Raw genomic sequence first — 1078939 nt, 5'->3', positions numbered from 1 at the left:
TACCACTGATAACAGCTGTATTGACCAGCAGATATTATCTCGTTACAGCAAGGCATTGTATTTTGGGCTGAGGCCGAAAATATGAGGAATTAACTGCAATAATGAAGTTGCAGTTCGTGATTTTTATTAGACCTCTTCTGTGCATTTTTACAACTGACTTCAGTAGGTGTTCATTTCGAGTACTTTCCTTAAGGTTTCACAATATTTACAATCGCTTTAAATCAGAATGGTGGTCAAGTTGTCTGCAACCCAAAAACTAGATATTTTTACCACTTCATTGCATTAGTGCCCAGTCCTAATTGAATGCTGTAGACTAGACTTTTCTATATTTTGAGAAAACGTTTGTGTCTCCGATACTACTAGCACCTCTGTCTCCTGCACCGTGCCTGCATCCAAAGGCCTCTGTCAAGGGTGTAGCTTTGGTGGGGGGCGTTTAGGGTGGGATACCCCTTCCACGATAAATGCATTCTTGGCTTGGTAGTTGGGACTTGGGGCCGTGAGTCTGTTTCAATCGTTATCTCTGTGTAGTTTTTTGTGGGGAGCCAATAATGAATAACAAACCAGTTACACTTGATGTAAATGGGAGAGAGAGACAAACGGAGATAACAATCTGGTGGCTGACTTTTAATTGTGAAACCGCTTCCTTGCTTGTCCAAATTGTAGGAACCTAGCCACATACTGTATTTCACAGAGCCTCCTTTTTCTTTATGATCACCTATGAGCGCCCTTTTAAATACTTGATTTCAGGATGTGCACTGTACAATCACCTTTTATGTTTGAGGCAATAAACTGTATTGTTGCTCCATCTAAAGAATCTAGGCCTTGTTTATGGTTTACAGGACTACTGAGTTGCCTCTTAGCTCACTAATGGTATTGTCGTTGAGCGAGCCATGAATATTTCTAAAAACTCACTTTTAATAAATGTCTGTCTATACAGTGATATAACCTGATGTACTAAGGTGAAATGCTGTTTGTTGCACAGTATACATGGCAAATGTTTTCATGGCTCATCTCATTCATAGACTCTTACAGCCAAGTCAGAATCATGGCTTGGCTCAGCTTATCCTATTAATTGGTCTTCATGCCCGCCTCTATTTGCGACTCGGGCTTAGTACATGGGGCCATCAGTCACATGATAGAATGATTTGCAGAAGTCAAGGACAAGAAACATGGAGCCCTGTCCACATGCACCAATTTGACAAATCTGCTAAGAAGGCCTCTCGTAGCAGAGACGAAGAAGAGTGTGTGTAGTGAAAATACATTTAAAATAAGTGACCCCATGGTAGGGACTCCAGGCCGTTGTGTTATTTGCGACTGTAGTCATGAGATCCTAGAGAAAACTTACAGGCCCAGGCGGAACAGGCAGGGGTGTAACTTCAGCAGGAGGAGGAGGGGGTGTGACCCCTCTCAAATGTATTCTTTATTTGGTAGTCGAATCTGGGAGCCTGTAGTTGGGTCTGCTATGTCTGTGTAGTTGTATTTATATAGCGCTTACTACCCCTGATGAGGCGTCAAAGTGGTTTTCAGCGAGCCTCGCGCTACTCCGGAGCCCAAGAGGAATTAGTGGTGGATTACTATAGGGAAATATGAGTACAGTATTAGTATGAGTTAATTTGAGTGGAGAATATGTGATTTTATTAGTTGGACTGACTAGAGTAATGAAGGGATAGAGGAGGGAATAATCCATAAGTGTTAATTGGGAGTTTATAGTTCTAGGATGAGGCTAGGGATGAGTTAAGGAGAGATGGAGAAGGGAGGAGTCTGTGGAAAGGGGTTAGGGTGATCATAGTAGCAGAAGGAGTTTTGGATGAGTCAAAGGTGAGATTAGTGAGGGAGAATTTAGTAGGGTTATTTGGGCAATCATAGTAGTAAACTGAGGTGTGGGGTGAGCCAGGAGCGGTAGAGGAGGGAAGGGCTTAGGCAGGGTTATTTTGGAGATCAAAGTAGTAAAATGGGTTTGGAATGAATCAGAGTGGGGATGGAGACATAGGCTGATGGGGAAACAGAGTAAATAAAGCTTATGAGCGAGTACTTTTTTTAATTATTATTATTATTTTTAAATTCAATTTAGTTTTTTTGTGAAAAATATTTGTTTTTTTTTCTTTTTCTTTTTTTTCTCTATTACAGTAGGACTAGAGTAATAGATATGTAAATACATAGTAAGTGCATATATGTGCAAGGAATATAATAATGGGTATAATAATATGAGAAGTAAAGTTATATTGTCGAAACACAGACTTTCAAGATTTTTAATATTTGATGTTAATTAGTAGGTGTACTTTTCTAACATTCATTTATCTTTCCTCAATTTTTCGTTAGCGAAATGCTTGCTGTTAAATAGTTAAGGTAACGTTGGCTCATTGTGATATAAAAAAAGAAAGCAGGGATTCATAAGTATCTAATATTACAACTTATCTAGTAGCTATGCAGAGACCTATGAACATGTTAAACATAGAATAATATACACATATATATACACACACATATACATATACACACATTCACACACACGCCTACAAAAACATATATATACTTAACCATGAGTAAACTGTTAAACAGGCTTAAAGAGTATGTGTATAATTTATTATTATGAAATAGTAACTATACATATTTCTTAAAGACCTATACATATCTATAATATACACATAATCCAATTATAAATATTTATGAAAACAGGCATATGCAGTCCATTACTCTTTGGATATGGTGGCTATGAAGGAAAGAGTCAACTCTTGATTAATCTTCTGAAGACATGATAGTTGTCCATGGATCTTATTTTTTGGGGTAATGAAATCCATGGTTTGGCTGCTTGAACAGAGATGGATGTACCACCTATTGTATTTTTCTTGTATGGTGGTGTTTTAAGGTGGAGTGCCAATCTTGAGCGGAGGTTTCTTTGTTGAATGCATTTAGTTATTTTGTTTCTAATGAAAAGCAGTCCTGTTCCATGTATAGCTTTGTGGGTGATACAAAGCAGCTTGAAGGTGGATCTTCTGGCAACCGGGAACCAATGTAGTTTTCTCAAGGCAGGGGGATGTGGGCTTGTGGCTTTACCTGTAATAGTAGCCTGTAGCTGAGCTATGAATACGCTGAGGTTTTTCTTAATAGATAGAGATGATCCATGGTAGAGGCCATTGGCATAATTCAGTTTAGATAGTACAAGAGAGATAGTAGCCTGCACCTTGTGTGGAAATCAGAGATAGGGGAAGATGCGTTGCAGAGTCTTCAAGTTGGTGAAGCTTGATCGTGCTAATTTGTCCACTTGGGCATTCATTGTTAACTTGGAGTCCATGGTAATTCCAAGGTTTTTAACTTCCTTGGATACTTATAGAGGTGGTCCCAGATCGTCAGGCCAGGCGCACAATGGGTCATAATTTGTCCAGTTTCCACATGTGGGTATTTCTCTTTCGGAAGCATTCAGTTTGAGATGGCTCCAAGTCATCCACTGATCAACGACTCTGAGGCAACTGAAGATTGTGAGTTTTCAATGTCTTTGGGGCATTCTAATTTAAGTAGTTTTTGTGTGTCATCTGCATAGTTGTAGCATATGAGTTGAAAATCATTGATCAGTTCTGATAATGACATCATGTAGATGTTGAAAAGCATAGGTGAGATGATTGATCAGTGAGGGACGCCTGCTTTTGTGTGGTTGGAAATGGACGAGAAGGGGGAGAATAGATAATACTAGTTCTGTTTTGAAGGTATGATGTAATCCAGGTGCGAGAAGTCCCTTCTATGCCGGCTTCATGGAGTCTTTGAGTTAGGGTGTCATGGTGAATAGCATCAAAGGCAGCTGGCCAAGAGAAGTAGTGCAGCAACTCCATTGCGGTCAACTGTGTTTTTAAGATCATCCCAGATTGCAATGAGTGCCGATTCAGTGCCTCTTCCTGGGTGAAATCCAGTTTGGTAGTCTCAAAGTATGGAGTTGTCTTCAATAAACTTTGACGTGAGCAAATGCTGCTCTTCCTATCAGTTTGCCCAGGTAAGGTCCATTTGTAATTGGTCTGTAGTTGTTGGGGTCATGCGGGTCTAGGTTTGTTTTCTTTAATAACATACGTAGGTATGCCTTTTTCAGGTCTTCAGGAAAAGTTCTTGTAGTTAAAGAATTATTGATTCTTCTTCTTACAGGTGTGACAGCAGAAGTAGATAAAAGAATGTTCTTGAACATGTATGGTGGACAAGGGTCAGAAGGGCAGCCGGAAGGCCTGCTTGTTTTGACCAAATCCATAAATTTACCTTGTGATATTTGTTTGAAGAAGTGCAGAGGTTGGGTTGGTTTACTCTTGGAAGGGATTTTAGGAAACGGGTTGGTGCTGATGGTTTTCTTCTGTTTTAAATAGGAGTCCAATGTGTCTGCCTTGGTTGTGTAATGAATTGCCAGTTTGTGAAATCTTGAGTAGTGGGATGATTTCCTTCCATGCATTTAGGTTTTCAAAATTAATTGAGAATTTTATAAAATTCTTTAGTTGTAGATTTAGCATTTTGAATTTAGTTTTTAGCTTTTTTGATTGATGATTTCTGTTGAGTTTGTGCAGCTGATGTTTGTCTTGAATGTTGTTTGTTTTGTGTCAAGTCCAATACAGCCTTCTGATTTGTTGCTTTATCTTTTCAGGTTCTGTGTTTCTCCAAGGTGTTGGTTTTAATTTGTCCTGTTTAGTTTCTCTGAGTGGTATTAGGATATTGAAATCTTCCCATAGTCACTCATAAACTTTTGCAACAGAAGTTATTGTGTCTAGATCTTTTATGGCTGTTAGTTGTGTTTCTAGACTTCAAAATTGAGTTTGCTCCATGGTCGATATATGTATGTATGTAAGGTGCTATGGGGCGTGTTGATTTGTGGTGTTTTATGTTGGAAGGTTACCAAATGGTGGTCTGACCATGTGATTGGCGTGATGCTTTGAACGGTAACTAGTTCAGGGTTTGCAAAAATTACATCTAGGCCGTGCCAACAATGTGTGTGGGATTGTGTACAATCTGATGTAGGTTCAATGTGACTAGGCTAGTGGTGATTTTTGGATGGGACATATTGGGTTTGTTAAGCCAAACGTTTAGGTCTCCAAGAACGCATAGGTTTGAGTATAATGTTATAAGGTTTTAGACTGTGTCTACAAAAGTGTCTGGGAATGTTGAATTGTTAATTGGAGGTCTATAAAGAAGGAGAAAGTTACAAGAGGAAGTTGCTGTAGGGTTGCATCTGGTGAGGAGGGCCTCACAACCTAGTATGGAAATGTTGTCTGTGTTACTGAGATTTATTGCCTGTTTCAATATAATATCTAGTCCACCTCCTCTTTTGCCTATACGGTTTTGTGTGATGGTTTGATAGCCTGGAGAAACGGCTTCATGCACCACTGGGGCCATGTCATCTCCCAACCATGATTACGAATAGTAAGTCAGGTTGTGTCAGTGAGAAGGTCATAGATGTGATGCTTGTTTTTTTTTTTAGAGTGATCGAGCATTTAGAAGTAGGCAGTTTGTGTTTGTGGCGGGGTCATTTTGTTTAGTAAAAGGGTGAGCAGTATATTTTGAGCTTGTAGCAGGTGTGTTGATAGTTGTGATAATTTTGAGGGTCATAATAGTCCAGGCTTAGGAGGCATTTGGTTAGGTCTGTGTGTGTTGGTGGTGTACTTGGTGGCTGAGAGTGACATGGTGAGTGTATATATATTTTTTTGAGTAGCCTTATTGTGTAATAGACAAGGGGATGCAAAGTTGTTAAGAGTGGTGTGTTTATTTTGTTTGCCTCTGTTTAGTGTTGAAGGAGTATGGGTTAGGGGTGGTGGAGAAGCATGTGGATCATAAAGTAGGGATCTAAATTGTGCAAAGTATGAGAGGCGGGTGAATTAATGTTTCTGTGTGGGGGTGCCTGTGGTAGGTGTTTGTGAAGAGTGAGAATGTAGGAATAAAGATTGGTCAGGATTTGTATTAATTGTGTAGTCATGATGGTGGGAGTGGGTGTGACGGAAAGCATGAAAGTTTCTGTTATTTTGATATGCTGATGCATATGGTTTGTTTTGTTTTTGTGGAATAGTGAGAGGCTATATTGATGCAGTGGTTTTCTGTGTAGGATTTGTATGTGAGTTAGTGCTGGTAAGTGGTATTAGAATAATACAGGGGGTGTTGATGTGTTTTGGAGAAGAGTGTATGAGGTGTGTAAGATGGGATGGACGAGAGTTAGGGATGTTTGTTGATAACTGGAAGAGGTAATATGTGTGGTGGAGTGTAAGGATTGTATGGTTGTGTGCAATTGGTGAAGAGAGGAGGAGGGTGTTTGTGGATGGTGTGATGGAAGGCTGGGTTTAGGTATTGTCATGATAAACAGGGGCCTGGCAGAAGCAAATAGAGGATAGTGCTGTTTGTATGAACAGGGAGTGTGTGTCTGGACAGCTGAAAGTAATGTGGTTTTGTGTTGTGTGGGCGATGGCAGGATGTGTTAGTGGGAATGGATAGAGTTGTGTTTGGTGTGAGAATGAAGGTGTCTTCATGTTGTAGTTATGGTGGATATGTGTATAGGTGTGGTGTGTGGGGGTTTGCGCTGGTTTATGAGACATTGCAATCTGTATGAGGTCTGTTTGTGGTGCATGAGTTGGATGCCTTTGCTGATATTGTGTTTGGATGTTGGAGGATGTATAGGGAATAACAAACTTTCTGGTAAATGGAAAATTGGGCAGCATTTCTGCCCCTAAGCCCGGCCCGAAAAGGCCTAAACAGGCAACTGCCTTTGTCCTCTCCACCCTTAGTCTCAACACCCGGGCTGACATGCCCTGATCCCTAGCCGTAAATAGCCCTATTGGCCATTAGAAATCTAGTCCTAACACTAAGCAATCAGATTTGTAACCCTAAACCCTAGAGCCAATGGGATATCTAGCTCTATTAACCAATCACCCCCCCCCCCCCAATCCTGACTACCAATCACAACATTAACCCTAGAACCTTAGTCCAATAGGAACCCCAGCCCTAGTACTAATCAAAATAGAAGCCCTAAAACCACGGACCAATAGGAATCCCAACCCTAGGACTAATCAAAATAGAAGCCCTAAAACCATGGACCAATAGGAATCTCAACAGTAGTACCAATCAAAATAGAAACCCTAAAACCATAGACCAATAGGAATCCCAACCCTAGTACCAATCAGAAAGCAAACTCTAATCCTTAAGCCAATATAAATACTAGTCCTAGCAACCAATCACAACAAAATATACAACCAATGGAAACTTACATAAGGGCCAAGTTAACTTAAGCCCAAGCCTCTGTGGAAGGGAGGAGGGAAGTGCTGCTCTATTCACAATCTCCTTGGATATAGACAGGCAGAAGCCACACTTCCAAGTTAGCATTGTCTGCTTTCCAGGTTAGGGACAGATTGAAAAGCACTGAAATACTGCTTGTCGCACACTCAGATATTTGGCTTTTTCAAGGCAAAAACAAGTGGTGCAGACGCTTTCTAAACACAGTTTAAGTCATAGAAGCCGAGTAAGCAGTCTCCTAAACACACTCTGGTTAGCCCATGAAGTGTATTTAGCCTCTATTTAAAAAAAAAGAAAACAAAGCGAGTTCGGGGGTGGCGTCTGGCTTTATACAGTCCTTTGCCACAACCTGGGAGGGAAATTTATAACAGTCACAGGTAAAGAAACAGCAGTTTAAGAAGGCCAACCCGGCTGAAACACAGGGAGCCTGCAGTAAAGAGGCACGGGTAGCAGCACAAACACTTTTTGACAAATAACCAGAATTCTCAGAAAGTCTGGGGCTCTTTCCAGTCTCCTAGGATTTCTAGATAACCGGGCTGTATTAGGGCGAAGGCAAAGCTGGGCTCACACAATGGAGTCTGTTTTCTCATTTCACTAAAATGTTTTAACATTTTTTTGGATCTGGATCTTAAATGCATAGTGAACAGTTTACCGAACGGTCAGTAAATCTGCACCCACAGAAGAACATTGGGTGCAATTTTAGAACTTTTTTGAACGCACAAAGATTGGCAGTAGTAGAATTGGAAAGCTGTGCCAGTCTCCAGTTTAGTGGCGGATTCGCCATTAGGGCACAGGGGCTGCGCCCCACTGAAATTTCTACACAAATATTGAATAAATTGATTTATTTAGAGATACAATTGAATATCTAAAAATATTGATGTATTTAAGTAAGAGCTGTCTACTCCAGGCCGTCTGCCCAGTCTTGCTTTGAAGCAGGAGACGGAAGCCAGGCAGTAAATCAACTTTCTGAACTGTGACACAACGCAGGGCTTACCATTCTAAATCCCTTCTTTGCCAATGTAGTCTATTGTAGAATCCACTGTAGACCAGTGACGCTTTCAGCGTCATGGTTTTGGGCATCAGAGTTTCAGTCCCTGCATGAGGGCAGCCGTCTGTCATTCACAGGCATAGATCCCACCCTTTCCCATTTGTCACACGTGGGAATGGATGCAAGAATGTGTGATTTGGTTCAATGCCCTTAGTAATGATAAGTGTTATAATGCTAATCTTGTGTTATGTATATTGTGCTGAGACCCCTGGTCAGGCTAACCTCCCCCACTGTGACACCCCAGGGCCTGGCTGCACGTTGTTGGCCCCTTTAGTAGTAAAGCTGCTGTATTTATTTTCCCACAAACTAGATCCAAAAGACGAGCAGGGTTTTTGTTCCCTTGCGAAGTTCATCGAATATCAAAGTCAAGCACAAAGGGAGAAATATGTGTGTATAGTACAGAGTTATCTGTTGTATGCCGATATAACTGTTCCTATCTTCATGCTCTTAACATTAATTCCAAAAACATGGATTGATTTATGGACAATGAATGTTAAAAGCGTTAAGGCTTCCCTCTTATTTCACATTTTACTTAATCTTGCACTCCACAAGAGTGTTACTATCTTATCATGTGTTTCTGTATTTTTTTCTGAACTGTGCCAGGTATTTATGAGAGGCTTTGATTGAGATCTCTGACACTGAGGCTGAAGTCAAAGCACAGTGCCTGCCAACGGGTTTGTCTCTCTGCAGAGCACAAAGAACAATGGTCTTGTATTCCAGTTTCAAATTGAAATTCTGTGGGAATGTGTTTGAAGCTGGGACACAGATGTCAAAATATTTACATGGCAGAAGTGAAAGGAAATACATTGCTTAAATGTGAGTGAGTGCAGTATATGCTTGGAAGTGGTGAAATGAGGGAGATGCGAGAAAGTACATTCGGGGATGAGTGAAAAGAGGGTGCAGAAGAGGAAAGAGAGGCGGTTGAATATGTGCAGATGGACAAGGTGTGCAGAGAAAAAGTGCATACATCTCTAATGTTAAACGCACATAACTGAAGGCGAAACCTCCCACAGGCCTCAATACCATTTAATTCATAGACTCGCAATGTCAGAATTGAAACATTTACAATGTTAATTATTTATAACAAATCATTGTTGTCACTGTGTTAAACAGCTAACAACCATTGACAAAGCCAATCGTACTGACAGGTTTTATAAACCAAAATACAGGTTGGGTGGCACACTATGGGAATCACAGAAATTTATTTTACATGTTCCCTTTTAGAGAGACCCCCACTTTTTTCAAACTAAAGACCTTTCTGTACATATTTCTGTATGATTGATTGCAGCTGTGGATGCTTCCCCAAGCCTGGTTGGTCCATTTTCTTCTAAAGTGAATGCTGCATGCAGTGCAAAACACTAGGCAAGCACACACTTTAAAGGGCTGAAGGTGTTGCACTGTACAATCTGCACATTACAGTAACTGTTGAACGTATGAATGCAGTAAGATATGGGGAAGTTTTTAATGTGCTTAATATTGCAAGACTACGTTCCCACTGCTTTATAAACCTTGCTTTATCGCTAAATTCATTTACTTTAAAATGCACCACTTGCCAATCACTTTCAATTTTTTCTCAGGAGGAGGACCCACTCTGGACCCCACGTCTGTCCATTAAGCTTGCTTGCTACATAGTCATACCCAACTTTCATGCCCCACCACTTTCATGCCCTACCACTTTCAGATGTCACCAGTCGCCACTGCTCAAGTTTCCATGTGGCAATCAAATTCCCAAAAATTGATGGGTTGAATGCTTACAAATAGTCTAACCAGTGGCAGTCGCTTGAGGTAGCATTCCAACCCATTGTTTTTTTACAACTGTGCCACTATTAACAGAGGCCTACCTAATGCAATTCAGTACTGACCCTACTTCTCAAGGAAACAGTCTAACACAACCACTCACACTGCAGCCAATTGGCTCCCCAGTGGAAAACACACACATAAAAAAAGAGTATTAGCAGGGGATTTATAAACATCCCCCTTCGTCCACTAGTCTGTTGTGTCACTTTCATTATTCTTTTACTCAGTACAACATAGGAGAATGGGTCTGGTTACTGTTGGTGTTGGCTAACTTCACTGTGAGTGATAACACAGTGAATTTTCACAAGGTGCTCAATGTTGCAGGGGCAACTATGCAAGTGTGATTTTTGAAATTTTTGCATTCTGGAAATACATTTTATACTGGCAGTGGCCCAGCAGCTTCTGGAACAATAAAGTATTTCATAAGCGATGACAAAACAAGCATTGACAAATAGGTCTGATGATCGCTGCCAGTCTTTTGGCTTTGCTAATCATTAGTTCTCACATTTGATAAGGGGGGGGGGGCACTTATTGCTGTGCCCGAGCCTATTTGTTTTTGCCCTCCCTTAGTCAGATATCTTTTTTTTTTTTTAAAGCTGTCTCAAGCCTAAAATTGTCTCTGCTTTATGCCAGCGCAATAATAAATGAACAGTGGCTTGAGGGGGGCTATCCCCTTGTACTTTGAAGTGTGCTGTGCTGTTGGGTATGTGGCAAAGTGAAGTAATACTATGTCTTTTTTTAAATGTCTTTTTATTACCTGAAGTTCCATCAAATGAGCTGAGTGATTGTTTTTGTTATTTATTTTTTCACACATCTCACAGACGCACACGACAAACAACTGATCCAAAACCATACTTCTGCCTTCTACGTAGGATAGTGGTTTAGAAGAAACGTTTTAGACAACCAGCAGAGATTGTGTCTCAGTGGATGACTGCTGCCCCCTCATTCTAGTAATGGAGGGCAGGTCTAAGGCAGGATCAGATACTGAAACAGCATCTGAGGGAGAGGAAATCGGAGCAGGATCTGGAAGTGAAGTTTCAGTTGGCAAACTTCAAGTCGACTCGTCTTTCCATCGATTATGAGGAACATGGTCATGGCAGTTGTGATGTCCCATAGCAAGCACAGTGTGCACCAGAACAACCACAACAGGGTCACCAACTCTGAGAGCAGGCACGTGCGGTGGCAAGCACGGACTGAGTTTTGTCTTGGGAGCCCCACAATTTAGGGAGGCTTCAATTTCCCGCATTCACAGGAGACGCTGGATTTAAAGTTGATACAGCCAATCTTTTGCCAATTGATTAAGTCTATCTCTATTTGGATGTTGGCTTCCTTCAGGAAATTATGCAGAAAACTAATTTGCACGAACAACAATTTGTAAGGGAGCATGAAGGCACTCTTGGGCCTCATTATATGGCATACCGGTTGACTCCCACTTCATGTGAGGAGTTGACAAAATGTTTGTGCCTTGCGCTCAAAAAGGAGTAAGTGCACAAACCAAGCTTGCAGTCCAACTAGTCTACTCATGTGGTTTGGGCATCTCCCATCTTTGCACTGTACATGAGCCAAGATTGTTTTTTGTTATTGTAGTGTAGTCTGCATTTCAATAATAATTGTGCTGCATTGACCTGGGACCATCCAGACCATGACAGGTTGTTCAAAATTCAGCCTGTCTTCGAACATTTGTCTGCCAGGTTTCCAGAGATTTATACTCCTGGTAAGAATATAGCCATTGCTGAGCCCTCGATCCTGTACAAAGGTTGGCTGCTATTCAGGCATTACATTCTGAGCAAAATAGTTTGTTAGGGTGTCAAATTGTAAATGCAGTGAGAAAGCTCTGACTATGTATGAAGCTTGAGACTCTATAAAGGTGAGGAAGGTGAGGACTCCACTCTAAACCCAGCAGGTTGCCCTCCCACTCTAGGAGACACAGGAAAGACTGTATGGGAACTTGTGCAGCCACTCCTTCATAAAGGTTGTAACCTTTATGTAGACAATATCTATACTAGAGTGGAGCTGTTCAGTGAGCTGTACAAAGGGACCCTGTGACATGCAATACTGTCAATATCACCACCAAGGATTACCACAGGAGCTTGTTTGTAAGAAACTCCAAAAATCCAAGAGCACTGTGTTGCGTTCCAATGAACTGCTTGCAGTCAAGTTCTCTGACAGGTGTTCTCACTACAGTCCATGATGGGAGCACTTCCCCTGTCAATCTAGGGTCAGTTTGCCCAAGATCACATGCCCACCTGTATACTTTTTTACAACGTATATGGGTGGAATGGTAAAAAATACTGGGTTCTTCAGCCATACAACACAAGGCGTGAAACTCACACTTGGTATAAGAAGCTGTTTACCTACCTGATAGCAACATACAATGCATATGTTGTTGATAGATTACCATGGGAAGACCCAGGTTTTTCCTGGACTTGCAGATGGCCGTCATTGAAAGTCTTACTGCAGAAGCAGCAGCCTTCACTTTACACTTCATATGCTTTAGAGGACATGTCAAGCCTGCAGGATCAACTTTTGCCACTGTATTTCTGCAACAGCTAGAAAGACTCAACCATGTTGTTGCAGAGCCTGCTCTAAGAAGAGAAAGAGGCAGGAGACAGTGGTACTGTCCCCAGTGCCTATCTCAGCCAACCCTATGTGTTCCTACTTGCTTTATGTTGCACCATACAAAACTTAAATATTGAGAAACTGACTCAAGTGTTGCTACTGTAACATTTACCTTTTAGTGGCTGTGCGTGAACACAGACCTTCCATGGGTTACTACTTCACAAAGCAAGCAGCTGTACAAATAGTTTTCCTCTCTTTGAGGAAATCGTGGACTTTCTTATGGCCTGCTTGACACATTTAGCCACCGTCAGAACGTGGTAGGTGTTTGTTCGCCATATGTCAAGTGAATTACAGTTACCACACTGCACATAATGGTGGACGGAACACAAGCCACGTTGGTATGAAGTACCCTGTGTGGTAAAAACATAAACTCTTTAGTAGTTTTTAAAGTACTTTTTAGGGAACTTAGGCAGTCTCACCCAGCATGTTTACCTTTGTTTTAAAGCTTGATATGCTCACTCAGTTAGAGAAATGAGGGCCTAGAATGGCAGTCTTGGACACACTCATCTTCCATCCACAAAATGGAAGGAGTAGCATTTAGCACACTGAGTTAGCTAAAGGTGCTTGAAAGACGTGTTTTTGAGCTTTAGGTAGTTATTAATTAAGGCACTGGTAAAGATTCAATTGGCAAGTATACAGGATTAGTCATAACTTTAAAGGGGACTGAGATATGAACAGGTAGGAAAGCTTAGGTTTGCATTCACAGGGATATCACATAGGTAGAAGGCTGAGAGTCAAGGCAGTAGAGATCCACTTACCGTCACTTCACCCTCACTGACACCATACTCACTCCAATTAGTCTCTCAGTCAACTAAGCAGATGACGCCAAACCATAGAGAACGCAGCATCCAGCCTCCCCATCGACCTCCCACCACACACAAACCCTGCACCTGAAAGACCTTTATTGGCTTACCATTCACAGCTCTCTTCAAACTCCTGACGTATTCAAAGCCTTATACAGCACAGTTTTCAGAAACCTTCCAGACACCTTTGCTCAGCCGGATTCGTACTAATACACATTCCATGAACACGCAGGACCAGAACAGGCAGCGGTGACTTCTACCTTGCTCTGAAAGGCTGGAATGATGCCCCCTACATATCTGTCTCTAAAATTAGTGCATTGCGTGCAAAGCTGAAGACTTGGCTCTTCAACTAGGTGAGTCTATGGACCATCCCTGACTTCTCCTGGATCAGCAGCTGTTAGACCTGTCATCATTGGTGTGGTTTCCCCCTTTTTGCCTTCAGACCTCATGGTTTTGCTGACTTCATTTTTGTTGGCTTTTAGGACTCTGCCCACTAGTAAAGTGGTACTACTACCTGTGCCCAGGACCTGCAAATTAAATGCTATTAGTAGACCTTTATTACGGATTGTACCACCCACTTAAATATATCACAGGTCTGCCATTTTAGCCTGTTTGTGTGTAATTTTAAACTGCCGTTTTGACCTTGCAAAGTAAACCTTTTGCCAGGCCTAAATCTTCCTTTGTACTACATATGTCACCCCTAGTGCAGGCCCTACATAGTTCAGAGGACAGGGTGCAACGTGTTTAAAAAGCAAGACATGTACTTTTGAGTGTCCTGATAGTGGAAATATTCTTAAATAGGTTTTTCACTGCTGCAAGGCCTATCTCTCCTATAAGATCATTGGAGTTCCCTTTAGTACATTTTCTAAGTGTACATTCCAAATAGGAACAGGTACCCCTTCACTTTTGGTGTCTCTTTATTGTAATGAGAAATCCAAACTTATGGTGAAGTCTGATTTTAAATTACAATTTTGCAAATTACACGTTTAGAAAGTTGGCATTTTCTTGTCCTAGGCGTTTGGTGCCTGCAGCCTGACTTTCGGTTTCATGCTTGAGTGTAGTTGACAGTGGGGCTTTGTGTAGTACTCTGTTGCAGCCACACACAATGGGGAGCTTCGGTGTGACTGAATGGGCCATCACTGGCAGGATGGAGGGGAGGAGCTGGGCAACGTCTTACTTACAAATGCATAGGCGGAGTCCTGTCTCAACAAAAAGGGTTGCATACCCCCTGTGGTTAGTCTGAAGCCAGGGCCTAGGAAAGAAGGGCATCTGGGCACTTCAAATACATGCCTGTAAAAGCTTCTCCCAACTTCAAAGGCACAACTGTGTATAAATATTGGAGCTCAGACACCAATTCCTCTGTGTATATTCTGCCAGGAAAAAGGACGGCTGTGCTGCTGAAAGGACTGCCAGTCTGATGGACTTTTGCTCTGAAGGAACTGCTGCCCTGCTGAGCTGACCTGCTGCCTTCTTACCTAGGTGAGAAAAAAACTGTACCTGCAACTTCACCCTTGAACCCAGGACACCAGAGTGACTTCAAGGGCTAGCCTGCAGGCCTCCTGATTTGAGCCTCTGGGACATAAAAGGCTCCCCAACAGCCTGCACCAGTGTGTTCCTGAAACCCAAGTGGTGCCCCGCAGGTTCTGGACCCATGGTGTGTCTCAGAGAACTGTATATTTAGGTTTTTGGGCTCCTTGCAACTGCAAACCGGCCCGTTCGCACCAAGATCTAGCCAGTCGCATTGTGATTCAATGCAAAGCTCTGGCAGCTGACCCTTCAGGCTCAGTATTGGCTGCTTGCAGGGACCGCCAATGCAGTGTTCCAACAGCTCCCATCCACAACAACTTCAGGATCTTCATACTATGCCAGCGTCCTCCTACAACACTCTCCCTGGTCAACACAGCCCCCTTCACCACAAACGGGACTCTTGGCATGGATTTTAGAAGAATATTTGTAATTTAGGATGGGCTCTTTAGAGGGAACTTAGGAAGGCCTTTCCCAGCATGTTTGCCTTAGTTTCTAAGGTAGATATGGTCACTCAGTTTGAGGAATGTGGGCCTTGAAAGGCAGTCTCGGACACCCCTCCAAACTGCAGGCACAAATTTGAAGGAGTTGGCTTTGCACAGTGAGTGAGCTAAAAGCACATGAAAGACACGTCTTCTTGATCCTCATGTGGGTGTCATGGGTTGACTAGTCACTCATTCAGTAATGTTCAGAATGTCAACAAAGACAGATACTTGACAGGTAGTAAAAACGAGTCAAACCTTTTTTCCCATTTGTCAAAAATGTTAATGCACCATCAACATGTCTGGACATATGTGTTTATAGAGGTTTGATGTGGTGTGTTTGTATGCAAGTTGGTTCATGACTGGGTGAGAGATTGTTTTGGTTGGGATTTCTGTCATGTGGCGTATTAATGTGATGGGTTCTTGAACAGTGGCAGTATTTTGGTTGTCAGTGTACTTATGTGTTGGATTCTGCCCGGTGCTGGTGGTATGAAAGTATTTTATGTGGTGCATGAATGGTGTTGAATGGACCATAAAGAGGTTAGTGCCTTGATGTGACTTTATGGCTTACTTTCAGTAGAGTTGGTTTCAATATTCAGGTACTGCGATGGTAAGGATACTTTGTTGCAATGGCGATCAAGCATATTTACTGCCACGATAATGGTCCGCCTGTTTGATATGTAGCTGGGTGGACCATTGGCAGGCACTACTCTGTAGCATGGTTACACACCTTACTCTGTTGACCCGTTGAATACTGGCATCTGTCTGCCCACCTAATTCAGATTGGAAGACATACATGTCTGTTTTCAATGCCTGTCACTGGTAGGAAATCCCTGGCTGAAAGTGGCAGTAAAATCTGTCTAATGTCCCCCTCGCCAAGGGAGAAAACTCCCATGGCGAGGGGGGCATTTTGTTCTGTTTTCAAAAAGAAAATCCTGCTTCGAGATTTTGTTTTGATTTTCTTTTTTTTTTTTTAAATGTTTGACAGACAGCTTTGTAATGTTGATTGAGTTGTGCATCAAACTTCAAAAAGCATTTAAAGGTACTGCGGTGACGGTGGTTCCTGCCGGTGCTTTTGAAATGACTGTCACCTTGGCGGTCATTTTTTAATTTGATCGGTGGAGCAGTCTCACCCTGGCATATGTTAAGTCCTCCCTCAGGCAGACGGAGAATTCTCCGTCCACCAAAATGTAAATCTGGCCCTTAGTTAGAACTTTTTTTGGCAAACTAAACACCTGGAGGTGTCGAGGGTGCTTTAACTTGCATTGATTCTGCTCACTTTCCCAATACACTGCAAAATTTGAAAGTGTGTAATGGCTAAGATCACTCATTTATTTAATTTTGTGTTGGACTTAAACTGACAAATATCCAGCGTTCTTACCTGTCTCCACATGGAAATGGAACCTAATTTTTGTTGGTGGCCCGAGAGCCCATGATTGCAAAGGGAAAAAATGCAACATGGACTCCTCAAATTTATACACTGAAAACTGTAATTTTTTGCATGGAGGTAGATGTAGAATTTGAGCCCTGGCTTAGCCATCAACTAGGGAGACCTAGCAAAACTGCACACTTTTGAAAACTAGACAAACAGGAGAGTTCAGGGGTGTGTGACTTGTATGGCTTGTGCTTAAACTTAAACTTTGGCAAAAACATTTCTGACACAGAAAGTTCTGGAATGTGTGGGAAGCAATCAATTAACCTACCACCCGAGTTCCCACACACTTACCCATATGAGCAGTTCCCCAGCTGTGTGGGTGGGCCATGAGACCGCCACACAAAAGTCACTAAAGCCCTGCATGGAGAGATTAGCGATAGCAGTAACTGCAGTATTTGTGGCCATGATCCAATTTACCAATCATACACATTTTTCAATAGTAAACACCCAGGGAATTCTAGGGTGGTATGCCTTGATTGGATCCCACAAGGCTGTCCTACCCACAATGCCACCCAAACCTCAAACTTTGCCTAAAATCATGTATTTTCCTTACATTTCTGTGATGAAAACATCCGGAATCTGCAGAAATCCACAAAAGTACTACCGCCCAACGTGACCCCACTTGTGCCGATAAAAACGCTGCCCCCATTTCTGTGTTCGGGCCTTAGGCTCTCAATAGGAATGGGTCAATAGATTCCCCTCACAAGATCTAGTTTTAAAAAAATGTGCAGGTTTGATAGGTTTCTCTAGCTGTCGGCCGAGCTTAAGCCCAAAATCCACAGCTACCCAGGTTTTTAAAAAAAACATTGTTTTCAACATAAAAATGTGATGCGTCTATGCTGGATTTGGGGCCATTTCCTGTCACAAGCTCTAGGCCTACACACACAAATGAGGTACAATTTTTATCAGAAGGCATGGGAGAATGCTGGATAGTAGGAAATCTGTGGCTCCCCACAGGTTCAAGAAGTTTTCCTTACAGGCATTTGAGGACAAGCAGGACCCCCCACCCCCCACCCACTAACACTAACTAAACTAACAGCCTATACTAACCTAACACTAAGCCCACTAACTATAAGAACAAGGAAAGAGGAGGGATGGGAGGGTATCATGTCCATCAAATCAACTGTCTAGAGGTTGGCCCTCCGGAGGGTCCTCTTTATATCCTTGACCTGCCGTTTAATGTGCCGCACGTCCCGGCTCAGGTGGCTCCCCTTGCGCAGCACTTTGTGTACATATGTTCAAGTCGATTGAAGGCTGCAGGGTCAAAAGCTAGAGCAGTGGCAGTCTGGGTACCGGTGGAGGAGGTCTGTGTGGGCTGTCCTGCACCGGTGGCAATGCTGGGGCCAGGAAATCCAGCAGATGTTGGATCTACAGTGGCAGCTGTGGGTGGGGCCACCTGGCTTGGATTGGTGGTTGTTGCTGTGATGGCTGTGGTGGGCAAAGTAGGCCCACCCTGTGGGAAGGCTCGGCATGCCCCGGAAGCAAGTTCATGGCGATATCGCCGGGCCATCCTCCGGAACCCCGACTCCACCAGCAGGATGTGCTGGTATCGCATGGCCCGACGCTGAAATTCACGGACCTGGTCTGGAGTCATGTTAGCTGCTGTGAAGACAAATGCAGATATGCTACATTAGTAACTGCATTGTGTGAAACGGCACAGCAAGTTAATCAGACATTACATCTACTGTACTTGTAACAGCTCATATCACGATACAGAGCACTTAATGTCCCTGAGGAAGTATATGGCAGGCCAGACAACAAAGGTAACATCACACAAAGCACATCCATAACCCACAAGATGGGTAACAACTGGCTTTGACTTGCAATCTGAGTTCTGCCAGTTAACATCTAAGAATCATGCTGCATATCCTCCACCAAGAGCTGGGCTACAAATGTCAGTGTACGGAAAGCAAAACTAAAGCCACATGGTCTGCAAGTTGTAACTGGACTTTCCAGTATGGTACTGAGTGCCAAACCTGAGTGTGTATACTAGTATGCAACCAAACCGTCACTTATTCACAGGTATGTGTAACATACTGGTAGCATCAATACTAGGTACCCCATTCACAAACCCATGGCCGTGTTTGAGGGGGAGCGGTGATACACAGCTATAATTTGCCAACAACATGTACACCGAGGAGTGTATAGGCAACTCCACACATGTTTGTCTCTACAGACACACCACAGGTAAGGTCTTTCTACAATTTGGAGTCAGCAAACCCTAGAGCACTCATAGGGTCAGACATGTCAGGAAATGCATAACTTAGAACACAACATATACTTCCAGTCAGGCCTGACTTACATCAGACACAGAGTTGCTAGAACACCCATGATCATGAATTGCATGCACACCTAGGCCATTACACTCAGGTTCCACAGACTTGATGCACTGCATGTGGAAGTACATGCTGCTAGGAGGTTCTACCTACTGTTTCAAACTTACGTAGGTAAATAGTGAAGCAGATGTCTATTGGGAAGCTATTAGCTCCACCAATCTTAGAGAATGTGGGTCTGACAGGCTGACTAAATAGGGGCTGACTTCCAGTGTGACTCTTGGTGATACAAGTGTCAGACACATGACTATCCCCTGTACTCACAGTGGGGCCTACAGGGATGTCCTACAATCCCTACATGATGCCATTGGATATGCATTGGCAAACTCAAAACATGTGAGAGCTGCATTCCCACTCATGGAACAAGTGAAAAACTTGCCCAACGCATCACACCTTGCTATGCGTCCAACTCACACGAGTCCATAACCAGCAAACACAACACATAATAGACATATCAACACTTACTGGAGTGGTCGGGGTCCTCAAATGTCGCCACCTCTCCCACAGTGTAGGGTGCTGGTCCACCTGTAAGGTATGGAAGGAAGAAATGTGCTCAAAATCTGTGCACAGTGCAACAATTTCATAATCATTTACAATGTGTAGGCTGAATAAGGACATGGCAGCCATTCAGACATGATGGTACTGCATCTGATATTTCACGGTAAACTTGTACATAGCATGGGTCTCCTGTGACAGTTACACACATATCTGCACACATACATTGGCCCTAAAATTCATGTGGTTGCAAACTTGCTCCATAATTGGTGAGCACTAAAAAATATGGTGTGTAATCGTCTCATCATGTGCAACCAAGAGAAACATCCAACGCCTGGTTACTTGAGGACTGCATTACCAGTCAAACATGCCTTGTGGCCATGACACTTTTATTGCACATAGGCCCAATGTACAGAGGGAGGGGCAGGGACTCCTGTAAGCCATCCTGTTGTTACAGTATAGTCAATTGATGTGGCCCAGCTATGGTGATTTGCACTAACCATGGAGACGTGAAGCCATGTGCATACACTTGGACTGCCATCCATATTTGGATTGTGGCTCAACTAATTCCAACAAACATCTTAAGATGTTAGCTGAGGGCACCTTACACCTTTTCACGATGTTTTAAAATCCTGAACTGACATGTATCCAAAAAGATCAAGAAACCAAATAATCCCACACATTCATAGTACTTCTGTGAACGCTTTCCTTCCACACACACCAGACTAACATGAGACCAAAGTTTGAGCCACTTTGCTATTATCAATTGACGTGAAGGCAGCACTCATTTTCAGCATCATGTAGTGATTCTAAAGTCAGTCTAGCAATTGCGTCAACATAGTTGGCCTAAATGTTGGTACATCTGTACTTCTCTGTCAATAATACCCTATATAGACATGATTGGCTCCTATTTTGTTAGCTGTGCTGACAAAAAGGCCACACCAATTTCCTTCATGGTAAAGTTACCTGTAAGTTTGCTGAGCACGTGCTACCTGACAGCTAGCAATTGTGATCCTTGCCATAGTGCATCAATGATCCCCTTATATTTCCCCAGCATTACACACAGTCATCAAGTTAGCTGGCAGACATTGCACTAATCCCCTGATGTCACTACAGAGCATTTAATCGTGCACATTAACAATTGTCGTACTCACCAACAGTGCCACCAATCATGATTCCCAGGTGGTCCAAGAGATCCTGCTCCCTGGTGATGAGGTCAGCCCACCGGTGCTTCAGCTGTTGGTCACTCCTCTGGCTGGCATACACACGCTGCAGGTGATGCAGCACCTTTCCCCACCGGGTTCTGCACGCCTCTGTCGGGTACCACTGTATGACCCTGCCCCCTGCCTGGATCATGAGCGGCAAAAAAAGTGTCACCAGCCAGATGAAGCCCCCCAACTCCTCTTCCCCATCCTGCCAAGACGTGGCCTACCAGACATTCTTATAGTTGAAGATAAGGAATAGGGGTAAAAGAAATAGAAAGGGGAAAAGGGTGAAAGTAGGGGTAAAAAGACAGAAATAAATTAAACCTAAACACTAAAAGAGCCCAACTATCCCCAAACTAACACTACCCACAAATGACTCCCACAAACAAGAAATACACAAGATAAATGGACAAATGTAGACAAAACACAGTAGTACAGTATACACAAACAATATTTAATTCACAAAAGGACTTTACAGATAGCACACAGGACAAATACAGCACAAAATCTCTGGACAACACTCTCTACACAGCCACACAGTCTAGAAGGATCATAGACTGCAAAGTGAAAGTGAAAGTACACCCACTGTACATGATCTGTAAACAGGATATCCTATTACATCACTTCCTGTATGAAAAGTCCCGCCTTTTTCGCGTTATGCATCATTTTTTGTTGCACAAAACTGTATTTGCGTCATTGTTTTTGACGCACAGACGTGAATATTAACCCGCATCCACATAGTGATATATGGACTGTACAAATATCTGGATGCGGGCTAAATTTCACTCATGTGCATCAAAAAAAATGACACAAATACAGTTTTGGTAAACAAAAGATGACGCACACCGCTAGGGACGTCAAAATTACAGTGCATTAACTGGTTTGGGGCATTTTTACTTGTTTTTTGGTTATTTTACATTTGGAACACATCAGAGATTGGCTAATTGAAGACAGTATGGTGTTGATGGTGTATGTTCACATGTGTGACATCATACTGCAGCAGAACATCGTCCACTACACCCTTCACAGTATGTTCACAGTTGGCTGACGTCATAGATGGTCATAAGTGTGGCCTACATATATGTGTGGCACAAATTGTGCATGTTTGTCATGAGGAGAGGATAGCAATGTGACGCACATATGTACAATACCTAAATGCCTTTGGCTCAAAGTGTGTGCTTTGACAACTAATGTGTTGGTTGACCAAGTGTGTGTGTATATCACATGAAGCATTATTGTACATATGGTTGTATGAATGTGACGTCCATGTGTCCAATCCTAAGATGCAAGTCAAATTTGGAATGAGCAAGGGCATGTGTTGGTCATACATGTAACAACACCCGTGAAGTATACTTCCAAGTTTTAGGGTCACGTAGACACCACATGTGACATAGCATGCACCAGATGGATGGCAGAAGCATGTTCATGTCAGTGGTCCACATTTTCTACATCCTATGTCCTAGAGTATTGGTAAGAGCTTCCTAGGCACTAGTTGATGAATCCCACAGTGAGTCATACACATGCATTGAGGAAGTGGGTACCATGTTGTTTGCACAGACAGACAAGGGTCAATCTCATATGTATGATGACACTACAGTTGAGGCCATAGAAGTAAGCCCCAACTATCAAGTGGCTGTGGTGGACCAGCATACAAGACAGCACGTGTCCACATATTTCCAGTGATCAATTGCACATAGGTGTCTTGTTCATGTGTGTGGTCCAATGATGATCCTGTAGATTGTTTGGGGTGTAATTTGTCACAGTTCGGACCAGGACTCATCATGAGTCAGTGGCAGCTATTCTTGTAACTACTGAGTATCCTTGGTTGATCAATGTGAGTAAAGTAGATGTGGACATGTGAACCAACATGTGGATGGTCCCACCCTGTCACTAAAGACGTGTAATGAGACAGTCAACAGGGCAACCTTGGTGTGCTGAGTGAGATAATGTCTCAATTGTCATGTTCCGGCAGGTGTAATTTCAACATTTGTACACAGGTTGGCCTCTGCACTTCCCACTGCATCTGGGAACATCATAGCCTCTGTGCTGTTTATTCTCGCAGCTATTCACCACACACGGCCCATCACTATGTTGTGCGCACTGTGATGCTGTGTGTGAACTGTCATGGTTTTGACATTTGTGTATTATTCACAGACATTATCAGAGGTTGCTGGTTGTGCTGAAAGCCCCGTACCCAATCCCTGCCTATGACCCTGGGACACTGTCACACTTTGTCATTCATGCATATATGCAACCCAGACAAGGGATGGGCCATGGATTTTGCATTTCCAAGAGGATGTAACTCAAATGGTACAGTTAAAAGGCAGATGATGCTATACAATGTATTTGGGTATGCATGGAAGAAGCCCATGCCCAATGCCCCCTGATGAATGGGAGGTTTTCTTACGCACGTGTGGTTCATATGTAGACACAGGGATACTTTAGTGTGACGCACAGACAGTTGCCAGTCAGGCTGACAGAATGCAAGGTGATTCAGGAGCCAGCTACTGGACAAGTTACATAATCAGTGGTCTGACTGAGACTGTTTGGAGGACAAACTAGACAGTTGACATGTCAAACTGTGTACGTCCTGTGTTTTTGAAGGTGACAAATGAACCCAAGGGCTGTGTTACACGGCTTAATTAGTATCAATGGTTGACAGTGTATTTGACATAATGGCAACTCCTATGCTGTTCCAGGCATCATCAGGGGCAGTGCTTTTTGAAATGGGTGGTGTGCATGGAGGTGATCACAGGTGTGGGCTGCATCTGTTTCTCAACAGTCCTGTAGGTGAGACTTGCATTCTAAGGGCCAACAGACATTTTCACAAGGGGAAGCAATCTACATGTGCTAACACGGCTTTGAAACTAGAAGACAGTGTATAAATTGACCTGACGTCCATGCAGTCAGATGTTATATGACAATGGCATACCTTAGGAAAGTGTGTAGCACACTGGTTTGCTAATGTTGGTCTGTGTGTGTAGAGGAGGTATTATCAGGGTACACATCTTAGTATTCCAGGGACCTCTTCCGACAGGTGGGTTGTGACCAGGTGCATGGGTGTGTCAGGAGTTAGGAAATGGGCTGACATGTGCATGGAATGTCATGTGCGCAATGCATGTCATATGTGTGGCACTTGTGCTGTCTATGTTCTGCTTCTATGGAACTCTAGTCACAGATATTCCTTGCAAATATTGGATGCAGTTGGACTAACTGCTGTCAAGGGTCTTGTCAGACATTCCTGTTAGTGATGCCAAAGCACATTGACTGCCTCATGTATGAGGCTTGTTTTCCCCTTATTGAGTGATGGTGTCATAGTTGTGTGCCATATGCTGCGTTGGACCTTGCTTTCAACATGTATGTGTGAAATAGTTGTGGTCCTCTGCTATTGGCCTTCAAAGGAGATATGTACATGATATATGTCATTAAGAGTGTGTGTGTATGTGACCATTTTATGTTAGGCATCACATTAGCTCTGGGATGTTCCGTGTCCTACTCAGTATCTCAGCAATGCTCCATGAGGCAACACCCTTATTCTGATAAGTAGAGATGAAGGTGTGCAAAAAAGAATAGCCAGACCATGATATGGTGATTAGAATAGGTGTTTATTTAAATTAGTTAACTAAAGTGGTGAAGGTGATCATATTCAGAAGAAATTATTTACAATCTGTTGCTGCCTGCGTATGCCAGCAGCTGTGTTCTGTAGTTCCCCCTCCTGTTGCAGGCCAGCATCCTCCTCTTCTTCCTCTTCAGGCATGTGTGGCTCTGGTTCCAGGAGGGGAATGTTTCTTCTGATGCAAATGTTGTGCAATATTGCACATGTGAGGATGATCCTACAGACCATCTCGGGGGAATATAGGAGGCTACCACCAGTGATGTCGAGGCAGCGTAACCTTGACTTGAGGATGCCGAACGTCCGCTCGACAATGCTGCGTGTCCTCCTATGGGCCTCGTTGTAGGCACGCACTGCAGCTGTACTTGGGTTGCCAAATGGTGTCATAATCCATGGCTGGATGCCATACCCCTGATCAGCTGCAAGAGAAAATGAATGGGATCATGTTGATGTAGCTGGCACTATTGAAAAGACCTTTCATGGCAGTAGTTGTCTTGTGTTGTCTGTGACTCTTTTGTGTATTAATGTGACATCCTATGCTTGTAGGCTGTACCATCTGCATTGTGTTGTTTCCTTGGCTGAACAAGTGTTTGTCTGCTAACCGTTTGTCAGCAGTATTTTTGGGGATTTGCAGTACAGAGTGCCCTCCCTAGCATTGTGACTTGTGATACAGGTGTCCGTGTGTCTTCACTGGGGGTGAGATGATAGTTCCATGCACAGTTAAAATTGAAAGTGTTGTTAACACGTTCATATCAAAGTACCCTGGACATCTCATACCTTGAAACTTATGCAATGGATTAATGTAAAGGTCAATGGGACACTTACAATTTGCAAGGTGACATTTAGGCAACCACACTCATTGACGTCTTAACATTAGGCTGTACGGTAATTTCCGATGTGTGACAGGTTCAATGGTGACTTAAGTAACATGGCTAGTGATGTCAGGACCTCAGTGTGTTCCTGTTGACATGTTGCTGTTGTGGTGTATGTGTTGTGTGTCCTAGAGGGTTGCTGTGCAGTGTGTATATAAGTAGGTTTTTGTACTTACCAACAAGTAGTCCATTGCCATACCGTCCATCCTGGAAGTGTTCATTGATGGTGCAGTGACGGAAGATGTATGAGTCATGTACAGTCCCAGGATATTTAGCCACGATGTTGGTGATCAATCCCTGGTGATCGACTATGGCCTGCACGTTGATGGAATGTGTGTGCTTCCTGTTGCGGTAGAGGTGTTCAGTTGCAGCAGGTGGCACAAGGCGTACATGTGTGCAGTCGATTGCACCAAGGATGTGTGGGAAGCCACTGATTGCGTAGAACCCCTGTTTTGTTTCCTGCTGCTTCTGCAGTGTGTTAGGGAAGCAGATGTGGCGGGGTGTCAGTCGAATGATGGCATCCAGTAATTTGGGCAAAAAGGCGGAGAATGATGGGTGTGATATTCCGCCAACCAGGGCACCAGTTGTTTGGAAAGAGCCACTTGCCAGCATGTGAAGTACGGCAAGCAGCTTTGTTTCTGTTGGGATGGTGCGTGGTGTCACCAAAGTGGGGGCCAACTGCTGTTCAATGTTTCGCAGCAGCTGCTGAATGGCCTGCCAGTTCAACCGGTACCTCTGTATGATGTTGTGTTCCCTGAGGCCCTGAAGGGTTGTTCTTGGGCGGAATATCCTCTCCTGCCTTCTGCGCTGCCTTTGGGGTCCCTGCTGGTGTTGTTGTAGCTGCTGTTGTTGCTGCTGGGCTCTGAGTCTGCGTGCACGCTGGATTAGAATCACCTCCATGGCTCCCTGCTGCTGCTCTGCTGTTTGTTCTGTGTGTTCTGATTAAATACAGGTGTGTTTGCCCCATTTTAACGCCTGCCCTGACCCAGGTGTTAATTTTTTACACAAATCGGGCTGTGCGTCATTTTCTGGCTCAGCCTCCCGGCTGTGCGTCTTTTTTGCCCAAAAGCATAAATACGACGCACAGCCCTTTAAGCCATTTTTTGGACGGGAACTCCTACCTTGCATATAATTAACGCAAGGCGGGTTGCCGAATCCAAAAAATGACGCACACAGCGGAATTTTGTCATCCGCGGGCTCAGGCGTCAAAGTTTAAATACGGGGCAACGTTTGCGCTGATTGTGTGTCAAAATTTTTTACGCACAATTGGCGCAGTCGGAGTATAAATATGCCCCTAAGTCTCTTCCCAGTAGGGAAACGGGACTTGAATCGCATACTACAAACTTATGCAGTCCCTGGAAGTTGCCAATCTCAACTTGTACCGGGTCAGTAATCGGATTTGTCAGGTACTGGTTTGCTACTCCTACCACTCTTATGGCATGCCCTGACAGTGGTAGTTTCGGAACTTCTGCACTTCTGACTGTAGAGCGTGTAGCTCCTGTGTCAACCAAAAATGAAACCTTGTGACCCATCATCTTTCCCTCTACATAGGGTCCTCTCTGATCTACTTCTAGGGACGCTGCAAGTCTACACTCCTCGCTATCTAAACTGTCATCTGACCATTCATCATTCATTCCATCTTCACCACGCAATGGAAATTGCTGTACTGTGTTATTTTGGCTCATCACTTGACCTGTGACCTGCTGAGGAAGCATCACCTGTTGCTGTCTCATTGGATCTAATGGTAACTGCATTTGCTGTCTAGGTACCATGGGAACCTGCTGTTGTACCTGCTGCATTTGTGTTGGTTGAACACGCGGCATTTGTATTTGCTGCATGGGCTGTAACCCCTGCATCTGAACCATATTATTCTTGAAGTTTTGATTTTGACCTCTCAATTTTGGACCCCTCACATTTTGGAATGTACCGACATCAGTGCTTTGTTGAACGACACCATCATGCACCACATTTGGGCATTCCCGCTTCCAATGCCCCAAGCCCCCGCACGCGTGACATGGTGACATCTTTTTCATCCCCTGCATATCATTTTGAACCACAACAGTATTCAGGTCTGGACCACGATTCGCAAAACCTCTACCTCGGCCTCTCGGTTGCACCTGAAACACGCTCTTCCCTTGCGGTTGCTGTTGTATCATCTGCTGAATTCCGTTTCCCTGCATACCTGCCTATGCTGCCTTAATCTGCAACACCATCACTTTTTCCTTCAATTTTCTCTGCTTCAGCTCAATCTCGTCACTACAGTACTTCGCATACTGCAATACCTCATCGATTGGCTTCGCTTGCCAACAAATCAAATGATTCTTAATCATCTGGCTAACCTCTGGTCTCAGCCCTTCAACAAATCTGAATACAAGATGGTTCATGTCTTTCGGCTCAATAGTCTCAGTGCCACTGTAATGTTTGAACGCTTTCAACAACCTCTCATAATAAGCATGGATTGATTCCTTAACCTCCTGTGAGGTCCGGTCGCTTTTCTGCCATTCAGTCACTTTCGGCGACACCTTCTGTTTCAAAAACTCAATCACTTTATGATAATACTTCATCACCTCCTCAGATGGTGCTTCAGTCACCTTATCCCTTGCCGGTTCCTGCGTCGGCCAATCCACACCCCTCTTTCACTCAAGCAATAGATCAGGTGGAACAATGATCTCAAACAAGGTATTCAAGTCCTCCCAGAGACATTTTGCAGGTTTCACAAACCTGTCTGTTTGCTGATACCATTCTACCGGTTTCTCCCTCAACCTGGGATAATCATTTGTAAATGACAGAATGTCTCCCCTAGTCCAAGGTACATGGATTAAAACCCCACCGGCTGTTTCTCTCATTGGTAACATCTTTACTGATCTCGTATCTGGTGAAGTTTTAGCTTGACTTGATCCCGGACTATCGCTTTTCTCCTTATCTCTTTTCTTTGCCCATCTGCCTTCCCATTTCTCTAGAGCTCCCCAAATCTGCGCACTTTGCAGTATTTCTTTAAGATGCGCTTTCATTCCAGCAGACCTCATGTGCTCAAAATCCTTAGAGTCAAAGTCTAATCTGTGGCTTCTTTTCAAATGTTTAGTATTCTCAATATCAATATTATATTTGTCTGCTAGGTTCGCCAACCTTTGATGTACCTTACCTACTTCTTTAGTGATTTTGGGGCACAAATATCTCAAATCTGCTTCTGTGTATGACTCTAATCTGTTCGCCCCCATTGTCCCTTCAACTAGTTCCGCAGCTTCCACACCCAATCTTACAAAGTTTAGGTAATCATCTCTCTCTGATCTCTCTGTGATCACTGTAGCAGGTTGTGAAGGTTTGTTATTCCCCAGCCACTCGTTTAGTTGCTGCACGGAAAAACCTTGCAACAAAATATTCCCTGCATGCATCATTGCCGATTGTGAGGCGTTCGTACTTATTGTATGTGGGGTTAGCACCCCTAGCCCTGCCTGTCTCATTGCCTCCAAGGGTGTTTCAACCGGACTAAGGTCTAACAAGGACCTGGGTCCTTCAGCTGATTTCTCTCCTGGAGCCATTAACTGGGGAGTTCCTATGGACCCTCCTCTTATTGCATCTTGGGTCATTACTCCCTGATCACACATACCAGGCTTATCTTGCACATACAATGGTACCGGTGGACCAACAGTAATCGGTAGCGATATGGCAGCTGGTGTCTGCCCTAATCCCAAACTCCGTGGAGCAGTAACTCCCAAAGCTTGGCTCCCACTGGCTGGTGTAGGTACGAATGGGGATCCTGCTGCTGGACTATATCTTGGAATCAGCTGTTGATGCGGCTGGGGCAGCAATTAAGGAGTTGGCTCAATCTGCACTAGCCTCAATTTTGTGTATATCTGATCAGGCGGCACTATTAGATTTGTAGTAGTCTCTAGTACTGAGATGCCTGGATAGATTCTCGGTATCTGCGGTGGAGGTTGCAACTGTATCTGCATGTCTGGCGCAGTGGGTACACTGACACCATTCTGTATCAAACCCGTATCACCAGTCTGTACTGTATCTATAACTCCCTTCTCCTGCGTCTGGTTCCCAGGACCCACACTAGTGCTCGGGGCATTGTCGTCTACTGCATCAGGTGGCGGGCGATCATGCAACAACTGATTAAGAAACTCTTCGTCGTCTGAGTCTTCTTCTTCCATCCAGGACCTCTTAGTCTCTTTAGGCGTATTAGAGTCTTTGTCTGTCTTGCAGGTGGCTTTGTTTCCCTGTGTCTCATCTCCCTGTGTTATTGCTGGAAACAATTTGAGTCCGTCAACTATTCCCCTTCTCCACATTTTGCTCTCATTGTCCCATCTAGCCTCGGCTAAGGTCTTTTCTGTCCTCCTAATTTTTCTCTCGAATTTCTGCTGTCTTTGTTTAATAGCCATTAAATCCCAGACTGTTAATGCCTCATACTGAGCTGGCCTCGGAGGTGGCTTTTGTACACTTAACATCCACCTCAAATTTTCTAAAATCCTTGTTTTGAGCGTTCCGTGTTCCGGAAACGCCAAACATCCCTCCTTTTCTGTCAATTTGCGCCACTGTTTCATCCATAAGCAAGGCGTGACTCCCTTCTCCTCCATTACTTTATAAGCTGGAGTACACTCGGGCGGTTTAGGCTCCCCTTCACTCGCCATAATGTATGCGTCTCCTTTCAGAGCACTCCTGAAAGCCTTTATAAAGTTCATCTTTGCGTCTTTACTTTGTTTTGTATTTAATCAGGAAGTAACTTTAATTCCCAGGACACTCTTCACCTACCTTTCTCAACCTATTGCCTCTCACTGACGGCTGCCAATCCGTGCGCGACCCCTCTCGGCAACTGAGCTATCCCAGCGTGGCACCACTGACGTCACACTCACACACTGCAGCTGACAAAGTCTTGCGGTTTGTCCGCCCCTCACTGGATTCACACCAAATAATGCAAAATTACTGCGAGCACTTTTAACACAACAACAACTCAAATCTGCCGGTTTACTACAGGAAGGTTACACAATCACTTCAGAACTTTACAGAGATTTCACTTGAAGCCTCGGTCACTACTTTCTCCTTGTCAGTTCCCGCATACGCAAGCAGAATTCTTAGACCACGACGGGTCCGTACATTAACCAACCACGTGGATAATTTTTTAGCACAAAGCGCCACACTCACTTGAAGTACGCAGACTTCCCTACTCTCATACTGTGGAGTACATTTAGCTTGCCTAAACACACATAATCCTCACATAACACCTGCAATGTGCATAAGCTGAGCAAGCGCAGATTCTACACCACACATGCTAAAACGCCGAGAACTTTCCCAACTCACTTAGGCAGGCTCCGAGATCCCGGGAAACTCATGGGTAATTTAGAAACATATCATATCTCCAATTTGCATTAGCTCAGAAAAACAATATAAACAATAATTCTCCGTCCTAGGGCCCCAAAGGGCCTAACCGTCGCTCTGCTACCAGAACTGCTAACACGTCCCTTTATGATAATTTATTACACATCAGGACTCGTTTTAGGCCAATGAATCTTTTGACCCAGTTGAGAGACACCTTAGGAAGAGATAGCTAATCAATATGTCAATTAATACGTCAATAATGTCATCAATATTTATTACAACAATGCATTTCACTTTAGTCAAAGACATTAATCAATTCAAGACACCACAGTTGTATTCCCTATTAGTTACAATTCTAAGAACAAATGTGTTAATCTCAAAACCATAAAGCAAAGTAGCATAGTCACAATATGGCAACTCTGATATGATTTCATCAAGGCAAGGATCACAAACATCAAAACATAACACGGCTTCAACATAGATCAACTTTAGCAGAATGTTATTAGCGCGTTGGTTCAACAAAGCATAGATTCAGTCGTTTGTCTATTTGCGTCCATTTAGTGAACACCTGTCCTAACCACTGATTAGCATTGGCATGTTGGGCTTCATGCAAAACAATTTAGGACACCAATTTGGAAACTTCTACCTATGGTCCCTGTCAAAATAAGCAGTTGGTACCTAGAAAGGAAAAGCAGACAGACAAATCACAATTTCAGTGTCATAGTTACCCTCCAAGGTTTAGGTCAGCACTCAGGTTCAGTCTTCGTCTTCAGGACATCAGTTGATTCGCCATCAGTCAAAACTCATCTCCGGGACAAAAAGGGGCACTTCCCTCTTAAGGAGGTAAAGTGTAAATGGTCAATCTAAGGAAGACGATGGTTTTAATAAACCAATCAGTCACCAAACAGAGTGACAGAGTTTCTGGATAAAATCGATAGCATTCCTTAACACCTCTCTCTGGCTCCACGTGTCAAGGTTTTTTTTATCCCTTTTCATTGTATATTCCCCTAAAATCTAATTGGCTAAGGGGTTGCACCCCACTATCTCTACCCAATTAATTTTGAATTAGGTCATCAAATTTGTCACCCCGCGATAGTTCACAGACAGTTTATTGTTCCATATGATTGACGTCTTCAGAGGTAGCACGTCCGGTATGATTTCATCCTTCTGTCATTCTTTGCACATCTTTTGGTCAGTAGCTCCATTGTCTTCACCGGTTTAAACGACCTGTACATTATATTAGTCTACACTGTTGCATTTCGATTAACATTCCTACAAGCAGTATGAATTTCATGAGAACGGATCCATTATGGTTACATTCAGCTTCTAGTTTGAAGAAAACAAGAGGGTGTCCTTTTGCGAGTCCGCACACTGCACATTAGAAAAACACATTTAATATGAGAGCCAGGCAGCTGAGCTTCGGCTCATGCTAACTTAAGGCCTACAAGATTTATTTAGCATAACTTTAATAACATAATCATTAATAATTAGTGCAAACCATTCTTTAATTCAAATACACATAGGCATTAGTCAATTTTTATTAATCCACGTATACATTGGCGGCCACTCCCCGTGGTCACATTTCAAGTGCACGTTTTAGTAAAACAGGTTAATAAAACTTCTTTATGGCATTATCACACATTAGTTCATAAACATTTCATGGTAATATAGATTTTATAAGCTACGCTCTCTCACCATGATCGCTTCCCAAGCTCGAATCCCTTACAATCTAGATTGCAACTGTTTTCTAACAATTCATGCATCTAAAATCTTATGTACTTCTTGTTGTAAATCTGTTGCTTTTAGTTTAACACTGTGGTTCTAGAGACAACAACTGGTATGTATCTCACACTGGCTGCCAGCGCCTGGATACCCTCACGGCTGACAAGCAGTGCTCTACTAATCAACTGATATGCATAGGGCACCATTATGAGTTGGCCACAGTTTGCAGCCGGAGTGCAACAATTAAGATTACTGCCTAGTATCTCTGCTGCAAATTCCGAACATAATATTTTTTTTCCCTCTAGAATAGGAAATTACTGCTCAGCCCCGGCTATACATGGTGCTTTTCCAAACAGATTTTCACTTTTACCATGGAAAAAAGCTAACATTTTCTGCCCTCTCTGAGCAGGTGGGAAGTATCAGCTGGACTGCTTTAGGGGGGTAGGGTTCAAAATCAGGGGGCAGTTGGGACAGGCATGGTTCTGCCAGTTCGGTGGGAGCATTTTTTAAATCGATACACCAAAACAAAAAAAAGGCAGCGGACCGAAGGTCACCGCACCTATCCCCTGTGCCTAAACAATTGTCACGTCCAGAATGAGCTCTTTTGCGTGCACTCACTAAAAACAGCTGCTGCCAAGATGCAATCCTTTAAACGAGGACAATATACTTTTGCAAAGTAGAGGTGCACCACAAACATGTATAGACAATGAAGTCCCAATCAGATCCCAAAGTATATTTAGTCCATCATTTTATTTTCATGTAGTCATTCCTTTAAAATGTCACGCGTTGATCATGAATACAGCTTATTAGTTGCTCTTCATTAAACATTTTGCATACACTGAAAAAATAGAAAGGCGGAGAAGACACACCCAGACGCAGCACACAGAGCTTTTCGGTAATTGTAAATTTCGTGATTGAAATAACACAAGTTGTAATGAGGGATGCAATGGGTGAACTTCTGAGATTTGGTTTAATCGGACACACCAGAAGGTGTCCAGATCGTTCTCCTTCTGCATATATACGGGCTAAGTAGCCTTTATAGTTGAGGCACCTCAGTCTCTTGACAGCTGTGACATATTTCTCACCAAGAGTCAATAATTCGCGTTTTCTATTGGGGGCTTGTGTTACATCTTTTTCTAGTTGCCACAGGAACATGTCCATCTTAAAGAGTTCCGCTCTTATCATCTGCCGTACTCTGGCTATGGTTCCAATATAGTGGTTCCTGACCAACATCTTGAACACTTGCCACTCCTCTATAGTTTCCGAGGACGTTGTCTGTAAAGTAATTTTGAGCCATCTCTCTTAGAGAGTCCCTAAACGTGGGATTTTCTAGTGCAATGTTTTGGAGTCACCATACTAGTATAGTTCTATTATGTTTACCCCAGCTTACTTCATTAGCAGTGGAATCTAATCCACCATGGTCCTCCCACATATGTTATAGTCATGGATATGGAGGCCGACCCTACATATCGGTCAATGTAGACATGCAGAGCAGGTTCTGGCGCAAAAAAGGAAAATTCTTTACTACTGTTACCCCACATATCCACAAGTCACCAATAACCTAACCAAAACCTTGCACTACTTTTAATGGCTGTGTCCCTTGTCAATAGGGGTAGGAACCTGTCCACCTCCAACTCCAGTGCACAGTAAGGACCAGATTTATCATTTTTTTCACACAAGGCAGCAAGACAACTTGCTGCGCTCCGTGAAAGAAGAGGGGAAGGAATGCACAATATCTATCAAGATAAGGCACATTCCTCTCCTCTCACAAATAAAGGGTTGAGAACCCACATACAACAATTGAGTCAGAATCGTCTTTAAATAGAACTTCATAAATCCAACTGGGGGCAAAGTACAGAAAATAGGCCAAATGACGAAAAATTTGGTAAGGTAAATCCAATAAATTCAAAGAGTGTAGAGAAAACTGCAACAGCCGACACGTGTTTCACCCCCTACGGTAGTTCCACCTGGGCATATTTCAAGGCAATGTAGTATTCATGGCCATTCATCACTTCATCATAATCACTGGTCCGAATACAGGATAGAAAAGATTTCACATGTCGAACGGCAGAGAGTTGCCGAAACCGCGTCTTATTTGGGCGCCATCATTCCTCTCCTCTGCCTTCGCTGGTGCACAATCTACAGCTTAGTGCCAATGCAGGCACACTTGTGCCATGAAGCAAGGGTGCCTGCGTTACAAGAAGGATTGTTTTTCTGCAGGTAGTGCCACCTTCGTGCACAAAAATAATCCTGAGGCATTTTCCTCAGTATCTACTGCAGAATGCAGCAAACATAATAAGAGGGAAAATGAAAAGATGTTTTTCCTCGCTATGCCTCGCCTGGAAAGGACTAGCATTTTGACTCATGGTAAATCTGGGAATGCACCAAAATCCACGGGCCGATGCATGGGAATACTTACTTTTGTGCTCCACCCATGGAAAACCGTAGAGTAATGCAAGACAGCGACTGGCGCTGCCTGCGTTACAGCAGAATTACCAAGCAGTACAGGGACATCTAACTTTAGTGTTGCTTTGTCCCTGAGTTACCTTGTGTGATGCAAGAGCAATGGAACACTATGATAAATATCCTGCTTATCGTCTCCTCCTAGCATTATGGAAGTTTGGGGATTGATTCCAAATCTAGGGGAAAGCTTGTCAAAAAACACATGCAATCTGAATTTGGGGCACAGAGGTTCCCAAGTACTATGTCTACACCTGCAACCTACCCTGGACAAACACATATCGTCTTTCTTTATATCTGTCTACATGTGCGGGTGCGAAGGTTACAATCCACCTAAGGAATGTGCGGTCACTAAGCAGTGGCAATATGTTATTTCCAGTCTAGTGGGGTTGCTAACCTCATTAAAACTACGACCCTAGCTACCCTGTACCAGCCTCCTCCTTGACTACACCATACTGTCATAGTCATTGTTGACCCACTGTCTTCCATTGTACATTGTTCACAGTGTCAGAGTCATCAAACACCTGAACAAAACATACCACTCCTAATAACACAGAAGTGCCCCTTCCAAAAAAAGCAAATAGAAAGGGCTCAAACTTGCGGACTTCCATCATTTGTACTGTGAAAGAAGAGAGTGCGAGAGTGGTGCTGCAGCACATTGGTTCAGTGTCACTCAACTAGGCCATTCCTCACAGAAATCCAACATGCTATCAGCTTCAATTGTATAAAAACTGTATCCGCCCCACTTCCCTCCTCCTTCATATCCAAATATCAAAGTACTCAGCAACTTCATCTACTGAATAAGGTCTCAGCCAGTGGGTTCTGCTTGAGGTGAGGGGCAGAACTGCCATGTTCCTCTGCGGGCAGACTTCTATTCACCACCTAGGAGTAAATTCAAAGAGTCCAGGTTTTGAATGTCCTTGTCTGCCAAAGGCAGGGGTGACCCCTTCCGGTAGACACGATGCCACCGACAATGGAACGTCTAAACAGATAGTGCTTTCCAAAAGGAGCCACCAAGAGGAAAAACCCAAAAGGAAAAAACCTCTGATGATGATCGGAGACACCTGGGAGGCCTATGAGGACTGCTACTGATGGTAGAAGACCAGGACTGCAGCAAGGCTCAGAAAGCGCAGATAAGGCTAGCAAAGATGCCAGAACAAGGAGAATAGAAAGGTTCTTAAGGGATGCAACAGCAGTAAGAGACAATAGGAGGATCAAGGGAACATCAGCAGGAGCGGTGATACACCAGGCAGGAGCGAGGAGACACCAACAGGAGCAAGGAGACACACCAGCACGAGTGAGGGATGTTATTATGCAAAGGAGAAAGACAGTTCCGCTCCTTATATACCCAAAAACAGAAAGTGACATAGAGGAAGAAGTAAGGCCATCAAGATGAAATGGAAAATGCTGGCAGGAATGCATGATAGAGCCTCCATGATGGCTAGATTAAGTAAAAACCCTCCCTCACGAATTCTGGGAAGAAGAAACTACAGAGAGCAAGACTATGGCACTCATGCAGAGGAAAATGCCTCCAGCTCACCAAACAAGCGAGGTGAAGAATTGCCCGCCGCAGCCCCTTGCAAGACTCCCTAGGGTGCAGGTAAGTATTTAGGGTGCCCTGCTGTATAAAATGGGACGCCAGGGTGGCAGTGGAGTCAGCCGCAGGTCTTGCTGTGACCTATAGAGTGAAAAAAACAGCCCTCATATGTCATCAGCAGTTATCACTGTCACAACTCTTTGCTTCCTGAAGAGTTATAGTTTGTTCCAGATTTTGATGTGTCAGGGGATGGCGACTTTTCACCTGCCGGGTCTTCCTCGTTCTGAATCATCTTAGCCTGCGCTCGTCTTTCACCCTCGACCTATTGTTTTAAATTAAATTTAGTAGTCCATTATTCGTGTCACCATCTGCGTCACTTCCTGATTTGTTTCCAGTGCAGCCATTACTTCTTCCATTCCTCTTTATCCCCTTTCTGTATTTCCAGTCTATCCTAAGCTTTGTTAGGGTCTGTGAAGAATAGTGAGGTGGCATCAATCACGACTTTCAATTTGGCTAGGAATAGCAGTATGTATCAAAGATCTGCTTCCCTCAAATATTTTTTTACTTCTGCAAAGGGGGCCTTTAATATTGAACAGCAGCAGTGTAGTCTGGAAAGTGCAAGGCTGTTTCGTTTTCAAACTTGAAGGTGCCTGCAACTCCGGCTTTCTGAATGATCATGTCTATAGTGCAAGAGTCTATCTACTGCTGGTCGCAGTGGAGTGCCCAGTGGCAGTATTTTGGCCAGTACTTTGAGTGCTCTCTTCAGGGGGACAAATATCGGAGGAGAGAATGCACCACCTCTTTCAACTTCCGTTTCTTCAAAAATGAAAGCATGTGTTCTGATTCAAAGTCACTTCCAGCAGGGACTATGGTGATGATGCCACAAAGAGGCAATCAACGCCACATACTGTTACACAGGGGTACTGCTCACACAAAAATCTTCCGGCCCCAGTCTGACGCCTGGGCAATTCAAAGGTAGGGAATCTGCAGCTACATGTCTCTATCAGATGTGCTCTGCATTAAAATCTGCTATGCACTGACCAAAAATCAGCCTTGAAAAGAGTTGCAAACTCATTTAATCAGAGCCAAAGCTGAGCACTGTGCTGACACACGGAGTTCCTGTCCTCGACAACTGTCAGGCAGTTAAGTTGGCATTACTCCATACGTTCAGTAAGTACTACTGTCTGGACAGCCTTGTTCGCTAGCATAGCCATTTTGCTCACTCAGTGCTACAGGATTTCTTAGTTTGACTTGAGTCCCACACCCACTGCCAAATAGGTAGTGCTTTGTTATCTATTCAAAAGGTCAGGAATCTGGTTAGAAATCTTTATCAGAAGAATAAGTTCTTGCCTCGTAATGCGGTTTCTGGTACAGACTCTGTCTAACAGCAGATTCCTCACCAATCCTACCATCCTACCAGTTCTATGACATAGGCTCTAAATCCATTAATAATATCCCAAATATAGGAACCTGCTCACTGGTCATAACCAATTTGCTAGTGATGCTGTGCTTCTGGGGACATGAACAGCTTCAAAACAACTGATGTCAGCGTGCCAGTGTGGTAACTGTACAGGCTCAGCGTGTAATTTCCAGAGCAGAACTGTCAGTGCAGAGCCGCACATTGCCACCTACCTGGACACAGGGGTACTGCCGAAAAGATTTCTAGGCCCAGTCTGATACCTTGGGTAATATTCGAAAGGTGAGAAGTCTGAGGTTAAATAGATTCTACTAGAAACAGCAATACCGAATGTAAGAAACTTGCTCATTGGTGCTGTATTGCTTCCAGCACTCTCTTTGGTGGTACCTCTACTTGCACAGTGGGGTTACATTGTCACTGGGGCACCACATGAAAGGGTATGGCATCCAAATGGTCAGGAGGCTATCACAGTGCACCGTGTTGTATGTGATGTTGGCCTTGCTCTCTAAACTCTTATGTACTTCATATTCTTTTTCAGCGGTCCCCTAAACTGGAGTAGGATTTTGGGTAAGACGTCTTTTGCATTACAGGGTTTCAATAATGAAACATGCAATATTGTATATGTTTTCATGAACTAGAGTAATTTTACGCATACAGTAACAGGATTCACAATTTGAGTGGACCATAGAACTTTGGTTGTAACTTTGAAACTTTCTTCAAATGCATATTGTTTGTGAGAAGCCATATTTTATCCCAAAGTATATAATCGGTGCTGGGGTTCTTTTTTGAACAGCATATATCTTAAATCCAGCATACTTTTTTCAGTGGTATCTGTGCTCATATTTGAATTAACTTTAACTTTGTTAAATATTCTTGTACTAATGGATAAATGAAATGGTGATATTCTAGGATGATGCCAGTACACAGGAAATAAGGATATATCTGTATCTTTTATAGCTCTTTTATTGTTTTAGTAGCACAGCAGGATAATATAACTTCAGACACAGATGAACAGAACTAAGGGGGTCATTCTGACCCTGGCGGCCACCGACCACGGGAGCACCGCCAACAGGCTGGCGGTGCTCCCACGAGCATTCTGACCGCGGCGGTTCAGCCGCGGTCAGAAGCGGAAAGTCGGCGGTCTCCCGCCGACTTTCCGCTGCTCGGGCGAATCCTCCATGGCGGCGGAGCGCGCTCCGCCGCCATGGGGATTCTGACACCCCCTACCGCCATCCTGTTCATGGCGGGAAACCCGCCATGAACAGGATGGCGGTAGGGGGTGCCGCGGGGCCCCTGGGGGCCCCTGCAGTGCCCATGGCAATGGCATGGGCACTGCAGGGGCCCCCGTAAGAGGGCCCCGCAAAGTATTTCAGTGTCTGCCTTGCAGACACTGAAATACGCGACGGGTGCAACTGCACCCGTCGCACCCCTGCAACTACGCCGGCTCAATTCTGAGCCGGCGTCCTCGTTGCAGGGGCATTTCCTCTGGGCTGGCGGGCGCTCTTTTGGAGAGCGCCCGCCGGCCCAGAGGAAATGTCTGAATGGCCGCCGCGGTCTTCTGACCGCGGTGCGGTCATTTGGCGGCGGTACCTTGGCGGACGGCCTCCGCCGTCAGCCAAGGTCATAATCAGGGCCTAAGTCTAAAACATGATATGTCAAGTTACAATTGGGAAATATACCCTGAAAATATCGATGCCACAGGCTTCAAACCTTTACATGCTTTTTAGGAAATCCACAAGCTTCGTAGGCTAACATTTGCACCTTGGCACAGTGGTCTGTGCCTCACATCCATTCACTTAGGCGTGCTCTCTGTCAGATCTCCAATGCTGTGCAATGTTTCTTTTTACTACCATCATTCCCATTGCTACTAGTAAGTGTGTGCCTCTGGGTGCACTCCATTCCTTCATTATCACCATCTAGAGGTTGAGTGCAAATTGGGAAATGCTTCAATTACTTATCAGTAATCCTATTACTCTGAGACCTTCCCCTTGCTTTCCTTACTTACTTACTCAGTCGATGCAGTCCTGCCTCCTTAGACAGACACTTGTGTCCATGACAAGTAAAAAATCATCTCTCCAGTCCACCTTTTTGTTCAAAAGCAACCTGTACACTTCTGTTTTAGTTGGCCTGGATAATCAGGAGGGAGGGGCGTAAGTAAGCAAAGTAAGGGGTAGACCTCAGAGTAATGTGATTACTGGTAAGTAACTGGAGCATTACCTAATCATCCCACTAGCTTTCCTGACTTACTTAATTGAGATTTACAAAGCCAAACAAAGATCAGAACAACTCAAGATCTCAAGATTGTATGCTTCAAAGGGCGAAGGTTTAATCAGATATATACACAAGACTATATTGAGACAAACACCCATTTAACTTGATAGAAGCCAATATTTGTGAAACAAATACACTGTCTAAATCTATTTCATGTGCAATTCTATAAGGGTTCTCAAAAGTGGAAGGTGCAGCCTGATCACCGCTCTACAGGTTTCTGATTTAGGGGAGCGATGAATCTCCGCCATTGAAGTGGACACCCCTCGAGTTGAGTTGCCGGTAATACTCCCTGGAAAAGGTTGAGCTCTTGTTTTGTAAGCCATAGCAACGCAAGACTTGATCCAGCAACTTAGGAAAACTTTATCAAGTTTATATCCTTTTTGTGCAGGACAGAAATATAGAAATAAGGATTCTGAATTCCTAAGAGAAGCTGCCCTTTCTAGATAAATTAGGAGAGCCCTCCTAACATCTAAATTGTGAAGGCGTTCTTCTTCCTCAGAAGCTGGAGAAGGGAAAAACGTAGAAAGGATCACCTCTTGATAACTGTGAGAATTAACCTCTGGAAGGGAGAGGATGTTATATGAATCTGTCCTCAAATAGCCTACAAAAAGGGTGTTTGTATGATAATGCTGCTAAGTTACCCAGCCTTCTTGCAGAGGGACAGAAACTAAAAAGAAGGACTTGAATGTTAAGATCCTAACGTCCACTTACTCTAAGGATTCAAAAGGAGGGAATTTCAACTCACCATTTAGTGAATGAAACACAGTGTCTAGAGTAAACTCTCAAGGTCAAAGATCCCCTGGATTCCTGTAAGGTCAATACTAAGTTGTCAGGAAGCCTTTCTAGCTCATCCTCAACCTGCCATTCTCCAGGCCGCTAGTCTGAGCCTCACCAGATATTCCGTTATAAGACTGGAAAGACTACTGATGATGAACTGGTTGTAATTCTCCACTTTTCCTTCTCCTTACAGGATGTCAGAAGAGGAATCAACATGAGCAGGGCTCATTTTGCCCCTATCAGAATCACAGATACTCTTGTCCATCTGACCCTTAAAATAAATTTCAGAAGGAGAAGAAAAGGGTATAAAGCAAATAGGAGACAAGGAGACATTGACAGGGGAGAAACTTCACTGTCCATGATTGATGTTCTCTCTTACTGGAGCAGTACCTGCATTTGCCCTGGTCGCAAATAGTTTGATTAAAGATAAACTCCATCTCCGAACAATCTGCAAGAAGATCCATGGATAAAGACAAAAGATTGTTGACAAGGAAATGTTCCTGCTTAAAGAGTGCGCCATGACATTCAAAGAACTTGAAATGTGAATTGCTGAAACTGACCAAGGAGATGATCTGGTTTTTCCTTGTTTGATTGAGAAAGGTTTGATGGTTATGCTGTCAGTCTGAACTAGGACCCCTTTCCATGTAATCTTATGAGAGAAGGCTTTCTGAACAGGAGGAGTAACTTCTAAGCATGACTAATTAATGGCCACCCTTTCTTAAGGCAGAGTAACCAGTCCCTGGTCTGTGCAGAATCAGGCTCCTATAATGATCTTGTCCTGGGCTGGAATCAATTTTGACTTTTTCCAATTTATCAGCAATAATGCCCCTGCAACAAGTCCAGGACCCTCCTTGTGTAAGGCTGGGACATGGTTTCTGATGCCGCAACAATGAACAAGTTGTTGGGTTACGTATAGATGAATGAACATGCCCTCTTGATGACGCAAAACAACAAGAGGAGCAAGGACCTTCATAAAATACCGTTGGTGCAGATTGGACTACAAATTTCTTGCCCAATTGTTCCATGACGATTTTTGACTCAAGGGGTTTAAGTTTGGTCACTGTACCAGTTTGTCTTTGTGTCTCAATTGTGTGGTGTCAGTATAGGGATTCTGTTGCAAGTTGCTCAGACATTTTGCACTGGTTCCCTAACTTAAATACACCATTCACATCCCAGGGCTAAAAGTCCACCAGGCCGCCACCTGCTGTAGGCACATGCCATGACAGATTAGGGTCTCAAAAGTGGCTATGCCCTCTCATTGAATCCATCTCAGTGCACTGTGCAACAATCTAGTGCACTCTAAGTGAAGTAGAGTAGGTCCTGCCATTTTACTGGGACACATAGTAAATCAAGCAATATGTGTCAGTCTGGAAGCTGTAGTTCCAGTCTGACATGGTTGTCCTAAACTACAAATATCCAATCATTGAGTGGAATCATCTGTAATACCCAATACTGTAGTCTGCTAAACTTAAGACACCCTCATATGATGATAGTACACATTTTGGAAAAGATATCCGTGTCTGCCCTTCGCTTAGAAGTTTTCGTATGGAACACTGTAAGTTCTTGAGAGATTTTCTTAGGGCTAGGGTAATGCACTACATCCTGCTATAGACAGTGGCAAGGTGCTCCAAGCTTCCGAGTCATGTCTCACTCCATGGAACAGTGGGGCACCATTTAAGTCCGAACTTCTCTGTGCAATGTGTCAACCCAAATATTTGAAATGTTCTATCACCTTTCTAAGTTTGGAGCTAGTATCCCACCAACCTATAACAGGGGTATATGCAGACATTTCCCAGTTTACTGCAGGACCAAATGCTTGCCACACAAATGTTCAGTACTGTTTTTTGTTAATTCTTCTCACAAAATGTTATACAAATACAGCTCTTTCTGCAAGACTCAACATATCCAGTATGGTTTAAAACATTGGTCAAGGACTAACAGAACCACATTATGCCCCAAGATCAAGAGGACTCCATTACTATGAAAGTTGATCTGGGTTATGAGGAAGAAATGATAAAGGAAGAGTAGCAGACAGAGGTTCCTGCTGAAGAGTATGAGTTGTATCCACATCCACCCCCCCCCCCCCCCCACCGGATGATGTAAGAGCATATCATGCTGTGTTACAACAAGGAAAAATTCAAAATGGTGCCCAATCTTGGGAAAAAGAAACCCAGTATAGAAAACAATTTTCAAGGCAATTGCAGCTTTTTTTAAATACAGAAAAGAGTGTAAACAACTCCATATGAATATGAATTTGAATTAGATATCAAATGTGTATGCCAAAATTGCATACATACTTAAACCCATTCTTATATGTGGCAAAAATACCAAAGCACACAAAAACTGATGGGAGGATGCTTGCAATAAATCTTACCATTGGCAATCGTTCAGGGAAGTATACAAATCCATCACTCTATTGCCCACCATGTCACCTCAGATCAGACCCAGCCATATGCAAATCAGGCTTGGTCCTGCTCTAAAGGGAACAGTCCAGCCCGAACTTCCTAGCCAGGACCTCTCTGAACCTGAAAACAAGAAATCCAAGACTGCTCCCGCCCTCATTGGGGGTTTTCAGTCAGGTGTACTAGGTTTCAGTGTGTAAGGGAGCCCATGTCTGTGCATGCCCTTGCCCACTTAGAGTGTTACATCAAATACATAAAAGGTGATTGGAAGATGCTTGCAATAAGTCAAACCACTGGTAATAGCTCGGGGTATCATTCAAACCCATCAGTCTTCAGACAAATAGCAAACATTCTTAAGACAAACACAAATGATAGTGTAATGTATGTGAAACTTCTTCAGGACCAATGTAGGAATCTGGCTCTCTATATGGTGCACTAAAAAGAAGTACACAGTGCAGATGGTCCAGTGGATCCCCAATTGGTTGACAGAGGCAAAAATAGATAACACTATCGCTGTCTTTTGTGGTAGTGTGGGCCAGCAGTCAGGCTTATCAGAGGGCAGTGCTGAGCATTTGTTGTACTCACTGAGGCAAAAAAATGAGACACACTCAAAGACCAATTAAAAAAAAAAATAACGCTTCTTTTTACCCGGGTGCCTCCTGACGAACTGCTGGTGGTTCTTTGAACCTTGGGGGCACCCGCAACTCCAAACCCACAAGGTGAACCCCTGACACCGACTGTACTTACCATTACTGACTTTTCCTTCCATAGGATTGCATTGTGTATACAGGCGCACAGGTTGGAACATTTTATTTACCTGTAAGGTTTAACATTGCAAACAGTACTTACTCTTTAACACCGTTCTCGGTTTCAAAACATATATAAAAGGAAGTGTCATTTTATTTTTAAATTGTTCTCAGATTTATTGCTATTGAGTGTCACATGTATTGCCTCTGTGAGTACAACAAATGCTCAGCACTGCCCTCTGAAAAGCCTACCCTCACCCGCACTACCACAAAAGAGATTGTGTTATTTACTTTTGCCTCTGTCAACCAATTGGGGATCCACTGGACTCTCAGCACGGTGTACTTCTTTTTAATGCACCATTTAGAGAGCCAGCTTCCTGCATTGGGGGATTAGCGGTAGGGTCTGTGACTTTGTGTTTGCTGATACAAATTGGTCAATAAGTGGCTACACAAGTAAATCCAAAATTGATTTAGGAAAAATAGCATTTTTGTTGATTGGAAATTTTTCTAAATTCTTAAAATTAAGTTTAGAATTTTTTAAATTTACTATAGTTAGGACTGCAAATCTTGTGTTAGGATTTTTTCTAGCTCTAAAAAGGTTCCTAAGTTTAGTGCAACAATGAGTACCTCAGAGGATGTGGCAAGGAGCTCGATCTTACCCCTTACATACAGCTTCCACACAGGCAGCTGCGAATCCTCTGTAAAGGGTACAAAATCAAAACTGGCTCAAACCGTACCACAGCAACTCTTAGGAAGCTGTTGGCAGAGCATGAGCTGGCCAACCCTATGGATGTTGCCACCGACCCTGAATATCAGGACGGAGAGAGTAAGGAGGAAGGTCCCAATCCTCCTCTGCTCGAAGAAGAGGTTGTGTATCCTGCCCCCAGCAGACCACACAAAGTACCAAGGGCACCTGCCTCTAGCAAGGATGGCTCAGGTTGCTGAAGATACAGTGAAGAAGTCTCCGAGGGGGAGGCTCATCTGGAAAGATTGGCCCATAGAATAGCCCTGGAAGACAGGATAGTCATCATAGAAAGGGAAAGAGCAGAAATGGGGTTAGCACCCATGAATGGTGGCAGAAATATAATACCTAAGGACAGAGTAGGAAACTGTGACCTAAAAATCCCTAAATGGACTGTCCCCAAATATGAGGGGGATGATGATATCACTAAGTGGTTCAAGGACTTCGAGAGGACATGTGCCCTGAGAAAAGTTAAGGAACAGTATTGGGGTGCTCTTCTTTGGGAACTGTTCTCAGGAACGTTTAGGGATAGGCTCCTGACACTGAATGAGGCGGACACTGGGTCCTTTGACCTCATGAGGGCTACCGTGATTTAAGGCTTTGGACTCACCATGTAAGAGTACAGAATCAGGTTCAGAGAGACTCAAAAAACCCAGAGTCAGTGCTGGGTCGAGTTTGTAGACTTTTGAGTAAAGGCACTAGGTGAATGGTTAAAAGGTAACAATGTGCATGATTATGATGGGCTTTATAATTTAATTATGAAGGAGCATCTGTTAAGTAATTGTGTTCAAGAGAAGTTGCATCAGTACCTGGTAGACCTAGGTCCACTTTCTCCTCATGAGTTGGGGAAGAAGGCAGACCACTGGGTCAAGACAAGTATGACCAAAACCACCACTTGTGGGGGAGACCACAAAAAGGAGACTAAAATGCCCCCAAGGGAAACATGGTAACCAAACCAAAGACAAAAATAAAGAGTCTTCTAAAGGCCTCCAAAAACCAGATCAGGAGTGTGGGCCCGAGACTCTTCCCAGCCCAAGGGTAGGTACAAAGGGAAAAACTGGGATCCCAAAAAGGCTTAGAGCCATGACTGTAAAGCTCTTGAACACCGAACTGGAGACACTAGCTGTCCCAACAAAAAGAATGCCTCTAGTGCATCTACAGTAAACACAATGGTAAGTCTCCCGATGAGATTCCAGGTGGGGCCTGACCATGTCAGTGAACCCATTGAGGCAACTGCAGTTTCAGAGGGTAGGGTAGATTTAGGTTCCCTGGCTGTCTGACCCAGTAACCTGGAACGTTACCGACAACAGCCACATATCAGTGGGGTTAGAGTTGAAACCCTGAGAGACATTGGTGTCAGTGTCACCAGGGTGACTGAGCAACTGGTGTCCTCAGATCAATACTTGACTGATGAGACATATACAGCACTCAAAGCTGATAGTCAGGCTAAGGTACATCCCGTGGTGATGTATTCTTAGAATGGGGAAGAGTTACTGGCCAAACGAAGGTAGTGGTATCTCTTGCAATTTCTGTACAATGTCTGCTAGGCAACGATCTGGAGTCCTCAGCATGGGCTGAAGTCGAAAGAAAGACCTATACAGTTATGCTGGGTATACCTGAATTGGTGTGTGTGAAAACACGAGTCCAGTGCAGAGCCCAGGGTGAAAAAGTAGAGTTGAAGTCTGGGATAATGGCTCAACCTACCAAGAAAAAGGGCAAGAAAACTGGGAAACCAGCTTCAAAACAGATCAAATCCCCTATCCTCAGAGCAAAGACTAGTCAGCCCCAGAGGGAACTGAGCCCCAGGAACTTGGGCCTTAATCAGCAGAGCTCTTTGGCCCAGGGGGACCCTCTAGGGTAGATCTGTGCCAGGGGCAGAGGATCGAGCTCATTCTTGAGTATGAGACAGCAAGCTGCTGATAAGGAAAAGGAAGATGTCAGTGGCTCCCACAGGACCTATTGGGAGGACGGACTCTTTTACGCTGAGGCCAGTGACCCTGAACCTGGCGCCACTAGGACAGTGGTAGTGCCTACGCAGTTTGGAGAATTTCTCCTTACATTGGCCAATGACATCCCTCTAGCTGGGCATCTTGGCCAGGCCAAAACTGGCCAGGTATGTCCCAGAAGGTGAAGGAGTTTTGATACACCTGTCAGGCCAGTAGCAAGTCATGTGGCCACCAAAAGGCCCCCTTAATTCAACTACCAGTGCTTGGGGGTTCCCTTTGAAAGGATAGGGATTGACATTGTCTGTCCCCTTGACCCTCCAACTGTATCAGGAAACCAATTTTATACTGGTTGTAGTGGATCATGCAACCAGGTATTCTGAAGCAATTCACCTGAAGACTACTACTGCCTGTGCACTAGCTAGGGCCCTCATTGGTATATTTACCAGAGTGAGCTTTCCAAAGGCGGTGGTGTCGGACCGAGGTACAAAATTCATGTCTGGTTACCTGACACACATGTGGACAGAATGTGGTGGTACCTATAAGTTCATTACCCCATATCACCTACAAACCAATGGCCTTGTTGAAAGTTTCAACAAGACATTGAAAGGTATGATTAGTGGACTCCTTGAAAAACTCAGAAGGAGTTATATATCTATCTATCTATATATATATATATATATATATACATATATATATATATATATATATATATATATATATATATATATATATATATATATATATATATATATATAAATAAAAATAACCGTTTATACACATAAACATATAAAATCAAATATATATACAAAATATACATACTATCTATAACATTAATTGAACTCTTGGTATGACCAGACAGGCAATGGGGAGGTGGGTGGGTCTGTGAGGAATCCTCAGGTAGATACTGTATCCACCGCAAAAAGCGTTACCGAAGGTAAGTAACTTGTTGTTCTCATGGATACAACTACCTGTGGATTCCTCACCTTATGATTAGAATCCCAAAGCAGTCCCACACTCTGAGATGGGTGTCCGACTAGTCAAACCAAGAATTCCTGCAAAACAGAATGGGCAAAATCGCCATCCTTCCTCACTTTTGAGTCTAATCAGTAATGCTTTATGAAAGTGTGGGGGGAAGCCCAAGTTGCTGCCTTACAAATATTAGCAACCGGTACACCTCTAGTCAAAGCGGAAGTGGAAGACTTAACCTTGATGGAATGGGCCCCAATGCCCCCAGGGGGAACCTTCTTTGCTAATGAATAACAAATCTTTATGCAAAGAATGACCACCTTGAAAAAGTCCTCTTGTGGACAGCTTTGCCCTTCGTTTTGCCCATATAGCCAATGAAGAGCTGATCATCAATTCTGAAGTCTCTCGTCCTTTCTATGTAGAAGCTCAGGGCCCTTCTTGGATCCAAGTGGTGCAGTCTTTCCTCCTCCTTTGATGGATGGGGCAGAGGGTAAAAGGATGAGAGCATTACAGATTGTCCCGGATGGAAGGGAGTGACTACCTTAGCAAGGAAAGCCACCCTGGTTCTCAGCACCACCTTGTCAGCATGAAAGGTAGTAAAAGGAGGTTTTACACTAAGAGCCTGAAGCTCACTCACACGTCTAGCTGACGTGATGGCTGTTAGAAAAAACTGTCTTTAAAACTAAACTCCTGAACGGGCAAGTATGCATAGGCTCAAACAGGGAACCCATCAAAAAAGTCAAATGCCACTGAGGCATTACAAACGGAGTGGGAGGAAACTTGTTAGTTAACACTTTAAGAAACATAAGAACTATAGGGGAATTAAATAAGGAGGGCTGATAAATAGCCTTTCATTGTCACAACTGCACAACCCTTCTGTGCCAAGGAAAGTGCAAAAAGCAAAATATCAGATAAATGGGCCTTTAAATGATTAATTTGTCTCTCTCCAAACCAAGTAACAAATTTTGCCCATCTACCGGCATAGACAGTCTTGGTGGAATGTCGCCTGGCTGATAACATCCGCCACTTCTGGAGGGAGAGAAAAAGAACTCAGATTGCCCCGTTCAATCTCCAGGCATGAAGGTGCAGGCTCTGGAGGTGGGGGTGTAGAACCTGCCCCTGCGACTGAAAGAGGAGGTCTACCTGTGAGGGAGATGGAGCAGAGAGCACAGTGAGAGTTGAAGGAGGTCTGCGTACCACACCCTTCTTGGCCAATCCAGGGCTATTAAAATGATTTGGGCCTCATCTTGGCGAATCTTCCTCAGAACTTGAGGAATCAAGGGTATGGTAGAAAATGTGTAATGCAGTTGGTTGCACCAGGACAGCTGAAACACATCCCCCAACACCCCTTGCACTGGATACTGGAGGCTGCAGAATGATGGGCAGTGTGCGTTCTCGCGAGTGGCAAACAGGTCTACCTGAGGAGCTCCGCACATCGGGAAGACATGAAGAACCACATCACGATGGAGACCCCACTCGTGATCGGTCGAGAAGTACAGATTGAGACTGTCCACACGTACATTGAGAACTCCGGCCAGATGGTTTGCTACTATGTATATTAGATGGTCCTGCACCCAGGATCAGAGCCAGCAGAGCCTCTCTGCAGAGATGGTACAACCCTACTCGCCCCCTACTTGTTGATGTACCACATTGCGGTAGTGTTGTCTGTCAAGACTTGTACTGATTGACCACAAATGGATTGAAGGAACGCCTTGAGAGCCAGACGTATCGCCCTGATGTAAAACATCTGTTCTACTGGAGACCAAAAGCATTTGTTCTCCAGGTCCCCCAGATGAACTCCTCACCCTAGAGTGGAAGCATCCGTTATGACCGTGGTCACTGGAGGTGGAAGACAAAACGGCCTTCCTTGAGAAAGGTTGTCATCCATAGTCCACCATCGCAGATCCCCCGCAGTGTCTCTGGGGATCGTTATTGACTCCTTGAGATCCCCTTTGGGTAGAAACCACTGCTTGTGAAGGCACCATTGGAGAGCCCTCATGTGCCAACGTGCATGAGTGACCAACAGAATGCAGGAAGCAAACAGACTGAGCAGACGTAGGATATTGAGGACTGGAACAGCTCCCTTTTGAAACATTGAAATCATCGCCTGAATGTCCTGAATCCTCTGTGGAGGAGGGTAGGCCCGATTCAATGTCGTGTCCAGTACTGTCCCTAGGAACAAAAGGCACTGAGAGGGATCAAGGGTGAACAACAAACAAATGCAAATGATGCAGCACGAGCTCTGGGGCCCGATCTTTGATCAGCTAATCGTCCAGGTAAGGGAATACAGATATTCCCTTCCTTCTGAGGTCCGGTGCAACCACTGCCATCACCTTCGTGAAGACCCAAGGTGCGGAAGTAAGACCAAAAAGAAGGACCGCAAATTGGTAGTGTTGCAACCCTACCATGAACCGGAGATACTTCCTGTGCGACTTCAGAATAGGGATATGAAAATAAGCATCCTGTAAGTCGATAGACACCATCCAGTCTTCCTTGTTCAACGCCAGAAGCACCTGTGCTAGGGTCAGCATTTTGAACTTTCTTGTTTGAGGAACCAATTCAAAATCCTCAGATCCAGGATAGGCCTCAAATGAACATCCTTCTGGGGAATCAGGAAATACCTTGAATAACATCCCTGACCATTTTCCTGCTCCAGAACCAACTCCGCTGCACCTTTTAACAAAACGGTATGTAAAATGAATGACGGGGAGGGAAGGGTGGAGGAAACTCCTGAAAAGGAAGGGCATAACCTTTTCCCACTATGCTCAGCACCCAAGAGTCTGATGTAATTAACTCCCACTTGTAGAGAAAAAAAACAGCCTTCCCCCTATGGGTAGAACATGATGGTATATGGAGTGAAAACTAGGGCTGCTTTCCTGGTTGGACTCTTCCAGAGGATAAGGATGAAGCAGAAGGCTGCTGTGCCGCTCCTCACATCCTAACTCTCCCACAGTCCCTATAGGACCTGTAGAGAGAGTTGGCAGGCTGCTGGACATTGCATTGTAGTCTTCCAAGAAAGGACGCCCCACAGCCACATCCTCTGAATCCGAAAAGATCTAAAGGGTGCAGAAGTTGAAGCCTGAAGACCCAAAGATTTTGCAGACCCCTGCTATCTTAAAATCTTTCCAAGGCTGAGTCTGCCTTAGCCCCAAACAGTCTCTCGTCATCAAAAGGGAGGTCCATTAATGTATCCTGAACATCGGAGAAGAAACCAGAACCTCTGAGCCAAGCATGCCTCCTGGTTGCAACAGAAGTGCCCATGGCCCTAGCAACTGAGTCTGCAGTGTCCAGACCTGATTGAATGACCTACTTTGCTGCTGCTTGAATGTCCTGCAAGAGTTCACTAAAGTGCCCCTGCACAACCTGTGGCAATTGTGGAACAACTGCTTTTGCGGCGTCCATTGAGGCATAGATATATCTCCCCAGCACACATGTAGCATTCAAGATTTTAAGGCCATGCTGCCTGAGGAGAAAAACTTATTTGCAGTCTGCTCCATACGTTTCGACTCCATATCAGATGGAGTTGTAGGGAACAATCCCAGAGCTGACCGCGCAGAACAAGAGGCTTGCAACACCAAGTTCTCCGGTGTTGGATGCTGGAACAAGAACTGAGGATCACCTGGAGCAACCTTCTAGCCCAAGTCTTTAAAACTGCCGGTGTTGTAACTGGTTTCCTCCATATCTCCAATATGGGCTCTGTGAAGGCATCATTGAAAGGGAGGAGAGGCTCAGAAGAAGAAGCTGATGGATGCAAAACCTCAGTCAAAATATTTGTTTTCAACTCTGATGCAAGAAGTGACAAGTCCAAAAATCCAGCCGCCTTCCTTATCACCCTGTGGTAAGTAGTTGCTTCTGCCATGAGTTCACCTCCAGGGGATAAAAGCTCCACTCAGGGAACGTATCTAACACACTAGCAGAATCTAGTCCCTGAAAATCACCTGTAGGCTCTGGAATTTCTCCTTCCTCCAAAAGCTGTTCTTGATACTCTTGCTCCTCCAAAAATCTCAAGGCCCTCCTTCTCGACCTCAGTCTGGACTCCAAACACGGCGTCAACAGAGAGTTAACCAATGTTGAAGACGCAGGCTTCAAAGTAGAAGTTATCACTGGTGGAGGAGCAGAGGGGGGGTGAATCCACACTCTGTGCGGATCGGGATCCATCTGGCACCGATATCGATTCTGTTGACGCCGCTGGCTCCATCTTTCGGGGTAAAGGTGGAGACATCATCGGCGCTGAGCCAGTAGCTGCACAAGGAGTCGCTGGAAGAAAGGGCACAAATGGGCCTACTTATATGGCGCCAGCAACCCTAGCGTGAATGCCAACGGTCCTTTGGTATAAGCAGGTGCACCAGACATAGCACTGAGGAATGATGATGGATCCGCTCCCGGAGCTGGAAGGCATGAAACCCTTGCTACCCTTGAGGTGGCTGAGTTGAATTCCTTGCTCAAACACCGGACTCCTGACCATGAGATGATGCAGAAGAAAAATGAGCCATTGGGCTTGCTGGGGACACGGAGATCTCAATCAAGGTCGGCGCCGGAGAAGCCTGCAGACTCTGAGGCTGAAGAGACACTGTAGGGTTGACCTCCCACACGGTGTGGAGCTGTCTCGGAGGAGACGAGACCGATCTCGGGATGAACGGCGTTGTGACTCATGCTGTCGGTGTCACGTCTTATGAGACCTCAAGGATCTATGCAACAATGTATCCCTTATCTTCGATCTACGGTGACCTCTCTGCTCTTTCTTAGCTTTTGCCAAGAAAAGCTTAGCCTCTCTCTCATTCAAAGCCTTTGGGTTCATACACAAGCAGGATGCGCAACCCTCTACATCGTGCTCAGAGCTCAGGCACCAAAGGTAATTTTCGTGCGTACCCATCATCGACATGTGGCCTTCGCACACAGTACAAGGTTTAAATCCCAATTATTTTGGTGGAGACCTTGTAGCTCTACAAAACAATTCCCTCAAAACAGTTTACTACGAAGAGGTAGAAAAAACCGTTAGCGTTGAAGTGGGCAGAAAAAAGGGAACTGACATCAGCACGCCAGCTAGGACTTCTTATGGCTCCATTGATGTCAAATGGAGTCGCGTGTGGAGCCGTGCTATTGTGCTGTCCTCGCTGACGTGAAGAGATAGGAAGAAAATTTCCATTGAATGCTGGCGCATTGGGAGAATTCATAAGGTGAGAAATCCACAGGTAGTTGTATCCATCAGAAATCTCAGTACCTTTAATCTCACATCAGGGTACTGGCAGAAAGTTCTGACTCCTGGAGCAAAAGAAAGATCAGCATTCTCAACCCTAGATAGCCATTATCAGTTCACTGAAATGCCTTTTGGATTAAAGAACGCCCCTGCCACCTTCCAAAGGTTGGTGAATAAAGTTCAGGCTACATCAGAAGAATTTAGTGCAGCATATCTTGATGATATTGCTGTCTTTAGCTCCACCTGGCAGGATCATCTGATCTACCATGGCATGGTCCTTGAGGCTGTGAAGAGTGCAGGCCTCACTATCAAGTGCCAGATAGGTCAGGGCCAGGTTTTATACTTGGGACACCTGGTAGGTGGAAGCCAAGTTCAAATACTACAACCCAAGATCCAAACCATTCTGGACTGGGAATCCCCAACCACTCAGACTCAAGTCAGGGCATTCCTTGATCTGACTGGGTACCACAGGAGGTTTGTGAAGGGATATGGCACCATTGTGGCCCCCGTCACAGAACTTACCTCCAAGAAAATGCCCAAGAAAGTGAACTGGACAGTCAGCTGTCAATAGGCTTTTGACACTCTGAAGGAAGCAATGTGCTCAGCACCCGTTCTGAAAGCTCCATATTATATAAAGCAATTCATACTGCAGACAGATGCCTCTGAACTTGGGATAGGAGCGGTCCTATCCCAAATCAATGATGATGGCCAGGACCAACCTGTTCCTTTCATTAGCAGGAGGTTACTCCCCAGACAGCAGTATTGGAGTGCCATTGAGAGGGAAGCCTTTGCTGTGGTGTTGCCGCTGAAGAAGTTGAGGCCATACTTGTTGTCTCTCACTTCCTTGGTCAAACCGACCACAGGCCTCTCAGATGGCTGATGCAAATGAAAGAAGAAAATGCCAACTGTTGAGTTGGTCCATCTCCCTACAGGGAATGGACTTCACAGTGGAACATCGACCTGGGACTGCCCATGCCAATGAAGATGGACTTTCCAGACTCTTCCACTTAGAACATGAAGACTCATTTGGGGGAGCGGCGGTCATATAGGAAAGCACCATTTTTGGATTGTCAGCCCCCACTTGTTGCCTGGTATTTGATATGATTTTGACTGAAAGTGCACTGGGGTGCTGCTAACCAGGTCCCCAGTGCCAGACCTATTTTCCAAAATTGTACAGTTGTTTTTTCCCAATTGTCAAAACCTTTAGCACCCTCTGTAAGTCCTTAGTAAGTGGTACCCCTGGTACCTATGGCCTGGAGTACTAAAGAATATCCCTTGGGGCTGCAGCAAGAATTGTGCCACCCTCAGGGACCTCTCACCAAACACACACACAGTGCTGCCATCACAGGCTGAGTGTCAGTGCAAACAAAAGTGAAAACACGACGTGTCACACAACCCACGTACCAGGTTCCCTACCACTGCACATGATATTTGTAAGTCACTCCTACAGAAGGCCTTCCAGTCCTAAGGTAGGGTGCGTTATACTATATATGAGGACATATCTGCATGAGCTGATATGCCCCTGCTATGTCTTTGTCGATTCTTATACATAGTAGGTGAACAGGGAAGCTATTTTAGATGCATGTGCTGGGCACTGGTCAATAGGAGTTCCCCAGCTACATGATGGCTTCACTTAAACTATGGATGATTGATATGAAACATCTCGTATTAATAAACCCTCACTGATCCCAGTGATGGATTTATTAATACATGCACCCAGTGGGCACCTTAGAGGTGACCCCTGAAAACCTAACTGACTGCTAGTGTGTTGACTGACTGATCCGAACCAGTACAGCCGCCCTAGACAGATTTTTGACCTCCTGAGGTGAGAGCCAGTGCTCTCAGAGGCCAGGAACAAAAGCCTGTTCTGGGCAGAGGTGTTATCACCTCTTACAGGAAGGATGGACATTCCAGGGCAGGAAGGTTCAAAAGACCTGCCACCTTTGTTATGCAACCCAGGTCTCCCCAGGTGGCAAAGAAGACTGCCCATCTGTCCTGACCCCACTTCTTGGTGGCAATTTAGCTGGGATAATTAATAAGATTAGTAGGTGTACCCACATCATCCTAGTCACACCTCTAAGGTGGACCAACTGATGTGGACACCACATACCAAATTCCTCCATCTTGTTTTAGACAAAATTAGTATTTTAGTGTCATGGTTATGCCCACGTCCCAGTGGGATTGGTTGTGCAGAGTGCAAAATTAACCTTAAGGTAAGCAACCCTTTGACTGCTACCTGGCACTCCCTGTAATGACACTAATTTCCATGTATTTATCAATGCTGATCCAATATTAATATTAACATGTAAACAGTAACAGCTTCAAACAATGCAGAACCTTAACTACAAATATTTTAATAATAGTGTGGCTATGCCTTCATGTATGTGGAAACCCTTTGATGCTGTGGGAATGCATCTATTAATTTCGGACTGTGTATTAACTCGAAGTGTGTAGTGTCTACAATTCTCCAATTTAGTTGCTTATGGGTATGGCGCAGCAATTATGGGTATGTCCTTACCCTGTTTTCGCAAAGTCTCGACGATCTATAAGTCACTGGGTCCTCTGATAGACTATAGCATCTCCGTACAGTCAGAGTCCGTTTACGTATCTTGTAGGTGGGTCAACATCATCTCCCCGCTGTCTGACAGGGGATATTTACGTAAACCAAGTGTGTCCTCCCGTCTCAGTGCTACTCCCTCGGCCCTCGTCCAGATGAGGAATGATTGTTTCCAGGCCAGTCCAGTCCAGTGGGCGCCTCAGCAGATTTCCATCTGCGAGTTATCAGCCTTTTAGCTGTTATGAATCCCAAATCTAAAAATCTTGCGGTGGCTCTGTGGCGTGGGCCTCTGGGAAATAAACCCAGTACACATCTCCCATGTGTGTGGTATTGTATACGCTGTGCACACTGACAAATTAGTGAGTACTGCTTCCTAGTAATTATGTAAGGAGGGGCAAGTCCACAGCATATGCAGGAGATCTGCGTCTAAATATTTGCAACGGGGGCAGCCTACATCACAGCGAAGAAAGTACCTATTAATGCAAGCTGGTGTAAGCAGTGCTTAATTTGTGCTTGTTGTTTCCGGTGCTGAGCACCGGCACTTATTTGTGAGGGCCGGGGCTTATTCTTATGCCTCAAGCATTTGCTGCGAGCAAAAGACACATATGGGAAAGACGGAAGAAGGAAAAACTAAAAAGCGTCATAAAGGGAGAAAGTAGAAAGTTGCAGGATGAGCTGAAGGGGCAGGGGTGGCTGTAAATGGATTGAAGAGGCCCGAGATGGCTTCAGGATTACCCTGACTCAGTATTCAGTGCTGGTAGATTTAATTACAGCAGCCTCGTGTTTAAGAGAAGGGCTTTGAGCACCGGCACTTCTTTATTTACAAATTAAGCACTGGTACAGTGTATATAGACAAGGGAGCAGAATCACTGACAGTCAATGTTACATAAGTGTAAGCAAGGATTACATCGGCATAGGTCGCACATACATATTCGGGTGGTGCGTCCACAGCAGTATTTCTACCCTGAGGTTGGGTGGGGGGAGGTCTGTCCCTACCACAGCCGAGCACAGTAGAAGACAACAGAGTATAATTGAGCACTACAGGAGAGCACATTTAACGACAAAAAGCTCACACATAAATTGAAACCTACATACTTCACAGCCCATCTTATCCATATTGCACCGCAGCTATATCATCCACCACCCTTAAGGACATATTTTTCCCACTAGACCTAGCAAAGTAGGCTTGGAAGGGTCCACAAATATCTTTCGGACGGCTACAAAAAAGAAGTAGCCCGCAATAATTATCCGAATGCATGTTACAGTATGCCATATCTCTGTGCCACTACATCAACGACGGAAGTGGGCCTCGGGTCCAGCGCAACGCTATCCTACGTCTCCCAAGAAGCAGACAGATGGCCACCATCCACCTCAAAGTACCCAACACCTCTATATTGTACCCCAGGAGTGCTCATAGTGGTATCAGCTCTGCAGGCTCTCCAGTGGTGATCTCCCCAAGTTCCCCCTGTACAACTGGCCAGAACCTCTGTACCCCCTGGTAAAACCAGGCAACTTAAGCAAATCCTGCCTCTTCTGTAGCGCCCCGGGGACATAATCAGCTGTCACGTAAGCCATAACGGAATAGCCGAACCGGCGTGTAATACACCTTGGTAACATGTTTGAAATCCAGCAATCTGTACCTGCTATTCAGGAAGATGGGCTTCACAACCGAGCAGCAGTACATCCACTGTTTGTCACTGATGGAGACACCCAGATCCCTCTGCCAGTCAAGCCAAGCTTTCATAAGGCTGGGCTTCTTGCCTTCTGCGCAAATGCGTTGAGTCTTGCTACAATGCGGCAAGGCGCAGCTGTTCGGAGCAATTGGGACAATCTTGGCAACTCTGGGGGTTCCAGCAAGTCTTCGCCCAGTTAATTGCACATCATGTGACGTGTATTGTAGTAGTGAAACTAGGCTAAGACAGAGGGGCTGCCTCACTGCTCCCAGACCTGATCCCATCACAGAAAAAATTATTGCTATGCACCCGGCAAGCAATAAGGGCAACCTCATCCAGCAGTCTACTGTCTCTGAGATCTTCTGAACTGCTCTAGCATAGTTATCTACTACTACCATGGCTGGATCCGTGTGAACTCGTATTCCCAAATAGCGCACTGAGTCTGTCATCCATTGCAGGGGGCAGTCTAATTGCACTGGCGTCATGGTGGAGGTTGGCAGAAATATAAGGGACTTATCCCAGTTGCTTTGCAGGCCAGATGGCCCCCCGAACAGTACCACCTCCCACAGAACCGGAGCGACGTTGTACTCAGGGCTGCACACATGGAGGAGCGTATCGTCTGTGTATACCGAAACAATTAGATTATAATTTGGGATCCGAAGCACCTGAGGTGAATGATACTCCTGGAGTGCACAGGCCAGTGGCTCAGCCACAAGGGCATACTACAGCGACGGCATGGGCATGCCTGTTTAGAGCCCCTAGTGATGTCAATGTCGGCCATGACAACTCCATTAACCTGAATATGACCCGTAGGCCCGGTGTAGAGCACCCGGACCAGCTGTAGGAAGACATCAACAAAACACCAATGTGCTGCAGCACCGCCAACATTAAACCCCATAATACTGAATCACACAGTGACTCAGCGTCAAGGAATACTGCTGTGGCATGAACTTCAGGGTCAAGGCGCTGGATTGCACAGAAGAGCGTACTAAGGTTGAACATCAAGGATTGGTCCAGGATGAACATGGACCTCTCTGGGCCTCCCACACCAAGAAGCAACATTTTGGTGTCAACATTCAGAAGCGACAACGGTCGATAGGACGACCAGCAGTCCACTGGTATTCCCGGCTTCAGCAGAGTGACAAGTAGGGCCTTGTGCATTGTAGGTGGTTTGCAGACCTCTTTAACCATCTCCACAAACAGAAACGAGTTGGTAGCGACATCGGGCAGTGACCCACCCCAGAACAAGCGCAATAGTATTTTTGACCCCTGGGTGGCGGAAAGAGGATTACCCCCAATCTACCCCCAGGAGGCTAAATGTCCAATAGAATGCTCAGGGGAATAAAGTTATTAAAATAGAAAACGGGGGTTAGGCTGCCCACTCAGGCATCAGGACATGACCCCCAACTCAGAAGGATACTAACAGTCTTTCAGTCCACACTGGGGGGTCAAATAGTGGGTTTGCCCCCAAATCTGCACACCCCACATGGGACGGGGTTGCAAGTCCACAACACACCAGGGGTTTTACTTTGTGGAAAAAAAGATGGGGGCAGCCGATCATGGAATCTGTCAATTCCTCCACCCAAAAAGGAGCTATACAGTCTTTCTGCCCTCCCTGGGAGGCAGGTAAGTAGTTTTTCCTGATTGGGTTTATCTTCCAATCCGTCCCCTGGGGCTGTCTAAAACCAGCTAGACACCAGGGCTTTTACTTCGGGCAAAAGAAATGGAGGCAGCCCAACCTGGCATGTGGCCATGCACCCACCCCTGAAAGGGCTCTATGGGAAGACAGCCCTCTGGATACCACAGATATTTTCTTAAAGTAATAATGGGGTGGTGAGTCAGCCCATCCTGACATCAGGCTGTAAGCCCAGCTCTAAAGCCCCAATAGTCTTTCTCCCGCACCCCAGAGACTAAAACATCCCCATCTCAACAGCACGCAAGAGGACATTTTGATTCTTTTTGAGATCCCCATTTCTTCTCACTTGACATACTGAACAGTCCCACTATCAGGCAAGGGGTCAGCTTGTAACCAGGTAAACATACCAAACTTAGACATTTTTGAAAACCTGACACCCAGAGGAGTGTGCCTTGCGGAGATCCAACAGTGTTTTCTTACTCACAATGCCCTGTAATCCTTAAACGTTGCCCAAGATCCTGCATTTTTATCACATTTCTTTAAGAGAAAGTTCTGGTATCTCTGGGGATCCACACAATTCCTACTGCTCGGCATTCCCATACATCTCCAATAAAAACGCTACCCCACTCTTGTGGTTCTGTCCAGCACCACCAACAGAACCAGCCCCCAAACGCAACATGGAGACATCAACATTTCCTGTCAAAAAATGACCTTATTTGGCAATGCGGTTAGCGTTTTTATCTGGACAACTTTGGGAAAGCTGGATGGTAGGTGTTTCATGGCCCCTCAAAGATTCTGGAAATTTCCAGAAATGTAATCCACGCAATTGACAACACCCTGGACTCACCCAGGTGTTCACTTTTCAGGAATGCCTGAGTTTGGAACAGGTGGATAAAAAAAGACCGGTTTTCAGTGGAAAACATTTGATCTGATAATGTTTCACTTTTGCGCCTTTCCTGTGACGGGTGCTAGACCCACCCATTCATAAGGGTTTTCATCTAGGTAAGTGTGGAATTGCAGGGTGGTAGGATATTTGTGGATTCCCGGAGATTCCGCAACATTCTCTCACAGAAATGTTAGAAAAAGACATGTTTTTTCAACAAAGTTTGAGGTTTGAAAGACATTGTGGGTAAGAAAAGATAGGGGATTAATGCAAGTCAGCCCACCATGGACTTCCCAGGATATATATTTTTCATAAATGTCTTGGCTTCGTAGTCTAAGGGAACGCCTCTTTTGATATCATCACGCACACATTTTGGACTAATGCTGCTGTTTTTTTATACTGAATGAGCAATGCGTCCTGACAAATAGGTCTCAATGCTGGTACTCTTACCGTTAAAATGATGTGTTTCTGATTGGCTCACCCAAAATTGGCATAAGTTAACTTGTTTATACGTCTCTACTATAAGGTAGCAGGAGTACCCAGGGCCTGTAAGTTAAAGTGCCTCTCATGGGCTGTAGCTCTTATTCTGCCACCATGAGTGAGGCAAAACAAAGTATGACTCCTAAGCCACCATTGCTGTCAGGCAGAGCAGGTGTCGGCTGTGATTTTGCCATTTAAAGCAATAGCAAAGTCCAGACCCTCCTTTTTAATATTATAAGCCAACACAATGCAGGCCTACTGAGCCCTACAGGCAGGGTCAATTATATAAGAAAGTTAAACATGTGTTTTTTGATCTCACATGTCCTTGCAGTCAAAAACCCCATATTGTTGTTTTTACTTTGGAAAGGCTAGAAGCCGCATTGGCAAATACAGAGTTACTCACTGACTACTCAGCAGTGCTAACTTCTGAACAGGATTACTAAATATGATACTTCAAGGAATCAAAAGAATCATTGCTTTTACCCAACTTGATGGTTATGTTGAATTTCACATAACCTTAGCCCAAATGGCAGCTTTAGTAAGTAACCACTTTATTGCCCAAAGCTTTTGAGTGACTGTTTACGGTTGCTGACCACAAGACAGCCTTCTGCCCTCCTGATCGAATGTATGAAGGACTCTCAGGAAGGAGTACAAAGAGCCTGGAATGAAGGCCAAATGGAGAGTGAGCACAAAAGATAAGTTTCAAAGGGGACATCACCTTTGAAGGGCAAATGGTGGACATATGCAAAAGAGGCTGCTATTTTGTTTTTGCAGACATGATGACAGCAGGTAAAGAGAAGGGAAAGCAATTGCCAAACAGATTTTCCATGGGCGTGCACCCCTCAGGTAGCCACACCTCTGTGGTGCACTGGATAGCTGAACACATCAGGAAAGAAGGGCTCTGCTATCTTGGGAGAGGGCAGAATAGTGCATTCTGGGTTAGCTAGGTGCCACACCTTACAGGAAGTCAATACTAGGTTGGAGGGGCCCTGGTAGCCCGTTGGCTAGTAGTCGCCACATCGCAGAGGGCACAAGCTGAGCATGATGTGGCACCCCTGGCACCTAGACCTCAGATAATGTCCATATTCAAAAGTAAACTGAAGAAGGTCTGCCCTGCTGATCCCTGGATCCAGCAGAGAGACAGCACAAAGACTGGACTGCACCTGCTGTTCCTTGGGCTAGCAAAGAGAGGACTGTTACTGTGGTGTCCTGCTTGAGGAAATGCCGACCTGAGCCTCTGACAAAAGAAGTGATTTCAAGAGTCAGTTGGCTAACTTTCTGTTACAGCTAAGGCCTGTGTGAGTTGGTAGCCAAGAACAGCTGCCCGCCGAAGTGCAGCGTGGGAAACCAAGACCCGACCCTCAAAAGTTGAACTGAGTCTGCTAAACCCGGGAGCGTTGTTGGAGTGCTATTTGGTCACCCATGACGAGAGTTATCAACAGTTAAAGGGAACAGCTGGATTGGCTGTAACTGGAGGCTGACAGACCAGTGGCAACTGGAGTTTGGCTAGATTTCAACCAGACTTCAAGGGACATTGACCCCGTGGCCAAAGTCACCCCACCATGACTGAGGACCGAGGAGTAGCCCAGGGAAGAGCTCCATCACCAGATTAGCATCCTTCAGCATCTTGTATACTTTGCATTAGGACTGCCCCATTTTAGTCAATGTTGATTTGACCATAGAACTTGGAATTTGACTGGAGACTGCTCTGACTGCAAGGTAGCTGCCCAACCATACCTCTTTGGCCACTGTGACTTGCTCCCTGCCAGAGCTGGTCACCCAAAGCAGCTTGGAGTACTAGTTTACAACTTTATTAAAGTTTTCCAAAGTTTGCCATGTTTGGCAGCAAGCATGGCGTATTACATTATTTCACTTTACTACTGCATTGAATGAAAATGTAGTGATTTATTACTCTTTCAAAAAACATATATTTCCGGAACAAGCCACTGAATTTTTGTCATTGAGGTGTCCTTTTAAAGATTAAAATATAACCTGTTTTTATAAATTGGTGGAGGATGTTTATGGAGTCTTATTTCTCTCTTATTCAACTGTTTTGGTAGTTCCTAATGCTTTACACCTGTTCCTTAGACAAAGTCTGGCTGCTCAGAGCCACAGAGACCCAAGGTTGTTATAAGGTTTTTCAAACAAATCTGACTGGACCTAATATAGGAAGCGGCTTTATTACATGGTGAGGTCTCAGAATCACACCATATAATAAACCACTTTTATCACAGATAGTTTTCCCTGCGTAGTGACAGAGTCCAGACTCAAAATACATATATACCTGCATTCCAAAAAAGTGTACGTTTCAAGTGGCAAATTTTTATCTGTCCTTGTGGCATTTTAGGGGCCTTTCTTGTAGCGGGTGCTGGGTCCATCAACACATCAGGGGACCTGTTTTTATTGGGACAAGTGTGGGAACACTGAGTGGTAGTATATTTATGAATCACTGCAGATTCCGGAACTTGATGTCCCATAAATATAAATAAATGCATGTTTTTTTGGCAAAGTTTGAATTTTGGAGGGCACTGTCATAAAAGAGGTTAGGGAGATGAATGCAAATCAGATCATGCTGGACTCCTGTGGGTGTTTAGTTTTCAGAAATGTAACAGTTTGGTAGGTTTTCCTGGTTGGCGTTTTGGGGCCTTTCCTGTTGCAGGTGCCAAGCCCAACCACACAAGTGGGGTGACTTTTTTGTTGGAACCAACGTGCGATGCTGGGTGTAGGAGCTTTGTGGATACTATAGAGTCCGGATCTTTCTCTCACTGAAATGTAAGGAATATTTGTGTTTTTTACAAAGTTTGAAGGATATTGTAACTAAGAAAATGTAATGGTATTCATGCAGGCAAGAATATCCTGGACTCGTATGGGTGTCTAGTTTTCAGACATGTTTGGGTTTGGTAGGTTTCTGTAGCTGGTGGGCTAGCCCAGGACCAAAATCCTCAGCTGCGCACATTGCAAAACAATGGTTGGTTTTGAGTGGACACATTTGATATGTTCATGTTGTGTTTTGAGGTTTTTCCTGTGGTGGCCGTTGAGCCCACCCACACAAGTGGGTTGAGGTTTTTATCATTAGAAATTTGTTGAGTCCCACAAATTCTCAAACATGCCCTCACAAAAGTGTGAGGAAAATGTGTGTTTTAGCCAGAGTTTGAGGTCTGCACAGCCTTCGGGATAAAAAAAATATGTTGTGGAATCTATGATGGGAGCAGAGTCAAGACTGATTTGCATATAGCTGGGTCCGAACTGGGGTGACATGGCAAGCAAAATAATGATGGATTAAACCCAGATCTGTAATTGTGGGTGAGTGTTTGAAAAGTTTCAACACTCCGTCCATCATTTTATCTTGTGATATTGCCTTGTGTGCCCTACGTGGCTACGTTATGCCCAGACGTGGGTCCCTTGCTTGCTGCGCCACTGGATTCAAGCTAGCCTGGCTGATGAAGGGTGATACCCTGAAACCGGTCCCAGGATGTTTGAGTCCTGTCTAGGGAGGACCTGTCTTGGCAGTTTGGGCTGGACTGCTCCCACTGGAAGTAGGGTCAAGACTGATTTGTATATAGCTGGGTCCGAACTGAGGTGACATGGCAAGCAAAATAACAACAGATTAAACCCAGATCTGTGAATGGGGGTGAAAAGTTTCAACCCTCCGTCCATCATTTTATTTTGTGATATGATCTATGATATCACACCATCCCTAACTCCCCTGGATATTTAGTTTTCAGAAATGTCTGGGTTTAGCAGGTTTCCATCCATGGTGGATGAGCCTAGGCCCAAATGTCCTTTGTTACCCACATCACCAGACGGGGTATTTTTTCTCTCTGATTTTTAGAAGCCTCCACGTGGTGTTTTGTACTGTTGTATTTCACAGTTGCTAGGTCCAGTCACACAAGTAGTGCACCATTTTGTCAAGAGAAGTGTGGAAATGCTGGGAGGTAGGAATTTGGTGGATCCCCATAGCTTCCAGAAATATTTCTAAAAAAATGTGAGACAAATGGGTGTTTTTAGCGAAAGCTTGGAGTTTGCAAGGCCTTCTGGGTAAATAAAAGGCATGGGATCCTTATGGGTTTGGTAGGATTACCTAGGTACAGGCAGAGTTATAGTCGAAGTTCTGCAGCTACCGAAATTGTAAAAAAAAAAAAAAAGTGGATTTTGCTGGGTGAAATATATCTCCACTTTGTGTTTTGGGGTGTTTTGTATCAGTAGGCCCAACCACACAATTTGGTACTTTTTATTGAGCAAACTGTGGGAAAACAAAAAGGTAGAACATTTGTTATTTCTAATTTGATTCCTGTGCATTTTTGGCTTCTAAAAGTAAACCACTGTGCAAGAAAGAAGACATTTTACAAAATGTCCTCAGAATCACAATAGCATAGTTAACCCAAAATTCATAGATGGTGAAATAATCACTATTCCTAAACTCAGAATCTTTTACACTTTCAGAAATACACAGGTTTCTTTCATCCCCATGTTTCATTCAATATATTTTACTGTATGGATTGATCTAGAGTAGGTACACAATGAAATATCATTATAAGCTGAGCTGTTGGCTACAGGTGATTCATGTGTTTGGAGAACCTACAAACCATAAAAATGCCCGCAACCAGAAGTGTTTGAACGTAACAGTATATGGCTTTTGTAAGTTGGCCATTGTAACAAAACAATTACAGAGGAAAACACAGCCACCAATGATTATTTTTTCTTACTTATTTTCATTATTTTTTAAGTCAAGCATTAGTTTCTTTGGGAAGACCTTGATAGATCGACGCAAATGAGCCCTAACTGAATTCAGAACTTAATAGCCTTTTTCCAAAATACACAGCGTTCCAGGGTCACCAATAGGTTTCACACCTTTTTCCACCAAAAACTGCAAGCAGATTGAAACAAAAATTAGGAACAATATACTACCACTTTGAAATTTAAAAAAAATATTGTAAAAACCATGGGGGAATCTATGAGATTCCACAGTGCCATTTTTAGCGTCATTTTTAACTCCTGCAGGCGTTAAAATGAAGGTCCCTTTGTTTTCAATGGGCCTCCTTTCACTTTGCAGGATTAGCGTCAAACTTTTTGTTGCTAATCCTCCACAGGGCCAAATTGGTGTCAAAACTTTTGACGCTAGTTCCCTAACCTGCACCATGGTGGGCCGTATCATAAATATGGCGCACACATGGTGGTGTTAGCGGGGTGCAATCGGGTGCAAGAAAAGTAGCGCATCATGACATGATGCGCCACTTTTTATAAAAATGGCCGCATATTTTTTGTCAGAATTCAGCTTGCTCCGGAAAGCTTGGATTTTGGTGGTTCAAGCACAGCAAACCCTTTGTGATGCCATTTTAGAAAAAAAAAACATATGGTTTCTTGCACATTACTTTTTCCCCAAAACCCAAAATGTTGCTATATTTCAGCTGTTTCGCCCATTCCCGCTAGGGGAATCTACAAATCTTGGGTAGCTTTAGTATCCCCAAGATATTGTAAAAGAACATGCAAATTTACTGCACAAAATATTTTTAAGATTTATGAGCAACCTACCCCAAACATCCAAAAATGGCTTAGCACCGGATGGGAGGGAGAGGTTTGGGTGCAAGGCTTAGCAGGCAAGAGGTTAAAGTGTGTCCTGATTGTAAAAGTGAAGTTTGCCAATGATTCTGTACTGAAAGGTGTGAGAGAAGAAGGACAAGATAGGGATGAGAGAGAAGAATAGAGGATAGAGTGGATAGAGAGAAGGGGGTGGGAGGCCCTGCTGTGTGTTGTTGACTCTGGGAAGATGGAAATAGAAAGTAAAAAATAAGTAGGTAATCTAGAGAGGGACTTTGGAGGATCAATGCTTTTTAACTAATCTTTTCTAATCACTGTTTGCTGACAATCGGTATCCACAAGGGCTTCACCTGGATGTCCCTTTGATAAGGTACTGAATGTACTTCTATAAAGAATAATTCATCTGTAGCAAGCCCGATTTCCAAAGGCAGATTCTGATTCCTATGGATTCATCCTAGCAATATAAGTATTCAGAATCTGAAGAACTAATGGCAGAGGTGGAGACAGACTTTTCATGTTGTTTCTACATTAGAGGATTCAGCTTTAGGGTGACCCAGTGACTTATCATTAAAGGATGTAGGCAAGATTCTGTGGGCCCTACAACCCCTTAACCCACTAGACTCTGTTTCCATTCTTTGGCCCTGTGGAAGACACAGGCAATATCAATTGCATTAGCCATCTCAACATTAGGTTGTTGTCTGATCCATCATTGAGTTGGAGTTGGTAAGGGTTTAATGAACGGTTCTAATAATTTTGTATATGACAACTTCTACCTTGGCCTTAACGGTTTACTACCATTTTGCTCTCAATTTCTTTTATCTTAAAGTATAGAGCTCAGAGACTTTCAACCGGGAACCCCTTGTTTGGGATCACGTTTTACTGAACATGCTTCTTCATCCAGGGCCAGATGTTTCAACAAAGCAGTTTTCTCATATTCATTTGATTGATTTCTGTGGGGTTTGCAGCTTGAAAGGCTGATTGTACTTCTCTAGACAGCAAGTGACCAAGCCACATTTCTAGTCACCCACTCAAAGTTGGTAAAAATATATATTTTCTTGTACGTATTTTTGAAACAAAGATAACGATATATTTGGGTGCACTTTTGCATTGGCTAACTTGACAATAGTATTATTTCGAGCTGTTAAACTTTGTGTTAACTGTTCCACTTTGGGATGTAATGCACTCTGAAAAATGAGGTTTCGGCTGTGTTTTTTTGTGGCTACTGTTACAGCACAATCTGCAAATATGGCGTTCTTTAGTGAATGCTTGTCTGATATTTTCCATAAGGATGGCTTTGTTATTCCACTTCTGACACAAAGTGTGAATGGTCTTGCAGGGAAGGAAATTAGTAGACTCATGAATTCTGTGTTTTGTTACTTTCTTTCATTTTTTATGGTATCTCTATTTTTCTTTCTGTCTCTGTTTATGAGAGATTTAGATTCACCTGTGATCTTCCCTGGGGTTTTCTCCATAATTAACTAAAACTAAGGGCCAGATTTATCATTATTACCAATAGCGATTATCAAATTGCGTTTTTTTGCGAATCACAATTAAGTAATCGCTATTGGACTGTATGAAACTCCAGGAGTTTCATGGAGCGATTCGCAAGGGCTCACAAATGTACCTCCCTCATTAATATTCATGAGGTAGGTCACAATTTGCGACCCATTGCGAATGGCTACAATCATGGGGCTGGTGGCCTGCTGGGCTCAGCAGACCACCATAGCTGTGATTGCTTTTAAATAAAGCAATCTTTTTTTTTTTTTTTATGCAGCCCGTTTTTCTTAAAGGAAAACGGGATGCGTTTAAAAAAGAAAAATTAAAAGTTTTCTTTCCATTTTTTAAGAGTAGGCAATGGTCCATGGAACCACTGTCTGCTCTTCAAAATTGTTTTCGCATGCATTCGCAAAGGGAAAGGGGTCCTATGGGGATCCCTTCCTCTTTGCGAATGGGTTACCACCTACTTTCAATGGTCGGTAAATGCAAAATGTTTTGCGACCACATTTGGGTCACAAAACATTCATCCATACCTCTGCGAACCGGTATTAGGAAGGGACGTCCTTAACATGCCCCTTTCTAATACCGAATTGGTATGTAGTCGCAAATCCAATTTGCAATTCAGTAACAAGTTACCGAATCGCAAATTGGACTTGATACATACCAAAATGCATTTTTGCGATCGCAAAAATTTTGATATATCTGGCCCTAAATGTCCATTTTCCGAAACTCATTGACCTGAAAACAAAACAAACAAAACCTTGTAATAACTTTAATTTCTTTCACTCAGACAACCTTTTGTTCCCCTTACAATATCCTTCCTTGCTCTCTTTTAGGTCTTCTAATTACTAGTCTCCTCTCTCCGTCTTCAGCTCCGAAGTGGAGAGCCTCCTTTTTACTTACAAAGTATCCAGTTTTACTTTTATGATTAATTATAGGTTTTGTTAACATACAAGCCTGAGCACACTCTTTATTGTTTCTTTACTATCCTATCTTGTATCACCAAGTAACCCATGGGGTTAATATGCTTCTCAGTTACTTACTCTCAGGTAAGAATGACTGGTTTTAAGAGTGACCCAGATTTCAATGCCTTTCCTTACATTTCACGTGTTTCTATAAAACAAGGGAACACCCCTATAGGTCAAGAGGGACGAGGGTGTATGTATTTCTGCTAAAACAAAGATCCCTCGTGTGACGTGTGAGAACAATAGAATATACATAGGCCTACAGTCAAACCTATAATGTTTTGCCCAATAGACATACATATGTAATTATTGAGCAGAGATACTCAAACATTGTGTGGGAGCCACACAACAGAAAAAGAAGAACACTCAATTCTGACATTAAAGATCAGCTGAAAAATTCGACAGATAAGACCGCATGGTTACATTTCTGATCAACAAAGAACCAATATGTACATCAAAGAACTCAATTACAGATGTAACAGGATAGCCCCATGGTTACAGTGACTATTTATTTACACAGCACCAATGCTCATATATGTATATATGTATATATATATATATATATATATATATATATATATATATACATATATATATATACACACACACACATATATATACACATGTGTATATATATAAATATATATATATACATGTATTTTATATTTATATATATGTATATATATATATATATATATATATATATATATATATATATATATATATATATATAAATCAAAAAACACCATTTATCATTAAGTCCTGGTACTATAGTCAATGATCCTTGAGGGGATAAAAGGATCATCATCTCTCACCTCCCCTTACCTCCTCTTACCTGTACTCACCTCTAAGCCTTCAAGTCAACCTCACCTCCCTTTACCTCAACCCATTCCTGAGCCCTCAAGTCATCCACTCCTCCTTTTACCCCTACCTCCTCCTGAGCCCTCAAGTCACCCTCACCTCACTGTACCTCTACCTACCCCTGGCCCTTAAGTCACCCTCACTTGCCTTTACCTCTACCCACCACTCATCCCTCAAGTCAACCTCACCTCCCTTTTGAACTTCATCAGACCACTGATATCTCCTGAAAGGAAAATCACATTCTAGTGGCCTGAACCAATGGTGAAATTGAACATTGCATGCAACCCCTTAAAGGGGTAGTAAGTATTGTGACTGAGAACAGGTCAACATAGAATGGGCACTTTAACTTTTCTTGAACACCTACCAAAACATCCAATATTAACATGCAATGATGTTCATGGTTATCAACATGCAATGATGTTCTGTTGCACCATCTGACACACCATCCTGACAATCCCTGAATGGACTCTCCCCACATCTTCTGCTGCTGAGAGAGAGACCTGGTATCGGTCCTGCAGTGAAAGAGAGAGGCCAAACTCTCACTCATAGGAGTAAGAGATCAGGTGAAAGTCGGGCATTGCCATGCTTGGAGAAAAAGAACAAAAGTATATATCTCCAATGGGGAGGAACATTTAACAAACAAAATGTAATTCTTCAGGAAGCTAAGGCGTCCCCCCCACAAACCCAGGTGAACAAACGTTCATGCAACCAATACCACTGTCCATGCTAATCATACCAGTCTTGATCAGCCACACACAGATGCCATCTTAATTTGCCAAAATGGTGAACATGGTTCATATAAGCCTCCAACACTATGACCAACAGTCATTGAAGATAAGCTAGAGAAAATAGGGGGATGCCAAGGAAGTTACAGGATGAGGCAAAACCTGCAACCCTCAGAAAGGTTCAGTGACTGAACCAAATGAACCATCAAATAAGCAGGCTAAATCACTAAATGACTGTACCTTTGGATCATGGTCAGTGTGGCTGTACTCAAATATTTCTGGTTGGGACGCTGTATCTTGTGGAGTGCGCTAGTAGAGCATGTCCCTGTATTCTGTACAAGGGGGCTGAGGCTCATGGCTACCAGACAATAAATTGGCTGAGTGTGCCTAAGCACTAGTCCATACTGAGGCACTGAGTTAAATTGTTGTGTATACTATGCAATGTGTGACCTTCCAGTGCAGCCCACTCTGACTAGAGGTATGAAAGGTTTTGATAAAATAGATGGGTTATTAACAAACCTACTTTAGCAGACCACAGACATCAAAAATGTTATCCCAATGCATTCCGGGTCTTCTTTAGTTCAATATATGTGTTGACGCGCTGATAAAAATAATTAAGAGGGTTGATATGTAGGATTGGGATAATCTGAGTCTTTATAAGGCTAAGACCAAGCCAAATCAAATAAACTTATCAGTGACAAACCTTATAGTTTTATTCAAAATTAAGATAATTACAGAAGGCAAAAAATATTTAACAGCAATCAATGTCCTAATAGTAAATCAAAACTATATAATTTTTTTGGAGCAACATAAAGAAACAAGCAGCCAAAACTCAATATAGTTGAATAGACAGACTAGCATAGAGTCTGTACAGTTAGAAAGGAAAAGAAATTAATAAGCATAAATCAATAAACAGACTAGGACAGGGTCTGCCTTATAAGACCCTACGGTTTTAGGGAGAAAATACATTTGCATTCAGTACTGAGATGTGATGTAGTAGAGTTGGGCGGGCAATGTATCATTCTAGGAAGCGAATTAACATATTAATGCATAAGATACATCTAGAAACACCTACTTCTACTGCATATAAATGAATGTGATGTGCATAGTAAATGACATGGCGTTTATATAATATAGCAATACAATAGACGGCACAGCTTAAGAATGGCCCCTAGCAAAGGCTTGAGTAAAGGATCTTGAAAATTAAAGACAGGAACATCCTGGACATCGCTTCCTCGACAGGAAAGAGGAACACAAAATAATACAATTAATTAATACCATGGATTAGGCTTCAATTTCTCTGACTTTCTAAAACCGAAAGCGCACATGCATGTGAAAAGGTTATTTCACATAAAACAAAAGTGCACGTTTCTTTCTACATATATGAACAGATGACAGTGCAATCTTCATATTGTAATTAGTAAAAACGTTCCCAGGAGTGCTACTTTTTCACAGTCTTCTCGTAATTATGTATTACAAGTAACTTTGCTTTAGAGCTTCCCTCCTAAAATACCCAGCTCTCTCTCTAGTACTGATTGGAATTCGTGATGGGACAGAATAGTCTACCGGGCTTTACCACTGTTTTAGTTCTATCTTCGGGAGGCGGGTTGTGTTTTCTCGCTTTTTTAACACTGCGGGCGCTATGCTACCGGGATATATCTTCCTGTTCTAGGCATGAGCTGTTACACCTAGAAAACAATTTTGACTAAGGCTCTTGTACAATCGTGCCTCGCCCTTTTGACAGTTTAGGGCGCGGTGCCAGTGGCTTGTTGGCTTCCATAGTCGGGCTCGCGAAGGGTTGGACTGTAGGGTTCTCTAACTCCGCCCCAGCATCCTTGAAGGCCGACTCGCACGTGCGCACTCCGCTCGCGCAGCACGCGGGACGTTACTGAGGTGTCATGCCTCGCGCCAGCTCCTGGAAACTTCTAGGCCTCGCTGCCTTCGCCGTGGCCCTGAGCTTGGAGGGCTTCGTGCAGTTGCTGAGACGTCGGAGGAAGCCTCTCCGGGAAGTGCTTTTCTTCCCTGCGGGAATAACCTGTACCGACGCTGAACTGCACCCCGAACGGCCCGTTCCCTGCACCTGCAAACTACCGCACGTCGACAGTTCTCTCAATCGGCTGCTCCGGCACCTGCTCTCCGCTCAGCAATCGCTTGAGCTCTGTGTTTTCTCCTTTTCCAGTCTGCACCTGTGCAGGGCTGTGCTGCTGCTTCACGAGCGAGGGGTCCGTGTGCGAGTCATCACCGATTCGGACTACATGGCAGTGACCGGCTCCCAAATAGGGTGGCTGAGGAAGGCAGGTAAATACTGACTGATGGGAGGGCCTAAACTGAGTTAGAAAAATGTCACTGTGCGTAGTTAGTGCCTCGTATATTGCTTCTGAATATCAATAAAAGTGGAAGCAAGCATTATGGCTTTACTGTGCGAAAGTTTGCAAATATCATTTGTGCAAGTGTGGGTTGATTTATTAAATCAAGGCTTATTTGCTCTTCAATATGTATTTGTCAATGCACATTTTGAAAAAGCTTACTGCAGTGGGAAAAAACGAATTAAACTGGCTGCTTTGTGTGTGCATTGTATGCATTACAGAAATAATTTAATGTACGAAGATTCTGTGTACTTTTAAGATGTTAAGTATTCCACTATACATAGTAGTCGAAGCATTCGATGGAGGCCTAACGGCACGCCAATAGCATCGTGTGAGACAAATAGAATTCATTGAGAGAATTAAAAGGCCACTGCATATTTTCTAGAATCGGTAGCAGCAGTTGCATTGTCATGTCACAATAAACGCTGTCAATGGGTGACAAACATTCCTAAAGTAGGTTTGAAATCGTCCCTCTTGGAGAGTGGTAGGAGACACTTTGGGCTGGAACAGAGGAGGGCCTCATGCTGCCCTCAAACACTTGACCATAAAGGTGTACTTCTCTCAAGTATGGTGAAGGTGCCCTTGAATGAAAATGCTTGCCCAAGTTCAACGTTCAGAATTCATTAATGATCCATATGTGCATGGTTCTTGTCAAGTCCTACTTTTTCAGTGGATCGAAGACAAGACTGCCTCACTGAGTGCATTAATTTTTAAAGACTTAACACTGTTGATAACATGAAGGCGTAGTTGCATAGTTGCAGCCCTTGACAGTCAACTCTTAGGTTAACTTAATTTTCAGTCCAGGAAGAACTCCGTACATGCTGTGACCTTATCAAATAGACACATAGGACCTCATTTTGAGTTTGACGGACAGGAAAGCCCGTCCGCCAAACTCTGAACAGGGTGGCCGCCGCCCTCATGGCAACCACCTCACTGGATCTATTAGGACTTTCCCGCTAGGTTGGTAGGCGGAAACCTCGGTCTGACTCCCACATAAAGAACATCCCCGCCAGGCCGTCTGCATCATGGATCCCTGAGGTGCTGGTGGCAGACCACCAGGGTCTTTATTTGGTGGTCGGACCGCCATAGCAGAGGCGATCCTGACCTCCACCCCAGGGCTCGTAATGAGGCATATTGTCAGATGAATTTCAGTGGTAGGTCTAGATAGGCAATCATTTCTGTCCAGGGCACAAGTCATGAAAAAAGAAGCGTGGGGACTAACCAAGTTAGGCAGTATGCAAGTGACATCATGGCATGTGCAACATGGCATGTGACATGACAACGTGGAATCCCATGAAGTGGCATCACAACCCATGACCTCACAGGAAGTTGACTTCAAAAGAATTGACCTTATATCTTGAGAAGTCGCACGTGTTTAGCAGGTATAGAATGAGTACGTTTGAACGCGTTACAGTATTTAACAAATTCGATTTTTTTGGGATTGTGCTAAAAAAGGGACAGCACCCACATGCAAAATCTGGGCCTCAATTTATACATTTATTTTTTAAAACCCCTGTCCAAAGAAATTGGCAACAAGAAAAAACATGGTAATCTGTTCTGTTTAACTGGTTACAAAGTCTGCAATTTAAATTATTTTATGGGGTTCAAACACCGGTTGCAGAGATCTTTCTGTGCCACCTAGTTCTTGGGGAATAATGGGAAGATAACACTGTAGGTTAACATATTTGCTGGAAAGATCTGTGTTTTGCCTAGTCCCAGTTTTGAATCAAAGTAGAATAGAGGGTTAATATGTCTCTTGCAAGGCACGTTATGCAACATGTAGATGACTGGTTTTTATTTTATGTAAATGACTAAGTGGTTTACTGCTTTTAACACAGAGATCATTTGGTACTTGCAGTTCATAAACTGTAATCCTCCTAATAAAGCAGATGGAGCTATGAAGGACATGTGGTTCCTACACCTTGTAACATTCACTATCTTATGTAACACATCCTACACATGAATTTACACATTAATGGTTTCTTGTCAATGTATAATATGTATGTGTGATGTAAAGCGCTCTGACACCCTGCACTGGGATGAGTAGCACAGTAGCATGAAAATTATAAAACAAAATAGGGGCATTTAAATTGTGTTTTGTATAAATACTGGGAAAGACCAATACATCTGACATTCTTACAGTGTATGCATAGCTCTTATATACAGGGACCGAACAAAGCCACAAGAATGCCTCTCTCAATTAAGCGCAATAGGAAAAAGAAAATCTGAAGTATAAGAGTTAACGAGACATAACTAGTTATGCTGTAGCAAATGACAGAGTTATTGCACATGGTAAATGGCGAGGAGAGTAATACTTAGGCTATGGATGGATAACAATATAATCCCACAAATTGCATGCATCAGATTGATGACAAAGATGTTTGTTAGACATGTCAGCCTTAGGGTGGTCTTCCCCCAAACCCTTTGCCTTCATCATCCAATTTTTGCTGAACTCTTTTTTTTTAATTGGCCTTGGGACTATGTGCACTTTACCGCTGGTAACTAGTCCTAAAGTGCTTGTGCTAGCTCCTTTAAAAAGGATAACATTGGCTTATATCTTAGTAGAACATGTTTATCATTTTGAAATATGCACGAAACCAACAAACAGCAGTGCAGTTCAAGCATGGAAGTGTTATCACAGAGTGAGAAAGATAATCATCAGTACATGTCATACATATCAATGTCATTCACAAAATCGCAAACAAGCCGGGTATGCAGACATAAGTACATTTATCTTTTCACAACGTGAATAGTATGCACGGGGTAGGCTCAACCTTGACTGGCATCAACAGACACCTGGGACATTGGAGGGGCAGTGGTAAGCGTAAGCAAGTAGTTTCTCAGCAGTTGCCAGATATCCTTAGGTCTGGAACCCATAGGTTGCAAAGTAGCATCAAATTCACTGTTTGTATCTCATTATGTGGGACTGGCCAGCCAAGAATGTGTATTGGGCACATTTTTGGAACCACATCTGAGCACTATGTCTCGTTAGCCAACAGGAGTAAAAGTGCCGTGTGGCGTCAAATAGACTTGGGTAATTTGCCTGTGTATCAAAGAAGAGCCATGAGCAGATCGGGTCGCAGAGGCCAAACGACAATGGCCGACAATTTGTCATACACCTCGCACCAGAAAGAAACTGATGTCCAGACAGGTCCAGGCCATGTGATAAAAATCCGTTGTCGGAGCGTTTCAAGCAGAGGAGTGGTCCGAGTCTATGCGGGCTATATCTTTGGGCTTGAAGTATATTCTCCTTAGGAACTTAAGGTGGACTAATTTATGACGCTGACTGGATGAGATAAACCTGGTCTGCGTGCAGCATGCGTCCCACACCTTCTGCGATATTGGATGACCTAGATCCCTCTCCCAGGATTCCCTGAGTCGAGTGTCCAGTATTGGAAAAGCTTTAACACAAGATAGATAAAGTTTGGATAACAAGTGTGCTCCTGTATCCACAGTAGCCACCAAGGTAAGAGGAGCAAACTCTGCAGGAGCTAAAGGATACGTGGCATAGCATGCCCTGACAGCATGCTGCAGCCAGCAGAGTAGGAAATGTAAGTACGTGGCATCAGTGAATCTAATATCTGCGTCGTGTGAGAATATGTTGTCATCTGGGAAAACATCCCCAAAGCTATCCAGGTGGAAAGTGTGTAGTGTGTGCTGGACAAGTGTCTCTTGAGAGATAGGTGTAAGTGGATTATTAATGAGTGCCAAGGCAGGAGAATATAGCGTGTCACAGTGAAGAACACGAGCAAGCTCGTGCCATGCCCAGCTGGTGGTAGAGAGAGTTTGAATATCGCTGCTATGTAATGGGACACCCCCAGGCAGGAGGGCATTCAGCGGAACAGGGGCCAAACAGTCTCTCTCCTGGATAGGGTATGGGAGACGAGCATCCGGATGATACCAATGATATATGTAGTGACTCTGTGTAGAGCTAGAAGTGCAGAACACCGAATCCACCGCGCTCATATGGGAGAGTCAAGACCTGTATAGTTAGATGTACCCACTTGGTCACTCTACGCATGAATATTGCCTATTATGAACATATGTGTTATGTGCATGAATGCATCCCCTTGACACGTGTGTAGTTGGTTGGTTTTTGCAGTGTCGTGTGCCACTATTGTTCTAATTGTTTGTTTATCCCCCATAGGCCGCCTCAAGGTAATTCCTTGGGTAAGGTAGACCTTTTACTTCACACTCTTTGACCTTCACGTAGAGTAAATTTCCTCCAACGTGAGACGTAGGGATCCTAGGCCCTGACGAATGCCCCGAGACCTCTATTGTCTCACTTCTGAGGGCAGAAACATGTTGGCTATTAGTTAGGTGACCCTGTGAGTCCTTATCCTCACAGAGGTGTCCCAACCCCTGTTTTAACTACACCAATCAGACACCACCATTAAATTTGTCACTCCTCACAGGTGTCTGCTTAGGTGTTTTTAATTTTTTCACTAGATTAGCTGGATCCCGATCTTTCCAGAAACAAGTTTATTTACGCACTCCCTCCTGTTCCTTTAACAGTGAGGTTGAGTCCGCCCAGGTGGCACTGTCCTACCTGGGTGGGTCTAGGTGGTCAAATGATGAAGCATGACACTATATAGTGTGTGAGACCACCTAGTCCGTAAAAGGAACTCCCCCCGGTGTCTCTCCCCGCGCATGCACTCTGCAGTTACTTACTGACATTTCACTGACATTACCCTTCCAAATAGGAACACGTACAACCTAGGGCTACGCTGGTACCCGCGACGCCCTCTTTAGAGAACCCCGTACTTTCTCGTGTACTTTGAGTTATAGAAATAGGGAGCTAAGTACGGTGGGTTCCTCCATATTTGTCCCTCCTTCTCCCTCATCCTCTCTCCATGTGTATTGATAGTTGAGCAGCTGTTTAGCTGAGAGAGTCCGTTCTAGTGAGCAATTTTTGGCTCCTTCTTTCCAGGCTCACACGCCGACACTAAGGTTCTTTGTCTGTCTAGGGGAAAAAAAAAGAAAAAAAAACCCTTCCGCCCCCCCCCCCCCCACCCCCCCCCCCCCCACAATTTGTACTCCTTTTCTCCCCCATCACTTTCCCACACCATTGTTCTTCCTTTCCCCAGTATGGCGGAAGGACTCTCTTTCAGTGATGAGGATTTGACAGCCATTCTGTCAGCCCCTTCACTTCTTGGTGATACAACCCTCTCCAAAAGTTTGTCCCAGCTGGGCGACTGGGACACACTAGTAGAACTAAAACGATCACATGTCAAAACTATTCTCCACGGAGCCGTTCTAACTGAATACCTCTGCAGCAATACAGCACCCAATGGGCTGTTGGTCACCAATGCCCCACGTATATTCCTTGAAGATCTGGAATTTAGAAAGGATTGGGCTTTAATAGCATGGAAGTGCACCAGAGATTGGCTCATCCTTATCATTAAAACAGCGACAAGGTTATCTGAGGTACTTCTAATTCAGATAAAAATGAGTGAGAATAACCTAAAATCAGGGTTGAGTATTCTCTCCTTTAAAAAGAAACTAGAGGAGGTAAACAAAAATATGAACGAGCATAAAGAATATCTCACCCAGCGATAGATCTCTAAATTCCAGAAAGATCTCGACCGGTTCTCTCACGAGAGAATACACCCTTACACCAAATCCGACTACGTAGCAAAAACAAACAACATGTCTGACACTTCATCTGGCGGGAACACCAGCTCAGATAATGACAGCACATCATCAGACAATACACGGCAACGCCGTGGACGACGCGGGCAACGCCGGGGAAGGTGGAATCATCCACCAATGTTACCCCCGTGTGCCCCCCATATCATAACCAACAATGGGGTTGGCCTCCTCAATATGGACTCCCACCTCAATACCAGGCGCCCTTTTTCCAGCACCCTGCACAATGGTCATTTCCTGAGCCACCGCACCATTTTTTAGACAGAGGCCACGGGAGGAGAAAAGGGAAAAGGAAAGAGGTACACTGGAGGCCAAGAGAGGACGCCCCAGAGAATACGGCACAAAGGGACCCCCTCCCAGGGACAAGCAAAACACTATAACTAGCCTGATGGATAATCAAACAGATAACATTATCAATCTGAGCAACCGTGTTCTCAGTGAACTTGAAACTAGGGCACTGAACAAGGGCCTAAATTTTGTTCCCACACCTAAAATTGATTTATTTAAAACCCGAACAGAACTAGCAGGTCTGTTCCGTAAAATCCGCTTAAAGACTTTCTTTTTGGGCAAACATTTCGAGGCTCCTGAACGAAACACAGGACTACGCCCCAAGTCCACTTTCTGTCCAACCACTGGACAGATGCCCCCCGAGGTCCTGGCCTTTGAGAAATCAGTATCCCTAAAGGTAAACGCACTTACAGGGACCACTAACAAAACATACCATAACATGAGTATGGATGAGCTCTCAGCTCTGAAAGGTCTAACATCTGACCCTACGATAATCATCAAACCAGCAGACAAAGGTGGAGCAACGGTAATTTCTCCACAAAAAATGTATAGAGATGAGTGCGAACGTCTATTGGGTAACACCCATCATTACAAACGCTTATCTCAAGACCCCACACCTGACATTCAAGATGAGATTTCTTTTCTCGTGATGAAAGGCATGGAGAATGACTGGATTACTCAACATGAAGCAGACTTCCTGGTACAGGCTAACCCTAGGATTCCCTATTTTTATGTTCTTCCTAAGATGCATAAAGGGCAAATCCCCCCTCCAGGTAGACCTATAGTATCCGGTATTGGCTCGGTTTTAGAACCCCTCTCTCAATTCGTGGATTTCTTCCTTCAGCCACTGGTTATAAGAATTCCAACTTACCTTAAAGATACTACGGATGTGTTAGTTTTACTAGACTCTGTGTCTTTTGACAAAACTAGAGAATTGTTGATCACCCTGGATGTGGAATCCCTTTACACCAACATTCCCCAGGAGGCCACTTTGCAGGTCATCAGCGATCTCTTGGAAGCCAATAGAGGAGAGTCATGCACGCCCCCTGACTTCATACTGGACCTGGCACATGTGGCTCTCACGAGGAACTATTTCAAGTTCGAGGATAACTTTTTCTTGCAAATACAAGGAACATCCATGGACAGCACTTTTGCACCTAGCCTGGCATGCCTTTATGTCGATCACTTTGAGAGACAGGTGGTCAATCATGATGACAACCCGTTCCTCCAGCAGATTAAACTCTGGAAACGATATATAGATGATATCCTACTGGTCTGGACAGGAACTAGAGAGGAGGCTATGACTTGCAAATTGGTTGAATGCAGCCAATCCTTTCCTGAACTTCACCATGACCATAGGTGACAACCGACTAGCATTTCTTGATTTACTCATCTATGAAAACAATGGGGCACTGGCCACAGAGGTTTATTATAAACCCACAGACCGGAACAACCTGCTTCAGTTTCAGAGCTTCCACCCAAGGTCCCTGAAGGAGAACCTCCCTGTAGGTCAATTTCTAAGTCTTCAACGGAATTGCTCCACCCTCACAGACTACCGTAAACACGCTGATAAACTGGCAATTAACCTGCAAACCAAAGACTATCCTACATATCTGGTGAAGAGAGCATACAAAAGAGCGCGCAATAATAACAGGGACCAACTATTGCAACCACGCGCTAGGACATCTGACACTGAACAAATAGTGTGTGTAACCACTTCTAACCCGCTCTCCAACAAGATTCAGAAAATCATTAAAGAGGAGTGGAAAATCCTCACATCTGGGGGTTTACCTTTTCAGCAGCCACTACATGCCTTTAGGAGAGCCGCAAACATACGGGACATGGTTGTCCACACAAGACCCAAAGAAAAAATCAATTCCCTCACCATACAGACCACACTATGGGGTCTTCCACCACCAACAGGCCACTACCCATGTGGCAACTGTAGTGTCTGTCGTTTTACTAAAAAATCGACAACTATAGACCTAGACCTTAAGACCCCATGGGTACAAAAATCCCTAACCAACTGTAACAGCAAGAATGTGATCTACTTGATCAGATGTCCCTGTAACCTAAAATATGTGGGAATGACCTCGAGAAAGGTCGCCTCGAGAATCTGTGAACATAGGAGTACGATCCGTTGTAAACGAGAAGCAACGAAATTGACTAACCACTTCCTTTTGAAAAAACATTCTGCAGATGACTTAAACTGGACGGTCATAGAGCAATTACCTCCGTCGACCTCTAATATGACACAGAGATTGCTCCAGACCGAACAACGCTGGGTCTGGAGATTACACACGGACACCGACGGTCTTAATGACGAGATCCCCTGGTTCACACTCAATAAATGAGTCCTTTTACAAATCTATGAGTCCTCCAATCCTTCCTCCTCTTCCCGTGCCTTCCTTGCTTTCCCCCACGCCCCTCTTTCCTTGACCCCAAGCTCTTGCTCTTCCCCCACCTGGCTTTACTTCCTTCCCCTTCCCCTTTTCTGTTTCCAATCCTTCGACTCCCCTGTTCCCCTGCTCTTCTCTCTCACCCCGTTTGTCTAACCCTCTACCTCGTCTCCTCTTCCCGCACTCCTTTTACCTTTGCTCTTTCCTTTCTTCTTCTTTACCATTATCTCCTTCCTCGTCCCCTGATACCACCACCCTACCCTTATTCCGCTCTCTAGATCTCTCTCTTTCGTCTCTCTCCTCGCTCTCTCTTTATTAATTATAATAAAAAAAAATCTCTATCCTCTTTTCCTTTCCGCTGTTTCCTTCTTCTCCCCTCTTCCCCATACCTCGTACCACCCCTCCCTTTGTTCCGCTCTCTCTACCTCCCCACCCCCCCTTGTTTTTTCCCCCCCCACGTTCCTTTTACCTGCTCTCTCCAACTTTCTCTCTCTTATGATTTTCCTCTTTCTTTTCCCCTTCCTCCTTTCCTTTCCTTTCTTTTTTCTCCCCCCCCCATCACTCTCTTTTGCCCTCCCCCATGCCCCCCTGTTCCCTTCCCGGTTGTCACCCCCTTCCTCCCCTCTCTTTCCCCCCTCCCTCTTCTGTCCCCCGCTTTTGCATTGTTCCCCCCCCCCTCTCTGTTCCTGGCTCCTTCTCTCCTTCATTTCTTCCTTTCCTTCCCTTCCTCGCACCGGGCCACGGGACCGCTGGGAACTACATTTCCCAGCGGCCCCGCACGGAGCGCGAGGCTTCCGGTTGTGACGCTCGGGCCGGAGACTTCCGGCCCGGGCCCCACCCGAGCACTCATACGCATCCATGCCGGCGCCCCGGCTCAGCTGGGGCGACCGTAATGACGGCGACCACATCAAGGCTAGAAACGCACCTAAAGGCCCGCGGCGGTGATTCACTGCACATAATCTCTAATTACCGCGCCAATAGGGCGCACCTGGAACATCAAGCAGCCTTAAAAAGACCGTTTTCCTTCAGCCACTTGTTCCAAGCGGTCCAAGGAGAGGACGGTATAGGCGCACGGCGAGCGCCCCCTTTGATGTAGTGAGTGACTGAATGGATCACAGGCAGCACAGATAAGACTTCTCTTCTTCCTTTTCCCCCCCTTCCCTCTATTAATTTTTACTTTCTATCTGTAATTGTAGCCATCCCTTGTTACTACTTTACTCATTATGCAGTATCTTTTTATTTAGTAATGACAGTGGGTTCCTAGTGGGAACCACGCCGCTAGTCCTGTTCTCCCCTGTATTTGTACTGGTTACACCTGTTCCCTTCCCTTCCTCACTTTGTCTTTGTGTCCATCTCTTTCTGTGTTTCTCCTTAGTGTTTGACTATAAGGGGACACTCCCCCTCCTGGATACCAGAGGCTAGTAGCCTCTATGAAAGGGTAAGAGTTGTAATTCCCTGCAGTGGTAGGACTGTCCACATGTATAGTTAGATGTACCCACTTGGTCACTCTACGCATGAATATTGCCTATTATGAACATATGTGTTATGTGCATGAATGCATCCCCTTGACACGTGTGAAGTTGGTTGGTTTTTGCAGTGTCGTGTGCCACTATTGTTCTAATTGTTTGTTTATCCCCCATAGGCCGCCTCAAGGTAATTCCTTGGGTAAGGTAGACCTTTTACTTCACACTCTTTGACCTTCACATAGAGTAAATTTCCTCCAACGTGAGACGTAGGGATCCTAGGCCCTGACGAATGCCCCGAGACCTCTATTGGCTCACTTCTGAGGGCAGAAACATGTTGGCTATTAGTTAGGTGACCCTGTGAGTCCTTATCCTCACAGAGGTGTCCCAACCCCTGTTTTAACTACACCAATCAGACACCACCATTAAATTTGTCACTCCTCACAGGTGTCTGCTTAGGTGTTTTTAATTTGCTCACTAGATTAGCTGGATCCCGACCTTTCCAGAAACAAGTTTATTTACGCCCTCCCTCCTGTTCCTTTAACAGTGAGGTTGAGTCCGCCCAGGTGGCACTGTCCTACCTGGGTGGGTCTAGGTGGTCAAATGATGAAGCATGACACTATATAGTGTGTGAGACCACCTAGTCCGTAAAAGGAACTCCCCCTGGTGTCTCACCCCGCGCATGCACTCTGCAGTTACTTACTGACATTTCACTGACATTACCCTTCCAAATAGGAACACGTACAACCTAGGGCTACGCTGGTACCCGCGACGCCCTCTTTAGAGAACCCCGTACTTTCTTGTGTACTTAGAGTCAAGACCTCCCAATGAATTTGTGGATGCCGATCAGCCCACACCAGACGGGTAGTCAGGCTACGGAACATTGCAAAAATGGAATTGGTAAGGGGGATCGGAATGTTTAAAACATTTATAAAAATTGTGGGAGAACCACCATTTAAAGGAGTGATATTGAACCCGCCATGAATATCAGTAGTTTTACCCATCTGTCTACCTGGGCAGTAAGTGTCTCCACCACAGCCCCGTATTTGAGCTGCAGTACCTGCTCCCTGTCTCTGTGTAAGTGAATACTGAGGTATTTCACTGAGTCAGGGCACCAGCGCGAGGGGATCCCGGCTCAGGTGTTTGGGTAGCATCAGTCAATAGGAAAAGCTCTGATTTAGCCCAATTGATATGGAGCCCTGAGAAGGCACCAAAATGAGTCACCTCTTCCAATATTGGTGCAATGTTGATCTCGGGATGATGGATGAACAGCAAGATATTGTCCGCATATAGCGACACCAACAGCGGTCCTGTAGTCCATCGCAGCCCTCTATGCATATGACCCTCGCACAAGTGGCGCACTAATGGGTCCATAGCCAGAATGAAAAGCAAGAGTGATAGGGGGCAATCCTGCCGCCTGCCTCGTGTTACAGGGAAAAAACGAGATAACTCGCCATTAAGCCGTATTGTTGCCGTGGGCCATGCATAGAGCAGAGAGATCAGTTCGGTATAGCCCCAGGGGAACCCGAACTTTCGAAGGACTGCGTGCAGAACGGGCCATTTGAGTGTTTCAAAAGCCTTTTCACTGTCTAATAAAGCAACCACAATCGGAACCCCAGGGGACACTCTATTTAGCACTTCAAATATAGTGCGTAGGTTAATGGAAGTGGAGCGGTGCGGGATAAAGCCGGACTGAGCGGGGGAGATGATCGTCTCAAACAAAAGAGATAGACATGTGGCTAGCCTCTTGTCTGAAATCTTGTTGTCAAAATTAATCAAGGAGAGAGGGCGGTAGGACCTGCAATTTAGAGGGTCTTTACCAGTTTTCGGCAACAGAGCTATAACCGCCTCTGTCATTGATTCCGGTAGGGCCCCAACATCAAGGGCCGCGGCATACTCCAAGAGGAGGTGAGGGCTAAGAATATCCTTATATTGCTTGTAAAACGCTCCGGTAAACCCATCCAAACCTTGGGTGCGCATCCTGGCCAAAGAATCTATTGCTTGTGATATCTCTTCAACAGGAAAGGGCTCACTAAGGAATTGCTATTGGGCAGATGACAACCAGACTTTAGCGATATCTTCAAGATAGTCATGTAGTGTCGAACCGAAATGTTCTGTTCTCGCAGTATAAAGACTTGAGTAATATTTATAAAACTCTGCCAGAACCGCCGTGGTGCCAGCAGCAATACTGCGGTCAGGTCTTTGAATTTCGAATAAATGGAATACGGGACAAGGTGGTCAGATCAATCTGGCAAGTAGTCTCCTTGGTCTGTCTCCCTCCCCATATCTACGGGCCTTGGTATACTTGCTCATGTATTGCACCTCCCGCTCTGCCAGGTTGTTAAACTCCTCAAGTTGAAGCCTACGAGGGCCCAGATGGGAGGCAGCATCAACATCAGTGGATTCGCGGTTGAAATCAGTGAGCTGCACCTTGACCCGTGCAAGACCATTACGTATGTCACGTAGAACACCAGCGTGTGTTGAAATGCAAATAACTCAAATATGCCTTGAAAGCATCCCATAACACCGCCCAAGTGTCCACTGATCCCTAATTCAACTTAAAAACGTTGAGCACTGATCAGCGCAAAGATGAAAACCGCAGGTATAGAAAGAGTTAACAATAGCGGGGAGTGGTCAGAGAGGGTCCGTGGGAGATGCTGAACCGTTGTGGCCCATTGTGCAGTAGCACCCGCAAGAAGCCAATAATCTAGGCGGACCCACGTGCCATGGGGAGCAGAACGTAAAGTATATGCTAACGCACCAGAGCTGTGTGGGAGCCAAGGGTCCTGAAAAGCGAAAGCAGAACAGACATACTTAGCCCCCCCTAAGGGAGCAGAGCTTAGATGACGGTGCATGGGAAGTGGTATCCAGCGCTGGATCTATTGCCAAATTAAGATCACCGGCCATTAGGATATGATCTACGTCAAAGCGATGAATATGGGAGTGAATGTCTTGAAAAAATTCAGGGACGTCAGTATTAGATGCATGCACATTGACTAGCAAAATCCTGAGTTTTTCCAATAGCCTCACAACCATTACATATCTGCCTGCGGAATCCACCTGGGTCAACAGTGGTCGAAAGGCACAGATTTGTGGAACAGAATACAACCCCACCGGAGTAGGTGCTATAACTCATAAAGTACAAGTGGAGGCCCCATGTGATGGCATATGGAGGCACCACGCCACCTGCAAGGTGCAACTCTTGCAGGAATGCAACCTGCACCGCATGCCTGCGAAGGTACTGCAGCACCATCCTGCATTTACGGGGATTGTTTAGACCGCGTACGTTCCAGGACATGAAAGTAAGTCCCAAAGCATTTGTCCCCTGGCCTCCAAATCTTGGGGCCATATGTATGAACACATTTTCCCATAGACACGGAATGGGTAAAACCCTTTACATCTGGCCCTTAATTCTTTATGGCCACAGTCTTCAGCCTCCCCTCCACCTTCTCAGGAAGCTTTCGCAGTGACAGTGTGTCATCCTCAATGGCGGAAATTCGACCCTCCGCACCCTCCAGGCGTGATTGTTGTTTGTCCAGGCGACCACTCATGCTATCGAGTCTGGGGGTTAGGGAGTCAAACCTGTTGTCGATGGCGCGAAACCCAGCCCTCAACGTTGTCAATATGGCCTCTGCTTCTAACGATCAGTCACAAACCTGACCACTCTGGGCCTCCTCCAGGTCTTGCATCAGAGCTTTGGCCATGTCTGCCGTTTTTCTCAAATGGGAATCTGTTGTTTTGGGTCAGCACAGCTTATGGCCACCAGTGGCCCCCAACAGCGCACAACAGCTCCAGTGGTGCACACGCAGTAGCTGGTGGGATCTCTAAAAGGCGGTTTATGCAATTAACACCGCAGCAGCAGGACACTACCAGATCAATGGATAAATGACTCAGTGAACCCTCATATATGAAGGAGCCTCAGCAGTACAATGCAAAGGAGGCACAAGGACCGGAATGTCTGGTCTACTCGAGTCTGTATTTATAAGACCCCCTGCAGGCCATTAAGATGCACATAGACCCCAGTACAAACCGGGGTATAACCGACGCAGGAGGACAGCAATATGCATGGTAAGAGGAGAGGGAAGCGGGCCCGGTGCACAGGTCAGCTCTCCCACCTGGAGGAGGGTAAATTAGCCAGTCTCGAAGGAGCCCGCAACAGGCCGCAACATCATGTCGACCCTCTCAGCCGAGAGTCGGAACAGCCGGAATCTTCTTAGGGGTGTTGCGTTGTTCAAGGGGGGGAGACCCTGCAGCTGGTCATCCCCCTGTTGCCTCGGGGCCTCCGAGGGGTGTAGGATGACGGACGCGGGCCGCAACAAATACTGCACCCGTGCCCCTTGTATGTGCTGCCGCCGCATCATCTGCCCGATCTGAGGTCTTGGGCGTCTTCAATCGTTGATGTTAGGGCATCGTCTGCCAGAGCTTCAGAGCCACTACGGTCGGCAGCTTGGCCATGCCCCACCCTATTAGCACATTTAATTTACTTGTAAGGACTAGTAAAGTGGTGCCACGTGTACCCAGGTCATGTAGATTAAATGCTACTAGTGGACCTGCAGCACTCCTTGTGGCTCCCACTAAAGTAGCCCTTTAACCACGTTTCAGGCCTGCCATTGCAGCATGAGTGCAGTTTAAATTGCCATTTCGACCTGGAAAAGTAAACCTTTTGCCAGGTCTAAACCTTCCTTTTTAATACATGTAAGTCAGCCCTAAGGTGGGCCCTAAACAGCCTAGAGTGCACCGTACAGTGTATTTGAAAAGCTGGGCAGGTCCTTTCAAGTTCCCGATAGTGAAACACTCAAATTCATTTTTCACTACTGGAAGGACTACCTCTCCAGTAGGGTAACATTGGGTTACCTTATTGTATGTAATAAGTGATACCTTTCTATTGGAGGCAGGTTTGAATGTCAAGTTTGCCAACTAAAGAATTGTAATTTAAAACCCTCCTTAATGGTAAAGTTGGATTTTAAGTCACAATTCTGAAAATGTAACTTTTAGAAAGTTGCCATTTTCCTGTCCCAACCATTGGGAGCCTGTAGCCAGTGTACTAGGCCACAAGGCTAGGTGTACCTTGCAGTTGTCTTTGTGTATTCCCCCCAGACAATGAGACAAAGGGGGAATAGGTATTCAGGGGTGTGGAATGTAATAAAACATCTACTTGTCCATTGGACAGGTTGCTTCTTAAATCTACTTGTCCGTTAAAAAAAACTACTTGTCCCTTTGGTGCCATGTAGTGGGGCGACAAATTATGGCAGCAATCCCATTATGTAGGAGCTCTGATAATAACCTCTTTGATTTGCCAGGATTACTACTATAGTAGGGCTTGAATACTTGCAATTTCAATCCTTACTATAGCAATTTCTTTATTTTGCCACCTTTCCGCAGCTCTACACACACACTGGGGCTGGAGGGAGCAGTAAGCAATAGTACCAGGGCTGGAATGCTTTGAGTCTGCCAACCGACTAACTTGCATTTTTTTAACAGCTCTTCCCTAATCTTTTCCCATAATATCGAAGGTTGGAAATGTACTCCTGACAATGGCAGAAGTAGAAATTCTTCAAGGGGTTGGGAAAAAGGTGGTTGGTGGAAAAGTGAACTTGTAAACGCTCAATAGATTTTCACATGAGCAAATCTATACATGCATATTTGCTTGTGCTAAAATACAGTTCCCAAATATTTTGTAGGAGCACAATCTCCTGGTCTAATTCTGTAAGTTTTTGTGAATTCATGAAAGTCACTAATTCAAAGACATATACTATGGGTGTACTTTTGTGACTTTAAGAATTGGGTCTCGAATTAGGTCTGGGGTTAACAAAGACATTTTTTAGTAAATGTCTATTTCTCTATCAGTTGGCTTTACTGTGAGTGATCGCATTCTGCTCTTCCACAAGGAGCATATTGGCACACAAATTAGATTTGTTCAGTGCCAGGAACTACTGTGGTAATCAGTGGCATAACGAAACTGGAGGCCCCTCCTACAAAGAACATGGAGGCCCTCCAGAATCACCCGGGCTGGTGCTTTGCTGAGGGAGCCCCTGGGGGGGCATTTGCGGGTCTTTGTTACGCCACTGGTTCCTGGGTGTTGTATGGATGCGCCATCTCTGTCAAGATGAGAGGGAGGAGCTGTCGCATGGCACAGTTGCACTAGAAAGACTCTGCCGCAGCACACCCACAAAGGGGTTTCACACTATCCTTTTGTACATTCAGACAAGCTGGGGCCAGGGCAAGGAGGAAGGAAATTCAAGACACCTCTGAGAGGGTAAGACTCTTTAATCTTCTCCCATTTCAAAGCTGGCACCAGGTATAAGTAGAGGACTCTCAGACCCAACTCTTGATATCACTTCTGGACCTGTGGACTGTACCCTGGAAGAAGGACTGCCCAGTTGTGAAGTCTGCCCTGCAGCCCAAGTCCTGCTGAGCAAGGACTCGTCTGCTGCTGTGAGCAGCCCTGCTGAATCCAGCATGCCCATGTGGACCCAGGATTCCAGGAAATCTGCAAGGTTCAGTCGACTGGCCCCTATTTCAAGTGCCAGGGAGATAGCAGGCTCCTTCGAAGTCAACACAACTCTACACATCCCAACACAGCCTACCACCAACACTGGCCCAGCTTGATGCATCTTGTCCGCTGCACCAAGGCAGCACAATTCCTTGTAGCCCCAGCGGCTTCCTCGATGACGACTCAGGACCTCGCATCAGAAGCTCCTGTTGACGGCTTCATCGGCTCTGCTGCCGCACAGCGCATTGAGACGCCGGACCTCACATCACAAATCCTCAACTGCTTGACGTCAGCCTGCTCAACTTGATCCAAGGACTTTGCTTCTCGATGGCCAGGCTACAGGGTATTTTGTCAGCAGACTAAACTCAGTCCTGTATCGTGCCCAGGCTCCATCATAGTCGGCCTGAACCTCTGACTCAGAGCTGGTCCACTATGACCAGATAACCAATGTTGGTGGTTTTTGCTTCCTGGTGCTTGATTTTCACCTAAACCTTTAAAATTACATTTCTCCTGTTCCACTAAACGGATTTTTGTTGTTTCGGTGTCAAATCATTTATTTAAATGTACTATTTTTTTGTCTAATTTGGTGTGGGACTTTTCTTCTGTTGTGTTTTCATTTTACTACTGTTTGTATGCTACATAAATACTTTACACATTTACACTGTTACGCCTGACTGCTTTTGTGCCAAGCTGCCAGAGGGTTAAGCACAGGTTAATTTAGTGACCTCTTAATCAAGTGGTTCACCATGACGGGGATTGTGGCTGTTGCTTGAAGAGCGTTCACGCCCTCTGTAAAGGGTTAGCTCTCTATGTAGTGTACAAAAATGATGTGCACTGTGCAGAGAGACCAAGCAACCCCACCTCGGTTTACAGAGGTAAAAACTAGACTAATGCTTGATAAACATTTTTTATTATTTTCAAAGGGAAGGGAAAAAAGGAAAAGGGACAAAGCAAAGGACATGTGCATCTTACAAAGTTTTGTTATCATTTCCATTTTCATAGTAATGTTTAGACAGCATTATTGTTTGAGGGGCTGGCAATTGTTGTAGTAGCCTTCCATGTCTCCTTACCGTATTACAATCATAAAACAATACAATATTTCTAGCCATGTGATCTTTCTGGTTAATGTCAATAATTCTAACCATGGTCCCCAGACCTTTCGGTATTTTTGTGGGCATCCTCTAGATTCGAATACTATTTTCTCCTGGTTAGCACACCAGTCCATCCTCCTCTTCCATTTCTTGAGAGATGGGCCCCCAGGGAGACTCCAGGCTGCTGCAATGTCTCTTTTGGCAACTAGTAATGCTGTGGCCACTAGGGTGCGTTTTGCGCGTGTTCCACCCATTTCTTCCATTATTCCTAATAAAGTTAATTTTGCAGATTTTTGTATTTCTTGTCCCAGGGCTCTTTCCAATTCTTGAAATACCCCATCCCAGTACTTCTGTAATATTGGGCAGGTCCATACCATATGGAAGAAATCTGCTGGGTCACTCGGGCATCTTGGGCATCTGGGAGAGGGGCGGGCTCCCATTTTGTGAAGTCTGGATGATATCAGGTATGCTTCGTATAGGTAGTAGAATTGTATTACACGGAATCTAGTTGACACCGCCAGTACCTTGGGTGCCATCAGGGCTTCTCTCTATTCCGTCTCTTCCAGGGTTCCCACCCAGGTTTCCCACTTGGTCCTAATTGGGGCTAATTTATCTGGGATATTATTGATTAGTGTCTTATAAATTTGAGAGATGCCTTTCCCCTCTAGGTTTCTCATGAGTAGTTTGGCTTCGAGTGGGTTAAATTCTGGCATATGGCCTGTGGTGGGCAAGTGTATTCTCAGGGCGTGTCGTAGTTGGAGGTATCTGAAGAATTGTGTTGAGTTTAGTTGAAAATCTGTCCGGAGTTCCTGAAATGATTTTATGGATCTCCCTTTCCATATGTCTCCCACCAAGGAAATACCTATTCGGTCCCATTCTGTAAATCCCTTTAGTGCAGCTGAGGCGCCATTTCCCTCTCCATAACGGGGTCTGGAGGGTGACAATGGCGTTCCAGTGGGTGTACCGCAATGCTGCTCGCCAAGCCAGGAAGACTGCCTTAGTTACGTCCTCCATATCCCGGGGGAGCGGTGAACCGTATAGCATGTCAAGAGCACAAGGGAGGCCCAGGATTGTCAGTTCTGTTTTGTAGGCCGGGTCGTCCCAACCCCCAGTGAACCAATCGTGGGTCACAATTAATTGGGTGGCCAGGTAATACAGGTAGGGGTCTGATGTGCCTAGGCCCCCGTCATATACTCCTTTCCGACAGTGGTGTTTTGCTACTCTGTGTCTGGCACCTCACCAAATAAATTTCCCTGTGATACCTTTGAGGTTTCTGAACCAGGAGTGAGGGATAGGAAGGGGAAAGTTCTGAAATATGTATAGGAGTCTTGGTAGGATCATAATTTTATATAGGGCCACTCGGCCCATCACGTTTAGTGACAGGGTTTGCCATTTCTGTAAGTCTAGTTTGATTTGTGTTAGTAAAGGGGATAGATTTTTAGCTCATGTCATTTCAGGCAGGAGGGATACCCAGATACCTAAATATTTGAAGCTGAGCCTACGGAGGGGTATTGTGCTTTGCCAGTCAAAGCAATCACGTGAATTCGCCAACGGGATCAGAATTGATTTAGTAGAGTTCATCTTGAGTCCCGATATTTGTTCATATTGTCGTAAAAGGCAAAGACTTCTTGGGCCGGTTGTGTTGGGCTCTTCCATGTATAGCAGGACATCGTCCGCGTACAGTGCTATCCTATCCTCGTGAGAGGGGCCCCATCTCCACCCGTGGTAGATTGCGTCGGTCCTGGTCATCTGGGCCAAATGCTCAATGGCCAGGGTAAACAAAAGAGGGGATAAGGGGCATCCCTGCCGCGTGTCCCTGCGGTTGTCAAATGCAGAGGACAGCGTCCCGTTGACCTGCACCCGAGCCGTACGGTTAGTGTACAACGCCTGGACCAATCGACGGAATCGTATTCCAAAACCCGCGCGTTGGAGCACCAAGAGAACGAAACCCCAATCATCCTAATCGAATGCCTTTTCGAAATCGATGAGCAGGAGGGCAAGATTTCGGGGCAGTCCGCGGTTCTCCGTCAAAGCCACGTGTAGTCTGCGGATGCAGTGCCGTGTACTACGGGTTGCTGTAAACCCACATTGATCTGGGTGGATTAGTTGCGGCAGGACCCTTTTGAGACGAGTGGCAAGGATGGAAGCCAATATTTTAATTTCAGAGTTTATTAGTGATATTGGTCTATAATCTGTGCAGTGTGGCGAGGGGGGTTGGGTTTTGGGGAGCACTACAATTGTGGCAGTGTCCAGCTCCTGTGGGAAGAACCCATGTTTCCAGACTTCCGTGTAAAGTCACAACAGGTATGGGGTCAGTTCTTCCCTGTATGCCTTGTAATACTCCGAAGGGAACCCATCGGGGCCTGGCGTCTTGCCCGTGCCTAGAGTTGAGATTGCTTCTCCAATTTCCTCTGCCCCGATAGGTTCTTCCAATATTTGTATTTCTGCAGTGGGCAGTTGTGGGAGGGGGGTCCCTTCTAGTGTTTAACGGGCCTGACGTAGGTCTATTTGTGTGGATGCCTTGTATAGAGCAGTGTAGTGTTTGGCGAAGGCATTTGCAATTTCAGAATGTCCTGTAACCAGGGTGGTTCCTTTATCATAGACTATTCAGGAGGCATGTTGATGGGAAATTAGTGAGTATAGCATTTTTGCCGGTTTTGTCCCCCCACCCGTATAATTTCCCGGTGTTTGCCCTACATATGTGTTTTGCAGTTTCTAGGGAGCGATCTCGGATTTCCTCTCGGATTAGAAGGAGTTGCCGCTTTTGCTTCTCACTTGGGTTTGTTGTGTTTTTGTTTTCAAGGGCGATCGCCCGGAGTTCTAGTTGTGTGATTAGTTGGATTTTGGTGCGTTCTTGATTTCGTATCAGATTTTTCGCCACACCTCGTAGTACCGCTTTACCTGCTGCCCATAGAGTGCCTGTTGAGGAGACTGATCTTTCGTTTAATTGAAAATATTCTGTTAATGCCTGTTGTATTTGTTCCCTGTATTGTTTGTCTTGAAGGTACCATGCATTTAGTCGCCACATCGGGTGGAGCCGGGGTTGAGGTTGGCCCAGAGTAAGCCGGAGTGGAGCGTGATCCGAGATCCCTCATGCTAAAACTTCCACGTGTGTAAGGGCTGCACAGTCAGTGCTTGGGAGAAGCACCAGGTCTATTCTAGATTGGGAGCCATGAGCTGCCGAGGTGTGAGTGAATTGTTGCTTTCTAGGGTGCCATATTCGCCAGGCATCACAAAGCCCTGTCGCTGAGAGTCATCCATTGATTTCTGTCGCTAACGTGGACCTGTGTGTTGAAATTGGTCCGGTTATGTCAAGGGTTGGGTCTGGGGTTGCGTTGAAGTCGCCACCTAGTATAGTACATCCAGGGGGTAGGTCGGAAGGGAGTGTGGTGAGTGCTTGGAGTGTATTCAGGGGTGTGGAATTTATTAAAATATCTACTTGTCCAGGGGACAGGTTGCTTCTCAAATCTACTTGTCCTGTAAAAAGATCTACTTGTCCCTTTGGTGCCATGTAGTGTGGCGACAAATTATGGCAGCAATTAATAGCCTCTCTGATTATGCCAGGGCTACTACCATAGTAGGGCTTGAATACTTGGAGTTTCAATCCCTACTGTAGCAATTTCCTTATTTTGCCACCTTTCTGCAGATCTGCATACTGGGGTTGGAGGAAGCAGTAAGCAATAGTTCCAGGGCTGGAATACCTTTGAGTCTGCAAACCTACTAACCTGCATGTTTTAAATATTTTTACCAGCTTCTCTCTAATATTTTCCCATAATAAGAAAGGTTGGACATTTACTCCTGACAATGGCAGAATTAGAACTTCTTCCAGGGTTGGGAAGAAAGTGGCTGGAGGGAAAATGAACTTGCAAATGCTCAATAGATTTTCACATGAGCACATCTACACATCGTATTTACCCACGCTAAAATACAGTTCACAAATATTTTATAGGGGTACGACATATACCATGGGTGCACTTTTGTGACTTTCTTTAAGAATTTGGGGCCACAAGTAGGTAGGTTCAGATTTGTGACCGGCAAATTGCGAGTCGCAAATCCGAATGTAGGATGGTGTCCTTGACACCATCTGTGATTCGCAAGGGCTTCGCAAATGCCCACATCATGAATAATCATGAGGTGGGTCGCAATTTGCGACCCCCTCACGAATGGTGGCCTGCTGGAGACAGCAGACCACCATGTCTGTGACTGCTTTTCAATAAAGCAGTTTTTTTTTTTTTTTTTTTTGTAATGCAGCCAGTTTTCCTTAAAGGAAAACGAGATGCATAACAAAAACGAAAAATGAAACGTTTGTTTCATTTTTTCAGAGCAGGCAGTGGTCCGCAGGACCACTGCCTGCTCTGAAAAAATGTTTACAGTGACATTCACAATGGGGAAGGGGTCCCATGGGGATCCCTTCCCTTTTGCGAAAGTGTTAGCACCCATTTGAAATGGGTGCAAACTGCGATTGGTTTGCGCCCGCGTTCGCGGTCACAAAACAATCCTACATTGCACTGCGAGTTGCAATTAGGAAGGGAACACCCCTTACTAATTGCGAGTCGCAAACCCATTTTGTGATTCGGTAACCAGGTTACTGAATCGCAAAACTGGGTTTGTGCATCGCAATGTGCTTTTTGCACGTCGCAAACAGCGTAAGTCGCTGTTTGCGACATGCAAAAAGCTACCTACATGTGGGTCTTGGTCCCTAATTAGGTCTGGTGTTAACAAAGACATTTTGTTTTTATTAAACTTCTATTTCTCTCTCTTTCGGCTGGCTTTACTGTGAGTGATCGCATTCTGCTCTTCCACAAGGAGCATATTGCCACACAAAGTAGTTTTGTTCAGTGTCAGGAACTACAGTGGCAATCAGTGACGTAACGAAACTGGAGGGTGCCCCTTTGCAAAGAACATGGAGGAGCCTCCTCTCCAGACTCACTCAGGGCAGGTGCTGTGCTGACGGGGCCCCCTGGAGGGCGGCTGCGGGGCCTTTGTTATGCCGCTGGTGGCAACGTGTGCTTTAAGAGTTCAAAAACTTTTTGGGGGGGTTTTGCCAATGTTTGTTACAATGTTGAGGGCCTGGTAGCTCCCACAACAATAAAGTGTTACAAAAGCCATGTCAAAACAAGACACGCATTGATGAAACTAAAAGACTTATAAAAGTATGTCAGATCAGTTGGCTTTGTCCGTGTTTGTTTATTTTCATGCTTCCCATAATCGTGTTGAAAATGGTTACACTGATTTTCCATTAGAAATATTTTTGGGAAATACTAGCATGCATCAACACATTTTACTAAATGACACTTCATTTGCATATAATCAGAGAGCATTCTGGGAGCATTATACTTAGCCTCTTAGCCTAAACTTTTCAAACATGTGTGTACACGTTTTTTTTTTTTTGTACTGGAACCAACGTCAGTAGTGAAGTGTGACCTTAAAACATTTATTTACAGCACGCACCCTAATAATGAAGGCTTTCAAATAATGAACCATAAATACAAGTTCGAACAGCATTATCTTTTGGAAACACATTACCTCAACTGCAGAGTTCAACTCTCTGTAAACAGGCAGCCAAAGGGTTTGTGCTGCAGGGGGTTGGGCCTACTTGTCCCAAGGACAAAGTAAACATAAAAACTTGTTGCCCTTGACCCCAAACAAGATGTCCCGGGCGTCAGGCGATAGGAATTCCACATCCCTGATTGCTGATCAAGGACGGGGGAGTGTAGACACTGATTATATTGATTGTGGCTCCTTCAATTTTGCCGGTGAGGGCTATGTATCGACCTTGTTTGTCTCTCCTTACCTGGATGTGTGTCATGGGGAACGTGCGGCGTAATAATATAGCTACCCCTCGTGATCCGCGTGTAAATCCTGCATGATACACTCTATCAAACCCACGGCGGGCCAGAAAGGGACAGTTATCACCTAGCAGGTGCGTTTCTTGCAGCATAAGTATTTCTGGTCGATATCTCTGTATATATGAGAATATTGCGGTGCGTTTGATTTTGTCAAGGAGACCATTAACATTCCATGAAATAATCTGTGTCTGGCTCATGGTGGATGGGTGGTTTTGAGTAGGGTTTCACAATGGCTGTCCTTGTTTTTAGTTATGGAGACATGCATTTTTGGGGAGCCTACTTCTTGCTTTCCCTTTAGCTGATCTTGCGCCCCAATGTGTCAATAGTATTTTTAAAACCCTTGCTTTCGTGTTAATTAACAAATATAAACATGAACATTGCATTAACAGAACCGATTAAACAGTGGCCTTGGAAACTAGGCCTGAACCCCTTTGCCCCCCAAATCCCTCCCCTCCCCATACTTCCCCCCAGAAGCATCTGTCGCCCATATATATATGACACCTCTCTTCTATAACTGGTGAGGTGGTTTTCAACTGGTGGGTTGTGGTAATGGTGGCGGTGGACCCTTCCATAATGTCGGGTCATCGAAGAATGTATAATGATCAGTTAGTAGGTGTTCAAGTTAAGCCTTGATTTTACTCATCGGTTCAATTTCCCCCCTCAGAGCCGTTTTCGGTTTGTGGGTTCATAGAGTCGGCTGTGGGATAAATCTGTGTCTTCAGGTGTGTCCCGTTGTGATCGGGTGGCATTCTGTGGACTCTGGTTTTCAGGAGTATTTACAGAGTTTTCGGGAGTCCGTGATTCCCTCGGTCCCGGTCGGCAGGTCCCCATAGGGGAGCTCGAGCGAGATCCATGTCTGTCCTTTCGTCGCTGTGAGCGCGTGTGCCGGCGCCGGCCGGGCGGTCGCCCTTTTGAGTGGGTTGGCATTGTTTTGGGGGGCGGCCTTCGTCCTGGTTTGTCTACATTCAGTGGGATCTCTTCTGTCAACCACGTCCAGGCTGTGTCTGGTTGTTCAAAGAAGTGTGTCTTACTATTATAGATCACCCAGAGTCTCGCTGGAAACAGGAGGTGGTATTGGATATCCATAGATCTTAGTTTTTGTTTTACTTCAATGAATGACCGGCGTTATTGTTGGACTTCATATGTGTAGTCTGGGAAAAGGAGGACTTTGGTCCCATTATAGATAAGCTCTCCTGTGGAGCGTGCCTCTTGCAACACCATATCTCTGTCTTTAAAATTAAAGAGGCGGATTGTTACCTGTCGGGGTGGAGACCCGGGCTGGGGTCTGGCCCGCAGCGATCTGTGGGCCTTTTCAGTCGTGAACCATGGTGTGAGGCGGTCTGTGGGTACCCAGGTTTTGAACCATTCCTCCAGGTGGGTGGCTAGGGATGATTCTGCGGTGGTTTCAGGGAGCCCTACCATGCGGAGGTTGTTGCGTCTAGATCTGTTCTCGGCATCTTTGGCTCTCCTGTGTAGTTCCGATGTGCGCGTAGTTAGCAATGAGACCTGGGTTTCGAGAACAGCTATCCCATCCTCTGTTGTGGAGATTCTGGATTCGGCTTCTGTGATTCGGGCCGTGGCGTTACGAAGGTCTTGTCTGACCAGGGCGACATCAACCCTAACCTCTCCGATTTTGGATTCGACCGCCACTTGGGAGGCCATGATCGCCTAAAGGATCGCTGCCAAGTCGCCAGATGTTGTCCGCGGTTCGCCGCCCTCGTTTGGGGTCTGGTCTTCCGACCGGGGGCCCGTCGCACCTGTAGTAAACTGGTCTATGCGAGTTTGTGCCGTTGCCTGTTTGGTAGATTTGTCTTTGCCCATGGTGTTTGGTGTTGGTTTTGAGCTCACAAGGGCTGCAATGCTTAGCCGGTCATGTGTTTTGATGAAGTTGTCTTGTTTTATTTGAAGGCCAAACGATATTCTCTTGTGGATTCAGTACTTGTCCGCTGTGTCCCTCTACGTAGTCCAGATCAGATAGACAGGTTCAGAGCTTTAGAAAGTTATAGTGTTTTAGTGTCTAGATTATATCCTTATTGTTGTTCGGGTCAACTTTCAGTTCTGTGGTATTTTGAATTATTTCCAAAAGTGATCTTGGGTCTAGTCTCTTTTGTATTTGAGGGGGACCGTGAGGCCAGAGCAAGAAGAGAAGAGATTCGCAGGAGGAGGAATGGAGGCGAGGAAGGTCTGCCCCTTGGATATGCAGTGCAATGATTTTGGAGTTGGGTCTTCCTCCCGGTGAGAGAGCAAACTGGGGGAGAGATTGTGAGGTGCAGATGCCTCCTCACCTTGTGGCTTTGGTTCTGCGCCCTATTTTCCATGCGCTCACAGCATTTTATGGCCTTCTTCCCATCTCATACTTCTCCTCAAGGTGACTCTCTGTGATGATCCGGCTGTCCCTTCATCTTAGGTGGCCTGCGGATTCTCTTTTCTTTATTTATGGGGGGGGCCTCCAATCCAAACCGCTGCCCCGCTTCTCAGTGCCTGGGCCTTATGCCGGATCCATGAGCTCCGACTGCGAGGGTGCCCGGTCTCGCGCAAGGGCGCCGTTTTCAGCATATCCCGTTTTATCCCCGCATTTTGGTCCCCAGCGGCGGCTCATCTTTCAGGGTCTTTTGCAAAGCTGTATAATCTCGTCCGGCCCTTTCTGTGTTCCACCATCGGGTGCCGTCTCCACTCTGCCGGGGCACCACATGACCCCAGTCACGATCCCGGGCCGGAGACTGCACCCCCGCCGGATGCCGCTTCTCCGCCCGGTTTCAGGTTTCCCCGCCACCGGGGTGTCACCCGGCTCTGGTCCCGATCCCAGGCCAAGGGGGAATTCCCCCCCTTCCTCAGTCTCTGCCGGCAGCAGAGCAATGCCAATAGGGGGAGGTGATAGGAGGGGACCCCCTTCAGGTCGACCCCAGGCGCCGCACCCCAGATCACCGGGCACGCCTCCCAACACCGGGGACCCACTGCCAGGCACCCAGGTGCTCCGGGCTGCCGCCGATTGCTCGCTCTGGGTATCCCGTCTCCCAGCCTAACACTCTAGTCGCTATCTTGGCCTGTGGCAATTCTGTCCGGATTGTTCAATATCAGGGCCGGGGAGGGTCGGAAAGTTCGCCACTTGTGTGGGGGCGAGACAGCGGGACCCTCAGGGAGCGATCGCAGCACCGATGAGAACAGATGGCCTTTCCCTACTTGAGGTGGATGACGGAGGGGTCCGGAGCACTACTAAAGTGCGACCGCCATCTTGACGCCTTGGCCACGCCACCCCTCAATGCTCTAATTTTTATGGTGCTTGGTCAGTCAGTTAGGCCAATCTTGGAGAAGTGCTAAGCATTTGTTGTACTCGCAGTATCAATAAATGTGGACACACACTCAAAAGAATAACTCAAGACCAATTTACAAAAATACTTTGGATTTTTATAAAAAGTTTTAAGACTAAGATCATCAAAATCGGGTATTTTTTAAGTTATGATTTTTCAAAGTTGAGCAAAAATAGTCTTTTTGTCCGTAATTATGCACCATAGGAATCAACGGGAGAAAATTTTTAAAATACATATAAAATCAGGCAATGTGTTTACCAATGTCTCCTTTCATTTTTGGGTCGAGGTCGTCAAGATGTCCTGGGGAGCAGCTGGGAAGTTCCGGTGGCTCCTGGTTTTGGCAGGAGCAGCTGCTGTAAAGTCCTTGGAGCTGGTGCAGGACCACTGAGGGGGAACCACTTGGAAAAGCCCTGCACAGGTAGACTTCAAGGGGAGTCCGGTGGATCCCGTTGGAGTGTAGAGGTCGCAAAGGGAGGGGGACCCTTACAGATGGTTTCTCTGGTGCAGGGCCCAGGGAGGCTGGGTGCAGAGCAGATAGGTGAGCACAGTTGCTGTGCGCAAAGATGCCCTTGGAAGCAAGAGGCAGGTCACTTTGAGGTTGAATTTCAGGTCAGCAGGACCACTCTATGGGGTGTTTCTTACATGTCCTGAAGTCCCCCGACTGGAACTTGCTTCTGGTCCTCAGAGAGTCCGGAGTGGACATTTCCTCTTGGTGTCCGATGTTGGAGGTCGCAGTGCCACCAAACTTAGCACACCTGCAAGATTTGTCCTTCGGGTCATTGGGTGGAATTTGGTCCGGCTGCTGTGTCCAGATCCTTGGGCAGCAGCCAGTCACTGAACTGGACTTTGCTGTTTTTTGCTTTTTTGTTGCAGTGAGTGATTCCTTCACTCTGGAGAGACATCTTTGCTAATTTTCAGAAGGGTGGAGGTCCTCTGGGGTTTTGTAGAGTCCATCTGATGTCTATGCAACCCCTCAGAGGTGATTGTCAAGTCCTGGGTGAGCAGGCAGGGGTTGGCGCCTTTTTCTTTGTGCAGCAGGATTGCAGTTCTCGAGCCCTGGGTCTTTGTTTCTGGCCTTCTAGTTTCTTTGGGATCTGATCTGCAGGCCAATGGGTGCCCACTAAATACTGTATTTAGTGGGCGTTGAGGGGAGGCCCTAGTAGTGACTAATGTGTCATCTACCTGAGGGTGGCTACACCCACTATGTGTCACTTCCTGTGGGCAGAGGTCACTTTCCTATCTCTGAAACGCTATAATCCTACCATGCAAGGTGGAGGAAAATGAAATGGAGGGGTCACCTTGCATGCTACACCTTAGGGGGTGGTGCAGACTGGTGGTGGCCACTCCTCCTGTCCTTTGTGCATTTTCCTGTTGTTGTTCCTGCCAAAAGTGGGGGTTTCCAATGGGAGCGGCCATCTACTGCTAGCAGAAGGGCTGGGAGTCAAGTTTCAAGGGTGGCAAGCCCTTTGAAGCTTGCTGGCAGGGCAGCACACATTCCTGGGGCAGGAGGCGGAACACCTCTTCCCAGGATGAGCTTTGTTTTTTGAACCCAGAGAGAAAAGGCTCTCACCCCAGGGTTCTAGAATCTTGTCTGGTGGTGGCAGGCTGGTTGTGATCGGCCAGCAATCATGCTAGGATTAGTAAACGTTTCCAGGGGTCACCTCTAACGTGGTCCCTAGGTACATTTTCCAATATATCCAATGCTGGTGCCAGTTTGGATTTATTGTTCTGAGTTATTAGATGCCAAACAGCCCAGGGTTCAGAGTGGCCATCAGGTAGCTGTGAAACTCGTACAGACCAGTGTCCAGCAAAGGCATGTAAAAAAGCTGCTCTGTTCACTCATTATATCCCAGGTTTGGCAAGGACATTGTAGGGGCATATTGCTCATGCATCCATGCCCATACATGCATTATAGTGCACCCTGCCTTAGGGCTGGAAGGCCTGCCAGAGGGGTTGCTTATCTATATTGCATGCAGTGGTAGAAAGGTCACACAGGCTGTGTCCCATGTCAGTTTTGCATTTTAGGATTGAACCAGGACACTCAGCCTGCAATGGCAATGTTGGGTGCACTTGAATGCATGGTCCCTGATGGTGGCACAATCTGTGCTGCTGCCCCCAGGGGCCTACTCTTAGTACCCCATGTCCTGGGTATATAAGTACTATTAATGAGGGACTTATAGTGTCAACTAAAGGTGTTGTCAATTGTGGCAATGCATCTCAACAGTTTTGGGAAAGAGATCTGGCCCAGGGAACCTGGTTAGCAAGGGCCACAGACACTAACAACTTTGAAACCACAGCAAATACCAGACAAAAAGCGGGGCTTAGCCATGTCAAAGGAGGCACTACACCCCCCCCCCCCCACCTCCACCACAACTAACAACCCAGTTTATCACAATGTTGATGTTATGGTTGGTTCAAGATTCCCCAGTTAGCATTATATCAGATGTTTATTGTTCCTAATTTGGGATCAGCAGTAGAACCCTAATGAAACCAAAGTGTTTGCAAACATAGGTTAAAAAGTAGATGTTATGATATTTAGTTACCACTGGATTGTAGTTGTCACATGTGTGCCTCCCAAATGCAACCTCCTCCCACCAGCAGGTTCAATCCTGTGCCTAGGCAGGCACGCAAAAAGCTGGGACTTCATGTCCCATGTCACATATGTTGCAGGCTACAGTTGGATTTGAGGATCTAGTGCAGTATTAGAGGATCTCAGGATTCAAGGATCTCCAGCAGGATTTTTTAGTCGACTGAAGTATTTAGGGATACTGCTGTCTATAAATGAAACATCCAGGGCACGACAAGGTACTTTGCTTTAATCCCTGTGGATGAAAGGAAGCTTCTGCTTGGGCTTTTCACCTGTGTTCCTGGCTCTCTAGTCAAGATCATCTGCAAGCCAGACTTTGAAAGCTTCTTCCCAGAAGTATTCCATTTGCAGCACTTATTAAAATTCCTTCTGCGTGCCACTTAAGAGAATTTCTTTGCATTCTTGGAAGTATTTGACATCTCCCAGCGCAGACTTGTGAGGAATTGGGTTGATGGTATCAACAACACTAATCTTGTGACAGTATTGTTGGCCCTGGGAATATAAAGGTAACGTGCCTTTGATATGTTGGATGTTTACCATAGTGCAGTGGTTCCCAACCTTTTGACTTCTGTGGACCCCCACTTTATCATTACTGGAGCCAGGACCCCCAATGAAACTTTATTGGAATCCAGGGACCCCCCCCCACTGAGTATTTACTGATAGCAGGGGACCTAATCTGTTAATATTATTTAATTTTCTAAGAAGGCGCTGAGCCCCTGAGGAAGCTTTGCGGACCCCCAGGGGTCCCCGGACCACAGGTTGGGAACCACTGCCATAGTGCATCAGTTACTAGACAAAATATACTTGTCATTTGCTGTACAATGTTAGCATTCATGCAAAATCAATGTACATGAAAAAACAAAGTGTTTTACATTGATGTAAGAGCCAAGAGTAACAGTAGTCTTGTGTTCTGTTTAGTATAAAAACAAGTTGTCACTCGTGAGAGACTGCAGAAAATCTGAGGTAACCTTAATTTGACAAGACAACCTGTGTGACTACAAAACTGTGTGCCCTCTCATATTCCTGATGACCTTCCACCATCTTTGCCAGCAGCGCCAAGCACCGTCTTAGAAACGTTCAGCAATGTCGATAGGTAGGGAGACTAGTGGGTCACGTCTTTCTGCATCAACATTCAGAGCTACAAATGAGTCTGACACTCTGCATTGTATGTACAGTTCTTCACTGGGAGGCCACTCCACTTATTCCATAGTTTTGAGTTGGAAAGATTAGGTAATTATGTAGTGGGGGAGCACTTAAGAAGTATGCAAATCTGATCCAAACATTGTAGCAGTGCACTGGTAGAGATGAAATAATGTATCCAATTTTCCAAGGTCTAAACAATTCTAATACTAAAACCATAATCAGTATTAAGGCTTGGCAGACAGAATTGTAGATTTCTTCAGGTTCTCATCTTTAACCCTTTCTCTGCCAGGCCTTTCTTTCCCCCTCCTGTGCCGAGCCTTTTTTGTGGCTATTTGGGGTAGTTTGCGCTTAGACCCTCATAACCTTTTGTTCACACAAGCTATTCATACCAAATGTGTGTCCTTTTTTTCTAGCATCCTACGGATTCTAAAGGTACCCAGAGTTTGTGGGTTCCTCTGGAGGAGACCAAGAAATTAGCCAAAATACAGCTAACATTTAGTTTTTTTGGCGGAAAAATGAGAAAGAATGGCTTCAGAAGAAAGCATATGGTTGTTTCCCTGCAAAATGGCATCGATAAAGGGTTTGTGGTGCTAAAATCACCACCTTTCCAGCTTTCAGGAACAGGCAGACTTGAATCAGAAAACCACATTTTCCAACACAATTTTGGCATTTTACTGGGACACATCCCATTTTTACTATTTTTGCTCTTTCAGCCTCCTTCCAGTTAGTGACAGACATGGGTGTGATACCACTGGATATCATGGGGAGCTAAACATTTCTAAAAAAATTAGTCAAAATTCTAAATTCAGCAAGGGGTCATTTGTGTAGATCCTTCAAGGTTTTCCTATAGAAAGTAACAGCTGAAATAAACAAAATATTGAAATTGAGTTGATAAAAACCAGCCATTTCTGTCCAGGTTTTCTTCTATACTTTTCCCAGCTATGGCAAATTTTTGAAAGCAGTATACCATTACAACTGCTGGACTATTCTGGCTGCGGGGATATATAGGGCTTCTAGGTTCAAGAACCCTAGGTACCCGGAGCCAATAAATGGGCTGCTTCTTGCAATGGGATTTCATTGTATACCGGGTATACAGCAGTTTATTTGGTAAATTAGAGAGTGAAAAATAGGTATCAAAGAAACCTTTGTAGTTCCAAAATGGGCACAAGAAAAGGTTTTGAGAAGCAGTGGTTATTTTCACATCTCTGAATTCGGGGGTCCCCATAGTAGCATGTGAATTACAGGGCATTTCTCAAATAGACTTCTTTCTATACAAAGTCTTACATATGAAAAGAAAAAATGTAGAGAATGACAATGGGCATTAACACTTGTTCCTCTATTCTGTGTTCCTCCAAGTCTCCCGATAAAAATGGTACCTCACTTGTGTGGGTAGGCCTAGTGCCCGCGACAGGAAACGCCCCAAAACGCAACATGGACACATCACATTTTTACATTGAAATCTGACCTGCTTTTTGGAAAGTGCCTAGCGGTGGATTTTGACCTCTGGCCCAGCCGGCACCTACCGAAACCTAGCAAACCTGTGCATTTTTTTAAACTAGACACCTAGGGGAATCAAGAATGGGGTGACCTTTGGGGCTCTCACTGGGTTCTGTTACCAAAATCCTTTGCAAAACTCAAAACGTGGCTAAAAAACACCTTTCCCTCACATTTCGGTGCTGCAAAGTTCTGGAATCTTAGGGGACCCACACACTTCCTTCCACCCAGCATTCCCCAACATCTCCCTATAAAAATGGTACCCCACTTGTGTGGGTAGGCATAGTGCTCGTGATAGGGAAGAGTCCGTCCAAAACACAACATGGACACATCAAAATTATCTAACAAAACTGTCTGTTTTTGCAAGGGGGGCACCTGCGTTTTTGGTCCTGGGCTCAGCAGCCATCTAGGAAAACCTACCAAAACCAGGCCCTCACTTTGAACATGGCGGTGCAGACCGCACCGCCGTCGGTGGCAGTAATCACCAGCGATGGCATGGCCTCGTCCTCGGCACATGAGCACCGTAGCCGAGGACGAGACCTGCTCGTCCATGGTGCTGAAGGGGTTAATCCCAACCTATTTTAGAAATATGGCAGTTACCTCTGTTCTGATGATAATTTGGTTGGGTAGGGATTTGAATCATAACACAAAAACAACATAAGTGCAACAGTATTCACCAGAGCCAAAGAAAGTGTGTGAATATTTAACCCAAGCGGATAAAAGAAAAAGGCTAGAGGCTGACTGTTAGATACTAGGTCCTTCAATGCTAGAAAGCAAAATTATGGTATTTCATAATTTGATCCTCTTAGACAAGAAATGTGCCTCAAAGGTAATTAGGTTCCCCTTGCTTTTTGCGCGTATGGCTTTGGTCAAATTATGAGCAGCCTTACATGAGAGATACTATAATTCTGATTATTATTCAGCACGGTCAGCACAAAAACACCAAACATTCTGGAAACCTCTGTTACATGAATGAGGATGGTACTCAGTCACTGTATAAGTCAGCCATTACCTGGGATCAGAATTTCATTTATTGTGGTCCAGAAAGCAGGTTTGTGGAATTCCTATAGCCCAACGCTGAGGACATATTGGTCGGGGTCAAGGAGAACAAGTTTTCATGTTTATTTTGTCCTTGGGACAAGTAGGTCCAACACCCTGTAGTACAAGCCCTTTGGTTGACAGTTTACAGGGAAGGGAACTGTCTGCAGTTGAGGTAATATTTGTGTCTGGATATTAATGCTGTTTGAACTTGTATTTATGGTTTATTAATGCAAAGCCTTTATTATTAGGGTGAGCGCTCTGTGTAAATACTGCAATTCTGACAGTGGTTCCAGTAAAAACAAAACAAAAGTGTACACACATATTTGAAAAGTTTAACAAGATGAGGCTATGTGTAATGCTCCCAGAATGCTCTCTGATTAGACGCAAATGTCTGCAGAAGCTTGTAAGCAAGACTGATGATCCTTTGCTTTCAAAATAAAATGTTCAGGAAAAATGCAAGTAGAAAAAAAATTATATTTTGGTAAATTACTGTGAAATTGTAGGTACTCTTTCTTTGAAGCTTTATTAAGTAAAATGTGCTGATGCATGTTAGCATTTCCAAAAAATATTGATAATGGAAAATCAGTGTAACCGTTTTCAACAAGATTATGGGAAACATGGAAATAAAAAAGCACTGGCAAAGCCAACCAATCCAACATTGGTTGTCCGTCTTGGTTTTGTTAATGTGTGTCTTGGTTTTTGTAACACGTTATTGTTGTGGGAGCTGCCAATCCCTCACAATTGTTTTTTTTAACCACATTTTATTAGTTTTGAAACTTAACAAAGTAAAGTTATGTGTACCTTGGGTGCACCACCCTCACACCATTGTCATTTCATAACAATTATTTGTGCACTCATAGATTGCAGTATCCATAACCATAGTACAATTATAGCAACTGTTCACGCAGCATAGAATCGTAATCAACAGTGTTTTCGGTGCCTATAAGTCACATCACCTGCTTGTAGTCTAGTGGTGCGTAGTTCGTAGGTGCTCATCTCTTAAGGGTGGGTCTCCCATGTAGGCAGTTGAACCCTCCTCCCACCTCCCTCCCTCTTGTGTGCCTAGCTATTTCTGGATATCTCCAAATTCAGAGTTCATATCGCTGTGATGAGCGTCTCCCAGTCATGTTTCGTCCTCTTCCCCTCTCCTCTTACCACCGTGTCTATGTTAAGTGCTGGGGAATTAGTCTCCAGGCTCTTGTAGGAAATGTCAGTATCTCTTCCTTAAGGGGACAGTGTCTCATCTTGAGGTGCTTCTCTCAGTCGGTCCCAATCATATACCAGTGTGCCTCAGGCTCTTGCCCTCTCTGCCATTCTCTGACCTCTTCTAGCCTCCCAGTACTGCACTATCTCCTGAGCTCATGCCCATTTCAGCACCTCCCTTCTCCACATCTCCTCCCGGGGGCGTGAGGCACCTTCCAATTCATTGCTATTTCTCTTATAGCCAGCAACAGAGCTAATTCTCCCAACTGATTAGTCACTCTACTGCAGGTCGTATGTCTATATCCTGTCTGGGGTCATTGGGAACCTCTTGTTCTAGCACATCGGTTAATGAATTATTAACAGCTCCCCAAAACCCCTTCACATTCTGGCAAGTCTAAAACGTGTGAAGAAATTCTGCCTCTACCTCCCCACATCTTGGGAATTTTACTTCTTCCACCCCAAAGTGTCTCCAAAGTCTCCCTGGTGTCAGGTAGGCCCTATGTAGGACATATATGTTTATAAGCTTGAAGCAGGCATTCCGTGAGACCCTTGGGGTCCAGGCCAAGATCTCCCAGTCTTCATCTGTGATTGCGGTGCCTAGGTCTACTTCCCACTTCTGTTTAAGATTTGTAAGCAGTGTGCATATTGTTTTCCGTATTTTCTTGTAAAGGCAGGTCACAGCTTTATATTTGCCAGTGGCAGACGTCAGATATTCACACACCTCGGACAAGGATGGTTCTGCTCGCCCAACTTGCCAGTGCACTACAATAGCTTCGGTGACTGCTCTATAAAGTAAAAAGTGGCCTGGGGGAGATCGTAACGACTATGGAAGTCTTCAAACTGTAGCTGCGTGTTAGCTTCGTAGAAGGTGCCTACGGACGCCACCCCGGCCGCCTCCCAGCTCGCCAGTCTCCTCCAGTCCCCTCCTTGGGGTAACGTCAGTAAACACTGAAAGGGGATTTCTGATGCGTAATGTTTGCCACACTTAGAGCGGCGAAGACAGCATGCCCAGCATTTATGTATGACCTTCAGTTTGTTGGAACAAGTCACAGTTGGGGGGCTGTAGGACCAACCTAGCCAACAAAGGAAGATCTGGGGTAAAAGGGGTGGGCTCCGTGTCAGGCATTGTGCGGCAGCCATCCAGCGGGTCAGCCACTGTAACTACCCTGCCAAGTAGTAGGATTCAAAATCGGGAATGGCCAGTCCACCCTCTGCAAGCGGTCTTTGTAGTACATTGAGGGCCAGACGTTGTCTACCAGTCCCCCATAAGACGCCGACCACCATTGAGTTTAGTTCCTTAAAATAGGATCTCGGGATCCACAACGGGAGGGTGGAGAAGAAGTATAGCAAGCGAGATAGGGATGTCATTTTCAGGAGCGCAACTCGCCCTGCCATTGCCAGTGGGAGGGATGCCCAGAAGGTCATAGCAGTGCGAAGGCCTCATATCGCCCGCTCTTTGTTCCCCTCTAGCAAGTTCGTCCGGCTATGATTAACGTGGACTACTAAGTAGGCCAAGCATCGTGGTTCCCAGGTCAGATTGTCAAGGTCCGGAGGGGCTGCTCTGCCTCCCGTTACTGGGAATAGGCTAGACTTTTGCCAGTTCACTTGGAGCCTGGATATAGAGCCGAACGTATCTAAAAGATCCCATGCAGTGCGTCCCCTGCGTTTCCTAAAAAAAGGAGAAGATCGTCAGCATAGAGTGCGATGTAATGGGTATGACCCGCCACTACGAGTCCTTGATATGCATTTCCCTTTCTAGCTATATAGGCTAATGGCTCGATAGCAAGAGACAGCCAGTGCATCACTGTGTGCCTGGGTATGTACTCCAATCAAGCCAACCAAGCCAGAAGGGAACTGGACCAGTCTCCTTCCGTGTGTGTACATGCTATATATGCTTAATAGTCATAACAGCGAAGTCTCTCGATTGCTACAAGTGTGTTTTCCCGGGCGGTGAGAAGCGCTTTCTGCAGATCTGGGTCCTCTGGTTTCTTTTGTTCAAGTAAGCGTAGCTCCCCTTCTGCTTGTGCTATGTCGTGAAGCAGTGCCTGGTGTTCCCCCTTGGTTGCGGAGATGCACCACACTCTAATCACTGCCTTGAATGCATCCCATTCTATCAGTTTCGAGTGTGTCAATCCCTTATTTGTCTCAAAGTAATCATTTATAGAAATACCCATGGTGTCTGAGAAAGTCTGATCCTCCAACTGTGCAGGCTGGAGTCGCCATATAGGTATCGGTGTCAGGGTATGGACCGATCCCATTGTCAGTAGGAGTGGGTTATGATCTGAGATCGTTCGGGACAGATATTCGGACAGTTGTAATGTCTCATGCACGTCCGGTGAGCAAAGGAATGTGTCCAGCCGTACATGAATATCATAGAATGGGGAATAAAAAGAGCAGTCTCTGAGCCCCGAGTGATGAGCACGCCAGGAGTCCATCAGGCTCCACTCCCTTTGCCAGTTGCGGTATAGATAAGCCGTCTGATTAGTCGGGGACAATGGTAGCAGGGTTGTGATCTGTCTAATGTTGAGTCTGAAATGCAGTTAAAGTACCCTCCTAACAGTATGGAACCTATAAAGTGTAGGGCCAGCCGCTCAGAAAGGGATGCTAGGAAACTTGATTGGTCTCTGTTAGGACTATATATGCTCCCCAGGACTATTTCCCGCCCATCCAATTTACCTATGGCTATAGTATATTGCCCCCGAGGATCAATGAGGGATGTGACATACTGATATGGGACCCTGTGCTTGATCCACACTAACGTCCCCCTGGCATATGCAGAATATATAGTATAGTATAGTATACCTGGCCCCTCCATCGCCGCTGAAGAGCCTTCCCCTCAACAGCATCTAAGTGCTTCTCCTGCAGCAGAGCTATATGGATTCCTCCCCTAGTGAGGTGTGAAAAAACTTTGTCACTTAGCCATGGACCTCATCACCCTAACATTACAGGTTAGGACCTTAATCTTCGGTGACGTGACCATTGGAGGAATAATGCATAATATGGTAGCCATCATGGGGGTTTCCTACCCGTCTTAGAGGTAACAGCTCGCACAACGCTGTAGGTATAGGAGAAAGCTAGGCAACACTAGCTAACACAAATAACATTGACCCCTACTCCCAGTCCCCAGGGCAAGAGGTGTGACATTCTCGCCCAAACAGTTAAGCAACCAGAGATCAAACTTGTTCATGCCGTCTGTCGTTCAGGCTACGATTTACAAGGGGGTGCTAGATCCGTTGCTGTACAGCGGTGGGCTCCAGGGAACCCCCAACCCCATCTCGCCCCCCCACTTCTTATGGCTGCAATGCGGGATCCAAGTGCAATCAAGTTACATCTAGTTCCGTGCAGACGGCGTGGGGGTAAGACACATCTGTCCTCTCGACGACTGGTGGCAGTCGCTTACTGAAAGAGTGTAATGGTTCATTGAATGAGCACATCTACAGCAGACGGGTATTCGTTTAGATAAGTTCATCCGAAGTGCCCGGGGTGACCACCGGGAGGATCACACTAGAGTGGGTTGAAGCCACAGACTCACTGTCCGAATCCGTCTGTTCTTTGATCATCTCTCGGGCTGGAGACAAGTTGCTTAGTGATGAATCTCGCATCAAAGCGACTGCCGCTACCACTCTCTGCCGTTCCTCCTGCGCCTCCTCAGCGGTGAGTGGACCAGGCCCAGTTGTTGACAGTCTCCGGCGGGTCCAGGTCAGGCATATGCTCCAGCCAAGACCATGCTTCCTGCGGTGTGGTAAAGAATTCCACTCTTGTGGTAACCACCTGGAGCCGGGCAGGAAGCTGCATAGAATAAGAGATCTCCAATTCCCTAAATTTCCGCTTGACTGTCACAAAAGCTGCTCTCTGTCGCTGCTGTTTTCCACCATTAAGTTCTCATTTAGCCTTGTATGTTGCAGAAGGTAGTCTCGATCCTTGAAGTGGAGCAGTCCTGCTACCACTGTCCTCGGCCTAGCTCCTGGGGTGGTGATTTAGCAGGCACCCTATTGGCCCCCTCCAGTGCAAAATAGGGGGAGAGCCCCTCCGGAGCCACTACAGACCTGAGCCAGGCTTCTAGATAGTGTACCATGTCCGTGTCTTCCAACTTTTTCGGAAAGCCCCACCTCTCTGATATTGTTATGTCGTGCCCTATTCTCTGCATCTTCTGTTCTATTTTCTAGTGTTTTTAAGCAAGCTTCAATGGATGTCAGGTGGCCACCCGCAAGTGCCAAGGCAGGAGTTGTTGCTGATATTTCTCGATCTGTCACCGTGACCCGCTCCGCTAGGTGACGATGATCATCTTGGAGGGGGCCCAGGTCTATGCTTAAAATGTTGATTTTGACCTCCAATGCTGTACGAAATGCCGCTATGGCCTGTAGGACCTCTGCAGTGTAGGTGCTGTGGTTGATACTGCCGATGTCACTGGTAGTGCCTGGTCCATCTCAACATTGGTTGCCCCCATACGCCGGGGGCCGCCAGCTCCTAATCTCTTTTCTTGAGGGCCTTTCCCATGTTATGCGGTGGGAGTGGGAAGTGCGCTGTTTGGGTGCCCCCTCTGGTAGAAAGTTAGCACCCTCCTTGAGCTCGTGAATGGTCTTGTGTTACAGACGATAGCCGTCTCTCAGGTTCCTCTTGCCGGTGGGATCTGATCCAGTCTCATCTGCTCCCGAGTCGTCTCTGCATGTCTCCCGGGTCTTCCAAGGACAGAGAGCCCCTGCCAAGTGGTGGAAAGTCGCCCCAGTGTCAGCCAGGGGCCCCCAGAGCTGCATCACCACACTTCTTCCGTAGGTTCAGCCCCCTGCTACCTCTGATGGCAGCCATCCACACAGGTGTGTATTTCTCAGTGGTGTTTCTCAGAGCCCCACTCTACCATTTGCTCCTCCATTTGCAGTCGGGGACTTCACCTGTGCTTACTCCTATATGCGTGCCCTGCTGAGTTGCAAGATCGGATCTGAGGTCTCATCTTTTGTGTGTTCTGACGATCCCGATACTGCCTCTGTCCCTTTTCAAGCGCCTCCTCTCCCACGCCCCCAGGGAGACGGGCAGTGCCCCCATGAGACTCTTATCATCTGCAGAGCCCCTACTCCTCCCAGCTGCGTACCTGTAGGTCCCCACGGAGGAAGGGGGCTCCTATCAGACCCCTTGTGTCCAACATCATCTCCAGGTCTGGGGTCTCCGCTGCACCAGCCCCCCTTTTCCCCCCACCCAGGCCTCCTCGATCGGCCCCTGCGGCGACGTTGCTATTCCGCGCCAGACATTACCTGGAGGGGTCTCCAGACCCAGTCTGTCCTCACGGCCTCTGGAGCACTCAACGTGTGGTGCCCCAGTCCTGCCCAACTCCGTCTGCAGGTCCCCCGGCCTGTATAAACTGACATGCGATGGCCCAGGCCGGCCAGGCCCCCAACAGGGCCCTTCTCCAATTCTTCTCCTCTGCCGCCGAGCGGGAAGGTCGCTTCTCAGGTGCCGACCCCGGGGGGCACTGTTGGAGCCAAGCGTCACTCTGCCTCCCTCCGGGCACGCCCCGCAGCCCAGCCGCCCTCAGCCTCAGATCCGTGGGAGTCCGGCAGCTCCAAGGCCCCCAGACTTGCCTCATCAGCTGCTCTCATGCTCCATGGGTATTTCTTCAAGTGTCCCGCGTCCGCCGGGCATTTTGATTTGGAGGCCGCTATTTTGCAGGCGGTCAACCTCACCTCGCGGCTCCTGCTGCAGTCGCCTGCCTCTCTCTGCCTCTCTCTGCGTGTGGCTGCTCGACCGGAGGAGGCACCGCGGTAGCGGGGGCTCCGTGAGCAACCCCCTGGTGTCTACCCTCTTGCAAAATGGAGTAATGGGGTTCCAAAGAGGCCGTGGGTCCCGGAGCACCGGGGCCCTGCTTCCTACGCCATTCGTCGCGTAGCCGCGCCCCCCCAGGCCCTCACAATTGTAACAAACATTGGCAAAAAAACAACAACAAAAAAGTTTTGGGGTCTGAAAAACTTCACATTGCCACAGTAGTTCCTGGCCCTGAACAAAACTACTTTGTGTGCCAAAATGCTCCTTGTGGGAGAGCAGAATGGTGCCACTCACAGTTAAGCCAGCCTACAGATGCATAGAGAGACAAATAGACTTTTAATAAAATCATGTCTTAGTTAATGCCAGACCTAATTGAGGGTCCAGTTCTTAAAGAAAGTGCACCCATGGTATATGTCTTTGCATTAGTGGCTTTCATGAATTCACTAGAATTTACAGAAGTAGACCAAGAAATTGTCCACCTAGAAAACATTTGTGAACTGTATTTTAGCATGAGCAGATTTGATTGTGTAGATTTGCTAATGTGGAAATCTATTGAGCGTTAACAAGTTCACTTTCCCTACAACCACTTTGTTCCAAACCCTAGAATAACTTCTACTTCTGCCATTGTCAGAAGTAAATCTTCAACCTTTCTCAATATCTCAATATGGAAAAAGATGAGAAGAGCTGGTGAAAATCCTCAAAGCATGCTAGTTAGTAGGTTTTCACAAACGCAAAGGCATTCCGGCCCTGGAATTATTTCTTACTGCTTACTCCAACTCCAGTATGTAGATCTGTGTAAATGTGGCAAAATAAGGAAATTGCTATGATAGGGCTTGACATTACTAGCATTCAAGCCCTACTAAAGTATTAGCCCAGGCATAACCTGAGAAGCTATTATCAGAGCTCTTATATAATGAGATTGCTGCCATAATTTGCTGGCACCAAAGGGACAAGTAGATTTTTTTTCAGGACAAGAAGATTCAAAAAGCAACCTGTCCCATGGACAAGTAGGTATTTTATTAAATTCCACGCCCCTAATACACATAAACATATAAATGTTTACATACACAGGGATGTGCAGTTCATTGCTGTTTGAGTATGGTGGTTATATACGAAGGATCAACACTTGAGTAGTCTTCTGAAGATAAGATAGTTATCCGTGGATCTTACATTTGGGGGTAATGAATTCTGTAGTTTGGCTGCCTGAACAGAGAAGGGTGTACCACCTATTGTCTGTTTCTTCTATGGTGGTGTTTGGAGGCTGGGTACCAATCTTGACCGGAGGTTTCTTTGTTGAATGTATTTTTTGATTTTATTCCCGATGAAAAGTGGTCCTATTCCATATATTGCTTTGTGGGTGATACAAAGCAGCTTGAAGGTGGATCTTCTGCCAACTGGTAACCAATGTAGGGCCCTAAAGGCAGGGGAGATGTGGGCTTGTGGCTTTATATGTAAGACTAGTGTGGCAGCCAAGTCCTGTATGTGTTGTTGTTTTTTCTTAGTAGATAGAGATGATCCATGGTAAAGGGCATTGGCGTAATCCAGTTTAGATAGTTCAAGAGAGATAGTAGCTTGCACCTTGTGTGGAAATCCGAGGTGGGGGAAGATGCGTTGCAGAGTTTTCATGGCAATGAAGCTTGGTCTTGCTAATTTGTCTGCTTGAGCATTCGTTGTTAACTTGGAGTCCATGGTAATTCCAAGGTTCCTTACTTCTGTAGGTACTTTAGGAGGTGGTCCCAGATCACCAGACCAGGCGTAGTGTGGGTTATAATTTTTCCAATTGCCACATGTGAGATTTTCTGTTTTGAAAAAATTCAGTTTGAGAAGGTTCCATGTCATCCACTGATCAACGCCTCTGACACAAGTGAAAACTTGTGACTTTCCAATGTCTTTGGGGCCTTCTGGTTTAAGGAGTATTTGTGAGCCGTATGCATTGTTGTAGCATGTGAGTTGAAATTAATTGATCATTCCCGATAATGACGTCATGTAGATGTTGAAAAGCATGGGTGAAATGATTGCTTTTGTGAAGTAGGGTTGAGACGAGAAAGGAGGAGTATGGATGACAGATGTTCTGTTTTGAAGGTAGAATGTGATGCCGTTGAGAGCAGGCCCCTCAAAGCCGGTTTCATAGTCTTTGTATTAGGGTGCCATAGTCAATTGTGTCAAAGGGAGCTGACAGGTGCAGGAGAAGTAGTGCAGCAATTCCATTATGTTGAAAAGTGTGTACTCCCAACACCCCCATTTGCACAGAATCACAATTACAACTGGAATACATGACCACTTTCCGTCTGCAGATAGGCCAAGGATTGGATGGCCATGTATTCTGAACACCTTTTTGACCCACTGACAGACTCTGTGAGAAACAGTCAGTGTCTTTAGCCTCAGTTCCAGAGCTCTTAATTGTAGCCCATTATAAAAATGTGCTGCAACGTAGTTCAAAGTATGCAGACGGTACAAGTGTAATATGCTGCATAAAAAATGCGGAAACCAAATCCAGGAAATAGCTGACACATTTAGGAAATGCAAGTATGCAAGATTAAGAAAAAGTACCCATGCATAATTTTAACTTGGACACTGAAGAGACCTCCACCCCAGTTGTTTCAAATGTTAGCGCCCACCCCAATCTCCCTCCCCCTCTTAAGTTTCTGGCTAGTTGCCCCAACACCTTCTAGTATGTTTATATGAGGACAATGTGTACTAGCATGTACTCCAAGCCATATCAAATCATTATACAGTCCTAAATTACCGGCCATGCAACACTGCGGTTTTGGCGTTACTGACATATTTTATTGTACAAACACGTCTTTTTATATCTCTTTATTCATGCATTGCATTGCCAGAGTCAAAGATTACACTATTGGTACAAATCATATTTTACCTCCTGTCCAGCTCCCCCACAATATTATGTAATAGATACATTGGTATTAAGTGACACCTTTATTTTGCCTAATTTACGTCACGCTATAAGTATCTCAAATTTTAAAGCAGTCTTACCTAGAGGAAAGTACATCAATGAGAAAATTTAGAAACCACTAATATCTATATGGCCACTATTATGGGGTAACTGTCATGCCGTGAGGCTATTGCCTAGATGTCTGAACTTTCATCTCTTTTTTCCCAGGCTGGTATTCCTCGGTGAAAACATCGAAGTAACTACGTTTGTTCACCTGTATTAGGGAAAACCACATTTTTAAGTCTTTTTTAACTTTTGAGAATCCTTAAAACTATGAAGACAGGCTTTTACTACTTTGGATCCAGTTGTAATATACAATATACGTGGTGTGTTATTTGCCTGGATCATAGCAGTTCTTCTGTATAAAGATGTACTACTGGAAACAATGGGACTCAAGATGATAAAACCGATCGTTTACTGTTAAAGTCCTGCAGAGGGAGGTTGCCATTGTTTGCAGCACGTAGTGCGTGTTTCACTTACTGCGTCACTGGGGTAATATGCTCAGGCAAGCGCTGAGGCTGGAGAGCATTCTTTTAACATCTTTAGGCATTTTATATTGTTGATTCCTTTACATTTCAGCTGTAGTGTACAGTGTTATGATGCACAAGAGAATTTGGAGTGTGTTGTCCAGCCTCACATAAGTAACACCTTCTATTGGGAACAGCTTGTTTTCACTTTCCTCAGTTTGGGTAACAATGAGGCACTACTACTTATGTAAGATGTCACATTAAATGTTTTGATAAGACAGAAACAAACACTTGTTGATTTATATAATTAAATGTTAAAAATTGTAACATTTCCTTACCTCATTGTAGTTTCTCCGAGTGCAGTGGCTCAGAGCAGAGCGCAATCCAGGAGCTGCTCTCATGCTCTTTATAATAGTATACAGCATGAAAGAAACTCCAGGATTTGTTGGAGCATGATATTCTAGTGCTCCTTTTGAGATTTGAGGCCTGTGTCTCCACCCAGCTGTCTTAACACAGCTTGAGTTGGAGAGATCTGAAGTGTACGTTAAGCTAGCTGTTGCAAGACAGCCATCCAAACTGACATGCGCATGTTAGACTTTAGGCTGAGTTCTGCCTTCTTCCAATCAGCAGGAATGGCCTTGCTGTTCAGAGCTTTGTAATAAAATGTCTACACTTGGAGCAGGGCAGGTTGGAGGTGGGAGACACTCCTCTGCCTTGAAAGAGGAGTCGCCACTGATTGCAGTGTCCTTCCTAAGTTCATCACCCCTCATCTCGAACCCATCAAGCCACCCCTCATCTTGAATCTGTCAAGCTCCATAACTTTGTTTCCTTTTCCAAACTCCTTGTTAGGCCATTCTCTCACCAAATATTGTCCCTCTTTATGAACACACGGTTGAAACCGCTGTGTTCATGCTGGAGGTCATACTACTGACCGCCAGCGCCCTCGGATCCCCGCCAGCCCACAGGAATGTTAATACGGAAACATTGTTTCCACCCGCTGGCCCACAGGAATGCCTGGCCGGGACATTGACGGCGGCTCCACAACCACCTCGCCGCCGCCAATGCCTCTGTGCGGTGGGTGCAACTGCACCCGTCGCACAGATCACTGCCCGAAATTGGGCAGTGACCTGCACAATGGGGCCCTGCACAGGGACCCCTGCAATGCCCATGCCAAGTGCCTGGACAGTGCAGTGGTGCCCCAGTGCACCCCTTCCACCGGCAGCCTTTCCCTGGCGGGGAAACCCGCCAAGGAAAGGCTGGAGGCTTAGGGATCATTATCCGAGGAGCAGCACCGCTGCCCTGTCGGATAATTATTCTGACTGCCGGCAGGCTGCTTGACAGAGGCAGCCTGGCGGTGAGTGAGGGCCGCTTATGGCGGCCCTCTTAAGGTTCATTATGTGGCGGGCCACACCGCCAGGATCATAATGACCACCATTGTGTGGTGTTTGTTCAAAGCAGTATTCAATTTCTTTATTACACCTTTCAGTCACGATCCTTAGTTAAGCCACCTACTCTATCCAATCAATGAAATATAACACTCCAACACAACTTCATCATCCCACATCTACTGCTGAGGGAAAACATGGACAACCCATCAGCTTGTCTATTCAGTTTCCATGTATTCCACTTTAATGTTGTGAGTCTGCAACTTCAAAACTAGGCTTGCAAGCCTGGCCTTTAGTCATCTTCCAACCCTAAGGAGCTGACATATTTGCTAACGGCATATAGTCAGTCCTAAAAGTGAACCATGTGCCCCACACATACATTCTGAAGTGAATAGCTGCTCATGTGCATACCACCAGTTTATGTTTGATTAAAGAATAATACATTTTGATAGAAAATATATTCATGGATACATAAGACACCATCCATCCCTCCTTCCCTTAGCTCTATTACAGTACTGCACCTGAGCTTTACCTGCTCATTTGCATTATTCAGGACTCGAAAATCCACTCGACCACTCGCATTGGCTTGGCGAGTATTATTTGATCAGGTCGAGCTATTTTTAATACTTACTCTCCTCCCTTCTGGTGAGTTGACACTGAGGTGTGCTGTTCAGTTGAAAAGTGGAAGGGCAGTAAAAGATGCCTTTAAATCTTGTTCTTATGTCACATTTGCTCTGTGTTAACAGACAGAGGTCAAAATTCAGTTTTTCTTACAATAAATTTTCCTTCTGATTCCAGAGTTCCAGGACTTTTTAAGGTGAACTGTGTGTCCTGCTGCTTAGAATGTAAAATAAAAGGATATATAGGGTGTCAGGTTTTTCCTAACACACAACATTTAAATAACTAAGTCAACTGTGCAAACATTTCAAAATATATTTCAGTATTTGTGAAAGCCCCTTTTTTTATATTTCTGTGTGATGAAAAAATATTTTGATAGGATTAAAAGAAATCAGAATACTTTACATGTTGATGTGCAAAGGATATGTTTTCTGAAGCCCAATTTTCACAGATTCTTAATACACTGTAAAGATTTATCAGCACAATTGCAAGTTAGGGTAGAGGTTTTTGGACATTTCTTGGACAGTTATTGTGTGTAGATGACAATATGTTACCACATCATGGTTTACAAATATATTTATTAAAATTGAGTGTTCAAACAAACTGAGAAACACTCCTGCCCTGAGGCAGTGTTGTTAGTAAATTAAAAGAAGTCCTAGGTTATATGGACTAGACCTCATGGGTATGTGGGCTAGATTCTTGTGATCCATGTAGCAAACTTTAGTCTACTTAATCAAACAAAAGAGGTTTTTTTGTACTGCAGAAATGCTGAACTCACATATTTGAAGGTGCAATCATATGTGAGGATTAAGAAAAAGGCGACTCTGTAAACTATTTGCCTAGGATCACACAATTTGAGACCCGTTTACAGGTCAAGTACATTACAGTTAGGTTGAGTAAATTATTTAAATTACTCGACCTGGAGGTCTAGTAAAATGTTTATGATTTTTTGAGCGCTGTGCATTGCTATCCTACATTCCTCCGTATCACAAATGGCCTCAAACAAGGCACCAACACAATTTCCTTTCTGATCAACTTGAGAAACTCCTTTTATTCAAGGTTCTGAACAATTTTCATATTTTTTTGGAAAAATTGTCATAGTTCTCTTTTGCTAGCATAGTTTTTCTAGGAACCTGGCCGGAAAATTAAGTGAACCCTATAAATGGTAGTAATTGTTCTCTTGTAACAGGTTCCGGTGTTTTTAAAATTGCAAGCACATGCTCAGGCTTCAGTTGAACCTCTTCCTTGGTTATTATATTACCTAAATGCTCAACTTCCTTTTGACCAGATTTGCACTTATTTAGCTTGACTGTCAAGCTGCTCTGTTGTAATGCGGCTAAAACTCTCCTTAAGTTTTCATCTTACTCTGCTTTGCTTTTCCCAAACCAAGATGTTGACTTGGAAGTCTTCTGCTCCACTAAGTCCTCCAGTATCCTACTCTTTATTCTTAAAAAGCTGAAGCGGATGCTAGTCCAAACTCCATTGTCTTACAGTGGAATTCCCTTCAGGTGTTACAAACGCAGAACAATATTTTTAACTCTCACCCAAGTCACATTGGCTGTATGCTCCAGTAAGGTCTATAGTTGAGAATACTTTATCCCCTGTTACTGAAACCAGCAACTCTTGCAGGTTCGGAAGAAGAAAACTGTACCTATATAGCATAATTCAAGCAAATGAGTTCTATTCATAGTGTTAACTCCCCAGGACTTTTTAGTGAAAATACTACTGTTGACAACCAGTCTAAACTAATAATTAGGTCAGTTATGTTTCTCTGGAATATATTCTTTAATGTATCCCTCTAAATTTAATCAGTGGTACATTTCTCCAATGTTGCCTAATCTTGCATCATGCTGTTTAAGATTAATTTTGTGTTTAAAACCACACAATTTACACAAGTATTCCTTAAACGCTTGTAGACATTTTTTTCTAGGTCCAGGTTCAGAGTGTTGTTCCTCCATTAACAACTTAAATGGTCGATCAGCTTTGGGATCCAGCCTTATCACTTATGTTTCTTGATTCGCCTCCAGTGCTATGTCCATGTTTTCTTATGTTCACCTTCTTTTTAAATCTAAATTTGGCCCAAAACCTTTCCATGTCTGTTGTATGTTCTTTGTAGCCACTAGGACGTGCATCAATGTAAAACAGTTTCCTTCCTGACCGTAGTTTATCAAGCAGTTCTTTCCCTTCAGTAATGAAAATATCATGTATTACTTGATACAACTTTCCCTGTGTTGTCTTAGTGATATTGCCCGCCTTCATGATTTCTGTGAGAGTACCTTATAGTACCAGTTAGTGACAATATGTGGTGTGTGACTTCAAGGCTTGGCTGGAGTAGCTTTCAATCAGTTTGGTCAGTTTTGCCATGGCTACTGACATGGAGGTAGTCATAACTTTGGTGAATAGCAACTAATTTACTGTTGTATCGGTGACCCACGGTGTTTGCATGTGCTTACCCATGCTGTTACTTATCTTTATCTTAACTCCACCCATTTAGTAGTATCTAGACCCTATTTACCAACTTTTCAAATTTACACCAGGAAGCGAGACCACCACACGCAGAGTCGTTTGGTCTCATAGTGGAGAACTCTGCGCATAAGTGATATGGAGGCGTAGGCAGAGATCTTTGACTGGACATTAGTGAATAGCATTTGTGAGGACATACGCACTCCTAAATGCTTTTGTGAATGGGCCTCATAATATACTTTGGGTTGCAGACCTTTTGCTTATGGTTGGCTTACATGGACCAATCACTTTTGGAATGCAAGAGGATGATAACTCTGAAGGTCTTTAGGGTCTAAGTATGATGACCTAAATTTGACTCTTTGGTCGGTGGCCAACAAAATTTTATATTGCACCCACGTACTATAGCATGTTGTGAGGCCTAATTATGAGGTCTGTGTGAAGGCGTCCGTGTGACAGAACACTTGGTGATGCCTAAAGGTTTGGCAAACCCAAGAGTTTATTTTCCCCTGGGCACTGAATTTGGAATAGTCAAATAAAGTTCCTTCACAGACAGCCCCCGTGTAACCACTGTAACCACTATTGGAGTGCTGGAAAAATATTGTTCTTCAATTGCAGGTATGGGTTGGCTGCTGAAATTCTCAAGCATTATTAATCCAATAGCTGCAAAAAATGAAGACCAAAATGGATGATGCACTGACTCTCCTGTGGCTCTGTAGCTACTTCCTGTGTGCACAGACTCCTTTAAGCCTCTAACAAAGCCTTTGGAGTACTTTGTTCCATCTTCACAAGAAACTTGCATGTTGAATTGAAAAATGTGAAAAAGGGGGCGGGATAATTTGGACACCTCCAAGAACATGGAAATATCCTGCTGCTGCCTAAAATCATTAGATATATGAATCCACTTTAACGAGTTTCCCTTTGAAGAAGATTACAATACAAACATGGTATATTTTCAAAGAATTGCGCTTGATCCTTTATATAATTTCACAAGGCATCAGATCTTCTCCCCTGTCTTGTTCACTTTCTACATCAGTGGTTCTTAACCAGTGGTCGGGGCTGGCAGGGTGGGTTGACAGGGTGTCCCCGAAGCCTACTCAGGGGGTCCACAACTGCTTAGAAAATAAAACAATATTAAAGATTAATAAAGCGTATATAATTAAAGAAACCAAATGTAAAATTTAAAATACTAACACGTTCTGTTAATGTGAAGTCATTTGAAATTGGAGGTTAAAAATTAAGTTAGTATCCTCAAATTGATTTGTGAGAGCAGTGCAAGTGATTCAAACAGATTATAGCTTGGACAATGAGTGGCATCAACTGAATATAGAAAAGCACCAACCTTCCCATTAAAGTTTAGATTTTTTTTTTAAGTGTATGTGAACTGACTAAAATTTTAATCACTTGTTTGATGAATGCTCGTTTCTGTATTTTTTGGTACACTGTTTTGTGGTTCAGTTCATTGGAATCTATTACACCAGGGTCCCCCTGCTTCCAGTAATTGCTTAGTGGGAATCCCTGGATTTCAGTAATGATTCACTGGGGTTTTCCGGGTTCCTGTAATAATGAAAAATTTCATAGCTATCGTAACAAAATATTTCAATTCTATTAAGGACACAGAGGCGAGGATTAGGCTATCTCTCGCTTCACTTTATTTTTAACCAGCAGCCTTTGATAAACGTTAAAAGAAATAACAAACTACAAGTCCTATGAGTCTTCACACAGGGTCAACCAGTCCCAGAACAGCGTCCCCTTGAAGAGCCTCTCCTGATGTTCCCTCATCTTCTTTCTTCCAGCGACATCAGCCGAACGCCCTTACATTAGTCCTGTTTGCCAGATTCCGATCCTGAAATTGAAAAGAGGTTAATGTTTCCCATCCTGAGATCGGAACACATCAGTAATTATGAACTTTCCAGCACATCCTATGTATGACAAATCATTAAATAAAACCATCTTTGTAGACAAACTGTATTCCTTTCCTAAGGTTTATAAGTATACAAGTATGCCAACCAGAGTAATCAGTGTTATCAACATTACTTACGAGTGTACAGTTGATCAGAAAAATGAGTGCTAACCAAATTACTTACACATAACTCGAAAACCATGTCAGGAAACTGTAATCCCTGTTGGGCGGGATGAATATATGCTGGGAGGGACTAATCCTCACCTCCGTTCCTTAATTGAATTGAAACTTTCTGTTACGATAGCTAGGAAATGTTTCAATTCATGCCAGGACCAGAGGCAAGGATTAGGTTGGTTTAATGCTTGTCCACTACCAGAGCTGCGTTATTGTGTACCGGCTTAAAGTAGAACCTTTTGAAAGTAGAATCGGAAGTCCAATCCGCCCCATTGAGGATATCTTCCAAACGGCCCCCTTAAGAAAAAGCTTTTAAGGCCATAACCTCCCTTACCGGATGACCCCCAAAAACAGAGACATCAATTCCAGCTTCCTGTAATACCCACCTGACCCATCTGGCAATGGTGAGAGAAGACACTGCTTTGTGTGGTTTAGTGAGAGCTATAAAAAGTTGTTGTCCCCCATGGGGAAGGGTCTCCGCCTTCATAGATTCATAAACTATCAGAACCCGGACAACACACAACATCAGGTTTGTCCGGAAAGTGGGATAAGATACAGTTTTGGAATTACACTTTGTTCTCCTGGAAATAATAAAATTCTCCCAGTAATATCCAATGCTTGAACTTTGGAAACCCTGCGACATGAAACCAAACAAAGTAAGGTAGCCAGTTTTGCTGACATAATTTTCCGCAACAGATACTTATTAGATGGCTATGATTTGAATAATCGAAGTACCTTGTTAACTTCTCAAAGTATGGAATATCTTGGGTTAGGAGAAAGAGATAAACTGATGCCTCTGAGGAGTCTTCAGACAAAGGGATGTTCACCTACTGGTCGTCCCTCCATCCACAGCAGCATGACCCCCCGAGATGGTAGAACGGAAGGTATTGATTGACCTATAGGCTAACCCATCAGAACCCAGCGTTGCCAGAAAATTTAAGATATGTACAGTGTGTGTCCCCATGGGTTCAAGATGCCGGAGATGACACCAACCAAGCCATTATGACCAGGCCTATCTGTACCTTTTATTGGTACTATCCGCCCATGATTTTCTGAGTAGGGATTGCATTTTGTCCCAAAATGCCCGTGATTTTCTATCTTCCCTCCTCTAGGCCATGAGATGGAGACATCCTTCCATAACCAGATGATGACGATTCCCTTTTGGATCGAGTAGGAGATCCGAAAAGAGGGGGAGACGGATTGGAATAGCCCACAAAAGTTCCATCAGAACTGGAATCCAAACCTGAGATCTCCAAATGGGGTGACCACTGCCAGATCCGCCCTCTGGCTCTGAGTTTGAACTGCTAGTCTCATGATCATTGCGAATGGGGGAAAGGCGTATCCCTTCTCCTGGCTCCAATCTTGAAGGAATGCGTCTGTCGCCGTTGGTAAGGGGTCTATTTTTCAGCTGCAGTATCTGGCCAGCTGGTGATCCAGGCACAAAGCGAACAGATCCTCCGAGAAAGGACCCCAAAGGGATTGTGTCCCCTAGAACACCTGTAGGTGAAGTTGCCAAAGGCTGACATCTCTCCAGTGACGAGAATTCCAATCTGCCACTTGGTTTGATTTCCCCGGAAGGTGTTCCGCCATCATCTAAATCTGGTTGTCTAGGCAATAGGCCCAGAAGTCGCATACCAGGTTTGAAAGTGTTTCCGATTTGGTCCCTCCTAAACGGTTTATGTAGTGGACCACCACCATGTTGTCCTTCTTCAACAGTATGCAACACTGGGTCTTATCCTTGGTCCAGCATTTCACTGCAAAGGAGGCCACCATGAGTATGAGGCAGATGATGTGAAGGTCTTTTTCCCTGGATGACCAGTTTCCTCCTGTAGAGTAGTCACTGCATCGGGCCCCCCAGCCACTGGTGTCCGATTCTATCACCAGGTCCGGTTGGGATCCAAAAATGGCGCATCCATTCCAGACCTCCATGTGCGCTATCCACCACCTCAGTTCCTTTTTGGCTTCCTCCGACAGAGGAACCAATTGCGAATAAGTGAGACACTTTTGCAGGTGAGAGATCTTGAGTCTCTGGAGGGTGCGGTAATGAAGAGGACCTGGAAAAATACCCTGTATAGAGGATGATAGCAGGGCTACAATTCGAGCAATCTGTCTTAGCGATGTCTGGGGTCTGGCTAGAGTCCTTTTAAATTCATGTTTGATTTTGGTCAATTTGCGAGATGGAAGTCTTAGGGAGGCATGGACCGAATCCACCACAAACCACTGAAACTTTATAGACTGAACTGGAGAAAGGACCGATTTGGACTTGCTGACCACAAATCCGAGGGACTCCAGCAGGGAGATGGCCTGTTGCAGATGTCCCACTAGCCTCCTTGGACATTGATCTAACAGCAGAATGTCGTCCAGGAAAATGAGTATCCTGATCCTTTGGGATCAGAGATGCTCCACCACCGGTTTCAACACTTTGGTAAAACACCACGGAGCGGAGGATAGCCGAAAAGGAAGGTAGGTGAATTAGAAGGTTTGACCCTTCCACTGGAATTGAAGGATCACATGTGGGCAGGAAAAATAGGTGTCCTTTAAATCCATTCACACCATCCAGTTGTTCACTTGCAAGAGATCCCTGAGAAGGTGGATCCCTTCCATATTGAAGTGGCAAAAGTTTAGCCACTTGTTGAATTCTTTGAGGTTTATTACCGGGCGTTGACCCCCGTCTCTCTTCTCTATGAGAAGGAGGTTGCTGAGGAATCCGCAGGGGTGCAATCGGGTAGGAACAATCACCATTTTTCTCATAAATTGGGATATTTCCGTCTCCACCAAGGTCTCCTGCAAAGAAGAAAAGTGTATATAACGTGGTCTCGACATCTAAATTGTAAAACTCCATGTGGATCCCTGTACTGTCTGCAAAACCCACACATCTGGCGTCAGTTGTTCCCAATTGTGGTAAAACCTAGCCAATCTGCCCCCAGCCTAATTACCAAAATGGTTTGAACGCTCACCTTGAGTAGAGTTGAGTAGAGTTGTTGGAGGCCCCATTCATGAAGCCTCTAAAGGGTTCTCCGAAAAACCCATCTTGGGCAGTTGGTCTAGATCCCCCAATTTAGGGTTAATTTTGATGAAGAGGGATGGCTGCCTCTCTGTTGATATAGTGCAGTTTGTGTTCCCTAACAAAATAATGGCCCATTGGGCCCAACCGGACAGACCCTCGGGAGATATGAGAGAGCAGGAGGCCCTGGCATCCTCTGCCTTTTCTAGGATTTTTGTTAGGAGCCCAGCAACATCCAACAATGTGTCCTGACATGGACGCCTGGACCGGTCGGTCCCCTTTTTGGGATCCCTCACGAATTTCACCAAAAATGTGGCCACCTTTGGGTCAATATCTGGAGTAGTGGTGACCTTACCCTCAAAGAGGGCTCAGGGCATTCCGCTCTCAAACAGTTCCGGGCTTCCTTATCTAGTGCCTTTCGGAGGCAGCCTGCCACAGAGAATGCAACTTTTGTGGCCAGTGACCATTGGGTACATCGGGATGTAGGAGCTCATCCGGATCCAGGATATCCGAGAGTAATGGCGATTGGTCCAAATCTGGTTTTGGGTCCTACCAACTGGAGGAAGTAGCAGCAGTTGGTCACCAAGGCCTAGACAACTTCCCACCATCCTCCCAATCGTGGCTGAAGGGGAGTCCGGGCCATCCTCCAGCGGGAAGGAAGCCCTAGAGGTACTGGGAACAGGGGACGGTGATCTAGGGGGAGGAGGAGACTCCAGAAAGGCTCTCCTGAGCTGTGAAAAAACATCCAGGTCTACGCCTGGTTCATGAGGGCATTTAGGCGCCACTTCGGAAGATGCCTGAGGCTGCCATGGAGGTGAGGAGACCAGAGGCCCAGAGAGATCTTCCCTCTCAGAGAGGGATTGCAGGTATTTTGCTTGTAATTTTAGGATTTTTCACTCCAAGGGTGCCACAACTTGCCAGACCGCCTTAACAATGGACATATCCATGATGTGGAAGAAGTCTCTATCAATGGGGAGGTCGTTAATCTCTTCGTCCTCTAAATATTCCTGGGAGTTATCACCCAACTGCTCAGCAGGGTCCTGCATGTTATTAGAATTAATGCCAGTGTGCCACAGAAGAGGGCAGTAAACTGTTATCAGGCCAAATGTTAGTCAATCAGAAGGCCTCAGGGCCTAGGGACATTCTCACCCCGTTTAAGTTGCAGGGGTTAATATATGTATTTGCCTTTGTCGTGTCCTTAAATAATGCACATGATTTTACCCATTTACAATGGGTGTTCAGACCCCAGGCGGACTCCTTGTAAAAGAGAAATCAGACTTTGGAATACCGCCCCCGATAGACACTACATGTAGCCGACGTCCTTCACTCTGAAACTGATGAGTGAAATTTACTCCGGTCGTGCGGGGAGGGGGATGGTAGAGCACGCTAACTGCGAACAGCGGTGTGCAGCCCTCTAGCGGACTGCTGACCGGGTCGTGCCCGAGAGCCCAAGATAATCAAATGTAACAGCGGCCACACTGTAAAAAAAAAAAAAGCACTTGTGAAAGCACACACTGAGGAAAATACACTAACTTACAAGTGAAACACATGCTATTGACACTTATCTCAATGGCTGCTGGAGCAGTCAAGAAAGGGGATCAGGGAACGTCGGAGAGACTCTTCATGGGGACGCTGTTTCGGGATTGGTTGACCCTGTTTGAAGACTCATGGGACTTGTAGTTTGTGATTTCTTTTAACGTTTATTAAAGGCTGCTGGTTAAAAATAAAGTGAAGAGAGAGAGAGAGAGAGCCTAATCCTCACCTCGGTCCTGACATAGAATTAGGTGGGGGTCCACATCATGTTTGCTTTCCGTATTGTGGTGTCTAATGCTTCATCCATAGTCCCAACCTGGCTTGAGTTTAGCACTCAGGAAGTGTACCTATGTCGAAATGGTGGTTGTAGCATGTTTGTGACCGTAGGGAATACATCTATATCCTAATCCTAATACATGGTTTAAATATACCTCATCTTTTGAGAGGGCAGAGAATTTCTGCTCTTCATCAGATGTCATCCTTCTGTTCAGTGGGAACCTCTTCGTGATTCAGTAAAAGTCATATTTATTCTGTACCAGTGGTGCGGTGTTCTGAATAACTTTTGTTGCTGGTCCTATAATCTACCCAAGATTAAGATAATAAAGGAAAGTTTTATCCCTTCACATGCAATTTCAATATAACAGTATGCTGCTTCAAGGGAGCCCTGGGTGTTTTGTCATTGTAGGTATAAGGTGTTCCAACATGCTCTGCTCTAAATATGTCATGCCTAAACCATACCTCAACACTTGACTAATGAGCTGAAATCCTAGTATTAATTTAGGCAGCATAGTATATATAGTACAGAACTTACTGGAGCTCAAAATAGGGAGCATTTGCAGTGCCTCTGAGTGTGATGTTTGGAGTGCAGAGCTCCACCCATCAAACCCATTACCAGTAGGCCATCTTTTTTCACTGTGTAAGGCTTCTTTTCATTAGCACAAGATAGTAATATATTTGTCTTCACATACAATTCCAGTGCTAGAGTCTTTCTCATTTTCAGATGAGAACTTGCCCTTGAACCATTATGAATGCAAATGGATCCAGTTCTGCCAATAAGTCTTGAGAAGGACCACTGCCTTGTGTATTTATTTAGTTAATCTGTTTTTAAAGCACTAGTACGTAAAAAGAGGCCCTTCATATGCCACTGCAGCTGAATGATAATAAACAATCCCCAGCTGGAGTGAGGTGGGTCAGGGATCTCATACAGGTTAAATCAAGGACTATTTGTCAGAATTTCTTCCAACCTCATTGCAGCAAAACATAAATCAATTCTGCATTATGTTTGGTATTTGCCAGATTAGTATTCAGATTCTGTTCTGCAGATCCGATTTGCCGGCTTTTGTGGGATATACAGACTGAATCTTACCTCCATTTTTTTGTGATAGATATTTTGATTTGCCACACCCTATGATAAAAATTTTACTTGCTCACTATTTTTTTCATGAATATTGATCCTGGTCTACAGTAACAATATACCAATGATATGGACGGCTACTTGTTGTTCTTTTTATTGTACTTCAGTTTGTGTAGAGGAAGGACAGTGGAGTTAAGTGCAAATTGAAGATAATGACTTCAGTCACTTCTGTGCTATTATTTCCAATCCTACCATTGTAACTGTTCTCCTTGAATTTTAGTTTAAAGTCATTAAAAAAGGCATGCAACCAAGACTATCCTCTGTGCAGGAATAAAGAAGGTGTTGTATCTGGAGGGGTGACGGAAAAGTTCACATATGCTGGCAGAGCTGAATGTTATTGAACTTGAGTCTGGCGGAAGAGTAACTGAAAGCAAGAGCCACTTCTTCGCATAACTTGTACTGTTTCTGCCAAAGATACCATTTGCGTTCTCTTTTTCTTAATTTGTGGCTTGACATCACAGCTGTTACCAGACCTTATTTGATCAACATAAGAGCATTGAGAAGCACTACTGAGAGAGGGACTGTGGTTTCACCCATATGTGAATTATCTTGATAAAAGATTTGGCAGATGTGTGCTTCTGCTAAAAAACGCTTGTATTGCGCTTTTTACCTTGTGAGAAAGTAGGCTGTAGACTTGCTCAGTTTATTATGAATGTGTACGACGAAGGGAGTGGACTGACTTACTTCTTGTGAAAAGCATATCTTAAAATAAATAGGCCTTTAAGGGTGGATTGTCATTACACTGTATTAAAGCTTGTAGACCGGTATTTTGTTACACGGAATTCAGCAGATTACCTTAGTAGGTAAGGGTTATGCTATTGGTTACCCCTATGACAAACCTTTGGCGCAGAAGAGTTTGAGAATCCTTGTGCTACCATTTTAGAATCAGTTATATATTGCTTTGCTTCCTGTATTTTGTACATATTTGTAATGTATGGCTATATACCGATAGTTGCCTTGTGAGAAGCATTATGTTGAACACAGTAGGCCTAGTTGGCTGTGGTTACAAGCCAGTGATAACGGCTATGGCCTGATTTGTTCACTGGAAAAAGTTATATCAGAGGCCGTAGGCCTAATAATTTCATTATGAATATTTATGATAAAAAGCAATAGGTCCAACTTACTTATTATGCAATTCATATGTTAAAGCTACTAGGCCATTAAAGGTGGGGTGTTATTACACTGTGTTAAAGCACGTAGACAGTTATTACCTTACATGGATTCTAACAGCTTACAGTATAGTAGGCTAGGGATTTGGTGTTAGCTTTCCCCTCTGTCAAACACTGTTAGTAGAATATGTGCACTTTGGTAATCCATGTTAACCTTCTTAGAAGGGGTTGAATATTGTTAAGCCAACTGTAACATGAATATTTACAATATGCTGAGTGTATGCCAGAGAGTTTCCTTGTTGGAAATCTTCTGCAGAAGTTTTTAGACCTTAGATGATTATGGTGACAAGGCAATGATAAAGGTCGTAGGTTTGATTGGTTCATTTGGGAAAGGAATAGACTATGCTTTAGGTCTGATCTATTAATTAAGAAAATATGTGCCAAAATTAATAAGCCTGATATACTGTGAAATACGTTTATCAAACTAACTAGATGTTTAAGAGGGGGTTGTTGTTACACTGCATTGAATGCTGTAGATTTTTTTACATGAAATCTCACAGATTTACTTTGTAAGCAAGGATTTGGTGATTGTTACTCCCTTGTATATATCCCCTAAGAGGCATATTTATGAGCCCTTGCACCGCTATACCGTCACTTTTTTGTGCGCCCAGGTATCGCAAACCTTGAACTTGTATCTATGAGGCCTGCAAAGCCACGTCGCGTGACTTTGAATGGCCTCATAGATATGGAGTAAGGCAAGGCAGTGCAAATTGCTGCGTTGTCTTACTCTGCGCAAGGAAGGCTTTCCATGGGCGTTGTGGTGGGTGTTCCCACGCAAAACCCATGGATTTTCTACAGCTTGTAGACCTGGTGATGCCCCAAAACCTTAAGGCCCCCCAGGGGAGGTGCAATGAGGAGAAATATGTTTATTTCTCCTCGTTGTTTCCTTTTTCTGTGTGTGCTACATCCTGCAGCACACATAGAAAGAGGGAAAAGCCTCACAGGATTGTTTTTGTGCAGGAAGATGCCCCTTCCTGCACAAAAAACAATCCTGTCTATAGTAGGTGCAAAGGTGGCTGCATTGGCGCTACGCACCCAAAACGGCACCAGCGCAATGGGAAAGAACAGTAATGTGTTGTATTGCATAGATACTGCGCATTCCTGCCCTTTGACGCTGAGCATCTGACTTGCTGCGCTGCCCTGCTTCAAAGCCCATAAATATGGGCCTAAGTATAGATTTCCACTGTGATAATCTTTGCTAGAGGGGTGTTTATTGTTTTGCCAACAGTAATTTCATACCTATTCGTAATTTTACTTTCTGTTTCCCTTTTGATTGCCTTGTGAGAAAGCGTGAGCTCTAATTAGTATGAATGAGTTGATGGTGACAAGATGACAATAAAGGTCATAGGCCTGAATGGTTCATTTTGGAACGTTAGGGCAGATGCAATAGGACTTTTCTGTTCATAACCTATTTATTGTGAAAATAACATGTTAATGTTAGAAGTTAGAAGGCCTATATGGGTGGATTGTCATTACATTCAGTTAAAGACTGCAATTGGGTACTTTGTTACATGGAATCCAAGATATTACTGTTGTAGGCCAGGCCTTTGGTGTTGGTTACAATCTGTGACAAACTCTGGGACTCATTACAGATTTGAGGATTATTGTTCCCTGTTATGGGATTCTCTCTGATATCCATAACCAACATAACATCTCCCAGAACACTATTTTTAAGCCATTTTGAATTGAAAACCCCTAAGAAGCAGCAATTTCTGTTTATGTTAAATAAATCCAAATAGCCATATTAAGTACAAATATATTTGCCTGAAAAACACTACTTAACTATCCCTTTTATAAAACTACAAAAAGTAGGGAAATGTATAGTCTAATAGACTGTGCACTTTCAGTGTCAGTTGGACATTTAATACATTTCGGCAGAAGGCAATCTGCCCTTCATGCAGTGCGGGGTCAGTGAGTCAGTTATTTTGGCTCATCACACAAAAGTCATTGAACACTGTTGCCATTCTGAGTCTGCGTTGTGGCTCAAAACTGGCATTTTCATGCTTTTTGGCTTTGATATTTTCTTAAATTCCTTTCAGCTTTTTGCGGAAATTGCTGTTTTTCCTCTGCTTTTCGTCTCACACTTTTTTCTCTGAGCGTCATGCCTCGGCCTTTGACAGATACCCCTCATATGGAGGTAAGAAGTCCTAGAAAGACAAACGCAATCTTTTTCAAAATGTGTTTCATGGATTCTAAATCCATAACGGGATATAAGGTCTGTCTGCCTGGAGATGCCTTACAGGGGCCGTGGGCATGGGAAAAAGGTTGGTCTCATGGTGCAGCAAGGAGAAATAGGGTGCTGTGCCTCGCGGTCCACCACAGGAGGTTCTCATGGTCAACTCTGGTGTGACCAGGTCTAGCTTCCTTTCTGGATTCCTCAAGACATTCCTATAGTTATTGGTACAACCCGCTCCTGGTCGATATCGAGACTTGCAATATCAAGGCTTTTGACTTTGAGATGCTCAATGTTGAGACATTAAACTTTGAGAAAGTTGCTGGTGAGTCAGTCAACATTGAGGATCTTGGGTCTTTCAGACTCAGTATCTGGTAGTTCTTGATGCATGACTGCTTCTGGGGGCCTTAGGTGTGACAAAATCTTCCCATCACTTCTACGATGTTCATGTCAGACGCTGACATCCAATGAGAAAGTGAAATCCCGGAGGCACATCTTGAATGTTGTCTCCAGGGCCACAACCTTTGGTAGAAGAGCTCCCTTGTGCTCTTTCAGTTGAGGATGACTCTCAGGCATCTGAAGCTCCAGTACCTCCATTTGTACTTTCTCTACTTCTCCGCAGGAGCAGTAATCCACCAGTGTTGCCTCCTTCAGTTCTACAGTGACAACAATAGGAGAAGAGGCATGAAAATCATTGCATAACTCAAGATGAGGCACCAGTGACAATGAGTACGAAAGACTCATTCTAGGCGCTCTAGAAACAGAAGCTGCTGCAGGTCTTCTGAATCCAGAGCTGCCAGACCTTAGTGAAGACTTACATTAAAATCCAGGATGAATATGAGTGTTTCCTCTGCTTGGTTCCCATACTCTCGACAACCTGGAGTTCCCACCCCTGTGGATGATGTGGCCCTTTTTCATGAAATGATAAACAGGCAGCTTGGATGCTGATCATTGAAACTTCCACCACTATTAATGAGACATCAGTAAAACTTCTAACTCTTCTGAAGCCTCAAGCAAGGCTTATTGTTGCTCTGTTTCAAGATCTTAAGCCTACAGTGCATAACGTTTCAACACCAGCTTATGTCAAGCCTGTTGACCGCTGCCAAGAGAAGAAATAGAGGCTTCTAAAATAAGAAGCAACACCTCATGATTCGCTGGTATTGTCTCTTGCAAAGAAAATGTTTCAATGTTTCTGCTGAACCTGGTCCCCTCTGCAGGGCCATCCCCAAACCTTTTGTCCTTTCCCTCCACTTTGTTTGCTGAATTTGTTTTTGTTGGCCTTAGGACTCAATGCACTTTACCACTGTTAACCAGTGCAAAAGTGTTTGTGTCTCTCCCAAAAACCTGATAAATTTGGCTTATACCCATTTGGCATATTTAATTTATTGTAGGTCCCTTGTAGAGTGGTAAACCGTATACCCAGGGTCTGTAAAAGTAAATTGTGTCAGTCGGCCTGCAGGACGTATTGTGTCACCCACCTAAGTAGTACTCTAAAGCTTGTCCCAGGCCAGCTCTTGCAGCTTAAATGCAGTCACACTTCCAAGTCGAGTTTACATTTAAACCCTCATGCCAAGTTTTAAACTCTCTTTTTATTACATATAAGTCACCCATAGGGTAGGCCCTCTGTAGTCCATAGGGCAGGTCACTGTGTAATTAAAATTTTGGACATATACTTTCAAGTTCTACATGCCGTGGTAGTGAAAAACTCCTATATTCGTTTTTCACTACTGTGAGGCCTGCCCCTCCCATACCATAATATTGGGGATTCCTTATTTCATTTAGTAAGCTGTAATTCCTACTTGAGAGGAGGTAGATTTCTCATATTTGGTACCAGTGAAATTACAATGATAATTCCTCATTTGTGGTAAAGTCGAATTTTTCATTACAAATTTTCAAATGCCACTTTTAAAACGTTAAATATACAAAACAGTAATGGGTGGAATGCTTGAATTAATCTCGGCCACTGTGATCATTCAGGGCCACATCCCAATCCATCATTATTTTGCACATTAATCCATCTCACTGTATGCAAATCAGTCTTAGCCATGCTCCAATAGGAACAGTCCAGCCCGAACTGCCAAGCCAGGACCTCTTTGAACCGGAACACAAGCAACTCAGGATGGTTTTTGCCCTAGTTATGTGCTCATCAGCCGGGGTCAGCTTGGTTGGAGTGACAAGTTAGGCTGGACTGTTCCCATAAGGAGCAGGGTCAAGACTGATTTGCATATGGCTGAGTCCAAACTGAGGTGTCATGTTGGGCAAAAAAATGCTGGATTGGGATGTGCGCCCGAGCGATCGCCAGTAACAGAGATTGATTCCAGCATTCCTACCATCGCCTTGTTTTTGCAATTGCTGCCCTGAGTTTGCCAGTGATGCCCAGGTGTGGGTCCCTAGCTCACTGTGCCACTGGAACCAAGCTATACCTGTCTTAAGAGACCTAGCTGGGGCAAATATGGGCCTAGGTTGCTTGTGTTCTGGTTCAGGGGGGATGTGGCCTGGCAGTTCGGGCTGGACTGTTCCCATGAGGAGCAGGGGCAAGACTGATTTGAATATGGCTGGGTACAGATTAAGGTGACGTGGTGGGCAAACAACGATGGATTGGGATGAGTCCCTGAGCAATTGTCAGTGGCCGAGATTAATTCAAGCATTCCATCCATCACCTTGTTGTTTCTGAACTTTTAGAAAGTTGGCATTTTCCTTCTTTTAGCCGTTTTTGCCTGCAGCCTGTCTTGGATCACATGACTGTATGTAGCTGACAGCTACACTTTGTGAATTGCCCCCAGGCAGTCACACAATAGTGGGATTAGCTGAGTCTTGATAGGCCAACACCTGGCAGGATGGGGGTGGAGGGAGGGCAGCGCTGAGCACAGCTCTACGTGTACCTGAATGGGCTGTGTCCTGCCTCCTCACAATAGGCTTAACGACCCTGTATTGTCGCTGCAGACAGCTTGGAGCCAAGGCAGGGGAGGCAGAGTACCAGAGTATCAAAATAGGACTCTCAGACCCACAGTTCAGTTCACTGCTGGACCTGCGGAGGGATTCTCTGAGAACTGCCTGCTGCTGTGACCTTCTGCGTCTCTTTCAGACTGCTGCTGTATCTAGAAAGACTGTTTTGCTGCCTGGTGCCTGCATTGAACCCTCATAGGCCAGCCCTGCTGTTGAGCCTTACATCTACACCTGCATCAAGGACTGCCAGAAGTGACTCCAAAAGCTAGTTTGCTAATGTCCTATTCAGAACCACAGAGACATAACATGCTCCGACCATCCTGAGGTCTTCATATACTCATGGATCCTTGGTTGTGGTATTAAAGGTGGCAAGATGCCCATGGTTTGCCCTATTATCTTTTAGGCACTAGATTCAACCTCAAACTTTAAAAATTCATAACTCCAGTTTTACTGTTTGGATTTTTGTTATTTTGGTGTGAAGAAAATGTATTTAAATTTACACTTTTTCTAGATTGGCTTGTTTTTTTTGTGTGTTGTGTTCCACTTTATTACTGTTTGTGTGCTGCATAAATACTTTACACTTTGCCTCCATGTTAAGCCTGACTGCCTTTTGTGCCAAGCTACCCAAGGTTAAGGCCAGGTTAATTTAATTAGTTTTTGTGGTTCACCCTGCAATGGATTCTGGTTGTTGATTGACCAGGGCTCACCCCCGTCAACCAGTGACCCAATTTTTCACATCTTCTAGATCAGCATCTTCTGCTCTGTCAGAAAATAGACTTGTTTGGAGGAAAGTCTGTGCAGCTTTGTCCTCTGCTCTTTTGGTTGGTAATTCCATGCCACAGCTGAGCCGGTCCAACAGAAAGCTATGGAAATTGCCGAGCTGTTTTCTTGACGTTTCCTGCAAAAGATCAGGAGTATGTTATAGTTCTTTTTCAGGATGGCATGATGATTATTGGACCAAACCATCAATATAGTCAATGATTTAGCTGATTTGGCACATGGGAATACTGTCTTGAAATTTTTTTGTGACACAACTCCTGGGTAAGACGCAGTTCCCTGGCTACTCACACACACTATAAAATCTTGAATATGCATTTTCCTGTTTTTTTGCTCTTTGGTTTTCCAGTCCCCAGTGGATACAACAGAATCCTAAACTCTGAAAATTGTGAGCTTAAAGAAAAGAAAGGAGTTTCTAAAGGTCCAGTCAAACATGTTTGGGAGAAACCAGCAATGTGCTCATATTCACCATTAGAAAAGTCATCAAAACTGCAACAGCAAGAATGGTCACAGAAACAATTTTTCAAGTCTCATAAAAGTAGGGGCTCAAAAAGGCCTCCTGTAGATGCAGATAATGGCCTTCCGGCGAAATAGTTACTCTTAACTGGCCATCACTGTCCAGCATCTGGGAGGATGAGAGTATTTCCAACCATTTTCTCACTTAGCTAACAATAGCAAGGCATTTGGGTGCATCATCTTATAAATTCTGGTTATAAAATCAGTTTTAGCTCTTCCTACATTCTGTTCCAGCATAGCAGTCTAAACATCTATGCGAGAAGTGACTCGCACAAGAATTAAAGATTCTTCTGAAGAAGGGAGTGAAGGGGAAAGTCCTCAAGTCACAAACGAATAAGGGAATTTACCTGTGTTACTTCTTGGTTCAGAAGAAAAGTCAGATCTTCGATTTCACCCCAAACAGGATCTCTAATGTGCTGTCTTACCATCATATTTTTCCTCATCTTCATGAAGGGGATTGAAGTGCCTTGATAGACCTGCAAGATCTCTGTTTTCATAACCCAATCTTATCTCATGTTTCTATGCTTCAAATTAGGCTTTTCTCACTGCTAATTTTGGGTCTGTCCTTTTGGTCCGAAGTTGGCCCAAGGGTTTTCTAATTAAATGTATGGCAGTGGTATCCGCAGTGAGGAGGCGGAGGTGAGTGTATGTCTACCCATACTTAGACAAGTGGCTGGTTAAAGCCAGTATGGCACCCAAACTTCAGCAGGACATTTAAAAACTTCATTGCCCAGCACCGCATCTTGGGTTTTCAGAAAACCCTTGCAAATAATTTCTTCAAAGAGTGCAAACAATACTGTTAGGGGATCCACAATAGACTTTCTGAAATGAAAGCAAGTGTTTTCTTCAGAGAAAGGACTGTTATCTTTCAGAGTGAACATTGCTTCTCTATCAGCAACAGCAACTCAATTTTTTCAAACTGGTGTCATCACTTCTGGGCAGCATGGCTTCATGCATCTTCTTTATTCCCAATGCCAGACTGGACATGTAACAACTGCAAGAATGTATGAATATCCAGTGGTGTCACAAGACTGGAGAATGAAAAATATCAATAACTTTGAATATCTCAGTCATCTATTCTCTCAAGTGGTCATGCAGCAGAGCAAACATGCTGAAGGGAATTCCATTCCAGAATACTAAAAATCCATCTCTGTTACCATTGGCTGGTGACTATAGGGCTGGGGGGCCCATGCAGAATATCTTTCAGACAATGGCAGATAGGCTCGACCACAAAAACTCTTATCACATTAGTGTGCTAGAATTGAGAGATATCCATAGTGTTATGAGGTTTTTACTTCCACCCTTATTAGTGAAAAGGGTGCTCATTGGAACCGACAATATAATCCTCATGCATTATAGAAACAAGCAGAGGGAAACAACATCCGGAGTCTTGTCAAAAGAAGCGCAGTGGATCTGGCACTGCGCATTAACAAGAAAAAACACCATGATGGCTATGCATCGTCTAGTTTTACAAACTAAGAAAGGAGACCAACTCAGCAAACGTTTTCTTGAACAGCACAGGTACGTCTGCTAACGTTGTGCTTCAAAGCATATTCCACAACTATGCATTCTGGAAATAGATATGTTGACCACAAGAGAAAACATGAAATGCCACATCTTTGCATCCAGATGCCCAAATCTAGGAGCAGAGTTTTTTAATAGACTGTTTGGAGATATCTGCCGGCAGTTTTCTTGCTGATTCCCTTGATAGTTATCATCAAACTGATGCTATTGAAATGAAAATTATCCTAATGGAACCAGATTGGCTGAGGCAGGTGTGGTATCCACATTTGCTTGACTTGTTGCTTTAATGTCACCAGAGACTTCGGCCCAAACCAGAACTACTTTTAGGATGTCGGGCAGAATGTTGCTTTAATGTCACCAGAGACTTCGGCTCAAGCAATAGCTACTTTAGGGTGTTGGGCAGAATTTTCCACCCCATCCTACACTTTTTGAACTTGTTGGTCCCCTGAGTTCTTCCAGTATGGACACCTGATTTTCCCAGACGACTGCATGACAAAACAGAATGATACAAACAGACCATCTAATTGCTGTTTTTAATGCCTTTAAGTGGAAAAGATTCTGTGCAAGGAGGGTTCCAAAAGCAGGTGGGCCTCAGATCTTGAAAGTAAGAGATAGCATTACCTTATCTTCTTTATTTAGCTAAATCTGTTTTTTTATGCTCTCTGCTGCTATAAAACATTTGACTGGTATCACCACTAGGATAAGCCCTTTTTGGACATACTTTTTTATCATGCTAGTGATAAAAAAAGTTTCTGAAGGGGCTGATGAATCCTTTCCCCTGATAAAAAGCCCACCTTCTTCTTGGGAGCTTGACATAGTCCTTTCCAAGTTGATCATTCTGTTTTTTAACCAATGCTCAAAGCAGACTTGCAGCATGCATTGCGCACATTTCCTTTTCTGATGACCGTAACATTGGAACCATTGAGTTTTGATGGAGGTCTTTTTGTAAGTTCAGTTACAGAGATATACAGATTCAAATACAGTCCAAGAGGCATTCTCACAAAGTGATATTCCTATATTTTCTTGAAGTATATTGTCAATGGAAAAAGATCAAACAAGATTCAGCTAACGTGTTTTGAAGAACACTCCTCTTTTTCAAGGCAATCTTAAACCAGAAATTTCACATATCTTTGCAAACTGTGGAAGTGCATCCATAAATCTGCATATACAGCTTAATATTTCTGTGTCAGGACCGGAGGCTTGTATTATGCAAAACTCTTTTGTTTATTTCACTCAGCAGCCTTAACAGCAACATTATTGAAATGTTATGGATCCCATGACTCTTTGCAGCAGTTCAGTATAATAACTATAGAGAACATCCCAATATATCCAGCAGCAAGGAACAGCACTTCCTTTTTCTTCACCTCTCAGCAGCCAGATAAGTGTTTTTACTTTAGTCTGATATTATTGTATGATTTCAGTGCATCGTGATTGTGCTGTCATTTAACTTAATTGACCCTGTTATTTATTTGTTACGTGCTACCTTGTAGTCTGCTATTTTGCTTCAAGCGTTTTCATTTATCTATTTCCAGGTGGCTCAATAGCCTGGGTGCTGCCTCTGGCATGTCTCCTTCAACCCGATGCTCTTGTTGTAGGTAGTGAGGACCATGGGTGGTCTTGCAAAGGCTTTCCTCATCGTGCTGCTCTGACATGCATCTTGGTCCTGCGTGATGTGCAGTGTCAGCAGGAGTACTCTAGAGGCCACTGGAAGCCCCCTCCCTCCACATTCCAGGTGTTCCTTGGTGCATTTAGTTGGCCCCTCAATTTCCTTCTGTTGACAGCGAAGGCTAATTGACTCGGGCCGAGTGCTACGATGCTGGTTTGATTTTTTCCTTGCTAATACCTCACACATTTAGGCTCCAGACAAGCGATTTTGTGTGTAGCAGTTATCCATTAGTTGGTTCTACATCTACAGGCTTTTGAGCTAGGCAGGCTGAGAGAGGTTTATTTTCAACAAGGATTGTTTCATCAAGTCTTTTGCTGGGAGTAATTCTCTGTTTTTTAACAGGTTAATCGTTATTTCATCAAGTCTGTTTCTAGTTTTTTCCTGCCTTGACCTTTATTCAGCACCTGATCAACAGTGGCTGGTGCATCTAATGACTGCTGGGGAGTCCATCCAGGAGAACAGGCATTGCTCCCCAGTCATGAGGAGCTAGTGGTCACGTTTGACGCTTCCTTGGAAAGGACGGGCTCCTCTGTGCTGCAACCCCTCAGTCAAAATATAATGGACCTGGTGGTACGAAGTACCATTGTATCCCCGCCAGGGGAAGACCTAAGGCATAAGCCTCCTTCTGACTCTAGGGGAGTGCCTAAGGGTAAGACTAAAAATTGAGGCCGAATACCAGTGCCCTACTGGCCTCTGCCTCGTTGGATGCCTTTGAGAGGCTTCGCCAGGTTTTCCTGAAGAGGCGTCTTGATGTTCAGGAGGCTGCTGCTAATTTTCAGCCCTGGAAAACGCCCTAGGATGATTCTTGCTCCCGTCAGGGAACACATGAGATTACCGGGACGACTTGTACACCCCAGATGGGGACTTGGGCGACGAACTAGGCCCGAGCAGACCCTGGCGACCGGAAGGCAGCACCAAGAAACTCAGGTTGTACGAAGACGGCAATATGGACTCTGCAGGGGTTTTTGGATATGTTGAACCCAGAGGATATCTAACACCCTCGCTCAGCGGATTGGGTCCCTGCGTCTAAAGTGGCACGCTCAGCCGTGAGGCGGGTTAGGAAACCTATGGAACCGTAGATCTGAGGGCGTTTACGGGCAGAATGTCTGAGACCCTCTCTGACCAATAAAGTGACAGGCACTTCTGACAGGGGGCCCTCCTCTGGCTGTCATAGTAATTCTAACCTCTACAAACAAACCAGGCTCCCCATCCAGTGGGTCAACCACAAGAAATTTGGAGGGTTCTACCCGTCTAGAGGGCGCCGCAGAGGACATGGAAGCTATGGAACCTTCCGAGGGTCCAGCAATGCACCAGGTGGCACAATTGGTAAGCAATATCCCTTCTTCCCTACCAGGGGTTGGAGGCAGATTGCAATGGTTCATTCACAGTTGGACGTTCATAACAGGGGACGTGTGGGTCCTGCAGACTGTGAGGGGGTTTCAGATAGAATTTTACGTCACACCCCATCAATTTATTCGACCCGAGGGACAAAGCTGGTAAACCAGGAGGTGAGAGAGCTTCATCAGAAAGGAGATATCACCCCTTTGCTCCTTCATCCCAGGATTTTTCTGAGAATCATTTTTTTTTTTACCAGTTATAAACGTGAGAATGACTGGTGTATCGGCACTTCAAAATAAAAATAGAGGGCATTCGCCTCCTCAGGGACATAACTGTTACCCAATAATTGGTTGGTAAGACTCGACCTAAACAACGCCTATCTTACCATACCAATAATCCCTCCTCACAGACACTTCCTGTAGTTTTAGTGGGATCGCCAAATTTTCGAATTCACATGCCTATCATTCAGACTGTCCTCGGCGTCTTGGTGCTTCACCAAGGTACTGAGACCAGTTATGGAATGGCTCCAGGGACGAGGAGTCTGATTAATAGTGTACCTGGATGACGTTCTCCTAATGCACCAGGACAAATCCATCCCAATATCCCATCTCCAGATGACAAAGAATCTCCTACAGGATCTGGGATTTCAGGTGCTGTAGTACATCGTGAATGCACAGAGTTTTCAGTCCAGCCTAACAGATGACCTTTTTGGGTTTTGAGGTAGACGCGTTAAGACAATCTCTTTGATTACCACAGAAGAAGACACCTCTGATTCGATGTGAGCTTCACAAGACAGAGGGGAAATGTTCTCTCTCCGCCATCTTGCCAGGATAGTCAGTCTCCTGTCTTTGTTGATACAGGTGATCTTCCTGTACCTTCTGCACTATTGAGCACTACAGCACCTGAAAACCCAGCCCCTCTGGAAGGGGTTAACATATGTGCAGGTGATTTTCTTCTCCCCAGAGGCTCGGGCGGAACTCCATTGGTGGTTTGACTACATGCTTGGATCGAATGGCAGAGGGCACTTTTGGTTAAGCACTAAACCCCATTATCGAATCTGTTGCCAGTTGGCTAGGATGGGCAGTACGTTATGGGGATAATACCACAGGAGGACAGTGGTCAGAGCAAGAGAACCTTCACATCAACTGCCTGGAACTTCCCACTAGTTCCTTCGCAGTGAATATCCTAGCATCCAACAAGGTGTTGTGCTCCATTCTCTTGAAGATGGACAACATATCCGCAGTTCGATACATCAGTTGACTGGGGGGGTAACACGCCCAAGGTACTGGCGGACCCGCCAAGAGAATTTTGAGAATACTGGGTGGACCACCGCTTGGTAGTGCCGGCAGAATACAAAGGTTTGGCATATCATACAATCAATGCATGTTGATCAGCAGTTTCTGCGGGTTATATCCCTATTCTTGATATTCCAGTTGGCAAACACCCACTAGTTTGCAGACTTTTGAGGGTCATTCGTTTGTCCTTTCCTCCGGAGCCCAAATAGTCTTCCCTTTGGGATGTCAATGTGGTGCTCTGGATGCTCGGTTGCTGGACAGACAATCAATAATTGTCACGCAAGGCATTAACAGTTAGGTTGGCAATTTTGTTATACCTCATTTCCTTCAAACAAATGTCTGACGTGAGAGCGCTGGGCGTTAAAGTTTGTATGTTTACTCTGGATGGGATATCCTTTTACTATTTCACGTCGCATAAAATCCAATACCAGTGTGGTGCACTATTTTGCCTTTCCTTCACACCCCAAGTTATGTTTGGTCTGTTGTCTACGGGCCTACTAAAGTATGAAGGAGGAACACAGGCCACATGGACAGCACAGCTTTTTATTTCTCTTAAAAATCCTTTTAAACCAGTTTCAGCAATGTCTGTCGCACAAAGGGTATTACAAGAAGCAGGTATTGACACGTCCTGTTTTTGGGCCCAGTCTCCTAGAGGGGCCACAGCAGCGAAGGCCTACACCCTTGGCGGCAGGTTCGAAGATATACTTAGAGTTGCTGATTGGTCTTCGGACTCTACCTTTAAGACCTTTTATTTTAAGCCGATAACTGGTATGGCTTCTCTGGTTGTTGTCCAGCTTTAAATTATTATAATCCGAGTCTCAGATCCTGACGTAGAAAGTAAAATTTCCTAGCAATGGTAAAGGAAAGTTTCAGTTCTATTAAGAACACAGAGGCAAGGATTATCCCACCCGCATACATCTACGAATCTCGATGAAAGTTCTAAGAACAGAGTGGAAATATTGTTTATAGGCAGAATAATTATTTTCACTGTTCTGTAGAAATTGTTCACATGTATTACATTTACTCTTTTATGGTTATATGCTGATATTGATTTGGATTGGATTGGAAGGTATTTCCTAATGACGGGAAATCATATTTTCCTTATTTATTTGACTTCTTTAGGCTCAGACCAGAGGCAAGAATTTTGAAAAAAGCAGCAGAAGTCTGAATGTTCGCTCAGAAAAAGAGGAAGTTCTGTTCCTTGTTGCTGTATATATTGGGATGTTCTCTATGGTTATTGTACTGAACTGTTGCAAAGACTCAAGGGATTTGTAGTCTTTAAATAATGTTTTTGTTAAGGATGTTGAGTCGAATAAACTAAGGAGTTTAGCAGAATCCTCGCTTCAGGTCCTTAATAGAATTTAAATTTTACACTTTCCTCCACAAGTAGGTATCAGGCGAATTATTGTTCTTGGTTTGCAGTTCAATTTGTGGCATTAACTTTGGAACCCCACAGTTGGCTTTTCACTGAAACAGAGTTTCCTTAAGAACTCACCCGGCTTTTCTGTCAAAAGTAATTTTGGAACTTTGCACAGTCAGATGATCTCCTTTCCTATGTTATTTCTAAACCATTCATCTCTGATTGGAAGGTGTGATTCATACTTAACTAGATGTTAAGAAAGCTTTGAAATATTACCTAGACAAGACTAAATGCATTTAACAGTCCGATCAGCTGTTCATATATTATGGCGTAGTGCGCACAGGCTTAGCTTCATCACTGCAAACCATAGCTAGATGAATTGTGCCTTGCATTATTGCTTGCCGTTTAAAGGCAAATAAGCCTCTTCCGGATTAGCCCAGCTCTTGTTCTGCTGTGCTGTTTCTTTGCTCAGTAATGGTTGTGTTCTGTTAGCCATCGTCCTTAAAATCCTCCTCTGCAGTGGTGCGTGTTTAGCTTGGTACTGTATTATACTGTTTAGTGATGTCAGTGAGGCTAGCACTGCAGGGAAGATAAATGTTACTTACGTGTAATACTACATCACTGCTTGTTTAGAAGGATTTTAGCAAAACAAAAAAAAATAACACTTCTGATGGATATAAGGAATGGCTGCTTACCTTAAATCCTAGTTCTCCATCATGGATATTATCTATGAATATATAAACAGAAGAATATCTCTATGCATGTGCAAGATCCCCGCAACACTAAGTGAAAACATGCCTATAAGAGGCAACATTTTTCTCCGGCGGAGAAGTGGGAGGCGTCTGCGGCTGAGTGATGGTGGGACTAACCTCCCATGTCTTACGGCGCTAAACCAAAGGCGACCTTGAGCGTGAACGCTCTCTACTCGAATGGCGTTGAGAATCACGACGGCGCCGGGAGTCACAGTGACGTTGATGAGATTTCGGTGATGAAGATCTGCGCCAGTGCCGCTTTTCCTGCTTTTTGGACTTCGCCAAAAACAGCTTAGCCTCTCGTTCCTTCAACGCTTTAGGATTCATGCGTTGACAGGATCCACATTCTTCCACTTCATGGTCGGAGCTCAGATACCACAAGCAATCCACATGTGGGTCTGTCACCGACATCTTGCCCCCGCACGCTCTACAAGGCTTAAAGCCCGACTTTCGTTGTGACATTTCGATAGATACAGTAACTGTAACTACGCAGCAGAAACAGTTGCTCCCTTGAAGAATAACCATTGCTCGAAGGCACGGAAAAAAGGGAACTGACGTCAGCACGCCGGCGAGGACCTCTTATTGCCTGTATGACGTCAGACAGCGTCGCATGGGAGTCGGGCAATTGTGACGTCCTCGTCGACGTGCTGAAGCTAGGAGAAAATTTCCGTCGGATGCTAGCGCATGGGGAAAATTCAATGAGTCAGGAATCCACAGGTAGCTAGTGCATCCACCAGAAAAGGCGTTACCGAAGGTAAGTAACTTGTTCAGCAGGTACAGGAAGTATTCTTATCTCCTTCAAAAGAAACTGCCTCAGTAACCCTGCACTGCATGATTGAAAGGGCTGCCTGACGCTGGAGTTTCTTCAAGGTGCAATGTTTAATTAACACTGTGTGTCCAGCCTGTTAGAGGCTAACCCTTCCCTAGTCTTTGTGGATTTAAGAACAGGTAGTTCCACATTTACTAATATAATCGTTTTACCCACAGCCAGCTGCTCACAAAACTGGAAGCAGTAACATACATCCTTCCGTAACATAACATATCATTCAGCCAAATGTATTGTTACGTAATATGCCTCATGTTGTAAAACAAAAAGGAGAAAAATGTTGCCTCTTATAGGCATGTTTTCACTTAGTGTTGCGGGGATCTTGCACATGCATAGAGATATTCTTCTGTTTATATATTCATAGATAATATCCATGATGGAGAACTAGGATTTAAGGTAAGCAGCCATTCCTCATATTGTTTTAGGAGGATATACATATTTGTAATTTTATGAATGTATAACGATAATTGCTTACTGGCAAACTCAGTATACGGGGCTTGTTTTTTTTTATGATGACAGTCAAATGATAAAGGCTATAGGCATAATTGCTTCACTGGGTAAAGTCAAGTACCAAAGATCTGATCTGTTTATTATGAAAAGTTATAACAAGAGAGGTCAGTTCGTTTATTTCTTGTGAAAGCATTTGTTAAAGTCAGTACTCGTTTATCAGTGAATTGTGATTACACTGTGTTAAAACCTGTAGATAAGTATTTTGTTCTATGAATTTCATGGAGAACCTAGAATTACCCGAGCACATGACAGACACCACCTGAACAAAAACACCAACTCGCATGTGCCCTTCTCAACACAGGCTCACTATCCAAACAAACCACCGAGATTTGGAACCTCATCTCCACCTTCACACCAGATGTCCTCTTCCTCAATGAGACCTGGCTCAACCCCACTTCTGCGCCCAACATAGCCACTGCAATACCTGCAGCATACAGGATCACTCACCATGACCGCCTTGAACAGCATGGAGGAGAGATCATCATACACAAGGACTCCTTCCAGTGCACCACCACAAATGACAACATCACCCAAGCCATGGAACACCTCAGCTTCTGACACCACAAAGACTGCAAAATCACCATCAGGGTCACCCTTGCCAACCATCCACCAGGACCACGGCCATCTTTTTGCAACTTCATTGCCGACTTCATCACACCCCTCACCATAGTCTCCAACAAATACAGTTTCCTCAGCGACCTCAACTACCATCTCGACGACTATAGTGACATGAACACTACCAATCACGGACAGTGACTTCAAAGAAGTAGGGCACTGAGCTTGATCCGGAGATCCCTGCCATTCTTGACGCCGCTCTCCCCCATGGGCCGGGTAGCGATATCCAAGATGCTCCTCCTCCTAAGGTGCTTGTACTTTTTTGCAGCATTGCCCCTCGCACTTCCAGCAAACTTCTTCCCCGACTAAAATAAGCTATTAGTGGGTCCTATATGGAGCACGGGTTGGCTCCAGGTGTGCACTCGCTAAACTCTCCTGTCTGATGCATGATGGGTGTCGAGGTGTCCCTTATTACGAGTTCTGTTATGTGCTAGCCCAGCTGCAGTGGTCGGTGCGATGGCTGGTGGTGGCCTTTAGATCGGGGTGGACAGTGGTTAGGCGTATCCTTGATGGGTCACACACACACACATATATATATATAAGTGGTATTGTTCACTGGACTACACCTCCCACAAGAGACGTACTAGATGAAGATCGCACATCATTGTTGGCAGAAATATATCTGTGGTAGTGCAATACACCCCCCGTTACCTGCCCCCCCACGCTCACTATTACATTCTATTTGACAAACAGCAGCTTTTCGGGGAGTTCTCCACAATATACTGAGCAGGCGGGAAGCAGTAATAGAATGCATGGGAGACCTCTTTGTGGAAAAAACATTCTTGTCCTTCCAGGAACTACAACATCCCTGTGAGGCATTTCCTGATGTACAATGTGGTGTACCTTGTGGTATCCACACATTGGTGGTTTGGCTGCACTGAACCACAATGCTAATACCACCGCACACACCTTCATCCCTTGGACCTGAGAACGCAGTTTGGAGATAAAGGTCCCAAGACCAACAGCATGTTAAAGGGGTTTCACGGAACCCGCACTTCCCCTTTATGCATTGTAATTACCTACACCAAACATATCTCACACCTCGTGCATTGCACACATGTACACAACTTCCCACTCCGTGTGCCTCAGGTGTGGTACACTGGATGTGGGCTTCCTCCACATGGTGGGAGTGCCCAGTGATTCACCGAGCCTGGGGGGAGGTTGTGGGGACCACCTCCATGCTGGTTGATTGCGTGGTTTAGCCACACTGGAATCCTGCTTATTGAGCATTCGCCCTAGGGCCAAGGGGGATAAGTACCTGGATATATTTGCTGACCTGGCATTCATTTTGTTCAAAATGCAGATTGCTATGTCATGAAAATCAGGTGAGGCACCTGATGTGTTGTGTTGGCTCTGCACTTTTTTGAAGTGGGCTCGGGCTGAATCATATGTCATCGTTGAGGCCCTGAGACATGGTGGTAAGAGGGGCTGGTGAAGTAATTTTTGTCTTATTCATTAGGCACCTGACTTGACCGCCCCTGCTTGCGCCTCCGGTTTTGGGTTTTCCTGTTGCTCATGTAGGGGCCTGGGGCCAGATGTACGAAAGGATTTTACCCAGTCTGTGTCTATGGGAAAAAGCTTTCGTACATATGGCCCCTGATGACATTATTTTGATGTGCTCTGGGGCACGCCTTGATGGGGGCGATAAGTACATCCACACTGCCATGTATTGTCTGACCGTGCCCCTGATGTGGACGGGTAGGATGATTAGGGCTGCAGCCTTCCCATGCACATTGCATACTGAGTCTCTCATTATAGTGGATGTATGGCTGTGCCCCATCACAAAATACTCCAGTCCCTCCTTGCTCTTATAGGTCGTGGCGGACAGTGGGTTGGGAGTTAGCGACCTCCCCCTGCCTCGGACAACCTGTATAGAGGGCTTTCAGTGCATAGATAGTACCTCATAGTTACATTCTGGCTGTCAGGTGATGAAAGTGGGGAAACATTTGCCTCTGTAACTCCACTGTGTTTGCTCATGGGCTTGGCTTGGGTACTGGACTGTCGATATTGGTTTATGTTTTACAACCAATAAAGATATGAAAAAAAAGTATCTTGTATCGTAAACTCTCAGTTGGAGGATAATTATGGATTTTGGAGTGAAGATGGGTTTTAATTGATATTTTATGTTACGGAAGGCTGTAGGTTATTGCTTCCAGTCTTGTGAGTAGTCAGTTGGCTGTGGGGGATGAGTAAGGTGATTATTTAGAAGTATATAATATTTTATACCTTGGGTGTAGCAATGGCAAATTAAACCTAGTTGGTCCTTTGATCAGGAACGCACCGCCGACCACAGAGGGCTTAGCACTGCGCCACACTAACAAACAGACAGAAAATCTTTTGAATGTATATTTGTGTGTATTTATGTATATATATAAAAAATATATTTGTTTAGTTTCTAAGAAAAAATTATCAGGAGTGTCCGGCAATCTAGGCATACCACCTGTTCCCTCAACCCTGAACGCCCGTCTTGGCATAGAGCATCCTCATCCTTATGCCCCCATTCCTCTGGGCGTAGTTTTGACATGTGGCTTGTTAAGAGTGTGGTGGTGTATCTAAGTTTCCTTTCTCATGCTGCACTCAATGGGAGCACTATTTGGGTTCCCTGGACTCTTACAGTTTTTAGTTTTTAGAAATATCTGGGTTTGGTAGGTTTCCATGGGTGCCGGACGAGCCTGAGCCCAAATACTGCAGCATCTTGTATCGCCAATGTGGGTTTGTTTTGACAGTGAAAATTTGATGTCTCCACATTGCCTTTTTGGCCTTTCCTGTTTTACGGGCGCTAAGCTCACCTTCAGAAGTGGGGTGCTGTTTTATCGGGTGAATTGTGGGAATGCCGGATGGTCGAAATATTGTGGATCCCTAATGAGTCTGGGACTTCTCTCACAGAAATGTGAGTTAAATTGCTTGCTTTTAGCCAAAAATGAGGTTTGAAGGGCTTTCTGGGCACAGAGGCACCTCACAAATTGTTGTGGCAGTTCAGTCAGGCAGGAGGCAGTGGAAGGGATGGCGAACAGGAAGCCGTATCATGCACCTCCCCATATGAGCCACAAGCCTGTATCCCCTTACATGTCCCAGAATCCTGCCCGAATAATTAGAGATTCAGTACAAGCAAGCAACTGCAACCACCATCATAGTCCTTCTACACGTTCTACTCTCCAACGCTGTTTTTTATGTAGCATTTCCAATCCTCACTCCCATCCCTCTCATGCAGGCCCATAAATCGTATCACCCGGATGGCAATCATCATCATCAGAATCACAGGAGCTCTGTAGCCGAGACATCAGCGTCTCCCTTCTCTGCCTCCTCTCCCAAACGTACAATCATACTACTCCAGGTCTCCAAATCTCTCTCAGCAAGTGCATCTATTCGGGCCCTGCTGAGTCTGGATTCCTCTCCCATTGCCCATTCCAGGAGATCTGCCAACTATTTGCCGCAGGTCAGGGGAGTCGGGCAGGCCCACTGGATACCAGTGTGCCTTTTCGCAAGTATCAGCCCCAGCTGTGCAAACTGGGATGACATTTTACTACCTTTTTTGGGAGTAGGTAACAATCCCAGAAAACAGTGCTTCATCGTTAAGTCCACTTTCACTGCTGTTGTAGTTTTTGGCACTCGCACTATCTTGCATTAAAAGGGCTGTAAGGGCCTGCACGTACATGTGACATGCCCAAAAGTGGCCAGGGATGCACCGCAGCTCGTACAATTGTCAGATTGCGCTGGGAAAATTCTATGGAGGCGTTGCGGTGTCAGGTACGCTCCTTATAGTTAGTAAAATGGCATCAATTTAAATATAGCATTACTGGACCCATCCTGCACCAGCGCGCAAATCCTATTCCATTCCCCATCCGCAAGCGACAATTCCAGGCCTGCATCCCACAGCGCACATGCCGCCGACATGTCTATCCACCAGTCTCCTTTGAGGGTAGCATACAAGCGGGAGAGGAGACCTCGTCAAAGTGCGGGTCCAGCAGCATCCTCATCAGATGGGACTCGGTGGGCTCCTCTGGAAAGGAGGTCCAAACCTCCTGAGCTGTGCGCGATATTCTGGTGTACTGCAGTTATTGTCCTTGTCCTGTCCCAAATTGGGTCCCAGCCTCCTCCAGGGTTACAAAGGAACCATTCTGATATAAATCTCCTGCTCTGTTTCACCCACCTGCACGCCATCTCGAAAAGTCCAGTGCATCTGCAATGCACACAAAGGGGCGCAGCCACCAGATTGGGAGAAGGCGCGCATAAGGCACCCACAGTATCACTCGGGTGACTGCCTGCTCCCTTACCCGGGCAGCCTGTAAGATCACAAAGGGGGTGACCTCTGGGAGCCTAGAGCCACACATAAGTAATGTCGGGAGCTCAGGTATATGCACCAAGCCTTCTAGTAGCTTTTTCTCCCAGTTAGGAGTGTCATCACACCATAGTGGCGCATATTGTAAAAGGCATGTCATATAGTAAAGATGGAGATCTGGTACCCCCAGCCCACCGTCTGCCAAATCCAGCTTCAATGCCTTGAGGTGGACTCTGCACCTCTTACCCGCCAGGCGCAGGGACAAAAACAGCTAACCTATCCTGTGAAACAATGCCAATGGTAGCTCACAAAAAAAGTTCTGCATTAAGTACAGGCAGAAGGGGAGTAGCACCATTTTACTGAGTGCGACCCTACGCATGACAGACAATGGGAGCTTGGTCCATAATCGGACAGAGGATCGAAGTCCATCCATCACTCTCCCCGTATTCAAATCATATTGCAACTGAGGGGAGTGAGACACCCGCATACCCAAATATTGAAAAGCCTCAGTCTCCCAAGTCAGGTCTACATGCAGGAGTTCTGGCACTGCAATGTCAGCCAGGGATGCCATGGGATTACTGGGAGTACTGTCTTATGCCGGTTGACACAGAGGCCAGAGAGTGCTCCAAAGTCTTCCATAAGGCTCAGCAGAATAGGAACCGAGCGCTCCAGGTCTGTTATATATATCGGGGCATCATCCACGTATAAAGAAACAATGTACTCCAGTCCCGCCCATCATTCCCATGCTAGGAACCCCACCCCCTTACCTGAACCGCCAACGGCTCCATGGCAAGCGCAAACAGGAGCGGCGACAACGGGCAACCCTGCCTTGTACCACATATCAGAGGGGTTGGACACCTCCGCCCCAGTGCCCACCTTTGCCCTCAGCGCCATGTACAACAGGTGAACCCATGACAGAAAGCCTGGGCCATCCCCCATTCCGTGCATCACTTCCCATAAGTAATCGCATGAGAGAGTCTCCACAGATTCATATGCGTACCCCTCCCAGGCACAAACCCACACTGGTCTTCATGCACCAGATGCGTAATCACTCAGCTTAGTCGTATTGCCTAGACTTTAGCAAGTAATTTTACATCTACATTAAGCATGGACAATGGCTGATAAGAGATGGGGTAAGCAGGGTCCTTCCCCAGCTTTGGTATCAGGACCATCAAGGCCTCTCCCATATGTACTGGCAACACACCCTCTCTGTGCGGTTCACTGGGCATCTCCAGGAGGCTAGGGAGGAGAGGGGCCGAGTACGCATGAAAAAACTCAGCCGGAAGACCGTCCGGTCCGGTAGATTTTCCACAGGGCATTGCTCGCAATGCCTCCTGCAGCTCCTCAAACCTTATATCCCCCTCTAGACCATCAGTCTGCACCTCTGTCAACCTTGGGAGTTGGAAATTTAGACCGGTACTCATCCATCAGGGAGCCATCTTTGCACACTGGTAAGGCATATACGCCCTTTAAGTGGTCTCGCAACAATAAATTGACTTGCGTCTGTCCCAGCAGCATGTCCTCAGTCGTCCCGCAAAGCGATAGGATCAATAGTGAATGTCTCTCGTGCTTGAGCAGCCAAGCCAGCAAGTGTCTCGAGCGGATGCCCTCCCGGTGTAGCCGCTGCCTATAGTCCTTGCATACATAGCAATCTAGTCTATTCCAAATTACCTCTATCCGCCTTTGCACCTATAAGAGGCCCGATTCATCATCTGCAACAGAGTAATGGCCTCTTCCTGCTGCGTGAGCTCTCGCTCCAATTTCTTCCTGAAACCATACTTCTTGCCAAGGCTCACTCCCCGCATAACTACCTTTAGGGCTTCCCATTCCACACCGCGCATCTGGGCTGTGTTCCAGTTCTCCCTGATATATCCAGGCAGTGCTGCCAGTACCTCTAGCCTATCCTCTGTATCTCCGAGCGTCTCAGGCCGTAGGCGCCACAAAGGGATAGCCGGCCTAGGAGCATGGTCTTACACTCCAGCACCAGAGGGGCATGATCTGACAGGAATATCACCTGATAGGCTGTCCTCTGGACAGCCAAGGTCCCATCGTTTGCATACAGAATGCGGTTTAGCCTGCTCTATGCTCCATGGGCAGGCATATAACAAGAGTACAGTTTGGACGTAGAATGTAATACCCTCCAAACATCCACAAAGTGCAGCCTAGTCATGATCTCCCAAAGTCTAGCAGTCATGCAGGGCTTACTGCCCTGTTTAGGCAGACATCTATCCAATGCGCCATCTAGGACCATTTGAAGTCTCCAGCCCATATAATAGGCATACCAGCATAGTGCAGTAATTCCTGCTCCAATTCCGCAAAGAACTCATAATCATCAGAAATAGGGGCATATATAGTTAATATACAGAGTTCCCGCCCATCTAGATTCCCATGAAGACGTACATAGCGGCCCGCCACGTCTGCCATGTGAGCCCTTAGCTGAAGCGGTACCCCCGGGGCCACCCATATCGAGCGTAAGATGAACTGTAGACTAAACCACTACTGCTAAACAACTAAAAAGTCTCTACAACGAAGTATTGAACAACTACTGTCTAAACAACAATTGTGCCTGAATAACAATTGCCTGAACAACTAATATATATAAATATATATTCTAAACAACTAATAAACCATAAAAACCAAAAAGAAAACCTTACCTTAAAATAAGTTGTTCAGGCAATTGTTATTCAGGCACAATTGTTGTTTAGACAGTAGTGGTTCAGTACTTAGTTGTAGAGACTTTTTAGTTGTTTAGCAGTAGTGGTTCAGGCAAGTAGTGGTTTAGACCTAGTTGTTCAGGATGTTTCCCGAGTAAGATGAATATGTGGACGAATAAAGCTGTCCCCTCCATTTTTTTGTATTTTTTTGTACTTCAGCATCTATTAAATAAATGCGTCTCCTGTAGGAGGGCAATGTGTGCACCAACTTGCTTGAGGTATGTGTGTATTCTATGGCATTTCACAAAGGAGTTCAGTACCCTCACGTTCCATGTAAGAAAGCGTACCCAATGACTCATATTGATCTATTCCAATCCGCAATAATAGCAGTTCTCCCCGCCCACGGTCTCTCAGCACCCGCCCGTTGGTCAAATAAGCATGTGTGAACACGGTTCTCACCATGCTCCACTACAATAACTGCAACTGCAATGCACACAACTCACCATTTTCGTGAAGCATAACCCCAGTGCAACAACAAACAATACCCAGTCTGTCCCATCGTTCCCCGGGTAAACACCAGGAACAACTAGTGTCTCCCCAAGCTGTATGTGTATATCCTACTATCCCCTCAGGTGGACACCAAGTAGGGGAAGCAGTGTGCTAGTTACTCACACTTTACAGCAGGAGACAACCCAGGATATCACAGGGCAGCGCGCAATCTAGCATGCTAGCACACTCGCACTGTCACCCTGTTTGCACACACACTGTCCCCAATTAGCGCAACAATATCAATACTGCAAAAAAAGTATAGAGAAGAAGGAAAAACATAAACATGAAGTATCATTGGCAATAAGAAAACAGAAACAAGAAGAAAGATATGATAGCGGGGGGAGTAGCCACCCTACAGTGCCATGTCCCATTTGTTATTGCTATCCCAGACCCAGCTTCCTCCGAAGCTAAAAAGAGAGGAACCAGAACGAAAAATTTGGGTGAGAGAACGAGCGGGAGGAGCAAGGCACCCAGGCTCAAGTAAGAGCCCTTGAGTGCAACAGTTGTCCTCTAAGATGGATTTCCAGAGCATAGAAAAAACAATGCATCTTACATAATCTTTTTAAGCATCGGTCTAGGTTCACGGACAATCACCCATGTTCTCCAAAGGCATATCCCAGCCATTGCATCAACATTCCTCAATTACATCTCACTTCATGTGCGAGTATCGTATCTTCCAAGTATCTGGCTGGGTTCCCCTCTCCCTGCAGCGACTCAGTGTGCGAGGACGCCACAGAGGTGAAAGGCTTCACCAGCATCCTGGCTTCCTCCCGCTCCTGCCGCTGCTATTCCAGACTCAAGGTGCAATCCGGGCGCACTATCACTCTGGCGTCTGAGCTGGCACGACATCGTCTTCTGCTTTTACTCCACGTAGTGGCCAGTGTGTCTCCCCCCACCTCCACACCTGAGCATCTATGCGGCCCCACTGAGGGGCGCTCACCCCCTCTTAGTTCCAGCCAATCCCATGCTGCTTCCAGCGTTTGGAAAAAGTGCGAGTGGCCAGCATGTAAAACTTTCAACTTGGTGGGATACAGCAACATGTACGCGTACCCCAGTGCTTTCAACTTTTGTTTGACTGCATTGAAGGATTGTCTTTGGAGCTGTACCTCCCTTGTGTAGTCGGGGAAAATACGTATGGTGTGATTCTCATATTTTGGGTCACCATGCTTGCTTACTTCCTGTAGTATAGTGTCCTGGTCTTTGTAATTGAGAATTTTAGCAATGATTGTCCTCGAGGGGGCACTAAACGGTGGCTGAGGGGTCAAGGCCCTATGTGCCCGTTCTACCACAAACCCGGGCGACAAGTGGGCGGCGGGCAACACCTTCTTAATCCAGTCTTCTAAAAATACTTATGGGGTGGAGCTCTCCACTCCCTCCGGGAATCCCACCACTCTCAGATTGCACCTACGGGACCGTCACTCCACATCTTCCACTCTAAGCTCCAGCTTATGCGTCTTGACCTCAAGGGTAGCCACAGTGTCCTTCAGAGAATCTAGGTCCGTCTGCATGGTTCTCACCTGCTTCTCAGTGGCAACCGACCTCTCCGCCACCGCGCCCAGATCCATTCTCAACAATTTGACATCCACAGTAATGGCTGCGATCTTCAGGATCTGGGCTCCAGAGGGCTCGCACCCTCATAGTAGTATGGTTAACCACAAATTCAGAGGTGTACAAATACCCACTATTCTTGCCCTCAGTATTTCGTGCACATTTAAAAAATATATAGGTTTCCTTCATACCTACTTCCTATTCATTAGATTTCACCAAATGATTTGCTTAATGTACACAACAAAATAAATGTTTGCACGCCTCAGCCTAGTTGTTTTCCCTGAGTATTGAGGCCCACATTAAGACATTGGCAGTATAAACTGCCTACCGCTGCGGTGACGGCTGCCAAAAGACAATCACCACGGCTACCATCCGTTCGCCAGATTATGACCACAGCCAGATTTCTGCCACAAGAAGGGTGGAAATCTGGCCGTGGCCATACTGACTGATGGTGGTAAGGTGGCACTGCTACCACCAGCACCACCACGCCAGTAGACCACCACCTGCCGTATCATGACACATGATACGGCCTGGAGGTGTTCTGCTGGCGGGTGAGGTAGGCTGGCAGGTTCTCTGGGGCTGACAGAGATAGGGGGCGCTCAACTAGCGGCTCATACAATAACACAATCCAACGAGGACAGTATTCCAGAAGGGGCTTTTGTCAGGACCAGAAAGAGTTCGGACCTTCTTCCCTTCCTGAAGACGCCACTTCCACTGAGGCCGTTCCAGGGGAAGTGCCGCCTCCAATACCTTTTCAGATAAGAGTGACAACCCTACAACATGTGAGGCTGACTAGTGCAGTTTTTTCACAGTTGGGTACATCTGAACTCAGACACCTGGGTACTGCAGACAATAAAGGGTTTTCACATAGAACTCTACGGGTCCACAGTGCAGGAAGATGCCCCTCAAAAGCTTGTCATTTCGTATGCTCAAGCTCAACACGCAGATCAGGAGGTTGCCGACCCACTGGCAAAGTGAGGTCGGCAACCTCCTGATCTGAGAGTCAGATCCTCTCGTCACCCCAACGGGTTGCTTAGTAACATCTTCCTTGTAGAGAAAAAAGGACAAGGGATTTCAGCCAGTGGTAAATCTCCAAGAGATCAACGAGTAGCTGGTATACTGCCACTTCAGTATGTAAGCAAAAAAGAACAAATTATGGAAGCATTGGTGAACAAATCAAACATTCACACCCAGTCACAAATCAGGGTTATATCCATCAGATTTAGTTTTTGCTTGCCATGCTGTCCCAGTTTGGACCCAGCCAAATGCAATTAGTCTTGACCCTGCAACCTGATCTGCCAGGCCAGTCCTTCCCTGGTCCGGAAACAAGCATCCTGGCCCCGGTTTCAGGGTATCACCCCTTATCAGCCAGGCTAGCTTCAATCTGGTGGCTTTACAAGCACAGGACCTATGTCTGGGAATACCCTTCTCACTTAGGGCGAGAAATGCAAAATGAACTTATAATGGACAGAATGCTAAACAAATCAAACATTCACAGGTTTGGGTTAAATCCATTGTTTTGTGCTTATCATGCCATTCCAGTGTGGACCCAGCCATATAAAAATCAGTCTTGACCCTGCTCCGCATGGGAACAGTCCAGCCTGATCTACCAGGCCAGGTTCTCCATGGACCGTAAACAAGCAAAGGTATCACCCCTCATCAGCGAGGCAAGCTTGCATCCAGTGGCGTTGTGAGCACAGGACCCTCGTCTGGGCATACTCTTTCTACTTAGGGCGACAAATGCAAAAAGAACATATGATGGACAGAATGTTGAACAAATCAAACATTCATCCCCAGTCACAGATAACCATTACATTCATTGTTTTTTTTATGTTCTTTTATCTTCAGGATGGTAGGCATTAACTTTCTTAGCGATTTCTTGTGACTGGGAGATTGGCTTGTCCCCTTGCATGTAAAATATGCCTATGTGACTGTCCCCATCTACTGGCCACATTGCTGCTTTCTTCAATTCTTCTGATGTCACCAGGTGTATGAGTTTTCTCGTCGGAAACTTGGTGCTTTACAAAAGTGATGAGACCGGTGATGGAATTCATTAGAATGAATGTTGATCATTTGACTTATTGTCTACCTACACAACACACTTCTGATTGATCAATCCCCAGAACAGCTGAAGTCATATCTGGTGACAACAATTTCCCTCTTGGAAGACCTGGGGTTTGTGGTCAATTACAGCAAGTCAGAAATAACTATCTCTCATCGTCTTCAGTTCCTTGGGTTTGTGATCGACTCCGTGCAGACCTCCTTGGGTCTTCTTTCCAAGAAACTGTTGAAGATTCTTTAGGAACTGAGAAGACTTCCGGACAAACCAAAATGCTCCCTCAGACTGATTGCAGACGTAGTAGGGCTTATTTTATGTCTCATACAGAGTACTCCTGAGGCTAATGGCCTCTCACCTCCAAAGAGGACTCATCTACTGAGATTTAGTGCCACTTTCGATTGTGTGTGGTGGATTGCTTGAAGTCCTATGAGTGTGTCACTGAAGATAGAAGCAACTGCTCATAGCTCCTTGGCAGTGGCTCTTAACCTTTTGACTTCTGAGGACCCTCACTTAACCATTACACAAATCCGAGGAGCCCCACTGAATAATTATTAGAATTTAGGGACCGCCTACTGAATCATTACTGGAAACCATGGACCCTGTCCTAAGTAATTCTGATAATTCAAACCACAAAACGATATGCAAATGATGAAATACTTTATTTTATTCACAAACAAATATAAAATAAATGACAGTTTTAATGGGAAGGTATGAGCTTTTCTAAATTCAGTTAAGGACACCCATTGTTCACATTAAATTCAGTTTGAGGCGATTGCACTGCACCCACACGTAAATCTGAGTATACCAACTTAATTTTTAGTGTGGAATTTTTAATTCGTTCACATTTATGCAAAGGTTGAAAAATGTCAATGTTGCTTCTTTATTTTTATACTTCATTAATCTGTTAATATTATTTCATTTCTTAAGCAGGTGCAGACTGCCTGAGTAGGCTTCACGGACCCCCAGGGGACACCAGACCACAGAACCACTGCTCTAAGGAAACCTTTCAAAATGTTTTCTTCCCCGACTGTAGCTCGATGGGGCCGCTAGATAATGCAGGAGGCTAGGATTGACACGAGCCTATTTGGTGCCCACAGGATGAGAGGGGCTGTGGCATCTAAGGCTTTTACTGTACGAGCGAGGCTTGAGGAAATCATGAAGGCTGCAGACAGGTCCTCTGATTCCACATTTAAGAGGTCTTACTTGAAACCCTTTCTTGAGTGTTGCCTCTTTGGTGGTAAGTATTCTTTAAACTTGCATAATCCTTGCCTCAGGTCTGACACAGAATGAAAAATGTCTTAATAAACGTAAGGTTTCAATTCTTATATGGACTCAGAGGTGAGGATTCCTCCGCCCGAAACCTCAGGTTATGTGTCTCCCTCCAAAGATTTGAAGGTGAAATATATGTGGAGCACTGACCGCTTAAGAAGTAGGATTTGAGAAAATGTACTGTCAATGATTTGTTGCACTGTATTAGTAACAGTGATAACAATACACAAGGTTGGTGTAGCATTGTATTACAAAACTGTTCTTTATTTAAACGGTAATGACCAAAAAAGAAACAGATGAGGAGATCCAAAATCATGATGGCTGCGAAGAAAAAGGAGGAACATTCCCGATCCTTACCTCTTCTTAGGGAACGTAGATGCTGACTGGCTGTTCTGTTTTCATTTGTTCCCCTATAAATAAAAGAAAATGTAGTTGTTGGTTTGTTTATCTGAACCTGCTGGAGAAAAAGTGAAGAAAGTCATATATAATCCCCGCATGCAAACCCTTATTAGAATTGGAACTTTCATTCATGTTTGCTAGGAAATTTTTAATTCCTACAGTTTTCAAGGTACATGCAACCCCCGAAAAATACAGGGTTTAATGCTTGTAATGATTGTCACAAAAAATGTCTGTGACTAACCCTCGCTAGGAGTGTCTCTGGTGCTGTGCATCTTCTCACAGCTCTAAACCTTGTGATAACTGCTCCAGGATGAATCTGAAGGCGATCTAGGAATGAGAAGCTATATTCTATTGTGGAACATTTCCAGAAAGTGAAGAAAAAACACTTGTGAACAAAGTTGTGATCATGGTTTAAATTCCTGCTCTCAAGATCATTCCTCTGACAGATCATTTTGCATCTCTTGACCTTTGGGTAAATCTGAACAAAAAAAAGAAGCATAAGATGTGACAACAGAACTCTTTTGAATTCTGCCGCTCTCATTCTGACAAGTTGTGTAGACCATAAGGATCTACTTGGCCATGGATAACTACTGGAGAACCAATTCCTCAACTGGGCCAGATGCGTCCTATTTTCCTGGTGCTGTCAGCAACACTGGAATATGTGAAATCCTTTAAGGAGGCCGTGGTACATTTGTTCACCCTCTTCCAATTCCCTATGGTATGCCTTCGGGCTCCACGGATCAAAGGAGTCCTTCAGTTGGATTAAAACCGATGGATCCGGCCATGACGCCTTTGTGCCTCTCAGCACTGTAGTGGGATCCAGCCTGGTTCAGTGGCTGATGCCTCTCCCAAATGTGACTCTGGCACCACAACCCACATCTTTCCCACCCATGTTGACGCTACAGAAGGAAGAAACTATTGTGCTTTCTGATGTAGAGCATACCTCGAAACGACATTTGGTGAAGGTGCTTCCTCAACATTTGCCTAAATTAATACAGCCTCTTTCTGATTCAGAAAGACCTCTGCATTACCTTAGAACAGGCATTCCCTTCACAATGTCTTGGGCTCAGACTCGGATCATAACAAACATGGGAAAGATGATAACCCAGATGATGACCAAATGTCTGATGATGGCAATGTTAATATGGATCTACAGGAGGTTAGTGGGGTGGTTATTTTCTTTCATACTGGGCTGTAATCCATCTTGGTCCCTCAATTAAAGAGTTGGCCCCTTCTGAAATGGCTATTGGCTGCCCTGTGGAACTTCCTAACCTCCCATTACCCTTTGTTTGAGGTAAAAACTGCTTAAAGACTACCGCTGCCATGACAGACTTCCAAGCCACTCTTGCCGTTCAATGAAGCGCTGATTGACACTTTGTTGGGTTCGTGGGCCAAACCCTGTTTTTGCTCGCCGATAAACAGGGAAGTGGTCAGGTGACGTAGGCCCGCACTATGAATGAGACTCATTCCCCACTATACAGCAGGATATGGAGCTAAACATATGGAGGCGTTTGGTAAAAGGGTATTTTGTTCCTCCAGCTTAGATCTAAAATTTGTCAGCTGAGATCTTGCAGGCCGTCCTGAAAAAATACAGAGGAAACCTGGTACAAATTGTCCAGTATGGGCAGGATGCGGTGAAGTATATCATCCATCAGGACTGGACACTAGCAGCTGCTTGGGCAAGGCAGTCAGTACCAGCATGGTGCTTAGCCATCATGCCTGGATGAAATCCACAGGTGTTTAAGGTGACATCCTGATAGACACACCATTTGATGCTACTCTGCCTTGTGGCGGCAAAGAAGAGCAACAGCGTGCTCTCTTGGCCTTTCTGCATTTCTGTATCCTGAACAGTTTCTCTACTTTTGAGGTTTCAGCAGATGTTATCAACAGTGCTAACCTCAAAGTCCACCACAATAGTAGACACCCCTTTTCCCAAAGCCAGGGATCAAGCAGACAGTGCCCAGGTCCTTAGAGTCAGTACCTAGTCCAGTCACTCATCACCCTTCTTCGACAGTCACAAAACTGCTTTACTTGACTCCATTGGCAAGTAGCCATCTGGCTGAAGGTAGGATACAGCATTTTCTCCAGGTGTTTCAGGGCATGACATTGCATTTAGATAGACCAAAAAGGGTAAACCTTCTTGTTGTCAGCAGATCCACCACGTATACCTTCAGCTACAGATCATATTTCAGGGGACCTTTTTTCCATCCTCCGGGAAGACGTTCATGCTCCTCTGGGCAGAGGATCCATAAAGAGGGTCCTGGTACAGGAAATAGGGACTGGATGTTATTCCTGTTATTTCCTGGTGCCAAAGAAGGACGGAGGCCTCTGTCTGATTTACGGTCTTTGCCCTCCCAACTTGTTTCTCAAGAAGGACAAATTCATGCTGCGCACACTGGCCCTGTTTTTTTCTGCCCTGGATCCTGGCAACTGGATGTTAGTGCCGGACTTGCAAGACACCTAATTTCACATCCCTGTTCCGCAGTCCCAAGCGTTACCTGCTTTCAAGGTGGGCCAAAAGCAATTCTAGTTTTTTGTTTTCCCCTTTGTTCTCACCAGTGCCGCTTGGGTGTTCTTGAATGTGATGGCGGTGGCCGCAGCACTTCTTCAGAGGTTGGGAATACCAGTCTTCCATTTTATAAAGTGATGGCGGTGGCCTCAGCATTTCTTCAGGGTTTGGGAATACCAGTCTTCCCACATAACTCAGTGACTGGCTAGAGAATGTGGGCTTGCCGAAGTTAGTTGTAGATCATCTCCAGAGGATGGTGTCAAACCTCCTCACTTCTTTGGAGTTCTCCATCAATGTGCCTAAGTCACACTTGACTCATTCCCAGAGGCTCCCGTTCATCATAGCGGTTCTGGATATGAGGCTTTGTTTTTGCCTTTCCACTGGCTCTGCGAGCCCAGCACATTCAGGCTTTGATCCTGATGTTTCAGGCTCTTTATTGGATATCAGTAGGAACGACTCTGAGGCTTCTGAGCCTCCTCGTCTTCTTGCATTCTGCTTGTAGATCACACCAGATGGGGGGCTCTGCAGTGGGAACTGAAGTCTGAAGTCTCATTGGCCTCAGTGTCAGAGAAATCTGTTAGATTACAGCCAGGTTGTGGGGCAGACTGGGAAAGATGTGCAGTGGTGGCTGCTCAATGGCAGTTGGACTGGCGACAAACCCCTTTCCCTACCCCATCCAAAGTTGACGGTCATCATTGATACATTGTTACTGGGCTGGGGGTTCTCACCTGGGTATGGGAGAGATCAAATAATTCATGTCTCGCTAATATCCTGGCTCCACATCAATCTGTTTGAGTTAATTCCTTAACTGCCAAGGCTCCCCTAACCTTACCACGCCCCCCCCCCCCCCCCCCCCCCCACACACACACACACACACACACACACACACACACACACACACACACACACACACACACACACACCCCCCCCCCCCCCCTTAGACCCTTTTGGCTATTTGGGATAGTTCACACTTAGGTCTTTTTGTCCCACTTAAGGTTTCCACACCAAATTTTCATCCTTTTTTCCCCAACATCCTTGGGGTTCTAAAGGCACTCAGGGTATGTGGATTCCCCTGGAGGGAACTGAGAAAATAGACAAAATAAAGCTAAATGTTGAGTTTTTGGGGAAAATAGGAAGAAGTTCCCTGTAAAGAAGTGTCTTTTTTCCTTTAAAAAAAAAATGGCTTCAACAAAAGCTTATGATGCTAAATCACCATCTTCTCAGCTTTCAGGAACGTGCAGAGCTGACCACAATTTTGGCATTTTTCGAAGTTAGCCCATCTTCCTTGTTTTTTGTGCTTTCAACCTAATTCCAGTTTGTGATAGAAACCTGTGTGAAATCCATGTGTGATCCAGGAAAGGTATAGATTTTCATAAAATAGACAGAATTCGGAATTCAGCAAGGGGGCTTATGTGTAGATTCCTCAAGGTTTTCCCAGAGAACTAACTCTTGAAATAAAGGCATATTGAAAATGAGTAGGATAAAACGTCTATTCATGGCAAAGTTTTCATTGATAACTTTGTCAGGATGGCCAATTTACAAAAGCAATATACCATTATGTTTGCTAGTCTGATCTGGTTGTAGGGATATATAGGGTTTGTAGATTTTTCAAGAACCCGATGTACCCACAGCCAACAAATAAGCTACACTGTAAAATGTTTTTTTATTGTGAACAAAGTTTAGAACAAATCATATGGTGAAATATGTAGTGTGAAAAATGGGTTGCAAGGAAGCCTATTTATTTCTGAAATATGCATAATATATTGAGTTTAGGAGCAGTGGTTATTTGTACGTCTCTGAGTTTGTCGGTAACCATACTAGAATGTGATTGAGAGGCCATTTTTCAAAATATCTTATTTCTTACTAACTGACTTACAATTGGAAGTCACAAATGTAGCGAAATACAATTGCTAATAAAAATTGTTTTACTATTCTGTGTTCCTACATGTCTTCTCACAAAAGTTGTACCTCACTTGTGAGGGTAGACTTAGTGCCGGCAACAGGAAAGGGCCCAAAACACAACATAGACGTATCAGATTTTCCCAGTGAAAACTGACACTTTTTTCCAATGTGGGTAGCTACTGCATTTTTGGGTCCTACCTCACGTGGATCATAGGAAAACATAGCAAACCTGAATATTTTTTAAAACTAGACACCTGTGGATACCAGGGTGGGGTGGCTTGCATGGCTTTCCCCAGAAGCCATTGCAAACCTAAAACGTTCACTACAAAACACATTTTCCACACAATTTGGTGATGGAAACGTCTGGACTCTGCGTGGACCCAGAAACCTCTTACCACCTAGCATCCTCCCCAGCCTCCTGGTAAAAATGATACTTCTCTTGTGTGGGTAGGCCTAGCGCCTCGGAAAGGAAACAGGCCAAATCGCAAGATAGATATATCTGTTTTTCCACTAAATACCGTCCCTTTTTCTAGTGTGGGCAGCTGTGGATTTTGGGCCCTAGCTTAACCGGCACTTAGCAAAACCCAGCAAACCTGTACATGTTTTAAAACTCGACATCTAGGATGGGGTGACCTGCATAGTTCTCCCCAGGTTTTCATACCTAGAATTCTTTGGAAACCTCAAACTTTGACTAAAAACACATTTTCCTGCAACATTTCCGTGAGGAAAATTTCCTGTAATCTTCCAGGGGCAACAAATTTCCTACCACCCAGCATTTGTCCAAGTCTTTTGATACAAATGGTACCTCACTTGTGTGTGTGTAGTCTTAGGGCCCACGACAGGAAAGGGCCCAAAATTCAACATAGACACATCACATTTTTCTACTGAAAACTGAGCCTTTTTCTGCCACATGGGTAGGGATGGATTTTGGGACCTAACTCAGATGGCACCAAGGGATACCTAGCAAATTTTTGAAAACTAGACACCTAGAGGAATTCAGGGTGAGATGACTTGGATGGCTCTCCTGAGGTTTTCTTATCAGAAGCCTTTGTAAACCTCAAACTTTGACTAAAAATGGCATGTTCCTCACAGTTCTGTGCAGGAAAGTTCTGGACTCTGTGGGGATCCATACATTTTGTACCAGCAATAGTTCTGACACGTCTCCAGATAACAACAAAACCCCACTTGCTTGGGTGGGCTAAGGCACAAAAGGCACTAAAGCTCTGCATGGACAGATCAGCGTTAGAGGTAGCTGCTGTACTCGGGCTGTGCTGGGCCGCAACCCTTGGAAACCTACCAACCATAGACATTTATGAAAAGTAGACACAGGGGATTCCACAGTGTGCCTTGTGTGAATATCACTAGGTTGTCTTATCCACAAGGCCTGGAAACCTGAAACCTTGGCTAAATATCAGTAGGTTTTCTTATCCCCAATGTCTGCAAACCTGAAACCTTGGCCAAAATCACGCATTATCCCACAACAGGAATGGATCAAACCAAGGTCAATTGGCGTTACACTGTGGGACTTCCTCTGACCCTTGTTTGATGCTTTCTTGTCGCAGGCCTAGCGACAAGGCCCAGCCACACAAGTGGGGTAGCTTTTTATTGGGAAAGGTAGGGAATGCTGGGTGGTAGGAATTTTGCGGATTCCCCCTGATTCTGGAAGTTTCCATCACCAGGTTTTAACAGAAATTGGTGATTTTAGTCAATATTTGAGGGGTTTGCAAGGCATTTTAGCTAAAAAAAAAAAAAAAAACTGACCTGGGATCCGTGCAAAGCACGCCAGCTTGGACTCTGCCGGGTGTCTGATTTTCAGAAATGTGTGAGTTTGGTAGATTTACCTAAGTGGCAGCTGAGCCTGTGCCCAGTTAATGCAGCTACCTATGTTGGCAAATTCTGTAATTTTTTTTTACAGGAAATGTTGTTTCCACATTACCTTTTGGGGCTTTTCCTGTTGTGGAACCATGGCCCACCCAGGCAAGAAGGGAAGTGCTTTTATTGAAATAAGTGGGAAAATGCTGGGTAGTAGGAATTGTTGTGGGTTCCTGTGTATTCCAGAAGTTTACATGACAGAAATGCAAGGAAAATGTGCAATTTTAGGCAGAGTTCGAGGTATGCAAAACATCATAGGATCTACACAAGGCGTACCTCCCCTGGACTCCTATGGTTGTCTAGTTTTCCTAAATGTCTGGGTCTGGTAGTTTTCTCCAAGTGGCGGCCGTCACAAGCCCAAAAAGTGTAGCCATTCACTATGGCAAATCAGACAATATTGGTGTTTAGCCACATTCTTCTGGCTAAAGGATATAAAAAATAAAAAAAACGCAGACAGGATCAAATACCCTTTTTTCATGCCTGTGGGATAGGATGTTGTAGCCTGCAGGAGAGCAGACAGACTATTCAGGCTTTAGGGGTGAGGATGGGCCTAATGTCAGGATGGGGAAGATCTACCCCATTATTCTATAAAAAATAATATAGTCCTGTCGTCCCTTGGAGGTTCTGCTTCTGGGGGCAAATTGGGGGCAGACTCCCTCTCTGCTCTATGGGTAGGACAAAATACTTGTATGTCTCTTTTGGGGTGAGAGTATGGCTTAATGTCAAAGTGCGAGTCCTGCACCCTTTTCTTTTGGGCCAAATGCAAAATCCCTGGTGTTCTGCAGGCTTACTGATTTGGAGCTACTTCTTCGACTGGGATTAACTGCCCCTAAAGGGGCAGAAAGACTCTATTGCCCTTTCTGGGGCAGGTGAATGGCTTGATAACAGGGTAGGCCACCCTGCCTTTTGTTTGTTTTGGCACCATTTTGAATTACCTGGCTTTTTGCCGGGATGCATTGGGGAAAAAAAATCCCTGTCTGCTCCTGGTTGGGAAGGAAGACTGGTTTGTCCCTTTTGGGGTTGGGGTATGGCACATGCCAGAGTGCCACGCCTGCACCTCTTTCTGTGTCTACTGGGCTTTTTAATCCCCCCCAACCTTCCCAATTTAGGACAAACTTCCTGTTTGCTCCAAAGGGCAGAAAGATAAATTGCTCTTTCTGGGCTTGGGGGTATGCTTCAGGCCGCCACTTCCTTTTGTTTGTTTTGGTGTCATTATCAAATCCCTTGTGCTTATTGGGCTTGTTAATCACCCTGGGGGCAGGTTGTGGGTGAGTGCCCCTATTCATTCCCAGGGTGGCAGAAAGTCTGTTAATCACCCTGGGGGGCGGGTTGTGGGTGAGTGCCCCTATTCATTCCCAGGGTGGCAGAAAGTCTGTTGGGCCCGAGATGGGGGAGAGTGCCGGCCCAAGCCCAGAGGGCCGCTCCCACAGCCCAGAAAAATACTGCATAACAAGCAGTCCCTGGTGTGTAGTAGGCTTCCTGCACCCCAGGGGTGCAAAATGGAATAGTTGCCCCATCTGCCTCCTGGGGAGGCAGAAAAACTGAGCCATTTGCTGGTGTGAAGGCATGACCACCACCCCTCAACCACTGTATTTTTTATTCCTGGTGTTTAGTGGCCTTTAAACTGAAGAACCCCTTCCCTCCTGCTCCAGAGGGGGTAGATTGGGGGTAATCTTTCCCTGGGGGGATGGAAGAAGGAATGTGCCATTTTGGGGTGGGGTCATGACCATGGAGCTTTCTGATTCTGACCTGTTTGAGTCTTTAGAAAAAGTTGTGTGGGATGCCTTAAGACTGATCTGTTTATTATGAAAAATATTACAACACAGGCAGTAGGCTGGACCGTGAAAATCAAAGCCAGTAGGCCTTTTGAGGGTGGATTCGTATTATGCTGTGCTAATGACTGCAGACGGATTTCGTTGCATGGATTCTCACAGATGACTTTAGTTCAGAAGGCTTTTGGTGTGGGCTCCTTCCTTTGACAAACTCTGGGGGGTGGAAGATATGCACTGTGATGTCCCTTGCTAGATCCTGTAAAAAGGGCCTGCCTTGTATAGTAGTCTATCAGACATTTGCAACAAACAAATAAATAAATAAACCTCTTAGAATATATACATACATAGATTGTCTTTTGGCTAGCTGACTTCTGTATGTTCGGCTAGCTGCCTTCAGTAGCTGCCTTCTGCTTCTCCCCATTGCAGTACACTGTATCTGCACTGTGTTGCATCTACTGCGGACACTATTTCTGAACTGAAGGCCATCTTGAAAAGTTGTACATAGTGTATCATTGTGTTACAGTGCCAGATATCCACCTTGTTTAGAAGAATTATCTTGGTTACCTTGAGTCAGAACACATAGTGACATGCTCTTCACTTTAACATTCAAAGAGGACTACCTAATGCAATGTTTGGTATCATACGTACCACCCGCTACTATATTTATTTTTATTTTTCATATTTCTTGTGTACACCCACCAAGTTTAGGTGATCACATGCTTTTGTTTTTCCTAGTTGTCGTTTTTTTATGTTCCATATCCCTGTCAGTTTGGGTGTCTGATACATTATGATAATTGAGTGGTTGAATGCAAGAATGAGTCAGTGGTTGGATGAATTAAAGGATAAGTGACTGACTGCATATATGAGTGGGTGTCTCAACTCATCAGGTAACAAAAAGGTACTTGCAGTTATAAGCCAGATCTTTTGGCTTTGTCAATACTTATTTTTCTTTTTCTTACAGGTATCATTGTGCGTCATGACCAGGATACGGGCTACATGCATCATAAGTTTGCAGTGGTGGATAAAAAGATTCTTATCACTGGCTCTCTCAACTGGACATCACAAGCCATACAGGGCAACAAGGAGAATATCCTGGTAGTGGATGATACTGTGATTGTGCAAGCTTTTATAGATGAGTTTGAAAAGCTGTGGGAACTGTATAACCCAGCGACGTTTGACTTTTTCCCAAATGGCAAAAATAGTAGCCCTACTTTGAAAAACGATCCTGGCTACGTGCAGTATCATCCATAATGGAGACCTGCATATGAGAAAATGTGACAGATGATTGCAAGTAGATTTTAAATTCAGGTGATATAGAGCCAAAGAAACTCATGTTTTGATTACTACTTGATAAAATAAATATTGTGTGCATGATGTTTTACCCCTTGAGTAACGCTGCTTGTGATACTGCCTTCGCTCATCTCTAAGCAATTGATGTGCTACAGGTTCTGATATTTCGTAACATGCAAGTTAATTTCCCTAATATGTGAAGCACCTTTTGTAAAGCTGCCTGTGCGCTTAGTTAATGAGCATACGTTGGTGCCTAAAGTTTTATTGCATTATCTTGCAGCTTTTTTTTTTTTACTAACAGTATGTCAGTTTCATAGTTGTACATTTTTCATGGCTGCATAATTTATAGTCTTTTAGTATGCAAAACTCCAGCTATTAAATTAATTTATACTCATGCCTGATTTTACTTGCTTTCTGTTTTTTTTCCAAATAAATTGTTTTACTAGTTTATGACCAACAAAACATTTACAGTCTGTCACCAATAGCACAGTTGTGATTTCTCGACCCAGTAGTATTACATTCAGACTACTCAGTCTTCTGTCCCAAGTTAAATCCTTCAGTAAGACTTCCAAGCTGCCCAGATTTTCTCCCATTTCTTGGGGCAGCCCCTCCCCTCATCAACCTCTTCTCCGCTAGCATACACCAATCTATATCCTTTTTCCATGCTGCCACCTCTGACACTACCTGAACCCCAACCCAACCCCCTCCAAATGTCTGGCTATATTCCGTTTTGCTACAGCTAGCCCCAGAGTAATCCATAAGTTTGGGTTTTAATGGTATCTTCTTGTCCCACTAAATATTCAGTAGGAATCTCTTGACTGTTTTATCAAGGAGAAGGTCTGACACGTTTACAGTACAATCAGTCAACTCCACCCACTAGCCCTGCAGCTTCTGTTTGTGCCATACCACATTTAAGAGAGAACCAACCTGACCACAGTTACTAACTCACATTTGTGAGGTATTTCTCCCCATTTTATAGAGGGTCTAGAATAATAAGCCCTATGAAGGATATGCAGTTGTGTAAGCCTGAACCCTGGTTTGAAAGTGATGTGTCTTGGGCCCCTGAGTGACTCCTCCAACTTCTCTATTTCTCCAGCATCCAAATCCCAGTTTGCTTTTAGTTGCTGGAGGAATTCCAAGGAGTTATATGAAGAGTTTTTTAAATATGAGTTATGAGTGATGTAGCCACTTTGGTCAGGGTGCTTCAGCCAACTCAGCACCCTTTGGGATGTGTGAGAGCAGGAAGGGTCTGAGGTATTTGAAGTACTCAGACATTGCTAGCTGGTATTTGGTCTTGGAAGTTTCAAGCGGGACAACTCAACTCTTTTTACACAGATCACCTATCTTGGAGATACCTACAAAGTTCCACTTTACAAACCCTTTTAGGGCTCCCACCACTTGTAAGATGCTACTGTCCCATAATGGCGTCTGCTCAGTCCGAGTACTCTTCCAACCCAGAAATGCTGTCACCTCTTTCCAGATCCCCACCACTGATTCTGTATGAGGTGGAAGCAGTCTCTCTTGAGTGCTTCAGTATAGTAGTGTGAGGTAGCCTCTGTCTCCCAAATTGTCTGTTGTCTCTGACGGCTGGTTCCCCCAAAGCCCCAAACACCCAATCATTTACTGTCCCCATTTGGGCCACTCGGTAATAATGTCTGAAATTTGGCAGTGGAATGCCCTATCAAATACCCCCCGGTCACGGATCCGCAGAACCGTTGCCTGGGCCGACTCAGCGCCTTCCTCCTTTTCTGGAAGCCAGAGTGACCCCCGCTCAACTTAAAGAGTTTACGTCTGCGTCTCGTATTTTAGCAGGCTGGCCCCGTTGGAGTGCCTTCAGGCCCCGCGGGGTCAGCAGAGGCCCCATCAGGTTCCACACCAGTGGCTTTGGCGCTGATGGGGGTCTCTTGGATCCGATATCGGATCTGGAACAATGCCGGATCCACACAGTCGACCTCCTCTGGCATCACTACCGATGTCGACGCTCCTTGCGCCCACCGGTGGTGTGAGCCCCATTCTTATTACCGATGATCTGGAGCCAGAATGGCTTTACACAACACCAATTTCAGCACCCAGATCATTTATTGAGCATTTCTACGAACAACCAGGCACCAGTGAGGAATGGGAGGTGTCTCAGGACCCTCTAGAGACCCAGTTAGAACCCTTGGACTGGTATGAGATGCTAGGAGAGGACAGTGGACTGGACACCTCTCCAGATACTTTCTTGCTGTTTTCTCCTACTGTGGCTACGGAGGAGGGTGCATTTATACAATGGTGGTGCGTAGGCGAACCCTCACCAACAGTCTGTCTTTCGCCCCTTTTGAGGCTTTGGAAGGGGCACAGCACCACGCCAGCCACTATCCTCCACCAGGCCAACATCTTGTGTGGGGATGCTGTTGTGGTGCCTTCAGACCCAGAGAGTCTGGCCAGAAGTCATCCACCACCCAGTCTCCCACCTCCACAGCGCCCTCCTAAGGTGATTCTGCAAGACCATGTATGTCCAGTTGGAGGGAGGATTTAGTTTCATCTACCTCACTGGCAGTCCATAACAAATTGGTCTTGCAGATCATACAGAAGGGCTATTCCCTCCACATCCAAGTCTTTCACTCCGCCAGTGCCTCCCTCAAAGGAACGGGTGATGGAGGATCACCTAGTTTTACTCAGCAAGGAAGTTGCAGCTCTCTTGGCCGAGGAAGCCATAGAAAGGGTCCCGATATCAGAAGTAGGCAGTGGCTGTTATTCCCACTACTTTGTGATACCAAAAAAGAGCAAGGGCCTTTGCCCTTTTCTGGATTTGCAGGACGTCAATCTCTTCCTTAATAAGGAGAAATTCAAAATGCTCACTGTGGCTTAGGTCTTGTCTGACGTACACCGATGCGTATTGCCATATCCCCATCCTACCTGCCCACAAGCGTTACCTGCGGTTCAAGGTGGGCCCGAGCACTTTTAATTTATTGGGCTCCCCTTCGGCCACACCAGCGCCCCTCGGGTGTTCACCAAGGTGATGGCTGTGGTCACAGCTCATCTGCTCAGACTAGGGGTTTCAGCCTTACCCCTACCTCGATGACTGGTTTTTTAATGCTCCTTCGCCCCAGGCTGTTGTCATCCACCTTCAGACTACAGTGAACCTCCCGCATTCGCTGGGGTTCACTTAAAACATGCTGAAGCTGAACCCACACATGACTCCCTCTCAGACGCTCCCTTTCATCTGAGCTGTTCTGAACACAATGCAACTTTGGGCCTATCCTCTCGAGCAGCAAATCCAGGATATTCAGGTTATGATTCCGATGTTTCAGCCTCTAGCCTGGATTTTGATGAGACACACTCTGAGGCTGTTGGGCCTCATGGCCTCCTGCATCCTGTTAGTAAAACATGCCAGATGGCATAAGAGGGCTCTGCAATAGGACCTGAAGTTCTAATGGGCACAGCATCAGGGAAATCTCATTGACACAGTTCAGATCTCGGGGGGAACTGCAGAAGATCTGGAGTGGTGGTTAATGAACTGCGATTGACTCAGAGGCAGGCTCCTCTCCCTTCCACAACCAGAGATTACAGTAGTGACAGATGTGTCACTTCTGGGATGCGGCGGCCATCTGGAAAGGTGGAGATCAGAAGCCTCTGGTATTCGGGAAGATGGTGCAGGTGCTCGCGGGCAACACCACGCAGTGTGGTACTGCAACAAGCAGGACAGTGTGGGGTCGTGGACCCTTTGTCAAGAGGCCTTGCGTCACTGGACATGGCTGGACCAGCAGGACATAACCCTGGTGATTCAACATCTGGCAGGTCCTCTCAACGCCAGGGCAGGCGAACTGAGCTGTCGATGCCTAGCGGATCACAAGTGGTGTCTTCATCCGGAGGTGGCACAAGGGCTCTTTCAGTAGTGGGGAGAGCATTGGCTAGATCTGTTCACCTCTGGAGAGAACACGCAATGTCAGCAGTATTGAGCGTTGGAGTTTCCAAGGCGGCACTCACTCAGCAACGCTTTTCTTCACGAGTGAAACTCAGGCCTCCTCTACGCCTTTCCCTCTATACCACTTCTGCCCAGAATTCTCAAGAAAATCAAGAACAACTGGGCCCAAGTAAACCTGATTGCTTCAGACTGGGCACGAAGAATTTGGTATCCTGAGCTTCTGAAAATGAGCATCAGTCGTCCAATCAGGCTGACCCTTCGAGAAGATCTTCTGTTGCGGCTGCAGGTGAACATTCTCCACCCAAACCTGTCCACTCTGTGCTTCCTTGCGTGGAGATTGAGTGGCGACAGTCGACAGCCTTTGACTTTCCTCCCGAAGTCTGTAAAGTTATTTTGGCAGCCAGGCGACCCTCCACTAAGATGGTATACGCATGCAGTTGGAAACACTTTGGATATTATTGTACAGAAAGATCTATTGATCCTCTTGCTGGGTCTCCCTCTGACATTCTTCTCTTTTTGTTATCCCTTGCCCAGCAAGGCTCTGCATTGGGCACTCTGAAAGGGTACCTTTCCGCCTTATCGACTTTCCTTCGAATGCCTGATTAGCTTTTGTTATTCAAATCTCCAATTGTACATAGATCTTTTAAAGAGCTTGTGCATATGTATCCTCCTACGCCTTTTGTCATGCCTCAGTGGGACTTAAATCTGATCTTCGCTTTTCCCATGTGTGCCAGCTTTGAGCCACTGCACAACTGTCCCCTCTGACTGCTCACCATCAAGAAAGCCTTCTTAGTGGCAATAACATCTGCCAGGAGTGTGAGTGAGATGCAAGCTCTCTCATCTAAGCCGCTGAATCTCACCATGTTGCCAACCACAGAGGTATTTGGAACTTGTGCCTCTTTCCTCCCCATGGCGGTGACCCCATTTCACCTGGATCAGAACATCAACCTGCCCACCTTCTTTGCCCCATGACATCCCTCTAACTCGTGCTTGGTTGGTGCCTTTATAGGCAACCGTGATGTCACAGTTGGCTCCACCGAAGACGCCACGCGGATCCGAACGACACCACCCGATGACTTGTGCAAGTGTATTGCTGTGCAAAAATTCCAGATTCCAAGCTAATGCCAGGAAATTCTAAAGGTAAGGAACCTGCAGCTAGATAGAGTCTCTACCAGATAACGCGTTACCTAAGGTAAGTAACTTGTTCAACAATTTCCTAAGTTCATTGTCTAGTTTAGCGTCTAGCTCTTCAGGGATTTTGTAATATGTAAACATAGCCTCACTCCTCAATATAGTTAACGGCAGTGCCTTGCAGCGCTCTATGTCTTCATGGAATGCCATCATTACCTTAATAAGGTTCCTCTCCAGGCATCTCTCCGGGGCTTGGGAGGCATATATTCCCAAATATTGGAATACCTCTAGATCTATATTCAGTCTCCCAGGGAGAACCAACAGATTGAGGTCACCGCCAGCAGGAAAAAGAACAGACAGATTTATCCCAGTTTATGTTGTACCCCGAGTGGGCACCATATCTGTCAAAAGTCTGGTATGTCACAGGGATCGACTCTTCTTGGTGGGTTAGATACAATAGGACGCCGTCTGTGTAGAGCGAGATCTTTTCCTCATCAATTGGGGACCCGGCGATGCAGAAGCCCTTGATGATCGGGTGGACCTGGACTACACAAGTCAATGGTTCCAGTTACAAAGCAAACAGTTGGGGTGACAGGGGGCAGACCTATCAAGTTCCTCTCCTTATGAGACAGTCCACGGAGAGCACGCCATAAACCTATAACGCTGTCACAGGACCATGGTAAAACAACACTACCCACCATAGGAACCCGGGACATCTGCGTGTTTGCATCATTAAGGGCCAGTGGACTGCATCAAGTGTCTTTTTGGTGTCTACAGATATGAACCAATGGGGGTCAGGAAGAGTCTGGACCTCTGCTTACCAGTTAGTTTACGAAGGTTACACCTGGTTAAGCGCCTAGACATAAAGCCAGATTCATCTTTATGAATAAGTGGGGAAATAACACCAATGAGTCTCGTGGCCAGCATTATTGCTAGTATCTTGATCTTGATGTTGACTAACGAGATGGGCTGATAAGACTCACAGCTGGTGGCTGGTTTCCCAACTTTATGTACTACCACTATTGTGGCAATACGCAAGTCTGTGGAAGTATTCCCTTTTCACAGGCCCTCAAGTACATGTTAGGCAGATGTGGGACAGTAGGTTTGCATATTTCTTTAAAAACTCCGCAGGGGTACCATTAGGGCCAGCATTTTACCTCAGTTCAGTTTGGCCATGGCACTTGGCCTGCACTTTGGAAAGGGAGAGTTCCTCCTTGAGCACAGCGCGGTCATCTGCTGAAAGGGTTGGGGCGTTAAGGTATTCTTCAATTTTGTACTGCGTTGCCAGTGGGCGGTCCTTATATAGAGTCTTGTAGCAATTCGCCAAAGGGCCTACTCTTTCTTTGTCTGTTGCAAAGATGTTGCCATCTGTCCCCTCTGTTTGGCGAACCCATCTGGCCTCTATTTCCCGATGGCCCAACTATGCTAATAACTTTCCCGCCTTGTCTCCACTATCATACAGGTGGTGTTGGGTGGCCAAGATTAGAGCACACGTCTCATTGTACCTCCTTGTGCCAAGCCCTTGTCCTGTTGCATCTAGATCATGGTAACATTCTTTACTTGGGAATAGTCTTGCTTCTATCAGATGTTAGCAGATGATGCCGTATGGGGCAGGCAGGCTGCTCTTTCGACTCACTTAGCATGCTTCAGTTTCCCACCTTCTTGTGGAGTTACACTGGCTCCCTGTCCCTAAACGAGTCCAGTTTCAGGCCTTGTTATATGTTTAGGGACAAAGCCAAAATAGGTCCTCTTTACATTAAAGATCTAGTGAATCATTACAACCCACTACGCACTTGGTCTCCCAACCTTGCTCTCTTAACTGTACCTGTTTTTTGTGTGGCTTAGATGGGAGGACACTCTTTTGCACCTCTTGGCCCGAAACTATAGAATTTCCCTCCTCAAATCTCTTAGGGACTTCACCGTGTTTTTTTGCAAAGGCTTGAAGACATGGCTATTCTGAATTGACAACTTGGCTGTAAGTTATGCTTAACGCTGTGTGCTTTATAAGACTATAAATAAATTTAAAAAATTGTATCAATGCTCCGTAGTCAGGTCGCATGCATCAGCCTCCTCTCCAGCATCCCCACTTCTTTTGCGGTCTTCTTTTTCTTGAAGGCTATAATATTCTGAGCCTGGTCCCTCAGCATGGTCCTGTACGCCTCCCATAGCCCACTGCAGAAGTCACAGTCTTTATTTTCCTTGAAATAAAGTTCATTGTCTACTCGGAGCTTGCATGCCACCTTCTCATCTCACAGTTCCCCAGCGTTCAGCTTATATCCCAGCCCACCTCCCTGAGGCCTCCATCCTGCAGTCCCCTAGCTAGATGTGCCGCCCGCTGGATTGCCTCCACCTCACCTGCTGGGGTGAATATATACTCTAATCTCAAAAATACTTTATGCATCCCTGAGTAGTAAGAATACTATCTAGTTATTAGGTGGTGACAAAGCCATAGTTCAAGCAGCCCCAGTGTAGTGGCAAAACGGGCCCGCTGTGCCCCTTTGTGGGCGATAGTAGTGGTGCCGGATCTGTCCATGTCAGGGGACATTGTGTCATTGAAGTCCCCCCCAAGGACAATAACAATATTGCCATCACTTTGTCCAGGGTGGTTTGTTGAGAACGAGGGGGTGCATACACACTTACAAGTGTAACATCCATTCTACTATGTAAACCCTGAACCGCTGCATTAGTCCCATTGGTATCCACCCATGATCTCTGGACCTGGAAGAGGGGTGGCTTTCAGATCAAAATTGCCACACTCCAACAGGCGGTGTTTGAGGGGGGGATTGTGATCCCAGACATCTCTAAATACTACTGGGCCTTGCAACTAGTGGTAGTAAATGATTGGGTATTCGCCAGAGACGAGCCACCTTATCGAGTAGACAGGTCAAAAATGGGAAGCAGAGATTACTTAACAGTGCTATATAGACCCAAAGTAGAGAAGACACTTCCAATGCACATGGGGACTGTGGTGAGGGATTGAAGGGAAGCCATTAGTGCCCTAAACTCACAAAACACATTAACAGAGCAGACATCCTTGTGGGATAGTGACCTCCTACGGGAGGTGGGGGACTTGGAGGGTTTCGCCAAGTAGGATCTTCTGGGCATTGAACGCTTTGGAGACGTTTGGAGAGACCAAGCATACATCTCCTTCGAAGCCCTCTAAGCAGAATATGGAATTGGGCACTCGTAATGTTATAAATATATGCAATTGGGCCATGTACTGAAGTATCACATGAGGGAGGGAGAACAATTGGCATCAGTCACTCCTCTAGAGGATAGGCTTCTCACAGAACACATACCAGACAAAACTATCTCCTTGATACAGAGGAAGCTTATGAACAATGGCCCAGGCACACTGGGACCCCTTAGAGAAGCGTGGACCAGAGACTTGGCAGACTTGGAAAATGAGGATTGGCAAGAAGCACTAAAGAGCCCAAGGGAAATTGCAATCCGAGCCAGATTAAGGCTGATACAGTTAAAACTCCTACACAGAGTATATAGCTTTAGAATACTCCTTCATAAAATTGGTAAAGTAGATACACCTACCTGTCTCCGGGGCTGCGAGCAAATGGGTACCTTCTGCCACATCCTTTGGGCGTGCCCGGTGACACAATCTTACTGGGCAGATATTACAGCCCCAGTAAAGCAGGCCCTGGGACACTGGCACCATATATCAGAAAAGTGGATTTTATTCAATATGTAACAGAGAATGAGCACATGCCCAAATATGCTAGGACATGGGCGATGCTGGCATTCGGGGTGGCCAAGCGTAATATCGCAAGGCTATGGGGACACCCTACCCCACCAACTAAGGAACAATGGGAGTCTGACCTTGACTGGTGCCAGCAAACAGGGAAAGTGGTGTATCAAAGCCGGGAATGCCCTAAAAAATGCAAGAAAGTTTGGGGGCCCTGGAGTGCGGCCAGAGGAAACATGAGCCCTGAATTGTAGCATCCACACTCACTGGGGAAGGAGGGTGGGATTACAGAATGTATACGATATATTGACATAAAAGTGCTTGAGCCGTAAAAGTGCCAAATAAGTTGAAGCCTAGATAACCGTGGAAAATGGAAATTGATACAGATACAACCGTTGTACTAAGCTGACCTGTAACTGTCAATTATATACATAGTAACTTGAGCTTGGTTTTTAATAAAAATAATGTTTGAAAAAATTGTCACACCTGGGAGCCGAGGGAAAACTGCCATGTTCCAGTGTAGTATATGTCCCTCACGACAAGAAATTACATTGGGTAACCCTCAGATGCTTCTCCTGCAAGAATGTTTCATCTGATTTGCGTCGCTTAATATAGGCTGCAACCATACCTCTTGTTATTTTGTTGCCTAATCCATTGGCATTCCACGTAAGTACTGAGTAACTCAGTGGATTTAACTAAAAAATGTGGGTCATGTCGGTGTCTCAGCATATGTGTACCTCTCAGCCCAATGAGCTGTATTGTGCATGAGATTAGGGACAACACGCTAGTTTCTTATTAAACTAAAAATAAATCCAAACAACTGTAACTCAGAAAAAAACAGCACAATACCCCACCCCTGCCGTCATATGCATTAATTCTCCTAGCAGGCAGAAACAGATATGTCACAGGACCAGACCCGAGAGGTATGTAGCCCATCCTACCCTGAACCCCACCAACTTGTGTATCAATGGTTCTTGGTGAGTTGAGACACGTCACTCAGATCCACTCACCCCATAGGCCACGTGAGCAAGTCTAATGGAGAGGCGAACTCTCTTGTCCAATTGACCACCCTATTTACAACTCTCACACTCTATCCAGACTCCTTACCCAATCTTGACAGACACTCTACTCACCACGTAAACCGATGCAAAAAAACAGAACAAACAAATTACTGGAACAGAATAGGGCGGAAGAAAAGGAAAAACAGTAGCCACAAGGGGTCTTCTCTGCATCACTGTCATGTCTTTGCAGTGCAAACCAGCAGGCCCCTCCAGTTTCCCCGGTTACCAAATCTCTGTATCCCTCTTGATCCCCTTTACCACAACACCATTGTGGTGTGATAAATCTGCTCATCATAGTTCATCTGCAGTGTTCGGTATGGTCCCATACAGATCTTGTTCCTATTCCACCTTTGACATCAGACAGAATGACCCCTCTGCCACCTCCTCATGACCAGGCCACGTCACCTCCTGTCTCGTTTCTGCAGTGTCCAAAGATTTCTTGCGAACCGCTGCTTCTCTGTCCGATCTGTCCCTCGATTTGGATCTCCGTTCACTCATTCTGGACCAATGATTGAGCTTGGGCCTGGCTCCCTGGTCAGTCCCCCTTGTCGACCCCAGAGAGGGTGCATGTGTATCAGCCTGTCTTCAGCCCACCTCCAGGCCTCCTCCGGAGTTTCAAAGAAGTGTGTTTTTTCTCTGAAGATCATTTTCCGTTTGACATGGTGGGAAACAGCAGCATATATTGGAGGTACATTGATCTGAGTTTAGCCTTGACTTCATCAAAAAAAGTCTCTGCTTTTGCACCTCCCTGGAGTAGTCAGGGAACAACAGGATACTGCAGGAGTTATGTTTGAGTGTCCGCAGTTGGCGGGCTTCTCTTAGTATCACATCCCGATCATTAAAGTTCAAAAAGCGCACAATAATCGCTCGTGGAGTGGCACCTCGTACTGGTCTGGCAGCGAATGCTCTGTGCGCACGTTCAGTGATAAAACAGGTTGAGAAGTTCCTAGAGGTGAAGGTATCCTGAAGCCATTGTTCCAGGAAGGCGAGGACATTGGCTCCCTCCAGGAAGCCCACAAATCTGAGATTGTTGGTCATTGCGTGTTTTTGGCATTATCAACCCTCCATGGTAGTTCTTTAGCAAGTGCCTGAAATTGGTCTTCCATGTGGATATTCTGGTCCTCGGAGGAGAGGGAAAGGGGTAGACCACAGGACTCCCAGTGGATCAGCACTCTCTCTGGTGACCCCCAAGGGGGCACCACAATTTCAGGTCCAGCAAGGGGGGGCGCAGGCCTAAACCCTCAGCTGCAGCCCGTCTCACAGTTTTAAAGTCACTTAGGTGATCTAGGCTCTTCCGGGTCCCCAGGGCCAAGGGGAAAGCTCCTTCCACATATTCAGATTTGTCACCACTCACCCAGGAGAAGGTGTATGTGGCGAAGAGGGGTCTCCTGACTCAGAGTTGCCTCCACTCACATCTCACCTGGTGGGCCAGGGACTACGTTGTCTTTCAGTTACTTGGCCCCATGGCCCAGCCAGGCCTCATCAAGTGTCAGGTGTGTTGGGCTGCTACGAACTCTCCCTGCAATCAGGCTGTGGTTTTCTTGGTGGTTTCTTGCAGGCTGAGCGGCCTCTGCCTCCACTACTCCACTACTCTCTTGCAGTAGAGGGGGAATGTGGGGCCCCGTCGCACAAGTTTTGGGGTTGCGGCTCCAATCTTCTGATTGGACAGCACGCGAGGATTTTGCAATTCTTCCCGGGGCCCAGTCTCAATCAAACCTCCCTGCACCTGTCCCAAGACTCACCACAGCCACGAAAGAGGGGGGCGCCAGTCCGCCACTCCGACACCATGTCACGTTTCCATCATGCACATTCTGTTCTCAGCCTCCTGCGTAGTCCCAGTGTCAAAGTTCCCTCCGCACCCGGTCTCCCAAAGGGTTTCGAAACTTCGACCTCAGAAAAAGGCCTCTGGCTCAGAAAAACACCTACAGGGCCGGCCAACACACAGCCCAGATTACAGCTAGCCTGGCTGATTTAGGGTGAATATTTGACATTGCTCAGCATTCCGTCCATCACCTTTTCTTTTTTCACATATTGACAAAGGGCATTTTTTCATTGACTGCCTAAACATAATCCATGCAAAGCGAGCAAGCTTGACAGCACAAAGTCAAGTGTCAGACGGGGGTTTTGTAAAGAAAGTCTTAAATGCCTATAGTGGCCTACAGTGGTGAATAACCAGATGAGGATTTATTTCACGACTGTTACACTTTTCTAAGGTGTGTGCACCCTATCTATGTAAGGCAGAATATGTTCTACTTTTTAAGGCCTGCCTTACTTTATTATTGTATTGTCATATAAACGACACACCCATTTTCATCATCTCAGCGGCCACTTACATTCCCTAAATTGAGATTTCCTGTAAATGATATCATTATTTTTGTATCCAATGCCATTACATTTGTCACCTTCAGTTCTGTAGTGTTCTAAACTCCACCACATCTACATTTGTTATTGCAAAATTCCAATTATGAAGTATATTTAATGAAGTTGTTGGGAGTAAAGGACTGTTTTGTTTTAAAAATCGCCCAGCAATCCAAAATGATGATCCTTTTTTTATTTTTTATTTTATTTTATTTATTTATTAAATTTGCAAAATACAAAAACATTCATTAACACAAACGGACCCCTCGGCATATCAACAGGTTACGCATGTTACAACCTTCCTCCGCTACAGCATTTATCCCGGCCAACACTAAGGAAATCACCAAGTATTCACACAGTATGCATCAATATCAAGGGGCGCATCTCCAGCCCATCTCACCAGGCTTTCAGTCAACATAGTCCGCTTAATCAGTCCAGAAGGTCTGTCATACTCAGACAACAAATTCAAAATATAATTGGCAGAGGGGTAAAACAACAACAATAACAACCAGAAAGGCAGGTAGAGCGCACAACTGGACAACACTCCCAACGTGGGTAACTCATATCATTCCATCTGCATATTTCGGGACGTTCGGTACTCGCGCAGCGGAGCCCAGATATCCTGTGGCCGGGAGCCTTTAGGCATAAGCTCCCAGAAGACCGTCAGCTGATCATGACAAGGCGGCATCCCGCAGCCACTCGGATCTACGCGGCGCCCGCCGTCTGCCCCAGCACATAGCAACTCTACGCTTGGCCAGTAGCAAAAGTAAGCCCACCAGCCGCCTAGGCGGCCCCTTGATCTCATCCACACACCCAAGCAGCGCATCGCTAGGAGAAATGGGCATCTCAGAGCCAGTTACCTCAGCAATCACATGCAAGGCCTCCACCCAAAAAGCGTGAATCTCCGCACACTCTCACGCCAAGTGCAGGAAACCCGCATCCGGTGCATGGCAGCGCTCACAGCATGCATCCACGCGCAAACCCATGGAGTGAAGCCCGCTGGGTGTATAGTATAGACAGTGCAAAAACTTAAAATGCAGCAGCCGCAACCTATAATTCGGGGACAGCACTCTCATATGAGCACAACAGCCTCGCCACACTGCCTCCGGGATAGGCTCCCCCACGTCTCTCTCCCACGCGATCCTAGAGGCCTCTCCAGAGCCGCCTCTCTTCTCCTGCATGCAGTTATACAGTTTGGTAACCAGTTTGCTCGGCGACTGCGCACAACACAACACCTCCAGTGCGCGGAACTCCGTGAGTGTCCCAGACGAGCCAAGAAATCTGTCCCGCAGCAAAGCGCGGACCCTGAGAGCGTACATGCGCTGCAGTGCCGTCCCACCACTGGCATCTAACACCTCGGATAGGCCAATCAAACGGCCATCTACGAGCCAGTCCCCCAGCTCCGACAAGCCCGCATCTCGAAGAAATCCACGCACCCCGCCGTCCCGAAACATCTGAGCGTCAGCGACCGCCATAACGGGCAACGAGGGAGCAAACGGCGCAGCAACGCCCGAACGCCGCATCAACGCCTCCCACGCCCTCGCCGTACATGTCACCGTGTCAATTCCCTTAGATCAATGCCGAGCCCAGCCCCAAAGCGCACACAGCAAGCCATCCGGCCACACAGCATCACTCTCAGGCGCCAAATGTGGCAAATATCGAATCGGATTCAACCAATAGTACACAAAGTGCGCTTGCGCACAGTTGTAGTATAACTCCAGATCCGGAGCAGCAAGCCCACCTAGCTCAAACGGCAGCGTCAGCCGTTCCCAGGAAATGTGATACCGACGTCCCACCCATACCAAGCGAATCAGCGGAGAGCGCAGACGCCGCAGGAAACCCCGCGTGAGCGGAAGGGGAAGGTTAACAAATAAATACAGGAACTTAGGAAGAACCACCATCTTCGCAATGGCAATACGCCCAATTAATGATAATGGTAAGGCACACCAAGTCTCAACCTTCTCCTCAAGCCACGACATTGCAGCGCCGTAATTAGCCGACCACAGCGTATCAACATCACAACTCAGCTGAACTCCCAAATATCGCACCGGCCCCTCCGCCCAAGCCATAGGGTACCGAGAATCAAATCATGTTACATCTGGAGTCAAAGGCAAGACCACCGACTTCGACCAATTGATTGTGATGCCAGAAAAGGTGCCAAAACGCACAATTTCTTCCAATAAGATGTCCAGATTACGATCAGGATTCCGCACATATAGCGCAATATCATCAGCATATAGGGACACCAAGACAGGTCGCTGTCGAAACTGCAAGCCTCTTTCATTATGCTTCTGTCGCAGTCCCGCCGCCAAAGGCTTCATCGCCGCCGCGAAGAGGAGCGGGGACAGCGGGCACCCCTGACGCGTACCACGGGCAACAGAAAATGGGGCCGACACGCAGCCGTTGAGACGTAACCGAGCAGTAGGCAGAGTATACAACAGTCTAATCCACTGCACAAACCGCACACTGAGACCTACGCGGGCCAGGAGTGCAAACATATACTTCCAAGCTAAAGAGTCAAAAGCCTTGGCAACATCAAGAAACACTGCCGCCGCTCTATCCTCTGCCCCCAACGAGCCCGCCACCGCAAAAAAGGTGTGCAAATTGTGACGTGGACCTACCGGGGACAAATCCCGACTGATCCGGGAGCACCAGTTTAGGGAGGAGTGGTTGCAAATGGCCGCAATCATTTTTGCCAGGATTGTGTTATCCATATTGATCATAGAAAGTGGGCGATACGAGTCACATCTGGTCGGATCCTTCCCAGGTTTAGGAATCGTTACTATCAAAGCCTCCCGGAGCGAGGCAGGAAGCGACCCAGTCTCCAGTGACTCCGCATACACCTCCAAAAGACACGGGGCGAGAATATCCACTTATTCCTTATAGAACGCTTGGGTCAGGCCATCTACGCCAGAGGACTTATCACCAGGCAGACCGCGAATCGCCGCCGCCACCTCCTCCACAGAGAACGGCGCATCCAGGTACGACCTGTGTGCCTCATCAAACCACACCAGCGCAATGTCCTCAAAATACGTCTGCGCAGCTGCCGCATCCAGGCCCTCAGGGGCAGCATAGAGCTGCGCAAAATACTCTAAAAACCTGCAGTACACCATTCGCTCCAGTCACCTTCTCTCCCTCTGCATCAACCACCTCAGTGACATAGTTACTGGCTCAGGGTTTGCGTAACATATCTGCAAGCGTGCGCCCAGCTCTCTCTCCCTCCCCATAACGACGAGCCCGCGCATGCCTCCCGGTAAAACAAATTTCTCTTAGGGAGGCTTCCTCATATAAGGACGCCTCTCTGCGGATCTCCGTGAGTACCTCACCAGACCAATCCTCAGCCAGGCGCCTCTCCAACTACGCGAGCCGCCCCTCAATGGTCGCCATCTCCCGCCTCAAGGCCCTCAATGTACCTTGTTGCTTCGAGAGACATACTCCCCCGATAACCACCTAAAGTACCGGCAGGCCTCACAGAACCCTGATTCTCAGCAAAAAACAACATAATAGCCTTGCGCACCTCCCCCGAAAGGCCTCATCACGGAGCGCCCCGCAGGGCAACCGCCACATGAATGACTGGCGCAACTCACTGGGTATCTCTAACACCAATCTGACCGGCGAGTGATCGGATAGAGTACGAGGGAGATGATCTACCGATCTCGTCCAAACCTCCACGTCTCTGGTACCCAGCCAGCAATCAATACAGGACCAACTGCCATGGACATAGTTCACACACGTACCCTCTCACATCTCCATGTTTCTGCCGCCACAGGTCAACTAACGCGCCACTCTGCATCACCACCACCAGCGACTTTGCTGCCGCAAAATGCTGCACCCTGGCCACACTCTCCCGATCCATCCTAGCATCCAGAATCACATTAAAATCCCCGCCCCAAATCACAGCACCCGCGCCCAACGATTCCACCAAGCGCCACAGCTCCAGGAAAAACTCCAGGTCATCTACGTTCGGCCCATACACCACAACAAGCCGGCAGGCTCTATCAGACAGCGTACCGCTCAGTAGGACATATCTGCCATTTGGGTCAACAATTACTTCCCGAGTTCGCCACTGCAGCCCCTTGCGGATCAATATAGCCACTCCACGAGCATAGCTAGAGTACGTGGAGCAGTGAGTCTCGCCAACCCACCCAGCTCTCAGTCTACCCAGCGCTGTCGCCACCAAGTGAGTCTCCTGGTATATACAGATGTCAATTTCATGCCGTTTAACATATGCAGCCACCAACTGCGCCTTCCGCCTGTCATTGAGCCCACGCACGTTCCACGTCAAGCACCTAACCACAGTTATACAATCTCCCCCCATTCCTCCACCACATACATACAACGCTTCGCCAGAGAGCACATCTCTACCTGCCAAAAACTTAAAATGAAAACAGACAGAACTACATAAAAAACAGTCACCCCACGACCCAGCAAAACCCGCCCCCCCCCCCCGCATCCCCCTTCCCCCACCCACTCAGGCCCCCCAAACGGACCCTTTCAGAGACCCTCCCACCCAACCTCAAAACCCACCCTTTGGAGTCAAAACCAAAACTCAGGACTCATCATAGGGGTGATAGCCGGCCTAACAGCTCTCCGCCCAGTATGCACTAGGGGAGAGGGGCACATGGGCCAAGCAGCAAAGCTAAACCCTAGGCGGTCCTGTGCGCAGAGGCGGACCCGCGCACCCCTGCAGCCCCAACCAGCATCATCAGTCCAGCAGAAATCCGGCTAGTCATTGTCACTCAAGGCAGCCCTCTCCGCACCCGGCCCCTCAGGCTCCGTAGCCCCCGGCCATTTAGGCAATCGCCGGGCAAACCTGGCTGCCTGCTTTGGGTCAGTGAAGTACAGTGTTTTCCCCTCATGTCGCACCCTCAACTTGGCAGGATACAACAGGGCAAACCCGACTCCAGCCTGGTTCAGCAATCGCTTGATCGGCAAAAAAGCACGTCTCAGTGTCTGCACACCCGGGGTATAATCAGGAAAGAAACTAAGTTCCGAGTTTTTGTATACCAGCGGCTTCCTCTCCCTCGCCAGACGGAGAACAGCATCTCGATCCTGATAGTTCAAGAGGCGCGCTATGATTGGGCGCGGAGGTGTTCCTGGCGGGGGCTGCGGCCCCAAGGATCTGTGCGCCCTCTCCACCACCAGCATTCGAGAGAGCTCACCCGCGAACAGATCCGACAGCTTGCCCTCCACAAAGTCCTCCATGCGGCCTATATCAGACCCTCCGGTAGCCACACGATACGAATATTATTGCGGCGCGACCTCGCCTCCAAGTCCTCGTTTTTATGCTGTATCACCTCCAGGATGCGCTCCATTTGTGCAATCTGTTCTCTGTCTCCCCGTCGTGCGTCTACCAGTTCCGATGTACGGGACTCCAGTACCTCAAATCTGTTGTCATGGTCATCCACCCGGGCTCTGATGCAGTCAAGCTGTTCAGTCACATGGTCCAACTTGGCATCTATGCCAGCCAGGCTGGACTTAAGCTCCAAAAACATGGACCGCACAGACACCTCCGAGCTCCCTTCTCTGACCTCAACATCACAGGGCAGAGAGGCAGGAGCCGTGCTCCTCTTTTTCCCACCCTCAAAGGTGAGCTTTGCTTGACGCTGATCAGCCTTGCCCATGATTCCATCTCAGCTCGCTACCAACTCCTGCCCATGCGAGTGAGGTAAGTAATATCTAACCCCGGGGACGTCCACAACCAGGCAGCCCTTTTACAGCCACCAAGAGCTCACCTCCGATCCACCAGCCAGCACCCAGGACAACAGGTCCACGCCAGAGCTCCTCACACCGCAGGCCAGCCGGTGCTAGCTCCTCCTTGAGCCTCCGCCAGGGCCTACACCAGTTCAATAATTCTGCAATGTACAGGATTACGTCCGGATCCCAGCCAACACCAGCACCCCAGCGGGAGGAACCCCTTCCACTCCAGTCCTTCAGGAGATCACCACAGATCCAGCTGTCGCCACCAGAGCCAGCACTCCACCTCCTGCTCTCCGGAGGCCGTCTCCAGCGTCCAGTCAGGCTCCCTCAAATATCTCTAAACATGGCTGCTGTTCCAGATCTGCCAAGCCATGTTAAGGCGGCTCCCTCAGAAGACACTCGGCAGCCGCAAACTGCGATCCCCCCCGGCCGTCCACTCTCCAGCCTTCGGCCCCCGCGTCTCGCCGACTGCCACTGTCCAACGACCCAATTCCCACCTCCTCTGAGAGGTGATCCACCATTGGCTCCAAGCCGGTGCCTCTCACAGCTGTCAGTTCCACCGTGCCGCCCGAGGCAGGCGCCACCAACCGCTCCAGCACTACAAAATCCAGAGGGCCACTAAGCCCACGAGGGCTGTAATATCCGCGAAGGCCGCGGCTCGAACTAGCCGCCGATCGGGCCTCCTGAGTCTTTCTCGCTCCCGGCACAGCGTGTTCGCCGGGAGCGACTCACTGCAGGCTTCCCGCCCTCCGATGCGCGCGGGCAGCGGCACGAAGACAGGCCCGCCCGTGTGAGTCAGGCCACAACGCCGGCCCCGATCGCAGCGCCGCTGCATCCAAGATGACGGCGGGACCCACCCGGGATACCGCCCGAGTCCGCCCCAGCCAGCACCGCCGGTAAAGAGAAGTAAAAAGGATGATCGGCCCGCGGCCCGGCAGAGCCTCACTGAGTGCCGGCCATCTTGCCCAGCAGCCAAGCCACGCCCCCCAATACAAAATGATGATCCTTGATGATCCAGAGTCTGCACTCATATATGCTAGTCCATCACAATTTGATGAAATGAGCATCCCTGAAGAGCACTCCTCTTTTTTCCCATAAATCTTTTCCTAAGGTTTTTAGATCCAAGTGTAAATGTGTATCGAAACCATTGCCAGTACAAAACTTACCCTTAATGAGAACATTTTAAATTTGGGACAGCATCATCACAAACAAATACCATAAGCTAAAAATTTGTCAGCCCCTCAAATGTTGTGACACGTCAGTTTATAGGGGGACTTTGTTTGTTGTACTCTATAGAGAATGCACATCTTTTCCAGAAGAGATTGCTGTTACCAGAGCTTGCTGTACAATGCTGAACAACCAAGAAATACAGTTAAAGGATAATAACTTATTACAATATAACAGAGGTGAACCACTGCAAGAGGATTAACAGAAAAGGAAGAGTTTTTAACTTCCTTTCAAAGCCAGGTGGTTATTGATTTTTTTTCCAGTTGATGGACAGATTTTTCTGTAGTCTGTGAACGAGAAATCTGACTGTGTGTCTTTCAACTTATTCCCACCTGATATGTGGTATGCGGGCTAAAAGCAGATTTTCGGATGCAAGGGTCTTATAGGAGCAGGTGGCCTGAGCACTTGTGTTGGGTCAAATTTCTCAAGGCCATACATCAGTTCTTGGGTTGGGCTTACACTCATAGAGTGCAATCTTTGTTCCTTTTTCAGCAGCTTTATCAACTGTTGAGCAGCTGATGCAAGATCATGTTGCCATGAGATTATGCTCTAATGAATTTCTGCACCTGCTTTAAGAATGCTACAAGGTAAGCAGACAGACCCAAATATACACTGTTGCAACAGTCAAGTGTGGACAAAATGTAAATGAAAACAACATTAATGTGATATTTCTTAGTGGGAAAGGGGAATACCTTTATTCAGAAACAGAAATATATGAAATTAGTGGTTGGCAATGGAATTGACTTGCACTTTTAGGGTAGCCACTTGATTTAACCAAATGACTTGACTTTAGTAGCTGTTGTCTACTTCTATAAATGAGCCACTCCTGATTGCATCCAGTGACAATCTGCTCAGGCTTGCCATCATTTCTGGAAGGTCACCAGACCATACCTTAATCTCACCCCTGGAGCAGAAGGTTTCTTGTCCAGTTAGGTGGCAAGCTGGGTGTCATCCCCTTTGGTACAAGGCCCTGCAATCCCTACTGAAGTTGACGATAAAGCCTTATCAAGGCACCAACTGCTTCATCGGCCATTCACACACCACACACAAGACTTTCATACCGTCAGCCACGGATCCAATCCAACAGATCAAGGCAGTCACAGCAACAGTTAATCACCATTCAAGAGCCCATCACAGCCATACGCAAAGGGACGGAATCCCCAATCAAAACAATCTCTGAACCAGTCATCAACCAACTTGCATGCAAACACACCACAAACAAATCTCTATAAACACATATGCTGAGACAAGTTGTCGATTGGTGCCTCCACAACTTTCACAAATGAATAAAAAGTTTGGCTACGTTTTTACTCTCTGTCAAGTATTCCCCTTCATTGACATTCTGAACATGTTCTTAGTAAACCTTTACTAAAGGCTCCGATGTTAGCCACATGAGGCTCAGGAAGACATGTTTTTCATGTGCCTTTAGCGCACTCACTGTGCTAAATCCAACTCCTTCCAGTTTATGGATGAAAGTTGGGGGTGTCCGAAAATTCCATACTGGTGCCATGTTCTGCAATTATACAATTATGGTGGTGGCCTGACAGAATGCAAAAGTGTGCTTTTCCAAAGTAATCCATTTACTTCTATGGGACCGTCCAAGTAAGCTAGCGGCCTGTTTTGCATTGTTGCTTGTGTCTAGGAATACTCTTGTATGTGTAGTTATGACCAGTTTCTCCAAACGATTCAAACGTGCACTTCTCCCGAGTAATTAGTGTACTCCACCACTCTGTCTACAATGTATTCTTGCATGTATTGCTTAGAGACTGCCTTATTGAAGGTCCCAAGATTCCAAGACTTCTCGGGAACTTTAGTCAGGCGACTTTTGTCTTGATGAGACCTGTAGAATAACTATGAGTTGAAACATTGAGTTTGCACACTTACAAAGCAAAAGTAGACGTGCCGGTGAATGAGTTCTATGGGACATTTATTTGCCTGATTACACTTATTCTGGTTCTTGTGAACAATAAGGGTGGTCCTTGTGTTGTATTTAATTTCTCTAAAAAGCACATCAAAACTACATTACTGCCTCACAGGGTACTCCATGTCAACGTGGTTTATGTTCCTTCCACCATTATGTGCATTGTGGTGAATATAATGTACTTGCCATTCAGCGAACAGAACACCTACATGTTCTGGTTGTGGCTAAAGGTATCGAGCAATCCTCAAGTAGAGGAAAAATAAATCTACAGCTGCTTGCCTAGTGAAGTAGTGACCTATGGAAGGTAGGTATCTATGCATTGCCCTCGAAAGTTTTATGTTATGGCAGCTTCACCTCAGTCAATTTCCCAATACTTCACATTTGTGTGGTACAACATAAAGCAAGTAGAAAAACACAATGAGATGTGCACTGGGGACAGTAACAACGGCTCTTCTGCTTCTTTTCTTGCTTAAAACAGACTCTGCAACCACAACATGGTAGAGTCTTTTTAGCTTCCCAAGGAATGCAATTGGCAAAGTGTCGATTCTGCAGCTTTGCCACAGGCACCAGAGCATATGAAATAGAGGCTGCTGCTTCTGTAGCAGTGAGACTTTCACTGACAGTCAACTGAAAGTCAAGGAAAGACATGAGTCTTCCTGTGGTGGTTTGCCGATAAACAACATTCATACTGTATGTTCCCATCTTGATCAGGTGGTAAACATATTCTTATACCAAGTGTGAGCTTCACGACTCGCATTGTATAACTGAAGGACCTGGTCATTCTTATCCACTCCGCCTATGTACTTGTTATAATCAAATATACAGGTGGGCTTGTCAGCTTCAGTCATTTGGCTCCAATTCATGATGGGGGAAGCGCTGTCATCATGAATTGTAGTGAGCGTGTACACATCACGCCTATCAGAGAACCTGACTGCGAGCAGTTTGCTGGAACGCAATTCTGAGCGCTGGTATTTTTGGAGCTTCTCATAAACTCCTGTAGGAAACCTTTGTGCCATCAACGAACTGTACTGCATGCCACAGTGCCACCTTTGTACAGCTCAGTTAACTGCTCTACTCCAGTATAGAAGTGATCCACATAAGTGTTTTTGAATGAGTGGCTGGATAAGCTCCCATACAAACTTTCCTACAGGGTTTAGAGTGCAACCTTCCCTATATACAGTACACTGTCAAACTGTATACATAGCATTTAGAGCTTTCACGCAGAATGTACAGATTGATGCCTCAACAAGCTTTTTTGCTTGCAAGTTAATGCTTGAAGAGCAGCTGCCATTTATTCAGGATCAAGGACTCATCAGTGGCCATATTTTTTCGAGGAATATAAATCTCTGGAAATCTGACAAACAAATGTTCCATGACATACCGAATTTTGAGCAACCTGTCATGGTCTGGATGGTCCTAGAGCAGTGCAGCAGAATTATCAATGAAATGCAGCATAGGCTGCAATAGGAACAAATTATCTCTGCTCATGTACGGTGCAAATATAGGTGTTACCCAAACCGTGCGAGTAGACAAGTAGGACTGAAAGCTTGGTTTATGCACTAACCCTATTTTGAACTTAAAGCCCAAAAATGTCTTCAACACCTCAAGTGAAGTGAGATGCCACTAATGTGCCCTAGAATGAGTCCATGAAGTGCCTCCATGCACCCTCAGAAATTATTCTTCAAGCAAATTTGTTTGCTGAACAATTTGCTTAAGGAAGTTAACATCCAAAAAGAGATGGATGTAGTCAATCGAAAAACAAATTGGCTGTATCAACTTTACATCCCACTTCACCAGTGAACGGTGGAATTTGGGGCTGAACTAAATTGGGGGGCTGCCAAGATAGCACTCCGTCTGTGCTTTCCGCCGCACGTGCCTGCTCTCTGGGTTTGTCTACCCTGCCAGGGTCACTCCATTGCACAGGCTGAGCTTGCGAAAGGACAGCACAACGGCCATCATCATGTCTCTCAGAATTAGTGGAAGATGAGTCATTGGATGGAACTCCGCTGACTGAAAAATTATTTCAAGAAGATTCTGCTTCATTTACCTCTTCCTCAGATGCTGTCTCAGTATCTGATCCTACCTCAGAGTTGTCCTCTATAATCCGAGTTAAGGCCTGAGCAGCAGTTATCCACCAAGACGCCATCTCTGCTGACTGGCTAAACCTTCCTTCTAAAACACTGTCCTATGAAGAGGGCAGAAATAGTGTTCAAAATCAGGGTATATGCAAGTGTAAGATGTGAAATTACATTTCTTGTTTGCTGAATCTGCTGGTTCTCCAAAGTAAAAAAAAAACAGAACAAAAAAGACTCAGCATTACCTCGCCTTGCCATATACCCAGTACCACAGCATAATTATGTCATGGCTTATGCAAAATATTATTGTTGGGGGAGCTGCTGGGCCTTTGCCAGTATAAAACTAATCCAAAAATGTACCTTTGATCTAAATAATCATGCATTTTCAGATAGTAGCCCCTACAACTTTGTGAGCAGGTGTGCTCTTTGTGAATACCAGGGTCACTGGAATTATGCAGCAGAGGAGCACCCAGTTATGCAAATAGGGTTGACTAAATTATGCTGGAAGAAAAGCCAAAATATGCGTCATAATACAGCACATATTTTGATAGTATTGGTTAATTGTTTTGTGATTTCAAAACATGATAATACTGCCTCAGCAAAGATTTCACTTCATTTTATCACCAGTATAGCAACCAAGTACAGAAATAAGCAACAGAAATATGACCAATCAACGTTGTGCAGGGAATTTCACTGCATGCCATTAACATTTTTGGCCCATATGTCAGGCAAGCTAACCCCCTGACAATTTCACTAGTTTTTTTGTTTTTGTTTATATTTTTTGTATTTCCCCGGGGGAAGAACCACATTTTTAAAATGTTGCCCCTAACGACCGGTCAGCATGTTCACCATGATGGCCAACACCCCTATACAATTCTCCCTGGTGGCCTGGGAGGTTTTCTGGCTGTGGATGGTGGTGCAACCACGATCCACAGCCAGGAAACAGTTTCAGAAAAGCCTTGTTGGAGAAAGGAGACTTTCCCCTTTCCAACGAGGCCTACCTGAAATGTGGAGTGTCTGTTTTAGCCATTTTTTTCCTACTGGAGCTGGAGAGATCGCTTTGGTGCGGAATCTGTGATGTCAACGCACCTCGCGGCGCACAGATTACATGTTTGGGGGAGGGTCAGGGGGCTGATACAGAAATTAATCTGCATCTCCCCCTCCCTTTGGTAAAGAAAAATTAATTTTCCAGTGCAAGCACCAGTGTTTTTTTTTCTAGCTCTCTTCTGTTTCGGCCAGTGGCTGACAGACGACCTCAAGAGAAGGTGCGAGTGTCAGCCATTGGCCAACAGTCACTTTTATAGGGGTTAACATTCCCTTTTTCCATATCACAAGTGGATGAGTTCAATACCTTTTCTGAAGTTTAGGTTAGAGGAGAATCAAAATTGAATATTTTGAAGCCTGCTTCATCATCATGAAGAGTTAGCGATATATGAGTTTTTTAACAAGAACAAGATGGTCCTAACAAAGCATGTAGGCTATCTTCCCAAGATAGTTTTGAATTTACATTTTGTTCAGGTCATTTCCTTGCCAGCCTTATTTTCAGAACCCTACCTTCCCAGTAGAAAGGTCCTTTCATACTTTTCATGAGTGTTGAGGCTTTACAAAAGACCTTAGAGAGACTAAGCATTTATTGGTCAATAGCAGGCCAGTGCCCACCGGTGTAAGCTTGCCCAAACAAACCATGTTTATAGTACTGTGCATCATTCAATGATACCAGAAGGCTAACAAGATATTTTCTGCTATATCCAAAACTCACTTTACAAGAGATAAATCTTGTCCTGTCAAAGAGATCTTCAAGGCCCCTGGAGACCTGTTCACATTTTTACGAGACATTTCAGTCTCAACAGATTCCAGAGATGACACCCAACTATTTAAGACATCTTTGAGGAACAATCTTTGAGTTAATGGATGGCTTGCAACTCCATTCATTATCAGTGAAGATGCCCTGAAGAAGAGTAAACGTTACCTGTAATTCTAGTTCTCTTTCGAGGAAATCAGATGCCAAAGGTCAATCTCCCTTTCTCCTGGTGAAAAGAAAAGTGGCATTCGTACTAGGTAGAACTTTAAGTCTTCATAAACAAAAGGAAATATGGTAATTGCATTCATAGGTTTACAAGTGGTATCTGCTTCCTTTAAGTTATCGTCCCGGTTTTCAGCCTCTGAAGGCTGCAGCCTATCTAGCTAAATTACCCCAGGTTTATTTAAAGGTTTCCTTTTTCAAGAAAGTGAATGACATTTGTTTAATATTGCTTGTTATTGCAGTACAAAAATAGATTTTTTTTATATTTTATATCCTTAATCCCTATTGTAGTGCTGTTTGACGAGGCGGGAATATGAGATGTATTTCTCTCAAGAGGTCAAACACTGGATTACATATCTGTATTGGATAGTTTTGAATTACCCAACCTGATGCATTAAAAGATTTCAGAAGGACGTTTTCGTATTCCACTGATAGCAGGATCTCATCTCCTCATTTTTGAAGCGTAGATACTTGTCACTTTTTGATTTGTCCTTGTGTAGGGTTGCCAGTTTGACTTGGAGAGTTGTGTTGATTTTTTCCTTTGTTTTGCAGCTTTAAAATCATCTAGGAGGTCAGACCTACTGTGACTTATCAATAATCACCCATTAAATATCATCATTTCTAGGTTTCGGCTACTGGACTGTAGCACTCCTATTTCTACATCCTCGCCCTGCAGTCCCCCTGGTGCACTATGCAGTTCACAGGGACAGGAGCACTTTCAGGTCGATGTGCTCCACGGTAGCCTCACAAGTGACCCTCTGGTGTTTACAAAAATGATGGTGGTGGTTGCATATAATTTTCGGAGGTCATGAGTCTCAGTCTTCTTCTACCTCGATGACTGGCTACAGAAGATGGGCTTGGTCCTAGTAGTCGTCATCCACCTTCACACTCCAGCAAACCTATTAACATTGATGGGGTTCACTATCAATGTGCCCAAGTCATACTTGACCCCCTCACAGACTCTCCCTTTCTTCCGAGCTGTTCAGGACATAGTGCAGTTTTGTGTCTTCTGCCTGGAGCTGAGAGTCCAAGACATTTGGGCTATGATCCTGATGTTTCAGTTTCTGTCCTGTATCTCAGTGAGGATGACGCTGGAGCTGATGACTCATGGCATCCTGCATTCTGCTAGTCAAGCATGCCAGGTGGCATATGCAGGTTGTCCAGTAGGATCTGAAGTCCACGTTGGCACAGCATCAGGTGGATCTCTCCAACAACATCCAGATTTTAGGGGAGACAGCAGACCCGATACCTCTCCTTAACCCACCCATACCTAGCAGTGGTGCACAATGCATTGTTTCTGTGTTGGAGATTCCATCTTGGAGAGGTGACGATCCAAGGCATCTGGTCCCAGGCCTGGCTTCATATTAACCACCTAGAGTTGCGGGCCATCCACTTGGTGCTGAAAGCCTTCCATTCTTCCATCAAAGGAGGCAGGTGCAAGTTCTTACAGAAAACATTGCTGCCATGTGATACTGCAACTAGCAGGGGAGGGTGGAGGAGTCATGAACCCTGTATCAGGCGGTATTATGCTTCTGGAAGTGGGTGGGACACCAGGGAATTTCCCTGGTGGTACACCACCTGGCTGATTATCTAAACTCCAGGGCAGACAAACTCAGCCGCAAACACCTTGCAGATCACAAATGGCAGTTGTACTCAGAGGTACAATCTACCTTCCGTAAAAGAGGAGAAACTTGGCACGATCTTTTTGCTTATGTAAAGAATGTGCATTGTCAGCACTTAAGTGTGCTGGAGTCTTCTAGACAGGTCCCTCTCAGAGACACCTTTTTCATAGAGTGGTGCTCGGGACTCCTCTACCCCGTTCCGCTGCTACCTCTCCTGCCCCGATTTCTAAAGAGGATCACAAATGGTGGACCAAAATCATCCTAGTAGCACAGGATTAAACAAGAAGAGTTGGTATTCAGAACTCCTGATTCTGAGCATTTGTTCTCAGATCAGGTTGCCCTTTCCGGATGATTTTCTGTTATGGCAACCAGGCAGGGTTCTGCTCCCAAGCCTGTTGAACCTCTACCTCCATGTTTGAACATAGAGCAGCAGCAGTTGACTGCATTCATTCTTGTTCCTGAGGTTGTCAATGTCATTTTGGCAGCCAGTGGTCTGTCCACCAAACATGTATGTGTCTGTCATTGGGACAAGTTCGTAGCTTAGTGAGCTGCTTGGCGGATTGATCTACTTAAAGCCAAACTTTCCGCAGTGTCGATTTTTGGATTGTCCTAGACTAGCGAAGACTTGCCTTGGCCAGAGTTAAAGAACACTTGTCGGTTCTTACACCTCCTGCGGTTGCCGGATCAACCCTCTTGGTTTGAATCACCCATTGTGATGCCTATTCAGAAAGGTTTGCAACATATGTTTCAATTGAATCCTTTAATTATGCCTCAGTGGGACCGCAACTCAGTCCTCACATTCCTAATGTGTACTCGCTTTGATCCACTACTACAAGCCCTCTCCTTCATTCCAACTTACACCACATTATTTTCAGATAAACTGGTTCTTATAGCCTGAGCCTCCTTTTTTCTGAAACTTTTGACTCCTTCTCAAGTGTGGCCAAATATTACCCTTTCGACATACTTCACTCTACCACATCCCTCTAAAGATGAGGAGAGAATCTATTGGTTGTATCCTAAAAGATCTCTTGGCTTTTATATCGATTGCACCAAGGAACATAGGGTCTCATTATGACATTGGCAGTCTTTTGCCAAGACTACCGTGGTGACGGCTGCCAAAAGATGGCCACGGAGGCGGTAATCCGCCTGCCAGATTATGACACACAAACACAAAACCGACAGAAAACTGCCACAACCAGTAGTTCGCCAGACCCAACTAAGGTGAAAAACTGTCAGACCCACCAGCCACACCGCTACACCAGCAAAACACCGCCCTCCAAATTATGATCCACGAATCACCACAGCAGACATTCAACTGCTGTCAACCATTGGCGGTGCATACCGCCGCAGCTGAAATGGACACCCATCACCACTACAAGCCAACATTGGCAATTTCAAATACCCTACATCTGACACATTAACACACACTTTACACACCCACCAGTAGCACTATAAAACCCCCCCCCCAAACAACCCACAATCCCTTGCAAACACCAAAAGACTGCCACACCTCGCCAGGCCAATCCCTTACAGAACTGCACACGCACCAAATCCACCTATACATCCGCCACGCATCACACACCATGCACCCCACCCCACCACAACACAACACTGAACACCCTCTGCACAACACACAATAGGCATGTCCCCACAAAAGCACTGCCCGTTTCACAGATGACGAGTTGCGGGTGATGGTAGAGGAAATCGTCAGGGTAGAGCCACAGCTGTTTGGTGCACAGATTTAACAGATCTCCTTTGCCAGGAAGATGGAGCTATGGCGGAGGATCGTGGACAGGGTGAACTCCGTGGGAGAATATCCACGCACAAGGGACGACACCCGAAAGTGGTGGAACGACCTACGGGGGAAGGTGCTTTCCATTGCATCAAGGCACCAGGTTGCCATGATGAGGACTGGCGGTGGAACCCCACCTTCTCCCCTGAGCTGACAGCATAGGAGGAGCAAGTCATGGCAATCCTGCATCCTGAGGACCTCACTGGAGCCACTGGAGAGCTGGTCATGGCTAAGTCACCACTACTTACCTACCACCACTGAGCACAACATCGACTTTTATTGCAGAGGTCGACAACATGCCTCCTGGCCATCTGCCTGTCCTAGACGTCTCCAATGATGTGGATGACCAGCTGCAAACCATCAATGACGAGACGTCAAGGACACTATAGAGACAGAAGACAGCACAATAGACAAAAACACCTCTTCCAGCACTCCTCAACACAGCTCCAACCACACACAACCTCTCTGCAACACAGACAAAAAGACTGTAAAAGAAAGTGAAAGTAACTTTGCAGTTCTTGGTTTGCAGCTTGGCACATCACCTGTGGTGATGTGTCATGTTTTTTCCAATGCTTTTTTTTTTTTTTTTGGATGCTCCGCTCCATTGCATGAATTTTTCATGTCACATGAGAATGCACAATGAGGCCGTTCTGACGCTTCGCACAGGATGCGTCATTTTTTTGACAGACGCAATGGATTCAAAGAAGATGTATTTGGACAATGTGTTGATTTTTTGGGACGCAATGACTAATATGTGTAAAAGTGTATGGTGTCCTGTGGAAATCATTTTTACAGTCATGTGGATTGTTGAGTTGGCTGTGAATAGTTGTGTTCCACATACTCCCCTCTTTCCACATGTCCTGTGTATGTATTGTAAGTGTACATGGGTGAGAGTACATGCCTTACAAGGATCAGACAAGGCATAGGCCACATTTCCTATGATTCATGGACACAACACCTTCAGAGGGTTGACTCATGTGCCAACTATGTGTTGGCACCTAAGTCCATTGCTTAGTTTACCCTCAGGGATGCCATAGATTAGCCATGGAATGTGCCCTGTACACCCACATGTAGGACTGCGCACACGTGAAACAATATGTGCTGAGTCCCAAAGTGCAGACGGCAGGCTGTCACACAAGGGCAGGGGGTGTTACAGTGTGTGGTGCATGCAAGTGATATGAAACTTAGGCCCATATTTATACTTTTTTAGCAATTGTATTTTGTAGGTTTGCCACATTTTTGTGTCATAAAGCGGCACAAATACGGCACTGAAAAAGTATAAAGATGGGCCTTAGGATCCCATTTACAAGCTGCTTCACTTTTGCCGACGCTCCGATGGCACTGGGCCCTGCACCATATTTGCAAGGTGGTGTCAAGCCACTTTTCATAGCTTCAGTGGCTATTGTTGGGAAGTTGGGTAAATGGTACCAAATCCTATCCTCACTCCAGGAGTGATACTGGGTACTTTGGGAGTCACCTCCATAATGCAGCAGGTCCTGTGTAGGCCATGATTTGGACTCTGCTGGGCTTCCATGTGGGTGTGTTTGTGAGGAGTAGTCAGCCACAGCTGCAGACACTAAACTTTGTCAGCTGCACCGTGAGTAGGGGTGGTTTTGGGTAATGGTTTTTCCAGTTAATGTTCCAACATACATATACAAGTCATTCTGTGTCCTGATGTACTCAAACTTATTGCCAACAGCTTGCTATGCGATTGATCAGCATACATGCAAGATGAACACAGATTTTTTGAGACACTGATGGACTGTCCCGTGTTATACACTTACTATTTGTCATACATGTGAGTGCAAAAGATGTTGATGTTGTGAGTTGTCAGCAGTGTTAAGAATCACCCATTGATATGACACAAATCTCACACTGAGCAACAGTTGTAGTTCCTACTATTTACAGACCTTGGTATACAGTGTTGCCCTGATGCATCACACAGTGATACCTGTCTATCTGTTTTCCATTAGGAACAACAGTTCAGTGGCAGAAGTGACTGATTTCAGTTTAACCTGTTTTTTTGACAGGCTAGGCAAACATTAGACAACACACTTTTCAGAGCTCAGTGCATCGTGTCTGGTACTTAGAGGATGACAACAGTGTTCACACTAGATTGACAACCCTTGGGGCCTACTCATTGTTTCCTGGATGTAGGTATTTTTTAGGAGATGGGACTGTGCCAAACACTCCGTGACATATGTTGTATATGAACATGTATTTACATGTTTGGCAGTCATGCCTTACTCCACATGTAGTCAGTTGAACAAATGCTGAACACTGGGGGCACGTCACTGTGCACCGGCAGCAGTGTTCTGAATGTCCGGATGATTTAGCATGTCATCCTCCTACTCTTCCCGGGGAGGATCTTGCTTCTCATCCCAGGGGACATTTGTTTTGACACAAATATTGTGCAAAATAGCACATGCCAGGATCATCTTCCAGACCGTGGTTCGGGAACACAACAGTTGCCCTCCTGATACATCCAGGCAGCGAAAGTGGGCTTTTAGCAAGACAAAGTTCCCGCCACAATGTTCCTGGTCCGAACATGTGCCTGATTATAGGCCCTCTTTGCATCGGTTTCGGGATTGGCAAAAAGTGTCATTACCCATGGCTGGGTTCCTTAACCTTGGTCAGCTGTAATGTTAGAGAAAAAATATAATCGCTATGGTTTACCGCATTTGCCTTCATCCTGCACATGTGTGTCATGTATATTTGTATTGTCATGCACTTCTCCCAATTATGAACACATTATATGTACATAATGGCAGTGTATTGCCATTTCCAGGAGCCAGTTCACTGACTGTATGTGAGGTCCAGTGCAGTTGCATGGGCAGCTACATCATTCAAATCAACTTCCTTACAGTCATATTTGTGCAGCAGGGTTGCATGGTGTCTGATTCCCGTCACTCTGGTCCACTCAATGTTTTGCATTGCCACTACATGTGTGGTGGGACAGAATGTGGTTGTGAATTATTTTGTATGTCCAGCTTAGGCTGGTTGTGACATGCCAGAGATGGCTGATGCAGACACATGTATAGCTCCAGGCTCTTCCCCAGATGTTGTTATTGCCCTCTATAACATTTGCCCAGACCTTTGATTGTCCTACATTGTCCATGACAGTTGACATAATGCCATCCACACAGTATGCCCTCTCACATCCCAACTGAGTGACATGGTTTTTAGGAGAGTTAGCCGCAGCGAGCACATAGGGCAGTGGAAGGGTGCCCTGGGGCGCAGGGAAGCAAGGTGAGGTAGAAGGGCTGCAGGGGCCAAGGGGGTAGATCACGGGAGTCACAACCGCTGAGAGGGGTCAGTGCCGTACGCCACGTCTCCAGGGAGTAAACCGGCCAGTCTGCCGTGGCTTTCGGTATAGACTGTCTTCAGATTGTTGTGGGTTAAATTTGTCATGTATTTGTAGTACAAATGTATCCCACAACATGATTGTGGCAGGTCTCCCCGACATGGCATCTGCCTCTACCAGGGCCCATTTATGTGTCACTTTAAGCCAGCAGTCCAGCGTGGGTGGTTGGGTTTCTTTCCACACAATAGCAATGAGTTTCTTGAAGAGGACCAGTGGTAGGTCGACTAGTTTCATGTGGCACTTGCTGTGCTTGGTCTGTTTCGTGACCCCTAATTGGCATACAAGAGGATCCAGGGGGTGTGTGAGGTCAGTGATTTCAGATACATGCTCCATCACCAGTGACTAAAAATATTGCAACAGAAGGCACTCCCAAACCATGTGTAGAAACGTGGTGTCGCCATTACCACATCTGGGACCAGTCTGGAGCATTTTATGTAGGTGATGGGGTGTGAGGTAGGTTTGGTGTACATAGTTGAATTGAGTAAATTTCAAATGTGCTTTACTGGATATTTTTCTCACCCATTCTGACGCCACAGTTCACTGTGTGAAGGAAAGTACAGTGGCTAGACAGGCGTCCCATTTATCTTTGCTGCAGGTCAATAAGGCATCGTCCCTCCCCTGCAAGGCCACGTGGAGGGGGAAATCGCACAGCGGTCTGTCCCATGCGTTAAAAGGCATTGCAAGCTAAGGTGTATCGAAGGCTCAGTTTGTCCTGATGCCCCTGTCTAGCTGCTTGCCGTCTTAAACGCAGTGTAGGACAGGAACAAGCATGCCCCGACCCCATAGTGCTCCTATAGTTTTTGGAAGGAAAATGGTATACTGTCCTTTTAAAGCTCACCGACTTGAGAGAGTCCAGCGTCACTCCATGGTGCAGGGTCATGAGCTGTCTGTAATTGTTTCAGAACCAGAGTTCTCCAAAGGGGCAACCCTAGGGGTATAAGGAATTAACGCCCATTTGGTTTGAATGTATCGGTACCAAACCAGCTTACCACTGAGGTAAGGTGACCTAGGTTGGTTACTGGGGTCCCTCGTATGAGCAACCATCCCAGTACGTCCACGTTTCCCCGGTACACCTGAACAATATCTATTTCCACTACATCGTCTTAAGATAGCCATTTCAATGGCCACTGCAGCTGGGCTGCAGCAATGTATAACTCCAAATTCGTCACTGCAAGACCTCCCTCAGTCAAAGGGCGCTGAAGCATGTTGAGTGTGACTCGCTTTCTTGCATGACCCCAAATCAGCTCTGACATGGGTTTCAAAGGGTCCTAAAGTATGACTTGAGAGCTACAACTGGTAGAGTTGTAAAGAAATAGAGAAGCCTCAGAAGAATTATCATCTTAGCAATCGCTGCCCTACCCATGGGTGAAAGGGGGAGACGGGTCCAGAACCCCAGGGATCGCCGAATGGAGGCTAGGCCCTTGCCATGATTGCCATCAAGCATATCTTCATCAGTGTGGTTTATGTTAATGCCAAGGTACTGAAAAGTATCCAGAGACCAGGGAAGTTGTCCTGGACTCAGCCTCTCTCGTTGCTCTGCGGTGAGTTGGCGTAAGGGAAAGATACTGGACTTATCCCAATTGACCTTAAGACCTGCAAGTTCTCCAAAATGGTCTAGCATATCATAGAGGGCTGTTAACATGACAGCATGGCCTTGCAGGTACACCAGCCCATTGTCTGCATAAAGAGAGACGGTGTGCCAAGTGGGTCCCACCCTGACGCCCCAGGCACGTTCCCTAGAACATCAGAAGGCTGCCAGAGGTTCCATAGCCAACGCAAATATTACTATGAACAAGGAGCATCCCTGACGAGTCCCTCTGCTGATGGGAAATGGTCAGGAGATCTGAAGACTAGTGCGGACCCCCGCCCGTGAAGCAGTGTAGAGTAGTTTAATCCAACCCAGGAAGTTGGGGCCCATCCCAGTCTCCTCAAGGACGTGAAGTAAATAAGGCCAGCTCAGAATATCAAATGCCTTTTCAAAGTCCAAGGAGACCGCCATTGGAGTGTCGGTCTCCCTAGCTGTTGCGTCAATAAGGTGGCAGAGCTGTCTGATATAATAGTGCTTTGCTCTGTGGGGCACAAATCCACACTGGTCAGAGTGGACCAGGGAAGGGAGGATCGGGAGCAGCCTATTTGCAAGGATCTTACTGAGGATTTTATAGTCAGTTAACATTGAAAGCGGCCAATAGTGGCCTACCTCTGAGGGATTCTTTCCTGGTTGCAGAAGCACAACTATTAGCGCCACCCATAGCAGGCTTGGCAGAACACCACGTTGATGTGCCTCCTGATATGCCGTGAGTAGGCGCGGGGCCAGAGTGGCGTGAAAGGTGGTATAAAATTCCACTGGGAGCCCGTCAGTACCTGGGGTTTTACGGTGTGCCATCTGACAAATAGCAGAATTGATTTTTTCAATTTAAAGGGGCTGTTCCAGATCTGATAATTGTAGTGGGGTTAAGTGAGAGAGTGGTATCTTCCCCAGGTACTTGCAAATTCGGGTGTGGGGAGGGCTCAGGGAGTGTGAATATAATTGTTCATAGTATTGAGCGAAAACTTTGTTGATGTCTGCCTGTGTGGTTTTGAGGTGCCCCTCCTTATCATGTATAGCTCCAATCAATATTCTAGGTGTTATCGTTCATAGTAGCCATGCAAGCGTACATCCTGGCTTGTCGCCATCTGCGTTTTGCCGCACCAGGGAGGCCATATAGTCTAAATCACATAACCGTTGCACCTCATCACCGATCAGAGCTGCCATGTTGGGATTGGTGCCCTCGTCCCTCCCCATTGGATTGTGATTTGCAGCGGGCAGTGGTCTGAAAGGGTCCTGCCTAGGTATTCGGAGTAACCATGGTAACTATGAAGACTAATTTTGGTGCTTTCCAAGGAAAGGTAGAGGGCTAGTTAAGGAAGTTTGTAGAAAATTAGAAGATTTTTACAAAAGATCAATGGGCCCTGGAGGCTGTTCAAGGTTATGCAATAGAACTAAGAGGAATTCCAGTTCGAACAGTAGAACAAAGGCAGATGATATTTCAAGAAGACCAGCAAAAGTTGGTGGATGTGGAAATTCATGAGATGTTAAAAAAGGAGCAACAGAAGAGTATCAGAAGAGAAGGTTGTGTTTGTGAGCACAATTGATTTGGTCAGAAAAAAGGAAAAGGTTGGAATCTGAACTGTTATTTGGTTTACAGACATTTCAAGATGAAGGGGCTCCATCTTTTAAGAGAAATTCTGGAAACAAACGATTGGTTGGTAAAGCTGAATTTGAAGGATGCTTACTTTACCATACCAATAGCGGAGAAGAATCCCAGCTGTCTGCAGTTCAGATGTTTGGAAGTTCTATATCAGCTCACATGCTTGCCCTTTAGATTGGCATTAGCTCCTTGGTGTTTCACAAAGGTGTTAAGGCCAGTTGCAGCTTTTCTGAGAGAGAGGGAAATGTGAGTGAATATGTACCGGGATGATTTTCTTTTTATGTCCCAGGATCAAGAGGAGTTAAAGACACAACTTCATTTGGTTTCAGAACTTTTTGAATCTCTGGGTTTCTTAGTTAAAATGGGAAAATCAGTTCTCGTTCCTTGTCAGGAGGTGGAATTCGTGGGGGTTCAGGTGAAACACTGTCCTTGCAACTTTAAGTTTACCAGGGAAGAAAGTGATACAGATACAGTTAGAGTTGAAGCAGGTTTTGAAGAAGCAGTTCATTACATTGAAATCTTTGGAAAGGGTTATAAGTTTGTTTTCTTGTTCAATTCAGGTGTTTCTCCTGGACGGCTTCATTACAGAGGTTTGCAGAGATTGAAGGTGGAGGGGCCTAAGACAGGGTTATTGTTAGGGGAACCAAGTACAGATGTCAGAGGAAGCAAAGGAGGACCTGATTTGGTTGCTAAACAATAAGGAAGCTTGGAATGGTTGAGCAATTTTTGGGATATGTTCAAATTATGTATTGGAGACAATTGAAAGTCCTTTCGGTTGGGGAGCTTGTTTGAATTAGCAGGAGACAGGTGGCAGAAGGTCTTGGGAGGAGAGTGGAAACCGTATAAATGGAATGGGGATGAAGGCTAGTCTTTTTGCATTGAAAGACTTTGGGAATGCATTTAAGAATTCCAGTGTTCCATTAAAGATTGTCAGTGTTTCAGCAGTTAGCTATATAAATCAATTGGGTGGTAGCAAGTCAAGGAATCTAACTCAGATAGCAAAGGGTGTTTCTGTCTGGATCAGTGAACTCGGCAGCCGACTGGAATTCAAAGTGTCTCAGAGACTACAGCGATTGGAAGCTGGATGTTCTACTTTTCAGGAGAATTCAGAGTGTTTGACGTCCTTTAGAGATAGAGCTTTTTGCATCAAGGTTGACATTCCAGTTAGCCCGGTATTTCAGTTGGAGGCCAGAACCCAAGGCGGAAGCAGTGGATACATTTCAACAGACTGGAAAGAGCTTTGAAGGTATGCCTGCCCTCCTTTTGCGATGATACAGAGTTTTGTTGACAGTGAGGATACAGGAATGTCAGATAGTTCTAATAACTCTGTTTCCAGGGTGCTAAGAGTTGATGGTAGAGGAACTATTTTTTAATTTCAGTTTCAGAGAAGGTGTTGTGAGTGCCAGAATGACAAATACATCCTTCGGTTGTTGAAGGGGCATTGAACTTTCTTTTCTGATGGATACAACTACCTGTGGATTCCTCACCTAATAAATACTCCCATTGCGCCAGCATTCGATGGAAATCTTCTTCCTAGCTTCTGCACGTCGACGAGGACGTCACAATTGCCCATGCGATGCAGTCTGACGTCATAAGAGGTCCTCGCCAACGTGCCGACATCAGTTCCCTTTTTTCCGTGCCATTCGAAACGGTTATCTTCGAGGAGAGCTACTGTTGCTGTATCGACAGTTACAGTGTGTTTTTGGCTATTTTACTTTGAGACATTACAATGTCGCAAAGAAAGTCAGGATTCAAGCCCTGCCGTGAGTGTGGTGGCAAGATGTCGGTAACGGACCCACATTCTGACTGCTTGTGGTGTCTTAGTTCCGACCATGATGTTGATAAGTGCGATTCTTGTCAACATATGAATCCTAAGGCCCTGAAAGAACGTGAGGCCAAGCTTTTTCTTGCGAAATCGAAAAAGAAGGAGAAGAGATGTCACCGAAAATCTTCGTCACCAAAGTCTCATCGGCGTCATCGAGACTCCCGGCGTCGTCGAGAATCTCGGCGCCGGTCGAGCAGGGAGAGGTCTTGGTCGAGGTCACCATCAACTCGACGTCGGAAGACTTGGGAAGTCAGTCCCACGGTCTCTCCCCAGCCGACGACGCCGTAACCTTCTCCGGCTTCACCGACTTCACCCATGTCATCGGTTCATCCTCCTTCAGTGTTTGAGGTTCCGCAGCCTCAGGTGTTTTCTCCATCTATGCAGACGTCGAGACCGGCGTCGATGTCGCCTTCTAACCAGGCACCTCAGTACCCGGCTTTCCCGGCCCCTGAAGCCGATAGTACCGCATTTCTGAATGCGATGTTTTCCATCTTCCAACAGATGGCTCCAGGTGGTGGACCAGCTGGTCCTTCGGGCCCTTTGGCCTTCAACATAGGTGCTCCGGCTCCACTTCGACCAGCACCCTTTATGCCCTTTCTTCCCCTGGGAAATGTGGGCCCGGCGCCGGTATCGACTCCGGTAGCTTCGGCTCCTGTGGCTTCAGCTCCTACGACTTCGGCTCCTGTGGCTTCGACGTCTCAGCCAGCTACGCCGACTAGACCTCCTCCGACTCCAAGACAGTCTTCTCTCCGTCCGGCTCCATGTTCGGCGCTGAAGAAAACCATGGTGCCTTTAGACCCGGCGTCTGACGGATCCGAGGATCGGCGTCAATCTTCGATGTCCGCTGACGCCATGTCGACGCCAAGGATAGAGGAGAGGCTGCATTCGAGGAGGCTGGCTCTTTGCCTCTTGGAAGAACAGGAGTACCGGAGACAAGCTTTGGAGGAAGGGGAGATTGAGGACTCTGGTGAGGGTCTCCATGGACTTGACACTGCCAGTGGTCTAGATACCTCCCCTGAATGGGACTTGTCATCACCCGGTTAGTACACGGAGGAGGCAGCCTCTTTTCATGCTGTCATTAGAAAGGCGGCTGACTTTCTGGACCTCCCTTTGCCTGTGACTGAAGCCAAGCAGGACATCTTGACGGAGGTATTGCACCCTGCCTCTACATCTGCAGAGCCAACTTTGCCTTTCAACGAAGCTCTACTGGATCCCATTATGGAAGTCTGGAAGAAGCCGGTGTCTTCTTCAGCCTTCAATAGATCTGTGGCTCGGAGGTATCGGGTTGCACCGGCTGACCCAGGCTTTCTTTCCAGGCATCCAACACCTGAAAACCTAGTGGTCCAGGCTTCATGCTCAGCTCTATCTGCTCCTGGGTCATTTCCAACTGTACCCTCGGACAGAGACTCTAAGAAGATGGACATGTCATCCAAGAAAATGTTCTCGTCATGTAGCATTGCGTTGAAGTCCACCAATGCTACTTCCATCTGAGGAAGATATATTTACGCCCTGATGGACGAGATTAAATCAATGCACACAGAGGTTCCTCAGGAATTATTAAGCCTATTCTCTGATGCTCAGGCAGCTGCAACCCAGGTTATTCAATCTGGGTTGGATACATCTGACTCGGTTGCTAGAGCAATGGGCACTGCTGTGGCGCGGAGGAGGCAGGCCTGGCTTCGTAGCTCTGGATTTTCCTCGGATGTGCAATCAACATTATTGCACCTTCCTTTTGATGGTGAGAAGCTTTTTGGCGCCAAGGCGGATTCGGCCTTAGAAAGGTTCAAGGACAGTAGGGCCACTGCCAAGTCGTTGGGCTTGCAAGCCACTTCTTCTACTTCCTCCAGATTTTTTAGGAGGTTTCGAGGATTTGGTCGTGGTTCCTCCTCCTCCTTTCGAAGAAAATTCCAACAACCCACCTCTTCTCTCTCCTATAGATCCTTTAGAGGGAGGGGTAGGGTCCGCACCAGGGGAGCCACTCAGCAGCACCTGCCTCTTCCTCATCCTCTGGAGGGGTGCAGCATGGGAAGCAGCCTTAGGCTTCCGCCAATTCCTTCTCACTCCACTCCTGTCGGGGGGAGATTACTGGATTTTCTCCACAAGTGGGAGGTCATAACATCAGACTCCTGGGTTACCAGCATTGTGGGAAAAGGCTATACCCTACCCTTTCGGGAGTTTCTGCCCCCCATCCCGCCCCGTCCTTCCTACTGTTCAGAAGAACACATCCTGTTACTAGAACAAGAGGTTCAAGTCCTCCTTTCAAAGGGCGCGGTGGAGTTGGTTCCAGAGCAGGAAAGGGGTCAAGGTTGTTACTCGAGATACTTCCTGATTCCCAAGAAGGATGGTAGGTTGAGGCCAATCCTGGACCTGAGGATCTTGAATTGGTTCCGCAAACAGGAAAAGTTCAAGATGCTGACCCTAGCTCAGGTGCTTTTGGCGCTGAACAATGGAGATTGGATGGTGTCTGTAGACTTGCAGGATGCTTACTTTCATATCCCGATACTCAAGTCGCACAGGAAGTATCTCCGGTTTGTGGTGGGGTCGCAGCACTATCAGTTTGCGGTCCTCCCATTTGGTCTTACTTCGGCACCTCGAGTCTTCACGAAGGTGATGTCGGTGGTTGCAGCGGAGCTCAGAAGAAAGGGGATAGCAGTATTTCCTTATCTGGACGACTGGTTGATCAAAGCCAAGTCTCCGGAGCTCGTGTTGTATCACCTTCAGTCGACCACTCAGTTGTTGTTCGACCTGGGTTTTTCGGTGAACGTGCCCAAATCTCACCTAGAGCCCTCACAGCACCTCCTGTTCATAGGGGCAGTACTGGATACAACATTGAATCGAGCCTTTCCTCCGCCTCAGCGGATTCAGGACATTCAGGCGTTGGTTCCAATGTTTCGAATTGGAGCAGTTATTCCGGTCCTCAAGGTCCTACGTCTGCTCGGTCTGTTTGCTTCTTGCATACTGTTGGTCACACATGCTCGCTGGCACATGACGGCTCTTCAGTGGTGCCTCCGAAGACAGTGGTCTCAACACAAAGGAGATCTCGAAGGCTCGGTGAGGATCTACAGAGATGCTGCCACGGATTTGAAATTGTGGATTGCGGACGGCAATCTTTCCCGAGGAAGGCCGTTCTCGCAACCTCCACCTGTGGCCACAGTAATAACGGATGCTTCCACTCTAGGGTGGGGAGCTCATCTGGGGACCTGGAGATCAAAGATCTTTGGTCTCCAGTAGAACAGATGTTTCATATAAATCTGTTGGTTACGGGCTGTACGTCTGGCTCTCAAGGCCTTCCTCCCATCCCTTCGCGGTCAGTCGGTTCAGGTCCTGACGGACAATACTACAGCGATGTGGTATATAAACAAACAGGGAGGGGTAGGGTCGTACCTTCTCTGCAGAGAAGCTCTTCGGCTATGGTCCTGGGCAAAGGACCATCAGATTTGCTTGGTAGCAAATCATCTGGCCGGAGTCTTGAACGTACGTGCGGACAGTCTCAGTCGCCATTTCTCGGCCGATCACGAGTGGCGCCTCCATCCGGATCAAGTCCGTCTAATCTTCCAGATGTGGGGGTTTCCTCGGATAGATCTGTTTGCCACTCGGGAGAACTCGCACTGCCCGTTATTCTGCAGCCTCCAGTATCCGGGACAAGGAGCATTGGGGGACGCATTTCAGATGAGCTGGTGCGACCAGTTGCTTTACGCGTTTCCCCCCATACCTTTGATTCCTCGAGTTTTGAGGAAAATACGCCAAGACCGGGCCCAAGTTATCTTAATAGCTCCGGATTGGCCAAGGAGGGTATGGTACACGGACCTTCTCCAACTCTCTCTGTGCCCTCCGCTCCGTCTCCCTCTCAGGGCAGACCTCCTCTCGCAGTCGCAGGGGCAGGTTTTACATCCCCACCTCCAGAGCCTGCACCTTCATGCCTGGAGATTGAACAGGGCAACCTGAGTTCTTTCTCTCTCCCGCCTGATGTAGTGGATGTTATCTTAGCGGCCAGGCGACACTCCACTAAATCTATCTACGCTAATAGGTGGTCTAAATTTGTGGTTTGGTGTGGAGAGAGGCAGATTGATCCCTTACGTGCTCACTTGTCAGATGTTTTATCTTTTGCATTGTCTCTAGCACAGAAGGGTTGTGCAGTGGCTACGGTTAAGGGGTACTTGTCTGCCCTTTCAGCCTTTCTTTGCCTTCCAGACCAGCCTTCTTTGTTTAAATCCCCTATAGTACTTAGATTCTTGAAAGGTCTTGTTAATAAATTCCCTCCTACCCCTTTTGTTATGCCTCAATGGGATTTAAACTTGGTTCTAACTTTCCTTATGGGGTCCCCTTTTGAGCCCATGCACTCTTGCCCCATAAGATTATTGGTCCTAAAGACGGTTTTTCTGCTTGCAATTACTTCTGCAAGGAGGGTGAGTGAGTTGCAAGCTCTATCTGTGAAGCCCCCTTATACATCTTTTTATGGGGATAAGGTGGTGTTGAGGACCAAGGCTGCTTTCCTACCGAAGGTTGTTTCACCCTTTCATATGGCCCAAACGATTACTCTTTCCACGTTTTATCCTCCGCTTCATCCTTCAAAGGAAGAAGAGAGACTTCACCGCTTAGATCCTAGGAGGGCGCTAAGCTTTTATATGGATAGAATGAAGGATTTCAGGCTGGAGGATCAGCTCTTCATCGGGTACGTGGGAAAGAGGAGAGGAAAGGCAGTTCACAAGAGAACACTCTCCAGGTGGGTTGTTCTTTGCATTAAAATGTGTTACTCGTTAGCAAAGAAAGAGCCTCCTGATGGTATAAGAGCTCATTCCACCAGAGCTAAGTCAGCCTCTTCGGCCTTGGCTAGAGGTGTTCCTGTTGTTGACATCTGCAAGGCCGCAACTTGGTCATCCCTTCACACTTTTGCGAAGCACTACTGCTTGGACTCTGAGGTCAGAAGGGATGGCCATTTTGCACGGTCGGTGCTGCAGGATTACTTGGTTTGACCATTAAGGCACTCACCACCGAGTGCGGTACTTCTTTGGGACTCTATTCATTAGGTGAGGAATCCACAGGTAGTTGTATCCATCAAAAGAACGAGTTACTTACCTTCGATAACGACTTTTCTGGTGGATACATTAGTTACCTGTGGATTCCTCACGGTCTCACCCGCCTCCCCGTTGCCTGTCTGGTCTAACCAAGTTGTTCTTGGGTGTGCTCCTCTTGGTTTTGAGGACTTGTATATATTTTGTATATATGTTCATATGTATATATATATATATATATATATATATATTGTTCATATATTTATTCATTTGTTTAAAAAAAAAAAAAAGAGATAGAAAAAGGATGAATTAAGTTCTTAGGATGATGTATTTATTTGGAATATCATTAAATATTGCTATTTGTTCTTTTATCTCAATGGCCTGTTATTCTCAGGCACGTAAAAAATGTTGGTACTGACGTCGGCACGTCGGCGAGGACCTCTTATTGCCTGTATGACGTCAGACGGCGTCGCGTGGGCAATTGTGACGTCCTCGTCGACGTGCAGAAGCTAGGAAGAAGATTTCCGTCGAATGCTGGCGCAATGGGAGTTTTCATTAGGTGAGGAATCCACAGGTAGCTAATGTATTCACCAGAAAAGTCATTACCGAAAGTAAGTAACTCGTTCGTTAGGAAGATTTCAGGAGAAGAAATCATTTTGTAGACCTTTCACAACCGTCTCGGGAATTGCTCCAGGAGTCTTGGGCACCAGTGACTAGGAAACATTATGTTGGAGCATGGAAGAAATGGTTTTGTTGGTGCATGGAGAGGAATTTGGATCCCGTGAAGGCATCTTCCATAGAGCTGTCAAACATTTTTGCCTTCTTTGTCTGACAAGGGTATCAGTTATAGGACTATTATAGTCCTGCAGTGGCTGCGGAGCATGTTCCTGTAGGAGGTTTATCTGTAGGGAATGATACTTTGGTTTGTAGAGTAGTAAAGGGTATTAAGTTACAGAGACAATCAAGACCAAGGTATAGTAGTCTTTGGGATGTGGATTTAATATTTCAGAAGTTGGAAAGTTGGCCTTCAAATAAGTATTTGAGACAGCTTCAGTTATCTTGCAAATTGGTGACTTTACAATGTTTGATTTACTTTAGAAGGGTTTTGGATGTAAGAGCTTTGGAGGTTAGTAATTTATACAATCCAGATGGAGTGATATTTCAAATTGCGAAAAGAAGTTAGGGCCAGATGTAGGTAAGTTACAAATTGCGACTTGCAATTTGCGAGTCATAGCGACTCGCAAATTGCAACTCGCAATCCGAGATGCAGAAAGGTGTCTCAGACACCTTCTGCGACTCGCTATGGGGGTGCAAAGACCCACTCATGAATATTTATGAGGTGGGTCGCAGTTTGCGACCCCATAGCGAGTCTAGGCACTCACGGGGATGGTGGCCTGCTGGAGACAGCAGACCACCATGTCCGTGACTGCTTTTTTAATAAAGCAGTTTTTTTTTTCTCTTTGCAGCCCGTTTTCCTTAAAGGAAAACGAGCTGCAAAAAGAAAAAATTCCGAAACCATTTGGTTTTGTTTTTTTCAGAGCAGGCAGTGGTCCATAGGAAAATCTGAAAAAATATTTTTGTGGGCATTCACAAAGGGGAAGGGGTCCCATGGGGACCCCTTTCCTTTTGCGAATGAGTTACCATCCACTTCAAGTGGATGGTAACTGCGAGTTGGTTTGCGACCGCTTTCGCGGTCACAAAGCAACTCTACATCATGATGCGTCGCAAATAGGAAGGGAACACCCCTTCCTATTTGCGAGTCGGAATCACATTTTGCGAGTCGGTGCCGCTCAGCCTTTTGCGCCTCGCAACTGCGTTTTTCGCCGTTTGCGAGGCGCAAAAGGCTTCCTACATCTGGCCCTAAAACTATGGCCCTCATTACGACCCTGGCGGTTTGTAACCGCCAGGGCCGCTGGACACGGAGGCACCGCCGACAGGCCGGCGGTGCCCCGCAGGGCATTCTGACTGCGGCGGTTTGGCCGCGGTCAGAAAGGGGAAACTGCCGGTCTCCCGCTGCCCCTTTGAATCCTCCAAGGCGGCGCAGCTCGCTGCGCCGCCGAGGGGATTCTGACACCCCCTACCGCCATCCTGTTCCTGGCGGTTCGCCCGCCAGGAACAGGATGGCGGTAGGGGGTGTCGCGGGGCCCCTGGGGGCCCCACTTTGTATTTCACTGTCTGCATTGCAGACAGTGAAATACGCGACGGGTGCCACTGCACCCGTCGCACCTTCCCACTCCGCCGGCTCGATTCCGACCCGGCGTCCTCGTGGGAAGGTTGTTTCCCGCTGGGCTGGCGGGCGGCCTTAAGGCGGCCGCCCGCCCGCCCAGCGGGAAACTCAGAATGCCGGCCGCGGTCTTCAGACCGCGGTGCGGTATTCCTGCGGCGCAACTTTGGCGGGCGGCCTCCGCCGCCCGTCAAAGTTGTAATGAGGGCCTATGTCTTGATCAGTGTTCTACCTGAAATTTGATGAACGTCCAAAGTTGTGTGTAATGTGTTGATTGAAGGGTTATGAAAGTAGGATGGATGATTTTAGAAGAGATGGAATGACACAGTTGTTGATCTCTTACGTGAGTCCATTGAATCCAGTGAGTTCTGCTACTATAGTGGACATGCAACGATTTGTATTTCAATTAGAGGTGCAATGGCGAGTTCGGGTTGTTCTTCAGGAGGCCATTTGGAAACAAAATTGAAGGCAGCAGATTGGTCCAGTGCTGATGTGTTTGCAAGGATTTATTTGAAACCCATGGAACAGGTTTCTTCTGTTGTGTTTTGACAGCATTCAGCATGCATAATGTAAGCCTCTGGTCTGGACATGAAATTTAGATTCTCCAAGTTTTGCGATGAGAGAATCTGTATTTCACTAAGGACACGGAGGCTAGCATTATCCCACCCTCCCTTCCCAGGTAATTATTTTGGAGGGAGAGTGGGATTGAAGGATCTACAATAATTTGTAACGTTTTTAGTTAATATTTTGTACAGTTGAAGTATTGGTTCATTTCCATTAGCAACTCAGGCCTACAGTGAATGCTTTCCTAGAAAATAGCTATCTAGTATACTGTCCAAAATCTAGAGTTATGTATAAAATTAAGATTAGTAAAACAATATAGAACCCTCCAAAGACGGCCTAACAAGGATCTTGACAGTGTAAAGCTTAAAACCCAGGGCTTTATGAGGCAGCAAACAGCAGATATGTGGCCTATTATAATACTCTAGGAGGATCCATGTATTTCAACACCTATCTTCATGCTTTAACACAGTGTAATACCAATCCACTGTTGAAGGCACACTTGCTTTAACATATGATTTTCACAGTAAAAAGGTCAGGCCTACTTCTTTTGTCATAATATTTCATAGTAAGCAGATCAGACCTATAGCGTCTCACATACCTTTTTCTAAGTAATCAATTGAGTGTATAAGCTTTATCATTGACTTGTCACCATAATAGGACAAGGAAATATACATTGCACATGGGGTGGCAACCATCAGGCACATAGGGGGTGATTCTGATTCTGGCGGGCGGCGGAGGCCGCCCGCCAGAATTCCGCCCCCATTATACCGCTCCGCGGTCAGAAGACCGCGGAGGGTATTATGAGTTTTTCCCTGGGCTGGCGGGCGGTCTCCAAAAGACCGCCCGCCAGCCCAGGGAAAAACTCCCTTCCCACGAGGATGCCGGCTCGTAATCGAGCCGGCGGAGTGGGAAGGTGCGACGGGTGCAGTGGCACCCGTCGCCTATTTCAGTGTCTGCAAGGCAGACACTGAAATACTTTGCGGGGCCCTCTTACGGGGGCCCCGCGACCCCCCCTACCGCCATCCTGTTCATGGCGGCTTTCCCGCCATGAACAGGATGGCGGTAGGGGGGGTCAGAATCGCTCCGCAGCCATGGAGGATTCAAACGAGCAGCGGAAAGTCAGCGGGAGACCGCTGACTTTCCACTTCTGACCGCGGCTGAACCGCCGCGGTCAGAATGCTCGTTGGAGCACCGCCAGCCTGTTGGCGGTGCTCCCGTGGTCGGTGGCCCTGGTGGCCACCGGCCGCCAGGGTCAGAATGACCCCCATAGTCATTAAATTAAATTGCATACAGAATTGAAATTAGGAAAAACAATGTTCAACCCCTCTGAAACGGGCCTATCAAAGTATCACACCACAGATATTCAACTCCAGTTGTTTTAAGAAGAGGTTCCCAACACCAAAACCCTTACCTACTGTGGTAATCTGTTCCATGTAACAAAATACCAGACCACATCCTTCAATATAGTCATACCAATCTAACCCTAAAGCCTACTGGGTTTAATCAAATGGATACCTCCAACCGCGGATTCCTCTCGTTAGGATATTCTCCAAACTGGATCTTGAGATTTTTCATAGCAGTGCTCCTGGTTGTCCCCATTTAGAGCTGTGTAGCTATATGTTGTCTCTCTGTTGCTTTAATAGGGGCAGAGCTGTGCGGTATATAAGTGCTGCATCTGCGCACTTACGTCACTTTCTTTTCTAGCCTTTAAATGCGGATCTGGAGCTATGCAATGGTAACATGTCTCTATTGAAAACATCAAGATTCAAGCCATGGTGTGATTGCAGGTAGTAAATGTTGGTTGCAGATTCTCACAAAGTGTGTCTTTGGTGCCTGGGCTAAGTACACAACTCTTAAGTTGTGTGATAAGTGTGCACTTATGCACCCAAAGGCAATTTGAGACTGTAAGGCCAAGCTGTATGGCTCCTCGCACGATAAAAAATAGCATTCTTCATGTTGTTCCTGTTCTAAGTCACGGGGCTAGTACTGATCTCAGTGGCTTTCTGGCAGAGGCCCGCACTTGCAGGGTGCTCCGAAGGACGGCGCAGTAAACCTAGCCAATGCCCGGCATCGGTGGCCCGAGGATGTGAGGGCAAGATGTTGGGGGGGGGGGGGATCAACACCCACCCGGCCAAAAGTTGGGCCTAGAATGGGGGTGTGGTGCAAGGCACCAAAACAAGAACAAGCGGCGCGAAGCACCGGCTAGTGGGGAGTCCACGCAAAATTTTAATCGTGCCTGCAGGGCAGTTGTGCCCTATAAGTAGCAGGGGCCCGCAAGGTCAGGGCATTCTCTGAACCAGTAGCCCCAGAAGTAGGAAGTCCCATCCGCCCACACGTGCAAACAAGGTCTGTTGCAGCTTGGAACTTGAATGAGCTTACGGAGTTGGGTCTGCTACCATGGGGTGGCATACCAGTCCCTTGCCTTGGGGTGCCTCATGGCAGAGTAAGGCGACCAGAGACGAAAAGGGGACAGGACACAGTACTCGTCGCCCGTGGCGCCAGCCGGCGTAGCACAACAGACTATTCAAGGTAGCGAGTTGGACCTAAGACTATGAAATAATGCAGCACCCCTCCTTTCGGTACAAACAGTAAACTCCAGCTCAAGAATCAACCAACAACGGTAAACACTGAACCGGCGCAGGCACTAAACATTCAGCTAGCAATTTCATGTGGTAACAATGGACGGTTTTATGACCAGGGGGTCAGTGACTCGGAATAATTTATGGCATGTAAAATGATTTATGACCTGTCTACAGTGTTTTATGGCTGACACTATGATTTATGACCCTATGCAAGATGATTTATGACCTGTCCTCAGTGATTTATTACCGACATTATGAGTTATGACCTGTGACAAGATAATGCATTTTATTTGAGCCGTATGAGCGGCTGTACTGTACCTCTACTGCATAATAATTATCAACAGGTTCTCTTATCTTTTTGTTACTGACAGTGATTCTGTGTCAGAGCCGAGTTCACTCCAGGATTGTGATGATGATGATGAGGGTGAGGAGGATGGCTTGCTCCTCCCTTATTTACCGTCATGATACCATGTACCTTTATTTCCTAAACACCAGTGGGCTTTCCACTAAACCAGAGATATAGCTTGACATGCCAAATTGGCCACTAAAGGAGGAGAGTGGGATTCACAGTGGTTTGGATGGCTGCCGAAGTGTTAGCTCTACAGCTGCCCTTCTTTGAGATTAAAACTAATGGGTTGATGGAAATCTTACAGTCTGAGCAAGCAACATCTGAGCCCCTGCTTCCTTTAAATTATTTCTCTTAGTTATACTCCGAAGGCTACCTAGTGAGAACCGTATTCTCACCTGCCTGTGATAAGACAGGTGGCCACACATCAGGGACCTGGTGACCCAGATTTTTTCATCATGGTTTCCAATCCTGACATTGTCCAGGCCTTAACCAGTAAATTGAGTTCATTCCCCTACACTCCTCTTGACAGGAGATGTAAGAGGTGTGATGCCTTTGGAAAATGTGTGTTTTCTTCAGGCAGTCTGACTTTGTGGTCTATTAGTGTAGACTGCCAATTCGGGTGTTACATCCATGTCCTTTGGGACATGGCCTGCAAGATGTTGGCAGTCCAAGAAGATCTGAGGCCCTCTGTATTCTAGACAATAATTGATGGGCAAGACATGGTAGGTCATCCATGCACGTTTGAATATCACAGATTACTTTGGCAGGATGATTGGTTCCAGGAAAAATAAATCTGGTCTGATCTCTTGGAAGCCTCAGCTAATAAGGCCCAGAAGAAATTATGTTGTTTAGTTAGTCTATGTGGTGAAAAATTGAGGGAAACAGCATAATCCTCAATTTGCCCTGTGAAGGGGTTGCCCATTTTGGAAATTTGCCTTGTGATCAGGAATCAACTGGGGCCGATATCTCCTCCGAAGACAGCTGTATGTTTAACTGCCACTTACCTCCATTAGTACTTTTCTCTGGCAGAGACTAGCTTTTTTTAAACAAGGGAAGGCATCAGGGTTTGAAAAGATTCCGACCAATCTTTTTAAATCAGATATTTCTCTATGGGTTCCCTATATTAACATTATTTCTAATGCAGTTGTGGCTGGGCAGCTATTTCATCATCATGAAAGTGTGCCAAGATTGTGCCTGTTTTTAAGAAAGGGAATCCCAGCACCCCCCTCAAACTTTTGCCCAATCACCTTATAGATAATTCCACTGCAATTATGCGTTAGGAGAGAGACAAATTAGGCGGCAGGGTTGAGTGAATTATGCATCAAGAAAAGGCAAATTATGCGGCATGAGGTGGGTATTACTTCATTATTTTGTCATTTTTAAAAGATAAAACTCTCTGGGCATTGGTTGCACCTAATCTGTATCAGTTTAACACCCAAATATAGCAAGAAGCAACAGAAAGGTAATCAATCCAGCTTTGCAAAAGGCCTTCCACTGCCCAGCAACACGTGTCGCTGCATTTTTAGTAACTTTTGAACCGTTTGAGCTAGAAACGAACTTTAAAAAAAAAATCTGCTGATTATGCAGCAGATGATGGATTATGTGGCAAATGCGGGAAATCTATAATTATGCGAAAATTGCCACGGCCGCACTATTGCATAATTCTAGTGGCCCTGCTAATGAACATCTTCCAGAAGGCTTTTTGCAAACAAGTGCTGGAACAACTTTTGGATTGATGCAACGAAAATCAAATTCTTTCCAATCTGCAGGCCGGTTTCAGATCCAAAACTAGTGCTATTGAACAGGTTTTCCTGTTTTTTTCTGGTCAAGTGGATTATCGTAGACATAGGAGGGGGAGATCTCTTTGTGGCATTTATTGACCTTTGTGCCGTGTTTGATTTGCTCCCCAAAAAGAAAACATTAGGAGGTTCTGCAAGGGATGGGGGATTCATCCTAAACTGTTGCAGATAGTTACGCTTCTCCACAAGAAGAATTGTGCTAGGGTCCGGTGTGGTACAAATGGGGAATTGACTGAGGCTGTCCCTGTTGAGCAAAGTGTCCGTCAAGGTTGGTCTTAGCGCCCACGCTCTTGTTCATATACATCAACAGATGTGTCAGATATTTACTTGACTGTGTCAATGACTAACCTACTCTGGCGGGGCACAACATTCCAGAGCTTCTCTTTGCTGGTGACACTCTTCTGTTGGCCAAAACCATGAGGGGTTCTCCTGACAGGTTCATTCAGTTCTGTTTGGACTATGGCATTGAAATTAACACCACTAAAACCAAGTTGATGGCCTACTCAAGGAGACATATGGTGCTAGGTGTGATCAGTATATGAAAGGAAGCACTGAAAAGGTTTGGGGAGTTTGACTATTTAGGAATTCGGCTGGTGGATTCTGGTTCCTAGGAACCACAGACTTTTAAAAGCTCATCCACTAATAAACATAGAGCAGGGCCTATATGTAGATTTGGTAAAAGGGCACCTGGTTTTTAATTATTCCTGCTATGGAAATCTACAAGTTACAAGCAAGGGGTGTGATTCTGTGTGTGGCTGAGCTATGGGGTCATTGCAATATGGACACATTGAGTGTTGCTGAAAATCAATTTTTTAGAACCCTCACTGGCTTAGGGAGGGCATGCCATTATGATTGGATTTAGACACTATTGAAATAGCAGAATTGCTGCATTTAGGCCATTATTATACAGGGTATCTAATTGGAGTACCAGTGAACTGCACCACTACAGAGAGGGGCTTGCAGAGATTTTAAGACTGCAGTAGTCTGCAAAAAACTAAAAAGGTTCAGTTTTGTTAAAAAAAAGGGGGGGGGGAGTTTGGAGTGATCTGGTCATGATAATTTTTTGAGAAGAACCCATGTTTATTCAAGCTGATGCTGCACAAATGGTGAAAAAGCAATTTCACAAGAAAGTTGCCGCTCATAAGGAGCAAAAAACTCTATGGATAGCGTCACTAGATCTTTTTTATTACATAAATTTACAAGCAAACCTGAGGAATTTTTAGATTATATTTATCTGGCCCGTGGATGCCCATTGTTCTTACAGATCAGACATGGGACCCGACCCTTCCTTTGCACCTTTTACCTCATCTTGGGAAGTTGCTACACCTGGGTTTCATCACTATTTATTTTGCCATTTGCGTAGGAAACTGAGGAGCATTTGTTATTCTTTTGTCCTTTGTATGGGAGAGCTAATAATAAGTAGATTGTTCCACTCTGCTGGTCCTTGTTTGATGGAAATAGGGCGGGCACTTAGGACTTGTAAAAGTGAATCTTCATCAATAATTGTAGCCCCTGTGTCCAAGTTCCTGTATGCAGCTTGGTTAATTAGGCAAAAGTTAATATGCAGTATGGCGACATGATTTGTTATGGGTCTTATTTTGATGCAGTTTATATTTTAAGGACTTTTACATTTTTATTGTAATTGTAATCATGTGTATATTGGGAGTTTTTAATTATTATCATTAGATTGGTTTTATTCTACAAAGTTTTTATGATGTTGATGAAATTGTAATTTCAGTCGCTCAATAAATTTGAGACAAGGGTCTCTTGTATGCTTTCCTGCCACTTCCTATCAAGCCCTTAGTACTGAAGAACATCGGGAACAACCAGGCTGAAATCATCCTGGTAGCCCCAGATGGGGCCAAGTCAGTGTGGTACCTGAATTTCTGGAGAATGAGCATCTGTCTTCTTACCTGGCAGAACTTTGTCTTATCAAAAGGCTAGGGTCCTCCACCTGAATCTATGCATTCTACACCTCCATGCATGGAAATTAATCTGCAGTAATTGAGTGCATTAGATTTGTCACCTGAAGTGAAGATCATCTCGCTGCCAAGCAACCTTACATAAACTCCGTTTATGCTGGGCACTTTGACAAATTTGTGACATGATGGTGTGACCAACATAGACCTTTTACAGGCAAAGCAGTTGAAACTCTTAATTTGTTTTGTCTTTAGCTCAGTAAGGCCGTACAGTAGGCACTATTAAAGGTTATTTGTTGGCCATTTCGGCCTTTCCATATTTGCTGGGCCATCCGTTCTTATTCAGATCACCGGTTGTGATAAGGTTCATTAAAGGTTTGACATAAGCTTAATCTCTTGCTTTTTGTGATGCCACCGTTGCACCTTAACTTGGTCTTGTTATTTTTCATTTGCAAGCCCTATCAGCTGATGTATAGATGCTCGCTGTGTCTCCTTACCTTCAAAACTGTCTTCCTTATTGCAGTTACATCAGCTCTTCGCATGAGTGAGCTCAAAGCACTTTAATGCAGCCGCTGTCCAGCACCTTTTTCCCCAGACAAATTGATGCTGAGGACTGAGGTGGCCTTCTTCCCTGAAGTACTGACTCCTTCTCACATTGAGCAGTCTATTACTCTACCAGAGTTGCTCACTTTCCCTCACCCCTCGAAAAAGAAGGGACAGGCTCCAATGGTTGGACCTCAAAAGGGCTCTTAAGTGTAATGTAGATCAAACCAAAGATCAGCTTTATTGAGGTTGTCCAGAGCAAAGAAAGGGAAGACTGGGCAAAAGAGGACCTTGTCGAGGTGGATTGTCTTCTGCATTACGATCTGCTTCAATCTGGCCAAGAAGCAGCCCCTGTAAAGCCCATACCACCAGGACTAAGGCCACTACTACTGTGTTGGTGCGAGAAGTGCATTTCCTTGGAATTTGCCAGGTTGCAGGCAAGCTAGCATGGCTGGAAAGGGTGATACGCTGAAACAGGGCCCAGGATGATTGTTTATGGTCCAGGGAGGACCTGACCAGGCATTTTGGGCTGGACTGTTCCCAGGGGGATCAGGGTCAAGTCCGATTTCAACATGACTGGGTCCAAATTGGGGGCGGGCGTGTTGAGCAAAAGAATGATGAATTAAACCCAGATCTGTGACTGGTGGTGAGTGTTTGAAACATTTCAGCACTCCATTCATCATCCTTTTGTGTTGCTAAAATTACCCTAAGTGGTAAGGGTATGCCCATACATGGATCCTGTGCTCACTGTGTCACTGGATTTAAGCTAGCTTTGCTGATGAAGTCTGATACCCTGAAACCAGTCACAGGATGCTTGTTTCCGGTCCAGGAAGGACCTGGCCTGGCAATTCAGGCTGGACTGTTCCTATAGAGAGCAAGGTCAAGACTGATTTGCATATGGCTGGGTACAAACTGGGGTGGCAGGGTGAGCAAAGAACAATGCATTAAACCCAGATCTGTGACTGGGGGTGAGTTTTTGAAAAGTTTCAGCACTCCGTCCATCATCCTCTTGTGTTGCTAAGATTGCAGACATGGGCATGAGTTCATACATTCACAAACCACTACTGCCTTATCAGGCAGTTCAAGATGTTTTGGTTTGAGTTCATTCCACAGACCTTCAGACTGGGAGAGGTACTGCTTCGATATTTATTTATTTATCAATAAAGCTAGATTACTCATTGCTGTCCCAATGGCCCCCCGATCTTTCTGTGGTGAAGCTTTTTGTTAAAATGTAAAGAGGTCCAGAATTAATCCTTTTAACTCAGTAACCAACAGTAGTTTAAGTACCACATCTGAAGGCACAGAAGATAGGAAAATGACTTCAGCGCACAGGGGTGGCACCTATATGTAGCTCTGTTCCGTCACTACCGGGGAGGTATAAAGTCAGCATGAAGTGGCGCGGTGTGACCTAGTAGGAGCAGTGCTATAAAAAAATCTTGGTATCCAGTCGGGCACCTGGGGAATAATCTAAGGTGAAGAATCTGTGGCTGAAGTATCCTTCACAAAGAGCATAGAGTCAGAACATTACCAATATACACACAGTTCGAATTAGCTACACAGTAGTCAGTCCATCCTAAGATAGTACAAAAGATCATCAAAGTACATGTTTTAGACCGACCAGGTTTGTCTTGGGGGGGGGGGGGGGGGGGAACCAACACCAAAACCCTTTCCTGCTTCAGTAAGCTGTGATAGCCTATATATTACAATGCCTGTGTACAGGCTTTAAAACTGTGTAATAATAATCTACCTTTAAAGGGCTTTTTGGTTTAACATATGATTTTCTCAATAAATAATATAGGTCTAATGTATTTGTTGTACATTTTGACACTGAAATTATTAGACCTAGGACCTCTTGCATAAACTTTTACAACTGCCCACCAAGCTTTTAACATTATTATGGGACACCATACAAAATCACGCCTACAGTATTTCGAGATGATTTTTAGTGGGTTGCATAAGATCAAGCAATAAATAAAGATACCTTTACATAGTATTTATCTTATCATACTTGCGGTGCTTCAAGACAGAGATCAAATGTCATACTAGGTCTTTGGCTGCTTGTTTAGTTTTTAACACGTGGGCTGGTGTTTACTAACCCCTCTCACTTTCCAGTCAGAGAAAAAAAGTAAAGTGAATTATGTGATAGTTTTTCTGGCATACACGAAGTGTGAAAGGAAAGGCTGTAGGATGTAATTTCTTTGTAACACAACAAAATGTAAATACTTGTCAATGGACTGTACACATTCAACTGTTAGGAATGCAAAAATGAATCATATTTTTTGTATTTCCTAAGTGTGAACGAAACAAATATATTAATAAGATAAGAACAGATAAAGACACTTGGTGATGTACACATGATACATATTCTCTAAAACTAGATATCTTCTGTGTGCTGTGTAGTTTTAGCAGTAAAACTGTATGTTTGTGCAAATTTAGGCCCACATTTATACTCTGTTTGCGCTGAACTTGCGTCAATTTTTTCACGCTAATTCAGCACAAACTTAACTCCATATTTATATTTTGACACTTTGATGTCCCTTATCAGGAAGATGCCTTTGTCTTCGCCACATCCAACCTCTTTACCCGGGGCTGTGATCAGCTCATTCAGGAAGATCAGCCTCATCCTGTGCATTAATCTATAAAACACAAGAGGGAAAAATCTTCCTCAACATCTCCGGACATCTTCGGATTCAAGACTTTTCATAAACCCTATAATATAACAATCTCAGCAATTTGATCACCTTCCAGGTTATCACATAAAGACAAAATTACAACTTTGCAAGATGAGTTACTGAGGGGTGTAGTGATACTGCATATCCATGTTGTAGTTGCTCAGATCAACAGCTCTGTAATTGAGACGTTGGAGCCTCATTTTGCTCTTAGGATCTTTGTTGTATTTGGCATCTGTGATCACAAATCTGTGGGAAGAAACAGTTCATAGACCAGCTTTCACCATAATGAACCTCTCATGCTCCTCAAGAAACACAAGCCTTCATATTTGGACCCGAGAAATCTACATCAAGAGCCCAAACTGGACTCTGTCATGGTTTCAGCTTTCAGGGGCTTGCACGCATCAGCCCAAAAGACTTCTCCCCTTCCTCAGAAAGTGGCTAGATACAAAATGGTGAAACATCTGTGGAACCACAGAAACCCCATTTAATCTTATCAAACATAAATTAAGATAATTTCAACGAAACCCATGTACACCCATCATCCAACACACTATTCCCTCTGAATATAGACCTCTGTTACCTATTCTCAGATTGTGCATTCCCCAGGTTTGTGTTTCATGCAACCTATGTAGTTAGTAGTATTTTCCATACCATGCTCAACGTTTAGGGGCATATTTATACTCTGTCTGCGCTGAATGTGCGTCAAAAAATTTGACGCACATTCAGCGCAAACCTTGCCCCATATTTAAACTTTGATGCCCGAGCCCGCAGATGTCAAAATCCCGCAGTGTGCATCATTTTTTGGATGTGGGAACCCGCCTTGCGTTAATCATGTGCAAGGTAGGACTTCCTGTCCCAAAAATTACTTAAGCGGGCGTGCGTCGTATTTATGCTTCCGGGCAAAAATGCTGCACGGCCGGGAGGCAGAGTTGGAAAATGACGCACAGCCCGATTTGCGTCAAAAATTAACGCCTGGGTCAGGGCAGGCGTTAAAATGGGGCAAACACATGTATTTAATCAGAACACACAGAAGCAACAGCAGAGCAGCAAAAGGGAGACATGGAGGTGCTTCTCATCCAGCGTGCACGCAGACGCAGAGCCCAGCAACAACAGCAGCTACCACAACACCAGCAGGGACCCCAAAGGCAGTGCAGAAGGCAGGAGAGGATATTCCGCACCAGAACAACCCTTCATGGCCTCATCCATAGGTACAGGTTGAACTGGCAGGCCATTCAGCAGCTGCTGTGAAACATAGAGCCACAGTTGGCACCCAACCTGCTGACACCCCGCACCATCCCAACAGAAACCAAGCTGCTAGCTGTACTTCACATGTTGGCAAGTGGCTCTTTTCAAACAACTGGTGCCCTGGTTGCTGGAATATCACAGCCATCATTCTCTGCCTTCTTGCCCAAAGTACTGGATGCCATCATTGGACTCACACCCGCAACATCTGCTTCCCAAACACACTGCAGAAGCAGCAGGAGACAAAACGGGTTTTACCTCATTAGTGGCTTCCCACACATCCTTGGTGCCATCGACTGCACACATGTACGCCTTGTGCCACCTGCTACAATTGAACACCTCTACCACAACAGGAAGCACACTCATTCCATCAATGTGCAGGACATTGTCGATCACCAAGGATTGATCACCAACATCGTGGCAAAATATCCTGGGAGTGTCCATGACTCATTCATCTTCCGTCACTCTACCATCAATCAGCAATCAGCACTTCCAGGATGAACAGTATGGCAATGGACTACTTGTTGGTAAGTACAAAAACCTACTTATATACACACACTGCACAGCAACCCTCTAGGACACACAATACATACACCACGACAGCAACATGTGGATAGGAACACACTGAGGTCGTGCCATCGCTAGCCATGTTTCATAGGTCAGCATTGAGCCTGTCACACATCTGAAATTAGTGTACAGTCTAATGTAAAGACGTCAATGATCACAACGTTTGGAGAGGTTTGCCTATTTGTCACCTTGCAAAATGTAAGCATCTCACTGATGTTTAAGTTAATACATTGCATAAGTCTAAAGGATTGGGATGTCCAGGGTACATTGATGCTAACGTGTTACCACCACTGTCAAAATTAATCTGTGTATGGAAATATCATCTCAACCCCAGTGAAGACACGTGGACACCTGTATCACAAGTCACAATGCTAGGGAGTGCTCACTGTACTGCAAATTCCAAAACATACTGCTGACAACCGGTCAGCAGGCAAACACTCGTTCAGTCAAGGAAACAACCCAATGCAGATGGTACATCCTACAAGCCTAGGAAGGAACCAAATAATACAAAAGCGTGCGCAGCATAGTCGAGAGGACCTTCGGCATCCTCAAGTCGAGATTCAGGTGCCTCGACATCACTGGTGGCAGCCTCCTATATTCCCCAGAAATGGTCTGTAAGATCATTCTAACAGGTGCCATCCCGCACAACATTTGCATACGAAGGAACATTCCCTTCTTAGAACCAGAGGCACACATGCCTGAAGAGGAGGATGCTGGCCTGCAACATGAGGGGGAACAACAAAACACGGCTGCTGGATTGCGTAGGCGCCAACATATGGTGAACAATTTCTTTTAAAACTAATCACCATCATCACTTTATTAACTAATGTAAATAAACACCGATCATAATCACCATATCATGGTCTGGCTACTCATTTTTGCTCACCTTTATCTCTAACTATCAGAATAAGAGTGTAGCCTCATGGAGCATTGCTGATATACCGATCAGGACACAGAAATTTCCTGAGCAATTGTGATGCGTATCATACAACAGTCACATACACACACACTGTAAATGACATATATCCTGTACATTTCACCTTTGAAGGGCAATAGCAGAGGACCACACCGTTTTCACACAACCATGTTGGCAACATGGTTCATCACACCATATGGCACACAACTAAGACACCATCACTCAATAAGGGGAAAACAAGCCTCATACATGAGGCAGTGGATCTGATATTGCATCGGTAACAGATGTATGACCAGATCCTTGACAGCAGTAAGTCCAACTGCACTGATCTTTGCAAGGACTATCTGTGACTAGAGTTCCATATAAGCAGAACATGGACAGCACAAGTCCCACACCTATGACAAGCATTGCGCACATGACATTCCATGTACATGTCAGCCCATTTCCTAACTCCTGAGACACCCATGCTCCTGGTCACAACCCACCTGTCTGAAGAGGTCCCTGGAATGGTAATATGTGTACCCCGATATTCCCTCCTCTACACACACAGACTAACAATACTAATCCTGTGTGCTACACCCTTTCCTGTGTTATGCCATTGTCATAGTACATCTGACTGCATGGACGTCAGGTCAATTAATACACTGGCTTGTAGTTTCTAATCCCTGTTATCACCTGTAGATTGCTTCCTGTGTGAAAGGTACTGTTGGCCATTTGAATTCGAATCTCACATACAGGACTTGTGAGAAACTGATGGAGCACTGTAACCGTGTGCGGGTGGATGAATCACTCTAGATCGCGTTAAAGTCTTAAAAAAAATAATTTTATTGATGATAGTGGATGTGGTATGAACCAGGTGAGTATATTTCAGTCTTTGGTTACTAGTTTTGGTGGTGGGATGTTCTTGAGGTTTGGTCTTCACTCATCTCTTTCTGTCTCCCTTGTTCACAGGTCGTCCCCCGGGAAGCGCATGTGGAGAGAAGAGAATAATAGCAGTAAGTGAATGTGGTCCTTGTATCTATTTTGTTTCCTTATGCTTTCTTTGTTGTCCGTCTCACTGTTCTTGTCAAGGTTACATTTCTCAAACTGTTTCAGGTTAGTATGTGCTTTCTTCCATCTGTCTCTTAGTGGTCTAACTAACTCGTGTCCTTTCTGTCTTCTTATTTTCTTTCAGCGCTCAACCGTTCCTGTGCACGGGTCTTGGCTGGTCTATTTGTGGTGACAGTGCTCTACGGTGCCCGGTGGTAAGTATGTTATCTCTCCCTATTGGGTCTCTCCCTCGCTTTTGTCCGTTTCTCTTTTCCACCCTTCCCCAGTGCTCGTGGTTTTGTGTTTCCCGGTGTTGTCCTTCCCCCTCCCTTCTCTCTGTGTTACCCTTTTCCCCCTTTCCCCCCCCCCTTCTCTCACTCCGCTCTTTTCCTCTATTTCTCACTCACTCATTCAGGGACGTGGTCCCACGCACCTGAATGGCCACGCTTCTCCTGAAGCGTGGCAGGATGCTGCACTTCGTCCTCCCGGTCGCCTGGAACAGGGTCTTCCGGCACTCGTCTTCCGCCTTCTCCTCCGGTACTCGGACGGTACCGCTGTCTCCAGATCTCGAGTGGGCTCTGCTCCTCGTCTTCCTCGTTCGTTTCTTTCCCGCTGGGTTTCTCCTCCGACGATGGCAGGTTCACGGCTCCTGCTTTCTCCTCCCAACCTCTGAACGCCGTAAGTGCTGGCAGCGGCACTTTTGACCTCCTGGCGTCCCGCCACTGCTGGTCTTCCCACCAATCACGGGCAGAGAGACCAGGAATCCTCGGATTAACACGGGCAGCGTCAGCACAAGTGAGAGCCATGTGCGGGCGGACTGGTTCCAGCCCGTCACACACACTCCCCCTAGAGAGCGGCCTGTCGAGACGCTCCAAGACCGGATAACGGGAAAGAAAATCCGCGGTCACCATATGTTTACCCGGAAGATGCTGGATCCGACAGGAGAAAGGCTGTAAGGAAAGGAACCAGCGGAGAACACGGGAATTAGTGTCCTTATGATGGGCGAGCCAGGTAAGAGGAGCGTGATCAGTAATCAGGGTAAAGGTCCTGCCGGACAGGTAATATCTGAAAGATTCAATCGCCCATTTAATCGCCAAACACTCCTTCTCTATAGCTGGATAATGGAATTCCCGCGGTAGAAGTTTCCTGCTGATGTATAATACTGGGTGGAGGGAATCATCATCCTGCGGTTGGGATAACACAGCCCCAAGACCCACGTCTGAGGCATCGGTTAGCAATACAAAGGGTTTACTAAAATCAGAACAACATAGCACAGGTTCAGATGTGAGAGCGGCTTTTAACTTATCAAAGCTATGTAATGCAGTCACAGAGGGAGGCCCAAGGGTGTTGGGACAGGTGTTTTTAAGCATATTAGTAAGAGATTCCGCAATTGTGGAAAAATGGGGAATAAAGCACTGATAATAGCCGATCAATCCCAGGAAAGCCCTAATGTCTTTTTTTCTCTTGGGGAAATCCATTTTAGAGATGGCTTCTACTTTATCTACTTGGGGGCTAATCCGACCGCTCCCCACAATATAGCCCAGATATTTGATACTAGTCTGTCCAAGTCTACATTTTTCAGGATTGGCGGTTAACTGGGCTTTTCGGAGAGCATGTAATATGGTATCTAGGTGTGTCATGTGCTCCTCCCAGGTCTTGCTATAAATGACAATGTCATTGAGATAGGCAGCAGCATATTGCTTAAAAGGTCGTAGGATTTCGTCCATGAGTCTTTGGAAGGTGGCGGGGGCCCCGTGAAGCCCAAAAGGGAGGACAGTAAAGTGATATAATCCCGAAGGGGTGGCAAATGCTGTTTTTTCTTTGTCTTCCCCTTGTCAGGGGTATTTGCCAATAACCCTTCATAAGATCTAGGGTGGATAAGTACTTGGCTTGGCCTAATCTCTCAATAAGCTCGTCGATTCTAGGCATGGGATAGGCATCAAAATAGGTTAAGTTGTTGACACCCCTATAGTCTACACAAAACCGAGTACTGCCATCTGGCTTGGGTACCAACACGACTGGCGAGAACCAAGGGCTGGTTGAAGGCTCTATGATGGCAGCTGCCAACATGGCTTGGACTTCTTCTTCAATAACCTTTTGTTTTGCATCAGGGATGCGTTATGGCCGCTGTCGTGAGAGAGTATTTGTTTTCAGGCGAATGGGATGTTGGACTAGGGTGGTTCTACCCGGATGTTTAGAGAAGACATCTTGATTGTGATGCACTAGGTGGGTTAGTTGGTTGTGATACAACTTAGTAATATCGGGATTGATCCATGGTTGTACCTGGCTGGACAGGTCATGGGGAGATAACCTGGGATATGGGATGTCGTCAGTAACATCGGAGTTGATAAAGTGAACAGAGTAGTCTCCTGTGGGTTCTAGCCATTTTTAAAGAAGATTGATGTGATATATCTGTTCCCTACCACTTCCTTGGGGAATGGACAGCTTTTAGGTGGTGGGGTTGATCTGTGCTGTCACTTCAACTGGTCCCTGCCATTTGGCCAATAACTTATTTTCAGTGCTAGGGAGTAAGACTAGAGCTTTGTCTCCTACTGTTAGGGTGCGAACTGCACTTCGGGTATCATATATTTGCTTCTGCTTATTCTGTGCTTCCTGTAGGGCAGTATGGGCTTCTTCCCATACTGTATGAAGATTCTCTCTTAAATCTCTGGTATAGGTTAAGAGGTCTTTTACTTCCTTTTCTGTGTCCTCCCACTGTTCAGCCAACATATCTAACAGTGTGCGTGGTTGTCGACCGAACAACATCTCAAAAGGGCTATGGCCTAAGGATGCTTGTACGTGGGTACGAATAGCATATAAAACCAACGGTAGTTTCTTTTCCCAATCCTTACCAGCCTCAGATATACTCTTTCTTAGTAAGGATTTAATGGTTTTGTTGTATCTTTCTACCAACCTATCTGTTTGCGGATGATATACTGAGGTGCGAATTTGTTTCACCCCTAGCAATCGACATACTTCAGCCATTAACCTAGACATAAAAGGAGTCCCTTGGTCAGTCAATATCTCTTTCGGGAAACCCACCCTGGAAAAGAACTCTATCATTGCCTGGGAAATAGCTTTAGTGTGTATACTGGGAAGGGGAATGGCCTCGGGATATTGTGTGGCGTAGTCCACCAAGACTAACACATATTGTCTACCCCGAGTGGAAGGGGTGAGGGGACCGATAAGGTCCATTTCAACCCAGGTAAATGGAATATCGATAATTGAAAGAGGTTGAAGGGGAATGGTTTTTTTTTGGTGAGGGGTTGTACAACTGGCATTTGGGACACTCTGAACAATGCTTGCGTATTTCACCATAAACCCCTGGCCAATAAAATCGTCTAAGGACCGCTTCCTCAGTTTTCTCCCTTCCCAAGTGCCCTTCCCCGTTATCCCCATGTGCTAATTGCAACACTTGTTGGCAGTGACTTTTAGGCACTACTAATTGTAGATCATTTCCTCTTGTGGGTGCGGGATTTCTGTATAATAGTTTATGAATCAGGAATCTGGGACCTATCCCTTGTGCTGCCCCGGACTCGGCCTGCTGCCATGCGTGTTTTAAGGTAGGGTCCTCATTCTGATTCTGCCGGAAATCCCTGGTGATTGTGCAAACCTTCCCAATACCAATAGGACCGTCTTGGGATGGGTAGTTCTGTATATAGGAACGTCGTTGCTCTCTTTTTTGTCTCCTACTAAGGGTGATTCGTACCCGTTAGGGTTCCTCTGTAATCATTCCACTAGGTGTTTCCATCCACCAATCCCTCAAAAGGTGGTCTTGTCCGGCTTTCTCTAATAAGGAGGGAAAATCCTCGTAATCTGTCCCGAGGATTATGTCCTCATCGAGGGTGGAGAGCACCCCTACCCGGAGGTTCTCGTTTCGTTCTCTCCATTTCAATCTTATAGTAGCAATGGGATAATACCGTTGATCACCATGTACACAGGTGATGAGGACCTGGGTTTCTGTATCTTCCTGCCCGGGCAATACTAAATCTCCCCTGATCACGCTCTGGCTACATCCAGAATCGATTAGAGCCATTCTTTCCACTCCATTGACGATGATAGGGAGGGTATATTTAGGTTTCTCCCCTCCAGTCCAGAACACTCTTCCCTTGGTCAGGCCTATCTCCATGGGCTCCTCTGCGTCTTTTTTATGTGGGCAATATCGGGCAATATGGCCCCACTCTGAACAGTTGTAGCACTGGGGACCAGGGCCTGCGTACCAGAGGGACCCGGGCCCGCTGGTTGTGATCGGCCAGCTCCGGGATTTACTACCGGCCGAGGCAGATATATTCTAGGTATGGCCGGTCTGACCGGAGGTGGAGGTGCCCGACTAACGGTAGCCCGGAAGTCCGAGCCTCTATGATGAGCACAGGCAAGATCTACTGCCGTCTCATTCGTGAGTCCAGGATGTTGTAGTACCCAGTTCCGGGTGGTAGGTGGTAAAGCATCCAAGTATTGTTCTAAGACTATGATGTCAAACATGTCTTCTCTTGTTTTCTCCGTGGGATGTAACCACCTCCCGGCTGCATGTTGGACTATAATATAAGGTACGGGGGTTCTCTTGATGCTGCCATTTCATTTGTCTAAACCTGGTGCGATAACTCTCACTATCCAAACCTACTCTTTCTAAAATGGTTTTCTTGTCCTTCCTGTCTTCTTATTTTCTTTCAGCGCTCAACCGTTCCTGTGCGTGGGTCGTGGCTGGTCTATTTGTGGTGACAGTGCTCTACAGTGCCCGGTGGTAAGTATGTTATCTCTCCCTATTGGGTCCCTCCCTCGCTTTTGTCCGTTTCTTTTTTCCACCCCCCCTCCCCAGTGCTCGTGGTTTTGTGTTTCCCAGTGTTGTCCTTCCCCCTCCCTTCTCTCCGTGTTACCCTTTTTCCCCTTTCCCCCACCCCTTCTCTCACTCCGCTCTTTTCCTCTCTTTCTCACTCACTCGTTCAGGGACGTGGTCCCACGCACCTGAATGGCCACGCTTCTCTTGAAGTGTGGCGGGATGCTGCACTTCGTCCTCACGGTCGCCTGGAACAGGGTCTTCCAGCACTCGTCTTCCGCCTTCTCCTCCGGTACTCGGACGGTACCGCTGTCTCCAGATCTCGAGTGGGCCCTGCTCCTCGTCTTCCTCGTTCGTTTCTTTCTCGCTGGGTTTCTCCTCCTCCGATGGCAGGTTCACGGCTCCTGCTTTCTCCTCCCAACCTCTGAACGCCGTAAGTGCTGGCAGCGGCACTTTTGACCTCCTGGCGTCCCGCCACTTCTGGTCTTCCCACCAATCATGGGCAGAGAGACCAGGAAGCCTCGGATTAACAGTTGCAGTGTCAGCACAAGTGAGAGCCATGTGCAGGCGAACTGGTTCCAGCCCGTCACAAGCACACACCTGTGATCACCTCCATGCACACCACCCATTTAAACATGCACTGCCCCTGCTGATGCCTGGAACAGCATAGAAGTTTCCATTTTGTCAAATACACCGTTATGCATTGCTAGTAATTAAGCCGTGTAACACAGCCCTTGGGTTTATGTGTCACCTTCAAAAACACAGGACATACACAGTTTTCCATGTCAACTGTCTTGTTCTTCCTCCGACCAGTCTTAGTCAGACCACGGATTACCTTGTGAAATTGCTGGATCTAGATTGACCCTACATCCTGTCGGCCTGACTGGCACCTGTCTGTGCGTTACCCTAAAAGTTCCTTGTGGCTACATGTGTATCACACTTGCGTTACCAAACCTCTCATTCCTCAGAGGGTATTTTGTCATGTGCTTCCTCAATGCATACCCAAATACATTGTATAGCATCATCTGCTTTTTAATTGTACCATATTAGTAAAATTGTCTTTGAATACCAAAATCATGGCCCATCCCTTGTCTTGGTCTCATGTATGCATGAACGACAAAGTGTGACAGTGTACCAGGGCCGTATGCAGGGATTGGGTATGGTGTCTCCAGCAGAACCAGCTACCTCTGATAATGTGCTTGAAAAGTCCACACATATTAGGACCCTGACAGTTCACACGCTGAATCACATTGCTCGCATCATATTGATGGGCTGTGCATGCTGAATAGCTGCTACCTTAATCAACACAGAGGCTATGATGTTCCCAGATGCAGTGGGAACTTCACAGTCCAACCTGTGTACAAATGTTGTTATGACACCTGCCGGAACATGACACCTGAGACATTATCTCACTCAGCACACCAAGGTTGCCCTGTTGACAATCTCATAACACGTCTTCAGTGACAGGGTGGGACCATCCCCATGTAGGTTCTCATGTCCTCATCGACTTTACTCACATTGATCTCCGAAGGTTACTCAGTAGATACAGGAATAGATGCCACTGCCTCATAATGAGACCTGGAAGTAACTGTGACAACTTACACCCCAAAAAATATACAGAATCAACATTGGACCACACACATGAACAATACACCTCTGAGCAATTGATCACTGGAAATATGTGGCCACGTGCTGCCTCGTCAGCTGGTCCACCACTGCCACTAGAGAGTTGTGGCTCAGTCATATGACCACAACTGTGGCGTCATATTACATTTGTGGTTCACCTTTGGCTGTCTGTGCCAATAACATGGTACCCACTTTAGTCTATGCATGTGCCTGACCCACCGAGGGTTCACCAAGTGCCTAGGAGCAGTTACCAAATTTCTAGGACATGGGATGGCCAACTTGTGGACCATTGACATGAACAATCGTCTGCCATCTATCCGGTGCATGCTTTGTCATTTGTGGTGTCTACGTTACCCAAAATCTTGGAAGTGCACACAACAGATGTTGCTACATGTATGACTAGCACATGTCCTCCCTCATTTCCACAATGACTTGCATCTAAGGTTTGGACACATTGACTTCACATTCATACAAGCATATTTGCAATAATGCATCTTGTGATGCACACACACTGGGTCGTCAACAACTACATTAGTAGCCAATGCACACACGTTGAGCCATAGACATTGAGGTATAGTACTTATGTGCGTCACCTTGCTATCCTCTCCTGATGCCAAACATGCCCAAATTGTGAAATACATATATGTAGGCCACACATATGGTCATCTAGTGCATCAGCCAAGCGTGAGAATCCTGTTAAGGAAGTAGCGGGTCATGGTCCGCAGCAGTATGATGTCTCACATGTGAACATACACCATCACCACCAAAGTGGGTGCAATCAGCCTGTCTCAGTTGTGTCACAAATGTAACATTACATTAAAATGGCAAAAATACCCAAAACCAGTTCATGGCCTGAAAGTTTGACGCATACGCGTCAAAAAATTACGCTTATGCCTGAAAAACTACGCATAATGCCGTGAAAATTGGTTAAGTGTTAAAGACAATTTCCAAATATATGGATGCGGCCTAATTTTTACTCCTGTGCGTCGAAAAAATGACACACATACTGTATGCGTGGAAAAATATGACGCATAATGATAAAAACGGCAGCCATTTTATGCAGGAAGTGATGTAATAGGATATCCTGTTTACAGATTATGTACAGTGGTGGTACTTTCAGTTTCACTTTGCAGTCTGTGATTCTTCTAGACTGTGTGGCTGTGTTCTGAGTTTTGTCCAGTGAAATTGTGCTTTTGTCTCCTGTGTGCTCCCATTACTTGTTAGTTTGTGAAATAAATATTGTTGTTGTATACTGTCTGAGTGTGTTTTGTGTACTATTGTCCAGTATTGTATTGTCTTTGTTGTTTGTGGGAGTCTGTTGTGGGTAGCACTAGTTTGGGGATAGTTGGGCTATTTTAGTTGATAAGTTTACTTTTTTGCACTTCTACTTTCCCCCTTTTCTCCTTTGTTCTTCTTTATCCCCTTTTCGGTGCTAAGATGTTTGGCAGGCCATGTCTGGGCAAAATGGGGGGGGGGGGGGGTCATATGGCTGGTGTGCCATTTCCTCCCACTGATGATTGAGGCAGGGGGCAGGGTGATACAGGGGTATCACACCGAGGCACGACGAATCCAGTGGGGAAAGGTCCTGCATCACTTGCAGCGCGTGTATCGGAGCCAGAGGAATGACCAGCAGCTGAATCACTGCTGGGCTGACCTCATCACCAGGGAGAAAGATCTGCTGGACCACCTGGGAATAGTGATTGGTGGCCCTGTTGGTGGGTACAAATCATGTAAATGTGCACAATTAAAAGCTCTGTAGTGACATCAGATGATTTGTACAATATCTGCCGGCTAAGTTGCTGAGTGTGTGGAATGCTTCGGAAACATACAGGGTCATTGATGGACTATGTGAAGGACCACAATTGCTAGCTGTCAGAAAGCAAGTGCTCTGCAAACTTACTGAATACTTTTGCTTAATGTAATTTGGTGCCTCCTTTGTGTCAGACAGCAACACAAATTAGGAGGCAATCATGTCTATATAGGTGACATTTGCCAGTGAAGTATAGATTTTCCAAAATATTGGCAACCTTTGTTGACGCAACAGCTAGACTGACTTTTGAAACACTACATGATTCAGGAATTGAGTGCAGGCTTCACGTCAATTGATGATAGCAATGTGGCCCAGACATATGTCTCATGTGTGTCTGGTGAGTGTGTAAGGAAAGCGTTCACGGAAGTTCTATGAATGTTGGGGATTATTGTGGTCCTTCAGAATTTTGGATAAATGTCAGATCTGGATTTGGAAACATAGGGAAAAAGTGTAAGGTGCCCTCAGCTAACATCTTACACTGGTATTTGGTGTTCCACCTTTCGTTTAGGGATGGCAGGCCAAAGGTATGCACATGGGTTCATATCTCTATGGTTGGTGCAAATCACCATAGCTGGGCCACATCAAATGAAGAAACTGTAACAATATGAGGGCTTACAACTGTCCCTGCCCCTCTGTACATTGTCCCTATGTGTCATAAATGTGTCATGGCCACAATGGCTGTTTGACTGGTAATGCACTCCTCAAGTAACCAGCCTTTGGATGTCTCTCTTGGATGCACATGATGAGACGAATACACGCCATTATTATGTCTGCTCACTAATGAAAGAGCATGTTTGCCACCACATGATAGTTAGGGCCACTGCATGTGTGCAGATATGTGTGTAATTGTCACAGGAGACCCATGCTATGTACATGTTAGCTGTGCTATATCGGATGCAGTATAATCATGTCTGAGTGGCTTTACTTACTTATGTCATCTTACATATAGTTTTTGTCTTTGGAATTGTTGGTCAGTGCACAGATTTTGAGCACATTTCTTCCTTCCATGCCTTACAGGTGGACCCGCACCCTACACTGTAGGCGTGGTGGCTTCATTTGAGGACACCGACAACTCCAGTAAGTGTTGATATGTCTGTTATGTGTTGTGTTTGCTGGTGATGTGTGATGGACTCCTGTGTGTTGAACACATAGCAAGGTATGATGCGCTGGCCCCTCATTTGTCTTGTTCCATGAGTGGGATTTCATTTTCTAAGCATTTTGGAGTTTGCCAATGCTTATCCTATTGTCTTATCTAGGGATTCTAGGTCATTCCTGTAGGCCCCGCAATGTGAACTTGGGTGAGTCATGTGGATAACACTTGTATCAACAAGAGTCGCACTGGCCCTAATCTCAGATTTAGTCTGCCTGTTAGACCCACATTCTCCCAGAATGGGGCTGCAAAATGCTTACCCACAGACTTCTGCTTCCCTATTCACCAAAGTACTTATGAAACTGTAGGGTGAACTTCCTAGCAGCATGTAGCTCCACATGTAGTGCTACAAGTATGTGGCACTTGAGTGCAATGGCCTAGGTGTGCATTACAACTCTGTGTCTGTTGTAAGTCATGCCTTACTGGAAGTATATGATGTGGACAAAGGTCTGCATTTCCAGACATGTGTGGCGCTGCGATTGGTCAAGGGTTTGCTGTCTCCTATTTGTAGATACACCTTACCTGTGGTGTATGTGTAGAGCCAAACACATGTCCAGCTTTCCTAAGCTTCCTGGGTGTCCATGTTGTTTGAAATTGTTAGTTGTTTCTCCACCCCCGCACCCTCAAACACAGGCATGGGTTTGTGAATAGTTTACCTAGGACTGATGCTACCAGTATGTTACACAGACATGTAAATCAGTGAATGTTTGGTCGGAACCTAGTATGCACACTCAGGTGTAGCACATGAGTACTATACTAGCTAGTCCATTTACAACTTGCAGATCATGTGGCCCTAGATTTCCATCCCGTACACTGACATTTGTAGCCCTGGCATTGGCGCAGGATGTACTGCATGATTGTTAGCTGACAACTGTCAGAAATCTGATGCCAGGATGTGCTATGTGTGATACGACCTTTATAGGCTGGCCTGTCATGTACTTCCTCAGGGACATTCAATGATCTGTATGATGATAGGAGCTGTTACAAGTACAGTAGATGTACTGTCTGATTTACTTCTTGTGCCATTTCACACAATGCAGTTCCTAATGTAATTTTTTGCCTTTGTCTTCACAGCTGCTAACATGACACCCATCCAGGTCCGTGAGTTCCAGAGGCGGGCAATGCGTTACCAGCATATCCTGCTGGTAGAGTCGGGGTTCAGACGGATGGCCCGAAGATACAGGAACGAACGGGCCTCCGGATCATGGAGGGCTTTCCCACAGGGTTGCCCTACTTTGCCCACCACAGCCACCACCAGCACGACCACCACTTCCACCTAGGTGGCACCACCCACAGCTGGGACTGTTGTCCCAACAACGTCTGCAAGTGCTCCAGGCCCTAGCAGTGGACCACCTTCAGGACAGTCCACAGGCATTGACAATACATGCCCACACACGTCCTCAGCTGGTACCCAGACCGCCCCAGCTGCTACAGTTGACCCTGCAGCTTTTCAGGACATGCAGCGCAAAATAGACCGTGTCCTCCGTAAATTAGTCACCTGAGCCGGGATGTTCGCCATATGAACAGGCGTGTGCGGTCCCTTAAGCGGACCCTCCGGAGGGCCAACCTTCAGACTTTGTAAATGGACATGATTCCCTCCCCTCCCTCCTCTTTCCTTGTTCTTATACTTAGTGGGCTTAGGTGGCTTAGTATTAGGTTAGTATAGGCTGTTAGTTTAGTTAGTGTTAGTGGGTGGGGGGTCCTGATTATTTCTATTATTTCTTTTTGAGTGTGTGGGTGGGTGGGTGGACGGCTATGTTGGGGTTCTTGTGTGTTTAGATTTTATTTATTTTTTAAATAACAAAATATACAAAAAAATATATATTTGTTTAGTATAGGATAGTATGTGTTTAGGTTAGTATCTGTTGTCCTCCATGTGTCCCGTCTCATAAGGGGTGTGAGGGGTTGATGTTTAGAACGTTTCGTTACATGTGATAAGTAAGTTTAGCTTAGGTTAGTTAGGGACAGTTGTGGGTAATGAGTAGTTAGGGTAGATTAGGGTACGTAAGACTTTTCCCCGAGTTTCCTCTTCTGTTATTAAATATATAGTGAACCCTTTACAGTATGTGTTAAATGCTTGTTGATCAGGGCCTTGGCATAAGTGTACATGAATTTTGTTCAATTACATTTGTGTCCTATGCTACGAACAAATCCCAACTGAGCTGTAAGATTGGCAGCTATCCCAGAGCTACCTTGCAAAGATTCCACCATTCATTGCAACCACTAATCACAGTTACTATGGATCCCAACATGTTTTTTTCAATAAGTATGTTTTCAAAATCACAAACAGTGCTTCCAGATTTGGTATTGGGGGAACTGTTTGACTGCAGTGTGATGTTCAAGGAAACCCTTATAAGGTGAGTGGTCGTAAGAACTCTTGTAGTATCGTCTTCATGACTCACAGACATCATTTGTGACACTGTTCAGCATGATTACTTATTTGGATGTAAACTCAGACACCTTCATTCATGCAGTTTTTTTAGTGTTTGCTTAGATTTGTGGGCACTGTTATATGTGTTAGTATTGCATGGTGACAACATTTTGCTGCCACTATTTGATGGCTTAGATATCCCTTGAGGAAGCATTATTCTGTCCAACACAGCATGATGGTGTATGGTTTCTCTTTTCATCAGATATTACCCTCAGGAGGGGCAGATTATGATGCAGTCCGGCCACTGTGCAATGTTATCAGACTACATAATTTCAGGACAGTTGTATTGACAAGCTACGTAATTTGACAGGAGGCACATTTCAGTTATCTACTGCACAGTTGATGTGTCACATTACACAGAGACAAAATGGTTGTGTAAGTGCTATTTATTCAAAAGTGCTGTAGTGGCATATGTACATTGTCCATGATTGTGAGTCCATTATAGTGACATCTTCCATTGTGATCCTACACAAGTGGTAAAGGAAAATGCATTTGACATGCTGGGGTGATGTGTCAGACAGCGCAGAAGGACAGGATTTGCCAATGAGTAAGTGAGAGACAATCACTGGGCAGGATGACAAGATAAACAGTGGTTTGCAGAACAGTCATTGTGTACAGTTGTTGTAAGACTGGCATGTTACAAAGCGCTGGACCTTGGTAATAGTTGGCCATGTGGCAGGGACTAGTGCTTCCGGGTACTTTTCCGTGTGAAGGTGATCTGTTCCATGTCTTCTTCTTCTGATGTGTGTGTTGCCTCCTCTGTCCTTGGTGGTAGTGGTTGTGAAGGGGCAACACACACATAAGTGTTAGAAAGACGTGGAGTCAGACATCGCGGTCGCTGCTACCTGTGAAGGTCTTAAGGGCAGTACTGCTGCAAGGAGGATCTGCTGATTCTTAAGAATAGCAGCCACATCATGATGGTAGGCAGCCAGGTCGGCCCTGAGGGGGTCATGATTGCATTTGTGCATGCAGTGGAAGGTTTGGGGTGCGAGGGGTTGTGGCAACTCCCTTACTGCAGTGGTGAATTCCTTGACAGTTTGTTGTAGTCCTTGCAGGATGGATGTTAGGGCTTGCATGGCTGCTACTGACCTGCAGATGACATCATGCACGAACACACCCCCTCTAGGCTGGCTGCCATAGTTTGCATCCCCACCCGCACCTCCTTGGCCAGCTCCCGCTGTACTCCGACTACAGTCCTCTCAAAGCTGGTGCCTGTGTCGTCTGAGTCCTCAGCTGTATTGGAGCTGGCATGTCTTACAATTGGTGTTGTGGGTGGGTCCTCTGTGATGGCTGCGTGTTCTGAGCTCCTCCTTATGACAGAAGTTGGGTCTGGAGTGTTCCAAGGACATCTTGGAGGGTCTGGTGGCTGTTGTTTGTCAGCTCGTCATCCATGTCATCAGGGTAGTCCTGGACAGGCATATCCGCAGGAGATCCATCATCCTCTGCAATGAAATAGGGTACAATTAGTGTGTCTGTGTTGTGGCATTGGTGATGTGACATGCCTGCCTTGTGACGATTTCACATTGTGATCTTGTTTCCTGTTCATTGCTCCAGTCTTTCAGATGGGCATTCTCCCAGGCCTATGGCCACCTGCATGTCACATGTATTGTATTAAGTTATTAGACTTGTCGGCATCATCTCCTCTAGTGTTGTTTTAGGCCAAATAGTGAATTGCCACCTTCTTGTCCTACTCAAGCCTCCGTCTACATCCATTCTAATGGCGAGGCCTTTCACTGGCTGTGGGTGCTCTGATGGCACTAGCAGCACAATTAACAATCTGGACCTGCCCCAGTCTCTGATCTTTCACATCCACTTATATATAGTTGACATGTAGCGTATCCTATGCATAGCATTGTTATGGCACAATATGGATGTTAGCATTGGTAATGTGTACAGCCGATGTTGGGGAATGTGTGGTACATTGGATTGCCCTGATAGCCGTAGCAGTGCCCCATTTCCTCCTCTGACTGTGCAGGTGTATGTCAGTGACCAGTTACATGTGTCCTCCCCCTCAATGCTGTTGTTTGAGCAGTATGACATTTGGGATGTTGCATTGTGACCCAGGCACAGGATGGACCCTGGCATATGCAGCATGGGTGTGTCCTTAGTGCTGTGTAGCTCCTACTGTTGATAACATTGGCTGATGTTTGCAGCAACTATGGGCCTTCACATTTGACAGGACTGGAGCCTTTGTCTTGTTTCAGGGGATTGTTAAAGTAGTCATCCTCAACCCACTAATTTAGGTGTGTATGATCCATGGGGACGTTACTGCCTTTGGCAACTTGAGCTGCACACAGAGCGGAGGTAGTGGAGGCAACTGTTGTCACTGTTACATTCCAGTTGTCGGTATGGCTAGAGGTTGTTAATTGGGCCCTAGTTAATGTAGTAGGCATAGTGGCTGATGTGTGCCAGGATGTCAGTTTGACATTGTGCCCTTCCCTCCTGGCGTGCCTTTACCTTTGCTCCATCGTTGGCATGGCAGCATGCCCCCATGGGACTGTTGTGGTGTAGTGTAATGATGTGCCCCAGCTTCTCTCTGTGCAGGCCATGCCCCCATGCCATACCCCTTTACCCATGCCACTCCATGTATATGATGACTTCCATGCATTTTGTGGTCGGTATCCCCCCCCTGCTTACTGTTGACATTAGTGCATTATAATTCCCCATGTGACTTACCCTGCATGTGCGTTGTCTCCTGGTAGTCTGCGCTGTCCTGTCCTTGAATCCCTGTGACGATCTCCTCAGGGGTGACGGCTGCGACCATCTCCTCCATGTGGTCCAGGGCCTCCTGGTGTGCTGGACTCCCACCTCCAGTCTGCAGTGCTGCCTTCCTGTTCCTGGCCATCTTTTCCTTGGTCCTGTGCTTGCAGTCATGCCAGCATTTCTTGCACTCGATGACTGTTCTGCATACTTCTGCCACACTGTTAATCTTGTCAACAATTTGTTGCCATATTGCCGCTCTCCTACTGATTGGCAACTTTGAGGTGACAAACAGTTGGTGCTGGTGTTCCGTCACCTCTTTAACCAGAATTTCCTGTTCCTCTGCACTGAAGCGACACTTTCTTTTCTTCTTAAAACTGTCCTGGGTCTTGTGTGGGTCCTCCTGACTGGTTCCTGGTCTGTTGTCATCTTCCTGGGGTCTGTACAGTCATCTGGGATCCATTTTGGCTCTCCTCTGCTGAAATGGCTGTGTTTGCGGGGAATTTTGACGGTATTGAGTCAAAAAACGCCGCATATCCGGTGTGCGGGGTCGTAAATCGACCCACAGTCATTTCCGCCGCGTTAACGTCGTTTTGCTCTACGACTTGACGCTGCGGTGTGCGCCAAATAAAAAGACTTACACCTGTGGTTTGTGCCACCGCAAGTATAAATTTGACACCCGCACGGCGCACCGAAATGGCGTTAGCCGGCGGTAATATTTTTGACGCAAAACTGCACCAGCGCAGTTTTGCGTCAAAAAGTATAAATATGGGCCTTAGTGTCTAAATTATTCCCCCACATCTGGATGGGATGAATAAGTGCATTTATGTTCTCACACTCTCCGAAACATCTCTCAGTCAGGGAAGGTCTTCTGGCTCTTCAAAGAGCTCTGCATGGCTTGCTTGCTCACCTCATAAAGGACTACCGCACATCAGTTTATCTTTCCAGTGGTAAGCACCACATAGACCAGTGGTTCCCAACCTTTTGATTTCTGTGGACCCCCACTTTAACATTAATGGAACCCGGGGACCCCTACTGAATCATCATGGGAATCCGGGGACCCCTGCCTGAGTCATTACTGGAAGCTGGGGACCTAATTTGTCAATATTTGTTAATATTTTGTAATTTTCTAGGCTCTCGCGGACCCCCAGGGGTCTCCGGACCACAGGTTGGGAACCACTGACATAGACCGTTAAGATCAGCATTCAGCAGAAAGGTGATTGTTCCAAGATTCCACAAAACCAAATGGGGAAGACGCTCCTGTGTCGCTGCTGCAAAACTTTGGAACAGTCTGCCAGCTCATGTCTCAGATACTAAGGCCCATATTTATACTTTATAGTGCCGCATTTGCGCCACTTTTTAACGCAAAAGCGGCGCAAACTGACAAAATACAATTGCATTTTGTAAGTTTGTGCCGATTTTGTGTCAAAAAATTACGTAAACGCGGCGCAAAAAAGTATAAATATGGGCCTGAGTCTTTTACATTGTTTCAGAAACACCTTAAAACCTGGCTCTTCTTAATTCTCTACGCTTGAAGTTCTTCCCGCAATTGCAATTGTAGGTCCCTTATTGGCTTAGCGCTTTGACACTTTTAGGTTTAGTGCGCTTTATAAATTATTTTTCATTTCATTTCATTTAGTATATCACTGTTAGGGCATGTCTGTGCATGCTGACCGAGGTCAGTGTGCAGTGTTCACAGGGGCATGTCATCACGTTTGGCCTGTAGGGTCAGGAGTCATGTGCACATCCCATAGTGACGGATCCATTCCTCATCCGCTGATAACCATGCGTAATTACATTTATCTCTGCCATGATCCATCTAATTAATTCTCAAAGCCAATGTGTTATCGAAGGGGGTACAGTGCATAGCTATCGCTCGCTTCCCTAGGAGCAGAACCAGGTCTTGAATTTGGATGTGTGCTTGGTCACCTTAGGTCTCCAAAATCACTCCAGCAGGCATATGGCTGCTGTACTGGGTAGTGGTCTGCCAGTCAGCAATGTAAGGATAGTAGTCCAGTAACGGACAATGAGTGGGCAACACCCACACCATGTGGAAAATATCTGCCATCTCAGTCTTTTGGATGGGAGCTCCAGATAGATGTTAGCGAGACTCACTGGGGACAGATAGGTGCACAGCAAATAATTGAGTTGCATATATTTAAAGTGTGAGTTCCTTTTCACTGTTTTAGTGTATTCCAGCATTTTTCCGCATTCGTTGTCAGATATGTCCCTTCCAATTGTTTGTTCCCACTTGAGTTTCAAGGGTTCCAAAGAAATTAGAAAAGTGGGGGCTAGGGCACGGTGCATTCATGCCACAGCCTTATGTTGTATCCCATGTGTCAATAATACAGTCAGCAACTCCCAAGTGCAGTGCTTCTACCATGTCTCACCCCATGTGGCTCTAAATGCTCCATACATTGCTTCAAATGTCAGGAACTTCCCTCCATGTAAGCCAACATCGTTCACTAGCGCTTCAAATTGGAGTATTTTACCATTGGGGTAAATGTCTCCCTATGTGGGATTGGCTGCTTGTGTCTACATTAGCACAGTGTAGTGTTGCGGTACGTTTGATAATGCTGACACCATCCACGGTGGGAGGTAGGGGATATGGGGAGTCCACTCCTAATCTCTTAGGGCCATATTTATACTTTTTGACGCACAACTGCGCCAACGCAGTTGTGCGTCAAAAATTTTAACGCCGGCTAACGCCATTCCAAAGCGCCATGCGGGCGCCTTATTTATTGAATGACGTTAGCCGGCGCAGCTGACTGGTGTGCGTAAAAAAAAAATGACTCACACCAGGCAGCGCCGGCGTAGGGGAAAATGGAGCTTGGGCGTCAAAAAATGGGGCAAGTCAGGTCTGAGGCAAAATTTTGGCCTCAACCCGATTTGCGCCATTTTTTTTTACACCCAACCCCCATTGAAATGACTCCTGTCTTAGTACAGACAGGAGTCATGCCCCCTTGCCCAATGGCCATGCCCAGGGGACTTCTGTCCCCTGGGCATGGTCATTGGGCATAGTGGCATGTAGGGGGGCACAAATCAGGCCCCCCTATGCCACAAAAAAAATAACGAAAAAAAAACTTACCTGAACTTACCTTAAGTTCCCTGGGATGGGTCCCTCCATCCTTGGGCGTCCTCCTGGGGTGGGCAAGGGTGGCAGGGGGTGTCCCTGGGGGCATGGGAGGGCACCTCTGGGCTCCTTCTGAGCCCACAGGTCACTTAACGCCTGCCCTGACCAGGCGTTAAAAAATGACGCAAAAGCGGCTGGACGTCATTTTTTAAGGCCCGCCCACTACCGTGCGTCATTTTTGTACATGAGTTTAAATAAGGCGCACATGCCTTAGAGTCATTTTTTAGAAGGGAACGCCTACCTTGCATATCATTAACGCAAGGTAGGTGTCCACGCTAAAAAATGACGCAAACTCCAAGATCTTTGGCGCTAGACGGGTCTAACGCCAAAGTATAAATATGGAGTTAGCTTTGCGTCGGATTTGCGTAAAAAAAAAAAATGACGCAAATCCGGCGCAAACAGAGTATAAATATGCCCCTTCGTGTATTTGTTCCTGCAGGACTTACTGACCCATCTACTCTGGGTAAGTGTGTCTTGGCTTGGTCCAGTCACAGAGTGATTGCTAGAGATTCCCTTTGTGTAATAAGTGCTGTAGGTCCTCATGTTCCGGATTGGTGTCTGTCATAAACCATCTCATCACCCACAGTAGTTGAGCGGCTAAATAATAGACTTCTGGGTTCGAGATTCCCGTTCTTCTTCCATCTGCATGGACATGGCTGTGTCAAGTGCCACGCGCCTACGCTGTGCCCAACATATCAATTTGAAAATAAGAATGTGAGTTTCTCAAAGAATACTTGTGGTAAATTCAGGGGGTCAAGCCATAAAAAAGTGTAGCAGGTGTGGGAGAACTTAAATTTTTATGATAGTCACCCAGCCAAATGGAGAACACGGTAATCAGTACCAGAACAGGAGGTTGTATCACATTCCAGTGACCTATTTGTCAAGATCACCGCCCTTCATTTCTGAATCAGTATGGTATATCTGGATCCCCAGGCATTTTAAAAGTGACGGATTCCTAGTATAGTGTGTCTGCCGATTAGGTCTATTACAAAAGATATAAACAGGGCATCTCCCACTTAACCTTAAGTCCCGACACCTGTCTGAATTCAGTCGGTGTTGGGGTAAGTAGGGGTATCATCCGCTCCAGGTCTCAGAAATATTAAAGCATCGTATGCATGCCATGTTTCCGCATAATGTTTGTCTATCAGTGGGATTGCCCAGTCAAGGCCTCTTGTTTGCATTATGCAGGCAAATGGCTGTAAAGCAAGGACAAACAGAATCAGGAACGAGGCAGACTTGTTGAGTGCTCCGCTGCAAAATTGCCATCTGTTCAAATTAACTCTGCCCATGCGGACCCCGAACAGGGAGGGGTTGGGTACAGGATACGTTTATCCATTTCAAAAAGCCATCTCCAATCCCCATTGTAGATACCACTCTAAACAGGTATGGCCATAGTAGGTGTCAAAGGCCTTTTGAATATCTAGAGACAACACAGATGGGATCCCGGAGCCTTCAGTCACCCGTTCCAATGTGTGTAAAAGGCTGCGGATATTGACACACCCTGTGATGAATCTTTACTGATCTAGAGGCACTACCTGTTTTAAATAAGGCAAGCGTCCCCTGTATTTTATATTCCATGGTCAATAGAAAGAGTGGCCTATAGGAGCTGACATTGGCTTAGGTAGTATCACTATAGTAACCTCTCTTGTGGACTCAGGAAGCAGACCTGTGTGCAACACCACTAGATACATACGGTGTAATTTGGGTGCCAGTTTAGACTGGAAGGTGGTGACGAATTTGGGGGTGGGGGGGAGATAGACCATCCACCCCCGTGGTTTCCCCCTTGCTAATTGGCCTATGACCACCTTCACTTACCCTAGTTCCAGGTCTGTCTCCAAACCTTTGCCTGAGCGCCTGTGAGTCTCAGAAACTGGACCCCAGATAGAAAGTGGGGTCTCTGCAGGTGTATTAAAGTTTTGTTGTATTCAACAAATGCAATCTTGGTACCTCTCTGAGTAGTGACTATTTGACTTGTGCGAAGTCAGATGGCCCATATGAGTTTCAGTGGTGTCTCCCACCTCATTAATCAACGCCAATAGGCGGCCCGTTCAGTCTCCTTCCACATGCTGCCTTTCAACATATTTTTCGTAGTATGAGCAGCGCAGGCATTCTATGAAGGATTGCTATGATTTTGTCAGTTCTAACAATTGTGGTCTGTAATACAGGTTCACTACAGTTGCCGTTTCTAGTTCTCTCAGTTGCTGTTCTACGTCTAGTATTTCCCTCATAAGGGTTGTCTTGATCCCATAGGAAGTCTTCATGCATATCCCTCTTATGACAACTTTGAAGGTGTTTCATTCTTCTTTAGGACAGAAGGCAGGGCCTTTATTCTCTCTAAAATAATTGTCAATTACCTCTCTTATCATTTCTCGAAATAGGCGTTATGTGGGTGTGATCTTCACCGTCCTTCTGAACAATACTGTAAGTAGGAGGACGTGGTCTGATTCACTGCGGCGTGTGTGAAGGATGTGTACAGTCGAGTAATAGGAGCATTCTCTGCTCAAATGGTGTGTTTTTTGCCAAAGGTCTGCCACTTCCCTGCTTGTGACCGGATGTCTGAAACCTCAGGCCAATGGTATACATGGGGCAGATGAAGGGGAGGTACTGATTGGTCCAAGGAGCAGTCAAGCCCTAGGGTATAATCTCCTTCCCACATCCAATGCATACTTATGGTTCTCATAAGATGTGGGGATAAGGTTTCTAGGAACTGCACTTGGCTGGTATTAGACACGTATATGCTAACTAATGAGAAATCTTTCTTTTTTGTAGGAAGGGTACTCCGGGTGCCACCCATATTAATATACCTTTCACTTATGCAAAGTACGTTGCCCATAAATTTGCCCTCTCCAGCACTTCTCTAGTTTTTGCAGTTACGTAACTCTCATGTCCGTTTAATCCAGGAGAACTATATGGCTTTTCAGTGAGGTATATGTATATATATATAGATAGATAGATAGATAGATAGATAGATAGATAGATAGATAGATAGATAGATAGATAGATAGATAGATAGATAGATATGCACCCTGTGGCATGGGGAACCCAGTGCCTTCAAGTTCCACGTAATAAAGTTATATTTCTGATGGATACAACTACCTGTGGATTCCTCACCTCATGAATACTCCCATGGCGCCAGCATTCGACGGAAATCTTCTTACTAGTCTCTGCACGTCGACGAGGACGTCACTGTCTCGCACGCGACGCCGTCTGACGTCATACAGGCAATAAGAGGTCCTCGACGACGTGCGGACGCCAGTTCCCTTTTTTCCGTGCATTCGAAACGGTTATCTTCGAGGGAGCAACTGTTACTCTTGCGGTTACAGTGTATATCTTGCTGCGTACTTCTTCTCTGTGGAAATAATGTCGCAGAGAAAGTCTGGATTTAAGCCTTGTCGTGAGTGTGGAGGCAAGATGTCGGTGACGGATCCTCATTCCGATTGCCTTTGGTGTTTGAGCTCCGACCACGACGTCTCGACTTGTGATTCGTGTCAGCACATGAATCCGAAGGCCATTAAAGAACGCGAGGCGAAGCTGTTTATGGCCAAGTCAAAGGAGAAGCATCACAAGAAAAAGTCTTCTCCAAGACATCGGCGTCATCGAGACTCCCGGCGCCGTAGAGAATCTCGGCGTCATTCAAGGGAGGCTCGTTCCAGGTCTCCGGATCGGCGCCGGAGGACATGGGAGGTCAGCCCCACGGTGACGCCGCATCCTTCGACGCCGTTGCTCTCTCCGACGTCTCCAACTTCGCCTGGACAGGCGTCGGTGATTGAGGTATTGGAGCCTCAGGTGTTTTCTCCGGCGCAGACGCCGAGGCCGGCGTCGGGGTCGCCTGCGAGTCAGGCACCCCAGTATCCGGCTTTTCCCACCCCTGGAGCCGATAGTTCCGCATTCTTGAATGCGATGTATGCCATCTTCCAACAGATGGCTCCAGGGGGTGCTCCGGCTGGGCCTTTGGCCTTTTCTTTGGGTGATCCTGCGCCTCTTCGGCCGGCACCCTTTATGCCCTTTCTCCCGTTTGGGAACGTGGGCTCGGCGCCAGTCTCGGCGCCAGTGTCGGCGCCGGTGGCCGCTCCGATGGCTTCGGAGGGATTGGCCCCAGGGATTTCCATCCCGTCGACGTCGAGATTTCGGCCTGTGACTCCGGTGGGTCCATCCGTTTCATCTGCTCTTCAGTCGGCGCCGAAGTTACCTGTGGCGCCGGATGCGGCGTCGGTGGCTTCGGAAGATCGGCGCCGATCTCCGACTTCGGCGGAGGTGTTGTCGACTCCGCGGATTGAGCAACGACTGCATTCAAGGAGGCGTGCTCTCCGGGTACTAGAGGAGCAGGAGTACCAACGAGCCCTAGAGGAAGGAGAGCTAGAGGACTCGGGTGATGGGCTGCGTGGACTGGAGTCGGCCAGTGGGCTGGACACTTCCCCTGAGTGGGACCTTTCGTCCCCGGGGGAATATACCGAGGAAGCTGCTTCCTTTCATACAGTGGTACGGAAGGCAGCTAGTTTTTTGGACCTGCCTTTGCCGGTGGTGGAGGCGAAACAAAACCTTTTGACAGAGGTGTTGCATCCGGCCTCAGCCGCGGCGGAGCCTCTATTACCTTTTAATGACGCTCTGCTGGATCCGGTTTTAGAGGTGTGGAAGAAGCCGGCATCTTCCCCAGCAGTTCACAGAGCCGTGGCCAGGAGGTATCGGACGGCTCCAACTGATCCTGGTTTCCTATCTAGGCACCCTACGCCGGAGAGCTTGGTTGTGCAGGCCTCCTGTTCGTCCAAATCAGCGCCTGGTTCTTTCCCGACGGTGCCTGGGGACAGAGACTCAAAAAAGCTAGAGGCGCAGTCGAAGAAGATTTTTTCGTCCTGCAGTCTGGCGTTAAAAGCCACTAATGCGACCTGTATCCTGGGGAGGTATATTCATGCTCTGATGGATGACATCTCCTCTTCGTTTACAGAGCTTCCCCAGGGTCTTTTGGATCTTGTCTCTGATGCCCAGGCTGCTGCGACCCAAATTATCCAGACGGGACTGGATACCACCGACTCGGTAGCCAGAGCAATGGGCACAACTGTGGTGGAAAGGAGACAGGCCTGGCTACGTAACTCGGTCTTTTCGGCAGATGTACAGTCCACATTGTTGGATCTCCCGTTTGATGGGGACAAACTGTTTGGGGCTAAGGCTGATTCGGCCTTGGAGCGTTTTAAGGAGAGCAGGGCCACGGCTAAGTCGTTGGGACTCCAAGCTCCTTCTTCCACGGCCTCTTCCAGATTCTTCAGGAGGTTTCGTGGATTTGGGCGTGGCTCTTCCTCCTCTTCCTTTCGGGGAAGATATCAGCAACCTGCCTCTTCCCACCCCTATAGATCTTTTAGGGGGAGGGGTAGGGTCCGCACCAGGGGAGCCTCTCAGCAGCACTCTGCCTCTTCCTCATCCTCTGGCGGGGTGCAGCAGGGGAAGCAGCCTTAGGCTTCCACCATTTCCCACTCACTCCTCTCCTGTAGGGGGAAGATTACAGCATTTTCTCACCAAATGGGAGACTGTTACGTCGGACACTTGGGTTCTCAGTGTTGTGGGAAAAGGCTACACCCTTCCCTTTCGGGAGTTTCCGCCCCTCATCCCGCCCCGCCCTTCGTATTGTTCACAAGAACACCTCCTGTTGCTAGAACAGGAGGTAGAAGTCCTCCTTTTAAAGGGCGCGGTGGAGTTGGTCCCGGAGCAGGAAAGGGGTCAAGGAGTTTACTCAAGGTATTTCCTGATTCCCAAGAAGGATGGTCGTTTGAGACCAATTCTGGACCTGAGGATCTTGAATTGGTTCCTCAAGCAGGAAAAGTTCAAGATGCTGACCCTAGCACAGGTGCTTTTGGCGTTGAACATGGAAGACTGGATGGTGTCTGTCGACTTGCAGGATGCTTACTTTCATATCCCGATACTCAAGTCACACAGGAAGTATCTCCGGTTTGTGGTGGGATCGCAACACTACCAGTTTGCGGTCCTTCCGTTTGGTCTTACTTCAGCACCTCGAGTCTTCACGAAGGTGATGTCGGTGGTTGCGGCAGAGCTCAGAAGGAAGGGGATAGCAGTATTCCCTTACTTGGACGATTGGTTGATCAAAGCCAAGTCCCCGGAGCTTGTGTTGCGTCATCTGCAGTCAACAACCCAGTTGTTGTTCGACCTGGGCTTTTCGGTGAACGAGCCCAAATCTCACCTGGAGCCCTCTCAGCGCCTCCTGTTCATAGGGGCAGTACTGGATACGACATTGGGTCGGGCCTTTCCTCCGCCTCAGCGGATTCAAGATATTCAGGATTTGGTTCCAATGTTTCGAAATGGAGCGGTAGTTCCAGTCCTCAAGGTCCTTCGTCTGCTCGGTCTTTTTGCCTCCTGCATTCTGTTGGTCACGCATGCTCGCTGGCACATGAGGGCTCTTCAGTGGTGCCTCCGAAGGCAGTGGTCTCAACACAGAGGGGATCTAGAGGGTACTGTCAAGATCTCCAGAGATGCTGCTGTGGATTTGAAGTGGTGGATTGCAAGCAACAATCTTTCACAAGGAAAACCGTTCCAGCAGTCGCCACCAGTGGCCACAGTCATAACGGATGCTTCCACTCTAGGGTGGGGAGCTCATCTGGGGGATCTGGAGATCAAAGGTCTTTGGTCTCCAGAGGAACAGATTTTTCACATCAATCTGTTAGAGTTACGGGCTGTACGTCTGGCTCTCAAGGCCTTCCTCCCTTCCCTTCGTGGTCAGTCGGTACAGGTCCTAACGGACAATACTACCACGATGTGGTACATAAACAAGCAGGGAGGAGTGGGGTCGTACCTTCTCTGCAGAGAAGCTCTTCGACTATGGTCCTGGGCAAAGGACCATCGGATTTGCTTGATAGCAAACCATCTGGCCGGAGTCTTGAACGTGCGTGCGGACAGTCTCAGTCGCCACTTCTCGGCAGACCACGAGTGGCGTCTCCATCCAGATCAAGTCCGTTTAATCTTCCAGAAGTGGGGGTTTCCTCGGGTAGATCTGTTCGCCACTCGAGAGAACGCGCATTGTCCGTTGTTCTGCAGCCTTCAGTATCCGATGCAGGAAGCGTTGGGGGACGCGTTTCAAATGACCTGGTGCGGCCAGTTGCTTTACGCGTTTCCTCCCATACCCTTGATTCCTCGAGTATTGAGGAAGATTCGCCAAGACCGGGCTCTAGTAATCGTAATAGCTCCGGATTGGCCAAGGAGGGTGTTGTACTCCGACCTTCTCCAACTCTCAACGTGCCCGCCGCTCCGTCTCCCTTTCAGGGCAGACCTCCTCTCGCAGTCGCAGGGGCAGGTTCTACACCCCAACCTCCAGAGTCTGCACCTACATGCCTGGAGATTGAACGGGGCAACCTGAGTTCCTTCTCTCTCCCGCCTGAGGTAGTGGATGTTATATTAGCGGCCAGGCGACACTCCACTAAATCTATCTACGCTAATAGGTGGTCTAAATTTGTTGCGTGGTGTGGAGAGAGGCAGATTGATCCTTTACAAGCTCATCTATCGGACGTTTTGTCTTTTGCTCTATCTCTGGCGCAGAAAGGTTGTGCAGTGGCTACCATTAAAGGTTATTTATCGGCCTTGTCAGCCTTCATATGTCTTCCAGACCAACCATCTTTATTTAAATCCCCTATTGTTATCAGATTCTTGAAAGGTCTTCTAAATCAATATCCTCCAAAGCCATTCGTTATGCCGCAATGGGATTTGTCCTTAGTCCTGACTTTCCTTATGGGGTCCCCTTTTGAACCTATGCATTCTTGCCCCTTGAGGTATTTGTTTTTAAAAACAGTCTTCCTGATAGCTATAACATCAGCAAGGAGAGTGAGTGAGTTGCAGGCCTTATCAGTAAAACCCCCTTATACAACTTTTTATGGGGATAAGGTGGTGTTGAGGACCAAGGCTGCTTTCCTCCCGAAGGTTGTTTCACCCTTCCATTTGGCTCAGGCAATTACTTTGTCCACGTTCTATCCTCCGCCTCATCCTTCCAAAGAGGAAGAAAGACTGCACCGTCTGGATCCAAAGAGAGCGTTGAGCTTCTTTATCGATAGAACAAAGGATTTCAGGCTGGAGGATCAGCTGTTTATTGGATACGTGGGCAAGAGGAGAGGAAAGGCAGTCCACAAGAGAACACTATCCAGGTGGGTTGTTCTTTGCATTAAAATATGTTACTCTTTGGCAAAGAAGGATCCTCCTGAGGGCATTAGAGCTCATTCCACCAGAGCTAAGTCGGCCACTTCGGCCTTAGCCAGAGGTGTTCCTGTGGTCGACATCTGCAAGGCCGCAACTTGGTCGTCCCTTCTCACTTTTGCAAAACATTACTGTTTAGATTCTGAGGTTAGAAGGGACGGCCATTTTGCACGGTCAGTGCTGCAGGATTTCTTGGTTTGACCATTTAGGCACCCACCGCCGGGCGTGGTACTGCTTTGGGACTCTATTCATGAGGTGAGGAATCCACAGGTAGTTGTATCCATCAGAAGAACGAGTTACTTACCTTCGGTAACGACTTTTCTGGTGGATACGTTAGCTACCTGTGGATTCCTCACGGTCCCACCCGCCTCCCCGTTGCCTTTATGGTCTTGCCAAGTAATCCTTGAGTGCGCTCCTCTTGATCTTGAGGGTGCAATAGATGTATATATATAATATATTTATATATATATGGGTATATGTGTATATATCTTTATGTATATACTTGGTGTGTGTATATATTTTTAAAAGAAAGAGTTTTATATATATATATATATATGTACATAAAAAAGATTTACAGTTATTCATACAATGTGGTGTATTTTTACAATATAATGGATGTTGCTTTGTTCTTTCATTGCATTGCCTGGTTGTTCTCATGCACGTAAAAAATGATTGGTACTGACGTCCGCACGTCGTCGAGGACCTCTTATTGCCTGTATGACGTCAGACGGCGTCGTGTGCGAGACAGTGACGTCCTCGTCGACGTGCAGAGACTAGTAAGAAGATTTCCGTCGAATGCTGGCGCCATGGGAGTATTCATGAGGTGAGGAATCCACAGGTAGCTAACGTATCCACCAGAAAAGTCGTTACCGAAGGTAAGTAACTCGTTCTTATGGGCCATTACTGTATGTCATCAGGGAAAGTACTAATGCTTTGTGGCTTTCTGCTACATGTAGAAACAAGGGGTGTGTGTCATGTGGGGAGAGGTGGTCTTGTTGTGCACTCAGGTCGGAGAATAAATCAAGTAGTCGCATGTGGGTGTGATCATGTACCCCAGTCCACCCAAATGTGCGTCAGCCATTTGATAGTAAAACAAACAACATAAAAACAAAAGCAACTGAACCATAGCTTGCATCTGCACACGCACTGGCCTTTTGATGGGGGGGTGATCTTGATATTCATTGTGAAGCTCGTCTCCACCATCAATTTGCCCACATCTGCATATCAGTGCCCTAATTAAGAACAGCTTGTGGAAAGCAGATCTGGCGGTTAAGTCCACATGGGCAAACAAAGTCAAATCAGGCCATCTGCACACCAGATGGTGACCAAGGGACCCTCTACTGGACAGTATAGGCCATCCAATAGCGATGTCTCTGTGACTCCATCCGTGCACTGGATCTTGATGAGGTGCCTGACTCCCTCCTCAAACGGATATCTGCAATCAGAGATCTCCTTCCTCCTCAGCATGTGCCTTCAAGGGGGCTCAAGTGTGTGGTTTCCTCTGGCGATGTTTAGTCTGCAGCTCTTGCTTAGGCTCTGTTGCAGAAGCACGGAGTGTAGTGACATCATGCACCTATGCCTCCAGCCATGTCCATACTTCAGGCGTGGTAAATAAAAAAAAATGTGACTTTCAACTTTCCTGGTTAAAGTAAGCCGTAGGTTATCCTCAAGGATCTTAGTGTCCGGTTGGCCATCAAGAAGCCTTCACGCAGCCTTTGCATCATGGTCATAGAGTCTGGGAAATTGTGCATCTTCTGGCCAGTCAGGTACTGTGCACGCTTAACCTTTGCGGAATATCATCCTGATCTCTGTAATTCAGAAGCTTGACCCCTCCATTGATCTGGGTCAGGCGCCTGGTGGGGATGCACCTGCTCCAGAGTGAGATACGTGGAATGTGTGTTTATAAGCACCGTGTGGAGCAGCTACTACTCCATGAACAGTTCAGCTGAATGGGCCTCCATCTGTTCTGATAGGCCTACCACCCTGATGTTGTTAGAGGATCTCCTCTCTGCATCATCTGCCCTTTCTTGCAAAGTTTGAATGTCTCTTTGCATTGACCTGGAGTTGCGGATGATCACTGTTGGTCTCAGAGTGGCTAGAGTAGACCCCATTTTCTCCACTCTTATCTGTAAGTTTCTAGTGATCAGCATGCATGCGACAGGCCTACATAAATGGCGATTGTGTCTATTTTCTGCTTCAGGGCCGTTCTGGAGTCTCGTATGGCCCGCAGAATTCTCTCTAAATGGTCTATAGACGCTGGCTCACCCTCTGCCCTCTAAACAGGAGTTGCATTTCCTGCACATCCATGATTTCTTGTGGAGCCATCCTTTACACCCCCATTGCGGACAGTCTTGTACGTCATTTTGACCATAGTGGTCACTACGATGTGCAGATGCGCCTCCGGCCAAGGAGCTCCCTCCATTGCTGTTCATTCTTTACACCTATTTATAGTTGTGGTGTCCTTTTGTGGCTTGTAGCTGCTCGGTCCCCTCCCCTGCGCCCCCTCCTTCTGGCTGCACTCGACCGCTGCTCCTTGTGGGTAGTTCACCCTTATGGCCGCTGACGTCAAACTGTGTGGGGTGGGGGCACTAGTCTCTGTTGTCTCACCTGTTTATAGTGTCAGCAGGAACCTCTCGGCCCAGGGATCTGGTCCGGCGGAGCCTCTTAATATTGAAGTAGAGAAGTTTGTTAGCTCTGTCCTCTCGACAGTGCACTAGTGTACTCCGCGGTCTGCCCAGGTGCAGCAGTCCCCTGCTATCACAGTAGTTGAAGCGGGGACAGGTGAGCTGGGACCCAAGGGGCCTCAACCATCAGGGACCAAAAGAGTCTCCATGCCACACTCCTTTGCGGTATAGGAGCCAGAGGCCTCTCCCCAGATGCTCCGATGGATCTTGTGTGTGTGGTGGCCTCAACCTGTGCAGAGTAGCATGTCTCGCTGACAGTCAGAGGTGGTTTTGCCTCCGGACGGGCTATCTACCGTCTCCTTCCCACATCAGGAGCGGGTGTCAACTCCGCCCAGCTCCCAGTCTTCCTTCTGTGCCCGCCTCACCACTGCACCTCCCTCTGGCCCCTTCAGCAACCATGCACAGCACCTCACCATCAGTGCCTCTAGAGCCACCGATGTGTCCCCTAGAAGGTGGGGGGGAATATATATATATATATATATATATATATATATATATATATATATATATATATATATATATATATATATGGATGCAGATGGCAATTCTTGGCGACAGTATAAGGCCAGGATACCTTTGGTGGACCAGGAGGCCGTCTTGCCTGGTAATCCCACGTCTCCTTCAGTATTACAGCTCTTCTGAGGTGGTTTCTTCCAACTCTGGGAATCCTTGCTTTTCATAAGATCTTCCTAATCAATGGAGTATAGGGTTTTATAGCAGTAGTGGAAGAAGATTTACTGGTTTCCAGTCATGAAAGACTTTTTGATGACGCTAAAGAAGACTTTTTATCATAGATGGCAGGCGTCTCCTACATGGGAACTCAATTGGGTATTGTCTAAATTGAGGGCTCCTCCTTTATGCCCCTATATAAGGCGAACAGTGCAGCAACATATTTGGAAGGTAGCTTTTCTAGTGACCATTACATTGTCCTGCATAATAAGCAAGCTTCAGGCACTCCCTGCAGTTGTCTTGAGAACACGCCGTCTGTCCTCACTAAAAGTTGGATAACACTTGCATATTAACCTAACAATTTCACAGCTGGTTTTCCGGCAGAAGGATCCTTCCATTCTTTAAACAGACTGAAAGTGCAGGCTTTTCCCCACATGGCGAAGTGTTGCTGGCTTGAGAGAAGGTACAGCCCGTCAGATAAATGGAAGTAGTTGCTCCCCCCACCCCCACCAAGACAACACCCCTGCTGTCTGTATGCTTCAGACCTACCAGGGACAAGAAAGGAGGGCATTTTTTGGGGTGTGGGGGGGAGGGAGGTCATCAGGCCTGAAACACTTCTTGATGATGCTGCTAGACCTGGTATAGTGCCCCCTACCTGTTGCCCCAGCCAGACTCTAGAGCTCTTGGGACCCCCTTGCATAGACCCCCCTTTTTGCCTCCCACCCCCAAGGACCTCCAGTATATATGGGGGTGGACACAAAAGGCACCATCACAATGGGAAAACCGAAAGCTAGGCCACCGGGGGCACAACCACTACCCAGGAACACTCTCCCCCACCTACTGGAGAAACTGCAGAAGCTGTAATGCTTAAAGGCCTGTCTGCACTCACAATTTGACATGGTCCTTACATCCATAGTGGACACTAAGGCCAGTCTTCAACAGGACATTAGTGAAGCTTCTGTGAGACTGGAACTGCTACAGGCTGAGCACCATAAACTGGTAGACCATGTCAAAGTAGTCAAAACTTCAGTGGGGGGACATGCAGCCTGAACAAAAGCACTGACACACAGGGTGGAAGATTTTGTGGAAAGAGTGCACACTCCAAAAAGGGACATCAAGGTGCGGAGGGGTGCAACCGTCGTAAGAACATCAGAGTGGTGGGGCTCCTGGAAGGTGTGGATGGGCCTGACATGGTGACGTAACTGGAAAAGCAGCTCAGAACAGAAGTGACACCGAATCACCTTACTCCCTTCTTTGCCCTAGAAAGAGACCCAAATGGTCCCAGCTTGTCCACTGGTCTGGGACGCCCACCCGCTGTGGCCAGACTGCTTCATCACTACCGGGACAGGGATATCTTACTCCAGAGGGCGCGGGCAGAAGGCCCCTTCATGGTGGAGAATGGCAAAGTTTCTATATTCCCAGACTTTACAGAGACGGTCCAGGCACAACGCACATCGTTCCTGACAGTCAAGAAAGCCCTTCGGAATTAACTAATACAATATTCCCTGATGTTTCCTGCCAAGCTCTGGATAATTCTGGATTTCACAACCCATTTCTGTGACATCCCGGTGGCAGCCTGGAGTTGTTTGGAAGCTTACAGATCTGGCTTGGCATTCCTTAAGGCCCTACTTCAATCGGGCCACACCAAGCAAAGACCCAGAAAACACTTACGGGGGACTCATACTGGGAGATCCCTGAAGAAACTATCCCCCTCTCAAACTGAGAAGGAGCGGGCAGCATCTCTGCTCGAACCAACCAAGATTGCCCTGTCTCAGGAGACAAATGCAGACAGTGGCACTCCCTCCGAGCATGGATCACTGGCCTCAGACTCAGATGCTTCACTCAGTATTGGGGAAAGTATGCCCAAAGTGACTCCACAATCTACTGATGAACTGATATGAAAGGGAGGTCATCGATGGGAAAGGGAGGTCATCGATGGGAGAAGGAGGGGAGGCAGGACCTGTGGTTATCACTTATTGTTATTGCATTGTACCACAAAGGCTGGCCCTGAACTCCAGCTCGCTTAGGGGAGACCTGGGAGGGGAGGCCACAGTTCATGTTCATCCTTGGACCCACATTATTGAATCTGTCAGCACAGGCCGTGTCTCTTGATTGTGGTCAGGATCTGATCTTTGATCCCTGACTGGCCAGCTCTTAAACACTGAATCGCAGAATGTCAAGCACACTTAGCGGCCTCTTTTGAAGACTGGGCTGGTGCAGAGGATCCTTGCTTTGCGTAGCCTTCTCCATCTGGAGTAGCCCCTGCCAAATTATTTGAAGTGGCCTTCTTGCTCTGATGTTCTTGTTTTTCAGGTTTGGGCAGCCAGCCGTGGCTGGGCTGCTTGTGGGATGGGGTGTTTGTGGTTGGGGGGTTTGGTTGTCTGTCTCAGGGGTCACTGTTCTTAAGAGGTGGGGGTGTGGGGGATTGGGAACCACCCTGAGGCCCAGTTACATCTGTTGGGGAAATGACAGGTCCGAGACCTATAATAACTTTCCTATTCTGGAACATTTGAGGAATGGGTCTGCTACTAAACGCAACAGAGGCAGGGAGTGCAGGTGGCAATGTAACAGGATACACACCTTACTGGGTGGGAGGTTGTCCGAGTATGACGTAGATAACGGGGCAATAATTTTCCATTTCCTACTCTGCATATGCTAGAGGGTCTCTCATATGGATTGGGGAAGGAACACCATCTGTGCTTACCCCCTCAGAGATCAACAAAGAGGGATGATATATTCTAATTAAAGGTAAACTTCTAGGCAAAGACATTACCCTAAGAAGCGTGTATGCCTGAAACCAGGATCAGGTGGCTTTTCTTCAGGCAATGCCAACCTCTTTAGTTCCCTTAGTAACAGGCGACCTCATTCTAGGTGGAGACTTTAACTGTGTATTGTATGCTACTTGATAGTTCTACTCCCAACGCTATGCGGAACCTTGGCCCACATGACATCAGAAGGGTTCAGAGAATGGCTGGAACACTGGAGTGCTTTGGATATCTGGCGGGTCCAGCACGGACAAACAAAAGGCTACTCATATTTGTCATATATACATAATATATATCAGCTACACACCAGATTAGGTGTGTCCTCCAATAGGCTCAGCCAATATGTGACCCATTCGAAGTATCTGGGCCACACTCTGTCAGACCAGAGCCACCTACTCCTGAATTTCTGCCTCACTGAACACCGACTGGAGGTACCTACATGGAGACTGAACACCCTACACCTAGAGGATGCAAGTTTTAGGGATACCCTGGGAACAGCCTTTACAGATTACTTTACACACAATCAGGGAACAGCCTCCTCAGGTCTTGTTGAATGGGAAGCATTTTAGGTAGTGGTCCGTGGTCTCTGCCTAGGGTAGTCAGTGGGAGATGAAGGGAGAATTATGGAAAACTTAACATGTTGGAGTTTAAGCTTCACTACCTTGTGAACGCCATGGGGGCAGAGGACGATGCATGGGCATGACAGCGGGAGACCATGGGCCATGATAATGTCATACTGGACCGTCCGCGCTGCCACAATTATAAAGAATACACTGCTAGGGCACATGTTGAAGAGGGAAGGCCAGGTAGGCTAGTGGCTTGGCTCATCACACTGGAAGAATAAGGGTCCAGTTCTTGGCAGGTGATGGTACAGTACTATTCTCGCCTAAAGCGATCAACCTATCCTTCCATAAATACTATGAATCCCCTTACAGACAACTAGAACCCTCGCTCCTGAGGCCCCACACCGCTTCCTGGCTCACACATCGCTGCAGGTTTTGGTCCTGGTAAGCAATAGGGGGCCTATCACGGCCCAGGAGATTAAATCTACGAACAGGGATATGGCAAATGGAAAGGCCCTGAGCCCGAATGGCCTACCAGTGGAGTTCTACTTTGCATTCGCCAGGGCTCTGACCCCAAAGCTGGAAGTCATGTTCGCTGAATCACTGATGAGGTTCCTTGCCAGCATCCACCAGGGATGCCACTGTGATTTCTCGCTCCACGTCCAGGACCCCGGGTGTTTTCACATCTGCATTCCACCCCTTATCCATGCCAAACATGGATTTTAAAATTCCAAGTAAGATCCTGGCCCTCAGTCTTCCCCACATGTCCACGTTAATACACAGTGATCAAAATGGGTTTATTCTGGCATGGAACACTTTTCTTAACCTCCAAAGGCTGTACCACAACCTCTACCATCCAGGCACCATGCTCCACCTCTTTCGCTATCATTAAGTCAGTGGACCCTGAAAAAGGCTTTGACTCATTTAGATGGGATTTCCTTTTCGAGGTCATGCACAGGATGGGACTAGAGAAAACATGGACGAAATGGATTCAGTTGCTGTATTCTACACCCACTGCCTGGAACAAACGGGCTACATGATTTCCACACAGTACAAAGTATACCGAAGCACTAGACGGGGATGTCCGCTCCCCCTCCTCCTGTTTGCCGTGGCCTTCGAGCAACTGGTGGAACTCTTCCGCAGGGAGGGAGTGGGGGCCAGAATAAAGGTGGAGGGCAGTGAACATCTCCTTACATGCAGATGGTATACTGCTGTATCTGAAAGACAGTCCAATGAGTGCAGCATTCGCAATGAACCCACTAGGCAAATTTGCAACCATTATCAGGGCTAATAGCTTCAAGATTTACCTATTCCCCATAATGGCAGGCACTCCAAACCCCGGAAGTTTACCAGCAGACTTCACGTTGTCTCCATCGATCATCCGATATTTGGGCATCCGTGTCTTTCATTCACTGGAAGACCTCCGGGAAGAAAATCTGGGCATCGCTCTCCGGTCCATTAAATCCTGCGTCCCCTTTTTGCGATCTCTGAAACTACTCATCTTGGCCCAGGTCTCACTGTCCAAAATAGTCATGCTGCGCAGAGTACAGTATTTCTTTACTAACCTCCTAGTCAAGATACCGGGCTACTGGTTGAGACAACTAGACACGTTACTGAGAGAATTGATCTGCGTCAGAGGTTGCCACATGGTGTCACTGGCAGTTCTTGGGTGCACCCAGATGAGGGAGGCTTGGGGACCCCAGATTTTGAATTGTATTACCTGGCCGCACATTTGCAGTGGGTCACCCACTGGTCCAACGGTACACACCAAGAGGAAATGGGTACAGTGGGGTTAGCCAAAAGTCGGTGACCCTACTGGCCAAACTAGTCTTTCCAGTAGCTGAGGTGCCTTGGCCACGGGTACTACTGAGTGTGGCCCTGAAATGCTGGGAAGGCACTTCCAAAAGATGGCGGATACCACACTTAATGCACCAGCGTTGCCCCTGGAGGATTTTCGCACAGAGGCCCACTTGCCATCTTTTTAGAAGTCCAACTTTTGGCCTGGACAGTGGCGATACGTACACTTACTACAACCATCGGTTGTACACTTCATTGCAATCTAGAAACTTGCCTGCTAGATCTATTCCGTCGACCACAAATGCGGAAGGTGGGGACCAAATTCTTAGACTTAGCCTTTGCCTTAGCTAAGAGGTGAATAGCCATGATGGAAATCTGGGGCAAGCCCCACGCTTGAACCATGGGTGAAGGCGGTCACCGTTTGGGAACCGGCGGAAGAGTGAGCTTTAATTAGGAAGATGCCTGATGCATACACAGGCAACCAATAGTGGGGGTGCGGTCAGAGATTCTGGAGAGCTTGGAATACCCGAAGGACGCTACAGGGGTCAAAGTGGGGGACCGGGACATAGCAGCTGAGAGGTCTGGTACTGATCGCACAGAAGTCGACGTAGAGGGAGAGGACAGGCCCTAACGAGGGAATGGAGTGTTATCACTGCACAGACACAGGCTCTAGCACAAAAACACTGAGGAGCGGGACATGAAAGACAGCACCCCTGCTATAGTTAAGTTTGACTCATTACCTGCACTCACAGTCCCTCCCACCCTCGCTCCCCCCCACCCCCTCACCTACCACACTCTCTCACTCCTGATATGGGCCTTGCTTCTGGGCACATTCCACTGATCAGGCGCTCGCCCCTTGCCCAGCACTTCACCCTTGATCCCTCATGACCGGTGCTCAACCAGACACTTCTTTCCTACAAGACACTCAAATGTGAGGGGTGGATGGGACCCCCGAGCCACGTAGTTAGAGTGCTTTCTTTCTTTTTGTTCTTTGAATTATCACATATGGGCCTCTGCAAACACCCCTGGGAGTTTACTTGGGATGTCAACGCACATAGATATTGGACTTAGCTAAAAGGCTTAATTATGCCTGATATCTAAAGGATGGGAGAAACTAGTTTAAGCAGAACTGTGCAAATGAGAGGCCTGACAGGTAGAGGATAGCCTTACGTTTTTTTTTATCTTGGTGAAGCCCAGAGATCAGATGTGAATGTACGCCAGGGTAGATGATTAATTTGCACTGCCTCAAAATGGTACAAACACTATAGAGTTGAAAGCTATATAACATGGATGCTTCCTAACCTGTGAAGAACACTGCCTGCTAAGCATTATTCTTGTTTATTTATAGAGTGTGACATACTGATGTAAATGTATTGTATGGAAAAGCCAATAAACAAATGTTTAAAAAAGAACTTGGGACTGGAAGAAAGTGGGGTGGATGGGATCTCACTTTCATACGCAGTTTCAAGACAGTGGATGTTGATCCACTACCTCATATTTCAGAACCAATTTGGACCGGATGGCTTTTGAGTGCCCCTTTTAGGCCGCCCTCTATACACAACCTTTGTGTAAAGTGATTCATCTCACAGCAGGTTACACAGGGGCTTGCTGTCAGCATGGGCACCAGAAATATGAGCACAATGAAGTATGAGGTCTCTGCATCTGACTGTCAGCCTTCCTTGAGCAGTAATCTGGGACAGACAGATGGCAGGCCTTGCCTAGAGTCTTCCTCCACTCTACTGTCCACCAGTTAGCAGAGCTCAGGAAGAACGGATCAGCAGCTCTTTGCTAATAAAGTGTTCATAGAATTTCTAAAACTACACCTTTCTCCACCCTCCTCACTTCAGTGTCAGGTTCTCAAATTTCCAGCCACAAGAAAGCAGGTAATACACTTTAACTGTCTGGCAAAGCTGGCCTCATCCTCCATCTTGTGCCATGCCATGATAAACCAGGAGCATCCAAAATGGATTCCATTGGCTACTGCATTCAGATGTGCGCAGGGTCCTTTCATCATACAGGTACAACAGTCTCACCATACACAGACACACACATACAAACAAACTTGACATGCACATTGGATGTCAGTGCTAGATTCTGGGTCTTCACATTACATTAGAACTTTACATAATAGGGGTCAGTAGACCACCCTCCCACTGACACTGGGGGGGGGGGGGAGATGGGCTGGGCATGCATAATCATAAAACATTGTATGCTGCCACTGCCGCTTTACATGATGCATCCATGACCGGGACAGTAATCTACTGGCTGGCATGAGGGCACTCTTGGTGCACCCCGCCTGGTCACTGGACAGGTCCTGGACTTCAAATTGTCTTGGATCGGACAAGGACTATGCGCTCAGGCTAGATTAGTGCAACATTAAGGCTGAAAGAGAAGTCGGAATTCCAGTTTCTCATGGTGTAGGGCAGTCCGGGTAGCTGTACACATCGTTCACCTTCAATGTATATTACTGATAGATAAAAAGTAATTCTGAAGAAATTTGGCTTTAACTAGGAGGTTAGGCCTGCAAACGTTTCATGGTACGGGCTTGGATGAACATTGGACTTGGCACTATTCAGGACTCTGGTTAACTTCAGATTCCACTCCAGCTTGCCCTCGACCAGCAAGTTATCGAGGAGAGTCACATCAGAGACAAAGACAGGTTTCATAAGAAGCACGAAATACATCCAAGAGTGATTCTTCCAGTTTAAAAAACAACAACTTTTTATTGTAATTCAAAAGCAGGGTTTACAATGTTGTGTACACTGGAGCAAAGAGGGTACATACATAAGAATAACTTTTTGCATAATACCAAGGAGTATGTCATTGATTCTTCCACTTTTTGATGTCACTCCTGCTCAAGACAGGTCTTCTAGTGGATGGCGCAGACCTTCTACCTCTGCCTCAATATGATCTTTGCATGGTATTTTTGTGGAGATGGACTCTGTCAGATCCAATACTGCTTCTGTACCAGAGCCTCCTTCTCCATTGCTGGACTTTCAGACTCTGGCACTGACCCTGCACAGTTTGTAGCTTTGACAACAGGGATGCTGGCCCTTGTCTGTTCTCTATGGCTCTGTGTGTTGCACCTGCAGGCCCCAAGAAGTTGTGGGAGCCCCCAACAGTACTTCCACCTGTGGCTCTTTCCCCAGTGCTGGTAGACCTCATTCTCCCTCCTCTTGACAGTGCTCTGACGGTAGTGCAAAGCTTTATGACTCCCGAGGCCACCTCAAGGAGCCAGGAGCCCTCGAGCCGAAAGGTGCAAACAGCTAGCCCACTATTTCCAGAAAAAGATCCCTAGCATTGAGGTCACTCTCTCCTCTAGTAGGCAATCGGAGGAGCCTAGGCTGGAAAGACTGCCTGTGATCGTGATATATACACCCACAGTGACTGTCCAGGTTTGAATCGATCTCCCTGTAAGAATCTTTTACGGCCATTTGTGGCCTAAAATCTGGATCCCTGGCGGACCCGTGCCCTTCCAACATCTTGACTCTTGAGGCTAGAATCATTAACCCTGTGGCCAACAGACTATTAAATGATTCCCTATCAGCTGTTTTGGTTTATCATGCTTGGAAGCAGGCTAAAATATGACCTCTGGTGAACAAAACCCAGGCAGATCCAGGGGAACAATCTAACTACAGACCTATATTTTTGCTTAAAGCTTTATCTGTAGTATTTGAGAAATGTGCTAATCATCAACTTTCTCAATATCTGGAAAGGAATGATCTTTTGCATCTAAGCCAGTTGGGCTTTCGGGCTAGTTCCAGCATGGAGGCAGCGCTAACCAAGGTGACGGACTTCATTGTGGGTACTTTAGATGTCGGAGAAAGGGCAGTGCTAATACTGTTAAATCTTTCTGCAGCCTTCGACATGGTACCCCACGGCACACTTCTAAATCACCTGCAATCAGTTAGGATTGTGAGCCAAGGAATGGATTGGCTAACTTTGTTCCTGGAGGGACGTGGTCAAGAGGTCTGAATCCCACCCTTCACATCGAGGTATTGGGATCTGCAAGTGGGAGTTTCTCATGGCTCTGCCTTGAGCCCCATCTTATTTTATATCTATCTCACTCAATTTCCTCACCTTGATGAGGCTCTGGGAGCAAAATTAATTAATGATACACAGCTACCTTTCTCCTGGGATAGAGTCAGGTTTCCTGGGAGAAAGGATTAGAGGATGCCTATCAGCTGTTCAAGTGGCTCACCCAACACCAGCTCCTATGCAGTGCAAAAGATCAGAAGAACGAGTTACTTGCTATTTGTAACAATCTTTCTGAGGGATACTCTATCTACCTGCAGATACACCCAATGTTCTCAGGAATGGTCATGAGATTGTTAATGCGGTCTCAAGTTAGTTTTGTTCAACTGCTATTTCTGTCAATCTTGTCTCTGCTTCTGAGCTCATGGGGGGGGGGGGGGGGGGAGGCCAACTGACTTAAAGTGTCTGGGATGCACCTTATGCAGCTCCATGTTATATCTGGGGTTTTATCTTGGTGCCAAGACTCAACCCATTAGTGCAGGAAAGCTATTTCAGGTTTTTTAGTCTGCCACCTCTTCTTCATTGGCCACAACTGACGATAGCATGTTTTTTTTTTTTTTTAAATAAGAACAATTGTATTGATTTTCAATACAGCAATTACTGCTCTCACCAAACCAGCACATCAGTTACAAAACTTTCCTAATAAGCCCACCTCCCCAAATAGACCACCAGTTGCCACACCTGGCGTGATTACTTTTGCTCTACTCAGACATGTCCTGCCAGCCTGTAGTTGGCCCACCATTTACCCCAGACTCTGTCATAGTTGCAGGGGCATCCACGCGCAGTATTAATTGTCTCCTCCAGCTTTGCACACCACTCCAGGCTGCCAGAGGGGAGTTCGGTGGAGGACCTCCAGTGTTTAGCTATGTCTTTTTTGGCAAGTATTGTCCCCATCCCCACTAGTATCCTGTCCCATCAGGTTTCTCCCGTTTCCTCAAGAATGCCCAGTAATGCAAGCCCAGGGGTTGTCTCAATGTGCTGTCCCACCTCCCTAGACAGTATGGAGAAGACCCATGACCAATAGTGCTGTATAATCAGGCATGCCCATACCACATAATCAAGGTCCCTGCTGGGCTCCAAGCAGTTTGGGTACGCAGGTGATGGGCACACTCTGACCCTTCAGAGGCCATAAGGTGTACGATATGCCTGATGTAGGTACTCAAACTGGACGAGGCGGAGACATGCTGAAATTGCCCAAGTGTGAGGGGGCATGTAGGAGCCCTGCCAATCCGCTTCATCCAGTGGGCCCACCCACTCCCCCATCATCCTCTCGGAATGTCCAACCGGAAGGGTGAGTGTGTGACCAGGGTCTTGTATATTTGTGCAGTCCCACTTTTTCCCAAGGGACCTATCGGCACCTGAGCCTCAAGAAGGCTATCCTCCGGAACATCCCAAAGGGCATCCTGATATGCGGAGAGGGCATGCCTCAGATGTAGGTAACAGAAAAACTGGGATTTGTGCATGCAGAACTCAGACTGGAGCTCTAAATAACTGATGTGGCAACGTTGTTGTTGAAAGCACATAATTTCCTGGATGGTGAGGACATTGCAGGTCACACTCCATCCTGTGAGAAAGGCATGTGTGGTAACGGTCACCTGCGATACTGGGTCTGCAAATGGCTTGCCTTGCAATGTTCCACCACTGATGAGAACAGTGCGCTTTGGCCTGTACCAACATTAGATCTTCCAAGTGACCTTCCGCTTGATACCATTGAGCCACAAGGCACTCACGGAGGAGGCACTTGTGAAGTTTTGTGTGAGGAAAATTCTGTTTAAGAAGGCCATCAGTCCTAGAAGATGCATGACAGTCCCTACTCAGAGTTGACTGGGCTGAAAAAGAGGAAGCTTGTGCTAAAAGGCCAAGACTCTGTTGGTTGGGATAGAAGCTTTCCCGGTGACTGTATCCCATACCAACCATAGGAAGAATCGAATTTAAAGATACTGCAGGTGGGGCCTGGTTGCATATATGGCAAAAACCCATGCTGTTGTGCAGGACACTGCTGTTTGAGTGTGGGCTAGACATTGCAGCTTGCTTCTGCTCTTGATAAGCCAATCGTCGAGGTAGGGAAAGATGTGAATGCCCTTCCTTCGCAAAGGCACAACCACCAGTGCTAGGCACTTTGTAAATACCGTCAGAGCAATGGTGACCCTGAAAAGAAGTACTTTGAATGGTAGCGTTGTCCACTTACTACAAAGCAAAGGTGCCATGGATGAGCAGGGTGGATGAATATGTGGAAATGGCCATCCTTGGGTCAGGCACCAATCATGAAATCACCCTCTTAAAGCAGGGGGAATGACTTCCTCTAGGGTTGTCATCCGAAAATGTTCTGATGGACTATTATGGTTGAAGGGCCTCAAATCATGGATAGGCCTGAGAAACATCCTTTGTGGGCCTGAGAAAGTATAGAAAATAGATGCCACTGCCTTGATGTTGCAGAGGTACCCTCTCTATAGCACCCTTCTGTAGGAAGGCCTACATGTCTTCCTGAAGGAGGGATAGATGTTCTTTGCTGAGTGCGTGTGTGTGTTGCCGGGTGGGATATTGGTATTGTTTAATTCAGGGCTACAGCCGTGTTGGACTGCAGCTTGGATCTACTTGACCTACTTATCTATGGGGGGTTGGGTGGCAGAGTGGGAAGATCAAGTCTCTGAAAGTGAAAGAACTTGTGCTGGAGCCACCACTGCCCCATCCCTGTTATCTTTGTAAGGAGCCCTTATAGTATCCTATTTGGTCAGCTGGCGGTACCTTTGGTAGGAGAATGGGTGTTCTAGCGCAGTAATCTCTTTCTTCCCATTTGGGCTACTGCTTACAAAGTGAGCCCAGGTATGCAGTGAACTGAGGTGCACCTATGGGCTTTACTGTCTCAGTATATTTTTTGATTTTCTTAAGCATCACGTCAACCTAGGGCCTGAAAAGATTCTTCCCGTCCAACAGGAGATTAAGGAGATGCTGCTGGACTCCAGATCTAAACCTGGAGACACAGAGCCATTTGTGGCTCCTAAATGTGACACTGGTATTAATGCCCATAGATGCTGTGTCTAACATCGAGTGAACGATAGCAACGGAGAAGACTTTGCCCTCAGACAGTATCTCCTCACACTTTCTGTATTCCTGCGGGAAGTGCTTACGGTGCCCTTGCATCTTCTCCGATTGTCCCCTGTCATACCGTGACAGGGGATTCAACAAACTGGATGTATTCCAAAGGGTTGCTGCTTTAACTGCTTCTATCTTACACAGTGCATCTATTTTTTTTGCTCTCCTTATTAGGAGGAGGATCATCGCCAGGTGGGCTGGCCAAAGGCACACTTGCAGCTAGTGTTCTTAATGTATCATTGGTCAGTAGGAGAGTGTTTAACTTTCTTCTCGGACCTGAGGCTGTTAACTCTAGCCCTGACAAGCTTCTTAAAATTATTAAGGGTCTATTTTAGAATGCCCTTAGCATAAGGAGGAACTGGATCGTAAGCTCAGATTTGAAGAGTGTCTCCAGAAGAAAGTCATCCTCTTCCTGGGTGACATGCATGTCAACCTTATTGTTTTTTTTTTTTTTTAACTTTCTATTTATTGTTTGCAACACTAAGACAATACAGTAGAGAAAATACCAAAATAAATATCTGCTCTGCCTTTTAGAGCACATGGCACGATAGATAAGAGGAGTCATTGTCGTTTGAGGGACAGGCACTGACTGCTCACCTCGTGCTGGTCTATCCAAGCATATTTTGAGTGTCAGTGGGGGCAGTTCTAGAAGGGTAGCCGTTCCGTAACCCATGCAGCTTTTTCTAGTGATGAAGGACTGGAGGGAATTCTGATTCAATGTGATGGAACAATAACTGAATAGGCCAGACATAAAATGTGTTCCGGGCATTACTACTTTAGAGCTCACTCTATGCATGTCCAAACCTGATGGTTAAAAACAGTTACAAGGAGTCGGTTCCCATGTGCAGTGTACACTAAGAGGAGTCACACCACATCTCGTGACTCGAAAACACCTGCGAACGGAACGTTGCAGACATCTGAGCCCAATACTAGATGGCAGGAATATGCTAAGCTTGCTTATCTAAAGCCATACATGCTACAAACACGCATTCACGCAACACTTCAGAACGATCCTTATTGAACCATGACGCTCATTTCAACTGTCTGCCAATGCTGTGCCACTTGAAGACCACTCACATGGTAAATATCAACAGCACAGGTACACTCTGTGAATATGATAATCACAAATGTATTGAAGTAAACAAAACCCCATTGTACATCTGTTCGTAGCATGTAGTGCTGCAGATTCACAGGCTCGGAGTGTTACAAGTTGTTTTTCTTCGAAGAAGCTTTTTTCGAGTCACGAGATAGAGTGACTCCTCTTGGTGATAAGAGCACATGCGCATCGAGTCCTTTGTTAGATTGTTTTCCCGCAGGAGGGTGAAGTAGGAAGTGAAGAATTGCATATGTACAAATATATAGTAAGTAAAGAAGATGTCCGTGCAATGTATATACATATCTACATTATAAAAAACTACAATGGCTACAGGCTTCCAGGGAGGAGGGAGAGCGCATGTGAATCTGCAGCACTACTTGCCACAAACAGATTTACACAGGGTAAGTGATATTTTCCGTTTGATGTCATGTGTAGCTGCAGATACACATGCTGAGCCTAGACTGAAAAGCACTCCCTCTCCTAAATAAGCGGTGGCTATCCTGTAGGAGGTGAAGTAGTTTGAAATAGTGTTTTTAAGACCTGCTTGACCAACAGTTGCTTGTTGTCAAGATAACACATCAACACAGTAGTGTTTAGTAAATGTGTGTGGTGTGGACCATGTGGCTGCTTTGCATATGTCTGCCATTGGTATATTTCCTAGGATTGCCATTGAAGCTCCTTTCTTTCTCATAGAATGTGCTTTAGGAGTTACTAATAGTTGCCTTTTAGCTTTAAGATAGCAAGTTTACTATCCAGCTCGCTAATCCTTGTTTGAAAATAGGATTACCCTTATGAGGCTGTTGGGAAGTCACAAAAGGTTGATTAGATTTTCTAAAGTCTTTTGTTCTGTCTATATAATACATTAAAGCTCTTTTGAGATCAAGAGTGTGGAGAGCTCTGTCAGCAAATGAAGCTGGCTGTGGAAAGAAGACTGGCAATGCCACTGGCTGATAAATGTAAAACGGTGAAGCCACTTTGAGTAAAACTTTTGGATTTGTCCTAAGTACTATTTTGTGTTTGTGTACTTGGAAGAAGGGTTTTTCTAAAGTGAATGCTTGGCTGTCACTTACTCTTCTTAAAGAAGTAATTGCTACCAGGAAAGCAACCTTCTATGAGAGAAACTGAAGAGCGCAAGGGTGCATGGGTTCAAATGGTGGATCCATAAGCCTTGTGAGTACAATGTTAAGATTCCATACAGGAGCTGGTGGAGCCGTAGGTGGAATAACTCTTTAAAGGCCTTCCACAAAAACCTTTTATGAAAGGAATTCTAAACAGAGAGGTATGTTGTCTGTTTTGAAGTTAGGCTGATATTGCTGTTAAATTAGTTTTAAATAGATGAATATGCAAGATTTGCTTTCTGTAAATGAAGCAAATAACATACAATATCCTGTACTGATGCTTTAAGTGGATCAATGTTTTTAGGTCGGCAGTAAATACATAACGTTTCCATTTTATTGCATAGCACTGCTTGGTTGTATGTGCTTGTTTTAGAATGTCCATACATTCCGATGGCAGCTGTAAGTATCCAAATTCTATGACTTCAGGAGCCAAATCGCCAGGTTGAGTATACTGGGATTGGGATGCCTGATCTTGTTGCATTGGCTCTCATTATCCTAAAGAGACTACTGGATTTTTGGGTATCAGGGTCGTTCTCGGTGTGGGGGACTAAGTCTAACCCACGGAAAAGGATCCCTGTCACCCTCAATCCGGTTTTGCTCCGGCTAACTAGCAGGGCCTCATCTCTCCCAAAGGGAAGGGATGATTGGGCAGCCGAGCGCATGACATTTTAGAGCTTCTCAGGGAAGTCGTGGTCACTCAGATCCCAACCAGTTCTCTCATACCAAGGGTGGTCTCATATACAAATGACAGAGGCAGTTTAAGTTTTACGGATTGATTTAATAAAACAACTGCATTTTAGATAATAAGGCGTGAGCCGCAATAACCAGAACCATACAACACAGTAGGATTGAAATAGTAACGAGGAGAGTGAAACATAGAAATAACGCTATCATAGTTTTACCAGATTACGTTCTCTTTACTAAGTTCTATTTTGAGCACAGCATGTTAAGCTCTAGGCTTGCCTTTCAGATTCCCCGGGAGGACATCAACCCTCATACCTGAGCAAAGGCCTGTGATCTGGATCAGCATCTGCACAGGGCATTCAGCGTCAAGTTGTGGTTCCCTGGTCGGAATCTCCCTCTTACGTGTATTAGGACTAGGAAGTGTTTTTATAACTAACACGCCGGTGTGCTAAGAAACGTCCCTACGTAAGAATGTGTATCTTCTACGAACCCTGAAGACTAAACTCCTACCACGTCTATCGGCAATGTACCAGACTGTATCCTTGACTGAAGCACAGAGCGAGCAAGAATGTATTGTTTGAGAACTCCAGTGCTGAAGTAGGCTAAACAGTGTGATAGAAGAAAATAAAACAAGACTGTGAAACTGGTTATTGAAAAATAACAGTGCGAGGTTAAATAAAATGCATCTAGAACAAAGTGCACAGAGGCCTAATGCTTGAAGCAAATGCGCAAAGGCTATATTAAAAATGGCTACACTACACCCTCCCCTTGTCGGTAGAAAGTGGTTCTAATCAAAGCTTAAAAAATGCCCTATATTAAAATTCTACAAAAACGTCATAATTTCAACAAGTCAAGAGGACACCAGAGCACAATAATCCTAAATTTGAAAAAATAAGCATGCAGCTAAGAGCCAAATTCATATAACAGTGTCAATGTAGATAAAATTCAATTCAAACGGTGGTCACGGAAAGCAGGAGGTTCTCAACTTCGGCAGACGACAAAACCGGAAAATCCACGCCAATTACTATTAAGGAGCAGGTGTGTTCTAAAGCCCCAGAATCATCCAAGGCGGCATCCCGTGCAGGGCCTGTGAACTAGGTAATATCAACTTCCTCCTGGAAGGGTATCTCGTAATCAGCCTCACGAAGCAAACGCAGCCGCAGCGCGCATGTCTGGGAATGAGCCCTCACCGGGAACATCAACAGAACAGCATCAACCACTGGGGGGGCGTTGCCGTGAGAGACAGACGTCAAGTGCATGTTCAAACGAGCACCAATGGCACCGAAACACGGGCTGCACACAATCCAAAACTGGTCTGAATGACAGAGAACAGTCACACTCCAAATGTTCTAGGAGTGTTGCTCCGAAGTGCTGCATCATGCGTTCACGACACAGCTGCGCTGATGGGAGCTCCCACATTCGCTCTTGTCGTGGCGGGACAGCCATTGCGGAAAAACAACAGCAACAGCGAAACGCCGGCTAATAAAGCCAAAGTGATCGGAAATCCCCCAAAAATGCTTCAGAAAATTGAATGAATAGCCGAAGGTATCAAACCGAATATGGAAGAGAAGGTGTGAGCAAAACCAATACCCACGGCTTTGAAAAAATGTGCTAGTCCAGCTGTGCTGGACGCATTAAATATACGTCCCACGAGTTCACCAAAGTGGCTCGGAAAGTTGGTATTTAACAGGGACTGTATTTCTGCTGATGACCTTGCCATCTGAAGTGCGTAGGTCTCGCGCGCAGATGTAAGGGCCACATGCTTATGAAACAATAAAGCCTTTAGTCTACTTAACTTGTCGAAATTCACCTTGGAAGTAGCAATGTGAGGCCAGATATCAGCTACCTCCCTTAATTTAGTGGGGGGAAATAACACATTCCCGCAGCAAGTCACGACCTTGGTGACCGAAACAACGTAAACTATTCCAGCCCGCATGCCACAACAGTCTTCACTATTGAGGAGGACTTAGCTGCCGTTCGAAAGCACCTGGAATGTGTGTTTAATCAAGGGGACCGGAACTCCCTTCAGATAGCAAGCCAAATTTGCAACCGAGGCATTACACGCCCCATGCAAGGACAGCTGCTTACAAATCATAGAATGGCTGACTGAAGTCTCGCATTCACTACCGCTAAGAAAAACCTCTCTCATGCCATTAAGACATTTGTACAAGAAGGGAAGTTCCCACACCTCATGTATATAACTGTCTCCCAACTTTTCATATCTGCCTACTGGAACATGTTTTAAACAAGAAGTGAATTGTAGTGTAGAAATAGGCAGATTAATAACCCCGTGTATCAACCACTCAGCTGAGGGAATCTCGGCCACGGTAAAAGGCAATCTTTCCCATTTTTCAATGTTTAACATGACATAAGTCGCCTCCTTTTTAGCCATCAGTTGTTGTGGACGCGTCAAATTAAAGGAAAAAAATATCTCCCTGGCTCTGATGTGCTGCCACGGAATGCGACCCGCCTTCAGTGTCTGAAGTGTCCAACCCAACTGCATAATGGACCTTGTTTGACTTTGTCCATGGTATAATGAAGACATGTCAGATCGTATAATGTCTATAGCAGAAGAAACAATGTTGTCAATGGTATATATTCGGTCGGACAAGGTGTGAATTCCATTATCTAAAACAGCTAATGCCTGTTTCAAATTTTCCTGATCTATCTGCCTTAACCGGGCCGCAGCCTCTTGTTGGGAAAGTTTCCATATTTCATTGTATACTTCGTATAAAAAACGTTTCCAGCGGGGCGTCTTCGGGCCTGACAAAAAAATCTTGCAAGTCAGTGTTATTAGACAGGAGCGTGAGATGTGTCTCAACTGCATCTAGCATGGATGATTTTAACCATTGTTGACATAATTTTCCCACGCTATATGTAGTAATAATTTCAGCATGTTCAGGTGATATGTAGCGAGGGTCTGCCCTACTTGTCCTGAAACCCCCCGAGGAGGTGACAAAACGTTGATGACACCCGTTGGTGTCTATAGGCCACAATAACCACCCGGACGTGAAAATGAAGTGTTAAACGTACCATTCTGGACCCACTCTGTAAGTTCACTAAAAGTGGCATTGATATATTTCTGCCATTTCATTTTGGTAGGGACAGGTATGCCAGGCATATTCAATTCTCTAATCGTCGCTAAGCCCAAACAGCTAGTCTGTTGCACAGTGTCATTTAAAAAAATCATTTGGACAGGAATGAGACATGCTCTAAACAATGTTTCTCTACCCTGTGTCTGCCAATGTTTTGTTCCCCAAACACTTTTCAAATCAACATTTTTTTACCAATATTCATAGCCCTCAATTGACAGTCAGGAAACAAAAGAATCTGAGTATAGGAATTTCGTATTAGTCAACAACATTTGCTTATCTTTATACGGAGTTAACTTAAAATAATATGACTTAGCATTCATTTGATGATGCCCAGAAAAATATGCAAATTTGTCAGAATATGTTTTAGAACTCCCTCGCGGGGGTGTCGGGCAATGCTCCCATTGCGTGTAGTTAAATATTGTCTTTGGACTACTGGCTTTATGTATAAAGTGGTGCCCATAATAATTGTAACAAAAAATTTCACCATAATTATCTTTAAACTGGTAAACATCTTCATTCTCATAGACAGTATAATATTGTAACTCAGTCATCATGGAATCAACTGTCTTCACGTCCCAATCATGAAATACAATGCCTGGTATTACAATATCATTCATGGATAACTTTAGAACATACGGTATTTGAATTATCTCAGTGGGACAGTATATATCAAACATTACTTTATCCCACACAATCCCATCCGGAATCGGCACTGCAGAAATGTTCACAAAGGACAAGTCTCTTCGAACCCTATGGGATGAAAAATGTGGCTTCAACACCTCCTCCACCTGGTCAACCGCTGACCTCTCAGGAAGAAAGTGACCATGTATCAACAGAAAAAAGGTAACGACAAACCCTATCCACAGAAAAAATGCTGTCATAGTCATAAAAAGCCACAGATAGTTCCAAGGAAAAACAAAATACGTATCTTTAAGCAAATAAATCCGCTTACGTGGACCTGGGTCCGGTGTTGAAGAGGCAAAAGAGTCTGATAGACCATCGTCGTTGTTGGCAAAGCATCCGGAGGCAGTTCTTGCAAAAGGTGCCACCGTATACAATGTAGTAGTAGGTGTTTCTCGCGGTGGTACACTGTATATAACACCACCTGCAACTTCAGCAGTCACAGTAACTCGATCAAATGTTTCCAAATTATTTGTCGTCAGTGGAACTATCGCAAGATCATCTTCCACCCTCCCCAAGCTCGGAGAGGCAACAGTGTTGGTGTAAATCACTTGGAGCGGAACATCTTCCCCAGTAGTGAGACGGATTCAGGAACTACTGGGCGTTCCTCTTGGTCTGCTGTGCAGAATCGGCCACATGTTGTAACTTGACATTGTCGATGGAGACAAAGCGATTTTCTTTGGCACCTGGCAACGGTGGTAAAATAACAGTTCTTTTTCCGTGTATCCCCAGCACAGGGACTGGTGCTCGATAAGAAGGGCCGAATTATTTTTTTACCACGACCTTTTCACGCACAAGACCCCCAACTCTGGGAATCCAACCAGTAGGCGTTACTGCACATCCGTAATTCCTGTGGAGGCAGTACTTTTAGAAGAGTTGTCTTCACGGAACTGTTGTAATTCCTGCAAAACAGTGACACAATCATTTATGTCAAAAGGCGTTTCCGCCGCCTCCACACCAGGACCATCTAGATCCGGAACAAACATTTGTGTTCCGAACAGGCACTCATATGAAGTACGACCCCCTAGGGACCTTCTAGGCAAGTTATTTAGTGCTCTCTGTACTCCATACAGGTGGGTTAGCCAACTACAACCCGTACCTAATACTCTAGCCGTTAAGGATTGCTTTAAATCGCGATTTAAATGCTCCACAACAGAATTTCCCTCGGGATGAAATGGAGACGAGAACTGGAGCTGGACCCCCAACGAAGCCATGACGTCCCTGAATGCCCTTGAGGCAAAAGCAGGGCCCTGGTTCGAATGGAACGCCGTAACTGCATATGTACCGACAAAGATACGCAAATCTTTAATAACAGTTTGAGCGTCAGCCGAGCGCTGTGGCCATACCCACACAAATCTGGAGCATGAATCTACAGCCACCAAGATATATTTGTATGCACTGTCTGGTGTCAGTGGACCACAATGATCCAATTACACACATTGTAATGGTCTATTTGATATTAAGAGGGGCGTCTGCGGCGGGCGCTTAGCTGTTGAAACTTTAATTTGTTGACAGATGTCACAACAAAGGACATACTTCTTCGTCTCTCTATAGAGACCAGGACACCAGTAACGGGCCTGTAATAGTGAAATTGTGGCAGCCACGCCAGCATGTGCAGATGCCGTCCCCTCATGCGCTGCATTAATCAATTGAGGTCGTACAATTTTATTGGGGATCTCACGTACGCCTACGCCTGGTATTTTAACCTCAGCATTCAGCATACTTCCCATTAAGTATTGATATTTATTTGGAAATCCCTTAGGATAAGGCGTGACATCAACCGTAGCTTTTATGGCAGCCAGAATCTCTGTGTCTGGTTTGGAACCCGAACGAGTAACTGCGGCCACAGTGGCAACTGCCACTGCTGACTTTGCAGCTTCATCAGCCAAAGTATTCCCAGCAACGTGTATTCCAACGCGCTGGTGTCCAAGAGTATGTACAACATGGACTTTAGGTAGCATCTCCTTCAGGTCTGCTACCTTCCCCCACAGAAGTCTGTGCTTTATGGTGTTGCCCTTCGAATCTCTGAACCCCTTCAACCGCCAGTAATGTAGATATTCATTAAAAGACTGGACACAGTAATATGAATCACAAACAATCAGTGTAAACTGTGCCGGATCAGTATGTTCCAGGGCCAATAATAGAGCTTTCAGCTCAGCCAATTGCGCCGTACAGTCCCCTAATGTTTGTGTATAAGTATGTTGGGGGCAGAACTTCTCCCCCTCCATATGGCCGCTCACTACTGCACATGCAGCAGAATATTGGTGTTTTGTCCCCACCGCCGGTTGCGCAGAGGCATCGGTGTACATGACTACTTGATAGTGATCAATAGGCAACGTGTCAGCAGGAACTGGGTATTCAATTTCATATTGTAGAAACTCCTGTGTCTGTAGCTTTGAGTCAAAAATGTAATCTACATCAGTGGTTGTTAAAGACATAGCCCATTGTATCCATCGCGGGTGTAATGCTTTCGCGTTAGGAACACTCGCCTTCGTAACAGCCTCTAGGGCCGGAATGGGGGAAACGACTATAGTGCGTTTGCCCTGGGCAAGAGGTCGTTCTTTAATAACAGCCATCTGCACAGCAGTGAGAATTTTCTCTGTTGGTGCAAATCGTTGTTCAGCAGTCGAATACAAGTGAGACTTGTACCCTATCGGGACTGTTTCACCCTCATTAAAGGTGACATACGTAAACCCAATGGCCCCAGCTATTACCCTGATGACCAAATGTGTCTTATTATCCCGTGTATGTAAATGCTTTGCAGCTAGAAGATCTGTTTGCAATTCTCGAAGAGTATGTGTATGCTCAGTCGTCCAAAATCTGCTTGAAAAATCAGGAGGAATTAATTTGTATAATGGTTTTATGCGTGTAGCATAATCAAGAATGTACGTTCTGCCAAAATTTTGAAATCCCAACAATGATTGGAGTTTCTTAATCGTATTAGGAGGTTGCAATTGTGCACATTTTTCTAAAAATTGTGGCGCTAGGCTCTTACCTTCGTTCGACAGCTCATATCCCAAGAAGATGACGCTGAGGAAGGCAATTTACGACTTTTTGAAGTTAAATTTGTAGCCAATTTTGGCAAACCCTACAACAATGCGGGCTACTCGTCTTAAATGTTGCAGTAACTTGTCATCTGTAAGATATATATCATCTACATATGACAATGCTTCAGGGTCCAACTCGTGCAATATTTCAGTCACACGAGCCGAAAGCAGTCCTGGGCTATTCTTATACCCCTGAGGCAAACAACAGAATTTTTTCTGAGAGCCTAACGCACTAAAGCTTGTAAGATCCCTACTTTCGGGTGCTATATTCTGGCAGAAGAAACCATTCGAGATGTCCAAAGTTGTTTTGTACTTTTTCCGCACAATGTTGTTCATTAGTGCTGCGCTATGTGAATTTTATATAGCATATGTACGTGTATGTCCGTTCAAATGTCTGTAGTCCAACACTATTCTATATGAATGGTCCGGTTTAGCTACAGGAAATAAGGGATTATTCATCGGTGAGACACAGGGTTCAATCACTCCCTGGTACTCCAATTGTGTAAGTATTTCCCTCACCGGTGCCCTTGCTTCATGTTTTATTGGATATTGCGGTTGTGGCTGAGGTTCGCCTTTAATCGGAATTACATGGTATGGAGAATCCCTATCCCACCCCAAGTGATTTCTATATAAGGCAGGTGCTTGTACTAGAGCCCATTTGATGCTATATGACTCTGCGAGTTCCCCTGGAACAAGTGGTGAGAACGAAGGTTTAATAACCTCCTCCCCAACTGGGCAGGAGCAAACAAAGTCAGGCGGCCAATCTTGTTCAGCCAGCAAAATGTCATATATCTTGACTACACGATCCCAAAAGATTGCATTTATAGTGCGTTCAATGTCTCCTTCCAATTGTAAAGTCACTGTATATACCCTATTGGGATCAGAGACATGCATATCTGCTGTTTCGACTTGTATGAAGTCATCAGTTGCTTTCACCCTCAGATGCTCTAGAAGATTCGGGCGAACTATTGTGACCTCTGCCGCGCTGTCTAACAGTGCTAGTGCCCATGTCTTGTTCTTCAAGAGAACTCTCTTCCTGTGTGGCATGTCTAACCGAGACTGCCGCCACTTTTTTCTTTTTAAACTGTTGTTTTTGTTGTATCGGTTTCTCTTCCTTTTTAACAGAAACCTCTGAAGAGCGTTGTGATTCCTGTCTTGGTTTCACATACTCTGTTCTCCGCTCTGACCGCCCACCTCTCTCATTTCTCTTGTCCAATGAGTCCTGAAAGGAACGAGATTGGCGTGTATCAGTGTATTGATATCTATCAGGCGTTTTCAAGTTATCCCTATTTCTAAGATTATACCTAGTCTGCGGGGTCTCCGGTCATGGAGACTCTCCCCTTTCTTTTTTAGGTGTCTGTTGTTTTTTTCTCCCAGCGCTTTTTATTACCCTCAGGTTGCTGTTTAGTATTGTCTTTACTAATTTTTCCTTGAAACTGTGGTTTCTGTGGTCTAGCAACTTGGCTATCTCGACCGATACTGGAATATGTTTCCGCTATTATTTTAGGCAGTTCCCGCTCCTGATCTAGTTGCGGGACGTCACAAAGACGCATACGCACTGCTAGTGCCACTGCCTCCCCTTTTAGATTACTTAATATTATTGAGGAAACCGTGGCAAAATTGCCCATCAGTTGCATTCCCAAATCTAAGGCTGGGGCAGCCCCATATTCATCCTGAATCTGTTTAAGCACTTCCGGTAGGTTTGCCAATGTAGGTGTACCGTGTGCGGTCTATAGAGCGCGGCAAACACCGCGCCCCATGTATTACAATGTTCCACTGTGGGAACCATTCCAAACGGTAAACAAATTGTCAATATCCTATGTTTATCCTGAGGTCCCGTATGGGGAAATACCGCCTGCCGTTTTGCTGGAACCTTACCCATGATAGAGTGTACAGTCGCCGGATTTATACCTGGAGCGACTGCATGTTGTTGAGCCGGAGCAGCACGCGCTGGGTTTGTGTTTAGTGTCTTCCTCACAAATTGTACTAAGCGTCTATATGCAGCTGTTAAGTCTGTATATAAGCGACGAACTTCAGCCACTGCCATGTTTAGCAACCGCTGGATGTGGTGTATATGTGGCCAATAAAGGCCAGGTCGGACCATCATTACTCAGTGGACCTAACCTAAATGGTAATATTGTATGGGGTAGAGCGCCATCAAGCCAATTATTATGTTCTTGATAAGATAGAGGTATCTCTAAATATGCGTACACCCTGTACTGGCCAGGCGCGTTCGCAATCGTATATGTGTGAAATGTATTTGTATTCCCATCTGCTGCTGGAAATGTGACCCAGAAGTAAAAAAGTTCTGTTCTATAAGCTGCATGGGCGGCCACCACAAATGTGACTGGACCGTCCTGGTTCGTTAGACCATGTGCAAGCAAATGCGCTGTGAGCGGTTGTCTCATACTAAGAGCTATTTGTATTACCTGGGGATTCGCCATTATAAAAACAGCGACAGTTCAGAGAAGGCACACCATAAACGGGGTCTTTCCTTTTAGAGTTCAAACTTGAACAACCATCCGATATAACTAGGATTACCTATATCGCGGTGGTGGAAGTCCTCAGTGCCACGGACGTCTCCGTTAAAGGAACCGAGGAATCATTGTAATATATGAGACCGAGAGATACCGGTGGATCCGAAAATTAGAGCCAGGCCAAACGTTGGCGGCGCCATGTCGCATTGGCTCTCATTATCCTAATGAGACTACTGGATTTTTGGGTATCGGTCGTTCTCAGTGTGGGGGACTAAGTCTAACCCATGGAAAAGATCCCTGTCACCCTCAATCCGGTTTTGCTCTGGCTAACTAGCAGTGCCTCATCTCTCCCAAAGGGAAGGGATGATTGGGCATCCGAGCGCATGACATTTTAGAGCTTCTCAGGGAAGTCTTGGTCACTCAGATCCCAACCAGTTCTCTCATACCAAGGGTGGTCTAATATACAAATGACAGAGGCAGTTTAAGTTTTACAGATTGATTTAATAAAACAACAGCATTTTAGATAATAAGGCGTGAGCCGCAATAACCAGAACCATACAACACAGTAGGATTGAAATAGTAACGAGGAGAGTGAAACATAGAAATAACGCTATCATAGTGTTACCAGATTACGTTCTATCTACTAAGTTCTATTTTGAGCACAGCATGTTAAGCTCTAAGCTTGCCTTTCAGATTCCCCGGGAGGACATCAACCCTCATACCTGAGCAAAGGCCTGTGATCTGGATCAGCATCTGCAACAGGGCATTCAGCGTCTAGTTGTGGTTCCCTGGTCAGAATCTCCCTCTTACGTGTATTAGGACTAGGAAGTGTTTTTATAACGAACACGCCGGTGTGCTAAGAAACGTCCTTACGTAAGAATATTTATCTTCTACGAACCTTGAAGACTAAACTCCTACCACGTCTATCAGGAATGTACCAGACTGTATCCTTGACTGAAGCACAGAGCGAGCAAGAATGTATTGTTTGAGAACTCCGGTGCTGAAGTAGGCTAAATAGTGTGATAGAAGAAAATAAAACAAGACCGTGAAACTGGTTATTGAAAAATAACAGTGCGAGGTTAAATAAAATGCATCTAGAACAAAGTGCACAGAGGCCTAATGCTTGAAGCAAACGCGCAAAGGCTATATTAAAAATGGCTACACTACAATCTGACCCTAGTTTTGAGTCAATAGGTCTGGTCTGTTTGGGAGCTTGTGAGGTGGTACTACCAACAGATCCAATAGTGTTGTGTCCCAGTGAGCATTGCCCTTGGATTGAGGGTGTGGGTATCTGGAAGCGAAGTTTTGGCATTTTGCGTTTTCACTTGTGAAAAGGTCTACGTCTGGTGTTCCCCACAAGTGAAAGTAATATTGAATGACTTGTGGGTGACTCTCCCATTCGTGTATTTGTTTCTGTGGCCTGCTTAAGAGGTCCGCTAGCTGGTTGTGTATCCCTGAGATGTATTCCACTAGCAGGTGAATGTGATTGTGAATTGTCTACTTCCAAATTGTTTGTGCCCTGTTTTTTGCAGATAATACATCATTGTCATATTGTCTGTCTTCATTAAGACTGTTTTGTGTAGGATCTGTTGTTGGAATGCTTTGATTGCTAACAAAGCTGCCAGCAATTCCAAGTGGTTTATGTGGTAAGTTTGCCGGATTGAGTCCCATTTCCCCCTGTATTATAAGATTGTTGAGATGGGCTCCCCAACCTGTCATTGATGCATCGGTGGCGATTATGGTCTTGAAATAGCCCCCGTTTTGATAAGTTGGTTTGATTCCACAATTGCAGAGATTTGTAAATTTGGTGGTCCAACAACACTAGATCCTGTAGTTATTATTGTCCCTGAGACCATTGTTGTGAGAGACACTGTTGCAATGGTCTCACATTTAGCCGTGCATTGGGCACTGTTGCTGTGCATGATGCCATCATTCCCATTAGCCTCATGACAAGCTTTACTGTGTAGGTTTGATTGACTTGTAATTGGGATATGAGAGTGTGAAATATTCGTTGTGGATTTGGGTAGGCTAATGCTGACTGAGTAGTAAGAATTGCTCCTAGATATGGTTGAATTGGTGCTGTCTGACGGTGAGATTTCTGGTAATTGATTGTGAACCCTAATTTTGTAGGGTATCTATTGTGTATTGTATGTACTGTTGACACTTTCGAATGGTGCTGGCTTTTATTAGCCAGTCGTCCGCATATGGGAAGACATGTCTGTACTTTCTTCTGAGGTATGCCGCAACTACTGCTAGACATTTTGTGAATACCATTGGTGCTGTTGTTACTCCAAAGGGTAGTACTTTGAATTGATAGTGCTTGCCCGCTATCACAAACCTTAAGTACTTGTGGTGTGCTGGATGTACAGGAATGTGGAAGTGAGCATCCTTTAGATAATGCTGTCATGTAGTCTTGGTTTTGTAACAAGGGAATGACATCCTGTAGATGGACCGTGTGGAAATGCGCTGACAGGATATATTGATTTAGAGATCAGAGATCATGAACTGGTCTGAGAGTGCCGTCCTTTTTTGGTATGAGGAAGTATAGAGAATATATCCCTGTCCCCTGTTGACTGATAGGAACCATCTCTATTGCACCTTTGAGTAGAATAGATTCTACCTCTTGTTTTAATACAGCAGTGTGTTTGAGAGAAAGCCTGTGTGAACAGGAAGGAATGTTTGGTGGAGTGGAGATAAGTTCTAGGCAATAACCATTGTGGATAATTGACAGTACCCATTGATCTGTTGTAATTTGTTGCCAGTGGGGATGGAAATATTGCAGTCTTCCTCCCACAAGAGATGTATGCTGTGTAGGGAGGCAGGGAAAGTCACTGCTTTGATGAGGTGGAGGCATCTCTTGTGCAGTGGATTTGCCTCTAGATCTGAAAGTATGTCCTCTATAAGAGCTCCTGAAAGATCCCCTGGGATAATATTGTTGTCCCTGTTTTTGTTGGGACATAGAGGCCTCTGAAGTTTTTGGCTTTGAGGTTTATGAAATGAGCTCCGAAAAGGTGTTGTGTAAAGGGCTCCCATGGCCTTTGCTGTTTCAGAGTCCTTTTTAAATTTGGCAATGGTTGTATCCACCTCCGGTCCAAAAAGTTGCTGTTTCATTAAAAGGCATATTAAGGACCTCTTGTTGTATTTCAGGCTTAAAGCCTAAAGACCTCAACCAAGCATGCATTCTAATGGTGCTGCTAGTGTTTATTCCCCTGGCTGTCGTATCAGCCGCATCTAGTGCAGATCGGATCAGATTATTAGCAATGGCTTCTCCTTCTTCCACTACTTGTTTTGCTCTTTTCTGGTGTTCCTTTGGGAAGTATTGAAGGAACTCCTACATCTCGTCCCAATGTGCCCTATAATACCTGGCTAAAAGAGCTTGGGAGTTAGCAATTCTCCACTGATTTGCAGCCTGAGTTGCTACTCTTTTGCCTGCTGCATCACATTTGCGGCTTTCTTTGTCAGGGGAGGAGCATCCCGTATGGACTGGCTATTTGCCCATTTTCTGGCTGCATTGACCACAATGGAATCTGGTGGCAATTGCTGTGAAATAAAGACTGGATCAGTTGGTGCTGCTTTATATTTTTTGTCTATTCTAGGTGTCAATACACTTGCCTTTAATGATTCTTTGAAAATGTAATCGGCATGTTTTAACATACCCAGTAACATTGGCAAACATTGATATTGCTTGGGAGTTCAGGAAAGAGTGTTAAATAGAAAATACTCTTCTATCGGCTCAGAGGGCATCTGTACCTTGTGTTAGGTGGCTGCTCTGGAAATAACCTGATAATAGGCTGTGGGATCCTCAGGTGGAGACGGTCTTGTGGGATACAAATCAGGATCATTGGATGGGATTGGGTCAGTAATACATATCCCATGGATCCATGTTGGAAATACTCTCACCCATATAGTCCACATGTGAGGAAGCATGAGATTGTGTGGGTGAAGTTGGTGGAGGTGGAGTATGAGGAGGTGGAGAAGAGGGAAGTTAAGTTGAATGCGGTGGAGAAAGCTGTACAGCCTTTGGCTTCTCTTTGTGTTTAAAGATATTCGCTGGTGAAGGGCCAGTTTCCAGTCTTTCTTGGAATGCTAGTTTCCTCTTTGTAATCGGAGGAGGAGGAGGCGATAATTTTGAATCCTACTGTGTTTTTTAATGGGTTTAATGTCTGTTTCATCTGCTTCCTGTTCTGAAGATGAAACCTGTTTGCTGCCCACTAATGAATGCTCCGAAAGCTTGATGGCAGCATGATTTTATACGGGCCGAAAAAGTGGTCTGATCGGTAGGGGGAAAGTTTTTTCGGCTCCGAAGAAGGGCTTTGATGTTTCGACTCCAAAGAGGAGCGTGGATGTTTTGGCTCCGATGTGGTATGAAGCCATCTTGGTTCTGAAGTGGAAGCCTCCATCTTTCGACTCGATGCAGAGACCGATGTGACAGTCTGTTCATGGGAGTGAGTCTTGGCCTTTTTCGGCACCAAATCCGAGGGTCGGTCCACAATCTCTTGTTTTCGGGTCGAACCATGGCCTGCAAGCTGTGGCACAAGGCCTTCTGTGATGTTTTAGTTTGTTTTTGATGGGAAGGGGCTGGTGCACTCACGTACTGCGCTTCAGGGAGTATGTGGCTGTCCTCATCTGAATCGCGGCCAGAATCAGTCTCGGATGGAGACTGCCGTCTGTGCCTGTTCCTCACCAAAGATGTCAGGCGTTTGTTCCGTGGACTTCAACACCATCTCCAACCGCCTTGCTCTTTGATCCCGTAAGGTCTTCATTGATCGAAAGGACCGACACGCCTCCCAGGTCTCTTTGTTGTGGTGGGGAGAAAGGCAGAGGTTGGACACCGAATGCTGGTTTGTGTAGGGGAACTTGGCACGGCACCAAAGACAGAATTAAAATGTAGTCCAATCCATGAGCCTGTGACGCACTAGGCCCGAGAAAGGCGCAGGTGCCCGGAAGGGCGTTTAATCAGTCCTGACGCTACAGTCGGATCGAGTGTAGTCAGAAACTCATTCGAAAACGATACCGACGTTGAGGAAAAGGAAAGAGAAGTTCAGATAGTATTGAACCGAAAACTACTGGAGCGAGAGGAAACACATCCGAACCCTACAGCGTAAAGAGAACAATCTAACAAAGGACTCGATGCCCATGCACCGAGAGGAGGAGTCACTCGATCTTGTGACTCGAAAAAGGCTTCTTCAAAGAAAAACTATTTGCAACACTCCGATCCCAACACTAGATGGCGATATATGTACAGCATATGTATCTGCAGCTGCACATGCCATATATAGTCTTGGCCGTTTTATTTTCTGTTTAACTTATTTCCATTTACCATTCTAAAAGGTCCATAACATAATTGTTAACAGTATTTCTTCAATGAAAGTTAATACATTTTACTGTTTGAAAATGTGCTGCCGAGTTAGAAGTACACTTTTTAAGCTAAAGTTTTCTTTCTTTTTTTTTTGCACAATAGAATGGAAATATTAATTTGGTCTAGGATGTTATGGGAAACCAATGTTAACATAAAAGATGTTTTTTATTAAAGATGTTTTGGAAAATTATGTTGTCATATCCTCCCTTCTACACCTTAAATGAATTATATGTCTCCTTTGCCCAACCACCAGAAGCCATCTTTTGTTCAAAAATGGTATCGCCCATTGTATCTCATTTTGTCTTATTTAAGTGAAAAGCCCACTTCAAAGTAAAGTGAGGGAGCCTTCTACAAGAAACATCACAACTAAAGCAGCACTCTATGCTGGAATGCTCTTCTGTGACATTTGCTGTTCAGCCACGTGGAAAAGCAAACACACTTCTATCAGGGACTATAGTCTGAAAGTGAGTGCAGCAGTCAAATTATCAGTGGGTCAAGCAGTTCTATGCAACCTTTTTCAGTATGGTGGGCCTGTTTATTACCAAATGTTATGTATTTTCCTCTATTCAAACATGCGAATCTATGATAAATCCAATGATGGAGAAGAAATTGGTTACTTACCTTCTATAACGATTTATCTGGTATAGACATATTCTAGTTACAGATTCCTTACCTTAAAATTTCCCCAGGCGTCAGACTGGATCTGGAGATTTTTCTTCGAGCAGTACCTTTCCGCGCCGTAAGGTGGCGTTGGTCAACTCTGCATTCTTTGTAGGTGTTGCGGTCACAGTGATGACATTGTGATTGTACTTAAGTGCCACCCCGGCACGCTGAAGCCATGAAGAGCACTGAAATTGGTGCACCAGAGCTAGGGCCCTGAAAGGGAAATCCCTGTCCCTATAAATCAGTTTGCAAACAAGGAGGATTGGTCAGTCCGTTAGGAATTCGCAACTAGAATATGTCTCTACCAGATAAATCGTCACTGAAGGTAAGTAACTTGTTCATCTGATAGAGACTTCTAGTTGCAGATTTGTTCCCTCAGAATAGCTACCCAAGCAAAACTATCCCCAGTGGTATGCTGCAAACCAAAATCATACAAAAAAGTCCTGCATGACCAAACAACCAAAGTAGTAGTCTCTGCAGACCTGACTGTCCAAGTAGTAATGTTTTGTGAACGTGTGCAGAGAGGCCCATGTTGCTGCCTGGAAGACATCCGGAATAGGAAATCTGCGTGCTAACGCTGTTGTAGCAGCAGTAGCTCTGGTTGAATGACCACGCAAGCCCTCAGGGGGTTGATTATTTGCCAGAGAGTAGCACATTTTGATGCAGAGCAATATCCATCGGAAGAAAGTATGCTCCTGCACAGCCTTCCCTTTTTTTGCACCCACATATCCAACAAAGAGTTCCACTCTGAAATCTTTAGTACGATTGAGGTAGAACGCCAACACTCTTTTTGGATCCAGACAGTGGAGTCTCTTCTCTTCGTGAGAGGGATGTGTAAAAAGTAGGCAAAGTGAAGGATTGGCCTTTTTGAAAAGGTTTAACAACCTTAGGAAGGAAGGCGGTCCATGTACGAAGGACCCTTTGTTAGGGTGGACAGACAAAAATGGTAACTTGGAAGAAGGAGCTTGAAGCTCATTCACTCTGTGAGCCGAGGTGATGGCAATAAGAAAAACAGTCTTGATGGTTAAGAGCCAAAAGGGGCAATTGTGCATCGGCTCAAAAGGGATACACATGAGGTAAATGAGGACCAGGTTAAAGTCCCATTGGGGTATAATCAACTGGGTCGGAGGAAACAAATGGGTAAGTCCTTTAAGGAACCTTCCAACAATGGGAGATTTGAATAAGGAAGTTTGGTCTGGCAATCTAAGAAAAGCAGATATGGCTTATAAATAACCTTTAAGGGTGTCCAAAGCAGAGCCCTGCTGGGCCAAAGAAAGGATGACCAAGAGAATCTCAGAGAGAGGTGCAGAAAGAGGGTCAATAGACTTGTTGGTACAACATGCTACAAATATATGCCGACAGGCGTACACAGTTTAGGTGGAGGGATGCCTGGCTGCCAAGTTAACATCACAGACTTCTGGGGCAGAAGGTAGAAAGCTGTCAACTGTCACTGCTCAATCTCCTTGCAAGAAGTTGGAGACTGGACAGGTTTGGATAAAGAACCGTCCCCTGCTTCTGCGACAGAAGATCCACCCAAAGGGGCAGTCTGATCGGAGGAACCGTAGCCATGTTCAGTAGGTCTGGATACCAAACTCTGCGTGCCCAGTCCGGAGCCACAAGGCTTACTTGGGCCCAGTCGTTCTTGATCTTCAGAACTCTGGACAGAAGTGGTTTTGGCAGGAAGGCGTAATGGAGGCCCGAGTTCCAGTCGAGACTAAAAGCATTGCCGAGTGAGTGCCGCCTTGGGAACTCCCAACACGCAAAACAGCTGATATTGCATGTTCTCTGCAGAGGTGAACAGATTTAACCAAGGCTCTCCCCACTGGTAAAAGAGACCTTGCTTCACCTCAGGATGGAGACGCCATTCGTGATTGACTATGCATGAGTTCATCTGCTCTGGCGTTCAGAGAGCCCGCCAGATATTGAACCACCACGGTGATGTCCTGATGTTCCAGCTACGTCCAAAGGCCTAGAGCCTCTTGACAAAGGGTTCAGGACCCCACTCCGCTCTGCTTTTTGCAGTCCCACATGGTGGTAGTGTGGTCTGTGAAAACCTGCACCACTTTACCTTTCAGAGAGGGACGGAATGCCTTCAATGCAAGCCAGATCACCCGGAGCTCCAAAAGACTGATGTGGAGTCCGGATTCCGCTGGAGACCAGAGAACTCTGATCTACGCCTCTTCCATCTGGCCACCCCATCCCAGGAGTGACGCATCTGTGATATCTGGTTGGGGAAGTGAGGGGAGTCTGCAGTTGACCCAATCACGATTCAAAAGCCAACACTGCAGGTCTTTCGCAGTTTCCTCCGAAATCTGGACCATGTTGGAGAGATTCCCCTGATGCTGCACCCATTGGAACTTCAGATCCCACTGCAGAGCCTGCATACCCTATCTGGCATGTGTTAGCAGCAGGATGCAGGCGGTCATGAGGCCCAGCAGCCTCAGAGTCATTCTCACCGAAATCCAGGATAGAGGCTGAAACATCGGAATCATAGCCTGAATATCCTGGACTCGCCTTTTGGGAAGATAGGCTCGAAACTGCACTGTGTCCAGAACAGCTCTGATGTAAGGGAGCATCTGAGAGGGAGTCAGTTGTGACTTTGTCATGTTTATAGTGAACTCAGCGAATGCAGAAGGTTCACCATAGTCTGAAGGTGGGAGGCGACTTTCTGGGGTGTGGTTGCTTTCAACAGCCAGTCAATCAAGGTAGGGGAAGACTGAAACACCTAACCTGCGTGGATGAACTGCAACCACTTCTATCACTTTTGTGAACACCCGAGGGGCACTGGTAAGGCCGATGGGGAGTATGGTAAATTGAAACTGTTCGTGACCTACCACGAATCCCAAGTAGTGTCTGTGGGCAGGCAAGACGGGAATATGGAAGTAAGCATCCTGCAAGTCCAACGCTACCATCCAGTCTCCTGAGTCCAAGGCAGACAGGACCTGAGCCCAAATGAGCATTTTGAACTTCTCCTTCGTGAGGAAGAGATTGAGGACCCAAAGGTCTAAGATAAGACATAGGCCTTTGTCTTTTTTGGGCACCAGAAAGTGGCAGGAATAAAAACCTACTTCTGGCGCAGGGACCCTATTTATGGATCCCTTGGCCTAGAGAGCTGCCTTGTGGAGAAGTGCCAGATGATCCTTCACTAAGCGGCGGTAGATTGGAGGCATGGCCGGAGGGGCAGTCTCGAAGGAGAAGGAGTAGCCCCTTTGGACGATTTGCAAAACCCACCGGTCTGTCGTGATAGATTTCCAGTGGGGCAGGTGATGGTAAATTTAATGGTGAATCCTGCCTCCAACTGGTCTGAGATGGGGGGATGGACTAGGAAGGCTTGGAGGCTGCTACAGGGGCTGGGTGGAGTAAGCAGTCCTCTGGTTCCCTGTCCCACAAGCCCATGCAATTTCACGTTCAAGACCTTCCTCTCTCGAACGAGACTTGGTGCGACACGGAGTCAAGCGCTGGGCTGCCATAAGCTTTAGGGTCTGCTCCCTCAAAGCCTTTGGGTTCATGGTCTGCAAGCAGAGCAAGACTTTGGTTCATGGTCGTGCTACAGACACCACAAACAGACCAGGTGCGGGTCCATCATGACATCATGCAGTGACAGGTGTCGCAAGGCTTGAAGCTGGTCTTACGAGACATCAATCTATACAGCAAAAAGTCCAAAAATCAGACAAAAAAGTGAGTCTGTAAAAAATTGACCAGGGCTGCTCTTCTCTGGATCTGCACGTGGCACGGAAAGAAAAGTATGGATGCCAGCAGGTGGAGCTTAAGTACGACAGCAACATCATCACTGCTGCCACAACACCTATGATGAATGTGGAGTCGACCGACGCCACTTGGCAGCGCACAAGGGTACTGCTCGAAAAACATCTCTGGATCCAGTCTGACATCTGGAGAAATTCTAAGGTAAGAAATCTGCAAATAGAAGTCTCTATCACATACTCCACTTCTCCAATGTTGGTATCTTTCATAGAGTTAAGTGTCCCTCCCTCATCCACGGTCAAAGGCTAACTATTATTATGTACATCCTTCACACCTTTTTAACACTGGTTATCATCTTTTAAAGTTACCAGGGATTCCCAGCATGACAACAAGGAATTATTTGAGCATCTGAATCTATGAAACATATAAATGGTTGTAGAACGTGAGTAATAAGGCAAGTAACTAATTTCTACCCAGTGGCATACAATCTGAGCCCATGCACCAAGCAAATCCAAAGAATGTATTTTGGAGAACTCCATTGTTGTTGGCCATGTCCACCTCAAGGTGAATTTTGGGTATTTACAATACCTGAAACTTTCAGTGAAATTTCCAAATACAAGGCCAGGCTACCTATGAATCTAAAATTCATTCCTGACGTTGCATCAGACTTTGATCTTAATTAAGCAGTGATATTGTGTTCCTTCCTAAATTTTTCCATTTGACATGAAAGGGTGTTTCATCGTTGGATATTCAGTACTGCCTCTGTTTTACCTTCTAAGGACCAAGTGCATGCATCTCTCAACTCGTTGCTTTATTCCACAAACCTGTTCAGTGCCATCCACTTTTGTCATAAGGGACCAAAATATGAATCTCTTCATTCCATCCGTCGCCAATGAACTATCTGGTCACAGAAAAGAAGAGTAACAGTGTATTGTCAACGTCAACAGCCTTTGCGCAGAAGCTCCACTACAGCACATTTGTAGAAGCCACTACATGAAGAATCTGCACACGTTCACCAAATGATACTGTGTGGACATTGATGTGTCAAGTGAAAATGCAGTTGGGCGGCAGTTTGTCGTAACAGGTTTTGATAAGGTGAACCTTCTTTTCCACTTCCCGATTTTTGTAAAACACCTCTGTCTGAACTGCTTGCTATTCTTGATGCACGCATGTGAATATATGGAGGATTCAAAGCTATCAAAGAAAAGGTTATTTTGCTTTTAGCACAGTCCTCTGGCTTTGGTATCTTGTAGGGGTGTGCAGAATTTGCTTTTTTTGTAGTGACGTGACATTTCAGAAAAGTTATGCAAAATTATGTGTGAGATTATATGTAATGGAAAACCGGCTTTGGAACTGTTTTTTAGAGCAACATGGGTACTTGCGTCTATTTTACTTCTGAGAACGCATTTTCATGCTTAAGAGTGTGCAAAAATCTGGAAATAGTGCACAATCGCCAAAACAGCAGCCACACACATTCTAATTATGCTCATTTTTCCTTTGTGATTGCGCTAGATTTTTCTCATGGAGGAGAATTACGTGGTGTATTAGCATAATGAAATTACTGAAGATGAAGCAAGCATATTTACACATGCCTAGTTTCAATAAATTCACGTGGTCATCCTCTCTCACCTTCTCGAGGCTCACCTTTGCTAGTATTGCTTAAACCTTTGTGATATGAACTATTATCATCTCTGGTCGGGGTGGTGGTGCATTATTAAACACAGTCGTCTCACTGTCTATAGTTTAGGCAGCTTGGAGGTGAAGGTGCTGCTAAATAAACAGAATTGCCACTAGATATACGGTTTACTGGTATGCATAGTAGTATAATATTTTAAGCATCAGTATGTGAAAGACAACCGATAAGAATTGTAGCCACATTTGAGAAACGTTTTCTTAGCAGTCAGTGAGCTCTATTGAATACCCTAAAGAGTTGTGGGGGGCTTGTCACTGGAAAGGCAGCTGGAAACAACATATTCACAGATGAGATTGGAGGACTGGATATTATTTTGTTGTGTTAATGAGACTGCGTGCATCACGACCGTGCTCTAGTGGTTTCCCCATGCTATAACTCACCTTTCATCTTGGGTCTACCTCTCCCTCCAAACTGTCCAATTCGGATTTCTCCTAAAATAAAGTGTCCCTATGCTGAGCCTCATGGTGCACAGCTGGGTACAGACGTTGCAAAGGGGTTTAAGGTTGTGCACACCATTTTTATCTAGACTAGCATCTTACTAAGTTGTCCATCACTAGACACTGAGAACAATACTTGCAATCCAAAATAAAAAAAAACAGAAAGACAGTAATTCTATGATATCCGCAAATCTGTTCATAAACTGCCCGTCAAAAGAGCTGTGGAGTTTTCCCTATGCCGAAATATTACTCCGTTTAAGTTCCTACCTCCATTCAGTGTCCTAGGGCAGCCCTAAATGAACAGTGCATTAGCATATATTATTGTCTACTGCTACCCTCCCCACTACCTTTGCATTTTTTCATGGCTTTCTGTCTTGCCATTGGCCAATCCGGCTACTTTCTACTTTCCCTGTCTTTGACCCAGATAACCATCCTTGTATTGCTGCAGCTTTCTAAGTTAGCAACTTTCCCATGCTGCTTTTTTAGCCTTGCCCTCTCGGTGACCCTTCCTTTAAATCCAGTTTATTCAGGCTTTGAAGGCCAATTGTCGATACCGCATTGTACGTCACTGAGTTCTTGAAATTGCATATACCCATATTTTACCTTAACAGCACCCATCCACTGCCTTTTCTCATCACCCCCTTCTAATCAGGGGAGTATTGTATTTCTGCCTGCAAAGGAGAGTACGTCCAGATACCCAACTTAAGCAGGTGGAAATATGTGTCATATGGCGGAGGCAGAGACACAGGCCTTCAGTGACTATATCATGACACACAGGACAGCCAAATTATGAAAAAGATTTTATACCTTAAAATAAAAATATTAAGCTAGAGGGTGACCTGAGCCCACACTTAGTGTCCTTCTCAAACCACTGTTTCCACCATTTTCCACTGGCCAAACACCTTATCTGACTCGATTAAACTTTTAAGGAGCTGGTCATCAACGGAGTCCCACTTTCCTTTGTTTAGTTAGCCATATTGCCTTTACTAACTCCTCCCCCCAAAACGAAAAATCCCATACCCCACAGTAGCTTAGGAAATACTGCAGCCATTGAAATCATTGCAGTTATGTGAACGTTAGACTGCTGAACGCAATTAAATTATTCATCTGCTTAGGAGCAGCCAAGATATTTTAAGACAGTCATCTACAATGATGAAAACCCAAAACCTCATTCAGTTCACACGTTTCTGCTCAAACTACAAAAAATGGATTTAAGGTCAAATATTCCTGGAATCGAACTACGGAAGTGACTGACCTTAAATCTCATTTACCATCCGACAAAATCTGTTGCAAAGATGAATTTGTGGCAATTGTAACTCAAGTGGTGAAAACAAATATACCTGGACAGGAGGATGGCTAACTGTGAACGCAGTGAACAACCACAACAGCATAATTCTCTGGGTACCAGAAACATTTGGCAGGACTTTTCACAGCCAGCTGTTTTTTTAGGTTTAATATAAGGTTACAAACTGAGTGGGAGAAAGAAAAAGTTTTTCTACCACATGTTCCCCTGTAGATTAAAACAATTTATATCACGAGATGAAGGGGAGCAGGAGTACACTTGCAAACCTGCAACTTGAATTCACATCCGAGGAATAGTCTTCGGGATCTCCTAAATGCTGAAAAATGATTGATCATGTGGTTTCCACATTTTTGTGACTTGAACCACTTCTACTTGCCTATTTATTTACCCTCATGCAGTAATGTAGAACACAACTACGAGATTAGTGTATGCCCTAAAAGATTAGACACCTTAACACACAATGTGTATTTCTCACAAGTAGGAAAAATTACAGTAACTAGTTTTTCCAGTTCAAATGTGGGAAGACAATTTTGAAGCAGGCTGTACATAAAACAAAAACACAATGCTAGCAACATTTTTTGAGAAGTGATTAAAGTAAACTTTATGACAGGAAAACAAGTGAAATATTAAAACTGTTCACTTCTAACAAAAGAACATTTTGTAATACAGAACAATATTTTAAAAAAACACAACCGAGTGATAAAACCCTCCACTATCTTCTGAATAATACATATTTACATTGCGTGCTTTGAATACTATACAGGTTTTAAATTATCTTGACGGGAATCACCAAAGCATCATTAAAAAAGAAAAAATCAACCTGCAAGCTACTTAGAGCGTGCATGTGCTTAGGTATTTACATTCTGAGGATCTGGACTGTAAAAGGGAAACCAACATCTAGTGTAATGGTAGCTTGGGTATACATTTAAAGTAACAGTTTGTTGATAGCTGGAATTTGCCTGCACTGAAAAATTTCAGCAATGATATATGATCCATCTTCAAACTGTTGGCCACTTAAACTCTAAGTCCATGGATTAAACATGAAAGAAGTCAACTGTTATTGCAGTTAGTTTATGAACATAAACACGCACACACCTCAACCCTAGTGGATATTAAATAACTATATTTTACATTTAAAAAGTCCTTGATGTCATGTACATGTAGCTACGCAAGGCATACAACATTTGCAAGGTTTCCAGAAACATACATAAATGGGTACTGCAAGTTGTTAAAGAATTTTATATCCATTTATAAGATCTTGGAATACCAAAGCAACTAGCTATATCCTCCTTATGTACACATTTAGTAGTATTTTATTCCTCATACTGCATGTTTCCTTGATAACCAAAAACACACCCAATATCCTGTGCTTATTTCAAAAGACACCTATATACCATACCATACCATGGTGGACTAGGTTTGTGAATGATCAGGATTCAGACCACAACTTGCAAAGAATCTCCTTCTGTGAGACCACTCTTACTTTTGAACTGTAATGATTTAAGTGAGTGCAGTGGGTTGAGGCCCATTTTCATATTATAGGCAAGTTCTGAAGTCACAACTAGTTAGTAATAGGGGCATTTACAGGTTTTTATAAGCGTACTGCCTTAATGTTTATAAACCTACAGTTTTGTCTGATAACACAGTGATATATAGGAGCACATAATCAAATGCATAATAAACAATTACTTGAAATAATTGTGCTCATACTTATGGATTAACAGGCATTTTAGGTATATTAGGAAAAAACGTTTGGTTACTTTTTATTTTTTATTTTTTTACAGTTATTTCCGATTTGAGATGAAATGATACACTCCAAGCCTGGAATTCACAAACGCTGTTTGAATGGGAAGACTGCAAGTAAAAGTGTATTTCTGATGTACAAATAGCAGAGCAGTGGAGAGAAACATAAGTGCTGTGAAAATCTATTCAGTCTAGTAATAGCAAAAACTGTATGTCACTTTCGGAAAAATAGATGATGTTGTTATTGTTCAGTATTTAACTTTTTCAAATACATGGTGAACAGGCTGAGAAGAACAATGATACTTTACTTGAATTGTTTAAAATAATGTAATGTTAGACCTAACGTTTTAGAAACAAACATATGGACAAGTAATAGTTTGTGCACGCCTAGGTATAGGCAATGATTTCTCTGATCTCAAGATAACTTATTTGTACTTATGACATGATTCTATTAATGGCAAAAACTAGGCCTAAAAATTAAGGTGGCTTCTTTACATGATGTTTAAAATCAAATTAAACTTGGCAAAAGAGGTCATCATAATTTTATAGTTGTCTCCATTTTAAGCCTGCCAATTTCAGTAGTGTGCTGATGATTTTGTGTGTAAGTCTTGCAGATGACATGCCACTTCTCTGAATTATTAATCGTCAAACCTAGGCACATGGAAGTTGGGTAACTGCATAGAGACATCAAAAATAAAATTGTTTTATGATGATCAAATAAAGTAAAAACTGACCACAAAGGTTATTGTGAGGAGCTGCACAATTTCCCATTTTTGGTCCAGCCTGTCCCTATAACACACAGTTGCGTTTAGGTGTAATGCCCATATCAAAATATTAAGATAAAATATGATGCACTGTTGAATAATCTCTGGCCTATTCTCCAATAGAATTAATCCCTTTAGAGCTGGTGGGCTATGAATCTATGAAAAACAAGGGGAAACAGAGGGGGGAATGGATTCAAATATAATCCAATAGTCCAAGGAAAATAGTCACATAAATGTACTGCCACAGACAGAGCTACAGAATCTTAAACTGTATTAGCTCTAGTTAAACTATGCTCCCATCCACTAAATTTTGCTTTGGGTAGCACACCCACGAACAACATTAGCAATGTCAATTTTGCTACAAGAAGGTATTTTTTCTAACAGCATGTACAACAGGGCAGTGGATCTAGAAACAAAACAAACAACTCTAAAACCAAGCGATCTAAAACATTATACTACTTTATGGCCAGTCTTCTATTTGTAGTACTTCCAATGCTGCAAGGGAAATGCTAGTAACTGGTACTCAATTGAACTTAAGTAACTGCACTCCTCAATGTTGTGCCCTCTCTCTTCTAATAAAAAAGGTTAACAGTTTTCCACAACTGACAAACAGCTTTAAAGAAATACACTAGAAACAATCCTTTCTGACTCTCATTTCTAGTCTAGACCTGAGACTCGGGTTATTTCATTTTTCTGATGCGCAAAACACAGTGCTCATAAAATAAAAACAAGGAAATGATTATGTAGTGCGCTAAATACACCATACTGTGGCTTCTTTATCAACAAATTTAAAAATAGTTACAATGTTTTACATGTTACACTAACTTAAAAAAAAAATAGTACATAAAAGTCAAGCGAAGAGAAGTACTGCCAAATACAAAGTACATTTCATTTAAATTCTTGTAAAGTGCACAAGAGTACCAAAGGTTTCTTGGTATGGTGAACATTACCAAAGAAAGGAAAAAATGCCTGTCACGAGACAGAGTTTCTAATAGCATAAACAGTTTTTCATGGGGCGACTAGTTTCAAAGTCTGAATGCCAGAAATGTGTTATATTGCTCCTGGTTTAAATCTTGGAACAGATTTCCTGATCTAAAGGAGCACTGTGTGACATAAAATAACATAGCGTGAAAAGCTTGCAAAATCACTGAAAGTTATTTCACGTTTGAAGAGGACTAGGGAGAAGTAATCCTCGTGGGACTCCTTCCCAAAGGTTGTATCCCAGCTCTAGCCACTGATGTGTCTGCAAGAGGCTTTGGTGGTCCAGACCTTGATTGCATGCCACCAGGACAGATTGGTCAAGCCCAACTACCACATAAAGAATAGTGGTGAGAAAGTCCATCAGAAGAAACTCGTAAAGACCAAGAGTCTGGTAGCCAGTAGGAAAACAGGTGAAGACATGCTCAGTGGGCCATAAAGGCACTGGCTGCCTTATATCTCCATGGATTTTAAAGCCTTTGATTGGTCGGATGCGAATAAACCGGCACCAGGAAATCCTGAAGATTCTAATAATGATGAGAGGTAGGAAGACTGCCTACTGAAGTTTGAAATTATGATGCAGTGGACCTGAACGACTGGCAGGAATTTATACAGAACTTCTTAACTACCAATCCATAGGCCTGAAAAAGAGGAAGCACTTACAAGGTAGTCAGGTAAGTGATTAGGAAAGATCACAGAGAGGTCAGTAAGTCTTAAGGTATAAGGTGAGCTCAAAAAATCGTCTTTATGTCCGCCTGTACCTTGGGGAAGATTTGGGAAGAGTGGCAGCTGATTTTAATCTAAAGGGTAGGACACAAAATTGGCAGAAAGTGTCAGTGTTATCATATAGGAGCAGGCACGTTAGAAATCAGTTAAAATAAGTCTACTCCCATATACATAAGAGATATGGCAGACTATCTCAATCTTGTATCGGATTGACTTCACACTCATTCACCCTTTTTCAAATCTTGTACTGTTCAGGAGTTCCTCAAAACATTCTTGGTCATTCAGAGAAAGTAAAAGAATTCAGATCATTGCAAGCTGGGGGACAGAATGTTGGCAGTTTTCTGTCTAGCATACGGAATCCCTTGAGGAAATGTTAAAAATGTATTTTCACCACTGGACAGTGGTGCCTCCAAAACCCAACAATGGGACAAGTGTGCCCAGAAACGCAAGTTCCCAGATCAAAGCATTTAGGTTCTTCCCAGATGCCAAACACTGTGTTAAAACCGACCTGTACTCTATATATAGCATATTTTTTAACTGTTTCATTTGATAATCGCTGGGCACCCTACAGGTCAAACAAAACCCTTTCTTTCTGCTGCAACTTTCATCACAGATTTGGCAGGAAATCTATACCATGGAATTTAAAAGAAGCAGGCAATGATGCTAAACAACAGCAATGTACAATCCAATCCTAAACTCGTCTGCTTTCTTCACTAATTTCTTTAGAAGCAGGTGAAGAGTTTCTTACTGAAAAGGCCAGCACAGCAGGGACACTTTCTGTTCTGCAACCAGCTTCAGTGATCATATCCAGAACTATCCAAAACTGCTGTCTTGTTAGATACTGAAGTCAAGACTGTTTCTTGGAATTTGCCAAAAAAACTACCTCCCAAGAACTGGAGTCAACTGCCACCATATACAGGGGCCTAGACACTTTAATACTACTTGAAATCAACAGCAAAAACAAGAAATCGTGAAGCATAGTTTGGATTTGTAGGCTGTGTTGATGCTAGCACTCACAAAGGAGTTTGACATAATGTAGATGCACCTGGAGTTGTTTTCTATGATTTTGTTCACAATCTGAGCTTGTGTCAAATCGTCAGAGGGTATTGCAGTCGATAATGAAAAACTGAGAACAAACCACAGTTGGTACTACATTTCATATCCTGCAATAGGATGCACGGTTGTAAAAGAAAAGAGTGATTACCATGATCTTAAGTTTTTTGACAGTCATGAATGAGTCATAAATAGCCTTTGACCACAAAACTGATGTGGTAAACCACTGAGATAGAGAGGTTTCCTCAACTATCATGCTGGATCAACTGTGACCAAATATACCTTGCCACATGCCTGCCTTATTTTTGGTTTGACGCTCATCACTACCTGCTCCCATGCCAGCTGCCATAAAAGCATAGTTGTCTTGCTAAACTAGAACTGGGGGCACATTACTTGTACTGTAGCTATGGCTTGGAAGCCCAGTTAAGTAAGGCCCACTCAAGCACAATGCCCCCACAAATTTTGCTCCGATTTGATTTGATAAAGCACTATTTCACTCTTACTAGGATATCATTACAAGAGAAATTATATATATATTTTGCAGAATCAGAAGACACCTTATTACTGTACAAAGACCCTAGCATTTGAGCTACTGCAGCTTTGTGCACAGTGACAAGCATGTCTGCAGGTTGCATCAACACCCTGAAAGCAAGCCCACACTTCCTTAAGTAAACACAGTGCTTTCTAAGACAGATAAACAATGGCGGGAAGTTTAAAGGAGTGGTCCAAATATCACCCTCTTTAGTAGAGGATGGGGAAAAAAGTGCTTCTTTCATTTTCTTCTTGGCCTTTATTCCATATACCTTTCTTTACTTGTCCTTTCGCAGCAAAAAAATAACCTATGCGATGACTTTCCAGGAATACACAACCTCCACCAGGTATGGCATTTACAAAAACTTACCTGTTTGTGGCAGTCCGTGTTAAAAGAGTGCTTCTTTTGGGGAGCACTGCCACTCACTTATCAAGTCCCCAATCTTCCCGACTTCATGAAATACTTCAAAAGAATTTCCAACAGGATTATTACTAGCACCCATAAAAACATATAACCATATTTTTTTCCTGTGCCCAACTCCTTCCCTAACTACTAGAGTTCAACATAGATGGTCACAAAAGAGTATCACAGGAAATGGACTGTAGCCATTACACAAATGTACAATATTGTCACAAAATGAAATTGCTTGGTACTCCATTTTTTCTGGCAGTATTAGGTCTACTGGTGACATTCCTAGGTCTACCAATAAATGGTCCTAAATGACGAATCGACATGCCACTGACGTGCAACTGCAGTAAACATATCATGATTTCCTGCAGGAGAAACATGGCTTTTACCAGTTTACGGAGAAATATTTTCACTGCATGGCCACCACAGTGTTTGGGTCGAAAAAAAAAAAAAAGACTAATACAGTTGAATAAATAATGCAATAATTCCACTTAAAACCAAGACATATTTGAGACTGCAGAAGCACCCAGGCTGACTTAAAAGAGGAAGAAAAGCAAACCATAATCAGGAGCGCTTCTGTGTACACTGTGAAGCTAATGACTATTTGATTTATAATTATTTCCTCATTTGTTTGCCTGCGACTGGAGCTAAGAAACAGATACACAAGGGAAAATGTGAACTCTGCAACCAGTTGGTTAAAAATGCACTGTTGTACAGCTTGGCTGCCCCACCCTTTTCATTTACCAGAGGTACCAAATAACCTTTTCTAAATTGATGTGTTTATGCTCTGTGCATACTTTGTGCATCACCATTCAGTTCTGTTACTTTCACCATACTACCTTGAAAAAAAAATTACTTTTGTATTTTCATACCCGGAAGATTAAAATATCGTCCTTCTTAGAAGTAATAATTTTGGGTTGGCATCTATAACCAATGAACTGCATTTTGAAGAATTGGGTAGACCTAAAACGTAGTTTTACAAGACATTGCTCTCTATTGTTTAAATCTAAGATTCAACTGTTTTGCAACGTTATCTGATAGACCGCATGAATCTGAAAGAGGACAATTGACCTTGATTGTGAGTGCAGCTGCAAAACAGGCCTCCTTTAACTCAATGGACAGCCACCTTTGAAAATGTCAGGTGAACAAACCAATATCAAGGCTGATCATTAAAATCAGTAAACGCATGTCACTCCATATCAAAGAAGAGTAAAACAAGACCTTGATTTTCTGCTTGCTGGTGAATTTTGTTAGCACATGGAAATGCGTTTTATTTTAAAGTGTGCTTACCAGCACACCAAGTCTGTTTTGTCAATATATTTATCCTACTCGACACTCAAAGTGAGCATTCTTTATCATGGTGGTCAAGAGGATTATCCACTCTCATCCCATTGCAGCATACATAGTATACAATGGTACAGTTTTCTATGAGGAAAGAGAAATTGTGAAAATCTAATTTAATAAAGGCAGACAGAATGAGTTCTCTGTGGAACGACAACCCGCTGTAGGAAACTATTTATGCAGAAGCAAGATTAGGCTCAAGCAGAGAGCATTATTTCTGCTGAAACATTATCAGTTATTTCTCCACGTCCTCCCTATTTGTCCTTATTCATTGTTTGACAGGATTTTGGGTTTACTTTTTCTGGTGAGCAACAGGTTCTTTGATAACTTATCTCCGTCTCTGGAACCTTAGGGAGAAATTTAGCACTACATCCAAAGTGAGTGAGGAAAACATGGGCCAACGTTTGTAATAAAAATCATATTTCAATCTGTCAATGTGATGTAAATAATCAGTAAATTTACATTTGCAAAGTGATTAAAGTGAAGAAAAAGAGGACTTATAATAAAACTCTTTAGGAAAGGGGTATCTTGAACTACGTGTAATGTGGTGAGATGCCTAAATATTGTTCTACTGTCCCCCGACTTACATATCACAGAAAGAAGTCCGAGATCAGCAGGAACTAGGACAGTATAATTTCACAGAGTCTTCTAATCCACCACAGTGATGACCAGACGTTAACTGGCAATGTTGGAGGTGCTTTTTACTTAGTCCACACCGTCTCTAGTCTGATTTCTCACCACTTGCCTTGTGGGTGAATGTTGCGTCTAGTTCCCATAGCGTTTAGAAATGTAAAAAATGGAGGCAGGTTCCTCCCTGCTCTTGAGAAGGATGACGCTAAATCCATAAACAGCAAGGTAGCTGTGGGTTCTCTGCAAGCCCCGTGGCAATACTCTTGGTACCCAGAGGTACCCAAAGCTAGCTTATTAATAGGCCACCAAGCCTTAATACTGATACATAATATAATGTGTAACAATAAACTGTATACTTTAGTGGGATGTGAACAACATTATTTTTCCTTTTCTGTACAATATTAACACACAGAAAGAAAATGCAGTTGTGAGAACTGCAGTCCATAGCCCAGTCCTTTGGCTGGAGAATTGTTCCTTTTGAATCACCATTAATGACGTTATAAATATCATTGAGTAGTGACCACACAGTGCAGATTTTGTTGTCCTTTTGCAAGCCAAGAATTGCACGTGTTGAATGTCCTGACAAACCAGGCGTGGTAGGGAAACTTAGTGTTTCTTCAAGTCCTTAGATTCAAAGAGCTTCATACGTTCTTGTACAGTTAGACCTTCCTTCAGGCTCTGGTAAACAAATGAAAGAAACATTTAAAATGTTGTCCTCGCAGGGGAAATAACATGCAAAGAAGTCATTCAACATCTTAAAAGATGCAATCACAAATTTACCATCAGAAACAAAGATTGTGCAGGTTAAGAAAAGATGGTCACATGAGTAAGATATTAGTTGAACATGCTAGTGAAAGAAATGAGATGTTTCTGTTAATGATTTAATGAGTATCTTTAAAAAATGGTTGATATTAAATCTTAGTGCGTATGTAATTAATTCACAATTTATACACTTTCCTGACTGCATCTAACCTCCTGCTACGCTATTGATTACCCAAGGCCTGTATTAAAATTGCGTGGTGATGGGGATTCTTCTAATGTCTGGAAAAAATACTAAATCCAAGAATAATCTACTCACAGAATAATACTGAGGAAGAAATTAATCTAGATTTTCCTCTTACATAGCATGTGCTCCCAAAATCGGAGAGGACTTTTTGTTTCCATCAAACTCTAAATTAGACCCAAAGTCTGTAAAATAGCAACTGCTTCCTTGGAAACATAGTGCCTTTCATGCAGTACCTTGCATGTTTAAATTAAGTGTTAAAACTGTTGAAAGAAAGAGTTAACCTAATCATTGTCAGCTGTTGAAGTCAAAGTTATTTTTTATAAAAAACAAAGCAGGAGGGTTATTTTCCAGCCGCCTCGATGTAAATCATTAACAGACGGCTTAACTCACATTTAGCAAACCACCATGGCCTCTTTTCCCAACAGGTGCTTGCGTTGGTTCGAAGTCTCTTGCAGTGGGATGTGGTGAGTCACAGCAAAGAGTGAGTTATTGTAAAGTTTTTTTTTTTTTAAATCCTAGAGGATATTATTGTTATCCAGCTTTTCTTACATTAGACACACACATATTTAGCAAAATACCTTTCAAGTACCAACCCAGAGAGCCCTGGAAAAACTCTGACAACAAGCATCCACACAACAAACAAAATGGGTTGATTAGATGGTCAGACATTTGTTTCTAGAAACACACAAACAGAAGAAAATGTATTTTTACATCAAAACGTGCTTTACTCATGCAATATGTGATACCCATGGTGAAAGTTTATATTGTGTGTTCGGGCTTCTTTGTGCGTAATTTGGTTTACCTATGTGAAGGGGGACCTGGATTCTGGTACGTTTCAGTTCTCCCATGAGACCTGCTCAATAACGGACTGCCAGAGGAAAAAACAACAGAGACACAAACAAACAAAAAGTACATAAATCTAAAATGTAATGCTTTTTTATGAACCACACAAATAAACCTATGAGGCCAGACGTGCTTCATCATGGCACAGCAGGCTTGCAGGAGTACCTAAGCGAGGCTTCTAGCAAGACTGCAACAGTTAACACATATAATACAGTATGGGTTTGTACCATGGATGACCATGAGGCCATCTGAATTAGCGCCTGCTCAGCATGATTCCCTGTATTCCCTAAACACACATTATGAACAGACAAACGAAATGCTTGAAGAACAACTACTATGTGCGCAGACAACTACAGCATGGTGAGTATTACACAAATGGATAGACAACTGGGGTTTTAAAACATTGTTCTTCATTAATTATGTTGCTTTCCCAGTAAAGATCAGTCATCACCAAAACACCAGTGCATATTTTAAGAAAAAAGTACAAATCATAATTTTCCTTATGCCATTTGATGATTGTATTACTATGTATATATCAATAAAAAAAAACTGACTTGCTCTGTATCAGTTGCAAACACACTGTTTAATCTGCTGAATTTCAGTCAACTCCCCGGTTTCTTACATGTTCAGGATGATTTTTGCAATATACAGTAAGGACCAAATATTCTTAATATATAAATCTTTTAGAATACAGTTTTTAATATGCGATAAGGAACTATACAGCACTGTACTATTTTTAAAACAATACAAGCCGTTAAATGAGGTTGAGTAAGGGGAAATAAAAGTGAGTTACCTTCCTGTGTAATATGGTACTCGGTCCTCACATTCTCTTCTTCACAACCATTTGGGATCAACCTGTGTGTCACAGGCAGGACTGCAAACGTTTAGTAACTCACATTCACATGAATGGCCCTCGAAATGCGATTCCCTCCTCTAACCATGCATCATCAACTTTCCTCATCTAGCCAATGTGTTTTTCGACATGAATGGTTGAGGTATATGCTCAGGGAAAACGGCAGAGTAGGCTGTTGCAAAGAAGCAAACTCAAGAACTAAGACCACTGGAATCCAGTTGGTTGTGACTTGCAGACTGGTGTCCTTTTTGGGAATCTGATTCAAGAGCATAAAACGCATGGAGGGAGAAGGCAGCATGTACGTGACCTGGCTTCAAGGAAATAAAACGTGCAGTCTAAAAGCTTATTTTCGGATACAGTTTTCGGAGAGTAATGCTTGTATAAAGCATGTACAGAGGCCCACGGCTGTCCTTTACACGTGTGCAATGACTGAATATGTATCTGAGGTCAAAAATGTTGTCTTTACTCTTGTGGAAGGAGTGCGAGGTTTTGAGGAGCATGAACTACCGCACTGTCAGTAAATTTTGATATACATGTTAAGATTCACATAGCAATCGTGACTCTTGCTGCTTTATGACGGGGGTGGCCATCCACCACAAGTCATGAAGTTTAAAAACCATGAAAACAGCTGTTCTCTACAGTTAAAATATAGGTGCTGAAAATTATGTCTAACGCCTTTTTCAGCTAGGGAAGCAAGTGAGTGCGTCTGGAACAAAAGAATCAATCATTCCACGATTTATACTGGAATTCCATAAGGCCTTTTGGAATAAATTAAAGAACCATCACAAGAATTTTCTTGTTATTAGGAACACAATCTAAAGCTCCTCTGAGGAAAAAGCCTGGATTTTTTTTCTTCTAGCAGAGAAAATAGTTACTAAAAATGCAGTCTTCCAGAATGGCAAACCTGTCACACAAACAGAAAAAAAACATCATTTTTATTTTTTTCCCACAAAATATAAAGACCAGATCCAATGTCATGGTAATAACTGTCTGGCATCAAATCTCAGAAGTTGGAAATGTTACCAAATACAGAAATGGTACAGTCCTGGTAAATTTTCAAGTGTTTTTGTCTCAAATTCTAAGATGTTTAGATCAACACCAAAGGCGCCATTCATAATAAGACAAGCTGACCAGCAGTTATTATCGTGATGTTGGATCTGGTCTTTATATTTTTCATGAGATAATTACTCAGTATACTCTACGCCCCAAAGAAGTCTTGCAAGACGAGACATGTGTTGGGTGTGCTGACCAATCGGATGGTTTATGCTGGGATACAGTTTTTCATTTCTGTTTATATCATGTAGCTTGCTTTAGGTGCCTGCGGTTGCAGGGGAGTGACTCTTTCACTCCAAGGGAGATTCCTTCTTCTTGTGCAGGCTGAAGAGTTGCAGTCTTCAGAGGATGCACAGCGAGGAAAATGTTGCAAAGCTGGTAGGAGCCCTGGGAGCAATGTTGCTGAAGAGTCTTTTCTTCTTCGAAGCAGCTTGTCGGGTCCTGGAGGTTCCAGTCGCTGTTCCAAAGGCCAGAAGTCGAAGCAGAGGCTGCAGAGGAGTCCTGCGGGAATCTTGCAAGCTGAATCTGAGGACCAACCCAAGAGACCCTAAATAGTCCTGAAAGGGGGATTGGTCACCTAATCAGGTAAACACGTAGCCGGAGGGGGCTCTGAGGTCACCTGCCTGGCCTGGCCACTCAGATGCTCCCAGAGTTCCCTGCCACTTTTGAAAACAAGATGGCAGAACCCAGGGACCCCTGGAGGAGCTTTGGTCATCACCCTTGGGGTGGTGATGGACAGGGAAGTGGCACTCCCCTTTCCACTGTCCAGTTTCGCACCAGAGCAGGGACTGGGGGTCCCTAAACCGGTGTGGACTGGTTTATGCACAGAGGGCACCAAGTGTGCCCTTCAAAGCAAACCAGTGGCTTGGGGAGGCTACCCCTCCGAAGTCAATCACACCTATTTCCAAAGGGACAGGATGTTAACTCCCTCTCCCAAAGGAAATCATTTGTTCTGCCTTCCTGGGCTTGATCTGATCAAGCAACAGGAGGGTAGAAACCTGTCTGAGGGCGGGCAGCAGTTGGGCTGCCCGAAAAACCCTGTTAGACTGGGGGTCACAATGCTGGGGGTCCTATAAGGAGCCCCCAGAGTGTATGGAATCATACTTCCAACAGTATTGGGGTATGATTCTGACATGTGTGATACCAAACATGCCCAGGTTCAGAGTTACCATTATATATCTGAACATAGGTAGTGACCTATGTCCAGTACACTTGTAAAATGGCATCCCCACACTCACAAAATTCAGGAAAATGGACCTGGAGTTTGTGGGAGCACCTCTGCCAGTGCAAGGGTGCCCTTGCACACAGGTACCTGCACACTGAGAGGGCCTACCATAGGGGTGACTTATAGTGACCTGGTGTAGTGACCTGTAGTGAAAATGGGTGCATGCAATTGCAGGCCTGCAGAACCCTTTGCATGGGCTCCCTATGGGTGGCAGAATAACTGCTGTAGCCCATAGGGATCCTCTGGAAACCCAATGCCCTGGGTACCTAGGTACCATATACTAGGGACTTACAAAGGTACAATTTAGGGGATAGAGGTAAACTTCAGGGGTCCTGGTTAGCAGGAACCCAGTAGACACAGTCAAACATACTGACAACAGACAGAAAACTGAGGTAACCATGCCAAGAAAGAGGGTACTTTCCTACACAGTACCATCTACGATATATAAAAAGCTCCTCTTCAAACCGCACAAAATAATTTAACAGGTCAGGCTGGATTTATAAGTGAGCCAGCCCCACTAATAACTAAAGAGAGAGACACAATATACCTGGATGCGCCTGAGTATCCATCCCTTCCTCTACTTAGTGCTTTTTATAGTAATTCAATAATCCACATCAAAAGAGAAATAGAACATTAGAAGCCTATATGAAACTATTTCATAAACAGGACCAACAAGAAATGTTCAAACTACTATTTAACACTTAGGGACAGACTCGATACACATTTAGGCTCACATTACACCTCAGACATTTGTATCAGATCCTCAGGCACCGAAGTGGTCTACTTTTCTACACCTTTGAACACCAAGAACTGGGTTCCAATAATGACTTTGGCACATAACCAAAAGTAACAGCTATTCTAGACTCAACACCCTTGACTAGTAATGTAAATGTGTCTTGTACATTTAATAAACAGCTTCCACCATGCTGTGCAGTACTGCCCTAATTGAATGTTACCAACCACTACCCATCACATTAGGATTCTTAATGTGGTTCCACCTTGATCCTAGACAAAACTATGGTATGTAAAGCACCTCATACTTAAGAGGCTTCGTTAGTGTAAAAACATTCTGTGTGAAAGGGCCTGTACTTCAGAGCTAGACACCCACACCAGAACAATAAATCTACAATGCAATTAACTGCATAATTAGACATCCACCGATGCTACATCGGTCACGGATGCAGCCAGCATTCTAAAGGGAATTATTACATCACTGTAGTGAAACTATCGGTAACGGTCTGCAATTTTGTGTTTTTTTCGAAGATGTAAGATAAAACACTACTGACCTAGACACCGGATCTTTATCAAGTAAACTAATTCGGCGAAAGGTTTAACTTTGTAACCTGGCTACCCCACGTACACCAAGTGAATAAACGATCCACCCTATTAAATATAAAGTAAACTTCTTCAAAGCCAAATGGCACTGTGGAAACCTCCCCTGGACCGCATAAACTGACACCCACATAATTTCAAGGTAAATCCACTTTTTATCCGTCTACTCTCAAACTGGAGGAGCAGAATAGTTTGAAATGCCAGACTACTGTTTCTTCCAACAATAAGGCAAGAAGAAATTCAGCAAACATAGTATGTGTTGAAATCTGAAAACCAAGGTGACGTTCGGTGGTTGTTCTCTGCAACAGTCCCAAGAAATAGATTTTGATCCTTCTAGTGCATCCACCATTTACTTATATTTAAGGCCTCCTGAAGAAGGCCTTCAGAAGTGAGGAAGGGGGGGGGATGCTTCTACGGCTTTACTCATCAGTTATTATGCAGAAAGAGAACTTAAAAACATGGAATGTGCTGAGCTAGTTGGCAGAAGGCGTATTACACGTTTAAGACGACCCTCAGATCATAGTTCCTAGACCAGTTTCATTTTTCTGTTTGTTAATTTTCTCATTCTGTGATGATGTAGAAAATAAAGTGGATGCCCTTAGTGCAGTCTAAGGGAAAACTCAAAACTACGCACAGTAAGACAAGAATGTCTACCAAAGGTTGTTGGACCAGGATGCCTACGTCCAAGCCAGATTTTCAGACTAAATGGAACTCATTAACACATTCAGTAGTAAAATAGGTATCCTAAAATCGGTCATGCATCTAGCCCTCAGACGTGGACCAGCTCACATCATGCACTTAGCAATCTCTGGACTTTGACCTATGCTCAAGGAACTCTCTGATCTCCACAAACAAACACACTTCTCTAAGTTAAGCTGGCTTCTAGTCCCTGTGGAAGATCTGTTCGGATTTATGTGCATCGTTTAGAAGGCCTTCCACAAGCCTGACCTAGTCATTCTTCATGAAAAAAACATTGTTCCTTCCTGCCCATATCACGAACTTCATACCCCAACTTTTTGTTTTCTAAGTTCCCAAAAGCTGACATTTTCAGAAAGGGTGTTGTTCCTTCTCTCAGGCAACTACATTTTGGAGCTCACTGCTTCTTTCCATTCAGCGTGTTGATCACATCTACTTCATGACATTTATAAAAACACATAATTTTCTGGCTCCCTCCAAAGGCCCCATGTTGTTTTCTAACCGGGTTTTTAACATAGTTCTAGAATAACTTGCTTGATAACAGTTTGCACTCTTTAATGGTACTCATCACCATCAATACCATAACTGAGAGCGAGAACGAAAGCAAAGCTTATTTCACAGCAGTCTAGCACTGTCCCAACTTTCTCCGCTATATTACTTTCCCCCCAACCCACCTCTCTCAAACTATACATCGACCTCAACCATTACCTTGGTGGGGAAAATCAATATAATTATACGAAACATCAGAGACTGACAAACCATACTTTTATGCCATATCAAATCCAACTAGCACATATTTGCACCTGTGACTGTCCATGCCCTGGCCAACATCAACTCTGTAAAAGCCATTACGTATGAAATCAACTGAGTCCACTTCTCCATCATCAAAGAAATTCCATTCATTGTCCTCCCACTGATATTTGCCTCACCAATTATCACCCCCAGTTGAACGCTCCTGAAAAATAGATAAAAAACAGTCTCTGCCTGTGGCCCAAGGATAATGTAACAACCTACTTCTGCCTCCTTACTTCAGATTTTCAGGACAGAGCTTCAAGGTCACTCACTCTGAATATTCCTGCAACAACTGATTGCTTGCCTCCTTAATCATCCTCCTGGTTGTTGCTCTTTTCGCCCATTCTTATAGCCTCAACCATGTCCAAAGCTTATGGATTCTTATTACCCCTGAAGTATGATGATGTCACCTTTAAAGTGCCCGGCTGCACACATCAGTATCAGATTCCGACTATAAACGAAAATGTGAGCAGAGCACCAGATCGGTGTTCAAAAGCATGGAAAGAAAGGAACCCATGTCAGCATGCAAGGGCGTCGCTAATATGAAGCTCTGCTCTGTTTCTTCTAGGGGGGAATTAAACCTATGCAGAGCTGTACGGTGCCACCTAGAAGAGTGCAGGAGCTCCGGCATGAAAAGTTTCCGGATCTAGTCAGATGTGTGGAATATTTTAAAGGTGAGGAATCTGTGATTACAAGTAACCACCAGAACCACTCTCCTATGTCCTCAAATATTCAAAATATAAGATGAGCCATATGTCATAGGAAATGGATTAAGTAAACACCAAGCTTGGTGCCAGAGTTCCTCAAGGCCTGATACAGTACACCGCAGTTATATAGCTATTTCCATTGATATTGGTGCTGGAGCAGAACTCTGCTCTTCCTGTATTAGAATAACAGATAAATGCAGATAAATCCATTCTATTCTGTACTCTACGTTCAACCTTGCAAGCTGCATCCCTCTAAACGTACACAGTTCAGAAGTAGGCTACGCCTTCAAGCATTGGAATTGGATGACCCCTTTTCTAAGCAGGCTGTCCCTTAACCTATTTTCATAAACATGTGAAAGTTCCAAAGCCTGTGGTGTCCACTATTGTTTCAAACCTGAGGTACGAGCACAGACACCCAGCTCGCATCTGTGTTGTCTTTTTTTAGAGGGTTCAGCAGGGGAGTGCTCAGTATTTCTTTACTCCATTAGGAAGCAATGGAAATATTGGGTGAAATTAGGTACTCGATTACACTCCTTTTTAAACTGACCACTCTCTAACCATACCCTGAAGATTGGGAGTGCTCACACCAGATGCTAGTAGTTATGCACAGCATGAAAATGTAATCCCAGTATCCCTAACACATGTTACCTCCCAAATGCAAAAAAAGATAATTCTCGTTTGATGCGTTGATAAACAATCTAGTATGCAATTCATTACTTTGCAGTGTTACAGATAAAAACTCATCCTTAAGTAAGTCTCCTTCTGTACTCAAAATATTTGGAGCTGAGGTTGGCCGGAAACTTACCTTTGACCGGATATTCCTTAATTGTCTGTTGACACTGGCTCTATCTTTTTTCAAGAAGTCTGGATTACTTTTAGATTTCATTATATCTGCAGATTGGAATAAAAGGAAACACATCATTTGTTGTTTAATACCGGAGTTAATTTAATAAACGAAAATATTTTAATTTAAAGAAATAGGCAGTGGCTCTAAAGGATTGGTAACATGGTGCAGAGTTGTCCTGAAAACCAGGACTACGATTTTTCTATTGTTAATTGAACTTTTCAGCTGGGAGCTTTCCTAAAATTTATAGCATTATGGATCCTGGGACATATTTGAAAATATTAGCAATCAAAATTTTGTAAAAATAAAACAATATTTTTAAAGCATATATATTACTCAGAGGCTGCAAGGGGAATTATTAGGTGAGGACCTCATAATGCGACCGAGAAACACTCATAGAATACTCAGCACTAACTCCGTCTCTCATTTCCAAACTAAGTTCCACGACAGACTAGGGAGCTGGAGCTCATGTAGGGGAGGGTGGGTGCTTTAAGATAAAGACAGTGAAGAGCACCATGATGGAGGACTACAATTACATTCAACAGAACTACAATTGCATTCACAAGAACTCAGATCTTCTTCATAGCAGAATCGTCTTTAATAAGCATTAACATCCAATCAACCACACCCAAAACTAAAGAGAAAAGAAAGAGGAATAGCTTACTGAATGGGGAGGTTCTTGAGTCCTTACTTCTGAGACAGATCTTTTAAGAAATTATGCCGTGATTTCTACCTTCCCGAGATTTGAATTGTTGCTAAATAAAGCGGTTTTACTTATATTAGAATGTGCTCTAGGATTTCCTAGAAGTTGGTGGGCTGTAACTGGATAACACTGTGGCGTACTAGAGATTTTCCTATCAGCTATTGTGAATTTAGTCACATTAGTCACTGCTTGTTCCCTAAGGTAAATATAACTTGTCCCCCCTCCAAGCATATTTTCCTTGCAAATGCTGCAGTGATATTATCAACTATGTCATAGAAGATATCATGAGTGATATAATGTGATATAATATGTGGGGTAATGAGCAGTGCATAGTGACGGCAAGAGTTACAGTTAACTTAGGGCATGTATAGCTACTTGAGACAACTAACAGTAACTGGTGAATTTCTGTGGCTTTTAGAGTTTAAAACATTGAGTTTCTAACAAATATTTCACCTAACTATAGAGCTACTTTAACCTTTGTTTTTCAGTGAATTTCAAGTGTTTTTCTTATTTTAAAGTAATATTTTATTACCAGAAGTAAAGCCAACCCCCTCCACCTCACACAGCCTTTGGCAGTGCACAGTGGGAAGTTGGCCACCGGACTTCGCCTGCCCCAAGGCCCTGTGGCCAACCTCCCAACATGCTGCCAACCTCATAGCATGTACATCCTTTCGAATGCACAGCGTAGGGTTGACCTTCAGGCCCCAAGGACCAAAACATATATCTTAAGGGGAGGGGAGGGGTGGACAGCCCCCCTCACAGAGACTTAATTGGCCCTGTGGACCCCTGCCCCTAGGGTCAAATTAAACAATAAAAAAAGAGGGACGGGCGACATTTCCCCGTCCTCAAGCCTTAAAATGTCCCAGGGGCAAAAAGAATTAAACAGGGAACAGGGCACTGCAGCCCCCCTCCCCAAGCTTTCTTGGGCCCAGGGGACACCATTCCCCGGGAACAAATTCTAAGTGAGTGGGGCGTTCGGTCTCACTTCCCAAGCCACATTCCCCCATGCTGACTTAAGATTTAAAAAAGGAATGGCCCTCCTTCCTGAGACTCATTAAGCCTTAGGGACTAAATCCCCTGGGGCCAAATTCAATTATAAAAGGTGAGAGGGCTGCAGGGCCCCTCTCCCGAAGCCAATTCCCCTGGGTAAATTCAACAATAAAAAAAAAAAGGTGGTAGGAGGAGAAACGTGCAGCCCCTTCCTTGAGCCTTAATAGCCCACAGGGGACCCTTTCTCCCGAGGCCAAATATAATAAAGGGGATGGGGCCAATATGCCCCATCCCACCTCCATGACCCTTATCAGGCCCCAGGAACCCCATCAGCTGGGGTTTTGTGTGTCTGTTTTTTTTTTTTTTAAGTGAAGGAAGGCTGCATGGCCTCCCTCCCCTCCCCTTCTCATGCCCTAGGAACCCAATACCCCAGGGTAGACCGTGTTTTTAAAATGGGAGTGGGGCAGCGCAGTCCTCCATCCCAAGCATATTTTAGCCCCAGGGACCCCATTCCCCAGGGCCTCCACGAATTATAGGTGGGTGCCCTGGTTCCCAGCCAGGGCACCCACCAAGGACCACTCTGGGGTCCGTGGGGGGAGCACCTGGCCCCAGCGGCCACAGACGTTTCAACTCATGAAGCAGGAGCTGGCATTGCTCCCGCGTGGTTGGAGCAACTAATCATTTATGCACCCTCCGGTCAGAAGCAATAATTATTCTATTTCCCTGCCCGTATCTGTGAGGGCAGGGAAACAGAACTCAAGCCTACTCCCAGCTGGTGGGAGCAATTTTAAAATGCTCACGCCAGACGGGAGCAAACATATGTTCCTGCCAGAAATTGAGGGGGTACGGAGGCTACTGTGTCCTCAGGGTGGGCTCTCCAGAATAGTCACTGTGCTGGCCCCGGGGACTTTAACAGCTCAGGGATGAGGCCGCACTGCTCTGCCTCCCTTTTTATCAAAGTGACGACCCCGGGTAATCTGTTTCCAACCGCCTAACTGGGGTCCGGAAGGAGGCCCCCTTCTTTATTTAATTTCTCAACCCCAGGATATGGTGTCCATCCTCCCCTATAATAACATATTAGCCTTTAGGGAATGGGAGTCCCAAGAGTCTCTCAAAGCTTGGTGGAGCGGACCATGAGCAACCCTCCCCAAAGAAGCAACCTATCTTGTAAAGGGGGGGGGAGGGGGATGTTGTCCCTTTTTTTTTTTTAAATTATTTTGCTGCAGCTTTGTGGATCCTCCTCGAATTCACTGCAAAATTAACAGTAACTGCCCAGTGGCAGCCACCAATGGTATGGATGGATGACATCCTTTCCATTCCAGTGGCTTCCATGTGCTGTGAGGCCACTCCATTTTGTGATGTGCTTTGCGCACATTTATTTACTTATTTTTTAATTTACAACTTCAAAAATAGTGGATGGGTGAGGACAACTCCACTGCAAACATCATGGGTGGTCAGAGTCATAATGCGTTTGTGTATATGCATGTCAATAAGCTTTGATTTTGGCTGATGTTGGACAGCAGCGGCAAAAACATTTCTTTTTGTTTATGCTGCAATATGGCATTCATAGAGTGTTGCTTGAATGTTACAACGCATCTGCATTCCAGTGCACTTCTTTGAAGGACCTCATACACCATTTCCTAACTATGGTTCACAGTGTATTATGATCAAGCCAAATATCTGTGCTCTGAAGCATTTCTTGGAATTGTTATCCTCACCCACCATGATTCATTAACCAGCAGTGAGTTCCACAGTGTGATCTTGCACTCCTCTGAACACTTATATGAAATTACAATTATGCTGGTACTCTTCAATCACATATTATGTGAGGGTGTTTGGCTTTAAGGTTAGCGTGGACTCCCGTTATTTAACTTGCAATACTATTGCAATCAGTGAAAGCCCGATAGTAATATATTTCACTAATTTGGTGACAGAGCTCTTAAAGAACAGGTTACTTACCTTTGGTAATGTTGTATTCCTCTTAGTGACTATCCCCAGCCCACAGACTGGATTTAGAAATTCTGACAGTAAACATTTCTTTCAATTCAGATTGAAGTTGCAATACATTTTGTACAACTAAAAAGGCCAGTAAACATGTCTTCTGCCTTGTCTGTGTGTAAACAAACCCCTTGGCTTTTTCAAGGCTAATAGTAAGGAAAGGTAAATAGTAAGGAACTTACTCAGTAAACATTGTCGTGGCATGTAGTGCTGTAGATTCACATGCTCTGCATAAGTCAGCCATTTAATGCTGGGCTTGGAGTGTTACAAGTTGGTTTTCTTTGAAGAATCTTTGAGTCACAAGATAGAGTGACTCCTACAACAACTACATGCATCCGGAAAGGAGGGAGGGTGCATGTGAATCTACAGCACCACATGCCACGAACAGATGCCTACTGGGTAAGTAACATTTTCCATTCGATGGCATGTGTGGCTGTAGATACACATGCTTTGCATAGACTGCAAAGGAGTCCCCTCTAAGTAAGCAGTGACTATCCTGTAGGAGTTGGAGTAGCTTGAAAAAGTGTCAAGAGCACTACCTGGCAAAATCTGCTTGTATGCGAGCTAAAACATCTACACAATAGTGCTCAGTAAATGTGTGTGGTGTAGACTAAGTAGCAGCCTTACAAATATCTGCAAATAGAACGTTTCATAAAGGCCATAGAAGTACCCTTTTCCTGGCATAGCGTGCTCTAGGAGCTGTAGGTAATTATCGTTTAGCTTTGAGATAAGTTTGAATACACTTTGACATTCCATCTTGCTATTCCATTTTTTGAAACTGGATTGCCTTTGTGAGGCTTTGAAAATGCTACAAAAAGCAGTTTAGATTTTCTAAAACTTTTAGTCATGTCAATATAATCCAAATGAGTTTCTTTAACATCTAGTGTGTGCAAAGCTCTTTCAGTGACTGAGTCTGGCATGTGAAAAAGACCGGTAACTCAACTGATTGGTTAATGTGAAATGGTGAAACTACTTTTGGGAGAAATTTATGGTTTGTCCTAAGGACTACTCTATCTCTATGTACTTGGAAAAAGGGGTCTTCTAAAGTGAAAGCTTTTAATTCACTTACATGTTGTAGAGAAGTGATAGCCACTAAAAAGGCAAATTTCCATTAAAGAAATTGCAAAGAATAGGAATGTATTGGTTCAGATGGTGGACACAAGTATAGTAAGGACAATATTAAGGTTCCGTACTGGGACTGGAGGAACCCTGGGAGGAATAACCCTCAAGTCATTCCATACATGCTTTAATTACAGGATTTCTGAACAAAGAATTATGGTGTCTGTTATGGAGGTAAGCAGTTAAGGCTGCTTAATGAAGTCTAATAGATGAGTATGCTAAATTTGTAGCAGATAACAAATAATGTCTTTCACTGATGCTTTGAGTGAAGCAATGTCTTTAGGTTGACAGTAGCATACAAAACGTTTCCATTCTGCAGCATAACACTGTCTACTTGTGGGTTTATGTGCCTTTCTAAGAATCTCCATACATACAGATGGAAGTTGTAAATATCCAAACTCTATGAGCCATGTTGCAAGATTAAGCGTTTTGGGGTCTGGATGTCTGATTTGACCTCGCTATTCAGTCAGACAGTCTTGTCTGTTGGAAAGTTTCTGGTGGGGAACCAAAGACAGATCCAATAGTGTTGTGTACCAAGGTTGACGTGTCCATGTGGGGGCTGCAAGGATCATGGTGAGTGATGTCTGTCTCAGTTTGCGAACCAGAAACAGAAGGAGTGGGAGAGGCAGAAAAGCGTAAGCAAATATCCCTCACCAATTCATCAATAGAGCATTGCCCTTGGACTGAGGGTGTGGGTATCTGGACACAAAGTTTTGGCATTTTGAATTTCCTACAATGGCGAAGAGATCTATTTCTGGTGTTCCCCGGAGGTGAAAGTATTGGTGAAGTACTTGTGGGTGAAGTTCCCATTCGTAGACTTGTTGCTGCATTATGCTTTGGAGGGCTGCAAACTGATTGTCCATTCCTGGGAGATATTCTGCAAGTAAGTGAATGTGATTGTGAATTACCCACTTCCTAATTGTCTGCGCTAGAATGGATAATTGAGATCAGTGTGTCCCCCCCGTATCTGCAGATAATTAATAGTTGTCATGTTGTCTGTACAGACTAGAACCACTTTGTGGGAGAGTGTAGCAGAAATGCTTTGAGCACTAGAAAGTCTGATAGTAACTCCAAGAAGTTGATGCAATAGGTTTGTTAAAGCTTGTATTGTGAGGTGTGAGCTCCCCAACCTATCTGTGATGCATCTGTAGTGAGAGTGATCTGAGGCACAGGGTCTTGAAAGGCTGCCCTTTAGAAAAGTTGGTGGGATTCCACCATTGCAGAGAGTGGTGAGTCTGGCGGTCCAACAACACTAGATCCTGAAGATGACCCTGTGACTGAGACCACTGACGAGACAGACACTGCTGTAATGGACACTTGTAGTGTGGCATGAGGAATGATGGCAATGCAGGAAGCCATCATCCCTCATAGCTGCATCACTAGTCTGACTGTGTAAGTATGGTTCTCCTGTAATTGAGACAGAAGAGTTGGGAAAGCTTGAATCCGTGCTGGGTTTGGATATGCCAACCCTGAGTAAATATTGATAATTTCTCCCAGATAAGGCTGTATCTTTGAGGGTTGGAGATGGGATTTGAGAACGTTGATTGTAAATCACAGTGTGTAAAAGGTTTACTGAGTATGTTTCTGACATTGTTGGATGGTATTGGCTTTGATGAGGCAATCGTCTAAGTATGGGAAAACATGAATATGTTGTCTTCTGAGGAATGCAGCTACTACCCCTAAGCATTTTGTGAATACATAGGGAGCGGTTGTTACCCCGAATGGTAGAATCTTTAAATGATAATGTTTACCCACAACAACAAAACAGAGATATTTGCGATGTGCTGGATGTATAGGAATGTGGAAATAAGCATCTTTGAAATCCAATCCTGTCATGAAATATTTTTGCTGTAAAAGGGGAATAACATCTTGCAGAGTGACCATATGAAAATGCCTCGAAAGTATGTATAGTTTGAGAGGTCTAAGGTCCAGGATTGGTCTTAGTGAGCCGTCTTTCTTTGGTATAGGGAAGTGTAGGGAATATACTCCTAACCCTTGCTGTGATAGGGGAACAGGTTCTATAACTCCTTTGAGAAGAAGGGATTGTACCTCGTCCTTTTAAAGAATGAGATGGGCGTGCAAAAGTTTGTGAGTGTGAGGGGGAATATTTGGTAGAATGGAAATTAGTTCTAGACAGTAACCATGTTGGATAATTGATAGAACCCATTGATCCATGGTGATACTGAACTGTTGGAGATAGAAATGGAGTAGTCTTCCCCCCCTGGACAAGTTTGTGCTGGCGGAAGGTGTAGCCAGTCTCTGGCGTGTGTTTGAGACAGCACCTCTAGAGGAGGACGCCTTCCCTCTACCTCTGTTATTGGCACCTCTACAGGAACATCTATTGTAAAAGTGTTGCCTTGTTTTGGAGGTGGCAGGCTCAGTATATGTTTTCTTGAAGCCTCTCCTAAATTGTGGGCGACAAAAAGAACCCCTTTGTGGTGTAATGAATAAGGTCCCAATGGCCCTTGCTGTCACCAAGTCTTTTTTCAGTTTCTCTATAGTGGTGTCAACCTGTTGCCCAAACAAATGTTCCTTGTCAAAAGGTGTTCTTCTGAGAGATACTGGAGAAGGTCTTCCATCTCGTCCCAGTGGGCCCTATCATTTTGTGCGAGAAGAGCTTGGGAACTGGCGATACTCCAGTGATTGGCTGCTTGTGCCGCTACCTGTTTACCTGTGGCATCTAACGTCTTACTTATCTTATCAGGAGGAGGTGCATCTCGTGTTGTCTGACTGCTGGCACACTTCCGTGCCGCACTAACCACAATGGAATCTGCGTGCAATTGTGAGTTAATGTACATGGGGTCTGCAGGAGCGGCCTTGTATCTTTTTGTCAACTCTTGGAGTAATAACTTTAGATCTGACAGCCTCTTTAAAAATGTCTGTAGCATGAATAAGTATGCCTGTTAGCATGGGAAGAAATTGACTTGACTTGTCGGTGGAAGTAGAAAATCTTCCTGAATTGGGACAGAATGCACTTGGACATTATGATAGGCACCTCCCTGTGCTATGACCTGCTGATAAGATGTTGCGTGCAGGATATACATCAGGGTCATTTAGGAGTATGGGATCTACATCATAAAAATCGAAAGGGTATGACCTGTGGAATGTCTTCCATGTCATCTCCCTGAGGTGTTGGGGAACCTTGTGAAAAAATTGTGTCTCCACATTAGTTAAAGGAGATTGTGTAGGTGGAGGAGGAGTAAAAGGAAGTACAGCAGTGTGTGGAGAAGGTCTAGGTTGTACTGGAACCTTGTCTTTTGAGAGCTTCTTAGGTGGAGGAGCTGTGTCCAAAGTTTCCTGGAAAGTAAGTTTCCTCTTAATTTGAACTTGAAGAGAAGCAATAATTTGTCCTGTTCCTTTTTGGATATGAAGCTGGCGCTGACCAGCGTCCATTGTTTCAAGGATGGGCTCCACTGTTGAGTCTTTTGCAGGAGGGATTCTTGATTCCAAAACTCTTTCAGCCTTTTGTCAAATAGAAGCTGTTGACTCAGAAACAGAGGTAGGTGTTTTTTTTGGTCGGAGCCAAAACACTCCGGTCGAGGGTTCGACTCGATCCCGTGGCTGATTGAGGTGTCGAGCCAGAGGTCGATGCCGAAGACTTTTTAGTCTTGGCTTTTTTTGGCACTGAGCCCAAAGGTTGGGCATCCAAATGTAATTTTCAGATCCGACCTCGGCCCGAAGGCAGTGGTGGAACGACGACTGTCTGAGGTGGCTTCTTTAAAGTCTTTACATGGGGGCCAAGGTAGTAGTCACAGGTTGTGCCGAGATAGGCGCAAAAGTAAAGAGCAACTGTGCATTGGCTCGAAAGGCGTACACATTTGGAAAATGAGGGCTAAATTCAAGTCTCACTATGGCATCACATATAGTGTTGGGGAAAATATGCTGCAAACTTTTTCGGAAACGTGTCACAACTGGTGATTTAAACAATGAAAGCTGGTAAAAAGGCCCACAGAGCCGACAACTGACCTGTAACTGTGCTCAGAGCAAGGGCTTGCTGGGCCACAAAGAATGTAAACAGCAACACATCCAAAGACTTTGCTTGCATTGGGTCTAAGTGCTGGGTGCCACACCACGCTACAGATGTGTTCCAATGCTCCACACATGCAGACTGCGTAAAGTCACCTGAGCTTTTCTACCCTGGTGTTTAAAGATCCTGCCAGGTTATGTACTGCCAGAGAGATCCTCTGATGGGCCAGCCATCTTCAGAGGTAGAGAGCCTCTTGTCACAGGTCAAAGGACCATCCCACATATAGAGCTAGTTCTCTGCCAGAGACCACAGTATTCTGCTCTCCACCTCTCCCAGATGACCTAACCCAGTAGCAACGCATCTATCACCACCACCAACTCTGGGTGAGGCTGGGGAAAGGGGCCTACAGCTGGTCCAATTGCAGTCGAGCAGCCACCACTGCAGGTCTTTTGCAGTCTACTTCAACACCTGAAAGAAGGCAGGAAGGTTCTCATGGTGTTGGGCCAATTGAGACTTCAGGTCCTACTGCAAAGCTCGTATATGCCACCTGGCATGGTTAGCAGGGAGAATAAAGAAGGCAAACGGGCCAAAAAACCTCAGAGACTTCCTCACTGAGGCCCAAGAGAGGGACTGAAACATCAATATCAATTTATCGTACTCACTGGTCCAGAAAGGCCAGAAATTGCACCATATCCAGGGTGGCCCCCATGAGCACCTAAAAAGGAGTGAGGTATAACTTCTGAAAACTGACTAAGGCAAGCCCACCTTCAGCAGCCAGTCCTCAAGGTAGGAGAAGAATGGTACCTCTGACTGTCTCCAGTGGGCATAGAGCATCACTTTCGTGAACACTTGAGGGGCACTGGTAAAGCCAAAAGGAAAAACAGCGAACTCAAAGTGCTTGTGACCCACTGTAAACTGCAGGAGGAAACGTCTGTGAGCCTTGAGGATAGGGATGGAGATGTGAATATAAGCATCTTGCACTAAGGATCCGGGGCAGAAAAAACATGGGCCAAAGCGAACATTCTGAATTTGATCCTTGTGCAGGAAGGCACTGAGGTTGAATGACTAGAATAGAATGGAGGCCTTTTCCTTCTTTGGCACAAGAAAGTAACAGGAATATCAACCAGTCTCAAGTCAGATGATGGTACCCTTTCTATGGCTCCTTTGACCAAAAGGGTCTGCACTTCTCAGTGTATGAGAGATAGATGGTTCTCTGTTAGGCGCTCCAATGTAGACAGCAGGTGTGGTGGAGAGGAAATGAACAGCAGGGCGTAGCCCTATTAGAGAATACGCAGGAACCATGTGACAGATGATATGTTTTGTCACCTCTGCAGAAAGTGGCTAATCTGGTCGCTGACTGAGTGGTTGTGTACCACCAAGGTGGCACAAAAATGTTTTTTGCACCCTTGGCGAAGTTGCTAGATGTTAACAGTTCTTCTGAAACTGCAGGCAGACTCTCACCCACCATATCTCTGAAAGCTTGGGAATAAGGGCCCAAGGAGATAGCCGGTTAAGAACCAGAGATATGTTCAAGGTGTCCAGAAGTCACCAAGGGCAAACCCACTGGTAGTAACCAGACTGGAGGGCGCTGCAAATCCTTGGTGTCACTAGGCGCACTAGAGGGAACTGGAAGCAAATATATGCAGGATAGCCTTTTGAAAGGCTTTAGCTAACAGCTGTGCTGCCGAAGGCCCCGGAAAGTTGGGTGCATAGAGTCCAGAGATAGAATTGGTTCCTCTCATTGGGATCAAAACATAGGCACAGTGACACCCTCGCACCTTTGAGAGTGGCAGGAAAGGCCTGTGTTCCACTTGGACTTCTTCTAAGACTTACCCAAAGATTTCCATATTGATGAAGAGTGGCCTCAGGTATGGCATCAGGAGTGGGTCCGCACTCTTGACTTGGAGCAGAAACTACCCAAAGCCTTCTTGTGCATTGCCATGTAGAGCTCGATCTCAGCTCCCTTTTGGGTTCTTCTGGGCACAGTCAGTGCAGGCTTTAGCGTCGGGTGGAGAATCCAGGCACCAGCTGCACACCTTATGAGGGTTTGTTAGACATTTGTTTATGACAGTCCCTACAGGCTTAAGCAGTTGGTATCCCTTGCACAATGGAAAGATTTAGGTGAGAAAAATATCTCTTCATAAGTGAAGAAATTAGGAGCAGAGCTCTGGGCCCACGTCTGAAGGTGCAGAAAAAAAGAAACACACATCAGTGTGCGTAGGTGTCTCTTATATGTGGCTCTGCTCATCACTTCCAGAGCAGAACAACACTGATGTGGAGATGCGCACCGACACCTATTGGAGCACTACATTCCTACTTTTGCACCGGAGTACTACTTTCAGAATTTCCACGTCCAGTCTGGCGCCTGGAGATATTGACAAGTTGGAGAATCTGTGGTTAGAAGTATACAGTCTTTTCTATTAGTTTGTCATCACTGGAGTCTGACATTAATTTAATTTTTTGATGAACTGATTTTATGGGCTATAGAACAGTGCACACCGTAATATTTAAAAAAAAAAAAAAATTATATTGTATGACAGAAAACAATATGTTATTTTACCTTCAGGCTTGAAAAAGCCAAAGGGTTTACTTGCACACATAAAAGGCAGAAGACGCGCTTACAGGCCTGTGCAAGATGTATTGCAACCTAAGTCAGAAATTAAAGAATTGATTGTACTGAATAATGCGTGGTTGGACCTCCGAAGTATATCTAAAGCAGACTGTCGTCGTGTGAGCATATAAAAAATATAGTGTTTGAAAAAATGTGGATATAGGAAAAATATTGCTGTTACCTGATTTTCAGAAATACAATAGCGGCACTTTAAAATGCATCACGCTACACTAAGGCCCTCATTAGAACCCTGGCGGTCGGTGGAGAAATGGCGGTAATATCGCCAACAAGCTGGCGGGAAAAAAAAAATGTCATTACAAGCATGGCGGTGACTGCCATGCTAAACCGCCACCTCTCCACTCCGACCGCCAGGGTGGTAACGACCACTGTGCTGGAGACTTCGGTCTCCAGACCAGCGGCTGTCACTACACCGCCAGCGGTGTCACGACCCCGCATACCGCCATGGATTTCGTGGGGTTCTGTACCACCACGAAATCCATGGTGGTAGGCACTATCAGTGCCAGGGAATTCCTTCCCTAGCACGGATAGGGGTTCTCCCCCACCCCCCTCCCCGAGTCCTCTCCCCACACCCCTGATCCCTCCAAAGGTGGCAGGACCTCCCCACTCCACCCCCCCCCCAACATCGACACACACCCCCCCTACACGCACACATACACTACAACTACACATACCTGCACACATACAGACATTCCAACAGACACACACACAGACATACATGCACACATACTCACAGACATACACGCACACATTTTCAAAACACACATTACCCCCTGCATGCATACCTGCACACCCCCCCCCCCCCCCACACACACACACAACACCCCCCCACCCATCTCCCCTAACGGACAATCACCTTACCTGGTCCGGTGATCCTCCGGGAGGGAACGGGATCCATAGTGGCTGCTCCGCCGCCAGCTCCCTGGCACCAGAACACCCCCACACCGAATCATGGGTTGTGATTCGGTGGGCGGTGTTCTGATGACGTGGCGGTGGAGGTGGAGCAGCCTCCACTTCCCCACCGACCGCCAGTATGGCTGGTGGTGGCTCTCCATCCGAAAAAGGATGGAGGGCTGCCAGCAGTCATAATACGCTGTGCAGAAAACCGCCTGCACTGGCGGTCTTCAGCAAGGCGGTACCACGGCGGTCTTGCAAAAAGACCGCTGAGGTTAAAATGAGGGCCTAATTCTCTAGAACTAGTGGAGGTAAAAGTAGAAAAGGTTGAACTCCCATCCACTCCTAGTTTATCCTTTCAAAGTGATATTTACACCCCTTCGTGTTTTGACCATGTTACAAGTTCAGTATGCAGAGACCTCTAGTGCAAATATGATCAACGTGAGGAGATGAAATAGATCCAGGTTAAAGAGTATACATGGGTTGGCTGTATGCAAATAGATGTGTAAATGTATTTCTTCCTTTCATCCCCTTACGCAGCCCGTCAAGAATGTTACAAGACATGTAAAGAAATCCTGCTGTAGGTTCTTGCGACCGACATAAAATATTGCCCTCACAACACTTATTTCATGGTACCGGGATGTCTGGGCTTCCTTCCATTTGTGGAGTTCATAGTATTAAGAAGCAGCACATGTCTTTACCTGGCCGCAATGGATGTCAGAGTCAGTAGCTGCCACCTCTGGGTTGCCCGTCGCTATCCCTGGCACTGTTCTTGTAACCTTTGACGTTAGAGCAACCAGAAAGCGCATCACAAACAGTTGTAAATCAACTGCCAACCCGCTTTTGAGCTGTAGGCTTCAAAATCATGCCTTTAAAGTCAAGGCACTAACACAGTTTGAAACTCCAAGGATAAACGGCAACATCTCAGATGATTTTGGATTCCTTCACTACATCATTTTCATTCAGTCTCAGAAGGTCTGTAAAAACAAAACAAAAAGACTTCACCTTAAAACTGAGGCTCTAAAAGGATGCTTTCAGTTTCTGATGGAATAAACGCATTTGTTCCCAAAATTTGACTGTCCTGAATATACAAGGGCTTGATAAGCTTGTGATCTTGGCTGCCATAGATGCTGGCGCCCAGGTCACATGCTCTGGCTCATAAAACGCCAAACAAAGGATGGGGGTGTGTGTGTGTGAAGCCTGTGCCGTCATCTCCAGGTTTTCCCTGGGCCAGATAGTCTCTGTCCACTAGTCTCTGACCCCTAGAACACTAGCAGTACTTGCCTTCAGTAACACTCACAATGGTCACTACTATTTGCCACCGCAGGTTCCTCAAGTTCTGAATTTCCAGGTGCCAGACTGAATCTAGAAATTTTCTGCAATTACTGCTGCGCCCTGGTAGAAATCACCACAGGCATCCGTTGTGACTCTCCATCCCTCCTCGGACGATGACAACACTGAGCTGCATATAAGCACCAGCCCTGCACGCGGATGATAATTTCTTTGTCATTTTTTTTCAAACACTGAGACCTTGTGTGCGATTGGTAGGTTGACACCGCAGTGTGCAAAATCTAACTTGGGGGCGTATTATCTTCAAAATGTTTGCTCTACTGAATGGGGAGGAGAGCAATCAGTATTTAGATAAAATAGCCACCAAGGAAAGCATTACCATGGGTAAGTAACTTACTCTTCTAATGGATACTTCTACCTGCAGATTCCTCACCACTGCAAGGCGATCTAAAGCATGCCCCCTCTAAAGATGGGACTGGGGGGTGGTTTACACTAAGAAGTCCTGTAGGACTGTGTGGGCAAACTGATCCTTCCTGTGTAGCTGTGAAGCTATACAGTAGTGCTTGGTGAAAGTAAGGACAGATGCCCATGTGGCTGCCTGGCAGATGTCCAAATCAGGGACATTCAACGCCGGGGCTATAGATGAAGCCACTGACTTGGTGGAATAACTACTGAGGCCTTCAGTAGGGTTATATGGACATGGAATAACCCAGTTTGATGCATAGGACGAACCGCTGAGGTAAGGTCTGTTCCTGAACTTTCTTTCACTTTCTTCACACTTGAACTCTACAGATAGTTGACAGTTTGCCAAGTACTCTTTAGTCTTATCAGTGTAGAAGCTAAGTCTCCATCATCAATCCAACTGGTGTAACCTCTGCTCTTCCTTAAAGAGATATGGTAGCGAGAAGAACATGGGAGAGTACAATGGACTGCCCCACATTAGAGGACAGCACCACTGTCAAAAGAAATGATGCAAAAGTTCTTAGTACCAATTTGTCAAGAAAGGTGGTGTTCAAAGCATGGATTGACGCTCACAGCTAGCTTATGTGCATAATTAATTGCAATCAAAAACAAAATCTTCATAGTCTAAGACAAACGGCAGTGGCCAAAATTACTTCCACCCCTCTGACAGCAGATGAAAATCTCTCCGCTCTTTCCACACAAACTCTAGGCATTAAGGTGTAGATTGTAAAGATTCAGATGCAACGTGTCCTATTGCAGAGACATCAGATACTCCCCAAAAAAGACACATATGGGGAGAATGTTCAGGGTCAGCTTCTACCAGCAGCAACCATCCTGGCCCAGTCAAGAATTATCCTAATCAGCTGCACGTAGTCTGCCTGACTTATTCCAGAACCTGTTGAGTCAGCAAGTGACAGAAATGCACAAAGGAAGAAACCCCAATGAAGGCAGAAAGAAAGCATTTCCTAAAGACCCTAGAGGAGGAAACACCACATAGCGAAAAACAGGCAGGATATTGAGTATTTTTCGAGTTGGCATCAAACATTTATCACACTCCCCATTGATTCAGATGCTCTGAGACACCTCCAGGTGTAGTCGGCACTCGTGGTCTCCAAGACAATATCTGATGAGCTCAACTACACTGACGGTGAGGCACTCTACCTTGTGACTTACTGTTAGACAGATTGTTTCTTCTTACCAAGGGTATCAGAAAAAATGGTAGCTATAAAAAGAGAAGTCAACAACCTCAAAGAAAAATAGTCTTCAATGGGCAAACCTAGTGCTGACCACACACAGAGAGATGGGTTGTGGTAACAGTAAAAACCAATGGCTCACCTAATCAAATAGCAGAAACCCACGACTAGCTTGAGGTCAGAAGCTGAAACCTTACATCCCATATATGTCACCAAAGAGAGGGGAAAGCTGAACACTGAGAAGACTATTGCACACCGACTGTCGCAAAGAACTGCTGGTAACCAAATCAATCGAGGAGCACAATTTGAGACCAAATGAGCCAGAGCAGATTCCTAAACACTGCAAACCAGAAACATCTATTCGGTATGAACCAAAAAAGAAAGCCCACCAGAAGTATGTAAGATGTCAAAGCCCACAAGGGCAGGCTACTTAGGGGTTTACAAGGTTAACTAGGACTATATGTCAAATAACTAAACTTACAAAATATATTTTCAGTAAGATTTTCAGAAAAAAAGAGATAGTGACCAACAAGAATTATCAGAAATTCTGTGGGTCTCGAGGGACTTGGTGGCCAAAATAGCAGCTCATAAATCCACCCTTCTCTTAATAGGGGTGTGCAAATAAGACTTAAACTAAATGTCCCATATCCGACAATCCTCAAAGAAGAAGCCCAAACAAAATATCTGTGCAATTAAAGTAGTGTATAGAGCACTGCATAACCCAAGTGTATCAGACACCAAAAGAAAAAAAACGATAAAACAAACTGAAACTTTACATAGTAAAACGTATGAAGCACGTAATAATGTAAGACAGAAAGTAACATGGGTAAGTAATGACTCTGAAGAATGGCCATGGCTGTGTGCCACTCATGCCGATATATACAGCAGGCTTTCTTGGGATTTTCCCCAAGTGCACACCCACTAGAAGCTACCTCTGGGAGCAAAATAACAGCTAGAAATACGACCCAAATAAGTCATACACAGCTCTAACCTGGAACATAGCAAAACTAAAAAGACATGTACATCATCTTAACTTGAAAACGATAAAATTAAACTTGCCAATATAAACATCTAGTATCCACAAGGGAATTCCAGAAATTAGGATCCAGTCAAGCACAAACAGGTGTTTCTGCTGGCTAATATTAGGGATTTACAGCATACCAGTGCTAACCAGGTCTTATTTGAGGCAGTTTTATTAACACCAAGTAAGAGAATGGCAGAAGGAGCTCCTGGAGGAAGGCAGATTGTGAGGCATATTTGCACAAGATTTACCATAGAGGAAAAACTATAAGTAGGAACAACTTTTGACTCTAATAGCACCTGGAGCCCTTCCATGTTAAATGGACGAAGAAAGGCAGAAAGCCAAGCAAGCAAGAAGAACATAATATGCATGTAATAGAAAGAGCTTGATCAACTATGCCTTAGAAAGAGTAAAAGCTTGGCATTTAGTGTATGATGAGAGCGAAGAACATAAAATCAAAAGCATTCAGGACCTGGCATCAAACAACCTTGACTATTGGGTGGCCCCTATGGATATAATTTTAAAACCTACATTAAAGACCTTGAAACAGCAACCAAGAAAATCAAGAAGCTATAGCACCACACATTAGTGTACTGCAAAGTCACCATCAATTTAAGGAAATCCGGCGATTAGGGATTCAAGCTGGCCCGGATACCATTTAACCTCAAGCATACTGGAAATGATCTCTCTGTATTTAACAACAACACATAGGCAGGCAGGAACACCCAACACGTAACAAATAATAGACAAGACATGATGGGCCTGGTTTGACGAAGAATCCAAAAGTTAAAAAAAGACGCAAGCCAGGATGTTCAGGAAACTACATGAGAACCCATCTGGAAAGGAAGTCTTAAAATGCAGTAGAAAGGTGTACAACGATCTAATCAAATAAAAATAAAAAACTCGAAAGAGGCATAGGGACAAAGTAAAGAAGACCCTCGGAAATACAACAGGAGATTCTAGGAACTGGCCTCATATGGATGCCAAGGTAGGACTGTCTGTATGGAAGCAGGAGTTGGGGCTAATGAATGGATTTGCAACTTCAGTAGTATGTACCAGGGCAAGGATGGCAGCAGGTTCTTTAACACAAAGCCCCAATTCAAAATCCAAAAAGTGGCACCATGTATAGTGTGAAAAAGTGCCAATCAAGAATCAAAGACCCAAGGATCAAACACTGGGGGGTAAGGAAGTTACCCTGGATGAGGCTGATACTATCTATAAATCGAAAGCTAAAAAAGCACTGGATCCCAACAGAGTGCAAGTTGACATTATCCGATCAGCAGTGGAGAGTTGAGCCCCAGTTATATCGACTGTTTTAATGCCACTCATAAATCTGATACATACCCCACTGCTGGCGATCGGCCATCGTAAGAATGTCAATCATTATTTCTAATTTTATTGCTGGATTGTTGGGAAAAATATGGCAAACTGTTAAAGTGTTTCCAATACGGGACTGAGAAAGAAGACATGCTGTCTGGAGGGCAAGCTGGTTTCAAAGCTAGCCCTAAACCATTGAACAAGCCATGAGGCTAAATCTGCGCAAAGCATAACAATCAAGCAAGTTGCCTTTTACCCAACTTTTATTAATCTGAAGACTGCATTTGATTAAGTCAACAGAACCCTTTTGTGGGCAAAAGTGAAAATACAAGTAAACACCAGAACAATTGCTTGCATCTCTGATTCACTTGCATCAGAAAAACTCCGCAAAATGCGAGAGGAAAGAAGAATGCACCAAAACATTTGTAATAAATGTTGGGGTCTGTCAAGGATGTGTCTTAGTGCCAAATTTATTTAATTTACCTATACATTATTAAGACAATATTTATCAGCAGTGGACCGAAATATTCCAAGAATAGGTGATGAAAAGTAGCCATCCTATTTTTTTGCTTTGAATGCTGTTCTTATCACACTGACTAAAATACAGTGCACCATGCCATAAAGGGCTCCTGGACACAGCGTGAAAGAAATAAGCTAACAAGTAATATTGGCAATGCTACTCTTATGACTGTAACCCAGAAGTGCGCTCTTAAACAGGTTTTATCTGTGAATGGTGTGCCAATAGAAATAGTATCGCATTTCGACTACATGGAAATTAGATTTGAATTCATTTTAGTGGTTTTGTGACAAAATGTCCAAAAAATGAAATTACAACCTCCACCATCCAAAGCACAGCATGCCCACTCTGCATCTCGAGTTGGCTATCCTAGATTTTCACTCAGACACTTGGAGAGTTCCATAATATTCGTCATATTTTGAATGACGTGGGATGTGTAAAGCCCTTAGTCTTTTCAGCCATTTAAGTTCCTTAAAGTCTGCTTGCAAGTAATGCAATAGGGTCCCCCATTGTTGAGCAGTCTTTCTTTTCCTCTCTCATCCCATTAGCTAGCATTCCATCCCCCACTAGCCACCACAAATGTTCGTTCCATTTTGCTTCGGAGGGTACTGCACTTTGTCCCTACATTGCTAGTATTGTTTGTTTAACTGCCAATAGCAGTAGAGATATAAATTGTCCTCTCCTACGCCCGCCAGACCCCCAAGTGTGAAACTCTTATCATCCGAGTGGCTGGTTATCTCCGATCCAGTAATCTGGTGTATCGCCAACAGGATCTCATCCCAGAAGACTTGGATCCTCGGGTAGGACCACAAAATATGAGTTAGTGCCCCCCTCCTCCACAAATAGACGTGGCCTGGGGAAGTGTTTAATGTAAACTTGCCTGATACACTTCCTGGCCACGCAGTTCTCTTTGGACTCCCCTTTTATATCTACAGATGATCGCCTTGGCCTCCCCCACAGCTGGCTAAATACATGAAACACACATCAGCTAAGCAATGCCACTGGTCAACCACATTATCTGGAGGTCCACTGACGTGTTTCATGAACACTGGGCCCAAAAGCACCTCACTACTGGAACGCTCGACAGCCTGTCTGCCTCGAGCTAGATCTTGGATGGTGTAAAAACTTAACAGCCTAAAGCAACAATTTCCCTCCCTGCTGAGAGCTCCAATACAACACCGTTAAGGTCACTCACCTGGTGCCCTCTGATTGAGAAACAGAGGGGGATATCTCTTTGAACATAATCTCTCTGTCTTGGAGACACACGCCTATCTGCCTCAGGCCTCCACAACATACAAAACTGCAACCTGCCTGGTCTCTGCTGCCTTAGATGATCTTGATCCTGGATTGACCCCGACGTGGGACAGCCCACCTCCGGCTTTGCGCCTTACATCTCCTATCTGCGACCACAGGAGCCCTCCTCTGAGGTTAGATCACCTGGCCTGGTCTGACTCTGTTCTCCACTGAATAGGTGTGCCTGCTCTGCCTTGTGGTGCACCATTACGTGCTCGGGTGTCCCTGGTGCACCTGCCGGAAGCCTGCTGCACTTGTCCCTTCCTGATAGCCATGGAGTTCGCCCAGACTAGCTTATGATAATGGGGAAACCTAAGACCACTAAACCACTGCCCACTGGCGCTGGGGAGACGTCAACACCCTCAGCACCTGATGACAAGACCCTTGACAGCCTATGTCAACTTGAGTCGACCCTTCATACTTATTCTATCCAGTTTGATAAAGTGCTCCAGGCCATCATGGATACTAAAACCTCACTGGAAGCCTGCATGTCACTGTCTGAATAGATGTGAATCTACTGCGAGCTGACCACCGCAAGTTACCGGAAGAGGTAGAAGAAGTGGAATCCACACTCGCTATGGTGAGGCCGACGGTACAGGACCTACAGGAGCGGCTGAACCACATGGAAGAGGAAGCTGCTACCCTACATCGCAGAGCAGAAGACGCAGCGGGGCACTCTAGATGCAATAACAAACGCCCGTTGGGCTTCCTCAAACACTCAGAGGGTCCTGGCATGGAACTCTTCCATGAAGAATGGCTGATGGAAACGGTTCTTGAAGATAAGGTTCCCAAATTCTTCTCCATAGAATGAGTGCATCTGACACCAGGCCAGGCCCCACTCTCCAGAGCCCCTCCGCAGCCCATCATAGCTTGTCTTCTCAACTACCGAGATCGTGACCTGCTGCTGGAACATTTATGTACCAAGGGACCCTGGCCATATCAAAAGGCAACAATCATGGCGTATCCTGACGTGGAGGTACAGTGCTGTTGGTGTTTATATTCTAAAGGTTAAACAGCGCCTCTGTGAACTAGAATTTAAATATGCTCTTTTGTCCTTGGTGAAGCTCAGGGTGATTGATGGTGAAACGACCCACATATTACATTCACCGGAGGACGTATGGACCTAGTTTTATGCTAAAGGCATAGCACGTCCTCTACCTGGTACACAGGTGCTGAAGACTGGCTGATGCATAAATCAATAAGGCACAAACTCAGATACCCTCCTCCCACCAGCAAAGATAGCCAAGGATCAGGTGGCAGCTAAGCAGGCCCGAGCGGTGTCAGAGGCCTCCCTCCACAGTAGAAACCTATTTGTTCTTCTATGCGTTTCTCCCCCCCCCTCCTAAAGGTAAGCCACATAGACTAAGGGAGCTAGATGGCACATCATCTGATATGAGCCCATAACATTGAACTTTGACACTCATGCTACACGTGGCCTCAATGGGCCCGACCCCTGACAGGGTATTCTTCATGAACACAATTCTGTTGCAGACATTTGTTATGAGCCAGTTGCACTGTTTGGGGGGTTGTGCCATGGGGTCGGAGGGTACTCAGGCTTGGGATAGGGGAGTTGTTTCGCAGTATTGTTTGATTGCTCTTTATTTTGTTAGCTGATTGGATGGCAGGCCAGAGTGCTGGGAGCTGTGTTGGAGGAGGGGACTTGGGTCTTGGGGATGTTGAGTTGTAGTTTGTGATCATGGCTGTTACCTTTAATGCTTTAACTTGAAACATCCGTGGAATGGTGACCCCTGTCAGGAGGCACAGGATATATGCCTACCTTCAACGCAGGCTTATTAATTTCGCCATGGAGACCCACCTGACCACAGGGGAGCTTGACAAAGTTAATAGGCAATGGAGTAGGCAGGTTTATGGCACTGGGTATTTGGCTTAGGCACAGGGGTCCTTATTTGGGTCGCTCCGGAGGTGGCATTCATGAAGTCTAGAGTCCTCACAGATGGGGAAGGCTGCTATGTGATTTTGGAGGGTACCTTTTATGGGCGCCCCATCTCCATTGTGTCCCACTATGCACCCAATACTTCTCAGGGCGTGTTTGTAGATACTCTTTCCCCGACCATGTTACTGGATCCCCATGCTTAGGGGTTGTGGGGAAGGTGCTTCAACTGCATACATGACACTGACTTGGAGAGACTAGTATCCCCACTCCCGGGAACCCAGGCAACAAACCACTTTCAGCATTGGTCTAGATCATCCAATCTGCATGATGTCTGGCACCTAAGGCACAATGAGGAAACATAATACTCTTAATATATACTGGGACATCAGGTCCATACTCAGTTAGATTACCTTTTCTGAAGGAGGCAGTGAAGTGACTGCAATCTTGATTATAAGTCCTCCCTAACCCACCAACATACGGATGGAGATAAGCTGGGTGAACGTTGGTGTGGTGCTGTGGTCAGATACCCCCAAGACCCTAACAGGAACAATATGTTATAGTGCAGGTCGAGTGAGAAATACTCAGGCAGGCATTAATGAAGTGTTCGCACGTTACTATGAACAGCTATACTCTCCCCCCAGGAACCCTCCTCGATGCAAGTGCAGGAATACCTGTGAGTGGTGGCACTTCCCAGAGTGTCCCTGCTGCAGCTGTTGGACCTGGAGCAGCCTCTTCAGATAGAGATTACTCTGGCAATTCGCCAGATGGTGCACAGAAAGACCCAAGGCATGGACGGGTTACCTGTGGGATATTATGCAGCTTTTGGGGCCACCCTTGCTCCTCGCCTGCGAGAGATCTATTGAGAAGCACGTCACCAGGGTATTCTGCCAGGATCCCTTTGTGAGGTCCTCATAGTGGTGCTTTCAAAATCAGGGACCCCCTTGAGGTGAATTCTTATTGCCTCTAGTCAATGTTGAACACTGACTGCAAGCTCACTCGTTCATTAGGATCAATGCAGGTTCGTGCCCCAAAAGGTGACACACTCAAATATTCGGCACCTGTGCCACATTATGGATGTGGTCTGGGAGGGCCGACCTCCCAGTAGTGGTCTCCCAGGACTTCGAAAAAGCATTTGAAATGCGGGGTTGGTCCTATCTATTACAAGTGCTGGAGGTGCTCTGGATGGGTCCTAACTTCCTTGGCTGGGTCAGGCTCTTATACACTGCTCCACAGGTACGAGTCCGCACTGGCCGTCAGATATTGCAATCATTTTGCATAAGCAGAGGGACCCGTCAAGTCCAGTAATTTTGGCGCAGCTATGGAGTTGCTTGCTGCCATGCTACACGCAAAGGGCCCTGCTTGGGGTGTCAAGGTGGGACTGAACTGGCATGTTGTGTCCCTGAACACAGATGATGTGTCAGTATACCTAAGAGACCATGCCTGCACATTACCGGTCCTCTATGACCTGCTTGACTTATTCGGTGAGATGACAAGTATTAAGATGAACTGGGGTAAGTCCCTTGTCTTTCCTTTATGCTGGATAGAGCCAGAGAGTCAAGAAGTGCCAGTTGTTGGGTGCCTCCCCTGGAGCTTTGAGACCTGTTGCTATGTCAGTGTGAGCATTTATCACAAAGATAGGGACTTGCTGGATGGTAATCATGGTAACACCCTAACCTCAATCCGCCAGTCCATGCACTTTTGGACCCTACTACCACTTTGGGCCATGGGGAGGGAATCGGTAGCAAAAATGCTGGTTCTTCTGAGACTTTGCAGCTCTGCCAACGAATCCGACCAGATCTTTTTTTTTTTAGGACTGAGGACTCAGGAGCTTACCTGGACCCTGCGCGCAAGTGGGTTTCCATCTCCATGCTTCCGAACCCCATGCTTGACGGGGGACTTAGGATCCCGGATCTGGAGCTGTATTTCTCAGCGGCTCAACTGCAGTGGCCTACACGTTGGCTGGCAGGAAATAGAACTGGGGAAGGTAGCCTGGTTTGGACGGAGCTGAGGGACATGGACTTGTTGGAATGGCTGCTCTCACCAGGAAGTTCGGCAAGAGGACTGGGTAGGCTCACTTGGGTAGCTAAGCTTGTGTGGCTTCCATACATGCAACCCAAACGTGCACTGGCCCCCTATGCACCACATCTCCCCCTTTAGAGCATGCCAGCCATGAAAAGTCTGAAGGAGGTCCATGACCCATCTCCATGGCAAGAATGTGAGCTTACCCGAATGGGTAATTTATACAGCCGTGCTGCTCTGCTATTTTTCCAGAGGTTGCAGGAATGCTACAGGCTTGAAGCAGGTCTCTTTCTTGCACACAATTGCACTTCTAGCAGCAATTGGGGACACCTAGGCAGCAGGGCAGACTGAGCCACCTTCACACTTGGCAGTGCTTCTTGTCATACAGGCTAGGCCGTCTGGCGGTTTCGATACTGTATACAGCACTTCAAGGGTGGGAGCGGGGTGTGTCCAAAGCTTTTTAAACCAGTGCAATCCCAGCTGGGATGACTGCCTAGACACAATATTAACAACTAAACAATGGACTATGGCCATGGAGCAGGTAAAGCAAGTTTTGCATAGTGTCCTTCTAAAACTCACACCATTTAATTACGTGCACCAAACCTGCCTTATACCGCAATTTCTGCTCAAAATGTTCCTGGTGGCATCCTCTGCATGCCCAAGATGTGGTCACACAGATGCTATGTTTATCCACAATGTTTGGGAATGCCCACCGCTGTTGCACACATAGATCCAAGTGATGGAACATGTGCTGACAGTGGTCGATGTCAAGTTGCCACCGGACCCACTCCCTTGTCTCTTGGGGACACAAAGTGCACTAATCATACCAAACACTACCTGAGGTTGGTCGACTTAGCATTTGGCCTTTTTAAGTGCTTAATCGCTATGGCCTGTTAAGCCCCTCACCCGCCCATGATCAGGCGCTGACTTCAGGTGACTCACAAATGGGTACTGGCAGAAACGAACGCCATGATACATGATGGGGTGGGGTGGGGGTAGCTGCCTCGATGTGGGATATCTATCTATGTTCTTAGATTGTTCGAAGGCCTGAATCCGCTCCCTCACTACGGTGACCAGCAACTAGCTCCTTTTCACACACATTCACCAGACCCACCTCCTCGGGGTGGGTTCCATAGAGGTTTGCTCCTCTTCCCCCCTCCCCTGACAGAGTTCAATTACCTATACTTCTCCCATATATGTAGAATGCTTCTGCAGCTCACGTCCACACAGGGCCGATGAGCTGCACATGGCAGCACCAACCAGTGGGTTTAAAAAGTTCCTGTTGGCTTTTATTTTGCGACGCCCACGTTGGCTACTCCTCTGTAAGACAGGGTACACTATACTGCTCTGGGTTAGCATCCTATTCTCTCTGTACATCCTGCTATGCCTTCCATATTGTTGTATGATATGCTGCCGGACTACTGTCAATGGATACATGTTGGGATGTGTCTGTCTATCCACTTTACGAACAAGTTTATTGTATCCTATGCACCTAATTATGAATACATGGCAATAAAGAAATGTAAAACAAAAATGGCTCTCTGGTTCTCCCCGTTGTGCAATCTGTGTTGCCCAATAAGGGGGTAAAGGTTCATGGAAAATCGTAAGCCCCCTTTTCATTATCCATCTGTCTCAGATCCCCGATGTCACACTTGTCACCGGGAATTTGTAGGGTGTGGGCATTCTCTGTGCCTTTCAACTCCACAGTATTTCCCATAGAGGCCCTGCTGCCATCGTATGGTCCACCATGCACCACCTCTATTTAGTCTCCCCAGAGATATATATAGTGGAGATGGGAGGCTGTGTAATAGTATGCCAGATTCAGAACTCCCAATTCCAATTCCAGGGGTTCAGAAAGCGGTGGGGTCGGGACATTCTCGCCACTTTACCCTTCCCGAGATAAATCTGGCAAGCAGCCTGTAGATCTTTCATATAATCCTGGGGGATAGAGAGCCCCAGGGTTTGAAAGAGAAAGAATATTGGGAAGGATTGACATTTTAAATGCCGCTATCCTTCCTAGTAATAAGAGGGGTTTATATTTCCAATTGTTTAGATGTAGTTTCACTGACTTTTTTTTGGTCCTTGGAGGTTTATTGGTTTAGTTTTATGCAGCGTGGGCACCAGGGCCAGACCCACATATTCGGTGTGCAAAGTGGCCCACTGTACTGGGGTTAGCCGCTTCAACTCTTCTGCCAATCGGTCTGGGACAGAGGTATGGAGGATCACCGGTTTAGTGAGATTAATTTAAAAATCCAAAACTGTCTAATAATCTGTGAGCTCTTCTGGGAAGCAGAGGGTGGTAGAATCTTGTGTACGTGAGGAGCGTCAGAATGTCACCAGCAAACAGAGTTAGCTTAATATTCTGTGTCCCAGACTGAAAACACTGTATCCGCTTATTCCTGATCTTTTGGTCCAGTGGTTCTAGTGCTGTGGGAACAAGTGCGGGAATAGCGGAAATCCTTACCTCGTCCACCGCAAGATGTGCAGTCATCCCTAAAGCATCAAGTTCAACCTCCTGCAGGCTTTGGGGGCTTTTTATCCAGCTAGCAGCCAACTACTAAATGAGTCACCAAAGCCCAATGACATCGGCCAGGAAGTTCCAGTCTACCCAGTCAAAGCTTTCTCAGCTTCCAGGGAGACCAGGACTGACTGTTTCTCCTCTGTTCTGCCTAGATCAATAAGATGTAATACTTTCTTGGTATTATCACTGGCTTGGCATCCCAAATTAAAGCCTGCTTGAGCTTGGTGGATGAGGTCCTCCATCATGGGTTGAAGGCATATGGAGGCGATTTAAATGAATAGCAGTCACTAGGGTCTTTCCCCAGCCTAAGTATAATCAATATCATAGATTCTGCCATGGAAGGTGTAACTCACCCCTCCTGTATCATTTCCAGGTATACTTTATTCAAAAGGGGTAATAGCTTGGGAGTAAAATATTTGCAAAAGGATGCTGTGAAGCCACCCAGGCCAGGGGGCTTTCAATCTCAAATTTAGCAATTGCCTCTTAGATTACTTTTTATTTTTTTTTGCAAACACTTTAGCTGTCACGACCAGCCAGCATGGCAAGGTCCACTCCCTCCAGATATGACTTCCTTGTTTCAGGGTGCATTGGTTGCTGCATGTGCAGGATCGAGTGGTAGGCCCTAAAGCACTCCGCCTTTTCCTGGTTAAGTGTGTGAAGTCTTCCATCTGGACTGTTAATTTCTGTAATTGTGTTGCGTGTCTGCCTCGATCTTGATAGGTTCACCAGTAGCTTGTCTGATTTGTCACCTTATGGGTAACATTTATTGTCTAATTTGGCTACGAATTATGCCACCCTGTACAACTCAAGTTTCCTGAGTTGACCATGGGTCATGAGGATTTTCCTACTGACTTTTTGGGAGTGAGTTTCTGACCTCAGTCCAGAACTTTCAGATCTGACAGGAGCCTTTGACACAGTCCCTCCTTTGTTTTTGCAGACGAGATGCCTCTGCAAATAAACACCCCTGGAGGATGGCTGAGTGGCCGCTGTTGCATCGTATGTGGTACTGAGCTCTATGTATTCCCTAATGCTTTTATTGATGTTGATAACTGCTATGGGATCTTTTAGGAGGTGGTCTTGAAGCCTCCAGAGGTCCCCGTTTGAGGTGGGCCTGTCTGGTTGAACGTGAAGGAGCATGTGACTGGGCCATACCCTGCTAACTACATTGGTTCTTGCTCACTTCAGTCAAATTAGGTAGGCGCTGCTTGTTTAACACTGGATAGTCCAGTCGTGCATGTGTTTTGTGGGCTCTGGAGTAGTGCAAATAATCCCAACCCAGTGGGGGTATGTGCCTCCAGGCATCTATAAGGCCCACCTTCTCTCTCACTGATCTGACTGCAGGGGATAGTAGCATCGTCCCTCTGCAGCCTGTGCCATCTGTGTCTACTGTGCTTTCCCAGAGCAGGTTGAGGTAGCCTCCTCTTAGGACTGAACCTGGAGACCATGCTGTCAGAGTGTCTAGTGTTGGAAAGAAAGTGTTACTGTCCTTGTTTGGGGCAATATACCAATGTCACAGTCGGAGTAGACCCTCAGAACATACCAGTCAAGCCTACCCAGCATAGTACTTTGTCTCCATGAAGCAACTTTACCCCCAGAGGGCATCGTGTGTGCACCAGTAATCCCACCCTCCTGTCCTTTATTCTCCAGAAGAAACGTATAGTAGGGGGAAAGGTTTAGACTGTATATGTGACCTACTGAGTCATAGGAGGTGGGTCTTCTTGAGTAATGCTATATTACTTTGCAGACTAATCAGTTCCTCAGCCACAGATCATCTCTTGAGGGGGTTATTAAGGCCCTTCACATTATGTGTTACAAGGATGGTGTGTGTCGCCATAAGTGTATAACGTCTGCTTACCAGTGTGTGCCTCCTTATCTCTGGCTACCAGCATCAGGGTGTGAATACAATTCTCCCTTCCACCCATTTTCACTATCCTACCCCCAACAGAGTATAGCAACAAAACCAAATAATCTGATGAGCTAATAAGCCCCCAACTCTGGATGGCCAAAGTGTCCATTTCCAAGCCACAAGTGTGCTGGGTTACCTTTCAGTAGACAGCATAAGGCCTCTGTGCGTTCCTGCGGCGTCTCCTCTCCCCCCTGTCGCAGGTCCATATCTCCTATCTGTGATGAATGGTGCCCCCCTAGGAGTCTAATCCCTGCGACCATCATCAATGGTGATGTTAGAACTTGGGGGCAGAGGGCATCCTGCTGTGTCACTGCTGGGGCTAAGTGGAGTGTGTTTTGGGCAAATCAGAGGATGGAGAGCTTCCACTCACTTTCTGTATAGGCGCTAGGTCTGCCTTGTGTTTTGCAAGGCGGTATTCTGTGCTCGGGATATCAGCCTTGTTTTGCTTGGTTTCAGCCTCCATATTGGGCTAGGGGGTCATGGGAGCTCCGCTAGCCTGCTATGATCGTCTTTCGGCTGTGGGAGTTGAAAGATTCAACAGGCTTCTTTAAGGGATTAAGTTGCCCATCGATTGCCCGTCCATTCAAAAGACAGGTGGATTGGGTCTCCCCTCTTGTATCGTTATATTGTATTCTTTGAGGACGTTGGTGACGTGGTGGAAGGCCCTACGCTTAGCCAAAGTGATTACATATATATTTTGGAAAATTTGGAGAGTCACCATTAGAGCTAATCTGCCTCCTCCCCTTGCAGTCTCCAAAGTGCTCCCTTATGTGCATAATAGTGAGAGCACACTAGGATGTCAGGGACAGACTGCAAATTCCACGATGAAAAGCCCACTCTATATGCTCGATCCATGTGGAGAGGCTCCAAGCCGTGGCCATCCAAAAGCATTTCTCAGAGGCACTGGTTTGATATTTTTACCTTCTCTCCCCAGTCGGACTCTGCTTATTTGCAAGTTAGGTGCCAGAATCTGTATCACTTGGTTCTATAGGTCTATCAATCAAGCACATCATTCTTTGAGGTCCAGGCATTGCTCATCCTGAGCTGATTCTAGAGAGCTCACTCTTTGAACCAGATCATTAAGGTCCATGCAGACTCCCAGAAGCTTTGTTTCAGATCTGTCCATACTAAGTCAATTTCATTCATCAAGTGTATAAACATTTAGGTTATGAAGGTCTTAGTGTACTTCTCATCCTCATTGTGAAAGTCTTCAGTGTTGTCCTATCACTCATTTGGTGGCAGTTTTGACACATACTCTGTCTACAGCACACTTGTTTGTTGTGATCTGAAGGAGCTCTTTAATCGTGCCATCCCATCTGTGTTTGATGAAGGCCATGGTGCATTCCGGAATCCAACCCTGGAGACGGCAGCACATCAGCTCAACTGTTGCATCTTCAGTCAGAGGCTGAAGAGGATCTCAAAAGTCTATTACCACCACAGCTGTGCTGCCAGTGATGGAGGGACTTTCAGAGTCTGGACCGAACCACCAGTGTTCCCAAGCCGTGCACTTAAGGGGAAAAGAAGGTACCCACAGCCTCCCAGGTATGGGCAGGTGCTCTATTCATCGCTGTGATCTTTAGGAGTGTGACAACATTAACCTGGGGCTGACAGTGTGGGTCCCTGCTGAGGAAAACTGGCTCTAGCAGCCCCCCTTCTTCTTGCCGTAACCAGGAATTCACCGGGGCCCACAACACAGCCCGCTTGTATGTCCCAGGGCCGGCAGCTGGGCCTGTAGCACATCCAAGTACCTGATCTACCAGAGATCACGCTCATGGTGGGTCAGTTTTGTGGGCTGCTGCAGATTTGGTGCTATGGCTCTGGTCTGGCATGCTCCCCTGTGGTCCATGACTGCTCTCTGGCAGTTGTGCTTGGTGCTAAGAAGGCAGTCCTGGGGGATTGTCAAGCCACAGTGGGCCTGGTAGCATCAACTAGATGGGGGTACCCTCTGCCTGCTTCTCCTGCGGGATTGGACTAGCTGCCTCTTCCGGCCTAAATTGGGGTTGTCCGTCCCCTTGAAGGCCCTTTGTCCGTGGCAGCTCTCGGCCTCTCTCCCCATCCAGCGGCAGTGCCCCACTCAAGTGCGGGTGCCCACCTCAGGATTTGCTAAGGGGCGTCTGGAACTTATCTGTGGACTGAAACGCCCCCTCTACCACCAACAGGGGAGCTATTACCTGCGTCAGTGACAGAGCTCCATAACTACACCACTGTCATCATTTTGTCTCTGCAACGCCTTCCTACATGGGAATTACATTCGACACTAGGCCCCTGAGAAAGAAAAACAATCTGCACGATGGAGCAGAATTTGGAACCAGTGTTACACTCCAAGAGCAGCACATAAGCTTTGACAAAAGCCATTTTACATGCCTACAAGAAGAGGACACTAGCAGCAACTCCTTATAGTGCAGGAAGATGGGGTTACACAAGAATGCTTGAGCTACATCAAATTAGGAACCATATTTTTGAGGAAATTCCTCCTTGTGGGCTCGAACACTCTATTAAAATACTTAAGCCTTAATCCCATAGAAGTGACAGAATTACTAACTGTGCTACTGTGGCCAAGGATTCATTTAAATCCTCATGCCGAGGCTTATCTAAATTGCTACATGAAGTCATCTACAAGAATTTCTCGGGAGGAAGGCTGTGGATTAATCCTTTAAAAATATAGGACAGCGTATATATATATATATATATATATATATATATATATATATGTGCTCGATGGCATGTGTAGCTGCAGATACACATGCTGTGCATATCCCACCATCTAGTGTTGGGCTCGGAGTGTTACAAGTTGTTTTTCTTTGAAAAAGTATTTTCGAATCACGAGATCGAGGGACTCCTCCCCTTTCGGCTCCCATTGCGCATGGGCGTCGACTCCATCTTAGATTGTTTTCTTGCCACCATCGGGTTCGGACATGTTCCTCTTCACTCCGTGTTTCGGTTCGGAAAGTTAGTTAAATCTCAGAAAATTCGACGGTATTGTTGGCGTTCGGTATCGGGTTAGTTAACGCAGATCGACACCGAATCAAGAAGAGCTCTGGTAGCCCTTCGGGGCTTCTATTCCCCGGCGGGGCCTGGTCGGCCGACCGCGTACTTCTTCAAGGCTAATGGAACGGACCCCATTCCGCTTCTGCCCCGAATGCCACAACAAGTATCCTTATACAGATCAACATCTGGTCTGTAATTTGTGTTTGTCCCCTGAACACAAAGAGGATACCTGCGAGGCCTGTTGGGCGTTTCGGTCGAAGAAAACGCTACGGGCCCAGAGAGCACGAAGGCTTTAAATGGCATCGGCGCCGTCAGGACACCACGACGTCGAGGAAGAGGAGACTTTCTCCATCGCTGACTCGGACAAGCCCGAAACAGAGCAGGCGCCGAAAACCGTGAGTAAACCAGCCCCGGCCAAGACTCACGCCAAAATCATGAAGGCCCAGGGGACGCCACCGCCAGCAGGCCGTGGCTTAACCCGTAAAATCGGTGACCATCCATCGGCACCGAAAAAGGGCACACACGTGTCGAAGTCATCCGACTCCGGTCGAGATCCCGGCACAGGGCATACTCGACACCGAGAACCTGGCTCAGAGCAGCCTCGACATCGAGAGACCGGCTCCGAGATAAGTCGGCACCGAGAGATCGGCACGCCGAAACCTAAGAAAGTGGCTTCGGAGCCGAAAAAGACTGTAGAAAAAGTTTTGGTACCGAAACACCCAGCTTCGGAGCCGAAAACAAGCTCCTACTCCGAAGAACAAGGCCTTTCAGAACAACTACAAGGCCATAAATTTGGACAAGAGCTTGAAGCAGGGGAGCCAGATTATACACAAAGAAGGCTCCATATTCAAAAGGAAACAGGGAAAATAAGAACTCTCCCTCCTATAAGGATGAAAAGGAAACTTGCTTTCCAAGACAAATGAAAAACAACCACAAGCAAAAGTGGTAAAAGCAGTAACTCCACCTCACTCTTCGCCACAACCATCACCACACCACTCACCTCAACTGTCACCAATTGCAACCCCTCCTATGATGCAATCACCAACGCACACAGGGATCAGCCAGGATGACCCAGATGCATGGGATCTATATGATACGCCAGTATCAGATAATAGTCCAGACTGCTACCCAGCAAGACCATCACCACCTGAAGACAGTACTGCCTACACGCAAGTAGTGTCCAGAGCAGCGGCTTTTCACAATGTAGCACTGCACGCAGAACCCATTGAGGATGACTTTTTATTTAATACTTTGTCGTCGACACACAGTCAGTACCAAAGTCTTCCAATGTTACCAGGGATGTTGAAACATGCAAAACAAGTATTTCAAGAGCCCGTCAAAGGCAGAGCCATCACACCTAGGGTGGACAAAACGTACAAGCCTCCCCCTACAGACCCTGTATACATCACACAACAACTGACACCTGACTCAGTGGTAGTAGGCGCAGCACGTAAAAGGGCTAATTCACACACCTCTGGAGATGCACCACCACCCGACAAAGAAAGTTGAAAGTTTGATGCAGCGGGGAAAAGAGTTGCAGCACAAGCAGCCAATCAATGGCGCATTGCCAATTCACAGGCTTTATTGTCAAGATATGACAGAGCTCATTGGGATGAAATGCAGCACTTTATAGAACATCTGCCCAAGGAGTTCCAAAAGCGTGCACAACAAGTGGTGGAAGAGGGCCAAAGTATCTCGAACAACCAGATACGATCTGCAATGGATGCAGCGGACACAGCCGCAAGAACTGTGAATACAGCGGTCACTATTCGGAGACACGAATGGCTACGCACCTCCGGGTTTAAGCCCGAGATCCAAAAGGCTGTGCTTAATATGCCTTTTAATGGACATCAGTTGTTTGGGCCGGAGGAGGACACAGCTATAGAGAAGCTAAAGAAGGACACGGATACGGCCAAGGCCATGGGCGCGCTCTACTCCCCACAGAGCAGAGGCACTTTTAGGAAGACACAATTTAGAGGGGGGTTTCAGGCCCAAAGCACAGAACCCTCAACCTCACAAACTAGACCCACATACCAGGGCCAGTATTAAAGAGGAGGCTTTCGGGGACAGTACAGAGGTGGACAGTTCCCTAAAACTAGAGGAAAGTTCCAAAGACCCCTCAAAATAAACAGTGACTTCAGTGTCACAAATCCCCAACACATAACACCAGTGGGGGGGGGGGGGGGGGGAGACTCACAGGTTTTTACCAAAACTGGGAAGAAACAACAACAGACTCGTGGGTCCTAGCCATTGTCCAACATGGTTATTGCATAGAATTCCTACAATTACCACCAAATGTGCCTCCAAAAACACACAACATGTCCAAACAGCACTTGGATCTTTACAACTAGAAGTCCAAGCGTTGTTGCAAAAAGACGCAATAGAACTGGTACCCAACCATCAGAAAGGAACAGGTGTTTAATCCCTGTATTTTCTAATACCCAAAAAGGACAAAACTCTGAGACCCATCTTAGATCTCAGAACACTAAATCTTTACATCAAATCAGATCACTTTCACATGGTGACACTTCAAGACGTAATCCCCTTGCTCAAACAACAAGACTACATGTCAACATTAGATCTCAAGGATGCGTACTTCCATATACCCATACATCCTTCACACAGGAAATACTTAAGGTTTGTTTTCCAAGGAGTACATTACCAATTCAAAGTGTTACCATTCGGGATAACAACAGCACCAAGGGTATTTACAAAATGCCTTGCAGTAGTAGCAGCTCATATCAGAAGACAGCACATACACGTATTCCTGTATCTAGACGATTGGTTAATCAAGACCAACACGCAGGAACAGTGCCTTCAACACACAAAATACGTCATAGAAACCCTTCACAAACTAGGGTTCTCACTAAACTACCAAAAATCACACTTACAGCCGTGTCAAATACAACAATACTTAGGAGCAACAATCAACACAAAAAAAGGGATTGCCACTCCAAGTCCACAAAGGGTACAAGCATTCCAAAACGTAATACAAAGCATGCACCCAAACCAAAAGTTTCAGGTAAAATTAGTGATGAAACTACTAGCCATGATGTCCTCATGCATAGCCATTGTCCCAAACGCAAGATTACACATGCGGCCCTTACAACAGTGCCTAGCAACACAATGGTCACAAGCACAGAGTCAACTTCAAGATCTAGTGTTGATAGACCACCAAACATACACCTCGCTTCAATGGTGGAATCCAATAAATTTAAACCAAGGGCGGCCTTTCCAAGACCCAGTGCCTCAATACGTGATCACAAAAGATGCTTCCATGGTAGGGTGGGGAGCACACCTCAACCAACACAGCATCCAGGGACAATGGGACACTCAGCAGAAACAACTTCATATAAATCAGTTAGAACTACTAGCAGTGTATCTAGCATTGAAAGCATTTCAACCACTAATAGCCCACAAACACATTCTTGTCAAAACAGACAACATGACAACAATGTATTACCTAAACAAACAGGGAGGGACACACTCAACACAGTTGTGTCTTTTAGCACAAAAGATTTGGCATTGGGCGATTCACAATCACATTCGCCTAATAGCGCAATACATACCAGGAATTCAAAACCAGTTAGCCGACAATCTCAGTCGGGATCACCAACAGATCCACGAATGGGAAATTCATCCCCATATACTACAAACCTACTTCCAAAACTGGGGAACACCACAAATAGACCTATTCGCAACAAAAGAAAACGCAAAATGGCAAAACTTCGCATCCAGGTACCCACAGCCTCACTCCAAGGGCAATGCGTTATGGATGAGTTGGTCAGGGATATTTGCTTACGCTTTTCCCCCTCTCCCACTTCTTCCGTATCTCGTAAACAAATTGAGTCAAAACAAACTCAAACTAATACTAATAGCACCAACTTGGGCACGACAACCTTGGTACACAACACTACTAGACCTGTCAGTAGTGGCTCATATCAAACTACCAAACAGACCAGATCTGTTAACTCAACACAAACAACAGATCAGACACCCGAATCCAGCATCGCTCAATCTAGCAATCTGGCTCCTGCAGTCTTAGAATTCGGACATCTAGACCTTACACAAGAATGTATGGAGGTCATCAAACAGGCTAGAAAACCTACTACAAGACATTGCTACGCAAATAAATGGAAAAGGTTTGTTTATTACTGTCATAATAATCAAATTCAAACATTACACGCATCCGCGAAAAACATTGTAAGCTACTTACTACACTCACAAAAGTCTAAGTTAGCTTTTTCATCCATTAAAATACATCTCACAGCAATTTCGGCCTATCTACAAATTACACATTCAACTTCACTATTCAGAATCCCAGTCATAAAAGCATTTTATGGAGGGTCTAAAAAGGATCATTCCACCAAGAACACCACCAGTTCCTTTGTGGAACCTCAATATTGTATTAACACGACTCATGGGTCCACCATTTGAACCCATGCACTCTTGTGAGATACAATACTTAACCTGGAAAGTAGCCTTCCTAATAGCTATCACATCTCTCAGAAGAGTAAGTGAAATACAAGCCTTTACCATACAAGAACCCTTTATACAAATACACAAACATAAAGTGGTTCTAAGCAAAAATCCAAAATTTTTGCCAAAAGTCATATCACTTTTCCACTTAAATCAAACAGTGGAACTCCCAGTGTTCTTTCCAGAACCAGACTCTGTAGCTGAAAGAGCATTACATACATTAGACATAAAACGAGCACTAATGTATTACATTGATAGAACCAAACAAATTCGCAAAACAAAACAATTGTTTGTAGCTTTCCAAAAACCTCATGCAGGGAATCCAATATCCACACAAGGCATTGCCAGATGGATAGTTAAGTGTATTCAAACCTGTTATGTAAAAGCAAAGAGAGAACTGCCTATTACACCAAAGGCACACTCCACTAGAAAGAAAGGCGCCACCATGGCCTTTCTAGGAAATATACCAATGACAGAAATCTGTAAGGCAGCCACATGGTCTACGCCTCATACATTCACTAAACATTACCGCGTGGATGTGTTAACAACACAACAAGCCACAGTAGGACAAGCAGTATTAAGAACATTATTTCAAACAACTTCAACTCCTACAGGCTAAACCACCGCTTTTGGGGAGATAACTGCTTACTAGTCTATGCACAGCATGTGTATCTGCAGGTACACATGCCATTGAACGGAAAATGTCACTTACCCAGTGTACATCTGTTCGTGGCATGAGACGCTGCAGATTCACATGCGCCCTCCCACCTCCCCGGGAGCCTGTAGCCGTTATAAGTTGATAAAAATAAAACTTGTACATGTGTAAATATATCACTTTTAGTCACATTATGTACATACATACTTATTCCATTGCATGGGCACTATTACTATATACACAACTCCTACTTCACCCTCTGCGGGGAAAACAATCTAAGATGGAGTCGACGCCCATGCGCAATGGAGCCGAACGGGGAGGAGTCCCTCGATCTCGTGACTCGAAAAGACTTCTTCGAAGAAAAACAACTTGTAACACTCCGAGCCCAACACTAGATGGTGGGATATGCACAGCATGTGAATCTGCAGCGTCTCATGCCACGAATTTTCCAGAAACATCAATGGCCGCTTATGTAACCGCAACCTAGGTGGCTCTGAAACAATAATATATTTTTTTTTTTTGTATAAAAACGTGCCCTGACCCCTCCCCACCCACACCTGTATTTTAGTGCTCTGTTAAAGACCTATGGACTAATGACCATCAAGAAAGCAATGGAGCAGTTATAGGACCAATAGACCTAACTTCATCTCATCTGCAGCCTACACTGCAACAGCTTGGAAGTATTGAAGACTAGAAGTGATTTTAAAAGTGTAGACTGATTATAAAACAAGCATTTACAATGCAACGGGTCTCGCGTTTGCTCATGTTAGAGCTGATCGCGTTGTAAACTCCTAACCCGACTTTTCACCTATCGGGCATAAGTGCATTTATGTACATAACCCGAAAAAGTGAAATTAACTATGTAAAGCGCTCGACTTCTGCCAAGCGAGATCGCGCTCGTAAATTAGAGAAAAAGAAGTCCACAAGCCCGATTCAAAACTGCGAGCCTCGCATGTTTTCTGTACTTGGTCGCTGCGCTCGAGGAGGGCTAGCCACCGGAAAAGGTATGACCTATGCGTGCCTTCGACTAATGAAAGCAAGCGGATTTTATTAGGCAAGCCCACGAACCAATAAAAAACACTGACGTGAAGTTGACAGGGCTCCTAGCCCTTTTCTAAATACTAAAGCGTCTCGCTGCGATACGCATGCGCGAGCGCATGCAACGCAGGCTCGACCCTAAAACGTCTAATTTCAATATAATTTTTGCTGTTTTGGACTTATTTTTTTTTGCTTGTTTTGATCTACTTCTAAAGTCACAATTTAGGGTGTTTTATTATTTTAATTATATATTTATATATACTGTAGTTCTATTTATATAGCGCTTACTACCCCTGATAAGGCTTTGAAGCACTGGACGATGACCAACATGCTACTTCAGAACCAAAGCTTAGTGGTTAATCCAGTGGTGATTGTTAATGGACAAGTTACTTACCTTTGGTAATGCCTTATCTGGCAAAAACGGTAGTTACCTTTGAATTCTCCCCAGGCGTCAGACTAGATCTTGAAGATTTTCGTGAGCAGTACCCCTGCACATCAGTAGGTGGCATTGATCAGCTTTGTGTCCGCTGTCAGCGCCATCTGTGCCAGAAGTCACCTTGCGCTACCCAGCCACACTGACGTCAATTTCTTTTCATGACTTTCCATGCCAGAAGCGCAGAGCCATGAAGAACACTGGCAACTGGTGTGTCAAAACTAAGGCCCTGAAAGGGGAGTCGCTGCCCCTAGGAATCAGTTTGCAGTGCAGTGAGGATGGTGGGTTGGTAAGAAATCTGCAGCTACCAGATAAGGCGTTACCGAAGGTAACTAACTTGCCGATTGGATAGAGACTTCTAGCTGCAGTTTCCTTACCTTTCAAAAGATACACAAGCAATACCATCTTCAGAGGTGGCTCTGCGAACCAAGTTAAAACAAGGGGGAATCAACAGACTTTTCTGTGCACCATGCCACAAATTTATTCCAATGGCAGGCGTATACTGTTTTGGTGGAGGGACGCCTGGCTGCTAGATTACATTACAGATTTCATTCCGGCAGAAAGCCAAAAGCTGTTAACTGCAGCTACTTAATCGCCACGCAAGAAGGCAGAGAGTGGACAAGTTTGGGTGAAGAACCCTCCCCGGCTGCTGTAACAGAAGATCCTCCCGAGGGGGCAGTCTGATCGGAGGACCGATGGACATGCTCAGCAGCTCAGGATACCAGACTATCCAGGCCCAGTCTGGAGCCACAAGGATGACCTGGGGCTGGTCGTTCCTGATCTTTTTGAGAACTCTGGGCGGGAGTGGTATGGGCGTAAAAGCTTACAGGATCCCTGAGCTCCATTCAAGATGTAAAGAATCTCCGCTCGACTGCCGCCTTGAGAACTCCAACCTGAAAAACTGCAGACATTGCCCGTTCTCAGCTGAGGCAAACAAATCTAACCATCGCTCTCCCCACTGATGAAAGAGACCTTGCGCCAACCTTCGGATGGTGACGCCATTCGTGATCCACTAGGCATTTTCGGGTGAGTTTGTATGCTCTGGCAATCAGAGAGCCTGCCAGTTGTTGAACCATCAGTGTAGCCCTAGTGTTTCAGCCAAATCTAAAGGCAGTGGGCCTCTTGATAAAGGGTCCACGACCCCCACCCCACCCTGCTTGATGCAGTACCACATGGCAGTGGTGTTGTCCATTAACACATGCACAATCTTTCCCTTAATTGAGGGAAGAAAGGCTTTTGATGCCACCCAAATTGCATGGAGCTTCAACATGTTTATGTGGAGTCCGGCTTTCACCGAAGACCAGATGTCTCTGATCTCCACCTTTCCTTGATGACTACATTAGCCCAGCAGTGAATCACCTGTCACTATTGACAGATCTGTTTGGGGGAGACAGAGGGGTCTGCCTCTGGCCCAACTGCGGTTCGTTAACCACCACTGCAGATCTTTTGCCACTTCCTCAGAGACCTGGACCATGTCCGAGAGATTCCCCTAATGCTGTGCCCACTAAACAGTCCGCATATGCCATCTGGCATGTGTCACCAGCAGGATGTAGGAGGCCATGAGGCCCTGCAGCCTAAGTCAGTCTCACCGAAATCCAGGGCAGAGGCTGAAACATTAGTATCATAGCCTAAATATCCTGGACTTGCCACTCAAGAGGATAAGGCCAAAACTGCACCGTGTCCAGAACAACTCAGATGAAGAGGAGCCTCTGAGAGGGAGACAGGTTTGACTTTGGTACGTATATAGTGGACCCCAGCGAATGCAGGAGTCCACTGTAGTCTGCAGGTGGGAGAAAAGGTAGGGGAACATTAAAATCCCTGATCGCCGCAGATGAGCTGCAACCATCGCTATCAACTTGGTGAACACCAGAGGGCCACTGGTAAAGTCAAAGGGGAGCAATAAGAACTAAAAGTGCTCGTTGGCCTACCATGAATTGCAGGTAACGTCTGTGGGCAGGCAGGAATGGAATATGATAATAAGCGTCCTGCAAGTCGAACACTACCATCCCTAGTCCTGAATCCAGGGCAGACAAGACCTGAGCCAGTGTGAGCATCTTGAACTTCTCCTCGAAGAAGAAATTAAGGGCTCGTAGGTCTAGGCTATGGCGAAGGTCCTTGTTCTTTTTGGGAAGCAGACAGTAGCGGGTTTAGGAACCACAGCCTACATCTGGCACCGGAACCCTCTTTATGGCTCCCTTAGCCAAGAGAGTCACAACTTCAGCGATGGGACAATTGATCCAGTCATCCAATTGTAAGATGGTGGCATGGATGGAGGAGTAGTCTTGAAGGGTAGGGAGTAGCCCCTTTGGACTATCTGCAAAACCCACCAGTCTTAAGTAATTGATTGCCTGTGGAGCAGGTGAAGGTAAACACTGCAGCTAACTGGCCCAAGGTGGGGAGGAGGCAGACTAGGAGGTTTTAGAGGCTTCTCGCGTGGGTGGTTGGGAGGGATTGGAGTGATGGGCTAACCACACCACTAGCCACCTGACCCACAAGGTCAGTGGGTACCGCACCCTTGGCCACTCTGAAGCTAAGCAGCATGCGCTGCACGGTGGCTGGATGGGAATCAGTGTGGTTGGTAACCCCTGCCGTGGCCATGAAAGGGGCTTCAGGCCGAGGCAAGGCCCAAGGATCTGGCCATAACTCGAGAATCCTTGATGCTCTCAAGCGTCAAGTCTGCCTGGGCTCTGAAGAAAGTCCATTAAAGAAGCCTGAACATCACCTGAAAAGCCAGATGTCCTCAGCCAGGTGTGGCACCTCAGGGCCACTGCTGTTGAAACTGCTCTGCCTAGCCTGTCGGTCGTGTCAAGTCTGCAACAAATTGTGAGCTTTGTTTAGTCTTTCCCATTGGCAAAAGGCTGAGAGAGCACAGCCCGGCCCTTCTCCGGGACCTGTGGCAGCACTTGCACAACTGTATTCCACAGCGTGTGGAAATAACAGCCCAACAGGCATGCAGTGTTCACTGACCGCAATGCAAAGCAAGCAGAAGAAAACATCTTCCCAAATGAGTCTATCCTGTTGGATTCCCTCACCGGCGGAGCGGTAGGGAACGCTCTCAGGGGTGGGGTGTTGCAGTGGTAAACTTGAGTCCCTAGGTGGAGGGCGATGGAGGTGGGCAATCATTCTGTTCATAGGAGCCTCTGTGCTGGATTTGGACCAGGAACCCAGTAGGTTGTCAGTAAAGGCATCATTGAATGGGAGCAGGGGTTCTGAGGTGGAATCCCCCGATTGTAGCACCTCTGTGATTAGTCTTGACAGACACTGAGGGCAGTTGAAGGTCCAGAACCTCAGCCACAATCCTTACCACCATTGCATAAAAAGCTCCCTCCTCCATAGCCACAGTGGGGGAAGAAAGCATGGTAGTATCTGGAGATGTGTTCAGTCCACTGGCTTCAACCAAGTGCGTATGCTAGTCCATGTCCATCTCATAGGGCTGGTATTTTAAAGGGTCCAGCGACCTCTCTCAGTCTTCCTGAGGTCTAGACATGTGAAATGGGGTTCAGGATCCAAATGAGGGGGCAAAGATCCGGCCAGCGGCGGAGTCAGGGATGACAATGGGGATGGTGCCAGAAGTGTCTGCAACGGGACTGGTGCTGGGGAAGGTCGAGGTGGTACAGGGACTGGATCCCTGAGAGCCTATTGGCGCTGAAGCTGCCGGCATGAAACCCGATGGAACACCCTTTTAACTCTGCGGGCCCAAAGGCGCACCAGTGGAACCAGACTGCCCAAAAATGAGGCACATGGCGTAAATGCACATGGGCACTTGATTTGGTCAGGGGTCGCTTCGGCTCCTGGAAACTCTGGGAGGAGCAGAGTTGGCCCAGGCACAGGTTCTACAGAATGACAACGCTCCATCGTCATGTTACCCGGCGGAGGAGGATAAGTCGAAAACGCTTCAGCTTCTTACTTTTCTTCTTATGCCTCAATTTACCCAATCGCCCGAGGACTTCAAATGGGATGACAATGACTTTGGACTCTGCAACTGGTCCTGGAACCGTCCTCTCAACCAAGACCTTGACCTGTGTGGAATGGCATACTGGGCCGCCATCAGTTTTATGGACCGCTCCCTCAAAGGCTTTGGATGCATGGCCCAGCACTCAGAGAACGAATTTGGGTCTTGGTCACACTCCAAACTCCACAAACACAGGAGGTGTGGATCCTTCACAGACATCGCCCGATGACAGAATACACAGGACTTGATGTCTTCTAGGAAGACAGGCTTCCCTCAACACACCAGGAGAAAAAGTCTCTGAAAAGGTTTTGACAAAAGTACAAAAAAAAAAAAAAAAAAAAAAAAACGACCAGTAAAAAAACGACTGAGGGGTAGCTCTCTTCGGATCAGCACTGGCTGGTGCTGAAAGAAAGGAAATGACGTCAGCGCACCTAGGTGGTGCCTACATAGGGACCGTGACATTTCCAGTATGGATGCTGCTGCCACAAGACGCTTAGCGGATCGACACCACCTACTGGCGAGCGGAGGTATTGCTCTTGAAAATCTTCCAGATCCAGTCTGACTCCTGGGGAGATTTTGAAGGAAAGGAATCTTTAGCAAGAAGTCTCTATCAGATTTTTATGATTAATCATGTGGGTTCAACAAAATATTACATGCATTTACTCTAGTTACTTTGTGATAGAGCATATTAATACCACTTACGTGTGATCATTAGTGAGAGCTAGGTGGCTCTAGGTGAATGGTTGGTGAGACAGATAGGCCGGTGGAGATTAGATAGTGTTAGGTTGCAGGGAGAGGGTTTTAAAGGAGAGGGAGTGAGCTATAAAAAGAGGTGTGGGCCTTTTGCATATTTACAATAGGAGATTAAGACAGAGAGGTCAGAGATTGAGAGGAGGCTATACTCAGAAACAGAAGGCATATAAAGGATGAAAGATAAGACGAGGGTCACTGAAGAAACAAAGGAGAGGAATAAATTGGAAGGAAGTCATGGTTAATGTTCATGTATTATCTTAGGAATATAGTGGGAGAAGGCTTTCTGAGTTGGCAAGGGTGTATGCTGAAGAAAGAAACAATGTTACATACAGTGTTCCATGTCTGAGGCAGGAAGCTTAAATATGCAACTAAAAGTATACACATCATTTACACATTGAGAACCCAAGCCTGCTGTGTGCCAAGCCTAGGGCATCCCTTTAAAACATAGTGAGCATTATCCTTAACTCGGTGCACAGTTTGTATAATTCCCAAGGGGAGGTGGCAAGATGCCTTCCTTAGAAAGTTTCATTTAATGAACTTCCCAAACTATTCTCTAAAAAGGAGTTTTTATCTACTAAATAATGAGTTATTTGACACTGGCTGAGTCCCTCACCAATGCGCAGTCAGATGTATACATTGTTTGTTACCTAAACCCATTCTATGCTATTATGGCACAGATGAGAAACTGCTGATACGAAAGATGCCTAATAACCCAAGTGTATGGTGTGTGTTTGTGACCAGAGTGGTATATGCATTTTATGCATACATTGAGCACAGTAATTGAGGGCTGTGGGTTCCATTGTGGAATCCACCCCCACCCTCAGCTTGTTCCTGTGCATGAGATGGTGGTTATTTTTGCAGATAGTGGAAGTGCAATTACTTCTATATGCCTGAAACAGGAGGGAGGAGACCTAGACACGTAAGTGGGGCCAAAAGAGGCATGGTTCCTATAGAAATGACTTCAGATCCTTTTGTTAACAGGTGCTATTAATCATTCTTCCTGTAGTACCGGCACCCTGGTAGAATGTGATGGGGGGGGAATGTGGTATTGCAGTCTCTTTTGTTCAGAGTTAGAAGAGTAGTTTAGGTGAGACCATCCTTTTGTCTCTTTCTTGATCTCGGTCTTTGTGGCTGTTCATGGCTTGGGTGCAGGTAATTCATACCTCTTTGTGCCTCTGTTGTGAATACTTCATGAGGAGACTACCTTGCTGTGAGAAGTGTCTGCACAGAGGCTGAGCCTTAAGAACAGCACAGTGGCACCTGCAAAAGGAACCCACCCCAAACCAGTTGTGTACCTAAAATACAATTACGTTTATCTTCTCACACACTGAAACTACAATTCAGGTTTTCAAAATGCAAACGCAAAGTACATATACTTCTAATGTTTTGATTATATGCAAAAATACACCTTAAAAGCTCTTTGCTAAAACATTGAACATGAACATGACTTCATCTTGTGAAAATCCAGCCACAGCCTCATCACCTCCAGACAGAGAATACAGGATCCACCTCTCCCCCGTTTGTTGCAATAACACATGGTGGTCACATTGTCGTTTAGAACCAGTTCTTTAATAAAGACAGGAAACCCATAAGCTCTGGACAGATGGTGAGCTGCTTCAAAACACTGATAGCACTGCTCCAATGGACACCAGAGTCCACTGATTTCTTCATCATCCAAAAGATGACGTGTCAATGTGGATGGGAGAAGAAAAATGGTCTGCAGCATGTCAAGTTGGCATCTGCCATCCACCAGAGATGGAACCTAGCTGCTTCAACTGATTTGTAAATGCTGCTTGAAAGTAATCTGCAGTGCAAGGCCCTTTTAAGACGAAAGTTCCACTAAAGGGCCCAAATATCCCAAGAGGTGAGAGACATCAGCAGAATGTGCGAGGCCCGGAGACCCAGAATCCTCAGTACCGTCAGAGGATGGAAGAAACACTTTCAGCCGAAATATAGGGATCATAACCTGGATTTGTTGTGGGGGCAGAACTGCCTTCAAAGCCACAGAGTCCAGGATAGTCAAATGTCAAATAATTAATACCCATGGCATCCTACCCTCTGGCTTGGTCTGACCATTTTTTGATAAGGCTGGAACTAACTATGCCTAGGCATAAGAAACCGATTCATAATACTTTATTACCCTCCAGACGTTGGCATAAGCTTAAAGCTGATGCCTGAATTAACACTCTGGAAAGGAATAAACCATCCAGTTAAAATAATGTTATGGACTCGTCAAAGTCATTTAACAACTGGATTTCTGGTAGGTTAGACGTACTCCTACCATTATCCGCCATGGGAAGGGGACGTGGTAGGCGGAACTCACCCTGGTTCACGCCACATTTGCTTCATCTAAAAAGAGAATGCTGGAAATGGGAAAGGAGATGGAGAAAGTCACACAATGAAATTTTAAAACAAGATCACAAGAAAGCAATTCGGTTTTATCATATTGAAATAAAATTTGCCCAAACTAGATACTACACCGCAAAGATCGAACAGGCGTCCAATTCACCTAAAGAGATCTTTCGTGTACTCAATGAGATTACCCAGTCTCAAGAGGACATGGCACTTCTGGATCCATCTCAGGAGCATGTCAACAATCTTGCATCATATTTCCAACAAAAACTGCTTCACATTTACTCGACTTTTCCCTGTGTTATGAACCAGGTACAGAAGGTTCCCAAACTAAAGATGAGGAATCCTATGATTCTATCGGATTTTCCTCCGATATCTGAAGATGTTGTGAAGAAACAACTTTTAACTACTAAATCAGGATCCCCTCTTGATCCAGCCCCTCCCCAGGTGTTATCACTAGGCGTCCCAGTGATGGGTCCCTCCATTACGAATCTTATCAATCTTTCAATGGCCTCCGGTGTAGTGCCAGAACAGTGGAAACATGCAATTGTTAAACCACTTTTGAAGAAACCTAATCTTGACCCTGGACTTTTCAGTGATTATAGGCCTATTTCATTGTTGCCGATCTTGTCTAAGATAGCTGAAAAATATGTCCAAACCAAACTGTCTCTTTTTATGGAGGTCAACAATATCCTACATGCCACTCAGATGGGCTTCATATCATTACATGGTACAGAGACCGCACTGATCGCTGTCACTGAAGAAGCTACAAAACGCCTAAATAAGGGTCTGGAAACAGCTATCTTCCCTCTGGATCTCAGCACCGCTTTTGATACAGTGGATCTTGATATATTAATGAATAAGATATGAGACTGGATTATCTGGGTTAGCCTTAGATTGGATCAATTCATTTATCAAAGATAGGTCTTTTCAGGTATTAGATAGGTCATATTTTTCAGATCAAACTAATAATAGATGCGAATTCCCACAGGGGTCTTCCCTCAGCCCCACCTTATTTAATATTTACATGCTGCCACTCTCAGAAATAGTCCAGCCCTTTGGGCTGACTTTGATGTTGTATGCAGACGACACGCAATCAATTATATCTCTCTCACGGGATTCCCGTTCTATAGAGTTAGCACTTGGTCCTTGTTTCCAAGCTGTGGCAGCATGGATGACCAGAAGCAAACTAAAACTTAATGATAACAAAACAGAGGTGATGTTTTTTGGGCAACAAGTAAAGCCCATTATGAATCCATCAATGATTGATGGCATGGGTTTTTTATCCCCACCTAAAGAACTTATCAAAAGTCTTGGGGTTTGGCTTGATCCACAACTGTCAATGGCACATCAAGCTAACAAAATAGCTGCCACCTCCTTTGGCCTCTTTAGGCTGTTAAGGAGGGTTTTTACTATCTTACCTTTTACAGCCAAAAGAATAATGGCACAGGCTTTGATCGGTTCTTGAATTGATTATGGAAATGCATTGTTCATGGGCTCACCTCGCTACGTGATCAAAAGATTTTAAAGAGTCTAGAACGCCTCTGCACGTTTGGTGTTGAACATTTCTAAGCAAGAATCTATAAAAGCTGGAATTTCATTGTTGCACTGGCTCCCAGTGGCTAAGAGGATACAATTTAAAACACTATGCCATGTGCATAGAGCATTGCATAATCGAGGTCCGGAAATGCTGAGGTCATTAGCTTCCTTCTATCCCCCTAACAGATCACTTAGATCCTCCTCAGCATATCTGGCAGTGATCCCTAAAGTGACGAAAGCTAGATGGGGTGGAAGATCCCTGGCATACCAGGGGGCGAAGCTATGGAACTCCTTACTTATCAGCATATGAGCTTTGATTCATGAATTATCCTTTCGTAAGGCCTTCAAGACGTGGCTATTTAAGGCTTAACTTCTAATTTATCTCTTCTGGATGCTTTTGTGATAATTTTGAGCGCTGCGAGGCTTTCGGGCAGATACGCGCTATATAAATTCACATAACATAACATAGTCCCTATTAATAAAATTCAGCTGCACAGGGTAATGATGAGATTTCAGTTCACTAAAAGAGAATCCCAGGATGGACAGTAACAATAACATTACTTGCAGCAAAGTCCAAAACTAGGTGAGGCGAACCCGTCTTGAAGAGTCAGTCATCGAGGTACAGTAATATCTATATATATTCCAACTTACCAAGGCAAGTCTGTGAATTGGAAATATTCTGAACCCACCACAAATCAGAGATATGCTGTGGGACTGCAGGATTGGCACATGGAGGTATTTGTCCTGAATGGCCAAGGACGCCACCCAGTATTCAAAGTCCGAGGATAACAGAGCAGGCATCAACATTTTGAATTTCTTACCTAAAATGGTATTCAATTGCCTGAGGTCCAAAATCGGTTCAATCCTCAAAACAGAGGAAATGAGGAGGAGTCAATTAAGGCAAGGCATAATCAAGCTGAACAATCTGAAGAACCAACTGGTCTGAGGTAAATGCAGAATGTTACCTCCTACCAGTCCCAACTGGCTTGTAAGACCATGCTGAATCCTGTCCTCTTTCATCCCCAACAAGCATTTGGAGGGTGAATTAAAGCAGCTTGGCTGCTGCTGACCACATACCCTTCCACTGATACTGCCTAACAGCAATAAAACACCTGATGTGGCTTGCTGGATACAATGCCTTTGACAAAAACAAGGCCTTTGAGTATCCTCTGAACTTCTGATACTGCTAGTGGAACTGGTAAACGGGGTAAACTAAGCAAGAAGAATCAGCCATAGCTCTACTGTCTGTAAAGCATGCTAGCACTGACTCTGCCTTCTCATTAAATTGTCCTGTCCCATCAAATGGTATGTCAGTTAGTGATGCTTGAACGTCCCCATAAAATCTAGTGGCAAAAATCCAAAATTAACTTTGGGTGATAACACTGGTGCCTGTTGACCAGGTAACACAATTCATAGTGTCCAGGCCAGACCGCAAAATACACTTTGCCACATTATGGCCTTTCGGTCCCATCTGGGCAAAAGAAATCCTTGGGCAGACTGGCTAAAATATTACTCTACATGTCCTAGGGGGCATGAGTGTAGTGACTCAAGAGGCACAGAGAATTTAATGAGTGAAGTGCAAGGCTAGTCAAACAAGAATTTTACCAACAGTTTCTATTTTATCATATTTCCTGTCCAGTGGTGCCATAAGAACATTATTTGGATTGCTCATAGAAATCTAAAATATATGTGTGTGTTCAAGAAGGGAGCTTCACCAGGAAGTCTGGATCATCTGGTGAGTTGTGTATTGTTCCTCAACAAGGTAACCAGCTGCCGAGTTTGAGCAAGGTTTGAACCAGGCCAACATGTGGTACTCAGGGCTTCACAGAATGACAGCAAGGGCTCCGGAGTGGTTGGCCCAGGCTGCAAAATCTTTGTTACCAGATCATCTGTAGTCTCCACCGTAGGCAACTGTTGAGACGGAAAAGTCCACTGCATGGTAATGGATATGAATCCCTGCCTGAGTGTCCTACTGTAATGATATCTGGATCCATAATGCTGATTTTTGTGGTCAAAGGCAAATACGGATCATGTGTGTGTTTCTCAGATTGCAATCTTGTTGGACCAGAAGGAAGCCCAAAGCACAACTCTCAGAAATGGTGGGAGGCTACCGCCTTCACTAGGAAATGAGCAGCACGAGCATGGTGGTAGCAGCATACCATGTAGTGATCAGTTGGTAAGAAGAGATAACAGGTCCTTTTTAATCTGTGTCACTGGAGCGAGGCATACAGGCTCAATCACTTTTAAAGTTATGGTGCTTTGCTCTTAACTCACCCTTGGCCTGCTTCTGTTTGTTGTGAAGTGGTGTGCAGCGCAGAGGTGGTGTATATCTGCTGTGTGTATGTGTGCCTGAAAAGGGGACAATACGGGGTTAATGCAGTATTGAACAGAGCATGCATGTGCATGCATGTGCTGCATGTATATGTGCCTATGAGTAATAGAGAACCTGAAGGATGTAGTGCTGTGTAGTATGTGCCTGATAAATGCATGTGTGGGTGTAGGTATACCTACGAGTGGTACAATACATGAAGGATGCAGTGTGTGCATGATACATGCATGTGCTGGCTTTATTTGTGCCTATGAGTAGTACAGTACATACAAGATACAGTGCATGCATGTTAAAATCATATGCTGGATGTATGTGCGCCTATGAGTGGTACGGTACATGGAGGATACAGTACTGTGTAGTATCTGAATGCTGAAAAATGCACTGGATGTATGTGTGCCTGTGGGTGGTACAATATATGGAGAACCTTTGTTTCCCTTTTAGGAGATCCAGATCTGCATGGTGAAACATGGAGAGGAGATAGAGAATCTCCAGGCAGATCTGTGTATTGCTGCATTCCTGTAAGCTGGATGGGATACAAACAGAAGACGGAAGAGTGAGGCTTCCCCTGTATGCTTCAAAGAGTGGTCACTGACTCAGTGACATGTCAAAGGGATGGGGCCTGGGCACCTCCATCTCAGGAAGGAGATGGGGCCTGGGCACCTCCATCTCAGGAAGGAGATGGTGCTGATTAGAGACTCATGAAAGTAGGGTTGGGGGCACAGGGCTACACTTTTGATGTATGGATCACTGTGGCCATCATCCAGGTGTGAACTCCATTTACTCCCAGAGCCTCTCTTGTGGGACTATCAGCTTGCTGTGACAGACTGTTTTTCAAGAGGAAGATGGAGCAGAGGAGGGGGCACTTCAAAAGAAGCAGAATCCCAATATATAAAAATTCAAGGACTCAAACCCTAAATCACATTTGGTGTCTGGAAATGGAATACAAGAATTTGAGACTCCAAAAATTGGTCATCTGCTAAGCAGCCAGAAGAGCTGGGTGAGGAGAGGATAGTTTGCAAGACTTCCACCTGTGGCCTGGACTGGGGAAGAAAGGCTGCTAGCCGTTCTGCTGGGTGAGGGGACTTCACCCAGGGAATTCAAGACCACCTACTCTGGAGCACCAGTGCATGCCTGCCTGCCTGCCAAGACCAGTCAGCCCTGTGAGGGAGAGATGAGCTTGGAGGGAACGAGGTCCAGTTAGATTCCCTGTCGAGTGTGCAAGGAAACAGCTACTGGACTGTTCAGGGGTGTGCTCATGTGCAGGACAGAGTCAGAGATTACCCTATGCCTGGAGAGTGCCGTTGTGAATTTAGCAGTGTGTTGTGTTCCGTAGATCAGGCCGGAGCCAGTGGGCAGTGGCGAGTCGGCAGCCCTATACGGCAGCAGGGACCACTGTGGAAAAGAAAAGATGGGGTATGGGCTATAGTCCTGTGCTGTAGAGAGGCTGCAATCATGTATCCCAGGAGGGGCAGCTGAGGAAAACACTGTTGTGCGAGCCAGCGGTCCCGTATATGGACAGTGAATTGTGGTGACTCCATATGCCAGAGAGGGTCAATGGCAGCACCAAGAACAGTGAGAAATTTTATCCATGCCCCCCCCCCCTATGCAGGAGAAGTGGCAACGCGGTGGGAGCACCAGTGCACCACCACCCAGGCGAGGGATCCAAGACAGGATTGTGGGAGCCACCCCCCTCCAGGAGCAAACAAACGCTTACCCCGCACAACTAGCGCAGAAAGCCTATGGTTGCTTCAGAAGCGCAACAGTAAGTAAGAGGCTTTGGACCCGCTGAGTGCGGACACCTGGGCCGCGTGCAGCTGAATTACCTGAACACGACTGCAACTGCTACGAGTGCCCATGGACGAGGCGTACCGAGGAAGAAAACAAGTTACTTACCTGTAACTACAGTTATCCAGTATTGGTATCTTTCATAAATTCACATGCTTGAATCATCCCCGTCGTCAAAGTGGGAGTCCCACGGTACATAAAATAGCAATAATTAACAAATAATTTTTTTCCCCCATAGGCTATATTGGAAATACCAGCCACTCATATAGCCTATCCAAGTCCTTTTGTGAAAAGGACCCAAACCTGCCTGCTGGCCAATCAGGCACCAGCACCCTCTAGAACACTCTCCAGAGAAGCTCCTTCCCTCAGATTTTCAAGCACGACAGTGAAAAGATTATAACCTGAGAGGAAATGCGAGCGCCTAAGGGGAGGAGGGTGGGTCACATGTGAATTTATGAAAGATACCAATACTGGATAACTGTAGGTACAGGTAAGTAACTTTTTTTCTTATCCAGTATTGGATCTTTCATAAATTCACATGCTTGAATCTGAATAGCCAGCAGTACTGTTGATAAGCATCATACTCGCAGTGGATGGAGGGTGCGAGCATAGAAAATCCTTTATAACCTGTGTCATATAGCTAGCTCATAAATCTTGTATTATGAACTTCAAACAAATATACATAGATCTATGTACATATACACACACATATATATATATATATATATATATACACACATATATCTACATACACATATACATATGTATGACCACATACATACATATATAAGAGCATCTCAAAGTATATTGCATAGCAATTATAGACTATTTGCATATCAAATAGTTTCTACACAACCAAGGAAAGGTCTCACCTTAATGAAAGAGATGACGTAGGACAGCTTGTCCAACTAGAGAGTCAGTTCTCTGCGAGGACTCCAAACAATAATGCTGCGTAAAGGAGTGCGTAGTCTTCCATGTCGCAGCTTGGCATATCTTATCCAGGGCAATACCCTGAAACAAAGCAGCCGATGTGGAGACTGCTCTCGTGGAGTGGGCTCTCGGGCGCCTAGTCAACGGTTTTCCTGCTTTGGTGTGACATAACTGAATTGTAGAGGAAATCCACCGGGCTATAGTGGCCTTTGTGACCCCTATTCCTTGTCGTCCAAGAGAATAAGATACCAAGAGCTGATCTGATTTGTTTGGTACTTTGGAGGTAAAATTTGAGGCATCTTTTGATGTCCAAAGAATGCAGAGTTTTTTCTGCGATTGTAGTCGGATTTGGAAAAAAGGTTTGTAGTATCACGGGCTCATTGAGATGAAATGAAGATGGCACCTTGGGAATGTATCTGGGGTTGGTCCTGAGCATAACAAAGTCATCCGAAAAAAACAGAAAAGGTTCTTTAGTAGTAAAAGCCAGTATATCACTGACTCTCCTGGTGGAAGTGAGAGCAAGCAGGGTTGCCACCTTCCATGTGATGTACTTGAGGTCCGCCCTGTGAATAGGTTCGAAAGGAGCTTTCATGAGCTGGGACAGGACTATATTGAGATGCCACTCTGGCGGAGGTAGATGCACCGGAGGGAAAGTGCGGAAGAGGCCTTTCATGAACTGCTTAATGATTCTGGATGAGCCGATTGAGGGCATCTCAGCAGATTGCTTATAAGAGGCTCTAGCTGCTAGGTGAATCTTGATGGATGCATGGCAAAGACCAGCCTTTGAGAGTGTGAGAAGGTACGAAAGAATTTGTTCAGACTAAGGGCCTGATTCTAACTTTGGAGGACGGTGTTAAACCGTCCCAAAAGTGGCGGATATACCACCTACCGTATTACGAGTCCATTATATCCTATGGAACTCGTAATACGGTAGGTGGTATATCCGCCACTTTTGGGACGGTTTAACACCGTCCTCCAAAGTTAGAATCAGGCCCTTAATTTGTAACGGGTGGAAATTGTTCTGAGAGCACCAAACACAAAATCTCTTCCACTTGAGTTTGTACGTCTTATTTGTGCTCTCTGCTCGTGCCCTAGATAAAATCAGTCTGCATTCCTGATCGATGTTCATACCCTGAAACTCTCTGAACTCAGGAGCCAAGCATGCAATTGAAGAGAAGTTGGATCGGGATGAAGAATTTGACCCTGATTCTTCGTGAGAAGGTCGTGGTTGCAGGGAAGGCGGACTGGATTGGCCACGGACCGGAGTAGGAGCTCTGTGTACCAGTACTGTCTGGGCCATCTGGGCGCTATGAGAATGATCATGCAGCATTCGGACTTCATTTTCCTGAGGAGCCTGGGGATCAACGGGATGGGGGAAAGCGTAGGCAAAGATCCTGGACCATCTAATCAAAAGAGCATTTCCCCACGACCCCGGGAGTGGGTATCGACTGGAGTAGAACTGGCATTTGGCGTTCAGGTTGGTGGCAAACAAGTCTAGGATCGGTTGACCCCAGCGCTGGAAGATGCCGTTGAGTATCTTCTGGTTGAGTTCCCACTCATGGCAGTTCTCGTCCGTCCTGCTGAGAGAGTCCGCTAGGGCGTTGTTGACCCCTGGCAGGTACTGTACCCTGAGGCGAATATTGTGCAGCGTGAGCCATTTCCAAAGAGACTGATCTTCCCTTGAGAGGGAGAGGGATCTTGTTCCTCCCTGCTTGTTGATGTAAAACATACTTGGTGTGTTGTCCGTCCTGACCAACACTGAGGACCCTGCGATGCGTGGAAGAAAAGCATTGAGCGTGAGGTGGATCGCCTTCAATTCCAGCAGGTTTATGTGCATTCCTTTCTGAAGATTCGACCATCTTCCCTGAATGCGCATTCTAAATGGCCTCCCCAGCCTTCCAAGGAGGCGTCTGTGGTGATGATAAAAGTCTGTCATTGGTGTTAGAAACGTAAGACCTTGGGAGAGATGGTTGGTCTGAGACCACCACTTCAACGCCTGGCGAATTTTTGGCATGACAGTTATCAAGTCCTCGAAGGACCCTTGCGACTGGGTCCATTGGAGCTGTAATTCTTCTTGTAATGGTCTCATTCTCAGCCTTGCCAGTCGAACTAGGACGATGGCTGAGGAAATCATGCCCAGAAGTGACTTGAACAGTCGCACAAACAAAATCTTTTATGGAAATTCTGTCAGCTAAGTTGGTTAGCTTCTGCTGCCGTGCCGGAGTGAGATATGCCTTGTTCTTGATGGTGTCTAATTCTGCACCCTGGAAGACTCTTCTGCATGAGGGAAGTATGACCGACTTCTGTAGATTTACTGTTAGCCCCCAACTGCCGAATAACTTCAAGCCAGCGTTTGTAGCCCAGGAGGCTAGTAGCAGAGATGGAGCTTTTACGAGCCAGTGGTCGAGGTATGGAAACACCTGGAAACCCCTGCTGTGGAGAAAACCTGCGACTGGGGCAAGGCATTTTGTGAAGATTCGTGGAGCTGACCTCAGACCCAATGGGAGAACTTGGAACTGATAATGGGCACCGGCTACAGTAAAACTGAGATATTTGCGATGTTTCTGATGTATTGGTATGTGGAAATAAGCATCCTGGAGATCCATTGTTGTCATAAAATCTCCAGGATTGAGAAGGTGCAGGATATCCGACAGCGTGATCATCCAAAAAAGATTGTTTTCGAAGAAACTTGTTGAGTTTCCTGAGATCTGGTATCAGTCGCCATTCCCCTGACTTCTTCTTTATCAAGAAGAAACAGGAATAGAATCCAAGACCTCTTTGTTGAACTGAAACTCTTTCTATAGCTCCCTTGGCAAGCATAAGGAATACTTCCTGCTGAAGCAGACGAAGATGGAACGGTCTGGATGTTCTTGGTGGATGATGCAGTGGTTTTTGTATGAATTCCAGGGTATGACCTCTTGTCACTATATCCAGCACCCATTTGTCTGATGTTATTTTCTTCCACTCCTGGATGTAGTTGGAGATGTTTGCTCCTATTTGTTGATAGTGTGAACATTGGGGAAACATAGCCGGTGTCTGGTGAAGATCATTGCTTTCTGGGCTGATATCTGTTTTGTGAACCCTGTCTTCTCCTTCCTCCCTGTCTGGCGTATGAGGCCGTGGATGGTTGCCTATACTGTTGTTGATAGGACGGCCTATATTGGGGTTGGTGGTACTGCCTGTGAAAGGAATCTTGAAATGAGGTAAATCCTCTTCCTTATGCACCCCGAAAGGGCTCTTTCCAGTACTGCAGGGTACCTAGGGACTTGGCAGTGTCTGTGTCGGTCTTGATGGCCTGGAGCGCGTCATCTATGTGCTTGCCAAAGCGTGATTCCCCATCGTAGGGCATGTCAAGGATTCTGGACTGCACTTCCGGTCTGAAAGATGCGGCCTTGAGCCAACCTTGGCGGCGTAACACTGCGGCACCATCCAGCTGACGAAAGCCGGTGGAGGCTATATCTAGAGCACAGTCGATTATCTCCTCCGACATACGCTTACCTTCTTGGAGGATCTTCCGTGCCTCTGCTAGCTTGCTTTCAGGGATGAGATCAATGAAAGGTTGCCTATCCGACCACATTTGCCGGTCATAACGACCCAGGATTGCCAACGAATTTGCTGCTCTAACAGTGATTGCTGACATGGAGGAGAATCTTTTGCCCACATTATCTAATCTCCCTCCTTCTCTGTCTGGAGGAGTAGAGACAGGCGTCAACGGGTTCTTAGAACGCCTTTGAGCCGCTTGCGAAATAACAGAGTCAGGCTTTGGTTGGCCTGTGATACATGCCGGAGAGTCCCGAGTTGCCTTGTATTTCTTGGTATTCCCACTGGTGGGACTGTTGCCGCGTTGCGCATGATCTTTGTACCCTCGTTCCATATAAAGTCAATAATGGGAATGGACCTTACAGACATACATACATATATAAGAGCATGTCAAAGTATATTGCATAGCAATTATAGACTATTTGCATATCAAATAGTTTCTACACAACCAAGGAAAGGTCTCACCTAAATGAAAGAGAAGACATAGAACAGCTTGTCCAACTAGAGAGTCAGTTCTCTGCGAGGACTCCAAACAATAATGCTGCGTAAAAGAGTGCGTAGTCTTCCATGTCGCAGCTTGGCATATCCTTTCCAGGGCAATACCCTGAAATAAAGCAGCCGATGTGGAGACTGCTCTCGTGGAGTGGGCTCTCGGGCGCCTAGTCAACGGTTTTCCTGCTTTGGTGTGACATAACTGAATTGTAGAGGAAATCCACCGGGCTATAGTGGCTTTTGTGACCCCTATTCCTTGTCGTCCAAGAGAATAAGATACCAAGAGCTGATCTGATTTCCTGATTTGTTTGGTACGTTGGAGGTAAAATTGGAGGCATCTTTTGATGTCCAAAGAACGCAGAGTTTTTTCTGCGATTTTAGTCGGATTTGGAAAAAAGGTTCGTAGTATCACAGGCTCATTGAGATGAAATGAAGATGGCACCTTGGGAATGTATCTGGGGTTGGTCCTGAGCATAACAAAGTCATCCGAAAAAAACAGAAAAGGTTCTTTAGTAGTAAAAGCCTGTATATCACTGACTCTCCTGGTGGAAGTGAGAGCAAGCAGGGTTGCCACCTTCCATGTGATGTACTTGAGGTCCGCCCTGTGAATAGGTTCGAAAGGAGCTTTCATGAGCTGGGACAGGACTATATTGAGATGCCACTCTGGCGGAGATAGACGCACCGGAGGGAAAGTGCGTAAGAGGCCTTTCATGAACTGCTTAATGATTCTGGATGAGCCGATTGAGGGCATCTCAGCGGATTGCTTATAAGAGGCTCTAGCTGCTAGGTGAATCTTGATGGATGCATGGCAAAGACCAGCCTTTGAGAGTGTGAGAAGGTACGAAATAATTTGTTCAGGCTTAATTTGTAACAGGTGGAAATTGTTCTGAGAGCACCAAACACAAAATCTCTTCCACTTGAGTTTGTACGTCTTATTTGTGCTCTCTGCTCGAGCCCTAGATAAAATCAGTCTGCATTCCTGATCGATGTTCACACCCTGAAACTCTCTGAACTCAGGAGCCAAGCATGCAATTGAAGAGAAGTTGGATCGGGATGAAGAATTTGACCCTGATTCTTCGTGAGAAGGTCGTGGTTGCAGGGAAGGCGGACTGGATTGGCCACAGACCGGAGTAGGAGCTCCGTGTACCAGTACTGTCTGGGCCATCTGGGCGCTATGAGAATGATCATGCAGCATTCAGACTTCTTTTTCCTGAGGAGCCTGGGGATCAACAGGTTCTGTCACAGGACCTTGAAGAAAAATATAACTCCTCTTAAAGCTTCTCTGAATGGAGTTTCATTTTAAATTACCTATTTACCTGAAGAGGAATTTTAATGGCATCTTTCAAACCTTGTGTCAGCCACTATATCCTTGCTGAACTCTCCCAGTGAGGTTTTAAGGTATCATGCCTTCTGACCTTTTCTTGTCCAGTTTCTCACAGGAGACTATTCTCCTCTGTGTGATATATATCTGTTGCCTTTTTTGTTAGTATTTACCGTTGCCAGAAGACTCAGTGATCTCCAAGCCACTCAGTCAAGGCCAGTAGGCTGAGATGGTCCAGTAGTTTCCTCCAAAAGTCCTCATGAAGTGTCATTTAAAACAGTAAAAACTTATTCACGACTTCCAACTTTAAAATTACCACTCCTTTCTTAGCTGAGGAAACATTGCACAGGCATTTCTAGCTGAGAATGTGTGCTTGGAATGAATGGTTACTCCCAAAGTGTCTAAATATCTATTCTTAAAGTAAAGTTTCCACAATAGACATAACATATTAAGGCACTAGTGCGAGGTAGATGTTCTCTTCTGTCATACAAGATGAGACACAGTTGAGACGCCTGGACCAGCATTGGCGTAGTCTACAACATTAGTGACTTGTGCGGTGCCTATATTTGCACCACCTCCACTTTTTGCAAATTTTCTATTCCAGAAGCATGGAGCTGCAAAGTTTGCTGATGTACCAGTGTGCAACACTATGGACCTCATAAGGATTACCCTATAAAGGGAAATCAGTTTGCGGGCAGGGACGATAGGAGGGTTGGTAAGGAATCTATAGCTAGAGTCTTTACCAGATAACGTGTTACCAAAGGTAAGTAACTTGCTAATCTGATAGAGACTTCTAGCCGCAGATTGTCTGCAGGCAAATTTATACTATAAAGTCCTGCAGGGCAGAGAGAGCCAAGTTACCGTCCCAATGGTCCTGGCTTTTCAAACAGCAGTGTTTTGTAAATGTGTGCAGCGAGTCCCACGTTGCTGCCTGACAGATGTCCAGGACTGGAACACTGCACGTTAATGCAGTGATCACAGCTTTGGCTCTTGTGGAATGAGCATCAAGCCCTTTGGGGGTTGCTTCTTGGTCAGTGCATTGCAGATTTTTATGCAGAACACAATTCATTGGGAGGTGGTCTGCTTCTGCACAGCCTTTTCCTGCTTTGCTCCCATTTAACCCACAAAGAGTTTGTAATCCATCCCAGAACTCGTGTGGTCTGGGCAGAACAACAATGCTCTTATTGGGTCCAGAGAGTGAAGTCGCTCCTGTTTCTTGGAGGGTTGTGGTGGAGCACAAAACGCAGGCAGGGTGATGGACTGGCCTAGATGAAAGGGAGTGACAACTTTCTTTAGAAAGGAAGCTCTTTTCTGGGTAGATGTTCGGGTACGGAGGCTTCAATTACAAACCCTGAAGGTCAATGACCCTCCAGGCAGATGTCATTGCCACCAGTAGGCTGTCTTGATATTAAGGAACTCAAGAGGATAATTGTGCAATGTCTCAAAGGGAGCGCACATTAGAAAAGTTAATACCAGATTAAGGTCCCACTGAGGCATGATGAACGGCAAAGGTGGAAATGGGCTGCAAATCTTTCAAAAACCTATTTACAGCAGGGGATGTGAAGAGAGATGGCTGATCTGGCAACTGCAGAAAGGCTGACATTTCAGAAAGATAGCCCTTTGAGGTGCTTAAAGAAGAGCCCTGCTGGGCAAGAGAAAGAATAAAGAGAAGGACCTTAGAGAGGGGAGCAGAAAGAGGGTCAACTGTTTCTCTGCACACCATGCTACAAACTTGCCCCATGGGCAGGTGTATCTAGTTTTGGTGGAGGGACGCCTGGCTGCCAAGATAATATTGCAGACTTTGTGAGGAAGGTCGAAAGCTGTCAATGTTGTCGCTCAATCTCCCAGCATGAAAGTGGAGCGCTGACAGGTTTGGATGGAGAACCCTCCACTGCTGCTGCAACAGAAGATCCTCCTGAAGGGGCAGCTTGATCAGAGGACCGATGACCATGCTTAACAGATTGGGATACCAAACTCTCCAAGTCCAGTACGGAGCCACAATGATTACTTGGACCCAGGCCCTGAGATTCCAGCCATGTCTAGAGACTCAGGGTCTCTTGACTGAGGGTCCAGACCTCATTCTGTCCTGTTTGTTGCAGTACCACATGGCGGTAGTGTTGTCTGTGAACACCTGCATTAGCCGTCCCCTAATGGAGGGTAGAAAGGCTTTCAATGTCAGCTGGATCACCCACAGCTCCTGTAGGTTGATGTGGAGCCTGAAATCACCTCGATACTAGAGGCCTCTGATCTCCGCATCTCCCAGATTGCCACCCCATTCCAGGAGTGATACACCTGTCACCACAGTCAGATTTGATTGAGGAAGGGAAAGGGGTCTGCAGCTGACCCAATCGTGGTTTGACAGCCACCACTGCAGGGCTTTTGCAGCTCCCTCCGAGGTTTGGAACAAGGTAAGAGATTCACCTGATGTTGTGCCCACTGGGCCTTCAGGTCCGATTGCAGAGCCTGCATATGCTAACGGGCATGTGTCACCAGCAGGAGGCAGTAGGCCAAGAGGTCCTGCAGCCTATAAGTCAGTCTCACCAAAATCCAGGATAGAGGCTGAAACATCAGAATTATAGCCTGAGCAGCTTTAACAGAGAATAGGCCCCAAACTACACTGTATCCAGAACATCTTTGATGAAATGGAATGTATGAGAGGGAGTCAGGAGTGACTTTGGCACGTTTTTAGTGAACTCCAGTGAATGCAGGAGATCTGATGTAGTCAGGAGGTGCGAGGCGATTGCCTGGGCTGAGTTTGCCTTCAACATCCGGTCATCACAGTAAGAGTCACTGGAACGCCTCGACCTCTGCAGATGTGCTGCAACCACCGCCAGCTCCTTGATAAACACTAGAGGGTAAGCATGTGAGGCCAAAAGGAACAAAATTAATTGAAAATACTTGTAGACACAGCAAACTGCAGGTAACTCCTGTGGGCAAGCAGGACAAGAAAATGGAAATAGGCGTCCTGCAAGTCCCATGCTACCAACCAGTCTTCACGGTCCAGAGGAGACAGATCCTGATCCAGTGTTTTAGCATCTTGAACTCCTTTAGGAAGAAGTTCAGAGGGAGACGGTCTAGAGTAGGGTGGAGGCCTCTGTCCTTTTTGGGCACCAGAAAGTAGCAGAATAGCAACCATGACCTAATTCTGATGCCCCCAGCCTCTCAATGGCTCCTTTTACCAAAGAGCCTGGACTTCCAGATGGTGAAAGATAGATTGTCCTCTGCCAGTCGTTTAAAAGATGGGGGCATGGGCAGAAAGGTTTTGAGAAAAGGGATAGAGTAAGCCCGCTGAAGGATTTGGAGTACCTACTTTTCTGATGTTATGGATCATCAGTGGGGCAGGTGATAGAGAATCTTGTCACTAACTGGGTGTTTGTGATGGTACAAGGGCAAACTAAAATGGTTTGAAGGCTGTGGCTGCAGGGGAGGTGGATGACTGAGTCATCCTCTAGCTGGTTACCCCCACGGGTAGCCATGTAAGCACTAGGGAGTCCATTGGCCTTGGTGGCTGGGTAGAAATGGATGCATTAGGAAAACCCTATTTAGTCACCGAAGGAGCGAAAGGCAGAATGGGGTTGGCAGGGGACAACGGAGAGGTCCAAGGATCTGGCAGTAGCCCAACTGTTTTTAAAGCGGTCCAGCGCTGAATCTGCCTTTTCGCCAAAGAGGTGAGTGCCATCGAAGGGTACGTCCATAAAGGATGCCTGGACATACCCCAAAAAGCCTGCGGATCTCAACCAGGCCTGGCGTGAGTACCACTGACAACACAGTCCCTCTGCCTAGCGAGTAGTCGTGTCCACTCTGTAGCCAATAGTGAACTTTGCTGGGTCTCGGCCATCTGCAATAGCTTGTGACAGTATGGCCTTCAAAACCATGGGCAGTAATGGCGCAACTGAATCCCAAACTGTGTGGGTGTATTGGCCCAAAAGGCATGCTAAACTTACTGACTGCAGTAGTAGGCTGGCAGAAGAGAACACCTTTTGCCAAAGGTGTCCAGCCTTTTGGATTCCTCAACCGGTGGTGTGGTAGGGAATGCACCAAGGTTAACCTGGGAGGTTGAGGCCTGGTCAACCATACTCTCTGGGGTGGGGTGCTCTGTGAGGCAAGCTGGGTCCACGGAACCAGGGTGATTGTGGCGGGCATTGGTCCTGTGCACAGGTGTCCCTGTGCAGGGCTCGGCCCCGAGCATAAGTGAGGGCTTCATTAAAGGAGGAGGGGTTCCAAGAGACTGACTCCCGGCTGAAGCACCTGTGTTTTGACTGCCACTGAGGGCAGCTGGATCTCAGACGTCTAATGTACCACAATACAAATAAGGCCGCTTTCTCTGTAGCCACACTAGGAGTAAAGGCCAGGCTGGTGCCTGCTGAGGTGTCTAGCCCACTTGCATCCGCCAGATCCTCATACCAGTTGTCATCAGCCTTCTCAAGGCACCCGTAGCCACAGGGATCCTAGGATGCACCAAAATCATACTCCTCTCGAGGCTTCGAAAGAAGGGAGACATTAGCTCAGACACAGAAGGTCTGCTTGCAGCCAGGGCACCAGAATTGGCACTGGGAGAACTGATCTGGTTCCATATTGGGGGCAGGTATGAAGATGGTGTTGACGTCATAGGAACAGGTTCCAGGGAAGGTGGCGGTCTCAGGAGCGGAGCAGTTCTGGATCTAACACCAGATCCAAGGGGCTCAGACTGCTGCCAAGGGATGACCAACTGGTGGAAATCCAGTGGGGGCGATAGCTGAACCCATGGGGCCTGTAGGAAATCGGGCTTTTTTGCAGGTTTCCCACCACTTTTTGCCCCATTTGGACCACTAGTTGCTGGTTTTCGACCGTGACAGTTCACTAGAGCCTGCTAATCAGGCCAGAGTGCCAGTGCTCTGTCCCTAAAAATTATGTATGTGAATTGGTATCTGCAATGGTAAGCCCTCTAACCCCCTTATAAGTCCTTGCTAAATGATACCAGTGGTACCCAGCGCATGGGAGTTAAAGGGGTCACCAGGGCCTGAAGTGCTATTTGTGCCACCCTGAGTGAACCAAGTAAATGTGACAGCCATTGCAAACTGCATGAACTGGGCAAACTACTCCAACTCAACTTTGCCCTCAACATGTGTGCCAAGGTCAAAGCAACACTTTTAGTATATGCCAGTCACCCACACAGTAGGCCACCTAAGCCCAGGAGGCAGGGTGCATTATATTAAATGTGTGGACATATAAGTGCAAGCTTATATGTCCCTATAATTGGCTCTTATTTAGGGGTACTATAAGTCATCAGGGGTCCATAGGCTAACACGGGCTGGCAACTTGGCATCCCGAGGTCACAAACTTCATTATGGCCCCGCTGAAGTATGTCATGTTTGGTATCTAACAATTTGCCTCATCAAACCTGACTTGATCCGGAAGTCAAATTTAATCTGCACCCAGGTGGCTACCTTAGAGGTTGCCCACCCGGTTGCCCCAGAATTTCCTGTACCCCGACTGACAGCCTGCAGCTGCTGCTGCCAATAGAGGAATCTGCCCCCCTGCCAGGAGTTGTGAACATTTTCAGGAGTCAAGAACAAAGGCCTGCCTAGGCAGGAGGTATCACCTCCCTTCCTGGCAGAATGGCTAGTGTAGTGGCACATCAAGGTGGTGAGCATCAAAGCCCATTCCGCCTCTGATATGGAAGCAGCGTGTCCGTCATTGGAGGACAGAGCCATACCCCTGCCCTCAGGCACATTTGCAACTGGGCAGGTAGTAAAATTAGTAAGAAGGCGTACACCCCAAGAAGGCTAGACACAACTCTAGGGCGAGCTACCTGTTCTGTACAGCCAAGGATGTGTTCTGCAATTTTTAAAAATGCCTCTCCCTGATGTGGTCACTTTAGGGGCAGATTAACTTAACACTGGGGCTAGTATCCCATTGGCCAATTGCACCCATTCTTACTGACCCTAAATCTAGGATTAAAGGGGCACCCTGGTACTAGAACATCAGATCTGATTCGACTTGCCAACAAGTTCAAAGAAAAGACTCAAGTCTGTGACTTCAAGACCTGCACAAAACAAAGGTGCAATACTCTGCACCTGTGGCAACCACCCTGAAACTGCACAAGTGTGACTCGTCCTGGACCAGGAATGGTTCCAAAGGCAAGAGGAACTTCTTTGGACACCAAAGGCAACTCAGGAACTCCCAAAACTAAATAATTATTAACCATCAGGCCCACCGAGAGATGACCCAAAAGTAAATAACTTAGTTAATTGTGGGAAACATACGCCTGACTTCCAGCAAGTTTCAGGTGGCTACTGTTTTCGCTCGAACTCCAGGATGTTTTAGTAACCGTATGCTGTGTTGCTGCTGCCAACACTTGTTGGTGGCCAGCCAGGCTATCACTACCATTTTCTGACACTCCACCTCGAGGGAATCCCACAGCACCTTCACACACCCACCTCAGTGGCACCGTTGTTTAGTCCTTGCATCCATTTCCTCACAAGCACCGATTAAGAGGTAAAACCAGCACCCGCAGCGCCCATGTTCAGCACCAAAGACAGTCAGGACGACTCTGCTCCCGGGCCATACAAGCCAGTTAAAATTTTACTGCCTGGTGACCCTTGGTCCAGAGACCCACATCATCTTAACCCCCCACTGGGCTCCCTTTAACTCGACCTGCAAGTGACAGAGTGTCACAAAATGATTTCCAGCACCCACTTTTCCCACTTTCATAACCAAGGATAGATAACAGGACAACTCTGCAGCTGAGTCCTACGCGCCAAGTAAAATTGTACTAACTGCCCAACCCTGGTCCTGGGACCCGCATCACCTTAATCCCCAGTGATTTCCACTGGACTCGACCTGCTAGTGACCAACTGTGAATAGCTGTTTTATCCATTGACCGCAATGTTTAAGTTTGATAGTAGTGAACTGCACTGATTTATTTATCTTTGTAAAATCCATACCTCCGGCTATACTGAACAGATTGTGTTCAAATTGGTGTCTAAATTTATATAAAAATCTGCTCTGTTTTCTTAAATTGGCATATCAGGACACAGATTTACACATTGCACAGATTTACTATTGCCACTCCCAAAGACCCAGTTTGGAGAATTGTGAAAGTATTGCATCTAACAGCCTCACTGCATAATACTCCACTTTTCTACAGGGCCCAAAAGAGCACCAGAGAGCTCATCCCATCCAACAATGAGACGAACGGGCTCATGAATTTCATGGAGTTGAGCGGGGTCATTCTGGTTTCAGGAAACTCGGGGAGCCTATAAATGGACCTAGAGGAAGGTTCTGCATGGGAGCGAGATCCAGAATGACAGTTTCAACACCTTGTCAGTAACCTGGGCCACCGCAATGAGTTTGAAGAGCTCTTCGACTTCTTTGATTTCTTGGGGACTTACCTGATGACTTGAATGTGAAGATAAATGCTTGAAATTACTCTGCAAGGGGGACTGAGGCCTTATGAGCAATCAGGACATGGAGCATCATGGAGACGACCGTCGTCAGTTGATGAGAAGCACTCACTAGTCAGTCAGTATAAAACCAAGTAGTGTGCCAATGTCTACCATTCTATTTAACAAATTGAAACTGTTACTAAGATTAGCCTCTTTTACTTACAGTGCCTTCATCACAGTTGGAGCCATAAATCAGAATCAATGGCAGTGGAAAAACAACCACTGACTGGGTCAAAATGTAAATATCTTAAAAGAGCACAAGTATTGGTATAAACGGATGCCCTAAGATTCTGGCGACAACGAGTCAAGACTGCTCATGGGGCACACCATGCTAGAGTCTGGTTACGATTATTAAATGACGGTGGTGACAATTTGCAACAGGTCAAAACTGTACTCCTGGTTTAGGAAAAATGTTGTTACCCAAGTCCAGTTCTTTGTGGCTAAGGAAACTTGGCCCACTTATAGTGATAAATAAGGAGCCGTATGTAGAGGACCTTTCCTCAAAGTGGGATGGCTCCGATTTTAATCTTGCAATCTGATAAAGACACCATCCTGGTGAATATATATCTAAACACAGATTATTTACCTTGTGCTTTTCCCTAGATTCCAATCTCAATCTGTAAACATTTTGGAATACTTTAGGTGAGCTGTCTGATGGCCCTATTGGGCTCAGTTACGAGTCTTAACATGCCAACATGGAGATGGACATAGGTGGCACATTTGTGTGCCAATGTCACTTCCTCTTTTTCCGTACCCTCAGATCCAGGGCTTCACTCCTATTTTTTATTTTGGTTACTTTTAACAAAGTTGTTCATATCTTTTGACAGTGCACAGGGATTTCATCCCAAAATTCTGTGACTCTGCACCCCACCCTACCCCACTTCTCAAGAAGACAGTCTGTAAACCACGATGCACTTGTCACAAGCAGCTGTCAATCATGGACCCGAATATTTGCCTTCAGTGTCTCGGCACCAAACTTGATTCCAAGTCCTATGCCAAATGGCACCCAGCATATCTCTAGATAAAATGCAAAAAGAAGGGCGCCATTTTCGAGTTTGTAGTCCCACAGCAGTGTCTTGAGGTGTCAAAGTGAACGAGACAGAGTTCTTCCCTGTTTGTTTAAACAAACTATGGTAGCAACAACTTTCTTTCTGAGAGGAGGACAAAAGGCTGCTAGGCCAAAAAGATAGCCTTGTGCTTCTGGTAACTCATACAAAGTTCTCTACTCAGAACAGAGCCTGCGAGTCTCTAAGTTCGCCCCAATAAGTTCCCCAGCTGAATGTGATCATTCCATGGTTTTCATGATATAATGCACCAGAGACTGAAATTGAAAGCTTTCTAATAAATGTACCCCCCTCCTTGTGTCCAAAAGAAGGGCTCTAGCATGCAACTTCAAAAAACAATCCTGTAGATCCTGGGAAAGGCTGAAATTCAGACCCAGGGGTTTCCGGAAAAGTCCTCAACTGCTACCAGTCCAACTCAAGCACCTACAATATAGTATGATAACACAGTGCTGTATGTTCAACAGTCAGCACTCAGGTATCAGACTGCAGTGGTTCCCAACCTTTTGACTTCTGTGAATCCCCATCCCCACTTTATCATTACTGGAACCCGAGGACCCCCAGAGAATCATTATTGGACTCCAGGTGTACACTATTGCCAGGTCTTATGTGGTTTTATGGTCAGCAGTTAAGCGCAATGTCCTGACTGCCAGTTTGCAAAGAGGAGGCATGTCACCAGGAATGAAATCTCCTGCACCCAGAGTTGTTGATAGCCCTAGCTGTAGTGCCACCCTCCCCTACATCTGCAGCAGCAGTAAAGTGGCTTCCCTTCCCTCTGACAACCAAAAATGGAATTCAATCTGCTGAATCGAGAAGAAAAATATCTGCAGAGGTGCCTAAATTGTTCCAATGTGCAAGCTGCAACATGTCGTGGCTGATGCTGAATAAATCAATTTAAGAATAGAGAAAAATTAATGTCAAATATTAACCAATTGGGATTCCAGGATGAAGGATATTCTGAACATTTCCACTTCTAAAATTCTGCATAAGGAACAACAGCTTGAGCAGACAGATTAACCCCGGCAATGAATGGCTCAACTTTGGATGCCTTATCTTTACTGTCCTAAGCTTTATGAATAAATGGCTCAAAATAAAGCCTATTCCAAGTCAGCACAGACTGTTAAATCGGAGAATTTGACCCCAATTACAAGTGAGATTAATACAACACCTGGTAAATGGCACTATCCTGGTGCAAAGTATTTATCGAGGGAGGTACATACTCTTTTCTCATTTGGAAATGACCAATAAAATGCAGAAGTGACATTTGAAGGACTGAATTCTGCACGTTTTTCTTTTAGTTCCAGTCATTTTTCCCAGGGATTTTTCACAAATACACTAAACAGTGTACTATCAAAAGGAAGGAGGGGTCCTTTTCCCCATGAAGGACACTTGCAAAAGTAGCATCCAGAGAATACCCCTCCAAAATGGATGCCGAAGGCTTTTTTGGAAATGGGAGGCAACCACTTTACCAGTATGAAAAGGTGTGGCCCCCTTGGTGACTGTCACAAGTACCAAATCCCTATTACATAAATTAAATACCTTCTATATTTTTCAAACTCAATGTTTTTCTTCAGTACGTCTCTAAACACAACACACTGGATATGTGTAGATCAGCCTACGCAAACTATTACTAAATATAATCACTGCTTGAAGCCAATTGTATACAGAATGTGAGAAAGTAGGCAAATGTTTTCTTTATTTTGTTAGCCAATTCAACACAAAATAGAATAAAAGAAACAAAATCACACCTCAACCGTGAACAATGTACAGCATCGCACAAATGAGGGAGAAAGGTCCCAAGAAGCCAAGCCTTCCAACCTGTCAAGGAACAAAAAGAGGGTCGGAGTGACAAAAATTGTCAGAGGACGGGTAAGGCAGGTTTCATAGAGTGGCAGCATTCCATTATAGAATGTTCGCAGTCCTGCCTCGGGAGGCCAAGTAATTCCCGAGTTATTCCCGCAAAGGAACACTGCCCAATCCCAACAAGCTACTTTTCTCTATAAACTACCAAGCTAATTTTACGTTCTCTGTGCAACGTTACCGTTTGATTCTCAACTGCAACCAAACTTCTTAGACTGACTTGGACCTTTCCTCCTGGACAGTTCTAATATGTTCACTACATTGACTAATAGCTGTCATATTCTTGCTCACAACTAACTGATGGCTTGTTCCAGCAGATTATTTGGGCACCAGCTTTCATAGATTATAGCTGTACACACAGAATAACCTCTGCTGATGTTCAGTATTCGAGAGCATATTTATTTAGATAAAACTCTGCTTAATATATATTTTTTAAAACATCCGTACAAGCAACACTAACTACATGTTATTATAATCAGTTAAAAAAATACAGTTTAACTGGAAAGGAGAAAGAAGGAATGCCCCATTATGAAACAGCTTCTTTTAAAACTGTCTTCTTTGTCACCTTGGGAACGTTGACAATTCCTCTTGTTCCTTTGCTGATTTCTAGAGGGAATTTGCTTGCCATTCTAATCAATGTTTATCACAAACAAATGGAAGTTCAGTGATAGCGAGTACTTTCACTGAAATCGAATATCACCATAAATTCGGTTGGTACTAATGACATGCTAAATTCCGAAGGATCAAGGCTCTACTGCTCAGTTTTAACAGCTTTCTCTTTTAGTGCTGTGCATTTTAGCACAGCGAAGCTGCTGTGTCTCAGAAGAGCAGGAATTATGTTCAGCTATTCTAGGCGGCTGCTGTCTTTTTAGTTTTAAAAGGAGACTTGTATATTAGGGCCAGCCATCTTTCCTGTACATTTAAATTGGCCACTTAAATTAGTTGCTCCTTGAAAGAAAAATGTAAGAGCATTTAGTTAATTTTCCTGCAGACATTTAAAATATCTATTTTATGAGTTTCTCTCTCTACATAAGAGCTGCAGAGATAATTAAATATCTATCAATACCAGTGAAGTGAATATTTTCTGCTGTGAGAAATCAGGTGTAAAGACAGACACTTTCATGCAGCTCCATTAAGGAGACTTAAGCTTTGTTGGTTTGGGGGGGGGGGGGGGGGGGGGGGGGGGGGAGAAACGATAAATATATTTTTTTTTTCTCACTGTGCCCATCACGAGGGCCTGAGAGAGCTCTGCAGTGAAATGCAGGCGAACCAACTATTACACGTACATGGATTAGACTTGATCCTAGACCATCTTCTGCTGTGGACTATCTGGTGTCAGTCCGAGAGGGTATTCTTTTGGCCATTAAGGCATTAGTATTACCTCAGCAGTCCCATCGAATAGACATTCCAATGCTGTGAAGCAGACACAGTTCAACATGTTGCTTCATTACAACATATTAACTGGACTCCACCTACTTTGTAAAGGGCCTGGACATGCTCAAAAAAGTTTCCTTTGAAGGGCCCATAGACGAAAAAACAATGTAAACAGCTAAAAAAAAAGAGAATTCCTTGAGATAGTACATCAGCAGATGGCAACTGCTTTGGAATTCTGAAGTTACTTCGTAAGGTCATTGGTGTGCTTCCGCCCTTGGCCAAAAGACTTACAGTATAGACTCTCATCTTATCCAGGTTGGACTACGGTAATAGTCTCCTCCTGGGTTCTCCAGGGTATATGGTTAATAAACTACAAGTAGTCCAAAATGCGGCCGCCCGGTTACTGTTTAACTTGCCTAGGTCTACTTCGGCTAGGAAAGCTTTGATCGCTTTGCATTGGCTCCCAGTGGGGAAAAGAATTAAGTTTATGGCTTTGTGTATTTTTCATAGAGCGTTATATAAAGGGGTTCCTCATCAATTAAAACCATTAGTTTCATTTTATGCACCTACGAGAGCCTTAAGATCTTCTTCTAAAGCCTTGGTTGTTCTCCCTAAAGTAAAAAGAGCTTCTTGGGGAGGCAGATCCCTGAAGTATCAGGGAGCCAGACTCAGGAATTCTCTACCTTTAAATATTCGGCTGATGAGACAGGAGACTGAATTTCGGAAGGCCATTAAAACATGGCTATTCTAATGTTAAGATAGTATTCTTCCTCCCATTCTGAGGCGGCACGATTCCTCCGGCTTGTTTATTTTCAGTCTAATTAGCGCTACGAAGCCTCCGGGTAGTATGGCGCTATATAAAACATAGCATGTTTGTATGACTACAGTGTTCATGACACCTCTTTTTCTACAAAAGTAAATTTGAAAAAAATCTAATTGTCTTAGATTTGTATCCAAGTCTAAAACGCAATAAGCTTTCATAATACAACCAAACACTCTGGCACAATTTTCTAAGAACAGCAGTGGATAGATACAATATTGTGTGAAATTATAAAGAAGACTGACCATAACCGGAAACAGTGGTATTCTCTGGAGACTTCTCTCCGAGGGCTTCTGTAGCTGCCTTCAACTGTTCTTTTAACCTACTGATATCACAGTCAGCCTTAGCTTTAACAATACTCAGCTCCGTGTACATATCTTTATATTTATCGCTGGCATATTTTTTATCCTGGCAGAGAAAATAAAGAGAGAGTTACAAGCATTCGCACACTAAGTAGATTCTATCTTTGCAAACGCTGAAATAAATTAAGATCATCTTCACAGTAATTATTGTACTCGATTTTAACCTCCTTTCTTCAGAACATCTGCACAGCAATCAGGACCAGAGCAGCTTCATCAAAATAATTCTGTCACCTTTAACTTTTTAAAAGAGATCAAGTCTGAAAGTTTGTTCCTTATGGGCACCCCGTGGCCCTCTACCGAGCCATTATCAACGAAAAGTAAAATAATGTATTGATATGTAGCTGGACATACCAGCTTCTGTGGCTATGCTCTCTTGGTGGGAGGAATAGCAAACTACATGGTAAAAAAACTATAATTTGACGACTTTGGCAGGAAATCCAATTACAATTTTTGATGTTAAAAGGAAAACGTTAAGCTGTGAGGTTTTTGACCAATTCCTTCAGAAAGTGTGTTTTTATGAGTCAAATAAGGGTGTAGGTGAACGCCCTGGACCATAAAAAGCACCTTGGTAAACTCCCATGGAGCCAAACTAAAGCCAAATACGCAGTGCAGACCTTTGATGGCATTATCAGCAGTGGGGACCGCTGGTGGGGCAGTTCACAGAGAGGGGTGGAGTGAGTGGGATGGGTTAATAAAAAAAGACCACACTTACCTGCCGCCTCGGTGCTTGCCTTGCTCCACCCCCACCCAATCCATACGCTTCTCTCATACTGTCATACAGCATGAGAGAAGCACTGGGATTGGCCTGAGCAGGCTGAAAGGCCGCTCAGGGAGGGAGCAGAAGCCTGCGCTTTGTCTCCACCCGGCTGTGAAATACAGCTTGGGTGGAGAGTTCCAAGTGCGCATGTCAGTTTGGCCAGCCACAGGCACTGACATGCGTGCTAAAAAGTGCACCACTAATCCTTTTCCCTCTGACACAGAGGATGCTGGACCCGCCCCAGACTCAGCGGAAAAATTAAATGATAATAATTTATCATCATTTTATTTTTATGCTGCCTTTTAGCAGTGGGGCGATGCTCCTCCGCCATAGGTGAGGGGCCGCCCCTGGTTATCAGACAAGTTATTTACCTTTGGTAATGCTCTTTCTGGTAGAGTATCTAACCGCAGTGACCAGCAGGATAACCACCAGGCCTTGGCAAATGCACGGAAGCATTGCACAGAGTTTGCAGGGTTTGTGGGGACCATCAAGGTCCAAGTAATCCAGCTTCGGCGGGTAGGTCAGGGCCAGCCCTCAGCACACAGGACAGCCAGCAGGAATTAATGGAGCCCTATCAGGACTCTTTGGCAGCAGGCACAGGGAGGCCACAACAGCAAAGAGGGATGCCCACGTCGCAGGAGTTACAGAGAGGACATCTTGGAGCTGAAGAGTGCTGGAGGCTGGGGCTTCTTGGAGCTTGGTCGTCTTCGGACTGAACAGCTAGTAAGCTTAAGCAACGACAAACAGATGTGGTGCACAGGGGTTCCAGCCAAACAGCTCCAGCAAGGGACCCCTGACTTCCCAGCTAAAAAAAGATAGGTCAGAAATCTGGAGAGCCACAGAACCACCACCTGTGGTGTAGAGCCTTGAAGAGTCGGTGGAACAGCAGTATCCACAAGCTGGTTATCCTTGTTGAGGTGCCTGCAGATGCAAGGGAATGACTCCTTCACTTGTTTTCCTAAGTGAAGGCAGAGTCATTGTGACTCTGGAGGTTGCACGGCCACTGGGTTGCAGAAGTATTTGCAGAACTTGGAAAAAAGTTGCATTAGGAACCCTCCTATTAGTTACAGTCTTTCTCTTGGTTCCAGCAAAGAACAGCAGCTGTTCCGGTGTCCAGGTTGTAGAAGTGTCTTGCAGAGGAGACTTGCAGACGGTTCCTCAAGTCTTGGCAACAAATCTAGGGTCCCATCCTCATGAGAGCCCTTAAGTAACCCAGGAAGGGGGTTGGACACTTACTGCAGGTACTCACCTATCAGAGGGGGTCAGGAACGTCACCCAGCTAGATTAACCTGTCAGATGTTGTCAAGGGCCTCTGCTCATCTTATTTCCAAGATGGCAGAATCAAGTGGCCACCTAGCAGAGTTCTGTGCACCTCCCTAGTGGAGGAGCTGGGCAGGGGTGTGGTCACTCCCCTGTGCTTTGTGTGGTTTCACACCAGAGCGGGAACCAGGGGTTCCTGCACTGTTGCAAACCAGTTTATACAAGGACAGCACAAAATGTGCCCTTCAAAGCAGTCTGGTGGCGCTCAGATGCATCCCCAACCCAGACCAGTGATACCTATTTCAAAAGGAAAGGTGGTCCCAACTCTCTTACAGGAAATCCTTTGTTCTGCCTTCCCCTGCCTGAGTTAAGCTCAGCAGCAAGAGGGGAGAACAGTGTCTGGGGTTGGCAACAGCACGGGCTGGCATGCATACCCTGCAAGGCTGTAAAGGCAGACTTTGGGGGATCCCCTAGGTAACCCCCAGAGTACATGGTATCATGCAACTAGCACTGGAATCGGTGTAGTTTCATGATTTCAACATGTTGGATGTCAAACATGTGTATCTTCAGTGAAGCCATTATGTAGTTGGACAACTCATGTTAACCAGTTTCCACTTCATACGCTAAGATGGCTTCCCTGCTGTGGTTTGTAGGGGCACCTCTGCTCATGCATGGGTGCCCTCACACTTAGAACCATGCCCCCTGCCCTTGGGCTGAAGGGCCTACCTTAGGGGTGACTTACAGGGTCAGAGTACAGTGACTATGATATAAGGCAAACCTTATAACTGGAGTGAAAGATGCATGCACCACTTTACACAGGCTGCAATGGCAGGCCTGTTGTCACAGCATGGGCCCCCATGTGTGGCACAATACATGCTGCAGCCCATAGGGGACTCTTGGTGTACCAATGCCCTGGGTACCTAAGTAACATACACTAGGGACTTACATGGGTGCACCAGTATGCCAATTGTGGGGTGTAAATGTTACCATACAACTACATTTAGGGGAGAGAACACGGACACTGGGGTCCTGGTTAGCAGGATCCCAGTGTACTACAGTCTAAACATACTGACAGCAGGCAAAATGTGGGGGCAACTATGCCAGAAAGATGCTACTTTCCTACAACCTGCATTAATGTCCTCTTGACAGAGGGAAGAAATGCTTTCAATCCTAGCCGGATCATTCGGAGCTCTAGCAGACTGAATTTGAGTCCGGATTCCTCTGGAGACCAGATTCCTCTGACCTCCACCTCTCCCAGATGGCTGCCCCATTGCAGAAGTGATGCATCTGTCACTTCTGTGAGGTCAGGTTGGGGAATGGCTTTGACCCATTCACAGTTCGTAATCCACAACTGCAGGTCTTTTGCAGTTGCCTCCGAGATTTCGGAGAGATTTACCTAATGAAGTGCCCACTGGAACTTCAGGTCCCACTGCAGAGCCCGCATATGCCATCTGGCATGATGTACCAGTAGGAGGCGAGGATGCAGCAGCTTCAGTGTTAGTCTCACCAAAATCCAGGATAGATGTCAAAATATCGGTATCATAACCTGAATATCCTGGACTCACTGCGCGAGAGGATAAACCCCAAACTGCACTGTTCAGAATAGCTCTGATGACAGAGAGCTTTTGAGAGGGAGTCAGGTGTGACTTCGCCATGTTTAGAATGAACCCCAGCAAATGCACGAGGTTCGCCGTAGTCTGGAGGGGGGAAACAATAGTCTGGGGCAGGCCACCTTCAACAGCCAGTCGTCAAGGTGGGGAAATACTGAAAAACGTAACCTGCACAGATGAGCTGTAACCACCACCATCACAGAGGTGAACACCCGAGGAGCACAGGTAAGGCCAAATGGGAGAGCAGTTAAATGGAAGTGCTCGTGGCCTACCTTTAACCGCAGGTAACACCTGTGGCCAGGCAGGACAGGAATGTGAAAATACACATTCTGTAAGTCCAACACTACCAACCAGTCTTCAAGGTCTAGAGCAGACAAGACCTGTGCCAACGTGAGCATCTTGAACTTCTTCTTGAGGAAGAGACTGACGGTCTGTAGGTCTAGAATAGGGTGAAGACCCTTGTTCTTTTTCGGTATCAGAAAGTAACAGGAATAACAACCACTGCCTACTTCTGATATTGATAGCCTTTCTATAGCTCCCTTCGCCAAAAGAGCTGTAACTTCCTCTCAGAGCAGAGACAAATTATCCTGCTCCAGCCATTTGTATGTTGGAGGTATCGGGGGGAGAAGGATTGAAAAAGCAGGGCATAGACCTTCCGAATGATCTGCAGAACTCAAGCATCTGACGTAATGAACAGCCCGTGGAGGAGATGATGTTGAATTCTCCCTCCAACTGGACAAGCATCGTCCTGCAGAATCAAACTAGGAGGAATAGGATGGTGCAGCTGCCAGCGGCTGGGTGGCGGATTACTTCTGGTTTCCAGACCCTCTAGGTCTGAAAGCAGCGCAACCACGTCCTCTCATAGTTTGGGGAGCTTGCGCAGGACAGTGGCTGGTACATCCCTTCAGTGACCACAAAAGGAGTGAAAAGCAAACAGTGGACAAGGCATCGCAGAGAGGCCCAAGGACTTGTTCGCAGCCCCAGACCCCTTAGAGCACTCTCCATTCTCGCCACATAAGTACGTTCCATTGAAGGGCATGTCCATAAGGTTTACCTGAACATCCCTGAAAAGCCAGATATTCTCAGCCAGACGTGGCACTGTAAGGCCACCATCGACAAAACTGCTCTGCGCAGTGAGTAAGTCGTATCCAGGCCGCACCTAATGGTGAATTTTGCTGCATCTCTCCAGTCTTTCAAAACTTGGGAGAGGATGGCCCTGACCTCCTCCGGGGACATCTTCTCCGGCACTCCGGGACCTGTGGCAGCACTTGCGCAACCCATCCCAAAACATCTTTTTCCTAGGGTGGTCCAGCCTCTTGGATTTCCTGCCTGGGGCGCGGAAGGGAACACGCGGAAGGGAACACGCCCTGGGAAGTGAAGGCTTGGACTACCAAGCTGTCAGGGGTGGTGTGTTGGCTGAGGAAACTACGGTCGCCCGGTGTAGGATGGTGGCGGCGGGCAATCGTCCTATTTACATGAGTCCCTGTGCTGGGCTTGGACAAAGTTCCCAGCAGGACGTCGGTAGGTGTCTCATGAAAGGGCAGGATGGGGGTTTAGATGTGGAAGTCCCAGGCTGAAGCACTTCAGTCAGGAGATTAGTCCTGGCAGCCACTGAGGGCAGTTCCAGGTCAAGGACCTCAGCTGCCCTATGCACCACCATTGCATAGGAAGCTCCCTCCTCCATAGCCACGGTGGGGAGAGAGAGCAAGCTAGTATCAGTGGAGGTGTCCAGTCCACTGACCTCTCTTAGTTCCTCATACTAGTCCACAGATCTCTATAACTGGTGTTTTAAAGTGTCCAGTGACCCCTCCCAATCTTCTCCCATGACTGGCTGTTGAAAATAATGCTCAGGCACCGGATCTGGTATCTATGGGCGCCGGTGACACCGTTCCGGCTCCAGATCGTCTGTAATCAGAAAGTGGCAGGCCTTGGTGGCACCAGGAACATCGGCATCATGACGTGCAGTGGAGAAGGTCACGTGGGCACGACCAGTGCCGATCCAAATTGAGATCCATGAGACCCGATCAGAGCCATGGCTGAAGCCGCCAGCGCAAAACCATGATGGGGCCTCGTAAAAGTCTTTTACCTGAGCGGGCCGCTTCGGCTCCTGTAAATGGAGGGAGGTGGGTGGCAAACCAGGCATAGATTCTGTGGAACTGATGCACCAAACTCATTGCGTCAGCTGACAGACGAGGCAAAGTCTGTTTAGACTTCTTCTTGTGCCTCTTTCCCAAGTGTCCGCAGGACCTCGAGTGGGAAGAAAAGGACTTTGGGCTCCTGGAGCGGTCTAGCAACCTTTTCCTCAATCAGGACAGTGACCTCTAAGGAGTCTCACCAGATGGTATTGACTGCCGGGCCGCAAGCAGCTCTAGGGACCGCTCCCTCACAGCCTTCGGTACCATAACTTGGCACTCCGAGCTTGACTGAGTCGTGGTCACACTTGAAACACCATAGGTAGACAAACTGAGGGTCCATAACTAACATGGCGCAGTGACAGGTGCTACACAGCTTGAATCCTACCTTTCTCGATGTCATCCTTGACACACTTTCAAAAATGCTCTGCAAAATGTAAAAAACAAAAGCCTGCCAAAAAATGACAGTGGGGTATCTCTCTCCGGATCTGCTTTAACTGGCATGGGTAGAAAAGCTGACGCCTGCGTGCCTGGGTGATGCCTTTATAGGTGACCATGACATGACATCTGGCACCAAGGGCGCTGCCAATACCACGCGGAACGTAACGGAGCCACGTGACGGGGCATGCATGCAGGGGTATTGCTCAAGCAAAGGTTTCCGGGTCAAGTGTGACACCTGGGGAAATTCAAAGGAAAGGACTATGCAGCCAAAAGTCTCTTTCAGATAGAAGAACCAGACAAAGAGGGGCATAAAGAGAATTGATGCTCTTAGATGCACACCATGCCACAGATTTATCCCAGCGGCAGGAGTATACCAACTTGGAGGGACTCATGGCTGCCAGAATCACAGACTTCGGGAGGACGGGCAAAAGCTGTCAAATGTCTCAACACATTAAGGTGAATGGTATGGAGATTACTACAACAGAAGATCCTCTCGAAGAGGCAGCCTAATCGGGGACCAATGCTCCTACTAAGCATGTCGGGGATACCACACTCTCCAGGCCCAATCTGGAGAAAGAAGAATGATACGAGTCCAGTTGCGCCTTATCTTGAGAACTCTAGGCCGAAGTGGTACAGGGTGAAAGGCGTACAAGTAGGCTGGAGCTCCATTCAAGAAGAAAAGCATCTCCAAGCGGTAGCCTTATGGACACTCCACCACACAAAATTGGGGACAATACACATGGTCTGCAGTGGTGAACATTTTTGGCCAAGGCTGTCCCTACTTTAGAAAAGAAACCTTGCACCACCTCCAAATGGAGGTGCCATTCATGATCCATTAGGCATTGTCTGCTGAGTTTTTCCGCCCTGGCATTCAAAGAGCCCGCCAGGTGTTCAACCACCATGGAAATACCCTGGTGTTCCAGACATGTTCAGAGAGATAGAGCCTCTTGACACAGGATCCCCCGGCCTTGTTTGTTGCAGTACCTCTTGACAGTAGTATTGTGAGTAAACACCTACACCAGCCTACCCTTGATTAAAGAAATAAAGTCTTTCAATGTCAAGAGGATTGCCCAAAGCTCAGGCTGATGTCCCACAGGTTGATGTGAAGCCCAGAATCTGCTAGAGACCAAAATCCTCTGAACTCCACTTCTTCCAAAAGCCGCCCAATGCCAGCAGTGATGCATCTGCCACTAGAGCCAGCTCTGCTTGGAGAAGGGAGAAGGGTTTGCCACTGTGGTTTGTCAGCCACCACTGCAGATCTTTTGCAGTTCCCTTTGAGATTTGGGCCATGTAGGAGAGAGTCCCCTGATGCTCTGCCCACTGGAACTTCAGGTCCCACTGCAGAGCCTGCATATGCCAATGGGCATGTGTTACAAGCAGGATTCAGGCAACCATGGGGCCCAACAACCTCTGGGTTCAACAAAAACAAGGATAGAGGCTGAAACTTATGTATCATAACCTGAATATCCTGGAATTGCCGCTCCAGAGGGTAGGCTCGACACTGCACTGTGCCCAGAGCAGCTCCAAGAAAAGGAAGCGTCTGAGAGGGAGTCAGCCGTGACATTGGCACGTTGATAGTGAACCCCAGCGACTGCAGGAGTTTCACCTAAGTCTGGAGGTGGGAGACGGCTGCCTATGGTGAGCCAGCCTTCAACAGCCAATCGTCAAGAATGGGAAAGACTGGAACTCCTGACCTCTGCAGATGAGCTACAACCACCACCATTACCTTAGTGAACACTCAAGGGCAGCTGGTAAGTTTGAAGGGGAACACAGCAAACTGAAAGTGCTCTTGGACCACCATGAACTGCAGGTAAAGTATGTGAGCAGGCAGGTTGAGGATTTGGACATATGCATCCTCCAAGTCCAACGCTACCATCTAGTCTCCAGGGTTCAGGACAGACAGGACTTGAGTGACAGGGAGAATTCTCAATTTCTTCTTTTTGTGGAAGACATTGAGAAGGAGCAGGTTTAGGGTAGAATGAAGGCCTTCATTATTTTGGGGCACCAGAAAGTAGCAAGAATAGCAACCAGGACCTACTTCTGATGCCAGCACCCTCTCTACGGCTCGAGAGAGAACACTTGGCCAAGAGAGCCAACACTTCCTAACAGAGCAAGGAGAGGTGGTCCTCCATCAGCTGATCATAAGTGGGTGGCATGGGTGGAGGGGTGGGCACAAAGGGAATGAAGGCGTCGCTTTTAATCTCTAAAACTCAATGGTGAGATGTTATCAACCTTCTGTGGCGGCAGGTGATGGCATATCCTTCCTCCCACTGGATGCCCATGATGGTAGGAGGGGTTTGGAGGCTGCAGCTGCCGGGGTAGTGGTAGACTGACCCAGCCTCGGCCTGCCTGTCCCACATGATCTATGGGGCACATATTCTTGGCCACAAAAAGGCCGGGAAGCCAGCTGCGAAGGTATGGACACAGTTGGAAACCTCTTCCATGACTGAATCACAGATCATAAGTATCAGTCCAAAAGGCATGTCATGTTCATTGACATTAGCGCAAGGCTAGCAGAAGTGAACATCCTCTTCCCAAAGGTATCCAGCTTCTTGAATTCCCTATCCAGTGGGGTGGAAGGGGATGCACCAGGGCCCCTACAGGTTGAAGCTTGGACCACTGGTGTTGCCAGGAGCAGGGTGTTGGCAGCGGGCATTTGTCCTATACACAGGAGCCCCAGTGCAGGGCTTGGACCAGGTCCTGAGTAGGACATTGGTAAGGGCTTTATTAAATGGGGGTAAAGGTTTGGAAGGGGCAACTTCCGACTGAAGTACCTGTCGAGATATTCATCTTGACTGCCAATGAGGGCAACTGAAAGTCCAAGATCTCAGTCACCCTATGCACCACGTAGCAAATGAGGCATTCTCCATAACGAAGGTAGGGAGAATGAAGTAGCCAGTATCCAGTGAGGTGTCTAACCAACTGGCATCAGTAAGCTCCTCATGCCAGTAGTCCTCAGTATCAGCTAGGGGATGCTGGTATCCCACGATTAGGATCCAGCAAGGGCCCCTCCTGAGGCTGTGGGTCCAAAAGCACTCCAGAGGGGCTGGGCTGCACAAATATGATGTGCATGCCCTCATAAAATTCCTTCAGCTGGGTAGTGGTCACTTTTGCTCCAGGAAAGTCAGGGCAGCGCAGAGCAAAGCAGACTCAGGTTCTTCTGCCAATGCACATGGCCAGGAGTGCCGTCACTTCAGCGCCTCGTCCAAAGACTTAGACGTGTGTGGCGCAGTTGAAGATCTCCTGTACTTCTTTTTTCAGTGGGACTTACCCACTGTTTTCGAACTAGATGACCACCACCAGGTGCGACTCTACAAATGGTCCCGGACCCTCCGCATGGCTGGGATCTTGAGCGGGGAGTTTGAGTGAATGCATCCTCATTGTATTCGGGTGCATGATGCAGCAGTCCTTATCAGGTTTGGAGTAGTGATCCCTTTCCAAGCACCACGGACAAACCAATTGTGGGTCTGTCACAGACATTTGCCTTTGACAGACACCATATGGTTTGAAACCAGAAAGTTTCTTGGGAATTATTCTGTCACACCAGGAGAGAAAATCTTTCGAAAAATGTTTGGCAAAAAGTCAAGAAAAAAAACAGTCAAAAGGTGACTGAAGGTAGCTCTATATGGATCAGTGCTATCTGGTTAGGGAAAGAAAGAACTGACATCAGCATACTGGGTGGCGTCCATATAGGCACTGTACACGTTATTTTCACTAAGGAGGATGCCAACGGGAAGGTGAACAATGCCACTTACAGCACGCATGGGTACTGCTCAAAAACATTGGTGTCTCCTTTTTACCACTGTTGCAGAGATGAGGCCAAAGGGAATGACAGTTGCGGTGGACCAAAACTAGCTTAGGGCATTATTAAGGTCAAATGACCACTCCTTAGAATGAGGAGGCAGGCGATATTGGTGAGGAATCTAAAGGAAGCTAGAGTGTCAACCAGAATGCTTGTTAACAAAAAGTAAATAGATTGTTCTTCTGATTGACACTTATCCCCATAGATTCCTCACCTCTTGAATCAGTCCTCAGGCAGTTTCTCCCACGTGGAGGGCCTAAAGAGATTGTGAAAATAGTAAGTGCTCAACAAAGATCTGACACAAAGGCCACATCTGTGGACTCTGGAGTCGAGACAGTAATGCCTGGTGGAAGTGTGGACCAAAGCACAAGTTGCATTATGCCAAATATCAAACACAGGAGCAGCCCTCGATAGTGCCGATGAGACGGCCTTGACTGTGGTGAAATGGGTCCTGATGCCTTCAGGAGTCTCCTTTCTGATGAGGGCATAACAGATCTTAATAGAAAGGATAATTTAGAGGCACATGGTCCGCTTCTTAATTGACCTGATCTTGGTGCAGGGGGAAGTTGGTTATAGACCTAAACACCTAAACACCTGCGTCCTGTCAATATAAGAGCAGAGAGCCCTGTAGGGGTCCAGAAAGTTTAGTCTCTCCACCTCTTTGGTGGGATGAGGAGGGTTGATCGAAAGGCCCACATAAAATGAGTGACTACTTTAGGTAGAAAAGAAGCCCTAGTCCACAGGACCATCTTGTCCAGAAAAAATGAACTGAATGGAGAATGAGCAGACAACGCCTACAGCTTGCAAACACATCTAGCTATAAAATGATAGTGAAGAATACAACAGGCAATCTTTAGAGTCACAAGATACAAAGGACAACTGTGCATATGTTCAAAGGGTAAATACATCTGGATGCATGTGACTCAAATTGAGGTCCAACTGAAACAGAACAATTGGTAAAGAGGGGAAAAAAACTGGCGAATCCTTTCAGAAAGACAACAGTGTAGGAGAGTTAAACAGCGATAACTGATCTGGCAAACAAAGAAAAGCTTAAAGTGCTGATAAATACAATGTAGCAGTGCCCACAGGAAAGGCTTGCTGGGCAAAATATCTTTCTCGTGCAACAAGCAACAAAACTGGACCACCATTCAGAATAAACAGACAAAACTGTCATTAAAAGAAGAAGCCAAAAAGGACGGCGTCATTTTCCGTCACCCATCTGCACAAGTAGTTACATCACTAAGATTTCCGATCAATCATCTGCACAGAAAGTGACATCACTGAATTTCCCATGACGATCTGTGCAGGAAAATACATCAATGGGTTCCCCTACACTGTATCCTATGCTCCTCTTCATTCTAGGACCTATTTAATGGAAGCTGCAGCAGCCAAAGGCAAGTGTCTATGCACCGAGACTGTGCAGAGGGCCAGGAATCCTAGGAACTCCCACTACACACTGCAACCCTGCTGCACTCCTCTGTGCTCCTAACCCATGCTGCTGCTCTGCTGTCACACTGCATCACACAACACAGTGTTCCCATACACCTCCTGAAAGTTTTTATGCACTCTCCCACACCCCTCATTCACCACTCCTGCACCAACAGCACCCTGCCCCCGTTCACTGGCACAAACCAGGCACCCACTCACGCTTACACACCAAATACCACCCAAACAACACATCACACTCACATGCATGCAACCGGTACAGACCACACACCCATGTTTCAGCATACCCATCCCACACTACTACAGACCTACCACCACCGGAGCCGCCTGTCACAGCTGGAAATGCATTACAGAAGAGGAGTGGGCTTCCACTTCTCTCCAAGCACATCAGCAACTTGCCGAAAGCAATGAAGAACCTCAACAGCTGGATCACTGCATGAAACATCACTCTGGCTCTCCTCGAGCACCACCCAAAGGCAAGAGCCGACCCACAGGCCAGCTGCTATTCAGAGGAACTCGAACTGACGAAATGCCACTGCAAGCAACTGGAGAGCAAATGAACAAATGAAAACGCTGCAGACAAAGACATCTTCAAATCAGCATTAAGACATTACCACCAGAAGATAAAGAATACCAAACGTGCAGCTCTTGCAGATTGCACTGACAGCAGCAAGAAAATCTTGTCCATTAAAGATTTCACCACGCCTCCTACCTCCACCAACAACATAACCTCCTCTCAAGACCACTGCAACAAGCTCTCTGATTTCTTCTTTAACAAAATCACAACCATTTATGGAAACTTTGGCCCACAATCCCCTCCATATATAGCAGCTTCGGCCCCCAACTCTTCCTGTCAGTGTCGCAACTCAACTTCCCATCATGGCATATGAATGAAACCTGACCACCTGGCCTGGCGTCACTGTCAAAGTTGCTGCTACCATGAAGACCATCCACTCAAGGGCTCCATCTGACCCTTGCCCCCACAACTTAACCAAAGGACTGTTACCTGTCAGTGAAACAACAACATCAATATGCTGCTCTGTATATTTATCATGTGATAAATTTAAAGTGTCCAGTTCCTGTAAAGAATGCAGTAGGCAATTGCTAGATGCTTTTATTCAAATGCAGGCATGATCTTGCCCAGTGACTTCCCATAAATAAAGCATGGTCATAAAAAAGTGGAGAGAAACAGAACAGGGACATGAAAAGCAGAATGGCAAGTACTGTTCAATAAATGATTGTCCCAGTCAGAATACCTTCTCAGTTTGAGAAGTGCCCTTCAAGTAGAAGAAAAGAAGCGGTCTGTAACGCACACAAGGTCTGTGTGGTATACTTTCCAGCTTCAGAGTCTCTGCAAGACTGATATATGCCAGAAAACGTTGAAGAGGCCATTAAAGGACTAGGAGGCCAAAAGTCTCTAGGATTTGAGAGCAGAAGAGCACAGCAAAAAGGAGAGGAGGATGGAGGAAACCTCTCACTATGCTCCCTCTGGAATAAAGATGGAGCATGAAAATAACTCCCCAGCGGGGGAGATACAGAGATCAAAAGACAAGGTAGAAAACATCTGTAATACCATCATACCCAGTGCTGCTCAAGATCGCCCCAGTTACTTGCAGCATCAAGAGCTTCGACATCCACCTGCTCGCCATCTAAGAAGGGTTAACTCCATCAACTTAGCACCGTCATAAGGACCAAGACATAAGCCTTCCATAGAAGGAGGGCAGATGACATCAAAAGTATACCAGAGGATGTTGATAAGATCTCCATCAGCATGAAGGATGACCCGATGATCGACGTCAACAAAACTGACGTCAGCACCTATGAATAACCATTGATTACCATCAAAGAAGTCTACCGCTATAGTTGCCAAAGAAACAACATCAAACTAAATCTCAATCTCCTTCTACAAGACTCAGAATAAATAACTCATCATCTCCAATGATATCCATGATGATATAAGGCTCTCGTTCTCCTTCTGTGGTTTCAATACCTTGGTCAAAGTCCCATCATTCATCCTGGATTTATATACCTTGCTATACCCCAACTCAAAGGTTTCTACATCTTCTGATTGCAACGTCAATAAGATGGAGGCATGACTCAGCTCCAGAAACTACTGTGTCCCCACAGAGAGAAAGTCAGAGGCGGGATGATAAACGCAGAAAAGTCTGTGGAATGACTGGACCACTTAAGGACGCTAGTGAAACTGCTCTCCAGGGTAGGTAACAGAGAGAAACTGAATCAAACTTCTCTGGTCACCAACCATGTGATCAAGGCAGCTGTTTAAGCTGCTGAATTAGTCTTTGCTGCCTATTACCATGGGACCATAAGCAGGTGTTCTTTCTGGATTGGACTTACTACCTTGAGGTGTGCATACTAAATATTGAAGTTAAAATATACAGCACACGAAACATCGAAGAAAAAAAAAACTGAAAGAAAAACAGTCTGGTAAGTCTACATTTTCTATACCTAAGTCCACATTTATGTACCTCCGCAATTTATGTATCTTCAAGGTACATGGATGTGGAGTTAGGAACAGTAAATCTATACTTACCTACAAGCATGTAACCTTTCAAAATTATGTCCCTCGATAGTCTGCATTCAGTATTCTTGTAGGTAGATATTCTTCATGTCGATATTCAGTACAATCCTACCTTTCAGCCAGAAGCTCAACTGAAGGTTAACAATCTTCCTTTGTCAGGTTCATCTCTATATGTTTACTCATCATAACGATGATGAAGATGTTAAAATGAAGAATAAAGCAGAGGTCAGTAAGACAATGGATTTGAAAGAAAAGAAAAAGATTTTCTGACAGCAGTGTAAGGCAAAATACCACAGATCCACCAACAGAGGGTTAAATCCACTCGGTGGCACTTTCATCAGGAACATCAATAACCACAGAGCCAAATTTATCAATATCAAAAACTTTCAGCCAAGATAACCTCAAAGCCACACAAGCCCTAGATGAAGAAAGTTTTCAGGGGACAGACAATACCAACCTTATTTCCACCTTCCCCATTTCCCACTGCCACTGGTAGGGCAGTAATGTTTTCTTGGCATCAGAAAGAATGGACTACAATCATAAGAGAGCCAATAATTCAACATCTAGACACATTTCCTCACGCCTAGGCTCTACAATATCTTGTATTTACATTGTAGCAAATGCTTGCATATAAATGAGATCCATACAACAGTATCTGGACAAGCAATAGTGTCCAAAGATGAACAATTGGGAAGATTATCAGATATTGACTACTGCATTTATTCAGTCTCTACAGTGCTGGTGCAGCAGTCAAAATCTTCTCCAGGGGAGGCGCTTCCAGAAAGCACCTCCCTTTCAAACAATAGTGATAGATGCACCTCTGACATGATTTGGTGCTCACTTGAGTCATTTGTTATTTCAAAGATAGTGACCATGAATAGATAATACATATATAACTTAAGCCTTCTTATGCTGAGGGAAGTTCACCTTGCCCTCTAACAATTATTTCTGTCCCTGTACAACAATCAGGATTCAGACAGGTAACACCACCTCCCATGTATTATATCAATAAGCAAGGAGACGCAAAGTCTTGGCCACTATCCACCATTTATCCATCCACCCATTATACAAAACAGTGATCCACATCCCCAGGTTGATGAACGCAGAAGCAGACTTTTTCATTCGCTATTATGAGGAGAAACACAAATGGGTCCTGGACAACTAGCTATAAGAACAGATCTTCAAAAAGAGGGGGACATCTTTTTTAGACATCTTCATAACTGCACATAAGAGAAAATGCTTAGACTTTGCACCCAGGCAACCAGAACAGTGATCAACGGACAAAGCCCTTTAGAAGACTTATGTAGAAGGTAATCCTTTCCTCCAATACCCTCAATTCCTTCTGTTAAAGAGATACTGACAAAATCCCCAGGAAAGATCATTTTAAAAGCTCCAGACTGGCAGAGATAATGCTGGTACTCTGATCTGCTTCAAGTGTCCATCAAACCAAACATGAGGTCGCCACCCAAACATAATCTACTAACCAGACTACAAGGGCAAGTCCAACATTCGACCTTAACCTGGCTGTATTTGGCAGCACGGCTCCAGAAGTTAGGCAATATGGACATGTAAACATACCACCTACTTGCATGGAGATATTAAAAGGGGCCAAATGTCCATCAACAAGGTATTATTATTCCATGAAGTCGAAATGATTCTGCTTGTAGTGTCTAACAATGGTCACAACCCTATTGTCAGCCAAGAGGATGTTATTTGATCCTACCAGCTACCTTTGGTACAATCTAGACTGCAATGTTCATCTGTTAAAGTACATTTGGCAGCTATTACGCCCTACAGGAGATCTCCAAATCAGCCTTCTTTTTTTAAGGCTCGAGTAAATAAAGGCATATTGAAAAGGATGAAAAAAATATTTCCAGCAATCAGAAGAATGTCTCTTCCACCAGAAATTAATCTCATTTTATAAAAATAATGGACCCTCTTTTTGGGCCTATTCACAAAGCTACATAGCAACTCCTTTCCTGAGTGACAAGCTTTTTTTTCTTTCTTCAGTCCTTTTATGGTAGTCCATTCAGAGAGTAGGCATGAGGACACATCCCACTTTGGCTCCATAGGCCATTTCTGATTTAAATTTTCATTACACTACACGCTGCAGGGAAGTGCATCTTTTGACATGGTCACACACCCCCACACCCAAACACACCTCCTTACCCCACTTTTATGCCTGGTTTCTGGTGCAATTTCGACGGAAAGTACACTGGGCCCCTGTTAAACAGGTCCCCAGTCCCAGATCTCTTTCCCCAAAACTACACAGTCGTTTTCCCCAATTGCCAAACCTTTAGCTACTAATGTAAGTCCCTAGTAAATGGAACCCTTGGTACCTAGGAGATGGTACTAAAGGAAGTACCTAAACGGCTGCAGCGCAAATTGTGACATCCTCAGGGAACCTCTCATTAACGGCACATAGTTCTGCTTTCACAGTCTGCGTGTCTTGGTGCAGAACTAAAATGAAACCACAACATGGCACACAGTCCATGTACACTTGTCCCTTTTTTACACTCCATACAATATATGTAAGTCACCCCTCTAACAGGCCTTCCAGCACTGTATTATATGGGATGGTGTAGGAAAGTAGCCTCGTTCTAGCATGGTTACCCCCACTTTTTTGCCTGTTTGTCAGTGTGTTTGACTTTGTTCACTGGGATCCTGCTAACCAGGACCCCAGTGATTATGCTCTCTCTTTTAAACTTGGTTGCTGGAACCTTTTTCACCCCACATTTGGCCTACTGGTACCTCATATAAGTCCCTAGTATATGGTACATAGGTACCCAGGGCATTGGGGTACAAGGGGATCCGTATGGGCTGCAGCACGTATTATGCCACCTATAGGGAGCCCATGCAAAGTGTTCTGTAGGCCTGCCATTACAGCCTGCATGAAAGGGTGCATGCACCCTTTCACTACCAGATCACTGCACCATGTCACTGTAAGTCACCCCTATGGCAGGCCCTCTCGGCCCATAAGGCAGGGTGCAGTTACATGTGTGTGAGGGCACCCCTGCACTAGCAGAGGTGCCCCAACAAACTCCAGATCCATTTTCCTAGATTTTGTGAGTGCAGGGATGCCATTTTAGACGTGTTCTGGACATAGGTCACTACCTATTGCATCTACATAATGGTAACCCCAAACCTAGGCATGTTTGCTATCAAACATGTCAGAATCATACCCCAATACTGTTGCAAGTATTGGAAGTATGATTCCACGCACTCTGGGGGCTTCTTAGAGGACCCCCAGCATTACTACCACCAGTCTTACTGGGTTTTCCGGGAAGCCCAAGCTGCTGCCACCCCTCAACAGGTTTCTGACCTCCTACTGCCTGATCTGATGAAGCTCAGGAAGGCAGAACAAGGATTTCCTTTGGGAAAGGGAGGTAACACCCTCTCCCTTTGGAAAAATGTGTGACTGGCTTGGGCGGGGACAGTATCTTTGTCCACTGTGCTTTTGGAGCTGCCAAGGCTTGTTGACATCTCTTACAAGGGATCTTCAAGCAATGTGCAACTCCAGCCCCCAGCACGCCTTCCTGCAAAGCACAGCCTTCTGTGTGGTTCTCCGGCAGCGTGAGATCCTCTTTTGTAGTGCCGTGTGGGCTCCTTCAGTGACTCCTGTGTCCCCACCCCGTAGGACTCCTGTGGGTGCTGCCTCTGCTCCTGTGTATTTTCTGCAATGCTGAGGGTTTCTGTGGCTCCCTCTCCCAGGTTGAGTCCTCCTGGGCCTTGCTGGTCCCCGACAGCACCACTTTTCCACTAACCGCAAGTTTCCCTTTGCCAAGGTTTGTTTGTGGAATGCCTGCACCAACACCTGTCTGAAATCTTCACTCCAGCGTGGGACATCTCTTGCATCCACCTGGAACTCTTCTCCGGCTCCAGAGCTGCAGTGCTGACATGTTCTTCATCACCGTCGACCAACTCCTGCAAGTACAGCTGGGTGGGTAGTAGCTCCTACTCCTCCTGGAGTCCACTGTAAATCTTGCACTTGGTCCCCTCTCTCCACAGGTCTTCTTTCTTCAGGGATCCACTGCTGGTTTTCATGCAGTCTTCTCTGGGTATCTTCTTTTCCTCCTTTTGGGTGGTTTGGCAAAATCCAGTGATTTACTCCTGCTTTACTGGTCGCTGGGGGTGGTGTGTTACTTACCTCTGTAGTTTTCTATCACCCCCAGCTCCCCTCTACACATTTCACTTACCTAGGTGGGGGTCCTGTGTTCGCATTCCATTTTATTAATGTATGGTTTGTGCTCCCCCAGGGTCACTATTGTTTTTGCTATTTGCACTGTTTTCTAACCTTTTCTTTGCATATTTCTGATTGCTAGTGTATATATTTAGTGTAATACTTACCTCCTATTGGAGAGTTACCATTCTAGTATTTTGTGGAGTTGTGTTCCAAAAATAAGGTACCTTTATTTTTGTACAACCAAGTGTTTCTTTCATGTGTGTAAGTGCTGTTTGACTACAGTGGTGCTATATGGGCTTTGCATGTTTCATAGATAAGCCTTGTCTGCTCATCTACAGCTACCTCGAGAGCCTGGCTTCTAGACACTGCCCACACTTCACTAAGAGGGGATACCTGGACCTGGTATAAGATGTAGGTACCTTGGGTACTCACCAAACACCAGGCCAGCTTCCTACAGAGGGCGTAACTGCATGAGCAGATATGCCCATGTATGACTTTGTCGATTTTCAGACATACTATGTGAACAGGGAAGCCATTTTAAGTACATGTGCTGGTCACTGGTCATTACAAGTTCCCTAGCTACATGATGGCTTCACTGACAATAGGGATGTTTAGTATAAAACATCTCGTATTAATAAACCCTCACTGAATCCAGTGATGGATTTATTAATACATGTGCTCAGAGGGCACCTTAGAGGTGCCCCACAAAAATCTACCAATTGCTAGCGTGGGCACTGCCTTGTCAAAACCAGTGCAGCCACCTTAGAGTTCTGGCCCCTTTAGGTGACAGTCAATGTTCTCGAGGACTCAGGACAAAGACCTGCTCTGGGCAGAGGTGTGACCTCCTCTACCAGGCAGGATGGACATTCACGGGAAGCATGGCAGGGGGCACTTCAAAGGCCTCACCATTCTTGTAATTCGACCCAGGTCTCATCAGATGGTGATGACCAAACCCCCTGTCCTAACCTCACTTTTGGCAGCAGCACAGGCAGGAACAATAATTACATTAGGAGGAGTGCCCACTTTATGCCATCCCACCCCTAAGGGGGACGAGCTGAAGTGGACACTACATTTTAAATTCCTCAATCTTGTTTGGAGGGAATTAGGCCAATAGGGTTAGGGCTATGCCCACTTCCAAAGGAAGTGGTCATAAGAAGGGTGTAATCACACTAAAGGTGAGTAGCCCATTGTCTACCACAAGGGTCTCCCTAGAATGCCCCTAAATTCAGTATTTAGCTGGCACCCATGGACCCTAGAACTCAAATTCCTGTCAACCTAAGAAGAGCTGGACACAAGTCGCACCAGCAGAGAAGGCTGAAGACACCAACTGACTTGGCCCCAGCCCTACCGGCTTTGTCTGCAGCCCTCGAAGATCCTGCGCCAATAGACAACTTGCCCTGCAGCCCAGCGACCTCCAAAGCCTTGGAAGTACTGCCTGCCGTCGATAAAGACCAAGATCTCCCATGAAACCTATCTAAAAGAATCCAACTTCAAAGAAGAAGAGATCTGCCTGATGAACCTGCAAAACCACCTCTGGATCCACCTTTTCACCCGAGGGCCACAGCCCTAGCCCCAAGTGGCCCACCAATCCTGTGAAGATTCCCCATTGATTCTGAGTCCAAGACCACAGTGGGCGGACGTCTGGCGGAATCTGCCTCAAAGCATGCAGCCTCAATCCAAAAGCTTCCCCTGACCACGACCTACTTGGTAAGCGGTTTCCAACGCAAAAAGGCTCCTCTGCACCCAGAGCCCCTGGGCCTCGGGGAGCTGGACCATCAGTGTCCCTACGTCTGCTGGCATTTGAACTTAGCTGGCCAGCTGTGGGTTTTCTTCTTTCAGCTTCCTGGCCAGAACCTGCAGTCTTTTTTCCCCCAAGAATGATCTCCCCCATTGACTTACATTGGGTGGCCGACACTGTGTTGGCACTCTGCACCCTGCTGCCCCAGTGCCACTGATGGTGTAAGTTTGGTGCTACCTTGTGGCACCCCCTTGTACTTACCCCAACTCCAGGAGATCGTCCAAGATGAGGTAGAAACTATTGGCAAGTCGGCACATGTTTGATGTAGGAGTAAGAGAGGAGGAACATGTTGGATGACATTTGGGCAATTATTTAATTTCCCTCGATTTAGTACTGGGACCAGAAGCCTACATGGCTTGGACCACATGAGCGGTGATGATAAAAGCACAAGCTGCACAGCAGTCTCAGGAAGAGACTAATACTGTTCCAGATTTACCTAGACAAGACGAAGATAAGAAGAGGAACTGGTCAGCCTTTGAGAAGACACTGGTCATGATGTTCATCACCCTTGCCCAGACAGAGAGGAAAATGAGACACCCAAGCAGGCCAAATGGTGGAGTCTGCTCACTGCCCGAGCTGCAAGGATTGTTAGCTGCTGGAGGACCTACCTAGGAGGAATTCCGCAGGGTTGAGTGCCCTACATTTATGGGTCTTCGTAAGGAAGGCCAGGCATAGGTGAGGAAGGGAGTGGGCGTAAGGTTGGACTGCTTTACAGTGAGCCTGTTAATTCTGAGCCAGGTGCTAAAAGGAGCCTTCTGGTTCCATTAGAGCACAGGAACGTCCTGTTGAGACAGGGCTGTGTGAAATCCCCTTACCAGAACACATGGACATCAGAAAGATCCAGGACAGTCAGATCCCCCTCTGTTCTTCTGGAACATAAAGAAACACAGAGGTTCTGTAGAATCTGTCCCACTTGTCAACTGAGGATAAGACAAGAGGGAAAACCAAGGTGCAGTTAGTGCCACTGCCAGATGTAGGTGTTTTATTCAAACATATCTTGGTTGTGGTGAACCATGCTACCAAGTATCCAGAAGAGATATTGCTGAGGAACAACACTGCAAAGATGGTAGTGAGGACTCTCCTAGGGGACTTTCCTGTGCTTGGATTTTCACAGATTGTCATTTCCAACAGGGCTACATACCTTATCTATTCATAAATAAGGAGTCTGGGAGCAAGCTGGAATGATTGCCCACTTCTGCAAGGCGTACAACCCACTGGGTTGTTGTAGAGGTTTAACAAAACTGTCAAGAGCCTGTTTGGAACTACCAGAGAGCCCTGGAGGAAGTGAAATCTTCTCCCGCTGTCTCTTATTCACACACAGGGAAATTCCACATTATGTAGTAGGTTTCAGTCATTCTAAACTTCTGTTTAGACAGCTAATGCATGGCCAACTAAATCGGATTAGAGAAGAGCGGAAAGGAAATTTCAAGTTGTCTTAGAAGGATGTGGTGGGTATTTGATTGGCCTCAGGAAGTGGACGACACATAATATGAGTCAAGCAAAGAAAATCCTTCAGACAGTTCAATAGCTGATGAAGGAATGGTATGCCCAGAAATCGGTAGAGTGGGGACCGGAAGGTGTTAGTGCTGGAGCCCATTTTACAATATCTTTAAAAGACAAGTGGAATGGTCCATATAAGTTAGTGCCGAAGGTGTCTGATGAACAAGTTACTTACCTTTGGTAACGCCTTATCTGGTGGAGAAATATTCTAGTTGCAGATTCCTTACCTTTAAAATTTCCTCAGGGGTCAGTCTAGATCCGCAGATTTTTCTTGAGCAGTACCCCTGCACGCTGTTAGGTGGCGATGATCAGCTCTGTGTTTGTGGTAGGCATCACCCGTGCCGGATATGGTGTTGCAGGTCCTATAAAGGCGCCGGCCGGTGCACTAACGTCACTTTCTTTTCACAGTTTTCAACACCAAAAGCGCAGCACCATGAAGAACACTGACCACTGCTCCGTCAAAACTAAGGCCCTGAAAGGGTAGTCCCGATCCCTAGAAATTAGTTAGCAGAATGGGAAAGATGGGTGGGTCGGTAAGGAATCTGCAACTGAAATAGGTCTCTACCAGATAAGGTATTACCAAAGGTAAGTAACGTCTTCATCTGATAGAGACTTCTAGTTGCAAATACCTTACCTTTTGAATAGATACCCAAGCAATACCATCCCCAGAGATGGGTCAAACTAGAAAGTCCTGCAGGAGCGAATGGGCATAGTACTCGATCCTACGGGCCCGACTGTCCACGCAGTAGTGTTTGGTTAACGTGTGCAAGGATGCTCACGTTGCAGCCTGAGATATCAAGGACTGGAACTCCGGGTGCTAACAAAGTGGTCGCTGCTGTTGCGCCAGTAGAATGAGCCTACAAACCCTCAGGTGGTTGCATCTTGGCCAGTGCATAGAATATTTTAATACAGAGTACTGCCCATTGGGAGAAGGTCTGCTTCTGTACTTCCCAACCTTTTTTTGCACCCACATAATAGACAAAGAGTTTATCATCCACCCGGAATTCTTTTCTATGATCAAAGTGGAACGCCAATGCTCTTTTTGGGCCCAGGTGGTGGAGTAGCTCCCCTTCCTTAGAAGGATGTGGGAGGTGTAAAAAGTAGGCAAGGTGATGGATTGGCCTACATAAAAGGGTGTGGCCACTTTTGCCAAAAAGAAAGCCGTAGTGCGAAACACCACTTTGTCAGGGTAGATGGAAAGTAGGGTGGCTTTGATGATAACGGCCGCAGCTCAGTCACCCTGTGGGCAAATGTAATGGCCACAAGGAAGATTATTTTGAAAGAGGGAAGCTTGAGAGGACATTTGTGATGAGGCTCGAAGGGGGCGCACTTCAGAAATGTCAAAATTAAATTCAAATCCCATTAGGCATAATGAATGGAGAAAACATATGAGTAAGGCCTTTGAGGAGCCTATTTACAATTGGAGATTTAAACAAGGAAGGCTGATCAGGCAACCTAAAAAATGCAGCGATACCCAATAAGTAGCCTTTGTGAGCACCCATAGCAGTCTTCCTGGGCCAAAGAAAGTATAAACAAGAGAACCTCAGAAAGGGGGTCAACAGACTTGTCCGTGCACCAAGCCACAAATTCCTTCCAACAACAGACGTTTACCGTTTTGGTGGAGAGGCACCTTGCTGCCAAGATAGCTTCTGACCTTCTGCCCAAAGTCTGTAATGTTATCAACTGCAGCCACTCAATCTCCAAGCAAGAAGGTGAAGACTGCAAAGGTTCAGGTGTAGAACCCTCCACTGCCACTCCAACCGAAGTACCTCCTGAAGGGACAGTCTGATCGGATAATCGAAGGCCATGCTCAGTAGCTCGGGATACCAGATTCTTTATGCCCAGTCTGGAGCCCCAAGGATTACTTGGGCCTGGTCGTTCTTGATCTTCTTAAGAACTCTGGGCAGAAGTGGTATGGGCAGAAAGGTATAAAGGAGGCCTGAGTTCGAGGAAAAGACTGAAACCCCTGATATGTGCAGATGAGCTGCAACCACTGCCATCACCTTGGCCGACACCAGTGCGATGCTGGTAAGGTCAAAGAGAAGCACAGTGAATTGAAAGTGCTTGTGGCCTACCGTGAACCACAAGTAGCATCTGTGGGCAGGCAGGACAGGGGATATGGAAATAGGTGTTCTGCAAGTCCAGCGCTACCATCCAGTCTCCAGGGCAGATAGAACCTGTGCCAGAGTGAGTACTTTGAACTTCTCTTGAGAAAGAGATTGAGGAACCAAAGGTCTAGGATAAGACCGAGGGCCTTGTTCTTTTTGGGCACTAGAAAGTAGCAGGAATAACAACCACAACCTACTTAGGGAACAGGGACCCTGTTTATGGCTCTCTTGGTCAAGAAAGCCATTAATTCCTCTCAGAAAAGTGCCAAGTGATTCTCTGTCATTTGATCGTAGATGGTGGAATGGACAGAGGGGTAGTCTCCAAGGGGAGGGAGTAGCCCCTTTTGACTACCTGCAAAACCCACCTGTCTGATGTGATGGACTGCCAGCTGAGCAGGTGATGGAGGATTCTGCTTCCGACTAGTCCCTGGTAGGGAAGTGTCAGACTAGGAAGGTTTGGAGGCAGCTGCAGAGGTGGCTGGGGAGTTGGGGGGGTGGAGGGAATACTGGCCAGACCGATGGCTCCCTGATTCACGAAGACCGTAGATCCCACAGCTCCAGCCATGCAGATGCTGGGCAACGTGCACAGCACTGTGGCTGGAGGGGAACAGATGGGGCTGTGCACCCCTTCCATAGCCACAAAAGGGGCAAAAAGCAGACTGGGGGGGCGAGGGGCTGTTGCGAGGCCCAAGGTCCTTGCCGTACCATGAGAATCCTTGAAGCACTCTAGCAAAGTCTGATTTCCCTCCGAAGAGATGGTTGCCATCAAAGGGCATGTCCATAACTTTAGATTGGATAGCCCTTAAAAAGCCAGACATCCTCAACCAGGCATGGTGCCTAAGGGCCAGTGTCGTTTCAAACGCTCTATTCAGTAAGGCAGTCCTGTCCAGTCCACATCGGATTGTGAACTTTGCTGGGTCTCTCCCATCAACAGCTGCTTGGGAGAGTACAGCCCAGGCCTCCTCCGAGACCTGTGGCAGCACTTGCGCCGTATCCCACAGTGTGTGGGAATAACAGCCCAAAAAGCATGAAGTGTTCACGGATCACATGCCAGGCTGGCAGAATAAAACATCTTCCCAATTGTATTCAGCCTCTTTGATTTCCTATCTGGGGGTGTGGATGCCCTGGGGAGTGGAAGCTTGGATAACCAAGCTCTCAGGGATGGATAGTTGCTTCAGGAAATGTGGGTCACCCGGTACAGGGTGATGGTGGCGGGAATAGTGCTGTTTACAGGAGCCCTTGTGCTGGGTTTGGACCAAGTACCCAGAAGGACGTCCGTAAGGGCTTCATTGAAGGGGAGCAGGTATTCAGAGGTGAAGTACCTCTGTCTGGAGGTTAGCCCTAACTGCCACCAAAGGCAGCTCAAGGTCCAGAACTTAGGGATGCTCTCCGCACCACCACCAAATATGAAGCATCCTCCTCCATAGCCACAGTGGGGGAGAGCATGCCAGTGTCTAGGGAGGTATCCGGCCCACTGGCTTTACCCAGGTCCGTACATCAGACTATGGGTCTTGGAGCTGGTGTTCTAAAGGGTCCAGCGAACCCTCCCCTTCCTCACCATAACCAAGGCCATATTAATAAGGCTCAGGATCTGAAAGAGGGGGCAAGGCCTCTGCCGGCGCTCGAATCGGCATCGTACGACACCCATCTGGCTCTGTGTTGGAGTCAGCAATGTGGATGGGACCAGCGTCGCTCTGGAGCACTGGCATAGGAACTGGTGTGGGGGAAGGTCGCTGTGATATGACTGGCACTAGTTCAGATCCATGAAAGGATCCATGAGAGTCCCTTGGAACAGAGGCCAAAGCTGCTGGTGCGGAACCTAAAGGGGCCCCTTATGACTCCATTGGGCTCGACGTGCACGGCCTCATAAAAATCTTTTAGCTGGCCAGGTGTTGCTTTGGCTCCCGGAAACCCTGGGAAGCATGAAGTCAGTCCCGACCTAGGCTCAGCAGATGGAGGCCTCAATTGACAACACTTTTTCCCTCGTCTTGTTGGAATGGACGGGGTGAAGTTGAAAAACGATTCACCTTCTTTTTATGCCTCGACTTAACCAAACGGCCAGAGGACTTGGAATGGGACGAAGAAGATGGCAGGGTTCTGCGACCGATCCCAAGACCTTCCTCTCGACTGAGACACGGAGTAAAGCGCCAGGCCGCCATCCGCTTTAGGGACTGCTCCCTCAAAGCCTTTGTATTGATGGCCCGGCATTCAGAGAACGACTTTGGGTCATAGTTGCGCCCCAGACACCAAAGGCAACCACGGTGCAGATCCATCATCGATATTGCCTAATGACAAGACCCGCAGGGCTTAAATCCAGTCTTCCTAAAGGACATCCTCCATGCATCAGGAGTTATACAACACGACAAATCTTCAACAAAGTCTAAAAAAGTCAGTCAAAAGTTGACTGAGGGGTAGCTCTCTTCCGATCAGTGCTGGCTGGTGCAGAAAGAAAAGAACTGACATCAGGAGGCCAGGATGGCACCAATATAGGACCCACAATGACGCAATGACTGACGCTGAGCCGAATGACACCACCTAACTGCACGCAGGGGTACTGCTCAAGAAAAATCTCAGGATCCAGGCTAATGCCTGGGGAAATTCATAAGTCAAGGAATCTGCAACTAGAAGTCTCTAACAGATTTGTACTTTCTGTACTTTTTGGTGGACAAGGATGCCACAAGGGAACCAAGGGAGTTGTTCTATATGAGCTGGCTTAAACCTCACCTCTGGGAGATTACATAGTGAATATAATGGCTATGGAAGAGAGAGCTGGAGAAGACAGTGAGCCTCTTCTCGATTTATTGGATAGTAACATGAAGGATGGATCTGTGGAAGGGATATAACCTGTCTCTGAGTTAACATGTGAGCAACAGAAAGAGCGTATGGAGGTATTGGGAAGATTTCCCCACCTGTTTTCAATTACTCCAAGGTTAGCACCCATCTGTGATAATGAAGACACAGGAGATAATCTGCATTACAAAGGCAAGACTAATTGCATGTGTGATTTAGTCCAGGAGTGTATTAAGGCAGAAGTGGTGAATGTGTTGGACCTGAGAATAAATGAGCCATCCTACAGCCCTTGGGCTAGCCCAGTGGATGGTGCCCAAGCAAGGTTAACCAGAGTTCCACTTTTATGTGGACACCAGGCCCTGAATGAAGTCTCAGATGGACATCCGATCACAAGAGCCAACAAGCTGGTGAACAGCTGGGTGGTACAAGGTACTTGAGCACCTATGACCTGACCAGTGGCTACTGGAAGATTGTTTTAACGCTTAGTGCCAAGGAGAAGAATACATTTTCCACACCAGATGGGCGACTTCAGTTTAAGGGAACACCCTTTTGGTTGAAAAGAACAAGCTGGCGCAAGGATAAGGTGAGGAATCCACAGGTAGTTAGTGTATCCACCAGAAAAAGCGTTACCGAAGGTAAGTAACTTGTTCTTCTGATGGATACAACTACCTGTGGATTCCTCACCTTATGAATAGAGTCCCAAGCAGTACCGCACTCGGTGGTGGGTGCCCGCCTGATTACACTAAGTAATCCTGCAATACCGAGTGAGCAAAATGACCATCCCTCCTCATCTCAGAGTCTAAACAGTAATGTTTCACGAAAGTATGGAGGGACGCCCAAGTTGCCGCTTTACATATATCTATTAATGGAACTCCCCTCGCCAGAGCTGAGGATGCAGATTTAGCTCTAGTAGAGTGGGCCCTGATACCTTCAGGAGGGACCTTTTTTGCTAGAGAGTAACAGATCTTGATACACAAGATGACCCACCTGGAGAGTGTCCTTTTCTGAACCGCTCTGCCCTTTTGCTGACCAGCATATCCAACAAACAGTTGCTCATCTAAACAAAAGTCCTTAGCCCTTTCGAGGTAAAAACTCAGGGCCCTCTTAGGGTCCAACCTATGGAGTCTCTCTTCTTCTTTAGACGGGTGGGGAGGAGGGTAAAACGCAGGAAGAGTGATATTTTGCCCTATATGAAAAGGGGTGACAACTTTCGGTAGAAAAGCAGCCCTGGTTTTTAGAACCACTTTATCAGGGAAAAACATGGTAAAAGGAGGCTTTACGGAAAGTGCCTGAAGCTCTCCAATCCTCCTGGCAGAAGTAATTGCGATTAAGAAAACAGTCTTGAAGGCTAAATATCTCAATGGACATGAATGCATGGGCTCAAAAGGCGAACCCATTAAGAATGTTAAAACAAGATTTAAGTCCCACTGAGGCATGTGAAAAGGAGTAAGAGGAAAGCTATTCACCAAACCCTTAAGGAACCTATGTACAATCGGAGACTTGAATAAAGATGGCTGGTCCGGAAGGCAAAGAAACGCCGACAGAGTTGCCAAATAACCCTTAACTGTAGCTATAGCACAGCCTTTCTTCGCCAAACTAAGAACAAACAAAAGTACATCTGAAAGATGGGCCTTTAAGGGATCTTTTGGGTTCTCTCCACACCACAGCACAAATTTTGCCCACCTTTTGGCATGAATAGATTTAGTGGAGTGTCGCCTGGACGATAGTATAACATCCACTACATCCGGTGGGAGAGAAAAGGAACTCAGGTTGCCCCGTTCAATCTCCAGGCATGAAGGTGCAGGCTCTGGAGGTGGGGGTGTAAAACCTGCCCCTGCGATTGAGAGAGGAGATCTGCCCTGAGCGGGAGACTGAGCGGAGGGCACTGATAGAGTTGAAGTAGGTCTGTATACCATACCCTTCTCGGCCAGTCCGGTGCCACCAATATGACTTGGGCCCGGTCTGGACAAACCTTCCTCAAAACCCGAGGAATCAAGGGTATGGGGGGGAAACGCGTAAAGCAACTGGCCGCTCCTGGACATCTGAAACGCGTCCCCCAACGCCCCTTGCATCGGATACTGGAGGCTGCCGAATAACGGGCAATGCGCGTTCTCCCGAGTGGCAAATAAATCCACCTGAGGAGTACCCCACATCTCGAAGATGTGAAGAACTAGATCCGGATGGAGACGCCACTCGTGATCTAATGAGAAGTGACGACTGAGAACGTCCGCACGTACATTCAACGCTCCGGCCAAATGATTTGCCATCAAGCAAACCTGATGGTCCTGAGCCCAGGACCAGAGTCGGAGGGCTTCTCGGCAAAGAAGATACGACCCCACTCCTCCCTGCTTGTTTATATTCCCCATCGCGGTAGTGTTGTCCGTCAGGATCTGAACTGACTGACCGCGAAGGGAAGGGAGGAAGGCCTTGAGCACCAAACGTACCGCCCGCAATTCCAACAGATTGATATGCAACATCTGTTCCGCTGGAGACCAATGACCCTTGATCTCCAGGTTCCCCAGATGAGCTCCCCACCCTAGAGTGGAAGCATCCGAAATCACTGTGGCCACTGGAGGAGGCAGTGAAAACGGTTTTCCTTGGGAAAGGTTGCCGTCCTCTGCCCACCAAAGAAGATCCGCTACAGCGTCCCTGGAGATCTTTATTGAATTCCTGAGATCCCCCTTGTGCTGGAACCACTGTCTGCAGAGCCACCACTGAAGAGCCCTCATATGCCAGCGAGCATGAGTGACCAACAGAATGCAAGAAGCAAACAGACCTAGCAGGCGTAAGACCTTGAGGACTGGAACTGCCGCTCCACTTTGAAACAAAGGAATCAGCACCTGAATGTCCCGTACCCGCTGAGGCAGGGGGTAGGCCTGAAACTTTGTCGTTTCCAGTACTGCCCCTATGAACAGGAGGTGTTGAGAGGGCTCCAGGTGAAATTTGGGTACGTTCACCGAAAAACCCAGATCGAACAACAACTGTGTTGTCATTCGCAGATGAGAAAACACAATCTCTGGAGACTTGGCTTTGATCAACCAATCGTCCAGGTAGGGAAAATCCGCTACCTCCCTCTTTCTGAGATGTGCTGCAACAACTGCCATCACCTTTGTGAAGACCCGGGGTGCTGAAGTAAGTCCAAACGGAAGGACCGCAAACTGGTAATGTTGCGATCCGACCACAAAACGGAGATACTTCCAGTGCGACTTGATTATGGAAACATGAAAGTACGCGTCCTGCAAGCCGACAGACACCATCCAGTCTCCTTCGTTCAACGCCAAAAGCACCGGCGCTAGGGTCAGCATTTAGAATTTTTCCTGCTTGAGGAACAAATTAAAAATCCTCAAGTCTAGGATCGGCCGCAACCGACCGTCCACTTTGGGAATCAGGAAATATCTTGAATAACACCCCTGACCTCTTTCCTGCAATGGCACCAACTCTATAGCGCCCTTTGCCAACATGGTGACAACCTCCTGTTGCAACAACAGAAGATGGTCTTCTGAACAAAAGGAGGGACGGGGGGGGGAAAGGTAGGAGGAAACTCCTGAAAGGGGAGAGCATAGCCTTTTTCCACAATTCCTAGCACCCACGAGTCTGTTGTAATTGACCTCCATTTCTGAGGAAAAAGACTCAATCTTACCCCTACAGGAGACGTATGACTGATAAAGTGGGGAAAACTAGGGCTGCTTCTGCTGTTGTCCACTAGGGGAGGATGAAGAAGAAGAGAGCTGCTGGGCTGGACCTCTAGCCCTACCCCTACCCCGCCCTCTGAAGGCACGATAGGGCGGATTGGCAGGTTGCTGGGCATAAGATTGAGACCTTCGAAAGGCAGAGCCTCTAACAAATCCTCGAAACCTACGAAAAGGTCTGTACGATGTAGTAGAAGGGGCCTGCAAACCCAGGGACTTAGCTGTAGCCCGACAGTCCTTAAACCGTTCAAGGGCAGAGTCTGCCTTGTCCCCAAACAGCTTTTCCCCATCAAACGGAAGGTCCATTAAAGTGGATTGTACATCTGATGAGAAACCCGAAGACCTTAACCAGGCATGCCTTCTCGTAGCCACCGATGTTCCCATGGCCCTGGCAATGGAATCCGTGGTATCCAGGCCAGATTGTATAATCTGCTGCGCAGCAGCTTGTGCATCCAAGAACAGGGACCCAAAAGATTTTTGCATTTCCTGTGGCAGATCTTTTGGCATCTCCTTAGCAGAGTCCATTAGGGCATGGATATATCTGCCTAGCACACAGGTGGAATTGGTAGCTTTTAGGGCCATGCTGCAAGAGGAGAATATTTTCTTTGAGGACTGCTCCATCCTCTTGGATTCTCTGTCCGTCGGAACACCTGGGAATGTACCGGGGGCAGACTTTGCAGAACATGATGCCTGAACCACCAAGCTCTCCGGAGTCGGGTGACGAGACAGAAAAACTGGATCTCCTGGGGCACTTCTATGCCTCCTTGCCACTGCCCTGTTTACAGCAGGAGATGTCACCGGCTTTTTCCATAGGTCTAAAATAGGCTCCGTCAAAGCCTCATTAAAAGGCAGCAAAGGGTCAGCACTGGAGGAAGATGGATGAAGAACCTCTGTGAGCAGGTTAGTCTTTACTTCTGCCGTGGACAAAGGCAAATCCAGGTAATCAGCTGCCTTCCTCACCACAGCATGGAAGGAGGCGGCCTCCTCAGTAAACTCCCCCGGAGACGCAATGTCCCACTCCGGGGAAGTATCCAAACCACTTGCAGTGGCAAGCCCCTGGAAGTCATCAGAAGGCTCTATCTCACCTTCCTCAAGCCTTCTGTATTCCTCCTCCTCCAGAAGCCTCAATGCCTTCCTTCGAGATCTAAGATGAGTTTCCAGAGCCGGCGTCGACAAGGACTCCATCGACGCTGACGATCTCAGACCCCGAACCGGTTCAGGAAGGCTCCTAGATTCAACCGGCGTCGGAGCCGTCGGCAGATGACCTCCTCGAAGCCGAATGAACGGAAGGAGATGGAGCCGGTTTGGATGAGGCCATTAATGATGCCGGATGGCGCGGAGAAGGAGTCGGATGAGAAGCAGACGGATCCACGGTCCCAGGCGAAGGACTCCTGCCAGGGGAGACCCCCGGCACTGGACCACCAGACTCTGTAGGGCAGAAGGGCATGAATGGAGAAGCCCTGTACGACGCCGGCGAGCCCAAATTGAATGCCAACGGCCCCGTGGGACCCGCCGGTGCACCAGCAGGGGCCATGGATTGAAAAACAGCATACATCGCATTCAAAAATGCGGCCGGATCCGTCCCTGGAGTCGGGAAAGCTGGGTACTGCTGTGCAGATGTCTGGTGAACATCAGGATCCCTCGGCGCCGGTGAAAAGTGAGGACTACCTTGAGTGACCTCATAGACTGAAGGCTCCGGTAACAACCCCGGACTCTCCGGCTGAGGCGTGACAGTAGGACTCATCTCACACGTCTTCTGGCGCCGAGATGAACGAGACCTCGACCGACTCCTCGATCGGCTCCGCTCCGAACGGCGCCGAGAGTCATGACGGCGCCGAGAGTCATGATGACGCCGCTTCTTATGTTTTTGGGGAGAAGCATTGGAGGAAACTTTCTTGTGTTCCTTCTTCTTTGCCGTGGCTAAGAAGAGCTTCGCCTCGCGTTCTTTCAGAGCTTTCGGATTCATGCTCTGGCACGAAGAACAACCTTCCACATCATGTTCGGAGCTTAAACACCAAATACAGTCCGAATGGGGGTCGGTCACTGACATCCGACCCCCGCATTCCCTACACGGCTTAAAACCGGACTTCTTCGGAGGCGACATTGTAACTTCGAGAAATCGTTACAGTTACCAACGGGCCAGGAAGAAAAACCGTTGGCGTCGAAGCACGGAAAAAGGAAAAACTGACGTCAGTACGCCGACGAGGACCTCTTACTGGCATGTTGACGTCAGACGGAGTCACGTGGAGCCGTGCCATTATGACGTCCTCGTTGACGTAGACAGCTAGGAAGAAACTTTCCGTCGGATGCTGGCGCAAGGATCGAATTCATAAGGTGAGGAATCCACAGGTAGTTGTATCCATCAGAAATGCTTTTCAGTACTTGGTTATATACATTCAGTAAGGGCTTAAATAGTTCTCTGTGGTCTACCTGTATGACAGTGAGTTGTTTAGCATTTCATGGGAGGACCACCTAAAACACCTAGAACAGGTGCCAGTCAAGATATAGTGGATGGGGTGGGGACTGACCAAGTCAACCAAGGGCTCAGTGGAGCCACTGTAGCATACCTTGGGCATCAGGTGTGTAACAGGAAGTTGAGCCCGTTGGATGCACAAATGCAGTCTCTGAGGAAGCAGGTGATGCCCACAACCCAAAAAAAAGTGACAGCCTTTCTAGGGCACAATGGTTACTACTGGACTTTTTGGCAAACAAATGGGCTATAGTTTTCCTATTTACAACACTCAAGAAGGTGATACGGACTGAAGACAGTCAAAAAGCATTTTTTAGGAACGGAATAAAGCACTGTGCAAGGATCCTTTACTGGCACCCATGACTGCAGTCAAACCTTCATATTACAGACAAATTCTTCATACAAGGGAGTTGGAGCAGTACTGGCTCAAACCTATGACTATGGTAGAGAGCCCTGTGGTGTTTATTAGTTATATGCTGCTGTCAAGAGAACAGAATATACCAGCCATTAAGAAAGAATGCTTTGCCTCTGGGTGGGCTTTGAGAAGGTTCTGGTACTAGCTTTGTGGTACATACAGATCACAAACGATTCAAGTGGTTGATGGCAATGAAGGGTGAAAATCTCACGTTGCTTAGGCTGTCTATCTCTTTGCGCAGTCTAGATTTCATGGTGAAGGACAACGTTGGAATAAGTCATGGGAATGCAGATGGACATTCCAGTCCGTTCTGCCAATCCGACAAATGGACATCTTGCATGGTGGAGTAAGGTTCTGGATAATCTTACCTAGGAGGAGAGTCTAATAGGATGGCTATGTCCCCCCTACATGGTGTAAAGTTCTTTCTTTGTCCTGACTGCCCAAATGTGGGTATTTAGTAGTCTGTGTTTTGATTTTAGCCCTAGCCTCACACTAATCTAGTGTGTTCGCAGAGGCCTAACCTGTCTCTAGACAGGAGAGATCTTGGACCTATCCTGCCCAGAAGGGTGAACCAAGCATGCCCTCATTGTACGGTCAGGGGACTACTGTACCGGTCACTGATTTAGTACTTAAAGCAGTGGTCTCAGTATATCCTATTTTGTGAACAAATAATTGTGACCAGATCTTTTTATCTGTGTTATAGAAGTGGAGGCCTACTTGCTCACATGTGTAAACTTTTCTTTCTGTGCATTTACCCAGATTCTAGTGCTAACATCCCAAGTGTGTGTTGGCATGTACAGCCTACATGGTACATGCGTAGTGTGTGAGCAAACTAAAGTCATCGAATCCTCCAGGATCTTTGGCCTTTTGCACAAGATGGAAGGTTGTTTTCCCAGGCAGTGGAAGTATTTTACTGATATTCCTCAAGTTGGAGGGAGAAGGCCTACACACTGAAGTGAGGGGAGTGAAGACGAAGTCCAACACTCCTTTTTCCTGAGCAAGGAGCTGCTGATTAGGCGTCCTGAAGCACTGCAGTTTTGTAGGTTGTTGGAGTGAAGAGTTGGTCTGCAGGCTCTGTTGTGTACGGTGAAAGGGACCCTTTGGATGAGGCCCAGCCTCTTTTCTTTCATGGAACACTCCATTAGCTTGGCTCATGCCAGGCATGGAAAGAAAGCTCATGCCTTTTTGTGGGTCTGTTATGGGTACTCCAGGCAAGAGATCAGCCTGTTTTGAGAAGCATCGCTCTATGAAAAGTGTGTGCCAGGAAAAAAGCATAGAAAGGGCACTTGAAAGTCGAACCATCTCAAACTGGTTTTAAAAGTGCAGACAGTGGATACACATCACCTGTCTTCTTTTACTGTATAAAAGTGGAACCCTCTGGCTGAGCTCCAGTTCTTTATGACCACGGAAGGGAGTAATTTGCAGAGGACTCAGAGGATTGCAGTGCAACAAGAGCTGGAGTCGGCCTCACAGCCAGCTTTCCAGGGGTAAGGGGACATCACAACAGTTGACTCCTTGCCAAGACCTAATATCTTAGCTTGAAGCACCTAAAAGCCAGTCTTCTAGCTGAGCGAGGGTACTAACCCTGCAAAAGCAGTGACAATCCAGGAGTGAGATGTAGCGTGACCCCTAGTTCATTGGGTTTGGAGGCGAGGAAGACTGGAGAGCTGTCCAAGTGTCCCAGTGTTAGTGGGTCCAGACTATCCAATATAATTCGAGCTGAGGTGTGACCTGAGCCACTGTGCCCAAATTGTGAAGCTGTCGAAGAATTGTGAAGCTAAAGTGTGACCAGAGTTGTTGTGTTGGAATCGTGAAAATTCAGGTTGACCTGAGCCGCAGCACACAAATTGTGAAGCTGCATAACCTGCATTGCTACAGGACCTGAGCTGTAGCCTAATCCATCCACTGAGGCATCTGAAAAGCCTTACCTCCTGCTTGAGCCAGCCCTGTGCATGGCAGTTCTATTCTGGACCAATTAAAGAGAGAAGGGATGCACCAAGCACCCACAGACTAGACATGCAATATTCTTGCACTTCCTCTGGAAGTTGTCCCCAGCAGCCGGAGCTACCGCATCATCACCAATGCGACCGCTGAGAAGGCAGAGGAGCTTCCAGTTTGTAAGAGGGTGAATGGATAAGCAGAGGGAGAGAAGGGCGGCTACAGGATTGTGCGAACCACTAACAGACTGAAATTCGTTGAGTGAGAAACAGTGAACTGAAAGAAAGACTCTGCACAAGAGTTTGGGGTTATAGTTGGCACCTAAGACTAATCACGCCAGGTACTGACCTGGGGGATTAATGGCCTGGAGTATAAGAGAGGCAGAGGCCAATAGTGGTAAGAGACACAAAAATACTCCAGCGCTGTGACACCAAATTGTATTGTGTATATGTTCATATTTAAAGGATTTAGTTCCAGTTTGAGTTCCAGCACTTTTCCTCGAAATCAATCACTGATTTGGGCAGTCATTTATTATGGTAACATCTGTTTAATGACGGCTGTGCTCAAGCATCACTCCTCACTACATCCCTAAGAAGTTTGTGGTTGCTTGCCTTCACTACCACTGAGAGTCAAGTGCTGAAGGGGTTTTACTTATCCAGCTTTGCAAAGCCACATTAGGACAATGGGATGTCAGTGGCAAACAATCTCAACCTCCTTGGTTGTGGCCCTGCAGCTTGCCTCGTGGTATGCTAAACAGGGTGGCACAGCATCCACATGCAACATTTTGTATACCTCCTTTTGAACTTGTGTGATTAACCTTCCTATACTTGATTTTGTGTCATTCACTCCTCCATTTCTAAGGAGAGTGGGAAGGACATGTATATCTTTTGGAGTTATTATGGACCTTTTTGACTTTCCTTAAATATTTCAAAATGTTCTTATTAACTTTCACATTTTGTTTCTTTGAATTACTATAACACTGAATATTACCTTTGTGCCGAGTGGGTACATTTTCAGGTCCCTGGGCTGATATAGCAGCTCTTAACATTATGTGGTACGTTGCACGCTAATGAAGGTCAGATTTTCTGTAATGAGGATTAGGTATATCTCAAACCTCATATCCAGCATTTGGTCTTACCCGAAGTGCACTCTGTAATTCATCCTTAAGCGAACTTATTTCTTGCTTCTGATACTGTATTTCAGACTCCTTGACCCGCAACAGGACCTAAAATAACAAACAATGTTCACTTATATGCAAATACAATGCTAAGTGCAACGCACTTCTTCCTGCTGTATAGCAAGGTAAGTTCAGAATGTACAAAAGTTACACTACTCAAAGTAAAGCAGAGGAGGTTTATTCTAGTTTCCCCTTCCGGTGCTCCTTATTAAGGAAGTAGCTAAGCCTTAAAAAACAGAATGGTTAGGTTTGGACAAATAACCACATGGGATAAACATTTGAATGTTATTGCAATTAATATTAAAACAAAGAATATAATTCAAAATAATTAAGAAAGCCTGCATATATGTTTGGTAAATTAACATTATAGTAAACATTGCTATTGATAAATAAGCCCTCTTGGCAGCATTCGATGTAGTCAGCAACCCAGCTCATCTCAATACCCTGAAGGCGCACATAGGCTTCCTTCAGAGGCACCATCTTAAACGATGCACATCCTATTGACCAAAGACAGCCATTTGTCCAAATGACCTGCTTTAGACGGGAATGCATCTCTAATGTACATTTAGGGGCAGTCCTGTTTCATTTTTAACCTCCAAACGAAACCCTTTGGCTTACTCATGGCTAAGTACATCAAGATACAGCAGTGCACAGAGGAGTAACAGCTTTATTTCAATTATATTGATTAACTGGAGGCCTGCATCACCATGCACAAAACTTGGATTGTACGAAAGGTTAAACTCTTTAAAAACAGTTTATCATAATCGCTGGATTTCAAGGCTCCAAATCAATATACAGAAAAGATTCACACTGATGAGGAAGATGATGATAGCATATAGGTTTGAGTAAACAGTAATTACCCAACCCATATCCTGAATCTGCTATCCATCTCATGAGATACCTCTACCGACCATATCATTGCTGTTCAGCTCTATCAGTGGTCCGCCATGCTCAGAACCTCCACGACGAGCTAGTTTCTTAACGCTAATGTCTAACCAATTCCATATAAGAAATGCACAGGTTATATTATTATTTTTCTAAATAGTTTATCATGAAAATTAATAGCAAAACTGCTTACTTGTTTATCAACTCTTGTTTTGTAATATAAGGATATAAGGTCAATAAATCATATCAATATTCACTTTTACATATAAAATCAGAAAACAACAATGCTGAGGAACTTTTTAACCTCATACAATCTTGTGGATTTAATCAATCTCTGAGTCTACCGACTTTGGGGGAGAGGGATGGTAGTTGCTGAACTTTCTTCAGTAGTTTTCTAAATTTGATATTAGAGACCCAATAGGGGAGTGTAGGGTGTGAGCCAATGGGCTACTGACCCCTGGTGTCACTATGCCCCCTATATGACCACTTCCTGTGGGAAATGGGCATAACCCTGTAGCATAGTTACTAGTTCTGCCATCGCCAAGATGGCAAACTTTCAAAAGGAGTGTCCACATCAGGCAGTTCAGCTTAGGGGTGGGTCTGACCTGAGAGGTGGGAACGACCCCTGACTACTAATTTTCCCACCTGTCCGGGTACCAAATGGGCTTTGGGTTGGGGGTGGGAGGGGTTTAGTATCCTCTCCTTTGAGGGAAGCCAGATCTACATAACAATGGCTTTAGGCTTCTTTGAAACCCCCTGTCTTGGAATGCAGATTCGCAAGTGATTCTGTTGGGAGGGGTGTGCTAACACCAATGCCAAAGCAGGCTTTGTTTCTGTCCACTGAAGAGCAAAGGCTCTCACCCCTAGGGTCAGAAACATGTCTGGTGGTGGCAAGCCAGATAGAACAAGTCAGCCAGCACACGGGTAAAAGGTATTTTTTTCTTTTTCTTGGGCACCCCAAAGGGGCACTCTGGGTGCATGTATTGATAAATCCATCACTGGCATGAGTGATGACTTAATAATATGAGATATTTGATACCAAACATCCCTATTTCCAGGGAAGCCATCTTGTAACTGGGGAACTCTTACTAACCAGTGTCCAGCACATGTACTTAAAATGACTTCCCTGTTCATTCACTATGCATCATAATTTGACAGACATAGCAGAGGGGCATATCTGCTCTTGCAGATATGTCCTCACATGTAATATAATACACCCAGCGTTAGGGCTGTTATGACTGCTGTAGGGGTCACTTAAATATATTGCATGCAGTGTTAGGGGATATGGCACATAGGTTGGGTGCCATGTCATGTTTTCACTTTTAGCTGCACCAAGACATGTAGCCTTCAATAGCAGTCTGCATGTGCTGGGTGAGGGGTCCCTGAGGGAGGCACAATACATGCTGCAGCCCACCCTTGGATACCCTCTTTGGTACCCATGCTCTAGGTACCAGAAGTACCATTCATTGGGGACTTACAGGGGTGCCAAAGGTATTGCTAATTGGGTAACAATTGTACAGTTTTGGGGAAAGGAGATCTGGCATTGGGGACCAGGTTAGCAAGAACCCAGTGCACTTTCAGTCAAAACTGCAAACACCAGGCAAAAAGTGGGGGTGACCTTGTCAAAAAGGGGCACTTTCCTACAAATACCTAATCAGGAAAGGTGCAACTATCTTTGGCAGGAAAGTCTCTTTTGATAGAGGACCAATATGTTCGGGAAGAATGCATGTATGGTTGTTAGATCAACAAGGCCTGGAGTACACTCAATCGCCTTACAGGATTAATGGTGATGACCAATAGTCTTCATGGTCAGCGGGCTTAAAGGACAGCTGTGCTTCGTTTAAAAGGGAGTGCATATCAGGTAAGCGAGGACTAAATTAAGGTCCTGTGCAGCATCACAAAGGGGGTTTGCGGGAACATGTGGATCAGCCCTTTCAAGAAATGCCTCACAGCGGGTAATTGGGAAAGTGATGGATGATCTGGGAAACGTAAAAAGGCTGAAGGGGCGAAAAAGATAACCTGTACATGCTTTCACAGCAAGATCTTGCAAATATAGCCAAAAAATACAAGATGTCAAACAATTTTGCATTTAAGGATTGTCTGTTGCAGGGGCAAACATGACGTAACAAACTTGCTCCCAGCGTCCTGCATATGCATCCCTCGGGAGGGAGATCAAAAACCCTCCACAGTCGCCACTCGTTCTCCACGCATGGAGATACATGTTGTGCAGGTTCGGATACAGGACCCGACCCTGCTGCAGCAACAGGAGGTCCTCCTGAAGAGATAGCCTGATCAGAGGACACATTCTCATGGCCAGATGTTTCGGGTACCACACACTTCTCGCCCAGTCCAAAGTAACTAGAGTGACTTGGGTCGGTTTTTTAAAGATTTTTTTCAGCACTCAAGGAAGAGCTACCTTAGGAACTCCACCACGCAAAAGCACTTACATTCCACATGCAGTTGCATAAAGACTGAGCCATGGTTCACTCCATCACTGGAAGATGCCCTGTGCCGACTGAGTGTAACTGCCATTTGTGATTCACTAAGACAACGTTGGCTGAACCTGCCTGCCCTGGAGTCTGCCAGGCGATGGGCAATCAGGGAAATTACATGAACGTTCAGCCACTTCGAAAGACGTGCAGCCTCATGGCACAGGACCCCAGACCCCACTCTGCACTGTTTGTTGCAATTACACACTGTGGTTGTGTTGTCCGTGAGAACCTGCACCAATTCTCCCTTGAGGGTCAGAAGGCACACCTTGCAGTGCCAAGGGATTTGCTTGCAACTCCAGGAGGTTATTGTGGAGGCTAGTCTCCACCGGAGACCAGAGTCCTCTGATCTCAACCACTCCCAGGCACCTCTCCAACTCAGCAACAATGTATCTGTCACAACTGTTAACTCTGGGTGGGAAGAGTGGACTGCCTCTGGTAAAAAATTCCAGCTGAACAACCACCACTGCTGGTGTTCCGCAGTCTCTTCCAACACCTTGATTGACTCTGTTATGGCTCCTTGGTACCGAGCCCACTGAAACTTCTGATCGCACTGCGGAGCCCGCATTTACTACCTGGCATGGTCCCTGTGCACGATGCAAGAGCCCAAGAAGTTTCAGAGCTGCTCTCACCCAGACCCAAGTCAAGGGGTTAAACATGGGGATCATAGTCCAAATGCCCTGTGTAGGAAGTTGTCTCTGTATAATCTAACTCAAAGTGAGAAATAGTGTGCACAGAGTCCAAGGGTTCCCCTTAGAAGTTGATAATGGCAAAATTTGATAATTCTAATGCTCTATTTTGTGGTAGTGTGGTCGAGCAGTAGGCTTATCAGAGGGTAGTGTTAAGCATTTGTTGTACACGCAGGCAATAAATGAGGAACACACGCTCAAAGACTTAACTCCAGGCCAATAGTTTTTATCTGGAAAAATATATTTTCTTAATTTATTTTAGAACCACAAGATTCAAGATTTGAAGTAAATACAAAAAATGCAAGGTACGTAAGGAACTTTGAATTAAAGCAGTAACATACACAGTATAGGTAAAAATGGCAATAAGCTATTTTAAAAGTGAACACTGCAAAAATCAACAGTTCCTGGGGGAGGTGAGTAAGGTTAAGTTTCTGAAGTATAGCACTTACAAGTTCAGTTTCCTGGGCATAAGCAGCCCACCGTTAGGGGTTCAAGGCAACCCCAAAGTCACTGCACCAGCAGCACAGGGCCGGTCAGGTGTAGAGGTCAAAGGGAGGCCCAAAACAAATAGGCACCTATGGAGAACAGGGCTGCGTCTTCGGAGGGCAGACTAGGGGGGGTTTTGTGAGGTGGGCAGGGCACTCTGAGGGGAGTGCAATGTCAACTTAGTCATTTTCTCCCCACCAGCACGCACAAGCTGTGAGGCAGTGTGCATGTGCTGAGTGAGGGGTCCCCAGGGTGGCATAAGACATGCTACAGCTCTTAGAGACCTTCTCTGGCATCAGGGCGCTTGCTACCAGGGGTACCACTTACAAAGGACTTATCTGTGTGCCGATTGTGGGAACAAAGGTACAGTTTAGAGAAAGAACACTGGTGCTGGGGTCTGGTAAGCAGGGTCCCAGTACACTTTCAATCATAACTGGCATCAACAAAAGGCAAAAAGTGAGGGGGTAACCATGCCAAGGAGGCATTTCCTTACACCCTGGATTCGTTGAGGTGAGGTGAAGGCTTGGAAAACACTGTGCCCATGGTGGCTCCACTAAAGGCAGAGCCCTTGTGAAGGAGTTAGGAGTAACTTTGGGATGTTGACGGAGAAACCCAACAATGTCAGCAGGTTGGCAGTCATCTGTATGTGACTTAAGACTGCGAGCCAGTCATCTAGGTATGAGAAGGCTGATATTCTCATCCGCTGTAGATGGGCTGCAACCACCACAATCACCTTTGTGAACACTCGAGATGCACTGGTTAAGCCAAAGGGGAGCAAGTACAACTGAAAGTGCTCTTGGCGTACCTGACAAAGCAGGTAGTGTTTGTGGGACTACAAGATAAGGATGTAGAAAAAGGCATCCATGCCACTATTGAGTTTCCAGGATCCATGGCAGACTGAACTTGGCCAAATGTGAGCATTTAGAACGTGCCCTTCCAGAGAAAGAAGTTCAAAGGGCACAGATCAAGGATAGGATGGAGGCCTCCATCTTTTTTCAACACTAGGAAATAACATGAGTAAGAGCCTGTCCTGATCTCTGATGCTGGTATCGTTTCTATGGTCCCTTTAGCCAAGAGAGCTTAAACGTCTCTTTGGGGAATGAACAAGTGAGATGTTGCGGTGTGGGTGGCTTATCAGGAGGGTGTAACAGAAAGGGTAGGAAGTAACTTTGTTCCATAATCTGGAGCACTCATTGTTCTAATGTGATGCTTCTCTACCCTGGGGAAGTAGAAGTTTTTTTTTTTTTTTTTTTTTATTGATTTTATCATATCAAACATATAAAAGTAAAGCAACAGTCCCTTCAGAGCAGCATATCTAAAGAGCAATAGCCACCCACTGCAAAATTAACATACATTCCGTGTAGGAGAAATCAGACAGGTACACATTGATCCTTCCAATCTAGTTTGTTCTTCTAAATTCCCATTCATTAATTGGGGACAAGATCCGTACGGAATTTCCACTGGGCAGCTTTCTACCAGAGATGCTGTAGTGATAACATACAGTTAAATAGGGGACATCAACAGATATGGACGAAAGGAGCAGGTGGGGAACACAGCCATACATCTACAACCATTCACCTTTCCTGGCATAGATGCCAACACACAGAGGGGTCAGTAACTCAGTCCGGGCTTCTTTGGTTATATCACTCATTCGTCTTGGGCCGCTAAGAAGTTATTCAGCGGGCCCAAATGTCTTTGGGTCTAGACCCTTGAGGCATCAGGCTCCAGAAGACCATAAGCTGATCATGACAGAAAGCAGCATCTCTTAGCCATTCAGAACGGCGCGGCACTCTCGTCCCGCCCCAGCACATGGCCACTCTACGCTTGGCCAACAACAATAGTAGACCCACCAAGCGTCTGTGTGTTGCCCTGATGTCCTCCACACACCCAAGCAGCGCGGTTCTAGGAGTGGCAGGGATTTCTATTTCGACCATTTCAGAGATTGCATTGAAAACTGCCACCCAGTAGGCGTAAACCTCCGTACATTCCCACGCCAAATGTAAAAAACCAGCCTTCGGCGTCCGGCAGCACGCACAACGCGCATCTTCGCGCAGCCCCAAGGAGTGCAACCACACTGGGGTATAATATAGTCTGTGCAAAAATTTAAAATGCAGCAATCTGAACCTGTAATTTGGTGTCAACGATCTCATATGCGCACAGCAGGCCCGCCACAGAGCCTCCGAGATGGACTCTCCCAGATCCGCCTCCCATGCTAGTCTAGATGGCTCCCGGAGATTATTCCTCTGTTCCTGCATACAGTTATATAATTTAGTGACCAGCCTATTAGGCGACCGCGCACAGCAGAGAGCCTCCAGCGCGCGGAACTCCACCGGGGCCTCCTCCAAACTCCACAAGCGGATCCGCAAAAAAGAACGAACTCGGATCACATACATACGCTGGAGCGCCGTGCACTCGCGACCAGCCAGTATCTCAGATACATCAAGCAAGCGACCATCCATCATCCAATCTCTCAGCTCGGTTAGGCCGGCATCTCGGAGAAACCCGCGTACTCCACCGTCACGGTACAACTGCCCGTCCGCTATCGCCATTACCGGTAAAGAGGGAGCGCACGGGGCCGCAATCCCGGACCGCCGCATCAACATACCCCACGCCCGCATCGTACATGCCACCGTGTCAATTCCCCGCACCCGGGACGGAACACGTCTACCAAATGCCCTCGCCAGGTTGTCCGGCCACACAGAGTCGCTCTCAGGCGCCAGGTGCGGCAGATAACGGATAGGATTCAGCCAGTAATACGCAAAGTGCGCCTGAGTGCATAGATAGTACAGCTCCATATCCGGCGCAGCGAGCCCACCTAGTTCGAACGGCAACGTCAGCCTCTCCCATGAAATACGCACGCGTCGGCCCGCCCACACCAGGCAGATCCGCGCTGAGCGCATACGCCTCAGGTAACTTCTCGGGAGAGGGAGATTCACAAATAAGTAAGTAAAAAAAAAAAAAAAAAAAAAAAAAAAACAATCGGTAAAACTACCATCTTTGCAATAGCAATACGTCCTATTAATGACAACGGGAGGGTTCGCCAGGTCTCTACCTTCCCCTCCAGCCACGTCAGAGCAGCACCATAGTTAGCCAACCACAACTCCTCTACATCACAACTCAGCTGTATACCCAAATACCGCACCGGCCCATCCGCCCACGTCAAAGGGTATCGAGAGTCATACCGCGGCACCTTGGGGGTCAAAGGCAGCACCACCGATTTAGACCAATTAATAGTAATGCCTGAAAAGGTACCAAAACGCACAATCTCATCAAGTAGTATATCCAGATTCTGGTCAGGATTCCGTACATATAATGCAATATCATCTGCATACAGAGATATCAAAATTGGTCGCTGCCGGAATTGCAATCCTCTTTCGTTATAATTCTGTCGGAGCCGGGCCGCCAGGGGCTCCATTGCCGCAGCAAAAAGGAGAGGGGACAACGGGCATCCCTGGCGCGTGCCGCGCACAACAGGGAACGGGGCAGACACATTCCCATTGAGGCGCAATCTAGCAGTGGGCAATGTATACAGCAATTTAATCCAGCGAAGGAAGCGCGCGCTAAGACCCACCCGACCCAACAGGGCAAACATATAGTCCCATGTCAAGGAATCAAACGCTTTAGCTGCGTCCAGGAAAACAGCTGCCGCATTGTCATCCTCTACTAGTGTTCCCGCCACCGCGAAGAAGGTGCGCAAATTGTGGCCCGTAGACCTTCCCGGAACAAAACCCGACTGATCCGGAAGCACCAAACTAGGGAGAAGAGGCTGTAGCCTCGCCGCAATCATCTTCGCTAGGATTTTGTTGTCAATATTTATCATGGAAAGCGGGCGGTACGAGTCGCATCGAGTCGGATCCTTTCCAGGCTTCAGGATCGTCACTATCAGTGCCTCCCGGAGCGAGGTCGGAAGCAACCCAGTCTCCAGGGCTTCTGCATAGACCTCCAATAGTCGAGGGGCTAATATATCCACATACTCTTTATAGAACGCAGAGGTTAGGCCATCCAGACCGGGAGACTTCTCTCCAGGTAAGCCACGTATGGCCGCAGCCACCACCTCTGCTGAAAACAAACCATATTAGCGCGATATCCTCGAAGGGCATCTGTGCATCAGTCACACCAGCTCCCGCCGGAGCCGCATAGAGCCCAGCATAGAAATCAGTGAACACCTGCATAATTCCTCCCGATCCCGACACACTCTCACCTCCTCCATCCATGACCTCGGAGACATAGTCACTGGCCCAAGGTTTACGAAGCAAAGATGCCAACGTACGTCCAGCCCTTTCACCCTCCCCATACTGACGTGCGCGAGCCTCCCTCCCGAGGAAGCAGATTTCCCTAAGAGAGACCTCCTCATACAGCGATACCACTTGACGGATCTCCGCAAGGACTTCATTAGACCAGTTAGATTCCAGTCGCCTTTCCAACTCAGCGAGCCGTGACTCAATTTCAGCCATCTCACGTCTCAGAGTTTTAACTATACCGTGTTGTTTCGAGATACAGACCCCTCTGATAACAACTTTAAATGCCTCCCAGAGGGTTCCTGGGGACCTCACCGATCCCTGATTCTCTGCAAAGTACAGTTTAATCGCCTCCCGCAATTCCTCACGGAAGGCTGCATCGCGAAGCGCCCCCCTAGGCAGCCGCCACATAACAGATCTACCAAGTTCAGTCGGTATCTCCAATTCCAGACACACCGGCGAGTGATCCGACAGCGTACGAGGAAGATGTTCAACCGCCCTAGTCCAGGCTAGCATATCCCTGGAACCCAGCCAGCGGTCAATTCAAGACCAGCTACCATGCACATAATTCAGACATGTACCCTCTCGCGCCACTCCATGCCGCTGCCGCCACAGGTCAACTAGTGCACCATCACGCATCACGGCCTCCAAGGCCTTAGCCGCCGCAACATGTTGCATCCTGGCCTTGCTCTCCCTGTCCAACTTGGCATCAAGTACGACATTAAACTCTCCCCCCCAAAGCACCGCACCCGGCCCCAACGACTTTACCAGACGCCACAGCTCCAGAAAGAAACCTGGATCATCAACATTCGGCCCATACACAGCAACTAGGCGACACGCCTTGTCCAGTAACACACCACTCATCAGTACGTATCTGCCATTTGGATCCACCAGAACTTATTTCGTTCGCCACTGCAAACCCTTGCGGATAAGGACTGCGACTCCACGGGAGTAACCCGAGTACGTGGAGTAATGCATCTCACCCACCCACCCAGATTTTAGTCTGTGTGTTGTGGACCTCACTAAGTGCGTCTCCTGGAGCATACAGACATCGATTGAATGTCTCTTAACATATGCAGCCACAAGTCGAGCTTTCCTACTATCATTAAGCCCTCGTACATTCCAAGTCAAACATCTGATCCCAGATACTTCCTCACCCCTCGGCCCCATCCACAATCAGCCAGTATTGCACTCATAGGCCAGCCACCACCTGCCATAAAGTTCGCCAAGAAACAAATAGAACATCCATACATAAAAGAAGGGACAATACCCCACAAACATGTGAGAAACCCCCCACCCACTCAGGCCCCCCAATCGGACCCAACCAATTACCCACCCATCTTGACCCCAAAACCCTCCTCGAGAATAAGAACAGTGAATAATAGGACTCATCCCAGGGGCTATGACCGGCCTAGTATCTCTCCGCCCAGATGGCATCGGGAGAGAGAGGCCCGTGGGCCAACTACCAGTCACTAAGCAGACTGGACCAGGCGAGGAGCAGCCAGCACGCCCAATCAGTTCCAACAATGGGTATCAGGTCGACAGGAGCATATTAGTCATTGTCACTCAGGGCAGCGCCATCACTGCCACGTCCATGGCGCTCTGCGGTCTCTCGCTCCCTTTGCAGCCGCCGAGCAAATTTGGTCGCTTGTTTCAAGTCCGTAAAGTAGTGCATCTTACCCTCATGGCGCACCCTCACCTTAGCAGGGTATAACAGGGCAAAGCTCACTCCGGCCTGAGACAGCAGTCGCTTAACCGGCAAGAAGGCACGTCTCTGGGACTGCACACCAAGTGTATAGTCTGGGAAGAAATTTATTTCGGAGTTCTTATAAAGTAACGGACGTCTCTCCCTTGCCAGGCGGAGTACAGCGTCACGATCACGGTAATTTAATAGACGTGCAATAATTGGACGTGGGGGAGTCCCCGGAGGGGGTCGGGGTCCCAAAGATCTGTGAGCTCTCTCAACCACCAACATCCGAGAGAGCTCACCAGCGAACAACTCAGATAACATCTGCTCAATAAAGTCTTCCATTCGCCCCATATCGGTCGCCTCCGGCAGTCCCACAATTCGAATGTTATTGCGGCGGGATCTTGATTCCAAGTCCTCGTTCTTGTTACGTATGACCTCGAGTATTCGATCCATACGTGCAATCTGATCCCTGTCACCCTGGCGTGCATCCTCTATGTCAGATGTACGTGACTCCAAGGCCTCAAGCCTGGTGTCGTGATCATCTACACGCGCCCTAATGCGATCAAGCTGTTCGGTGACATGGTCCAGCTTAGCGTCGATGCCAGCCAGGCTGGCCTTAAGTTCCAAAAACATGGACTTCACCGATGCCTCAGGGCTATCCTCTCCACTCGGCTCCTCACAGGGCTGGGAGCTGGCAGCAGCGTTCTTTTTTCCCCCCCCCCTCAAAAGTAAGTTTGGCCTGACGTTGATCAGCCTTTCCCATCGTTCCACCCTGCTTCAACACCTCCGACCAGGTCCAGGTAAGTAGAGCCAAGTAAAGGGAGGCCCAGACTCCAGTGACCCCTCCAATTAGCGCAGAACTCACCGTGGGCCCTCACTCCAGCAGCAGGGATCGTCAAGGAGCGGGATCCCAGAACAACAGCCTATCCTCACAGGCCCAATCAGCCCACGCTGCCCAGCCGGATAGTCGCCGCTCGTGCACCCTTCTCAGGCCACCGCCGGGCCTCACTTCATATCCTTGAATTAGCGGCCCGAGGGGCCCACCTGAATATTCGGCCGATTTCTCCTCAGAGGCCAAGTAAGAGCAGCTACGAACCTCGAGGGCCCCTTCAAGGCTTTACCTCGACGGCTTGTCTCCGTACGGGCCTCCTCCTCGCCCGATTAAGCCGCCGGGCCCAGAGATAGCTTCGGGGCCTATCCGAGCCTCCTCCGCATCAGCGCCATCAGAGCCAAGCGTGCAGTAGGGCCGCGACGCGACCACGTCGCCGAGTGGCCCCCAAGCTCAGCCCCGCACCCGATCACGTACATCCGGGAGCAGCCACGGGCCTCACGTCCGCCCGCCCGCTCTGCACCTTGCGTAGTTCCACGCCCGGCCACACCCCTCAGAAGCTGCCGCGGACCTCCGCGCTCGTCCGCCCGCCCCACGCTCTACCCGCGCGAGCGCGGCCGTCAACAGGCCTGCCCGCGTCCCTTCTCAGCTGCTCCAATCGCTCCGCTGCTCCCGAGCCGCCATAGGCAGCTCAGGGACTCCTCTTAACAGAGCGCGCCAGGTTCACGCCCGCCAGCACCGTCTGATGAGACAATAGTCGGATAAACAGCCCCGGGCCAGGCAGAGCCTCACGAAGTGACGGCCATCTTGCCCGGCGGTCAGGCCACGCCCCCCGGGGAAGTAGAAGTTGATAAGATCTCCCACCGAGAGACAGTGTGCCTCAGAGGGTAAATTAAAGCAGTTTAGCAGCAACTGCAGGCAAGCTGGAACTTGGCTAGTATGTTGCTCGTGAGCGCCTGGACGCTGTGAGCTTGATTTACGATCTACCTCAAAAGGGATGGGAGGTCTGTTGCTGATGTGGCACATACTGGTGCTGCCTCTGCTGACATTCCCTGCCGAAGCCTCAAAAAGGAAAGGTCTGTTGGGGCAACTACTGAACACGCAGAGCTAGGCTTAGAGTGAAAGTAGTGGCTGTGGTCTCCTTAAATCTTCATAAGACAGAGTCCAAGTTCGCTCCAAACGAAACGCTCCAAACAGCTTGGAACATTTCAAAGGGTAAGTCCATTAGGGATTGCTGAATGTCAGGCAGGCATGAAGTAAATTCTGGCAGGTCCTGAAGAACCGCACTAGTCTCAACTTGCCCTACCCAGACAGTGGGTTGTCTGCAGGCCTAAGCAGAGGGAGTACTTTGCTAAGTCTTGGCCGTCCATGAGGAGGCACTGTAGGCTTGGGCTAGAGTCATTCTGGACATCTGTCAAGATATCTACCACTTTGTTCCACATCGCATGTGAGTACCTCAACATAAGCCAATTAGTATAAACAGAGTTGAGAACAAGGCTGATGGAGGAAAATATACTCCTGGCTAATGTCTCCATGTGTTCTCACTCACTGACAGGAGACGTTCTATATAAAGCATTTGGGTGAAGGTGATTCGTAAATGCCTGCACCACTAAGCTCTTCCAAGTGGGGTGTTGATGCAGAAAATCTGAATCCTTTGGAGCAGGTCTATGGGAAGCGAGGTCAAGTTGTGCAGTCAGCATTGTGGACAGACCTACCGGCTTCAACCTAACTGGAGGACATCTCAAATCCTTGTAACCTGAAGGCACTCCAAAGGGATCTAGCGGGTATCAAAAATTAATGGCCTGTGGAAGTCTAAGCGCATCAGGGCTAAATGAGGAATCAATCCTAAAAGGTGTGAACGACTGTGGCCTGGAGGGACTCCGAGCGTTGCATGACTTTGAACAGTGAGAGTAGTGGAACAAAGAAGGCCCATACTTCGAATTCTTATGCTTCTTTGATGTACTGGATGCAAATTAAATCCTCAACGTCGAATATGATCAGTTGTGAAATCACCCCCAGGAACAAGAGCACTTTTGCACCTTCGACCTTGTCCAAGACCCAGCCTTTTTACACTTCCTTCAAAGTGCTGTGAGACAAGTCTAGCCTGGAGTCTAGCCACCAGAGCGAGACAGTCATAGTAGACGTCTGTTAGCAAGATTTGTCGGTTGCATTGTGTGCAAGGTTTAAACCCTTTTGTTATTGGTGGGGCAATGCCCTTGCAAATTGAAAGAAGTTGAGGGAAAGAAAACTGTTAGACTGACGGATTTCAAAGAAGTTCTGGATCCACATCAGACGGCACAGAAAGAAAAGAACAGACATCAGCGTGCGGAAGAGACATAGATATAGTAGCCCTGACGTCAAATCTTAAGCAGGATGGACTCAATGTGGAGCTGCATGACAGTTCCCAACAACCTGCGAGGGAATTGCTACCAAAACTCTCCAGATCCAGTCTGGCACCTAGGGTCATTCACAAGGTGAGGAATCTGTGTTTGGAAGCCTTAGAAAACTCTTTACAGTCCTGTTTCTCATGTGCATTAAAGTGGCTTTTTTCTCTACAAAACATCTGTGACTGAATGAAACTCTTATGGAGGAGAAAGAAGATTGGCAGTCATCTTAGTGTTTTTCCAGATTGGAAACAACCCTAACACCACTCTGCGAGGCACCCTCATCGCAAGCCGCCAGGCCCCGTCCCCCATTCTGTGACACCACTGCTGACATCACCCCCACCCACTTGCTCGCTTCCAAGGACTACATACACCTCGGGGACCTCAACTTCCACCTGGAGAACGCCAATGACAACTCCACTACGCTGTTTAAAAACCTTGCCAACCTCTAACTCAAGCAACTCATCACCTCGCCCACCCCACTCCACCAGACACACACTCGACCCATCTTCACCGCCAGCAACCACATCTCCATTAGCCACATCACCGAACTCCAATGGACCGACCACCACTGTACCCACTTGACCTTCAGCAAATCGCCCGACCGACACCCCGCTCACCTACCACCCCGCAGGAACTGGGACAAGATCACCAAGGAACAGCTACTTACCAGCCTCAACAATTCACACCCCCCAGACAATCTCGACACTAACACAGCTTCCCAGGACCTCATCAACTGGATCTCAGACTCCACCAACAGCTTAGCCCCCATCAATAAACCCTCCAACAGACGCTCGTCTTAGAAAGCAAACTAGTTCACCCCAGCTCTCAAGGAGTCCAAACAAAACTGCAGACGCCTCGAAAGGAAATGGCACACCGACAAGACCCCCACCAACCACGAAGCCTTCAAAAAAGCCTTAAACACAGACCACCAATCATCAGAACCACTAAGAGAAACACCTTCCAGGAATGCATCAACAACAAGGCACACAACAGCAAAGAACTCTTCACGATCATCAGCGAAATGACCAGCCCCAGAGCGAACTCCACGGATATCCTCCCATCACAAGAACTCTGCAACAACCTCTCCACATACTTCCACCGCAAGATAGCAGACACCTACAGCAGTTTTCAAACCCAGGACCATCCCACGCCCAAAACCGTCAAAGCCTCCACTGAAGCTCCACCAAACCCCTACCACCTACAAGTAGGATCATCACACCCAAGCTCCAGCACATCATCAACTGCTCCTTCGAAACACTGAAATCAAGCCCTTACTGAAGAAACCAACCGCAGACCCAGACGACCTCAAGAACTTTCGGCCCATCTCTCTACTCCTCTTCCCAGCCAAAGTCGTTGAAAAGGCTGTCAACAGACAACTCACCAAACACACTGAACTCTACAACATCCTTGGCCCCTCTCAGTCTGGCTTCCAGAGCAAACACAGCACCGAGAACGCCCTCCTCACTGCCACAGACGACATTTGCACCCTCCTAGACCGGTGTGAGACCGCAGCTCTAATCCTCCTCGACCTGTCCAACCGCACTCTACGGACTCGTCTCCATGACGCCAGCACCCGAGACAAGGCACTAGAATGGATCACCTCCTTCCTCTCTGACAGAACCCAAAAAGTCCAACTCCACCCCTTCTACTCAGAGGCCACCAAGATCATCTGCGGCGTCCTACAAGGCTCCTCTCTGAACCCCACTCTCTTCAACCTCTACATGGCCCCCCTGGTTACCATCGCCAGACACCACACACTCAACATCATCTCATACGCCTGGTCAGTGCACTGCTCTGCCTCCCGTGGCTCCACCTGGTAAGTAGAGCCCTCATCCCTCGCTCCTCTGAACTCCTGACCCCTGTGAGGAGTTCGAGGCCCTCCTCCACCCACAGGCTTCTGCCTTCACCTCATCCCTGGTGTCTAGTGAGAGAGCCCTACTTTCCTACTAGGCTGCCCTCTGCCTCTCTCCTTTTTTTCTGCTTTGCCCTCTGTTCTGCTTTCATTTCTGTGTCCGTCCCTTTTTGTGCTACTTTTGCTCTCTGCCTCTCTCCTCCTATTTTCTGCCTTGCTCTCCATTCTGCTTTCACTTCTGTGTCTGTCCCTTTTTGCGCTCCTTTTGCTTCGCTTTCACTCTTCTCCATTTTTCTCTCACTCTGCTCTCTCTCACTTTGCTCTCTCCCCTGCTGCTGCTGCCTCTGCAGCCCGCCCCCTCCTCTCTCTCTCGCTGCACCCCCGCCGCTGCTGCCCCAAAGGCCCGCCTCCTTTTTCGCACCGTCTTTGCCCCCGTCTCCCAGCTGTCCTCTCCTCCCCCCACCTCCCTACTCAATGACAGGCGTTGAGCAGCTGTGCAGTGGGTGTGCCACTGGTGCGCCAAAGGCAAGCCCGTCTGTGCCTGGACCGCCCCGAAGCCCCTGGCTCTCGTACCCCCCCCCCCCCACCGCCACCACGCACGTCTTCACTACGACACCGCCACCCTCAATACCGGCCATTCTCCCGCCTGCCTTCAAGCCTCCCCGCAGACCACCCATGGACCCTTCTCCTGTCGGAACTGCACCTTCACCAGCCTCCACGCCAACGAACCACCCACCCACCCAGGCAGGCAGGATGCAACCATCAACAACAAAAGGCAACTCATAACTTGAAATAAATGCACATTCTAAACAAATAGGAAAAAACTTTTGAGTGCTCATACACTGACACACATCGTTGCCTTGATATGTACTTCCGGGTTTACAATAGTAGACCCGTTTTAATAATGAACAAACAATTCAGTGGGGCACATCAACAATCAATGTCTAAACTATTATATTATCAAAATGAGATGACATGAGAGAATCTAGTATGATCAAACTAAATTGCTAATTGATAAATCTTCCTTTCTTGAAAAAAATAACTAACCAAAGAGAAAAACCATGTACTCATATAAAACTAACCAAACAGAAATGTCCATGCAAATAGAGAATTTTAATACAAAAGAATATATCATATTATACACATAGACATATAAACATATATACACAACATGTAGAAAAAGAATGAAAAGCCATCAGCCTACACATAAACATATAAACATATATACACAAAATGTAGAAAAAGAATGAAAAGCCATCAGCCGACACGTGTTTCGTCCTGACTGGACTTCAAGGCTTTATTTGCTTCTATGTCCGTATACTCATATACCATTTATCATCCTCTGTTTTAATCATAATCAGTCACTTCCTTGCTGTCTTCAAAATGAATCTAAATTACAGGAACCGTAAACCTCATGTATTGAGGAACCAACTATATGCCTCTCTCTCTGTTCTTAAATCTCGTCCCTGTTCTATTTCCCGATGTATCTCGGCGAGAGCATCGAGGGCCTCTGTACCTCGTCTCACTCTCCCCGACTTTTCCAAAGGAAGTGTACAGGATGCAACCATCTCAGATTTATCCTCCTCAACACCCGCTCCGTCCACAAGCATGCAGTAGAGCTATGGAATCTACTCGACTCAGCCTCCCCAGACGTTGCCTTCCTGACCGAGACCGGGATGACCCCCCCTCCTCAGCACCTGACATCGCCATATCCATCCTGGATGGCTACAAGATCACCCGCAGGGACCGCTCCAACAAACCAGGAGGAGGCATCGCCATCATCCACAAGAACACCCTCAGGATCATGACCAGCATCAAAGACACCCTCAGCACCGCCGAACACCTGCAGTTCCTGATCCACACTGATCCAAACACCACCCTCCGAGGGACCCTCGTTTACAGGAGCCCCAGCCCCCGACTTCTCCTTCAAGAAACCCACAACACACCACCACCCACAACGGATCCGCCACCGCAGATGGAACAAGGTCACCGAAGACGAACTTATCACAACCCTCTCCTGGAACCCACCGATAGACACTACCAACACGGACGCAGCTGCCCGCAACTTCAGGCAATGGATCGACACTGGTGCCAATACTCTCGCCCCGATTAGGAATCCCTCCAACAGACGGACCGACAGAATGGCCTTCTGGTTTACTGCCAACCTCCACGAATCTAAGCAATCCTGCCACAGACTTGAAAGAAAGTGGCGCCAACATCAGACTCTGGACAACCACACAGCCTTCAAAAACGCCATTTGCAGACACCACCAACTCATCCGAACCGCCAAGAGAACTGCCTTCAAAGACCCAAATCAACAACAACGCACACAGCCACAAGGAGCTCTTCAACATAGTGAAGGAACTCTTCAACCCCAGCTCCAACGCCAACGACATCCCACCATCTCAAGACCTCTGTGACTCCCTAGCCTCCTACTTCCACTGCAAGATTGCAGACATCCACAACAGCTTCAGCACCCAGAACGCCCCCCCTGCCCCCACCCCCAGCCTCCCCCTACCCAGCAACCGCACCCACAGATTCACCTCCATCCAACCTCCTGCTCTCCTGGACCCCCGTCAATGACAACAACACCATTGAAATCTTGAACACCAGCCACTTCGGCTCTCCATCTGACCCCTGCCCTCACCACATCCTACACAAAGCAAGCTCCGTCATCGCACCCCAACTACGGAAGATCATCAACAGTTCCTTCCAGTCCGCCACTTTCCCGGAGAGCTGGACACACGCCAAGATCAACGCCCTCCTCAAACAAATTCATGGCGGACCCAAAGGACCTCAGGAACTTCCGGCCTATCTCCCTGCTCCCCTTCCCGGCAAAAGTCATTGAGAAGGCTGTCAACAGACAACCAACCCACTTCCTCATGGAGAACTGCACCATGGACTATTCCCAATCCGGATTCCGCAGCAACCACAGTACCGAAACTGCCCTCACCGCCGCCACCGACTACATCAAAACCATACTGGACAACGGCCCTCGTCCTCCTGGACCTCTCGGCCGCGTTCGACACTGTCTGCCACCACACCCTACTCTCACGCCTCAGCAATGCAGGAATCCGCGACAGAGCCCTGGACTGGGTCACCTCCTTTCTTACCAGCAGAACCCAGAGAGTCCGCCTCCCCCCTTCTGCTCGGAGGCCACCAAAATCATCTGCGGCGTACCCCAGGGTTCGTCCCTCAGCCCGACCCTCTTCATCGTCTACATGGCCTCGCTAACACCGCCCGATCCTTCAACCTCAACATCCTCTCAAGCCCTCCTTAACGCCAGACCAGAATACCTCAACCAAAGACTCCACTTCTACACACCCACCAGGCACCTCTGCTTCGCCAACCTCGCCGCTGTCCCACGCATCAGGAAGGCCACAGCCGGAGGAAGGTCCTTCTCCCACCACGCCACCAAGACCTGGAACTCCCTCCCTTATCCACATCAGAAGATCTCCCACCCATTCACAATTCAGAAAGGACCTCAAAATTAGGCTCTTCACCTGATCCCCTCTGACCTTCACTTACTGCTCAACCCCCTTCCCCCTGCAAAAGCAGCCTTGAAACCCTAATGGGTGATTAGCCACGCTTTACAAGCACTTGATTGATTGATTTTTATTTTCTATGAATGATGTTCAATTTCTCAGGTAGATTTTAAGTTTCTGGGTTTGGACATTACAGAGAGATTCTCTACCTCTTTAAGGACAAATGTATAATGTTAGTCAAACAAAGGGTCAGCATAGCACTTTGAAAAGCTTCTAAGTCTTAGTCTTATGGCACTGCTCACCACCAGAGGGACAAGAAATGAATGGATGCAAAAAAACATTAGGGGTCATTCAAGTCCTGCGCAGCAGTATAAGTGTTAAGTAGAAGTTGAAAGAAGAGGTAGCAGCTTTAAAGCAACACCGCTAGGTAGAGGAAAATTATAAGAAAAGGTCCTGTAAAATCACCTTATTTTTAGAAGACCTGGACTGTGCCAATCCTCCGGAAGGCCGACAAATCATTGGGCAAAGTAATTGGGAAACTGGTTTATTTTTGTGTTGGGTGAGTCTCTAAGATGTTCACAGTCTCTAACTGCCCTTTAGCCTCATAGGCTCACCGTTACCAGTTGTGCCTAAGTGCATGTAAGGGTGACTGGAGCTAGGTTATTTGGAACACTCCTGAGTATCTTGGAAGAAACTAGGAGCTAGGTTATTTGGAATACTCCTTAGAATCTTGGAAGCCACCTGGGCAGATTACAAATGTTATTACTGTGTTGTGTCACTATGAAACTGGGTCAATGTCTGAGGTAACCATTGAGGTTTTAGAATTAAAATGAATATGGTAGGGAAGTGCAATTTAAAGTCAAAATTAGTCACCAGTGTCAGGCATTCTGTATCGTTTCTCTCAGCTGGCCTACATCATCTTGCTTTTCAGGGGGCTCACAAATAGGGTGGACATCCCTCCCTGTGTTATCTGTTTCAGTCCTGGGCTTTTATGTGATAAATATATATTCTAGTTGTTATAATTTTGGCTTGCTTTAATTTAACTAAACAGACTTACACCATTTCTGATGCACAGGACTTAGAAATAGTGATGACAGAGTATGTTGATGTAAGCTTTCCTCACATAAAACAAGTTAGAGCATATGGAGCAGTGTAAGATTCCTTTAGAAACAGAGCAATTCTTTGAAATGTGCTCAGCTCACTTGAGTTATTAGCAGATTATCTTACAACTATTCATTAAAGTCAATATAAGATGCACAGTGAAAATCCTCTGCCTGTATACTGTTAGCAGGTCACTGTAAGGTTATTATTTCCGGCTCACTGTAACTGGCTCTTTTCCTGAAGACAGAATGAAAAGTTTTTATTTCTCTGGTGCATTCACTGTAACTGTGGCTGCAAGTCAAAAGGTCCTTGCAGAGATCAGTCTTGGATGGAAAACGTGAAAAGCAGCATTAACTTCCGTATGCTTATGTAAAGTAAAGCTCCAGTCACCTCTGCTTCCTTCATAAGCCTTCATTAGTGATAGGGATATAGAAGTTATTGGTTCAGGGACAAAATTAAACACATGGACAGGTTGCTGAGAGAGATGCTGAGGAGTTGAATTCTGACTGCTGATCTATCACAACACAAGGGATCCATAGAAACTATGCATTACACAGCATAATTTGAGATCTACTTAAACGATACAGCCATATATGTTAAACGACTGGAAAATATAGTTACTTTAGGGAGGGGTTATAATAAAAGGTGAAAGGTGTGTGATGAATACGATCTTATCTAACATTGTCCTAGCATATCATCTTCAGACTTGTTTATAAAAAATATAAGTCTGAAACAATACTACAGACAAATACTACAAAATACATAATCATATGATCTTCACCGGGTGATAGGAGAATCTTTGACTGCACTGTTGGACTCCTAAAATTCCCCATCTAACATGAGCATAACTCACATGAAGGGGATAAGATACACCTTATCAGATCTCCTTTTCTCCGAAAATAGTGTATTTCCTTTGGGGCTCAGTGGAATCTAACGGGTGTGACCCAATTATATCAGGGTGAACATGACAAGGTCATTGTCTGTAAGTCTATTATTTCCTCATTAGCGTAAGCCCATACTTTCCATATAATGTAATCATGGCTAAATCACTACATGTGACTAATTTCGAGACTACTGTAAGTAATCACATCAACACTGCCAGATTTCTAGCCAGCTTGTCCCTTTTCCTGCAACACTTTCCTACCATTTTCAAGTAGATGAGAGATGGTAGTTTTATCAGGGCCATTTTAATTTGAGGCCTGAGAAGGGTGGGACAGCTACAGCTGCTCGCAGCATTGGTAAATTGGCTTCAACCAAAGTGCTGCTATTGGACACTCCAGTTTCCCAACGCCACAAAGCTCGCTACGTACATAGCCAGACTAAGAACTGAAATCTGTCCTGGAAAACTTTATTATACCTGTCCTCATATTTTATTAAAGACGAGAATTGCTTCTGGCATATTTTTAAATAAATGTGGCAAAACTGTATTTTGCAACAAAGTGTTTCACTATTCTTTGTTGATATGTTTTCAACATTATCTAAAATATGAATACAACACTGTACTGGTGTTGAACCTGAAAATGTTGGTTCAGTTTTGTTTTCCATTTACAATGGGCCACAACTACAGCATCCTTTTTAGGATATCTTGGGTCCTCTAATGCACCTCTGCTCACTCTTCATCCACGTTGTACATCCAGACTCATTCTCCCAAACCTTATCTTCAACCCTTTTTCCCTATAGTGTCTCATTATCTCACTCCTACTTATCTCCTACTCCATTCTCCTCCACCTTCCACTCCATCAGCACTAATATCCTCCTCTGTTCCCCAGGAATAGGTAGGCCAAATAGAAGAATGACTGTGAATTGTAATGGAAGTAGACATTGGGAAAGTGCATGAATTTCTAGTTCCGGCCAGTGCAGATTAACTCTGTAATCAACGTACTACTAATAACGAGGTTATTAGACAAAGTGGAACCCTCTCTGCACAAATCCCTTGTTCTTCCCTACATTACTCCATACTCACTAAAGTTCTGGCAATACTACGGTTTGTGCATTTTGATGGATTGTGTCCAGTATCTGTTGCAAATATGACTTTCTAAGGCTTAGGGCTAGTAGTGTTCAACTGGCAGGGATGCCAAATGTTCAGTCTCCTTAAGAGTGACATTTCCATGTTTCCAACGTGCTACTGAGAGACATGTCTCCAGTTTCGTGTGCAACACTACGAGTAACAATCCCAGGACCATGCTCCAAGCAGAGAAATTTCCCCTGTAGTAGTCAGAAATGTCTTAAGTATTTTAATCAGTGCCTCAAAGGAGAGGCCTTGCATTAACAGAAGCTTGTTACCAAATCGCAATTTGGGTTTTGCGATTCGGTATTAGGAATGGGCGTTTTCAGGGCATCCCTTCCTAATAGCGACTTGCAGTGGGATGTAAGAACGTTTTGGGACCGAAATGCATTGCAGAACATTTGTAGGTTAGCACCAATTTCCAATTGGTAGTAAGTAACCCTTTCACAAATAGGAACTGGTCCCCTTCACCTTTGTGAATGTGGGCAACAATTTTTTTTTTTTTAAAGAAGACAGTGGTCCCACGGAAAAATGAACAGAAAGCATTTCAGTTTTCTCTTAGAAATGCACCCTGTTTTCCTCTAAGGAAAATGGGATGTAAGACTGTTTTGCGACCAAAATGTGGTTGTAAAACATTTGCAGGTTAGCACCAATTTGTATTAACCCATTCACAAATGGGAGATGGTCCCCAAGGTACCCTTTCACCTTTGTGAATGTGGGTGATAACATTTTTTAAGAGCAGGCAGTGCTAGACACCAATGGCAAAATACCTATGCTGGCAAATTGTATGCAATTATTACCTTAATATACACCAGTGGAAAAATACTGGCACACTAGAAGTAGTTCTCCACATATGGCCAAACTTGGCAAAATGCTGGTGGTGGCATATTGTAGGTAATTCTGGGCATATGGGTAGCACAGATGACAATATGCTGGTCCTAGCACAGCAGTGGCTATTACTAACATTAAAAATCGGGCACACCTGCTATGTTCAATGGAATTCGCTGCAAGTATTACACCACAACACTTTCAAATATCACCAGCCGCCACTTTGAAGGTAAAGGAACTCCAATAACTACAAATAACTACAAACACAATGGATACTGAAAATGGCACTGGTGATGCATAGCAGGTGCTGTCCATTCTGTGAGGTGTGGTATAGGAGAGTGGCTAAGTAGTTATAGTTGTGAGGCCTTTTGCTTGCACGGAGGCCAATGCAATCATTGCTACACCAGTACTTGTCTGCTGAGGCTGGATTATATGACCTCAGGTCGCCAACATGACGACAGGTGCCTCCTCGCAAATGCAGGAGTGGGCACATTGAATCAAATGCACCTTCAACAGATGCCTTGGCCAAAGCAGGAAAGAGAACCTGGGCACACAGTAATTGGAAGCAGCCCATCATTCAAGACCTGGTTCTCATGCCAAATGATTTTTGCATGTGTTGATTTTCACCTACATTATTTTGTGAACATTCGGAAAAGTGAAGCTCTAATTTTAGGCTGCGTCTCTGAATATAGCCACAAAAAAGCTTGTTTACAGTACATAACTGTCATGAATAGCAGTACTTTCCCTCCTGTTGTGCTTTTCTGTTGCACTAGGAAGCACTGCAACTGACTTCCAAAACCCACGTCCTGATTTAAATTATTCAATAGCAGCGAGGAAGAAAAAAGTGTCACAAATCAAAGGGCGGTAAAGCAAAAGAAAAAACAAAAGTTTAACAAGCTTAGCACAAGAAGTACCCCACCACGATCCAGCCACATATTGCCAAGTGAGACCTACAGTGCACACCCGTCTTCCCTAGGCACGTTATTTGCCGTAATGTAGTGGCAGACTTGGAAAAACTTTACTCCGGGAATGCATAAATTCGGGGTCAAGATGTGGAAACGAAATAGGGGTGGAGTCACCATGGCCGAGTCATGAAAAGCAGTCCACCAGTCAACTTAAACATTTTTTTTTTAAACTGTCACAAAGAATTTGGCAACGAGGAGAAACATGACAGTAACCTGTTCTGGCTTAACTGGCATGCTAAGGCTGCATTTTAAAACACCTTATGGTGTTAAGGCACGACAGCTTTGTGTGCAGTAAATCTCAGGGAATAATCATAATAATGGTAAGATTACTCTGATGGTTAATGCACTAGCTGGAGTGATCTTTATTTTGTCTAGTCACAGTTTGATTCATAAAGTAACAGGTTTAGTGTTTCCTCTGCAAAGCACATCATAATGTGCGGATGGCAGATTACTATGCTACACAGTTAGGTAAGTGAAATACTGTTTTTGACATAGAGATCATTTAATTACTTGCACTTCATAAACTGCAATCCTAATATAGCACAGTGAGCTATGAACTGGCATCAAGGATGTGTATGCAAACAGCAAGAATATGGGTTTATAACATTTTTACTTTTTTCTCAATCTGTTATTATATGGCTGCTAAAAGGATTTCATTTGGTAGTCAAAGACAACCCCCAATCGCTGTGTTAGGTTTTAAATCCTGACTGTTTCTCCCAGCTATGCAATCTTAATATATAATCGCTACCAGCAACGATGATGTGTAACTCCTACCCCTGAAACCCGTATTGTCTTATGTAATATCCTGTACATTGATTTACATACTTTAATTATTGTCAATGTAAAATAGGTGTATGTGATGTAAAGACCTCCGACACCTATGCTGGGATGAGTAGCGTTTTAAAAATGTTAAATAAAAGAATGTGCGTGTTTTAAATTTTTTATTTATGTAACTACTCATATGTACTGATGTCACCGGGTATTCTTACAGTGCATGAATACCTCTTACATATAGGTGTTGCACAAAGCCAAAAACCTGCCTCCAAACCGTGGTTCTTCTTAAGCACTTGTGAAGTGATAACAAGCTGTGTGCCTTTATTGCATTGGCATCTAGGTGTTAGGCTGCAGGTGGCTGTCAGCCAGTATAATACTCTAACAAAAGCAGGGCTGAAAGCCCTTTAAATTCTGGCTTTGTTTTGGGCCCAGCTGGAAAAGAAAATAAAGAAATCCCTCTCAAAGCCTGCAGTTTGCAGCTCCGACCACAAGAAGGCAACGTGCATGCATTGCGGAATTATGTCCCGTAGGTGGCAGATTACTCCGGGACAAATTCTGCATATTTCATGAGGGCCAGTAGGATCCCCAACCTGGCTCAATAATAGCTGCGGATCAAGGATTCGGCTGGTTCCCCCTTCATTCCAGCATTGCTGTAGTGTGACGCGACTCTCCATGGGCCTGAGGCAAACTTCATATTACAGTCAAGCTAGTCTTAATTTAGGTGCCTGGTATCACAGTAGCACATAAGGAATGCTTTACACCTACATGTGATTTCAAATATGTGCTCTCAGCGAGGCTGAACCCCTCTATGATCAGCATTATATCAACAGATGACAGAGTGCTCTCTATTGAATCAATGTGGGATAAGACAAACTGTATACCTTTAGGAAAACCGGCGGGTCTCACAGGGCAGCACCTCCAGCATGTGCTGCACTTGTTCAGCACATTGCATATTAGAAAGCTGATTTCATCATGCCACCTAAGTGACACAAACCCCAGAGATGGGCCCAAGCAGAGGGGGTGACAGGTTATTCATTTTACTTTCTCTGCCCATAGACACTAATGATTCCTTCTTGCTTTGTTGTGGTAAATAACGTCTTTGGCAGGTTTCCCAATAGCGTTAATATTTCCCTTGGCAAATATTATTGCATTTGCATCTGAAAGGCTATCTTGGCTCTCACATGCACTGGGCTTTTTAACCAGGGAGTGCCAACAAACAGATAAGTAGGAGCGAAGTTATATTTTGCATTTCACAAGCCTGCAAAGTGGCACTAAGACATATTGTGTCATCCGCCATCCCTAGCTTTTCAGCCAACCTAATGTTGAATTGTGCACATGTGTATTCTGCTTTCAGCAGTATCATTATCGGCTCACAACCCCACATGCAGAGTTCTGTTAGCTAAAAGGCCAATATTGGCTGGAGATCTTACACATGATGTGGAGCCACTCTTCAGCTGCGTATTAAAGTATTTTTAAAGTTGCCTACTCTATGCAGGTAAACACTGTCAAATTTGAATCCAGTTCAGCTATACGCATCTAGCCTGGCAACTACACCAAGCTGAAAACAAACTGTCTCCTGGGATCACTACGCCTGGCATTAGTGACAGGCTGTGCTTAATTTGTGCCAGTATTTGCAGGTGGAGCTCACCAGTACTCCTTTTTGGGGCTATGCACTTATATTTCCTTAGCACACTTTGACCTGTGATAAGAGAGAGAAAAATACAAAAAGGGGAAAAAGGAGTAAGAGCAAGACGCAGAAAATAGTGATAAAGGTAGAAAGCAGGGATGAAAAAGAACCATCCACAGAGGGCAGGGATTGTCTGTTGGTGGATTAATGAGGTATCGGGTAGAATCAAGACTACGCAGCCTTAGTTTTCAGCTCCTGAACTTCGATAGCACCAGCAGCGAGCCGAACCTAACTCTGAGCTCCAACACTTACTCTTTTACAGTTTAAGCATTGGTGACAGGAATAACTGTACCACCATACATATGTCTTCCTCTGAAATATTTGGAACGCTGTGCTGAGCATTTTGTTTTACCTTACACTGGGTTTCATCTTGCACCTGTGTGTACAATATTTTAAAATTCAAAGCTTTAGATGCCCACCTCCAATTCATAGGCATCTTTCCCTTGTGTTAGAGGCGATCCAGCAGCCTCTCCACTTCCATCCCCAGTCAGTAGCATGCGCAATCGTGTGAACTCCGCAGCCAGGCGGTTATTTAACTCCTGCCGGAAAAAAAGATAGCACACAGTGAAAGTCTGAAAACAGGTGATCAACAATAAAAACTATGGTTCAAGTAACAATAAATTAATTCTAGTGTGATTTAATTGCGAAAGATACAAGGCTAAGTCCCCTTTAAGTTGAAAGCAAAAAGCGCACAAGCTGACATATCAGGCATTCATTTCAACACTATATCAAGTAATAAAAACAGCAACTTCAGTATCAATATTATACTTGCTATTTGCCAATTTGTATCCTGAATATTATGACATTTATTTTCATTTATTTTTTTAGAGCAAAGATTTGTAGCCATTTTGAAGAGTAAGAAAATAGCTGACTGCTGTTTTCTAATACTCCAATTTTTTTTCTTCAATTTGGTAGCTATTCGAGGTATAATATTTTTCAACACTAATATATTTGTTGCATTCAAAATTAATGAAAACCTTCTAAAATGTGCGTCTTATAATTGGAACTTTTTGTCAAGGCAGTATATATCGTAACTAATAGAATCAAATGGAGCTTCACCCTTCTTTAACATGGGTTTTTTCCTTATAATAAAATGCTTTGAGTATCTCACACTCCCAGCTAGAGGATCTCAGCACTTAATAACAAAAGTTGGTTTTATCTTCTTACATTTTTAGGGATAATTTTTATGTTTGGACCTAATTCAATAATCCCTTAAGGCTCTGGTGCTTTTTCAACATTTTTACGTAATTCCACAATCGTAAAGGCTTGTGGGATGTCTTGTCAGGTGGAGACGACTGGAGAATTTGTACACAGCATACAAACATGAATTAGAGAGGTGGATGCTTATGCTGACCAGATTTTTCAGTTCCACATCGAGGGGAGTGATCTTTTACGTTCTTTTTCTGCAATCAGAAATTTGTGTTTCCTTTAATGAACGTGTGTTTCTTCTAGTGTTCTTGCTATCTTATTTTCAGTCCCTCTGCACAGTTTCGGCCTCAAATGTATGTTCCAGATGAGCTTAACCAAGAGTTATTATGCATTCCTCTACAGTGTCCAGAAGTTGATTCATTCAGCCTGTGCCTACAGTGTCTGAAAACTTGATAACGTACTCTCTCCATCTTTATTAAGTTACTAAGAACAGACTGATTTGCTGCCTGATACCATGAGCTCGCAGAGGAAGAAGGATTTTCTCTTTTACTTTTGATTCATGATTTAATACTTACCTCTTAATTTGATCTGCCTCTCGCTATCCACACATTTCCTTTTGGGCTTTTATAATCTCAAAATGTTTCAGTATCTCTTTTACTGCCGCCATATCTTGTCTATGTTTTTATACTGGCTTATGCCTCTATTTATTGTGTCCTGCTTACCTGTCTCTTCCTCAACCCGCTTCAGTTCTCATTTCCAGGTCTCAGTCTTGCATCGTCTGGCTTCTCTTTCTACTTCCCATCAAAGTTTCTCACTCTTTCTTGCCTAGCCTGTTGCCTTCTTAGTAATTTCTCTCATTAGTTTAGGACAGCTTGGGGACTGCTTCTTTCCCTTATTTGCCTCAAGTGCATGCAGTGTTTTTGTCTGCAAATTCACTGTTCAATTATCTTTTGAGGTCGAGCGTAAGCATTCGACCGCATCCATATTTTTAGTATACTTCTTATGTCTTAAAGCGTTTTCATTTGTTGGTTGCATTGTCCTTTAAAAATTCTTGCTCGCTAGTGGTCAGTCCTTCCTTTTTCTCCCCTCCTTTTTGTGTTTCAGAGCAGTGACCAACTACTGTATTATTGCACTTTGGTTTCTTTATCTGTTGCTGTGGCAGACTATTTTTGTTACTTCTTTGGTGCTCCCCTTTCACTGTGGGTGTTTTAGGCGTGCAGCTGCCTGCTTTTTATTGCAACATTCCATTCCTCCTATCTCCTCCCGTGTCGCTGACATTTGTTTTGGCTTTATTCCAGTGCTGTCCTCGTTCAGCTCTGGCTCCTAAAATAATCTTATTTTCCAAAAGAAACACCCGGTCGTTTAGCAGACCACTCACGAAAGTCACAAAACGGCCTTTCTGGTAGAATGTAGTTAAGCCTAATACTACTGACCTCTCAAACTGTACCCACGGAACGGGTTGACAATGGTAGAGCATACTGAACAATAAAAATAACACTGTATGAAAACCGCAGATGGCACAGCAAATTAGATAAATAGTTGAATAAGTGTGAATATATACTGTACAACATGCTATATCACTGTGTTACCAATTTACCAACTGATACTTAATGTTGTAAACAATCCACATCACGCTATGTCAAAACGAAACTAGTATCAAAACATGAAGCAATGTAATGATAAAATGTCAATAAACAGATTTATGGAAGAATGTAGTTAAGCCTAGAAGCAATGATGTGAAACATGCTAAGCCTCGCATCACATCTAGAGCCTCTCTCCCCAGGGCCCTTCCCTGCCAGAACTTAGGACATCGCACAAAGGGCATTGCTTATCTCCTTTAGTGGGGCCATAAATCTTCTCAGGCTGCTCTGCTCGTTGAAATGCGAGGCAAGAATGCTTGCAAGACTTTTTTTTATCTTATTTTTAACTGAATGAAGACTTTTTCAGACTTATTTTCCAATTTCTGTTCAGACTTTTATACAACTCGACGGAGTGCAATCATCTTCTAGTCTCTCCTCAAGGGCTTGTGATTTCTGATGTCAATATCCGCCAGTGACCATCAAAACATGTCCAGTTCTGAATTTACATTGTCAATAGCTCTATCTCAAGAAAATGCAAGACCTATTGCATTGCAAATGCTTGTTTAATCGCACTGCCCAGTTCTGTTAATTGTTAGACTGCAAGTTCTTTTAATCCTTTCTCCGATTCCTAGTTATTTCCCATACAGCTAACAATGCAATAATTACTTCTTAAATCCTTTCTCATATCAATCTCATTCTGTTTTCTTTCAATTACAGAGCTGAAGATAAAAAGAGAGTATAAATATATTGTTTGTTATTATTCTGGTACACTCTCCAAGATGGACTTTGATTATATGGCGGTGCAACAGCTATTCTTAATCATCACTGACCTTGTTCCTGACTACTTGTGGAATGTTGTGTCCTCCAGCCATCAAGTGCTGGTTATGCGCCTACCTTTTCCTTGCCGTTCTGCTGGTTTTCATCCTTGCGCCACAAACACCACCTCATACAGCCTTCTTTTCAGACCCTTTTGAAGGGCCCTCCACCCTGTTTAACAGTCCCAAGCAATGGCACTTGTCACTACTGTGTGGTTCCTTCACTTTGAACAGTCAGCTACAGATGGGTATTACAGCCCACTGGTGTCTTACGATGCATTCAATAACTTGGGCTGGTTGACGGCCTCTTTTCGTATGGCTACTCAAGCGACAGCAATGTGCAACTGCTGTATTTGATTATAGTAAGTGGCCCACAATTACATATATTCCTCCATTAAAACTGTCTGGCGCTTGTCTGACTGAGGCCTCTCTTTACCCTCTGTCGAGCCTACTGTACATATAATAATGCAATATAATATTTTCACTACACAGCATAAGTGTCCACTTCTTTGCTGCCAGTGATGAGATATACCGTATGCCTTTCAGTTGCAGTCCATTAAACCTGGGCCTTTTCTAAGGTGGACATGACGTGGTGTAAAAGTAGCATGTTTAAGAAGGTTCTAAATTTCAAAATGTGTATAGTACGTCTGACATGAAATGTATTTTACCCACGTAGACTATACACTATGTTCCAACTCCAGATTACTATTAGGAAAATGTTTAAGAAATCAACACTAAAACAGCTGTAAATGCCCCAATCTCAGCTGCTATATCGCACAGTACTATCCATCACTTTAATACGTTTTATTTCATTACTTTCAGGAATTATTTATACATTTGATGTTTTCAACATGAATGCATAAGTGACAAAATATCACACATTTTCATTCAAATACTAGTGAGCTGGCTATGGTCACTGGTGGGCGATTGGGGGCTTAGAGATGAGAAATTGGCAATTGGTTGCTTGTACAAGTGTTGTGTTCAACATGTGATTAGAGAACAAGTTACTTACCTTCAGTAACACTTTCTCTGGTAGAGACTATCTAGCGACAGATTACCTGCTTTAGAATAATCCACAGGTGTCAGACTGGACACTGATATTTCAGAGCTGACCCCTGCACGCTGGTAGGTGGCGTTTTTTGGGTGCGTGTAGGTGGAGTCGTCTGAACCCGTAAGCGACAAGCATGATTCATATCTAGGCGCCATCGAAGCACACTGATGTCCGTTTCTTTTTGTGATTTTCCATGCCAGAAGGATGGAGCCATGAATGGTTACCCTACTGACTCATTTTGCAGAGGGGGGGGAGGATAGGCGTATCGATAAGGAATCTGCAGCTTGACAGAGGGCATCATTACGAGTCTCGCGATCTACTGAAAGCCAGACTGGCGGTGGCATTCGGACCGCCTCCAATGCGGCGGTCCAAGCGCCACATTATGACCGAGGCGGTCGTGCCGCAGTCGGACTACCAGGATTAGTTGTCCCAGCGGTCTGGCAGTTGTGGTAGTTCTAATCCGGCAGGGCACTGGGAATTACGACTGTTCTCTGCCAACGATTTCATGGCGGTAACACCGCCATGAAAAGGCAGATGGAGAACGGGTGCAGGGGGCCCCTGCACTTGGCATGGGCAGTGCAAGGGTCCCCCTGGCCAGCACTGTTGCAATGTTCACTGTGTGCTTTACAGACCATGAACATTGCGAGGGTGCTGGTGCACCCTGCATCCTGCATCCTACAGCATTGCAGCTGGCTGGATTACGAGCCAGAGGCAATGCTGTAAGATGTTTCCTGCTAGGCCGGCGGGCAGAAACTCATGTTTTTACCGGCCAACCTAGTGGGAAACTCTTAATGGGTCCGCCGGTTGCCACCATCCGGCCCAGAGTCTCTACCAGATAAGGCTTTACCAAAGTTAAATACCTCACTTATTTGATTGAGACTTTCAGACGCAGATTCCTCACCTCAGAATAGATACCCAAGCAAAAAGTCCTGTAGGACCAAAAGGGCATAGTGCTCGTCACAACGGAATTGGCCATCTAGACAGTAATGCTTCATGAACGTGTGTAACAACACCCACACTCCTGCCTGACAGGTATCCCCTGGACAGGGACACCACAACCTAATGCACTAGTCGCAGCCTTGGCTCTGGTGGAATGAGCATGCAAACCCTCAGGGTTTATTTCTGCACTGCTTTCCCTTTCATTACCCCCAACCACCCTACAAGGAATTGTCCCCTCTTCCCCAAAACTTGTGTGTGTAAGGAAATGCCTCCTTGGCATGGTTACCCCCCTGACTTTTTGCCTTTGCTGATTCTAAGTTATGATTTGAAAGTGTGCTGGGACCCTGCTAACCAGGCCCCAGCACCAGTGTTCTTTCCCTAAACTGTACTTTTGTCTCCACAATTGGCACAACCCTGGCACTCAGGTAAGTCCCTTGTAACTGGTACCCCTGGTACCAAGGGCCCTGATGCCCAGGGAAGGTGTCTAAGGGCTGCAGCATGTCTTATGCCACCCTAGGGACCCCTCACTCAGCACATGCACACTGCCTCTCAGCTTGTGTGTGCTGGTGGGGAGAAAATGACTAAGTCGACATGGCACTCCCCTCAGAGTGCCATGCCAACCTCACACTGCCTTTGGCATAGGTAGGTCACCCCTCTAGCAGCCCTAAGGCAGGGTGCACTATACCACAGGTGAGGGCATATGTGCATGAGCACTAGGCCCCTACAGTGCCTAAGCAAAATCTTAGACATTATAAGTGCAGGGTAGCCATAAGAGTATATGGTCTGGGAGTTTGTCAAACACAAACTCCACAGTACCATAATGACTACACTGAAAACTGGGAAGTTTGGTGTCAAACTTCTCAGCACAATAAATGCACACTGATGCCAGTGTACAATTTATTGTAAAATACACCCAGAGGGCATCATAGAGATGGCCCCTTAAAACATACCCGACTTCCAGTGTAGGCTGACCAGTTTCTGCCAGCCTGCCACACACCAGACATGTTGCTGGCCACATGGGGAGAGTGCCTTTGTCACTCTGTGGCCAGGAACAAAGCCTGTACTGGGTGGAGGTGCTTCTCACCTCCCCCTGCAGGAACTGTAACACCTGGCGGTGAGCCTCAAAGGCTCACCCCTTTTGTTGCAGTGCCCCAGGGCAACCCAGCTAGTGGAGATGCCCGCCCCTCCGGCCACTGCCCCCACTTTTGGCAGCAAGGCTGGAGGAGATAATGAGAAAAACAAGGAGGAGGAGTGACCCACCAGTCAGGACAGCCCCTAAGGTGTCCTGAGCTGAGGTGACCCCTGCCTTGAGAAATCCTTAGGGATGTGCCCCCCCGCCCCACAGGGAGGAGGCACAAAGAGGGTGTAGCCACCCTCAAGGACAGTAGCCATTGGCTACTGCCCTCCCAGACCTAAACACACCCCTAAAATCAGTATTTAGGGGCTCCCCAGAACCTAGATTCCTGCAACCTTAACAAGAAGGACGACTGCTGACCTGAAGCCCTGCAGAGAAGACGGAGACGACAACTGCTTTGGCCCCAGCCTTACCGGCCTATCTCCCAACTTCGAAGAAAACTGCAACAGCGACGCATCCAACAGGGACCAGTGACCTCTGAAGCCTCAGAGGACTGCTCTGCACCCAAGGACCAAGAAACTCCTGGGAACAGCGGCTCTGTTCAAAATCCTGCAACTTCTTTGCAACAAAGAAGCAACTTTAAAGACTTCACGTTTCCCGCCGGAAGTGTGAGACTTTCCACTCTGCACCCCATCGCCCCTGGCTCCACCTGCGGAAAACCAACACCTCAGGGAGGACTCCCCAGCGACTGCAAGCCAGTGAGTAACCAGAGACGACCCCCATGAGCCCCCAAAGCGACGCCTGCAGAGGAAATCCAGAGGCTTCCCCTGACCGCGACTGCCTGTAACAAGGCTCCCGACGCCTGGAACCAACACTGCACCCGCAGCCCCGAGGACCTGAAGGAACCGAACTCAGGTGCAAGAGCGACCCCCAGGCGAACCTCTGCCTAGCCCAGGTGGTGGCTGCCCCAAGGAGCCCCCCCCCCTGTGCCTGCCTGCATCGTTGAAGAGACCCCCAGGTCTCCCCATTACTTCCTATCTAAAACCCAACGCCTGTCTGCACACTGCACCCGGCCGCCCCTGTGCCGCTGAGGGTGTACTTTCTGTGCCTGCTTGTCGCCCCCTCCCCCCCCCCCCCCGGTGCCCTACAAAACCCCCCTGGTCTGCCCCCGAGGACGTGGGTACTTACCTGCTGGCAGACTTGAACCGGGGCACCCCTGTTCTCTATTGAAGCCTATGTGTTTTGGGCACCTCTTTGACCGCTGTCCCTGACCGGCCCGGAGCTGTTGGTGTGGTAAATTTGGGGTTGCCTTGAACCCCCAACGGTGGGCTACCTTGGCCCCAACTTCGAGACTTGTAAGTGTTTTACTTACCTTCAAACCTAACCTTCACTTACCTCCCCCAGGAACTGTTGATTTCTGCAGTGTCCACTTTTAAAATAGCTTGTTGTCATTTTTACAAAGACTGTACAAGATATTGCTTTTATTCAAAGTTCCTAAAGTATCTAAGTGAAATACCATTAATTTAAATATTACTAGTAAATCTTGAACCTGTGGTTCTTAAAATAAACTAAGAAAAGATATTTTTCAACAGAAAAACCTATTGAGCTGGAGTAAGTCTTTGAGTGTGTGTTCCTCATTTATTGCCTGTGTGTGTACAACAAATGCTTAACACTAACCTCTGATAAGCCTACTGCTCGACCACACTACCACAAATTAGAGCATTAGAATTATCTACTTTTGCCACTATCTTACCTCTAAGGGGACCCTTGGACTCTGTGCACACTATTTCTTACTTTGAAATAGTATATACAGAGCCAACTTCCTACAGTGTGGGATCAAGGTAGAATGACACAGCGCTTTTCCTGTCCAGGCGGTGAAGTACCTCCTCCTCTTTGGAAGGGTGAGGGGCAGCAAAGCAGGTAGACAAGGTGATGTTTTGGCCTACGTGAAAAGGTGTCACAACCTTTGGAAGGAAGGAGGCACAGATCTACAGAACCAGCTTTTATGGGCAAAAGGTGGTATAAGGAAGGTGCAGAGAGTACCTACGTTCGTTGATCCTCCTGGCTGATATAATGGCCGATAGAAAAGACGTCTTGACAGTAAGTGAAGTAGTATAGTGGCTCAAAGGCAAGCACATAAGGAAGGTGAGGACCAGGTTAAGATCCCGCTGGGGAATGGTGAATGATCTGGAGGAGAACATATGCTGTAGACCTTTCAGGAACTAGTAACAATGGGTGACTTGAACAAAGAAGGTTGGTTTGGGAACAGTAAGAATGTAGAAGTGGCACAAAGATAACCTTTAACCGTGCCCAGAGCAGAACCCTGCTGGGCCAGTGAAAGTAAAACCTGGGAAAAAGGTGCAGAAAGGGGGGTCAATTTTCCTGGATGCACACCTTGCCACAAATGTGTCAAACTGCAGGCATCTACCATCTTGAGGGAGGGGCATCTGACTGCCACAATAGCATCACAGACTTCGGAGGGGTGAGGTTCAAAGCTGTCAGCTGTCAACTGTCACCGTACAATCTCCACGAATGAAGGCAGAGGGTGCGCAGGTTCAGGTGCAGAATTCTCCCCTGTTGCTGCAACAGAAGTTCCTCCTAAGGGGCTCCCAATTGGGGGACCGATGCTTAAGCTCAGGAACCCAGACTCCGGGGCACAATCAGGAGCCACAAGAACGACTTGGACACATTTGTTGCTGATTTTCTTGAGGATTCTGTGCAGGAGTGGTATCAGTGGAAAGTTGTGCAGGAGACCTGAGCTCCATTAGAGATGAAAAGCATCTCCAAATGGCATTGGTGAACAGATCTAACCAGGCTCTCCCCACACTTTAATGACACCTTGCAACACCTATGGGTGGGGATGCCGTTCGTGATCCCCTCTACATCGACAGCTGAGATTGCCCACCCTGGCATTCAGGGAGCCTGCCAGGTGTTGAACCACCAGAGAAATGTCCGGACATTCCAGGCATGTTCAGAGATGCAGGGCCTCTTGATAAAGGGTCAATGACCCCACCCTGCCATGTTTGTTGCAGTACCACAAGGCTGTGGTGTTGCCCTTGAACACCTGTGCCAGTCTTCCCGGATTGAAGGAAAGAAGACATTCAATGGCAATTGGATCTCCCAAACCTCCAACAAGTTAATGTGGAGTTTGGACTCGAAACCAGAGCTCTCTGTTCTCCACCTCTCCTAGGTGGCCACCCCAGCCCAATAGTGACACATCTGTCAATACAGTCAGATCTGGCTGGGGAAGGGAGACAGGCCTGCCACTGATCCATTTGCGGTTCATCAGTCACCACTGTAGGTCTTTTGCAGCTCCCTCCGAGATCTGGACCATGTAGGAAAGATTCCCTTGATGCGCCCACTGGAACCTCAGGTCCCACAAAGCAGAGCCCGTATACATCATGGAGCATGTGTCACTAGCAGGATGCAGGAGACCATGAGGCCCAACAGCCTCAGAGTCAGTCTCACCGAAATCCAGGCTAGAGGCTGAAACAGCGGTATCTTAGCAGGAATATCCTGGATTTGCTGCTCTGAGGATAGACCGGAAATTGCACTGTATACAGAATAGCTTTGATTAAAGGCAACATCTGAGAAGGAGCCAGCTGGGACTTCCGCACGGTGATAGTGAACCCCAGCAAATGCAGGAGGTCCGCTGAAGTCTGGTAGTGGAGACGACTGTCTGGGATGAGCCCACCTTCAACAGCCAATCATCAAAGTAGGAAAAGACTGGGACCCCAGCCTCTGCAGATGTGCTGCAACCACAGCCTTCACCTTGGTGAACATTCGAGGGGCAGCTGGTAGTCCAAAAAGGGAGCAGAGTGAACTGAAAGTGCTGTTGGCCTAGCGTGAACGTAGGGAATGCCTGTGGGTGGGCACCAGGGATGGTGATATATGCATACTGCAAATCCAGCGCTACCATCAAGTCTCCAAGGCTGAAAGGACCTGAGCTAGGGTGAGCATCTCGAACTTTTCCTTTTTCAGAAAGAAGTTGAGAGGACCCAGGTCTAGGATAAGACAGAGACCTCTGTCCTGTTTGGGCACCAGAAAGTAGCAGCAATAGCAACTGTGACCAACTTCTGATGCTGACACCCTCTCCATGGCTCCCTAGGTCAAAAGAGCCAACACTTCCTGATGAAATATGGAGAGATGGCACTACATCAGCAGGCTGTAAGTGGGTGGGATCGAAGCAGGGGTTTCCCGAAAAGGGATGGAGTAGCCTCTCTGGACAACTAGCAAAACCCACTTGTCTGATGATCCTTCCTTTAGTTCGGTGGCCATGGTGGTATGAGGGCCAACTAAAGGGGTTTGGAGGCTGTGGCTGGCGAGGGAGTGGCAGTCTGGCCTGACATCTGGCTGGTGTTCCCGTATGGTCTGTAAGAAAGCATCCACTCCTACAAAAGCTGGGAAGCCTGGTGGCCTTGGTGGTTGGATGGGAAAGGACTTGGTTGGTACCTCCTACTATATCCACGGAAGGGTCGAAAGCCAGACTGGGGTTGGCGTGGGGCCATTGATGGACCCCAAGACTTTGTCACGTAGGCTCTCATTACTCTAATGAGACTACTGGATTTTGAGCGGCAGAATCGCCTGTGGTGTGGGAGGCTGAGTCTTAATCCACTACAGTTGACGCCTGTCGCCCTAATCTGGGTTTTTCTCCAGCTAACTAGCAGTGCCTCATTTCTACCTAAGAGCAGGGATGATTGGGCACCCGACCGCATGACATAGTTGATTTCTCAGGGAAATCGTGGTCACTCAGGTCTCATCCGTTTCTCTCAGTTACATTAGTCTCACTTACGCAGTGATTAAGAGGCAGTATATGTTTCAATAAGGTTTTAATAAAGCGACTGCATCTTAGATAACAAAGCGTGTACTGCAATAACCAGGACGATACAGCATAAAAAGATTAGCATTGTGACAAGGAGAGTGAAGCTTAGAAATACCGCTACCATATTGTCACTAGAGTCAATAGACTAATTCCTGCCTAGGCTGTAATAGAGCACAAGCATGTTAAGCTCTAATTTTGCCCTTCAGGTTCCCCTGGGAAGACATCATACCTGAGCAAAGGCTTGTAGTCTGCATAAGCAGCTGTAGCTAAGCGTTCAGCAATCAGCATACAGTCGTAGTTCTCTAGCTGAAATCTCCCTCTAACATGTAAGGGACCGGGAAGTGTTTATATAATAAAAAAGCTGATGTTCTGAGAAAATGTCCCTACATAAGGATGTGTGTTTTTCTATGAATGTCAGAGACAAAACTTGTACCACGTTCATTGGCAACCTATCTCACTGCAACCTTGAAAGAGGCACAGAGTGAACAAGAATGCGTTGTTTAAGAACATAGCGCTGGCCTAAGCAAAAAAAAAAAAACTAGATAGAAAGAAATAAAACAAGACCGCAAAAGTGGCTATTGTAAGAATAATAAACAAAGCTGAATAAAATATATCTAGGTTAAAGTGCCCAGCGGCAGGCCTAGTATGCTAAAATAACGTGCATGGAGCTGTAACTAATATAGCTACACAACAACCTCTCCTTGTTGACTGAAGGTGGTTCAAAGTCTAAATATGTATAAATGCTACTAAAACTCAACCTAAGATATATGTGTAAAAAATGTCAATAATGACAAGTTAAAAGGACACATGCGCATTTAAAAGGACAATTTAAAATAGTAACGTGGCGTAAAGGGGGCCGAATCAAAAGTCAAAGTCATTTTGAAAGTTGCCAATTTGATCCGAGACAATGGTGGACCAGAAATCTTCCACTTCGGCAGGTGTTAAGGTTGGAAGATATTGCCGAGAAAGATAGTTGTGTTCCATAGCCTGAGCCTCAGCCAAGGCAGCAGCATTCCGTGGTGTGCCCAGTAATGAGTTCAGAGCAGCATCCTCCAGGAAAGGCAAATCATAAGCAGTTTCCCGTAGCAAATGCACCCTCAACGCGTATATCCGGTAATTAACTCTCAGTGAGAACATCAACAGATCAGTGTTCAATGAAAGCAAGCGCTGCATAGAAAGGCAAACCTTCAGTGCATGTTCGAATGTGCACCAGAGGCACAGAAACACAGGCTGCACACAATGCAAAACGGGTCTGAGTGACAGAGAGCCAGTGACACTCTAATTCCTCCATGAGTGTTGCTCCAAAGTACTGCATCATGCATTCACAAAACAGCTGCGCTGGTGGGAGCGCTTTCATTCCTCCTTGTTGCGGCGGGACAGCCATTGCGCAGAAAAAGTAGTAACAGCAAGATGCCAACTATTTTAGCCAAAGTTATTGGAAATCCCCCAAAAATACTGGAGAATATGGATGGCTGATGGTATTAAACCGAATATGGAGGAGAAGGTGTGAATGAAAGCAGAACCAACAGCCTTAAAGAAATTTGCAATTCCAGTAGTAACTGGATGCATTAAATATTCGTCCCACGAGTTCACCAAAATGTCTCGGAAAGTTAGTACTTAAAAGGGACTGTATCTCTGCTGCCAACCTTGCTGCCTGAGTGCGTAGGTCTCGCGTGCAGATGTGAGGGCCACATGTTTTTGGAACAGTAAAGCTTTGAATCTGCTCAACTTGTCAAAATTCACAATAGAAGTAGCAATATGGGGCCAGATGTCAGCTACCTCTTAATCTAGTGGGAGGACAAAGTACATTCCTGCAGCATGTAACAATCTTAGAGACCGAAACAACAAACTATTCCGGCTCTCATCCCACAATAGTCTTCACCATTGAGGAGAACATAGCTGCCATTTGAAAGCACCTGGAATGTAGGTCTAATCAAGGGGACTGGAACTCCCTTCAGATAACAAGCCAAGTTTGCTGCCAATGCGTTACACGCCTTGTGCAAGGACAGCTGTTTACAAACTATCGAATGGCTGACAGAAGTCTCGCATTCACTACCGCTAAGAAAGACTTTTTTCATGCCACTGAGACATTTGTGCGAGAAGGGTAGCTCCCACACCTCATGGATGTAACTATCTCCCAGCCTTTCATATCTGCCTACCGGAATGTGTTTTAAACAGGACGTGAATTGAAGTGTGGAAATAGGCAGATTAATGAACCCGTGTATTAATCACTCAGCAGATGGTATTTCAGCCAGAGTAAAAGGCAACTTTGCTAACTTTTCGATATTAAGCATGACATAAGTCGCTTCTTTCTTAGCCATTAGTTGTTGTTGTCGCGTTAAATTAAATGTAGAATTTATGTCCCTTGCGCGAACGGGTTGCCAGGAAACGCAACCTACCTTCAGTGTGAAGTGTCCAACCCAACCGCATAATGGACCTTAGTTGACTCTGTCCATGGTGTAAGGAAGACATATCTTTTTGTATAATGTCTATAGCAGAAGAAACAATGTTATTTAAAGTGTATATCCGGTTGGAAAGGGTATTAATCCCATTATCTACAACAGCTAATACCTTCTGTAAATTTTCTTGGTCTATTTGCCTTAACCGGGCAGCAGCTTCTTGTTGGAAAAACTTCCAAATCTCATTATATACTTCACATAAGAAGCACTTTCTACGTTGTTTTCTAGGGCCTAACAGGAAATCTTGTAAGTCGGTGTTATTAGACAGGAGACTGAGGTGTTCTCTAACTGCATCTGTTGAGGCACTTTCAACCATTGCTGGCATAATTTCCCTACACTGTATGTTGTTACTATACCCGCATGTTCGGATGATATATAGCGAGGGTCCGGACTACTAGTTCTAAAAACCCCCCATGGAGTTTATAAAACGTTTATGACACCTATTGGTATCTACTGGCCACAATAACCACTCGCCACGACGTGACAGTGAAGCATTAAATGTGCCATTCTGGACCCATTAATCGAGCTGATCTTCAGTTGCATATATATACTTTTGCCATTTATGAAATTTTGCAGGTGCGGGAATACTGGATGTGTTCAATTCCTTAATCTTTGCTAAGCCTAAACAAAGTGTTTGTTGTACAGTTTCATTTAAAAATATCATTTGAACAGGTATCAAGCATGTTCTAAACAAACCTTCCTTCCCCCATATTTGCCAATGTCTAGTTCCCCACACACTTTTTAAGTCAATCGACTTCAGCCAATATTCAAAGCCTTCTATAGTTAACCAGGAAACAAAGCAATCCAAACAAATACATTTCGGATTTGTCAATAATATGCATACTTTTTCTATTGATGGCAATTTAAAATTATATGACTCCCCATTTTTAACATCGTGCACAGAAAAATATGTAAACGTTTCAGAGTATGTTTTAGAACTCCCTTATGGTGAAGTCGGACATTGTTCCCAATGTGTGTAATTAAAAACAGGCTTTGGGGTACCTGTTCTGGGAATGAAATGGTGCACATAATAATTATAGCAAAACATATCACCATAATTCTCTTTAGATTGGTAAACATCTTTGTTTTCAAATACAGTGTAATACTGCAATTCGGTCATCAGAGAATCAACTGTTTTCACATTCCAATCATCAGAAACAAATCAGGGTATTATTATATCGTTCATTGAAAGTTTAAACATATATGGTATTTGAATGACCTCTGTTGGGCCGTATATATCAAATGTTACTTTATCCCAAACAATCCCAACAAGAATTGGTATAGCTGAAATTTTCACAAAAGACAAGTCTCTACGGACCTTGTGAGAAGAAAAGTGTGGTTTTAGGACCTCATCCACCAGTTCAACGGTCGATTTTTCCAAAAGAAAATGACCATATATTAGTAAAAAGAATGTTATAACAAACCCAATCCAAAGCAGGAAAGCCAGTACAGTCGAGGAAAGCCACATATAGTTCCATGAAAGAATAAAGTAAGTTGCTTTAAGCCAGTGATACTCAAAGTACGGCCCGGGGGCCGCATGCGGCCCACCTGACCTTTACATGTGGCCCCCAGGTCAAGAGCAGCACTGGGCTGCTGTTTTCTTCACGGTTAAAGAAATAGGCAATCCTGTATTTAAAGCTTAATTGAAGTTCATACGAAGGTCGTAACTAGCTTATCCTGCACAGCCTAACTTTAAGAAACACCTTTATTTTTAAAGTCGTCTTGCAACAAAAGTGTAAAAATATAAGGTATTTTCAAAGTTCAGAGTGTAGTTTATTAACACGAAGAACCGTTTCCCCCAATACATCACTTTATACTAGTGCACTGAGAAGTATTTTTTTAAGCAATAGTTTTCAAACATAAATTTACATTCATTCTCCCCCCACCCCCCCCAAAAAAAAAACGGAAAATAATGCAAGTCAGTTGTTAAGTGCACATTTTGGGCTGGGATCCTAGAATAGTATAGTAATAAAATTTTAGTTTATTAAATCAAACACAGGAGAAGTTTTTGTACAATGCACACACAGAAGTTTTGTATTTCAATTATTTCAATGTCCTTTTATATTTTATAACGAAGAATAAGGAGGGATAGTGAAATTAAACAATTGCCTAGGATCACACAATATAGGGAAGCTGGGAATAATCCCAGGTTTTCTGGTTTCTCATTAAGCAATCCAGCCAATGGGTGTTTATGCTTCGCCTCCCCTACCTACACCCACCTTTCAGGCACCGCCTCCCCCTTTCCTGGTTTTAAGCCACCACCCCCCAACTGCCACCCTTATATTATCAATGCGGCCCTCGGTCACATCTCAGTCAAAACCTTTTGGCCCCTGGGAAAATGTTTGTGAGTACTCATGCTTTAAGCCAGTTTATCAGCTTAAGTGTTTTTGACAGTTCAGGTGTCGAAGATGCGAATGAGTACGAAACGTTGTAGTTGATGTAGGCAAAATATCCAGAAGCCTTTTTGTGCAAAAGCTGGAGCCGTGTTTGTATGTAGAGTGGGTGTTTCCTGTGGTGGTTCAGAATAAATGACGCCATCCGTCTGTGTTGAAGTTGTGTCATATCGATCAGTTATTTCTGTATTGTTTGATGTCAGTGGAACCAATGCAAGATCATTTTCCACCCTCCCTAAGCTCGAAGAGGTGTCAGTGTTGCTGCTTACAACGTGTGAAGGAAATTCTTGACCAGAAGTGAGAGGGATTCGGGAGCTACTGGCTGTTCCCTTTGGTCGCCTGTGCAGGATTGGCCACATGGTGTAACTTGACATTGTCGATAGATACAAAGCGGTTTTCTTTAGCACCAGCCAATGGTGGTAGAACGACAGTTCTGGTACTGTGTATTCCCAAAACTGGGACTGGTGAACGTTAGGAAGGACCAAACTCCTTTTTCACAGCAACTTTTTCACAGCAACCTTTTCACATACTAGATCCCCAACGTTAGGAATCCAGCCTGTAGGCGTTTCAGGTACATCCTTAACCTTTTTGGTGCGGCCGAGGATTTTTGTATTTTTTTTCCCTTTCCCTGGGAGACACGGAAGCTTCCGTGTCTCCCCCCTGCCCCCCACCCGCCCCTTTGTGACGTCATCGCGCCGCGAGGCGCGATCGCCCCCCCCCTCCCCAGGGGAAATTTTATTTAAAAAAAATAAAAAATAAATAAAATAAATAAATAGACCGGGGGTCGCCCGTGGGCAGGGTGACCCCCTGTGGGGGCAATATTTTTTTTTTTAGATGTTGTAGGGTTTCCCTGGGGGCCATTTTGGCCCCCAAGGAACCATTCAACAACTAAAAAAAAAATAGAACTATATGTAGATCTATATATATATATATATATATATATATATATATATATATAGATATATCTATGTAGATATATCTATGTACATGGATATATCTATAGATATATCTATGTAGATATATATATATATATAGATAGATCTATATATATATATATATCAAAGAGATTTATAAAGCGCGCTACTCACCCGTGAGGGTCTCAAGGCGCTGGGGGGGGGGGGGGGGGGGGGGGAGGGGGTGAGGCGCTGGGAGGTTCACTGTTCGAAAAGCCAGGTTTTGAGGCCCTTCCTGAAAAGAAGTAGGTTTTGGGTCTTGCGAAGGTAGGTTGGGAGGGCGTTCCAGGTTTTGGGTGCAAGGTAGGAGAAGGATCTGCCCCCGGTGGTGGTGTGTTTGATGCAGGGGACAGAGGCGAGAGAGAGAGGTCAGCTGAGCGGAGGTTTCGTGTAGGGGTGTGGAAGGTGACTCTCGTTGAGGTAGGCAGGGCCTGTGTTGTGGAGTGATTTGTGTGCGAGGATGAGGATCTTGAAGGTGATCCTTTTGTCAATGGGGAGCCAGTGGAGGGATTTGAGGTGTGGAGAGATGTGTCCGGGGAGGTCGAGGATGAGTCGTACTGCTGAGTTCTGGATGCGTGTAGTTTACGCTTGAGTTTTAGAGTGGTGCCGGCGTAGAGGGCGTTTCCGTAATCAAGTCTGCTGCTGATGAGTGCGTGAGTGACAGTTTTTCTGGTCTCTGTGGGGATCCATTTGAATGTTTTTTTCAGTATACGGAGTGTGTTGAAGCATGAGGAGGTGAGAGCGTTGATTTGTTGGGTCATCGAGAGGGAGGAGTCTAGGATGATGCTGAGGTTGCGTGCGTGGTTGGCGGGGGTGGGTGCAGGGCCTAGCGTGGTGGGCCACCATGAGGGGTCCCAGGTGTTTTTGTGTTGGCCAAAGAGGATTATTTCGGTTTTGCTTGAGTTGAGTTTCAGGTGGTTGGCTGTCATATATATATCACTTTTGTCAATATGTGTGTGGTTTCCCTGGGGGGAAAAGGGTCAGACTTGTCTAGTGGCAGTTTTAGTGCCATAAAGAAGCGCAGAAGGTTTATATGCCTACTGCAAAGAGCAAATCTGTATTTTATGTAAATAGCTGAGTACATTAGTAAAGTCAGCCATTACCTGCGCTATAATACCAATGAAATGTATGTGCGGGGTTGACAGCGGCTATGGAGAGATGAAGGGCACTTTTGCTGGGTGGTAATAAGGGAATCCTAGGAGGAGGGAGTGGGAGCACCAATAATGATTGTTGGACTGGGCGCAGGAGGTGCTAAAGACTGTGACGAATGGTATGTGACAAGGTGTTTTTTGAGTGTCTTGAAAGAACGTGCTGATTGAGGGAAGAAGCGCAGGTAAGGTGGCCTCTACTGTTGCACGTATCTCCCACACACCATCGATTTTGTGACTGTCTACGTAGGCTAGTGTTTTAGAGCAACAGTTTAGCCAATAGCAGAGATGGCATCTTGATGGATGACTGCTGCCTGCACTCGGGTTATAGAGGACCGCTCTGACATAGGATCAGAGACTGAGATATCAGATACTGAGACAGCATCTGAGGGATAGGACAATGGCGCAGACTCTGGGAGTGATTTTTCAGTCAGAGGAGTCCCATTCGATAACTCCTCTTCCAGTACATTATGAGGAAGGTGATGAGGACAGTCCTGCTGTCCCTTTGCAAGCTGTTTGTGCAACTGGGTAATAGTGGGTTAGCCCAACCCAGAGAGCAGGTGAATGCGGCGGCAAGCAGAGAGAGACAGAGTGCTCTCTTGGGAGCTCCCCAATTTAGTTCAGCCCCAAATTCCACCACCCAAATCATATTGTGGAGACATCAAAATTATCTATGGCAAAACAAACTGGTTTTGTAAGGCAGGCACCTGTGTTTTTGGTCCTGGATTCGGCGGCCATATAGAGAAACACACTAAACCCAAACATTTCTGGAAACTAGACATTCGGGGGAGTCCACAGAGGTGTGACTTGTGTGGATTCCCCAAAGTTTTCTTACCCAGAATACCCTGCAAAGCTGAAAAGGTGAATATAAACTCTATTTTTCTCGCATTTCTGTCACACAAACTACAGGAATATGCTGGGATCCACAAAATTCCTACCACCCAGTGACTCCTCACCTGTCCTGATAAAAACACTACCCCACTTGAGTGCCTACACCTAGTGCCTGCGTCAGGAATGGATCACCACAGGGTCAACAGCTGCCTCACGTAAGGACCAACATTGACCGTTGTGTGATCTATTCCTGTCGCGGGCACCAGGCCTACCCACACAAGTGAGGTATCATATTTATCGGGAGACTTGGGGGAACTCTGGGTGGAAGGAAATTTGTGGCTCCTCTCAGATTCCAGAACTTTCTGTCACCATAATGTGAGGAAAACTTGTTTTATTAGCCACTTTTGGAGGTTTGCAAAGGATTCTGGGTAACAGAACCTGGTCAGAGCCCCACAAGTCACCCCATCTTGGATTCCCCTAGGTCTCTAGTTTTAAAAAATGCACAGGTTTGGTGGGTTTCCCTATGTGCCGGCTGAGTTAGAGGCCAAAATCTACAGGTAGGCACTTTGCAAAAAACAGCTCTGTATTCTGTCAAAAAATGTGATGTGTCCACGTTGTGTTTTGGGGCATTTCCTGTCGCGGGCGCTAGGCCTACCCACACAAGTGAGGTATCATTTTTATCGGGAGACTTGGGGGAACGCTGGGTGGAAGGAAATTTGTGGCTCCTCTCAGATTCCAGAACTTTCTGTCACCGAAATGAGAGGAAAACGTGTTTTTTTAGCCACGTTTTGAGGTTTGCAAAGGATTCTGGGTAACAGAACCTGGTCAGAGCCCCACAAGTCACCCCATCTTGGATTCCCCTAGGTCTCTAGTTTTCAAAAATGCACAGGTTTGGTAGGTTTCCCTATGTGCCGGCTGAGCTAGAGGCCAAAATCTACAGGTAGGCACTTTGGAAAAAACAGCTGTGTTTTCTGTCAAAAAATGGGATGTGTCCACGTTGTGTTTTGGGGCATTTCCTGTCACGGGCACTAGGCCTACCCACACAAGTGAGGTATCATTTTTATCGGGAGACTTGGGGGAACGCTGGGTGGAAGGAAATTTGTGGCTCATCTCAGATTCCAGAACTTTCTGTCACCGAAATGTGAGGAAAATGTGTTTTTTTAGCCAAATTTGGAGGTTTGCAAAGGATTCTGGGTAACAGAACCTGGTCAGAGCCCCACAGGTCACACCATCTTGGATTCCCCTAGGTCTCTAGTTTTAAAAAATGCACAGGTTTGGTAGGTTTCGCTAGGTGCCGGCTGAGCTAGAGGCCAAAATCCACAGCTAGGCACTTTGCAAAAAACAGCTCTGTTTTCTGTCAAAAAAATGGGATGTGTCCACGTTGTGTTTTGGGCCATTTCCTGTTGCAGGCGCTAGGCCTACCCACACAAGTGAGGTATCATTTTTATCGGGAGACTTGGGGGGAACATAGAATAGCAAAACAAGTGTTATTGCCCCTTATCTTTCTCTACATTTTTTCCTTCCAAATATAAGAGTGTGTAAAAAAGAAGTCTATTTGAGAAATGCCCTGCAATTCACATGCTAGTATGGGCACCCCGGAATTCAGAGATGTGCAAATAACCACTGCTCCTCAAAACCTTATCTTGAGCCCATTTTGGAAATGCAAAGGTTTTCTTGATACCTATTTTTCACTCTTCATATTTCAGCAAATGAATTGCTGTATACCCAGTATAGAATGAAAACCAACTGCAGGGTGCAGCTCATTTATTGGCTCTGGGTACCTAGGGTTCTTGATGAACCTACAAGCCCTTTATATCCCCGCAACCAGAAGAGTCCAGCAGACAAAACGGTATATTGCTTTTGGAAATCTGACATCGCAGCAAAAAGTTACAGAGTAAAACATAAAGAAAAATGGCTGTTGTTTTCAGCTCAATTTCAATATTTTTTTATTTCAGCTGTTATTTTCTGTAGGAAAACCTTGTAGGATCTACACAAATGACCCCTTGCTGAATTCAGAATTTTGTCTAGTTTTCAGAAATGTTTAGCATTCCGGGATCCAGCATTGGTTTCACACCCATTCCTGTCACTAACTGGAAGGAGGCTGAAAGCACCAAAAATAGTAAAAATGGGGTATGTCCCAGTAAAATGCCAAATTTGTGTTGAAAAATGTGGTTTTCTGATTCAAGTCTGCCCGTTCCTGAAAGGTGGGAAGATGGTGATTTCAGCACCAGAAACCCTTTGTTGATGGCATTTTCAGGGAAAAAACCACAAGCCTTCTTCGGCAGCCCTTTTTTCCCATTTTTTGGAAAAAACAAAATTTTCACTGTATTTTGGCTATTTTAGTGGTCTCTTCCAGGGGAAACCACAAACTCTGGGTACCATTAGAATCCCTAGGATGTTGGAAAAAAAGGACGCAAATTTGGCGTGGTTAGCTTATGTGGACACAAAGTTATGAAGGCCTAAGCGCAAACTACCCCAAATAGCCAAAAAAGGGCTCAGCACTGGGGGGGAAAAGGCCCAGCAGCTAAGGGGTTAATTCAAGGGAGGCAGCACTGGCAGAAGCGTTGTCGTCACTGAACTGTTGTAATTCCTGTAGGACAGTGACACGTTAATTTATGTCAAAGGGTGTTTCTGCCACCTCCACGCCAGGACCATCAAGATCTGGAACATACATTCAAGTTCCGAACGGGCACTCATATGAAGTACGACCCCCAGGGACCTTCTAGGCAGATTGTTAAGTGCTCTCTGGACTCCATACAGGTGGATTAAGCCAACTACGACCCGTACCTAAGACTCTGGCTGTTAAGGACTGCTTTAAATCACAGTTTAGTCGCTCCACAACACTATTTCCCTCAGGATGAAATGGAGACGAGTACTGGAGTTGGACCGCTAACGAAGCCATGGAGTCCCTGAATGCCCTTGAGGCAAAAGCAGGACCCTGGTCCAAGTGGAAAGCCGCAACTGCATATGTACCGATAAAGACTCGCAAATCTTTAATACCAGTCCGAGCATCAGCTCAGCGTTGTGGCCACACCCAAAGAAATCTGGAGCAAGAGTCAACAGCAACTAAGATGTATTTGTATACACTGTCCGTTGTTAGGAGACCACAATGGTCCAAGTACACACAATGTAATGGTTTGTTTGAAATTAGGAGGGATGTCTGCATGGGCGTTTTGCAGTGGAAACTTTAATTTGTTGGCAAATGTCACAACAAAGGACATACTGCTTGGCCTCTTTGTATGGGCCTGGACACCAAAAATGGGCTTGTAACTATGATGTTATAGCCGCCACACCAGCATGGGCAGATGCTGCCCCCTCATGCGCTGCTTTAATCAACTCTGTCTTAAATCTTTGTTGGGAATTTCTCAAACCCCTATCCCTGGTATCTTAACCTCAGCGTTTAGGCAGCCTCCCATTTCGTAGGAATATTTAACAGGAAATGCCTTTGGATAGGGTGTACCTTCAGCCGTAGCTTTCACGGCAGCCCATATGTCATCGGCCGGTTTCGCACCTAAGCGGGTTACTGCAGCAACAGTGGCTGTAGCTACTGCTGACTTTGCGGCTACATCAGCCAATGTGTTGCCAGCAACGTGTATTCCAACGCGCTGGTGTCCAAGTGTACGTACGACATTGACATTTGGTAGCATTTCCTTCAGATCCCCTACAGAAGTCTGTGTTTAATGGTGTTGCCCTTAGAATCTCTGAACCCATTCTGGTACCAGTAATGCAGGTATTCATTGAAGGACTGGACACAGTAGTACGAATCACAGACAATCAGTGTTAGCTGTGCAGGATCCGTGTGTTCCAGTGCAATCAACAGAGCCTTTAGCTTTGCTAGCTGTGCTGTGCAATCCCCTAGGGTTTGCATGAATGTATGTTTGGGACAAAATGTTTTGCCCTCCATATAGCCGCTGACGACTGCGCAAGCAGCAGAGTATTGATGTTTTGTGCCAATTGCAGGTTGTGCTGAGCCATCGGTGTACATGACTCTGATACTGTCCAATAGGCAGTGTGTTTGCTGGAACTGGGTATTATAGTTCATATTACATTGAGTTTGTAATTTTGGGTGAAAAATGTAGTCTACATCAGTGGCTGTCAAGGATGTTGCCCATTGAATCCAACGTGGATGTAATGCTTTAGAGTCAGGAACGCTGGCTTTGGTAACAGCCTCAAGGGCTGGAATTGGAGAGACGACAATAATGCCATTGCCTTGGGCCAGAGGACTTTCTTTAATGACAGCCATCTGTCCAGCAGTGAGAATTTTCTCAGTGGGAGCAAAGTATTGCTCTGCTGCTGAGTACAAATTTGATTTGTATGCAATTGGGACTGTCTCACCCTCATTGAATGTTACATAGGTGAAACCAATAGCACCAGCAATTACTCTGATGACCAAATGTGTTTTGTTGTCCCTTGTGTGTAAGTGTTTTACTGCGAGCATGTCTGTTTGCAAAGCTCTGAGAATGCGTGTGTGTTCGACAGTCCAAAATTTGCTTGAAAAGTCAGGACATATTAAGTCACATAAAGATTTTATACGTGATGCATAATCAGGAATGTATATTCTGCCAAAATGTAGGAAAGCCAATAGAGATTGGAGTTTTTTTTTTAATGGTAATTCGAGGTTGTAATTCTGCGCATTTTTCCAAGAATTGTGGCGCTATGCTCTTTCCTTCACTCAATAGCTCATATCCCAGAAACAGGACGCTAAGGAAGGCTATTTTTTTTTTTTATTGAATTTATAGCCGAAGTCAGCAAATCCCACAACAATGCGGGCTACCCGTCTTAAATGTTGTAGTAATTCATCATCTGTGAGATAGATATCATCTAAATAGGACAATGCTTCAGGGTCAATGTCGTGCAAGATTGAAGTCACACGAGCTGCGAACAGTCCTGGACTGTCCTTGTACCCCTGGTGTAAACTACAGAATTTTTTATGGGAGCCTAGTTCGCTGAAACTTGTTAAGTCTACTCTCAGGCACTATATTTTGGCAGAAGTAACCAGTGGAAATGCTCAGTGTTGTTTTGTATTTTTTACGCACTATGTTGTTCATCAGTGGTGTGCTATGTGAGTTTTGTATAGTATGTGTCCGTGTGTGACTGTTTAAGTGTCTGTAGTCTAAGACTATTCTGTATGAATGGTCCGGTTTAGGTACTGGGAATTAAGGATTATTCATTGGGGAGACGCAAGGTTCAATTACTCCTTGGTATTCCAGTTGTGTGAGAATTTCTCTCACGGGTGCTTTAGCATCATGTTTTATTTGATATTGGGTTTGAGGTTGGGGTTGATTTTTAATAGGAATTACGTGGTAGGGGGAATCTTTGTCCCATCCTACATGGATGCTCTATAACGTGGGTGCCTGCGCCAATCCCCAATCGATGGTGTAGGATTCTGCGACACCTTCGGGAACAAGAGGCGAGAAAGAAGGTTTAATAACATCTTCTCCATATGGGCAAGTACGGACAAATTCAGGTGGCCAATCTTGTTCGGCCAACAAAATATCATATATGTTTACTACACGATCCCAAAAGATTGCGTCTATTGTGCATTCAATCTCTCCTTCTAACTGCAACAATACTTTGTACACCCTGTCAGGCGTGGACACACGCATGTCCGCAGTTTCTACTTGTAGGAAGTCATCAGATGCTTTCACCTCCAGATGCTCTAGAAGACTCTGGTGAACTATTGTGACCTCTGCCGCGCTGTCTAGCTGCGCTAGTGCCCACTTCCTGTTCTTCAATAGAGCCCTCTTCTTGAGTGGCATGTCGAACTGCAACTGCAACTGCTGCCACTTTTTTCTTATTAAAACTGGGGTTTTTGTTGGGGAGGTTTCTCTTCCTTTTTTTTACAGAAACCTCTGATGAGCGCTGTGATTACTATCTCGGTTTCACGTAATCTGTTCTTCTCTCTGATCGCCCACCCACCTCTCTCAGTGCGTTTTTCCGATGAGTCCTGAAAGGAACGAGATCGGTGTGTATCAGTATATCGATATCTTTCAGGCGTTTTTATATAATCTCTATTTCTGAGATTATATCTATTCTGCGGGGTCTCCATGCGCGGAGATTCTCCCCTTTCTTCTTTAGGAGTTTGTTGTTTTTTATCCCAGCGTTTCTTATTACCCTCAGGAGCTTGCTTGGTAAAATCTTTATTAGATTTACCCTGAAATTGTGGTTTTACTGGTCTGGCCCCCAGACCATCTCGACCAATACTAGAGTAGGTCTCCGCGATAATCTTTGGCAGCCCGCGTTCTTGTTGCTGTTGAGGAACATCCCAGAGCCACATGCGCACCGCTAATATGACCGCTTACCCTTTAAGGTTACTTTAAATAATTGAGGACACCATGGCAAAGTTTCCCATTAATTGCATCCCCAAATCCAAGGCCAGGGCAGCCCCGTATTCATCTTGAATTTGTTTCAACACTTCCAGTAAATTGGCAAGTGTCGGTGTACTGTGTGCTGTAATATAGAGCGTGGCAAATACCATGCCCCATGTATTACAGTTATCTATTGTGGGAACCATGCCAAATGGCAAGCACATTGTTAATATTCTGTGCTTATCCTGAGGTCCCGTATGGGGAAATACTGCTTCCAGTGCATTTATTTTTTGAGCTAACCAAAACGGAATTTCTTCCCGTTTGGGGGGTACCTTACCCATGATCGAATGTACAGTCGTAGGATTAATGCCTGGCGTCACTGCATGTGGTTGCGCTGGAGCAGCACATGCTAGGTTTGTATTTAAAGTTTGCATTACAAACTGTACTAACCGTCAGCTCAGTATATAAGTGACGACTTCAGCTACTGCTAGACTAGCTGCAGCAGGGTGAGGTGTGTAAGTGGCCAATAAAGGCCAGGTAGGGCCATCATTAGAGGACCTAACCTAACAGGTAAAATTGTGTGGGGTAGGGTGCCATCAAGCCAATTATTATGTTCTAAATATGCATATGCTCTGTATTGTCCAGGTGCGCTTGCAAGTGTATAGTGATGAAATGTGATTGTGTTCCCATCAACTGCTGGAAATGTGACCCAAGAATAGAAGAGTTCTGTTCTATAAGTTGCATGTGCGTCTACCACAAATGTGGCTCAACCCCCCTAGGCCGTTAGGCCATGTGCCAATAAATGTGCAGTAAGGGGTTGTCTCATATTGACTGCAATTGCTACCTGTTGTGAGTTTGCCATGCTGAATGGTCAATTTTTTCAGAGATAAGCACACCAGATGGGGAATTCTGCTTTTAAGATTCAAGCTTGAACAACCTCCAGCGTCAGATGGGTGTTCCCTACTTAGCTGAGGAGGAAATCCTCAACACCACGGACTTCTCTGTATATAGTACTGAGGTGTCTTTGTATATAGTGAGACAGATACTCAGGAGGACCCGAAAATTAGAGCCTGACCAAACGTTGGCGGCGCCATATCAAGTAGGCTCTAATTACTCTAATGAGACTACTGGATTTTGAGCGTCAGAATCGCCTGCGGTGTGGGAGACTAAGTCTTAACCCACTACAGGTGACGCCTGTTGCCCTAATCAGGGTTTTGCTCCGGCTAACTAGCAGTGCCTCATCTCTACCCAAGAGCAGTGATGATTGGTTAGCTGAGCGCATGACAGTTGATTTCTCAGGGAAATCGTGATCACTCAGGTCTCATCCGTTTCTCTCAGTTACATTAGTCTCACATACACAATGACAAACAGAGGCAGTATTATGTTTCAATAAGGTTTTAATGAAGAGACTGCTTCTTAGATAGCAACGTGTGTACTGCAATAACCAGGATGATACAGCATAAGAAGATTAGAATTGTGACAAGGAGTGTGAAGCATAGAAATAATGCTACCATATTGTCACTAGAGTCAATAGACTAATTCCTACCTAGGCTGTAATAGAGCACAGCATGTTAAGCTCTAATTCTGCCCTTCAGGTTCCCCAGCGAAGACACCAACCTCCATATCTGAGCAAAGGTCTGTAGTCTGCATAAGCAGCTGTAGCGAAGCGTTCAGCAATCAGCATACAGTCGTGCTTCTCTGGCTGGAATCTCCCTCTAAGGGACAGGGAAGTGTTTATATAATAAAACAGCTGATGTTCTGAGAAAATGTCCCTACATAAGGATGTGTGTTTTTCTATGAATGTCAGAGACAAAACTTGTACCACGTTCACTGGAAACCTATCTCACTGCAGCCTTGAAAGAAGCACAGAGTGAACAAGAATGCCTTGTTTAAGAACATAGTGCTGGTCTAAGCAAAAAACAGCTAAATAGGAAGAAATAAAACAAGACCGCAAAAGTGGCTATTGTACGAATAATAAACAAAGCTGAATAAAATATATCTAGGTTAAAGTGCCCAGCGGCAGGCCTAGTATGCTAAAATACCGTGCATGGAGCTGTAACTAAAATAGCTACACAACAACCTGGCCATAGGTCTGCTGCCCTTAAAGAGCTCCAGTGCTGAGTCTGCCTTCTTATCAAAAAGGCAAGAGACATTTTCTTGAGTAAAGCTTGTATATCCTCTGAAAAGCCAGTGGGTCTCAGCCATGCATGTCGTCTAAGTCTCATCAACTATCCAATCGCTTTGCACAGCAAGTTGGTCATGACCAGCCTACATCTGATGGCAAACTTTGCTGCATCTCGCCCATCAGCAATAGGTTGGGAGAGTATGGGCTGGGTCTCCTACGAGACCATGGCCAGCACTTGCTCAACAGATCCCACATAGCGTGTGTATATCAGCCAAAATACATGTGGCATTTAGGCTGGCAGAAAAGAACATCCTTTTACCAAAGGTATCCACCTTTTTTATTCCCTTTCCGATGAAGTGGTAGGGAACGTGGCTAGGAAGTGGAGCCTTGGACCACCAAGCTATCCAGGGTGGGGCGCTGGGTGAGGAAACTGGGACCCCCAGGAGCTGGGTGATGGAGGCAGACAATTGTCCTGTACACAGGACCCAAGCAGGACATCTGTAAGGGCTTAAATGAATGGGAGCAAGGATTCAGTGGGAGCGACTCCTGGCTGAAGCTAAAGGCAACTGAAGGTCTAAAGACTAAAGCTGATCTCCGCACCACCATACCACTGCGAAAGAGGCACCCTCTTCTGTAGCCACAGTAACGGGAGAGACAAGGCCAGCATCTGGTGAGGTGTCCAAACCACTGGCATACACCTATTCCTCATACCAGTTGTCTTTATGTTCATCTAGGGATGAGGGTAACCATAAGGGTCCTCAGACCCCTCCAAATTGTCACCCTCTTCAGGCCTGTCAAAAGAAAAATGCACTGGTTCTGATTCAGAGGCCATGGTACGAGTCGGGACCAAAGTCGGTGTCGGGCGATGCCCGTCCGTCTCCGAATCAGGTATGACAAATGGGGCCTGAGCCGCTGTGGGGCATCAGCAGAGACAAGAGCAATGGCATTGGTGGAAGGCCGCGGGCGCTGTGTGTTCCATATCCAGCACTGGATCGAAGGGGCACGACTAGCACTGAGGGCAGACCCACCAGTGGACATCCAATAGGGACCTCTCCCGAATCAATAGGGCTACAGAGGGGTCGGCCCGCCCAAATAGGAGATGCATGGCCTCATAAAAATTCCTTGAGTTGGGTGGGGGTTGCTCTGGCTCCACGAAACTCTAGGAGATGTGGAGCGGACCATTGCACAGGCTTTATGGTTGAGCAACCTCTCGCCCAGTGGTGCGGGGAAGTTGAAGACTTGTTTGACTTCTTCCTCTTGTGGGACTAACTGGACAACTTGGGAGTGTAACGATGATCATCTGGAGTGGCTCCACGAGCGGGCCAGTGAACCTTCTGCGCAACCTGGACCATGTTCGTCACATGGTCAACAGATGTCAGGTGGTGAAGAGCTACAGGAAATGGTCCCTGAGTGTCTTCAGGTTCATGATGCAGCAGCCATTGCAGGTCTTGGTGTCATGGTCCCGCTCCAAGTACCACAGGCAAAGCAGCTGAGGATCTGCCAGATTTCAGTCTATGAGACGCACCACATGGTTTGAAGCCCATTGGCTATATAAGGGTCATCCCTAACACAACAGTAAATGGAATATCAAAAAAAAAAAAAACTTCCATAAAAATAAGGAAAAAGTCAGCCAAAAAATGACTGGGGGGTAGTTCTCTCTGGATCTGCACTGACATGCGCAGAAAGAGAAGAACGAACGCCAGCGCAGTGAGGTGGTAGCCATATAGGCACCGCACACACATCACTTCTGGGGTGGATGACATGGAACTGAACAACACCCCGTACCTGCGCAGGCAGGGGACCTACTCAAAAATGTCCTGATCCAGTCTGGTGCTTGGGGATTATTCAAAGTTAAGAAATATGAGGCAAGAGGTCTCTCTATCAGATGGCTATGTTTGAAAACAAATACAATCAGAATACTGTTTAAATTGTGGTTTAAGAAAACCTCTCTGTCAGCTTCAGGGCTTAAAACCTCAACAGCCATAGGTCAACAGAATATGCATGTTTCAATTTCCTTAAGTAGAACATTTATCAGTCAGTGAAAATGTGTAAAGTAAAAATGTTGCAGTCAGGTTTCCAGCCAGTCTGGGGGACGATCTAATGGATTAAATTGTTTCTAAACTTTTCAAGACTGTCACTAATTCAAAGGTTTGTGCATATGAATCTCATGACTGCAACACGTGTACAAACTTAGAATGCATATTTGCTCCTACACTTCTAAGGTCTCTTAAATCAAGCTTTTGGACAATTCAAACAAGACAAGACAAGGGTTTGTTTCGCCGCAGCCTGTGCATCAGACATGAGTTCCCCAAATGGTCTCTGTACATCATGCGGCAGATCAGGAACCATGGCCTTCGCGGAGTCCATGAGGGGGTGGACATATCTACCCAGCACACAGGTGGCGTTTGCAGCATTGAGAGCCATGCTGCAAGACGAGAAAGTTTTCTTTGCGGATTGCTCCATCCGCTTGGATTCCCTGTCTGATGGAATCACAGGGAAGAAGCTTGGAGCAGACTGTGCAGAGCAAGAGGCCTGTACCACCAAACTCTCCGGGGTAGGATGTCGTGATAAAAACCCCGGATCACCAGGCACCACTCTGTATCTCCTTGCCACAGCTCTATTCACAGCAGGCGACGATACAAGCTTCCGCCAAAGTTCTAATATGGGCTCCGTAAGAGCCTCGCTGAATGGGAGCAAAGGGTCTTTAGAAGCTCAAGAAGGATGCAGGACCTGTTAAGATGTTCTTCTTAACTTCTGCAGCAGGCAATGGAAGTTCCAAAAAGTTAGCTGCCTTCCTGATCACCATGTGAAAAGAAGCCTCTTCCTCCGTAAACTCCCCCGGTGAAGACAAGTCCCATTCCGGGGAAGTATCTAGCCCACTGGCCGACTCCAAGCCTTGATACTCTCCCAAAGGCTCGACAATCTCTCCGTCCTCCAATAACTGCCTTTGATACTCTTCCTCCTCTAAGAGTCGCAAGGCCTTCCTGTGTGACCTCAATCAAACCTCCAACCTCGGCATTGACATGGAATTTGCCGACGTCGAAGACACTGGTTTCAACACCTGACGTGGAACAGGAGAGGAACGTTGACTCTGTTCGAATCCATCACTCGGATCCAGTGCCGGCAAGGATCCTAATGGTGCTGAAGATGCTCGCTGCTCCACCATCGGCTCCAGCTGACGGGGTGATGAAATCGGCGCCATAGATATTGAAGGCGACGTCATGGGATCCACAGAGCCTCGAGGCGATGTCATCGGCGCCGGTCCGGTACCCTCCGCTAGATAGAATGGCAAACTGCGCCGCCTCGTACGGAGCAGGGGAGCCCAACGAAAATGCCAATGGACCTGTGGGACCAGCCGGTGCACCAGCAGGGGCCACGGCATTGAACATAGAGAACATGGCATTCAAAAATGCAGCTGGATCCGCTCCCGGAGCCAGGAAGGCAGGATACCGCTGGTCTCCCTGTTGAACATCGGACTCCTGAGGAGCAGGTGAAAATCGAGGACTGTCCGGAAGTGCCACAACCTCAAAGACAGACGGTGCCGGAGAAGTCACCTCACACGTCACCGCTGAGATGGAGACCTCGATCTTGATTGGCTCTGAGCCGAACGGTGCCGAAAGTCATGACGGCGCTGTTTCTTGTGCTTCTTCGAAGAAGCATGGGAAGAGGATCTTCGGTGGATCTTATGACCCTTCTTCGCCTTGGCCAAAAAGAGCTTGGCCTCCCTTTCCTTTAACGCCTTTGGATTCATGCTCTGGCAAGACGCACACTTCTCAACATCATGCTCAGAGCTAAGACACCAAAGACAATCGTCATGAGGGTCAGTGACCGACATGCGACCTCCGCACTCTCTGCATGGCTTGAAACCGGACTTCCTAGGGGAGACATTGTAACTACAAAGAGCAACAAGATGAAACCTCCAACAGAAGCGAGAGCTAGGAGAAAACCGTTACGGTCGAAGGCACGAAAAAAAAGGAATTGACGTCAGCACGCCGGCAAGGACCTCTTATTGGCACTGTGACGTCCTCGTCGACGTGGAGAGCTGGGAAGAAGATTTTCTGTTGGATGCTGATGCAAGGGTGAATTCACAAGGTGAGGAAATCCACAGGTAGTTGTATCCATCAGAAACCAGGGGTTCAAAAGTAAGAGCAAATTAAATTGGAGACAGTGGTCAGCACTAGTTTGCCTGTTGGCTGGAGAAATATCCTTTCTTAAGGCAGACCATTAACTCCAATCCTTGCCTCTAGAGCACGATAACCAGCCATAATCCACACCTTGATTTATGTGGACCAGTCCTATTTTATGTAGGGCTGTTCTAGGAAGTCACTGTGTGAAATGCCTTCTCACCATTTAGTTGATGAAGAGGTCTGGGAACTTCCTTATCTGAACTTTTTTCCAGCAAGTGAACAATCTAATTATTTTGTCCTCTCCCTGTCTATCCCACATACACCTCAGTTGGTTGGGCTGAGTAAGGTGGAGTATCACTTCTATCAATTTGAAGATACTATAATTAAGATCCTTGCAACGATTAATCAACTCAATTTGACTGCCAGTCCAACATTCCTCACTGTCCTTGCCTGATTTCGGGATGAGGATGAGATCTGTCTCATACATCGAATGAGTCAATGCTGCCATTTACAAGTGGGAATATGCAATACCTTGAAAGTTCATCTGTGATCATTCAAAAAATATACAAAAAAGATTAACGTATGTTAACTCTGTTCGCTGTGTTTTCATTAATTTGTGGAAAAAAATCCCTCTACAAAGTCCATGTGGGAACTCAAGAATCAGAGTTATGCCAGCTTTTTTTCCCTTTATACTAAAGTGTGATTTCAATAATTGGTTTTCAAAGGTGGCTTCTACTGTTGCTAATTAACATTCCATACAATCTAATAATCAATTTTCCAAGTACATCCCATAAATGTGTACTTCAGAATCTAAGCACAAAACAGAAGGAGTGTTCTGAAATTCTATTTGCCTCAAACCCAGTGCTGGGTAAATAGCATGGTAAGGGACACAAAAGTGATTCATTTTTTCCTCATGGCTCTTACTTAAATTACAGGATCTACAAATTGTGCCTCTAGACTGAGAAATATTGTCTTTTTTAATTAGTTGGTTATAACGTTGTTAATTTACAACTCTAAATACTTAAACCTCTTTAATCAGCAAATGAATACAAAAATGAGTTAAGCAGGTAATCTTATCCACACAAAGATAAAGTCTTCAGCAAAACCAGCGAACTGACATACTAATGATTCCACTAGTTGATCAAATTCACAAACAAAACCGATAGTTATTCTCAAGCATACAAGATCCCTTGATTAAGAATAGGTCAAATACTATTAGAGCACCGCGGTATATGTTCTGCCCCTCTAGAAGTTATCAGGTCTCAGTTTCTGAATATCCTGTTCCTCACCTGATTATGTGCATTAAGTTCCTGGTTCTCCCGCTGGCACTGCCGGAGAGCCTGTCTCTCAGCCTCCAGGGCCTGAGCCAGGTGTGCATTCTCCAAACACTTTTGGGAGTACTGCTCTGAAAGAACCTCCAGTTCTCTCTGGACTGATTGCAACTCTTCTCTGCAGGAGACAATACACAACAGAGTCACTTAACTGCTTTCTCAATTCGCTTCTCCAGAAAGAGTGCTATATCTTATGCATTCAATGTTGTTTTTGGCTGATACAGCAATGAAGAACACTGTCCTTAAAATCATAATTCAACAGTTACATGTAGCAAGTGGATTCATTGATTCATACGGGACACAGAAAATTAGGGCATTACCCTCTCACTCCTCTTTAACAAGGTTTGCGGAGTTCACAAACAAAAAACCTGAGTACCATATTCATATCCTGTAAATCATAATATTAGATTGACAAAGTGCAACGAATACTTATTACATCTCATACAAATACAAAACATGTCTAAATAATGAAGAAATGAGTAGATGATTTCTGTAAAAATGTAAGAACAGTCATCTGCACCTTTCAGTAATTAATTAAGTAAAAGTCACTAAATAATATGAATTGTGGTACAACAGGAAAGCTGTTCTAATTCCACAGAGAAATAAACTGTCCAAAAGAAAGGGCATTAGCTAAGTCCAGTTTGTAATTCTTAACAGAGAAATTGCGCCTCGCCCACTCTCCATTAAAACGTAGTCATGGATGTAGCAGAGTAAGTGGTCTGTCTCAGGTGAGGGATTGGCTCCAAGTTCACCCTGGCATGCACTAAGTAAAATGAAGACTTGCAACTTATCTTTCAACTGTATCATGGCACAAATAGATAAATGCTTTTATGGTCACATTACAAAATTGGGCGCCTCAGCCAGTGACTACACCTTAACAACAAGCTTGAGAATATAGATGGCATGTCAACACAATCAAATGTTGTTTAACTGGGCATGGGACCATTTTCAGACTCCCCCATGCAATGTTAGAAGTCAAGCTCTTAGTTGGCTTTAACAGGGTTCCCGTCTAACTTTTTGCTGAAATAAGAATGGTTGTCGAGCAAACAATTGAAGATGCCACTTCAAATGTTTGGGAATCGCCCATTTTAGTGGAGTAGAAATTAAAATTAATTGTACAAATAAATAGAAAATCACTGTATATAATCATAAAATAACAGAAAGGAGTCTATATATGATGCAATCAATTGCAGAACGCAAGGCTAAATTAGAACTGTAATTCACTAACCAACACTCACTTCTAGCACTTCATCTGACCCTCATCCCCCTTTCTCAGCAGATCAACTTTTACCCCATGATCAAGCACTCCACAGACTGTCATTTTCCACCCTACTCTCATCCACTGTTGTCACTTTGCATCATTCTCATTTGTCTATGAGAATATACGGCCCTGGCATCCATCTACCAACATGCCCCTCGCTTCCACTCACATGCCTGTGCAATGGCATCCACTCACCAACATGCAGGTCAGAGCATGTTTGGTTTGAAACTTTTAATTTAATAGAAAGAAAAGGTAGAAAGTTCACAAAGGACTCAATGAGGAGTAATATATTACTGTTTCTTGTGATAGGAGAGATCTTCCTAGATGACTGCTTCAGAGGGCTACATTAAGTATGTGTTAGACATTTGCGTATCTCAAAGAGGTGAACTTTCTTGGGTTATCAAAAGGAATAATCCTTTATAATTTAAAACAAGAAATTAAACCAGAAGTTCAAGTTCACATTCAGCCAATGTTTGCTTTTCACTGTGTCATGTAGTTGCTTCTAGATTGCCAATTCCTTAAGGTATGCACAGATACTACTGTAACTTGAGTAGTAGGTAATGAAGTTCCAAAACAGGCCTACAGAAACCAAAACTACATGTTAGTCTGACATATTACTTCAATCATCTCTCTTTTCTAGTACTCTAGCACTACTTTTTGGCTTACTTTCTATATTTCATGTAATTAACTTAAATTAAAACATTTTTCCTTGCACAGTGGCATTTTCAATCAGAATTATCAATATGAAACTCTGCTAAACAACAAATAATGAATGTTATATTGCGATTGTACGGTGAATCGAAAAATAAATTTAAGAGATGCAACGGACAGCAGATAACTTACAAATACTGCCTTCTGAGAGAATCAATATCTGCATTCACACTGCTGATCTGGGACCGCTGTGTTTTCTCCAACTCTCGTTCCATCTCCTCTCGATGCGCATTCTTCATGGCTTCAATAGCTGCAAAGAGCATTAAACATTTAAAAACATGTTTTTGGGTACTGTTTCTTCTGGGTGCTAATTAAATCACCTGATATACTGAAATACAATGCAGCATTTGACAACTTACATTGAAACTGAAGCACACGGTCCACTAATGAAAAGACAAACTTCTTTTCAAATTATTTAAATTGTTAATACTTTAAATTATATAATCCTCCATTGCTATATCTTTGTGCAATCATGTATATTTCTTATGCAATACTGTGTATTTAATAAGAAAAGTAACTATGAGTAATACCCTTGTATGTCATCTTTAAGCATTTAATATCTTAAATTAACACTTAATCAAACTGCATTCAGTTGCATCCATCAACAGGAATATCACGCACACCGTTGTGTTTGTCTGTGGAAATTCTATTAACTGACAATCATCTACTACTTAACCCAACATTCAAAGCTCATCAATTAAACAAAATACAACCTTTCCATTTTCTGGGATTCACAATTCCCATCTAAAGCCTCTTTATTCCTTCTTGTGCTTAGCAATTGCAGTCGATCTTGTTCACATCATCCTTCAGCACTTCAATATGTATGTCCATATATAAGTAGAAAGTGTGAAGAGTCCGATCATATGTGGCAGAGCACCATCCAAAAGCTGATCACAAGCACCCTAATAGGCTTACACTGTGGGAGCTAAAAAAAAAAAAAAAAAAGGCATCCTGTCCCTTTAAGGTTCGGAACTCCCCCTACCTATGATGTCTTGTACTAGCAGGGTCAATTCTTACTGAAGCAAACAGTGGAGACTCGAAGTAAGGTTAAGAAGTTTTTATTTCAGATGCCCAAAAAAAGAAACGGGGGAGGAGAGACGGTCATTTATGACTTAAATGAATATTCCTATGATGCCAAACCAGGATTACAAGTAAAAAAAATAGTTGGCAAAAGAAACAACCCTTAAATATGGCAAGGTTCCTAAGAGCAGTTTGACCAGCACCAGAGCCAGCTTTTGTATCAAAATCAAGGCACTGTCTTGTGAAAGTGTTGACTGATTTCCAAGTAGCCACGTTACATATGTCAGCAAGAAGAATGTTTCTCAGTCAGTTTGTAGTAGCTGCTTTGCCTCTTGTGGTGCGGGTTCTACTGCTCCCTGTTAGGGGTTAGGAAGCTGACAACATGGGGGAATACAGGCTACAATCCAATGAGAAGGGGACTGTTTTGAAGTGGCCAGACCATGGCAAATGGACCATAGTTAATATAGAGTTGGTTAGATTTATATAAGGACTTCATTTTATCTCCATAAAAAATAGGAATACTCTTCTGGAGAGGATGTGCAGGCAAAGACCACTGGAAGAGTAACAGTCTAGTTAATATGGTATTTTGATACTACCTTTGGGTGAAAAGACGATGAATCCTCATCTTCATCTCATTTGCATGAAGCATTGTATAAGTCTCAACAATTGAGAGCACTTTAATTTCCCTAACCAGACAAGCTGAGGTGATAGCAATTAGGGAGGTAGTTTTCGAAGAAAGTTGCTGTAATCAGCCCTTGTGAATAGGTTCAAAGGGTGGACATATTATTTTTGATAATACCAAATTGAGCTCCCAATGAGGATGCCATTCCCTTACAAGATGAAACATTTTCTTCAGGCCTTCTAAAAACTTTAATGCTGGGAAATTTTAAAAAATATGCCTAATCTGGGCCTTTTCCATATACTGTAATACAAGCAAGATGGACTCTGATAGATGAGACTGCCACTTTGACTGAACGAGATGTAATAGGTATGGAAGAATAATATATTCGTGACAGTGACAAGACTCAAGCCTTTTTTCTGGCACCATAAACAAAACCTAATCCATTTGAAGGAATAGAGATCCTCAGTTGAAAGGACATTTGGCTTCCGTTAGAATATCAATAGATGCCTGGGAGATTTAGATATCCATTGTTCTTTTGTACCACCTTGATAGAGATGGACTCGCAGTTGGTGACATGCAGAGCTTGTAATCCGAAATGTTCTCCTTGTGAGACAAATGATCTTCTAGACACTGCAGGAGAGGTCTTGTGTCCAGCCTCACACGGAGTACAATGGGAATGCACGAGGTTATAGAACATAGTAGAAAGGTGATCTTTCAGACCGACTGGAAGTCTTCAGGAAAAGATGGCATTTGTCCAAGACTGATGACAAACTCTCCTCCAGAGGAAACACTTTTCACTGCACTCGTTGCCCTTAAATAAGATAGAATCTTTGTAAGGGAGTTACCGACTTCTGAATGTTTATTTGTAGGTCTAGACAAAGTAAGTGTTCTACTTGTTCAAATGTCCTGTTACACTTTTCTGTGAGTTATGGGCCTTAGTAATTCAATTGCAGCAAAAATTAATATCCTTTGATATTGAAGGTGGGCGGGTACGACTGCCAAGCCTTTCCAGAAGTTCAAGGATGGAATTTCAGAAAATAAGTCATTGCATGTTGGTAGTGACATGTTCGTACTATGAACATCAGGTACTTCCTGTGCTTTTTTGATATTGGAATATGGATCTACAAGTAGGAGCCTTGTGGATCCACAAAACATATCCAATTCCCCTTACCGAAGGTGAGAAGTGACCAAGCTGAGCTCGACAAACTATGCCGGTACCAACATCCCAAAGGCCAGAGGATGATCTGGTGCAGATTCCGATGTCTGACCCTGAACCAACTCCAACCTGACCTTAACTCATGTCGTGCTGCAAAATAACTAAAGCACAACTGATCATCCCTTCAGCCGAACTCTGATCCATTGCCTCTACTATGGCAGATATGCCGTGAGAGGCTCTTCCACCATTTAGGCTTTGATTCTAATAAAATCTTATCACCCAGAAATCATAATGAGGGTGGAGGCAGGAATGATATTTACCCTCATTATGATAGTGAACATTTTTATATGTACTTACAAGAGGCAAGAAGGCTTGAAACATCTCCTGATACAGGGTTGAATTCACCACTTGTAACACCAACAAAAGAGTGCATTGTTTACACTGGTGATCTGACGAGCAGCTGAGGTCTTGGACCTACAACTACCCCCTTGTGTAATAAGACTAATTAAAAAGCCTGGGTAACACACATTTGAGCCCATGTTCATTTTCAAGGAGGCCCTCCCTGATCCCCTAAAGAGCATCTGGTTAAAGCCCTATTCCTATCCACCGGTGTATAAGCAGAGGTCCAAACATCATAGACCGGCACCTGACAATCTTGATTTTTTATTATTTATTTTTCACTAAGCACCATGCTCCAGAGACACTGGTTGTTCAGACTTCAACGACCAAGGTCAACCCAAATCGACTCCTCCGGAAAAGGGAAGCTAAGAGGATTAAGGCGGATAGAAAACTTCTTGGTAAGCCAAGCATTGAGACTGGTCAATGCAGTCTGCTTATCGGGCCTTGACACTCATGCTCTCTGGGCCATGGCCAGTGAGCTTTTCCCTGTAGCCCCAGAAAACCTTGGGACCTCACTGGCTCTACCAATTCAGGATGGCCAAATTTGAGATTTGTGCTGGCCTTGATACTACAGATTGTCTGGTGGGAGTTTGGCACCAGTCTGGTGCTCCACCGGCATGCATAGATGCACTCCGATGGATTTTCCTCTTCCCTGGATGAGACGAATGAGCCTCTTCCCTGGATATGCCTTTCCGTGGGTCACATCTAGTAAGAGAGAAAGCCATTTCTGCCTTGAAACATTTCAAGAAAAATAGAGCCAGGTCACACTCCATAGGTCTTTTGACTGATGTCAGTTTCCACATCAGTTTAGGAAATTCCGAAGCTACTTTATAAGAACATTATACAAGTAACATCAGTCTCTCCCGTCATTTCTGCAGTCACCCCAGTCCTTTCAAGGCCAGGGACATGGATCTGGCAGGCAACATGTAAGTCAACAAGGTCAGCTGTCCTCCAAATCCACTTCTGCTATGGCAATAGCCACTAAGCTGTTTTAGCTTGCTATGAGTAGTACTCAACCACTCTAGGGGCAGGGGGATCCATCACTTTCTCCAGTGGTGGTAATCAATAACCATCCACTGATTGGTCCTTCAAATCATTTACCATAGCTATGCCTTACTCTTTCTTTTGGCTGTTCCAAATCTTCCCTCACTTAAGAGCAAATCTCCGAGAAATGCCTGTTGGTTCTGTTGCAAGAGGTGGGAGATTTACTTTCCAAGGTTACTATTGACGGAGTTCCAGACTTGGAAATGGGAGAGGGTTGCTACTCTTGCTATTCACTTGTGCAAACAAAGTACGGATGAGTTTGGTCCATTTCTGGTCTTCAGCCTCCGCAAGCCTTTCTGCACAAGGAGACTTTTAAATTACTCACAGTGGCCTAGATCCTGTCTTCCTTAGACCCAGGCGAATGGATAGTGTCCTTGGACGTGCAGGACATATTTTCCTATACCCATCCTGCAGTCGCTTTGTCCTCAAAAGTGCCCCTTGGGTATTCTCGAAAGTGAAGGTGTTGGTTGCTACCTATCTTCGGAGGTCAGATACAACTTTTCCCTTACCTCTGCTGCTGAAGGTGGGCTCATCGTGGTCAGTCGCTGACCACCTCCAGACAATAGCAAACCTTCTGATATTGTTGGGGTTCATGATCAACGAGGTAAAGTCACACCTGACTCTGTCGCAGTTGTTTCCTTTTATTTGAGCTATCCTGGAGAAGGTACAATTCAGGGCATTTCCTCACAGTACTGCATTTAGCACACTCTGCCAATGAATCTTATATTCCAGCCTCACATCTGGATGTCTGTGAGAGCAGCTGTAACTCTTACTGGCCTTTTAGCCTCCTGCATCCTCCTTGTCGACTACCCCACGTGACATATGCAGGCCCTGCAATGGAATCTGAAGATCCAATGGGCCCAGCACCAAGGACATCTGTAATATACCATCCAAATTTTGGAGCAGGCTCTACATGAGCTGCAGTGCTGGCTACTTGACTGCAATTGGACTTGTAACAGGGTTCCTCTCTCTTCTACAACCAGAGTTAACAGTGGTGATGTATAAGTCACTGCTAGATTGGGGAGGTCTTCTGGGGGAGGCAGAGATTAGAAGACTCAGGTCACCGATGGAAGCCAACTCTATAACCTTCTGGACTTATGAGCCATTTGCTTGGCCTTCAAGGTCTTTCTACCATCCATCAAAGGGAGGCTTGTGCGGGTCCTCAGATAACACCATCACAATGTGGTACTGCAACAAACAGGGAGGAATGGTGATCCAGGCCTGCGTTAGTTGGAGCATCAAGGCTTCTGCCAGCAGTGGGGAAAACCCGAGCTAGATCTTTTAGCCACCCCCAAGAAAGAGACGTTTCAAATGTATTGTGCGTTCAAGTTTCCACCAGAATGCTTGCTAGGAGATGCATTCCACTGAGAATGGACTCAAGACTTACCTACGCCTTCCCACTTCTACCTCTCTTGTCAAGAGTTCTGAAAAAGAACCTGAAAATCGTAGCCCAAATCATTCTAGTGGCTCTGGATTGGGCCAGGAGAATGTGGTACCTGGAGCTTCTGGTCATGAACACCTGTCCTCCGGATCAGGCTGCAGCTTCAAGAGGACCTTCTGTCTCTGAAACAGGGCCATGTCCTCCACTTGAATCTACACCTCCATGCATGAAGGTGGAGTGGGGCAGTTGACCGTACTTGATCTGTCTCTTCACGGGGTATGTCATCCTCGCCACCAGACACACAATCATGAAGTCCAATTATGCAGGGCAACGGGACAAGTTTGTGGCATTGTGTGGTAACCCCAAAATTGGCCCTTTACAATCCAACATATTTATATTTTTTTTGTTTGTATCGTCTTTGGTGCACCAAGGTCTTGCAATGGACACTGCTAATAGCCCTTTGTTTTTTTTTTAAATGTTTGTGGGACCAACCACCCTTTTGTAAATCACCTGTTGGGGTGACACACATTTTTCCTCTTAAACTGTTTGTGATGCCATAGTGGGGCATTAAATTGGTCCTAACTTTTCTCATGTGCATGCCCTTTGAGCCTATGCATAGCTGCTCACTGCGTATCTCGACTTGGAAGAATAGCTTCCATATTTCGATTACCTCAGCTCGTCACTTGAGTGAGCTTCAGCTTGCACCCTACACCTCTTTTCCTTTTTTTTTTAAACTAGTTCTGAGAACTCGGACTCCTTTCCTTGTTGAACAACCTATCACCCTTCCTAAGTTCTTTACCTCAGCTCACCCCATGAAAGAGGAGGCGGGACATCATTTTTTTGGGGGTGGGGGGGGGAGACACTTAAAGGGCTTTAAACCTTTATATTGTAGGGTTCTCCAAGGCAAAGATTTCAGAAGACGACCCTGTTGAGGTGGAAAGTCCTCTGCATTAAGATCTGCTTCATACTGACCAAAAGGCAGCCACCAGAAGGGTCTAAGAGCTCATTCCACCACTGGGATAAAGATGCCACCAAAGCGTTGGCATGCAGAGTGCCTGTCCTTGACATCTGCCAGGCCAGGACCTTGATGTCAGAGCAAAGGTTTATGAAGCACTACTGCCTTGATAGCCAGGTTGGGCAGGAAAGACAATTCGCCCACTTGGACCTGCAAATCTTTTTGGTTTGAGTCCATTCCAAAGACCTTCCACATGGAGAGGTACTACTTTGGTATCTATTTTAAAGTGAAGAATCTGCAGTTGAAGTATCCTTCATAAGAACAATTTATTTACCTTTAAACGTTCTTTCTGCTGGAAACGTTGATTCCTTGTTGCACTTGAACCTCACAGTTGTGTGAAGCTGCGTCCTTTTAACATCTAAAAAGTCCCAAGTTAGCATTTTGCACACTGGTACTACTGATTGTTCACCCTCTGTATTTGTGTATGCAGAAAGAGACAAGCAAGAAACTGACTCCAGTGAGCATGGGTGGCACTTGCATGCAACTCAGCTCCGTCACTTCCGGGGTGGTATGGAGTCAAAAGTGTGTCACATAGTGCCAATAAGCGGCACGCGGGACCAACGGTAGAGAAAAGCTCTCCTGACTCAGTCTGGCACCTGAGAAGTATTCTGGGGGTGAGGCATCTGCAGTTAGGTAAAGTATCTTTTATTTTTTTTTAAACATTTGTTGTACATGCATGGATCCAATATTGGTCTGAATTTCCACTTTGGGCTTTTCGTGGACCATAAAATATATTTAATAGATCCCCTTTCCAATGTGTGTCAGTGAATGGTTGAACTGCACACTTCTTTGGTACTATGAAGGTTTATTTTCTCAGGTAGATTAGCTGAACCCTCAATGTTGGCTTTGGTGGACTAGTGGTGGATTTGCCTGAAGCACATAGAGTACCCATGCTTTACAATTGAAACACACTTTTTCTCTGTAGCCTTTTCTCATTCTGCCAGGGGAAAAGATATGGCTCCGCCACCAATGTGGTGAATGGAGAGGGAGTAGTGAGCAACCACAAATGATTGTTGGAGTGTGGACTGTTCGGCTCTAGAGTCTCTTCACTGTTACCGATTACGTCTGGTCATGCTGCTGCTGCTGATCGGGCCAGATAGGACAGTACCCCACTGAGGGAAATAACAGTATGTTTGTTTTGGGTCTTGAAGAATTTTTTATTCTTTTAGACCCACTGCCTTAATAATTCCCATTTTATTTATTATTCTCCACATTTCCTCTTCAGAATGCTGTTCAAACAAAGAAAAGCCTGAGAACATAAGATACAAATTTTAAGTTGTGCCAGAGGTTTCAGCACCGTGAGAAACAACGAAGATAAATGCCACAAGACTCCATGACAGTTCCTCTATCCTGCCAATTGCATTGAGTTTATGGTTGCACCAATTACTTGACTGGACACCAGAGAGACTTCTTGCACCATCTTTTCAAGGTCCTGCCTACCGTTCCGTTTTCAGTAAAGGACTTCAGGCTGTCCCAAGTTTCTCTGCTATGAATCTGAAGGAAGATAAGCAGCAGTGGCTCTCTTTAGTGCTGTAGCTGTTGTTTAGCACAGCCATTTCCATCCTGTTGTCCGTCTTGACAGGTGTGGAAGCTTTGGTGGCAGAGGTAGGTCTCCTTCTGCCTGCTAACGAAGTAACAGAGTCAGGCCTGGGGCTGGTTTTGAAAAATTCTGGGTCTTGTTGAAGGGGCTCATATTTCTTTAAAAGCCGTCAGGCAGCTAGTCTAACAGGGGCAGGTGTGAGAAAATTCTTGTTAGCCAATTACAATAAACACCAATAAAAAGAAAGGTTGTGGCAATACCTTTAGTTGAAAAGTCTCCATAACTACAAAACACCGTTCTTTGCGGTGCTTCCATTGGGTTATTTAAAGGGTTGATGCTCTTCTTAACCAGACATCTAGAAATATCATATACCATCCCCCAGACAGACACCCACTGGGCAGCCTCCAGGTGATTTGGGTATGTATGAAGAACATGAATACTCATCCGAGAGCGACTAAGGACAGATGGAGAGTTGAGCAATTTGCATCTCCTGAGTTTGTGTGTGTGGCAGTCTGATTCTCCCAAAGGAGAATGAAGAGCTCAAAGCGGAGAATAGCCTCCTAGAGATCTTTGAGGAGGCACTGGCATCTTTCGAACTTGTGAGATTGATATCTGTCATCCTTAGAGGAGCAGAAAGCTTAAGACGCACAGTAGAGACTGCAACGAGTCCTCAGCAGGGATGACATAATGTGGAGGGCCGTAAGGGGTGCAGCAGTTCCTCAGTTGGGGTGAGAATCAATCTCTTCTTAGGAGTTTAGGGAGTTATGACACAGGATATGATCTGATGTGTGGCAAAGATCGCAGAACAAACCGAGATGACTAATGGCCAGGGAAAAAGCACTGGTGCGATCAGACACCTGAAGGTGAATATAGCAGTAGACATGCAGACTGCAAATAGACAGTGCATTTTGCAGGAATGAGGGATGACACGCAGATTATCACATGGAAAGTGACAGGGCTCAATAGTTAACCTAAAGGATAAAGAAGGCTAGCTTATCATATAAGGCATGGGATAGACACTAAAGTCTTAAGGGAGAATGATACAGAGGAAGCGAACTTTGGAAGAAGTGGCGAGAAGAAGCTTACTCAATTGCATACTCGACATATGCAAGGGGAATCAAAGTTTGGATATCACCCATGTGCTGTTCAAACAGATACACTAATGCAGGTATTAAGGGGCAATATGAACTAGTTGGCAGACTTACAGATGGCTAAGAGGTGTATATAATACACATGTGTGTATATATATATATATATATATATATATATTCACAGAAAAAAACAAAGGTTACAGTGGCTTTATAGTTAGGAAATAGAATTAAAAAATACATAGAAATTCACTTCAAAACAGGTTACAGGGACGTTACAGTTAGGCTCATATTTTAAATGTACAAAACCATAGATATTCACCTGTTAGAGTTATCTCAAGTAATTATAACTCATGCCCTAAGGTAACTATTAGGTCTGGGCAGAGTTCTGCTAAAGTGAGAGATTGAGAGAGTGATTTAGGCTTTGATGAATGATACACTTAGAATGAGATATTTCTGGACACATTGAAAAGAAAAATGTTTTGTCAATTAAAAAGAGTGAGATCACCTTTCAGTATGTAACAAATATTTATAGTTGAAAAGAAACTAAAGCAGGAAATGACCACAGAGTCACCTAGACTAGAACCCTTAACCTTTAGTGTGCATGTCTGAGACCATAACCACTAGGCCAGAGGTGACTGCTCACTGTGCAGTGTCCAGACTTAGCTGTTACATTAAACCCACAGATTTTGAGGGGAAAATACTTTAATGTTCCATCACTAGGAATGTTTAACAGTGAAAACACTAGAAAATAAACAGACACTGCCAAGCGATACTAGGATTTGAACCTTTCACCTACTGAGAGACAGCACAAGATGGCGACCCTTAGGCCAGAAGTGACTCTGTTCTGCTCTGCATCAAACGGAACTATAACACTCTTACCAAACATCTTCCTAGTCTGACTGTAGGAAGTCACTGTATGGAGAGACCACTGCAATAACAATCTCTCTCTCTCCCATTATGGGATAAAGTGAGAGAGAGAGTGATGGGACCGTGGGAGAGAGCCTCAAGGCCACCGCGGTCCTAGCTGGTTCCCTGCTTCCTGCGGGAGTCGACACTGCTCCCACAAGCAGGAAGCTGCTTTAAATAGCAGCTCCATGCTTGTAGGAGCAATGTTTTCATCTGTTTCCCTGTGTAGGAGTCCATGTGGCTGCAAATTTCCCTTGTAGAAACTTCTAATTTGGCCCCGGGGAGATGGCGGTTGCCGGGGCTGCAGGGGAGGCAAAAGGGCCGTCCCCAAACAAAGGTATTATTTTACCTGGGGAGTGCAGGGGCCCCCTGGAGTGCAGGGGCCATGTCCCCCTCCCCTGCATTTTTCATTCTCATCACCCCAGGGAGGTGGAGGCCTCCAGGGCTAATAGAAGCCGTAGCAGGGGGGCCCCATGAGCTCCTCTCCTTTACTAAAGCCCCGAATACCCCCGGGACCTGGCCCAACTGAGGGCTAATTAAAAGAAAAGGGTAAGAAACAGCCTTTTTTTTGGATAAGTCAGAAAAATCAGCAGCACCCTGGTCCCCTTTTTATTCATTTATTTTTTAAACATTTTTTTTCTGGGACTCGGCTGAAGCAGAGTCCCAAGATGGATGACAAAACTTCCTGCTAGAAGTGTTGGCAGCCACTCAGATATCAACACAGAGACAGCTGGATCGGCGAAGGATCCTCACCTCTAGATATCTATATTTTTTAAACTCTAATTTCTCCAAAACTACTGAAGGGAATTCCACCAAATCACAAATAGTGTCCATTCTGGACCAAGACCTAGGTTTCTGACAAATGTGGTGTAATTCCATTCAGCGGTTCGGGCTGTAGTCATGTTAAAAAATTTAGAAAATCCCATTGATGTACAATGAGGAAAGAGTGTTTTGGGACCACCCCCATTTTTCACGCCCCCGCTTGACAGATCACCCAGAAACTTTCAACACAGCAGCTGAACAGACCAAAGTGTACGTTTTAAAATTTTTGTGAAGATTAGTCAAGCAGCTAAAATTATTGGCAAAACAAAAAATGCTCTGTCTAGGGAAAAAATGATTCTAACTATACCTACTGGCGCTCACCAGTAGAAAATGGAGTCCGATCCATCAGGCTTCCACGCGGTAGGCCCGAAGAGGCCTCGAGTTGGGCACACGTGCGGTACTACACGGTCGATGCTAGATGGAAAATGCGATCGAAACTATACCGCCGATTAAGTAGGTTTTCTAAGGTTTTCCGATTCGAAATCTCAGAGGGAGAGGAAACTCGTCCGAACACGACAGCGGAAAGAAAACAATCTAACAATGGAGTTGATGCCCATGCGCACTGTAACCGAGAGGAGGAGTCACCACATGCCATGAACAGATGTACACTGGGAAAGTGACTATATATATATATATATATATATATATATAAAATGTCACTTACCCAGTGTACATCTGTTCGTGGCATGAGCCGTTGCAGATTCACAAGCTGTGCATTATCCTGCCATCTAGTGTTGGGCCCGGAGTGTTACAAGTAGTTTTTCTTCGAAGAAGTCTTTTTGAGTCACGAGACCGAGGGACTCCTCCCTTTCGGCTCCGTTGCGCATGGGCGTCGACTCCATCTTAGATTGTTTTCCCCGCTGAGGGTGAGGTAGGAGTTGGAGTATACTAGATGTGCCCATGCAATGGAGTAGGTGTGTATGTACATAATGTGTATTAAAATAATATTTATTTACAAATCTTAATCAACTAACAACGGCTACAGGCTCCCGGGGAGGTGGGAGGGCGCATGTGAATCTGCAGCGTCTCATGCCACAAACAGATGTACACTGGGTAAGTGACATTTTCCGTTCAGTGGCATGTGTAGCTGCAGATACACATGCTGTGCATAGACTACTAAGCAGTAACCTCCCCTAAAAAGTGGTGGCTTAGCCTGTAGGAGTTGAAGTTGTTTGAAATAATGTTCTTAATACTGCTTGTCCTACTGTGGCTTGTTGTGTTGTTAACACATCTACACAGTAATGTTTTGTGAATGTATGAGGCGTAGACCAGTTGGCTGCGTTACAAATTTCAGTCATAGGTATACTCCCCAGAAAGGCCATTGTGGCGCCTTTTTTCCTAGTGGAATGCGCTTTTGGTGTAATAGGTAGATCTCTTTTTGCTTTGATATAAAAAGTTTGAATACATTTAACTATCCATCTGGCAATGCCTTGTTTGGATATAGGATTACCGGCATGAGGTTTTTGGAAGGCTACAAACAATTGTTTTGTTTTACGAAATTGTTTTGTCCTGTCAATGTAATACATTAGTGCTCTCTTTATGTCTAATGTATGTAAGGCTCTTTCGGCTACTGAGTCTGGTTGTGGAAAGAAGACTGGGAGTTCCACTGTTTGGTTTAGGTGGAACGGCGATATGACTTTTGGTAAGAATTTGGGATTTGTACGTAGAACCACTTTATGTTTATGTATTTGTATGAAGGGTTCTTGTACAGTAAATGCTTGTATCTCACTTACTCTTCTAAGCGATGCGATAGCTATTAGAAAGGCTACCTTCCAAGTTAAGTATTGCATCTCACAAGAGTGCATGGGTTCGAATGGTGGTTCCATGAGTCGTGTTAATACAATATTAAGGTTCCACAAAGGTACTGGTGGTGTTCTTGGGGGTATGATTCTTTTTAGTCCCTCCATAAATGCTTTGATGACTGGGATTCTAAAAAGCGATGTTGAATTTGTAATCTGCAGATAGGCAGATGTTGCAGTGAGATGTATTTTAATTGAAGAGAATGCTAGTTTAGACTTTTGTAAGTGTAATAAGTAGCCTACAATGTCTTTTGCGGAAGCATGCAGTGGTTGAATTTGATTAGTGTGGTAGTAGTAAACAAATCTTTTCCATTTGTTTGCGTAGCAATGTCTTGTAGTGGGTTTTCTAGCGTGTTTAATGACCTCCATACATTCTTGTGTAAGGTCTAAATGTCCAAATTCTAAGATCTCAGGAGCCAGATTGCTAGATTGAGCGATGCTGGATTCGGGTGTCTGATCTGCTGTTTGTGTTGTGTTAACAGATCTGGCCTGTTCGGTAATTTGATGTGAGGTACTACTGATAAATCTAGCAGTGTTGTGTACCACGGTTGGCGAGCCTATTAGTTTGAGTTTGTTTTGACTTAGTTTGTTTACCAGATAAGGAATGAGTGGGAGAGGGGGAAAAGCGTAAGCATATATCCATGACCAACTAATCCATAACGCATTGCCCTTGGACTGAGGGTGTGGGTACCTGGACGCGAAGTTTTGGCATTTTGCGTTTTCTTTTGTTGCAAATAGGTCTATTTTTGGCGTTCCCCAGCGTAGAAAGTAATCTTTTAAGATCTGGGGATGAATTTCCCATTCGTGTGTTTGTTGGTGATCTCGACTGAGATTGTCGCCAACTGGTTCTGAATGCCTGGGATGTCTTGTGCTATTAGGCGAATGTGATTGTGAATTGCCCAATGCCAAATTTTCTGTGCTAAGAGAGACAGTTGTGACGAGTGTGTCCCTCCTTGTTTGTTGAGGTAATACATTGTCATCATGTTGTCGGTTTTGACAAGAATGTGTTTGTGGGCTATCAGTGGTTGAAATGCTTTTAATGCTAGAAACACTGGCAACAGTTCTAAATGATTTATGTGCAGTTGTTTTTGTTGATTGTCCCTGTATGCTGTGCTGGTTGAGGTGTGCTCCCCACCCCATCATGGAAGCATCTGTTGTGATCACGTGTTGAGGCACTGGGTCTTGGAATGGCCGCCCTTGGTTTAAATTTATAGGGTTCCACCGTTGAAGCGAGATGTGTGTCTGGCGGTCTACCAACACTAGATCTTGGAGTTGACCCTGTGCTTGTGTCCATTGTTTTGCTAGGCATTGTTGTAAGGGCCGCATGTGTAATCTTATGTTTGGGACAATGGCTATGCATGAAGACATCATGCCTAGAAGTTTCATTACAAACCTCACTTGGTAGTGTTGGTTTGGTTGTATGTTTAATGTTATATTTTGGAACGCTTGTACCCTTTGTGGACTTGGAGTGGCAATCGCTTTTTGTGTGTTGAGTGTTGCTCCCAAGTATTGTTGTATTTGGGATGGCTGCAGATGTGATTTTTGGTAATTTATAGAAAACCCTAGTTTGTGTAGCGTTTCTATAACGTATTGCGTGTGAAGAAGACACTGTTGTTGAGTGCTGGTTTTTATTAGCCAGTCGTCTAATTACGGGAATACGTGCATGTGCTGTCTCCTTATGTGAGCGGCTACTACTGCAAGGCATTTTGTGAATACCCTTGGGGCTGTTGTTATCCCGAACGGTAACACTTTCAATTGATAGTGTACGCCGTGTATTACAAACCTTAAGTATTTTCTGTGGGAAGGATGTATGGGTATGTGAAAGTAGGCATCCTTGAGATCTAATGTTGACATGTAGTCCTCTTTTTTTGAGTAAGGGAACCACGTCTTGAAGTGTTACCATGTGGAAGTGATCCGATTTGATGAAGAGATTCAGCGTTCTGAGGTCTAATATGGGTCTTAACGTTTTGTCTTTCTTTGGAATTAAGAAATATAGTGAGTAGACCATCAAAGTTCCTTTTTGATGGTTGGGTACTAACTCTATTGCTTGTTTTTGTAACAATGCTTGGACTTCTATTTGTAACAGGTGTAAGTGTTGTTTGGACATATTGTGTGCTCTTGGGGGCACATCTGGCGGGAAATGTATGAATTCTATGCAATAACCATGTTGGATAATGGCTAGGACCCATGCGTCCGTAGTTATGTGTGTCCAGTTTTTGTAGTATGCAGTAAGTCCCCCCCCCCCCACTGGTGTTAAGCGTTGGGGTTTTGTGACAGTGAAGTCACTGTTTGGTTTGACTTGTTTTAGGGGTTTGGAATTTTCCCCTTGCTCTTGGGAATTGTCCACCCCTATATGAGCCTCGAAACCCTCCTCTCTGGTATTGTCCCTGATAGGTGGGTCTGGTTTGCAAGGTGGAAGGTTCTGGTGTTTGCATACGAAACCCCCCTCTAGATTGTGGCTTTCTAAATGTGCCTCTGCTTTGTGGGGAGTAGAGCGTGCCCATGGCTTTGGCCGTGTCTGTGTCCTTTTTCAATTTTTCAATTGCTGTGTCCACCTCCGGCCCAAACAATTGTTCTTGGTTGAAAGGCATGTTTAACACAGCTTGTTGGATTTCTGGCTTGAATCCTGAGCTTCGTAACCATGCATGCCTGCGAATGGTTACCACAGTATTGACTGTTCGTGCTGCTGTGTCTGCCGAGTCTAATGCGGACCTTATTTGGTTGTTGGATATTGCTTGTAATTCCTCAACAACCTGTTGGGCACGTTTCTGGTGTTCTTTGGGCAAGTGCTGTATAATGTGTTGCATCTCGTCCCAGTGTTCCCTGTCGTAGCGAGCCAGTAGGGCTTGCGAGTTTGCGATCCGCCATTGATTGGCTGCTTGTGCCTGCTGCATCAAACTTCCTACTCTCCTTGTCAGGCGGTGGAGCGTCTCCTGATGATTGAGAGTTTGCCCTCTTTCTTGCTGCCCCAACAACTGAGTCTGGCGTAAGTTGCTGTGTTATAAACACAGGGTCCGTTGGGGGAGGTTTGTATTTTTTCTCCACCCTAGGTGTGATAGTCATTCCTTTCACTGGCTCCTGGAAGACCTGTTTTGCGTGCTTGAGCATGCCTGGGAGCATTGGCAGACTCTGGTAGGAAGTGTGGGTGGACGCCAAGGTGTTGAATAGGAAATCATCCTCTATTGGCTCTGAATGCATTGCTACATTGTGGAATGTAGTTGCCCTTGATAGTACCTGCGTATATGCAGTACTGTCCTCTAGAGGTGACGGCCTTGTTGGGTAAAAATCTGGGCTGTTATCTGATACCGGAGCATCATATAAGTCCCATGCATGCGGATCATCCTGTGTCATCCCTGTATGGGTCGGTGACTGCATTGGGGGTGTTGTTACCGGTGACAGCTGTGGTGAATGCAGTGGAGAAGGTTGTGGTGAAAACCTTGGTGGTGGTGTTTTATCTCTTGCCACCTTTGCCTTCGGCTGCATTTCTGACTCATGAAATGCCAGCTTTCTTTTGGTTTTAATTGGAGGAAGAGTTTGTATTTTCCCAGTCTCTTTCTGGATATGCAACCTCCTTTGGGTATGGTCTGGTTCCTCCATACCTATCTCCTGCTCAAATCTGTGTTTTTGCATTTGGCCGGAAAGTCCTTGCTCTTCCGTGTAAGAGCTTCTTTTCGGCTCCGAAGCTGCTTTTTTCGGTACCGAAGCTTCAGAGAAAGTCTTTTTCGGTTCCAACGTAACTTTTCTCACCTTGGGTGAGTTGAACTCTCGGTGCCTAGATCGTTCGGAGCCTGAATCTCGACCGGAGTTGGATGTCTTCGGCAGTTCTTTGGCATTTTTCGGTGCCGATGTTTGGTCACTGTCTTTTCAATGGGTTAAGCCATGGCCTGCTGGCTGTGGCATCCCCTTGGCCTTTACGATCTTTGTGTGAGTCTTGGACAGGGCAGTTTTACTCACTGTTTTCTGCGTCGTCACGGGTCGCTCGCTTTCGGAATCATCTGAGTCCGTTCCCAGGATGGAAATTCTTTCCTCCTCTTTGACGTCAAATTGTTCCCTCGGTGTCGACGCCATTTGTAGTCTTCTGGCTCTTCGATCGCGTAGGGTCTTTTTCGATCGAAATGCCCGACAGGCCTCACAAGTATCCTCCCTGTGTTCTAGTGATAGACACAGATTACAGACCAAGTGTTGGTCTGTATAAGGATACTTCGAGTGGCCCTTCGGACAGAAGCGGAAGGGGGTCCGGTTCATTAGTTTCGTCGATGGACGAGGTCGGGCCGACCAAGCCCTGCTGAAGAGCGGAAGCCCCAAAGGGCCGCCGGAGCGCTTCTACTATCGGTGTCGATACGCTAACACTAAACCGGTACCGAGCGCGAACAATACCGTAGAATTTTCGATATTTAGCTAACTTTCCCGATTCGAAATACGGAGCGAAGAGGAACACGTCCGAACCCGATGGAAAGAAAACAATCTAAGATGGAGTTGACGCCCATGTGCAAAGGAGCCGAAAGGGAGGAGTCCCTCGGTCTCGTGACTCGAAAAGACTTCTTCGAAGAAAAACAACTTGTAAAACTCCGAGCCCAACACTAGATGGCAGGATAATGCACAGCATGTGTATCTGCAGCTACACATGCCACCGAACACATATATATATAGAAAACGTCACTTACCCAGTGTACATCTGTTCGTGGCATGAGACGCTGCAGATTCACATGCTGTACATATCCCGCCATCTAGTGTTGGGCTCAGAGTGTTACAAGTTGTTTTTCTTCGAAGAAGTCTTTTCGAGTCACAAGATCGAGGGACTCCTCCCATTTCGGCTCCATTGCGCATGGGCGTCGACTCCATCTTAGATTGTTTTCCCCGCAGAGGGTGAGGTAGGAGTTGTGTATACAGTAATAATGCCCATGCAATGGAGTAAGTATGTTCACCTAATGAGACTAAAAGTATTATATTTACAAATTTACAAATGTACAAGTTTAATTTTTATCAACTTACACCGGCTACAGGCTCCCGGGGAGGTAGGAGGGCGCATGTGAGTCTGCAGCGTCTCATGCCATGAACAGATGTACTCTGGGTAAGTGACATTTTCCGTTCGATTGCATGTGTAGCTGCAGATACACATGCTGTGCATAGACTAGTAAGCAGTTATCTCCCCAAAAGCGGTGGTTTAGCCTGTAGGAGTTGAAGTTGTTTGAAATAAAGTTCTTAGTACTGCTTGTCCTACTGTGGCTTGTTGTGTTGTTAACTCATCCAAGCAGTAATGTTTAGTGAATGTATGAGGCGTAGACTATGTGGCTGCCTTACAGATTTCTGTCATTGGTATATTTCCTAGAAAGGCCATTGTGGCGCCTTTCTTTCTAGTGGAGTGTGCCTTTGGTGTAATAGGCAGTTCTCTCTTAGCTTTAACATAACAGGTTTGAATACATTTCACTATCCATCTGGCAATGCCTTGTTTGGATATTGGATTTCCTGTATGAGGTTTTTGGTAAGCTACAAACAATTGTTTTGTTTTGCGAAACTGTTTGGTTCTATCAATGTAGTACATTAGAGCTCTTTTTATGTCTAATGTATGTAATGCTCTTTCAGCTACAGAGTCTGGTTGTGGAAAAAACACTGGGAGTTCCACAGTTTGGTTTAAGTGGAACGGTGATATAACTTTTGGCAAGAATTTGGGATTTGTACGTAGAACCACTTTATGTTTGTGTATTTATATAAAGGGTTCCTGTATGGTAAAGGCATGTATTTCACTTACTCTTCTGAGAGAGGTGATAGCTATTAGGAAGGCTACTTTCCAAGTTAAGTATTGCATTTCACAAGAGTGCATGGGTTCGAATGGTGGACCCATGAGTCTCGTTAATACATTATTGAGGTTCCACGAAGGAACTGGTGGTGTTCTCAGTGGAATGATCCTTTTTAGACCCTCCATAAAAATTTTTATGACCGGGATCCTAAATAGTGAAGTTGAATGTGTAATTTGCAGATAAGCTGAAATTGCTGTGAGATGTATTTTAATGGATGAAAAAGCTAATTTAGATTTTTGTAAGTGTAGTAAGTAGCTTACAATGTTTTTCGTGGATGCATGTAATGGTTGAATTTGATTATTATGACAGTAATAAACAAATCGTTTCCATTTATTTGCGTAGCAATGTCTTGTAGTAGGTTTTCTAGCCTGTTTGATGACCTCCATACATTCCTGTGTGAGGTTTAGATGTCCGAATTCTAAGACTTCAGGAGCCAGATTGCTAGATTGAGCGATGCTGGATTTGGGTGTCTGATCTGCTGTTTGTGTTGAGTTAACAGATCTGGTCTGTTTGGTAGTTTGATATGAGGCACTACTGACAGGTCTAGTAGTGTTGTGTACCAAGGTTGTCGTGCCCAAGTTGGTGCTATTAGTATTAGTTTGAGTTTGTTTTGACTCAGTTTGTTTACTAGATATGGAATGAGTGGGAGAGGGGGAAAAGCGTAAGCAAATATCCCTGACCAACTCATCCATAACGCATTGCCCTTGGAGTGAGGCTGTGGGTACCTGGATGCGAAGGTGTGGCATTTTGCGTTTTCTTTTGTTGCGAATAGGTCTATTTGCGGTGTTCCCCAGTTTTTGAAGTAGGTTTGTAGTATCTGGGGATTAATCTCCCATTCGTGGATCTGTTGGTGATCTCGACTGAGATTGTCTGCCAACTGGTTTTGCATTCCTGGGATGTATTGCGCTATTAGGTGAATGTGATTGTGATTCGCCCAATGCCAAATTTTCTTTGCTAAGAGACACAGTTGTGATGAGTGTGTGCCTCCCTTTTTGTTTAAGTAATACATTGTTGTCATGTTGTCTGTTTTGACAAGAATGTGTTTGTGGGCTATTAGCGGTTGAAATGCTTTCAACGCTAGAAACACTGCTAGTAGTTCTAGCTGATTTATGTGAAGTTGTTTTTGCTGAGTGTCCCATTGTCCCTGGATGCTGTGTTGGTTGAGGTGTACTCCCCACCCTACCATAGAAGCATCTGTTGTGATCACGTATTGAGGCACTGGGTCCTGGAAAAGCCGCCCTTGATTTAAATTTATATGATTCCACCATTGTAGCGAGGTGTGTGTTTGGCGGTCTATCAACACTAGATCTTGTAGTTGACCCTGTGCTTGTGTCCATTGTGTTGCTAGGCACTGTTGCAAGGGCCACATGTGTAATCTTGCGTTTGGGACAATGGCTATGCATGAGGACATCATGCCTAGTAGTTTCATCACTAACTTTACCTGATATTTCTGGTTTGGGTGCATGCTTTGTATTACGTTTTGGAATGCTTGTACCCTTTGTGGACTTGGAGTGGCAATCCCTTTTTTTGTGTTGATTGTTGCTCCTAAGTATTGTTGTATTTGACACGGCTGTAGGTGTGATTTTTGGTAGTTTATTGAGAAACCTAGTTTGTGAAGGGTTTCTACGACGTTTTTTGTGTGTTGAAAACACTGTTCCTGTGTGTTGGTTTTGATTAACCAATCGTCTAGATACGGGAACACGTGTATGTGCTGTCTTCTGATATGTGCCGCTACTACTGCAAGGCATTTTGTAAATACCCTTGGTGCAGTTGTTATTCCGAATGGTAACACTTTGAACTGGTAATGTACTCCTTGGATTACAAACCTTAAGTATTTCCTGTGTGAAGGATGTATGGGTATATGGAAGTACGCATCTTTGAGATCTAATGTCGTCATGTAGTCTTGTTGTTTGAGCAAGGGGATTACGTCTTGAAGTGTCACCATGTGAAAGTGATCTGATTTGATGTAAAGATTTAGTGTTCTGAGATCTAATATGGGTCTTAGAGTTTTGTCCTTTTTGGGTATGAGAAAGTACAGGGAGTAAACCCCTGTTCCTTTCTGATGATTGGGTACTAGTTCTATTGCGTCTTTTTGTAACAACGCTTGGACTTCTATCTGTAATAGATCCATGTGTTGTTTGGACATGTTGTGTGTTTTTGGAGGCACATTTGGTGGTAATTGTAGGAATTCTATGCAATAGCCATGTTGGATGATGGCTAGGACCCACGAGTCTGTTGTTATTTTCTCCCAATTGTGGTAAAAATCTGTTAGTCTCCCCCCCACTGGTGTTATGTGTTGGGGATTTGTGACACTGAAGTCACTGTTTGTTTTGAGGGGTCTTTGGAACTTCCCTCTAGTCTTAGGGAACTGTCAACCTCTGTATTGTCCCCGAAAGCCTCCTCTCCAATACTGGCTCTGGTATGTGGGCCTGGTTTGTGAGGTTGAGGGTTCTGTGGTTTGGCCCCGAAACCCCCCCTCTAAATTGTGTCTTCCTAAAAGTGCCTCTGCTCTGTGGGGAGTAGAGCGTGTCCATGGCCTTGGCCGTATCTGTATCTTTTTTCAGCTTCTCGATAGCTGTGTCCACTTCCGGCCCAAACAACTGCTATCCATTAAAAGGCATATTAAGCACAGCCTGTTGGATTTCGGGCTTGAATCCTGAGGTGCGCAGCCATGCGTGTCTGCGAATTGTGACCGCTGTATTTACAGTTCTTGCAGCTGTGCCTGCTGCGTCCTTTGCTGAATGTATCTGGTTATTTGAGATACTTTGGCCCTCTTCTACCACTTGTTGTGCACGTTTTTGGAATTCTTTGGGCAGATGTTCAATAAAGTGTTGCATTTCATCCCAGTGGGCTCTGTCATATCTTGACAGCAAAGCCTGTGAATTTGCAATGCGCCATTGATTGGCTGCTTGTGCGGACACTCTTTTTTCCCACTGCGTTGAACTTGCGACTTTCTTTGTGGGGTGGTGGTGCATCTCCGGAGGTGTGAGAATTCGCCCTTTTACGTGCTGCGCCAACTACTACTGAGTCCGGTGTCAGTTGCTGCGTGATGTACATAGGGTCTGTTGGTGGAGGCTTGTACTTTTTCTCCACCCTAGGAGTGATGGCCCTGCCTTTTACGGGTTCTTGAAATACTTGCTTTGCATGTTTCCACATTCCTGGTAGCATCGGTAGACTCTGGTACCGACTATGTGTGGACGACAGAGTATTAAATAAAAAGTCATCTTCGATAGGTTCAGCGTGCAGTGTCACGTTGTGAAAAGCAGCTGCTCTGGACACCACCTGTGTGTAAGCAGTACTGTCTTCAGGTGGTGATGGTCTTGTTGGGTAACAGTCGGGACTGTTATCTGACACAGGCGCATCATAAAGATCCCATGAATCTGGGTCATCTTGGCTCATGCCTGTGTGCGTTGGAGACTGCACCATAGGTGGGCTAGCAATTGGTGATGATTGCGGTGAGCGTTGTGGTGATGGTGGCGGAGTTACTTGTTTTGCCACCTTTGTTTGTGGTTGTTTATCCTTCTCTTGGAAAGCCAGTTTCCTTTTCATCCTTATAGGAGGGAGAGTTCTTATCTCCCCTGTCTCCTGGGATATGGAGCCTTCTCTGTGTATAATCTGGCTCCCCTGCTTCTAGCTCGTCCCCGAATTTATGGCTTTGCATTTGTGTGGAAAGCCCTTGCTCCTCAGTGTAGGAACTTGTTTTCGGCTCCGAAGCCGGATGTTTCGGTATCGAAACCTTTTCAACCGTCTTTTTCGGCTCCGAAGCCACTTTTTTGAGTTTCGGTGTTCCGATCTCTCGGTGCAGACTCATCTCGGTGCCGCTATCTCGATGTCGAGAGTGTTCTGAACCAGTATCTCGGGGCCGAGTCTTTTCTGTGCCGGTATCTCGACCGGAGTCGGATGACTTCAACACGTGTGCCCTTTTTCGGTGCCGATGGACGGTCACCTATTTTTTGGGTTAAGCCATGGCCTGCCGGCGGTGGCGTCCCCTGCCCTTTGATGCTTTTTACGTGAGTTTTGGCCGGGGCTGTTTTACTCACGGTTTTCGGCGTCTGTTCTGTTTCGGCCTCGTCCGAGTCAGCAATGGTGAAGGTTTCTTCTTCCTCCAAGTCTTGGTGTCCTGACGGCGCCGACGCCATTTGAAGCCTTCTTGCTCTCCGGTCTCTCAGCGGAAATGCCGAAATGGGAGGAGTCCCTCGATCTCGTGACTCGAAAATACTTCTTTGAAGAAAAACAACTTGTAACACTCCGAGCCCAACACTAGATGGCGGGATATGCACAGCATGTGTATTTGCAGCTACACATGCCATCGAATATATATATATATATATATATATATATATATATATATATGGGAAATTTCACTTACCCAGTGTACATCTGTTCGTGGCATGTTACGCTGCAGATTCACATGCTATGCATAGTCCTGCCATCTACTGTTGGGCTCGGAGTGTTACAAGTTGTTTTTCTTTGAAGTGTTTTCGAGTCACGGGATCAAGTGAAAACCCAGGAATGACGACTTCTCTGCAGTTGAAAGATAAGGTGGGCCTATTTATTTTCTGGAATGGTCTGAATTTTCTACATCGTTTCTGAATGTTGCTATGTTACAAGGAGGAGATTTCAATCGTATATTAGGTGTGCGGATTGATAAAGATCACACTAAGAGCAGATTTAACCTGGGAAAGACAACTACTCTACAGGTGAAAGATAAGGTGGGCTTACTGGATATATCGAGAGCATTACACCCTGTAATCCAAGAGCACTCTTACTCTTGACCTACACACAAGAACTATAGCAGGCAAGACTGCATCCTTATTACACAGAAAGACCAATACACACTATAAGGGGTACAGTATCTTAGGAGATTTTGGTCTTATGTGCCACTTGGGATGGCATATACAGGGGTACATTAACACCCTAGAATACCAATGTGGAGATTAACACTAGAGGCTTTATAAGAGAGGAGTTTGAGACACGGTTGTGCATTATTTTGAGCACACTAGGGTCAAAGTGATATTTAAATTAGAAAGTATGTTTCGACTATTTGACAGTAGGAGACAAATGCAGCAGATGAGCGTCGACCAGCAAATCTGACAAGATGGGAGAAGACAGCGGCATAAGACGTAGGATGGAGCTGTGCTTAATTTATTTTAAAAAAATAAAATAAAAAAACATAAGTGCAGGTGACCAAAAATGTATTGGGAGGACACTGCTCACTTCACTACTAGCACCGCCCACTTCCTTCAATGCGACCACCAAACAGGCTGAAAGGAGAACGCACAAACAAGGGTGTGTGATCTGAAATCAGCAAGTGAGTGAACTCCCCCTACCCAACCATTTTGAAAAACACAAAAAAGTGTGATGAAGTGATTCATTTGACAACAATATTCTCAATTACAAATGTCAAAAACCCACAGGCTTTGAAAGACCACTCTTAAAGTTCATAATTAAATATTCCAATACTTTATGGTCTGTCGGCAAGCAGGTGGCCTCTCCCTTTAAGGAAAAAAAAAAAGACTAACAGTGCTTTTTACAACAAAGTTCCACAAAAATTGCCTAGAACTCTATTTTAAATATTCTAGGTGTGCTAGAATCCATCTTGTACTAATTCCACTTTCCACATTCTTCCATTTTCCAACCCCGGTTTTTTCATTAGAGTATCTGTGGTACAATAGGATAGCCAATCTATTTAAAATGGTAAGTGAGAAAACGAAATACAGAGATCTCAATCTGAGACTTTAAAGAGCAGAGTTACTCCTCATATTACACAACTTCCACAAGTTCAGAAAGCATATTTATGGAACATGACCAACCTTATACACCTTAAAGGAACCTCACTTAAGGAGTAACAATGCTTCTCTGCAGACTCAGTCTGAAGAACACATTCATACAACATTTGTTAAAGTAATTGCTGAAGAAATGAATTCACTAAGAGCTAGCCAGTAATCAAGGTTTTAATTAACAAAAAACTGATGCTAAACATCACAACAGTGTGCCAAAATCAGTATGAATAAACCCTAAAACATTAGTTTGAAATGTTAGGTATATATCACCTTGTTTTGTCCCAAACGTTCAGCCCTTTGCTTGCTGAAAATACATTGTTAACTTTTAGCAATAAATCTCCTTTATTCACAAATATCAGCTTGTCTTTTGTAATAAAAAGCCTATTCTATCACAGCTGCTAACATTTTTATTTACAACTAAAATCATCTTTAGATATATCATATTCTGTTTGTTCTTTCTGACTCATGTTTTTTAAGACTCGTATGTTGTTTCTGCTTCATATCTCTGCAATGATTTTCCCCCGAACACTTTCACAGCACTATGCTGGGTCTTGATTCCTGATGGTCAGCCCATACGAAATGGAGCCCCTACCTAAGGGATTCATGAAAAATGCACAAAGCTCCAGGTAATTGCCAGTGAACAGCAACGTAAAGGAAACTCCAGGTCTACAGTCTTTAGGAGTTCAATGAGCAGGAACTCACTCTCAGGCTGATACTACACCCACAGGGAAGGCAGTCCTTAGCCACGGGGGAAGGGGGTTGTTATGGTTTGGGGAGGCAGGGTGAAATGGTGATTTGGGGGGGGAGAAACAAATAAAATAAATAAAAAAGGCGGGGGCTGAGGGGTGAGGAATCATCGTGTATCGAGCACAGCCAGGAGACCACATCAAGGCCATGTCGCTGGTGTTTATGTTCTATATTATTACTCACTCACATTGCCACCCGCTTCTGTGTCCTCTCCACCATCTGAATCCTGCTCTGCCTCGCCGCTGGAGCTCTACTAATTTGACCAAAACTTCGGACCACAGTCCTGCTATCAGGCGTCTGCACACTCCGCAAGCCTCCTCCCTCTGCAGTGCTCTCTCCTCCGCCACACGCCAAGTGGATTATCTTTGGCTGTCTCTAGACTTCCCAATCCTATGACGATCCAGAAAAAGAGCCAGGTCTAGGAATCTGCTACCCACTTTCTTGGTCTTGGGGCCAGGGAATTGCCCCAAGAACACTTCAAGAGAACACGCAAGCACACAACCTCCCAGTATGGCTGTAAATGGGGACAGTTCCGAATCATATGCCAAAAGTCAGCGTCAAGCTGCGCACAACTGTATGTGTTTCAAATGAGTTTTACAGGACACTTTGTGTGGGTATTCCATAATACAAGACCATTTCACATCTGCGAACTCCCTACCAATCGCCTCTGCCCACCGCTCCTTGAGTACAGTCAGAGGGTCTCGTAGCATCTCATTTAGAGCCCTATAAAACCAGGACATCAAATGTCAGGCCAATCCCATCATCACCAGGAGATGAAGGACATGTGTAGGGTGCTCGTCCTAGCCACTGTTCTACAGTTCTCGGAAGTCAGGAAGTGGCCTGGCTGTAGTTTATAACATTTAGCCAACTCCCCAAAAGGCATCAAGACCCTCACCTGGAAGCAGTCTCCTGTCATCACCACGCCCTCTATCTCAGTCCAGCCGGTCAGCTGTGCAGCTGAGAAGTGTGTAAGTGGCGGTGGGGGGGAGGGGGAGGGGGTGTTGTCACAATGCAGGAGGCCGGCCAAAGCAAGCCAAGGGGGGTGGGGGTGGCACGAGTATAAAGGGCCCGGCCACCGGTGTATCCGAGACAACATCACCAACAGTGCAGCACTGCCTCCAAGGGAGTCCCTGGCCTTTGGACCCCAATAGGCTGGTGGAACATTCTGCCAACGCAACCAAGCTTGTCCAGATACATGCTACCCAACCAATGAGCCACCCATTGCAGTTTAGCTGCCAGAAGAACGAGTTACTTACCTTCGGTAACGACTTTTCTGGTGGATACATTAGCTACCTGTGGATTCCTCACCTCATGAATACTCCCATGGCGCCAGCATTCTACGGAAATCTTCTTACTAGTCTCTGCACGTCGACGAGGACGTCACTGTCTCGCACGCGACGCCGTCTGACGTCATACAGGCAATAAGAGGTCCTCGACGACGTGCGGACGTCAGTACCAATCATTTTTTACGTGCATGAGAACAACCAGGCAATGCAATGAAAGAACAAAGCAACATCCATTATAATGTAAAAATACACCACATTGTATGAATAACTGTAAATCTTTTTATGTACATATATATATATATATATATATAAAACTCTCTCTTTTAAAATATATACACACACCAAGTATATACATAAAGATATATAGACATATACCTACATATATATAAATATATTATATATATACATCTATTGCACCCTCAAAGACCAAGAGGAGCACACTCAAGGATTACTTGGCAAGACCATAAAGGCAACGGGGAGGCGGGTGGGACCGTGAGGAATCCACAGGTAGCTAATGTATCCACCAGAAAAGTCGTTACCGAAGGTAAGTAACTCGTTCTTCTGATGGATACAACTACCTGTGGATTCCTCACCTCATGAATAGAGTCCCAAAGCAGTACCACGCCCGGCGGTGGGTGCCTAAATGGTCAAACCAAGAAATCCTGCAGCACTGACCGTGCAAAATGGCCGTCCCTTCTAACCTCAGAATCTAAACAGTAATGTTTTGCAAAAGTGTGAAGGGACGACCAAGTTGCGGCCTTGCAGATGTCGACCACAGGAACACCTCTGGCTAAGGCCGAAGTGGCCGACTTAGCTCTGGTGGAATGAGCTCTAATGCCCTCAGGAGGATCCTTCTTTGCCAAAGAGTAACATATTTTAATGCAAAGAACAACCCACCTGGATAGTGTTCTCTTGTGGACTGCCTTTCCTCTCCTCTTGCCCACGTATCCAATAAACAGCTGATCCTCCAGCCTGAAATCCTTTGTTCTATCGATAAAGAAGCTCAACGCTCTCTTTGGGTCCAGACGGTGCAGTCTTTCTTCCTCTTTGGAAGGATGAGGCGGAGGATAGAACGTGGACAAAGTAATTGCCTGAGCCAAATGGAAGGGTGAAACAACCTTCGGGAGGAAAGCAGCCTTGGTCCTCAACACCACCTTATCCCCATAAAAAGTTGTATAAGGGGGTTTTACTGATAAGGCCTGCAACTCACTCACTCTCCTTGCTGATGTTATAGCTATCAGGAAGACTGTTTTTAAAACCAAATACCTCAAGGGGCAAGAATGCATAGGTTCAAAAGGGGACCCCATAAGGAAAGTCAGGACTAAGGACAAATCCCATTGCGGCATAACGAATGGCTTTGGAGGATATTGATTTAGAAGACCTTTCAAGAATCTGATAACAATAGGGGATTTAAATAAAGATGGTTGGTCTGGAAGACATATGAAGGCTGACAAGGCCGATAAATAACCTTTAATGGTAGCCACTGCACAGCCTTTCTGCGCCAGAGATAGAGCAAAAGACAAAACGTCCGATAGATGAGCATGTAAAGGATCAATCTGCCTCTCTCCACACCACGCAACAAATTTAGACCACCTATTAGCGTAGATAGATTTAGTGGAGTGTCGCCTGGCCGCTAATATAACATCCACTACCTCAGGCGGGAGAGAGAAGGAACTCAGGTTGCCCCGTTCAATCTCCAGGCATGTAGGTGCAGACTCTGGAGGTTGGGGTGTAGAACCTGCCCCTGCGACTGTGAGAGGAGGTCTGCCCTGAAAGGGAGACGGAGCGGCGGGCACGTTGAGAGTTGGAGAAGGTCGGAGTACCACACCCTCCTTGGCCAATCCGGAGCTATTAAGATTACTAGAGCCCGGTCTTGGCGAATCTTCCTCAATACTCGAGGAATCAAGGGTATGGGAGGAAACGCGTAAAGCAACTGGCCGCACCAGGTCATTTGAAACGCGTCCCCCAACGCTTCCTGCATCGGATACTGAAGGCTGCAGAACAACGGACAATGCGCGTTCTCTCGAGTGGCGAACAGATCTACCCGAGGAAACCCCCACTTGTGGAAGATTAAACGGACTTGATCTGGATGGAGACGCCACTCGTGGTCTGCCGAGAAGTGGCGACTGAGACTGTCCGCACGCACGTTCAAGACTCCGGCCAGATGGTTTGCTATCAAGCAAATCCGATGGTCCTTTGCCCAGGACCATAGTCGAAGAGCTTCTCTGCAGAGAAGGTACGACCCCACTCCTCCCTGCTTGTTTATGTACCACATCGTGGTAGTATTGTCCGTTAGGACCTGTACCGACTGACCACGAAGGGAAGGGAGGAAGGCCTTGAGAGCCAGACGTACAGCCCGTAACTCTAACAGATTGATGTGAAAAATCTGTTCCTCTGGAGACCAAAGACCTTTGATCTCCAGATCCCCCAGATGAGCTCCCCACCCTAGAGTGGAAGCATCCGTTATGACTGTGGCCACTGGTGGCGACTGCTGGAACGGCTTTCCTTGTGAAAGATTGTTGCTTGCAATCCACCACTTCAAATCCACAGCAGCATCTCTGGAGATCTTGACAGTACCCTCTAGATCCCCTCTGTGTTGAGACCACTGCCTTCGGAGGCACCACTGAAGAGCCCTCATGTGCCAGCGAGCATGCATGACCAACAGAATGCAGGAGGCAAAAAGACCGAGCAGACGAAGGACCTTGAGGACTGGAACTACCGCTCCATTTCGAAACATTGGAACCAAATCCTGAATATCTTGAATCCGCTGAGGCGGAGGAAAGGCCCGACCCAATGTTGTATCCAGTACTGCCCCTATGAACAGGAGGCGCTGAGAGGGCTCCAGGTGAGATTTGGGCTCGTTCACCGAAAAGCCCAGGTCGAACAACAACTGGGTTGTTGACTGCAGATGACGCAACACAAGCTCCGGGGACTTGGCTTTGATCAACCAATCGTCCAAGTAAGGGAATACTGCTATCCCCTTCCTTCTGAGCTCTGCCGCAACCACCGACATCACCTTCGTGAAGACTCGAGGTGCTGAAGTAAGACCAAACGGAAGGACCGCAAACTGGTAGTGTTGCGATCCCACCACAAACCGGAGATACTTCCTGTGTGACTTGAGTATCGGGATATGAAAGTAAGCATCCTGCAAGTCGACAGACACCATCCAGTCTTCCATGTTCAACGCCAAAAGCACCTGTGCTAGGGTCAGCATCTTGAACTTTTCCTGCTTGAGGAACCAATTCAAGATCCTCAGGTCCAGAATTGGTCTCAAACGACCATCCTTCTTGGGAATCAGGAAATACCTTGAGTAAACTCCTTGACCCCTTTCCTGCTCCGGGACCAACTCCACCGCGCCCTTTAAAAGGAGGACTTCTACCTCCTGTTCTAGCAACAGGAGGTGTTCTTGTGAACAATACGAAGGGCGGGGCGGGATGAGGGGCGGAAACTCCCGAAAGGGAAGGGTGTAGCCTTTTCCCACAACACTGAGAACCCAAGTGTCCGACGTAACAGTCTCCCATTTGGTGAGAAAATGCTGTAATCTTCCCCCTACAGGAGAGGAGTGAGTGGGAAATGGTGGAAGCCTAAGGCTGCTTCCCCTGCTGCACCCCGCCAGAGGATGAGGAAGAGGCAGAGTGCTGCTGAGAGGCTCCCCTGGTGCGGACCCTACCCCTCCCCCTAAAAGATCTATAGGGGTGGGAAGAGGCAGGTTGCTGATATCTTCCCCGAAAGGAAGAGGAGGAAGAGCCACGCCCAAATCCACGAAACCTCCTGAAGAATCTGGAAGAGGCCGTGGAAGAAGGAGCTTGGAGTCCCAACGACTTAGCCGTGGCCCTGCTCTCCTTAAAACGTTCCAAGGCCGAATCAGCCTTAGCCCCAAACAGTTTGTCCCCATCAAACGGGAGATCCAACAATGTGGACTGTACATCTGCCGAAAAGCCCGAGTTACGGAGCCAGGCCTGTCTCCTTTCCACCACAGTTGTGCCCATTGCTCTGGCTACCGAGTCGGTGGTATCCAGTCCCGTCTGGATAATTTGGGTCGCAGCAGCCTGGGCATCAGAGACAAGATCCAAAAGACCCTGGGGAAGCTCTGTAAACGAAGAGGAGATGTCATCCATCAGAGCATGAATATACCTCCCCAGGATACAGGTCGCATTAGTGGCCTTTAACGCCAGACTGCAGGACGAAAAAATCTTCTTCGACTGCGCCTCTAGCTTTTTTGAGTCTCTGTCCCCAGGCACCGTCGGGAAAGAACCAGGCGCTGACTTGGACGAACAGGAGGCCTGCACTACCAAGCTCTCCGGCGTAGGGTGCCTAGATAGGAAACCAGGATCAGTTGGAGCCGTCCGATACCTCCTGGCCACGGCTCTGTGAACTGCTGGGGAAGATGCCGGCCTCTTCCACACCTCTAAAACCGGATCCAGCAGAGCGTCATTAAAAGGTAACAGAGGCTCCGCCGCGGCTGAGGCCGGATGCAACACCTCCGTCAAAAGGTTTTGTTTTGCCTCCACCACCGGCAAAGGCAGGTCCAAAAAACTAGCTGCCTTCCGTACCACTGTATGAAAGGAAGCAGCTTCCTCAGTATATTCCCCCGGGGACGAAAGGTCCCACTCAGGGGAAGTGTCCAGCCCACTGGCCGACTCCAGTCCACGCAGCCCATCACCCGAGTCCTCTAGCTCTCCTTCCTCTAGGGCTCGTTGGTACTCCTGCTCTTCTAGTACCCGGAGAGCACGTCTCCTCGAATGAAGTCGTTGTTCAATACGCGGAGTCGACAATGCCTCCGCCGAAGTCGAAGATCGGCGCCGATCTTCAGAAGCCACCGACGCCGCGTCCGGCGCCACATGTAACTTCGGCGCCGACGAAAGAGCAGCTGAAGCAGATGGACCCACCGGAGTCACAGGCCGAAATCCCGACGTCGACGGGATGGAAATCCCCGGGGCCAATCCTTCTGAAGCCACCGGAGCGGCCACCGGCGCCGACACTGGCGCCGAGCCCACGTTCCCAAACGGGAGAAAGGGCATAAAGGGTGCCGGCCGAAGAGGCGCAGGATCACCCAAAGAAAAGGCCAAAGGCCCAGCCGGAGCACCCCCTGGAGCCATCTGTTGGAAGATGGCATACATCGCATTCAAGAATGCGGAACTATCGGCTCCAGGGGTGGGAAAAGCCGGATACTGGGGTGCCTGTCTCGGAGGCGACCCCGACTCCGGCCTCGGCGTCTGCGCCGGAGAAAACACTTGAGGCTCCAATACCTCAATCACCGACGCCTGTCCAGGCGAAGTTGGTGACGCCGGAGAGGGCAACGGCGTCGAAGGATGCGGCGTCACCGTGGGGCTGACCTCCCATGTCTTTCGGCGCCGATCCGGAGACCTGGAACGAGCCTCCCTTGAATGACGCCGAGATTCTCTACGGCGCCGGGAGTCTCGATGACGCCGATGTTTTGGAGAAGACTTCTTGTGATGCTTCTCCTTTGACTTGGCCATAAACAGCTTCGCCTCACGTTCTTTAAGGGCCTTCGGATTCATGTGCTGACATGAATCACAAGTCGAGACGTCGTGGTCGGAGCTCAAACACCAAAGGCAATCGGAATGAGGATCCGTCACCGACATCTTGCCTCCACACTCACGACAAGGCTTAAATCCAGACTTTCTCTGCGACATTATTTCCACGGAGAAAGAGTACGCAGCAAGATATACACTGTAACCGCAAGAGTAACAGTTGCTCCCTCGAAGATAACCGTTTCGAATGCACGGAAAAAAGGGAACTGACGTCCGCACGTCGTCGAGGACCTCTTATTGCCTGTATGACGTCAGACGGCGTCGCGTGCGAGACAGTGACGTCCTCGTCGACGTGCAGAGACTAGTAAGAAGATTTCCGTAGAATGCTGGCGCCATGGGAGTATTCATGAGGTGAGGAATCCACAGGTAGTTGTATCCATCAGAAAGTATAATTCAAAGTCCGACGCTCCCAGCCCACTCGCGTTCAGCAGCGCCGAAGTGTGGACATGCAACTCTGTGGCGACCACCATTCCAGACCAACTCCCGGAGCAGGGAATCAAAATGTCCGAACCAGGCCCTCAGCACATTACCCGGGAGGTTCGTAAAATAGTACAATAGCCTCTGGAGCATCACCATTTTAGAAATAGCAATTCAGGCCATAATAGGAAGCTTCAAGGACTTTAAGAAGGGAACACAAGACCACAGGAATCTTAAGGCCCCATCCACATTACGCTCCCACATGACTCCCAGATGGTGGTAAATCTGAATCCCTAGATAGTTGAACGTCTGTGACACCCATTCTAAGCCCAGTGGGTCCTCTGAGGGTTGCTCATGTTCTGGTATCACCGGGAACAGGCGTTTCTTGCCTTGGGTTACCTTTAGGCCAGAGGGGCCACCGAATTACTCCAGTAACTGCATTCGATACCCAGCATCTGAATCTGCCAAGTACAACAGGAGGTCGCCAGCATATAACAAGACTATGTTTACACGACCACCCAATGCAAGGTCCCTACCCTTACATTCCATTCTAAGATTTTCTTCCAATGGCTCGATCGCGAAGGTGAACAAAACAGTGGACTACGGGCATCCTAAACAGGTACCACAATGGACTTCATTTTGCTGCGAGACCGTGGAACACAACCTTAACCTGGCTATTGGGGTAATTTAGAGCATGCATAACCATCATATCTAGGAAGCCCCAAGGTCCATCATCTGCATGACCTCTTCAAAAAAGTCCCACCTGACTGCCAAACGCCTTCTCAAGGTCGACAGACATGATCACCGCAGCAGGGTTAGAAAGCGTTTAAGAAGGTACAGAACCTAGTATAACCTCCAAAGATTAAGGGAAGTATTGTAGGCCATGATAAACCCATTCTGGTCAGGGTAAATGAGCAGACGGGAAGCCAGGATTTTGCTCTGTATTTTAAAATCTATGTTAAGCATGGAAAGAGGCCTAAACCCCACCGGTACTGTACACAGGTTTTTAGATTTAGGGAGCACTATAGCCTTCCTAGTCAATACCAGCAGCACCCCCTTCTTGTAAGCCGCCAGATAAACCTCCACCAAGCCAGGCGTAATCAACTCCTAATAAGCCACATAAAACTCAGCAGGTAGGCCACCATGGTGTGGAGTTTTGACAGTGGCCATATCTTCAACTGCGGCTTAAGCTCCTGAGTCCTCATGGGACCACCCTAATCACTGCACGTCTCCCTAGGCAAAGTCCGGAGTGGAAGTTGACCACATTACGCCCCCATCCATGCCTGGATTCGGGCACCTAGACAGCTCAAGGTAGTAATCCTGATAGGTCTTGTTAGAGGCACGGGAAACAGCACTGCGCCATCTGATGCCTCCAAACTAGTAATGGGGGTGCCCTGTGACTCTGGTTTGATAAGCCAGGCTAATAGCTTATAGCCTCTTTCTTCCTCATGGACCCAAAGAATATATTCCTTGTAATTGTGGCAGTGCAGTCATTCCAAGGCTACCTTATAGTGCTCAGTCAAAGCTGGCAAACTGATGTGTGTATCGGGGTCCACGATTAATCTGTGGTCAAGGGGCTTCATCTCCTATTCTAACTTGTGCAGCTCAAAATCATGTTCCCTAAGCACACCCAAGCAGTGCCCGCGGATGACAAACTTAAAGGCCCCCATTTGATCAAACAGCTAGAGGCCATACCCCAGTAGAGATCAAAATAATCCACTATTGCTCCCCTTAGGAAGTCTCCATAGGTGGCATCCGTGAGGCCAGGCCTATTCAGTCGCCATGCGGGAGTGTTCAGACGGCCATCTTGTGGTTGAAAACACAGTAAAGGGTATGACTTAGATATTCCGGTTGCATCACGCAGTGACTCAGCGGGGACAAACAAACATAACGATTCAAGGCATGTGTGCAACTGATATCTTGTGAGTAGCCTGAGTAGACCCTCGCTGCACCATGCAGAGTCCTCCAAATGTCCTCAAGCCTGCAGCCAATCTCAAAACACCTGGAGTCGAAAAATCTAAATTGTGTTTAGCACACCACTAAAACCTCTCACAATAGCAAAGCATCAACATCCAGATGCCCCAAAGAAGTAGACAGCAAATCAAGAAACGCGAGCTGGGTAGGTGTAACAGGACACATGCAGGGGTGGAAGCACTTTGCCCGTCCAGGCCAGAACGACTGCCAACACAGGGCCTCGGGGAGAAACCTAGCCACAGGCAATCATATTTAATAAACACCAAACTGCGCAGTCCATCATCTGACAGAGCCCCTATGGTCAAATGAGTTCCTCAGCTGTCTGCGGTGTCACATCTTGAAGGTTGTCACTGCCCTTCACCGAGTCATCCAAATCACTGTCCAAAGCGTTGGCCAGAGGATTCACTTTTGGCCGGGTCTTCTTGGCTGTGCAGTGGTAATCTTGCTGCAGCCAGCAGCACTGCCGCTCTTCTGAGTTCTGACTGGTACTTGGTCAGCTTGTAAAGCAGCAGTCACCTGGGTGTGTTAGAGGTGCCCTTTCTGGATGTATGGGCATTGGCCGGGACCTCAGCCCGAATCTCATGCAAGCAAACCTCCCCCATTGTGTTGAGTCCACCAAATCTCTCAACCTAGCTTCCAGGTAGATCACTATGTCTCCTCCCTCAGTGCCCTCAGGAAGGCCCAAAATGCACATGTTATTACAGTGGTTGCAACCTCAGTGTCTTCAGAGCGGCACTCCAGCACCCGCACCCTCTCCGCCAGGTCCGTGACTTGGGCAATCAGCTCTTGCTGGTCTGGCCAGAGCTCTTCTATTTGTGTTTCAGTCACTTTGAGTCTCTCGGCCAATGTGGTGATCGACACGCAACAGCCCCAATTCTGCGGATACAGTGCCTATTTCCCGCTGGAGGGTGTATTTAATGTCCACAATAGCCTCCAATATCCTGTCCAGCTGAGCCTGAAGTGGAGGCAGCAGAGAGTCAATACTTTCAGCATGCGAGTCATTGTTCCGGGGTTGGTCTGTAAGAGCTGCCAGAGGTCCCTGCCCCTAGACTTGGATTTGCCCATGGCAGCATCCACAAGGAAGATAAGAGGCCAAGGTGCCCACCGGTCTAATAACTCCTTGTCTCACATTAATCGCCTCTCCAAGATGTCACAAACAAAGCCAGTCACCTATGACCAGCGGACATGCGGGGCTAATCACACATACAAATAGTCAGGGGCCACTCATAGCTGCACCACAGTCCTTTACTTAAAGTCATGTAGGCCCGGCACCCCTTGCAGCAGTACAGTCCAAGATACGGCAATCGTAGGGAAGCATCGGGGCCTGGCCAAGCAAAAGGTACGACAGCTCCTTGCAGAGTAGATCAGTAGTGGGCCCTTGGGTGCACCAAACTCTTCACTGCAGTGGAGGCGCCCCAGGCCCAGTCCTATCCACCCAGGACAACTCCCGTTCAATAGATGTCAAGCCCGCTCCTCCCTGCAACAGGCAACATGATGCAGCAGACACATAGGAGCTCCAAGTCTCCTCACCGATCTCAACAGACCCCACAATAGGCAGCAGACCACCTCCAGTATATTCACCAACCTGCTACAAAGGTAGATGCACAAGATTAAGGGAAGTATTGTGGGCCATGATAAACCCATTCTGGTCAGGGTGAATGAACAGACGGGAAGCCAGGACTTTGCTCTGTATTCGGACCACAAAACGTCCACTGAATCAGCCTCCTAAGGGTCTACAGTCCCCGTGTAATATGGCCAAGGAAGGAACGTGCTTTTACCAAGTGGGTGAAAGTCAAGCCATTCTGCTCGTGGAGCATGGGTCAACCACGAGGAGCATCAGCCCCAAGCCCCAGCGCACATCTATGCCGATCAGCGTCACAGGCCCCCTGCCCCTAATCTGCTGTAGCATCAAACACTGAATGGGAGCAGGAGCCAGATGTCAGACGCTCCAGGGCCTTCAAATCACAATCAGGATATAACTGCTGCACCCTGCAGTCTTGTGGTGCAATGCTCGTGGCACCGGGCTGGTCCACACCGCTATCCTGGCTGTGGTGTGGCCCGCTCTCACACGTGCCACAGCACCTCTCTAACTTGGCCCAACATGGTGTCCAGGTCCCTGGACAGGACTCCTCTGGTCTGCCAGCTGCCACCAGCACCGCCGGGCCCAGAAAACAAAGTCTTCTACTAGACGGCAGGTCGAACGTTGTATTCCTGTCTTGCTGGGGGCAATCTTCCCAGAACAGCACCATCCTCCAGTCCACAGCTCTGTACACAGGTCCACCACTCACCGACTCCAGTCTTCTGTGGCCCACTTGCGGCTGCAAGCTCCAGCCAGATTTGGGGGGCTGCACTCTCAGGAAAATACAGAGGTGTACACCGCCCTGTGTGGCTCAAGGGTTCAGCGCTTGCAGCACAACTCGGGCCTAAGCCCAATATTGGCTCCGGCACAAACTCTGGAGGTTCTTGATCCGACTCTGCAATGAAGTGCCCCTGGGCCCGGTTCGAGCAGAAGCCCGCTCCCGCCGCCCATCCCACTAAGGACCACAAACTCTGGGGCTAATGCTGCCCCAGCGCAATAAAATTTTCAGGATTATAGGTCGGGCCAATGAGGAGCTTTAGGCTCCAGCATCCACCATCAGTGGACGGCAAGCCACACCCCCCCTAGCTTCCATGCGTGACCATATTGTGTGTTCTTATTGTATTGTAATAATTTTTATATAGCGCTTACTACCCCTGATGAGGCATCGAAGCGCTTTTTGGCGAGTAGCACGCTACTCCGGAACCCAAAAGGAATTAGTGGTGGATTAGTATAAGGAAATATGAGAACTGTTTTAGTATCATTATGAGTTAATTTGAGCCGCGGATATGTGAGTTTGTTAGTTGGATTGGCTGGAGTAAGGGAGGGGTAGAGGTGGGAAGAACCCAGAAGTGTTAATTGGGAGTTTATAGTAATAGGATGAGGCTTGGGATGAGTAAAAGAGAGATGGATGAGGCAAGTGTCTGTGGAAAGGGTTAGGGAGATCATAGTAGCAGGAGGGGTTTTGGATGAGTCAAAGGTGAAATAAATGAGGGAGAAGTTAGTATCTACATTACTGCTTTGCTGTATACTTTGTCATCAGATCTGAAAAGACTTTAATTACATCAGATTAGGAAGTGTGCTGTCAAAAATCTCTCTCACTGACGTTTTAATACACGATAAAGTTGTTGCATTTGTATTAACAAACTAGACTACATATTAGTTACACGTGAAAACTGATTTCCATCTTGGTTTATTAACCAATCGCAACTTCGTCAGGGCAGGAAACAGCATGTATGTTTTGAAATTCATGTTTAAAAACTGTCATTTCTATAAATGGCATCCAATGCAACGATACAGACAGAAGTACTAAAGTGAAATGCTTCCTCATATCACAGAAAGACTTTTGAATTGCGAAACGTCATATTTTTTACACCACTGACATATTAATTGCAGCAAAATCAATTAGGCTTATGGCCATAATTCTCAGCTCTCATTAAACATTCCAGTGAGGTTAAGCAAATATAGGCAGAAGCATGAGCTGTGTAAACAAGCGATGTCACTGCTTTTTAACCAATTTCTAGTACTTTCGGCTGGACCTCTAAAGCACTGCTACAGAAGGCTGGCGTGTATGTGGGACTGGGACAGATGGGCTTGGCGGGCTCGCTTCTCCTGACTTAAAACAGATCCTGGACGCTGACGCTTCCACCATAAAGAGGAGCAACGGAATCAAAGTAAACACAGGCAGGTAGTACGGCATGGATGTGGCGAACACTCCTCCCATGACTATGTGATGACATCAAGTGTCACCTTGACTCCTTGCAAAGAGGTTCCAGGGCATTGGCGGGTTGTGAAGACAAACAGACCACCGTGGTCAATAATCTCTAGACAATGATTTTTCAAAATGCATTTGTGTCTGGGGCCCAACTTGAAGCTCAAACGCTGCCTGCGGGAGCGAAAGAAAGAGTCCTGGTCCCAAAAATAGGTGTGGGTGAGGCCCAGAGGCACAAATTAACAACTGGACAGGAAACCTAAATTGGTTATAGCTAAGTGGACAGGAAACCTAAATTGGTTATAGCTAGGTGTCAGATAGAGGACACCTGAGATGCCTTGGGTAAATTTACGATAGAAAAAAATAAAAAATAAGACAAGAATTAAATCAGGAACAGTATCATCTGAAAGGTCCCAAAAGAAGAACCTGAAGTTTCAGGAGGAAAGAGGAAATGCTGAAGTCACACTGGAGGCTACCCTATACCCTTAAAATGCATTTAATGAGTTTATACAGAGGACCACAATGGACAAATCATGGTGCAACTGACACCTATTTGGACAATGTTGGACTGCCTACAATCGCTGTGAAGGAAAGGAATATGTTAGAATCTCCGCTAAAAATTGCAGCACTAAAGGTTAGGGGTAAAAATAAAAAGGCCCCAGCTAGCAGCAGTTTACCAGTGCATCTATATCAATCATTCCTGAGAACACTGACAGAAACTGCTCGAAGTCTTCAAAGAAGCACAGCATGCGTACGACTTTAAACAATGTTCCCAAAACCAGATAGAAACCCATCTGTGTTTGGAACATGCTACCCTATATCCATGATGAATACAGATACACAAACTTCCAGTAGAACATTACCTAAGAGATTGCTGTTTAGTTTCAAACGTTAGTGCAGCCAGACCTGTTTGCTATAACCCTGCACTCATGACCCATAGCCTCAGATGACTGCCACTGGTACGGCACTCACTGGAATCAGGAGGAAGACTACACCTTAGACATTTAGATATCCAAAAACTTTTTGATACAGAAGGTTGGGAAAACATATTAAAAGTACAGGAAAGGATGGGCTTTTCACTGGATTTCCTGAGATAGATATGGATCCTGTACATGTATGCGATGGCAAGGGTGAGGATGGGATGGATTTTATCTGAAAGGCGAGGGACGAGGCACTCTCATCGCTATTTGCACTGGTGGTTCTACCAAACTAAGTGCTGGTAATGGGGGTATTGCAAAACCAGAAGAAAAGGAACATGAGATGTAGGTCTGCAGAGTTAGGAGCTGCACTCACAAAAAAAAGACGCAGGGCCATTCACTAGATACATCTCTGGTGTCCACAAGTGCAAGCATGGCTAAGAGATTAAACTGAATGGTCAGTGCAAACGAGGGGCTGATGAACAATTAGAGGTATCAGTATGCAGATCTCGAATGTGGGACCTTTTTAAATGGTAAGAGAGACAAATCACAGGATGGAGAGATGGGAGGGCAGTGAGGAATCTACCGGAAAGAAATGAACTGAAGGTAAGTAACTTGTTCTTTTGATGGATTCTTAAAAACTTTAGAACAGATACCAAAGCAGAACCACCAAAGGGGAAGGGTCTGTGAAGTGGGCTTAGGCCATAAAGTCCTGTAAGACCGAGTGGGTAAAATGCCCTTCCTGTCGAACCTGGCTATCAAGGCAGTGGTACTTACCAAAAGTATGCACTGCCGCCCACTTGGGGGCCAGAGAGACATTAAGAACATGGCAAGGCAGCGGTAGTGTCCTTGGCCCTGATGAAATGAGCCTTCTGTCTTTGCGGGGCTTGCTTCTCAGCCAGTGCATAGCAGATCTTAATGCCGAGGACAATACAGCTTGAAAAAGTTATTTCCTGCATCGTCTTACTTTTCTTTGCCCGCGAACTGCCCACAAACAGCTAATTGTTCAACACATTCTCTTTGGTGCCATCGATGTAAAAGCTTAAGACTGTTTTGGTGTCCAGCTGATGGAGTCTCTCCTCTTTCGAGGGGTGAGGCCCAGCAAACACTGTTGGAAGAGTTTATGGATTGCCCAACGTGAAAAGGAGTGACGAATTTAGCCAAAAAGGTCTCCCTGGACTTCAACATCAGTTTGTCTGTGACAAAAATGGCATAGGGCGGCTATACCCAGATAACCTGGGTCTCACTCATGTGAGAAGTAATCATGATAAAGAAAGTTTTGCGAGTCAGAAGATGCAAGAAGCAGCTTTGCATTGGCTCGAAGTCAGTGGACATTGGGAATGTCAGGACCAAATAAAGATTCTTCTGTGTCATCACAAATGCTTTGGGAAGGAACATGCATTTCATTGTAATTAGATTTATATAGCACTTACTACCCCTGACAAGGTGTTGAAGCCGTCGAAAAGGAGTAACATGGTACTCCAAAACTAGTGGTTAATCCAAGGGGTATTGCTTGGTGTTGGTTATTGGGATTAGTCTTGTGAGCACAATGAAAACATTCCATGAATTTGTTCTGCTTCTTTGAAGTAGATTAGATTAATAGGAATTATAAGCAACCATTGGGGGGGAGGGGGGGGACTATGAATTATCACAAGTTGCTGGTGGAATTGCTAACTGGGTTAGAGAAGCCTATTTTGTGTTATGTTGCATAGGTATGGTTCAAACAAGGGGTGTGATCAATGCAATGAGTCCTAAAGGTTTTGAACCAAGGAGGCCAGAAAGAATCACCAGCAGATGTAGCTGGCCATGTCCCAGAGGGTGTGCATATAACTGTTCTACACCCCGACAGACAACTACAATCTTCTTAACTTGCCCTCTCCACCACCCCTAGAATCAGGAAGAGCACAGTGGGAGGCAGACCCTCCTTTCTTGCAGCGCAGAACTGGAACACGCTACCAATCCACCTCTGGCAAACCCTCTCGCTGAATCAGTTTAAGAAGGACCTCAAGACCTGGCTCCTCGACTGATCAGCACCCCATGACAGTGCCTTGAGGCCCCATGGTGATAAGCAGCGTTATACAAATTGCTGATTGATTGATTGGAGACTGCAAGGGCCAACCTCACTGCCAAGCTGGCAGAAGAGAACATTTGCTTCTTGAAAACCTTAATCCTTTTTAACTCCTTGTCTTGAGGAGTTGTGGGGAATATTTTTTAGTACATTAGGATTCACTTTTCTGTTGGAAGCCTGGACCAACAAAGTAGCAAGAGTAGGATGCTGCATAAAAATTCTTGGTTGCTGTGTGCTGGTCTGTGGCATCTGGCCACCTACCTGTTCACCAGTTGACAAGAGCAAGGCTTTGCCCAATTGCCCACAAGGGGATCAGAAGGGGTTCATCAAATGGAAGTAAGGGTGCAGATGAGGCTGGCATTGGGTTCAAAACCTGAGCAAGGTCATTTGACTTGACTTCAACAGAAGGTAGCTGTAGGTCCAGGTCCTCAGCTGCTTGACTTATCATTAAAGCAAATGAACCACTTTCCTCTGTTGGGGATGCATGGGGTGAAATCAACCCAGTAGAAGGGGAATCATCAAGGCCACTAAGGCCACTGGCCTTCTGCCACTTCATATAGAAAACGTCATCATCATAATGCAGAGGTAAATCATCCCCATCATCAGCATTGTCAGGTGATGGCAAACTCTGGTCCGAATCTGAGCCAAAAAGACAATGGAGCCACTGAGTTTGTATTTATGGTAGAGGGAGTGTTTTGTCTGAATCACAATGTACAGGAATTGGGTTCACTGGAGTGGAGTCCAAGTGTAATCTCGTACGAAGAGGAGATAAAATCGGTTTGGGGGCAGAAACAAGAGCTGGTAGGGGATCAACCTCGATGCCAAGAGCGCTGTGACCTCTTTTGATGTTCAGTGACATACAGCTTTGATTTGCGGTCCTAGTTTGCCTTCGGGTGCATAATTTCACATTCACATCACAACCTAGAGTCATCTTGGAACCCGAACACCTGAGGTTACCTTGTGCGGGTAAATCACCAACATACGTAACAGAAAATCACTGCAGTTTGAACCCAGTAGACTTCAGTGGGGATTTTGTTCACTTGCACACTAGAAAACAAGTAGAAAGAATCTGTCGAACAACAAAAAGGGAGCATAGCTCCAGATTTGTGTTTAAAGGCGCAGATATAAAGGAATTGACCTTGGTGGGGCAGAACGAGGCCTACAAAGAGGTGGATAATGCCACCTACAGGACGGCAGGGGCACTGCTGTGAAAAATTCCAGATACTGTCTGACACCTAAGGAATATTGTGAAGGTGAAGAATCTGTGGTTCGAATTACCCATCAGAAGTGAAGTATTAAGAATGTATAGACAGACAGGCTATAATGAAACATCTTCAAGGGTAATGTGCTTTCCAGTGTATGGGCAACTGAAAGAGGGGATGTTAGTAGGTCATAAAACGATAACAAAATTACAAGTAATGCAGGAGAACTGTATCCATGAAGACTTCCCAATACAAAGAGGAAAACTGAAACACTCCACTGGAAGATAGCTATGCAACTGACCTAATATTTTAACTCTCAATCTATGTTCCATAACTGACAATATATGCCACCACCTAAATCCCCCCAAAATGTTCTGTCTTATAAATCCCACACACTTTACCTGAAATGGTAGCAGCAGTTTCTTCATCGAGCAGACGCTCTTTCTCCTCTCGCAGCTTTTCCAGTTCCCGCTGGTGCTGCCTCTGCAAATCTTCAATCTTCTTCTGATGCGTCTCTTCCATGGCTGCAAACCCTCGCTCACATGTTGCCTACAAACATGAAAAAGGACCTTTTCATTTTTCCCCCCACTTCTCTACTGAAAGACAAGAGTAAATGTTACCTGTTAATAGAAATCCGCATTAGGTTGACCGTAAACTAATTTAATATGGAGAGAGCTAGGAGAATCAGACCATGTCACACATGATGCAGGCATGAGAAGACTGGATGAAAAGGAAAGCGTACAAAGTTTGTGGCCACCCAGTATGTCATGGAATCATTTTTAAACATTCGACCTTTAAAGAGTTCGAAGCCTGACAATAGAGAAGCATGCATTTTTTGGGTAAATTGAGTGTGTTTTGCATTAGGCGACAAAAACAATAGGACTACCGATAATATTGTAATAGCATCTACGTTCAATTGAGAAAGAAAACTTGTCTTAACAGAGGTGTGCCAGAATTTAAAATTAATCAGGTACCAAAGTTGGGATATTTCAAAATTCAAAACCACAAACAGATGTGTCTTTTAAACAGGGAACAGTATCACAAAGTAAATTACTGCAGTGGTCATTATGCTTGCGACCGAGTTTTGACTTCGGGTTAGAGGTATTAAGTAATTTATGGCCCTCGCTGAGTTTTGAAAAGGGGGAGGAGGAGGAAAAGAAAAAGGGATGGAGAGAAAGATGGAGTGTGAGTCAAACGAGGAGGATGGGGTGAAGGAGACAAATAGCATATACGTTAGCAACAATATTCCAGCCTTAGTCTTCTGAACTGCTACACCACAGAAAAAATTTACACATTTTTTAAAGCCCACACAACTTTTGTTCCGCTTGGAAACCAAGTAGAATCTGCTTATTTGTACAAGATGTACATTTTTTTTTTACAGAACAAAGAACATTTCTAATAAACAGGATTTTCTGCTCTCAGACAGAAGGCATAGAACTATATTATGTAAAGTATATCAGTGCTCTATGATTCAAAAGGGACGAGCCTGAGAAAATTCTGAAATCAGATGCCATTGAACAGATGCAAATCTGTGGACTATGGTTACTGATCATTTTGTCTCAACTATACCCTGTAGCAACCTGCAAGATTATGTGGCAGGTACACATATGTTTGTGGTCACTACAGTTAGGATCACTGAGATTTACTCATTGTAGGTACACTACTCCTTTGACAATTAAATGGTTTGGCAATGCTCAGAGGTCTTTATTGCAGTAAGGAATTAGAAGTTATAAATTTGAATTATGATGAAACAAACAAACTAGTTGGGAAAATAAAACACACACACACACACACCTCCCTAAACCCCGAGAAATTCAGCATCACAATATTTTATTGATGCCACTAAGTCAAAACAATGTCAAAGTGCACAGGCATTATCCAGTCTCCTGAGTGAACATCATCAGCTTTTCCGTGATCAACTGCAGAACAATATCTATTGCTCCTCTGGGAGGTAACTCTGCAGTAGAAGAGAATGCAGCAACCTGGGTCTACTGTGCTGACCAAGTGGTGCAGCCATCTAGTGATCTAAAACACAGACAGTTGGGGACAGGGCACAACCAAATCTGGAAAGCTAGGCACAAGACTGGTTGCTGGCCCAGATGACTGCTCTACTTCATTAAAGGGCAAGGTTGCTTGCCTGCTGATAGACACAGAAAGGACAGGGCCCTGAAGGATGACCATCTTTGAAGGTCAACACATGGTCACTGCACAATTTAAGTTTTAGAAGAGAAGATACTGCCCAAGTGCCCGGGATTCACAAGAAAGGAATATACTGATTGTACGGCATTATAGGGTACTGGGCTCATACCTGCAGTTAAAGAGATACGTGTACTGCAAAGGGCAGGAATGGGGAAGAGACAAATTCCTTAACTTCTGAGGTGCTAAACAGGTAAAAAAAACAAGCACTAGGAAAGCCATTAGGTCTGGACTTAATGTGCACATGCAGGTAAACACGATGCTGCATGCATGCTTAAGCACATTAGAACTATAGCAGCTTCACGCTAGTTAACAATAGTGTAAATATTGATTTCTTTAGTTTATTTGGATGCTGGGTGTGTTGTTTCTGTTAGTGGCTGTGTAGGATTAGGATATGACCTGGCAGCAGATGGTGAACTCAAAGGTTCAAGAGATTATGACGGTTTCTGTCAAATTTGCTAGACTTTGAGGAGGCTATCCTGGCATTGGGCTGTCCTTAGTTGTAAAAAGAGAATCATGTTAAGTCAGACTTGTATGCAAGTCCTGAGGCCTCCATATTCATAAGGAAAAGAAGTAACAAGGTAACCAGAAGATAATACCTCGATTTGCAAATGGCTGCCTGAAGCACTCATCCATAAGGTGGTAGTAGGGTTGCCAAGCTATGCCCTCTGTGAGATACACTGGCTGTAGAGTGGGTGATTAAAAAACAAAAAGAGCACCCTCAATAGCAAGGAAGTGCCCATGATAAAAAGAACATTAATGCCATCTTGGAAAGTTGCTTTTCCCCATCGAAAATAATAAAGTTCTTCATTGAAGTACTTTGTCATCCCCTTAAGTATTCAAATCTAGCATTGACCTTGTGATTTCACAGAATTTAAAAAGGTTATTAATTCTTAAGTACAATAGTTTTGCATTCCAAAAATGTTGCTTTTTAAAGAAAACTTGTCAAGATGTCATTTCAAGTAAATATTTGAATAACATTTACAATTTTTGCTTTTTGTGGAGGGAGCCTTTTTTCAAGAATGCTTCAGTGGGCAACACATATTTTAGCAGCTAGCTGCTGCTGAAATTAATGCTTGCCAGGTTCTCCAACAGAAACGATTCGTAGGAGACGGAAGGATACAGTCAATGGAAGCTCAATAACCTAAACAAGATGGTCATTCCGCCAAAAGACCAGCAATCTAAATGACAAGATTAAGAAACTCAAGAGTAAGCAAACGAGAGATGCTTGAAACTTTGCAATGTGACCAAACACATGTTGTCAGGTATTGAGGAGGCCTAAGCCCTGGGCTGCAGATCAGAAGTCCTGGAAAATGTGGAATGCTAAGCCTAGATAAAGGTACCAGGTCTCCCTGCAAAGTAGAAGGTTGTTCTTTATCTCAAGCTGTATCATGGAGTCACCACACCATGATGAATATATATATCTGAAAAAGTCAAGCAGATGTTCTACCACAAAATAGGGGTCACCTGACCTCAACCTTCTACTTGACAGACTTAGTGATAAAGCGAAAATTACAACAGCAGGGAAATGGAGAGGGGACTAGACATTTAAATGTCACAAGATAAAGGAAAAATATAAAGAGAATGGAAAAATTATAAAGATCTAGAACATGGCGAAGAAAGAAAATGCTTGGTTAAAGGTGTAGAGGACAGACTGCATTATTTTTCAAAGTTCTGAGTAGCCCACAATAAGAACACACACATCTTGTCGGATTCAAATGAGGTGAGGACCTTATAAACATGGTGCAAATGTCAAAGGAAGAAAAGTAGTAGAGGTTCCACACCCTCAGTGAATGAAGAAAAAGAATGCAAAGTTTATCTGTCTTAATGGAGGGCTTTATTGTTGAGGCCCCAAAAAAGATGAATAATTTGGGAAGAGTTAGGCTGGTCACCTGCATACGGCGGTGGTTGGCTAACAAAAAAAATGTGGCCTACTTCCATTTACAATTATTCAGTGTAAACAAAGAATGTGGATGCATATACTCAAACACTCAGCTACTATTGAGTTTTGATATGTCAGTGTGTTTGTATAAGTGAAGAAATACAAATGTTTATAAAAATGCTCATAAGCCTAATTTAAAATAACAATTCTACGGAGAGGTCTGGATCTTGGATGTAAGACAATGCTTTTGTTTGGTGAATAGAAAGGTTTGTTCATGGTCTGCATGATCCCTTTTTTTTAAAGTTACAAAATGTGGCAGGTCACTTTCTCAAAGGCTTTTCTTTTGATACTCGTGCTTTGTTGTGTAAAAAGCAAACTATTTATCAATTTATACATCTACCTCTACAAATAATTTTAAGTATCATATTCTGATTAAGCCAAACCATTTCACCAAAAGCTTTTCCCATATTACTGACTAATAAAAATAGGAGCTCAAAGTTTTTGGACAACTACATTGAGAAATCAATGCAAGACAGACTTCAATGAAGCCAAGTTGGTTTAGCAGTTCAAAGGGATTTCACATACTTTAATCAGGCCAGACTGTGCACACAACACAGTCAAACCTACCCACTATTTGCTGCAGTGGACAGGTAAAGGAAGTCTTAGAGGTCTGATATAGCTTTCAAGTGAGTTTTATAGTGTTTACAGTGATACAAAAGGCAACCTTATTTATAATTCTTATTCTTACTAGCCACTTTCCAGGTGTTTCTGTGAAATGCAAGTACTTAGGCCAATCCAGGACTTGATCTCGTAAGATAATCAGACCTGAATCACATTATTACTAAATCATAACTGCTTTGAAACAGGATTTAGTATGCTCTCTGAAAATTTAACAATACATTTTATGACGGAAAACAGCTCTGATGTTTGAGTATACTACGTAGGAAAAACTCTAGCTCAAGCTCCTCGCTAACCAATTAAACAAGTAGCAGTTTAGTTTTTCTCCTCTAACCTTTCTTCTAACAAATTACAGAGCTTAAAGATAAACTCATGCCTTTGCATACCATATTTCAGAAATTTCTTCTTGACTAGAACAGTCATAAACATCCAACTTACTTCTATATTTCTCCACCAGGACAGACTATCAATCCTGCAGCATCCCTATTTAAGTATCCAATTTTGAATTGTAGGGCCTCTCTTAATAAGTAATAGTCCTAATGACTTATTATTCTGCAGTCTTGATCAGACGTTTCTTAATCTGATTCCTTTAGAAGTCCTGACACTCCCAAACACATGAATGGAAACTGCATGACAGAACCAACCAAAGTCCCTCTGCCAGACTCCGAAATCTAGGAAGACCTACAAAAAGGAAAGGGCAAACATCTCTGACCAATTCTTATTACGCTCCTGGCCAATTAGTGGACTCTGTTCCTGACATTCAGTATTTGCATTTGGGTCTAACCCAAGTCAAAAATATTCTAGATAATATATGCATGCTCTACCGCAGCTGAGACAGACTATCTGTTCAATGGAAAACGAAAATAAAACAGATAAGAACCTCAACCACAAATTGAAAGACACCTAAAAAACACCAATAAGCAAACAGAGCAGCCTTCTATTAACAAGAACATCTAGGAAAATACTTTTCCTTGGTTACTAAAAACCAGACTACTAGTACTACAAAAAATAGAGCTTCCAACACACACAAAAAGAATCCATTAAAGGTCCAACATTAGTTCTATAAAATACATTTCTGGAATCACGCAGAGTCCAACTTTTGACAACATATCCAAAGCATCTCATTTTACTTAACACCTCTTCACTCCCCAAACACTTGACATTCCAAAGTGATTTGAGAGTATTCCATAGGCAATGTTTTGCGGCCCAAGACCTAAGTCTTTGCTCTCATGAAAAGCCCTTCCCCGTTTGGGTCAGATGCTTGTTCCTAACCCTTCACCTCTGTGTTACGGTCAATCATCTGTTTGTTTTTGCAGAAACTCAATAAAGTAAGCAATTGTACCTTCTCTTATTAAAACACTTTCCCTGCCAACTGTGGCTGATTTCCAACAGCCTCTTTATGATGCCCTACACAGAGAATGCTGACTTGCGACATCTTACCTCTCTCCGACTATATAAATTATGTAATATAGTCTAACAAGCTTCAGTTGTTGACAACTTTTACTTTATTTCCTTCTTTACTTGCTCTGTTTGCAAGCAGTAAGACATTAGATGAATAACATCAGGCTAAGGCTTAACTCACTGAAACCTGAGACAATGATATTTGAGAACTAACAAATTACAACTTAACAGGAGATAATTTAGTTGCTGAATTAGGATACAGAAGTAATCTGTTGCTCTGTTGCTTAATCCAGAGATCTTGCTTTCCTTGTGGATTTTTTTTTTTTTTTTTTTTAAATCAACATAGCCGCCTATTTTTAGGAGGCTGCATGCTTTTGTTCATGAGATAACACTCCATTTAATGTACCACTCCTGTACTGCCATAAAACAGGCTTAAAGTTCCTGATTTTATCTCATTGCCAATGCTATGATACGTGTGACTGATAAAGTTATTAACTCAAAAAGGCCTAGAACATACTAGTATACTCCATATAGAGCATCTGTAAAGGCATTACATATCTTCCTCCATTCAAATATTATAATGGAGAAGACAAATCACATCAGGGGCAAGGCTCTTTGTCTACAACCCTTAAAACGTCAGAAATCATTATTTCCCTGCCTGCAGTATTCACTAAAATAAAATAAATCGAATTTGTTGATTACCTTACAAATCATCACTAAACAACCCCTCAAGGGTGGAGGTACATTAAATTATGATACACTCCAGTTCTCTAAAGAAGTGTCTCAGGATTGGTCAGCTGGTGATGCAGAGGCACAATTTTGGGATGCCCTCTACAAATCTGCTAAATTTAAGTTCATCACCAGTTCAGAAATCAAATAAAACTTGCAGAATAACCCAAAAAGGTCTAGTTCCATGGAGAGACCAGGGCAGCATAAAGGATATGCGTGCCTGAAAAATCACAGCTTTTAAAAACAAACAGGAAAATTGTAAAAGAAAAAAATGATAGCATAAAACAGACAAAGGTACTATATACATCTATATATATATGTATATACACATGAATAGATGTTAAACCTTAAGGTTGTCAAAGTCTTTCTGATATTTTTCACTCAGTGTTGTGGCACTGCCTTCCAGATGTTTTTGCTCAAGTTCCAATCTCATGACTTGTAGCTGTGCTTCCAGCTCTTGTATCCTTTCTTTGAGGATACATGTGGAGTCCATTTCATCGCTTTCAAATGGTGCTCCAGGACGCAGCTCTGCTATAGGGGAGTTAACACTGTGAACCTTTACTGGTCCTCGTTCAGAAGACAATGTATCAGGGGGCATTTGTAAATAACTGTTGAGTTTCTCTTGCAGTCCCTGGATGCAGTGAGTGTAGTGGTCATGTAAAGCCTGCAATTCTCCCTGGTGTATAATCTGCTGTTCCTCCATCTTGAGGTGATGCTGAACTTCCAATGCTTGCATTTGCTCCTTGAAAAGAGATGTAATATTTTCTCTGTCTTTCACTGCTGCATCCAGTTTATTCAAACTATGTAGTCTCTCTGCTTGAAAGGTATCCTCTGTATTAGTTAATTTCTCCACATAATCCCTAATCTCTTCTTCATATCTACATTTCAACTCGAGTATGTTTTCTCTGTGTTTTTTCTCAGCTTCCTTGAGATCTCTCTCTTTACAGTCCAGCTGACTTGCCTTGGCATCAAGCTCTGCGTTCTCCTGCTGAATGATTGATATGATCTCAGAGTACTTAGCCTGCTGCTTCTGAAGCATTTCTTGGTACTCCTGTCCAACACCAGCTAGATTCTTTGATTGTTCTTTGCATAAAATGTCAGTGCTCCTCCAAGCATCTTTGTAAAATGTAAGCTCCCTTTCATACTCCATCCTAAGTTTACAGGTTGCGTAGCATAGCTGAGTCTGAAGAATTGCATCTTGGACCAGGAGAGAACAGTACCCAGGTTTCATTGTACAAATGTTACTAGATAGTCTATGGCATATGTCTAGGATTCTCTGACAACTGGTAGCACAGTTCTCTGGTTCTAAGTCTAGTAATGCTGTGTTTATCTGTCTAAGAGCAATTGCTTTGTCTCTGAGCTCTTGGGCAAGTTCACCCTGACAGGAAATAAGTGCCTTAGTGCCATATTCAGGAATACTGTGATGCAGGACGATTTCATCTTGATGAGAACCTTGCTCTCCTGGGGCTAACTCATTTGGTGTTGGACTACATTTTAACATATCCTCATGGGCCTCCACTATTTTGCAAATAAGATGCATTACCTTTTCAGAGTCACAAGTCCTGTAGGAGTTTATAATATCCTCTAAAATGTGTCTATGTTGCAACAGAGACATTTTAGTTTGTTGAAAGTCTATTTCAAGAGTTTTAAGCTTCTGAAAAAAAGATTGTTTCATCTTTTGTGCTACAAAACTCAACTCTGCTTTTATCAGTGTACAGTCTGCTAATACATTAACACAACTATCAGACAAACTAGCATTAACAATGTCAGACTTACTCTGTACTTCTTTGTCATGTGTCCTTACTTCTTTACTTAAAGTGTCTACCATGTCCCAAAATTCATTTTCCAACAATAATTTATCTGCTAAAACATTTGTAATGGACATGGTTGTGTCTAATGGCTCTGCAGAATAGATTTCTGCTGTCTGGTAAATGCTCTGGAGGGCCTGAGAAACTCCAGAACCTATGTTTTGTAAAGCGTCTGCAATTCGGTCGAGCAGAGAGGATTCTAAAGCCAGTTTCTCGGAAAGTAACCCCAGCTTATCTTTGGAAGATAGTTCTTGTGGCTCACACCACAAAATTGAGCTTTCCTCCAACATGGGATTCTCTGCCTGAGCCTCAGGCATACAGCCATTACTCCTCTGAAGAGAGGACAACATTGCCTTCTGTAAAAATTGGATCACATTTGATAAAGTCACTTCTAGGCTGGACAAATTAAGAAACCACATTTCGGGGTCTTTTTGTCCACTGAGCATCGATTTGAGCTTTTCTTTGCATATCTCTAAGCAGGCAAGCACTTTTTCTTTTTTTACATAGAAGTCTTCTAACTCCCTAGAACGGCATTCCTTTAGTCTTAACTTTTCCTCTTGCTCTTCTTCCAACTGCTTTTCCAAAATGTCGACCTGGGATAAACTGTTCTGGAGTTGTTCTCTGATTTGGGACTCAGTTGTGGCCCACTGGCTATGAAGGCCAAGCAGAGACTCTTGATGTTGCCCTTTTTGACTTTCTAATTTCATAGTTACATCTTTGAGCTTTTGTTCTGTAATATACAATTTAGTTTCCAGAGAATTCATTACTGAGAGATAGGTCTCGGGATCACCGGCTCCAGATGCAATGTAATGAAGAGCTGGTTCTGAAGAAACACTTTCTTCTGAAAGTGATCTGTCTTGACTGGTATCAGATGATGTGCTGCTGGTCCAGTTTTTCTCTGATCCATCTGCATGAACATATTTCTGAAACTGAATGTTAGAGAAACGGATTCTTTGTCTTTTAGCACCTATGTTACCAGAGTCGTGCTGGACCAGCACTGTCTCAAGTGGCTCTTTAGCTTGACTTTCAGGAAGCCCTAATTGAGGAATGTGGTCTGATAAAATCGACAATTTGCTGCATATTTGTCTTTGATTTCTTTCCAAAGTATTGCAACCTTGCGGTGTGCAAGATGCATCATCAAGAGCTTGTGATTGGTTTGTAAGACTTGGAAGATTTTCGACTGTATTAACATTGGTACAAATCTCTTCTGCCCCTCTCGTTTGTGACCCAGGACTAGTGCTCGCCAATTTCTTTAGGGCATCTTGTAACCTTCTTTCAGTTTCCTCTAAACTGTTGCCCAAAGCCGTTATTTTGATCAAGGCTTCGTGCATGTCCTGATCTTTGCTCTCAACCATTTTTTTCTGATTTTCTTTCACATACCTCAGCTCATCTTCGTTTTCTTTTAACACCCTGTGCATTCTTTGGAAATCTACAGATACTTTTTCAAATGCATTCTCCAGGTTACAATAATCAGTCTCTTCCAACTTCAATCTCGTCTGTAGTTTACCAACTTCACTGTCAGATTCTGTGACCTGGTTCATCATCTCTTGGCATCTACAAATCAGACGATCCCTCTCTTCTTCAAGGACCTTGATGCAGCCTGTTAGCTTCTGGATGCTTGCCTCCTTCAAGTCGAGTTGCTCCTCTAATACATGCACAATCTCACTCCCTTCACGTTTCACATTCAGTTTCTCTTTCTGAAGAGCCTCCATCTGTTGCTCATCATCCTGGAGCAATTGTTCATACTCTCTAACTTTATCCTCAGTTTCTTTTAAACTCTGTAATAACACTTGTTTTTCTTTCTGGCCATTTTCTAGCAATGTTTCATAATTGTTCTGCAGTCTTTCCTCTGTTGAAATGCGAGCCTTTTCACTAGCAACAAGCTGGCTGCTCAGGTCTGCCAGCCGCTCTTGAAGCCTTTGCATTTCTTTTTGATAATCCCTTTTCAAAGCCTGCTGTAGCTCAATATCTCTCAACTCTTGTGTCTTTTCCAGCAGCAAAGCTTCTACGTGCTTTAGTTTTAGTTCACTGGATTGTAGCTGGGAGTTCAACAAAGTTTCCGTCTGCTGCCACTCGTCCAATTGTTCTTTAGTTTTCTCTTTCTCGAGCTTCAAATCAAACTTCAGTTTGGTCAGAGTTTGCTCTTTGATGGCTAGCTCTGCAGCAGCGCTACTCAAGCGTGCCTGAAGGCTCTGGGCTTCGGCTTCATGATGCCGTATGACATCTTTTGCCTCATCATAGCTGAGCTTGATTGCTTGGACTTGCTGATTGATTAACTCTTGCCGTCGGCATTGAACTTCCAGCTCATTTTGAAGGTCTTCGTTCACTTTGTGTAGTCTTTGCCAGGAGCCTGATGATGAGCCAGCAACCTCAGTCTTAAAAAAATTGATTAAATACTTAATTAGTAACACTCTGGGCTCCAGGTTCTGAGTGTCACACCTCTGGCCAGGAGGAAGCTCAGACTAGCTTCAATTCATTTTGTTTCTAGCTAACTTATTTTGGATAGTTTGTCAACTGTGCTTAATATTTCTTTTCTTTATTTACAATGTTATCAACAAACACATGGTTTGTGATGGTTCACAAAAAATGTATTCAACAAAGGACAAAGAAAAACATCATAGCTGAAATAAAATAGAAAAACTAAGAGAATCAACAAAAATTTAAGGAAAATTTTAAAAAGATGCTTTAAGAAGGGACAACTTTACATTAAGAAGGAGATGCAGGCAATAATAAAAATGAATACAAGAGAATTCACAAAATGAACAAAAACATTGACAGGAAATTCGGAAGACACAAAACTGAGAAAGCAACTATGGGAGAAACAGGCAGGACACCAGCTTGCTTACAGTGCAATCTTAAAAAAAAAAAAAAAAAACATGTAGTTCAACATAAGTTATAATGAGAGGTAGAATTTAAAGTGAATGACATCACCTCCTGCAAAATGTAGGAAGAGGAGACTAGTGCCACCAGTAATGTCATTTATTAGCACATGAATGGGTGTATTCAGCTTTCATTAATTATGAAAGTTTCAAGATACACAAAGTACGGACACATTGCCTACCTGTGGAGACAAGACAAAGATGAATGGGGAAATGATTGTGGGGAAGTAAGAATCCGGAGTGAAATTCAAAATGAATGTGTGAGCATGCAAGAGAAAAAAAACATAGCAGACAAAGTCATGCAAAGTCCAGAGAATGATGATGTATACAAAGTAAATTAAACCAGAAACTGAAAGCACAGCTTTAAAGCATAGAATTTGACCTGCCTTGCTGTATTTTATATTGGTAGGAAAAGCCCACAGATGTGACACTCAGTTACATAAGTTAAAAAATCATGCCAAACACCACGCCATGCAAGATTACCGAAGATTACTGAAACAATAAGTTAGTATTCAGATTCAGATATTGCACTTTAGATGACATTAGTACTGAAAAGTTGTATTGTCTTCAAACATTCAGTAGTGTAATACGTCAAAGATACGACCTTCATCATACAGTAGTGAAGCAGGTGTGTTTTGTAAGAAAGCAGTGGCTTAAATTTAAGATAGCCTTTTCATAAGGAAATATGCATAGTTGTTCACACAAGGAGACACCATCTTTATCCCTGTGTGAATGCATCTCTACACTGTTGAAACAGAACGAAATGAACTGCAAAGCTCTGAAAGGTGCAGGAGTGATATGCTGTAATGCCCTTGTTTTGTTCCAGTGCAGTCTTGCTACCCATGGTAAAGAGTTTTATTTGTCCTGTTATGCTCAACCGTACATTAGCACACCCTGGTGTATTTAGGGATACATTTTATATTGGCTGCTGGTGGTCACCAATGCAAGCAATCTTGCCTTTCCTTTGTATCACTGACTCCCCATTAGCAGAAATAGTTTAACCTACTCTACTAAAAGTTGCAAAAACTAGACTCTACTAAGATGTAACTCCATTAAAAGGAGGAATATACTTTTGGAGTTGTGGAGAATATAAATCACTACGTAATTTGTTTGAACCACCAGTAGGTATTACAATAGTTATGTTTTTCTGCTACTGGAAAAGCTTTGTTCTGTGCTTCTTAAGCAGTGTCATCCGATCTGATCCTAGAAAACCAATATATTTGGGGCACTCCCAAAGAGTTGAAGTCTGACCTGTGACCACTGTACAACTTTCAGTCTTGGGCTTCAGGGTGCTTTTGCATATCTCCTGTCCTGCAGAGGCTTCAGGATCAAGATGGTCCTGAACAGAAGTTTAAGAATGATAAGAAAAGTAAATGAAAAACAGTTGTACCTGTAACACGTAACCATCCCGTGCACTCTGTTGACGCTCCAGAGCTTCTTTCAGCTGGTCCTGCAGCTGGCGATTGTGCTCAAGCAGCTTTGAAACCTCTTTTTGGCTCTGCCCCAACTGAGACAAGAAAAAAAAAAAGAAAACAAATGTGAAAATGAAGAGGTAAACAGATTTACTGTAAGAATGTTTTTCCTTTGTTCAATCTGATGATGTTTAAACTTGTGTTAGGGACAGGCTTATTATTTTATTGCAAGACTCAAGGTTCTTGCATTTATCTTGATATATTGAATGTAGACACCTGGCCCTGGGCACTAATGGGATTAAAACTGAAGCACCCACGTCCAAAGCTATCAATGACACTCTTGAGATGTTTTGCCAGGCTAACGGGGTCACGCCCACAGGAGCTGGGACATCTTCATCCCAACAAAGCTCAGTTCAGGCAGCCAGGAAACTACGCATGTCTAGCTCCTGTCTGCTTGACCTGAACAAGAAGACTGCCTGTCAGGCTAACTTTTGCCCAGCCTGACAGACACTCTTTCTGTCGCAAAAAAGGTGGGGGGCATGGCCCCTCTGCCCGTTAGGACAAGCAGCAGGTGATCAAAATCAGGATTATACTACCTAGTTTGGGCCCCTAGAGAATAGGCAAATCTTCTCTTAATGTAACATCAGGGAAGCCCTCTCAAAGTAAAAATGTGCTCATTATGGGCTCCACAATGAAGCTATGTTTGATCCTTCATCCTAATTCAATGGAATGGATCCCATCGGATCATGAGCCATGACGCACTTCTTCTAGACTGTCATTCCTTGGATAACCCATTATAGGTTAGTATCAGAAGGGCCTCTTTCTTCCTTACCTATTAGCATTACTGCTGCTCTGTTATAAATCCAAATAAGCAGCTCTTCTCGCAATTTCGGAAAAGGAGTTTATTGGGCCTGGATGAATTGCCAAGATAGACTTTTAGATTTAACAGGTCCTCTTTCAAGAATAGTGAATATATTGGAGGAGGCAATGCTAGTGGGCACATGGATTGATCCATGTACTCTTTCTAATTGGGCACAAAGGACTATTTGTCTATTGGGAAACTCCAAATCAGCACTTACTTAAGAGAGGTGCAAACATCTGCTGTTGATGACTGGCCCAAAGCTAGGAATCTTAGCAGCAAAGATAGCTGGTCCACAGGCAAACAGTCTGATGTTGGGGGTTCCTTTATTAAGGAGATGATTATGTTTGCAATGTTTCTTTAATTGGCTAGGCCCAGTTCTAATTAAGTAAAACGTTTGAATCTTGGGTTTTTCCCAGAACCGGCAAAGGCAGGAACCACTATGATGGACGATATCCCTCACAAGGGGGAATGCAGTTAATAGGTTCCCATGAATATCAACAAGATTTCAAGCCCCAGGATTTCCCTCAAAGGAGAAGAAGCTTTAGACAACAGGGTTCTTGCCAAGGAGGTCACATCAAAGGTAAGCTTTTTTCAAACTCTAGTCAACTTTTACTAGGGGGTTGTTTGATTTTCTTTTTCCTTCCCACATGACAGGACATTATGATAGACAACCTATGTTTGGCAAACAAGACAGGGTGTGTTAAGGAAATCTACAGAGTTTTTTCCAAGATGTTCTTCCTTCTCCTCTCCTGGTCTAAAAGAATCAGGACTTACTAGTAACTCAGAAAGTGGATTCTCTTCTCCCAAAAACACTATAGAGCTAACTTCACACAATCCTTCGACTTTCCTAAACACAGTTTTTCTGGTGCAGAAGAAGAACAACGTTCTGTCTAGTAATAAATCTGAAATCATTAAAATATGTTTTGGTCTGTCATCAATTCAAGATGGAGACTTATCTATCTAAGGGATTTCTTAATGGCTGGTCCAATTGGGACATACCAATGGTGAGATGCATTCCTCACAATGCCCATACACAAATTCTTCACAATGTTATTTCAATTCCAATGGAAAGATAGGTTTTACCAGTTCAGACCTCTGCCATTCAGACTTTTGTCAGCACCATGGTGCTTTAGAAAAGTTGTGAGATCACTAGCAGTTTACTTTAGGGCTCAGGGATTAAGATTATTAATCTATTTGGACAATTTTTTCCTGTTGGTTCATTCACTACAGGGACCCCTTGTTAGACCAGTTAACAATAGTAATCAATTTGTTGCAAAATCTAGGATCCTTAATCAGAAGTCTGCTCTAGTACCAAGAAAGTAGATGGAATTTGAGTTTTCTGATCTAATGAGATACACTGATTATGCAATTACCACAAGCCAAGGTGAAAATTATAAAAACGGGAAATTCTTCACAGATTGATGATGACCACCTTTTCTGTTAAATTTCTTACTCACTCGGTAAGCCTCCTAGCATCATCCATTCAGATGATTCTCCCAGGTTCACATCACTATCAAGCTCTTCAGAGGGTGAAAATCTGTCATCTTCCTCGAGCCCTCTCCTGTTTAGATATGGCAAGTCTCCATCAGGAGTCCTGCTCAGAAGTTCAAATATAGATAAATCATCTAAATGCTTGAAATGCGAGATTCGTCCTTGCATCCGCCCCAGATCCAGAATTAGAGTCTGAATAAAGCATGGTGGGTTGGGGTACAAGATGTGGCTAGTTCTCAACTGTAAGTGCATGGTTGGAGCAGGAGTCACCTTTGCATATTACTTATTTTAAGGTGCTTGAAGGCTTCTTTGCAATCCAGAGACTAGCAAAAGACATGGTAAGTTGCTCTATTCTTCTGGACTGGAAACTGTTTTTGCTTTAAAGGGGATTACATCATCCATTACCACTTGAGGGAAGACGAACACTGAAAAAGGAGGTGGGTTCCTCCCAGCAGCCTCTGCACTATGCAGCTCCACCATAAACCACACTGAGTGGGAAACATACAGGCCTGTCCATACCAGCCAAAACCCGGAAATGTCAGGGCTGGGCAACCCCCACTGGCACTTCTGCTGAAGGCATAGTGAGGTAAAAGAACTACAAAGACGTATGGGGATCATGCTTTGCTTTAAGTTCACATGCAGATCTTATTACTGAAAGGGTGATACATCGTACGAGGGCAGGAATTCAAATGGTTAAGGTTCCCAAGCTAATGCAAAGCACTAAAGAGATAAAGAATCATTGAACAAGGTACTATACTGGATACACAATACTGATCATTGTTAGTCAGTAATTTGTTGTGATATCAATTATGTAAAGAGTTATTCCTCACTCCATGAGCCATAATCAATTATATCAATTAGCCTAGTTGGTGAAAACCTAGTCGATGGGTTAATCCCACTTCAAAGAAAATCCTTTCCAGTGGGATATTAATTTCAGTTCAAATTAATCCGCCCCTAGAGTTTCAATCAGCCATTAAGATGCAATGCGGTGTACGGAATATTAAACAGGAATTCCATGACAGAGCACAAACATTAACCAAACACATTAAACCAAGGGGGCATGCACCTTAAATACACACTTTAACAGTACCTGTAGGGCAACCACAAAAGGACTAATTTCGACAATAAAAAGTAAAGTAAAGAAGGCTATTTCAAAGGCCAGACTGGGCTTCAAGAATATTAAAAATAAGTAAACTAAACTTGAAAGAAGCAGCAATTTAACAGGACCTTCAAATAAACAAAATCCTTCAGGCACCTGAGGTTCCTAATCAGCCGCTATCTGGGTCCTCCATTTACTACTTTGTATGCTAACCCTTATCTTGATACTGATACTTCGGTTATAATAGTATCTGCTCTGGGGACTCTCCAGGAGAGTGGTCAAAATCCAATCATATTAGCTCTCCCTGATACCCTTTTTGGCCATTCAAGCACAAAAACTAAGAAAGGCTCCTGGACTGGATAATATCCTGAGTGAGTTACTCCGCTCAGGACATTCAATTTAGAGGCCACTTATCAATAAGCTTACTAATGCGACTGCAGCTGGAGCACCAAACGCTGAATCTTAGAAATGAGGTGAAATAATTCCAATATATAAAAAGGCTACTGTAACAATCTGGGGAATTAACATCCTTATTGTTTTCTAAAAAGTGTGAGTTGTCTCCATGCTCAATGAGCTCCAGATTGTTTATGGGCTTTAGTTAGCAACTCCTTGAGCGTGGAGTCTTTTTTAGCTATAAGCACCACCTTAGTGGTGAGGAGTGCCGTCAAATCCACTTGTTGCTAGGGTGAAAAGGTGGGAAAAACAGAATGGCAGGTCGGGTTGGGGGGGGGGTGGGGGGGTGGTTCACGTCAGTATGGCACCAGAGTGCATGCCGCATAACCTCAAATACTACATTACAGCTCCATGATTGCCCATGGATGTGGAGCTCTGCTGTGCCCCTCTAATTTTATCCCTGCGTCACCCTTCGAAGTGGCCTCAGATACGTCTCCTATAAGCCAGAGACCACCACCAGGATGTGTGCCATCCTCTTAGGTCAACAGTGATTCACAAATGACAGGCACTGACCATGCCAGAGTTGGAAAGGCACGCCCGAGAGTGCTGCCATCTTCAAGCTCAGCCTACTTCTTCCCTTGATAGATCGTGCTTAACCAAGATGGAACCCTGCTAGAGAAGCAGATGAGCATATGGGTGGCTCTACACTGTACTCAACTGGAAGTTGGTCTGCCCCTTTATTGGGTTTCCCGGTGGCTCTTGATACAGTTTCTACCGTCTTGATACAGTTGATACCGTCTCGTAATAACAGGGTTTGAATGTACTCAGGGCACCTATATAGAAATGTTTTTAAAACACTTCATACTGAGGTGCAGTGAAACCTAAAAGGCTTCTTTCAAAGTCTGCAACAGAGTAGGAAGATTTATAAACACAGGGTGTCAGTGACAATATGTTCACATGATAAGCAGCACTCTTTGGAGCCCATCAGAAGCATCTTCTTTAGGTTGAGCGTAAGTGTCCTACCTCATGTATACGTTTAGTATACTTCTTATGGCTTAAAGCAATTTCATTTTTTGGATGCAATGTCCTTTGAAAATTCTTGCTGGTTAGTGGTCAGTTCTGCCTTTTTCTCCATCCTTTTTTCTTTTTCAGAGCAGTGACCAACTACTGTATTATTCCACTTTGGTTTCTTTATTTGTTGCTTTGACTGACTATTTTTGTTACTTCTTTGCTGCTCTTTTTTCAGTGTGGGTGTTTCAGGCTGGTAGCTGCCTGCGTTTTATTGCAGCATTCTGTTCTTCCATGTCGATGACATTTGTTTTGGCTTTATTCCAGAGCTGTCCTCGTTTACCTCTGGCTCCTAAAATAAGCTTACTTTACAAAAGAAACACCCAGTCATTTAGCTCACTGCTCACGAAAGGTACAATATGCCCTTTCTTACAGAATGTAGCTAAACCTAGAAACAATGATGTGAAACTTGCTTAGCCTCGCAATTTATCTGGAGTCTCTCTCTCCAGGGCCCCTCCCTGCCAGCACTCACATCGCACACAGGGCATTGGTAATCTCCTTCAATGGGGTAATAAATCTTTTCAGGCTGCTCCGCTCATTGCAAGAATGCTTGCAAGAATTTTAATTCTGTTAAAATAAAAATAAAATACTTTCCAGCCTTATTTTCCAATTTCTGTTGAGACGTTTACACAATGCAAGGCAGTGCAGTCATTTCGTCTCTTCTACAGGGCTGGTGATTTCTGATATCAGTAGCTGCCAGTGACCACCAAAACATGGCAGGAAAAGACAAAATTATGAGACAGGGTTGATCAATTTATGTGACGAGAGAAGTCCAGCTCTGAATTTACAATGCCAATAGCTCTAACTCAAGAAAATGCGAGACCTATTGCACTGCAAATGCTTGTTTATTGAATATAGTCTGTTGGATGTCAAATAACCAATTCTGAGCCCGTATTGCAACAGTTGAGGTGCACAAACGGGTGAAAGCGTTGTACGTGAAGAAAACAAAGCAGGAAATAAACAGCATGTAGAGCACTGAATACTGTTCTGCTTTATTAGGTTTTTCAGGGTTTCCTGCCTTATTTTTGCATCACCACTTGTGTCTCAGTCTAGGCAGTAGTGTCTATTAAATGAATATACTGATTTCCAAGAAGATGCTTTGCAGATATTGGCAATTGGTACAATTCTATGCAATGCAGTTGTGGCAACTTTTCCACTAGGGAGTGAGCTTTAGATTCTCCTGGAAGACATCTGTTTAGTATTGTAAAACATAAGGTGATGCAAACTACTATACATCTAGAAGTAGATTGTCCGGATGTTGCTAGATCTGTCTAATATGACTATAATTTACAAACAACTGTTTGCTTTTTCGTAGGTCTTTAGTTTTATACATGCAGAAATAAGGACCTTCATAATGTTTACTGAATGGAGGAAGGTGTATGCTACCTTGGAAGGATTGGCAAAGAAAGTAGGCAGTGTAATAGTCTTGAGCTGTTATGGCCAACTCACCTAAAACGGTCCCTATAATATCTTCCACTCCATCCTCTATAAGCTCCCCACTATTCTCGGGCACTCTAGAAAGATAATCTGCAACAACATTCTTACTCCCTTTCACAAATTCCACCACAAAATTATAACTCAACACAGATAGTAACCACTTAGAAATTTGTGGCGTAACGCTACCTTCAAGCCCACGACCACATTTGAAAATATACGTTAATGGTTTGTTATCTGTCCTCAATTTAAAGGGTAACCCCCATAAGTAAAATCTGAAATGGTTAATTCCCCAACAACATGCTAGGGCCTCCCTTTCAATTACAGAGTATGAAATTTCAGCACCTTGTAGTCTCCTAGATGCAAAACCAATTATACTTTCCTCACCCTCCTTAATCTGCGTCAATACAGCTCCAATGCCCACATCAGGGGTTAGAAAGGTTTTGCCATTTACATCGAATATACCCAGAGTAGGAACCTTCAAGATACAATCTTTCAATTTTTCGAAGGAATCTTTACAATTCTCATCCCACTTGTACGTTACACCTTTTTTCATGAGCCTTCTCAATGGTTCCACAATCTCAGTAAAGTTTTTCACAAATTTTGAACAATATTCAGCAAGTCCCAGAAATTATCTCAACTCATCTTTTGAACTGGGTTCAGGGGCATGTTCAATTGCAGATACTATGCTCTTTTTGGGCCTGATTCCATCTTTACTTATGACGTGTCCCAAGTACGTCACCTCCTGTTTCTGAACTTGACATTTTTCTTTCTTAATCGTTAGCCCATTCTCCTTTAATCTGTGCATCACTTCCAAAAATAAAAGATCATGCTGGGATTTGCTCTCGCCCACAATCAGTATGTCATCCTGAAAACATAATATTTGAGACATATCCCCAAAGATTCGCTCCATCATCCTTTAAAATACCGCAGAAGCAGAGGCAAGTCCAAATGGCATTCTCTTATACCGAAAGGTCCCCAACGGAGTCACAAAGGATGTCAAATGTCGTGAATCTGGATGTAGATTTATTTGGTGGTACGCGGAAGACATATCTAAGACCGTAAACACATTCCCCTTTGCTCTTACTGACAACATTTCTGCAATGTTAGGCAATGTTTGCCGATCGACCCATATGCACCTGTTGAGATCCCTAAGATCTATACATAAGCGGATTTTCCCGCCCTCCTTCGGTGCTACAACTACCGGAGCTAACCACTCCGAAGATTCTATGGGTTCGATGATGTCTTCCCTCAACAGCTTTTCCAGTTCTTGCTTTAAAGGTTCCCTCATCAAATTCGGAATGTTTCTCATTTTCTGTACTACAGGTGTAACGTTCTTCTTCAATATGATTTTATGGGAAAATCCCTTTAGAAAGCCTAATTTTCCAGAAAAAACTTCTGGAAACTTATCAATCAAGCTATATTGTGGTGATTCCGACACTACTCCAATATCCACATCTTTGGTCAGCAATACCGGTTCCTTTGCATTGGGATTTAAAATTATGCCAAGGTCTTTTTGATGACGCCAACCCAGGAGATTTGTTCCATAGTCTGTAACATATACTTTACCACTAATGATCCTTCCCTTGAAAGAGATTGACATCCAGCGCATTCCGACAATCTCTATTCTCTTTCCCGCATAACCCACAGCTTTTATATCAGGAACCGATAGGTTTTTATGCGCTGAGTCCATCCATTTAGAATCATACACTTCTCTAGATATAAGAGTAAACAAACTTCCCGAATCCACTAGGAGCTTGACCCATACATTGTCCAACAATATTTTAGCATGAGGCTTCTCTAGTACATATTTAGCAATTCGTATAGCCTCCTCCATGTTCGGGTCTTTCACTAATAATTTCTCCCGTATCCTCTTATCATATGCACACCTTACAATTTGATCCCGTATAAGAGAATCTAACAATTGATGAAATTCACAAGATAATGCCAAACCCCTCAAACTTGCTACATATGATGCTATATCTTCATCTTCTCGTTGTACCCTAGAAAATAACTTATTTCGTTGTAGCACAAGATTCATTTTTAGCGTGAATTGTTCGTCAAGCATTTGCATAGACATATCAAAGATGTTAGTTGGTTGTCCATCGCCCATTCCCAGAGATACCTCTGGTAAGTTTTCGTATATCCTTCTTCCCTCAATACCAAGATGATGTAACAAGATAGCTTGTCGCCTTGGAGGAGCATACCGGTCACTACCTATGGCCAACATATAGGTATTAAAAATCTTTTTCCACTGTTTCCAAGGATTTGGCGGGTCCCCAGGAGTTGCCAGGAATAGTGGAGGCGCAGATATCCCTTGGTCACTCATCTCTTTACTAATATATATATATATTATATATAATTATTATTATTTTTTTATTTGTTTTTTTAAATTTAACTTATACTGTACTATGCCTTTCCTTAATTATTTATTTACACTCCTTTATTATTTATTTATTTCGCTTTATCGGTTTCCTGTTCACCGTAGCTTCAAATCCTTTCTATTTTTCCTTGTCCTCTAGTCCTTTCTTAGTTTCCAATGTCTTCAATGTAGTCCTTCTTCAGTGTTTTCACTTTGCCTGGATCCGCTTTTCACTGATTAAACCTTTAATCAGTTCTCGTTTCAGGAGCGTCGAGATGTTTTAAGGTATTTCCACAATTATTTCGCTTATACAGGGAGTGCAGAATTATTAGGCAAGTTGTATTTTTGAGGATTAATTTTATTATTGAACAACAACCATGTTCTCAATGAACCCAAAAAACTAATTAATATCAAAGCTGAATATTTTTGGAAGTAGTTTTTAGTTTGTTTTTAGTTTTAGCTATGTTAGGGGGATATCTGTGTGTGCAGGTGACTATTACTGTGCATAATTATTAGGCAACTTAACAAAAAACAAATATATACCCATTTCAATTATTTATTATTACCAGTGAAACCAATATAACATCTCAACATTCACAAATATACATTTCTGACATTCAAAAACAAAACAAAAACAAATCAGTGACCAATATAGCCACCTTTCTTTGCAAGGACACTCAAAAGCCTGCCATCCATGGATTCTGTCAGTGTTTTGATCTGTTCACCATCAACATTGCGTGCAGCAGCAACCACAGCCTCCCAGACACTGTTCAGAGAGGTGTACTGTTTTCCCTCCTTGTAAATCTCACATTTGATGATGGACCACAGGTTCTCAATGGGGTTCAGATCAGGTGAACAAGGAGGCCATGTCATTAGATTTCCTTCTTTTATACCCTTTCTTGCCAGCCACGCTGTGGAGTACTTGGACGTGTGTGATGGAGCATTGTCCTGCATGAAAATCATGTTTTTCTTGAAGGATGCAGACTTCTTCCTGTACCACTGCTTGAAGAAGGTGTCTTCCAGGAACTGGCAGTAGGACTGGGAGTTGAGCTTGACTCCATCCTCAACCCGAAAAGGCCCCACAAGCTCATCTTTGATGATACCAGCCCAAACCAGTACTCCACCTCCACCTTGCTGGCGTCTGAGTCGGACTGGAGCTCTCTGCCCTTTACCAATCCAGCCACGGGCCCATCCATCTGGCCCATCAAGACTCACTCTCATTTCATCAGTCCATAAAACCTTAGAAAAATCAGTCTTGAGATATTTCTTGGCCCAGTCTTGACGTTTCAGCTTGTGTGTCTTGTTCAGTGGTGGTCGTCTTTCAGCCTTTCTTACCTTGGCCATGTCTCTGAGTATTGCACACCTTGTGCTTTTGGGCACTCCAGTGATGTTGCAGCTCTGAAATATGGCCAAACTGGTGGCAAGTGGCATCGTGGCAGCTGCACGCTTGACTTTTCTCAGTTCATGGGCAGTTATTTTGCGCCTTGGTTTTTCCACACGCTTCTTGCGACCCTGTTGACTATTTTGAATGAAACGCTTGATTGTTCGATGATCACGCTTCAGAAGCTTTGCAATTTTAAGAGTGCTGCATCCCTCTGCAAGATATCTCACTATTTTTGACTTTTCTGAGCCTGTCAAGTCCTTCTTTTGACCCATTTTGCCAAAGGAAAGGAAGTTGCCTAATAATTATGCACACCTGATATAGGGTGTTGATGTCATTAGACCACACCCCTTCTCATTACAGAGATGCACATCACCTAATATGCTTAATTGGTAGTAGGCTTTCGAGCCTATACAGCTTGGAGTAAGACAACATGCATAAAGAGGATGATGTGGTCAAAATACTCATTTGCCTAATAATTCTGCACTCCCTGTATGTTTGAAGTGCACACTTAGTTTAATACATTTGATTCACTCGACTCTGTAAACTTCCGAAGGTCGAGACGCACCACTTTAACCACACACGCAGCACGCGTGGTCAGTGCACGCGATTAAGGACCGTTGATTCAGTTCTGTTTACACGCGTTTAAAATTAGTATCGTCCATTTGTTTCCACTTATGCACCTCTGATTAGCGCGTTGATTTCTTTTGACACCTCTTACACTTCAATCGACGCGATTGTTCACACAAAAAAATAAAATACCAAGCTTAGCGTGAGTGCAGTGTACGCAATTAAGCACTGTCTAAAAATGTTTATGTTTCCATGATGCGCAATTTCCGCCCGAAGCTCCGTTTAAAGGACACTTCTTAAAAGTTCAGTATCCGTATTATTTGAAATGAATTGTTACCTTCAAATAGCCATCCAGCAATAAATCCAGGAGTGAAGGTGTCTTTTACCTGTCTCCTGCACAGGTTGCCTGCACTTCCCTCGTCGCCAATGTAAGACTTTTCCTTCAAAAGTTTGTCTTAATTTTCTTTTATTTTCTTCAATGTAATACAACTAATTTAGACACCTTCAGCATAGCCATAATCCAGCCTCTCCACACCTCGTACTCCACGACCGTTTCTCACCCTCCATTCCATCCTTGACACCTTCATTACCTCATCACATTCCACATTGGAATGATGAAAGATGACATCATTACACAACTCTATTAGCATGGAGGACTTTGTATGGCTCTAGAGACAAAGCCTGTATCTCACTCACCTTTCAGGCAGTGGTGATGGTAAATAAAAGGCAACATTCCAGACAAAATCCTACAACGTAGCCTTGTGAATTCGCTCAAAAAGAAGGACCATTTGTTTTGGCAAAACTATGTTCAATTCCCATGGTAGAGAACATCCACTAGTTGGTAGAAACACTTTCCTGAGTACTTCCAAAAAATTGTTGAAGACAGACTTTTAAAAATTACATCTGATTTGGAGATTTTCTACAGGATGTAACACCAGCCAGATGAAATTTTGTCAATGAGAATTCAACGATGTTAGTTTCAGGTGTTGAAATTGTGCAAGAAGTGTGGTTTTTAAAATCAGCTTGCACGGAACTCTCCTACGTGGTCTTACAGATATCAGCAGAAGATTCGGATACTACTGTCTTGACCAGTCTGGCATTACGGGGAAATTTTTTGTTGGAGACCAGCATATTTTCAGTATTACTGAATGAATGAGAGGGATCATTGGAACATATTATAGAAATACTCTTCACCATCTCATCAAAAGGGTATTGCTCAGAGTTCACTTTTTTGGTATCTGGATGCAAGCCTCTGCTTTTTTGGTGTTGGGCCATTGCAGAGCAGTCTAATGACTGCGATCCTCATTCTTCAAACTTGAAAGTCTGAGTTTATAACATACTACTTTAAATCTTGATATATGCTCTTCCTTATACATGTATACCTTCTCTATGTACTTATGTATCTATATATTTATTACTTGACTCCTACTGTGGGAAAAACACTACTCTATATCTCACCCTATACCTCTCTCAAAATATCAACTGCCTCCACTCTCTGACTCATCCCAAACCTCATTCTACTCCTATGATCTGCAAAGTAACCTTTTCTAGACTCTTCCATCCTTGGTTCACCCCAAACTTCATTTTACTACTATGATCTCCCAAACAACCCTTTCTAAATTTTCTCTCATGCGTCCCTCCTTTGACTCTTCGCAAACCTCAATTTTACTAGAATGATCTCTCTGATCCTTTTCTTGAGACTCTTCCCTCCGCCATCCCTCATTTCCTTTGTACTCATCCCAGACCTCATCTTTCTAATATGATCTTCCAAATAACACGTTCTAGACTCTCCCCTCTTCCATCCCTCCATTATCCTACTTAATACAAGTAACAGAACCTGCTCAAATTAACTCATATATCCCTAAACTAATTTACAACTTATCCTTTTTGGGTTCTGCAGTAGCATGCTGAGGAAATCTGTCTACTGATTCCTTGTTCCTGTGTGATTTAAAATGGTTAGTGATAAGCCCAGGCCAAGGCCCATGTCGTCTTTGCTCCACTGATAGCAGTCTTGACCTGGTACCTCCCCGTTTGTTCAAGGAATGCATGGTGAATGTGCTTTCGGTTTGAATCAGTATTCTTTATGGATGGAAAGAAAACCTTAAGAGCTATGTTGATGCTCCTAATCCCAGATAGCTGATGTGGTAATAAGTCTCCTTGTCCACCCACTGTCCCTGAACTGATTGATGGGTTCCTCATCCGGTCAGAGATGCAGCTGTCAAAATAATGTGCAATAGATTTTTCTTTTGGAAGAGACTCCTCTGAGTACATTCTGATTCTTGCACCACCATGCTTTACATAACTGGTTAACGTACAGGTTGCCCTTCAAATTGTTCTTCTTTTGATATCATTGAGCCTCTAGGCGTTTCAGCAGGGGATCTCATGTGCAGCATTGCAGTCAGAATAATGTAGATACAGGATACCAGAGAGCCTAGAAGGGAGATCTGTCAAGCTGTTGGATTGGTAGTGCTCCACAGCCTGTCACTTGTCCCAGACAGAGCATACTTTTCCATTTATGGTGTCTATTTGATTCACCTTATATAAGAGTGATTGGGCAGGTGTAAAAACTGATTCCTAAAGGTTGGCCTGAATGCTAAACTTGTGGAGGAGTTCAAAAGTTGCTTTGAAATTCTTCACCTTCAACTGACTGCGCCTTGAGAAGATAGTCCCTGGTTGTATTGCTACTACTAATGACATATATTTGGAAAATGCATGGGAAGACGATCTGTATTGATAGAGACTGTTTACTATAACATATCTGAGGATTTGTTTTTGTGATGTCTTGCTGTGCGTATGTGGAAGTGTGCATCTTATAGATCTTTTGCACACATTAATTTGTTTTGCTTATATGTGGAAAGATCGGATGGAGAGTGAGCACCCGGAATTTCTCTTTCTTTATTAATTTCTTTGTGAACTATAGATCTAATATCAGTCTGTGTTTCTGCTTTGATTGTTTCCTCTGAACCAGGCAATACCTTGGCCTTTTTGCTGAGGTGAAAACAGCCTGGTGGCACTTCTCTTTCGCAGGGTAGATGTTTCATTCCTCAGTATAGAAATATGATGCTTTGATGTCTGTTTAGGTGGAATTGGCAGTAGAATGGTCTTTAAACGTGACAGTATCCATACGATAAACTATTTAGCATCATTTGCATCTTGTGATTGATGGAATCTGTACAAGATGTAAAGAGATCCGCCTGAAGGAGTGGGAAACAGTGGTGGTGAGTATTAGGTTGTCACTGTTACCAAAGGAGTGTATCACCTTGGAAATGGATGGTATAGATAGCGTTGATTTGGTATAGATGGTGATGATTTGGAATTGGCAGACATTCTGTAAAATAGGTATTTCAGGCCTTTTGAATACTGCTGCTGTAATTCATAAGGCCAATGAGGGGACTGAACTCTCAATCAATCAGTCAGGGTTTATAAAGTGCAGCTAATAACCTGATAGGGCATCCAGGCACTTGCAGGTCCCGGAAGCTTATTCGAACAGCCAGGTCTTAAGGCTTATTCAAAGAGCAGTACTAAAGGGCCATTCAGAATTTCGGAAATGAGGTGGTGGTGGTCCTGAAGTGCGTGGGGAGGCTGTTCCAGGTTTTTGCTGCGATGTGAGAGAGAGAGCATCCTCCACTTCTGCTTAAGTACTTGAGGGTTGGTGTAATGTGCGCGGGTTGTTAGTTGTGTAGAGCCTTGTGTGCATGGATCTGCAGCTTGAATTGGCATCTCTTCTGTAGGGGGAGCCAGAGGAGTTGCCGGAGGTGGGTTGTGATGTAGGTTTGTTGGGGAAGGCCTGAGGAGGAATCTAGCTGCGGCGCTCTGTATGATCTGAAGTCTCCATAGGAGGTGTGCAGCGATTCTTATGTAGAGGGCATTGCTGCACTGCCATAGTCCAGTCGGTTGGCGATGAGGGCCTGGTTGACAGTGCCTATCATGTGCAGCGGTAGTCACTAGAAGATCTTACGTAGCGTGCGCAAAGTGAGGAAACAGGCGGGCGAGGCGGCATTGATTTGGAATTTAATGGTAAGCTTGTTGTCAATGATGATGCTGAGATTCCTGGCATGGTTGGAGGGAGTCCTAGGCCTGATAGCCACCAGGAGTCGTTCCATGTGTAGCTGCTATTTCCAAAGATCAGTACTTACGTCTTTTTTTGGTTTCAGCTGCAGGTAGTTGTTCCTCATCCATTCAGCAATGCTTGCCATGCATCTGTGTAAGTTGGTTCTGGTGGTGGAGGGGTCGATGAGTGAGAGGTTGAGTTGGGTGTCATCTGCGTAGAAAATTATGTTGAGACCATGGAATCTGACAATGTTGGCCAGTGGGGTCATATATGCGTTGAAGAGCGTGGCGCTGAGGGATGAGCCGAGAGAGACCCCACAGGCAATCACCTTGCATTCAGATGTTAAAGGTGAGAGTTGGATCCCTCTGGGTTTTCCGGTGACGAAGAAGGTGATCCATCTGAGCGCCTCCCATTAGATGCTGATGTATTGGAGTCTTTTGATCAGCATGTGGTGGGATACGTTGTCGAAGCGAATTGTCAAATAGGATCAAAGCTGCAGTTTCTCCTTGGACGAAGAGGGTACGGATGTCATTGGCGGCTGAGAGCAGTTTTGGTGCTGTGATTGCTGCAGAAGCCAGATTGGGAGGTGTTGAGCAGCTGCTTCTGTTCCAGGTATGTCATTAGTTGCTTGTTGATAGTCTTTTCCAGTACCTTTACTGGAATAGGAACAGGGAGATTGGCTTGCAGTTTTTGGGTTCACTGGGGTTGGTGGCGGGTTTTTTCAGTAGTGGTCTGAATTCAGTGTGTTTCCAGGCATCGGGAAATATTGCGGTTGTGATAGAGGTGTTACGCAGGGTGGTGAGTCCTTGGGCGATCCTTTGGTTTTCAAGGCTGCAGAGGTGTTTTGGGCATGGGTCTGTGGGAGCGCCCAAGTGGATGGATTTCAAGGAGGAAGTGATGTCCTGGGTTCAGAGAGTGTTCCAGGTGGTCAGTGTGTGGTTTGTGTCAGTTACGGTGGTGGCTTTTAAGTCGAGGAAGTCGGTAGGTGTGGGTTGGGGTTTGAAGTTTCTGTATATGGTTGCAATCTTATTGTGGAAGAAGTGGGTGAGGGTGCGATGTTTTCACTGGCAGCCGGGTTGGAGAATTCCTAAATGATGTTGAAAAGTTCCTTGGTGGTGTTAGCACTGGTTTTAGTGTGTGCAACAAGGGCTGTCTTCTTTGTTGCCCTCAGCAGACGGTGGTAGAGGTTGAGGGAAGTCTAGAAGGCCACTCTGTCTGAGGCATCATTACTGATACGCCATCTCCTTTCCAGTTATTTGCTGTCTCGTTTCACTGTTCTGAGTTCTTGGTTGAACCAGCTGGCCTTTTTGGAGGACTTTCTCTGGTTGTTGCTCTTGATGGGGATGATGCTGTCGGCGCAATTGGTGATCCAGGCGTTGAATTTTTCACTCCCTCCTAGAGGTTGGTGGCGGTAGCGGAGTTAGAGATGCTGAAGGTGTCTACTCAGTTGGTCTCTGAGATTTTGTTTTACCTTCAACGGGGGGCGCTAGTCATCATCGGGATGAAGGTGCCTGTGTTGATGACTTTAAAGTGGGCGATGGAGTGACTGGTCCACAGGAGTTCTGTGACATGGTTGTATTTGACGTGGTTGCTGGAGGTGAATATGGGGTCCAGCATGTGTCCTGCAGTGCGTGTATCGTCGTGGACAATCTGGGCCAATCAGAGGCTGCTCATACTGTCAAGGGGGTGTGCAGTGTTGTCGTTGATGTGGACACTTAAGTCACTGAGGAAGATGGATTAACTATGTTGAAACTACCTCCAGTCTCTTGATCTGTGCTGGAATCTCTTGATTTGTATCTGGATCTGTATTGCAGCATTCTTCTAATCCTACAGTTTTCATTTTAGCATTGCCTCTTCAGTGTGTTGGCTAAATAAGGCTATTCCCAATAACGAAGATTTATAATTTTTAGTAGGGATTCAGTTTTAAGTTGGTGTTACAGATTCAAGAAGACCTTTGGATGGCTACACCATAACAGTATCCTGTGGTGGCTAGTTTTTGTGAATCAACTGCTGCACTAAAACCCTGGTAGTGTCCAGCCGCTTACATGCTAGTGGGGGTGAGGATGGGGCAGGCTCCGACACAGAGGCATGCCTCAGTCAAACTGAATAACATTTTGGATTAAACTCAAGGAATCAAGGATCCTGCTGAGGTGCTCCATATTTTTAGATTATGTGTGGTATTGCAGCCGTTTGTGTCACAGGGATAAGGAACCTGTCTTTGGCAGTAACTTCGATACTAAGGGTAGAAGCGACTGTGGAGCTGTTCAGCTATAATGTTTTTAAAATGTCAGACACAGCTGGCTGTGAGGCATCTAGATGTATATTTAATTTTGTAGTATCTCTGGATAAGACCCTGTGGAAGGTTGGTGGAACAGCAGGTGGAAGGATAGTGGGATATCGGCATAGCAGTGTGTGGATCTCCGCATTAGAAAAGCAGAGACAGGTAGCAGTTGAAATGAGGGAGATTAGCAGAGCTTTGAAGGTAGCAGCGACTTGGAAAGGAAAGATAACTGCCTGACATCCAACTATAACATCAGTGAGGAACTTTAAGTGCTAGTATGGAAAATAGCACTACAGCAACGCTGTGAGCGCATAGAAAAAAATAAAAAAAGTGTGTCCTATAAAATGTGCAATACAAGTCAAACATTGAGGGGTGGTCTTTATAATCAAAACATCTGTTAGAAAATCCACTAGGTAAGTGCTTGTGAAAAACAGAACAACATTCCTTTCTGTGTGCAGGCTCCTTAGGGCAATGCAGCTGCCCGCTGACACACTGCAACAGGTGAGAGGGAGCAACTGGCTGGGGGAATGATGCTGCTACATTCAGCATCCTGCTCGACCCCATAGGAGGAACCCCCTTAAGCAAAGCAGCACTACTACCCAGAACAGAATCTGCCACAGATCAAAGTACTTGCACTTGCACTTACATACGACGAAGCTGCATTTTTAAATTCCTTTACATCCAAAGTTCAACCTCCTTGCTTACCATCTTTCCCAACTACTTTCCATTTTTCCATTATGTTTTTTTTGTTATAACCTGCCTTCTGATGTGTCCCAGGGCTACATTAAGCATCTTAATCTCAACCACCATGGCGGTGGGTTGAGCATACAAAGTGTAGGATTAGTGTTGGAAAATGGCTGGCCCTCAGAAATGTGCGCACTGTAGGCTTTAGAACCCCAAGACAACCTGCATGATGTTCTACACATATTTTCTCAATTTTTATGTTTCGCCTGCAAAACGCTTAAAAAATTGTATTAAACAAATAAATATTTAAAGGGGTTTAGTGCCCATATATTACTTACTTACCTTATATATACCACTGGCAGCCTCCACGTCACCTTTACTTATTATTGGCTGGCTCCCAAGCAAATCTCCCACGTGAATCCCATGTCTGCGCCTCCTTCTCACCTCAGTGGTCCTCCTGGGCTTCAAGTCTTTGATGCACAGTGGAGCTTGGACCAAGGACTGCTTCCAGTGGCCCCTCTCTTTCCAGCTCTGCGCCATCGCTCAGGGCATGCACCAGACTTCCAGTAAAGCAGCCTTTCTGCTCAGAGTCCTCCAGTAGGCATGCATGTCTCATCCCCAAGGAAAACACCTCCTCCCAGGATCCAAGTGTTTTTTTTTTCCCATGGAGTTCCTCTGCCTGCTGTGTGCTTGGTGCTGTCCCTGGTAGCTCACTCCCCCCCGAAACGATTAATGCACTCCCCCACTCTGACCCGTAGTGCCTCCCCTACTTCTTTCTGTCCCTCAGCGTTCTGCTTCTGACAGTTCTCTCTCCCTCGTGGTTCTTGATCCCGTCAAGTCTTGCCCTGTTTCTTATTCCCTAACTCTTTCACTGTTATTTCTATTTTCCCTGTCACTTTATCTTATTCCTTTTTCCTCATTTGTTGTTGTCATTTTATATAGCACAAACTTGGCACATGGGATTTGGAGTGCTTTACCTAGGCACCAATTAAATTACACAAGGCTACATTTTTCGTGTGAAAAGGAAAATGTCACTTACCCAGTGTACATCTGTTCGTGGCATTAGTCGCTGCAGATTCACATGTTGTGCACAGTCCGCCGTCTGGTGTTGGGTCGGAGTGTTACAAGTTGTTTTTCTTAGAAGAAGTCTTTTCGAGTCACGAGACCGAGGGACTCCTCCTCCTTTGTTCCATTGCGCATGGGCTTCGACTCCATGTTAGATTGTTTTCCCCGCAGAGGGTGAGGTAGGAGTTGTGTATGTTAGTAATAGTGCCCATGCAATGGAATGAATAAGTATGTACCAAATAAGGTTTAAGTAATATATTTACAAATGTACAAATGTTGAAGATAACTTCCAAACGGCTACAGGCTCCCGGGGAGGCGGGTGGGCACATGTGAATCTGCAGCGACTAATGCCACGAACAGATGTACACTGGGTAAGTGACATTTTCCGTTCGGTGGCATGTGTAGCTGCAGATACACATGTTGTGCATAGACTAGTAAGCAGTTATCTCCCCAAAAGCGGTGGCTCAGCCTGTAGGAGTGGAAGTAGTCTGAAATAAAGTTCTTAGTACGGCTTGACCTACTGTGGCTTGTTGTGCGGATAGCACGTCTACACAGTAGTGCTTAGTAAATGTGTGAGGCGTAGACCATGTGGCTGCCTTACATATCTCGTTCATTGGAATGTTTCCTAGGAAGGCCATGGTAGCGCCTTTCTTTCTGGTTGAATGTGCCCTTGGTGTAATGGGCAGTTCTCTCTTTGCTTTAAGGTATCAGGTTTGGATGCACTTAACTATCCATCTGGCTATACCCTGTTTTGATACTGGGTTTCCTGTATGAGGTTTTTGAAATGCAATAAACAGTTGTTTTGTTTTTCTAATTTCTTTTGTTCTGTCAATGTAGTACATTAGTGCTCTTCTGATGTCTAATGTATGTAGTGCCCTTTCAGCTACTGAGTCTTGCTGTGGGAAGAACACTGGTAGTGCTACCGTTTGATTTAAGTGGAACGGTGAAATAACTTTTGGTAAAAATTTTGGATTGGTTCTTAGGACCACCTTATTTTTGTGTATTTGAATAAAAGCTTCTTGTATAGTAAACGCCTGAATTTCACTTACTCTTCTTAGAGATGTGATGGCAATGAGAAATGCAACCTTCCACGTTAAGAATTGCATTTCGCAAGAGTGCATGGGTTCAAAAGGTGGGCCCATGAGTCTTGTTAAGACGATGTTGAGGTTCCATGAAGGAACAGGTGGTGTTCTTGGTGGTATAATTCTTTTCAGGCCTTCCATAAAGGCTTTAATGACAGGTATCCTAAATAGTGAAGTTGAATGGGTAATTTGCAGGTATGCAGATATTGCTGCGAGGTGTATCTTTATGGAAGAGAAGGCTAGATTTGATTTTTGTAAATGTAGCAAGTATCCCACTATATCCTTTGGAGATGCATGTAATGGTTTAACTTGATTATTATGGCAGTAGCAAACAAATCTTTTCCATTTGCTTGCATAGCAGTGTCTAGTGGATGGTCTCCTAGCTTGTTTTATGACTTCCATACATTCTTGGGTGAGGTTTAAATGTCCGAATTCTAGGATCTCAGGAGCCAGATTGCTAGATTCAGCGATGCTGGGTTTGGATGCCTGATCTGTTGTTTGTGTTGTGTTAACAGATCTGGTCTGTTGGGCAACTTGACATGGGGTACTACTGACAGGTCTAGTAGTGTTGTGTACCAAGGTTGTCTTGCCCATGTTGGTGCTATTAGTATGAGTTTGAGTTTGTTTTGACTCAATTTGTTTACTAGATATGGAAGGAGAGGGAAAGGGGGAAAAGCGTACGCAAATATCCCTGACCAGTTCATCCATAGAGCATTGCCTTGAGACTGCCTGTGTGGGTACCTGGATGCGAAGTTTTGGCATTTTGCGTTCTCCTTTGTTGCAAATAGGTCTATTTGAGGTGTCCCCCAAATTTTGAAGTAAGTGTTTAGAATTTGGGGGTGAATCTCCCATTCGTGGACCTGTTGGTGATCTCGAGAGAGATTGTCTGCTAGTTGATTTTGGATCCCTGGAATAAATTGTGCTATTAGGCGAATGTGGTTGTGAATTGCCCATTGCCATATCTTTTGTGCCAGGAGGCACAGCTGTGTCGAGTGTGTTCCCCCCTGTTTGTTTAGATAATACATTGTTGTCATGTTGTCTGTTTTGACAAGAATGTATTTGTGGGTTATGATGGGTTGAAATGCTTTCAACGCTAGGAATACTGCTAACAATTCGAGGTGATTTATATGCAGCTTTGTTTGATGTACGTCCCATTGTCCTTGGATGCTGTGTTGATTGAGGTGTGCTCCCCACCCTGTCATGGAAGCATCTGTTGTTATCACGTATTGTGGCACTGGGTCTTGGAAAGGCCGCCCTTTGTTTAAATTTATACTGTTCCACCATAGAAGCGAGATGTATGTTTGGCGGTCTATCAACACCAGATCTAGAAGGTGACCCTGTGCATTTGACCACTGTGATGCTAGGCACTGTTGTAAGGGCCTCATGTGCAGTCTTGCGTTTGGGACAATGGCTATGCATGAGGACATCATGCCTAGGAGTTTTAATACCGTCGTTGCCTGTATCTTTTGTGTTGGATACATGGCTTGTATAACCTTGTGAAAATTTTGAACCCTTTGTGGACTTGGAGTGGCTATTCCCTTTGTTGTGTTGATTGTCGCTCCTAAGTATTGCTGTGTTTTGCACGGCAGAATGTGAGATTTTGTATAGTTGATGGAGAAACCGAGTTTGTAGAGGGTTTGTATGACATAATCTGTGTGGTGTGAACACTTTGTGAGGGAGTTGGTCTTGATTAGCCAATCGTCTAGGTACGGGAATACGTGTATATGCTGCCTTCTGATGTGTGCAGCTACTACTGCTAGGCATTTTGTAAATACTCTTGGTGCGGTTGTGATACCGAACGGCAACACTTTGAATTGGTAATGTATTCCTTTGAATACGAACCTTAGGTATTTCCTGTGCGAGGGATGTATCGGTATGTGGAAATACGCGTCCTTTAGATCTAAGGTTGTCATGTAGTCTTGTTGCTTTAGCAGTGGTAACACGTCTTGTAGCGTGACCATGTGAAAGTGGTCTGATTTGATGTAGGTGTTTAGTGTTCTGAGAGCTAGGATTGGTCTCAGTGTTTTGTCCTTTTTTGGTATTAGAAAGTACAGTGAGTAAACTCCCGTGTTTTTTTGTGTACATGGTACCAATTCTATTGTGTCCTTTTGCAGTAATGCTTGAACTTCTAGTTATAGAAGGTCTAGATGTTGTTTTGACATATTCTGTGTTTTTGGTGGGACATCTGGAGGGAGTTGGAGAAATTCTATGCAATAACCATGTCGGATAATTGCTAAAACCTAAGTGTCTGTTGTTATCTCCTCCCAAGATTTGTAAAATTGACTTAGTCTTCCCCCCACTGGTGTTGTGTGAAGGGGTTGAGTGACTTGTGAGTCACTGTTTGGTTGGAGGGGTTTTTGGACTTTGAAATTTTCCCCGGTTTCTAGGGAATTGTCCTCCTCTATACTGGCCCCGAAAGCCTCCCCTTTGGTACTGTCCCTGGTAGGTAGACGGTGTAGATTGTGAGGTGCTGGCTTGTGTGGCTTGACCCCGAAACCCCCCTCTGAAGGTTGTTTTGCCGAAGGTGCCGAAAGTGCCTCTGCCCTGCGGGGAATAGAGTGCGCCCATGGCCTTGGCTGTGTCCGTGTCCTTTTTCAATTTCTCAATTGCCGTGTCCACTTCGGGTCCAAACAATTGTTGTTCATTGAACGGCATATTGAGCACCGATTGCTGTATTACCGGTTTAAAGGACAGTGATTGTTCCTCTGTATATGAGCTGGCAGTTGGTTCGGTTGCTGGTCGTTTTGGCACCAAAACTGTGTCTCTGCTTGTTTTCGGCTCCGAGGAGAATTTTTTCTTTTTCGGCGTCGAGCTTTCTCGACGTCGATCTTCCTCGGTGCCGCTGTCTCTGCGTCGAGCAGCTTCGGTTCCGCTGTCTCGGCGTCGATCTTTTTCGGCAGCACTTTCTCGGTCCCGAGATTGCTGCGTGCCTGTGTCTCGACCCGAGTCGGACGATCTCGGCACCAGTTCGGCCTTTTTCGGTGCCGATGGACGGTCACCTACTTTATGGGTTGAGCCATGGCCTGTTGGCAGTGGCGTCCCCTGGGCCTTGTATGTTTTCTTGTGTGGTGCTTGCTTTGACGTCTTACTCACGGTTTCTTCGACGTCGAATTCCTCCGAGTCTGATTCATGGATGGAGAAGGCTTCCTCTTCTTCTCCTTGTCCCTCGAACTCTCGGTGTCCTGTCGGCGTGGACGCCATCTGCAATCTTCTGGCTCGCCGGTCACGGAGCGTTTTTCGGGACCAAAACGCACAACAGGCCTCACACGTTTCTTCCTTGTGCTCGGGCGACAGGCACAAGTTACAGACCAAATGTTGGTCTGTATATGGATATTTATTGTGGCATTTAGGACAGAATCGGAACGGGGTCCGTTCCATCAGTGTCGATGTTACATGCGGTCGGGATGACCAGGCCCCGACGGGGGATCGAAATTACCCCGAAGGGCGACCGGAGCTCTTCACGATTCGGTGTCGATTCTATTCTAACCCGATACCGAACGAAACAATACCGACGTAGTTTTCCGAAGTTATGACTATCTTTCCGTCCCGAAACCCGGAGCGAAAAGGAACACGTCCGAACCCGATGGCGGAAAAAAAACAATCTAACATGGAGTCGACGCCCATGCGCAATGGAACAAAGGAGGAGGAGTCCCTCGGTCTTGTGACTCGAAAAGACTTCTTCTAAGAAAAACAACTTGTAACACTCCGACTCAACACCAGACGGCGGACTATGCACAACATGTGTATCTGCAGCTACACATGCCACCGAACATATAGTTTGCCACAGTATTGTGCTCCTATACTGATAATGGTAAGTACAAAAATATCAGAGAAAATATATTGACACCAATATCCAAAAATGGGCAAAAATATTGTTCTTTTTAATATAGAGTTTGAAGTAGTAAATGTTGTATTTTTTAAAATATGTGTTTAATATAATGTAATCTTAATATATTCCACTTATGTTTAATACTATATATAAACATCTATGTAAATGGGGGCATGGTTGGCCGCATACCAAGAAAGCCACTAGTTAGAGGAGCTCTGAGAGCTGCCTCCAACCCCTGCACCATATCTGAGCGGTGTTCCTGGTCTTCTCAGTAGGAAGGGGCCCCCTCAGCTTGTCTGTGCAGTGTGTGTCTCTAAAGCAGTTGCAGTGTGCTGCCTGCTTGGAGTTGACACAGTGCAGCCTCAGACTAAAAAGGAACAAATGTATTTGAAATGTTCTTTTCAGTCCGAGTCTGACACGCACCTTACAGGAATTGGTTGGGAGGTGGGCCCTGAGAGAGAGCGTCCCCCACATACCACTGCAAATTTTAGAGTAAAGAGGCAGCACAGAACTTACTGGAGGAGAGATAGGGTTGTCATCTTTCCCAGAGCTAAATGCCAGCCCGCTCTTCACATTTTAAGGCTTTGCAAAGGCCTATACACGATTGTTAAGTAAAACTTTATATAAAATAATCTGCATTAATTTTAGCATTGCATTTATGTCTTTGTTTACTTACATTATCAGTCAGCGGTCATTGGGACTGCTGTAGAACACACTCTAAAGTATTTTCTTCTTACATGTACTGATACAGGGAAATACGTAAGGCCAGGACAGTACATGCTAGTCATTACAAGTGAATACAGAATGTATGTCGGAACGACGCCTGCCGGAACAACGAATGCCTGAACAACGAGGTCGGAACAACGACCTTGTTGTTACCACTAATGCCTTTACCAGGAATGCCTTAACAACGAAAGTATCCCCACCCCTAAAACTACTCCGAGGCACCCACCCTGCCCCTAAACCTAAACTCCCCCAACCCAACCCTAAAACCCTAACTCCCCACCCGCCCCTAAAACTGACCCCCACCCTACCCCCAAAACCTAAAACAACCCCAACCCCCACCCCTGAAACTACTCCGAGCCCCCCCCACCCAGCCCCTAAACCTAAACCCCCCAACCCACCCCTAAAATTACCCGACCCCCCAACCCACCCCATAAACCTAAAACCCCAACCCCTCACCCCCACCCCTAAAACTATAAATAGCCCGACCCCCACCCCTGCCCCTTAAACTACTCCGAGCCCCCCACCCTGCCCCTAAACCTAAATCCCCCAACCCACCCCTAAAACCCCAACCCTCCACCCCCACCCCCTAAAACTGAAAATACCCGACCCCCCACCCCTGCTCCTAAAACTAAAACCCCGATCCTCCACCCCTAAAACAGAAAATAAACCCCGACCCCCCCCACCCCCGGCACTAAAACTAAAACCGACACCCCCCCACCCCACCCCAAAAACTAAAAACCCGACCCCCCCACACCTAAAACTGAAAATACCCCGATCCCCCCACCCCGCTCCTAAAACTAAAACCCTGACCCCCCCCACCCCTAAAACAGAAAATACCCCCACCCCCGGCCCTAAACCTAAAACCCCTACCCCCCCACCCGCCCCTAAAACAGATAATACCCCGACCTCCCCCACCCATAAAACAGAAAATACCCCGGCCCTAAACCTAAAACCACGACCCCCCACCCCTGCCCCCGACCCCCAAAACAGAAAATACCCCAACCCCCCACCCCGCCCCTAAAACTAAAACCACGACCCCCCCCCACCCCAGCCCCACTTACCTGAGTCGTCACCTCATCGCGTCATCCTCCTCAGCTGACTCCCTTGTTTGTGCATTAACCACGCATGTGCGTTGTAAGGCACAAAACAACTAAGTTGTGGTTAAGGAAAGCATTGTTCAGCTTTCGTTAACCAGGACTTCCGTTGTTCCGGAGTCGGCCTTAGGGCGTTTCCCGTGAATACACAATGTCGCCATTAAAGTATCTGATGGAAACCCAGAGTTCCCATTTTCCTCCGACATGCTTTGAATAATGTGCCGGGCCAAAGTTAAAAGCAATATGGAATACATATAGTTTAAAAATAATTGATGTATACAGGGAGTGCAGAATTATTAGGCAAATGAGTATTTTGACCACATCATCCTCTTTATGCATGTTGTCTTACTCCAAGCTGTATAGGCTCGAAAGCCTACTACCAATTAAGCATATTAGGTGATGTGCATCTCTGTAATGAGAAGGGGTGTGGTCTAATGACATCACCACCCTATATCAGGTGTGCATAATTATTAGGCAACTTCCTTTCCTTTGGCAAAATGGGTCAAAAGAAGGACTTGACAGGCTCAGAAAAGTCAAAAATAGTGAGATATCTTGCAGAGGGATGCAGCACTCTTAAAATTGCAAAGCTTCTGAAGCGTGATCATCGAACAATCAAGCGTTTCATTCAAAATAGTCAACAGGGTCGCAAGAAGCGTGTGGAAAAACCAAGGCGCAAAATAACTGCCCATGAACTGAGAAAAGTCAAGCGTGCAGCTGCCACGATGCCACTTGCCACCAGTTTGGCCATATTTCAGAGCTGCAACATCACTGGAGTGCCCAAAAGCACAAGGTGTGCAATACTCAGAGACATGGCCAAGGTAAGAAAGGCTGAAAGACGACCACCACTGAACAAGACACACAAGCTGAAACGTCAAGATTGGGCCAAGAAATATCTCAAGACTGATTTTCTAAGGTTTTATGGACTGATGAAATGAGAGTGAGTCTTGATGGGCCAGATGGATGGGCCCGTGGCTGGATTGGTAAAGGGCAGAGAGCTCCAGTCCGACTCAGACGCCAGCAAGGTGGAGGTGGAGTACTGGTTTGGGCTGGTATCATCAAAGATGAGCTTGTGGGGCCTTTTCGGGTTGAGGATGGAGTCAAGCTCAACTCCCAGTCCTACTGCCAGTTCCTGGTAGACACCTTCTTCAAGCAGTGGTACAGGAAGAAGTCTGCATCCTTCAAGAAAAACATGATTTTCATGCAGGACAATGCTCCATCACACGCGTCCAAGTACTCCACAGCGTGGCTGGCAAGAAAGGGTATAAAAGAAGGAAATCTAATGACATGGCCTCCTTGTTCACCTGATCTGAACCCCATTGAGAACCTGTGGTCCATCATCAAATGTGAGATTTACAAGGAGGGAAAACAGTACACCTCTCTGAACAGTGTCTGGGAGGCTGTGGTTGCTGCTGCACGCAATGTTGATGGTGAACAGATCAAAACACTGACAGAATCCATGGATGGCAGGCTTTTGAGTGTCCTTGCAAAGAAAGGTGGCTATATTGGTCACTGATTTGTTTTTGTTTTGTTTTTGAATGTCAGACATGTATATTTGTGAATGTTGAAATGTTATATTGGTTTCACTGGTAATAATAAATAATTGAAATGGGTATATATTTGTTTTTTGTTAAGTTGCCTAATAATTATGCACAGTAATAGTCACCTGCACACACAGATATCCCCCTAACATAGCTAAAACTAAAAACAAACTAAAAACTACTTCCAAAAATATTCAGCTTTGATATTAATGAGTTTTTTGGGTTCATTGAGAACATGGTTGTTGTTCAATAATAAAATGAATCCTCAAAAATACAACTTGCCTAATAATTCTGCACTCCCTGTATATATCCCAGTAAAAGCACAGCATTGAAAAATGAAAGCAACCAGCTTTACTAAAATACTTGCAAGTGCTTGATAAATTTTTTAAACCAAAATAAAGCATCTGCATTACATTAAAAAAAAAATCTGTGAACTTAATATTAATAACTATTAATATCTGCAAAGTTTTCCCTTAGGTGTCACTGAGAGTGTCACACGTGAGGCCTGAAATTGTCACACATTAGCTGCTATAAACAATGAAATATCACACACAAGCTGGCTTAAACTTGGTAGCTATGTTTGACACAGTTAAGTGTCCACCGCATATGCAATAAAACTAAGGGGGTGATTTATTTTAATCTAAGGAGATGCGCTGAAAAGGTGACCAAATCTCTTACCCATACCTATATCGCCCATTACATACCCCTGCATTATGTCTTCTATGCATTTTATTATATGGGATATCTAAAATACCACTAGCCACACTATCACTGGTGTCCTTAGAAGTGAACTTCGGGGGGACCCAATAGGTCATAGATAAACTGATGCTACACTTGTGCACTCTGAATAAGGCAATTAATGGAACGGACAACTGTCAGATTCATAAAATGGGAGCCCTGCAAAGTTATGGAAGATTAAGTTGTTCTGACAAAATAGAAATAACTTGTTTTGTCTTAACCTTGGGGTGACTAGATTTAATTTGCATCTGCTAATCCCTAACAAACCTACTCCCCTATTTAGGTGCCATGAGGGTAATAGTCACTCAGCCCCTAACGTTACTTTTTGTTAATAAAAATAATAATGTTATATTTAAAAAAATGATTATGACTCGATTTTTAAATGTGTATGTATCCAGAGCATGCCCATCCCACAAGAACAAATTATTCCTCTTTGGCGCCAAACATATCATGTAAAATCCTATTGATATTATGTGGATGCAGGGGGCAAAGGTTAAGTACTTCTACAAGGTGGTTGACGAATGCAAGGGAATGGGCATTGTAGGGAGCCCCCCCTCACCATTCTCTCTCAGGGGAGCCCACTAAGATTTTGTTACGCCACTGCCTTGGGCTGCCCCTAGATTCTGTGGAAGCAGACTGCACCCCAGAACAGAGGGAGACACGATCCAGAAGGTGTGACAACGCGAAAGTTCCAGCAATGAGAGGGGTCTCGGCCATGCCGTGGCATGTAAGAAGGCAGTGGGCGGGCATGGGTGGCCATGAAAGCTCCAGCTTCCTTTATTATCCGACTACCTGGCCCTGGGATGTTCCTGGGTGCCGGCATCAGGCAAGTTGCAGGCCCAGCCCCGGTTGAGAGTAGCTGCTGCCCGACCGCAGGCCTGGACTACGAGTGTCAGCTGCCTCCTCTCATTGAAAGTTGCGCAGAACCCGCTCTACCGCAGACTGGTGGTGCTGTGCCTGCTGGGGACCAAGACCCAGGGTAGTAAGGCGCTGATGAGTAGCCACGCCTGCCTGGCTTTGCAGAAAGTGCCCTCTCTGCGAAAGATACCTGTGCAGAGAGGGAGGGGTGTTGTACATGAGGACAGATGGATCGCGAGGAGCCCTGGCACGGTGCCTATACAGCTCAGCTAGCCACAGACTACAGGAGGTGTCCAGCATGACGACAGTGCTGTTGAGGAGGCCCAAATGAGAAGGCCAGATACAGTGGGGGAAGGAAGGTGGGCGGCAGTGCTGTGCAGCGGGAACCATTGGTCAAGTCCACGCTAGATACCCTGTTTGCGGAGTGTGGAGATGGCCCTGCATTTCCTTTGTTCTCTGCCCACCTCAAAACTATAGTAGATGGGCAAGCTACTTTCTTTGATGACCCGTCTGCTGCATGGGACTGGCTGGAGGCCTATAAAGGTGGCCTTGCAGGAGGGCACCTCCCCAAACCACCCAGGCTGAAACGCCACTGCTGATAAAGGAGAAAAGGTGCTAGCAGCGCACTCCAGATGATAGGACAGACTAAGAAGGAGAGAGCAGCAGCAATAGACATGGCATCCTGTTTGATGAAGGGAATGGAGAGCTCCCCAGAGCCACATTGATAAACCTCCCCCTCAGAGAGTCCGAGACCATCTGTAACCCCCCCCAGGCTGTGAATGTTGAGGTCTTTCACATTTATATCACTGATTCTCATCCTTCTGCCAGCTGGGAGATGGGGCTCCTATTGTGGGGATGCACTGTCTCACATCTGTCACGACCTGGAAGACCATGGGCCTACCCATGCACCTAACCTGCTTTTATTGAGGGTAGCCCAGCTGCGTCCATCTTGATCCTCTGCTGCTTTATTACAGGGGATTTGGTGGTGGAGAGATCTTCATAATGGATGTTGTGGAAGCCACCCCTCTTGAGAAAACCTCATACAACACAATGACACTGGAAGTTTGGCTTCTATAGTTATGGTTTATTTTGTGTTGTGGCTGGCGGGCCATTGCTACTTCAGCCTGGGATGGGGGTGTTGGGTTGTTTGGTTGCTCAGTTAATGAGACTTCCTCCTGGCTGTGTGTTCTTTGTGATGGATGGAGGGGAGGGGTGTTGGTTGCTTGACAGGAGATTCTGGGCAGGGGGGACAGGCTTGAAAATCAGGTTGCAATGGAGAGGAGCACAAAATTCTCCTACCTCACTTGGAATGTTTGTGGAATGGGGTCTGTAGACAAGAGATACAAGATTCTGTCTTTTCAAAAGTGTAAGGGGTGGACGTAACCCTTCTCCAGGAGACACACCTGTAAAGGAGGTGGATAACACTACTTCAAGCATACAGAGTTCTACACTGAGGACCTCAGGCATATATGAACATGTGTGCATATATATATGGATATGCAAGACAAATCCTTTCAGGAATAGCTTCCCTTTGTATCCATATCACAAAAGGCTGCAAATATATATAGTAAATGTCAACAGCAAATATTGGACCTCTCCATATGGATCACCTTGATGCTTTCCGTTGCAACACCTTTCACAAATATTTTACTCAACAACGGCTGCAGCCACTGAATGATGTGTTTTTTGGATTGAACGGTCAGGGATACATTGTCACTAAACTGCACGGATTTTTAATCATTTGGGGGTACAAAGAGCCTGACTACTTCCATTTGTTTCTTACAAATTGCCAGTGGCCAGATACATACATGGCAGCTGGCCATGACTGAGCTCCATGAAGCACCACAAGGACTGAACTCTGCATATTTGCAGAACTACTTTTGCTGTTGTTTGTGCTCTGAGGCTCTTTTTCAATTATTCAGTTTTTCTACGGTGTCTCCAGCATTATCTTCTGGAGGAGTGAAGTAGGTAGAGAGCAACCCACAAGTTATGTTCTATGGAAAGGTGCATGGATTGCCTTAAGAAGGTGAAACATGCCATTTGCTAATTAAGTAAGCATCCCATCACTCATGTAGGGCACTGCAGTGCATTTACTTTTACGATTCTTAAAAATGCCATATGCCAGGTGTTTTTGTGGGGCATAAATCTTTAGGCCCGTTTCAGGTGTTTTGTGTGTATGTGAAGGGGGTGGGGTAGGGGCTCACCTATTAAACCTCCTTGTGCACTCAATGGTCAAGCTCACTCTTTAGAATGATCCATGACCCAGGGGTCTTTATGCCACAGGAAACTAGAATTCAATCTGCTAAATACAGCCTTAAATGCTGTCACCTGCCAGCTGTTGGCAGGGGGACTCAAAATACAAATCTGATCTCCAGTAGCACACGTAGGTATTTGGTTTCCTCTGCTCTGAGGCCTCTTCTCCATGTGGAACATCAGCTTGCAAGGCCAAACAGTTGCTACCATTGAAACTGTTATGTTCAGGGTATAGCTTTCACTTTCTAAGTTCTCTGCACTGCCAACACTTCACTGTTTTAACCGGTTATGATGTGATGCAAAATCTGTTCTCGGCCTTGGATTAGCTTAGGTGCAGATGCTGGTTTATTTTCAGATGGTGTCTCTGGAATACTAATGATTAACCTCATGTACAGGTGGCTCCACCTCACATTGACCAGAGTGTGTATCAGTTTCTTCATGTTACACCTGCACATTTATAAACATACTGAAGCATACAAGGGTGTTACTCAGAAACACCTGCTAGATACACTGCCACAAACTTAATATTATGTCCATTAGCTACTTAAAAAATTCATCTATCAGTCTATTTCGTAATTTCAGTTCATCATGAGAAACATTTTCTATGGCATGGTAGCAGCATTTTTTTTTTTGTTAAAAAAAAATGTTGCGGCAGCATCGGTCACCGCACACAATAATCTCACATGCACCGACAACACAACATCTCACTTTGTTCTCTTCCATAAGCAACATTCTTTTAAAACTATTTCTTTATCAGCGGTGGGACACCTTTCTAAGATAGGTGAATTTGTTTCAATGGCGCAACACAATTTGAAGAGAATGATAAGTATTTGAGTGAAACAGTTACACCAATATTGCTCAATAATTGAATGCAGGATGGTTATCCTTCCAATGGTGTGTCTCTCTAGCTGTAACCATGAACAGCAGTGGGCATTATATACTACTCAACAACCACAACATATTGTTGGTAGGATAACATTTTCAACAAAACTTTTTTCAGAGATAGGCTACAACTGCTTACAGTGTATGCCAGAGAAAACAATGTCTATCATGTGTTTAACTATGTTTTTCCATGCCGGCTTTAATTATCTTCTGAGAGATCGCAAATATCCTTCGCGGGACTTCAGCTTGCGAATGTCGCACTTCGACTTAGAATAGAAAGGAACCAATTCAGACACACAATTAGGAGAAATTATATAACTCTCTGGGAATCTTGAAATTGTGAAGAGTGAAATCCAGTGTGCATTACTTACTGGGTAGGTGTAGCTGTTACCAGTGGAATGTCCCAGAGTTTAAAATACTCATCTATTCCTACAATTTATTGTTTATTAAATGGTCTTGACCGAACACATTGAAGAACCAAAAGAGAATAAGTCACATCTGTATTTTGTTCTTGTGTACATCTGAAAATATAATTACACAGATTACAAGCCCAGAAACAATTGTGAAATGTACTGCCTCTCATTTGAGTGACTGATGCTTAACATTACCTCTTTATCCAAAAGTGATGTTAGCTTCTCAGATTGGAGGCCACCGGGGGAAGATGATGATGCAGGAAGTTGAAGTGGTGCAATTGGAACTTGCTTTTCTTCACGTAGAGGAGTGGTCTCCACTTGGTGCCATCGCTGCTCAATCTCTACATGAACATTCTGTGGCTTCAGCTCAACAGATGCAGATGCCACTGGAATCCTGTCTACTTCCATCCTAGATATGTCCTCCATGCTTGACCCATCAATTACATCAAATCGCTTCCGCCTCTCCTCTCGCCTTCGAGTTCGTTCCCTTTCCTGGTCTACTTGGTCAGGATCAGAGCCATTAGCGTCTTTTGAGGAGGTCACAACAGGGCTAGAGGACTCTGCAGCTTTTGCCTTTTCCTGTGCCAAGGCTTGTTGGATTGGGCGGAACTCTGCCCAGTCAAAGGTTTTTGACCGCCCTTCTCTCCTGCGTTCACGTGCTCGGCTTCTCTTTACTTCCACATCTACTGCAGACTGGTCAGGGACCTGCTTATCACCTACTTTGGGACAGACGTCATAAGCAGATTTTGTTTTGCTCTTCTCTTCTGGCAAAGAGCTGTCAAAAGAAGCACAGAAAAGGAGCCCACTATCAGTCAAATTTAATAGAAATCACCTACTCCTTCTCAGTTCATTTCATGCTGCCATGCAAATAGATTATTATTAACTTTAAATAATGTAATAAAAGCCAAGTTCTCACTTTATTGGAATTCTGTCTATGGAATTCTTAAGAATGCTATGTTATGTGTGGGAAGTGTTCCAGGTTTATATCAGAAGATTTAATACTGAAAATCTAGACTCCACAATTATGCCTAGGCTAATCGTAACATGTTTATAAACTAGGTCATTAATCTACAAATAAATTTACAGTTTATTTAAACAGATCTGATAACACAACTCCCAAATTTGGGCATACTTATTACAAATAGGGAGAAGTGCCCCTCCTAAAATCCCTCAACAAAAAATCCATTTACTATAGCAACCTCTGCAGAAGGTCTAAATAACTTGAAGAAAATAGTCTGGACAACAGACACAAACACTACAGACCAACTGTGATGAAACCCATACAAAAATCATCAAAATCCTAAGCTAAATTGTCAGTACATGAAAAATTATAAAAATAGGAAAATAAACTGATACCTTATGATCAGTAGTATGATTTTCAAACAAACCAGATAGTGGCTTAACCTGCAACCTCCCACCTGCTTTAAATTGTTTTTGGTTGCTATCTAATTTAAACTAACATATTGAAAGCTAAGTATACACTTATCAGAGGATCATGCAACAACAATTCTAGACAATTGAAGAGCAGACTTATCAACAAGTCTGAAATGCACTAGCTATTCTAGAAGATTTAACAAGGTTAAAATATCAATGAACAACACTTTAAAGACAGCAGAAACCGTCTGTGATGTAATGACTGTATAGGTAGTAACAGAAACATTTTAAAGGGAAGTGCATCTGAAAATATTTCAGTGATAAAGGGAATGTGGAATAAGGATAATTTTATTTGATATTGTGGATGTCTCCAGCTGAAGTTACTGGTGCTTTAGTGACTAAGTAAACCTTTAGTAAATTATATAGTATTTCTAGCGGTCCTTTGATTGAGGATTTACAGTGTTTACCATTACTGCATATATTTCTATTTCAATAAAGTATGTCAGGCAAACAATTCAGGGTTGAAGTTGCACAATAAGATCTAAATAATTCACAGCACCCTTTTACGTTGGTGCTTGCAGAGGCTGCCTGACAAGCGAAAAAAGGAATCCATGTTTTTTTTAAATTGTATTTTAATTTTGAAAGAAGTACAGGTGAACTTTAAATATCAGCTACGGCATTTTGTTGCCAATGTACATGCTGTACGGAAACATCAAGGTTTTGGCTTGATCACTTGTACTGAGTGTTTTGTGCATTAATTGTAGCATGGTGCCTTAACTTCTATCACAGAAACACAACCAGTATATCAAATAAAGCATTCATTTCTGAAAAAGGCATAATGGACACCCAGGCCTTACTTTAAAAGTCTATAAATATATAATGATCACACAGACTGGATAAGGGTCAGATAATACAGATATGCAGGCTAGAAGCCATGTGTGATTTCTCAAAGAAAGAACTCTAGTGCAGTGGTAGGTACCAGACAGTGTTCTTTCAGATCTAGGTGGTCACAAAACTGTGAGCTATGGGTACAGTAATTACGCTCAAGCTCAATTAGGAACTGGCCAGCACATAACTTGTTCATTAATATTTCAACCAAAAGAAATTCAGAAATGAGGAAGTGCCATCACTTAATTTAATTTCTTTATCATATGTTATTTTCTTTTAATTGACGAACACTAGGATACTGCAGACTGTGGGCAAGATCAGACTAGACATTTAGGAAGATCAATATAGACATTCTAGGTAAATAGCCTACCTGAAGCTGAGTTCGAAGGACATATGAAAGCACCCAAGGGCATACCTGTCTATGAAGGGAACGCTGGTAACTACTGGAGTTCTGGAACAATTGAAGGGTAATGAAACGCTGTTTTAATTCCAATATGATTAACCATAATGCACTGTTTACCCACAGGATATGGATGCTGGTCAATTATTTCTAGGATTACTGCTAAATCGAATGACAATTCATATTACTTGTAATACAGACTCAACCTTGCAAAAAAAATAAAAATATGCTACTGATCTGATTTAGTACCTTTGTGTACCCTTTCTTTTTTTAAAGGAAATCATACAATCAAAATCTGTAGACAAAAACCTCATGGATAAAGAAATTGACATTGCCCCTGCAAAGCAGTCAGGACATTTCAGAGTGCAAAAGGGACTGCAATGGCAGTTACAACCAGTGGCTTGTATCAATTCTATTAGCTGTGACAGGGATGTTTGTAAACCGAGATTGCAAGTAAGCAACTTTAATCGCCATCATGGAATCCCCATTAAAAAGTCAGAAGAAGCAGGAAAAGCTCTCAACTAATGATGACAGGAAAGACAAGAGTACAAGAAAACTAGTAGTAAAGCAAAATGGCTGCAATTCTAAAACCGATTACACAAACAGGCATGATGTATTCAACTGTCTGCACTGTACTCAGAATCTATGAAGCAGTCTGGAAGATGGCTGATGTCTAGACAGAATCACAATGTAAGTGTTAAATTCATAAATTACAATTATGGAAGGAATCCTTTTAATCTCTATGACCTTTTACTAGAACAATATATTTATTATAAGCACCTTCTATATATCTTGAAATTACTAGAGATCAGTAATATACAGTCTCTGCTGCCATCAATCAATAACGGACATTTGTGCTGGGGGGTTCTCAGTAACATTGGATTTGTTCTCTCCTTGCTGAACTGCACTTAGAATTTAAAAGTGTAAAAGCAAACTATCCAGAAAGATGTTGACAACAAAGTGGAGCTATAAAGTGTGTAAAGATACATGCACAGGAAAGATCATTATTTTGTATTTCTACATAAGATAGATAATGGTACACTGGCAGAAGAAAAGCCCTCAACGTATCTACAAGTAATAATATAAAAGAACCCATTCTCTTTGGTTTAGGAAAAAACATAGGTAAATTACAACTGTGTGCATTTATAGCTCACAATGGGACTGCCCCACCTAAAAATCCTGCCTCTGTAGATTAAGAAGAGTGAGACACAATAGAGTCAGAACCAAGGGAATTACTATCCGAAACGACTTGCAGGAGATGCTGGACAACAGCAGCAGTGACTGCAGTACAGCTGACACAATTTTCTGCACAAGAATGTGAACTAGCAGCCCCATGAAGCCCGCCAGTCAGAGTGGCAACAAAAAGATACCTGCCAATGCAGCAGCAGAAAGACCTGCAAATCTAGGTACCCAGACAAGGGACTATATGTGTGCTATTACTACCTGCCAACTCTGCGCTCACACTCCACAGCCTTGCACTGTGAAATGATAGTGAGAAGAAAGTATATACTGAGGACAGTCTACCTAGCACAGGGCAGCAATTCCTAAACCCTTTTAACTGAAATAGAGAGCACTGCAAGTCTATGCAGGGATCTCTTCTTGTTTTTGAGTGGCGCTCACAAACTGTAAACATAGGGTTTAACTAACTTGAGGAATGAACATACGTTGGAGATAATTGCCCTAAATTTGGAAGCACAACCTCCACGCCCCTTATAACTAACATTAGCCCACATTTACTCCCTTATGATTGAAGGCATGGGCTATACAAATAAAGAATTACAGAAAGAAATGAGTAGGTACTGATTCAAATTAGACAGTGGAGGCTTTAGAGTTGAGGGCAGAAGATACTGAAGATGTGGTCTCCTATAACGACAATAGAAACAAAGATTAAAGTAGCTCAGCTGCATGCTAAGTCTGAGATTGACAAAATTAGAATGCAAATCCCCTTTGTTTCTTTTTCTAATGACTGCAGAGGACAACATGCAAACAAACAAAGCCGTCTTTTGTATATCCAGGGAAGGCAGAGAAATATGGGAGAAAAAGTATGATGAGTATGGGAGAAAATGCAATGGAAGTAAATAAAAATGCCTATTTTATAAGAGTAGAGAGAGGTAATCAAGACTTGCGGTGTTAGCTCAGGTCACCATCCATTTGTTGGACACCAGAATAATGATGTGCATTACGTTACTTGAAATATAGAAGATTTGTGTGCATTTCAGACTCTGGAGCAACACTGTTGCCTTCCAGTGGCAAGGTTCAACTATTTTACTCAGGGTATTCTGTATTTCGATTTTATTTTCTTCGAGTTTTAAATATAAAAACGTAAATAAATTAAAATGGACTCCTAAAACTGTCAAATTATTTTTAGGCTATTTTTTATTGATTAGTCAAAAATGCTGTTTGAGATAGGCCACACCAATAATTTGAAAAACATTTTACTTTCAAAAAATGGTCTGAAACCCTAGAAATAATTTGTAGTGATTACTAGTACTAATGGCAATCCCGTGAAGGAGGCGTTTGAAATTACAACTCCAATAAATAGGACAATTTCTGTAATACATTGTGTAGTCAAACGACGATGAAGCTTGAATTTCTATTTGGGACATTAAGTGGCAGGTCATGGAAAAACTATTTAATTCTGATAATAGCACACTGTTAGATGGTGAACTTGGACTCTGTCTTTCATGAACTGCACAGAGCTTGTTAAAACAGATTCTTGTACTAAGCCTCAATTAGTTTAAGAGGTTTGTTTGGCTGAAATCTGTCATTTTTGTATTGAAAAAGACAAGGTTATGTGGGAAAACAACTGAATTCACACTTCTATCATCAACTAAATGTTTAAAAGAATTGTAGTGCAACTCTGTGAAATTTGATTAGCATGACAACCTTTTAAAAACACAAAAGGCCTTTAAAAGGCTGCTGTTTTTACATGTTGTGTTCACTCATTCTTCGGGCTCACAATCCTGATATATATATTTCAGGAGCTTTTGACATTCTAGAGCAGAAACTACAATTGTATGCCTGATTCTGTTTAATTGAGAAATTGAACATTTAATAACTATATTAAATTAGGTTAAAATAAATATACATAATTAATACTGGTCTACCAGTGGATCAATACTATTATTTATGCAAACTTTTCAACACAGTTATAGAAATAAATATGAGAAGTAAAGTAACATTCTGAAGGATTTTTAGTCGGGAAACTATTGTTTGAATACATATTGTCTTTTACTAGTAAAAAGAATAACTTCACTGTGGGGTCTTTCTTGCTTCAAATCACAAAAAGAACGAGCCCTTTCCTCAACATGTAGTCAAACTGAGCACTAAATCTTTACCCTCCTTCCCACATTACATCAAATACCATGTAATACACACTATTTCAGATGCTATGCAGTAAATGCAGTAAATGCAGTAAACCACTGATGAACCCTCCATGTGACTGCAGTTAATCTCTCTGGATTGGGAGCCAAGTAATGCAAGTACACTATTATCATTATATTTTCATAACAACTGCACAGCACTTGAGTGGAATGCAAACAGAAACAGTTAACAAAAGAGATCAAAGTTCACCAAACATTTGTGTGAGTGTATAATTAAGCCTAATAGTTGTGAATTCCAATGCTTCCAACTCTATGCATGTTAAGCTAGCACCAACCCATCCTGCCCTTCACCCAAACCACCATCTCAGTTACAAAAGCAGTTATTTAACAGGCAAAAGTATCTATTCCATTTCTGTAAGACACACAAGGAATACTCGGAGCAGAAATAGACTAACCAAACATTATACAGTTATAATATTTCATGAGAATTATTACTGGAGTCAAACATTCAATAATCCCTGCCAATGAGCAGCATCTCACAGCAATTATCCAAGAAATATTATTTGTATTTAAAGAAATTATAATTGTATTTGTATCGTCCTATTTACAGGCTCCAGTGACAGAATCATGTTTATTTTTAGATTTATAAAGAGGTCAATTCAAATTAAAAAAGAAAGAAAATCACTATCTTAGACCTAGGGCGCCAAACCAATTTTTAAACTATGAAAGTGGCAATACAAACATATCAAGCAAGTAAACACAAATATTACTTGATACAGGTCGTATAATTACAAATAATTAAACAAAGTGAACATGGAATCAGTTCTTATAAGAAACCTAATAAGCTTTCAATACAAAAATCACTAGTTTCTAGTGGCTATTTATACAGAAGTAATTTATTAACTATGCATCCAGTCTTTCAGTTGAACTACCTTAGACAAGTTAATTTGGTAAATGTTTTCTCGAACAAAGTATATTTCCAGATTCATCACAATCGTTTTCTTTTTTACCAAACAGTGCAGGCAGTAGTAATTTCCATGGACCTAAATCTTTGCACAAAACTGTTTCGAAAAGGGCTGAATTTTAGACAATACCAAAATCATATATTTCCAGCTCTCAAGAGCATCAGTACACAATGTGGTTAGGACTGAAGCCTCTGGGATAATGTTATTTACTATCTCAATGATCAGAATCAGAAATAATCAGTACATACAATAGTATTGTCTACAACACCAGTAAGTGCTAATTACTTATGCAATCTCTCCAAGTGCTACAGAGGAAAATTAATATTTCACATCCCATGCCCCTTCCTGACTTTATCATGTCTTGAACCTTCCAATGTCTTCATTTTTTTTTAAACACTTGATCAATATCTCCTACTGGGTGGTTGCAAAAGGGCTCAAACAATATAAATCCCCTTCCTGTAGAGTGAAAGAAAACATAACTGCAGAAATTTACAAAATCTTCAATATTGTACCATACATTTCTGCTATAACTTGGGAAGTGTGAATAAAGCCTTCTTTCCCTAATTTGATCCAGTTCTCAGATCACCTTAACTTCCCAATCTGTGATGGATATAGTTAGAAGGTACTGATTTTGCACCCAAGGAAACAAACCTCGTGGTTGGCTCTGTGAGTTTTTCAATTCGCCTTTTTTCAAATAAGAAAATAGAAGGAAAATAAGGCATAATCAAGCGAGACTGAAGCAGGTTAATGGAGCTAAACTGTGCACTGCATATTTAAGGTAGCCTCAGCTCTGGCATCCCATCACGTGCTGCAATGTATGTTACTTCAGTTAATTTTGATGGGACCTGGGTACTTGGCATTATATGGGCGGAGAGGAGCATGGATTGTTTAGGAATTCAAAAAAGGCCCCGGGCTAGAGAACTATTATTTACAAGTAACTTTTTCTTCTGGAGGGATATTCACTGATAGTCATAAGCAATGAATAGGGTAACAAGCCCATGTCCGTGGACTACAGAAGCGTTCAACACTGTGGTTGTGAGAGAAAGTCCTGATGGCACCAAATGCCCTTCATGATATTATCTATGAAGAACAACCAGGAAAAGGACTTTAGGATTGTAAATATAGGAGGAAAAGGACTTTAGGATTGTAAATATAGGAGCTGGTTTGTGACAACGGTTTCATGTTCAACTGGACATCTACCAAAGAAAATAGAAAACACTTTGGATTCTAGCACAGCAGATATCTAAAGTGTTGTTGGAAACTGTCGTTAGAAGTTTTACATTTTATTTGAATAGTATACATATTGTCTTCTGAAAAATATCTTTCTATTTCAACTGCAGTGATCTGCTCCAAGTTAATGGACTGCTTGAATTGAAGACACAGACGACTTGTGGTGGTGAGGCGTGAGTATTTAAAAAAGAGAAGCGGTTTTCTTGAAGTCTTACTGAAATTTCTTTTAAGATGATGTATGCGGTTTCAGCCAATGATCTGGACATGGAAAGAACAACATCTTTCATTAGGTGTGGGCCATCTACTACTGTCATGAGGAGCTGGCTTTATGTTGATCATTCACTTCCATTACAGAAAACCTCTAGTCATTACCTACACAGGAGGATTTGAATATCTCTCGTCTAGTCTTTATTTGGTGCACTAATCATATTATGAAGGACGTTTTAAATCTTTTTCTCAGCTGCAGATGAAATTTGATACACCCCGAAAAAAAAAATATATATATTTGCAAATAAGGGATTATTCAGCAGTTATTTCAGATTTTGTTAATATCTAGACCATATAAAACAGCTGATAAATGTAACCATAATAACCAGTGTTTTGAGCATAGATTTTCGGAAGAAAAGCTATTTTTAAAACGCAATGCCATCTGCATTGCTCACAGGGTTTTTAACACAAAGGCACCCATTTATCTTAGAAGTAAATTATAGTACCTGGCTGTAATACCCTCTCTATGTGATCCAGCTCTGGCACATCTCATGATTGTGCAGATATTCCAAGCTCAAAGGCTGATCCATCATCTAGTGTGTTTCTATTCTTTGGAGCACCCTCACTAACCATCACCATAATCAAGTATCACATTTCCTTCTTTAAGGATTTAAAAAACCTACAGTGTATATAAGCCTGCTCTTGTGTGGTATGATTGTTTTTAAATTCAGCACCAGGTGACTTTTAGTAACTATTCAATATTTAAACACTCAAATAACCACAAAAACAAGAAGAAATGTGCCACTGTTGGTGTTGAGGGACTTTGATGCAAAAAGGTGAGAGGCCAAGGGGTCTTCTGCTTTAATGCAAACTCATTTTACAAAGTCTGTAGTACCCATCTGTTATATATTTTAGCCTACAGTGTAGTTTGGAACCTCTTCTGAGATGATTGCTGCACAGGAAAGGGAGAGTCAGAAGAAAACTCGGAGATGGTTGTTTTGTGGATTAAATTAGTCTTCAGAGTATTTGAATTATATTGTTGTTGGGAAGTGACACAGTATCAATAATGATCTGATGTTGAAAGTTAAGCACTGGAGTAGATCTGGATACCATAGGCGTTGTTGAGGTCAAGTTCCTGGTTATCAAAGACTTTTTGACATAGTGTAGGTTATTAATGACATCCCTACTCTCAAAGGCAAACATGATGCTGGTTTAATTCTTCCTGTTATTGAACTCCTCAATAGGACTGTCACAAACAACGATGTCTGTATTCAAGGGACCTTGCTGTAGGTCCACACATGGGCTTTTTTTTTTGGATTGGGGAGAGAGAGGCTGAAGTTCGAAAGAGCAACTTAGGCAGAAGCTGCACCTTAACCTGCATATCCAACATGCTGTGAAACTATTTCTTTGATTTATGTCTTCTGGCATCTTCTGGTCTCACTCCCAGCCTCCTGGATATTGAGAAAGAACAGTTTTTATGCTTCCCATCTCCTATAGGACAGCACTTTACAAAATAATTGACGACAAATAACAAGATTCCAGTCAAGTATTTTTGGGACAGACTACTTTCTTCAAAACAATACTGGGTGAAAAAAATGTAAAATATTAGAATTGCACGCTTAGGAAATGGGCTAAGTGCTGTGCTTAATAGTCCAGTTCATCAATTCAGGGCTGATCAGATACTAAAGCTGCTGGGGACAGACTCAAATTTCAGAATAGGAAGCCACTGCCATCTAGCTCTATTTCCTCTGGTTTCATTTTGTTTACTTTTATCTTCTGAAGGGCCTAACAAAATATGCTTTGGCATACTTAGATTTACACAAATGATTTGTTTCTTGTTGGCTGGTTTGTAAAAAAAAAAAAAAAAAAAAAAATGAAGTATCACCAATTCAGCCTCTGTACATAGGCAAACATTCACAAATAAATGTATATGACTTTTGAAGGTGTTTCTTATAAACTTGTTCTAGAATCATACCTCGGCAGCACTCTACATTGTTGAGGACTATCAACGAAGTAGCTAATGAGGGAAAACAAATGTTTCATAAAAAATGAATAGGTAGGCTGGAAAGAGTAAAGCAAGCCTTAAGGTAGTGATGCTGCTGTGTGACAGGTGGTATCTTCCAATGCACCTTAACTCATTGCCCACACATGACTACCACACAGGCTAGAAGCTGCAAGTTTAAAAAAAAAAAAAAAAAAAAAAGGGGTAACTGTCCCCTGCACAATTATTTATTTGGATGTCTGACTACATGTAGTCTTTCAAGATATCAAAGTGCTGAACTGGGAAAAGTCACTTTATTTTATTACAAAAGCGTGTTGGTATTCCCAAAAAGAGTAAGAAATTGTGGGTATTCAAACCTGACAATGGAAAAGAGGGTGCTGCAGAAGACAGAAGGCATTTATGACAAATATTAGACCCACTCATCATCAGTTTAACTGTTAACTGAGGAGACAAACCAAATTTTGCAGTTCCCAGAGTAGTATGAACAGAAAAGCCTACTTGCCACTTATAATTGCAACTTATATGTTCCTATGTCACAACAACAAGCAAACGTACATGTTCACATGACTTGCTAGTGTGCATGCTCAACTCTACCACTCCACAAATATGAAAAGTAAGCAAGTACCATCAGGAGGGCTGCAGTTTGAACACAGGCAATGGCTAAAGCCTTTGAGCTAGGAGTGTAGAGAGCGGAAATGCAAAACCTAGTCCTCATTTTTAATTTTCTTCTTTTAATCACAACTAGTGGGAACATATTTCGGGCATTAATAGAAGGTACTGTTAAGGCCAAACATCAGTTGAATATTTTTTATTTATATATTTTTATGGATTATTTTTGTTAACACACCTACCATATAAGCATGGGCATTGAATAGATAGCAAATGACTAAATGATTTCTGGCATGGGACCGAAAAAGAAATGCTTAAAAAAATAGTGCAGTAGTCCATTTTCCTGGCCTGCACATTCCAGCAACAGGGATAGGATTTAGGAAGCCATAATGTACCTGTTCTCCGTTATGCAGCTGGCATGTATCTCATCTAGAAAAGGGGCCCGTTGAATGTTACAGTCGTTAGGACAAATCAATAACATCTGAAGCATTGGCTACTTTTCTGCTTGCTGCATCAAGAAGGGTTGCTAAACTCACTGATGTGATGATTTTCAGATTTTAAGCTAGAGTGTACATTTATATTTTGGTGTTGCTATGTCTTGAAGGATGAAAGATGTACAAAGTGATCCCCTTTGTTCAAAATTTAAAGAGGACACATGAATAACTGCAATATAACCAAACAATTGCTTGTTTGCTTGCTATCCTCTACTATCCAGAGGATTTCATATAGAGAAGCACATGTGCAGAATCCACATAATACACATCTTTAGTCATGAGTTCCATAATTAGAACCTGTTGGACTAGGTCCTTTCTGCAGAGTCATTCCCAAACTTTTTGCCTTCACCGTCCTGTTTTCTTAGCCCATTTTTTGTTGGGTTTTAGGACTCTGCACACTTTACAACTTCTAGCCAGTGCTAAAGTACTTGTGCTCTTTCCTTAAAGCCACTTGGCAGGCCCAATCCTTCCTTTTTAATGTAGCTAAGCTACCCCCAGTGTAGGCCCTACACAGCCATAAGGGCAGGGTGCCGTGCATATAAAAAGTTGGACATGTATGTTTATGTTTTACATGTCCTGGTAGTGAAAATCCCCAGAATTCGTTTTTCACTATTGCAAGGCCTACCTCTCCCATATGCTAACATTAGGTTATCATATTACCCTTAACAAGTGACAACCTCCAATCGTGAGTGGGTGGAAAGGTTGAGCTTGGTGTCTAAAGAATTGTAATTAAAATCCCTCTTTAATTGTAAGGTAAGATGCTTAGGCACAATTCTGAAAATGCCACTTTTAGAACGTTGTCATTTTCTTGTTCTAACCATTTGGTGCGAGCAGCCTGATCCTCAGTCACATGACTAGGTGTAGCCCGCAGTTAAACTTTTTAAAATGCTCCCAGACAGCAACACAAAGGGAAGACAAGTGTTGGTAGGATGGGCCACTTTGAGTTAACAAGACAGAGGAGCTGTCACCTACTGTGCTGACCTGCTACCTTCTTGCCTGGGTAGGAAGGCCTAGACTTGGATCTCTAAACCCTGGACCCCAGAGTGACTCCAAGGGCTAGTTGGCTGGCCTACTAATCAGAAGCGTCAGCTACAGAACAGGCTTCCAACAACCTTGAACCCAGCACCTGGAATCTGCCATCTGTGAGACCTGCCCTCCCAAAGTGGTGGCTCCGCAGTCTCGAGCCCTTGAAAATGGGTCTGAAGGTGCTCTGCCAGCCCATCCACGCAGACTTGCCGGACCCAAGGACTTTGTATTGCCCATTGCAGTCCATTGGGATCCATGTATGTCCTTGTAAGAAACTGCCTCGCTCAACCCTGTCCAGCAGAGCCGCCACTGCGCAATGCATCTCTATGCAAGGCCATCACCCTTCACAGCTCTCCAGAACTGCTGTTGTGCAACACATCTGTTTGCCTGGACCTTGCATCGCCTCTCCTGTGTAAGCATTCCTTGATATGGGTTGACACATCTCTTCACAAGCAGGATTTAAGCCTAAGGTATTCTTGTTCAGCAAGCCAGATAACCGCAGTTGGTGCTTTGTGCTCTTTGGTGCTATTTTCATTTAAACTTGGAAACTGCATATCTCTGATTCTACTGATAAAATATGTGCTGTTTCGCTCTCGATTTATTTACTAAAATGTACTCTACTTTTCTAAATTGGTGTGGCATTTTTATTGTGTTGTGTTTTTGCTTTATTACTGTTTCAGGGGTTGCATAAATACTTTGCACATTGCTTCCAAGTCCAGCCTCACTGCTTTGTGCCAAGCTACCACAGGGTTGTGCACATGTTAATTTGGGGCTTGCTTGTGACGTCACCCTGACAAGGACTATGGTTGCTACTTGAGTAGGGTTTTGACCCCATCAACCAGTAACTCAATTTCTAAAAGAACCTTTGTCTGCCGAGGCTCACCGACCTGCATTGTCTACTCTTGTCAGATACATGTGGGGGAGCAGGGAAAAAAGTAAAAGTGGAAGTTAGATGCAACCTTCAAAGCACCACACTCTATTCCGCTGGGCACTGAATACATATGAAAGTATTTCCTTTCTGAAGTTTATGTTAATGGACTTGGACACTGAGGGAAGAAAGAGAACCTTTCAGTTACGTTTTATGTACACTTGCAGACAACACACAGATAGTATAAGAGGGCCCTGTGACTTTGCATGGCCAAAGGAGGCTGAATACTGTGCAATATGATGCTTGCTAACATGTCCTAGAAATAAGAGTAAAAATTAACATGAATTCAAAGTTCTTCCGAACAAGGATCAAACATTATCATACTTAATATCTGCTGAATAATCAAACAGAGGAAACAAAGAATGCATATTGGTGGAACCTCCGACAGGCACAGAGAGAACATCTGGATAAGGCACGAAGTAGTGTTCAGGAACCAAGATACAACACATTCTACCCTAGGGTTCAAAAAAGAGCTACTGAACATTGCCACAAGTACAGACTGCAAGTCAGGATGAGAAGAAGTATTAGTAGTTTTCAACTGTGTGCTTGCTGAGCAGTCTTAAAAATTAAATAATGTTGAGACCAGTTGATCAGGATAAGCAAAGGAGCTCAAAACTGATAAAATATGTGTTGTGAAAAGTTATCCATTTATGCTGGGGCAGGTGAGAGTAGTTGGAGAGGCAAAAAAAAAAACAATCGGAAAACTGACTGAAAAGAGAGCCCTTAAAGATCAGAAGCCTTTACTTCAAAAGTGGTGGGCTGAGGCTACGAACTGAAAATGGTGAGATGGCATGGGTGAGATCCCCCTTGCTCTTCACCATTGCTACTTGTCTTGAACAGAAGGCCTGTGATCCTGGCTCCTGCAGAAGGGATTACTGACAAAACAACCAAGCCCTTCCTGCAAAGGCTCCATGAACTGTAAATTATTGTTACTTTATAAAGGAAATTTACCTTCATGTATATGTTCACAACTGATACAAGAGAAAGATAACATACTCTAACAAAAATAAGTCTATTCCGATAATTATTCAAATGTGAATGCTAGATAGCAATTCACTATAAAATATTTTTATGTAGAAGTCTTTTTTGAGCTAAGGAAAATCTAGAATTGTCCTTTCCTTATCTTTATGTGCCGTCTTTGCTACTAAAAATATATCCAGTGAGGTTTTTTTTTACTGAATTACCCTAAAGAGTTTTGCAATTGTCTTAAATGGGTTTCAGTCTTAGAGTTGAAACACTCTTTTGAAAAGTCTGAATGTAGACACAAAAAGGACTCTTTTGGGCCTAAAGACACCCAATTAATTCACTGACTTTTAAAGTAGTTTTCTTTATGGTTTTCACTTCAGCAAGGAAGAAGACAAAAACTGTGGATTTACTACACATTGTAACACCAGGACAAGGCAATTCCTAGAACGTAATCTGTCATTTTGCTAAAGATGTCTCCTATTTTCACTTTAGCAAGTTTGTGCCTTCCCAGTGCATTTCCAGTCTTTCACTAGTGAGAGAATGCTCTACATAAAATATCAGACTCTCCCCCTGTAATTTATACGAAGCAAAATAATGCTCTAAATAAACACAGATAGCTGTTTTAGACCCAAATACTTGAAGTAGTAAACTAATGTATTCATTTCCTCATGGACAAGGGACCTGCTTTGCTTGTTGCAATTATTTAATTTGGTGGCTGCTCCTTAATGAAGCACAGCCCTTCTAAAAGATTCAAGGGTGTCTTCCTCTACGTTTAATGTGGATATCAATATTTTGAAAGTCTAGAAGGCTTCTAAATGGGGAATATGTGCACACTCAGAATATCTCATTGATGCTCGCAAAATGATTTATTGATTTGACAATGGAATCATTCAGAATACTTCCTACTAATTTCACCTCAACCCCTGCCATGCTTTGTTTTGCAAGTGCTTTAGGGTTAACTTAAAAAAAATAAAACAATACTGTACCTTATGATGTGAGGGATGAGTATCATACTTTTCAACTAAATAATCCAAGGATAAGGGAGGTCTTTAATTTTATCAAATTGCAATTTGGTCATTTAAGTGAGAGAGATAGTCACAATAATTTTAGGGATGTGAGGCGAAATAGTATTGAAGGGGCTATTAATATCTGACCTCAAAACATAATATTGTAGTGTCAAGCATGTACCTAAAAGTAGATCTTCAGATACAGGGAAAGAAAGCATTCCTCTTATGAGCTGGGATGAACAGGACTAATGAACCTACCCCAGTGTACTGCACCTCTATGGACAGCATACCTAGACCCTGCCACGCATTCATTTCACCAATTACACACCTCCTAGTAAATACAACACCTACGTACTACTACCTTTTAATCAACTTGCATCTGAAGATAAAATAAATGCTTCCAAGCAAAGAGCATAAAAATGATCAATTAAAGGCAAGCAAAGCATCATTACGTCATTGTGAAGGGAAAGTATAACATGCAACAATTCACAAAGGATACAAACCACAACACGTTTATACAGGAGAGCACACAGTTTTCCAACCTGGGCTTCAGCACCGAGAGTTTCAGAGAGAAGCTTTTCCTGGGATGGCATAGAAATCAAACAGATTGCAGGAGTAATGAGAAAGGGAAAGGTAGAGCATGAGAGAAACTCCAGGCGTGACTAACTGAGGCACAAGTAGGAAAGCACCTGTTAATCAGTGGTTGGAACAACTGTAAATAAGATCACCTTCAAATGTTCCAATCTTTCAATCGTTTTAGATACACTGAAACCAAATTTTGGTGCATTTTGTATTTTTAGGTTACTTACAAGTGCAAATTAACAGAATATTTTACATATTTTCAAAACCAGGATCGGTAAACCCACTTGTATTTCTTTTAGATATCTACACACTGGAGATCACGAATTATTATAGTCATAATCCTCCTATTTATTTATTGGTGATTTATTACCAGCACTATGATGCCAGTTTAGAGTGCCAAGTGAGAAAGGAGACTAAGACAGGAGGTCAGGGGAGGTTCTTCAACAATGTACAAACATACACAGGCAGGTATTTTGAAATGTACATTAGACGCACTCCTGTTCCCACTGATGAGGGAGGAGCACGATTGTAAAATAATATAACAAAACTCCTTTTCCAGTCATGATAAAGTTAGTGAAAGCAGAAAATCTGACAGACAGATACTCAGCATAGTACTCCTCTGCTACCTTATATGGACAGGAAGGCCTTCTTGATGAGAATAGTCTACTGTTTTCTCTAAAATCAGTACTTCTTAATTATGTGAACGGAGAGAGACGATATGACATGACTACAATTTTATATAATCATTCTGACATCGTCCTATTGTATCCGAGGACTTGAAGCAAGTACTCAAAAGTGTAAACCCACTAATTCTGTGATAGGCATGACTACAGTATTACCACTAACGTTGTCAGTGAAACGGTGCCAAAGTTACTAGCAATCAAAAAACTCTAAACATGGAAGCTATAACGAAACTATACCTTAACACTGGCGACCACTACTGTGATAGATATGTTTAGTCTTATAGGGCACTATCTTCCCGACTTCAACTGACCTGTTATTGTTATCATTCATTTTTCTTCCACTTGCTGCATCATACAGCATGAGACAATGGGTCCAGCACACTTCTGCCATTGTCTAAATTCACTTGGAATGACAGCATTATGCTCTTTCACAAGGAACAATATGCACACAAAGCTATTCCCTTTAGTGCCAGGGACTACTGCTGCAGTGTGTGCTTTTTGAGACCAAAAATGTATTTTTACATTTAGCGAGAAATGTACTGTCAGAGGATCGGTAGAACTCAACCAATAAAGGTACATACAAAGCAAAAAAGACTAGCATCTAACATTAGACAAACTGGAGCTGCCACTGCTTGTTTCCATTTCAATCAGGCTATTGACCACACAACGAATGTACTTGGGAGCAATAACGGTTAATTCTGAATGCAGAAAAACTGAAACAATTGTTGTTCAGAATATGTCTAACTTCCGGGAAATCATAAATTCCACCATTGTATTGACCACATGAACACCGACGTGGCTGTCAGTATTTCAGATAAATCATGGCGCCGAGAGAGTAGTTATTGCTCTAACAGTTTATCTTAATGTGATAAGATAAAATAGGCCCCTTGATAGTGACAGTCATTTCCTGATGCTGTGCAGACTCCGGCTTGCGGTAGATTTCTGATTACATTTTCTTTTACCTGTGTCCCGGCAATTTTACAGATTTCGTTTTATCTCCCACCTCCAGTGAAGTCCGGTGTTCCACAGCATTTTTGAGCTGCTTGAAAGATGGAAGCAATTCACATTTGAAGAGTTCAGTGTTGAGCTTGCGTACCAACCTTGATTTTTTTTTTTCAATGCCAGAAACTGCATCGCCCTGACAGCACAACATTCCTTCCAAGAACGAATACCAATATTCCCTAAAAAGAGCATTTATGTCATCATTAGCGGAAAAGTGAATTCCCTGGCAATTCAGGGTACACATTTGTTATTTTCCAGCATTTACTAGTTTACAGCCATACTGCCACACATTGTCAAGATAAGAACCTTAGCACTCTGTGCAATAGCCTTCAAGAACTTGAAATGAAACTACGAAACAAAAGATATGCATCCCGCCTGAGAGTCCCTCTTCTCAAATTTCATAGGCATTTCACTAGCATGTTCTCTTTTCACGCAGTCTGGTAAAGACTGAATTTGTCAGCCTTCCATTGTATGGCTTGTGTTAGCATGGGAAGACAAAAAGCATAGCTAGGTCTCAACTGTTGAGGGTTACAAGTTGGTATATTTTCCTTTTCTGTTATAACAGGAGTTTTATATAGCACTGTGTTCACAATTACTTGGTCTTTTGCCGATTTTGCTGCCAGTCGAATTCTGCAGCTCTGCCTCTACCAAGGTACAATGTCCATGGAGATGATGGCATCTGACCATCCTCTGTCCCAAGTATGTGTAGGTGATATGGATAGAAAGGATACCAGTTGCACTCCGTTAGAACAGTTGGTCACAGCTTACAATCGTCCAACCCAGTCTGTGTTTGTAGTAGTTAATGTGTTGCCAGGTGGTTTACAGCAGGGGTTTTGGTCTTCCTGCCCATCACCTGGCCATGGGAGGTTTGTCGGTCGATGTTTTAGGATCCTAGTGGATGGTTACGTACGTGAGAGGAGATGCCTCTTACAGTCTGGATGAGTGCACCAGTTGTCCTCTATTGTATTTGGTGGACATGTGTGCTATTTTCGGCATTTCATAACTTACCTTAAACCAACAGACTTAGGTCAAACTAGTCACGGGTGCTGGTCTTGCGTACAACATCTTCTGACAATGTCCATTTGATAAGTTTACTCCTTAGGAAGCACTGCATAGTCAGTGCCATCTCCAGTGCTTCATCTAAAATAATATAGGTTCCGGGGCCAAAGGGATTCTACTGGAGCTGGGTCCACCCACAGTTCCTGCCACTGCTGCAGTAACAGCATTACGAGCTAATAATCACATTTTAAAAAGTATTACATTTTCGTCTATTGTAGGTCACCCCTAACTATAGGGATGGGATGGATGTGCGAGTTTTATCATTTTTCTAACAGTCCAAATTGCTAAACACACATGCTGTGCTCAAAGCCATATGCTGAGCATGCCACCAAGTGGTGTACTCTCATAAAATAGTGCTGTTGTTTAAAAATAAGTATCAGGTCCTGGCAAACATTGTCACAAATCAAGCAGTGATTTTCTTGCTGAGCACACTGGTACTCATGTTTGTTTAAGTTCACATACAGCGGATACAAGACTAGCAACAAGTTTCTAAAGGGCTGACAGATTGCATTTCAAAATGGCAGCAAACTCCTAGGAGTACCACTGGTGGAAATTTCAGTTCAGTAGAGTGCATAGTTTCTAATGGATGCAGTTGTGAATTTGGTTTTTGGTCAGTGGACTAGAAGGATCAAGAAGAAAAATAACAGAAATACTATTGGTTAAAAAAAACTGACACAGGTATGTATGAATCACCAGTTCCAAAATACAAGTGGAACAAAATGGAATCTTGCCCAAATTTAGCTCTCAAAGTATAAAAAAAATAACTTGCTGCCTTCCAAATTAGAGAAAGGCGTGCCTCTATAAAAGTCCCACACACTTAGTAGTGGTCTCATTAAACTTAGCAGGGCAATAGACGCACAACGGATGTTTTCCATCACCAATTACGTCACGTTTTCGCATTGTTTTCTGCCCATTTTACTCTGCAAAATTTCACTACCTTTTACTGGTGAAACGTGATTGGGCAAAACCAGGTGTGTGCTTTACTTATCGCTCAAGTGGGAATCCTGAAGCAGGCACAAACCATCATTTATACATGAATCAGGAGTTCCTCACAACTCAGAGCGTGCATTGAAATTGCTTGATTCTCCAAATGCAAACATTTCAATGGGAATGACACACTCCTTTAGGCTGAGGTTAATGAGTTTGCAGTTACTCTAAAATTCAAATAAGAATGAATACTTTGACTATTTTATAATTTTATGACTACGGGAGTTAGAAGCATATCGACTGGTGCTTATGAAATAAAAGAAACTTCATCCTCCTTTGAATGGGGTCAACATGTTTAAACCTCGCACACATTGCATCCTCATTCCATTATAATAACAAGAAAAGCATTGCTTTAGCTAAAAAAGATACAACAGTGCTTGTTCTTCATCCCAAGACAGCACAACACTTTATACTTCCACCGGACCTACGAGGCCACTGAGGACGGAAACTGAAAATCCAAATGATAACAAGCATTTGCAATGCAATAGGTCTCGCATTTGTGAGAGTTAGAGCTACTGGCGTAAATGACAATGGGGGTCATTCCAACCCTGGCGGTCGGTGTTAAACCAGCGGCCAAACTGCAAACAGGCTGGCAGAAAAAAAAATGGAATTCCGACCCTGGCGGAAACCGCCAACAGAGAACGCCACATTACCACACCGCCCGCCACGGCGGCACAAACAAACAGTACAGCGGTCACCGCCAACAGACAGGCGGGAGACAATGTACCGCCCACTGTATCACAACCTACCAATCCGCCACCTTTTCCGAGGCGGTATCCCCGCCGATAAAAACACGGCGGAAACAGCCATTTCGAAGGGAAAACGCTCACCTCCATACAGCCCACGAGGAATAAGGACAGCATGGAACCCGAACTCCACATACTCCCAGCGATTTGTGTTCCTACTCCTCTACCAGGAGCACGAACGCCGGCGCAGAAGACAACGGTGAGTACTGCACCTACAACACAAGGGAGGGGGGTGGAGAAAATATTACGGGTACACACATACGCGACACACCCACCCTCACCCACTACAACACACACATCAATGCGTATCAACACAGAGTGACACCCCCCAAACCCCCCGGAAGAATGGAAACACAAAAGTAAATGATTCTAAACATAGGAATATATTGTATTACTGGCTTAAAAATATAATTCTACATCAAAAACTGTTATATACATAAATGTACAAGTCCGAGCATTGTAGCATGTATTGTCCGTGGACCACTGGGCCCAAATCACATGGGCAAAGCCCACACAAGATACCCGACTCCAATGGAGAGAACACTGCAGGGGCATCAGATAGCAAAACTACAGGCACCTCAGGGGGAAGGGAAGGGGGGGCACCTCAGCCAGATGAGTCCACGACGCCAGATCCACGAGGGGCCTCCATGGCCACTGTTACATCCTGGGGAGTGCAAAGCCACAGTCTCTCAAGTCTCTACAGTGGGTGGGTTGCCCACTGTTACATCCTGGGGAGTGCAAAGCCACAGTCTCTCAAGTCTCTACAGTGGGTGGGTTGCCCACTGTTACATCCTGGGGAGTGCAAAGCCACAGTCTGTCAAGTTTCACAAGTGGGTGGGTTGCCCACTGTTCAATCCAGGCGAGTGCAAAGCCACAGTCTCACAAGTGGATAACAGTCTCCACTGGTTCTGGGTGGGGCCTGGTGCCCAGACTGCTTCGTGCAGCCCTGCCCGACTAAGATGCGGGCCAGCCCCTGGCGCTCATGGTTCAGTGGTGCTTGAGATGAAGGGCCCAGTTCAGCGGTGCTTGAGACGGCGATGCCCAGTTCAGCAGTGCTTGAGACGGCGATGCCCAGTTCAGCAGTGCTTGAGACGGCGATGCCCAGTTCAGCAGTGCTTGAGACGGCGATGCCCAGTTCAGTGGTGCTTGAGACGGCGGTGCCCAGTTCAGCGGTGCTTGAGACGGCGGTGCCCAGTTCAGCGGTGCTTGAGACGGCGGTGCCCAGTTCAGCGGTACTTGAGACGGCGGTGCCCAGTTCAGCGGTACTTGAGATGAAGGGCCCAGTTCAGCGGTGCTTGAGACAGCGGTGCCCAGTTCAGCGGTGCTTGAGACAGCGGTGCCCAGTTCAGCGGTGCTTGAGATGAAGGGCCCAGTTCAGCGGTGCTTGAGATGAAGGGCCCAGTTCAGCTGTGCTTGAGATGAAGGGCCCAGTTCAGCTGTGCTTGAGATGAAGGGCCCAGTTCAGCTGTGCTTGAGATGAAGGGCCCAGTTCAGCGGTGCTTGAGATGAAGGGCCCAGTTCAGCGGTGCTTGAGACGGCGGTGCCCAGTTCAGCGGTGCTTGAGATGAAGAGCCCAGTTCAGCAGATCTGGCCATGGCGTGGAGCTCATTTGCCACCTGTCCTGTGGCTGGCGGTGCCCTCCTGGGCTGCAGTGCCGGGCATGTTGGTGGCCTCCTGCCCACCTGGGATGGGGCTGGCGGGGCCCTCCTGGCCAGCTGGGCTGATGGCGGTCTTGTCGGGCGTGCTGCCCTTCCCAGCCTTCCCTGATCGCCTGTGGCCCTTCCCCACCTTGGGCGGTGTGACAGCTGTCTCCACACCTCCTGCCGGAGCCATGGTAGGGGTTTTTGTGCCTGGTGTCTTCACCCTCTCGCGCCGGCCACTGCCTATCTTTGATTGATTCTCCGGGGGTGGGCTGCCCGTGCCTTGGCTCCGTACTGAACTGGCTGCCCTGGAGGCTGGGGGACTCCATAGTCCATGGCAGACTGTCATGACAGGGCCCGGTTTTGTGGTGGCTGAGGTGCTGACTGGAGTCCTATGACATGGACGGGGTGGGGGAGTTGGTGGAAAGAAGTTAGGTTTGGACAGGAAAATCTTTTTAGGAGCAATGGGAGGGGTAGGTGTAGTGGGTATGGGAGTGGAGGAAGAGGATGTGGTTGTAGGAGTTTGAAGTCTGGTGTCTTTGGGTGCAGGTGCTTGGGCTGGAGGCTGTCGTGAGGTGGATGGCTGTTGGGTGGGTGGTTGCCTGCGTTTGTGTATCTTGGAAGAGGGGGTCACAGACACACTGGGAGAGGACACAGGGGACGTGTAAATGGCAGTGGGGGTGGTGACTGCACGTGTGCGGGGGGTTCTGTTGTGTGTGCTGGTGATGGACGTAGTGGCTGGAGATGTAGTGCATGCAGGTGTGAGTGGAGACGTGACAGGGAGGGAGGAGGGAGACGAGGAGGAAGGGGACACAGTGGAGGCAGTGGGTGTTGGTATGTCTGTATGTGGATGTTGCTTGTGTGCCTGTGTGATGTGTGGTGCTTATGTCTGCCTGAGCTTCCCTTGGGTGTTGAGGTGTGTGCAGGCTGGTCTGATGGTGTGTCTGGGATAGGCAGAGGTACAGGTGATAGGGTCTGGGTGGAGGAAGTTGGAGGGGGAGGCTAGACAGGGACAATGGCTGCCATCAGTGCTGAGGCCAGAGTGTTGAACGATCGCTGAAGGGCAGCCTGACCAGAATGAATGCCCTCCAGGTATGCATTACTCTGGTGCACCTCTCTTTCGACAGCCTGGATGGCATTCAATATGGTAGACTGACCAACAATGAGCGTCCTCACGAGGTCAATGATCTCCTCACTGAGGGCAGCAGGGGTGACTGGGGCAGGGCCTGAGGTAACTGGAGCGAAGGAGATGCCCACCTTCCTGGGTGAGCGGGTACGGGGCAAACGCTGAGGGGCTGCTGGGAGGGCGGTGCTGGTGCGCTGGGTGGCGGCTGTACCTGTTGTTGCGGGGGCACAGATGTTGCCGCCACCACAAGGGAGCTCCCTTCAGAGGATGAGTCCGTGTCACTTATGTCTGCCAGAGTCCCCGCTGTGGAGCTCCCCTCGCCCTCCGTCCCACTGGTGAAATCGGAATCCGTTGCATGGCCCTCCATGGCCATGTGGGATGCAGCTCCCTCGTGCTCCGATGCCACTTCTCCTCCGCCTGATGATGCTAATGCACACATGAACAGGAAAACCACAAAAAAGAGGGGGGGGGGGGGAAATAAAGACATGTTGAGTGCATGCATTGGCGACACCGTTGGCGGACAGGACAGACACAGAAGCCCCCTGCACTACGCCACGCACTTGGGGTCCACTACTCAATCCGTGGGACATGGCCTACAAGCCTATGGACGACATCTGCACACATAGATGACACAGGGCCTTGAATAGCTGTACTTGGCACCCTACAGAGGTGGGGGGCGGGGGCACAGGGACATGCCTTACGGAGGGGCCTAGCCTACAGAAATCGCCCTGGCCTAGGGATACCCACAGCCCTCCGCCCCCACCCAGACAACTCCACTGCGCGCAAAGTCACCAGAATAAGAGTGTGCTCACCCCCTTGTGTCTGCTGTGATGTCCTCACGCGCCCATCCAAATCGGGGTAGGCCACCGCCAGGATCCGGAACATCAGGGGGTCAAAGTCCGACTGGCACCCCTCCCACGTTGGGAGGCCATCCCCAGCTGAGCCTCCGCCGTCTTCCTGCTCCAGCGTCGGATGTCCTCCCATCTCTTCCGGCAGTGGGTGCCCCGTCTGTGGTGGACCCCCAAGGTCCGGACGTCCTTGGCGATGGCACGCCAAATATCAATCTTCTGGTGGGCACTGACCTATGTGAAATGTAAAGGGGGAGAAAAAGAGACATCACCTTCTGCATCCTCAATGTGAGTGGCCCCCCATCCCTACCCTTGCCATGTGGCACATGCTCTCATCCGTCATTTGATGCATGCCTCAATCGCTCCCCTCCCCACCATCTTTCATCCACCCCACTCAACACAGGCATTGGCCACTAAGCATGGCCCCAGTGTACTTACCTGTTGGTCTGGAGGACCGTAGAGTAGCGCAAACTGGGGGAGGACCCCATCCACGAGTTTATCCAATTCCTGAGCAGTGAAGGCAGGGGCCCTTTCCCCAGTCGCATGAGCCATTGTCTCTTCCAGACCGAGGTCACAGCAGCACTTGCAGTGTAGGTCCTCTCCTGTCGAAGATCAGGTATCGAGTGATTAAGCCGATAGAAAATGGCGGTCACGCCCGCGGCAGTGCGTACCGCGGCGGTGCGTACCGCGGCCGCTGGCGCACATCGTCATTGGCTCCTGAGACCCATAGGGTTCAATGTTAACCAATGCTGCTTAGCGCTGCGGTCTTTGACCGCCTACCGCCGCGGTGTGCCACGCCAGCGCATTTACCTCACATCCCATTGTCGCACTTCACAGGTCAGGCAGCCGCCATTTCAAGGGCCCACATGGCTTACTTTTTACTGCGACACACATACCTAGGCCTTGTATCAACAATCATACAAGCCATTCAATGCATTGGGAATCGTGTTTTGTGCAAGCTGTGGTTACGTACCTGTGGGTTGATTGACTCTGTGATCGCTGTTGTCCTTCATAGGCACCGTCCGCTGGGACATGCGAGGAGATGGAGGAATCTTCCCGTGTACAGACCGCTGGTAGACCTGTCGACAATGGAGGAAAGACATGTCATACTGACATACAGGCTTGACCGAGCCACTATTCATGAACTGTGTGCACAGCTGGAGCCAGACCTGATGTCACCAATCCGCCAACCCACAGGGATCCCCCCTCTAGTGCAGGTGCTGTCAGTACTCCATTTCTTTGCAAGTGGGTCATTTCAAACAACAGTGGCCATATCATCAGGGATGTCCCAGCCTATGTTTTCCAAGGTGTTGTCCAGAGTGTTGTCTGCCCTGCTGAAACACATGTGGAGCTACATCGTTTTCCCTGAGGTGGGGGATTTGCCTACAGTGAAGGGTGATTTCTATGCCCTTGGACATATCCCCAACATCATAGGTGCCATTGATGGGACCCATGTGGCTTTAGTACCCCCCCAGCAGGAGTGAACAAGTGTACAGAAAAAGGAAGAGTTATCATTCTATGAATGTACAGATGGTGTGTTTGGCAGACCAGTACATCTCCCATGTTAATGCTAAGTTCCCTGGCTCAGTGCATGACGCGTACATCATGCGGAATAGCAGCATCCCTTACGTGATGGGTCAACTCCAGAGGCAACATGTGTGGCTAATTGGTGACTCGGGTTACCCCAACCTGTCATGGCTACTGACCCCAGTGAGGAATCCCATGACAAGGGCAGAGGAACGGTACAATGAGGCCCATGGGAGAACTAGGAGGGTGATCGAGCGGACCTTCGGCCTCCTGAAGGCCAGTTTCAGGTGCCTCCCATATGACAGGTGGATCCTATTGTACTCACCAAAGAAGGTGTGCCAGATCATTGTGGCCTGCTGTATGCTTCACAACCTGGCTTTGCGACGCCAGGTGCCTTTTCTGCAGGAGGATGGTCCAGATGGTGGTGTTGTAGCAGCTGTGGAGCCTGTGGAGAGTGAAGACGAGGAAGCCGAAGAGGACGACATAGACAACAGGAACGCAGTAATACAGCAGTATTTTCAATGAAACACAGGTAAGATTCCAACCCGGCATATTACATATACTTAACCCCTACTACCTCTCTACTGTCTGACCTTTTCCCCCAGTGTATGGTAACTGAGTTGTGACTTTCCCTTCCAATTTCAGAGATGTGGACCCCACTGCGTGACATCTGCTTTGTTTCCCCATGGACTACAGCTGTGTGACAGTGGTATGTTGGCATCACAATGTAAATATGCATTTTTGGCATGGTAATGTCTAATACATTTGTACAAACTCACAGCCAGACTCCTGATTGTTTTGTGCAATAACTGTGTTTATTTCAGTGCTCTATATTGGTGGGTGATTGCAAATAGGTGAGGGGTGATGGTGGAGGATTGTCCATGGCAGAGTCCAGACTATTAGTATCACAGGTGCATTGTCCAAATGCCTGTGGAAAGTGGAGCATGGGCAGTATAAGGATGGACAGGGTGTCAATGTGGGACAGTGGGATGACCATCAGGGAGGTATCCTTTCCTGGCGGGGGGTCTTGGCATCTTACTCTGTCTTCTTCCTGGATCTCAGGGCCCGCTTGCGGGGTGGTTCTCCTTCTGCAGGGGGTGGGGTGCTGGTGGCCTGTTGGTCCTGTGGCGGGGCCTCCTGTCCACTAGCGCCGGCAGAGGTGGTAGGCAGTTCTTGGTCCATGCTAGTGTCAGGGGCCCTTTGTGGTGCCACAGTGTTCCGCAATGTGGTGACTACCTGATTCAGAGCCCCTACAATGGTGGCCAGGGCGGAACTGATGTTTCGTAGTTTCTCCCTGAACCCCAAATGCTGTTCCTCCTGCAGAAGCTGGATCTCCTGAAACCTGGACAGGACCGTCGCCATCGTCTCCTGGGAGTGGTGGTAGGCTCCCATGATGGAGGAGAGGGCCTCGTGGAGAGTGGGTTCCCTGGGCCTGTCCCCCCCCCTGTCGCACAGCAGCCCTCCCAGTTCCCCTGTTTCCCTGGGCCTCTGTCCCCTGGACCGTGTGCCCACTACCACTGCCCCCAGGTCTCTGTTGTTGTTGGGGTGGTGGGTTAATCTGGGTGCCCTGTAGTGGTGGACACACCGCTGATTGACGTGTCCTGGGGACATAGGTATGGGCCTGCTGGGTGGGTGCTGTGCTGGTGTTCCAAGAGGGGGGAAGGTCTGCTATGGGCTGTGGCTGTCTGAGGGGAACCGACTGTCCAGAGGTCCCCGATGGGCCGGGCTGGTCATCTAGATCCAGGTCGACAGAGCTGCTGTCCTCACTGTGGGCCTCTTCTGGGGGTGGAGTGGACATTTGTGGACCCTCCTGCTCAGTGACACGGCGTTCGGGTCCTGCAGGGGTATAAAAGTATGGTTATTGCATTTGTGTGTGCCATAGCGTGTAATGGGTGGGTGCCCGTGTACCCCAGTGCTGGTATTCCCGTGTGGGGGCTTTTGTGACGGTGGTTTGTGGGGGGATGAGTATGTGCAGTGGGCATGCTTTGTTGATGGGTGTCCATGCTTTGTGGTCGCATGCAGGGCTTGGGGTTGGGATGGGTGGGCTGTGATGGGGAGACATTTGCAAGGAGCAGGATGTGATGGGGGTGGGGGTGAGGGTGGGGGTGGGGGTATGAGTTGGCATGCTGGTGGGGTGGGGGGGATGAAGTAGTGAAGATGAGACTTACCAGAGTCCGTTCCTCCAGATACTCCTGCGTGGCCCTCAGGATGCAGGATTGCCAAGACCTGCTCCTCCCATGTTGTGAATTCTGGGGGAGGAGGTGGGGGTCCGCCGCCAGTCCGCTGCACCGCAATGTTGTGCCTGGATACCATTGAACGCACCTTCCCCCGTAGGTCGTTCCACCGCTTCCTGATGTCGTCCCTATTTATTGGGTGCTGTCCCACAGCGTTGACCCTATCGACTATTCTGCTCCATAGCTCCATCTTCCTGGCAATGGTGGTGTGCTGCACCTGTGTTCCGAAGAGCTGTGGCTCTACCCGTAAAATTTCCTCCACCATGACCCTGAGTTCATCCTCCGAGAACCTGGGGTGTATTTGTGGTGCCATGGGGTGGTGTGGGTGATGTGTGGGGTGGATTGTGTGGTGATGTGTATTGGTGTGTTGTGTGAAGTGCGTGGAAATATTGCTGGGTGAAAGTAAAATGCGCGTCTGGGTGCTCAGTTCTCTTTTTCTCAGTGCGTGGTCCCGATTCTGTAGGAGTGGGGGTTTGAGGGTGATGTGGGTGTGTGTTTTATATTGTGTTGGGTGTGTGGGAGTGGTGTGTGTATGTGTATCAGGTGTGTGTATTTGTAATTGTTCAATGTGGCTGTGTTTTGTAAGTGTGTGTGTATTTTGAGCGTGCCGGTGTGTACCGCCAATGGTATACCGAGGTTGAAAGACCGCCGCGTGGGTTCGTGTGTCGTGATAGTGTGGGCGTATTTCTGTTGGCGTGACGGTGGAGGTTTGGTCATCGCCAGTTTCTCGTTGCCCTTTGGTGTTGCGGACTTTTGTGGATGTCTGTATTTTGGCGGTTTGCCTGTTGTGGGTCAGAATGACCGTGGCGGTTTACCGCAGCCTCGGCGGTATGTTGGCGGTCTTCTGACAGCAGTAAGCGGCTTTTACCGCCAAGGTTGGAATGACCACCAATGTCTTTTACCTATGTGTTTTGGTTTGGAGTATAATGGATGTATGCCAGGTGCAACAGCAACCCTCCCAGGCCTGTCCCTGCAGGAGAGAGGACCCCCACAAGGCCACCATCTTGGGAGTGTTTTTGCCTCACTGCTACAAACTGGCTGTGATACCCTAGAGATGCAACCCTTTCTAGAGTGTGTACCAAAACCTTTATAGCACCAAAGAAGCCACAAAGAGGCATCTTCGAGCCATTTAACCTAGAGAATGAGGGGGTCAAAAGAGTTAGGAGCAAAGAAAAGGGGCAGCCATATATTTGTGTGTTAAATTTTTAAAGGAATTATTTATCCACATTGGCAATACCTGCCTAACTTTTAAAAACATGGACTGTATACAAACAGAATAACATAAGAACATCTGTATTACCCAGCGCTATATATTTAAAAAAAAAAAAAAAAAAAAGGAGTTATTCCCAGACTGCCCCAACATGCACCAGACAAACAACCCTAGGGGAAGGGTATGTGGCATAAGGACCAGAGCTGTCGACCTTGGAACTGGGGAACACAGTTCAAGTCTCAGCACCAGCTCAACAACCTGTGATTCTGGGGGAAATCACTTAGTGTCTGATTACAATCTAACAGATCGCCAGACTTGCGGTGGCAGTGCTGACTACTGCCAGTTTAGGGGTCTGACCGCCAAATGAAGAGTTGGCACTCGGACTGCCAAACCACAGCTGTCTCCACGGGAACAATATTCCCAACAGGCTGACGGCGGTTCAGAACTGAATCAGCCAGGGCAGCACCACCCCTGCTGATTGCAACCCGGACCTCAACCACCCTTTTCATGGCAATTTAACCGCCATGAAAAGGCTGGCGGAGAACAGGTGCAGGGAGCAAAAGGGGCATGCATTTGGCATGGGCACTGCAGGGGTCCCGCTGCCCAGCACCCTCGCAATGCTCACTGTCTGCTCTGCAGACAGTGAACATTGCTAGGGTGTGGGTGCATCCAGTGGGCGGCAGCATTGCCGCCTGCTTGATTACGAGCCAGTGACAATGATGTTGCCACTTTCCCGCTGGGTTGATTGGCAGAAACCTTGGTTTCCAACCGTCAGCTCAGTGGGAAAATCGCTCATGTAAAGCGCTGTAATACCATTGTATTGAGTTTGCTCTAACTGAACTCTTTTTGAAGAGGCACAATTTACATCCAAAAGCTAGCTGTTTTTTGCTATCAAGCTTGAGGACGTGAAGTGCTTGGGTCTGGAGTCACGACTCCTTTTCCACCATTTTGGAGACAACACCTTTCGTCATCTGTCCTAGAACTAACCTATGTGCTTGGATAGTGACCATACGGAGGTTATCAAGAACATGTGCTATCGCCTTGTGTTAAGCTCTACTCAACTCAGTTGGTTAATGCACGCACTGCAGAGGTCTTGGCAGAACAAGAATGTCACAGATTACAGTCCTTACATAGCTTTTTCTCCTCTTCATCTCTGCAAGGTTAATGCAAATTAATTATAGAGATTTTGTTAAGAATGGCACCTGCTTTGCAGCGCTATGAAATGGCAGAACCTGTATTACGAAACATTATGTAGAAAAAAAAAAAATAATTATTCCCAGACTGCTTCAACACACCCAACAAAGAACCCTAGGGAAGAGGATGTGGTGTAAGGGCTACAGCTGCCAACTATGGAGCTGGGGAACACAGTTCGAGACTCAATACCGACTCAACATCCTGTGGTTCTGGGGAAATCACTTAATCTCCCCTTGCATCAAAAAATGAATGTGTTCTTATGTAATGTAGCTGGTGCTCATGTTAAGTGCTGTAATACCTTTGTATCCAGTTCGCGCTATATAAAACTGTAAAAAATAAATGAAGCGCTCCAATATCTTGGGGTCGAGTTCATGCAGCATAAAACTGCAAAAAGAAAAAAAAAAAAAAAAGACCCCGCAGACATCGCAAAAGAAAAAGCAAGTTGCCCACAATCAAAGAAGAGGGAGAAACAATGGGTCTCACATTTCCTCGGATTAGAGATATTAGTGTTGTAAGCTCCTAACTGGACTTTTCTTGCCACATAAACTGATAATGAAAAATAAAACACTTTCACATTTGTGAGCCGACAATCGCCATGAGCATGAAGAAGACACAGAAAAGAGAACAGAAGTTCGCTCACAGTGAAACACATGGGCAAAAGGGCAATTATCCATGTAACCAGCAAAAGTAGGATTATCCATTTAACCAGTAATAGTAGAATTATCCATGTAACAGGGTTGATGTCATGTGAAGCGCTCGACTACTGCCCAGCAAGATCTTGCTATAAAAAGAAATAGTGCAGAAGCCATTTGGAAAACACAGAGCCTTGTATTTTTTAGTCGTTTACCGGTGCTGTAGAGGAGGGCTTAGCACCGGAAAAGGCATGACGTATGCATGCCTTTCACTAATGAAATCAAGCGAATTTTAAAAGGCAAGCCCACGAACCAACTAAACTGATGGGCGTGGTTAAAAGCCCAGAGAGATTACAACAGGGGCCAGAGCGCTCGTGCGCACTCAACCATAAAAATTGTGCGCCACACTAAAGTATCTTGCTGATCATGTAATAATCCACTTAACAGGGTCGGTGTCCAAGGCAATAATGAAAACTGCCTCAAGGCGGGACAAACAAAAGCATTTACCAACAACGTCAAGGGATTTTTGAAAGGCATGCTGAGAAACAAATTAGTGATGTGCGTGGTTAAAGTCCACAGACTAGATTACAACATGTTGAGAAGAGCAGCGCTGCTATGTTCGACTTAAAAACTGATTTAGGTTGAAACACCCTCATAGAATTTACATCTGAAGAAAACAACTGCCATCTTAATAGAGGTGGCTTGCGTACAATTCGCATGATTTCATAAAGGGGTGGAAAAAATAAAAACCTTGTAAGAAGGACGGTATATGCTTTCTCCAGTGTTCACACCATCCACCGACAATTAGTGAATACAAACATGTAAATTCTGCTTCCTACTCGAAAATTTTGAAGACCTTTCAAGATGGTCTTGCAGCTATAAAATCCAAGCCCTACCAATAAGAAATCAAGTTAGACTAGCTTACATTGCTGCAAAACAATTATACAACCAAGGTCAATCTCAAAGCTTTCCACACTTACAGTAATGCCCTTCTGTACAAATACCATAATGCAAAAAAATGGGCTACTATCGTTCAGTGGATATGAGGTTTAGGGCCATCATTCTGGCCCTAAAGTCATTCTCTTTGTACTCTGTTTTCCGTTGGTGATAGTTGCAGTATACTTCAAAGAACACAGTTTTGCTGTAACAAAATAAGTAATGGCGGTGGTTAACAAAGATTGTAATATCTTTTAGATGGCATCAGAAATACTGAGATGGAGTGGAAAAAAAAATCCTTACTTGCCTTCCTTTTTGCATGAATGAAGATTGCAGGGATGCAATAGCATAACAGGGGCTCCAGTGTGTCTCACGCAATCAGGGACTTAATAAATTAGTCCTTCAGAAAACTTGATATGCTGGGTACCACTCTGGACCACTCGTATGCTACTAGATGAATTCACGTACCTACAAAGTCTTAGGTGAGCATGATTCATGCCTACCTATAGATCACTTGAGTGAGCTGGTTGTGGAGATTCCAGATAACAATGTTTCCTCTCACCATAAACCACACATTACTCCACAAAATAAATTCTGCTTATGGGAGGAATTCTCCAGAGTCTCATAATTAAATATTTGGTCAACCAACTGTGGAGCCCTTCATGGTCAGTGACATCATCCTTAAGTTTTCTCACAAATTGTGTTTCTTGTACACAGTCTTTGCATGCATTTAAACTATAAACACAGCCAAGGGTTAACTTTCCCAGAGAAAGTCCTCACTCCGGCAATCAGAGCAAATGCTGTATTTTGTGTGTTTTTTTTTTTTTTTAAGAATATTGTTTCTACCAACAGGATATGTAGAGCAACCATGTTAACAATTCTCACTTGCTTTCCTCGAGTTTAATCTTCGGACCTCAAATAGTATAAAGAGAGATTTGCGAACATGTTCTTTAAAAACTTTGTTTGAAGCCTGACATCGTATCCACCACTTGTAACACAATCCATGCTTCCCTTTTCTTTGGCATGGCGTAGTATCAATATTTATATAGTGTTTACTATTGGTAAAGCATTCATACAAATAAAAACGAATAGACAGAGGATTGAAAACAATTTACAGACAACAATCTCTGGGTTAGTACACAGTAAAACATAGAACGTAGAACAAATTAACTGACAACAAGCATTAATCAAAGTGCACGGACAATCTGAGTTTTTGGCTATTACGTTATGTCAAGCGGAGTGAGTTGGTCGTGGCCAAACCTGAAGCCACTGCTGCTGCCACTGATACCGCTGCTTTCCCCCCTGGACTTTGATTATAGTCGGAGGGGTGGGAGAGTGACTGCTCTTATGCCTGGAGGAGGCCCTGGCCCATCGCGAGTCAGCCAAGTGCAGGGAGTTTAAGGGAAAAAAAATAAAAACAAATGTATCTGTCTACTATAAACTGCAGCCCAACTTCCAGTCTGGCCATGACTCAGAGAAGGGGAGATGGAAACTAGGAAGATCACCCACCACACCAAAATGCCACGCTTTAACTAAGGTGTTGAACCACAGTGAGCACCAGTCGAGGAGATGAGGCGGCAGAGGGGATAGACACTGAGGCAGTGTGCGCATGGGTATTAGGAGACCCCCAGTGCTGAGCATAAGCAGCCAACGTTAGCCCAGTGCGGCTTGCTCACACTGGGGTCCCAGTCTACACCGCCTCCATCCTGTCCTGCTGTGTCTTCACAAGCGGCCAGACCATGGATTACCAGACATTTTTTTGGGAATGGGTGGGGAGCGGGTGGGGGGGGGGGGTAGCAAAACACTATGTCGGCTGACGTGTTACCCAGCACTGTGAGCCTGGGCAGCAGGCTATACCTAAATCTAAACCCAAGGAAGGGCTGCACCTTTAACACCTCACCCCCCCCAAAAAGAAAATAGGCCAGACACAGCTTTCCATTAGAATCCCTGTGCACGTTTTCTTCCAAAGCTTTTCCTAGCCTGCATTATACTACTCCTCATCAAAGGCCTTCAAAGGCCAGTATTTGAAGTTCCTGGAGCACTCAAGAGGCTCTAAAGGCTTTTCTTGCATGCTTGTGCCCCTTCCATGGAGCCAATTGACGGCACTATGCTGTTAAAGAAGGTGAGGCAGCGCTCTCCAAGCCTGCTAGTTTTTAAGGTCTTTCTATAGACCCCTAGCAGGTGAACCTATGTTTACCTTGGGCATAGTTCCAGTTAACATCCCTGTACTACTTCTGAATATTCCACTGGACTTCACCGTACTCCCTAGTTATTGTTCCAGTTCAAAGGACCCCTTTGAATCAGTAGCAGGAGGGAAGTAGGGCACCTGGCAGAGATGAAAGGTCTGCAGGACTGTCAGAAGAGGAGGACTATAATTGAAAAAAACTAAGGGCCTACTGAGGGAGAGTACTATGCAATCTGGTAAGGTTTATGGGGCCACCGATTCAGCCTGTAGACAAAGCGATAATGGGGCGATATAAAAATAAAAACCCTAACAAAGACACCCCCAACAACGAGAGGCAGGAGGAAGAGTGAGTCAGCTACACCTTGGTCCAGGATGTAACAAGTATTTCCTCCCTGCTGCAAATTGAGAATTACTGACTGGCATGGCACGAACATTGGCAGCACGCCATTGCTGCAACCCTCTGTATACCTATCAGTTGACAACAATCAAGATAATAAGGAAGTTAAGATTTCCAAGCATGCTGTGATGAGGGCCTCAGCCCAGATAATGGGAGGATATTTACTATGAAAACCATAGTACATTCATCTAGTACCCAAGGTGTGATCCCCATAAATCCTACTGGAATTGAGGTTCCTCAGTGAGGAGGGGGGGCGAGGGGAACGCTACAGCCACTTGTGGAAAGAGGCACTTCTGTATATGTGAAACTCCATGAGCAATCTCCCTCATAACAGCGTCAACCATGGGGAGGTTATTAACACAGCCCTGGTTTTGGTGGACATAGCCGCAGATGAGCCAGTTGATTTGCTTCTGTTACAAGAGGTTGAGTCGATCCTCCTTAGCCCCTTTGGACTGCCTGAGCTGAGCCTGAGCAGGACCATTAGGAGAGGAACAAGAGAGTCTATTCGCTTGCTCACTTCCAAAAGGAAGGCTACACCTTTCTAAACTGTATTTAACATCAGATCAAATAGCTCAAGCCCAAAAAGATTAATTCCACTTAGATCAGTGGTCTTTAAACTGGGGGGCGGGCCCCCCTAAGGTGGCCTTAAGTGATCCCAGGTTAGTGGGGGGGGGGGATGCGAGGCTCTGGCCAAGAGAAGCCTTACACAGATAACAGTGTTTTGTTTTAAGCAGAAACATGTTAATGCATTTTTACAAAGGCAACAGTACTTAACTGCAATGCTTAAATACATCTAGGCATATTTAAACATTGTCATCTTTATAAAATAATTGTGAAAAATTCTGAAGGGGGGCCCAATGATTTTTATTTTTCAACGGGGGGGGTGCGGCATAAAAAAGTTTGGAGACCACTGTTTTAGATGAATCCAAAGAAAACAGATGGGAATCACATCCTATTCAATCTGGGTAAAGGAAAAGTAGTGGTGATATCGCCATTATGGAGGCTAAACGCACGCCCTAAGGAGTAGAATAGGTCACAGCAGTGGTAGAAAACAAAAGACAGGCGAATTGACAGTGCTGCCTAACCGGCTTCCTCACTTGCATCAATTTGGAACTCTCTACTACATAACCTGGACTTAATTTCCTTAACTTCACTCCAATAAACTGGAGTTGCAGGTGGATCTCCTTAATACCCTAGTCATTCATGGTATGGGTATCAATAACACATTAACGTCTTTTAATGAAATGGTTCTTAAAGTGGAGGTCAGTCCTGCAACCAGTTACCACACCTGCTCTGGTTTAACCGCACTGGATTTCCTTTCCTATGTTCCATCAGTACTATCTGCTATAATGAAGAATGTCAAAGGCACTAGACTCTGGCCTGAAAATTTCCCCCCTATGACCTGCCATAAGGAGGAGTTCTTGTCAGAGGCACAAATGTTAGTACTGACATATATGACTCCCCCTGTGAATGGCAATGGAGCAGTGAGTTCAAATGAAGCTGTCCTGCCCAGCGACACACCAACAAGTCCTGGGCTGACAGAGTACTCCACCGTCATCAAGGCTGCCGGACTATGCGCATCCTGCACCCCTCACATCTCAAATGGTGCTCCCAAAAAAGGAAGTAACGGCAGAGGAAAGTGATAAAGAACCAGAGCAACCGCACTAGACATCTTGGGGCTAACACGGATTCATTTGTCTGGCCCAAAAAAAAAGTCCATGTTCAGGTTGCAACATCGACCATTCAAGCACATACTTTAATAGAGAATACGTCACCAAAGGGAAAGCAGATCTACACGATTTCGCGGACAACTGTTGGTCTAAGGGCATCTAGATCGCATGCTAGGGTGGATAATAGAAAACAAGGCTCAACTTCTAATTTACAGGTTTCATTTCAATACTGTGTAACCACCCAGGTTTGGTCCACTAACCATTTCAAGGCACCCTCCTCTGGCAAACCCAGTAGTCTCCTCTCTATCTCCTGTCACACTCTATGACAACCCTACCATCCCTATGGAAGGAGCAGTGCCAAATACCCAGCAAGTCAACCACTACCACGTCATAGCGGAGGAAGCAGATTCAAATATCCATCGACCAGACCAGCATCATGTCGCCTGTTCCAAATGCTTAGCAGTAGGATCCTTAATGCCTTAGGGTACGGGCATCCTAAGGTCAGCATCCCTGCCCAAGGAGATGTGGCACAAACCATTGAACGTGGATTATCCCACTAACAGAGAATTTGAGTCCCATGTTGGTGCAATTGAGTAAAATACTGGTGTGGTAATGTCAGCCAGGCTAGAGGCTAGTAGTAAATCTTGCCTGCATACAAAGACATTTGTGTTGCTTCCCAGCTATGCGTCCAAAGGCAACCATGACATGCACAACAGGAGTGCCCTACTCAAAGTGATAGGCACGTTAGTGAATCTGGAACATATAACATCAAGTGATCTTGAATTCAAGTACCATCCTATGAAGCAGGGTAGAGACATAATCGTGACGTCTGGGGAAAAAAGGGATACATTCTTTGACTGGGGCACTGAGGTTACATTTCAGACCGACCTACATTATCCTCCCTCCTTACATCTTAGCTCTATGAATCCTGTCTCTATCCACGGAGGCATTCTTAGAGCAGCGGTTGGCGCAGAGCTGCACAGGAACAACTGAGCCAGCTACCAGCATTCATACAAACAGTCGTTCTCTAAAAATTGTCACCTTGCCCCTCGTGCCTCAGGGTGACAGCATGGGGTCATGGCACATACAAGAGTCCTTTCATGAATTAAATCTGCACTCATACTTTATTTCTGGCAAATCGAAAGCTGAATCCAGTTTAAAGCAGGGCAAATCGAGTGATGAGTGCCTCAGGCTAGCTAATGGAAGCACCTTATCCAAAGTTATTGTTACCCATGGGTAGCGAGAGTAGCATGGAAAAGCCCTGCCAGATGAAGTGTTGGAGGCTATTAGAGCAAGCCCCAGCTGTAAAGCCTCAAGCCCCAATGTGGCCCCTCTAGACTTTTTAAAATCCAGATGGAACTTCAAGCCCCACTGGTCACAAATGTTCTTCGGACGGCAAGCCAGTCACGGGGGTGTAAGTTGTTACCCACCGGATCCCTCTCCTGGACTCAATGGTGAAGATCCTGGGTCACACCTTGAGGCCTGGGCTGAGGACACCAGAACACTTTCCGGTATTCACAATGGGTTCACAAAGGAGCTCAGGACAGAGGATCAATGTCTTAACCCTTCTCTCTCTCGGTCTCTCTCCTGTTGGGCAAGTATACCATAGCTAATTAGGGCTTTTCATTTTTGGGGTTTTTGGGCCAGTCCAGCGCCTTTAATTGTGTCTCCCATAGTAAATTATGGAGCATTGTAGAAGATCTTGGTGTGGACAGGTTCATAATCACCATTGGCAGGAGTTTGTCAAATAGCTGAAGTCCCCATCAGAGTCTTTTTTTTTTTTTGTTCGCAGAGCATAGGAGTGCATAATGCTTCATCAGGATGACATGTCTGAGATACTAAAGCTAAGCTTCACAATGTAGAGCCAAACAATTGTCCTGGGGGTGAGCAGAACACTGACTGTGTGTGCACATCTCATTACAAGCCTGCCTTGTCTTGATACGACGATCCACACCGTAAAGGCCTTTTTGGAAGCATCTAAACCAGCAAATTAAATAAAACAGCAGAATTGTTTTCTGCAAGGATGGTTGCACCTAAACTCTTGAGACAAAGGTCATACTTAGTGCAAATAGTAAGAAAAAACAAGTGCAGCAAACTATGAAATCACAGAACAAAACAAATCTGTGCTCGATCTCCGGGATCCAACATCTTTATGTTCTGTCTTAATCATGTTCTAATAGTATCTGTTTTGTGGATTCTGCAAAAAAATTACCCTAGTTCGTCCTAGAGAGCCCACCTGCTTTGGATTGTGGCTGTTGCCTGTAGGGAGGATAAAGCAGCAATTGCTCCATTTAAAATAATGTATTTTTCTTCCTCCTACTGTAGGTCACTAGATTAAGCCTTGTTGACTTCATGCATTGGCATTGGCCTAGCATTAATAACACTGAAGGTGAAGAGGACCACTATTTTGAACCAATGGGCCTGTAAGAATGCTGTGGAAGTCAAAAGCAAACGGATACGCAGAAAGGCAGGCGTGTGTCATGGTCTCACGTTGTCTTCTATGTAAACATTTATAAGTATGCTGCTTCCTCTACAGAGGCTATAATGGTATAGTTAAGGGGCTCAGACTCCAGTTACAAAGAGAGTAGGCCTTAACACCTAGTACCGTTGTTAACTTAATATGGAAAATTGCTTTCATGAGATCCATGCAGTGGCTAATGTGATAAGGATAATGTCTGCAAAAGAAAGTGGGAACTTCCACCAAGTTCTGCACTCTGGTGCCTACACACGTGCATCATGCACGTTGCCATGCCCATCCATATCCATAATACTTGGCCGATCAAGCTACTCTCAGACAAACAAGCCACAGCATTGCTCAGGAGGCATATCATTGACACTTTCAATAAACACAAACAAATTATGAATCGTGTGGGCCCAGGAAAATATATTTTGTAAGAGCTTAGTTCAAGACAAGAACAATAGTGATGTGGCTACTAAAAAAGAGAGTGCAGACAATGAAGCCACAGGAGATAAGTTTCTATGAAATTTCTGGTCATCGGCCAACTAGCACAAAATAGTTAGCCATGAGTATCTTCACATCCAGCGCTTCAACCTCTGGAAACACTTCCTTCTTCCTAAGAGACTTGAAATAAATGTACTTACTTTGCCAAGAGTTCTGACAACACGTCTTACTCTCAGCATACTCACTGAATTTCTCTGGATAAGCTCTGCAACCCTGCTTCAAGATGGTCAATTCTGTCCTTCAGCCTACAAATCTCACACGGTCATACATCTAAGACAGGGATAGTTCCTTAAGTCTACCACTTGTAAAGGCTTTTAACTATGCCATCCCTTTCCCAAGAAAAGTTACATGGCAATGTTATGGCATGTTGTGCACCACAACAACTGTAAAAAATAAATTAACAAATTATACATTTGCAACCCCCTACGTTTCCAAGAAATGTAAAGAAGTTCTATCCATACTTCCTTGTCTCCTAACAAGATGGGCAAAACTAACTTACAGCTTGCAGACTCAGATCTGAAAACATGTATCTTTAAATATTAACTAAGTGGCAGGGTGAATACAAAATTCAACTGGTAAATTCCATGTTACTTTCAAACAGAGGAAAAGCATTGAGGGTGCTATTCAGAACTTTCCCTTTGATTTACAAACCCGATACATTGGAAATGAACCCCGTCCAGCCAAAGTTAGCAAAGCATCCTTTTGAGCCATGGAACAAAGTGGCCAGAAAATATGTCTCTTGGAACAATGTATTAGTTCAAGTTTTCACATCGGTCAGACTGTGCTTAAAGTACTTAGTGAACCTAAAAGTACATTTTTTAGATTTCATTTTAAACGTTCCATTTTATTTTCACATGAATCAGGTGGTCTGTCCTTTGGCCTTCATCCATGATCCTTCACTGCAAGTCACGACATGTATCCAAGATACTGACGTTAGCTTCCCTACTATTTAAAGCTGAATCAAATCAAAGCGGAAAGCAAGTAAACTACTTATTGCCTTGGAGTCCTGGCTATGAGCCAAGGAACATCAAAACAAAAAATATAAAGAAGTATCACAGCGTGCATGGAATTCTTTCATGATAAAGCCAATAAATGTTTTAAAGAAAGACTAAATATACACTCCGCTAGAGGAGTAACAGACTCCAGTCCTTCATTCATAGGTACCCTTATAACATATGTGCATGGCAGCAATATGGCAGACACCACATCGTGTGTGGTAAACCTAAGCTTTAGATACCCCTGAAAGACTCCAAGGTTGGGAAGAGCCAGCTTGCAAAACCTATTACAGTTTTTAAGATGGTTAAGGTGAGTTTTCAGGTCTATATCTGCACTACTATTATTATTAATATATATATAAATCAGAAAAATCTATGAAAGGTCGAATTCGAGTGAAGAAAAACTTAACCGTATTTCTAGGTCTCAAACCTTGGTATAGTTTATAGCTTCACAAGTGACACTCGTCCTTAATTCATTTTCATTCTCATATTCTCTCTCTCTCTCTCTCTCTCATTCTCTCTCTCATTCTCTCTCTCTCATTCTCTCTCTCTCTCATTCTCTCTCTCTCATTCTCTCTCTCTCATTCTCTCTCTCTCATTCTCTCTCTCTCATTCTCTCTCTCTCTCTCTCTCTCTCTCTCCAGTCACTTCCTCCAAGCCCCTCCCCATTTCAGAAGGTCTACCTCACCATGGGCCAGATGTATGAATGGGTTTTACCCATTCTGTGTCTATGGGAAAATGCTTTGGTACATTTCACCCCATATCACAAGAATGAGATGGCTGGTTATTTGTTTTGGATGTGATTCTATTGTCTTAAGAGATTCTGACTCTCCAGAACGATACATGGCTTTAAAGACCGAACAAGACTGTCTGTTGGAGAAGGGGCATGACTACATGAACTATAGAGCTTGAGAAGTGGACTCAAGCAATCTGGAGGCTTTGCACAGAAACAGGTTTTATTAGGAATTGTGCGATGGTGGGAATTGTGCTGCTGGTGTTTTCAAGATCCTCCCGATAGGGCTACATCTAGTGTTAATGTGATGTTGGAGAGAGGAACGGGAGAATCTTGAGGAGTACTATGCTTACAGGCGAACATATCTTCTGAGTTTACTGTAACCTCTCTGGTCAATTCACAATACACTGTGCCATTAAGAGGTGGTTCAAAAATAAAAGCAGTTGAGTACAAGTGAAGACCCTTCTCTGTAGATACACCTCAAATGAAGTACGAAATAGCTAAAATTTTATTTTCTTTAAACTGAGACATCTACAATTAGTGATGGATCGGCACATCAATGTGTAGTTTCTTAGCATGAAGAGACCATTGAAGGTCAAACATTTACAATCTAAAATATTTAGTAACATAACTTCATGTAGCACAAGATAGGAGAGGCAGTTTCTCACATAGGTATAATTGACAGTAGAGAGAATAGATGGTGGGAGAGGAGACAGCCTTCGCACACTGTAAGAGGAGGAAGCGTGATGTAGTGGGATGGCCAACAAAAATGTGCACTTATTCAAATCGCCTGGAAGGGAACTCAACACATAACGGAGGGACATTTCACAAAATGCACCAATAAAAAAGGAAGATTTGAAACCAGCACAGCGAAGAATGAATAAGCAAGAGTGAGCATGGTTAAAAGCCCACAGAGATATTGCAAAAGGCCAGAGCGCTTCTGCACTCGACCCTAAAAAGTAATAGACCAATTAAAAAAACAACTGAGAAGAGCGAATTAACAGCAGTGATGAAAGTGGCACTTTAAGCAACCAAATTAGAGGGGGCAATTAAACAGTATACTACTAGCTAGTGCTAGAGGCTTACCTAGTCACATCAGGAGCAGGAGTGGGTCGTACATGTTTCATTATGGTCTGGATCCAGTTTCTTCGAATCCCTGAAGTCATAGCCGATAGGGTGAATTCACCCTCTTTTGTCTAACAGGAAAAAAAACAAAATCATAGATTTGTTTGCTACGCAGAATGAGTATAGGTTACTTGTTACTTTTTTATGCAGAATGAATATATGTTACTTTGTAATTGCTGCTGTTTACATAAACGTTTTGAAAACTGGCACTGTATCCTTAGGAACAATAATTTTCCAACATTTTGGCTACCTAGTAGTAGTAGTAGTATGTAAGATAAATATAATAAGGAAAAGCCTTGCGATGTCCAGCAGCAAGGAGCGTTCAGTGTCAAACGCTGTTGGACTTCTTTCTTTAAAGATGCCATGTACATCTGTGCCATTTTCTCACAAGCTACCTTGTCCCTAGTCTTAAAATTCATCCAGTGTTTCTTTTGGAATTCACACAAAACCGACGGACTCTCTTTCTGACCTTCTTACAAGATTCTTCAATCAAATGCATGGTTATGCCATACATTCTGGAGATGAAGAAATGCATCTCTACTAGCCAAGGCAAAATAAAAATAAACTACTTGTTGCCTTACAGTCCTGGCTTAGGGCCCAGGACTATCAAAACTATTAATATAAAGTTGTAATACAGTGGGCATGGAACTCTTAGCATGGTAGAGCCAACAACTTTTAGCAAGGAAGAATAAATTCATGCTGTGTTAGTTGAGTAGCAGTGACACAGGTCCTTAATGCACAGGGACCTTTATAACCTGTGCATGGCAGCAATGTGGCAGATACCATATAGGGTTACCAGGCACCATGGGCAAGCCTAGAAAGAAAGCATGGTTGGAAGAGGTAGCCAAATAGCAGTCACCCCAGTCCTTCAAGCATGGGTGTCTTTTATAGCATCGCAGCAAAGTGTCTGACACCACATAGGTTTTACATGCACAACAGCGTACAAAGCTAGTCCAGAAAAAAGCAAAGTTGAGAGAGGCAGTAGGCAAAGTCTACTTAGTTAAGAGGGGCCTTTTGCATTATCTAGTCAAATAAAACATATCTGTAACTCTAGGTCTCAAGCCTTGCTATAGTTCATAGATTCACATGTGACCCTGTTGCTCAATATCCCCGCTCTCTAGTCACCTCCCGCCAATTCCTCCCCATCCCAAACCTTCTCCCACCCCATAGCACCTGAATAAAATGGCAATATGACTGTTTAAGGTGCATTCCAAGCATGACAATAGGGAGTAATTCTGTGCATGTGTATCTTTGACAGGTATGAAAGCTCAGGTGTCAGAATTATAAGTAACTTTTCTCTTAAGAGACCCGGACTCTCCCATGGAATTTCTGGCTTTAAAGAGAACAGGGTTGCCTGTGGGAGAGGCTGTAAAACTGCCATCATGTAGTCTATAGCTTGAAAAGCAAATGCATACTGTTTGGAGGCCTTGCTTGTACACTGGTTATATTAGGAATTTTGGAATGCTGGGCGTTGTGCTGCTGGGGGTTTCAGGATATTCCAGATGGATCTGTATCTAATGTTAGTGTGAGAATGGGAATGGATGCTGAAGTGTTTAAGGGTTGGATGTGTTCATGGGAAGATATGTTCCCTTTTTAACCTCCAATAGGCACTGCAAGATGCACTATCCCGCCGGGAAACAGTTGCAAAATATAGACAGGTGAGCACAAGAACAAATTTGGCTGTAGATACATCACAAATGCTTTAAAAAAACATTGATAACATTTTCCCTAAATTCTACAATCAGGTTTTCTATAATAATGGATTGGCAGACCAATGTTTGCTCTTAGTTTCTTAGAAGCAATAGGATCTTCCAAGTCAAACATTTAAACTTTTAAAATATTTGGTTTCATTTTTTCAAATGGCACAATACACTAGCTGGAGAGGGCAGCCCCTCAAATACAAGAGAAGAAACAATTTGGGAGAGTGTGCAGCCTTCACTTCATCCCACAGAATGATCTTATTAAGTGTACGGGTGATATCACATGGCTTAGTTGCCCCACAATGCAGCTCCTGACAGAAGGCCGAGGGACTTCAAGTACTCTTTTCATACACATTCTATGACTCTTGTAGAGTAATATGCCCATAATCAGCGTTTACACCTATTAAACGCGTAAGCATTACTTACAAGAAGATTGGGGTACAAACATTACAACCAAAAAACAAGAGTAGTGCCAACGAGTACCATAGCAAAAAATGTCACTCAAATTAAAAACTGGAAATTAAGTGGCACTACATAAGTCAGAAAGAAAGTCCTATAGTTGCCCATCAGTATTATCATAGACATTTTAGGATTATTTGGATGCCAAGAGTTCAGGTACTAATATGTTTCTTGGGACCAACATTTACTAGAAGATTTTATTTTCAGGAGTTTCCCAACCAGGCTGGAGCTACAAAAATCCGACTGCATGCATGCTGGGGTGCAGACATTGTTGATATCGTTCACCCTCACTGTGTAAAGCCAATACAAATCAATATGAAATTTAACAAGATATTTGGCAAAACTATGTCAGATTCCTATTGAAATGTTCAGTTGTTTAGGAACTTTGTTGATCACCAAGACTCTCAAATCTGTCTTATCATTCTTACGTGTATCTGGAAGCCATAATTTCTTTGCACAGGAACCTCAATGACATCGTAGCATGTAGACAAATCAATTTCTCCATCTATGTCAGAAGCCTGTAGAAACAGAACACCAAGCACATACACAGAAACATATCCTTAAAACATATCCTTGAAACACGATATTCAGCAGTCTTTACATTTGAATTTTTACCATATAGAACTTTTTAGTAAGAAATTGGCATACTAAAAAAACAAAAACATTTTGCAATCTTACAATAAATATGCACAGCATATCAATAAAAATAATATCTTGAAATAGCATTTTATAATTCTAGCAGGAACAACAGAAGCTATAAAAGTTAGGCCTTGTTTTGCTGCTTATAAGACAAAAACGTTACCCTGTATACATCTGTTCGTTGGATGCAATGTGGTAGATTCACATTCTGTGCATACACGTGCCATCGAATGTTGGGCGTGGATGAGTACAGGTTGTTTTTCCTTCAAATAAATGTTCTCAAGTCACAGATTACTGCTGGTAATGTACATGGGCATCAGCTCTATTGTGAGACTGGTTTCCGCACAATGGGTTAGGATGAAAGACAGAGCGTAGTGATACAGTAAAGAGCGGTGACCATGCATAAAAAAAGAAAAGAAAGAGGACATCTGCAACAATGAAAGGCTTCCGGGGAGGAGGGTGGGCACATGTGAATCTATGGCACTTCATGCCACGAACAGATACAGATACAGATACAGGAGGGATAAGAAAATGAGTTACTTACCTGTTGTTCTCCAGTATTGCAATCTTTCATAGAGTCACATGCTTGAATCATTCCCCGTCGAAGTGGGAGTCTCCGGTATCATAAGTAGTGTACATTATAATAATAGGCTTTTAAAGGAAAGCATAGCTCAATTTAATAGCCTATCTATGATCTTTTAAAAAAAAAGAAAAAAAGGACCAAAGCTATACATTGACCAATCAGGTGACAGCACCCTCTAGAACCCTCAGCACAGAGGCTCCAGTTCCTCAGATTTTTTACCCACAAAGGTGAGTTAGTACTGAAGGCCTGATAATAAAAGGTGAGCCTCTATGGGGAGGAGAGTGGGTCGCATATGAATCTATGAAAGATTACAATACTGGAGAACTTCAGTTACAGATAAGTAACTCATTTTCTTCTCCAGTACTGAATCTTTCATAGATTCACATGCTTGAATCAGAATAGTTAGCAGTCCATAATTTCAATTCATATGCATATACAAAGCAAGCGGATGGTGGGAAGATAAATATATAATGGCTCACCTTATAGGAATAGATGGCGTAAAACTTCTTGCCCCACTGCTGCATCCAATACTAGGAGTATACTGTCCTTCTTGAACTGCTTGAATGGCTATTTAATGGCAAAGGCTTGTATCTCACCCAGTCTTCTAGCAGATGTCAGTGCTAACAACAATGCAGTTTTCCCTGTAAGATATTTGAGATCTGCTTTGTGTATAGGCTCAAATGGGGCCCTCACTAGCTGGCTTAAGACAATATGAAGATGCCATGTAGGAGGTGGTTTTCTTACTGGGGGAAAAACTCGGAAGAGCCCTCTCATAAATTGCTTGATAACTCTCAACGACCATAGGGAAGGTGTTTTGTCCTCACGTCTAAATCGCAATATTCCTGCTATGTGAACTCTTATGGAGGAGTGTGTGAGTCCTGATTTTGCTAGTTGCAAAACATATTGTAAAATGTGTTCAGAATTGGAAGAAAATGGGTGCAAGTTTCTTTAGTAACACCAAATACAAAAAAGTTTCCATTTTAGCTGATATGATTTATTGGTAGACTCTGCTCTAACCTTTTTTTTTTTTAATATATTTTTATTAACAAATTGCTGCCTTACAGACACATAACAAGTTATGACATAATCGAGTTCTCACCTTGTTCACAGTTATCAGTGTTAATAGCACAGCTGATTTTTTACTAGTTTTGAGGTTTTTCGTCACATTATTCATTCCGTCTGTGAATCGGAGTAGAACTATTTCAGAATAAGTGTGGCAACCCTATTTGTCTGCTTTTTCCCCAAATGTGAGTGTTGTATAACTATTTTGTTTTATGACTACATAACAGACTTAACTCGTGTTGAACAGAGACTAAACATTAAACTTGATGGCACTGTGTAGAGTAGGCAATTACATTTGCTGAGGTACGTCATACTTGGGTTTCTCCGGTGAGTGGGATGTCGCTATACTCTTACTCCCCCCGTTCCTCACTGGGGGCCGGCCTTCCGTATCCAGATTATCTGCACCCCAGGGCCCTCAGTTAAGTCAGACTGTCATCACTGTACCAGTTTCACACTCGGTCCTGCTGACCCTCTAACACTGACACTGTCTAGGAGGCCTGACATCTTCCCCCCCTACTTCCTGCCTACTTAGACCTCTATACTTGCTGGTTCCTACGTGGATGTTCCTGTTCCCCTCATTGTGTCTTCCCATCTCGTCACTATGACCTCCCACTCTGGTGCGACTGGGTTTTGACGCAGACCTCTCGCCTCTTCACTCCTCAGGACCTGCAGTTCAGCTCTGGACCATTTTGACACGTCTCGTCTCCACTCAGTCAGTGGGGGACGTCCAGAGGCCTTCCACCCTTTTGAGATCAGTCTCCTGTAAAGAACTAGGGCCAAATCCAGAAACCGCCCTCCCACCTTCCCCCGTGGCGGTCCCATCCCGAGGCCTAGTAGGCATGCAGTGGGATTCGGGGACAGGGTAATCTCAAATAATCTCGATAGGTCAGCCATTACCGCCCCCCCAGCCCGGCTGAATCTCTGGGCAGTCCCATACCATGTGGTCATAGTCTGCGTCAGCGACCTCACATCTTGGGCACGTCCTAGGAGTTCCGCCATACATTAGCGCCTGTCTGTGTGGTGTGAGGTACGTCCTATGGAAGTAATTGTATTGGATATATAGCAACCGTGTGTTGCGGGAGACCCTCCGGGGGTAGGCCAATGCCCTGTTCCACTCTGCGTCCGACAGTTCCCTACCAATCATCCTTCCCAATCTCTCTCTCAGTGGCCGCAGCAGGTCCAAACCATACTCAATTTGGACCCGATATAGTTTAGTAATTAAGTGGGCCTCCTCGCCAGCTGTCAGCAGGAGATGTAACACCTTATGGGTAGTGGGCTCTGCGTTAATCGTGTCCCAGTGTTTTTTCACGGTATGTTCCAGATTACGGAATAGTAGGAACTGTCCCCGGGGAAACCCTCCGTCTATAAGATCAGTGAAGAACCTCAGCACCCCTTCTCGGAACAGTTCCCCAGTTGTCTCCACTCCCGCCCTCTTCCATGGTCCCAGTCCCGAGCTCCCCGGGTTGTTCCCCCCCAATTCGAGCACAAGAACCAATGATGGTAGTGCCGGGGAGTACGGCGAGCAAAACCCGACCCTCTTTGCGCATCTCTTCCAGCACAACATCGCTACCCTTATCAGGCTGTCCGTCCAGGGGACGATCTTCCTGTTTATCATATGTGCAATAATCCGATTTGTGTCTATTGCTCCATGGATGGTGCACCTGTCCAACTGACCCCTACCGGCGAACCAACCGGCTGCCCACTGTAATTGGGACACCAAGTAATAGGATTCGAAATCTGGGGCGCCCAGACCACCCAGGTGGGTTGGTCTGCAGAGTGTCGAGAGTGAGGTGCGTCTCCGGCCAACGTCCCATATCAGCTCCTTAAGTAGGGTGTTCAATTCGCGGAACCACGCAGAGGGGATCTGTAGGGGCAGGTTAGCGAAGAAGTAAAGGAGGCGGGGGAGCATGATCATTTTAGATAACGCTATTCTGGCCATAATCGTTAACTTCAGGGATCGCCAGAACCCAACAGAAGCCCGCAAGGAGCGGAGTGCTCTACCGAGGTTACCCTCCCGAAGGTCTGCCATGTCATGGAATACTTGTATACCCAGATACTTGAAGGTGCGTAGGGCCCAGTTCACATCCTCCGGGCAAGTTGCTGGGCATTCGTAGCTCGGCGATATGGGGAACACTAATGTTTTGCCTCGGTTGAGGCGAAGTCCTGACAGTGTCCCAAAGTCTTCCAGATTCCTAAAAGCCCATGGGATGCAAACCTCCCCGTCCCTAAGATAAATGAGTACATCATCTGCATATAACGAGATGATATGCTCAGAATGTCCCCACTCCACTCCCAAACCCAGGCCATCCCGTCGCATCTGGGAAGCCAGGGGCTCAATGGCCAAGGCAAATAACATTGGGGACAGGGGGCATCCCTGTCTGGTTCCTCTGTATATTGGGTAGGTATTGGATATTGTCCTGCCTGTCTTTATTCTCGCCTGTGGAAATGCGTACAATAAGTCCACCCATTTTACCCAACTCTCACCCATTCCCATTATCACAGCCCTCAAGTAGTCCCATCTGATTGAATCGAAAGCCTTCTCAAAGTCTACCGCCAGCAACACTCCCACTGGGCGCTTTACTTCATTGGTCATGTGTAGAATAGCAAAGAGTCGCCTCAGGTTTAGGGAGGTACTACGATTCGGGACAAAACCGTTTTGGTCCTCGTGTAAGAGTGTGGGTATGTGGACAAGCAAGCGATTGGCCATGATCTTACTGACTCTGCTCTAACCTTGACTAGAATCTCAGGTGGAATGTCTAGGTCTTTAAATTCATGGTGTTCAGGAGCCAAGCTGCTAAATGTAGATACTTTGGATTGGGATGCAAGATCTGGCTTTTGTTCATTGTTAGCATTGCCCGACTGGGCAGTAACTGTCCATGTGGCTTTTCCAAAAGCAGTAGACGTCCTGTGTACCAGAACTGCCTGGGCCATTTGGGAGCTATAGGGTGATCCTGCATGGTTCTCTCTTCATTTTGCGAAGTATCCGCGGGATTAAACGAATTGGGGGGAAAGCGTAGGCAAATATTTTCGAGCATCTTATCGAAAATGCATTTCCCCATGACCCTTTTTGGTGATGCCAACTTGCGTAGTACAGGCATTTCCTGTTGTTCCTGGTGGCGAAGAGGTCTAGTTTTGGCATGCCCCATTGGATGACTAAGTTCTGCACTGTTTGCTGGTCTAACTCCCATTCGTTGCAGGTTGAGGTCGATCTGCTCAGAGTGTCTGCCAGCACATTTGATGCTCCTGGCAAATGTTCTGCTCTCTGAGATACTTTGTTCTGTATCACCCAGTTCCAGATTTCCTGTCCTTGATGTTAAAAGGCTTCTGACCTGCCCCCCACCGTTTGTTTAGGTAGTGTTTGCATGTAGTGCTGTCTGTTCTGATGAGGGTGGATGATTTTTCGAATCTGGGAAGGGACAAACTGAGCGCAAGAGCTATGGCTTTGAGTTCAAGATAGTTGATGTGCATTTTCTTGTTGAGATTGGTCCATTTCTCACTGATGGAAAGATCTTGCAGCTGTGCACCCCAGCCTTGTAGTGACACATCTGTCATTATTACGTAATCTGTCACTGGCGACAGAAAAGTTAGTCCCTCTGCCAAATAATTTTTCTGCTTCCACCACTGCATGGAGAATCTCATTACGTGGGTTATTTGTATGGTGTCATCGAAGGAGCCTTGAGATTGTTTCCACTGCTTGTCTAGCTCCTCTTGCAGTGGCCTCATGTGAAGTCTGCAGTTCAGAATTAAAGGAATGCAACAGTTTGAGACATATGTTTGTGTGGTCTGTGTTTGTTTGCAGTGGAGCTTTGATCAACCAATCGCCCACGTACGGAAATTGTTCAACTCCTTTTTGCCTCAGACGTGCTGATATTGGGGCTAGCATCTTTGTAAATATCTGAGGGGCTGATTTTAAACCGAAGGGGCTCACTTTGAACTAAAAATGAGTCCGGGCTACCTGGAATCGTAGGTATTTTGGCTGATTTAGATGAATGGGTATGTGTAAAAACACATCTTTGAGGACTATAGATGTCATATAGTCACTGTAGTTTAGAAGTTGTAGGATGTAATGGAAGGTGCCCATCCGAAAGGATTGTTTTTTTAGATATTTGTTTAGTTTGCGAAGGTCTAATATCGGACAGCAATCTCCTGATTTTTTCCTGATGAGAAGGAAACGGAAATAAAACCCCATTCCCTTTTGAGTAGATGGTATTCTTCCTATTGCTCTTTATGATATCATTAGGGAAATTTCCTTTAGTAGCTGCTTTAGATGTAGAGGGGATGGACCCTTGGGCAGGCAATTTGGCGGTTTGTTGATAAATTCAAGGGTGTGTCCTCGAGATATGACATCTAGGACCCATTGTCCATTATTAAAGTAGTCCATTGGGAGAAAAATTGGGAGACGAGACCTCCTAATTTGTGTGGTAACTGGGATTGTAGGGTAGCCTGCGCAGGTGTTAGGTCACTTCTCCCATGATAAGTCTCTATCTGTGATGGGTTGTGTTCCCCTAGCTGGCTGCTTGTAGGATGCCAAAGGACGTTGTTTATCTGCTGAGTGTATTGAGAACGGTACTGTGCTAGGTAGGGTTGATATTCCTGGCTATAAGGTTGAAAACCTCCACGAAAGGTAAAAGTAGTCCTGCCTCTGGCTCCTGCAAAAGGGTTGCCTTTTCGACTGCAACGCACCCAATGATCTGGCAGTGTCGGTATCAGTCTTAATAGCCTGTAATGCGTTGTCTATGTGTTTTCCGAATGGTGATTCGCCATCATAAGGCATGTCCAAACTTTTACTCTGTACTTCAGGCCTAAAGGATGTGGCCTTTAGCCAGGCTTGTCTTCTGAGCACAGCTGCTGAAAACCTGTTGCAGAGATGTCAATCACACAGTCTATGATTTCTGCCAACACTTTCTGACCCTCAAGAAGAATTTTTCTGGCTTCTTCTCTAGGGTCCTCTGGAAGGAGATGTATGTATTGCGACATATCCAACCACATTTGCCCGTCGAACATGGCCAGATTAGCAAGAGAATTAGCTGCACGAACTGCCAGCCCTGCCATACTCAAGAATAGTTTTCCAATAAAATCGAGTTGGTCCCCCTCTCTATCAGGTAGTATTGTAATGGGTGCTGATGGGTTTTTGGAACGCCTCTGGGCAACTTGACTTATCAGAGAGTCTGGCTTCGGATGTCCTAATAAACAAGCTGGTGGATCGTCTGGAACTTTATATTTCTTATCAAGTCTTGGCATGACTGCTGCAATGGTGGCTGGATTCTTCATGGTACGAATACCCTTTTGCCAGATAAAATCTATTATGGGTACTGTTCTCACTGACCTCTCTCTGGGTTCCTTAAGATCGTACAAAAAAGAGTCTGTTTGTTTAGAGGTTAGAGGTTACTGAAACCTTTTCTCTACATGCTCCATTATACTATGAAAACCACTGTCGTCCGGTGGAGAGTGAACAGGAGGCGACTGTGGTGGTGATGGTGGCTGTGTGACGTAGTTGTCTCCTTCTGAAGATGTGGAGGCTTGATCCCTGTAAGGAAATGCCTCCTTGGCGTGGTTACCCCCTGACTTTTTGCCTTTGCTGATTCCAAGTTATGATTTGATAGTGTGCTGAGGCCTGCTAACCAGGCCCCAGCACCAGTGTTCTTTCCCTAACCTGTACCTTTGTCTCCACAATTGGCACAACCCTGTCACCCAGATAAGTCCCTTGTAACTGGTACCCCTGGTACCAAGGGCCCTGATGCCAGGGAAGGTCTCTAAGGGCTGCAGCATGTCTTATGCCACCCTGGGGACCCCTCACTCAGCACAGACACACTGCTTGCCAGCTTGTGTGTGCTGTTGGGGAGAAAATGGCACTCCCCTCAGAGTGCCATGCCAACCTCACACTGCCTATGGCATAGATAAGTCACCCCTCTAGCAGGCCTTACAGCCCTAAGGCAGGGTGCACTATACCACAGGTGAGGGCATAGGTGCATGAGCACTATGCCCCTACAGTGTCTAAGCAAAACCTTAGACATTGTAAGTGCAGGGTAGCCATTAGAGTATATGGTCTGGGAGTCTGTCATACACAAACTCCACAGCACCATAATGGCTACACTGAAAACTGGGAAGTTTGGTATCAAACTTCTCAGCACAATAGATGATGCCAGTGTACATTTGTGGCAGGTCGAACAGTATAAAGATCACTGAGGCGTTGTTTCTTAGTGGTAAGTGGTTTATTTTTAAGATATGTTGTGAAATAAAATGTTTTAATAAAAAAAAGATGGTTGGCTTTTCCCGTCGTTCTGTTCTTCTTCTTTATCTTTTCCCAGATTGGTGATTCTATGTTGGTCTTGTTGTCTTTATAGGTGAAAATTCGGCCTTGTTTACTCGTATGACTCCAGGAAGATACCGGAAACAGAAGGGAAAAATGCTCAGGTAAGTATCGTGTTTAGAACCGGGTTTTTTCTCTCTCTCTTTCTCTGGACTGGGGAATAGGTAAACACAAAAAGGAGGGGGGGGTTGGTGCCAGTGAGGAGTTGGGGAATGACGTGATCACATCTATTTTTGGTAGTGAGAAGTAAGTGACACTGATGTGCTAGTCGTGGTGCCCTTTTATACCTCCCTTCCCACCCCTCCTCTATAACCCCTCCCCAGTCCCTTTTTTACTTGTGCCCCTTTGCTGGGTCCACAAGGACCGTACCTTGTTTAGCCACGACCCTCCAGGGTCGTGGCTGGCTTTGTAGTGGTCCTCCTGTTGGTCTCCTTTCTCCAGGCTCTGTCGCTCCTCTCTCCTTTCGTCCTCTTTCTCCTCCTCCTCGCGTTCCGCTCTCCTCCTGTCCTTCTGTTCCTCCTCGCGTTCCTCTCTCCGTCCGGCCTCCTTCTCCGTGTCCGTCTCTCTCCTTCCTCGCTGCGCGTCCTCTCCTTTTCTGCCCCCGCCCCGAGAAACCGTCCCGGTTGCCCCGGTAACGCCGTCCTGCTGGTCTCTCTCGCGCCGCGTCTCCCCGGCAACGGGAAGACGCGGAAATGACGTATCGGCACCGTCTGATACGTCATCCGTGGCTGTCCTCGCCGGCAACGCCTGGTCACACACCTCTCCCCATGAACGGTCCTGTTCGAGGGCCGTAGTAGAGTCTGGGAACCGAGATAAATAATCAGCTGGGGCCTGTTGGGGTCCCGGTATGTGACGGACCTGAAAGGAAAATGGTTGTAGTTCAAGGAACCATCTTAAAATCCGTGAATTGGTATCCTTATGAGCAGACAGCCAAGTGAGGGGAGCATGATCCGTAAAAAGTATAAAAGGTCGGCCCAAAAGGTAATACTGTAATGTATCCACGGCCCATTTAATGGCCAAACATTCTCTTTCAATGGTTGGGTAGTGTTTTTCCCGGGGAAACAGTTTTCTACTGACATATACTACCGGGTGATCCCTCCCTTCCCCGTCGGGTTGGGGCAGTACTCCCCCCAAACCGACATCCGAGGCATCAGTGTATAGATGAAAAGGCTTCGAGAAATCCGGGCACCGGAGTATTGGGTCTTTGGTCAGATATGACTTCAGTTGCTCAAAACTAGCTTTCTGTTGATCCGAAAAAGGTGCTAACCTATTAGGATGGGATTTAGACAGAAGATCTGTGAGAGGGGCAGCAAGGGTGGAATAGTCCGGTATGAACCTTCGATAGTAGCCTACCAACCCTAGGAACGAGCGTAAATCTTTCTTTGTTGTAGGATTAGGTGCATTTAGAATGGCATTTACCTTTTTTGTTTGAGGTTGTAGGCTCCCTTGACTAATTTTGTATCCTAAGTACGATATGTCGGGTGTTCCTATAACGCACATTTTGGGGTTGGCAGTTAAGCCAGCGGTGGTGAGAGTGTGGAAAATCTGTTGTAAATGTTTTAGATGATCGTTCCAGGTTTCACTAAAGATCACTACATCATCTAGATAAGCCGCTGCAAAAGACTGAAATGGGTTTAAGAGTCTATCCATTAACCGTTGGAATGTAGCTGGTGCTCCATGGAGCCCGAATGGTAGCACGGTGAACTGATAAAGACCGGACTGAGTGGCAAAATCGGTTTTCTCTTTATCCTCTGGGGCTAAGGGAATCTGCCAATACCCTTTTGTCAAATCTAAGGTAGACATATATTTTGCTTTTCCTAGTTTCTCTAGGACGTCATCTACTCTGGGTATGGGATATGTGTCAAACATTGAGTTTTCGTTAAGCTTCCTGAAGTCAATACAGAATCTAATAGTACCATCATGTTTTGGTACCAGAACAACCGGGGAGCACCAGGGACTAGTTGATGGTTCTATTACTCCTTGTTCTAACATTTTCTGTATTTCAGTCTCCATAATCTGTTTCCTCGCCTCGGGAATACGATACGGCCGTAACCTAACAATTTTCCCTGGTGTAGTTCTTATTTTATGGGTTATCAAGGTGGTTTTACCTGGCATTACTGAAAAGAACTTCCGGAAGTGTTCTAGTAAGCTATATACCTGTTCCTTCTCTGATCTCGTTAAGGTTTCATTCACTACGGGTAGCCCTTCCTCCTTACTGTGTTCGGTTGGACAGAACTCGATATTTAAGTTGTTACTAGGACATAAGAATCCAGATATTACTCCGGAAGTGTCCGCGTTGTCTGGTTCTTCCCATTTTTTTTTAGGAGATTTATATGATAAATCTGGGTTTTCTGAGGAGTGTTCGATAGTTCAACCAGGTAGGTGACAGGAGAAACAGCTCGTAGTATCTTATAGGGGCCCTGCCATTTGGCGATTAGTTTTTGTTCAGATGTTGGACGCATTATTAAAACCTGATCTCCTGGTTGTAAAACCCTTAACTTACTCCCTCGGTCATAATATTGTTTTTGTGTTTGTTGAGCTCGTTCCATATTTACTCTGACTGTGTCCCATAAACCTTGTAACTGAGACCGTAAATTGTGGGCATATTCTAGAAGGGGTCTTCCTCCTTCTTCTGCCTCTTCCTCCCATGTTTCAATGGCCATATCTAAAAGGGATCGCGGCTGTCTTCCGAACACGAGCTCAAAAGGGCTGTGGCCTGTAGAGGCCTGTTCATGTGTTCGTATAGCGTATAGTACTAATGGTAATTTTTGATCCCAGTCTCTCCCTGACTCTTCCACTGTTTTTCTCAGTAAGGTTTTTATTGTTCGGTTATACCGTTCCACCAGTCCATCCGTCTGGGGATGGTATACCGAAGTTCGAATTTGGGAAATACCTAATGTCTTACACACCTGCTTCATGAGAGTAGATATAAATGGAGTCCCCTGGTCGGTGAGTATTTCATGCGGAAACCCAACTCGCGAGAAAATGTTAATCATTGCTTGGGCAACCGTTTTGGTTGTCATACTTTTTAATGGAACGGCCTCGGGGTATCGGGTGGTATAGTCAACCATGACTAGGATATACGTGTGACCTTTCGTTGATGGTACTACAGGCCCAATCAGGTCCATTCCTATCCTACTGAATGGAATGTCTATGATGGGTAGGGGCATTAGAGGGGCTTTCTTAGGTCTACCAGGTTCAGTAAGTTGGCACCTGGGACATTGGGAACAATATTTGCGTATGTGGGCGAAAACTCCCGGCCAATAAAACCGTCGAAGGAGATATTCTTCTGTTTTTTCCCTCCCATAATGTCCCCCCCTGGTTGACAATGTGCCATAGTTAGGACCTGATTTCTATAATGTTCGGGTACCAATAGTGGTTATCCTGTATAAGAGGTTTTTCTTGACTAGGAAGTAGGGACCCACCTCCTCGGTTTCTTCCTCTCTTGCTGACTTCCAAGCTTGTGCGAGAGAAGGATCTTCTCTTTGTTGTTGGGGAAAACTGACAGGGACCTCATGTGTTTCAGCAACAAGACCTGTGCTCTGTCCTGGTATCTCCTTTCCCAGGTAATTCGATTTTTCTATTCGTTTCTCTCGGCGTGACAATTTCCTACGGGTTGTGGGGCATTCTATAACGCTGTCAGAAAAAGGAGCTTCTTTCCACCAATCCTGTGTCAATTTGGGTTGTCTAACATAATCCAGAATTTCTTGAAAATGTTCGTAATCAGTTCCAATGATACACTCCTCAATCAGGTCTATCATTATACCCATCGGTAGGACATCCCGGTAGTTTCCCCATTCCACCGTTATTTCATGTAAAGGGTATTGTTCTTTATCTCCGTGGATACAACAAATATTCACCCAGCGCTCTGTTCCTTTATCCACCATGTTTACTATGTCTTTCCTCACCACAGATTGGCTACACCCTGAATCAATAAGGGCCCATACTGCTCGTCCATTGACATTCAGAGCCTGTTTAAACTTCTGGTTACCTCTTCCGGTACACAGTACCCGTCGCCTCGTAACTCCAATCTCCATTGGCTCACTACTATCCTGCTTTCTCGGGCACACTCGGGCAATGTGGCCCCATTCCCCGCAGTTGTAACATTTGGGTCCGGCTATCGGTGGGTGGTCAATCAGTCTGTGAGGAACTGGTTCCTCGGAAAGGACTCTTGGAGGGGGTTTAGGGTTGGAAGGCCCTGGTTTTGAGTGGGTCGGGGTGATACACTTCTTATATCTGTCGAGCGATGATAAGCACACGCTAAGTCAATCGCCATGTCAGTATTCACCTTTGGATGCTGACGGATCCAGTGTTTTGTGGCGGTAGGCAGGGCCTCTAGATATTGTTCGAGAACAATTGTTTGGATCACTTCCTCCCTACTATTTCCGGAAGGGCCCAACCATTTCAACGCCAAATCCTTTACCCGGTAATAAAAGGTTCGGGGATCCTCATTTGGTCCCCATTTGATTTTCCGAAATTTGACCCTATAGTATTCAGTGTCATGTCCCACACGTTCTAGGATACTAGTCTTTATCTCTTGGTATGGCGTGGTTCCACCCGGGTTTGCTGCTTGATATGCTGCTTGTAATATTCCTGTAAGTAAGGGGGCGACATACTGACCCCATCTATCCTCAGGCCATTGGGCGGATGACGCCACTCTCTCAAAATTAGTAAAAAAGGCTTCGGGGTCTTCTCCCTCTTGATATTTCTGTAACACAGAACTGGGGACATTGGGGTGCACCTTACTACTAGCAATAGTCTCGGTCAATTTCTTCATGGCCATCTCATGGACCAGTTGATTATTCGCAAGGATTGTTGCCTGACTTTTCAAAGCCGACTGTAAGGCTTCCCTGTCCTCTTTGGCTTCTCGCTGGTGTGCTTCCCACACCAGCTGCAGATGCCGCTGGCCTTCGGCTAATTGTTTTATCATATCTTCCAACGAGGGTTTGTCACTCATTGTTATACTGTTCGATTACTGCGAGGAGGTCCAACGGGACTAATCCCACTTCTGACACCACTGTGGCAGGTCGAACAGTATAAAGATCACTGAGGCGTTGTTTCTTAGTGGTAAGTGGTTTATTTTTAAGATATGTTGTGAAATATAATGTTTTAATAAAAAAAAAGATGGTTGGCTTTTCCCATCGTTCTGTTCTTCTTCTTTATCTTTTCCCAGATTGGTGATTCTATGTTGGTCTTGTTGTCTTTACAGGTGAAAATTCGGCCTTGTTTACTCGTATGACTCCAGGAAGATACCGGAAACAGAAGGGAAAAATGCTCAGGTAAGTATCGTGTTTAGAACCGGGTTTTTTCTCTCTCTCTTTCTCTGGACTGGGGAATAGGTAAACACAAAAAGGAGGGGGGGGGGGGGGGGGTTGGTGCCAGTGAGGAGTTGGGGAATGACGTGATCACATCTATTTTTGGTAGTGAGAAGTAAGTGACACTGATGTGCTAGTCGTGGTGCCCTTTTATACCTCCCTTCCCACCCCTCCTCTATAACCCCTCCCCAGTCCCTTTTTTACTTGGCCCCTTTGCTGGGTCCACAAGGACCGTACCTTGTTTAGCCACGACCCTCCAGGGTCGTGGCTGGCTTTGTAGTGGTCCTCCTGTTGGTCTCCTTTCTCCAGGCTCTGTCGCTCCTCTCTCCTTTCGTCCTCTTTCTCCTCCTCCTCGCGTTCCGCTCTCCTCCTGTCCTTCTGTTCCTCCTCGCGTTCCTCTCTCCTTCCGGCCTCCTTCTCCGTGTCCGTCTCTCTCCTTCTTCGCTGCGCGTCCTCTCCTTTTCTGCCCCCGCCCCGGGAAACCGTCCCGGTTGCCCCAGTAACGCCGTCCCGCTGGTCTATCTCGCGCTGCGTCTCCCCGGCAACGGGAAGACGCAGAAATGACGTATCGGCACCGTCCGATACGTCATCCGTGGCTGTCCTCGCCGGCAACGCCCGGTCACAACATTTTATTGTGAAATACACCCAGAGGGCATCTTAGAGATGCACCCTGAAAACATACCCGACTCCAGTGTGGGCTGACTAGTTTTACCAGCCTGCCACACACCAGACATGTTGCTGGCCACATGGGTAGAGTGCCTTTGTCACTCTGTGGCAAAGAACAAAGCCTGTACTGGGTGGAGGTGCTTCTCACCTCCCCCTGCAGGAACTGTAACACCTGGTGGTGAGCCTCAAAGGCTCACCCCCTTTGTTACAGCGCCACAGGGCATCCCAGCTAGTGGAGATGCCTGCCCCCTCCGGCCACTGCCCCCACTTTTGGCGGCAAGGCCGGAGGAGATAATGAATAAAACAAGGAGGAGTCACTGGCCAGTCAGGACAAGCCCTAAGGTGTCCTGAGCGGAGGTGACTCTGACTTTTAGAAATTCTCCATCTTGCAGATGGAGGATTCCCCCAATAGGATTAAGGATGTGACCCCCCACCCCACCAGGAGGAGGTGCAAAGAGGGTGTAGCCACCCTCAGGGCTAGTAGCCATTGGTTACTATCCTCCCAGACCTAAACACACCCCTAAATTGAGTATTTAGGGGCCCCCAGAACCTAGGAAGAGAGATTCCTGCAACCTGAAGACGATTAAGGCCTGCTGACCTGAAGCCCTGCAGAGAAGACGGAGACACCAGATGCTTTGGCCCCAGCCCTACCGGCCTGTCTCCCCACTTCGAGAAAAACTGCAACAGCGACGCGTCCCCCAGGGTCCAGCGACCTCTGAAGCCTCAGAGGACTACCCTGCATCTAAAAGAACCAAGAAACTCCAGAGGACAGCGGCCCTGTTCCACAAAGACTGCAACTTTGCAACAAAGAAGCAACTTTTAACGCCCACACGTTTCCCGCTGAAGGGTGAGACTTTCCACTCTGCACCCGACGCCCCCGGCTCGACCTGCGGAAAACTAATTCTACAGGGAGGACTCCCCGACGACAGCGAGCCTGTGAGTAGCCAGAGTTGACCCCCCTGATCCCCCACAGCGACGCCTGCAGAGGGAATCCAGAGGCTCCCCCGGACCGCGACTGCCTGCTTCAAAGAACCCGACGCCTGGGAAACACACTGCACCGCAGCCCCCAGGACCTGAAGGATACGAACGCCAGTGCAGGAGCAACCCTCAGGCGGCCCTCTTCCTAGCCGAGGTGGTGGCTACCCCGATTTATGCGCTAAGTGTCCATTTTTTAAATAGCTTATTGCCATTTTTGCCAAAACTGTACATGCTATTGTGATGATTCAAAGTTCCTAAGATACCTGAGTGAAATACCTTTCATTTAAAGTATTGTTTGTAAATCTTGAACCTGTGGTTCTTAAAATAAACTAAGAAAATATATATTTCTATATAAAAACCTATTGGCCGGGAATTGTCTTTGAGTGTGTGTTCCTCATTTATTACCTGTGTGTGTACAACAAATGCTTAACACTACCCTCTGATAGGCCTACTGCTCGACCACACTACCACAAAATAGAGCATTAGAATGGTCTCTTTTTGTCACTATCTTACCTCTAAGGGGAACCCTTGGACTCTGTGCATGCTATTTCTTACTTTGAAATAGTACATACAGAGCCAACTTCCTACTATCCCTTATTTTCCCTTCTTCGTCCTGTTCGTCCTGCGATGTACGTTGACCTTCTGTCGGTGGATCCGCTAATGGCATCGTAGACAGCAGAGTCCCTGAAAAGGACAGCAAAGAAGGGCAAGTAGGCAGCATTTGCAGAGGTGACCTTGCCTGTGTTTGAAGCTGCGATGGAGGTGAAAGCGTTTATAGCAATCCTGGAGCATTGCTTGCAGGTTAAAAATCAAGTCATGTGGCATCTGGACTGTTTGATCCAGTATTGGTGTGCTAGGGTGGCAGGTCTGTTGTACATTCTCTGTGATGTAAACATTGGAATGACAGTATTGGTCATCATCCTGTTCATCATCCTGGCACTTAACCCGCAATTCGGATGGGCTGTGCGCTACTCCAAAAGATCCATCATCTGACTCATCGTCAAATAAATGATTTGTGGAAATGGCGTGACTTAACTTGGGGATGTGTGCTTTGGACATAATAGTTGGTCTGCACGGGACAGGCCAGTTACAGGCATCAAGGTTGCTGAAGGCAACCTAGTTGTTGGAGGTAGGTTCGTTGACGGTGACCCCAACAGTATCGTCGACGATGGTGTCGTCCACGGTGGGTTCGTCGATGAGGTCGTCAGCGGTGGCTTCGTCATCGACGATGAGGTCGTCGATGGTGGCTTCGTCGACGATGAGGTCATTGACGCTGGTTTCGTCGATGGTAGCTTTGTCGACGATTAGGTCATCAACGCTGGCTTCGTCGACGATGAGGTCGTTCGACGTTGGCTTCCTCGACGATGAGGTCGTCGATGGTAGCGTCATCAGTGAAGATGATCTCTTAGTAACCTTCGTCGACGGCAAGGACATCACTGCAGTTGTAGCACTCGCCGACGGTAGTACCTTACTCTCTTTAGTCGAACATAGGTCTCGTAATCCTGCAGGATACAATGGTCGTAGACGACAATGGAGAAGAGAACATTATCCTAGACGATGTCGCCGTTGTGTAAGTTGGTGTTATGGCCATAGATGTCGTCAACGACATTGTTGACAGTGAAGGAATTTTTGAAATTTGTAATTTATCAGGAATTATTTTTGCTGTAGAAGGAAGCTATTTCAACATTTTTCTGACAGAACTTTCTCTAATAGCCAGTGTTGAAGGCTCAGAAGAGACTTTTGAGGAAGATTTCTTATGTGGCCCCATCTTTTTTCCATGAGATTTTTTAAGTGATTTTTTGTGGGGCCATGGAGGCTCCGCTTCCAAAGATCTTTCTCTCATGTGGGATTTCTCAGTTTGCACAGTCATCACTCTCTTCCCCAGGGAATGTATGATATTTTGATTTACGTTTGTGCAACCACAAGAGAAGCCTTCCTTCTCTGTCTTTTAGGGTTTTCTGTGAGAAAGTTCTGCAGATTTTTCAGTCTACAACCTTATGCTCTGGATAGAAACAATAAATACACTCACTGTGAGGGTCTTCTGAGTAAAGTCTTTTTGCCACAGGTATTACATGGCTTACAAAGGCCTTTTTCTTGGAGAGCCTGACATGGTGGGAATGTCCCAGGCTGTAATAAAATATAATTTTTTAAAGCTGACCAGAGAAGTATTCAGTCGAATAGTGACGTCACTAGTCCTCCGAATTTCTGAGCATGAATACTCTTTTCTTGGGCTGACAAACCCCTAATTGGTTGGCAAACACCTTTTGGATGCTGCTTTCTGCAGTACATGCGAGTAGGTGTCCCTTTGCACCATTGGATGTTGCTACATGTTTTTTTCTAAGACCAAGAAATTATAACTTGATCCCAAAAGAAGCTAGAAGAAGAGCATCATTGGAATACACATTGGAATACTGAGGGGATGTATTTAAAAAAAATATATATATCTTTTTGTTGTAATTTTTCTGCAATTGACATAAGACAATGTGAATAAATAAACATTAAACACATGCCAATTCATAGTATATCCACTAGAACCCCATATGGTAGTACCATGACCACAAAGTTAGCTTGGCCCAGTATCCCCCAAGGGGCGAGTGTTCGCTAACTGCAAACATATGATTACCTCCGCATCCCCCCAATCCCCTTCAAGCTCCTCACCCACGCGCACAAAACACTCCACAACGCCAGCCCTGCTTACCTCAATGAGCGACTCACCTTCTACAATCCCAACCGTCACCTACACTCTGCCAACCTTTTCCTCGCATCCACCGAACTACAGTATGTGGCAGTTCGTTCTTCCATCCCGCCGCCAAGACCTGGAACTCTCTCCCCGTCCACCTTCGACAGACCCAGGACCTGCTGACTTTCAGGAAACACCTCAAGACCTGACTGTTTGAGCAGTAGCCCCTCCCCTGCCCCTCCCCGCTCAGCACCTTGAGACCCTAACGAGTGAGTAGCGCGCTCTACAAATGACTGATTGATTGAAACAGGCAACAGCAACACGCCAGACATAGGAGCTTAAAATGAAGCATTTACACTATTAAATTTGATTCTACGTATGCACAAGTACCAGAATTCGGAAGTACAGAGCTCTCTTGAAAAAGGCCATCATGGTGCTCTTTTGAGCATGATCTCTCAGTCAGCAATACTGAATTCATAAAATGCCTCAGCTTTTACAGCTTCAATAGTAAAAATCACACACGCATTGCCTCAAAAAAGTTATTTATGCTCATAAAATTACTTTTTAAGGCCCTTGTCCTACACAGCATTGACAAATTGAGCACTGCCACAGTGTCATCTTGAAAATGTACACAATGTTCTCATTATACGTTTCACAACTGATACATTCACTCACAGTACATCTTAAAAATCAGGCACAGTGATTTAACATATATCATCACCAGAATTATAAAGAACAAAGAAAATAAAACAAACCACATACTGCTTAGATCAAAGGAGTGTCTAGTCCATTTACTAAACAGTCGAACAGGCTTGCAGATCAGACCAACAATGCAAACAATGAATCAAAATATCGCTAATGTGGTCGAAGAATTGTTAAAATGGACTTCCCTGAATCCAATGTTCTTGAATATGACTGTTGTAAAATTAAGAGACAAAGGAGCAGTTAAACACAGCTTAGATATATATTAAAAGAGGGTTTTTAATGTCTCACCACTGCCTGAGCAGTCACAGATGCCTTCCTCTGTATTCTCTTTAATGGAAAATCACACTGGTTCTCAAGTAATGGCCATGTATTGCTTCTAAACTAGGTGATAAAGTTATAAAACAAATGCCACATGAAGCACAGGGCCACCGGTTGTTAGCACTGAGCAGAAAAGGCTATTCTCCTCTAATAGAAAACAGCAGGGGAAAATGACAGATATAAAATGATTATTGTATGGTGATATTTGATATGACATCTTTCAACCATGGGTTCCCTGAAAAATGTAGCCTGATAGTTGGTCAGGTCAGATAAAAGTTTATTTTTCAACCAGGACAGGCTGACAAGAAAACGGTCCTGCCCTAATGACTATTCAAGGAAAAAAATAAAATCTTAATTTTTTCACAATTCTAGAAATGTATTTAATACCAATTTAAATTCACTCAATCCATAGCGCAAAGGAAAATGATGGTGACAACTGGAGTTTCAGCCGGGCTTGTAGATTCACAATGACCCTATCTTCTTTTGGGATCAAGTTATAATTTCTTGGTCTTAGAAAAAAACATGTGGCAACATCCAATGGTGCAAAGGGAGACATACTCGCATGTACTGCAGAAAGCAGCATCCAAAAGGTGTTTGCCAACCAATTAGGGGGGTGTCAGCCCAAGAAAAGAGTATTCATGCTCAGAAATTCGGAGGACTAGTGACATCGCTTTAATGAACAAGTTACTTACCTTTGGTAACAAATTATCTGGTGGAGACTATCTAGCTGCAGATTCCTTACCTTAGAATTCCCTAGAGTCAGCTTCGAATCCGGAATTTTTTTGCTGAGCAGTACCCTGTGTGCGCCGTCGGGTGGCGTCGTTCGGATCCGTATGCATCATCCAGCTCCGGGTGGCGTCGTCAGCGTCATTGGAGCAGTCTGTGACGTCACGGTTGTCTATATAGACGCCACCTCAACGCGTGTACGTCAGTTCTTTTTACACAACTTTCCACGCCAGAAGCGCAGTCATGGAAGAACCAACAGCATTTCGTTTTTTCACTGGATTGAAGAAAAAGGCATGCCCTTAAGAAAGGCAAAAATACCAAAACATATTTATACATATCTATCTACCTATCTATCTACCTATCTATCTACCTATCTATCTACCTATCTATCTACCTATCTATCTACCTATCTATCTACCTATCTATCTACCTATCTATCTACCTATCTATCTAATCTCTATATATATATATATATATATATATATACGGATAGTGGGGGGGCTTTTGTAAGGAATCTGCCGCTAGATAGAGTCTCTACCAGATAATTCACTACCAAAGGTAAGTAACTTGTTCATCTGATAGAGACTTCTAGCTGCAGATTCCTTACCTTAGAAAAGATACCCAAGCTGTAACTCCTGGCGGTGGGTCTTGAGGTTATATTTCATACCAGGAAGTCCTGCAGGACCGAGCAGGCGAAATTCCCCTCTCGCCTCACCTGGCTATCCAGGCAGTAGTGTCTCGCAAACGTGTTCAACGAAGCCCGCGTTGCCGCTTGGCAGATGTCAAGTACCAGCACGCAACTAGGCTAACGCAGTGGTAGCAGCTTTTCCTCTGGTACAGTGAGCCCTCAAACCCTCCGGAGGTTGCTTCTTGGCCAAAGCGTAGAAATGGACTGTTTCTGTACTGCCCGACCCTTCTTTGCACCAACGTATCCCACAAAGAGTTGGTTGTCCACCCGGAACTCTTTTGTGTGGTCAAGGTAGAACGATAACGCTCTTTTTGGGTCGAGCCGATGGAGACGCTCCTCTTCCTTAGAGGGATGCAGTGGTGCAAAGAAGGTGGGCAGGGTTATATTTTGACCCAGATGGAAAGGGGTCACCACCTTGGGGAGGAAAGAGGCACGAGTTCTGAGGACTACTTTATCAGGATATATTGTGAGATACGGCGGTTTATATGATAAAGCCTGCAGCTCACTCACTCTCCTGGCAGATGGATTTGCCACCAAAAAGACTGTTTTGATAGTGAGCAGCCAGAGAGGACAGTTATGTAAAGGCTCAAAAGGAGCACACATTAGGAAAGTAAGAACAAGATTAAGATCCTACTGGGGCATGACCAACGGCACAGGTGGAAACATGTGCACAGGCCGTTTTAAAAATCTTTGTATGATGGGAGACTTGAACAAAGATGGTTGGTTGGGCAAGCGTAGAAAAGTCTGTAAGGCAGAAAGATAGCCCTAGAGAGTCCCTACGGAGAAACCCTGTTGGGCGAGAGATAGAATAAACAAAAGAATATTAGATAGCGAAGAGGATCAATAGACCTCTCTGTACAATTTGAAACCAAACGTTTCCACCAGCAGGCGGAATGAAAATGTCACTTACCCAGTGTACATCTGTTCGTGGCATTGGTCGCTGCAGATTCACATGTTGTGCACAGTCCGCCATCTGGTGTTGGGTCGGAGTGTTACAAGTTGTTTTTCTTCGAAGAAGTCTTTCGAGTCACGAGACCGAGGGACTCCTCCTCTTTGCTTCCATTGCGCATGGGCGTCGGCTCCATCTTAGATTGTTTTCCCCGCAGAGGGTGAGGTAGGAGTTGTGTGTGTTAGTAATAGTGCCCATGCAATGGAATGAATAAGTATGTACAAATTAAGGTTAAGTAATATATATATATACAAATGTACAAATGTTGAAGATAACTTCCAACGGCTACAGGCTCCCGAGGAGGCGGGTGGGCACATGTGAATCTGCAGCGACCAATGCCACGAACAGATGTACACTGGGTAAGTGACATTTTCAGTTCGATGGCATCTGTTGCTGCAGATACACATGTTGTGCATAGACTAGTAAGCAGTTATCTCCCCAAAAGCGGTGGCTCAGCCTGTAGGAGTGGAAGTAGTCTGAAACAAAGTTCTCAGTACGGCTTGACCTACTGTGGCCTGTTGTGCGGATAGCACGTCTACACAGTAGTGTTTAGTAAATGTGTGAGGCGTGGACCATGTGGCTGCCTTACATATTTCGTGCATTGGAATGTTTCCTAGGAATGCCATGGGAGCGGCTTTTTTTCTGGTTGAGTGTGCCCTTGGTGTAATGGGCAGTTGTCTCTTTGCTTAAAGATAGCAGGTTTGGATGCACTTAACTATCCATCTGGCTATACCTTGTTTTGATATTGGGTTTCCTGTATGAGGTTTTTGAAATGCAATAAACAGTTGTTTTGTTTTCCTAACCTCCTTTGTTCTGTCGATGTAGTACATTAGTGCTCTTTTGACATCTAATGTATGTAGTGCCCTTTCAGCTACTGAGTCTGGCTGTGGGAAGAACACTGGTAACTCTACCGTTTGATTTAAGTGGAACGGTGAAATAACCTTTGGTAGGAATTTAGGATTGGTTCTTAGTACAACCTTATTTTTGTGTATTTGGATAAAAGGTTCTTGTATTGTAAATGCCTGAATTTCACTTACTCTTCTTAGAGATGAGATGGCAATGAGAAATGCAACTTTCCAGGTTAAGAATTGTATTTCGCAAGAATGCATGGGTTCAAAAGGTGGTCCCATGAGTCTTGTCAAGACGATGTTAAGGTTCCATGAAGGAACAGGTGGTGTTCTTGGTGGTATTATTCTTCTTAGGCCTTCCATAAATGCTTTAATGACGGGTATCCTAAACAGTGAAGTTGAGTGGGTAATCTGCAGGTATGCAGATATTGCCGCAAGGTGTATTTTAATGGAAGAGAAGGCTAGATTTGACTTTTGTAAGTGTAGTAAGTATCCCACTACATCTTTTGGGGATGCGTGTAATGGATGAACTTGATTATTATGGCAGTAGCAAACAAACCTTTTCCATTTGCTTGCATAGCAGTGTCTAGTGGATGGTCTTCTAGCTTGTTTTATGACTTCCATACATTCTTGAGTGAGGTTTAAATGTCCGAATTCTAGGATTTCAGTAGCCAGATTGCTAGATTGAGCGATACTGGGTTAGGATGCCTGATCTGCTGTTTGTGTTGTGTTAACAGATCTGGCCTGTTGGGTAACTTGACGTGTGGTACTACTGACAGGTCTAGTAGTGTTGTGTACCAAGGTTGTCTTGCCCATGTTGGTGCTATTAATATGAGTTTGAGTTTGTTTTGACTCAATTTGTTTACTAGATATGGAAGGAGAGGGAGAGGGGGAAAAGCGTATGCAAATTTCCCTGACCAGTTCATCCATAGGGCATTGCCTTGAGACTGTCTGTGTGGGTACCTGGATGCGAAGTTTTGGCATTTTGCGTTCTCTTTTGTTGCAAATAGGTCTATTTGCGGTGTACCCCAAATTTTGAAGTAAGTGTTTAGGATTTGGGGGTGAATCTCCCATTCGTGGACCTGTTGGTGATCTCGAGAGAGATTGTCTGCTAGTTGATTTTGGATCCCTGGAATAAACTGTGCTATTAGGCAAATGTGGTTGTGAATTGCCCATTGCCATATCTTTTGTGCTAGGAGACATAGCTGTGTCGAGTGTGTTCCCCCTTGCTTGTTTAGGTAATACATTGTTGTCATGTTGTCTGTTTTGACAAGAACGTATTTGTGGGTTATGATGGGTTGAAATGCTTTTAGTGCCAGGAATACTGCTAGTAATTCGAGGTGATTTATATGCAGTTTTGTTTGATGTACGTCCCATTGTCCTTGGATGCTGTGGTGACCGAGGTGTGCTCCCCACCCTGTCATGGAAGCATCTGTTGTTATTACGTATTGTGGCACTGGGTCTTGGAACGGCCGCCCTTTGTTTAAATTTGTACTGTTCCACCATAGAAGCGAGATGTATGTTTGGCGGTCTATCAACACCAGATCTAGAAGGTGACCCTGTGCATGTGACCATTGTGATGCTAGGCACTGTTGTAAGGGCCTCATGTGCAGTCTTGCGTTTGGGACAATGGCTATGCATGAGGACATCATGCCTAGGAGTTTTAAAACCACTTTTGCCTGTATTTTTAGTGTTGGATACATGGCCTGTATGACCTTGTGAAAATTTTGAACCCTTTGTGGACTCGGAGTGGCTAATCCTTTTGTTGTGTTGATTACCGCTCCTAAGTAGTGCTGTATTTTGCACGGCACAATGTGTGATTTTGTGTAGTTGAGGGAGAACCCGAGTTTGTAGAGGGTTTGTATGACATACTCTGTGTGTTGTGAACACTTTGTTAGCGAGTTGGTCTTGATTAGCCAATCGTCTAGATACGGGAATACGTGTATTTGCTGCCTTCTGATGTGTGCGGCTACTACTGCTAGGCATTTGGTAAATACTCTTGGTGCGGTTGTTATACCGAACGGTAAGACTTTGAATTGATAGTGTATTCCCTTGAATACAAACCTTAGGTATTTCCTGTGCGAAGGATGTATCAGTATGTGGAAATACGCGTCATTGAGATCTAAGGTTGTCATGTAATCTTGTTGCTTTAGCAGTGGTAACACCTCCTGTAGCGTGACCATGTGAAAGTGGTCTGATTTGATGTAGGTGTTTAGTATTCTGAGATCTAAGATTGGCCTCAGTTTTTTGTCCTTTATGGGTATTAGAAAGTACAGTGAATAGACTCCTGTGTTTATTTCTGTACATGGTACCAGTTCTATTGCTTCTTTTTGCAGTAGTGCTTGAACTTCTATTTCTAGGAGGTCTAAATGCTGTTTTGACATTTTTTGTGTTTTTGGTGGGATATTTGGAGGGATCTGTAGAAATTCTATGCAATAACCATGTTGGATAATTGCTAAGACCCAAGTGTCTGTTGTTATATCCACCCACGATTGATAAAACTGACTTAGTCTTCCCCCCACTGGTGTTATGTGGAGGGGTTGAGTGACTTGTAAGTCACTGTTTGGTTGTTGGGGTTTTGGGGCTTTGAAATTTCCCCCGGTTTCTCGGGAATTGTCCCCCTCTGTACTGGCCCCGAAAACCTCCCCTTTGGTACTGTCCCTGGTAGGTAGACGGTGTTGATTGTGAGGTGCTGGCTTGTGTGGCCTGACCCCGAAACCCCCCTCTGAAGGTTGTTTTACGGAAGGTGCCGAAAGTGCCTCTGCTCTGCGGGGAGTAGAGCGCGCCCATGGCCTTGGCTGTGTCAGTGTCCCTTTTCAGCTTCTCAATCGCCGTGTCAACCTCTGGTCCGAACAATTGTTGTTCGTTGAACGGCATATTGAGTACTGCTTGCTGTATTTCTGGTTTAAAGCCAGATGTGCGTAACCATGCTTGCCTTCTGATGGTTACTGCAGTGTTTATTGTCCTTGCAGCTGTGTCCGCTGCATCCATAGAGGAGCGTATTTGGTTATTGGAGAGGTTTTGTCCCTCCTCAACCACCTGTTTTGCCCGCTTTTGAAATTCTTTGGGTAGATGCTCGATGAGATGCTGCATCTCGTCCCAATGGGCTCTGTCATAACGCACTAGGAGCGCCTGAGAGTTTGCGATGCGCCACTGGCTTGCAGCTTGTACAGCGACTCTTTTCCCAGCTGCGTCGAATTTTCGGCTTTCCTTATCCGGGGGTGGTGCATCGCCCGATGTGTGTGAATTGGCTCTTTTGCGAGCTGCTTCTACCACGACTGAGTCTGGTGGCAGTTGAGAGGTGATATAAGCAGGGTCTGTGGGAGGTGCTTTATATTTTTTCTCTACCCTTGGAGTGATCGCTCTACTCTTGACAGGGTCTTTGAAGATTTGCTTCGCGTGCCTTAGCATTCCTGGAAGCATAGGCAGGCTTTGGTAGTTGCTATGGGTGGAGGAGAGGGTGTTAAAAAGGAAGTCATCCTTGACAGGTTCTGTGTGTAACGACACGTTGTGGAATTCTGCTGCCCTAGCTACCACCTGCGCATACGCTGTGCTGTCCTCGGGTGGTGAGGGCTTGGTAGGGTATGACTCTGGGCTATTGTCTGACACTGGGGCGTCGTATAGGTCCCAAGCATCTTGGTCATTTTGGCTTATGGTGGTGTGAGCCGGTGAATGTGACGGAGTTTGTGCCGGTGATATCTGAGTTACAGGTGGAGGAGAGGGTGGCGGAGTTGCTTTCTTTGCCACCTTTGCTTGTGGTGTCAGTTGTTCAGTTTGGACTCTAGTCTCCTTTTTCTCTTGATTGGTGGGAGAGTGCTAATCTTCCCGGTTCCACTCTGGATGAAGATCCTCTTTTGTGTATGGTCTACATCAGTAGTCTGTAACTCCTCTTCAAACCTGTGTTTACGCATTTGAGAGGACAATGATTGTTCCTCTGAATATGAGCAGGTAGTGGGTTCGGTTGCTGGTTGTTTTGGCACTGAAACTGTGTCTTTTTTTGTTTTCGGCTCCGAGGTGAATCTCTTCTTTTTCGGAGTCGAGCCTTCTCGGCGTCGATCATCCTCGGTGCCGCTGTCTCTGCGTCGAGCAGCGTCGGCTCCGCTTTCTCGGCGTCGATCTTTTTCGGCAACACTTTCTCGGTCCCGAGAATGTTGCGTGCCTGTGTCTCGACCCGAGTCGGACGATCTGGGCACCAGTTCGGCCTTTTTCGGTGCCGATGGACGGTCACCTTTATGGGTTGAGCCATGGCCAGTTGGCAGTGGCGTCCCCTCGGCCTTGTCTGTTTTCTTGTGCTGTGTGCTTTTCGACGTCTTACTCACAGTTTCCTCGACGTCAAATTCATCCGAGTCCGATTCATGGATGGAGAAGGCTTCCTCCTCTTCTCCTTGTTCCTCGAACTCTCGGTGTTCTGTCGGCGTGGACGCCATCTGTAGTCTTCTGGCTCGACGGTCACGGAGCGTTTTTCGGGACCGGAACGCACGACAGGCCTCACAAGTTTCTTCTTTGTGCTTGGGTGACAGGCACAAGTTACAGACCAAATGTTGGTCCGTATATGGATATTTATTGTGGCATTTAGGACAGAATCGGAACGGGGTCCGTTCCATCGGTGTCGATGTTACACGCGGTCGGGCCGACCAGGCCCCGACGGGGATCGAAATTACCCCGAAGGGCTACCGGAGCTCTTCACGATTTGGTGTCGATTCTAACTATCCCGATCCCGAGCGAAACAATACCGACGTCGTTTTTCGAAGTTTTGACTATCTTTCCGTCCCGAAACCCGGAGCGAAAAGGAACACGTCCGAACCCGAGGGCGGAAAAAAAACAATCTAAGATGGAGCCGACGCCCATGCGCAATGGAAGCAAAGAGGAGGAGTCCCTCGGTCTTGTGACTCGAAAGACTTCTTCGAAGAAAAACAACTTGTAACACTCCGACCCAACACCAGATGGCGGACTGTGCACAACATGTGTATCTGCAGCAACAGATGCCATCGAACATAGTCTTAGTAGAGGGACGCCTGGCTGCCAGAATGGCATCACAAACTTTGGAAGGGAGGTCATAAACCATCAACTGTTGCTGCTCAACCTTCACGCATGAAGCCGCAAGGTTGACAGGTTCAGGTGAAACAGAAGATCCTCCCGAAGGAGCAATCTGATTGGAGGACTGATGCTCATTTTGAGAAGCTCTGGATACCAGACTCGACGTGCTCAATCCGGAGCCACTAGGATTACTTAGGCCTGGTCGTTCTGGGTTTTCTTGACAACTCTGGGCAGAAGTGGTATTGGCGGAAAGGCCTACAAGGAGGACTGAACTCCACTTGCAACGAAAAGCGTTGCCTAGCGATAGCCCCCTTGGAAACTCCAACGTGCAAAACTGCTGACATTGCGCGTTCTCTACGGAGGTGAACAGATCTAACCAAGGCTCTCACCACTGCTGAAAGAGTCCTTGCGCCACCTCCGGATGGAGATACCATTCGTGATCCGCTAAGCATCATCGGCTGAGTTAGTCCGCCCTGGTGTTCAGAGAACCTGCCAGGTGTTGAACCACCAGGGTAATGCCCTGCTGTTCCAGCCATGTCCAGAGATGCAGATCCTCTTGACAAAGGGTCCATGACCCCACACCACCCTGCTTGTTGCAGTACCACATTGCGGTGGGGTTGTCCGTGAACACCTGCACTACCTTCCTTTTCACAACAGGAAGCAATGCCTTTAATGCTAGCCGGATCGCCCGAAGCTCCAACAAGTGGATATGGAGCCCGGATTCCGAAACCAGAGACCCTGATCTCCCCATCCCCCAGATGGCCGCTCCATCCCAGAAGTGAGGCATCTGTCACTACTGTGAGATCCTGTTGGGGAAGTGAGAGGAGTCTGCCTTTGACCCAATCGCAGTTCATTAACCACCACTGCAGATCCTTTGCAGTCCCCTCCGAGATCTGAACTACGTTGTTATGATTTCCCTGATGCTGTGCCCATTGGACCTATAGGTCCCACTGCAGAGCCCTCATATGCCATTTGGATGCAGAAAGCCATGAGTCCCAACAGCCTCAGAGTCTGTCACACCAAAATCCAGGATAGAGGCCGAAACATCGGTATCATAACCTGAATATCCTGGACTCGCTGCTCGGGAGGATAGGCCCGATACTGCACTGTGTCCAGACAGCTCCGATGAAAGTGAGCTTCTGAGAGGGAGTCAGGTGTGATTTTGGCACATTGATAGTGAACCCCAGCGAATGCAGGAGGATCGCGTCGTCTGGAGATGGGTGACGAGAGCCTGGGGCATGGGAGCCTTCAACAGCCAATCGTCGAGGTAGGGGGAAGACTGAAATCCCTGACCTGCGCAGATGAGCTGCTACAACTGCCATCACCTTTGTGAACACCCGAGGGGCACTGTTGAGACCGAAAGGGAGCACGATAAACAAAGTGCTCATGGCCCACCTTGAACCGCAGCATGGGGATATGAAAATACGCATCATGTAAGTCCAACGTTACCATCCAGTCTCCTTGGTCTACGGCAGAAAAGACCTGAGCAAGAGTGAGCATCTTGAATTTCTCCTTCTTGAGGAAGAGATTGAGGTCCCTGAGATCCAGGATAGGGCTAAGGCCCCTGTTCTTTTTGGGAATCAGAAAGTAGCGGGAATAACAACCACTGCCTACTTCTGACATCGGGACCCTTTCAATGGCTCCCTTGGCAAAGAGAGCCACAACTTCCTTGCGGAGCAAAACCAAATGGTCCTCCATCAGCCGTTCTTTTGTCAGAGGGATAGAGGGAAGAAAAGAGTGGAAGGGGAGGGAATAGCCCTTCCGTATGATCTGCAAAACCCATTTGTCCGTTGTGATGGAATGCCAGTGAGGGAGATTAAATTGAATCCTCCCTTCGTCTGGACAGACATGGTCCTGCAAAACCACACTAGGAGGGCGTGGGCGCAGCGGAGGGGGGGGGCTGTGTGGTGGCCGACCGCTAGCCAGACCCTCTGGGTCTGATGGTACCATGATCACGTCCTCTCCCGGGATGGTGTGAAGCCTGAGGAAGATGGCTGAGTTGTGGCTGGCGTGGTACCAGGCCAAAGGCCCAAGGATATGGCCGTAGCTCGAGAATCCTTAAATCTCAAGCGCGGAGTCTGCCTTCTCACTAAAAAGGCGAGAGCCATCAAAGGGCATGTCCATCAAACTTGACTGGCATCCCCTGAAAAGCCAGTTGAATGTTGCCAGGCATGGCGATGTAGGGTCACTGTCGATGCAATCACTCTACCCAACGAGTCGGTCGTGTCCAAACCACACCTGATAGTAAACTTGGCTGCATCTCTCCCATCTTTGACAGCCTGGGTGAGAGTGTCCCGTATGCCCTCTGGGACCTGGGGCAGCACCTGTGCCTCTGTATCCCATAAAGTATTGGAGAAACGGCCCAGTAGGCAAGAGATGTTTACTGACCTCAATGCCGGGCTAGAGGAAGAAAACATTTTCCTTCCAAGCTGATCCAGCCTCTTGGATTCCCTATACAGGGGAGCGAAAGGGTAGGCATCACGGGAAGTAGAGGCTTGGACCACCAAGCTCTCCGGGGTGGGGTGTTGGGTAGTTAAACTAGGGTCGCTCAGAGCAGGTCTATGGTGGCGGCCGACTGTCCTATTCACAGGAGCCCCTGTGCTGGGTTTGGACCATGTTCCCAGCAGGACGTCCTTTAGGGCCTCATTGAAGGGCAACATCGGCTCTGATGTAGTCACCCCCGGCTGAAGCACCTCTATCAGGAGATTCATCCTGACTGGCACGTGGGCAAGTCTAGGTCCAAGACATCAGTTGCCCTACGCACCACCATAGCATAAGAAGCTCCCTCCTCCGTAGCCACATTAGGAGGAGAGAGAGCATACCAGTATCTGGAGATGTGTCCAGTCCACTGGCCTCTTGTTCCAGGTCGTAGTCTAAAGGGTCCTCAGACCTCTCCCACTCCTCTCCTGTGCCTGGCTGTTCAGAATAAGGCTCAGGCAATGATCTGGGCCTAATCGGCGCCATCAGAGTCGGCCTCGTACGACGTCGCTCCAGATCATCCGCAATGAGGATGGGGCTACCACCGGAGGGCGCTGGTGGTGGAGGAAGCATCTACGTCAGACCCGGTGCCAGAGAAGGTTGAACCCGATGGGGCCCCTGCTGATCCCCCTGGGGCCCGAAGACCCATCCGAGGGTGCAGCCACTCAAAAACAAGGCACATGGCCTCTAAAAATTCCTTTATTTGAGCGGCGGTCGCTCCGGTCTCTGGAAAAGGGGGATGACGCGGAGGCGACCCTGGCGACGCCTCAGCGGAACCGCTTGGAAAGTCGACGTTCCCTAGACGCTTCATCAGCCGACAGACAAGGCGAAGTCGAAGTCCGCTTGGACTTCTTCTTCTTCTTCTGTTGCCTCTTACCTGAGTGATCGGATGACCTCGAATGCGAGGAAGACGACTTGGGGCTCCGGAAGCAGTGCTGCAACCTCCTCCTGCTGCGGTACCGTGACCTCCTCGGAGTCGCGCTGACCGAAGACGGCTGTCGGGCCACAAGAAGTTTGAGGGATCTTTCCATCAAGGCCTTTGGAGCCATGGCCTGACAGTCGGAACACAAAGTGGAGTCGTGATCCTTCTCTAAACACCAGAGACAAACTCGGTGTGGATCCGTTACCGACATGGTGCGATGACACGCACCACACGGTTTGAACCCAGTCTTTTTAGAAGACATGCTTCAAACAATCAAGTATCGAAAAAACCTCGACATCCCCTGAAGAAAAGGGTAGCTCAATCCAGATATGCGCTTAACCGGCGCAGAAGGAAAAGAACTGACGTACACGTGCCAAGGTGGTGTCTATATAGACAACCGTGACATCACAGACGGGTCCAACGGCGCACCGCAGAGCCGGACGACGCACGCGGATCCGAATGACGCCACCCGACAGCACGCGTAGGGTACTGCTCAGCAGAAAAATTCCAGATTCAAAGCTGACGGCAGGGAATTCTAAGGTAAGGAATCTGCAGCTAGAAGTCTCAATCAGATGCTTTCTTCTCAAAGTCGAGCTCTCATACTGAAACTGATGCGCCTCTGCATCACAACTGCTGATCAGGATGTGTGCTGGCTAGATAACATGCCCCACACCCTACCTGGTGTTAGGCCACCTATGACTGCGGGATAATGTCCACATGGAAATGGCTGCAAGCTTTTCCACAAGCATAAATCACAATTAACAAAGCAGTAATATAGTCACGTTGGCACATCATATATCATAGCAATATAAAAATAATCAATAAAAGCACTCATCTAGCTGCTGAGCAGTGAAGAAAAAGGAGTGCTTTTTTTTTTTTTTAGAGTAGTTATACTAAAGCAGTTATGTTTGGATTGGATGTGAGCCTCATGATTTTTCCATGTTGATATGTTAAAGTTTTGTCGTCAGTTGAGAAGTGCCCTAGTTGTGACTTTCGTTCAATGTCTAATATGGAATGAGCGGAGCTCTACAACAAAGCCAACTTAGGCCTCTTTCAGGCCAACAATCCATGTCCAACAGCTTCAGGGTCTGGGAAGTGATGGTGTGGCCTGTTAAACACTCACTTGCTAATAAATCACTATATTGAAACACATTATTTAATCCTAACTAGATCTCTTGATTACCTCTTCATTACTGAACCTTGGGACAAGGCTGATTCTGATCCTGACCTAATTGATGCTGTTCTTTCTAGTTATGCTATTCTAAGACAGGACCGCGAAGGCCGGAGGGGTGGGGGCCTTGAGTTTATTTTTAGGAATTATTTTGGGGGAACGCTGGAGTCTACACTTTTAAATAGATAAGCTGACACTGAGGCACCCTTTTTCAGACTTTAGCTCTCAGCTATGGACACTTTCAGGGATTTTAGTTTACAGACCACCTGGCTTAAAGGCCAGTTTCCTAGATGTTTGGGGCCAGTCCATTGAAACCTATCTAAATTGTAGATTTACCACTGCCTTGGGGGAGTTTAATTTTTATTTCGAGGATCCATCCAACAAGGAAACTGCCACCTTATGTGACATAATGCTCAATTTTGAATTGTCCCAAAAAGTTATGAGTCCTACCCACTTCCTGGGACATACTCTTGATGTTTTTTTTTTTTAAAGATCCCTTTGGCTAATCAAATCCCTTTAAAGCGCATTAAATGCAGAAATGCAAGTCCGATTACCCTAGCCAATTTAGAACAAGCTCTCTGTGTTTGTTAAAAGAACTCAGTGCCCCCTTTAAGCTGTTTAGCTGAATGTTTTGACACCTGGGTTTCTTCCACTTTAGACTCCATTGCTCTGTTAAGATCAAAACCTGTGTCCGGAACCAAACCTTCTGCTCCATGGTTCTAGCCTGATCTTAAGGAGCTGTGTTTGAAATGACGCAGACAAGAAGCCAAGTGGCTGTTTACTGCCTCTTCTGAGGGTAAACTCGAGGAAAAAGCCAAACAAAACCTTGTTGGCTTATTATAAATCGGCTATCAAGGCTTCTAAAACAACTTTCTTTTCTGACAAAAATAGGACTGCTGGTAATTCCTTGAAACTGTTGTTTAAGACATCGAAGATTTGACCTAGCCTCCTGCTATGGTCTGGGCTTCCACCTCCCAAGCCTTCTGTGAAGTGTTGGCACTTTTCCTTAAAAATAAGATATTTGGCATTTACTACACATTTGATCCTAAGTTAGATGCTAACTCTTTGCCTGTAGACTCAACTAGATACAAATTGTTGGAGTTTCCAACTATTTCTCTCCAGCAAACCAAAACGCTGCTTATGAGTACCAAATCCAGATCCCCTCGAGACCCTTGCTCGGCTAAAATTGTCCATCTGGCACCCGACCCTATTGCCGAATGTTTGCATAATACTTATAGGAGTGTCATTCAGTCTGGCATCTTTCCTTATGCCTAGAAAAGTGCTAGTCACACCACTAATGAAAAAATCTAACGCTAACCCAGATGACTTGAAGAACTACCACCCGATTTCCCTACTCTCTTTTCCAGCCAAAGTTTTAGAAAGATTTTTTAAGCTGGAACTGGTCAACTACATAGAAGCTCATGACTGCCTGGACCTCTAATGGTTTCAGGGCATGACACAATACTGAGACTGCATTGGTGGCAGTAAACAATAATATCCGCTGCCAGGGTGACCAGGGAGATGCAGCCATATTTCTAATGCTCGCTCTGTCTGCAGCATTTGACACAATTTGGCCAATTCATATGATACAATGGCTGGAGGAGTTAGGGGTTAAGGTGTCGCCCTTAGTCTGCTCTCTTCCTTCCTTTTAGACAGGGTACAGGGGTCAGCTATGGTGACTTCGAAGCAGACACCTTTATTTTTCCTTGCAGCGTCCCTCAATGCTCCACTTTGAGCCCAACTCTCTAACATCTATGTGGCACCTTTGGCGGCTCTGGTGCAGTATTTTGGCTTTGAGGTCCAGTCATATGCCGACGACACCCAAATCATTATGTCAATTTGCAACAATGTGACCGAGGTTGCTGAATCTTTTAGGCACTGGATGTTCAGTATTGAGAAGTTGAACAACAATGCCCTAAAACTCAATGCTGGCAAGACAGAAGTCTTGGTTTTCGGTGTCAGATTCTCTCTGGTCCAGGAATTGGTTGCCTAAGGAGTGTGGGTCTCTTCCTACTTCTGTGAAATCTGTTAAGTACTTGGGTATTCTGCTGTATAAATCCTTGAGTTTTGACTTTCAGGGTTACCGTACGGCTGGGACCTGTTTTCATATTATTGCAACTCTTTGTTTCTGAATGCCAAAGGTGACAGTGTTAAACTGCCAGTTGCCCAGACCGCAGCGGCTCATCTCACCTTGAATATCCCCAGACATACATTTGTGAGAGAGGGGGTGCATGCAGAATACGGGACAGGTTAATGCAAAGTTTGGAGGGTATTCTTCTTCTAGACCTCCTAGGTCTTCTTTGCGCAAACTTGTTGTTGTTCCTAGATTTCGCAAAGTTAGATGGGGTGGAAGGGCTTTTTCTGTATGTGCAGCTCAAATATGGAATACTTTGCCACCACACAATGCGGGCACTGAAAGGTTCTCTATTTCAAAAAACTTCTAAAAACGTGGCTTTTTATTTTGCACAGCCGTAAGCGACTGCTTTTTGCTGGCTGCTGGGTCTCTGTTTAGCGATTTGATGCGCTCGGGTTTAATGTGCTGTATAAATGCTCCTAACATAACAGAAAAATGTTGAAGGACTGAACTTAATTTTTAACAATTGTTGCCTCTTATCTTTCACTGCTGTGGTGACATTCTTACAGGCAGATAAAGCTACAGGAAACATTCAAATTCAAGATCCCCTAGCTCAGGTCACTAATTCCTTGAAAAATTCAAGGCACTTCTATTGAACTGTATTGTGGCTGCCCAAAGGGATCTACTTTACCTTGAGCATGAGCATGATTTATGGTCGATTTGCAAAGAAACATACATCTGACACACAAAATGTAGTTCATTGATATTTGGATGAAAACAGAGCTGGAAAGGAATACGGAAAGAGGCAGAAAAGAAAAAGTAACAAAAGTAGAATCAGAAAAAGATTATCAAATTTAAAGGCAAAGGTTGTTGTCCTTTTTTAAAAAGTCAAATGTGGATTATTCTACTGACTAATAACATTAATCTCAGATAAGAAAAAAATACAGACTCAGGATTACAAACACAGGTTTATGGATCATTCAACACTCAAACCATACTTTAAGAGGCGCACATATGGACAGCTGACCCACCTCTTCTGCCACAGAATCCCTGTAGTATCGAAGGCTCTTATCAGTCAGCACAAACCAGTGTTTCTTCCACTAGAAAGAAAAGGCAAGGGATTATTCTCATCACATTGAGTTCCCTGAATCAAACAGCTGTGGTATTTTCCCAGACTGAAAGGTTTTACCATATTATCTCCAGCTTCAGAGCTATTACATTTCTGCAAACAGATGTTATATCTGCCCTCCTTTCCTATCAACAAAATGTGAGCACTATAAGTGGTGTTCCTCTGCGAAAGTCATAATTGGACTCAGCAAAATAAAAAATAAAAAACATTTTTTACTCCCTCCTCAAAACAAATATGTGGGCTATGCTGGTCTTTTTAATAGCACAACTAGCTTTTTTGTAAACATGAGAAAATGTCTCCCTTTATAGTTCTCCGATTCTCTGTAGTTTGCTAGCTCTCAGTAACCTATCACTTTATGTCAGCTGAGAGAGCTACGCCAGGTCTCTATTCCCATGCCACTTTCACTAACTTCAAAATACTATCACATACAAAGCTATTAGGATGTGGATGTATATCCTCAACTGCTTTTAAATCAGATTGTCACGTCTGTGCTCCTTCTTTACATTTGAATCATCTTGAAATTAGACTATGTCAAGACGAATATTTTTTGGTTAAAACTGGCAGATTATGCCAACTCATGAAGACAATTTAAAGCACCCTGAGGTCTAAGTGGTGGCAGAGAATAGCTGGCAATAATAAAGGCATAGAGTAAAATATTGCCCCATCCATACAGTATGATATTGTTTAATTAATACAATTAGCTCTTTTGAATGTAGTGTTAACCGAAAACTTAAATTAAGTGCTGATTCCTACTGTTTCCACAAGAGGAAATGAAAAAGGTAATGTTTAAGTCAGAACAATATCATGGGTTCTATAAGGCACATCGTCATTTTGATCATGTTCATCAGTTTTGTCATTTAAGTATACTTCTGGGCTACAAGATTTTTAAGTGCCCTTTTTATTTCAAAATACCCAGTATCTTGTTATAGAACGTTGCATTTAATTATAGACTCAAGCCAATGCAGCACGTTTAGCCACAAATAATCCCGTCATTAGATAAGATGGTAGCTTTGTAATATTGGGAATGGACTAAATTTCAACACATAAAATTGTAGTTTATTTTTTTTTTATTCTGTGGAGGGCAATAAATGAGGGGAAAAAAGACATGGGTGTTACAAGTCTCTATCAGGGATGTTTTAGATTTTTTTTTTGCTCTGTTAACAAAAAGATTATTTTTTTTCACACATCTGTGACCACTTCTTTAGGACTTACACAGCAGAGCCATACGTAAATCACAGACATTTTAAAATGTCAAACTTTTTCTCACTTCATCTTACCCATATGAGAATGTCTGAAGCAGGCACCAAACGCTCCACAACATCCAGGTTATTATTTTACGCAAAGATTTGTTTCATTGCCTGACAACACCAACAATGAACATAGCCTTAAAGGCTTCTGGGAAGGCAAGCCTGTCAAGTACAGTGCAATTACTTTATCAATTCAGAGTGTTATGGGCACCAAGACAGATAAACTAATGAGCAGAGACCTTTCAAAACGACCCTCGTGTAAAAACCTGAAATGTTTTAATGCAGCAAACAAAATAAAAAAAAATCATAAAAAACCTTATAGCATACAACCGAAGGGCAGAAGGAAAAGTAAACCGAATCTGAAAAATTTTATAATGTAAATACAATTCAGCATCCAGAACAAAAATGAGTGTACTTCTGATCTGGTGCAGATACAGAGAGATTTTATGTGTTGCAACTCACTTGTCCATCCTCGTAGAGCTTGGTGAGCCATCCTTTCTTAAAGTTCAGCAGGTCAGGCTGTAGGGGGAAAAAAAAGGAAAAAGTTAAGTATTTTGTGGGTGACCCACCAACAATTCCCACGTTCTAGAACAATCAATGTTGTCATTAATGTATATATCTACTATTCCAAAATCACAGTCTGCTTTTCTGTTTGTATTCTTGTGTCAGGAATGTCTGCCTTCTGCAAGGTGACGCAAATGAAAATGTCACTTACCCAGTGTACATCTGTTCGTGGCATTAGTCGCTGCAGATTCACATGTTGTGCACAGTCCGCCGTCTGGTGTTGGGTCGGAGTGTTACAGGTTGTTTTTCTTCGAAGAAGTATTTTCGAGTCCCGAGACCGAGGGACTCCTCCTCCTTCGTTCCATTGCGCATGGGCGTCGACTCCATGTTAGATTGTTTTCCCCGCAGAGGGTGAGGTAGGAGTTGGGTATGTTAGTAATAGTGCCCATGCAATGGAATGAATAAGTATCTACCAACTAAGGTTTAAGTAATATATTTACAAATGTACAAATGTTGAAGATAACTTCCAAACGGCTACCGGCTCCCGGGGAGGTGGGTGGGCACATGTGAATCTGCAGCGACTAATGCCACGAACAGATGTACACTGGGTAAGTGACATTTTCAGTTCAATGGCATGTGTAGCTGCAGATACACATGTTGTGCATAGACTAGTAAGCAGTTATCTCCCCAAAAGTGGTGGCTCATCCTGTAGGAGTGGAAGTAGTCTGAAATAAAGTTCTTAGTACGGCTTGACCTACTGTGGCTTGTTGTGCGGATAGCACGTCTACACAGTAGTGCTTAGTAAATGTGTGAGGCGTAGACCATGTGGCTGCCTTACATATCTCGTTCATTGGAATGTTTCCTAGGAAGGCCATGGTAGCGCCTTTCTTTCTGGTTGAATGTGCCCTTGGTGTAATGGGCAGTTCTCTCTTTGCTTTAAGGTAGCAGGTTTGGATGCACTTAACTATCCATCTGGCTATACCCTGTTTTGATATTGGGTTTCCTGTATGAGGTTTTTGAAATGCAATAAACAGTTGTTTTGTTTTCCTTATTTCTTTTGTTCTGTCAATGTAGTACATTAGTGCTCTTCTGATGTCTAATGTATGTAGTGCCCTTTCAGCTACTGAGTCTGGCTGTGGGAAGAACACTGGTAGTTCTACCGTTTGATTTAAGTGGAACGGCGAAATAACTTTTGGTAAAAATTTTGGATTGGTTCTTAGGACTACTTTATTTTTGTGTATTTGAATAAAAGGTTCTTGTATAGTAAACGCCTGAATTTCACTTACTCTTCTTAGAGATGTGATGGCAATGAGAAATGCAACCTTCCACGTTAAGAATTGCATTTCGCATGAGTGCATGGGTTCAAAAGGTGGGCCCATGAGTCTTGTTAAGACGATGTTGAGGTTCCATGAAGGAACAGGTGGTGTTCTTGGTGGTATAATTCTTTTTAGGCCTTCCATAAACGCTTTAATGACAGGTATCCTAAATAGTGAAGTTGAATGGGTAATCTGCAGGTATGCAGATATTGCTGCGAGGTGTATCTTTATGGAAGAGAAGGCTAGATTTGATTTCTGTAAATGTAGTAAGTATCCCACTACATCCTTTGGAGATGCATGTAATGGTTGAACTTGATTATTATGGCAGTAGCAAACAAATCTTTTCCATTTGCTTGCATAGCTGTGTCTAGTGGATGGTCTTCTAGCTTGTTTTATGACTTCCATACATTCTTGGGTGAGGTTTAAATGTCCGAATTCTAGGATCTCAGGAGCCAGATTGCTAGATTCAGCGATGCTGGGTTTGGATGCCTGATCTGTTGTTTGTGTTGTGTTAACAGATCTGGTCTGTTGGGCAACCTGACATGGGGTACTACTGACAGGTCTAGTAGTGTAGTGTACCAAGGTTGTCTTGCCCACGTTGGTGCTATTAGTATGAGTTTGAGTTTGTTTTGACTCAATTTGTTTACTAGATATGGAAGGAGAGGGAGAGGGGGAAAAGCGTACGCAAATATCCCTGACCAGTTCATCCATAGAGCATTGCCTTGAGACTGCCTGTGTGGGTACCTGGATGCGAAGTTTTGGCATTTTGCGTTCTCCTTTGTTGCAAATAGGTCTATTTGAGGTGTCCCCCAAATTTTGAAGTAAGTGTTTAGAATTTGGGGGTGAATCTCCCATTCGTGTTCCTGTTGGTGATCTCGAGAGAGATTGTCTGCTAGTTGATTTTGGATCCCTGGAATAAATGGTGCTATTAGGCGAATGTGGTTGTGAATTGCCCATTGCCATATCTTTTGTGCCAGGAGGCACAGCTGTGTCGAGTGTGTTCCCCCCTGTTTGTTTAGATAATACATTGTTGTCATGTTGTCTGTTTTGACAAGAATGTATTTGTGGGTTATGATGGGTTGAAATGCTTTCAACGCTAGGAATACTGCTAACAATTCGAGGTGATTTATATGCAGTTTTGTTTGATGTACTTCCCATTGTCCTTGGATGCTGTGTTGATTGAGGTGTGCTCCCCACCCTGTCATGGAAGCATCTGTTGTTATCACGTATTGTGGCACTGGGTCTTGGAAAGGCCGCCCTTTGTTTAAATTTATACTGTTCCACCATAGAAGCGAGATGTATGTTTGGCGGTCTATCAACACCAGATCTAGAAGGTGACCCTGTGCATGTGACCACTGTGATGCTAGGCACTGTTGTAAGGGCCTCATGTGCAGTCTTGCGTTTGGGACAATGGCTATGCATGAGGACATCATGCCTAGGAATTTTAATACCGTCTTTGCCTTTATCTTTTGTGTTGGATGCATGGCTTGTATAACCTTGTGAAAATTTTGAACCCTTTGTGGACTTGGAGTGGCTATTCCCTTTGTTGTGTTGATTGTCGCTCCTAAGTATTGCTGTGTTTTGCACGGCAGAATGTGAGATTTTGTGTAGTTGATGGAGAAACCGAGTTTGTAGAGGGTTTGTATGACATAATCTGTGTGTTGTGAACACTTTGTTAGGGAGTTGGTCTTGATTAGCCAATCGTCTAGGTACGGGAATACGTGTATTTGCTGCCTTCTGATGTGTGCAGCTACTACTGCTAGGCATTTTGTGAATACTCTTGGTGCGGTTGTTATACCGAACGGCAACACTTTGAATTGGTAATGTATTCCCTTGAATACGAACCTTAGGTATTTCCTGTGCGAGGGATGTATCGGTATGTGGAAATACGCGTCCTTTAGATCTAAGGTTGTCATGTAGTCTTGTTGCTTTAGCAGCGGTAACACGTCTTGTAGCGTGACCATGTGAAAGTGTTCTGATTTGATGTAGGTGTTTAGTGTTCTGAGATCTAGGATTGGTCTCAGTGTTTTGTCCTTTTTTGGTATTAGAAAGTACAGTGAGTAAACTCCTGTGTTTACTTGTGTACATGGTACCAATTCTATTGCGTCCTTTTGTAGTAATGCTTGAACTTCTAGTTCTAGAAGGTCTAAATGTTGTTTTGACATATTCTGTGTTTTTGGTGGGACATTTGGAGGGAGTTGGAGAAATTCTATGCAATAACCATGTCGGATAATTGCTAAGACCCAAGTGTCTGTTGTTATCTCCTCCCAGGATTTGTCAAACTGACTTTGTCTTCCCCCCACTGGTGTTGTGTGAAGGGGTTGAGTGACTTGTGAGTCACTGTTTGGTTGTAGGGGTTTTTGGACTTTGAAATTTTCCCCGGTTTCTAGGGAATTGTCCTCCTCTGTACTGGCTCCAAAAGCCTCCCCTTTGGTACTGTCCCTGGTAGGTAGACGGTGTTGATTGTGAGGTGCTGGCTTGTGTGGCTTGACCCCGAAACCCCCCTCTGAAAGTTGTTTTGCGGAAGGTGCCGAAAGTGCCTCTGCCCTGCGGGGAATAGAGTGCGCCCATGGCCTTGGCTGTGTCAGTGACCTTTTTCAATTTCTCAATTGCCGTGTCCACTTCGGGTCCAAACAATTGCTGTTCATTGAACGGCATATTGAGCACCGCTTGCTGTATTTCCGGTTTAAAGCCAGATGTGCGCAACCATGCGTGCCTTCTTATGGTTACTGCGGTATTTATTGTTCTTGCAGCTGTGTCCGCTGCGTCCATAGAGGAGTGTATTTGGTTATTGGAGATGTTTTGTCCCTCCTCAACCACTTGTTTTGCCCGTTTTTGAAATTCTTTGGGCAGATGCTCGATGAGATGCTGCATCTCGTCCCAATGGGCTCTATCATATCGCGCTAGGAGCGCCTGAGAGTTCGCAATGCGCCACTGGTTTGCAGCTTGTACTGCGACCCTTTTCCCAGCTGCGTCGAACTTGCGGCTCTCTTTATCCGGAGGTGGTGCCTCGCCTGATGTGTGCGAGTTGGCTCTCTTGCGAGCTGCCCCTACCACGACTGAATCTGGTGGCAGTTGTGAGGTGATAAAAGCAGGGTCCGTGGGCAGTGCTTTATATTTTTTCTCCACCCTTGGAGTTATCGCTCTACTCTTGACCGGTTCTTTGAATATCTGCTTTGCGTGCCTTAGCATTCCTGGAAGCATAGGCAGGCTTTGGTAGGTGCTATGGGTGGAGGAGAGGGTGTTGAAAAGGAAGTCATCCTCGACAGGTTCTGCGTGTAACGACACGTTATGGAACTCTGCTGCCCTAGCTACCACCTGTGCATACGCTGTGCTGTCCTCAGGTGGCGAGGGCTTGGTAGGGTACGACTCAGGACTATTGTCTGATACTGGGGCGTCGTATAGGTCCCAAGCGTCTTGGTCATCTTGGCTCATGGTGGCATGAGCCGGTGAATGTGACTGAGTCTGTGCCGGTGATATGTGAGTTACAGGTGGAGGAGAGGGTGGCGGAGTTACCTTCTTCACCATTTTTTGTGGTGTTTGTTCTTGAGTTTGGAACTCGAGTCTCCTTTTTCTCCTGATTGGGGGAAGAGTGCTGATTTTCCCTGTCCCACTTTGTATGAAGATCTGCTTTTGTGTGTGGTCTACATCAGTGGTTTGTAACTCTTCTTCAAATCTGTGTTTGCGCATTTGAGAGGACAGTGATTGTTCCTCTGTATATGAGCTGGCAGTTGGTTCGGTTGCTGGTCGTTTTGGCACCGAAACTGTGTCTCTGCTTGTTTTCGGCTCCGAGGCGAATTTTTTCTTTTTCGGCGTCGAGCTTTCTCGGCGTCGATCTTCCTCGGTGCCGCTGTCTCTGCGCCGAGCAGCTTCGGTTCCGCTGTCTCGGCGTTGATCTTTTTCGGCAGCACTTTCTCGGTCCCGAGATTGCTGCGTGCCTGTGTCTCGACCCGAGTCGGACGATCTCAGCACCAGTTCGGCCTTTTTCGGTGCCGATGGACGGTCACCTACTTTATGGGTTGAGCCATGGCCTATTGGCAGTGGCGTCCCCTGGGCCTTGTCTGTTTTCTTGTGTGGTGCTTGCTTCAACGTCTTACTCACGGTTTCTTCGACGTCGAATTCCTCCGAGTCCGATTCATGGATGGAGAAGGCTTCCTCTTCTTCTCCTTGTCCCTCGAACTCTCGGTGTCCTGTCGGCGTGGACGCCATCTGCAATCTTCTGGCTCGCCGGTCACGGAGCGTTTTTCGGGACCGAAACGCACGACAGGCCTCACACGTTTCTTCCTTGTGCTCGGGCGACAGGCACAAGTTACAGACCAAATGTTGGTCTGTATATGGATATTTATTGTGGTATTTAGGACAGAATCGGAACGGGGTCCGTTCCATCAGTGTCGATGTTACACGCGGTCAGGCCGACCAGGCCCCGACGGGGGATCGAAATTACCCCGAAGGGCTACCGGAGCTCTTCACGATTCGGTGTCGATTCTATTCTTACCCGATCCCGAGCGAAACAATACCGACGTAGTTTTCCAAAGTTAAGACTATCTTTCCGTCCCGAAACCCGGAGCGAAAAGGAACACGTCCGAACCCGATGGCGGAAAAAAAACAATCTAACATGGAGTCGACGCCCATGCGCAATGGAACGAAGGAGGAGGAGTCCCTCGGTCTCGGGACTCGAAAATACTTCTTTGAAGAAAAACAACCTGTAACACTCCGACCCAACACCAGACGGCGGACTATGCACAACATGTGTATCTGCAGCTACACATGCCATCGAACCTGCTGTTCTTCAACTTCATGTACACCAAACATACAATTATGGCTTTAGCATTAAATATAACGTTTTTAATTTCAAGTTTAAAGACGGCATAACAACTTATAAAGAAATCCATTTGATCCTATACCTGCTTTTTGGAGGACGCAACAGTGGGGGATCTAACAAATGTTTTTAAGTAAAACCTTGATTTGCCAAGCAGCGACAGTAGGGCACTGCTATTTCGAATTAAAGAGTTGTAAGGGGACTTCAAAACGTGATGCAAAAGCAACCCAGTCCTCAACCTTCAGTGGGAAGTGTACGGTAGGGGGCAACAACCTTTTGAAACCAAATGAGTAAGAAATACAATGTCATAATCTATAAATTAATAAATACCAGTTAGGATTAGAGAAGAAAGAAAGAAAGAAAGAGAGACAGAGAGAATTATTAACTCTATTGCCTTCTTAAGATGTGCCCAAGTACCTTTCCATTGACCTCTTTCAGGAGCTAAGAGCAACCTTTGAAGTGTGCTGGAGAGCCTGGCTCTCCTTCTTCCATTACTCATTGGCACACAAACACCTAGCCCACATATTTAACATGCATGCACAACACTACATTGTTCATATATTGTACCACTCATAGGCACACATGGATCTAGAACATACTTGTAACTTGCACACACTGTACAACACTACATCCTTCATGTATTGTACCACTCATAGGCACACATGTATCCACAAATCTGTCTCAGGAGAGTCCGCTACTTTCTCATGTTCCTCCAGTCAGCTTTGGGTCTCCCAAAATGGAACACAGAGGCCCTCATTACGAGTTTGGCGGAGGCCACCCGCCAAACTAATACCGTCATCAAGTTGCCTGTGCGGGCAGAACAACGCTGCCCCTTTTAGGAGTTCACTGCAGGGCTGTCAATCGGAAACAGCGCCTTAACATTGACGCCGGCTCATAATCAACCTGGTGCCAATGAGGCAGTGCGGCGGGTGCAGTAGCACCTGTCGCAATTTCCACGGCCCGTAATTCAGGCCGTGGAAAGCACGACAGGGCTGTCCATGGGGGCCACAGCACTGTCAATGCCAAGTGCAGGGGCTCCCATGGGGTCCCCGGCACCCCCTTTCCGCCAGCCTCTGCATTGCGGGACTACTGCCATGCAAAGGCTGGCGGAAAGGAAACTTATTATCCCCAGGGCAGCTGAGACCGCCAGGAAGTCGATTAGTGGCAACCTGGCAGTGCCAGGGGTCCGACCGTGGCACTTTCGCCATGGACGTAATGTCACGGTTGGACAGCCGCTTTGGCGGTGGTCCGACAGCGACCGTGACCATGGTGGTCTGGTGACCACCAGCATCATAATGGGGCCCAGAATCTTTCAAGTATTTGACCATTCATAGGCATACAAACACACGGCACACATGCAACCACACAAGTGCTGCATGGTGCTACATCCTAACTTGGTTTAGACACAGGGTAAGTTAAGCACACAACAGCAGACCTTTAGATGAGTGGGAATGTAGACCTCACTCCAGTGACACAGGTAAAAAGTGTTGGTTCACTCCTAGGTAAAGTGTTGGTCATCTCCTAGGTAAAGTGTTGGTCATCTCCTAGGTAAAGTGTTGGTCATCTCCTAGGTAAAGTGTTGGTCATCTCCTAGGTAAAGTGTTGGTCATCTCCTAGGTAAAGTGTTGGTCATCTCCTAGGTAAAGTGTTGGTCATCTCCTAGGTAAAGTGTTGGTCATCTCCTAGGTAAAGTGTTGGTCATCTCCTAGGTAAAGTGTTGGTCATCTCCTAGGTAAAGTGATGGTCATCTCCTAGGTAAAGTGATGGTCATCTACTAGGTAAAGTGTTGGTCATCTCCTAGGTAAAGTGTTGGTCATCTCCTAGGTAAAGTGTTGGTCATCTCCTAGGTAAAGTGTTGGTCATCTCCTACTGATCACTACATGGTAAGCTGCCACCACCATGCGTGTGCAACTTAACTGTGGATAAGCACAGCATCCTTTTACCACCATGAGGGTAGCAAGATGAGACCCTTCTGGTCCAACAAGACAGCAATCCATAAGACAAGCCTATGTTGTGGTGTACATGCATTATCTGTGTTCACTCATGACTGAATAAATCAGCACCAGTGATCCAGGTAACATTGGAGCTGGGATACCTCAGGACAGGGGGGGCAAGTCTGCTACCATGCAAGTGACTTAATCACAACAACAGCTTTATGTGTTGTTACAAGGTAAAGGACAATTAAGCCACTGCAAAATATGATGGCACACAGTGCACCTGAAGCTTGCATTATCAGACACAGGCCTGATTAGTGTGATGCCATGGATAAAATAAAAGTTAGTATACCTGTATCACTAGCAGTCAGGCTCTCAGGGAACGGAGTATGCCTTTTTGTTATGTAGGGGACATTACCACCCCAACACCTGGATAATTAGAATGTGGTCAGTGCTCCTGTATCCCTTTTACCCACGAGCCATTCATTAACAGTTTGCCCTCATATCAGGAATTGTACTAAGCCACTTCAGTACACATCCTATCTTGAAAACTAGGATCACCTCCTGCACAGCTAAACGAATACATGTTTTTGTAATTCCAGCTACATTTTTTGATATCCTTGTCTTTTTTTCTATCAATTTTTTCTCTGGTAAAAGTACAGTCTTGCCACTCGAAGGCACCCCCTTTCAGTTGAAACTGAACCTATGAAAAGCACAGAAAATATAGGACTATCTTTAAGAGGCCCTGGCTTTTGATCTCTGAGGGGGAGAGAAGTGAGTAGTAAGAGTCATTGATCACTGTTGCAAAATACAGGACCCAGATACCAAATTGAAATAATGGTAATAAATAGGTGCAGATAACACCAAAGTGGACTTTCAGAGGGCACAAACTTTCAGTAGATCTGAAAATAAAAAGGCTGATTCAAATAGGTGAGTAGGTTTCCATAGCTTTGAGATGCCTATTGGGTCCCACCCTGAGAAGCACTCAAGAGAAGCTACTTAGGTCAAGCGAGTTCCCTTTTACAGAGGTGTCTCCATGGTTAGCCTATGTCTTTGTCTATTTGCACACAAGAAAGCCTTATTTACACATGTCAAGGACAAACCTGAGGGCAGGAGGAGGTCCAGTGTGCATTTACCACCATACTGATAATGTAGAGTTGAGGGGCCACCCATAAGCCACTTTTCTGTCCAGTAAGTCAGCTAAGATGGAGTCCAAACAATAAACTGTGAAAACATGAGGCATTATAGCAGAAGATTATGCTAATTATTACCAGTATGCCTTCCTTCAGCAACTTGGCATATTTACCCCTGGAAACTCTAGGACTACCAACATTACTAAGAAACTCCTGAAACAGGGTGTTAGGAGTTTGGAAAAAGGAAGGGCAGTTGTGGTGTGGGTAGTTTTGAACGGCCCAGAACAGCTTTGGAGGAACCACACCTATGTTATAGCACCTTTCCCCCTTTAAGTTTAGAGGAAGTGAAAACCAGCACTCTTGTACCCCTGCAGCAAGTACAAGAGGTGAGCAATGTTCCCAGACCAGAGTTCGAGCTAGCAACATGCGCTACCACATATGGAAAGCCTGTTAGTTCCAATATTATTTCCATTGCAAGTGTCTGGCCCAAAAGCACTTCTACCACCATATCGTGGACAGGGAAAACAACAGATTTGGTTCAACTGCCCCGTCAACTCGAATCAGTATCAAGGAGGTCTCAAACTCAGACTGTTTTTGGTTTGCTTAAAATAAAATGTTTAGTCTGAGCTGCGGTTGGTGATTACAGCCTGGTTGAAGGAACAAAATTGTTGTTCGATTTTCACTGGTTGGTTCTCCCGTATTACTTTTGATAACAAAATAGCAATTTAATCACTCCATGAAAGGATGTGGTCATCCTAAGTTAAATCACAAGTAAACTTCTGACATAATGATACCATCATTTTATGTCTTTATATATAGTAACGTCATCAAGCTATATTACTACAACAGTTGAGTGAAAATGAATACTGAGCTACTTGGAAAAAACTGTTTGGGAACTCTGGCACTGGGGGCCATGATATCAATGGGTTACTTAAGTACACAAGCAGGTTAAATGCATAGATCAAGACTCCATCTTCAATCACACTTCCCAGTAATCACCCCCTCCACCACAACCACAAGAATCCCCAGAAACTTTAATGGAGTAGGCCAGCAGTTCAATGGGTAGGAAAAATGTTAACACAACTGCCTGGTACCCATTTTTGTAGGCAATGAGTTGTATAAAACTCCATGAACATATTTTTGTGGTAGTTGTGTATTAAATAGACAAAAGAGATTACTTGCTTTTTAACCAGTCATAAACATGTCTCTAGGTCTCAGACCATAGGAGTTTCGCCTTGTCTGTCAATGAAATCTGGAATACTTCCAAAGCAGATAATACTTGAGCTTATGGGAGCATCAATATGCATGTTTGCACCGAAGAAGTCTGGTTTCAAGGAGTACTATCGCCTGACTCTTTCTCCTTTTCAGACAAGAAATTAAGTCCATTGCCTTCGCATTAATTAATGATTTGAAAACATTTCACAGTCTGATGTTTCATGTTGTTCTGAAGTAGGAGTCCATTTCTTTCAGAACATAGGACAAGAATATTTCATTGGCTTCCACCAGGAATTGACCCATACAAATACCTCCCAAGAGGGTCACACTGTGGCCCACGGAGCGCAAGAGTGTGACCTGAAATTCTCTTCTGGGGAGATGAGGTGCAAACCTGCCGTGGGAAGGAAGAAGTAATTTAGCCTAGAAAAGTATTTATGGGTGCCAAAGATAAATGTATGTCCATCTGTAGTGTGATGGAGCAGTCCCCAGTTGACCACCATTACCAAGGAGTATGAGAAGTCTACAAGGGAGGTCAGCCCAGTAACAGTTTTGGATGCGCATTAGTCCATGCCCTACTCTCATGACCTCAATTAAAGTCTCCCACCTCAACAAGAGTGCTCAGTGAATCATCAACCCTACTTAAAAAGGAGAGCCACCCCCTAGAGCAGCTATGGAAGCCTGAATAAAGCACACAAGTAAACCCGTAATTACTCAGGAAGCTGACTGAGAGCCATCCAGAAGGAGTAATATGTCCATGGAATAATGTTTGCCTAGTTTAAGGATGAAAACCTCTTAATCTGTTCATCCAGTGCATTACGATTTCACAACAAACATTCAAAGGGTGGGCCAGATCTATCCCAGGGTGTAAGGACGTTGTTTATGTGCTACCAATAGTGAAGGCACTAGTTGTACAAGAACACTCTGCAGACTAGGTCTACTCAAGCCACTGCTATCTGAGTGTCCAAACAAAGAGAAGACGAGGAGAACCAAGAACCCACAAAACTGAAAACCCTACAACATCCCCAACCCTACACTTCCAACTTGAAGTATCTGTTTACCTTCCTTTCAAACACCCAGTAACCAAAGAATAGGGAAAAATGAGAACTTGAGCAAATGCGAGAAATGTTTTCTCAGGACAAATGTTACTGGTTCAGTGAAAATAGATTAACTATGAAGCCCTGTAGAAGTTACCAGGGATGGGAGTTAGTAACAATACTGGTGAGCCAATAGAAACCACAAAGGTTTTTCCCTTGTGATCAATGACCCCCTTGTCAACAGAAGCTGTGGATTTGATCATTCTGAAATCACAGGGTTATCAGGGTGGGATAATTTCCCAGCACACTGAGATGACAGAAAATGACCAGTTCTGACTACAGGATGGTAAAATAAGAAAACATTATTGCCTTTACAGGGACTACAAAGTTGAAGTTTGGAACTTCTATTGCAATGAGAGAAGCAGACCAGGCTCATTCTGATAGATCCCTATATGACCAGTGTTCCCCATGGAGCCACACAACTACATCTAAGGGTATCGGCATCATAGGCCCATGCTGGGGATAATATTCTTATGGCCTCTTCTCAATAAACGAGTCTGGGGTCTTGCTAGTGGATGACACAATCTCCAAAGGTGGTACCCCCTATCTGAACTATTATAACATGGATCACTTGTTACTGGAAGAACTAGCCATAAGTAACTAGTGCTTTTTAATATTGGGATTGTGGGTGTTTTAGTCAGTTTGTACATTTGTTTAATTTAATTGGTGATCTGACAGCCTTTAATACTTTAATCACAATTTTACGTGTAATGTCAATCAAAGAAGGAATTTAAATGGCAAGCTAACATTCAAATGCAGTCCAAAAGAAAGAACAGATTCTAGAGCTCACCGTCATGGAAGACTCAGTGGACCTTCTATCCAGTGACTTTGCTCGACGGTACGGTGTTACAGGTGAAGCAGGCACATCTGGAATGGCACCTACAACTGATGTGCCAACAGCAAAGTCCTGCAAGGTTAGTTACATCAAAGCTGAAATTACATTTGCTCTGCAAAATATGTAACAGTGCAAATAATTACAGGGCTACAAAAATAAACATATATAGTACCCAATGTCAGGGGTAGTTAATAGTTAGGGTTGTGTTTCCATAGGAAATAGATTTTTTGTGTTGCTAATAACGTTGGTGCCATTTGACGAATCTCCATAAAATTTCCAAAAAAGTGCTAATCTTTGGCTAGTTTGCTTATGGAACGCTTCAGGTTGATCCATCAAGATGGGGCTGAGAAAAAAAGGGGTCCCAAACGGGTTTTCCTCATTCATTTTCCCATAGCAACTTTAAATACATCTACAGTCTAAACCGCCAAACCCACCTGATTTGGTAGAAAGCTAGATCTTAGTCCAGAAAGAGTGCTTTTTGTGTTTTGGTGTAAATCCATTCATTCATTTTTGAGCAATTGATGCACAAAAACATTGCATATCTAACGACGCAGGGCCTCAGTGGATACTGACAGACCTCAGCCAGTGGTGGCAGCCATTTTAGGACTCAAGACACAGTCCTCTTAAAAAAAAAAAAAAAATCTAAAATAAGGGGGCGAAAAGACATAAGGGAACAGCGTAGGGATACCTTGACCCCCCCCCCTATGGGAGTACCTGGGGGGTAATGTTTTCACTCACAGCTTTGTTGATGGGTAAGCAGTTCCACTGTTGTCCTTGTTGTCCATCTTGATTAGTACTGTTCTTGTCTCACCCAACCCCCCTTACCCCAATAAGCTTGAGGAATACTTTCATGGATACTCTGATGGCTAAAAGCTTGAGGTAGTTTATGTGATACTTCTAGTGCTGATGGGTCAGGTGACTTGGACAGTCATCTTGTGGAGGTGAGCTCCTGATGGGAGATGCATTAGTGGTGGTAGTCACCTGAGGAAATTGATCTACAAAGAGCCCGTGAAACATGTTGTTGCTCTTTCACATGAGTTCTGATCCTCGATCATTACCAACACTAGATCCTACCAATTCCCTTCCGCTGGTGCCCAACGCCTTGAGAGGCATTCTTGCAGCACACGCATATGTAAACTCACATGTGGTACAATCATTATGCATAAAGACATCATGCTCCACAGTTTCAACAGAGTCCAAACAGTAATGGGACCAGGTGTCTGAAAAATAAAGCAGCAGCTCTTGGAAAGCCATCACCCTCTTTTTGCTGGGGTATTCTCTGCTTGTTGTGCGTTTTGAGTGGAGCCCAGGAAGGGCTGGACTCTTGCATATGGAGGTCCGACCTGTCTGAACTAATAGTGAATTCTATGCTATGAAGTAAGGACAATGATGTTTGACTGCGTGCTGAGCATTGATGTTTGCTGCTGCTCTTGATCAGTTCATCATCAAAGTACGGAAAGACTTGTATGGAATTTCTGTGCAGGTGTGCTTCTACTGCAGCTACGCACTTTGGAAGCACTCTTGAAGCTGTACTGACTCTGAACGTTAACACCTTCTACTTGTAGTGTTCTCCACTTACCATGACCCAAAGGTATTCGTAGGACACTTGGTGGATTGGGATTTGAAAGTATGAGTCTTTCAGAAATAGTGTTGACATCAAGCCAACTTAGTGAATCAGTAGAAAAACTTTCTGCAAGGTGACCATGTAAAAGTGTTTGGAAAGGATAAACCTGTTCAATGATCAAAAATCGACCAGAGCATGCCATCCTGTTTGGGGATAAGGAAGTACAGAGAGTGCACCCCACCTTGGTGTGTAAGTACTGGCTGAAAGGTGCCCATTATGAGGAGCGCTTTTACCTTGGCCACCAGAAGGCGAAGATGGTTTCATTTAGTATGTGGCAGCAGGTGGCATGTTTTCAGCAATTGTGTGGAATTCTCAATAGTACCTTTTCCTGTGCAACAGAGGCACCTTACTGATCTGAGCTGATGTCTTTCCACTTATCGAAGAAGTGAATCTGTCTACCTTACCACTATGGTTTGACAAAGGGAACCAATAGGGAGTCACTACTTTCTGGGGGAGGCGCCCATCGTGAAGATACCTCTGTCCGTCCCACATCCATTTCTGCTGTCTTTTCCCATGCCACACTTTGGTAGGTCCTGGATTGGGGTGCAGGGGGAAGGAGGGATGTCCCAGAAAGGACTGTTGGTACTTTAGGGGTCTCTGGCCATGGGTTTTGGGTTTTGCCCCTCCTATGGTTTGCTACCTATGAAAGGCAGGTCTGGATCTGTGAGTCTGTAGAACTTGACAATGTCAGTATCCACTTTGATTTCTTTAAGCATCTGGTCAACTGGGGACCAAAGAGATGCTCTCCATCAAAAGGAACCTTTCAATAGGTGCTGTTGCACCTCAGGACTAAACCGCAACACCTCAAGCCAAGCATGCCTGCAGCAATATCTGCTACATCAAGGACACATAATACTGGCCCAGTTGATGGGTATCCCCTCGACAACCAACTACTTTCCATGTTTAGGATGGGCTTCATGGAGCTGCTTTACCAGCTCTTCCATCTCCTCCCAGTGATACTGGCTGTACCTGGATATGTAACCCACAGCGTTTGCAATCAGTCAGTGAGAGACTGCCCATGCACTACAAGCTTGTTAGATGAGTCAATAAGGTTTGATTCCTTATCAGGTGGAGGAGTGTCCCTTGTGGCAAGTCCCTTTTAAGGGTGGTATAGACAATGATTTACCCAGGACTATAAGCTCAAGCAGTTCCCACCCTGTCCTTTATCGGCAAACTGTACCTTTTGACGGCCGACCTAATCATTTGCTTCAACATGGGAAGGTAATAGTGTCTTCTATCTTGGACACGGGTTCGCCAAGGAATTGTCTTTTCCTGAACTGTATGCATCATCAACTGATAGTACTGTGCAGCTCACTGTATTACCAGATGGTACAAGGTAATGTCATAGGTGAGGAATGGGTTGAAAAAGTAGGGTTTGTGGCGGAGTCATCTTGGGTCTTTGGTGCTCCCACAGCTCATCTATCTCCTGGGGACCAAAGGGCTCATCATAGTGGGACTTGGTTGGAGTATGGCCTTCCAGGATCCTAGTCCATGTCCTTTAGGTCTGGAGGAGGGAAGTGTGAGAGAAGCAGTGTTGCAGTAGTTAGTGACAAGGGAGAGAAAGGTGGTAGAGGCCAGGTCTATAACCTTGGGAGTGGGTGGTCTTGAGCGGACCAGGTCTGCTTCCTCTATAAATGCTACCCTGCATTTATTCAGGATTCTGAGGAGTCCAGGAGGTGGGGATTTGGCAAGAAACTTGCCAATATCAGAGTGAATGAAAAGTTTATTTTTCTTTGCATCAAGGACCTCCGATAGCTCCTCGACAATCCCTAATTTTACAGTATCCAACTTTGGGTTTGAGGGGAGCTTTGGCATCAGCATTAATGCCAGATGCGGAGGATATTTAGGCATCAATTTAGACTCAGACTGTAGCTTTTCAGAGATTCATGGCCCCAGGCAGCGTCCAAGAGCAACGTGGTTCAGTGCATCCAAAACACTGGCATCACAGGGTCCTGCTTTTGGCAACACAAAGCACTATTTTCACTGTGGAGCTAGAAGAGTGAGCGGTTAGAACCAAGAAAACCAGTGTGGCACACGTCAAGTAGGTGCATGAGTGTGAGAGGGGGTCTGAGGATAGGTGTATGACTTTGAGTGGGTCTGTGAGGGGAGGGCATGAGCGTCTGACTTGGTATGTGAGTGAGGGTATGAGAGTGGGTAAGTCTTGGGAGTGGACCTGTGAGTGGGTGTTTGAGACTGAGTGGATGTGTGAGTGGGTGTGAGTATGTGGGACTCTGAGCAGATGCATAAGTGTCCGAGTGGGTTTCTGACTGAGTGCGTAAGTGTCTGGGTGGGTGAGTGAGTAGGTATGTGAGTCTCTGAGTGGGTATGTGAGTAGGTGCATGAGTGCCTGAGAAGGTCTGTGAGTAGGTGCATGAGTGCCTGAGAAGGTCTGTGAGTGGGTGCTTGAGTGCCTGAGAAGGTCTGTGAGTGGGTGCTTGAGTGCCTGAGAAGGTCTGTGAGTGGGTGCTTGAGTGCCTGAGAAGGTCTGTGAGTGGGTGCTTGAGTGCCTGAGAAGGTCTGTGAGTGGGTGATTGAGTGCCTGAGAAGGTCTGTGAGTGGGTGATTGAGTGGGTCTGTGAGAGGGTGCATGAGTGTCTGGGTGAGTCTGTGAGTGGGTGTGAGAGTGTGAGTCTCTGAGTGGGTCTGTGAGTAGGTGCATGTCTCTAAGAGGACCTGTAAGTATGTGTTTCAGACTGAGTGAGTCTGCAAGTGACTGCATGAGCCTCTGAGTGGGTTTGTGAGTGTGTGTAAGAGTGTGAGTGTGTCAGTGAGTGTATAGTGCCTGAGTGAATGTGCAAATGCTTCTTTTTTGTTTTTTCACTGATATTCGCAATTGTGTTGCAATGTTACACGGGGGTTGCGCTGCGCGTCGCGATGCGTTGGCGAATACTGCATGTGAAAAATTTGTTGTACTTATAAGGTGTCCCACAAACACCCCTATATGCCACCCATGGGGCTGCTTTGCCTATATCTATCATTGGCATATTTCCTAAGAATGCCGTTAAAGCTCCTTTCTTTCTAGTAGAATGTACTTCAGAAGTTACTAATAGCTGTCTTTTAGCTTTAAGATAGCAAGCTTGAAAACACTTTACTATCCATCTGGCTAATCCTTATTTTGAAATAGGATTACCCTTATGAGGTTGCTGAAAAGCCACAGAAAAGTTGTTTAGATTTTCTGAAATCTTTTGTTCTATCTACATAATACATGAGAGCTCTTTTGACGTCAAGAGTGTGAAGAGCCCTTTCAGCAACTGAATCTGGCTGTGGAAAGAAGACTGGCAAATCCACAGACTGATGTGAAACGACTTTAGGTAGGTAGGAATTTTGGGTTTGTCCTAAGTACTATTTTATTTTTGTGGGTTTGGAAGAAAGGTTCTTCTAAAGTGAATGCCTGAATTTCACCATTGCAGAGAGCTGTAAGTATGGTGATCCAACAACACTAGATAGTGAAGTTGACCCTGTGCCTGAGACCACTGTTGTGACAGACACTGTTGTAGGGGTCTTATGTGTAGACGTGCATTGGGTACTAAAGCTATGCATGATGCCATAAGTCCCAAAATGTTTCATAATAAACCTTACTGTGTAAGTGTGGTCGTATTGTAGTTGAGCTATAAGATTGTGGAAAGATTGAATTCTCAGTGGATTTGGGTACACTAATGCTGACTGAGTGTTCAGAATTGCTACCAGATACGGCTGGTTGCAGATGAAATTTCTGGTAATTGATTGTGAACCCTAGATTGTGTAGGGTGTCCACTGTGTACTGTGTATGCTATTGACAGGTTTGAATGGTGCTGGCTTTTATGAGCCAGTCGGCCAGATAAGGAAAGACATGTATATGTTGCCTTCTGAGTTATGCTGCAACCACTGCGAGGCAGTTGGTGAATACCCTTGGCGCTGTTACTTGTAACTGGTAGTGTTTGCCTGATATCACAAATCTTAGAAATTTGCGATGTGCTGGATGTATGGGAATATGGAAGTAAACATCTTTTAGATCAAATGCTGTCATGTAGTCTTATTTTTGTAGCAGGGGAATCACGTCCTGAACAGTGCCCATGTGGAAATGCTCCTACGGTATGTACTGATTGAGTGGTCCGAGATCCAGGATTGGTCTGATAGTACCATCCTTTTTTTTGAATGAGGAAATATAAAGAATATACTCCTACCCCTTTGTTGGGATATAGGAACGATCTCTATTGCACCCTTGAGTAGAAGTGCTTGTACCTCCTGTTTTAACAAATTTAGGTGCTCCAGAGGAAGCCTGCACGAGCGAGGGGGAATGTTTGGTGGAGTAGAAATGAGTTCCAGGCAAAAACCATTCTGGATAATTGACAGCACCCACTGATCTGTTGTAATGTTGTACACCGTTGGTAGAAATTTCCCAGTCTTCCTCCCACAGGAGATGTATGCTGTGTGGGGATGCGCATAAAATCATTGTTTGGTTGAGGTGGAGGAACCTCTTGTGGTGGAGGATTTACCTCAACCTCTAAAGTTATTTCCTTTGTAGGAGCCTCTGAAAAAGCCACTATTGTAAAATTGTTTCCGTGTTTCTGTTGGGATGTGGACGGCTCCGAGGTTGATAGTTTAAAACCACCTTGAACTGGGGCCTAAAAAAGTTCCCTGAGTAGGAGTAGTGTAAAGGGCACCGCATAGTCTTAGCTGTATCAGAGTCTTTCTTTAGTTTTTCTATGGTGGTATCTACTTCTGGGTCAAATAAGTGTTGTTTATCAAAAGGCATACTGAGTACTGCCTGTTGCATTTCAGGTTTGAACCCTGAAGTTCTTAACTATGTGTGCCTTTTAATAATCACACTGGTGTTGATACCCCTTGCTGCTGTCCCTGCTGCATGTAAAGCAGATATAATTTGGTTATTAGAGCTAGCCTGGCCCTCAGTAACCATTTTCTATGCCATTTTCTGGTGTTCTGGTAGAAGGCATTGTAAGAACTCCTCTATTTCACCCCCAATGAGCTCTATTGGATCTGGTTAACAGAGCCTGAGAATTTTGCAATCCTCTAGTGATTAGCAGCTTGAGTTGCTACTCTTTTCCCCGCTGCATCAAACTTACATCTCACCTTGTCTGGGGGAGGAGCATCCCCTGTGGATTGCCTATTTGCCCTTTTCCGTGCTGCACTGACAACTATAGAGTCCAGTGGCAATTGTTCTGTAATGAAACGTGTATCTTCATTTGCAGGTTTGTACTTTTGTCTACTCTTGGTGGGAAAACTTAGCCTCCACTGGCTTCTTGAAAATGTTGTCTGCATGTTAAAGCATGCCTGGGAGCATGGGTAGACATTGATACTCCTTGTGAGTGGATGTTAATGTACTGAGAAAAAAAGTATCCTCAATGGGATCTTTATGCAACTGCATGTTGTGATATGCAGCTGCCCTAGCTATGACCTGATTGTAGGCAGTGGTGTCTTCAGGTGGAGATGACCTAGACAGATATGAATCAGGATCATTGGAAGGTATGGGATCGCAATCATAAATCCCAAGGATCTACATTGTAATGAGAATCACCTAAATCATCCCCATGTGTAGAAATAGGGGATTGTGGGGAAAATTGTGTAGGTGAAGGTGGAGTATCTGGAGAGGCAGTAAGTAAAGGCCAATGTGGTGGGGAAGGCTGTTGTAGTGCCTTTGGTTTCTCCTTATGCTTAAATATTTTAGCAGTTGGAGACCCAGCTTCTAGAGTCTCTTGGAAAGATAACTTTCTCTGGAAGAGGAGAAGCAATAATCCTTCCAGTGTATTTGTGGATCTGGATTTTGCGCTGTTTAGCGTCCATTACTTCTAATATGAGCCTTACTTCCGAAGACTCCTTTGTAGTTGGAGCATATTTTCCACCCATAGGTTTCAGCTCTGAAAGTCTGGAGACCGAATGTTTTAGGTGGGCCGAGATTGTCGGCTCCCAAATCGATGGCAGTTTTTTTTCGGTGCCGAATACACTTTGGTCTTAATTTTCGGGTCCAAACCCAAGGGTTGGTCATCCGCATGTGTTTTTCGGGTTCGACCATGGCCGGCAAGCAGTGGTGGACCCAAGACCAGTGCTGGCGTCTTTTTAATAGTCTTTGAGTGATGGGGAGGGGCGGATATACTCACGTACTGCACCGCTGGAAGCGACTGGCTGTCCCCATCCAGATCTCGTTCCGAATCAGAGTCTGCAATGGAAACTGTAACTTTAGTAGGTTCTTCTCCGAAAATGTCAGGTGTTTGTTCCGACGACTTGGAGGCCATCTCTAATCGACGTGCTCTTCGATCCCTCAGAGTTATCTTCCAGTGGAAGGATCGACGCGCTTCACAGCTTTCTACTCTGTGATCCGGCGAAAGATAGAGGTTGCTCACAGAGTGTTGATCGGTGTATGGGAACTTAGCGTGACACGGAGGGCAAAAGCAAAACTGAGTCAGTTCCATCAGCCTGACATTGTTCGACAACCACAAATTGAAGTAGGCCCAAAAAGGATGTGGTCGTCCAGAAATGGCAAATAAATCGACCCCAATGATTACAATCGGATCGAATATAAGTTAGAAAATGCGATTGAGAACTATACCGACTTTTATAGAAAGATCAGAGAAGTTCAGATAGTACCAAACCGAGCGAGAGGAAACACGTCGAATCTGACGACGGAAAGAAAAAAAATCTAACAAAGGATTCGATGCCATTGTGCACTATCACCGAGAGGAGGAGTCACTCGATCTCGTGACTCGAAAAAGATTTTTTGAAAAAAAAAAAAAAGCTTGTAACACTCTGAGCCCAACACTAGATGGTGGACTTTTGCAAAGCATGTGGATCTGCAGCTACACACGCCATTGAATATATATATATATATATATATATATGTGGCATAAGCGGTCAGGGTGCAGGTTCCCTAACCTCAGGGGTGTCATATAGGTGTGTTTTGGGGCAAATTGTGGGTTTCAAATGATTTTGCGTTTCCATGAGCGGTATTCTTGAAAATTTGAGAATTTGTACAGAGTATTTGCAAAATATTCCCAAATATGAAAAAATATGGAAGAAACATCACAAACTCATTCATATTCAGTATTTAATTCACTCATACATGCACTCAGAGACTCATGCGCCCACTCAGATGCTCATACACCCAACTCACACCCACGCATAGACTCACACACCCAGTTTCAGATCCATGACAGAGATAGGCCCTGTGGCCAAGCTGCGCTGTGCACGGTCAAAGGGCATGCGTGGCATGGAGTTAGGTGGTGATGAGGGTTTGACTGAAAGGCCTGGCTACAGGTCAGGCCTTGCGACCAACCCCCGCCACGATGGCAAAGGGTATCCGTGGCGGGGGTTAGAATAATGTATAGTAATTAAAATTACTTTACGTTAAAAAAAACATAGAAATTCACGGAAAAAAACAAAGGCTACAGGACGTTATAGTTAGGTTCTGAATTTACTCGTACAAAACTAAAGAAATTCAACAGTTATTTTAGAGTTGCTTCAACTATTTACAGCTGGCGCCTTAAGGTAACTATAACTCGCACGTTCACCATACACAGATAATTACTTCACATATTATATCACTAATGAGATCTTGTATGGCATCTTTGATATAATCACTGTAACATTTGCAATAAAAGTATTGATCAAAAAAACATGCATGGCAAGGGCGCGAGTTAGTTATCTTAGGGCACAAGTTATAGTCACTTGAAGGAACTCTAACTACAACTGCTGAATTTCTATGGTTTTGTACGAGTAAATTCAGAACCTATATATAACGTCCTTGTAACCTTTGTTTTTTTCAGTGAAAAAACACTATACATCTGCAGCAGAAAGCTGACATATACTCCGCAGGAACTAACTGCAAACTTTTTAAGTATATGGACAGAATTTAATTTTGTTCATTAAACATGAATGCGCACATTAAACAAATTACATTGGACGTTATTTTTGTTTACCAGAACACCGACTACATTTCGGGAAATGTGACAACTTACAAAGCACACAGAAACATATTTACAAAAAAACAATGTAGAGCTACACCTTTATTTAAATATTTTGGACGAATAAAAGCCAGATCAACCTACAGGTAAGGGAATTATTTTGTGGTCTACTACTGCTACAAGCAAACACTGCATTTTTAATTTCCTTCTTTTTTCTATCCCTGACCACTACACTACTATTCACTCTTTTCTTCCCTAACTTGGCCACTAACACAAACACTACCATGTTTTTTTCCTCTTCCATTTTACTACTCATCTTTTCTCCCTCATTTCCCACTCCTGCCTTCTACCTTCTTCATTTTTATGCCTGGCTACCAATTCTTTTTCTCACCCCAAAATTCTCCCTCTTTTTACAAATCGAGCACCCCCCTCCTTGCATGTGACTTATTTCCCTCAAATTTATTCTGCTACCCTGTCCCTCTACCTCCTGCCCCCTTTTCTCAGCTGTTTTCAGTTTCTAGTTGTTTACCACCGTATGGCTTCTGTTTTCAGGTTAAGGATGAATTTGTTTTTAAAACTACGTTTTATTATTTCTCAGACCTGTCATTTTTCTCATAATTAGGCATTCTCACAAATGGTGTTTTCTACCGTTTTCCTTTGTCATTTTTTTGTATTTGCTGCATTGCCTAACCTTTCTTTAATCCATAATACAAATGGTGAGAAGGTTGTGATAGCACAGGCTTAAATGTTCAGCTATCTCATTATAACTTACCCTTTTCCTGGTGAAAACTCTCTTCTCACTTCTCCCTTGTCGAGTCTCACTACAAAGCACGGAGGCAGCGGAGCAACTGGTTTCCATTTGATCTGATGTTTCAGTGTCCGGTGCTTCAAACTTTTCAATCACCAAGGAGCGCCTAGATGATAGACAAGAGATATGTTCCACATATCAACAGCAGCCAAAGCAGTAGGTCAATCAGGCAGAGAGGGACAAAATAATAAAGGAGTAAAGGGTCATTAAAACTGTACATTGTGAATTAACGGGAAACATTGTCTTGCTTTTTAAAGAAAGCTTACAGTGTTGTGAAAGATTATATATATATATATATATATATATATATATATATATACTGTATATATATATACATATACACACACACATATATATATATATATATATATATATATACACACACACACACACTTAAGTATAGCCACTATCCTTAACAATAATGTGAACTACTCTAACATTGTTTTAACAGCACTTCCCTTTATGAAGGGCATTTTTCCACGCCACCTTTTCAATTACATTAAAATTCAATAACACAAGCTTATTTAATGACTTCTCCAAAAATGTCTGTATCAGAGAAAACAGTGAAAGAGAACTTTGGTCAATCCACAGTACTGATGCTTAAGATCAGAATTAACCAGGTCTAGACCCACACAGAGTTTGGGATGCACTAGCTGCATGGGGTCATTCATCATAATAAACAACCGCTTAACAAGTATTAGGGTAGGAGATGAGATCAAGAGTCTCTAAGAAATTGTTTCGTAATGTTATTTATAATAGTCACATCTTTTGGAGATAACATGATAGTTCCACAATGTCTAAGACTCTACATAACCAAAACTGCTCAATACAATTTACTTTTCTTTTTATTCACCAACATTAGAGGAACTCAGAACACTCTCTACTTTCCAAAGACCTGCGAGGCATAATATTGCATGGAACTGATTTTGTTTTGTTTTTAAATATATTTATTTTTACAATGGCACTTTCTTTGTTTATTGTTTCATGTTAACTGGAACTGAACGTTTTGTGGAGGGGTGCACCAACAAATTGCGTCCTTTTCACTTTCGTATGAAGGCACCTTAATTTGATTTATTTATTTTTAGCTCCATATTTACATTAGAAGATTTAAGTTGGGAAGACAACCATAGCAGTTTCGATTGTATTAAGATAAGTCTATTACCATGAAGTTTTTTTAATATATTAGTAGTCATTTATTGTGAAGTAACATTGTGGGGATCCTTAGAAGTGTTCTCAGTTTTGGCACTATTTAGATAAATATCGATGCAAAAACTGTGCAGGTGAAGTAGGGTGATTTTATAACAGTTTTATTTGGTTAACCTGCAGTGCATTTTGCAAAGGGGGGCTTTGTTTCTGATGCTTAAATAAAAAGTTATTTCTTAGCAATATTGATGGTTCTAATCAAGGCCTCAAACTGGAGTCACAGGCAATGTGATCCTCTCACCATCTCAGTCACTTACATACACATACATTGCATTGTAGAGATATTTATTAAGACAATGGGAGATGAGTGGCTGCAAGCCTGTTGCTAGTAGAATGCTGCAGAATCAAACCCCAACACACAATGCAGGCAGGAAAAGGCAGCAGAATAAAGTAGATTTTCTTTTAAAGTTAATGTTTCCTCTTTTGAAACACTTTTTGATCTTTTATAGACCATTGTATGACGAATTCAAGGGAATTATTGAAATCATAAATTTAGCTTATTCAAATGTTACAGTCTTACATGGTGTTGTCACAGACATTTAGACAAAGCACAAAAAAACGACAGCTTCTCTCAAACAATTCAAAAGAGCATCCTTTTCAATGGAGCCTTATCAAGCATTGAATGCAATGTCATGTTATACAGTAGAATTACAAGCTGTGAAGTATTATTTGTAAGTCCTAATGGCTGTGGGCTATCACAGTGTTTATAAGAATATCAAGAAAAGTGTGAACAAAAGTGTTAAATCTTTTTTGACACACCAACTTAGTTTCTCAAAAAATGATATAAGAAACTCTTTCTGGCAATACAATGCTCTTCGCTCAAACAACAACATGTTAACATTTCTACATGGAGGAAAAAGTCTATATCATTCAGCATTTTGTGAAGATTGTGTGCAAATGAAACAGGGATACCTGAATGAAAGCCATTTACAAGTTCTACAAACCACAAAGGTGGAACAGTGTTTGATATTCCCAAGACAGTACACATATAGACTGAAGACAGGCAATATAAGAAAGGAGATCAAAGTTTGAAAACTGACTTGCATAATGGTAAGGCCCTGATTTACAGTGACTAATTACTACAACAACATCCCTTGGTTAATCAAAGCCTTTTTAATACAAGTGTCTCAGGACTGCCATGCCTACAAGTCATTTCACAAGTCTTTGCCCTATCTAGTAATACTTTAATGCTGAAGATATGGAGTTTGCAAACAGTTAGCTGGTGACGAGATCGGTCTTTGTTTTACAAATGATAATATGTGGAGCAAATTAGATTTTTGCAAATAGTTCCACTTGTTTGCAATGAGCTGAAATTGTATCACAAGAAAAATAATTTTGATTGTGGGATTCATTCCATGCAACAAAGCACCCAAAACCACCCAATTAAAAAAAAACATTCAAATATCGAAGTTAAATCATCAGAAAACCATTAGCAAATTTGCACAGCACATTCATATGCACCTATTCAGTAGAAAACAGCAAAAAGAAATTAGCATCCATAAGCAACAGTAAGTAATGTAGAAAGCAGTCTGATTTCATATGAAAGGGGGGGGGATGCATCATCTGGTATCAGGCACTGTTGGAGACTGAGATGGGATGGTAGCGAAGCAGGCGGAGAAAAGGCGGATGCGCCACACGGCAACACAGCAGGAGAAGGTGGAGAACAATCAGACCTGGAACAAAAGAAGGCTAGAAGATGAGTGAACAGGAAAAATAATCATATGCTAAATGAGTAAAAGAGAAATTGAAAAGAATAGTAAAATTATCATTCATAAGGGAGAATTACACTGACTCAGTTTCATTTAGTAAGCAGGGTGTTCTTAAAGGCTAATCAGGAGTGTGAATTTTGATGTTATTAGTGGAGAGTGAAAATCTTCATATTGTGAAATTGTAACTGTAGAAAAGTGGAAAATAAAAATGGGGCTGCTAGAAATGAGGAGCTTAATTGAAAATTTCAACATAAACCATATGCGTCACAGCATTTGTTTTGTAATTCAGCCTGCCTCAAAATTAGCCTACATTTATTTTTGATACGATCAGGCAGGAACCCAAAGTACACAAAAGAAACAGCAGGTAGACAATATAAGGCTCATCCCATATATTCAACTCTATTTCCACCTCTTTTACTTTGATAGTCAGGTATTTTTTCTTAATTTCAGGGATAGCACCATGCATTATCAGGCATAAGCACAAGGCCATCTTCGAGTACCCCATTCTTGTTTTGCTCTGAGCAGTGAACGTGGGATCTGCTTTGAAACCACAGATGTCTACTCTAGCTTCTGGACCAGCATCTCAGTCTCTATTCTTCTACAATCAACATTTCATGATCTACATAAAGGTCATCTATGTTTTTCTTTACTCTCTTTTTACTCATCTCCTCTTACACCTTGAAGAGGTACGTATCAATGTAACCAAGAATTGAGCTTCCCATTGTTACGGAGATGAGTGGCACACAGCCTGAATTATCTATCTTCGAAAAAACTGAAAAATTGTGTACCTCTTCTACTGGCTTAGATCAAAGAGGACCCAATTCTCCTTCAGCTGTATATAGAAATCTCTGTCTTTGCAGGATGCACAGGGCAAACTTAGGTTAGAAAGATCAGGGGCAGCTTTGTGGTCTGTGCAGGTTTTAAGATCATTTACGCAGTTGCTGAGATCTCCAGCAGTCGTTTTGTATATTAATCTTCTCCCAGCCCCACTTCCTCAGATGAGTATTTCCAATCAGGTCAAGTTAGCTTGGCCAAAAACCCTTAACATTAAGTGCTCTGTTCACTCCAAAATAAGGCATTTTGTTTCTAGAAAAAAGCAATAAAAATAGGTAAGGTCACTGGAGTTGATGATGCTTTGACTACACACCACCCCAACCCCAAAAAGGTTGATTGGGCCACAGCCAACCTGCTCTGCACACCCGGTCATTCATCTTTTGGGTCTATAGATGTCAAGTCAACCCCAAATCCATAATTTCCTGTTCTAAGTGCTCCTATGGTAAAGAAAATGATGGTCAAAATCTTTCTTGGGTAAAGCGAACAGAAGATAGAGAATGAGTGACTGCCTGTTAAAAAAGATTTGCAAGACCCCCCTCAGCACTAGGTCTTCTCTCACCATCTGCAAGAGGAAAAAAGCAACCTCTGCCGACTCCCTACTTCCTTAATACTGTCAGGTTCGGTGTAGTGCTGTGCAATATGTTTCAGTCAACTGACAAGAAATGTGCTTTAAGAGTTTAGCAGTTTCTTACCACCGTTTCCTGCATTCCTGATATTTCAACTGACCCAATGCCATCCAGAAGAAGGCTGTTGGCTCATTCCTTCTGTGAACTTCTTAAAAGTCCTCACATACAAAGATTCTCTAGCTAGAACGATTTTTTTTAATCAAATGTAAGTAGTCCATTAGACTACTTACATTTGATTACAAAAAATCGTTCTGATGGATACTATTCCTACCTCCAGATGTGTAACCTTTTGAATAACCCCAAGCACCAGACTGGATCCGTGAACTTTGTAATAGCTCTCCTGCACGAGTAGGTGACATTTGTCTCAGTTTGTATGTCCGGTATGGATATGACATCCCCGGAGCCACACAGCTCCACACTAGCAACATGGCATATGTTCCTCATTCTTTTTTTTTAGGCCTTATAGGCAGAGATGAGGACAGTCAAATTGCAACTCGTAGTTATACAGTGCACCATTATAAACTAGAGCCTTAATAATGTGAATGTTTTGACAGCTTCCCAAAGGGGAGAGGTTGGTGGGACCGGTAAGACATTTGCAGAGAGACCAGAAAGATTGTTATATTAGGTAACTTCTGCTTCTCATGGATGCTTCCACCTGCATATTCCTCCCATTTTTACTAGATATCATAACAGTACTCTTCCTAGGTGGTGGACCTCAGGAATGGGTACACCAGAAAGTCCTTGAGTGCAGAGTGTGTGAAATGGCCATACCTTCTGACTTTTGAGTCAAGCACTAAAGCTTAGCAAACATGTGAATCGATGCCCAAGTAGCTACGCAACTTAAGTCTGGGAGAGGCACACCCCTAGAAAAGGCCAAATATTTTGTCTTCACTATGGTAGAATAACTGATACCTGCCAGTGGTTCCTTTTGAGCAAGTGTATTGCAGCTCTTAAAACAAAGCTTGATTCATCTGGACAAAGTCCTCTTATGGACAGGATTGCCCATTTTATTTCTGACATTGACAAATAACTGACAATCTGATAGGAACTCCTTTGTGCTGTCAATGTAGTAGCGGACTGCTTTATGAGGGTCAAACTGATGCAGCCTCTCCTTCTCCTTGTATGATGAGGAGGTCCATGTGGGAGCAGTGATGGACTAACTAATATGGACAATGTTAACATTTTCTGAAAGAAGGATGTCTTAGCTCTCAGCACCAGCTTGCCTGGAAAACAAGATGTGAACTAGGGTCGGTACATAGCGCTTGCAGTTCACTGATTTGATAAGCTGATGAGGGCTGCCAAATATTGTTCTCGTTATAAAAAGCTGAATTGCCAGCCAGGCATATGCCCAAACCAAACCCCAACCAACCAACACTGTTACGCACAATTTAAGATCTGGAAAGTTGGAAATGAGTATGACAGCCTATTTTAAAAAAATCATAACTTGGGACAAAATAGAGAAGATTGATCCTGTAAATAAATGAAGGCTGACAAAGCTGAAATCCACAACCACTCTAGGCTAACTAAAGTCCAACTCATCAGAAAGAAGTGTCTTTACTGACTGTGCTGGGGGGGGGGGGGGGGGGGGTCCTGACCCGAGAGGAGCATGCATAGTAGTTCTGCATTTCAAACCCTCCACAGTCAGACAAAAACAATCGCAATTACATGTGCCAGGTTCTAGCACATCTTGTTCAGCACCTGAGGAATCAAAGGTGTGGTTGGGAATGCGTTGTGCAGAGGAAAGTCCTAGGTCTGATGGAACGCATACCCTAGGGCTCCTTGCGATGGAGTCTCAAAGGCACAAAACTGCAGATTCTTGAAAGTGGCAAAAAGGTCCACTGGAAGCATGCTCCAGATAGTAACGATGAACTGTACCATCTCCAGATGTAGTCACCACTGGTGGTCAAGCTTGATGATACCAACTCATGCTATTGGCCTTCATATTCAGAGAACCTGCCTGATGGTTGGTTACCAACCACAGTGAAATGAGCCCAGGCCCAGAGTTTGAGCGCTTGGCAGCAAAGAAGTAGGGAGCCCAGTCTTCTTGTTTGTTTACATACCATGTTTACATACCATATTGTTGCCGTATTGTCCTTAAGGATCTGGAGAGAACAACCACAAAGTCAGACCAAAAAAGCTTTCAGAGCTAAGCGAACTGCTGGCATCTGGGAAATATTGCTTCTCAGGAGACCGAAGTTCTTTGATCCCCAGCTCCTCTAGATGGGCACAACACTCTAGAGTGGAGACATCAGTCACCACCACGATAGCTTCTGGCTACAGACAAAAGGACTTCTCACAGCAGAGGCTCTCATCTACCAACAACCAGTAGACGCCCATTGCTGCATCTGGGGAGATCTAGATGTAGTCCTTCAGATTTCCGTGCTGGAACCACTGCAAATAGAAACACCACTGCAATGACCTCACGTGCCAGGGTGAGTGACCAGGAGAATGCAAGAAGGCAGCAAATCTAGCAGGCAAAGGACCAACTGCGCTGGAATCAGGGGAACCCTTCAGACACACAGACACATCACAATCCTACACTGAATGTCCCAAATTCCCTATGAGGAAGAGTTTGGGAGGGTGGAAGGTTATTAGAGATGCTGTGCCCAGCACTGCTCATATAAACTGAAGGCACAGAAAGGGCTCCAGGTGTGACTTTAGTAGGTGGATGGAAAAGCCCAAGTTAAAAAGTAGTGATGCAGTGGAATTAAGATGGTTTGAGAACAGCTGTGGCAAGTCCACCTTGAGCTCAAACTCATCTAGGTGCTAGAATACAGAATTCCCCATCCTCTGCAGATGTACCACAACCACTGACATCACCCATGGTGAAGACTTAGGGTGCCAATGTAAATCAGAACGGGTGGACAATGAATTGGTATAGAGTGGAACCAACTACAAAATTCAGGTGTGTCCTTTGTAACTGCTAGATCAGCACATGAAAGAATGCATCCTGCAAGTCGAGGGACAACATGAAGTCTCCTAGTTCCAGAGTGACCTGTGCAATAAACATCTTGAGTTTCTCCTTGCGGAGAAACATATTCCAAGCCCTGAAGTCTAGAATGAGATGCAGACTACTGTCCTTGATGGGCCCAAAGAAAGTAAAAAGAGTAACATCTTCACCTAGTCTCCTCTTACTGGACTAACTCTATGGCCCTTTCTGTAACGAGGTCACAACCACTTGTGGAAGAATGCAAATGTGCCCCACTGACGAGGAGATGACGGGGAGATCGAGGGAGGGAACGTTGAAAAGTAGGGACATAACCCGTTTCAATAATCTGTATGACCTATCTTTCTGTACAGATGACCTGCCAGGCCTTGAAATGGTGTGATACCCATCCCACGCACTGGCTGAATGGGATTTCCTTGGGGAAAGCTAAGGTGGATGCTGGAGGGGAAGCTAAGAAAATGGTTGCGAGTCTGTCTGGATGTCAATTGAATCAGCCCCTATACTATTGCAGGAACTGGTTTGGCTGTTAATCTGGCTGTGAGGGTTGGTGTGGACAAAAAGCTACACCCCTTGAGTCAGAGAAAACTTTGGTACTTCCTCTGAAATTGGCAGGCAGAGGAACCCAAGCCTAGGGAACCTGAACCTATTTGAGCTGCTTGAGGGCCGAGTCTGCTTTTTCAGCAAATAGGAGAGTATTATCAAAGTGGATGTCCATTTATTTCATTTGGACATTCCATGTAAAGCTCATTGAATGAAGCTTGGCATAGCATCTAATGTCCTCTGAAGAAATCATGGATCTCACGTCAAAATCCATTGTTCTGAAGCATAATGGCTGCATCCAACAACTTCTACAAAGTTGTCTCTTGGATGAACTGGAAGTGTGTACATTACAGTCAGTGCCATCTCCCACAGCTTGTGAGTGTACCAGGCCAACAAGCAGGTGGTGTTTGTTGATCTTAGCACCAGACACACTGGGGAGAAAAACCTTCCTAATGACTTCAATTGTTTTCGACTTCTGGGCCAGAAGAGCAATTGAGAAGGAACCTGTGTTCTGCTTTGTGCAGGAAGATGAATATATGACTATGCCTTGTGGCAATGGGCGCGCTGACACGGAAGCTGGATCCTCTTGGGCCAGTCATGGTGACTGTGTCTGCTCACAACTTGTGTAGAAGAGAGTGTAACCCATGTCGCCTTGATAGGCTCCTAGGTAGGTTATGTTACGTTGATTTTCACAGCGCACTAATCACCCAAGAGGATATCCAGGCTCTTGGGCAAGGTGTGTGCTCACAAGGTGCTTATATGAAGAGCCAAGTCTTCAGCTTCTTGCAGAGCTCAATGAGTGAGGAGGCTCTGACGTGTTGAGGGAGGTTGTTCCATGTCTTGAGTGCAATGTAGGAGAATGAGCCATCTCCAGTTCTGCTTATGGGGATGAAGGGTGTGTGCACAAGTGAGAGTGAGGTAGAGCGTAGGTGTAGGATTGGTTGATGAAAGTGTATGTGGCTGATCAGGTATTCTGGTCCTGTGTTGTGCATGAGAAGATTAAATTAGCTCCACTTGTGAATATGGCGCCAGGGAAGCTTCCTGAGGTGCGGTATTCTGTGGGTGCGCCGTGGGAGGTCAAGTCTGAGTATTGCAGCTGCGTTCTGGAGTCTGTGTAGGAGTTGTTTGGAGATTCCGAAATGGAGAGTGTTGCCGTAGTGCAGCCTGCCGGTAATGAGTGCTTGTATGATGGTTCGGCCGGTGTTCTGAGACAACCATTTGAAGATCTTTCACAGCATGTGTAGGATGTGAAAGAAGGGGGTGCACACTGCACTGACTTAAGCCATTGTGTTCAGCTTGTCATCTAGGATTTCTTGCGTGGTCTGGGGGTGTTGGTCCTAACTCTGACAGCCACCAGATGGAATTCCAGGGAGGAGGTATTGCTGCCAAAGACCAGTACTTTCACCTTGTCGGCATTGAGCTTCAGGCAGTTGGCTCACATCCAGTCTGCTACTATACTCATACAATTGGTGACGTTGGTTCTGGTGATGTTTGTCTGGTCTGTCAGGGAGAGGATGAGTTGGGTGTCATCGGCATAGGAGATGACTGTGATGTCTTGCGATCGGATTATGTTGGCGAACGATGTCATGTATATGTTGGAAAGAGTGGAGCTGAGGGAGGATCCCTGTAGGACACCGCATATCAGTTTTTTGGTATGTGAAGTGAAGCATAGCAACCTAACCCTTTGAAGTTCCTCCTGTGAGAAGATGATAGTGGATTACTGTATGCCAGTCTTGTGGAGTCTTCTGATGAGGTTATTGTGGGAGTGTGTCACCTTGGTAGGCTCTATGGGAGGTGTTGTTAAACGGAGGCAGGGCACTTCTAGGTGGCTAAAGAATGTCAGTCAGAAGGTTGGCTTTATTCTTCTTCACTGATAGAGGATGTTCTAGTACTTCCATGGCTTTTTTCAGCACTATTGTAAAAGATTCCACTTCCACAAAGGATGGCCCAGAAACGCAACTGAGATTCTACCTTTTGGTTGGTAGTATTCATCCCTCTGAGAGGGCCTGGATTGAAACTCTTCCCTGCATTTGGGCTCCTCTTTTAATCTCTGCACTCCTTCAGAGAATCAAAATCAATTTAGTCTTTTGCATGGTTTTGAAGCCAGCGTCAGTGCTAGTCGGGGGCTAAGAGTCCAACAAAATGGTTTCTTAACCTGTAGAAGTAGTTTTGCAGCTTGAAAAGTTTTCTGGATTCACATGCTGTGCATTAATCCGTCATCTAGCGGTTGGGTCCGGAAAGTTGTGTTCCAGTGCCGTCGACCAACATTTTGTGCCAAGTCTGTCCTCTGCATGACATGAGCCGGCACCCCGGATATTCCTGTGCGTGATTGCCATATTCAGATTCCTAATTCTTCCCTTTCTTCTTTGCTTTCTTTTTTTTTCTTCCTTCTTCTCCCTCCTGTTTGCTTCGTGCTTCATTTCTGTGGAGGTGGGTGGGTCATGTGTGGATCCAGAAAACTCAAAGCTGCAAAACTACTTCTACAGGTAAGAAACCATTTCGTTTTACAGCATGCATTCTTTTCTGGATTCACATGCTGTGCATTAGATTATACAGCGGTATCCCTATCCTTGAGCTGGTTTGGGTAAAATGTGGATGAGCTGGCAAATAAGTGTCGTAGTACTTTCTGACCCACTTGCGCTTCCCTTGTTCATGTGAATTTCCACACAATAGTGTTTTGCAAAGGTGTGTGGAGATGCCCATGTCGCTTCAGTGCAGATTTCTTCAAAGGGTATGTTTTCTAGGTACACTAGTATGGCGCCCATCTTTCTGGTTGAGTACACTCTGGGTTGTGCAGATAAGCGTTTTCCAGCTTTTTTGTAGCAAGTTTGGATAGTGACGAAAATCCACCTGGCAATGGTTGCCTTAGACACTGGTGATCCCTTGTTTGCCATGGCAAATGACACGAAAGCTTGCACATTTTTTTGGTTTCCTGCAGGTAGTACATTAAAGTTCTTCGAATATCCAGAGTTTGTAGAGCAGTTTTGGCATGTGATGTTGGTTGCTGAAAGAAAGCCGTAATAGTATGCTCTGATTAATGTGGAACTGCATCACAACCTTCGGTAGGAAGTGTGGATTAGTTCTAAGAACCTTGTCTTTGTGTATTACAAGTACGGCTGCTGGACTGTCAGTGCCTGTAATTAGCTAACTATGCGCAGGAAAGTGATTGCTATCAGAAAGGCTGTTTTGAGGGTGAGTGACTTTAGGTCCGATTTGTACATGGGTTCAAAAAGTTCTGTCATTAGCTGTGTTAACACTATGTTCAGGTTCCGTAAAGGTGTTGGTGCTGATCTTGGTGGTGCCACCCTTTTCGATCTCTCAAGAAATCTATTTACTACTGTAGATGTAAAGAGGCTTGTTCCCGATGTGCCCGTGATGTAGGCCACTACAGCTGCCAGATGTACCTTCAGTGATGCACAGGTAAGGCCCCTGTCTAGCAGGTGGGTGAGATATATCAAACCTGTGTCTTGATTTGTCTTCGAGTCCATCCCATGCTGTTTGTGCAACAATGAATGTATCTTTTCCATTTTTGTGTGTATCATTTTCGTGTGCTTTGTTTCCTTGCTTCCCTTAGGATTTCCATTGTCCTTTGAGGGAGTTGTAAGTGCTCAAATTGTAAGTATTCAGGAGTCAAGCTGCTAGGTTGAGGGAGGCTGGCTTTGGGTGATATACTTCTCCAAGTTGAATTGTCAGTAGGTCGTTTACTGGCTTCAGTATGATCATTTGTACCCTGGACATTTCCAGTAGATCAGAGTACCAGGTCTGCCTTGCCTATCGGAGAGCTATGAGAATGATTTTGTTCCTCGATTGTCTGGCATTCTCCAGCGCCCTGTGGATCTGGAAGAAAAGCATATGCAAATGTCCCTAACCAGTTTATTGACAGGGCATTCCCTTCTAAGTAGGGTTGAGGAAACCTGGAGGGGAAGCGTTGGCATTCTGTGTTTGTTGCTGTGGCGAACAAATCTATGCTTGGTGTGCCCCAAGTGTTGATGATCCTTTGGATGACCTCTTGCTTTATCTCCCACTCTTGTGTGCCGTTTTCCTACTGCTTAATTTGTCTAACTTTGTTCTTAGTTTTCCTGGTAGATGAATTGTTTGTGGAGTTATGTGATGTTGTATTGCCAAGTGCCAAATGTCTTGGGCTAGCCTCGATAAGGTGAAGGATTTTGTTCCCCCTTGTTTGTTCAGGTAGAAGGTGGTGGTTGTACTGTTTGTCTGTATTAAAACTGTTCTGCATGTCAGGGGTTCTTGGAAGGCCTTTAGGGTTAAGAAGACTGTTTTCAACTCTAGGTAACTGATGTGTTTCACTGCACTGGAGTCATTCCATAGGCCACGTACTTTCAGGGGGCCTGAGAGCGCTTTCCAACCTTTGTGTGCTGTGCCCGTTGTTATGGTTACAGTTAAAGCTGATGTCTTGAAAGGTATCCCTATGTTTTTGGTTGCTGGATTCCTCCACTGTATCTCCTTCTGTACCTTTGCTCCAACAACCACTAGATCCTCCCAGCTCACTACGGCTTGTGACCATTTGACACAAATCCATTTCTGGATGGGTTGCATGTGTAATCTTGCATGTGGGATCAATTGGATGCACAATGTTATCCTGCCCATGAGCTTCATGACAGTCCTCACTGTCAGAGACTGACCCTTTTGTATAGGAGAGTGTTTCTCCATGGCCTTCATCCTCTTCTGAGCTGGGTACGCCATTGCCTCTACTGAGTTTAGTGTGGCTCCTAGGTACACCTTTTACTTGTTCTAGTCGAGGTGATTAATTTTTTCGGGTTTATTGGAAACCGAGGAGTTGTAATGTGTGCATGACCATTTGCACAACCCTTTTGAATTTGCTCCTTGATTGCGCTTTTACTAGCCAATCGTCCAAGTATGGGTAAACATGGATTCCTTGTCTTCTTAAATGTGCTACTTTGGTTGTTTTAGTTCCTCTCCTTTGAATGACTTGACCTTTGGAGGTCTTTGTGAAGGATGTTTTGTTAGTTCTATGTTGTATCCATAGTGGATTGTGTTAAGGAATTTGCTGAAGAAATCCTCTGATACAGTACCCACCGGTGTTATGCGTTCCTGACCTGGGAGTCATTTGCTTGTGTTCCAGTGCTTTGGGGGTGGAGGAAGGGGGAGGGGTGCATTTGCTGGGGATTTCTTTTATGTGTGCCCCTGAATTGCAGTACTCCCCCACTACTCTTGTTGTTTCATTGTTTAAAAAAAAATTATAATAATTAAAAAGAAATTGGTTGAAGGGTGTCGTCCCGGGCCTGACCAAAAATGCATGTTTAATGTGGATGCTTGCACCTGTGACTTGAAACCTGAGATCCCAAGCCAAGTGTCTTAGAATGATTCCTGTGCACAGCTGTCTACTGACAGTTACTACCACATCTAGTGCTCACTTTAGGCATGTTTTAACAATGCCTTTACCTTCTTGTATGACTGCCTTGGACCTCTTCTTGTATTCCCCTGGGAGGTGATGCAGGAGGCTCTCAATTTCCTGCCATTGCTGGCATCCACAGCAGTTCATGTGGCATTGGAGTTGGCATAGCGGCCTCCCTCTCCATTTTCTTTCCTTCTCGGGTGGTGACCCCGTAGAGGTAGGTGCGCTGTTTGCACTGCTTGTCTTTCGCACAGTGGAGAAGATAATTGAATCTGTGAGAACATTGCTTCCGATGTATTTTAGACCCTGAGTGGAATGCTTATACATTTTATCCACTCGGGTGTGACTGCCCTTTGTAGTGGCTGGATCTCTGAAGCCCTCCTTACCCTTATCCAGAATCTGGGGAGCATGGGGAAATACAGATTTCCCTTTTGGGGTGGCAAAAGGGTTTCTAGGAGAAATCATGATCCTTCCTTCTCTTCTTCCATTGTACCCGATAGGTTTCAGCAGCTCTCTTCACCAGGCCATTGTACATGGACAGGTTATTTGGTGGGGATGGCCTGAACGGATAATTATCTATACCGTCTTCAGGTGAATCAACATTGAGGTCCTGCCAAGTTTCCTCAAAATGGCTCATGTCATCCAGTTCCCTGAGCATATTTTGTGCCTTCAACTTTAAAGAATTTTTCTTCCCCATGGGGTTCCAGGGTCGCTGCAGCTTCCAAAGTCGTCTGGTCCTCCTCCGTGACTAACTTTTGAGGGTCTTGCAGGGATATGGAACTGTTTCAAGGAATCGTTGAATTCCTGCTTACTCTAAATGAGAGTGGCCATTTCTGTCTTGAGCTTCCCTTTTTGTTTTCCTTTCGGGCTCGTGCCCCTAGGCCTGCTTTTGCCGTCGAAGGAGGTTTTCTTTTTGGTGTTTTGGGCTCTGGAGTCTTCAACGCTCTCGCCTTCTCTCTCACTCCCTTGCGATCCACGAATTTTGTCGAGTCCTTCGACAATGTTCTCAGGCCTTCTGTATTCTTTGGTTGGGATCCGTGCAGCTCTTTTGGCCTTTGCTGACCTCCGGTCACTGTTGGTTTTAGCGCCGCGGCGATTTTTTTTTTTTTGGGGGGGGGGAGTCCTGAGGACTTAAGAGTCTGAGCCTTTCAGCGGTTTTACCTTTTTCCTTTTGGCATCTTTCGGCCCCTTCCTCTGCAGCTAAACCTTCTCCACTTGGGACTCACAGATTTCGGTGTCCGAGTCTCCCCCTCTCGCTGGTTCGGCCTCATCCACGTTGCCCTCTTCATCACTCGAAAGTCTTAGGTGTTGCAGTGATTTCTGCTTCTGAGCCACTACCATGTTGTGGTGCTGGAGTCTTTGCTTGCGACGTACCTTTAGAGTCTTCAACACAAATTGGGCGTGGGCCTTGCAGTCCTCCTCCTTGTGATCCTTCAGCAGGCAAAAGTTGCAGACCTTGTGGGGGTCTCTCTTGGCAAATTTGTGATGAAAATTGGGGAAAAATTTCAAAAGGTTTTTTCCATGACCCTTTTTTATCTCCTCTCTCTTCTAGAACACAAGAACACAACTTTCAGTATCCACCCACCAGATGGCGGAATAATGCACAGCATGCGAATTCAAAAAGGATTCAAGTGGCAAAGCTTTGGGCACCAGTGCGGTTCAAGACAGGGCTGGAGGGTTGTTCTGAGAAGAACTGGGGACAATTGGGTTCAGAGGAGAAAAAAAAAAAAAACAGTTATCAAAGCTGCGGGCCTGCCGGTCCTATGAGGCAGAAGCAGCAACTGAGGGAACTGAAGTGCCATGGAGACAACATGTTCTGTGCCAAGTATCTGCTGGAAACTCCAGATTTATTAGCAGACGAGTCATTGCCAGAGAGTGGGATAATGCATCAGGGGCAACCTCAATCAACCCTGGTACCGAGAAACACTCGGATGCACGAGGGAAGAGTGGCCTTAAGACAAACCCGTGGAGCAGGAACAGCGTCTAGGCATCATCTTGCCTGCGTGGCTTCCTATGCTTCCTCATATTCTCTTTTTTTAAGTACTTGGAAGAAGGAGACAGCCTAATCTTTGACCACAATGGACCTCTTGAGAGTCTGAAATGGACATCTGTCCATTGCAGGAATGTCACAGGTCTAAACTGGACATCTTTGGTGGCAACATCTTGCTTAGCACTTCAATTTCTAATTTTAAAAATGTTGCATGAGGAGCCACTTGGGATCCCTGCCTAAGGGCGGAGGAGGAAAAAAAACAAAAACTGACGGCTCTGTTGATGTGCTGTACAAGGAGGTACAAGATGTAAAGAAGGACCCAAATTCCACTTTCTGGTACAAAAGACCTACTCTAAAGTTTACAGGTAAATGCTGATATCTGGAGCTATTCAAAAGGTGATGAATCCGCAGGTAGAAGTATCCATCAGAATGGGCACAAGTGCAGTTGATACTGTCAATAGTAACTAATATTTCACAAAACCCAAACTATGGGGTCCAGCTACCCAAGCAACCAGATAGGACTTTAATCCCCAGGTCCATTTTCAAGTCAGGAACAAAATATCAAGCCTGATATTACTGGATTCACAGCCTTATGTATTCAAGCAATTCCCAGAACTGCCTTCACACTTTGGATTCCACCAACCTTCCTAATATTTGTCTGCCCTCCACCTCTCAAGACTTACCCCATGCACACAGCAACAACTGAGAACAAGAGACCCCGACTCAGTTTTCCATTGGCTGACTATTTGATTGAGCTATAATGAATGAGGAGCACATTAAACCTATTCAGGTTTTTTTCTGCTCACTGATTTGTATGGTTACTCACACAGCAAGGGAAAGAACTGACACACTTTTAGTGCATTTTTTTTTCTGTTAGAAGGAAAAAAGTGAAGAAAATGCCAATACCTAATTTTATTGACAGATTAGTGCCTTTTTAAATAAAAAATGGCTTTACTGTTTTTTTCCCACCATGACAACATTTTCTTCAAGTACAAGTTGGAAGGATTTAAGAAGCAGGTAGGTGACTGGGAGCTCCAGAAGTCTGCAATTTATTTAGAATTACACTCATGTCATGTGTACGGTTGATCAATACAATTGGAAACTTCACTCAGTAGTTGCCAAGTGGATTTTAAACATCTGAGGTCTCCTTACATATTTTACTTTTCCACTTAGTTGAACATTAGATTAAGTAAAGATTTCTGGAGAGAAGCATTCATTTTAATTTGCACAAGAATACATTGCCACTGGTGCATATGACAACTGAGATAATGAGACAAGAAAATATTGATTTGGCCTTGAATATAAACAATAGCACGCATCTGGAAGGTGATGTGCAAACTAGCCAACCAATAAAATCTTGGACAAATTATTAGGAGATTAATATGGTAACCTAAAATACTGTCATTGTAATGACAATTAATCAGCTAGGAGGAATTGCTTATTTCAATCATTTTCAGGGCTTCTCGTCTATTCTCAATTTCACAAACATAGCTCTAAGCAAAGATGCCAATTTAAGCATCTTTCATATTTCCATGTAAATCAAAGAATATATTTCCCTACTGTTTTCCAAAAGCTGTATGCAAATGCTGCAGAAAAGACAAATGACAATATCAGTGTAAAATGAATGCTTAAGTTCTACTTTGACAAGGTTCGCCTTAAGGACACAAGACATTCTACAGGTGTGGTCATCACTCGCAATACCTCAAGTAGAAAAACTACTGACACTCATAACCTGATGGACAGAATCATCCATAACTGCCATTATGAGATAAAATGGTCTACTACCAAACAGTGCATGCATGATGATCCCACTTGAACTAGGGCAAAGCTGTGGCTTTCTAGCATATACTTCTAATCAGGATAAAACATATGGAGCCATAAGGGCTGATCCACATGTGTTTTGTAAAAAGTGGTTCTGCATCCAGTGCTTCAACCTAGGAAGCTTCGTCCAGGATTTAAACGCAGCTGTCAAGCAAGTCCTTTGCAGCAGTTTTGCCTGAGACCTGATTTGAGTCTCTGATCATCTTCTCAACTACTAGTGACCTTTTTGGACACTTAATATATCTAATCATACATGCCAGGAATATTAAAGAGCTGAGGGGGTTAAGATTAGACAAACAACTTGATAGCAACTTCCGAAGCCAAGTAATCAAAGGGTGCATGGTCTAAGTTTGAGCTTATACGGATTAACAGTGTGTCAGGCACAGAATGGAGCTATGCACCTGATAGGAAACAAAATGTGCTACCTCTACAACATATGCTAACTCTCGGAATTAGGGCTTCAAGTGGACAGGGTGAAAAAAGCACACACAAATCGTGTTAGAGAGAGACACTCTACTTCTCGTTAAATGCCCCTCAGGTCTTCAAGGCGTCCTTGAAGAAGTCAGTACAGTGTATGTGCTCTCAAAATTGCACTTATTCTCAGAGGCCCTTTAGAGCCCTCTGCCGAATCCAAGGTGGAGGGTGCCTTTGCAAAAATATTGATAGTACAGTCTTTAATGCTGTCAATGCCTTTTCAGGCGTATCTGTTGAATGTCTTTGGAGTGTGGGCTACAGATCCTCAACCAGAAAGTGGCAGACCTTTTTTGTAGTTGTATATAGCACAAAGACATCAGAGAGCTTCACATGCACACAAGATTACATTACGTAAGGCTGTATGTGTTTTTGAAGGCAGGAGAAAATACATGAGGTACTCAGAAACACAGACTGCTGAGCAGACACCCGGACTCAAACCTGGTTCCCCAGTTCAGAAGTTGGCAGCTCGTGCCATTAAGCCACATCTCCTCCCAGATTTTTTGACTGTATTCTTGGGGCTCTTCATGCCCCACTCAAGGAAAGCACACTCATGGACGGCACCCTGAAAGATATGGTGCAGCTAGTGTGTCTTTTTTGCTGTACTCCTACATCTGTAATGCAGCACAGAGGTAAGGCCATTTTCTCATTTGCAAAAAGCTATGCTCCCATGCAAAGACACACTCTACATTGCACAGGTGCAAAATGTTTGCATGCTTTTAGGAACAGAGTTAAATGTAAAGTAGATGTACATCACACATTAAGACTCAAATTGTATTTAAAGGATAGTGTTTATTAAAAAACAAACTGCAGTCTCATTAAAAAGTGATAGGAGGTCTCAAGTTGATAAAACAAGAAATGTGACTTACAGCAATGTAACCCCTAAATTAACCTCATTTTAAAAACCCATTTGAAATATTTTCTTCTTTAAAATCCACCTGTTACAAATTCTGATTTCCCCGTTTCTTTCTAGTAAATGGCTGTTCTAGTATCCCATGAAGATTTTGAATAATTGCCATATGCAGTTACCCCAATATTTCCTGTTTAATTTCAGGCTGGAAAATCACTGCTCTAGAACAATGGTTAAATGTTTTTCGAAAATGCTTCACAATATGATTATCTCAAATAAATTATCCTGAACAACAGCTTCTTAACATGCAGTGGGAATGCATCTTCTTCACAATGTCAGTGCAGATATACTATTTTATGTTTACCCTAGATTCTTTCACACTTGTGGTCCTCCTGAAATGGAATCCTCCACAACTTTGTAGTTCTCCTGAAATAGTGTCAACAGTGATGTGCGTCAAACAAAGTCCTTATGCAGGAACATTTTCCAACCAGCATCATCTTGTTCCACATGAAGCATTTTAACAAAATTAAACTTTATAAGGACATTGCTCTAGAGCATAACGTATAAGAGGCTTCCCACTACCACTATTCTTTTCTCATTCAGTGACGCTCACGGAGCTTCTGGATGAGACATGAGGACCACTCAGGTTTTTCCTCAAAATTCTTCCTTTTGTGGAATGTTATAGTTCGTGAGGATGCCAGTATCTTTTCATAAAACAGAGATTTAACTGAGATTGTTGCTCACCTATTGCATTTAACGACACGCTTCGCAGAATGAATGTTTGGGTTTACACAGACTAGAAATCAAATGCTAGGCTGTCAAATCTGAAAGCTGTGTGTTAGCAAGAACTGTAATCTGTGCCTGCTAGTTTTGATGAAGACAAACTTTCAAACGTGTGAAAATGAAATATAGTAGGGTATGCAGATGACTGCTGATTTGGAATATCGCCTGCCCTCAACTGAGAGTATAAGAAAATTCTTTGCATTTCTCAAACACATGAGACTTCAAGAGCCCTCCTGGAAGGCTGTTCAATCTTGGATTTTCAGTCTCTTTCTTCCTTTAAAGACACTATCGTGTTCAGTTTTAAGGAGAGCATGAATCTTCATATATCTGACCAAGTGCAACAAAGTTAAGGTCAATAAGTGAGCCAGCCTTACCATCTATTTAGTGTCTGGAGAACATAAATACCGTAGCTTAAAACTGTAAAACTGTCAGAACAAGTAACAGAAATACTGAATAATAGCTTCTAAGTCAATAAAAAATATTTAAACAAAAAGGTAATCAAAAGAATGGGCGTGATTAAAGTACTGAAACAATGCAGACAGTCTTAAGTTCAGGTGCTGGCTTTTTTCATATTACTGTATGTGATCATGGGCATACTGCTTGGACATTCGTGATCACAGTAATGGGATACATGCACAACAGGTCCTTAAGAAAAACACACTTAAGTTCAATGGAAAATATTCTCTAACTACTTTACACAGGCAAGATGAATAATTCTTGGTCAAAATGCCTTCACACAAAATAATAAAAATAATCCAACACAATGAGCGGACACAAAGTGAGGCTAACCTCTTGGGAATAAAACTGTCAAAGTTTGCGTTGACTTAAAAAAGCAAAGTTTGTGATAACCAAACGACCCCTAAATTTTAGTGTATGTATATTTTCGATAAATGTGTGTTATTTTTAAATTAAATATCTTATGTATTTCAGTGTGAATCCCAAGGGCGTATGAATCCAGATTTTAAGAAGTTAATTACATAAGTCATCCCACTTAAAAACATAAGCACATAGGAGCAGGGCTACAGACTTGAAATTGTGACAAAGAGGCATATCAGCCCAAAGGAGAGACATGTGGGCCCAAGGTATGGGATCCAGGTATGAGCTCTGGGTTTCAGACAGAGATCACAAATGCAACAAGGAAGAATGGAACATCAATAATAATTGAAATATGGAAAACGCAAAAGACAAGAATAAAAGAAATACAACAAGAAACAATTGTACAGAACATATGAAGAAATCAAGTATGTGACAATAAAATATGCAATGTCATATTCTTCTTCTTTGCCAAACACATTTGAAAAATAAATGAAGTGCAACCCAGATAGAAAAATAATAGAGATGAGGGGCAAGATGTATGACCATTTCCTTTTGCGACTTCCAAATTGTCAATCGCGAGTCACAACAGGAAATGTACTAATGTGTCACAATACACATTTTGGGGGTCATTTTGCCCTCGGCGGTCTTTTCACAAGACCGCTGAGGGACCGCCATGCTGAAGACCGCCAGTGGTGGCGGTTTTCTGCTCTGCGGATTATGACTACTGGCAACCCTCTGTCCTTTTCCAGAAGGAAAGCCGCCAGCAGCCATACTGGCGGGTGGCGGGGAAGTGGAGGTTGCTCCACCGCCACGTCAACAGAACACCACCCACCGAATCACGTTCTGTGATTCGGCGTGGCGGTGTTCTGTTGAAGGTGTGGTGGCGGCGGAGCACCCCCATGGATCCCGTCCCCTCCTGGAGGATCAACAAACCAGGTAAGTTGATCGTCCGTTGGGGGGAGGGGGGGGTTTGTGTGTTGTGTGCGTGCATGGAGCTGTGCGTGTGTGTATTTGGAAATGAGTGCGTGTCTGTATGTATGTCTGTATGGATGTGTGCGTGTATGTCTGAATGTGGGTGTGTGCATATGACTGTGTGTGGCAGTTGGCATGTATGTTGGTGTGTGTGCGTGTATGTGTGTTGGTGGTGCCTGCGTGCGTGCGTGTCAGGTGTGTATGTGTAATGTAATGTAATGTTGGGGGTAGGGGTGGGGAGGGGGGTCCTGCCACCTTTGGGTGTGGCAGGGGTGGTGGGGGGTGTAGGGGAAGGACTCAGGGTGGGGGAAACCCCTATCAGTGCCAGGGAAGGAATTCCCTGGCACTGATAGTGCTTACCATCATGGATTGCATGGCGATTCCAAACCACATGAAATCCATGGCGGTCAGCCGGGTCATGATACAGCCGGCGGTATTGTGACGACCGCTGGGCTGGAGACCCAGGTCTCCAGCCCAGCGGTCGTCTCCGCCCTGGCGGGCGGATCGGAGAAGTGGCGGAAGACCATGGCGGTAACAGCCATGGTCATAATTAAAAAATGTTTACTGCCAGCCTGTTGCCGGTAAGACCGCCGCTTCTCCGCCGGCCGCCAGGGTTGTAATGACCCCCTTTGTGATTCCCAATGGTGTTGCAATTGACCTGCTTCAGCAATATTCATGAGCCACGTTGCAATTTGCGACCCATTGGGAATGGGCAAAGGCATAGGGATGGTGGCCCGCTGGAGACAGCAGACCACCATGTCTGCTTTTGCTTTTAAATAAAGCATTTTTTTTTTCTTTTTCTTTTAAATGCAGCCCATTTTCCTTAAAGGAAAACCAGATGCGTTTCAGAAAGAAAAATGAAACATTTCTGTTTCATTTTTTCAGTGTAGGCAGTGATCCCTGGGACCACTACCTGCTGTTAAATATTTATTTTTTTAACCCTTTCACAGAGGGTAAGGGGTCCCCTGGGGATCCCTTCCCGTTTGCGACTGGCTTACCATCTAATAGAAGTAGGCAGTAAACTCCAATTGTTCTGCGACCGCATTCCGTCACAAAACAATCGTACATTCCCCTGCATCTCGCTATTAGGAAGGGATGTCCTTGGCACTCCCCTTCCTAATAGTGATTTCAAACCCTATTTTGCGAGTCTGTAATAGGTTACCGACTTGCAAAATCGGGTCTGTACATTCCAGAGGCCATTTTAGTGGTTGAAAATGGGCCAAATCTCTGTATGCGACCCCTAAAAACAGTCGTACATCTAGCCCAGAGTGTAAAGACAAAAGAAAATCCATCACGGACACAACTGTAAACTGTAAACTCCTATTAGGTACAGTATGGTGGCATTGGCCTTGGCAGCAGTAAAAGATTTGAATGGTCGAAGTAATGGTCTGCCAAACCTAGCACACCAAGTGAGTAAGCTTTAGTGAAAGCCAGGCTCCTTGACTGATCCTGATAACCAATCAAAGATCCCACATCACGCCTCTCTTGGTGGCATCACCAGGGCTCATTACACATAGGTTAGCTTGGAAGAGCTACTAAAAAACGTACCAGGTCTTCTTAAAAATTCCATAGGAGGGCATATATTTTTTTTTGTACTGTCATGCCACTTTGAAAACTTTGGGATTATTGCTGTAATATTACATCCTGGAAAAATGGCTTTCAGTTGGTGGGGGCTAATCTGCAAATACTTATTAACGTTGACTGAGACAGTCAAAGACTGTTGGTGCACTACTTACTGATTTAGTTGTCCTTACATCATACGGTCCATAATGAAATCGATCCAGTCTTTATTTTACTGCACTTAACAGTTTAAGCCCATCATTGACACTCATTTTGGCATTTACTAGTGTAGGGTCTTCACTGAACTGCCTGCAATCAGCTGCACTGAGCATCTGCTGACCTGCCTTCTAGAATGTTGCAGGTGGATGTGGATGAGAATGGGAACTGAATGTTTCTTATAAGAGTGAACAAGAAAAAGCTAAGAACTTACTGCAGTCTTCCTACCATGTGCATACCAACTTTGTTGTGGATAAGTGACCTCATAAGCTCATACCATACAAAATGCATTAAGAGCCCTAAACTCAGCTGAAAAGCTGTCACTAACAATCCAAACATGAATCTGCAAGCTCCCTTCTAACTGCCATGCAAGAGTTGCACATGCCACTAGAAACAATAATAGAGGGAAGCTTCCTGTACCCTTCTTCACCCACCGTAAGTAGATAATCCTGGCCACCTGATATACCTCCGTAAAAAAACTTGTTGTCCAGAGATATTAATTTTTTATTTGTATTTTTGGATCATTAGAGAAGTAATTTAGCTTGGGTAGATATTGCTAATCCGGGCTGAACTTTTCTGGACAACATTTTAAAAAATGGCACATATGTTGCATTGATGAGGTAATATTCCAGGAACAATGAGACCTATATATGTCATTTTTGTGTTAAAACATATGTTTTGAGGGTCAAGTAGTCTTAGAGAGACAGAAAATAACTCCTCAGAGCAACCCTTCTGCCATTTTCCAAAATGGTGGCTATAATAGAGGAAGAAGAGTCATATATAGAAATTAAACAAATTATGGTATTTAATCCTTGTATGTATACACCAAATAAGGTTTCTGATTTGAATATGAAAAAAGTAATATTTATCACTCCTATTTTAGACACATTTTCATAGTTCACGTCACTTATTTGTTTCGGCAATCACTTGTACATTTGCAGAATGTTGAACATTGGAGAAGAGCATATCGAAAGGGACATCTTTTTGAACAACAGGTTTTGCACACTTACATGTACTTGTAAGTTGTGTGGGTAGAGGGTTTAGAACTTTTGTAGGTTTTAGCAGCCCATTAATATCTTCCCAACCAAATTCACATGGATCTTTCTCTACATATGCATGATCCAAAACTTTACGCATCTTCTTATCAAGTATTTTAATATGTCCACGCACCAAATATAACATGAGTGGAAGTTCATTTAGTGGGACTGATCTCTTGAACTCACTGTACCGAAGAGCGTCAAATGTGTGACTGTCAGTACAGTCTTTAAAGTCACATTCTTCTGTCTCAGCAAATCCTTTTAGAAACTTCACAGGTTCAGCAGTTAAAGCTTCAAGCTTCAGCTTTGTTCCAATTTTGCTCATAGTGTCATCACCTGTAAGAATATGTGACCTGATGTGATCTGATATGAACACTGGGCATCTCTGGGTCCAATTTCTTGTACAGAATATGAAGTGGGACTGTGTCTTTTTTTTTTACCTGTTCCATAACATATCAATACTCTGACAATCCTTGACTTATTAACATTGCAACAAATGTAAGGAGTACAACAATAACATCTGTGATATTTGACAGTACAATAACTTGATTGGAAACATTTTGAACAGCCCACTCAACATGTGGCAGAACATGAAGGTCAGCTTCCTCCAATTTGCTGTAAAGATCTTGAATATGGCCTGTACCTTTTGAGAATCTCTCTGCAGGCACCAACTCCTCATTGACAATCATTACACTAGCAATAATTGGAAATTCAGTGTTCAGTGAAGCACCAGCAATGTTTTGGTGAGTTAACATCTCCAAGTTAATCTTGTTCAGTGTTGATGACCAGACTTTATCAAGTTGCAGGTATGGATATCGAATTTGTGATGCAGGCAAGGTCAGTTGTTCCACTTGCAGACATTTGTCCGATTGTTTCACATTCTTTGACAGATAGTTCAAGATAACTGCCAAAGACAATGCCCAGTTCTTGCAAGGTGCACACCAACATTGATATTTGTAGAACAGTCTGAACGATCTTGCCGAAGTTTTGCATGGACGAAATTTTCACCATTCCCAATTGTGACTTATAGTCCACAAGAACAGCCGTTTTCAATGAAGACACCTTTTCGAATTGAAGTTCTTCAGGTGAAAGGTTTTTTTTTTTTTTTTAAGCTCTTGTACGAGTTTGTGCTACACTGGTCTGGTTGCAGCACCTCCATCAAATAATGTGTTTGTTGGAAGAAGATCATGCAACAAAATGTCCTTGATAGTTCACCCCTTACTTTTGCTACATCCATCTGTGCGAGTGCTTGCAAAAGTTTTTTTGCTACCTGTTTTGAAGTGGCTGGTTGGACAAAACTCTTACTATGGCAATTAAAGTGCAGAAGTTTAGCTATAGTTATAATGTAACACAGCTTTTTCTCTTTCAATACAAATCTTCCCTGCTTTAGTTCTGCGTATAGTTCCGTTCCATGTTCCAGGACATCTAGTAGACGTGTATTTATATATTGTTAACCACATACTGTTTGGTCACAAAGTTGTGTGGCCACACAGGCTCAGTCATTCAAAATGGGTTTCCATGCTGCTGCATGAAATGAAGAAGGCTGTTAACACCACAAAATATCTTTGGATGAATTTTCTGTACATGTATGATTTTCCCACCTCTAGCTTCTTCACTCTTTCCAAATACCAGGACCCATCTCAGGTACTTTATGTAATCAAATTTGCAGAACACCGTAATCAATGACTCCACAGTCTTCACGCGCAGCTCCCAATAACCTTCCTGATCACCATGTACCAGGTTTTTCCCTAGAGCCTATCATGTGTAAAACATTTCCCTAGCACTTGCAAAGTTCTGACTTTTCTTCACATTCTTTGACAAGCTTTATGAACTTGGTTTTCAGGTTTTCTGATTTTGAACTGAGTTTATTGAATATTGCAGGGCTTTGATTAGGTCTTTTGAATGAAGGGCACCCGGTGCCTTGTTCACCTCTGAGATAAGCTATGCAAAACCTAATTTGTCGTTCTTGTTCCAGAAAGCATTCTAACACAAAAAAATGTATAGCCTCAGATATGATGATCGCACCTGTAACAAACATAATGAGTTCTGCTCAACACTGACTAGACAGTTTTGCGTATAAATATTTCAGTCTCAATAAGCACATCGTCTATACCACATCCACTGAGATAACTCCCTGCACACCACAACACAACTTTAGTCATACGGAAAATGCCCATCATTGGATAAAGATCATTAAATGCTACAAATTCTACTGGATTGCTCACAGAAATGTCAGCTACGATACAGAAAACATCATCGCAAAAAACATTGGCAGGATAGGCTGGGAATTTTTTTGAGCTGTGTTTATTGTTAAGTAGTTTGTGACTCGAGATGGTATTACTGGTAAAAGCCCAACCTTATTCAGCAGGACAGTATTCTGGGAGATCAAAGCATGAATTCCAGCCCACAGAAGAACTGGCTTTTCTTCATCCTTCAGTCTGCACAGAATAAGCAATATGATAAATTCAGCTTTGCGACTGCAACATCAGGCAGAAGAAGATCCATGCCCTCAGCTACTTTGAAACTTTCTGGCAGACTGGGGCGTGTGGATGGCTTGTAGTGATTTTGCACAAGTTGGTTAGGCAGCTGGGTTATAAGTTTGCAGCTTTGTTTATTTATGCCTACAGCTTGTTTTCCAGGAGCTACTTTATTGGTACAGTCTGTAAAAAGCACTATGGCAGTATCAGTTGTGCTGGATGTTCCAGATGAAGAAGAGTTGTTTTCAAAATCAAAAATATCAAGAGCAGCAATTGCAAATCCTTTCCTGGTAAAATGGCTTGGAATTGGTGTGCTGTCTGAGTCACAAGATTTTATAGCATGAGATGCTAACAAGTTCCTGCTCAGTGCTACGTCACTAACTTGTTGATTACCGAGTCCTAGTCACTGAAGTGATTAGCTTTCTACTTTTGTACTTGTCATAGACTGTGTGGGCAGTCATCAAGTGTAACAGAGTTTTCTTTTTGCCATGATGTAATTCATAAAATATGATTTGGAAAAGACTGTACATTTGCACAGCATAGGCCTGTTGGTTCATGGGATTGTCTTCCACTTCTTCTCTTATATCTTCAAAGTCATCATCAATGTAGTCAGCTTCTGTTCATAACTCAAGAACTTTAGTTTCTAACAGTTTTGCTTTGCTGATATTAAATAATGATGAAAAAAAATGTTAAGACAACATCAGGCATTCTTGTTGACGCCCATGATTCACGGAGCTCTGGGATATCACAAAATTTGCCATTAAGACCAAAATCTAAATCTTTCAGGATGTTTCTTTAAATGGTTCCTGCAGATGTTACTGCATTTTGTGATATTATGTTGGCAGCAAGAACTTCAAGAGTCAAATCAGCTGAGAACACCATAAGTGGCTCATTATTTTTGTTAAACTGACAAAAACGAATTCTGTCATTGTATATCCTCAACAGACGAATCTTAATTTAATTATTATAGCTCAATACAGTTTTATTAATGTCAACCATTATGTCTCTGATCTCACTGAGTCTGACCCTGTAGCCAGCGTTCAAGAGTCGCCTTAAAACTACATTTGCTTTTTCAAAGAGCGCAAACTTAACTGAAGGCTGGCCATTATGTTGCTGCCGAGAGCTCATTGTACGTTCATATTTTCAAATGCATGCACGCATGCACTTCAGGTGGGCACACAAATCCGCTGCAAATACAATTACCTCGCTGTATAGATCAACTACTCGGCTGTAGACTTTATCTTGGAAGACATTAACTGCAGCTAAAAACATGTTTGCCCTTTGAGACTTACTTACTCTGCACTTTGTTCTTTCATAACTCCCTTTCGCCCTTGTTCTGGCTAAACCACAGATAACACACTGAAGATTCTCTGCGTTCTGATCAGTTGTTGGAGGTGAACGAGGTGTAGCCATCTATCTTCTAAGTGAATGGGCAATGGGTTTGGTTGTTGTTGCTTTCTCAGAAGACTCTGATTCTTGTTGTGATTCACTGGTTTCTGCTATTTGTTTTCCAAAAAATGTCCAGCTTTTTTTGATTGTATACGATTTGTAGCACTTGTTGTTACAATGATAAAATATTGGATCCTCTTCATTCTGCAGCCATCAGTTTCAATCTTTTGTGAACTTTGTCTTGCCGTATTTCTGCAGCATCTCGAACTCTCTTCTGTCCAGCTGCAACTTATTTTAGCTTTTCTTTCAGATTACTTTGGCATGTGACACATTTTTCTTTGTTGAAGGAGGTCAGATTTTGTAGTTACCAACACTGCCAAGAGGTAAAGGATCCTCTAAAGCCACCTGCTTCGCTCATGTTTACGAATTTTTATCAACGGAAAACCTGAAACAAAAACAATACTAAAATAAATACCAATATGATGGCTAAAACGCATGATTATAGAGCTGTCATTTTGGAAAATGACAGAAGGGTTTGCTCTGAGAAGTTATTTTCTCTCTCTATAGGACTACTTGACCGCATAACCCTATATGTTTTGACAACAAAATGAAGTATATAGGTCTCATGGCTCATGAAGTATTACATCACCACATTCGCCATTTTTAAAAATGTTGTCCCGGGGGAAAAAAAAAATCAATGCCTACCCAAGCCAAATTACTTCTCCAATAATACAAAAACACAAATCAAAAATGAAAATCTCTTGGCAACATTTTTTTTAACGGAAGTATATCAAGGGGCAGAACTAAGATAAGACACGATGCAATTGATAAACTAATTTTGCTATTTATCCTCCCACAGCTCAATGTACTTTCTGCAACAGATGGCGGGGTGCAAAATATAAGTGAGCTGACAGAAGAGGGCAGTGAAGTTAAAAACTCTGGGCTATAGGACTGTGACAAAATAAAGATCCCCCAGTTTTAAGTTACACTGCCGAATAATCACAAATTGGAACGGTGCCAAAAATACCCAGTTACACAAGGCGCTTTGTGCAATCCAGTCCACAAGCGCTCGGGGCAGTTGGATTAATGCACAAAATGGGCCAACAGGGCCTAGCGTTTTCTCAGCCGTTTGTAAATTAGTCGACAATGGAGCTTTCAGAACAGGCTTTGTGAACTTTCCTACAATTCCAGAACAAGCAAACCTCCGTGTGAACAAGTGCTCGCTAAACAATGCTGCTTCTATTGTGATTCTCTTCTGATACTGGAATTCCATATTAGGAGATGTTTGAGGAAACCGTTACTGACACTGCACTGACAACCCAAAGACACAGCCAGTGTACATTATTGTATGTAATATTGTAACTTACAGCAAGGGTGGGGGGGTGTATCTGTACATGAGACGGCGTTCATCATGTACTTATTTGAAGTGCTGTACCAAAGAGCACTAGCAGGGGGAGTCCTTTACCTAGTAAACCGCGTCCCTTAAGAATGCACACAAGCCTCAGAGAATGAGGCGTTTATTATTAATATTTCGTTCTTTCATAATAAATGCAAGCCCTGGCGTTGTCTCGCACTGCGATAAAATAACATCTTCCGGGATCTGAGCAGACAGGTAAAAAACTTGGGCCTCCTGCTCAGACCTGCGAAAGAAGCGAATCCTGAACAGGAGTCGTACGATGACAGAGCAGGATTTACTTTAAAAAAAAAAAAACACAACTACAAAGAAACGATTAAAGGAGGACATTGCGTCCACTGGTCTGCGGTGATAATGAGTTAGCTTCAGTGGGTAAACAGAGCTCGAAGATGAATGAAAGGCTTCTTAACAATGCAGAGGTGAGTGCGCTAAAAAATAATTTTTGGGAAGCTTGCAAAAGAGAGACATTGCCGCCAACACCACGCCGACATGGAGATCTGCAGTACCCCAAATCTGATCACGTAATCACTAGTCACGCAGATTTGTCCAGAACGTGGTCTAATTGAATGGGATTTGGGGTAGAACAATGCCCAGACAGACAACTAAGTTCAAGTGCCTGCATTACTACAGCGAACGCCTTCTTTTGCACCTTCAGCTTAAGGCTGACCTGTGTACACCTCCACTTAATGTTCATTCATCACTTTACCATGGCACATTACAACGACATTTAATCTGAGTTGAATACTTTAATGGACCAACATACTTAATTCAAAAACACCCAAATTAGATTCTTATAGTCTATAAATAACCAACCAACAGAAAGCTAGCACCACCATGATGGGACGGTCATAAAACCCACAGGAGTGCACAGCCTGCAACATACATGGATACCTTAACATATATACAGCACTGCGCCACCCCTACCCACATCCTCACCCCTTGAGACTTCACACCCTCGTCAGTTCCCTTCATGAGCGGATCTGCCGAGCTGACAAGCCAGATAATGAGAGTATATAGTGGGCGATCGTAACAGAAGAGAACCGAAGGCAACCAAAACCAAATCATAATATAGAAAAACCAGGTGGAGTCCTAGATCAGTCTCTTTAAACTACCAAATAATGGGATTGCAAAGGAGAATGAAGAGGAGAAGATTACAGCTGGCTATCTAATTCCACATACAAAAACTTGGTCCATGTAGGGGGTGGGGGTGGGGGGGGGGGGGGGGGGGGGGAGTATAAGCCTAGGCTTCCACAGCAAAAATACACCCTCCCAGAAGTTAAGGTCTTTTTATTTGGGAAAACCCGAGTGCAATGAATAGCACTGTAAAGGTTAGTCTCCAGCCTCCCAGCCTCTCTAGGGACAGATAATCTGACTTCTCTCCGTCTACCCTGGCAACCGGAGAAGCTTCCCAAATCATTTTCTGCATGTATGTGGATGCAAGCACCGGAATATATGATGGTGGTCCCATTAAATCGGCGCAGAGCCTTGTCGCCATTGCCCGCATATATGGGACTGCAAGCCCTTGGCAGTTTGATTTTGGCCTAATTAATTGGCGGGGTGCCTTGTTGGTGCTTCCTACCATTATGTTCAGTCCTGATGATGGCCTGTTGGTAATTCATTTACTGCCAGGGTTGAAACGTCAACAACGAGTTAATGTGGACTGTTTGCTAAAAAATAAACATGTGTGAAGATTTATGACACTAATTATGGGTGTTGTATTCTGAAATCCCTGAACTTTCGACAGCCACATGTTCTTGTGTGTATATTTGTAACTACCACTACAGCACTTTAAATTCACTTATTCACTTTTCACTACGTTGTAATTTTCAAGGAGCACCGTATCCTTTCAGTTTTAACTGATTTTTATTGATAGTCTTGATGACCTATTCTAAGCTGGTTATTGATATAGAATATTGATTTATTAAAGAATTTGATTTTCCAATTAATAAAGAAGAATTTTTCAAACAAAATCAATCATAAAAAAAACCTTACCTTCTGGGCGGGTGTATTTTTGCCATGGGAGTCAAGGCTTATACTTCCCCCGCACGAACCAAGTGTCTGTATGTAGATTTACTAGGGGCCACGGATTACAGGGCTTGCTCCTTTTCTTCGTTATATAGAGAGGCCCAACAAATTCCCACAGAGTAGCCTTCATTATAGCCACGCCCACCTGGAGGTATACAAGACCAATGGGCAGCCTTCGTCATAGGACGCCCTTAGATAAATTAATTCTATCACAACCCCACCAAGACAAAAAAGAAAAGGCTGTGTACTCGTGGGTGGTATTTATTTTCACTCTTCCTCGCTCATTGAAAGTAGCTCTCTGGAGACAGAAATTCAGTACTTAAAAACGCTAACTTCTCCCAACCTAAAATTATCTTGCAAAGAAATTTGGTTCTAGGTAATCTGAACTGAAAGCAGTGATGAAACAAAATCTGTTTTTTTTCATCGTTTTTGGTGAAGATGAATAAGTTACTTACCTTCAGTAACGCTTTTTCTGGTGGATACAGTAACTACCTGGATATTCCTCACCTAAAGAATTCTCCCCCTCGCGCCAGCCTCGAGGGAAATTTCTTCTAGCTCTGCACGTCGACAATGATGTCACAATCACCCGACTCTACGCGACGCTGTATGACGTCATCTAGGCAATAAGAAGCCCTCGTCGACGTGCAGACGTCAGTTATCACCATTTTTTAGGTGCAACAGAGGCGAACAGGTTGTCCTTAAAGAGAGCATAGTCACATCAAATGAACGAAAACAGAACATTTATTATAATAAAAATAAAATCAGATAACAGTAATAACTGTTCTATATAAAAGTAAAATATGTCATTTAAGTCCAAATATGTTTTCCTTGAGCTATCTAAATTAGAGAAATTAATGTATATACAGATGCCACAACTATATACATGATTCAGGTATATACAAATATACAAGGCAAAGGATGCTCACCCATGGATTTCATGGTATGACCAGTCAGGCAACGGGGAGGCGGGTGGGACCGTGAGGAATCCACAGGTAGTTACTGTATCCACCAGAAAAAGCGTTACCGAAGGTAAGTAACTTATTCTTCTGATGGATACACCTACCTGTGGATTCCTCTCCTAAAGAATAGAGTCCCAAAGCAGTACTAGCTCCGGAGGTGGGTGCCCGAGTGGTCAAACCAAGAAATCCTGCAGCACCAAGCGAGCAAAATGGCCATCCCTCCTAACCTCAGAATCCAAACAGTAATGTTTAACAAAAGTATGGAGGGACACCCAAGTCGCTGCCCTGCAGATGTCAGCCACAGGAACACCCCTAGCCAAAGCCGAAGAAGCAGCCTTAGCTCTGGTGGAGTGGGCACAAAGCCCCACAGGTGGTTCTTTCTTTGCCAAAGAATAACAAATCGTAATACATAGAATGACCCACCTGGATAGTGTTCTCTTGTGGACAGCTCTACCTTTCCTCTTCCCCACGGATCCAACGAAGAGCTGATCATCTTGCCTGAACTCCTTCGTCCTGTCGACATATAAGCTCAGCGCTCTTCGTGGATCCAGCCGGTGGAGCCTCTCTTCCTCCTTGGATGGATGAGGTGGAGGGTAAAAGGAAGAGAGTGTAATAGACTGCCCCAGGTGAAAGGGTGTAACAACCTTCGGGAGGAAAGCCGCCTTGGTTCTTAACACCACTTTGTCTCTATAGAAAGAAAGGTATGGGGGCTCTACACTAAGAGCCTGAAGCTCACTGACCCTTCTGGCTGATGTTATGGCCACCAGGAACACAGTCTTGAGAACTAGCAACTGCAAAGAGCAAGAATGCATCGGTTCAAATGGGGACCCCATTAAAAATGTCAATACCAAATTAAGGTCCCACTGAGGCATAACAAATGGTGATGGTGGAAATTTGTTAGTAAGCCCCTTTAGAAACCTTAAAACAATAGGAGATTTAAACAAGGAAGGCTGATTCGGAAGGCACAGAAAAGCCGACAGCGCAGATAAATAACCCTTGACTGTTGCAACCGCACAACCCTTCTGTGCCAGGCAAAGAGCAAATGTCAATATGTCAGACAAACAAGCCTTTAAGGAATCAATTCTATTCTCTCCACACCAGCATACAAATTTTGCCCAACGACTTGCATAGATCGATTTGGTGGAGTGTCGCCTGGCCGATAAAATAACATCCACCACTACTGGTGGGAGAGAAAAAGCACTCCGATTTCCCCATTCAATCTCCAGGCATGAAAGTGCAGGCTCTGGAGGTGGGGGTGTAGAATCTGCCCCTGTGACTGCGAGAGGTGGTCCACCCTGTAAGGGAGACGGAGCGGAGGGCACAGAGAGTTGGAGAAGGTCTGAATACCACACCCTTCTTGGCCAATCCGGAGCTATTAAGATGACCTGGGCTCGGTCTTGGCGGATCTTCCTCTGAACTCGAGGAATCAAGGGTATGGGGGGGAAACGTGTAAAGCAACTGACCCTTCCAGGACATCTGAAACGCGTCCCCCAAAGCTCCATGCACCGGATACTGGAGGCTGCAAAATAGCGGGCACTGCACATTCTCCTGAGTTGCAAACAGATCTATCTGTGGATATCCCCACATCTGGAATATGTACATAACCAGATCTGGATGAAGACGCCACTCGTGGTCGACCGAGTTGCGTCGACTGAGAACGTCCGCATGCACGCTCAGAGCCCCGGCCAAATGATGTGCTACCAAGCAGATCTTGTGATCCTGAAGCCAGGACCAGAGTCGAAGAGCTTCTCTGCAGAGAAGATACGATCCCACTCCTCCCTGCTTGTTTATACACCACATTGCGGTAGTATTGTCCGTTAGGATCTGGACTGACTGACCGCGAATGGAAGGGAGGAAGGCCTTGAGAGCCAGACGTACTGCCCGCAATTCCAACAGATTGATGTGAAATCTCTGTTCCACTGGAGACCAAAGGCCCTTGACCTCCAGGTCCCCCAGATGAGCTCCCCACCCTAGAGTGGGAGCATCCGTTACCACTGTGGCCACTGGTGGTTGCAGCGAGAACGGCCTTCCTTGTGACAGGTTGTCGACCGCTGCCCACCACTGAAGATCCACCGTAGTGTCTCTGGAGATCTTTATTGATTCCTCGAGATCTCCCTTGTGCTGAAACCACTGCGTGCGGACGCACCACTGAAGAGCCCTCATGTGCCAGCGTGCATGAGTGACCAGCAGTATGCAAGAAGCAAACAGACCGAGCAGACGAAGGACCTTGAGGACTGGAACTACCGCTCCATTTCGAAACATTGGAATCAACGCCTGGATGTCCTGAACCCTCTGGGGCGGAGGAAAGGCCCGATTCAATGTCGTGTCCAATACTGCCCCTATGAACAGGAGGCGTCGAGAGGGCTCCAGGTGAGATTTGGGCACATTGATTGAAAAACCCAGGTCGTACAACAATTGAGTTGTCGACTGGAGATGACGCCGCACGAGCTCCGGAGTCCTGGCTTTGATCAACCAATCGTCCAGATAGGGAAACACCGCTATCCCCCTTCTTCTGAGCTCTGCTGCTACCACCGCCATCACCTTTGTGAAGACTCGAGGTGCTGAAGTAAGACCGAACGGGAGGACCGCAAACTGATAATGCTGCGATCCCACCACAAACCGGAGATACTTCCTGTGCGATTTGAGGATCGGAATATGAAAATATGCGTCCTGCAAATCAACAGACACCATCCAATCTCCTTCGTTCAACGCCAAAAGAACCTGTGACAGGGTCAGCATTTTGAACTTTTCCTGCCTGAGGAACCAATTCAAAGTCCTCAAGTCCAGAATTGGTCTTAACTTACCATCCTTTTTGGGGGATCAGGAAGTATCTGGAATAACAGCCCTGACCCCTCTCCTGCTCGGGAACCAACTCTACCGCGCCTTTTGCCAATAGGGACAACACTTCCTATTGTAATAACAGAAGATGGTCTTCCGAACAGAAGGCTGGGCGGGGAGGGAAGGGAGGAGGGAATTCCTGAAAGGGAAGAGTGTACCCCTTCTTCACAATGACGATGACCCAAGAGTCCGTTGTTATAAACTCCCACATCGGAAGAAAATGGGCAAGTCTCCCCCCTACCGGAGACAAGTGGACAGGGAGTGGTGGAGGACTGCAGCTGCTTTCCCTGCTGCACCCCTCCTGAGGAAGAGGCAGAGTGCTGCTGGGTTGCTCCTCTTGTTCGGACTCTGCCCCTGCCCCTGAAGGATCTGTATGGCAGGGAGCTTGCAGTTTGTTGTGGTCCTTGAAATCTGCCACGAAAGGAGGAGCCACATCCAAAACCCCTAAACCTCCTATAGGATCTAAAGGAGGATGAGGCAGCTGACTGAAGTCCTAGCGACCTCGCTGTGGCCCTGCTCTCCTTAAATCGTTCCAGAGCAGAATCTGCCTTTGTTCCAAAGAGTTTTTCGCCATCAAAGGGCAGATCCAGGAGAGTCGCCTGCACATCTGATGAAAAGCCAGACGAACGCAACCAAGATTGTCGTCTGGAAACTATGGACGTGCCCATAGCTCTTGCCACCGAGTCTGAAGTGTCTAACCCAGACTGGATCACCTGGGTAGCCGCCGCCTGAGCGTCCGTCAGCAACTGTAACATTTCTTGGGAGAAGTTTGGATGGCCTTTCGCTTCCTCCATAAGGGCGTGGATATAACGTCCCAAAATGCAGGTCGCGTTGGTTGACTTTAAAGCCATACTACATGAAGAAAAGGCCTTTTTGGCAGAATGTTCAATTTTCTTCGATTCCCTGTCCGCAGGGGTTCCGGGAAACGAGCCAGGAGAGGACCTTGAAGAACAGGAGGCCTGAACCACTAAGCTCTCCGGTGTCGGGTGCTTGGAGAGGAAGACCGGGTCACCTGGTGCCGCCCAATAGCGTCGTGCCACCGCTCTGTTGACAGCCGCTGAAGACACAGGTTTTTTCCAGATGTCTTTAATAGGTTCTAGAAGAGCCTCATTAAAAGGCAAGAGAGGCTCTGCCGTCACAGAAGTTGGATGTAACACCTCCGTCAACAGGTTCCTCTTCACCTCCGCAGCCGGAAGAGGGAGATCTAAGAAGTCTGCAGCCTTCCGTATTACTCCATGGAAAGAAGCAGCTTCCTCAGTGTACTCCCCGGGGGAAGCTAGATCCCACTCAGGGGAGGTGTCGATGCCACTTGCAGTATCAAGCCCTTGGAAGTCACCGGAAGGCTCCAAGATCTCACCCTCTTCCAGGTGTTGTCTGCTGTATTCTTCCTCCTCCAGAAGGCGCAAAGCCAGACGTCTAGATCGAAGCCTAGATTCAAGACCCGGCGTCGCAGGTCTCCTAGGCGACGTCAAGGGCAACGGCGCCGCTTCAGCTGCAGCAGACAAAAATGGCGTGAAAGGCGTCGACTTTTAAGACGCCGGAACACCCAAATTAAAGGCCAAAGGGCCCGACGGACCTGCCTGTCCTCCACTCGGCGCCATGGTGGAAAAAATATTAAACATGGCATTCAAAAAATCCGCAGGATCCGTACCCGGCGCCGGGAAAGCCGGGTATTGCTGCTGCACCGGAGCCGGCATAGACGCCTTAGAAGGGCCAGGTAACTCCTGGCTAGGAGAACCCTCTGGCCTCTGAAGAGGCTCGACCTCGAAAACCGACCCAGGTGAAGTCGGGGTCATAGCAGGTGGAGGGGTGACGGTCGGGCTAATCTCCCACGTCGGACGGCGCCGAGCTGACGGAGATGCCGATCTGGACCCGGACCGTCCCTTACTCGATCGGCGCCGGGAGTCGTGACAGTGCCGAGAGTCACCATGGCGATGAGGAGTCCTCGAGGATCTTGAAGAGGACTCCCTCCGATGACGCCTCTCCTTTTTCTTGGAACGGGCCAAGACCAATTTTGCCTCCCTTTCCTTGAGTGCCTTCGGGTTCATGCGCTGACAGGAACCGCATGACTCGACCTCATGGTCGGAGCTAAGGCACCAGAGGCAATTCTCATGGGGATCGGTAACTGACATTCAACCCCCGCACTGGTTACATGGCTTAAAGCCGTATTTCCTTGGCTGCGACATTGTAACCGTCGATTTGCAACTGTAGCTCCCTGTGAGCCTCGAAGAAAAACCGTTACTCGGAGGCACGGAAAAAAGGTAACTGACGTCTGCACGTCGACGAGGGCTTCTTATTGCCTAGATGACGCCATACGGCGTCGCGTGGAGTCGGGCGATTGTGACGTCATCGTCGACGTGCTGAGCTAGAAGAAATTTCAGTTGAGGCTGGCGCGAGGGGATTAATCTTTATGTGAGGAATCCACAGGTAGGTGTATCCATCAGAAAGTTTCGTTTTTCAATTGCCTTTCCTTCCTTCCTATCTCTGTTTTTTTTAAAGGCCGGAGTTCCGGTGCCCATTACACCTACTTTCCTCCCACCCATTTTTTAGCTTGATATACAACTTAAAAGTCGTTTTGCCACCCCTTCCCTCCTCCCCGTCTTTCATCCAGGAGTATTAATGCTTTTTCTGCAAAACTAGCGGTTTTTAAACTGCCCTAATATTTGAGAAAAGTGTAATTATTTTGGGGTTTCTAGGTCACTGGTTTTGACAGTATACAAATAATTGTTTGATCTATGGGAGAAAAAAAAAAAAAGACTGCCTCTCAACAGGTGAATTTAACCACACAAACATACTTCTGCTGAGCTGAGTGGACAAACAAGAGATTACATAAACAACCAAAGCTAGAGACGGGAAGAGCAATCTGAATTACAGTTTCAATCACTAGAATGAAGCTCATCCATGGAGATATCAACAAAAACTGGTTGACTGACATAAAGATTAATTTCTGTAAACCCACTGAATATGGGAAAAAATATATTGAGCTAAGTGAGACAGACTTTCAGAGCTAGTCTGGTCACCCATGCTCCTTAAAGATCAATTCCTAACAATAACAATTTGACAGCTATTAATTTCTTTGGTGTCGAGATGGCAGAACATCTTGGGAATATTGAAAGCACACCAAGCTGCATTTGGTGATAAAATCAAGTATTAATTAATAGTTTGATTGAGGAGATTCTTACCTTCTTTGCTGACCAAATAGGCGTTCCACCTCTTCCCTTCCAGGGCTGCGTGCTCGGGTCTTTTGCTCCAGACGCTTCCTTTCCACCTGGAAGGCTTCGCGATTGCTGATCCTTCTTGCTCTGGGGATGTCAGCCAGCGTGGCATATTGCCTGGCGGCTTTGAAAGAAACAGTGCGTCCAGGTCTCTCAGCTTCTCTCCCATCAGCGCTGGTCTGTGTTGTGCTGCTGAGCTCAGAGTCCAGCGAGCTCAGGGAAGAGCTGATAGTTGGTCGCCTGTAGAACTGGGTACCTGGGGGAGGAAACGGGTCGCTGTATTCCGGGGACAGAGGTTCGGGGTAACTGTACCTGTTGCCTAGTGTGCTGGGGCTGGATGGGGATGCTGAGGTCGGAGACAGCTGCTCTTCTGACTTTCCCTCGGGCTTTGTCTTCTCCAGTGAAAAATACCCACTCTCAACTCGAGCTTTCCGACCACAGTCAGGTCTGTCATCATTCATCGCGCTCTCTTCTAAGAGACAGACAGACAAATAATCATTTACAAATTGCTTCACATTTGTCCCTGAAAGTTAGGAGTGGCCTTAATGAGAGGCTGTGTCAACATTACATATTGATAACTGAAAATTTAGTTTGTTTGGCCTTTGTTTTACCACAAGAAGAGCAACTGGTGCACAAATTTAAACAGGGCCAGATGGACTCGCTGAGCAAACGTGAACGAAGATGAGTGCTGGTGTAAAATCAAGAAAAAGACCATAAAATTAAAATCAAATATCTGAATTAATCAGTCTATAAAATCAATACTGTGGGAAATCCTGGAATCCCATACATGCCTTGCCTGGTAACATAGCTCAGTAAATTAAGTGAACACTACTGAAGTCTGTGTGTATAGTTAATAATGTGTAGCATGCAAGAGGGTTGTAAGTCCATTTTAAAACTTTATTGCAGAAAAAAATATTTCAAAAGGAATGTTTCTCAAAAATGCCATAGCACATTTTTACCTAGTGGGTTGTTCCCTAGGAGTGTGTGGTGATTGGCTTTTTACCTTAACATAACATGTGTGTATGCATTTAACAATCCATATAGCTATGCCCTTCTTGGATACTGGATTGCCCTTGAAAGGCAATGCAAAAGCTACAAAAAGTTTTTTTTTGTTTTTCTAAATTCTTTTGTTCAGTCAACATAGTACAGGAGTGCTCCCTTTACATCTAAAGTTTGGAGTGCCCTCTTAGCTAATAAATCAGGTTTTGGGACGAAACCTGGCAAATCAATGGTTTGATTGATATGAAATTGAGATGCCACTTTTGGTAGGAATCTTGGATTTGTGCGAAGGACCACCTTGTCTTTATGCATCTGAAAGAAAGGTTCTTCTAGAGAGAAGCCTGGAGCTCACGGACACATCTGATTGCAACCAGAAAAGCTACCTTCCATTAAAGAAACGGAGTAGAACATGAGCAAAGTGGTTGAAATGGAGGGCTTATGAGCCTAGTGAGTACAATGTTAAGATTCCATGATGGAATAGGTGGAAGTCTATGTAGAATTACCCGTTTAAGTGCTTCCAATAAACTTTTAATTACAATTCTGAACAATGAGATACGTTTACTGTTTTGTAAATATGCAGCTATAGCTGTAAAATGTAATCTGACTGAAGTGCAAGCTAATTTGGCTTGCCGCAAATGTATCAAATAATTTCCTGGACCGATGGTTCAATTGTATCAATGTGTCTGGACAGGCAGTAGCAAACAAAATGCTTCCATTTTGCAGCATAACATGCCCTGTTTGCATGACTCCTTTAAAATTTCCATAATTTGAAATACCAAATTCTATGACTTCAGGAGCCATATTACCAAGTTGAGCGATTTGGGGTTTGGGTGCCTGATCTGTCCATGGTCCTGAGTGAGAAGATCGGACCTGTTGGGGAGCTTCTCGTGAGGATCTTGCAAGAGGTCCAGAAGTGTTGAGAACCAAGGTTGATGTGCCCACGTGGGCGCTACTAGTATCTTAGTTAGTTAGTGATGTCTGCCTGAGTTTGTGAACCAGAAATGGAACGAGTGGGGGAGGTGGAAAAGCATAAGCAAATATCCTTGACCAGTTCACCCATAGAGCATTGCTCTTGGTGAGAGGATGAGGATACATGGATGTGAGGTTTGCGCATTTTGGGTTTTCTGCTGTGGCAAAAAGATCTATTTGAGGATTTTCCCACTTTTGGAAGTATATTTGAAGGACTTGTGGTTGGAGTTCCCATTTGTAGACTTGTTGATGCATCCTGCTGGGCAGGTCTGCAAACTCGTCCATCCCTGGGAGATACTCTGCCAGTAGGTCAATGTGGTGGTGACGACCACTTTTCCATATTGTTTGTGATACCTGGAACAACTGTGTTCCCCCACCCCCTGTTTTTGTAGATAATACTATGCTGTCATACTGTCAGTCCAGACAAGGACAACTTTGTGAGTGAGGTGAGTTAGGAAAGCTCTGAGGGCTAGAAACACCGCTTGAAGCTCCAGATAATTGATGTGCATGGAACAATGTGTGTGATCCCAAAAACCTTGCACTGTGAGGTTTTGAAGATGTGCTCCCCAACCTGTCAAGGATACATCTGCGTCAGAATGAGTTGAGGCACAGGGTCATAAAAAGGCCGCCCTTTTAAGAGGTTGGCGGAGTTCCACCATTGCAGAGAGTGGTAAGGTTGGTGGTCTATCAACACTTGATCCTGAAGACGACCTTGTGACTGAGACTACTTACGAGACAAACATTGCTGTAACAGTCGCATGTGAAGCCTGCCCTGTGGGACAATGGCAATGCAGGATGCCATCATCCCTAAAAGACGCACAACAGTTTTGTTGGTGGGAGTGTGATATTTTTGAAACTGTGAAAGAAAATGTTGAAAACTTATTATTCGAGCTAGATTGGGGTATGCTATTCCCAATTGCATATTGAGAATGGCCCCCAAATATGGTTGAATCTGCAGGGGTTGAAGATGATATTTTTGAAAATGTATTGTAAACCCTAGCTTGTGAAGAAGCCTTTCCATAATTGGCTTCTTGACTGTAGCATTGGCACGGTTGTAGCATGTTGGGTTTGATAAGCCAGTCGTCCAGATATGGGAAGAAATTAATCTTTTGTTTTCTGAGGTACGCTGCGACAACTGTTAGACATTGGGTGAACACCCTTGAAGCAGCTCTGACTGCAAAAGGGAGGACTTTGAATTAGCAATGTTTTCCCGCGAACACAAATCTTAGATATTTGTGGTGTGCAGGGTGTCTAATAATGTGGAAATAGGCATCTTTTAGGTCTAGAGCTGTCATGAGAGTTTGTTTATTTTGAGGTGGAGTGGTCTGATGTTGTAAAGGATTTTTAACCCTTTCTAAACACTGGGCGAAGAAAAAAATCCCCCTTTGTGCTCAGGACCCGTGCGCCCCCATGGCTTTTGCAGGGTCTGTGTCTTTTTTTATTTTTTATTATTCTAATGTGGAGTCAACTTGTGGTCCAAAAAGATGTTCCTTGTCAAAAGGCATATTTAATGCAGCTTGCTGCACCTCTGGCTTAAATCCAGAGCATCTAAGCCATGCATGCCTTCTAATCAGCCCACTGGTATTTATGCCTTTTGCCACTGTGTCGGCAGCATTTAGTGCACACCAAATAGTTATTTGCAATTGTTTGACCCTCTTGAACACTCTGCTGTCAACGCTTACAATGCTCCTCTGGGAGATATTGGAGAAGATCCTCCATTTCATTCCATTGGGGCCTATTGTACCTAGGGAGTAAGTCTTGCAAATTGGCAATATGCCAGTGATTTGCAGCTTGCGCACCCACTCTCTTGCTTGCAGTGTCAAGCGGTTTACTCTTGTTTATCTGGCGGAGGGGAGTCTCCAGTGGCCTGGTTATTAGTCCTTTTTCTGGCAGACGTAGCCACTATTGAGTCCAGTGGCAGTTGGGACCTGATAAAAAGTGGGTCTGAGGGTGCAGGATTATATTTTTTGTATACCCTAGGTGTTATGATTCTGGGGCTGACAGGCTCTTGAAAAATATCAGCGACGTGGCGCAACATTGCAGAAAGCATAAGGAGATATTGGGTGGCTCTATGAGTGCTGGTAAGTGTGTTGAATAAGAAATCTTCTTCAATGGGTTCCTTATGTATTGGTACATCATGGTATGCAGCTGCCCTAGCAGTAACTTGTTTGGTAGCAGGTGAGGGGAAGGCCTAGCAGGATACAGATCCGGGTCAGTGTTAATGACCGGCTCTGGATCATAAGAATCCCAGAGGTCTGGATTTTGAAGTGGATCCCCTGAGTAGTGTTCTTCAAATATGAGGGAACCCTGTGAAGTAAAGTATTTCGCAATTGGAGTCGCAGGGAGCACGAGGAGAGAAAATAGGTGGAGGTGAAGTAGGGGGTGGTTAGAGGAGTAGGAGGAGCTGGCTCAGTTGAGGAGGCAGCCTTCTCTTTATGTATCAATTTTTTGGAGGCGGGGAAGTGTCCAATGCCTCCTGAAAACTATGATTCCTTTTAAAAGTCACATTAGGTGAAGCTACAATGTGCTCTGTGTCTTCCTGAATGTATAGGCTGCACTGTTTAGCACCCATAGTTTCAAGTACAGGCTGAATAGGTGAGGGGGTGGAGGAAGAATGTCCTGAGTCCAGAAGTCCCGAAGTTGCAGTTATGGTTCAGAACCAAAATGTTTGGTTGATGGCCTTTTTTTTGGTCCCAAACTCTGTTCCGTAGACTGTCAGCTCGAGGCGAGTGTAGTCGGTGCAGAAACCTTGCCCATACTAGGTCAGACCGAAGTGGATGAGGACGATGCCGCAGCCTAAGCTGCCTTCATCGGTTTCGGTGCCGAGCTGGTGGAAGGGGCAGCCGGAACATCTTTCTGAGACCGACCATGGCTTGCTTGCAGTGGTGGCCCAGTGGCCTCAACAGGAACGTTTTTTTTTTTTTTTATTTTTTTTTTTGTTCTAGGGAGAGGAGGTGGTGCCCCAGTACTCATGGTTTGTGCCAAGGATAATGGTTGGCTCTCGATGTCTGATTGAGTGTTGGAATCCGAATCTTATCTTGGACGGAGACAGCTTCTTCTGGCTGTGGCTGTTCATGTGCATGTTTTTCCCTGAAAATATCCAGAGTGCCTTCTGGAGATCTGTGTGCCATCTCTAACCTGCAAGCTCGTTGGTCCCAAAGAGTTATCTTCAATTGAGTTGATCGACACGCCTAACAAGCAGCCCCTTGATGATCTGGTGAGAGGCACAGGTTACACACCTGATGCTGATCTGTGTAAGGGTACTTCGAGTGGCACCGAAGGAAAAATCAAAACTGTGTTCGTTCCATCAGGATTACATTCTTTGTGGCACCAAGAGTATACAGGCCCGAAGGCTGGCTGGGCCCGCCCCGAAGATCAAAAAACGGGTCCCAACGAGATGAAAAATCGATGTGTGAAGAAAAACCGAGATCAAAAGTACAATACAAAAGAGAATAGGGGGAGAAAGTATCGGACGGGTTGAAGGCAGAGCCAAAGATTACACGTCCGAACCTGCTGGCGGAGAGAAAACAATCTAACAAAGGGCTCGAAACCTATGTGCAGTATCACCAAGAGGGAGAAGTCACTTGATCTTTTCACTCAAAAAAGAACTTTTTCAAAGAATTTTGTTTTTTTCACACTCCAGACCCAACATTAGATGGCAGGATAATACAAAGTATGTGTTTCTACAGCCACACATGCCATCGAAACGCTATTTTCATCTGGTAAAAGGAGGCCAAGATCAACGCAAAAAAAAGCAAGCACTGGCAAAGCCAACAGTTATCGACTATGGAAGAGCTACTGGCTTTGTCAATATGTTTTAGCTATGTTATACCACAACTTGGCAGCTGTTCAGCATGGCTAAAAGTTAGTGACGTATAGAAGAGTGGCATGGAGTGTCATAAAACAGTGTGTTGTGTACAGTGGGGTGTCATGGATTGGTATTGAATAACGTGGAGTCAAGTAGAGTGTCGTGGAGTGGCATAGACTGTTCTGGAGTGTTGTGAAGGGAGTAGTGTGTTGTAGAGTTGAATGGTGTAGAGTGGGATGGTGTGAGTGGAGTAGATTACTGTGGAGTGACCAAGTGTTGGGGAGTGATGAAGAGTGCAGTAGCACAGAGGGTGTGGCGTAGAGCAGAGGTTCCCAGGTGTAGTTCGGGGAACCCTGGGGGTCTGTGAGCCTCCTCGGGGGTCCGCGACTACTTCGAAAATGAAATAATATTTAGAGTTTAGGTCCCCAGCTTTCAGTAATGACTCAGAGGAGGGAGTCCCCAGATTCAAATAATGATTCAGTGCGGGTCCCCGGGTGCCAGCAATGAGAAAGTGAGGGTCCACAAATGGCAAAAGGTTGGGAACCACTGGCGTAGAGTGGAGAACAGTGTTGTACATTAGAGTGGGATAGTGCTGAGTAGAGTGGCGTGGCAACATGTGTAGTACTTTAGTGGAATGGCAGAGAGCAGCATAAAGAGGAGTTGAGTGAAGTGGCATGGAGTCAGTGGAGTGAAAGAGTGGAGTGGCGCAGAGTGGAGTAGTGTGTTGTAGAATAAAGTGGGGTAAAGTGGCATAGGGCGGCTTACAGGGAGTTGCATAGAGTGTTGTGGCACAGAGTGGAGTACAGTTTTGTTGTATGGGGTGGCATAAAGTAGAGTGGATTAGAGTTTAATGGAGTAGAACTTCACAGAGTAGAGTGTTGAGAATGCAGTAGAATGGCCTAGATTAAAGTGGTGTGAAGTACAGTAGTGCAGAGTTGACTGGCATAGAGAGCAGTGGTTTAGAGTGCATTGGTTTTGAGTAAAGTGGTGTAAAGTGCATTAGCATAGAGTGCAGTGACTTAGAGTGGCGCAGAGTAGAACAGACGAGTGGTGCAACATAGATTGCGGTTGAGAAGAGTGCAATGGCAGAGTAGAGTGGAGTGGCAGAATAGATTGGTGTAGAGTGCAGTGGTGCAGAGTAAGTTAGAGTGGCATAGAGTGCAATGACATAGGGTTCAGTAATACAGAGAAGCACAGAATTCAGTGACAGAGTTCAGTCTTGCAGAGTAGTGTCTTAAGAGTGCCGTGGTGTAGAGTGCACTGGCACAGACTGCAGTGACAGTAGTGTGTTGTAGAGTACAGTGCTGTAGAAAGCAATGGCATACAGTAGGTGGAGTAGAATAGAATGTCACAGAATGCAGTGACAGCGCAATGGTGTAGAGTGGTATAGTGTGCAGAGGCTCAAAGTGCAGTGCCATCAAGGGTTATAAAGTATAGTTGCGCAGAGTGCAGTAGTGCAGAGTAGATTGGTGTAGAGTGCAGTGGCATAGAGTGCATTGTTTCTGAGTAAAGTAGTGTAGCGTGCACTTAGATATAGTGCAGTGGCATAGAGTGGTACAGAGTACAGTAGTGTGGTGGAGTGCAGAATGCAGTAGCATAGAGTGGAGAGGTGCAGATTAGAGTTTTTCAGAGGAGAGTAGAATGGTGCAGGGAAGAGTGAAGTGGCATACAGTGGAATGAACAGAGACCACTGGTCTAGAGTTGAGTGGAGTGGTGCAGAGTAGAGTGCAGTGGCAGAGTGCAGGGTTGCAGAGTAGAGGGGCATAGAGTGGAGCAGCAGAGAGTAAAGTGCTGTAGAGAGCAGTGGCATATAATAAAGTGGGGTAGAGTGCACTGGTGTAGAGTGATGCAGAGTAGAGAGGTGTAAAGTGAAGTGCCATAGAGTGGAATGGAGAAGAGTGGAGTGATGCAGTGTGGACTGGCATGGAGCTGCATAGAGTGGAGTGATGTAGTGTGGTATGGTGCAGAGTGGAGTGGGGTAAAGAGGAGTATGCATGTTGTGGTAGCACACTTCGACTGCAGACAACACATCTTCAATTGAACCGACCATTCCATTTGCACAGATACAGTTTTACTGATAAAAGTATACAACACGCAAACTATAATGTACGGAAATGTCATCACCGAGTGAATTGATTTGTTTTGCTTGTATTAAAATATCTGTTTCCAACACACTTCAGAATTACTCACAGAAGCCAGCATGATTGTCACATAAATCTTCACACGTTGAAGTCAGAGAAAGAAAAGTAAACACCAAGCTGCCTTGGATGACATTTGACCTCTGTCTTCGAATGCACAGCAAAAGTGATAAGATAAGAATACAATTTAAAGGCCTGTTTACAGAAAGGGAGCACTTGGCACTTGGAAGGATACTGTTAATAAGATCTGGGCAAGGGAACAGGCAAACGAAGCTGGACAGTCTAAACAAAATAAAGCCAGCAAATAGAAAGCCAGAAAATGTGAGTTACAAACCAAAAAGCCAATGGTAAGCAATGAGTGGAATGCATTCCCAGGAAAGTTTTTCAAATGTTCCAAAGATGGTGTTAGCAAACAAGACAGCACAGCTGTCTTGTAGGCTTCGACCTAAAAAGAAGCAATCTCTCAAAAACCAATGTTCACCTGTGGCCGCAAAAGAGGAGAATTAAAACTCTGGGCAGTTCTAACTTTAAACTCAGACAAAGAGTAATTGTGGTGCTCAGGGAAAAAAAGAAGAAATGGTAGGAAGAACTTGAAGGTCACAAATTCAGAGAATTGCAGGTCTGCCTCTGCCTTCCACATACCTGCGGGTAAACATACACGACAACAAGGTCTAGATTATGCAGTGCTATAAAATGATAAAAATGTAGTATCAAATGCTAAGTGTAAATACAAATTATTGACATAATTACTACTATTTGAACAAGCTCCCTACAGATTATCATGCCAAGGTATTGTCTCCTCTACCCTCTCCTCAGGTAAAAGGGCTTGTCACATACACTTCTATTTATTTCATGTTTTAACTTTTTTCTGTAAATTCTTTTGATCACGCTTTTATTTAAATCAATGTAATGTTAACATCTGACATGGTACAGAAGACCTTTTTGTGTATCAATAACCAATTATACAATTATTTTTAACAGCTGTGTCTTTCCCTCCTTCTGTCTGTTCTCCACTCAACTGGGTTGCCCAACCAATGGTTAACTACCTTAGGACGGGGGCAGACCCAATGACGAACCTTTGCTACCTTGGTGTGCAAGAATACTGCGTCCTATTAATAGGCATTCCCTTTAAGGTTAGAGTAGACCATAGGTATTGAATCACTATAGTAGCATTAACTAAGGATTTAGAGGTCTTTCAGTTTGTAGTATCTTTGGGGTTGGGTAAACAAATGTAACCAAATCCAAGGAAGCACTACATTTCCCCTGGTGTTACAGTGGCAACCTGCCTGGCTTCAAGGACCAACTCAATCCAAGAGATGCAGGAACAGAGACAACCTTGCTCTGCAACACCAGTTCACATTCGCAGTGAAAAAAGGAAGGCACAAAACTGCAATTCTCTGTGTAGAGGGTCCATTCTCCGAATACTGGAGCCGCTAACCGTATTAAAGGACAGACAAATGGGGCCTACGAGGCAGAGAGCTTCTTTGATCTTTGTTAGGAGAAACTGGGCTTTCCATAAAAGTCATTTAAAGAAAAAAAAAGGAGGAAAGAAGTCAGACTGTTGACATTTTGGATTTCTGTAGTGAAAGGGACTCAGGGATTAATTTTGAAGTAAATATCTAAACAAGGAAACTGGATCACAATGTTTAAAATATTGAACAGAGAAAAGAAAAGGGTGTTAGTTTAATTTTCTAAGGTGTTACGGCCAATCAGACACTGATGTCACTTTAAAAAAATGTTTTTACAACCACACCTGCATGCTGTTCTTTAGTATCATTGATTGCTCATGTATTATAAAGTGTTTCTCCTACTTTAAATCGCTCAAATCTGAACTTTTCTCCAGGTGTACTGGCACTAGACTCTTACTGACCCCAAAGACACAGGTGTGTAGTTCCAGTACAAAAAAAGCCAGTCACTGGATGGAAGGAGCTACAGACAAATCACAAGAACCATTCTGCTAAGGGGAATTACCAGGTACCAGGTCTAAAAGAACATTTTGAAGTAAACCTGTGAGGAAACTCCTAACATTGGGAACCGTGGACAGGTATCTAGTTAGTAGAGCAGTCTGGGGCATTTACCTATTGATGTACATTGCAAAAAGAGCATTTGCTGCTACAAGAAAACAATGATTACTTTAAAAGGAACATTTTTTCTAAAGACTGTAATTACTTTCCTACATGAGTTGCTAGGGGCATTGCTTTCGTTCACTGCCAAAATCTAATACACTACTGCGCTCTTGGGGCTGTTTTTGAGAATCAAATCCAGTGTTTCTTCTCAGACTTTATTTTCCTCCTATTCCAAAGCAGACTTGCTCCACTGAGCATTACAATTTGTTAAAGCTACAAAGTTTGATGTCTACATCAGACTCTCCATCATGGCATCTTGTTCATCAAAGCTTTATCTTCATAGCTAACCTGAATAGAACCCATTATGTTAATTACCTCCTTAACCGTATTGCTGCCCTGGTCGTTTGTCTCCTATGTATCATAAGCATTTTGAATGCTCAGCTCCGTAAGCCAGTTACCAAGGGGAGGAAGGTATTCATTAGAGAAACAAGTTTACATAATGGGAGCCAAGGTCTTCAAGCTCTGTGGAGTTCAGCCATAGGCCACATCAAGACTAAGAGCCTGATTTAGCATAAACGTGACGGATATCCCGCCTGCCGTCTTACGATTGCCATAGGATATAATGGAATAGTAACACAGTGGACAGGCTATCCGTCACATTTGTGATGGAGTAACCCCATCCGCCAAACTCTAAATCAGGCCTTCCATCTTCTGCCACAGGCAACCAACTTAATATTGGTTTCCTAAAGAAGACAACAAAATAAAAGAGTGTGCTTGAAAAAGAAAAATAACTATGCAAGAACTGCTATACAGAGGTCATAGTGACGTGAGCTGCAGATGAGATGTTTCTTTCTGCTCATATGCCTGGGGCTCTATTACTGCCTGAGTGGTAGTCTTGGGTCTCCTGGACAATACAGAGGCAGGTGAACCTGTGCAGCTTCTGCATAGTGTAATCTGGGATAAATTACCAGGTCCGAAAGGTGACCCTGGTCATTATTAACGAGGTGATATGACACGCAACCACTGCTTGTCTTGCACCACCAGTGCTAACTTATACTTTTCGTTCTTCCTGTGGTGGTCTTTCCAACTAGGTGAAATGACACGCAAACAATGCTCATTTAGCACCACCAGTGCTATCTTGCCCTTTTCGTTCTTCCGGCGGTGGTTGTCTTGAACCTCCGATCCCTCCTTCCCCTACCCCCACTGCCCTCGACCCCTCGACAACCCTCCTTCTTCCCCCACACTTCACCCGCACTACCCTCCGCCACTCCCCTCTTTTCTTTCCCCATCCCTCCTTCTCAAGCCTCTTTCTGTTTTACATAAATCTCTGTCTATAAATTGTTTTTCTAAGTAGTCTCTTTCTTATTTGTCTTTCAGTTCTTTACCCTCAACCTTCGTCTGCCTCTTATCCTGACTGCATGCTTCGTTTCTTTCCCCTCTCTTTCTCTCCTTTTCACTATGGGTCTTCTTCTCTTTTCCACACTTTGCCCCCTCCCAACCCCCCGTTCAGTAACTCTTTTCTTTTCCCTCCACCCGGGCCGGCACTATTGAGCTTGCGGCCCTTGGAATAGAAAACTACATTTCCCAGACACCTCTGCCCTAAACAGAACGTAGCGTTACGTCACTAGCGTCCCGCCCAACACGCCGCCGGATCCGGCCAGGGCCGGCGGGCAGACGCACACCGGGGCCCTTTACTTACAGTCCTCTTCCTAGACCCGTTACCACAAGCGGTCTAGGAGGGGAGCGGAATAGGTGGTGAGCGAGCACCTCCTTTGGAGTTGTGAGTCTTTCTGAACCCACGCACAGCAGCAACATCCACAAAACAGATAAGAATTGGATATTTTTTAAATCAGTTGGGTGTCTGTGCCCCTATTGGGTTATATGGGTGAGTTATATGGCTGGACATCGCTGACCTGAGATTGTTTAATATCTATGACCCCATGATGTTTTCTTTAATTCTCTGATATGTGTACTTGAGTCTTAAATTTTACGGTTCATTCATTGTCCTGCCTGGACCGTAGCCATGTAGTATACCTCTACCAATATGCTGCTCCCCCAGCGAAGAGCACCCATGGCTACCTATTAGTGGACCTCTTCCGGCCTATAATACTCTGTTTTGCCTTATTCTTCTTTCTAGTGTGTGAAAATAAGGGGACACTCCCCCTACATTTGACCTGGGGCCAGCAGCCCTTTAGGATTAGGGTAAGAAATCCCTTGGATACGTATTACTCATGTATATGAGTATTCATTCTCATATATGTGTCCCATCCTCTGTTCTTAACCTCACCAGCAGTCACCACGGATAAAGGTGTACTATTACACAGGTGACTGACTAGGTGTTTTTATGTTTTCCCTAGCATAGCTGGATCCCATATACTTCCAGACAATCTGAATTTCCGGACTCCCTCCTGTTCTTTTAACGGTGAGGTTGAGTCCGCCCAGATGGCACTGCCCTACCTGGGTGGGGCTAGGTGGTCATATGATGAAGCAAGACAATATATAGTGTGAGAGACCACCTAGTAGGAGCCCTAGGCAAATCTTTTGCCAACGGTTCCATCTTATAAGTGAACCCCATAGTCCTTGTGTTTATGATTTAAGTTTTAGAGAGACAGTATAGGGTGGTCCTCCTTCTCTCCATGACTCTTTTTGTGTTTAGGGAGGGAAATGCAGCCCTGCTGCGACATCAGAGAATCCAAGTTTGTGCTGATCACCAGATGAAGGGAAAGTTTCAACAACAATGAGAGATTGTCGGCGCATGTCAAGAGTGGAGTGACAGGACTATTCTACATGTGCATAACTTTTGTACCCTAGCTGGCAACTGCGGAGCTTGTGCCCTGTTGCAACACTTTAATGACCAAGGAAGTCAGTACTTGGAGGTGACTGCCTCTGTCCTCTGCATTAACTTTTGTTAGAAATCTGCTCATTCAGTTTGCTTACACTGATGCTACAAAACAAGAGTGGTGTAGGTCTGAGGAATTGATTTACATTTTTATGGAGCAAGAGATTAACAGATCGGTATGTGTTATGGGGAAGTAATAGAAGAAATGCCTCCTGCAGGAGAAGACTGCATCAGTAAAGATGTGGAATCTCAGCCCCAATGGTGGACAATTTTCATTCCAAACCTTAGGCAGGTAAGCCAGCCCCATGTGGTGGAGAAGCCACGTCAACAATCTCTCTTGATTTCCCAAAGGTGAAATATCTTAGATGGCATCACTTGGAACCTTCATAGGAAAGCGAATGGTACGGAGGCTGAAATGACTGAAGTGGAATGTGGGTCAGAAGCAATATCATCTATGGTTTCAGGTGCTAAGGTAGGTAGCAAGGTCATGGAAACAACGCTTTGGACACTGGATTTTTAAACTATATGTTTACATTGAATGTATCTCTGTTAAACTAAAAACCCACTTGTATATCTGGACACTTAATTGAAGTCATCTTTAACTTTCATAGCTGTATCCTGTTCCACACCAAGGAATACATTGATTACCTTTGTCAAACATCCGGAAGTCCCCTTTACCTTTAACATAAGCAGATAATGTATGCCTAAGCAGAGGAAAAGAAAATTTATAGCAACTGAAATCTGCTACTCATCCAATCAAGCTAATCATCCTCTGCTCCTCTGGAGTCGTATTCCAACACTACTAGGAATGAGGGATATTACTGATCTCCTTAAGTGAAACTAAAGGAAAAATATGAATTCAGACAGCTTCAGTCTTTCATTGAATCTAATACCCTAGTAAACTAATTTCAGTCTTGTATTAGACCAGGCCAGAGTGCAGTTGGTCACTCTCTCTAATAATGGTGAGGTTTTTGCCTTGGTCTTACTGAATCTATCCGGAGCATTTGATACCATCAGTCATTCCTTTATTCTTCAGAGAAACTGTACTTTTGGCCTGAATGATAATGCAACACACATACCCTATTCCATAAACCCACTCCGGGTTGGTTCTGTTCGGATCCAAGCATCGGCACCTGCAGTGATGCCACAGTCACCTATATAGGTGCCACCAAAATGCAGACGTCAGTTACTTTTCACACCTTTCCAAGCCAGAAGCACAGAGCCATGAAGTGAATAGATGAGTGTGTGTCCAAGCTAAGGCTCTGCAAGGGGAGTAACTCTAACCCTAGAAATCTCTCTGCAGAGAGGGGAGACATGGAAGGGTCTGTAAGGAATCTGCCACTAGATATTGTCTCTACCAGATAAGTTGTTGACGAAGGTAAGTAACTTATTCATCTGATAGAGACTTATATCTACAGATTCCTTTCCTTCAAATAGATACCCAAGCCATACCACCCTGGCAGTGGGCTGCAGTCAAATTTACCTAGACTAAGAAGTCCTGCAGGACCAAACAGGCAAAATGCCCATCTCTGCGGAGCTGACTGCCCAGGCAGTAACATTTAGCAAACGTGTGCAGGGACGTCCAATTTGCTGTCTGGCAGATGTCCAGGATCTGAACTCCACGAGCAAACGCCGCAGTTACAGCTTTACCTCTGGTGGAATGGGGTCCTCTGGAGGCCTCTTTTTAGCCAGGGAGTAGTAGATCCCAGCACGAAATGGTTTGGTTCTGTAATGCCTGACTGTTTTTTAATTCCGACATAGCCCACAAAGAGATGGTCACCCACCCGGAACTCTTTTGTGCTATTAAGGTAGAACAACAACACTTTGTTTGGGTCCAGATAGTGGATTCGTTCCACTTCTTTAGAGGGATGTTTAGGAGCATAAAAGGTGGGCAGGGTGACAGACTGTCCCAAATGGAATGGGGTCACCACTTTCGGGAGGTCAGATGCCCGGGTGCAAAGCACCACTTTGTCCATGAATACAGTAAGATGGGGAGGCTTGGATGATTAAGCCTGCAGCTCACTCATCCTCCGGGCAGATGCTACTGCCACTAAGAAGGCTGTCTTCATGGTAAGCAGCCAGATGGGACAATTGTGTAGCGGCTCGGAAAGGAGCACACCTGAGGTAAGTGAGAACCAGGTTCAGGTCCCACTGAGGCATGATGAAGGAGGAAACATGTACAAGCCCTTTGAGAAACCTATTTACAATAGGGGACCTTAAATAAACAGGGTGGGTGAGGCAGCAGCAGGAAGGCACACAGAGCAGAGAGAAAACCCTTAAGAGTGCCCAGAGCAGAGCCCTCCTGGGCAAAGGTAAGTATGAAAAGAAGAATATCAGAAAGAGAGGCAGAAAGCTGGTCAACAGGCTTTTCTGTACAATATTTTACAAATTTTTGTCAACAGGCGTATTCCATTTTGGAGGAGGGCCGTCTGGCCACCAACATAACTTTACAGCCTTCGGAAGGAAGGTCAACTGTTGCCGCTTAATCGCCACATAAGGAGACGGAGGGCTGACCGGTTCGGTGAGGACTTTCCCCTGCTGCTGTGATAGAAGATCCTCCCGAAGGGGCAGCCTGATCGGAGGATCAATGCTCCTTCTTAGAACTTCAGGATACTGGGCTCTTCGTGTCCAATCCAGAGCCACAAGAATGACTTGGGCCCGATCATTCCTGATCTTCTTGAGAACTCTGGGAAGAAGTGGCATGGTTGGAAAGACGCACATGAGGCCTGAACTCTACAAAAGATAAACAGTGTCTCTGAGCAATAGGTGCCTTGGAAACTCCAATGCACAGTACTGCTGACATTGCACGTTCTCTTAAGAGTCGAACAGATCTAACCAAGGCTCTCCATACTGCTGAAAGAGTCCTTGGCACCACCTCCCAAATGGAGATGCCACTTGTGATCCACTAGGCATTGATTGCTGAGTTTTTCTGCCCTGGCATTCAGAGAACCCGCCAGGTGTTGAATCATCAGGGTTATACCCTGCCGTTCTAGGCATGTCCAGAGACACAGGGCCTTTTGACAAAGGGTCCATGACCCCACCCACCCAGCTTGTTGCAGTACCACATGGCGGTGGGGTTGTCCGTGAACACTTGAACTAACATTCCCTTGACAGAGGGAAGAAATGCTTTTAATGCTAGCTGGAACATTAGTAGGTTGGTGTTTGGAGTCCGGATTCCGCTGGAGATCAGAGTACCCTGATCTCCACCTCTCCCAGATGGCCACCACACCCCAAGAATGATGCATTTGTCACTACTGTTACGTCTGATTCTGAAAAGGAGAGGAGTCTGCTTTTGACCCAGTCATGGTTTGTAAGCCACCATTGCAGGTCATTTGCAGTTCCCTACGAGTTCTGAACCACGTCGAAGAGATTTCCCTGATGCTGTGCCCAGTAGAACATCATGTCCCACTGCAAAGCCCGCATATGGACTCTGGCATGATTCAACAGGAGGATGCAGGAGGCCATGAGGCCCAGCAACCTCAGCGTCACACCATTCCATATAAATACGTCATCAAGTAGATCAAAGTACAGAAGAATAAAAAACAAAGTACAAAATACATATATGGATAAAAACAGCTGTTTCCAAAAAGGAAATACAAAGTTAAAGCATACAAATGAAAAAACACAACTATAAAAGCTTAAGAGAATTCATGATTTCCTATAGGCTAAAAAAGCAACAATATACAAATTTAGGACTTTCTGATAAAGATCTTCACATAGCATATTAAAAGCAATATGTTCTGGATAGGTATGGGATTGCAAATACAAAACAAGTGTCCCCATCAGTGGATACCATTAATGAAATAAAATCATAACGTCTGCACAGCCACATTTAACCAACATTTCATTATAACACTTGGTACGCCTAATCCAAAAGGCCATAATAAATTTTGCCACACCAAATACAAGAAGTCAACTTGTACTTGTTCTCAGAATTCTAAAGGCGTCTAAGTGGCTCCTGGTGCCTAGATTCTCACAGAGAGGCACAATCCACTTAGCCTGAAGCCCATGGTACTGAGGGCTGAAAAACAATGCGTTCCAGCAATTCGTTACCCCGTGAGCAAGGTGGGCACCGATCATCCCCCTCCCTCTCCTCATGCCATTTGGAACTAAAGGGTTGAACAGGAAGGGTGTCATATCTGAACTGAAGATATAGTTTTTAAGCTGGAGGAGGTACAATTTCGTCAATGGTTGCCTCATAACGCATTTGGGTTTAAAATCAACACAAAAACATTGTGATGTTTCCTTTGCACAATATCCACAGCTGAGTCCTCCCAGTATATGTTTTTGATCTTATCTCAAGGATGCAAACACAACACCCCAGGAGAGGACCACTAAATGTTGAAAAACTAACTTCTGCAATATCGATTTTATGGTACGAAACCATGGGCTCTTCTCTATGCCCTGTAGGGCCAAAGGAACTCTTGCACCTTCTCGATAAGATTCCAGTTTAGCAGTAGTCCACAACTGGTGCCAAAAAATGAACAATCTATATTCAAGTTTATGTGAAATCTTTTGTTGAGCAAGATCCAAATATAGGGGTGTGATAGGAGCGCTCATGGGTAAAGACAATAAGGCCCTCGGAATCCTGTGTTCCGCCATTTCAAGACTATTAATGTTGGATGTGCCTCATAGTTCAGCACCATACAAAGCAGACCCCAAAGCTATAACATTGTAGATCTCAAGGGCTGGGCCAAGCCTTCGGGTGATGGTCTTGCGATAGACCTTTACTATGTTTACAGTCTGCTGGGTGAGCACCAGATGAGCCTTTTCCATCTGGGGTCCCAGCTTAGATTGGGTGTCATTCTAATACCGAAATAATAAATAGCAGCTACCCGATTGTTGCATGTGTTACCCACCAATATCCAACTGTTACAGCGGAGCACCCTGTTTTTAGCAAAGATCATGCATTTGGTCTTTGCACTATTAAGTTCTAAGCCCCGCTCAGCACCAAAAGGAAGAAAAAAATTCTAACAATTGCAGACTCTGGGGTGACTTAGAAATCAGGAGGATATTGTCAGCAAATAGAGGGCCAGAACCCTCCTTCTCCCCAGTTAGGTGCATCACAGGCATCTTTAATAAGATGGTCAATCACCCCATTGATATAAAGGGAGAACAGGGTGGGTGCTAAGGCACAACTTTAACTGACTCCCTAAACTACCCTAAAAGATTCAATCACCTGCTGATCCGCTCCCCATCTGACCTCAGCCAAATTTCCCACATGAAGCCTTACCAAGATATTCAAGAGAGAAGAGGGGATACCCATATTTTCCAGTACTCTCCACAATTTCCCTCCCGAGACCAGATTGAACGCAGTGCGCAAGTCAATAAAGGCAACATATACCTTCCCCCACTGAATAGCACCTCACACCAGAAAACAGAAGCAAACTGAAAGACCTGATCTAGTGTACTCACATTGGTTCTAATACCTGCCTGCAAGTCAGATAAAATAACCTCTTCTATGATCCAGTTCTGCATATGTGGAAGCACTTGCTTGCAAAATAATTTTTGGAATAGAATCAATTACACTAATGGGACGAAAATTCCTCAGATTGCCCCGGTCCCCCTTTTTAGGTTGAGCATGCAAGAGCTTTTAAGTATTGTAGGCATTTACCATGCCCATCTCACACCCATCACTAATTCGTTCCTGGGCTTGCCTTTCAAAAATAACTTGACGTCAGTGGTAAATCCTTAACTTTGTCCTGCCTTGAGGCAGTTTTTGTCACGCCTTGCAGACTGCCCCTGTTACATGGATTATTGCACAACTGCCAATATGCTCCAGCATGGGCAGACTATTTTTGTCTTCAGTTCCTCCCCTCCGTGCTGTATGGCTACCATGGTGCTCACAGCATGAACAGGCACAACAGCATGAACTCGGTATTGGAGCGCTAGTCACATTATTCACAGTTACCGAATCAGAGTCATTTCGTGTGGACCTTCCCCTTAAAACGCTTGAAATTGGTAAATGCTTTACCAAAAACATAAATCCTCAACGCGAAAACGGCTCTCCCGACACAGGGGGTGAGTCGATACTACAATATTCACTGCACTAGGGAAACTCGCCCCATAATGCTTTGTAGGGCATTAAATTTACAAAACATTTTTGCTCATAACTCAGCCTGTGGTGGTTCCTAGGATACTGGGACCACCTTCAAAACACTGACTACAATGTGATCTTTCCGTCTATATAATCATCTTTTGGTCACCACACTAGGTTTGTGCGGACTCCAAACTAATGAACCCTACCACACCATTCATTATCTTTTTCAAGCTCTTGCATGGCTAGAACCTTTGATTTAAAGCTGGAAGAAGTTTTGTTTTAAAGACCTTGTTTGTAATATCATTGCAGTAGGCCTGCTAGCCCTAAAAACGCCATCTGGGGGCTAAGTATATGGTTATACTGCATTATTTTCTCCCATTTGTATTTTGTATGGGGTTATGCCCTTTATGGGCTAACAATATGGTTACATGACCATATTTCTTACAAATGATTTTTTTTGTTATGGTGCCCTGTAGGGGCTGTTTTGAGCATTATAGGCTTTTGCCAAAAGTTTATTTCTGATAAAGGTTTATATGATAATTAGGTTTTAAAAATCTCTCCTTATTATAATTATGACCATAATTCAGGTCAATGTAATATTCTTATTAAACTATTACTGTTGGAGCACTCTTAATATGTTTAGGTGACCCTTCTAGTTTATTTCTCCTCTGTGGCTGTCTAGTGCCTTCTTTGGGAAACTGTGTTAGCCAGCTAGCAACTATGATGGTGGAATGGTGAAAGTGGTATTCTATTGGAATTAGCATGGCAGATTTAAATTAGGATGCAAAATGGCAACATTTTCATTTTTGGCTGCCGATAGAGAAAGAAGGTAAATGGAAGTGCTTTAGTTATTTGCAGGGCCACTGGAATTATATGTTAGGAAAAGACAAAATTATGAGGCAGGGTTGACCTATTTATGTGGCAAGAAAAGTCCAGTTATGAATTTACAATGCTAATAGCGCTAACTCAAGAAAATTGGAGACCTATTGCATTACAAATGTCTGTCATAATTTGGAATGATCTAAGCTGGCTTTCACGAAGAGGGGATGGCTAAGCCTGACAAAATTGCATTGGACAAGATATTAATATATGGACCCCACACCTCCAGTTTTGCTTTATACAGATCATTTGGGATCCTATCCAGACCTGGGACACATGTTGAAATGCAAGTATTAATAGCAGACAGTGTCTCAAAAATGGAAAAAGCAAGGGTGTTTACATCACCTAGGGCAGTCACATACTGGCTCATTTTAACATCCTTCTCTATAGCACCCCGATTCATATACAACTTACTAAAATAGGTCACTCAATCATATGGATGATCACAAAAATCCACTATCGTTTGGGGACCATTTATAAAGACTGCTGCTGTACGCCAAAAAGGAATAGCAGTCTTTGGTGGTCAGGACATCAAGGACAGTGGACCACTGAGAATTTTCCCACTTCTTTTAGGCCATAAGCAGGGCCCGCCTATACCAGACCACACAATTTATTATATTGGGCCGCGAGTTAGATTTAACCAAAAAAGATGCACTAACTTTACTAGCCTGCACTTGCTATTAAACCAGGGCCTCCTCAGTCCCCTTTTGGATGTTTTGCCTAGCAAATCCCTAACCTGTGAAAAAAGATGCGCATGACTCAAGCTTAACACCTCTCTCCTTGAGTAGCTCTACTCGTGCAATGACTGCCTCTAACAAAGGGGGATTTTTCTCCACCCATTTCCATGTGATGCTCTTGAGATTATTGGTTGAAAAGAGGACACCCAAATCTCTCAAACCCTGCAAAGTGGGGTTTAACTTGGAGTTATCAGACTGAGTTAAGGTTAGTGCATGATTGTCACTGTCTGATCTATTCATCACTTCCATGGCTAACACAGCAGGCCATAGCTTCACGTCAACCAAGAAGTAGACAATCCTACTCTGGTGCCCAGATCTATTATAAGAAATTCTCCTCAGACAATCAGATGATGTCCTACAGTTTTCAGCTCTAAGATCAAAATTAAGGGTTAGAGCCAATACCTGTTCAGCTTTATGGGACCATCTCACACATGGCAAATCGAGTGGGTGAATACGCCACTGGTTGTTCGAGGCTGCAGTCAGTTCAAAAGGATTGCCAGTTAAGGGTTCAAATGTGGTGTCAAAATTGCCTGCCACCAAAATGAAACCCTTCCCTGTATGTTCAGAAAGTGCTAACAAGTGTATTTTAAACCACAGACTCTGCAGATCCGGTTCCTACTCTATTTTAAACAAACATTTTCAAAACCATACCATGTAGGCAATACAATCCCAACTGCCATTACATCAGGCAAATCAATACAGATTTCAATCATTTTAGATTGTATGGAGTTTTTGACCCAAATCCCTAACCACCCAGAGGGTCTGCCCCTTCAACTCTGGACTGCGTTTACACTGAAGTAAACCAACCCACTTCTGTGGAAAGGGGAAGGAGACCAGGTCTCTTGAAAGAGGCAAACATCGTAGGAATCTATAAAATTGCCCAATTCCACCTCAGAGAGCAGTTTTGTAATCCCTGCTACGTTCCATAACAGGATTTTTAAAGGTGGTACATGGGACTGAATCACTGGCTCTGCATTTGGGTGTGTAATATCAAATTCGACCTGCTCCTTGGACATAAGGGAACATTCATTAGACCTCAGACCAATTACAAGATTACAAAGGAGGTTTCTCTCTGGCTTCGGAAGGCAGACTAGTTTACAAGTTGGAATTGGGAGCTTGATTAGGCCAATATTTGGCAGATGGACTTACTACATGAGCACTGTTTACCTGGGCAACCAATGTTAGTCACGGGTTGGACCCGCTGCAGGCATTCCCTGCAGCCTGGGCTGAATCACCTGGAATACTGATGACACCTGTTTCCAGAACCTGATACTTTATCACAATGCGGGTATTAACTTGTGGGATGGTTTTAGCATCCACGGCCATAAGACCATCAGCTACATACCTGTGAGAAAATTGGTACACCACCTTATCATGGTCTTCCTCTGGGCTAGACAGTGTTTCAGCACACACTAGGTCACGCTCCTTATAAAGGAATGGCAATGACAAACTTCCCGAAAACAATGTGTGATTTTACTAATAAGTGATTCTTGGTCTTCGCTTCCTGCCTCTGTCAACCTGGGAATTGGAGTGAGATAAATTAGGGTCCGGTGATTCCCTAACTGTTTGTGTATGTAACATCGGTTTCTGACCTCCCCTCTAGGATGAAACATAAGTGCTCTCTGAGAAAGGGCCCCACAAACTCGAGGCCCTCAGTCTCCACCCATGGCCTGATCCCATCATCCTCCTTGGGGGTTCCAAGTCTGTGCTATCTGACTGAAGATCCACACAATGATGGCTGAAACTAGGAGGGGAGAGAGAAGATGGAACAGTAGGGGGCAGTCAGGCAACGGTTCCCCTGGACAACTGCTTGGTGTGCAACACTGAGTGGGGTTCATGGCTTGCCATCAATTACTTCCCACTCTCTCTTGGCTCACCACTACAGTCTCAGTGGAGCTTTGCTTCTTTTTTCCTTCTTCTCAAAACTCTCTACCACCGTCGTCAAGGTTGCTTTCTGGTCCCTCAAGTCCCCTATTACTCCCATCAGGCAGCAGAGTGTTAATTTGTACTCCTGACCGTGGGCTCTAGTGGCATCAGTACAGAACCCTTCATTTAAATCAACATCAGGGCAGAGGATTGAGAACAGATTTCTGAACTCTATTACATCTTTGTTACATATAGCCAGTGATTTCTAGGGAACACACAACACAGAGGGCTGAATATTGTTTCCCCCCCAGAGAGTACCCTGTAACCCTTTGGGATTTCTGAAACATATGGGGTATGCGCTTAGTTGCCACTGTTGGGGAGGATTTGATTTGATTTCCGCTTTGAAAGGCAGTTGAATTTGCAATGCCCACACATTCAGAAATAAGATTGTCAATACGGTCCAATACACAATTTCCAGCAACTGACAATATGGACTTCTTTTTGACTTTCGAGGACAGCAGACCCCTTCCCCTGCCTTCCTTTAGTCTATTTTAAATTAAAAAAAAATATGGAAAGAAAAGAAACATCAAAGTTTGCATTAGATCAGAGAGATCTAACAACTAATGCCAATCTCTCCAGTAGACCTCTGCAATGAAAATACTGGAAAAAGGGCTAATAGCAAAGAAGGCCCCTAAGTTGACATCAAGGTTTCTACCCTAACACCACAATAGTGACACAAACTTAATGTGGTTCAACCCCAAATCTCCTCGTACCAGGACACAAGAAAAGATACTTTAAAATAAAAACAGCAAACATGGCCCCAGACGAAAAGGTCAAGGGGTGGCCCTGCGCTGCCTCTTCCTGGAGCAGGACGCGCCCACCCTTGGCCTGGCTTTCACCTGGGCATGTCCCGCGTGGTGGGATGCGATGAAGCTTTTTTAAATGCTGGCCAGGTGAGGGCCATTGCTTGGTAGCCCCTCCTGTGGCCCAAGGACTGCTGGAAGTGGCAGCCGTCCCCTCAGAAACACTGTTGGATTCTTCCCCCTCAGAGTCATTCTCATCGAAATTGAGGATACAGGTCAAAACACCTGTATCAGAGCCTGAATATCCTGGACTCACTGCTCAGGAGGATAAGCCTGGAACTGTACTGCGTCCAGAACAGCTCAGCTGAAAGGGAGTGTCTGAGACGGAGTCTGCACATTTATAGTGAACCCCAGCAAACATAGGGGGTCTTCCGTAGTTTGGAGTTGGGAGACGACAGCCTGGGACAAGCCTGCCTTCAGCAGCCAGTCGTCGACCTAGGGAAGACAAACCCCCTAACCCTCGCAGATGAGCTGCGACCACTGCCATCACCTTGGTGAACACCTGAGGGGCACTGGTAAGGCCTAAGTGGCGCATGGTGAACAGAAAGTACTTGTGGGCAACCTTGAACCGCAGGTAACACCAGTGAGAAGGCAGGATAGGGATGTGAAAATATGCTTCCTGCAAGTAAAACACTACCACTCCTTGGTCTAGGGCAGACGAGACCTGAGTCAAAGTGAGCATCTTGAATTTCTCCTTTTTAAGGAAGAGATTTACAGTTCGCAGGTCGAGGATAGGGTGAAGACCCCTCTTCTTTTTGGTAATCAGAAAGTAGCTGGAATAACTCTGATTTTGGAACCCTTTCTATTGCTCTCTTGGCCAAGAGAGCTGTGATTTCCTCTTGGAGCAAGGACAGATGATGCTCCACCAGCCATTCCTATGTTGGAGGTACTGGGGGAGGAAAATATCAGAAAGGGAGGAGGTAGACCCTCCGTATGATCTGCAAAACCTATTTGTCCGATGTTATGGTCTGCCAGTGGAGATTCTGTTGGATTCTCCATCCAACTGGGCACCCATGGTCCTGCAGAACCAAACTACGTGGTCGTAGAGGCTGCAGCTGCCGGGGGTTGGTGGTGTATGACTTCTGACTACCAGACCCAGGGGGTTGGAATGCCCCACGTTCTCGTCCTCGCATAGCTTTAGGAGCTTGCACAGGATGGTGTTTGGGATATGGCTGGCATGGTTGCATGCCCCTTTTATAGCCATGAAGGGCAGACCAAGGGCGAGGTGTCAATGAGGGGCCCAAGGACTTGGTCCATGAATAGCTCCAGTGCCAAGTCTGCTTTTCTCTGAAGAGACGAGTCCCATCGAAGGGCATGTTCATAAGACTGGCATGGACATCCCCCGAAAAGTCAGATGTTCTCAGCCAGGCAAGGCGTTGTAAGGCCACTTTCAATGAAACCGCTCTGCCCAACAAGTCAGTCACATCCAAACCACACCTAATGGTGAACTTTGCTATGTCCCTCCTGCCTTTCAATGTTTAGGAGAGGATGGCCCGGGCCTCTTCTGGGACTTGTGGCAGCACTTAAGGAACCATATCAACAGCCCAAAAGACATGCAGTGTTCACCAATTGCAATGCCAGGCTGGTGGAAGAGTAAAAGTAAAAGTATGTCCAGCCTTTTGGATTCCCTGTCCTGGGGCAGGGGCAAGGAACACGCCACAGGATGTTGAGGCTTGAACCACCATGCTCTCAGGGGTAGGGTGTTGGACTGAGGAAACTAGGATCACCTGGGCCGGGTGATGGCGATGGGCCACTGTCCTGTTCCCAGGAGTCCCTGTGCTGGGCTTGGACCAAGTTCCCAGTATAACATCTGTCAGTGCTTCATTAAAGGGCAATAGGGGTTCAGGTAAGGATTCCCAGGCTGAAGCACATTCAACAAGAGGTTAGGCCTGACCGCAACTGACGGAAGCTCAAGGTCAAGGACCTCCACTTCCCTCTTCACCACCACTACGTAAGATGTCCTCTCATCCGTAGCCATGGTGGGGGGAGAGAGCAAGCCAGTATCTGGAGATGTGTCTAGTCCACTGGCATCTCCTTGTTCCTCATACCAGTCCAAATTGTCACTAGGGGTGTGTAACTGGTATTTTGAAGGTTTCAGTGACTCGTTTTACATGCCTGGCTGCTCCACAAACCATGCAATGACTTAGAGCTACTAGGCCCTGTTGGCGATGGAATTGTATGAGATCAAGACTGCGCCCGCCGGGAGCACTGGCACCGGGACTGGCGCCGGAGAAGTTTGTATTCGCATGATCAACACCGATCTGGATCAGATCTGTGAGACCCCATTGGAGGAGAGGGTGAAGCTGTCGATTTAGAAGCGGATGGGGCCTCCTCCAACTCCACGGAGCCCGAAGGCACTCTGGAGGGGTGGGCCCGCATGAATGTGCAGCGAATGGCCTCATAAAAATCCTTTATTTGAGCATGGGTCACTCAGTCTTCTGGAAATGGGCGGACGCACAGAGTCAGACCTGGCAACTGCTCCACAGAACCGTCCTAGAGCACCGATGCTCCCCACTCGTTCCATCAGCTGATGGAGGGGTGAAATGTTATTCTGCTTAGACTTCTTCTGCTTCTTCTTCTTCCTGGGCCTCTTCCCTGAGTGTCCCAAAGATCTTGAGTATGACGAAGAAGACTTGGGACTCCTGGAGCAGTCCTGCGACCTTGTTCTTGATCAGGACCGAGACCTCCTAGGATTCATGCTAGGAGACGTCGACTGCAAGGCTGCAAGCAGCTTTAGGGACCGTGCCCTCAAAGCTTTTGGTGAGCTGAGACAACTTCGAGTCGTGGATTCACTTGAGCTACTATAAACGCACTATGTGTGGGCCAGTTACTTACATGGCCCGGTGACGGCTCCACACAGCTTAAACCCTACCTTCCTAGATGACATCTCGACACTAGACAAAAAAACATTCAACAAAATGTCGGGGAAAAAAAGCCTGTCAAAAAGAAACAGAGGGGTAGCTCTTCTCAGGATCAGCGCTAACTGGCATGAAAAGAAAAGAAAAAGAACGGACGTCTGCGCACCTGGTTGTTGTCTATATAGATGACCACAATGTCACTTCCCGCGCCAACGATGCGACGGCACGCAGCGGTACTGCTCACACTAAAATTTCCAGATCCAGTCTGATGCATGGGAAGGTCAAAGGTAAGGAATCTGCAGCTATATATATATATATATATATATATATATATATATATATATATATATATATATATATATATATATATATATATATATATATATAAAATAATATATATCGAAACAAAAGGTCACTGTGCACTCCATCTGCCGGTGCCAGTGGTAGGAGGTAGGCCAATCGTCCTCAATATGTAAATTTAAAAAAAGAAACAACTGCACTCTGGTACTCCAGAAATAATTACCATTATTTTAATCTATGCCAACAAAAAACAATCACAAACAAGACTCTTCGGAGTTGAAACGCATTGGTTGTTTTTGTTGGCATGGATTAAAATACTGGTAATTATTTCTGGAGTAACATAGTGCAGTGGTTTATTTCTTTTGGAGATATATATAAAAACCTACTGGTAGTAACAGGAATGAAGGAAGGATATATATATACACACACATACATATATATATACACACACATACACATATATATATATATATATATATATATATATATATACACACACATATATATACACACACATATATATACACACAGACACACACACACACACATATATACACACAGACACACACACACACATATATACACACAGACACACACACATATATACACACAGACACACACACACACATATATACAGGGAGTGCAGAATTATTAGGCAAATGAGTATTTTGACCACATCATCCTCTTTATGCATGTTGTCTTACTCCAAGCTGTATAGGCTCAAAAGCCTACTACCAATTAAGCATATTAGGTGATGTGCATCTCTGTAATGAGAAGGGGTGTGGTCTAATGACATCAACACCCTATATCAGGTGCGCATAATTATTAGGCACCTTCCTTTCCTTTGGCAAAATGGGTCAAAAGAAGGACTTGACAGGCTCAGAAAAGTCAAAAATAGTGAGATATCTTGCAGAGGGATGCAGCACTCTTAAAATTGCAAAGCTTCTGAAGCGTGATCATCGAACAATCAAGCGTTTCATTCAAAATAGTCAACAGGGTCGCAAGAAGCGTGTGGAAAAACCAAGGCGCAAAATAACTGCCCATGAACTGAGAAAAGTCAAGCGTGCAGCTGCCACGATGCCACTTGCCACCAGTTTGGCCATATTTCAGAGCTGCAACATCACTGGAGTGCCCAAAAGCACAAGGTGTGCAATACTCAGAGACATGGCCAAGGTAAGAAAGGCTGAAAGACGACCACCACTGAACAAGACACACAAGCTGAAACGTCAAGACTGGGCCAAGAAATATCTCAAGACTGATTTTTCTAAGGTTTTATGGACTGATGAAATGAGAGTGAGTGTTGATGGGCCAGATGGATGGGCCCGTGGCTGGATTGGTAAAGGGCAGAGAGCTCCAGTCCGACTCAGACGCCAGCAAGGTGGAGGTGGAGTACTGGTTTGGGCTGGTATCATCAAAGATGAGCTTGTGGGGCCTTTTCGGGTTGAGGATGGAGTCAAGCTCAACTCCCAGTCCTACTGCCAGTTCCTGGAAGACACCTTCTTCAAGCAGTGGTACAGGAAGAAGTCTGCATCCTTCAAGAAAAACATGATTTTCATGCAGGACAATGCTCCATCACACGCGTCCAAGTACTCCACAGCGTGGCTGGCAAGAAAGGGTATAAAAGAAGGAAATCTAATGACATGGCCTCCTTGTTCACCTGATCTGAACCCCATTGAGAACCTGTGGTCCATCATCAAATGTGAGATTTACAAGGAGGGAAAACAGTACACCTCTCTGAACAGTGTCTGGGAGGCTGTGGTTGCTGCTGCACGCAATGTTGATGGTGAACAGATCAAAACACTGACAGAATCCATGGATGGCAGGCTTTTGAGTGTCCTTGCAAAGAAAGGTGGCTATATTGGTCACTGATTTGTTTTTTTTTTTTTTTTGAATGTCAGAAATGTATATTTGTGAATGTTGAGATGTTATATTGGTTTCACTGGTAATGATAAATAATTGAAATGGGTATATATATTTTTTTGTTAAGTTGCCTAATAATTATGCACAGTGATAGTCACCTGCACACACAGATATCCCCCTAACATAGCTAAAACAAAAAACAAACTAAAAACTACTTCCAAAAATATTCAGTTTTGATATTAATGAGTTTTTTGGGTTCATTGAGATTATGGTTGTTGTTCAATAATAAAATTAATCCTCAAAAATACAACTTGCCTAATAATTCTGCACTCCCTGTATATATATATATATACATATAAGAAAGAAGTGACTCAAACAGATGATCTCATTAAAGAACAAAAATATATTTCTACTACAACGTTTCAGCTTCCGCCTTCCTCAGGTAGTACAAGATGGTTTGCTCAGTGGCTGCACAGCTGACACTGGTGGATTTTCAAAAAGCATCATGAGTGAAGATTCCAATTGGAATGTGGAATCAATGCAGTCCTGAGAACTCTTCAGATATGCAGAAATCAAGTGGTATTGTCAGTGATGTTCAGTCCATCTGGATGCAGAGATTTTAAATGGTACATCCAGAAATGTTCTCTGATGTCCAGTAGTTCTTCCTTTAAAATATGCTCCACAGGGAAAATCTTCAAATCTGATAGTAAATGGTCCACAAGGTTAAAATGGTTGGCTACAGGCTGGTCAAGTTTCTTGTTAATTATTGCCGATTTGTGGTTCCTGAATCGTGTACGGAGGTCATTCACAGTTTGACCTACATATTGTTTTTTACAGCTTTGACGTTGGCACTGAATCACATAAATAATGCATCTAGAGCGACATGTAAGATGCTGTCTCATTCCATAGGTCCTTTTTGTAACAGAGCTAGTTACTAATGATGTTTGTAAAAGGTATTCACATGTGATGCACCTTTTGGAATCACAGCAATGAACTCCTGCATTTGTTACAGCTTGCTTAAGTTCAGCTCTCACAATAAGTGATCGTAAATTGGGAGCTCTGCGGTAAGCAATGACTGGCGGTTTTGGAAAAAGCTTTTGTTTTACAAACAACTTTTCCCTTACTATCTACTTGTGAAAAATTGCAAAAGCTTTTTCCAAAACCGCCAGTCATTGCTTACCGCAGAGCTCCCAATTTACGATCACTTATTGTGAGAGCTGAACTTAAGCAAGCTGTAACAAATGCAGGAGTTCATTGCTGTGATTCCAAAAGGTGCATCACATGTGAATACCTTTTACAAACATCATTAGTAACTAGCTCTGTTACAAAAAGGACCTATGGAATGAGACAGCATCTTACATGTCGCTCTAGATGCATTATTTATGTGATTCAGTGCCAACGTCAAAGCTGTAAAAAACAATATGTAGGTCAAACTGTGAATGACCTCCGTACACGATTCAGGAACCACAAATCGGCAATAATTAACAAGAAACTTGACCAGCCTGTAGCCAACCATTTTAACCTTGCGGACCATTTACTATCAGATTTGAAGATTTTCCCTGTGGAGCATGTTTTAAAGGAAGAACTACTGGACATCAGAGAAAATTTCTGGATGTACCGTTTAAAATCTCTGCATCCAGATGGACTGAACATCACTGACAATACCACTTGATTTCTGCATATCTGAAGAGTTCTCAGGACTGCATTGATTCCACATTCCAATTGGAATCTTCACTCATGATGCTTTTTGAAAATCCACCAGTGTCAGCTGTGCAGCCACTGAGCAAACCATCTTGTACTACCTGAGGAAGGCGGAAGCTGAAACGTTGTAGTAGAAATATATTTTTGTTCTTTAATGAGATCATCTGTTTGAGTCACTTCTTTCTTGGATATTACATTTTCTTGTGGCTCTTTGTATCCTTTGGGATCCAGATTTTTGCCCTGGCTGGCTGTTGTTTTCTTGTGATCCTGCATCTTCCAGTATATATATACATATATATATACACACACACACACACACACACACATATACACACACACACACACACATATACATATAACCTACTGCGGGTAGTTATAGTTAGGGCCTAGTTTCCACAGAAAAATCTTTTTTTTGGCTTGGCTATATCTTTGGTGCCGTTTGATAAATCATCATGACATTTTACAAAAAAGCTGTCAAGTCTCTTGTGCATGGAAAGTTTCGGGGTGATCCGTTAAGTGGGGGCCGAGTAAAGGAGGGGCGTGGCAAAAAAGTATGTTTCCCATGTTAATTCCCATTCGGATTTTAGACATGACTGCAGCCCGAATGGCTGGAGGGAACTACATAAAATTTGGCAGAAAGGTAGCTCTTGGTCCAGAAAGCATCCTTTTTAGGTTGAGCATTGCAGCGCGCAAGTGCTGCTTTTCAGACGTGTTGGTATCTATGTGGGCTTTCACTTGTTCGTGGGCTTGCCTTTCAAAAATCCTTTGATATTGGTAAATGCTTTAGGTTTGTCCCACTTTCTGGAGGTTTTGTTACCACCTTGGGGACCAACTCTGTTACATGGATAATTGCAAGTTTGCCGATATGTTTGACTGCGAGCAAACTTCTTTCTCCCTTTGCGTCTCTCCTTCGTGCTCACGGCGGCCATGGCGCTTTGAACTGACTTGCTTATGTCAACTGTTTTACTTTTCATTTTCAATTTATTTGCCAAGAAAAATCCAGTTAGGACTTTACAAAGCTACTAGCTCTAACCCGAGCAAACACGAGACCCATTGCATTGCAAATGCTTGTTGTTATTTGGTGTAAATCCATTCAGTAGTTTTGGAGATATTATAGGAAAACAAAATTTGTATATCTAGAGGCTCGAACCCCTCGGGAATCTACTCGAGACGGGATTGCGAACCCTCACGCCACACAAAGGACCAGATTGGCTGGCAACAATCTCAGCAGAAAGTCGAGGCCAACATTTTCTATATCGGGAAATAGTCCCTGGGGCTGAAATGTGGGCTGCAATTTATTTGAAAGGGTCAGAGGAGAGGTTCCCTGACCTCATGTTTGTGGTATACTGGTGACAAAAGTAGTTATAAAGTAGAAAAAACTCCCGGGGACGAAAGATCCCACTCAGGGGAAGTGTCCAGCCCACTGGCCGACTCCAGACCACGCAGCCCATCACCCGAGTCCTCTAGCTCTCCTTCCTCCAGGGCTCGTTGGTACTCCTGCTCCTCTAATACACGGAGAGCACGTCTCCTCGAATGAAGCCGTTATTTAGAAATTCACAGACCCGCTCAGACATTCACACCCACTCACTGACCCACAGAGACACTCTCAGACCCACCCACAAACACTCTCATACCCATACACAGACTCATGCACCCACTAACAGACCCACACCCACAACCACTCACAAACCCAGATAGACACTCTCATACCTACTCACAGACCCAGATACTCTCAGACCTACTCAGGCACTCACACACCCACAAAACTACTGGCCTCAAACAACATTTATTAGCTCTCTATTTATGTTTTTTACTAGTGCCCAAATCATGCCAAGATCCGCAAACCTCCCACGGTCCTGAAAATATGTGGCAGGAGGGGTCCACAGCTCCCCCACCAAAAGAAATACTCAAAATAAAACCCTGGTGACTGCTAATATAGCCATTTCTCACTTTCCCTATCAAAATATTGTAAAAGAGACTGTGAAACCCAATTTTGGATACTTATCGATAGTTGGCACCAGAGCCTGGCTGCTAGGGAGGTCCTGCGGCCAATCCCTACGGCGCACAGCTGAAGTTCATACATTGCAAGGGGTTAAGTGTATATAGGGGGTACGCTGCACTGGCTGCTGGGCCGTGCATGGCCAGGGGTTAGGTCAATATATGGGTTGGCTACAGCCCTGAGGTAACTATAACTCACGCCCTCACCATACACTGCTAATTACCCCCACGTTACATCACTAATAACATCTTTCATAACATAATTTATAATATTAATGTAACATTTGCAGTAAAATTGATGAGAAAACTGTACACGATGGGGGCACGAGTTATAGTTACCTTAGGGCATGAGTTATAGTTACTTGAGATAACTATAAATATAACTGCTGAATTTCTATGGTTTTGTGTGTGTAAATTCAGAACCTATAACGTCCCTGTAACCTTTGTTTTTTTCAGTGACTATATATATGGAAAATGTCGCTTACCCAGTGTACATCTGTTCGTGGCATGTTCCTCTGCAGATTCACATGCTATGCATATTCTGCCATCTAGTGTTAGGCTCTGAGTGTTACAAGTTGTTTTTCTTCAAAGAAGTATTTTCGAGTCACAGGATCGAGTGACTCCTCCTCTTCGGCTCCACTGCGCATGGGCATCGACTCCATGTTAGATTGTTTTCTTTCCGCCATCAGGTTCAGACGTGTTTCTTTTCGCTCCGAAAGTTCGAGTCAGAAAAGCTTGAAAACTCTTTTTTTCCTCATCGGTATTGTTTAGATCGCGTTCCACCTTCTATCGACACGCCGGTACTGTTGGGTCAAACATCTTTACTCGCCCTTCAGGGCACCTGCGCCCAACTCTGGACTGGTCGGGCCGACCCCGTGGAAGCCTCATGGACCGGACCCCATTCCGCTTTTGTCCTCTGTGCCACGCCACATTTCCATATACAGACCAACATCTCGTCTGTAATCTAGGTCTCTCTCCAGACCATCAAGAGAAAAATCGTGAGGCCTGCAGATCCTTCCGTTCGAAGAAAACTCACTGAGACAGAAAAGCATGAAGACTGGAGATGGCGTTGAAGAGCACCGAACGTCTCGACGTTGAGGAAGAGGAGATTATGCACACCGCAGTCTCCGTACGAGGGTCCGAATCCGAGGAGGACAGACCGGTCACGGCAGGACAGCACGTGAGTACGTCTGCCCCTGTCCCAGCCAAGTCCAAACATAAGGCCTTGGGAACGCCACTGCCGGAAAGGCCATGGCTCAACCCGCAAAAAGACCTTGGGTGACCAACCAACAACTTCGGCACCGAAAAAGGCCACGCCACTGAAGCCTTCGGACTCGAGCCGAAGCACTGGCTTCCGAAACAAGCAGACATCGAACCTTCGAGTCGAAACCTCAAAAATCGCTTTCGGAGTCGAGGCCAACATCCACTCCCCAGCCTTTCGATCCTGAAAAAAACTGCATTGGAGCAGAAAAGGCCAGTTTATACAGAGGAACATGGACTTTCCAAATTACTTATAGAAAGCCATAGATTTTCAGAGGAACACACACAAATGGAGGACATAGATGAAAGGCAAGCCAGAATTCACATTCACAAGGACATTGGTAAGATCATAACTGCACCTCCTCTGAAGCCTAAGAGGAAGCTGGCCTTTCAGGAACAAATGGACACTGCTCAGCCACCTGCTAAAGTGCCAAAGACTAAACAAAAATCTCCACCTCCTTAGCCAGGATGATCTGCTCAAGGTGATGCTGTGAAAGTATCCAGGGACAGCGAGTTCTGCCAAGTTCACCACACTACTGATCACTTGATTTGGATTAGGCTGGCTTCATGAACCAGCTCCATGAAATCTCAATGGTGGTGTATTGGAAAGTCTCCTATAAATTACTTTATACCATCATAAATATTCCAGTGATATCTTCTGAGGAGTGTTGTTGCACTTGCACTTGTAAGGTGAGCTGATGCACTGCCACATATCTTCTCTTCGGTTGCGTCAATCCTCTCAATTTCTCTCTCAGGAGGAGATCTGCTTCTGCCTGACAACCATAACAATGACTGGTTTAGGACCTGTCCTAAGCAAATCAGGGTTTTGTTGTAGTGGCCTATATTTCTTTTGCAAACAAGGTGTTCCAGCTTTGATTGTGGCAGGATTCAACTTTTTCCTCTATTTCTAAAAGTTCTGGGACTAAAGGCAGTAAAGGTTTAAGAGTTGCCCCAGGTTGGAACCTTGTCTAGAATTACAGACACCAATGACTGGGATGTCTGTAAGGGGACATATAAGTTTGCTGCCCCTCTCATCAGTACATCTTGAACAATGATGATGTCATCAACTGGTGAAACTCCTAATAGGGACTGAGCTGGAGATATTGAGGTTCAAGATGACAAGTTAGTATTGGAGTCTTGTGACTGACCATGTATAAGACCTTCACCAGCTAGACAAAGGTGAACTCTGAGATGAAGGTGGTCCACTCCCTTGTGATTTTTTTGGAGAGGGTGGTTTTTACATTCGAAGAGGAGATATAGGGGTAGCTTCTGAACTTTTTCTTGGTGGCGAGAGTTTAGCTATGTTAGAGACTGTGTTGGGTCTTCAGAAGGACTTATAGGAGTCATGGGACGATGTGGCAATGGTGCGGGGTCTGGTGATGTGGCAGGACAGCAACAACCAGAAGGAGAGGAGATGGATTCCTCTCTGTCTCTCTTTTTAGGCTATGAATGTTCTTTCACAGGCAAAGAACTTATGGCCTTTAAAGTTGCTGAGTAGAGACACTCTACAGTGGATGGGGATATGGAACATGTTTTTGACACTTCAAAAAGAAAAGTAGCCATTTTCTATCTTTTCAACACTGTTGGTGATGTGGTCAACAGTTGCCATTGGTATTTCTACATCAACACTGATTGCTCCGAGTGTGGAAAATGTGTGGTCATCGTTTCTTCCCACAACGGCAAGCAGGTGATTGCTCAGGGTCTCAACGGCATCATCAGTGATTTTAATGTCATTCTTCTGTACAACTGAGAGGGATGTTATTTTCTCTCTTTGGATATATCTCTTAATGACCCTTCCAGTAGGAAGGAGAGAGGGAGACAGACTGATTGAGATCTCTCTCTACTTTCCTCTACTTTTTCCTCCCCACTTCTGCCCTTGTGGCTTCTAACATACCTCTTACCTGATGCCTTCCCTATCTTTCAAGGTTCTTTAGGACATCTTGTTGTATATGTCACACTCTTAAAGAGAATGAGATGCAGGCAGATATACTACATACACTTTATGTGAGCCAATCATAGGCTTTTTTCTCCCACATGAGGGACACCAAAAAGAACAAGGGCATTTCGACTAGAAAACAAAAAACAGATGAATTCTGAGAGAAAATGGTTTACTCCTCAAGAGATGTTAAAAGACAACGAGTAAAATAAGCAGAATTGTTGTTTCTATGAAGAACTATGGAGCAATTTAGGTAAAAACTACAGCAGGTGTCATGAGATCCTTCTTTTACAAACTGGAAGAAAGACCTAGGTCACCGATGGCAATTGCCAGTACAAGGTATTCTGGGAATGTGTGCCTTCAAGCTTCTTAGCCTCCTTTTTTCTGGCAGTTACATGTAAGCCTATAGACTGTATTGAAATATTCATGTTTAATGCTGAAAGAGTTCTTTTCTTTTTCACTGCTTAAAAATGCTGCAATGCTGGACTGAGAACATAATTGAAGAGTTTCTTGAACTTTCATAAAAAATGAGACTAGGGTCTTTTTTTTTTACAGCATTCTTACTCAGCACAAGCCATAGCGATGCCAGTTCATCAAAACCAAGATAAATGTGTTCTTTCTTTCTCACTGAAGGCCAAAGACAGATAATTGAAAAAACAGCTAAAAAGCTGCAACACAAGGGGTGCTAAGCCCCACAAGGATAACAGAACTGATAAAATATTGAAACATTCAGTTGGGAATGTTATACCACAGCAAATGGTTACACCTGTGGGTGCTCAGAACAGAGGAGTTCTTATTTAGAAATGAAAGCGCACAAGATTAATACTTAACCTGCTTCATTCAAAGGAGATATCAGATGCATTACAATAAATATAATATATAGAGATTTGAGAAAAACATCCAGCAAATGTACCAGGGCAGGCTTAACTACCCTACCATTCTTGCTTGATGTCATAGGCTCAGTGGAAGAGTCTATCAGAGGAGACTGAATTGACACGGGGCTCTGAGATGGGCTGCTTCTTCCGTCCAGTAGCTCTTTATTCCTGAGCTCCTCCTGCCAGAGCGTGGACTTTGTGCTGGGTACCTGCTCAGCATTGGGAATGGTGCTGCTGCTGGTCACAGCCACTTTCGCTGGCCCAGGCTCCTAAAACAGACATACAATGCAATTAGAGCTGGTTATACATTAAATAAGATTGTTGAACAAATATGACTGCTTGCACAAAGGTATTAAACCATTTAACTTTGGCAAATCAGGAGACGGGCAAAAATGAGAATTATAGCTATACTACAAATAAGAGAAGCATGAAACACAAAATATATCTTATGTTATGTCAGACTGCAGATATGAACAAATAGGCATTAGGATAGGAACAGAACTTCTGAGTGACTCTGTCTCCACGTGAAAGGATAATATACATGTAGGAAATTCCATAACAATTCAATGAAGATGGCAGACATCAGGGAGGTTCAGCTTATGATCATTCAACATGCAAGTAGTTATACAGAGTTGAATACAGAGGTAAGGATGAAGGGAAATCCTAACAATAAACTTATTCTTGGACAGGAGCTCTAGCCAAAGCGAGCCAAACTGAAATGCCCCCTAGTGTATGAAAGGTACAAAAACAACATAGCCTGAGGGGGTTACAGGTAGGAACTGGGTCTACATTGACGACAATAATTTGCCTTTTATAGCTCCTAGTTTTCACTTGTTTTTTTTTTTTTTATATAGAACATTTTGTGATGGGGAGAGGATTAACCATCAAAATGGTGGCCATTAAAATTAATCATGAGCATCCTGATTAGGAACCACAGACTCCTGTCAAGCTAGTCTCAAGTAGATCATTGTCTTTGGCAAAGAGAGGTCTACATTACCCTTCTTGGCTAGGAAAATACTAATGCTGCCTTCCTAAACTGGTAGAGGAAACCACGATCGTACTGAGTAATTTGTAGAGAACAGAATCCACAAAGGACCCAAAAATAGTGGTGAAGTTTTCATCACAACAAAATTCTGGTATTGGTACTTGTAAGGAAATGCCTCCTTGGCATGATTAGCCCCTTACTTTTTGCCTTTGCTGATGCCAAGTTATGATCTGAAAGTGTGCTGGGACCCTGCTAGCCAGGTCCCAGCACCAGTGTTCTTTCCCTAAACTGTACCTTTGTCTCCACAATTGGCACAACCCTGGCACCCAGGTAAGTCCCTTGTAACTGGTACCCCTGGTACCAAGGGCCCTGATGCCAGGGAAGGTCTCTAAGGGCTGCAGCATGTCTTATGCCACCCTGGGGACCCCTCACTCCGCACATACACACTGCTTGCCAGCTTGTGTGTGCTGGTGGGGAGAAAATGACTAAGTCGACATGGCACTCCCCTCAGAGTGCCATGCCAACCTCACACTGCCTATGGCATAGATAAGTCACCCCTCTAGCAGGCCTTACAGCCCTAAGGCAGGGTGCACTATACCACAGGTGAGGGCATAGGTAAATGAACACTATGCCCCTACAGTGTCTAAGCAAAACCTTAGACATTGTAAGTGCAGGGTAGCCATAAGAGTATATGGTCTGGGAGTCTGTCAAACACGAACTCCACAGCACCATAATGTCTACACTGAAAACTGTGAAGTTTGGTATCAAACTTCTCAGCACAATAAATGCACACTGATGCCAGTGTGCACTTTATTGTACAAATACACCCAGAGGGCATCTTAGAGATGCCCCTGAAAACATACCCGACTCCAGTGTGGGCTGACTAGTTTTTTCCAGCCTGCCACACACCAGACATGTTGCTGGCCACATGGGGAGAGTGCCTTTGTCACTCTGTGGCCAGGAACAAAGCCTGTACTGGGTGGAGGTGCTTCTCACCTCCCCCTGCAGGAACTGTAACACCTGGCGGTGAACCTCAAAGGCTCACCCCCTTTGTTACAGCGCCACAGGGCATCCCAGCTAGTGGAGATGCCCGCCCCTCCGGCCACTGCCCCCACTTTTGGCAGCAAGGCTGGAGGAGATAATGAGAAAAACAAGGAGGAGTCACTCCCCAGTCAGGACAGCCCCTAAGGTGTCCTGAGCTGAGGTGACTCTTACTTTTAGAAATCCTCCATCTTGCAGATGGAGGATTCCCCCAATAGGATTAGGGATGTGCCCCCCTCCCCACAGGGAGGAGGCACAAAGAGGGTGTAGCCACCCTCAAGGCCAGTAGCCATTGGCTACTGCCCTCCCAGCCCTAAACACACGCCTAAATGGAGTATTTAGGGGCTCCCAGAACCGAGGAAGATAGATTCCTGCAACCTAAAGAAGAAGAAGGACTGCTGACCTGAAAGCCCTGCAGTGAAGACGGTGACAACAACTGATTTGGCCCCAGCCCCACCGGCCTGTCTCCCTACTTCAAAGAAAACTGCAACAGCGACGCATCTAACAGGGTCCAGCGACCTCTGAAGCCTCAGAGGACTACCCTACATCTAAAGGACCAGGAAGCTCCAGTGAACAGCGGCCCTGTTTAAGAAACTGCAACATTCTGCAACAAAGAAGCAACTTTAAAGACCACACGTTTCCCGCCGGAAGCATGAGACTTTCTACTCTGCACCCAACACCCCCAGCTTGACCCGCGGAAAACCAACACTACAGGGAGGACTCCCACGGCGACTGCGAGCCTGTGAGTAGCCAGAGTTGACCCCCCTGAGCCCCCACAGCGACGCCTGCAGAGGAAATCCAGAGGCTCCCCCTGACCGCAACTGCCTGCTTCAAGGAACCAGACCCCTGGAAACCACACTGCACCCGCCGCCCCCTGGACCTGAAGGAACCGAACTCCAGTGCAGGAGCGACCCCCAGGCGACCCTCTGCCTAGCCCGGTGGTGGCTACCCCGAGAAGCTCCCCCCCCCCCTTTGCCTTCCTGCATCGCTGAAGAGACCCCCGGGTCTCCCCATTGATTCCTATTGAAAACCCGACTCCTGTTTGCACTCTGCACCCGGCCGCCCCTGTGCGACTGAGGGTGTACTTTCTGTGCCTGCTTGTGTCCCCCCGGTGCCCTACAAAACCCCCCTGGTCTGCCCTCCGAAGTCGCAGGTACAAATGTGTTTTGGGCACCACTTTGACCTCTGCACCTGACCGGCCCTGAGCTGCTGGTGTGGTAACTTTGGAGTTGCCTTGAACCCCCAACCGTGGGCTACCTTGGACCCAACTTTGAACCCTGTAAGTGTTTTACTTAACTGTGAACTCAACATTTACTTACCTCCCCCAGGAACTGTTGATTTTTGCACAGTGTCCACTTTTAAAATAGCTTATTGCCATTTTTGTCAAAACTGTACATGCTATTGTGATTATTCAAAGTTCCTAGAATACCTGAGTGAAATACCTTTCATTAAACTAAGAAAATATATTTTTCTATATAAAAACCTATTGGCCTGGAATTGTCTGAGTGTGTGTTCCTCATTTATTGCCTGTGTATGTACAACAAATGCTGAACACTACCCTCTGATAAGCCTACTGCTCGACAACACTACCACAAAATAGAGCATTAGAATTATCTCTTTTTGCCACTATCTTACCTCTAAGGGGAACCCCTGGACTCTGTGCACACTATTTCTCACTTTGAAATAGTATATACAGAGCCAACTTCCTACAGTACTGAACTCTTGTTTTGCGCCACCAAAGAGGAGAGGACACAGTGCTTTTAAGATATTGGCATGTTTGAAAGAAGGTCAACGGAGAGGGAATAAATAGAACATATCCAGACAGATCCACCTAAAAGTCTTAGGTCAAATTCCAGTAAAGGGGTACTATTGTGAAAATATATATATTGCAGCTCTCTGCAGTTGGTTATATAGTTGCTGCTCCCCGCTGTGAGGTCTTAGCAGCATTCCACAACTGCCCAGAAGTGAGTGGAGATTTAGGTATAGCCAAACTCACATCTTTAAAAAATAGATACTTATGCACAGCGTGCATTTGTGAATAACTCCATGCACTTTAGTTACTTAGAAAGTGCTTGTGTCTATATGCTACCAAAGAAATTGATGCTGCATGTTGCTGAGTCTGAACCAGCAGGTTGCTGCAGACAGTCAATCCAGGAAGCCTAAGTAGATAGAGATAATGCTGCACCTTGCACGTTTCTGTGGTAGCAGAAGATGCATCTCAGTTATTGGAAGAGCTGGCGGAGAGTTGCTGTGACTAGGAATAATCCATACTTTAACAAAATAGGTATCAGCAAAACGCTGAGGTTGCATCCAGATCAATAAAAGTTGTAGCAGATCAATACACAAGAAGGTAGGAAACAGATCTCCTGGGGTAGCCACATTGCTAGTGGAATAAGTAGGATTTGAGTTTTTATTGAATTGAAAGCTGCTGAATTCTGCTCAAACACATGGCCAAAAACATCTCAAATTTTGTGTCAACTTATGGGGGATTTCATAACAACTGTAGCTTCTTTTCTGTATCACTGTTTCCAATAGATTTTGGTTTGCAAGACCTAGCCTGAAAGGTTAGAGTGACCTAGTGGAAGCCACCACCTTCTCCATAGGAGCTGTTCTTGGGAGTAGAGTGGAAGCTCTAACATTAAGGAACTATTAAGTTGTCCTTCTCATAATATCATTTGAGAGGGGACCTCTTTTAGCACTTTGTTGTGTTATTTTGTTTTCCATTCTTTTAATATTTATTTCTATCACAAGGTGGCATAGAGGAGTGACCTGCATTTGTTTTTCTCTTTGGCTGGTATTTTAGTGTATCTGTGTTGAAAGTCTAGTTTATTATGCCTCGTTTTACATACTGCACCTCACATGCCTAGAAGTGGGACAGCTGGGCTGACATCATACTCTACCTTTAAGACAGGCCTTTCCGTGGTTGCACTGGAGACAAGTCTGTCTATGACAACGAGAGCAAGGGACAAAACCAAAGCTACTGATTGATTGCCATAGTTTTCTTTGATTACTCGTTGAGTGACTCTGCTATTGAGAACTTTAGATGTGAAAAGTTTTATTAATCAATGTATTTAAAGCAAGTGTATTACAGGTTCAGAGTTGAAACTAGGCATGAAATCGTTCAAGCATCCAGCAAAGCTAGTCTCATTAACACCCAATCTCAAACAGACTTACTGTAAATGTTTTTGTGCTCTCACAAAACTTTCCTTTTTGCTATATTACTAAAAAGCAGTTGCTGGATGACATTGTTCCTCTAATAGAAGTGTTCACCACAAATTCATTATATGAAACAAAAATGGACTGGGGAAAAGGGAGCAGTATAAAAAAAAAAATTTAGGGAGGAAACTTTAGTCTGATTTTAAATTACTGCCCAACTAGACAGCTCTTTTATTAATGTTACTAGATGAACTAGTTATAAACCCATCCTCCTTACAGATACCAATTACATGGTTGTCAAGGCCCTTGTGAGGCCAATATAAATTCTTTAAAACTTAGTCCATAAGTGGTTGTGCCAGCCCACAACATAAATCATAACCTTGATCTTGCCCATAATGTTATTAGCTTTAACACAACTGGTGCTCCCTTTCCATTATTATGCTCAAATCATGTTATCTGCTAGAGTTTCAATGGTTTTCAAAAAGCACCTGACAAAGAGGTTACATTGCACATCTATACAAATGCGCACTTGGAAATATATAACAGCTGGGAAGTTAGCCTGCATTATCTTTAATCATTGTCACATACGAGTGGGCTTCTTGTTCCTAAATGATGATCCTATGGCTGCCTTGAACTAATGAACAATAATATTCAAAGCATCCTTCAATGATACTGCTCATTTAACGATCAGCAACATGAGGGATAAAATTAAAAAGAGGTACATGGTTCTCATCTGCATTAAGAAACAGAAAGAGCCAGTGGGGCATACTAGAAGTTCGATGGAGGAAGAACTAGATTGCCAAGGGTGAACTACTTCATAAACAACAATCTATAAATATTTCCATTTTATTCAGCTTTCAAAGAAAAAAAATTCTAATACACAAAAATTAATCTAGTCACAAACTTGCCTCACAAGTTTCCTAAAACAGTGAAGCATCACCAAATGCCAAGGTAGCATAAACTGAATTTGAGGCTTCTTGTGAGCTGGAATAATCTTTGTCTTGCATTTTGATAAGATAAATGCTATTAGGAAAGGCACTGCTGCCAATTCATTCTTGCAGCTGTATTTTGATCTAAAGATATAGTGGCTGATCAGAGCCCAGTTTCCCGCTGAATTTGTTTTGCGCCTTCAACCCTGTGAGAGATGAGTAAACATGTGGTGAACAGCACATTAAGTGTCCCCGTATTTGGCTAAATACCTATTTGAGATTAAGAAAAGTATCAATTCTTGGACCAACAGGTACCTGACTGCAGGTTAAGATACAGGAAAATTGGTAATTCACTATTGTAAGCCTCTTCTAAAAAAAATGTTTTAAAAAACTATATCTAAGCAGATGGTCCTGCAAAGACCTATTTTTCATCCACACTGCAAGAAACATCTGATACGAGTCAGCTTAAGAAATTAGTTAGACTGATTATCTTCTTCATAAGTAGCAGAAGTGCTTTCAAATATGGCTTCGAATGAAAGCTACAGTTGCCTTGGTTGACAAGCCTGAAGAATGGTGGAGAGTTACAATGTAGAGGCTTGGACACTGCTGGAACTACCAGCAACCTTTGGCACCTTCTCCCATTGTATTCTAGTGCAGCATTTAGCAACGTTGAGGGTCTGTAAGAAAGCCCAAAAGTACCCAGCATCCTTTCCGGCTTATAGGTCCCAAGCCACTCAACTGAAAGCATTTACCTCTACTACCAACTGAGTTCCTTCGAGGTACCACAGGTTTCTGCTCTCTCCTAAACATCTGCTTAGATATTCTGGTATAACACAAAATAGTTGTCACCATATTCATGTATCCTGATGAGGCCAAATTAATAATGGACATCAGAGCAGTTGAGAGGGAAATTCCTAGGAACAGTATTTGGATTTAAAGTTCATCCCATGGTAAATGAACACAAAAATGTCCAAGGCTAAACCCTAGAAAGAATAAGATCTTGCTGACAAAAATCACAAGGTCGATCCAGCTTGATGTGAACGACATGATTCCCTTCCAAACAGAGCTATCAGAAATTTAGAAGAAATGCTAAATGCAGATTTTTCACTAAGATTGCAAATCTATGCGGTTTAAAAATCCTTTTGTTTTCAATTGAGAATTCTGAGACCCAGGTTTCCTTTATTAGTAGGCCTCTTGAGTATGACGGCAAAAGTCTTTGTCCATTCCATACTGGTTTTTCTAATCCCATCTATTCAGGGCCTTCTAAACATATCTATGGTGAGGCTGAAACACAAAATTCAGCTGCCAGGGTGATTCTGAACTCACAAATTGTGAGCCTATCACAGCCAAGTGGACATCCATGATTTGGTTCAAAGCAGCATGCCTCTGAAAAGTCTCTCATGCCCCCAACCATATTAGCCTTTCCATTTTCAATGAACATTGTCAAATTATCACACCATGGTCTAATGGCTAAATTCATGAAAATCTTCTTTATTTTTTCCACAAATTTGCATTTAGAAAGAGGCTTGACACCGAGTACACTAGTACACAGCTTCAAAAGGGTTGGAACTTATTGGATTTTGAGAAGGGCTACAATACTTATCAATGGGCCTCTTAGCATGCGTAACAAAAACATTAGGCGAAGGAATACCAACAAGCATTTCCAATGCAATGGGTATTGCATTTGCTTGCGTTAGAGCTTACGGGCATTGTAAATTCATAACTGGCTTTTCTTGCCACATAAATGGGTCAACCCTGCCTCATAACTTGGTCTTTTCCTGCACACATAATTCCAGTGGCCCTGCATATAACTAAAACACTTCCATTTACCTTCTTCCTTTATCTACAGCCAAAAATTTAAATGTTGCCATTTGGCATCCTAATTTAAATCTGCCATGCTAATTCCAATGAATACCACTTTCACCATCCCACCATCTGAGTTGCTGGCTGGCTAACACAATTCCCAAAAAAGACACAAGATGGCCATGGAATAACAAGAGAAATAAACTAGAAGGGTCACTCAAATATATCAACAGTGTTCAAACAGTCAGAGTAATAAGGATGTTAAGTTGGCCTGAATCGAGGTCATAATTGCAATAGGGAGTGATTATTAAAACATACAATTATCATACAACCGAATATACGTTTGTCCTTAGACTGTAATGCTCAGAACAGCCCCTAGAGTAACCACAACGAAAATAGCATTTGTAAACAAACACAAATGGTCATGTAACCATATAGTTAGCCCCCTAGAGAACATAACCACACAGGGATGTGGAATTCCTGTAGCCCGAAGCCCTGGACATATTGTATGGTGTCAAGGGCTACAAGTTTTCATGTTTATTTTGTCCTTAGGACAAGTAGGCCCAACCCCCTGCAGCACAAACCCTTTGGCTGACAGTTTACAGTACCACATAATAGATCAGGGATGGGCATTGTCTGTATTTAGAGTAATATTTGTGTCTATATGTTAATGCCGTTCAAACTTTTATTTATGGTTCATTTATGCAAATCCTTTAATATTAGGGTGAGTGCTCTAAGGAAATGTAAGCTCGAACTGCACTATAGGGATTGATTATATTTTTAAAAATGTGTACAGATGTTTGTAAAGTTTAACAGTATGAAACTACGTATAATGCTCCAAGAATGCTCTCTGATCAGATGCAAATATTTGAATAAGCTTGAAAGCAAGTCTGATTCTTAGCTTTCAAAACACAATGTTCACAAAAAATGATACTAGAAAAAAAGGTTTTGCTAATCTACTGTGAAATTTTAGGTGTAATTTCTTTGATGCATACTTTAGTAAAATGTGTTGATGCATGCTAAAAAAAAAAAAAAAAAAAAATCGTAATGGAACATCAGTGTAAACATATTTAACAAGAGTATGGGAAACATGAAAATAAACAAGCATTGGCAAAGGCAATAGAGCCAACATTGGTGGTCAGCCTTTTGGTTTTGCCAATGCACGTCTTGTTTTGACATTGTTTTTGTAAGACTTTGGCCCTCATTATGGGTCTGGCGGTCTTAAGACCGCCAGGCTCGTGGTGATGGCTGGACCACCACGGTTGTGGCAGTCGGACCGCCACATTACAGCCGCCAGATTGCCGACAGCCTGGCAGTCTCGGCGACAGTAATGCTCACGGTGGCGCTGCATACAGTGCCGCCCTGGGGATGACTACACAATCCACCAGTTGGACCGGTTGGACCCCCATGAAAGGCTGGCGGAAAGGATGCATGGGTAGTGCAGAGCCCTCCATGGACAGCCCCATCACGCTTTCCACTGCCCGAATTAAGGGCAGTGGAAAGCGCAGTGGGTGCTGCTACACGGGCCGCACCACCACATTGCCGCTGGCTCGACTACAAGCTGGCATCAATGTTAAGGCCCTGTTTCCCGTTGGGCTGGCGGGCAGAAAGTCTGTTGCCAGCAGGAAACTTGTAATAGGGCCTGCGGCATTCTGGCCACACTGGCGGTCAGATGGTGGTACGAATTAGGCGGGCGGTGGAGAACTCGTAATGAGGACCTTTATTGTTGTGGGAGCTACCGGGCCTGCACCTTTATAATAAACATTGGCAAAAAGAAAAAATATTCTTTGGTGTCAAAAAGCACACATCGCTCAGAGGTTCCTGGCACTGGACAAAATTACTTTGTGTGCAGATATGCTCCTTGTGAAAGAGTGGAGGGCTGTCACTCACAGTGAAGCCAGCGATAGATAGATAACATTTTAATAAAAACAAAAAGTGGTGGTTAACGTTAGACCTAATTAGGGGCCCAATTCTTAAAGAAAGTCACAAAAGTGCACACAGGGTATATGTCCTTGCATTAGTGCAAATTTATGACTTTTGTGAATTCACAAGAATTTACAGAAGTAGGCCAGGAAATTGTACTCCTAGAAAATACTTGTGAACTCAATTTTAGCACAAGCAGCTAAGCATGTGTACATTTGCTCATGCAAATATCTGTTGAACTTTTACAAGTTCACTTTCCTATAACCATTTTTGTTCCCAACCCTGGGATAAGTTTTACTTCTGCACTTGTCATGAGTATATTTCCAACCTTTTTCAGTATGGAACAAGACCAAAGAAGAGCTGGAGAAAATCCCTAAAACATGCAAGTTAATAGGTTTGCCCAGACTTATATGGGCATTCCATCCCTGGATCTACTGCTCACTGCTACTTCTGGCCCCAGTATGTGATCTGTGGAAAGGAGGCAAAAGGAAACTGGTAGTATTCCTACTGTACAACTGTATGAGCCCTGGCATAATCAGAGGGGCTATTTTCAGAGCTTTTAAATAATGAAATTGCTGCCATATTTTGTTGCTGCACTGATTGGCATCAAAGGGACAAGTGGATTTTTTTACAGGACAAATTTTGGATGCAGCCTGTTCCATGGACAAGTAGACATTTTGTTAAATTTCACACTCCTGCACCATGAAAAAAAAGACCAAAAGTAATGCTGTGTAACCATATATTTAGCCCTTAGAGGGTATATTGCCTTACACATTTTCAGGGCTAGCAGGCCTACTACAATTATATTACAACCTTAAAACAGAAATTACTCTCAGCTGTAACACAAATGTTATAGCCATGAAAGAGGTTAAAAAGACACTGAATGGTGGGGGTTATTATGTTGGGATCCCTACTAACCTAGTGTGGGCACCCAGAGAAGATCTAGACAGAAAGGGCAGGACTTGGTGAACTTTTTAAAGGTGGTACCATTGTCCTAGGACCACCTCAGGTGAGTAATGACAAAAATGTTTTGGTAAAAAAAATAAAAAAAAAGCCCTGTAAAGCATTATGGGGGCCACCTTGCGCAACGAAAATTGTAGCATGCTGACTGTAATGCTCAGAACAACACCTAAAGAACGCCGCAATAAAAATATCATTTGTAAGAAAAATGGTCATGTAACCATATAGTTAGCCCCTAGAGGGCATAAGTACATGAACACAGAATGGCAGAAAGTAATACAATGCAACCATATATTTAGCCCCTAGAAGGCATAGTTCATTATATATTTTCATGACTTGCAGGCCTACTGCAATACTTAGCCCCTTAGAACACAATCTACTCCCAACTATAAAACAAAGGTTCCAGCTCTCAGAGAGCTTAAAAAGGGACTGAAAGGTGGGAGGGGTTATTATTTTTGGGTCCCCACTAACATAGTGTGTGGACCCGGGATGACCTAAAGAGTGTGTCCTGCTGAACGTTTAGATGGTGGTCCTATTGTCCTAGGGCCACCACAGGCTGAGTTATGGGCAAATATGTTGTGAAAAAGAATGCCTGCAAAGCATTATGGGTGGTGTTTCCCCCGAGTACAGTGAATATTGTAGTACTGGCTCTCCTGATGTGCCGGGAGAGCCACTTTTGCTTCAAGGATTTCTATTTTACATAAAGCATTTATCAATTTCAAGTGTTTTAAGAGGAAAGCCACAAGAAATGGCTCTGATTAGGTAACTGAACAATGTGACCAGCGCTCTAATACCGCAAATCGACTTTACGCTGTTGTGCCTTTGAGCGCTGTGAGGACCATGCAGCACGAAGGGGAGAGACAAATGAAAAAAATAGTTCGCCCACGCTGAAGTATATTGGCACTTGTGCAATAGTACATGTAACAGGGGAAGTCTGCAAGGCGTGACAAAAACAGCATCAAGGTGGGACAAACAAAAAGCATTTACCAATGACATCAAGTGATTTTTGAAAGACAAGCCCAGGAACAAATGAAAGTGATGGGCGTGGTTAAAAGCCCACAATACTTAAAACAAGTCAAAGTACTTGCACGCTAGACTTGCCAAGATGAGAAAAACTATCTTTACCAATGATGAGATCATAACACAAACCAAGAGAAATATAATGCCCTTAACCGAGTGTGTGTATACATGAAATTTCAAAGACATTCAAAACATTTTCTAGATCTTAAGAAGCAAAAGTTCCTACATAACTGTCAAAATATAGTGAATGTCTATGCACAACAGACTTTCAGACAAAGAGTTACCTCGAAAGATAAAAGACATAGGCCCTCATTAAGACCCTGGTGGACGGTGCAAAAAGGGCAGTAAGACCGTAAACAGGCCAGCGGTCATTACCGCCCCATTAGGACATTGGCGGTTTGGCATATGCCAAACCACCAATGTCCCGCACCGTCCACCATGTCAGTAACGACCGCCAGTGCGGAGAAAACGGTCTCCAGTCCGGCAGCCGGCACTAGTCCTCTGGTGGTTTCAACCGCCACAAAATCCATGACGGTATGCACCATCAGTGCCAGGGAATTAGTTCCCTGGCACTGATTGGGGTCTCCCCCTCCCGAGTCCACCGCCAACACCCATGACCCCCCTACCACTCCCCAAAGGTAGTAGGACCCCCTAACCACCCCGACCCCCATAGACCCTCCCAAACATACCCCCACACCTCCCTTCACGCAAGCTCACACCACTCACACACATACACGCGCACATACATGCACACATTTCCCCTACACACATTAAACCCCAGCATACATTACATACACGCACTCACACAAACCCTCTACACATTCACACACACACCCACATGCACGCACACACCACACAAGGCCCCCCCCACCCTTAACAGACGATCACCTTACCTGTTTCAGTGATCCTTCGGGAGGGAACGGGATCCATGGGGGCTGCTCCGCCGCCAGCACCCAGTCACCAGAACACCGCCACGCCGAATACGGAGTCGTATTTCGGTGGGCAGTGTTCTGATGAAGTGGCGGTGATGGTGGAGCAGCCTCCACTACACCGCCGACCGCCAGTATGGCTGCTGGCGGCTCTCCGTCCAAAAAAGGGCAGAGGGTCGCCAGCAGTCATAATATGGTTGGCGGAAGACCGCCAACACTGGCGGTCTTCAGCCCAGCGGAACCTCAGTAGTATGTGGAAAAGACCGCCGAGGTTGAAATGAGGGACATAGCTTTTAAGAATTCATCTGGACTGAGATTGCAAATGGATGTGCTACATTATGTATGATTCATAACCATTATGTGCTTCCAAAGCTTGCATAGTTGTAAGCAAATCTGTGAAGTATATTTCTTTAGCACTCTATACAGCAGACCATCTACTAGTATTGTACAGTCAAAATATCCCATATCAAGATTAACAGCATTTTTGGGGAAAACAAGTTATGTTTGTAACAGCAATCTAAATAGGAGGGATGAAGGTTCCTGCAAGATCAAACACCAACTGGTTAGATTTTAAAAGAGTGTCATTACTAGCTTCAAGAGAATAGAGTATAGGCTACAGAGGTACTTCCATGGAGGAAAAAAAGACTGTAAGACCAAGTATTTATGAGGCAGAATCATTTGAAGGATCTATCTCAAACCAGTGCGGACCATACCACTCCTTTGAGATTCAGGTGTTTCATATGCAGACCTGCACTTTTAGCAGGCATTAAAAAGGCAACAAAAAAAAACATTCCCTCAATCAAGCATAGAACCTGTTGATGATATAAGTGCAATCTTTTCACATGTTAAAGGAGTGGGAAAGATTATGCAGTAATTCTCATACCAAGATAAATGAGCCATGCCAGTCAGCTTTGCAAACTAGAAACCTTGACAAAGGTAGTGAGTGTTTTTCATTCATTCTGCTTGAAAGCACTGCTTTCTGTCTGGAGGTCTGCCATGCCACTAGAACACACTGCAGTAGCCAAACACCCCTGCTCCAATAACTCAGCAACCTCTTTAAACACTCATTTACTGTATGCTTGCCTTTGACCCTCAACAGCACTCCACTGCCTTTTGGCTCAGATACATTATCCATATAGCGCAAACATAGATAAGAATTCATGAGGGCCCCGTATAAAGCCTTCCACCTGCTCTGTTTCAGTAATGGATTTAAAATGCAATTTGTGCCCTAGACCTGATATGTCTGAACTGTAAAATAGTGTTAATCAGACATTCAGATACGAGTATTATGCCGGCAATCACAGAGAGAGTAAGGAGAATATGATTAACTCATATGGTATGCAAGTAGCAAGTGAAACAAAGTGCCTATGGTTTGGATCCCTACAAATATTTGCAATTTTAAACACCGATACACCTCCTCATTAAAAAACTGGTAATACAGGACCTATAATCATCAGGAAGATTATAAGTTTCTGAGTTGGGACAAATGTACAAGTTACTTACCTTCGGTAGCGAAATATCTGGTAGAGACATATTCTAGTTGCAGATTCCTTACCTTAGAATTTTCCCACAGGCGTCAGACTGGATATTGAGATTTTTCTTCGAGCAATACCCTTGCGCGTCAGTAGGTGGGGTCGGTCGACTCCACAGGCGTCGTGGTCTCCGTGATGATGTCAGGAGTAGAACATAGATGCCGCCCTCGCGCAGTGACGTCAGTTTCTTTAAACAACTTTTCACACCAGAGCACAGAGCCGCTAAGAACACTGCGTTTGGTGCGCCAGAGTTAAGGACCTGAAAGGGGGGGAATCCCTGTCCCTAGAAATCAGTTCGCAAGCGGGGAGGATCGGTGGGCGGTAAGGAATCTGCAACTAGAATACGTCTCTACCAGATATTTTGTTACCGAAGGTAAGTAACTTGTACATCTAATAGAGACTTCTAGTTGCAGATTCCTTACCTTAGAATAGATATCCAAGCACTGCCATCCTCGGTGGTGGGCTGCGAACTAAGATCATACTAGAAAGTCCTGCAGGACCGAATGACCAAAGAAGCCGTCCCGACGGACCTGAATATCCAGGCAGTAATGCTTAGAAAACGTGTGCAGGGACGCCCACGTAGCTGCCTGACAGATATCCAGGACAGGAACTCCGCACGCTAAAGCAGTGGCCCTGGTAGAATGAGCCCGCAAGCAGTCAAGAGGTTGCTTTTTTGCCAAAGCGTAACACATTTTGATGCAAAGAAGCACCCATCGAGAGATGGAACGCTTCTGCACCGCCTTCCTTTTCTTCACACCCACATAGCCAACAAAGAGTTGATCGTCCACCCGGAAGTCCTTAGTACGATTGAGATAGAACGCCAACACTTTTTGGTTCCTGACGGTGGAGTCTCTCCTCCTCATGGGAAGGATGTGGAGGTGCGTAGAAGGTAGGCAAAGTGATGGACTGGCCTATATGAAATGGTGTAACCACCGTAGGAAGGAAGGAAGCCCTAGTGCGTAACACCACTTTGTCGGGGTGCACAGACTAGTATGGAGGCTTTGAAGAAAGGGCCTGAAGCTCACTTACGCTGCAAGCAGAGGAGATGGCAATGAGAAAGACAGTTTTGAATGTGAGGAGCCGTAAGGGACAATTATGCATTGGCTCAAGGGGGTACACATCAAGAAAGTAAGTACAAGATTAAGATCCCACTGATGAAGGGAGTGGGAGGAAATAAGTGGGTGAGCCCCTTTAAGAACCTACTCACAAGAGGAGATTTAAAGAGTGAGGGCTGATCAGGAAGCCTAAGAAAGGCGGAAATGGCAGACAGATATCCCTTAAGGGGGCCCAATGCAGAGCCCTGCTGGGCACAAGAAAGAATGAATAGAAGAACCTCTGAAAGAGGGGCAGATAGGGGGTCAACAGATTTGTTGGTGCACCATGCCACAAATTTATTCCAACGACAGGCGTATACAGTTTTAGTCGATGGACGCCTGGCTGCCAAGATAACATTACAGACTTCGGGTGGAAGGGCAAATGCCGTCAACTGCTGCCGTTCAATCTCCACACATGAAGGCGGAGGTTGGACAGGTTCGGGTGGAGGACCGTCCCCTGCTGCTGCGACAGAAGATCGATGGACATGCTCAATAGCTCTGGATGCCACACTCTTCGAGCCCAGTCCGGAGCTACCAAGATAACTTGGGCCCGGTCGCACTTGATTTTCTTGAGAACTCTGGGCAGAAGAGCGATAGGCGGGAAGGCGTAAAGGAGGCCGGAGTTCCACTCAAGACGAAAGGCGTCTCCGAGCGAGTGCCGCCTTGGAAACTCCAACGCGCAAAATAGCTGACATTGCGTGTTCTCTGCGGAGGCAAACAGATCTAACCAAGGCTCTCCCCACTTGAGAAAGAGACCTTGCGCCACCTCCGGATGGAGACGCCATTCATGATCGACAGTGCATCGGCGGCTGAGTTAGTCTGCTCTGCGGTTGAGAGAGCCCCCCCAGATATTGAACCATCAGGGTTATGCCCTGATGTTCCAGCCATGTCCAGAGTCGTAGGGCCTCCTGACAAAGGGTCCAGGACCTTACCCGCCTTGTTTGTTGGAGTACCACATGGCAGTAGTGTTGTCCGTGAACACCTGCACTACTTTCCCTTTGAGAGAGGGAAGGAATGCTTTTAACGCAAGTCTGATCGCTCGGAGCTCCAGCAAATTTATGTGGAGTCCCGACTCCGCCGGAGACCAGAGGCCTCTGATCTCCGCCCCTCCAATGTGGCTGCCCCAATCCAGAAGTGACGCATCTGTCACTATAGAGAGATCTGGGTGGGGGTAGGGAGAGGGATCTGCCAGTGACCCATTTGGGATTCGAAAGCCAACACTGCAGGTCTTTCGCAGTCCCCTCCGAGATCTGGACCATGTCGGAGAGATTCCCCTGATGCTGCGCCCACTGGAACTTCAAGTCTCACTGCAGAGCCCGCATATGCCACCTGGCATGTGGTACTAGCAGGATGCAGGAGGCCAAGAGGCCCAGCAGCCTCAGAGTCTGTCTCACCGAAACCCAAGACCAAGGCTGAAAGATCAGAATCATAGCCTGAATGTCTTGGACTCGCTTTTGGGGAGGATAAGCCCGAAACAGCACTGTGTCCAGAACTGCTCCGATGAAAGGGAGCATCTGAGAGGGAGTCAGGTGTGACTTCGGCACGTTGATAGTTAACCCCATCTGGTGCAGGAGGTCCGCCTTAGTCTGGAGGTGGGAGACCACTGTCAGGGGCGAAGGCGCCTTCAACAGCCAGTCGTCAAGGTAGGGGAAGACTGAGACTCCTAACCTGCGCAGATGAGCTGCAACCACCGCCATCACTTTCGTGAACACCCTAAGGGCACTGGTAAGGCCGAAAGGGAGCACGGTAAATTGAAAGTGCTCGTGACCTACCACGAATCGTAGGTAACATCTGTGGGCAGGCAGGATGCGGATGTAGAAATAAGCGTCCTGCAAGTCCAACGCTACCATACAGTCTCCTGGGTCCAAGGCAGACAGAACCTGAGCCAGGGTGAGCATTCCGAACTTCTCCTTCTTGAGGAAGTAGTTCAGGTCCTGAAGATCTAGGATAGGGCGCAAGCCTTTGTCCTTCTTTGGTATCAGAAAGTAATGAGAATAACAACCACGACCTATTTCTGGCACAGGGACCCTTTCTATAGCTCGCTTGGCCAAGAGAGCCGCGACTTCCTGGCAGAGAAGCACCAAATGATCCTCCAAAAGGTGATGGAAGGATGGTGGCATGTGTGGTGGTGCAGATTCGAAAGGGAGGGAGTAGCCCTTCCGAATTATTTGCAAAACCCACCAGTCCGTGGTTTTATGTTCCCAGTAGGGCAGGTGATGGCGGATTCTGCCACCAACTGAGCAGGAGTGAGGGGACGGACTAGGAAGGTTTGGAGGCTGCTGCGGGGGCAGAGGTGGACTGGACAGACCTCTGGTTCCCTGTCCCATGGCCACTTGGGATTCTGCGCCCCCGGCAACCCATAGGCTGTCCAGCATGCATGGCCCAGTGGCTGGGTTGAGGACGTGATAGGGCGCCCCTTCCGTGGCCATGAAAGGTACGAAAAGCGGACTGTGGGGGGCGTGTGGCAGAAGAAAGTCCAAGGGACCGAGCTGTAGCCCGGGAATCCTTGAACCTCTCCAAGGCAGAGGCCGCTTTGTCTCCGAAGAGACAGGTGCCATCAAAGGGCATGGCCATGAGTGACTGTTGGACACCCCCCCCCCCGAGAAGCCAGAAGTACGTAACCAGGCATGGCGCCGTAAGGCCACTGTTGTTGCAACCTATCTGCCCAGAGAGTCAGTCGTATCCAGCCCACAATGGATCGTGAACTTTGCCGCATCCCTCCCATCTTTGACTGCTTGTGAAACGATAGCACGGGCCTCCTCGGGTATCTGCGGCAGGACTTGTGCAACCGTATCCCACAGTGTGTGGGAGTAACGGCCCAAAAAGCACGCGGTGTTCACGGACCATAGCGATTTAGATTCCCTATCCGGGGGTGCGGAAGGGAACGTGCCAGAAGAAGAGGACGCCTGGATGACAAGACTCTCAGACATAGGATGGGAACTTTGGGACGTTCTGTGCAGGCTTAATGCGGCAAGCGATAGTCCTGTTCACAGGATCCCCTGTGTTGGGTTTGGACCATGTACCCAAAAGGACATTAGTAAGGGCCTCATTAAATGGGAGAAAGGGTTCAGACGTAGAAGCCCCAGGCTGAAGCACCTCAGTCAGGAGATTAGACCTGACTTCAACAGTAGGTAGCTCAAGGCTAAGGACCTCAGCCGCCCTACTTACCACCATACTATAGGTAGCTCCCTCCGCCGTAGCGACGGTAGGAGGAGACTGCATGCCAGCGTCAGGAGAAGTATCCAGACCACTGGCTTCGCCCCAAGTCCTGTGCCCAGTCCATAGTAGGATCTTCCTAGTATTCATAAGGGTCCAGGGACCTCTCCAATTCCTCCCCGTCTTCGTACCCATAGGAAAATAGGTCAGAATAAGACCTTTGGCGAATAGGGCCCACCTAAGCCGATGGCGGCATCGGCCGATGTCGATAGTGAGCACTACCGACGTCAAGAGCGGCACTAAACAACCCGGCGCCGGGGAAGGTCTCGATTGTGCGACCGGTATCGTTGGGGATCTGCGCACGGATCCGGAGGTGGCCGAGGCCGAAGCCGCGGAACCCGAAGGCCCCTCAGCCAAGCCCCTTGGGCCTCAAGGCGCCGTATTGGGGTCGTCACGCCCAAAGATGAGGCGCATAGCCTCGTAGAACTCGGAGTTGGGCGGGGGTCGCTCCAGCAAACTCAGGGAAGCGCGGAGTCGACCCAGATGTAGGCTCCGAGGATGGAGGCCTAGTGCGTGGACGCTCGTCCCGTGTCGCGACGGCCATGCGACGGGGTGAATTCGGAGAGCGATGGGACTTCTTTGACTTCTTCTTCTTAACTTGACCCGAAGACTTCGAAGAAGACGAGTGGTGATGGCTCAGTGACCGATCTCAAGACCTTCCTCTCAAACGAGATCGGGATCTACGCGGAGTTGAGTGCCGAGATGCCATCAGCTTTAGGGACCGCTCCCTCAAAGCCTTCGGATGCATTGCCCGACACTCAGAGCACAACTGCAGGTCATGGTCGCGCTCGTGGCACCACAGGCAAACACGATGAGGGTCCGTCACCGACATCATGTGGTGGCAGTCCTCGCATGGCTTGAACCAGGTCTTCGGGGACATCCTCAACGCATCAAGTGTCGCACCAAAAAATTTCAACAAAACGGGTGAATTTGGCCAAAAAATAGCCAAGGGTAGCTCTCTCTCGAATCAGCGCGTGGCGCGGAAAGAAAAGAACTGACGTCACTGCGCGAGGGCGGCGTCTATGTACTACTCCAGACGTCATCACGACGCCGCCTTCCTAGTCGACCAACGCCACTTACCGACACGCAAGGGTATTGCTCAAAGAAAAATCTCCGGATCCAGTCTGACGCCTGGGGAAAATTCTAAGGTAAGGAATCCTCAACTAGAAGTTTCTATCAGATAACCTCTATTTAGGGGACTGCTGTACAGAGTGTTTTTTCTATTGGCAATGCGCCTCAACTTTGCTATTCAGCTACTTCTTCACAGAAATAAATGCAACTACTTTGAATTTCTTCTAAAGGTGACAAGCTGAGGTTTGAAGCTTACCACCGAAGAGATGGAAAAGGATGGCAGTTGATGTATTTGGGAGCCGATTGAATAGGGACCATACTGAATAGGGTCCTGGTCTGAGACATGAAAAGGAATCAACAAAGAAGGTCTGGTGGCACCCAAACATTAGGTTACTGTCAGATATGTGGTTGTAAGTTTGGGACGGGCATCCCTTCCAATTCAATAAAACTCTGATTAGGTCAAAACTGTTTTGAAAGTCTCTCAGCTCAACCCCTAGTACAAGCAATAGGCAATCCTTAGAGAAGTGCATGTTCAGTCCAAACAGTACCAACAATTTTAAAGTAAAACACAAAACAGTAACATTCCCAAACGACTTTAGCAATATAGAGACAAATGTAATGAGCAGAAAGACACCAAGATAATCAGAACTGGTTAAGGGGAACCAGAGTTTAGGATTTTTAAAGCTATGAGGTAAAACATGCATACAACAAGTCAAGCACTATGCAAAAACAACAGCTCACAGTGGACTGGGACATAGGTGCAATTTCAGGCTGACTGCAATGGAGTGGAGGTCAGATACACAAAGTGGATTTTCCCAGTCAAAGATTTTACTTTCAGATTTAGTGCCCAGCTGCTGGGAAATCTTCTGGTCAGTCCTGCAGCTCCTAGCTCCTCAGCGCAGGCTTCTGGATCCCCAAACTCTCTCCAGCCAAGTCTCCTGCAGGGTCTAGCCCTCTTTAGTCTGCTGGGATGCTTGGAGTCTGCAGCCCTGGTGATTTATGGGTTCCTGAAGCAGGTAAACAGGAAGTAGACCACTTGACCTTTGAAGATCAGATCCAGTCCCTAGGTGCCAGCAGATTTCACAGGTCCTTCAGTCTTTATGTGAGTTGTCTTCTTCGAGCAGCAGCACAGAGTCATAAGTCAGGAATGCTTCTTTCAGCTGCGCCTTCTTCTAATGAAGTCTTCCTAGGTGCAGGAATGGTCTGTGGAGGTTGTGGTTGATATAAGATTTATCTTGCGTACTAGCCAGTGATTGGAGGAATTACACTGCCTAAACCACATTTTTCTTTCATGGTCCTACCACCTCCTTTTGCAACACTTCCTCTTTGCCTTCCTATAAAATTACCCAGGAGCCCGTTTCAAGACGGCGGGAACCAATTGCCATCAGAAAGGCCTGTCTTTGGTTTCTTGGCCACTTCCCTAACGAAGAGGGTCAAAACTGGTTTCCCTCCTATTATGGGTGGAGCCTAGCTGTCTAGGAAGGCCCTGGAGATGAGTAGAAGAACCTCTCATAGGCATCTCCAAGATAATGGAGGGAGTGCTAACCATGGCCTTTGTTCTGCCAACTTTTCCTATCCACCCAAAGATAACTAATCCCTACTAACTGCTCAGAAGTTAACACCCATTGCCCTTTCCTAAGCCCAGAGACAAGCCATTGTCCTCTGAGTAAGACTCACTAACTCTCCGAGCCAGCAATGTATATTCCAGTTCTGGAAGTGTGACAGGCGGAAGAACTAATTTTCCCTCTGACTGACTGGAATGTCTAGGAGGACCCTGTGAATGAACAGGAGAAGCCCTACCTTGCATCTCCAAACCAAAAGAGGTAGTTCTAAAGCTGCACTTTTTGCGGGTCCACTCCATAATAGCTAATCCCTACTAAGTGGTCAGCATTTAACACCAATTTGCCCTTCTGTGGCCCAGGTTCAAGCCACTGTCTTTTTAGATTCAGAGTTATCAACTTCCCTTAGCAAGGATGTGTATTCCAGTTTTGGAAGCATGATGAGGTGCACACATGATTTTAAGTTAGTTATCGCGCAGGAAGTCTAAAGTATACTTTTAAAAGTCAATTTTCTGCTTAAGTGATCAAAAAACTGATTACACTATAAAGTAAGATCTCAAAAACTAAACAGGGAATAACTGAAAAATATTTCTAGATTTGTATCCACTTAGGTCTAGTAGAGAAAATCTAGCTAGGCCTAGAGAGTGAAGCATCTTATGGCTTTTATTTCAGTGTGAGAAAGTGCTAACCCTAATATGTGCTATGCCTATTTTTAGGGTTGAGCCTGTCCGAGCATGTGCTTGTGCATGAGTATCGCTTGTAAGTCCCTGTTAATTAAAAGGGCTTAGAGCCCAACCGTTGCTTACCATTTACTGGCTTGAGTGGCACTTGTCTTTAAAGACTCTTCATAAAAGCCTGGCAATTTGTCACTGCAAGCCAAGCATCATTTCCGTTTCTGTCTGTAGAGCAAGGGACAACCACTGACTGATTCAACTTTATCAGTGCCCGTCCGCTGCTCCCAATATGATTGAGGTACTTCTTTTTAACTTTTAGACCCCTTAAAAAAGACTGTGTGTAACTCGCAAAAACGTGCCCAGCAGGACAAACAAAATTGTAATGTTTTATTTTCTATTGTAAATATTTTTCTTGTATTTTGCCAAGTCTTCTTTTCTCACTTTGCACTCATGTTTTGTTTTTGCTCTTGGGCACTGTTCTCAAAAGATGATGATTATCTTGCTCTAAATATGGCAAAACAACTGTTTCTTATGTGTAATTTCCGAAATTATGCTTTAACATAATCGTGCAGTACAAACCATTCCACTCCACTCCACTGCACATCACACCAATCCACCCCACTCAATCCAACTGACCTCACTCCATTCCCAAACATTCTGCCCTACTCCAATCTGCCCCACTCCAATCCAAAACAATCTGCCCCCCACTCAAATCAAAAACAATCTGCCCCATTCCAATCTAAGACAACGTGCCACAACCCAATCCAAAACAATCAGCCCAACTCCAATCTTACTCACTTAAATCCAAAACAGTCTGGCCCCTCCAACCTGCCCCACTCCAACCCACCCCAATACAATCTGCCCCAGTGCAATCCTCCCAATTCCAACCCACCTGAATCCAATCTACCTGAATCCAATTCAGTCCACCTCACCCCAATCCACCCCACTCAAAAATAATCTACCCCACTCCAATTTGATCCATTTTGCTACAAGACAATCTCACCCACTCCAATCCTCACCACACCAATCTGCCCTAAAACAATGTGCCCCACTCCAATCCAAAACAATGCACCCCACTCCAATCTACCCCACTCTAATTCCAAACAATGTGTCCTGCTCCAGTCTACCCCACGCCAATCCAAAACAATCTGCCCCACGCCACTCTAAAAGGATCTGCCCCACGCCACTCTAAAAGGATCTGCCCCACGCCACTCTAAAAGGATCTGCCCCACGCCACTCTAAAAGGATCTGCCCCACGCCACTCTAAAAGGATCTGCCCCACACCACTCTAAAAGGATCTGCCCCACGCCACTCTAAAAGAATCTGCCCCACGCCACTCTAAAAGAATCTGCCCCACGCCACTCTAAAAGAATCTGCCCCACGCCACTCTAAAAGAATCTGCCCCACGCCACTCTAAAAGAATCTGCCCCACGCCACTCTAAAAGAATCTGCCCCACGCCACTCTAAAAGAATCTGCCCTAATCCACCCCACTCAAGTTCACCTCACTACATCCCATTTCATCTCACTCCATTCCACCACAATCCACCCCACTCCAATTCACCCGACATCAATGCAATACAGCCCAATCCAATCTAGTCCACTCCAATCTTATCCACCTCACACCAATCCAATCCACTCCACCCCACCTCACCTCACTCCAATCCAATCCAGTCCACCACAATCCACACAACTCCAATCCACAACACTGCAGTCCAATCCACCTATTACACCCCATTCCATCCCACTTCACCCCATTCCACCTAATCCCCTCCAGACCACCCCACCTAATCCACCCAGTCAATTGAAATAATTCCACTCTAATCCAATCCACCCCATCCAGCCCACCCTAATCCACTCCAACCCAATCCACCCCAGTCTAATCCAATCCATCCCACTCCACTCCAATGAATCCAATCTACCCCACTCCAATCCAATTGACCACACTCTACTCCAATCCAGTGAAGCTCATTCCAGTACAATCAAATCCGCCCCTACTGCAGTCCAATTTACCCCACTCCAAACCAGTCCATTTCAGTCCACCCCACCCCAGTTCCATCACTCCAATTCAATCTACCCACCCCAATCCAATCTAATCTACCCCACTCAAATCCACCTCACCACATTTCAATCCACCCCAATCCAATCAACTCCATCTAGTCCACCAACTCCATTTCACCCCTTCTAGTCCACCCACTCCCATCCATCCCACCCCACCCAATCCAATCCATCAGACTACCTCAATTGACTCCTACCCACTCCACCCTATTCCACTCTGCTCCACGCAAAACCACTCCAAGACACTGCACTTTATGACATTCTCTGCCACTGAACCACTGAGTTCTACTCCCCGCCACTCAACTCTGAAACTCTACCCCCCACACACCCCTCTACTGTAACAAATCCACTCTATAACACTAGTCCCCCCTTTCCACTCTGACACTCCATGTCACTAACTTTAAGCTATGCTGAGCAGCAGCCACAGTGGTGTACATCGTGGCAAAAGCATACTGCCAATCCAATAGCTCTTGAAGAATAGGCGAGACCGACTGGCTTTGCCAATACTTGTTATATTTTATCACCCTGCCCTACGGCCTTACAATGCACTCTTTAAAGGAGACTATTCAATATATAAAATAATATTTTTCTACATGCCAAAGACAGTTTTCCCTGTCATGTGTCTTGTAGTGCATTTAATGTGCAGCCAAGCCAGCGCACAGTGGTGGACTTGAAAGAAACATATTTTTGTCAGACATGTCGATGGAATAAATACTCAATGTAGCTCATATATGGCATTTAACTTTCAATAAAAATAAGTGCATGTAAGTCACCGTTTACAATGGACCTACAGGGAAATTAAAACAGGCAAAATAAGGAGATACAATGTCCAGCACATGTTTTTGAGGAGAAGCACAGACACCTTGCTACCGTTTAGTGCATCTTAAAGTCAGGAAAAAGAGGTATTAAAAAAAAAGAAAAAAAAAAGACATAAATGAAGTGAGACCATACAGAAAAGGCAAATTTGTTACAGGCTGAACAGGACAGCAAATGTTTAGCTACCAAAAATGCCCTCACAATGAAAGTGTGAACACGAGGACAGCAAACTGAAAATGCTGGAATCGCTCGTGACCCTCAAGTAATGCCTGTTGTTGGGAATACTAGAAAAATGAAAATAGGGGCCCATGACATCCAAAAACCCCAACCAATGTCTTGAGGTGAAAGCCAACAGGACGAGGCTCGAGCACAGCATACTGATCTTGTCCTGATGTTTTAACGGAGGATATAGAATAGCCCTAAGGCCCCTATCCTTCTTGCAGAGCAATATCTTTTGGAGGCACCATTTCCTCGGCTCTTTTCTCCAGTAAGGCAAGGACTTCTGTTCCAGGATATCACACACACACACACACCCACCCCACCCCCTTCTAGACCCAAACCTGAAGGCCAGGCACATACAGCAGGCTGTGGATGCATTGTAATTAAAAGGTTCCAATGAAGTCTGCTTTCTCTCGAAATAGCTATTCTTTATTACAGGACTTATCCAACACACAGTGTGGCTATCTCCCCCAAAAGGCTATTGTCAAGTATCAGCCACCCTATAGGACGAGAAACTGAGTGCAAAATATATATATTTTTCTTTTTTTTTTTTAAACACAATTTAGGATCTGTCTTGAAGCTTCCAGGCCATCACTCACGATCTCAGAGAATGGCTTCTACAAGACCACAGTCAGGATGATGACTGTGAGCTTTGCCAGTTACCTTAAGGCATGAATATAGCATCCCAAAAGGCAAAAGGCATTAGCTGTGCAGGGAACCAAGCTCAAGAGGTAAAAACCCAAAGCATCAAGTTTCTTGAATGCTTTGTCTGGAGCAGACATAAGAAAGGCACTTCAGGTCTATTTTCAGGAAAAGCCTGAACCACCAGACTTTCAAGAGATGGATGAGAAAACAAAATGCGTGGTTCCCCAGGAGCTGGCCTATGACATCTGGTGATCTGCTTGTGGAATGTGCAGCATAAAAAGGGTTGCCCTTCCATGCATGGTCTAGAAACGTCTAAATGAATGGAAGGAAGGGCTTCCCAGACAATATAAAGCAAAGTCAGTTCCAAAGCCTCCATCATCTTCTGAGCAACTCTTGTGAAAGACTATTGGGGGGGGGGGGGGGGGGGGGGGGTAGCGGGGTCATTACGACCCTGGCAGACGGCGGTAATTTGGGGAAAGGTACTGCCAACAGGGTGGCGATACCTTTCCCCAAATTATGACATTGGAGGTTTGGCTCAAGCCAAACCACCAATGTACCACTCCATCCGCCAGGGTGGTAACAGCCGCCAGGCTGGAGATTTTGGTCTCCAGCCAGGCAGCCGTCACAATTCCACCCTCAGGATTATGACCTCGCCTACCGCCATGGTTTTCGTGGCAATCTTACCGCCACGAAAACCATGGTGGTAGGCACTATCAGTGCCAGGGAATTCCTTCCCTGGCACTGACAGGGGTCTCCCCCACCCCCCTCCCCAGCATCCTCCCGACCCTCCCCCTCCCAACCCCTGCAACATCTACACAGCCACATGCGCACACATACACACATGCCCACATACCCACATCTACCCTCGCATGCATGCACACATACATACCCACACACCGCAACACACACATACTTTGTCGCACACATGCATTCACAACATACACTCAGTCATTCACGCATGCATTCCAAGTGACTCACACCCACATGCAGCCATACAAAAATACCCCCGTACACACACAACACCCACACACGTGCACACAACACCCCCCACCCCTTCTCCTGTCGGAGAACCAGACTTACCTGCTTGCAGGGGGTCCTCCGGGAGGAGACGGGACGTGGCGCTGCTGCCAGCAGCAGCGTCCGCCAGCAAAACACCCCCAGGCCGTAACATGGAACATGATACGGTAGGCGGTGTTTTGCTGGCGTGCATGACTGTCGACGGAATTCCGTCAGCCTTCCGGCGGAATTCTGCCTACAGTCACAATGCAGTTGGCGGCTGGTAGCCACGGCGACAGTATGTTGACGGCTGTCGCTGTGGCGGTAGGTGGCATTTGCCGCCAATGTCATAATGAGGGCCTATATCTCTTGAGAAAGCACTGGAGTGGTAAGAACTGTCCTCTTTTGAAAGGTGATCTAGGTCACTGGACCAAGCAAAAAGACCAGCCTCATGTCAAGGGAAATTTCCAGCCCTCTGTCTTCTTGAACAGACATCTGGTGAAGTGTGGCACAATGGTTAGAGTGGCAGACCCGGATGCAGAGATCTGGCCTGGGACCAGGGTTCAATTCCCGCCTCAGCGGGTCTTGGGCTCAATTCTCTTGGACCAGATAATTCTCGCCTCAGTGCCTAATCTAATTAATGGGTCCCACTCTGTAACTCTGGGCAATAGCTTGCTTAATCTCCACAACGGCCCTGACAGGGCTTGGACGCCTGGCTTAACCCTAGGGGTTGCCAAGGCGTGGGCTCCGCACAGGGAAAAAGCCAGGAGGGATTCCACAGCAGTATGCGTACAGCGCCTTGAGACCCTAACGGGTGAGTAGTGCGCTATACAAGTGCGAAGTTTACGTTTACATCTAAAAATTCTTCAACATAATTTTACTGTTGGGGAACTCGTCCCTGCCAATATTCCCAAAGCTTGGTTATTTCTGGTCAGAGACACTTCTGAACAAGTCTTGGAGTACCAAGAGGTGACTCCTAGGAAATAGGAAGAATCAGAGTGTATTGGAGTCTGCCTCGAAGTGACTGATCATAAGCACAAATTCACCTGAGGTCGAAGACAGATCTGGGGTGGAGACGGATAGAACTACGAGATCAACATTCTCCGGCGTTGACAGTGTAGGGCCTGCAATGGATCACAGCGCTGGTTGACAAGGTGGCCCTGGAGTCAGGTTTGAAACCAAAATGGGTTCAGGAGGCACAGATGTAGCAGAGGATGGACATGCTGGTGGTAATCTGACTGGATCAATGTGACCTGAAGGGACACCAGATGGGAACTGGCGGGGTGCCGAAACGCAGATCAGCTGCAGGATTGGTTCATTGGCAGGGACCTGGAGTGACACCGCAGGCCACCTTGATGCTCCTGCAGCTTCTCAGATGGAGAGTGGTGAGACTGTGATGAGACCTGGTTGGACTTCTTTTTTTCAATTTGATTTTGACTTACCTAGAGACTTGGATCTCAACAACGACCTTTGCCTGACCAGCCCCAAGAACAGGACTGGGTCCATGTCCTCGACTTCGAGGGGGAGCAACCCAATCATCAATGAAGCGCTTGGCTTTGCATTCCTTGATCACCTTTAGATGCATCAGGGCACACTCCTTGCAAGGCTAGGAGTCATGGCCCGACCCCAAACACCAGAGATACACTTCATGGGGATCTGTCAAAAACATTTGTTTGTCACAGTTCCCACAAGGCTTAAACTCTGCAGTTTTAGGAGTGGACATGTTCTCTTTCACGGCAAGGAATTTATTTAAAAAAGGGCTCATCAAAGGACAAGAAAAAAGTAGGAGCAAGCTCCAAATCCACATATGATGGCTTGGGAAAAAAAGATACAGATGTCAGAGCGCTGGAATTGGAATTGAGGAATACCTCAATAGCAGGACTAGTGTGTGGCTATGTATCTGCAAGGCTCTAATAACAAACGCTACATTAAGATCAAACGAAAAACACCAGAGAAATAAATTAGACAACAATGCTTACAAGAACATCTGTGACGTTGCAGCAATCTGCAAGACATAAGAATGGATGACAACTCTGGTGAATCCATTCCCAGCAATTTGTGAGTCTTTGTACAAGGATAGTGTTTGATCCCCATCTGCTGCAGTGCCTAAATCTAGGATGTTTGACAATCATGAGATGACAGAGGAGGTGTGAAGCTTAAATTTGGTATAATGGAAGTACTTGTTTATTTGGAGTAAGCCAGAAGCAGACCTGTGCCCATTTTTTGTTCTGGCCCAGCCCCACACTTTAGTGATTGGTGGCTTTAGCGAGAGACATGAGAATCCTGGTAAACTTTCAACACTACAATGCTATTCTCCTTTGTACAGCCAATCCAGTTTACAATAAATTTGCAATTACAGCATACAACTCAAAATTTGACAAGAGGTGCAAAATCCTGCTTTTTATTTGCATGGCCTTATTTTATCTCTTTAAAAAAAATATATATATATATATGTATATATATATATATATATATATATTGATATTAGTGATCCAGATTAAAAAGTGGTTATAAGTGAAATACAGCAAAAAAGAGAAAATTTTGTACAATTACTTTCATACAGGCTAACCGACTGATAACATCCCCTATTCATCTAATAATGATATAATTCAGATCGTTTTTCAAGAAAAGGCAGTTATTTGTCACATTACACCATCTCCTGAAACAATAATTCTTTAACTCCTTGAGGGACCTACTTCAACATGACTTTACCTACATACATAGACAGCAAAACATACAAAACCTTATCTGTAGAGACTATCTAGCAACATCTTTCTTACCTTAGAATAATCACCAGGCATCAGTGACCCTTGTGTGATGGTAGGCGGCGCAGTTTGGCTGTGCATCGTCCGAACCAGAAGTAATGGATGCGGTGTCTATATAGGTGCTACCCGAGAGTGCTGACATCAATTCCCTTTTGCAACTTTCCACGCCAGAAGCAGAGTCACAAAGAATGCTGACATACCGATAAGTGTTACTAAGGTCCTCAGAAGGGTGACCCTAATGAATGAGTTCACAGAGCGGGGAGGATGGGAGAGTCAGTAAGGATTCTGCAGCTAGAGTTTCTACCAGATAAGGTGCTATTGAAGGTAAGTAAATCATCCAAGTGAGGGTTCTAGTTGTAGATTCCTCACCTTAAAATAGATATCTAAGCAATATTCTCCTGACGGAGGATGCACGAACGGATTATACGAAAGTCCTGCAGAACTGGATGGTCAAAATGCCAGTCACATCGGACCTGACCATCTAGACAATAATGTTTTGTGAACATGTGTAACAACGCCCTTAACGTTGTCTGACAGATGTCTAGGTAGGGACTCCCAAGCTAAGGCAGTGGTCGTAGTCTTGGCTTTGGGGGAATGAGCATGAAAACCCTTAGGGAGTTGCTTCTTGGCCAGTGCATAGCAAATCTTAACGCAGAACACTATCCATCATGAGATGGTCCATTTCTGCACTGCCTTCCTTTTCTTTACTCCAACATACCTTACAAAGTGTTGATCGCCAACATGGAAATCTTGTGTGCAATCAATTTAGAAAGAAAATGCTCTTTTTGGGTCCAGGCGGTGATATACTCTTCTTCTGTAGAAGGGTGAGGCGGAGCAAAGAAGGTACCAAGGTGATGTTTTGGTCTACATGAAAGAGTGTCACAACGTCTGAAGGAAGGAGGTACGGGTTCATGGAACCATCTTGCGGAACAGATAAGGAACCCACTGGGGCATGATGAATGGTCTGAGGTCAAATATATGAGGAAGACCTTTCAAGAACCAAGGGCCAGATGTAGCAAGCCTTTTGCGCCTCGCAAACTGCGAAAAATGCACTTTGCGAGGCGCAAAAGGCCAAATGCGATGCACAACCGCAAATTGCGAGTCAGTACCGACTCGCAATTTGTGGCTGCGACTCGCAAATTGGAAGGGGTGTTCCCTTCCTATTTGCGACCGCATCGTCATGCAGAGTTGCTTTGGGACCGCGAATGCGGTCGCAAACCAACTCGCAGTTACCATCCACTTGAAGTGGATGGTAACGCATTCGCAAAAGGGAAGGGGTCCCCATGGGACCCCTTCCCCTTTGTGAATGTCAATAAAAATATTTTTTCAGAGCAGGCAGTGGTTCTATGGACCACTCCCTACTCTGAAAAAACTGAAACCAAATGGTTTCGGTATTTTTTCTTTTTGCAGCTCGTTTTCCTTTAAGGAAAACGGGCTGCAAATAGAAGAAAAAAAACTGCTTTATTCAAAAAGCAGTCACGGACATGGTGGTCTGCTGTCTCCAGCAGGCCACCATCCCTGTGAGTGCCTAGACTCACTATGCGGTCGCAAACTGCGACCCACCTCATTAATATTCATGAGGTGGGTCTTTGCGACCCCATAGCGAGTCGCAGAAGGTGTCTGAGACACCTTTCTGCATCTCGTATTGCGAGTTGCAATTTGCGAGTCGCTATGAGTCGCAAATTGCAAGTCATAATTTTATACCTACCTACATCTGGCCCCTAGTCACAATGGGTGACTTGAACAAAGAAGGTAAACCTGGCAACCACAAGAATGCCAAACTGGCAGACAGATAACCTCTGACCATGCCCAGAGCAGAGCACTGCTGGGCCAGAGAAATAACAACCAGTAAAACTTGGGATAAGGATGCAGAAAGAGGGACAATGTTCAAGGATGCACACCATACCACAAATTTAGCCCAATGGCCGGCGTATGCCATCTTGGTGGAGGGTGCCTGACTGCTGGAATAACCTCATAGATTTCAATGGAAAGGTTGAATGTTGTCAACTGTCGCCGCTAAATTGCCACGCATGAAGGGGAAGGGTGCCCAGGTTCGGATGCAGAACCCTCTCCTGTTCCTGTGACTGAAAATCCTCCCAAATCGGCAGCCTGCTCGGAGGACCGATGCTCATGCTCAGAAGCTCAGGATACCAGACTCTCCATGCCCCATCCTGAGCCACGAGAATGACTTGGGCCCGGTCTTTCTTGATTTTCTAGAGAACTGTAGGCAGCCTTGGTATCAGCAGAAAGGTGCACAGGAGGCTAGAGCTACACTTAAGATGAAAAGCGTCTGCAAGAAAGAGCAGTCTTGGAAACTCCAGTGCACAGATCTGCTGACATGGCACATTTTCTGCAGTGGTGAACTGATCTAACCAAGGCTCTCCTCACTCTTGAAAAAGACCTTGCAGCACCTCTGGGTGGGCACGCCACTCGTGATCCGCTAGGCATTGACAGCTTAGAACATCCACGCTGGCATTCAGAGAGCCTGCCAGGTAAAGAACCACCATGGAAATGCTGTAACATTCCAACCATGTCCTGATACTCAGGTCTTCTTAACAAAGGGTCAACAACCCCACCCTGCCCTGTTTGTTGCAGTACCACAGGGCTGTGGTGTTGCTTGTGAACACCTGTAACAGCCTTCCTGTGATCAAAAGAAAGAAGCTTTTAAAGACAAATGGATCACAAGAAGCTCAACCAGGTTAAATGGAGTTTGGACTTCACAGAAGACTAGAGTCCTCTGATATCCATCTCTCCCAGGTGGCCACCCAAGCCCAGGAGTGACCTATCTGTCACTACAATCAGCTGTGGCCGGAGATGGGAGTGGAGTGCACCATTGACCCAATCCCGGGTCGTTAGCCAACACTGCGGATCGTTAGCAAATTCGTCAAGATCTGGACCATGTTGGGCAGATTCTGCTGATGCTGCACCCACTGGAACTTCAGGTCCCACTACAGAGCCTGCATATGCCAACAGCATGTGTCACCATCAGGTTGCAAGAGGCCTTGAGGCCCAACAGTCTCAGAGTCTGTGTCACGGAAATCCAGGACAACAGCTGAAACATTAGTATTACAGCTTGACTTTCCTGGACTCACCGCTCGGGAGGGTAGGCCCGAAACTGCACTGTGTCCAGAACAGCTCCGATTAAAGGGAGCACCTGCGAGGGAGTCAGGTGTGACTTCAGCATGTTGATAGTAGACCTCAGCAAATGCAGGAGCCCCAGCATAGTCTGGATGTGGGAGAAGACTTCCTGTGCGAGACCGCTTTCATCAGCCAGTAGGCAAGGTTGGGTTAGATTGGGACCCCAAACTGCCATGTGTGCTACAACCAACTGCATCACCTTGGTGAACACCAGAGAGGTGCTGATAAGGGCAAAAGAGACATGCTGAACTGACAGTGCTCTTGCCTGTGGGCTGGCCAGACTGGAATATGGAAATAAGCGTCCTGCAAGCCAAATGCTACCGTCCAGTCTCCAGAGTACAGAGTGGACAGGACCTGAGCTAAGGTGAGTATCTTGAACTTTTTTCCAGGAAGAAGTTGAGCAGGAGCCTTTTTCCTTTTTGGGCACCAGAAAGTAGCAGGAATAGCAACCACAACATACTTCTAAAGCCAGCACCCACTCAATGGCTCCCTTGGCTAAAAGAGCCAACACTTCCTGATGGAGCAAAGAGAGATGGTACTCGGTTAGCCAGTTGCAAGTAGGCTGCATAGGTGGAGGGATTTTCAGAAAGGGGATGGAGAAGGCCCTCTGGACAACTTGAAAAATCGATCTGTTTGATGTTTTAGGCTTCCAGTGGGGCAGGTGATGTTGAATCCTGCCTCACACTGGGTGTTCCCATGCTGGTATAAGGGCATACTAAATGAGTTTGGAGGCTGTGGCTGCAGGGGGAGTGTGGAACTGGCCGAATCCCTGGTTGGTGTTTCAACTTGGTTTGTGGGAACAGCGTCCACACCCACTAAAAGGATGGGAAGCCGGCTGAACTTGGTGGCTGGACGGAAACAGACCGTACCCATGGGAGGGGTAAAGGGCAGACTGGGTGAAGGGTCATGAATAGGCCTAAGGTCCTGGTCGTAGCTCTACTGTCTGTGAATCGCTCCAATGCAGAGTCTGCCTTCTCATCAAAAAGGCAACATCCATTAAAGAGCATGTCCATGACTGAAGCTTGGACATCCCCTAAAAAAGTTAGTGGTTCTCAGCCAGGTGTGGCACCTAAGTGCCACCAACGACGCAATTGCTCTGCGATCTAATGGTGAACTTTGCTGCAGCTCGCCCATCAGCAACAGCATGGGAGAAAGTATGGCTTGGGCCTACTTCGAGACAATAAGCAGCACTTGCGCAACCGAATCCCACACTGCCCAAAAGACATGCAGTATTCACTAACTGCACTGCAAGGCTTGTGAAAGAGAACATACTCTTGCCAAAAGTATCCTGCCTTTTAGATTGCCTGGTGGAGTGGTACAGAACACGCTGGGTTAAACCGGGAACTGGAGGCTTGGACCACCAAGCTATCCAGGGTAAGGAACTGGGTGAGGAAATCATGGTCCCCAGGAGTGAAGCGATGGTGGTGGGCTTTTGTCCTGAGCATCTTCATTCTCCTTTTACCTTCATTATGTAAACCTGATTAACACATGTTGAACAAACTTCTCCTTTCACATTCATAGTTTAAATAGATGCATGCATAGATCAAATATATTTTCACTTGTGAGGTGAGAGCGATAACAATGACATTCAGTAAATGTGCTAGATCTGGACAGCCATTTAGAAAAGCTTAATAACTTAATATTTCTGACATCATTTATTTTTCTTGAATCAAGATTTTGAGGTGTATGTCACCAAATGCTGAGGGGTGCCAACACCTCTATGTAAATACACTCTAGACCTGGCCCTCCAGAAATGCAATACTGTTCCATTTAAATAATCCTTTAGTAGTGTTCCACTCAATCTTTGAAACTTCTGCCTGCCCTACTAAGGACCCAACCAAACCTTATTTGATTCATGAAACACATGAAATCACATCTACTCTTTTCACCTCAACTTTTTCTAATTTAATTAATAACCAGGCCTTCTCTTTGGCAGGAAATTGTTGAAAACATCTATCCCATCTTCACCTGCACTACTACTAAACTCACACTTGTTCTGCTTCAGACCGTCACAAGACAGAAGAGGGGGCATTAAGCACTTTTCAATCCAGACTGGGTCCAGACTTCTACACAAGTTATTTATAGATATTTTTAATGAAAGTCAGCCTGCCATCTTCATTAATAAAGAGGCAGCATAAATAGTTGTACCACAAAATAGCTCCAGGTACGATAATTTCTCTTCCCTTAGAGTTTTTTTTTTTTAAACCTAAAAGGAAAATATTACTGACCCATTAAGCATCTGTTTGTGGCATGTAGTGCATACTTTGCCATCTGCTGTTGGGTCCAGAAGGTTGAAAGTTGTTTTTGTTCGAAAAGTCTCTCGAGTCATGGGGTAGAGCGACTCCTCCTCTTGCTGGTAATGCGCATGGTCCTCAACTCCATCTTCAGAAGGTTTTCCTGTAGGCGGTGATGTATGGAGTGTAATGTAAAGATAAGCAAGTGAAATAACCATGCATGAGAATGTATATCAAAAGACTGCAACGGCCACAGGTGTCCGGGTAGGCGCATGTGAATCTACAGCACTACATGCCACAAACAGATGCTTGCTGGATAAGTAACGTTTTTCTTTTGATGGTATGTGTGGCTGTAGATGCATATGCTCTGCATAGACTGTAAAGCAGTGCCTCCCAAGAAGCGGTGGCTAACCTGTGAGTGTTAGAGCTTTGAGGCATGCTAAAACAGCCACACAATACTGTTTAATCAAAGTATGTGGTGTTGACTATGTAGCTGCCTTACAAATGTCAGCTATAGGTATGTTCCCTAGAAATGCCATAGATCTACCTTTCTTACATGTTGAATGTGCTCTATGGGTAATAGGTAGTGGTCTCTTAGCTTTTGCATAGCAAGTTTGGATGCCTTTAACAATCCATCTTGCTATGCTGGATTTAGTAATAAGGTTACCTTTAAGTGGTTGTGAAAAAGCAACAAAAACTTGTTCTGTCTTTCTGAATGTTTCAGTTCTATCAATATAAAACATAAGCGCTCTTTTCACCTCTAACATATGTAGGGCTCATTCGGCAACAGAATCAGGTTGTGAGGGGGAAAAATGGCAACTCAATAGTCTGAGATGGAATTGAGATACTACTTTTAGTAGATATTTTGGGTTAATGCAAAGAACCACTTTATCTTTATGTATTTGGAAAAATGGTTCTTGTAATGTTAATGTCTAGAGCTCGCTAACACATCTCAGGGAAGTGATTCCATATAAGAAGGCCACTTTTCATGAAAGAAACTGCAGAGGGCATGAATGTAGTGGTTCAAACGGTGGTCCCTTAAATCTAGTGAGTACTATATGAAGATTCCAAGAAGGTACTGGAAGTAATCTTGGTGATATCACTCTTTTTAATCCTTCCATAAAAGCCTTTATGACAGGGAGTTTAAAAAGAGAAGAATGTTGTCTGTTTTGATAATATGCAGCTACTGCTGCTAAAAGTAATCTTAGAGCTGTATACACCAGGTTTGCTTTTTGCAAGGAAGATACAAAATTATATTTTGTACCGATACTTGAAAAGGATCCCACTATTTAGAAATGCAATAGAGAACAAAGCATCTCCCCTTTGCTGCATAACATGCGCTAGTGATTGGTCTGCGTAATTCTTTAAGAATGTTCATACATTCTTGAAGTAGATTTAAATATCCGAATTCTATGACTTCAGGAGCCAAATTGCAAGATTCAACTCCTTGGGATTTGGATGACTGATCAGACCTTAGTTCTGAGTGAGAAGGTTTGGGTCGAGGGGAAGCTTCCCGTGAGGTGCTACTGATAGGTCCAGTAGAGTGCTGAACCATAGTTGTCTTGCCCATGTGGATGCCACCATGATTTGTCTGAGAGAACTTTGCCTGAGCTTCCGAACAACATACGGAAGGAGAGGGAGAGGTGGAAAAGCATAGGCAAATATGCCTGACCACTTCATACATATAGCATTGCCCTTGGATTGAGGGTGTGGGAACCTGGTGGCGAAAGTTGCGCATTTTGCATTTTCCTTTGTTGCGAAAAGATCTATGTCTGGAAATCGCTACTTTTGGAAGTAGGTTTGTAGGACTCTAGGGTGGAGTTCTCACTTCTGGACTTGTTGCCGCATCCTGCTGAGGAGGTCGGCAAAATGATTGTGTGACCCTGGGAGGTGTTCGGCTAACAGGTACATTTTGTGGTGAATAGCCCTGTGCCAAATTGTCTGTGCGATGTGAGACAACTGTAGTGAATGTGTTTCTGCAAATAACAAATGGCTGTATGTTATCTGTGCAGATAAGGACTAGTTTGTTGATGAGATGCATCACAAGGGCCTTGAGTGCTAGATAAACAGCTAGCAACTGCAGAAAGTTGATATGCAAGAGTCTGTGAGTATGATCCCAAAGACTCTGCATGGTAAGGTCTTGGAGGTGAGCCCCCCGCATCCTCATTTGGGAAGCGTCTGTTGTCAGAATGACCTGTCGAACAGGGTCCAGAAATAGCCACCCTTTTAATAGGTTGTTTTTGCTCCACCACTATAGAGAGAGAAAGGTATGGTCGTCTACCAACACTAGATCCTGGAAAATGACCATGTGCCCGAGACCATTGGCGTGATAAACATTCCTGTAACAGGCCCATGTTAAGACATTAATGTGGCACCAATGCAATGCAAGAAGCCATCGTTCCCAGAAGTCTCACAATTGATTTCACGGTGGCTTGCTGATTGGGGCGAAAGTGAAGAAGCTGTAGTTCTATATTTTTGCAGTATTTGGCTAAGCTATAGCTAGCTGTGTATTGATTATGGCCTGAAGGTAAGGCTGTGCCTGAAGTGGGGAGAGATACAACTCTTGAAAATTGATTGTGAACCCTAATTGTTGAAGAAAGTCTATTGTGGCTTGAATGTGGCTCAGACATTGTTTGAGACAGCTGGCTTTGATGAGCCAATCATCTAGGTATGGGTATACATGAATGTTCCGTCTACGCGGGTAAGTTGCTACCACTTCTAGGCATTTTGTAAACACTCTTGGCTTGGTGCTGTGGTGATTCCGAGTGGGAGCACCTTGAGTTGGGAGTGATGTCCTTCTATAACAATCTGAGATACTTGTGGTGTGCTGGGTGTATAGGAATATGGAAATAGGCGTCTTTTAGATCTAGCGCTGATAGCAAGTCACCCTGTTGTAGCAAGGGGAGCATATCTTGGAGTGTGACCATATGAAAATGTTCTGATATAATGTAATGGTTTAAAGGTCTGAAATCTAGATCTAGGATGGGTCCGAGAAAGCCATCTCTCTTGGGTAGGAGAAAGTAAAGAGAATACACTCAGATTCCTTGATGTTGAATAGAAACTGGTTCTGTTGCCTCTTTAGCTAGTAAAGACCGTACTTCTTGTTTGAGGAGAGTCATGTGATCATGTGAAAGTTTGTGACAGCGAGGCGAGAGGTTTGGAGGTGTGGAACTGAGCTCCAGACAGTAACCATGTTGGATAATATCCAATACCCATTGATTTGTTGCAATTTGTCAGTTTTGGAGTAATAACTGAAGGCACCCTACAGGTGTTTGGTATTTGGAGAAGCTGGAGTGAGTCACTGTTTAGAGAACGTGGCAGGGGTTTAAGGGGGAGTTTTTTTTGTTTTTTATCTCTGCACCTGTAGTTGTTTCCCCTGTATGAACCCCTGTAGAAACCTCTGGGTTCCTAGCTTTTGACACAACTAGATAGTCTGCTGGAATCTGACCCTTCATTTAGATAGGGTTTGAGGAAGAAGCCTTGTACATTTTCTTCACTCTTGGGGTTATAATACAGGCCTTAGCCAGGTCTTGAGATATATCATCAGCATGTCTTAACATGCCCTTGAACTTGGGGAGATATTGTGTGGACTCATGTGAGGCTGTTAGCGTATCAAATAAACAAATTAACACCCTCTATATGATCCTTATGGAGGGGTACCCGGTGGTATGTAGCTGCCCTCCCCACTAGTTCTTGAAAATAAGTGGTGTCAGGTGGCTGAAGGTCTAGCTGGGTAAGCCTCTATATCTGTATCAGTGTATGTGTCTACATCATACTGAGACCAAGGGTCTAAGTCGGCCTAAAAGTGTGCTATGTTAATCCCAGTGCCTTGAGTATCCTGGAAGGAATGAAGTGAGCCTTCCAGAGAAATATCCAAAGAGTCACCCTGAGAATGCTGTGGTGGAGTGGTTGGTGGAGGAGATGTAGTCAGAGATGGTTGAACCTCTTCCAAGTCCTGGTCCATTCTCCTTTGTGTGCGCAGGTGTTTCTAAAGCATCCTCAAAAACAAGCTGTTGCTTGGAGGGAGTGGAAACAGCAGTTTTAAACAGAACTTTCCCTGTTTGTGACTGGATATGAAGCTGTGATTGCTTAACTTGGAACTGTTGCATAATTTTTAGAGGAGTTGGCTCTGTTGGTGTTTTTGGCTCTGAGAGTTTGGGTCCAAGTTTATTCTGTGCCGAAGCGCTTTTAATTATCAGTGCCAAAGATGTTGGAGTTGAGGAAGGCACTCTTTTCGATGCCGAAACATTGGGCACCAAGTGGGATGTAGAATGTTTTGAAGCCGATGACTTTCAGCTCTGGATGGAAGCGGTGATCTTCAGTTTAGGTTTCTGTGCCAAGCCAGAGGGGGGCATCCGAAAGTCTTTTGATGCCTGCAATGGCCAGAAAGCAGTGGCAGCTCGATCACCTTTGCTTCCGAACAAGTGAGTTTTTGGGGCAGAGCAGGGGGTTATCTACCCACTCTTTGTTGACCTAGAGGGATTTTCTGCATTTTGGTCTCAGAGTCTGAGTCCTGAATGGAAACCGCCTCCACTGCGGCAGCGGAAGCCTTCTGGATGTCCTGCTCCTGTGCTGTCTCCCACCATGGTGTCTTGGATACATAAGATGTTTTGCATTTCCTCAACTTCTTGCCTCTGCATTTCTCAGTAACGGGCTCGTCAGTCTCGAAGAGTCTATTTCGATCGAAATGACTAGCAGGACTCACAGTCTTCTTCCCTATGTTCAGACGACAAACAGATGTTATAGACCTGATGTGGATCGGTCCAAGGGAATCTGGAGTGACACTTCGGACAGAAACAGAAAAGTGCCCCTTCCATTAAGCTTTCAATCAGGATGAAGAAAATGGACGCCGACACGGCGCAGCCCTGAGGGCCTCGAATGGAAGAGTTTGATACAACAAATATTTCTTCGATCCCAAAACACAAAGGAATAAAGAGAAACACTATCAATAACAATGCCAACTGGGTTAGAGAGGTTGTCCTGAATGGAAGAGACTTAATACGGTCTTGAACTGGAGGTCTGAGAGAACACAACCAAACCTAACAGAGGAAGAAAACAATATGAAGATGGAGTCAAGGACCATGCACTTTGCCAGCAAGGAGAGGGGTCACTCTACCTCGTGACTCAAAAAAAACTTTAACAAAAACAACTTTCAACTCTCTGCACCCAATATTAGATGTCGGAAGTATGCAGAGCATGTATGTGTATCTTCAGCCACACATGCCACAAAAACATAAGTGCTTCCGCCACAATGCAAAAACAATAGAGGAGGCTAGCGGGCCCTGCATTCATTTTTTGGTCCAGGCCAGGCAAACACTTCGGACAAGCCTGTTCTGCTTTCTCTCTTTCTTCTTCTCTTTTTCATTGAGTGGCTAAACCACAATGCATACATTTTACAATATAACCTGCCTTTGCCAGAGTTCAACAGAAATGCCCAGGGTAACGTTTGATATTTGCGTATCACACCCAAGACCTTTTCCATTGTTGCCTTGGAGTGGGGAGGCATTTGTAACAAAAAAAATACATTAATTTAAAGAGAGTTCCCTCCCTGTGAATTTCATCCTAGTGGCATCTTTAGGGCCATTGAAGCATTATTTTTCAATGCTGATCAGTTTATCACAAGTGATCAGTCTTTATATTATGCGTGCAATTTTTCATATTTGTGGCAAAAATGTTCCCTAAAATTACATTAGAGCAGCTTTATGGGTCTTAACCACATCTAAAGCTAAACTTTGTTCTACCCTGGCTAATCTAATGGCAGGCAAATGATTCCAGCAATGATGTCTGAACTAACCTATCTACAAAACACGCATCCTTAATCTCAGAAATCGCAAAAGCAGCTTTGTAGGCCTACAGAGCACTTGCCAACAGTTCTGGGACTGAATGTACCTGTGGTGTTGGAGGCTCTACCTTTCGCTTCTTCTTCTGGTTCTGCTTGTTCGTCCTGGGATAAACAATCAACATTTCCAACCACCTGGGTAACAGAAACAAAAACAAAACAAAAAAAACTTGATGAATTTCTTCCATGGAGCAACAATAGGTCTGACAAGTGTGCATCACTGAGTAACATTTCATGCAGAAGTCAGTAACACTTTCAAAACTCTTGCAGAAGAAGTCCTTGATGTAGGAGGAGGAAGAAAAGAAGCTACCAATAAAGCTGACATAAGTTGTGATCCGCCACCTTTAAAGGAGTATCTGCTGCCTGGTATGACAATATTTGCCTCATATCATGAAAGGGGGTTCGATCATGTCTGTATCAGCCTGCATACTTTTTAAAGAAAAAATTGAAACAAAGAATAAAGGACTGAGTTAAGAATTAGTTAATGTAAGGACTGAATAAACAGTCAGTTAATGTAAGGAAAAACACAAATAAAAAAAATATATAAAAAATATATATATAATATATTAAACAATTAATAACCTTAGGAAAAATGTTTGAAATCTATGATCATTTAGTTTGTGAAATTAAAATGACGGTTAAAGTTCTAAACCTTTTTCGGGGATGTGTTTTCATTCAGAAATGAACGAGAACTTTAAAAATAGCATGCAGTACCGGTCCTTCTCGATACTCCACCGCTACACGTTTATGGAGAAAATTAAAGAAAAAAAGCTAGCCCTTTTCTATTTTTTCCCCAATGCACACTAATGTAATAGGCTGGAAATACTATTTGCAGTGCAGAAAAAAAAACATATTTTGAACAGGAAGTGTGAAAGTGCTTTAGAGAAAATCCTGGGCCTTCATAATGAAGAGAAAAATATGTTGGGTGTGACACTCTACATCAAATCACACAAGGAGGGAAGAGTGGGTGTAGTAAGAAGCATGCTTCTGACTGAGTTTTCATTATGATTTTGACGGCTTGAAAATGACTGAAAATGGGTTTAATGAATTTCTTCTCAAGGGCCAGGATGAATTTAGGGCATCTCCCGTTTCCAGTACTCAAGCATTCATGTAAGGGTGGGCCTAGTTAACATTTAGGTCCACACCTAATCTTGAATCAACCAATAATTTGGCCAAAGAAAGTTTAAAGATGAAAATGAAATGATTCCAGATACTTAATCACCATTTATGATAATGCAAAAGCGAACTATGCAAGGAATGTTCTAAGAATATGAAAAAGAAAGCTGCAGTCAGTTTGCTAGATTAACCAATATAAGCGATTTGGGCCTTTGGCAGCAAGTGCAACAAGCATTTGCAATGCAGCAGGTCTCGCATTTGCTCGAGTTAAAGCTATTCGTGTTTTAAACACCTAACCAGACTTTTCTTGCCACATGAACTAAAAAGTAAAACAGTTTCACATAATCGAGCCCACAGCCACCTTGAAGTGTGACGGAGACACACAAAAGGAAACAGAAGTTCAGTGAAACGTATCGGCAAAAGTGCAATTAGCCATGTAACAGGCAAAAGTGCAATTAGCTATGTAACCGGCACAAGTGCAATTAGCTATGTAACAAGGTCTATGTCATGCAAAGCGCTCGACTACTGCCCAGTGAGATCCCGTGGCCTGCGAAATAAACAGAAAAAGTAGTCCAGAAACCATACGGAAAACATGGAGCCTTGAATGTTTTAGGTAGTTGGCCAATGCGCTCGAGGAGGCCTAAACACTGGAAAAGGCATGACATATGCATGCCTTCCACTAATGAAATGAAGCGAATCGTAAAAGTCAAGCTTCCGATCCAACCAAACTAATGGTTATTGACATGGGCGTGGTAACAAGCCCGTAGAGAGATAACAACAGGGACAGAACACTTTGCACTGGAACCTAAAAAGCAGCCTAGAGGGACTGTCATGTTGGAAATCACTGGGATTTTCATCAGTATCCATCGGTAAATTAATTGTTTGTGAAGTAAGATAGCTGGGCAAGGATGCAGAAGATCGTCCTCCTGGATACATATTCTGGAAAAACAGATAGGTGCATCATCTCTAATTGTGGATAAAGGTACAGTTTATTTTACCAGAACATGCTTACTTTTACTTTGCCTGCACCTCTATTTTCCCTGTTGCTCCGTCAAGATTTTGTCACCCTGCATGCTTTTATACCTAAAACAAAACTAATTTTTCTTTGATTTCCTTTTTTTTTTTTTTTTTTTTGACAATGGTAAAAGTTGTTTTCGTTTTAAATTCACTTTAAAAGGGATAACAGGACCAAGAAAAGTACCTTTCTCATTTGTAAGTGGGTGAGGCGCTACTAGTATATTAGTTTACGTGACCAGTTACAGAACACATGAAAAATGAAAAGCTGACTATCCTGTATCCAGTAACACCCAGGTAAGCGAGTCAAAGGATTTTGGCACCATGAGCTAAAAGCTGGAGACTAAGTGGTTTCAGTACCCCCTCCTTTTCGTGATCCATGAAACTAGCACTGGGAAAGCCTACAGCTTTGGTTTTTTATTAAGGAAGTGTCTAACAGGTGACTTATTGTGTGTTTTCCCCAGCTGTCCCATAAAAACATTTCCATAATGAAGCAACATCTTTAAATACAACAATATGGAAGCTGCGAGTCTGGCCCCATACATTTTTAAGGCAGTTAAGCTGTACTTTCAAAGACGTGTGTTATGAAAAGTAGCCTAAAGATTAAGGGGGTCATTACAACATTGGCGGTAAAAGGCGCTTACCGCCGTGCAGAAGACCGCCAATACACCGCCACGGCGGCGGTATTCCGCCACAGCTATTATGACACACATCTTGGAATCTGCCGAAATTCAGACACCCACACAAGACCGCCACACCAAAGGTCAGTGATAAACTGGCAAAAACAATTCCTCCACCTCCACGCCATCAGAAACACGCCCATGCTATTACGACCCACGAATCCACACGGCGGTCTTACAACCGCGATATTCCATTGGCGGTACACACCGCCGTGCTCAAAATACACACACTTCTACAAAACACCGCCACATTGGACAATTCCAAATACACACACCTGATACACATACAAACAACACTCCCACACACCCAATACAATATAAAACACACACCCACATCACCCACAAAGCCCTACGACCAAAAAAACACAAACGAAGGACAGAGAGAGAGCACAGAATAGACAACTCCATCACACAGAGGCACACAACACCATCACCCAAACAACCTCCACGCACCAAACACCACACACCACTACACTCACCACACTCATCACCACATACACCACCCCACACATCACACACCACACACCACCCCATGTCACGCCAAAGACACCCCCGCTTCTCCGAGGAGGAGCTCAGGGTCATGGTGGAGGAAATCGTACGGGTAGAGCCACAGCTATTTGGATCACAGGTACAGCACACATCAATAGCCAGGAAGATGGAGTTATGGCGCAGAATAGTGGACAGGGTGAACGCCGTGGGACAGCACCCAAGAAATAGGGAGGACATCAGGAAGAGGTGGAACGACCTACGGGGGAAGGTGCGTTCAACGGTCTCCAGGCACAACATCGCGGTACAGCGGACTGGCGGCGGACCCCCACCTCCTTCCCCACAACTAACAACATGGGAGGAGCAAGTCTTGACCATCTTGCATCCTGAGGGCCTCGCAGGAGTCGGTGGAGGATGGGCCACTGGTAAGTCCAATTTTACCTATCATATCCCCCACCCTACCTGCATGTTATCACACACCCCCACCCTCGCCCCATCCCCTATCACTACAACTCCTCACTATTGTACCCATGACACAAACCACCCATCCCAACACCAAGCCCTGCATGACACAACTAAGCATGGACACCCCTCACTAAAGCATGCCCACTGCACATACCCAGAACACCCCCCCAACCATCACCACACAAACCCACACACAGGAATGCTTGCACTGGGGTACACAAACACCCACCCATTGCACACCAATACACACACACATGCAATAATCATGCTCTTATGCACCTGCAGGAACACGAAGGACCGTCACCACACCAGAGGGTCCAGACAACACCACTCCACCCCCAGAAGAGGCCCACAGTGACGAGAGCAGCTCTGCCCTACTGGATCCTGATGACCAGCCCGGACCATCGTGGGCCTCGGGACAGTCGGTTCCCCTTGCACAGGCACAGCCCAACACCGACCTTCCACCCTCTGGTAACACCAGCACAGCACCCACCCAGCGGGCCCAAACCTCCCTACCCAGGACAGGTCAATCAGCGGTGTGTCCACCACTACAGGGCACCCAGGGTAACCCACCAAACCAACAACAACAGGGACCTGGGGGCAATGGTAGTGGGCACACCGTCCAGGGGACGGAGGCACAGGAACACAGGGGAACTGGGAGGGCTGCTGTGCGACAGGGGGTGGACAGGCCAAGGGAACCCACTCTCCACGAGGCCCTCTCCTCCATCATGGGAGCATACCACCACTCCCAGGAGACGATGGCCACGGTCCTGGACAAGTTGCAGGAGACCCTGCGCCTGCAGGACGAACTGTATTTAGGGTTCAGGGAGGAACTCAGAACCATCAGCTCCGCCCTGGGCACCATCGTAGGGGTGCTGAAGGACATGCAGCAGACCTTGAGGGACACCGTGGCACTCCAAGGGGCCCCTGACACTAGCATGGACGATGAACTGCCCACCACCTCCGCCGGCGCTAGTGGACAGGACGCCCCACCACAGGACCAACACACCAGCACCCCACCCCCTGCAGATGGACAACTACCATGCAAGCGGTCCCAGAGATCCAGGAACAGGACAGAGCACGATGGAAAGACCCCCTCCAGGAAATGAGACCACCCTGATTGTCACCCCACTGTCCCACTTGGTTACCCTGTCCATACTTAAACTGCACCAGCTCCACTTCCTATGCCCAGATGGGCAGTGCACCTGTGAGACTAATAGACTAGACTCTGCCATGGACATTCCTCCGCCATCACCCATCCTCATTTTACAAACCCCTCACATTTCAGAGCACTTCAATAAACACCCTTGAAACACAAAACAATCTGGAGTCAGTCTGTGATTTAGTAAATATGTATTATCAATGACAGTGTCATAATGGGTTTACCATTGTAAGGCTAACATACCTATGTCAGATATCACAAGCCCTTGAAGGATGCAAGCAGTTGACACGTAGTTAACCACACCTGTGAAACCGTAATGGAAGGGTACAACTCAGTTACCAAATAGTGATTTAAATCGAGAAACAGGATAGAGGTAGACGTGTGAAAGTTAATGTTATGGTAAAAATGAAAATGTTCTCACCTGTGTCTCACTGGAAATATTGCTGTATGACTGACTCCCTGTTGTCGTTGTCTTCTTCCTCAGCTTCCTCCTCATCACTGTCCACAGGCTCCACAGACTCCACAGCTGCTACAACACCGTCACCTGGATCATCCTCCTGCAGAAAAGGCACCTGGCGTCGAAAAGCCAAATTATGGAGCATGGAGCAGGCGATGATGATGTCGCACACCTTCTTCGGTGAGTAGAATAGGGATCCACCTGTCATATGGAGGCACCTGAACCTGGCCTTCAGGAGGCCGAAGGTGCGTTCGATCACCCTCCTAGTCCGCCCATGGTCCTCATTGTACCGTTCCTCTACCCTGGTCCTGGGATTCCTCACTGGGGTCAATAGCCAGGACAGGTTGGGGTAACCAGAGTCCCCCAATAGCCATACACGGTGCCTCTGGAGTTGAGCCATCATATCAGGGATGCTGCTATTCCACAGGATGTAGGCGTCATGCACTGAGCCAGGGAACATAGCATTTACCTGCGAGATGTACTGGTCTGCCAAACAGACCATCTGGACATTCATGGAATGATAACTCTTCCTGTTCCTGTACACCTGTTCACTCCTGTGGGGGGGGACCAGAGCTACATGGGTCCCATCAATGGCACCTATGATGTTGGGAATATGTCCAAGGGCATAGAAGTCACCTTTCACTGTAGTCAAATCCTCGACCTGAGGGAAAATGATGTATCTCCTTACGTGTTTCAGCAGGGCAGACAACACTCTGGACAACACGTTGGAAAACATAGTCTGGGACATCCCTGATGCCATGGCCACTTTGGTCTGAAAAGACCCACTTGCAAGGAAATGGAGCACTGACAGCACCTGCACGTCAGGGGGGATTCCAGTCGGATGGCGGATTGGTGACATCCGGTCTGGCTCCAACTGGGTACATAGTTCCTGGGTAGTGGCACGGTCAAACCGGTAGGTGACGATGACATGTCTCTCTTCCATTGTCAACAGGTCCACCAGCGGTCAGTACACCGGAGGATTCCGCCATCTTCTCATATGCCCCAGCTGACGGTGCCTACGAAGGACAACAGCGAAGAACCAGTCATTATTCCTCCAGGTATGTACCCACAGTTACACACAAGACTACACCACTCACAAAACCCTTCCTGCATGTGTGTCGAGTGTAGGCCTAGCTATGTGTGACGCAGTAGTAAATGAAGCCATGTGGGCCCCTCAAATGGCGGCTGCCTGACCTCTAAACTGGGACAATGGGATCGTGGGGTAACTGCACTGGCGTTGCACACCATCGCGGTAGGCGGTCGTAGACCGCGGCGCAATGCTGCATTGGTTAACATGGAACCCTATGGGTCCCAGGAGCCAATGAACAGGTGCGCCGGCGGTGATGATGCGCACCGCCGCAGACGTCACCGGCGCGGACGTCACCGCCATTTTCTATCTGTTCACTCACTAGATACCTGACCTTCGACAGGAGAGGACCTACACTGCAAGTGCTGCTGTGACCTCGGTCTGGAAGCGACGATGGCTGCTGCGTCTGGGGAAAGGGCCCCTGCCGTCACTGCACAGGAGTTGGAGAAACTGGTAGACGGGGTCCTCCCCCAGTACACGCTACTCTACGGTCCTCCAGACCAACAGGTTAGTACACAGGGAGCACGTTGTATGGTCTAGGCCTGGGTGGAGAGGGCTGGCTGTAAGAGGGAAGGGGGCAGAGTGCAGTGAACATGAAGGACTGTGAATGCATGTGCCACATGGCAAGGGCAGGGATGTGGGCCACTCACTTAGACGGTGCTCTTGCTAATGACTTCTCTTCTTCCCCTGTGCATGTCATGTAGGTCAGCGCCCACCAGAAGAGGGATATCTGGCGTGCCATCGCCAAGGAGGTCCGGACCCTGGGGGCCCACCAGAGACGGGGCACCCACTGCCTTAAGAGATGGGAGGACATTCGCCGCTGCAGCAAGAAGACGGCGGAGGCTCAGCTGGGGCTGGCCTCCCAACGTGGGAGGGGTGCCCGTCGCACCATGACCCCCCTGATGTTCCGGATCCTGGCGGTGGCCTACCCGGAGTTGGATGGGCGCTTGAGGGCATCACAGCAGACACAAGGGGGTGAGTACAACCTCATTCTGCAGACTTTGCGTGCAGTGGAGGTGTCTGGGTGGGGAGGTGGGCTGTGGGTGTCCCTAGGCCAGGGTGAGTTAGGTAGGCAAGGCCCCTCCGTAATGTAGGCCATGTGGCACTCTACCCCACCTCAGCAGAGTGCCAAGTCGAGGTATAGTTGCCCCTGAGGCATCCATGTGCGCAGATGTCCACCATTACCATGTAGGCCATATCCCAGAAATTGCATGTGCAGAGGACAGGAGCACGGCGTAATGCAGGGGGCTGCTGCGTTTGTCTTGTCCGCCAACGGTAGCGGTATGCCATGCACTAAAACTCTCTTTCTTCTGTCTCCCCCCCTTTTTCTGCTCTCCCTGTCCTTTTGTGCATCAGCATCAACAGGCGGAGGTACAGTGGCACCAGGGCACGAGGGAGGTGGATACCACATGGCCATGGAGGGCCACACCACGGACTCTGAATGCACCAGTGGGACGGAGGGCGAGGGGAGCTTCACGTCGGCCACCGGATCACCAAGCAGCGACACGGACTCGTCCGCCGATGTGGGCTCCCTGGTGGTGGTGGCCCCCGACCTCTACAGGTACAGCCACCTCCCCTACCAGCCCCGCCCTCCCAGCAGCCCCTCAGCCTTCGCCCAGTGCCCGCTCACCCAGGAGGGTGGGCATCACCTTCGCCCCAGACACCTCAGGCCCTGCCCCAGTCACCCCTGCTGCCCTCAGTGAGGAGGCCATTGACCTCCTCAGGTCACTCACTGTTGGGCAGTCTACCATTGTGAATGCCATCCAAGGTGTAGAACGAGAGTTGTAACACGGTTATGCATTCCTGGAGGGCATTCATTCTGGTCAGGCTGTCCTTTAGCGAACCCTGCAATCTCTGGCCTCAACACTGATGGCAGCCATTGTCCCTGTGTCTAGCCTCCCCCCTCCAACTTCCTCCACCCAGACCCAATCTCCTGTACCCCAGCCCATCCCAAGCACACCTGCAGACCAGCATGCACACAAGTCAACACACACAAGTAGCTCAAGCAAACATAGGCACCACACACACCACAGGCACTCACGCAAGCCTCACCCACAGTTACACACAAGACTACACCACTCACAAAACCCTTCCTGCATGTGTGTCGAGTGTAGGCCTAGCTATGTGTGACGCAGTAGTAAATGAAGCCATGTGGGCCCCTCAAATGGCGGCTGCCTGACCTCTAAACTGGGACAATGGGATCGTGGGGTAACTGCACTGGCGTTGCACACCATCGCGGTAGGCGGTCGTAGACCGCGGCGCAATGCTGCATTGGTTAACATGGAACCCTATGGGTCCCAGGAGCCAATGAACAGGTGCGCCGGCGGTGATGATGCGCACCGCCGCAGACGTCACCGGCGCGGACGTCACCGCCATTTTCTATCTGTTCACTCACTAGATACCTGACCTTCGACAGGAGAGGACCTACACTGCAAGTGCTGCTGTGACCTCGGTCTGGAAGCGACGATGGCTGCTGCGTCTGGGGAAAGGGCCCCTGCCGTCACTGCACAGGAGTTGGAGAAACTGGTAGACGGGGTCCTCCCCCAGTACACGCTACTCTACGGTCCTCCAGACCAACAGGTTAGTACACAGGGAGCACGTTGTATGGTCTAGGCCTGGGTGGAGAGGGCTGGCTGTAAGAGGGAAGGGGGCAGAGTGCAGTGAACATGAAGGACTGTGAATGCATGTGCCACATGGCAAGGGCAGGGATGTGGGCCACTCACTTAGACGGTGCTCTTGCTAATGACTTCTCTTCTTCCTCCGTAATGTAGGCCATGTGGCACTCTACCCCACCTCAGCAGAGTGCCAAGTCGAGGTATAGTTGCCCCTGAGGCATCCATGTGCGCAGATGTCCACCATTACCATGTAGGCCATATCCCAGAAATTGCATGTGCAGAGGACAGGAGCACGGCGTAATGCAGGGGGCTGCTGCGTTTGTCTTGTCCGCCAACGGTAGCGGTATGCCATGCACTAAAACACATACAGACACAGCAACATCCACTGCCTCCACTGTGTTCCCCTCCTCCTCTTCTCCCTCCCAGACTTGTCTACACACACACCTGCATGCACCACATCAACAGGCACCATGAATCGGACCAGGACACCCAGCACCACAAGCCGCTCACCTGCACTCACCACCTCCACTGCCATTTACACGTCCCGTGTCCTCTCCCAGTGTGTCTGTGACGCCCCCTCCCAAAGTACCCAAACGCCGGCAATCACTCAGCCAACATCCATCCACCTCACAACAGCCTCCAGTACCTGCACCCAAAACACCTAAAGTGACACCTCCGACAACCACCTCCTCTTCCTCCACTCCCAGACCCCCTCCAACTACCCATCCCAGTGTTCGTCAGAAACTGTCCCTCTGTAAAGTTGACCTTTTTGCCCCCCCCCCTCCTCCAATTCATCAGTCCCGTCGTAGCGCCTCAGCCAAAAAGCCTCCAATACCAGTGGTGCCTGTTCAAGGTGTGTGGAGTGCACCGTCCACCAGGGCAGGCAGTAGGACCCGGAGCCAAGGCACTGGCAGCCCACCCCCTGTAAAGGCTCTAAAATTGGAGAGTGGACGACGTGACCGTGTGAAGACTCCTGGTGGGAAAACAACTGACATGGGTTCCAAGGGGATTGGAGAATCAGCTGTGACTCCACCAAAGGTGGGAAAGGGCCAGAGGAAGTCTGGCCAGCCTGTTGTGAGTGTCACTGCGGAGAAGTGCGCCATCATTTCCGCCGGTCGAGACACAACCGCCAGCACCGTTGTCACTGGTCCAGAGACCACCGCCAGAGTCACAGCCCAGGAGGGCACAAGTATCGTCACTGGTCCAGAGACCACCGCCAGAGTCACAGCCCAGGAGGGCACGAGTTTCGTCACTGGTCCAGAGACCACCGCCAGAGTCACAGCCCAGGAGGGCACAGGTATCGTCACTGGTCAGGAGACCACCGCCAGAGTCACAGCCTAGGAGGGCCCAAGTATCGTCACTGGTCAGGAGACCACCGCCGGAGTCACAGCCCAGGAGGGCCCAAGTATCGTCACTGGTCAAGCGACCACCGCCGGAGTTACAGGCCAGGAGGGCCCAAGTATCGTCACTGGTCAGGAGACCACCGCCAGAGTCACAGCCCAGGAGGGCCCAAGTATTGTCACTGGTCAGGAGACCACCGCCGGAGTCACAGCCCAGGAGGTACCAAGTATCGTCACTGGTCAGGAGACCACCGCCACTGCCGGAGTCAGTGCCCTGGAGGGCCCCGGCTGCCACAGCCCCGCTGGGCAATGATGGAACGTCATGCCACACACCAATGGCCAGTGTAGAGAACATCATGCCACACACCAATGTCGTATCAGAACCGCCATGTCAAAACACCGCTGAACAGGGCAAAGACCGCCATGGCAAAGCACCGCTGAACAGGGCAAAGACCGCCATAACAAAGCACCGCTGAACAGGGCAAAGACCACCATGGCAAAGCACCGCTGAACAGTCCTGAACCGCCATGGCAAAGCACCGCTCAACAGGGCAAAGACCGCCATGGCAAAGCACCGCTGAACAGGGCAAAGACCGCCATGGAACAGCACCGCTGAACAGGGCAAAGACCGCCATGGCAAAGCACCGCCGAACAGGGCAAAGACCGCCATGGCAAAGCACCGCTGAACAGGGCAAGCACCGGGTAGAACTGAATGGACCGCCACATCAGGCATCCTTATCCCATGTGCAGCTGGGACAGTGACAGGACACGACCTTTCATGGGGAGACTCATCCAGTCTGGGCACCAGTCCCCCCCAGTACCAGTAGAGACCTGCATCTACTTGGGTGACTGTGGCTTTGCACTCCCCAGGATGGCACAGTGGGCAAGCCACCCACTGTTCTCGAGTTGAGAGACTGTGGCTTTGCACTCCCCAGGATGGCACAGTGGGCAAGCCACCCACTGTAGAGACTTGAGACTGTGGCTTTGCACTCCCCAGGATGGCACAGTGGGCAAGCCACCCACTGTAGAGACTTGAGAGACTGTGGCTTTGCACTCCCCAGGATACATCAATGGGCATGGAGCCCCGTCGTGGATCTGGCTTTGCAGTCATCCGGCTGAGGTGCCCCCCCCTTCCCTTCCCCCTGAGGTGCCTGTAGTATTTCTATCTGATGCCCCGGCAGTGTTCTCTCAGATTGTGGTCAGGTATCTTTTGTGGGCCTCGCCCATGCCTTTTTGGACTGTTGGTGCACAGACATTGTTATGTACATATCTGCACTACTTCTCGTATTGTATATAATTATGACTGATTTTCAAATATATATCTGTATATTTTTGGATGACATGTATATTGGCATATTACAATGTTTGACCGAATTTCGCGTTGTGTTTTCATTCTTCCGGGGGGATTGTGGGTTGTTACGGTGCTTTTTGGTGAATGCGTTGGTGTGTATGTTGTAATATGCGAGGGTGGGGGTGTTTGGTGCGTGTCCCCCTAACTTTTGCCTCCCCCGTGTCGTAGGTGCAGTACTCACCGTTGTGTTCGGCACCTACGTAGCTGTTGGTCGTAGAGGAGCAGAAACACAAGGGCAGGGAGTATTTGGAATTCCGGCTCCATGGAGTCCTCGTTCCTCGTGGGATATGTTCAGGTGAGCGTTTTCCCATAGCAAAATCTGTTTCCGCCGTGTTTTTATCCACGGAGAATCCGCCCCGGAAAAGGTGGCAGATTGGCGGGTTGTAATACTGTGGGCGGTACATTGTCTTCCGCCTGTCTGTTGGCGGTGACCGCCGCGCTGCTTGTCTGTACCGCCGTGGCGGGCGATGTGTTAAAGTGGCTGTCTATGTTGGCGGTTTCCGCCAGGGTCATAATTCCCTTTTTTGTCCGCAGGCCTGTTTGCGGTATTTCCGCTGCTTTAACACCGTCCGCCAGGTTTGTAATGACCCCCTAAGTCTGTGCTGGTATGTGTTAAACTTAAAAGACATACACATCATCATAAAGAAAGCTTACATGCACACACAACTTTACTTTGTGAAGAAGCCGCAAACCCAAAACCGTGTTATCATGACAGCAAATTAAAACAAATAAAAATGCAAGGGCGTTTACTGAATAGCTGTTCCTAAACAAAAAAACATAAATCAGAATTTAAAATGGCATTGTGTTAGCAAAGTAAATTTCAACATGCCATGACCAATACTCGGAATTAGCATTGCTGATACTTCTATACTTGTGCGTGTGAACTTTGAGTCATCTTCACATCCCTGGCACGTGTGAATGGTACCCAAAGTAGGTACACTGTAAGTAAAACACAAAATATACATTTTAAAACGTCTTTGTATGGTGCTTCGGCATCTTCGTGTTCCCATCAAATGCACACCTCACTCAGCATACTAATCCTTGCTGTTGTAAGAAGGCCAAGTCCTCAACATTTCTCCCATAAATAGTGGTGCTATTCTAGATATGGGCAGGGATCTACACCAGATAAATGTACACAAGCCACAGAATGTACAAGTCTTTAAAATTCTGCAAAAGAGAACGACAGGGCTCCGCTTCTCGAGAAAATGAATAAAAACAAATTGTCTGGCATTCAGGATATTCACAATTAACATACCTTTCATTAGAGGGTATATGCAATGTTTGTCTGTCATTCGGAGATCACTAACCCTATCAACACTTGTTATTTATTGGAAGCCCATTTTATTTTATGCTAAAAGACACAGAGCCTTTAGCAACTGCCAGATAAAAGACATGTTCGCAATCAATCATTTTCAGTAAACTTACAATCTCTAATTTTGGAAATGACTTTCTTGTATTGCTGCTTTTTTCTTGATCTTGGAAGCTATTGCTTGGTGCCAGGCCTTTTTTTGGCTATTTGGAGCAGTTCGCCTTAGGGCCTCATAACTTTTTGACCACATAAGCTACCCACGCTAAATTTGCGTCCTTTCTTTTCAACATTCTAGGGATTCTAGAGTTACCCAGAGTTTGAGGGTTCCCCTGAAGGAGACCAAAAATTTGCCAAAATACAGCGGAAATGTCTTCTTTTTTTTTTAAGATGTGAAACCAATGTTAGATCCCAGAAAGCTAAACATTTCTGCAAATTAGACAAAATTCTGAATTCAGCAAGGGGCCATTTGTGTAGATCCTACAAGGTTCTCCTACAGAAAATAACAGCTGAAATAAAAAATAAAAAATTAAATTGAGGTGAAAAAAACTACCATTTTTCTTCACGTTTTACTCAGTAACCTTTTACTGCGATGTCAGATTTTTGAAAGCAATATACCATTAAGTCTGCTGGACACTTCTGGTTGTGGGGATATAAAGGGCTTGTAGGTTCATCAAGAACCCTAGGTACCCAGAGCCAATAAATGAGCTGCACCTTGCAATGGGTTTTCTTTCTATACCGGGTATACAGCAATAAATTTGGTGAAATATAAAGAGTGAAAAATAGGTTTCAAGGAAAAAATAAAATTTTTGATAAGACGTCTTGCTCAGTAATGAGGTTTCCAGAAGCGCTCTGAATGTAACTAGATACAGTTAAGCAGATTGGAAATGTACTCCACGGTAAAACTGAATCCAATTTGTTGTTCAGGGGATGTCAAACTCCAGCACTATTATAGAGTCTTAAATGCCCAGACTCATGACTGCCGACTACTAAATATCCATTCATTAATTACGGTACTTGAGGTCTCAATCTTTTTCTGGAGCTAAAAGGCCAGGTACAATGTGGAATGACAGGGAAGCTACACCTTTTCTTTGTTCACCCACCACCCACCATACAAGGTGAAAAGTGCTGCACTGGCTCAGTGAGACTGACTTAAAGCTATCTTTCACAGAACTGTGTGCCTAATCAACCCTCCCGGGGGTTTCTAAATCCATAAGAAATAACACTATTGGTTTTTTAAAACAAGGTCCAGTTCTTAGCAGCAGTGTTCAATAATAAAAAGGCTATTTCTTCTCAACAAGAAAAGATGAGTCACTGGAGAGAATGGCTCGGGTTTCTTTTTAAATATAAACTATTCCTGCGGTAGTGACTGCTAAACTCACATTTCTAAACAATTGCACTCCAAAATATCTCTGCCACCTTTGCAACACCATTTCACTCAAGACCTGATTTTTCGAATAGACCTGTTGAAGGGTGAGGGACATAAAAATGGGAACTGAGCAGGATCACACTCATACATGAAAACTGAGCCTGACATCAACTAAAGCAATCCGCCTGACCAGCAAGTAACTCAATCGTCTGCCCTTTCTCCCTTTCCCTTTTTCAACACTTATGTAAGAACCACTGAGTCATTCCTTCACTCATAACATACATAAGACGCAGTGCTTCTTGTATATTAAGTGCCTGGGCGCACTAAAAAGGCAACTTCCTCTGGGAGGGGATGGGTGGCACTGGATCAATTGTGAGCACGACCATGGCATGATCTGACAGGAAATAGTAGTGGGCGGTGCAGAGGTCATTAGCATTTTATTGACCATGAAAAAGTCTATTCTAGAATGAGCTTTAGGCACTTTAAGAAAAAAAAGTTACAGATAAAGATAAGTGGTGCATCAAAATAGACTGATTATTTAACCCTTGACAAACTGTGATGGATGGTAGCAACTAGAGCAAACTATAGACCAAACCTTGGTCGGGTGCAAGACAGCATTACAGTCGCCTCCAATTATCACATTTCCTTTTGCAAAATTAGACTGCGTTTAAAACATATCTGCCTAAAGTCAATCTTTTTCTTCATTTGAATCATACGCTGAGCCCCGCTGAGAACAAGGTTATGGTCACTGTTGTGAGTCCAAGAATCCCCCGATATTCCCCCTCTTAATGGAGGCACGGACCACGTTTCAACAGAATTGCCACCCCTTCCATTCTCTCTGTACCAGACGACTGAAACTGTAATAAATACCATTTGGAGTGTAAACGGGGTGTGTCGAATGCCAACAAATTAATTTAATGTAAAAATGCAATGTCGACTTTTTTTTTTTTTTAAGTTTACATCTTCGCCCTGAACAAAATCCAAACTTCATTACATTAACTAAATAAAGATTTGAGACTTTAAAGCCTTAAAATCAATAAAATCGGGAGTGGGATTGTAAATATGAACTGTAAATCCTCCAAGTACACACATATTTTGAGGATGCAGGAATACAGCAACATACATGTGTAAGACAGCTACTGAAAGACTCCATAAACCACTGCATTACCGACACACACAAAACAATGAAGAAAGCCAGTAAGTTAGGCATGTAAGCAAGTAGAACTATTTCAGCTTGTATCTGAAATGCATGTTCTAAACTAAAGCCTGTTCATCCACACTGATGTGCTTGTTAGCAAGATGGAGTAAAAAAAAAAAAAGAGAGAAATGTGTTCCTCTAATGTATTTAGCTTTCCTCACTTAAATCGTTAAACAAGCCTTAATCTTCTGACATCAAGTCTTTTACCCCTGTCAGACCAGTGTTTACGCCACTCGTAGCACCCTTTGCTTTGCTGATGTCTTGGGGTATGCCGATGTCTCTGGAATGTCCAAGACACGGCTCAGTGATCTGACCGTGTGTTTGCTACTGAAGGTAAAGGACAGGTGAAATGGGCAACTCCATTTGCAATAAATTTTCTCCCTCCACAGGAAAATAGTAATTTTTAAAAAAGTATCTTCGTTTGGCTGATATGGACGATGACACATCATCGAAAAAGCGATGGTATAATGAAATAGTGTCTTATTTACTAGCAGCAACCGCCTCAGTGTAAATTACTTCATTAAAAAACAATTAACTTTAGTTAGGACATTTGGAACTCATTTTTACACAGTTAGAATGCAGCGAACACTCTGAGTGCATTATGAAGGTTATGCAGACATCAGGTTCCCTGGAAGAGAGCTTGTCAATGGACCTCCAGCTCGACATTAGCCAAACTGATGTTCATTCCACAAATTTGAGTATTGTTACTACAGGAATGATTTTCTTCTCTTCTTCCACCCTGTCCACGAGATCACTTGGTTGGCATTCAAACACATCAACTCTGATGGACAATTCATTGTGTTTGTGTGCCTGCTCGGCCAGACCATTTTAAATATGATCAATTCTTGACTCTGCTTCTAGTAAAGAATCATCTAGGTAGATTCATGTTTTTATGAAGTCTTGTTCCTAGGTGGTGATACATTTGTTAATTCCTCCTGTAAACGTTAATATTTCCATGAGCCAACAGAATCTGAAATTTCAAGCTGTTCTTCTGTTAGTTGATGACTAACTCGGAACCTCCTAACTTCTTGGCTAGCCTAATTTTTGCAATAGGGTTTGGGTGATTTCAATCACACCAATGCCATCACAGGGACTTCATGGTAGAGAGCTCCAGGGGGTACAGTAAAAATGTTTTGAGTGTAATCAGATCAGGAAAAAGTTATAATTAAGTCTTGTTGCAATCTCTTTGTTGAAAGTTATAAGAGAACAGAATTAAAACTAGAACACAACTGGTAGTGCCCTTCATGTCCTGTATAGTAAAATATAATAAGAAAGGGATTCCAACTCCAAGTGTCAATAACAGCTTACTCAAACACGAACTGCAAAATGCACTGAGGATAGGTTCCAGAAAAGTAACTATAGAGAGTAGGGACCAATACCTATAAAAGGCACTGTTCCTGCTCTAGTAGGCAAAGCAGATGAAAGGAAAAGGCTCATAACTAAGTCACTGCGGCACACAGCAGACTTAAAAAGCACCACGCCCATGCCCAAATGCAAAGCCCTGCCACAACGCAACACCATCCTGAGCCAACCACTTAATGATTCATGTCAGCATGTATCATGGGGCTACACTGCATCCATCCACAAACTGGCAAGATGGTCTCTGCAATTTGAAAGCTCCAGGGGATCGCACTGCCACGTTAAGATCTAAGAAAGGCCCTGGGCACTCAATGCTTTCGGCGAGCAGGGGTTGATGCCACTCAGAGGCTATACTTGAAATACAGAACTAATTTTCACATCTTATTTATGTGTAAGCTGCTTCTGAAACACACATCAAATATGCATGTGGTGATTTACTGGAATATATACTAGCAAACAGCAGAGTGGAGGGGGGGTGTCATACTGGAAGCCTGGAGTTCAGCATTCAGCAAGAACACATCTTGAGACCTCCTCGCCCAGGCATTGCCTCATGTTGACTCTTCCTAAAGGTTCCGTGGAGTATCTACAATGTGCATTCCCTTTTGGTGGGCCTCGAAATCGGAATAATATCGTAATGTAGGAGACCAAGAATTTCAAATGTGAGAACCCCCTCCCACCCAAATCCTCACCCCTGGAAACACAATTAGTATTATAAATGGGCCATAATGATGTTACTCTGTAATACAAATTTTCACTTTCTGCAAATAGCTGATTTGAAGAGATACAGAGCTGTAGAAAACAACAGTGTTAGGCTACTTAGTGTTTTAAAATCGAATTTATAGCAGACAATCTAGCTTTTGTTAGGAAAGGGTCATTAAGTACCTTATTACGACTTTGACGGAGGGGTTTTCCTCCATCACAAAAGTGGTGGATATCCCATCCACCATATTATGATCCCATTAGATTCAAGGGAGTCGTAATACGGCAGTCGTGATATCCGTCACATTTGTGATCGAGGAAACTCCTCTGTCAAGGAAGTAATAAGGCCTTAAGTGTTGTTTGCCAGCACAGCAAAGTATAGTAAAGACATTTTCCGTAGACAACAAAGCTCTTATACTACGACTAATAACTCTCAGCTGACACCAAAAGGATGACGGACTTGGTCTGCCAGATCTATTATGTATTGGTTCAAATGCAAAACTCAAGTATGAAAATTGACTCAGCTAATTGTGTCCATTGTGCTAAACTGAGCAAAACTGCAACTACTGTCCAGAACATCGACGACAAGAAGATCGATGCAGGATGTAATTTAGTTAAAATTTGTTGTATGTTGTCTGTGGGTTTTGAAAAAGTGCTCAAAGGTTGTAGTATAGTAACAGTTTTTCATCTGAAGGTTAGAGTATGGATAAGCCTGGTGCTCCTAAGCGACAGGTTTTGAGCCTTAATTCATGAAATGTGGTAGGACAGTAAGACTATGCCGGCAATCACCACATGAACATGTCTTATTGTGTTTTGCACTTGCAACTTTTTATTGAAGTTTTAATGACTTGGATTCGTAATGACATCTATTAATAAATCTACGTCCTTAAGTGAACTTCGACCAAACCAGCAAATGGCCTGAATATATTGCGTGAATAATCTGCACATTTCTATTTAAGCATTCTGCACGTGTGTATAGGTTTCCAGAGTGGACGGTGGCTGCCAAAGGGCACATCAGTGCATTAACACTGGCCCTAGAGTTACCTGAAGCACACCTCGTCACATTATCCACATAAATAGCTCATTACTGTACATGCTACCTTTAAGTTACAAATTAAGTTCCTTTTTCTTAACCTCACAAAAAGTGTGGTTTCATCCATTAGTCTAGATGTAGAGCAATGCTCACAAGCTGTTATAAGCAATGCTAAATTGTAATTGTCACATAGCATTTCTTAACTATATGTTCACTAATAGTGTTGAACACAGATTTCTTTTGATAGACATTTCTCCACATTTTAACGACCCACTCACCTGTTCGACTACTTATTTAAATAAGAGGATAGGAGATGTCATGTGGTTACTCAGGAGCAAAATGGTGCACGAAGCCATGCAGACATTACTCAAGGAAGTACTGACAAACATTCGGTTCTGGTAACATTGCTGGCGTGTTTTTCTAGTAGTGTTTAGTCACCTCAATTTGGTGTTTTAGAGGTAAAAAATGAACTGGAAAGTTGGTGGGCGTGCACTTCCAAAATGAGAATTGACCACAAAATAATACGGAAGTCACTTAATGCAAAGCACTAATTAGTTGCAATACAAGCAAATGGTAATTATAGAAATAAAGACGTACCTATTTAGTCTGTAACATCAGGTTGAGCTACAGCACTACTGGAGGTGTACAAATAGAAACATTGAATAGGTGGAAGTCTTTAATTCAATGCAAACTACAGCAAGAAAAGCCATGAATGTCCGTTTAGCCTACTACCACACACCACACACACACATTTGTACAACCAAGACCGTTCAAGGTGGTTCTGGTTTTTAGAGTCGAGTATGCGTCGCATGCTCTCGCCCATGCATATCACTTGCGAGATGCTTTAGGGATTAGAAAAGGGCTCGGAGCCCTGTCGACGTCACGTCAGTGTCTTTCATTGGCAAGTTGGCTTGCCTGTTAGAATCCGCTTCTTTTGATTAGTGGAAGGCATGCATATGTCATGCCTTATCCGGTGGTTAGCCCTCCTTGAGCGCAGTGACAAAGTACAGAAAACATGCGAGGCTCGCTGGGTTTGTGGACTACTTTTTCCCTGTTTTTGCAGCGCGATCTTGCTGGGCAGAAGTCCAGTGCTTCGCATACTATCGACCGTGTTACTCAGTTAATTCCACTTTTGCCGATAGGTATTATTAGTGTGAACTGTAGCAGCGGAATCGTGCTGTTTTTTTTTTTTTATGCAAGAAAAATCCGGTTGTGAATTTACAACTGTGAACAGCTGTAACTCCGACAAATGCGAGACCCTAGTGCATTGCAAATGCTTGTTTGCAATGGAACAGCACCAATAACTTCAATGAATCACAGAAGATCACATCAGCCATTCTGCCTTGGCCCATTTCCCAAGTCAAAAAAACTCCATTCATGTTTGTGTATTACGACTTTCACCTTGTCCACCAAAAGCAGCTGCTGAATTTTGTCATCTCTGACCTCAATAAATAGGATGCCTACAAGTGATCCCATTAAAGCATTCATAGTCGAGTTAACTAGCCTTGTATTTTAGAGTTTCCTTCTACCTGCTACTTTTGTATAGTGAGACCATTTAACTTCTCTTCAATCTTCCGGAACCGCCTTCTCACTAGCAACAGAGTGCACTGCCTTAACAATGTCATGTTTCTCAGTCCCAAAAAAGTGAAGTGGGTACTCTTCACTTGCCTTCAGTTGCTGGGCAATGCTGGTGAAGAGCAACGGGGAGTAGGTGGGGAGAACGGAGGAGCTTGAGGTGGGGAGGAAAGTAAAATAATTTACTAAAAAAAGGGTGCAGGGAGCAATAGATGAGCTGGTGAAGAAGGGAACAACATAGAGCATGATGGGGTACAAAAGGAGGAAAGCAGCACACAAGGAGGAAAGCAATAAAACACGTGCACTCCAATGGAGAGCGCTGAACAAAGAAGGGAAAAAAAGTACTTTCCAGAATCGTAAGAATGGAAAGATACAAGTTGACATCAATTGGATGGTACAGAATCTGTGTCCCAGAGGAGGACAAAAAAGAAAAATGGAAGAAAAGTCATGAAATAAGAAGAAGGCCTGCAAGCGTAGCCGTGGTTCTTATGAAGCAGGGACGTGTCTCCAAAACGATTTCTCTATTTGTATCCCGGGCTTGCCAGTTTAACAATTCTAAGAATTTCTGACAAAATACTTTCTCTGCTGTATCTATTAAGTTTGTGTGAGGAGCATATAAATGAATTGAGATGCCATCAAAAGTGGATGAGGGGCATTTATTACTAACCCACGAGGCAGGCGTCTTCTACATAGGCCTTTTAAGGGTAAGGGAGTGATCTCGAAGATGGCAGGATGATAATAACTGTACAGCATTAAGTTTGCAATGTTGTCTTTTGCTCACTGTCACTGTCCTTAATGTGTTGTCATGCGCGGGTTTTGATCACTATTTGGAAATGAAAACACCAGAAATTCTTTCTCCTCAAGCTAGTGGAGGATAACGCTTTTCCGGGTGAGTGTGCAGACAAGATGCCTATATTATAAAAGATCTCTGCTAATAAGGAGAAAATGTGGTTAATCAGACCAGGAGGGTCTCTGCTGATAAGATAATGAAGCTTGGTATCAATGATTACCACTCATTTTAGCAAGATAAACACTTGCTGGCTGAAGTCCTCATGGTAGAAACACATTTCAGAAACTTCGGTTACAACCAATCTATACAGGCTTACAGCAATTTAGGTAAATAGAAAACATGGAGCTATTGCCACTGTAAATTTATAACTGGACTTCTTTTGCCACATTATTTGATCAACCCTGCCGCATATTTGGCTCCTTTCTGCCACATAATTCCAGTGGCTCAGCATATAAATAGAGGGGTAGGAGGCCTACTGGAATATTTTTTTAAACAAGGACCTTAAAACTCAAACTACTACCAGGTGCAAAACAAAAGTTTCAGGCATAAGAGAGCTTACAAATACACTGATTGGTGAGATAGGTTATTATTGTGGGGTCACCACTAACCTATTGTGGGGACCCAGAGATGATCTAGACAGAAAAAGCATGTTGTGGTGAACACGTTTTGAAGGTGGTCCTATTGTCCTGTGACCACCACAGGCTGAGTTACGAGCAAAAATGTTTTGCAAAAGGAATGCCCTGCCAAGCATGGGGGTGGGGTGGGGGGGGGGGGGGAGTTTCCGAGTGCCGCAAATATTGTAGTATGTTGACTGCAATGCTTAGAACAGCCCCTAGAGGACACCACAATAAAAATAGCATTTCTAAGACCCTATAGTTAGACTCTACAGGGCATAACCACATGAAAACGGAATATCAGAAAGTAATGAAGAGCAACCATATATTTAGCCCCTGGAGGGTGTAGTGCATTACACATTTTCAAGGTTAGCATGCCTACTATAATGATACTGCAAACAAGACCCTTAAAAAAACAAACTACTCTCATCTGTAAAACAAAAGTTCCAGCCTTGACAGAGCTTATAAAGACACTGAATGGTGGGAGGGGTTATTATTTTGTGGTGCCCGCTAGCAGTGTAGGGATCCAGAGTTGACCTAGACAGAAAGAGTGTGTTGTGCTGAAGGTTTTGGTGGTGGTCCCATTGTCATAGGACCACCACAGGATGAGTTATGGGCAAAAATGTTTTGAAACAAAGAATGTCATGCAAAGCATTATGGGGTTAGTTTCATAGTGCTGCAAATAATGTAGTATGTTGACTGTAATAATCCAAACAGTCCCTAGAGGACACCACAATAAAAACAGCATTTATAAGAAACATGGTCATGAACCATATAGTAAGCCCTTAGAGGGCATAACCTCATGAAAACAGAATGGCAGAAAATAATACAGTGAACGCATATATTTAGCCCCTAGAGAGTGTAGTCCATTACACATTTTCAGGACTGGCAGGCCTACTGCAACAGTATTACAAACCATGCTACACAAACTACTCTCAGCTGTAAAACAAAAGTTCCGGCCATAAGAGAGCTTAAGAAGACACTGAATGGTGGGAGGAGTTATTTTGGGGTCACCACTAACCTAGTGCGGGACCCAGAGATGACCTACACAGAAAGAACTTGTTGTACTGAACATTTTGGTGGTGGTCCTATTGTCGTAGGACCACCCCAGGCTGACTAATGAGCAAAAATGTTTTAAAAAGTAATGGCCTACAAAGCATTATGGGGTGAGTTTTCCGAGTGAAGGGAATATTGTAGTATTGGCTCTCCCGCTGTGTTGGAAAAGCCGTTTTAAGGATTTCTGTGATTTTTACGTAAAGCATTTATCAATTACAGGTGTTTTTTTTTTTTTTTAAAGCTATGGAGCGTGGCGGGGAGGGCCAAAAGAAATTACTCTGATTAGGTAACAGTGTGAACAAACAATGTGACCAGCGCTTCCATACCGCTGATGGAGTTCGCACTGCTGTTCTGCGCTGTGAGCGCCATGGATAACGAAGGGGAGAGACAAAGGAAAAATAAAGTTTGCCCACGCCGAAGTAGATCAGCAATCGTGTAATAATCCACGTAACAGGGTCATTCTGCAAGGCGGTAACAAAACCAACCCAAGGCGGGACAAACGTAAAGCAATTACCGACGACATCAAGGGATTTTTGAAAGGTAAGCCCACAAATAGGTGAAAGTGATGGACATCAGACGGGTATCATTAAAAGCCCAAGGAATACTTGCAACGGGTCAAAAAGCGCTTGCATGCTCGACCTAAAAACAGGTAGAAACTTCAATGTTTGTTGTTGCAAAATGAATTCTGACAAATAAGATTAGGGAATAACCGCAAACTAACATATTTTCCTTGTTCTGCTCAATTTCACACAAGCTAGTCCTGCCGCACTATCTCAGCTTCACTACTCTTCTGATCTCCATTTCAAGTTCCCTTTTCAGACGCTCACAGCCCATCCCCCTCACCCCCATACACACACAATCTCTCCATCGGTCTTTTCTGCTCACAAAAAATCTGTAACTAAATCTCTACAGCAATGCCTTTTCTTCTTCCCTCGAGTTGCTAAGTATTCCCTGGACGAGCCAATCCTGTGAACAACCGAAATACATGTTGCTTTTTTGCCATGGTAAACGAATCACTGAATAATGGAGTTCAGAGTTCTTTTGAAGAAGGATCCCCAAAGAAGAGAAAGAATGGAAGCGTGAGAGAGAGGGAGAGAGAGCGAGAGAGAGAGAGAGAAGAGGGAGAGAGAGAACTAGAGTGAAGAAAAATTAGAGAATACATGTATCATATGTCCTTTTAACAAGTTAAAGGTGATGGGGAAAATCAAGAGTAACATGTTTTAGAAAGGTTCAGATCTGCAAAGGCGGGAAGATGCTGCATGTGGTTGTACGGGCACCTTAATACTAACATCCAGTGGCATCAAGTCATAGCAGGCAGAGGAGATGAAATAAAGAGAAGTAGCAGGTGGGACAGTAACATGTGAGTGAGAAGGAAAAAGATTATTTTTATTTCCTGCACCCCATCATACAGCTCCATTCTGTTAACAACATGCTCAAAACACCACCTTGCGTCTTATAATTCTCTCTCTCCTATTGCCTACCTCTGGACTGCTATGGTTGGTTGCCCCAAATGAGGGAAAGCAGCCATCATCATTAAACTGCTGAATAATAGTGGAAACGAACTGCAGAATTGTCTCATAGGAGGCAGGGTAGTAGCTTTCCTGAACCAGCCTACTCGTTTCTTTGAATTCAAGACTACATTTTGGCCAGCATGACAATAGAAGTCTGATCGCTCTTAGCTTGTGCAACTGTGTGTTTCTGCTTTTCTGCAACGCAAACAATGGAATAATTGAAAGTGGGAGCAATTAGCTCGATGTTTTCTGTGAAGCTCTCTAGAGGTCTGTTTCAAGTTGAGACCTACTAAACAAGCTGCTGTACAGCAAGAACTGCGAAAAAAATGTAAGTTCCACCAAAATAAATTGTTACAGAGAGAACATGAGGGTTTGTGTGCTTAGAAATAGCATTATTTTCTAAGTGAGTAGCCACTCTAAGAAATAAGCAGGTTTACAGCCTAGTCCTGAACTTCCACTCACCTTGTTACAAACAAAATTATAATGGCCACTAGTGGGACACAACAAAAATGAAAAAACGTTGACATGCACAGTGACCATCTTGGGATGGTCTTCTCAAAATGGTAAATCTTTCCAAGATGGCTGCTGGTGAATCACCAACAGATGTGCACGCATTGACTGACATCTAGGAATGTTTATTTTTCATGAGAAAAATCATTCCGAGAGAGAGGGCGAGATGCATTACTGAGGCTTCACTATGATTACAAACGCATAGGTGGTTATCTTGGAATGGGTTTTTTTCCTCAAAGAAAAAGCATTCCAATATGGCAACCATGCATGTGGCAGTCATTTTGGCATTTTATTTTACTATTCCAATATGCAGACAGCCATTTTTGAAATATAAATGAAATAAACAGAAAAAACATGCACATGAGTGCTGACAGAAAGAAGTGGAGAACCAGGGAGCAATGTGCAGCTGCTGGGCCTTCACAGAAATAATAATTTTTGAGAACTAAGAAAAATAAAGTGAGGTGGGAAGCAGTGGAAATGGAAGTAAGTGGGGAAAAAGCAGGGCCTTTGCACAAGCAACTGAAAAGAAAAATATTTTAAAAATCTGAGTTTGGGAAGGGACGAGGGAGCAATGAACGAACATGGCGAGGAACTGAGAATAAGGAAAGTGATGTACTTCAGTTGACTGCTGAATCATAGTTTAAAGAAATTAGTCCCGACCTATAATTATTTTGGGCAAATAGCTACCCACAAAAGATGAAGACAAACAAAAAATATATATAAATGACCTACACCAATGACTGCTCCACAAATAGACTGCCACGAAAATCCTAGGACTGCACAGGCGAGAGGACTAGCTAGGTCGCCCACCCGCAGAGGGAGACAAGCACTGGGAGAGACATCTTTATCAAAATTCAGAAGACATCTGGAGGTAGGAAGACAAGGTAAGCCATAATGAAATTGACACTCTATTGGTATCACACAACGGGAGAACTGCACAGTTTGACTTCCATCGAAATCCATAAATGCTGCAGGGACTGCAGGTGTGGAGGAACACTTACACAAATGATGTGGTAATGAGACACAGAAGTGGACAGTAGTAGATACTATAAACAATATGTCCCATACCACAATCCCTAGATTCCCCAACTACACATTATGGCTCCCAAACATTTCTGTTGCCTTTCAGTAGGGGCAAACAAAAACCATACTGCTATTCACTGATATACAAGTGATCAAAGTGCACTGAGGGGAAAAGCCACATGGAGAGGAAAAGAACTACTCTTGCGCATCTCCCTATGTTATTTCAGATACTGAGAATGCCCTTTTGCTGAATTGTATAGAAGGCAAGCAAATATATTTTTGTTTCTAAGTCCATGCAATTCAGGATGTTCTTGTGACTAACATTCAGAGAGCAAGACATTTTGCAAGCCCCTTTTCACTTGTTGCACCTGGTGTTAAAATGCTGTTCTGAATAAAATATGGCATTGAGAACATATTTCTTAGCACTACCATGCAAAACAGTTGGCTTTCTATGCCCTAAGCCTATTACATGCACATTCAAACAAATTACTGTGTTCATGCTGCTTGTATGTAAAACGTATATTTTACCATAAAAGCTAAGCCACACACAACACTCCTACTTTGGCTTGGCACCTGGCTTTTGCTAAAATCCCGACTCAACTACCGTTCATACTACAAATCACACACTTGTAAATACAGAGTAGGAAATAAATCTTCACGCTCCACACGACATTTAAAAAGCTGCTAATTGCATATTGTGCATCTTCAGGCCTCATTCAAAACACTAAAAAAACACACACAAAATTGACACAAACCAATAGTCTCTTCGAGCCATTCCCAACAATGTAGATATTTACTCCACTAACAGTAAGTAAAGTGCTTTGGGTCCTAACTGTGGGGAAGAAAAGCATTACAGTGATGCTATAATTCAGTACAATCTACCAGTTTGTCTCAGTCGTTATGCGTTTTAAGTTAAAGGGGGGGGTTTATTTAGAAGATAAATAGTCGGAGATATACATTTTGTGAATGAAAAACGTCCCACAAGACGACAAACGCTCAGTTAATTTATGGTAATCTGGTCTATGTCATCCTTTTTCACTCCAGATGAGCAAGGAAGTTATTTACTAAAGTCACATTACAACACCACTATTCAATGGTAGTACTACTAATTGCTTTTGCCTAACATAAACGAAAGGCTGTACAGTTCTTTACAGTGCTGACCTGTTCATCAGATTTAGTAGGCAGGCCAAGTACCATGAGCAACTGAGCGCATAACGTGGCATTTAAAAAAAACACAAAAAAGTGCCCATTTTTCCATCTGCGAACATGGGCGAGCCCGAAGGTGAATTAAAGTTGGACTGACATGAAAGCACATTGGCGTGGGTTTGTTTTCTCCGTTCCCCAAACAAACCGTTCTTTAGAAACACGGAAAACGATTGTGGCTGTGAATTGCCTTAGAGCTTAGCGTGCTGCAAAGCAACCAAACACCAGCAGGCGTATGGAATTGCATCTACTTCTATCACAACCACTATGCCAATTACTTCATTTCCATGCTCAGGGTTAGTAACACAACTGGCATCCCAGGGATGATCACATTACCGGATAAAGTTATTATCGAGAGCCTTCCACTTTTGTCCTGGCTGAGCACAAGTAAGATTATCCGGCTCACATAATCATGAAAACAAACAAAACGAAAAAAGCAGCGAATGTGAGGAGGGTCAGGCGGTGGAAAAGTTCTCCCGCTGTTGCGTCTGATTGGGGTTGGATACTGTTCCTCTACACAGTACAGGCCAACACTGGCAAAACTGCTTCCACTCACTTAACTATCGGCTCCGTGCTCTCCGGTTCCCTTCTGACAGCTAGTTTAAACTGTGCACTAGCGTGGAATCATTTCTGGCATCCCTAAGTAGAGAGAAAAACGGTGCGGCATGACGGAATATATTGGTGCAAGCTGCGTAAACAACGATAACGGTGAAATACGCTCTCCCCGCGAGTTTATATTGGGCGGTCCCCTCACAGCACTGCATGCAAAAAATTTCAATCAGACGCCTGACAGAAAGCCCCAAAGGAAAAATACATAAAACAAGCATTTGCAATGCAAAAGGATTGGCTTTTGCTTTAGAGCTACTGAGGTTGTAAATTCTTAACGCAACTTTTCTTGTCAAATAAACTGGTCAACCCCTGCCTCATAATTTAATCTTTTCCTGCCACATAATTCCAGTAGCCCTGCATAGAACTAAAACACTTCCATTTACCGTCCTCCTCTATCTGATCAGTACAGTGTTTAAAGATCTCTCCTACTGGTTTAATCAAGGGCAACTGTATAAGCCCTCTTGGGTCGGAGTTTTCAGGGAGATGTTGTGTGTGTTTTGTGAATGAATTTTGTGCACTCTGGGGATTTGCAGTTTGTCTCTTTCCAAGTGCCTTAATCGCCAGTAAATGCATATTCATGTTTTCCTGGGTTATTATGTTCAGAGTTGTGCTGTAATACCTGCTGTTGTAGGAGGTAATTGAGACTTCGGTGCTCTGTTAAGGCCCACAGTATCCCTCTTGCTGTGGCATGCTGGGTGTATGTTCAGCCTACCATTTGTTGTGGAGTGGTACATTGATTGTCAACAGTAGAGTGCATTTGTGAGCCCTGTGAGGTTCAAGTGTGCAGCATTCTTCCCATCAGAAATTTGCATCTAAGAAATACAATTTACAATCACATATAGGCAAAAGTATTTTAAATGCCGAACGTTTTAAAATTCCTAACTTGTTTATCTTATAAATACATTTGCAAAATGGCACTAGATGTAATGTAGCTTATTAAATATACCAACTTCTTTCAAAGGTGTCAAACGCTTAAAAAAAAAATCATACATCACCAGAAGGAGATAAAAAAAACTTCGGTGTATGATCATAAGTAAGAGGGGGGCAGGGATAGCTGAAGAAAGAGGTGGTAGAAGTTGAGAGCGAGTGGGCAGGGGTCTGGCAGTGAGATGAAAGGAAGAGAGTTTGAAACCATTGTACCTTTTTCCATGACAAAAGCCGCACTCCAAAGAGGGTGCCTGGGAGTCCCATATTTCCAGAGATCAAGAAAAACAAGTTAGAGTGTGCTGCAGACAGATCCTCTGCTGTTTGCAGAATTAGGACCAGTGACGCACTTACGCATGCACAGTGAGGAATCCACAGGTAGTTAATGTATCCACCAGAAAAAGCGTTACCGAAGGTAAGTAACTTATTCTTCTGATGGATACACCTACCTGTGGATTGCTCACCTAAAGAATAGAGTCCCAAAGCAGTACTACCTCCGGAGGTGGGTGCCTGAATGGTCAAATCAAGAAATCCTGCAGCACCGAGCGAGCAAAATGGCCATCCCTCCTAACCTCAGAATCCAAACAATAATATTTGACAAAAGTATGGAGGGATGCCCAAGGTGCCACCTTGCAGATGTCAACCACAGGAACACCCCTAGCTAAAGCCGAAGAACCAGCCTTAGCTCTGGTGGAATGAGCATGAAGCCCCACAGGTGGTTCTTTCTTAGCTAAAGAATAACAAAGCTTGATACAGAGAATGACCCACCTGGATAGCGTTCTCTTGTGGACTGCTCTGCCTTTCCTCTTCCCCACGTATCCAACGAAGAGCTGATCATCTTGCCTGAACTCCCTCGTCCTGTCGACAAAGAAGCTCAATGCTCTTCGTGGATCCAGTCGGTGGAGCCTTTCTTCCTCCTTGGATGGATGAGGTGACGGGTAAAAGGAAGAGAGAGTAATAGACTGCCCCAAGTGAAAGGGTGTAACAACCTTCGGGAGGAAAGACGCCTTGGTCCTTAACACCACTTTGTCTCTAAAGAAGGAAAGGTATGGAGACTCTACACTAAGAGCCTGAAGCTCACTGACTCCTCTGGCCGATGTTATGGCTACCAGGAATACAGTCTTAAGAACCAGCAAACGCAAAGCACAAGAATGCATTGGTTCAAATGGCAAGCCCATTAGAAATGTTAATACCAAGTTAAGGTCCCACTGTGGCATAACAAACGGTGTGGGCGGAAACCGATTAGTGAGACCCTTAAACCTCAAACCAAGTGGAGATTTAAACAAGGAAGGTGGATCTGGGAGGCACAGAAAAGCCGACAGTGCTGATAAATAGCCCTTAACTGTGGCAACTGCACAACCCTTCTGTGCCAAGGAAAGGGCAAATAATAATATATCAGACAAGTGAGCCTTTAAGGGATCAATTCGGTTCTCTCCACACCAACGTACAAATACAGCCCACCTACTTGCATAGATCGATTTGGTGGAGTGTCGCCTGGCCGATAAAATAACATCCACCACTTCCGGTGGGAGAGAAAAAGCACTCAGATTGCCCGTACAATCTCCAGGCATGAAGGTGCAGACTCTGGAGGTGGGGGTGTAAAATCTGCCCCTGCGACTGCGAGAGGAGGTCCACCCTGTAAGGGAGACTGAGCGGAGGGCACAGAGAGAGTTGGAGAAGGTCTGTGTACCACACCCTTCTTGGCCAATCTGGGGCTATCAAGATGACCTGGGCCCGGTCTTGGCAGATCTTCCTCAGAACTCAAGGAATCAGGGGTATGGGAGGAAACGCGTAAAGCAACTGACCCTTCCAGGACATCTGAAACGCGTCCCCCAAAGCTCCTTGCACCGGATACTGGAGGCTGCAAAATAACGGGCACTGCGCGTTCTCCTGTGTAGCAAACAGATCTATCTGCGGACACCCCCACATCTGGAAGATGTTACGAACTAGATCCGGATGAAGACGCCACTCGTGGTTGACCGAGCTGCGTCGACTGAACATCCGCACGTACATTCAGAACACCGGCCAAATTATTTGCTACCAAGCAAACCTTGTGGTCCTGAAGCCAGGACCAGAGTCTAAGAGCTTCTCTGCAAAGAAGGTACGACCCCACTCCTCCCTGCTTGTTTATATACCTCATTGCGGTAGTGTTGTCCGTCAGGACCTGGACTGACTGTGAATGGAAGGGAGAAAGGCCTTGAGAGCCAGACGTACTGCCCGCAATTCCAACAGATTGATGTGAAACCTCTGTTCCACTGGAGACCAAAGGCCTTTGTCCTCCAGGTCCCCCAGATGAGCTCCCCACCCTAGAGTGGAAGCATCCGTTACAACTGTGGCCACCGGCAGAGGCAGCGAGAACGGCCTTCCTTGTGACAGGTTGCCGATCGCAGCCCACCACTGAAGATCCACTGCAGTGTCTCTGGTGATCGTGATCGAATCCTCGAGATCCCCTTTGTGCTGAAACCACTGCCTGCGGACGCACCACTGAAGAGCCCTCATGTGCCAGCGTGCATGAGTGACCAGCAGTATGCAAGAAGCAAACAGACCGAGCAGACGAAGGACCTTGAGGACTGGAACTACCGCTCCATTTTGAAACATCGGAATCAACGCCTGAATATCCTGAACCCGCTGGGGCGGAGGAAAGGCCTGATTCAATGTTGTGTCCAGTACTGCCTCTAAGAACAGGAGGAGTTGAGAGGGCTCCAGGTGAGATTTGGGCACCCAGGTCGAACAACAACTGAGTTGTCGACTGCAGGTGACGCCGCACGAGCTCTGGAGTATTGGCTTTGATCAACCAATCGTCCAGATAGGGAAACACCGCTATCCCTCTTCTTCTGAGCTCTGCCGCTACCACCGCCATCACCTTTGTGAAGACTCGAGGTGCTGAAGTAAGATCAAACGGGAGGACCGCAAACTGATAATGCTGCGACCCCACCACAAACCGGAGATACTTCTTGTGCGATTTGAGGATTGGAATATGGAAGTACGCATCCTGCAAATCGGCAGACACCATCCAATCCCCTTCGTTCAACACCAAAAGAACCTGTGAAAGGGTCAGCATTTTGAACTTTTCCTGCCTGAGGAACCAATTCGAAATCCTTAAGTCCAGAATTGGTCTCAACCGACCATCCTTTTTGGGGATCAGGAAGTATCTTGAATAACAGCCCTGACCCCTCTCCTGCTCGGGAACCAACTCCACTGCGCCTTTTGACAATAGGGATAACACCTCCTGTTGCAGTAACAGAAGATGGTCTTCCGAACAGAAGGATGGGCGGGGAGGGAATTCCTGAAAGGGAAGAGCATACCCCTTCTTCACAATGTCGATGACCCAAGAGTCTGATGTTATAAACTCCCACCTTGGAAGAAATTGGGCAAGTCTCCCCCCTACCAGAGACATGTAAACAGGGAGTGGTGGAGGACTAAGGCTGCTTACCCTGCTGCACCCCTCCCGAGGAAGAGGAAGAGGCAGAGTGCTGCTGGGTGGCTCAACTTGTACGTACTCTGCCCCTGCCCCTGAAGGATCTGTAAGGCAGCAAGCTTGCAGATTGTTGTGGTGCCTGGAACCTGCCATAAAAGGAGGAGCCACGTCCAAAACCCCTAAACTTCCTGTATGACCTAAAGTTAGAGGAAGTGGCTGCCTGAAGTCCCAACGACCTCGCTGTGGCTCTGCTCTCTTTGAAACGTTCAAGAGCAGAATCTGCTTTTGTCCCAAAGAGTTTTTCCCCGTCAAAGGGCAGGCCCAGAAGAGTTGCTTGTACATCCGAAGAGAAGCCTGATGAGCGCAGCCAAGGTTGACGCCTCGACACTATGGATGTACCCATAGCCCTTACCACGGAGTCTGAGGTGTCCAACCCAGACTGAATCACCTGGGTCGCCGCCGCCTGAGCGTCCATTAGCAAATGCAACACCTCTTGTGGCAAGTTAGGATGACCTTTCGCTTCCTCCATAAGGGTATGAATATAACGTCCCAAAATGCAAGTTGCATTTGTCGACTTCAAGGCCATACTGCATGAAGAAATGGTCTTCTTTGCTGCATGGTCCATTTTCTTAGACTCCCTGTCCGCAGGGGTCAGGGGAACGAACCAGGGGATGACCGGGAGGAACACGATGCCTGAACAACCAAACTCTCCGTAGTTGGATGTTTGGAGAGGAAGTCCGGGTCACCTGGAGCCGCACGATAGCACCTTGCTATCGCCCTGTTGACAGCTGTAGAAGTCACAGGCTTTCTCCAAATGTCCTTAATGGGTTCCAGGAGAGCCTCATTGAAGGGCAAGAGAGGCTCCGCCACCACTGAAGCCGGATGCAGCACTTCAGTCAAAAGGTTCCTTTTCACCTCAGCAGCCGGAAGAGGAAGATCTAAAAAGTCTGCAGCCTTCCTTATTACTGCATGAAAAGATGCAGCCTCTTCGGTATACTCCCCAGGGGAAGCCAAATCCCATTCAGGGGAAGTGTCAATACCACTTGCAGTGTCCAGGCCCTGAAAATCACCTGAAGGCTCTAAGATTTCGCCTTCCTCCAGATGGTGTCTGCTGTATTCCTCCTCCTCCAGGAGGCGTAAAGCTAGTCTTCTGGACCGGAGCCTGGATTCGAGTCCCGGCGTCAATAAGGCGATGCCGAAGATCTTTGCCGGCGCCGCTCTTCAGATCCATCCGACGCCGGACCCTCCGGCGCCACAGGCAACTTGACTGTGGACTGGATCCGTGGAGAATCCACCGGCGCCGGAGTAGCAGACGTTGTAGGCGTCACAGGTCTCCTGGGTGACGCCAAGGGCATTGGCGCCGCAGCGGCTCCAGAAGGCAAAAATGGTATGAAAGGTGTCGGCTTGTAAGGAGCCGGAGCACCCAGATTAAAAGCCAAAGGGCCTGACGGACCCGCATGCCCTCCTCCAGGCGCCATGGTGGAAAAGATATTGAATATAGCATTTAAAAATGCTGCAGGATCCGTACCCGGCGCCGGGAAAGCTGGATATGCTTGCGGAGTCGGAGTCGGCGCCGGCATAGAAGCCGATGATGGACCAAGCATCTCCTGCCCCAGAGAAGCAGCCGGTTCTTGAAGAGGCTCGACTTCAAACACCGGCAAAGGTGAAACCGGAGAAGCCGGAGTCGTAGGAGGCGCAGGAGTGATGGTCGGGCTAATTTCCCACGTCGGACGGCGCTGAGCTGATGGAGATCAGGATCTGGACCTAGACCGACCTCTATTCGATCCGCACCGAGAGTTGTGACGACGCCGAGAGATTTCGAAGAAGATTCTTTACGATGGCGCCTTTCCTTCCTCTTCTTGGAACGGGCTAGGAATAATTTCACCTCTCTCTCCCTAAGTGCCTTAAGGTTCATGCGCTGGCACGAACCACATGACTCGACCGCATGATCGGAACAAAGGCACCATGAACAATTTTCATGGGGGTCAGTGACCGACATCCGACCCCCACACTGGTTACAAGGTTTAAAGCCAGATTTCCTTGGCTGCGACATAGTAACTACAGATGCGCAACTGCAGCTCCCTGTTAGCCTCGAAGAAAAAAACTTTATTCGAAGGCACAGAAAAAAGGGAACTGACGTCTGCATGTCGACGAGGGCTTCTTATTGCCTAGATGACGTCATACGGCGTCACGTGGAGTCAGGCTATTGTGACGTCATCGTCGACGTGCAGAGCTAGAAGAAATTTCCGTCGAAGCTGGTGCGAGGGGAGAATTCTTTAGGTGAGGAATCCACAGGTAGGTGTATCCATCAGAACTAAAGCTTATCAGCAATCGTGCAATAATCCAAGTAACAGGGTCAGTCTGCAAGGTGTAACAAAACAGCCTCAAAGCGGGACAAACATAAAGCATTTACCAATGAGATCAATGAAATTTTGAAAGGCAGGACCAGGAACGAAAAAGTGATGGGCGTTGTAATAAAGTGAATCCACACCAGATGAAGATATGTGGTAGGAGGTATTTATTATAGCCTCAACCAACAGCCAGCATATCAACTGTCATCTAGAGAACCCTGCATCACAGAACCTCAGAACAAGCTGGTTCCATGCCCAGTGTTCTGGCATGGAGCCATGTTACATCATTACACTTCTTCCTCTTTACATTAGAACAGAAGTAACATGAGAACAAAAACACATTTGAACAGAAAGAAAAAGAGGGTAGAAAGAACTACACAAAATCACGCAAATGTAAAGGAAACCTGCGTGTTCTGACACTCCTACGAGTATGATCAGACCTTAAATCAATGTCAGAGGGAAAACGATAAGAAGTATCATCTCTCCTGTCGGCCACACCACACCCCCCAAAATGTGCTACGCGACTATGATTCCAGATGCGACCATCATCCGTCTTGACACCATTTTTAAACAGCTTAATGATAGTTTTTGGAGAGGTATATTTTGACCAATTTTGACACCCAACAGGAGCTTTGACCTTTACTTTATCTCCAACCTCAAAATTTGTAACTTTCGCATTATTCCTTTTATCAACATAAATCTTCCTTTTGCTTTGCAGAGACACTTCTTTGTCTCTCCATTCCCCAATACCATTGTTTTTCAAACCCTTCCCAGCAACCATCCAGCCAGGACACAAACAAGTATTTGGAGACCTTCCCCTGAGCAGTTCAAAAGGAGTCTTCCCCGTTGATGCATGAGGAGTGTACCTGTAAGCTGTTATATGACCCTGCAGTTCTTTTCTCCAATCTAAACAGTTTACCTTTGCTAATTGTATACTCTCTTTTAAAGTCCTGTTAAATCTCTCCAAAGCACCATTCGCCTCTGGATGATATAACGCAATTTTTTTATGTACAATTCCACATTTTACAAAATACTCCTCCATCTGAGCAGAACAGAACTGCGGACCATTGTCAGAAAGAATAGAGTTAGCAAAACTCTCGCGTTTGAACACAGATTCTAAAAAACTGATCACAGATTGAGAAGTGATCTCTCTCACCAAACTCACCTCCACCCATCGTGAATACAAATCCAGCAACACCAACAGGTAAGGAGTCTGATGTTCTCCATGCAATGGCCCCACAATATCGATAGCTAATTCATCCCATGGACTTTTTGGTAAACTTCTACAAACAATAGGTGAACATCTTGGTTTGAGCACCTTATCACTAGCTTGACAAGGTGTACACTCCCTAACAGTACGTTCCACCATCAAATCTAATCCAGGCCACCAGAAATCCTGACGGATGCGCTCTTTGGTTTTAGAAATGCCCATATGCCCTTCATGAGCCATGTTCACGATGACTCGTCTCAAACTCAATGGGGGAATCATTCTTGTGCCCCTCATTAGAATACCATCAACAACGGCTAACTCATTCGCAACTAACGACCAAGGTTTAACCAGACTTCGAGACTTATGCTGTTCCAAAAGAGACATCACAGAACACAATTCACTATCCTTTTGCAACTCATCCCTCCATTCATCTTCCTTTACAGCCCCCAGCGTAACATCACAAACCCTTATGCCACACTCAGCATCACATTGATCATTTTCATCCTGAGATTTATCATACCCTACCACCTCCACCAATCTCGACAGACAGTCTGCCGTTACATTTGTCTTTCCCGGAATGTATTCAAACATGAAGTTATACTCCTGCAAGGAAATGACCCATCTCCTGATCCTCGAGGAAATTGAGTCCAAACCCTTCTTCTCAAAAATTTCTTTCAGGGGTTTATGATCAGACCTGACTACGAAAGAAGATCCCCACACAAATTTTCTGAACTTGTTTATGGCCCAGAAAATTGCCAACACTTCCTTCTCTATAACAGAATACCCTATCTCTGCCCCTTTCAAGCATCTTGAAGCACAAGCTATTAGCACCTCTTGGCCCTTCCTGATCTGAAAAAGAAGAGCACCCAGCCCCTTTATACTCGCATCAGTAACAATGAAAGTGGGATTCCCAGGTACAAAAGCTTGTAAGTTTGGTGCATTCCTGAGATCATTTTTTACTTGTTTAAATTCTGTACCACACTCTTCCGTCCAAACAAACTCTGCATTCTTACACATCAACTTCCTTAGATTTACTGTTTTGTCTGCAAAATTTCGTATACATTTGTTATAAAATTCTGCCATACCTAAGAATGAAGAAACCTCATCTTTTGTACACGGTTCTTTTAACATTTCGATAGTGTCCACCAAATCCTTTTTAGGACTCACCCCCTGCCGTGAAATATGATGACCCAAATAGTCCAGTTCAGTGACTCCAAATTTACATTTGCTTTGCCTAAGAGATAACCCAGCATCAAGCATCCTTTTAAGCACAGCATGCAACCTCTCATCATGTTCTCTCACGTCTCTCCCACATATTAATACATCGTCCTGGTAGCACTTTACGCCTGAAATGCCTTTAAAAAGATCTTCCATAATCCTCTGGAATACTGAGGCCGCAGAAACCAGCCCAAACGGCATACGCAAAAACTTGAAGGCCCCCATTGGCGTAATAAAAGCCGTTAATTCTTGACACTCTTTACTCAACGGAACCTGATGGTATGCTGATGCCATATCCAGAGTGGTAAAATAACAAGCACCATCCAACGATGATACTAATTCCTCAATATTGGGAAGTGGGAACTTGTCAACCACCACTTCTTTATTTAAGGCACGAAGATCCACACATAGACGGATTTCATTATTTGGTTTACGTGCCACAACAATGGGAGCTAACCACTCCGTTGCCTCTACAGGCTGTATAACACCAGTGGACAACAATTTATCTATCTCTTTTTGTACAGCGTCTTGGACACAAATGGGAATGCGTCTAACTTTTGCCACAACTGGTACTGCGCCCTGTTTCAACTTAATATGGTGATTGTACCCCTTTAAACACCCCAAGGTGTCACTGAACAATTCCCCAAAAGCTCTCACAAACTTGTTTTCGTCACCCTCAATAGATTGTACCTGAACAGATGGATGTGCATTAGGATTGAGAATGACACCCAAACGTGCTTGATGACTCCAGCTCAACAAATTATCACCCCTCTCAGCAACATAAATCCTAGCATCAGTGAACCTACCATTGTACTCAATGCAGTCATCAAAATAACCTAATAACTTAATTGGCAACCCACCATAACCCGTAGGTTTAATATTAGGTTTGAACAGTTTCTTCCTTCCTTGAAAATTCTTCATAAAAAGATCCTTTGAGAGAAACGTGATGTGAGAGCACGAATCAAATTTCATTTTAACTCTAACATCCCCCACCAAAACCCATTCAGAGGGATGTTCCACCTCACTCTCACTAACTTGAAAACGGACTTCCTTTATTTCTGATCTAGAATCTCTCCTATTCCTCATCCTACAATTTTTCCCAAAATGTCCTCTTTTTCCGCAAACATTACAAGTAATCCTATTAGCAGGACACTCACTTGCATTAGCCATGTGTCCAAATCTTCCACATCTGTAGCAATTTCCTTGAAAAGGTGTTGCAAACCTCCTGTTCCCCTGTGTCTTTTCTGCGCTATTTTCAATTACAACATCTTTCTCACGGACACCCTCATACTTTTTTTTCTTCTCATCTTTTTGTATGACTTGACACTCCACTTCTTGTGCTTTTACACTGACCTTGTCTTCTTTATGTGCTTTACTTAGTTCTCCAACACACTTTAACATATGCTCTACCCTTTTTGCAATACTAACAACCTCATCCAACGGTGGCTCGTCCTTTAGCCAGAGTTCTTCCCTCACTTTATCACTGCAACACCTCAGCACAAACTGATCTCTAATCCTTTCTTCTACCAACGCCCCAAATTTACAACTTGAAGCCAACTTCCGTAACGCCGTAATATATTCTTCAACACTCTCCTCTTTCCCTTGCTCCCGCAAACCAAAATGGTACCTTTCCATAATAGTACTAATCTTTGGCAAGTAATGTAAATCTAGTTGTCTTGCACATATTTCATATTCATTCAACCCCCTCTGATCAGCTTGCGACAATGGAGGTAGATTTTCCAACACCTCCTGTCCTTCACCCCTTAAACAATGTAACAAAAGTGCCTGCTTCCTTTCACCACTCAAATTCGTACCACACACCCTGGCATAATTCTCCAAAATCTTTTTCCATTTCTTCCACTTAATAACCGGTTCTCCTGGATCTGACAAGAAAAACGGCGGCGCCGTAACATTCTGCATACTCACAAGAGGTGTAAAACACTTCTTCCCCACAATATATTCCAAACCCTACTAGTTGCTAAAAGTACTTAAAGCCCAAAAGGTTTCCCAGTCACCGTATGTCCCAGCACGATGCCGCTATATCAAACACGGGTCTTCAGGTGTGTTTGTCACCGCAGAGATGACCTTTTCAGTTTACTTCATTTTACAACGCCCAATACTTGTATTCCACAAGTGCAATAAAGTTTCCAAAGAAATGTATATTCCCGTGACCACAAACCAATATAGTGATCCTTATCCAGTCTCCGTCTAAGTTTCAACTTCCAATAGACCGTCGATGTTCTTCTTCGATGTCCTCCAACAATTGCGCTGTAAAAAAAAAAAAAAAAAATAATAATTCCTTCTTCCTCATCTAAGATGGCCGCCACTAAACATTTAGTCCGTTTTCTTCAGGCAGTTGGGCTTGCTTTCTCTTTGAGCAATCTCGGATCGTTTTCCTCACTCAAAATGGCCCCAACCAAACATCCAGTCTATTTTCTTCAGTCAATCTGGCTTGTTTTTCTCCTTTCACCACACTCAAGATGGCCGCCAACAATTCCCACAGCTTACAGTCCTTTTTCAATTGCTCACTGACCTTCTGACGTCGTGAAGCATCCAGAGACCACTTTGATCCTTAGTAAATGCTCAAACAGCTTTCCATAAAGCCCCTACAACCGCAATTTCACACTTTTCTCCGCTAGAACATGCTGCAAGACGCTCGATCCTCTTCCAGCACGTCTCTGTAAGTTATCTCCGTTTTTCTCTTACATAATCCAAGCTCTTCCTTCTTTGTTGTTGTTGAGGCTGTCCCTTCCTCTTGGTTCATTTTTATCCCACCTTCGTCGCCAGTGTAATAAAGTGAATCCACACCAGATGAAGATATGTGGTAGGAGGTATTTATTAGGGCCTCAACCAACAGCCAGCATATCAACTGTCATCTAGAGAACCCTGCATCACAGAACCTCAGAACAAGCTGGTTCCATGCCCAGTGTTCTGGCATGGAGCCATGTTACATCATTACAGGCATCAGGTGGGAGTGGTTAAAGCCCACAGAATAGATTACTACACGCTGCTCTGCTCAACCTAAAAAAGGCTGTAACTCAGATGAAGAAAGCGAACGAGCGGCAATTTCACGCTAACATGATAAAAGACTAGGCTTTGAAAATAACCTTATAGAGAGGAAAATGCAGGGCAGGCGCCAATTTAAGGCTCTATTAGGTTGCTGCCTTTAGGACACAAACTAGTGTAATTTGGCATGTTTCCTTCTTGTGCCTCATGTACGTGTAGCATCCCCTGGGGGTACATAAATGTGGATAAGAAAAGGTCCCGTACTGCAAAGAGAAGGCATGCATGGGGGGGAAGCAGAGCCCTCTATGTGTAGGGATGAGAGGAATAACAAAATACAACAACCATTTGCAATGCAACGGGTTTCGCATTTGGTCGAGTTAGAGCTGTTAGCATTGTAAACTTCTAACGGGACTTTTCTTGCCACATTAATTGAAAGGAAAAAAAAACGAGCGTGATTGCGCTATGTAAAACACAGTGCGATCGCACTGAAATTGAAAAACAAAAAACAGAGCGCGATCGCGCTATGTAAAACCCAGCGCAATTGCACTGCGTGGAAAAGAAGAAGATAAAGTAATGCAGAAACCAGGCTGAAAACATGGAGCCTCGTAATGTTTTCAGTAGCTGGCCAGTGCGCTCAAGGAGAGCTAAACACAGGAAAAGGCATGACGTATGCATGCCTTTCACTAATGAATCAGGCGGATTTTAAAAGGCAAGCACACAAACCAATGAAAGTGACAGGCGTGACATGGGCGTGGTTAAAAGCCCAAAGAGAGATTACAACAGGGACCGAGCGCTTGTGCTCTCGACCCTAAAAACGATGTTGAAAACAGATACAGACAAATAATCACTATAGGGCAATCATATATGTTAACATGAATGCAAATCAATAATCTATGCACCTTCATCTCGCATGTACAAATTATATTTCCACCTGTGAGAATTAGTATAGCTTTGGTAAGGTGATGCAGAATTGTCAGAAATTTTTAAGGGCACACACTTAAACGAAGCACTCAAGAACAGCTATCAGATTAACACTGCTAGCCTCTGCCCAAAAGTCCAGGCCTACAAACTATGACACTGCACAACAGACATTCTGAACAATCTTCAACGTGTTCCACCGTGGTGTTTACTCTACGAGTCACCCATTGGCAGGATCCTGCGTGGGCCCCACTTTTTGTTTCTAAATACACGAAATGAACAAACTACAACCACCCCCATTAAAACACCAGGAGCTTTCTTCTAATTACCTCTACAGTATTAACATTGGCAACACTGCCCCCTAGTGAATATTGTCAACGCTATACAAAGTTAAGTCAAAATAACCTCAAGGGTCTTCCACTTAATCACTTAGTGTGGTGGACCCATTTTTGGCACCGTCCACTAAGGCCTTCATTACGAGTGGTACATGAAAATGATTGCACAATATACGTTTTGACACCGAGGTGTTTGAAATTGGTGTAGTGCGTTACCGATTGTGTGTTAAAAGATTTGCTTAAAAAATGGTGCAGAACATGCAGATGGTGGTGACTACTGCACCGACATCCGCATGTCTCTATTTTCTGAGCATTTTAACATCTGCAAGTATTGCTAAGTTTTATCCGCTGACATTTATCCAAGGGGATACAGACTTTATCACACCCAGAACTTACCTGATAAGATAAAATATACACAGCGTATAATTCTGATATGTGCGTTAACAGAAGTTTCCAAACATATTGAAATTATATGGGTCACTCTTAATGAGGGTCCAAGTAGAGGACGTTTAGTGTAAAGCGAGCAAAAAGTATACTGATATTTTTCTCAGAAGCTCCAAGGACTCCATTGTCTGGGACACCGCTTTCAACCACAAGCATTTTCATCTTTAATATTCCATGTATGGCTAAAATCTCAACATTAGTCTCTCTTCTTAATTGCATTGTTGAAGGGGATCTGGTCACCGGATCAAGCTGGCCTTAGTGTAATGTGCTGACTTTGTCATATTGAACTTAGTTGAAAACGGGAAACAATCAGCGGCACCCTGAGTTTCAATGCTTAGTGTTCAGAGCAGCAAGCTTCAAAAGATGAGAAATATATGTTACTTTCGTTTCCAGATGGGCCCAACAGATAATGCCTCACTTAAAAGGTCATCAGCACTCCTGTTGCTTGGGTCTTATTACTGATGTTGGGAGGGGGTCAGCTACAGCTTAAATTCTTGATGGCTACACCATCTAGGAGGCAAGGTTTTGAGTTTTCCAAGCGCTGTATCTAGGATATATGAATGCGTCGTATGCAGGTGAGTAAAATATATATGCTTGTATAAGCAATTACAGTAATAACCACTTACATAGCACTTCACATTAAATCTTTAGTGTTATCTTAAGGAGGGTCAACGCTTATGCTGCGCAGTTTGCATGAAGCTCCTTGATGCTGGCTTATAAAATAAAATATCACAAGTATTTTAGGATGGAAATGTCCTCTGCATGATGTACAATCACGTCCCATGCCCGGAGCCAGGCGTACTGCATACCTATGATCCCGTTTGTTTACATGTTTTTGTCATGCCACAAACCAATCCTATGTGCTTGCTTTGAGGTAGGCGTGGTCTTTTGATACGAATAGCTTCTGGGCTGTGTCCTGAACCGGGAGGGGTGCACTGAGCACTGAAAGGGGACTACTGTCTCTGTTGCAAGTTTCACGAGGTGGAGTGCGGGGTTGGCAGCATACCGGTAGTGGATTATAGTGACGGACATTTACCTGTGAGATATGATATAATACTTATAGGCCCATTCATCAAAAGTTAGATGCTCATGATGAACCCAGAATCCTGAATTTGACCTCACGTGCGAGTGTGCTAGACATGATAATGTGCCTTGCCTGGTGATACAAGCCTGCTGGTTCCATTTTGGAAGCCCATGTCTGGACCGAAGTACAAGATGAAAGAGAGGTTGCTTTCTCCAGAGAGCATATGTGTATTGCTGGCATCTCCTAGATGGATGGGGGAGCACCAAACACTACAGTTAGGAAGGAGACAGACTTTCCTTAGAAATGCCAGGACCCTTCCTAATACAATGGGCTGTAAATGACTGACGAACGAGTTACTTACCTTCGGTAACGACTTTTCTGGTGGATACATTAGCTACCTGTGGATTCCTCACCTAATGAATACTCCCATGGCGCCAGCATTCAACGGAAATCTTCTTACTAGTCTCTGCACGTCGACGAGGACGTCACTCTAGCCCACGCGACGCCGTCTGACGTCATACAGGCAATAAGAGGTCCTCGCCGACGTGCCGATGACAGTACCAACATTTTTTACGTGCATGAGAATAATAATAACCCAATGCAATGAAAGAGCAAAGCAACATCTCTTAATATTGTAAATCACACAACATTGCAATAAAATAGCTGTAGATTTAATATAACCTTCTTTTTTTTTTTTAAATAAATATATTTATACATACGAATCATGTATATACCCAATATATATATAGATTTATATGTAAATATACACATATATACAAATATCATACATGCAAAATGTATTGCAACTTTGAAGACCAAAAGGAGCACACTCAAGGATTGCTTGGAGAGACCAAAAAGGCAACGGGGAGGCGGGTGGGACCGTGAGGAATCCACAGGTAGCTAATGTATCCACCAGAAAAGTCGTTACCGAAGGTAAGTAACTCGTTCTTCTGATGGATACAACTACCTGTGGATTCCTCACCTAATGAATAGAGTCCCAAAGCAGTACCACGCCCGGCGGTGGGTGCCTAAATGGTCAAACCAAGAAATCCTGCAGCACTGACCGTGCAAAATGACCGTCCCTTCTGACCTCAGAGTCCAAACAGTAATGTTTCACAAAAGTGTGAAGGGACGACCAAGTTGCGGCCTTGCAGATGTCGACCACAGGAACACCCCTGGCCAAGGCCGAAGAGGCCGACTTAGCTCTGGTGGAGTGAGCTCTAATGCCCTCAGGCGGATCCTTCTTTGCCAAAGAGTAACAGATTTTAATGCAAAGAACAAACCACCTGGAGAGTGTTCTCTTGTGGACTGCCTTTCCTCTCCTCTTGCCCACGTATCCGACAAACAGCTGATCCTCCAGCCTGATATCCTTCATTCTGTCGATATAGAAGCTCAACGCCCTTTTTGGGTCCAGGCGATGTAGTCTTTCTTCCTCCTTTGAAGGATGAGGCGGAGGATAAAACGTGGACAAAGTGATTGTCTGAGCCAAATGGAAGGGTGAAACAACCTTCGGAAGGAAAGCAGCCTTGGTCCTCAACACCACCTTATCCCCATAAAACGTTATATAAGGGGGTTTAACCGATAAGGCCTGCAACTCACTCACTCTCCTTGCAGATGTTATAGCTACCAGGAATACTGTTTTAATAACCAAATACCTTAAGGGGCAAGAATGCATAGGCTCAAAAGGGGACCCCATAAGGAAAGTCAGGACCAAGGACAAATCCCATTGAGGCATAACGAATGGTTTTGGAGGATATTGATTCAGAAGACCTTTCAAGAATCTGAGAACAATAGGGGATTTAAATAACGATGGTTGGTCTGGAAGACAAATGAAGGCTGACAAGGCCGACAAATAACCCTTAATGGTAGCTACTGCACAACCTTTCTGCGCTAGAGACAGTGCAAAAGACAAAACATGTGACAGATGAGCATGTAAGGGATCAATCTGTCTCTCTCCACACCACATAACAAATTTAGACCACCTATTAGCGTAGATAGATTTAGTGGAGTGTCGCCTGGCCGCTAAGATAACATCCACTACATCAGGCGGGAGAGAGAAGGAACTCAGGTTGCCCCGTTCAATCTCCAAGCATGTAGGTGCAGACTCTGGAGGTTGGGGTGTAAAACCTGCCCCTGCGACTGCGAGAGGAGGTCTGCCCTGAGAGGGAGACGGAGCGGAGGGCACAGTGAGAGTTGGAGAAGGTCGGAGTACCATACCCTCCTTGGCCAATCCGGAGCTATTAAGATGACTTGGGCCCGGTCTTGGCGAATTTTCCTCAACACTCGAGGAATCAAGGGTATGGGGGGAAACGCGTAAAGCAACTGGTCGCACCAGGTTATCTGAAACGCGTCCCCCAACGCTCCCTGCATCGGATACTGGAGGCTGCAGAATAACTGGCAATGCGCGTTCTCCCGAGTGGCAAACAGATCTATCCAAGGAAACCCCCACATCTGGAAGATTAAACAGACTTGATCTGGATGGAGACGCCACTCGTGGTCTGCCGAGAATTGGCGACTGAGACTGTCCGCACGTACATTCAAGACCCCGGCCAGATGATTTGCCACCAAGCAAATCTGATGGTCCTTTGCCCAGGACCATAGCCGAAGAGCTTCTCTGCAGAGAAGGTACGACCCTACTCCTCCCTGTTTGTTTATGTACCACATCGTGGTAGTATTGTCCGTCAGGACCTGTACCGACTGACCACGAAGGGATGGGAGGAAGGCCTTGAGAGCCAAACGTACAGCCCGTAACTCCAACAGATTGATATGAAACACCTGTTCCTCTGGAGACCAAAGCCCTTTGATCTCTAGATCCCCCAGATGAGCTCCCCATCCTAGGGTGGAGGCATCCGTTATTACCGTGGCCACTGGTGGCGACTGCGCGAACGGCTTTCCCTGTGAAAGATTGTTGCCCGCAATCCACCACCTCAATTCCACAGCAGCATCTCTGGAGATCTTGACAGTACCTTCTAAATCTCCCTTGTGTTGAGACCACTGCCTTCGGAGGCACCACTGAAGAGCCCTCATGTGCCAGCGAGCATGCGTGACCAACAGAATGCAGGAGGCGAACAGACCGAGCAGACGAAGGACCTTGAGAACTGGAACTACCGCTCCATTTCGAAACATTGGAACCAATTCCTGAATATCTTGAATCCGCTGAGGCGGAGGAAAGGCTCGACTCAATGTTGTATCCAGTACTGCCCCTATGAACAGGAGGCGCTGAGAGGGCTCCAGGTGAGATTTGGGCACGTTCACCGAAAAGCCCAGGTCGAACAACAACTGGGTTGTTGACTGCAGATGATGCGACACAAGCTCCGGGGACTTGGCTTTGATCAACCAGTCGTCCAAGTAAGGGAATACTGCTATCCCCTTCCTTCTGAGCTCCGCCGCAACCACTGACATCACCTTTGTGAAGACTCGAGGTGCTGAAGTAAGACCAAACGGGAGGACCGCAAACTGATAGTGCTGCGACCCTACCACAAACCAGAGATACTTCCTGTGCGACTTGAGTATCGGGATATGAAAGTAAGCATCCTGCAAGTCGACAGACACCATCCAATCTTCCTTGTTCAACGCCAAAAGCACCTGTGCTAGGGTCAGCATCTTGAACTTTTCCTGTTTGAGGAACCAATTCAAGATCCTCAGATCCAGGATTGGTCTCAACTGACCATCCTTTTTGGGAATCAGGAAGTATCTTGAGTAACAACCTTGACCCTTTTCCTGCTCTGGGACCAACTCTACCGCGCCCTTTGAAAGGAGGACTTGAACCTCCTGTTCTAGCAACAGGAGGTGTTCTTCTGAACAATAAGATGGGCGGGGCGGGATGAGGGGCGGGAACTCCCGAAAGGGAAGGGCGTAGCCTTTTCCCACAATGCCGAGAACCCAAGTGTCCGTTGTGATAGACTTCCACTTGTGGAGAAAATGCTGTAATCTTCCCCCTACAGGAGAGGAGTGAGTGGGAAACGGTGGAAGCCTAAGGCTGCTTCCCCTGCTGCACCCCTCCAGAGGACGAGGAAGAGGCAGAGTGCTGTTGAGAGGCTCCTCTGGTATGGACCCCACCCCTCCCCTCCCTCTAAATGACCTATAGGGGAGGGAAGAGGCGGGTTGCTGGAACCTCCCCTGAAAGGAAGAGGAATAAGAGCCACGCCCAAATCCCCGAAACCTCCTGAAAATTCTAGAAGAGGCAGAGGAAGAAGGAGCTTGCAGTCCTAACGATTTGGCTGTGGCTCTGCTCTCCTTAAATCGTTCCAAGGCTGAATCTGCCTTGGCTCCAAACAGTCTGTCCCCATCAAACGGGAGGTCCAGCAGGGTCGACTGCACATCCGCAGAGAACCCTGAGTTTCGGAGCCAGGCCTGTCTTCTTGCCACCACAGCCGTGCCCATCGCCCTGGCCACCGAGTCGGTCGTGTCCAGCCCAGACTGGATAATCTGGGTCGCGGCAGCCTGGGCGTCCGAGACCACATCCAAGAGACCCTGGGGAAGCTCCGTAAATGAAGACGAAATATCATCCATCAGCGCATGGATGTACCTCCCCAGAATGCACGTTGCGTTGGTGGCCTTCAACGCCAAACTGCATGACGAAAATATTTTCTTGGACTGCGCATCCAGTTTCTTGGAGTCTCTGTCTCCAGGCACCGTCGGGAAGGAACCAGACGCTGACTTTGAGGAACAGGAGGCTTGCACCACCAAGCTCTCCGGCGTAGGGTGTCTAGAGAGAAAGCCAGGGTCAGATGGTGCAGCTCGATACCTCCTGGCCACAGCCCTATGAACGGCCGAGGAAGACACCGGCTTCTTCCACACCTCCAACACCGGATCCAGCAAAGCCTCATTAAATGGCAAGAGAGGCTCAGCTGCAGCAGAGGCCGGATGCAATACCTCTGTCAGCAAATTCTGCTTTGCCTCTGCCACCGGCAAAGGCAGGTCCAAAAAGCTCGCTGCCTTCCTCACCACAGCATGAAAGGAAGCAGCCTCCTCCGTATATTCCCCTGGAGATGAAAGGTCCCACTCAGGGGAAGTGTCCAGCCCACTGGCTGTATCCAGACCATGCAGTCCGTCTCCAGAGTCCTCAATCTCTCCCTCCTCTAGGACTCGCTGGTACTCTTGCTCTTCTAAAAGACGGAGAGCACGCCTCCTCGAATGAAGTCTCTCCTCGATACGCGGAGTCGACATGGCCTCCGCCGACGTCGAAGAACGGCGCCGATCTCCAGAAGCATCTGACGCCGCGTCCGGCGCCACAGGCAGCTTCGGCGCCGAGGCAGGAGCCGGAGGACGAGGTCTTGGAGCCGATGGACCAACCGGAGTCACAGGGCAAAATCCTGACTTCGACGGAGGGGCAACCTCCGGGGCCGAAACATCCGAAGCCACCGGAGCGGCCACCGACGCCGGCACCGGCGCCGAGCCCACATTCCCAAAAGGGAGAAAGGGCATAAAGGGTGCCGGCCGAAGAGGCGCAGGATCACCCAACGAAAAGGCCAAGGGCCCCGAAGGACCAGCCGGAGCAGCTCCTGGAGCCATCTGCTGAAAGATGGTATACATCGCATTAAGAAACGCGGTACTATCGGCTCCAGGAGTGGGAAAAGCCGGATACTGGGGTGCCTGGATCGAGGGCGACCCCGACGCCGGCCTTGACGTCTGCGACGCCGGAGAAAACACAAGAGGCTGCACCACCTCAATCACTGACGCCTGACCAGGCGAAGTCGGTGACGCCGGAGAGGGCAACGGCGTCGATGGATGCGGCGTGACCGTGGGGCTGACCTCCCAAGTCCTCCGACGCCGAGCCGAAGGTGACCTCGAACGAGACTCCTTGCTGGAGTGACGTCGTGAGTCTCTACGGCGCCGGGAGTCTCGATGACGCCGGTGAGACCTTGGCGAAGAAGACTTCTTATGATGTTTCTCCTTCTTCTTTGACTTTGCCATGAATAACTTGGCCTCACGCTCTTCGAGGGCCTTCGGATTCATGTGTTGACATGAATCGCAAGTCGAGACGTCGTGGTCGGAGCTCAAACACCATAGACAGTCGGAGTGAGGATCTGTAACTGACATCTTGCCCCCACACTCTCGACAGGGCTTGAAACCCGACTTCCTCTGAGACATTGTTACCGCAGAGAAGACTACGCAGCAGACAATACACTGTAACCACGAAGGTAACAGTAGCTCCCTCGAAGATAACCGTTTCGAATGCACGGAAAAAAGGGAACTGTCATCGGCACGTCGGCGAGGACCTCTTATTGCCTGTATGACGTCAGACGGCGTCGCGTGGGCTAGAGTGACGTCCTCGTCGACGTGCAGAGACTAGTAAGAAGATTTCCGTTGAATGCTGGCGCCATGGGAGTATTCATTAGGTGAGGAATCCACAGGTAGTTGTATCCATCAGAATGGAGCTGCTATTAGGTACATTGATGAATACATTAATGACTAGCATTTTTAAAGTGATCTGTTACTGCAAGAAAGGGGTGAATTGGTGTTATGCTAAATGTCAGTAACATATGGCACTCTTAGTACAATTGTTAAAACAGCCAAGTTTTTAAAGACTTTCTCAAAGTAGAGTAATCAAGAGACAGTCTGCGTTCAACTGCCACAGAGTTCCAGATCTTGGCCATATGGTAAAAGTAAGCGCATTCCCCAGTACAGCAGTGTCTAAATTTAGGGGTGGGAGGTGTGCCAGTACCGTACAACTGCAAAGTACGAACAGGGGAGTAGAAGCAGGATTTCCTCGAAAGATGGATAGGACTCCTTCCTTTTTTTGCTTTGAACGCTAAGCAGAGAGTCTTAAAAATGCATCTCTGCCGAATAAGAAGACAATGACGACAAGGCAGAAGAGGCTTCACTGAGATTCTTTGGGAGAGATTTAGGATGATCTATGCAGCAGCGTTCTGGACCACCTAGAGCCCGTTCAAACGAACAGAGGGCGTGCCCAGGTAAAAATCACTGGCATAGTCTGGCCAGGATGAAATCGGGGCCCATATTCGTAACTCTCTAGGCCAAGGTAAGTAGGTAAGGCAGAATTTTACGTACCTCATGATGTGATATGAAGTGCAAATGAGAGATTGGGATCAAATATCACTTCCAGGTTTCTGGCACAGGAAGAGGGGGATGGTAATGGACCCAACCCCAGTGGTCGCCATTTTACCTCCCACATGCGACAGTTAGCTCCATAAAGTAAGATTTAAATTTTCCCAGCATTAAACTTCGGGAAGGTTTGGTTCATCTACTTCACAATGCCTAGAATGCAGGAAAGAAATGGTCCTGTGTTTCCTCCAGATTTTTAGAGATAGAGACAACACACTGGATATTGTCTGAGTGTCATGAAGGAAAAGCCATAGGATATTATCAATGCACCCAATGGATCCATGTATATATTGAACAATGTTGGACTCTGAGACAATCCTGAAGAACTGCACAGGGGAAAGTAAAATCCTAAGATTTAAGTGGTGAAGGGAAAACACAATTAGACCTTCCATAAAAAAGGACTTAATCAAGTCTAATGTCATAGCCATTATTCCAACAACTGTTCTAAAAGTACTAGATGAACAACAGTATCAAATGACGCAGCGAAATCTATTAGAACCAGGGCCTCAGATCTGCCCTGGTCCAAGATGTTACTGAAAGGATTGAGGAGTCTCTACTATGGAAAGGTAAGCACCCAGACTGGGCTTCATCTAGTAGCTGGTTCCTTAACAGGTAGGAAGTGAGTGGAAGATTTAATGGCTTTCAATGATTTTAAATCAATGTGGGAGCAAGAAGATAAGACTATATTACTCCAATAAGGCAGGAGGTACTGTGTGAGTGTCTGTTGGTAGGGAAAGGAGTCCCTTGAAGGGGCATTGAATTTGCTCTCTCTTCCTGATCTCTGTAAGGAGGTGTTCTAAATAGTTGGGTGCATCCTGCTCTCACCTCTTTTTACTTCTTTGGTGGGCACTCCACCTGTAGACTGTCCTGCTGGGCAGAGGATCGTTATAGACAAAGGCAAGGCCTGGAAGGCAGTCTGGCTAGAACACATGAAAATGGAACCAATACAAACGGACATCAAGGAAATAAACCTTACATATACATCCTTCATTTTCAAAAGAGGTATAAAGATGGGAGCTCACAACCCATCATTGTTCATTGTTGTGGGCTCTTCATCTGCACAGGTGGTATTCTGTAGAGTACTATGGGACTACAGAGCCAAGGATTGGTGTTGCATTGACAAATATCTCCCCAGAGGTGAGGGAATAGCGCCTGGAGTTCGATCAGAAGGAGGAATTACTGGACTGTCGTGTGTGCCAAGTTATCTTGTCTGTGAGCAAGGGAAAGAACACCCAAACTTGCTGGAGGAACATATCACGGAAGGGACTGCTGGAACTGACCGTGGGGTACGGTCCGTCCGATAAAGACTCACTAAGCAAGTGTGTCAAATGACTAGCGGTACTGTCAATTTTTCTAGTGCCAGCTTCTGGGCACTTGGAGTTGTGTGCCCCTATGATGGAGAAAACAGAAGCCAGGAGGAGTGCTAGCTGTTGTCCCGTGCGCCCCTTAAGTGGACTGCACGACCGCAGCACTACTAAGTGTGTTATTGGGTCCAGAAGATTAGGTGTCGGAGAGATGCCTTAGAGGAGAACTGTGAAGAATCTAGGTCATCACCTTGAGTTACTATGTGAAAAAGATAGCACCCAGTATCTGCCATGGTGAAGAATTGTCATCTAAGGGTATATGGCAGTCACTCTCAGGAAGAACCACCTACTACTCACCAAATTATTGGAGTGAGCCGCTCTGTGAGTGAAGTACCCACTGAAAGGCAAATGATCGCTGCAACCATAGGCCACCAAGCACAAGAGGCTTCCCCAACAGAAACCTCTGCTCCTGCTCTATCGAATGATGCACTCAAAAGTCTGCAGCCCCTGAGAAGACTGCTGAATGGAGGCTTCATTCTAGCGGTGAGATCCCACTTCCACAGAAGGGCCGACCACTGCCTAGCACTGCTGCTACAAACTTGGAGAGAGGCTGAATGAGCCTCGGCCCGAGCAACTGAGTCAGTTTGAGGGGGAAGAGAAAGGAGCATGAAATGCACTTATAGTCCTACCTCAAACTCTGAACATGGAAGAGGGATCACAGTGGAAGGGTGAGGACACACTAGACATAGGAGGCCTCGTCGGCAGAGGTCCCTAAAGCATTGCTTCCCAAATGTTTTAGAACCACAACCCACTTTTTTAGAACATCAAACTTTTGCGACCCTTTAATGGACATGAAGAGGGATATTTGTATAATTGTGTACTAGTCCACTGCCATTAAATTTGCATAGACAATAAGTTTTACTGAAAAAAACATATTGAACACAAATGATAACGTATGGAAACCGTGTTTTAGAGAATATCATTTGCACATCACTAAGTAAAATGTTGTGATTTGTTTTGATCGTATCAAAATCTTTGTTTCTATCACACGTCAGAATTTTAAAAAATGTGCCTTATTTTTGCTGTCCTAACTGCAGAGTTTTTAGAGTTCATTTACAGGTATTTACATTTTGTTGTGTTTTTAAAAATGACATTCTGCTGCCTTTTCTTTTACACTCTAAGTATCCCATCAAGATTCTCACATAATACACTTTCCCTAACTGTAATGTGAGAGGAGTCTGTAAACAGCAATCCCCAAGTTTAAAACATAAGCAGCAAATTGTCAGAGGACACAGACTAACATTTGACCTCGGTCTTTGAAGCAGGTCTTTGAAGCACAGCATATTTGATTAGATAAATAGAGAATTCAAAGTGATCTTGCTTGAACTTTTGAGAACCATTAAAAATCATCTCACTGCCAAACAATGGTTTGCATCCCACACTTTAAAGCACTGCCCTACAGCACAAAGACGTTCACCCTTGGACCATGTATTCGTCCATTATTGAGAGTAGTGGAATTCTATGTTTTTTGTGTAATAACGTACTCCTCTTTTATACAAAAAGAAGCACTGAGCAGGAAGGTAATCCTATTGCACTGCTGTGCGGTTGGTGGTATTAACTCTTTAGTCTAAGTAAGCCCCACACCAGCCTCCCTGAAAAGCCTATGACTGCTCAACCTCGCTACCACTGTGAGTCAAGTGAGGAAAAGGTTATACTTGGCCCAGTTTGTTGAGCCATAGTAGGGCTAGCTCCAGTACAGCAGTGGTAAAAGGTCAACCCCCATGGTTGATATCCCCATCTGCTCCATGACATCCTGAATGAGGTCTGACACAAGGATTAGAACTCGTGACATACAAGTGACAAGGATCTCTGCAGCAAAAATTATCACCACTGAGCTGACTACATAAAAGATAAATCTGTAACCTGCATGAGCATGTTGTGTTTTGCAGCAGGCACACTGACACTCTTTGTGATTTTACGATGAGTCATACTGGTGACACAGATTTCACCAGGAAGTGCTTTAACCATCAGATTTATCATACTGACACTGTGCATCAAACACACAAAAGGTGCTGGGAAGAATGCTTGCAATTTGTCTATCCACTGGCAATGGGCTCAGGTAGCATTCCAACCCATTGTGCTTTTGCCCACCATGCCACTTAGGTGTGGTTCCAGATACATGTAAATTAGTCTTGACCCTGCTCCTATAAGAACGAGCTTGAAACTGCCCAGGTAGGGCCTCCATACACTGGCACACAAGCAACTCATGGACCTGTTTAGCTCTGACTGGGTCTCATCAGTCAGGTGTTGCTTTGTTCCAGAGGAACAGTGAGCACAGGACCCAAGTCAGGGCAAATCATTGCCACTCAGCGTGGTATATTGAACACATAAAAGTGTTCCTGTACACAGTGGAAATTGCTTGATTGCTTAGTATGCAAAGATCTCTACAGCAGGTACTTTACCCAGTAATATATTTAGATATTTATGGTTTTAAGTGGGCAGAGACCCAAAAGCATCCAAACCCAGTAGGAGTTCAAAACAGACATTGAACAGTGTCTCTATCAGGCCCTTTATCAATGGTCTTCAAAGTTTTTAATGCTGCAACCCCTCCATTGGGGGAGGAGAGGGGTGAAATAATAATAATCGGGGGGCCCCTCCACATTTTTCACAGTTATTCTATTAAATTGGCAATGTTTAAATATGTCTAGGCTTATTTCAACATTGTCGTTAAATTATGTTACCGTTTTAAAAATGCATTCAAATACATGATGCCAAATTTACTATTCCAGTCAGGCAGGCCCTACTAAAGTGTGAAAGTATCCATAGTGTGATTACTGGGAGATGGAGATTTTGAAGAGTATTTGGGGTCCCTTCCCTTTTGACACATACTCCCAGCTTGGTTCTAAATGGCAAAACATGTTAGTGATAGGCATTATAGACCGGTTTACTGCAGCTCATTTTTTTCAGCTTAAAACAAAGACCTGTTTTCAGTATAATGCTTTTTTTGGCCAGAGCCTGGGGCCTCCCCTCAGTTTGAAGACCCCTGCCCTATATCCCTATATTGATGTTCTTAACTTTACTTGCAAAAACACTGATCGATTTCTCAAAACTGAGTGTTAAAAACATGAAGGTAATCCATGACAGCAATTTAGCTGTTCGTTATATTTCACGTTTTGCTTAATCTTGCATTACCAAAAAATGATATCCATTGCCAGAATGTTGTGTTTCTGTATTTTTTTCAAGTAGCATTTTACTCCTGTATAGTGCATACTCTGAACTGCATCACCTCCAGGTATTTATACCCAGACTAATATTGAGAGCTCTGAAGATGACTGACAGTGCCTGTCAGTGGGGGCAGGGGCAAGGGGGGGGGGGGGGGGGGAGGGGTTGGAATACATGGTTGTCCTTTCCTTGGCCACTCTGCACAGCACACAGAGCAATGGTCACGAATTCCAGTTGCTGGCTTTATTCTGTATAAACGTATAAGGATGCTACATGGTTGTCAAAATATTGACAAGGTGCAAGTAAAAGAAAATGCAATGCTTTCAGGTGAGTAGATGGGTGTGTTGTGTATTTGGGGGTCGTGAAGCAAAAGAGATGAGAGGAAGAGCTTTCAGGGGAGAGCGAAAAGAGTTTGCTGAAGAGGAAAGAGATGAGGTTTGAGGCGTACAGACGGATGAGATGTGAAGAGAAAGAATATGTACATATCAGACACATTCTGAACATATAAAGTGTAATGTAGACACTCTGGAGACCTCTAGACCATGGGTTCCCAACCTTTTGACTTCTGTGGACCCCCACTTTATCATTACTGGAGCCCGGGGACCCCCACTGAATCTTTATTGGAATCCACGGACACCCACCCCCCACTGAGCCATTACTGAAAGCTGGGGACCTAATCTGTTAATATTATTTATTTTTCTAAGCTGTGGTGGACCCCCTGAAGAGGCGTCGCGGGCTCCCAGGGGTCCCCAGACCACAGATTGGGAACCACTGCTCTAGCCCTTCCACAGGCTTCCGTAGCGTTTAATTATTTTGCTCCCAATTTCAGAATTTAAACATTTTCAATATTATTTACAACAAAATCATTGTTATTCGTTTATCATAACTGCTAATAGCCATTGATAAAGCCAACAGTCCTGCTGGTTTTAAGTGTGTCTGTTGTTGAGTTATATGGGTGTAATAACGGAAAGCTCAGAGAGGAATCAAGATAGAGTTGCACAGTATGGGACTCAGATTACCTAGCCATGCCTCTTTAGAGACCTCCGCCCACTTTTTTCATCCCACTTAAATCCCTCGAGATACTTAAAAAAGCAGCCTGTGACCAATTAAGAAGAAAAAAAAAAAAAAAAGATCTGTAACATTTTGCCTTAGTGAAAATTCTTGTGATTGCAGATTTTAAAAAACAAACGTTTATGTTGAATTGTATTCTGCCGCTCATTACTCTTCCTCTTGTTATTCCACCCCCTTTCTGCTGCAGATTCAATTTATGGAATCTCAGGGTACTTTTGCCCCATTTCCAGCAGCAACGTCAAGCGAATTCAAATTGTTTGAAGAAAGCGGGAGGGCGGCGTAAAGCTGTTATGTGCGCTTTCCCCCAAATAAAAACACGTACTTTAAGTGACAACTTGCAAAGGCGAAATCATTTTCTAACAAAAGCACAGCTACGTTTCAACACACCCTGCAGCACGAGCGGTAAGGGGCTGGTCCCTCGCCAGTTATCTAGCACCAATAAGATTAAAACTACTGTTTAAATAATAAAAGTATATCACCCTTAAAATGTCTGTCATTAAAATCGCAACCATCGTCTAGCTGTCGTACGAACACAAACGCTGCCGTCCCCACACCTCGTTGAGTTTACATTTCCGTGACAGATGGTCTGCGCAGTGGGCGCACCTGGGTGCGGCAAGCACGCGCCCCAAGCTCGAGCGCAGGCCACTGAAGACAGCGCACCCCCGTCAACGTCTGCCGTGCTGCGCCAGTCCAAGGGCATCAGAAGAGAAAAACTGCGAGCAAGAGCGGGATAAAACACAAACTGGCACTCAACCGGACTTACCGCCCCCCAAGCGTGCACACTTTTCGTCGGTTAGCCACGGTGTATGCAGAGGCCTTCAGGCGGAACCTGATCATTGAGCCCGGTCATGCACAATTTTCAAAAAATATCTGGCTTTCTGATGCAGTACGAAGAGAAACACAGCAGGAATACCCTATAGAAACGCCAAGGTGAACACGAATCGTGAATATATGCCACGACTTACTCTAATGAACGGAATATACGCACTTTGGAAACCCAATTCAAAAGATAAAAATTATGTGTGCACTAATATACTGCAGTGTGAAAGACCTGGGCAGGCATCTTGATTCTACTCTAGCACAGGGTCACGGGAATTATGCAGCAGGGGAAGGCCAATATTTTGTGGCAAGGGAAGGCAAATTAGGTGGCGCAATGCAACACAGTTTATGATAGTATTAAGTCATTATTGCGTCAAGTATACACTTAACACTGTCCCGGCATTGGTTATATGTTCAGTTTAACACTCAAATATAGCAATAAGCAACAGAAAGATGACCAGTCAAGCTTTGGAAAGGACCTTTCACTGCACAGCAACACGTGTAACTGCAGTTTTTATTAACTTTTGAACTGTTGGAGCTAGAAACTATTTTTAGGTCGAGCATACGCGTACCACCTCTTGTATACTTTGAAGTATACTTCTGTTAGGTCAAGCGTAAGCGTATGATCTCTTGTATACTTTTAAGTATAATTTTTCTGTGGGCTTCCAGTTATTTTATTTGTTAGTTTCAGTGTCATTTAAAAATCCTTGTTTGCTAGTGGTCAATCAGGCCTCTCTGTCCCTCCTTCTGTGTGGGAGCAGTGACCAACTACTGTATAATTACTCTTTATCCTGTTTATCTGGTCTGTAGGGGACTTTTTTTTTCACTTTGTTTCCTGCTCCTGTCAAGGGAAGCCTCCCTTTTCATTTGCACACCATTCTTCCTCAGAGCTCAGCTGTAAACAAGGATATAAATCAGGCTGTTATCTGGGTCATATTTGGTGTTTGTGGGCTCCCTGCACCCTCTCTCAGCTGCCTGGCTCCCATCCTTCTTGGCTTGGATTTTCTTTATCAAGTGTGCTTTCCTGTGTGCTGAGAGCAATGGCGGAGGATCGCTTGTAATTGCTTATAGCCTAGGTACCCAGCTATACCAAGGCTCTGCAATCCTTCGAGACAATGCCCACTTCTGCTCCATACTGGGATCCCACTCGCAGCTCTTTCAGTGAACCTCAGTTCACGCACTTCAAACATTCAGCCGTGCCAGTGCCAGGAACCCCACACGCGCTGTCTGCCAGAGCACCTCAATCCTTGCAGTCAGTACACTGTGCTGCTCCTGTACCGGGCCTAGGGGGTAGCTCCATCAGTGCACCACCGTTTACACACTCCAAGCCCCCAGCTATGCTGGGAACCCTAAACGCTGTCTGCCAGAGCATCTCAGTTCTTGCAGGCAGTACACTCTGCTGCTCCAGTACCGGGACCTTGGGCGTAGCTCCATTAGTGCACCACAGTTCACACACTCCAAGCCCTCCGCTGTGCCAGGAACCCCAAACGCTGTCTGCCAGGGCACCTCAGTTCTTGCAGGCAGTACACTCTGCTGCTCCAGTACTGGGACGTCGGGCACAGTTCCATCAGTGCACCTCAGATCACACACTCCTAGCCCTCAGCTGTGCCACTGCCAGGAACCCCACACACAATGTCTGCCAGAGCACCTCACTTCTTGCCGTCAGTACACTCTGCTGTTCCAGTACCAGGATATTGGACGCAGCTCCATCAGCGCACCTCAGTTCTACCCCCATGAGATCATTTCCTTTCCTAAACTGGGACCTGCGCACATACAGTTCCATTACAGCAGCTCAATTCTAATATTCGGTCCCACTGCCAAGCCAATACTGGACCCAAAAGAGCAATACACAGCTTAGCCAGTGCACCTCAAGTCTAACATCAAACGCCACTGTTGATGGGAACCACCAGAGCTCCACCAGAATCCATCAATTCTAACATTCAGTGCACATTTCTTCTCAGTTCTAAGGCTCACACACACGCCCTGCAGGACTTCTTGCTTCTGTGGTTCAGAGGAAAGCCACTCCCATACTGGGCCCCACTCACAGCTTCACCAGGGCCCCTCCAGGCTAACATTTGCTAACACTGGCACGCCAATCCTAGGTTCCACACATAGCTCCATTAACATACCTCACTTCTGACACGGTGTGCCGGTTACTATTCCAGTACGGCAGCCCACATATAACTCTGTCAGTGAATCTCAACTCTAACCCATTATTCCAATACCAGGAATTACACGGTGCTCTGTTTGTCATTCCTCACCCGCTGCCTTTCTGTTAATCCAGCACTGGGCCGGAACACAGCTCTGTCTATACCACAAATCCTGATCTGAAGCGCCCCAATAGTGCTGTATTAGGGTTCACATACAACTCTTACGCACCTCCGGCTGTTGTGCAGTGCTCCCTGCTGTTCCACACACTGACTTCTGTTTGAGGACGTGGGGAAGCCAATTAAATCTATTCTTAGCTACCATCTTTATTTGGGAGGGTCTGTTTCACCTGTCTCACTTTGTTCTGATCTTTACTCTGTTTCCTCTCAATGTTTTTCTCCCCAGTTTTGTCTTTTCAGCTCGTAAAATCCGCACATTAACAGTTTAGTTCTTTCTTTTAACTGTTTATTTCTACTCTTCTCCCTTTTTTTTTTTTTAATTTCCCTCTTCCTCTTGCTACCACCTCTTTCAAACTCACAAAACCTTGGTTATTTCTTTCCTTGTTTCGTTCCTCTCTTTTTCTTCATCAGCCGTTCATTCTTTCAATATTTTTTCTCTTCCCTTCATTCTTTCTTTGTGTTTTTTTATTTACTCTTTCCATTGACTCAGTATGCGCCCTTTCACTTTTTTTTTTTTAGATCTTTTTTCCTTTCACTGGTGTTTTTCTTATCTTAAGCTGTCAATTCAAGTTTTTCTATAAATCCCTCTTTTTCCTGTCTGTGTGTGGAAGCCAAAAGTTATTTGTCGGGACCCAAAGTGTCAAACTGGTCTTCCCATTCCGTGTCTGTGGGAAATAGGTCAGTACATACTTGCCTTTTGCTGCTTATTTGTCTCATCATCTCTCTTTTTTTCCTCTAATGTTCATTTTCTCTTTCTTTTCACACATCCTTCATTATTTTTTCCCTCCATCTTTTGTTCACTAGCTTCCTTCCCTTTTTTCTTTTGTTTCACACGTTTGCTCCATTTCTTCTTAGTTGTGTTTTCATTTTCTCGTTCTTTCTTTCCCTTCTTTCTTTCATTTCTTTGTGATCCTTCTCTTTCTTCCGTTTCTCTGTTGAATTCCTTTCACTTCTCTTTTCCCATCTACTCTCTCTCCTGAGGCCTCGTTATCAATGGAGCAGCAGGTGCAGTGGCACCAGGTCCCGGAGACCTATGGACCTCACTCAACTCTAATTACTGCTACCAAAATTGCAGTCAACTATTTTCCTTTCTTACTCCAGGGCCCATGACACCGTTACTGCGCCATTTGTCCTCTCCACCTTTACTCCTGACTCCCTCTTTCCTTTCACCCTCCAATCCATCCCAAATTATATTTTTTATGGTGTTTTGAGTATTACACTCTACTGCCAAAAGTTTATTTCTGATTAAGATTTATATGATAATTGTATATGTTTTAAGACAGAGGAAGAAGGTAAAGCTTTAATTAAATGCTGGGCCACTAGAATTGTATGGCAGGAAAAGATGAAAGTATGAGGCAGTGTTGACCAATTTCATGTGGCAAGAAAAATCCAGTTATGGATTTACAATGCCAACAGCCCTAACTGAAGAAAATGTAAGACCCATTGCATTACAAATGCTTGTTTTTATTAAACTCTGCAGATTATGCAGCAGATAGTTGATTATGTGGCAAAAACAGCAAATCTATAATTATTTGAAAAACACCATTGCCACACAATTGCAGGATTCCAGTGGCCTAGCCCTAACATTGCTACGACTAGCACTTGTGAGGTTTATGCAAATGACCCCCCCCCCCCCCCAATCTTTTTTGCAGAAAATATTTGTTACAAGTTTAATTCAATACACAGACTAGGTAAATGTACAGGCAGGCTGTGTGTTGGAAGAGAGTTCTAGTGAAACAACTAACACCCCATGAGAAAACATGAGCTGCTCCATAGGTAACCAACACTTACCACTGCAAAAGAGGAGGGTATCTTATTAATGTGGTCCCATTCTTATCCTCAGCTCAGACACCCTCCTGCTCCAATGACGTAATCTTAGGAGACGGCACACACTGCCTGGTCCAAGGGTGCAACACTATTTTCACTCTATTGTTCCATGGCCAAGGAGGCCAGTTGCATCTCATCCGGCATTCTAGTCCCCTGTCATCCTGCTATTGTCCATGCTTAATAAGGTACGGTTACTACTACAGATCAATGATCCTTTGTAGGTGAATCCTTCCCTCCTTTATGTACCTTGGCTCCAGAGTAATGCTCTAGGTGACGAACTCAGTGCATATCTATGTACACTCCATTGTTAGACTTGGTACCAGTGTTGCAACGTTTAATTGTTATTATTTTTTTTTAACCATTGAGTAAAACCATCTCAGGCATCATTTGTAATGTCCTGATGATCCTGATATTTTTATAAGATCTAAATATTGTTGACTCTTGCGCACTGACACTAGAATGTGTATACAGTAATTAACATAAGAGCAGAAATGCTGCTGTATATTTATCTATAACTAACTACCACACTGTGATTTATATCACACATTATTGCCTGAATTTATGAGATTTCTGTCTTTTGTGCCTCTTTGTTTCTACCCACCATTTGATGACTATGTTGTAAATAAAATTTATTTTATCTGGTTTCATTGACGTCGTCCCTGGTCCCGACTGTTGCTTTAAGTGCACTTCAAAATAATTATGTAGCCATGGTCACTATGTATCCATGGTATTTCCCTTGTATTTTTGAAAAATAAAGCCATAAACAAAGCCAATAGGTCCCAAAGGTGAGAAATATTGGCTTTGCAGTGTTTGTTCAACAAGCAGTATCTAGCTAGTAATTAAAAGCTAGACTCCTAGACTCTACACCCTAGAACAAACTGAACAAACACTAAAATGGATGAAAATGCGGTCAAGACCAGACTGCAAAGGAGAAGTGATCCAATAGGCTCTATCTATGTAACACTTGCTCAAACGAAAGCACAGGAACATGGGGTCATTGAAAGTGTGCCTTGCCGTCTAAGGCATAGCAACTTCGCATCAATCAGGTTTTACAACACTGAGAAACATTTGTGGATTAAGACTCACAAGGAATATCACCAAAGATTTCAAATTGAATGCAAGACAACTGATGAAAACCAATCAGGAAATAGAATCCATACCAAGAAGCTAATTAGCACGCAAAGGGCAACACTGAATTGCGGGGCATCTTTAGCATGCACGCAGACAGCTTAATACATTTGTCAAGTTCCATCTGTAAAGGAGACAACGTATCACTTACTAATGTATGCAGGGTGTGAGTATCACTGGCCATTAATATGTGATATTATAAATAACAGTGAATGTTCTCAAATCTGCCAACGAAGGCAGGTTGGTAATTGTAAGTGATGAATAGTTTTACTATGGGCCTGACACATCAGTGCTACACAAGCCACCCACAGACACCTTCTTGAATCATCCACTCACCCGTTGATTATTTCTTTGTTTTCAGCTCTGATAAAGTGCTCCTTCTCAGCGGTCATGATGCACAGGGAAAATTTTTGGCCCGTCCTGCCTTCCCCATCCACCACATCTGTGCACTGGTTCATGTTGATGGTGCCTTGAGGAAGGGTCGTGGGCTGGAATGAGAAAGCAGTGGTAAGTTTTTAGAAAAGTGAACTAAAAAAAAAAAAAAAAAAAACTTTCATGCAGCAATAAGATCTGAAAGGCATCTACATGCAAGTACACACATCCATCAAAAAAAGGAGCACGTCTGGCTTGTGTACTGAAACGTTTTTTAATCATATCACTTTATCACGCATCAATGCAATTGAGTTCTTAACATTAATTTTCGTTTGCAGCCAAACACTCCAAGGGCAAAAGGCAACCACACTACAAACCATTTAAATATTTAAACGTGTGTATTCAAAGCAATGACCAATCTATTACCCCGATTATTCCATCCACTGCTTTCCCCAATCAAGAACATCAGACTAACAAAAGATTCACGTGGTCACCAGAGAAACATTTCGTGCTTAAGGTGCCTAATATTAGCAAACCCATATGTACACACCTCGTTATTTATTGCTTTGAAAATTCTAACTCGAGTTTGCAGGTAAAATAAAATATCTGTCCTCGGCTAATTGACTGTTTCATTTCAAGGGACAAAGACCTCGACATTGAAAATCGCTGTATAAACTCCTCTCGCTGGAGCAGCGGATACCGGACTGTGGCTGGCAGCCAGGCCTCGAGTCCAGGCTCCATCATTTCTTCCCCATCAGAGTTAATGAAATGGTGATATTTGCCGTTATCTCCGCCTGCCAGACTACAATCCCCTAATGAATCCTCCCCGACAGGGCCTCTTAGAAGCCGACAATGGATTTACGGGAACCGGCCAATGAGACAGGCCTTTAACGCAGCGACGGGAGTCCCGGTCCTCAACCGCCGTCTCACAGGTCATCTCTGAAACCCTACTCTAGTGGGGTTCTCTCGCGGTGCTTCCGCACTCAAAACAAACAGAGCATGCAGCATTAAAATGAAAAAGTATTCAAAGAAAACAAAAAAAATGTATTCTTGCTCAAACCAAGTCACACAAATATAGAAAGGGACAAAAATACGTCTGAAAGGACGAGTTCCAAATGTAAACCTAGAGACAATTATTCACTTCCTTAACGCTGCCTTCAACAGGGAAATGAGGCCTCACTGTGTGACATATCTACTTCATTTGCCTTCACTTTATTAAGTCTTTCATAAGCAAAACTTTTACATGCACTTAACTCGCAAGAATGAGGGTCTTTGGAGCCTGATTTACAAAGCTTTCTTCCATGCGTATCCGTGGTTTACTCCTGAAAATTCAGCAGTAAGCATCACTGTGTAGGAGGAGAAAAGCTTTGCCAATCGAGTCCTTGCTTCTAGGCAGAGTTTCTTCAATGGTTTCAGCACTTTCACCTCATGCAATGTTCCAGTCACACTGAAACGTTGGTGAACTTGACAGAAAACATAACGTTTATAACCACAAATGAATGTGGAATATATTTATGTCACAAAACTCCGACACTTTGCCACAGCTGAATGGATAGGCTTTAAATAAATCGCTGACATAAATATCTCCAGCCTCCCTTAACTTAGTAAACTAGAAACGCTATTCACTACGTTTATCCCCAATAGGTTGCAAAACCTGTATTAACATCACACAATTAGGAGTGGGCTGGGAACGTAATAGATTAGTTGCCTAGTAATGCCTACAATTATTCATTTGATGATTAAGTGATCTACAAAATGCATTTGTCTATTCACGGGGGGCCACTCTACGTACCCAAATATTTTAACTGAGCTGGGTGGGCGAGAAGCAATTTGTTTTCCCGTCATGCCTTTTGTCTTCTGGGGACTCCCACTAAATCACTGCTGGAAGCGGGTGACCCCAGCCTAAGCAATTTATAAGATTTGAACCTCAAAACAATACACACAATTAAAAAAAACATCTATAGATTGAACAAATACACAAATGACATTTTATTTACTTCACCAAACAAATTTGAAATTTTATTGGGAAGGTCTGAGGTTTTCAAAATGTGGTTTTATTTCTAAAAGATGAAGAATATGCTACACTTTGACATATTACTTTGTCTTGTTTGTGTTTAATGCTCTCATTTTGTCCTCGCATACCAGTGCTTCACTTGAGCCCATCAATTGTTTCTGCTAAATTCTATTTACAGTATTTGCACTGCTTCCAAAACCATGCGGAGGATGCCAACTTAATTTCTGGCCCTGAGCTTCAAAATCCTTCACATTTAGAGAAGGTTTTAATATTTGTAATTTTACATTTTGTTTTTTTATGTATATATGTTTTATTACTTTTCTATTATTTAGTTTTGTAAGCAGTCAAGGACACCCTGAGTAGGAACTGGGCTACCCCCGAGGGTCAGCAGACCACAGGATAAGAAACTGCTATTGACCCTTAACACAGCTTTGCCATTTCCTAACCCATGATATGGATCCTCTCCCGCCAATGAATTGATTTGCACAATAGATTCCCCACCAAATAGAACCCTTCAAAATACTTTTCCATGTGCCTCTACATAGCAGTTTAACTGTCTCCCATGCTTCCCAAATGCAATAAAAAACCAGCATCAACTTCTACTGGGAGGAATAATCGCCATTCCCTCTAATCTACAGCATGCTGCTAATGAGACACTGCATAATTAGAAATCCTATGATCACCAACACTAGCAGGGCCACTCTGAAGCTCTCACTGGATAACATCAAAGAGGTAACAGGCTGGAGCCACTGGACATCAAGTCATACCTGGTACCATCAGATTACAGGTCTGCCCACACGTGGCCAGGCATACATGACCCATGCAACAATTTTGTCAAACCCCTGAACTGGGAGTGTACTCTGAGGCACTGAAAGATACCCGAAAAAAACATGCACAACCAGCCATATAAGTCTCCAGGGTTGACGGTTAGTGTTGGGCATGTCGGACTAACAGATACCTGAGAGAAGTGAGCACCAGCATCAGTTATGTCAGACTTGTGAAGTTGCTGTTAGCTCCCCCAAACCCTAGCCACAGAGAGATAGCAGAGAGACCCAGGAACCTCAGTTATGTCAGACTTAAGGGCTTCCTGTGCACAGTCAAGCTAATTAGACCAAAGCACCAGTCAGCCGATCAGACTCCGAGGTTTTATGAGGCAAATGAGAGCCATATATTGTTCTGTGCAATAGGCCTGCATAGAAGGAGACTCACTGTAATCCCACAAAGACTGCTCACACGAGAAAAATCATGGAACCAGAAACACCAGGCCACCCTAATTCCATTAGAGATGCAGGCCCCTCACACTGCCCTCTTCCAAAGTGCATTTGTTTTAACTTTTTTCATAGTAGCTTTTCCCCTCCCTTACTTCATCATGCATGAAGCTACCCTGTACTTAATAAATGTCATCTTCAGATCATAGCCCTTTTTCTGGTTTCCCTTCACCAGTTTAGATGTCCCATTTTATTCCTTAGATTTATTAAACCTAAACGAGTCGAGCAGAACTCTTTCTTGCTGGTCATTCGCCGAGCTGCCAGTGGAAACACTTTTAATTTATATTATCACGAAGCCCTCAATGTATTGGAACGTTTTGCACGAATACGAGCTATGACAGTGTGCTTTTTGTACCTGGTGTGAATGCAACCAAGCCAATTTCTGCTCCTATACATAAGCATGCCTTATCAATCTAAATATATCGTAACATTAAAAACCCAGCTGAGTGAAGCAATGGCAAGCCCAAACAGAATTCCACCCTTTGATCTTCAGATTATCGCAATGCAGGACTCCTTCTGCCTCTGGTTCCTCACCCTTTGCCTCAAAGCTGGCTGCCTTTCCTTTGCTGGTGGGGATCACCAGGTAAAACAGGAGGCCCAGGCTGAGAGAAGTCTACTTCCACGGCTCTCCCCCACTGCTGAAGGACTAGCGGGCCAGCCATGTGAGGTAAGGAAGGGTTCACATGAGGGAGGAACGCCACTGCTCCGAGTAAGTCACCGGCTGCTCTCCCGTCTCCCTTTCCATTAATTCACATCACTCCCCACGCATGGCCACCCACGCTCGCAGCAGACTCTGAAGGAAGCTGATTAAGAGAGCCAAGAAGATTGCCTTTGCGTGTTTAACTCTGTGGATCCCATGGTCACTTTATCAGCTCCACCTCCTAACTTGTATTTTTGATTCACTAAGAGTGAGCCGAACTTGTGCTCTAAATTACTGGGATCTACCTAGGCTGGTCAAGTATTCATGGACATGCCTATGCCAGACCCAGTATTTATTACCTTACGGCTACGCATTACATGGAGTGGGTCTTACTCAGATTTATATGATGTTTTTAATCCAACTTGCATCACCCTGCTGCAGTTCTGGGAGTGTGGAAGCATAATGAAAACATGTATTGGCGAAGCCAATAGGTCTTGCTTGTGTGAGAGCTAGTGGCTTTTTCAATGTCTTTTATCCATGATGTACAGCAGCGTGGCTGCTGTTCAGTATTGCTAAACGTTAGTGGCGTAGAGGAGAGTGGAATAAACTGGAGAAGCAGAGAGTAGCATAGTTTAGAGTGGAGTGGCAGAGGGTAGAGTGGAGTGGTAGAGTAGAGTTTCAGAGTAGAGTAGAATGGAGAGGCATAAAGTGGAGAGGCGGAGAGTGGAGAGGCATAGACCAGAGTAGTGTAGAGTGCCACAAAGAAGCAGAATACAGTGGCGTAGAGTAGAACAGTTGTGGTTGTAAGTAATTAAAGCATCAATAGAAGTGCAGATAGGGTAAAAGCAACATAAATAAGAAGATGTATGCCGGAAGTAAAATTAGGAATGGCACATTGCACGTCCAGGAATAATAAAAAAATGCTTATAAAATAGAATATATATATATATATATATATATATATATATATATATATATATATATATATGGCGTTGCAAAAAGATAAGGAAGAATAAGGACAAGGAAGAATAAATGTACGTGGTCCCTGCTCCATAGAGGAGCTAACACAAGTAGGAAGCGAAGCCTACGGGTGCCAGGCAACTGTAAGATTGCAAATGAGTGTGACAACAAAAACAACTAATGGTATGTGGTGAGCTGGTTTTAAGCACGCTGAATTATAAACAATACATCTTGCAGCAAACGGACCATGCGCTGTGTGTTGGCGAGACCTAAAGCAGGGAACTGGATCTGGAAAATTGCTGAACTGGGATAACAATAGGTGAAAAAGAGGGATAGAGGTCTAAAGAAAGGTAAAATATCTAGATATCTGAGGATGTGAAGTAGGGACAGGTTGAGTTAAGTTGGGAAAGGGCAAATGAGGATGCTTTTACTTGATCAAGACAATTCTACCATGATAAACCTGTGCCTATGTTCCATTACAGGATGCACCTACCTCTCTAATAGGGAACAAATTAATAAATTAGCTTTGCTAGGAATAACTACTTAGATTTGGTCTACTCAACAGGCAGACTTCACCAGAGATCATCATCATCTAACAATCTTACCAGATGCACCATATTCTTCATTGGATCCCCCTTGAAGTGGCACTCTCGTCACCTGCCATTCACTTGATTTCTGAGCCCAAATCCCTCCTACTGAACTCTTTCTTAATACCTCTCAGGTCAGTAGCTAAACAAACATTAGCAAAGCCAACAAGCCTGGGTTTTAATGTGTCAGCATATGCAACATAAGCCTATACATATCAGACAAACATAAGAAACTGAAGTCTGCTGCTGGTTTCTGTTACTATATCAAATAAAACGCTGGATAGCATGGGAGCCTCCACTGAAGTCTTTCTTTAGTTTATATACCTGAAAAGAAATGATGTAATATAATTAGGGCTCTCGGTTTTATGGTATTTTTTTTTTTTTTTGTTTTTTTTTTACACATTTCTGTCCGTTTTCATCCATAATTATTTTTTGGCCATTTTTTATGTATTTGTCCATATTTATTTTGTGTTTTGTGAGTAAATGAAGGAGTAGCTCATATTTTTCCACATTTATTTAACCAATAAATGTGCACTCCTACTTTGATACCTGTCCGATTGTAGCACAGTTAGCAGCCAAATATAATAGAACTATAAAGCCAGGTGATAATATTTGCATAATAGCACAAATATATGTCAATATATACTGCTATTTAAGGAAATGTACTATGTTATTAACTGCATATACTCTGAATCAGCACAGCCATTGGCAGGGAAGTCATGAACAACAACAAAGAGTCAATAAGAAGGTGCTCCATCTGGAAAAACTAAATGCCTTGTGAACATTTTTATAATGTTTGAAACACTAATAAAAAGATTTCTGGAAAAAGAAGGTGCTCCGTTTTGTGGTCATTTTTCCACTTTTAAGGTACAGACTGGAAACACAATGTTTTCTGTATGTATTTATCTGTAAAAATAAGTAAAAACAGAACACTGGGAGCCTTAAATATAATGTAGTCTCCCTTGCCAGCCGGCATTCTTTTGACAGAATCAAAAAGAGGACTTTATTTAAGGCAAAAGAGTTTTTAATAGAGATGGACATGCATTTCTAGTCATAAAAAAGAACCCAAACATGGTGCACTAAAAAGCAACTAAGAGGAAAGGCAGTCGAGAGAAAAAGGAGCACACATGGGACGCATAGTGGAATGAAGGAATAAGGAGAGGTGGAAGACATGAAAAAGAGTGAAACACGCAGTAAAGAGGGGGTGTAGGGGAGCACTCAAGCTATGACTGTCTTGGGACAAATGCTGTGCTCGACATGCAGGTCTGCCGGCGCTTATCTTCCAGTTTGCAGAGAAGGATTGCCATCTACACTACAGGCCAATTCCCTGGTTCAGTTCTCCTGGTATGGGGCTAAGCTACCCTCTTAGTTTGGGCAAAGGTAGATGGTCCATTCCCTATGCTGTCAATATAGGGTTAGTGATAGGTCGGAGTATCTAGAAAATATTTGCCAAGGGTGGACTGTTTATTCTTTTCCCACGTTCATAATGCTAGTAACGTTGCTTTGTTTCATCTGATGTTGCTTTGTTTTATCTGCCAAATCATCACAGCTCATTCTCCCTATGCCAGAATCCGAGTGTTTGAATAAATGCATTGAAAACTTCGATCTCTTTTGTGTTTCGCCTGGGCATGCATGAGTAAGTCAACAAAAGGGTAAGATCTGTTTCCAAGATTCTCGAGGGGATCAGATTGTCATCTTCAGGTTGCCATAATCACCTCCATCCCAGTAAGTTTAGGGGTTTGGATAAGGCACTATGAGTTAGCCAGGAACTGGGCACAGCTTCTGATGGTGTGGGCGGACACAGTCCCCACTTACTGAAGTTCTGCTGTCCCAATATGCAGTCCTGTTATTTTAAAAGAAACCGAATAACAACCTCTATGCATGGATCAAGAAAAAGTTCACCAAAATGGTGCAGACCATTCAGAACACGGGCCATAGTCACTCCCAACCTCCCATGCCACATTCACATACAACAACCTAAAGGAGCTCTACTAACTAATACACAAGCGTGCACATTTCAAACTCCTCACCCACACTTTCAAGGCACTACATACCACTATACCAGCATACTCAACAATTGGATCTGCTTTCACAAACCTTCAAAACATCTCTGCTTCTGTGGATTCCTACCTGCAGATATCCCACGCATACAGAAAAACAGATACGGCAGTCGAGCCTTCTCATACATCACTCCTAATGCATGGAACAACCTGCCACTACACATAAGAGCATCCTCCTCACTCCTTGAATTCCGCAGAAAGCTGATGACCTGACTTTTCAAAGAGGCCCACTTGACCCTACGTTTGGCTAAACTCACACCTGCTGAGTGCTAGCATACCGCAGCAGGTGATCGTGTTCTTTACAAATGTCCAAAACAGCCAGAGTAAAACTCCTCTCCTTGGAGCCAAAGACCACTCTGTGCATACTTTACTCTTACAGGTTGGGAGGACAAACTTCATCCTAGCGTCACAGGGCAGATGCATTTTCCTGAACAACTCAAAGTTTTTCCCTTCTCCAGGACCGTGGCTACGGCCGTTATGGGTCTTGGTGAGGTCGTGTTGGTGGGATGTGTGCGTGTGGTTTCAACCACTGGCCCTCTTATCCGCAGTTTGCAAACTGCCTTCTACAGGTTAAGACAAAAGACGGCTTGAACGTGCTATGCATCAAAGAATAGTACATTTTTTTAAAAATGAAACAAAAATCAGGGCACAGCAGAACCCAAGTACTGCGCACAGTGGTGTTGCGGCATACCAAGGCACTGAACTGAAGTTGGGACCATGGCACGGATTTCCACAGCAACGGCTGCTCCCGTGTGAAAAACATCTCTTCACCGAGAACCCAACCAAGAGTGCTCGATGCAGGATGGATGCTGAAGCCTGCGGTAGGGGAGGCGTTTATCATCGCACAAGACAATAATCGTGTCTTTGCGCTTGATAGGAGATGAAAGGAGGCTGGGGAGCAGGGGTCACGTGACAGGGCCTGTTGTGTGGGCGCTGAAAGAAGGGCTCAGCCCGGGAGCTCGCTGAAGTGGCGCGAGCTGGTGGCACTGGAGACGATGAAGCGAGGCAGACAGGGGGCGTTATCGCCTGTCGTGCCTGAAGGAAACCAGGCTCGCCTCCAACCGACCCTGCGAAACACCCCTTCTAGTTTACACGACGAATGTCGGCGTGATAGGATCCGGAATCCTCGGGTACAGCCGGGGGAGTTAGAAAGTAAGAGAGAACACTTAAATATACGTTTCGTTAATACTTGACAAGCAAACTGCCATTCAGGTCTGCACAGAACTCCAGTTTCCAAAATAACGCCCTGCTCCCGAAAACTTCTGGTCAAGGCCCCACAAAATGTAAAATACGCTGGGCAGATATACACGCCCTGATGTGTGCAAGGGTTGTACGTTACTCCCTGATAGAACTCCACTGTTTCATATAGGAGGGTATTATTATTACTGGGGGATACAGCAGTTATTATGTGTTGATGCGTGTGTAGTTCAGGCTTTGACCCCCCTGGTCGCAGAGACATGGGAGGTAGGCACTGTGGGCTTTTCAGAGGGCTGCAGACTGCACTTTGACTGTAGAGGCTGTGCAATGTATGGAGACATATCTGGTCTGCAGTAGAAAAGTGTGGGAGAAAGCATTCACAACTGGTAGGCGGGGATAACTTAACCCAACTCCTAAAACGTTGCATTGTCACGCAAACTAAGCAGGATTTTGCTCGAACTCGCCTGGAAAAACTTAAGGCCCCACAAATGGCATCTAGTCGGACCGGATATAATACTCGGAAAGCTAGCGGTCCACAGGCGGTGTAAAAACCGCACCAGAGAGGCAGCCTCAGAATCTCGGCTGGTTGCCAGTGTTATGCAGCAAATTAGTTCAGAGAAAGCAGAAGGCTTATGTAAACAGACTATCGACACTCTTCGCAAATTTAACATGCAAACATCGTTCAACTAGACTTCAGGGTAGCAGACGCCAGGGGAGAGCAGGTCATTTTCTACAGGACAAATGCCTTGGTATCACCCTGAAACATCTAATGCTTGGAAATATCAATCGGATAATTAAAAATGGATATGTGATAGATTACGGGTATGGGTTGTAATAACATATGAATTTCAGTGTTCCTGCCAAATTCAAATAGGGCGGAACATAGCATGTCTAAGGTAAGAAAACAAATCCTGAAAAACGATTTACTGAGGCATTAAAGTACTCTGACACTAACCAGTGATTCGATATAAATCCTGTTTTGATTGACATTTCAAGCTTTCCCAGACAAGTGCAAGCAGATGTTCCAGATTTTACTTGTAAATGTCCGACATGCAACTTTGGGAATACCTGGTCTCTGCTCAGTGACGATGATACAAACTCAGGAGATATGTCATGTCCCAATGATCACTGTATGACAGGCACAAAGACATCCTTGTTCTTTACCCAGCAAGATGAGAATACATTCATCAGCCTTTTATTGTGTGATCTTAACCAAGTACTGCCACAAGTAACACCCCGCCGATGACAAAAGCAGCCCTATCACTTCCAATGTGTATCACTTTCATCTCTATGCCAGCTCCTAGGTATTCAAAAATCACACAGTACAACTTCTGCCTTTGAAACTCTAATGCCCAGGCATTTGTGAAGTCCAAATTGGGTCCACAGCCATACACTTTTTCAACGAGTGAGATATGGAATTTGAAAGTACGCTTGCTCATTCAACTTTAACCAACACACATATCATCAGGATTTGGTATATTGTAACACAGATATAAACTAAACACCGGTGTGTTCGCCCCTTTCTTAACAAATAATTAGGTATCCCGGTAATGAGCCTTTCTTCATAGTTCAGGAACACAACAGGAAGGAGGATTTGTGGGGATTAAATGAATACCCTTTGCTGATGAGGGCAATCGCTAATTACTTTTAAAAATCTGGTTTGCCTGCTAAGTCAAAGAACATGCAACTCAAGAAGACCCCAGAAATATTTTTTAAAATTTAGTTGACAACTTCATAACTTGCCTAAAGAATTTAGACAGGGACCCATAAATTACAGCTGACCCCCTTTTTTGTATCTAAACAGCATGGTCTCAGCATTGGCTTCATGACATTGGAGCCACCCTGAAATCCTCTTAAAACCAATTTCTTACAGGTAGCTACTTAGATAGATACAAGATGGGCTTGTTCCATTGGCTTTTTATTAGAATCTTTGTATAATCCACATAGGTTTGAACATACTGATTCCAATGCCGATGACTGTAAGCAACGTTTTCACACAAACGTTTAAAAAGGTGGTCCTTGACTCACTTTCTATAACGAGTATAGAGGAAAGCTTCCCAGTTTGTCAGCAGGGGTTGCTAGTCACAAGAGTAAAGAAAGTTAAAAGGAGATGGGATCTGGGAACGAGGAGTGGAGAGATGCTTAACAGTGACATTTCCAAATCAGATATAGCTCCATACTCGGGCAAAGATGTCAAATATTACAGAATGCGAATGGGCCGACATAGTAACCCATCAAACCAGCATAGATGAATGTTTATAAACAAGAAATTAAAGTCTTCCTTGAGCATCTGCAATGAGGCAAGGTTCAGGAGGCCCCCTTAAGGGGTCTGCTGTCAAATGGAAAGTTCGTTTTGTTCAAGAGTCTGGTAACTTTGGCTATGCATCCGGAGACGATAACAGTTAGAGTGGTAACTAAGAGTGCAAATATTTTATAGCTCACTGGATTTGTGCATCACAGAAATACAGCACACAGCACCAAAGTGCTGTGAGTCATTTTCAACCACCTACTGTGTCTTAGTGAACTTGCAGGTCAGTAATTCAACGATCTATTCATTCCACATTCATGAGGAACTTGTCACCTAGCCATCGTCCAACTTCACTTCAATTATTCGAGTAAAAGACCGTTGGGTTTTCGATTCATGTACCCAAGGAAACCAGAGAGAAAGATGGGAATTGCAAAAGTAACCGGGTGGGAGATTGTTTCACCTATGGGCTCTAGTTTTAATGACAATCTCTGAAACAGGCCTGGCTGACCAAGCAGTTTCCACTCGAAATAGATGAACATGTTACTGCTAGGACATTATTTCAAATTCCATCGCTATCTTTAGTAATCCATTCTTATCAATCTTGCGAGTTGTCATCAAGGTGTTGAGAGAAACTCTAAATAGGCAGTGTACATCTCTAAATTGATATTGTACATCTCTAAATGGACACTGTACCTCACATACCATCACGACTGCTACAAGACTTCCCTTGCAGAAAGTAGAAGAACCAAGGTTTGAATAAACAGGAATGTGAGCTATCCTCTCCTCAAGAGCGATGGTGGTGTTACATTATGAGGAGGGCCACTAAAATTATGTGACAGGGGAGGACAAAATTACAAGCAGTGATGAATAAATTATGAGGTAATAAGAGACAAATTATGCTGTGTAATGCAGCACATTTTGAAGCGAAATTACTTCAATATTTTGTCATTTTACAGGTGTTAGCATTGACTGGGAACAGGTTTTACCTCACGAACACCAAGAGAACACCTAAAGACAGCAAACAGCAACTGAAAAGTATCCTGTCTCTGCATCACAAAAGACTTGACATTGCAGTAGCACGCGAGAACGTTTTTAAGTAACTTTTCATTCATTTGAACTAGACACAAACTTCGTTTTTTGTGAAAATCTGCAAATTATGCAGAAGATAATGGAATAGGTGGCTACTGAGTCAAACCCATAATTGTGTTAAAGGTTCAGGGGAAGCAGAATCAAATAATTCCAGTGGCCCACTTTATGAGGCACTAAGAGGATGTGAACACTTAGAGTAGAGTAGAGGGGTCACTTCACATTTAAGGGGTCTGCATCTAGCATCCTTCATTAGTACGAAAATTGATCACAGTAAATTTGACTACCCGTCGAGCAAAAACACCTAAAGTCTGCCCTGATTTAAGTCCCGAAAAGCAAGCAAGTACAAAAATGAACCACACTTCCATTAGAGCTCTAGCAGTGTTTATTCTGGAAGGCAAATGGGTGAACCTAGGCTCCTGCTTAAAAGGTGTGATTTGTCATATGCACACACCCTAATCTGCTGACTGTTACCCAGTTTTGTTTCTCCAGTGCCTTGTCAAAGATGATCCGATGTATTTTTGATCAGCTGCCATTTAAAAAACCCGTGCCTTTACAAATAAGACTGCCCATATCTTTCCGATGTACTGAATTGGCGTGACCAACCTTTTTACAGCCACCTAATTGCAATCCCAGAAGGAGGGAACTAGAGTGACAGGCAACCGCCGTCACAAATAGTCTATATTCTATATTTCAAACTGAACTTCGTCAGCAGAATCATTCGGCTTGATTTTCAAAATCCTGCTGTAAGACCCACATGGATATAGTTATTATATATTGTTACCCCATTACTATGGCACTCGCAATCTTGCAGAACATCTTGATCTGTCCAATGAAAAGTTTCACTTACATCCGCAATCTTTAAATAAGACCAGGCTGATCGTGCTGCCAGATAGTACACCTGAAGGCCAGGGATTGTAAACTGACCAATTCTATACACTCTAATGAATAAATCATATTTTACTCTAAATAATTTACCCACGTAGAAAAAGAAGGAAAGACTACTTGTTTGTTAATGACTAGGTGGGTATACCACAGGAATGTTCTGAAACTATACACTGATAATTTTATACCTGACAATTCTGACCCTTATACTAACAGGCTTGTCTTTGACCTCACCTAGTCTGGTGTTCGCTTCAGGCAAGATGTTTGCTAAATTACATGTGCACTCCTTCCTGCCCTGCTGGTCATGATACATAAGACTAGGAAATGTAAATGTTTGCATTTATTTATTTATTTTCCCACCAGCACAAGGCTCAAAGCCTGCGAAGTCATCCTGCTTGAGGGGAAGATAAAAGTCTGTAGTGGAGATATATAATAGCAGTCCTGTCTTCTAACACACAGGAGTGAAAAGTGGAATAGTCAAAGGATGGCCTTTGTATGGGTGACCTAATGATCTGAATTGGTCAGAAATCATGCAGTTTATTAACTATCCTGACCGCCACTTTGGTATAGAGCAGCATATAAAAAAGAATGTGCCCAGCAAAGCCAGTCTCTCCAGAGACGTAAACAATAAATTCCAATATTCCAAAAGGAAAGCCTTCTGCATATCCAGAGAGGTCACAGCTCCTGGAACATAGGGATCCAGGTCACTAAACAGTGGCAATAGGTTGCAGAAATTGTGCTTCCTAGACCTGTCAAGCATTCCAGCATTTATCGCATGCAGTAGGATTTCCAAAGTACTCTGTTTCCTCCGTGACACGATGTTAGCAATTATTTTATTGAAACCCTGTAAAACAGAATTCAGATGTTATTCTTCCGTCTATAGGTGCCCCATAGTTGTAGGATCCTACTAAGATAAAGAGAACCTGTCTTGTTCCACAACTTCCATCTAGACCTCAAGAATCTCAGGTGCCTAAATTTCAACAAGGTCTTAAACAACTCCATGTTCACAACATCTGGCTTGAGGCTTTTCCAGCTGAGAGATTGCTCTTAAATGTGCAAATGGGTGTTCAGGCTTGTGGAAATATGCTAAACTTATGGATTTTAGGGACTCTAGTAGAATTCAGAAAGTGGATGTTTACCGTTATCTGGGACTCTGAACCATATATGTAATTATGAAAGGCCTCATGTTTTTTAGCAAGGCTGAGACTTGGTCTCACTTGATAATAATTAGGTGATTGTGCAAGTTGTAGAAGTATATTTTGTTATTTTAAATAAAAGCACGGAGATGTATAATTTCAAATGTTTCCATATGTGTTTTAACCATTCGCACGGTTCAGGGACTTCTTAGATCAAAGGTGAATTGTCCACTAAGGTTTCCTGGCCGAAGCAACAGCCAAAACAAGTGCGTCCGACCACTGTATTTACTGTACTGACCAGTAAAACGGCTGATTGGAATAACAGTCTGTGCAGAGACCTGTGGGTGGGTAACCCGCAGGTAACACATCTGAATCCCAGATAAGCCAACTAAGCCTTTTACTACTGCGAGGTAAATAAACCGATAATGGGAACACCTACTGTACACAGCACCATAGCACAGCAACCTCAGTGACCGCATGGGCCACCTAAACCACACTGTTTAATGATTTTATGTTCTTGCAGCTGACACTTCCTTAAATTCCTCTCCTCATTTTCCCCCGGCAGCAGATGATCTGCTCGGATGGCCATATTTACTTCCGAGGTTCTCTTTCCGTGGCACTAAAACCACCTTTGTGAGCGGTTGTAGGCTTTCCTTTTGCTACGGATTGCTTGGCAGATGCCGGACAAAACCTAGGTACCGAGGCCAATCACAACATCCGATTCACCCGGATCGGTTGCTGACTAACAGCTTTATATTTATTCATTAGGACACTGGCTTCCGCGCAATGACAGACACCATTCAAAAACTAAGTGCAGATTCGGGTACGGTCAACATATTCTGGGCCAAACTTTCAGGTTTTCAAAGGTCATTTTAATAATGTATGTGACGTTATAAAGCACTCGTCAGGGGTAGTAAGCGCTAAATAAATACTACACTGTACTAAAGCCGCAAGGCAGTTTCGTGGCGCCACAATGGCCAGTCAGGAACGGCTGTTATTTTGCAGTAAAGGAGGATGCCTTCTTCAAAAGGAATACAAGCACTACTGGGTGTCGGGTTTAATGACCACATTTAAGCATATTTACACAGAAAGGCACGTCCGCATGACGACGAGCCTTTCATCAGGGGTTACCTGAGGCGCTAGGCTGGCTCGCCACCTGGAAACGAGGGCGCCTAATACGGGCGGCGCCCCGTGCACCTCAGCCTGACAGCAGAGCAGGGGGCATGATTTATGGGCTAGGTTGTAAACCACCTGTTCGACCACCTCTTGCTTCTGGGATCTTGCACCACCCTGCAGCGCCACCGGCTGCCAGGAACCAATCAGAGCGGAGGAAGCAGAAGGTCGCTTTCCGTTTGTTAGCGCCTAGAAGAGACCCTTGTGCTTCACCGATGCAGAGGGCGCCAGGCTCCTGCGGAGCAGCACACAACGCCACAGAGGAACAGAGCACAGTAACAGACGTGGTGGAAAGGATAATTGTACACACTCTAATGTCTGGTTTTCACCACTTCTGTGTTGCATCTCAAATATATTTTAGGAAACATTATTCGTAACTGTACTCGAGTACAGTGCTTCGATGCCCCTGGGCCATGCCCATGCTATACAAAATAAAAAATGCAGTGCACGATTTGTGGCATGCACATTGATACATACATTAAGGGTACCAGGACAGACACCCGTAACGTTCAGAGGGTCAGGACAGTACAGTTTACATTGAGCTGTAGCTAATGTAGTGTACAGTGTGCACAACAGCATCCCAAAAGCTGGGTAAGTTGAGATCCATGAAGTCAAAAAGGGAGCGTGGTCAGTGAAGCCATATAGAGTGCCAAGAAGTTTGCGAAGTCACAACGAGAGCCAAGAATGTAATTTCACACCGAGAGCCAAGATCGTGAAGTTACAAAGTCTCATCGAGAGCCAAGTTTTTGAGGTCACACAAAGAGCCATGACTGTTACGTTATGCAGATTGTTAAGTTTGTGCAGTTTGCCATGACATACATCTACTGAAAACACACAGCGTTAAATAGATCCAAGGTTCAGAAATCCAAGTTTCTTAAGTCACAGTGAGCCAAAACAATAGTAAAAATATCTGATCAAACATTAAACTAATATAAACAAATAAGTTACTTACCTTCGGTAGCGCTTTTTCTGGTGGATACAGTAACTACCTGTGGATTCCTCACCTAAAGAATTCTCCCCTCGTGCCAGCCTTGACGGAAATTTCTTCTAGCTCTGCACGTCGACGATGACGTCACAATCACCCGACTCCAAGCGATGCCGTATGATGTCATCCAGGTAATAAGAAGCCCTCGTCGACGTGCAGACGTCAGTTATCACCATTTTTTACGTGCCATAGAGGCGAACAGGTTAAACCTAAAGAGTACATATTCATCCAGAATGAATGAAAGTAGAACGTTTATTATAAAACACATTATAAATAACAGTAATGAATGCTCAATACAAGAGAGAAATATATATATGTATATACTGTATAAACCAAGTACAAAATGTCCTCTAGAAATATCTTAATTTGCAAAGGAAATGTATATACAGTTATCACAACTATATACATAAATCAGCTATATACATATATACAAGACCAAGGATGCGCACCCAAAGAGTTCTCGGTTTGACCAGTCAGGCAACGGGGAGGCAGGTGGGACCGTGAGGAATCCACAGGTAGTTACTGTATCCACCAGAAAAAGCGCTACCGAAGGTAAGAAACTTATTCTTCTGATGGATACACGTACCTGTGGATTCCTCACCTAAAGAATAGAGTCCCCAAGCAGTATAACCTCCGGCGGTGGGTGCCCGAATGATCAAACCAAGAAATCTTGCAGCACCGAGCGAGCAAAATGGCCATCCCCCTAACCTCAGAATCCAAATAGTAATGCTTGGCAAAAGTATGGAGGGATGCCCAGATCGCTGCCCTGCAGATGTCAGCCACAGGAACACCTCTAGCCAAAGCCGATGAAGCTGCTTTGGCCCTGGTGGAATGGGCACGAAGCCCCACAGGTGGATCTCTCTTCGCCAAAAAATAGCAGATCTTAATACATAGATTGACCCACCTGGATAGCGTTCTCTTGTGGACCGCTGTACCTTTCCTCTTCCCCAGGTATCCAACGAAGAGCTGTTCATCCTGTCTGAACTCTCTCGTCCTGGCGACGTAGAAGCTCAGTGCTCTTCGTGGATCCAGCCGGTGGAGCCTCTCTTCCTCCTTGGACGGGTGAGGTGGAGGGTAAAAGGAAGAGAGAGTAATCGACTGCCCCAGGTGAAAGGGTGTAACAACCTTCGGAAGGAAAGCCACCTTGGTCCTCAACACCACTTTGTCCTTCAAGAAAGAAAGGTATGGGGGTTCTACAGTGAGAGCCTGAAGCTCGCTAACCCTTCTGGCAGATGTTATGGCCACCAGGAAAACAGTTTTGAATACTAGGAACCGTAAAGAACAAGAGTGCATTGGTTCAAACGGAGTCCCCATAAGAAACGTTAAAACTAAGTTAAGGTCCCACTGAGGCATAACGAATGGTGTAGGTGGAAACATATTAGTGAGCCCCTTTAGGAAATTTAAAACAATTGGTGATTTAAAGAAGGATGGTTGATCAGGAAGGCACAGAAAAGCAGATAGAGCAGACAAATAACCTTTGACAGTGGCAATCGCACAACCTTTCTGTGCCAGATGGAGTGCAAATGACAAAATGTCAGATAAACCAGCTTTTAATGGATCTAAACTGTTCTCTCCACACCAGCATGCAAATTTAGCCCAACGATTAGCATAGATTGACTTGGTGGAGTGTCGTCTGGCCGATAAAATAACTTCCACCACATCTGGAGGGAGAGAAAAGGAACTCAGATTGCCCCGTTCAATTTCCAGGCATGAAGATGCAGGATCTGGAGGTGGGGGTGTAGAATCTGCCCCTGCGACTGCGAGAGGAGGTCCACCCTGTAAGGGAGATGGAGCGGAGGGCACTGAGAGAGTTGGAGTAGGTCCGAATACCACACCCTTCTCGGCCAATCCGGAGCTATTAGGATGACTTGAGCTCGGTCTTGGCGGATCTTTCTGAGAACTCGAGGAATCAAGGGTATGGGGGGAAACGCGTAAAGCAACTGACCCTTCCAGGACATCTGAAACACGTCCCCCAAAGCTCCTTGCACCGGATACTGGAGGCTGCAAAACAGCGGGCACTGCGCATTCTCTTGAGTCGCAAACAGATCTATTTGTGGATATCCCCACATCCGGAAGATATACAGAACTAGATCTGGATGAAGACGCCACTCGTGGTCGACCGAGCTGCGTCGACTGAGAATGTCTGCACGCACGTTCAGGACTCCGGCCAAATGATGTGCAACCAAGCAGACCTTGTGCTCCTGAAGCCAGGACCAGAGACGAAGAGCTTCTCTGCAGAGAAGATACAACCCCACTCCTCCCTGTTTGTTTATATACCACATCGCGGTCGTGTTGCCCGTTAGAACTTGGATTGACTGACCGCAAATGGAAGGAAGGAGGGCCTTGAGAGCAAGACGTACTGCCCGCAACTCTAACAGATTGATGTGTAACCTCTGTTCCCCTTGATCTCCAGGTCCCCCAGATGAGCTCCCCACCCTAGAGTGGAAGCATCCGTTACCACTGTGGCCACTGGTGGTGGTAGCGAGAACGACCTTCCTTGAGACAGGTTGTCGACCGCTGCCCACCAATGAAGATCCACTGCAGTGTCTCTGGAGATCTTTATCGAGTCCTCGAGATCCCCTTTGTGCTGAAACCACTGCCTGCGGACGCACCACTGAAGAGCCCTCATGTGCCAGCGTGCATGAGTGACCAACAGTATGCAAGAAGCGAACAGACCGAGCAGACGAAGAATCTTGAGGACTGGAACTACCGCTCCATTTTGAAACAATGGAATCAACGCCTGAATGTCCTGGACCCGCTGGGGAGGAGGAAAGGCCCGATTCAATGTCGTGTCCAATACTGCCCCCATGAACAGGAGGCGTTGAGAGGGCTCCAGGTGAGATTTGGTACATTGACTAAAAAACCCTGGTCGTACAACAATTGAGTCGTCGACTGGAGATGGCACCGCACAAGCTCTGGAGTTTTGGCTTTGATCAACCAATCGTCCAGATAGGGAAACACAGCTATCCCTCTTCTTCTGAGCTCTGCTGCTACCACCGCCATTAACTTTGTGAAGACTCGAGGTGCTGAAGTAAGACCAAACGGGAGGACCGCAAACTGATAATGCTGCGATCCCACCACAAACCGGAGATACTTCCTGTGCGATTTGAGGATCGGAATATGAAAATACGCGTCCTGCAAATCGACCGACACCACCCAGTCTCCTTCGTTGAACGCCAAAAGAACCTGTGAGAGGGTCAGCATTTTGAATTTTTCCTGCTTGAGAAACCAATTCAAAATCCTCAAGTCCAAAATCGGTCTCAACCGACCATCCTTTTTGGGAATCAGGAAGTATCTTGAATAACAACCCTGACCCCTCACTTGCTCGGGAACGAACTCTATCGCACCTTTTGCCAATAGGGACAATACTTCCTGCTATAATAGGAGGAGATGGTCTTCTGAACAGAAGGATGGGCGGGGAGGGAAGGTAGGAGGGAATTCCCGAAAGGGAAGAGCGTACCCCTTCTTCACAATGTCGATGACCCAGGAGTCCGATGTTATAACCTCCCACATCGGAAGAAAATGGGCAAGTCTCCCCCCTACCGGAGACAAGTGGACAGGGAGTGGAGGAGGACTACGGCTGCTTTCCTTGCTGCACCCCTCCTGAGGAAGAGGCAGAGTGCTGCAAGGTGGCTCCTCTCGTACGGACTCTGCCCCTGCCCCTGAAGGATCTGTATGGCAGGGTAGAAGCAGATTGTTGTGGTCCTTGCAATCTTCTACGAAAGGAAGAACCACGCCCAAATCCTTTAAATCTCCGAAAACCTCTAAAGGAGGATGAGGCAGAAGAATGGAGTCCTAAAGATCTTGCAGTAGCTCTGCTCTCCTTAAAACGCTCCAGGGCAGAGTCAGCCTTTGTGCCGAAGAGCCTCTCTCCATCAAAGGGAAGATCAAGAAGTGTTGCCTGCACGTCCGACGAGAAGCCAGATGACCGTAGCCAAGAATGCCATCTAGAAACTATGGTCGTGCCCATAGCTCTAGCCACCGAGTCTGAAGTGTCCAATCCCGACTGGATCACCTGAGTCGCTGCCGCTAACAGCTGCAACATCTCCTGGGACAAATTAGGGTGGCCCTTCGCCTCTTCCATAAGGGCATGGATGTAACGCCCCAGTATGCAAGTCGCATTGGATGATTTTAAGGCCATACTGCAAGATGAAAAGGTCTTTTTTGCAGTATGGTCCATCTTCTTTGACTCCCGGTCCACAGGTTTCCCAGGAAACGAGCCAGGAGAGGATCTGGATGAACATGAGGCTTGCACCACTAGACTCTCCGGAGTTGGCTGTCTGGAGAGAAACACCGGATCACCAGGAGCCGCCCTATAGCGACGTGCCACCGCTCTGTTGACCGCAGCGGTGGACACAGGTTTCATCCATATGTCCTTAATGGGGTCCAGCAGTGCCTCACTGAAGGGCAAAAGAGGCTCAGCAGAAGCCGGGTGTAAAACCTCTGTTAGTAAATTTCTTTTGACTTCCGCAGTAGTAAGGGGAAGGTCTAAAAAGTCTGCAGCCTTCCGAATGACTGCGTGGAATGAAGCAGCTTCTTCAGTGATCTCTCCAGGGGAAGCTAGATCCCATTCCGGGGTAGTGTCCAAGCCACTGGCTGTATCCAGTCCCTGGAAGTCACCAGAGGGTTCCAAAACTTCACCTTCCTCCAGGTGTAGTCTTGCATAGCCTTCCTCCTCCAAAAGTCGTAGAGCCAGACGTCTTGATCTAAGCCTGGACTCCAGACCCGGCGTCGGCCGACGCCGAAGATCTTCGTTGGCGCCGAACCTCGGATCCATCCAAAGCCGGAAGCTCCGGCTCCACAGGATTCTTAACCGTCGATCGGATCTGAGGCGAATCCAACGGCGCCGTAGCAGGTGTAGTCGGCCTGGGCGACGTCACGGGCATCGGCGCCACTTCAGGTGCAGCAGATAAAAACGGGGTGAAAGGCGTAGATTTATAAGACACCGGAGCGCCCAAATTGTAGGCCAGAGGGCCAGACGGACCTGCTTGACTTCCACCCGGCGTCATGGAAGTAAAAATTTTAAACATTGCGTTTAAGAACGCTGCAGGATCCGTTCCCGGAGTCGGGAAAGCCGGGTATTGCTGCTGCACCGGCGCCGGCATCGATGCAGAGGAAGGTCCAGGTAACTCCTGGCCAGGAGAACCTTCTGGCCTTTGGGGAGGCTCGACCTCAAAGACCGACCCGGGTGACGTCGGGGTCGTAGGAGGCAGAGGGGTGACGGTCGGGCTAATCTCCCACGTCGGACCGGCCGAGCTGATGGAGAAGCCGATCTTGATCTAGACCGTCCCTTGCTCGATCGGCACCGAGATCCGTGACGGCGCCGAGAGTCACTATGATGGTGATGAGACCTCGAGGATCTCGAAGAAGACTCCCTCCGATGACGCCTCTCCTTCTTTTTCTTGGATCGAGCCAAGAATAATTTCGCCTCCCTCTCTTTAAGTTCCTTAGGGTTCATGCACTGACAAGAGCCGCATGACTCGACCTCATGGTCGGAACGAAGGCACCAGAGGCAATTTTCATGGGGGGTCGGTAACCGACATCCGACCCCCGCACTGGTTACATGGTTCAAAGCCGGATTTTCTTGGCTGCGACATCGTAACCGTCGTTGGAAACAGTAGCTCCCTGTGAGCCTCGAAGAGTTAACCGTTATTCGGGCACGGAAAAAAGGGAACGGACGTCTGCACGTCGACGAGGGCTTCTTATTACCTGGATGACGTCATACGGCGTCGCGTGGAGTCGGGTGATTGTGACGTCATCGTCGACGTGCATAGCTAGAAGAAATTTCCGTCGAGGCTGGCGTGAGGGGAGAATTCTTTAGGTAGGGAATCCACAGGTAGGTGTATCCATCAGAAAAAATTAATACAACATATGTTTAATAGAATAATGTAAAGGAAATAAAAATAAACTCAAAATCAAAACAGTAGTGAACACAACTATGCAATTCACAAGTAAAGTTAATTTGTAGACAAGGCTCTTCACCGCTTTGGTTGCACTAAGTAAGCATCAATGTATTTGCAAACTCAGCCTCCCCTAAGAATAATAGAAGGAAGTCCCTTCACAGAGAGATGGAGACTCATTGGGTTTCAGACTTGTTCTTCTAGAAACAGAACCAGGGCTTTAACTGTCATCAAAAAAATGAAGAGGGGGTCTCCAAAAGAGCGATGGCCTAGGAAGTGTAGCTATAAATCATTTCCAAGAGACAAAATAAAATTCCCTGTTTCCTAAAGCGTGCCACCCAAACAGAATTTTAGGGCTTCTCTAAGCTTTCTGTGATTGCATCTAGCTATAACACAACATGCAGATCCCTAAACCAAGAAAGGATTATTGGTTTTGCCAACGCTTGTTAGCAGTTTAGGATAAATAAGTAAAAACAATGGGTTTGTTGTAATTCATATTGAAAATGTTTTAAGTCTGAAAACATGAAACTAAATGAAACTTCACTAAGGTCTGAGGAGGAAGAGGAGTGGCCTTCAGAGTGTTTTAAGTTCTTTTTCTCCCCACATTTTGCTGGAATTCACAATCTGTATTATCTCACATTGTATCTCTTTTCGCTTCAGTACCCTTTTTCTTACACCCCCCTGCGTGATCTTCCTCGAATCCCACTCCCTTCATCACCCCCACTCCTCTGTAAGCACTTCTGCCCTGTTACTATTTTTACAACTGTGCATCTCATTCACACACAGCTGAATAGAATAACAATTGCAACTGGCACAGGTGACCATTGCTGTGCGCACTATACACAGAGGCCGACTATTTGAGGACCATGTACTCTGAACTCCTTTTAGCCTCTCTGACAGGCCCTATGAGAAACTCACACTGTCTTCAGCCTCAACTCCAGGTCTCTTAAATCTAGGCCAATTGTAAACACCAAGGGGTGACTCAGTAAAAAGAATGCACTATACAAGAATAAATAATGCATCAAAAAACTACAGAAACACAAGCAAACACTGTCAGGGAATGCAAGATTACAACGACAAGTGCAATATAAACAGAGGCTACAGCGCTGACAAAATACCTTCATCTTTTTTACACTTATTGTTTAGAAATCAAACAGTGTTTTGCTTGTAAAAATAAGGACTTGATTGTAGAGCCCTAAAGTGGCCTGTTTCAAGGACCCTTTCTAATTACAGCCTGGTCTGAGGCACCTGGTCAAGTTAAAGCTCTGATCAGGTAAACATTACGAACGGTAGGTGACACTAGTCACGCTCGCACACAACTTACCACTGTTTCCATAAACAAACAAGCATTGGCAACGCCACAAGACTACCTTTGAGACCTGTTGGCTTTGTCAATGTTTTTTAGCCATGATGTACAGCATCCGGATGCTGGGCAGCATGGCTACATAAGAAGAATAAAAGCCTGTAACATGGCCGCCAGTGTCATTTTGTAGGCACGTGCGCACCTACAAAATGCCATTGTCTTTTTTTTTTTTTAAGCAACCAAAGCGGTTTGCCAAATAAAATGAAATAAAATATGTGACAGTGATTCTTTGAAGTGTGGTTTGGGAGAGCAACATAGAGCGCGGCTGGGGAGATGCAATGTAGGGTTGCTGGGAGGTAAAGCAACAGGTGACAAAGGAGGATGCGTGGGGGACCGGGAGCACCACAGAGCGCAAACGAGGGAAGCAGCAATGAGCGAGAGTGCAACATGGAGCAGCCGTGGAAAAGCACATGAGAAGAAAGTAACAGGGAGGAAATAACAGGGTGCACAACATAATGTGAGTGGGAGAAGCACATGGGCAACAGTGACCAACAGTGTGCAGGGCAAATAAGTACACTAGGGAGACAGCTGAAATCACATGCACTCTACTGGAGTGTTTAACCAAAAGAAACAAGTACTGCTTGAAAAGCAAGCAATGGAAGCATAGAAACCAACCAATCAAAAAGGTGGTAAAGAGGATATTCTCCATTGGGAGGGATGAATACAAGATTGGCAAGCTGGGACACAAATAAGCAGGCAAACGAGTGACCAGAAAGAGAACCAATGGCAAGCAGTGGGCTGGCTCCAAGTCCTTGTATGTTCTTGGTAAGCCCAAGTGTCTTTCACAACCAAACAGCTGTGAGGTTGCACCTAAAAACATAACATGCCAAATGGACGCCCTATCATAAACTGAATTTGAAACCAGGAGCCTCATAAGACTTCAAATACAACAACTGTGACAAAAATGTCTTCCCTCCATAGCATGCAGCCCCACAAGTTTAGTGGTACAGTACAAAGTGATGTGGTTCACCTGCAAACACTGATAAAGAAGCTCCTTAAGTTTCATTAAGGAAGACTCCCTGATAGATAATTAAAGACTTTGGATGGAGTGGAACTCCTGTTTGGGGGTGGGAGTGCGGACTTGTATCACAAAGTCTGCAAAGATCAAAGACTTACATCCCTGCACACGCGGAATGTTCAATCACAAGCTTTGCTCATAAAATCATATTTTTTGTATTTTCCTAAAATGATGTAGGCTAAACTCGTGGTCTAGTTATTACATAATTGAAAGATGTGTACGGATACAGAACATATGCAATAGTCATATATAACGAAATTAATGTGATTACTTTCTAGTCTAGATAATATTTTTGAATGGACGAGACAGAGCACTTCTCCTAGATCAGAGACGACCAGATACCACCCACCCATGTCGTTGACAGCAATGCACCGTTCAAGCAAGAAGTACCCTAATAGGCTTGCATACTAGGTGTGTGCAGCGCAAACGTTTGCCGGAGCTAGGATCAGAGAATTTATGTCTCACCTCTCACCCCCTTAGACTCATCCACTGACATGAGACACATTGAGTGTCCTAGGAGTGCGCAAAACTCACTTTTGTACTTGCTTCAAGTGACACTTTCTGACAAAAGTATATTCTGGAACACCTTCTCTATTCCTTCTGGGCAGCCTAACTCAGACTACACCCTCCATGCAAAGGGAGGGGGCTGAGCAAGCCACAAATGACAATGGGTTGAGACTGCAAACAACGTAATGCTGTTATTCGTTCCTCTGTGAGGTAGACACACAAAACTAGAGTCAGATGACCTACAAAGAGCAAATGTGTAGCAAAGTGCCAGTATTATGTGGTATGACTGGGGAATCTTACCATGTAATACTAGCATGCTACCCAGAAGTGGAGCCTTGGGTTCACATTAGTAAACCTTAGCTCAGTCCTGGTAGAGTGGGAAAGAGCAGTCGAGCTACTTAGAGGAACATGTGCAAAGTATTTCACCACACTCACATGGACCATAAGTAAATGACATGACTCGAAAGAAATCCAACACAAATTCAGAAAACTAAAGCAGATTTTTCTCTTAATTTGGACACCAAAATTAACTTTGTATCCTTAAATACAACCGGAGTTGTGCATTTTTAAAACATGCCAAAATAAATGCAGTAATCACTCTTTGCACATTTACTGTGGTAGTGAAAATGGCAGAAACTTAAGTGGCGGTATAACCGTCACATATTCACATTAGGCAATGGGGAAATACTTGTAGGGTGTCAGTACGGTCATGAAAATTTTACCACAGTGGTCAATAGAGGTAAGCTTTAGTGTGCAATTGGTTACTTGTGGGGTGAGCTCTGGGGAACCCGCTTGGAGTTAAGGTCTTGCGGGTCCCTAGACCAAGCCTCATCAAGTCAGTTTCTACTTACCTTGCTTAGGGAGTCCGGGTGTAAAGGTGCTCTGGCTCTCCTTGGTGCTGTCGGGATCCACAGGCACTTTCAAAATTGCAGCACTTGACAAAAGCACACTTTGGGGTGGATTCACACTCTATCCTTGGAAAGTAGAGTCCTTTGGGGTTCCAGGACCACTACATCCAGTGGCTCCAGGTGCAAAGGTGGCCTTGCAGCTGTCAATCACTGGGACAGGTTGTGCCAAAGATGCTTTGCTGCTCCTCTCGAAACCGCCTCGTTGCCGATGTCTGTCACTATGCTGGGGAACTGATCTGGAGTAGGTGATGCCCGAGTAGCTGTTGGTTACCTGGCTGGCACCAGATATGCCTTGGCAGCGGAAAAAGTAGCCCATGGTTACTTTGTCGGCTGGAGGGGGTAGTGGCACAAAACTTGGCGAGTGCCTCACTACCACTCCCGGGGTGCAGGTCACCAACTTTCTTTGGGCTAACTCAAGAGGGGCCCGACGGGTTGAACTTCTAGGGGCGCAGCATGACTATTCTTCTGCAGGTGACTGGTACCAACCATCAGGGGAGCCTGCTTTAGTTTCTGGCGTCCACTGAAGTCCCTCTTGCTGGAGCAACAAGTTTTCACCATGTGCAGACATTGATCACACAGTCCAGTATATGGTCTCCTCGGGGCACTTAAGTGTCCTCTCTTTGCCCTGCGGCAGAGTCCGAAGTCCTGTTGTCAGTGATGGCATCTTCTTTATGCCTCTTCTTGCATTCAAAGTCAGTACTGACATTGGTGCAAGGGGGAGCCCCATAAATCCTGCTTTAGGGGGTGTTAACGGTGTGAGGGGCAGTGGTCAATGAGATGCTGGTCCCTTCGGCTAGCCTGCCCCTGAAGTGACTTCCTGTGGGAGTACTTCATTTTTCTACCCAGAACCCACTATTCCTAAGGAGCCTTTTTTTTTATGGCTGTACAGAACACCTAGCCCACCCTAAAGGTGTGGCTAGTCTTTTGGGGAGGGGGGGGTATACGCCTCCTGAATAGCCAATTTTCCCACCTCCAAGCTTGGTCAGGGAGGGAAGGTCTTTGTCCTTGAGTGGTGTACAAGAGATTACACATCAAGGGCGGTGAAGCCTTTGAGACTCACCACCTGGATTACTGTAAACACTAGTGTTCTTGGGAGGGACGAGGTGTGACATCCTTCCTGCCCAGGTCCTTTGTCTCTGTCCTGGGGGAAGTGTTAGCACGACCAGCAGGAGGGCAGACTTGTTTTGGGCACAAATGGCTCAGGAGAGCCCACTAAGGCAGGGGAAAGTTGGTATCTGAGTAGGCATCCTCTATGGAAACCACCCGGGTACATGCTAGCTAACCCTGGGCACGAGAATCGTGCTCAGGGTTAAAAAAGCATAGTGTTTGATATCAAATTTGGGAGAAATCGTCCAGGCCATCATTGGAGCTGGACATCTGAGGACTGCCCAGGTACCAGCTCATGTTATCCTAGGGATCGTCGGTCACTTGCAGTAGCATTACATTTTAAGTGCTGCCACACACTCATAACACAGTGCACCCTTCTTCCTGCCGTAGGGGGGACTGACACGTGATGTGGCAGTGAATGGATGCAGTCTGCTCTTGGTATGGGCAGTCATGCAGGCTGACATGGCAGCTCTGCAGGTTTACTTGTACTCGGATCAAGCAGGGTGTCACAATCAGTGCTGCAGCCCTGGTGACCCATTTACCATCCCTAACCTGGTAAACACTGGTACCATTTACTAGGACCTTAAGGGGTGGTAAAGTCCTTGGAAATTGGGTTTGCAAACATCTCAGTACAATTTAGGGGAAAGAGCACTGGCACTGAGGTCTGGTTAACAGGCCTCAGTACACTTTCAGGTCAAATACAAAAGCATCAAGCACCAAATAGTGAGAGGATGACCATGCAAAAATAGGTCTTTACAGCATGTGTTACAGACAGGAAATACAGCAATAACAGTACAGAGGCACAAAAATCAATAAAATAACTGATAAGTGTGAAACCCTGAGGTCTGCGGAAAGTGCACTGAAGCACTCACGTCACATTTTATGCTGGTCACAGAGGAGTGTCTGGGGTCAGTTCAAGATGGGCATCTGCCACAACAGAAGGTCACACGAGATATCCAGGCCAAACGCTCTGCGTGCTGAAAGCCAACTTATCCATCCAAGATAGGCCTTCTGGAGTTGTGCAACAGGTCATGTACAGTTTCCTCCCAGCAGGGATGTGACCCCGAGACAGCTGAACACCCCTTCAAGCTGTCCGTGGCCTTATCTTTATTAGTGCCGTCACTGGGGTCTGAGGTGCAGCAAGTGCTGGTCCCACCCTGGGTGGCAGGACATAGCAAGTGAATGAAAGTGATGTGCGCACCAGTCCGAAAAGTGAGAACGAGCCACATATAACTGAGCACAACCGCATTCTTAATAGTGAAAATACAATCCATTTCTTATTCTAATAAATTTCTTTTGTAGCAAAGTAGTGTGTGGTAGTCTCTTGCCAGACACCACTGCTGTGACCTGAATACACCTGTGGTTTGCAATTAAAAAAAATGCGACATCCTTTACCGGTGCCAGTCACCCTTGCAACAAAACACTCTTACAGACCAGTGACTATGTAATCATGTAATGTATGGAACACGTGCAATTTACTCCTGTCGCTGCACACTTTAGCAAAATGATTAAATCAGAAAATATATCATCCCTGTAGGAACACATGCACTCCAAAGCTAGGAGCAAAGCCAGGTGTGGTATAAGGAGAGAAGAGGATATGTGGTGTCCCGCTAGGACTGAGATTCTGGTCAGTTACCACTCTTTAAAATGCAAGATCCAGTTGGAGGGAGGTGTGTCAGATCCCATAGATGCTTTTGCTTGACAAAGAAAGCGATCGCGGTCCATGTAAGATATACTTTCCAGTACATGAAATTAATTTGGTACTCTAACTCTCAAGGCACGGCATGCGTCTCCCCCTTCTCGGACAAACCCCTCGTTCACATTCCGCTTCCGACAGCAGTCAAGTAAGGGAGAAAGTCTCTACAAGAGCGGGCACTATAAATTTCAATCGGATCTAGTAAGAAATACATCTGTATGCTATGGGTTGTGCTTCTAAAGCAGGGTGCAATGGGAGTAATTTGTGGACCAAACTGCTTGCCTAGATGGCACAGCTCATGGAACTGGAGCGATCGCTCTATACCTCCTGCCCCCCCACCCACCCATCATGCATGTAGAACCGTTTTCCAGGATGTCAATATTACCTAGGCTCTCAAGACTGCTACCTAACAACATCGCTGTTTCGCAGGGATGTTGGTGTAACAGAGCCTCGAGATTATTAGGTGGGCAACCGACGTTCGAAGCACTTTATTTGCACCCATGAAGTAAGAATTAGAGCTCCAAGATATGTTGCTGCTTGGCATTAAGAGAATTAAGCCATGGGGCACTGTATCGTGCAACCATGGTACAACACCAAATACATTTTTACACCACGAAGCAAAAAAATAACAGTACAATTCCAGGTGCAGATCAGGCTGTATACAAACCTTTTATGAAATAAAGGCCACAGATTGGAGTGCCACAGCGCCTCTAGTCAAGGACAGACCACGCTTATACCCCAAATGGGCCTCACAAGCAAGCCTGAAGGCAGTGGAGAAGGTCATCTGCAAGTCCTAACTGGCTGATAGAAAAAGCTTGCTATTTCCAGATCCTTGTCGTGGCGGGACTGTGCATATCACAACAAGAACATGAGGCCGGCGCGAAGGAAATGAAAGAATTACTGGAAGATAAACATGGAACAAAACCTCAAAGGGAAGTGATCGCACGAAGCTCTCCACCGGAGCATGAAATGTTGCTCTCAGTCTCCGATGATAATCGGTCGCTGGCTCCAAATTCTCACTGATTGTTTTTCTTTTTTGTGTTTTCGTCTAGCAGGTGAGAGAGAAGGCAAGAGTGCTGCATCGTGCACGGTGGAGTGTGTTCCCAGAAGGTCAGACTGGGTGGGACCCAACTACTCGAACAGAAGAATCCAGTTACACCAGAAGGACCGCCAACCATTGACAATACATCACAATACAACATCTAAATTAATGGTCCTGTGCGTCAATGTCCTGTGAGGCCCCAAAATGCATTTTCGTGGATGGACACCATGCTACTCTGTTGACTGAAGAGTGCCAGTTTATAGTTGAGGTGAAGACGCAATCACACATATCCACTTAGTGTGTGGCTGGAAGACTGTGGGTTACCAGTGTTTTTGGCATCGTAGGGGATGACTAGAGTCGCAGGCTTATAGCAGAGTGGAAACCTTGTAGATACATCTAATGGTGGAGTGAGACAAAAAGAAGCGAGAGGTAGTATTCAAGTTTAGCAAACATAGCCAGACAAAAGTAAGTTGGTGTAGTATAAGAACAACCATAATTTGAGCCACGAGCATGCTTATCAAAAAAATGAATAATAAATGGACATAAGCAATGCGTGCCACTATAAATCACAAAAACAGATTTACAAGAAAAGCAGCACTGCAAACGGAATGCTTGTACCATCTATCACTGAGCTCAGCTACTTCATCATTTGTAAGGTTGATCTACCAATCTGTACTTGCGCTGAAACCCTGGAGAGAAACTAAAAGTCAAGGAAAGCCATTATGGCTTAGCTTCCATCAGACAGTCTTTAGAATGTCAGATGAAGGATATGGCTCTATGAGTCAGACAGCCATTTCCCCTACACTGTGCATCATCTGTGAACCAGACTATAACTGTGGAGACTATATAATGAATTTCAATGACACAAGACATAAATCTGCTTTAAAATATCTGCCTACCTTCACATTGGATAGCGAAAAACCAGCAGGAGCAAGACTAGAACAGGACCTTGGGGATACTATCATCTCATGCTATTTCAGAAGTGGGAAGGAAACCAACATCCACCAATAATAGTGAGTGCTCAGGAACAGTAAAGAGTAATCTACAAGGCCCGGAGGACAGCAAACCCAGGTGACATCAAGAGTCATCATCAAACCATAACAAGCGTCTGAATAGATGAATATTTACACTAATCTGGAAAGCTACAGGAAATGGCCCACACTGCACAAAATACAAAAGTGTCCATTTGTGTTATGTCTAGATTTTCACCAGATCTTTATTATACTCTGTAGTGAACCATCAAGGATGTTGGGCGACTGGACGGTGTTCAGATCCTGATGCAGGGCTCACATCAACAGAAGTGCTAACTGGGGCCCTCTTCAGGTACTGGACAGCTAAGTCATCATTAGGCCCAAATAACAACTATTCGAACCCAACTTTCTTCATTGGCAAAGCATGATATAACCACTGAATCATTTATTGTTATCAGAGTTGCCAAAGGGAGTTGCAATTATGCTGGCTACACTTTCCATGACAAGAGCTCCGCTTTACTCCTGAGTTTGTCTCCATGCCACACTTGCAAAATGCAAGCACACCTATGGCTTCTTTCAGAGAGATAAATATGGTTATCAATTTTTCCAGAGCAGAGACTGGAACTATTTCACATATCTTGGCTAAAGTTATCACTGTCCCTCAGATCAGTATATGTATGTTTGACCTTCATCCTTAAGCTATCAGTAGAGCGCTGAACACATTGAGGTTTGCACCTCTTGCACAATTAAACCAATACACACAGGCTATTTGACAACTCTATGGTAACACACCAGTTGTTGCAATCCATCCTTGTGATGGAGATGTCTTTGTTTGTTGCCAAAAAGTAGCCTTAGACAACCAGCTCCAGTTCAGGCACCAGAAAGTGGGCAGCTTTGGTTTCCTGCAGGAAATACCAAGGGACAACTTCCGCCACCCCTTGGGCACAGGCAAACTACTGTTAACTTCACTGTTTGTTAGGCTCGTTTATACATTCGTGCTCCCTATATACTCAGTAGTATGAAGTTCAGATTTGTCATCTTAAAAAAAAACTGCCAGGAAGTAATGGGATGTGCCAAGTTTTTGAATCACGAATTAAGCCAGCACCATGCCTTGAACTGGCACTGGTCATGCATGGTGTGCAAAAGTAAAGTCAATAAAGTTAGGTTCCAACGTGCACGACACAATAAGCCATTTAAATATGATTCTGAGCCGACAATGCAGGTTTTGTTCACAGCACAGCGACTGCTATCTGGCATGAAAAGAGCCGCTAAAATTGCTAAGCGTCAAAGACTACTTACTCCCCAACATGACTGGCAGTGACACTTTTCAACTCCTGGAAAATCAGACAGGCAGCTCTCAACATGCATTTCAGGCCCATTATGGTTAATTTGCAGAGATTTCTGCCTTAATGACAGAGGCAAAACCCAGACACACAACATCTCATGTTTTCCAGAGTACTAAATGATTCTAAAACGTGGGAAACAACCCCTAAATGTTATCATCTTGAGTAACCACTCCATTTTCACGCCCAGATTTGCTGAAATGCTGCTGGAATTACAGACGCCCTCTTTAAATATGCTTGACAACTTAATTCCTAAACTTAGACAACCTTCACCTATGGACAAATTCAAACCCAATAGGGTGATATGCTATGCTTTTATCTAGAGAACATACAAGTACAAATCGTTTCTAAGTAGTAACATGTAGGCAGATACTTTTAATATGTCAAATACCAACTCCTCCACCTCATTCGCTTCACAAGGTATAATCTGTAAAATTATTTTAACAGCCAGGTGGCCCTCTACTACAACGGTATACGACTGCAGTTGGAAAAAATGTGTAAAATATTTACAGAAAAGTCTTTCTGCTTCTCTTTCTGATACTCTTCTCTACATTCCTACCCTTGCCCAGCAGAGATCTGCTCTGGGGACTTTCAAGAGTCATCTCTCTGCTCAGTCCGCCTTACTGTGGCTGCCTGACCAAACCCGTTTACTTAAGTTCCTATTGTAAATAGGTTTCTGAAAGGGCAGATATATATATATATATAGATATATATATATATATATTCCCCTTTATCGTGCCTCCGTGGGACTTGAACCTGGTTCTTGCAAACCTCATGCGTGCTCCTTCAAAGCCACTACAGAATTGTCCCCTACATCTGCCTGGAAGGTGAGTGAGCTGCAGGCTTTATCATCCAAGCCTCCCTATCCTACGGTGTTCCCAGACACGGTGGTACTTCGCACCCAAGCCTCTTTCCCATCTACAGCAGTGACCCCCATTCCACTTGGGACAGTGTTACCATGCTCACCTTTTATGCTCCTCCACATCCTTCTAATGAGGAGGAGTGACTCCGCTGTCTGGACCCAAAAATAGCATTGTCGTTCTACCTTGACCACACAAGTGTTCGGGTGGAGGACAAACTCTTCGGGGCTATGTAGGACCTAAAAAAGGTCAGGCATTATAGAAACTAATCATTTACACTGGGTTGTTCTCTGCATTAAGATCTGCTATGCCCTGGCTAAAAAAACAGCCTCCTGAGGTCTGAAGGGCCCATTCCTCTAGAGGAAAAGCTGTGACGATGGCATTAGCTTGTGAAGTTTCAGTCATGGACATTTGACATGCAGCAACTTGAGCATCCCTGCACACGTTTGCCAAACACCACTGCCTGGACAATCAAGTCCGAAGAGACTGACATTTTGCCGGTTCGGTCCTACATGACTTCTTAGTCTCGTTAAATTCGTCCCCAGCCCACCACCAGAATGGTATGGCTTGGGTATCCATTCAAAGGTAAGGAATCTGCAGGTAGAAGTCTCTATCAGATGAACAAGTTACTTACCTTCAGTAACACAATATCTGGTAGAGCTAATATCTAGCTGAAGATTTCTTACAGATCCACCCATGCCTCCTTGCTCTGCGGACAGATTTCTAGGATTAGGGTTGTTCCCTTTCAGTGGCCTAGTTTAAACACACACTCACTTCATGGCTCTGTGCTTCTGGTGTGGAAAGTCGCAAAATGTAACTGATGTCCGCGTGCTGAATGGTGCCTAAATATTTGACAGTGACTTCACTTCCAGTACCAACGACACAGCGTGGAACCGAACGAAGCCACCCAATGGCATGCAGGGGTACTGCTCATGCAAAAGTGTCCAGATCCAGTCTGGCGCCTGGAAAATTCAAAGGTAAGGAGTCTGCCGCTAGAAGTCTCTATCAGATACTTTAATTATGTGGGGTGTTTTGTACAGCGCCACATATCCAAAAGGGGATTTCTTAATGGCTCCCAATAGTAAGATCCCCTATTAGACTGTCCTCAAACACTGCTCATGGTTAAACCCTCATGTCAATGGTCTTTGAAACAGTTCTATTTTAACAAACAAAATCACTGAGAGCTGGTGCCAGAAAGAAGCCACCAACCTTTTCCATATTCAGACCCTTCTCATTTCCTCTCAGTCACTTCCACATTAGCTACAAAGTGGGGATTCATATAGAGCCCTACACATAGGAACACCAAGAGCCAGGATCTAAAAACCACCACAGAAATCAAGATACAGATGTAGAGCAGCAATTGTGTTAGGGTACGAATGAAGTCACAGAGTCAAACAGGAAAAGTGAACTGGGGAAGAAGGTTTACTCAACTAGCCTCCTTCCATGTTATTTAGGATTATCCTTCTTCTTGAATGTGTTTATACATTTGGTTTAGGGTCCAGAAGTGGAGCCAGCAGTATGAACAACTAGCGCTTTAACTTCATGCAAGGCAGATGTATGATTTCTTATTGAGGGCCCACAGGGCCCTTTTTAGACTACCCCTTACTGAGAGCAACAAAAGGATTTATTCCAGGTGCCCTTTACTTTTGGTATGTTCAGTTTTTATCAAACTACTCACATGGGTCTGACTCAAAATGATATTGCACTTATCTGTCTTCTTCCATTGGAAAGGATGATCATAATCATTCCACAATATTCACCCAAAGTTGAGGTGCAGACTCAAAATTTTGCTAAGATAAATGCCATCTATGGGACAAACTTTAGAGAGTATTCTAACAGGATAGACTATTATATTGTCAAACCATTGAACTAGCTGATTACGATCACCTCCATATTCACCCTATTCTGCTTCTACTAAGCTTTTAGCTTCAGAAAGTTGGCCTTCATCTGCTTTTCAGCCTCGTTCTACAGGTTTGTCATCAAAATCATAAGCAGATACAGAAGAATAAGCCTTGCCTTCTTTTTAGCACTCTTTTTTTAGGGTCGTGCGCAAAGCGCTCTGTCCATGTTGTAATCTCTCTATGGGCTTGTAACCATGCCCACCGCGCGCCCATGAGTTTGGTTGGTTTGTGGGCTTTCCTTTTAAAATTTGCTTGCTTTCATTAGTGCTAGGCATGCATACATCATGCCTTTTCCAGTGTTTAGCCCTCCTCGAACGCACTGGCCAACTACTGAAAAAACATATGAGACTCTGTGTTTCCAGTATGGTTTCTGGACTACTTTTTTCTATTCATTTCCTACGCAGCGCGATCTCGCAGTAGTCAAACGCTTTGCATCACATCGACCCTGTTACATAGATAATTGCATTTTTGCAGATAATACATTTGGCTGCGAGCAAACTTCTCTTCTACTTTTTATTTTCAATTTATGTGGAAAGAAATGCCCAGTTTGGAATTTAAAACGCAAATAGCTCTTACTCGAGCGAACTCGAAACCCATTGCATTGCAAATGCTTGTTTTGTTTGGCGGTATTCCCTTATCTGTGGAAGAACCTTAAGTTGTGCCCACCTTGGAATCAGACATTTCCCCACTGCTTTTTTCTGCACCTCATTACTCCTAGTGGGCCCACCAGCAGCTAAAACGTCCACCCACCCCCACACCCTGCCTCAATTGCAGCAGCAAGAAACCTGAGAATCCCAGATATCTCCCAACAGAGCAGAACTATCAATGCCATCAACTTTGTCCCCACTTCTCACGTTGGTGTCCACTACGAGCCATACTGACAGTTCAACAATTGATGCTGCAATATATATATAAAATTTACTTTGAAATTCATAACTCTGTGCAACTTTTAATTTTTGGTCCATTAAGGTGCAGACGGGCTAGCACATAAGAAAACCTTCTATCGAAGCAAGCAAACCCTTCACTCAAAATAAGCTGCCCTACAATGATTAGCACAATACCAAAGGGCTAACAGCAGTGCATTGGAAAACAAAAAAACACAGGATAATTTTGCAGGCACACACAGTGGGGCAATCGAGAACCTAGATGAAAGGCTTTTGTGGCCACAAGGAAACACAGCCATTAACCTCTTAGCTGCTGGGCCTTTTCCCCCCCAGTGCTGAGCCCTTTATTTGGCTATTTGGGTAGTTCGCGCTTAGGGCTTCATAACTTTTTGTCCACATAAGCTAACCACGCCAAATTTGCGTCCTTTTTTTCCAACATCCTAGGGATTCTAATGGTACCCAGAGTTTGTGGTTTCCCCTGGAGGAGACCAAGAAAATAGCCAAAATACTGCCGGCACATAGGGAAACCTACCAAACCTGTGCATTTTTGAAAACTAGAGACATAGGGGAATCCAAGATGGGGTGACTCGTGGGGCTCTGACCAGGTTCTGTTACCCAGAATCCTTTGCAAACCTCAAAAAGTGGCTAAAAAAACAAGTTTTCCTCACATTTCTGTGACAGGAAGTTCTGGAATCTGAAAGGAGGCACAAATTTCCTTCCACCCAGCGTTCCCCCAAGTCTCCCGATAAAAATGATACCTCACTTGTGTGGGTAGGCCTAGCGCCCGCCACAGGAAATGCCCCAAAACACAACGTGGACACATCACATTTTTTCATAGAAAACAGTGCCTACCTGTGGATTTTGGCCTCTAGCTCAGCCGGCACCTGGGGAAACCTAGCAAACCAGCACATTTTTGAAAACTAAAAACCCAGGGGAATCCAAGATGAAGTGACTTGTGGGGCTCTGACCAGGTTCTGTTACCCAGAATCCTTTGCAACCCTCAAAATGTGGCTAAAATAACACGTTTTCCTCACATTTCGTGACAGAAAGTTCTGGAATCTGAGAGGAGCCACAAATTTCCTTCCACCCAGCGTTCCCCCAAGTCTCCCGATAAATATGATACCTCACTTGTGTGGTTAGGCCTGGTGCCCGCGACAGGAATAGATCACACAACGGTCAATGTTGGTCCTTACGTGAGGCAGCTGTTGACCCTGGGGTGATCCATTCCTGACACAGGCACTAGGTGTAGGCACTCAAGTGGGGTAGTGTTTTTATCAGGACAGGAGAGGAGTCACTGGGTGGTAGGAATGTTGTGGATCCCAGCATATTCCTGTAGTTTGTGTGACAGAAATGCAAGAAAAATTGAGTTTTTTTTCCAACATTTCAGCTTTGCAGGGTATTCTGGGTAAGAAAACTTTGGGGAATCCACACAAGTCACACCTCTCCCCCGATTTGGGATTAGTCTCTCTCTCTCTCTCTCTCTCCTCTCTCTCTCTCCTCTCTCTCTCTCCTCTCTCTCTCTCCTCTCTCTCTCCCCTCTCTCTCTCCCCTCTCTCTCTCCCCTCTCTCTCTCCCCTCTCTCTCTCCTCTCTCTCTCCTCTCTCTCTCCTCTCTCTCTCCTCTCTCTCCCCTCTCTCTCCTCTCTCTCTCCTCTCTCTCTCCTCTCTCTCTCTCTCTCTCTCTAGATACGTGCAACAGTAGAGGCCACCTTACCTGCGCTTCTTCCCTCAATCAGCACGTACTTTCAAGACACTCAAAAAACAGATTGTCACATACCATTCGTCACAGTCTTTACCACCTCCTGCGCCCAGTCCAACAATCATTATTGGTGCTCCCACTCCCTCCTCCTCGGATACCCTCATTACCACCCAGCAAAAGTGCCCTTCATCTCTCCATAGCCGCCCTCCACCCCGCACATACATTTCATTGGTATTACAGCACAGGTAATGGCTGACTTTACTAATGTACTCAGCTATTTACATAAAATACAGATTTTCTCTTTGCAGTAGGCATATAAACCTTCTGCGCTTCTTTATGGCACTAAAACTGCCACTAGACAAGTCGGACCCTTTTCCCCCCAGGGAAACCACACACATATTGACAAAAGTGATATATATATATGACAGCCAACCACCTGAAACTCAACTCAAGCAAAACCGAAATAATCCTCTTTGGCCCACACAAAAACACCTTGGACCCCTCATGGTGGCCCACCATGCTAGGCCCTGCACCCACACCCGCCAACCACCCACGCAACCTCAGCATCATCCTAGACTCCTCCCTCTCGATGACCCAACAAATCAACACTCTCACCTCCTCATGCTTCAACACACTCCGTATACTGAAAAACATTCAAATGGATCCCCACAGAGACCAGAAAAACTGTCACTCACGCACTCATCAGCACCAGGCTTGATTACGGAAACGCCCTCTACGCCGGCACCACTCTAAAACTCAAGCGCAAACTACGCGCATCCAGAACTCAGCAGCACAACTCATCCTCGACCTCCCCCGACACGAACACATCTCTCCACACCGCAAATCCCTCCACTGGCTCCCCACTGACAAAAGGATCACCTTCAAGATCCTCATCCTCGCACACAAATCACTCCACAATACAGGCCCTGCCTACCTCAACGAGAGTCACCTTCCACACACCCACACGAAACGTCCGCTCAGCTGACCTCTCTCTCGCCTCTGTCCCCCGCATCAAACACCACCACCGGGGGCAGATCCTTCTCCTACCTTGCACCCAAAACCTGGAACGCCCTCACAACCCACCTTCACAAGACCCAAAACCTACTTCTTTTCAGGAAGGGCCTCAAAACCTGGCTTTTCGAACAGTGAACCTCCCAGCCCCTTTCCCTCCAGTGCCTTGAGACCCTCACGGGTGAGTAGCGCGCTTTATAAATCTTTGATTGATATATATAGATCTACCTCTATATATATATCTATCTATCTATCTACATAGATATATCTACAGATATATATCAATGTAGATAGATATATCTATCTACATAGATATATATATATATAGATCTATATATACATCTATTTTTTTTTAGTTGTTGTATGGTTTCCTTGGGGGCCAAAATGGCCCCCAGGGAAACCCTACAACATCTAAAAAAAAAATATTGCCCCCACAGGGGGTCACCCTGCCCACGGGCGACCCCGTCATTTTATTTTATTTTTTTGGAAAAAAAAAAAAAATCCCCTGGGGGGAGGGGGCGCATAGCTGCGACCGGGGGCCAGGAAACACTTTCAGGAAAGCCTCGTAAGAAAGGGGAGACTCTCTCCTTTCTTACGAGGCCTTCCCGAACGTGGGAAAGGCCGTTTTCCCCATCAAAGCAGGAAGCGGCCACAAGGATGGGGATGGGGAAAACACCTTTGAAACGTCAGCGCGCCTCGCGGCGTGCTGACGTCACAAAGGGGTGTGTGGGGGGGGGGGGGGGGGGGGGGGGACACGGAAGCTTCCGTGTCTCCCGGGGGAAGGTTAAAAAAAAAAAAAAACCCTAGTCGTGACCCGCACCAGGGAGGGTGTGTGGGCGTCGGCCAGTGGCCGACGCACGCATCAAAAAGGTTAAGATCAAGGAATGTGACACATAGATCCACTAACAATGACCAAAACAAAAAAGGTAGAACAGTGTAACATGTAGCCGTCTGGGTAGCAATGATGAGGTGTACTGTGGAAAAAGAATATGCCGAAGCAAAGCAGCTGCAGTGCCTTCACTCCTGGGTTTTATACCCTTTGCAACCAATTGTGCCCACCCACAATGCACAACCGTGTGGGCACTTCCGAATCGACAAGATGCTGGGTTCTGTGGTGGCAAACTCCTGCTAACAAAAACAGCCTTACTGTTAAGACGCTGCCATTCCATGCTATAAGTGCGCTCCTCCCCTGCCGGGGAACCCACTTTTCAGAGTTTGGTAAGACAAAAAGATGGATGTAATGGACATTATCTAAATTCACCCCCAGTCACAGATCTGGGTTTAATCCATTGGTTGTTTTGCTCACCACGTCACCCCAGTTTGGACCCAGCCATATACAACCATGGGAACAGTCCAACTCGAACTGCCACACTCATCTGCAACATAGGGATCAAAGTGGTGCTACTATCCCTCTTTCGAGGTTTTATAGACACAAGAGCCTTAATAAAATAGCAGAGGTCAATGCATATGGGGTGATGCATGACATCTATGCACAGATAAGCTAGATAACCTATATACAGAGTGGCAAATTCTATTGGCCCAACAGCTTCCTCCACCACAGAGCCCCAAAATCTACATTTGGTAGGTACACACCAAGGTATATGTGCCAGTGCCCGGCCTTAAGATAGCTGCTCTCTGGTGGCTTTCTGTGCATGATCAACTGTTTTCATCGGGTGCAGCCACCACACCATAAGTGGACTGCAACAGTTTCCCACAGCAACTCAGTCCAGACAATGCACCCATTTTCCTATTAAACCAGAGGGTCAACTTCAGCAAGAGGGCTTGGCTCACCACGCAGGTCAAGAAGCTCCTAGACTACAATTGGGTCTGAAGTGCCCAGTTGTTGCTACTGCTGCTTCTTTCTTCATTGGCATAGATCAGTGTCATGCAAGAAACCGGTATAAATGGTAGAATACATCTAGCCTTACTCTAAAGGAGAGTCAAGGACGGGGTGTGGAGATGAGTTGCCGCTGCATATTCTATCCATCAACGCTATGGTGCCCAATTAATGGGTGCTCAAATGTCCCCCATTGTTTTTCATAGTAATAAATTAACTGGGGCTTTGGTTGCTTTCATCCTAATAGCCTGAAGGAGTCATCCTAATGCTAATCAGTTGTCCTATATCCCTACCTTTACATTCGTACCTGTACTTTCTGTGTATGGAGGTCGGAGGGGATGGCATACTCCTGCTTGTTGTTTTTCATGGTTACAGTATCAGATCTGTGTGTGTTTTAATGCAGATCATGCGTATCAGACAGACAAGCAGTAGGCATCACAGGCGATCTGTCTTATTACATTATTTTGCGCGCTTTCTCCAAAACCCCGCATTTGGTTAAAAACAGTGTTGCCATGGGGAATGAGGGAGCTTGGATATTCATAACTCCTTTTATAAGACTCAAACATTAGGCAAAAGTAGCACTTGTGATGCCACAAAATGCACTTTTTACAACATTATTTCACCCTTCCTATTACTCTTCCACTTGCTATGCCTTACATAAAAACAATCCAACAAAACTATCATCAGAAAACATTCGAAAGAGCCAGCTTATATACACATCCAACACAGAGCAGGTATCCATGTAGTGGGCTATCACTGTCCCCACAACAACACTTTACATCACAATCTAACATTCAGCAGTACATAAAGGAGATACCTCATATACACATACAAACAGGCTATCAAGGTACCAAATAGCACTCACCATCCAGAAACAAAACACATGTATTTGCATCTGTGGGCAAAAGGCTTGCCCAACGAAGACGCCAAAACTATAGAACAAAATCTCCCAATCACTGCTCAATAAATACGACATAGCTTCCTAACCTTGAATATAGCCAGGACACAATACCCGAAGCACATCACTACAAGCTGAATATAACCAGGACACAATGCCCGAAACACATCACTACAAGCTGAATATAACCAGGACACAATGCCCGAAACACATCACTACAAGCTGAATATAACCAGGACACAATGCCCGAAACACATCACTACAAGCTGAATATAACCAGGACACAATGCCCGAAACACATGACTACAAGCTGAATATAACCAGGACACAATGCCCAAAACACATCACTACAAGCTGAATGTAACCAGGACACAATACCCGTAACACATCACAAGCTGAATGTAACCAGGACACAATACTCGCAAAACTTCACTACAAACTGAATCAAATCCGGACCGATAAGGGTAGACTCTGGATTGCTAAAGGTGCTAGAAGGCCACACAACTGCAGATTACAAAGCAGTCTTTCTTCCCCGATCATGTTCGAAGGAACAGCAGAATGATGTCAAACACCTGAAAAGCTCCAGGTGTCCAATTATCGTACTGGTTATGCAAGATGAATTGCTTTAATTAGTCCTTCCCTTGGGTGTTGTCTTCCATTTATGGAACTTTTGATTACACTTAATTTGTTGTTTCCACTCTGCAAATGTGTGTACATTTTGAACTATAACGCAAAGATGATGGAAAATAATATACTGGGCACAGCTGTAGTGAAAGACAGTGCAAAATCTCAAGTGATTATTAGCAAGAGTCTGTTTTAGAGGAAAGAAGTTATTACTTGCAAGTGTGACGTTTTTAGGAGAAATTGCCTCCTCAAACTATTACTGGGGCACAGAGCCAACTATTTCATACATGAAATATAAGAAGTCGCTTCTTCAACACCCCTCTGCTTCCACCTCCTCGGCCACTTTCTGAGCCAGGAATCCCCTTGAGGTGGTGGTGTGCTACAAAAGTTTATTCAGTTTACAACATCTACGTATATAAAAGATACATTCTCTAACAGTCTGTAAATAAAGTTTATGTCGGTGTGAAATTTGCTTTACTTGAACATCAAAATGTGAGTGGCCAAGACAAAAATGAGTTGGGAAATGTCCACAGGGAGGCATTATCCACTGTGAACTCTACAGTACCCCGATGTACAGGAAAAGCTCCTCTACAATTTACCTCTGCCTCTTTTTTGAATAGTTTTACACAAGTGGTAGATTAACAAAATACTCGTTTAGTTATATAGTGATGCACTTCCATTTCAGCCAGGCGCAGAGCATTTCAGCCAGGCGCAGAGCATTTCAGCCAGGCGCAGAGCATTTCAGCCAGGCGCAGAGCATTTCAGCCAGGCGCAGAGCATTTCAGCCAGGAGCAGAGCATTTCAGCCAGGCGCAGAGCATTTCAGCCAGGCGCAGAGCATTTCAGCCAGGCGCAGAGCATTTCAGCCAGGCGCAGAGCATTTCAGCCAGGCGCAGAGCATTTCAGCCAGCAGCAGAGCATTTCAGCCAGGCGCAGAGCATTTCAGCCAGGCGCAGAGCATTTCAGCCAGCAGCAGAGCATTTCAGCCAGGCGCAGAGCATTTCAGCCAGGCGCAGAGCATTTCAGCCAGCAGCAGAGCATTTCAGCCAGACGCAGAGCATTTCAGCATACCAAGGAAGGAGAAACTGGAAGGTGGCTCAGCAGGTAAATTCTGAGTCAGAAGTCAGTGAATGAAAGGAGGCATTAAGTTTGCCTTCCAGGCGACTAGAAGGAAGACCATCCCGTGGTTGTACATCGTTTGACCGTAACTCTTTTCCGAAAACAAAAGCTTCTCGTTGATTTTGCACTGACTACAATTAGTTGGTGGAAGAGTCTTTCAGAGATGTTACACTTTGACGCATAATGCGCACAAGCATGAGGCATTTGTATTGTGCACGTTTTAAAAGTGAAGCAGAAGACTTTATGGACCCGGGAGCAGTGTTGCCCCCGATAAAGCTATAAATGTTTCCGCTGCAGGCCGTGCCAAATAAGAGCCAAACACCTTGGCTTTCCTGAGGGCACATCTTATTTAAGAATTTTTGTTCAGATACACGTAGCTTGCCTTGCAACAGCGAAGCAGTGGGAGAAAAAAGACGATTCTTCCAAACCGGCTACGTTGTGGGGGCATAAAAGTCAGCAGCTGACAAAGGACCTTTATTTGACAAAATATTTTGAACCCGCGAATTAATTATATGCGTTTACATTTAGTTGTTGACATAGGAGTGACCTAAATCAGTGGTTCCCAACCTTTTGACCTCTTTGGACCCCCACTTTATCATTACTGGGTCCTGGGGACTCCCACTGAATCATTATTAGAATCCGGGAACCCCCCATTAAGTCATTACTGAAAGCTGGGGACCTAACCTATTAATATTACTTCATTTTCTAAGTAGTCGCGGACCCCCTGAGGAGGCTTAGCAGACCCCCAGATGTCCCCGGACCACAGGTTGGGAACCACTGACCTAAATCATATGGCCTGCATAAAAGGCCAATTTTAGTTGTGTCCACTTCAGAGAAGCAGAATTTCCACCATGGCTTCTCTGCGCTGCTCCCAGTATCTAAGTTTAAGTTCTAGAAAGGTAGACTCTACTCAATGATTCTTGCTTTACTTACTCTATGTGAGGACAGTAGTAAATATCAGGACATTTACTTAGTGAATTCATACTAAGCAAGACAAAGAATTCATGTACACTAAGCATTAAATAAAAGACACATAACTGTGGATCCTTGTGGTATTTTTTTTTTGGAGAGATGAAATCATTCACCTTCACCAGTTTTTAGCGACCTGAGAGAAAGAAAACAATCCAGGTTAAGTTTTCAGCTCTGATCGGAAACATGTTCCAACACCTGACAAGGTGTTATAGTCTAGAGCAGTAGTCCTGAACCTTATTCGGGACTTCGTGGACCCCCTGGGTGTCCACGAAGACTCCTCGGGGGGTCAGTGACTGCTTAGTAAATATAATAATATTAACAGATTAGGTCCCCAGCTTTCAGTAATGTGGGGTGGGGTGTGGTGTGTGTTTTCCCCAGATTCCAATATGATTCAGTTGGGGTCCCCAGGTTCCAGTACTGATAAAGTGGGGGTCCCTAGAAGTCAAAGGTTTGGGAGCCAGTGGTCTAGAGCATCAAACGCTACGGATTTCTTAAGAAAAATTCAAACAATAATCTTCCCCCAGAGGAGAAATAGGTATTGCAGCTTTTACACCAGCTTTGAATGACAATCTTCTACACTTTGATAAGGGGAGAACCTGTTGGTTTAGCATTTAAAGAAAGGAACCCAAAGACAAGCGAGTGTGGCAAATGCTCAGATTTAAAAGGATGCATGGACACAACAGTTTAGGCCTACATCGAATAAGGGCATCAATACTATTTCATTAATAGCAGACCCTATGTAGGGGTGAAGAAAGATTATTAAATAAACTTACCTAGCATTTGAAGAGGGTTTATTTGAATGTAAAATGGTTTTGTTTATGCTACATGTTACCATTAAAATTGCCTTGTTCTTATATTTTGGAAAATATAGTGTTAAAATGTTTTATAAAGTGTATAGTTGTAAAAGCAGACAGAAAACCATGGCCCACATTCCCAAACATAAGGCAGGAGGCTAAGGGTAAGGACACCAGTGAGCAGTCAGTATTAGGTTGAAAGCAAGTCTCATGATAGAAATGGCTCAGAGCTCCCTTTCAAGAGACTGATTTTACCTGCTTTTGGAAAAGTGAGATTAACTTCCTATCTTTCTAAGGGGAACAGGTCGGGTGTTCCAAAGGCGAAGACCAACAGGCTTGAGGTGGGTCTGTATGATTTGGCAAGTGATTTATGGCCTCTTTACGACATTGGCGGTAATAGGACCGACAATGCCACCATGGCGGTTAGACCATCGCACTCCAGGCGACCTGATCGTCACATTACAACCCTGGTGGTCAGACTGCAAGGGGACTGCTGTCCCCATCAGAAACATGGTTCCTGATGGGCTGACGGCAGTCAAAGTCGTGGTCAGCCACGTGGCGCCCAATTCAGAGCCGATGCACTGATCAGGAGTCCAGTTTTCACCAGACTTTTCCTGGCGGGAACCCCGCCATGAAAAGGTTGACGGAAACAGTGCTGGGGGCCACAGGGGGGCCCCTGCACTGCCCACAAAATTGGGCAGTGCAGGCTCCTCCTCCACCCCCACCCAGCACCCTCGGAATGTGCACGGTCTGCTTTGCCTAGGCTCCCTTAAGGGAGCTGTGATCAATACCATGGCACTGTTCCCATCAGTCTGACCGGCAGTAATGTCGTCATACAATGTTCCCACCGGTCAGCCCAGTGGGAACATCGTAACACAACTGGTGGGTGAGGTAGCTGGGTCATCTGACCGCCAAACTCATAATGAGCCCCCTACATGTCAAATATGATGGCCAAGTAAAAGGGAGCCATTACTACACACCATTTGTTTACTGAATATCACACTGAGGTGAATGCGGTGATTGACAGTGATGTCTACCCACATTACAAAGAAAGCAGACAGAGGCACTACAGAAGATCTGTCAGCAAGAGTAACAAAGGCAATTCAGATGAAAACAAAAATGGGGGAAGGACAAGACTATAGGCATCTGTCAAAAACCGTCACTATTTATACATTTTTATTAATAAGAACAAACCACATTCTCAGTAAAAAAAAAAAATTATAATAGTAATAATACCAGTGGATTCTCGCTTTTCAATCTTCCATGCTTCAACAGCACAGTCAATGAAGCTTTTGAAAGAGGAAACAAAGTACATAGCAATACTTATTGACAGGCCAAATGCAAGTATCACAGTACGGCACAGAGTTTCCAATCAGACAAATATTAGCCAGTCTAAGCTTGGAGTTCGGTGGATACTTTAGGCCTCTGAAACTCACAGCTCATAGTGATAATATAACGACTGGGTGCGGCCACACGCATACTCTGTTCAGCATGGATCTAAACCTTTTTACCAGAATATCAAATAGTACTACGGAGAGACAGAGGACACCGGCAACTCCCCCTCTGCTGAAGGTTGCACCGGGGTTCAGTCAATTTGAAGCAAAATTATTTAAGGGATTTATAAAAGTTCTCTTTGGAGTCTGTATTGAGACAGTCACTGAAAAGTGGAATATTTATTTGGACAAGTTTACAAAGCATCAAGAACCTTCGGTACTGAACTGCAAAGGCTCACAGAGCACCTAGATTTGCTCTCAGATCCTCAACAAGTCTCATATGAACCTTACTCCAAATTTGGTTATGTGGGACTTGTCACAGAATAACCAATGAAATACTGGGTCATGAGGGCAACTGGACACCAGTCATATCATAACATGTTTAGTCATCGGCCATGCACTGTCAGGTGATACCGAATTATTCTGTTCAACCAGTGAAGAATGAAGCTGTTGAACAAAAATAATCTTGCGTGGTTCAAACAAAAAAATTCCTATCTGCCTGCAGATATTAAGCTGCAAAGTCTGTGTGTTCCAGACCTTATATGGGTATTACAACAGAGAAAGAATTCAGTAAAACTGCAACAGAATGGAGCCGTACCTCAGGCTGCTGGTAATTGTGACCAAGGAGCCTGGTTTGCCTTACATTGGAGGATGTGGGCCAATTAACACTTATTTATCCCAGAAAAGAGGGAGAAGAAACATAGCCAAACAGGAGCACCCCATAAAGAACTGCCCCTACAACAGCAGATCAGAATTTCTCGTATGTTTGAAGCAGTATAGATTGAAAATCTGGACATTTCATAAATCTTCATACCCATTTAATTTGTTAAAGCTACATATTATCCAGAGTGCATTAAAATGGTCAGGAGACGAGGGTAAACAATATGCAAATCTACTTTAACAGCCATGCTTGAGCAGATATAAGTCAAATACTTTAGGTCCTGAATAATCATATAGTGGGCGTTTAAAACATATGTAAAGCATGCTGAAATAAATACATTACATATGATTGTTTCCCGGGATGCTCCTGCCTCTGCGACAAAAGGAGGCACTTTTCATCCGTGGCGTGGACAGAAGATATAAGTGACAGAGTGAACGAGAACGTCACGTTTTGGGCTTATATAGCACACGTCACACTCAGACAGCTTCAAAGCGCTGCAGTGGAACAATCCAGACGATTGGAAAGAGGGAGCAAAGGGAAGAGCAGAGCGGAAACAAAGCTCCATCTTGTTGGTAGCTTAACGTGCACTGACAGTTGCGCTTAGGACAGAGGAAGGAAAGGTAATAGAGCGAGATTGGAGAGGGCATGAAGAGAGAGTAAAAGGGCACGGACTGAGTATACAATCGCCCTAGTGTCTTAAGTAAACGAAGATGAAGCTGTATGGCCTGCTGACATTTAAACGAAAATGGGTGAGGGCTGAGAATGGAGCACTTACACTGCAATGCAGGTGGTATGTTCAAACCAGACCATTGGCTTTGCGCCCGTGGAAGTCAATAAGGGGAAACCGAGGGTAGCAGCAGTTACTTCTTGCATTACCCCTCCCTACCCCGCCTTACACACACCCCGCCCCAGGGCTTAGAGGTAGGTACAGAAACACTGAACGGTCAGAAGTCTGTTTACTTTCTGTAGTCCCCTCATTGCTATGGCACATTACCTAGTAATAGAAGGGGAGCGTTTGGGGGACGGGGGGTTTGGATAAAGGAATCAAACTGGGCTCCACAGTACAATTCCTGATCAAATCACTTGATTGCCCACAAGGAGCACGCTGACTAGTGACAAACCGTAATACTGTAGTTAGTATTTCTAAGCTGAGATCCGAATTTAAGGTTTACTTTTCCAGTAATTTTAGTATTGATTCTAGGATTCTCTTAAAAAATTAAAATTAGGGCCCCAGAAAGCTAGACGTACTCTCCATGAGGATGAGAGGAACCATCCATTTCTGTGGCATGAAAAAATATGTACAGGATAGTTAGCTGTAGATTATAAGGGGCACCTTGACATCGACTATCAACTCGCCATGCACATGACAATGATATGAAGCTAAAGGACCCCTCAACCTCTACCTAAATTCAAACAGGAAACAGAGCCTGTGTTGGCAAACTTTTAGGCTGGTAGCACCTCTACATCAAAATATTTGTGGATTCTCAATTCCACTACCTCCACATCCCATAATATGCTCTCAAGGAAGAAAGTTAACATGAAGTCAAGCCATATTTGATTAAGGCGCAGTTGCTGATTAAGAGGTGCAGGGCCGTGCACCACATGTGCAGGTTCTGCCTCCCTAGTTCTCCCTCTAAACCCCTGGCACACCCACCTACACCCCACGGCAGCCTACCTGATTTGTGTGCACAGCAGCAGGACATTACTTATTGCAAAGAGACCAAGTGATGCTTCAGGTCACTGGCCTACCAGAAAAATTTCCTAAGGTGGTCTGGCTGATTGTGGGAGCTATATGGCATTTAGAGAGCCACAGAACAGTGTTTCTTTAGGGGAGGTGGCAGGGGGATACCGGAGTATGTAGTCTATAATGCATGTTGCTTACTACTTATGGGTTGAAACCGTTGCGCATAAGATCTCTTCTATAAAACGGGTCGTACCCTTCTGGTTGAATGTTGCACAGTGTGATACTAACACTCAACCTGTGTGTCTGATGCAACGTAAGCATGTCTATAACCTTACTTAAAATTCTAATGTATGATTGGGACCCTCAATTCAATTGATCATGCTGACATTAATGTGCAGAGCATTGTATAGGAAGGAGCACGATTTAACAGAAGATTATTATTATTATTTTTTTAAATAAACATACCCTCTGGATGTTCTAATAGTGCATAGCTCACTCTGGCAAAGGTGCTGCAAAAGAGAATAATCCCCAAGGCCTCCAGTACAAAAGAATTTGGATAATTCTCCAAACCCAGAGGGCCTTCTCATCCCCAGCGTGCGGGCCTCTTTCGTTATGCAGGTAGCAGGCTACTTCCTGATCCCCTGAGACAAGCGCTGATTGTCAAACGATAACTTCTACCTCCAAGCAGAATCTTTTCAACAAGCGCCATGCAGCAGAAACCTGTCTGCGCCAAAGCATGTCTCCTGACAAGTTTGTTTGGCTTGACGTGTTAATGCATCACCCTGTCAGGAACTCAAAACTCAGAAGTTATACCAAAACATGCACAGCATCGCGAGCTGCACACCCTGCGGAAAAAAAAGGGGCCTCGAAGGTAGGCTTTCATTGTAAAGACGCTTTTCTTGGAATTCAGAGGCTCCTGTCAGCACTCACAATAGCAGATGAAATGTTAGTGGTGGAAGACCCAATGAGGGTGCAGCTGGCTGTGCATTACCCTCTCCTCCTTGCACACAGAACTCGGCACCTTGAGTCTTGAACTTCACAACATTCAAAAACAAAGACTACTTCAGGCAAGGAGCTAGAGGCCTATTACCCCAAACCAGATTTAATTGACTTTTGTGATCGACATTCGCCTAAGATACAAAAATCATACCATCAAACAAACAAAAGTTCTATTCATGCAAACGAAGCAAGGAAGTATGAGTAAAGGAAATATGTTATGATTCGAGAGGTGGAAACAGACTGTTGTGCACCATTATGGGAGATGGCAAGCAGGTCCATAGTAGCACAGTGGGATTAAAAGGGATTCACCGGCCAGGCATGGGAGATGAGAAAGACTGCCTTCAATGGGTAGTAGGATACACAAACTTAGTGTGAGACCCATTCTGCACTCTGCTACATCAATTTAAGGGACTCTACCATGCCTTCAGGTGAGCATCTGCCTAAACTTGCCCTCACAAAGGCCACTGATCGCAATATGCCCCACTCAGTCGCCTACTCTAGGCACAGTAGATGCTCGAGACAAAGATCGCTACAGCTCCTCACACAAGACTGTGATCCATAACCCAGGTAACAACACAACCGCGAAGATTCCCGGAAACAGAGAGAAACGTGATGGAATCTGTGCATTTCTTCAGAAACAAGGGATCTCTCTAATCCATGACCATCCCCATTAAAATAAACACAAATCCACATTGCACCGTTTCTTGCAACAGCGAAAGGAATGCTCAAGTGACTCAACATTAGTAATACTATTTCAGAGAAGAGAGAAACCCAAGTGAAATTCGATCACTTATTAAATAGAACTACCAGGCACGAGTTGTTTTCTACACAATATCGCTGAAGACAATGTGTCCAAAAAACACCTATATTTCTTAATTAACAAGACTGTTTAAAAGAAGGAGTACCTCTCTTTGGATCTGTTGTATGGGGACGCCTCTTGGAAGCGTAAACAATGGGTTTCTCCTTTTATATATACAAAAGACGGTAAACACGGACAAGGAAAAACACTGCAGTGCCAACTCGGCTGCAAAGATACCCGAACAGAAAACTGGTCTCTGACTACATCTCGCTAGCCATAGGGGTTGCGGATTTTGCATGTTCAGGTCACTGTTTCACCTGCACAATGCAGACTTCCTGATACCACTTTTAGATGCCTCCAGGTCTTCTTATGGAGAGGCTGCTTCAAAAGACAGGACATTCCTTTATATCACACTGTTCTTTCAGCGTAAGTTCTACTCACAGTGCCCAATGAGCAGGATGAGAGCACTATTTTTCCTTACCTGACAAGCTGTAGTCAAAGAAAAACCTAAATTTGATGGTTTCATATGTTAAAACTGGCTCTTGTCCGCAGTGGGTGTCGGCATGAATAGGATTCAGACTCAGAAAAAACGTATCTATTTACCAGAGTATGACATCATCTGGGGTGTTCAGCTGGCATTCTTGAAAACAGCACTGTACATCAGGGCCGGCTCCTCCATTTGAGCGGAGGAGTGTCGCCCCGCCTAAAAATGCCCCCCCACAACCGAAAAATAAAGTGCTAATAAACTTTGTTTATAACCATTTGATTTTTCAGCGCCCCATCCTGAATTGAGTGCCAGGAGGAGGAGGGGTAATTGATGCCGAGTGGCAGCAGGGAACTGTGCACTTCTTTAAAGAGAGCATGTCCTTTTGGCCAGCAGTCTTGCGACAGCCTGCCAGACATGCGCATTTTAAACATCTCTAACCCAGCTGTATTAAGACATCTGGGTTAGAGAAGACACAGGCCTAAAGTGCTCTAGTGAGCGCTCAGAGAACCCGCTCCCACCAATCCTAACGCTGCTTTCATGCTGATTACAAGCATAAAAGCAATGTCCAGATTGGTTTGTAGCATTTCCAGGTCCCGTGTGTTGAAGCTTCCAGGAGCAGGAAGACGTCTGAAAGTAGGTGCTTTTGTTTTTCTTTTCTATTATTATTGTGTGCTCTGGTGAGCACCCAGAGAACCCGCTCCCACCAATCCTAGCACTGCTTTCATGCTGATTACAAGCATAAAAGCAATGTCCGGATTGGTTTGTGGCGTTTCCAGGTCCAGTGTCTTGAAGCTTCCAAGAGCAGGAAGACGCCACAAGGGAGACGTCTGAAAGTAAGTGCCTTTGTTTTTCTTTTCTATTATTATTGTGTGTCCCCCGCCACCCATCCCCGCAGTAAACATAAGCCAGCTTCCACTGCTGGCCATATTTTCATCAAAGTCACACTACTGCAACATTATTTTAGTTTCATGAAGAACGAAAAGCGTCTCACAGTTCTGGCAGGCGTCTTAACTGTAAACAAATTAAAAACCGGGAATAAAAAGAGTCTGCTGTGCATGGCTACAGGTAGAGGTCACATACTTAGTATGGAAAATTCCATAGTATAACGTAAACCCCAGTATTACGAGGGTTTTTTGACCAAGACTCTTGTTGGGACAGCTAAGGAAATAACTCGGTGTCCAAAAAAGCAATTTATCTGCTCCTTCCTCTAGGTTTACTGCATCAAGCGCCGTGTTTCTAAGAACTGTGTCCAGTAAACACTATATTCGTTTTCCTGCCGCGTGAACATCTGTTCACTAAAGAATTCTCATTCTCCCCCTTTCTTCTTTTTGAGAAAAGTCGGCTGGGAGATGAACTTAAAAAAAATAATTGACTAGGTAAAAAACACAGGCACAGCAAGATTGCCAACACAAAGGTTGTTAGGAACTAAAAAGACTTTCCAGGAAATCTGGTAGAGACAGTACACACAGCACCCTTTGTCTGAGATAAGTTAGGATAGGAGAAAACTTGTAAAACCACATTTTCACATATTTGTCTTTTCTCATCTGTCATTCTTGCTGAAGGAAAGGCCTCAAGAAACCGCGGAAGTACTTCAACAAGCATGTACTTGATTTAATGTTTCTGATGCATCTAATTCCATCAAAAGCATATAGCAACCAAAAAATAGCTGGCAGACTGTCGTGGTGCATACCACTGTGGTGTAAAAGTGAGCTGACTGCTTACTTCTGGAGACGGCCGACCTGAAGCACTAGCAAACTGTCTCATCTCAATGAAGTGCCCTGGGGGTTTAAAGTAAGGAAGCAAAGAATAAAACTAGTGCAGCATTGGAGACGAGGTCCAATGTCTGCTGGCATCAATGGGTGGTGATGCAAGGTCAACACCTAAAAAGGGCAAAAATATAATCAAAAATAAATAATAATGAAAGAATGAGACCTGTCAACTTCAAGCGTATTGCAAATCAGCAGCACCAAACACATCAACAGACAAAATAGTACTGCCTTGGACATCAACATTTGCAAAGTTATAACCTATCACAGTAGCAAACAAATGAAGGCTTTCCATGAGAAAAAAAAATGATCGAAGCCTAAGAAGACAAAGGCAATTCAAGACCTAAAAAAACTGCCATGTTTTGCCACATAACAGGACAGAAGGATAATACCCACCAATCCCAGTACATATCAACGCCTGCAAGGAACAATTCCTAGCAATGCACAACAGGTAAAGACTTTTAAAAAAACAACACAAAAAAGTGGACCAACCTGTGGGCAAATCCCAGGCTTATCTCACAGTAGTTTTTATACCATCATCAGCACTTGCAAGACTGGTTGGGTCTATGGGGGAGAGCAAATAGGGGTATTTAGTTCACAGAGAAGTGGGCTGAACCGGGCCGCGTACTCCAGTCTCTGAGGGGGACACTGTCCCTCAGTTATGTCTTTTGACGACTTTCCATGTTAGAATGTCAGCCCAGCAACGAGTTCCTTATCAACACTTTCCTTTCCACAGCAGAATCTTTACATTGTGCACAAGAATAGGCAACCATGGCGATGAAAAGGGGCAATAGGGAGGTTGGTTCCAAAGCTAAGGGATCTCAGAGCTAGGAACAACCTTTTCTACAGAAAAAAAAAGCCAGATGAGATTTCTGTGCAAGGACAGCCAGTGTCTGAAGAACCTGAGGAACCAGGAACATTTGTAGGTCAACTATCCCATTGTCTTGGTTATAGCCCCTTTGTGAGGGGAGAGGAGGCAGACAAATATGGCTATGGGAAGATGCAGAGTAAGCAGGCTATAATGATAGTCACGACAACCTCACATTGACTCATTTACACACTGAGGAGGGTTAGAGAAGGTTGTTTCTGCTGTGGGCCTATAACTCATGTGAGAGGGAAACCAAGCAAGACCGAGGTGTGCAGAACCAGGACCCTAAAAAGGACAAAGGTCAACATTCTTTATACTTGTCTTTGCATCTGTATAGCGGGTCCGTTCTAGTCTGCAAATAGCCTAATCCTAGGCATTTGTAAGACAAGAAGTGCTGTTTCCTGAAACAGGAAAGGTATTCTTCACCTTCAAGTAAGAACCAAAGCTCAGGGTGATGCCTGGTGAAACTGTGCTCAGGGGATGCCTCTGTGACACTAAGGTCATTAGTTTCTGGTAGTATGAAGGTCAAAAGTTGTATAAAGCTAGAACCAGAGAGCATCTTGGTATTTGGACCCTTCCGACCGTAGTTACGGTCACACTGAAATAAATGCCTGTTTAAACAGATAGTTGAATCTTCTAATAAACCTCACTTAAATGTGGCTCCATCCACTGAGTCACACACCACAGTCACTGCTATGCTAAAACATGAGTCCACTGGACAGGCCTAGCCGCAGAGCTGGTTGGAAGCAGCAACACAACCGTCAACTTTCTTACCCGTTTTATACGATCTGGTGAATAGCATTTGTATACATCTTAGACTATGTAACAGTGCCTGGTGCAGATAATTAAAGATAGACTATGTTACTAGCCAGATAACAGCGAACAGACTTGCAATAAAAATGCCTTTAAGAGAATAAGAAAAAGTCACCAATTGTGCATCCTGTTTTATTTATTTGAGCACTTAGTTCTGAGTGGTGATCATGTCACCTTGTAGTCATTTCAACCAGCCGACTAGGTTAGAGTTCTCGGCAAGTGGCAATAGGCAGAGAAAGAGTCTGTGCCACTTTAGCTAGCTGCAGGGTGAAGGCTACATCCCAGATCTCCCATTTTCATGGCTCAGCTGCCACTGTTGATGCTACAGAGGATCTGGGTATGTTCATATGTACATCAGGCACAAAGAAGAAGCATTAGACCCTGATAGCCAAGTCGCTGAAGCTTTCTTTAGACCTGCACTTCAAGGCTGTCACAGATCACTAAAACTTGTCCAGAGTCCTTTGTATGTTCCGAAGAGTCAAAATGACATGACCAGGCCTCTGACCATACCCTGAAGCGGATACCACTCCTATTTCTTGCCACCAGAAGGCCAAGGACACCCACAAATACACACCTGATTGAATGGTTAGCGAGATGGTCTTTTGGACACACAAGTGAGGCTGCCTTTAATCTGTGAGAACTTGGATTGTCTGCAGATAGTGGGAGCCAAGGACACATCAGGCCAACATCACAATTTCATTGGGAGTATTTACATGTCAACGAATCTATCAACCTTCCAAAGTACTGCAGGAGCAGCCTTCTAAAAGAGGACAGCTGAGCTAACAAATGGCACAAAAAGTGTTTTAATCAGTTCACCGAGTGTACAGCCCCCTATGCTGGGCCTTCAACAGCACGAAGTATCTATAGATTCTAGTGCTGGGTTTGAGCCGAAGTGACTGATAGAATGGGCCAAGTATTTCCTAAATGAAAGCAGGAATGTCTAAAAGCACCATTTTCAATAGGTTCAAGAGTCTCTGCATGAATAAAGATGGGCCGTTTTGCAAGTACTATAGCGCTCCCCTGTAAAGTCCTCACATTATAAGTAGCATGAGATCCACTTCACACAATGCTCAGTGAACTATTTGGTACAAACTAGCTACGAAGAGGATTGTCAAACAGATTCAGCATGAACCTGTCATGTAGTCCTAAAGTGGCCACAAGACTGGCTTTCATTGGGCTGTAGTAGACACGTGGCTGCTCGGGGACCTCCATGTTGTTCAAAAGGGATAGTGAATTTGCAGCTGGACAGGAAAAAGGTCCATGGCTTTTCTCATGCTGCTCCTCAACATAATATTCTGTGGCAGACATGAACATGTTGAGTCAAAACACAATTGGATCTATCCTTTGAGCAACATAATTTACTTTTTTGTCTTTGTCCTGTCTTTGGTTCCTGCTTTCTTTCCACATTCGCTTGAAACTTTCCTCCCTTCCTGGGTACTCCGTACATACTTTCCTGATGCTATGTCTTTACTTATTGCCTACCTAATCACCTTCTGTGTTTCCTAGCTTGCTTCTTAGGTTCCATAATTCTTCGTTTAAAACTGCTTCCAATTTTACGTTCTTCCGTAAAATATTTACTGTGTTAAATGTAAGTAGTTTTGTCTTTGTCTAAACCACAATTCACTACACTGCTAATTGTATATCTACTTCCAAGCTAATCGTCTTGTGCACTGCTGATTTATTATGTACATGAAACGGGTCTTCAAGAAATACAAAGGTCCTTCCTTTGCTTGTGTTGTAATATCATTTCCGATAGCTGCTTAGCTACCTTTTCATGTTTATGCGTTGTTCATGCCCTTATGAAAGCGCGTTCGTTGTTTGTACTGAAGGGTCGCAGACTAGCGCTGAATCGGAATCGTGCCTTATTACCAGTGAATGTGGGAATGAAGCCGGCTCTCTGGCCGCTGCCCCCCACAACCCGTGTGTGCTTCCGAAGTCTGTGGGAAGCCCACAACCTCGCGCTCGCCTTCGGCTCCTGCGGCTTTCTCAGGCATTGCTGCATCCGGACACAGAGCCCTTTCTCTCCCTCCTGAATGCTGGATGCGCGCCTAATTGATCCGTTATTTATACGTATTTCCCGGCTGTGAGTGGGGAATCGGACGGAGAGGCTGAGGCCTGCAGGCTTTCACTGTCTCCGAGCCGCAGTCTTGTCCGCCCGGTTACATTGCAGTGTCCCAGGGGAGAAGGAGGGATGTTGACAGAAGCGCCATTTGTGAGGAAGACGAAAGGATGACGGAAGCATCTTCATAAGTCTGAGATCTTTTCTTGGAAGCGAACCCAGAAATAGTGCCTGGGGGGTCACCACCGCCGTGGAATAAAAGCAGATGGGTCGCACTGGCTTCCATGACGGTCTCAGGCTCTGGGGCAGCAGATGTCCTCCTGTGAACCGTGCTCAGTGCTGTAGGGAAAGGTTTAGTGTGGGGCCTGGGGCCCGGGGCCTGAGGCAACAACTATATAGACCGACAGGGAGGCCGCTCACACAGGAACGGAGGATGCGGACACAACCAGGGAATACACAGAGAAAGAGGACGCTGACATAGCGAGGGGGGACGCTGACAGACAAAAGGAGTATGCCGACAGAGAGGGCCTACACAGACAGGGAGGACGCTGCCAACCAAAGGGATGCCGACACAGCGAAGGAGGATGCAGACCAAGTGGACGCCGACACAGGGAGGGAATACCATGACAGAGGGAATACCATGACAGAGGGAATACCATGACAGAGGGAATACCATGACAGAGGGGGATACGCCGACACAGAGAGAGAATACCCTGAGACAGGGGGAATACCATGACGGAGGGGGATACACCGACAAAGAGAAGGAATACCCTGACACACCGAGGGAATACCCTGACACAGCGAGGGAATATGCCGACACAGAAAGAGAATATGCCAACACAAAGAGGGAATATGCCGACACAGAGAGGGAATATGCCGACACAGAGAGGGAATATGCCGACACAGAGAGGGAATATGCCGACACAGAGAGGGAATATGCCGACACAGAGAGGGAATATGCCGACACAGAGAGGGAATATGCCGACACAGAGAGGGAATATGCCGACACAGAGAGGGAATATGCCGACACAGAGAGGGAATATGCCGACGGAGAAAGGGAATATGCCGACGGAGAAAGGGAATACGCAGACCGAGAAAGGGAATGAATACACACACCAATAATGGAATATGCAGGCAGAGAGAGAGTATGCAGGAACAGCGTTACGCCAACAGATACAGGTAGTAGGCTGACAGAGACAGAGGTACACCGACAGACAGGGAGTAGGTCCACAGAGACAATACGCGGACACAGAGACACAATAACCAGACAAAGAGACACAATACCCAGACAAAGAGACAAAACGCAGACACACACACAGACAATACGCAGACACACACAGACAATACGCAGACACACAGACAATACGCAGACACACACAGACAATACACAGACACACACAGACAATACACAGACACACACAGACAATACACAGACACACACAGACAATACACAGACAGAGAGAATATGCGGACAGAGAGTATACGCTGTCACAGAGACGGAATACGCTGGCACAGAGAGGCAATACGCGGGCACAGACCGGGAATACGCTGGATACGCTGGCACAGAGGAGTATGCAGACAAACAGAGCAAGTATGCTGGCACAGAGAAGGCGTGCATTGTCAGAAAGAAGTACGCTGACACAGAGGAGTTGGCTGACAGAGGAGTACACAGATATGGAGGACACTGACACAATGAGGAAGGAAACGGACACCGGGAGAGAGAAAGCCGACAGTGATGGGGGGACGAGGACAGTGATGGGGGGACGCCGACAGTGAGGGGGGGACGCCGACAGTGAGGGGGGGACGCCGACAGTGAGGGGGGGACGCCGACAGAGAATGGGAGTACGCTGACATAGAGAGGAAGTACACTGACACAGAAGGAATACACTGACAGGGAGTACACTGAGAGGGAATATAGAGAGGGAGTACACTGACACAGAGAGGGAGAATGCTAACACAGAAGTAATACACTGACAGGGAGTATGCTGACAGAGGGAATACACAGAGAGGGAGTACACTGACAGAGAAGGAGCATGCTAACAGAGAAGGAATACACTGATGGACTATGCTGACAGAGGGAATATAGAGAAAGCGAGTACACTGACAAGGACATGGGGTGCACTGACACATAGAGGGAGCATGCTAACACAGAAGGAATACACTGACAGGGAGTATTTTGAGAGAGGGAATACACAGAGAGGGAGTACAATGACACACAGAAGGATTATGTTGACACAGAGAATGAACGTGCTGACACCGAGAAGGATTGCACTGACAAAGCAAAGGAATACACAGACAGGGAGGATGCTGAAATACAGCGGGAGAATGCAGGCACACACAGGAAATGCAGTGACAGAGAGTACTCCAACCGAGGGAGCACGGACAGGAAGGATGCTAACACAGTGGGAGGACGCTGACACAGAGAATATGCTGACACAGAAAATGAATACACTGACAAAGAAAGAGAATATGTGGGCACAGAGAGAGTACACTGATGCAGACAGGTAGTAGGTTGACACAGACAGGGATGAAACTGACACAGACTAGGGTGAGTTCAAGAGAGAGTACTCTTACCCCAAGAAAGAGCACCTGGACACAGGAACATAGGTGCACTCACTGGGAAACGAACACACACCATAAACACAAGTCCCATTTGATCACGCCCATACTAGAAGGCAGGAAGAAACAACCAAGCTGACATCCCCCACCACTGGTAAAACCCACTATCTTTGGGCACGATTCAGTAGTCTTAGACTGTGTGAAGGGCACGGGACTGGCAAATGGTGCATTACTGAATTGTGTTTGGTTGCATTATGACATGCTTTAGGAAGAGCTGAAGATCATTTTCAAAACTGAAGCAAGCTCTGTTGTGGGTAACCAAAGGATGGGCTTTAAGCTCACTGCACAATGGTGGTAAGCTGACAGTAGGTCTTTAGCAACCAGATGCTGTCTGGTAGGTTCATCCTAAAAATAGACTCCACTGGCGAGAGGCGGGCCACACCCATAAATACAAGCGAAAAAAAATATTTAATACAAAAATAAATTTAATATGAAAGATTATTAAGAATTTCTCTGTGAAAGCGTTTAATCAGCACAGATTTCTTAGGAAGACAAACATTCAAGTTAGATGTAGATCCTATAAGCAAATGTGTGTTACAACTGGATTATTAGGATACCAAGGGACGGCATTTTGTGTTTAGTTTATCATTTTAAACTACCAATTGGTATGCCTTTAACTGCTGTTACTCTTACTAATGGAATATGCAGAATCTACTAATGGATACAGGAACTTTTGTATTAGTGGGGTACAGGTTTTAAATATTTTACATGTTATATAAATAGCATTTACTTCATTGTTGCACAAAGAGTGTAGGATCCATATCTGCCCAAGCTACGCATCAGATACAGTGCAAGGGTTTTCTAGGGTGTACAGTCAAATCTGGTGGTTTAATAGACTAATGCATCGTCTTCGGAACTATGTCTGACCTCGTAGGCATTGGTTCCAAACCTGGCGAATCCACTCACTTCATCCTTACGCTGTAGCTAAAGGAGTGCCACTGAATAGGTCAACAGAAAACACCTGTTATTCACCTCTAAGATTCCCCAAGGGGTAAACAAGCAGCTTTAGCAAATACACATTATGTTGTGGCTGCAAAGAGCAGAAGATACAAGAGTGCACCAACGTCTTCATGCAAATGTTGCCACTATACATGATGCAAACCGAACTTCTAATCTGAGATGAATGTATAGAAAATGGCATACTGGCTTAGCATTGTGTGTTCCAATCAACTGAGTGAATTCAACTCATCACCATTCACCAATAAGAGCAAAGCAAGCCCAACATTTTCAAGGGAAGCATGACCAAGTTCACTGCCATCCTAGTCCCTCTCAGTATCACATTAGTGCTTTGAGTCTGTCGGAGTTAGGCTCAGGTTTATTCTTTTATTGGGCACACTGCAAAATCTAGTAGTTTCAAGGTACTGCAAGCTTGCCGACTGTAGGGACTATCAAACCTATCAGTTTCAGTTAAATTGGGTGAGTCCTCTATTGGCAAGGAAAGTAGTTGGAAAAAGTGAGGACAGGTCGGACAGTGTTCAACGTGGTCAAGATGTACCGTAGAGGTTAAAAGGACTACACACAGTAGGTGTATACAAGACATATTACCCTAGAGAAGTAAGGGACACAAGGAATGCGCACGGAACAGCACATATGTGGGTTGGGAACAAAAGTTGGCCTTCGGTCAGTTACCTCAGCTAGCTGATGTTGGATTACACTGCTTGAGTCTTGATGTGGAGTGAGGAGGCACAGATAAGTTTTGGACTCGTGGGTCTTAAGCAGATAGGTTTTGAGTATTGTTCTGAATTGCATCAGTGACTGGGTGAGGCGGATTTGCCTTGGCATGCTGGTCCATGAGCTGCAGGCTGCTCATGCGAAGCTGCTGTCACCCGTTGTTTGCATGTGGTTCGGTGGGTGGGTCTCCAGACTATCCATGTAAATGTAGATTGCATAGTGAGTAAACAAGAGCTACGTTTTGTTTGCTTCGGTGTCATCTCATTTAACTCTGGCATTTCACGTTACAATTGTTAAGAGATTATGCCCTGTTTTGCGATCTCGATTGCTGAAAATCCAATCATAGCAACAAACTTAAACTGGTGACTTTCCTTCGGGTCACAGACAAGTTTGTGCTGTTTTAATATCATTTTGCTTAGTAACGCAAATTCTCACTTTACTTTCGCGGCATTTCACGTAACTAGGACAAACAAAATTACGCAGATTTCACCCAAGTGAAACGTACAATTATTTACGTAAAAGAAGTTGGAGGGTGGATCAAAAAATGCTCTTGTGTATGATGCATAGAAAAATGAACACTATTCTGTTAATGGGATATAGAGGCTTTTAAGGCGTGTAAAGACAGGTACATTTTTTGAAGCAAAATATCACTATTCCTGCAAAGTTTTGCACTTTCTTCAGTCTTTCATTTGAGAAGGCTGGGAGTCACCTTGGCATAGCTTTACTACATTCACGCCTATATTGGACCAAGGAACCTACTCAAGAGATAGCGGGGACTGACCAAAATTGGGAGTTTTTTTTCCCTAGTAATGTATTTTGGTGCCCCTTCCATTTCTAGGTTCAGTCCGAGGTCATCCTCCCACTCGTAGGCTCTGTTCTTTGGTTTTGATAGGTACTTCCTCGCCAAAGAGGATGGGTTGTGGGCATAGAGCGTCAATATTTGAAAAGAGCCGAACTTGCTGCAAAAATAATTTTGTTTCTGGACCCTTTAATTCAACGTTTTTTTCTCATGTGGGAATTCTTGGCTAGGTGACGTGGTTAGTTATTAAACAAGTCTGCCAAGTTTTCTTCTGCTGTTAGAAGTTTAGTGGAATCAGAGTGCCAACATTTGCATACAATATCCATGTACAGGACTGCCTTCAAGCATCTAGTCCACAGCTTGTGGGTAAATGAAAGGGAGGTATGTCTTCCACAGCAAGGTGTGCCCGAGGTAGACAAGCTGGGGACTTGGAGTCCACCCCCTCTGTTGCCCAGCTCAGCAAGAGGTATACACCGAGTTTAGGTTCAAAATGAGACCGCCTATAGCTGTAATCACACAAGGCTGCATTGTTGGAGGAAGTGTGCTCCTTTGCGAGCCAATCGAGAACACTCAGCATCTACCCTTCAATTAGAAGCGAGCTGGAGAGCGCTTCGCCCTCAATCGGGGCTCGGCCATTATGATTCTATGCCAGGACTGGAGGATCGGATTAGGTCTTCTTTCTTCACCTTTATTTTAACAGCAGCCATTTTAAAGATAACTACCTTTCCCATAACCAGAAACAAAAATAACAAATCACAGCACAATGTCCATATCATAGTCCCCAAACTCTATCCTTGCTCCCTCTTTCTTTGCTGCTACAGCCGCAGTTAAGTCCCCTTCATTTCAATGATATTATTCTTGTAAACGTGTGTGGGTTTTATGCATTTGTGTGTGGTCGGAAGTGACGGGATTGTCTCTCACGCTTCCTTTACAGTGTACTAATCTTTCTTTTGCAGGGTCGACTCAGCGGTGCGGTCCTTCCCACCGGCGACAGAGGGCACTTTCGGACCACCAAGATACTCCTCGGCTTCTGCGGTGCTGGGCTCTCTATCGGCATTACCGTGAGTTCCCGGCGCATCGCGGAGCCTTGGCCCCATCACCCACTATAGTCTGAAGCCTCAACGTCTGCAGGGGTCTGTACACGCTCAAAGCCCTACCGGGGACTTGATTTTGCTATAGGGGCAATGCAGTGACCGCAATGCCCTCAGGGGAGCGGGTCTGTATAAATATAACCCCCGGGGCCTCCTTTCAAGGCAGGTTTTTTTTTTTTTTTTTTTTTCCAGACAGTGAGCATTTTCTTGGGCACTATTGTTTAATATCCCCTGCCTGATTCAGAGTTTGAGCACTTTCTTGCGCATTAGATAGATAGATATAGATATATATATATATATATATATATATATACACACACACACACACACACACACACACACACACACACACACATACACACATACACACATACACATATATACACACATATATTGGTGCTAGTGTTCCCTTCCTTGATTAGGTTGTGCGCACTGACAGATTTTACCGCAAATTGTGCCCATGTCGTGCAACTCAAGGCACTGCTGGCACCTGCCCAGGCTACTCTCTCCAGCCCATTAGACTTTTTGGGGTGCGTTTGGTCTGTTATTTTGAGCCCTGACTCTACCTAATAAGCACTAGGTCCCTATTCTATACTGCTCTCTATCATGGAAGACACTGAGGCCATCTTTTATGAGGAGGAAGCCTCCACCTTTATGTCTCTTGATGCAGAATTTTGTGAGGTGGTGGATGCGTCCATCCAACACGCTTTCTCCATGGCCCTCGCTCCTTTGGAGGAGAAACTGGATAAACTTGACTCAGGCCCATAAACAAGAGTCAGTGTTGGATCCTGACCAATAGCACTCTTCCCGCTAAGCGGTTAAGCGCAACTCGGAGTAGGGCGTTGATAAGAATGCTTTTGAGCACCTTAAACGGGCCTTCCTGTAATTGCAGCCTCAGCTGCAGGAAACAGAACCCCTAGGCCTATTCTCTGAGCCCCCATCTCCTTGGGATGGGAACAATTCACCAAGTGACTCGGACTGTGACCCCAGACCACCTCGCCCTTGGCGCCCCTCAATGTGGTTGCAGACATGCTCGATTCGGACAACCGGATTCATCCACGTTCCTCCATGTGGTCTCCTTGTGAGAAGGTGCAACCTATGCTGCAGGTCGATTGAGGAAGCCGCTTGATAAAGAGGTGCGTGGCTGCCTTCGGGAAAAATGCCCCACCTGTCCTTTGATGGCAGGGTGGCTCAGATACTGGAGGTAGACAGGCAAATAAATACCTTCCTTGCAAAATTAATTTGGGATCCTAAGAAGGACATTGACCACTCCTGGCTGTCATGCCATGATAAACTTTAGAATGTCACTGGGCTCCTTAAAAAGATTTTGGACATGGCTGAGGAGGCCAAACTTTCAGGCTTGCTTGTGCAACCCGAGGATACTCCTGGGGAATGCCAACTGTGCCTTGTCGCCTCTTTTGATCAAGATGGATGAAAAATTTGGTGACCTGGTGTCTTACAAGGCAGGGCCTGCAGCACAAGGGAGGTTTGACGACCCCCTCATAAAGGAACTTGGAAAGTTTTTACAAACGTTTACCTCATTGGATACGGCGCAGGCTTCCATTAAAAAGACTTTCATCCACGATTTTTGGAGGGGCTGGGTGTGGTAGGGGGCGCTTGTCTGGCCGTTTTTCATCCAGATCATCCCAAAAAGGCCAAGGCTCCTCTCAAACCCAGTGGCAAGATCCAACCTGCTTCGGAGATGTCTACCCCTCCAGAAGCCCGATGAGGCAGAGGTGGCGGATGTGGTCGTCCCCAGGGATCTTTCCAAGGTAAGGACTTTCCATTCTTCCAGTCTAAAAGTTAGAGGTCGGTTGGCAAACTTCCAACACAACTAAAGGGAACTGATGTCAGGTGCCTGGGTTCTCCAGAAAGTCCACGGTTACAGTTTGGAGTTTGCGGGGACCCCGGTTCAGGTCACGGCCCCACGGCCACTGTAGTTTTCCAAGGCACAAGTCACCTTGATCGACCAGTAGTTTCAGAGCTCCTCTACAAAGGGGTGGTCACTTTATCTACCCTTTATCTACCTTTCATCCAAACCGTTTTGTCAGCAACCTGTTCCTGGTCGAGAAGAGACAGAGGTCAATGCCATGTGATCAACCTCAGGGATTTCAAAGGGTGGCTAGTTTCTTGCCACTTCAAGATGGAGGGTACCCTTCTTTTGCGAGATCTTCTGCATCCCAGAGACTAGCTAGTGCGCCTAGATTTCAAGATTGCTTACCTAACCATTCCGGTCTTTCCACCTCATCACAGGTTTCTACAATTGATCTGGAACCATCAGGTCTTAGAGTTCCAGACACTTCCTTTTGGTCTGTTCTCCACTCCTTTCACCAAGGTCCTCAAGCCCGTAGTGGAGTTCCTTCAGGGCAAAGGAATTTGCATGATCGTCTATTTGAACGACATCATTTAATGGACCAGTGTCCTCACACCCTTTTGCAACATCTTCAGATGGCAGTGGACTTGTTGGAAACACTGGGCTTCGTTATCAACAAACAAAAGTCACTACTGCCTGCAGCAGAAAACTACCTTCCTAAGGCTTGTCATAGATTCTCAGTCCTCCACCCAGAGTCTACCAGCCAAGAAGATGACGAAGATCCGGCACGAGCTGTGCAAGATGCTGGTGCATTCTCAGACTTTCCTCAGAAATCTGGCCAAGGTGGTGGGCCTGCTGTCCTCTATCCAGGCAATAATTCCAGGCCCTCTACAGTACAGGGCTCTGCAGCGCTTGAAGGTGGGTCATTCTGTGGGAGGGTCGGTCTTATGCCACTCAGATCCCACTCACCGATGAAGTCCAGGAGGAGACGAGATGGCAGCTGTACCACACAGAGGTCTGGAATGGCAGGGCCATCTTCAGATCTAGCCCTGATTTGGTGATCGAATCAGACACCAGTCTCTCCAGTTGGAGAGCCAGTTGTGGAGGTGTTTCCACAGGAGGGAAGTGGTCGTCCAACAAAAGCTCACTTCACATAAATTGCCTGGAGTTGTTGGCAGTGTCCTTTGCGGTCTGCTCCTGGACGAAAGACCAAATCAAGTGTTTCGTCCTACTAAAGAGGGACAATCTGACAGACGTTTGCTTCATCAATCGGTTGGGGGGCCCCTAGTCCAAGCCACAGGTGGAAATGGCGAAGCAGTTCTGGGAGTACTGCCCTCATCTTGAGATTTCAGTGACAGCAGAATATCTACATGGGAGGTCCATTGAAGTAGCCGGTTGGCATTCCAGGCACCTGGACAACTTCAGTGCCTGGCAACTTTATCCGGAAGTGTTCAAGATGATTCAAAATATTTAGGGCCCCATTTTCAGTGGACATGTTAGCTTCACATCTCCATTCGCACCTGGGCAGGTTCTTCAGTTGGCTACCGGATCCATAGGCAGCCGCATTGAATGCTTTCCTCCAGGATTGGAGTATGGAAGCAGGATATGCTTTTCCGCCATCCACAATGCTAATGAGAATGACAGCCCAAGTAATCAGACAGAGGGCATCCCTGGTGGTGATTTTGCCCTTGTTGAAGTCTCAAGTGTGGTTTCCAGTGAAGCTGGAACTTTCTTGGGATTCCCCGGAGACTAGACATCCTTTGGGAACCTCTAGGGAATCATCTCTGCATGTTCTCGAAGAGCAACTACCTCTTATGGCATGGAGGATCACCAGAGTAGGTGGAAGATCAAAGGACTTTCGGAGGCGGCTCAGGGTCTCCTCTCCAAGGCTTGGGCAACCGGAACAAACAAGAGATACAAGCCCACATCGGAACGTTGGTTGTGTTGGTGTTTGCAAAGGGACACCAATCCTCTGGAATCCAGAATTGTGCCTATCCTGAAACTCCGCTTATCCAGTTATGGGAGGAATCGCTTACAGGTCAGTAAAAACCTTTCTCTTCGCTATCTTGGCAGGTCACATGCCCATTGAGGGTCTTCCAGTGGAGGAGCACCCATTGGTGAGGAAACTGATGAGGGGATTATATCTGTCAGTTCCACCTGAACCTAGGCATTCCGCATTGTGGGACGTCAATCAAGTGTATTGTCTATTCCAGAAGTGGCCACAAAATAAATACTTTTCCATGAAACAACTGTCTGGTAAGTTGGCAATGTTATTGTGCTTGATCTTTTGCTGTAGGGTGTCTGATGTTAGAGTGCTGGATATTTCTTGCATGTTTTCACCCCCGAGGGAGTGACATTTCATATATCCAGAAAGACTAAGTGTCATTCCAGACTAGTCTCCTACCCATTGTTTCCTAACAAGCCTAAAGTCTGCATTGTTAGATGCCTTACATGGCAACACACACGATACATGAGGAAGACTTCAGAAATTTAAAGCCAACAATGGCTTTATTTTAGCTGTCTCCCAACTGAAATTGCATTTACTTCTAAGTAAGTAACAAGGAAAATAAAGTTGCCAGATTTATTTTCTTCAAACGGTCCATCTTTCCACTTCACAAATGTTGGCATATATGTATGCTCATGCAGCCATAAAAATGCAAGGGCTGCACATCGACTCCCCTCTTCACAAAGAAGCCGGAGGGATAAAGAGACAAAAGATTATGGCAGGCGTAGACACGAAGATTGGTTGCTTGGAGAAAATGCTAGAGAACTGTTATTCTTCTTAAGACACCAAAGCTTCAGAGAGGTTTGCAGAGATAATATATGGCGTGGCATAAAGAGGTGAGGAAAAATGCTAATTATTCAGCTAATACCATAATTAGGAGACTGATAACATAGATATAAAAATTCGTTAGAGGTTATACTAACTATTATAGACAAAAAGGGTGTGTGATAAAAGATGCTTTGGGTTGTTTAGTATTGATCTTGTTTTATATAATGGCTGCGGAAATAATATTTTTTAATATCCTGATAGACTGTGTGTATGCTGATTGATAGTTTATTATGCACAATCATTATTAACACCAATTAGTGTGTGCGTCTACTGTTTTCAGGGATCAGGGTGAGGGTCCACACAACTAAAAATAACTGCTGTGCATAACAGCATCTGGCCAAGAAGATCTTTCCGGTTGTGCCCCTCGTTTTAAGGGGATGTGGGGTGTGCATTGGTTAAAACAAATGCAAAGTGTTTCTGTCACGAAGGTGCAGTGCTTCACAAACTGTTGCAACCATACTCTTTTCTGGCATTTAATAAATAGAACTATACCACCACATGGACAGTATTCTCGTTTTAGTTAAGGGACTGGATTTCCAGACAAATACATAGGCCAGGGTTGCGCAACTAAAAGATGACCGACCGCGATGGTGGTTGGAATATAGTAAGTTAAATGCAAGGTGCCAAAAAACATTCATTTTACAGAAGTGGATGAAAGCTTCCACCTTTCAGATTCAGAGGGGTCGTCCATAAATGGGGTCACTATACTAGTACTGAAATCATGGTTCAGAACCATAAATATGTCCTATCTATTGCCGATCTTAAGTGAGCGGAGGCTGGGTTTGCCAAAATAACCCTAGATCGAAGCTGCTCTACACGCTGATTACCAGGAGTTATCCAAAGGCCAATGCAGAATAAACGTTGATTCATTCTAAACACAAACACCGTTTCCAGTTAAAATATTGGGGAACAGCACCACAAGGCACTGGAGTACAAGGCATATTGATCAAATGGTGGTCTTTTGGAAACCCAAAGAGCTGCTTCAGTTAGCTTGAACACGCACAAGTGGTGTTTGAACCTCAATCCCACACTCTAATTTTTTTTGTAAGCCACAGATATTGTACTTCAGCATCCAAAGGATATACACGGTATTAATTTATTTTATCTTCTGCAATTGACAGGAACGTGACACTGAACTGTTTTCACTTTCAGTCTTGTGATGGAATCCAAAATCTCACCCAGGCACAAGCTGTAATTAAACCTCAGGATAAAGGAGAATGTAATCTGGTTCTTTCTCCTAACAAGCTGGCTGTGCTCTAAGGCCAGAGCTGTTCTGGTAATTTTATTAATGGCAGTGTTGCAATCCCAAATCTCTGTCCCTACCGTGGAACGATATCACTCGCCTAAAACTGGAACACAGAGCAAGGTATTGGCTCTAGAGGTGCCCGGGAAGAGAAATTTCACACAGGGGAAGGTGGAAGTGGAAAAAAGTGTGAATAAATAATGGGGAAAGAGATTTGATTTGAACAAGGACGATCTGACGTGTTTTAGAACAGACAAAATGTCTTGCTCTTCCCCTTCCAGATCTGCAGATCGGCCTCAGCTGGCACGCCTGTGAAAGTTGCAGACACTGCCAGTTCTAGTGACTGATGGGGAAGCATTCCAAGAATCATGATCATCCGCCCCACATCTCATATGCAGAAGGAAGAATGCATGAGAAATTCCAAGGGTGAATGCTGAATGCCTAAATATATGCCCACCTTCAACACAGCAGGCAGTGAACAAGTGGCACTCAGAAGAAGAGGTCAAGATAGGAGACATAACATTCTAAACTCCTGGGCAAATTAATTATTTGTAGGGAAGGGAAGTGAGGGAAACCCAGGGACTAGAGGTAGGAGAACTAACTAAATTGTGTAAATAACCTGTTTTCTTGGTCTACTTGAATTCAAGTAGAAAGGAGTAAATACGTGTAGTAGCACTCCTTAAGTAATTAAATGTCAAAGGCTCTACAATACAACTGAAACCTCCACCACTGTGTTACACAGCTGACAGTAGTTAACTGTATAAAGACACCAGATTTGTTGCTTTCTCTCACCCACTGTAGTTTCAGTAATATGGATACCTTGAACAGCATTTGGGTAAAGGTTCTCGTCAATCTAAAATCTCAACACGTTTTGTATGCAATAACCCTTTCAGCCGCCCAGCAACATGAACACAACAATGCTTCCCAAGGAAACACGTGACTTCACAGTTCCTCATTTCAGTTTCCATGACAGGAATCATAAAAAGCCAGAAATGACTAACTCGGTACACCAGGAAAACAGCGGCCATCAGAGGGTTAACTTCACCCCCTGCCCCCACCACCCCACTGGTTCCCACACTCGGATTTCCCCGTGGCCTAGTACAGTCAGACTGATTCAGTAGCCGCGCGAATCCGCACAAGCCCCCAGAGTTTAAAAGAACAGTACCAGCTGTGAACATGGCTGAGAACTGAAAACACAGCTGCCACAGAAAGCCTCCACGGCCGGAGGGGGAACCACCATTAATGAAAGGCAGCTGCTCGTCAACTGCGACACCCGGGCCTGCTCCTAGAAAAGGGCTCGCGCGCCTCTCGAGCTAGGCAGGTCGGGTCTGTGCGGCTGCCCGAGGCGGCAGGTTCACACGCAGTCAAAGACAACTGAGTAGCCGGTGTGCCCGCGCCACTGCCCCAGTCTCCACCTTGACCTCCTCATGTTTACCACTTGAAGGGAAGCCCATGTGACGGCGACATCACCCTTTGCGGCAAAGGACGAGGCGTGCGCTACTCACATGTGCAGAGCTGCAATGTAATGTACGGCGCTCCGTTTCTTTCCGTGGGTAGGCGCTATATTGAATATCAACACTCACACACGTGGATGCGAGGGATAAGGACGAATTGGTTAGCCTTGTAATGGGCCCTGCATAATGCTGCTCAGGGTCTTCTTCCCTTTATCGGACGCAAGTTTGCTATACAGAAAATAAACGGGGCAAACATAAAACACCGGCACTAAGACAGGGACAAAAAAACATTTCCCACATTAGTATTTGTATGGAGGACGCCACCCTTCGTGGCGCTGCCTTGACTGAGAAAGGCACCCAGGCACGCAGCAGCGAGATCAACGAACACCCAATCATGCTAGTAAACCGATGACATTTTGGAACATAGTTTAATTTACAGATATTTTTATCAGATGCAAGATACGGTTATGCCACAGCTCTGGCGCAAACGGTTCATTATTGGCCAGTACTTCAGTGAAAGTCTCCCAAACAACCGACAGATGAGAGATACCTGCTGCGACCTTTTGACTCTACACTATGAGTTAATTCGGTGGGGTCAGCCGAGCTTTCACCAGAAGTGAAATGCAGCCCAGGCTTATTCTGGGAGAACCAGGACAAAGAAGGGTCCTATTAAAGGATTATACGAATCTAGGGTTATTAACCCTTTACTTCTGAAGAAATCGCAAGACACGCTTTGCAGTATAGGTGCTGGAACTCGTCCACTATTCACTCGATCAATTAAAAAACATGACCACTTGTTTTAAACGCATGCCTATCAGTATAGAAGAATATAGAGATTGTGTTGTATATTGAAGACACCTTTTAACACCAATATCCGGCATCTGATACACAGCTAGGAAAAAGGGTGTCCAGAGAGTGGTTCAGACCTTGTAAAAATCATCACATAGGGGACTTCTTGCATGTGTTGGCCGACTAAAGTAGTCCACCGCTAACAATTCAGGTCACAAAAAAGAGTGTTGATGAGTTGAATAATGTAAACACAAGTGTGCTTCTTTGCTCCCAATGTCTGTATAAGTTACTTTGTGGTTCCAATGAGACTATGTGGTCGGCAGAGGTTCGGTCACCTTTTGTTAAGTCCCATGTAAGAGATTCCGATGTCAGATCCAGTCTCCCCTTTCATGTGGTAGGAAAATCATAGGAGACCTTGGTGCTTTTGTAGGTGAAAATCAACCATTATTGGAGGATGCGGACATATAGTTACTTTATCAGTCATAAGCAGGATTAGTCTAACCACCAACGGAATTTGGCTACTGAGTAAAAAAAAAAAAAAAAAAAAAAAAAAAACAGTTTCACCATTCTCTATTTGTTGTTAATCTAGTTTGGAGGATATTGAAGTATGTTGGGCATTCCTAAATACAAAAATAAAATCGCAATTAAACCCTGTTGTGGAAAGCTACTGCAAGCATGCCAGCTCCATCCAAGAGGCCAGAATGCCCACAATGTCCCAACAATCAGAACTGCACTCGCCACTTGCCGCACTGAGGATCTGGATTTACATTTCAAACCTGATCAGACTAGAATCTTTACAAATCCATTTCAGGAGTCACCCAAAGACTGATCCCTTGAAGGAAGACCCGCTCTGCAAGGTAAATCCTCGGCATCCCCTGCACAGACACATTAAGATTATGCCTTCCCTTTTAATTAGCTTCAAGTGTCACTGCATCACAATTACTGTAGAATCTCACCACCTTCTCTTTTTTTTAATGGTCATTCTTTAGAGCTAGACTTGTTTTTTTAAATATAAATACTCAAAAAACACACACTAGCTGACACCTTTTGTCCAAACCAGCCAGACTTGCAATAGGAGGGCAAAATCCATAAACGTGCTCAACATACACGCAAGGGTATGTATGTTTGACTAGGAACTTTCACTCTCCACAGAGGTTATTAAGGTTAGGTCTCCAAACCTTTTTAATCAGAAAAAGAAAGTGCATGAAAAGTATCATTCAGTCAATCATGCTCTTCTTTCCAGATTCTGATCACTCATACGATTCCTCAGTATCCACTAGACAAGAGATTATGAAGAATGAGACAATCCGCTTTATTTTGGTTTTACTCTGCTCAAAACACATGCCCAGCATCTTGTGGCACTGCTGAGTGGGTCAATAGTTAAGATTTTAAGTATTTGCCTTGTGGCCATCCACGTGAGAGGTCCTGGATAGCTTTTTTTTTAATTTTTTTTTTTTTACATATTTAAACAAATATATTCCAACAATCCGTTTAATACAAAATGGTAATTCTGTGCAGATATGAGACCGGACTGCGAGGTCATTCCTTTTCTCATTTGGCTGTCTATAATCGAAAGGACTAGCGTCTGCATGCACAACCTCTATTCAGTTTTCAAAAAACCTAAAAAGATGGATCTTCTTTGCGAAAAAAGGTTAGCTTGTTTTGGTTAAAATTTAGCTGGGTCCTGGTTAGTACCAGGTCACCCTTGCGGATTACTGTACAAACTGTATTCAGTTAAATTCAGTCCCTCTTCATCTGCTTGAAATTTATTTGCGGCAGCTTAACTGTGCAGCAGCAGCCCGTGCTGTGATAAATGATTCGCCTCTCAATCCTGTTGGCCTACACATTTATTAGTGAATTTAATGATGGAATTTGAATGTAGTCTTTAAAAAACAAAAAACAAAAAAAAAGGACACCACCGTCTCTAAAAAAAGAAAAAGCAGACAGTCTTCCGATCACTAATGCGTAGTAATGATGGTATTAGGATTCTCGTCAGATGACTGCAACCACAGTATCTGTAAAGCAGTCTTTGGCTTGCACCTCACAAGCGCAACCCTGTCTACAAAAAGAGACTGTGAAACATTTCCCTAAACCTACAATTAACACTCCAGGATAAAGAGTGCTAAACTGGAGCAGCTTCACTGTGTATCAGTGCTCTCTTGAACGTTGCACCACTAAACATACCATTTTAATTAAATTGTGCCACCATTATCCTCCGGTGTCGATCTCCCCAAATGTCACAAGACCACTATAGGCACAGGTAGTAGAGTGCTTTTGTCCTGCAAACTCTTGAAGCCGACTTCGGTAAACGGACAATTTGTTTATTTATTCCAAAGCACCATCATGAGCACAAACCACTGTCTTAGTGGAGCTTTGTCATGCACAATGGAATCCAAGACGAGGCACTCGAGAACTAGTTCTGAGGACAAACTTACCAAAACGAGGGCAAAGAAGCGTAATGGCCACCATGTAGACTAAGAACTGTATCTACTTCAGGTGTTACAGAGCTGACTTTAGCAATGCGACTACTAGCAACTACATATCTTATGAACACATGCATTTCACAATGTTCGTAGCTATGGATATGCTTATTGAACTGTTACATGAATCATATACAATGCAAACATATGCACGAAGAAACTGATGCATTTGATAAGAAAACACACTTGTTGGTCTCTATGTAAAGACAAAAGTATTAGCATCAAACAATGAATCGATACGTTTGTCACTGCACTAAAAGGTGATAAATGCCCAAGGTGACATGTACAGTGGCAGTATATTAAAGTATGGATTTTTTTGAGAAAACAGATACTCTCCATGCACATCTTTAATGCAATTTGGGTGTTAGGAGGTAAAACCAGTAATGCTCATTTTGTCCTCCCACTCCAAGATGAAACCCTGGTCTCAGATGAAACGCCAAGCCATTGCATGCCTGTTTTACCTCAAACGATAAATACATATTTATTTAAATAAATATTGGCCCATTCTAATAAACAAATGGGTAGACTGGTGATGCAATACTGTTTGAGGAAGAAGAGAAGCATTAACATTGGACTATGGTTTTTCCTGCAAAACCGACACAAATAGGCACAGAGCCTGCAGGCAGTGTTTGAGCTTTTCACTAAGTATACCTTTCATATCAGTTGCATTTTTGGAGTGGGGTGCTCAAGGTGTCTGGACCCTAAGATCCTTGAAAAGTAAGAGTTTGAGAATGCCTGAGGGTAATGTCTACCTTAAGGAAAACAAAAAATGAAGGCTATCTCGAATAGGCATAAACACATCTGGGTTGTCGGAGGTTCCATTCAGAGGAATTAGGGCCTTGTCTGGCAAATTTGAGATGGACTGTTCCCACTGGAGCAGGACCAAGGCTGACTTGCAAATGTCTGGTTCCTCTTTGAGGACATATGGAGGGCAAAGAAATGATGGACTGTATTGTGAGCCAGAGCAATTACCAGTGATGAAGATTAATTCAAGCATCCATGCATCACCTTTTTTTTGTTTTTCTCAGTCTATCATGGAAATGTAAGCCTCTTCACACATTTACTAAATGGCAACATATGTCATTTGCACTCCCATTATGTGCTGGCAGCAGTGCTGGAGTAAATGTCATACTACAGCAGAGGACTATGCCTCCTGAAACATGCAACGGTGAGCTCACATGACCTATGGGGGACCACTCAGGGAACACCTTAGAAAAAGGGATGGTATCAAAGACAGGACAACCCCAGAGGGAGAAAGAGGCTGGCCTTCGCCTGGTGGTGGTGTGTGAAACTGTCTGAATGACACCCTGTTTGGTGTATTCCGCTAGTAAGCAGGAATAGTGCTGGCAACAATATGGCCACCTGTGACATACCATTAAGGTTGTGCAGATAAAAGTGATTGGATATGTTGCTAGACTTGCTCTTTAACTCCATCTTCTAGTCACATCATTGATGTAAACTCGCTTTGTTCTGTTGTTGTACTCTGAAATAATATAAAAAAATGCCCAACTGACGTGGCTGAAATGGACTGTGGTGGAACATTATCAAGGATGAAGTCATAACCATCCACACATGCTCAATTAACTCCTAAAAATGAGAAGTACATGAAGCAGGGCTGATATGCCTAAATGGTGTTCAAACTGGACCAGGAAGTGAAAGAGTACTGCATTCTGACATGCCAATTCATGGGCTTATGCCTATGATCTATTACACCATGACTTTGTGAATGTGCACCATGCATTATTTGTCATATCAGAATAGGTGACCATCACATAGAGATTTAGATCAGTGACCATTTCAGAGTCTCTGCATTTTATTTATGTGAAGTTTTATAGCGCGGCTAGGTGATAGGAGAGGGTGAAAGAGCGCATCACACAGAATGAGTTTCATACAGGCAGTGAAAAAGTAATATGATATATAATCTAAAAATCACAAAAAAATATGATATAAAATTTAGAACAACACAGTACCTTAAGTATACGGTAACCAGATACTGACACTATCACAGAAGAGTGAGCCATACAACAGGATCAGTACATTTTCACGAACCGAACCAGTTTCCAAAGACTGCACCAAACAGACCAAGATCTTTTTCAGGATGGGGTCCACACTGCAGGTTTACTTTCATAAAAGGATTGTTTTAAAGTCTTTCCTTTTCCTTCGAAATGTATAGTGTTACATGTAGAAGATTGTTCCTACTCTGAAGGAGGTGATTAATAGCAGAAATGGGCGGTTTTCACGTACTGTTAACTATCAAAAAATGAAAGAGGAAATCTCTTAGACCACTGTTCTAAATGTGTGTCTTAAAAACCGATAGCTCCTTGCTCAGATTTTAATTGAGTCATTTTGAGTGCAGTATTCGCCGCATAAACTAAATGGCATTCTACCCTAAGGCAGCTATGCCACTAATTCTCAAACGAGGGGGTCGACTATCAACATTAAAATTATGAAGTGGCATATGAGCCAGTAAAACCTGCTGTAACACTGAAGCCAGTAAAGAAAGGACTTGCAAGAAGTGCATTTAAAGAGCTTGTCGAAAACTCGGAAATCAAGCTATTTACAAGTTCAGCGGGTAGAAGTTGCGTCACAACCACCTCCCCTTTTCTCTAGAGTACCAAACCGCCAAATATGGACTCGAGAGACCCAAAAGTGAGGACTGAGGTCCGTCGGACGGCCTGTTACATGAGATGGGCGGACCCAGGCAATGCTACGTAATTAGTTCAATGTAGAAGCCTTACAACCTCCTTCCACGGTCTCTCATGAGGAAGGCAAATATCCGTACAGGGAGGGCGCCTGGACTGTGTGCACGCGAGAAACCCCTTCCACAGTATAGCTTCCGGACTCTTTCAGGCCTCTATTCAACGAAGCCCCACACATAGAAGGCTTCGAGTGCGTCCAGCGGTCAGCACGTTCAATGACTTCACTTAAGGATATTCAGGGGATGTATGTACCCCTGGCAAGGAAGTCTTGAGGTCATAACCTAGTCTCAGGGGAAATGAAATTAGAAGCAATAAAAGGCAACGGGGCATTAATAATATAAAGATTTTTTTTTTTTTTTTTTTTTTAGATCTGATGTAAGCCAACTCCTTGGGATTTTAATACAAATATATCAATCTCTTCTATAATTAGAATACAAGGGCTTTGTAAGCCCCCCTCAAACAAAAGTCAGCTGTAGTGTTGCAGACATTTTGTTTCCGCCCACCATAGCATACAGCATTAGAGACGCACTGTCAGACCACTTCAACCACTGGTCTTACACAACAGCAAATTAGGGCTGTGCTCCTCTTGCACTGTGCACACAAAAAGTACTCCGCTTCAGTGCCACAGACCACTGGGCGATGCTTGCATTTAATTTATTTATTTATTTTCTCCTTTTGTGAGGGCCTGATGGGTGTCCCAACAGACCTACCGGGCTGCTCGCTTTTCTTTACATCCGCACACTGCAACTTCATTACTCTTTCAATAGTTTTTGGAAAGTGCAGTTACAAAGACAATTTCATGGGTGCCACCTGCACGTGTGTGTACATGGGTGGCCATCTCTGAATGCTATTTGTAATAAAGTTTTGCAAAAACATTTACAAACAAAACAAGTATGAACAAAGCCAATGAGCCTGCCTATATCACCAAAGCAACTGACTTTGCCAATTTAACCTCCTTCCCGCAAGCCCTGGTAGAACAGTGGTTTTGGACCAGGCTTGCGCCATGTTACAATAGGCCACGCTACTGTCAGTAGAACAAGTAGAGTGGGGATGATCCGATATAAAAGGCTATCAAGATGTTAAGCATTCCGACCTACACAACTATCAAAACAAAGGCTGCTAAAAACTGATCCTCCATACGATGTCAACATTATTTACTAACTACTAATAGCTATAGGTGAACCTGAAGCAGTGTCTTCAACTTCTACCTGTCGCCTAACTAGGGAGAACAGTTCATGTGTTGGTAACTAGATTCTTAGCCAACAAACATGTTCCACACTCTGCTTAACAAATATGCACCAAATGGCCACTACCTACAGCTGTGGCCACTTGTATACTGCATAATACAGAAAGTATACCGGGTAATACAGGAAAGTATACCGGGTAATACAGAATAATCTGACCCACACCCACCTTTAACCACCTACAAAATTATAGTCAGATCACCACATATAATCTAACCTTGACCGGGGATGGCTAAAAGGCCAAATGAACGAGTTACTTACCTTCGGTAACGACTTTTCTGGTGGATACATTAGCTACCTGTGGATTCCTCACCTCATGAATACTCCCATGGCGCCAGCATTCTACGGAAATCTTCTTACTAGTCTCTGCACGTCGACGAGGACGTCACTGTCTCGCACGCGACGCCGTCTGACGTCATACAGGCAATAAGAGGTCCTCGACGACGTGCGGACGTCAGTACCAATCATTTTTTACGTGCATGAGAACAACCAGGCAATGCAATGAAAGAACAAAGCAACATCCATTATAATGTAAAAATACACCACATTGTATGAATAACTGTAAATCTTTTTATGTACATATATATATATATATATATATATAAAACTCTCTCTTTTAAAATATATACACACACCAAGTATATACATAAAGATATATAGACATATACCTACATATATATAAATATATTATATATATACATCTATTGCACCCTCAAAGACCAAGAGGAGCACACTCAAGGATTACTTGGCAAGACCATAAAGGCAACGGGGAGGCGGGTGGGACCGTGAGGAATCCACAGGTAGCTAATGTATCCACCAGAAAAGTCGTTACCGAAGGTAAGTAACTCGTTCTTCTGATGGATACAACTACCTGTGGATTCCTCACCTCATGAATAGAGTCCCAAAGCAGTACCACGCCCGGCGGTGGGTGCCTAAATGGTCAAACCAAGAAATCCTGCAGCACTGACCGTGCAAAATGGCCGTCCCTTCTAACCTCAGAATCTAAACAGTAATGTTTTGCAAAAGTGTGAAGGGACGACCAAGTTGCGGCCTTGCAGATGTCGACCACAGGAACACCTCTGGCTAAGGCCGAAGTGGCCGACTTAGCTCTGGTGGAATGAGCTCTAATGCCCTCAGGAGGATCCTTCTTTGCCAAAGAGTAACATATTTTAATGCAAAGAACAACCCACCTGGATAGTGTTCTCTTGTGGACTGCCTTTCCTCTCCTCTTGCCCACGTATCCAATAAACAGCTGATCCTCCAGCCTGAAATCCTTTGTTCTATCGATAAAGAAGCTCAACGCTCTCTTTGGGTCCAGACGGTGCAGTCTTTCTTCCTCTTTGGAAGGATGAGGCGGAGGATAGAACGTGGACAAAGTAATTGCCTGAGCCAAATGGAAGGGTGAAACAACCTTCGGGAGGAAAGCAGCCTTGGTCCTCAACACCACCTTATCCCCATAAAAAGTTGTATAAGGGGGTTTTACTGATAAGGCCTGCAACTCACTCACTCTCCTTGCTGATGTTATAGCTATCAGGAAGACTGTTTTTAAAACCAAATACCTCAAGGGGCAAGAATGCATAGGTTCAAAAGGGGACCCCATAAGGAAAGTCAGGACTAAGGACAAATCCCATTGCGGCATAACGAATGGCTTTGGAGGATATTGATTTAGAAGACCTTTCAAGAATCTGATAACAATAGGGGATTTAAATAAAGATGGTTGGTCTGGAAGACATATGAAGGCTGACAAGGCCGATAAATAACCTTTAATGGTAGCCACTGCACAGCCTTTCTGCGCCAGAGATAGAGCAAAAGACAAAACGTCCGATAGATGAGCATGTAAAGGATCAATCTGCCTCTCTCCACACCACGCAACAAATTTAGACCACCTATTAGCGTAGATAGATTTAGTGGAGTGTCGCCTGGCCGCTAATATAACATCCACTACCTCAGGCGGGAGAGAGAAGGAACTCAGGTTGCCCCGTTCAATCTCCAGGCATGTAGGTGCAGACTCTGGAGGTTGGGGTGTAGAACCTGCCCCTGCGACTGTGAGAGGAGGTCTGCCCTGAAAGGGAGACGGAGCGGCGGGCACGTTGAGAGTTGGAGAAGGTCGGAGTACCACACCCTCCTTGGCCAATCCGGAGCTATTAAGATTACTAGAGCCCGGTCTTGGCGAATCTTCCTCAATACTCGAGGAATCAAGGGTATGGGAGGAAACGCGTAAAGCAACTGGCCGCACCAGGTCATTTGAAACGCGTCCCCCAACGCTTCCTGCATCGGATACTGAAGGCTGCAGAACAACGGACAATGCGCGTTCTCTCGAGTGGCGAACAGATCTACCCGAGGAAACCCCCACTTGTGGAAGATTAAACGGACTTGATCTGGATGGAGACGCCACTCGTGGTCTGCCGAGAAGTGGCGACTGAGACTGTCCGCACGCACGTTCAAGACTCCGGCCAGATGGTTTGCTATCAAGCAAATCCGATGGTCCTTTGCCCAGGACCATAGTCGAAGAGCTTCTCTGCAGAGAAGGTACGACCCCACTCCTCCCTGCTTGTTTATGTACCACATCGTGGTAGTATTGTCCGTTAGGACCTGTACCGACTGACCACGAAGGGAAGGGAGGAAGGCCTTGAGAGCCAGACGTACAGCCCGTAACTCTAACAGATTGATGTGAAAAATCTGTTCCTCTGGAGACCAAAGACCTTTGATCTCCAGATCCCCCAGATGAGCTCCCCACCCTAGAGTGGAAGCATCCGTTATGACTGTGGCCACTGGTGGCGACTGCTGGAACGGCTTTCCTTGTGAAAGATTGTTGCTTGCAATCCACCACTTCAAATCCACAGCAGCATCTCTGGAGATCTTGACAGTACCCTCTAGATCCCCTCTGTGTTGAGACCACTGCCTTCGGAGGCACCACTGAAGAGCCCTCATGTGCCAGCGAGCATGCATGACCAACAGAATGCAGGAGGCAAAAAGACCGAGCAGACGAAGGACCTTGAGGACTGGAACTACCGCTCCATTTCGAAACATTGGAACCAAATCCTGAATATCTTGAATCCGCTGAGGCGGAGGAAAGGCCCGACCCAATGTTGTATCCAGTACTGCCCCTATGAACAGGAGGCGCTGAGAGGGCTCCAGGTGAGATTTGGGCTCGTTCACCGAAAAGCCCAGGTCGAACAACAACTGGGTTGTTGACTGCAGATGACGCAACACAAGCTCCGGGGACTTGGCTTTGATCAACCAATCGTCCAAGTAAGGGAATACTGCTATCCCCTTCCTTCTGAGCTCTGCCGCAACCACCGACATCACCTTCGTGAAGACTCGAGGTGCTGAAGTAAGACCAAACGGAAGGACCGCAAACTGGTAGTGTTGCGATCCCACCACAAACCGGAGATACTTCCTGTGTGACTTGAGTATCGGGATATGAAAGTAAGCATCCTGCAAGTCGACAGACACCATCCAGTCTTCCATGTTCAACGCCAAAAGCACCTGTGCTAGGGTCAGCATCTTGAACTTTTCCTGCTTGAGGAACCAATTCAAGATCCTCAGGTCCAGAATTGGTCTCAAACGACCATCCTTCTTGGGAATCAGGAAATACCTTGAGTAAACTCCTTGACCCCTTTCCTGCTCCGGGACCAACTCCACCGCGCCCTTTAAAAGGAGGACTTCTACCTCCTGTTCTAGCAACAGGAGGTGTTCTTGTGAACAATACGAAGGGCGGGGCGGGATGAGGGGCGGAAACTCCCGAAAGGGAAGGGTGTAGCCTTTTCCCACAACACTGAGAACCCAAGTGTCCGACGTAACAGTCTCCCATTTGGTGAGAAAATGCTGTAATCTTCCCCCTACAGGAGAGGAGTGAGTGGGAAATGGTGGAAGCCTAAGGCTGCTTCCCCTGCTGCACCCCGCCAGAGGATGAGGAAGAGGCAGAGTGCTGCTGAGAGGCTCCCCTGGTGCGGACCCTACCCCTCCCCCTAAAAGATCTATAGGGGTGGGAAGAGGCAGGTTGCTGATATCTTCCCCGAAAGGAAGAGGAGGAAGAGCCACGCCCAAATCCACGAAACCTCCTGAAGAATCTGGAAGAGGCCGTGGAAGAAGGAGCTTGGAGTCCCAACGACTTAGCCGTGGCCCTGCTCTCCTTAAAACGTTCCAAGGCCGAATCAGCCTTAGCCCCAAACAGTTTGTCCCCATCAAACGGGAGATCCAACAATGTGGACTGTACATCTGCCGAAAAGCCCGAGTTACGGAGCCAGGCCTGTCTCCTTTCCACCACAGTTGTGCCCATTGCTCTGGCTACCGAGTCGGTGGTATCCAGTCCCGTCTGGATAATTTGGGTCGCAGCAGCCTGGGCATCAGAGACAAGATCCAAAAGACCCTGGGGAAGCTCTGTAAACGAAGAGGAGATGTCATCCATCAGAGCATGAATATACCTCCCCAGGATACAGGTCGCATTAGTGGCCTTTAACGCCAGACTGCAGGACGAAAAAATCTTCTTCGACTGCGCCTCTAGCTTTTTTGAGTCTCTGTCCCCAGGCACCGTCGGGAAAGAACCAGGCGCTGACTTGGACGAACAGGAGGCCTGCACTACCAAGCTCTCCGGCGTAGGGTGCCTAGATAGGAAACCAGGATCAGTTGGAGCCGTCCGATACCTCCTGGCCACGGCTCTGTGAACTGCTGGGGAAGATGCCGGCCTCTTCCACACCTCTAAAACCGGATCCAGCAGAGCGTCATTAAAAGGTAACAGAGGCTCCGCCGCGGCTGAGGCCGGATGCAACACCTCCGTCAAAAGGTTTTGTTTTGCCTCCACCACCGGCAAAGGCAGGTCCAAAAAACTAGCTGCCTTCCGTACCACTGTATGAAAGGAAGCAGCTTCCTCAGTATATTCCCCCGGGGACGAAAGGTCCCACTCAGGGGAAGTGTCCAGCCCACTGGCCGACTCCAGTCCACGCAGCCCATCACCCGAGTCCTCTAGCTCTCCTTCCTCTAGGGCTCGTTGGTACTCCTGCTCTTCTAGTACCCGGAGAGCACGTCTCCTCGAATGAAGTCGTTGTTCAATACGCGGAGTCGACAATGCCTCCGCCGAAGTCGAAGATCGGCGCCGATCTTCAGAAGCCACCGACGCCGCGTCCGGCGCCACATGTAACTTCGGCGCCGACGAAAGAGCAGCTGAAGCAGATGGACCCACCGGAGTCACAGGCCGAAATCCCGACGTCGACGGGATGGAAATCCCCGGGGCCAATCCTTCTGAAGCCACCGGAGCGGCCACCGGCGCCGACACTGGCGCCGAGCCCACGTTCCCAAACGGGAGAAAGGGCATAAAGGGTGCCGGCCGAAGAGGCGCAGGATCACCCAAAGAAAAGGCCAAAGGCCCAGCCGGAGCACCCCCTGGAGCCATCTGTTGGAAGATGGCATACATCGCATTCAAGAATGCGGAACTATCGGCTCCAGGGGTGGGAAAAGCCGGATACTGGGGTGCCTGTCTCGGAGGCGACCCCGACTCCGGCCTCGGCGTCTGCGCCGGAGAAAACACTTGAGGCTCCAATACCTCAATCACCGACGCCTGTCCAGGCGAAGTTGGTGACGCCGGAGAGGGCAACGGCGTCGAAGGATGCGGCGTCACCGTGGGGCTGACCTCCCATGTCTTTCGGCGCCGATCCGGAGACCTGGAACGAGCCTCCCTTGAATGACGCCGAGATTCTCTACGGCGCCGGGAGTCTCGATGACGCCGATGTTTTGGAGAAGACTTCTTGTGATGCTTCTCCTTTGACTTGGCCATAAACAGCTTCGCCTCACGTTCTTTAAGGGCCTTCGGATTCATGTGCTGACATGAATCACAAGTCGAGACGTCGTGGTCGGAGCTCAAACACCAAAGGCAATCGGAATGAGGATCCGTCACCGACATCTTGCCTCCACACTCACGACAAGGCTTAAATCCAGACTTTCTCTGCGACATTATTTCCACGGAGAAAGAGTACGCAGCAAGATATACACTGTAACCGCAAGAGTAACAGTTGCTCCCTCGAAGATAACCGTTTCGAATGCACGGAAAAAAGGGAACTGACGTCCGCACGTCGTCGAGGACCTCTTATTGCCTGTATGACGTCAGACGGCGTCGCGTGCGAGACAGTGACGTCCTCGTCGACGTGCAGAGACTAGTAAGAAGATTTCCGTAGAATGCTGGCGCCATGGGAGTATTCATGAGGTGAGGAATCCACAGGTAGTTGTATCCATCAGAAATCTTCTCATTTAACACATCGAAATCTGGATTAGACTTAAGGAAAGTACTCTTCACACCACAAACTCTCTAAATATGGTGATTTTCTACCTACCAAATGAGGCTCAGAGATATAATGCCACAAGTGGGCCGTGCCATGGACAAAATAATGAGGCCATGACCAAAAGAAAATTAAAATCTTACTTCGTAAGAGACCCCTGCAACAACGGGAGAGCCAAATCAACAAGAAAAAGGACACTAGTACCAGTACTATCAACATGTTTCATGAACCTTAAGTACGTGAAAGCAAAGTACATGTGGGTGGGTGAAACGATTCAAGAACATATTGGCCGCCAAAAGGTACTTGTGAAAGTTGTGTATGTGTGCACACTTTACTTACACTGTGATGTCGCCAGTCTATGCACAAGGAGAATACTGATACAAGAAATAACAATTTACCTTTCTTGCCCATACTGCGAGGCTGAGATTAGCCCCAAACCATTAGCTTTAAATAATACTACAACAGCTTAAGTAATTAAATTGGAATGTTGTTACAAAGACATCTTCGAGAGTATATTTTTATACAGTGCATGCACCACAATGAACTAAAGTGTCCGCGGATTCATGTTCATTCATGACAGAATAGGATGGTGGGGTGGGATGCTGAAGTCTACAGTCTTCCATGTAGGCGCAAGCAATCAAACGTAGCCTGAAGTAGACTCAAACCTGCTCATTTGGTGAAACAGTGGCACTGGACAGGGGTTGGAGGCTGCTAGATCCATCGTGTCTCACAATTCCCAGGTTACTTGCAATAGAAATATGCATTAAATGGTAAGTTGAGGTCGTTTGAATCCCGAATTTATCTCTGAAAAATGACAGTAATTCCCTTTTTGAAAACAACTTGGAAAATAGGGGCTGGAAGCTTTATAGGCAATACAATGAGCTAGATTGGCACAGGGTGATCGGTTCAGGGTGCCTCCTACACTGTAGCCAATAGAGCCAAACGGCCAACAGGAGACTGGACTGATCCATCCAAGCTTGCTCATTCAAACGTTTTCATAAAATGAATGGTTTCAACAGGCTGGTCCAGTGCCGAGGTCTTTTCAAGGGTCTCATGATAAGACTATACATCACTGAGGTACAACAATACTAGCAGTAAGCTCTGCACTGATGACTGATCAATCGGAACACTAACAGTACACTGTACTCACCACACCCATGGTTAGAAAGGAACAGTAAGGACTGATCACTTTAGGGGAATTCTTTAAGATGACAATTTAATACAAATATGTATGGGAAGGGTCCATGATAATTTAATGAGTTCATATGAGGCAGGTTCACCAGTCATCTTAGATCCAATATGATACTCCCTTCCAATCAGGAAACCAAATAAGATGTTACAACTATAAAGGTTAAATATAATTCACCATTTCAGTGGCCTTGACAGGCCCACTCATTAATACTGCAGATGACTGCAAACTGATGCAACTGAATTCCAGCAGTTCGTAACTGAGCTACACAAAACAGAATATCTAGTCTTCCAATGACAGCAGACGATACACTGAAAATGTTAGAATCCAATAAACATGGATATGATGAGCTACATCATGAAACACCAAGAGAACTAAATATTCCAACAAATAGGTCAAACTGCTCTACTCTGAGCTAGAATGGTCATAAGAGAGACATTGGAAATAGTTGTAGGCTGGGGAACGGAGCTTCAATCCTTTAGGATAGGGTGGTTCACCATATTTACTGAATGAAAAAAACATGAGGAGAACACTTACTAAAACGGTTTATACCTTTCAGACACCCCTATGTAGAGAACTTCGAGCCCTTTCAAATTTAGACTAATCGTGACCAGTTGGACCACAAACAAGTATTTAACGATGTTTGACATTGTAGATGGTTTAGTGTTTGCAATAAATTGTTATAGCATTTTATTTATGTACAATCTTATGTTTTTAAGCTACAATGCTCTCTTACGATTATTGAATCATGTCAATTTTGTAAAATGTATTTTGCACAAAAGGCTGCTCTTTGGAAGAGAAAATGCTAAATATTAGTCTCAAATCCAAGAGCATATAGTCAAAGCAACAATTACATAACATCACACTGTGCAGAGAGTAACCCACAGAATCAAAGGCTCATCAGTCATTCGAACCATTAAAAAAACCGACAGCAGGGTGCCCAAGAATCGTAGCAAGGTCTGAAGATTGGAGGTTGAAAGGTGGAGAGTTTAAAATTGCTGAAGTCAATGTAAATGGTTCCCAACGAGATGTTCGAATCTCTCTCACACAAAACAGGCATGGCACAGGCCTTTTCGTCCCAACGTATAACTCCCTCCACAGCACGAACAATGGATGCCTCATAAAACATACGAAACATTCACTAGAATGATATCCTGGGACAAGCACGGCAACAAATAATTGTAACTTGTACGACGTCTTGCGTAGGTGGTATTACTGATATTTACCTAAATGTACATATGCACTTCGTGTAAGTGGTATTACTGATTTTTACCTAAATGTATATATACACTTCGTGTAAGTGGTATTACTGATTTTTACCTAAATGTACATATGCACTTCGTGTAAGTGGTATTACTGATTTTTACCTAAATGTATATATACACTTCGTGTAAGTGGTATTACTGATTTTTACCTAAATGTACATATACACTTCGTGTCGCAACCGTGGTGACCCTCATGATAACGAAGCACCCGTTTCGAACTGAACCGGTAACTTTTGGCTTGGAGTAAAATTCCACACGGCTTCTTCCAAAATGGATCCATTAATTTACTCGAGCTTTGCGGAGAGCGCACAAAACAAACGACACATAAAACAGAAGACTGAGTTATATCCAGCCCGTTGGATAACTCCGAAAAGATTTCAAAAGCAGCCCGACCTGACCTAACCTCGCATTATTGGGAAACGTTCGAGGCTTGACGCGGCCCCGGCACCAAAAAGGGGCGCAGCGCAGAGGGATCTGAATATCTTCTGCTCAGAAAAGAAGGATGCTGGCGAACCACGATGTAATGATGTAAGCAATACTTTCCTTTCAAATATTTGGCCCTTCCCCTACTGCGGAAAACTGCATTCACCATGGAATCTGGAACGTGAAACTTCACGCGCGCTTTCCTCGTTCCCATGTAGGGCAGGCGTCAGAGACAGGAATGCAGCATTCCTTGTGCGAAGGAGCGAGTCTCAGCCCCATCTGTACGCCACTGCCTCAAAACGGGGGCCTGCGAAGCGTCAGATTTCACTGTTGTCGCTCAGCGCTGTGCTTGATCCCTCAAAGGAAGGCCGATCAGTTAGCCATGCAAGCTGCCGGGGAGAGACAAAAGGAAACACACGAATATTAAAAGATTCCTAGAAGGACATCTGCGAGGCATGACATTGGGTAAAGCAGTCGAGCAAGGGTAGAGACATTCTGAAGACAAAATAAGGCACTTGCTTGGGTTTGGGAATCCCGAAGGGCACTTGATATAATCCGTATGGCTCCAACTCCTCTTTATGCCCCGAGGGTAATGAAAAAACATCCTGTTAATGAGCAGAATCATAGCAACTCCTGGTATTAAGAAGTCTTTCAAGCAGCAATATCTGCTGTAGCCAGCACTTAAACAAAACGTGTGAGGCGGTTTGACAGCATAACATGCAGTATACAGAAGCCACCGAGTTGAAAACATGTGACAGTGGGGGTTCTTTGTCCTGGTAAAGGAGAAGCAAGGAAAACCTAGTCTAGGCAGGCCGGATCTGGACTGTGGCATGACTTGAAGTGCCATTTCAAAGTAAGTCAAGGGTTTCCAGTCAAGGTCAGGTCAAGTCACTACCAGTTTTAAACGAAAATGAATATGAATTCACAGGTAAATTCTACAATATAATAATACTTAGATGACGTCCAGCTACTATTGCACTTTAGAGAGTTAAAGTGCTTGAATATGCACAAGAAATATATAATACACAAAAAAACAATGATAAACAGAGAAACCCCAAATCTCTATCTTCTTCTTAGCCAGAGAGATAGCCTCAAGCGCTAATATAGCACATACACACCACTAAGCGCTTTAAAAACAATTTGAAATTGTTGCTTAAGGATGTTAATATTCTATGAGAATGTTTGCACAGCTCTGGAACAAGGCCCACGTCCTTTGCAAGAGAACACAGGAAACGGTTGCATAAACCCAAAAAGACAGCCTTGTAACAATAAACAATACACTTGAAAGGGACAACTGTTCACTTTGTTACACTTCAAAGTCAAATGCATTTTTCTATTAGCACGACAGTGATTTGAGATCTCGATGCACCTGCCATAAAACTTTCTGGATTCAAATAACTACTTGCGGGTCCCTTTACAAACTTCAAGCTGCCTGTCAGAACCCTGTTCGGGGGGCCACGGTGCTCGCAAGGGCTACTGGGCCGAACCGAGGTGGTTGAGGCTTTTTACTCCTGACACACCAGGGCCCACCCTACTATGGATCCTGCTCAACAGGGTCAAGCACCTTCTGAATAATAGCGTGACACAAGCAATCAAGAATCCCTCAGAGGGGAAGTGTAGATGCATGCACGACTTCTAACTCAACATACAATAAGTCAATGTCCAGCCAAATCCTTGTTTTTGTATAAAAAGAAGTATTTTAATTCTAATTCTATACATGCAAAAAGTAAACACCATTAAAAAAGCAATCACACAGTTCCCCCGTGTGAGGCAGGCACTCTAGCAGTTGTCAGGCCACTACCCGGCTAGCCGATGCCTATGTAACGAGTGCTGTTATTCCATGTTCACATATTCTGACATCCAAGAAGCGAGAACTACAAGGCCCGGTCAACGGGGTTAATCCCTCTCGGAGTCAGTCAATAAGTTGCAGTCACTTAGAGTCAAGTAAGGTTGGAAAAACAAAGGCATTGTATCCCCCATGGGCCCGGTAGGCTCAGCTCTCAGTTTACCCGCTCCAGCGGTACGAAACCTAGCAGCTATACAGTGTGGTCCTGGCCCCGACCGGCAAAGTCAGGCTGCATGGATTCACACGTGCAGCTCCTCACCTGAGCCATGCTCACCAGTGTCCTGATGACTGGAGCTGCTCCAGCCACATGCGGGTAAGTCGCTTATCTCTGTGCTGGGTGCAGTCTCCATGCACCCGCAGGGCTCCGACGGCGGAACTTCTGTCCTCAGGCCTCCTTGATCATGAAACTCCCCACTTCTTGGTCATAGCAGCACTTTTGGGGCCACAGGCAATGACCCACATCTCCGGCCTCAGTTCTCTGACCGGGCCCTCTTGGCATATAGGGTTGCTCAGATGAACTTCACTTGTCTGGTCTCACTGGCCTCAAGGCGCATCTCCAGAGGCCCCTCCTCGCATACAATGGTACGGCGACTTTCCCACAAACAGGCTATAGCCCAATCAATGCACACAGTTACTTAGAGCACAGCAGCCCCTCCTGATAGACGGGGTCGCCAACTTCTACAACAATGCACACAGATGACGGACCAATCAGTGCCACCCAAACCCCTGGAAAAAAAAACATTGAATGGCACATTCCCACTAAGTCCCTTTGATCCATGTCAGCAAGGAAGGTGATCATCCTGAAAATATGTAAAGCTACTTGGGATGGAAGAAGTTTTTCACATCTACTTGCTTGCTTTGGAATCAGTTACCTGGTTACTTAAGAAATCAGTCCAATCTTCTCATGTTCAGGAAACATCTTAAGACGTGGGTTTTTCTGTTTAATTTTATTTGGACTAGCTGTACTAGCTATAACCTTTATAATATGCAGCTGTGCCTAGACCCCCCCCCCCCCCCCCACACACACGAGCAATTGCACGCTTTATAAAATGAATAACAGAACTTGTCCTTGGTGCAGTGGCCCCTACTGGCATATAAAGTTGCCAAGCTCACACAGGCGACTGCCCGATTAGTGCAACACTGCTCCTTACACCTCGCCTAGGGGCCCCACATATCTGGGCTGCCACTCTGGCTCTCGCTCCCTTCAACATGCTCCTCTCCCTCACAGGCACACCAGTCTTGGCAAGCATGCAGGTACTCCAGGGCAGGTAGTCTTGGTTTCCCAGGATGATGTGCCCTCACCCAGCAGGGAGACTAGCAGGTTGTGTCCCTAGTCCTTGTCACAGGCAGAAATCTTGCACAGCCACCTCCCCATCCCCCAATGCAGCATGGCTGGCTGCTTGGAAGAAGACATGTTGGGGTCTCAAACTCCCCTACTTGTAATTTTTTTCCAAACACTAAATGTGATTTAGGGTCTAGACCTTTGAAGTTTTATGTTGGGGTTCTGCATCTTTGAAATGAACATTGCTCCCTTTCATCTGCCTCCTCAAAAGGACATCAGTCACAGCAGGCAAGACTTCGAAGCTGATTGAACCACAAGATTGAGAGTGACCAGAGTTCACACCTTGATGTCAACCACAGTGATATGTGTATAGGTCATTCCTGGGCCTTCAGTCCAACCCATTATGATTTTCTTGTCAGCCCCATCTCCCTGTTTCTGAGATGTGTCTAGGGTATCTAGGCCCCTTACTTGTGTTCTGTCACTAAATCAAAGAGGTCTTTGAAATTGAAAGGGAGAGCCTGGCTCCCCCCATCCAGTGCTTGTCCCACCAAGCTTACCATAATGCATCAATATACAACTCTGTCTGGGGGGGGATTCATCTACTCCTCATGTTTCCACCAGGCAGGCATGAGCTTCCCAAAAGGGACCCCAAGGTCCTCCATGTAATGTATCAGTGAGGGCACTTCTGCACTCAGTGTATATTCACACCACACTCTACTGTCTAGTACTCTTGTGCCAATGTACCACGCTACCACCAGTATTCCCACATGCAGCATGCACACTCTGTCTGCGCACACTGTTCAGTACTACAGACTCTCTGTATGGCACCAGGGTATGTCACTTTAAACACATACTGCCAACGCACAAAGATTTACCATGTGCGCACTGTTCCACAATGCACCCACTGTGTAGTGTTGATCTTGCACACTCACATGCATTCAACACGTTTTCATCACACACGCACTTCCACATCAACCTGATGCAGGGCAAGGGTGAGTTAAACACACAGCAGCTGAACTTTTAACAAGTATTTGCAATGCAACAGGTCTCGCATTTGTTCGAGTTAGAGCTATTAGCGTTAGAAACTCCTAACGAGACTTTTCTTAACACATAACTTGAAAATAAAAAGTAAAACAGTTTCACATAAGCAAGCCGATCCACAGCGCCACGGCCGCCATGAGTATCAGCGATAAGGAGAGACACAAAAGGAAAAAGAAGTTCACTCACAGTCAAACTTATCAGCAAAGTACAGTTAGCCATGTAACAGGGGCGATAGCCAAGGCGGTAACAAAACCTCCCCAAGGAGGGACAAACAAACCGTTTACCAATGTCAAATGATTTCTGAAGGGTAAGCTCATGAACGAGTGATGGGCATGAGGTGGGCGTTGTTAAAATCCCAGATACATACCAACACGTCGGAAAAGCAGCGCATGCGCACTGCTATGCTCGACCTAAAACGGCGAGTGAGTCTGTAGGCCTCACCCTAGTGACACAGAGTAAAAAGGACCTGTTCACTACTATTATTACTACTACTACTTCTACATGGTAGCCTTTCACTAATATGAGGGTAGCTCTTTGGATGCCACTCATGGTTCAATAAGATCACAATCTGTGAGGCAGGCCAATGTCATGGCGCAGACGCATGATACGTGTTCCCCTATGACAATAAAATCTGCATTCGGGATCCAGACAACAATAAAGTTGGGTACTCAAGGCAGGTGTACACGTCTTCACCATGCAGAGGATTTTTGCGTTCCAACACTACCAGATCAAAATCCTTGGCAAGGAATTGGCCACTTTTCGGGGACGTATGGGCAACATTCAGTGCTCAGTGTCTGGACCCAGTCCACGCCCACTATCTAAATCACTGGCTACTAGGTGGCTTAGGAACCAAAAATCAAGTACACATTTTCAGGCATTAAAGGGTTGCATGCTCCATATATCTTGGAAACTGCTGCTTGTAATTGAGACCTTCAAGCTCCGAAGATTCCCAAAAGGACAGGTGGAAACAGCCCTACCTACCAACAACAAGAGACAGAGATAGTGAACAATCTGGGATTCGGACTGGGGAATCAAAATGAGATATTTCAAGAACTGTGTGGGCTAAAAAAGATACCAGCAACATTTTTTAGACAGACCATTGTAACGCCCTCCAGCTATATCTCTCTGATTCCCTAGGCCAGTGGGTGAGGCACAGTTAATGCTCTCATCACATGGAGGAAATTGGAATATATATGCAAGCTTTCCTGCTGCACAAATGTATAAATGGCGAAGCAGGCTCACTGTAAAATCTGCCAAAGGCAAGTCATCTTCTTGATATAGCTACTCCAAAACCTGATCTTGGTGTAACTGCCCAGATACTGGGTTCTGCATAACATTTATCACTTTCTGTTGCCGACTAACTCTACTCATCGGTCCACATCTATGAACATATTGCTACATACTTCCTTTAAATTCTCTCACCCTCCCTCAACCTCATTAACCCCTCAACATGACTCGGTAAAGCCAATATTTCAGGTTTCCTTCTTACCAGAAGTTGGATGTGGGAGGTCTTGCTTTCTTACGCATGAAAACACCCTCCGATGAGAATGTCTGTTTATATGATTGAATGGCGAGATGTATTTTGACAGCACAAAACATGCACTGCTGCTATTCTAACATTCATTGCATTGTTCACATACTATTTTTTCCGTTTTCGATCTGCTAATTTGTTAGTATATGAGAGATGTTGTAATGTACTTCTAGTCAATATATGATGATACAATAGGCATAATAATGTCCTGGTGTGTTCATTAGATCTATGTTATCCAACATTTTCTAAATACATTGATTGTATATGATTTGGTAGAAGCAATATTGTACTTATCAGATCGATGTTTTTAGCATCACCCTTTAAAGGAATATTAAAAAGATAAAATGCCACCTTTCAAAAGCAAGTTTTGTTCCATTTGATGTCCTAATTAATGTATGCTTAAATTCAAGACTGCACCATCATTTTTAGGTCCCACTACAGACAGCTTTAAGCTATTCTCAAATACCACCACCACTACCCTGCGAGCTCAGTGTTGCTCCCTCCTCCCCACCTCATGCACTGCTTCCCCCATTCCTGCCTTTTTTCATTTTTAGGGTCGAGCCTGCGTTGCATGCGCTCGCGAATGCGTATCGCAGCGAGACGCTTTAGTTATCAGAAAAGGGCTCGGAGCCCTGTTGATGTCACGTCAGTGTGTTTCATTGGTTCGTGGGCTTGCCTAGTAAAATCTGCTTGATTTCATAAGTGGAAGGCATGCACACGTCATGCCTTTTCCGGTGGGTAGCCCTCCTCGAGCGCAGCGACCAAGTACAGAAAACATGCGAGGCTCGCTGTTTTCTGTCGGATCGTGGACTACTTTTTCTCTATTTTCCTAGTGCGATTTCGCTTGGCAGAAGTCGAGCGCTTTACACAGTTAATTTCACTTTTTCGGGTTACGTACATAAAAGCATTTTTGCCGATAGATGAAAAGTCGGGTTAGGAGTTTACAACGCGATCAGCTCTAACATGAGCAAACGCGAGACCCGTTGCATTGCAAATGCTTGTTTAAAATGTATTGACTATCCCCACCCTCCATTGCTCCCCTATGCTGCCTTTACCCGCACCCCCTCCTCTATTGCACTTCCATTCTTTCCCGTCGTGGATATATATATATATATATATTTTTTTTTTACGAGCCAGGCAGCTGTCATATGCTTTCAGGCTGCTGTACTCTGTAAATGCACTTTCATGCGTGTTTAATTTTTTTTTTTTTATTTAACGCTCTAAGTAGCGTCCGCCATCTTGGAAAGGTAAATTAACAAAAAAGCAACACAATGGTGGCCGCATGATGAGGCATGCACATGCATATCTCATCAGGCTGGTCCACGGTAGAGTTATGATACAAGCACGTGTGCATGTCAAACGGTCTATTTTTTTTTGTTATTATCCCGATGTTGCACAGCTCTGGCAAAAAGCATTGCCAATGCCAGTAAGTCCATAAGCTGAGAAGTATTGGCTTTTGCCAATGCTTAATTTAATAGTTGCGCTTATGGTGAAAGGAAATAACTGCTCCAACGACTAAGAGTGCCTGGTACACAACACAATAGGTTTAGCAGAGAAGGCTTGTTGACCCTAGACCTCCTAAACAACTGGAAAAATTATGTTCACTGCTGTTCTTGAAGCCTGCGAATTTGAAAACCTATAACTGGGGCGAATAAAGTTAAAAGGATCAGGTAAGATGAACATAGCTACATATATTCAAATTTCACTCTCCAATATGGAGGTTGAGTCCTGCCAGCACACTCTTCTATGAAGCTTGTGACTGATATCAGCGAGTATTCAAGTTCTAAATGCGGGCTCTATTGTGTCCGGCTGGGAAATTGAGTGTCCATGTTCTCTGGAATGAACACGGCTCTGCAACAGCCCATGCTAATTTCTCAGTGGAAACCTACTCAAATGAGCTGGTCAAGATGCCTTTCAAAAGAGATTATCGATGTATATGTTTTATATTAAGGAAATCAATAGAATGTTATAAAAAAAGATGCCTTTCAACGTGTCAACGAATTTCAGAACTGGAGTATTTGTGTTAATTTCCCACACAGTTTGTAGAACCGCATTTCATCCTTTAACGCCAAAACAGGACGTCAATATAGCCACTTCCCCAGTCTCAGAACACTCAGTTGTGCAACTACAGACTTTTGGTGCGGTTTCCTTTTTTTCCCATTTGAGAAACGGAAAGGACACCATCTGTGCGGCTGCATGTTCTGCTTTTTTTTTTTTTGTGGGGGGGGAGCTCGCAGTTTGGGGGCTGCCTACCAACTATTTCACAAATAATTAGGGGGGGCGCCGTTTGGGGGCTGCCTACAAACTCTTTCAAAAATAATTAGGGGGGGGGGGGTCGCCGTTTGGTGGCTGCTTTACAAACTATTTCGCAAATAATTAGGGTATTTGAACCACGCACGAGTATCAATGGGAAAATGGAACAACAGAGGTCTAAATTATGCACAATGACCTCACCCGTATGGGTTATGTGGAATGCTTTGGACATAGGGCTAGGGATCTTTTCTGGACTGCATGTTTGCCTTCTGTAGGCCAAAACTCCTTGCTCTCAAGAGACATGTATAATTAAATCGCAGAAATGTGCATTAATGCCTTGTTGACAGTATATTTTGCTCCACAATGCACTAAATTTACTGTAACATACCCGGGCTCTTGGAAATAAATTGCTAGTGACCCTAGATTTAAATGGAGTCTCCAACTCTAAACCTCAAACTCTTTGATTAGAATACACACTTACACAAGTTACCATGTCAGGTCTATTTTTTTTTTTACATATCCCAATGTCCTGTGCAAGTCCCACTAGCAGTTCATCAAACTACAATAGGAGGTGTTCTGCCAGCCCATTACCTGTACCGTCTTGGTGTGTCACAGATGAGCTAGAAGGTTAGCATGGCTTCAAGACGGACAGATTTTTTTTGCAACTACGTTTCTAAAACAGGTGTCCATATACATACAATTAGGATCTGTGGACTTCATACATACCCCCATATCACTTGTGACAAAGATCTACCGGATGAGTGGGGTTTTTAATAGTTGTGAAAGTTGGGTCGGGTGGTTCTCGGTTAGTACAAAGAGAGTGGGCAATTCAAATGTTTAAGGCACACAAAATCCTAACCTTGGGAGTTCCTACAAACATTTATAAAGCCCTTTCACACATTTTTCTCCACTTCCTAGCACACAACTAAATCAACCACCAGTAAGTGGTGCAACAAGGATAAACTTCGGGCTAGCCACAAGAGGCCTTTCCTGTAACTCCCTCGCTGGCCAGTGGCAACTGGACCTAGACTGTACCCCGCTGTTGGCCTCTGCCTGACACTCTGAGTCTTTAAGTGCCTCCCTGAGGACCTGGGGGGGCTCATGTTTTGGATTGGGATTCAAAAGAACCAAGTGTCTGATTTAGATATTGGTGGAGGGAATACTCTGTCACAATGGTGACGGATATCCTATCCGCCAAAATCTAAATCACATTATATCCAATGGGATTTAGATTTCGGAGGACGGGATATCAATCACCATTGGGACAGAGTAACCCCTCTGCCAACATCTAAATCAGGCCCCAAGTCAGAAACTAAACTCTTTGACCATGATGAAGCTACTTGGTGAATCTAACCCATGCTCAGTCATAGCCAGCCTCAATTTGCTCCTAGGTCCTGGCCTATTGTAACTACTATCATTGCAACCTTAAGCTTTTCGGCACTATTTAAAAATTAATATCTCTGGTTTGTTTTACCGGATTTTGTCATTTAGGTGTCCTTTTGTGTATTAAAATGTACTCTGTTTTTCTTATTCGGTTTAGGACTTTTACTGTTTTTTTTACTTTGAATTTATTGCTGTTTTTGTACGGCATATATACTTTGGACATTGGCCTATGTTAAGCCTGTTTGCTCTGTGACATAGCTAGCAGTAGATTGAGCTCAGGTAGATGTAGTGACTAGAGCATTCACCCTGACAAGGGATGTGATTATTTCATGAGGTGTTGTCACCCCCCACAATTAATAATCCAATTTCTTAAAAGTTAATTTAAAAAAACAGAGAGCTTTACAACAAGAACTACTGCTTCACCTGAGAACACTTTCTTGGCACCTTACCTGGGCGAGGTTGGAAATGAATGAAGTCGGATAGCATGGGTGATCAGCATAACTCACCGAGTCTGAATGAACACAGAGAGGGAGCTGTGGAAGGTCACTTTAAATGTGAAGATCAGAGGGAAGAAGGCAAAGCCAAAATATAATTCTACGCACACAGGTAAAGTCAGGAGAAGATTATTCCAAATTTACACAGAAGTGAACAGCATTCACTGACAGGTGGCCGTCAGAGAACCTTAACATAAGAAACCGAATGCACCTCCCTTTACAACATTTTGAGTTCGCTTGTGTCGTACGTCCTAATCTAGTAGTTAGCCTCACTTCGGTACCTCTTTTTGTAGTCATTCTTCCAGCATTTGTACTTTGGCAGGTTGTGAACACGGGCTGCAGGAATCCCAATGCCGTTGTGTGCGCAGAGCAGCCAGATCAGTTAAACAGGCAGAGGCCGAACCCATAAATGATTACACATTTATTTTTAAAACAAAAGGCCTAAGCCAGGAGTCCTAGGGCACAGATTTATCTTGGTAAAATGTCAGAAGAATATGTTTAGACGACGCCTCAGACAAAGCAGAAACAGAAGACAGAAACAGAAGAGCAGAACCTGGCCAGTCTGGGCTGAAATCAAAGACGGAGCTTAGAAAACAAAAGACACACTGGATCATTAATCTGGAAAGGCCACGAAGGTTTCTAGAAGGCATAGCAGAAGAGGGGGTGTATTGTTGTGGGAGCATTTCTTTCAACCCATACCCTCCAACAACTTTTTCCTGACAACAGACCACATGTAGCCAAAAACGTGCTAAGCTGAGTTCTTAAAATTCATTATTTCATTCGGGGCTACGCCAAGGGTATAAATGTAGAGCTATTTTATATCAATGGTCACAAGCTAAGCACACCAGCAGCATCCCCACAACAGTATGAACTAGGTTCGGACTACGATATACTGGAACACGTCAGAAGTCAAACCCCCATCTCCTGTACCAGGCAAACACCATGCTCTGCTCTGCAACTGAAGGGCACTCAGGCGACCCCTCCCCAGAGAGCACTATGCTTGGATCGGCTGAGTGGTCCATACATGTGCAAAGATTTGGAACGATTCATTATGCCTCTCAGCTGCAACAAAAAATATATATTGGCAATGCCAACCGGGTTGGCTGATAGCAAAAATGGCCTCTTCAGCCAGAGGTGAGCTTAGACACTCAATTTGTTGTCGTAAATGCGCTCATACTGATCCATGCACTCGCACATTCATTTATTCATCTACCTACAGACTCATTATTTCATTCACACTCAAAAGATCAACAAGCATATGCAAAATACATTACAGCAATAAAAGCAGCCACAAAGTGTGCTGGCATTAAAAATAAAATTCAGTGTAGCAGAGGGTGGCCAGCTTACAGTGATATTGTACACAGTGTAGCAGAGATATTGTACACAGTGTAGCAGAGGGTGGCCAGCTTACAGTGATATTGTACACAGTGTAGCAGAGGGTGGCCAGCTTACAGTGATATTGTACACAGTGTAGCGCTGTTCTAAAGTTGCAGCATTTCTGCCATGTTTAGAAGCATGTGTTGGCTATTTTAGGATGATAAACAATAGTACAGTGACTGGGAGGAATAGAGTAGAATAAATGAGCAGCAAGCAAGGGGTCCAATAGCACAATCTGGGAGCTGAAGTACGTCCATTAAAAATACAATTTAAAAAAAGGGAAGGAAAGAAGTAAACCGGGACCTATAAAAAGGTAATATTGAAAACTAAAAGGACTGGTCTACCAGTCGTGGCACTGAAGCACATAATTTTTCATGCAAAGATGCACATTTGATCAGGCAAAATTCCATCAATGGTAAGGGAATAGAGCCAATTGCTAAAGTGGGATGACTCGTACTGAACTACTATGGATGGAAGTAGAGTGAAACTGGACCTCGAACAGACCAAGGGCAGAACAGGGATGATCAATGTACGTATATAAATATATGTATATGGAAGCATGAATTTAAATTGATTTGATCACAAGAACGTGGAAGAAAACTAAACTTTTCAGGTCCTCCTAATAGGGTCTAGTATTTATTATCGTAGTACAAATCTTCTACACCCAGGTTTGGCCAAAGGAGGCAAACTGGCACAAAAACCCTTGCCTACTAAGGTATTAAATACGTTTCTGTGTAAAAAAAAAAAAACCCACCTATCTACAATCTTTAACATGGTGTAATAACAATGCACTGTTAAGATCTATTGACTTTTCATAATACCTGTCTGAACTACTGCTTTTATTGCAACGCTGTCATTACTTAATAAATCCTTGTTGTGGTGCTTTGTGTAGCTGTTACCACCAAAATGTGGAATATACTTATCCTTTAGATCAATGTATGCAGAACCAGGGTTCTTTTTCAGAAACTTCTGAAAACAAATCTTATCTCTCCCAGCTAGTTCATTATTCTTTCTGGGTCTCCGTCAGAGCTGGGGCACCCGGTCCCTGGGCAGCCGTGCACTTTATAAGTCCATTCATTCATTCAACTTTTCATAAGGATTGGACATACGAGTTAGGCGTAACGTTTCCCAAAGAAATCAAGGATCAAAAATCAAGGAATTACTTCTGATAGAGACACAGGGCTTTGTTCCTTGCTCTGGAATAAGACGCACATGTGATGGGTCTGTAAAGCATCAGTAACCCAACAGTCAAGGGGGAAAAAGCATACATAGAACAGAGAGAATGTATACAGGGACCTGTTGAGCTTGGATGTGGAAGAAAATTGGGAGCAACAACCTAGGCCCGTATTTACTAACAAACAGGGACTACAAGAAAGCAAACAATTAGAGTGACATGTATAAATGTTAAATTGAACTTTTAGGATACGTATTTGTAGCACTCCCAAAAAAGCAGGATGGTCAAACTCTTGTTCATGTTAAACTTAGTAAAAAAAGAAAATAGAAATGTTTCACCAAACGATATAAATCTTCAGAAGAGCAATATATAACAGTCAGAAACATGCTGCACCTTTTGTGGAAAAAATATATAAACCATTAAACAATAACCAAAATAAGAAGGTAATTGCTCTAAATATTTAAAAGAACAAGGAATATTTTTGGCTTACTGAATGTAAATAAATATCAGGCTCAGGCTGTACCCACCTTCTCTGGTTTACTGAAAGGTTGCAATGCTGTCCCTCAGGTCCCATACCTATCTAGTCTCAGCATGCTTCTCATACAGCACAGTTTTTGAAAGGCTGTTACTTGTCACCTAATCAAGTGCCTTTTCTACTCAAGTCTATGCTGTCAGTTCTCAGCATCAGAAGAACGTTAATTTATGTAGCTGTCACTAGGGGGCACTCATGGGTGCATTCCCTCTATGTTGCTTGGATATCACTTGTAGGATACACCCATTTAATACCCATGGAAATATAATGACGTGCAAGCACCAGCTAGCCAATTCTACAAAAGCACTGCGCAATGCACACTTGCAAACAGAGTATCACTGCCAAGAGGATGCGTGCATCATCTGGCTTCAGCCTATTGCGGTCTATTAACTAATTCCATGAATATCTATTCTCAGCCAAGGTCCAGTAGTAGCTATGTAGGCCTTTTTATGTTACATGTTCTTTGACGGGCAATTAAGACTCTGAACGTCCCTTATTTCAAGCAAAGATCTGCACACAACAGGATTGGGATATCCGCAATTTGCCCACTGCTACAATATGAATGTTAGGAAGTGTGGAGAGGTTTCCCTCAACATGTGGTATTTTTGTTTAATCCCAATTTGAAAATTCAAAACCACCAAGTCATTTTTTTTTTTTTTAAACAGTAGGCACTAAGCTGTTACGGTCAACCAAGAAGAGTTGGATCTTATAATAAAAATAAAATAAAAGAGCGAGTGTGTGCGAGAGAGAGAGCTACTTTATTGCTTGGTGTGTGTTGAAATTTATACCCATAGTTTAGAGGTCTCGAGGTCTTACTCTATAGGTTTAATTTCAAGAGCACACACACATCAGATGCATTTCTGATTTAGATCAATTACTTGTGAAGGTTTGCTGTATATACAGAGATTCATCTTTGTACTTCTGCTCCTATTATTATCCTCGACAGAAAGTTTACTATGACCACATACTAAACCTATGTCTCTGCTGTATTGCAGAATAAAACATAAATCATCACTCAATGAAATCTCCCAGGTCATCTCCAAAATCCTGGGCATAATAATACCCTATGGGCAGGCATTCAGAAAGCTATCATCCTTTTGTGTTTTCAAAGGGATCACACTAGATCTTACAAATATTTTAAAGCTGTACTGGATATTGACTCAAGCTTGGAAAAAGCCCAGGAACTCAGAGTTGCAGTTTTGGGTTTTGATTTAGTTATGGCCATTTCACACTAATGTAAAACTTTATTTTCTTACGGCGATGTATGAAAAAAATCCAAGTTACAGAAAATAACTTTATTCCAAGACTCTCATATAAAAGATGTTTTTTTTTTAAGCACAACACCGTGGAGGACGGTGGCTGAAGAACGACCATTTCTATTACATTTCACAGATTACAGTTTGTGTCCACGGAGAGACTGGGCCAGCATTAGATGGCAGATCACCCCGATGTTCTTAGCGCTTGCAACACCTCTCTTAGAAACGTGTCTTGGCTGCTAAAATGGCATGCGAGGGAAAGGCTTCGGGCTGTTACAGGGAAAGAAGCGTCCCATCTGGGAGGTTTCCATCAGAGAAGCCAGCCGAAAGAGGTCTGCAAGTTGAAACAGTCTGAGAATTCTCCGATACCCAGCCCTGCAGAACTGCATGTTCCTTGGAGAGTGGTTTCATCAGCTCGGGGAAGCTCATCTTTCCCTGCATTGTTTCTTTGATGACACTGCCTGCTTGTGTGGCTTGGGGGGGTCTGAGTGTAAGCGGGGAAATGTGGGTTGGCGCCCTGCCTTCAGCTGCCCAAGGAGCACCACCCTGTAAGCAGCCTTTCTCCTGCAGAGCAGTTTGCACTTCCAGCCAGAACAAGTGGTGGGAGTAGAACTCGAAGCCTTCCAGCGATGCACCTCATTAACCGAGCACCCACCTACGGAATCTAATAATACGGCCCAACACCCTCTTCCAGCCTGGAAGAGCTCCCACTGCTCACTTCATCATTAGGAAGCAGCGATGCTGCACGAGAAGGCAATGCAAACAACTAACGCGAAGAGATTCATGCCTTTTTCTTCCAATGGTTGACACAACTTTCTCAAACGGAGCAAGCAAGAAGAAACCCGTATTTGTTTTTTTCTGAGGGAATGCCTGTATATAACTATCCATTTTTGATTAAACCACATTTTGACTGCAGACAAATTAAAAGCGCCAAGTTGTTAGAGTCCTCTGCTGATCTTGCACTCCACTTCCAATCTCAGAAACCAAAAACCACTTCAATTACTCATTGACTATGTTTTTGTCTTTGACTCAGTAGCGTGCTCTGCTGCCTTTCAGCTAGGTTCGTACCTACGTCACCGTATACGCAGGATACATCCATGCATGACAGAACCGCATATTGTGAGATAAATACCAGAAGGTCAAGCAATGAAAGGAACAGAAACAAGCACTGGCAAAGCCAATGACTCTCACCTTTTGTCACTCTTTGTTAATGCTAAGCAGCCTCATCTAAAAATAAAACACATGAGACAACATCGCCATTTCATTGGCATGTCCATGCGTGATGATGTGTGTATACTGCACCTATTCCCAAGAAGGTGGACGTCACTTGGAAGACTAAATATAAGAAACATTGGCAAAGCCAATTAGGTTTCACCTACAAGAGACCTATTGGCTTTGTCAAGGTCTTTTAGGGATGTTTTACAGCAGCAAGACAGCTGTGCAGCATGGCTGGAAATTAAAATAAGAATTGCAGGCCACGTGACAGCACCTTTTCAGGGGCAAGTGCGCCGTCCCTGTTGTACTATCTCTTTGGGCTTTTAACCATGCCCATGTCATGCCTGTCACTTTCATTGGTTCGTGGGCTTGCCTTTTAAAATCTGCTTGATTTCATTAGTGAAAGGCATGCATATGTCATGCTTTTTCCGGTGTTTAGCCCTCCTTGAGCACACCAGCCAACTACTGAAAACATACGAGGTGGCATATTTTCAGTCTGGTTACTGTACTACTTTCTTTTTATTTTCCATGGACCACGATCATGCTGGGTTTTTACAAAGCGCGCCTGCGCTCGTTTTCTGGGGTTTCAATTTCAGCACGATCGCGCTCGGTTTTACATAACACGATTGTGCTTTTTTGGGGTTTTTTAATTTCAGCACAATCGCGCTGGGTTTTACATAGCGCTCAGTTTTTTCTTTCAATTTATGTGGCAAGAAAAGTCCGGTTAGGAGTTTACAACGCTAATAGCTCTAATTCAAGCAAATGTGAGACCTGTTACATTGCAAATGCTTGTTTTTTAATTGCTGGCGGGACAGTAGGCAACAAGACGGAGGGCATGTGGGTGGGCAACACAGACAACAGAGGTTATGGGGAAAAATGCACTCTTACTTGTCAAAGTGATTATTTTTTTTCCCCCTGATACTCTCATGGAGTACTTAGAGAAAGAAACAGTAGTTCCGTGCATGTGAGCAGCGAAGTAATAGAAGCCACCCACACAAAATATTAATAGAAAGACAGACCACTAAATAAGGCGGCAGCAAACTACTAAAGAAGCAAATGAGTAACAATAAGGTCAACCAATTGTAGGCAATAGGAGGGGTCTCCAGTCCACTGTGAGTTTTGGGTGTGGCCCACAAGAGGCTTTCTCCAACTGCTGTCTGGCAGGCGGGACATTAAAACAAGGGAGCAGGGCGGCCCGGCCCAGTCTCAACAAGAGCACACATTTCAAACCTCAGAAAGGGCTGGTTTGTTACTATGTAGATCTATTGTTTGCAAAAACAATGTAGTGTGGCAAGTGCTGTAGGCTCATCCCCCTGAAAACTGAAAGGGAGGGAGAGAGAAATGAAGAGGTAGGCAGAAAGTCAGCCTGGCAGGCAGAAGGACAAACGGATAGAAAGGTGGACAGGCAGACAAGCAGGCGCCCACGAAGATGATTAGCCTTCACAATCTGAAAAATCACAATGTGTTTTTTAATCTCAAATTCAATTAGACGACATACAGAGTATGAATGAAAGGGAAAAATATAAATTAAGAGTAGATTACAAATTTCTGAAACTCGGATGGGATGTCACTGTAGGAATATACCTACCTCCATAGATGCAAGCACATAGTGTTATTTGTTTTTGTTTTTACCTATCATGAATGAAGCTCAATCTTCCTTGGGAGAAGCAGCCTTGATTACAAACATCACAGGATCGTACTAATAGACTTCGACGTTAAGTGCCAGGTCGTTAGCGCTCAAACCAATGCAAAGCTCAGATGGTGGGCGATTCTTCAACAATGGCATGCAGAAAGACTGGAGAGGGCGTGCATTGTGAGGCAAAACCACCTCGAAGCGAGTGTACATTACAATTAAAATCCGGAGTAAATCCAGAAAAAGAAGAAGAAATAGGTCGATGGGCGCGGTTTTGCTTTCATCTTCGGGATAAACACTCGCATTTCACTCTTGATGCAGCCTTTCCAATTATAAAGCTAATTTCTCAGCACAGAATTTGGTGCTGTAGGTCTCAACACTGCAAAAAGCAAAGTGCAATCTGGCAGCAGACTGAGGCTGATGCTTTTAGTGCACTGCAATGCAAAGGGAGAGGCACTCAGTGTGGTCAATAAAAGGCCGGAAGGGCTTCGATCCGCCGTCAGTGTCTCCAGTAGATGCTTCAGTATGCGGCAGGCAGAGAGTTTCAAATCTGGGCAGGGAAGGAGCAGCTTCTGGAGGCCGAGAAAATGAGGCCGCTGTACCTCAGTAATCAACAGGCCGCTCCTCTGCTTTGTTTCCAACTGGAGTGTGCGTTTGAGCATCCTTTAAACCTCTTGTCCCATCCCAAGTCCATTGGCTTCACCTGGTAGTAGCAACTACAGCTCCTGGATTCCACTTTGGTACCCCCGCATTAACCTTGCTTTTCCTGGGCTCGAGAGGTCACGAATACAATGGCCGGAATTATAAGGATTTTCTTTTTTTTTTAAATAATTTGAGAGAGACGGTTCAGGATCTCCTTCCTCCTCGGATACCGAAAGCACAAGGCTTCTAGACACCCCTCCAAACACGACAATGCTGTCAACCTCATGACAGCAGTGACAAGATTGGTCTGAGCACCCTGCTTTGAGGCTCAGACAGGGAGTAGGGCCCTGTGCACTTACTCCTCCCGGCTGTTCAATACAGCCAAGTGGAGAAATGCAAAGTGCACATTACTGTTTGGCTGGCCCAACACGGCAGGCCAAAGCGTCATGGGCACTTATGTGCACAAAGCCCTCCTCCAGGCCAGCACAGCCCCTCCCCGTCCCTAACCCTACTGCAGAGGAAAAATAAAAAGACAACAACGTTACGTTATTATCATTTTATGTTTCCCTTTTCGTCCACCTCATGAAGCAGTGGGACAGTGCTCCTAAGCAGAGGAGCTGCCACTGCTCCGAAGCCTCCTTTTGCTGTTAGGGGTTATGGTACAAGCTAGGCGAAAGCCATACAGCAGCCCCGTTATTAAACCCACAAATGCAGAGTTCTAGCTGTAGTGCAGATGAAGATCAAATGCTTAGGATTAAGTGGGCCTTTACCAAAAAAGGGTTTATTATGAAGCATGAAAAATCTCCGAAATAAATTAGCATAATCAATACCTCATGTCACGCTGAGAACTGCAAGGCTGAATACCGCCACCAAACCGCGACAAAAGTAACTCATCAAAAGCGGGAAGACAAACTTGTTCCTGGAATGTGTAAATAGGATCTTACCAAACAAAAGCAGTTGGCCCCACGTCCTAATTGAAAACTGAAACGTGGCAACATGATTTCCTGTACACTTCACAGTTAAAAAGACACACTTGCAACAGGAAACACAGAAGCATTTCAGGAATGATGTGCAAGACGGAGCATCGTGAATATTCAATGGCTACGGTTCTTCGCCTCAGAATGATGCAAAACGCCTCGGGCTGCCCGAGTTTCTTCCAAATTACTATTTAGGTACCTCTTTCAAGAAGAGACGCCAAAGCATCCATAGAAAACAAACAGAGCACGAACTGCATCTTCCCCATCTCAGAGTCGTCAACTTAGGAACCAACAGTGGACGAACAAAAATGATAGAACCAGCCAGCAATATGTGGGGGGGGGGGGGGGGGGGGGGAGTCCCCGAGCCTGCTCGTACTAGCACTTCTGCAAGTACCTCGTCTGTACACAAGTCTTCGGGTCAGAACCAGTGTGAGTCTTACTGGATGGGACCAGGTTACACCTTTAATTGGAAGGCTTTGTACTTGCACTCAAAGTGAAAGACCGAGCTCGAAAACGGGAGGCTGGGAGGTCCCTTGCGTTTTTCAGGTTTAATATCTCTCTGACTTTACATCCTCTGGAAATATCAGCCCCTGGAGCACCCACGTCTCTGTGCTACTAACACGTCATTTGTGGAGAGCTGATGCTTTTACCATGTTTAAATATTTAAGCAGGTCCAATGTGGCGCATTAAACTGGAGGAGTTTCACATCTGCCTATTAAATATGACTGATGTTATACATTAGATCTGGGTGGTGTGGGAGGTTGGACAGCAAGGCACGAGCCTGAGCCTAGGACCTTCCGGTAGGATATTTTCAGAATTCACATTTCCTGAAGAGTGTTATTGGTATTAAAAGACAGGTTGTCAAGAGGTAATAAAAGTTCTGGCATTGCTGTTCCTGGAAAACATTATATATCTTGCTGGCTGTGGTACATTTGACTGGGTCAATGTAAACGTGATTTTAATGCACATCAGTTTCTAGGACCACACAGAACCCACTAATGGTATTTAATTTGTTTACAACAATTTGTAATGCACAATAATGTAAGCTTAATCGATTCGAAGAGCCAAGACTTCACCACAGTCCCTGAAATGGCTTGCAATCATTGCATATTTTTCCTCCCTATACGGTTACTCTCTTGAAAAGCATTACAAATGAGCACTTAATGCAGCCTGGAACAGACAGGACATTAAAATGTACTAGTCCTTAAAACTGAAATCATGCTGTGGTGCTTCTCTGTCCTCGTTTCACGTTTTTCAACCATTTTGTTGGTAAGTAGTAATAAGACTGGTTTACTACATTATGTTCTTTTAAGGTCCATGGCACACAGTCCGCCAACAATATAGCTGTGCACCCATTTCGGTAGTCCAGAAATTGCTTTCTAAATAGTTCTGAGTTTTCCATCACATCCAGAAGTTTATTTGGCCTCTGAAGATGTTCTATTAGCAGCGTGAATTGCAGGTGAATACTCCTTGGATTTGACGGGAAGCACACGAGGGCTGTACAAAATGTCAGTAGACCTTCTGGTATGGTATGCGTGTCCACTACCCAGCATCTGTGTGCAGAGCAACACGTGAAGGCTGGAAGACCTCTGATCTGCAGCTCTTCCAGGTGACAGGCTCAAAACGGTTTATATAGACGTGTTTTTACCGTGTCAAGAAAGACGCACTAGTTCATCTTGGATCGAACTGTACTACCCAACATTCACATATCTGCCAGGCCAGTGCTTGGTCATTGGTCAGATCGCAGTGAAACAGCCTGAGTTTAGAAAGAGCTTCAAGACTTGCTCCGAGTTGAAGGCCACAATTTGTGATTTGAAGGGGAAGGATACATTTAATTTTTGGGGACATAGCACCTTTGTTAGGAGTTTCTGTTTTTGGATTAACAGGTGCAATGGTCTTTTGAAAAACAGTGTTGTTTGTCATTCAGACATCATTCTGGTAGGCCTTGATGCCTTGGGGGTACACTTCAGATCCTCCTAGTCTCAAATGAAATCTAGTTATGGAATTCCTGTGGGTGTAAACAGAGATTAAGGATTTTCTGATCCATGCTATCCAATCATGCTCATGACACCCATTGGTAATTCACGTCAACTGCTCTGTTTGGCGGTTCATCAAAGCACTTGTGATGCACAAGAAGCTCCACAAGAGGACAGTGAACAGACACTGAACTTTACTGCCTGTTCTACTACACAATTTTAGTCCGTTAAAATGTTCAAAACCAAAGTGCTGTTGGCATTCATTTAAAAAAGGAAGGTTATTCTGTTTGGATTTATATTTGAAACCAAACTGTATACAATAGATCAGGACTTGTTTTCAAAAAGCCTCTTACAGGTGGAACATATTGTTTTTTGTTTTTTTTTCAAATCCAACTATATAGAGGATCTCGGTTTTAGTAGACCAATAAGCATGGCATTCATTGATTTAGAAACCTATACAAATGTCAACTTCATTGGAAATTGTACCTTTACTATGTCGATTGATCGCCAGTAAAAAGCAGATCAGAGTGTGCGCTTTGTAGGCACAAAAAACGAAATGCAAGACCATCCATTAGGCAGACTCTGTGCTCCTTTTCTGTGAAACTGGTTTCAGCCGCTACGTGATTTACCTTTTTTACTTCCTGAGAAAAAATATAATGTCCTCCAAGCTACATAGGAGGAAACAAAATGAATGAGTTGTTAAGGGCAGGGGAGGTCTTGGGCATTAAGAGCATAGGAATTTATGTTAGCTGTTCAGAAATGACCTCCCCAGAGGTGAGTGGACCAAGTTCACGTCCTTATCTCAAGGTTGAACCTACTGGAGAGCTTTCATCCAACAAGAAAAACTGCCTTTTTGAGCAGTGTACTACTTATGTGCTACTGTTTCCTGAAAAAATACATCTGCAATTACCAGCCTGGTATGGACGCCAGTCTTAAATTATATTTTGTGCAAGGAACTGATGTCACACATCTAAAAACATTCCTTTTCCAACCTGCAATTTAAGCCATTTAAAAAGTAATTTGCAGAAGACTGTGGACGGTGCCACCTTAATGTTTGTTGGCATGAGAGCACTAGATTTAACCAACTGTAGTGGCTAAAGGTGTATACAAGAAACTATGGTTTATCCCCGTGTTTTTGTAACGTTCCCAAAAAGAGGTCTGATGAGTTTACGGAAAGCTTTTATAGTGCGATCTAGTGGGAATACAATGTAAAGGTTAGCAGATATGGACTAGTCATTCACATCAGAATCACTCATGAATTGATCAGTTTCAGCCTCAGTTCCAGTGAATGGTGCACAATAATCCCTCTTGCTTTTGCGGAGTGGTTTGTTTTATCCATGCTGACAACACCTAAAAAACGTTTTAACCTTTGCTGCCAGACTAAAGCCTGGCCACTTATTCTCCCTCTTTTTCTGACGAGTACATCATACTCTCAGTTCTGATGGCTGACTGAATACTGACCAGTTACCTTCCGTTTCTTTGTTTTTCAGTTTCCCTTACAAGGGGCTAACTCGCTGTATTCTTTGTTAACTAACTGAGGTCTGGTTAGGTTTGTTCTTTGCTATGCAAACAGAGCTCATGGTAGGCTTTCTCTCAGTTATACTGACTCGGGCGGAACCAGGTATTTTTGTTGCACGATACCCGGCCACTTTTGTCCCTTGCGGGGATTCACCTACGATTAATGTTATGTTGTAAAGTGTGTTTGTACGGCGCATTCATACCTTCTGTATGGTCCAAAAGTGCTTTCGGAATCAGTGTGCCCTTTAAAATTCTGGGATTCTGGTTGATCAGTCCAAGCAGTCTGCCGAAACCGTAATTTACTTTTGGTCGTACTCCACTGGGAATATTATGCCCTTATTTTTATCCCCAGTTGGCCAGACTGGGGTCGGAGTAATTTATAATAGCATGTGTTGAATTGTTGGTTATAAAGTCGTTTTTTCTGTTTTGTTTTTTTCAATAGGAGTAACAACACTAATCCACCTATCGTCTGCAATGTAGTTTGATAAATTTTTCACCAAATTTGCAGTCATATTTAAGTACTAAATCTTCCTCAGTTTCACCTTTTTGAACAGCCAAAGTTCCAGTCTATATTGCTGTAAAGTTTATTGAAAACGGTCCTAGCAATTGCCTAATTTTTGCTTACTTTCAAATCTTAAAAAGGTGTTCTACTTCACTGCCAGAAATGCACAATATGGTATCCTTTGTTTTATCATCTAAGGCCTCAAAAGAAGCAGGATCACACACTAAAGTTTACTAAGAATGTTTTTTTCCCCATCTGATGACCTTCTAAGCTGTATTTAGCCCATGCACTCTCCTAGTAAATTATTTGCAAAAGTCGCACTGAGTTATTCAACAAAAAGTTGTTTTTTTTCAAATTAAAATGGCATTCTGATTAACCAAACCTTGGCCAAATAAACAAAAAATAAAAACAGTCTTAGATAGGAAAGAAGACTGGTAACACAATATGTATTAAGTAGCGAGAAACCACTGAAAATCTCTGTGACCCAACCTTTGTGTCTGGACACTAAACCACTTAAAAAAACTTCACGAAGTATTAGCTCTCCTGTCACTGTAGACATAAGTTCCATACTTCCAATGTTGTGTTATTTCCCTCAATACGAACAGTTGCTTGGAACAGGCTCAATACAGCCAGTGTAAAAATGTGCCATCAGGTCACAATCAAGGAGGCTTAAATTCCAGAAAATGACAAAAACATAAGCTAAAAAAAGAAATCTGAGGAAAAACACATATTTCCACAGAAGTGAATGGAGCAAGGAAATTGAATGAGATCACATGGGGAGCCTCATGCATGAAAACTTTGGCAATCGTATCCAAGCGGAAGGTTGAGATGGTGGACTTCCTTTTGGGCCAAGAATATTTGCTTTAAACTCATTGCTGCAAGATCTCTCCCCCCCCCCCCCCCCCCCCCCCCTTCCCCTTTAGCTGGCAAGCCTTTTTTTTGGCTATTTGGGGCAGTTCGTGTGTACGCACTCATAACCTTTTGTCCGCATAAGCTACCCAGGCCAAATTTGCAACCTTTTTTTCCCCAACATCCTAGGGATTCTAGTGGTACCCAGAGTTTGAGGGTTCCCCTGGAGGAGACCAAGAAACTAGCCAAAATACAGCGAAAATTTCAATAATTTTTTTTTTTTAAAAAGTCTGAAAAAAGCGTTGCAGAAGAAGGCTTGTGTTTTTTTTTCCCCTGAAAATGGCATCAACAAATGGTTTGCAGTGCTAAAATCACCATATTCCCAGCTCTCAGGAACAGGCATACTTGAATCAGACCACCACATTTTTCAACACAATTTTGAATTTTACTGGGACATAACCCATTTTTACTATATTTTGTACTTTTAGCCTCCTTCCAGTTAGTGACAGACATGGGAGGGAAACCAATGCTGTATCCCGGAAAGCTAAGCATTTCTGAAAAGCAGACAAAATCCTGAATTCAGCAAGGGGTCATTTGTGTAGATCCGACAAGGTTATTCTACAGAAAATAACAACAGCTGAAATGAAAAACTATTGAACCTGAGGTGAAAAAAAAAAAAAAACAGCCATTTTTCTCCAAGTTTTACTCTGTAACCTTTTCTTGCGATGTCAGATTTTTTAAAGTAATATACTGTTACGTCTGCTGGACTCTTCTGGTTGTGGCAATATATAGTGCTTGTAGGTTCATCAAGAATCCTAGGTACCCAGAGCCAATAAATGAGCTGCACCTTGCAATGGGTTTTTCATTATATACCAGGAATACAGCAATTCATGTGCTGAAATAGAGAGTGAAAAATAGGTGTCAAGAAAACCTTTGTATTTCCAAAATGGACACAAGATAAGGTGTTGAGAAGCAGTGGTTATTTACACATCTCTAAATTCTGGGGTCCCCATACTAGCATGTGAATACCAGGGCATTTCTCAAATACACATATTTCTTTTTTTTTTTTACACACTGTCTTACATTTGGAAGGAAAAAATGTAGAGAAAGACAAGGGGCAATAACATTTATTTAGCTATTCTGTGTTCCCCCAAGTCTCCCGATATAAATGGTACCTCAATTGTGTGGGTAGGCCTAGTGCTCGCAACAGGAAACGCAAGATGGACACATCACATTTTCACACTGAAATCTGTTGTGTTTTTTGCGAAGTGCTTAGCTGTGGATTTTGGCCTCTAGCTCAGCCGGCACCTAGGGAAACTCACAAACCTGTGCATTTTTTAAAGCTACACACCTAGGGGAATCCAGGTTGGGGTGACTTGTGGGGCTCTCACCAGCTACTGCTAACCAGAATCGTCTACCAACCTCAAAATATGGCCAAAAAAAACAAAAAACTTTTTCCTCACATTAGGGTGACAGAAAGTTCTGGAATCTGAGAGGAGCCACCAATTTCCTTCCACCCAGTGTTCCCCAAGTCTCCCGATAAAAACAGTACTTCACTTGTGTGGGTAGGCCTAGTGCCCACAACAGGAAATGCCCCAAAACACAACGTGGACACATCACATTGTCCCAAAGAAAACAGAACTGTTGTTTGCAAAGTGCCTAGCTGTGGATTTTAGCCTCGAGCTCAGCCAGCACCTAGGGAAACCTCCCAAACCTGTGCATTTTTGACAATTTAACAATACGGCTAAAAACAATTCTTAACTAATGCTGTATGTTTCTGCAGAACAGTTACAGAGTTAAGGTGCTTGATACATTGAGATCCTTTAAAACTGTCATCCGTGAAGTAAGGTGTGTGTTCGCTTTACCCATCCAACTCACGTTATATTTACCAGTACACTTATAAGTAACATGAATCCCCATTTTCCACTTATTGGGTGCTTGCAGACAGTGAACATTCCAAAGACGTTGGTGCACCCTACAGTCTACAGCATTCCCGCCGGCTCGATTACGAGCCAGAGACAATGCTGTAGGCTGTTGCCAGCTGACCTAGCTTATGGGCCCGGCAGGTAGGTAGTAAGTATGGCAGCAATCTCCCTATCAGAAGTACAGCGGATGGTATAAACCATCCGCCGAACTCACTATCAGGCCGTAAGTACCATGGTGAACAGTAATATAAATACGGGAAGGAACAAAAGCAAATTACTGCTCGTCATACTCGGCCTTAATCCTCCAATCAAGTGAGAAGAATAAATCAGAAGATTTACCTAAAACAGAAAACGACTGGTCCAGGTTTTATAGTTCTATCCAACTCACACAGCAAGGAATCAAAAAAGAAATACAAAAAAAGTCCAGCTGACCTACTTTAACTGACTGGGCAAAGGCAGCATGGAGCAGAATTCCTTCAGAACAACAGTGCTGTGATGAATGGCAAAGACAGAGCCAAGCCTCAGAAACACAATAAAGGTTCCTGGCCCAAGAACAAGCCCTGGTGGGGAGCCATATTGGCTGAATGCTACAGAGCTTGCACTCTGAATGCAAAGAGTGAATTCAGAGCAAGACCGAAATGTAGACCAAAACAGAGGTTACACCATACCTGCTTGGAACCAAATATACTCACCACATAGAGGACCTGGGGATAGCAAATAAAGGTAACATATATGGCCCGCTGTACTAAAACATCCAGGAAAGATCACTAAAAACTGACGTCCACAGGAAGACCAGGCTTACTTCTTTCACTCTTAAGTAGTTCACAGAGTCAAAAGCAGTGATTTGTATTGGGTCTGCTACAATGACTACTGATTGTCAAGAATGTGTTGATGCTCACATTCATACGTTTTGCTAATCATACAATGGTGCTACTTTGAGACAGATCAACCCAGAACTGGCAGCAAAGGGTTGGTGTCAAATGGCTGTCAAGGCACCTGCCACAAGTGCTGGGTTAGAACAAATGTAGACATATTTAGTTCTTGTGTGTTTAAACGCCAAACATGCAACTGACAAGCAGCACAGAGAACTTTTGGGTATATACGAAGCAGAACTGTCTGAAAACAAAAAGAAAACAGAAAGTAAAGTGGAGGCGGTGGAATGTCTTAGGTTATGTGGCTCATTTTATTAAAATAACACAGCTTGTCCCTTTTCTCTACTCCCCCCTCCTGTCGATGCTACACTCCACACCTCCCAGTTGCAAGCTTTTGGAACAAAACCCCAGCACCCTTTTTTTAAATTTTTTTTTTACATATTTTTATTTCATATTTGTGTTATTAGCCCTATTGTTGCCCTGATCTATCTCAGATAACCATGAGAAATTCAAATCTAAAGCCAAAGTGTGCTGCTTATACCACCACCTTGCAAAGAGCAGTTTTACACTCAAGATTCTGCTATTTAAAGTTATTTTACACCAGACAACACACAACGTACATTTATAACCCCAAAATAAATGGGAAAACAAAGCAGCATTTGATTTAGAAATACATGGATGTCAGATTATCTGGATCCAATAAGGCAGCATAGGAATTCTATGCAAGACAGTGCGCCATAGGGCAGGTTAAAGGCATGATCATCACACTATTTAATCTGGTTTTGTAGGAAAGTGACTCTTTTCGCATGGTTAGCCCCCCACTTTTTGCCTGGTATGTGATGTGGTTTCAAAGTTGTTACTGCCCATGGCCCCTGCTAACCAGGTTCCCTAGGCCAGAGCTCTTTCCTAAAACTGTTGTGATGCATTGAAACAATTGAAAGCACCTTTGGGTGCCACTATAAGTCCCAAGTAAATGGTACTAAGGTACCCAGGGCATGAGGTACTAAGGGGTAAGTCTGGGAGGTCAGCAGCACAGACAGTGCTGCCCTCAGAGACCATGCATCCCAGTGCACCCAGCACTGCCACTGCAGGCTGAGTATCCTGGTGCAATCCTAAATTGCTAAACTGACACGGCACACAGCCTTTGTGCACTAACCACTATACACGGCATGCAATATAGGTAGATCACCCCTCTGGCAGGCCTTCCAGCCCGAAGGCAGGGTGCAATATACTACATGTGTGGGCACGGATGCATGAGCAATATGCCCCTACTGTGTCCCTGCCAAACCTGAGGCATGGTAATTGAACAGAGCAGCCATTTTACATGCAAGTGCTGGACATTGGTCAGTACGAGTTATACAGCTACATGATGGCCACTCTGAAACCTGGGTTGTTTAGTATCAAACAACTCAGAATGATAAATCCAAACTGGTACCAGTATTGGATTTATTACCAAATGTACCCAGGGTCACTTTGGAGGTGCCCCCTGCAAAAGCCAACTACCCTAGCATGGCTGCTGGCCGGTCACAACCAGCCTGCCAAAACCAAACTGGATTCTTGAACCCTGGGATGAGAGCCTGTGCTCCCTGGCTTCATAGAACAAAGCCCTCCCTGGGCAGAGGTGTTACACCTCCTACCCCAGGAATGTGCACTGCCCTGCCAGCGAGCTTCAAATGGCTTACCACCCTTGAAACTTGACCCCCAGCTGTTTTCAGTACTTGGTCACTGCACTCGAGGAGAGCTAAACACTGGAAAAGGCATGACTTATGTGTGCCTTTCACTAATGAAAGCAAGCACCTTTTAAAAGGCAAGCCCACGAGCCAATGAAAGACTGACGTGCCATCGGCGTGGTTTGAAGCCCAAAGAGAGATTACAACACGGGGCGGGGCGCTTTGCGCTCGCCCATAAAAAATGATGATGACTTATAAAGATCAAAAAGAAGTGGAGTGGTGAGAAGAAAGTTGTTAAAAACCCTGCTTATTCCTGCCACTCAAGTGAAAAAGATCCTTTGAGAAATATTAGGGGTTTAAATTACCAGCGCTGGATGTATATCACCTGGACTCGATTTTCATTCACTTGTGCAGAAAACTCAGACAAGGGGAAAAAAAGGGATCATTCCTTGATGACAATTCCCAAGTCCTTTTCTGCTATGACTACTATGTATAGTCTCATATTTGTCCTCATTCTACCCAAGTTTATGGAGTAGAAATGATTCTAGGAAAAGTCTGTAAAAATGAATAAGTCCGACACAGATTATTTGTATCGTGGGCAACATGGAAGGGGCCAGAATGCTTTAGGTAACTGCCAAAAAAGCATGCCCAACTCCCAAGCACACTTCCACAAAAGGACCTCACTCAATGCACATGAGCGTGCACACAAGGACACAAAAACTAACCTGTACACCAGAAAATCTGTAATCAAACCATTCAAAGAAAAAATACTACAAGGCAAGACAATTCCAGGACAGCACAACTGCCCCTACGAAATGAGCAGAGGGCATGTCATTGCTTCAACCCAAAACGTAACTTTTACAAATTTTGACACCACAATATACATACTCCCATGATCTGCCACATGATTGGCTGCTTCATACTATTGCTAGGTAAAGAATTAACACATATTTACAATTAAAAGCCTTCAGTGGTTGTAAAGGGATGCAAATTGATATGAAGGTTTGATTCATATGGTCAGAATGTACATCAACAAATGGAACAGTGTTCTTTTTGTTAGATTTTATTGCAAACACAAAAATAAAAATGTTCCACAACAAAATGTCAAAAATATTAATGATCATTTAAGTGTCAAACAAATATTAATTCTATTCCAGTTCATTTACTACTACTGTCAACATCTCCATTCAAAAACGAAATTAGATGGTATTAGGTTCGAACTGAAGTATTCTTAACCATCTTTAATATCAAAGTGATGTTACCAACCAGCCGCAAGTCTCTGGCTCAAACAACAAACTGATCAACTTATCCAACATATGGAGTAATTTTTCTTATACAGTCCTCTAAATAATCCAGTCCGAGCCAGCCACATTGTTATTTTTAGTCTAGCCATTATTTCTATCACTGGGCCTTAAACAATTATGCCGTACAATGATTCTGTAATCTACCAAGTAGGTTTTCACATGTACATATTCTATTGAAGACCTTTTCAATCTTTTATGCTATGAATCAAGCTTTGTTCTTTGATTGCTTCTGCCTGCCAGGGCCTTCCCACTTCAATTGCTCGATTCTGTATACTGAAAATACATTTATAAGATTTTTCAAGGATGTTTAACAAAAACAATTTATACAGTTGCTGAAAAAGCAGTAGTCTGCACACATATACATTACCTTTAAAACAATAAAAAAATATGCGTAAAATGTAAAAAGCCGCCAACATTGCGTTATTGTCAGGGGAGTAGAACAAAATCCAAAGCCTGCTTAACTGTCTAGCGTTCTTCAGGAATAATGTTAAAACAATGAAACCTCCTGACAGCAGGCAGCAACACAGGACACACATACCGAACGTGCTCCAAATCCTGTTCCCCCATACTATATAATGAACACACGCACTGTTCATGTTTAACCTTTCCCATTTACTTGTAAAATATCATAAGGAAGGAAACCACTCTTAAAATGTTGGCAGATTAAGACTGTCACTACATCATTCACACTTCTTTCTCTAAATAAAGTCAGTATATTTAATCATTCTGCACCAAACGTCCAGCTTTCAAATTATGATCTGGTTATATCACCAAAGCTGCTGGTAGCACAGGAGGCAGGGTCTCTGGAGATGATGCAGTCTTCAAGCTACATACTATAGGAAAGATCACATCCATGTTGAGGACTTAAGATGAACTGAACTCCCAGTCATAGCAGGACTTGCTTTGGCTGGACACAGCGTGCATTCAATAAACATTGTCCTTATATTTTAGCCTGCAAAATTTCTAATAGAACAACAAAAATCCTTCAAACATTGTTTTGTGTCTAATCCTGTACGTATACCTTTTGGGCGAAGTGTGTTTGATAGGTGGGTGTTTTTCAAAAATGCAGATTGTTTACAATATCTGTTAGGTCTCTCACAGACTTATACAAGTTAAATAGAGGCTGCAGGATGAGCCCACACTGTTGAACACTGAAAAATGGAAACCTGTAAGATACTACAGGAAACGAGAGGGACAGACAACAGGATCATTTGGCTTAATTTTGAAGTATAACTTTAAAAGGTGTATCATCAATGCTCATGAGAGCTAAAATCTCAAGTTAACGACCTATTGCACCAGGATTATGATACACGACTTATGACTCACTTTTATTTTTAAAACAGTAGCTTTTAGAACCTTGGAGGCTTGACACAGATGATATTTTCATGTAGTACTCCGCTAACTTCCTACAGCGGGCTACATTTAACACCACTCGCTTATAACATATGAAGTCTATCTTCCTTCTCTGACCTATAGTTAGCTGCCTGTCCCACCATCATTTACATGTGTATAACTAGAATTACTGCCCTTTTATCTTGTAACAATCATTACTAAAGTCAATCCTTATCTCCTCGTGGCTTGGGCAATGCAGACCGATTCGCTTTGCCAATGGTTTTTGCTGAAACTGTTTGGCAAGGGAAATAGAGCGGGACAGAGAAAGTGGTGGAGTGTGTAAAATATTTTTTATTTTATTTAAAAGCCAGACACGTTTCTGATTCAGAGGCACAGTTGAAGCAACAGAGTAGCTGGAGGGGGGGAACCAACAAACAGTGCTAAAGATTTGAGTGCTAAGCAGAGCACTAGAGAGAGAGAGCAGAAAACACATTCACTCCTATGGAACGCTGAATGGAAAAAAAAGTTCCCCAAATGCAAACAGTGGGGGGGATAAGTCATCCAACTACAGTACAGCGAGAAAGAAGTGCTTCACAGAAAGGATATACAAACGAATTGGAAGAAAGCCACTGAAAAATAGGCAGGTGGCTAGATAGACAAGAACGCCATCCAATCAAAGGGCAAGGGGCTGACCCAAAGCATATTATATGCACATAGGATAATGTAGTGAAGACAACAGGTCATCAACAACGACCAGCTACAGCTGTCTGTAGGCAGTATAAAAAATAAAAAATAGGCTCCTGGTCATATGATGGAGAACTGATTGCATTCAATGTTTGTTTTACATCAGATTAGGAGGTGCAATAAAAAGGGCAGTGTCCTATAAAGTACAGGTCTGTCTAGAACTGAGAGAGCAACAAAGTTTCGACGAAAATGAAACAGATGACTAATATTTCAACTCTTGGACCATTGTTCACAGCACAGATTGTCATGATTTGAGACACTCCATTGTATCCAAACATCTGAATTATGCAGCACATACAATTCAAACAGCAAGCTACAATGTAACCAGGCTCACAAAAAACACAATTCTGGATCCGATCAAACCGAAATCAAACTCTTCTGAAACTGAACAGACATGTTTCCGAGATTAATAACGCTTCTGAGCATGCATTAAAAAAAATAAGTATCTGACATTTCAAAATAAAGTTTTGCTGGCCCCGACACCCACCCCCTCTACTTTAAATCTGATGTCTTCACAGGCACTGAATGGGGTCTCAATACAGATCTGCAGGTGCCAAGTAAGTGCACCAGGGAGGTACAGAGCTCCATTGTGCGCGCCAAGGCCAGCTAACATGGCGTGTAGAAAGATGTAGATCACTTACCATCTCATCAAGGGCATACCGCAGGAGCCCGTGCTCGTACAGGATAAAGAACCTCCGCTGCCATTTCTGGAAAGCAATACACAGGGGGTGAAATGAAGAACTGAGCGAACAATGGCACCTCTTCTCTCATGCCTGAATACATTTCACAAAGGATACATACAGCTTAGGGTGGGGAGCGCAGCAGGCGAGGACACTTTTCAAAAATCACGTTTCAAGGCACTGTATACAAGAGGTGTATAATTGTGTAAGGTTCACTTTACCTTTGTATTTGTAAGCTTCAAACATCTTACTGGAGAAAATCCCATATAAAATATAAGATGCTGATATAACTTGGGGTGTCAGGTGCTGTGATGCTAGCAAGAAGGAATATGCCTTCAAGATGGCACTGCGAGTTAGCGCTCACCTAGGACTTCTCCACTGATCTCCTAATCATGAGTTTTAATGACAACAAGGCAGACTCTGCCTTCAGTGGTTGGTAAACGGACTACTGTTTAACTGAATATTAATACCACCAGCTATTTGCAATGCTTAGAAATGGCATTACTGTGACATGCTGTGGAATTCAAAAGTTAATTATTACAGAACCTTACTAGGGCGTAAACGCAGAACTTCGCAATCAAGAACAATGTCGACCTTGGAGAATCGACCCATTCGAACATGAGGCAAGCCACCATGATTCAAGTACATTAAATAGCTACTTTTCATCAGGGATGAAAACAAATTAGCAAAGCTAGGTTGGGTCAACGTTGTGATGCAGGGAAGAGGATCCCAAAGTGACCCTATAGCTCCCTGCCCCATAACCCTTAATGATCCATACCTTTCTCTGTTTTTAAGTTTGCGATTAGATACCTCAGAGTAAGGGTAGATTTGTTTTCCCCTAGCCCTTTGCAGTTTATTTCGCCATCCGTTGTCTACATACCTAGTTTTTCTGTTAATCGTTCTTTCTCTGTTATTGCAGTGTGGCTGTGATGAAAATCGCCCTTATGTTCATGTTTGTTTATTCTACCCATATAGAGTTTTTGCCAAGGTGACGTACAGGTATGAAACGTAACGAGATGTATGAAATAGTGACAGCAATTGCAGGTGCCTTTTAAAGATTCAGACCCGGGATTGGAGAAGATTCGAGGATTTGGTTGGGCATAGAGATAAGAAAAGTGTGATGGGGCTAGAAGGCACTCTGAGGAAGAGAGAACGAGATGTGAGTAAACAAACAAGTAAACAGAGCTTAAAGGGGATTGAGCGGCAGCTCGGAAGCATGAAGCAGCAGCAAAAGCAGATGAAATGCAGGGTTTTGGACATTCCAAAAAGGGGAAAGAACCAGGAATGCAAAAACAATCAAGGCAATGACAATGAGTGGGTTGGTGGAGTAAAGTGCTGGCAGAGAAAGAAAGGGGTACATCTAACGGAGATTTAAACCATGAAACAAGATTAAGAGAAGCAGTTAGAGCTCCTTCAAGCGGAAGAATTAAAGATGACTGAAATTAAACGTAGGGCGGAACGAAAGGTAGAAAGGTGGGTGAAGTGAAGTAGAGTGCCTCCATTTTAGAGTATATCTGCGCATACCACAATACATTATAAATTGTGCACTGCTCTTGCCAAATGTGTGCTAAAATTACATTTTTTTATTGTACTTCTAGCCTCCCCCATAATTTAAAAAATAGAAACTGTACAAAGCGGGTTAAAATCAACCATAGTGCGTTGATATGTGGAGAAAGTGGCCATCCTGCACTAAGTAGGAATGAATTCCCTTTTTAGGGAACACCTAACAGACAGCACAGGCTGTCTGCTTGCAAAAGACCAATTGTGGGCTTATCAGGAACTTACAAGGGTGTACTGTCCCGCTCATTGCTCACTATCTGCTGGCTTTATTGGATCTCTAATTTCCTTGCTTCCTATTCAAAGGCTTGCCTTGCCCCACCCCTCTTCTGTTTCTCCCTTCTGTGGAAAATTCCCGCTTTACCATCGGTCTCACTGGTAGACTTCTATCCTTCTACTGCTCACTTTCGAGGATCTACTTTTTTCTTTCTGCTCAACCACTCCATGAGTGTGCAAGTGGTTTTTCTGCTATTTCACCCTTCTGCCAAACACTTGCCCCGTCCCTAAGTGTCGCATGCTGCGGTCTCTCATGTTTTAGGCTCTTTGAGGTGCTTCTTTGCCTAATTCCCTCCTTCATCCGCGATCCATGTTGCTTTCAGGGGGGAGCACTGAAAGTTCTCATGAAGAACATAAACTAGTACCCTTAACAGATAAAAACAAACGTTGATAAGGCCAATAGGTCTGGTGTTTTCTACTAGCCTTTTGGCTTTGTCATTACTCGTTTTCTTTTGTCATGGTTTTTGCAAAATAATCACTACCCGATGGGGCCATATTTTAACCCTGCACTCTCATTTCCAGATATAAACAACCACACCCTCCATCTACATCAGCACACAACATTGGAATTTGATGCCTACAGAAGATGTTGGTTGGGTACGGTGGTCAGGAGTTTATATACTATTTGCGTATTTGACAACTCAGAAATACTTATTTTGTGAGGACAGAAATCACCTTTTCTAGAGGAGGCACCTTAGGGTCGGAGATTTTTTTATCAACACAAAAACATAGATAAACATGCAAAACCATTTTGTGACCACAATTGGGAACCCAATTTTAGCTCCAGACTAGTCATGCACTGCAATGTTGCGGACGTTCTTTCTCTCCCCGAAAACAAACAGTACAGGACTTTGATCGTTAGTGTGTGCTTCACGCTGTTATTTTACAAGGAAGTGTTTTTACCCTGCTGTTGTAGTTTTTAACATAGTTTGAGATAATTTTTATTAAGTTTAGGCAAAGCGTCTATCCTCTCATATGTTTTGATCATAATTCTCTCCAAACTCCTTGTTTCCACACAACAGGAAACGGGTATCTTAGGAAAACCATTTCCAAAAAACACTCCTGGTTTTGCATTCAATAAATGATGTACATACCTCACAACCAATACAAAATAATCCTTAATTGCACTCAATCTCCACTTCCATTCCACATCCGCCGTGCGTGCAAGACTTACTATAAACCCCACAAAGGAGGACCTCTGACAGCTAATTTAACCACTATGCTCACGCTGGATTGTGGAATTCCAAGTGGGCTTTGTACTGCAAAGAGCTGGGTTTTACTTGGGTGGTGGCTTCATTTAAATCATCTCATTAGACAATTGGGTCTAGTAACAGCTGAAACCCTCTCCAGGCTAAAAACATGTAAGCCACCAGACATGGGGCCTGATGTAAATCCTTCCTCACCGATTTAGAGGATTAAAGGTTCCTCCAGCTCTGCTTGAGCTACAGTATACAACAAAGGTTCATTCAGACCATGCAACAGGTACAAATACCACATGGATGACCCCAGTTTATCTAGAGCCAAAGGTACAGAGGCAAGTGTATTTTCTGGCAACAAATGTAGTTACAGTATATGCAGAATTCAGTGCACTGCTGAAAAACTTTGTTAGTTTGTACCCGGGGCCTGCTTTCCCAGCTACACTGGCTGCTGACCTCTTTCTCGCCCCTTGTTCAGTGGATCCATCCAAGATTTGAGTATAACTTTGTTTATCCATAACAGACTGCTACTTTGTTCTTCGAAGAATCCATCAAGTTTCTGCTAAAAAACACCTCATCGGAAGCCAACTCTTAGGTCATTCCCTTATCACAGAACAACATTACAACAGCCAATTAAGAAAACAGGCCACTTAAAAAATAAATGACGAAAAGCTGATGTTCTACACATATTGGAATTTTAAGGGCTTACTGACTAACTACTGACAGCCTTTCTTTTCTACTGACTAGCTGTTGCAGCACCGGGCAAATACGAGAGGATTAGCGACAGATAACTGAAAGCACTTGTCTCTAGGTGGCCAAGACTGCTGTGAGTATATGGTACTAAAATTCATTAGTTCATTTAATGATGGATGGTAAGAGCAACACCGCAAAGCAGAAGGAGCAAAAGAGCTTTAAGTAAATAGGGGTGAAGCTCATCCTAACAAATTATCACAGAAGACAGCAGGATGCATAGTTGCATAGTCAGTTGATTGTAAATAAGTAAGATATTATAAATTGGGGTAGAAAGCTCTAGCTGTTAAAGTCACACATTTCAGAAATATTTCTTCTTATAAAGGCTCACCTTAAACCCAGTGCGGCTCCCCCCCCCTCAGCCAGCAGCAGAAGCTGCAAAGCTTTCACAACAAAGGGATAATAAACTAAGTTGATTATCCCTTTGTTGTGAAAGGGGTAGGGCCATGGGGTGACGAGCACAGAGGGGCGTGAACTGTGCACTCACACTCAAAGCGCATGCATGTTTGGTCAGCTGTCTTGGGCCAGAAAACACACATGCGCACTATGCTCTCTCTAGCCCGGCACTGTTGCTGGGCTGGAGAGAACCTCCACAGGCTCCCTGTCTGCCTGGGAACGCCCAGCCAGGGTGCTCCCAGCCAATCCTGGCGCTGCTCTGAGCAGCGGCAGCGCAGGAAAAGTGGAGCGGAGGTAAGTTTATTTTTATTTTATTTAACCTTTATTAAACTTCTCCCCCGGCCCGCGCCGCCCCACCCCCTGCAACACCCGCCAGCGGCAAATGCTTAAATCACCATTCAACACCTACTAACAGCCTTTATAAAGTAAATCCTACAAAAACAGCCATGCCTACTGTACATACAGATGCTCTGCTGCCTTTTTGCCATTTTGTATTGCACTAACTTGGCCAAAGGTATTCTAGTGCTTTAGATGAACACAAGATTCCATTAAACAAGGTCACTTTTTTATTTTTTAAAGGTACAGGGAGATTAAGTGAATTGCCCTGAATCACAAGATGTTGAGCCAACGCTTTGACTCAAACCTCGCTCCTCAGTTCCAAAGTTGGCAACAACACAGTCAATCAACAGAATTAGGGAGCAGTGTGGAAAGACGCACAGAAAAACTGGCCTCTTACCCAGTGGCACAAGAGTTTTGTTTGTAAACTGGCTCCAGGTGTCCACATGTAAAATATAAAGGCTTTAAGTGGTAGGATTGTGGAAGCCTTTGAAAGAGGTACAGGCAGTATTAGCACATCAGTGTCCTCCCAAAAAACCTAGTTGCGGACTTCCACCTACAATAAGAGACTACACCCCCTAGAAGCCCACGGGTTGGTGACGGACCGTGGCAAATCCACAGATAGAACTCTTGTGGGATAAGTAACCAGTTCATTAAAGGAACCTTGCATCTCCCCGTTTTCATTAATGAGGTAATAAGTAAAAAACTATATTCAGTGAGCAAACTTTGAGCCTAAATGAGGAATGTACTGAACAGAGCTACACTCCAGTGCCTACCATGAGGAGACTCATTCATGTCAGGTCTAGGTTTTCCAAGTCATGCTGGGAATATAGCGTTTAATACTGCCTAGATAAAGACACCCCAGATAAAGGCATCTTGTATGTGCCTACTGTTACTGAAGAGACTGGAGTTCAATGTGTTCCATCTGTTCTAGATTATTTTCTATTTGAGGGAAAGACAAAGATCCAGTTCAACATGAATCAACAAACAATGATGAAGTTCCTTACTCTCTAGAACTCAGCTTGTTTCATTCCTTTGTGGAGAGATGTCTGTGGGATGGAGGCCATAGCACAAGTACATTATCACCTGCACACCTTTAAAATTTCTGGCAGACCTGGTATGTTTTCTGATGCACAAGAGCGGTTTTGCAAGTCCCTTGGCTAGTACTCTACTGGACATGGTATGTTGCTCCACAGTGTACTGCTAAAGTTCTTGGGAACCACTCAGAGTGGTGCTACTTTTACGTGTTTTTAAACTTTTCTGAATGGTTGATGGAAGCTGATTCGAGTAGTGTGATCAAGATTTTCTTATATGAAACTCACTGGTCAGATAGCACTACTAGTTCTCCCTGATTAATCCATTGAGTGAGTCATGGCTATGCGTGCAAGTAACTCCATGGATACAAGTGAGGTGGATACCTAGGTGGGAAATCATCCATATGTATGAAGCATCAAGTCTGTAAAGTGCTCTATACTGTTAGCGGCAGGCAACAATTGTGATCTATACCACACCAAACAGGTAGGCTGTGCTTGAAAATATATATCTATATTCCTTCAAGTTTGTTTGCTGGCAGCCACCATGCTCCTGAACGGAGTGCACCTCGGCATATGCAGAGTCAGCACCCTCCATAAACTTCCAGTAAGCCCCTGTATCCATTTCGACAAAGGAGCTGATGCCAAATTAGGTCTTTGGCAATTACAATCTCTCTCCAAAAAACGTATCTGCTATTAAATAGCATGATTGCAGATATGTGCAATGATACTATTTAATAGTAGGTAATTTTTTCAGCAGTTAATCTGAAGGGATCTTCAATTGGAAGCAATATTGCATTTGACAAAGACCTAATTTGGTGACAAAGCATTATATGCTAAAAACGAATGTTCAGTCCTGAAAAACATAAGAATTAGTATTGCACATTGTAGATGAATTTATGTTCTCCGATGTGTCATTTAGTTTGCATAAGTGAATTATTGAGTAGCTTTGATTGGAAATACACTGCCACGAGAGGCTGTTTTCAGTATTATTTATGATGTCACATGCTATATCCATTGTTAATATGGGTAGGAAACGCTGCTTCTTTGTCAGTGATCAAGGTCACAGATGCGGCTAAAATGCATTTTGACAGCAGCTAAGGTTCAAATAAAGTGTTCAGTGGAGGGGGTGAGATATATATAAATATATCTCCACTAAAAAAAAACAAAGGTTACAGGGTTGTTTTAGTTAGGACAGAGTTTTTTTTTTAAATCATAGAAATTGACCTTAAAAGAAAAGAAAAAAAAGGTTACAGGATCGTTATAGTTAGGCTCATATTTTAAATGTACAAAACCATAGAAATTCACCTGTTTTAAAGTTATATCAAGTAAATATAACTGGCGCCCCCGCCATGCACAGTTTTTTTGTCAAAAATGTTACTGCAAATATCACATTGATATTATTAATGATGTTATCAAAGATGTCATGAGTGCTGTAATTTGTGGGGTAATTAGCGGTGCATGGCGGGGGCACGAGTTATAGTTAATTGATATAACTAACTATAATAGGTGATCTTGGCCCCAGGGACCCCATTCCCCCAATGCCCTGCCCAAACATTAAAATTTTGGGGGGATGAAGGAGCCGCGTGGCCCCCCTCCACAAGGCCAATTTTGGCCCCAGGGTCCCCATCCTCCAGGGTTCAGGCGTGTGACCTGGGTGTCCCCCCAGGGTACCCAGTCACAAAGTTGGGGACCGTGGGGGGAGCCTAAAGGCCCCCATGGTCGCAGCCACCTCCCCACCTCCTGTGGGAGCCAGCACTGCTATCACAGAGAGGGAGTTGCTAAAGCAGCTCCCTCTCTGTAAAAACAATGTTTTCTCAGTTTCCCTGCCTGCATCTTGCGAGCAGGGAAACAGGAAACTCCAACTCGCAGCGAGGGAGAGCTATTTGGCAGCTCTCCTTCACTGCGAGCAGAGTGTATGCTGTAACAGGTTGGGAGCCGTCAGCCCCCACCGCATTTGTTTACAAATTCTGCCTGTGGGAGTGGTGGTGGTCCCTGGGTCTGCGGGGCATGCTAGGCGGTTTCCCCCTCCCCCCCCCCATCAGTTTACTATTCTGCCCTATTTTTTTCAGCAAATCTGTGAATTTCACAGATTTATTTTTTTGCCTGCAAGAACAAGGCTTGGGGGGGGGGGGCGAAATGTGTCAATGTATCCCTATTCAAGCCCCTTTTCCTTTTTTTCACTTTTACTTTTTTTGGGGGGAAAGGGGTGGGGGGGAGACTCTGTGAAGCCATGTCCCTAGATGGCTGCCCAACACTTCCTGGTTGAAGTACTGACAGACATTCAGAGCTGTGCATTTCCCTGCACGAGCTCGTCATTATTCGTTAGGTCGATTTTGTTATATTCGTGGCCCTAGGTACAAAAATTTATTTTCCCTTTAATTTCTCTTAAACTACTGAATGGATTTACAGCAAATACGCGAAGAAGTAATTTGCGTACGGAAAGCTAGCTTTTTGCCAAATTTGCTGTCATTCTGTCCAGCAAATCGGGCTGTAGTCGGGTTCAAATTCTTATTAGAATTAACATGGGAAACGCAACTTTTTTGATCCCCATTTTTTCTCGGCCCCCAATTGACATATCACCCCAAAACTTTCCCTGTGCAACAAAAAAAGCACTAGGGCACTTTTTTGGGAAAGTTTTGTGAAGATTTGTCAAACAGTGCCAAAGATATAGGCAAGTAAAAAAATGCTTTTTCTATGGAAAAGTGGTCCTAACTAACTACCTAGGGCGACCGCAGCCATTTTTCCAACTTGTGAAGCAGCAGCACAAATATGGAACAAACCGTGGTGTGCAATTTCATAAAGCAATCTCCAAAGGCAGTGTGTTTATTTCAAGGTGCTCACAAAATGAAAATTACCGCTGACATTTCAATATATATATATATATATATATATATACACATATACATACATACATACACATATATATATATATATTATATATATATATATACACACACACACACACACACACACACACACACACACAAACAGACATGCAAAAATACATTATGGTCCTCCTGATTTTCAACATGTTCCTCCATGCTGTATTCTTACATCCTGCCCACTTGATTACAGGAGACTGAAAACTCGAATGCACAGTCTTCTTTCAGGGGAAAGATCGTTTAGTGCTCTCGAAGCAACTCCAAATTAGCACCCGTAGGTCAAGGGATGACCTAAGAGGCTTTAGCACCAACACAAAGAATTTAGCTGGCTAGCTCACCTGGATAAATGGCACTGACCTCACAGGAAAGACTGGGAGGAGGTCCCGTACCAGCATCCTGTGCTTTGGGCTTTCACTAGACCGGTCTGCTTGCAATGCACAGAAGGTTTGTACAGTAGCAGTTTCACCCACCAAAGAATGCCATAACCAAGTGATTGCCTGAGACAGTAAGGCACACTATAAGAACTGGTTACCTTCAAAAGATTGGGCCAAACTTTGAATCTGATAGGATAGCTTGGGAAGCAAAGTGACTCCAAGACCTGGTAAAAGCAAGCTCCTGTTGCTAATACAGTGCTCACCTTTTGACTTCTACATCTCTGCATACCCATGTTGAGAAAAAAAACAGGACCAAAGTCATGATCTGGGTCTGTTTTCCCTTATGGGGTTAGGACTAGATCCCTAGAACACTGAAGAACATGTATCCTGCTGAACTTTTCTTCAAGAGGATGACTGCCATGTGGGCTTAGAACATGTCCTGCACAATGCGATCCCATGCACTTTGCCACCATGAGCGCAACAGTTCCATATGAATATTAATTAATGTATTTTTGAATTGGAGAGCATTTTGTGGCTGCTGGAGCTGAAGACTGCTGCGACAAAGTGTCCAACACCTAAGCAGCTACTGATGAATGACTTCTAATAAATAATGTCAGAACACACACTGGTAACACTGTAAAGAACACAACATATCTAATCCTCTCTTGCATATAGTGTACAAACCCCAGCTGGTACTACATTCTACTCATGACTAACGCAGTGGTACAGGTCGCAGAGGTTGCTTCATCTCCTCTTGGCCATCGTGAGGATGTCTCCATTTGTTATTACAGATCATGTCACTGCAGTGTATACATCCGTGACATTCAGAGACGCCTCCCAGCAAAACCGGTAAGACACCAGTCTTCAAGTCGGCTGTGGAACGCTGGCCAGTGGGTCCCAGAAGTTCCAGTAGGCAGAGCGGTCTCTGGTGTTCATCACCTGAGTTTGGCATTGGTTTTTTCAATGTTTTGACTTCACCGTGTTTACTTCCTTTTACACAAATTGTAAAGAACCCTTACACATAACTCAGCTGACAGCTGGGTCATTGAAAGTATAACATTAAAATACAGCTAACTCTAAAACTACTGCATGTCCAGCCAGCCACACACTATTTTACTTTTTGCATCACTTGGCACTAATGCCTGAACACTGCAAGCTTCAGAGAAACAAAGGCTCAGAAAATAATTGGTTCAAAAGTATAGAGTGGGCTGCCAGCTTCCTGCTCTTTTCTTCTATGTCGATGCACTGGTTACTGTAAAACATATTCGGGCTGTAAGTATTTTATGCACTGAAGTGACCATTTTTTAGGTGGCAATTGACCATTTAAATTACTCCATACAATATCACGGTCCAAGGCAGAAAGGTTTTAGCAATTAAAAAACACTCTAGGAATCTAATAACGTTAGACCCTACAAGGGCTCTCAAAACATAGTTGAGTGAAATTACCAAGTAACCACACTTTTAGATAGCAACAGTTGCTCACAAGGGGTTGCACAGTCTGTCTTTATCTAAGGCAAGCAACATGTTTGTACACATGCAAAAAAAGATGCTCAGCAAACAAGTTCAGTTGTTGCCCACAGCCAATAGTATCACTGCACTACGTCATCAAAAAAAAAAATCATCACCAATAGTCTCAACTCACTAAAGCCATAAATAAGAGTGAAGGTGTTGTCATAGAATCATTCACTAAAAGAGGTACTCCGGGCCATGGTGAAACTGCTGTAGGGGTAGAAAACTGAAAACAAAAGCAAACAGACCCTAGTCCAATGCTACCCATACATTGGCCTTGCTCTGACCACCTGACGCCCACCTTTAAATAAAAACCCTCCCCACCCCCAAAAAAACCTGAATGTTCAAGTCCATTTGGTTTAAACCCATTATGAATCTAGGAATTGCCAGATGTTGATGCAAGGATACTGGATTGACACAGATTCTGGCGCCCTCGTATTCCACACCAAAATACATCAAACTTATAAGCAACTTATGAACATGGCATTGCCCATTTCTGTAAATTCTGTGCCAGAACTGCACATAGTGTGACCACATTGTGTAATCCTCCGCAAGCATTGCTGTACTTTATACTGCTTGGCTGCCAAATGTTGGAGCAGACACAAATGAGGGAGATAAATAATTTCCTACAACGTTTAACAGAGTGTTTTAGCAAACTAAAAACACATACTTTATTGTGTGCCGGCTGGGATCATGGTTTGGCTCTATGAGACACGACAGACTCTTGGTTCGTCTCTCACTATGGATGTGGGGACATACTCACCTACGTGTGTTATTATGTGCCTGTGACAGTGTCTACATGGCTGGCTTCTGGAGTTAGAGTTCTCGAGCCAGAAACGGAAGTGGACAGTTTTCAAATACTTTCTTATTTAAAATATCATAGTGCACTTTAAGAGCATTTCAAACAAGTAACGTCATCACTTACATGAAACTGCACAAATATTGTAGATTGCTTTTCTTTGATTAAGCATTTTATGAAAAAAACAGTGGCTTTCATCTTCACAGAGATTATGTTTCTTGCGAAATCCGCAGGAATTGATGGCTCATAGCACTAATTCTATAAGGACGATAAAAGCTTGGACATACTTCCCAATTCTAAATACAAATCGCAGGTTGGTCAGCTGTGTGGCCTGTTTAAGTTTATTTAACATTTTGCGATTACACCTACTATGGGTTTGACAAGGCAGCAAGTGGGTGATTCTTATATACAAAACATTAGGACATTAAAAAGAAAAAAGAAACAAAAGAAAAATGCACAGGAAGATCCAGTACAGTGTCCCTCGTTTTCCCAGTTTTGGACGGAAAAGGAAGAAACGACAAGCTTCCCGGAGAGGGATGGAGATGACTGAGGCCAGGTCCCAGACACGTAAACGTAACGTGCTGAGGTGATTAGTACGTCGGAGAAAGCGTCCTCGTGGCGGAGATCTGGCCGCCTCTCCAGTGCATTCTTTCAGAAAGGAACTCTCAATCATTCCCCAATTGCTGGCCCTGCTGCAGTACTGCCTTAAATGGGCATTCAGAGGACGCAGGCTTTGAAAACAGATTAAAAGCATTTGTGCCGGGCTCATCACAGAGGCGGAGCCGGGGCTGCTCAGACTGCGCGCAAAGTCGGCACGGTAGGGCCTGGTAAAGACACTGTCCGGTGACGCAGGGGGTATCGACAAGACATCAGCTGAACGGTGGGCTTATCGACAGGAAAACAAAGAGCTGTCTAGAAGGAAGGGGCACCAACTAGACATTGTAAGGAGGGGGCCCCAAATAAGAAAAATAAAAGGTATAGTCTCGAAGGAGTGACCACCAACAGTGAAAAAAACACTGCCTGAAAGATGAGGGCACCCAAACGACACTCGAGAGAGAGACCGAGGGCACCGACAGGAAAGAAAAGCCATTTTTTGAGGATGGAGGGAGGCGGGGGCATCGACAGAGACATAAAGGCATTGCCTGGAGTTATGGTGCATTAACAGGGAGTACATTTATTGACTGGAGGGAAAGGAAATAAAGGCACTGTATGGAGCGTGAAAGCCAGGTCTTAAGAAGAAAGTGGTCACTGAGAGGCAGAGAGATTGGTTTACAGTTTGGGCAGAAATACAGCCAGGCCATGGCTCAGCTGACTCTCTTCTTGAAATCTGAAGCCCTAGACGGGAAACGTTTTCACTAGATGGAAAATGGTCTAGTGGTTACAGTTGCCTGCTATGTAAGAAGGCGAACCATATTCGTATTACTGACAAAGCACCCTGTGCCCCAAAAAAAAAAAAAAAAAAAAACAAGCGTAATGTTGGGAAGTAATCTTGTTCTGAAGCAATCTTATGTCCATGAGCAAAGTTTGCATTATGTAGAACTGCCCAAAAAAAAATGTAGATTCCGCTAAGAATTCAGGGCACTGCAATAATCTTTGATGTCAGAAAGAGATATCCATGTGGTGGCTGAATTGCACAGTATGAAACTGGAAAATCAGGGATCAATCCTGGCTTCTCTGCTTAACTGAAATGTGTGATACTAGACAAATACCATTTCACAGCGCCTACTTTTTTCATTATCACACAAGAGAACACCTTCAAATAGGTTAGGTTAGAACAACATAAGGACAGTAAAAAATCTCTCATTTTTGACTTACAAGACTAATGTTTCTCAGTTTATAATAATCTAGGGTGCATATGGGGTACACATGACCTACGAATTATCTATTAGTTCAGTCACAGCACTGTCATAAGAGGACAAGGACAGGAATGTTTCTTAGTGCATTTATAAAAGGTCTCACTTTTAATAAATACTTCTCAATGAAAAGATATGAACTGAAGTACTAAGGTGAAACACTTCTCTGTGTTAAAGAAATCTACGTTTTTGGATTTTAAAGACACCTTATCATATATTAATATGATGTTTCATGCCTGTTTTATATGCCAAATATTTTCAAGGCTTGGCTTGTGTAAGGGCTCTTAGAGCCAGAGCGATCCTTGGCTTTGCTCTCCCCTGTTGATCTATGGGCTTGCCCACTTCCAGTTTGACTCCAAAATCCAGTAGGCACCCAAACAGCCTGCAAGGACATTGAGAGCGATCAAGAGGGGCATAACCTTGAAAGGGACTAGGAGCCCAGTGTGCTGTTCAAGGACAAGAAAGGTGCAAGGCCAGGACGCTGAAAGATAAAGGGGCATAGTAATGGGGAGGGAGAGCAAAATAAAGAAAGAATATGAAGCAGTTACATAATGGGGAGAGAAGAAGGGATAGCAGAGAGAAAATGGAAAGAGGAGGATCTAGAGAGAGAAATACAAACCAAGAGAGAAGAGTGGTAGTGGAGGCAACGGCTATTGTAGGTAGAAATAGCCAATTTTGGAGCTCTGAAAAGTGTATTCTAAAAAGGAAATCAAACTGTCACTAAGCCACTCGTCTCGAGCTTTTGTGGTAGACTTGCAGGTGTGACTATCCATTTTAGCAGGAGCTGCCCACGTACAACATTATTTTACTTGTCTTCCGCATATTTTAATCCATATGTTTATAACATAGCAGCTAAACACCGATTCAAGTGCATGCCATATGTCACAGAGCAGAGTTTATTTAGCAACTCTGTCCTGCGTCACTCTTCTCCCAGTTGAGAAACTATGAATAGCATAATTGAGGAATAGCTGAGTAAGTTGGACACAAGTTCAAATGTCGGCAAAACATACTCAGCCTTCTGTTTGCCCGGAGGTTGTACATTAAGTACCATAAATTGAGAAATAGTAACATCTATTATTTACAGTGCATGTAACACAGCATGAAAGCCAAGCGATTGACAAATCCTCAAGCCAATTGCTGATAGATGCTGGCTGAAGAAAGCCAAAAGCTGAAAGAGGTGAACCGAAAGTTCACTGTATGTACATTGTTACAAAGGGTTTGTCAGATGACCGCACGGTCAAATCCCAGACCTAAAAATCACTTACAGGAACTATCTCCTACTGCTCTGTAACATAGTACCTCCTACGCACAAGACAGCTTCCACTCCATAACCTGGCCACAATCCCCAGATAGCAGATTTACCAAGAACATGATGAAGACCCAGCTACTGTTCACATTACCAAAGGAACAATGGCAAAGCCGATCTGTCTTACCATTTAAAAAAAAAAAAAAAAAAAAAGCGTGCTGACAAATCCGTATGCACTTCCAAAGCACGGGCATATGGCATGATGAGGACACCTTTTAATTTCCAATACCAAAATGGTGGATGTCTATTTTGGAGTGGTAAATATTACAGCACCTGTTAAGAAAGCAGCGGCCTTACAGCAAAGGAGGAGTAACATGGACTGTGGGGGTGGGAATAAATGGGGAAACAGCACACTAACGGCAGAGCTCAAGAAAACACATGCACTAGAAAAAGCTGTCTGGAGGCTCAACCTTAAAAAAAAAAAAAAAGAAAGAAAAGAAAAAAAAAAAAAAAAAGAGTGGTCTCTGTGATTATCCCCTACCTTAAGTTTGCCAAGGTAATTTCACTACTTGAATTCCAGAGTCTTTTCAATGACCAATAGTGCTCTCTTCCTCAGAAAATTATGGCTCAAGTCTGGGAACAGCAGTATATGTTTTTTTTATTCACAAAGGGTCTCAATCAATTTCTATGATATTCAATCAAGCTCTTATTTCTACCTTTTCAAGGTTATCACAGTGTCACTCTCGCCGCATTGGCTACACGTGTACCAAGGAGTGATCAGCCTTGCCTTCTGGGCCTTTCAGGAACTAGATTATTCTCCGTTATGGTTTTGTCGCTTTGTATAATGCACTTATCACCCGTGAGAGTATCCATGTACTTGAGCCGATGTGTAGGCATGTGGTTTCTGTAGAGTTATTTGAAGAGCCAAGTCTTCAGCTTCTTGCAGAACTCTAGATAGGAGGAGCCTCTGATGTATTGTGGGAGGTCGTTCCATGATTTGGATGCGATGTAGGAGAATGAGCGTCCTCCTTCTCTGCTTTTGTGAAAGCGGGGTGGGGTATGGGGAGTGAGAGTGGGGCTCAGTGTTTGGCAGGCTGGTGAAAATGTATGCAGCAGTTCAGATATGTTAGGCGGGTGTTGTCTAAGAATCTGTTTGAATGCAGTGGAGTTTGAACTAGCTGCGTTTGTGACTTGGGAGTCAGTGAAGCTCTCTGAGGTAATGTGAGATGGGAGTGCGGCGTGGGAAGTTGAGTAAGATTCTGGCAGCGGCGTTCTGGATAGTCTGACACCTGTGTAGGAGAAGCTTGGAGATTGTGCAGCAGAGAGCATTTTCATAGTCAAGTCTTTCTTGTGATGAGTGCTTGTGTGATGGTGCGTCTGGTATTCTGTGGCAGTCACTTTAAGATCTTTTGTAGCATATGTATGATGTGGAACCAGACAGTGCTCACTGCATTGAGATGTGTGGTGATGTTGAGCTTGACATCCAGGATGATCCCCAGATTTCTACTGTGGTCAGTGGGTGTTAGTCCTAGCTCTGTCAACCACCAGGTGGCGTCCTACAAGGAGGCTCTGATTCCGAAGACCAGTATATCCCTCTTGTGGGAGAGGAGCTTCAAGAAGTTAGTTCTCACCCATTCTGCTACCATTGTCATGCAATTTGTAAAGTTGGCTCTGGCGTTGGTGTTTTGTACATCAGGTAGAGGATGAGTTGGGTGTGGTCGGCATAGATTAGGCTGATGCCTATGGATCAGATGATGTTGGCTAGTGGAGTCATGTAGACATTCAACAGAGTAGAGCTGAGAGACAATCGTGGGGACTTCACAGCTCAGGCTCTTGACCTCCAATGTGAAGGGTGGCAGTCTGACTTTTTGGGTGAAAAGAGCACAGAGTCATAAGGGGTGAAAGAGAAAGCAAGCAGGAAAAAAAATGGATGAAAGACTTGACAAAAATGTGAAGTGAAAGAGCGAAAGGTACGAGGGTGAAAGAGCTTAGTAGAGGCCAAGGATCAGGTGAAACAAAAGGAGAAAAGGAGCTGGTAAAAAGTGGACAGCAGAAGAGTGTGTGAGAGAGAGAGAGAGCGAGAGAGAGCGATGTACGAGCCTCGCATCAAGGAAGCTGGGTCCGAAAGGGCCTTAACAGGTTAAAAGACTGGTCACAGGTAAGTGGGTACCTCTTACCTAGAAATGCATCATGAAGGAATGAAATACACAACTCCTAGAGAACCCTTAGCTGTACTCGTTTCTCAGATTATTAAGAAACTTTAACTTATGCATTAGCATCTAGTTTCATCACTGTTTCAGCAACACATCACTAAATTCCACCATCCTTGCAACAAAAGGAGTCCGTCTCTGTAATTTAACATTCCAGAGACCTCTTGCAACTCTATCCTTTTCTGATTCATACCTAGCAGTTGCTTCATTATGCACTACAAAGTAGACTCCACAGTAGTAAATGTCATTATGATAGCCAGGTTTTCTATGTCAAGTCTAGTGGAATGCATCAAATGATCCATGCAACATTTTCTCTCTACTTGTAAACATCAAATCACCACCATGCTGTGCCTCCCCTTGTGTCAAGCTCTTGTGACCTTTTAGGTGTACAGAGCCCTAAAATTTGATGAACACTGCTTTATCGCTCCAGTTTTTCAGCTAATTTCCAACAAGAGCAGGTTAAGAAGGCAAGCATTTTTAATGGGAAGATACAGAGGAGCAACGCATTATTTGTTGGCAACTGTCTAAAATCTCAGGATATCTCACCGTTTCTAGAGCCCTAAGCTCAGGGGTTAGAGGGTTCTAGCCATCAGCAGTCTGAAAGTATAAACACAAAAGCAAGCAAAGAAATGGGCCTTGCATAAGGGAATTGTTCCTCCAGCTCAACCACTGTCGTAGGACTCTCGTTATTGGAACGAGACCGCTGAATTTGTGGTGGCAGCACCACCGCTTGTGGGTGACTGTTAATCCCACACCGTCTTGGCAGCTGTCAACCCAACCCTTTCAGCTAGCTAGCAGCACCTGACCCAAACACTGAAAGCAAATGTGCAGCCTGACACATGACACTCAGTGAGCTCTCAGGGATGTTGTAGTTGACAAATCTCACCCTCTCTTTTGTTAACAAAGGTCTCATATACACATACGCAGATCAAAGAAAAAATATGGGTGGTTTTCAATACATTTATTGAAATTACTGCAATCTACGATAAAATATATGAGCTGCAATTATTATGGCAATGAGACGTAGCAAAATTAGGATTGTTACGAATGGTGAAAAGAAAAGAAACAAATTCAAGCATGTTGGAATAACATGTACACAGGAATCCTACCTAATCCCCAACGTCTAGCGAGAGCATAGCAGTGATAGCCCCATCTGCCCATACTTAGTCCATGAGAAGAGCGCCCACCCCCATTAAATGAGAGCAGGGGTCTGCCCGCTGTCTCCTTGGCTGGTTATAGAGACAAGGCTGAGGTCACTAGTCGAATGGCATACAGGGTAGATGGGTATCCTGGCCAGAATGACCTTCCTAACCTTCTTTGCCCCGTGTGATGTTTTTATAATAAACATGCTTGTGTTCTGAGAAATAGGCCCAACGTGATCATGTGTTTAAGTGTTGGCCTGTTTGTGAACTCTTGTGGCAGCAATACTAGATAAATGATCATGTACCGTTCTCGCCAACCTTGGGCAGAAGTACATGATGAAATGTCGTTCACAAAATAATAACAATGCTTTCGCAGAATCACGGTTGATTAAAATAAAATAAAACATCCCTGCTGAAGAGTAAGCTGAACTAAAATGAATAAATGAAATCAGAGCATATATCTGGATAAAAGAGCACAGGCCGCACGCCTCAGCTAGGCTAAAATATGTGTGCCCGAGCAAGGTGCTAAAATTAACCCACAACACCACTGCCTTAGTGGCAGGGAGCAATCCCAACAGCACTGATATTGCTGGGGCTCACATTAGGCACTTTCTTACACGTTCATCAGTCAGCCTCCGAATCAGAGTAGGAGAGCACTTTGATTGAGGCCGCTAACACCAGAGTACCATGCATTCATGTAGGCTGTCAAGGGGTGGTGAAAATTTGAAGAAAGGTAATAAGCACTTCCAGTCCACAAGCCACTCCAACCACTGCAGATAAGTCAGAGGGTGCACTACCATCTTCAACTCCACATCCCTCACTTCTCAGGAACAGCTGAGATCAGGAGCTTTTATCAGGACCCAAAGAAAACAACAGCCTCCCTGGAAGCTAGTTCTCACACAGACATTTCTGAAAGATGCACAGTCCTGCAATGTACAAGAACGGTATGGGAGAGCCACAGCTCTGGAAAGAAAAGAAACAATCATCAACACTGGAGAGTGGCCAGGCTCACAGGGAGAGAGGTGGGGCCACATCCTTGTAAAGAGTGTGTACACAATGTATAAATGGAAGGTAAAGAACTTTGAAAAGACCAATGTCAACAGTCACTTCCTAAGTGAAGCACGTCAACACAAAGCAGCCAAATGGTGCATGTCTGTTAATCACTTTCAATACTTTGTGGCTTTTTAGTCAACAGCTTCTAACACGTCACCTAGCATGAATTATTCGCACCACAAAACCAGCAGCCAGGCATAAAAATTAAACTTGTGATGCCATTAGTTAACAAGCACAACATTGGCCATTTCATCATACTAACTTGACCAACACTCAACATCATGCTAACAGAACTGGTGCCAAACAACTAAACAATCAAGAGTACAGAAACTGTCACCTAGAAGGAAGCCTGTTAGTGATCTACAAATCACCAGGAACCTCTCCAAACAAACAAACATTGCACACAGAAGATATGTGGGAAATGTTGGGCGTACTATGGACTAGATTCTGCAACTGTGTGTAATACAAGAGGCGAAAAGGGTTGCTTGACAGCAACCACCAGCAATGTATAAAAGAGGTTCATCAAAGGTTTGCGATGAGTGGGACTGCCATATGCTTACAATAAAACTAATAGAGTTTTGATATTAAAAAAATTGTGCAGACTGTCTGGAAAACATAAATGTACAATCTCTACAATTATACCCAAAGCTCACTGACAACATCCAAATACTCTATCATCTATATCATTTACAAGCCCATAGCTAAAATAACGAATTCCAAATTGTACTCATATTTCTCTCTGCTCACCCTATAAAAGTCAACCGTCTGTCCCTCAATCAGAAATTCAATCAGTGGGTAAACTTAATTAAAAAAAATTACCTTGTTCATCACTGGTAAACTGGAATTATCAGTACTATAGCTGGTAAATTACCCACACATTTACCCACAACCTGTATCTGATCTGCCAACACAATATGGATATCTGAGCACTTACACTAAACTAAAGAAACCCAAGCTTCTTCAGAAAATCAAGATAAATGACACCACATCACAAAATTAACTAAAATGGCCTCTGTACTAAAATAGCCTTCTCACAAATTCACATCATTGCTCAACGACACCTCAGTACACAATTTACTCACACACATTTTTGAAAATAACACAATGTTCCAGCTCATTAACGGTATCCCAATTTAGAACAACTGGGAACAGATTACAGATTTCATCACTTTGCCTAAACAAAATCTGCAACAAGCTAGATCAGCCTGAAAGATATTCATAACCACTTCAAAACTCAAGCACTCCAACGTATGCTTTATATTCATTCGAAGAAGAATACTTCACAAACCTTCAAAGTAGAAAAATGTCCCCAGGAAAGTCTAAACTTTAACATTTGATGAATTCCAAATTCTGCAAAGAAGTCTGAATTCCCAAACAATAAAATGACTAAATTCTGAGAACATTCGATAGCAACAATCCACAATCTCTCTCTCATGGTAATCTCACCCACTACAACTCAAGATTTACTCAAAAGTCTCTGTAACGCATCACACCCAGAAGCATTGTCTGAACCAAACTGCACCAATATTTTGGTTCCTAATGCAGGTTTAACTAAGTCATAGTATAGTCACGAAACCCCATTTAACGAGATGGTCACATTGACAAAGATCTCACACAGCACATGAATGCATCATGCAAGAACAACATACCAAGCCCCGGAAACTGCATATTCTCTACATAACCATTGTTGCTCATACAGCTGCTGCATTTCAGTTGCTTCAGGAAGGACTATAATTTTTCAACTACTGACAAAACACGTACTGCTTGGACTACGTTAAGACCACCTCCCATCTTTGAGGTTGCATCACATCACACCACACCACACCACACACTAAACAACCATCCTAAGGGTTATTCTTGACACAGCTGTTATACTCTGTTTTCAGGCTGGAACAGAACTTCCCTCTAATTTCGAAGTCTTCTCCAAAGTCTCAAAGGAAGGAGCTCTAACCTGATGCAGTGATGCAAAACAGTACCCATGTCAAATGGGACATCAAATGTCTTCAAGCTACGAGAATAGTGCAGCCAGATTATAGGTGAAAAGCAAACCTTGAAATGTAGGATAATACTACAAGGCTTTGAAATGGAAAAGGAGGAAAGAAGCAGAAGCCACTTAGCGCACGGGGCAGGTCAAGAAGGCCTTGGCTGTGCAAGACAACTTCCAAAAATAACGTACAAATGAATGTTCAGAGAACTGAAAAGCATGAACAACGGCCATTTTGCACAATATCTGTGCTAAGCTCATTCTTCGAAGCCGTCCTTTATTTTCACCTCACTTTCCCACAGGTGTTTTTACCTATTTTCCAGCTCAAGAAGTATAAATGCTTAAAATTAAGAGCAGCGCACATCTGCTTGGCTGTAGCTGAAGCTCGTTGACTGGATCAGCTCTAGAACTGAAGTCTATCAATTGATAGGGAGGAGGCACTGAGAAAGGGCACAGGGGCAGTGAACCGTACCGCACATGGTTATTTTGCATACTTCCTTACCCGGGATCTGTGCACAGGATTATCAAAGTCCGTTCCTTCCGGAGCCAGAAGCAGCCAACCACCATAGATGGGCTTTGCCTGAAAAAAAAAAAACACAGTAGAAAATCGGTCAGATTAAGCCTAAATGGTACAAACATGATCTCCAGTCTCATGCATGTTACAATGCTTCCTCCCTTCACCCACTGGCAACATGTTCCAGACAAGCTTTCACCCCTCTCACGAAATGTCTGAGTGAACAGGCCGAGACAGGATGTGGAGGAACCCATACCGCTACTATCAAAGAAGCATACTGCGTAATTAATGCTAGCATACTGAACGGACTTGCACATCAAGCAGAAAAGGGTTTCTCAAAGGCTCAAAAAACTGCTTACATGGACATTCCTGGAGAGAACAGTTCCTATGACCAATGGGGCTCCACTTCGTTCAACATTTAAAACTACAGAGTGGAAACAACTGTCAGTTATGTTGCAATACTGGAAAAAATCGTATACAGCGGACTAACAACTCCAAGTGTATGTCCATGGTGGCAGAATGGATCGAAGGAGCTCTTACTCCAAGTCCATTGTGGCAGGGAAGTAATCATTCCAACACAGTGTGTGCAGAGGCCCAAAGCATGCGGGGCAAATGCACACTCACAGGCACTGCAAACAGCAACAGAACTGCAGCGTTTCACACACGCAGACACCAAGACAAAGGAGTCATCCATGCACAGAGACAACACACACACTTGGAACTCTGTAGGCAGGCAGGACAGTTCACATACAGACATGCGCAACCACCTTGCTCCTTATTGGCCTTATGTCATTCGTTAAGTTGACACTCTGCTAGTCCTGGGTTGTTTTGTCAAGAGTTTTGCAATCTGAAATTAAGCCCATACCTTTAATGGTAAGAGAAAAACAATCACTGGTAAAGCCAGTAGCTCCCGCTTCCTGTCAGCCAGTGTAGACCTATTGCCTTTTACAATGCTTTTTGCACATACCATTCAACATCGACAAACAGATGAAAAAAATAAAACAAGTGCGATACACTCTTACGGACAGACGGCGTAACGCGTAAAACTTCAACGCGTAAAACTTCAAGTGCGGTCAGAGGTTTTTTCTTTACCTTCAGCCATGCTTCACAGCAGCTGCACAGCTCTACAACCTGCCTAAAACACATAAAGTCAGTAGCCCTCACATAGGTAATACCTATTGGCTTTGCCAAAGCCTTTGTTTTTTCCTTTATAGGATGAGGGTGGTGAATAAAGACACTTTTCAACTAGTTTCCTAAATGCATTTCGGAGTTAGGTGATGCAGAAGCGGAAAAAGGTAAAACTGATTCTCATGCAGGAGCCAAGAGGATGAAATTCAAGAATACCATAACACGATATATGATATTGTATAAAATTGTAAGCGCTATGGAAACACATATTGTAATAAAGCTGCATATGGTTACGTAACACACATAATAAAGCAGTGTAGGTATAAAAACACACTTTATGTGCAAGCACACCAGATTAATATAAATAATACTGATAAAATATTAAACATACAGTTGTATAGGTAAAACACAAATAATATAATCGCACATCGAATTAACAATTTCATGCACGATTGTTGTCTAACAAACGCTACTACTGATGGAAACAACGAAAAAGCAGCAAAGAGTTACTCTTGCCAAAAACATAATTTAAGACTGAAACTGGGATACATAACACTCAGTTACATAAATCTATATCATAACCATTTTAATAAAGTAAATGGTGATTTACGGCTAACTATACGCGTGTTTTAATTTGAAATATTTCACGCTGACGCGCTTATTTTATATGGTCAAAAAGGTTAAAGCAAACCCAAAGAATCAAATTTTTTTATTTGCATCTGTGATTAACCTTTCTGAGAAAACGTTGATGAGCTTCCTTCCTGCGCTAACGATCGCTTTAAAGGGAAGACTGTTAGCAGCTGTGCAGAGGAGCCGCGTCTGATCCCCTCTGTGAAGCTGCACTGCCAAATGGTAGGAATGGCAGGAGGTTTATCAGTTCAGAGCTCCTGCCCACACATGGCAGCCTACTGTGTGACGCGCTCTATAATCCAGGGAGGAGACCAAACTCCGGCCACGCGTCAGCCTATTGTGCGATGTCATCTTTAGTCCAGGGAGGACACCAAACTCCGGCCACACGTCTGCCTATTGTGTGATGCCAGCTATAGTCTAGGGTGGACACCAAACTCTGATCATGCATTGGCAGACTACTGTGTGATGCCATCTATACTACAGGGAGGACACCAATCTCCAGCCATATATGTCAGCCTATTGTGTGATGCGCTCTATAGCCCAGGGAGGACACCAAACTCTGGCCACGCATTGGCAGCCTACTGTGTGATGCGCTCTATACTCCAGGGAGGACACCAAACTCCGGCTACACGTCAGCCTATTGTGTGATGCGCTCTATAGTCCAGGGAGGACACCGAACTCCGGCCACACGTCAGCCTATTGAGTGATGCCATCTTTAGTCCAGGAAGAATACCAAACTCAGGGCAGGAAAAGACAAGGAGGACAGGGCTTAAGAGACACAGTACAAGCAGCTGGAAATAAATTAATGTGAGGGTTTTCAAACAAACATGTAAAAGTATTCTGAGAGTTTCTAGTGAGTATTGAAAAGAATGATGTGGCATCATGAAACCAAACACTGGGCTTGAAGCAGAATGGAGGGCTGGGTGGGGGTGGAGTAATGGAGGGCAGAGCCAATGACAGTCTCTGTGTTATTTATTTTTACAAACTCAGCCTCCAAGGATATTGCAACAAGGAAAAAGGACAGAGAAATGGAGAGAGGAGACAAAGGCAACAGGAACCGAGAGTGGGACAAAAAGTGGCAAAGGCAACACGTACTGAAGGTGGAAGGGAGGAAGTAACAGGAAACTGGATGAAGGCTAGGAGACAACAGTAATACAGACAATGGGTGTGGAAAGGAGGTTAGAAATGGAAGATAGACAAAGGGAGTGGCGGAGTAGACGGCTTAAAAACAGACTCACTCCAACCAAAAAAAAAAAAAAAAAAAAGTACCTCTTGGAGTAAATAATTAACTGTCGGACACCGATCATGCAATTAATCCGTACTTGGTCAATGCTCCATCTGAAGGAACAAACATACGAAGAAGAAGAAAGAGGGACCGAAGTGCTGACCAATGAGAAACGAGGAAGGGGGATGACAAAGAAGCCAACCAACTGTAAGCAATGGGTGGGATAAAAGTCCCATTTAAGTGCTTTTTTTTTTGTTTTTTAGAAGAAATAAAAGATTGTCGCAAGTGTCAGCTCATGCACGCCGTCTCAGGCAAGACCTAAAAATGTGCAGCAGCAATTGCTGCTGAAGACTTTGCTGAAGGATTCAACCATGTCTTCAAGGGCAACACCTGTTTTACTGCAGCGTCCGGTCTGCTGGCCAACAGAATTAGTTATCCAATGGAATCTAATACATCAAGACTCAAGCAGCGAGAACAGTCATCAAAACAAAGACGCAACCTCCTAAAAATCATGATGTATGGGGCTGTTAATACACTTGAGAAGTAAATTCAAAACTGTTGCACTATTACAAAAATATACCAAACGACTCAAAAGAATTCATGACCAATTTAACCATTGCATTAGAGCCTCACCTTCAAGCTGAAAACACCTATATGTGTTCTCAGGACTCATAAGACTGATATCTCTTAAATAAATCAGATAAACAGGGAAAGTTCCGATGCAAGGGCTGTGAGGATAGAACCACAAACATTTTCAAGTAGCTAACTATTGGTTGGCAATACTTTGATATACTGACGAGGATCATGCTTTTAGTGATCAAAACAGAACACGATTTTAAAAACCTGATATTGGTGTGAATAGGTACAGTGTGTGGCAAAATCGAAGGTCTACATTGCATTTCACAACAGCCGTAGGCGAGCCCACTTAGTGCCTTTTGGCCCTCTTTTATTCTCCTCGGCGTGGGACACAACCAAGTTAAAAAAAATCTCAAATGACAAACAGCTAGGACTCGGTGCACAATGTTGAGAAGGCTAAATCTCTTCAAAAACGCAACAAGTCGAACTCGAGCTATCAGTCAAGTCAACAAACGCTAATCACCAGGACAACCGAACAGGGAAAACTTTGTTTTGCTTAATAGTTACTTAGACCACAAACGACCTCTAGGTCGAACGTTTCCACTCCGTTTACTGGCATGGCCGACATGCTTCAAGGGTTGCTGGCGCTAGAGCGGTTCAAACTGAGTCGTATGGTGGAACAGGCCTCGTCAGAATTAATTGTTTATGCCTAATCAGCCTTTGGTACTAAGAAAACTATCTTCCACTCCTGTACAGCCGTACGATCCTTATATGAGCTCCATCCAAAAAGAGGCACAATCCTCCCTCCGACAGAGACATAAACACATGTGTGTGCAGTGCATTAGTCCACAGGCCATGGTCGACTGTTTCTAGAATGTAGCACTATGGATTCATAAGAAGGTGACCAGCCAGCTCTCCTGCAACTAAGGCCAGTGTAGGGTATTTAACTGCATGTGTATGCAAGATTTGGGCCTCCGGAGGAAGAAACACAAGCAGAGACAGCCGGAAGTGATCACCAGACCCTCCTGGATTCCACCTTCTCAGCCTGCTAGCTGTTCCTCAGCTTTACTCTCGGTTTCCAATTGAGTCATAGTCAGTTAGAAGATGCATGTTATTTGTGGTGCTCCGCACTGGCCGGAAAGAACGGGGTTACACAATATTGGGATGCAGAAAGAGCTTCTGTTACTGGATACTGTGCTATGACCAAAAGGATTTATTTATTTATTTTTTAAACAGAACTAAACCAAACTAGATGCAGCTTTTATGCACCCACTCCGTATGCATCATGTGTCAAGCTACCTAAGAAATTATCTTGGCATGCATCACCCATCCTATCATATCATATGACAACCAGGGCATGTTCTAGAGTCATAGAGCACCATAAATTAGCACTCACTCACTTGAGGAAGTTATCAGAATAATTAAGTGTAGTGACTACTCACTGCTTTTTGCCCAAGTCACTTTATCTGCATATGCACCATGCACTCATTTTGTTACGCTGTGGCAGTTTTCCATAATTTTTTTAATAAATTCAATCTCCATAGGTTTCAACACCAAGATATAAAGGTCTGATGAAGACCAAACTCCACGCATGATGTCCGAGTCACAGCATTAAATCGTGAAATGATTTTGAAACTTTAAAAAAATACTTGTATTTTGAAAATTGTCACCATCGTGTGCCACTGCATGTAATAAATATTCCCAAATCAACATGGCCGTCTTCAGTGTGGATTCCATTTTAACACTTACCAGTGATAATGCATTATTGTTTTTTGCATGGACTGGACACCTTATCACCCTAATCAAGAGCATCAAACGGAATGGTTTTATACATAATCTGTGAATTGAGCATTAGAGCCAATAAGTGGCTATTGCTCTTTCATTTTCTGCAGAGAGCTAAGTCACTTTGTGAAATTAGACAGTGGAGGCACGTCTCTTCGACAGGCACCATCTGTTCGGATACCGGATTAAAATCAACATACAAAGCAGTTTGCTGCCGAGTCACTAAAAAGGCTCTACCAAAACACACCGCTCTTGGCGTTTCAAGGTATGAACTTTAATTTAAAACGAAAATTCAGCTTTGGTAAGCATTTATTTCTGTGCCATTATTGCTCTGTGCATGCTGGTTTAGCACCCTTTCCAATAGGTAAAACAATAATTATTTCTTTGTAGTAAACCAAGTGTTTAAGTAAAAAGTATTGGCAAAGCTAAAAGGTCTAGCCCTGTTAAGCCAGACATTGTTTTTTTCTATTTTGTTTGTTTACAAACAAAAGCAAGAGACAGTCACGGTTTAAAAGTAAAATATCGCTTTCTAAAAGGTGTGTGCATGTATATGAGAGAAAAATGGGAGGGGGGGGGACACTCGAGCCACTGACAACATAAAATAAAAATAATCCATTAACTCTGATATCTTATTACAAGCTGTGGGCAATTATTGACAGGTAAGAACGTACCTGCGAATGGCAGTCAAGGGGACTCTGGAGCACTGACACTTCAAATCTGAGGAAAACGAAATTCACAATCTTGCCAGTGAGAAGAGGCTTTGTTAGACGATTGTCATGCCCTTCCAAAATACCTCATGAAAATACACAATCATACCATATGCACAGGGATGAAGTGGCAGAAAACGTGTTCATGCCGGCAACTTTCCATTATTATAAGTAACAGTGGTCCCTTATTTGTACAATATGAATTATAAATTTACACATAGAAATACAATTAAGGCTATGTACATTCTCAAGGCACGAGATATTTATTAATAAGAGATCTTCCAAAATAAATTAGGAAACTGAGTCAAAACACAAGGAAACTCAGTTAAAGTAAATGACTTTCAGCACATCTAATGAAATGAAGAGCAGAAAGTATATAAACATAAGTTGCTAATTGTTCAGAAAGTATCAGTACAAAATCACACATAGTGAGCAATGAAGGATAATCACGGCATTATACAAGTAACTAGTAGTCAGACTCCGGCACATAAAACTGGCGTTCGACTACGGGAACGCCCTCTACTCAGGAACAACAACCAAGCTCCTGAGACGACTACAACGAATCCAGAACGCCTCGGCACGACTAATCCTCGAAGTCCCCCGACGCAACCACATCACACCCCACCTAAGAGGCCTGCACTGGCTCCCCGTTGACAAGAGGATCACCTTCAAACTCCTCACCCACGCACACAAAGCACTACACAACACCGGACCTACATACCTCAACAACCGACTCAGCTTCCACACCCCCACCCGAAGCCTCCGCACAGCCAGCCTGGCCCTCGCCACAATTTCCCGTATCTGGAAAACCACCACCAGCGGCAGATCCTTCTCCTACCTCGCCGCCAAGACCTGGAACACTCTCCCTACCAACCTACGACAGACTCAGGACCTGCTGGCCTTCAGAAGCCCTCTCAAGACCTGGCTCTTCAATCAGTAGCACCCCCCCTCCCCCATGCGCCTTGAGACCCTCACGGGTATGTAGCGCGCTTTAGAAATGCAGTGATTGATTGATTGATTATATTAATATGTGTCAAATCCGATTAGTACCCATACTCCTACAAAGAATCCATTTCAACTTATTGAATGAGTTAAGGTACAGCTGTTGACGTTTCGCTCCGTAGGAGCTAATTGCATGGGATCATCATCAGGGTCCAACGATGGTACTTGGGAGTACAGTTAAGTATGCTAGAAGGGTTGGGGGGGCGACACAAACCGAGGATTAGTAAGGGGCAATAAGTAAGCCAAAATAAAAACAAAAAAAAGTTAAAAAATAAATAAACTAAAACAAAGGTTGCCAAATTTCTGAAGTGATATCCTTGTTACTCCTGAAGTCACACAGCAACCGTGCAGCACACAAAATCATGTGAGATAGTGAATGTGATATGGTGTCCTAGGATAGTGGGATTTTGGTTTTTTGAACAACAAGATTCCCCATGTCACACACAGAATCACAAGGTTCTTTCATTAGCAAATCATAAGACCGTTAAAGAGCCATCCATGTTCAGGCTACAACATGCTTTGCAAATGGCAATCCAGCTTCTACCAATCTACACAGCAAGAAAGGGGTAATCCGAGTCAGACCCAGCAGGCAACACTTTGCTACAATTGAAATAACCTTGTATACATCTCACCACTACTTTACAGCGGTCAAGTCCCAACAAGCAGGATTTAGAAAAGCTGGTCTTTGAGTTGCAGCGCAACACATTTAGGACTAGCACTCAGTATCAGGTTCACCGGATGTTAACCTTCACAGGTGTCACAAAATGCCCAGCAGTAATTTTGTAAAGTGTGTATTTGAACCTGGCACACAAAGTAAGATATATAGTACTCCAATAGGCACCAATTAGAGGACGCCATCCAAAACAATTGCTCTATTTTAAGGTCAGTGACCATGCTGGGGTCCTTGACTTACAGCTATTCTTCTACAGCTAGCCAGCCTTAAAATGAATCAGCATTTCAGGAACAGCAGCAGGAGTCTAGCACAAGTGCTTTATCAGGACGACCACTAGTTATGGTCGCAGCACAGCTCAAAACCTATACAGCTCCCTTCTGAGGGAAGGCTGAACTAACAGCCACAATGGGATCATCAAAACAAAAGTGAAAGAAAAAACACACTTCCAGGTTGGAAATAGGAGACCAGGTCAACCCATATAGCTACACTCTAAGTATTAAGTATCCACTGAGTAAGTAGTTACAGCCCACAACTGAGTATACTGGGATAGTTTGACATGGTTGAACTTCCCCTACCTAACATTGGTTGCCATCATTAGAGTATGAACTTTCTAGTGGTCTGCAGCTGCACAATGCATCAATATATGAGAGATAGAATTAGCAGTATTTCTTCCAATGACTTGCCTTACCCCAAGTGTAGCTGAGCAATGTAGTGTAGCTTGAATGGAGACAGCTACTACAGCATTCTCATTCCTCCTACTGGCATACCCTACTTGTACCTGTGCCTTTTCTTGAAATAGCAAACAAGGAAGTGCAAGGCGCCTACTTCGTAACAGACACGAGCGATTAAAACAGGACTGCTCTGGAATACATATTTATGTCATGCCAGTAAAAATGAATGTGGCCTAATATGACATGTTATCTGAAGCAACTGTAGTCTGTAAATGCGTATTCAGACATTTATTGTTACCGTCACCGCCAGGATACCTCTTGGTCGTACCTGCTGACAATATGAGCATACAGAACCGAATTCCCCTGTGGGTCTGCTTAAATACCAATAATGAATGTGTACAAAGTGACCGCATGGAATAAACCACACATGCAGAGGCACGGTGGTTAATAAGGTTATTATCAATAATGGTAATGATTATTAAGAGAGGGCATGGATCAGTTTAGGCATCTCTATCTCTCCTTCTTTCTTTTCAGAAAGGAAGGAGTTTGTTCTTGCATTAATTAGCAGTGCTAGCTCTTCCCATTGGCCAGTAGAATATCAACATCGATGGTATTTTTTTTATGTGAAGGACTAAATAAAAAGTGGCATACCAGGAAAAGTTAGCATTGTGTACGTTAATGTAGTCTAAACAGTTTCTAAATTAACGCTACGGCAAATATCACCATCGTTTCAATTGTAAATGTCAATGAATACCCTGAAATGCGCAATAGTCCGCAAGTAAGAACCAGTGAATGGCCCATACAGTATCTCAGTACATAAACCACTCACATTTCTTTTAAGAAGGTAGAACTCTCTACAAAATACTGAAGTCATTATCAAATCACCTGTTTATTTAACGCTGCGCAAAATACCACATATCCAACTGTGTGGGAAGAGACAAAATAGTCAATAAAAGAGCTAGTCTTCTCCCGCCGTGGTCACTGGTAGGAAATAAGACATACCTTAAGATGATGCTTAAGTATGGCACACATCGGAGTCATTCAGCGCGAGGGCAGTTTGATACTGGGGTCGATGACGCAAAGGGTCTCAATCATCTACTTTGATGTAATTCAAATTAATAACACCACAATCAGTGAAGGCCCTGTGAATAATGGCATGCATTAACATGGCTGGAGGCGCTATTACTCATTGCACAAAGGAAAACAAGTGGGAATGCTCGTGGTTCTAGTTTGACAAAAACACCTGATTTTTTTTTTGTAGTATTTAACTTATTCTTTTGGGTTTTATAACGTGCTACCACCAACTTAAAGGAAGGCCTCAGAGAGCTTAAGCAAGCATACTCAGTTTAGAAAGTGCCTACCACTAATCAGCTTTATCAATACCTACAACCTGAACTGATCACTTATCAGACATGTAGCCACAGAGGGCTTTTCTACAACCACTTTTTCACAAAAATTCCCAATGATTATTAATCGATTCTTAAACAACTGGGGGTCGCCTTTTGGTCCTATTAGAGCTCCGGGACTCATTGAGAAGGAGGCTGGTGTGAGAAAATAGCACAATTTCCAACTTTGACTTGAGCGAGTCTAATTTTATAGCTTTGGGAGGAATGTATTTTACAATAAAACAGACAAACTTCCTCCTCTGCTCTCAAACATTACTCAAAACAGACCAATTTTAAGAGCAAACACCACAGGGTAGTAGTAATTAAACCCTCCCTTTCTTTTTGCATCTGCACTTAATCGAAGACAGAAGAGTTGACTCAAACCAGCTGGCAAAGAGAGGAGGAGAGGCCAATACAGGAAGCACTCAAGTGTATGTGTTACCATTAGATTCCACTGAGGGGATACTGTCCAGAAACTTCCATGTTTGGAAATAATTCTCTATCCCACTGAGTGCCCCAGGAAGACTCAATTCCCCAATAACAGAGCGGCACTCCATCCACACAATGTGTGAGCAGAAATTTAGGGCGCAAATCAAAACGAGTCACGGATCCCATAAATGATTAAATCCATGAGGTGATAACATGAGATGGAGGCTCTTTTTATTTTGTATTATTGCAGAACTATAAATTAAAATACACGATACATATCCTTAAGCATCCTAAGCTATAGTTGCAATTCTTCCCAACAATGTAAGGAATTTCTAGTTACTTCGTCGTGGCATAAGAGGATGGAAAACAGAATTCTGGGGTTTTCCAAAAAGAAAAACAACTACGTCAAGATGGGAAAAATATTATGGGGTGACAGTAGAAGAACCATTTAGGAGAATCTGGTTATTACGTGAAACGGTCTGCACAAATCTCCCAAAGTGCACAAGCCTAACTCCATCACTCACAAAGCTGAGTTGTAGATCCTGCAGTGTTCCAGTTCAGTTCGCTATGTAAAATACCAGCAAGAGAAATTAAGTAAAAATGGGGTGATGTTATGTGGAAATACGATTAGCCAATTTTAATGCTGACATCTGTTTGCGAAGACAGATAAAGGAGCCTTTAGGAAAGTGCCAGACTACCACTGAATAGACTAGATCAATTCAAGATGGTGGGCTGAAAGTAAGGCTGCAAGATTAAGAACACTTAACCAGCCCACTGTAAAGGTCAAAAACTGTATCTGCAAATGAAAGTTACAAATACGATTGGCCAAATGAAGCACCAAAAGGCTGAATTACTATCACTGCGCAATGCAAAACCCACATAGAATTGTCTAGCCCTGCCTCTGCTTTGTTGACAACAACTAGACGATCTGAGATGACAAAGTCTGAGAGATAAATAAGTGACTGTCAAGGCTGAACAACACTCCTGATTTGGGGGCTAGAAATAGTTGTTTGACTGAGCCCCATCAGCAGTACTCCCAGAGTCTGGATTCCCTCATGGATTATTAGCCGTGCTTTACAAATAGTTGATTGAAACTTCAACAAAAGGTACCTAGCTTGCAATCAGGAATGAAGATTATAAATACACGTCATAAACGAAGTGAAAAGGTTAATTGTTGCCAGTCCCTTTTCTCTCCAAAAGATCTGAAGTACTGGTCTTCTACCAACTCATACTAAACTCAGCCAACTAATGACCCCCTCACCAGGTATCTCCGTTGTATAATTATTTCTGTGCTTTACACATATCAAACTTCACGACAACCGCACATCCCACAACTTTCTTCCATTCTTATATCTCTTGGCCTGCTCTGTGTCTTTGACAAGGTAGATCTTACTTTGACGTCTTCTCTCAAAATCTGGCAATATCCACCAAAACATTTGCAATCGACTTTGTTCGTCAATGGTAACCACTTAAACCATATCACAAGGAATCAAACTTCAAGAACCCATGCCTCATACCCTACGTACAGGTATTGTTTTTCTCGAAAAAACGTTCTAGCTAAATGATACTGTTACTATATAAAATACATAGGTGGGTGTTATGTACTCAGACTTTGTTTTGGAAAAGTAGATAAACATACAAATAATTGGAAATTAGTGAAGAGACAACTTTGTACTTTAGAAATTAAATTGAACAGTGTAAGGAGCAATTATTTTGCCCAATTAACAATTTAGAGAAGAATGTTATGAACAGTATTACCATTAGGAATGACATTAAGCTATGTTCGCTGGCAAGTACAGACTAAGACACTATTATTTTAAGTTGATCCAGACACGTTCTGAAAATGTACAAACCAGTGGTGGTGGAGGTTTAATATGGAAAACACCTATGGTGATTCACTTTAGGATGTCACCTGACAGCACAAGCACAGAAACCTATCTAGAGGTGAGCGCAGAGGATAGGCTAAACATGAGCATTCAATGCCAGACAGAAGCTGGCAAACATTATTGTACTTGGAGAAATAAATATGAAATGTGAGGCCCAGGGCTAGTCAGTGAGATAGCTCAGCAACATGTGTTTGTTCACCTGAGCGTAGGGTAAAACCAGCAGATCATAGGTTTGAAATTCAACAGTGCTGTCTCAGTATTCTGCGTTGTCTAAGTCAATAAATTGTGCACCACTGAACGAATAAAAGTAATAACTTTTGTATAGCACAGTTAGAAAATTTGGTATTCATTACCCCGAAACTTAAGATCTATCATATTTCAGAAGAATACTCAAGAGATGGCTTTTTCCTACATAACCACAATACTCAAACAAGGTACTGCATATTCCTGTGTATGTAAACCTTTACAATTCTATTATATGTATACATCTAGATATGTGTATTTTTTTGTACAAATATGTATAACTGTTTTTTTTCCTTAAAATGCATACTCTTTAGGCCTACTTAACAAATGTATGTATTGCTTTCAGTAAAAAATATACAATTCTACACTTAACTTGGATGGAAACTGTGCAATGACCTATGAACATGTTGTTTGATCAGATGCTTATGAGTCTCTGTTTTATCAATCACAATACGTAAATATAATATTAACTATTTATCTACAAGCATTTCACTATTGAAATATTGAGGAAAAGAAAAATAATTTCAGAAAAAGTACACAAATTAACTTCAAACACTACAACACTTAAGTCTCTATTTATACGATACAACTTTAAATCTCAATATTATCTTCCTCATAAATATATTTCATACATATATTCCTCTTCTATGTCAAAATATATCTATATTTGTTACGGTAGCCCTGCTGTGCTAGAGAAAAAAAGGTAAACAAAAAATATAATTCTCTCCAACGCACTACTCTGTCTCACCCTATACCTCTATCTCCACTCTCTGACTCATCCAAAACCGCATTCTACTGCTATGATCTCCAAAATACCCTTTCCTAGACTCTCCCATTCTCTATCCCTCCTGGCTCACCCCAAACCTATGATCTCCCAAACAACCCACTAAATTCTCCCTCATGCATCTCTCCTTCGACTCACCCCAAACCTCTTTTTACTACTATGATCTCTCTGATCCCCTTCAACAGACTCTTACCTCCTCCATCTCTCCTTTATTCATCCTAAACCTCTTCTTACTACTATGATCTCCCAATTAACACTTTCTTGATTCTTCCTTCTTCTTTCCATTATTTTATTCAATCCAACTAACAGACACACATGGCCACGCTCAAATTAACTCATTTTCCTAAACTACTACTATACTCTTATTTCCCTATACCAATCAACAACTAATCCTTCTGGGTTCGAGTCGCATGCTACTCGCCGAAAAGCACTTCAATGCCTCATCAAGTTAGTAAGCGCTATAGAAATGCACCTACAATTCCAAATCTGTGGTAGCAAAAACCAAGGTTTGCCCCCCAAGAGCATCTATGGCTCCTGGGAGATGAACACTCATTCTTAGAATCTCAACAAATCAATCCAGTGGAAACACTCCAGCCACCAATGGAGGTAAAATGTTTGAGTGACCTGTAATTTTACCTTCCTATAGGATATACAAGCACATGCAGAGTTAGGCCACTGACTGAGACGTCCACTATAAATGATCTGCTTTTCACTGCTTATACATAAAACAGATCTTCGGAAAGCTGTTGGCTTGAACCCCATGCGCTGAGGCACAGACTAAGCTGAAGAAGGCAGACTTGTTAAAACAGGAATCTTAATCCAATTAGAAAATGGGACATGCAAGAGGAAATACACAAGTCTACGAACAGCAGATTACATTTCACACTGATGGACGAATAAATGAGAAGTGATAAAGGTGTGCAACTCGCAAAGATAAATTACCCCCATGCTGAATGTTATTCACACTCTGGACGGTTTCCCTTATAACCAAAATGAGGGTACCCTTCCACCTCATGGCAGGACCGGAGACTTCGCCAGTCTGTTGACAGCTCTGCACAGTCAATACTGCACGTTTAATGTTTCGACAGTTAAAGTCTCTTCCCCAATGCATGCAAAGCTCAGCCAGTTCCCGCTTTAAAAAAAATAAAATAAAAAATAAGCTGCAAATCAGTGTGACGTTTTAGCCGATGGGTAGGCAGGAGAAGGGTTTTAGGGGAGGGAGGAACAAAAGTCACAGTAAGATTTGTCTTTGATCAAGTACAACTCATTGCTGCATTCTGACTAGGTTCACATCATAGAAATACTATATACATACAAAAATAACTTTTCCAAATACTACATGCTTGTGTCGTTGAACACTCCTATTCCTGCTGTGTTGAATGATACCACAAGAGGCAGAAAGAAAGGGAGAAGGAAAAGCAACATTGGCCAGACCCTTCACCACAAAGGTTTCATCTGGTCGCCTGGGCAGCTTGTGCAGTGCTCAGGGTTGAAGCATGAAGAGTACGGTGCTTGCAAAATGCATGTGTGGTGGTCTGTGCAGCTGGCCTTCAAATCGCGGCCTGCAAGATCAGTTGCACACATACCAGACAGCAAAGTTGCAGCTTTCGCACAAGGCCTTGACGTAAGGCTTTTAATTCAGCTACTTCGGGTACCAACAACAATGAAGCCATTTCCAAGCATGTGCACCATTGGTTGTAATATTTTACCTCCCAATATCTCATTCTTTTACACATAATTGTGCAGAGTGACTAGAAGATTGGCCCCGATGAAGGCAAGACACCTATGAAAGGATACATAAAAGGCTGAAACAAGTTGACCCCTCAACACAATAGGGCTGAAGATCCATCTGCTTTATTTTAATCCTATTTCCCTTGGGGACATTAATAAAGACCGTCTTAGACCCACCAAGAGGTAGTTTTAATTTCATTCTCACTTCCTTATCTTGCACTCTGCCCCTCACTCGCACTACTGCACACACAGGGATTATCAAACTAAAGAGCTCCTCCTCTGCAGGAGAGCTGTAGCCCGTGACGATAATTAGATTTATGGTGTAAGGAGGAACCTCCCCTGATGAAGCATGCCACCAAAGGGTAGGTAAAGTTTTTCGTCTTGACAGAAGTTTGTTTCCCGAGTCTGAGAGCGAGAACGTTATCCATTTAAATTGACACCTTTTGCGACCTGAAACTAAAAGATCTTGAATACACAGTGTGTGTATATGTACTGAAAATCTACGCTATACAGATGATGGTGGAGCATGTGACTAATACAGCTTTTGCTCTAGAGGAACGATGTTCCGTGACATTCAATAGTAGAGATTTTTAATTTTCGTACCAAGGGAAATGCAGGAGGTGATCAATCTGGCAATGGTTGTCTCGGATATAGACGTGGCAGCATCGGAGCATCAATAAATGCCAAAGCAACAAGTAGATCACTTGAACACCGCCTGCTTGGTCTCTCAAAATAACACCCGTGAGCATGCCTTGCATCTATGCGGTGAAACACTTCCTTGGCCCACAAGGAGACCGACGTTTACCTCAGGTCCTTTCACACTACAGTTTTGTCTTCAGCACTCTTAGAGGACTACAGAATTATAGTTTTATTAATAGTGACCTCATGCTGCCACAGCAAAAGATATGGCGTCGTTTTGGGGATGTTTAGGCGGTTGGTAGGGAGTGAAAGGGTATATCCCCCTCAAGCTTGCTCGGTGGCTTTCAGCTCTTTAATACCACTCCCTCAGGTTCGCTTCATCTGGTACACAAGCACTTTGGTTCTGGCAGTCCCTGCTATGTTCTGCCAGATTATTATTTATTTAGCACTTACTACCTCGTTTACCTTGTGGATTAGACAAGTTTGTTCTGGTTCAGTTATCATGAGTCGTGGCCCTTTCAGGGGAATGAGTCAGTCTCCCATGAGAGTGGTGCTCATCGCTGCCACGGTCACCGAAAAGATATGGCAACTTGTCCGTATATTGTGGAGAAACTGTTTGGTACTTTCAATCTGCCTACCCTGGCTATATGCAGCGCACAGACAGCCTCTGGAGCATCCTTTTGGTGCCATAGTAGCTGATAAAGGTCACAGTGCGGGCATGATATTGTGTAAGAAGGGCCAGGCCAGTGGCAAGCAGAAGCCAGATCTGGATGACAAAAAGCAGCACCACAGCAACAGAGTGGAGTACAGGTGCCAGAGAAAGGTAGTCTCATGTCACCCTGCACAGTAAACAGGCACCACAGTTTTCTTATGCCATCTCAAACAGCAGGAAGTCCAACTTCCCAAAAGCAAAAACAGACAGGCAAGGAGGTGCAAGGAGCTCAAGTCAGCCTACATCATGCATGGGGGTAGTAGCCAATGTTAAAAATAGGCTTAGTGAGGCAGGCTTGGGAGGACCAGCTGCAGAGATGACGCGCAGGAGAGAAAAGGAGACAATATTTATCACAGGCCATCCCACCTGAATCTTGCTAACACTATGCTCATTATTAAATCTGAGATGTTGAACTCTGCAATTAAATTTGAGTCTGGGGTGGTTTAGTAAATATACTTTTATGGGGTTTTTGTTTTATGCTTGCACTCGAGATAAATGCTTGCAACTAAATGAAAGAGTTTTCCTGAAGGAACTTAGTGTTCTCAAAAATCATACAGTTAATACTAAACTGATGAAAAAGCCATCCACAAGCAACCGCTTTCATAATACTTTGTGGGTAAAGAAGTAGAAAAGAATGGATGAAAGCTGATTACCTGCGGACAGGTGGTATAAGGGGTTATGTTGTAGGCCGTTTAGTTGTGCTGCGCATGGAGTCGATCACCCGGTCCTTTTAACTTAGCCATTGAAGCTTTAATTAAATTTTTAGACTTTGTACTTGTTTTTTTTTTTTTTTTTTAAACATAGGGTACGGAGTAATGTGGTATGTCCAGACAGCAGATCGTTTAGGTTTGTTTGGTGAGATTTTGAGAAGACTCCTATCCCTACGGTTTGCTTTGATCGTTCCGTTATGTGTTTGAGACAGCTGACCTTCATACTGATTAAACACATTCAGGATGGAAGTATGGCCAGAACGCACATAAAAAAAATAAAATAAAAAAAAAAGATGAAATATACTGAATATGTTGTGTGTGATGAAAATGCCATTCGAAGTATGAAAGGTTGTGTACTGCTTCCATTGGTGGTGTTTTTTTTTTTAACCATAGTATTAGAATCATGTCTTCGTTGGTACAAATTAGAAGTGGGTTGGGAAGGAATACTTCAAGAAAGCTGTCAAATGAAACACACTGTAAATTCTTGGGCATTAAGCCACAAGTAGAGGAGCTGCCAGGTGGCAGATTTGTGTTCAAGATCAGTATAACAGAAAATATTACACTGAAACTCGCATCAAGTACACATTTAACCCCATTCATTTCACTTTTCTGTTCACTCCAGCCCTTCCCACTAAAGTCAGTTACCAGAGGCCCTTCAAAGGTGCAATAATGGGCGAAGAAAATTTTTGTAAGCGAGCCCTGCAACAGACATAAAAAAAAGTGCTCTTACGTCCATTTTCCCCTAGACTGGCCCTATAAGGACACCATAATGTTTTGATACATTTGGCATTTTCCTTTTCTGAGGTCAGTGTGACGATTTTCTCTGCAAGGGATGTGTTGTAGATTTTCATATAGAATTATCAAACCTTCTGTAACTGCCATAATGTGCTTTCTTGTCCAAGCTACAGTAAAACGGTACTTTGAGTTTAACAATGGTGGGCAAAGAACACTGATTTCATCGAGAAACTGGGCTTTGAGATATTCCAGCACGTCTAATGTGAGAATAACAGTAAAAACTGAACGATCACAGAGAAAAACATTAAGAACTAGTGACACGAGAGATTGTACGCGTGGTGTCCAGTTCATGGCTAAGAAACTGATGTCAGAGTAATTGCAACAGCCACATAATGCAGGATGGCAAAAAGGAAAGAAATTAGACTGAACTAAATGAAACAGCGAAAACCCGAGTGCATGTGTCTAGTACTACCCAAGACACACAGAAGAAAAAGAAACAAAAAGGTCAAAGAGGACCAACCACTTTTTGATATTCTGTTAGACTTTCGACTCTTCATTGAAGCCTGTAAGAACCTGGGGCAAAAAACAACGCATTTAGGACGATATTAATGAGCAGGAAAGTCTATTCTAACATGCTGCCAGAGATGCAGAGAAGGGCCCCAAGTTCTGATGTTCAGCAGGTCCAATGGAGCCGCTAATCAGATTTAGTATTGAAGTACCAAAATAAAATTCAACCATATGTCGATGATGGTGTACGAAAAAACCAGGACGAAAGGGCTCAGGCGCACCAAAAGTCTACTGCAACTCCAGCATATAGGGTGCTCCAATTTCCAAAAAGAGAGTAGTCCTCCCATCGTCACTGTTAATATAGTGTGAGCCATCATACATTGGTGTCCCAAAATATATGCATTAATTTCTGTACATTTTAAGGTCAGAACTCAAATGACAACAATATCATTAAGCATGAAGAATGTCTAGTTAATACCGAGTTGTACATTTGCCATGCATCTTCCCATTATTGGTAGGGGGCATCGTTTATTTTCGAGATTCTACGAATCAAGACACCCAGATATATGCTATAGTTGAGAAGTAATTTGGTACCATCACAACTCACCCCGACTTGAGCGTACCTCTCCGGTATATTTCCTTATGCCTACTCCTGTAGGGAATGTGCCATCAACATGAAGAAATAGGAGCGAAACATCAGGCTCACCAGTCATGCTTTGGGCACATGCTTTTCATAATTTGTTCCACGTTTTAAGATACCTACACACACAGCAGTTCACAAAACTTAATACAATGGTAAAATATAAACCACGATGTTCTGAAAAAAGAGCCTCTATGTGGGGTTTGGTCAAACCTCGAATGACAGCAAATACCAATAGTTCAGCTTCTATACTTAAGTATGTGTTCGTAAAAATAAAAAGTACCATTAGCCACATTTTGTCGACACAGCTGCATAACAGTAGGTTCAAAGGTTAACAAATGATCACACCACAGCCCTTTAGCACCTAAGAAGCATTTTAGCAGCTCTGATATAGTCTGAGGCCCCGATGCTTAAAAACAGCCTTAACAACAAGGTTTGGTGACAAAGTGACCAAGGACCTTACCAGTTTCACCCCATTGAGACAGAGCCCTCGATTAAATTTCCATCCGCGAGCTGAAGTCAAGCCCACGTTTTAGCATGCAGGAAAATTCTGTAATAGAAAAACAAATCTTGATTGGTGCTACTCAAGCACCTCTTGGGGTAGAGAGCAAAAACTGCCCCGTAAAGACATAAGGTGTGGTCGGGATTGAGAGCACTTACTACGGCATTGTTGGGGTGTACAAAACATGACAACACTAAACTTCGAGCAAAAACCAAGGGAGTCTGCAGTTTTGCAAGAAATTCAATAATCATACTACTTGTTTGCTGAGCAAAAGGCCGGAGACTAACTTAACCAGCTGACACAAATGTGGACAGGGCCCGGCGCCTCGGAAAGGCAGGGAGGATGCATGTCCGTTACCCGTGCACGATAATCTGTTGGCAAGCCCCATCAACCCTCCATAGGCCGGTTACCCCAACAAACAAATAGCACGCAGCATCAGAGCATTCTGCCAACCACACGGCGAAGGAAGACTTCGTGTAATGCTTGGGCTGCCACCGTGACAGGTGTTTTATAAAACTATGGCCCATATTTATACTTTTTGACGCTAAACTGCGCTAACGCAGTTTAGCGTCAAAAAATTTAGCGCCGTCTAACGCCATTCTGAAGCGCCATGCGGGCGCCGTATTTATGGAATGGCGTTAGCCGGCGCAAGCAGACCGGCGCTGCCTGGTGTGCGTGGAAAAAAACCACGTAGACCAGGCAGCGCCGGCATTGGGCAAAAATGACGTTAGGGCGTCTTAAAATGGGGCAAGTCAGGTTGAGGCAAAAAAATCGCCTCAACCCGATTTGCGCCATTTTTTTACGACGCCCAGACGCCATTTCATGACTCCTGTCTTAGTAAAGACAGGAGTCATGCCCCCTTGCCCAATGGCCATGCCCAGGGGACTTGTGTCCCCTGGGCATGGTCATTGGGCATAGTGGCATGTAGGGGGGCACAAATAAGGCCCCCCTATGCCACCCAAAAAAAATTAAAAAATATAAAAAATTATACTTACCTGAACTTACCTGAATGTCCCTGGGGTGGGTCCCTCCATCCTTGGGTGTCCTCCTGGGGTGGGCAGGGGGGGTCCCTGGGGGCAGGGGAGGGCACCTGTGGGCTCATTTTGAGCCCACAGGCCCCTTAACGCCTACCCTGACCCAGGCGTTAAATAGTGGCGCAAATGCGGGGTTTTTTGACCCGCCAACTCCCGGGCGTGATTTTTGCCCGGGAGTATAAATACGACGCATTTGCGTCGCCGTCATTTTTTTAGACGGGAACGCCTTCCTTGCATCTCATTAACGCAAGGAAGGCGTTCACGCAAAAAAATGACGCTATTTGCCAATACTTTGGCGCTAGACGCGTCTAACGCCAAAGTATAAATATGGCGTTAGTTTTGCGCCGAATTTGCGTCGAAAAAAACGACGCTAATTCTGCGCAAACGGAGTATAAATACGGGCCTATGTGCCTTTTCGAAGAACTGACCTTAGCGAACCTTCCCTAAAACAACACATGCATTCTTACAGCAAACATATCATCCTTTCAAATCACAAATGTGTGCAAGTGATACTGGAATTTCAACAAACACCACATGCTCTTCCTTGTACTCGGTGTGGCGTGTGGTGCCAAGAATCTGCTGTATGTTGTCAAGCGGTGAAGCGGAGGTCACCGAGGACGGAAAGCGAACCAACAATAACGAAGCTGTCACGCCGCAGTAGAAGCATTTCAGCTGGCTCCGCCCCTTCACGTCCTGACCCCTGACCCACGCTGGGGGCAGGTGTTTTGGCACTTTTGTGTTGACAAATGCTTGGCTCTGATGACCCCTGGCTAGCTGGGACCGAGATATCCGAGCACAGCAGAGAGGAGACCGCCACAGATTCAATTTCCACTTGCTATACAAACTGAAATTCAATTCACATCTTAACACTAGATACGCTGGGCTTCAAAAAAGACGAAAGACTTAACAGAAAAAGGGAAGGGCAGATACCGGCAAATCTACTTGTTTTCGGAGAATACATTTCGCATGGATGTAAATAGTGACATTGAATCGTTTGCTGACAGGTGGAAATATGGTTTCCACTTCTATTTTCCACATGAATGTATTTTTCAGTAAAAACGAACCCTCGGTGAAACGAAATTCAACCAATAATATTACGGAATGTGGCTGCTTACCTTACTTTATCCATGATGTATGAACCGCAGTCAAGAAGAAATGTGATTGAGATTATGCTTGTAAAATGTCAATAAAGATATCTTTAAAAAAAAAAAATGTATTGTGCAGATAAACCCGGTCATACTTGGAAAATAATGTTTCAAAGTAGGTAAGTTCATATCTCAAGGTGAGACCGGGCCTATTCCCCATTTTACCAAAATGCGACAGAAACTGCCAAAGGTGCAAACAAAGAACGTGGCTCAACAACAAAACGGCACATTTTATTTAAGCTAAACTTACTACCAAAGCACCGACCATCACACAAGTTCCTCTCTTCTGCTTCACCAACGACCAGCTGACAGCCTGCTGATACACACAATGGAGCATCAGCGGAGAGTGTAGATTCCCTGGGGACTAGGCTCCCAACTGGCACACAAAATACAATTTGTATACGTACCAAACTGTCGTTTTAATAAATCTTTCCATTTTAAAGTAAAAAAATTACACACCACCTCAGAGAATAAGCTGGTTATATCTATTAACTCGATTCACAACACAACAATAGAAACACACCTGATTAACCTCCCACTGTTTATCAAGTCCAGACCATCATGGAGGTGACTAAGATAACAATTTGGCAACTATTTAAGAAGAGCACAAATAGGAGGGAGAAGCCCATGATCAGGTGTTTGTAAAATTCAACAATCAACGAAAGGCCCTTGTCTGGGAGTATGTACCATTTCCTCAAAGACCAGACAGGCCTTGTGCTCAAAACGCACTCAACTCAACTCAACTAGAAATCTCATTGAGGCAAAGGAGATAATAACGTCTAACAAGCACCTCTCATTGATGTCAAAGGGTAGAAAATTACTCATGTCCCCAAAAGGACTCCCAAGTAAAGAAAAAATAAACCAGAGCGTTTTGCAGAAAGTATCTCAAATACAGAAGCTCTGCAGCGAGCACCTGAAGCAAAACATTGCCAGCAATGAGAATACCAGACTATTTTTTCCCCTGTTTCACTGAATGTGGTGAGCAAAGCTTGCACGAGTTACTACATTAAAGCAAAACGCATTTGCAATGCAATAGGTCTCACATTTGCTAGAGTTAGAGCTATTGGCGTTGTAAATGAATAATTTGATTGTTCTTGCCGCATAAATTGGTCAACCCTGCCTTATAATTTGGTCTTTTCCTGCTACATAATTCCGCTGGCCCTGCCTATAACTAAAGCACTTCCATTTGCCTTATTCCTCTATCTTGCCATTTAGCATCCTATTTTAAATCTACCATGCTAATTCCAATAGAATACCACTTTCATCACCCCACCCTCAGAGTTGCTGGCTGACTAACACAATTCCCCCCACCCCCCCAAAGAAAGACACAAGAAAGCCACGAAGGAGTGTTGAGAAAAATAAGAGAAACTAGAAGGGTCACTGAAACATATCAAGAGTGTTCAAACAGTCACAGTGTAATAAGGATGTTGCCCTGGCCTGAATCATGGTCATAATTGCAATAAGGAGTGATTAATAAAACAGATACAATCATCATGTGAACCCAATAAAAGCATTTATCAGAAATACACTTTTGTCGTTAGACTGGAATGCTCCAAACAGCCTCTAAAGGGCACCACAACAAAAGTATCATTTAGAAGAAACATGGTCATGTAACCATACATACACAAAATGAAGACAGGAGGGTGTCAAGAGAGCTTTGAAGTGAAATATATCATCTGTATCAACCCAAAGTGCTCTGCTTTACTGACCAGCAACTACACAGTTGTACCTTCCATGCTAGTCAAAAGATGAGGCTAGTTTTGTAACCTTAGAGGGTCCAACCCCTACCATTTGGTACAAGAAGCCTCAATTAGAGTCAATACAACGAAGAATACATGAAGAGTTGCAACTACAAAAGTAATGGCAGAAAAGGCGAGCAAATAAATCTTCCAGTGCAGACTATCCTAACCCTGTTCTGAATTAACTGCCAAAGGACGGTATGCCCGAATGACGTACAGGACATACGCCAAGTCCCCAGTGTGCAGCCTCCATAAGATCTAGGCAAGGACTCAGACTATTAACTAAATGGGGCTAATGAAAGAGAGGAAGAGTGGGGGGGCGGGGGGATGGGCAACACTTATTAAAGGACTTGGGCAGGTCCCCTCATGGGTTACAGAAATTCCTTTCTGTCCTAGAGCTGCTCCCCTTCTGGTCAGGGCCGAGTCACTACAGATTTTAACATCCATCTATATTGAGCAGGAAATCTATACAGCAGACCCTTATTTCCTATTCACCATGTAAGAAAATGCTGGCCTTTCACAGGTTTCTGGTACAGCTCTCGTTGACAATGTGCAGGCCTGTGAGAGGCTCACTGCACTGGGCCAATGGACCCATAGCACCCAGGCCATTTGCAGCCGCTTGCTATGCTTCGGCAGGCCAAGCGGAAATATTAACTGCAGCTTATGAACAACAGCTAGTTCCACTAGGTATCACTGAACCTAAATCCAAATCCTCATCAGATTCCTTTCTAGCAGACTCAGAAAAAGACTCTAAAAGACCCCATTAGTTATAAGGGTTATAAGAACAGCAGCTCCTCCATTCACTCCTTAGTCTCCAACGCCCAAAAATAAACACCTGGAAAGATGGCAATGCTAAAAGAAGAGCTCCCTAAGATAAAGAACACACAAGGCAGGAACGCTATCTTGGAAGCTTGTACTATAATAATCAATCACCAACATCTCACAGTGGTTATAGATTTGAGTCCTGGAATGCCATTCAGAATAAAACTTAGCATAGCTAACAGAGGATGTAGGGCCATGGGTGGTAAAAAACTGTAACCTGCATCAAAAAGAATTCACACTGAATAGTGGGAATAATAGAAACACTGCATAACGGTTGTATGCAGGATGGGAAACTTGCGATTGTTATTAGAAATGAGAAGAGCATAGGGCAGAAAAAGATTTCATCTGAACAGATTTCTTGACCATTTCTTGACCAACCTCATATCTTAAGATCCATGAAGAGCCCAGTGCTCACTTACTTATTTGTTCCGGAACCTTTCCATTAGCTTACGCTTCACCTACTACCATAATTCTGTTATGAAAGAGAAAGAACCATTATGGAATCACAAAACCTAGCTGTCCATGTAATCTTTCCCCCTACCCAGGCAGTGATTACCTTAATCTCATTTTCGAATCATTAGTGTTCCCTTTCCTTCATCTGATATTTAGGTAATTCATTACTGTCCCATGGCTTTCTTTCTGATGATTTTGAGCTGTATCAGTATGTTGTGTTTAACTGGAATATGCATATCATAGATTTGTTTTAGAAAATAGTTTTTGGCGTTTGGAGGATGCAGAAAGAAAAAAACAAAGAATCTACAGCTTTAACATTGGAAAGTACATCCAAACATAACACCAAGGTTCTCTGCAACCTTCTGCAAGTGATTGGGGGTGGTTGAAAGGGCAAGGACAGTTGATTAGGCAGAGGCAGGGGTGGTTGGGGGGGTGGGGGGGGTTGGACTCCTTTTTCTTCCATAAAGGCATCTTTACTCTTGTATGCATACCATTTGTGAAGACTGGACTGCATCCAGGGGTGAACAGCAAACTGTCATTCATTCACTGAAGTGGAGTGGACAGGGATCCTAATGGCTGCCAGTTTACAGAGATGGGACTGTTTGCAGTTTTTTGGGGGCTAATTGGGGCAGGGTGCGCTTAGGCCCTCATAACGTTTTGTCCACATAAGCTACCCACGCCAAATTTGCGTCCTTTTTTTCCAACATCCTAGGGATTCTAGAGGTACCCAGACTTTGTGGCTGCCCTTGAAGGAGACCAAGACATTAGCCAAAATACAGTGAAAATTTCCTTTAAAAAAAAAAATATATATATATATATATATATATATATATATATGGGAAAAAAGGGTTGCAGAAGAAGGCTTGTGGTTTTTTTCCCCCCTGAAATTGGCATCAACAAAGGGTTTGCAGTGCTAAAATCACCAGCTTCCCAGCTTTCAGGAACAGGCAGACTTGTATCAGAAAAACCAATTTTACAACACAATTTTGGCATTTTACTGGGACATAACCCTTTTTTACAATTATTTGTGCTTTTAGCCTCGTTCCAGTCAGTGACAGAAATGGGTGTGAAACCAATGCTGGATCCCAGAAACCTAAACATTTCTGAAAAGTAGAAAACATTCTGAATTCAGCAATGAGTAATTTGTGTAGATCCCACAAGAGTTTCCTACAGAAAATAACTGAAATAAAAAAATATTGAAATTGAGGTGAAAAAAAAAAACAGCAATTTTTCTCTACATTTTACTCTGTAACTTTTTCTTGCAAAGTCAGATTTTTGAAAGCAATATACCATTATGTCTGCTGGACTCTTCTGGTTGCAGGGATATATAGAGCTTGTAGTTTCATCAAGAACCCTAGGTGTCCAGAGCCAATAAATGAGCTTCACCTTGCAATGGGTTTTCATTCTACACCGGGTATACAGCAATTCATTTGTTGAAATATGAAGAGTGAAAAATAGGTATTAAGAAAACCTTTGTATTTCCAAAATGGGCACAAGATAAGGTGTTGAGGAGCAGTGGTTATTTTCACATCTCTGAATCCTGGGGTGCCCATACTAGCATGTGAATTACAGGCCATTTCTCAAATAGACGTCTTTTTTTTTTTTTTTTTTACACACAGTCTTATATTTGAAAGGAAAAAATGTAAAGAAAGACAAGGGGCAATAACACTTGTTTTGCTATTCTATGTTCCCCCAAGTCTCCCGATAAAAATGGTACCTCACGTGTGTGGGTAGGCCTGGCGCCCGTGACAGGAAATGCCCCAAAACACAACGTGGACTCATGACATTTTCCCACAGAAAACAGAGGTGTTTTTTGCAGAGTGCCTACCTGTGGATTTTGGCCTCTAGCTCAGCCGGCACCTAGGGAAACCTACCAAACCTGTGCATGTTTGAAAACTAGACACCTAGGGGAATCCAAGATGGGGTGACTTGTGGGGCTCTCACCAGGTTCCGTTACCCAGAATCCTTTGCATACCTCAAAATTTGGCTTAAAAAAAAAGTTTTTCCTCACATTTCAGTGACAGAACGTTCTGGAATCTGAGAGGAGCCACAAAGTTCCTTCCACCCAGCGTTCCCCCAAGTCTCCCAATACAAATGATACCTCACTTGTGTAGGTGGGCCAAGTGTTTGTGACAGGGAAGAGCCAAAAACACGTTGAAATTGAGGGGGAACCAAAGTGGGTCCAAAAGGACAGTTTGAAAAAAAACATTTTGAGGCTGACAATTGCAGCAGGAATTTTATCGGTATAGATGAGACAATGCTGGGTGGTAGGAATTTTGTGGATTCCTGCAGATTCCGGAAGGTTCCATTACAAAAATGGGGGAAAAGTGCTTTCCAGCAAAGTTGCAGGTTTGCAGGGCATTGTGGGTAAGGAAATGGTGCGGGGTGCATGTGAAGCACACCACCCTGGAATCAACTAAATGTTTAGTTTTCAAATGTGTCTAGGTCTTGTGGATTTTTCTACATGGCAGAGTCCCAAAGTAAAAAAAAAAGGTGCAGCCCTCACCATTCCAAGTGGGACGTTTTTGAGAGTTACCTAGCTCTCATGGCCCAAATGTAAAACAAAAACCAAAAATAATCAAATGTCCTCTTGCTTGCCATGGGATAAGATGTTTTAGTGTGCGGACGAGAGCTGAAAGACTGTTAGCCCCTTCAGTTTGGGTGGGGCCATAACCAGGCCCATACTGATAGGTAACCACCACCCCACTATTATCTTTTATTTTTTTTATTCCCTGGCATCTAGTAGACTTTCTGTCCCCCCCGGGGTGTGGATCAGGGGTAATTGCCAAATCTGCCAACTGGTGGGCAAAACAACTTAGGCCCCATTTATTTGGGGTGGGGGTATGGCCATACCCCAACCTCTTATTTTGAAAAAAAACAAAAAATCTTCCCTGGTCTCTTGTGGGCTTTCTGCCCCCCCCCCCCTCCCTTGGGGACAGATGGGCCTTCCAAATCCAAAAATAGGCCAATCTGCCCCCAAGGGGGGGGCAGTTATGGCCAACAGTAATGTGCCCCCCATGGGGAGCAAACCTTGCCCAAGGGGCTGCCCCCCCAAACAAAACACACAGCAATCCATGGTGTCTAGAGGTTTCTGCCCCCTTTGGGAGCAGATTGGCCTAACCAAAAATAGGCCGATTTGCCCAAATGGCCTAGAAATAATTTGCCCCCCTGGGGAGCGGCCCTTATCCAATGGGCCGCTCCCCTTATTGAATTACATAAACAACAAAAAAAATCCCTGGTGTCTAGTGGGCATTTCTGCTGCCCGATCGCATTGTGATCGGGCAGCAGAAATGCTCAGAGACATGAAAGGAGAGGAAAGGCCTTTCCTCTCCTTTCATGCCTCTCTGTCACCTCCACGTGTTTGGAGGAGAAATGCTTTTGAATTTCTCCTTCGATCGGCACTGGAAGCTGAGCTTCCAGCGCCTGCGGGTGGGGGGGAGAAGGCCTCTGATGAGGTCAGCACGAGAAAAAGAGGTCAGCTCAGCACGGGGGGTTGGGAGGGGAAGCGATTCCCCTTCCATCTCTGCCCGGGGAGGGGGTGTTTGGCCATCTGGGGCCCATAGCAGGACGAGCTGGTCTCGTCCTCGGGCAACCAGTGCCGAGGGTGAGACCAGCTCGTCTTCGGCATCCTACGGGTTAATGGGATGAGAGCTGTAAATAAACGTTCTAAGGTTACACTGCATTACTGATTAGATGCAAATGTTTGTAGAAGCTTGCAAGCATGAATGATTATTTTTTGCTTTCAAAATAAAATGTTCAGAAAAAATTCAAGTAGGAAATAAAATGTTTCGCTGCTGTGAAATTTCAGGCGCTATTTCTTTGAAGCATCATTTAATAAAATGTGTTGATGCATGCTCGTATTTCCATAAAAATATTCCTAATGGAAACTCAGTGTAACCATTTTCAACAAGATTATGGGAAGCATGAAAATAAACAAGCACTGGCAAAGCCAACTGATACATTTGTTGCAAGTCTTTTGGTTTCCTCGATGTGCGTCTTGTTTTGACATGGCTTTTGTAACACTCTACAATTGTTGGGGCCTGGCAGCGCCCACAACAATAACGAACACTGCAAAAAAGCAAAAAAAGATTTTGGGTGTCAAAGAGCAAATACTGCCACCAGAGGTGTTACAAAGGCCTGCACGAAACCCATGCAGTGCGGGGGACCCCTCCAGGGCCACCCTCAGCACAGCACCTGCCCTGAGTAAGTCTGGAATGGGTCCTCCATGTTTTTTGCAGAGGAGTCCCCTCCAGTTTGGTATTAATTCCTGATGAACCGCAATCACAAACTAAACCCATGTGCGATAAGATGGAAAACAGATTGACATCACCTAAAAAAATAAACAAATAAACAGACTAGTTTGTCTGTTATAGAAGCACAAACTTTCAGTCTGAAATACATCATCTGCCTCCGAATTATATATCACTTTAAACAATAAAGTGAGCAGAAAGACGAACAGTCAATGCATCATCTTTACATAAGGGTACAATCAACATTGGAGAAACAAAATCAAGATAAGTCGTAAACTTTACCAGGGGTACATCTTGTAAAAAAGAATCCATGTTGCGAAACTGTTTTAAAAGACTCATACAAAAAAGGAACACCCTCACTGTCAGGAAATCCTACTGTGTGCATCTCCTGATACAGTGAGTTGATTTAGCGTTTCAGATCCACCCTATTTAATCAGTATATTTACTCATGTAAATATTGCAACAGCTTGAACTTCAAAACTCTAACAGAATCATAATAAATACTGGAAGGGCTCCAAATACACAGGCTCATGCGTTTCTTCAAGTAGGTAAGACTCTTCTACAGAGTGCCAGCTAAGCTCACTTAAAAGGAGTCTACACCAGTCTCAGTAATGGTATCTCACATACACTGGAGTAAAGATTAAGTCTGTGCAGATTTAAAAGGGACAGGCACAAGTAAGAGGAGAGATCACACCAAAGATAGAGGCATGGAATCTATGAATAGTGATGAAAAGATGAGCCCTCTGAAAAAGTAAGGCAGGTGTTGAGGCTACACAAACAAGCTTGTGGAACCTGCATGCTTTAGCTCAGTGGTTCCCAACCTATCGTCCAGGGACCCATGGGGGTCCGCGAAGCCTCCTCAGACGGTCCGCAACTGCTTAGAAAATTAAATAATATTAGCAGATTAGGTCCCCAGCTTTCAGTACTGACTTAGTAGGGGTCCCTGGATTCTAATAATGATTCAGTGGGGGTCCACAGACGTCAAAAGGTTGGGAACCACTGCTCAATGACTATCAGCAGCTTCTGCTCATCCTCCAGCGCCGCCCCGTACAAATGCTGCAACTCCTTTAAATCAAACTCAGTGGACAAAATCTCCTCTCAAATGATGTGCTGTTTGTCAATTTTAGATGATGTCCTGCTGGCTTCTTGGATTTGAACAGCATGACTCTAAACAATAATAATCATTCCAGTTTATTAATGCAAAGGAACATGAATACTCAGCCCCAGAACAAATTGATAAAAAAATTAATATTTATTTTATATAAAACTTTGAGGGCGGGATAACGTGGAACACTTCTTTGCACCAGTGAGCTTGTATTTATTCCTTCAGTAGCTTCAGCATCTCATGGAGTACAGCTCCGAAGACTGAACAATTCCACTTTTGCTCCAGGTTTAAAACTTCCTACCATCTACTGTCTATCCCCAAAATGTCTGCTTTGTGTCCTCAATACTTTTGCTCTTAATTAGTTATGATTTGTTAATTTACTTGATCAATGCACGCACAACACAAATTTTTGGAACTGTAGATAGAGGATTTATGGGTATCTGCATATGGAGGCATCCAGTCACAAAAGACAAAAAACTTTAAAGCCATTCCAAGCTTCAGCAACGTTAAGTATTGGTATAGAGGAGGTTTATAGCAGACCTCTGCTGGAGCTTTGCCCTCCACTGCTGTTAGATTAGATACTGTGCCTGCCAACCAGTGCAAATGGATTTACTAACCCAAGGGTGCATCCAGGTTTGTACAAGTTGAAGTTTGCAGTAAGGAAACTAGGTGAAGTATCAAAAACTGCTTCATATATTCTATCACGTTAAATAGAATGATCTGTTCCATTGTAAATTAGTGCACGGCCAGTAATGTGGACGACGTATAATCCTTGTTAAATAGCTATATAGTCAATTCATTTTATGTATCCGTGTAGTCAGTCTTGCTCCTGCATTTTAAGTGATCTGTATTTGACGTAAATGTAACTGGGGCACCGAGATGAACACGGTTTCCATAGTACAACCACGACTAAACAAAGGAATTCAAATAAGGAATATGCAACGTAGCATCCACATAAGGAAGTATCTGCATTAAAAGCCTCAATGGATAACTCATGTTCAATTATTAGCCCAGACTTTTTTCACAGATTTTGACGAAGACACACAGAATCCCACCCTGGGCAGCTATACATTGTTTTTATACAACAGTGAGTACATTCGCTAGAAGAAATACTCTTTAACTATGATTAAGTCTAAGAAATTTTTTTTACAGTGACAATCAGTGACAGCGAGACAGGAATACAGCAGGAAGCTTCCAAGGTTTGGTGGCTGAACCAAGGTGTTCTTACACCAAATGACTAATAATTATAGTAATCTGCACAATGTATACAATATTACCACGAATATGTAAAAAGCTTGGCAGCAGGCTCATATAGAAGTTGAAAACAAGTTGGCAACAAACAGAATAATGTTGAATGCCCCAGTTGGGTAACCAATAATAAGGCATAACTGATGTAAGGGCTTCTGTTTGCAATCAGACAGGGGAAAGACTTGATCTAATCAAAAGTAGCTCCTGAACTGGAACAGCTAGTATTAATAGGCAACTACTTCACTGGTTTTGTATGGATACCAGACAGTCGACGGTCAACATCTTTGTAGTGCTTTGAGAACACGAATAGGAAACTCAGCACAATATGCATTATACTACGTAACACTCAATGGTTGTTCAACTCTTAGCTCCTCATATCTGGCAATTTCCCAAATGACATCATTTTCTCAGCACTTTTCAGCTAGTATTAGCTTGGGTAGGCCAAATATCCTGAGCACAGCATATTTCTTACAGTAATACTGGACTATCATGTTACTCAACTCTACCGCTAGCGGCTAATAAAGCTGTGCTAATCTACTTGGCAGAGCTGTTTCTTATATTGCATCACTCAGAATTACGAACAGCTGAAGTCAATTCAAAACCACTGATAAAAAATGATTACATTAGCCCCTATGATGTAACTGGGAAGGTGGGAGGGCAAAGAATCTCTATGTAGTGCTGCATCAGCTATTGATGCCAAAGCACATCAGCCATCTATAATTCTATCTACCATAGAATTTCTTATAGTTACAGAGCATATTCAATTCATGACAACTGTCAGAAGAGTTGTACTGCCCCAACCGCCATCCAAGAGCAAGTTTTGAAAGGTCAAGCAATTAAAAGGAGGTACTTGGCAACTCAGTAATCTTGAAGTAGAGTCTGGTTCTCAGCCACACTAGTTACAAGGATCATCTAAATCCCTTTGTCGGCACACTGGGAGGACACTGTTAGCAAATGGCGAGGAACTCCACTTGAAGGTAAATTGGGAGGATATTGTTAGCAATTAGTGAGGGATTATGTTAATAGACCTCAGATAGCACTATATGCCAAGAAATAAATTAGATGAATATATTACTAAGTGCTAAGTAAAGACGGCATAGAACCAGTTCTTAGTGATGTGACTCTAGGAGGCACCACAAAAAATAGCTCTGGTTCACGAGATATACCACACAAGCTAACATTAAACATGCATGGTGTTCAGGAGTAGGTTATAGGTAGTCCTCTTCTCTTACACACAAACACACACCATATTTCTGTACCTATTATGACCACCACTTCCATAGATACCATTTTTCCCAACCGTACCAACAAATAGTCAATCTTGTAGCGGACATTAAAGCAAAATCCTCCCACTGGCATGCCTAAAACTATCTAAAGAGATCTAGTTGGCAAAGTGTGGTACTGCCACACATCAGAACATAAAGACACAAAAATAAATGTAGCATAAACGTAACACTATAAAACAACATTATGTCATAAGACCCCTATACCTTGATTGTGATGCATATACTGAAAACACAATCAAGTCAATCAATAAAATGATCAACAAACTAAAAAGCCATCTGCCACATCTACATATACACACAAAGATCTTCTGCGATAAAACTCCCTTGACTTTCACACTATCCTTCACTTTTTTATTTTTAAACCTAATGATGATTAACACATTCTCTTCTAACAATGCACAATCCATGAGCAACAAAATTACATACAGTTTCCAACAATGCTTCCTCGTGTCTTTTCAATGGCCTATTTAGATGCACTTGAAAGGGTGCTCAGATAAAGAAAACTCCGAGATTTCCTAGAAATGGCATTTGGGACTATAGTTACAACACATACAATCAGATCAAGTGAATTAGTGCTTCTATCTCTTTATAACTACATCAAGAATACCCCTTTTATTTTTCTCACTCCACCATTCCAACTGATGAAAACAACAATTTTGTGCCCCTTCATCTTGGGAGAGGTAGAACAGTGAGAGCAGGGAAATGAGGGTAGAGGAGGTAACTGAAGATATAAAAATCTTTGTTCCCTTAACAAGTACAACCACTACAGATCTATAAACCCATAACATCTAATGTGACATAGCAGCCAGGACTTCTAACGTCCTACAGTATGACAACGGATAAAACCTAAGTATCTCAATTTAAAAAGCTATGAAGGCAAACACTGATTTTGACAGTCACTTGGTTATGAACAGGAAGACGCTCCTTGGAAGGAGTCCTAGAAAGCATTCTTCTAAAACTTCACCTGTGTTTCTATTTACAGTCTCCAAGCCGCATACTTTGTAATGCTGGGCTTATTACAGGGATAATTGGTTTTCCATCTCAGGAAAATACCTCTGTGTTAGCTGATAATTGGCTTTCCGGCAGCCCTAATAGCTGACCTTGATTTTCAGGACTATGCTGGACTGAATCCACAAAAGTAGGCTTAGGGCATTCTCGAGGACCAAAGTAATACAGAGTCCTACTAGAATGGGGGAGGGTGGGAGACACCCTTCAAAATCTACAAATGAATGTGTTGTGCCTTAGGTACAACTGTAGATATATGAAGAGTGTATTATTTTTTTCCCTTAGAAAGTAACAGCGTGACATTTCGCCACCTACTGTGAGGTTAATCTAATTTGAGCTTGTGTCTTCGCTTCAGGGGTAGCTTGGAATGTGTGAGTAGTATTGAGAATAGGATGAAATAACTCACCAGATTGTTGAGAGATGCAAAACAGAAAAGAATGACTGCACACAAATGATTCGATTCAAATGTAGATCAGTGGAGGAGATTTGATGAATTACTGTCTCAGGTATTTAAGGTGATATTTAGAGGTAGCCAAAAAATGTTTTTGGGAATATTTCAACCACCAGTGTTAACAGGACATTAAGAATTATTGCTCACTATTATTACAAAAGGAAGAGAGTCAAAGCTTGTGATGGCAAAAATGCAGTCACAGAAAAAGATACACGTTGCTGGGAGATTAAGAAGTAATAAAAAGGAAAAATTGTAGGAACATTTTGAAATTTAAGTAGATATGGGTGGAACTGTTTAGCAGATGCGTGCATATGGGAAACATTATTGTAGCTTTCAGCGTTTTTTTCACTGGAAATATATATTTACATTGGTTGTTAGATTATGCACCTGCATTGTGTGGAATTTGACTGTAAAGTTACTGAAAATTCTAATAAAAAGGTAATTAAGGAAATCTGGTAAGTTATGTCAAGGTAGTCTGCATGACAATGGTCTCTGAAAATATCACTAAAATTAGATTTAATTTGCTGAACATTGTTAAACAGCTGTCCCTCCGCCCCCAATCCTTTTCCAATATCCACAATCCTCCATACCCCTCCCCTGCCCACCCCCTCCCACCAACCCCCAAATATGCTCGGGGACAAGCAGAATGTGAGCCAAATGTCAGCAAAATAATAAAGTAAACACGTTCAACAATAGCCCAGGATCCGAAATATGCAACAAATGCACCTTTTCATTTAAAGTAAGTCTTTTACAAGGAATCACAACTACAAATGAGTCATCTTCTAAAAACATAGCTCCACATTTCCTAAGCAAGATGCAGACAACTCAAAAGAGCTCCATCTTCCACACTAACACAATCATGCTTATTACAGTTGCTATTGTGTCTGATCTGGCACTGAATGTGTGCAAACCTTTGCAGCAATTAGCTCCTTTTGAGGAAACCAAATAAGCAAACCCATAAATACGATATTATTAGAAGAAAGTAACAACAATACGCCACTTCTTGCCATTCCTAACTTTGTTGGGTTGTGTGTGTATCAAAACTGAAATGATATAATTATAATCAACCAGATGACTCAGCCAGTTAAGCACAGGAAGATGTTCCTTGGCGTGCTCTCAAATATTCCTTGTAAGAAAGCCCAAAACACGATCTCAGTCATCACGCTAGCAATCAAGGATAAGCAATCAAACAGTACCGCATACTATGTGAATAAAGCCCTTTGAATACATCAGGTAAGTTGGGGAATCTGATTTCTGAACTTGGTGTGACTTGCAGAAGCCATAAGTTCAAACTCTAGCAAGGTGAACTTGGCTATTCATCATTCTTAGGTAAATGCACTGAGTAATATTAAAATAGAAACAATTGCTATTTAGAGTACTCTTAAATGGCAAAAAGGTAATACTGAGCAACACTAAAATAATGTATTTTATCACTTAACAATGGAAAACAAACACTGAACAAAAAAAAAAAAGGGGGAGTAAAGCAAGTTAGTAGTCAATATCGACCCCAGATAATAATTCCTTCTACTATTGAGCTCTAAATAGATCAGTGGACATACACTCCACACACACAGAAAAGTGTTACAAGGGCCTCTGAAGACAAGATGATCACAGACTGCTTAAGGACAAACTTTTAGAGATTAAAATTCTTCACCGGCATACCTTTGAAACTTTGCCTAACATGAGTGCATGGTCCTGGATATGTGACATTTTGTACCATTCCACATACAGTGATGTGTGGGTATTAACATATTAGTTCATTTGGTTAGAATTCCATTTTAACTTTGTGCTACATGCAAGTCTTTGGTTCGAAACACAATCCTAGGTCCACTGTGGAGATGGTCATATTTACTGGTGTGTCATTGCCACCAACCTAACAGACTGCAAAAGCAGCTTGCCTCAAATATTGATCTGTTTTTTATGAAGGCACCCTCCATAAATATATAAACTAAATGGTGTATTACTAAGTTACCGCCACATGGCGCCAACAATTCATGGATTAAATCTATAGGCTGAAGACTTCCATACCGGATTTATGCTAGAACTGGTTATTGATCTGAAACAGTAGTAGTTTGGACTACAGGTTTCATGTGTGAATCAGAGTGTCAAGACCAGTAAAGCTAGGGAACAAGGGTTTTCCCTGTGGCTCAAGTCGATCCATGGCACTGGAGCTTCAAGCCAGCTGGCAATGCCTTTCACCAAGTCTGTTTGAAAAGCTGAATGCAAGCCAACTTTGAAGAACAGTGAAGCGTAGCTTTTGGGACTCACTCTTCAGAGCAACTACTAAAATTGCATTTCCTAGCAGAGCTCATTTTGACGAGTAGGGACAGTTTTGCTCTATAAACGTTGTTACAGGTTTCTAGGGAACCAATCGCTCATATTTATCAGCTCCAGAGAGGAAAGGATTCTTGATTGACAAAATCCTTCAAGTCAGCCAGTGTTTCGCTCAGAGAAAATCCGGTTACTCTGCAAAGTTGCAGCATGGAAAGGAATAGAGGACAAATTTATTTTTCACAACTTTTATCACCTCGGGTGTGGATGTGGATTCCGATTAGATGGGGCCAGAGGACTTTTATTTTTAAGAGTCTGTCTGCTGTGGGACACAGGCAGGGCTTTGCAACATTGATAGATTGGAAAGAACCATTCCCAATGTCTTTCAGGTTTCTGGGAAAACTACCAGAAACCATGTGTTGGTCGGGCAGCAGAAGGCAAACAGAGGTCCAAGCTTCAGTTACAGGTGGTCATTTGAGACCAACAGTGGCGTAGACAACAGGGGAGTTGTCTTGGTTGTGTACAGCGATGGAGTGGGTTTCAGACGCAGGCCAGTGTCTCGCCTGGGTAATCTTGCAGCAGCAGTATTCCCCACTTGGCAAGAAAAATACTTTTGTCAAGCATCACTCTAAATTGGTGGGGTGAAATACAAACATACTTAAGGTCCTTATTGGAAAATATTTGGAGACATCCACTGAAATCGAAACCAGGAGCAATCCATGGTCACTTTCAAAATCCATCAGCAGCATTACAGACGGCATGGCTCTCTGATATAGTGTCAAAAACGATGAGGAAGTAAACAGATCTCCTCTTCTGTTCAGACAGGATGAGGTGCTACACCAGTAGTCTAGCCCCCAGCAAACACTGTACCTCCCTTCAGTGTACACCAGGCGTGTTTTCTTTTTGACATTTCTACGTTTTTGCTTCTAAATGTACTCTTAACACCACATGAAAGCAAGTATGGGATATCTATACTTTGTCTAACAGGTTTTTTTCCATCTGAATTTATCAGTCGAGAAATTCCATAATTTCGTTTCAAGTGGATCAAGTTTGTAATAGCTTTGTAACTCTATAACACCTCTTCATAAAGGAAGACCCAATGGTACCACAGGAGATGAATCCTTTTGGTTAATATGAGGGTGTTTCTGCAGCCGGCCAAGTTTATTTTAAACCTGTCCTTATAAAGACCTCGATGTGCAGGATTTTTAAGACCCTCTTGGTAGTAGTAACCCTTCAAACTCCTTTTGCTTTTTGCATCCCTGTTCTGTTATTCACCAAAGTACGTACGTCTACTAAACATAACCTGCAGGTTTTCCATTTGCTGAACATTAGCTGAAGAGCAAAAACAAAAAAAAAATAAAAAATCACAATCTGGGAAATCAATGCCAGGGTTCAACTTGAAAATTTCAATCTACCTTTGCCATAAAATTGCCAGATATTGGTCAATGCACTTTATGAACCATGCACACAGATTTGTGGTTTGTCCGAGTTTGTAATGACAAACTATATTAAAAAAAATAGTAAACTTGAATCCTCACATTTATAATTAACAGTGCTTCAAACTGATTCAAGCATTTCGGTCCATCACTTTTGGGCAGTCTAAATACAAATATTTGTACACAGCTGAACTACACAGCTCCACAGTTCTGCATACGATACCCGCTACTGTGCGCTATATGGACAATTCACATAATTCAATGCAACCAAAAAACAAAAATATGCTTAACAGTCAAAAGTGACACAAAGTAGGAATCAAAGCAAAGCAATATCTGAATGGATGGCTAATCAAGCTCCCAATGAAGGAGTCTGCCTGCAAGCCATAAACTTGACAAATGGAAAAACGTAATCCTTTCCAGCTAGAGTCGTAATGTCCCGTTCCAGTGGACCAGATTAAAGTGAAAAGGCCCTGCTTACATTTGACACATTGCTTATACGCGAGAGATAGAACAATTCAGATACTAGGTATAGTGATTTAATCTTGCCAGACTGGAGGCTCTACTCAACCCCAGTAACTTCAGAAATCTCAGTCCTAAGGTAATTCTGCAAACTAGAACAAACATTGCCACTCTCGATTAAGGCCTTCTTAAGCATTCCTTAGTGATCATTGGTTAGCCTGAAAAATTACAATGGATCCAGTAAATGGGTCTCAAGTTTGAACACCCCTGCTTTGGACTGGTTTTACCCAGGGCTTTGCAATATTTCTGCTGTAGCTGAACATATTTTAACATCAAGCCTGGGTACTTTTTCTGGCTATGGGAAGAATAAGTCAGCAACAATCAAACTACACTGAGAGCTACAGTCAGGTCACTACCAAACAGGAGGAATACAGCAATCAAATACAAGCCAACCGCTGCACCACCAAGGTAAGCAACAAGATGGAGCCATGCCTTCCGGTCCTCCTCACACTTTCAGACGAGGTCCACAGTTATTTTCCTCCTCGGTGTTCCATATTCTAATTGTCTGGCTAAAATATGGTGCTGATGTACAACTAGGCCTCCTGAAAGAACAAACCAGGATTAAGCCACCCAAAGCACTGAAGCAATCTCACTAACCAAAATTTCAGGCTGTCGGCAACGAACACTCCAACAAGCCATCACCTTTTCTGACTTCCAGTGAAATAGAAAAGCAAGTGCCCAATATAGAAACTGTTCTTTGGAGACACCCGCTGCCGGGATAAGAAGTGGCTCTAAGACAAAATAACTACAAACTTTTGAAATGGCTCTAATCCACTTAAACAAGAACGAAGACCACATAGAACGTCATAACTAACGCAAATAGGGGGTAGTGGATTTTAAATATAAAGAGTGTGGCAAACATAACACTTGCACCACCCTCTTACTGTGCCCTTGTAGTGTGTTAAAAAAGAAACAGACAACGTCACCACCACAAACAAAGAGAGGTGTGTGTGTGTGGTGTGTTTTTTTTTTTTTTTTTTTTTAATTGAAATCAAAAGACCGGGCTAAAGCTGTTCTCCTCAGTCAGCAGTTGACTGCCATTCTCCCATCTCTTGTACTTCCGACCACAACAAAACTGCTTAAGTACCATTCAAATTGGTAATACAAACACCTGTTAAGAATGCAGAGAAACATAACTACAGATTATGAGGCAAGGGATAAAAACTCTACAGCATATGAAGCAATGGTAATAAACTGTCACCCTCAATAATGAATGCACATCATTTTCACATCTCTCTTAACAGTACCACGCTGGACTTGATAGTAAAATAAAGCCTATCTCAAGCACTTCAATAATGCAGCATCATCAAACCCTCCAAGTGGGTGACGAAAAAAAAAATATATATATATATATATATTTTTTTTTTTTAACCAATATGGCAGCAATTACATGAACCCTTAGTTACATCATTTCAGTCGCCCAGCTAACCCTGGCGAGTGCGCACTGAAATCCAAAGTAGACTATAAAGTAATGACTGCACACTGAACAGTATTTATATAGCACTTATGGCCATAATACACACATTTAGCAAAGCATCTCGCTCCCAAGGATACAATGGCACTAGTCACGGATAGCATCTGGGTCTCCACAACAGCGTGTGACCTGGCTCAGAAACCTTGTTTGAGCACATTCCTTTTCTGACCATAACTAAGAGGTACAAATGGTGTTAGAGCTTCCTTTCTATGGCCACTTCCATTTTAATTAGTACTATGCTAAAAATCATACATAGCCTCGCCCTATCTTAACAAACAACCTGTAACACCATCGACTTTTTCACCCATGTGTGGTGCTCATGAAGCTTTTAATTAACACCTTTATCAAAGGGTTGTGGAATTGTGTAGGCACTGATATTAGGGTCTATTATGACAACTTGCAGGGTGGGAAGGTAGCAGTAGACGGTAACAAGCAAAATATTCTGACACAATCAAGCATTAGGGAAACAAGCATAGCTAAAGCTAACAACTCTGGTATTGGCAGACAGCCTTTTGGCTTTGTTTTTGTAATGTAATGTAAGCAGATTTATAGATTGGGAACTTATCTGCCAAAAGGGTATCCAGGCATTAAGTAGGAATGGTGACCCTAGGAATCACTCGAAATGCCATGTCTTCAGTTTCTTGTAGAAGATGGTGAGCAATGTGGCTGTTCTGATGCCAGCGGGATGGTGTTCTAGGTCTCTGCTGCCAGGTAGGAGAATCAACCCAGATCTACTCCTGCAAATCTTCAAGGTGGGGGCGAGGGAGGTAGAACTGAGGTTTTGGGTTGATTGGTGGAAGGTTAAACGGTGGTTGAGGCAGGCGGGGCTGATCTGGTGCAATGCTTTGTTGGGGTGGGTGAGGATCTTGAACTGGAAACGCTTCTGGATGGGAAGCAGTGGAGCTTTCGGAGGTGTGGTATGATGGGTGTTGCGAGGAAAGTCCAGGATCAGTCGGGCTGCGGCATTTTGGATGGTTTGGAGCCTGTGGTTGAGGTGGGTGAAGATGCTGAAATAAGAGTACATTGTCACAATCCAGTCTGCTCATGATGGGGGCCTGGGTGACGGTCTTCCGATGTGCAGAGGGAGCCATTTAAAGATCTTTCAAAGCATGAAACATGAGGACATTGAAGGAGGCGGAGGAGACATTGTTGATCTGTAGTCTCATGGAGAAGTTGGTGTCGATGATTATGCCCATGTTCCTTTGCTTGATCGGTATGGCTGGGTCCCAGTACTGTGGGCCACCAGGTGGCATTCCTGGGCGAGTCCAAATATCAGGACTTATATTTTCTCTGCATTGAGCTTGATGCTGTTGGATTGCATCCATCTGGCCACTTCCACCATGCAATGCTTGAAGTTATTTTTCGTGTTAATGGGGGTCTTGAGAGAGGGGAGGATGAGTGGTGTGTCATCGGCATACAAGATGATGCGGAGGCCCTGTATCGAATGATTTGTGATAGTGGTGCCATGTAGATGTTGAAGAGGGCAGGGAAGAGTGATGACCCCTAAGGGACTCTGCAGATGGTGTCTCTAGGGGCGGAGGTAAACGGGGGCATCCGGAGTCATTGGGTTCTTCTGGTCAGAAAAAGAGTACAGCCACTGGAGGGCCTGGGTCCTGGATTGCTGTGTCGTGCCACTGGTTGAAGATGGTGTGATGAAAGACCATGTCAAAGGCGGCAGAGAGTACAAGAAGAATCAGGGCTGCGGTGTGGCCTCGGTCCACGATGAAGGGGATGTCATTTGTTGCCGCCTCTCAGTGCTGTGGTTTCTGCGGAAGCCTGATTGTGAGTGGTCCAGGATGTTGTGTTGTTCGATGTTCCTTTTGGGAAAGCTCGGTGTTGATTGCCTTTTCCATGATATGAACGGGAAAGGCAGCAGCAAGATCAGCCGGTAGTTGTTGCAAAGGTTCGGGCCAGCGGATATTTTCCTCATGAACGGGGAGACTTCTGCGTGCTTCCAGGCATCAGGGAAGGTGGCTGTGTCAATGGAAGTTTTGAGTGCTATGCTTGTCGTGGGTCCTCCTTCTGAGGTTGAAGAGACTGCCCATGAGTCAGTGGGGGCTCTGGAGTGGGTCAAAGCCATCAACATTATTGTTTCATCCGTGGTGATGGGGGTCCATTAGAAGAGTGTAGGTGTTCTTGAGGTGAGGGGTCGAGGGAGAAGGTTGTGTGTCAAAGTTCTTGTAGATGTTATCATGAAAGAACTCAGCAAGCTGATTGGAGAGGTTCTGTGATGGGGTGGAGGAGTTGGCTCAGGCTGTGGGGTGGGTCAATTCTTTGTTGATAGCAATGAGTTCTTGGGGTTGGAGTTACTGGCTTTGATTCCTTTGCTTGGTGTTTTTCAGGTTTAGGTAGTAGGCTCAGAGGGCTTTCCTGTAGGAGTCTGTCAGCGGGCTCCTGGGAGGAGCACCATTTCCTTTCCAGTTGTTTGCAGAGTCACTTTGTTGGTCTGAGGATGTACCTGTACCAGCTGGCGTGTTTGCGGATCTTTCTCAGCTTGTTTGTCCGGAAGGCTACTCAATCATTGGTAAAGGTGGTGCGCCATGTGTTGAACATCTTGAAGTTTCTGTGGGTGTCGTCAGAGAAGGCATGTAGGTGTGGCTGGAGGATGTTGGTCCAGTCTTCCTGTGTTCTTACAGTTCGGACACTGCGTGAGTGGGGCTCCTGGTGCCAAATGCAGGGCAGAGGGGTTGTGAATGTTGAAGTAGGTGATGAAGTGGTTTGTGCTTGTGAGCAGGAGTGTACGTTTGGGTTCAGAGGGTGGCCTGCTGTGTGTGTGGGTCCTGTCACATGCTACAAGAGATGTAAAAGCTGTCCAATAGGTGGGTGGAGCTGAGATCAGTGGCATCGTCCAGGTGAAAATTGAGGTCGCCAAGGAGGAGGACGTCTTCAGAGCTGAGGAAGATAGGGGTGGCGAGGTGTGTGATAAGAATGAAGTCTCTTCTGGGACCCGGTGGCCAGTAGGTGAGTAGTCGCCTTGGTGGTAGATTTGCCCCTCGTGTGGATACTAAAGTGGAGGTGCTCAGTGAAGTCATGTCTGGGTCATTGTTGATTGTGCACTTTCTCTGTAGGTAATTGCAAAGTCTCCTCTGGGTTTAGCTGTTTGGTCCTGATGTAGGATCTTGTAGCTTTCCAGGATGGTGCTGGGGATGTCCGGGGCAGAGGCTGGGTCGAGCCAGGTTTCCGTGAAGAAGGCAAAGTCGGTTGCGTGCATGTGGATGAGGTCCCAGACCTGGATGCCATGTTTATTGAGAGAGCAGGTGTTGAGTAGTATGAATGCAAGTGGTTGTGGGTGTATGTATGGCTGACTGGCATGGCGCTGTGTGTTTGGGAGAGGTGAACACAGTGCGGTGAGTTGAGGCGTGAAGCGAGAGAGTGGGAGAAAGAAAAAGTGAGCATGAGAAAGGACAGACTATGGTGATAGATGAGGCATAGACGCATTGTTCTTCTGATTGTCTGGAGTTCAGGCAATGGAGTTCCTTGAAGGAGTAGCTGTGGGTGGTGGGAGGTCCTTGGTCACTCTACACAAAAAGAGAGACAAGCGGTTCTCCACAACCACACATCCTCCAGCTGCAGAAAATGATAAACACAAAAGGTGTGGAGGGGACAGGTTTCAGCAAGTGGCCATTACCAACTTGATTAAAACCCAAATATCCATAGTACTCATTTGAGAAATGCTATGTTAATTAGCTATCAGGTGATTCCTCTTTATGAAAGACAAGAAATCCCCTGATAGCTAATTAACACAGCATTTCTCAAGAGTACTATGGATACTTGGGTAAGAATCAAGATGATAGAAGAGAGGTCCAGAGTTCTTGGTGATGGGCGCAGAAGGATGCAGATGGGCTTGCCTTTGGTGCGCCTGTGCTCCGTACGCCATTAAGTAGGTCCGGGGGGTGGGCAAAGTTGAGAAGTGGGGCTGAGGCATGATAGGAGGTGCTGCTCCACAGAGGAGGCCCTGCGAGGAGAAACAAGGACGAGAAAAGATTGACAGTAACCATAGCGCAAGATCTGAAGAGAAAACACTGCTGCCAGAAGATGGAGAGCAGCAAGGTTCACTAAAAGAGCAGAGTATTTTCAGGTCACTGTTCACCCATATGAAAGACAGTCCTACATCGAGAAGGCTATCAGTGCTGAATGCAACATTCATTATACCCTAGCACTGCAAGAGGATGGCCTATTCAAAACAAGACCTCACCAGAGAATATTACTCAATCCATGGCCCACAAGAAATGAGAAACATAGGTTTTACTTGTAGCACACTAGAAGAGGTTTGTAGTTTATGCAGGGCTCGAAAAACACCTAAAAATGTTACTAGACCTGCAGGTCAAGTAACATAAATAATCTACATGACCTAACTGTAATGTACTTGAGCCATAAACGGATCTCAAATTGTGTGATTCTAGGCAAATAGTTTTGTCACCTTTTTCTTAATTCTTGCATATGATTGCACCTTCAAATATGTGAGCTCAGCATTTCTGCTGTACACAAAAACCTCTTTTGTTTGATTAAGTAGACTAAAGTTTGCTGCATGCATCACAAGAATTTAGCCCACAAGCCCCTAAGGTCTAGCCCACATAAACTAGGACTTCTTTTAGTTTTCTAACAACATTGCCATCAGGGCAAGAGTGTTTCTCAGCTTGTTTAAACACTCAATTTTAATAAATATATTACTAAACCATGATGTGGTAACATATGGTCATCTACACATAGTAACTTTCCAAGAAATGTCCAAAAACCTCTCCACTAACTTACAGCTTTACTGATAAAACTATACAGTGTATTAACAATCTGTGAACATTTGGTTTCAGAAAAACATATCCTTTACACCTCAACATGTAAAGTATTCTGATTTGTTTTCATCCTATTAAAATATTTTTTTCATCACACAGAAATATAAAAAAGGGCTTTCACAACTACTGAAATATATTTTTAAGTGTTTGCACAGTTGACTTAGTCATTTAAATGTTGTGTGTTAGGAAAAACCTGACACCCTATATCCTTTTATGTTACATTCTAAGCAGCAGGTCACACAGTTCACCTTACAAAGTCCTGGAACTCTGCAATCAGAAGGAAAATTTATTGTAAGAAAAACTGACTTTTGACCTATGTCTGTGAACACAGCAAATGTGACATAAGAACAAGATTTAAAGGCATCTTTTATTGTCCCTCCACTTTTCAACTGAATAGAACACCTGTTCAGTGTCAACTTGCCAGAAGGGAAGAGTAAGTATTACAAATAGCTCGACCAGTGAATTTTTCAACCCCTGTTATGGCCTAACACGACCAGACCTACAGCACAAAAGGGCTGCCATACCTTGCAGGCCTTAAGGATCTGAGAAACAGGAGACCCAGAGGCCCAGCAAAATCATTGACCTATCAGGATCAGCCGACCTGCAGATCAGCAAGCAAGATAATAATTATCTGTAGACAGCCTGAAAAAGCACAGTATCAAGCAAGACATAACCTGCAGAATATGTGGTCTAATATATATACACATATTTTTTTATAAAACTCATGCTGTGGCACAGGTAATATGCACCACACAATGAACCAACACTCAAGCAATATACCAAAACTCTGGGGGCAGCCAAGTAAAGAGCCATGTTATCAATGGCGCAGATCCCAGTAATATGTGGCTGGACCTGGGGCCACAAGTGACTGGTGGCCCGACAATAGTGTTAAACTTTTGCAGAAAGGCAAAGAGGGAAAAAAATGGCGACTACTGCCGGGCCATCCTGCTTGCTGACCCAACAATAACGCAACAATGTTAGTGGGCCAGCACTGGGATCAACATTTTCACTGTCCTAGACAACGATTTTTGTGGGGGTTTTCCGAGGCTGTGCCATTATGCTTTTTAGATTAAAACATAGTGAAGCGGCATTCTTTCTGTGGAGGAACCTTTTGTATGCAGTAAATAAATAAACATATTCAAACCCAAATCCCAAACAATTGGTGGCACAATTATAGGAACAAATTTTCAGGGCATCGAGAGCACAATGAGATATATCAGTGTGGGACATCTTAAGAAAGCAAGCGTAATCATTTTGAAAAATCAAACATTTGCACTTACAATGGGTGTAGAGGGTGGGAGGGAGACAGGGAAGAAATTATACTCAAATAAACTGATCATGTCTATAGTAAAAACTTTCAAACTCTAGCCAGGAGTAGTTTTGACAGCTGGGTTCTGTTAATTTGGAAAAAACATTTTTAGGACATCTCGCTTGTTTTTATATCCCGTTATGCGTTCAGTGTGTTTGCTTTTTCCATCATTATGTCAACAATAACATTAACCAATGTCGTTTTGTTATGAGCCGATGATCAAACACTTTTCCCGTCTATCAAAATGTTTTCCAATTGGGGGATCATTATTTTTCAACTTTACGTACAGTAAATGGTGTTTTAGCACTTTTACTTGGCAGGCACGACGAACATCTGTGTTTTGTAAGCAATTTGTGAGGTCACAGGTTAATGCATGAGATTTATTTCAATGGGATTGGAAAGAGAGAGAACCTAGAGACCGTTTTGGAGTGTCTTAGGAGAAGGACATGTATAGCTGGAAAAGACAGACTGTTTTTCTTAGTAGAATGATAGTACGTGAAGGGGGTGTTGGGGACAGGTTCTTACTGAGTTCATTGTTCACGATTTATGTACGGGTTAGAAGGGTGTTCTGGGGAACAACAACCGAATCACTTGCCTGCTTTGGATCCAAGAGCTGGATTTAATGTTTCAATAAGATTACAGTCCCCTGCCAAAGGCTTTACAGCCCTCAGCTACTCTCTGCTTCATTTCGGTCATCTCATCCAGCTCTGTTCTTTAAATAGAGAAGCATCCAGGCTTACAAAAGCCGATCTAGATCACAAGTGTCGGCTGCAAAACTTTAATAGAATTCAATTTTAGAGATAGGAAAAGCAAGCTATGTATCACTGGAAGAACATAACTAAGGATATTCTGGTACCTCAACATTTAAAATAGTTGTTAAGTCAAAAAAAGAACCCAACGTTAAGTCATTTACAGAAAAAAAAGCAAAAAAAAAAAAATACACATTTATTGTGTTTTCCAGCTGTAGATCCCATGAAGGGATAAATGGCTTAAAGCCAGTGGGTATTCCTCAGCTCCTGCAGCACAATGTTCTCAGGCATTAAAGAGAAGCTTCTGCAAAATTGCGACTCACAGCTTTAACATGGATTATTACTTCAATCCCCCACAGATTGAGATGCATGACATCATTCTGAGTCACGCTGGGAAACAGGCCAAGGTTGGCAGACAGACATGCTGCCAATGATGTCCTCAGCAACTGCTGGAGGAAAACAACATATCTGGAACAGTAACAAGTTACCTAATGAAATGCTTGCAGTTTCTCTTCTGTACTGATAAATATGCCTGTTTGAGCCCCACGTGTCTGGTTAGGGTAACATACATCAGCACAGACCACCGTGCTACATAAAGATTGACATGTTGCGTAGCACGGTCACTCAAGCACTTCTTGTTTAAATAGCAGCATGCCAAGCTCATTCTCCATAGATCCACGAGGTGTACATATTATACTATCCTATAGCTCTCCCTTAATTCCACCAAAATTCGTACCTCAACACGGTCATGCGAGGGCTTTATATGACTGCCAAAAGGGCAAGAGGTGGGTGTTGATACAGGAGTGCCAAAGAGGCGGCTGAGAGAGAGAGAACAACTATGGCCAGAGCATCCTTGGGGACAAGGTGACAAAAGAAATGAGACAAGTATTATGGAGGTGTGGGCGCAGAGATACACCAGGAACAGTGGCGTGACAAAGACCCCGCAGTTCTCGCGGTGCAAGGGGGTCCTTCAGCACAGAACCTCAGACCCTCCCCCCAGTCCCTGACTGGGACTGGGGGGGGTGGGGGGAGGGGGGTGCCTCAAGTTTTGTTACGCCACTGATCAGGAACGGGTGAGGCATAGGGGACAGCCTACCCTGCATTGTGGTCCAGCATCACTGTAGTCTTCACTTCCAGCTGCAGCGGGTCCACATTTGTGCGTCACCCAAAACTCCAGCTACCACTGAAATGAATGGCAGTGGAAGAAAACACCTTCACAGCAATGAATAGGTGCTTCACCCTAAATGCATTGCAATGGATGCAGTACGTTTCTTAAAAGAAGATACAGTAATAGCGGCACATCGCAATGCCAAAATGTAAATGCGGCGGCTATCGTTTACCATGATAATAGGTGCCAATGATTTGTATTTTTAGCTGTGGTAAAGGCAATCTTTGCCAATCTGAATTTTTATGCAAAGGTCACATCAGGGTGTAAAGCTGCCTTATCATTAGTATAAACTGATCTGTCAAAGATCAAGTTTAAGAAAGATTTTAGGTGTGTTACTATATTGCAGTATAATCTGTAGTTTTGCCAAGAAATAGTTGCCAGCCGTTTAAACTGCTCTAAAATTTCTTCCATGAGATTTTGGTGTTGCCTGAAAAAAAAAATAATCACAAAGGCATACGTTCGATTACACACCTGATTTTGCTCAGCTTTAACAAACTCGTATAGTAGAGTCTCTAAGGTTTGCGTTTGCAGCAACAAAGGGGCTGGCTGTCCCTAAAACAGAAAGACTATGTTCTCTAAAATGTGAAAGAGCACTGCCCTCTGCAAACCCTCAAAAATTAATTTATCTTAGTTTACATTTTTGGAACTTTAGGAAAATCAACAAATGCCTACCCGAGTTATTTTAATCCCAATATTCCCAACACATGTCCATATAATGGCAGATGAAGCACTGGCACCATGTGTGGCATCAAAAAAATCTATTGAAACAAAATTAAGTATTTGTAAGGCGAACTCAAACTGGACTTCACCCATGGAGATTCGGGTTTATGTTTTGAACAAAAAAGAGAACATACCCCTTATGACAGACGGCATGTTAAAAAGGCTATAAAATTATACATCAGGAACGGGTATCAATATTATAGCCGAGTAGCACAGCTTTCAGAAGGACAATAGTATGGCATTTTGATAAGACTTCAGCATCTAGGATGGCAGCAGGTTGATGTGAATGTAATATTTAGGACTGTACCAGTTTCATGGTGGCTCTGGAAATAATCACCTTGATTTTAACGAAAGGAACTGAAAATCAATAACAGAATTGAAGAATCTGATTTGAGACCATGGAGGAGATCCTGTGTAGTCTTCGTAATCCTTGTGTAGCTCTTCACAGCAAAACATAATGCTCATATGTAATGTTTTCCTAAAAAGGGTTCTAGAAATGTCTCCATGAATACATTAGGTTATGGAACAGGTGACTTCCTGCTTGTTGGAAAAAGATAGCCAAGGTATATGTACAGGTTAGGTGAGCTTTTGAAGGCAGTGTGAAAAAGGTTATAGATGAAATTGTAAAAATAAAAAAATAAAAAGGAAAAGGAAACAAATCATATTTTCACGATTACACTAAGCGATGTATTTCATAGTTCAATAACTCACCTGCTATATCAATATTTCAAGGGACACAAACTAAATTTTATTAGAAGGATTTCAGGAGCTATCTACTTTCCTCTATATCCAAACATCTCAGTACCTCCGGTTTCATGTTCTAAGAACATACTACTCTTTCCTGTGGAAGAGAATGGATGGTTGTCTGGATACATCATCCGTACTGTCTGACGAACCCCAGGTTTGACTGGATAGCACTTTTTTAAACTATATCACCCGATTTAGCTTTCATCCCACAATCACTTTTTTCTGAACAGGGTGGATAATCTGTCAAAGAATAACCCCTGCTTGCCGGTCAGGGTCTCTAGCCCATTATACAAAACCATGGGTCCTCCCCTTTCCAGCAGTTTCCCCATCCTTACATGTTCCTCGGGCTCCATCCCTTGGGTAATTGCTGTAGCAAAAGTGCAACAAGGTTATAACCCATGTAAAGGTCAGTCTTGTGGCTTTCTTGACAGAAGGCCACCCTACAGTCTATGTGAAATCTGCAGAGAAGTAATGATAGCCATGCGGTGCTAAATGAGGTATATCATTTTTGCAGTGTGTCCTATGTTGGAGTACGGTTGTAGGATGGGTCAACAGATTACATTTTAGGACTACGGATACACATACCAGGTCAGCTGTGCCCTCAATTTAGTATCTTGGACAATAGTCTTCTTCAGCCTACAAGTACTAGCTGTGGTTCTTGCAGCGTAGGCTCCTCGCACATTTATTATATTTGTATCTGGTCTCCACTAAGAATTCATTTTAGATTGTACAAAAGTTTACATTGACTGTTTTAATGTTTGCATCCAGAAAACACTGAACAGTAATACAAGAATAACATTTTAGTTTTTTGCCTCTAGAAGGCACTCCAAATTATCCTCAAATCTTCAATATAGAGAGCTAAAGGGTTAGAACTGAATTCAGGAAAGAATCATTGAGAGAATCCGTGGAACCTGAATAGCTGTTAAATGTGTACTTTTTCTCCCGTTTTATATTTGTGTTGATTTCTGAGAAATTTTAGGGCATTTTCATTTCTTTCAAAACTATTTGTGAAGGAATTTGACGTTTTATTGAGTTTTGTGACCAATGTTAAGTCAATGGAAAAAAACAAACTTGACATCATAGACCCACTTGTTGAATGAGTAAATTTACCTTATAAGATTATGCATTGGGGTGTACAGAAATAAGCTGGTCTGCCTAGTACGCTTTTTGATTTTAATCAGCGTCTTAGGAAAGCAGTATAAAAAAAAATTAAAAATGATTTTGTCAAAGTGTTAGAAACACCTTTTGTTCGCATCTAGAATGCAGTCTGTATTATTTTGGGGACTTCAAAAGTAGACTGCCAAACCGAACCGATTTGGGAAAAGAATCATAGGCAGAGCGAACCTGCAAAACGAAAGTGGCTGTTAAATTTGGTCAGAACAGGTTGGTGCCCATGCAATATGGTAACTTCTTCAAATGATTTAATGAGACTGAAATACGATTTTAATATTTTATGGAGCTGAATTCTCTACAACAAGGGTGGTCAGTAAGCACAAGGCACCTACCACACAATATTACTATGTGCATTGTTCATCTAAAGTGATACGTCAGGACACCTTGCTCGCTGGATTTCTTGTGTGTGTGTACACAATACCCCAGCAGATTTGATGTTCTATTTTGTGCTTTTTAAAATCACTTTTTCATTCCGAAGTTTGTTATACTATAGAGGAGGCATTTGCGGTTCGGGTGCTACACAAATACTAGATATCAAAAGTCAGAAAATGTATAGCCACAATATTCTTAGGTTGTACTTCTGTGTAATATAGTACATCATCTTTCTCAGTTACTTTTTTGTTTGGTGGAAAAAATAGGAATCTCCAAAATAAAACTGGGTCTGCATCGACAGCTAAGTTTCAAACTAAAAATATAAATATTTAATTAAATTGTAAGGAATATGTCATCTTTAAGGCACACATAGTTAAATTCAGAAAACTATTTTGCTTAATTGGTAATACAGATATTTACAGACTGAACATGTGCAGCTGCTGAATGCGCCATGGGTTCACAATTTGTGCTTTTAAGCAAAAAAACTGTGGCATAAAACATGTGCAGTGCGAAGTCTGGAGTTAAGTATTCATGTATCTTTCCACGATCCTTAGCCTCAAATAGATGTAGCACACAACCATTTTCCCCAACAAGCGCATAACTCATCCTAGGCAGATCATGTAATCTAATTGCAGTTATAAATATAAATTTCAGAAACGCAATATCATTTTGCAACTCAAATACGAAAGTCCCAAATGATGTACACCGGCTTAAATTGTTTCCAAATACCTTTCATTAATGTATACCTCTCGTTTGTTACACAGCTAGTACGCAGTCTAGAAATACTTGCACACATGGAGCGACCAGGCTACAGTTGGACGTGCATGCTCATCATTGGGTGGGACGCGCGTACAGAAATGCACAGAGTTTTCAGTGTGATTGCTGGTACACCCAGATGCCGGGAAGAGGGAGTATCCTCACAGTTCTTTGTGCCTCACAGCTCTCAGTGTCTTAGGATCCAACATCAAAGGCTTCGGAGGATGAGAATAAAATCACCACATCTAATACAACTCCAATGGCACTCCCTATCCAAGCCCCTGGATGAACTTCATGGGAACACATTAACGTATTGCATGATAGTCAATAGAAAGGTTAAGTGGAGATTTAAGGCTACCTGAACTTTCATCATCTCAGTAGTCTCAATGAACAGCCAAGTTAGTTGATGTGTTGGGTTTGTCTGCAACAAATACACGGTTGAGCTACTTTGTTCGCCGATTGCAGATGGGGAAATTGCATCATGCCATACTTTTATCTTAACTAAGCCATGTCAAGTGTCTTATTTAAACACTGACAAAGTTAGCACCGTCCTTTATTTTCACAAAGAGACCTGCTAGTCAAAAAGATACTACACAGAGAAAGGAGGTGTCGAACAGAGCACCCACACCTCCCGTCTGTGATACGATTAGCACAATGCCACCTAATGCTCCCGCCACATGTGCCTATTTTCTGCTCACCTAATTAGAGCAACAGTATGGCAGTGTCACCACCTTGCCCACCCAGACTTAACCTAATCTGGCTCCCCTTTGAACTCTGCAACCTCCTCTCTTATTCACCCAGATATGAAGAGCAACAAAAACAGCCATTGTCTTTATTGGCTTATTTCAGCTTATATAGAGATTTTTTTTTCCTCTCCAACCATCATACTTCACTTCCATTTCTAGTCCAAACAAAATCAATTTAGAGGCAACGTTCTTGTGGGGGCACAAAACACTGTTTTTTAAAACTTGCTTCTTTCGGGTCAAACTTAAGACATTTAATAGCTCTAAAAATTCAAGATATAAATGACCTATCGCCAAATCATGGATTTAATGACACACACTGTTTTGACATCAGTGTTGTATGTACATAAGTAGCATTTGTAGTGGTTAAATCTAAAAGACTGAGGAGACATTCAGGTGCTCAATTCATAGAGACCTTAGATCATGAAGGTAAAGCAATCTACATATCAATGTTTCAGTGGGATAAGTAAGTCTGGTGGCTAAAATTGGTCGTAATGGCATTTTATTTCACTTTTTCTAGCACAAAAAAAAAAAAATAATCAAACCTATTAAAAGGGAATAATATGAAGATACAACAAAAATAAAAATAAAAAGCAACCAGAAAGATGTAGATATTGTCCACATTCTTCTCCTTGTCAACTGGCCCACTGTAAAGGCCACAACTCTCTAACTCGCCACCTTCAAGCTCACTCCTAACGAAACCCAAGGGACACCTTAGCACTCATTTATCCATACATACACAATGCGTATAGGACTTTCCGGCTGTATACATGGTCTACCACAGCTCACTTCAAATTACTTCACCCTCAGAGAATGCTTCTGCTGCTTCTCAAAATCTTCTGTTGTGTCAAATTGCACATAAAATACTCAAGTAAAATCAGAAGAGCTGCAGCTATTACGCAGATATCCACATTTCTAAAAGAAATGACCAGAACAAAAAAAAAAAGGGAGGGTAGAATTTCCAGCTAAAAAACATATTTCTAAATTATGCCAGGATTTTTAGGAGAGGTCTCATTAACATTAGAACATACTCATTTAACTAGAGGGTAAAGATTTTTCTACCTTACAGCAGAACTAGAGAACACAACAACATTAGTACTGAGAAAGCCAGTTTTATGCAGATCATGTAAGGTGCCTGGCGTTACAGTACGCAGAATAATTGATAGACTCGTGGAGACTTGCGATCCTAAACTAGCATCAAATTGGATTTTCTCCTAGTAATATTGCAAAAACAAAAAAAACCTGTGCGCGGTCATTAGCAACAATGATTCAAGTCAGACTATTTCATTACTTTACGATACAGGATTCAGGAGGAGCATGAAGTAAAGCTTCTAAATTAAATGCCATAAAGAGTAGAATAGACGACAACTGCCCTCTATACACAAGAGTCTGAAATGAAAGCAATCTCCACTGTGGTCTGTTTCTAGCCTACTATTCAGAAAAGGTTTTACAACACTCCTACTACTAGTCCATCTTCCACACGTCCCATGATCTAATTAGTGGAATCTTAAGCCAATGCCTGGTGCCATAGCCCACCACCTCAGACCATGATGAGTATTCCTATTCAGAGGCAAACTGTATTCTTATAACCACATGTACTCTTATAATTCAGAGGCACCTAAAACATTGTTTACTGTACAGAAAACATCTGCTTATTGATGCCACATCCTCTTCGTAATAAAACATTAACAAATTAAAAAATAACAAAAATAAAGGCCTCCATATCCTCTGCCCTGAAAACGAAAGGACTGGCAAAGAGATAGCAGTGCAAGTGTGTTTATGTGGGCATGCTAGAGGTGACTCGATCTAAATATATGTTTAATCAAGAAGTAGTAATTACCTCAGTCCTCTCTTGCAGATCATCATTCTGTCTGGCAAAATAACTTACACAAGTAGTGCCATAAAAATAAAAATAAATAAAAATGGTAGGATAATGGATGAAGGTAAAGACAAGACTAGCAGCCGCCCTAAGAATGTTATCAGTCAATGTCAGGCACAAATGCACTGGTGCTGAAGTCAAGTGTATAGGAGACTAAGGAATGTAAGATCTCAGATATCTGAACCATCTAAAGCCTGTTCATTAAGCAGATTTGTGAAATCCAGAAGCAGAAAGCAGGAAGCAAAAGTGTATTTCTTTCAAGAATGTGCAGTAATGCCAAACAGGTACACGAAGGCAAGGATAGGTAACCAATGAAACAGCAAGGGATTCTTCTGGATGCTCCAATACAAACCTCAATAGAAGAATACTTTCATACAGGGCATACAAGTACAACCCACGGGCGTTCACGTCAGCCCCTTCAAGCAGGGGTAGAAGGGAGATTAAGTGTTCATGGCAGAGGTAAAACTGACACCTATGGGAAACAGCCCAAGTCTTAACAATACCAAGAATTAATGATAACAGGAATAGCGATAAATGTAAAACAAATACAAAACATGGTATGCGGCTCAAGGCCAGTCATTCCAGTCTGTAGAAACTTACAAACGGAACGTTTGTTTTCCAAGTGTACAGATTCTTCTTTAACTATAGTACAGAGTGAATAGTCTCATTTTCTGTCGCTTTGAAGTCAAGCCACATTATTTAGCAGACAGGTAAACAACCTCAGCCTTTGTTAAGTAAATATAAGAAAACTTCCCTTTGAATATACACTCCCCATTTTTTTTTTTAAACTAAGTGACTATGAAGTAGAAAATACTAATTTTCTATAGAGTTTAAGAAAATCATGAACAGCACACATAAGGAGGTAAAGTTATTTCACCCGACACGCTAAATCGGTTGTCAGGACTGGAAAAAAAAAAAATTCTCTTAGCTTTTGTTAATAGGTTTATCAACTTCGGAATGAGAGTATATGGTATTTTCATATAACACCATCACATACATGAATGTGCATAGGTGTGCACACAAATGCACACACCTAGAGTAATTGGCTGACATCTTAATACACGAAAATCTATTTATAGTGTAAAGTCACAAACTTCTGAATAAGCTCGGAGTTTTAAAAACATATCAGGGGTTGGTGTTGCCGTTCTCAATGCATTGAGGTATTTAAAACAATATTTCTAAGAAAAAGTTAACTGTTACAGAAATGTGAGATAACACCTTTCAGGAGTGGTAAACTGAATAAACCTTAATAACATTTTTTTTGCTGCAAACAGTGACCCAAATCACTTTACTGATTGAGCGAGTCCTCTTTCCCGGAATGCCGGAAAATCTCTTCAGCATCCACATTGTTTTTCGCCTCACACCCAACTTCTTAACAATGAGTTTTAACAACTGCAACAAGTGGTGTAATATTATAGTTACTCACAACACCCCTTGATCAGGAAACAAAACCGCAAATTTACTTTCCACTGGCACTATAGAGAGTTTGGAACACGTTCTTTCAGTATGAAAGTTGTTAAATCAACTAACGCAACTCCACCAAAAAAGGTCTCACTTGCAAAATTAGAAACGGTGTTACAAGTTAGTTGCTTCAGGCTCACACCCTGCCATTGGCATGTGTACCTACTGTGTAAGGAACATCAAGCGTCTCAAACAGTTATTGACAGTAAAACCGGCATGGGTCGGGTGGACTTCCAAGCTTTCACATGAAAGTGTTTTAATACAAAGAAATCTGTACCCAGGGTTTGCTAAGAGGACAACAACCTTTGTAGGTGAGCCTATTAATACATTTGACAAGTTTATATACGATGGATGACAGAAGATTCAGAATGTCTTCCTTCAGCCACCAAACACAGATGCCAACAAGTAAACTATGTTAGCGCACAGCAAAAGATGTTAAGAAGGTATGTAAGATAAATCAACAACATAGAGGCAGAATGCTGTGCACAATCTCAGTTCGACTTGAAACCTTAGAAAGCCACGAAGAAGGATAACCTATCACTATTCATATGCGAGTGTGTTGAGGGTATTAAAATATAAAACTTTTCCTGGGCAGAATTTAAATTACGCCGGTGTAATTTTGGTAATTCCGTGTTACTCTGATGTCAAACTACAGACAATTACCATATTACTCCCCCTCACATAATCTGGGGTGGCAACCCCTACTGCAAGAGCACATTTAGCAAGCGTAAGCAGATGCTTACACTTGCTATTTGTGTTCTGCTGCATTTACCACTATTTCTTATCGCAAAAATGCATCTTTGCATCGATCTTGGAAGTGAGGATGCATTTGGGGGTCAAGAAAATAGCGGTAAATCCCGAGAGTAAATTGGGAGGGGGAAAATTCTACCCTCTAGAGCAGCACATTTAGGGCACAACTGTTCACTATTTGGTTTCTGTGGCATTTATATCTAGTTCCGAGCACAAAAATGACCCATCTTACACAATATAAAAGCCATGGGGGGGGCGGCTCTTGTGTAGTTCTATAAAATCTCGGTCAGAGAAATTGTTCAAAACCAATGCAACAACAAATGTTACAGAAAGTACAGTAATTCAAGACAGTTTCTCAATGCTGACTGGCTAAATCTAGCTAAAGGAAAAAAGAGCAAGTGGCTTAGACAGAAATCAAAATAAACACAAACGCATGTGAGGGTCCGTTACTAGGTTAAACTGTATGAAGAAGAGCTAAAATGGGTGGCCCTCTGAAGGCACCACTATGCTTATGAGATCTCCAATCCACAATGCTATTTTTAGGTTTCACACACATGCTTGCGAAATCTTTTGTCGGTAAAACAACTTAAAAGGAGCTTGGAACCAGCATCTTACTTACCTGAACTTGACATTGGCTTACTCTGTCGCTCTGATTTACCTGCTTCTGATTGGCCAGCACATTGTCTTCACATCACTTCCTGTCGTTGTCTTCTTTGCTAATTTTGCCATCAAGTTGTCTGTGGACCCAGTTCTCCTTCCTGTTACTTTCTATTGGACACTGGCCAGTGTCCTTCCTGCAACGCTGAAGGTACTGCTTTTTTCCCCTCGAGTGATGTCTTTCTTCGCTGACTTCTTTCTTCCTTGCTAGCGTCTTCATGTCTTCTTTCTTCATTCCTGTCTTCTTTTTTCTTCCTGCCTGTCCTCGTAACTTCGCTGATGTCTTCTTTTTTTCAATGCCTTCTTCTGTCTTCTTTCTTCGTTGACGTTTTTCCTTTCTACATACCATCTTCTGTCTTCTTTACCACATGCCGTCTTTTGTCTTCCCAGGTCTGCACTCTTCCCGTCTTAAGTCTTCAGCCTTCTTCTCTTCTGCCGTCTTCTCTCTTCCGCCATCTTCCTGTGTTCTGTCATCTTATTCAGTGTTTCCTGCATGCCAAAACTTTTACCTTTTTTTCTACTGTAACTGGCTTACAAATATTAGAAAATGTTACAATCATGTTTTTTTTTAATTAATTAATAAAACAAACATCGTTATACAATTTTTTAAATATTTGTAAGCCAGTTACATAGAAGAAAGAGACAAAGGCGAAACCTATTGGCTTTGCCAATGCTGGTTTGTTCTCCCAGATGTTTCAAGGAACGGCACGTGATTTTCATTGCAATTTGGCTTTTAAATTCAGTTGCAATACCATGACAACAGCACTGAACATGCGTTCTATTTATTAACCATTTTATTTTAGAGTGTGTGATGTACTTGTTGCTCTGGGCACAGAAGCTCTTGAGTAGACAATGCAGACTGTGGAACAAAGAGGACAGGGACAGACAGGAAGCAACTTACACACAGAGAAGAAAAGGTAACTGCAGACCGGAAGTAAAGCACGCAGGTTAGCCCAGCAAGTGCAAGTCTGACCAGTGATTTAATTACACACTTCTTAGCGCCCAAATATTGTTTTACATAATCATGGTATCACTTTTTCATTTAGCTAAGAGGGACAGTGTTGAGAAACACTCCCAAATGATTTAGAAATCAGAAACAAAACTTCATAGACATAATGATTAGACTTACATGTGTGAAATAAAAGCAGTGTTAACATATGTAAGGGATCATGCAGAGAACAAAGAACACAAAATAACCATATTCACAGGAATAGGCAGAATTGATTCCCTTTTTCCCCCAGACTGAACAGGCACAGAAAAACGGAAACTCACATAAGCAATGCTTGCCTGTTCCACTTCTCAGTTACTCCAAGCCCTTCTCCAATGAAAACCAAAGTTCCAGAGACCTTGCAATGGCCTGATTCACTAAGGTTTTCCTAGGAGTAGATGTGTACTATTCCTGTGCTAAATGTGGTTTAGTATTTTTTGTAATAGCCTACAGTGCTAGGTTTGGTTGGAACACAGAATGTGTTTCACTTCATCTCTAAGCCAGTGCCTTCTGGTTCGTTCAGTGAATTTGATTTGTGGGTTGGAAATTTAGAAATTACAAACTGAGAAAGTGTACACAGTTTTAAAATAAAACAAATCTGCATCTCTAAACTGTGTCATGTCTCATTGCACTAATTTACAATCTCACTGTGTTCTAACTCTGGAAATGCATAGTGTTGTATTAGAGCCCTTTAGCAGGGCACTAAAGGAAAAGATGTTATAGAGCACACTACCCGATAAACTAATGTTTCACGGAGATGGCGAGAGATGATGTAACCGCACTTTCATATTGATTGGTCATATTGATCCACTGCATTGAAAAGATGGTTGGTATCACTCTCGTGCTCTAGGAGGCAACTGGTCCGAGTCTCCTTGGCCCGGACTAATTGGGAATTGAAAAAGGAAGGGGTGCCCAGAACAGATACTTCAATTCTAAAAGGATTTGAAGTTCTCTCTTCTGGAGATTGAAGTCTGAACGATCAGCCTAAGATTTTGCACTAAAACTAAGCAACTATGGTGTGCCTCCCATGAAAAAAAGATAACTGAAAAACAGTTGAGTGCAAGTGCAGACTAGAAAGGACAAATTGCCCCTAATAATTCAGAAGTAATGAAAACCTACAGGGTGAGCATTTATAACTTTGCACAGCAAAACCATGTGAGGCATTACAACAAACACAAATATCAAAGTAAAACGCATAATCTGCATTCCAAATTCTGGAGCGCAAGACTCGCCTAGTTGGAGTCACTTAGGTATGTAATGGATGAAAGGAATGTACAAACACAGGTAACACCAGATATCCAATTCCACACAGCAGCTGAACCCCCCCAGTCGCACTACATTAATGTATTCAAGAATATATTCCTTGTAAATCAAGTGGTGCCTATATGACTAGATTGAACCAAGTTTTAGATGATTGCCCGGACCTTTAGAAAAAAAATAATAATAAATAAATAAATAAATAAATAAATAAATAGAGACAGTAAAAATCGCAACAGAGCAGCTTCACAAAAAGACAAAAAATATCTGTCAATTCAAATTTTTTGCAGAGTTCATGCATTATAAAAATTATGAAATCACATGCTTACAAACAAATTTAAAGTCCAAACTCATTCAACACTTTTAGCTACAGCACATTGCTTCAATCTAATGAGAAATGGCAACACATGTTTGAGAAGACAAAAAGGCAATGCATTAAAAAAATAAAAAAAAAATAAAAAAAAAAAAACCACACACACACAATTCTCAAACGTCAAAACCTTTTGGAAAAAAAAAAAAAAAAAAAAAAAAAGATATTGCCTCGGAACGCCTAAAAGAAACATTTTTCAATTCTGCTTACCACGCAATCGAACATTTCTTCTGTATCTTCCTCAAACAGAATTATTTTATGGCTAATGCCCATATTTTTAAGGAGCAGCACAATGGTAACAAAGCTTTCCTACAAACTGCGCTACTGAGATCACTCTTTTTGACACAATGGATGACTTTCTTCCTTGATAGATGGGGTACAGCTGGCTATACTTACTTACGGAGCCTTCTGTCACATGGAACATGGACCGCCATGCTATACCTTGCAGTCAACTCAAACACACTGCCAGTATAGGTGAGAAGGCCTTCACTTGGGATTTCCTCAATTAAGATCAATCATACAACTTATTGCATTAGAATTTGTAACAGCTCAGAACTTCGCTACTGAAATACATAGGTTTTGTAAGTTCATGTTTTTCCCCGCTTTTCTTGCTGCATATTTTTCTTTTTATAAACTGAAAATTATATTGATGCTTTTAAAATCTGTATACCCAATTACCTTCCAGGTCTAACAGCTAAAAAGAATCAAACATACGCTTCATAAGCTCCATGTCATAGGCTCCATAACAAACCCTTGGCTTGATTACATCAACATTTTGTACTTGGTATTCACAAAGAAGTTCATCACTAAATTCCCCGGTGACTGGCATTTTGCATCCAAGAGCCTTACACTGTGCTTAGCTGCCCTTTGGCTAAAGTCTTTCTACGCTGAGTTCTGCTCAGATTAAAAAAAAAAAAAAAATATATATATGTATATAATTTTATTGTTTTCACACCAGTCTGCTCTAATGTAGAACAAGTCATTGACCTTAAGGCACCTAGCGACATTTTTCATTAAGCGGGCAATATAAATATCATCAGTCACTCAGCTAAAGAACTACTGCTGAGGATAGGACTTGCCCATGCCGCTGCATATAGATGCGACATGCATGGAGTATAAGCCTCACATAATGATGATCACCAACAGTAAAAACGCCTGCATGACCCTCTGGGAAAGCAGAACAGGTCACACTTAAACAGTTTATATGATTGTTACCAGGGTGGATGATGGAGTGGAAGAGGCTTGCAAGTAATCATCTACTACTTGGAAAGACTACATCTACTAGTAATATGTCAAGAATTTGGAATTCATCCTGAGCCACAAACACAACTTTTATAATGAGGTCTTTAACAAAAAGGGGAGGGAAGGAATCTGGGGCCACTAGAAGCACTAGCTCAGATGTAAAAGAGAGCACTCCCAGACACACCAAAGAAGAGACCAGGATGTTGCATGTTAATGGATGCAGCCAGCGTCCACCACCACCACCACCACCACTCCCCCTTCCCAGGTACATCATTCCTTCCAACAGATGTAATGACAGGGAGAATGGCTGGATACATGCAGCAAATGACAATAAAGGGGCCAAATTCCCAAGGCACATGCAGCAAATCAAACTCTCTATGGTATCGAAAGACTGCCACCACTATTACCCACATGCCCAACCCGATCGGAATTATTTATAGCATGATCAGATCCAGATGAGGGCAAACTTGCTTTTAAACGTCCATGTTTTACAATGCTTTTAAAAAGTTTACAATGTGCAAAAGACATGGGCTGAGAGCATCAATATAGAATGGGACAAAAATACTCCCTTGAACCTCGATACAAACTGCAGGCATCATAACTCAATTGACAACTACCCTGATGAAATTCCCTGAATGCACACTTCTCACTCAAACCTGTGCCCCTTTGCACAGTCAACTTCCAAGCGTGTAGTGGCTAGCTGAAAGCATGCAAGCACATAACACCAGCACAATGACATCGTCCCGAATCTCAGTCCACGGTTGGATAAACTTCAAAGTCCGATACATTACGCTAACGCTTAAAGGCCTTCTTGCCACTGCACTAGCCTCCATAGCGTTACTAATAAACCTGATAACTCTGCGATGTGAACCTGTCTTGCTTTCCCTGATATGTGTACCAAATATCCATGGGCTCCAAAAGGTAGCAGTACATGCTCTTTCAGCGGAATCCCACTCTCCATGCAATAATCTCCTGGCCTGCATCAAACTTCTCTATGCTCACAAAAGTTATGGCATCCGTTTCACTGAAGTGTCACAACAACCTAGAAGGGGTTTAATTTAGTGCAGTGCTATAATAATGCACAGTTCAAACAATCAACTAATGGCAGTTAATCGCTAGTTTGTTCGTGGTTAGAGTGATCACACATGGACTGCCATGACACCACTATAGAGGTCAGAAATGAATGATCGCATAAAGGTTAAAGAGTCTTTAAATACTCAAATCACACATAATCTTTTCTTCTACTCTAACGCTGTTTACTAACAGGCCAACAGGACAAAATTCAACATAGAATTAAAAAAACAGCACATCAAAGACTACAGAAGAGGATACGATGCCACAACAAATACATAATGGGATCGATTATAATAAAATGTTCATATTTTTGATAGTGCTCGTAATCTTTCTAAATCAGGCAGCCTCAGGGCGGAAAAACAAGCAGCCTCTGTTAAGGGTTGAAGATGAAATGAATATGGGGCACGCAGCGTTCTCATTACAATGCTTGCGTGTGCTGAACGTGTTGTAAATACAGAACACGAGTTATAAAGAAATTACACAAAATATAAAAATACGTCAGAAGAAAGATTAGAAGAATTTGTTGTAAATTAATGCACACGTCATCGACTGAGAAACAGCAGGCTCGGCAGTCGCACTGTTTTTATTGAAGCCTCTGTAATCTTTCAGTTGTTGTTGAACCTGTGCCTTTGCCAAAGGCTCTCACAAGAATACTACTGGTTGGGCTAATCCCGCATCTCAATCGCTACAACTGATTAGAGGTCAACGGTGGCTGAAAGGTCAGCCCAAGCTGTTTGATAGCAGAGAGTGTGTGTGTGGTCAAGAGACTCGGACACACGGGCTGCGAATCGCAAGATAGGTCACTTGTGAGCTTTTAGAGAGCCGAGTTACGTGAAAATTATGTTAGATGTCCCTTGCAGAATACGAGAGGAGTACTGGTGCGAATATTGGCTGGGTTAACATGCTGTAGGCGGAGTGGGGGCTCGGGACCTTTCACCGGCATAATCAGATAAAAAAAGTCAAGTTCTGTGTTTCACGTTAAGGGGAAAAAAACAGTCTAAGCAAAAATGGCCGTTGGTGCCCGCGAGCAGGGTCTTCCCACGGATTCCTGCCAGTAACCTCCAGGCAAACTGTAGTCAGGAGCACGAACACCAAACATAAAACCTGCACCAAGTCTAGATTTTCAGACCAAGCGCCTCAGCGAGTTAACGTTTACATGCCAACACGCAAACCTTTAAAGGCAGCATGTTTCCCAAACCAATCGGAGTAAGGATTACATTCACCACTTTCCTTAAAGCACTCTAATTCTATAGATGAACTAAAAGTACATACGCCTTTTTACGCCTCAATTTACAATAAAATTGTTTTCACCTTCACTTGCCAAAAATTCTACATTTGGTCAACTATTTAATAACGACAGTACAAGACGCAGGCTTACACTGAAAACAATCCGTGGAAAAGCATATCAAGGGGAGTCAAACAAAGCGCATAATTGAATCTGACTGTAAAAAAAAAAAAATAATCAATTGGAGTTTTCGGTTACATAATCATGTATTTATGACAGCTCGGTCCGATCCTCTTAGCTTTATCGAATTATGCGATTAGAAATAAATTATGGTAGTTGAAAAAAATAATCACCTGATTTAAATCCTCGTCGTTCAGCAAATGAGACTCCCTGGGTTTAAAGCAGTTCTGACACTTGCTTTTATTGAATATGTTGGCTTGAAATTTCCTGCAGGGGTTATCTTTAGCAGACATTGTTTCTGATCAAGCACAAGCTTCTCCTTATACCCCCAGTTGATTGTTGTTCTGATATCCTTTAATACCTCGTTTCCAAGATTTTCCGCCCAAACGATAGCAGACAAAGGGTTGACAAAAAGTTCCTTTCTAATCCAGGGGTGCATCAGTAACCAAAAGGCTGGATTGCTGTTCCAGCAACATTTCTTTCCTCCGCTTTAGACAGCAACATCACAATCCTCCAGGATCGAACAAAACATCAGATCGCCATGATATCCTAGGTGCCAGAACCGTCCGATCTAAGGTATTCACCAATCCGCTATGTAAACGGACCGTCCGTAAATTAAAGCCTGATGCTCGTCGTCCGTTGTTGATCTTTTAACGGATGTCATTTGTCGGTAATCTTAGCACTTCCGGGTCGCATAAGAACTAATCCCACGGTTGAACGTATTTTGTGAGTCTTCTAAGAGTGGGAGGTACAGCCAATGTGTAAAACGAAATGGGATTGGACTTTTGCAGGCACTTTAGCCAATCCAAGTGCGCCACACAGAATTCCGCAAGAATGATTGGCTGTGACGTCAACACCTGCCTTTGTTCGAGCCACCTTCCTACAGCTGGCCGGTGCCGCCCATATTGAGGGGGCGGGTTGAGCTAGACTGGAGATTCGGCTGCGCGACTATGTTCGGTGGTCGTTTGCCGTTCTGACTAGGTGGGGAGACGAGGTTGGAGGTGGGAGGACAGGGCAGCGCGGAGTATAGCACCGGGGTTTGAGCGTGAGCGGTGGTTGGACCCATCACGTGCTGTCCATATTGACAGCTTGCTTTTTTTTGTGTGGCACAGGTTTCTGTGGCTCTGGCCGGCCACGACGCCTTTATTGGAGGCGACTGGGGTTAGTGCAGTACGAGATATCAATTATCTATAGCACATATGACATTTATAGCAATTAATGATGCTCAATGTGCCTCTTGTTATGCTACATGGTTCGATTCGCAACCTGCATCCAGAGCGATTGCTTCCTGATGTGTCAGCTCATCAAACTTGTTTCTGCCTTGGCACTCCAGCTATCTCACCTCTACTGAGCATTCAAGAAGTTTAGGATGCGTCTCTAATTAAGGCTTTCACGACAGAATTCAGTTAACTACTTTTGGCACTGTTTTCGTAGAGCAGATGTCTGTTACTAGTGCTTCCAGCCCTGAAATACAAAGTTGTCATTATTCAGCTTTATCGATTTCTAAAGGAGCGGCATTAGTAGTTAATTCTTCCAAATAGGGAGGGACATATATTGAAAGGGAGAATTTCCTCGAAATCCTGTGAAGAATTCGTCTTAGTATAGGAATTCCCGTTTAAGCACTTCCTAGTACCTTTGCTGAAGCAGTACTGAGACTACTCCAGCATGTTTTTTTCCTTGGATTTCCTTTTCCACTGACATTTTCTGGACGTAATATTTAGGGAGTTGAAGGATCTAGAGGGAATCAACGTCTCTAGGTTCAAGTCAAGACTTTATCCCATTGATGATGTATATAAATCTCCGGATCATCCTGGGAACTGTAATTTGACTCCTTAATGGTCCATCTACCTGTCCACACTTCAGTGGCTGAGGAGAGTATTTTCAAGCATCCTGCAGAAGGCCTACACTAGATCTCATCTTACTGTCAGAGCAGGAGTGTTTGAAGCCTAAACCAGTTACACTGTTATTTTTAAACATCTTCATTGGGGTTCACAGTGGTCTTCCTTCTGGCAATAAAGTCAGGCAGATTTTGTCAGACACATTTCATACAATATAGTATGTCCTTCAGCTTTAGCAGAGGAAGCTACTATTGTGCATTATGTAGAAAGCTATTTTTGAAAGATTGACATTCAAATGCAGGTCAGAAATCGGGAGCTTGCCTATCTTCTGGAGGAATTAGAGGTTAAACTTAATTGACTGTTTAAGGGAACTCTACATTCCTCTTCTTTAGAGGCATTGACAGTCTTCATTTTTCAGCCTTCCAGAAGATCGCATCCTTTTCATCAGTCATCAAATGTGAGGCGTCAGCGTGGCAAGAGCGTTCTGGGATGTTTTGACCAGAAAGGGAAGGCTTCTTTACATAACATTTCATCACTCCTGATTATGCTGAAAATGGCCTTGAGTGGCTAGTTGTCTGCTGGAAAAGTCATAATGATAAAACTTTATAGATCGCATGGCTACAAAAGAAACAGATGCAAGTGGCAAATTACTGAGAGAAAAGCTAGGTCTTAAGCTTTTTCTTGAAGACAGCCTCATCTTTAGTTTGACACAAGTCAAAAGGAAGCTTGTTCCACCATAAAGGGCCTCAGAAAGAAAAGGATTGACCACCTGCTGTAGCCAGACGAATCCTAGGGATCGTGGCCAGATGAGTGTAAAACTCTCGCCTGTCTGTAAAGGGCAATCCCGACCGAGGGATAGTCAGGTCCAGACTGATAGAGATCTATGCATTAAGAGTGCTGATTTTAAAAGAATACGTTTTTAAATGGGAAGCCAGTACAGATTACGCAAATTACATGAGATACGTTACTGTCTTGGAAGACCAAGAACCAACCGAGCTGCCGTATTCTGAACAGTCTGGAGTCTATTAAGAAGATACTTTGGCAGGTCTGCATATAATGCATTGGTGTAGTCCAATTCGAATATCACCACGGCCAATACCACAGTAATCTCAGTGTTGCACTTCAATTGATTACAAGTCAGCTATTGAAAAACAGCTGAGAGACCAGGTTTAATTGCATCCGAATTGGGCACACCTTTGCAAAAAAAGCAAAGAAAATCTGTGTGTCATCTGCATAAGAAATAATTTCAGCTTCAAATTATTTCACCACCTTAGCTAGAGGAGACTTGTAGATAATAAACATAGTAGGGCTAAGTGCTGAGCCCTAAGGGACTCAGACTGACACCCTTCGGCTGGCAGAGGAACAGGGACGTAACCAGGCTTCTTGACTCCTATCCTCAAGAAAGGACCTAAGCCATTTTCAGGCACTGTCTCTAATTGCAATCTCAAGGAAGTGTGCTAGCAGCCTGGTATTTGCTACTGCGTCAAATGCTGCTGACAGGTCCAGTAGTATCAAGACTGCCCTGCTGCCCACATTGATAGTACTTTTTTTTAGATCCGAGACCTCCACCAAGGCAGTCTTAGTGCATTGCCTACGTCCAAATTCAGATTGTCTCAGATGAAGAAGCCCATTGCCCTTTATGTAACTTGATATCTGACGATTTATACATTTTTCAGTTACTTTGGAAGGCGCGAGAAGGAGGGAAATTGGCCTGGAACATCAAGATCCGCACTGTGCTTTTTCAAATAAAGGTACAATTTTGGCTCTCTTCCTACATGAAAGCACTACTGCAGTGGCAAGAGACCTATTCAGCACAACATTAAGGATGTGGTTGATAATCTCCACACCTAGGGCCAAAATAGTTGGGGGAAAGGAATGATTACGAGAACTCGATTTAAGATCGCCGTCCCAGAGTCTTCCAGAGAAATAGTGCTTAACTCAGAGAGTTTAGCACCGGTCACTTCAGGTTGGCCTGGGAGAAATCCCTTCAGATATCTGGGTCCTGAGAGTTATCAAGAGGGTTTCTCAGACAGAGTGTTATGGGACACGTGTAGACCCTGTCCTCATAATCCTTGCAAAAAGTCTGCAATGTTGACCGTAATTCGGCCTTTTCCTCTGAAAGGAGCCATTGTGTAGTTCCACAGCAAGAAACCGATGAAAGGGAGTTTACTCCTGGGTACTAAGGTGACCAGACGCTTCAGATTAATTATTCTTTTTACCGGTGTCACTGAATGGATTCTGTAAGTTGCATTCAAAATGGAGACTCTCCAGAGATTAATGTGTCTGATTAACAAGAGGGCTTCATGATCATGTTAGACCTCCTGGTCACATACTTTCACATCACTTTTGCTATGTGCCATCAGGATTTCATGATGTTTTTTTTACTAGCATATTATTAATCAGTTCTAGTGTTTCCCTTTGGATTCAGATATGCACTAAGGGAGTTTACCAAGATAGTGGCTGCAGTGGTTACCATAGTCAAGGATGGCTTCTCTTCGTTTACCTAAACAAATGCCTTCTTCATTCCTCGTGTAAGTATAAAGCGCTAGAAGCCTCCAAAAGCTATTTAGAGATGCCGGGTTAAGTGTGGGTTGTTTTTCAATCTGTGAATAGAGTTTTCATAGATCTCATTTCTGAATGGAGTTGAGGATGGCGTTTTTTTCAATAGAAAGTAGAAGGGCTAAGATTGAAACTTTCACCTTTGTTAGTCCTCATGCTTAAGCACGTCACTGGTTAAATGTTCAGAGATGGTTGGTGTCTTGTATGTGTTTCTGGTCCCTTCGGCGCAGCTTAATCTCCAGTGTATTCTTCTTAAGTATTGACATTCTGTTCTAAAAACTTTGACAATTGATTCCAATGACTGTTCATCCTTCCATTCTTCTTCAGTGGTGGCTTAATCTCAGATCTCTGGCCAGGGGTATACCTAACCAGCCAGGTCTGTCTCTGATAATATCAGTGGATGCCAGTGTAAAGGAATCGGGTGCAACCCTGGAGAACCTTTCTGGCTGGGACAATGGAGTTCGAAGAATAGTCTGCTCTCTTTGAACTGGGGCAAATTGTCTTCAGCTCTTCAGGCAATTTCTTCTTTTTATCTTGTACTTTAACATCACCACGTACTGTTTTGGACAGACATGTGACCATGGCCTACATAAAGAGGAAGGGTGGACACAGTCAGAATATCTCTGTCTATTAGCAGTGAAGTTAGAAGCCTGGGAGGAACTTCAATCAATCAATCAATCACTGCATTTGTAAAGCGCGCTACATATCCGCGAGGGTCTCAAGGTGCTGGGGAGGGGGGTGCTACTGGTCGAAAAGCCAGGTCTTGAGGAGTCTTCTGAAGGCCAGCAGGTCCTGGGTCTGTCGTAGGATGGTGGGGAGAGTGTTCCAGGTCTTGGCGGCGAGGTAGGAGAAGTTTTGGTTTTTCGGATGCGGGGGACTGTGGCGAGGGCGAGGTTGGCTGAGCGGAGGCTTCGGGTGGGGGTGTGGAAGCTGAGTCGGTTGTTGAGGTAGGTGGGTCCGGTGTTGTGCAGTGCTTTGTGTGCGTGGATCAGGAGCTTGAAGATGATCCTTTTGTTGACGGGGAGCCAGTGTAGGCCTCTCAGGTGGAGTGTGATGTGGCTGCGGCAGGGGACATCGAGGATGAGTCGGGCCGAGGCGTTCTGGATGCGTTGGAGTCGTCTAGGAGCTTGTTTGTAATTCCTGAGTAGAGGGTGTTCCCGTAGTCGAGTCTGTTGGTGATGAGGGCCTGGGTAACAGTTTTTCTCGTGTCGAGGGGGGATCCATTTGAAGATCCTGCGGAGCATACGGAGGGTGTTGAAGCAGGGCGCGGAGACGGCGTTGACTTGCCTGGTCATGGAGAGAGTGGAGTCGAGGATGACCCCCAGGTTGCGTGTGTGATCCGTGGGTTCCGGGGCTGTGCCTAGTGAGGTGGGCCACCAAGAGTCGTCCCAGGCTGATGGGGTGGGTCCGAGAATGAGGACCTCCGTCTTGTCTGAGTTCAGCTTCAGTCTGCTGTCCTTCATCCAGTCCGCTACGGCCTTCATTCCTCGGTGGAGGTTAGCTTTGGCGGTGTGGGGATCTTCGGTGAGGGATATGATCAGCTGGGTGTCGTCGGCGTAGGAGATGATGTTGAGGTTGTGTTGTCGTGCGACGTGGGCGAGGGGGGCCATGTAGATATTGAACAGTGTCGGGCTGAGGGAGGATCCCTGTGGGACTCCGCAGATGATCTCAGTGGTTTTAGAGCGGACCTTGCATTTGCTTCCTGTGAAGACTGTCGACATCAGAGTTCAAGATAATATCCAGGCAGATTTAATGGAGCATTGCTCACATCTCAGGATATGTTGCTGTCGTAAGAGATCTTCAGGATTATTTGCCAGCAATTCACAACATCTCTACTAGATATAGTTGCATCTCCAGAAAACACAATTGTATAGCTGTTTTCTTGATTTCCTTTTCCTGGATCTTGAAAAGAGAGGTGGGGAATGTTCTTTCTATATCCTGGTGCATCATCTTCTATATACATTCCCAAATTCCTTATCCTCTACTGAGGCTTTAAGAAAAGGCACCAGAGGTGAAAGTGAGCCTTCCTTTTTGGCCTAGCAGAGTTTATTTCCCTCTCCTGCAATCACTATCTCTGTTTCCTACTTGGAAAATTCCTCTCATTCCATTTTTTCTCTTTGGGTTCCAGGGTGTCTTCAACTCCAATATCTGTCTTTGTTGGTTTAGATGTTGAGAGTGTTGACTTGCAAAATAGGAGTCTCCCAGTCATCTATGATAAAATCATCTAGAGATCAAGACACCTCTCTACTTTGTAGACTTACTCCAGACGTGTGGGGGATTTTCAGAACAGGTTTTCCTCTAGATGTTTATCTGTCATGTGGTGTGACCTGTTTTCTGTTTATCAATTTCTTTATGAGGATTTTTAAATAAGTCTGACAGACTCATCAATTCGAACATTTTGTGATCCTTGCTAATAGATTTTTTGTGAGGATGAATCTCTCAACTCTAGAATTCTATAGCAATTTTGTGTTTCTAAGCTGTTAGTGTGCCTCTGTCTTTCTCTTGTTAGGAATACACTTCAACATTTCCATTTTCAACCCCTCAGCTCTGAGGAACTGAAGTTTACTATAAAAGTGTTTTTTCTTGTGGCTATAACTTGGTGTATAGGATTGGTGAGTTACCCATGTCTCTCTTTCTCAACAATTTGGATGACAGCATCATTTTGAAACCTGATCACAAATTTCTTCCAAGGGTTCCATGAATGCATTTCCCAGGAAGAGGTTCTTCTTCACTCTTTAGATGTCTAAAGAGAAATTCTGATCTGTTGGGGTTAATCTGGGCCTCTTCGTAGATCAGATCACAGTTTTATCACCTTTGGTGGTTCAAGTCAGGGATGAAAGACACCTCTTTCCTTTGGAATGTGGTCTCTTCCTTCTCAGTTTCTACTTCCTGTGATCTTTGAGGGTATATCTGTTAGATTTGTGGCAGAATTATGAGTGTTTATAAGAGATTTGTAAAGCAGCCAACTGGATCTCTCCGTATACCTTTGTCAGTCATTTTTGTTCTTAAGCTCTAGAGTTCGAAGATAGTTCTTTTGGGTGAGGTTTTGATTTTGGCCTGGTCTTAAAATTTACGAGTATCTTTTTATAACTTTTTTTTTTTTAATTAAGTCACCAATATTTCTTTTTCTTTGTCATTGTTAGTGTCTGTATTTCTTGTGATTTAATTCTCGAAGATCACTGTGAGTTTGGTATTTCTCAAAAGCATTGATTGAACCAAACGCAAACAATGCAGGGAAATGTCTAAATTACTTACCAGAAATCTTTATTGTCCTCAGTCCTACTTGTCATCTTCATAATCCGTATGATCTACCCACCCCAAACATCTGGCCTCCGATTTGGTTGTTAAAATCAGGAAGGCTTTTGGATAAGCTACACCTTTATGGCTCCCAGGTGAGTGGGTGAGCCCAGTCACCAATCTTCCACCATTTTACTTTCTCCTGCCCAAATGTGGGAATACCTAAAAAGTAATGACTGTGATGAGAATCGGATGAAAAGGACTAAGGGTAATGAAGATTATCAGTAAGTAATTTAGATTAGCTTCCCACCTGTACCGCTACTGTCTTTAACTGTGACTGATGTAGGCATGCAGGCCTGCTGCCTCGTGCTCCTCCTCTCAGAACACATTGGCCCACTTTGAGGGTTGTGCAAGTGACATGCTGTGAACCTCAAGTACAGTGAATCTGATGTGCTACCCAATGCGCGAGGACAAAGCGACCCCCTCTGTGAGGACAGTGTGTAGGTGTCTGTGTATAAGAAATCAGGTGATATGTTGCAAAGGATGTGAGTCCTTCACAAGTACTAAATCCACAAGTATCTCATTGTAGGACATGACTTTCAGGTTAGTGAAGCAGAGCAGTGCAAAGCGTACTTAGGGTAGAGGTGGTGCAGGCTAGTAACCTCTGTCAGTTGGTACGCAACAGCAACATTCAATAAATTGTCAAGTCAGTGCTATTTCTTTTAAAAATGAAATAATACTTTTATTACACACACATTACTAAATACTACAAAGTAAATTAAGATACATGTGCTTAGGTACTTCATATCACATTACATTCTTAGTTGGTCCTGAACACCATAACCACAGCCCCCCACCTTACTGTAGATCAGGGGTCTTCAAACTGGGGGGCAGGCCTCCTTTGGGGGACCTCAAATGATCCTGGGGGGGTGGGGGCGCCAGGCTCTGGCCAAAAGAAAGATTATGCAGATAATAGTGCATTGTTTAAAGAAGAAACTTGTTTATTGCACTTGTAAAAAGGTAACAGAACTTAACTTCAATGTTTAAATAAGTTTAGACTTATTTAAACATTGCCAACTTAATGGAATAGTTTTGAAAAATTCTGAGGGGGGTCCCGATTAATTTTTTTCCAAGGGGGGGGGTGCGGCGGCATTACCAAGTTTGAAGATCCACCTGTTATGATTCACTTCTGCACCCCCGCTTAAATCAAGAACTGTATGAATTATCAATAGCATTCATTATAATGGTAAAGGTTGCATTGTCTATAAACATTTTGCCAATAAAGTCTTTAAATTTTTTTTAAAAAGTGCATCAGAAACATTCTTTTACTATGTTGGCACTGGCACTATAGTTATACAACCAACCATAAGGGTTGTCTGCACTCCAGAGCCCTAGAACAAAAGCTGGAGCCCTGGAAGTGCTTGAAATAAGCTAACCCTTCTCCCTAGGTCATGTATCCTATGGCCTGAGAGACAGAGGGTGACTGTTAAGTAAAACACTTCTTTGTGGCTGCTGCCCTCTCTGCAGTCCCCCAAACACACTTGAGCCATGTTGGTGGTGCCCCAGTCCCTCCTGAGGCACTACAAAAACACACATATGACATTTTAGACCCCTTGTGGGGTGTTATGGGGTGCTCCTGGGCCCAGGTGAGGAATATCTTATGACTGGCTGACTTGCTCTCCATTCTTTGTGTCGTAGATTGTCCACTTTTCCTCTTTTAGTCTTTGATGTCCCATTTTCACCAGGACATCTAGAAGTGGCAGCAGTGTTTCAGGGGTACAAGGGGAGCTCCAGTGCTTCGCTGGCTCCCTGCGTGGTTTTTAGGGTGGCGCTTATGCTCATGGTGGCCAGTCCTCTAGCACCTGTCTCAGCAATGCCCGCTGATCACCCATGCGGCACAAATTGCAGGAGTGCACTCAGTGGAGGGACCTCACCCGGCTGCAGCATCACTGAGGCTGTGTGCGCAGTCAAGAGGGTCCAGCCATATTTCGCGCCCTCAGCCAGTGCATACGCTGATGTTCTGCATATGGCAAGCCCTTTGGGGCCGCAGGGTCGGGGTTCCGCAAGCCAAGTCGTCTCTTAGGTCTCCCGCTTCAAGGGGAAGCAGCAGTCACCCAATGTAAACAGCCTGGGAGGCAGAGAGAAGGGGGAAAACAAAAGCAGTGCTCACACCGTGGGAGAGGCAGCCAGGGTCTCTCATCATTAGGTCCATCCCTTGGCTGCAGTTCAGCCATCCATGAGGCTGCCAAAGTTGTTGGGCCTTATATTCACTCCCTGCGGCTATGTGGCATCATCGATGGTGCCCTGGAACCCCCATTGCCCAAGAAGATACATCGGGCGGACAGAAGGGGTCGATGGCGGCCAGGGCCAGTGATGTTTGGCAAATAATGGGGCTTTATTGCAAAGCTGTTCTAAAGAGAGACCCCTATGTTGGCTAAAAACAGTTTTGGTGTTATATTTTCAAACATTTGGCATTGGACAGTTTCTCATTTTCTGGAAATTTCATATAGGTTATAGAATTAGAACCGCATCTTGGCTGTTTTCATGATTGCAAAATTCATCCTAAAAGGAGAAAACTCATATTAGATGCATGTCATGCTCTGATAGCAAAATCTCTTCTAAACAAATTAAAATAAAACACAATTAAATCTACAAGCATTTGTTTGAAACACTAAAATTCATTCACCATGTATTAAATAAATACCCACACTGGCACCCCAGAAAAAAAACAGATTCAGCAGTGGTTAGTTTCTAATGTTTAACACCTCCAAGGGTTTTGCAAACTAAAACATGACCTCCTTCTGCAGTCCCTCAAACAGTTCATGCCCACCTGAAATGATGACCTGAACAAGTCAGTGCTATCCCAGTGAAAACAAATGCCTTAGATATTTGACTAGTGTTAAAGTGTCCAAGAAAAATCCAACCGTGCCCGGGTACCCGTGAACATTGTCATACCACAACCTGTATGGAACTCTGAACCAGATGGTGGTTTGGATTGCCATGTGGCTCTGTGAAAAAATGATGAGGTGTTGTGAGGAGGTAGGGATATATACCTCTTCCCTTGCTGGGCATGGACTAAAACTCAGGACCCACTGTGCCACCCACACAGCTGCTCTTGGTTGCACTGGTATCACTTTCTTTAACCCACACAATCCTGTTAATGTAATACATAAGCATCTGTGTGTCTCTTACCTTTTATGAATAAGGCAGGAAATGGCAGAGGTTTAAGCAGGGGCATGGCTTCAATGGGGGTGTTTGGAGTGTGTCTCTCTCTGTTATAAATGCATTATTAACTTAGCAGTTGAGTGTGTGGACCCTGAGTTGAGTTTACTATGTCTGTTATATCTTGTGTTGGTTTTTCTCATTGTTCTGATTTCACTAGGAGGTTTTAACTTGTTCATTTTTTGGATCAAGAACTTAAAAATATGTATTGACCAGTTTAGCAAAACAGTAGTAAATCTGCTGCCTTATTCCTTGAATGGATGCAAATTTACTACTTTTTGGAACTCACAAGCATTGGTAATAGAAATAATTCCAGATAATCTGACCACTGACAAGCGCTCTGGGTAGCATTGCAAAGAATTATTTTTGCACACTGTGCCACTCTAGACAGAGGACTTGATTTAGGATTTGGTGGAAGGGGAAAAGGTAGACATGGGGGTGGAGTGTTTTAACTGCAGACACGAAAAGTGTGTGGGGGTATAGAGAATAGGTCTCTTGTAGCCTATTCAGGGTTCTCTATACCCTCCACACACTTTTTGTGTCTGCAGTTCCCTGATGAAACAGGAGTCTGTGTGGGGTTGTATTACTCCCAATACTCTCTTTTTGTGTCATAATGGTGGAGTGTTTTAAGTCAGCCACTTCCATTGCTCTGCCCACAAAATTTAGAGATGTCCAATGGCTCGCGGATATCTCCATACATTAGCAGAAACCACCATCATAGCGGTTCCAGACAATAAAAGAAACGTTTGATGGGCAGCTCCATTAAACAAGATGAATAGCAGTCAAACTTTTCCAATTTTTTCTTTATTTGTCAGAAACAAACTCCTAAAGAGGGAGCTTTTTTGAAAAAATAAAAAAACAACTGACCCCAACACCACATGAGTTATCCCCATTGTGTGTGTGTGTGTGCAGGGGGGGAACGTGGTTACTTTTTTTTCTTCTTTTTTTAAAACTTTTTTTCTTACTTTTTTTCTTTTACTGTCCATCACCGCCAGGATATATTTGGTGGTAACGGGCAGTTTAAGAATTAATCTGTCTATCCATTCTACACAAGGCGATCAGTTGGATGCCATTCTACTGCATCAACGTGAACTTTGTGGTCTTCCCAGTTCAAACTCAGATAGGCAAGCCTTGTGTTTGGAGAAGAGGGACCTCCGTTGCCATTGAGACATAGTACCATGTCTGGCAAACTCGAAACCACCCCATAGGCCCAGCTAATATGAGTCAGTACTGACTCTGTTCCTCAGAGGAACAGTCCATCCCAAACCTTGGCCATCTCACCCATTCACCCTGCAGCCCACTGCTTTTTTAGTTGGAAAATTTGAGATTCACACCCCTCGAATATCACTGACTAAGCTATGCCCTGGTGCTAAAGTTAACATATTCTGGGGAAAAATTAATATTGGGGGAGCTTGTCTAAATTCTCGTAGTAAGCGAAGAACGGAAGTGGCCATAAGGGAGGAGATGAGACTTGACAAATGAATGTTGAAGTTCTGTGTGGCCATGAAAAAAAGTTTGAAACACGCATGAAATCTCAGCATGGGCTCTGTTATAAATGCTTAGAAAGAGGTCAAACATCATCGAGCCGATGAGGTGTGAGCTTTGAGAAAGTCCAACATATGGGGTAAATAAAGGGTAGGATTTATTAAACCACACTCTGGATGTCTGCACCTGCTGCTGTTTAAGAAATTCCCCTCAACATCACAGAATGGGAAAAGTTTCGGATACGAACTAAAACCTACATCATTTCTACTAGATAATACACTATTAGAGACAGGCTTTTGGTGAAAATTAGGGTGGTGCTGGGTATCAGTGAAAAAGCTGGGAATGGAGTAGTGAAAATTAGTTGGGTATGAAATATTATTTGTGGCTGGGGCAAGTTTTTATGGCTTCCTAGCCACCCCTTGCATGTCAGTGGCTTTTGTTGGATGATTCAGTGTGCATTCTACCAGGCTTTAGTGGTACTCCATGCCTCTTGTCTTGATGTACCACCAACCTTGGGCTGTATGTTAAAATATATTTTATTGAAATATTGGCCAACAAATATGTTTTGTCCTAAACATTGTTCATAAAATATTGTATCATTAGGTGCCAATTGCCTATTATAAACTCAAAATGTGCAATCTTTTGTGTACTACATTAAAATCTCTCTCTCTCTCTCTTTATATATATATATATATATATATATATATATATATATTTTTTTTTTTTTTCTTTTCACTGAAAAAAACAAAGGTTACAATTATCTCAAGTACCTAAAACTCGTGCTCTAAGGTAACTATGACTCACTGACATCAATGTACAGTTTATTCGTAAAGGATTTTACTGCAAGTATTACATTGATATGACCAGTGATGTTATCAAAGATGTCATGTGTGCTGTAATTTGTGGGGTAATTAGCAGTGCATGGCGACGGCGTGTTATAGTTACCTTAGGATAGCGGTCCTCAGGGCCAACATTGGCTCATCGAGGGGGCTGCGCAGCCCCCTCCACTGTTACACAGCCCTGGGGAGGTGTTTGTCCCCACGGCTTCATTCTTGTGATTATAGCCCAGGGAAGTGGTGGTCCCCGGGGCCGCGGGTGGCTACGTGCCCCCCCCCCCCACACCATATTTCTTTAAAGCCCCTGGGAGGTTGTGGTCCCCGGGGCTGCGGGGGACCAGGCAGCAACCCAGCATTAAATTAGCAATGCCCCCAGGACTTGGCCCACCCGGAGGTTACGGAATAAGGAAGAGCAGGAGCCTGCTCTTCGTTTTTTAAAACATTTTCACTGTATCTGCAGTTCTGTGCGAGTAAATTCCGAACCTAACTATAACACCCCTGTGACCTTTGGCTTTGGATTTTTAAGATATATATATATGTCAGACAATATTATGAACACAATATTTTGGTACCATACCTCAACCCTGATATTTACTGTGTTGAGGATCACAGAACTGGAAAAAACATCAGTTTCACACTTGATAGGTTCGGCATAATGGTTCACCCTGTACAAAGAAATGAACCTGTGTATGAAAGAAATCCTGCTTTTGATGGCAGCCATTACAGAATAGTACCGAGTCTACATCACTTTAAAGGGGTAAAGGTGCAGAGGCGGAGTGGATTTGTTAGGTTCAATGATGACTGGTAGAGCACTGTATCTGAAAAGGTGGAAGGGTAAACCAATTACATGTCAAGACATCTACCATACCAGCCCAGTGGCATAGAAAGAGCCCAATGGGCACTCAGGCAAGCAAGGAAAATTGACTCTCCCCCTCCCCGCAGTTTGGAAGTAACAGTCAGACATAAGCGGGCACCAGGGGGCCCCTAGCACCTACAGGTCCAGTGCAACTGCACCTGATGCACTATTGATAATTAACCCTATCAGCCGTAATACTTTGTCAGAAGCACTAACCGCCCTGACTATATAGAGATAAGCACTAACCTGAAATGAAGGATCGTGTAGAATTTTAAAAGATGTGCATTCGAAAGAAAGTGGAATGATAGATGAAAAGGGTGCGTGGTAAGTGAGCTAAGTTTAAACGTAGTAGGAACTGAAACAAAGGCTGTGTATGAGTGAGCAAGACAAGAGCGTATCATCAAAAAATGCCATGAGAATCTGGGACCAGTCCTGCTATTCGATATCAATGCCAAATAATTAATTATCCTTGCTGGTGGCAACAGTGGTTTGAACAGCCGGTGAACCGAGCATGAACCCACACCAGCGGCGAAGTGGGTGCTCAGTCCCGATGAATAATGGGTTAGTCCACGCACTGGGACATGGGACGCTGCATCTCAAAAGACACTCCAGGGGTCGTGGTACATGAGCTTTTCACACGTGTGAAAACATTAGCGCACATAACTTACACAATTTGCCGCAATTGTACTCGAGAACACAAAAAACTGTACTTGCACTAGGGGACGCGCCAAAAATATATTTCACATTATATTTTGCTATGTTTACATACAAAGTAGTGAAAAATAATTTTCTCCACTTCTCATACTTAAAAGGCAGGATTTCAATGCAAAATTCGCTTCAACAATGTTTGCTACATAAACAAAAAAAGATCATAAATTACGAATCGATTTAACATGCACATTGATTAGTGTAACTAAGCTTCCCGGATTTGTCAGGACAGTCTTGGTTTTTCGCCAGCTGTCCCAGCAGATTTCGGAAAATGTAGCTCATGTTCTGGTTTTTAGATAGGGTCGACTGAAAATGGTGGGATGTGCCTTTCTTTGTTTTCCAAAGCAGGGATAGTTAGCAGCTAATATAAGAAAGCTATTGAATTAACAGGCATGATACTGGCTTTAAAAATTGCATTTAATTTATGTTCTTAGTCGGGTGGCTCCTTCGCTAGGCCAGGAGATGAAAGATAAAACGATATTTAATTATCGTTTTATCTTTCATTCGCTGGATCAACCAGCAGTGTGGTCAAGGTGGGGTGGGGTGGGGCTAAGCTGTGGGAGGGGGGAAGAGGGGAGAGTGTACGGAGGCCGGCCAAACTCACATGCGTACTTAGGTTTCTCCAACTCAGCTGTATACACAGCTGGGCTGGAGAAACAGCACAGACCCCAGGCTTGTGTCTGAGCGGCACTCTGAGCCGCCCAGACCAATCCTGACGCTGCTTACATGCTATGTTTAGCATGCAAGCAGTGCCAGGATTGCTGGGGAGCCTGTGCTGGACCAGAGGAGCAATGCGGCAAGAGCCAGTGCGATGACGGGAAAAAGCAAAGTTTTTTTAAATCATGATATATATTTTTTTCATTTGTCACCCCCATCCTTCTCCTCCACCGACCCTCCCTTGAAATTTGTGGCCGCCGCTGCTGTTCTTAGTGCCTCTTCTGTAATTCTGTGCTGGTGAGCGCTGTCATTCTGTGCGCTTTGTTAAAGTAAAATTGTATTCCTTTTTCTATTTTTGTGAAATATCCTGGTTATTTACTTTAAAATTCTGGTCATCCTAAAATTGATCTAAAAGCAAAAGACGGGGATTACACATGTTTAGCAATTGTTTCACAATCCGTTTACTCCATCTTTGGTTTGGCTAAAAAAAAAAAAAAAAACATTAACCGAGTATGAAATGGAGCAAAATATGTATGTTCTGTTCTGCATTACACAAGCTGGAAAAACATGCAATGTAATTTCTGTAAGTTTTTTTCACCAATGCAAAGTTTCTGTGATGTCCCACCTGGAGGGACCTCAGCAGCATCAAGAGAGCTAAGGAGCCCTTCAAAACTGAGCTAAGGCGCCAGGCCACACTGGGAATCGATCCAAGAGAGACATCTGCTGCATCAAGGAGAGCTAAGCAGCCGTGCAACACTGGGAATCTGTATAGGAGGGACATCTGCTGCAGCAACAGAGCTAAGCAGCCGTGCAACACTGGGAATCTGTACAGTAGGGACATCTGCTACAGCAGGAGAGCTAAGGAGCCGTGCAACTCTGAGAATCCATCCAGGAGGGACATCTGCTGCAGCAACAGAGCTAAGTAGCCATGCAACACTGGAAATATCTCCAATGGAACATCTGCTGCAGCAACAGAGATAAGCTAAGGAGCCGTGCAACATTGGGAATCTGTCCAAGAGGAACATCTGCTGCAGGAGGAGAGATAAGGAGCTGTGCAACACAGGTAATCTGTCCACCATCAATGTCATCAGTGGTAGGAGGGCCCTACGATTGTGGTCAAAGCACAAAGCTTCCTTGGGACTGTACCGTCACTTCAGGTATACTTATGGGCTTGTAAAATGACACAGGTGAACGCTGAGAGTACTTTGTGTCTACATAATGATGCCAGACAGGGAAACTTGTTGGTAGGCATAACTGGTCCCATTGCCTATCAGTAACCAAATTTCTGTGTATCAACCGGTTTCAAATATGAAGTAAGTAGATAAACATGGAAAATGCATCTACTACACTATAGACTAGAAAACAAACATTCCTCATGCAGATATCTCAAATTTCCAGGTCCAGAAATGAGTTGCTCATCTAATAGAGACTTTGCTTTGATTTCTAAAATCTGAATAACAAGTAGCTCCGTGATCATCTACCTGCTCCTTTACCTCTGCATCCAGTGATTCCACCTCCTGCACCACGACACAAGTAGATGGTGTCTGTATTTAGTTCCACTGAGGACTTCTTAGCGCCCAAGCTTTCATTTATTTGTGTCTAACTGATTGTCTGACAATTTCTATCAGACAGCAAACATTTATATTGGTGAATGCTTGGACAAATGCTGATTAGCGACTGGGAATTACGAAGAGTAGCAGTCCACTTCATGGTGTGTTAGCTTGTCTGTGCTGTTGCAGATGGCAAACAACCTTGTGCAAATCGATGTAGGCTCTTCCCAAAATGAGTAGTTAAAAGCCACCTACTTGGCCCTGTGGAAAACCAATATGAGCTTTATTTGGCTTTCTTATGAGATGCTGCTCGAGCCAATAAGAACAGAGAACTCTTAGCCCGTTTGTGGTCATGAGGCCTGTCAAAACCTTTTGTGGAGCTTTGGCCAAAACGTTTTGCGGAGCCTACTCTGGACTCCAATTCAAGCAACACCTCTAAATTAGGGAAAATGTTCAGAAGGGAAAGAGAAAAAATATATATTTTAAGTACCTAGTGGTATGGTTGGGTTTGTTGCACCACGAGGGACAGGTCAGGCCTTTGTTTGTATTGTTTAAAAATATTTTCTAACAGAAGTGTGGGCCCTAACAAGCGTGTGACCTTGGACATAGTTTTCTTGCTGCTCTCCCTTTGTGACAGCCCTGGTGAATCCGTGTGACAGTAAAACGTGTTGGATGGAAGAGCTTGCGTGGCCGTTTCTTAACAAGTGGGTAATTCTCCTGTGAGTATTCCAATCCGTTGTTTTGTAGCTCTTCATTACCATTACAGAAGGGGACCAACCACAAACAATCCCACCCCACCTCCAAGAAAGGAAAACAGGAAACATGCACACTCTGGCACAGAGCAAGAGATGAGGTGAAGTCCGAAAAGAGAGGAGGAAGAGAAAGCGATGAAAGCAGTGAAAAAGGGAGAAGAAAGAAATGAAAAAGAACTGCAGGAGGAAGATAAAGACACAGCAAATGTAGAATGGTGGAAGAAAGCGCAAAGGTGAAATCAAGAGTAGACAACCTTGGTATGTGGCAACTCTGGGATTCAACGGAACCAGTAGTAACTTCCCAAAAAAGATGTTTGGCCTTAGCATTTTTTTTTTTTAAAGCAAATTAAGCCCTATGCTGGTTCTTATGCATCCTCGATGAGCTGCTTCTCGGGCCTTGGCACAGACAGTCAAAAAGCTAGAGAACTGAAAAACTGAATCCTCTATTTCTCTCAGATTGGTTAAGGTGTTGCAAGCTAAGCCAGAAAAACTTTGTTTTCATCCTGGTGTCCCCATCATGGCCAAACTGTGAGATCCAGGGCAGATCACCTACCCTTCCTTAGCCATCAGCCCCAATTTCTGCAAAAATGAGTAGCCCTTAGACAACCCCGTTTTTAAGCACTTAAAAACCCCACCATATCCCCTAAAGGGGATCTTGGGATCACTCCTTGGCCTTGATGATAGTTGAGAACTGGGCAGCGGTGGCTGTGCTATGATCCCGCGTTCGCTCAGATTTCAATCTGACCAGGCTGCGCAGTGGCGAAAGAAATGAGAGGGACACACACCAGAGCCCTGGAGCTCGAGTTCCCACAAAGAGGCTTGAGGTTATAGTTGCAAATAGATCTGTCAACGAAAAAAGACAATTGCTACCTCCTGCCCAGCTGAATCCCTTTGTCTAGCTGCTGCCCTAAGCTGGGATGTAAACAACACCTTTTGTAGCCAGGGCTCTCGGCTTCCCTCGGAAACCTTCGCCATTGTCTGAACTGAAGCGTAGCTCTTGTCACGGCGCGTGCTTGTCACCGCATCACAACAACAGCACAACACAACGTGTTATTATCGATGGCTGGTCGTTTACAAAACGAAGACGAGCCAGTGACAGGCTGTTTCTGTTTGTCAAACACGAAGCTTCTCAAAATAAACGTTCGACAGTTTACACATTACAAAAAATATTATTTGACCGAAAACATACATTGTGGACGGATTCTGCTTTCTGAATGTTGTCCTTTCTCCCACGCCTGGCGATCTTTATCCACTGAATGAATGCTTGGTAAATGATATTTAAGGTCCTACGGATGTAAACATTTGTATATATTGCTCAGTTGCCAAGAAACCGTGTTATGTCACATTTTACAATTTCATTGGTATTTCTCTCTCCACTTGGCGCATATTTAATTTGTTTGCTCCGTTTTCTTTGTACTTAGGTATTAAGGGTATCACAGCACTATATTCCATTTTTATATAGCGCTTGACCTGTAAAGTGTTTGCTGGTTTGGGCCTTATGCTTTGGGCTTACAAAACTGCAAAATAAATAAATAATGGCAATGTCTGTCTTCATAATTTTCAGAGACGTGACAGCTTCTCACATATAGTTGCTACAGACAGAGTTTTCTCTGGAACTCCTGGTTGCAATCCTGGTCATCTTTTTCACACTAACACTTTCTAAAGCATAGAACATGTTTTGCACTAAAATGTACACGTACACAACCACAGAAAAGTAATTAGGCTCACGGTTTAGAGGCAGGGTTAGAGTTAGTAAATTAGATGGATTAGCAGTCTATTCTTCTTAGGTCTGGATTGACAGCATAGCTACCTGCAATAAGTGTTACTTACGGCAGACACATAAAGGACAAAATCAATTTCTCTAGCGACCCAACAGTTCACTATCAAACTGTCTGTGGTATTGTAACTGCTGTTCCTGCTCTGTTACGTGCTTTTTATCTTTTTATTGTTCGTTTATTTGCTTTGTTCTGTGACTGTGTGGCCAGGGTGCTGTCTCTTGGCCGGGTTCGTTGATGCCTCTTGCAGACTTTGCACTTTGCACTCTAGCGATATATTTGCCCCTGATCCAGCCTCCTGTGGTTACAGCTTGTGCTGCTTACTTTATCAGTTGATCCTAAGGGGAGGGGACTACCCATGCACCCGGCTCACTCTACACATTGCAGTCTATCGCTCGCAGAGGATGCCTATTACTTGGCCTGTAATGGTCACAAGCATATATTGCATACTGCTACTAAGTGTCCAGGCCACCCAAACTAGCTTTAAGTGGCTCACTTGCAGTGGTTATAATTGCGTACTGCCCACTAGGTTTAATTTTTTGAATTCTGTTGCTTTGCATCTGCCTTTGGGAGCTGCTTAGTGTATTTTAAAACTTGACCCAGTCGCAAACTTCTTTCAGTGCTGGCATTCTTTAATTGCTGGACGTGGCTAATTGCTGGACGTGGCTTGTATCTGGTCTGGACGTGGCTTGTATCTGGTCATCTTGGCATTAGGGCAACTATGCAATATTCCTTTTACAGAGCTGGGTTTGAATCCTCCGGGACTTCAGTGCGCTATCTGCACTAACGGCCACTTGTACATTTCTTTTGTTAAATTCAAACCTGACGTTTTTAATATTTGGTGTTTTACTTTTATAAATATTTGATTTTGTTTGCCTTGTATGCGTAAAGGTTTTAAGTAACTGCACAATAAACCATAGAGAGGGCTTTGGGTCACCTTCCCCATAAATATTGGTTTATTTGGACCAGCCTCTCACATCCATAGGCTTGAGCCATTGTGAGTCACATCTTAAATCAGTCCTAAAGCTCTTTCACCATCATGCTATTGGCTTTTTGCTGTAATCTTCCACCTCCTATGGAGTGGCTGCACTACAATGGATGAGGGACTATTTTAAATCTAATAAGTACACTTAGACATCACACTTAATACTGCATTCAATTTGTTGTCTTGTATACAGAAAACAATTTTTGACTGCAGTATACATTTTTGAATGTGTTTATCATGACTCGAGTACACACCTGGCCTGTACTTGGTGTTCTGTTGTTTATTTATGCATATCACCTACTTATATACTCTCCCGTGAATACCAGTACCACTTCCTGACCCACCAGTACTGCCACAAATACCATCACCACAGATATAACTAATATCAACACCAGTGCTATCACCCACAATGAAATCACCACCACTACTAATTGCCAATCAGAAAACCACAGTGCCACCACCAGTACCAACACTAGTATCACACCACCACCAATGCTAAAACTAATATCACCAATGCATCAGTACAACCACCAAGAGCACCACCAAGACTCTACCATCGCCAATACAACACATCGCCACCACCAACAATATCGCACATCGCCAGTACCACCAATATAACACCACCAATACAGCCACCAATGCTACCTACACCAATACCAAAAAACTAATTCCACCACACACACCACTAATACCGCTGCCAAACCTACAAACACCTCATACCACCAGCAATATCACTACCTATAGCACTGATAGCAACACCAGCATCACTAATACCACCATTAAAACCACCGCAACACTACCAAACCCACCCCATCATCAATATCACACACAAACAATATCACACCAACAATACCACCACAAATATCACCACCCATACAACATCCACCAACACCATCACTGCACTATCAAGTTTTGTTAAAGCCAGAAGGTTTTGATTTAATGAGTTGCTGCTTGCAAATATGATTTCTGCATGCCTATTCATTTTCACATTGAACCCCGGCGTATCGCCTTTGGAAGTGCTCGTTTTCTGTGCTTCAGAGTAGATGGAATGCTAGCTACCTCAGTTCTCTGGATACAGGATGATTTTGGTATCAGAAACTGGTTATCAATCTTGATCCAAATAATTGCTGTGTGTAGCACGGAGATGCAACTGCACCCATAGGTCTCGCATACAGCTTTTAGTTTGCTGTAAATTGCTTGTTGTGCACAATACTAAATCATACAGTGGACTTTAGGTCAGCCCTTTGCTTAACATTGGTAAGCTTTCTTGTCAATTGCATTTGCTTGCTTGTTATAGGATGGCTTTCCTTCCTCTTCTTGTGTTTGTCCATCTCCTGGAGCATAGCTGCTTTATCACCATTTTGAATGGATGACTTGTATCCTTCCACTGCTTACATTTCAGGACTACTTTTTGTCTTAAACATTCAGCGCTCCATTTGAGTGAGTTTGTTTTCTTGCTTTTGCTCCCTGGTGTTCTTGGGTCTCACTTTCTTCCTGTTTGTCCATTGTGGCCCCTCCCAATCCTGCTTGCTTTTTTAAAAATCTTTTCTCACTTCTGCATTCCCCACTTAGTTCCTTCACTGCTCCGCCTGCTGTGCCCATCACCTGTCTGCGCTAACTTATCCCTTACTTTCCCACTCCACTGTTGCACCTCCTTCTCTGTCTCGTTCTATTCTTTTAGTGGGGCCAAACAGATGCAATTTGCTGCTGAGCCGTTCCTTTCTAAAAAAAAAAAAATGCTTTGATGTACTTTTTATATTTGTTATTTTACTACTTCAAGATGGCTCTCCGCCATCGTGGAGGAGTGTATTAAAGCACAAAAACAAAATGTCTGCCATGATACGACACATTCACGTGTATGTGCGGTGCTGCTGAAGCCACCGTAACATCATGGTACAAATGTACACAAGCATGTATGATGATGCATTAACACATGTGCACCATTGCTTTTTTTCTGTTGCAGTTCAGCATCAAGCGTAACTATTTTTCTTTTTCCAATGCTATACAACATTTATAAAAAGCATTTGCAAAACCAATAGGTCTGCCTTGCCAAAGCGAAATGGCGAGACCTATTACTTGTGCTAACACTTGTTTTCACTTGTTTTTTCACTTGTTTCATAGAACGTTTCACTTGTTTCGCTTGTTTTCACAGACGTTTGCACTGAAGCTGCAATTAGAGCCCAGAGGTCCAGGTTCTGTAGCCTGTTACTTAGCTCCTAGACCACACCGCCTCAGCTGCGCTAAGGCATGTGCCTGTGGCCTCACAGACCATACTGAGACTCCCCTGGCATCTTCTTTCAATTAACACCCAAGTCATATTACTCTTGACAGAGATCAATTAATATACTTACTAATCTGCTTCTCTATTCAGCAGGATGAGATCAGAAGGATGAAAATCTGGCAGGAGATTAGCACTATATGAACAGATCAGCCCAATATCAGTTTTTAGGTCTCGTCTGAGACAGCACATGCACTGTTGCTTGTAACAATTTACTGTTTCTAAAAAAAATCTCTGAGAGGCGCTTTTCGCCCTCCTATTAGTTCCACTGGTTGGTTTTATTGTAAATCTCACTGTCTTCCTTTTCATTGGTGAGTGTGTGTTAGTACCTGTCAACCTCACTTCGTCTGTGTGTCTTTCTTATCTTTCCTGGAGCATGGACCAAGTACAGACTGATTTCTTGATTAGTGTTCTTCTGCGCTGCCTGCACTTGGAGTGTGGTACTTTTATTTCTTTTACTTGCAAGACAACTTGGGACATTAGAGTTGAAGCTCACACGTCCTGGTATTTCCAAGAGCTGGACGCAGACAACTAACAATAACAAAACTTTGTGGCATGTGACCAACTTCTGAAATGTACATTTCGACCACCTGTAGCTTTTGTTCATGATAAAGCTGTAAACTGACTGCTTTTGTACGGGATGTGTTTTTCTGAATGAAAATTTGCCTTTGTGTCACATTTACTTATTTGTTAGTTAACTCTTTTATAACTGAGGTTGTTTTATTTATCATCAAATGTTGTGATTTCAAAAGGTTTGTGTTTCATGTTTACCTCTACCCACTGTGAACCCCTATAATCACCTTTATCATCCCTTACCTCTATCCACCCCTAAGCACCAAAATCACCCTTACCTCACTTCACCTCTACCCACCACTGAGCCCTAAATTCACCTTTACCCCCCTTTACCTCTACCCACCCAAAAGCTAAAATCACACTTACCTCCCCTTATCTCTACCCACCCCTGAACCCTTACCTCCATTTAACTCTACTCCCTCCTAAACCCTGAAATCACCCTTACCACTCTTTACCTCTACCCACCCCTGAACTTTCAAATCACCCTTATCTCCCTTACCTCTACCCACCTCTGAACGCTATAATCACCCTTATCTCCATTTGTCCCAGCACACCCCTGAATGAGTTGGCGTTACATAGGCCCCTGTGGTGTGTGGGGCCTGAGTTCCAGATGACCCCCTCAGCACAGTATCCTGGCCTGACAGCTTCTGAATGAATCCGCAGGAGGGAACTCCATATAGTTTGCAGGGAGGCCCCCTAAAGATTTGTTACGCTACTGCCCTGAACCCACAATTCACCCCCACCTTCCTTCACCTATTCCCACTCTTGCACCCTCAAGTTACCCTCACCTCCTTTTATGTCTACCCATCCAAGCCCACAGTTCACCCTCACCTCGCTTTACCCCTACCCACCCCATAGCCCTAAAGACAACCTCACCTCCTTTTACCTCTGCCGACCCCCTGAGCCCTCAAGTCACCCTTGCTTCCCTTTACCTCTACCCACCCCTACATCTACAAGTCACCCTCACCTCTCTTTACCTCTACCCACCCCTTAACATTCAAGTCACCCTCACAACCCTTTACTTCTACTCACCTCTGAGTCCTCAAGTCACCCTCATTTTCCATTATCTCTATCCACTCCTGAGCCCTGAAGTCACCCTCACCTCCCTTTACCTCTTCCCATCCCTGAACCCTCAAATCACCATGATCTCCCATGACTGCTATCAGCCCTGAACCCAGAAGTCACCCTCACCTCACCTTCCTTTACCTCTACTCAGCCTGAGCCCTCAAGTCAGCCCCACCTCTCTTTACCTATGCCCTCCCCTAATCTCTCAAGTCAGTACCACCTCCATTTACCTCTGCCCACTCCTGCGCCTTTAATTCATCCCTATCTACCGTTACCTCTATCCACCCCTGACCCCTCAGGTCACCATCACCTCCCTTGACCTCTGTCACCCCTGAATCCTTAAGTTACCCACATGCCCCTTTACTTCTACCCGCTCCTGAACCCTAAAGTCACCCTCACCTCCCTTTATCTCTACTTACCGAGAACCCACCCATTCACCCTCACCTCATTTTACCAGTCCCCACCCCTGAGCCCTCAAGTCACCCTCACATCACTTTACCATCCCTAAGCCTTCAAGTCAATCTCACCTCCCTTTACCCCCACCTACCCCTAAACCCTAAAGTCACATTCACCTCCCTTTACCTCTACCCACCCTTAAACCCTCAAGTCACCCTCACTTTCCTTTACTCTTCCCAACCAAACACTCAAGTTGCCCTTACTTACCCTTACCTCTACCCACCCATGAACTCTCAATTCACCCTCCCCCTTTACCTCTACCCACCCTTGAACCCTCAAGTCACCCTCACCTTCCTTTACCTTTACCCACGCTGAACACTCAAATCACAATCACCTCTCTTTACCGCTACCCATCTCATAGCCCTCGAGTCACCCTCAGCTCATTCAATTCTACCCATCCCTGAACCCTCAAGTCATCCTGACCTCCATTTACCTCCACCCATCCCTAAACCTACAAATCACTTTTTTTTAAAATAACATTAAAAATATGTTATTTACAAAACATATGTACCTGTGTGGTAAAATACTGCATGGTAAATGTACTGCATGATAAAGGCTGAGTGGTAAAGGCCTTTTGCCCTCAGGGAGGACACATCTCGCTCCTTCGTTAAACACTCTCCTGCCTTCACCCTAGCGACCCTAAGTGGCCTGAGGGCACTGCTTGTTGTTTTATTCCCTTCAGCATGTTTGGCAGGCACTTTCACCTCTTTAACTGCCTTTCCTCCATCTCCAACACCAAACACTTTATATCTTGCAAGATATTTTGTTTTGTTGCAGTGATTTTATAGCCCACCCGTTGCTTACCATTGGTTGGCATCATCGGCACTCATTTCCCTGCTCCTCTTTGGTCAGCAAGTGTCAGCTTCACTTCCTGTTCATGTATTTGTATCTAGTCCAGGGAATGGCCCAAGTAGTGCCTCTCTTGTCCAGTGTCCTTACACTGCTCACCACTTACAGAGGTTCTCTTTTTTCCCTTTTTCATGCACTGTCTTCCTCCCTCCCTCCCCCTCCTGCATTATTGCTTGCCTTATCCCCAACTTATCCCCTCCCCGGCCTTGCTTGCCCCCTCCTGTCTAACAAGAAAAAAGCACCCAAAACGTCTGGCAAGGGGTTTCGAGATGCCACAAAGATGGAGATGGCACTGTGCCCCCTGCTCTGCATGGCCTTTATGGTGCTGTCTACAAGCGGGACCAACACAGCAAACTTATGCTAGGACATAAGATAATTAAACGTTTTATGTGAAGGCAGAGAATAATTCCATACTAAGAAAATGGATCCCTGACCCTCTTGTTTAGCGCTGCCTTTGTCACGGTGCTTTTTTTCTAACTTTCAGCTGTGCTGCACAACTGTACAACATGGCTAAAAGAAAATTACATTGCTAATAGCTTCCCATAGGCACGGCTGTCTGGCTTTGCCAATGTTTGTTTAGTATTAATTTGAGCAATTTGATGATATTCGCATTTTGAAAGGCATGTCGAGTTTTAGGTTGATAAAAGCATTTCCCCCTATTTCGCCCACATTCTGTGTATACCCACTAGACTTGTTCCTTTATGTAAGGTAGTCCTCTCAGCCTGCTGAGTAGCTTTGTCTTGTGCACCCCCATGGCAAGAAGTAATTCTCAGTTTGAACTGCCATGTTGTCTTCAGGCAAAAGGCCTCGCACACGAAGGGATCTCGTCATAGACACATCACTTTCAGCCATGCTGCACAGCTGTACAACATGGCTAAAAGAGAGACCTACCGGCTCTGCCAAGGTTTGTTTTATTTAGTTTTAATATGAGTAATTTGACGGTATTCTCGCTTTGGAATGCATGTCAAGTTTTTATTGGTTAAAGCATTTCCATCTTTTTCGCCCACGTTCTGTACAGACCCGCTAGACTCGCTGCACTATGTGAGGTAGTCCCCTCAGCCTGCTGAGTAGCTAAACTCGGCTTGCGCACCCCTGTAGCATGAAGCAATTCTCAATTCGATCCGCCATGTTGTCTCGAGGCAGAAGGCCTTGCGCACAAAGGGATCTTGTCATAGACACATCATGGAAGAAATCTTTGTACAAACAACGCATTATGCTTTGTAAACTGAGGACACTTGTGATTTCATTGCAGGTGCTGAAATAGGCTTTCTTAAAACAAGGGAGGAGTTTGTGTAAAAATAGCCCCACTTGTCTTTTCTAGCAACGCAGCACAAAGCTCTGGCAATTTCCACCCACACACTGTCTAGATTACGAAAGACAGATACGTACTTATTCCTCTTCTGTTCTTTTTTAATAAGCGGTTTTTGTTTCAGCTAAAAATATAGGCTGTAAGTTAGTGGCAGTATATGAATTCCTTATTTTAAATGTGGTGGTAATTAATATGCAGAGCTAGAAATGGAAAAAAAATGCTCGCCATGGCACGAGGGGGCATGTGGCAGAGCTCGGAGTGCGTTGCATAGGTAATGGTGACAGGCAGCCAATTGGATTCTATGTTACCAGTACATCCTTATGGGTACATCTCAACACCTTTAATGTCATAGGGGCAGCACTCGTCTGCAGAGCTGCAATGCCAGTATGCGGTTAGAAGTATTTGTACAGCATGCATCATGTCTCCGGTATGGCCTCGCAGCGGTAAGGCGCCTGCTACATTTGGTTTTGTGGATTCTATCACAGACCAGAGCCTGACTCGTCTTGGGAAGGTTTGTTGATCAGCTTTGTGTGTCAGTTGGTCAAGGAAGTTGCTAGAAAATAAAATGCACCCACCTTTGAACCCAACCGGCACTGTGAACACGGGGGCCTGCAGCGCTGAGAGTGCACCTCGAACAATTTTTAGAACAATGTGGTCAACTGGTGCTTTTTACACCTCAATTGCCTAAGAATTTGGTTAAAAAGGTAAAGTTCTGCCAGGACATTTGTTTGGGCACATATGAAATAAACCCACTATGAGCAGCCTACTATGGCTGACTATCGCGGCTATATTAAAAAAAATCCAAGGAGCGTTAGGAAGAAATAGGGCCACATTGGGCACAGAACAATTTTCCAACAAATCGTCAAGGAACTATGGGGCATATTTACAAGTCTCTAGCGCCTCCCTGCGCCACATTAACATAATTTTTTAACGCTAATGTGGCGGAAACAAGGCATTTTTGCTGCGCCATATTTACAAAGTGGTGCAATAGATGCATTGTATCACTTTGTAACCCTTTGCGCCACATTACGCATGTTCCAGGCATAATGTATGCAAGGGGGGCATTCTGTCGATAGAAGGCCTGCAAAAATGGTGCAGTGAAATGTACAAGATTTCACTGCGCCATTTTTGGCGTCATTTTTAATGCCTGCTCAAAGCAGGTGTTAAAATGTCGCACCCATAGTAACCTATGGACCTTCTGTGCAACATAAGAGGCTTATCCACCATTGAGATGCTGAGTGGGTGGCAGTATACCTCAATCTAACTTTCCCTTTTTCTTCATTCTCTCACCTTCCTTTCATCTTAATTTCTATACAGCTTTCATTCTTCCATTATTCTTTGTTTTTCTTAATTGTTTTCTTCTATAATTTTTGACTTCCTTTTTTTTTTTTACTTCTATTTTTCTTTCTTTGCTTTTTTCATTGTTTCTTTCCATCTTTCCTTTATCATTCTTATTTCCTATCCATCTTGCTCTTTTTTCTTTCCATCATTTCCATTTTGTCTTCTTTCCTTTTTTGTATTCAATTCCTTTCATTCATGTCCCTCTGTTTCCACCTTATTTTTCTTCTTTATTATATTCCTTTTTTTACTTCGAAAAGTATTCCTTTCCTCACACTTTTGTTGTCGTTTTCTAACTTTCTTTCCATCTTTTACTCCTCCTTTATTCTTCTGTCAATCTTACCTTTATCTTCTATCATTTTTCACTTGGAATACAGCTGTACCTTTTCTGAATGTCCGGGAATAATTAAGGGTCTTTGGGCAGTTTGATACTTTATAGGGAGTTTATTTCTGCCTGGATGTGCCAGAGTGGTATTGCCTGAGGCAAGGGCAGTATGTGGTGCTAATTTGGCTATGGCAAACCTTTGTGGAGGCAACGTGGCCGCCATGCTTTACAGAGTGAACAAGTACTTACATTTTCAGCTCACCGCTGGTTAATACCTTATTTTGTTGCAACATTAGTTGGCACTCTTCTAGCAATTTAACAGAGAATAGTCAGGCGTTTAGTGTACTGTGTTTGATTTTCCTTCTTGAAAGCAGGGGTTACAGAGAAAGGCAAATTATCAATAGAGAATCAGATTCTTAACAAAATAGGAATACAAATTAGAAAGGCATAACGAGCATTATGCATTTCCTACAGAAATGGGATTCAATTCTAGTCCTTGTAGTGAAATAATAATGCCCAAAAAGTCAACTTGTGTAATTATTTTCTTAATGGACATTTTCGCAAGTACGCAATTTCTAATACTACTTTTTGGTAATGAATAAAACGGAAGCTGATGGGGTCTTCAGAATGGCAGATAAGATAGTTCTAAATTCTTGTCAACAAATGACTTTACACTTTTCTTTTCATTTCCTCTTAAGGTCTATAATTGTATTGGTATCAATGCACCAGGTTCCGCATCGATGTGAGAGACTTCCTGTCAGGCTAGTTGTCAGGTACCATACTTTTAGTAGTATTCTGGGAATTCCTTTGTCAGTAGCCTTTCTGTGAGGTGAGGTATCTACCTCACTGTTATTGAATACATCTTAATACTCTTAGTAATATACTGGAAGTCTCTTTATCAGTAGACTTTCTCTGGGGCACGTTACCTATCTAAACTTCATTAAGGACATCCTCGTAGACTTAGTAGTATTCTTGTAGCCCTTTTGTGAATGCTCCTATAGAATGTGTTGGACCTGGCCCTTTTTGCAGGGTTATCCCCAGACTTTTTGCTTTCTTCCTTTCATTTTATCTGATCTGTTTGCACTAAAGTGCAAGTGCTTCCTTTCTAAAGTGTATTGGTGATTGGTTTATCCATGATTGGTGTGTTTGATTTACTAGTAAGTCCCTAGTATAGAGCACCATGAGTGCCCAGGATCTGTAAATCAAATGCTACTAGTGGGCCTGCAGCACTGATTGTGCCACCCACATGAGTAGCCTTGTAAACATGTCTCAGACCTCCCACTGCAGTGTCCGTGTGGGCAGTCTTAAACTGCCATTTTCGACCTGGCAAGTGAATTCACTTGCCAGGCCCAAACGTTCCCTTTTACTACATATAAGTCACCTTTAAGGTAGGCCCAAGGCAGCCCGATGACCACAGTGCAGTGTATTTAAAAGGTAGGACCAGTGCATCATTTGTAGAATAGTAAGTGCTGGTGCTCAAAGCGATGTTCAGAAACCAGTAGTGGCTCCGGCGCGCTGAGTACCATGCTGCGTGGCCACACCATGTAATGCAGACAATGTCTGTGGGTTGCAGAACAGCTACATGAACTGAAGGAGGAGGACAGGACTGGACAGCTAGGTACATTTATTTTTAATAAGTACTGGGCCCATCGCACAGGGGAGGAAAATTCAATAGCCCCGGCCCTGTTAAATAAGTACTGGTGCTAAAAAACGGAAACCTGGGAACCGCTGCCACAAATTAAGCACTGGGTAGGACATGTACTGGTGTGGTGTACATGTCCTGATATTGAAATACTGTTAAATTCAGTTTTCACTATTGCAAAACATGTCTCTACCTTAGGGTAAAATGGGGATTGCCTTGAAATATCTTTTCATTGTAATTTCCTATTGCGAGCAGATAGTGAAATGGAGTTTGGGGTCTCTGAACTCACAATTTAAAACTACATCTTTAAGTGAAGTTGGTTTTTTCACTTGTAGGTTTTAAAATGCCACTTTTAGAAAGTGGGCATTTTCTTGGTTAACCGTTCTGTGCCTCTTCCTGTCTGTGGAATATACATCTGGGTCAGGATGACAGTTGGGATGTTTGTGAATTCACTCTAGACAGTCTCACAACGGGATCTGAGGTGTGCCCTTCATTTCCTGATGGGTCTTTCTGAGTGAAAGTGGCGGGAGAAGCTGACACCTGCATCTGAATAGGGCTGTGCCTGTCCTCACACAAAGCAGAAACCAACCCCCTGGAGTGTGTCTGGGGCCAGGGCAAGGAAAGACAGGATCTTGTGCACTACATAGACTTCTCTTTGAAGTTTGCCTACTTCAAAGACAGAAATGAGTATAAGTACTGGACCTCTGACACCACAAAGTTGGAACACTTCTGGACTCAGGACATTATGCTACGAAGAAGAGCTGGATGCTGTAGGAGGGACTGCCACTCTGCCTGTTGCTTTTTTGTTCTGGCCTGCTGCTTGCTGCTTATGTCATGAGACTGAAAGGACTGGACTTCCTGCTTTCTAAGTTTCTCCAAGGGCTTGACCCTCAGCTTGCCTCCTGTTAAGAAGTCTCAGCACATCAAAGACTTCATCTGCCAGTGTCTGGGCTCTTCTGCTGAGAGTTATAAATTGTCAAGTGGTGCCAACTCCAGTCCCTGGGCCCTTGGAAGTGTAAACTGGTAACCTGAAGGAGAAAATCCACACACCAAAGCGCAGTGGCTAAAAAATCAACACAGCGCCTTTTTCACTGTGAATCTTATCACAGCGCGCCTGGATTTTCTGTGCATCGTCCCTGGGCATCAGTTTCTCATCGACCCCGCACTGCAGTAAGGAACTGAGGCTGTGTGTCTGGAACTCAACGCATCGCCTTTTCTACGAGGAAAGAATCAAAACATCACCTCTCCTGTCAGTAAGGAACCAATGGATCATCTCACATGTGAGGAAAGAATCATTGCATCACCTCCATTGTGCAGTAAGGAATCAGCTTTGCTTTATTAAAGCCTCACCTCCCCTACGGCCCACATCAACTTTGTTTTTTACGCATCCCAGGTACTTTGTGCTAAAAACGATACAACCATTGATTCCCATGGACTAAGACTCATTTAAATCTTTAACCCCTCAGGTGCCGAGGACGAGGTGAATACGTCCGCTCCCGTGGCGCTCAGGTGCCAGGGACGTAACCACCTCGTCCTAGACCTGGCCCCTTTCAGCCCTATCCCATGGGCAGGGATGGAAGGGGAATCACTTCCCTTTCCACCCCGACACCCCCTCAGTGACATCTGATGACTTCGTGCGCTGACTTCATCAGAGGTCACCTTCCATCGCACTGGAAGCATTCTTCCAGCGCGATCCGAGGAGAAACAGATTAGTTTCTCCTCAGTACGGGGCAGGGGAGGTCAGGGAAACATGAAAAGGGAAGGAAAGGCTTTTCCTTTCCTTTGCATGTCTCTCTGAACATCCCTGTCGCACGATTGTATAGCGATCCCTGCTGCAGGAATGCCACTAGACACCAGGGAGTATTTTTTGTTTTTGTTTATTGTTATAAGGGGAGCGACCCCTTTGGCAAGGGTTGCTCCCCAGCGACAATTTTTTAATT

General features: G+C 44.8%; 2 protein-coding genes and 1 long non-coding RNA gene across 8 annotated transcripts; 1 reads left to right on the top strand and 2 right to left on the bottom strand.

Moving 5' to 3' along the window:
* The first annotated feature begins 71665 nt into the window (after window positions 1-71665).
* Window positions 71666-167778, top strand: PLD6 (phospholipase D family member 6). Its single transcript, XM_069210058.1, has 2 exons — window positions 71666-72080; window positions 167062-167778. The coding sequence occupies exons 1-2, from the start codon at window positions 71681-71683 to the stop codon at window positions 167349-167351; spliced, it is 690 nt and encodes a 229-aa protein (XP_069066159.1). The 5' UTR covers window positions 71666-71680; the 3' UTR covers window positions 167352-167778.
* Window positions 121469-186218, bottom strand: LOC138261271 (uncharacterized). Its single transcript, XR_011199062.1, has 3 exons — window positions 185280-186218; window positions 158004-158056; window positions 121469-121639 (listed from the first exon to the last, which is right to left on the bottom strand). It is a non-coding gene; the product is annotated as an uncharacterized lncRNA (long non-coding RNA).
* Window positions 186219-293048: 106830 nt separating this feature from the next.
* MPRIP (myosin phosphatase Rho interacting protein) lies at window positions 293049-1047447 on the bottom strand. 6 transcript variants are annotated; one of them, XM_069210053.1, is made up of 25 exons: window positions 1046878-1047400; window positions 983548-983625; window positions 962410-962475; window positions 844201-844352; window positions 782674-782758; window positions 742085-742292; window positions 705999-706503; window positions 667927-668068; window positions 657591-657707; window positions 645248-645304; window positions 643441-643509; window positions 608689-608778; window positions 606063-606172; window positions 564405-564984; window positions 532034-532150; window positions 526303-530139; window positions 519472-519619; window positions 476873-476990; window positions 474727-474886; window positions 442082-442201; window positions 415234-415320; window positions 379101-379263; window positions 309956-310041; window positions 302452-302517; window positions 293049-301321 (listed from the first exon to the last, which is right to left on the bottom strand). In XM_069210053.1, the coding sequence occupies exons 1-24, from the start codon at window positions 1046995-1046997 to the stop codon at window positions 302485-302487; spliced, it is 7248 nt and encodes a 2415-aa protein (XP_069066154.1). In that variant the 5' UTR covers window positions 1046998-1047400; the 3' UTR covers window positions 293049-301321; window positions 302452-302484. The 6 variants fall into 6 exon arrangements, with proteins under 6 accessions (XP_069066154.1, XP_069066158.1, XP_069066155.1 ...); XM_069210057.1 differs by lacking the exon at window positions 526303-530139 and having other exon boundaries at window positions 706344-706503; window positions 1046878-1047407; XM_069210054.1 differs by lacking the exon at window positions 302452-302517 and having other exon boundaries at window positions 294249-301321; window positions 706344-706503; window positions 1046878-1047447.
* Window positions 1047448-1078939: the final 31492 nt, after the last annotated feature.

This window comes from Pleurodeles waltl, chromosome 10 (genome assembly GCF_031143425.1).
Source record: "Pleurodeles waltl isolate 20211129_DDA chromosome 10, aPleWal1.hap1.20221129, whole genome shotgun sequence".
Lineage (NCBI taxonomy): Eukaryota > Metazoa > Chordata > Amphibia > Caudata > Salamandridae > Pleurodeles > Pleurodeles waltl.
The sequence above is the reverse complement of the archived record's forward strand: the minus strand, read 5'-3'. Positions and strand labels throughout refer to the sequence as shown.

Excerpts from the sequence above, each read along its gene's own strand:
- MPRIP (XM_069210052.1), bottom strand. The coding sequence starts at position 1,046,997 with ATGTCTGCTAAAGATAACCCCTGCAGGAAATTTCAAGCCAACATATTC. Across the intron at positions 782,759-844,200 it reads AACAAAGAAATAATCAACGG|GTGGTTGGAAATGTTGATTG; the intron begins GTGAGTGGATGA and ends TCTGTTACCCAG. Across the intron at positions 608,779-643,440 it reads GGGATTCTGTGGCAGAAGAG|GCTTCTGACATAGATGGAGA; the intron begins GTGGGTCAGCTG and ends CTGTTTCTACAG.
- PLD6 (XM_069210058.1), top strand. The coding sequence starts at position 71,681 with ATGCCTCGCGCCAGCTCCTGGAAACTTCTAGGCCTCGCTGCCTTCGCC. Across the intron at positions 72,081-167,061 it reads AGGGTGGCTGAGGAAGGCAG|GTATCATTGTGCGTCATGAC; the intron begins GTAAATACTGAC and ends TTTTTCTTACAG.